This window comes from Bos indicus x Bos taurus, chromosome 23 (genome assembly GCF_003369695.1).
Source record: "Bos indicus x Bos taurus breed Angus x Brahman F1 hybrid chromosome 23, Bos_hybrid_MaternalHap_v2.0, whole genome shotgun sequence".
Taxonomy (NCBI): Eukaryota; Metazoa; Chordata; class Mammalia; order Artiodactyla; family Bovidae; genus Bos; species Bos indicus x Bos taurus.
In genome coordinates this window covers 37521835-38675267 of record NC_040098.1, presented here as the reverse complement: position 1 = coordinate 38675267, position 1153433 = coordinate 37521835, and the positions used below count along the sequence as shown (strand labels likewise).

Sequence of the window (1153433 nt, the reverse complement as noted above, 5' to 3'; positions counted from 1 at the left end):
CCCTGAGTCGGGAAGATCCCCTGGAGGAGCAAATGGCAACCCACTCCAGTATCCTTGCCTGGAGAATCCCTTGGACACAGGAATCTGGCAGGCTACAGTCCATAGGGTCGCACAGAGTTGGACACGAATGAAGCGACTTAGCACGCAGACAGGCAAGACTTTCTCTGCATGGTGTACAATTCTCTGAGCTTTGCAAATGCATATGGTTACGCAGCCACTGTCATCATGAAGATGCACAACAGTGAGGGCACCCTACTGAGACATTCTGTGTGTCCCTGTGTGGTCAGCCTCTCTCTCTGCCCACGGCAATCATTGATCTGTCTCCTGTTCCTATAGGTTTTGCTTTTCCAGCATGTCATATAAATGAAATCACCCGCTATGTGATCTTTTGAGCCTGGCTTCTTTCACTTAGCATAACGTATGTGGGATTCATCCATTTTATTGCATATACCAGCAGTCTGTTCCTTTTTCTGTTGTATGGGAGAACCAGCAGTGTGTAGAGCATTTAAACTGTTTTCAGTTTCGGGCAATTATGAACCAAGCCGTCAAAATCAGTCATCTACAGGTTTTCGTGTGAACATTATGTATTCATTTTTCTTGGATAAACATACAGAAGTGAAATTGTTGGAGCAGGTAGTGTATTAAACTTTTTAAGGAAATGCCAAACTGTTTTCCAAAGGGACTGTCACCATTTTACATCCCTGCCAACAATATAGGATGGTTGTTCTGGATCCTCAACAGCACTTGGTATTATCAGTTTTTCCTTTATTATTGCTATTTTCCCAATTCCAGTAGGTTGATTTCATTGTGGTTTTAATATATATTTCCCTAGTGACAATGTTGAGCATCTTTTCACATGCTTACTTGCCATCCATATAAATTCCTCAGTGAAATGTCTATTCAAATCTTTTGTTATTTTTAATTGCTTTGCTTGTTTTTTTTATTGGGCTTCCCTGGTAGCTCAGATAGTTTAAAAATAAAAAAAAAAAAATCTGCCTGCAAGGCAGTAGCTACAGGTTCGATTCCTGGGTCAGGAAGATCCCCTGGAAAAGGGCATGGCAACCCACTCCAGTATTCTTGCCTGGAGAATCCCATGGACAGAGGAGCCTGGCACACTACAGTTCATGGGGTTGCAAAAGAGTCAGACACAACTCAGCAACTAAACAACTATTACAACACATACACCAAAACAACTAAAACCTAGATCAGATAGAGTGTTCAGAAGCCATATTAAGGAAGAAGAAAGGAAAAAATTCAGCTGCAAACTTGCAATGAGATGCTTATTTGTTCTCTGAGCTTCCTATATTATCTTCCAGGGCAAAAAAAAAAAATTCTTTTTGTTGTTAATTGGAGGAAAATAATTTTTTTCATGAGAGGAAAACGTTTTCCTTCACTAATTCTCAGACAAATTTGTCACATAATTTCTTATAGAAAAGATCCATAAGAAATATTGACTAGCATCATGAAAACCACAGTTTTGCAAGAGATGCAAGAATTTCTTCGTAGGAAATTGCATTGCATTCCATCTTCCAAATAATCTATCAGAACACAGCATGTAGGAAAACTCAATGTATTCATATCCAGTCTCTCAACATGGTCACTGGTACATGTGAGTCAAAATCACCTGGTGTTATTCGTGTGTGTGTGTGTGTGTGTGTTAGTCATTCAGTTGTGTCTGACTCTTCCACCCCACAGACTCTAGCCTCCCATGCTCCTCTGACTATAGAATTCTCCAGGCAAGAATACTGAAGTGGGTTGCCATTCCCTTCTCCAGGGGATCTTCCCAACCCAGGGATCGAACTCAGGTCTCCTGCATTGCAGGCAGATTCTTTACCATCTGAACCACTGGGGAAGCTGGTGTTAGTTGATACACATGCAAATTCCTAAATCCTATCCCAGAAAAACTCATTCAAAATTTGAGTAGACAGGGCCCAGGAACCTGGTACATTAGAGTTTGAAAAACCACCCCGATTGAAAAATATGGCTACTTGTAGGTCCCATAGAATGCAGAAACAGAAATGGAAGGATTTGGGGAAATGAATAATAAATAACATGCCCTTTAAACCATCTCTCAATATTAATTGCTTCCACTGTGCTTTTGGCAGCCAATTAAGTGCTGAGTTCTTTGGTAAGGGCCTAGGGTGCAAACCTTCAATATTATTGACTGAACCTTGGCAATTTAAATACTTTGAAGTGTGTAAGTCTACCAAAGAAGCCGTACTATAGATCATCTCTTGAAAAAAAGTCTCGATAAACACTTGAATTAAAAAAAAAAAATGAGGTTGATCATATTTTCACTTCTATTTGCCCAAACTATCAGCTGTATGGATGTGAGAGTTGGACTGTGAAGAAGGCTGAGCGCCAAAGAATTGATGCTTTTGAACTGTGGTGTTGGAGGAGACTCTTGAGAGTCCCTTGGACTGCAAGGAGATCCAACCAGTCCATTCTGAAGGAGATCAGCCCTGGGGTTGCTTTGGAAGGAATGATGCTAAAGCTGAAACTCCAGTACTTTGGCCACCTCATGCAAAGAGTTGACTGATTGGAAAAGACTCTGATGCTGGGAGGGATTGGGGGCAGGAGGAGAAGGGGACGACAGAGGATGAGATGGCTGGATGGCATCACTGACTCGATGGACGTGAGTCTGAGTGAACTCCAGGAGTTGGTGATGGACAGGGAGGCCTGGCGTGCTTCGATTCACGGGGTCGCAAAGAGTCTGACACGACTGAGCGACTGATCTGATCTGATCAGCTGTAAGCATGTTAGCACACTTTATGTTAGTGTCTGCACCACCCATCACAAATGGGACATAAATATTTTTGTGAAAGTGAAAGTTGCTCAATTGTGTCCGACTCTCGGCAACCCCATGAACTATACACTCCATGGATTTCTTCAGGCCAGAATACTGGAGTGGGTCACTGTTCCCTTCTCCAGGGGGGTCTTCCTAACCCAGGAATCAAACCCAGGTCTCCCCCGTTGCAGGCAGATTCTTTACCAGCTGAGCCACCAGGGGCTTTTTTATTTTACGTACTTGTTTTCTGCTGTGCTAGGTCTTCGTCGTTGCTTGGGTTTTTCTCTGGTTGCAGCAAGCAGAGGCTATGCTTCTTTGCGGCAAGCACGGGCTTCACATCGCAGTGGTTTATCTTGCTGCGGAGCGCAGGCTCTAGGATGCTCAGGCGTCAGCAGTTGTGGCTCCTGGGCTCTAGAGCAGACTCAGTAGCCAAGGCACACGGGCTGAGGTGCCCCGAGGCATGCGGGATCTTCCCAGGCCAGGGATTAAACTCGTGTCTCCTGCATTGGCAGGCAGATTCTTTACCACCGAGCCACCAGGGAAGCCCACAGATGGGGCATAAACACAGACCAGGAGACCCTTAACTTGGAAATACCTTGCCTGAAGCTTTAGTTCACGTATGAGCCAGGAAGTCACAAACCATAGTTCTTTAAAACTATTCTCAAGGTTAGATTGTACTCCCACACTTCGTTGAGGTTATTGAAGTGTTACAGTCTATGTTTTGTGAATCTCCTCATTCTTACTTCAGTAAACCTCTGGAGGATTTGTCAATTTTCTCGTTAAAAACAAGATAAACAGAAGAGGCAAACCAGTGAGAAACAGAAATTTCAAGTCTAGAAAACATTGCATTTATTTTATAATCCCATTTATATTTAGATCTAGTGCATGCCCAGAAGACCTTGATATACATTTATTTCCTTGGGAGGAGATGCCAGCCTGTATAACAATATCTGCAGTCATTATCTCTGTCTGGTAGCAGATCACATTTGTTAAGCCCTTGTGGGCATGTGTGAATGCTGGATGAGTTATAATTCCTCTATAAGTATTTACATTCTAGGGGTAAAAACTCCACGTTAACATTGAATGTTAGAATAACTTGGATTCCTAAAACCCAGTAGAAAACTAGGAAAACGACTCCCACTGAAAATAACATGCTTTTGAGCTTTAAATCCACGCAATGAAACATACCACTCTTCCTATCAGAATATGCAAAGAAAACCAATAACCACCACTCATTGTTTGCTTTGGAATGATTGGAAAAACAAAAGATGTGAACATTATATTTGACTTATGACTAGATTTAACTTTCATTGCTGTTTAACCCAATCCTTTTCACCTCATGAGCTGAAAAATTCTGGTTCTCATTCAATACAGACCATCCTTTCTTCTCCCCACCCCCAACTTGAGCTCTTAAGGAATGTATTTCCTAGAGGAATTTTCTGGTCTGCGTTCTCATTCCCGCACCGCACACGGTGTGATGCACACACATAAGTATATACTTTGTGCTGTTTACCCTTAAAGGTCCGATGTGGATGGCTACCCTAACAGCTGACTCCTTTTCAATATGCAGTTGATAATAGCTGGAAGTTCCCTTAGAGTTCCCCAATTTTTAAACATTAAGTCTTTTAGACTCATTCCAGGCCATTTCCTTTTCTAGTCTTTGACTCTTTCTTGAAATGACCCCTTTTAGTTCAGCCAAATGTAAACAGAACTGAATTTTAGCCCTGCTCTTACAGGGCTGTGTTTAGATTGTGATTTACTTCAGGCCAATGCTTTCCAAAGGAGTAGATTTTGATCTCTGGGAATCCTTGAAGGTGAATAATGACAAGGATCGGGAAGGCAAAATTCAAATTATATATATATATATATTTGTTCATCATTCTTATGTTAGAGGGGGAAAAACTAGATTTAGAGGCAAGTAAAAAGCATCTAAGCATGAACAGACACTGTCATAATTCAAAAACACAGAACTATTAACCATTAAAATAACTGTTTACTTATACCTCCATATTATTTCAAAATGGATTTTATTATGGTGCTCAGTCGCTCAGTCATGTCTGACTCTTGTGACACCATGGTCTGTGGCCCACCAGGCTCCTCTGTTCGTGGGATTTCCAGGCAAGAATACTGGAGTAGGTTGCCATGCTCTCCTCCAAGGGATCTTCCTGACCTGGGGATCGAACCTGAGTCTCCTTTGTCTCCTGAATTGTAGGTGGATCCTTTACCACAGAGCCACCAGGGAAGCCCTTAATTTTATTATGTGATTCCATTTATATGAAATATCCACAATAAGCATATTTGTAGAGTCAGAAAGGAGACTGGTCGTTGCCTAGGTCTGGAGGGTGGAGATGGGGAGAAATGGGGAGAGGCTGCTCGGGGCGCAAGGCTTCTTCTGGAGATGATGAAAATGTTCTGAAACCGGACAGTGGCGAAGGTTGCTCAGCTCTGTGCATAAACTGAAAACCACTGTACTGTACGCTCTGAAAGGGGGGGATGTTATGGCTTTGTGCATCAGGTCCCAATAAAGCTGTTATTTTTTAAATGTACATGGTTCCCACCCAACAATAAGAAGATAATAAATAACCCAATAGAAAATGCACAAAGGATATGTATTGGGAACTCTCAGAAGAGGAACCAGAATTAGATAAATAAGTGGTTCCCCCCACAAAGGGTCGGGGAAAATGCAGAGGGCAGACAACAAGGAGATGTGTAAGCCCATTATATTGGCAAAAATAGTAACAATTCCAAATGATATCAGGATGTGAAAGTGAAATTCTCACTTTCCCACACAGCTGGTGGGAATGTAAATTGGTACAAGAGCTTCAGAGGGCGATTTGGCAACATCTCAAAGATAAGCATAGCCTCCCACCTGGCACTTCCGTTTCATTTCTCAGCACACTCTGGCACAGCAGCGTGAAGATATTTGGACAGGGACATCCGTCAGCATCGTTTGTAATAGGGAAAAAAGGAAACAACTGAAGGATCTATCAATAATGGGATGGGGAATTAAATTGTAGTACATGTTTACAACAGAATACCATATACCACTAAAGTAAATTACGTTCACTGGGGGAACCTTTGGCAGTCAATGCAAAAAAAAAGGAAATTTGATCAATCACAGAATCAGACCGCGATGGAAAAACACACAACTCTTCCTGACACTAAGATCCAAGGGAAACTTCCCCCAGGGTTTTCAGAAAGAGATAACAACCATGGAAGTTGAGTAATTAACATCCCCTCTGTCATTCTCTCACGCATAAGAGACCCTCATTTCCACAAAGACACATCCCTGTGCTTCAGTCTCCAAGCGTCTGGCTTTGCCAGAAGATTCATTTTTGAGAGCAGGGGTTAGAAACTGGGTGCCAAAGTACTTTGCTTGGCAGCATGGTGTTTAAGATTTTTTTTTAAATTTTAATGCCTTCAGGTGGGACATATACTCCTTGGAGGAGCTTGGTAAAAACTTTCTGCCATGATGAACATGCTCTATTACCTGCACTGTCCAGAGTGGTAGCTGACAATCCTATGCAGCAACCTACTAAGTACGTGAAATGTGGCTGGTTTAGTAGAAGAACAGAATTTAAATTTAATTTAATTTTAATGTAAATAGTCATGTGTGTCTCGTGGTGACCCTACTGGGCAGTACAGCTCTAGAAGACCACAGGTCCCACCATTTTCTACTTTATTAAACCTCCCACCCTCAACATCACACATTTAGGTCGTCTGGCCCCTAGAGGTATTTTTGTATGTCAATCATGTTCTAAAGTACCACATTTGGAGGAAGGACAGATTGTCATTTTATTGTATATCCTCTTTTGTTCATTGATTCAATACTCTTTCTACATATATCAGTCTGGGGCAACACAGCACTTACCATCTCGGGGGCAGCACAGACAAATCAGTCTATGACAGCCCTGCAGGGATGGGCGATGTGTGTGACGGGGGAAAAGCAAGCTCCATGGGGGCCACGCAGGATGGAGGTGCTCTGCAAGGGAGAACTAGGAATAAGCATTAATCAGCTGCGGGGAGGAGCAGTTTTCAGAAGAGGAAACAGCGTGACCTCCTCTACAGATTCAAAGAAATTCACTAGAATTTAGAATGCGGGGGTAGAGGATTGTGAAAGATTGTCAAAGGGTGAGATCCTGCAGGATGTTTGACCTGACTTTGGACTTTGTCCTGAAGGCAACAGAAAACCACTGAAACATTTTACACAGAGGAGTAGATTCTTATGATCTCTACATTCAAAGAAACCCACAAGAATTACCATGTGATCCATTAATTCCACTTCTGTAGATACCAAAAAAATTGAAAGCAAGGTCTTGAATATGTATTTGTATGCCCTTGTTCATAGCACCACTATTCACAATAGCCAAACGATGGAAACAACTCAGTGTCCATCAACAGATGACTGGATAAATAAAACATAGTCTATACATACAGTGGAATATTATTTGGTCTTAAACAAGAAGGAAATTCTGACACATGCTACTATATGGATGAATCTTAAAGACATTATACTGAGTGAACAGGTTAGAGACAAAAAGAGAGATAGTATATGATTCCACTTATATGAGGTAACTAGAACATTCAGATTCATAGAGACAGAGAGTAAAATGGTGGTTACCAGGGACTGGGGGGAGGAGGGAATGGGAAGTTATTGTTTAATGGGTACAGAGTTTCAGTTTGGGAAGATGCAAACTGTTTCAGATGGTGGTGATGGTTGCATAACAATATGAACATATTTAATGTCAGTGAACTGTATACTTAGAAGTGGTTAAAATGGTAAATTGTCTGCTATGCATATTTTATCCTAATAAAGAATAAATGAATAAAATTAAATAAACTCTTCATTATTTCTTGCACAAACTCTGTAAAACCCTCCTTACTGATCTCTTTGGGACCATTCTTGATCCCTTGTACAAAGTTTATTTTCTACTCAATAGTGCAAGTGATGGATGAAACATGAGTCAGGTCACCTCCTCTCTGGCTGAACAGTTTTCAGTGGCTGGACAGTCTCTAGATATCTGGTCCCTCATCACCTCCCTGGCCTCCTTTCCTCCACTTTCCAAAGGCTGACTCCACTCCAACCTCATTGGTCTCTTTGAGCTTACCAAGAAAGCTCTTTACGTTAGGTCTTTCTCATTCTGGAACATCCTTTCCTCTGATGTTCACCTGGTTTGCTTTCTTACTTCATTCTGAAGGTAATATTACCCTTCAAACACCTTCCTTGACCTCCTATAAATATGGCTACCTTGCTTTCCTTCATAGCGCTCAACCCACCCTTCATTTTAGTATATATCCATTTGTTAATTTCTTGTCTGTCTCTCTTGCAATGTTAAGTTCCATGAAGACTAGAACTTAGTTTTGGGTGCTACCGAATCCCAGTCACTGGAACAGAGGCCGTCATGCAGGAAACGTTCAATAAATATGTGGTGAATGAAAGAAAAATGATAGTTCTGTTTCAGCGAGATTGTGAGGATGGATTGCAGTGGGGACTAGAATGGGAGAAACCAGGTTGGGTGGCTGCTTCTTAATCACACAAGTGGTTAAAACAGCCAGGATGGATGATGGTGAGTGTGGTACACAAGGAGATTCAGGGAGACAGATATTTAGAAGAGGAAATCAAGAGGCGGGATGATGGGTTCATTCAACGAAGTAGAAGAGTCAGAAAGAGGAGCAGGTTTGCAGGAGAAGTGAACTCCATCTTAAACTCAGAGTGGACTTTCTTCATAGAAATATACAGTGGGCAGTTCAATTTCTTCAACAGAGAAATCTGGGTTAGAAATGCAGATTTGGCAGTTCATAAATATAATCTCAGTGGAAATTTTGATAACTGTTGAGCAGCAGTTAGTTGGAGGTTATACTGTTTGAATTAGTATTTAAATGTACATATTCACTGCTGCCAGTTAAACAGACTCATGTGCTCTCACAGTCAGCCAAGCTGGTCATATTTTTTAAACTGTAAGGAATGCAGGAAATGAAACTTCTATTTAAAAAAAAATTGGGGTAATGCTACTCTTTTTTAAATTGTAACTGGGTCAATTTTAATGGATGATATCCAATCTTAAACCATATATTCTATAATCCACCTAATTAAAAATACAGATTAATGTTTAGCCTTTATGGGAACATCATTATCCTTTATATTTAAAAAATAATCTCCTAATCCAACTCATCATTTCACTTATGTGGAAATAATATCCTTTGGATGTTAGTGACCCACCCATCTGAAAGTGAAAGTGTTAGTTGCTCAGTCATATCCGACTCTTTGTGACCCCAGAGACTGTAGCCCGCCAGGCTCCTCTGTCCATAGGATTTCCCAGGCAAGAATACTGAAGTGGGTTGCCATTGCCTCCTTCTTTGACCCAGGGATCGAACCAGCATCTGCTGCATTGCAGGCAGATTCTTTGCCACTGAGCCATTGGGGAAGCCCAGCTCACACAGTTGGATGTAACAAAATAGAACTGGACTCCAGAGCTCCTACTGTTTCTCAGTAGTTCATAATCGTGGGCACACTGTTTTGATTTCTGTTTCGGTGTATCTTTGGAGGATTCCTTCAAAACTGCTCATCACGACTGTGTGTGGTTAACTAAGGCCAAAGCTACCCAGAGATCCTACGGTTAACAGCTGTCCCACCCAGGGAAGCATTGTTAGACACCAAGTCTTCACTCTTCATTAGTTTTCTGCAAAGGTGAATATGTACAAGAACTGCTTGAAAATAGAGATATGGCCTCCAAGACATGCTCAGGATACTAAAAAGGACAAGGCATTTCTGCCTTCTTGATTTAAAGTCTGGACTTTGCAACCACTCCGGGCCTCTTCTCCAACGTATTTCTTACTTCATGGAAATACACTTTCAGATGATGTCCCTAAGGATCAAAGTTCAGTGCCCACATCTAGCAATGAAACCTTACCTTAGAAGCAGAATAAAGAGCCATCTCAATTGTGAGGGTCACTCGATCAGAGCTGGTCATTTTCTGACCATGGTGGAAACTAATTATGTCAGACTCTTTTATCACATGTGTAATTACAAAGGCAATCAACTTTATTTTTTTAACGTTTTGTTTTGTATGAGGGTGTAACTGATTAACAATGTTGTGATAGTTTCAGCTGAAGAGCAAAGAGACTCAGCCATGCATGTATATGTATCCATTCTCCCCCGAACTCTCCTCCCACCCAGGCTGTAACTGCGGCAAACTCTTTAAATGGCTACCCCAAGCCTCCCCGACTTCTCCTTAGACCTTCCTACTACAAATTCCTCACTGAAGTGCAGATAGCCAAGGGACTCAATTCAGATCCTGAGACACAAGCAGAAGTCTTCCCAGGCAGATGCTGGTAGTTGGCATGATCCTATTCCCATTTCCCTTCCCTCCTTATGGATGCGATGGCTTGAGCTACAGCAGCTTTCTTGTGTTTATGAAGGAAGTGAAAGTGAAGTTGCTCAGTCGTGTCTGACTCTTTGTGACCCCATGGACTGTAGCCTACCAGGCTCCTCTGTCCGTGGGATTTTCCAGGCAATAGTACTGGAGCGGATTGCCATTTCCTTCTCCAGGGGATCCTCACGACCCAGGGATCAGACCCAGGTCTCCTGCATTGTAGACAGACGCTTTACCACCTAAGCCACCAGGGAAGCACTTATGAAGGAAAGAGCCAAGCAAATCACACAATAGGGGCCCTCCCATTGTCTCACTGCTGAACCAAAACCCACCAATGCCAGATCTCTCAAGTGAGAAAAGTTATTCTCTTTTTGTTTAAGCCACTGAAGATGTATTTTCTGTTTCCCACCTCTAAATGCAATTATATTAGATTAGTCAATCTAATTATGGGGAGGTGGTGGTGAAGTGGTAGAAGAAATGGGAGAATTGGGTTCTTTTAGATTAAGTAAGTTTTATTATTTTAATTTTTAAACATAAATAAATTATAAATAAATACAATTATAGCCAAAACACTAATGAAACAACTCAAGTTGAAAGGGTTGGGGACGGGGGTAGGATCTATCAGAATATTTGTAGTTGGAAGCTAGTGTGTATATGAGTGTACACATTATAACTATGTGGGTGTGTATATAGCCCCCAACACCTTCTCTCCGAATTGGGAATTATTTGTGCATAAGGTTTTCTTATGAGGTCCAGTTTTATCCCTTTATACCACCATAATCAAGCATCAAAATAAAATTTTAAAAAATGTAAAAAATGACCTAGAGAGTCAATATCTGAAGACAACTTTCATACACAAGGAAACTTTCCTAATTTGTTAAAGACTGAAAATTGCCCCTAAAATTTCAGAATATATCCTAGGAGCATGAAATTGTACAAACCATTAGAGATCCTCTTAGGCCATTTGTGAAGCTCTCTAGGGCTGCACCCGCAGGACCATGTGCTGAAGAGATTAGGGAAAATCTGCTTTGCTCAGCCTGGGACTCGGGCTCCATGCGTGTCCTGACACGACCCTGTGACAGCCCACTCCCTTGTCTGTGCAGTACGCAGGGCCTCCGCTGACTAAGGAACTGCGAGCCCTGGGCTCTGTTGCTATCAACACCTTGGCCACATCACTGCCAACCATCTGCTGGCTTTCCCTGCCTCCATCACTCTGCAAAGATCACGGTTCAATCTGTTCTTTCACACCAGGGCCAAAGCTTCCTGATTGACAATGCTAGTCAACCCAGAAGTCAAGATCTTGCCAACACTGGATTTTTCCTTAGGTCCTTGGTGGGTTTCCACCCGGTTCTACAAATAACAAGGGTAGGAGGCCTTTGAAATCCAGAGGCATGTTCTTGGTTCTCTGACTTTGCAGGTAATAGCTGAGCACATGTCTCAGCATTATGTTGTCATCCTTGATTTGACCACCAGGCTAGGAAACACCGAAATGGGTGAAGTCAGCCCACCCTGGCTCTGTTAGGACACCTGCTGGCACCCTCAGAGCTTCTTCTTCTCCCAGGTGCCACCTGATGGCTCTCTGCCCACCCAGAACCCTCCCCTGGAAACTACACACAGGTGTCCCCAGCCAATCGCTTGCCACACCAGGGAGAGAGGCCCTTCATGAATAACTTAGCCTAGACTTAAGGTTGTATGCATTGTGGGCACTGGCTCTTTAACAACCACCCCAAATCCAACAGCATGAATCAGGTGGTACTATTTCAGGCACCAGTTGACAGGCTGCTGGGAGACATTCTTCAGCAGCAGCGACCCCAAGCATGTCTAGATCCAGCCTGCCTTCATTAGAAGCCTCTGGATTCTCACTTTTGTGAGACATTTTGATTACTCTAGCACTGACAAATAGCAAAATAAAAATGAATACAACCTGCACACATTTTTTTGTGTCCTCTTTCTACCATCAGCTATTTCTTAAATCAAGTCATCTTTTTTACTAACCATAGAAGTTGTAAAACAGTGTCAATGTTTGCTGGAAATCCTAGAAGCTCACCAAACTAGCCAACCTGTAGGTACACCACACTGTTGTAACCACACACAGGCAAAACTTGTCCAAACAAGGCAGAAAAACAGCCCATTGGGTCACTTTCCTTCACATTACTGTCATTTTCCAGTGGCCACTAAGAGTCATCTGGTCGGTCTCTCTAATCATGAATATTCCCTATTGTGACATTGTTGTTCAGTCGCTCAGTTGTATCTGACTCTTTGTGACCCCATGGACTGCAGCACACCAGGCTTCCCTGTCCTTGACTATCTCCCAGTTTGCTCAAACTCATGCCCATTGAGTCAGTGATGCCATCCAACCATTGCATCCTGTCGTCCCTTTCTCCTCCTGCCCCATTCTTTCCCAGCACCAGGGGCTTTTCCAATGAGTCAGCTCTTCACATCAGGTGGCCAAAGTATTGGACTTTCAGCTTCAGCATCAGTACTTCTAATGAATATTCAAGGTTGATTTCATAGTCTATATTTTGTTTCATGAATTAATTTCTTTGTTTTTCTAGTTAATACAAATGAAACATCACCTGATTTTTCTCTCACTCAATGCAGCATAGACTCCCCCACTAGCTCTGCAAATTATTTTTTTAAGTGGTATGTGGAAGCTGGCAGAATAAGCGATCTGTTATTTGTCCTGCTGCAGTGGCTTATGAAGAAAAAAGCATGACAATTATAAGAGCAATGTTTTGAGTACTTAAGGTTGATGTAACTAATTTCAAAAGTCCTTGGATCATCGTAGGCTCCTCCCCTACCTTCTGCCAGATCTTTTAGGTCCTGTTAAAAGAGCCTCTAAAATCATGGGAATTGTGTTCAAAGTAATTTAAGAAAACAAACTTTACACCTTTGCAAAAATAGTCCACTGGGAATTATTGGTGTCAGTTTTCAACCCTGACAGACTGCCTGGTGTGAATTTCACCTGCCATTTGTTAAGGATCCCAAGGATTGATTCAGGGCAGCCGGGGGAGTCAACAGGCAACTCCTCATAACATAATTAGAAGGGAACCCTTTGTCCCAGGAGTGTTTTTCTCTTTCTTTCCTGCCCTCTGCAGTATGGGCTCCAGGTCTAAAAATGCTACTTCTTAGCAGAAGCATAACAAGCAACAGGCAAATGCATTCTCGTCTGTGATGGAAAGCAAGCCCACACGGCTCATTCTTACTGGGATAAAAACAAACCAACACGGAGACAAAATGCATTGCGAGGCATACGAGCCCATGGGTGGAAGATATCACCTCAGAGGCTGTTTCTGTCATGTGATGGGCAGGTGCTCAAAGGCACCAGTTCTGTTAACCAGTCCTGCTGTGTGTGCCCTTCTCTCCCCCTACTTCCCTGGGTGAGACATCACGCGAAGCCTCTGTTCTCCCAGGTGTGAAACAAGCACAATGATAACCTCACACATCAGGTACCTCCGTGAGGACTGGGCTCACAGTCACGCCCCTGTCTACATCTGTGTCACTTTCCTTGCCTGCACCCACAACCCCCCCGTGAAAATCTGCAAGGGGAATTTCTGTTTCTTTCTCTGTCTTTATCACAGCCTCTTTTTCTATTCCCACTGTTGACACAGTCTCTCTAGTTCTACTCACTTCCATCTGGCTGCCAATTCATTCCCACAAAGCCAGATGGAATTACAACCCAACACTGCACCGTTCAAATGTGGATTTCCTCCTTGTCCCATACATCCTAGCTGTACTTTGATAAGATGAGACTCTTTGGACATCATAAAGTGATGATTACTTTGTAGTGTTACATGTTCGAAGGTCAAAAAGAAATACAGGAGGGAGAGTCTTATCCAGTTTCTTTCTTTTTTTTTTTGGTTTAATTTTTTATTTTTGACCACTCTGCACAGGATTTTAGTTCCCTGACCAGAGATCAAACCCGAACTCCTTGCACTGGAAGCACAAAGTCCTAACCACTGGACCACCAAGCAAGTCCCCAGTTTCCTTTTTAAACCGTATGCTTCCAGTCAATCTGATGGGATTACATAGTGAACTTGTATAAGAAGTAATTTTGCATCTATTGCCTGCTAATCTGCAAAAAAAAAAAAAAAATAGGGGGAAGAATAGGACTATTGTGCAATGAATTAGCTCAGTTTTAACAAGTTTTGTTAGGTGAATGATATCCTCAAATGCTTTATGGATTAAAAAATCCCAGCACTGGAGGTACAAAAACATATCTGTAAAACAACGCCAAGCCCATCAGCTGTTTTCCTTACCTGTGCTTCTGAAGGGAACAGAATTCAGTATTAATTTCATGACAATTTTTTTCTAAAGCTAGGATCAAATCGGAGAAGGCAATGGCACCCCACTCCAGTACTCTTGCCTGGAAAATCCCATGGACGGAGGAGCCTGGTGCACTGCAGTCCATGGGGTCGCTAGGAGTTGGACACAACTGAGCGCCTTCACTTTCACTTTTCGCTTTCATGCATTGGAGAAGGAAATGGCAACCCACTCCAGTGTTCTTGCCTGGAGAATTCCAGGGACGGGGGAACTTGGTGGGCTGCCGTCTATGGGGTCCCACAGAGTTGGACACTACTGATGCACCTTAGCAGCAGCAGCAGCAGCAGGATCAAATCACGGCTCTTCAAAAAACTTTGAGAAGGAATACATTTTTAGAGGCAGGGTTGTGAAAGTCCTAGAGTTATGTTCGACTGTTTGTGACCCCATGGATTGTAGTCTTCCAGGCTCCTCTGTCCATGGAATTCTCCAGGCAAGAGGCAGGGTTACCTGGAAGTATGTAGAGGCTGAGAAATGAAGCTTTAGACTAATGTAGGTTCAAATTCCTGCTCTTCTACTCATCAGCTATATAACTTGGACAGATTACAAAGCCTTGGTTTCCTCATCTCAAAAAGAGGAATTAGAGCATTTTTTGTAAGATTTGTGGCATTCTGTATGTAAAAGAGGCTGAGCACAAATAGTGGAGTTTTCGACTTGGAATTGGATCCTGGCATTGTTATGTGACCTTGACCTTGCTATGCATTCCAGCACCATTATAGCTTAAATGGAACCATGATACATGTTTTACAAGAGTGCTGTAGAATTAAACGAGACTCTACTACAGGGGTCAGTAAACTTTTTCTCACAGGGTAAGATAATAAATATTTTAGACTTTGCAGGCCTTGAGGTCTTTGTCACAACTATTCAGTTCTGTCCTGGTCACAAAAAAGCAGCCATAGATAACGTTGAAGTGAATGGACATGGCTATGTTCCCATAAAACTTTACTCATGAAAACAAGTCATGAGCCAGATTTTGTCCATAGGCTGTATTTTGCCAATTCCTACTCTAGAGATGATTAATAAAAGATAAAAACTGTAGTAAGGAACACAATCTTTTTAATTCACATAACGGATAATAGATGAGAGAGAAAGAGAAAGAACTGAAGATTCAGTCTTTCCTTAGACATCAATATGCTTTTACATAATTATTCCATGTTATGGTAGCTCAGCTGGTAAAGAATCCACCTGCAATGCAGGAGACCCTGGATCAGTTCCTGGGTCGGGAAGATCCTCTGGAGATAGGCTACCCACTCCAGTATTCTTGCCTGGAGAATCCCATGGACAGAGTTGCCTGGTGGGCTACAGTCCAAGGGGTCGCAAAGAGTCAGACATCACTGAGCAACTAAGCACAGCACAGCACATATATCCATATGAATTCTATGAACAATAATACTGCATATGTTGTTGTATAGCAGAAACTAGCACATTATAGACTAGTTATATTACAACTTAAAATAGTTTTAAACTAGTGCAATAAACAATAAAAATACATGTACTCCAGTATTCTTAGCAACACTGTTTATAATAGCCAAGACCTGGAAGCAACCTAAATGTCTGTTGACAGATGAATGGATAAAGAAGATGTGAAGATGTGGTGTGTGTGTGTATATATATATAATGGACTATTATTCAGCCATAGAAAAGAAAGAAATAATGTTATTTACAGCAAACTGGATGGACCTAGAGATTATCACACTAAGTGAAGTAAGTCAGACAAATATCATAGGATATCACTTATCAGTTTAGTTCAGTTCAGTTCAGTCGCTCAGTCGTGTCCGACTCTTTGCGACCCCATTAATTGCAGCACTCCAGGCCTCCCTGTCCATCACCAACTCCCAGGGTTCACTCAAACTCATGTCCATCGAGTCGGTGATGCCATCCAGCCATCTCATCCTCTGTCGTCCCCTTTTCCTCCTGCCCCCAATCCCTCCCAGCATCAGAGTCTTTTCCAATGAGTCAACTCTTTGCATGAGGTGGCCAAAGTACTGGAGTTTCAGCTTTAGCATCATTCCTTCCAAAGAATACCCAGAACTGATCTCCTTTAGAATGGACTGGTTGGATCTCCTTGCAGTCCAAGGGACTCTCAAGAGTCTTCTCCAACACCACAGTTCAAAAGCATCAATTCTTCGGCACTCAGCCTTCTTCACAGTCCAACTCTCACATCCATACATGACCACAGGAAAAACCATAGCCTTGACTAGACAGACCTTTGTTGGCAAAGTAATGTCTCTGCTTTTGAATATGCTATCTAGGTTGGTCATAACTTTCCTTCCAAGGAGTAAGCGTCTTTTAATTTCATGGCTGCAGTCACCATCTGCAGTGATTTTGGAGCCCCAAAAAATAAAGTCTGACACTGTTTCCACTGTTTCCCCATCTATTTCCCATGAAGTGATGGGACCGGATGCCATGATCTTCGTTTTCTGAATATTGAGCCTTAAGCCAACTTTTTCACTCTCCTCTTTCACTTTCATCAAGAGGCTTTTGAGTTCCTCTTCACTTTCTGCCATAAGTGTGATGTCATCTGCATATCTGAGGTTATTGTTATTTCTCCCGGCAATCTTGATTCCAGCTTGTGCTTCTTCCAGCCCAGCGTTTCTCATGATGTACTCTGCATATAAGTTAAATATCACTTATATGGGGACTCTAAAAAATGATACAAATGAACTTATCTGTTTTGTAAAACAGAAACAGACTGACAGATACAGAAAACAAATTCATGGACAGAGTGATAAGACAGGAGTTTGGGATTAATAGAAACATACCAGTATACATAACATAAAATAAACAACAAGATCTCACTGTATAGCATGCGGAACTATATTCAATATCTTATAATAATCTATAATGGAAAAGAATCTGAAAAGAAATATATGTATATCTATATATCACTGAATCACTTTGCTGTATATCAGAAACTAACAAAACATTATAAACAAACTTAACTTTAAAATTATTTTTAAAGTATTTTCATAGGCTGAATCCAAATAAAGCAAGGTCATGTGGGTCATGATATATATTTTGGACTTCATCCTGAGGGAAATGGAGACCTACTATGGGGTTTTAAGCAGGACAGTAGCAGAAGTCAGATTTATGTTTCAGAAGACATGGTGGCTATAGTGTGAACAGTCCTGTTAGCAATCTATTGCATAGTCCAGGCATGATGTAATGGTAGCCGAGACAGGATTGGTAGAAATGGTGAAGAAGAGTGAATGGACCAGAGAAATATATAAAAGGTACAATTGACACAATGTTAGATTGGTTTCTGAGAATCAGAAGGCATGGGAAAGACTACAGTGGAAAGACGATAACAGTCTGGGAAAAGACAAGGAGTGGATAGATGGTCACATTATCTAGTGAGCTAGGGAAGAAGAACAGGATGATTTAGGGACAAGATGCTTCCATTTTGCACTTGTGTTTGATGGAACCATGAGATGCCCAGTTGGAGAAAGCTTTTACCACACCTTCTCGGCTGCCCACCTCCCGCCATGCACCTCTGACCTGCTTCCTTGCTCTTCCTTGTTCTCTTTCTCTCCTGAGTTTAAGGCCTCCCAACCTCAGGTCTTTGAATTCCCATCAGAGGAAACAAAAATAAAAACATATTTATGAGAAGGACTCATAATTAATTCTCCCTAGAGAAGACATTTGGAGAAAGCAATGGCACCCCACTCCAGTACTCTTGCCCGGAAAATCCCATGGGCGTAGGAGCCTGGTGGGCTGCAGACCATGGGGTCGCTAAGAGTCGGACATGACTGAGCGACTTCACTTTCACTTTTCACTTTCATGCATTGGAGAAGGAAATGGCAACCCACTCCAGTGTTCTTGCCTGGAGAATCCCAGGGACGGGGGAGCCTGATGGGCTGCCGTCTATGGGGTCGCACAGAGTCAGACATGACTGAAGTGACTTAGCAGCAGCAGAGAAGACATTTGATAATCTCATATCAGAGTCTGAAGCATCTCCTTCCATTGATTGGATGGTATTCACTGGTCTGGAACGTTCCCACAATAATGGTTAGTTATATGGTTCATCTCATATCTGTTGATTAAAAGTGGTCTCCAGTGGGTTCTTTCTCAGAAGACAGCAAGATCACTGAAATATGGGTTCTAACTTCTTTCCTAGAACCACCTGGGATCCCACCTACCCTGGTAGATGTCTCACAACGTATTTATATTAGAGCTATGATTTTTACCCAGTATCTAGTTGTGGAACCCTTTTGTCTAAAGAAAGTTTCCCTAGAATAGAAGTTCCCTAGCATAGAAGCCGAGATGGAGATTCTTGCACAAGTGATTTATGGAGGAAATGCTCTTGGAGAGGAGGAATTAGAGAAGAAGGATAGGGCAGGAGGAAGAAACTAACAAGGACAAGGATGCTGTCTCAGCTGGAGCCTAGCTTCAGTTTGATCCCCAGGGAGCCTGGGAGCCTATCTACACCGGAGTCAATCATGCATTAGGCAGGGGGTCAGCCTTTTGTATCCCACCAGTTGGTCATTGACTGGGGGTGGCTGAGACGGGTATAACCTCCAGGCAGCTCCATGCTGAGGGCAATTCTTTGGACCAGGGGGGCAGCAGTGGGTCATAAACAGTTGATGTTCCCTGCAGTGAAGGGATGGGTGCACCCATCCCCCTAGATTATCTGGGAAAGGTAACCGAGACAGGGAACTCATGGCTTTCTTCAAACAAGATCTTATCAGGAAGCCCAATGTATGTAAAAGAAAACACATGTTCATGTACACTGCTGATGCATGGCACCTTCACCAAAAACTTTCTGACTCCTCATCACCCCCAGAAGGAGAGAAAGCTCACCAGTTTGTACGAGAAGCCTACATAAGTAAATAGTAAATATTGTGTTTAAATACTTAATGTCTAACAATGTGAGAAAAGTAACCAAATTAGATAAGATGACCATCATCTCAAGATATAATGAGCTTAAAGCACATTCTAAAAACCCAATCAATCAAAGAAGAAAGAATAGCAAAAATAAAGATGATTTTACAAGGAGATGCAAGAAAAGTGTGTGACTAGTTCGATTATTGAACCCAATCCACACTGGGTACTTAATAAATATTTGCTGAATTGAATGGCTGAATTGAGTATCTCCCCCAAAACATCATCCTCTGAATGTTTATGTTTTAAATTCATTCGTTGAAGTCTTAACCCCCAGTATCTCAGAATGTGACCTTATCAGGAGACAGGTCTCCACAGAGATAATCAAGTTGAATGAGATCATTAGGGCGGGCCCTGATCCAGGATTGCTGGTGACCCTATAAAGGGGGAAATGCAGACATAGACACATAGAAGTAAGACAGTATGAAGAGAGACTGGGAGAAGACACATGTCTGCAAGCCAAGGAGGGAAGCCTGGAACCACTCCTTCCCTCACAGCTCTGAGCAGCAACCGAGTCTGCCAACACCATGATCTTGGACTCAGCCTGGAGAACTGTGACTCAACAAACCTTTGTTGTGTAAACCGCCCGGTCTGTGGTCCTTTGTTAAGGTAGTCCCAGGAAACCAATACATGTGTCAAGGAACATGTTTGGGGAAAACACTGAGGGAGGGGTTGACAAGGCTTTGCCTGTTTGATTACAAGAAAACCAAGAGTTGTGGGAGTTCTCTGGTGGTCCAGTGGTTAAGGCTTCAGCTTCCAATGCAGTGGGTGCAGTTCCAATCCCTGGTTGGGGAGTTAAGAGTCCCACAGACCTCACAGACAAAAATTTGAAACAAAACAGAAGCAATAATGCAACAAATTCAACAGACTTTTTAAATGGTCCATGTCAAAAAAGAAGAAAGGAAACTAAGAGTTGCTATCTCACTGCTTGATTTCAAAGTGAAATAAAGTCATCAAAGAATAATCAAAGTTATAGTAAACAGCAAAAAGTATTCTTAGACTTTTTTACCAGCATACCATGCAAGGAAAATATAGACAGAAATAGAATTGTACTTTGAAATGATGGTATTCCACACGACAAATCTGAAGGATAGAGATTGAACAAAGAAAGTGTGGGGTTGATTATTATAATAAATTAGGTATAATTAACAGACGTAGAATCACAGAAGTTAAACTTTGTTTTAGGATAATGGATCATCAAAAATATCAATCAAATAAAGCACAAAAAATTTTCTTCACTTGATTAACAGCAAAAAAAGAGATTCTACATACCACATTCCCAAAGTAAAAAATAGTGCAACTTGAAAGAATAAACAATAGTAGAGTTGATTAAAATTTTAAATAATAACCTACATCAGAGAGGAAATCCACTATATAATTCAGTATATTTTAAACAACACATCCATTTGGTCTAATACCCACATGTGGTCGATAAAGCTTATACATGACTGTCACAAAATTTTGCAAGTGCAAGTAAATGCATCAAAATACACATAGTTGTCTTTGGGTTGTCAGACTCAGCCCTAATTTTCCTTATTTAATGAATTTTCTAAATTATCTGTTTTTCAAAAAGAAAGAAAATCATTAAGAAAAACTAGGAAAAGGAGAACTAATAAACTAAGCATAAATAAAGAAGCAAAAGCTATAAAATGAGTAACAGGAGCTTCTTTGACAATTTTTTTTAAAGTGTTAATCAATGAAATAAAAAGAAAATCTGGATTAATAATATTCAGTCCAAAAAAAAAAAAAATATCTATCACAATTCAAACCCAAATTTTTTATTTCACTAAAATAGAGGACTATTATTTTCAATTGTATGTTAAAATACTTGATAACCAAAACAAAACAGATGAGTTTTCAAAAATATAAAAGCTAACAAAACTTGCAGAAATAAAAGTTCTCATTTTGATTAGTGTATTGTCCTAAAGAATACCTCATGAGGTTTTCTGAGAATGTCTTTAAAAATTAATCTCCAAGCACCAAGTACCTTTGTTATTCCATCTTCGCGTGAAAAATTAACAACAGGAGATGATTTATTATAACACACTTACTATATTGAGTTGGCCAAAAATTCCGTTCAATTTTTCTGTAAGATGTTACAGAAAAACCAAGGCAAACTTTTTGGCCAGACCAATAGCAGAGAAAAAAATGCCCCGGCAGAATTAAATAGAAGGGGAAAAAAAAAAAAGGAAAAGCTTTTACAATAAAATGAAAAAAAAAAAGGAGAAAAGGCCACTGACCCTGCTAAATTTGCAGATCTTTCCAATAATAAATAATTCCGTCACATATTGTTTCAGAAATGGGAAAAAATATATGTTTCTGACCTGACATTTTAAAGTTAAACATGAATTTATGGCCCAAATCTAAGGCCAGTAACAAAGAAGAAAACTATAATTATCAGCATAGATGCAAAGGAAGAAAGGGCAAAAGGGAGGAAGGGGAAAAGGTAAGAGAGGAAGTGAGGTAGTAGGAAGGAGGAGAATGAGATTGTTCCAAACATCTAAACACAAATAATCACTGATGACTGAGTTAGGTTTATTTCAGGAATGCAAGGTCAATACAACAAAACATGATCAAGACCATCATTATATTAACAGGAAAAAGTAAAGATCATATAATTACATGAATAGGTACAAGGAAAGTATTTCATTAATTACAAATATTTTCTTGATTAAAACTCTAGGAATTTTTCTTTCTTAATTTGATAAAGAGTGCATACTGAAAACCGATAGTAACTATCACACATAGCATAGAACTTAGCATTAGAAATGTCCAACTTCAAAATAGGAAGATGACAAATTTCCCTTTGTCATTAATCCTACTTAATATTGTACTAGAAAAGTTGTCCATTGTATTCTAAATAAAAGAGATGCAAACATAGACAAAGGGGAAAATAATCTATGACTTTTCACAAAATGTTATATTTGAGTTGCATGAAGAAGCAGGCTATAGGGAAGATACATGCATCTTAATTGGATTGTCATAAATTAGTGACATGCCTTAAAAAAACAACCAATGAAGTAGTGGTACTAGATGTTTGTTCTAGAAACCAGGAAAAAATGATTAACCAAAAAGAATGGAAATCAGGAAAAGAGTCACTCATTAATGAGTATTATTGGGATAACTAGATATCCATATCAAAAATTATGTGGATTACTACATTATGTCATACAATGAAGTAAAGCCTATTTTAAAAATAGAAGCTATAAGAGTATTACAGCTATGGATGGCTAGTGATCACTATTGTCAATCAAAGATAAGATTTCAAAAGAGATGAACGGGTAGGATGAGAAAATACAACAAAACAACGCATACAAAATTCACAGGCTTACCATTAATTATGAAAATCAAAATTTAGTAACTCTAGGATCCACCTTTTAAATCAGCTGAACTTGATTTACATAGCAAAAATCCAATACACTGGGACTGCATGCAGAAGGGCATACTAACAGCTACCTCAGGGCATGTCTTTCCAGAAAGCAATCTGACAATATTTAAAAACATCATTAAACTCTTCTGCACGTTGACAAATCTATTCTCATTCTCCTCCAAACTCCAAATTTTAGGAATAATAGTTTACATAAGAATGTTCATGGCAGCCGTTTAATAGCAAGCTATTATAAACAGCCTAAATGCCCAACCAGGAGTAGATGCTTAAGCAGATGAAGGCGAGTGCTGTGTGAAGTGCTTGCTTTTCTCCTTCACCCCCTCTCTCAGTGAATGACAGCACCGCCCACACAGGAACCCAACAGAGAAACCTAAGACTTCTTTCTTTACCATATTCCAGCCCTCCCCCCATCTGTTAGCTTCCTGACTGGTCTGGGCCTCCAATCTCAGACTCCTCCAGGTCATTTTCCGCAACAGTGCCAGAGTGCTAATTCTGAAACTCGAGTCTACTTGAAAGTCCTATAGCGCCCATCCCCCTCTCCCCAATCACCCATAAAATTAAAATCCAAACAGCATGGCATCCAAAGTTCTCCCAGACCTGACCCTACCTACCCGGTTTATTTCTTCACACCACTCCCCATCCCCCACTCCCTACACACACACACACACACACACACACACACGCATACACCCTGTTCCTAACCATCTGGACCATTTTCAGTTCAGCAAGTTCATCACGCTGTTGACAATTTACAATGCTGTTTCCTTTGCCCGGAATGCTCTCCCCTCCCCTCTTGTCCTCCTGACAAACACGCCTCACCTTTTAACCTTCACTCAAGCTTTACTTCCTTATAAGCCCTGGGTCACATAGCTGGGGTAAAATGTGTGCAACTTTTGTCTCAGATAGGCAAAAATGCACTCCTACATTGATTTCCCCTCTGTTGTATCACTCCTGCTCGTTATCGGGGCAGTACCAAAATGTATTGATAATTCCAGCTCTTGGGGTTTAAAACTGTTAACTTTCAGGAAGATGGGGAAGGTTCCAACACCTCATGAGTCAATTTCTTCTTTTTCACAGAGACTCATGTGCCCCCACCACCCCCACCCAACATTGCCTGCAGGGACATCCCATATCCTCACCACCGTGCGTCTGAAGATACCAGTCTCCTGCCTGGCTTTGCTGAGATGCCACCTGCCTTGTCAAGTCTCTGAACATAATGAACCAGTAGTTGCTGAGATATGGTGTCGACCTGGTCTGAGGAGATTGTCATAATAAGAAATCCACGACCTTTGGCATCATGCCTATATTCTAAAGCCTCCTCAGTCTGAGCCCAGGAGTCCTGCCACTCTCCTGGCTGAACGAACAGTCCTGCTCTGACGTGTGTGTGGAGCTTCTGGAACCCTCGTGCCACGTGCTGGCTTCGGGCACCTGGTACTCTGCAATCAGGCTCATCCATGGTCCATCTTCTGCCAATGCCATCCTATTGTTCTTGAGACATACAGGGTGGGATGATGTGATGAACTGCCCCCAAATAATACCCAAAGAAACAAGGGATCTGCCCCAATATAATACCAGACTGTTTCTACATCTTTTCCCAACCCTGAAGTTCAGCAGTTATAACTCAGCCCTTGCCCTTCACCTCCTCTCTCCTGAGTACCTTCTCCTAGTGCTGGAATGGGTTTCTGATGGCCCTTCCCAACGTAACAGGAATTACTTACATCCGTGCTTCTCAAACGTCGATGTGAATATAAATCCCCTGGGGATGCTATTCAAATGCAGATTTCTAATTCAGTAGTTCAAGAGTGGGAACTGAGGGTTTGCATTTCTTACGAGTTTCCAGGTGACACCGAGCAGGCTGGTCAACCACCACTTTTTCAGGAATCAGGCTGATCCATCCTCGTTCACCGGATTGTACTTGTTTCCCCACTCCACTTCCCTGGGACAGTAAGAGCAAAGATGGCTGGGAAAGAAAAGAGGCGCTCAATGGGAAATGTCTCAGAGGGCGTTCCACACATATCCTCTCAGTCCACCACCTTCTCTCTCCCACTGGAATCCTCCTGCTTCTCATCTGCTGTACAAATTTCAGCCACTGCTCCTGTATCTGATTCTCTGCATTTCTCTAAGTAGTTTCTTGAAAGTACAGAACAGAATTCCCAAGCTGGTGGCAAAGGGCTGCATATGGTCCCACAGATGTTTTGTTTTACCATCACAGTGTTTTTAAAATATATGAACGGGTTGCCAAAGGTAAAGCACTGATTCTCAACCCCAACTGCACATTAAAATCACAAAACATGTCAGTGTCTGAATGCTACCCTCAGAGAAATTCCACCTTAATTTAGTGCAAACGCATCAGTGCTTGTTTTTAATAAACTTTCTTTTTTTCCTTGTCATGCCACGCGGCATGCAAGATCTCAGTTTCCTGACCAAGGATCAAAACCCTTGTCCCCTGCATCGGGAGTGTGGAATCTTAACCACTGGACCACCAGGTAAGTCCCTTTAATAAACTGTTTATTCTTGAACAATGTGAAATGTAGAGAATTATTGCAAATGTGGTGGTTTAGTTGCTAAATCGTGTCCGACTCTTGTGACCCCATGGACTGTAGCCCACCAGGCTCTTTTGTCCATAGCATTTTCTATAATAACAGGCAATAATTTTTACTCTAGTTACAACTACATTCCCTAGACTCCCACACAGCAACTCAGGGGAGGGTGGTCCTGACAAACTTATTTTGCCCAACTTGGAAGGAGGCATGAAGCCACATAAGGAGAAAGCTGGGCATAGGGAGAGTGGTTTTTCTGGCCAGCACAGTAATGGAGAAACATTTGGTTATTCGGAGACCGGCAGACCTGATTGGGCCCTGGAAGCAGCAGCCAACGGAGCAGGCCAGTCCTCAGTGTGGTTCTGGGAACTGTTCCCCCAAACACAGCCTCCTCAATCTATTCTTGCATCTTCCCAACAATTTCTCCCTAAATTTACAGCCTGGATTCTGTCATCTTCATTTATTCCTCTTGAGTGATAGAATAATTGGTCCGAAACTGTAAATTGCCTACCCTGTATCTATTCTCTTCTTCACTAACTTCTATATTTGGGAGGTGTAAATATGTCCTGCTTTAAAAACATATGCTCCATCTTCATATCCCTTTGCAGAATGAATGGCCAAGGAGATGAAATGGAAGAGTTTGGACAGCACTTCTGGGCAAGATCTAGAGGCAAGACCTCAGAGATACCGCAGGGTCGGTCCAGACCACTGTAATAAAGCATATAGTACAATCAAGCCAGTCACACCAATTTTGGGGTTTCCCAGTGCATCTAAAATTATGTTTACACTATACTGTAGTCTCTTAAGTGTAGTCTATTAAGTGTGTAGTCTGTTTCTATACTGTAGTCTGCTAAGTAGCACCATGTCTTAAAAAATGTACAGACCTTAATTTTAAAATACTTTATTGCTTAAAAACATGAGTTAACCATCATCAGCTCATCTTGCTGAGCCTTAAGCAAGTCATAATCTTTTTACAATCGTCATATCAGAGATCGCTGATGATAAATCACCATCACCCATCTAATCATCACGGACAAGCTTGAAATCCTACACAGAGGTACAAAGTGAGCAGATGCTGTTGGGAAAATGGCACCGACAGACTTGCCACAAACCCGCAATTTGTTTTAAAAAGAGAGTCCAGTATCTGTGAAGGACAATGAAGAGAATCGCCATAAAACGAAGTGTGCCTGTACTCGCTGGCAAGCACTCATTTGTCCAGACCATCCTCCAAGTTGGACGAGATGTTTTTAACACCAGCTCTTGTGAAGATGGAAGCCATGTGCTAGGGATGGCAGAGAAGAAAACCAGGAGGAGGAGGCTGGATGCTGATGCCACAGCGGTGCCATCTCACCAACCCTCGACTCCCTGCATCCAGCCTTCCTGATATGTGAGCAACAAACTGATCTTGTTTAAGCTACTATTATGGGGGAGGGAAATGGCAACCCACTCCAGTGTTCTTGCCTGGAGAATCCCATGGACGGAGAAGCCTGGTAGGCTGCAGTCCATGGGGTCGCTAAGAGTCGGACACAACTGAGCGACTTTACTTTCACTTTTCACTTTCATGCATTGGAGAAGGAAATGGCAACCCACTCCAGTGTTCTTGCCTGGAGAATCCCAGGGACGGCAGAGCCTGGTGGGCTGCCGTCTATGGGGTTGCAGAGTTGGACACGACTGAAGCGACTTAGCAGCAGCAGCAGCAGCATGGGGGAGGGGGTTCTCTTTTCCTAAGCATTTAGAGCAGTTTCTTCATAATATAAACGTAATGCAACAAAATATCCAGCTGGAAATGAAACTTTTTGAGTGATTTTTGCTCTAGGGAAAGGGGAACTAGAAAGTCAGCTTGGCCTTTTCACCTCCCCAGTCCAATCTCCTTCGAGCAGTCAAAAGGGTCTCCCTCCACCTTCAGAGCCAGTTTAAGGTCTGGATGTTCACCCAGGTGGTCAAAGCTGAGACGATGAAAGATTGCCCTATTATCTGGCAAGGGAATTCTTTCTTTTTAAAAATAAAAATTATTTATTTCTTTGTGTGGAGTGTTTTTTTTTTTTTTTTAACTTTTTCTGGTATACTGTAATGGCACCCCATTCCAGTACTTTTGCCTTTCAGAAAATCCCATGGATGGAGGAGCCTGGTAGGCTGCAGTCCATGGGGTCGCTAAGAGTCGGACACAACTGAGCGACTTTACTTTCCCTTTTCCCTTTCATGCATTGGAGAAGGAAATGGCAACCCACTCCAGTGTTCTTGCCTGGAGAATCCCAGGGACGGGGGAGCCTGGTGGGCTGCCGTCTCTGGGGTTGCAGAGTCGGACACGGCTGAAGCGACTTAGCAGCAGCAGTCTACTGTAGTACAGCCGATCACAGTGTACTGTAGCACAGCCGATCAACAAGGTTGTGATAGTTTCAGGTGGACAGTCAAGGGACTCAGCCGTACATACACCTGTATCCTTTCTCCCTCAAACTCCCCTTCCATCCAGGCTGCAACATGACACTGAGCAGAGTTCCCTGTGCTCTGTAGGTTCCCAGTAGGTCCTTGTTGGTTATCCATTTTAAATAGAGCAGTGTGTACCTGACCATTCCAAACTCCCAGACTATCCCTCCCCTCCATCCTTCCTGCAAGGGGGCTCCCTCTCATCAGTCCTTTATCCAGACAAAGCCCTGTGGAGAGCCTGACTTTGGATTCACTTGTTTATTCAGGGCTTCCTAACTCTTCGTGTGTGTCACACACAAACACTGCGTATGCCAGACATGGTCTGGGCAGTAAGTGGCAACAAGAAATGAAAGATCAGGGTCTACCCTCAGGGAGCAAGCGCTCTGGTGGGGCTCCTGCTGGGAAGCCGAGCTGAGTTCTAGAAATTGGCCAAGAGGAGGTGACTGCGTGGGTGAAAATAGAGAAGAAATCTCTGCCCATGACGGCTCTGCAGCCTGGGACAGAGCTCCCTCGCCCTTTAAGGGAGGGTTTCTCTCTCAGGCCAGCTGTCGCTCTCTAATCTGCCCTCCCCACCGTGATCCCAGCTGGACTCACGGCTCACCAGCTTCCCTGTTCCTTTGTAAATTATGGATAGGAACTCTAGCCCTCATGTTCTAAGAATAGGAGCGTAAGCTGGGGTCCAGTGAGCTTAGAGAAGGGGGAGCAGAGGTCTGGTTAGGTAGTTATTAAATCTTGGTTTTTAAAGACAGCTTTCTAATAGAATATACGCACTGATTATATCCATTTATTTTATAATGAACACAGACAGTGGCCTGCCATGTGCAAGGCACTTGATCTCACTCAGTCGTCACAGAAACCCAGAGAGTGATACACTATTATCTTCATTTTACAAATGAGATCAGTGCTCAGAGAAGTTCATTATCTTGATTGGGTGCAGTAAGAAATCAAAATTGATCCATCAGGCTCTAAGGTCACGTTCTTTCCACTTCACTGTTCTGCCTCCTCCATGCCAGCCTGCAATTAAAGACCTTGGATCCTGGAGAATACGGCCAGTTTAAGTTTTGCCAGGGAAATCATACAAATTGAAAACACAGCCACAACAATCACCTCACAAGAGCTGATACTGAAGCTTCAAGTGGGCTGCCCAGCTTGGAGGACAGCACTAGAGCCATATGAGTCCAGGAATTCAGTGTTTTTCAATAATTATCTTTCTCAAGAGTATATCCAGCCGTAAGAAATATTTGACAGAACAATAAATCACTGCCTTTTTTTCCCCTTTTTTTGGTAATTTACATGACCTATTCTTTCTGGGGATGAGGGTTTAAGGCCAGTTACTGCTGCCTGAAAGACAGAAAAAAAAAATTTTTTTTTTTCTCACCATTTCACCTGCTCAGTCTTTGATTAACACTGTAGGGTCTTCAGAAATACCCACCGGTTAATGAAAATGCACAGACGAGGGGAAATTGGAGAAGAAAAGGAGTTACCAGAAACTTTTTTTCCAGACCACTGGCTCCTCCTAGAACTAATTAGCTAGAGGCATGTAGGAAGAGAGATTATATGTCTCATGGTCAGTAGGAGTGTTGGTTAGTCACCGACTGTTACCCTCTCCAGGCTGAGGAAACTTACTCCCCCAGACAGAGGCAGTGGCTCTGCTCCCATCACAGGAGGAAGATATCTCTAAATTTGTATTTACCACATACCTGCCACCTCAGTATCAGGAATGACAACTTGTCATTTATGTCTCTGTGTCAAAATTCTTGAGTTGTTGGTGGCAAAAGACAAAAAAGTTAACTCAAACTGGCATAAGCTAAGAGGAAGTATGTTTTGTTTTTTTTTTTTTTAAGGAAATCTATTGGCTCATGAGACTGAAAAGTTCAAGGTTAGTACCAGATTGATAAAGCCTGGACCCAGAGGCTCAAATAGTTATCTTCAGAATTCCATTTTTCTCCATCTTAGCTCTGCTTTCCATGGTGTGGGTTAAACACTATGTGCTGACTGCTGGCAAGGTCAGGTTCACCTCATTCTTACTATTATCAACCCGAGAAGATATTAATGTAGTGCAATGGCATCCCACTCCAGTACTCTTGCCTGGAAAATCCCATGGACGGAGGAGCCTGGTAGGCTGCAGACCATGGGGTTGCGAAGAGTCGGACATGACTGAGCGACTTCACTTTCACTTTTCCCTTTCATGCATTGGAGAAGGAAATGGCAACCCACTCCAGTGTTCTTGCCTGGAGAATCCCAGGGACGGGGGAGCCTGGTGGGCGGACACGACTGAAGCGACTTAGCAGCAGCAGCAGCGGTGTTTCCCTCTTAAGTTCTGGGTTCAATCTGATTGGAGAAACCTGAGTGCCTCAGCCATTTCTGAACCAATCACCAGCTAGGAGAATTCAGTGCTGCTATTGGTCAGCCTTGAGGCACATGCTTCATCTCTGAAGTGGCGGGTGGAGACTCTAAAGGGGGGGTGGAGACTCAAAACCATTGGGACTGAGCAAGGTTGGATGGGATCAGTTCCCTAAAAGAAACCCATGGAGCTTTTACCGGAAGAAAAGGTGGAACAGATAGTAAGCGATCAAATGTTAGACTCTTTGTGACCCCATGGACTGTAGCCCGCCAGGTTCCTCTGTCCATGGAATTTTCCAGGCAAGAATACTGGAGTAGGGTGCTATTTCCTTCTCCACCGATGGAACCTGGGTCTCCTGCATTGGCAGGTGGATTCTTTACCATTGCTCCACCGGGGAAACCTGAAACAACACATATTCGTACAGTATTCCCACTGCCTAACACAGTGTTTGGCACATAGTCGGAGCTCATAAGTCTTTATTCAATTTATTATTGCAGTAAGAGGTCTTCCTGGTGCCGATCTGTGCTTGGAGGAGTGCCCTGACTCTGGCTCCCAGTGGTGTTGGTAAGAGATGCCCCTCTTGGCTTTCTTTACTGTCAGCCCCTCTCCTCTGAGTTCTGAGTTGATTCTCACTTGATCCTGCATAATCTGCTCCGCTTCACAGCATGCCTTCCGTTTCCCAGTCATAACCAGTCAACCCTCTTTCCCCTGAGGTCGAGCTCTTTAGAAGGCAAAGTCCAAGTTGCCTCCCTCCCTGGTCTTCAGGACTCAACTGGACCTGAGCTGTTCTGGATGAGACACAAATGGGGACAAGTGCATTGCTACACCGGGATGAAGGACGGGGAGTAAAAAGATGCCAGAACGGGGGTCCTGTTCTCTAGCTCCTTCATTGCATCCTCTTTCCGAGCCACCCAGGGCCTCCTTTCCACAGTTTATCTGGTTGGTATCCCGAGAATAAGTCCGGTGATCTTTCAAGATGGCAGCAGTTAGTGTCTAAGTAGTATGACTACATTGGTAAATTTCCACCTCAGAGTGTTTTACTAGTTGGCCAGAAAATATTGTGTCCTCGAAATAGTCAATAGCTAAACCCTGTCTAGCATCTGTAAGAAGATACACTCATTTCCTGGCTACTGTCATTTTAGAGGTAATCCCCAAAGAAATTAAAGTTGACTGAATCGTCTTAAATTATAACTCTCACATGCTAAGTTAGTCTAACAGGATGTTGGTAATATTCTCTTTTTTCCCCTAAATGTCTTCCTAATTAATCAGTTCAGTTCAGTCCCTCAGTTGTGTCTGACTGTGACCCCATGGACTGTGGCACGCCAGGCTTCCCTGTCCATCACCAACACCTGGAGCTTACTCAAACTCATGTCCATAGAGTAAGTGATGCCAAACTGATGCACTCATTTTAAAAATTTACATTGTATAGAACAGCTATTGACCTTTATCATGAAAATTGTGTTCCAGAAGGTAAAATATCCAATTTCCTATTTTCACCACCCATATTATTTTTAAATAAGCCTGACATTTAAGACATTAATTATAGACATGCATTCTTGTTCAGGCATCATGGAAGAACCTGGAGTAACAAATAAACTTTTCATTTCTTATGCATTCCAAATAAGAACTTGAAAAGGAGAATGGGGAAGCAGTTACCCAAAACAGTGGATTTTAATGGGTGCTTGAGGATTTGTCTTCAAGTATTACTTTACAGTCTGAGGAAACCGAAAGTGAAATATAGCATAGCTTATGATAAGAGACCTAGTCTATATCTGTGCCATGCATTTCTTCACAGAATGTTGTAATCCTTATCTCAGTGATCTTTATAACCACAAGGGGAGTTGAGTAGGCGGTCAATGATTCCATTTTACAGATAAAGAAATTGAGGTACAGAATAATTGAGTTTCTCAAAGTCACATACATGAGAGAGAACGCTGGGAATAAAATCCACTCTTAATTATCAGCCAGTCTAGAAACTAGTCATATTTTTCAAAGCAAAAACCCACCCAGCTTGTTATGAACCTTTATTCTGCACACTCCCGTTCTTTCTGTCTCCCTTGATTTTCTTCTCAGATATCAATTCTCTTCCTGACACCAGAATCTTTTTTTTCCCCTAATCCTTGGTTGCCTCTGAGTATGAATTGATTTCCTGTTTGTGTTCCTAAAGCTCACGAGTGCATTTATTTTTACCAGCTAAAAGACATGAACCAAAATCCTTGTGACATACATTGAAATGCAGCTGAGTTGTTAAGTGGAGCACAAAATGTTGTACAATCAAAATACAATGGTTTGTGGGTGCAGAAAGTACAGGTCTTAGGCTATTCAGCCTTCATTTCCAGGAGGCATGTGTCTGCCCTTTGCTGATGGAGGGCTAAATTTGACAAATTGATTTTTTTCCAACCAGGGTTAAATAACAATTAATTTCCCAGGGGGTATAACTTTCCTTAGGGGTTGTAGTCAAATGTCCTTGTCATTTCCATGGTTAGGTGACAGAAAAGTTGAATCTTTGGTTTTTAAATAGGCATTTGACAGCAAACGTTCAGAAAGCTTCCAAGGGCTTACACTAAACACCAAACGCTTCCTGGATCACATCACTTATTCTTAAACATATTGCAGATTCCAGGAGGGGAAGCATTTATTTAGCACGATTCACCTTCTAGGTGTCAGGGTCTTCTAGACACTGTTTCCCTAATCGAAAATGTATCATTGAAAATGAAGTAGAGAGAATAAGGAATCAATATTCGAGTAGCTTTTAATAGGAGGATAGAGTGTGTTGATTAACAGCAATGGGCTACAGAGAGCTGTGGACTCAGAGCTTAGCTCTCTGCTGCCTTGGGATAGTCAGTTGATTTCCTGTGCCTGACTCCTCACTTATAAAATGATGTTAATGGTACCCAGTTCCTAGCATCCAAACGGAGCTGAAATGAGCATATAAAGCATCCTTATAATACTCAATGAATAGCAACTGTTTGAGAGTATGCTTAAACATTTTCAAAGGCTGTTAATTGCACTAGTGTGTATGAGAATATTCAAGGCAATTTGTCCCTGATGATTGGTGATAACCTGAACTTTGCATCCTGTTCTGTTCATCTTGTATACTGTTGTATGTCTCAGATACAAGGTAGCAAATTCACTATGTGTCCATTTATAATTTGAATGAGTGCAGATGGTCCAGTTGTCTCATGGGCAAGTGGTAGAGCTTTCAGTTTCTGTAAGAAATGAGAGCATTGATTTCCAATCTTTTCTAAGAGGAGGGAGACAGAGTTCCTCCCACTTCCCTAGGGTCACAGAAAGGTAGTGGTGTATCCATGAAGATTAGAGAACCCAGCTGGTTACCCTTTTGTAAGTAGAAAATCTTTATAGATGTGATGGAATTGAATTTTAGTTTTGCAGATGATCTAATTTGAAGCGCTGGGGTTAAGAGGGAAAAATCTCTTATTTACTAAGAACTGAATTAGAATTGGAGCTTATGATGTGTTCTTTGACACCCCCGTGGCCATAAGGCAGCTGAGCCATGAGGACCTGGATGTAACCCAAGCTCAGTTTCTCTTCCATCTCTTGCTTTGTCGGATGTATTCTGCAAATGCTTAGGAGAATGCTTTGCCCTCCCCCCCGCCCCCCGCAACTTTTTACAACCAACGCGGCATCTGGAATTACCAGCAGCTGCCACTAGCAGAACTTTATGCAGGAGTTTCCAGGTCTTGCTTTCAGTTCACTCTGATACAGGTGTATAAAGCCCTGCAGAATCCCTGCCGATCGGATCACTGGTCATGGCATGCACAGAGCTCATTAGCACTTTTCCTGTGTGAATGGGACCACTGCCTTGGTGTTCGATTGGTGGGAGTCAGTTAGCCACAGTCAGACCAATTACCACCTATAAAGTCACTCTCTCTCTCTCAGACACACACACACATACACACACACACACACACACTCACCCCCACCACCAGCTGCCTGACCTGTGGATAAACAGCCGCATCACATCCCCATCACAAGGTCAACACCACCACTAACTAGAAGGAAAGACCACAGGACTCCTTATGTTGGGGAAAGTGGACAGTCCTACCCGAGGACGATCCTCATACCATCAGTACTGGAAACAGCAATTCGGAATGTATTTTAGCAACAAGGCAGGAAGAGTAAGGATGTGGAATGATTCAGGAAGCAGGGATAGAGATAAGCATGAGGTCATGTTGGTTAGCTATTATTATGGCACTTAAAAAAACAAACCACAGAATGTACTTGGGTGTACATGAGAGCCCAAAAAAAGTCAGCTAGTATCCATTAAGCAACAATGTTGATCACAATATTGAGTTGGATGTGGTTGGAAGCACATTAGAAGTATCTAATGCTAAAGACAAATGCTAACAAGTATGAAAGGAGAAATTAACAATAACACAATAATAGTGGGAGACTTTAATACCCCACTCACACCTATGGATAGATCAACTAAACAGAAAATTAACAAGGAAACACAAACTTTAAACGATACAATAGACCAGTTAGACCTAATTGATAGCTATAGGACATTTCATCCCAAAACAATGAATTTCACCTTTTTCTCAAGCGCACATGGAACCTTCTCCAGGATAGATCACATCCTGGGCCATAAAGCTAGCCTTGGTAAATTCAAAAAAATAGAAATCATTCCAAGCATCTTTTCTGACCACAATGCAGTAAGATTAGATCTCAATTACAGGAGAAAAACTATTAAAAATTCCAACATATGGAGGCTGAACAACACGCTGCTGAATAACCAACAAATAAAAAAATAAATAAATAAAGCACAGAGATGGCCAGAGTATGAAAAATCATGAACTATCTACTAGAACCTTACTGAAAATGAAATAAAATGGTCAAGTTGGAAGTAAAAGGATTGGAAAAGATACACAAACAGTAACCAAAAAAAAAAAAAAAAAATAGTAGTGTCTATATTAATATCAAGTAAAATTGATTTCATATCAAAGAAAATTACCAGAGACACAGAGAAACATTATATATTGATGAATCAATCCATTAAAAAGACATGGCAATTCTAAGTGCTTATATACCAAATGACAGAGTTGCAAATTATTTGATTAAAAAAAAAAAAAAGTATCTAAATTCTACCCATTTTTTAAGGCCTAACTTAAGTACCACAGCTTCTAAAAAACCTACCAAGAAGAATCCTCTGAACTTCTATTCTCTTTCTTGTCTGCCAGAAGTTTTCAAACTTTATTTTTACCTTGTTTTTTTCTCCCCCTGTGCTATACAGTAGGTTCTCTTCATTAGGTATCTATTTTATACACAGTAGTGTGTGTGTGTGTGTGTATAAATCCTAATCTCCCAATTTATCCCCCACCCTTGCTTTCCACCCTTGGTGTCTATACATTTGTTCTCTCTGTCTGAGTCTCTACTTCTGCTTTGAAAATAGGTTCATCTGTACTATTTTTTCTAGATTCCACATATATGCGTTAACATGCAACATTTGTTTTTCTGACTTACTTCACTCTGTATGATACTCTCTAGGTTTATCCATGTTTCTGTAAATGGCACATGTTCATTCCTTTTTATAGTTGAGTAATATTCCATTCCAGCACTTCATGGCAAATAGATGGGGAAAAAGTGGAAACACTGGCAGATTTTATTTTCTTGGGCTGCAAAATCACTGTGAATGGTGACTACAGCCATAAAATTAAAAGACACTTGCTCCTTGGAAGAAAAGCTATGACAAAACTAGAGAGCGTATTAAAAAGCAGAAACATCATTTTGTTGACAAAGGTCCATCTAGTCAAAGCTATGATTTTTCCAGTTGTCATGTATGGATGTGAGAATTGGACTATAAAGAAGGCTGAGCACCAAAGAATTGATGCTTTTGAATTTTGGTGCGAATTGTGATGCTTTCGAATTGTCCAAGACTCTTGAGAGCTCCTTGGACAGCAAGGAGATCAAACCAGTCAATCCTAAAGGAAATCAGTCCTGAATATTCATTGGAAGGACTGATGCTGAAGCTCCAATACTGTGGCCTCCTGATGCAAAGAGCCGACTCATTGGAAAAGATCTGATGCTGGGAAAGATTGAGGGCAGGAGGAGAAGCAGGCAACAGAGGATGAGATGGTTGGATGGTATCACCGACTCAGTTAACATGAGTTTGAGCAAATTCAGGAGAAAGTGAAGGACAGAGAAGCCTGGCGTGCTGTAGTCCATGGGATCGCAAAAAAGTAGGACAAGACTTAGTGACTGAACAACAACAACAATATTCCGTTATGTATATGTACCACATTTTCTTTCTCCATTCCTCCATCAATGAACATTTAGATTGCTTCCATGGCCTACCTATTGTAAATAGTGCATAAATATGTAAACATCTTTATTGAAGACAAGAATTCTGCAGAGGCCAATATGAACACCAGATATAAGCAGAGGGGCTCTGTGAGAAGTGGGGATGTGCTTGCCTGGGCATCTCTCCACTGATAACCTGAGGAAACCTAGGGTACCCTGGCATACTATTTGAAGAATGCTTGCCTTTAAGGTCCGTCTAGCCAAGGCTATGGTTTTTCCAGTAGTCACGTATGGATGTGAGAGTTGGACTATAAAGAAAGCTGAGGGCCAAAGAATTGATGCTTTTGAACTGTGGTGTTGGAGAAGACTCTTGAGAGTTCCTTGGACTGCAAGGAGATCCAACCAGTCCATCCTAAAGGGGATGAGTCCTGGGTGTTCATTGGAAGGACTGATGTTGAAGTTGAAACTCCAATACTTTGGCCACCTGATGCGAAGGGCTGACTCATTTAAAAAGACCCTGATCCTGGGAAAGATTGAGGGCAGGAGGAGAAGGGGACGACAGAAGATGAGATGGTTGGATGGCATCGCCAACTCAATGGACATGAGTTTGGGTAAACTCCGGGAGTTGGTGATAGACGGGGAGGCCTAGCGTGCTGCAGTTCATGGGGTCACAAAGAGTCGGACACGACTGAGCAACTGAACTGAACTGATCATTTACTTGGCAGTTAATTGGCATACACTGTCTTATGCCTCCCCCTGATTCTTGTAGGTTTGCCAACTTGATTACAAGTTTCCAAAGGGTAAAGATTCTGATGACAACAACAGAAACAGCAAGGGCTAGGAGCCAGAAGATGGAAGTTCGGGCCTGGCACTGCCAGGCATCAGGCCTTGCATACGCGCCCACTCAGTGTGCTGGGCCTTCGAAGACCAAACTGGATAGCACATAAGAAATGTGACTCTAATTCCCAGCATCCCATGAGAGTCTTGGTTTCCGTGTGCTGTAGATCAACGACTCTATTATTTTTAGGGCTCCTTTCTGAGAGTGAAAGGAGCCCTAAAAATATCCTATGGATAGAGGAGACTTGCAGGCTACATTCTATAGGGTTGCAAAGAGCTGGACATGACTGAAGTGACTTAGAACTCATTCTCAGAAGTCCCCTGATTTAGGATGATAGTCATATGACTTCTCTTTTTAAGGCTTCTTTTTTATTTTTAAAAAACATTTATGTGTTTTAAATTTTTTGGCTGTGCCAGGTCTTATTGTGGCATGCAGTATCTTTAGTTGCAGTATGCGAACCCTCACTTAGTTGCAGCACATGGGATCCAATCCCTTTGGCCAGGGATTAAACCCAGGACCCCTGCATTAGGAGCATGTATCACCAGGGAAGTCCCATGGCCTCTATTTGATTCATGATGCTGTGCTGGTCCTACAGTCTTCCCTGGTGGCTCAGACGGTAAAGAATCTTCCGACAAGGCCGGAGACCCAGGTTCAATCCCTGGGTGGGGAAGATCCCCTGAAGAAGCAAATGGCAGTCCACTCTAGTATTTTTGCCTGGAGAAGTCCATGGACAGAAGACCCTGGCAGGCTACAGTCCATGGGGTGTCAAAGAGTCAGACACAACTGAGCAACTAACACTTGCATGCTGGTGCTTCACCTACACATTCACACACCCAAACACACACACACACCCCCCCACCTAGGATTCAGCATTGGGCTTAGGACATAATAAGAACTCAATGTATATTAAATTAATTCATGGTAAGACATAGTTATTAACCTAAAGGGACTCAAAACCTAGCTGAGGAGATGACTTACATGTATGAAGTCTCTGGAAATCAGTACAAACCAGTGTCCGGGGAGGGCTGGTAAATTGCAAGACACACGAGAAAGCCTGCAGGCAGATCCCATGTGCTCCGTACCACGGGTGGTCCTTCCCATCACAGCAAGTGAGATTCTGAACATCAGAGCCAGTGAGAGAAGCCAGCTGAGCAATGGCCAGGACCCAGACACGGCAGACCACCAAGTGGGAACCGTGACTGGGTCCACAGGGATTTCAAGGTAGTATCAGGGAGGCACAGTGTGGGTCTGGTTAGCTGGCTGGCTGGCTGGCAGCACCCCACAGAGTGAGACATTTGACAGCAATCCAGGCAGGCAGCGGTGTCAGTCAGGTCCTTGTGCGAATAGGCCAACAGCAGTGGGGTTAATGTGCTAAGGGCAAGCCAGGCATTGGGTCCAGGCAACCCCATGCAGCTGCCAAACCCTGGAGAAGAACAAGGCATAGTGGTTTAGGCAGGAACTTTCTGAATGTTGGGGGAAAGTGGATGCTCTAATTTGGGCTGATTTGGCCAAGGGACGTGCTGGGATCTCAATGGTGGGTGAGAACTGAAAGAATGAGCTGAAAGTTGGCGGAGACTGAGAAGTGGGATTAATGTGGTTTTAGGCATGGCCCCAGGGAGAGAAGCCGGATGTCCAAACCACAAACTAGGGTCTGACTTGGGTTAGTACCAGTGTTCAAATCTGGCAGCAGAAGCCCAGTCCCTGCCTCCTGTTAGAACCAAGCAAAACCACTGGGGCTAATCCCACCAGATATGATGGGCCCCTGGGCATAACACGACTTCCCCAGGGCGAGCGTTGCAGTGGGTGAGGCTGAAGGGAGAGACTTCTTTTTTTAATATAAATTTTAATATTTACACTGGATGTATTTTAAAACTGACTTTGTATTCGACTTCATGTTTTATACAAAAAAAATTTCACAGGAATTAGATATAATAAAATATTAGGTGGCCAGTAGAAATGTGCTCCTAGACTCTAATAATCCTATAAAGAAGTATTTTCACTCTTGTGCACCTACAACAATTCAATCTCTGTGGCACGAATAGCTTCCTAAGACGAATGAATAATATCTGTTGACATAATCTCTTCAGCTCTATTGTTATTAGGAAAGACTAACTCAGGACTCTTAGTAAAGACAAATCTTCATAATGTTCATAGCAGCACTGCTTAGAACAGCCAAGATATGGAAACAATCCAAGTGCCCATCCACAGATGAAAGGCTAGAGAAAATGTGGTACATACACACAGGATGGAATACTACCCAGTCTAAGAAGAATGAAAATTTTTCTATTTGCAGCAACATGGATGTACCTGGAGGGTACTATGCTAAGTGAAATAAGTCAGACAAAGAAAGCAAATACTGCATGTGATATCACTTATTTGTGGAATCTAAAAAACAAATGAATATAATGTGAAACAGAAATAGACTCACAGGTATAGAGATCAAAGTAGTGGCTACCAGTGGGGAGAGGGAAGGAAGGAGGGATACAATAGGAGAAGCAAGTTAAGAGGTTCAAACTACTATCTATCCAATAAATAAGCTGCAAGAATATTCTTGTGTAGCCCAAGGAATACAGCCAATGTTTTATAATAACTTCAAATGGAATATAATCTGTAAAATTTTTGAATCACTATATTATACACCCAAAACTAATATAATACTGTAAATTAACTATACCTCAATAAAAAAGTAAAAAAGTAATAACAAATTTCAACACACAAAATACTTAGACAGCAAATCTAAAACTAGGTCACACTCAGTCAATGAAAAGCCATGAACTCCTGGTTTACCATCAATATAACCCTCCCAGCTTCCTCTTCTGCTCCATAAAAGCGTCCTCTTTCTCTTGCTGTAGGGAGACTTAACATGGCTCACCGTGGTTGCAAACCCCAGATTGCAATGCTCTGCTGATTCCTAATAAACCCATTCTGCTGGGAGAAATAAATAAAACTAGGTCATACAGCAAGGGTTTGATTGAGAATAGTTTTTGAGTTAAAGAGCCCACTGGGAGATCAGGAAACTAGGGGAGAGGGTGAAGAGCGCAGGGCACCCAGGACGGCTTCCGGGGCAATTTCATGACAAAATGTGAGCCCCTAGAGGGGCCTTTATATGTAGCGGTCCCAAGAGGGACTGACACAGATGCGCTTGAGCCCCTGAGAGAGGAGCCAATAGTGCATGGCAACAACCGTCTGCAGATAAAGGTCGGGCAAGCGGTCAAGCAGGAGGGAGGCTCCTGGTTCAATGAGAGCCTGGTCAACTGAGCACAAGATTGCACCAGGCAGCTGGAGGGAACAGCTGCAGAAGAGGAGGTAGGGAAGGTCTGAGGCAGGATGCGAGGGCTTCAGCAAAACAGACTGGGAGTCAGGCTGGAGCTCCGGTCTAGGAGGAAACGTCAGAATCGAGGACAGAAGCACAGACACACGGACGAGGCACAGGCAGTGAGGAGAGATGTGAGGCCGGAGCATGTTGCACCCGCCCAAGTCCACAGATTCTGGCCGTGGGCAGCAGGACTGCAGGGGGGGTGGAACCTGGCATCCGCTCTGGACTCAGACTAATTGGGGTTTTTGTCTTGATTCTGCCATGAGCTGGCTGTGAGACTGTCGACAGGTTAATTAACGTCTCTGAGTTGCGGTTGTCTCGTCCTGAAGATGAGGATAACAACATGCATTTGGCACACGGTGGCTGTGAAGATTATGTGACGGGACGTGTATGAAGCACTAAGCCTGGTGCCTGGCGCCATGCTAGATGCTCTGTAAACAGAGCTATTACTATCATTAAGACCAAATCCAAACCACACCTACAGCGAGGAAGGCGGATGGAGCCTTTAATACGCTGCCAGGTTGGTCCAGATCAACAAAGGAAATGGATGATGCCTAGCCTGGAGGCTTGGAGAAGGCAATGGCACCCCACTCCAGTACTCTTGCCTGGAAAATCCCATGGGCGGAGGAGCCTGGTAGGCTGCAGTCCATGAGGTGGCTGAGTCGGACACGACTGAGCGACTTCACTTTCACTTTTCACTTTCCTGCATTGGAGAAGGCAATGGCAACCCACTCCAGTGTTCTTGCCTGGAGAATCCCAGGGACGGGGGAGCCTGGTGGGCTGCCATCTATGGGGTCGCACAGAGTCGGACATGACTGAAGTGACTTAGCAGCTTAGCAGCAGCCTGGAGGCTGGATAGTGCTGAGACAGAGGGACCAGGAGTCCTATGGAGAAAGCAAGGGCTGTGTTTCTTAAAATAGGAGTTCAGGTTCAGAGAAGAAACAGCCTTGGGGTGCCGACTCACTGGCCTCTGTTTCCAGCTCAAGGAGGGCCAAGCCTACAAGCAAGGTCCAACCCTTGCAGAAACAGGGAAGGGATATGGGATTCAGCAAATAAACAGCTCATCACCTTGAGAGCCAGTGGACCCTGTCATCCAAATATACCCCTCTCCTTAATTCAGGACCATTGGTACCTAAAATTCCATCATTACATGTTCATTTCTTTGAGTTAAATATTCTTCTCCCTGGGTGTAACTGTTCAAAAACGTAGGCCTTGGAAGATGTGGAATACACTGAGTCACTCATAATTCGTGTAACCAGACCTCAATCTGCTGAGATGCCTGCAACCCTCCCAGAGGATTCACGGGGGCACTGACCTTCCCAGACCTGGGGCAGCCAGCACCAGAGGAGATGAGGAAGCATCTTTAGGAAGACTTGGGAAGAAAGTGAGAAAAGATGGAAGTTCACACAGCCTTTGTTCTCTTCTTCCTGCTCACATCAGGGTTTCATGGGGTCTATTTTCTAGATTCAGTTCTCAATGTGAGGACTATAGGCATCTGGTCATAGGGAAGATGGTCTGGAAAGGTAAGTAGAGGAACATTGTCTCCACTGATTCCTTTTCTTGGTGTCTAAAACCCTGATGAGACCTTCTTCCTTTATTCTCCAGGCTTCCCCTGATGAAGCTAATACTTGGACCCAATCTGGCTGAAGCAGCTTTGAATTTAGGCTCCAAAGCTACATGAGAAATTTATGTGTGGTTGGCTTGCAAAGATAAGTTTTTGACCTGTAGCCCAAACCATGTGTGCCTTGAAATGTGGCTGGTTCAAACTGAGATGTGTTATAAATATAAAATACACACAAGATTTCAAAGACTTATTACAAAAAGAACGTAAAATGCCTCTTTAATAATTTTTTACGTTAATTACATGTAGAAATGATAAGATTTGGAATATGCTGGACTAAATAAAATATATTACTGAAATTTAATTCCACTTTTCTTAGGTTTTTTTTAATGTGACTACTAAATTTTTTTAATTCCACATGTGGCTTGCTGCTGCTGCTGCTAAGTCACTTCAGTCGTGTCCAACTCTGCAACCCCATAGACAGCAGCCCACCAGGCTCTGCCGTCCCTGGGATTCTCCAGGCAAGAACACTGGAGTGGGTTGCCATTTCATTCTCCAATGCATGAAAATGAAAAGTGAAAGTGAAGTCTCTCAGTCGTGTCCAACTCTTAGCGACCCCATGGACTACAGCCTACCAGGCTCCTCCGTCCATGGGATTCTCCAGGCAAGGGTACTGGAGTGGGTTGCCATTGCCTTCTCTGCATGTGGCTTGCATTATGTTCCTATTGGACAGTACTGTTTTAGACAAATTGATGACTTAGTTTTGTCCAAAGAGCCCCAGCCCCCAAAGGTCTGGCCACCCCCACAGTGATTGGTCAGGTGGGTGGGTACCTGACCTCTGGCCAATCACAGAGGGGCAGCTTCTTTGGTGAGAGGGAGGGGGTGGTTCCAGGTAGGCAAAGATAACTGAACATTCCCTACAACAAAGGAAGCCCTCAACAAAATGAAAAGACAACCTGGATGGGAGAAAATAGTTGTAAATCATATAACTAATAAGGAGTTAATATTCAAAATATATAAACAGCTCATACAACTCTATCAAAAGAACAAACAAGCCCATTAAAAAATGAGAAGACTGGTATAGACATTTTTCTAAAGAAGACAAACAGATGGCCAACAGAATGTGGAAAGATGCTCAAGATCATTAACCAAGATAGAAATGCAAACCAAAACCACAATGAGCTATCACCTTACACCTGTTAGAAGGCTTTAATCAAAAAGAAATGTGTTGGTAAGAATGTGGAGAAAAGGGAAAGTTTGTGCACTGTTGGTGGGAGGTAAATTTATACAGCCACCATGAAAAGCAGTATGGAGTTTCCTTACAAAATTAAAAATAGAACTACCATGTGACCCAGTAATTCCACTTCTGGGTATATATTTAAAGAAAATAAAAACATTGATTTGAAAAGATAGCTGCACTTCAATGTTCATAGCAGCATTATTTACAATAGCCAAGATATGGAAGCACACTAAATGTCCATCAACAGATGAATGGGGAATTCCCTGACTTAGGGGCTTAGGACTCTGCACTTTCACTGCCAAGGGCCCGGGTTCAATCCCTGGTCAAGGATCTAAGATTCCACAAGCTGCATGGCACAGCCAAAAGCAAAACAAAACAAAAAAACAGCTGAATGGATTAAGAAGATGAGATGTCTACATACATACACACACTAGAATACTGTACATACACACAGAATACTACTCACCCATTTAAAAGAATGAAATCTTACCATTTGTAACAACATGCATGGACCTAGGGAGTATTCAGTTCAGTTCAGTTCAGTTGCTCAGTCGTGTCCGACTCTTTGCGACCCCGTGAATCGTAGCACGCCAGGCCTCCCTGTCCATCACCAACTCCTGGAGTTCACCCAGACTCACGTCCATTGAGTCAGTGATACCATCAAGCCATCTCATCCTCTGTCGTCCCCTTCTCCTCCTGCCCCCAATCCCTCCCAGCATCAGAGTCTTTTCCAATGAGTCAACTCTTTGCATGAGGTGGCCAAAGTACTGGAGTTTCAGCTTCAGCATCATTCCTTCCAAAGAAATCCCAGGGCTGATCTCCTTCAGAATGGACTGGTTGGATCTCCTTGCAGTCCAAGGGACTCTCAAGAGTCTTCTCCAACACCACAGTTCAAAAGCATCAATTCTTCGGCGCTCAGCCTTCTTCACAGTCCAACTCTCACATCCATACATGACCACAGGAAAAACCATAGCCTTGACTAGATGGACCTTTGTTGGCAAAGTAATGTCTCTGCTTTTGAATATGCTATCTAGGTTGGTGATAACTTTCCTTCCAAGGAGTAAGCGTCTTTTAATTTCATGGCTGCAGTCACCATCTGCAGTGATTTTGGAGCCCCCAAAAATAAAGTCTGACACTGTTTCCACTGTTTCCCCATCTATTTGCCATGAAGTGATGGGACCGGATGTGAAATAAATCGGACAGAGAACGATGAAGTCCATCTGAGCTCATTTATATGTGGAATGTAAAAAACAAAACAAACAGAAACAGACTCGCAAATACAGAGAACAAACAAGTGGAGAAAAGGAAGGCGGGAGGAGCAACATGGGGTAGGGGATTAAGCATGCAAACTACTATGTATAAAACATGTGTAAATAAGCTACAAGGATATAGTGTACAGCACAGGGAATGTAGTCAATATTTTATAATAACTAATAATTGAGTATAACCTTTAAAAATTATGAGTCAGTATGTTGACAGTATGTTGAACACACATATATATAAGCTTATAGAAACTCGTATAATATAAATCAACCATACCTAACAAAATAGATTTTAAAAAATAACTGACATTCCTTTTATCCCTGCTGCTGGGATCTGTTAAGAAAGTGCTGCCTTGCTTCTTGTCAGACACGAGGGACACTCAGGCAGCAGGAGAACCACTCCCACCCTTTCCCCACCATCGGTACTTATAGTTCCTGCCTGTGTGTGTAGAAACAGAAATTCTTAGCTCTCTATTTTTTCACCAGCTGGTACCTTGGAGGATAGAACCTCCATTAAAGTATCTTGTAGACCTCTTGACTCTGCTAGCACCCTCTCACCTAGATCCAAAAACCTGCTGTAGCTCCACCTCTGAAACAAGAAAAATTAGTCCTTGATTAGATTACTAAGGACACAGACCTTACCTCATTTCTTTATTCATTCAACAAATATTTGTGCAATGTCTACTCTATGCCCAGCATTGAATAGAAGAGCTATCAAAACAGACATCTGGCTCTACCAGCAGAATTTGATGAGTCCACCTTGAAATTTCCTTCCTGAAACACTTGCTCCTTGTTGCCCCTAGACATCCTTTTTTCTTAGTTCTTCCTACTTAACTGTCCAGTCTTCCATCTCTGTGAGCTCCCTCCAGTCTTCATACCTCATTTTTTTACTGTCACAGACTCCCCAAGTTATAACTATCTTCCAATGGCTGCAAATTCAATCTATGCTGCAGCAGCATCTCATCTTCTCCATGACCAAATGCCGGTCCCACCTCCCTCTTGGGCCCCAGACTCATATATCCAGCTCCCTTTTCAACGTTTCCACTTGGATGTGCAGTAACCATCTTAAATGGAACACATCTAAAGCTAACTTCTACTTTCTCCTCTAAAATCTGCTCCAATTTGATATCTTGAAAACCCAGTCTGCCAGCTGTTTAGGGTTGAAAACAACCCTGCTCAGTGTTATGTGGCAGCCTGGATGGGAGGGTAGTTTGGGGGAGAATGGATAGATACACGTGTATGGCTGAGTCCCTTTGTTCTGCAGCTGAAACTATCACAACATTGTTAATTAGCCATACTCAAATATGAAATAAAAAATTTTTTAAAAGACATGGAGCAGTCCTCTTGCCTAGAATGAAAAATTAAATAAAAAATAAAAATAGGAAAAAAAAAATCTTGGCATTGTCCTGACTCCTCCTTCTTTCACATCCCATTTCAAATCTGTCAGCAAATCCTATCCACTCTATTTCAAAATATATCCATTTTCTGACGATTCTCTCCATGCTGACCTCTACTCCCTTGGGTCAAGCTACAGTCATCTCCTATGGGGGAATAGGGAGGAACATTACAGCTATTTCCTAATCAGTCTTCCTGCTAGTATCCTTGCCTTCCTATATGGTCTATTATTAAGTCAAAGGCCAGAGCGAGCTTAAAAAATGTAAGCTATAGCATTATCATTCTCAGAACACTCCAGCCACTTCCATCTCTCTCTAAGTGAAATCCAGTATTTACTATATCAACCAGGCCTACCATAGTCCCCCTGTTCTCTCCAATCCAGCCTCCCTGGTCCCTGGTGTCCTTGCTTTCTTCAGACATACCAGCCAAGATGCTCACACTTCAGAGGCTTTCTATTTGCTATTGCCTCTCCCTAGAAAACTCTTCTCCTAGACATGTGCATGGCTTGCTTCCTTACTTCCTTCAGGTCTCTACTCAGACGACTTTCTCCAAGAGGCCTTCCCAAACCACCTCTTATAAAGTAGCACTCTATTCCTTGCTATCCCCTTCTTCTGTTTGATTTTTTTTCCCTGATGCTCATCAGTACCTGTTGTATATTCACTTCCATGTTTTTTTGTGTTTTGTTTTTCAGCTACACCATGCAGCATGTTGGATTTTAGTCCCCTGACCAGGGATCGAACCCACATCCCTTGCATTGGAAGAGCAGAATCTTAACCACTGGACCACCAGGGAAGTCCCTCACCTTTGTGTTTATTGCCTGCCTCCTATTAGGATGTGAATTCTCTGACAATAGGGAGTGTATGTTTTTGTTCACTATTGTCTCCCAGTATCAAGTATAACACCTGAAAGTGAAAGGGAAGTCACTCAGTCGTGTCCGACTCTTTGCGACCCCATGGACTATAGCCCACCAGGCTTTTCCATTCATGGGATTTTCCAGGCAAGAGTACTGGAGTGGGTTGCCTTTTCCTTCTCCAGGGGATCTTCCCGACCCAGGGATCGAACTCCTGTCTCCCACATTTGCAAGCAGATGCTTTACCCTCTGAGCCACCAGGGAAGCATGGTGAAGCATTGTTGTAAATGCTGGTTCAATATTTGTTGAATCCACAGTGGCAAAGAAATGGTTTCCTTCATGAAGATAATCATTGTAAGAGCCAGACAATAAACCACAAAAGAATAAACATATATAATTACAAGTTGTGATAGTGCTGTGAGGAAGCTAACAGGTACAGTGATGGAGAAACCACTTTAAATAGGCTGGTCAAAAGGGATCTTGGGAAAGAAATGATGTTTAGGATTAGAAGAATGAGATAGGGCCAGCCCTGCCAAGGGAGGAGAAGACCATTCCAGAAGGAAAAAAAAAAAAAACACACATTCAAAGACCTTGAAGCGGAAATGGGTTTGACATCTTCAAAGTACTGAAAGGGGACCCAGAATAAAGGAAAAAATGACAAGAGTTGATGTTGAAGAGGATCTGATAGACTATGGTGAAGTTTAGATTCTATTCACCTTTCTAAGGCAAGATTTGTTATAGTAGCAAGTTGAGAGGCATAGGTGTCCAGAGATGGAGTATGGATTTCTGGCCCATTTCCTTAAGTTTCTTAGTTAGGAGTGAGGTGGCCTTCACAAGGAGAGCGCGGACTGGTCCTCCGACAACGGAGCTGCCAAGATGCCATTTCCCATGCAGGCAGCAGCAGCATCCTCTCTCTGTGGTCCCCGGCTGCTCCAGCTGTTCTCTTCGGGCCCTCTGTAATTATGTAGGCAGTTTCTTCTCCCGCCGCAGCAACGTATCGCATGACGTTTTCAGTCCAGGTGGCCTGGTCCCGACGGTCTCGTCTACATCCTCTTGGCTGACCCCTAGGCCATTGCTTATGCTGTTTCCCTGCAAAGAAATACTGGCCTCACCCACATCTCCAAAACCCAGCTCTAGTCCTGAGACAACCAGGAGATCTGACTTATAGGCCTGGCTCATCATTTCACATTTACTAGCTCAGAAGCCTGAATAAATGCCCCCTCCTACTGCCGTCTCCCCAGATACCTAATCTCCCTCCAGAGATTAGATATCCTGGATAGATAGACTTTGCAGATTGGTCTAAATGAAAGATCTTGGCATGGGGAGAGTATAGTCCACTGTCTGGGCCCATCCTAAATGCCATCACAGGGATTTTTATAAAAGAACAGTAGAGGGGGAAAAAACACAGACTAAAAGGGGGAAGGCAGTGTAACTGTGGAAACAAAGATGGGAATGATGCAGCCACAAGCCCAGGGATGCCAGCTGCCACCGGAAGCTGGAAGAGGCAAGAAATGGATCCTCCCCTAGAACCTCTGGAGAGGGTGGCCATGTGACGTCTGGTTTCAGCCTAGTGATTCTGACTTCAGATATCTGGGCCTCCAGAACTGTGAGAGAATAAAATTCTGTTGCTCAAAGCCACCAAGTTTATGGTAATTTGTTACAACAGCCACAGGAAACTAACACAATTATGCTGCTCTTTCTCTTGGCATCTTGTCCCTTTGGGAGGTCACAGCACCTTGCTGTCGGCTTTCCTGGTGAATTGCTAGATAATTCCTATTCTTACCCTTCTTGAGGCAATGCCCACTCACATTTGTTGCATCCTAATTTCACAGTTTTATGCATGGATGTTCTCTCTCTTGCAGTCTTCATCTGAAAGCCCCATGTCCTAGCTAGTCAGGCTCCAGGTAAATATCTTTATGATGTGGGTGGCAGAATCCAGGATAGATTGTGCTCAGCAGGTCTAGAGGCTAGTTCAGTCATCCATAGGGTGTGGACTAGTAGGTGGTTTGAGCTAGTTGGATTTTTTTTTTAATTTTGATAATACTGGGCACCTGAATTGTGATGACTAGAGGCAGATAACAAAGGCTGCAGGCTTTATTGTACCCAGGGACTTGATGACCTGAAAGGAAAGGGAAGAACTAGCAAAACATAATAACTGAATGGCTCCAGGGGGTAAATAAAATAGAAACACAAGGTTTTAAACCTGAATCACTGGGAAGATAAATAGTAGTACTATTTACAGAAAGGGAAATATCAGGATGCAACGAGAGTTGGGGAGAGAAAATTATACATTTTTTATCTGAAATGTTGAGTCTTAGGTAAGTGGGAATGGCCACTTGAAAGGTCATCTCCTATGAGAGGGTTCCTCCTCACCTTTGGTGCTTTCAGAATCCTCTTAATTAATTAATGCCTACAATTCACGCCTTAATTGTAGCCCTGATGACCCTAAAGCATGATTACTGGCTTTTCTGTTTCCATAATGGGCTTCTCAGGTGGCTCAGTGGTAAAGAATCTGCCCATCAATGCAGGAGACATAAGTTTGATCCCTGGGTCAGGAAGATCCTTTGAAGATGGAAATGGCAACCCACTCCAGTATTCTTGCCTGGGAAATTCCATGGACAGAGGAGCCTGGTGGAGGCTACAGTCTGTGGGGTCACAAAAGAGTTGGACACAACTTAGCAACTCAACAACAATTGTCTCCTTAACAGCCTGTGAATTCCTTAGGGGAAGAATCGTGTCTTCTTTTATCTCCAGCACCAAACACACTGTCCAGCACCTACTAGATGCTCAATAAATAAATTTTCAATGAATTAACAAATGAGATGATCCCCAGACAAGATGTTCAGGCTTCAGCCAAAGTCTTGGAGTTTATAGCCCACTTTCATCGGTAAACAGTGAAGCCATGAAAAATAGCACAGTTGAAACAGATGACAGCTTGTCATCAGTTGGGTTCTATAACAACAGGAGGTAGCTCTAGCTAAGTAGATTTGTAAACTTTGACCCAATATTCAGGTGTCAGGGATCACAATAATCAAATAAGGAAGAAGACAGGAGTCTGAGACATTATCATCCATCCAGAGCTTTCACGAAACTAAAAGTAATTTTTCACTAGCCAGGCAGGTCAAGGTTCAGTCACCCTTATCCCTGTTGTCATGCAATCTTATAATAAGCTGCAGTCAGAGGCATAAAGATATTCTTTATGTGATGTGCCTGACTTCCGGAGACTGGTAATTATATTTTATGCCATATCAAAGATCTAGTCAGGGCAGGAAGCTCTACAGGCAGTATACTTTCTTTGTTGGACATTTCTGCTCCTAAAAAGCCACCAAAGGTATGGAGTATTCTCTAAAATGCATTTCAGGCACTACTGGAAAATGCTCTTCCTTAAATTCCCAGCCAGATCCTTTTTGTACCTCCTGCAGATATCCGGATATGGAGGTCAACTTCTTCTGAATGCCAAAAGATTCAGATAATAATCCTGGCTGTTTTAGATACTGCTCTTACCTTCATAGCCTGAATCTATCATTGAATTTCCCTGGGCATTTTATGATATATTGATTGAACCTAATTAAGTCAAAAACTTGCTTACTATTATCTGCCTTCACAGCCTCTGCACAGAGCTATTCGATTCAAACAACATTTACTAAGCTACTAATAAGTACAAAGCTCTGGGCTGGACACAAAGATAAATAAGACACAGTTCCTCTTGTCTGGCAGACCATGGTCTCAGAACAATTAGGGTTTGTATGCATATACTCTGGGATTCCCTGGTGGTTCAGACGGTAAAGTGTCTGCCTGCAATGCAGGAAACCCGGGTTTGATCCTTGGGTCAGGAAGATCCCCTGGAGAAGGAAATGGCAATCCACTCCAGTACTCTTGCCTGGAAAATTCCATGGATGGAGCCTGGTGGGCTACAGTCCATGGGGTCGCAAAGAGTCGGACATGACTGAGTGACTTCACTTTATGCATATACTCTAACCCAGGAAAATTAAGATAAATACTGCAAAAGCAATGTAAAGAGGGATCAACCTTTTTTCACAAAGTTTACCTTCAGTTACTGGATTGAAATGGTAATGATCTGATTTGTTGGAAATAGTAATGACCCTGCCCATAGATTTGTATGCACTTGTTCCTGAAACAGGATAACGAATACTGACTCATGTGGTATTATGTACCTCAATCACTTTCTTCACGATTAACCCAGACACATTCTTCTAGTAACCACCTCCATTGCTCCTCTGGTTCCAGAGCCTGTGTTTAGACAGACACAAAAAGATGTGGGATTATGTCCTAGGAAAATGCAGTAACATTTTTAGGATGACCTTGGAGAGCTTTGTTTCTTTATTTTGTTTTTAATAATTGTATTTATTTGTTTTTCTTTGGCTGTGTTGGCAAAATGGATGTTTGAGGAGGCTTTACAAATAGCTGAGAAAAGAGGAGAAGCTAAAAGCAAATGAGAAAAGGAAAGATATACCCACCTGAATGCAGAGTTCCAAAGAATAGCAAGGAGAGATAAGAAAGCCTTCCTCAGCAATCAATGCCAAGAAATAGAGGAAAACAATAGAATGGGAAAGACTAGGGATATCTTCAAGAAAATTAGAGATGCCAAGGGAATATTTCATGCAAAGATGGGCTCAATAAAGGATAGAAATGGTATGGACCTAACAGAAGCAGAAGATGACCCAGATAACCATGATGATGCGGTCGTTCACCTAAAGCCAGACATCCTGGAATGTGAAGTCAAGTGGGCCTTAGGAAGCATCACTATGAACAAAGCTAGTAGAGGTGATGGAATTCCAGCTGAGTTTTTTCAAATCGTAAAAGATGATGCTGTGAAAGTGCTGCACTCAATATGCCAGCAAATTTGAAAAACTCAGCAGTGGCCACAAGACTGGAAAAGGTCAGTTTACATTCCAATCCCAAAGAAAGGAAATGCCAAAGAATGTTTAAACTATCGCACAATTGCACTCATCTCACACGCTAGAAAAGTAATGCTCAAAATTCTCCAAGCAAGGCTTCAACAGTATGTGAACTGAGAACTTCCAGATGTTCAAGCTGGATTTAGAAAAGGCAGGGGAACCAGAGATCAAATCGCCAATGTTTGCTGGTTCATCAAAAAAGCAAGAGAGTTCCAGAAAAACATCTACTTCTGCTTTATTGACTATGCCAAAGCCTTGAACTATGTAGATCACAACAAACTGTGGAAAATTCTTCAAGAGATGGGAATACCAGACCACCTTACCTTCCTCCTGAGAAATCTGTATGCAGGTCAAGAAGCAACAGTTAGAACCAGACATGGAACAATGGATTGGTTCCAAATTGGGAAAGGAGTATGTCAATCCTGTATATTGTCACCCTACTTTTTAAACTTATATGCAGAGGACATCATGTGAAATGCCGGGCTAGATGAAGCACAAGCTGGAATAAAGATTGCCAGGAAAAATATCAATAACCTCAGATATGCAGATGATACCATCCTTATGATAGAAAGAGAAGAGGAACTGAAGAGCCTCTTGATGAAAGTGACAGAGGAGTGAAAAGGCTAAGATTATGGCATCCAGTCCCATCACTTCATGGCAAATAGATGGAAAAACAATGGAAACAGTGACAGACTTTATTTTGGGGGGCTCCAAAATCACCGTGGGCAGTGATTGCAGCCATGAAATTAAAAGACGATTGCTCCTTGGAAGAAAAGCCATGACCTAGACAGCGTATTAAAAAGCAGAAATATTAGTTTGCTGACAAAGGTCTGTCTAGTGAAAGCTATGGTTTTTCCAGTAGTCATGTATGGACATGAGAGTTGGACTACAAAGAAAGCTGAGTGCCGAAGAATTGATGCTTTTGAACTGTGGTGTTGGAGAAGACTCTTGAGAGTTCCTTGGACTGCAAGGAGATCCAACCAGTCCATCCTAAAGGAAAGCAGTCCTGAATATTCATTGGAAGGACTGATGCTGAAGCTGAAGCTCCAATTTCTTTGGCCACCTGATGTGAAGAACTGACTCATTTGAACAGACCCTGATGCTGGAAAAGATTGAGGGCAGGAGGAGAAGGGGATGACAGAGGATGAGATGGTTGGATGGCATCACCGATTCAATGGACATGAGTCTGAGTAAACTCCGGGAGTAGGTGATGGACAGGGAGGCCTGGCGTGCTGCGGTCCATGGGGTTGCAAAGAGTCAGGCACGACAGCAACTGAACTGACTGACTGTGCTGGATCTTCATTGCTGCACAGGCTCTTCTTTAGTTGCAGTGAGTGCGGACTGCTCTATAGTTACCATGTTCCGGTTTCTCACTGTGGTGGCTTCTCTTGTTGCAAAGCATGGGCTCTAGTCTCGCAGGCTTCAGTAGTTGTGGATCCTGGGCTCTAGAGCACAGGCTAAATAGTTGTGGCATCAGGCTCAGTCGCTCCGCCGCATGTGGGATCTTCCCAGATCAGGGATCAAACCCATGTCCCCTGCATTGGCAGGCAGATTCTTTACCACTAAGCCACTGAGGAAGCCCTGTTTCTTTATTTTTATTTATTTTTTTGCAAATGATCATACACTCATGAAATCAATTTTAAATCTCTGAGGGGAAATGGATGTTTTTTGTTTTGCTCTTGACATCTTAAAACTATTCCTAGCTTTTTAAAGTTATTGCTTATTTTTTTATTTTTTTCAAATTGGAGTATCTTTGCTTTACAATGTTGCATTAGTTTCTGCTGTATAACAATGTGAATCTGCTATATGTATACATATATTCCCTCCCTCCTGAGCCTCCCTTCTATTCCCCAGCTTTCTTTCTTTAGTTGCAGAATCCTTTTATCACATTCTCATTACTTGATTCCCAGTTCTGGTGGCTCAGCGCCATGTTACCCAGAAACATTTGAGAGCTAAGTTTCAACAGTTGTGTGTGGACTCTCCTCTCTGTGGGACTCTCCCTGGTATCTTAGCAAAGGCTATTGATGCTGAGATAACATCCTTCACAATTCTTTCCCACTCCTTCCTTCTGAGAACAGCTAACATTCTGACATGTCTCCACCACTGCCAACATTTCAAGACAGGCACTTAAGAAGTGGATGAATCCAAATCTTCTAGCAGACAGTGCTGTACCCTAAATTCTGATAGAAAATCATGTTTGTGAAAACCTATAGCTATGTCTCTGGAATATTATTTTACATAAAACTTCAAGATAAGTGGTGTTTGCTTACGTGTGTGTGTGTCCATATAGATAGACAATCTGTGTGTCAACTTCCTAGTTACTTTCAAAAACTATAATTAGAGCAACCTTTGCGTCAAGGCTGTATATTGTCACCCTGCTTATTTAACTCATATGCAGAGTACATCATGAGAAATGCTGGGCTGGAAGAAACACAAGCTGGAATCAAGATTGCCAGGAGAAATATCAATAACCTCAGATATGCAGATGACACCACCCTTATGGCAGAAAGTGAAGAGGAACTAAAAAGCCTCTTGATGAAAGTGAAAGAGGAGGGTGAAAAAGTTGGCTTAAAGCTCAACATTCAGAAAACGAAGATCATGGCATCCGGTCCCATCACTTCATGGGAAATAGATGGGGAAACAGTGGAAACAGTGTCAGACTTTATTTTGGGGGGCTCCAAAATCACTGCAGATGGTGATTGCAGCTATGAAATTAAAAAACACTTACTCCTTGAAAGGAAAGTTATGACCAACCTAGATAGCATATTCAAAAGCAGAGACATTACTTTGCCAACAAAGCTTCATCTAGTCAAGGCTATGGTTTTTCCAGTGGTCATGTATGGATGTGAGAGTTGGACTATGAAGAAGGCTGAGCGCCGAAGAATTGATGCTTTTGAACTGTGGTGTTGGAGAAGACTCTTGAGAGTCCCTTGGACTGCAAGGAGATCCAACCAGTCCATTCTGAAGGAGATCAGCCCTGGGATTTCTTTGGAAGGAATGATGCTAAAGCTGAAACTCCAGTACTTTGGCCACCTCATGCGAAGAGTTGACTCATTGGAAAAGACTGATGCTGGGAGGGATTGGGGGCAGGATAAGAAGGGGATGACAGAGGATGAGATGGCTGGATGGCACCACTGACTTGATGGACGTGGGCCTGGGTGAACTCCGGGAGTTGGTGATAGACAGGGAGGCCTGGCGTGCTGCGATTCATGGGGTCGCAAAGAGTCGGACACGACTGAGTGACTGAACGGAACTGATGACTAGGCAGTAAGTGAATTGATTGCATCTCACAGACTTCTAGACTTCAAATGTATGGGTGGTTAATTTAGGAAGAAATTACCATGCTTTTCCTATACATATATCTTTAACAAGTCACTTAACCTAAATCTTAGTCACCTTTTTACAAAATGAGAATGGTGATATCTGACCTTCTGAACTTTCAAAGTGGTTATAAGGAACAGATAGAACCATATTGGTTAAGACCACCTTCTATAAAACAAAGGGATTGTGATGATAATGATTCAAAAGTGTCTTCGAGACCTTTGGGTTCTTTGCTCTCTGTAGACCACTTGGCAACCTAGGTATTGTGGGCATTAAAGGTGGACTTCTTTCCATTAAAATTACTTATAATCTTGAACCCCAAACATCTAAGACTAGAAGGTATTTGACTCAGAAAATCCAGAATCTTGTGTGCTGTGCTTAGTTACTCAGTTATGTCCAACTCTTTGTGACCTCATGGACTGCAGCCCACCAGGCTCCTCTGTCCATGGGCATTCTCCAGGCAAGAATACTGGAGTGGGTTGCCATGCCCTCCTCCAGGGGATCTTCCCAACCCAGGGATCGAACCCAGGTCTCCTGCATTGCAGGTGAATTCTTTACCATCTGAGCCACGCTGTCAATTGTTTAGTATTGTGTGTGATTAAATATTCCTCTGTGCCAGGCACAGCAATAGACCTTGGAGATGCTAAGACAAAGAATTCTGAATTTCTGCCTATAAAGGGCTTGGAATATAAATGAAAGCAACAAATAAATGCAATAAAATTGTATGGGTGATGTATAGAAGCTTGTATGGAAAAGAAATAGCACTCAGGAGGGAGTGGTTGAGTCTAGCATTGGTTGGGGGTGGGAGGGTGACAAACTCTGCTGACTGCCTAGCTAACAATCACTCTTTCCCCTTCCCCAGCTCTGCTACCCACTGGACAGACTTGAAGGTCAAATATTCCCTTTCTCACCCTCCCAAAGCAACGAAGCATACATGTGACACAGATGTGTTCAGTGAGATACAAGGATAAATTTACTAGAATTGCTTTCTTAATAAAAGCTTTCATGAAAGATTGTATTTTTCAAACATGGCCACAACAAATGGTATCGATGAACTCATTTACAAAGCACAATAGAGATACAGATGTAGAAGACAAATATGTGGACATCAATGGCAGAAAAGGGTTGGGATTAATTAGGAGATTGGGATTGACATAAATACACTACTATGTATAAAATAGAACTATTGAGAACCTACTGTAGAGCACAGGGAACTCTAATCAATGCCCTCTGATGATCAAAATGGAAAGGAAATCCAAGAAAGAGGGGATATATGTACATGTGTGGCTGATTCACTTTACAGCAGAAACTAACACAACATTGTACAGCAATTATACTAAAAAAAATAAAAGGTGGCCACAACAATGGCTCTCAGTCCTATGCTCTTCTTACAATGTGATCTTAAAGCATCTCCCACTAAGAGATAGGGTCAAGGTCCCGTTCCCCTGATCCTGGAGTGAGCACTGACTGTCTTAGACAACAGAGTGCAGCAGAAGTGGCACTGTGACATTTGAGGCTAGATCATAACATTGCCACGTGTTTCCATCTTGCTCTGTTGGGATATTTGCTTCTGGAAGCCAGCCACCATGTTGCAAGGAAGCCCAAACTGCTGGGAGACCACAGGGAGAGACCATGTTGCAATGTTCTGGACAATATAGCAGAGTCCTAGCCCACAGTTGGCACCGACTACAAGATGTGTGTGAGGACATCTCTCAGTGACTGTAGCCCCTTCCAAGGAATTGGCCTTCATCCTAGCTGAGACTCAAGATGTGGTGGGACAGAAACCATCTTTCCCCACTGTGCTCTGAACAAATCCCTACAGAATCTACAAGCAAAATAAAATGGTTCTTTAGGGATAACTAGATAACTAATGAGAACCAGCTGTATATCACAGGGAACTCTACACAGTGCTCTGTAGTGACTTAAATGGGAAGGAAACCCCAACAAGAAGGGATGTATGTATACATATAACTGATTCACTTCGCTGGACAGCAAAAACTAACCACAACGTGGTAAAGCAACTATCCTCCAATAAGACATTGTTTTAAATAAAGTAATTCCTTTTATGTTACTTAGCTTTGGGGTGATTCGTTCACATCTGGAGTGTGGATATAGCTGGCCTGACCCCTTCTTTCTTCTTCCAACCTTGATTCTAGGAGCTGAGCAGAGTGGGAGCAGCAGAAATCTTACAACCACGTGGTGAAAGCACGATCTTGGCCTTGACACTGTTGAGCTGCTGAACCAACACCCACAACTATCTATCTGCAAACCTCTTGAAATGGGGGAAAAATAACACACTCTTGTTTGTCTATGCTGCTATATGCCAGATTATCTGTTACTTACAGTCAGCCTGGTAAGATCTGGTGGATTCTGGGGGGATAAAATTTGATTTTAAAATATCAGTGACTGTCTAATCAGAAAGTGGAGGTAGCAATTGTAATCTACTCTTCTGAGAAATCTGACTCTGAAGAAAACAAGAACATGAAGTGGTAGCTGGGCTGAGGGTGGGGGATCCTATGGGAAAATGTTATAATCCATGAGGCACTATCTAGCAAAGGCTGAGAGATTAAACACTGGAAAGAGGATGACCTCAGCAATTCTTGGCACAGCTCAATCTTCCTTTGGTTCTCGCTGTCTTCAGCCAGTCTCCCATCCAAGTACTAACCAGGCCCGACCCTGCTTAGCTTCCAACATCAGACAAGATCGGGCACGTTCAGGGTGGTGTGGCCATAGACCAGCCAGTCTCAGAGACTCCCTTGGAATTGTTAAAAACAGGGCCAGGACTTCCCTGGTGGTACAATAGATAAGAATCTGCCTGCCAATGCAGGGGACATGGGTTTGATCCCTGGTCCAGGAAGATCCCATGTGCCACAGAGCAGCTAAGCCCATGTGCCCCAACTACTGAGGCCGTGCACCCCAAAGCCTGTGCTCCATAGCCAGAGAAACCACTGCAACTAGAAAGTATACCTGTTCACCAGAGGCAGAGTAAGCCCACACGAAGGAACGAAAGGCACGAGGCTCCAGCACAGCCAAAAATAAATAAATAAAATTATTTAAAAAAAAAACAGGGCCAGCTTCCAGGGCATGCAACCTATACAGCTGCCCAGAGTTTTGTGCTGAGAAGGACCTCTCGTGTGATGTAATGCTCTACTCTCTCTGTCTTGAATGTCTTGATTTTTGAATAAGGGCCCCATGTTTTCATCTTGCAGAGTCCTGCAAACCACATAGACAGTCCTGCCTAAAAGTTTCTTGCTCCAACTACCCACATATGTGAGGTGCTAAGAAACAACTTGGACTTTTATTACTAATGGATTTTTGTCTTAAGGGAACTATACTCCTCTAGTTTTAAATAATGTGGCACAGGGTGACATATAGACAGATCCCCAGATGGCCATCAAGAAAGTAGCCTCTAAAAAAAAAAAAGAAAGAAAGTGGCCTTTTCCATCTGGGAAATTTTCCAGTTCCCACGAGTCATGGGCCAGATGACCACAAGAGAGGTGAGACTCTTGTACCTCCATATTCAGACCATTCATTCAAGCCCAAGAATCTCCTGCCCAACACCTGCATCACAGAGTCAAACGTGCAAGCAGACCTGTGAATTAACTCCTCAAGAACTACACCCCATTATGCCCAGATAATTGGGCAGTTGAGTGGCCCATGGCTGACTAATACCTTCTATATGACCAGCTGAAATATTCCTCCCACAGTAATTATGAATTCTCTGGTCCATCCAGCCCATGACTACAACTGTGCCCACAGGATGCGCTCCTGGTCAGTCTCTGGGACACACTTCATGGGGCAAAGGCATGGTATGAAATCTTTGAAAAAGAATGCAGCTGATTAAAGGGGATTCTATATGGATGCAATGACCTTGGTTGCCATACTCATTATATTTTATCTCTCTAGCTGCTCAGAAGACCTCAGGATGTCTCTCTGAGGACGTGGAGAGCTAAAAATAGTTACGCAAGTGATCTGATCCATCCACTCTTACTGATGTAGATGAACAAAACGCTGTTCTCTTTTTCCTTTCTATGTTTAAGATTACCAGAAGCTAGGACTTCACCCATTGCTCCCCAGAGACACCCCTAAGGTGGGGCAAAGGGGACAACAGAGTGTTTTGCGAAGCTGTCATTTATGAGCTGTCAGGTGTATTATAAAGCAGAGGCGTCATTTTGCCAACAGAGGTCCATATGGTCAAAGCTATGGTTTTTCCAGTAGGCATATACGGATTTGAGAGTTGGACCATAAAGAATGCTGACTGCCAAACAATCGATGCTTTCAAACTGTGGTTCTGGAGATGACTCTTGATAGTCCCTGGACAGTAAGGAGATCAAACCAGTCAATCCTAAAAGAAACAACCTGAATATTCATTGGAAGGTATGCTGCTGAAGCTCAAGGTCTAATACTTTGGACAAGAGTGCAAAGAGCTGACTCATTAGAAAAGATCCTGATGCTAGGAAAGATTGAGGACAAGAGGAGAAGGGGACGACAGAGAAGAGATGGTTGGATGGCATCACTGATTCAAAGGACATGAGTTTGAACAAAGTCCAGGAGATAGTAAAGGACAGGGAAGCCTGGTGTGCTACAGTCCATGGGGTCGCAAAGAGTCAGACATGACTGAGCGATTAAACAACAAGGCATGTGCCATAACTGTGGATCAGGAATCCCAGATGCAGAGCTCATTCCTTTTCTAGATAAAGGCACAGTGATCAGGTCTCCAGCCAGCTGGGCTGAGCTTTAGTCCTACCCAGAATGGAAACCAAGCAAGGGGGTGGGAGGTCTGCTGGGGGGGTGGCCCACAGACGGTAAGGGTTTGATTAGAACCAGGGCCTGCATGTCTGTGAGGGTGTCTATGGCCCCATTTTCCAGAAAGAAAGCAGCAGACTCTTCCCAAGCTCCCTCATCCTCCCCACCAGTGGGCAGAGAGCCGCTGACATATACCACCTGGCCTGACTCTAACTGGCTCAGGGAAGCAGATGGTCATCTCTAGCAGATGGGGGTGAGTGTGCCTGAGATGAGGGCGGTGAAAGCAGGAACTTCCCTCCTCTCCCCTTCCTTCTCCCTGTGCTAAGGGAAAAGGCTGAGATGAATTTATGCCTCCACAGCCCCTTATGCCAGAGAAGGCAATGGCAACCCACTCCAGTACTCTTGGAAAATCCCATGGACGCCTGGAAAATCCCACGGATGGAGGAACCTGGTAGGCTGCAGTCCATGGGATCGTGAAGAGTCAGACATGACTGAGCGACTTCACTTTCACGCATTGGAGAAGGAAATGGCAACCCACTCCAAAGTTCTTGCCTGGAGAATCCCAGGGACAGAGGAGCCTGGTGGGCTGCCGTCTATGGGGTCGCACAGAGTCAGACACGACTGAAGCGACTTAGCAGCAGCAGCAGCAGCAGCCCCTTATGCAGGGCTCAGCAACCATTTAAAAAAATAAATTTAAACACTTGTTTTTAATAACAAACACTGGCAAAAAGGCAGAAAACAAAAAAAGCACCTCTACTCACTCAGAGGTGCTGTGTTTAGACACTCAGTTGTGTCCGACTCTTTGAGAACCCCACAGACTACAGCCCAACAGGCTCCTCTGTCCATGGAATTTCCCAAGCAAGAATATTGGGGTGGTTTGCCACTCCTTTCTCCAGGGGATCTTCCCCACCCAGGGATCAAACCTGAGTCTTCTGCATTGCATGCAGATTCTTTACCATCTAAGCCACCAGGGAAGAGGAAAAGCTGGTAAAAACCGTGGGTGGTTGATAAATGTCTTTAAGACTCATTTCTGTGCCCACAGTAGAGAGCGCCGTGGTGCAATGCTTGCATATCATAGCAGCTTGAAATCACTTCACCCCGAATATCTTGACAAGGCATATGACATCCTTTTTAAAATCTTCTTTTTCTTCTCTCACCCACTGTCCCACATTCAACAGCTCACTTCTCAATTCTCAAAACCCTTCAGAAAATATCCTCCTCGCCCTAGCCAATATGCCTTTCCTCTTAATACTCATCACAAAAGCCCAAAGGAATTCATCTGGTAAGACAGGCCCTTCCATAGAGTTTGAGGAAAAGAAAAGAAACCTCTCAGGCAGTTAGAATTCTCCATTTCAAGTGGAGAAAGGGGAAAGTCAAGCTCATGTTCTGGTAATCATCTTATATGTGCATTTTTTTAAAAAAGAATGCTTTTCTACATCAATCAATATTCTATGTTGTAATTTTGACTGGCTTCATTGTATTCCATTGTACAGAGAAACTATAATTTCTTTAACCAAGCCATTATTTATTTGCAACTTTCACATAAGGTCTATAATAAACTTCATTGGTTTTTAAATCTTTGCACATATCCCCAGTTACTGACTTAGGGTAAATATCTAAAAGTAGGAATTCAGAGGCATTACTTGGGATATTTTGGGCCACATGTGTCACATAATAGTAGCTTAAATAACATGAGTGTATTTATATCTGGGATAAAATCAGAGTTGGGATGGTGATTCTGCATCGTGACATCCAAGATCCAGATTCTTTCCATCTTGTGGCTCTGCCATCTTTAGATATTGCTCTTGGCCATGTGAGTGAAAGACATACGTGAATGCCAGGCAAGGAAAAGGGGGGACAAGACACTGCACCCCTACACTCCTGCCCTTTTAGGGCTCAATCCTGAGGTTACACACGTCACTTCTGCTCTCATCCCACTGACCAGAACTTACTCGTGTACCCATTCATTGCTGCAGGGGAAGCTGGGAATATGATCTTTATCCTGGGTAACCTGGCTAAGGAGAAGGCAATGGCACCCCACTCCACTACTCGTGCCTGAAAAATCCCATGGACAGAGGAGCCTGGTAGGCTGCAGTCCATGGGGTCGCTAGGAGTTGGACACAACTGAGCGACTTCACTTTCACTTTTCACTTTCCTGCATTGGAGAAGGAAATGGCAACCCACTCCAGTGTTCTTGCCTGGAGAATCCCAGGGACAGGGGAGCCTGGTGGGCTGCCGTCTATGGGGTTGCACAGAGTCGGACACAACTGAAGCGACTTAGCAGCAGCAGCAGCAACCTGGCTAAAAATTCCATTACCATAGAAGAAGGGGTTAACAAGCATACATATTTTTAAGGTGTTTTATATAAACTACCTTATTGGTCTGCAGAAAGACTGTAGCTATTTATATTTTCCTCTCGTGCCAACACAGGACAATTCAAATATCCTGCCAAATTAATAACTCAAGAAAATGATCATCATGCTATTTTATTTTGCATTTTCCTAATTTCTGGTGACTTTTGTAACATTTATGTTTCTGGTGAAACACATCTTAGAAGTGGCTTCTGAGATTCTAAATGCAGAGGCAAACGGGAAACCCAGATTTCAGGATTATGGACACTCAGCAGGGCATGCCAGCTTGCCTAGCATCTTCCAGGGCTGTTTTGTCGCAGATAGTTCTAGTCCTAGTTCTCAGGAGTGGCCCTTTTTTTCCACCAGGTATGGATCTACCGTTACCAAGTAGGTACCCATAGGTTTTACTATTTCAAAGACTTCATGGCATGGTGAGGCAGCCCATTTGAGGCTAGGGCTGAATTCCTTAGAACTTAAAAGGTCTGTTCCTCCCAGGAATTCCAGGTAAACTAAGTTCAGTGTTATCTTTGTTTCTTTAATGTTGCCGGTCACCCAGGACTCCCAGTCCTAACTAAGAGCCTGATCCAGGACCACAAAAACTCCTGCCAGGTCTGGGAGATGTTCACAGTATCTGTTATGCTGAGGTAACAAACCCTTCCAAATTTCAGTGGCTTAAAACAACGAAGCTTTTTCACGCTTACAGCCCTATCTTGGGACTGTTTAGGAGTAGTGGGCTCTACTCCACGCCACTCTTAGCACGAGACCCCATCTAATAGAGCCTCACCATGCAGAACATGGCCAGCCCCTAACACAGCAAATCATGTACTTGCTCACAAAAGCTTTTTCTCAGAATGACATGTGGGGACTTCGCTGGTGGCACAGTGGATAAGAATCCGCCTGCCAATGTAGGGGACACAGGTTTGAGCCCTGGTCTGGGAGGACTCCGCCGGCCTCAGAGCATCTAAACCTGGGCGCCACAACTATTGAGGCTGTGCTCTAGAGCCCTCGAGCCACAACTACTGAAGCCCACGCGCTCGAGAGCCCAGGCTGCACAAGGAAAGGAGCCACCGTGATGCAGAGCAGCCTCCGCTCGCCTCAACTGGAGAAAGCCCAATCAAAGCCACTCAGGACAGCCAAAAACAAATACAATAATACATTAAAAAAGTGACATGTGACTTCCACTCTGATCATATTAACCAAAGAAAGTCATACGGCTAGACTTCATTTCAAGGGGGAGGAGAAGTGAAATTCTACCAGCATCCGTGAAGGAGGAGAACCAGAAACATTGGAGAATAGCACTAATGACGATCAGACTCTTATTCCCCGGGGTGTAGGGGATGGGGAATGCACTTCAGGTTTTAGGAAACTTCAGAGTCATCTTGGTTGGTTTTCTAAGGGTTTTTAGGTTTGTTTTCCATTGTCCTTATGAACCTGCAGTCTCCTTAAGATACAATCTGGTCTCATTTGCTTTCGATCCCCAACACCTGGCACATCTCCTGGAAATTACTCAGCAAATATTAATTGAATGAGGGATGAGAGGGGGAATTGCTCTTATATAAAAAGTACTGGAGGATGGAGAGCATAGGAACAGAATGCTAAGAAGGGTGACTGCCTGCTTGGGGCATTTCAATTCACCGCATGAAAGGAGCCAGAAATAACAAGTTCATATAACTAGGAGGCATGAGTGAAATGGTGGACAGCTAGCTAGGATGGAAGGATATTGACCCACTATTCTCATCATCACACACTCAGACTCATATCACCTTGACTCACACACACTCTCAGTGCGCCTGAGTTCACATGTGTATCAGTTTAAATTCCAATTACCTCATAATGCTACGGGGACACATAAACACGCACACACATACACCCAGCACTAGCTGATTATAAACGTCTTGTTCATTTTTTTAAAGGCTTGGTAATGATTACCATCACCTTGAAAAAAGAATTTTAAAAGCCCAAAAAGTTTCTATGATTTAATTTATCATAGGCAAGAGGACAAGATTGATTTATTCTTTATGTTTTATCTCACTAATCTTTTACACTAAACAAGCAATACATGTTGTGTCAGTAAAGTGATCGTTTTGTTGTAAACTGCCTAATCAATTTAGGGTAACTTAAAAACCAAAGACAAAACAAATAGAAGAAGCTGGCTAACCCTAAAATCAAAGAAATTCCTAAATCCTCAAGAAAGATAGAAACCAAGGAAGTTTCAGGTCTCTCTTTTAACACGGCCAACAGGAAATTTGACTCTAAAAACCATATTTTCCTATATTATCCACATTAAGCTTTAGATTCCAGGAAAGTATCAGATTGGCTAACTTTAGGTGATATCTGCTTTTCTGTTGGTGGGATAGAAGGTGGTAAACAGAATCACACGGACGGAAAGCAGGGTAGTTAATAGAATGAACACCAATTAGGACAAAAGTAATAGCTATTTATGATATGCGCTTATACTTTTAGAATAAAAATAAATATACAGAAAGAAAATTTCAATCACCTATATCCCGAAGTTTATATTCTGGTATATAGCCTTTCAGACACTTCTCTAGTCATATATTTCTTTTCCTTGCAATATTTGAGTCATACTGTATATCCTGCATTATAATTTGCCTTTTTTTCACTTAAAATATTGAGTTGGCCAAAAAGTTCCTTTGAGTTTTTTGTAACATGTCATGGGAAAACCCAAAGGAACTTTTTGACCAACCTAATACCTTGTGAAAACTCTATATAAATAGCAACAAGATCGAAATATAGTTTTTAATTCAGAGTAAGGACAATCAAATGAATTGTAATCAAAGATAGTGACCACTAGACTAATTAATCAATGTTAGAGTAAAAATTTACAGTTATGCTTTTCAGACCTATATTCCTACCCATGAACAACTACTACCAGTACCTCTGGATTCCCATCTCTTTGTCTATGTATCTTCCTACCTACACACATACCTTTCATCATCTGGCTGCTGCTGCTGCTAAGTCGCTTCAGTTGGGTCCGACTCTGTGCGACCCCATAGACGGCAGCCCACCAGGCTCCCCTGTCCCTGGGATTCTCCAGGCAAGAACACTGGAGTGGGTTGCCATTTCCTTCTCCAATGCATGAAAGTGAAAAGTGATAGTGAAGTCGCTCAGTCGTGCCTGACTCTTCGCAACCCATGGACTGCAGCCTTCCAGGCTCCTCTGCCCATGGGATTTTCCAGGCAAGAGTACTGGAGTGGGGTGCCATTGCCTTCTCCCATCATCTGGCTAGCGACCTACTATACCAGTCATGATGGACTAAGTTATGCTCTAGTAACAAACACCCAGGAAATCTCTGTGGCTTAATAAATGTACTTTTTCATCCTACCACATGTCCAATCTAGGTTGGGGAGATTCTGTTCACCTAGGTACCTGGGAACCAGGGTAATAAAATTTCCATTCAACCCAGCAGGGACACCAAATATGGCAAAGTACACCCTAGTTCTCAAAGCCTCACCCAGAAGTGATACATCTTTTTACTTCTGATCATAACTCATTCATCAAAGCAAGTCTCACGGCCAAGCTAACAACTCTAAGGCAGCAATCCTGCCATGTGACCCTGACATGTCCTCAGAAGAATGAAAATATTTGTGAGTGGCAAGTGGCAGAGATGACATTTTGTTTTTTGGAGTTTATAAACAATTTAGTAGTAGAAATTAGGTTTGGAATGGAGAATAGAATCTTTCCCAATTTGCAAATCCTCTAAGAGGATCAAATGATTTAACCGTATTAGTCAGAGTGTGCATCATAAATCATTTCCATTTCTATCTCAAACTGTATTTTTCCCTTGCCCTAATTCCCCTGTTCCTCTATTACCAAATGAACAAGAAAGTAAGGATGTGGACAGCTGGTGTCAGTAACTCGCACAGAAGATGACTTTGTGATATACTATTAAATAAAAAGCCCAGAGTTATTCATTCTAGGTGATCTAAAACAAATTCTGAATAGTTTTGATTATTTAAACTGCTTTAAAAACTATCCCAAGGAACAGAATATTAATATTAGAGCACTATCATCAGTGATTCAGACCAGGAAACTATTATGAAAATACGACCTATAATAGTAGGTAGCTCAGGGACCAGTTTACTTCAAGGGTTGCCTACCAAATATATTAACTGATTAATGTTTAACGTGTTTTTTAAAGAAGTGATATATTATATGGCTTTCCTGGTGGCTCAGTGGTAAAGAACCCGCCTGCCAATGCAGGAGACATGGGTTTGATTCCTGGGTTAGGACAATCCCCTGGAGAAGGAAATGGCAATCCATTGCAGTATTCTTGCCTGGGAAATCCAATGGACATAGGAGCCGGGTGGGCTACAGTCCATGTAGTCTGAAAGAGTCAGACACGACTGAGTGACTGAGCTCACATGCAGATATATTAGATAGAATATGGGAAAGCTACATCTTTAGCCATTGTACGATGCAACTAAGATATATCAAACTGTTACATATATTGGTAGATCCCGAAGGGCACGGTCTTGGGGAAGAGAAAGATGGACAAGGTCATCTTAAGAGGGGATCTGAGTCTAGGACAAGTTGGGTACCAAAGTATACAGCCCTCTGAGTTAGGTGACAGCAGACATGGAGGCAAAGGTAGCTGACTGAGTCATACTAGAAACTGTGAGGCAGACAGATTCCAGGGATGACCTCTGATGAGACTAGACCCAAATGCTCGTTTATAACCAATCTTGTCAACTCACTGGTAAAGAGTGGGAAAAGGGGAGATGATGGGATGACAGTTTGCAGCCCTTGGAAAGGGGAACTGAGCCAGCAGTGGGCACACAGAGGACTCCCTGAGGCCCAGGGCAAGTCTTACTGGGATGTGGGCAGGAAAGGGTAGCAGAGGAGGATGCTTCCTAGAAAAAATTCATGAAGACACTGAAGAACCAAAGCTTGCTGCAGAGGGAAACTCCAAGCTGGTGATTGAGGGCTTGGCTTTCACTTCCTGGTCCCTGCCTTCTGGTCCCTGAGCAGCTTAGGGAGGTGAAACTGGCCTCTGTCACACACACACACTTCTTGCCAGACCTCGGCTACTCTGAGCAGAGAAGTGAGGGTCTCCTAGGTCCTAAAAATGGGGGGGAGGGGGGGACAGGCTGAGGGAAGAGGGATAGATGACACAAAACTGGATTCAGAAAAATGCTGCCAATCCTGCTATGGCCCAGTTAGTCTACCCTTCTTTTAGAGTCCAGAAGGTGTATGTTTGGTGATAAACATTCATGTTTCAATCAAGCCAGCAAGTATTTTTTTCAGTCCAATATAATAAGCAAAATGGTTGAGCTGTTTTTTTTAGTGCATCAAATATACTGGAATTTTTAAAAAATATATATTTTGTAATTATAAAATTAATATCTGAAAATTTCAAATATTTTTGGAAAAGCAGGAAACTATAAAGAAAAGAATTTAAAGTAACCATAAGCTCACTGCCAGGAGATGGCTATTGTTAATGTTTAAAATAGTTCCTTCTCACCTTTCTCTTTGCAATTTTTAACAATCTAGACTTGCAAAAACATTTAAAATTATATGTTATATAGTTTGGACACTATATTTGTCAATTTTAAATAAAATATGAATGTCTTTCTATGTATTGGAAAACTCTAACACTATTTTAATGGCTTTACATCATCTTAGTGGTTCACTAGCACTTATTCATTTTCCTATTGTTAGTCCAACATTTCATTATTATAAGCTACATTGAAAGCATTCATAAATATATTTCAGTATAACTAAAAAACATAAATATGTATTAAATATAAGTATATTCTATTATATATATATGTGAGCATATAACTTTGTCCACATTTTGAATTGTTTCTTTAAGATAAATTCTGAGAAGTGAAATCCAAGAGTCAGAAGACAAACATTGAAGTAGTTTTGAAACATGACCCTGAAATTCTCTGATACTTTTTCTAGGGAGGGCTGAGGGTCTATATCCCTTTTTCTTGAATCTCAGCAGGTTTGGGACAACTTCAACCAACAGAGTAAGCAGAACTGATGCTGTGTGGTCTCTGAAATTTGATGGCTGGAGCATTCACACTTGAATCTCTGAGCTGTCATATATACAACATGACTACCCTATGGCTACCATGCTGGGAGGAAGCCAACCCACGTGGAAGCCAAGTGAGGACTTCAGGGGACGTTGCTGGCCTGTGCACCACTAGTTGAGAAACCAAACTTGTGAGTGAGCAAACCTGAAATTTCCAGCCCCTGGCCACTGAGTCACCCCCAGCCTTCAGGTCTTACCAGCTGAAGCCCCCACATGTCATAGAGCAAACAAACCATCTGCTCGAATGACAAACCCACTGTTCGAATTCCTGATTCCCAGAATCTGTGAACTTAATAAAATGATGTTTTAGGCCAAGTTTCTGGGTAATTTTTCAGGTAGCAATAGTAACTGGGTCAAACATTTTCAGGGTCCTTGATTTATCCTGTCAATTTGTTTTCTAGGCAGCTTATGGCAATTTGGCCTCCCACCTAGAGTACATGAGACCTCCCATTGCACTGCACTGATCCACAGACATATTACAGACTTCATCTCTTGTTTAATCTTTAAAATTTTAACTATGGAAAATGAACATTCACAAAAATGAGGAACCAATGTATGAACGACCATGTACCCATCAGCTAGCACCAGTAATTCCCACTCTTACATCATCATCTCGGCCCCCTCCTACTCCCATTTTTTCTACCAGCAGAGCTGTTATATTTATACATTATTCTTCTTAAATAGAGATATATTTGCTCCTGTAGTCAATGAAGACCAAGATTTGCCAGGAATAGCTTCATTAAACAATAACAATGGAGTAAGAAGATTGCTAAATACGTATTAAATACTACATGTTAAATAGTTACAACAAGCAAGGTGCTATTGTATCACATGTAACTACTTATTTATGCCTCTTAGGAATTCTAAGAGGTAGATCAAATTAATTATCATCATTCCATTTTACAGATGAGGACACAGGAAACTAATCTGTTCAAGTTTGCATAGCTAACTAGGAAGTGGTAGAGACAGAAACGGAACCCAAGCAATTTGGCTCTGAAGCCCAGGCTGATAATCACTCTACTACTTCACCCCTTTTGAGGAAGCCTAAATTTTGTGGTTGGTTATAGCAAATTAGCTTGTATGGCACACTGCACTGATCTTCTAATCCACCATCATCCAAGTTACTAGGAAGATATTTGAAGGTTGAAGATAGATATGATGCCATTTGATGAGGTGGCTCAAGTAGAAGTATTCCTGGTTTGTGTGGAGCCTTGTAAAGAAAAAAGCCAGGCTAGAAAAAAAGACAACTGTGTTATAGGCTCATGAAGACAGGGTTTCTACTGCATATGAAATAGGTTGTTTTATACTAAAAGGAAAAAATACAACTTCTGGATTAATATGGTAGATATGGTGCCATTTGACAAGATGGCTCAAGTAGAAGTATTCCTGGTTTGTGTGGAGCCTTGTAAAGAAAAAAGCCAGGCTAGAAAAAAAGACAACTGTGTTACAGGCTCATGAAGTCAGGGTTTCTACTGCATATGAATTAGGTCTTTTTATGCTAAAAGGGAAAAATACAACTTCTGGATTAACATGGTAGATATAGTGCCATTTGACAAGATGGCTCAAGTAGAAGTATTTCTGGTTTGTGTGGAGCCTTGTAGAGAAAACAGCCAGGCTAGAAAAAAAGACAACTGTGTTATAGGCTCATGAAGTCAGGGTTTCTACAGCATACGAATTAGGTCTTTTTATGCTAAAAGGGAAAAATACAGCTTCTGGATTAATATGGTAGAATGAAGCTGAATCTTATTGCATTCCTAAGGAAATAATGGGAAAAAGAAGCAAGTCCTCCAAAAACTCATCAGCAGCAATCCAGTGAGGAAAGGAGCCTATTCCACTGCCATAAACCTTGAAACGATTTTCCAGAAAGAACACAGACTCAGGGTCAAGCAGGGCTGCCAACCCCAGTTCCTTGGGTCCCAAGTTACCAAAGCCTACACCTTCTCATCAAAACTCCATATCTGCAGATCTATGTGATTACCCTTATTTTTTCTGCTTTCTGGATTGCAGGGAATGGAAATGGCTGCTGAGGTAAATTGGATGAAATAGTCAATTGGAATAACCTGGACAGGAAAGCTCCCAGGCTACCCTCTAAACCAGGGGTCCCCAACCTCCAGGGTCTAATGCCTGATGTTCTGAGGTGGAACTGATGTAATAATAATAGAAATAAAGTGCACAAGAAATATAATGCTCTCGAGTACTTCCGTGGTGGCAGAGTGATAAAGAATCAGCCTGCCAATGCCTGGGACACGGATTCGATCCCCGGCTCAGGAAGATTCCACATGCCGTGCCACAACCACTGAGCCCGTGCCCTAGAGCCCAAGCTCCACAACACGAGAAGCCATCACAGTGAGAAGCCTGCGCACTGAAAGGGAAGAGTAGCCCCTACTCCATGCAGCTATAGAAAGCCTGAGCACAGCAACGAAGATCCAGAGCAATCCAAACAAAAAATCATATAAATAAATAAATGTCATGCACTTGCCCCGAACCATCACACATCCACTACCATCCATGGAAAAATTGTCTTCCACAAAACTGGGCCCCAGTGCCAAAAAATTGGGGACCACTGCTCCAAACTGGAGAAGGGATCCAAACCCTGTAGAAATGCAAAATGAGGAATGAACTCAGAGAGAAGCACATAGCCCAGGTTTTCTAAGAAGGCTCCAGCCCCAGTGGAGCCCCCCTACCATGGCCAGAGGGTGCAGAAAAACAGGAAATACACCGAGCCCTCCAATTACCGCACCACACCGAAAACAAACTGGTTTCAGATAAGGTGGGAAGACAGTCACGGAGTCACCCACACATCATCAGAGCAAACTGGGGGTCTGACAGAGCTGCCCTAACTTAAGCAAGATGAAAAGCCTCAGCACTGGTGAGGACGCACCGTGCTGTGGGGCTGGGGGCGGAGTGAGGGTGGAAGGAACCCAGTGGAACAAAAGACAAACACACTGCAGCTGGCATGAAGATGTAACTCAAGGGAAAGGAAGATGTGACCTTACCAGCGTCGAGGACAAGGCAGACCCAGGCAGCAGGACCTTTGAGAGAGGAGAGAATGGAGGAGAGGAGAACCAGCCAGAATGTGTCCACCTGAGACAGTGCTGAAGACCCGGCTGGGGAGCCTTGAGACCTTATTCCTTCATGAAATTCAAGGAAGTGAGCCAGCTCCAGCTTTAGGACTAACATTGAACCCTTCAAGGGCTTCCCAGGTGGCGCAGTGGTAAAGAATATGCCTGCAATTGCAGGAGACGCAGGAGACTCAGGTTCCATCCCTGGGTCAGGAAGATTGCCTAGGGGAGGAAATGGCAGGCCACTCCAGTATTCTGGCCTGGAAAATCCCATAGACAGAAGAGCCTGGTGGGCTACAGTCCGTGTGGTCACAAAGAGTTGGACACAACTGAGCATGCACGCACGCACACACACACACACACACACACTGAACCCTGCAGAAAGAAGACAGCTATTTGAGTACCTTGATGTATTAGGTACTAAGCTCTTTTCCTGCATTAAATCATTGAATACTTACAGTAACCCTACGAGATTATACTCTTATCATCCCATTTTACAGATAAATAAATTTACCCAGGGGCTGGAGAGGTGGTCTGCATTCAGAATCTACCCTCTTATCCATTATACTCCCTGGGGTCCCCTTTACTCAAAAAAAAAAAATTGAATCTTCCTCTAGAGCTAGAGGAACCCATTAGAACTACTGGACAGACAGAACTAACCACAGCCTGCCTATCCTGAGAGAAGTTAAGAGTTTGATTTTTTTTTTTTCTTCCCACTCCTATCCTCAGAAACAGGTAAAGAAGGAAAGCATCAGCCACCCACTTGGTTACACTTTTGCTAACAAACCTTATTGTCCATGTAAAAAACCAGGTGAAATTAATGTGATTTCTGTTAAGTGTTAAGAGCTTTCTCTTGGGTAAATGAAAATCCCTTCACCAACGGGTTTGGCTTCCCAGGCTGCAGACTACACCCATACATAAAACACCCACACAGGCACACAGCTTGCAGCAGTGTTTTAACACAGACATAATTATGACTCACAGATAACCATGGCTGGAGCATAAAGCACTCAACCAGAAGTTACATAAGCATGGATGACATCAATTTTCTACTAGAGCAGTACTAACATTATGCATCGTGGGTTGGAGATTCAATTAACAGAAGGCAGAATAGGCCATTTATTGTAATGAATTCTTGAAACGGGGCGAGGGAGGGGGAACTGTCTTGTAATCACTAGTCCACTGCGGGGAGCGTAATATTTCAGCAATTAACAATAAACTCGGCAATAAGCCCAAATGTTTCTTCCAGAGAGGAATTTGGTCTTCAAACCAGTGACTCTGACTCAATATTTCGTGTTCTAGAGTTGATTACCCTTAAATAATTCCCACATGTGAATGATGATGGTTTCTTTTTTATATCTCCCGGAAAGTACCTAAATTATATCAAACTTCTCAAACCAAGAATAGGAGAGAAGGACAAAGCCAGGGTTCTCAGCTCAGAAGCATGAGGGACACAGAAAATACCTACAGCCTGTGGGGCCGCAAAAGCGCTCGACCCAAATGCTGTACCCTCCTCTCTGTTTTATTTGCTCCTTGATCCTTCTCTAAAGTTTTTGGTGTACGAGTGTATGGAAAACTTGTGAGAAGAGGAAGGATAGAAGGAGCTGATTATTGGAGACCTGATTATAAGAAGTTGACTGTATAAAATAGATCATCGGGGACTTCCCTGATGGTCCTGCTGCTGCTGCTAAGTCGCTTCAGTCGTGTCCAACTCTGTGCGACCCCAGAGACGGCAGCCCACCAGGCTCCCCTGTCCCTGGGATTCTCCAGGTAAGAACACTGGAGTGGGTTGCCCTTTACTTCTCCAATGCATGAAAGTGAAAAGTGAAAGTGAAGTTGTTCAGTCCTGTCCGACTCCTAGTGACCCCATGGACTGCAGCCTACCAGGCTCCTCCATCCATGGGATTTTCCAGGCAAGAGTACTGGAGTGGGGTGCCATTGCCTTCTCCCTCCCTGATGGTCCAGTGATTAACAATACACATGTCCACTGAAAGGTGGTGCAAGTTCGATTCCTAGTCAGGGAACTAAGATCCCTGCATGCTGCCTGGCGCAGCAAAAAAAAAAAAAATATATCATTGGCGGCCCTATCCTCTGTGACCTATTCTCTATAAAATATCATTAGTATTCCTGTCTCTACAGTACACCCAACTGTTGGCACATGTAAAGGTGTTAGGAAGATAAGCAGGAAGAAAGGTCAAGTGACATCAAAAGGAGGATAGTGGCTGAAAGCGGTGTTGGTACCAGCACAACTTCCCCCTCCAGCAATGAGCGTGTGCTATAGGAAGTGATCTCACATCTAGGGAGACTCTGGGGCCCTCCCTGAAGCAGCCAGGAGTGTTTAGACACTAAGTTAGAACAAGTCAGCAAGAACCACTACTATTTGGAATCATCAAGGATATTTAAGTACTTGCACTGGTATGAGTGCAGGGGACAGAAGAACAAAGTGTATCGGGGGAAGAGTCAGGAAGAGTGAGAAGAGGGGAAAAAAGGGACCAGGGAAAAGCAATTACAGGGAAGCCAAGAAGGTAGGGAGTTTCAAGGAGAGAGAGGAAAGTTAAAAGTGTCCAAACAGTAGGTGTCTTGAAACGTTTACTCCTTTAAAAAAAAAAGTCTTTTCTGAATCCTACACACCTCCCTTGTGCTCTCTCCCAGCTACTGTCCAACCACGCTCTTCCTCAAGAGAAGTCCGCTGTCTTCTGTCACTCTCCACCCTGCCTCTGAGTAATTCCATCCACTCTTGTACCTCCTCGCTCAAGTGCCCAGGTCCCAGTATCTGACGCATGTTTTCTGAGTTAATTTATAGATGCAAAAATCCTAACCAAATGGAAGAAATTAACGACTTGATAATCATGAGTAGGTAGCCCCCATGCCTACTGAAGCCTAAGGTGATCAGGTTAATACCTGTGACATCTGTTACCTCAACACGAACCAGTCAGAGGATTGGGCATGAGCTGTACCCTGGAACACATCCCTCCCACCCCTGCCCCACTTACCTGGCCTTTAAAAATAAGTTTGATATTTGGCAAAACTAATACAATTATGTAAAGTTTAAAAAATAAAATAAAGTTAAAAAGCAAATAAATAAATAAGTTGCTGAAAACTTTGGAGGAGTTTGAGCTTTTTGAGCACTAGCTGTCCTGGATCCCTTGCTTGGTGCCTTGCAGTAAACACTGCACTTTCCTTCACCACAACCAGACTGACTTTACTGTGTGTGGGTGAGCAAATCCAAGCTTAGTTTGGTAACACTTCCCTTATCTTAGGCACCTCTCATCTACATGTTCAGACTCCCAGATCAACCCTACCTCTCTCTATCTCTCCCTCAAGTTTAGGCTTTTTTTTTTTTTTTTTCTTTTTCAACTACTTGCTAAACAATTTCACCTGGATGTCCTACTGACCCAAGTGAACAATTCTCCCTGTCTATAACTTTCAGCTATACGCACTACTTTGACCATTACCGAAGCTGGAACCCCGAAAGGCATCTTTTATAATTCCTTACCTCTAACCCTCATTTCTGATACCTGAGACTTGCCTCTTTTGAATTCTAAACATTTCTCAGATTCATCATCCCCTATCCAGCCTGCGTACTTCCTGCCACTTCATCTCTCCTCTACCACCACTTCACGTATGCGCGTGCACGCTCAGTCAAATCCGATTCTTTGTGATTGCATGGACTGTAGCCTGCAAGGCTCCTCTGTCCATGGATTTCCCAGGCAAGAATACTGGAGTGGGTTGCCATTTCCTTCTCCAGGGGATCCTCCCTGCCCAGGGATTGAACCCGAATTTCCTGCATAGCAAGCAGATTCTTTACCACTGAGCTACCTGGGCAGCCACCACCATGATGATCTCCTATTACCAGAGAAGACCAGAAGGTCTCCTCTTCTCTGGTCTTGCCTCCCTCAAAGCCATCCTTCCCACATTCTCAGGGTCAGCTGATGGCAAAGCTCACCATTTCACTCTCCTCTTTCAAAGTTCTCTGGGACTTCCGTGGTGGTCCAGTGGTTAAGAATCTGCCTTCCAATGCCGGGGACGCGGGTTCCATCCCTGGTGGGAGAACTAAGACCCCACACGCTGTGGGGCTACTGAGCCTGCGTGCGTGGAGCCCACACAGCACAACTAAAGAAGCACACGCAGGGTAACAAAAGATCTCGCATGCCGCAATGAAGATCCCACGTGTGGCACTGAAGAACCGATGCAGCCAAATAAATAAATAAATACCAAAAAACCCAACTTTTCAATTGCTGCCATTGCCCATGGACACTATGTACACACTATGTCCATCGATGGATGAATGGATAAAGGAAATGTGGTATCAACATACAATGGAAGATCATTCAGCCACAAAAGAGAGATTTTGTCATTTGCAACAAAATGGATGAATCTTGAGGGCATTATGCCAAGTGAAATAAGTCCGAGAAAGAAATATCATGTGATCTGTCTTATATGGGGAATCTTAAAAAAATAACAACAACAAACCCTCATCAGTAAAGAGAACATATTGGTGCTTGCCAGAGGCAAGAGGTGGGTGTGGATGAAATGGGTGAAGGCGGTCAAAAGACACAAACTTCCAGTTATAAAAAAAATAAGTCATGGAATGTAATGTACAGCATGGAAATTATAGTTAATAATAAGTGTGTGTGTGTTAGTCACTCAGTCGTGTCTGACTCTTTGTGACCCTATGGACTATAGCCCACCAGGCTCCTCTGTCCGTGGGATTCCCCAAGCAAGACAACTGGAGTGGGTTGCCATTCCCTTCTGCAGGGGATCTTCCCAATCCAGGGATCAAACCTGGGTCTGCTGCATTGCAGGCAGACGCTCTACCATCTGAACCTCCAGGGAAGCCCGTAGTTAGTAATACTGTGTTACATATTAGAAACTTGGTAAGAAGGTAGATTTTAAAAGTTATCATCACTGGAAAATATTTGCTATGTATGATGACAGATGTTAACTAGACTTACTGTGGTGATCCCTTTGCAATATACGCAACTATCAAATCATTACACTGTATACCTGAAACTGACATAATGTTATATGTCTATTATATGTCAGTTGAAAAAGAAACTCCACTTGCTGCCCATCATGCATTGGATAAAAGTTCCATGCCCCTCCATCATCCAGCCCCTGCCTCCCTCTTCCATCTCCTCCCAATGCTCTCTTCCCCAAACTCCAACAACAATGAAATTTATGAGGTTCTAATTACACGTGGTGCTACTTATTCCTCTATTTCTCTGCTCATGCCTCTTCCCTGAACCCAGCTCAGCCTGACTATCTCATACTTTAAGACTCAACTTTCTCCAAAAAGCTTATCTGGTCCTTCCAGGCTACTTTTCCTCCTAGTACCTTGTACGTTTTTTAGTTCATGCAATAAAACACTCAGGATTGTACCCAACAAGTGGCCTAGAGCAATAACTCCAGTACACTACACAGCTACTCTATTGCCTCCCACATCATATTTATAGTACCTGTTCTTATTTGTCTTAGATACTGAGCTACTTGAGGACTTGCAGGATACCTTTCATCTGGGCATCCAGATCCACTCCACCCTACTCCTCCTTGTTCTGCTTGAGGAGGCTGATGTACAGAAGCATCAACGGGGCTCCTCCTTCACTGGCTTTCAATTGGTTTGGAAGGGACCCATCAGGGTGAGGAGGTCAGGGTACTTATTCCCCAGCTCCCTGCTTGCTGGTTTGTCCTTGGCTGAACGGCACCCTTGACTGACAACCACACCTGGGCAGGAGCGTCTCTGCTTACCTTCCTGGTCCTTCTTCTCCTTCACGTCCCATGTCCCAGTAGCTTGGCTTCCGATCTCCCCCAGTTTCATGCCAAAGGATGGTAAGGGATTCCTGCTGTTCCTGGCCTTAGAGGACTACACTATCCCATGTGTTTTCCTACACTCTGTCTACATTCTCTTCATTTTTAAAACCATCTTTTTTTAGATTAGTTTTTATTGGAGTGTAGTTGCTTCATGATGTTGTGTTAGTTTCTACCATATAGCAAAATGAATCAGCCATACATATACATACATCCCCCCTTTTTTTGGATTTTCTTTCCATATCAGGTCACCATGGTATATTAGAGTTCCCTGTGCTATATAGTACATTCTCATTAGTTGTGCATTTTATACACAGTATCGATAGTGTACATATGTCAATTCCAATTGCCCAATTCCTCCCACCCACCCCCACACCCCACATTCTCTTCAACTTACCCAGCTTTAAATACCATACATTTTCTACTGGAATCCTAACTGGTACAGGATAGTTATCTCTGGATATTCCTATCTAGCAGAGTGTTTGGCAGACAGTAGGTGCTCAATAATGACTGCATGAATAAATGTGTCATCCTGCTGCAGTTCATCAAGTCACACCCAACTATGTCTGAAACAAGAGTGATAGTTAACAAAGTAACTAAACTGGTTCAAGAGGAAATAGAAATACTATCAAAAGCCAAGGAAGGGGAGTAGTCCCAACAGAGGGACTCATATAGTCTGTTAGAATTAGAGAAAGCAGGGATGGTCTTGATCTTCCTGGTAAATTTAGGAGAAAGGAAGTTCACCTTTGGAATGTAAAGAAGATTGGAACAGCTAAAGTGAAGAAGCAGATATGGAAGATACAGAAAAAAGAACTATCAATTATCAGGGAAAGCTGAGTTGGCATTAGTAATTGTTTGTATTTGCACATTTCTATAGTATGCTGGGGTAATGACTCTCTGATGTGAATAGAGGGACAGAATCCAAATAAAACACTGTGTCGAGTACTCCCATGGGCCAGGCATTAGGGTATCATCTGGAGACATAACAATGAATGAGACACTCTATATTCAGATAAAAAAAGAATAGAAGAGAAGACAAATACAAAAACAGATCATTTCAGGGCCACTTGGTAAAGACTATGGTCTGTGGGGAGCACCAACAGACATAGGAAGGGTTATCAAGCCAGCTTGGAAGAGAGAATGGGAAAGAAATCCAGGAAGACTTTCTAAGCAGTGTCCTCAAAGAGTCAGCCAGGTGAAGAAGGGCAGCCCAGACTTGTAGTAAGTACAGTGAGCAGTGGAGAAAGTCAATGGGGTAGAAACCCAGGACTCATACACTCAACTCCAGACCGAAGATCCAAATACTAGGACCTTCTTGGAAAAATGTATTGTCTATGATTAGCTTTAATTACAAAAGGTATCATTAAAACACACCTGTAAATAATTCAAAGAAGCCAAAAGAGGATTTACAAAGTAAAAACAGAAAGTCTGCTCTCTCCTCACTTTCAGTTCCCCTCCACTCCTTAGCAATAAACCCCACTAATAACTGGAGCGGTTTCCCAAATTTTCTTCTGTGTGTGATGAAATAATATGTTGATATATTAATCGGAGTGATTTTGTCTTTGATATTTGTTTTCCGTTTGGTTTTTTTTTGTAATTCTTTTTTATGTGATAACTCATTCAGTCATAAATAGGTCCCTACAGACCCTATACACTCACACTCACACTCACACACACACACACACACACACACACACACGCACACCATGAAAGCAGGACTGTGAGGCCAGGGCAGCGTAGGAATCAAGGTGACTCATGGCCAAAGTTTTCGATTCCAGTGACCTGATATAAAAGTATTCTCAGTTTCCAAATCTTGATGGTATGTATCAAAAGCAAAACCCTAAAATGCTGTGGTGTGCTTTGTCGTTCAGTCGTGTCCAACTCTTTGCAACCCGTGGACTGTAGCCTGCCAGGTTCCTCTGTCCATGGGGATTCTCCAGGCAAGAATATTGGAGTAGGTTGCCATGCCCTCCTCCAGGGGATATTCCCAACCCAGGGATCAAACATAGGTCTCCTACATTGCAGGCAGATTCTTTACCATCTGAGCCACCAGAACCCATTTTTAAAATATTTTTTGTGACTAAATGAAAAGTCCTGAAGTTCTTGCAGACAGCATAAGGGTATTGGTGAGGGATCTGAGTCAGAGACAACAGAATCACTCTAGCTAGCCATGACAGAAATAGATTTATCACTGCTATCTAAGCTTAAGGAATTTCCAAAAAGGCCAGGACCAGGTTTGGCAGCCACAGGGCCAGGAACAATGCCTTCAGGATAAACACCCAACCACACCAGGACCCTGTCTAACAGTCACTCAGCTGCCACTAGGACCACGGGACACCAGACAGTTGTGCCACCATCGGGTGGCACTGGAGGGATCACAGTCTCTACCACAGAATTCTCTCTCCCCATGGGCTGCCAACTCATATCATTTGCTCCACCTTCTGAGTTTCTGGCAGAAGCTACTTACAAATGAGTTTGCAAAGTGGATTTTAAGCTTTCTAGTCTCCAAAGTACAGTCCAGAAGGGTTTGGAGTGAGCTCTACACAATTGACAGATTTCACTACAAGGCAACATACTTTTCTCCCTAAAGATTCAATAAAGTTTTGTCTTCTGTGAATGAGGGGATGAAAAGAGATATGATTTAGAAATATCTTTGTTTTTCCTGAATTGGCTCTCTTACAATGTGTCCTATACATGAGTGCAGGGCTGTGAGAGAGAATTAGTGGCTCCAGCTATAAGAACAAGGTGAGGGGACTTCCCTGGTGGTCTGGTGGTTAGGAATCCACCTTGCAATGCAGGTGATGTGGTTTTGATCCATGGTGGGGAACTAAGATCCCACATGCTGTGGGTCAACTAAGCCCAAGGACTGCAACTACTGAGCCCTTGAGCCTCAAGTAGAGAGTCTGTGCCACAGCTAAGTCCCAACACAGCCAAAAATAAGTAAATAAATAAAAGAACAAGGTGGGAACTGGAAACCAGTGAAGAGTCAACATTTCCAAACCAGGATAACCAGTCACCTGTTAATACAGATATGACAGTAATTGACATCCATGGCATTGTCCCCCCCACCCCAGCACTGACCTCTCTGCTCCTGAGAAGTGCTCTCCCCATCCCTACTCCCATCTATTCAATACATGGGTACATCAGAACTTCCCTTGTTCGTCTATGCTCTTTATCATTCTTGCATGACTACATCTCCCAGCCAAATGTGGCTGAGCGAAGGGGTGGCAACTGGACCCAAACCAAAATAATGCCTACCTTTACTGGTGGTTTTGAATTTGTGACTTGGTGGTGGAACCCATAAGATCTGACCCTAGAGAGCTATTGGTAGCCCTGTCTCTTACTAGTCTGCAGTGAAAGAAATAAAGCTAACCCAAATGAGGGAAGCCATGGCCATAGACAGAGTTCCAGTAGTACTTGAGCTACTGGCTCAAGTCGTTCCCAGGATGTACCTGCATTACAGCCCTCTGTGATTCACCATACCTGATGAAGTTTCAGACACCATCATACAAAAGATGCACCCCGTGTTATGTATGCATCTTATGTAAATATACTTGTAAAAAACAGTTATGTTCCATCAATTGTCAGACTCATTTCAAAGCTATTTAAAAAATTGTAACGCAAATTTTAGAATCAATGAGATAGAGTAGTTATTCAACTCTTCCTTGGCATCTAAGCAAATTCAAGTTGGCTTGCCATGAATTACAATGACAAGAATAACTAATATATTATGGACTTACATATGTGAATATGATGCAGAAAAAAGTTCCGACCTGGGAGTAGGATAATGTGAAAAACACACGGCAGTAAGTATTTCTTAAGGGAAAAATTATTTCATGCAAGAATTATAAACAGCATAAATTACCCTGAAAGTAAGCGTGAGTGCCAGTGTCCTCATTTGCCCTAGTATTACTTGGAAGCACTCTGGTGCCCCATCTTGAGGTGAAGAACTAATGGCAGTAACAATAGTTTCAAGCAAGTCAATTAAGCTGTTTTCTTATAATTATCAAACAAACACAATTTTGGATATTGGTTCATATACATAAGCATCTTCTCAAGAGTGAGAAAGTCCTCAGAATCCAGCCTCTTCATATAGTTAAATCATATTCTAACAATTAGTGATGAGAGAATAATTCGAACTAAAGAAAGCTTTGTTGTTGTTGTTCAGTCGCTAAGTCATGTCCAGCTATTGGCGACCCAATGGACTGTAGCATGCCAGGCTTCCCTGTCCTCCACCATCTCCTGGAGTTTGCTCAAGTTCATGTCTGTTGAGCTGATGATGTCATCCAACCATCCCATCCTCTGCTGTCCTCTTCTCTTGCCCTCAGTCTTTCCCAGCATCAGGGTCTGTTCCAGTGAGTTGACTCTTTGCATCAGATGGCCAAACCATTGGAATTTCAGCTTTAGCATCAGTCCTTCCAATGAATATTCAGGATTGATTTCCTTTAGGATTGACTGGTTTGATAACCAGTAAAAATTAACTTTTTTAAAGAAAGCTTTAAAACTTTACAAATAAGCAAACTTTTCTTTGGGAACAAAACCATTGAGAAACTCAGATTTACCTTTGTCAGCACAGGTTAAGGGGACCAGTGGGAAGACTACAAAGATTTGCCAACTTTTAAAGGTGACAGTCCCACCAGAAAGAATTTACGGAGCAAAACAAGAACTCATTCTTACACGTTCAAGTGTCCTGTAGCTCACTTTTATTTTAAATTTGACTCGTGGTCTCGTTTCTGCCATAGCATGAGCTGCAAACTCACACACTCTGCCAGATGGCTGCGGGAAGCCCATTAGTTATGCATCACACATCCTGATCAAAACTGAAAGAAATTATGCTCAGATTGAGGAGAGATGCTCGAGAGTAAGGCAATGATTAGAATTTTCTGTATTTCTACAGAAGATTTCACATCATCATTGTCCATAAATAAACTCATTCTTATGATCTGCAGACCCAAATTCTGGGATTGCTGCCAAAGGAACTCCTCTCATGGTTTGGGTCAAAACACACACGTCCCTGTGATATTCATTAGAGAATGCCATGGAGTTGATGCCTTTTCAAGGTTATCTCAAAAAGTCTGAGAATTAGACTGCAAGATAATACATTAAACATTGTGCCTTTCAGAGGATGTCTGTTTTTTAATGCATACCGGGGAGGAAGAAGAGGAATTCAGTTACAAAGGAAGCTTATTAGAAACTTCAAGAGAACAAACTTGAAAATTAATGGGAAATGCAGTGTATAAATACTGGTGATGAGAAAGATACTAAGCAGTACTTTGAAAGGAACTGAGGGACCCAAAGTGCATACAACAATATCAACTAATTGCAAAATATATAATCTTTGAAATAAAATATAAGATCATATTTGTTGCTCAACAAAACCATCAGATTGTATTGTAATCATATGTTACCAGTTTTCTGCTAAGTAGAAGACATTCATGTAAGGGCTTATTCTAATGTAGTCTCCCAAGAAAAGTTCTTTTTTGTTAGTGCTTAAGGAAAACCCATTACTGTACATATGTCCATGGAAGCCAATCCCAGCTCCACTTGGTATTCTTCTTTTGACAAAGAATGAAATGAATAACTATTTTAGTCCTTGGTTTCCTCATCCATGAAATAAGAATTAAAATACCTATCTTTTGGGATTTCCCCGGTGGTCCAGTGGTTAAGACTCCACGCTCCCAATGCAGGGGGCCTGGGTTGGATCCCTGGTCAGTGAACTATACCCACATGCCACAACTAAAGATCCCACATACTGCAGCTAAGACCCAGAAGAGCCAAAACAAAAACAAAAAGCTGTCTTTCCCCACCCACTGGGATGCTGTGAAGAAAAATGACAGAGAGAGACATTTCAAAGAGGGGAAAGCTCTGTCTCAGGTGAAGAGAGGAAAATATCTGTCTGTCCTAGTCCCAGATTTTCTGAAAAAGCTAGACAAATGAACACTCACTGAGCATCTATGATAACTCCAAATCAGCTCCAAGCTTAGAAGACCACAGACAGGCAATGCAGAAATAGAAGTAGAGAAAATAGCACAGTGGCCCAGGGTGACGATGGCCTTCCAGTTGTGGGAGATGCAATTCCCTGCTCCTATGGAGCATCCAGCTAGTGTCCAGGGGAACCCTGGAGATGCAGTGTTCAAGCCTGGAATGTCTCCAATACATTCACCTGGGAAGCTTCCTACGAACACAATCCCTGGGTGCCTCTCCCCACACCCAGTGAACTGGAGCATCAGGAATGAAGAGGGATGTAACAGGTAGAGATGTAATTAGATGACGTCCTGGACTTCTCATCCAAACTCACATCACTGAGGCTCTGCCCTTATTATATTCAGCAAGATCCTGGTTGAATAGAGAATTCATCATCTAAAATAAAATTAAATTAAATTAACCTTTGATTTTGAAACACCATAGGTCTAATGGGCATCCTCCTGAACAGAAAATTATTTCTAGAGATTCACTCATTCATTCATCCTTCATTCCTTCAACAAATATTTCTTGTATGTCTCTTGTGGCACTAGGCTCTCAGCAGTGAAAAGGACAAAGTCCCAGCTCTGAGGAAGCTCTCACCAACATAAACTGGGCATCCAGGCCCCCAGCTTTTGTTTTCTCAGGTTTGATTCTTTAACTGAACCAGATGTTCTTCCCATAATTCCAAACATTCCTTCTCACCCTACCCCCTTTCTGCCACCCTTTCTTCCCTCCAGAAAGTCATTTCTATTTATTCGCAAACACAGGTTTTAACGTTTGCTCATCTGAAGTCTATTAGTCTCTGCATATTTCTGCCCTTGATTCCGCACTAGGCAATGCAGTAAAACAAGTGTGTCTGGGTAACATGTGCTTGCTCCTTGCTTCATTTTCTTCTGTTCTATATTCAGGATGACATGTGGAAAAGACGTCTTGGAGCAGGATGTTTACATGTACGGAGCTTGGGTAGATACAATTTGATGGGCAATGTAGACATAATCAACTGACAAAGACTTATGAGACATTCCTGAACATACAAAACAGTATTCTCATTCTCAAGAAGTGTACCAAGCTTCCTTCGATAGACAACACAGTCAAAGTAACAGAGACCTACCCTCTCCCTTCAGTAATGTGAGCAGAGGAGAGGAGGGATTTTAAAGGTGGCAGGCAAATTACCTCCTGTTGAATTAACAGTCCAAAGTCAAAATAATAATTGCCTTGTATTGAACAGTTTCACATTAGGTACTATTTGTGTGTGTGTGTGAGAGAGAGAGTGAGTGAGTGAGAGATGCAAAAATAGGAATAGTGGGTACCTAAAAGGATGAGCTTTTCACTGAATATCTCACCAGCTTTGGGCAGGATGAAAATAAGGTCACTTCTTGATAAAAACCAACAAAAGGGAAGATGGGAAGGTGACCCTTGGAGCATCCTCTCCTCCTTTGTTCTTCCTGCTTGCCCTCAAGTGGGCTTTCTCATCACCTTCACCTCATCAGCACCCCTCCCATCTTTCTGCTCTCAGACATTGCTACCCAAGGTCCTACTGTTTGTCTTGCCTCCTCACTAGGGTATGAGGATGCAGCATTCTATCCAGGCCCCTCCTTCATTCATCAACAGAGTAGGTCCAACTGTTCTGGTGGATGGACCTCCCTTCCTCCCTGCTTGAGAGCACCCCCCCCTCCTTAAAGCTGCCTGGCCAAAGGAGAGGACGACCTTCCTAGACAGAGAAGAGCTGTGTCCATATAAAGAGCCTACTGGTCTCTCCAACAGTCCTCCAAGCTCATGTTATTGTGCTTTCTCCACTACCAAATTTAGCCTCTCTGATTCAGATTCTTTGACACTGCTGGTAAACTTTAACAGATCAACTAAATTATTCCAGGCTAATCAGCTCATGGGAGAAAAGCCATGGAGAATCTAAACACTTATCTGTTACCTCTCTCGGATGTCATCTGTGAATTATTACAATCTCTCAAAACAATGATGTCCTGACCTTTGTTCGCTTAACCCAAATAAATGACTCTGTAAGAGAAGAAATTTTAGGCTAGGGTAGAAAGGGAAGAGGGAGGTATATTAGTACCGGAGGGTCCTTCACTTCATACTAATACCTATAGGTCATCCCCCAACAAAACTAGTTCAACAAAGAAAATTCAGTAACCTTCTTGCAAATTATCTTCTTCATGAAGGGAAAAACATTACTATATACTTCAAATGGTAGCCATGCTTTATATATTTTCTGCCATAGTTTAAGTTTAAAATGTTTTCACACAACCATAATGCGTAAGTAGCTCTCTATACATTTCCCCCAAAACATAACCTCAGAGTTTAAAAAGAAATCTGTTTTTGTAATAAATGTTGGGGGAAATAATGATAGGGATTAAATATCAACTACTTGCTCTTAAACCAAGAACACATCATTTCTTTTTGAACTCTGAAACCATCATTGAGTAACTGAAAGATAAAAATCATATTGTTTCTGGCTTTTTATGAGTGCTTTTGTTTTGTGTTGAGAAACTTCACATTTAAACAGAAAATACTATCCTGGAGAAAAGAATGTGATTTTTTTTTCCCTTTGGCAAATAAGACGTTAGCAAAGACGTTTACCTTTATAGAATTTATTAGAAACAAATTTACCTGCTGTGTTAGTATCCTAGGTTGCTGTCATGTAGGGCTGTAAAACCAATGAAATTTATTATCTCATAGTCCTGGGGGCTTGGAGTACTCTTTCCTGGAAAATCCCATGGGCGGAGGAGCCTAGTAGGCCGCAGTCCGTGGGGTCGCGAAGAGTCAGACAAGACTGACTCTTCCAATGTTCATGCATTGGACAAGGAAATGGCAACCCACTCCAGTGTTTTTGCCTGGAGAATCCCAGGGACAGGGGAGCCTGGTGGGCTGCCGTCTATGGGGTCGCACAGAGTCGGACATGACTGAAGCGACTTAGCAGCAGCAGCAGTCCTGGGGGCTAGAAGTCTGAAATCATGGTGTCAGCAGGACCATACTCCGTCTGAAAGCTGTAGAAGAATCCTTCCTTGCCCCTTCCAGTTCCTGGTAGTTTTCTGGCAATTTTGGGCATTCTTCAGCTTGCAGCTACACACCCCAATCTCTGCTTTCATCATCACATGGCGTTTTCCCTGCCCGTGTCTTCACATGGCCATCTTTTTATGCAAACACCAGTCTTACTGGATTAAGAGCCCACACTATTCCAGTATGACCTTGTTTAACTTAACTATGACTCTATTTCCAAATAAGATGACATTGTGCAGTACTGGGGGTTGTTGTTATTCAGTTGTTATGTTGTGTCTGATTCTTTGTGACCCCACGGACTGAGGGTACCAGGATTCCCTGTCTTCACCATCTCCTGGAGCTTGCTCAAACTTAAGTCCATTGAGTCAGTGATGCCATCCAACCATCTCATCCTCTGTCATCCTCTTCTCCTCCTGAGGGCTAGGACTTCACCCTATCTTTTGAGGGGGACATGACTCAAGCCATAACATCCAGAATCTGCAATTTTATTTGAGAATGACTTGGAAACCAGGTATGACTCTCTGGAGGAGCTGGGTACTTGGTCTAGACCAGTGATCCATTTTCAGAGCTCTGTTATATATAGGTCACTGGGCTCCCGTTTAGGTGGTATGAGTTGTAGAAGTGTCACTGAATCAAGAGTAGGAACATCGGAGTTTGAAATTCAGCTCTGGTCAGTGGAGTTTGGAGGAGAATGGATACATGTATATGTATGGATGAGTCCCTTTGCTGTCTACCTGAAACCATCACAATGCTGTTAATCAGCTAACTCCAATATAAAACATTTTTTTTCTAACAAAACTTAAAAAAAGAAATTTAGGGTCTGCCATCTAGCAAGTGTATGATTTTGGGCTATGCATTTGATATCTGTAATCCCTTGTGTTGGCAATTTGATCATTACTTTACTAGTGTGTGAGATGAGTGCAATTGTGTGATAGTTTGAGCATTCTTTGGCATTGCCTTTCTTTGGGATTGGAATGAAAACTGACCTTTTCCAGTCCTGTGGCCACTGCTGAGTTTTCAAATTTGCTGGCATATTGAGTGCAGCACTTTCACAGCATCATCTTTCAGGATTTGAAATAGCTCAACTGGAATTCCATCACCTCCACTAGCTTTGTTCGTAGTGATGCTTTCTAAGGCCCACTTGACTTCACATTCCAGAATGTCTGGCTCTAGGTCAGTGATCACACTATCGTGATTATCTTGGTCGTGAAGATCTTTTTTGTACAGTTCTTCTGTGTATGCTTGCCACCTCTTCTTAATATCTTCTGCTTCTGTTAGGTCCATACCATTTCTGTCCTTTATCGAGTCCATCTTGGCATGAAATGTTCCCTTGGTATCTCTAATTTTCTTGAAGAGATCTCTAGTCTTTCCCATTCTATTGTTTTCCTCTATTTCTTTGCATTGATTGCTGAGGAAGGCTTTCTTATCTCTTCTTGCTATTCTTTGGAACTCTGCATTCAGATGCTTATATCTTTCCTTTTCTCCTTTGCTTTTCACTTCTCTTCTTTTCACAGCTATTTGTAAGGCCTCCCCAGACAGCCATTTTGCTTTTTTGCATTTCTTTTCCATGGGCATGGTATTGATCCCTGTCTCCTGTACAATGTCACAAACCTCAGTCCGTAGTTCATCAGGCACTCTATCTGTCAGATCTAGTTCCTTAAGGAGGAGAAGGGGATGATAGAGGATGAGATGGCTAGATGGCATCACTGACTCGATGCACGTGAGTTTGAGTGAACTCTGGGAGTTGGTGATGGACAGGGAGGCCTGGCGTGCTGCAATTCATGGGGTCGCAAAGAGTTGGACACGACTGAGTGACTGAACTGAGCTGAACTGAATCCCTTGTGTTAGAGAGGGTAAAAATACCTAGGTTTTTCTGGTTAGAAACACCTATGTATCTCAAGAGGCAAAAGCACCTAGCCAAGTAGGTGATTGTGAATATTTTAAATTGTTCAAAACAAGACTGTATTCATAGATTACTTGTAAAATTAAAATACCTTCATTAAAAAGCTTAAGGCTTTATAATCTGTAAAGCACTCCCAAATTAAGATATTATTACACTTAATAAGTCATCAGTCAGTTCAGTTCAGTCGCTCAGGCATGTCCGACTCTTTGCAACCCCATGGATAGCAGCACACCAGGCCTCCCTGTCCATCACCAAATCCCGGAGTTTATTCAAACTCATGTCCATTGAATCGGTGATGCCATTTAACCATCCCATCCTCTCCTTCTCCTCCCACCTTCAATCTTTCCCAGCCTCAGGGTCTTTTCAAATGAGTCAGTTCTTTGCATCAGGTGGCCAAAGTTGTGGGAGTTTCAGCTTCAGCATCAGTCCTTCCAGTGAATATTCAGGACTGATCTCATTTAGGATGGATTGGTTGGATCTCCTTGCAGTCCAAGGGACTCTTAAGAGTCTTCTCCAACACCACAGTTCAAAAGCATCGATTCTTTGGTGAAGAAAGAATACTTCAAGGTATTAAGTATACTCAAGGTCTTAAAAATATTAATATCCCTTCCAAAACACCTACCATTCATCTTAGACTTCACTCGTGCAAGTAAATGGCATTTGACGCAATTTTGTCCACAGCACTCTGACAATTCCACCTTACCGCTTGCCTGTGACTGCAGAGGAGCTGTGCTGGAGAGCTCCCCAAGGCTGCTGCACCCCACGTGCAAACCCAGCACCTGCCTACAGTTCTGCTTGAAGTTTTCTCCCAAGGTGAGGAAGCCTACTCAACTGGCTGCACCAGCAGCCCTGAATTCTGATACACGAGGGAGCAGAGATGCTGGGTGGATGCCTGCGTCTCCCTTCCTTGGGAGGGACGAGTCTGAGACGGTCTACCCAGAGGGTCCCCGGGTCATCAACAACCCCTCTTCATTGGATTTTGCTCTTTCATTCTCACTGCTTCTTCGCCCTTGCTTTCTTCACCCAAATAAACCACCCACACCCTAATACTTATCTCTGGCTATGGAGCTCAAACTAAGACAACATCTGATATTAAAAAAATAGAGAGACAACATCTCATAGACTTCAACTCCACAAGTCTTTAGATACGAATTGTTCCATTTGCAATAACAGAAACCCAACTCATACTAGATTAAGTAAAGAGGGTCCAACTCATATAATTGAAAGTACACCTAGGCCTAGGGATTCTACTTGTATTATTAGTACTTGAATTCTCTTCTTTTTCACTTTCATTGTCCTTTGCATTGACTTCATTCTCAGGCAGTCTCTCTCTAAATGGTGGTCTCTAGATGATCTAGACTTATACCTTCCCAGCTTAGAATACAGTAGAAAAAATTCTTCTTTTGCAATAGATATAGAAAAAAGAGTCCTGAGTGGAGTTTCACTGGCTTGGTTTAAGCCATATGCCCACCGATGACATTCAGTTCTACCTCATCTTACCTTAAGAAGAGAAATGAAAGGCAAAAGGAGAAAAGGAAAGATATATCCATCTGAATACAGAGTTCCAAAGAATAAAAAGGAATGACAAGAAAGGCTTCCTAAGTGAACAATGCAAAGAAATAGAGGAAAACTATAGAATGGGAAAGACTAGAGATCTCTTCTAGAAAATTAGTGATACCAAGGAAACACTTCATGAAAAGATGGGCATAATAAAGGACAGAAATGGTATGGACCTAATGGAAGCAGAAGATATTAAGAAGAGGTGGCAAGAATATACAGAAGAACTATACAAAAAAGATTTTAATGTCCTGGATAACTACGATGGTGTGATCATTCACCTAAAGCCAGACGGAATGTGAAGTCAAGTGGGTCTTAGGAAGCATCACTAAGAACAAAGCCAGTAGAAGTGATGGAATTCCAGCTGAGCTATTTCAAATCCTAAAAGATGATGCTGTGAAAGTGCCGCAACCAATATGCCAGCAAATTTGGAAAACTCACCAGTGGCCAAAAGACAGGAAAAGGTGAGTTCATTTCAATCCCAAAGAGAGGCAATGCCAAAGAATGTTCAAACTACTGCACAATTGCATTCATCTCACATGCTAGCAAAGTAATGCTCAACATTCTCCAAGCTACATGAATGGAGAACTTCCAGACATTTAAGTTGGATTTAGAAAAGGCAGAGGAACCAGAGATCAAATTACCAACACCTGTTGGATCATAGAAAAAGCAAAAGAATTCCGGAAAAACATCTACTTCTGCTTCATTAAGCCTTTGACTGTGTGGATCACAACAAACTGTGGAAAATTCTTAAAGAGATGGGAATACCAGACCACCTTACCTGCCTCCTAAGAACCCTGTATGCAGATCAAGAAGCAACAGTTAGAACCATACATGGAACAATGGACTGGTTCCAAATTGGGAAAGCAGAACATCAAGGCTGTATACTGTCACCCTACTTATTTAACTTATATGCAGAGTATCTCATGCGAAATGCTGGGCTGGATGAAGCTCAAGCTGGAATCAAGATTGCTGGGAGAAATATCAATAACCTCAGATATGCAGATGACACTACCCTAATGGCAGAAAGCAAAGAGGAACTAAATAGCCCCTTGATGAAGGTGAAAGAGGAGAGTGAAAAAGCTGGCTTGAAACTCAACATTCAAAAAACTAAGATCCATGGCATCCAGTCCCATCATTTCATGTCAAATAGATGGGGAAACAATGGAAACAGTGAAAGACTTTATTTTCTTGGGCTCCAAAATCACTGCAGATGGTGACTGCAGCCACAAAATTAAAAGACGCTTGCTTCTTGGAAGAAAAGCTATGACAAAACTAGACAGTGTATTAAAAAGCAGAGACCCCACTCTGCTAACAAATGTCCTACTCGTCAAAGCTGTGGTTTTCAAGTAGTCATGTATGGATGTGAGAGTTGGACCATAAAGAAAGTTGAGCACAGAAGAATTGATGCTTTTGAACTGTGGTGCTGGAGAAGACTCTTGAGAGTCCCTTGGACTGCAAGGAGATCAAACTAGTCAATCCTAAAGGAAATCAACCCTGAATATTCATTGGGAGGACTAATGCTGGAGCTGAAACTCCAATACTTTGGCCACCTGATGTGAAGGACTGGCTCGTTGGAAAAGACCCTGATGCTGGGAAAGATTGAAGGCAGGAGAAGGGGACGAAAAAGGACAAGATGGTTGGATGTCATCACCAGCTCAATGGACCTAAGTTTGAGCAAGATCCAGGAGATGGTGAAGGACACGGAAGCCTGGTGTGCTACAGTCCATGGGGTTGCTAAGAGTCAGACATGACTGAGTGACTGAACTGAACTGATCTTATCTATCTTATTATTTTTGGTGTCACACAAGCACAGGACAAGTGAGTCCTGTTCCTATCCCTGGAGGGATAAATCTTTCAGTTTTACTCATGGATAGCTCACCAGTTTTGGGTAAAATGAAAGTAAGGTCAACTCTAGGCAAAATCAACAGAAGGGAAAGTGGACCTCTGAGCCCTAAAGCAGGAAAATCTAAGGCTTAGGAAAGATTTAATGACCAGGACGAGGCCACATTTGAATTTTATTTAATTTTTCACATCATGGGATATAGTCTTCTTTTGATTTTTTCCAGCCATTCAAAAGAATAAAAAAGTCTAAAAATGGCTCTAGATTGCAGGTTGTACAAAAACACACAATGGCCAGATTTGGTCCAGAAGCCAGATTTCCCATCTCTGACCTAGATCATTGCCACAGTCCTTGCCCCTCCAATACATTCCCCATCCTGTCACCAGAGGAATCCTTATAAGATCAAGTCTTATCATGTCACACATCTGTCTCAGTGACCTTTCATTGCCTTCAGAATAAATTCCACATAGCTTGTTAATGGGAAGCTTCTTCACAATTTCTTGCTGAAATGCTTTCATTTCCTCCAACAAGTCATGCATCCCATATTCCCTGCTCCCACTCCACAATACTGAAATAATCCCTATCATTCTTCTACCTACTTTTTCCCTCCAGGAAACCTTCCTTAAATTCTTCCGCCAGCCTGGGTTAGGTGTCCTTAATGTTTTGATAGCACTGCGTATTGCCTCACCTCACAGCACCTTTTAAATACGATATCATTAGTATCATAATATGTAATTACAGTGACCATGTTATTATCATTTCCTGTTTGCCAGCCTGTATCTTCAAGCTGGATGAAGACATCTTTCAGTCTATCCGTTTCTCACTTACATTGCAGTTCCTGAATTGGGGTCTGGCACAAAGTTGATGCTCAACAAGCATTTATCTGATAAATAAGTAATATGAGGAGGGCTGTCTTAGGAGGCTTTGCAGAGGAGATGTCCCCTGGGCAGAGTCTTAATAGATGAGTAAGAGTTTATAAATTTGACAGGGTGACTTCCCTGGTGGTCCAGTTGCTAAGATTCTGCACCCCCAATGCAGGGGCCTGGGGCTCGATCCCTGGTCAGGAAACAAGATCCCACATGCTGCAATTAAAGATCCTTCATGTTGTGACAAAGATCAAAGATTCCACATGCCACAGCTAAGACCTGGCACAGCCAAATAAATAAGTATTTTTAAAAATTTGACAAGGAGTGGTAGGCATTTTTTAAGCAGAGTGACAGCTATATTAGACATAGAAGTGGGAGAGACCATTTGAGATACTCCAGACAGTGTAAGTACAGCTTGGAGTTCATGCTGCCTACTGGAAAATGATGGGAAATGAGGCTAGAGAGATAACTGGAGAGCTTGTAGATGAAGATAATGAATTTAGTCTTAAATCTTCAGGTAATGAAGAGCCTCAGAAGGACAGTTTGTTGGATTTACATTTTAGAAATTTCACTTAGATTTCATTGCACACAGAGATAGTCTAGATACAATGAAAGTGCCTAGGATAAAGCAGACACAATCATTCTGGCAGTAGAGGTAACTGGACTTGTTGCCAACCTCCTTAGGAAATAATATTGGAGTCTGCAGTGACAATGCATGTAAGAAATTAGGGCCATGTGATTCAGGGAAATGTCAGTGGAAAGTTAGTGAAAATGTATATTTAAAACAGGAAAAATGGCCAGATTGGAAATACAGAATTAGAAGAAGTCACAGCCTGTCAATATACAATGTCTGATTTATTAACCCACATGTGGCTATTTAAATTTGAATTTAAGTTGATTAAAATTATATAAGGGGCTTTGCTGGTGGTTCAAGATGGTAAGGAATCTGCTTGCATTGCAGGACACCTGAGTTTGATCCTTGGGTTGGGAAGATCCCCTGGAGAAGGAAATGGCAACCCAGAATTCTTGCCTGGAAAATCCCATGGACAGAGGATAAAAACTCAGTTCATTTGTCAAACTAGCTATATTTCATGTGATCATTAGCCATGTGTGGTTAATGGCTATTGTATTGGACAGTGCAGAATTATAGAACATTTCAATTATTGTAGAAAGTTCTATGGGACAAAACTACAGACTGTTGTTGACATTGTAGCTTATGTCAAGATTGTCCCAGGAGTGCCTCAAAAAGTTAAATATAAAACTACCCTATGACCCAGAAATTCCACTGCTGGGTATACAAGTATACTTCATGTTATTATGCTTTGCTTTACTGTATTTTGCAGATATTGTATTTTTTTTACAAATTGAAGTTGTGTGGCAATTCTGCATCAACCAAGCCTATCAGCACAATTTTTGCAGCAGCGTTTGTTCAGTTCATGGCACTGTGTCACATTTTGGTAACTCTTTCAATATTTCAAGCCTTCCACCAACAAAAATGTTATGACTCACTTAAGGATCAGATGACAGTTAGCAGTTTTTATCAATGAAACATTTTAAAAGTATGTATTTTGTTGCTCTAGTATAATGCCATTGCACATGTAATAAACTACAGGACAGTATAAACATATCCTATATGCACTGGGAAACCAGAACATGTGTATGGCTCACTTCATTGTGATATTCACCTTATCGTGTGGTCTGGAATCAAACCCTCAATATCTCCAAGATACCTATATATCCAAAAGAATTGAAAGCAGGTACTTGAACAGATATTTGCATATTAATATTCATAGCAACATTATTCACAATAGCCAAAAGGTGGAAGCAACCTGAGTCTACCAACAGATGAGTGGACAAACACAATGTGCATACATATAATAGAATATTATTCATCCTTAAAAAAGGACATTCTGACCCGCTACAACGCAGATGAACCCCAAAGATACTATGCTAATTAAAATAATCCACACACAAAAGGACAAATTATATGATTCCACTTATATGAGCTACCTAGAGTAGTCAAATTCATAAAGACAAAAAGTAGAATAGTGATTACCAAGAACTGAGGGAAGAAGAGGATAGGGAGATAGTTTAGTAGATACAGAGTTTTTGTTGGGGATGAAAAAAAAAGTTTGCTGTACAGATAGTGGCAATGGTTATACAACATTTATTTAGTACCACTGAATTTTACCCTCACAAATGGTTAAAATGATATCTACTATGTTATTCAGATTTTATAATAATAATAATAATATAAAAGATTACCCAGAGAGAATGAAGAGAGAAGGAAGAGGAGAAAGAGATTTGTAAGGAAATAAAGAAGAAAATGAAGCCATCAAGGAGATCCAGAAGGTCAAAGGGTTAGAATGAGAAACCAGAGGCAGTGCTGTCAAGGAAACCAAGGTGGAGAAGAAAAAGCACTTTTCTGCCCACAGGTCCATTTGTGACATGCTGCCAACCATGTTCCCCATTTAAAACCCACAAGAAAGTACACCCAGATACCAAGTTTGAAAAGGTACCTTGCATCCTTCTGCTTCCTCCCATCCCAGATCTCATTCTAGCCATTATCTAAGGGGACCACTTTTCTTCATTTTCAACTTCTCTCTGAGAAACTGAAAACAGCTTATCACTTTACATGCTGCTGTTAAGTCACTTCAGTCATGTCTGACTCTGTGCGACCCCATAGACGGCAGCCCACCAGGCTCTGCCGTCCCTGGGATTCTCCAGGCAAGAACACTGGAGTGGGTTGCCATTTCCTTCTCCAATTCATGAAAGTGAAAAGGGAAAGTGAAGTTGCTCACTTGTGTCTGACTCTTAGCGACCCCATGGACTGCAGCCTACCAGGCTCCTCGGTCCATTGGATTTTCCAGGCAAGAGTACTGGAGTGGGTTGCCATTGCCTTCTCCCATCAGTTTACATATATACATGTGTATACACACACACACACACATATTTGACTGTGCAAGGTCTTCCAGGATCTTTAGTTGCAGCATGTGGGATCTAGTTTCCTGACTGGGGTCAAACCTGGGCCCCCTGCATTGAGAGAGCAGAGCCTTAACTACTGGACCAGCAGGGAAGTCCCTCCCTTAACGTTTGTTGGAAACATTTTTGGCTTATGTGGCATTATTTCAATGACACTTCCAATCTGCTAGTCTCAAAACAAACATTTTTTAAAAAAAAAAGGAAAGGTAAATCTGAACAAGAGGATGAAGCAGCATCATTTTCCCATCTCTCCTTACTCCCATATGAGAACAGAGAGACATCTAGATATGAAAACCGAAACCCATGGGCTACAAGACTTGGTGGCAGTGTTACCCCGGGAATCCCAAAATACAAATGAATGTGAACCAACCACCAGCTGCCATAAGAGCTGTGTGGTCTCAGCCTGTATATGAGGGAGAAGGAAAGAACTGCATGGTACTTGGTGCCTGCTGGACCTAAGAACAGGAGAACAGCCCCCTCTCCAAGAGATCCAGATTTTCACTGGGATGTGAGTGGACTGATGGGGTAATGGTGGCTGGAACAGAGAGTGGTTTTGCTCCCCAGGAGCAGGTGAGAGCAAGGGGCTGCAGTAGGAAGGTCTAGAGGGACCAGAGCAGTCTCACCCAACCCCCTCAAAACCGACCCTCAGGGCTCCCTTTTAAGACAGAGAGGAAGACCAAGGAGGAACTGCTGGGAGTGGAATCATACTGACCAGGACAGTATGGAATCAACTTAACTGTCCACTGACAGATGAATGGACAAAGATGTGGGGGGTGTGTGTGTGGGGGGGTGGTGTGTGCGGTAGAATACTACTTAGTCATGCAAAGGAATGAAATAATGCCATTCGCAGCAACGTGGATGGACCTAGATATTATCATTCTAAGTCAGGTAGAGAAAGAGAAATATCATATGATATTACTTATATGTTGAATCTAAAATCTAAAATGATTCAAATGAACTTATTTACAAAACAGAAATAGACTTATAGACATAGAAAACAAATTTCTGGTTAACAAAGGGGAAGAAAGATACATTATGAATTTGGGATTAACAGATACACACTAGTATATATATGATAGATAACCAGCAAGGGCCTACTGTACAGCACAGAGAACTACAATCAGAATCTTGTAATTACCCATAATGGAAGAGAATGTAAGAAAAAGTTTATACATATATATAACTGAATCTCTTTGCTGTATATCTAAACTAATACATTATAAATCAACTATATTTCAATAAATTAAAAAAAAAAACCTTTATATCAGGGCTTCCCAGGTGACACTAGTGGTAAAGAATTCAGTTGCCAATGCAGGAGACTCAAGAGATGCAGCTTTGATCCTTGGGTTAGGAAGATCCTCTGGAGAAGGAAATGGCAACCCACTCCAGAATTCTTGCCTGGGAAATCCCATGGACAAGGAGCCTGGTGGGCTACAGTCGGTGGGGCTGCAAAGAGTTAGATGTGACTGAGCACCCAGAAAGGCATATCACTATTTTTTAATGGGCATGACTAAATTATATTTCCTGGTGATGCATATTTGGGTGACAAATTTTTTTAAAAAACAAACAAGTGAAGACTTAAAACTATCAGGCTAATGGTACTTTTATTGGGAGGGAAGGGGCCGTGATCAGGATTTTGGGGAATGAAAAGGACTTCAGGGGTGCCGATCAAGTTCTACTTTTTGACTTGAATGGTGCTTACAAATGTTCACCTTATAATAATTCACTAATCTGTGATTTGTTTTGCTTAGTTTGTTTCAATAAAAGCCTGGTAACTACTGTGTGATCTATAAGATTCTTCTAGGAAATTCTGCTTTTAAAAGATAAAAATATCACACTGAGAGGGGTGACTTACTTATATCCCACACTAGTGGGTGGTCACTCTATTTATAGGATCTTTAAAGTAAGTACATTTTCAGTGAGCTAAGGTGAATAAGGAGACAACTAAAAGTTGTCAAAAATTTTAAAAAGATTAAAATCTAATTCAAAACAGCAAGGAAACACACACCTTTGAGATAATACCATTTTTTTCCCCCATCCAGTACATTGTATCTAAATAGTATTGTTAACTGAGCAGGAAGAGCTTTAGTAGAAGAGGCAATCTGCTCTCAGGGTACAGTCTAAATAAATAGTTACACTAACAGTGGTACCATTAGTTGCTCAAAGATTCTATATACAAGAGAATTGTCTATGTCATCATTGCCTAGGAAGCCAATGCACAGAGCAGAGACTGCTGGGGCATGCATGCCGGTGTGGCAGTGTTTCCCAAAGTGTGTTCTGTGGACCACTGCATCACAGTTATCCTGTTTATGAGGTGGATTCTTGGAGTCCAACCAGAAATTCAGATTCAGTAGATGAAATGGGGACTAATGCTCTAATGCAGGAAGTTCATCTGAGATTTATTTAAAAACACAAAAGCTCTATCTAAACAGTACCTTCCTGGACTGGTCAAAGAACTGAAGACAAGAAACTCTACACCAGCATCCATAATAAATAACCATAATGGTCAATTTTCAAGGATAAGCACTTAGAAATTTTGTTACTAGTGTTTGCTATGGTAATGGCTTAAGGACACGCTCCTTTTCCCTCCTAACCAGGAAGATAAAAAAACAGAATGTTATTTCTATGTGGGCAACCAACTGAATTGCAATAGAAAACCCTTAGATTCAAATCTTGAGATTCAAAACTCTATACTCTCAATCCAATGCAGCAACCAGATTTGGCTAAACTAAATTAGAGGCACAATTTAAATTTTAGATGTTCCAAAGACTATCTGGATTTGTGAGCAGTTTCCTTAATCTTGAAAACCCATAATTTTTCATCTGAAGATTTAACTTTTAATTCCAAGATAACCATTTAATATTGAATAGTATTATTTCTTGGGAGTTATTTATATAGGTCTTATTATTGGCCAAATTGTATTTGACACTGAAAAAATGAAGACTTTTAGAGAAAACTGTAATGTCAAACTTTATACCAATAGTGTATATAATGTGTGTATATATATACACATATGCATACTACGTTGCTTCAGTCATGTCCCACTCTTTGCAACCCTATGGACTGGGGATTCTTCAGGCAAGAATACTGGAGTGGGTTGCCATGCCTTCTCCAGGGGATCTTCCTGACCCAGGGATCAAACCCTTGTCTCCTGCATTGGCAGGTGGGTTCTTTACCACTAGCGCCACCTGGGAAGCCTATAAATGTGTGTGTGTGTGTGTGTGTGTGTGAATAAAGAACTTGTTAGAATAAATGGAAGGATAAGAAGGTGCAGTAGGAGATTGGAAGCACCCATCAGGGTATTAGACATTGGGGTGGCAAGGCTGGCTGTAGCAATGGGAAATAATGGGCAGACTATTTGGCCCTCAACTCTAGAGCATAAAGGACTTACCTGGAAGGACTCGTTAAATGAGTCTCAGGCCCTGTCTCAGGGATTCTCATTGGCTGGGGTAGAGCTCAGGAATCTGCACTTTTATAATCTCCTAGGCAGCAGCAGCAGGGTAAGTCTACACCAGGTGGTCAGCAAGTCATACTTTGAAGAGTCTTCAACAGGAGCTATCACCCAGGCTGGCCATGAGTATCATCCATGTATAGTAAAGAATGGTATCTTGGCAACAATTCAAAACAGGGTGAGTAGCAGCTAAGAGGTCTGAGGCTCAGGTAGGCAGGCTAACCAACCCAGGATTGCCATAATAAATCACAATAAACTGGGGAGCTGAAAACAACAGAAACCTACTCTCTGGCAAGTCTAGAAGCCAGAAGTCTGAAATCAAAGTGTTGGCTCTGTTCTCTCCAGAGGCTATGGAGGAGATTCTGGTCCTTGCCTCCTCCAGCTTCGGGTGGCTGCCGGCATTCTTCAAATTCTGCTCCTCATTCCAACCTCTGCTGCTGTCTTCACATGGCCATCTCGCCCTCTCTACACATTTCTCTTCTGGGTGTCTAAGAATACTTGTCATTGGATTTAGGGCCCATTCAGATAATCCAGAATGATCTTGTTTCAAGATTCTTAGCTTAATTATATCTGCAAAGACCCTTCTTCCAAATAAGGTCACAATCACAGGTTCTAGAGATCAGTACGAAGATGTGTTTTGGGAGCACTGACACCATTCAAACAGAATCAGGGGCCAATTCTGGGACAATTAGTTGCCTTGGGTCACTGTCAGAGCAAGGGAGAGCGTGGGGTGACTGGCAAGAACAGTCTGGCTCCAGTGCTAGAGCAGTCTGACCTTTGAGGGAAGGTCTTGGGGCTCAGATTTAGGGACCAGTCAGAAGCTGGCCACCGACAGATGAGAGGGTTGGAGTAGGAGCTGCAAAGTTGACCTTGTTACCTTGAACTTCTGAGTCAGGATTCTATAATCCCCCCTAACCAGGACTTGACCGTGCTCCTGCCCTGGAACAAAGCTAAGCTGCCACGGCAAGTGGACATCCGGCGGCAGAGGGAAGATTAGAGGCTGAGTCAGAACTGGACCAAAAAGTGCTACAGCACAATTGCACAAATGAGTAGAATCATAAATTGTTGTTGTTTGTTGTTTAGTCACCAATTTACATCCAACTCTTCTTATGTGACCCCATGGAGTGTAGCCAGGCTCATGGTCTGTGGGATTTCCCAGGCAAGCACACTGGAGTGGGTTGCCATTTCCTTCTCCAAGGGATCTTCCTGACCCAGGGATTGAAACCAACTGTCCTGCACAGGCAGGCAGATTCTTTGCTGCTGAGCCACCAGATAAGCCCAGAATCATAAATACCTATTAATCAAAGTGCTATTATTATTGCTCCTTGTCATCATAATCTTGTGATATCAGTATTAACAATATGGGATCTCATTTAACATACAAGAACACAAGCTTTTAAAGATGAAAGTTAGATAGCCAGTAAGTAGAAGAGGTAGAATTTAAACCCAGATCACTCTGGCTCCAAATCCCCTTTTCTTTCTACTAAAACGTGCCACCTCTCCACAAATTAACTTCCAGCACTTCCTCTTCTCTCTTTGAACCCTTCCCACCCCATCCTGGGGTTCATTAAGCGTAACATGTCAAAATATGTCTTTCTCCACCAAATACCTTACATTAAAAAGTGTAACGTGGCTAAGGTAGAACGGTAAATATTTCAAAGCTTCCTAAACTAGAACCACAGGGGTGGGTCTAGGTGGTTAACATTTGCTACCTGTGACTATGTCCTATCCATCTTACCATGAGCAGTAAGGAGGAGCGTGAGGAGTTCAGGCAGAGATCCTGTGCACAGTCCCAAGTCCTAGACTTGTCTCTTATCTTAAAATGCAGGTCTATAATGAGAGTGCCTGTTGTACCATCACTCCTTCCACAACCCCCACTATATTCACCCAATTCATGCTGTCAGTGATGTACTGTTATTGCTGTTCAATCATGTCCGACTCTTGTAATCCCATGGACTGTAGCCTTGCCAGGCTCCTCTGCCCATGGAATTTTCCAGCCAAGAATACTGGAGTGGGTTGCCATTTCCTACTCCAAGGGTTCTTCTTGACTCAGGGATCGAACCTATGTCTCCTACAATGGAGGATTCTTCACTGCTGAGCCAACGGCAAAGCCCAGTGACATTCTACAGCTGGTGATATCCAAGTAGTTACTAGTTTCTTCCACAGTGACCCACAGTGGAAAGTAACATTGATGATCAAGACCAAGGAAGTTGCTAATACCTTATGCCTCTAGCCCAATGAGGCATTGATGCCCTATGCTGCTACTGCTGCTAAGTCGCTTCAGTCCTGTCCAACTCTGTGTGACCCCATAGACGGCAGCCCACCAGGCTCCCCCGTCCCTGGGATGATGCCCTATGAATACCACCTAATCTGTCCTAAAGATAGTGTCAGTTTGATGACACGTATCATTTATGTTAATAAAGGTTTGGGTACTGGGCCTTGGATCCTCAATTAGCTTGAATGCAAAAACCAAAATTTTCCTAAGCCTGGTGCAAGTTTTAAAAATACTTTGAGCTCACCCTATTTCAGGTAATAAGACTGATATATCTTGTCAGGCTTTTCATAGGACTGGGTATATGAGTTTTGGAAATTAATAATAATAGTCTTGCAAAAGGGCTGGAGGTATTGCAATGCTCATCACCCAGTGAACACCAGATCAGCAGTTATTTTGTACAGTTCTCAGTGACTGGAACTGTAAATGATGACCCAACCTAAGTACACCTTTTCTCTCAACCTGCTCGGGGTCCTTTTCCTGCTCAGTCTCAAAGGCGCAATCTTCAATTTTAAAGTCCATGAATACTTGCAGCAGTACAAAAGTCAGTTTGACAATAATTTAATATTTTTCTGGTGGCAATGAATAGTTTACTTTAAAAAATTCTTTGAAAATATTTTGGAGTAAGTTTGGGTTGTCCTGTCCGAGAACTTGCTAGGAAACCAAAATTGTAAAGTGCTGGTGCCAGGCGTGCAGCGTTTGTTTGGAGCAAGACGTCATTGTGGGAAGCGTGTGCTTCTTTGGATTACCGTTTGGCGGATTAGAACCCCGCCAATCAGTCCTAGGTTAGCCCAGATTAACTGCCCTGGGTGCTTCTGGGCCAGAGGGTGAGGGGTTGGAGGTGTCTGCTGAACTCAAAATTCGCTATAAGATTTCACTTGGCAAAACATTCGGAGTTAATTTTTACTTAAATCCCATCAGGCTAATAATGAAACTACCAGAAATGATCTGGAATGGTAACTAAATGGTGCCCGCAACCACGTCAGTCGAACCTTCTGCCCCCACGATTCTGTCTGCCCACATGCTTCTGTCTGTCAGCCTCGGCCTCGGGATCAGCTCTTGCCGCATTGGTTGGATTTCAGGAAGGGGGAAACCCACGATTTAAAGGGCTCAGTTTCCACCTGCCAGGCGTCATTTGCAAGGTCCAACTTGCCTTTGGCACACACTTGGGAGAATCTCTCGCCGTCGTTCACCTATTACGGTTACTGGTCAAACGAAAGTGAGTCCCCGAAAAGTGTCCCCTTGGTCACCTTGACAATTTCCAAAAGCGAAACTTGCGCTCTAGGTTAAATCCACACTGAGTCTGCGGGGCGCGGAGTCCTGCCCAGGTCAGCAGCGCCCGCCCGGCTGGAGGGCGGGGACGGGGGAGGAGCCTGTACAAGGCGTGGTCTTCCGTGGGAGAGAAGGCAGACTTTACCCCCCACCACCAAAAACCCACACTGCGTCCCAGCCAATCAAGGAAGAGTATGCAAATAGAGGCCCTGTCACCCCGACAACCGTGATGCGCGGCAGCCAATTGGAACCGGCAAGTCGCGGTCCTGCTCCACGATTGGGACGGAAGGAATGAGACAGAGGCCCAATGGGCTGTGGGAACGGTCCTCGGCGGGTTGAGGGGCGGGGATATGCAAATATGGTTTGAAAAGCCGGCGGGAAATCTGAGTTTCGCGGGAGGACCTTGGCGCGTAAACCGTATCCCTTCATTCATTGTCAGCAGCAGCTTCCTGGAGCCATTTTTCAGCTGCCGGCCGCAGCACTCGGGCAGCCGCCGCCGCCTCGCAATCCATTGCATCGGCCGCCCCCGACGCCTCCATCCCCCCTCGGGGCCCGATATCCGTGCGGCCGGGACCCTCCTCTCTCCAGGGCCCCGATTATTTTTGGCCCCCGGGGCCCGTGCGGTGCGGAAAAATAAAAAGAAAAGAGAGAGAAGGGGCTCGGAAGCGCCGGGCGGGGAGGAGAGAAGGAGGAGAGACTTGGAAACTCCGACTGCAAATAATAAAAGAAATTGCAAACAATACGTTAATATTACCATAGCAATAAAAAGAGCAGGAGCGAGAGATGAGAAAGGGGATCCAGCCCGCCCTGGAGCAGTACCTGGTGACCGCCGGGGGTGGGGAGGGGGCGGCTGTCGTCGCTGCGGCCGCTGCAGCCTCCATGGACAAAAGGGCACTGCTAGCCAGCCCCGGCTTCCCCGCCGCCGCCGCCGCCGCCCCGAGCGCGTACATCCAGATCCTCACCACGAACACTTCCACCACCTCCTGTTCCTCCTCCCTCCAAAGCGGCGCCGTCGCCGCCGGCCCCCTCCTCCCCAGTGCCCCCGGCGTGGAGCAGACCGCTGGCAGCCTCATCTACACCACGCCGCACGGACCCTCCGGCAGAGCCGGGCTGCTGCAGCAGCCACCAGCGCTGGGACGCGGCGGCAGCGGCGGCGGCGGCGGCCCTCCGGTAAATGCCCTCCCGTCCCCACCGTCCCCAGCCCGGGCGGGAGGTGGGCTCGCATTGCGCGGGGTGGTGGGCGCGCTGCGGGCCGCCCTTGGTGGGGAGCGCGGGGCCGAGCGTCTCGGGCCTCGGCGGCTGCCCCTCCAACGAGGGTTTATTGTTAAAGACTCGTGTGTTGCCCCCCGCCAGCGCCCGGAGGGTCGGGGGACTCCGCCGCGAGCGCAGGGCGGCGGGGATCGCCTTGGCGCGAACCACATCAAACACTCCGAAACTTTTCGCGGCCCCCCCTCCTCTTCTTTTCCTGCACTTTTCCCTACCCCCACTCTCCCCTCCCCTCCAACTCGAAGCTTCCTCTTTCTCGGGCGTAGGAAGGGGTCACGCCCCGGATGGAGAAGGGGGTGGAGGAGGGAGTAGGGAACTGGGGAGTGGGAGACTCCGGGGGGTGGAAACCGGGGTGGGGGCCCTGGGGGTGATAGCCCCCCCTTCCGGCCTCCAAGGCCCGTTGGCAGCCGGGGGTCCCTAAGGCGTGCTCGGAGTGCAGGGGCTCTGCCAGGTTGCGCTTTGACACATTTGGGGATCTGTTAACTCCCGGCAACAAAGGGGCTGGGGGGAGTGGAGGCGGGCGGTGGAGCACGGATCCGGGTGCCGGCGCGGGCGTGGGCTGTCTAGCGGGTGAGGGGCTCGCGGGCTGGCGGCCCCGGCCTGGGCGCATCCCGGCGGTGGCCGCGGCGGCGCCCGCGTGGCCCGAGCGCCCGGGCCTTCCTCGCCGGGCCCCGGGCCTGCCCTTGACCCGCCTCTCCCCTTGCCCCTTCCTTCCCCCCGCCCTGTCCCCCTCTCCGCCCCCCGGCGACGGAGGGCGGGGGCAGCCGTGTTCCCGTCCCGCCGCCTGGGTCTGTCCCTCTCCCCGGGACCCGCCGGTGACGTTTCGCACACGTGCGCGGAGGACGCGCCTGTGACTGGGGAGGAGGCGGCGGCGGCGGGAGGGGGCGCTGGAGGGGGAGAGGGGGCACCCACTTCCTCCTGCTCGCCGGCTCCCTGGCCTGGGACCGTCCCGGCGCCCTCGCACCCGCCCCCGGCGCGGCCACCCTCCCTCTCCTCTCCCCGGCACCCCCCCCCTCCACGGGCGCCCGCCCTCGCCCGGCGCCGCCGGTCCGCTCGGCCCTCCGGGCCCCCTCTCCAGCCGGCACCCCCCACCTCCCCCCCGGAGCCAGGCTGGTTTCGGAAATGCCCTTACAGCAGCAGGTTAGTGACCGGGACGGCTCGGGGGGCCGCCGCCGCCGTGGGGGCACAGGATTCTGCTGGGGGGCTGGAGCCGTGAGGGTAGGCGGTTGAGCGGGGTTTTGGAGTGGGAACGGGGGGTTGGGTGCTCGAGGGAAATGAGTAAGCAAGAAAAATGTAACTAAGTAAATGCCCCGGCCTCCGGTTCTAGGAACCCAGGGGGCAGGAGTGTCCGCCCCAGGGGGTGGGTATGGCGTTTACGTGGATTTTTTCCTAGGGGGGCCGAGGGATGGGCGATCGGAGGGGGGCTTCTCGCCGATGGCCGAGTTGAGCTCTGTTTTCTGTCTTCCTTCCCTTGTGCTGGAGGGGGAGGGGGGCGGGTCAGAGGGTAGGGTGTCTGTAGGATTCCCAGGCCACCCGCCACCCCCTCCCTTTGTCCCTGTAATTTATAAAGCGCCTTTGAGAGATGATTTAGGTCAGTATGCGGCTTCTTTTTTTGTTGATACTAGAAAGAAGTGTGGCCGGGAGGTCTTCCCCCTTTCTCCTTTTCTCTCCTGCATTCCCTTCCTCCATGCCTCCAGTCTTCTCCCTCGTGGTGAGGCTTGGCCCCCACGAGGCTAGAAACGAACCAGACCCAGTTTTGATAAATGGTGGGTTGGTCGTACCCAACGTTGACCTCACCTTGTCTCGGCTCCGAATGGGCTGAAATTTGGGGAGACTCGGGATTCTGCAGAGGTCTTTAAGAGCGGCAGCACCCAGGCAGCACTTCGGGGGCAAGAGATGGGTCTGGGAAGAAGGAAATATTTTATTTCCTGACTTTTCTCAATTTCTCCTCGAGTTGGGTCTTTAGTGCTTTTCAGCCCCGGAGATACTTGGTAGGGATGTGTGATACCTTCTCAGTCAAAGGAGCTCTCACCGCGTTTAGTGACTAGGGTCTGCCAGCAGGGGGGAAAAGAGGATAGGACCTGCTCACACATACGGTATCCACTGTGCCGGATTCTGTCACAGAAATATGCCACGCTTTTACTGACATTAAATACTATTACTGACCTTACCTAAACAGGCTTGGATATATTTCAAGCATATATGCCCCCTACTCAGTTCTGCTCCTATATCATAAACCTAATCTGAAACAACCAGCTATTGACATACTTCTGGGATTTGATGCAGATTTATGGGAGGGTAGTTTTGATCATGGGAAATTGCAAGACCACCGGTTTGGTTTTTTTTTTTTTAAACTTTTGAATTTTAGCCCACTTGGGCCCAGTCTTTGAAACTGTGTAGCCAAACTTCTCTGTAGTTCATTGTATTTAAGTATAGAAAATTACCCTCACCACCTTCCAAGCTATTTCAAAACTTTATCCTCCTTTTCATGAGATGATTATTCTAAAGACACGAAAACTGTATATAAAGTTTGGTTTCTTTTTTTTTTTTTTTTCTTATCAAAATTGTATTAGCCCTCTATTTAAGTCTTGAACTTTTGTTGATATTCTTTCCCTAAGCAGGAGAGACAGCTCGGGGAGTGCTAAGTGATTGGCTGAGCAAAGAGATCATTTAAACACTTTCCATCCAAAACAGGTTGAGAAATCCTGTTGAGGTTGCCAGAGTTGCAGACCTACCTGGTTCTGATTTCCACGTTCTGTCTTTGGAATTTAAAACTAAGAGCATACTCTTCACCTTTTTTTTTTTTTTTTTTTAATGTGGAAAAAATCCATATGTATATGTGTATCTATTATTTGTATATATATTATTTATATATATATATATACACACACACACATTTAGTACCGCCTTACTGCTGCAATTGCCTGTGTCATTTACAAGTCATCAGATCTTAGGCAAATAACAATCTCTCTCACCAACACTACTGTAAAAAAAGGGGCAATAAGAAATATGAACATGAAAGTTTTTTTTAGGGTTAAATATGACAGTGCAAGTAAAACACTTAGCACTGAACCAGGCAAATAGTAGATGCCTAATAAAATGGATATCCAGAAATGTTATTTTTTTTTTAACTTAGAGAAATAATGTAAGAACCTGTGCACACTGCCCCTTTGTTGACATGTATGAGTAAAATGGCTAAAACTCTTTCTAAAGTGGTACATAACATACCTAACTGAGTTTTTAAATCCATATGTCATGGCGATCTTCAAGAATGGATAAAATAAGGACACATCACTAGGACAGGCCTGTGTTAGAGATGGCGGTGATATACTACCGCAGCATAAGCTTGTGGCTTGAGTTGTGACAAATGTAGATCAACTCACCCTCACTTTCTGGCCTTGCCCTTCCCTTAATCCCAGGGACCTACCATCCGTGGGTGCAGCCTGTGCTCTGTCGCTTTTGTAGAACTGAGCTCTTCATCATTGCCATGGCATAGACATGCACCAGGTAAACCCAGTTTCAGATGACGAGCTGTTGGACACAGAACAGATCTAGGGAAACCAGAGTCAACAAGCACTGTCTTCTAGAACTGAAGGGGCTTCATCATTTTCTGCCTTTGCTAAAAAGCAGCTGAATGAGTTCATCCCACTTCTAGAAAGTTTGGGATCTATTAATGCAAGCGACAATGACCTGTCACATCTGATTTAATTTGATCCAGCCAGAGCAACCCGCTGATTAGACTTTGGGAAGAAACCCACAATGCTTGAAATTTCCGTGTAAGAATGGAGAAACCATAGATGCTATAGCTGAGTCTTTTTTTCTTTTTTTTTTCCTGTATGAGTATAAAAGAAGAAAAATGCTGGGTTCCTGTGGTTCTGTACTCAATAATCTTGCTTCTGCTGAGATAGATGGTTAGTGCCAAGTTTAAGCTAGGAGAGAATTTTTAGTCACTACATACCCCAAAATGGAAGTTTTAATATAATGCAGTGCCCAGACTCGGGCAGTACAAATAGCTCTACTATAATCAGTACCCATGGTGCCACTCTAATCATCCTCTGAAACAAAGCACTCTTAAATGTGGCTCTGTGAGCTAAAGAACCCAAGCTTGCGACCAGGAAAGGATTTTTTTTTTTCTGTTTTTCTATAAATCGTCACCTTGTGTAATACTTGGAAGAGTAGATTCTGAGATTAATGTTGTGTTGTGTAAAAGCTAACTTGAAAACAGAAAATAATACTCTAAGCTTAGACATGAATAAATAACAGCACCTGGAGATTGAAAGGTTATAGAGAAAAGTGGCTTTTATTCTCATTTCTTACAGGTATAATGCATAGTTGTCTTTTATTGCCATTCCCAGCGATACACCATCCATACCTTTAGCCTACCTCCAAAGGACCTGGACCCATTTGGCAAGGCTTCAAATATTCATAGTTGATTTTCTGGCTGCTTTTCTAATTTGACATGAGTTACATATATTCCATTTGTATGTCCAGTTTTCATCCACTTTCCTAGGCTGACCAACCCCCATTTCTTTTTTAACCATCTGCTTTCTACTAACATTTTAAACTAGGATGAGTGAAAAATCAACCACCGCCTGTGCTCACTAAATCATGTCCCTCCTAGATGTACGTGAAACCACCACAAATAGTGCGTGGCAAAGAAGGTAGCTTGCAATTCTTATCAGACGCTCTGTTTCATTTTAGTTTTTAAATAGAGGAACTTCCCTGAATTCTTTGAGGTACTAAGCATGTGGTTTAATGCATATTTTTCATGCTTGTTAGCAGCTTAAAAATAGTGTTTCGAGTACTGTATTTACAATGGCTGAGAAGCATTTTTTTTTACACTAATCATTTTTCAGGGGACTAAGAAGGCCAGCTAACTGGGAAAGCAGTGAGTATAGGAAACCACCAATGGTATCTTCTTCCTCCTACCCTGACCCCCTCTTTGGCTTCCAAGAGTGACTTGGAAAATGTATCTTACCCAAGGACAAGTTGTACAGCAGAAGAGACAAAAAAGCAGCAACTGGGATGGGGTCAAGGAATCCACAAAGGTGACGGTGGGGATAATACAGAGGGATCACACATACAGCTTCTGCATCAGTAAAAGGGAAATTGGTTTGTTTTCTGTTGTCACTTTTGCTTCACACGCTCTTCCCCCAAAGCAATGCATTTTTAGAACGCCAAGAATGCGTGGGTTACAAGGATGTATTCTCAGGTTGCCTCCAACCTTAACTGCTGTGGCGGCTACGGTCATCTATAGTAGGGGTGCCCAAGCTCCCGGATCAAAGAGGTAAACCCCCTGGTCACCAGGTTGTAATCACAAAGCCTGTGTACCTTGCTTTGCTGGAGAACCTGAGTGAAACAGACCACTGCTTAGGTTTACATCAGCGGAGGTTGATAGAACAGACAGCTGATGGAATAGAGAGGAGTTCAGAGGAGGTAGGAAGAATAAAAGTGATTGACTTCTGTCTGCTTTCTATTACTTTAGCCCAACTGTCTGGGGCCATTTCTAGTGTCCCAGCAACATTCTTATAACAAGTCTTACAATTAGCACAGCTGATAATTGATATTCTTGATGGTCTTTGAATCATAACATGTGAGAGCTGTAAAAGCAAGAATCATCATGTGACCCAATGCCCTTCATTTCACAGGTGAGGAAATTAAGACCCAGTGCAGTTGAGTTACTTACCCAAGGTCACAAGCTAACTAGCGACAAAGCCAGAACTGAAACCGGAGACTTGAATTCTTAGAAGCCTCATTCGCCAAGAGAGTTAACTGTGTCCCATGTGCCCTGTATGGGAAAATTGGGATGAGTAGAATGTATTTTAGATTGCCTTCAGGAATGGTTACACTTTTTGAAAATAGACACAAACAAAAGTGTCCTTTGAACAGTTGGCTTTAGAGTAACAGCTCATTCTCAAAGATACAAAATAAGCGAAGCTCCTTTAGATGTTCAGTGAAAGGGAATTAAAAAAGAAAAAAACCCAGAAGGAATGACTGACTCATAGAAACGTGATAGTAGCATGTTTAAAGCTTTCTGTGTTATTTGCAGACTTCTGTGGATATGACACTTCCGGTGCTCGGAAAGTGAAACATACACTTCACTGAGAATAGAACCTGGAAGGATTTTTGCCATCGTCTTTGGGAGAGGGGTACGCCGTAGCTCTGGTGTTGGAGGTCTGTCTGGGCCGTCCACATCCTGGGTGACTGCTGTGCTTTTCAGAGGTCAGGCGCCCTTGCCTAGTGACCTTAGACCAGGTGCCCTGCCGTCTTTGAAGATTGCTGGCTAAACAGAATGGCCGGTCAGTTTAACTCTTTCAGAGGAAGTCCTCATCCCCTAAAAGCCAGAACTAATTTCCTTAAAACCTCTTCTTTTAACTCTTGAAATTGAGAAAGCCTAAAAATAGAATCACTTCAAGCCCTGAAGCCCAAAAGTGAAACATAATCCAGTGTGGCGGTAGTCCACTGACTAGGAGGCAGGGATATGGCTGGTCTATAATCCACAGACCAGAAAGGTGCTACCTGCAGGTACAGTCTCGATCAGGGCAACTGTTGGTGAGACCTGTGGTCAACAGTGAAGCGGATTTCCCCTGAAGGACTCTATGGAGGATGGAGTCCATCTCAGAAAGCAGGGGAGCCAACCACCCTTGGTGCTCCCAGCCAGCTCATGCCTGGCTACCCAGGAGATCCCGTTGGCTCCTTCAGCCTGACTGCTGAGAAGGGCTTCTCCGAGCTCTGGTTTTCATGATCCTGAATGTTGCAGCTCTGGACACTGGGGGTCACGGGAGGTCCACTCAGAGCCTGTAGACTTCACCCCTCCCTGGCCCCTTTTCTGTGTCTGATGCTTTGAGGCTCCAGAAATAGAACCCGAGCAGCCACCCTGTGGCCCCATCCATTCTGAGCCTTTCTGGGTTTGGTGGCCCTTAGGAGAGCTGAAAGCTTCTATGTACCGAACCCATGCCCTCCACCTAAAGGGCAAAGTAAACTAAATGATTCAGACGATGGAGCGTGAAGCCAGTGTCTGGGTTCTTATTCTTTCACCAATGTGTCACTGGGCAAATCCGCTTAACCTCTGCATCTTCATTTCCTCCCCTGTAAAATGGGGGCATCATCCTACCTACTTCATGGGATTGGGAAGATTAAATGAGTTCATGCCGTAAGGTGTCTAGACCAGTGCCTGGCCCATGGGAAGGATTCAGTGGATTCCTGATGGAATTGCTTTTTCTGTTTAGGACTGTCTCTCGGGCCCTTCCTCCGGTGGTTTATTTTCAGAACCAGCCCCAGTGTTCATCCAAAACCAGTGATGCCTCTAAAAATGACGGTGATGGGGAGGAACAGTGAACCGCGAGGCGGGTTCTCCTAAACATATTCTTCAGGATTTTTGTATGTCTTTATAAATTGTGCATGGACTTGGGAGAAAGAGCAGAAAAATAAGCTCTTTATTATAATAGCCCTCTCAGTAGTGATAGTTTCATGACTAGAAATTTTATTTCTGTGATGATCTGTGCTGTGAAAGTTGCAACTATTAATGTGATGTCACTTCTGTACAGTAAACGAGGGCTTAAGACAGAATGGTGGAGATCAGGATGTCTGAGGTCTCTGGGCCCTGGCAGGATGGGGAGGACCCCATGTCGGTGTAGGGGAGGGGCTCTGCCTCTGGGCCCCGCTCTCCCTTTCTCAACCCCGGCTGGCAGCGCCCGGTGGTTCCGTGTGTTTGCCTGTTCCTCCCACTTACCCCTCACCTCTCCCTCTGCCTGGCGTTTATAGAAGGATGCTAGAGTGACTTATCAAATTAATTACAACCTCCTCCCTACCGTTTGAGGTCCCGGGAAATCTTGCCCTTCCCGTTCTTCTTCCCAGCTGGGATGCTGGCGGGTGCAGCGTTTAAGGTGCTGCTGCTCTCCTTTGTTGTTCAGTCGCTCATTCATGTCCAACTCTGTGACCCCGTGGACCACAGCTCGCCAGGAGCTTTCTCTCATGCATGTATTTGCTCGTTCCTCTCGGCCCTTCCCGGTGGCCTATCAAGGACACGTCCTGCACAGGGCCTCCCCTGATTCCCAGGGCCTCGGGTCCCCTCCCCTTCCTCGAGTTCCTGCTTCCTTCCTTCCTGTAGCACATTTTAGTTCACCTTCCATCCCCATCAGCGGTGCCCTTGACTTGCTCTTCCTCCAAACCCACAAGCTTCAAGAAAACCAGCCTGTGGTTTGTCTTCATGTTGCCCTTGCCATGGCTTCTTCATCGTGGATGCTCAATTATTTGAGAAGAGGCCTTTTCATCAGGCAGCCATAGTGTGCTTGACACCCCAGTCTTCCTGTCGAGGATGCAAAAGAAGTATGAGGTGTGCGATCCACCCACTCTTTGAGTTTACAGTCTGTTTGGGGAGCCAGGCTTTAAACACAAGCTGAGTTGCAGGCAAGACTAAACAGGAGTCGGGAGGAAAACACGACTCATCTTGTCCTCGGATGTACAGTGTCGGCAGGACGTGCCTGCCGGGCCGGCAGAATGGGGAGGCCATGGCTCCCGTGGTCACCAACCTTAGAGCACGTGCAGCTGTACTTCTGGATCACCTGAGCAAGGAGGAGAAATACCCCATCTAGACGTGAGATTTTGAAAGTGTCCCAGGTCATTTTAATGTGCATTCAGTTGGAACCTCTGGACTAGGTGGACAGGGAGGGCTGGGGAGGCTGATCATGGCTGGGAAGACATCTTGAAGCCAAATAGGGAGGTGGGAAGTAGGCATAAGGAGACCAGCTAGACTGGCATCCATAACGGAAATATTCAGACCTAACACTGGATACATTGGGATGACTGGTCTAGAATAGAGATTGCCTTCCTGCAAGGGCCGGGGGTATGGGAAAGTGAAAGTGTTAATCCCTCAGTAGTGTCCAACTCTTTGCGACCCCACAGACCATAGCCCACCAGGCTCCACTGTCCATGGGATTCTCCAGGCAAGAATACTGGAGTGGGTAGCTATTTACTTCTCCAGGGGATCTTCCCCACCCAGGGATCAAACTCAGGGCTCCCGCATTGCAGGCAGATTCTTTACTGTCTGAGCCACCAGGGGGGGAATAAGTGGCATGGGGGTTGGTCTTGAACAGAGAAGAAATGCCCTTTCTGAAGAGTGCCAAGGGACCCCGCCCCAGGTGATGGTTGCCAGAGGGGAAAGCAGGCCGCGTTTGTTGCCAGGTCTTCAAGTGTCTTAAAATGGCCAGGAATCTACCAGTTTTTAAATGTTGGCTCAATTAAAAAGGAAAATGTGCAAGCCAAACAAAATAGGTCTCTAGGCCAGATCTGGCTTTAGCTCTGCCTCTCAGCAGTCTCTGGTCTATGGGATAATAATAGCTAATGTTTATCAAGTGCCCGCGCGTGGAGGCCACTAAACTAAGTGCTCTACGTGCATTAGCACATTATCCGTATAACCTGTGAAGTGGGTGTCATTATCATGCTTATTCTTCACAGGAAGAAGCAGACAGTGAGGGGTTAAGAGGCTAGCTCAGGGCTCCACTGAGGAGTGAGGCAGGTGAAATTGAACCCAAGGAGCCTGGCTCCAAGGTCTGCTTGTTCCTGGTCTTTATCCTCTATGGTCTCTGTTATGGTAATAATTCTATAGTACGGACCCCAGATACCTGTCAAAAAGAAGAGATCCAATGTTTTTTTTCTGAGCTACTCGAGAATAAGAATTGCCTGCAGCGTGTGTTCCAGATGCAGATTTCCAGGCACTTTCTCTACCCTCAGAGACGTGCCCTGGCCTTCTGGAACATTTGGGAAACACTGCTGCAGGTGGTTGAGCACAAGCAAAGGTTCTTGTAGCTGGAGTGACCTGCAGAATCAGGAGCTGCCTACAGAATCCGCGCACATTGCATTCATCCCAAGTCCTTCCTCACAGACCCCAGAAACGTGGGCAAGGTGCACCGGTATCCCATACCTACCCTTGTCCCAACTTCTGGATTTCTAGCTCATTGCCAAAGGCAAACCATCCAAAGAAATGTGACCCAAAACCCAAAGGAGGTAAAACAAGGACTTCCCGAAAGGCTGAGAATCTTAGGGGGTCCAAGGGAGCACTGCTGCCTGGCACAGCACCACTGGGAACCAGGGCAATTCACTGGACATCCTGCCCTTGAGGGATTTGCTTTGGCTGATAGTAGGAAGGCTTTCCATTCTGTTGGGTCTGGGCTTGCCTGGAACAGGTTACCACCTGGACAAAAAGCCAGAACTCCCCCTGGAAAGAGAAGTGGGGCATACCCTTTAGAGCATGGGAGCTACAGTGTCGATGAATCTAGAAGCAGGACAGCAGCAGGGATGGTGTGGAAGGCAAGATGGAAGAGAGAAGAAATAGATGGCCTTGGCTCCCCACATGGTTAGCTTATGGGGCTGAAAGAATGGACTGAGTTTTTCCTCCATCAGGGTTTGTACCACGTGGAGGGAATGATGAGTTTGGAATGTGTTGGCTGTGAGGGATGCCAGGGGCCACCCAACTTTCAAAGAGGCTGGGACCCAGCACTAGAAATATGGCTTTGGCACAGAGGTTAGAGGGGAAGGCTTGATGAACAACAGCCAGCCAAGAACGATCTCCCTAGCTTAAAAAAAAAAAAAAAAACTGTGGTGCTGCAAAAACCTTTCATTTTCACTTCTCCCTTTATAATATGAAAACGAGACAGATTCATCAGGTTGATTTGGGCGGGGGGAGGATCAATACTGTCAGGGCTCCCAGAGACGAGCCATCAGTTGTTATTTATGACGTGCTTTCCCAGGTCTGGGCCTGGCTCCTGGCTGCTTTGAGAAAGCCCACAGTTTGCAACCTCTCAGAGCAAAGACGAGCCAGCTGGAGAGAGCTGTGCATAGAGAAAGGTCACATAATTATGTCTTGAACTAAGATGGCTTTTTTGACCATGATTTCCTAGGCTCTCTGATTTTATTTAAAAAAAAAAAATCTTGGATTTATTTTCTTAAGCCCTCGCATATTAAAGTTTAAAAATGAAAGAGCCATGTAAATTCTTTGTTATTGATTTTTAAATATGTAACTTGTGTTTAAGCCTGTTTGCAATAACCCTTGAATTGACCGATTTTTGTTGGTGTGGTGTATACCCAAACTTGTGATGATTCCACTAATAATGTGGTAAAGTTTTCAACCTTTTCTATTCCTGTTTTCCTTGCCAGCATCTCAGACACTCTAATCCTGGAATTGGTCTTTAGGAGGGAGGTTTTCAACTCTGGGGACCCATGGCATTGGTTGTGGGGTACGGAAGGAGCAGAGGGCTTGGCGATCTGGCTCCAGAAATGGGCCCTGTCACTTACCAGCCTGTGATCCTTCACAAATTCCATCTATGAGCTGTAACTACCAAAAATAGTGTTCCTGTCTCCTTCCGTAATTGAAAGGATTCAATGAGCTATGTTTATAGGAAGTGTACTGTGCATTCCTAACTTAGTGTATACACCCCACCTCCCCTCCTCCATGGTAGGAGCTCTTGAGAATTGATTACATCTGAATTCTCAGTGTTTTTAACCATTGGAGGGAAAACAAACTACAGGACAGATACTGAGCACTGAGCTGACTGGGTTCCCAGTATTCTGGGTGCTCCAGTGACTAAGATACTCTTGCCTTCAAGTTCATCAGGAGATCAGTTTAGTCGCTCAGTCATGTCCGACTCTTTGCTACCCCGTGAACCACAGCACGCCAGGCCTCCCTGTCCATCACCAACTCCCGGAGTCCACCCAAACCCATGTCCATTGAGTCGGTGACGCCCTCCAACCATCTCATCCTCTGTCGTCCCCTTCTCCTCCTGCCCTCAATCTTTCCCAGCATCAGGGTCTTGTCAAATGAGTCAACTCTTTGCATCAGGTGGCCAAAGTATTGGACTTTCAGCTTCAAAACCAATGAACACCCCAGACTGATCTCCTTTAGGATAGACTGGTCGGATCTCCTTGCAGTCCAAGGGACTCTCAGGAGTCTTCTCCAACACCACAGTTCAAAAGTGTCAATTCTTCAGCACTCAGCTTTCTTTATAGTCCAACTCTGACATCCATACATGACCACTGGAAAAACCATAGCCTTCACTAGATGGACCTTTGTTGACAAAGTAATATCTCTGTTTTTTAATATGCTGTCTAGGTTGGTCATAACTTTCCTTCCAAGGAGAAAGCATCTTTTAATTTAATGGCTGCAGTCACCATCTGCAGTGATTTTGGAGCCCCCAAAAATAAAGTCTGACACTGTTTCCACTGTTTCCCCATCTATTTCCCATGAAGTGATGGGACCGGATGGTCTTAGTTTTCTGAATGTTGAGCTTTAAGCCAATTTTTTTACTCTCCTCTTTTCACTTTCATCAAGAGGCTCTTTAGTTCCTTTTCACTTTCTGCCATAAGGGTGGTGTCATCTGCATATCTGAGGTTAGTGTTATTTCTCCCGGCATTCTTGATTCCAGCTTGTGCTTCCTCCAGCCCAGCGTTTCTCATGATGTACTCTGCATAGAAGTTAAATAAGCAGGGTGACAATATACAGCCTTGACGTACTCCTTTTCCTATTTGGAACCAGTCTGTTGTTCCATGTCTAGTTCTAACGGTTGCTTCCTGACCTGCATACAGGTTTCTCAAGAGGCAGGTCAGGTGGTCTGATATTCCCGTCTCTTTAGAATTTTGCACAGTTTATTGTGATCCACACAGTCAAAGGCTTTGGCATAGTCAATAAAGCAGAAATAGATGTTTTTCTGGAACTGTCTTGCTTTTCCGATGATCCAGTGGATGTTGGCAATTTGATCTAGGGGAGATGAAAGGAGTTTTTCAGTAACTAAGATGAGAGAAAAGATGGTGAGGGCCCTAAGAGAGTATGGATGAAGTTTCTTAGGCATCCAACCTGGGGGCGAGCACGGATAAGGATTTTGGAGGTTCAAAACTGGAGCAGCGTTTTGGCACCGTTGACACTTTGGCCAGACTCCTCCTCGTGGTGGGCAGGTGGTCCCATGCACCTTGGGGTGTTGAGCAGCGTCCCTGGCCTCTGCCCACTAGATATCTGTAGCACCTTCCAGTTACGAGAAGCAAAGTATCTCTGGACATTGCCATTGTCCCTTGAGGGTAAAACCCGCCCGCACCTCTCCCTGGCCCCCTCCCTGGGCCTGTTGATGAACCACTGAACTAGCTCTTTAACTTGGGCATGCTCAAGCCCCACATGGAACCACATGGAACCCCAGCACTGGGATCACTGTCCACCACTGAAAGATGATACAGAAAAAACCAGCTCTGTGTAGCCAGCAAAGCCCTGCCTGTTTTATGATCAGGCAGGCGCACTAGGAATGGGCCACTCGAAGCCCCTCCCTAACCTGGAGAAGAAGAGATCAAAGTCTGCAGTTCCAAGAAGGCCAAAGAAGTTTTGCATTTATCATTGACTCAACTGGGTAATTAAGAAAAGACTTTCTGAAAAAACAGGGACCTTCTGCTCGGGACCAGCTTCTCCACTGATAGACTAAGGACTTGGTCATATCACTTACTTTCCAACCTGTTTCCTCACCTGTTAAGTGAGGAGAGTCAAGGTTTCCATCTCGTAGGTAACTGTACAAATTGAGCGCCCAGCGCTGGCCACGTACACTCCGAGATATTGGTTGTCATCATGTGTATCGTTATTGCTGTTGCAGTCATTGCTGTCAAGCTGAGCTTCCCTCTCAGGGCAGTTCAGCTATTAAAAACCATTCCCTTCGTTGCTGGTGTTTCCACAGGAACTTTCCTTGTACCTCTATCTCCGTGCCAGTCCCAGTTTCCACCATGGGGCAAACTGATCCATTTGACTTACTTAGCAGGTATGTTTGGGGCACTGAGTATATATGTCAGCCCCCATTCTAAGTTCTGGGATGCAGCAGGGTAGGCACAAAAATCCCCTGCCTTCATGTGGTTTGGATCACGATTGATGAAAATTTTGCCACATTTTGGCAAAATAGCCACCTCCCCCCAACCTCCTACTGTTCCTTTTTTTTTTTTTTTAAATTGGAGGATAATTACTTTACAATATTGTGGTGGTTTTTGCCATGCATCAACATGAATCAGCCACGGGTGCACATGTGCGCCCGTCCCCCTCCAGCCTGACACCTCTCCTTCCACCTCTCTCCCCACCCCATCCCTCTGGGTTGTCCCAGAGCACCCGTTCCTGTGTTAGATGGATCCTGTTCTGTTTTTTTTTTTTTTTTTACAATGTTCTTTCTTAAATCAATGGTTCTAGATCAGCAACAGCACTCAGGCTGTTAGAAATGCAAATTTTGGATTTATATCCTAGACCTACTGACCCAGAAATTCTGGGTGTGGCCAGCAGCTTGGGGTTTGACAGGTACCCCCAGCCCTGGGTTGAGAGGCACGGTTTGGGGAAAGATGCCCCTCAACAAAAAGGACTAGGGGAAACCAAGGTCTGAGTTGGGCTGTGTTACGTGCTGCCATCAGAGAGGGAGTTGCCCATAAAATGTGTATGTGAATCGCTCAGTCATGTCCAACTCCTAGTGACACCATGGACTCATGGTAGCCCGCCAGGCTCCTCTGTCCATGGAATTCTCCAGGCAAGAATACTGGAGTGGGTTGCCGTTGCCTTCTCCAGAGGACCTCCCTGACCCAGGGACCATACCTGGGTCTCCTGCATTAGAGGCAGATTCTTTACTATCAGAGCCACCAGGGAAGCCCTGCCCAATATAGTACATTTCCAAAAACAGCAGAGCTTATGAAAGACAGTCTTAGATGTATCAAGACAGTTCAAAACTGGCAGCGTGCTTTGATCTCTTCCGGGCCTGGCCTCCCTCCTTGAAATAGGAGGATCCTGCAAGCCACAGCGCAGAACTCAGTCACAGACATTCTTAGCCTTCTTTGGGCTTTTCAGCATCCTGTGAATGGGAAAACTGCTTCCTTCCCTTTTCTCCAGAAGCTTGTGATGTGTGTGTTTGACAGTTATGCTCCTTCTTTTAATGTCTTCTCTTTTAATCATCCTCTTATCTATCTGAAAGTGAAAGTGAAAATGAAGTCGCTCAGCTGTGTCTTGACTCTTTGCGACCCTCTGGGCTGTAGCCCACCAGGTTCCTCTGTCCACGGGGTTTTCCAGGAAAGAATACTGGAGTGGGTTGTAATTTCCTTCCCAACCCAGGGATCGAACCCAGGTCTCCTGCACTGCAGGTATCTACCACCTGAGCCACCAGGGAATCCCATTCTTTTCTATCTAGCACCAGTAAAAAAAAAAAAAAAACCCTCACATCATAAGCCAGCTAGATGGACCAGGCTTCCCTGAAGATGAAATGGTAGCTCTCCGTACTCGTCTGGTAATTTGGGTATTTAAAGATACCATGAGGAGTAAATGAAACGAGAGACCCTGGGCCAGCGTCCAGCCTGGAGCTGGGCACACAGTGTCCAGCCATTTGATAAATTCCCGCCCCTGTTCCCAACTCATTATGAAAACCAATAAAGGCATTAAATAGATACCACAGTTATTTGTGTGAAAAGCTTTTGACTATAGACAGTTTGAATGAGTATGAATAACCATCATATAAATTATAACCCAAATCATGGAATCAGAAGTTTTGATCTGTTAAAACTTGTATTAAATATGTATGTAATTAAATAAACTTTAGAGACTTAAAAGAAGTAGATGTTACCTGATTTTTCTCTTTTTTTTTTCATGAAAATGGATTTTTTTTTTTTTCCTTTGTCTGAAAGACATGTGGGAACTTAGTTCCCTGACCAGGATTTGAACATGCACCCTCTGCATTGGAAGCATGGCATCTTAACCACTGTACTGCCAGGGAAGTCCCAAAGATGGATTTTTATTTTTTTAAAGCCCTAATCAGATTAACAGAAATTCTTTACTTCTGCACTAACCCAAACCTGGTTCTGTTTATATGGAATCTGTTAATGTAAGAGCCATCTTCAGTTTACAAATGCTAATTAATTACTATTATGTTGATTATGTTAAAAGGCGTGTTTGAGATGGACTGATGGTTCCTTTTGATAAAGGGTTGTGTCTTGAAAATGCACGTGGAAGGTTATAAAGCTTTTCTGTGGTCCAGCTTGGACCTGTTGCTGTCTGCTTCTACAAGTGCCTCTCTGGCCATCGTTAGGCCTTTCCTCCCCCCACTTCCATCTGCCCACCTTCAGCCAAAACAACTTCTGGTTACAATGATGTCTTTCAGTTTGCCATTTGTGGTTGATTGTATTATAGAGGTTGGGAAAGTAAGGCGAGCAGTACTCATTTCTTGCTTCCTGCCTTGCTCGAGAATAAGGATCAGCTTTTCTCAGTCCTTGACTTTGAGCGTTCACTCCTGTATATGGTTAAGGGTGGCCAAGGTGTGGCCCTGCAGTGCCGCCCCTCTGAAGGTCTGTTATGACGCGGTGCCCACCGCCCTTTCCAAAACCAGGTCTGGGAACCAGGGTGTGGGCTTCCCCTGTGCCGTGCAGAGTAAAAGAAGTATCTAGACTAGAAGTAAAAGACTAGAGCCATGCTGGCTGCATAGTTGAGTTTCATAAATATTTTTTTGATGGATCTAAACAAGCATCATCACATTTGACAGTAACAGGTTACTGAGCGCTGGAGTTTTGCTGTAATAGAAGAATAATGTTACAGTGGTCAGCTTGTGGGCTGCCGCTTTGAAGTCAGCTAAATCTCCGGCTCTTTGCACCTTGGAGAAGTGCACTCAATCAGACTAGACATAGACCCCAACTTGGCACGATTAAGGACTTTATTTATTTATTGCCCTGGGGACTACTTGGTGTAAATCAGAGTTCTGGAGGTTGATGAACTGGAATGCAAACTTACTAATTTACTCTGAGAAACATAACTGCCAAGTGGACAGTTGCAGAAATTGGTGTTGCCTTGGGTTTGCAATCAGAAGGTTATTAGCTGAGTCAGAATATGGGGTTTGACTCATCCTGTTAGCATCTTCCCACTGTGCTGGCTCCCCTCTGGAGCTCACCTGCAGGGTCGGGAGGCCTGCCTTCTGCTGGAAGAACATAATGGACACTGTCATTTACTCAGGCGTCCCGTGGTGTCTGTTAGGATAACACTGACTTTGTTGCCTTTTTTAAGGGAAAATACTTGTTTTTAGTCCAGGTTTGTTATTTAAAGAAATCAAAGATGGTCTAAGTCAGTGAAGTAAAATTTGAAATACCCTCTCCACTCCCTCCTAGTCCTGCTTCACTTTCCAGAGGTGACTACCACAGCTTGGTTTGTCCCTTTTATATCCACTTGCAAATATATATGTTATATGCAGATGCAAGTTGCAGCTTGCAGTTTGTACTTAACAGGTATTAGATGCATTTCCATCTTAATGTCCGTTACACCTTGTATGTGACAGTCACTCAGTCGTGTCTGACTCTTTGCAACACCATGGACTATACAGTCCTTGGAATTCTCCAGGCCAGAATACTGGAGTGGGTAGCCGTTTCCTTCTCCAGGGGATCTTCCCAACCCAGGGATTGAACCCAGGTCTCTCGCATTGTAGGCAGATTCTTTACCAGTTGAGCCACCAGGCAACTGCTGCCCATTATATGGGATATGCCACAATGTAGTTAATTCTTCCTATTTGATTTTTATTCCTAACTTTATAAACGGTTGTACACTGAATATCCTTGTACATATGTTTTTGTGCGTACATGTATTTCTGAAGGTTAGATTTCTTTAAAAATTTATTAATTCAGGTATAGTTGATTTAGAATATTATATTCAGGTATACAACATAGTGATTCAAATTTTTTATAGATTACACTCCATTCAAAGATCTTATATGTAGACTTCTATACATATATTGAATTTGTAGATTGTATTGTATATATTATATTGAATATGTAGATACATTCATATCTATGAATGCATATTCATATTATATTGCGTATGTAGATTTCTATACATATATTGAATTTCTGTCACAGGGCACTTATAGTAAAATGCTGGATGGTTGTTGTTTAGTCACTAAGCCACCTCTGGCTCTTTTGCACCCTCATGGACTATAGCCTGCTGGGCTCCTCTGTCCATGAGATTTTTCTAGGGAAGAATACGGGAATGGGTTGCCATTTCCTTCTCCAGGGGATCTTCTCGACCCAGGGATTGAACTTATGTCTCCTGCATTGGCAGGTGGATTCTTTACCACTGAGCTACCTGGAAACCCAAAATGCTGGATAGATAGGGCCAAATTGTCACCGATTAAAAGCCAAAGCAACTCTTCTTCCTCTCACCAGTATGGAGAATGCTTCTTTTCTCATACTCTTTACAATGTGAGATCATGTTAGTTGTTTTGCAGTTTTGCTCATGATGATTTTGCTAGAAATGCTAGATTCTATCTCTTGATTCTTGTTTTGTGTTTCTTTAATTATACGACTGTCATCACCACCACTGCTGCTATTATTACTGCTGCTGGTTAATAATATCTGTTGGATGTTTTATGTGACAGGATTGTTTTAAGCACTTTAAATGAAATTTACTAATTTAAAGTTCAACATCCCTGTGAATGTGCTATGATTATTGTTGTGATTTTACAGATGATGAAAGAGAGAGGAATTAGTCAATTTAAGCATCTCTGCCTAATGTATTTCTGAGTTGCTTCTTTGAATCCTTTATCATTTGTGTTTATACAGCTATTTATAGTTTTACTGATTTATTGGAGCTTCTCAGATACTGCACTTGCTCTGTATGTATGTGTGTGCACACGTGTGTGTACTAAATATTTTTTTTGCCAGTTTGTCGTTTTTCTTTTCTATGAGATGTATTTCTCTGTACAGAAATTCTGCTCATTTTTTAATATATAAAATTATAGTCTTTACTTTTGTCAGTTTGGCGGCCCTTCCTAATCCCCAAATTATAAACTATTCTCCGTTTTCTTCTTCTGATCTTATAATTTTATTATTTTGATGCTTAACCTCTTTGGAAGGGGTTATGTGTAGGTGTTAGAGATCTGACCCCGTATTTTTCCCAGATGGATAGCTAGTTACACTAGTGCCATTTATTGAGTGGCTCAGCCTTTACCCGTGAATGTGAAATGCCACTTGTGTTGTGTGTGTGTGTACATGTGCGGCCTCGTGCACGGATCTTTGTTGATCAGTACCTGGACCTTCTACTCTGCTCTGCTGATATCTTTGTCTCTTTCTAAGGAAATACCATCCCTCTAAATACAGTAATTTTATGCTATGTTTTGCTATAAATTGGAAAAATCCCATCCCCTTTCATCTTATACTTGGTTTTTTCATTAAAATTGCTTTTTATTATTGAGTCATTATTGGTTTTCATTATTCATTCTTGCAATTGTACAGACTGGGGTTCTCTCTCCCCTCTCCACTGTCAATTTGGGGCCATAAGAAAGATAACAGTTGCCTACTTTATTGTGACTGAACCACCACCACAACAACCTGATTGAATAGTTTTGTGCACAAGGAATGGCAATGAGCATCTTAAATACATTATTTCATCTTGTAAAGCAACCCTCCCTCATCTGTCAAGGGGGAAGGTGAGGCTCAGTGGTTAAGCTGTTTGTCCCCAGCTACATTTCCAGACGAAAGGATTTCAAACCTCTCTCTTAACTCTGATGCTCCCTGCCCACCCCTAGACACGTGGAGTCTCTTCATGGGATACCTACAGGCCTTTGTCTGGGGGTGGGTTATCAAGTGTTTCCATGTTCTGCGGGGCAGTTGATGGCACTTAAGCAGTCTTTATTGTGTGAAGAAGACCTAACAAGATCCCTCCTAAGGACTCAAACATTGGGGCAGCAAGAGTTGAAAGACCTGGCTTTGCCAAGAGTAGTTTTTCCAATTTAGGATGAGTCAAGGTGGGGCCACAGTGTAAAATATAGAAAGTGAGAGGAGAGAAATCACTTAGCAGATGCTTCTTAGGCTGGATACTGGTTTAACTCATCCTCGGCTCTGAGAGCATCTTTGGGTCAGGGCATGGATCATACAGAGGTGAGGTATACACAGTCCTGGATGTTAAAGGAGAGGCATTTTGATGGAAGAGGCCACAGACAGGACTCTGGGAGCTTCTACAGTTTCAGAGAAAGGGCAGCACGTGTTGGAGGAACAAAGGCCTGCAGAGATCCTAAGAGAAGGGTTTAAATAGGGATGCTTTCTCTCTCTGTCTAAATCCATCTACCTACCAATCTATGGGGCTTCCCACGTGGCGCAGTGGTAAAGAATTCACCTGCCAATGCAGGAGACACAGAGACACGGGTTCAATCCCTGGATTGGGAAGATCCCCTGGAGTAGGAAATGACAACCCAGTTCAGTATTCTTGCCTGGAAAATTCCCTGGACAGAGGAGCTGGCGGGCTACAGTCCACGGGGCTGCAAAGAGTCGGTCATGACTGAGCAACTGAGCACCAGTCTAAGACGCCCTGTCCCACTGCTGGTTGCCTCTGGATTCAGTTTCTCTCAGGTGCCTTCTGTGGGTTTTAAGGGTGAAAGTAATTTTCTTCAGAGAACTTTGAAACTGCCTCCCAAACAAGTCCAGCTGAGCTCCCACCAGGAGTCGTGGAAAAGTAATCCTATTTATTAGTAGTAGTATATTGATTTTGTGTGTAAAATGGACCCAGAGGCCTGTGACAATGAGTCCATTTGAAATTATAATTTAAAATACCTAACAGAATAGCCGGGCAGAACTACCACCCCCTGAATGTAAATTATTAGATGCTTAGTGAATTTCTCGTGTGCAGTAAATTGGCAATCAGCAGGTCAAATTTTGTTTTTTAATATCCTAAATTCTTTCATTTTTTCCTTTTCTTCAACAGTCACAGGTGTAAGGATAGAGGCGTAGCTATTAAATCTCAGGGACCCATATAAAAATAATAACATATAGTTGTGCTTTGTTGTTCACTTGTTTAATCAGTCCACTTTACCATAAAACACAAGGCACTTCATCAAAGAATTCTTTTGCTGCATGACTGCACTCTTAATTTTGTGAAAACTTGCAAGGTTTCCTTCCAGACTGAAAGGTAAATGTATGATTACTTTATTACCTATTTAGCACTGGCTGCCCGGCCTTGATTTTAGGTCTGCAGTTATGGCTGGTACATCCGTTTCAGTCCCACCTGCCCACTGGGCAAATCTTTCCAATCACCACCTAGTGTCCCAGGACTGTGACTCCCAGGTGGGCCTCGGGGCTGCTCTGGTGGTGACCACGTGGTGCGGGGAACTCTGATGCCCTGGCTTCACCTCTGCTGACCTGAGCTTTCCCTCGCTCCTGGGGCTGAAGTTTTAACTCTGCCCACTCTATTAGCTGTTCTTCTCCATCTTTCTTTTAAAATATACTTTCACTTTTTCCTTCCCATCCACACCCCCCGCCACCCCCAATACAACTGCCCCGGCATCCTGGCTTTTTCCATTCTAGACAAATGATCTGTCCACTGTAACTGTAGCTCCGTTGTGCTGATATCTGTTGAAATTAGACCTAGAATCTAAATGCGGCTTCATGGAATGATGGATGAGAGAGACATTTTTCTCTTCGAACAGCCTGTGATCTACTGCTACTCCAAACCACCTATCTGTAACTTCCCCACGATGATACCTGGGGGTGGGGGGGTGTTGGGGGGAAATGGGGAAAGGGACTTAGAATTAAAAGTTCTGTATAAGGCACTGGGTTAGCTGGTTTTGCCTCCATAATAAAGCAGCGGGGTGTTGCCCACCATTGCTAACTGCTCCCTCCCCTCAAGCATATTGAATGGACTTCAACCTCATTGCATTTCTTATCCTGTGATAGGAATCGAGAACCTTCCCTGTATTCACACCCACTGCTGCTTCTTACCCTAGTGTGACTTTGTAACCTAAAGATGAAACGTTTCGCTTGTGCTTTAGGGAATGTGCTGCCCAAATGTCATTTTCCTTTAGAAGTTCAAAACAATAATTGGGTCCCGAAACTACTCCTGCAAAGATAGGTGTGTGACAAATATGACTGTGTTGGAGGCAGGCCAGACTGCGTGGTGATTTCTTGGGAGGCTGCTTAGGAAAGAAGGATGGACCAGGGCCCAGCTGGCAGAGGGGTTTGCTGGGGGGTCAGGCTTCTCGTGGGGACATGGGGCCTGGTGGGGCTCACAGCCTGGAAGGGCCAGATCAGTTCTTTCACACCTTGGCTCATTTCTGATTTGTCAGGTGTGAGCCATCTTTATGGCCTCCTTCCGCTCAGATCCCCTGTGACTTTGTCCACTAAGCTACAGGGGTACTTGGGGGCTCAGGGTAGCCGTTCAGCTGCACCCATGCATTGGGTGTTCCACTGGAGGTGACTGGGACCCTAGCAAGGAGGGGAAACCACTGAGGGCAGGGTCCTCCCTTCAGTCACCACACCCTTTCCCAGCCAGACTTGATGTCGCTCACTTCTCCTCTTTTCAAGTCCTAAGGGTTAATTATGTTGTTTACTGTTTACATTTGCATTCCTGATAGTGCTCTTTCACAGTGAGTTGGCTCCAGTTCATTTTCTAGTCTAAGTAGATCTCAGAAGCAGGGTGTGGTTCTTCTGGCCTTTGAGATGGGCACAGTTCAAGTGCAGCAGGCCTAGAGAATGCCACAGTCATTCAGAAATCGCTGAAAATCTCCGCCTGCCCGCGGCAGGGACTTTGGTCCCTGCCATCTAACGACTCACTGAACTGAAATTTAAGTTCTTGCAGCGATTCTGAGAAATACTGAGAATTGTTATTTCTGGGTTGCAGGTGAGGAAAGGAAATGAAGGTCAGAGACATTTAGTGACTTGTTTTTCCCCTCAAGGTTAAGAGGTTGAGGTTAAGAGGTTAGAACTTAGCAGTTACTTAGTTTTAAAATCTCTGCGCTGTGGGGGCTCAGCAAAGTTACTTCGCTTTTCTAGACTTCAGTTTACTCATCCATAAGGTGGGATAATTCATGGCCTGCATCTCCAGGTTGATGGAGAGACAGATGAGAAGGCACATCATAAAAGGTGACCAGAAGGTTAGGTCTTCCTAGATGGGGTGAGCAAGTAGGAGAGATGGGACCGAAAACAGATCTCCAGTCTAAACCTTGCATTAGTGCTCCACTTCCTCATATAAAGAGAATTAGAGGCGTCTTTAAATAGATAGACCTGTTGCATTTAATTATACTATAAATATGTTTAGAGCAATTTTGACCATCATGGATTCGGTGCAAATTTTGTTATAACTTTTTTCCCCCTTCTCTCTGTTATTCTAAGCTGAGCTGCAATGATACTTTTAAAAATTGCCAGGAGCTCAGGACTAGAGAGAGAATCAAGAGACTAAAGGTTCTCCTAGGCCAGTGATTCTCAACTGGAGCAATTCTGCCCTCCTGGGGATGGATATTTGACGGTGTCTGGAGACATTTTGGGTTGTCATAACTGCAGGTAGGAGGCTGCTACTGGCATCTGGTGGGCAGAGGCCAGGGATGTTAAGCATCCTGAAATGCACAGGGGCAGCCTTCCTTGTAGTAAAGGATTGTTGTTGTTTAGTCGCTAAGTTGTGTCTGACACTTTTGTGACCCCATGGACTGTAGCCCCCCAGGCTTCTCTGTCCGGGGGATTTCCCAGATAAGAATATTGGGGTGGGTTGCCATTTCCTTCTCCAGGATATCTTCCTGACCCAGGGATTGAACCCATGTCTCTTGCATCTCCGGAAGTCCATTATCAGGCCCCCAATATCAGCAGTGCTGAGGTTGAGAGGTCGTGCTCTCAGATAATCCTACTTCTATTGCAGTCAGACTTTCTTCCATTAATGCAGAATCATTTAAATCTTTTCAAACAAGGTGTGCTCATTTCCTAAGGTATAGTGTTTTCCACGTGAGCTGTCTTCTAAGTCCTGAACACTTTGGACCATGTCTCGGACTATAAGGGGAGGAGGAGACAGGAGAGGAAATTGTTCAGCTGTTCCTCGAGGTGTGTAAAGCATTCAAATCCAATCAATTTTTCTCAACAACTTTCTTTTTTGTGTGTTTCTTTCCCCCCACCAGGGTCATATAGCCTACATTAATGTTTTAGTTTTTGTAAGCACAAGGTAAACAGTAAGCTATACAAATAAAATGGGTTCTTAATACATTTTAATCGCTCTTTTTTTGTACAGGTAGTTTATGGCTTTTTGCTCCTACACATGGATTTCAGGGGAATTTTAATACTTATTCTTAAACTTTTAAATTTCTTTCAAATTGAATGACCATAATTGTTAGAATGAACCATCAGTTCTAATGGGAATCCTGTCAGAATAGCAGCTTATTTGAACTAGTCATGCTTTGAGCATGTGGTTTATTGAAGTTAAATTAGGAAGTTTAAATTCTAAAAAGAAATCTTACTTTTAAATCCTAATTTTGATAATTTTCCATTCTGGGATGTTAAGGTAAGTAGGATTGCCATATAAAATAAAAGATGCCACCAGATAAGTACTTTTAGTTTAAGTATGTCTCATGCAATATTTAGGATATACTTATAATAAATTATTTGCTGTTTGTGTAAAACTAATTCAGCTGAGTGTTCTGCATTTTTATTTGCTAAATCTGGCAACTCTAGTGATAGAACTCAGAGTATTGGAAAATACCAGGAAATTCCACTCATGTCTGGCATCTCCCTGCATAACTTCATCTTGGATGCTGTACTTTACAAAACTGTTAAATAATACGTTTCAGACAATTATTTGCCAAAAAGATGGAAATAATTTTCTGAAGGCAATTTGGAAAATTTGTTCTGTGATCCATCGATCTTTAAGGGTAGCTTGAATAAACTAGAAGTAATCTCATCTGAAGTTCAGAAGTGCCATATATCTGAGCTTAAAACTCAGCTTCAGAGATGAAACTTGGATGGGAGAGAATCCATTCTATGGTTTGACTTCCAGGGATTACCTGGAACTTAAATGAGGACTTAATAATCTCTAAACTCTTTCTGCTGCTCCTTTCAGTGCTGAAGGGCCAGTTACATCGAATGGAACAGGTAGATTGTAAAAGACTTTAGATTGGCTTTGGAAAATAGCAAAAAAAAAAAAAAAGCCAATCAAAATTCTTCTCTGAAAGACAGATTTTTTGTGGGACTTCCCTGGTGGTCCAGTGGTTGAGACTTTTCGCCTTCCAACGCAGGGGCTGCGGATTTGATCCCTGGTTAGGCAGCTGAGAAGCTAAGGTCGATCCCACATGCCTCGTGGCCAACCAACCAAAAAACGTCAAACAGAAGTAATATTTTAACACTCAATAAAGACTTTAAAAATGGTCCACATTAAAAAAAGAATCTTAAACAATAAAAGAATTTGCAAGAGTCTACGGAAAGCCTGCATGCCCAAGTGAGTCTTCTGTAACCTCCCTCTCAATTATCTACTGATAGCCATACTTACCCTTTGGGAGGAAAGCAGCTGTCATAGATGCCAACATCTTGTACGTCTTTGTGGCCTGGAAATGGGTCCATTGCAGAATGTTGCTGCCTCAAGGATGTTTTTGCCTCTGGAGGAAAAGCCAGCTGTGTCAACTGTCGTCACCTAACTGCACGTTCCCTTGGGTCCCATATCTTCTTCCTGCAGTCACCCTGTTTTCAGCCACCTCTGGTGCCAGCAGAACTGCTTTTTGCTTTCTCCCGAGGAGCTCTCTAGTGCCACACGCACTGCAGCCTACAAGTCAAGGGAGCTAACACCCCTAGAGGCAACCCTCCATTCCCTGGGAAAGGAAGGAAGCCATCAGTTAAATGGCCCTGCCTCCCAGAACAATTTTAGGGGGCATTCTGTTACCCATGGCTGTGAACTGGTCCACACTCTCTTAAACAATACACCTGCCTCCTGCCCGCTGCTGCCCACTTCTTCTCCCTGGGAGCACTTCCAAATAAACTGTTTGCACCCAAATCCTTGTCTCGGTTTTTGTTTTTGGAAATGTCTAACATTAAGACACCTGTTGCATTAGTTGCTAGGGCTGTCATAACGAAATAACCACTGACTGGGTAGCTTCAGCAATAGAAATTTATTTTTCAGAGTTCTGGAGGCTGGCAAGTCCAAGATCAAGGTTAGGTTCAGTTCAGGCCAGCAGGGCTGGTTTCTCCTGAGGCTTCGCTCATCTTGGCTTGCAGATGGCCACCCTCTCGCTGCCTCTTCTCATAGGCCCTGGGCATGTGGATCCCAGTGTCTCTCTGTGTGTCCAGATCTCTTCTTCTAATAGGGACACCAGTCATTGTGTTAGGGCTCACATTAACGACCTCTTTTTCACTTAGTCATCTCTTGAAAGATTCACTCTGAGGTACCAGGGGCTAGGGCTTCAACCTATGAATTCTGAGGTGGATGTTCTTCAGCCCAGAACACCTGTGAAGAAGAAAAGGTTGATGTAGAAAATGAACTGTTGTGAAAGTTAGTCACTCAGTCGTGTCCAACTCCTTGCAACCTCGTGGACTATGGCCCTCCAGGATCCTCTGTCCATGAGGTTCTCCGGGCAAGAATACTGGAGTGGGTAGCTATTCTCTTCTCCAGGGGATCTTCCCAACCCAAGGATCAAACCCAGGTCTCTGGAGTTGCAGGCAGATTCTTTACCGTCTGAGTCACCAGAGAAGCCCGCCCCACCATAATTATTTGGTCCCAAGTTTGTGGCTTTTTCCACAAAAATTTTCCATCTTGTCTATCCTAGGACCTTGGAGAGGTAGGCCTAGGAACTTGGAGTGGAAAAAAACTACAGTAGTTGGCTATCTTGCTTTAAGTTTAGGGAGCAGCCTGTATGAGTCCACTCCCGCCCCCTTCATTCTGGAGCAGTCATGCCAGGCAAGGCTGCTTCAGCCTGAAGGAGGTTAATGTCTTAAAGAAGAAAAAGACATCATTAGGCATACATCAGCAGAAAACTGTTTGAGATAAAACTGACTATATGGTACAGTCCATGAACTTAGAAGTTTAGGGGAGACAGGCTGCTTCAGTGGGGTTGAATTTCTTGTCACTGAAGGACTGATCAGATTATGACAGGTCATGGTTGAATTAGGTGATTTGTGGAACTCCCTACCCTGAGATTCCCTGATTGAGAGATCAGTGTGGCCTGGAGCTTGTGAACCCGTGTGATAGATGGAGGGAAGAAGCGAAGGTTACGGCAGAGATGAGCAGAGCCTCTTTCAAGATCTTGGAAGAGACCTGAGGGTCTGTAAGAGGAAACGCTGAAGGGCATGGTGCAGTCAGGTGTGTGGAAGGAGAGGGACTTTTTATGTGTTTTCTCAAGGGTCCCACAGCACAAAGGAAGATGCTCTGGGTGGTGTTTTGTGGGAGGGAAGGGGGGTCTAGGGGGTAAAGCAGCTTTTTAGAGGGAAATAAGTTAGGAAGTAAGAAAGGCCTGAGCCAAACGTCTTCCTGCCTCAGAGCCTTGGTACTTGCTGTTCCCTCTACCTGGAATGGCCTCGCTCATGTCTTCCCACATGGCTGTGGTTCCTGGTCATAACTGACTCAGCCGACACTTCAGAAAGGGCCCTGCCACCAGCCAGTCTAAAAATGCCCCTCTCCCACCAGCCACTCTCTCCTCTTCTTGTGTTTTATTTGTGTCACACTAACCTGGACCTGGGCTCTTCACCCAGTACCTAGAATGTCGCCTGCCACTTACAGGTGCCTGGTGAATATTTGCTAAATGAAAGAACTCGATTGGGCTCCAGGGCCCGGACCGTCCAGTTGGCCATCTGTCCTTGTGGACTTGGCTTCTGGGTCCCGTGCATCGAGTTGTGAGTCAATCGCAGTTGATTATGTCTTTTCAGTTGCTGGCAGTAGGTGGACTAGCTGAGATTTGGGAGGTTGAAGGTCACTAAGAGTTTCCTCAGCATCTTACTACTTTTTTTTTTTTTTTAAGGTCATATTTACTTAGTCCAGTTCAAATACTTACTGAGTGCCTGTCTTGTTGCTGTGTGTTGCTGTGCTGTGCTTAGTTGCTTGATTGTGTTGGAGCCCAGCAGGCTCCTCTGTTCACAGGATTCTCCAGGCAAGGATGCTAGAGTGGGTTGCCTTGCCCTCCTCCAGGCTGTGCATTAAACTTACTGTTAAATAGTTCTCAGGAATCACAGAGCAAATAAGACCTCAAGGAGATCACAGGTCAGTGTATGGTCTTTTTTTTTTTTTTTTTAAGTTTGCAGTAACCTTTTTTTCTTTCAACAATTTTATTTATTTATTTTTGGCTGTGCTGGGTCTTCGTTGCCACGCGGGCTTTTCTCTAGTTGCGGAGAGCAGGGGCTACTCTCTAGTTGAGGTTCACGGGCTTCTCATCGTGGTAGTTTCTCTTGTTGCCGAGCACAGGCTCTAGGGTGCTTGAGCTTCAGTAGTGGGCTCAGTAATTGCGGTTCCTGGGCTCTAGGGCACCAGTTCAGTAATGTGGCACCCCCGCTCAGTGGCTCCATGGCATATGGGGTCTTCCCAGGTCAGGGGTTGAATCCGTGTCTCCTGCGTTGGCAGGTGGATTCTTTACCACTGAGCCAGGGTAAAGGGAAGGGAAGGCCCCAGTGTATATGGTTCTTGACGGCCTCTCAGATAGAATTCTAGATTTCCTTTATTTTTACTAGCCTCTAACTGAAATTTGGGGCTTCCCAGATGACTCAGTGATAAAGAATCTGCTTGACAATGCAGGAGACGCAGGTTCCATCCCTGGGTTGGGAAGATCCCCTGGAGAAGGAAATGGCAACCCACTCCAGTAATCTTGCCTGGGGAGTCCCGTGGACAGAGGAGACTGGCGACCTATGGGGTTGCAAAAGAGTGACTTATCAACTAAACAACAACAGCAATGACTGAAATTTTGCGTTTCCTTTCATTATGAATGTAGGCAATAAATCAGAGCAGTCCTGACAGTACCTGTGACTTCATCACCTATAGAAATCACAGATGTTTTCATATCACATTACACTTGTTGGCACATATCTTGAAATGCTCATCACAGCTTCAAAATGACAGTGATTTTTGGACCTGTTACTGGATATTTTTATTGAATGCTTAGTAAAACACACAGATTACTGTATCGTAAATGTCTTTTTAATATTTTGAGTGGCTGTATCTATCTCAATACAAGTGTTTCCTTTACGATCCTGTGTATTTTATCTTAGGCATATAAAAACATTAGTCTGAGCAAGCGTACATGGGCTTCCCCAGAAGACCAAAGGAGCCCCTGGCACAAAAGAAGTTAAGAGCCGTAGTGGAATTACGTAAAACAAACGAACAAACAAAAACCGGGTCCCATCACTTTATCTTAAATTAGGATAGTTAGTAATTCCTATCAAAAATGGTCCCCTGCTCTGGGCTTACTGATTCTTCTTGAGTCTTCATCTGGCCCCCAGGATCTTTTGTAATTTTGAGATGGACCTTGTGTGAAAGATTCTTTTTTTCTCGTAGTTTGATTGGAAGATATACTCACCTTGACAGGACTGTAAGAGGATATTGCAAGCTTTGATGATAGAGCAGAAAAATCTTAGGACAGCTGGTCAAAACAAGCTTGTCCTGCCTTGTGGGAGGGACAGGGCTTTCAAATGATCCTTTGGTTTAAGACCTTAATTAAAAACAGCCTAAATTCACTTGTGGCAAGAATTTATTAAAGGAAAATAACCATGAGTAAGTCTCTGTTGTGATCTAAAGAAAGGAGCATGCCAGCAAGGGTCAGGAGGCTTGAATCCTGGTGAACTTGGTGCAGAGTACCCAAGAAACCTCAGACGGTCACTTAACAGTTTGTGATCTATATAATTAGGGGGTGGTTTGGTCACTAAGATCTGGGAGTCTCTGAACCTGAAGACACAATAATCTGTAACATATTTACATATAGTTTAAACTGTGATGTTAAGGTATTAGAAGAACAGTTTACCAGTGATACATCTCCATTTCACTTTTCATGCGAGAAGCCTCTTAGACCCACAAAAAGCGCCTCAATGCATCAGTGGATTCTTCAATGTTAACAAAAGTGTTCTGCTTATTCTTTCTCTAGACAATAACTAGAGCAATGCAGGTTTCTTCCAGAATGCCCTTTTTTTCAGCTTAACTGTCATACCTTGGAAGCTTCACTTCTTGGTCTCATTTAGGATCCGAAAGGGGCCAGGTAGCTGAATATCCTTTCCCTGCCCGGACACCCCATTCACTGCTGCAAACTTTTTAACGCCTCTGGGCATCCTTGGAATGACTGAGCACTGGGGACCAGTCTCGCGCCATACTGAGCAGAGCGAGTGGCTTCTACCCTTCAAAATCAGCAGAGGCACCTGCACACAATCAGAGCCTGGCAGACGGAGAGGAGGTGGGGAACCTAGAGAGTGACCAGTTCCAGGCATACTCCATGGAGAAGGGCCCTGGAGTATGGTGCCAGAGCCACGGCAGTTGGCATCTGCCCCCAGCCCTCGATACAGCACTAATGTGCTAGTGGGCGTCGCCGTGGATGAGTGAGGTCCCACTGGATTATTTCAGAATATTTCATGATGGTGTTTATGTGTTCTTCCCAGCAACAGCTCTTTGAAGTAGTTTACTAGTGGATCCATTTTATAGAGGAAGAACTTGAGACCTAGGTTGGTTATAACTTGCCCAAAGTCAAGTGAAAAATTAATGGTGCACCCTGAATATGTGGCGACTTGAATATTACTTGGACTTTTTGACTTGATAACAAGACCAGACTGCTTTAGCATAGTAAAAGTTGTAAAAGTTTACTAAGTCGGTTTGTTAACTTTAAAAAAAATAAAAAAGAGGGAACAATATGTGTTACTAAAATTCATTGCACTGGCTGAATACCGTAATTAAAGGGATACCAGAGGTAAGAAGAACGAGCTCCTTTTGTTATTCTAGAATAATAAAGGTGTTGTTGTTAGTTCCTCAGTCATATCCAACTCTGCGACCCCATGGACTATAGCCCACAAGGCTGCTCTGTCCATGGAATTCTCCAGGCAGGAATACTAGAATACTGCAATGGGTTGCCAATCCCTTCTCCAGAGGATCTTCCCAACTCAGGGATCGAACTCGGGTCTCAGCGATTGTTATTACAGCTCCTTCTTTCCTTGCTTTCTTGTTCCTCTCAACCTCCCCTGGGAAAAAAGAGAACTTAATCAAAACTAAGATCATATACCAAAGAAGTGCCTTTGTGAAAAAGGAATATTTGCGTTTTCTCTTAGAACATTTACAGTAGAATGGAAATTCTAGATTTTCTTCCTCTCTGTGTACATTAGGAGGTTTCTCTCATTAGCAGCCCTTTCCCCCGTCCCTTAAACAAAAGGACCAGGCAGGAGTAGGGAAGCATGCAGGTAAAGAGATCACAGTGACTGTAATTCAAGCCCTTGAATTCCAGTAAAGTTCTAATATGGACTTACATAAAATTGTAGCCATTAAGTCCATTTAGGGAGCAGGGAAATCTTTCATACCTTTTAAAACATCAAAAATCAACATTCCCAGGTGGGATGTACTACCAAGAAAATGAAGTCTCTTGGTTGGACCTAACTGATATGGAAAGTGAAAGAAACATCAGTCATTGCCAACTACAGGTGACCGGTCATTTTGAATAGCATTTATCAGCTTTTGAAATGGCATTAATTTTAAAGGAACAATTTTTCTCTCTAGGGCAAGACTGTTCTTTGGCTTCTGATAGCCTTGATCTACCAGAAGAGTATAAAAATTGGAAATTTTCCAATCCAATTTGGAAAAGAAACAGCATTCTAATCTACAGAAAACATTGGATGATTCTCAAAATGTTGGTTCTGCAGTGTTTGTATATTGCTTTACTTAGGTTGGCCAAAAGTTGACAAAATGCATTTCATAACCCTGTTTCTGTTTTGATCCCTGGGTTGTGAAGATCCCCTGGAGAAGGAAATGGCAACCCACTTCAGTATTCTTGCCTGGAAAACCCCATGGACAGAGGAGCCTGGTGGGCTACAGTCTGTGGGGCCCAAAAGAGTCAGACATGACTTAGCAACAACAACAACACTATTCTGTTTAGTTGGGGAGAGTGGAGAGTGATTGACTTGGAGAAGCATCTAATATCCAGAAGGGAAAGAAATTCAACACGGAATTCTGAGTAGGCATGAACAGAAAAAAGTGAAGCCACTCAGTTGTGTAACCAACTTGCTATTGAAAGGACTTTGGAGATTCTCTACTTAGTACTTTTGCTTTACTGCTTAAGAACTGAGTCAGAGAAATGGATTGCCCAGGGTCAGCAAAGCCAGTGCTAATGCGGCCTTTTTGATTACCACCTTCCCCGTGCCATCTGTATTCTCCCGCCGGGCTTGGTTATAAGATTTATTTAACGATGTTGACCTAGGATTATTTGTGATGGTGAATACCACAGATTTGACTGGGTAATGTGATCCTTTCTATTTGCTTTAAGTTAACTTTAGCCCTTAGCACGGTGTGTTGGAAAGGGCACTAAACTTGGATCCGGAAGACCTGAGTTCAAGTTTCAGCTTCGACCTTAGCTTCTCCTCAGCAAATCTGAGAGCCCTGTATTCTTAATCCATAAAATGGGGATAATAATACCCAATTTACCCTCCATAGTGTGAGGATTAGTTGTGAAAAGCTTTGTAAAGTATAAAGTACTAAAAAAGCATAAGGGTATTCATGTTTTCAAATTTTGCTCACCCTAATTTGCATAATCAATACAAATGCTTTTTCTCTGTTTTTTACTCTGAGTATCTTTTCCCGTTAGAATTTCTAGATGCTAGGAATGATAGCATCTCTCTTGATCTGGCCTTTGTCTCAAGGTGTATACACACTCCAAGTAGTACCTCTGGTGCAATTTGTCAGTCCTTCAATCTGTCTTAAATTTTTGTTTCATTTGACATGAAGCAAATGTTCAAACTTATATTGTGAAAATCCTAGCTTGCTCTCCACTGGGGGAGTAGAGAACTGAGTATGGTTTGTGATAAGAGCATCACTTTAAAACAGCCCACCTAGGCAACACAGATTGGAAGGAGATCTGGTAATCGCACTCTTTTGTTCTTCTATGAATATAGCCGATCTGGGCAATTTGGGCACCAGAGTGAATTTTTAGGCATGAGTTATCTGGTTAAGTTAGCCAGATAATTGCCAGCTGTCTCCTCTGTTCTCTGTTCTGTAGACCCCAGCCTGAGTAATTGTCTTGTTTACTCATGCAAGCAAGTTGCTGGTTTCCATTTTCAAACAAAACCAAACTACGTATTAGAATGGTATTTTAATTGAGCTATTTTTGCCACTGATTCAAAGGTCCCCCATTTCTTGCCAGAAGAGTTGCCCAGATGAGAACCCATGAATTTAGTCGATTTAGGGGGTTCCCTTGTTGACTCTAGGAAAGACTTACACACAATAAAAGAGATTTGGAAGTTGATGGTCTGAGATTTTGTGAAATGTTCAAAACTTATCTCACATTCTGACCAAATATTTTTCTACTAATTTTCATAACTAAATGGAAACTCCAGCTGTATAAATAATGATTTTTGTTTGAAAATATTTCTTCCCTTGTTTTTAGAACCATCAGGGGAATTAAATTATAAATAAGTAGCAGCAAAGAGCTGCTTTGTCAGTGTGAAAACAAATGTAAAATGGCTGAAATTTTGAACTGAATTCTAGAACGTAGACACCACCCTTCCACGTGGGTTGACAAAGCAAGCTGCGCTCTCAAGAGGGAGGAAGGTGTTTACTCACGTCTTTCCTTTTGTTTGTGTGTATGTTTATTCTTAATTTATTTGCCCATTTCTCTGTTGGATCTGATTTTAATCCTGAAGTTCTTTCCACATACTTTTAACTGATTACCAGTGCAGTGATGTGTCCATCTGTACCCATCTTTTTTTCCTCCTATTTTTTTTTCTTAAAAAAAAAATAAAAGAAAGAGGGACTACCCTGGTAGCCCAGTGGTTAAGACTTCTGCTTCCAGTGTGGAGGGGTGCAGGTTTGATCCCTGGTCAGGGAGCTAAGACCTCGCATGCCTCAGGACCAAAACATTCAAACCAAGGCAAAACAAAAAACAGAAGCAATATGGTAACAAATTCAAAAAAAACTTTTAAAATGGTCCACATCAAAAAAAAAAAAAATCTTAAAAAAATTCACCTTTCATTGACCTCACAAACCTCATCCTACTTAAGCATATGTAATGAAAATACGTTATGACCCGTGCTTTCTGTATATTTGTATTTTGTTTATAAAGTCCAGTGGAGAAAGCAGTGAGTCATCAGCCTAGCCAGGGTGTTCTCTGCCCAATACTTCACCTGTTGCTGTGAAATCCCCTTATCAAAACATTATGAATGGGGACTTCTGTAGTGGTCCAGTGGTTGAGACTCCAAGCTCCCATTGCAGGGGGCCTGGGTTTATCCTCAGTCAGGGAAATAGATCGCACACACCGCAACTAAAAATCCCATATGCCCCAATGAAGATTGAAGATCCTGCATGCTGTAACGAAGACCTGGTGCAGTCAAATAAATAGAATGAAACTCAATTATAATGATAAGATAAGCAGAATAAATATAAAGAAGTAAAATTAAAAACAAAAACACATTTTGTGCTATCAGGACTCTTCATTGCACTTTCTGAACTCCCGTCACTGTACATCAAGGATGTTGTCACATTATTGAACTATAGGCTTCAGAGATTTTGAACTCATCTTTCATTGGAGGGAGTTGTATTCATCATTCCACAAACACTTAACCAATGCATATTTTGTGGCAGAGATATTACTATCAAAGAAATGGTAATAATGAATTATTTTTATTTAATTATAATAACCTAGGTTAATAGTGGGAGAAGGCAGTGGCACCCCACTCCAGTACTCTTGCCTGGAAAATCCCATGGACAGAGGAGCCTGGTAGGCTGCAATCCACGGGGTCACGAAGAGTCGGACACGACTGAGTGACTTCACTTTCACTTTTCACTTTCATGCATTGGAGAAGGAAATGGCAACCCACTCCAGTGTTCTTGCCTGGAGAATCCCAGGGACGGGGGAGCCTAGTGGGCTGCCGTCTATGGGGTGGCACAGAGTCGGACACGACTGAAGCGACTTAGCAGCAGCAGCAGTAGCAGCAGCAGGTTAATAGTGTCACCATTATCTTATACTGAACTTTCCTGTAGCATTATTCAGTAGAAACAAGTGGTTGCTGTGATTTTTTTTTTTCCACTATGACTTTTTACCTTAGCTGTAGCTTATTTCCTATCATGAGAGTTATATATCCATCTGTCCAAAAAAGAGAAGAGAAAATTTAGCCCCCCTCCCCTGCCCATCAGGAGAGCAAAAACCATCTACACACCTCGAGGCTTCACCTCTCTCAGGCTTCTTGGGGGGAAGTCAGTGACACCAGGACAAAAAGGCCGTTTTTCTTACTTGGGATTTGGTCTGCTCTCTGGAAACCAGTGGCGACACTGAAGTTTTCTTTCCATAATGATCTTAAGTGTTGGTAGTTACCGTCTCTGTGAAAACTCGTTAGGAATGAGTTCTTTTCCTCTGGACTGGGAAGTCACACGCTGGAGCTCACAGTGGAACAACAGGACGGAGGATTGCAAACCTGCTTTAACTCAAATTTATTTCTGCCTGATTCTGCCAGGAGTCATTTCAGTGGATGTCTCACTGTGTACAGATGGTCAAGGAGAGGGAAAGTGGCCAGGGGTAGGGGTGGGGAGACCCGGCAATCCAGTGAAGCCCACACGGGGCGAGGACCTGCAGGGCTGAGCATATCCTTTAGGAATCTTTGTTTAGTTGGTTTGTTTTATTGTGGTAAGATATATATATAACATAACATTTGTCACTTTTAGGTGTATAATTCAGTGACATTAAGTACATTTCTAATGTTGTACAACCATCACCGCTATTTCCAGGATTTTTTTCACCATCCCTAATAGAAACTTGCTACCTGCCATGCAGTAACTCCCCACATCCCCCACCCCCTAGTCCCTCGTAACCACTGTTGTACTTACTGTCTTTGAACTTGACTACTGTGCGTGCCTCATACAAGTGGAATGATAGACTATTTGTCCCTCTGTGTCTGCCTTATTTCACTTTGCCTAGTGTCTTTGAGGCACATCCATGTTGTAGCATGTATCAAGATTTCACTCCTTTTCATGGCTGAGTAATATTCCATTGTGTGCATAATACACATGTTTGTTTATTGGTTCATCTTTTCAATGGACTCTGAAGTTGTTTCCATCTTTGAGCTATTGTGAATAATCCTGCTATGAACACTGGTGTAGAAATATCTTAGTTCCTGCTTTCAATTCCTTTGGGTGTAGATCCAACAGTGGGATTGCTGGAATATATGGCATTTCCATGTTTAACTTTTAGAGGAACCTCTGAGCTGTTTTCCACAGAGGTTGTTTTCCACATTCCCACCAGCCTTGCACAAGGCTGGGAATCCTTGTTTTGACCCCTATGAATGTCACCTAATTCTGATTTGCTCGCCAGGCCTCATTCCTCACTGGGTTTCCCATGAGTAACTGTTTTTACTATCTGATGAGCTGGCTGTGGTTGGGGAAAGGAGCGTTTTTGTCGTGTTTTTACCTGGTTGGACATGGAAGCCTGTTTATGATGTGTACGAAGGCTTCCTGAGGCCTGGCTGTGGGTGCTGTGGTGTCTGTGTTCTCCACTGTAAAGGGAGCCACATGGCAAAGACTCACCCTCCCTCCAGAAGCAGTCTACTTTCCAGTCTTTTCATTCTCTCGGTAACCATCTTAATAGCTGCCGGGTCGTCTAAATGAAAAATTTATCTTGTGCTGCTTACCCAAAGGAAAGGCTCCTCACATGTCAGATATTATTTTACCAATTATCTTGGTAACTTCTGTACTTTTCATTTCTTCAAGCAAAGGTTAGAATTATTTGCGTCTCCATAACCTTCAACTTTTTACACCTTTTTATAATTAGTTAGTAACAGTAAACCAAGCAAACTTTAGAATTATTTGAAATGCTATGACACTTTCAACTGCATGTGTTTGTGTGTGTGTGTGTGTGTGCACTTATATTTGGACATGATTCTTTTCCTTCATCAATGCAGATAAAGCCTTTCATTTAGGTTTGCCAAACAATCATTTTTATGGAAATCTGAGATTTTTTAAAATTAAATTTTAAATTAGTCAATTTAATTAAACTTTACATTAATTTTTAAAATTAATTTATTTAATTGCAGGCTAGTTACTTTACAGTATTGTGGAGGTTTTTGCCATACATCAACATGAATCAGCCATGGATGTATGTGTGGCCTCTGGTCCCAAATGCCCCTCCCACCTCCCTTTCCACCCCATCCCTCTGGGTTGTCTCAGAGCACGAGCTCTGGGAGCCCTGCTTCATGCATTGAACTTGCACTGGTCATCTGTTTTACATTTGGTAATGTACATGTCTCAGTGCTGTTCTCTCAAATCATCCCACCCTCACCTTCTCCCACATAGTCAAAAGTCAGTTCTTCACATCTATGCCTCTTTTGCTGTCTTACATATAGAGTCATCATTTCTTTCTAAATTCCATATATATATATATGTGTGTTAATATACTGTACTGGTGTTTCTGTTTCTGACTGACTTCACTCTATATAATAGGCTCCAGTGTCATCCACCCCATTAGAACTGATTCAAATGAGTTCTTTTTCATAGCTGAGTAATAGTCCAATGTGTGTATGTACCACTTCATTCATCTGCTGTTGGACATCTGGGTTGCTTCCATGTCCTAGCTATTGTAAACCTATGAAACCTTTTATATTGTAACCTTTGAAACATTTGCATGAAGTAGGTAGCTTGAGCACCATTTTTTTTTTTTTTTTGGCAGACGAAAGAAGTGAGCATGTCTGTCAATGAGGAAAGCTGGACCTGCCCAAATTCCCTTGGGGGTATGATGTGGGAAAGGCTAGTGTAGACTGGGTACCACCATCTGTGATGGGAGCTGTGTAGGCACAAGTGAGGGCAGAGACATCTGCTTTCATTTCTGTCTCTCTCTGTAGCCTTATCCTTTTTGGGTCCCCACTCTTTTTCTCTTCCTGGATTATTATGCTGGAAATGGACATAACCATCCCACATCACAACTCGTTTCCCCATACCCTCACACTTTACAAATACACACTTTCTTCATCTGGAATCCCCAATATGGGGATAATGCCCGTTATCCCCAGGGATTTGGGATAGCGTTTTTTGAAAACTGTAGTGCTTCAGATGCTGTCTCAGCCTGTGTGAATTCCCATGGCTTTATTGCCTATGGAAATTATTTGACTGTGTGTGTACTAATATAGGCGCTTCCCTGATAGCTCAGTTGATAAAGAATCTGCCTGCAGTACAGGACACCCTGGTTTGATTCCCAGGCCAGGAAGATCCATTGGAGAAGGGATAGACTACCCACTCCAATATTCTTGGGCTTCCCTGGTGGCTCAGCTGGTAAAGAATCTGCCTGCAGTGTGGGAGGCCTGGGTTCGATCCCTGAGTTCGGAAGATCCCCTGAAGAAGGGAAAAGCTACCCACTCCAGTATTCTGGCCTGGAGAATTCCAAGGACTGTATAGCCCATGGGGTTGCAAAGAGTCGGACACAACTGAGCGACAATATGGGCTTCCCTGGCAGCTCAGACAGTAAAGAATCCACCTGCAGTGCAGGAGACCTGTATTTAATCCCTGGGTTGGGAAGATCCCCTGGAGAAGGGAATGGCAACCCACTCCAGTATTCTTGCCTGGAAAATCCCATGGACAGAGGAGTCTGGTGGACTACAGTGTACTAATATTGCATGTCTTCCATAAGTTAAAAGTTAGTGGTTATTTTATTTTATTTATTTCAGTTTAATTTCCTATCAACTATTTGATCATTGTTTAGCTTGTAAGTTTTGTTGAGATAAAAGTTCCATATTAGTGCCTTGTACCTTTGAAGACACATTAGTGTCTTCCCTATGGTGTCCTGTACCACACATTTATGATTTGATACAGTACTTTCGAGCAAAGAGGTATTTTGTGTGTGGGGGGAGAGGGGTAGGTGTTGCAGCATGCGGGATCTTAGTTCCCAGGTCAGGGATTGAACTGGTGGCCCTCTGTACTGGGAGTGTGGAGTCCTAACCACTAAACCACCAGGGAACTCTTGCAAAGAGATTTTTAATATTAGATACTCATAATTCATCACAAGTTCAGCCTCTGTGAAATAAGCTTCATTCAGACCCTTGAAACGTCCATTGTATTTTGCAGAAGAGTTGTGTAGTTGACACCTTGAACAGTTTAAGCCAGCCAATACGTGCTCAGTTGTATCAAACTCTCTGTGACTGCATGGACTGTAGCCTCCACCAGGCTCCTCTGTCCATGGGATTTTTCAGGCAAGGATACTGGAGTGTATTGCCATTTCCTACTTTAGGGGATCTTCTGAAACCAGGGATCGAACCTGTGTCTCTTGCATCGACAGGCAGATTCTTTACCAGCTGCACCACCTGAACAGTTCAAAGGTTTATCCATCTCTTAGTTCATCCCTTCACAAAACAAAAACATCTAGTTTCTAGTATGATCCCTAGTAGCCCTCAAAAAATGTTAGTTTCCATCTCCACTTGTCCAAGTCATAGGTCTGTTTCTCTTTATCCCATTGTGTGTCAGTTCCTTACTATGACTGATTCCAGAAGAAAAGGCAGGAAAGCAGAGTGAGGGCCATCCTGGCAGTTCTGCCCACGTTGTTCACATCCTCACCCAGTAGCAGCAAGATCCTTGAAAATGAAATGTTATGTCAAAAGACAAAACAAAAAGAACAGAGAAAACACATTTTATTAACTCTTCAATGCAAGACTTTCTACTAAGTCTGAGGAAATGTTGCAGAGTCAATCCAAAGGCCTTGGAAAGTCACCCTGAGTCATGAATGGGCGTAGTTTATGGCCGGGACGTAGCATCAGGACCTCTGAGCTTTCATTCTGATGCTGAGTTCCCCAGAGGCAGGTATCACACGGGACCCAGGTCTAGCCCAGTTTCTGCCACATAATAGGTGCGTGTTTTTGGAGCTAAACTGCCTTGGTCCTGCCACGCCTTGAACCCTTGGTCAAATCACAGCCTTTTGAACCTCAGACTCTTCCTCAATCAGGGCAGGAAGTGGGGAGCAGGTCATCATGAGTTGTGTGTGTATATATATATATATAAACCTAGAAAGTTTAAGAACAAATAAACCTTCATGCCAAAAAAGCAGCTTTATAAAATGTCACTAGTTTACTGCATCTTTATAAAGCAACGCGGCCACCTTGGACCCAGAAGACATTAGTTTTTAAAAGTGTCTTCCTTGGCTAATAACAGGATGTAGTGTGATAAGTCAGATTAATGTATTGTATTAGCTGTGGCTCCAGAGAAAACAGGGAGGTCCTCAGAGCACCGAGGAGAGACGACCCTCCATGCCGTCTTGAATGCCATTGGAAGGGGAATAGGACCAGCCACTGCCTCAGTGTTCTGCAGCTTTTGACAAACTTCGGGGAAGGGCCCAGGCTCTCTTGTGAGGTTTTTTTTTGCCCATGGGACAAATGAGCTAAGCCGTACTGCATTATTGGTTGTGTGTGTGTGAGAGAGAGAGAGAGAATCTCACAGTGGCAGAGCTGAGTAGGTCCTGCCATTTTGCTTTACATCTGACCAGCCAAGCCACAGCCTTCTCTGCTTGGGCCTCTCTAGGAGGCAGTTCCTCCATTGCCCCCAACAGAGACCCACGGCGATCTTCTGGGATACTTTTTCCTGAGTGTCAGTGATTTGTACTGATCCAACCTCCAAGGGGAAGGGACAGGATGAAATAGAGAATTTATTTTTATGTTATGTCATCTCATGCAGAGACTGCTACATAATTGGGAGTCAGAAATTGAAAGGATTAGGCCATGAAGTCACTCTGCCCATGAGCTGGGTTACAACACGTTCATTCATTGTAAAGCAACAGAAGCCACTGTCGTTACCATAATTTATTTGTGACAGAGTAAGCTCGAGGAATTAAGCAACTTGGAGTTCCCGTCTCTGCTGGAGAATGCTGGGAAAGACCTCTGTGAGACCTCAAGTACCACCACCACCTTCTGGAGATGAGCACATAGAGGCCCAGAGAGGAGCGGTGACTTGCCCAGAGTCATACAGCAATTCAGGGCCATATCGAGGGTTAGGAAATGGGTAGTTCTTGATACTGGCCTTGGGTCTTTCTAATCCATTTCCTGATGACACAGTGGATAGGATTTTCCTCAGATTTCCTTCTTTAGGGTTGAAGTGAAAGGTCTTTCACTTGTCCAACCCCATTCTGTTTTCCAACTAGATTACAGGTAGCAATTGTAGAAATTGAGCAAGAGATGCTGGAAAGCTAGTTTGCGGAGTAGGTGGTTTGGTTTTTTTTTTTTTTGGTTCGGTTGTCAGGAGCACTCTGTACACAGCCTAGAAACACCTCCCGGGAAATGATCATTGGTTCTCCAGGGAGTGTTGTGCAGTGGCCGGGTCTGTGCTTGCTGATAAAGGCCCTTTTGTAGGTTCCTGCCGCTGAGAGTCCATGCAGGAAAGGTCAGCTGACTTGTTTTCTTTCATTGATACGTGACACAGAGTCAGAACTGTAACTCTAGTGCCTTGACATGTGCCCAGAGTAATAAATGTGTTTGTTTTTATTTTAAAATTTTTTCTATAACATATATATATATAAGGTTTATATTAACTTTAGTTTTTGTTTTTCTTCCAGTTTTATAGAAATGTTATTGACATGCAGCACCATGTAAGTTTAATGTGTACAGTATAGTGATTTGACTCACTTACATCATCAAGTGATACCACAAGGTTAGTGAGCATCTGTCATCTCATATATGTGCAAAATAGAATTAAAGAAAAAAGTGTTTGTAGAGCTATTGGTAAAGAACTTGCCTGCCAATGCAGGAGACATAGGAGACGTGGGTTTGATCCCTGGGTCAGGAAGATCCGCTGGAGAAGGAAATGGCAACCCACTCCAGTGTTCTTGCCTGGAGAATCCCAGGGACAGAGGATCCTGGTGGGCTTCCGTCTATGGGGTCACACAGAGTTGGACACGACTGACGCGACTTAGCAGTAGCAGTGTTAATATATTTCTCTTATTGTACGTTATATCCTTGAGGACTTCCCTGGTGGCTCAGACGGTAAAGCATCTGTCTACAATGTGGGAGACCTGGGTTCAATCCCTGGCTCGGGAAGATCCCTTGGAGAAGAAAATGGCAATCCACTCCAGTACTATTGCCTGGAAAATCCCATGGACAGAGGAGCCTCATAGGCTATAGTCCATGGGGTCGCAAAGAGTCGGACACGATTGAGCAATTTCACTTTCCTTAGTATTTATTTATAACTGGAAGTTTGTACCTTTTGACTGCCTTCATCCAATTCCTCCACCCCTACCCCTCATCTCTGATAAGTACAAATTGAAGTTTATATTTACTTTATAAATTTTATGCAACAACAGTCTGAACACAGAGATGATTTTAAAATAAGATACTTCAGGGATTATGTAAAAACTGCTATCACTTCAGGGAGGCATGGAGGTATTAAAAATTTGGTTACTCTGACTTATTTGTATATTCTGTGTATTGTACTTCATACAGTATCAAAAGATGTTTCCTGGTTTTGAATTAGAGAAAAGACAGGTCTGAGAGGTGGGGGGAGAGGAGGGTGTCATTCTTGGTCTGATCTAGGGAATTTTATGTTCCTGAAGTCTATAAATTAGGTGCTTCTGTTGATTGTTTATTTATTAAAACAAGTCGGGGGAGAGTGCCACGGAGTGAAAAACACTGGATGGCAAACATCTTGAGCGTGGCTTAAAAGCATGGGCTGCAAAGAAATGGAAATTCATTGACTTAATTGGAAGAGAATATTTATAGAAATTGAATGATCCAGTAAAATTAAAAGCCTGGCTTCTTTCATCTTCAGAGACCTTTTGTAGTAAATGCTCTTCTGAAAAGCCCTTGCCTGTAGAGTGGACTTTGCCACCTAATGTCTGGCCTCCTAGAGGTCAGTGGTTTTGGCCCAACCCTATCACTTGACTTGTATTTGCTAAGCCCTGTTTTTTGAATGGGGGCAGGGTACAGGACTTTGAAAGGTGCTGAAAACATGTAAGGAAAAGCACTCACAGACACCAAAGTGTTCTCATGTTTTGAATAGTACTACACTTTGACTGGGGCTTCCCTGGTAATAACTCAGATGGTAAAGAAACTGCCTGTAATGCAGGAAACCTAAGCAAAGCAGGTTTGATCCCTGGGTCAGGAAGATCCCCTAAAGGAGGGCATGGCAACCCACTCCAGTATTCTTGCCTGGAGAATCCCACAGACAGTGGAGCCTGGCGGGTTACAGTCCATGGGGTCGCATAGAGTCGGACACGACTGAGACAACTTAGCACAACACACTTTGGTTTCAATCACTATTATAGAGGAACTTTTATGAGGTGTATCTGAAAATCGTACTCTCAGGCTTGTTCCCATCCACCACCCCACCCTCCTGTTGCCATTAGTGTCTTGTGAATTCTTCCACTGTTTGTGCAAACTCAAAAAATTAAATATTTTTATTTTCCTCCTTTTCTTACAAAAGATGACAGCTGTTGTTATTCTGAAATTTGTATTTACATTTAACGAAATACTTTAAAAAAATTTCTGTTGGTGTATAGTTGATTTATAATGCTGTTTCAGGTGTACAGGAAAGTGACTCAGTTATACAAGTACATATATCCAGTCTCTGTTACTGTAAATTCTTTTTTCATATACTCAGAGTAGTGAGTAGAGCTCCCTGTGCAATACAGTAGGTCCCTTAATGAAATACTTTAATGAGCCTTCTGTGTCAGAACATACAGAGCTACCTCATGATTTTCGGAGGTAAATAGGCTTTTGACTGTGTGGATCACAATAAACTGTGGAAAATTCTGAAAGAGACGGGAATACCAGACCACCTGATACGCCTCTTGAGAAACCTATATGCAGGTCAGGAAGCAACAGTTAGAACTGGACATGGAACAACAGGCTGGTTCCAAATAGGAAAAGGAGTATGTCAAGGCTGTATATTGTCACCCTGCTTATTTAACTTCTATGCAGAGTACATCATGAGAAACACTGGGCTGGATGAAGCACAAGCTGGAATCAAGATTGCCGGGAGAAATATCAATAACCTCAGATATGCAGATGATACCACCCCTATGGCAGAAAGTGAAGAGGAACTAAAAAGCCTCTTGATGAAAGTGAAAGAGGAGAGTGAAAAAGTTGGCTTAAAGCTCAACATTCAGAAAACAAAGATCATGGCATCTGGTCCCACCACTTCATGGGAAATAGATGGGGAAACAGTGGAAACAGTGTCAGACTTTATTTTTGGGGATTCCAAAATCACTGCAGATGGTGACTGCAGCCATGAAATTAAAAGACGCTTACTCTTTAGAAGGAAAGTTATGACCAACCTAGATAGCATATTGAAAAGCAGAGACATTACTTTACCAACAAAGGTCCATCTAGTCAAGGCTATGGTTTTTCCAGTGGTCATGTATGGATGTGAGAGTTGGACTGTGAAGAAGCCTGAGCGCCGAAAAATTGATGCTTTTGAACTGTGGTGTTGGAGAACACTGTTGAGAGTCCTTTGGACTGCAAGGAGATCCAACCAGTCCATCCTAAAGGAGATCAGTCCTGGGTGTTCATTGGAAGGACTGATGCTGAAGCTGAAACTCCAGTACTTTGGCCACCTCATGCAAAGAGTTGACTCATTGGAAAAGACTCTGATGCTGGGAGGGATTGGGGGCAGGAGGGGAAGGGGATGACAGAGGATGAGATGGCTGGATGGCATCATCGACTAGATGGACATGAGTTTGGGTAAACTCCGGGAGTTGGTGATGGACAGGGAGGCCTGGCGTGCTGCAATTCATGGGGTCGCAAAGAGTTGGACACGACTGAGCGACGGAACTGAACTGAATATTCCACTGCATGGAAGTGTCAGTTACCAAACCAAGCTTCTATGAATAGTCTCATAGATTCTGTCAGTCTTCTTTTACTACAAACAAAGTTGCAGATGTATCAGCTTCACCCACTTGCAACTGTAACTGCAGAGCAGTTTCCTGAAGAATGGGTCAAAATTTTGATCAGAGAATATGTTCACACATACTTGATGTTGTTGATTGCCCTTTCTAGGAATTGTTTTATTTTGCTCTCTTTCCAACAGCATATGAGAGTTTTACCAACAGAGTGAGTTTTCACACTGTTGAAATTTTGCCAGTCTGATATGCAAACCATATCTCAATATATATTTTACATTTGCATGCCTTTTTTAAAGAGTGTGAGATGAGACATCTTATCCATTTAAAGGCCATTTGTATTTCCTTGTTTGCAAACTGTGTCTTCCTGTGCTTAACTTACTTTTCTACTGAGTTGCTGGTCTTTGTGTTATTACTATATAGAGTGCTTTATCTAATAGGGAGATTAATTAGCTCTGAGACCATGATATGATCTCCAAGTATTTTTCACAGTTTATCATTTTCTTTAGCTTTAAGGTTTTGGTTTGCCACACTTGGAAGTCAGTTTTTATAAAGCATATTTTTTTTCCATTCTTTCTTTGTTGACTTCCAGATTTTGAGTCACAGAAAGCATCCTCCACTATCCCCCTTCCACACACACATACAAAATTGAGCCCGTTTGGGGGTTTTTTTTTTGCAGAATTATGTAGGGTTTTTTTTTTTAATATTTCAATATTTGCTTCATTTGAGGTTTTTCCTGCTCTTTTATAAAGTACAGACTGAACTTTGTTGTGTTTTTTTCCGACATATTACTCAATGGCCCTGACCACTTAGTTAAAAAGCCCGCATTTACAGCCAATTAAATGCTTCCCAGGTGGCAATGGCACCCCACTCCAGTACTCTTGCCTGGAAAAATCCCATGGACAGAGGAGCCTGGTAGGCTGCAGTCCATGGGTCGGACACGACTGAAGCGACTTAGCAGCAGTAGCAGCAGCAGCAGCTGGTGGCACTAGTGGTAAAGATGCAGGAGATGTGGATTCGATCCCTGGGCTGGGAGGATCCCCTGGAGGAGGGCATGGCAAACCACTCCAGTATTCCTGCCTGGAGAATCCCATGAACACAGGAGCCTGGCAGGCTGCGGTCCATAGGATTGCAAAGAGGTGGACACAAGTGCAAAGAGTTGAACACACAGCACGAATGCCACATTATGAAATAAGCCTTTTGTAAATGAAACATAGCCACTATTTTTTTCTAAAACAAGAAACTATGGAAAAAAAAATCATGAGTCCATGTTTTTTTGAGGGTAAATTTTTTAAGGTCTTCCTCTTTTAACTTGAGGCATCTCTTTCATTTTCTCCTCTGAGGGTAACATTTACTCACAAGTGAATGAATGAAGTTAACCCATCTGTACCTTTCTAGAGGGGTGATACAAATTTGCCTCTTGACATAAATCTCAAGATTTATCTTAATATCTCGTTTCAATCAAAGTGTTTTCTCTTTATCACAAAGCCTGAAGCCAGACAGAAACATTTCTTGTTACTTCAGAGCATGCCATTTGTGAGTCCTGGGGACAGAGGTCCTCATCACCACACCACACCACACCAGCAGAATCTGTGGCACCTGGGAACTTGGAAATGCAACTTCGCATCCTCAGCCTCTGGAATCACAGATCTGTGCTGCAGGGTCCAACAATCTGCATTTAACAAGCCCTGTGGGTGATTCTCAGCGTGCTTAAGTTTGGGACCCATAGCCTTAGAACTTATATTCAATCTACGAATGGAAAATTGCAACCTTAGAGCACTGCCTTTAGGGTGGATAGGTTTGATCCTTATCTTTTTGCCATGGGAAAATTAAAGACTGGTAAGAAATGACAATATCTGCACTTTAACAATAGTATTCTTAGAATAGACATCTTCTCTGGATTCTCCCAGAAATCACAGAGATAATGTCATTAGTGCTTTGGACTAGTACATCTTCCATCCAGAATTCAGCAAAACTGGTTTCCATCATACGCTAGGAAGTTTTGTAGCATTGAAGACCTGCCTTATTCCTACAAAGCATCATTGTTCCTTCTGTCTCTTGCCCTTTTGCCTTTAAAAATAATTTGGTATCAGAACAGAATACATATTTCCCTCCGATGAGTGTTCGCTACACCAAAATTGTGCTTCTATTTGGCAGATTAAGGCAGACTTCCCATAAAAAGCAGTACCTTCTGAGCCTAATTGCCAACCAGGGTATACCTTAGAGCTGTAGTTCGGAAACTTTGCTAGGCATGAGACTCAGTTGCAAGGCTTTAAAAACTCTTGCCACCCACGCAGCCACATGGATGGACCTCAAGATTATCATATTAAGTGAAATAAGTCAGAGAAAGACAAATAAAATATGATATCACTTATACGTAGAATCTAGAAAATGATGCAAATGAGCTTATTTACAAGACAAAAATAGACTCAGACATAGAAAACAATCTTATAGTTACCAAAGAGGATGGTGACGTGGGGATAAATTAGGAGTTGGGAATTACTATAAACACTGCTGCTGCTGCTAAGTCACTTCAGTCGTGTCTGACTCTGCGAGACCCCATAGAAGGCAGCCCACCAGGCTCCCCCGTCCCTGGGATTCTCCAGGCAAGAACACTGGAGTGGGTTGCCATTTCCTTCTCCAATGCATGAAAGTGAAAAAATAAAGTGAAATCGCTCAGTCGTGTCCGACTCCTAGCGACCCCATGGACTGCAGCCCACCAGGCCCCTCCATCCATGGGATTTTCCAGGCAAGAGTACTGGAGTGGGGTGCCGTTGCCTTCTCCACTATAAACACACTACTATATATAAAACATAAACAACAAGGACCTAGTGTATAGCACAGGGAACTATATTCAATATCTTATAATAACCTATCATGAAAAAGAATCTCAGAAAGAATATATATTCCTTTTCAGAATATATATTCATACATATATATATATGTGTGTGTATATATATATATATAGTACACCTGAAACTAACACAGCATTGTAAATTAACTATGTTGTTGTTTAGTCACTAAGTCATGTGTGACTCTTTTGCAACCCCATAGAGCCCGCCAGGCTCCTCTGTCCATGGGATTTTCCAGGCAAGAATACTGGAGTGGGTTGTCATTTCTTCCTCCAGGGGAACTTCCTGACCCAGGGAACAAACTTGCGTCTCCTTCATTAACAGGAGGATTCTTTACCATTAAGCCAGCAGGGAAGCCCAAATTAACTATACTTCATTTTAAACGGCTTAAATAAATGAATATGAAAAACAATTTTGCCACCCAAACCACACCCATATACCTAATCAGTATCTCAGGTGTGGGACCCAGGCATTGGAATTATTTAAATGTCCCAGTTGATTCCAATGTATGGCCAAGTTTGGGAACCAGGACTTGAGTGTTTATTTTACCGTCATCCCGGATATCACAACAAAGACTCTTAACCGTGACCAGACATCACATGCAAAGAAAGTGGTCCTGAAAATGCCAAATACAATCAGAACAAGAAACTTGTAGTTGAAACAGCAACTGGCTTGAAACTTAAATCACCTGCTTTGGGGATGACTTTCTCATCTTTTGAAGATTCTGGGTGGTAGCATGTGTTTCTCTCCAAACCCCCTGTATTTCGTGGTAACAGTCTCGCTGATTTGGTTGGCTGCAGAGAAAGTGACACAGTGTCCGGGTGGGTCATTATTGGACTTTCCCATTGGCTCTGCTTTTGTGCATTTAGTGGGTTGATTCCAACCCACTTTGGAAACTTTGACCTCCCGAAGATTCTGCTATCTGAGCGCCTCTGGGAAAGCCGTGGTCCTTTTCAAATCTTTTCCTGCCTTTTGCCCATCAGATAGTGCTTTCTCTCCAGCAGGAGTCGATAATCATGCCTAGAAGTCTGTGACTTTATTAACTGACTCTGCCATATAATTTTCTCTGTAGAGAATCATAGTTGGCTGAAAGGGAAGATGAAGATTGAGTGCAAACTTTTAGAACATTCTGCATTCTCTGAAGACAGGAGACTGTTCATAATAAAGCAAACATTCTTTTGCACAAGCCCTGAGGCAAGGGTGTCCCAGATGCTTTGACAAGGGTGCCATTTGGTCATAAACAGTGTGATAACAGGGTGGGGACGGAAAAGAAACTCTCTCATCCCTTTTACATCTCCAGACAAGTCTAGAACCAAACCCTGAGGAACCCGGGGAAAGAGCTTGGGAAATGATCCACAGGTTGCTTACACACCCACACACACACCTTGGCCACTCAAGTTTAACGGTTGAAGGAGCTGGGGAGAGGGCAAAACGGTGTTTGGCTACAAACTAAGTCACAAATCAAGAGACTTCTGCTCTTCTTAAATTTCTGCTTCAGGTTCTATGACAGCTTTTGAAGTGTCTTATTTTCATAACTAATCTAGTAAAAATTTCTGGTGTATTTAACACTTCCCAGGGGCTGGTTAGAACCCTCTTATGGAAGCGATCTTCCTGAGAAATGTAAATACAAGTGAACTTTATTAGTAGATGAGGTTTCAGAGATGTTCACAGGCATCAAGGCTCTGGAACGTATTCTAGGGATCTTTCTAGTCCTCTCTTCACTGTGTACAAACAAGGAAACTGAGGCCCAGAAAGCTCTGCAGCTTGGCCAACGTTTCTTGCCCTTCACAGTCTCACTGTTAAAAGAAAAATCTTTTTTTTAAGTTATATTTTGTGAACTGACAAAAAGAATGATATACTACCGTGGTAGAAATAACAGTAATGTATATGTTCCTGTAGCTTATTTTATTCTCCTTTATGAACCACTCTGAGAATATAAAAATAAAGAGCGTTCTCCAAAATTGGAATGTGACTCAAATAGCCCTCTTTTCCTCTCTGCTTTTTATGAAGTGGCTGCCTACACTGCACATGTCTTTCAGTGAGCAAATGCAATTGTGAGTACAAATAGAGATTTTTGTAAAAAATCAATGTCAGTCCATGAGTTGAAAAAAGTACCAAAGTAATTATAGGATTCATTAATGATATGTTTAATAAAAACTATCCAGGTTTTTTTTTTTTGGATTGGTTCCATTTATTCTATAAAAATCTTAACATCCTCAGGTCGGTAAACATAGCTGGTTTGCAGAGATCAGGAAGTTTGACTTATCCCACAGATTTGTTATTTTTAGTAACCAGGTACTTATTTCACATTTATAATAACTGTGGAAAAGTTTAACACAAGTTATAGGAATCGCTAGATGAACTCTCAGGTGAGACCTCTGGCCATTCTTTAACGTTCGCCAGGGGTCCTAGGTCAAGAAAAGCTATGCATTTCCGGTTTGTGACCTCACGTTGCTCACCGCGAGATTTCCTGGCCCAGAAGCCGCGGGAGGAGGCTTCACCGCACTCAGAAGGAGCGGTGTTTGGTCGCGATGCAGGTACCACGTCAGAGATGAAGAGAGTGCTTGTGCTTCGTGCTTCCACCATGCGGGTATCTGGAAGTAAGTTCCGTTGTTCCTCGGTTTCCCCGGGAGATTTGGGTCCAGGACCCTTGCGTATTCCAAAATCCCTGTATGCGGAACCCACTGAGCCAGAGGGCAGACTATACAGACAGGGGAGAAATAGTTCTCCAAGTTGTCAGGTTCAACTTGAGTCATTTTCGTGATCTCTCTTTTGTCTACCAATTAACATAATATCTATCGAGATAACATCCAGTGCTCCAAATAAGGTACATAGGCTAGAGGTAGTAAAAAGATAAAGGGGGTGAGAAAAAGAAAAAAAAAAAAACCTCACTTGTAAAAAAGGAGACAAGCTCCATTGGCCCCTAAAAAGAACCTGATTTGTTCCACGACTGAGCCTAAGCCCTGTTCAGATAAATCGCTGCTTTTCCTGTAATTACCAAGCTGCTGAATAGAGCCAGGTCCTTGATAAGCTTTATAGTTTGTTATTGATTTTCATCATTACTAAAGGTTAACATTTATCATCATCTCCTATACAACCCAGTAGCTTTTTTTTTTAACTCGCGATAAAAAACATTTTTGCCTACATGCTCTTTGAATTCAATATTATCAAGTTTGCATATTTTTAGAGCTATTGTAGCACCAGTATTCAATCCCACATTTTTCATAGCATTTATTTCTAATACGTTTGCAAGATCTTTTTATGTGCATTTGGGAAATGAACCGATTTCATATGTATTCATTAGCCATCACTGCCATAGGCTTTTCTGTTTGATTTTCTTCTGGACCTCAAAGGTAGTGGCTCATTATGAAGTAGAAAAAGCTAAGACCTTGTTCGGAACCTTTCCTGGGTAAGTGAAAGGATTCTGAATTATAATCTCTATCAAAATGTTTGCTCACTAATATAACAGGAAATTAAAGTCCTTTTCGTGTGTCAGAACCTGAGAAGTCAAAACTGCAAAAGTGAGTTGGGAGAATTTGACTCCTTTCAAAGGGTTATATTTTTTTCTATCTTGATGGCTGTATTGTTTTGGCCTGCAAATCTAAAAAGAGAGGATCCATGCTTTGTGTTCTCCAGACTGCTGCTGCTGCTGCTGCTGCTAAGTCGCTTCAGTCGTGTCCTACTCTGTGCCACCCCATAGAGGGCAGCCCACCAGGCTCCCCCGTCCCTGGGATTCTCCAGGCAAGAACACTGGAGTGGGTTGCCATTTCCTTCTCCAATGCATGAAAGTGAAAAGGGAAAGTGAAGTCGCTCAGTCGGGTCGATTCTTAGTGACCCCATGGACTACAGCCCCACCAGGCTTCTCCATCCATGGGATTTTCCAGGCAAGAGTACTGGAGTAGGGTGCCATTGCCTTCTCCAGACTGAGGGGTCTTTAAAACCTAGGTCATGCAGTACATACCATTCAGGAATTGCTCTACAGCTAAATCAGGGCCCACACTCACACAGATGACTCCTCTCCTCCCCTGCCTCAGACCATTTCTCCATTTCTTCAGTCTTAGAAAACTCACTAGCTGTCCTACTTGGTGAGAAATTTCTATTCTTTATTGTTTAAAGAATAAAAATTTAATGTTTAAAAAATAGAAATTTAATGTTGAAAATTCAACATTTTAAGAGTGTTGAATTCTCATCTTAGAGCCAATACATGTCTTATGGGTATTATTTTATTCACTTTCCAATGAATCCATTCTATCTTTTAAACTCTGGGAAGTTTCTCAAAAATAGGTAGGCCTGTTGGTAAAATTCTGTCATTATAAAGCAGGTAAACTTGCATTTTTTGCAAGTGGGTACTTCATTTAAAATAATCTGTTCCCCAGAAACAGGAAGCTTCTGTAGAAGTTATTGGGGAGAAAACAATTAGAATAAAGAGGGTCTTCTATCATGTGTTCCCTGTCTGGGTGTTTTAGGGTGATTCTCCCATCTCAAAAGTTGTTTAATCTCATATTTACTTTGTTGGGGATCATATGAATTAGGATCTATGTTAAATTTTCCATAAGTGTTTGCTCTTCAGTGATCTTGCCACAAAGAGCACCAGTGGGTGGAATGGATTTACAGGGATTATGTGAAGAGACTCATTAATCCCAGGATAACCTATAAAAACCAAGACTCCCTTATTACCTTTATATGGAGAGACTACAATCAGCCCTTCCTATCCACAGGTTCTGCATTTACAGAATATTTCAACCTCAGATTGAAAATATTCTGGGAAAAAATTCCAGAAAGTTCCAAAAAGCAAAACTTGAATTTGACATGCACACTAGCAACTATTTACATAGCATGTACATTGTGTTTACAAAGCATATCAGATATTATAAGTGATCTAGAGATGATTTGAAGTATATGGGAGGAATGTACATAGATTACATGCAAATACTAAGACATTTTATACAAAAAAATTGAGAGTCTTTTGATTTTGGTATCCTGGTTGAGGGGCAGTGGGGTGGGGAGGCAGTCTTGGAACAAATCCTCCGTGGACACTGAAGGACAAAGGAATTCTGAAATTCTCCAGTCACCACTGTACTGTGTGTAATATTGTGCTTCTAAATAGTCAGTGTATCTGAGAATTGACATCACTATTTTTACATTGTTTTTTTTTTTTATAAGAAATTTTCATCTTAACAAGTGAAAAATTTGTCAGAGGACCCACCTTTCCTTAATTGAAATAATCTATATGAAAGAAAGTACACAGTAGGCATTGGATAATCAATTTCCTTTCTGAAAATTCGAAAGTTACCTAATTATAGGGAAGCAAAGAAGTGATATTATAGAAATGGTCAATAATCCTAAAACCTGAAGGCTCTCATCCCCTTCTTTCTTCCTTTCTCCCTCTTATCCTTCCATCCTTTTCATAGACTTGATTCTTTGTCAGTCTTCACGGAGCTTTCCGCCCACCCTACCTCCCAGAAGCCCAGCCGTCCCAAAACATCATCATGAGGGCTAGGGCTGGCTAGCCCTCACACTTCTCATCTTTAATTTCTAGTTCCTCACATTTGTCATTTACAAATTCCTGGTCCCTAGGGATTTTTGTTTTTAACGTTTCCTCTGTTAATATTCTTTTTTAATCAGTTTTTGAAGTGAACCACAAGGTAGTGTATTATGATATACCTTCTAGCAGAAGTCTAAAACGTACTGCCTTCCTTCACCCCTCACATTCCTCCTCATTTGATGGACTTCCACTTAGGCCTTTTCTGTGTATTTTCAACTCTGGTTGTTTTTGCTTTTACATAGGATACCATAAGGCAAATACTGTTCTGACTTGCTTTTTCTCTTTCTCTAACTGCTGCTGCTAAGTCACTTCAGTCGTGTCCGACTCTGTGCGACCCTATAGACGGCAGCCCACCAGGCTCTGCCGTCCCTGGGATTCTCCAGGCAAGAACACTGGAATACCTTCTCCAATGCATGAATCTTGCCTGGGATTCTCCAGGCAAGAACACTGAATACCTTCTCCAATGCATGAAAGTGAAAAGTGAAAGTGAAGTCGCTCAGTCATGTCTGACTCTCAGCGACCCCATGGACTGCAGCCTTCCAGGTGCCTCCGTCCATGGGATTTTCCAGGCAAGAGTACTGGAGTGGGGTGCCATTGCCTTCTCCACTTTCTCTAACTAGATAAAGCCAAAGATGGATCTCACCATAAAATACTGCAGCTACATAATGTGGGTGTATAATGTAATGTTTACTTAACCATTCCTCAATTAATGGACAACAGACATTTAGGTGTTTTTTTTTTTTTTTTTAATTATTTTTAGCTCCCCCTACCCCCCCCCCCCCCACCGTTAAATACAATGCTGTATTTAAATCCTTGTACTTATCTCTCTGTGCATATGTTTTTAGTATATCTCTAGGATAAATTGGTTCTCAGAAGTGCAATTATAGTGTCAAAATGATGTGTGCATTTAAAATGTTGATCACACTGCCAGATTACCCTCCAAATTGTTGGGCATGTACCTACTCTTTTACTAGCCAACTCCTGTTTATTGTGTAATTTTTTTTAATTTACTATAAAATGTTTCAGGTACAAAGGGTACAAAAAAATAGCCACATGTAATAACATGAACATTTTAAGAGTGCTGAATTCTCATCTTAGAGCCAATATGTGTCTTATCAGTATTATTTTATTCACTTTGCAGTGAATCCATTCTATCTTTTAAACTCTGGTAAGTTTCTCAAGAATAGGTAGGCCTGTTGGTAAAATTCTGTCATTATAAAGCAGGTAAACTTGCATTTTTTTGCAAGTGGGTAGTACATTTAAAATAATGTTTCCCAGAAACAGGAAGCCTCCATGGAAGTTATTGGGGGAAAACCAATTAGAATAATGGGAGGTCTTCTGATGCCAAAGAAGCTGAAGTTGAATGGTGCTCTGATGACCTATAAGACCTTCTAGAACTAACACCAAAATAAGATGTCCTTTTCATCATAGGGGACTGGAATACAAAAGTAGGAAGTCAAGAGATACCTGAATAACAGGCAAGTTTGGCCTTGGAGTACAAAATGAAGCAGGGCAAAGGCTAACAGAATTTTGCCAAGAGAACACACTGGTCATAGCAAACACCCTCTTCCAACAACACAAGAGAAGACTCTACAATGGACATCACCAGACAATCAATACCGAAATCAGATTGATGATATTCTTTGTGGCCAAAGATGGGGACACTCTATACAGTCAGCAAAAACAAGACCGGGAGCAGACTGTGGCTCAGATCATGAACTCCTTGTTTCCAAATTCAGACTTAAATTGAAGAAAGTAGGGAAAACCACTAGACCATTCAGGTATGACCTAAATCATATCCCTTATGATTATACAGTGGAAGTGACAAATAGATTCAAGGGATTAGATTTGATAGAGTGCCTGAAGAGCTATGAACAGAGGTTCGTGACGTTGTACAGGAAGCAGTGATTAAGACCATCCCCAAGAAAAAGAACTGCAAAAAGGCAAAATGGCCTGTCTGAGGAGGCCTTACAAATAGCTGAGAAAAGAAGAGAAGCTAAAGGCAAAGAAGAAAAGGAAAGATATATCCATCTGAATGCAGAGTTCCAAAGAATACCAAGGAGAGATGAGAAAGCCTTCCTAAGTGATCAATGCAAAGAAATAGAGGAAAATAATAAAATGGGAAAGACTAGAGATCTCTTCAAGAAAATTGGAGATATCAAGGGAATATTTCTTGCAAAGTGGAAGTCGCTCAGTCATGTCTGACTTTTTGCTACCCCATGGACTATACAGTCCTTTGAATTCTCCAGGCCAGAATACTGGAGTGGGTATTCCAGTATTTCCCTTCTCCAGGGGATCTTCCCAACCCAGGGATTGAACCTAGGTCTCCGATATTGCAGGTGGGTTCTTTAACAGCTGAGCCACAATGGAAGCCCAAGAATACTGGAGTGGGTAGCCTATCCTTTCTCCAGCGGATCTTCCCGACCCAGGAATTGAACTGTGGTCTCCTGCATTGCAGGCAGATTCTTTACCATCAGAGCTGTCAGGTATTCCCATTTCATGCAAAGATGGGCATAATAAAGTACAGACCTAACAGACATGGAAGATAAAAGAAGAGGTGGCAAGAATACACAAAAGAACTATACAAAAAAGGTCTTAATGACTCAAATAACCAGGATGGTGTGGTCACTCACCTAGAGCCAGACATTCTGGAGTGTGAAGTCAAGTGGGCCTTAGCATCACTATGAACAAAGCTAGTGGAGGTGATGGAATTCCAGTTGAACTTTTTCAAATCCTAAAAGATGATGCTGTGAAAGTGTTGCACTCAGTATGCCAGCAAATTTGGAAAACTCAGCAGTGGCCACAGGACTGGAAAAGGTCAGTTTTCATTCCAGTCCCGAAGAAGGGCAATGCCAAAGAATGTTCAAACTACCGCACAGTTGCACTCATCTCACATGCTAGCAAAATGATGTTCAGAATTCTCCAAGTGAGTCTTCAACAGTACGTGAACTGAGAACTTCCAGATGTTCAAGCTGGGTTTAGAAAAGGGAGAGGAACCAGAGATCAAATTGCCAGCGTCCGTTGGATCAAAAAAAAAGCAAGAGAGTTCTAGAAAAACATCTTCTTCATTGACTACACTAAAACCTTTGGCTGTGTGGATCACAACAAACTGTGGAAAATTGTTCAAGAGATGGAAATACCACACCACCTTACCTGCCTCCTGAGAAACCTGTATGCAGGTCAAGAAGCAACAGTTAGAACCAGACATGGAACAATGGACTGGTTCAAGTTGAGAAAGAAGTATGTCAAGACTGTGTGTATATTGTCACCTGCTTGTTTAACTTATATGCAAAGTACATCATGTGAAATGCTGGGCTCGATGAAGCACAAGCTGGAATCAAGATTGCCGGGAGAAATATCAACAACCTCAGATATACAGATGATATCACTCTAACGGCAGAAAGCAAAGATGAACGTAAAGGGCCTCTTGATGAAGGTGAAAGAGGAGAGTGAAAAAACTGGCTTAAAACTCAACATTCGAAAAACAAAGATCATGGCATCTGATCCCATCACTTCATGGCAAATAGATGTGGAGACAGTGGAAACAGTGACAGACTTTATTTTCTTGTGCTCCAAAATCACTGCAGACAGTGGCTGCAACCATGAAATTAAAAGACACTTGCTTCTTGGAAGAAAAGCTATGACCAACCTAGACAAGGTATTAAAAAGCAGAGACATTACTTTGCCAACAAAAGTCCATATAATCAAAGCTATGGCTTTTCTAGTAGTCATGTATAGATGTGAGAGTTCAGTCATAAAGAAGGCTGAGTGCCAAAGAATTAATACTTTTGAACTATGGTGTTGGAGAAGACTCTCCACTCCCTTGGATAGCAAAGAGATCAAAGCAGTCAATCCTAAAGGAAATCAACCCTGAATATTCATTGGAAGGATTGATGCTGAAGCTGAAACTCCAATACTTTGGCCACCTGATGCAAACAGTTGACTCACTTGAAAAGACCCCGATGCTGGGAACGCTTGAAGGCATGAAGAGATGGGTATGACAGAGGACAAGATGGTTGGATGGCATCACCAACTCAATGGACATGAGTTTGCAGAAGCTCTGGGAGATGGTGAAGGACAGGGAAGCCTGGCATGCTGCAGTCCATGGGGTCTCAAAGAGTCTGACCTGACTGAGCTACTGAACAACAAATACTTCCATCTGGCATAATTTCTTTTTGCTCAAAGGATTTCATTTAATATTTCTTTTAGTGCACATACACTGGTTAAAGTTTTTTTCAGCTTTTGTGTCTCAGAAAAAAATCTCTGTTTTGCCTTTGGATTTTGAAAGATATTTTTGCTTGGTATGGAATTCTAGTTTGACAGTTTCTTTTCTGTCAATGCTTTTAAAGCTGTTGCTCCACTATCTTCTGACTACATAGTTAGAAATGGGAAAGTTCCCATCATTTTTATTTCGTTTTTTAACTTGTCCTTTTTTTTTTTATCCCTCTGGCTGCTTTTTGGATTTTCTCGCTTTGTCATTGATTTTTGAGCAATTTGATTGTGATGTGCCTTGATACAGTTTTCTTTATGTTTCTTGTGTTTGAGATACTGCACTTCTTAAAAAAAACTGTACATTTATGTCATTCATGTTTCTACTTAACTTTTTGAACATATGCAATATAGTTATATTAACTTTTATATATGTCTTTGTCTACTATTTCAAACATTTGTGTTGGTTCTAGGTTCATTTCTGTTGATTGATTGATTTTTTTTTTTTTTTCTCCTAAATATAGGTGGGATTTTCATGCTTCCTTGGAAGCCTGGTACTCTCTGGTTGGATGATAGTCATTAATTGGGTGCTAGACATTTTTGTATTTCTGTAAATATTCTTGAGTTTTGTTTTGAAATGCAGTTTCGTTTCTTAGAAACAGTTTGATCTTTCAGGTCTTGCTTTTTTGGGTGGGACAAGAGCATGTTTATTCAAGGGCTACTTTTGCCTCAGCAATGAGACAGTACTCTTCTGAGTTTTCTACCCTATACCTCATGAATTATGGGGTTTTTTTTGTATTTTTTTCCAGCCTGAGAACAATTGTAGGAACAATGTGCCTGTGGTTTCAGGCCCTGTGGGAACTCTCGACAGTGTTTTCCATCCCCCTTGGGTGTTTGTTTTTCCTAGACTTGATTCGTGTCTTCACGTACATCAACCAGTCAGGGGTCTGCTGAATTCAAGGGACCTTCTGCAGATTTCTAAGATTCTCTCTTTAAATAGGTCTTTCCTTTTTGGTCCTTTGTCCAAATTGTAGCTATTTTGAACTCCCAGACTCTAAGCAACATCTTCTCAACTCAGCCTTCACCTGGGTTCCTTCCTGCAGTACTACTGCAGCCTAGCAACTCCCAGCCCTCAAATACAGGGATTGAGTTTGCCACAAAATGAAAGTTGAGTGAGCGGGAGAGCAGCACTTTTTGGCCATCAAGTCAATTGTACAAGTATTGAATATTGCTGACATGATTCGACACTAGCAGATGTCAGCTTTATGTTCTTTGTATTTCTTAAAGTAACACTTTACTACTTGAAGAAGGAGTTCTTCAATTAGTTCTTAGGGTCATAAATCTTCCAAAACCATTCTTACTTCTTGAAGTCCATTTATTAATATCTTGCTTCTGTACCAGGAGATAGTTTGTGAATCTATGTCCTCCAGAGCGAAGTGCCCTGTCCCTTGAACCCTGGGTGATAATTAAACACATGCTGTTTTTCTGAGATTTAAGGTACCAGCACTGTGCTGCAAGCTGTTTTAGCAACTATGTTCTGAAGCAGGCTTCTGTGAACTCACCAGTCTGGATTCAGAACAGTTACCCTCATGTATTAACAGTAACTCAATGGGAGAAAGATTGCTGACATTTTTTGGTGCTAGTAATGAAACAGTGAATTACTACTCTCTAAAGTTGATCCGTCAAACCCATGGTAAGAATTTGTTTATATCTGTTTATTGCATCTATAAACTCTTTTTAGAGGTGAATGGTTGAGGACATAAAAAGAAGTACCTTTGTGTGTTTAATTATCATTGTTTTCCATGGATGGGATGAGGTCCAACTATTCAAATGGATAGCTCAGATTTGCTTTTATTTTTAGTACTTGTTTTGAGTCCTCACAGATAACATTAAGCATGACAGAGATGTAATTTCATTAACCCAAAAGATGATTGGCTTTGTCACTTCATAAAATTTTAGTGTTTGGTATGAGCAACATAGGTGTCCTTTGATAAAACATAATGAACATTTTTAAGATGGTAATAATTTATCCTCTGAGTCCATAGACTGTGGCCCAAGGCCATATCTGTTCCACTGCCTGTTTTTAAATAAAGTTTTGTTGGAATAGAGTCAAGCCCGTATATGTATGTGCTCTGGTTGCTTTCTTGTTACAATAGCAGATTTGAGCAGTTACAACAGAGCTGTGTCCCACAAGGCCTAAAATATTTACTGCCTGGTCTTCCTGGTTTATTCCACTGCTGATGAAAGGAGGTAAAATCTCAAGAAAAAAAACTAGGAATTGGAAAGGGAAGTAGAGATTAAATAGTACTCCAGTGAGAGCAGCAGAATGAGAGCCTGTTTCCTAACTGCCCATCGCTGAATATATTTTAAATACTTTTGCCAACCTCCAAATTGGAAATTCAGATGTCTGAAGAGAAGAATTCTTGAATTCCATTTTATGGGCAATAACTACATATTCAAGGCTAGCAATCATTTAAATTAAAGAAGAATACATTATGAATTTGGTAATATGAATAAATGTAAAACTGTCTTTTAAGTTAGCAATTTAATTGCACAATTTTCCCTGTCATTTATTTTTCTGTAAAAGCATAGAAAATTCAGACTTTGAAGGGAGCAATAAAGCATAAGCATTGCAGAGGGGATAAAAATCTTTTGCCCACTCTGATTTAGAGACCTCTGTGACTCACGGATAAAAAGGGTCATCATAGTGTTTCTTATTATTAAAAGTATTACTCATTTTTTCTTATTTCATCTGAGTAGCATTAGGTTTATATAACTTATTAATCATTACTTTATCTTAAGCTTCTTACCCATTTACTCTTAGTTTGAGATACATAGCCAGACAGACAGATTGACAGAATTAATCTGTTAAAGGTTTTCAGAGGTCTTCACTTTTTAAGACCAGCATATTATTAGGGGTAGAAAGACGTTAGAGCTTCAGGTCCTATTTTCAAAAGAAACAATTGCCTTTATTATGTGGGTTCATTTACTGATATAAAATGCCAAGCACAGTGCCTTATACTTAGAGACCCAATAGTGTATATGTGTCAATCCCAATCTCCCAATTTATCCCATTCCCCAGTTCCCTGCGCACTGCCCCCCGCTTGGTGTCCATACGTTCTCTATATCTGTGTCTCTATTTCTGCTTTGCAAATAGGTTCATCTGTACCATTTTTCTAGATTCCACATACATGCATTAGTGAATGTACTTAGTGCCACTGAATTATAGTGTTAAATATGGTTAAAATAGTATGTTTTCTGTCATGTGACTTTCACCACAATTAAAAAAAAACACTTAAAAATAATCAGTGGTATTAGAGAGGCTTTGCTATTCAGAAAACAAGAACAACATGCTATGAAAATAGGTTGAGGGAGAAAAACAAATGTTCTTGGAAATTAAAAATCTAGTTGCCCTTTTTTTAAGTCAAGTAAAAGCTAAATTTGGTGTAAGCAAGTAAGTAAATTTGATGTTAATGAGTAGAACAACAACAACAAAAAGACTTGGAAAATAGAAGATAAAAGCTTTAGAGGATCAATCCAAGAGGAATAGGAATTCCAGAAAGATTAGACCATGACAATGAGAGGGAGTGGCTTACAGCATAAATATTCCTCACCGCTGAAGGCCAAGCATGTAGTTTCTAGAAGCTCACAGTGAGTGAACAAAAGAAGCAGACCTGACTATGTGTTGTGAAATTTTACAATAAATGTGAGACAGGCCTGGAAGCTTTGAGGGAAGTTAAAAATCAAAGAGCTTCAAAGGAATGAGAATCTGTGACCACAGGTTTCTCATCATCCACCGTCAATATCAAAACCCTGGGAGCAGTGACTTCAGAGTCCTGAGGGCTGCTGATGGCCAACCTTCAGTTCTTAGCTTAGAACCCTCAAGTGCGAGGGTGGAACACACATTTCAGGTATGTTAAGGGCTCAGACTTTCTCTTCCGTTCTACTGTTGGAAGGTGTTCCAGGAAAACAACGAATTAACAGCGGGATCAGGAAACTGACTCTGTTGCAAGCAGTAGTACCCAACTCTGGCCAGCTTAAGCAGAAAAGATGTTTATTGAAAGGATATTGGATAACTCCACTGAATTGTCAGGAAGATTAGAGAACCAGGCTTGGCAAACAGGCAGAAACAAGGAAGGATCTGTAGCCAGAACCACAGCTAAAACATTTCACCGCAGCCATCAGCACCAATCTGCTCTTGTGCCCGAGCAACTCCAAATTCCAGACCTAGGGAAGGTGTATCTGCCTGTCCCAGCCCAGGGGACCCTAGCCCAGGTTCCAGGGAAACTGGGAGAGAGGACTGGGAGTCTTCAGTTTCTGTGGTTGACTCAAGAGAGGGAAATTTCTCCCCTAACCCTCTTGAGTTCCTTTGGCTAGTGTAATGATTTAATTGACACAAAACAGATTAACAGAGGAGGGAGAAAAAAGAGAAAAAAAAAGCAATTCATATGCATGAGGTCTTAGAGGATTAAGATCCCCAAAGTGACCAAAACAGGCCATTTATCATTCTAGATGAAGAACCAATTACTTGTGAAAATTTAACCACAAAGGGGCTTGTGCTTGGGGTAACAAACTGGATGAAGAAGTAACAAAGTTTGTTTATATGGCTTCCTTACCCTTGAATTCCCTAATTCTGGTGATAAGGAGGCTTTCCATACCTTCATGTGAGAGAATTATTTCCCACTTTCATGGGGAATGGGGTGGGGGTAGGGGGGATGGACAGGGTGGTTTTTTTTTTTAATATATTTTTTCCCATCTATTTCCTCAAGTAACTTTTTTTTTTTAACTTAAATTTATTTTTAATTGGGGAATAACTGCTTTACAGTATTGTGTTGGTTTCTGCTATATACCCACCTCAATCAGCCATAAGTACCCACCTCAATCAGCTGTAAGTATCCATGCGTATGTCCCCTCCCTCTTGAGACTCCCTCCCACCTCCCACCTTATCCCACCTCTCTAGGTTGTCACAGTCAAGTAACTTTTAATTCAAAGTTTTTAAATATAGAAAGGAAGGCAGTCACCAGTTCATAAGTAATTGACTTCTGTTCCAAAAGTTGTACGTCAATTTAAGATTTCTTCTCCTTTAGAAGCCTTCTTGTGTACCTGGTTAGATTCCCAAACTAGTCCACGAATACAAGTTAGAGTGAATTGAAAATGCCTAGATCTGTTGTTTACAAATCAAAAGAAGCAACAGAGTCAATTTTGGGGTCCATTCTAGTAGTCCAGTGAGAAATTGTGGAAGGATTTGCCTGGGGCCGTGAAGCAGGCGTGGAGGGGGGCACCTGAAAAAGAAAAGAGACTATTCTGCCCACCAGATGCTTGTGGCTAGAATGTGGGACCTCAGGCGGCATCTCCACCAAGGAAAATGCACACTAGCTACTGCCGGTGCCAAGTGCTCCCATCTGAGCTTCTTGGGTGCTGTTCATCAGTCCTCTGAGATACTGGTTTCTGAGTAGGCTTCTCACCTAACAACTTCTCTTGATAGATTCTAAACTTAACCTGTTGCTGGAAAAAACTCCTGGAAAGACCAGAGCTCTTCCTCTTAGGTAACCTTATGTTCAATGAAAGATTGACGCTGGCAGTGTGGTTATTTCTTCTCCGAAAAAGAAAAAGTTAAGAAAATAAAATCACTGTAATCCTACCGGGAGAAGGCAATGGCACCCCACTCCAGTACTGTTGCCTGGAAAATCCCATGGACGGAGGGGCCTGGTGGGCTGCAGTCCATGGGGTCGATAGGAGTCGGACACGACTGAGCGACTTCACTTTCACTTTCCACTTTCATGCATTGGAGAAGGAAATGGCAACCCACTCCAGTGTTCTTGCCTGGAGAATCCCACGGACGGAGAAGCCTGGTAGGCTGCAGTCCAGTCGGACACGACTGAAGTGACTTAGCAGCAGGCCGTAATCCTACCACCCAAAGATTAATACTGTTAAACTGTTTGTTATTATGTATCCTTAGATAATTTCTTTCTATGCATATAGTTTTCCCACAGAAGTAGTAAATCTTACTGTTTACTGCTTAAAAAAAAATCTTACATACATAAATATACATCATTATTAATTGCATAACATTACGTTATATAAATGTAGAATAACTTCCTGAATTTTTCTTCTGAGATTGGGCATTTATGTTGGACATATGTGGAAAAGTATAAATATTCAAGAAACTGGGTGTGCTGTTTTTAATAGACAAACCGTAGAAACAACGTAAATGTTCTCAGAATATACTCCAAAAAATGGAAGTGTTAGTTTGAAAGATATAAATTTAATGTGTATACAGACACCTCACTTTGTGAAATCTAACCAAATGTTACAGAACTATAAACATGAAATCATTACCTCATATTTAATTTTACTTCTTAGACATAATCTCCGTTAACATTGGATGTGGATCTTTTCAGACTTCTCTCCTCTGTGGATACATAGGAAATTTCATATTGAAGTCTATAGTTTTATAATTTTTACCCCCATGAGATAATACTATACACATTCTTGTGCAACCTTAATTTTTCCCCTTTATAAATATGTCTTAAAAAAATATTTCCAAACATGTAGATGTATGTGTGTGTGTGTGTGTGTTTATCCCTTTTATAGGTTGGTAATGTTGGAGCTTTGTGATTGACCTGCCAAGAAACTTTGGGAATTTATTCCTCGATTCATTGAAAATAAATACGTCAGTTTGATTGAGTGCATACCATATGCAAGGCTTTGAGGAAACCAAGCTACTTAGGATCTGAGCTCATGGTCCAGTGTGGAAACCTGGAGAGTCTATGTGTTATGATAGTGAAATCATGCCCCAACAGCAAACACTATGGCAGCAAAGGAGGGACGTGTCAATCAGTCCAGGGAAGTCATGGTCACTGACAAGCTATTTGAACAGACCCGAGTTCAATCCTGGTTTCTGTGATTTATTAACTGAGATTTTAGGTAAATCCTTAACTTCTCTGCCTCAGTGCAAGATGGCTTTAGGAATGCCTAGCCCACGATGCTGTCATGAGTATTTATTGGGGAAGTGGTTATAGCAGAGGAGTGTTGAATGCCCATTAGTAGGTGTCTGTCTAACTAAACGAATCATGATATATTAATGGATACACTATTATGCAGCTCTGAAAAATAAAGTCATTCTCTGTATACTGATAGGGACCAAACTCCAAGATGTATTATTAACAGTGTGTGGTTTGCTACCATTTGTGTAAAAAAAAAATTTTTTTTATAAGATGTGATGGTTTAAAACTATATGTACTTGTATTTACACAGCCTGTCTAAAAGGATATCTAAGTAACTTAGCAGTGCTTGCCTTTGAGGAAGGGAATTGGGGATCAAGAGTGAGAGAAAGACACAACATTGAAAATCAACTATCAATAAAAATTTTAAAAGGAACAGAAAAGAATGGGAGAAAGATTAGCTGTCCAGGTATATCCATTTGTGCTGCTTGAATTATCTTGTGTGTTTATTATGAGGAAAGTTTTTTTAAATTATGAATAAAATAAAACGAGTTTATCATAAAGTAAGATGGTATCAGTTTAGTATAACTTCAAATATTTTTATATGCCAATCTTTCACTATCATTTTATGGAATGGTTACAGACACAGACTTTAGAGTACATATTTACTGGCTGTGGGGATATTGGAAAAGTTATTTAAGAAATCTAAATATCCATTTTCTCCTGTAAAGTAGGAAATTATATTAACCACTTTATGGTGTTGTTGTAAAAATAAGATACATAGTCGAGTGGGAAGCGATTAACCTGTGATATGATATATTGTAAGCACTCAAATGTTGAGTGTGCTGTAGTTAATACTAAAAGGCTGTATCTAGGACTCTTTGTTGCAAGTAATAGTAATCTAACTGTTGTCATTTACCAAAAAGGGACATTTGTCAGCTCACACAAATGAAAGTCCAGAGTAGCTCTGTTTTGGGGACTGGTGACATCTAGCAACCCCTTTGAAGGGACTCAGTCTCCCTTCAGCTCTTAACTCTGCTTTCTTCTCTGTTGGCTCATCTCCTAGGGAGCTCCAGGCTCATGTCCTACTAACCTCGAAGTGAAAAGAACCCAGTACTATCCAACAGAAATCCCATTACTGACTGATTCATCATGCTTTGGTCATGGGCCCATCCGTCAGTCAGGTTAGCCAGCCGACTGGACCATGCTGATGGGTGGGCCCAGATTAAGGCACCCACCTCTGCGACTTTAATGGGAAGGGCCAGCCTAAGATGCTGAACAGTGCCAGACCTTTTGTTCTCAAGCTTGGAGACAAAGAAACCACCTAAACTGAGAACTGTGAAGAAGTTCTCCAGATGAAAAAAATATGAGCAAGAAATACCAAGGTAGACAGAAACCACGGATGTTCCCCCCGGCCCACTGCTTGGCTGCCTGACAGTTATTCCTGTTATTTTCATGTGTATATTTCCTGAAACGCTTAATGGTGCAACTCTTCCATACAGAGTCATGTCATCATAGTTGGGGCTGAGGTCCTGAAGTTAACACATACTTCCTTTTCCAGTAAAAGCCACCCTTGATAATGACAGCTCAGGAAGATGCTGCATGGCTCATGGTCAGCATTTACTCCTCCTCAGGACCAAATGGCTGGGCCTTCTGTTAAGTACCACATGTATTAGTTGCTTTACTGGTAGAGGGCGTGTAATACGAAGATCCCTTTATAAACAAGGTAACTCTCCGTTCAGCAAGACATTCACACTAAGAGCAAACAAACGTTGAGATAACCAAGAGGAGATTTCCTCTGTGCTGGGTGCTCTGCCCAGGGCAAGGGGGCATGTAGGTGGAGACTACCTGCCCTGTTTAAATCCTCCCACCTGGCTTCTTATTTGTTTTAGCAGGCACATGTGCTCGAACTTGCTAAGGTAACCATTAAAGTAATGTTGCTGCATCATATATCAAAATGTGGAGCCCTTCCCCTAGAAGAGAGTCCCGTTACTGTGCCTGTCTTCAGATCTAGGACCTGCACAAGTTCTGTGTGGTTCAGTTTAGTCCCTGCTCACTACACAGTGGAAGAAAGGAAACAGGATAACCCGAAACTTCATTTGAGAAAGGGGAGATCACACACGGAGCTCACCTCCCGAAGCACATCCGTGTCCTCCCCACAGTGGGAGGCTTTCTGGAGATGTGACCTGCTTTTGGGGCCAAGATGGCCACTCTGATTTCTGTCCTTTAGGAGGATTTTTCTGAGGGTGCCCTTCTTTCATTTCCTTTGGGTATAAATTCACAGGCTTATTGATTGATTCCCTCAGAGACAGAGGTCTCATAGGCTGTCACTTTCTCGGGTGCCTTTCAAATTGAGTCAATTTTCTATCTAGTATTGAGATTTGGTCCACTCTGGTTTGGTGCTTGGTTACCAAAGTCACACAGCCTGACTAGTTTTGGTCCTTGAAGTTGAATCTGAGTTTCTTAGCAACAGATCTCAGAATTTTCCCCAGCCCACAGCCTACTGCTTCCATGGACCTTAGCCTCAGAGCAGTTGGAAACAACATCCTAGGATGGAGAAGCAAAAACAAGTATGTCCCCAGGCTGCTGGCCAGCGGATGGTTCTTTATTGAGGGGTCAAGGAGGATGCAGCCTGTAGGGTGCAGGAGTTAGGATCCCAAGCTCTTTTCCCATTTTACTTTCCTTCTGTGGGCGCTAGCCAGGCCAGAGAATACAGCTCTCTTAAGTTTTTACAGAGAGAAAGTGTCTCTAGAGCAGAGCTGTAGAGCTTTTCTCCTCTATTTTTAGGTAAGCCTCAAATGAAGCTTGTCTCTCTCAGTAATAATTTCCTGAAGACCACAAGAAGTGGCCACCACACCCTGCCCCTCTTTAGCGATGCACACCGGCTCCACATTGCACTGGAGCCCTTCGTGACTCAGCCATTTCCACAGGCTCTTACTCTGCCCACCTCACCTTCCTTCAGGGGGTCCTCACCACACCTTCAGGAGCGCAACTCAAAGTGCTCTGAGGAAAAAAAGAGGCTTTATTGGCCAGTGTAACTGAAAAGTCTGGGGAAGACCAACTTCATGACCTGACCCAGAGTTCTGAAGGATGGCCTCAGACAGACTCCCACCTCTCCTTTTCCTCACTCTGCTTTCCCCTGGGGAGGCCTCATTTTCAGGCCACTTCCGGCTAACAATTTAACCTTACTAACAAGCCACACCCCTTACTAGCAGTAGTTCCAGAAAACTTCCTTGGATTGCCTTGTTCACCCAGCTTTGGTCCTAGGTCATCTGATTCGATCACTGTGGGGGAGGGTGAGGATGGAAAGAAAGACAAGCCTAGACGGGGTCACCTGTGTGCACGGATACACCTGTGGGAAGAGATGCTCCCCAAAGAACAATCAGGGAACTAGCCCGATTAAGAGGGAATGTTCTCTGGGCCAGCCAAAGCAACAGGCCCATATAAGGATTTGACGGACTATGTGGGAGCAGATGATGACATCCAGAGGGCTTCCCAGGTGGGGCAAGTAGTAGTAAAGAACCCGCCTGCCAATGCAGGAGACATGAGACGGGAGGGTCAGTTCCTGAGTCGGGAAGATCCCCTGGAGGAGGTCATAGCAATCCACTCCGGTATTCTTGCCTCGAGAATCCCATGGACAGAGGAGCCTGGCAGGCTTTGCTAGTCCATAGGGTCATACAGAGTCGGATACGACTAAAGCTGCTTAGCACACACACAAAGTTAATTTGCTAATTGTCATTTCTGGGCCTTTGGAGTGGTGATGTTTAGCTCAGCACTGCTCAGTGGAAAGATACTGTGTGCCACAAACACAGGCCACACAATAAAAAGATATATATGTGTGTATGTGAACAACAGACTGGTTCCAAATAGGAAAAGGAGTACGTCAAGGCTGTATATTGTCACCCTGCTTATTTAACTTATATGCAGAGTACATCATGAGAAACGCTGGACTGGAAGAAGCACAAGCTGGAATCAAGATTGCCGGGAGAAATATCAAGAACCTCAGATATGCAGATGACACCACCCTTATGGCAGAAAATGAAGAGGAACTAAAAAGCCTCTTGATGAAAGTGAAAGTGGAGAGTGAAAAAGTTGGCTTAAAGTTCAACATTCAGAAAACGAAGATCATGGCATCCAGTCCCATCACTTCATGGGAAATAGATGGGGAAACAGTGGAAACAGTGTCAGACTTTATTTTTTGGGGCTCCAAAATCACTGCAGATGGTGACTGCAGCCATGAAATTAAAAGACACTTACTCCTTGGAAGGAAAGTTATTACCAACCTAGATAGCATATTCAAAAGCAGAGACATTACTTTGCCAACAAAGGTTCATCTAGTCAAGGCTATGGTTTTTCCTGTGGTCATGTGTGGATGTGAGAGTTGGACTGTGAAGAAGGCTAAGTGCCGAAAAATTGATGCTTTTGAACTGTGTTGTTGGAGAAGACCCTTGAGAGTCCCTTGGACTACAAGGAGATCCAACCAGTCCATTCTGAAGCAGATCAGCCCTGGGATTTCTTTGGAAGGAATGATGCTAAGGCTGAAACTCCAGTACTTTGGCCACCTCATGCAAAGAGTTGACTCATTGGAAAAGACCCTGATGCTGGGAGGGATTGGGGGCAGAAGAAGGGGATGACAGAGGATGATATGGCTGGATGGCATCACTGACTTGATGGGCGTGAGTCTGGGTGAACTCCAGGAGTTGGTGATGGACAGGGAGGCCTGGCATGCTTGGATTCATGGGGTTGCAAAGAGTCGGACATGACTGAGTGATTGAACTGAACTGAACTGATGTGTATAGATAAAATATACATACAGATAAAATGATCACTTTAATAGTATCTTATTTAATAATTTATAAAGCCAAAACAGCACCATTTTAACATGTAATCAATATAAAAAAATGATTCATGAGCTCTTTGACCCTTAGTTTTTGAAATCCAGTGTGTGTCTTACATGGACAGCACGTGTCAGTTCACATGAGCCTCCTGTGGCTCATGGCCACTGTAGTGAACAGAATGAATTTAGCTGATAACTTTTCCGTAGAGAAGCTGGATATGTGTCATCAGCTGATAAGTTGTTACTTCAGTGTCTACGTCATGGGGAGTTATTTTGAAATTGTGAATCTCCTCATTAGAAGAATCCGCCCTGAAATGAGCCTAAATGCACATTGCTGTGTGGGTGTCTAGTTGGTACCACCCCTGTCTGAACGCCCTTCACACCCATGCAGTCAGCAGTCGGCAATTACTTACTTAATTACCTGGCTTCTTTCCTGGTCTCTGCACAGTAGGAACCAAGGGACTCTTTATCTGTCTTGCTTAGCTCTGTTCCCTAAGCCCAGAGCCCAGTACACAAAAGACACAAAGTGGATATTTTTAAAGTGAAAATCAGATGAAAAAGTTGGGTGAGAACTTCTCGTTTGCCCAAGTTGATAACAAAATGCAGAAAGTAATCCCAGTGGAAGCCCAAGATTGAGTGTTTGTGGTATTTTTTATTCTGATGAATGACCATTTGTAGTCTGTGACTAGTTGTGTTCCTGTTCAATCACTCTTTCTTTCATTGAATATATCAATATATGTATATATAGAGAGAGACTGTATGTGTGATTGAATACCTACAGAAACCCAGGCTCTGTGCCAAGCCCTAGGTCTGCAAGGATAAATGGGAAACAGTCCCTGCCTTAAAGGAAATGAGAAACAGATAAGTAAAATAACTCTTATATCCAGCAAGTGTTATGATACCAACAAACACAGAGTGTATGGGGGAACACATGGAAGGGGGTTCAGTCCAGGTCAGAGATGGAGGTAGCCGACAAGGTTTGCTGGGGGAAAGTGAATTAAAGTTCCACCGTGCCTGTGGTATTCTTAGTCTCCAGCCCCATGCCTGGCACATGTGTTGAATCCATGAGTAAATGAACAAAGTGCCTGCAGAGCCTAAGCCTGAAGGATCGTTGGATCTGTCCATCTGTGCACAGGAGGCCAGAGCCCCGTCTTGGAGGGTTCCGGGGAGCCCAGGCTGGAGGGAACTGAGGCCCAGAGGAGGCCGAGGGGGCCAGGGTAGGGCTGATGCAAGCCCGCTGCGTTTGGTAGGAGCCAGGCCGCAGCCTCACTTGCGATTGTCCACATGACCCGCGACCAACAACTGTACTCTCTTATTCCAGGCAAAGCGCAGGCTGGAGCTAGGAGAAAGCGGCCAGCAGTACCTCTCAGATGGTTTAAAAACCCCCAAGGGCAAAGGAAGAGCTGCACTCCGGAGTCCAGACAGCCCAAAAAGTAAGGATTGTGTCGTCTTTCCCTCCCCCAGGTGTGAACTTCCCAACTTTCAGAGCTTGTGGCTGAAGGGACCCGAGGTGTGGACAATTTTGGCATGTTTGGTTCTTTTTCATTTCTGTCTTTGCCTGTCCAAAAAAATAAATATGATGTCTGCAGGCACCCAGTGAAAGGTTTACAGAGTGAGTCCTGTTACCTGTAAGCTGACCTCAGGGGAGGCCTCTGTTGATATGCACAATTTCATTTTTCAACTCAGAATGTAAACTCCTTGGTACCATTCCATGGTCAAATCTAACTAACTTGCCTTCATGGACCTTATTTGAGGGACCAAGGCTAGCTGGGCAGTAGGTGTTACCTCTGTTGGCCTAAATCTCTAGCTCAGCATATGGCAGCCGAAGACTTGATGGAGACCAGTGAATTGCAGCTAGTTTGCATTTCCATCAACATGATCATTGTTTCTTTAAGAGAAAAGGAGGTTGTAAACAGCTAAATTGTCCTTTATGTCTCTGGCATTTAATGTGGAGGCTAAATTAATTTAGACTTCATCCTCTCCTAACGTGTAGTTTATGAATTAGGGAGTCCACAAATTGTGTGTCATATTCAGTTAAACCCTTGACCTGTATACCTATAAGAGAATAAATACAATATTAAATGGGGATATTTCATACCAGAGGGATGGGGAGATGGGATTGAAAGACATTTCCTAGGCATTCTTCATCTACATTATTTGGAAAGTTGGTGAACAAGTTATATGCAAACAGATAAAGGAGTCTGAAAAGCCAGTTAGGATGGGTCTGTCATCAAAAGCTGGAGAGGTTCACAGTCTGAACCCATTGACTTAGGCTCCATGTCGCTACAGCTCCATGAGGCTACAGCACTTTTCATTCATTCAACAGATAGTTTTGAACACCTACCATCTGTGAGATACTTCACTAGTCCCAGAGTAAGATAAGTCAAAATAGAAACTACTGAGAAATTCGCAGTGAAACACTTTCATCAAACAGGAATTTTTACCATCATTTCCTTTTCTAATAAAGCAGTTCATAGCTTTCTATGACTCACCAAAAACATCAGCAACAACAGCTTTGCTTCTGATGCTAATACCTGGGCTGCTGGGGGAGAGGGGGCTTGCTTGACTGCAAAGAAACCCTTCATTTCTTTACCTTTCCCCCTATTCCCCCTACCCGCTCGGTTTTTGTTTTTCTTTAAGCTCCAAAATCTCCCTCAGAAAAAACACGGTATGATACATCCCTTGGTCTGCTCACCAAGAAGTTCATTCAGCTCCTGAGCCAGTCACCTGATGGGGTCTTGGATTTGAACAAGGCGGCAGAGGTGCTGAAGGTGCAAAAGAGAAGGATTTACGACATCACCAACGTCCTGGAAGGCATCCACCTCATTAAGAAGAAGTCTAAAAACAACGTGCAGTGGATGTGAGTACGGGTCACCCCCCACCCCAGTTCGCTGGCTCTGGGCTGGGTTGGGGGTGGGGTTCCTTGCAAACTGCAGCGGGGTTTCTCCCAGCCCCAGCTTTCACACTCATGCCCACACTTTCATTCCTTTTTCCTCCTACTCTTCTCTCTCCTCTCTTCCCTCCTCAGTTCCTTAGCCGAAGTTCAGAGTCTCTTTACAAAGAGACCTTCTGTTTAGCTGGTGTCATAGATAAAAGGATTTATATTCAGTTAGCCTCAAGCAAGGGGACCCTGGGATTAAATAGGGCCCTGCAGATGTACAGTAACTTGCTGTTCAGCTGTCACCATCATATCAGCATGTGTGCTCTCATGTAATCTAACAGATGCTTACACAGGCCTCTGGCTTGTCTCTAGTAGGAATTTAGAAACTATCTATGGCTGGTATCCACACATACGTGTATTACACAGTATCTTTATCCATGGTTCTCACTGCAGATGAACTCACTTTCTCTGTAAATTAAGTCAAGACTTAAATGCCTTGGTTCCTTCTGGAAAGCCGAGATGATAATACTTGTCACCTACACACCCACACGCATGATTAAATGTGTGATCACATCATTTGTGAATTATGGACAGAGAATCTGAACACCCAGTATTTGAGAAGCAACTTCCAAAGCCTTATTAGAGGGGTTGACTTTGAAAAAACACTGCTTCTAACATAAGACAAACAGGTAGTTTTTTGTACTTTTTGGAATTTTGTGACGATTCAGTAACCCACTTTAGCCAGTAGTTGAGACAGACCTGTTGGGGATTGGTCTTTGTTCTTGCTTCCAGCACATCTGTGTTTCCTTAACCTCCTTTTCCTTCTTAGTTGTTGGTATAAGACCCTCAGAAATTACCTAGGTTTTTCATGCTTTTTTGGGGTGATGTTTGGTTGAATTTTTGAACCATTCCATCTTTTCCTTCCAGTCTTTCTACCTTGCTGTTTCTTTCCTTTCCCCCCCACACCACCCCACCCCCGCCATTTCTTTTTCCCCGCTGGGAGGCACGTGGCAGGAAGAAGAGCTGCCTCCTTCTGCCCTTTGAATTTGAGTCTTCTAAAGAAACAGGCCTCCTATGGAGGAAAGAAACCTGAAAATAGCAGTGTTTCTTCACTTAATTTCTATGGTGTGAAAAGTGAAGGACTGTATGTATAAAAAAAATATGTATAAACGTTCTAATTTTAACACTTGGCTAACAAGCAGTGTGACCTCCTGCATAAAGAGGGGACGTTTACCCGAAGGACCATTTCTCCCAGCCCTCCCTTTCACTGCCCCACCTCTACCCCCCGACCCTTTTGGCCTGTTGAACAGCCAGGCAGAGTCTGTGTTTGGATTTCCAGGGGCTGCAGTCTGTCTGAGGACGGGGGCATGCTGGCCCAGTGTCAAGGCCTGTCAAAAGAAGTGACCGAGCTCAGTCAGGAAGAGAAGAAATTAGATGAACTGATCCAAAGCTGCACCCTGGACCTCAAACTGTTAACCGAGGATTCAGAGAATCAAAGATATCCTTTGTGCCACCTGTTCAGTGGGGGTCAGTGCTTTCTAGACTATTTCCAGAGTTGACCACCTGACTTTTATGTGCAAGGTAGAATTTTACCCAAGTTTCATCCAAGTAAGTGGGGGGGGAGGGGCAGTGCGGGGGCACGTGTATGTGTATTCATTATTTATGGAATGATAGTTATTAGACTGCATCCTATCATCTCTCTTCTGATAACCAGATGGGAACTATTTTTTAAAGCATTTTATTCACATGTGGTTGGGACATACGGGTACATTCATAGCATAGGACAACTCTATTAATGAGATCCATAAGGTGTCAGTATTCATATTAATGATAACATTAAGCAGATTCATCTTAGGCTTCCCGGATTTTGGATGGGTGTTAGCTGTCATTGTTGCGGTTCTCATATTCTATTTTCATTTCATCAGATATTGGAAGCAGTTGGAATTTATTGACTCTGTGTGACTGAACTATAGTTGAAGGAGTTGAATGAGTGTAAGAAGAATTGTTCTATAATTTTTAAAGCACATTATGGTGGCTCAGCGGTAAAGAATCTGCCTGCCAATGCAGGAGAGGCGGGTCAGATTCCTGGGTGGGGAAGGTCCCCTGGAGAAAGAAATGGCAACCCACTCTAGTCTTCTTGCCTGGAGAATGCTATGGACAGATGAGCCTTGTGGGCTGCAGTCCATGGGGTCACAGAGTCAGACATGGCTGATCGACTAAACAACAACAACACCAGTGCTGAATCACAGCACTGAAAACGGATTGCAGAAGCACCCTAAGGCTTAAGAAATCTCAGTTTATCCATTCTTCTAGTCATTGGAAGTAAAAGTATTAAAAAGCCAACTCTTGTTCTTAACTGGCTGGCAGTCTGTTGACTACCTGAAGGAAACTTACTGGTCATCACTTCACGTCAGACCATAGCGGAGGGCGATTACTTCATTGTGTTGACAAGAAGGTTTTGCAATCTTCTCAGTTATTAGTAGAAAACAACACCAGTATTTTAAATAATCTTGTTTCTAATTTTAGCTCCATGTTTATCTTTGTTAGACAAAAAATAAAATGTGACCTGCCCAGTTTCTTGTAGTGTCTCATCTAAAGTAACCTTTTGCTAAAAGTTATGGAGACATTTGTTTTCCAATTCAAGCAGTTTTCTCAATTGTTCATTTCCTGTTGGCCAAAGGATTAACCTTGTCAGCTGATGGTTAGTGAGCTGGAGAAGAGGTGTGATGATTTGATGCCCACCACCCGCCGCCTCGTTGGCCAGGGTGGTTTTACAGGGGAAGAAGAAGAATAGCCGTAGCTAGGCTGTTTCCTACTTTGTGTAGTCGGGAACCCCTTAGAGGAGGAGATGCGGTTTTTACACACGATTGGCAACTTGTAGCCTTATCACCTACATTCGCTTTCTCTGGGGCCTTTTCTGCAGAAGTGAAAGCTTCCTTACAGGGGGCTGCTATCCCAAGAAACAAATTCAGGAGGGAGCCACAGTGGAAGCACTTGCAAGTTTGTAAGATTAGAGAATATGTTTGCACAATTTATTTCAATTTGCCATCCAGTTCCGAATGTGGTACAGCTTGTTCACAAATGTGTTGAAATTTTCCTTCCTGCAGCATGTTGGGTAATTGTAGATGAGCTTTTGTTTTAATAAGTTGTCAGATAGCTTTCTGACAGTGGGCTATGGGGCAAGTACCTAGTTATCAGTTTCCCCACTGTTCTCAGTAAAAATTCACAACTGTCAAGTCTTCCATAAAGATAGCAATTGGCTTCCTTGATGAGACAGATGATGACCTAAAACCTAGAATCCTGCATGAGCTGTTCTGTCAAGCTCAACAGTAAATTAGCTGTTGTCTAAACTACTGAGACTTAACATGATAGTCTGTGAGATGCTGGATGCTCAGTCACTTCAGTCGTGTCCCAACTCTTTGTGACCCCATGGACTGTAGCCCACCAGGCTCCTCTGTTTATGTGATTCTCCAGGCAAGAAGCCTGGAGTGGGTTGCCATTTCCTACTCCAATAGTCTGTGAGAGATGCCCCTAAATGTGCATGCAGGGACTTCCCTGGGCTCCAGTGTTTAAGAGTCTGTACTTCCACTGCAGGGGGCAGGTTTGATCGCTGGTCAGAGAATTAAGAGCCCACATTCCACTCAGTGCAGCCAAAAAAAATATTTTTAATGTGCATGCAGATTATGGGTGAAGGAGTTTTTTTTCTGGACAGTAGGTTCATAGCTTCCTTTAATTTCTAATAAAAAGCTACTAATCTAAGGGACATCATTTCCTCTAGGCTAAGACCTATGACTGTATCGAACATATTAGATCACAGACTCCTTTCACTATGTTATCTTCGGAAATGCCTTCATTGGCTTGTGATTTGCTATTTCATCTTAGGCATTTTTTGGTACGTTAATATAAAAAAGCAACTGGCTAAAGCCATTGTAGATTAATTATGTTATTCCATGTCCCTTATAAAAGAAAGCTATGTGAGCTCTTCTCTAGTAGCACCAAGTCAAAGCCTGTCTCTCTAAGCAAGCTTGCACAAATACTTTTATCATATAATAAATACCATATTCTTTGGTAATATCCTCTTAGGTTTGACTCTCAGGGCACTTTAAAGAATTGTTCAGTGCCCAGAAGTAGCGACCGAGAGTACTGAATATGATTTTATTCTCTTTTCCTCAATCATTTGGTTTGCAGAGCATCTGGAAGCTGCTTTCCTCCTTGTGAGCACCGAAATATTGTAGTTAATAGTATTATAGAAAGGACAGTTTTCCTAACAGAGAAATAATGACACTCTTATCAGCAAGCAGTCTATAACACAACCAGCCCAGGTGCACTTAAGAAAACAAGCTGTCTGCCTGAGTGGGGCTTGGAGTTCTTCCACGGATAAATGTAGTTGCTACTCATTCATTCATTTTGGGTGGCTGCTGACACTTTATAATAGTAGAGTAGCAGATATAAGTTACTGCAATTTCAACAAAATTATGGCTAATAGAGCTCAAATTTTTTCTGTAAATTGGGATTCTGCGGTCATTCAACTTGAATGACAGAACACTCAGAATCTGGTTTGAAAAGCCCTGACCAAACTGAGTTTTAGTTTTCTTTTGAGAGTTTAACTATTCTGTTTGTTTTTATGTTAATATCTTAAGTAGCCGTGGACTTTTTCGAAATGGGCAGGAAAAAAGCTATATATTTGATTTGTTGTTTGGAAGATCTAGAAGGAGATAAGACATAAAATACTTAAAATTTTTTCCATGCATCTATTTGGTTCTGTTCATAGTGGTTACATCTGAGACAATTAGTTGGAAGAGTTCCTTAACACTCATTACGTTAGCTTATGTTACATATCAAGATATTCGAAAAATTAGTGGCCTTAAAGACCAAACTGTTATAGTTGTGAAAGCCCCTCCAGAAACAAGACTTGAAGTGCCTGACCCAATAGAGGTAAGGAGATAACATCTCTGTTCACCTGCAGAGATCTTTTTGGAGTGCCCGGTGTTTTTTGGTTTTCTCCTTATAAACTCTATTTTGTGTTGGAGCATAGCTGATTATGTCATGATAGTTTCAGGTGAACAGTGAAGGGACTCAGCCATATATAGACAGGTATCCGTCCTCCCCCAGACTCCCCTCCCATCCAGGCTGCCATGTAACACTGAGCAGAGTTTCGTGTGCTGTATGGTAGGTCCTTGTTGGTTATCCATTTTAAATATAGCAGTGTGTACCTGACCATTCCAAACTCCCAGCTGTCCCCCCACCCCCACAACCATAAGTTCATTTTCTAAGTCTGTGAGTCTGTGTCTTGTAAGTTGTACCATTTCCTTTTAGATTCCCCATATATGGGATGTCATACGATATTTTCCTTCTCTAGCTGACTTAGTTCCCTCAGTGTGACGCTCTCGGGGTCCATCCGTGTCGCTGCAAATTGGAATGCCTAGTGTTTAAAGAATCATTGACGTCAGTTAAAATCCATATTTTCCTGAAAGCTTGAGAGTTCTTCCCCATCTGTTTTACTTAATCCTAACCTTAAAAATGTATGAACAGTTTGCTATGTATTGAATGTCCATAAAGTCTAATTTTAACATACCAGGGCATTCAACTCAAAGTGGTTGATAGTTTACAAAGTGGTATATGGGGCCCTGTCCCTCTTGTGGTTTACTCTTTTTCATAATTTGTTATCTAGTGGTTCTGATTGATTTGAACCAGTGGGGACTTTTATGTTGATTACCCTGGATATGGTCCCCACCATGAATAAAGATATAGATGTTTTAAAGTAGCTCCCTACCTTGTCTTAGCACATTTAAAGAATTTATTCATTTATAACACATTAACATTTATAAAATCAAATGAGACTTTGGGTTTGCTGATAGATGAGAATATTATAAGGAGCATATTTTTGTGATTGTTTTCAAATATACTTTGATAATATAAGCTTAGACTATAAGATAAAGAAATGTAGTAAAAGAATGCACACAAAATAAAAAGAATGAAATTTACAAACTCCCATCTAGTGTAGAGTTCTCATCTTAAATGATCATAATAGGTTTATGACCTAGATGAAGAATTTTAAATATTAGTGTGCTGTATTCTTTTATTAAACTCAGTTCCTAGCACTTAAGACTACTTACTATTCATGCAGTGGCGATTAAAGTTCAGTATAAACAAACCCTACTCTTTAGGAATGAGTAACAGAAATATGGTATTTGGAACATTTAAAAGACCTTTTAATAGTTTGCATAAAAGAAATAATTTTTTTTAAAAGATTCACCTCCTCTTGGCAGGGATCAGCAAAGTTTTTCTTTATAAAGAGCCAGACAGTAAATATTGTTGGCTGTGTGAGCCCTGTAGTCTGTTGGGACTACTCAACTGCACAGTCCTACCGTTATAGCATTAAAAAAAAAAGAAGAAGAAGCCAGAGGCAACATATAAGCAATGAGAATAGGTATAACTTTTCCCAATAAAACTTTATTTACAAAGCCAGTTGGTGGACAGGATTTCCCTTCGGGCTGTAGTTTGCTGACCCCTGCTCTAGAGGTTGACAGTCATTGACTGAGATAGACTACCAGTGGAGAAGCAAAAGCAACAATGAAAATTACCCTTTCCATTTTTCCATGAAAATTACAAAACAGCTTCCAGTTTGAACTTTTCTCACTTCTATTCATAGAGCCTACAAATACATTTGGCAAGTACCCAAGGACCCATTGAGGTTTATTTGTGTCCAGAAGAGACTGAAACACACAGTCCAATGAAAACAAACAACCAAGACCACAATGGGAATATCCCTAAACCCACTTCCAAAGGTAAAAATTCCACTTTTGTCATTTGGAAACTATGTTAAAAATGAAGGTAACTAGAAGGATCCTGTATCAGAATCACAAGTCTTGGCAAGAAACAAAAATTTCTATCATTAATGTTACATTAAAAAAAATTCCGAATAGTTTTCAGAAGAAAATAATGATCTTGGGCAAATGGCTCCTCCACCCACTTAATGGAGTCCCCTCAGGCTTTTGCTATTGGCAGAAACTGTTTCTTTGCAGTGTTTTGGAAAACCAGCAAAAGTGAAGAGTGGAGGTGTGATAGCTGTCCAGCTGAATCACCAGCTATACTTGGCCACATACCTCTGAGTGATATCACTGATCATTGGAGAGGGAACTGAAAAAAAGTTGGGAGAAGGAAGCCTTTTGCCCAAGAAGTTTTATCTTAATTTTTCCCCCCAGTGTGATGGGGAGAGAATAAGGGAAGAGAAGAAAAAATAAATCTAATTCCTCCCTTCATTGTCTCCACAGCAAAGGAAGCTCTTTGTAGTCTTTTTGTTGTCTCAGATTGGAGATATGTACTTAATTTTTTCTCCCTCCCAAGATAGCAGCAAGAAGTGATTTAAGTATTCAGATCTGACTTAATATTGAGAGGAAAAAAAAAAGGCACCTCAAATGGTAAAACCAAAGACCACTTTTTTCCCCCACCCTAGAACTTCAAAGTAGATGTGTCCTTTTATTTGTATTTTTAGAATTATCTTTAATAAGCTAGTTGTTCAAAAAAAGACTAAAATCAGTGACCTCTACTGGGGAGCCAACTTTTCAGTCTGCATGTTTTGTTTTGCTTTTCCTAAAGGATGACTAACTGGTATTAGAAACTTGTTTTTGAACTTGTTAGTCTCTAATCTTTGAAGCTACCTGTATTGTTTGCTAACAGTTGATATTTTAAAAGATGAGCGAGTAGACAAGAACAAGAAAAGGCTGACCAGAGTCCCTACTCAACAATGCACGTTAGTATAAAAGCTGATCTATACCATAATGGCAGGTTTCCCCAGTGGCTCAGTGGTAAAGAATCTGCCTGCCAATACAGGAGACGTGGGTTCCATCCCTGGGTTGTGAAGTTCCCCTGGAGAAGGAAGTGGCAACCCACTCCAGTATTCTTGCCTGAGAAATCCCATGGACAGAGGAGCCTGGCAGGCCACAGTCCATGGAGACACAAGAGTCGAACATGACTTATAGACTAAACAACAACAGTGTCGTAATGTCATCTAATTGTCCTTAGCAAAAGAATGCATGCTTCTATGACAGCAACGTGTATATGCTTCCTCCAGATTAGATTTTTACCTGACTCATTTTCTTGTTTCCACCACCTTTTTCTTTCTTCTCAGACTTGGCTTCAACCAACTCAGGACATAGTGATTGCTCGATTTCTATGGCAAACCTTTCTCCTCTGGCCTCCCCGGCCAACCTTTTACAGCAGACTGAGGACCAAATTCCTTCCAACCTAGAAGGACCATTTGTGAACTTACTGCCTCCCCTGCTCCAAGAAGACTATCTCCTAAGCCTCGGGGAGGAAGAAGGCATCAGCGATCTCTTTGATGCTTACGATTTGGAAAAGCTCCCGCTGGTGGAAGACTTCATGTGTAGTTGATTATGCTTCGTGTGAACTCCCCTTATAAACCAATATTTTTTTATTATGGAACCAGAACATGTGTCATGCAGTGTTGTCCCTTCCGCCCTTCTTCCTCCAAGATAGTATCATGAAGTAAACTACAGACTTCAGAACAAAGCTGACATTTTAATGAATTAAAAAAAACAAAACTATCAACGCACAGTTGCAGGCTCCCTTGGGAAAGCCCTGCCTTGCCCCAGGCTCCAAAATCTCCTGGATGAGTCAGCAAGTGAGAAAATGTGCAATCAGGTGTCTCTCACCCGTCCTCTTCCTCCCTCCCTCCCTCCTGGATTGGCTTGCTGTGCCTGACGGATGGGCTGTAGAATGGGGTCTGGCCACCTGGCCCACTCGAAAACAGCAATCTTCCTTAATAGCATTTCAAGCCGTGCCTTCTCCGCAGAATGCATGTCTTTGGGGTCTGCTAATTTGGGATGGAAACTGCAGGAACTGTAAACTTGAAGTCATGCAAAAGTATGAAATGAATTTCTTCAGCTCTTCTTAGGAATATTTAAATTACTGTCATAATTCAGTTTAAGCTATGGACCGCATGTCCCACTCGGAGGCCAAGAGATCTTCCACAGCCTTTCAGATGAAGAAACTGTTCTCCAATACTCATCGCAGATACAGAAGAACAGTCGAGTTCTGCCCCTCTAAGCTGTTGTGGATTTTCCTGTCTCCATAAACCACTCCCACTCTCTTGCCCCCAACGTATTTGTAAGTTTGAAGTTTATAGCAAATGCCTACTTAGGAGTTCTTTGTGGATTGTTTTTTTTTTCTTTTTCTTTTTTTTAGCTGCCATTTAAGCATTCCTGTGGCACCCATCAACCATTTCAATTTAATTGTTTACTTTGAAGCGGTTTTTGCTAATTCAAATTATTTTAAGCAGAGGTAGAGAACCTCTACTGATCAGAGCATGTGTGATCTAAGGCTTAATAGCCTCGGCGAGAAGCTTTGCCCCATCTCGCTTCCTTCCCCAGGAGGGGGTGCTCGGAGCGAGTGGAGCTCACTGACGGGGGTGGCCCATTGGAGAGAACCAGGTCAGACCCCCAAGAAGCAGCAGGTATGGATGGATCCCTCCATCCCTTGGGCTTCCCAGGCCCCCTGTGACCGGGGAAAGGGCTCTTACACTGCACTCAGGGAGACCACTTCTCAGGATGGGGTCGGATGGAGAGGCCTCTGGGGAGAAGGACATCCCCCGTCGTGAGTAGCATGCTATCAGTGGCACTTCGCTTCAGCCGTTGAGAGCAGGGAGCTCCCACTGTGTCTGGGGCTACAGGAGTCCTGGCCAGAACCCCCTGTTCCCCCTTCCACTGTGAAGGAGCAGGTTGGACCAAGGAAAGCTGGGGCTATAGAAAAAAGGCAGGGCAGGATGCCAGGACATCTCCCACTTAACTCTTCAGGAATGGCATCCCAAGTCGGAGGCTTCCTGACAGTGGCAAAATCCTACCAGTTGAGTCCAAGAATGGCTTTCCCATTGGCCAGGGGGTAGATGGCCATCTCCCACTGGGAATGTGGCAGAGTACCTCACATCCATTCCTTGGATGTTAATGACTGTGGGAATGAGGGAGTCATCTAATAAATAAAACCTCAACACCAAGAATGGTTGAGTTGAATTGCTGTTCTGCCCGACACAGTGGGAGGCACATGGTAGGCACTCGATTCAACAGGATGGGAAAAAAGAAATACTGGGTTGGCCAAAAAGTTCATTTGGGCTTTTCCATACCATCTTATGGAATATTCCTTACTATATCCCTTAGGAAAAGTACAAAACCTACGAAAGCCCCAGCCGATTTACTCTAGGTAGATTTCCACAATATGCAAAGTGGTGGTGGGGTCAACACAAATGACACCAGCACTTTAAACTATTTGTGTAGGTATGCATGGTGTATGTTTGAGAAGAAAAACAAAGGTGCAGTTTATCCTCCTTTTTCTTCGGCCTCCATCCCCGCCCTCCTCCCCTGGACACACACTGGACCTGGTCCGAGATGAAGCATTGGGTGGGGGAGGGAGGGGGAGCTTTGTGTCAAGTGCCTACTGGAAATGCACTGTGGGGTTTTTTTCCTCTATGGGAAACCATTTATGCCAAGCTTTTCCCTATTTCCCATATTTATCTCATCTGGTTAGCTGCCTCTGCTTCCAGCTTTGTGTAATTCTCTTTGCCAGCTGCACAAAGCTGATTTTTTTCCAAAGTCTAAAGACTGAGCTCACCTGGCTATGTGGTTGTGTGTTTGGTTGAATTTCTTGTTAAACCTTTTCGTAACGTGATGCCGTATTTATTGTTTTAAAAAACGAAAAGAATCCTAATAAGTCTTAAAAGTTCCTTCATGCATAAGGCTTTCCCAGTTAATGGGCTTAACTGGTGTACAGTAAGTAGACGTCCATACTGTATTCTGTTTGCATTAGTCATTTTCTTTTTGACATAAGTTTCTGGCACACGAAGTGGATTAGTACTACAGTATTTGTGTTACTTTAAGTACTGAGTATGCAGGTTTCCTGGTACCATTGAGTTGCTGCTATTAAAGCTCACACATGAAATGGCTAAAAGTTACAAGTGTGCGAATTATGACTGCGTGAGCCTTAGAGAGTAAATTGTATAAAGAGCAACACATGAGCTGTCAAACAGTGTTAGGTGTGTGTTTATATGTACAGATTTGTGCGTAGTAATCATTTTATTTAAGTTGATACGCAGTCTCCTCATATTTTCATTATCTAGCGATTTTGTACAAAATAGCAATTAATTTGTAAACACTGCCAGAATATTTTCTAGCTGGTTTGTAATTTTTTAAGAGTGTTATTTTTTTTTCTTGTTGTTGTTCTTGTTGTTGTGGTGGTTCTTGTGTTCATTTTTGTTGTAAGTGTAGATCTGTAAATACAATTGCAGTATTTAAAGCTTTAGCTTTCAGGAAAAAGAAAGTAAGAACTCAGTGTGTGCATGACAACTCGTGTGTACGAAATGAGGGATTTGAAGGAAGATGCCTTGCAGAGTGAGTTGGGTGGCAACTGTCCGATTGTGGGAATTTCTTTTCCTGTGGGGTACGAGATTTTGTCAAAAGGAAGTATTTCTCCCAGAATTGGGAGTATGCAAACTACTAATCAGTTTAGCTTTGTGTTGTATGCTAGTTTAAAAAAGAAAATATGTAATATAATGTAAAAAAAAAAAAAAAGCTTTTATGATGGATTTTGTAAATAGATTTGTTACAGGGTAACCTGTTCTCTAGCTGTGATCTTACCACTTCAAATGGGTGTAATTTGAATAAATTTTGTATGGTAAAGGATCAATAAAATGATTTTTTTTTAAGAGTTCAGCCTTGTGAATGGTTTCTTACTATTGTCTTATGCTCTTACATTATATTTATAAAGACATGCTTAAGTTAAGGGGAAAGTTTGAATAAAAACTCAAAACATCATATGCTTTACTGTTCTGGGAATCTGGGGAGCATTAAGCAAAAGGCTTTTTGACCACTTGTGAGTGTTTGCCACTTTAGGAAGCAAAAGAACTTGCCATGTCTCTGATCACCTGCAGAAGCCACCCCAGGTGTGGAAGAAGGATTTGTACACCGAGAAAACACCAAGTCAAGTTTTCTTCCTCATAAGGAGCTTGAAGCAAGTAGATTATTTCTCAATACAGGTAATTGCCTCCCTTGTTCTAGATTCACTCCATGTTCTTTAAGTGAAGTAGTTGTTCATTTATTCATTCAGTCACTCTGAATGAGCATGAAGTGATTACTATATGCTGGATATGGTTGTAAGTGCTGGAGTCCAGATAGAAAAAGACAAAGATCCTTATCAGCATGAAGAAGCTTACAATCTAGTAGGGAAAGAAATAAGTTTTAATTAGAATTAAATTCTGAGGACAGGCTCTTAAATGATTTTTTCTTCTGAAGCCATATTTGGAAGACTTAAGGATAGATGCTTTGAGGCAAAAATGGAAATGAAGGGAACATAAAAACCTTGCTATTGGAGAGCTATACAAGGAGGAGAGATTCTGATCCAGAGAGCTTTAGGGGCCTATGCATCTGGATGCAGGAAGGTTTGCAGAAGACTGCCTGGGTGGGTACAACTCAAACCTGAATAGCCAATGGATTCATCTAGGATCCAGGAAGCTGGGGAGCACCTGAATCCAATCTAGACTACAATCCAGATATCATGAAAGAAAATGGAAAGATTAAATGGTAGGTCATGCCTTGGGATACGGATGAGAATCCCTGCCCTGCCTACTTAGAATTAATCACCCAGGAGTCAGTCAGAAGTTAACAGAAATACCATTAACAGCAGGAAGTTGCAGTGATCCACAGAATGCAAAGAGCAAGCTTTCTGTTGTGCCCTTAAATCTGGGACTTAAAGACTGAAAGACAAATAGAACAATTTCTTAAAATACTCTGGAATGTTTATAACACTAGGAATTACTATTATACTTTGTTGTGCAAAGAGTACTATCAAAAAGTTCTGGAATTCCTTATGCTGGGGTGTCTGAAAAGTGTTGTGGGAAACAGAAGGGACAAAGTCCCATGTTATCATGTGCCTTAGAAACAAAACTGGAAATTCTGGCATGTTGGGCTTCTGTTGGGCTGTTTTAGGACTTGAGTATATACAACAGAAAAAACAGAGTTCGTTCCTAGGGAAAACAGAGGATGTGTGTGTTTTCTCTTTCCTGCATCAATTTCAGTAGCTGCCTGCACACATCAGGAATACAGAAACAAGGGAATCAGAATCATGTTTTAATTTAAGCAGGAAATTCAGATAAACACACCAAAAACATTCATTAAGGCCTACTTTTTCAACTTGAACAAAACCATGTCAACTGATAATGACCAGAGAGTCACAGGATTTGAGTTGGAAAGCAACCTGATCCTGAACAAGGAGCTGGTTTCATCATGTGACAATTCAGCCATCATTTTTTTTTCACCAAGAAAACCATCTCCAGAATCCTAATCCAGTGCTCTTCCTGCAATATTTTAAGGTCTCCTAGTTCCTCCTCCTCAGACACATATATCAGAAACTGGCCTCTTCTCAGTTTTACTCTTGGAACCACAGCCTGGCTGACGTGGTTAATTCATCCTTCTGAGTTAACTTCACCTGGAAGCTCTGTGACCATCCTGTCCACGGGCACTAATTTCTTGTACTCTTCCCCATCATATTTGATGAATGCGATCACTATCTTCTGTGCCTCTGTGCACAGTTACAAACTGAGAGAGATGGAAACCATTGGAAGTCTAAGTTGAAGGACTCCTCAGTGGTTCTTTTGTCCTCAGTCTTTGATAAAAATGGATTTGCTGTATTTAAACAGAGGAAGAATTGAATCCACAACAGCTTCTAAATAGGATGTTCCATTTCCCCCTTGAAAGACTCAAACTTCTCTTCCTGTATAGACTACTTTTCAGCTCCAGAAGCCTTTAAGACTTTTTTTCTGCATAATCAAATTCAGGAACAGTTGCCTCAGCTGAAACCTAAATTAAACTGTGTCTCAGCCTTGAACAGCCCTTAGCATTGTACAGGGCTTTACAGTTTACAATGGATTTTCATCTGCCTTATCTCTGCATATAAAGCCATTTGTAACTGATGGCATTAGCTGCAGAAGTAACTAATCAATCTACAGAACAGTATGTGGGCAGTGATATGAAGAAAGGATAAAAAGCACTTAGCTTTAAGCCATACTCTGGAGACCCAAGGAACAAGACAGAACACTGTGATTCCACAGGAGAGATCTGAAATAAAGACATCAGTAAGTAAAAATTAAACCATGTCAACAAAGAGAGCATGTTTCAATGGGTTAGGTATGGGAAGAGAGGTTGTATGTGCTTAGAAATGGGAAGAAGCAGAACGAGACCCAAGATGCTTGAAAAGAGCCACAACCAAATCCTACCCTTGGCAAGAAACCAAGGGTTTCTTTAGTTTCTGTTCTTTAGTCAAAGAGAAGGTACTATCACCATTGACTCAAAGTTTGGTTATCTATCAAAGGAATAAAGTGAGTACTAAAGACAGGGACAGGCATAGGGGTGCAACAATGAAAAGGAGACAATAGAAAGCATAGAAATGATTCCCTTACCTGGTCCTGAGAAGGAGCTAAACCAGCAACAGGGGGGCAAAGTTATTTCCAAGTGAAGAAGAAAGAATTGGATAGGACTCCTGCTCTGGCAGTATGGCAGATTAAATGGCCAGGAAACCCTCCTGTTTCAGAAAAACAGAAAAAAATTTTTTATTATACTGCTGAGATTACAAGAAATTCCCATGGGCCAGAAGAATAAAAAAGAACTGAGCTAAAAAGAAAGGTTGAAGAGCATGTAAACAGTAAAGACAGATAAGCCTAAGGTTGGCTACCAGTTGCATTTCAAATACTGTTGCTGGCATTGAGAAAAATTGTCTCGGGCCAACAAAGAAAGCCTGAAGAACTAAACCTAAGATTCAGATTAAACCAGATAAACTGGAAGAAGGCTCTAGTGCTCCAGCTCAGAGTCATCTCTCTGGCTTTCAGCAGAGCAAACTCATCCATATTCTGGACAAGACCACATAGGACCACAGACTACCAAATAGAGTGTTAGTCACTCTGTTGTGTTCGATTCTTTGTGATCCTGTTAACTGTAGGCCCCCCAGTCTCCTCTTTCCATGGAATTCTCTAGGCAAGAATACTGGAGTGGGATGCCGTTCCCTTCTCCAGGGGATCTTCCCAACCCAGAAATTGAACCTGGGTCTCCTGCATTGCAGGCAGAGTCTTTACCATCTGAGCCGCCAGGGAAGCCCCTAATATAAGATCACAGTGAAAGGTCAACAAACACAAAAGGAAACAAACCAGCATTGATAACAGAAGCAGAAAACATCAGATTTAGAGCTCAAAGAATTCAAATAATGGAATTACCAGATACAGTATATAAGATAAATATGTATGAAGTGTTTAAGAAGAAGTACTACAAAAACGAGTGACCAAGAAGAAATGATCAAAACTGCCCCAGAGACTTGGAAAAGAATAAAATGTTAGGAATTAAAAATATAATTGTTGGAGAAAAGAAATGATGGCTAAACCAGCAGTTTAGATACAGCTAAAGAGACCGAAATGAATTGGTATGACGAAATTACCCAGAGTGTAGCACAGAGAGAAAAGGAGATGGAAAATATAAATACATTTTGAGAGATCCAGATAATAAATATTTTAGGCATTGTGGGCCATAAGGTCTCTGTCAAAACTACTTAACTCTGTACCAAGAAAGCAGCCATAAACAGTCAGTAAATAAATGAGTAGCATGGCAGTGCTCCAATAAGAATTAGGGATGCTAAAATTTGATTTTCATGTATTTCTCACTTGTCATGAAATAATATTCTTCTTTTGACTTTTCTCAACCATTTTAAGAATGTAAAAACTGTTTTTAGCTCACAGGTTGTACAAAAAGAGGTGGTGGGTGGTTTCTGGTCCAACATGTAGAGTATGGAAGCTGTCACCCCTGTCCTCAAAACAAGAAAAAGACTGAACAATGTGCAAATCAATAACTCAGAGTGAATTACAAACTCGAGCAGGGCTCAGACCAAGGGGCACTTCCCAGGACTGCTGCTGCCAGTGCCCCCGCCCCCATGGTGAGCCACTGCGACCCACGTCTTCACAGGAAACCCTCCAACACTAGCAGATCTCCGCTATTTCCCAATTGACCAGAGCGTGTCACATAGGAGCATCTCCATAATTGACTGCTTTACCTAGTTTCTTTCTGCCCCCCATTTAACAATAAAGAAACCGAGACTCCAAGAGCTTAGGTGATTTGCTCAAATTCACAGGGTTAATAAGTGGCAAACTGGGAATTTGAACCCAAGGACACTTGACGCCAATGTTTTTTCACTCTGCCACAGCACCTCCAGAAGCAACTAGAACAGGTGGGCAAAATACATCCTTCTAGCCTTATCTGGAGATGCTGACACTACACGGGGGAGGTGCAGAGTTCTGCAACACAATTTTTTAACAAAAAGATAACTTCAGTATAAAGACCAAGCCCTTGCTGACCTCACTCACTTCAAGAATATTCTCACACATGTGTGCAACCCTTTGTGACACAGACACATATCACAACCTGTACCTCCCTGCTTCCTGGCCACACAGCTGGACTGCACTTCCCTGCCGCCCTTGCAGTGAGACACGGCACGTGGCTGCCTTCTACGCAATGGAATGAATGAAAGCACTGGCCATCACCTCCAAATCTGGCCTTTAAAACACCAAAAAAAAAAAAACAAAAAAACAGACAGCCAACTATATGTTATTTATAAGATATCTACTTTAAATACAAAGACAGCTAAATTAAATGTAAAAGAATGGAGAAAGATATGCCATGAAAATACTAACCAAAGCCAAGTGGATTCACTGTATTAATTTCAGATAGAGCAACACTATTTGAATTAGTGCCCCCCAGAAGCAGACACTTAGGCATTAACCTAATAAAATATGTATGAGATCTACATGAGGAGAACTGTGAAGCTCTGATGAAAGAAGTCAAAGATCTATATAGATAGAAGGCTATTCTGTGTCCATGGATAAGAAAAAATTGTAAAGGGATCAGTTGTCTCCAATTTGACCTACAGATTCAATCCCAAATTAAAATTTCAGCAAATTATTTTGTGGATATCAACAAAGAGATTCTAAATTTTATATGGAAAGAGAAAATTCCCAGCATAGCCAACCCAAAACTGGAGAACACAGTTGGAAGACTGATACTACCCAACTTGAAGAAATACTATAAAGCCATAGTGATTAAGTCAGTATGACACCGGTAAAAGAATAGACAAACTCATCTGTGAAACAGAAAAGAGAGTCGAGAAGTAGAACCAAAAAAATGTAGTCAAGTCATCAATGAGAAAGTAACAAAGGCAATTCAATGGATAAAGGACAGTCTTTTCAACAAATGGTGCTACAACAATTGGACATCTACATGCAAAAAAAAAAAAAAAAATCTAGACACAGTTTTCACCCTTTTCACGAAGATTAACTCCAAATTAATTATAGGCCTAATGTATTGGAGAAGGCAATGGCACCCCACTCCAGTACTCTTGCCTGGAAAATTCCATGGACAGAGGAGCCTGGTGGGCTGCAGTCCATGGGGTCACTAAGAGTCAGACACAACTGAGCGATTTCACTTTCACTTTTCACTTTCATGCATTGGAGAAGGAAATGGCAACCCACTCCAGTATTCTTGCCTGGAGAATCCCAGGGACAGGAGAGCCTGGTGGGCTGCCATCTATGGGGTCACACAGAGTTGGACATGACTGAAGCAACTTAGCAGCAGCAACAGCACAAATCCATAAAACACAAAACCATAAAACTTCTAGAAGATAGAATATAAGAAAATCTAGGTCCCCTTTGGCTTGGTTATGGCTTTGAGATACAACACCAAAAGCATGATTTGTGAAAACCGTTTTGATAAGTTGGCCAGTTTGATATGATAGTAATGGTCCTTTATTCTTAAAAGTAGGTAGTGAGTTCATAGGTAGTCATTTTATTATTAATCATCAACCTTACATTCACCCTGCACATAATACTTTGTAAAATAATTACACAATTTTTTTCTTAAATTTTGAGGTTGGGCCTGAAAATGTCAGAAGGATAAAGGCAACGGATTGGTATGTTCTGCGACAACCAACTGATCTTTACGGTGGTTTATTCACTAAGTCATGTCCGACTCTTTTTCGACCCCATGGGCTGTTGCCCGCCAGGCTTCTCTGTCCATGGGATTCTCCCGGCAAGAAGACTGGAGTGGGTTGCCATTTCCTTCTCCAGGGGATCTTCCCCACCCAGGGATCAAACCCTGGTCTCCTGCAATGCTGGCAGATTCTTTACCAGCTGAGCCACCTGGGAAGGGGGACAACTGCTCTTTAGAGTACCAAATATGATAGATTAATACCTGATATATTGCTAACCCACCATAGATTGAATTATCTTTTTTTTTTTCTGTGCTGCACACTACAATAAAGCCTTCTGATAGATAAAAATAGGGAATTGGGTAGAATTAAGAGAAAGGCAAAGCTTTACAATTCATTATTTTTTAAAGCCAAGAATTAAATCAGAAACAGCATGCTTGGGAGAGAAACAAGTAGACAGAAAAAATTAGTTTCACCTCAGCAGGACGATGGCATGCTCTGCCTAGCCCTTCTTTGAAGTGCTGATGTGTGCAGACAGAGTTCCACGAACTGCCCTCGATTAAAACTGCTTTTCCTCCAGGCCCCTTGTCCAGCTGGGTTCAGTTACCTTTTCAAAGGCCCCAGGCACAACCTGCTTGTGGACGGGTGCCAACAGGGTAGAGGTCGGTGAGAGCAGGAACCACCACTGATACTGAACTGTGTGCCTTGCCCCTTTTGTAGTAATTTCATGAAGATACTCAGCAAAAACTGGAATAAGAAAGGATTTTTTAAGCCATTCTTGCTGATTTATTCTCTCTTGCCTCTGTCTCACCTCCAAATTTCACAGCCCATATCATATCATCTTTGCCTTATCTTCTTTCTTCCTTCAGGCCTGTTCTTTGTCAGAAGATCACAACCAGTGTGAACTTGATTCAGATGCCTACTGACCCAGCACTGACCTCCCAACCCTGAGCCCAAATCCCCCCTTACCACCCAGAGTTAGTATTTCACATCTTAGACCTTAATATTCCAATTCTGACTCTCACAGTATGCACTAATGAAAGAGCAGAGACAATCAAACAGTATTGCATTGACTATCCTCTGGAAAGAGCCATTCAACTCATTTTACAACCTTCTTCGGTTCTCTGATCTTTTTTCCCCCCACTTATTGTACTTTGAGGGAAAATTCTATATAATCTATACACTTTTATCCTTTGTTTAGTTTCTTCCTCTTCTTTGCTTTCAAAATAGATTTTTAGGTATTATCAACATTTGGCTTAACACATGAAGGTCTAGAAGCATCTAAAAGTTATTTCTGACACGTTTTCATTTCACTGCTTATGTTTCAAAAATTAGAAACCCTATAATTGAGTAAAACTGCAGTGGTGTGGATTTCCTCACTGAAGTCTCACGTTTCCTCCAAAGCAGTCAACCAATATTCATCATCAAGCCCCAATTCCCTACCACCTACAAGTTCAGTGTGGCCTCTTCTTTAGTCCAGTGCAAACTACCCACACATACACACACATTAAGAGTCTCCAAGTCACCCACAACACACAACAGTCTCTCAACACTCATCTGGTTGCTAATTACGAGTTATTCTTCTTGACAGTGCCTACTAGCTCTTTTTCCATTTCTCCCATAATACTCAAAACAACAAAAGAAACAAGTTCCTTTTCCCTAGACACAGAAAAAAACTAGCTCTTTACTTTTATACCCCCTTATCCTGTACCCTACCTTTGTTATTTAGAAGGTGCAGGGTCTCCTTCACCTCTGCTACAGGCACCAGGACCCAGTTGCTGGCAGATCCAGGATAGACTAGCATCAAAGTCCTACACCAGCCATATTCAGTCACCTCATCCACCAGTTCAGTTCAGTTCAGTCACTCAGTCGTGTCCAACTCTTTGTGACCCCACAAATCGCAGCACACCAGGCCTCCCTGTCTATCACCAACTCCCGGAGTTCACTCAGACTCACGTCCATCGAGTCAGTGATGCCATCCAGACATCTCATCCTCTGTCATATCCTTCTCCTCCTGCCCCCAATCCCTCCCAGCATCAGAGTCTTTTCCAATGAGTCAACTCTTCGCATGAGGTGGCCAAAGTACTGGAGTTTCAGCTTTAGCATCATTCCTTCCAAAGAAATCCCAGGGCTGATCTCCTTCAGAATGGACTGGTTGGATCTCCTTGCAGTCCAAGGGACTCTCAAGAGTCTTCTCCAACATCACAGTTCAAAAGCAACAATTCTTCGACTCTCAGCTTTCTTCACAGTCCAACTCTCACATCCATACATGACCACTGGAAAAACCATAGCCTTGACTAGACGAACCTTTGTTGGCAAGGTAAGTCTCTGCTTTTCAATATGCTATCTAGGTTGGTCATAACTTTCCTTCCAAGGTCATGGATGCAGTTACCATCTGCAGTGATTTTGGAGCCCCCCAAAATAAAGTCTGACACTGTTTCCACTGTTTCCCCATCTATTTCCCATGAAGTGATGGGACCAGATGCCATGATCTTCGTTTTCTGAATGTTGAGTTTTAAGCCAACTTTTTCACTCTCCTCTTTCACTTTCATCAAGAGGCTTTTTAGTTCCTCTTCACTTTCTGCCATAAGGGTGGTGTCATCTGCATATCTGAGGTTCTTGATATTTCTCCCGGCAATCTTGATTTCAGCTTGTGCTTCTTCCAGCCCAGCATTTCTCATGATGTACTCTGCATAGAAGTTAAATAAGCAGGGTGACAATATACAGCCTTGATGTACTCCTTTTCCTATTTGGAACCAGTCTGTTGTTCCATGTCCAGTTCTAACTGTTGCTTCCTGACCTGCGTACAAATTTCTCAAGAGGCAGGTCAGGTGGTCTGGTATTCCCATCTCTTTCAGAATTTTCCACAGTTTATTGTGATCCACACAGTCAAAGGCTTTGGCATAGTCAATAAAGCAGAGGCAGCTGCAGAGCCTAGGCCATCCTGGCTCCTTCCTTCTGTGATTCTCCCCAAGGAGGGCAAGACTGGAAAATTCCAAATCAGTATCTCCCACCTAGTACCAGCCAGCCACGCCTAAGTCCGACCCACACTGCCTGCACCCCTTGGCTTCTGGCTCTTGGCTGCACCGACCTTAAAATTTTCTCTCCCCAATTCTCTACAGCTGTGCAAGGTCCCTTTGGCTTAAGTCTTCTGATCATCTGGAAGCACCCGGACTCCCTGCATCCCCCTCTCTGGCTCTCCCCTTAAGCTTGTGCTTCCCAAACAGACCAGCGACAGTGACCTACCTGCCGCCTACCTGGTGCTCTCAGGAGATTTTTGCACCTCTTCTTGCCCTCTTCAGACTGGAAGCCCTCTCCCTCCTGGGATCTTCTCCCTCACTTCCAGCCATACCTAGTTTCTGGCCATCCCAAGATCTTTTCTGGTCACCCTTTCTCAACCCAGGACCCTTAGAACCTAATCCAAGGTTCTGCTGAGCCGACTCCCTGCCCTGTGTAGCCCCGTGTGCCTAGAAATAGAGATGGAGACAACCCAGCTCCAGCTTGAAACCAGACTAGCCAGGTTCCTCCACCGCCCCAGCTATCTAGCTTCTGAAAATCACAGAGGTAATTTGTTTCTGGTGAAATCACAATTTTGTCTTTATATATATATATATGATTGTTTGACATAACTGAAATAGATAGTACTAATGCTATGTTACTTATGAAAACTTTTGTTTTAGGATGACTATTTTCCTTTCTGGAGAAGGCAATGGCACCCCACTCCAGTACTCTTGCCTGGAAAACCCCATAGATGGAGGATCCTGGTGGGCTGCAGTCCATGGGGTCACGAAGAGTCGGACACGACTGAGCGACTTCCCTTTCAGTTTTCACTTTCATGCATTGGAGAAGGAAATGGCAACCCACTCCAGTGTTCTTGCCTGGAGAATCCCAAGGATGGGGGAATCTGGTGGGCCTCTGTCTATGGGGTCGTACAGAGTCGGACACAACTGAAGCGACTTAGCAGCAGCAGCAGCATTTTTTTTCTAGGGTAAAAAGGTGATATGATAATAGACAAAGAAAAGGGGGCTACCTCCCTGGTAGTGGTTAAGACTTTGCCTTCCAATGCAGGCGTTGCAGGTTCAATTCCTGGTCAGGGACCTAAGATCCCACATGTCTCAGAGCCAAAAAACCAAAATATAAAACAGAAGCGATATTGTAACAAATACAATAATGATTAAAAAACAAAAAAGGAAATGGGGACCACTCTCTGGCCTTTCTCCATTTTTTTATGTACCACTTAGAGCTGCTACTCTGGAGAAGCTGGGGAGATGCTAAATGAACATCACATAGAAAGCCTCAACTCTTAGTGTTACGTACATAATAAAGTTCCTATTGTTTCAATTATCAAAAATATAGTGGTTTCAATGTAACCTCCTAAACTTATATAGCTGTGTAATTAAGGAGATTTTCCAGATGGTTCAGGAAAATTCTAATGCTATCCATGTTTATTGAACAGATTCAGTTATAATTACAAAGACTCTTTTCTCAGTTCTCGTCTTGATCTCAGCAATTCTCTCTTACTTTAACTCACTTTTTAGCCCTGCCACCGCCAAACATGGCTTCCCTGATGGCTCAGACAGTAAAGAATCTGCCTCCAATGCAGGAGACCCAGGTTTGATTACTGGGTTGGGAATATACCCTGAAGAAGGGAATGCAATCCACTCTAGTATTCTTGCCTGGAGAATTCCATGGACAGAGGAGCCTGGCGGGCTAGAGTCCATGGGGTTGCAGAGAGTCAGACACGACTGAGTGACTAATACACTATACACTATACCCCCAAACAAAGGGCTTCTAGAATCATTACGTTTGTAGATCTGAGGAAAACAGCATAGTTTTTGGAGGGGGCGGCGGGCACTGTGCCAGGTCTTCATTGCTATGCATGAGCTTTTTCTGGTTGTGGCGACCTGGGGCTACTCTTTAGTTGTGGTTCATGGACTTCTCATTGCAGTGACTTCTCTTGTTGCAGAGCTCTAGAGCACTCAGGCTTCAATAGCTGTGGTACTTGGGCTTAGTTGCTCTTCAGGATGTCGGATCTTCCTGGACCAGGGATCGAACCCACTTACCCTGCATTGGCAGGCAGATTCTTAACCACCTGGCCACAGGGAAGTCCCATAGCATATGTTTTAAGATGGTTTTATGGAGAACAGTTTAAGCCCGTTAAAAAAAAAAAAAAAAAGCCTGTATATATCCGTATGTGTGTTAAGTTGTTTCAGATGTGTCCGACCCTGTGCAACCCTAAGTACTGTAGCCTGCCAAGCTCCTCTGTCCATGGGATTCTCCAGGCAAGAATATTGGAGTGGGTTACCATACCCTCTTCCAGGGGATCGCTCTGACCCAGGGATCAAATTCTCCTCTCTTAAGTCTCCCGCATTAGCAGGTGGATTCTTTGTCACTAGCGCCACCTTGGAAGCTCCTGTATACATATACCACGTCTTTATCCATCTATCTGTCAATGACTATTTACAATGGACATTTAGGTTGCTTTTATGTCTTGGCTATAGTAAATAGTGCTGCAATAAACATGAAGGTGCCTGTATCTTTTTGAATTATGGTCTTCTCCACCTGAAAGGTACACCATATTTAAATCAACTATACTTCAATTTAAAAAAAATGCCCGGAGCTGTTTTGACAACACATTGCATCATTGAGCGCTTGGCTTTCATTATGCTTTGAACGGTGAGAGATTGATGATATGTGCTGTTTCTTTCGAAACTTCTTAACAGGAAGGCTGGAATGGAACGAATGTGAGAATCAAATCATATGATTGTAGCGGTGGCTCCCCAGCCCAAACCCGAGGTGTGATGATCCCTTCCCTCTTCCCTCCCTGGACTAGCTAGTGCTCTCTGTTGAGGCAGGGGCTGATTCATTGGCACCTCTCTGAGCCCAGTTGCGCCTAGCCCATTAGGCGGCTGCTCCCACTACCCACCGCTGTACAAACTGGCACACGGGAGCTCCACTCTGAAGATGCCAGCTCCCAGACCGCCTTGTTGGTCGCGAGGTGACTGGTGGGGCCAGGGAAAGGCTGAGCCCACGGTTCCCACCGCCTCAGGCAGTGATCCTGGTTAACGGGTGTGTCAACTGCCTCTGCGTGGCCTTCATGATCTCTGCCGCCTGCAAGCCTCACTCCACTGGGGACTGGAGGATGACATTGCTGGAGCGGCAGTTACTTCTTCGGACATGGCAGCTTTCTGGAGTCACACCTTTCAGCTCAGGGTACTGTGGTGGCGAGATGGGCACCAGTTGTGGCGGGTACGAGTTATAGCGGCCGTTGGTTGGTGTTCACATCGGCCCCTCCCCCAAGCAAGCGACCAGTAGTGAGCAACTGTCAACTAGCGACCGTTAATGCTCCTGCTCCCCCATTGGTTGGTGGCACAGGGGGCCCCCTCCCCCCTCTTGTATATAAAAGGAGCCTGAATTCTGACTGAGGTAAGTTGGTTTTTTGAGAGGCTAGTCTGCCAACTTATCAGTCTGCTAGCTTTCTGATTAAAATAATTATTCCTTGTTCCAAGAACTCATCTCCCAATTTATTGGCCTGTTGTGAGGTAAGCAGAACCATCTTGGGCTCAGTAACAAGATGACTTTTAAAAAAAATGACTGGTCTGTTATATGGATATCCTATGGGTTCTGTTTTCTGGAGAACTTGACTAATGTAGCATCTATGTAGTAGAAAATTGTGTCTGCACCTCCTCCAAAATCAAACCACTGAGTCAACACTGGTGGGCCCTGTGATTAATATTACATAACCCTCATTTCCTAGACTCAGCTGATTGAATGAAGTCTCTTCTCTAGGAATTGAAATTAAAGTTAAGAGAAATTCGTGTCTATTTCTTGAATAGAGGAGATGAAACGATTCGGGAATGTTGTGTAGCTACTTTTCACATGAAGTGAGTAGCAGAGGAAGCCATGGCAATTAAAGAAAAAGGAACTCCAGAGGTTAAGAGAAACTGAAGTAAGAGAGCAGTGAGTTCTACGTGCTTCCTGAGACCAGCAGCCCCCTCCAGCCCTGAAATTCTTCTTATAATAAATTCTTCACTGCTTACTTGGGCTTAAGTTCTTTGTATTACTTGCAACCAAAACCTCTTAACTAATTTAATAACCTAGTGTGTCAGACAGTTTATCAGCCAGTAGGGATATGGAGATTTTAAAAAAAGATATAGTTCTTATCCCACCAGCCCACAACTCTCCACCAAAAAAAAAAAAGACATGGTCCCTTCCTGCAGGGAACTTCCAGTACCCAAGGGAGAGGTACACACTTAAGCAGATAAAGTCTATACAGTATACTAAGTGAGGAGATACATTGTGTTGCCAAATTTAGAAAATAAAAACAAAAGCAGGATGCCTGGTGAAATTTGAATTTCAGATAAATGATGAACACATTTTAGTATAAGTGATTCCCAAATATTTTACCTGGCAACCCCAATGAAAGAATAAACCACAGACAGATGTTAGAGAAGCATGTGTGTGTGCGCGCGCGCGTGCTCAGGCATGTCTGACTCTTTGTAACCCCATGGACTGTAGCCCATGAGGCTCCTCTGTCCATGGAATTTTCCAGGCGAGAATATTGGAGTGGGTTGTCCTCCTCCAGGGGATTTTCCAGATCGAGGGACCAAACCCATATCTCTTGTGTCTTCTGAACTGGCTGGCAGATTCTTTACCAACTGCGCCACCTGGGAAGCGCTGTTAGAGAAGGGGGGTACTTAATTCAAACTATGTTGTCAGAGAAATCTTACTTATTTATATATCTGCTTGGTTCTTTTCTGGAAAAAGATCACTTGGGTTATGTTTTAAAGGACAAGTGTGTGAGTTCACCAGGGGAAGAAAGGCAGGAAGTGTATCTGAGTGAGAAAGAAAAAATAACAGGACTAAAGGCACAGAAGCATGACATGGCAGTATGTGAGAGGGTATCTCAAACATTTTGTTACCACCAAAGCTCACCAGTGCAGGCAAGGAGATTTAAAATGTCAGTAAATGTTCAGGGATTCAGATAATACACTAAACATGATGATTTTCTGTCTGTGTGCACGCCTATTGGAACGTCAGGAAAGATATTTTTAAAAATGTAATTCATAATGACACTAGAAATGTAGAAGGGCTATAGGCAGCAGATAAAAGAGTTGAGGGATTCATGGAAAATAGAATATTTATAGCATGACAGTAGCAAAGCAACAAAATGGAGAAACTGTAGGCAAAACACAAATAGGAGAAAGTCACTTCAGTAATATTTCAAGAGTATGGATGAATTTTCCTAAAGAAACCCCAAGTTCGGTTGTCCATACATAGAAAAAAAGAAAAGAGCCTTTTCTGGAATTATTGAAATGGAATTACTGAAAGGTCTGACTTGGGACAGCAGGATCTTCTAGATCTCCCTCCCCTCCCTATGTGCTAGCCAACAGTTTGCTCCCAGAATAAAGGCTTGGGGATGTTTTTTCTAAGCATGGCAAGGAATGGTTAGGGTTAGAATTACCATGGATAGTTGGGTCAGAGAGCAAAAAGGGAGGCTCCAGAGGTAACTTTAGACTATGGCCAAGACTGTAGAGGGTGAAAGATTCCAAATTAAAGTCAGGAGCACTGCTCTGTAAAGAGAATTGTATTTCAAAAGATAGGTAGAGGCCCCAGGTAAGAGGAAGGTGCCTCCAAAAATCATCCTCAATATTTCTTGATTTCTCTTTCTGTATATAAACAAGTACATACATATACGCATGTATATTATGAATATATTATCTTTCTACTTTGACAAATACTCCTTCATAACAAAAATTTTTTTAGTATTATATTAAAAGCCATGGTTTGCAAAATATTCAAGATGTCTGACTTTAAAAGTATTGTATCTGTCTGGATGGTCAGTTTAGGGACCAATCATGCTTAAATGTGTAAAAAAAAAAAATCTGTAATTGATAAATGATTATGTATTTAATCCATAGCATTTCTTTTTCTTGACCATAACAGCAAACTAACTATTATTATATCAATATTTTCACATAATTGGTGCTCTACCAGCAGTTATTATCTGAGGGATTAAAAATGTAAATATCTTTAAAATGTATAAAATTTCAATTATTTTAATGAAAATGTGTATGAAAATATGAAAATTATTTCATACATAAGGTTTCAAATGTTATTTTTTCTAAAGTTTTAAATCATTAAAATGACAAACTACAAATTTAAGTTAATGAATATTGAATTTTCAAATCAAATTACTTTTAAAACTGAAATTTAATCTTATTTTTAAAAATTTATTTAAATGTTATTAATTTTAAAATAAAATACATTAAAAGGTAGTCACATATTTAGTTTTTATTATCCTGATTGTCAATAGAATCAGCATCATGTGACATGCCTATTATGTCTAAACATGTACATATATACATGCAAATTTAAGAGAAATATGAATGATAATATTGTAAAATTTTATTCAGCTGTACAGTTGTTACAAATGTTGAGCTAATATAAAAGAATCTTCAGATTCACAAAGGCAGGCAAGAAAAATGGATGCTGAGCCCACTTAGAGAATAATATTCATTATGCAAGAATCTACTGCATTCACCTTGAGAGGAAGGATTTGTCACAAGTATTATTTTGTATTTTCTCTCTCTTTAGTGTTTCTGCCTCTTGAAACCTCCCTGCTGAAACAATACCCATTTCTGAAATTGACAGAACACAGCTAACAAATGTTTAGGGCCTTTGGACAGGATTGCTTTTTTTTCCATTTCAAGGTCATGGACTTGAGGGAAGGTACTGGCATGACAGCAGATGTTTAGGGATGCAGATCTCACTGTGCCAGGACTGAGTTCCTGTCCTGAGTAGAAAAAGCACCTATGTTCTCTTTAATAATTTATTTCTGTGCAGAGTCTTTTATGCCCAAGTGTCAGAGAATGAACACTCCTGTTGCCACATGACCCAGCTCTCACTTGCCATCATCAGAAATAGTTTTCCATGATCAAAACTTAAGCCCACTGGACTTCCCTGGTGGTCCAGTGGTTAAGAATCCACCTGCCAGTGCAGAGGACACGGGTTTGATCCCTGAGCTTGAAGATTTCACATTCTGCGAGGCAACTAAGCCCATGCACCACAATTACTGAGTCTGCTTGCTGCAATCAGAGAAAACCCACATGCAGCAACAAAGACCCAGTGCAGCCAAACATAAGTTAAAAAAAAAAAGACAGGACCTTCTGTTTAAAAAACAAACAAACAAACTTGAATCCACTGATAGGTAACCAGAGAGTCTCATTTGAGGGCTTCCCAGGTGGTACTAGCGGTAAAGACCCACTCTGTCAATGCAGGAGACATGCGATGTGGGTTCAATCCTGGGGTCGGGAAAATCTCTTGGAGGAGGGCATGGCAACCCACTCCAGTATTCTTGCCTGGAGAATCCCATGCACAGAGGAGCCTGGTGGGCTACAGTCCGTGGGGTCGCAAAGAGTCAGACACGACTGGGATGACAGCACACATGCATGCTCTTTGGAGTGTGGAAATAAGATGTTTAATTTACATCCACACAGCAAACATTAACAAGAAAGAAAAAACAAAATGAAACAAAGCAAGATCCACCAAGCATCCAGGGAAGATCAACCCTTTGAAAGAGCGGCATCAAGTGCAGCAAGAGAATTAACTCTTGGTTACACTGTGTTCATTAGAGGAGAGACAGACAACAGCCAGGTCCTGACAGGCCTTTCTGGTCATGCTAAGGAGACTGGATGCTGTACAGCTGTCAGAAGGCCAGGAAAGGTTTCATCAGGGAATGCCTTTATCATACTTGTGTTGTACACAGGTCACAGGCTGCAGTGTGAAAAACAAGTTCCAGGGGAATAAGATTAGAGGCAGGAAATAATTTAGGAAACTATTTAACAGTCTAGATGGGAGTTGATGGATAGAGGCCTGAACTAGGCAATGAGAGTAGGAATAAAGAAAATTATCTGAAAGTACTTATAGATATTATTATTAGAGCATAATGAATGATTGGATGTAAAGAGGAAGAATAAAAGCATAATATAATATCAAGGATAATATCCAGTTTTCTGGTATTTTAACTGTCTGGATCATTGTCTTGCTGATTTTAAAAAAAACAACAGAGGAGGAGAAACAGATTTGGTTAAAATTAAAATTAAAAAAAATAGTCACAACAATAACTGCAGATAATAATATAGATGACATCTCTTAAGTTTCCACTGTGTGTGTGTGTAGTCATGCAATCGTGTCTGACTCTTTGCAACCCTTTGGACTGTAGCCTGCCAGCTCCTTTGTCCATGGGATTCTCCAGGCAAGAATACTGAAGTGAGTTGGAGCTTCTACTATGTGTATATAATTCCATTTTATTCTTTGAAATAGCTGCATCTATTATTCTAGTTGATGTTACAGACATTCTGAAAAATGGATGCTATTCATTAGTCCCTTTTGACAGATGAAAAAACAAGGTAGTAAGGTTAAGTAACCTGCGAAAACTCACAGATAATACCCTTAATTAACAGTGTTACTGTTATTTTAGCATAGTTTATTAGGGTCGTTTCTTTTCATGTCTGCTTTAATCTATCACTGCGTAGTAAAATACCAGAACCTATTGACTCAAAACAACAATAAACATTTATTATCTCATACAGTTTCCGTGGGTCAGGAATTGGGGAGCAGCTTTGTTAGGTGGTTCTGGCTTGAGGGGTCTCATGAAGCTCCAGTCGTCAGCCAGGGCAGCAGTCTTCTGAACTGGACTGAGACTGGAGTATCCACTTCATGTTGGTTCACTAATGGTCGTGTGTTGGTGCTGGCTTTTGGCAGGAGGCCTCAGTCCATCCCATGTGGACCCCCTCATAGGTCTACTTGAGTGTCCTCATCGCATGGCCACTGGCTTTCCCAGGGTGAATGATCTGAGAAAGAAAAAGATGGAAGCTATACTGTTTTTTATGTCCTAACCTTCCAAATCACACACAGTCATTTCCTCAATATCCTAGTGGTTCTTCAAGTCAGCCAGATTCAGTGTGAAAGAGGAATATATAAAGTTGAGCCTCTTGAGATCATCTTGGACACTGGCTGCCATACATCCTCTAACCTCACTTTGTGGCATGAAGTCATAAAACCTTTCAACAGTGTAATCTAGCTCTCAGCTCATCTGACTTAATCCACATGTGTGTGTGTGAGTGTGTGCTAAATTGCCTCAGTCATGTCCTACTCTTTGCGATCTTATGGACTGTAGCCCACCAGACTCCTCTGTCCACAGGATTCTCCAGACAAGAATACTGGGTTGCCATGCCCTTCTCCAGGGATCTTTCCAACCCAGGGATTGAAGCTGTGACTCTTAAGTCTCCTGCATTGGCAGGTGGGAGACAAGCATGCACTCCGTACCCATAAGGCAAACTTTTACTAATATTGAACCTGTCAACTGAGCTTTAGTCAATGTTGAGTATCAGAAAATTTGAGATGGTAATCACTGACAGGTTCCTTGAGACCAGTGAAGCTTTCTTGGGGACTAACAGTATAGAAGGGCTAGTGTAGTGGGTCTCTGTCTCCCTCCTGTCAGGCCACTCTCTTCCCATTCATATATTTCAGTTTCACGGGCCCTTTTTTCTACTTCGGAGCCTTTGGATCTGCAGTCCCCTCTGCCTAGAATTTTTTTTCCTTGCTTCCTCACATATTCTCTCTCCTCTGGCTTCTTATTCTAGGCTTCAGTTTACATATCACTACTTCAGAGAGTACTTTCCTCTTCATATGAGATTCAAATGGAATAATGGCCTCTCATAACTGGGGGGCCCTGAAACTGACATCTTGCCATGAAGCAGGTGAAAAGAACTCTGCTCTGATTGAGGAGGGCAGCTCCATTAGCACCCACATGGGGAAGAAATGGCACCATTTTTATAGTTATTACGAAGGATGATAAAGACAATTACTGCTATTTGTCAGTACTTAGAGAGCAGTTGTACCCTTGTCCTCAGCTCTTTTAAGAATTCATAAAAGCAAGAGTGAGTAAAAGGGATTTTACTAAAGATGTCATGGGAAGAATGAGAAGAAAATAATCTGCAAATATATCTCTTACATATCTCTGTTTCTAAGCAACTTTCTTTGCTGCTTTGGTATATTTTATCCATTGTTAAATGTTTACCAACCAACTCTTTCAGGGGTAGAAAGGACTTATTTGTAGAGTTGCCAACTGCTGTGGTGTAAATATTCTCATTGTAGTTGATTTAACACTATAAACATGATATCACTGAACATGGAGTTATGAAGAAATGCCAACCATCAGCCCTTGGGAGCCAAGAAGAGCCAACTAGAGCACCTTCTACCCCCTTAGCACCAACTACATCGATTCTTTTCTTCTTCCTCACAGATTTAACTTCTCTCTCAGCTCCTGACTATCAAACATCCCATATCCAAACCCTACTCAGAAAAACAAAGGGCCTCAGTCAACAAGATTCAACCCTCCTAGAAGGCAGTATATATATTTTTTATTTGATCAAAGTTAATAGATGGGGAAACAGTGGAAACAGTGTCAGACTTTATTTTTCTGGGCTCCAAAATCACTGCAGATGGTGACTGCAGCCATGAAATGAAAAGACGCTTACTCCTTGGAAGGAAAGTTATGACCAACCTAGATAGCATATTCAAAAGCAGAGACATTACTTTGCCAATAAAGGTTCGTCTAGTCAAGGCTATGGTTTTTCCAGTGGTCATGTATGGATGTGAGAGTTGGACTGTGAAGAGGGCTAAGCACCGCAGAATTGATGCTTTTGAACTGTGGTGTTGGAGAAGACTCTTGAGAGTCCCTTGGACTGCAAGGAGATCCAACCAGTCCATTCTGAAGGAGATCAGCCCTGGGATTTCTTTGGAAGGAATGATGCTGAGGTTGAAACTCCAGTACTTTGACCACCCCATGCGAAGAGTTGACTCATTGGAAAGGACTCATTGGAAATCCCTCCCTCCCTGATGCTGGAAGGGATTGGGGGCAAGAGGAGAAGAGGACGACAGAGGATGAGATGGCTGGATGGCATCACTGACTCGATGGACGTGAGTCTGAGTGAACTCTGAGAGTTGGTGATGGACAGGGAGGCCTGGGGTGCTGCGATTCATGGGGTCCCAAAGAGTCGGACACGACTGAGCGACTGATCTGATCTGATCTGATTGAGCAGCAACTATGTGCCCAACCCTCGGAATACAGCAGTGAACAAGAAGGACCAGCTATCTGTCCTCATGAGTTTATAATCTAGCAGCCAGCCAGCCAATTACATCCATAATTTTAACATTACTATTATAATAAATGCTCTGAAACAGGCCTGGTACTAAAAGTTTAACAGTACGTCTTGACCTCCATCGAGAAATCAGACAAGGTCTCTGTGAGGAAGAAACACTCAGGATTAGCAAGGTGGGAAATGGAAGAGTGTTGCAAGCAGAGAGAACAGCCTGTATGCCGGCTCTGAGGCAGGAAGACAGTGAACAGAAAGACAGCCAGTGTGACTGGAACATAGGGAACAAAGAGAGGGTGATGGCAGGCAGAGGCTGATTTATGCAAGGTGTTCGGATGTAGGATTTTATTCCAAAAGAAGTTGGAAGTACTGAAGAATTGGCAGGAGGAAAGTTAGATGCTTAGGTTTGTTTTCTAGATCTCACTCTGCCATGTGTGGAGGTTATTGTTGTTTAGTTGTGAAACCATGTCCAACTCTTTCGAAATCCCAAAGACTGTAGCCTACTAGGCTCCTTTGTCCTTGAGATTTTCCAGGCAAGAATACTGGAGTGCATTGCCATTTCTTTCTCGTTCAGTTCAGTCGCTCAGTTGTGTCCGACATTTTGCGATCTCATGAACCGCAGCACTCCAGGCCTCCCTGTCCATCCCAACTCCCGGAGTTTACTCAAACTCATGTCCATCGTGTCGGTGATGCCATCCAGCCATCTCATCCTCTGTCGTCCCCTTCTCCTCCCACCCCCAATCTCTCCCAGAATCAGAGTCTTTTCCAATGAGTCAACTCTTCGCATGAGGTGGCCAAAGTACTGGAGTTTCAGCTTTAGCATCAGTCCTTGCAATGAACACCCAGGGCCGATTTCCTTCAGAATGGACTGGTTGAACCTCCTTGCAGTCCAAGGGACTCTCAAGAGCCTTCTCCAACATCACAGTTCAAAAGCATCAATTCTTCGGTGCTCAGCCTTCTTCACAGTCCAACTCTCACATCCATACATGACCACTGGAAAAACCATAGCCTTGACTAGACGGACCTTTGTTGGCAAAGTAATGTCTCTTCTTTTGAATATGCCATCTAGGTTGGTCATAACTTTCTTTCCAAGGAGTAAGCGTCTTTTAATTTCATGGCTGCAATCACCATCTGCAGTGATTTTGGAGCCCCCAAAAATAAAGTCTGACACTGTTTCCACTGTTTCCCCATCTATTTTTCATGAAGTGATGGGACCAGATGCCATGATCTTCATTTTCTGAATGTTGATCTTTAAGCCAACTTTTTTGCTCTCCTCTTTCACCTTCATCAAGAGGCTTTTTAGTTCCTCTTCACTTTCTGCCATAAGTGTGGTGTCATCTGCATATCTGAGGTTATTGATATTTCTCCCGGCAATCTTGATTCCAGCTTATGTTTCTTCTACCCAGCATTTCTCATGATGTACTCTGCATGTATGTTTGGCAGTATATTTTGTTGGCTTAGCTTGACTCTTGGGATCTTAGTCATCAAAGTATTTCTTCTAAACTCAAATGTGCTAGATCATAAGAGGAATTCAAGAGAATGTTATCTCCTCTCTCTTTATTCATAGGACATCTCTTATACAATTCCCATGGCTGTCATTTGGGATATTATTATCTCAGTTTACCAATTAGGAAATTGAAGTTCAAGGAGTTTAAGCCATTTTCTCAAACTCATTGAGATAGGAAGTGGAATAACTAGGATTTGAAGCCAGACTGTTTGGTTCCATTTCTGGGCTCTTGATCTTTATCTTACGTTAAGTGCACCTGTGAACCATGCTGTGTCACTGAGTTCTGGCTGAGAAGCACTGATAGAGCCGTTTCTCAATCAGCCCTACAGACTTTTCAGGATGTTGCTGGAGAACTACAGAATTAATAGTATGACTCAAACTGTTTTAAATATACATTTAGAAAACTTTTGTGTCAATTTTGTGCAAAACACAAAGCAAGATAGAGTTGTGAATATAAACTGGAACCAAGACCTTTTCTACATCTGTAGAAAACAGTGATTAAAGTATTTTAAGCCAAGTTTCACAGGGTGCTGCATCTTGGAGGCAACCCAGAGGATCATTGTTAACTGGACAAAGGGTCAACATATCAGGGGAGAATCTTAGAAAATCAGTTCATTCTTCCTAAACTCAGTTTCTGATGGATAGCAGCCATTCACCCTTCTTTTAAAAAGAATGCTCATTTTATTCTGTGAAACCTTGCCTCCCCAACCTTCAGTCCAGGTGCTGTAGGTGGCATTCATTCCATGTCCCACTTCCAAAGCATTGGTGTGGGATAAACTTTATGGCTTGTGAACTTTATCTCAATAGAGCTGTTATTTAAAAAGTAGAATTCATGCAACTTAGACTGGCTAATTAGAATATTACATTTTCCTGGCCACAGTAAATTTGTTCAGGGACAGTCACGCAACTTAATCAAGCTAATAAAAATAAATGAGACTTTTGCTGGGATTGTTAAAAGGCACACCTTTAAAATTTTTTTTTAAATTGAATTGAATTTAGGAAGATGTTTCTACAGGCAGCCATCTCATTACCTCATGAAGCCAGAGAATAAGCCCAGGCTTCTCAAGACAAGAAATTGAAAAGGTGTTTCCTGATGACATTTTGTTTCTCCTTTCTCCCAATCCAACCTTGATTGAAGTGGGATCTTAATCAAGACTTAACTAACAAGCCAATAACCTATTTTTATTTAATCCAATTTGGATTATAGTTTCTGTTATTTGCAGTGACAAAGATGTTCTAAATGATGAAGAAATGCATAATAGAAGGACACTAAACTGTAGAAAAATCTAGGGTAGGGTAGTTTCAAGAAGACTGAAGAATCCTTTCTCCTGGGCTGGAAAGTTGGTAACTCTTAACCTCTCATGTAAAGTAGTAAATAACTGATCAAATGACGATCATGTATTTTGTCCTGGGACTCAGACTGTTTATTGACAAAGGATGGGACATCAGAGGATGGAGTAGAATGATGTCAGAATTTTAGAGTATACTGGCTATTTCTTGTGGCCTATGTTCTTATGTTCCAAGGAGGGCTTAGGTTGCAAGTGATTCATTATGAAATCTAAGAGCTAGCATCAACATTTTAAAAACACTCCTAACCCCACAGATTCAATCTAACCACCTTGCAAAAAGTACTCTGCCTGAGAAACTGAGCAAGTACTGTTTACAAAAGAGTGGATGGAATATAGGCCTGGAGCAGAATAACCTCACCTACCTACCCCAGCACGTCATTTTGAACTTTTCAAGACAGATGTGGAAAGAAAGGTCACTAAACGAAGGGTTATAGAAGAACAACAGAGCACTGAAACCTGCTGCTAAGAAACAGAAGTCCATAGATCCTGTTCTAGACTCAACTAGTTGTCTGGCTTTGTCTGTTAGCCCAGAGAATTGCAAAGAAGCAAGAGCTAACTAAACTCCAAGTCTGGCAAACAAAGACTAGTGATTATCTCACATCTGAATCTCTTGCCACACTATTAGTAGCTAAAGAGATGTGAAGGGAAATCCTCCCCAATGTCCACCTCGAAAATGGCCATGGAGGACAGGGACCATTTTGACCAATTAAGAAACTGACTCCACCGCCATGACTGGGGACCTTGCCGTTCCTATCCAGCAGTGTATGATCTATATGAACTGGGGACCACTATGTGTTTTTTCATACTTTTTCCTTTTTCAAAAAAGGGTTGATGGAAGCTTGGTAGCAAAGACAGATCATGACTTCACTTTTATTTCTGATTCTCTTCCCCAGATAACTTGAAACTTGATATAGAGTGTAGTGTTGGTTCTAGCCTATCAGGAAGCAAATGCTGATGAAGTCAGAAGTGCAAAAAGGTGTATTGGTCAGGGGTCGGGGGTGGGAGGGATGGGGAGTGGGGGTGGGGAGAGCTTTACACTCCTTTAAAAAAATTTATTGGGAGTAATGTCTGTAAGGGCTTCCCTTGTGGCTCAGTGGTAAAGAATCCACCTGCCAATACAGGAGATACAGGTTTGATCCCTGAGTCAGGAAAACCCCCTGGAGAAGGAAATGCAACCCAACCCAGGCTCCATTGGAGCCAGGTGGGCTACTGTCTATGAGGTTGCAAAGAGTTGGACATGACTTAGAGACTAAACAACAACAACAAACGTCTGTAAAAGATACAAGGGGAGCAGGTTGGGTAGGGAAAACCTTCAGTTGACAACAGCAATCATATGAAGCCAGTGCCATGGACAGTTTTGTAGCAGTCAGAGTGATGGCTACATATGAATAAGTCTATCAAGTTTCACCACTACCTGAGGGCAGTTGCTCAGGAAGAGCATGGCCTCAGCTAAGAAGCTGGGGTGGATCCTGAAGGCGCTGCTGCTGAAGCGGGTAGCTAATTGCATTCTTCACAGCTGAGCAGCTTGTGCTTTCTTGAGAGCAACCCTGCTGGTTGCACTTCCATGGCTGCCACGGGGTGGTAACCAGTTGATCTGACCATCTGAGCAGCTTGTGTCTCTCATTACCATTAATATACATTTCATATGTTGGTGTGTGTGTGTGTGTGCTTGCATGCACGTGCACAAGAGTTATTTTTATCATTTAATTTGGACTTTGCTAGATTATATGGAATCACTTAGAGAACTTAGACATGTATTTCAATGGAGCAACTAGACAGGTCTTTGAGTTGTCTTATTTTAAGAATGGAGTGGTTGTGTTTTGGTTGCATATGGTATTCCTGTATAGAAGTGTGGACGTGTTTTCAGGTGTGCATATGGAAAGAAGGGTGTGTTGGAATGTTGAGCTGCTGAAAGGAATGAAATGACTAGTGAAAATCCATTTTTCTACCTAGTACTTGGTCATCATTCCAATTTGCCTCTGTGGAGGCCCCCCGTCCCACACCAGTGCAGGTGGTTTAGAGTGAGCATGTTCCACACTTGCATCCAGGGGCGAGTGCCACTCAGTCATTGTACTGAAGCCCCTGTGCCATAGCAACTCCTTAAGGAGAGGCACAACACCCAGTCAGAGCCGACAGTCTGCGATGAGACTTTTGTTTTTAGATTATTGACTGAAAAGTAATTTTTTCTTCTTTTCTTCTGGATTTGAATCTGGAAATTGGCCTGGAAACTAATGACAGAGTCTGAGAATGAAAATGAGGCCAAAATGAACGACAGAGTCAAGACATGGAGGGAGAAATTGGTTGTGGGTGAAATTATTTGAGGCTCTAAATCCATTTTTTGCCTGAAGCATGAACCATCCAAAGATTTAAACATCATGTTTTACTTAAGAAAATCTGGTTAATGTGTATTCACACACACATCATTCCCCATAGACCTAAAATGTATATACATACATATATACACGTGCTATTCTGTTTATATTTTCTTCTATATCTACTTCTATATTAAAAATGAGTTCACACTGACGTCTGTAATTTAAATCCTGTACCACAGGGTTCCTCCTTATTTTGTCTGTTTTCATATTTCTCATTCTCTTGTTAGTGAGAAACTTGGCTCCCATTATCCCCAATACATTATTTGCTTGATCCTCTTATATGTAACTAATCTCCCATCATGGCCACCATGCCTCTTCCCCTGTCATAGACACCCTCTCACCCTTGGAATCTGACACCCCACCCTCACCCTTGGCAGACACTCTTACTCGGTCTGAGTTCTGATACTCTGATACTTTGTGCCAGGTTGGTACAGGTGTTGGCCCATACAGATACCCTGGGTCATCCCTGGCAGGTAGTATCCATAGTATGGAGATACCATTGTTCATGGAACCATTTACCTGTTGAAGGATGTGTTAGTTATTTCCAGTAATAGTGTGCGGTATTACAAATAAAGCTGCTGTGGACAGCAGCATGTTTCTGTGTTAACATGGGTCTTCATTTCTGTGGAATCAATGTCCAGAAATGTAATTTATAGATCATCTGATGTCTAGTTTTTAAAGAAACCACCAAGTTCTTTTCCAGAGTGGTTCTGCCCCATTACATTCTCTTAGTCTAATGACTTTTTCACTAAATTGTTCAGGCAGGGCAGAGCAAAGGAGGGAAAACAAGGGAAGGGAAGGAAAAGAGGAAAAGGAAAAGGTTGTAAACTATCACCTATAGTTAAGTCTATATCTATGTCTGGTTTCTTTGGGCTTTCCCAGGTGGCTCAGTGCTAAAGAATTTGCCTACCAAGCAGGAGACAAGCTTTTGATCCTTGGGTCAGGAAGACCCCCCTGGAGAAGGAAATGGCAACCCACTCTCAGTATTCTTGCCTGGAGAATTCTATGGACAGAGAGGCATGGCGGGCTGTAGTCCAAATGGTTGCAAAGAGTCAGACACGGCTTAGAGATTCAACAGCAAAACACAGCTGCTTTCTTTAAGTTTTTCTTTTGCTCTAGATTTCTGTTTTCATGCTACTAACATATCATTTTAATTTTGGTCTATAGAATACTCTTTTATAAGACCATTGTTTTGCATGTGCATGCATGCTGTCGCTTCAGTCATTCCGACTCTTTGTGATCATATGGACTATAGCTTGTCAAGCTCCTCTGTCCATGGGATTCTCCAGGCAAGAATACTGAAGTGGGTTGCCATGCCCTCCTCCAGGGGCTGTTCCCCACCCAGGGATCTCTTATGTCTCCTGCATTGACAAGGAGGTCTTTTATCACTAGCACCACCTGGGAAGCCTAAGAGCACTTTTTTACCTGTTCTTTTCAGAATTATTCTTCAATATTTTGTCCATTAAAATTTTTAAAAATCCAGTTTTCAGTTCAGTTCAGTTTAGTTGCTCAGTCGTGTCTGACTCTTTGTGACCCCATGAACTGCAGCACGCCAGGCCTCCCTGTCCATCACCAATTGCCGGAGTCTACCCAAACCCATGTCCATTGAGTCAGTGATGCCATCCAACCATCTCATCTTCTGTCGTCCCCTTCTCCTCCTGCCCTCAATCTTTCCCAGCATCAGGGTAATCCAGTTTTATTGAGGTATAATATGCATACAATAAAATTCAACATTTTTGGTGAGCAATCCTAAGAATTTTGACAAATGCACAGAATCATATAACAACCATTATTAAGATATTGAACATTTTTTAACACCTTAATATGTTCTCTCACTGTTTACAGTCACCTTTTCCTTTATTCCCAATTCCTGTCAGTTGATGTTTTCTGTTTTTATAGTTTAACCTCCAGAATGTTATACAAATAGAATCATGTAGTATGTAACCATTTATGTCTTTTTCATGCAGAATATTTATATGTGTTAAGGAATTCATTTCTCTTGCTGAATAATATTCCATTAAATGTCTGTACTAAAGTTCAATTATTTACTAGTTGAAAGACATTGGGTTACTTTCAGGTTTTTCTGGTATTTGAAAAAATGAAGTTTATGAACGTTTCCTCATTTCTACAAAAATTCTTTTGATACTATTTTCATGTATAGTTTTATGTGATTTTTTATTTGCTTGCCATGTCTATATTCTAGCTTCTAATTATTGTTTTTTCTCTTTAGTGTGTTATATCTGTCACTTGTTATAGTAGTCTCTTTTAGAAAAATCAGCTGTTGATTTTGTCATGTGTTTTTAATTTCTAATTTATTTTATTATGCTTTTAATATTTTTTTCACCCAAGGTTTAAAAATTTTCTTATCTAAGATCTTAATTTAATGTTTATTTAATTATTAGTAACCAAATAATTTAAAGGAATATCTTTATTTTAAAATTTTTTTTGGTGACATCGCATGGCTTGTGGGATTTTAGTTCTCCAATCAGGATTCAAATCTGGGTCTCCCACTTCTTCCCCCCTCCCCACCCCCACAGTGGAGACATGGAGTCCTAATCACTGCACTGCCAGGGAATTCCCAGCATATTGAATTTGCTTGCCTTTTACAGTTTTTGAGAAGTACTTTATTTTTTAAAATAAGTTTTTATTGTGTTCTTTTTGCTTGATAAGTCTACTATTTAGGAGAATTAAATTTTTTTGTATGTAACTAGGCTTTTTTTGGTTTAATATTTTTGTTATTAATTTCTGTTTTTATCACAACTGATGGCCTGGAGAACATTATGTATGCACTATAAATAGAATTCTTGCACCTCATTTAATTTATTACAAACATCAATTAATTCTGTATTTGAAGATGTCAGGACCTTTTATACAATACTTTATTCACTCAGTCTCTCATATTGACAATGGAGAATTAAAATCTCCAGCATAATTTTGAGTCTGTCAATTGCCTGTATTTCTAACAAACACATATACACCAGGGTTTTGACACTTGGGTCACATCCTCTACCTAATTTCTGCAACTTCTGCACATAAATTACATATACCATTTCTTACTGTCAGAGTTTCTTAGTCTCTACTCCAACTCTTACTTCCTTTCAACAGCTCACTCTCCTCACCATATCCTGTACCTTATTACAGTTTGGGGCTCCTCCACCTATGACATCGCTCTCTCAGACCACATCTTTCTTCTTGATTCCTGACTCCCACAAAGCAACAAATTCATCTAACCATGACCTGTAGCCTCTCCGCTCTTTTCCTTCTTCCAGTTGGATTTATCCCATTTGGGATTCTCATTCCAATTTGACTCTCATTTTCAACCACTGCAGCTTCGTTCTCACTGGTACCTTTAATTTCCTTTTCTTCTTGGTCCTTCTACTCTATCTATCCTACAGATCCCCATCACTGGGTCCATACGTTCATCTGCCTTTTCTGTCAATACACTCAACTATGTTCAGGGGCTGCAGAATCAGTAAGGACTCTTTATTGACAACGAGAAATCAACTGGAGCTAGCTTCAAAGGAAATTATCATGAAGATTCACATTTGTATCTGCTCAGGACTTCTCTCTTCATTTTTATCTCTGTTGCTATCTGCCTGATATGCTTCTTTCTTCTCTTTCTCTCTCTTTGGACCAGCTTTCTCATCTCCCATAGTCACATGGATTCTCCTTCACAAACAACTCTTCTGTTAGATGTCAAAACTGATACTGGACTCTTAGTCTCAATTTTGACTTCATAGGGGAAGACCTCTGATTGGGCCAATTTTGGTCAGAGGTCAACTCTAGATTAATCTATTAGGGCCAGAAGGGCATGGTCATGTTAAATGGCAGCAGGGGACTCTTGTTACCAAGGGATTGTGTTACCACGTGCTCATCCATGAACTTACAGCCAGGGAGGATAAGATATCCTGATGGGGCTTGCCCAGTTATATGTAAAATCCAGTACTGTGGTTGGAGGAATCCTATGTTCTGATTGAACTGGTCTTAGTCACTTTCCACTAATAGAGGCCGAAAGTAGTCCATGGCAGCCTGAACCACACAGAATTAGAGTAGGTTCTTCTGGACAGAGAAAAACAATGACTATCTGACGTCGTTGCTAAATGATAGATAATGAAACTGAGAAACTTTCTGGTACATCTGTTTATTGGAAATTTTTTCATATGCAGGGCTAAGCTATGATCTAAGTTTTTACTCAGTGTGTTTTTGTTGCTTTATTTGAAGTTTTTAAAAAGATCTTAGCATGTTAAAAATATCCACATTCATTGCTAAATATCAAACACTTTTTTCAAAGTCCAATATAAAAGACCTTAGATTATTTTGGATTAACCACATCATTGTTTCCCTCCATTAGCCAAGATAATCAACAATCAACTAAATAAACTTATATGTCATTTGTCTAATAATACATCATAATTTTGTCAAAACAAGTCAACTTCAGGGAATACAGTTTTGTTTTGAGCAAATTCATTTAGGATATTAATTTTGCCCATATGTACACATAACATAAATATATCCTTTGAAAATAAATGCTTTAATTATTCAGTAAGTGACTTTTTTCTAAACAGCCCTTTTTTGCCCCCTTACAAATAATTTATTGAGAAATTAAAGTGGGTAAATATAAGAATACAACAAAAGAAGACAAAATATCTTGTTTCCTTTATTTTCCTTCCTTTTTCTTTTGATCTTTGTTCTTACTTTCTGGTTGAATAGACAACAAACTCAAGGGGGTCTTTGAGAAATTTAGAATAATCAAATTAACCATAACTGGACGCTCCCTCTACTTCCTCCCCTCCTAACTATTGCAGCTTATTTACTTACTTTATTTATTTGGCTGCACTGGGTCTTAGTTGTGGCATGTGGGATCTAGTTCCCTGACCAGGGATCCAACCTGGCCCCCTGCATTGGGAGTACAGAGACTTAGCCACTAGACCACCAGGAAAGTCCCTGCTGTTGCAGTTTAAAGCTGATTTCTCTGTAACTTCAGGGAATAAATTCTCATTATATCAGCTATGTGTTGATAGGATTGGGTTGTAAGAGTTGTTCTGTTCTCTGGCTGAGAGTCTCTGACTAGTATTGTCCTACCTGGCCTTTATCATTCTCACCACTCACTCTCAAAGAGATTTTCTCTCAGTGGAATTGCAAATCTCTGAATTTCCCCTACAGATTTATCACTTGTAAGAAAGTACTTGGAAAGAAGCCAGAGAGAGATATGACTAATAGAGAGCATTTAATGAATGCATCAAATACACATACACACACACACACACATATAAGCCATCTATGGTTAAGGAGAAAAAAAGAAAAAGGAAGAAAGGATTTTCTGTTTCTACATTTTCCTGGCAATGATCACATTCTTCTACTTTTCAGTGAAATACATCTCCAGTATAATATATTAGTTGACTCTTGATGATCACTGCTAAGGTCTTATTATTTCACAGAAAGCTCTAGTTATTAAAAAGTCACATTTCTTTAAATATGTTTTTTAAAATAACATCAGCCAAATGTATTTGATTTTTAAAACTAGGTGAACAATCTTTATTTAGTCTCCAAATATTTACGTCTCAGGTACTATGATATAATGCTTAGAAAATCGTCACTGTCCTTTCTCAGAAGTATGACTTCAGTAGTTTTTCCCTCTCTGTACAGTACCATGAATTTTCCCATCTCCAAAGGATTATTCTCATTTAACACACAATAATTCTCTTGTTTTTCCTTTCTTAACAAAATTTCCCTCCTTTTGAACCCACTTTCTCCACTTTTATAGTCCTGTATCTTTGCTCCTCTTTTTAAAAAATTTATTTTTAACATTTATTATAATTGAAAGATAATTGCTTTACAATATTGGTTTGATTTTTGCCATACATCAACATGAATTAGCCATAGTTGTACATATGTCCCCTCCTTCCTAAGTCTCCCTCCCACCCCACCTGCCCCTGCCCCATAGGTCTTCACCGAGCACCCAGCTGATCTTTGCTCCTCTTTGTGGTAAAACTTCAAAGTTGTCTCTAAGTCCTACCTCCAGTTATCTTCCCTTCTTCCCCCTTGAATCCACTTCATTCAACTTCTACCTACTCCCATCCACCAAAACTACCCTTCCAAGTTGCTCAATTCAGTAACTTTTTCTCAGGCTTCATCTTACTTGACCTGTCCACATAATTGGATACAGCTGATCACTCCCTCCTCCATAATATACTGTTATCATTTGACTTCTGGGATACAACACTCCTAATTTTCTTCCTACCTCACTGGTTACTCCTTATCAGTTTTCTTTGTTGGTTCTTCTTTCCTCTTATCTTAGTATTGGAGTGCCTCGGGTCTCTCAGTCTTTGAGCCTCTTCACTTCTTATGTCAATTCTAATCTCATTTAATATTTTGGCTTAAATATCACCTAAATTTCTCACCCAAACCTCAGAATCATAATTCTAACTGCCAAGTTAACAATCCAGTTGGATGTCTAGTAGACCTCACAAGCTAAATAGGTTTAAAATCAAGCTCCAGAAGCAATGCCACTCGATAGCAATGAGCACACCCAATAGCAGTGAGCTCACGCCTAGTCTCTAAATACCATTTCCCACTAAAAGGAACCACAACTCCTTGGAGAACTGGTTGGTTCTAGGCATAGGACAGAGCAAGTGCAAGATGAGCCTAGGGCATCTTGTGCTGCCAGAAAATGAGGTGCGGGAAAAAAAAAAAAAGGAGTAATTCTCTGGCATCAAGTGGTTAGGACTCTGTGTGCTCACTGTCAAGAGCAGGGGTTCAATTCCTGGTCAGGGAACAAAGATCCCACATGCTGCTCAACACGGCCAGGAAAGAAAAAAAAAAAATGCAGATGTGTCAAAAGAGCACAGAAGCTAACCTGAAGGCCAATGGCCGAACCTGGAATAATATGAGCATCAAATTAATTTTGGTAGTGGATTACAAACCAGAGAATAAAGTAAGTGTCTGTGAACCCATACTAATATAAATAATTGAATAGAGAAATGAGAAGGGACAGCTCATTTAATAGTACAAATAGAAGAAATAATGGAAATGGAAAATGACCTTTGTTAAACAGCATAATAATAGCTGTTGTCTACATCTCTAGATCATTAAGGGATACTAAAACGGAGGCAAATACACGGTGGGAAACAGAATACTTATATATTCTCAAAGTATCTTCCCACAAGACACTTACTAATAACAATGGAAATATAGTAGCCTTACGTTGCAGAAGCCATGTTGGAAGTACATCACTGGTAAGTGAGACCTATCAACATCAAGTACGTCCTTAATATGATGGACCAAGAAGGGCACAGCATCACTGCTGGAGAGTGTTGCCAAAAATTTGTAACCTGAATTTGGTCATCAGCAAACATCAGACCAGCTCATATTGAGGGACATTTTACAAAACACCTGATTCATGTTCTTCAACAGTGTCAAAGTCACAAAAGACAAAGGAAGAATGAAGAACTGCCGTAGATTGGATATCATATCAATGTTAATAGTATTGTATCAATGTTAATTTCCTGGTGTTGATAATTATACTTTGTGTGGGTATGTGTTAGTTGCTCAGTTGTGTCCGACACTTTACAATCCCACGGACTATGACTTGTCAGGCTTCTCTGTTCATAGAATTCTCCAGGCAAGAATACTGGAGTGGGTTGCCATTCCCTTCTCCAGGGGATCTTCTCAGCCCAGGAATCAAACCGGGGTCTCCTGCATTGCAGGCAGATGGCTTGTAGTCTGAGCCACCAGGGATTATACTTTGGTTATATAAAATGCTATCCTCTGGGGAAGCTAGGTGAAGGTTATACATGAAATAATTATAATAATTTTACAACTTTAAAAAATCTAAAGTTAAAAAAAAATTAAGCATATTCAAAAATACCCCAAGTTCCTGATCTCCTCCTTCGGCAGTCTGTTCCACTTCAATTGATAGCAATTTCATTGTTCTTGTAGTCTAGGCCCCAAACTTGGAAGTCATCATCCTTTATTTATTTTTTCTCCTGATACCCTAAATCAATCCACAGGAAATTCTAAGGACTGTGTCCTCAAATATGTCCAGAATCTAACCACTTTTTATCACCCCCTACTCATGCCGACTTAGTCTAGGATTCCATCAGTGACTCCCTGGGTTATTTCAACAGCTTTCTAACCAAACTTCTTCATCTGCCCCTCTTCTTGGAACTCTCTAAAGTCTCTCGTTTCTTGAAAACTCAAAGGTCTGAAGACACTTGTAGTTTGGTTTTGTTCAATCTCTGACATCTTATTACTTACTCTGTTCCAACCACACTTATCTTCCTTTTGTCTTTTTTCAAAAAATTTACTTATTTATTTTTATTGAAGTATAGTTGACTTACAGTGCTATGTAAAATACAAGTGTACAACACAGAAAAATTTCAATTCACAATCTTTCAAGGTCATACTGTTTATAGTTATGATAAAATATTGGCTATATTCCTTGTGTTGTACAATATATCCTTGAAGCTCATTTATTTTATACATAACAGTTTATACCACTTAATCCCCTACTCCTGTCTTGTCCCCCCACTTCCCTCTTCCATTGGTAACCACTAGTTTGTTCTCTGTGTCTGTTTCTTTATATTTGCTCATTTGTTTTATTTTTTAGATTTCATATGTAAGTGATAATGTACAGTATTTGTCTTTTTCTGTCTCACCTATTTCATGAAGCATAATACTCTTCAAGTTTATCTATGTTGTTGGAAATGGCAAAACTTCATTCTTTTTTATGCCTGAGTGGGTATCACATCCTCTTTATCCATTCATCTGCTGATGGACCCTGCTATCTTTTGAACATGACAGGTGTGCGCTTTCCTTAGAGACTTTCCCCTGGGTGGTACCTTTTATTTGAATGCTCTTTCACACACATTTTTTTTGCTAACCTCCTTATCTTTTTGAAGGCTTTGCCTAAAGGTCTTTTTCTCAACAACCCAACCAATATAGGCTTAAAAACTGCAAGTCCATCTTTAAAAACTGCAGTGCTCACTCTTGGTTCTCCTTAATCTGCAGCAATTTTGAGGTTATTTTATCACCTCTGAATATACTAATTTTAATTTATATCATATTTATTATGTATTGTCTGTCTCTACTTGCTGTTATATAGACTCTGAAGAGGGATGAGATATTGGTCTGTATTTTTTCCCCGAGTGTTAAAACAGTTCTTGGTATACTGTATACATGCAATAAATATATTATTATATAACTCAATAAATTTGTTATTTGAGTCATATATTACTGAAGGATAGAGAAAGGATAGAGAAGGATAGAGAAAATATCATATGTCTCTTCTCCAATCAGGGAGTTAGACAACCAATATCAATTGTTTAAAAACTAAGAGAATATGTAAAAATAAGATTATGAAAGGGTTAGTCGCTCAGTCGTGTCTGACTCTTTGCAACCCCAAGGACTGTCCAGGCTCCTCTGTCCATGGGATTTTCCAGGCAAGAATACCGGAGTGAGTTACCATTCCCTTCTCGAGGGGATCTTCCTGACCCAGGAATCAAACCTGGGTATCCTGCATTGCAGGCAGATTCTTTACCATCTAAGCCACCAAGGAAGCCAGGGGGGGAAAAAAGATTAGCCAGGACTCTTTTGGTTGCAATTGAAAGACATCTGCTCAAAGTATTTTTAGGGATGAAAAGGGGAATTTACTTGTTCACAAAACTGAAGAGCTCAGAAGTAAACCTAGCTCCAGGCATGTGGAAGTGGGGGGCTTACAGCTGTCTTTACAATTTCTTGATGTCTCCCTACATCACTCAGATCTACTTTCCTCTGAAATAGCCCAGGTCTCAGGCAGGTGTCCACATGGTGGCCCTTGAAGTTCTAGCTGTAGATTCTCCCACTGACTGAGAGCCCAGAATCCTCTCTGGCTTGGCATGGGTTACCTGCCCTGGGGCAAGGCAATTTGGTGATCTCATCACTCTGGCCTGGGCCACAAGAATAGCCCCCAACCACCCACAGTGACAGTGGGAGAAGGGAAAGATAAGATTAATTATAAAATTGAGCCAAACCAATTTGTGTAAATTGATAGAACAGGATAGCTGATACTAGAAGTATAGCACTCTGACCCCTAGTGGTTAGATTACACCAAGAAAATTCATCATTAGCCCAAAGACAATAGCAGGTTAATTTATTTCACATCATGTTTTTAACATGAAATAGCTCAGATGGTAAAGAATCCGCCTGCATTGCAGGAGACCTGGGTTCGATCCCTGGGTTGGGAAGATTCCCTGGAGAAGGGAACGGCTGCCCACTTCAGTATTCTGGCCTGGAGAATTCCCTGGATAGAGGAGCCTGGCAGGCTACAGTCCATGTGGTCGCAGAGTCAGACATGACTGAGCAACTTTCACTCATTCACTTTTTCATTTATTTAAGGACACCAGTGTCCTTTTTTATCCTCTACATTGAAGCATTCACCCATTTGGAACGAATGTTCTTTTGACTATTCTTGTGTCCTTTTTTAATTCTCTGTTTTTACTATCATCATCTTCTTGGTTTCATATTTAGACTATTGTGATAATATCATTATTTCCTATTTTTTAATCCTTATGAAAACAAACACCTGAAAACTCTTACTAAAAAACTGCTTTAGTTGTATGGCATTCAGCTGGGAAATTTACCTGACAATTTATCAGACCCAATCAAAATCCCTGGGTCTAGAATTAATTTTCATGTGTCCCCTTATTCTTCTGTCATTAAGAAATCACAGTTAGCTTTCTACCACGTGTGGTGGGAAGGTAGCATATGTAATAATATATTTGCATAATATATGTTGACCTGCTGAACTTTAAAAGTTGAGAACATATGCTTATATATAAATAGATTAATTAATTTTAAATTTCCTTCTACTAAACTTATCTGATATTCTACACAGAAAATTTCACATATGTTTATTATCATTTTTCAAGAGTGAATTAAATGCATGATTCATTTATCATAAAGAGATACTGATTGGAGCAAATTTATAAGTATGCCAGCTAATTGCTCAAATCATAAACTAAATTTAAATTATGGCTCCTAAATTTTTATAAGTTTCATATTTTATTCCTTCTTTCTTCATTAGTGGCTGAGATAGTAAGAATTCTCTACCTTCATTATTGCCCACATTTTCTCTTTAATTTTGACTGTGAAGAATAACATTAAAAGATTGAGTTAATCACTCTGGAGGTTTATAATTTTATTCCATATTTCCCTTTTCATTCTTTTATTTTTTTCTCCAGTGATTTTCTTTATTTGAAATTTTGCATTTTAAATGAAAGTATACAGTTTCTTTTTTCTGAGTTATTTATATAGAGTTGAAACAAGCACAAAAACCTGAAGTTGGACTGCCTAACCTTTAGTTTTCTCTGTAAAAAGGGGATAATGAGACTAATACTAGTACTCCTAATTTATAGGATTACTTATGGAGTCATTGTAAAGAATACATTTGATAATTCACATAAAGGACTTAGGGTGGTTACTGGCACGTGTAAACTCTCAAAATATGTTAGCTTTTACAATTATTTTATAGGCTCAGTTGCATTTTTAATGTATCTTTTTATACACCAACTGGTTTGTCTACCACCAATCATATATAAAGCATTAAAAATACAATATTTTAATATTATATTGTTGGCTGGAAAAACAATAACAATATGGAGTGTCTCTTCTTAGGAAGTTTAAAAGCTAATTTGAGATACAAAGCATGAATATTTAAATTTATAAACAAAATGTATTATACACATAAATGGAATAATATTTACCCTTAAAATGAAAGGACATTCTGACATGCTGCCACATGGATGAACCTTGAAGACTAAGTGAAATAAGCCAGTTACAAAAGGACAAATATTGCATGGTTCCACTTATATGAAGAAACTATAGTAGTCAGATTCATACAAACAAATTCTGTAGGATGGTTGTCATCAGGGTTTGGGGAAAATGGGGATTAGGGAGTTATTGTTTAATAGGTAGAGAGTTTCAGTATGGGAAGATGAAAAAGTTCTGGAGATAGATGGTTGTCTAAAAGTGTGAAGGTACTGAATGCTACTTGCTGCTGCTGCTACTTACTGAGCTGTATAGTTAAAAATGGTTAAAATGGTAAATTTTATGTTATGTACATCTTAACATAATAAAAAGATTTGAAATTTAAATGTTCATAAAAAATACAATGTAAACAGATAAACCAGTAAATAATAAATTATCAAATGTCATTTTAATTTTATTTATAAAATCCATCCATTTACTTTTTGAATAAATAACACATCTGCATGGTCCAAAAATGAAAGGTATAAAATAACATACAGGGAAAAGCAAATCTTCCTTTAGCCACTCAGTATCTTTTCCTAGAGACATGATTCTATTACCAATTATTTATACATCCTACCAGAGATTTTATACATGTATAAAACTGTAGTTATAGCTATATTCACACACCCTTTTTCCACTTAAGAATAGATAGTGCATAGAATAGATAGTGCATAAAGAAATTATCCTTCAATTAAAAATAAGTTTAAAAAAGAATAGATAGTGCATTAAAAATAAACTTGTTCTTTTTCAAGAGCTGTATAGATACTGTAAAGATATTTAACCTATTCCCTACTGAGAAGCCAGTGAGTTTTCAGTCTTTGCCTTTGAAAGCAATCTTCAAAGACTAATCTGGCACATATGTCATTTTGTGTAACCGTGAGCATTTCCATAAGTGAAATTCCTAGAAGTAGTGTCACTGGCTTTTCAAATGATCCAGATTGAGTGCCTTAAAGAGACAGATTTCACCCAAGAAGTGCTAGTGTCAGCTGCTTTATTCCCAAACTTGGAAACATCCTTGTATCCTCTCTTTTACACCTATCAATCGCTAAGTCTTGCTCATTTTACCTTCTCAAAATCTCTTCTGTCTTCTCATTTCATTTTCCCATTGCTCACAGCCAACGATTTCATTTAGGCTTTTCACTGTTTCTTCATGTTTGAAATGTCCTCAAACCCAGCCTCTTGCTCAGGTACTTTCATGCTACCCAATACAACCAGGATTAAGTCTAATGTCTTAATTTTAGCAAACAAAGCTCACCTTAATCTGGTCCCTGCACTTTCCTTTTCAGCCTTTTCTGCTATCACCCAGCTTTACTCTTTTTGCTTTTATAATATATAACAGTTTATAGTTTTAGGCCCCCATGTATTTGCCCTCACTGGAATTGTCTTCCGAGTCTGGAATACTCTCATGGCATCCCAGGGGCAAGTACTGATTTCCTCATGTAAGAGAAGGAACCTCCCTGTTGTACCCACAGGCCCCTTGCATCCATCTTCGATAGGGATTGCTCTTCTCTACTGAAGCTATATCCTTGTAGTAGCCTCAAAGAGTGGTAGGGAGTTGTCTTTTTTCCTTTCTAACCCTATCATCCAGCATCATCTTGCTTGAGGACACATGGCATGCACTCAATACACTTTCTTTGATTGAACTTAGATCTTGCAGAGAAGGGGTGCACTCATTCCTTCACCCCACATATGTTTATTGAGAGGCTATTAAGTGCAAGATGATGTATTAGGCAGTGGGATTACCACCAAGAAGAAGATGAGCCAAGGCCCACTTTTGGTCTAGAGAAAGAGGTGGGGCAACATAACACACAATTCTAATTCATTTGGGTAAAGACTTCCATGGACCTTACGTCACAATTTAGAATTTTTTTTATAGATTAGGATGAACAAAGTGTGGCATTTTAACTGGAGGGAGTTGCACTAGGAAAGGTATTTACAAAATGAGGCAATAACTCCAAATCACTGTGAAACCCAGAGTCAGACGTAACTCTGAATTCCTGTTCGTGGCCTATTGTCTTCTATAGTGGAGATGCTTTTCTGGTAAACAAGGTCAAATACGATGTCTAGGGTAAAGAATAAGGTGAGATAATTCATGTAAAAGGTAACCAAGTCAGAATCTTACATACCCCTTATTAAAATTCTCTTTTTACGCCAAACTCCTACTTCTAAACTGTCTTCTGACCGTTAAAAAACAAAAACAAAAAACAACAAAAACCCTTGCTTGGTAATGATCTATATTAAGTTTAATGCAGCTGTTCTTTCTTTACCCTTTTCCATTTTCGTTAACACGATCTCTTTTCAGAAAAGGCTGAGGAAGCTGGGAAAATGTAATGAAAAGAGCAGGTTCTTTGGAGTCCGGCAGAGTCGGATTGAGTATGGAGGACAGTCACCCCTAGCACAGTTATTTTGGACAAGTAATTAAACTCCTAGCTTCCTCTTCTGTAAAATAACAATAAATAAATGGGGAGATAATGTTTATATAAAGCGTTGAACACAGTGTCCCACAGTAGTAAGAGCTCAGGCATGTATGCATGCTCAGTGGCTCAGTCGTGTCCCATTCTGCAACCCCACAGAGTGTATGTAACCCGCCAGGCTTCTCTGTCCATGGAATTCCCCAGGCAAGTATATTGGAATGGGCTACCATTTCCTTCTGCAGGGAAGAGCTCGGGGAGGTTAGCTATTAAACGATTCTAAGAACTCTATGTCTTGAAGGTCTTCTCCCTCCTGCCGTCAAAGGAATTGTTAAGTGTAATCGGTTAAACCTGAACGCGCACGTTCGGCGCCGATGTAGTTTGACCTCTCCAGGCCGCCGTCTGCGAGCATGCGTACATAAATGTGGCGGCACGTACGTGTCATGGCGAGCTCCAGCTAAAGTCTGCAGTTTCCGGAGAGTGGCGTGTAGGTTCTGTTACTTTTGGTTGGCTTGTTATTTCCCGACTGCTGGGTAAGGGTGGCGGGTGGATCAGTGTGGGGCAGAGTTTGACCAAAGCTCCTTTTATGGCAAAGCCTTGTTCCCCTAGTTTCAGTCCTTCTCTTGGCCGTTCGCTGGTTTGTTTCGAAATTGAAAGAAAACTTACCAGCTGGGTTGGGAGCATTGGGAAGCAGCGTTGCCTGAAGTGAGGACCGGGACCTTGGCCTTAGGTGCTGCAGGACTGTTAGGAGTACTTAAGAGATCTCGTTGCTTACTATAAAATTTAATTTCCTCCGTTCTCCCAGTTTCTGCGTTAGTGAGTTCGTGGGACGGGATAAGGCTTTTACAGTTACCATGCTTTCACAAGGCTGCATCTCAATAAAAATTTAAACTGAAATTGGTCTGAAGAGCAGGTGTCTTGATTTTTCACTTTTCTTTCTTGTTTACTGGTGAAACCTGTCTCTGAATCTTGGGACAACACGTGTCTTTTGGTGTCGGGTGATATGGATACCTACTTCTTTGCTCTGTTTTGTAGTAGTATTACTACTGGATCACGCTGACGTATTGTAGTGCCGGATAGTATTTATTACTAGGGCCATACGCTGGATCTCAGTCATAGCAAATGTGGCAGATGTCAACATACCAGTCCTAATCAGTAAGAAATTGGGAGTGGTACAGAACACCGGTAACCTTGCTGTATAAACAGCATTTATAGAGTGTAATCCCTTTTAGGTAGTTTTAGAGGCCTTACTGTGGTTTTGTAAACTTGTTGCGAACTTTCTTTTCTAAACAGTTTTTATTTTCCAGACTCATCTTTCAAGACGATTTGAGACTAATTGCAAATAATCAAGGTACTCGTTTATTTTAAAACTTTTATGTTGGGAGTGATATTTACCCAATGTAATATGCAAAGAGGTAGCCTAATTTTAATTTCTTAGTGATTTTGTCACCATCATTATATGGAAACGCTAAGATCTCCATATCACTAAATCCAAGAAACATTTTCACTCATTTTACTCAAGCTTTCATCACTTGCCTTAAGCAGCACTGACCATGTCCACCTGTTTGACATACTGTCTTCATTTTCGTTCTGTGACCCACTGATTTTTCTCATTTGGTGACTGCTTCTGGATCTCCATTATAGGAGGTTTCTCTTCTGTTTGGTAGGTAAATTTGGAGTTCCTTAAGGCTCGGTCCATCACCTTTTCCAATTAGGAGAAATTCTATTCTTTTTCTCTCTGGTTGATCTAATCTACTTCTTCAGCAACACTATTCTTTTTTATTTTAGCCATCTTAGTGTGTGAGAAGTGTCTTGTGGTTTTGATTTGTATTTCCTTGATAGCTAATGATGTTGACATCTCATGTTACTGGCCCTTTGTATATCTTCTTTGGAGAAGATACATATTTGCAAATATGTATCTTCTTGATGGTGTTCTTTGAAGCATGAAAGTTTTAAGTCCAGTATCTTTTCCTTTGTTGTTCTTTTGGTGTCATAAGAAAGATGTCAGAAACACATATACCTATGATTTCTTATAAGAGTTTTATAGTATTTCTTAAATTTAGGCTTGTAATCAATTTAATTTTTGTTTATGATGTGAAGTTGCAATCCAGCTTTATTCTTTGCATGTAGCCATCAAGTTGTTCCAAAACTATTTTTTGAAAGCATACTCTTCCTCATTGAATATTCTTGGCACCCTTTTAGAAAATCAGCTGACTAGGTGACGTGTTTTTGACAGGCATTCTAGATGATTTTTATGAAAAAACAAACAGACAAACAACTCCAGGACAGTGATTTTCAAACTGTAGTGCATGTCAAAATCACCTGGAGGGCTTGTTAAAGATTGCTGAGCTTTACTCCAAGTATCTGATTCAGTTGGTTTGGAGGGGGACCCAAGAGTTTGTTTCTAGGAAGTTCTCTAGTGACACTTAATTGTGCTGGTGTGGGAACCATACTATAAAAAGTATGGGTGTAGGACTTTCGTTCCCAACTGTGGCAGCACATGAGACTTACTGGAAAGTTTTAAAAAATATTGATGGCTAGGCTGAGTTCTAGAGATTGATTCAACTAGAGCATGAACTAGTTGATGATTTTGTTGTTGATAATTTTCTATAGCTCCCCAGGTGACTATAATGAACATCAACTGAGAACTTTCCTAGGAGAACAGTGGTTCTCAGTGGGATGTATAGTGGAATCACCTGGACAGGTTTTACATAGCCACCCTTAAATTCCACTCTGGAGATTCTAATTCAAAATGGGGCCTCGGTATTTGCTGTTATAAAAGCTCTCCTAATAAATCACCTCTGTAAATAGCCAAATATACTATCTATTTGTCATCTTTTTCCATGTCTCCTTTTTCACTTTGTTTTTATTTCCTTTATCAAACTGATTTTCTCTGCCTTTGAGAGAGAACTTTATATGATTCATTCTGTAGCGCTTAACTACTATCTTGCTTTCTACTATCAAAACTGCTATCTCACACTTTTCATTATTATTCACTTATTTAATGTTTTCTGAAGGCTAACAATTCACTTTACCGGTTTGTTGGAAGTAAAAAGCTTGTTAATAGTGATAGGTGAGTTTATTCAGGTGTTTATGATATGCAGCCAAGTTTAGGAACCTCTGCATTTTATATTTGTCTCTTTTGTCTCTCTAGAGTGAATTTCTAGAAATGGAATTGCTGGGCTAAAGGACACATATGTGTTAAAGTTTGATATGTATTGCTAGATTGCCCTTCAGAAAGGGTATGGCAGTTCTACCATGCTTTTAGCTAACAGTTTGTTTTTTGTCAGTCTTTGTTATCAGTGGGGTAGATGGAAAATAATTTCTTGTTTAAGCTCAGGCCCTTAGTGTGTTTGAGCATTCTTTCCTATGCTTAATGGCTATTTGACTTGCTTAAGTGTGTTGCCAGTTTTTCCTTTGCCCATTTTTTTTTCTGGAATGTTTTTCTTTCTTAGGGTCATCTCAGACTCTTGCATTATTTGTGCTTTGCCAGTGAAACGGAGTCATCTGGGGAGAGCTTGGTGTTGAAAGAGGGTCCAGTTCTAGTTGTCAGTGGACAAATCTTCTAACTCCTCTGGACTTCTCCCATCTAGTGTGAGAATTTCCTTCTGTGTTATAGAAAGACTAGCTAAATTCAGCTTAAACAAAGATTTATTCATCCTTTCATTCAGCAAATATTCTGCACTTGCTGTGTGCTAGGCATTGTTACAAGCGTTGTAGATATAGTGGTAAAAAAGACAGGGTGCCTCTGTTCTGAAGCTTACACTGTAGTGAGAAAGACACAAACAGTTATATATATGGAGTCAGGTAAGTGTGATGAAGGGAAATGAAGCATAAAGTGGAGTTAGAGGCTGGTGAGAGTGTGTGGGATGCCTGATCAGTGTGTGGTTATTTTAGATAAGGTCGTTAGGAAAAGCCCTCTCCAAGGAGGTGTTATTTGAGTAAAGGAGTAGGCAGCAAGCCATCCAAATATCTGGGGATGATATTCCAGACAGAGGAAGAGCAAGTGTGAAGGCCCTGAGTCAGAAACTAGCTTGGTCTGCTTGGAGAATGTCGGGAAGGTTATTACAGTTGGGGCAGAGTGGGAGGTGGCAGAGGGACCATATTTTGTAGACTGGGTTGTGGACAGTTTAAAAAAATTTTTTTGAGAAGCTGCAGTGAGCTAGGTAGTTTAGGCACCACCTGGGATGAAGCAGTGAACAAAACACTCAGAAACCTCCCCAGCCCCGGAGTATATATCCTAGTAGAAAGAGAGAGTAATAAGATGATGAAGGTACTGTGGTGGAGGAAGAAATTTTCCTCTACAGTTCTCAGACAAAAGTGTAGTAGCATGTGGCATGTGTACATGGGCTTCCCTAGTGACTTGGTGGGTAATAATCTGCCTGTAATGGGGGAGACCTGGGTTTGGTCCCTGGGTTGGGAAGATTCCCTAGAGAAGAGAATGGCTACCCAATTCCAGTATTCTGGCTTGGAGAAGAATGAATGGATACCTACTCCTCTCCTCCATGGACAGAGGAGCCTGGCAGGCTATAGTTCATGGGATTGCAAAGAGTGGGGCATGACTGATCAGCTAACACTTTAACATACATGGGACAGACCCAGGGAAACTGAGTAACTTGCCAAAATGGCTGAAACTCTTACCTTAAATATTGTTTTCAGCTAAAGACAAAAGATCTTGGGGGTAGTGGTTTGGGACCTCAAAGGGGAGGAAGGCAGTTGCCATGAGATGGAAAAGCAAATGTTTGGTAACAGTTTTAACAGACAGACTTTGCCTGGTTGCTCCCCATCTGTGCACATAGTTCATACTATAGTTATCTATGGGGATTGCCTCCCTTCCTGAAACATGTCTTCTCTTTACATTCTTTTAGCAGTTAGAAGGAGGGTCAAAGTTTCTTCTTGGCCTTGATTTGTCTTCAGCTCAAAATAACCCACATGCAAAGAGACATTTTTGGTGGCAGGTTTGCTCCTCTGTAGTGTCTAAGCGTGTGGGGAGGTGCTATGGCACGAAAGCGAGGCTGGGGGGATGGGGACAGGGGGTGCGTGTACATGGTGAGGTGGGGGTTGTTCAGAAGGACCTCACTGGTGACATTTGGACAGAGTTCCAAAGGGTTTCAAGGCATGCCAGGCATGACCAAGACCTTGAGATGAGTGTGTGCCTGGTGGGTATGAACTAGCCAGGAAGCCCATGTGTCTGAGTGCAGTTGAAACTGTGCACCTCAGATGGGACTTGAATCCACAGCCTGGGACCCAAACCTTGCCAGAACCCAGACGGGACTTGAACCCACAGTCTTTTAATCGAAATCACATACCTGGTCTCAGGGCTTCCCCAGTGGCTCAGACAGTAAAGAATCTGCAATGCAGGAGATCTGGGTTCGATCCCTGGATTGGAAAGATCCCCTGGAGAAGGGAATGGCAACCCACTGCAGTATTCTTGTCTGGGAAATCCATGCACAGAGGAACCTGGCAGGCTACAGTCCATGGAGTCCCAAGAGTTGGACATGACTTAGCTACTAAACCACCAGCCTCTAATTTCATAGGCTAATGAGCAAGAGGATTATTCCACTTATTTTGGGGAAGGGGTGGAGATTTCCAGGAATTGGGCTACTCTAAAGTGGCTCAGAGGTTAAAGCGTCTGCCTGCAATGTGGGAGACCTGGGTTCGATCCCTGGGTCGGGAAGATCCCCTGGAGAAGGAAATGGCAACCCACTCCAGTAGTCTTGCCTGGAGAATCCCATGGACAGAGGAGCCTGGTAGGCTACAGTCCACGGGATTGCAAAGAGTCAGACACGACTGAGCGACTTCACTTCACTTCAGCCTTTCACAGTTAGCTCTGCTCTGCCGTGCAGTGGCTGTGTCACTTAGTGTGCTGATGTAGTACAGTGAGCGTATGAGGCTCAGGGCCCACTGGAAGTTGGATCTTCTGCTACCTTGGACCTAGGTGGTTCTTACCAGTGTATCATGTCCTGTGGCTAAGTCTTGTGGAATCTTCCTGGACAAGGGATTGAACCCGTGTCTCCTGTATTGGCAGGTGGATTCTGGATTCTTTACCACTGAACCACCAGGGAAGCCCCTGTCCTTATATAACTTAGTAGCGATTTTAACTCTGGGCTTTTTACTCTGAGATAGACTACCAATGGAAGGTTTTGATCAGAAACCTGAGATGAACTTAGGTTTTAGAGGGATCCCTGGCTTATTGTGCAGCAAGGTTCCTTTGGGAATTGAGGGTAGAAGCAGGTGACTATGACAGTAATCCAGGCGAGAGTTAATGTTGGGACCAAGAATGTAACAGGGTATGGTCAGAAATGGTTAGATTCTGAATATATTTGGAAGCTCAAGCCAATGGGATTTTGCTGATGTATTGGACTTAGGGTGAAGGAAAGAGGAGTCAGGGATGATTCCAGGATTTTTGGCCTGAGAGGTTAGAAGGTTGGTATTGCCTTTCAGTGAGATGGAGAAAGTCGTGGGGGGATCTGTGTGATCCTCCTGGCTGCAGATGGGGTCAGGTGGGGAGAGAATCAGGAGTTCTGTTCTTGATTTTAAGTTTGAAGTAACTCTTAGCCATTCAAGCAGGGTGTTGAGTAGGCAGTTGGATGGACATCTGAGTCTGAAGTTCAGGGGAGGCCTGGGGCTGGTTATATAAGTATATAGTTAGTATTTCAAGGCCACAAGGCTGGGTGAGATCACCTAGGGTGCGCCTGTAACTAAAGAAGAGAAGACGTCCTGTAACGGAGCCCTGGGGGGGTTCTGACCTTGAGAAGTTGGAGAGATGAGGAGCGGGCAATGGAAACTTGGGGAGTGGCTAATGCGGTAGGAGGAGAACTCAGCGTGTGGGATCCCAAAAGCCAGGGAAGAAGATATCTTGAGGGAACGAAGGGTCAGTAGTGTCAAGTGCCGCTGGTAGGATCACATGAGATGGCTGAGAGGTGACCGTTCCGTAGATTGTTGGAGTCACTGAAATCAGGTTGGCAGTTTTGGGATGGTGGGGGTGAAAGCCTGGCATATGAGAAACTGGGAGGGGGAAACTGGAGACAGTTCTTGCAAGGAGTTTTAAAGGATAGAAATGTGATAGAGACAGTAGGTAGAGGAAGCGAGGCCATGATAAGGTTTTTTGTTTTTTAAATGGGAGAAATAACAGTACCCGTATACAATTAGTGATTAGGTAGGGAAGAGCATGACTAGAATTCTGTGCTCAAGCAGGTTAGAATAGAGGGGTTGTTCTTAGAGGGGTGGGTAGTTCCTAGTAACAGGTTGGTTTGTGGGCAAAGAACCATTTCCTATTAAGAGAATGCAGTCTTCTGTCTGCGGAATGTGGGAGGGGATCTGAGGGTGGGCTTCACTCACGCCTCCTGTTTTCAGTACCATCTACAGCCTCATGAAGAGGCAATCCATGAGAAATTAATTTTCAGAAAGTTTCTAAGATAAATGAGTTTGTTTCTTTACTGTAGTTCTTCCCAGCCCTTGCTCCATAGTATACACATACATGCATGCACACACATACTGGGAGTCTGTGAGAGGCAGAATTTTCCAAATTTATTTGACCACAGAACTAGTTTTTCCCTGATAGTTCATAGAAGCAGTTTGGGAGAAACTTAGTTCATTTCACCTTCCCTAGTGTGCTGAGTCAGAGAAGGCGATGGCACCCCACTCCAGTACTCTTGCCTGGAGAATACCATGCATGAAGGAGCCTGGTAGGCTGCAGTCCATGGGGTCGCTAAGAGTTGGACACGACTGAGCGACTTTACTTTCACTTTTTACTTACATGCATTGAAGAAGGAAATGGCAACCCACTCCAGTGTTCTTGCCTGGAGAATCCCAGGGACGGGGGAGCCTGGTGGGCTGCCGTCTATGGGGTCGCACAGAGTCGGACACGACTGATGCGACTTAGCAGCAGCAGCAGTGTGCTGAGTCAGCCAGGGCTCTTGTTGGCAAGAGCAGAAAGCCCAGCTCAAATGAATTTAAGCCTCGGAATTCCTGAGCTCACATGAATGGGCAGAGCAGGGCTATGTCTGGCTTCAGGCATTGGTTGGATCCCGCTGCTCAAGGATCTCGTCTCTCCAGCTCTTATAAGACTTCCTGCCTTGGGTAGTCTTCTGCTTTGTGGCAGGCAGGATGGCCCCCCAGTAGCCTCAAGTTGACATCCTCCTAACTGAGCCACTTCAGTGAAAGAGAAGTTAGCACTGGCATGGAAGTCCTCGTGGTGATTGTGACTGACTGGGCTTGTTAGGTCCAACCCTGAGCCGGTCTTTATGGCTCAGGGTGAATTACTCTGGCAGGCGTGGGTCACGTGCGCCATTGCTGCACCTGGGGAGGGAGGAGGCCTGTAATTGACAGGTGGTATGCATGCTGCAATTCATGGGGTTGCAAAGAGTCAGACACGACTGAGCGACTGAACTGATGCATGCTGTGGTATGTTACAGATTTGTAGTGATATCTCATTGTGGTTTAGTTTGTATCTCTCTGATTGCTGGTAATGTTAAATCTCTTTTCCTGTACTTTATGTCCCACTCAGTAAGATTTATCTGATTTATCCGATGTTTCTTGTTTTTCAGTATCTCTTGTATTTTCTGTAAAGTTGAAGTTAAAATCTAAAGGCTTTATTAGATTCAAGTTTGGCAAGAATATTTCATAGGTGATATGTTAAACAGATGTTCTGAGGACTCATGCCTGTATCATTTATAACTTGTTTATATGATAGAGAAAATGCCTTCTGCATCCTGTGATACATTCCTGAATGACATAGAAGATATTGTGTCGCAAGAAGATTCAAAGCCGCAAGACAGGCATTTTTCGAGAAAGCACGTTGTTCCAAAGGTGCGAAGGCGAAATACCCAAAAGTATCTGCAAGAGGAAAACAGTCCCCCAAGTGATAGGTAAGCTGCTTTTGAGATTATATTCAGTACCGTACCATGGGAGAGGCTGACACTACTGTATGTGATGCACGTAACGTATCTTTTAAAAGAATCTTTGAAGTTTTGAAAGGAAATATGTAGGGTTTTTTAAATTTGAATGGTTATATTTAGCAAAGTCATTAATTAAAGATGTCAAACTGCATATTGGCCTAGGGCAGTATTTGGCACAAAGATAGATCACCCTGCCTCCCACCCTCCTCCGACCAGATCTCTTTGATATCACTGTGGTTGGTATGTTCTTGTTACTTCCACATTAAAATTTTTATTGGAATTTGTGATTCTTATGAGATCGTGGTGGTTTGGGCATGTGGTTTTTCTTAGCAAATTTAAAGTACTTATGAATCAACTAAACACTTTTGACACAAATTCTTGTGCTGTTTATACTATTAGGTGTCTAGTAAAATTCTAATACAACCTAGCCAGAAAGGATTATGCAGTTTTACAACCTAGCCAGAAAGGATTATGCAGTTTTAATATGCTTATATTTGTATATCTAGTAAACTTGAAAACTTTGATGCATTTGGTTATTTGGAACAGAGTCATAAAGTCTATGAATTAAATTTGCTTAATACCTGAAATTTATTAACTTTTTCTTGACCATATCATTAAAGGTAATGTCTTCTTAGTTGTTAATTATTTAGGGCAATCCAAGTTGAAAGTCCTTTTATTCCCTTTCTAAAAATTACATTTTTTTAGAACTCTTTTTATATGTGGAATACTTTTATTATTAATAGTGCTGTAGGGTGACAGATTTTCATTTTGATTGAGTTATTTATGTCTAAGTTATGAAGATTGTGATTAGTATATAGTGGCCTTCAGATGTGTTTAGGTTTTCCTTGTTTGCTTTTGCTGCTAGAACCATCTTCTGTGCTATTGTTATTTGTTTGTACCTTTCCAGGAATTGAACTTAGTGGTAGTATTTAGTAGTATTGAACTTAAAATACAACTTGGAGAAAAGGTATTATTTACATAGAAAAAGAGTCTTAGAATTTTATACTGTTATTTTATCTTGATTTTAGACTTTTGGTGTAACAGAACATTATGTGTTAAGTTGGTACATTTAATGAATAGCTTATGAATAGAATGCAGTGAGTGTTTTTGCATAATATGCCCAGAAATTAGTGCTTTTTATTTTTAAAAATCCCTTAATGAGGCTTATTTTTTAAAATTGATTAACAGCACTATTCCAGGCATACAGAAAATTTGGATACGAACTTGGGGTTGTTCTCATAATAATTCAGATGGAGAATACATGGCTGGACAACTGGCTGCTTATGGATATAAAATTACAGGTAATGAGATACGTAATGTGTTTTATTGATTACATTTTTTTAAAGCCAAGGTTTTTAGAGATATAAGTTCTAGCTTCAGCAACTAAAGGATATTTTAGCATGACTTAATGATTTTAAGAGAAAATAAAATGCTAGTATGTTGTCTAGACTCTTGAGCAACGTGGCTTTGAGCTGTGTGCCACACTCATCTGGGGCCCTTTGCCAGTGCATATGCTACTGGACTGATAGTCTGGGGCTGGTTGAGTCCTGGGATGTTGAGCTCTCCAATAGGAGAGCCAGGTGCGGCACTTGGGGATATGTGGATTGTGATATCGGCCGCAGGTCTGGGAACCAGTCCCCTGCAAGTGCTGAGGGGTGACTATATATCTCATTTAAAAAAAGAAAAATAAAAACTCCTTATTTTGAAATAAGTTTGGACTGACAGAAAAGTGGCAAAATTATGTTTCTGTACGCCTTTTATATCTTATGTAGTTTTGGTATAATTCACTGGGAAGTGAGCATTAGTGCAATACTATTAGCTAAACGACAGAGCTTGTTTGGATTTTGCCAGGTTTCCCACTTACATTCTTTTTATGTTCCAGGATCCAATCTAAGATCTCACCTTTCATTTATTTGGAATGTCTCCTTAATCTCCTCCAATCTGTGCCAGTTTCTCAATTTTTTTCTCATTTTTTTATGACCTTGACTCTTCTGAAAGAGAATCATTTTGTAGAATGCCCATCACCTTAGGTCTGTCTGCTAGTTTCTCATGGTTAGAATAAGGTAATTAATGCATTTCTGGCAAGAGGAGCATGCAAGTGTTCTTGTATCCTTCTCGGTGCATCACGTCAGGGGCTTCATGATGTTAGTACACTAACCCTTATCTGCCAGATTTCTCTTCTGAGTTATTTTTCTCACTGTAACCAATAAATATCCTGTGTTTCCTCAACCTTTTGCATCCTAATTTTAGTGTCTGTTGGTGAATCTCGTCTGCAACAGTTGTTACTGTGATAGTTGCGTAGTGGTGGTTTTCTATTTTCTTTCCTCCCACATTTAATAGCTTGAATTCTTCTAATCCTCTGGAGAAGAAAATGGCAACCCACTCCGGTATTCTTGCCTGGAGAATCCCATGGACAGGGGGAGCCTGGTGGGCTACAGTGAGTTGGACACAACTGGGCGACTGAGCGTACACACTTTCTTCTGTAAGGAAGCGCTGTCCTTTTGCCACCATGCTACTTGTTTGTATCAGTATGGACTCATGGATATTTATTCTACAGGTTCTAGTTCGGTGCTGTCATCATGTCGTTGCTTGTATTTTTCCAGCTTTGGCCACAGGACCTCATCAGGCTGGTGCCTGTGTCTTTCAGACATGACCCCCTTGCTTTCTGATCACTTCCTTATTTTCTGGCACCACAGGAGGTTCTAGTCTTGTATTTTCCCTTTCCCAGCCTCAGAAGCAACCACTTTTTCGAGAAATCCTGACCCTTTTCATTAGGAGACTAGTGTTTAGAACCAGACCAAAGACCTGGGCACTAGGTGTGCTCATTGCCACCATGAAGTATCAGTGCTTCTAGGTCCTCTCCGCAGAGTTAGGAAATACGTAGGCATACTAACTGGCGTGCACACATCTCTGTTTCTCTTGTATGTGTATTAGATGGGAACATAGTTTGAGTGCTTTGTGACAGGCAGTGGCCCAATGCTTTATTTGTGTTATCTTGCTTGTGCTCTGCTTAGTCATGTCCAACTCTTTGCGACCCCATGTACTGTAGCCCTCCAGGCTCCTCTGTCCATGGGCATGGACAGAGATAAGAATACTGGAGTGGGTTGCCATTCCTTCTCCAGGAGACCTACCCGACCCAGGAATCAAACCTGAATCTCCTGCATTACTCCAAAACACTGCTTTTGACCGCTAGTCTTTATCACATAGCAACTTGCTTTTGCATGTGTAATTGGCTGGTCCTAGGTTCAATGCAGATGTTAGGAGTAGGGAAGATTGGAAAGTTAACTCCTTTCATAGCTTTGTTTCCTTCAATAAGTAAATGGTCCTATGTCATTAATTTTGTTTTTGATACCATTGTTTAGAGAGCGAAATCAGTCTTAAAACAGGTAAAAAAAAACACACTCAAAATCTGCTTTTAGAATCACTTCTCTGTGTTCATTAGTAATTTTTATATAATTTAGCCTAGACTTGTCTAATACATTCTGATGGTGCATTTGAAAATTAAGGAAATCACTTTAAAGGTAATTTCCTGAAACATTAAAAAAAATTCTAAGTTTGATTTATCCTGTGTGTGTGTTTGTTAGTCGCTCAGTCGTGTCCGACTCTTTGCAACCCCATGGACTGTAGTCCACCAGGCTCCTCTGTCCATGAGATTCTCCAGGCAAGAATACTAGAGTGGGTTGCCATTTTCCTATGTGATATTAAATATCCAACATATTTTAATGTTTCTGTCTATTAGCATTTTAAAAAAATCTTATAACAGTACTCTTCTATATAAAGTAACAGCCTTAATGTGTTTACACAAGAATGTTAAGCTTTGTTATGCACACCTAATTTTGGTTTCTCATTTGGGAATACTAAAAAGGGAAGATTAAGGAACCAATCACTTAAATATGAAATTTATTTTTCTTAATGTGGTTTATTTTATATGTCTGTGTTACTGATACATATTTTTATTAATTTTATACGTTTTTGATTTTACCCATTTCAGAAATTTGTAATCGGTTTCAGTTTAGTCTGGCTTGAGTGCAGTAGACACTAGGACCACTTTTCATGCTTGTCTAGATGCTATAGACCCAGAAAATATAAGCATTATCTTCAGTAGGACATTTAATAAGGAAATCTCTACAGGAAATCTCTCATTTAGTTAGATATATGAATGATTTCTGGATGCCTATGCCAGTGGTCTCTTTTGTTATTGTGAAATAATGGGAGTTTATAAAAAATATTATTTCTTAATAGCTTATAATTAATCAAATGTAGACCTAAAATGGGCTTCCCTGGTAGCTCAGCTGGTAAAGAATCCACCTGCAATGCAAGAGACTGCGTTTTGATTCCTGTGTTGGGAGGATCCCCTGGAGAAGGACATAACAACCCACTCCAGTATTCTTACCTGGAGAATCCCATGGGCTGAAGAGCCTGGCGGGCTACAGTCCATGGGGTCACAAAGAGTTGGACATGACTGAGCATCTAAGCACAGCACATACCTAGAATATTTTCATTTAACTCTGTAATTGATAAGAATGAGGTATAAAATAGTTATATATATATAATGTACACAGAGATTATTGAAAACAGGATACAGAGAAATTCAGAATTCTCAGTTACCAGTGGGGGATATTTTTACTATTTGAGGAAAGTGGATGTTTTTTTACTATTTGAGGAAAGAAGAGAGATTATGTCAGTATATACTTGAAATTGCTGCTTTTGTGTAAATCTAGGAATATAATTCGGAGAAGGCAATGGCACCCCACTCCAGTACTCCTGCCTGGAAAATCCCATGGGCGGAGGAGTCTGGTGGGCTGCAGTCCATGGGGTCGCTAAGAGTCTGACACGACTGAGCGACTTCACTTTCACTTTTCACTTTCATGCACTGGAGAAGGACATGGCAACCCACTCCAGTGTTCTTGCCTGGAGACTCCCAGGGACAGAGGAGCCTGGTGGGCTGCCGTCTGTGGGGTCGCACGGAGTCGGACACGACTGAAGCGACTTAGCAGCAGCAGCAGGAATGTAATTACTCCATAGTAACACTGCGCAGAGGCTTGCTCAGAGTAGTAAGTGCTTGTTTGGTGACTCTTTCAAACCCTTTTTATTTTGAGGAGAAGGTGATTTAAACCTTTGAAAATAATTCCTGCTTGCTTTTCATTTTCTGCCCTACTGAGGGAAAAATGATGTAATTCTCCAAAACTTGGACACCTGTTTGCATGATATAATTAAATTAGTATCATGGAAAGCAGTCAAACTGTCCTGGTAGGTACACTGGCTTTTAAAAGAAGTGTGATTTGAACACATACATTTCATGAGTGTGTTCTTCAAGTGAGCGATTTCTTATAGACTAAATAGAAAATGCACTCCCCCCCTCACCATAATGCTTCCTTTGGTTATTGGTTTTGGATTATTTATTTTGGAAAGTTGGTAAATTATTTTCAGTTCCTCATTGGTTCAGTTCAGTTGCTCAGTCGTGTCAGACTCTTTGTGATCCCATGGACTGCAGCATGCCAGGCCTCCCTGTCCATCACCAACTCCTGGAGTTTACCCAAACTCATGTCCATTGAGTCAGTGATGCCATCCAACCATCTCATCCTCTGTCATTCCCTTCTCCTCCTGCCCTCAATCTTTCTCAGCATCAGGGTCTTTTCCAATGAGTCAGCTCTTCGCATCAGGTGGCCAAAGTATTGGAGTTTCAGCTTCAACATCAGTCCTTCCAAGGGGTCACACAGAGTCGGACACGACTGAAGCGACTTAGCAGCAGCAGCAGGTCTCCTTTAGAATGGACTGGTTGGATCTCCTTGCAGTCCAAGGGACTCTCAAGAGTCTTTTCCAACACCACAGTTCAAAAGCATCAATTCTTTGGCACTTAACTTTCTTTGTAGTCCAACTCTCACATCCATACATGACTACTGGAAAAACCATAGCCTTGACTAGGTGGACCTTTGTTGGCAAAGTAATGTCTCTGCTTTTTAATATGCTGTCTAGGTTGGTAATAACTTTCCTTCCAAGGAGTAAGCGTCTTTCAATTTTATGACATTTTAAGGGCGGTCTAGTATGGACATTATTAATGGCTTTAATGACTAGAGTAGTTGTTTTTTGCTGTCCTTCATTTTGAAATTTCTTCTCTTGTATGTAGTAGTCTCTTCTGCTGCTGCTGCTGCTAAGTCACTTCTGTCATGTCCAATTCTGTGTGACCCCATAGACAGCAGCCCACCAGGCTCCCCTGTCCCTGGATTCTCCAGGCAAGAACACTGGAGTGGGTTGCCATTTCCTTCTTCAATGCATGAAAGTGAAAAATGAAAGTGAAGTCTCTTAGTCGTGTCCAGCTCTTCGCAACCCTGTGGACTGCAGCCTACCAGGCTCCTCTGTCCATGGGATTTTCCAGGCAAGAGTACTGGAGTGGGGTGCCGTTGCCTTCTCCATGTGATCCTTATTAGAAGCCATTTTTCTCCTGGAGTGGTGGGCGAGAGGAATATATACCATTGGATTCCATGCTGCAGGAATGTGCACAGCTTATTAACTTCTGTTCTGAGTGAGAAGTTGGGAGTCGCTGTTTAGTTACAGACAGCAGTGTCAGCTGAGAGCTTCCTGGTCCATTCCTACCTCCTTAATTAGAAGGTCATCTCCCATCTTCCTGACTTTCGTATTCTTGAATTTCTAGTGCAATTCAGTGAAAGAATCATCAGCCGTCTTAGTGCAGAGCTTTTAGCTTGCCTTCCATGGACCTCTGTAATTGAGCCTTCTTGCCCCTTCACCATCGCCACAATTATTTACATGTGGGTAGTGTCTTACAGTTTGTAAAGTGCATTCATATCTAATTGTTAGTTTTATGTAGCTTTGGGATAAAGACAGAACAAAGACTTTGTTGACCTAGGCTTTGAAAAAGTTATTTAAAAATATCCTGACATATAGGTTGCTGACTTAAATTATATATATTGGTCATTAATGTTTACAATGAAGGGTTTAGTTATGTGCTGAGTAGAACATTTTCTTAATGTAATACAGAATTTCCTTGCAGAAACTCTTTATTGTGTAGCCAGAGATGGTGCTTTTATCTGAAGGTTTTGAAGTCTGTCTGGAATTACAGTGAAAGTAAATTTTACTGTGATCATTTGCAGAGTGCTTGTAATGCAGAGGGGACTGCAGCTTATAGATTGTTGAATCTTAGCGTTATTTTAAAGCCCAGAAGTTAAACATAGAAAGGATTATATAAAGGGAAACAAAGCCTTTCCTCCAACTAAATTAGAAGCTATATCTGATCTGTAAAACGTCCTCATATGGGCATTTCAGGCTAATTTTATAAGCTTTTACTTTTTATATATATCATATGTTCTAGAAAACTATACTCTTATTTAAAAGTACTTTCTTTAAGTACTTTTAAGAAAATACTTTTTACTAACTTCCCAGTAATTTACTTTGATTTTCTCTCCCTGGTTATTGTGGAAATACTATATTAGGTGCTTTTCATGTAATCTTGTAAGAATATTCTTCATAAGTCATAATATTTTTATGGTTACTTTTTGCCACTATTAAATCACCTAGAAAATTGAGAATTTTATTAAAAGCTGGTCTTGTATGAAGAACCGATGGTGCAGGGGTAGAAGAGTAAACCTTTTCCAGGGTGTGTCTTCCAACAAAATAAAACCAGGATGAACCACTTGTGGCAGGGATGACAGTTGGTATTGGATCACTGAGCTCTGTTTTTTCTATGGAGTCTCTCTCCAACAGATTCAGCTTTTAAGGATAGAGGTCTTAAAAAGAAGTCTTAAAGAACCTTTTATCTGCCCAGATGGAAGAAAAACCAAAACAACTCACAATGTTAGGATTTGTAGACAGAAAGTAATTAGATGATATCTATATCTTAAATCTAAATGTATATTATTTACTTTTATTTATTGGGATTGAAACAGTCGAACCAGACTGTCTTTTTTGATCAGACCTCCTGTTCTGGGTAGGGCTTCCCTGGTAGCTCAGCTGGTAAAGAATCTGCCTGCAATGAGGAGACCCTGGTTTGATCCCTGGATTGGGAAGACCCCCTGGAGGAGGGAATGGCTACCCACTCCAGTATTCTGGCCTGGAGAATTCCATGAACTGTATAGTCCATGGGGTTGCAAAGAGTCAGACACGATTTCCTGTCCTGGGTGGGTGAGACTTTGGAATCCTGTACTTCGAGTTCTGGAATGGCTTACCTGAAACAAGAACATCCTTTGTGATCTCAGAAGGAATTGAGTCAAGACTTAGTCTTCAGCCACATTCCCTTTTTGTTGAAGAAAGTTGATAAGGAACGGTGGTAAAGTAAAAGATGCAATGGTTGAAGCGTGGAAGATGAGCACTATTTCAGGGGGCTAAAGTATGCTCTCTAAAGTGGAAATTGCAGGCTACAGATTTGATTTCCTAAATAAAACCAAAGACTGAAATGAAAGTCAGTGTAGGAGAATTAATTAGCCGAGGGTGTGCACGTGTATTAATGAAAGACTCCGTCATTTGGAAGAATGTGGACAAACGTAATTGAGAAATCATTTTTATAATTGGGTCTTAAAGTGCTTCCATTTGGGAGGCCATTGATACATATAATTAATTGCCATATGTTATGCATCACTTTCTGGAAAACTATCAACTGTTGCCTATGTGAGCTCAGGGAGTAAGTAGACTTTATAGAAGTGTTATAACATTGTTAGGTTACCTGAAAATGGAGCTGAATATGTACATTTCATAAGTGTTGTAATAAAGATATTACATATCTTAATTGGCATATTGTGATGAATGGTTTTCCTGTAACTTTTCTTTTCTTTTTTTTTTTTTACTTTAAAGCAACTTTATTGATGAATAATTTAGATTATATTTACCCTTAAAATTTACCTGTTTTCCCTTATAAGGTCTTGTAAGGAAGTTGTCTTTATTTTAAAATCAGCCTGAGATGACTGAGAAAATAGGAGAAAATTGCTTTACATAAGGAATTGTTACATAAGGAATAATAGTATACTTTATATTATAAAAAGTGAATAGCTTTCTCTATTCAAGTTCCTAAAATTTAAATTCTGTATACTAAAAATTTACTTAAATCCTGCAGTGCTTTAAGTGGAATGAAACATCTCAAAAAGGTGTGTTGGGACTCTGTTACTGTGATACAGATCAGGATACATACTGTTTTTTTTTTTTTTTTTGATCTTTACATTCTAGTTTTTTCTTCTTTAAATAGAGCATGGGAATATTTAGTTTGTTATTTCTCCTCTTTTTGTCTCAACAGGAATGTCCTCTTATCATAATAAGAAGCACAAAGCTACATGTGTTTCAAACAACAGCCAACTAAGTGGGACTAGTTTTGATTGTACTGTTATCCATGCAGATTAAGTAGTGTCAGCTTTGACATTGTTGTTTACATCCTGAGCAGTGTGTCTCTCTTGTATTTGAGAGTGAACCTACATGGTTGATTAGAATCTTCACCTTTTTCAGAGATACAGAGAAAATCTAGTTTACTCTTGTGAATTCTAAAATATTTTGGCTCCAGGTTGTGAATGTCCAGTAGTAGTTAATGTGCATGGTAATCAAATTATTTGGATAAAAGTTCTATGTTCTTTTTCTTAATTTTCTCACTAATAGATGTGGGGAAGCTTCACCTTTTTTTTTTTTATCGTCTTTCTTTGAGAACGTGAAGATCATTTTTCATCCTGTTCTAGTTTTGGCCTGACCTTTTCAAGTCACTTAAACTTCTTGTTTGCATTTTTAAAAATTAATTAATTTTGATTGGAGGCTAATTACTTTACAATATTGTGGTGGGTTTTGCCATGCAGCATGTAAGTGGTAGTACTTCAACTCACACATAGTTGCATTAATTTTTGTGAATAAACTGCTGTGGAGTGCTGAGTTGTATTAAGATGACATCTTTTCAGAATTGCTGGCATTCTGGTACTGAACAACTTAAAATAGCTTCTAGGTTCAGTATTTTAGAATTTTTATGAGTGACAAATTGACAGACTGATAGATTTTCAGAAACTTTTGCTTAATTGCTTAATATTCACATTACCCTTTGAGATTTTATAAAACTTTTTTTTGATAATTTAGAAATAGCCTGTTTTAAAATTTTATTTATTTTTTAAGAAAATGGGCAGATGAATAATTATCACCAAGGCTTCGCTTGAAAATCTTTCTAGGCATTGTTTTCTCTGAATTGGGGGAAAAAACTCTTTTGAGATACTGACACCAGAACATGTAAAATAATGTTGGCTTTTTTTGGCTTTTAAATTTCAGTGGATTTGGGTTAGAGAGACATGTATTTTTAGCTCTTGGACAATAGATGGCAGTATTACATTATATGATCTCTGCAGCTGTGCCATTACTAGGAAAAGTGAATTTTGTGTTACAAATAGTCTTCTAATAAAATTATTAGAAGTCATTAAGTTTGTTAACTCTATTTTATTCTGACTTACTGCTTTTTAAACTTTTTAGTAGGACTTGTGTAAGAACTGGACAAATTGACCTTTCCAGAGGCAGCATGATTCAGCTTGGATACAGCTCACCATATGCTTGACACTGCATGTGAAATTGTTCATTCATTGCGTACTACTTGACATCCTTGTTGCTCTGTTGCCCTGACTGTGGTTCTTCTAGAATGTGGTTATTGTCCTTTGCCGTGCTAAAGTGGGAGATTTTGAATCTGAGGATAAACATTTGATTCCTTTTGGCATTATATTGCTTTCATGCTTAACTAAAAACTAACCTTTGTGTAAGGTACATCTTGAGTATCTCATTACTCCCCAAATCTGTTAACAAATATTGAGGTTAAAGATGTTCCATTTAAAGGAGAATAGAGTGAATTATAGCACTTTAAAATTTCCCCTGCTAACATGTGTTTGGTTAATTCAAGATGGTTTGAACATCCAGGCATTTTCAGAGACTTTTCGTTTGGTCCTTTCTTCATCGTAGCATGATGATTCTCAAATTGAAAAGTGTCTACAAATTTTTGTGTCGTGTTGTATACACATATTCATGTATATGGGTGATTTAAGGGCTGAAGGCAATGGCACCCCACTCTAGTACTCTTGCCTGGAAAATCCCATGGATGGAGGAGCCTGGTGGGCTGCAGTCCATGGGGTCGCTAAGAGTCAGACACGACTGAGCGACTTCACTTTCACTTTTCACTTTCATGCATTGGAGAAGGAAATGGCAACCGACTCCAGTATTTTTGCCTGGAGAATCCCAGGGATAGGGGAGCCTGGTGGGCTGCTGTCTATGGGGTCACACAGAGTTGGACACGACTGAAGTGACATAGCCGTAGCTGTAAGGGCTGTGTGTGTGTGGTGTGGTTATTCTTTTGGTCACCTGATCTGATCATTTTAGATCCGTTTTAACTCCTTTTACAGCTGTGTCTCCACTTGCTCTGCTGCCGTTCAGCTTACTTCCTTTGACTTGGAGTGGTAACTCAGCTACTTCCCGTCTTACGATGATTTACCGTGTTTTTTTTTTTTTTTTAACCTTTCTCTCCCATGGTGTGTGAGTTCCTTCTGTCTTAATCATCTTTGCCTTTGTTTGGCATCTCAGAGACACTGTAGCTTAATGATTAAGAGCAGACTGTAGCCATTAATATTGAGCCAGACTGTGAAACCAGCTACCGCAGTGTGTTAGCTTTATGGCTCTGGGCAAAGGACAGGACCTCTATGCTTCAGTATCCTTAGTTATCTAATGAAGATGACAATAGCAATCCTTTCTAAACATTAAATATTAGTATATACATAAGTATTCAGTGTGTGGTTTCATCATTATCAAATTCAGTACCTGGCACACGATAGGAATTCAGGTGTTTTTTTGTGTGTGCGTTAGTGAACAAATGAAAACTATTTTTTTGACTATAATGAGGTTAACTTTGTTCTTTATGCTCTAAAGAATATTTGTAAAATATACAAATTAAAGTATATTCTAAAGGTTCAATAAATGTGTGCGGTGTGTGTGCGTGAGTCCCTTGAGTTTTTTCACTAAACTCCTTTTTAGTGGCTGTCAAGTCCAGATTGCATGGTCCTGACATGTCTTGGTAAGACCCTCATATTATCACTTTGCCTGACATGGACACTGCAAATTATATTGAATCAGCGATCTAATTTAATCCATTCTTATAAATTGGAAGTAATTGCTTTCAATTTAGTAGGATTGAATTTAGTATTAGAAATTTTGATGTTCCTTCAAATGCAGTAAAATTTAGTTCTATATGTTTTCATGTACCTATGTGTATGCCTGTGCATTTGCAGACAGAAGTGATCTTGGAGCATCGCTTGTAGTCAAGTGAGTTATTTGCAGGAATTGGTAAGGGGGCATATAGTACAGGGTGTCAACGAAAGTGACATTTTCTCCTTTTTTCCCCTTCTACCTAGGGTGAAAGCAAAAGAAATAAAACTAAGGGTCTTCAAAATCGGATTTTCATTCATTCAGAAATAGTGGAGGGAAATTAAGAGTATCTAGAGAAGATTTCTATGTTATTTACTCTTGCGGTGGGGGCAGTGCATTCAGTCCTCCCAGTGATGAAGAAAGAACTGAGGGTGAAATGGAATACAAAATGTATTATGTTTATATTCAATCTTTCCCACTAAGTTATTTTTAGAAATGGCTAGCTTTACCAGCTTTTATGTCTCACACTGTGCTTATTCTTCTTGAATATATTAGGAACAAGAGGTGAGGCTACTTAACGAACATTTCTAGTTAATGTCTGGTAATTGTATTTGATTCTGGAGTTCAGTTTCTCAGAATGTGTAGTACTTCTGACTCTTCCCTCTGGCTTGCTCTTTGCTTTTACTCTTTCAGTATTTTCAGGAACCATTTTAGTTACCATCTTACCAGCTCTTCTTTCTTTTGAATTGAGTGGGGGTATACAGTAATTTAAGGGCTCATTACATATATTAACTGTTTCTCAAATTTCCATAAATTACTATCAATGACTGCACTTTGAGTAAAATTCATAATAACAAATGAATCAAAGATAAGACTGTTGAATATTTTCTTTTTTCCATGTGAGAGCTGAATTCTTAGTGAGCTTACAAAAATCAGGAAGTTGTGAGGGTGTTTTAGAATAAATATATTACAGTCTCATAAAAATTATTCAGGAAATCAATGGAAGAGATTAAAAATAGAAGATGTTGAAAATGCTCTATGCTATGCTATGCTAAGTCACTTCAGTCATGTCCGACTCTGTGCGACCCCATAGACGGCAGCCCACCAGGCTCCCCCGTCCCTGGGATTCTCCAGGCAAGAACACTGGAGTGGGTTGCCATTTCCTTCTCCAATGCATGAAAGTGAAAAGTGAAAGTGAAGTCACTCAGTCGTGTCTGACTCTAGCGACCCCATGGACTACAGCCCACCAGGCTCCTCCGTCCAAGGGATTTTCCAGGCAAAAGTACTGGAGTGGGGTGCCATTGCCTTCTCCGCTAAAATGCTCTACAGACATCTAAATACAAGAGATCAAATTAAGACAGAGAAGCTTTAGGGAGAATATTTGAAGCTTATCATTTCCATCTCATCTGTAAGCAGCTTTTTATCTTGTGTCTTAGGTAAGTTGCAAATCACGTGCAAGCTATAAACAAGGGTTTTTTTACCCTGAGAGAAAAAAAATGAGAGAAGGTTTTTTAGTTTTCAGTGAAGGTTTTCTCTGTTAGCATAGAGGCAGGAAGAATACTGTGTTAGATGAAGAGTTTTTGTGTTTGTAAAATGTAAACAGCTGTGTGAATGTAGTCAGTGGGTGTTCTTCATGTAATAATTTAAGCATAAATATCTTTTCTTTGCAAGTGTATACAAAAAAACTGTACAAATAATAGTTATTTTGCAAAATCTTATGTAGCGTGGAAATGTGTGCATTATTGTTCAGTTCAGTTGTTGTTCAGTACAGTGCATTATTGTACCTTACAGGATTTGACTGAGGAATTAATGTTGAAATTTAAAAACTAGCAGTTTCAAGATATTGAGGACTCAGCCATTCTTAACTGAGGGATTATTTGGGTCAGGCATTAACATTTTCTGAACCTCAGTTTTCTTTGAAATGACATGGTGGTCTGCCAACCTCATGAAAATGAAATGGAAGCATATACACGAGATAATACTTCAGTTTTTGAAAATGTAAGTTTTAAAACAAACAGCTAATTTATTATACTTTAATGTTATTATATTGTAAACTGGTGTTTTTAAAATTTCTCTTTCATCTGTTACATTTAAAGGTATTTTTGTACAATTTAGAAGCTCAGTTCTGAAATATACCAAAAGGTGGCACTGTTTACATATGTATACTCTGCTTTTTGATGAAAAAAATGTTGCATGTTTTATCTGCAAATGTATTAAATTGAGGTTATATTTTTTAGGTTTAATTTTCTGTTTTGTAAATGGATTTTTAATTCATGTAAAGTTTGCTAGGACCAGGTTTCATTTTTATTTGGAAATGGTTTGGAAATTCAGATATTTAGCAATCATCTTGTAGACATAAACTCTAGTATAATCCAGTATAATTAATGATAAAACCTTGTATTAATGTGACAGCCTAATGTTTCATGGAAAACATAGTTGCTTTTGTATAGCAAAAACCATTAATTTTTTTTAAGCCTCTAAAAACTATCCAGTGATTAAAACATAACAGCTATAAATAAATGATTTGTGTGGCTTTTAGGTCATACCACATAGGTTATCCATTCTGCAGTGTTATTTTATGGTAAAAATACCTTTGAAAATTTACCAAGATCTTCCATTGCTTGAATTTCCTACTGGGAGTAGTGTGATGAAAGGAGACTCTAGATTCTATGAATAGCTTCTCTAGGTGAAGAATGCAAAAATTAAATAAAATGAATTTGACTCGGAGTGAGGATTATTTATATAATAGGATGTGGTGAATACATTTCCCATGCTATTAGGTGAAAACCTCCTGATTTTTTTTTTTAAATTCATGGAGCATATTATATCCAATGTAGTTTATGACCCAAGAAGATAATACAACTATTAATATTATATTTTTAATGTCCAATCAGAGCTATCTTTTTTTTTTTTTTTAATATAAATAGAATTTGCCAGTGATTTTTGCTGGATGTAGACTAGCACGGGATGCTTCTGTGACTAGTAGTATGAAATGCTTGACTTTTGTTTGGGGGTAAGATCAATAAATCTAAGACGACTTCAGGTGTGGTTCTACTGTTTCCTTTACTTAAAAGTGGAAAATGTTTTCAGCCAACATAGCTTGTACATTTTGGTTTTTGTTATTTTCTTAAATATCTCTTTTTAAGGTACTAATCCTTAGAAATAGTTAACATCTTGCTCCATTAAAAAGTCGTCTTTATAGCTCTGACGTGATTGTCTCAGTTACTAAATGTATGTAGCTTGGGGGAAGTGAAGACATACTTGGCAGTTAGAGGGGTTCATTATGTTTATGAGAGTGTATGTGCTTATATCTAAATGTTCACTCTTATTGCTGCTTTTGCCAGTGTTACTAATATACATGTGTGATTTGTCTGAATTATTTAAAAAATGGATAATTAAAGGAGGATTTGACTATTCAGCAACTGTTTCAGTAGCTAAAAACTATCATTTAGACATTTTCTTCCAGTGGTTGACAATTTTTTTTGTGAGCTATGGAATAGTATGAAAAATTGAAGGAAAGTATTGTGACACTTTAATACTTCAGAGCCCATACTCTTAGGAAATTCTTATTGTAGAGATTAATAGTGTCTTAATTATTCAGCAAGAGACAGATCTGTTTTTTAACCTAGTCTTTTAATATATGTAAAACTTGTGGGATTGGTAAATAACAGATTATTTTCATAAATGACTTTGGGTTTACAGATTTGTTGTAAGTTAGAGCAAAAATGCACTCATAATAACTTAAAAAAATTGTTTCTGTACATGAAACTGAGAGACAGCTAAGTGTCCCCAAAATGCTTTCAATAGGTTCCCATCTACAGCCCTTCCCCAGGTTCCCCATAGCTTCAGATGTGCTTCTCAGGATAAGAGCTGAAGTAATAAAATGTCATATTATACATTCAGTTTTTTTTCCCCTAAATAATGCTTGTGATTAAAAGAAATCCAGTCAATCAGCATTGTATATTTGTATGAAAAAAAAGATCCATCATACAAATTTTGTTTGGCTCCTTTAGATGCCTTCATAATGTGCTAATTTATGCTGCTGGTCTAACGGTATGACCCTTCCCTGTGGCCTAGATATGTAAATCTGTTATAGCTTTTTAATTTCAGTCATCTGTGTTGGTTGAATATGCTTGTTAGTCCACCGTACCACTCACCAGTCTATGTCAGAGACTGGAAAAGAACAAGAAAAATGAATCTCAGAATTGGTTTCTTTAAGCATGCATTAGTAATGAAGGAAATTACAAAATAGACATAATTTTAATAAGACTGTTACATCTGAACATTCATTGAAAATAGTAAGTACTCCAAGTACTGTCAGCTTTTAATTAGGAAAGGGAATTGGATCATTGGTTTTATTAAGCAGAGGCTTATCAACATCTTTTTATTTTTTAATTTTTAAAAATGTCAATGAGAAAATATCTCAAGAGTGAAAAAACAGACATCATAGACAGTTTCTAAGAAGTCAACCATTTTATTATGCTTCTTTCCTATTCTGTGAACTTTGAGGGTCATGTATCCTCAAACACCAATAGTAGAAAAATACTACCTGTGGTTGAAAATTGCAAGACCTTATGATGAATATGCAGTGAGGATGACCAAGGCTTAAAATATGGGTGAACTAAAATATTTAAAAAGTGTTAAAAATTTCATAGTAAACAATGTATATGACTTAAACATAAGTAATTCAACTTACCTATTCTTCTTCATCCAATGAGAATTACAAAGTATTTTTATTCTTTTTATTCTTTCTGTGAAAAGTATTCTAGGGGGGATTACTTTTCCTTCTATTATTTAGCCCTTTATCTGAAAGTGTAATGCCCCTGTAGCTTTGCCTTGGAATTTTTGTCCCCCAGTTTTGGTTCTTGTCATAATCTGAAAGACACTGATCAACTCAGATGCTTGAACAACGTGGGGTGATTTTTAAATACGCATACTCAGCATCACTGAGTAAGTATTTCTCATACCTCTCTGAGCCTGTGACTCCTTGTCTCTAAAATGGGTTATGGGTTGTTGTGAAAATTAATAAATGGTTGATAAAATGTTAGCTTTTATTATATTAAGTATTTAATAAAGAAAATTCACCATTATGTTTTAAATTCGAGTCTCTGCAATGAACTGGTAACTTAATGAAATTTAATTTAAACGTGTTTAATTTACTGTAATCTATTTAAATATCTTTTAAAGTATTTCTCTTGCAGATCTTTTTCTTATGGTGAGTGTTAATTAGGACATGAGGCTAGTATATTGAAGTAATGTATAATAAATGTCTTCTTTGGGGAACCAGCGAGGCAGAATGGGGTGATTTCATGGAAGGAATTAAGAGATTAGAAGTTGGGAGATTGGAGGTCTTGCTTCTGAGATGACATGGATTATCAGGGAACTTATTTATCTTTTCTTTGGCTTTCCCCCTTGTTTTTTTTTTTTTAAAGTTTTTTACTTTGGGCTGTGTTTTTGTTGTTCAGTCGCTCAGTAGTGTCTGACTCTGCAACCCCATGGACTGTAGCTTGCCGGGCTTCCCTGTCCTTTACTAGCTCCTGGAGTTTGTTCAAACTCATGTCCATTGAATTTTGATGCCATCCAACCATCTCATCCTCTGACCTCCCCTTCTCCTTCTGCCTTCAGTCTTTCCCAGCATCAGGGTGTTTTCCAGTGAATCTGCTCATCACATCAGGTGGCCAAAGAATTTCGGCTTCAGCTTCAGCGTCAGTCCTTCCAATGAATATTCGGGGTTGGTTTCCTTTAGGATTGACTGGTTTGATTTCCTTGCTGTCTTTGGACTGTAGTTGATAGTGTATACATACATAGGCTTCCCAGATGGTGCTGCTGCTGCTGCTAAGTTGCGTCAGTCATGTCCGACTCTGTGTGACCCCACAGACGGCAGCCCACCAGGCTCCCCCGTCCCTGGGATTCTCCAGGCAAGAACACTGAGTGGGTTGCCATCGCCTTCTAGTGGTGAAGAACTCTCTTGCCAGTGCAGGAGAGGTAAGAGATGCGTCTTCGATCGCTGGGTTTGATCCGTGGGTCAGGAAGAGCCCCTGGAGGAGGGCATGGCAACCCACTCCAGTATTCTTGCCTGGAGAATTCTACGGATAGAGGAGCCTGGTGGGCTACAGTCCACAGGCTCGCAAAGAGTTGGACACGACTGAAGCCACTGAACACAGGCACTTAGTGTTAGTTTCATTACACATATGCACATATCTTTTTTTTACTTTTTAATTCTCATTTGTGAAATAACACATTTTGATGCAGAAATATGAGGGGCGAGTGGACAGATCATGTTTTTTCACTTTCTTTGTCTCACTTTGAAAGAGGTAAAGCTTCAGGTTAAGTACCAGGTGTGAAATCCTTCTAATTCCATTCCTCCTCATCCCGTCTCCCTCACCACACCTCTAAATCAGGCTTTTTCCTTAACACACTATTACCACCAAGATCATCTTTATCTCTGCTTATAGCACTCATTAGCTTCTAGAGTTATTTGTTTACATGTCTTTCTCTTATAAAACTGAACTTGAGTACAGAGATAGCCCTTGTTTCTTGTATTCTTGGTACCAGTTACCATATTTGGCCTATAATAAACACTCAGTTCATGTTTGTTGAATGAATTTATATCAATATTCATGTCATTCATGAGAAATGGGTCAAATTTACCTAGTGATACCATGAAGTACAGAGGTGGTTTCTCATTTTCGTTGCCCTTTCTTTTACTATTAGGTGTAAACCACCGATAGTTTCTTAACCACCTGAAAGAATTTAAATTTAGCATTTTTTTTAGGTCAAGTAGTCTTAAGTTTTTGAGACCATTTAATGAGCCTGACCATAGTAAGGGGCCTTCTTGGTGCATTACAAATGCTGTGATTCATGGGGACCTTAAGCATAGATTTCCTGCCTGAAATGACTGAACAGAATAGACACATTGTTCTTTGTTAGTTTCCTCAATTGGTTCTTTTAATTTTCCTGTTCCTACTGGTGATACCTTAAGGCATCTGGCCAGTGCTGAGTATTTGTTCCTGACTCATCATTTCTTCTGCCACCTGCCAAAGACATGCTTTTACTTTGGTCAAGAACATCTGGGGCGAGTTAGATTTCATCATGGTGTAGGTTATGGAGCACCTGAGAAATCTAAGCATGTTGTGCTAATTAGCATTGACTGGCAGCCACTAGAATGCTTAATTCTGGTGGTTTGCTTTGTAAACCTAAAGGTGTTATAGAGGATGGAAAAATCCTTTATCGGAGTATGAAACTAGCTGCTAAGTTTGAATGCTTGCCCCCACTCCCAGTATGGTTTTTACATTGTGTGACGTTCCTGTAGATTATACTTACTTTTTTATAATCCTTCAGGATCGTTAGAATTTGTTTCCTCAGGTATATTTAAATCACCCCTTTTAAAGATAATTTAGAAAAGAGGACACTGAGGGTTAGTGATTAAAAAGGAAGAAAAATGGCTCCTAGATCGTTTGTAGAGACTTAACCTTTCACCCTGGAAGAGAGAGATAGTTTGGGGCCCTAGTGCTTATCATCTTTTATCTGAGAGATGGGACGAAGCTGAGGGATGTGCTGGAGGGTCCCTGGGACCTCTTGGGACCCCTCCCTGCAAACGGGAATCTGTTGGAATTCCCAGAAAGAATCTATTGGACTTGTAAATGTTTGGATACATCTTGAGTATGCATTTTATCTGCTGCAAGTCAAAAGAAGTTTACTCATATTTGAATTAAACTATAGAAAGGAAATCCTGAATTTTCTCGGAAGCAGGGGAGGTTCAGTTCAGTTCAGTTGCTCAGTCGTGTCCAACTCTGCGACCCCATGAATCACAGCACACCAGGCCTCCCTGTCCATCACCAACTCCTGGAGTTCACCCAGACTCACGTCCATCGAGTCAGTGATGCCATCCAGCCATCTCATCCTCTGTCGTCCCCTTCTCCTCCAGCCCCCAATCCCTCCCAGCATCAGAGTCTTTTCCAATGAGTCAACTCTTCGCATGAGGTGGCCAAAGTACTGGAGTTTCAGCTTTAGCATCATTCCTTCCAAAGAAATCCCAGGGCTGATCTCTTTCAGAATGAACTGGTTGGATCTCCTTGCAGTCCAAGGGACTCTCAAGAGTCTTCTCCAACACCACAGTTCAAAAGCATCAGTTCTTCGGCGCTCAGCCTTCTTCACAGTCCAACTCTCACATCCATACGTGACCACAGGAAAAACCATAGCCTTGACTAGATGAGCCTTTGTTGGCAAAGTAATGTCTCTGCTTTTGAATATGCTATCTAGGTTGGTCATAACTTTCCTTCCAAGGAGTAAGAGTCTTTTAATTTCATGGCTGCAGTCACCATCTGCAGTGATTTTGGAGCCCCCCAAAAATAAAGTCTGACACTGTTTCCACTGTTTCCCCATCTATTTCCCATGAAGTGATGGGACCAGATGCCATGGTCTTAGTTTTCTGAATGTTGAGCTTTAAGCCAATTTTTTCACTCTCCTCTTTCACTTTCATCAAGAGGCTCTTTAGTTCCTTTTTACTTTCTGTCACAAGGGTGGTGTCATCTGCATATCTGAGGTTCTTGGTATTTCTCTCGGCAATCTTGATTCCAGCTTGTGCTTCCTCCAGTCCAGCGTTTCTCATGATGTACTCTGCATAGAAGTTAAATAAGCAGGGTGACAATATACAGCCTTGACGTACTCCTTTTCCTATTTGGAACCAGTCTGTTGTTCCATGTCCAGTTCTAACTGTTGCTTCCTGACCTGCATACAAATTTCTCAAGAGGCAGATCAGGTGGTCTGGTAGAGAACCTGAAAAGTACAGTCTTTGTCATTTCGAACTAAAAGTTAAATGTCACTATTCTTTTCTTTTAGTGTGATATCTTCATTAGATTGTAGTAAATTTTACAGATATTGATAGGGGCTTCTGTGGGTTCTTTTTCTACCTTTGGTCTCCCTGTCCTGTCTTCCAGTTAGATCTTAAATTTCTTCCAAATTTATTATTCTCCTGCTATGGGAATCTTTAGAAACATTAGCCCCCTGATTGGGGAGGGTCTACATTGCATCTGTATTTCTTAATCTCTAGAAAGATTTATATTGAGTAAAGAATAAGTATTAAAGGTGGTAGAATAAGAAAAAACTCGATGTTAAAGCAGCATCTAGTGTGTTAAACTCTGCAAGGCTGACCAACTTGCCATGTCATCTTAGCCAAGCCATTTAATCTTTTTGGGTTTCAGTATACTTATATCTAAAATGAGTGAGTTGAACTCCAGTGTTCTCTGGTTCTTTATAAATTCATTTATTCATTAGATATTCATCATGTGCCTATGGTGCTGTGTATTCATCAGTGAACAAGACTGATACAGTCTCTTCCTTGTAAGAAGGCTTCTATTTCTCCTGTCTCTGCTGACCTGTCTTTCTCCCCGTTCTTCGCTTATCTCGTACTTGGGTGGATAATGAAGAAATGAAGCAATGTGAGGTGATGAGTTACAAATTTGGAGACCCTGCTTATTTATGTACAGAATGGATCAGTGTTTTTTTTGGTGGGGGGACAACTTGTAAAGAACATAGTTTGTATATATTTAAAAGGTTATTAAAATGAAGTGAGTTATCTGCTAGTGGAAATGATGGGGTGACTTAGGAGTGAGAGAACTGAAAGATTGCTAGAGAATGATCTTGTTTGAGTTTTGGTGTGCCAGTTATAAATGGGATAGATTTATCCCTGGTGTTGAAAAGTAGTTTAAGAAGTGAGTTTTTGGTATATTTACTCATGCCTAAGGTCGGATGTAATTTTTTGGGGTGGCAGAGGAGTGGGCGGATCTCCTTGGTTTGAATCAGCTCTAATATCTTGAGGTTTATGCCTTTAGTTGGAGAACTGAATTTGTCTCAGAAAAGGGGGAAACAATTTGAATAGAGTTAATTGAAATGAATGGAGTAAATTTTTACTTTATTAAGAAATACACTGAGGCATCCAAAATGAAGGAAACTCCTATATTTGGCTTCTGCATCTGAAGTGATCCTCTAGTCTGTGTAGATTGGTTCAAGAGCATTTTACTCTCTTGAAGGCAACCAAGTTAGCTTCACAGAATTTAAAACTCTGGCTTTTCCTGAGATACTGACAAAGGCTGCTAAATTTATTGGTTATTAGGGAACGAGAGTAAGTTCAATTTTCTCCAGACTTGTGACAATTAGAGGTTGGTTCTAGCATATCTAATGCTTCAGTTTCAAGGCTCCCTATATTTGAGAGCTGTTTTGGGGAGATAACCCTGTAACACATACATTTTAATGAGTACATTACTTTTACCACCTGCTGAAGTCGACTTGGAGTGACTACTGACCTGAAGTGAATGCCTGTGTTCAATATTAATATGGCATGTCTGGATCCAGACAGCAATCTTTCATTTTGACATGCACATAGTCAAAGTAAATTAATGTTTAAAATGTGAACACTTTAAGTTCAGCCAGTGTGTGCATTCCATAATAATCCTTCAGAAGCAGTTTACATAGAAATGCTGAGTGCTTTCTTATACTTTATTTATCATATGTATGGGTCCACATTGCAGTATTTGTAACAAGATTTATCCACTGCTATTTTTTGTGACTCGTCTTGAGGTGGCTAAAGAAATTAATTATTTTAGGATTTAGTCTTTGCATGTTTTAAATAAAATTACACTATTTTTAAAAGATATTTCTGGCAAGACAAGTAGTCTAATTTCAGTTATTTTCAGTTTTTTTTTTTTAAACTAAGCTAGTTCCTTCCTTTATTTCTGCTCAAATCACACATTTTTGAAAGTATAGTAATATCTAGCAAACGTTTATGTAATAAGGATATTGCTGGAGGATTTTTCTCTTCTTCCTTACGTACCATTTTCTAACCTTGCTTATATTGGTTAAAAAAACATTCATGGCAGATGTAGTAATGGGAAAATTATATTAACATTTAAGTATTAAATTAGCCTGTAGCCAGTCTCCTACTAATATGATGACATTTAGTGAGTTCAGGATTTTAAGGACCACGTTGTGCAACTCATTATTACACATTTCCTGTTTGCCTTTTTAAAAAAGTATGTTCGATCTGCCTTTTCAGATGGAAACTTTCCATTGTGGAATACAATATTCTTATTTTACCTTGCTTGTCACTGTTTGCTGCTTATGTATTAAGAATATGTGTATACATATTTACACACAAGTAACAAAACGTGTGTGTATATACATATGTGACCATATATACACATTTACTATACACACATTCTTAATACATAAGTAACACACACTGACAAGCAAGGTAAAATAAGACACACATAAGCACACGTAGTGACCATAATGGAAATAGTATGTGACTGGCGCCGTCTGCAAACAAGACAGTTTTCATAACACTTTTACAGTTTAATTTCAAAGAAGAATCTCAAGTTATATTTATTAGCAAACATATTTCAGTTAGCGAGCTTTTCATCCTTTAGAAAGATGGCAGATGGAAGTGAACCTAATATGTGTTTAAAGAAAATACACTGCATTTGTTTTAAATTCTATTTCTTAGAATCAGCCTCATGCTTTTTATTTTGTCTTAGAGTTGTAATAAATGGCATACTTTTGCTGCAAATATCAAAATTAGGTTTCTGCTCTGTCTTACAGAATTTTCTGTTCAGAAATAAATCATTTAGTTTAGGGTATAGATCATCAAATAACAGCTGTTAGACTACGCTTTTTTAGTACAGTTTTAGTGTCCTGGATCTTGGATATTCCTCCATCAGAAAATTATGTACATTTACCCATGATCCAGTGGGTTTAGTTCAGACTTGGAATCACTGTACAGAGAACACCTATTGTTTCCTGTGAGTGATGTGTGCCCTACAGACCTGACCTTTGACCTTTGTGACCCACTGCTCTTCCAGTGATCATGGATCTGCCCTGATTCAAGCACAGTCTTTCACTGGGGCCTGTTTTCAGTTCTCGTGTGTGACGGCTGGCTGGCAGAATTAAACATCTGCTTTGTGGCTGTGGAAGGCAATGTGACTAGCTGGCTTATACTGGGTTCAGATTTATAGCACTGGCTTGATGAGTATTAGGCTGTCACTACCTGAGTTAAAACTAGCTGTGGATAAATTGTCTTATACCATATGAACATGCTCATATCTTTTTGTTCTGCTGCATGAGGAATTTTTGTCCCTCTGTAAGGTTTTGTAAGAGGTTTTGTATCTGAGTTTGGATTCATTGAGAAGTCAGTATTTTAGCACCGCCTCTTTCCCAGTCAGAGACTTTGTGAGTGACTTCTACAAAAAAGAGACTGTATAAGATTATATGATCAGGCCTGTTAGTCCTGATCTGACTTTTTATTTGCTTATTTTATAATTTTCTACCAAAAAAAAAAAAAAACTCAGCCATATTCTACCTCTAGAAAGGATGAGTATAGTTGGAATATATGTACATGTAGGTTTTTATGGAGGGTTAGACATCTGTACAAACACATTATAGAGGAAGTGCATTTTGTTGAAGTAGTAAGATCTCTCAGAAGTAAGAGGTATGAAGGCCACGGAAGTCTTGGACTATTTTGTTGGAAGCTACCTTATACCTCCATCGACAGATGATGAGGCAGATATTTTCTTTGGTGAAAAGTAGTTCACAACAAACTCCGATATCCACCTCTTGCAGCTTTATGGACTTAATTCAGAGGGCTGGTTACTGAGAGCAAAATATGTGCATGATTACATATAATCAAGGTTAATTTTTATCAAGGGTCACCATGTTTTTGCCATGGTCTGACAGTCATGACCTACATTACAAGAGCCCTGTGGGTCTGTCTGGTGTATTTTTGCTTGATGTCTGGGTAGTTTATTTCAGATGCTTGTCAGTTTCATTATATATTATTGTTTGTGGCTCTTGCTAGATTTTCAGGTATACCATAAAAACAGTGCTCTTTGCAATTAGATTGTCATGAGGGAGCTTCTGTTTATGGTATGTAAACACTCTTTAATCTTGAAGGATGAGTAATTTGCAGGACGTTTTTCATTTGGTTTTGTGTTATATTCACTAGGTAGATTATTTTGAAATAGAACAGACTTTAGTTCTACAACCAAGATTCCAGAATTGATTCAGTTAATTCATTCTTAACTCTACTTGGGGAAAACATTTTGGAGTTTTCAATTCAAATGCATTTTCCTTGCTTAAGAAAAATCCAGATGAGTAGTTTATTTCACAGCTAGCAACTAAGTTGAATTTATAAGTCAGAAACTTACAAATATTTTCCCCTTTTGCCAGTACAAAAGGAATGGTAAATAGTGTTTTTAAAAAATGTGATTTAGGACATTTTGGTGATTCAAAAGACAAGCCTTAATGGCTGTTAAAACTGGGTATTTGGTTTTGTAGCTTGAAATCATATTTAATTTTGGCCGTATCTATCTTAGAAGTTTAAAGGATAAACAGTTCAAACAGTAAGAAAAAAGCAGTTTGTGTTTTGTCAGTTTTCAACTTTAGATATCAGTAAATCATTGCTGTAGCCTTCTTTATCTTTTGTTTGCACAAAAAACCTGTTAGAATTATGTCTGAGGGGACCATCTGCTGTGGTTCCCAGTCTTGTCAGTGTGATAAGGGATAAGCTGTATAAACAGGGGCAGCAAAAAAAAAAGAAAAAAAAAAAAAAGCAGACCGCTTTTAGGAAGGGAAAAGTATGGTGTGGGTTTAATTTTATAATGTATCCATAGAAAGTCATAGGATTTTGCTCATAGTCTATCGGGATTGAGGGTGTAATGTATTTATTTAGAAACCACAGGTCCATGTTATTTGAATGGCTTATCTTCACGTTAATATTATATCTTCCTTTTTGATTACAGAGTTCCTGTTTTGGAGGTCAGGCTTGTATAAGTTCTTTGGAAATATTTCACTATAACTCTTGACATTGCAGTGTTTTCCAGGTTGTCTGTTCAGTTTTTGTTTTTTTTTTTTTCCCCCTAGCTGTTAATTTTTCTCTGAGTTGAATCATCAGAAATCATCCTATTCCTTTCTCATTTGCCATGAAGTCATGGTGCTTCATAAGGAATAAGCCAGTCATTTCCATGGCAACACACTATCAAAACATCGCAAATCTGTCTTGTCCCTTACCTTTAAACTCTCAAGTGCAGGAAGAAGGAGGTGTGTAAGCAGTGGCATTATTCTTAGAGCATATTGGATTACAGATGGGTTGGAGGAAGGAGAGGAAAGTCATTTTAAAAAATTAATCTCAAAAGTACTTTAAATTTACTTTGTTATACATACGTGGTGTGTGTGTGTGTATGGTTGACTTTATTTTGAATCAAACATTTTTTTTTTAGAATGGAAAAATGAAGTTTCTAAAAAACTAACTTGAGACTGGTCATTTAGTGTCTATGAGAACAGCAGAAGAAGAAAAAGTAACTGAGTTGTATTATCCATGTAAACATATTAGTCACTCCAGTCAAGAAAAGTCTACCTTTGCTTAAAGGCTCAATCTAGCACGTTCTCATCTGTCATTTCGGCTTAAGGCAGTATTGTTTCAGAAGAGAGTAGCACCTTGAACTTCACAGTGAGTTCCAGAATTTTGTCAGTTTTTTTTTTTCCCCTGATGGGAGGAGCTAGTGAGATGATGTGATTACCACTTGTTTATGGAATAGGAGGATAATGAATGTTGAATCATTCCTGAATCCTTACGAACCCCCTGTTGCAGCCTTGTGCTGTGTCTTCTCCAGTCCTTACTGTAGAGTCTGTCTGCTGTATTCCTGCAGTTGGTACCCCTGACTATCCCTCCTATTGGATGGCAGGCACTTAGGAGGCAGGAGCTTGTTTTTCTCTGGGTGAATGTTAGCAAGTGTTCAGTAAACATTTGCTTACAGAATAGAGATCACAATGAATGGAGTTAGTTGTTTATGATAAACTATTTTTTTTCCTATGGCAGGTATATATACTCCCATTTTTTTTTTTCTGTGGATATATAAAATGAAGTTGGAATATGTTCTACACCCCAGGCCTAACACACAGCCATCACTAGAGAAATCTTAGCCTGTCTCCTCTCCCATTCACTTCCACATCTGACTAGCTAACCCTGGCATCTCTAAGTTGTCTGTCGTGGGATAAGGAGCTGCTGGTGGGGAACGTTTTCAAAGTCTACAGGCACTACTTGGCAGATTGCATTAAATTTTTTTCATTACAAAATACTCGACAGAGAAAAAGAGTTAAAAGAATAAGGCACAGAACAGCCATGTACTCCCAACCCAGATTTAGAAACAAATGCTGTCTATACAGTTGCAGCTCCCTTACGTATAGGGTAGAGATTAGGTGGGAGTCTATTTTTCATTCTCTTTCTGCGTATTTTCTCCAGAAAAGCTCCAGCCTTCAAAGGAAATCTTCCCCCTCCTCTGTGCTTTCAGAGTACTATACTCCAGGCCTCTGAACCCAATATATTATGACCATCTGTTCAGATGTCTGTCAGCTCTGCCCGACTGGGGCTCACCTTTGTATTCCCAGCAAGCACACAATGACCGGGATGGAATAGGTGCTCAGTAAGTGCTTGTTGAGTGAACGAATGAATGAATAGGTGCAATTCTTTCCTCACAAACACCATTTTAATGTAGGATTCTATTCTGTTCTGCAAATTATTTCCTTGTCTAGGCCATAGTTATAGGGCTTTGCTGCTCTGATTTGAACAAATTGAATTAAACATAAAATCCTGTGGAACAGATGCATTTACAAGTCTCTGCTCACACAGCTGCTTGCCTATTTAATAAAAACGTTGCTGTTTTGATTGAGTATTCATAGTCTTTCTTTCTGTTAACTCTGTTAGCATCGTGGTGTAAGCAGAGACAGCAAACTCTGCGTTGAGTGGAAGAATGAGCCAGTGATCAGAACTGAGAGAGACAATAGGAGATGGATGAGGTAGATATAAATAGGAGGTGTGCTGTTACTAGAAAGCACAGATGCATATATTTGTTCTTCGTGGACCATAACTCATTAAGTTTTGACCCTAAATTTCACAATTCTTTTAGTTTTCCTTCTCCTAAATCACCTATATAACTTCCCTAACTCTCAATTACAAAGAGGTATTTGCTTTTTAGTAAAAAATTCAGGTATAATTTATGTCCAATAAAATATACAGGTCTTAAGTGTTCAGTTCGATGAATAATTCCCATTTTGTGTATCCATGGTCCAACCACCCAAAGAAGATGGAGACCATTTCCATCATCCCAGAAAATTTTGTTGTGCTTCTTTCCCATCCATCCTCCCTTTTCCTTCCCATCTGTAGCAGCCAGTTTCTGATACTATCTCTGCTTGTTTTTGGGAGACATATAAACAAAATCATATGATATGTACCCTTTTGTGTGTGGCTTCTTTTACTCAATGTTTCTGAAATTCATATTTTTGCATATACAAATTGTATTTGCTTCTGATAACAAAATGTGTACACTCACAACCAGATAGAATTTTATTTTTACCTGAAGCCGAGAGATTGAGCAATGCTTTTTCAGGAGCATTGTTAATAGAATTAATGACTACAACTCACATTGATGGAGTGCCAGCCCTTATGCTAAGTTCTTTGCACACATTATCTTATTTAGTTGAGTTCTGTGGTTGTGTGTTTATTTAGTCCTCTGTGGCAGACCTATTTGATGGAAGTCTTGACATCTGATGAAGGACTGTCTTGTGTTGTAAAATTCTAATTGTTTTCCTCAGGACCAAGCAATGTTTATGGCAGGTGTTGATGACCTAAAAGATGAACCAAGAGCAGGAGCATAAAAGGGCAATGGAAGAGTGGCACTGGGTAGGAAAGAAAGCCGTGCGGTAGCTCGGTTTAGATTCCCCTAACATGGCTGCAAGGAGATAGCCTTTGTATCTGTGAAAAGTTGTTGTGTTAAGACTTTTTAAAGGTGCTTGTAATAACACAGTGCCCTTCTTTTTGTTGAGGATTTTCAGTCCAGCTTTGAGTTTTCATGTCGGTTTTGTTTTGCTTGCACTTACGTAATGCCTGCCGTGTGCCAGACGCTGACCTAACTGCTTTACATGTATTCTCACAAGTGTGCGAAGTGGGAACTTTTTCTTCTTCATTCCTGTTTTGCATGTGAGGCTGCTGAAACACTGAGAGGCTAAAAGCCTGGACCAAAGTCACGTGAGTCATAACGGTGAGCTGGGATTCCTACCCTGGCCGGCTGGTTTCAGAACCCACACTGCTTTTAGTCACTAAAGTATAAGCCACAGTCCCCCAACCAGCTTCTTCCTTTTGCTTGACCTTGGTGGTGATACTGGCTGAGTCTTGGGTTAGGGAGGATTGATAATATTTATACAGAGGTAGTGATTGGAACTTAAATTAAGACTTGTGTAGTCCATGAAATAGTGCCTCTTTAAGCCTTTATGCACAGAGGATTGATACTTCTCAGCTAGTCGTCTGTACACCCTGTGGGTGAGAGACTCAGAAGATTCGTTGTAGGGAAGGTCTCTGAATAAATGTATGTGTGTGTTTTCTCAGTCATTGGCAGTTGAAAGTAGTATACCACCACATGGGGTCTTGTGCTCTGAAGGATTGGACACATCTGCACTAGGTCCTTGACATTTGTGAACTTAGCCTTCAGGGTGTCAATTATTTTCAAGCACCCACAAAGTCTATGACATTTGGTAGGTCTTGAGAATACTATCAGTTTTGTCGTTGTAGGAATTAGCTCTCAGGAGGCGGGATTATAATATCTAGTCCTTCGGTTAGTGAGCCCAGCAGAGGTTCCCACCTGTCTTGTGATGATCGTGAATGTGGGAGGACCTCAGCATTCATCCATTTGCCATGTCAAGGGGGCGCTGTTGTCACTCGGGTCCAGCCCGGCGCAGATTTCTTCCCTGGACTCAGGCCCTCAGTGTTACTTTCGCCCCCTTGTCACTTATGGAGCAGTTACTTTTTACTCCTGTTTGGTCTTTAAAGATGAAATCCCTTAATTATTTATTGTCTGTCTCCCCTCTCCAGGTTGTAACAGAGACTGTTCATGGCTGTCACCTTTCTTAGCTGTGGGTTCAAGCATTCAGGATAGTACTTTCCCTTTTTCACTGTGCTGTAACTCTTGTATCTCTTCTTCAACTCATGGTTAGGTTGGCTTCACTGACATTTTTTTCTCTCTCTAATTTTTTTCATCTTAAAATACATTATTAATTTTTGCAAGAGAAGCCCAGGTGTTTTTGCAGCACAGCCTTCAGAACCTTAGTAGCACCTTAATGCCGTAGATCATTTCTTCGCTTCCTACTAACTTGGATCTTCGGACTTTGTGGAAACCTGGAATGGGGTTATTATAATACACATTTTTCATTTTTCAAAGTCATACTTACATTTCACTGTACTGTTATTTGGGGATAAAAGGTTATCTCACATTTGTATCTTAACAAATATACCATATATCCTTTCTGGTAGAGATTATTTCAAATTCACAATTCTTTTGTAAAAGAATATTTTATCCATATACTGACTCATGAGATATACTGCCTGTGTTTGGTTTGGTAAACAGGCCAACTTACAATTCTTGAAATTCTTAGGAGTTGTTTTCATTGCAGCTGTGCAGTGTGTACTTAACTGTGTAAAAGATACTGAGGTTTGTGTTGTGGGGGGTTCAGAGATGAAACCTTATCTTCCATTCTTACAAAACATTCATCCTTTTTTAAAAGTTGAAAGGTGTTAATGTTTTGGGCAAACCAAACATAAATTCCTTTTGTTAGAGTATGGGTAAAATTTTGAAGAACAATTCTATACATAATAAATTATTAATTTATCACAAATTTCATTAACCCTCATTTTTAATGCTCTTCCTTATTCCTTTAATGCTGTTCCTACATTAATGAAATGTAGGTATTAAAGTGACCCATGTAGTGTAACAGTTAGTAATGGTGGCTGCTGTAGCTCCTTCAGAACTGAGCAGATTACAGCCAGTGCGAAGTGCCTGCGGTGGTCTTGAAGTACAGTCTCCAGTTTGGGTATTATTTTACTTATGATTTATACTAAATATCATGAAAAAGGCAGGTTTTGCCTTTTTCAGTAAAGTACAAGTCAGTAAACAACCTTTAGCACCCTAGTTTTGGTTTAGCTATTCATGGTAATATCGAAAACGTACTTAGCTTTTACTGTATGCTAGGCATTACTCTGCGGAGAAGGCAATGGCACCCCACTCCAGTACTCTTGCCTGGAAAATCCTGTGGACAGAGGGGCCTGGTGGGCTGCAGTCCATGGGGTTGATAGGAGTCGAACACGACTGAGCGACTTCACTTTCACTCATTGGAGAAGGAAATGGCAACCCACTCTAGTGTTCTTGCCTGGAGAATCCCAGGGACAGGGGAGCCTGGTGGGCTGCTGTCTGTGGGGCTGCACAGAGTCGGACACGACTGAAGCAACTTAGCAGGAGGCATTACTCTGCGGAGAAGGCAATGGCACCCACTCCAGTACTCTTGCCTGGAAAATCCCATGGACGGAGGAGCCTGGTGGGCTGCAGTCCATGGGGTCGCTGAGGGTCAGACACGACTGAGCGACTTCACTTTCACTTTTCACTTTCATGCATTGGAGAAGGAAATGGCAACCCACTCCAGTGTTCTTGCCTGGAGAATCCCAGGGATAGGGGAGCCTGGTGGGCTGCCACCTATGGGGTCGCACAGAGTCAGACATGACTGAAGCGACTTAGCAGCAGCAGCAGCAGCAACAGCAGGCGTTACTCTGAATGTTAATGCATGGTTTTCCAAAAAGTAATACTAAATCTTTCTGGGAAAATAGAACAAAGCTGTCTTGCAGAACCTGGGTTTGAAAAGCCTAGCACTGTATCCCCAACTCCTTTTTTTAGGGGAAAAAAAATGTGCTTACAGATGTATAAATTGTATGAATATATATTCAAATGTAGACACACTGCAATTTTCTAATTCATGTATGTAATGCATAAAATGCTATTTCTTTCACAAGACATTTTATATTAACCTTTTCATTTATGTGAAGTCAGTTTTAACATGTTGCTTAGCTATTGAACGAATCTGTGAGATATACTGCTGCGGGTTGAGGGAAATGATTTTAAAAATGAAAAGATTGGGTCTTTGTCCTTATTTTTTTCAATTTTTGCAGGTGGCAAATATGTATGATTTCGATATAAAGTGATGCCCTTGTTTTCCCAGTGAGTAGGTTAAGTAAAGTGTTATGACTAACTGGAATATATAAAGTTTAGGAATGCAGATGAAATTGTCACATATCCTTATATTAAGTTATACATGTGTGCTTTAAAGTTGCATCGTATGAAGTAGTTGTTAAATGTTGCTTTCCTCCCCTGGCTTTTCATGAAGCAATTTAAACACTTCCAGGGCATCATGAACATAAGGGTTTTTTCTCTCTCCTTAAATCACTTTGAATTGTCTGACAGTTTGACTTTACTTCCATTTGACTTGTTTGAAATCCAACATATTTTGAGTCTTTGAGGTCCCTGGAAATTTTCTCTGTGGTGCCCGTTCTCATAATTAAAGGACAGTTGGTTTTGTCTTTCCTCTTGGAGAAGCATATATGTTGATCTCTAAAGTGTAACCACTTACTATAATGCTTTGTAAAAATTTGTCTTTGAAGGACTTGTTTACAGTGAAATCAAATACTTGCCAGTATCAGGTTATATCCTTAGGAGTTAAATCAGGCTTAAATCCTTTACAGCCCTTCTGACCGGTTCAGGTGACTGATTCAGGCGACTTCCCTAGGCTTCCAGGGATCCTGTTACTTGGGGTAATGTCTACTTGAAGTGATACTGTAACTCACAATAAGGGGATGGAGAGAGTAAGAGCAGCAGTAAAAAAGAAAGACTTGATATGGACTGAATAGGAATATGAAACAATTTTCTCTTCTGAGGGATAATTGTTCTAGGAAAAATAAACCATACCTTTGCATTTGGGCATTTTTTTTTTAATAGCTATCTAACACCTAGTAGAGAGAGTGGATAGCTATATTTTAGCCCACTTTTTTCTTACTGTACTGTCACCATTGCATACTTGCTTTTCCTTGCCATGAATTTAGTTCTTTTTACCTGATCTTTATGTTTTTTGGTTTCATATTATCTTGTTAGATTTTTTCCCCTCATCAGGTGAAGAACCATTTATCACTATTGATGTCTTCAGGATCATAAATACCTGTAACTCTTATTTGGGGCATTAGAATAATGTTCTATTGGCTAAGATTCTGCCAACTTGACCTCTAGTACATGTTGATATATTTCTGGAATGAACGTTCCTGTGATCCATCCTTGCACACCAGAACTTTAATATTTGAATTCAGACCTGTGCAGTACAGAGAGACAAAATACGCTTTTAAAATATTTGCATGATAATCTAAAGAACAAAAACATTTAGTGGGAGTGGTGGTAGAATGTTTCCAGGATCAACACTTGAGTGCTGTAGGAGAAAAAGAAAATTATTTTAATGGATGGCAGGTGGTAGAGTTGAAAAACAGGTTTTTTATAATGGAAATGCTAAGAGTCTTAGCTATAGTGAATGGTATTGTTACACTAGATATAATAGACGTATTGCATTATCTTATCTAATCAGACACTTTTGTTAGTCAAAGCGTCCCCCCATTAGTTTCAGCATGCTTATTGCAGAGAATGATTCCTCTCGACAATTTGAACTACTTACAAAATTTTTAAAAGACTGAGGATATTATTTTATCTTTGTCAAGTTTTAACAGATTTAATAAGCCTACATTTATTTGGTTAGAAAAATACTGCGTTATGCTAGGAAAGCAAGTATAGGAAGCAAGCTAGATGTAGTCCAGATGAGAGGGGATATGACTTTGCCCCTTTAATGAACATCAGTAATGGTGATTGCTTTTTTTTTTTTTTAATGTTATTACTCCTATTTAACATCTGATTTGTTTTCAGTGCCCTTACTCTTAGAAAAGGGCTCAGGAAATTGAATTACATTTTATATAGTTAATTTCTAATATTGTTCAAATTTTGTATAATTTCTGAAAGCTCATTGTAAACAGGGGTCTGTAGTGTTTGCAAGTTTGGGAGGCTAGGAAGGGAAAGACCACACAGGAGCTGGGTTTGATCACAATGAGAAAGGCACTATGTATGGTATGCTTAAAGGCAAAGAGACTCAGTTATAGTCTAAGAAAGTAGAACCACTTGGTCTGTCCTGAGTAAACAGATCACTGTCTGATGGGGAGCATCAGTCAAAATAAAAGTAGGTAGTTGCCATTTGGGGATTACAGGCAGGAGACACTTTCTGCACATGGAAGCTGGATATGTGTATAATCCTCCCACCGCATCCTGGAGTAGCAGTGCTGTGTCTGGAGGGCAAGGCGGCAAGCTGTGGTTGGTGATGACTGTGACACCTTTTCTTCTGTGTAACCTTGAGTGTTCTTCGTACAGAATGGATTGGTAAGTCCTGCACAAGTCAGGGCTTAAGCTGAGGTCCCTGTGTAGTCAGGTGGTTCCAAGAATATGTTTGTTGGATAGAACTCTTGAATAATTTAATGCGTGCCAGCTTGCCAGTGTTAGGAATACAATGATAAATAAAACACAGTTGATTCCTTTGAAAAGCAATGTCTAACGAGGCACATAACTGTTTAGAACCATCAGAAGAGAATAGTCACATGTTCCCAATACCAAATCCTCCTGTCTTCATGAATTTATTTCACCAACCTACCCTGGCCCCTCCATGGCCCTTGATGAATGGTCTATGCACCCTTCTGATGAGATGATTGGATGGCATTACCAACTCAATGAACATGAGTTTGAGTAAGCTCCAGGAGTTGGTGATGGACAGGGAAACCTGGCGAACTGCAGTCCGTGGGGATGCAAATAGTCAGACACGACTGAGCGACTGAACTAAACTGAACTGAGGCCAGCTTTATCATTGTGAATTCACCTCCTCTCATCTGCTCAAGGACGTTCCTGCTGTTTTTCTCCTTCCTCTATTGAACCCTTTCCCCTCTTTATTGGATTATTCCTGTCATCAAACATTGTCATCTTAAAATAATGTCCTTCTTTGGCACCATATTTCTCTCCAACTGTTCCATGTCTTTTTGTAGGTGGCAAAAACTCCTTGTAAGCAGTTGTTTATACCTACTGCTTCCCCTTCTGCTCCCAGCTTACTCCAGTCGCAGCCCTTTATAAAATGCTCTTGTCGAGTTCACCAGTGACCAAATGCAGTCAGTACGTCTTTGTCCTCTTAGTCTTTATCTGTTTGCATTTGTCATAGCTCTTTCCTTCTCGAAATACACTCACTGGACTTCCTGGACACCACTCCCTCTTGGTTACTGGTTCTCTTCCCATTTCACCGGCTGCTCCTTCAGTCATATTTGTTACTCCTCCTCATTATTATGATATGGTATCTAAATGTTGGAGGGTCTCCAAGGTACTTCTTTGTTTTCTTACCTATACTCACTGATTTGGAATTTTATAGAGCTCCACAGCTTTTAAAGAATCTCTATATGCTGGCACTTCTCAAATATATATTTCTGAATTTAATCTCTCCTTTGGGCCCTAAACTCTCTGGTTATGTATTGTTTGATTGTGGATCTTTAATAGGCCTGTCTATTTAACATGTCTAAAACTCCTGATCTCTCCGACAAATCTCTTCCTCCATTGTCTTAATAAGAGGAGTCCACCTTTCAGTTGAGGACGCGCAAAATTCTGGAGTCAAGGATGATGCCTCTGGTTTTCACAGCTCACACTGAGTCTGTCAGCAGATGCTGGCGGCTCTGTCCTGACATCCGGAGTCCCGCTAGTTCTATCTCCCACACCGAGGCTGCCATCTTACACCAAGTCAGTGGCATCTCGTTGCCTAGATTGTAATAGTTGCGTGACTTATTTCCTTGCTTTCACTCCTACAATCTGTTTTCCACCCAGCAGTCAGAGATTCTTTGAAGACCATCTTTCGCTGTTCAGCTCAAAAATCACAGCACTGTCCAATAAAACTTTCTAAGTGGTGGAAATGTTCTATTTTACATTGTCTAATGTGGTACCTGGGGCCTCCCAGATGGCTCAATGGTAAAGAATCTGCCTGCCAGTACAAGAGACGTGGGTTCGATCCCTGGGTTGGGAAGATCCCGTGGAGGAGGAAATGACCACCCACTCCAGGATTCTTGCTGGGATAATCCCATGGACAGAGGAGCCTGGCAGTCTACAGTCCATAGGGTCACAAAGAGTGGGACACAACTGAGCATACGTGCACGCAGTATGGTACCCATTGACCATCGGTGGCTGTTCAGCACGTGAAAATTGGCTAGTGTAACCAAAAACCTGAATTTTAAATTTTATTTAATTTTAATGAATTTATAAACAGGCATGTGAGTAAGAGCGAAAGTTTTTATCATGACTTGTGAGGTGTCAGATGAGCACCCTTTCACTTCTCTGGCTCCATCTGCTGCCACTGTCACCTTCATGTTCTTGCTGTTCCTGGGACACAAGCATGTGCGCACGCTTCCTTTCCCTTCGCCTGGACTGTTTCCCTCCCGGTATCTCCTTGCTCTGGTCTCACTTTCCCTTCGCCTGGACTGTTTCCCTCCCGGTATCTCCTTGCTCTGGTCTCACTTTCCCTTCGCCTGGACTGTTTCCCTCCCGGTATCTCCTTGTTCTGGTCTCACTTTCCCTTCGCCTGGACTGTTTCCCTCCCGGTATCTCCTTGCTCTGGTCTCACTTTCCCTTCGCCTGGACTGTTTCCCTCCCGGTATCTCCTTGCTCTGGTCTCACATTTCAGACTTTGTTCAAACGTTGCCTCACCAGAGAGTCTTTCCATGACTCCCCTATACAAAAGAGCATCTTTCCCTTCTCTCTGTCTCTAATTTTCTGTATTTCCTTTGAGTAACGATCACCAGCTGATTCTTATTTGTTTGTGATCTGTGTCTTCCTCACTAGAATGTAAGTGCTGTGAGAGCAGGGGCCTTGTGTCGCAGGACTGTCTGTAGCTCCAGAGCCTAGAGCAGTTGTTGGCAGTCAGTAACTAGTTAATAAGTAAATGATTAGCGTCAAGGTGATGATATACTCTTGTTGACTGATGAATGAAGGCTTCTTGTCATTATAGAGGAATTAGTAATGACTTCAGATTCAGGACTAGAACTGTCTTCATAGAACACTGAAACTCGAATTAGGCCTTCAGAGAAAATTGTCTTATTTTAGGAGAGAGAAAATTAATGTGACTTAATTTATATTTTGTTTTTACCTCATTTTCAACAATGGTGACATTTAGGCAACTCAAATGAATACACAAGTTCTGTTGTGTGGTGGACTCTGTGCTGGGTCATAGTGAGATAAAGAAGATAAATATGATGTTCTTGCTTCCTTCCAGGAACTCACTGTATGTGATACAGTGATATTCACTGATTGGAAATAGAGTAAAGTAGTGAAGTTTAAGTTCAGCTCTTTGTATTAGCATTTAAATGATATATGGATTATTTAATAATTATGAGATTGACATATAAAAATATTTTGAGAAATGTCTGTTTGATTCCATCTATACTGATAATGACCATTCCTCCTCATGGTTGATTTGCTCCAAGCTGTTGTTGATGGGGATCAATTTTTTTTTCTACCTCCCTCCTCTTCTCATTATGGGATTGGGTTCTGTAGAAATCTAACCTGGCCAATAAAACTCATCAGTTGTCTATGAACTTTCAAAAATTACAAATCTGAATTGTTAAGATTTTCATTGTAAAAAAGGAGTGCTAACTAGGTTAATATGATAATCTTGGATTGCTGCAGAGTAGATCTATGTAAATACTTGATAAATTTAATGCTTTTTAAAATCGAGTAAATATAAACTGAGGCAGTGTCTTAGTACCCATTTCCCAGTGTGTTGTGGTTCATTTAGATGTCCTGGGTGAAAAATGAGCTTTTCAAAGCTACTTCCTTTTCTTCAACCCAAAGAGTATATTCTTCAAAGTCACCTTCAGCATCCCTCCCTCACCCAAGAAAACTCATCTTTCCTCCTAGCTGCCTATGTTCCTCTTAATTCTTTGAGCCCACCTTTGAATTTTGGACTTGTAAAATTATAAACATTTATAAATGTTTGATCTCTAAGTCCATGGAACAGCTTTAAAAATCTTCTTTAATCTCTGAGATGAGGCAGTCAAGAGTCAGGCATCTTCGATTATGGAATCTCTTTGAAGTTTTCTTTCTGTCTCAGTTTTTCCCTCTAGCACTCCTACGTTCAGTGGCTCAGAGGTGGGTTTTTTCATTAAAACATTTTTTTCCCCCTTTCACTTAGGTCTCTTTGGCAGTCTTTCAGAAGTTCACAGGCAAAATTAGTAAAATTAGGCTTTGAACTTTGTTTATTGTGTTCAGACTCCACCTCTCTACCAAGATTATTGCTTGGGTTAGAGAGATCTCCTTTCAAAGTGTTTTTTAAAATCTATTTTACATGTTATTGCTGCTTCTCTTGTAGGTATAGTAGTCCTAAAAACAAGCTGTTGTTTTCCTTGTCTAGACTAGAAAATTCAATTAATCAAGATGTCTTGAGTCTAGCTACTATCCATTTCTGTTTAATAGAATTATACACATAAGTTTTGAAATGAAAAATCTGAAAACTTACAATGTGAGATTTAATTTTGTGGTTTTACGTGAATCAGAGTCTTGGGCCAGGGAATAATATGAAAACTCTCACTACGAAAAAGGTATCTTGTTGTTTTTTCATTCAGGTAGCTCTACGTGAGATTATTGGTAGTCTTTTTATCTCACATCTACTCTCCTACATTGAGAAATGTGCTTTGCTTTTTGTTATCAGATTCATATGTTATGAATGTTCGGAGTAAATAGCATTAGTCAGAGCTGTTATACTACATGTATCATAAGATCTTGCATATTTGTGTCGGGCTTTTACTTTGGTGATAGGTTTGCCTCTGCTTTCTCCTTTATGCTTCATACACACACATACACACACCCCTTCTAGTTTCAGATCACTTGCTACTTGATTTTAGATGTCATTGATACTCTTAGTGAAAGTCAATGAAATTGAAAGGCTTAACTTTGTAAGAGAGTTTTTGTTTCTTTAATTCTATACTTAATAATTATTGTTTCTCAAGTTTCCTTTGGCAGGTATTCTCATGGAACATTCCAGGATCCTATAATACTTCTTGTTTGATTAGAAAATTATTCATTACCTGTCTCTCAGTTCTTTAGGAAAGTAGAAAGCCTCCCTGTTCACATCAGTGAGACTGAATTTCAGAAACAGAATATATTGCACAAAAATACTTAAAAATTATTTTGTTAGGTGAGTTTTCTCTTATTTCAGTGAAATTTTATGAAGCTCAAATTTACGTTTCAGAGATTTACAGAGTGACTCATTGACTGTAGAACCGCAGTCTGTTATTTTAGACCTTAGAGGGATGATATAGGAAAGCAGGCACCAGGCTGCCTAAGTCCAAGAGCCACTTTGTTACTTATTTTCTTTGTCACCTTGAATAAGCTGTTTAACCTCTCTGTACAGAGTTTTCTCATCTGTAAGGAGGATGATAGGACCTATTCTGTATGGCTGTTATGAATAATAAATGAACTTAGATTAAAATATTTAAGACACTTAGAAATGCATTAAAGTATATTGAGAAGAAACAGTCTGATAGTAATACAGCTGCTACTAGTATTATTCTTGTCCTATTAGTATTTACAGTTCTGTGCCTGGATTCTTGCTTTGTCATTGAATATTTATGCGACTCTCCAGCTTACTTTACTTCACATCTAAGTTTTCATCTTTAAAATGAAGATTATATTATGTTGTACCTAATAAAAGTCATCAGAAGGCATAGACGCATATCCAAATGATCTACTACACTGATCTCCAAGCAGAGTAGGGTATAACTTTATTACTAGCAGTTGTATTATTAGCATTTTTTCCTCTTGAAAGTCCTACCTGATATCCATTTTCCTTTTCTTTAACCTGTTGTAATGTTTCACTGTATCCTGCTAAATGAACATCTAGAGAGTTTCCAAAAAAGAGGAACGCTTTTGGAATTCCAGACTTTAGACAGAATTGAAATAAATGCTGCTTAATTGCTGGCTGTGGGAGAAACATGGTGGGGACCATTATGGTTTCAGCACTACGTGTGAGGATGTGAGTGCTGGGCCAACAGGCCAACATTTTCCCTCTCCTTTATCTCCTGTCTGTCTGCAGATAGGCCCTCCTCTTTGTCCGGTATTGTTTCTGTTGTGAGGTTGTTACAGTGCCTGGAGTTACGGTGCAGACACTGTGATATGAATCACAGTCCTTTTAGAGTGCCGGCGTGGGGCCACGTAAAACTGTAAAGGCATTAAAGGATTAAATGAGTTTCAGAGGCACTGTTAGAAAGATGAAGTTGCATTTCCTTAAATTCTTACATTTGTCATGGTTATAGTTACAGAAAGCATGGGAATAATCTGGAACCTAGGGAAGGCTGTGGCATGGGCTAGTTTTGTGTCAGAATTTGCTTTTGCTAATGTCACATACTGATTTTCTTTTCTCCGGAAGGCAAAATTGTTTCTAAACTGAAACCTCAGCTTACTGAGCTTATAGTATGAGCTTATGATTTTGAGGGCTGTATAGTGATGACTGAAAAATAGGTTACAGCCATTTTTGAAGCGAGAATGTGTTTGAACTTCTGCATTAAGAATGGCATGTGCTATGTGTCTGACACATCTTGCTGAAGCAAGTCAGTAATGACATGACCTCCTGTCATGAGCACAGACACATGTTTTAAATTCATAAATGGTGGCCCACTGAGAAATGTCTACTGTGTTCATTAAAGTATACATATGGAGCTGGAATCAAATTAAACATTTCAAACAGCTCATTTTATCAACTCTTAATAATTAATTAGTTTTTAGCACTAAGAATAAAGGTAATTAAAATAGATTTACTCCATGCTATAAGATTTCTGCTTCAGGAAGATGAAAGAGAACATTTATTTTTCATACATTTAAACATTGGCATATCTGCTTTTATTCTCTGGGGCCTTTATATATATAACAAAAGAACTTACTGAGTTTTCTAAATTATAAAACTGTAATTATAAAATATATTTAATGCTTTTTTAGTCTACCTAATTCAATTACAGTTTGTTGAAATGTTAAAATTCCTTCTTTAACTTCTGCAGTTAATGAAAAGGTATTTTCTGCTACTGTGGTGTATTGTCAAATCATTTTATTTACATTTTTCTTAGTCTCTAGTGTGGTTTATGTCTTCACATGGTTTAAAATACCCAAGACATAAAAAGATTCACAGACAAAAGTATGTTCCTGTCTGAATTCATTCCTTATTTGCTCTGTTCTCATATCCTCTCCTTGTGAAAACATTGATTAGTTTCTGTGTATCCTTCCATAGTTTAAAAAATGCAAACAAATACATTGTCACATTAAAAAAAAAAAAAGGTAGAGATCCAGGCATATAAGGTAATAGATAGCAAATGTTAGATAATGCCTTGGAAAGAACAAAGTCAAAGTATTGTTATTCTAGGAAATCATTCAGCTGTGTGTATTACCTGCTCCCCTATTATTTCAGGTTGAGTGTACGTGTTTGCTTCATCTTCAGAATAGAAAGTTCCTGGTGAAGATCTACCCTATCTGGAACTGTTTCTGTTGGACCCATCCTATGCAAACTTACTCAGTCATGCAAACACTGAGTGCTTTATACAAATATTACCACCTGTATTTTTTATTTGTGTTTCTCAAAGGAGTTTTTGGTAAAATTTGCATAGTGATTCAGCTCATTTAGTTTTGTATATTGTTAGGAGTTCAAATGCTGTGGATATGAAACATTATAGTGTGTACCAAATAGAAAAGTTCTATGACAGGCAGCGTTCTCAGGATAACTCTGTCTCAGATATTCAAATTTGAATTTGCATATTGAATCTAGACCTATGATTATTAACCCAACTCCATTTACAGTTGATGAAGATTTGCATAAAATTGGTCTGCTTGATAGCTTATGGTATAGTGAGCAAAATGTTAACTCCTTATTTATGTAGCATGTGCAGCTCTGACTGACTGTCATGATGAAAAGCTAATCTAAGCACATTTAGTTCACTGATAATTTTTTCTGGAAATTAGCTGTGGTATCATGTCACAGTGTCAGACACATGTCTGACAGGTTTGCCTTTTCACACAGGAGATGGTGGATGGCATGTTTCAAATCCTAGAAGCTGTGCCGTGTTAAATCCTCTCTATATGGATCTTTCAGGAGAAGGGTGTGTTTTATAATTTTGAAAGAAATTGCACTAATTTTGTTTACTTCATGTTGGCTCTTGTTTCATTGTAGGCTTTATTTCTGGTGTTAACTGATAACTTGCCATTCATCTCATCTTTTTTGTTATTGTTTTTAGAAGCGGATTCTGTTTTTTATTAAATACTGTGTGAGTGTGTGTGTGTGTGTGATAATCTACTGGAGGCAGTGAGTGAGTGAGTGATAGTCGCTCAGTCGTATCCGACTCTTTGTGACCCCAGGGGCTGCAGCCCACCAGGCTCCTCCATCCATAGGATTGTCCAGGCAGGAATACTGGAGTGGGTTGCCATTCCTTCTGCACGGGATTTTCCCAACCCAGGAATCGAACCTGGGTCTCCCACGTTGTAGGCAGACTCTTTACTGTCTGAGCTACTAGGAAACCCTCACTGGAGGCAGTGAGCTTATACAAATCTTTTCAGATAAAGTTCCTTGTTATTTACAAAGGTTGATTACTTTTGAGAACAGTGATTGCCTGAGATTTGCAAAGGCAGAGGAAAATCACACCTCTTGCTTTACCTTTCTCCATCTGTTAAACCTACTGTAAATATATTGGTAAGGGTGTTAGGCCATTGACTAGGCGGCTGTATTTGAACAGTTTGATTCTATCAATTCCATTGAAGTTGTTATTCTCTGTAGGACCTCGGGATGATATCAGGTTCGAGTTAGTGGCTGAACAAACATCAGTCCTTAAGTAGTACAATTTCAATTAAATTTCCCCTTTTATTATGAATAGTCTCTATGCCTTTAAAAATAAGTTTTTAATAAGATGGTAATTGAGTAATACTCAAGGTATTTGTAAAGTTTTGGCTGCCTTGAACAAATCTAATGATGTCCAAAAAAGCCTTGAATTATACATATATAAATATAAAATATTTTGTGGCATTATTTATAAGTTATTTCTGGCTAATGTGCACTCCTTAGTGTATTTAAAGTATTAGATTTGTAAAATTCACTTTATATACAATATTAGTTTAGGACATGTGTTACATAAAGCCAGGCAAATGCCTCTATGAAACCTGGCATGTTTTTTTGTTCCCAAATCCTGTGTTGTGTGTACTGAGTGATAAACAGTCATGTTCTTAGTCAGGTTGATCCTGGATCCCCTGAGGGAACTGGTAATTTCCCTTGAATGGCATTTCTAAATTTCCAGTTTCTTCCTGACTTGCTCTCCGTGTGGCTCACACTGAGGTCAGATTTCTGAGAAATTCAGTGTTACTGATGAATGCTTTGTACACGATTATAGAAAGCTCAGGACCTCTGAGAAAGAGGAGAGATGTAATTAAATGCAAATGGTAGTAACTTGTTTAATTTTGAGTTAATGTAGGTTAATCCCACGTCATTGACCACTTGGGGATATGGGGTCCGTCTAATAAATACAGTGATTCTTAGTTTTCCTTTTAGATAAATTAATGTTTGAGTACAGCAAACTTTTATTAAGCTTGAACAAACTTTTTCTGGGAGAAGGGTAAGTAGTGATTAAAGTTTTGAGTTTAATAAGTGGAAGGAAAAGAGAAACCCTGAGAATTGATTTAAATTTGTTCTTGGAGAAATGGGAGTACTCAGAGCATCCCTGGTAGTGAGCTGGTGTGTGATGGTGATGAAGGTGATGATATGAGTAAAAATCTGGGAGGATCAAGCACAGCTATACTAATAACACAGAACTTCATAGTTTGCTTTGTGATTATTGATGATAGAATTGTAGTGGAGGAAGAAACTCTTGCCAGCACTTGACTCACACATGTATTGTATTAATAGGAAAACTGAGGCACATAAAAAGAATGGGGAACTTGTGCCAAGTTATTGAACTAATAAGTGACAGCTTGGATTCCAGGTCTTTTTTGTCTAGCCTAGCACCTTTTCCTTTGCTACTATCCTTACTTGTTTATTGGTTATACGGAATTATTATTGGGCTAGAACTGTGGTGTTGGAGAAGACTCTTGAGAGTCCCTTGGACTGCAAGGAGATCCAACCAGTCCATTCTAAAGGAGATCAGCCCTGGGTGTTCTTTGGAAGGACTGATGCTAAAGCTGAAAGTCCAATACTTTGGCCACCTCATGCGAAGAATTGACTCATTGGAAAAGACTCTGATGCTGGGAGGGATTGGGGGCAGGAGGAGAAGGGGATGACAGAGGATGAGATGGCTGGATGGCATCACCGACTCGATGCACATGAGTTTAAATGAACTCCGGGAGTTGGTGATGGACAGGGAGGCCTGGCGTGCTGCAATTCATGGGGTCGCAAAGAGTCAGACACGACTGAGCAACTGAACTGAACTGAACTGACCAGATGGTTAGGTGTGATTGAGAAAGGAGGTAGGAAGACCTCCTTATTTCACAGTTCTACTGATGACCAGGGTGGCTGACAATCATAATTGCCATTGTAGCATCGAGGGCTTGCTGGGTAAGAGCCATGCTGCAGAGAGCTTTCCATGTACTTGCTGTAATCCTCGAAAAGAGATCTGGGGACTAGAGAGCATTGTTATTCTATTTTGTAGATGCAAAAGGTAGGTCTTAAAGAGATGAAGTAATCTGCTAAAGTATAAGTATCTGCTGAGTGTAGGCGCACAGATCTGAACTCCCATTCTGCTTTCCATTGTATGTCTATCAACATCTAAGGGAAGGCCTTTGAAAAAACCCAAAGCCCTTTCTAGCTCTTAAAATCTACTGACCACTGAATTTTAGTATCTTTTGTTTTATTTTTCAGTTACAATGGGAAAGTTAGCTTATTGGAACTCACTCTAACTTCTAAGTGAGTAGACTCCTTCATAAGATAGAGCTCCTGCTGGATGGTCTGATAACCCTTAGAAAGGGAACAGTTTGATTAGGTTGATCACAGATAAGTAAATAGATAATGTAATTTTAGTTCTCAAGATTTTAGGCTTCTCCTGCCTGGTTAGTGATTACTTTCTGAAGTGGTTTGAAACCATCTTTAAAATGATTTATTTACAGTCCTCTGAGGATTAATGGCAAATGGACAAGTTGCCCAAGGTACTTGATCTTTGAACATTGGAATATTTACCTACCTTTTTGTCTTCCCATGTTTCCTTATTTCTCCAAAACTTCAGAGATTAGTGATGGATTCGGCAGCCTCACCTGCTTGTTCTCTCATTACCTGAGATATCAATCACCTGGGCTGGATTTAGAACACTGAGACACTTTATTCTTCCTCATCTTGGCCAGTATTTCCTTTTTGTCACATTCATTGTTTTCTTCTCTGATCTGAAGAAAAGATATCACATCCAGTTTCTCAAGGCAAGAAAGAAAAACTCAGTAATCATCTTTTCTCTGGGTCTCCTTTCTTGGTTGGGACTGTAGTCCTGGCATACTGATGAAATCTCAAGGGGATAGATTTAGCGAGCAACACTCACTTGTTCCCTTTTGGGAGCAAAAGTTGTATTCTGTGATTTTTCTCCCCCTCCTACTTTTTCCTTTTTCTTGTGATTATTTGCCTCTGGCAAACACCAGTAAGAATCACAGTGCAGACGTCAAGGATTTAGAGGTAAATCTATGGCCTCTTCTGCAGATAATGATTCTTTTGAGAAATAGCTGCTGGTCTATATTGGGCCTTACTGGAGATTGAATATGCAATCATGAGATACCAGGTGACTATGTGACCTGAGCTGCCTGAGCATTGGGTGTTGTCTAACCCGTTTGGCCAGAGATTGGGAGTGAAGACCAATCTGTTATCAGATGGGAATGGAATATGAGATCAAATTTGGGCAGCTGTGGAATGTGTAAGTCAGTTGTATGAGTAGGGGGGTCCAACTCCTTCAATGCCAACTTTTGTTGCATTGCTTCTTCTTTTTCAATCTGTGTCTCTGGCCTCTCTGAAGTTCCTTATGATCAGCTGAGCAAAGAAGAAAACGACTTGAGCCTGGTTTACAGATGGGTCTGCATGATATGTTGGTTATCACTTAAAAGCACAGACACTATAGCACTAAAACCCTACTCAAGACTAACCATGCATGACAATGGTGAAGGAGAATCCCTACAGCGGGCAAACTTTGAGCAGTATATTTTGTTGCCTGTAATTCTTGGAGTGGGAGATGACCAGAGAGAAAGACCTAGATTGATTAATGGGCAGTTGCAGATGTTTTGTGTAGAAGGAGCACAGTCTGAAGATTGGTGACGAGGAAGTCTAGGGAAGAGGTGTATGGATGAGCCACTCTGAATATTGAGGCTGTGAAGATTGTTGCCCTTGTGAACGCCCACCAAAGGGCAGTACTGCAAATGAGTTAGAACGATGTCCTCTGTGGATGTCAGTCAGCTTCTTTCTCCAGCTTCCCTGGTTCTTGCTCAGTTGGCTTATGGAAAAGTGACTGTGTTGGCAGGGCTGGAGGGGTGCTCATGGTTCGACAGTGTGGACTTTGTCTAACAAGACTGACCAGACTTAGGCTATTGCTGAGTCCCTAATCTGCCAGCAGCAGGTTCGACGTTGAGTCCCTGACTGGACTCTCTTTACTAAGGGAGCCAGTCATCTGCCTGCCAGTAGTTGATTGTAGTGGACCTCTTCTATCATGGAGCGAACAGAGGTTTAAATCTTCACTGTAATAGTCACATACTCTGCAAATGAATTTGCCTTCTCACCTCTAATGCTTCTTCCAACATCATCTGGGTTCACAGAATATTTCATCCACTATCATGGCATCCTGTGGGCTTCCCTGGTGGCTTACTTGTGAAGAATCTGCCTGCCAATGCAGGAGATGCAGGTTTGATCCCTGGGTTGGAAAGATCCCCTGGAGAAGGGAAATGGCAACCCACTCCAGTATTCTTGCCTGGGCAATTCCATGGACAAAGGAGCCTGGCGGCCTACAGTCCATTATGTTGCAAAGAGTTGAACACGACTTAGCAGCTAGACAACAACAACATGGCAGTCTGTATTGTATTGCTTCTGGTCAGGGTGTTCACTTCACGGCAGCAAAGGTATAAAATAGGCTCCTGTCCTTGGAATTAGCTGGTCTTGCCACATACCCTGTTACCCGAAAGTGGCTTGCCTAACTGAAAAGTGGAGTCGCTTACTGAATACTCCATTACAGTAGCATCCTTTCAATACCATGAAAAGATGGAGTTCTGCATTATAGGATGCAGTCTAGACTTTGAATTATACGGTTTTCTCTCTTCCACAGTTAGAATTCATGGCTCTGGTAATTAAGGATTGAAGTGAGAGTGGCGTTTCTCACTGTTATACCTAATAATCCACTTGTAGAACTTTTGCTATCTGTCTTGGGAATACCAAGCTCTGTGGTTTTGGAGATCTTAGTCTCCAAGGGAGAATGTTTGCACTAGTGGGAATGACGGTGGCTCTGCTGAATTGGAAGATGAAGATACCATTTGGCTATTTTAGAGACGTTGTGCCATTGAACCAACATGTGATGAAAAATGAGTGTAACTTATGCACTGGAGTGCTTGATGTTGATTACTGAGGGGAATTTGGGTTACTCTTATTTTATGGAGTCAAGGAGACAAAATCTGGAACCCAAAGGGTTTTGGGGCATTCCACCTAGCATTTTTATTCATAGTAATAAAGGTCACTGGAAAACTGTATCAGTCAAAAAAGGACAGTGATTAATGACTCGTCTTTTAAAAATGAAGGTTTGGGTTCACTCTGCCAGATGAGGGAACCCAGAGCAGCTGAGATAGTTTAATCTCTAGAGATTCAATTTGTCTTTTTTTTTTAGTCTTTCGGGTCTATGCTTAATTTCTTGAACATAAGTAGATAGTTATAATAACTTTTTAATGTTTTTGTCAGCCAGTTCTAATGTCTATGTTAATTCTGGGTCAGTTTTGATTTACTGATTTTTCTCCTCATTATGGGATTTTATTTTCCTTCATTTTTGCATTGCATTTTTGAGTAGATGCTAGACATTGCAGACTTTACCTTGTTCGATGTGGTATTTTTGTATTTCTGTAAATATTCTTAAGCTTTGTTCTGGGATCCAGCTAAGTTACTTGGAAGCAGTTTGGTGCTCTGGAGCATGACCAGAGCCATGCTTGGTCAAGGGCTGCTACTGAGGCAAGACCTTTCTGTGTACTCTACACAGTGTCCCGTGAATCACAAGGTCTTTCCATCTGGCTGGGGAGAATAGGCATTATTCCCAACCTCAAGTGAGCTTTGGGCACTGTCACCTCCATTCTTTGAGGTCATTCTTTCTCTGACTTTGGCTTGTTTCCTCACATGTTTGCACTGATTAATGCTTAGCTGAATATTTGAAGAGTCTCTTCTACAGATCCCTGGAGTTCTCTTGCTTCCCATACTCTGTCTTGCAAACCATAGGAAACCTTGGTTTCCCCAGACCCTTAACTTTTCTAAATTTAGATTCTTCTAGACTGTCTTGGTCAAATACATCTAGACTGGAAACTGTTGAGGCAGTAAGCTGGGGCAGTTGAGAGCCCACCTCCTTTGTATCCCATCTCGCAGGGCTCATTGTCCTTCATGGTGTGATGTTCAGTATCTTAAACTGTTGTTCTGTATATTTTGCATGTCTTTTTTTTGGTTGTTTCAGGTGGGAGCTTTTAGTGTAGTGTTTGAGGCCACATATTCATGTAACATTTAATAGGCTAAGATTAAGCAGAACAAAACATATTGATTATTTCAAAAGTCAAAAGAAAACCTTTCTGCATCATGGGAACCTGTTTTTAGCCATTTATATCCACTTCTTAATCATGGCGAGATGTATTTTTATTGAAGATTTGTGTGTCTCCAGAGTTTTTCTTCATAACTTCTATCAGTAGAACATAGAGAAGAGAGAATGCAGATAAGATTGACCTGATTGCCTCTGTAGGTTTGTGTTTGCAGAGCAGCTGAATGTGTAGAATTTCAAGGGGATAGAGAAGTCGAGAGGAGAGTTTATCTGAGCACCAAAGAATCATTTGTAAATAAATGTGGGATGGAAATGAAGAATCAAAAGAGAAGCTTTTAATGCCCAGTATTCCTAAGGTCTTGTCTTCAGTATATGTTTCGTGTTTGTTGTTTATTGATTTGAGATTGGCTTTGTGTACGTTGGAGAATTTATCAGGCTGAAGGAGTTGATCCAGACATGCTGCAGAAAAGTTGGATAAGAAATGGGAGAGCAGAGAGCTAAGTTTGCAACTTTTGATAGAATTGGTCTCAATTAAGGGAGAAAATGGCCAACCTTGTGGCTCCCACTGTGGTTTTGAAGGCCACTCTCGTTGTTGGTTTGAGTCTTTATGAAGTGAGGTTTTTATTTCTTTAACTTCTTTTTGCCTTACTCTATGTCAGGTGCTTTCCCTGGAGAAGGGAATGGCTACCTACTCCAGTGCTCTTGCCTGGAGAATTCCATGTACAGAGGAGCCTGGTGGGCTGTAGTCCATGGAGTCACCAAGAGTTGGACACAACTGAACAACTAACTTTTTCATTTCATGCCAGGTGCTTTACATATATTATTTCATCTTTTTTTTTTTTTAATTGACAAATCCTGTGAAGTATTTGGTGTTAATCTCATTTTTAAAATGGAGATTTTTGAGGCTTATAAGGGTTTTAGGTAGTTTATTTAAGGTCACTGCTGGTTAGTGAGCAAGGATTGTGCTGGGGTTTTGACTCATAGACAAGTATTCTTTATACTTCATCACATACATGGGTTGTGTGTTTATATCTTCCTTCTGAAGGTAATAGATAAAGATTTCTTTCCGTGGGTAAAGAGCAAAAACTGAAGAACTGAAAGTAGTTCTTAGGTTATCTCAGTTTATTCTGGTCACCAAATTAACAGGAAAAGGGAAGTATAGACTGAGTAGCCTGTCTAAAACCCAAGCTTTGTGTTTTCCCTGTTCTGACTTAACGTACATTTTGTTGAAATGCCCACAGTCACTGTGTTGAAATGGCCATATGTTTCTAAATAAAATAGTTACATATTTTTAAATGCATTTTAAAAACTAGCTAATCATGCATTCTTGTAAATGATCCAAGGATTAAATTAAGTTTTTGTATCAGGTAGCACGTGGAGTCATAATTTTAGTATCTCAGGAAGATTCAGAGTCCATTTCCCAAATAAAATCATCTGATCCCAAAACACAATTAAATAATACTATAAAAGCAGAGTTGTTATGACTAGGGGGTGGTGGCTGTACCTTTTTCTTGAAGGCAGTGTAAGAATAGAGTTGAACACATTCAGTGCCAGCATGTATTATTTTGTTAAAGCCTGTTGCATTATTAAGAATGTTAAACAGTAGTGTACTTAGATAGCCCGTTACTTTAAGTCTGAGTATGCTCTGTAGTTCCTAAAATAACATGAGTAGTAGATTCTGAGATACCACCATGTGGACAGATGGACGTTTACTGAGGAAAGCAGTTTAGTGCTCATTATATAAAAGATATTACTGCTTTTGGGAATGTATAAAGCCTGTGGCCAAAGTTGAGAAGATTCTTGAACTAATAAAAATAATTCTCATTGTGTGATTGTGACAGTGAAACTGGCACTGTATGTGCTTTTGTTTTCTTTGGTATACTCTGTATGTGTGTGTATGCTCTGTCAGGTCTGACTCTTTGCAACCCCGTAGGACTGTAGCCTACCAGGCTCGTCTATCTGGAGTTTTCCAGGCAAGAATACTGGAGTGGGTTGCTATTTTCTACTCCAGGGATCTTCCCAACCCAGGGATCGAACCAATGTCTCTTGCATCTCATGCACTGGCAGGAGGATTCTTTACCTCTACACCACCCTGGAAGCCCATATACTTGATATTTGAGGAATTAAAAAATTTAAGAAATTGAAGATCTTTTTAGTACTTTTTAGGTTCCTGGTTCCAAATTGGTATCAGGTTTTATAACTGCATTGTACTATGTTTTACTCTAGCCAAAACCAAAAAGTAAATAAAATTCAATTTTATATCCTTGACAAGAACACTGTTTTGTTGCTGGCATATGGTTAGTCATTAGTTGTATTCAGTACTATACCTTCCTCATTTAATGGCACCATCTGTTAAAACTATGACTGATACCAGTAGAGAGGAAGCCAATTATTTATTTAGTTTGTAAGCATGGAGTAAACGAGAGTATGTATGAAGTTGCCTGCAGTCAAGTACTTTACAATGGGTTTAGTCAAAAGAGTTGGTGCTAGTGCTATCTTGGGAAACCAGATCAGGAAAGAACACGATTTGGCATCTTTATTTACTCTTAGCAAAAGGGTAATGTGTTATAAAAAGTAAATAACACTTGATTAAGTTATTTTAAAAGATTTGCATGATATGCCTTGTTTTTAAAGGAACTTCCCTGGTGACTCAGATGGTAAAGCGTCCGCCTACAATGCGGGACACCCCGGTTCAATCCCTGGGTTGGGAAGATCCTCTGGAGAAGGAAATAGCAACCCACTCCAGTACTTTTGCCTGGAAAATCCCATGGACGGAGGAGCGTGGTAGGGTACAGTCCATGGGGTCACAAAGAGTCGGACACGACTGAGTGACTTCACTTCACTTCCTTGTTTTTAACACTCTCAAACTATAGGTGTTTGTGGTTTGTGATTGCAGCTTAACATGCTGAGGGTTCAAAAAGGTGTTCACATAATGAGGCAGAAACTTGTACAAGAATGATTTTTATAGACTGGATTTAGGACAAGTTTATACAGTAAAATAAATCTTAAGAAAATTGTTCAGTTCAGTTGCTCAGTGGTGTCTGACTCTTTGCGACCCCATGAATCTCAACATGCCAGGCCTCTCTGTCTATCACCAACTCCCAGAGTTTACTCAAACTCATGTCCATCGAGTCGGTGATGCCATCCAGCCATCTCATCCTCTGTCGTCCCCTTCTCCTCCTGCCCCCAATCCCTCCCAGCATCAGGGTCTTTTCCAGTGAGTCAATTCTTCGCATGAGGTGGCCAGAGTACTGGAGTTTCAGCTTTAGCATCAGTCCTTCCAATGAACACCCAGGACTGATCTCCTTTAGAATGGACTGGTTGGATCTCCTTGCAGTCCAAGGGACTCTCAAGAGTCTTCTCCAACACCACAGTTCAAAAGCATCAATTCTTCGGCGCTCAGCTTTCTTCACAGTCCAACTCTCACATCCATACATGACCGCTGGAAAAACCATAGCCCTGACTAGACGGACCTTTGTTGACAAAGTAATGTCTCTGCTTTTGAATATGCTACCTAGGTTGGTCATAACTTTCCTTCCGGGGAGTAAGCATTTTTTAATTTCATGGCTGCAGTCACCATCTGCAGTGATTTTGGAGCCCAGAAAAATAAAGTCTGATACTGTTTCCACTGTTTCCCCATCTATTTCCTATGAAGTGATGGGACCAGATGCCATGATGTTCATTTTCCGAATGTTGAGCTTTCAGCCAACTTTTTCACTCTCCACTTTCACTTTCATCAAGACGCTTTTGAGTTCCTCTTCACTTTCTGCCATAAGGGTGGTGTCATCTGCATATATGAGGTTCTTGATATTTCTCCCGGCAATCTTGATTCCAGCTTGTGCTTCACCAGCCCAGCGTTTCTCATGATGTATTCTGCATAGAAGTTAAATAAGCAGGGTGACAATATACAGCCTTGACGTACTCCTTTTCCTATTTGGAACCAGTCTGTTGTTCCATGTCCAGTTCTAACTGTTGCTTCCTGACCTGCATTTAGGTTTCTCAAGAGGCAGGTCAGGTGGTCTGGTATTCCCATCTCTTTCAGAATTTTCCACAATTTATTGTGATCCACACAATCAAAGGCTTTGGTATAGTCAATAAAGCAGAAATAGATGTTTTCTGGAACTCTCTTGCTTTTTCCATGATCCAGTGGATTTTGGCAATTTGATCTCTGGTTCCTCTCCCTTTTCTAAACCCAGCTTGAACATCTGGAAGTTCACGGTTCACGTATTGCTGAAGCCTGGCTTGAAGAATTTTGAGCATTACTTTACTAGCATGTGAGATGAGTGCAATTGTGTGGTAATTTGAGCAGTCTTTGGCGTTGCCTTTCTTTGGAATTGGAATGAAAACTGACCTTTCCCAGTCCTGTGGCCACTGCTGAATTTTCCAAATTTGCTGGTGTATTGAGTGCAGCACTTAGTTATTAGACATTTATAATTTGCTTCTTTTCATGGCTTTGACTCTGTTGTGAAATAAAGTTTTGCATTGCCTGTATGGGGCAATAGCACAATTAGAGGCCTTGTTGCAGGCTGGGAGTATACACATTGTTGGGGTTCCTTACAGACCTCTGTGGTTGTGTTGTGGCGGTAGTAAATGTGCGTGCTGTCAGTCTTTTGGTCTCTCCAGCTAGGCTCTTGGAACAGCTCTATTGTTTTTTAATAGTTTTGACTTTGAAATTACTTACAGTTGTGCTTTTGTCTGGTGTCCTCTTGACTCACTCTTCCTGCCCACTCTTTAAAGGACCAATAACCAATATTGGGTTGGTTGAAACCCAATATTGAAATCAGGTTAGGATTTCCCTTCCCTCTCTCTCCCCCTCCTTTCCTCCTTTCTCCCTTCCATGAGTAAATCTTATCCAGGTGATAAAACCAAAAATTAACAAAATATAAAAGGTAGAGAGATATGGCAACAAAGTTCACCCTTGACTTAGAATCTGTCCTGAGTCATTGTGTCTGAAGAGGTCTGCGGTAGTACACTGTCTGCTCCTCCTTGACCAAACATGATTCATACTTGTTGGAATGGACATAGTTTTCTAGACCAAAAATGATTTTCCCTCGGATCTTTGAGGTATTCTTTCCTTTTAGAGTTCAGTCTAATAGATCAGAAATCTGATGAGAGTCTGGCTTTCTCTCTGTAGGTATCTTATCTTATCTTTCCTTTTTAGAAAACATTTAGGACTTTATCTTCAGAAAGCCTCAGTCTGAAATAGCAAAAGGGTATTTCCAGGTGTGGATGATCTTTCCAGTTACCATACTTAGCACTCTATTATCAGTTAGAAGTCCCAATATCTTATCTCTAGGAAGTTTTCAATTTTATTCTTTATTTCCATAGCTTTATTTCCTTTGTCTAATTATATTTGTCATGGACCGAACTTCTTTGCCTTTTAACTTATTTTCTGTTTGTCTTTTTGCTGTACTTTCTGGAATTTCCTTTACAATGGTACACTAAAAAATATGTGGTAGCAGTTAACTTTAGTGCATATTTAAAAATTCATATGTGCATTAACTATATCTAAAGAAATGTTTTCCATATTCCACATTTTCATGCAGATTGTTAATATATTCTCAAATTTATATATACATATACAGTGTTAATTTTGTGTGCTAGGATGACCACCCCTTTATCAGCAGTGACTTCTGGGCTCATCTTTCATGCCTCTCCGGCATTTTCTCTCAGTTCTCTTCTGTAGGTTACTTTCTGTTAACTACTTAACCATCTTTTGCTTTTGCTGCCTCTTTCCTAGCCTGAGAAAGTGTGCCGGTGCCCATCTACCCACCCCAGAATAATTTTCTTCTAGTTGTGACCATTTCATCATCTTACTTCTTTAGTGTAGAGACAGATGACAGGCAAACCAGACATTGTGCCTTGATGATAGACTAGTAATTATAACGAGCAGTTGGTTGTGCCTGCTACTTCTGTGGATGTAGGAGGAATTCTAATAGTCTGATTGAAAACAAATTAGAGATTATTTTTAAGTAATAGTATCACTGTCAGGCATCTTAACTTTTTTATCAGCGTATTTTGTGTAGGGAAGACTTTTTGTGACTCAGGACCAAAGCATTTGTTACATCTTTCAGTTTAGTTCAGTTGCTCAGTCATGTCCGACTCTTTGCGACCCCATGAACTGCAGCACGCCAGGCCTCCCTGTCCATCACCAACTACCAGAGTCCACCCAAACCCATGTCCATTGAGTCGGTGATGCCATGCAACCATCTCATCCTCTGTTGTCCCCTCCTCCTCCTGCCCTCAATCTTTCCCAGCATGAGGGTCTTTTCAAATGAGTCAGCTCTTCACATCAGGTGGCCAAAGTATTAGAGTTTCAGCTTCAGCATCAGTCCTTCCAGTGAACACCAAGGACTGGTCTCCTTTAGGATGGATTGGTTGGATCTCCTTGCAGTCCAAGGGACTCTCAAGAGTCTTCTCCAACACCACAGTTCAAAAGCATCAATTCTTTGGTGCTCAGCTTTCTTTATAGTCCACCTCTCACATCCATACATGACCACTGGAAAAACCATGGCCTTGACTAGATGGACCTTTGTTGACAAAGTAACGTCTCTGCTTTTTAATACGCTGTCTAGGTTGGTCATAACTTTCCTTCCAAGGAGTAAGCGTCTTTTAATTTCATGGCTGCAATCACCATCTGCAATGATTTTGGAGCCCAGAAAAATAAAGTCAGCCACTGTTTCCACTGTTTCCCCAGTTACGTCTTTCAGTTTTACATTAATAGTGTATGTAACCAAGACTCTGGTGTTTACTATTACCATCATGCTTTTGAATCAGATGGAGAATATTAAAAAAAAAAAAGTTTTTGAATGAATAATTTATTCACATGACACAAAATTCAAAAGGAATGAAAGGGTGTACAGTAATGTCTCCATCCGCTTTAGTTACTAAATCTTCCTGAAGAAATCTGGTTTTAAAATTTCTTTCTCTTTATAAAGAAGGACTTGGAAATATAAGGATAAATGTGCATACATAATCACACTCACATGTATAAACAAAAAAAAATTTTTTTTGCTTCCTTTTACCTTTTACCTAAAATATTTTTTGCTTCCTTTTACCTAAAAGCTGGCATATAATACACATGATTTTGCACCCTTTTTATTTAGCAGTATGACTTAGTGATTGTTTTTACCATTTCATTGCAAATTTCCTTGATTCTTTGAACTAGTATTGTATTCTCCTGTATAGTGTAGGATCTTTTTTTTTTTTAACTGGACTGTTTATTCTAGACATTCACACTGCTTCTGTTGTCTGTTACTGTTACCAACAGCACTGCAGTGGTACGCACATCCTTGTGTTTGTGTGTTATTTTGCATGTATATCTGTTTGAATAAATATCTGGAAGTGTAATTATTGGGTCAAACAATGTATGCATTTATAATTTTGGTTGCTGCCAAATTGCCTTTTTTGCTAATGTGATGAATGAAACATGGTATTTCAATGTCTTTTAATTTGCATTTCTCAGAAGAGCTATATTTATCTCTTGTGACCTGTCCATATCCCTTTATCCTTTTTCCATTGGTGATGCTTACTAATTAGTAGGCCATCGCTGTTTGGGAAAGTGTTCCTTTGTGATATGATTTCCAGATTGTCCCCTCTTTATTGTACTTGTTGTTTATGGTTGGTTTTGCCATAAAGAAAGTAATTGTTTTTTTATACAGTTGACCTTATCAGTGTTTTCTTTTATACCAAGATGATGATCATAATTTTCTCATTGCTTCTGCTGTGACCTTAATGGTTTCACTTTCCTACATTTAAATCTTTGAGCTGCTTCGAATTCATTTTGATTTATGTGTGACATGTGGATACAACCCTCCCCCTCGTCCCAGATGACTAACCAGTTCTCCTGACACTATTAACTGAGTCATTTATCTTTTCTCCTTTAATTTGAAATGCTACCTTTACCATACATTAATTTTGTATATGCATTTGTATTTTTTTCCATATTTAGGAGTTACGTTTGTTTATTGTGAAAGTGCAAACATCCACCAAAGTAGAGGGGATAGTTGAGTGAGCCCTCTACACCTATCAACAGGTTAAGTAATTAAGATTTATCTTTCTTTCATTATTTGTTTCTGCTGAGGAATTTTAAAGCAGTCCCAGATACGTTATTTGACCCTTATATAACTTTTGCCTGCAACTCTAAAAATACACATACTTTAAAAGATAAGTTAAATATTTGACTTTTTAATTTCAAATTCAAGAGAAAAAACATTTGAGGCTAACATTTGGTGTCTCTGTGCTTTTCTTAGTCATCTGTTGCTTCAGAGGGTGATGTCATATTAGCCCTTTGGTTGTTTTAGTGTTGAATCATCATGAAGTTCTCATCCTGCGCTGGGTTCTTTTTTTGAAGAGCCTGTATCTGTGTACCATGGGTATTGAGATATTTTTATTAGTGTAGAGGTGCTCCGATGATTTCACTAGTAGGCTGCATAATGGCCAGTCTGTGTGTAGGGTATGTGAATAATAAAATTGTAAATGGCAGTTAAATATAGCCAAATGTATGGGTGCTTATGTATCCATAAGCAATTAAGCAGGGATACATAAACAGTTAAGCTACATCTTAAACTACTTCTGACACTGTATGCTGCTGCTACTGCTGCTAAGTCGCTTCAGTCGTGTCTGACTCTATGCGGCCCCATAGACGGCAGCCCACCAGGCTCCCCCGTCCCTGGGATTCTCCAGGCAAGAACATTGGAGTGAGTTGCCATTTCCTTCTCCATTGCATGAAAGTGAAAAGTGAAAGTGAAGTCGCTCAGTCGTGTCCGACTCCTATCGACCCCATGGACTGAAGCCTACCAGGCCCCTCCGTCCATGGGATTTTCCACGTAAGAGTACTGGAGTGGGGTGCCATTGCCTTCTCCGTCTGACACTGTATAGAAGGCTAGAAATCGTACTTGAGAATCAGGGCTTCAGATTGTGCGGCCCATTTGATTCCATAGTTCTGTCACTAACGTTAGTGCTGTTTCAGGCGTGCCGGTTTCATATGAGAAAGTACACATCCACAGTGCCATATGGGCACACATGTTTTACATAACTATGAATTTCAGTTTAACTTGTATTTGTCAGATTTCATGGCTAGATTGTTTCCTTTCAGTTTAATCTTAAAACTGAACTAACTTCATAGAACTTGTTCGTAATAATTCAATTATATCCTCAGATTTACTTCCAAAGGCAGCTTCAGAAACTTAAAACATATCTCACACTATAAAACTTTTGTAAATGATAAGCCATTTTCATCAAATAGCCCTGGTATTCACTATGATTCACCAAATATCTTACTGTGATATAAAATGAGTTTGGAATTTAGTTAGCATTTGCACATTTCATATATCCAATTTGACTAGGAATTCTTCCGTGTTTTTTTTTTTTAAGAATTTTATCATTCCTTGATTTTCTTTAGTTTCTCTGTGTTTTATGTGCCTTGTTAACATCTGTTACTGTCTGGTGAGTCTCATAGATATTTGACTAGTTAGGAAGCTCTGGAAGCAGAGCCCTACAACTCTTGGAAATGATCTGAGGAGGCACTTTTTCATTTATATCATTGATTTTTACTATCTAGTCATTTGATTGAATTAAAATAAACTGCCCATATTCTTAAGCTTTTAAATATCCCCTTAACTTCTGTGTGTGTTCATCTGACTTGGAAAGGTTATAGCACAATCTCTTAATGAATAATTTAGTGGAAGTCTAATCACCACCTCTCTTATTTGACTTGAATAAACTGTCTGAAATCTTCTTTTCACCCTATGGCAAATTATCTATGGCAAATGTACTCCGTTTTTCCATGTTAGACAGAATTTCTTGTTTCCTTCTGGTAGGTTTTTGTCTCTGTGCTGGCTAAATAAAACAGAATGTGGGCTGAAAACCTTACTTTTCTACATACTTTGTATTTGAGGAAAAAACAAACATAAAACCTCAGTCTGAGGGAAATGGTAAAAATCTCAAAGTAGTATCTAGGCACTGTGTATTTAACAAGATAGCTTTTCAGTTTTTATAAATCTAACCTGCTTTCAGAACTACTAAATTCAGAATTATTGAAAATAATTATTAGTCCAGATCCTTAAAGAATTTAAGTGTTTGTACTATCTCTTGCTTCACAGTTTGCTCTATCTTTTCCTAGTAACAACTTTGCGTATATCATCTTTAATTTTGACAACAAACCCACAAACTGAATATTATCTCCATTAGATGAAGAAACTGAAGCTCTAGAGGTTGTCCTTGCCATTCACACTACTAGGATATGAAGCAGTGAAGATTCAAAGCTACATTTCTGAATGCAAAGTTCTTAACTTTTCAACATTTGATGGTTTCTATTGAGTTCATGAAGATGGCAAAACTGTCGATAACACTCTGATATTTATTGTACTTTTATTCCCTGTCTATCTAAGTCATCTTTTGCGGGGTAGATTGGAGAACTTTAAACTTTTAAAATAGTGAATATTTGTTCTCAGTAGGCTTTTTTGGTGGATAGTTTTAGACTTAAAAGTTAAACATATGGTACAGAGTTCATGTATGTGCCCCTATTCCCCCATGCGTTACCTGTAAAGAGTCAATATTGATGCATTTTTACTAAATCCAGATGTAGGTTGCCAGGCTCCTTCCTCCTCTTTAGACCAAGAGGCCGCCACTCATCTCTGAGGAAACTGCTCTGAAGAGGTAGAGCAGAAGCCAGTCTATATCTGATTTTTGGCTAGGAAATATATGCAGTCAAGCATTCATGTTGGTAAGAGATTACTGCTAACCATAAAAAATGAATATCTCAGTTCAGTCACTCAGTCGTGTCCGACTTTTTGTGACCCCATGGACTGCAGCATGCCAGGCCTCCTTGTCCATCACCAACTCCTGGCGTTTACTCAAACTCATGTCCATTGAGTCAGTGATGCCATCCAACCATCTCATCCTCTGTTATCCCCTTCTCCTCCTGCCTTCAATCTTTCCCAGATCAGGGTCTTTTCAAATGAGTCAGTTCTTCACTGTAGGTGGCCAAAGAATTGGAGTTTCAGCTTTAGCATCAGTCCTGCCAATGAATATTCAGGACTGATTTCCTTTAGGATGGACTGGTTGGATCTCCTTGCAGTCCAAGGGACTCTCAAGAGTCTTCTCCAACACCACAGTTCAAAAGCATCGATTCTTCAGTGCTCAGCTTTCTTTATCTCAAGTTAATGATTTTAGTCTTTTTCTGTGTATGGGAAGATGCAAGAATCTGGGGTCATTGAAATTCTTCCCAAGGTAGGCTTCTAACTATCTTTGGAGCTAGTTCATCCAAAACAGAGTGCCTTATCCTCTTTTATTCTTTTTCATCCTAAATTGCCCTAGGGTGCACTGTCAGTCAGCAGCTACAGTGGCTTGCCACTTCACCATTGTGGAACTGGGTGGTGGGCAACACCCTTTGTTCTTCTTTGTTCATCTCCAGAAGCAGCCATTTCTCCAGGGAGCCCTCGTTCCTTTTACTGGATCGAGATGTTTGAAACCAAGGTTGGGGTGCTGGGTATACTGGTTGCCAGTGCTTGTCATTTCCTTTAGACCATCTCTGATGGCAGATCAAGGAAATATATATAGGTACTCTAACCCATGTGTCTGTACATATGTATAAATATTTCTATCTGTATCTTTGTTAGGTTAAACATGAGTTCTTACTTATGTCTCCAACTCTAGTTCAGTATAACTCTAATTTTTTAAGTAATTGAAAAAATTTTTTTCTTTTACAAATTTATGGCAATTTTATCCTGTCCCATAATAGATACCCTCTTCTGTTATTCAGCTTTGTTTGTTTAGCTATATTAGGTGGATTCATTGTTCACTCCAGTTGTTTCCTGTAAGGACTTCTCCATTCCTGTGTCATTTTCATTCTTCTGTGGACTGTATAGCTTTTTTATGCTCAAGTTGCTGCCTCCTCCTTCCCCAGTGTTTATGGATAGCTATATTTCCTAAGCTCTTATTCATATGTTTGAAATTGTATTTTAAATAAAAATTAAGTTCCATCAGTGAGATATTTTCGAAAATTTTATCCATTCACCTTTCATCCTCATAATATTTCTTTTATTTCTACATTTATTTATTTATTTTTTGGCCATGAGACATGAGAGATCTTAGTTTCCTGACTAGGGGTTGAATCCACACCCCTTGGAGTGGAAGTGTGGAGTCTTATAACCACTGGACCATCAGGGAATTCCCTCATAGTTTCTGATTTTGAATAGATAAGGGGGGCAAAAGAGTGAAGGATAACTCTGAGATGATGATTAAAATATTTTGTTTTCAGTTTTATATGTTTACTCTGCTTCCAGATGACATTTAAAACAAATTTTATAGATTAAGTTTGGTCCCTTCTCAGATTAGAATGTTGGTGGTATTTTTTTTTTTTTTTCTTTGTTAATTTTATTTTTTCTGTTTAGTTCATTGGGGTTTGAGAAAGACAGGTTCAGTGATTCTGTGTTAATCTGCCATCTTTTCCCTTGACCAGCACATTTTTTCTTGAAAGCCTTCCTGCTCTGGTTTACTGCCTCCTCAAATTTACTATTTTCTTTTCAGTGCTATTGTGTCATCTAATTATTAATCTTAGCTGTTATATAGTACAACTCTCAATTTTTTAAGAACTTAATCAGCTGTCATTTTCATGAGAAACTGACAAATTGATTTTTTTAATACTAATCTGAAACAGAAAGGAGACCACTTGGATTTGCCAGGCTTTTTCAATAAAATGTTTTTGTTCCTAAGCATCTTTGTGGGGATTGTTTGTTTTTATATGGCTTTTTGGTGAAGAAAAATGTGTATTAAAGTTGCTTTGTTGGTTAGCGAGCAGTGAAATATAAATCAATCTGTATATTTCCAGAGCAAAGCTAACTTCTCTTCAAATAAACAGTTGTAGACAAGTTTTGTTGTTGCTGAAATCCCATTCATTTTTTAGTAACAAAGAGTTTTAACATTCCAGTGAAATATATACCCTGACTTTAGTGAAATAAGTTTTGAAAGATCTGAAGATAATCAGTATATAAGCTAACTTTTTAAGCCAAGAAAGCTAAGAAGTTTACATGGTGATCCATATGGACTGTGGACAGTGGGGAGATGATATAATATTATAACAGCCTGCCAACTCACTTATTTTGTAACACTTAAATTATTTACTGTATTAAAGGTTTTAAAATGGGATCCTTTACAATATACTTTCCCAAACTCCACAGGAAAGGGAAATTGCTATGTCGTGTTCAGATCTTGTTAAAATGAAGTCTTATTACTGTAATTTACAGAAAGAGAGGTATACTGATTCAGAAATTTTTTTGTCAAGTGCAAGATGCTTACTGTATGTGTTTTTACAATGTAAATCAAGATGGAAGTTACTAATTAATAGGGAGGTTTTGCTGATTTCTAAGTCATAGTGCCTGGCATAAAGAAAAATAGTGCTATGTAATAGGCCCTTATTTTATTCCTGATACATTTTGAAGTGCTTTTACATACGTTTGACAGCAGGAGTGTATAAGTGGTGATTAAAGTTGAGAGTTTGGAGCCAGAGTGCTCAATTCAAATCCTTGTTTTATCATTTGGCAATGTGTGACCTTGGCCAAGTTGCTTACGCCCAGGTTCCTCATCTGTAAAGTGGAAACAACCATATTCCTGTCTTGTGGAATTGTTGTAAGGATTGAATGAATTCGTGCATGTAGAACTCTGAGAATCTGGCACAAGAATGTGCTGAATAAGTAATAGTTGTGATTTGTTATTTTTTTTACATCTCTCTTTTTTTTTTTTAAGGCCACTCAATTGCTTTTTTTTATTTTTTATTTTTTTTATTTTTAAACTTTACATAATTGTATTAGTTTTGCCAAATATCAAAATGAATCCATCACAGGTATACATGTGTTCCCCATCCTGAACCCTCCTCCCTCCTCCCTCCTCCCTCCCCATACCATCCCTCTGGGTCGTCCCCAGTGCACTAGCCCCAAGCATCCAGTTATTCATGTGCTTTCTTTGGGAGACTGGAGAACCTTTTATTTGCAGCTTATTATGGAATTCTTTTCTTGAAACTAGATCCTATGAAGTTTGGGAGAGTTTACTACCTAATTCAAGGGGTTTGTTTTCAAAGTTTATGAGAAAGCATTTGATGATTTGGGGTGACTGCTAGGATGAGGGCTGGTCAGCTCTTGGTTTAGGAATGGAGTAGTAGTAGTTAAGAGATGAGACTCATGGAGATGGTCTCTTCTCTTCAGTCAGTGAAGAGGACTCATTAGGAAAACTTCATAGTATTTTGTCTGTTTTTGTAATACTTTCCTTCTCTTTTGAAGATGCTTATTGTTATCCTCTGACTCAGGAGTAGGCTAGGCAGCTAATAGGGTGTCCAGCTGCTAGGCAGGTAATAGGATGTCTTGTATATAAAATATGAAAGTCCTGCCTCTGATATACTTGGATCCCTACTTCTTTGCATCTTTATTCTGTCTCAACAGCTCACCAGCACCCTCAGCTCCCCAAACTCACATGAAACTGGGCTATCATTTCAGATGAGAACCGAGGGCCAAACTTAATTTAAAAGCATCCATTTCCACAAACGAAGGGAATAGTAGGGGGAAAAAAGAGACATGAAAATCTGAAAAGTATTTCAAATTATAAGATGACTTAATACTAAAATATGTACATAAACTTCTATGTTTAAAATGCTGTGTAGTGTAATATTTTTGCAGAGTTGATGGAAGCCAATTTTTGTTTGTTTTTAATTGACTTTGTTTTATTCACACCAACAACTGGTATTAGAATAAGCTGTAGAACAGAAAATTTCTTTGTAACAATGATTTTATTGAAACAAAATTCTGTGTCTAATGCTTATATGCTTTTTGCATAGATCCTATTATTATAGTTTGTAAAAATATTCTCACCTTCTTCATCTGTTTTCTGAGTAATAGCATGATTTCCCAGAATACTTAGCACACTTAATTCAAAAAGACAATATTTGTCTTTGCTGTGGTTGCAGTGACACAAAACACTGATGCATTCTGGATAAAGATATTATGGACAGTTAATTCCTAGAAAAAATTATTTTATTTCTTTTAAAGCTTTTTCTAAGAATAAAGTCATAGATATGATTGGTATCTGTTTTAATAACTGTAATCTAGAAATAGTCCCATATTCTATTCCACTTTGGCAAACTTCTTTTAAATATGTTGTAGAACTTTTATTTGCATAAGTTCTCGTATCTATCAAATGTAAGAATGGCTGTTAGGGAAATTTTATTGGTTAATTAAGTTAGTGTATAGTCAGGATGCATTCATTTTACTTTTTGTGCATTGGTTAGTTAGACAGGAATTCCAGGGTGTCTGTATTAGTCTAGAATGTTAGCCACAGTTTCTCACCAGGGAAATGTGTGAATTTCACTCAATTAATAGAAAGTTTTTAATGTCTTTGTGACTCATGACAAATTGCTGAAAATTGGGGCTTTCTAATGAGTCAAGTTATATAGGTAGTGTGTAAGAAGTCAATATATTGCTGTAAGGTACATTTTAATAAGTGTTTAGACACATTTGACTTAAATGCACTCTGTATTTTAACTCTCTTAAGTGATTTGTAATATTTAGATCTATTTGCCCCATGAGATTAAGTAGAAGTAAAGCATTTAACAATCAATAAATTGCTTCTGGGTAGAACAGAACAAACAGATTTGGCTGTAGTGAAGATTATAAAATATCATCGTAGAAGAAAATGTTGACTGGTAAGTTAAAAAAAAAAAGTGAGATTTTATAAAATCGAAATTGGGAGACTCTACCCTCCTTTGACAAATCCTGCTTTCTTTTTTTTTTTTTTTTGGTTTAGGCTTAAAGCCATAGCACTGTCTCCTAGACCTACCTTAATCACGTTTGCTATTACCCAACTGTTATAGTCCGATTTAGGATCTGTTTTCTTTACTGCAGTTGCTTTGCGCAGAGTGGCGTTGAGAATGTGAATTGAGTGTTTTTTTTTTTTTTTCCTGTTTCTTTTATTTTGTAATTATTTAACTTCTAACTTCATAGTTAGTACCTTTTTTTCCCCTCCTAGACTCACCGAGTTGGAGTAGTCTCTTTCAGAAACCCCCTCACTTTATTGTTTTTTTCCTGATGCCTGTGTTATATGCTGAACCTAGCTTCATTGCTTTCTAACTGTGGGTTTTGGGAGATACCATTTTCCATGTGTCTCATTTTACAAATCAACTTCCTGCTAGAATGTAAGCTGGCTGGAGACAGGCTTTGACAAAATCTTGATCACTTTGTTTTCCCAGCACCTGGTAGAGTGCTTAACACATAGTAGGCTCCTCAGGGGAGAAGGCAGTGGCACCCCACTCCAGTACTCTTGCCTGGAATATCCCATGAATGGAGGAGTCTGGTGGGCTGCAGTCCATGGGGTTGCTAAGAGTTGGACACGACTGAGCGACTTCACTTTCACTCATTGGAGAAGGGAATGGCAACCCACTCCAGTGTTCTTGCCTGGAGAATCCCAGGGATGGGGGAGCCTGGTGGGCTGCCGTCTATGGGGCCGCACAGAGTCGGACACGACGGAAGTGACTTAGCAGCAGCAGCAGGCTCCTCAGGATACCTGTTGAATGAAAGATAGGAAATGAGATCCCAGAGAGGCTAAGTGAATATATGTGGAGAGTGTATATTATAACACATACTGTCAAATTAATATCCTTTATAAAAGTGCTCCAGAAGGCTTTAGAAAGATGAGTTATTATGTGTGATATTCATGCAGTAGTAAATCATTATTCATATTTTAAAAGAATCTATTACTAGATAACATACCTTGTTTCTAGGTAGGGATGCTTTATATTGTATATAACAAAACACCTAATCAGCAGTGGCTTAAACTAATGAGGATTTATTTTTCTTATATGAGGAGAAGTTTGGAGGCAGGTATCTTGCTGACATTGGCTGAGCTGCTTAACAATGTCGGGTCTGTTCTGTAATTTTCTTGGCCTTTCCTTCATGGTTGCAAGATGGTTGCTCCTGCTCTAGGTATCACCTTTCTGTGTGGGGTGCCAAGAAAAGGGTATGGATTGACAGAAGTATCTGTCAGGAAGCCGAAAGCCTTTGTGAGACATCTCATGTCATTTCACCAGGAAACCAGAAGCTGTCTTGGAAACCTTGTAGCACAGCTGACTTTGCCCTAAGTGTTATGGCCAAAACTGTTTGAAGGGGTCTCTCCTAACTGAAAGGAAGGCTGAAAAAGCTTTCCCAGCCTTTGGTAAAGAGGGAGGAAGGGAGAAAGTTTGGAAATAGGAGTTTGTTAACTGTTGTTTTTGCTTAGTCCCTAAGTCATGTCTGACTCTTCCATGATTCTTTGGACTGTAGCCCTCCAGGCTCCTCTGTCTATGGGATTTCCCTGGCAAGAATACTGGCATGGGTTGTCATTTCCTTCTCCAGGGGATCTTCCCAACCCAGGGATTGAACCCACATCTCCTGTATTGGCAGGCAGATTCTTTACCATTGAGCCACCAGGAAGCCCCTTATTAGCCATCAGTTCACTTCAGTTGCTCAGTTGTGTCCAACTCTGCTTCCCATGGACTGCAGCATGCCAGGCTTCCCTGTCCATCACCAACACCCGGAGCTTGTTCAGACTCACGCGCATCGAATTGGTGATACCATCCAACCATCTCATCCCCTTCTCCTCCTGCCTTCAGCCTTTCCTAGCATCAGGGTCTTTTCCAGTGAGTCAGTTCTTTGCATCAAGTGGCCAAACTACTGGAATTTCAGCTTCAGCATCAGTCCTTCCAATGAATATTCAAGACTGATCTCCTTTAGGATGGACTGGTTGGATCTCCTTGCAGTCCAAGGGACTCTCAAGAGTCTTCTCCAACACCACAGTTCAAAAGCATCAATTCTTCAGTGCTCAGCTTTCCTTATGGTCCAACTCTCACATCCATACATGACTACTGGAGAAACCATAGCCTTGACTAGACGGAACTTTGTTGGCAAGGTAATGTCTCTGCTTTTTAATATGCTGTCTAGGTTGGTCATAGCTTTTCTTCCAAGGACAAAGTATCTTTTAATTTCATGGCTGCAGTCACCATCTGCAGTGATTTTGGAGCCCCCCAAATAAAGTCTGTCACTGTTTCCACTGTGTCCCCATCTCTTTGCCATGAAGTGATAGGACCAGATGCCATAATCTTAGTTTTCTGAATGTTGAGTTTTAAACCAACTTTTTCACTCTCCTCTTTCACTTGTAAGAGGCTCTTTAGTTCTTCTTTGCCTTCTGCCATAAGGGTGGTGTCATCCCTGTATCTGAGATTATTGATATTTCTCCCAGCAGTCTTGATTCCAGCTTGTGCTTCATCCATAGTATTTGCAAAGTATATCACTTTGGCTAGCCAGAATCACAATGTAGCCTTCTTATGACTGCAGTTACCTCCTCTCTGGGGAGATGACATGCTGCTGCTAAGTCGCTTCAGTCGTGTCCGACTCTGTGCGATCCCATAGACGGCAGCCCACCAGGCTCTCCCGTCCCTGACATTCTCCAGGCAAGAACACTGGAGTGGGTTGCCATTTCCTTCTCCAATGCATGAAAGTGAAAAGTGAAAGTGAAGTCGCTCAGTCATGTCCAACTCTCAGCGACCCCATGGACTGCAGCCCACCAGGCTCCTCTGTCCATGGGATTTTCCAGGCAAGAGTACTGGAGTGGGGTGCCATACATGTACGTTATAGATCAGGATGTCTGCTTGACATGTTTTCTCCATCGGCTCTGGTTGTAGCCTGTTGTCTTCTGGTGACCTAAAGCTAAAAGAGAAAATCTGCATCCTAGTACACTACAGTGGATTAAGGAACAAGATAACAAATCCTCCCACTTAGGAAAGTGGGGAATTAGAAACTCACTGGTCCCCAAACACAGCATACTCTGGAGGATATGAATATAAAAGGGTTCTGTTCTGGCAGTGAATTTAACTTTCTAAATTAATAGTGAATTAATCTATCTGCTGCCCCATTTTATGTTTCTTGGGAGGATCTCCTCAGTCATAAAGGTCTTATTTCCTGTAGCTATCAGGAAGACTGACTCCTCCCACTCTCCTCTTCCTTTGCAGAATTGTTTGCACTATATGAGGGACTTTCTTTTTTCATTTAAATTTTGGAGTAATTTTATCTATTTCTACCAAAAATCTTACTGGGGTTTGATGGGAATTGCATTAAGCTTATAGATCATTTTGGGGAGTATTGACATCTTTGCTGTGTTGAGTCTTCTAATCCATGAACATGGTAAGTCTCTCCAATGATTTGGTCTATTTTAATTTACTTCAACAAAATTTTGTAATTTTCAGCATAGAGTTCTGGTGCATATTTTTCTTTTCTTAGATTTATACCTATTTCATTTTTGTTGAAGGACTTACAAGTGTTATTCTTTTTGTTGATTTTTTCCCCACTTGTTAGTTGCTAGAATATACATGTGCACTTGCTTTTGTTTGTTGATTTTATCTTCTGCGACCTTACAGAACTCGATTATTAGCAGTTTCTTTTGTAAATTTCTTGGGATATTCTATATAGATAATCGTATTATCTGCAAAAAGAGAAGGCTTTCTTTCTGATTTGTTTGCATTTTGCTCTTTTTTCTTCATTGTGCTATCTGGAGCACCTAGTGCTTTGTTGGATTTGAGAAGTGAGATGGGGTAGTTGCCTGGATTTTTGATCTTAGGGGAAAAGAACTGTCTTGCACCATTAAGTGATGTGAGCTGTAGGAGTTTTGGTAGATATTCATTATCTATTTGAGGAAAATACTTTTTCTTTCTAGTTTTCTGAGTGTTTTTATCAGAAAAAGGTATGGATGACTTATAGATACTTAAAAATGCTGTGAGGGAAACTGAATTATTTTTTACTAGGAAATATGTTAGTGCATTAATAGCAGAATGATAAAGTCTCTTACCTAATACATATGGTACTTAACATACCAAAGACATAAGTATCTGGCTCTGAATCAACTTCACTTATTTCTCCATATTTAAGGAAAGATTTATGAATATAATTACATGTGAATATTTTTCTCTTTAGCTTTTAAAATAGATATTCCCTTAATAAAGAGATTTACAAAAAACCTACTTTGTCAGTATATTCGTTGGTCCTGCCAGACATTGTTCCCATAAGAATGATGCGTATTTTCCTGTCAGAGAAAAAATGCTTCTTTTGGATAGTCATGTTCCATGTTTTTTAGTGCCTTTCATTCTCTTGCAATTTTTTTCGTGGCAGTCTTGTGTTCTTACATTGTGGAACAGCCTATTTTCTCTAGTTACTTCATTTCACAAATAAAAAATAATGTTTTCAGAAAAGTTGTAGGAGCACTATAAAAATCCTTTTCTTTTTCGAAGCTATTTGATAGCTTGTCATCCCCAAATACTTAGTGTCTGTTTCCTGTAAAGTTATTGTCCAACAAAAGCCAAAACACCGCCATCAAAAACAGGGAATTGGCTCTTAGGCTTCACCACCACCTCCTCCTTGGCCCTCACACAGGTTATCCCCATAATGTCCTTTATAGCAGGAGGATCTGCTTTGAAATTTTGTTTGCTTGTTTGTTTTATTTTTAAAAAATCTATAATTAAGTGAAGGATAATTGCTTTACCATATTGTGTTGGCTTCTGCCATACAACAGTGTGAATCAGTCGTAAGTATACATATGTCCCCTCCTTCTGCAGCCTCCCCCGCCTCACCCCGTCCCACCCTTCTGGGTTGTCCCAGAGCTCCCCGTGAACTCCCTGTGTGTTACACAGGAACTTCTCATTAGCTTTTTACACATAGCGAGGTAGATGTTTCGCTGCCACTCTCTCAGTTCATCCCACCCTCTCCTTCCCCCACTCTGTCCAAAGTCTGTGCTCTGTCTGTGTTTCTGTTCCTGCCCTGCAGTTAGGTTCATCAATACCGTTTTTCTGGATTCCGTATATACATCTGTTAATATATTTATTTTTGTGTTTCTGACTTACTTCACTCTCTATAACAGGCTTTAGGTTTATTCACTTCATTGGAACTGACTCAAATTCATTCCTTTTTATGGCTGAGTTATATTCTATTGTATATATGTATCACAGCTTCTTTGTCCATCCATCTGTCTGTGGACATCTGGATTGCTTCCTTGTCCTAGCTATTGTAAACAGTACTTGTGTGATCACTGGGGTACATGTGTCTTTTTCAATTATGATTTTCTCACAGCATATGCCCAGTAGTGGGATTGTAGTTTTTTAAGGAATTTCCAAACTGTTCTCCTTAGTGGTTGTATCAATTTACATTCCCACCAACAGCACAGGAGAGTTCCCTTTTCTTTCCAACCTTTCCAGCATATATTATTTGTAGAGTTTTTGGTGATGGCCATTCTGAGCAGTATGAGGTGATCTCTCATTATAGTTTTGATTTGCATTTCTCTAATAATGAGCGATACTGAGCATGTTTTCATAGGTTTGTTGGCCATCTGTATGTCTTCTTTGGAGAAATGTCTGCATAAGTCTTCTGCCTACTGTTTGATTTTTTTTTCCTCTTGGTATTGAGCTCCATGAGCTGCTTGTATATTTTGGATATTAATCCTTTGTCAGTTTCATTTGAATCATTTTCTCCCATTCTGAAGGTTGTCTTTTCATCTTGTTTATAGTTTCAATTGCTGTGCAAAAGCTTTTAAGTTTAATTAGGTCCCATTTATTTAATTTTGTTTCCACTACTCTTAAGAGGTGGGTCAAAGAGGATATTGCTGAGATTTATGTCAAAGAGTGTTTGCCTATGTTTTCCTGTAAGAGTTTTATAGTTTCTAGTCCATTCTGAAGGAGATCAGCCCTGGGATTTCTTTGGAAGGAATGATGCTAAAGCTGAAACTCCAGTACTTGGACCACCTTATGCGAAGAGTTGACTCATTGGAAAAGACTCTGATGCTGGGAGGGATTGGGGGCAGGAGGAGAAGGGGACGACAGAGGATGAGATGGCTTGATGGCATCACTGACTCGATGGACGTGAGTCTGGGTGAACTCCGGGAGTTGATGATGGACAGGGAGGCCTGGCATGCTGCGATTCATGGGGTCGCAAAGAGTCGGACACGACTGAGTGACTGAACTGAACTGAGCCTTACATTTAGGTCTTTAATCCATTTTGAGTTTGTGTATGTTGTTAGGAAGTGTTCTAATTTTGTTCTTTTACATGTAGCTGTCCAGTTGTATTCCTATAAAGTAACAGTGAAAAATCAGAAAGAGAAATTAAGGAACTAATCCCATTCACCACTGCAAAAAGAAGAATAAAATACCTGAGAATAAACCTAAGGAGACAAAAGACCTGTTTACAGAAAACACTGATGAAAGAAACCAAAGACACAAACAGATGGAGAGATATTCCATGCTGCTGGGTTGGAAGAAACTATACTACCCAAAGCAATCTGCAGATTTAGTGCAAATGTCAAATGACTAAAGACATTTTTCACAGAATTAGAACAATTTCACAGTTTGTATGGAAACACAAAAGATCCCAAATAGCCAAAGCAGTCTTAAGAATAATGGAGCTGGAGGCATCAACCTTCCTGACTTCAGACTGTACTACAAAGCTACAATAACCAAGACAGTATGGTACTGGCACAGAAACAGAAATATAGATCAATAGGACAAGATAGAAAGCCCAGAGATAAACCCACACACCTATGGGCACCTTACCTTTGACAAAAGAGGCAAGAACATAACACAGAAAAGTTGGCCTTTTCAGTAAGTGGTGCTGGGAAAAGTGGAATCACATTTTGTGTTGAGGTGTCCCATCTCCTTAAGACTCTCTTAATCTGGACCCGTTTCTCTTTCCTTGCCCTTTCCCTTCTGTCACTTTTGAGGCGTACAGGCAGTTACTTGAATGATTGTCCTGTGGTTTGTGTTTGTCTGATGGTGCTCGTGAGTAGGTCCCCTTTAGGCGTCTTTGGAAGGACTGTCTTTAGACTCGATCCTCGTAGTGTATCCTGCCAGGTGACACCTGCCTTGGATTTGTCTCATTATCGGTGACGGAGGACGTTAACTTTGATCGGTTTGTTAAGGTGATGTAGGGCTATTTTTTTCCTGTTATACTTAATAATGTATTTTGTGAGAAGGTTTTTTGAGCTATGTAAATTTCTTCTTAAAACTTTAAACCTCTCTCGAACTCCTGTACTCTGCACCTTGCTGTGTCCTACAGGGCTGGCCTCCTCAGCCCTCTTGTAGTCTGGTGCCCTGTGAACACACCCTCCTGACAGCTCACAAGGCTGCCCTCCTGTGTACAGTCACCTAACACTGTTTATGCTCTGACAGCAGACACCTGCCTCATGTGGCACCATCCTCACCTCCCATGGGCTTGGGCACCGCAGACCAGGCTGCCCTCTTGCACGTGCCCCTCTTACTGTGCTCTAGCTCTGGCACCCCGCTGGGCTGCCCCCCACCCCGCACCCCAGGATGCCCTTCTTGTTCTTCCTGGGCCCTGAGACCCTGGGCTGGGCTGTCTGCCTTAGTGGGTGTTACCGCTTTGCTCAGACTCTGGCACTTGGTGTCAGGCCACACTCCTTTAGTCTGTCCCTACCTTCTTCATTTGTGGCCACTGATACCCCATGGCAGTCACTCTCGTCCTCCTGCTTGCTCTGACACTCCCTGCCTCCTGACCCCTGCCCGCTCGGTTGGGCTCTGATAGCACTTCATGGCCACCACCTTCCCCAGTGCCCCCTTTGTTCAGTGCCCCTCATCGCCCTGTAGGAAATTGTATGGAAGGGCGGGGAGGTGAGGGGCGCTCAGGTTTCCTCTTGTTACTCTCTTCTCCAGCCGCCACATTGTTGCTTCCTGGTCTCCTCTCTCTACTTCATAGCTCTTTTTTATGAGGAGTAGTTAGAGATAATTTATAACATTCGAAGTGCTAAATTCACTTTCTTTGGAGAAAAATAGATGACTATAATCTGTGATTCACTGTGCAAATCTTAGCTGTTTTAAGTATCATGAAAGAAATAATCACCCTACACGGGCATTAAGGCAACATCACCACTTCCCTCAAAAGGAAAAGCGATAGTTCAGATCACAAGTGCTTCAGTTCACAGAGACACACCATCCTGGCCCTGCCTCCTGGCTTCCAGCTTAGGACGCCAGTCTGCAAGTCATGACATCTTTCTATCCCTGTTTCCTCATCCACAACTTGGGGATCATAAATACTTAACCTGAGCTGTTGGAGCTCAGATGAGATAATGTACTTGAAAGTGCTGTGCAGAGGGTAAAATGCCATGCAGATGTGGTTCTTCAGTTCTAATTTATTGCAGAGTCAAATGGGAATCCACAGGAAATTAAGTCAAGCATTTAAATTGCACTTGTGATTTCTAGGCAAATTCCCTCTGATTCATAAGGCAGGGAAGAGGTCAGCATAGATTTTGCTTTTCGCTACCAATTTAAATCAATTGTTCTGTCACCATTATTCAATCAGGCAAACACTCCTCTTTTGAAGTCCTGCCCACCCATTCTGCCTCTGTGACACATTTCCACCTCCTTGGTGATTTTTACCCCTGGTGTACAATAGTCCTCTTCACCACGGTGCCTGCTCTCTGTCATCCGTGGTGACCCCTGCATCATTGACCTTATATGAGTTCTGTGTTTGACCTCATATGAGTTGTTTGTGGTGCAATTGTGTTCTCATAGATCAGTGGAGAGTATCTTTAAGTGAATGTGTCTAATGCTGCAGTCACATACTTTTCCTATGACCTGCTCCTCCCTACAGCTTCCATTTATGTTACTAGTGTCACACTCTGCATGTGCCTTCTAGGTTGGAAACCTTAAACCCTCTGTCGTTTGCTGCTAAGTCACTTCAGTCATGTCTGACTCTGTGCGACCCCATAGACAGCAGCCCACCAGGCTCCCCCATCCCTGGGATTCTCCAGGCAAGAACACTGGAGTGGGTTGCCATTCCCTTCTCCAATGCATGAAAGTGAAAAGTGAAAAGTGAAAGTGAAGTCGCTTAGTTGTGTCCGACCCTCAGCGACCCCATGGACTGCAGCCTTCCACACTCCTCCATCCATGGGATTTTCCAGGCAAGAGTACTGGAGTGGGGTGCCATTTGCTACTATCTAATTGATCTCAGGTGGCCTGGGCCTGCAGTGGTTGAAGCAGGGCTTTGTTTTCCTGCTGGAGATTGAGAGCACCAAATCCTAGCCACTAGACCAGTGTTCAGTGACAAGGCCTCGGCCCGTCAGCTTTGCAGAAAAATAACTCCCTGAAAGACGGAAAGTAGTGAAACAAGTAAAGTATTTATCAGGAGGAAAAAGAGTACAGTAAGTGTGGATAGAAACACAGGCAGACTCAGAGTTACTGAGTTGTGCCATTGTGGTAGTTTGATTTACTTTTATGGGGCATTTCTTCCAGGTTTCCTATGGCCAGTCATTTTGATTTGCCTGGTTCAGAGTCCACATTTGATGTCTTAAGATAACTCCCATGTGTGTACATGCATCTCTTAGCCAAGATCGATTCCATACCAAAGAGGCTTATGGGTAGAACATCAGTTAGCATCACTCCTGTTTTGACCTCCAAGGACCCTTTCTGTGCTTGTGTGGTCAGGGAGGTCTCTTGACTTCAAGGATGAGGAGTATGTGGTCTCTTATCTCCCATCTGGGCAGGACCCAGCCTCCTCCCTTAGTTGTCCTCCCATTCTCAGATCCCCAGGGAACGAATCTCCGGTTGCTTTACTCTGGTGGCACCCATCTGCCTCCTATCACATCATCATCCACTAAGTTCTTTTGTTTTTGCAGAAACCTCTTTCTCACTTGAGCCTTCCTTTTCCTGCAATTAACAGACTATCTCTGGCCCTTATTACCTAATCTCTGAGCTATCAAAATAGTCTTCTTCAAGGCCAGTGTCAGAACCTTGACTTGCCAGGTCCTAGCCTGGGCCTCTGTTGAATAACTGGATGAAGAGGAACCTCAGGGCCAAAGCCCAGTCTCAGAGGGGCCAGCCCTTGCAGATGAGTCAGTAGGATGGTATAGAACACGTCTCCAGAGACCTTAGTTGAGATCAGGCTTGGGGAAGAAGCTCTGCCTTGTCAGGCTCAGACTCCTATCTGAAAGCCTCTAGAATTTAGGAAGACCTCATCTTTAGAACATGAGTGTCATTATCTAAATGTAGCTCCAGTTAACACTTTGGCATGTTTCCTTCCAATCTATTTTTAATGCATAGTTGTTTTTTTTTTTTTACTTTTTCTATAATTGTGTGTATAAATTGCATAATGTCTATTAAATGGAAAACATTTCCCATGGTATTTTTGCAAGTGCAACTGAAAAAACTGATTGGTGCATAGTGTTCCACAGAATGAAAAGTTGCTGCTGTCTTTCTTCCTGTTAGAACAAGAAGATCCCGGGAAGAAATACTGGATTGTCTGTCAGAGTCTGACCCCAGCTTCTGTTGAAAGCAGTATTTCTCTAGATGTAACTTTTGATTGCTGACAAAAACTACTCTCTTTGCCTCCAAAGTTTGGTCTTGATGCAAATTCATTAACTGTCCTGATCTTTGCTGCTTTGCTTATTTGTTCATCCACGTGCCTCCCCTTCCCCCTCCTTTTGTCTCTCTCTCTTCCGGCCCCACCTTCGCCTCTTTGCCTCTCACTCCCTCCTTCCTCTACCACTCCCTTCCCCTCCTCCCTTCTTTCCATCCATCCACAGTAAGAGCATGTTCTCCTCTAAGTCCCGAGCTTGGCTCTGGGGATTTAAAGATGAATAGACAATTGAGGGACTTCTACTGAGGGAGAGAGATGCTTATGACTCTTTGCCGGGTTGTGTCCCAAGCTCATTTGGGTGCACATGGCGGGCAGGGCCTTGCTCTTTCTGAAGAGGGTAGAGAAGGCTTCCTGGGGCAGTGACTTGTACCTGAACTGTGAAAGGTATCACCTGGTAGATGTTTGTGTTTTTCCTACTTTTTGTCTATTATAGATAATGCTGCTGTGTACATTGATGTACATGTTTTTGTGTGGACATATATTTTTATTTCTCTGAGATCTACACCCAAGAAAGGAATTTCTGGATCATATAATAACTCTGTACTTAACAATTTGAGGAATTTCCAGATTGTTTTCAAATTAGCTGTATAGTTTTCCATTCTGATCAGCAGTATATCATGGTTCTAATTTCTCTACATCCTCATCAAGGCTTGTACTTATTTTTATTATAGTCGTCCTAGTAGATAAGAAGTAACGCCTCGTAATTTTGATTTGCGTTTTCCTGATGACTGTTGATGTTGAGCATCTTTTCATGTGATGAGTTATTTGTATATATTTGGATAAATGTCTTATTCAGAGCTTTTGCCTATTTTTAAATCAGATTATTTGACTTTTTATCATTGAATTGTAGTGATATTTTATTGTCTCTAGTGTTTTGAAGCAAAACTAATACTACTTTATGCTTTAGACTTTTAAGTAGAAAATGACTCAATCAAAATTTTGAACCACCTAAAAAGAAAGAATTTAAATCTGAAAAATAGATTTGGAGATGGGTATCAATACTGATTTCCAAAAATAACATTTATAGGTTCCACAAGTCAAATGCTATTAGGTGGTCATACTTGTTTTTATCAAGCTTCTTCTGCCTATTTATGTGCACTGCCTTGACAGCTCAGCTGCTCAGTCGTGTCTGACTCTTTGCAGCTCTATGGACTGTAGCCTGTTAGGCTCCCCTGTCCATGGGATTCTCCAGGCAAGAATACTGTAGTGGGCTGCCATGCCCTCCTCTAGGGGATCCTCCTGACCCAGGGATGAACCTGCCCTCCTCCAGGGGATCCTCCCGACCCAGGGATGGAACCTGCCCTCCTCCAGGGGATCCTCCCGACCCAGGGATGGACCTGCCCTCTGCCAGGGGATCCTTCCGACCCAGGGATGAACCTGCCCTCCTCCATCCTCCAGGGGATCCTCCTGACCCAGGGATGGAACCTGCCCTCCTCCAGGGGATCCTCCCGACCCAGGGATGGACCTGCAGGGACCCTCCTGCATTGGCTTCTTTACCGCTGCACCACCTGGGGAGCCCCGCTGACATGCGCTGGTATCAGAGAACTAAAGACTTCTCTCAGGAAGTCCCCAGCTGCTGTGACAAACGGGCAACATTTTCTAACAGTTCTTCTTGCCCAAATAGTCCTTTAAGGCAATTGTTTTTCTTCTCTTTATCTCAAGTTGGTCAAACACATTTGTAACTTCAGAAAGTGATACTGTGATTTGGGGATATTATTTATGCATATCTGTCAGTCAGTTGAACAGCAATTTTTGGATGCCTGCTTAGGTATATGGTTGACTCACTTTGTTTCTCTTCGGGGGTCATATACTCAAAATATCTAACATTGGTGTGGTGTGGGCATTAGCAAATCAAAATGCAGACTGACTCTAAAGTACTTCACTCACAGTTTCATTATTTCAGTCATAGATCCTTTATATTGTTCTTCTTTGTATTTTGCAATCTAGCGAACCTATGCCTAGTCCATAGCTTTTTTTTTCTTTTTTTTTTTTGATGTGAATCTTTCCTCCTTTGGTAGCTTCATGTATTTTTCTTTTGATTGCCAAATTGATAACTGTTTTGGCCCAGTAGGTTTGTTGGGTGTTAAAATCGGAGGTAACTCTTGTATTAGAGATAATAATATTCAGCAGATATCATAAATTTACCTTCAAGGAGATACTTCTGCATTCTAAAATTGGTCATGGAAGTGTACTATTCCAAGCAGAGTTATCAATTGCTAACCAGTTGAGGATTGTATATAATTTGAGTGGAAACCAAGTGTTTTGCGAATTTGCTCATGAGTGGTTTCTCTAGGTCATTAAGATTTATTCCTCAGCTGAATAGAACTCTTTTCAGTATACCACTTTACAAATATTTGAATCAGGAAGAAAATTTTTCATGGAATACATGACTGTAAAGATGTAATCGGACTAGTTGGCTGCTCCACAAAGCCATCTTTTCACTGTCCCTGAGCCTCGCTCCCTGCGCACCGCAGCTGTAGGTCTGTCCACCTCTTCATGAGATGTGGAGTCAGGTGACTGTACTGCCAGAGTCCGTGAACTGGGCTTTCTCTTTAGTCTGGTGCACTGGATATCCAGTGTGCCCCACCATGTCAGACGCCGCTGTGGACACCAGCTCTGAGATCACTGCCAAGGGCTTAAAGGAGAAGAAGGAAGTTGTGGGGGAGATGAAAAGTGGGAGAGGTGTACCCACAATGGGAAGGCTAGTGAGGAAAGTAGGGGGCAGGAGGCTGCCAGTGAGGTAGAAGAAGGCCTAGAGGAAGGAGGTGTTGGTGAGGAAGACAGTGAAATGAAGATGAGGAAACTGAGGCAGCTGCAGGCAAAAGGGCAGCTGAAGGGACGAGGGATGACGATAGTGACACAAGAAGAAGAAGACAGATGAGGATAACTAGACAACAAAAAAGGAAAAAAAAAAAAGAGGAAAAAAGAAAAAAGCCCACTCTGAGCCATTCATTTTCCACTTCCTTTCTTAGAATCTCAACAACATGATTACCTTGGAGGGGGAGGCTGTCCAGGCTGCCCACTGTGGGCTGAGCCACCCGAAGGTGATGCATGCTCTCTCCACCATTCACCAAACCCACCACACAAATCTGCAATAAGAGAAGGAAAAAACCCCTAAGCTTTCCAGGCATGTCCTGCTTCTTAAAAGAAACATAGAAGACAAGCTTATGGTTACCAAGGAGGAAAACCAGGGTGGGAGGGGTAAATTAGGAACTGGAGATTAATGTATACACACTATTATATGTACAACTGATAATCCACAAGGGCCTACTGTGTAGCACAAGGAGCTATATTCAGTATCTCGTAGTAACCTATAATGGAAAAGAATCTGAAAAAGAATAGGTTTATATTTATTTCAACCCTGAATATTCATTGGAAGGACTGATGCTGAAGGTGAAGTTCCAATAGTTTGGCCACCTGATGTGAAGAGCCAACTCATTGGAAAAGACCCTGATGCTAAGAAAGACTGAGGGCAGGAGGAGAAGGAGGTGACGGAGGATGAGATGGTTGGATGGCATCACTGACTCAATAGACATGATTTTGAGCAAACTCCAGGAGATAGTGAAGGATAGGGAAGCCTGGCATGCTGCAGTTCATGGGGTCTCAAAAGAGTCAGACAAGACTTCGAAAGTGAACAATATATATATTTGTATAACTGGGCCACTTTGCTGTACACCTGAAACTAACACAGTGTTGTAAAGCAGCTATGCTCCAATTAAAAACAGTGCTTTTGAAAGGAAGATTTGTTTGTATTTTTAATTTGGATTTTTATCTTTAAACATACTGTTAGAGTTTAGCCATTTTTAATGATTGTGGGTGACCAGACCAACCTTTGGAGTGTTCTCCTTCCTATTTCTGACTTGACTTGTTGAGTGACCATATTCATTATAATTTCAAAGGAGAAAAAAAAAAAACTGGGTTTAAAAAAAACCCCACAAAAACAACAACAAAAGCATTCTTATTCCCAGGATGCTGGTAACCTTGTATGCACTTACTGTGCTCTAAGTAGTTTTATGAGATGATTATAAAGGTCAAAGATAAAAGGTTTATTTTTTCTACTTTTTTTGCCTATGAAGTTGTTTATTTTTTTGCCTGTTTGTGTGAAACATTGTTGTTCAAAAATAAACTGGAATTGTATTTTACTGAGTCATTTTTTAAAAAAAGATACAGTTGTATTTTTTTTTAACAACTCTATTTTCTGGTTTGCAGCAAATTTTCAATGACTTATTTTCTCCTTACCAAAATATAGTTGCAAATAGCCGCCAATAGTATGTATCTTGTTCACCCAGTTTTCACTATCCACATACATAGATTGTCATGATAATCTAGTGAAGACAAAAACAGCTCTTGCTTCCCTTTGGTTCATTGCTAGTTTTCATAGTTAACCTTAATGGCAGCCATAGGGAGGGACAAGCCTGTGGCGTGGTCCAGGTAACTTAAACAAGAATATTGGCTGTGGAGATAAAGAGCAGACACATTCACATTGTTTTGGAGGGAAAATCCTTTGGAAGTTGTTGGATTTGTGTGGGAGAAGATGAGGTGAAAGAAGCATCAGTGATGATTCCCAGGTTTCTGGTTTCAGCATCTGAGTACATAAGCCGTGAAATTGAAAGACTCTTGCTCCTTGGAAGAAAAGCTATGACCAACCTAGACAGCATATTAAACAGCAGAAACATCACTTTGCTGACAAAGGTCTGTATAGTCAAAGTTATGGTTTTTCTGGTAGTCATGTATGAATGTGAGAGTTGGACTATAAAGAAGGCTGAGCACTGAAGAATTGATGCTTTCAAACTGTGATGCTGGGGAGGACTCTTGAGAGTCCCTTGGACTCCAGGGAGATCAAGTTAGTCAATCTTAAAGGAAATCAACCCTGAATATCCATTGGAAGGACTGATGCTGAAGTTGAAGGTCTGATACTTTGGCTGTCTAACGCAAAGAGCTAACTGGTTGGAAAAGACCCTGATGCTGACAAAGACTGAAGGCAGGAGGAGAAGGCGTTGACAGAGAATGAGATGGTTGGATGGCATCACCGACTCAATGGACATGAGTTTGAGCAAACTCCGAGGGACAGTGAAGGGCAGGGAAGCCTGGCCTGCTGCAGTCCATGGGATTGCAGAGAGTTGGACATGACTTAGCAGCTAAACAACAACATGTGTCATTTATAGAGATGGGGAATTCTGGAAGAGGGTAGAGTCAGTCATTTGCCTGTTTGCTCTCAGATTCAGTTTCCTGACTTCTGCCCTCTGTATTGCAGGAAACTGCATTTCACAGTTTCCCTGCCTTTTGGCATGTGTGGTTAGATTTGGCACGTAATGGGCACTGATGGAAGCCTAGCAGATGGGAGTAGGGATGAGGTAGGGTTGTTCCTCCCTCTCTTTTTGCCCAGGAAGTGGCGGTTTCATTCCTGTGGCTTCAGTCCCTATCAGAGGGCTCTTCCTTTGCTTGCAGTCCTAGTTTCTGATGGGCAGCTCCTGTTGTTGCTCTTGCTGCTGCCAGTGGTGAGATGCAGCTTCTGGGCCCTTCCAGTGGGTTTCTCTCGCCCTTGGGCTGGTAACAGTTTCCTGATGTTACTCAGCTCCTGGTTACTTCACCTTCCCCATTTGGTGACTTGGCTTCTCCATTGCCTATGTAACCACACTTCTATATTAATTATTCTTTATCTTAATGCCTAGAGTGGTTTCTGTTTTCCTAACTAGAACCTTAAGAATACGAGGGTGAAAATTTGAGAGTTCAATTTGGGAAATGGTCGGTGTTGAATTTAATATTTTTTCGGTACATTCCAGTGGAGATGTTGCTAGATAAGTTGGATGATGAGTTCAGATGGATGTTTCAACTGGGAATGTAAGTGTGGGTGCCACCTCTCAGTGCGCTGGCAGTGTTTAATACTGTGAGAAATACGGTTGGAAGCATCCAGTGAACAGATGACAAAATCTAGGCTTTAAATCTACTTTGTGGAGGACAGATGGGGAGGGATAAAGTAAAGTAGCTGAGGAGGTAAGAGGAAAACAGGAGAGGGATGCTCTTGTCAATGGAAAGGAGTGTTTGCCGGCATGGTGTGCGGTCTTGTGTTTGGGTATCTGTTTCCTTGATGAAAGAAGTTTGCAGGAAATTGAGAGTGGCTGAAGCTCTTCATCAAAATGGAGTGGTGGAAGCGTGACTGGGAGGTAACAGAGTATAGCTGGTGCTCAGCGACAGTTCTTTCCAGGTATTTGACTGTGGAAGGGAGTATAAGAAATGGGAAGCTAGTGGGATGATTAAGACAAACTGCATTTTGTAAAATTGCTCTTTTTTTTTTTTCTTTGAAAATACTGAAGTTTTGAATAGGTTCAAAAATTTTAAAAAGTTATACAAGGAAAATATCTTCCTCTTGGCTCCCATCAATCCCGTTCCACTTCCTCCTCCAGTCCCAGCCATTGCTATTCATTTTTTGTACACATGCCCCCAAATTTCTGATGCAAATACAAGCAAGTGTGAATATATATTCTTGATTTCCAGTGATTTCCAGTGCTGGCATAGTGTCTTTATTATTTGGTTTCTTATTTTCTTGAACCATATGTTCTGGACATCTTTTTACTTTAGGACTTTGAGGTTATTCTTTTTTTCTCCTTTTTTAAAGCAGCTTTATAGGAGTTTCAATTCTGAATATACTAATATGTCTTTAGCTGGTCATCTTTTGCTGTTACAAATAATGCTGCAATGAGTGACTTTACACCCATGCAAATATGTTTGTCATAGGCTAAATTCATGGAACTTCTCAGTCCCAGGATATGCATTTGCTATTTCCAGAGATAATGTCAAGTTGCCTCCATGGGTGATGGTCTAGTTTGTAACCTCTACTATGCATGACAGTTCCTGTCTCCTCATAGTTACACCAGCTCAGTGTCTTTTCAAGCTTTGGGGCTTTTGACAATGTAGGAAGTGAAGAAAAATGGTACAGGTATAGTTTTATTTTGTTTTTGGTGCAGTTTTACTTTTCATTGATTAAGAATGAGGTTGAACATCTTTGTTCAAGAGCCTTATGTGTTTCTTCTTTCATAAACTCTGTTCATATTCTATGCCCTTCTTTTATCCAATTAGATTTTGGTCATCTCAGCATTTGAATTTTACGTACTAGGCCTGAGGGCCTAAAAGCTCAGTGGCAGGAACATAGCATATAAGGTGGGCTTTGGACAGAGGGATGGGGACCCGATCATGCAGTGCCCCGTAAAGTCCACTTGTGTGTATATTGCTGCTTAGTTTAGAAGCCTGTTTAACACATTTGAAATAGGGATTCTTTGGACACAGTTACTTCTGAAGTAATTATGTGTCAGGATCAGCAGAACAGTTTAACCTGGGAAGAGGATGGAGGAATATTAGCAGTGTTCTGTAAAAGATCTGTCTAGCATTCTATTCATACAGGTCTATTTACCTATATAATTAATTTTCAATGGTTATCGGTAGAGTTTTGCTGACTCTTACTTCTCATTTAGAAGAGGAAAAAAAAAATGTTCTTTTCCCTTCATACAGTAAACAGGGTTCAAGCTGACCCTTGGCTTCCTCATCTTATTTCTGCAAAATGCTCAGCAGGAGTATTTTAAAAGAACAAACTCATTATGCATGTAATCTCCAAGGATAAGTGCTTCCCCGGGAGATGCTGTATTCTGCTTCACTCAGAAACATGCCGCGGTCACCAGCGCTGTCCAGTGAGGGAGGGTCAGTTCTGGCTCCAAGTGTTTCAGCCTGGGAGCTGGAGGTACTTCCCGTCAGTCTGTCCCTCTTTCTCCTCGTTTTCTTCTCTTCATCTTTCCTACTCCTTTTTCTCTCTCGTCTTCTCCCCAGCCTCCCAGCGCTCCAAGCCCAGCTGGTTAAAGGGAATGTACTTTGTCAGGATCACTTTGCTTTTATAAAATAGATCTTGAAAGCATGGTTATTCTATGCTTTCATGCATTTATACATTCCCTGTAAAGAACAATAAAATGTGGAAGGAAAATATGAATACATTGACTAGAATTTTTACTTTTTGCCTTTCATTGATTTGAAGATATTACTTTTCAATATGTTCCTTAAAGGTGCTTTAAAATTTTCTTATTAAAGTGTGCTCCATTCTCCAAGTTTTTCGTAGGCATCCAGTGGTTTGTCTTACATAAAGAAATTTCCGCAGCTGGATTAAACGTAATGGATATTGAAACTGTTGGGACATGATTTGTCTTCCAGAGTTCTGTGGTAAAGAAATTGCCCCCAGATGCTACTGGGTTTAAAACAGTCAAGACCATTTGTCCCCCTTCGTGTTGTTCTTACTGGATTTCTATTTTTATCAGCTTGCTAACTTCCTTACTCACATCTGTGAATTTAAGTCTTTTAAGGCTCCTCGCACTGTTTGCGGCTGTTCCTGTGCGCAGTTGACAGTGGAGTGGCTCTCTGAGGCGCGTCTCACTGTGAGTAGCTGATGTGAGCCACGCCCATCTCTTCTGTAACGTCACCTTTATGCAGAAGGCTGCAGGGGGATGGGAAGACGGGCTGCTTTGAGAGTGATGCTTTCCAGTGATGCTCCTCTACTCAGTAGTAAGCTTTTCTTTACTTGCCAGTTTCCCACTGATTATGGAAGGCCAAGAGCTGACGTGTTCATGGTCTTGAAAAGTTTGGAAATAGCCTAACAGCTCCTTTTGAAGCCTGTTTATTTGCCTTCTTAGAAATAGTATCATGAGGCAATCTCACGGTCATGGAATGCTGCTTTATTTTGTTTTTAGGTATTGGCTGTGTTATTTTTGATCAGGAGGCAAAGAGCCACTAATGAGGCATTCTGATTTCCTGAAGTTTACAGTTTTGGAGTCAGTTTGTCTGGATTTCTAATCCTGCCCCCACTGTCGTACTCTGATTTTAGGCGTTACTTTTCCTTTCTATCCTTAAGAGTCCTCCTCTGTAAAACCGGAGTAAAAGTTGAACCCACCTCAATTTGGAGGATTAGATGGATAAAAAGAAAAGGAAAATGACATGCTTGGCTCATTGCTGGGTGCATAATATGTACTCAGTAGTGTTAGCTATTATCATTATTGCTAATCAGATTTTTATTACTTTGGATTTGGAAGCAATTTATCTTGTGTACATAAAGAAATAGTTTGGAAAGTAAATGCATTTCTATTAAAATAAATAATAGTTTGTTTCTCTGTCCTCATACTCAAAGTGGGTGGTGTGTCAATGGCCATCATTTTCTTGGTTCAGTGAATACAAAAGCTTTTAGCAGTGGGGAGAAAAGTCCCAGAAAATGTTTATCAGATCGCTGTTTCCATGATGGATCACAGCAGGAGCACAGTTTATGTTCTTACCTTAAAAATAAAAGAATACTATTGATTCTGAGCTCTACAAAAGAAATTAAAAATGATTTTTTAAAGGCTTGATTAGTATTTTTAGTTTAAATGCTTTTAGAAATTCAAACAATGCATATGGATATAAATTAAATATTAACATGTCCCTTCTCAGGGTTAAACTTCATAAAATTATAAAAGTAATATCCATGCAAGTTTAAACAAAGAAGAGAGGGAGAGACTATAAAAGGTGCACATTAGACTATATTGGAGGCCAGCTGAGCCTTCATCTCATTTCCAAGGGTAAACACCTCAAACACTTTCATATTTATGCTTCAAGAAATTTTGTTTTTTACTTAGAATTTCCTCTTTTCTCCTTTTCCTTTTTTAAACACAGAGGAAGTACAAGATCTACTCTTTACCTTGCTTTCACTGATGATATAACAAAGATTATTATAAATAAGCACTTATAGATATATCTTGCTTTTTTAACAGCTAAATGGCTTTGTAGCTGCAGTCCCATTATTTATTTAATGTCTCCTTATAAAAATTATGTAAGCTTTCTGAGTTCTTGGTTTTTTCAGTCTTCCATGTGAACTTTAAAGTTTGTTTGTATGTACATATATACACATACATGTATATGTGTGTGTTTGTATATAAATGTGTGTGTGCTGCAAGTATCCTACAAACATGTGTAGGAGAGATTCTAGGGCAAGTTTAACTGTCTGATAGCTATTCCCACGTTGTATTCCGAAGAGCTTCATCAGTAGAGGCTCCATCGATAGAGTAGAGCTTGACACTTCCTCATTCCTTTGCTATCACTAGGTAGTTCTATACTTTTTAATATTTTTCAATTTGGTATTAGAACAAATGATGTTATTTTGTTTTGCATGAAAAAAATTCAGTGAGAACAATGTACATTGGGATACAGTTTTAATAGAGCAAAAATCTAAATGTAGAACCCTGAGTGTATTAAAATATGAGTGAATTCCTTAGTAATCTGGGAGTAGAGGAAACTTTCTAATTATGACTCAGAATCTGGAAGCAATAAGAGAAATATTTGATAGATTAGCCAACACAAGCTGTTATATGTAGAATAGATAAACAGCAAAGTCCTACTGTGTAGCTCAGGGAACTATATTTAATATCCTGTGATAAATCATAATAAAAATATGAAAAACAATATATATATGTATAACTGAGTCATTTTGCTTTATAGTAGAAATTAACACTGTAAATCAACTATACCTCAATAAAATTAAAAGAAGAGTTTGATAAATTTGATATCCTGAAATATAAAAAGCATGTTCAGTTCAGTTCAGTTCAGTTGCTCAGTTGTGTCCGACTCTTTGCGACCCCCTGAATCGCAGCACACCAGGCCTCCCTGTCCATCACCAACTCCTGGAGTTCACTCAGACTCACGTCCATCGAGTCAGTGATGCCATCCAGCCATCTCATCCTCTGTCGTCCCCTTCTCCTCCTGCCCCCAATCCCTCCCAGCATCAGAGTCTTTTCCAATGAGTCAACTCTTCGCATGAGGTGGCCAAAGTACTGGAGTTTCACCTTTAGCATCATTCCTTCCAAAGAAATCCCAGGGCTGATCTCCTTCAGAATGGACTGGTTGGATCTCCTTGCAGTCCAAGGGACTCTCAAGAGTCTTCTCCAACATCACAGTTCAAAAGCATCAATTCTTTGGTGCTCAGCCTTCTTCACAGTCCAACTCTCACATCCATACATGAGCACTGGAAAAACCATAGCCTTGACTAGACGAACCTTTGTTGGCAAAGTAATGTCTCTGCTTTTGAATATGCTATCTAGGTTGGACATAACTTTTCTTCCAAGGAGTAAGCGTCTTTTAATTTCATGGCTGCAGTCACCATCTGCAGTGATTTTGGAGCCCCCCAAAATAAAGTCTGACACTGTTTCCACTGTTTCCCCATCTATTTCCCATGAAGTGATGGGACCGGATGCCATGATCTTCATTTTCTGAATGTTGAGCTTTAAGCCTACTTTTTCACTCTCCACTTTCACTTTCATCAAGAGGCTTTTGAGTTCCTCTTCACTTTCTGCCATAAGGGTGGTGTCATCTGCATATCTGAGGTTATTGATATTTCTCCTGGCAATCTTGATTCTAGCTTGTGTTTCTTCCAGTCCAGTGTTTCTCATGATGTTTTCTGCATATAAGGTAAACAAGCAGGGTGATAATATACAGCCTTGACGTACTCCTTTTCCTATTTGGAACCAGTCTGTTGTTTCATGTCCAGTTCTAACTGTTGCTTCCTGACCTGCATACAGATTTCTCAAGAGGCAGGTCAGTAGTCTGGTATTCCCATCTCTTTCAGAATTTTCAACAGTTTATTGTGATCCACACAGTCAAAGGCTTTGGCATAGGAGAAAATATTGTAACTTCTATCACAGACAAAAGATTAACATCCTCTTTGTGTGTCTATTTGTATGTATGAGTAAATTAAAACATGAGATTAAAATGACTATTTAGCCTAGTAGAAAAATGGGCAAAAGATCTGAACAGACAGAAAATGGGGGTGGGGGTGGGGAATGACTCTGCAAATGATCCTTAAACACGTGAAAAGATGCTCAACTCATCCTTCATAAGAGAAGTGCACATATTCAAATCCTACTGCTGCTAAGTCACTTCAGACCCCATAGACAGCAGCCCACCAGGCTCCCCCATCCCTGGGATTCTCCAGGCAAGAACACTGGAGTGGGTTGCCATTTCCTTCTCCAATGCCTGAAAGTGAAAAGTGAAAGTGAAGTTGCTCAGTCGTGTCCGACTCTTAGCGACCCCATGGACTGCAGCCTACCAGGCTCCTCCGTCCATGGGATTTTCCAGGCAAGAGTACTGGAGTGGGTTGCCATTGCCTTCTCCCAAATCCTCCTGGCTTCCTATTTCTCACTGCAGTGGCTAAAGTACAGAGGTTTGATAGCACACTCCATGGGCAATGCTGTGGATAAGTAGGTAATCTCATGCATTGCTCATGGGAGTGCAAAGCTAAGTACCCCTTACAGATGGAAATTTATCCTTTGACTGAACAGCCCCACTTTCTTGGAATGAACCCTACTTCGTTCCAAAGGTAATATGGGAAAAATACAAAATGATACATGCACAGTGCTATTGATTACAACACCATTTGTAATAATGAAGGGCTGTGAATAATCACATCTTGGGCTCTGGATTCCATCTGGCCAGCCTCAAGCAGGTAGCTTTTCACACCAGTCCTTATACCCCAGCTCTGGCATTGGCAATATTTAGCGTATGTACAGATGATTTTCAGCTGCAGATCAGGGGTTAACAAGTGTTAGAGAACAAGTTGAGGGTAGGTAGAATTCAGTCCTTTGGCTTCTCAGAGTCTGTGCCTCCAGTCTTGGTGTCTTCTCCCTGCCTTTCCCTTTCTTGGTCCGTTCTTGCTCTAATTCTGCTTCTCTTGGGACTGGAGAATCTGCCATTGATTAAGGCAAGACCATGAGGTGTTAACCTTCTCTTGAAGTGAAGTGAAGTTGCTCAGTCGTGTCCAACCCTGCTACCCCATGGACTGTAGCCCACCAGGCTCCTCGGTTCATGGGATTCCCCAGGCAAGAATAGTGGAGTGGGTTGCCATTTCCTTCTCCAGGGGATCTTCCCACCCAGGGACCGAACCCGGGTCCCCTGTATTGTAGGCAGATGCCCTACCGTCTAAGCTACCAGGGAAGCCCCATTAGGATGGTAATAAAAAGAATGGAAAGGCAGGACAAATATAAATGACACTAGAAGATAATAACTTAAAAATCATTGGTGTCAGGAGGTTTCGAGTTTGAGCTCCAGGTCTAATAAAGACGTTAATCCAATAACTAAATTGCCTACCAGCAGTAGGATGTTTGAACATTTGTTTTGTTTTGGGTGATGAGGTTCTGGACACTGCAGGTGTTCTGTTATTTCCTAATTGTTCTAGATGGTGCTGCTCTAAGGTAGATGTACCAAATACTAGCTTATTTCTTCCATTTCAAATGCATGCCACCCTGCCTCCTATAGTAATGTTTGAAGTTGGGATGTATCTTAAAACTTAAAAGAACTGAATATAGTGTTCAGTATAATAGCTCTTGAAGAGCTATTACAAAGTTGACTGTGTTCCTTATGGTTGATGGCATCTTAAAACCCAGAAAATGGGTTCATAAGGGGACAGAACATGTGGAATCAACATTTCTTAATGGCAAATAGCCATATATAATTTTTCTCCTCACTCGCCTTTTGTAATGAATGTTTCTGTGTTATTTAAAAACCTTAGAAAAAGGCCTTTGCTGAGTGTGTGTGGGTTGGCACAGAGCAAGCAAATACTCAAAATTGAGAGAGGAAAATGATAAAGGGTGGAGGATCATCTTAATTTTTTAGTAACGATACAGATATGTTTCTTTGAGCTGTCAGCATTTAGTACAGTGGATGACTCCTTTTAAAAATACTCTCTACGTGGAATTCTGTGACGCCATGGGCCCTAGTTTCTATCCTCTTAGCGGCTGTTTCTTTTCGATGGCCTTTTCTCATCTCCACTTCTCCATCTGACCCTGAAGCACCAGTGTTCTGTCTTCTACTTTTCTCTCCTTCCCCCTCTATATTCTCTCCTTAGGTGAGTGTGTCCATTCCTATGAATTCAGTTATTTTTTGGGGTTTCTGAGTCTCCCATTTGTGTCTCCAGCCTGGAAGACTCCTGAAATCAAATGACTGATCAGTATTTCTAGTTAAATATTTAATCGGGATCTCGAATATAACATGGCCACAACAAAACTTTAGATTCTCTGTTCCCCAAATCATGTCTTTCTACACCTTGTTCATCTCAGTAAATGGCACCACAGGCAACTGATACTCAGGCCAGAATCTTTGCCATGTGCTTAAGGATCCTTTTTGATTCCTTCTTGCACAATATATACCTACTCTATCAGTTTTTTTTATTCTACTTCCAAAATATACCTTTCTTTACTTCTCTGATTCATGTCATTGCTCTGACCCCAGTCCAGGTTTCCATCACCTTTCGCTTATTCTTAGACCATTGCATTGCATCAGCTTCCAACTGGTTTTCTTGCATTTACTTTTTTCTCTCACTTGTTTTTACTTTTACCCTATCTACAGACTTTTCTTCACAGTGATGGCAGAATGGGATTACTGAGGTAGAAATTAGTTTATATGTTTGAAATCCAATGGTGACTTTCCCTTACTCTTAAATGTAAAGCTCTCACATATTAAAAAGCAGAGACATTACTTTGCTGACAAAGGTCCATCTAGTCAAAGCTATGTTTTTTCCAGTAGTCATGTATGGATGTGAGAGTTGGACTATAAAGAAAAGCTGAGTGCTGAAGAATTTATGCTCTTGAACTGTGGTGTTGGAGAAGATTCTCCAGAGTCCCTTGGACTGCAAGGAAATCCAACCAGTCCATCCTAAAGGAAATCTGTCCTGAATATTCATTGGCAGGACCGATGCTGAAGCTGAGACTCCAGTACTTTGGCTACCTGATGTGAAGAACTGACACATTGGAAAAGACCCTGATGCTGGGAAAGATTGAAGGCAGGAGAAGGGGATGACAGAGGACAAGATGGTTGGATGGCATCACTGACTTGATAGACATGAATTTGAGCAAGCGCTAGGAGTTGGTGATGGACAGGGAAGCCTGGTGCGCTGCAGTCTATGTGGTCACAAAGAGTCGTCAGACACGACAGAGCAACTGAACTGAACTGAAAGCTCTTAACTTGCCAACATCATCTGATTCCTGCCTGCTTCTCAGACCTTTCTCTCCCTAAGTCCAGTCATGCTGATCATCTCTGTTACTGGAACATGACAGGCTTGGGCCTTTTTCATGGCCTTTGCACTTGTGGTATTTTCCTCTTGGAGTGCTCTCTCTTCTGATCTTTGCTTGGCGGATTCCTTCCCATTATGTCAGTCTCAACTCAGATTTAAACTTCTGAGGGAGACTTACTTTGACCAGCAACCCCACAGTTATTGTCTGTTCATTACCCTCTTTAATCATCTTAATATCATTGACCAGCGCCTGAAATTACCTTGCTCGTTTCTGTTCTTTTGTTTTGATCAGATTTCCTCTTTAAGACTGTAAACTCCTTGAGGCTGAAATCTCTTTTCACAGCCACATCCCCAGCACTTAGGACACAGCCTGACACATAGTACAACCTCATTGCATTTTGATTGTTGGTTGGTTTATACTTCTGAGTAGAACAATCTTTTTGACTTCTAAGTAGAATGATCTTTTTGCCAATATTAAATATATTAGCTCAAAACTAAGTTCAAAAGTAACTGGATAAGAAACTCATGTGTTCATTGGAGAAAGGACATTGTCTTTTTGGAGGTGGTTACCAAAAAGTTTGTCCTCTTTGGTGGCTCAGATGGTAAAGAATCTTCCTGCAATGCAGGAGATCCAGGTTCAGTCCCTGGGTGGGGAACAACCCCTGGAGAATGGCAGCCCACTCCGGTATCCTTGCCTGGAGAATTCCATGAACAGAGGAGCCTGGTGGGCTATAGTCCATGGAGTCGCAAAGAGTCGGACACAACTGAGCAACTAACACACACACACCAAAAAAGTTAGATACCTTTGTGGGCATATTGGTATATTCACAGGATTCCTATTGATCATGAGTACTGGATCACCAAGCATAGTATTCACTTTATTTTGAAAGGCAGTACATTTCAACATTGGCAAAATTCCAGACAAAGTAGAATAATGTGCCTTATTTATTAATGGAGTTCTCCTGCAGAAGGCTTTTGTTAAAGTACGGGGAAAGTGGTCTGACGACTTGAAGGTGACCGGAGAAAAGAATGTGGCAGGATATAGAGTTGTCATCTGCCACATATGGTTCTGTCTCTTGACTTTTGTTTGTTTGAAGTAAGTCCGTAGTCTCTATATTCTTCATCATTAGCTAACAGACACCGATGATTTTTTCTTATGTGCATAATACATAGCTCATAGTATTGCTTTGTCTTTCAAGATTCAACATTCATTCAGTAAATAGTAGATACTCACTGAGTACCTATGTACGAGGCATTGTAATAAGTGCTGGGGATCTGGCTGTGAGTAAGGTAAAATCTTGGTCCTAAATATTTGTTGAATAAATTGGTGAGCTTCTTGAAGCTTATTTCAGAGGATTGGTGTGGCCTTCAGAGCTTTAGGAAATTGGTAGAAGGCATCTAACAAGCCATATGCATGTGGTCCCACACATTATCCCTCTGGCATCTTCTTTTTTATTCCTGCTTGTGCACTGTTTTGTTTTCCATGGTTATTTGAATGTCTGTTCTGTACCCATCACTGTGTTAGGCCCTGGACATTCAGATAACAGCAGAAAAAAAATATTGTCCTCAATATCTCTTTAATAGTAATATAGACAGACTGGGAAAATGTATTATTTTAATGTAGAATTGTAAAGTACAAGGATAGTCTCAACACAGTCTACTATGGGAGTGCAGAGAGGAGGCGTCGAACCAACATCAGGGGGAAACTGAAGGGTGAATAGGAGTTAGCCAAGTGGGTAGGCAGATGAAAGGGGATGAGCTATTCCTGTGAAGCAAATAAAGTGTGCTCCTCAGATTGACTAGGGCAAACTTGAGGAATTTGCTTTGGTGTGGCTGGAAGGATAAAGAATATAGGGAGAAATGAATATTGAAGTTAAGGAGGTGGAGATTTTTGAATACCAACTGGAATTCACTGGAAGATTGAAAAGGTAGTCTGATCAGATTGCTACAAGAAGGTTGTCTTTTAGGTAGCATTTCTGGGGATAATTTGGGAGGAACTAGAAAAGGTAGGTGAATACTTGTCATCTCTGATTTTGAGCAGGCAGCATAATCAGATAGATGTTTTACGGACAGCCCCTCTGGGTTCTGGGTGGGAAGATAGACTCTGAGGTGCGGGTGAGGCGTGTGAATGGAAGGAGTAAGACAAGTTAGAGGGAATCTTAGTATTCAGCTGATGGATAGTAATGAGGAGCTTTTCTTTTCAGATAGTTGTGTATCTTGCCTCTTTATAAAAAGAAATTTACCATTTTTATAAAAGATGCTGGGGAAGAAGGTTTTGCTAAGTTTTACTGGAAGCTTGGACATGCTCATCCTCCCTTTCCTGTTATGTCCTCACTGGAAGTTCCGTTCCCAGGTAGAGAACGTACACACAGACATCAAGTGTCCTTGGTTTTGCATTTCTTTTGACCTTTGCTTCTGTTCTTAATGAAATACCAGTGAAGGTGCTGCAGTTTTCAATTTTGGTTTTCCTTTCATCGTGGTAATCCTATTTTACTGTTTAAGTCCTTTTAGGCAGTAAGGTTGTTGGAATAGCATCAAGCACTTCAGGCATTTATAAATTCATTTCAGTAAACATGAGTTTAGGTGATTTGTTGCATAGCTAGTGAGTTTATTATTGTATATAACAGTATCTAATCGAATTAGCGAGAGGAATAAAAGGCTCACTTTGATGTAAATCATTAACTTTTTCAAAGAGGAGAAACCATATTTTTAGTAACATCTTAAGCTGAAGAATATTCAGTGTATAATACATGTGCTTCAATAATGTTAATACACAGTCCCCAGAGAGGCAATTAATTTCATATTCAGAGGTAAGATTAGGCCAGTTTCACTTTATCTTTTGGATGTTATTAAATACTTGCAGGTATTGACAATGCAGGAAGAAAATGCTTATCCTCTTTATATTTTAAATGAGAAAATAAGAGCACAGGTTATATATTTTAATATTTATTTCTCACCAATGTTTCCATATTGAAGCAGCTGCATGTTGTATTGTAATGGCCCATTGACTTGACTCATCCACTAGCTCTTCCCCCCAACCCCCCACCCCCCCACAGTCCCAATGCCATTTGAGTAAGCACTTGGATGTTTTTGGCTGATTAAATGTGATACTTACTTTCCTGTTTCATATTTCTGTTTTTAATAGAAAATGCATCAGATGCAGACTTATGGCTCCTGAATAGTTGTACTGTAAAAAATCCAGCTGAAGACCACTTTAGAAACTCAATTAAGTAAGTGAAAGCTGATTTTTTTTTTTCTTTCTTCATCTTTTCTAAGTGTTGTAAGAATTTCTGGAAAATAGCTTTTAAAAGATTACTAACATTACAAATACTCAGAATGTTATCAATAAAAGTATGAGTTGGACTTTTATAATTATACTGTTTTGATTTTATCTGATAAAGAGCAAAACTTGAATGTAGACTTTTCTAATAGATGTTTGAGTATATATAAAGGTGGCTAATAGGTGTTTTGAGTATCTGTTAAGTATTAATAACATAGTTTTCTCAGGGAATCCAGTCCCTACTTTTTGAAACTGCCCAAAGCAGTCCTTACCTCTTCGCTCTTGCCTGCCTGTTAGTGCTGTTCTAAGTGCTAATAATGCCTGGCCATCAAGGAAATTGCAGTTTACTGGGGGAGGGGGCATGTAATCCATGGTTATTGAATTGTTCTTCAACTTACAGTGAAAGAAATATTCTTTTTTTCACATCTCTGAATCTTATTCCACCCACCTTCTTAGAACCTTCATTCTATAAATTTATATTCTCATTCACCTCTATTTTCAACCTCTCCAACCCCATTGGTGCCTTTGCATTGACCTATAAACACACTCAGGTCTACTCAGCCCCATGCACCCCTTTTAGCTATCATCTTGTTTTTCTTCTTGCCTTTCCTGAGAAACTTAAGATTCTTCATTTCCTGAGTTCACTCTCAAATTCAGTCCCCACCACATTGGTTTTATTGTGAAATATGTCATACATAAATGAGTTTATGAAACATGTACAGTTTAAATAAGGGTAACAAATGTAACACTTATGCATCCACCATCCAGCCTAAGAAATAAGGCGTTACTAAGACCTTAGGTAACTGCTCCATGTCCCTCTTTCAGTCATATCCTCAAGATGTAATCTTTATCCTGACTTGTGTGAGTCATCCCCTTCCTTTTATTTATCATCTGCTAAATATATCTGTAAACAATGTGTTTAATTAGTTTTTCCCTGTTTTAAGCTTTGTTTATTGGACTTACACTGTTTGTGTTCTGAACTTGCTTCTTTTCTCTACCATTTTGCTTTTAGATTTATCCACGTTGATGGATGTAAAATAACTCTGGCCATTTGTAGTATCTTACTGAGTGAATTTGTCATAGTTTCTTCGTTTTATTATTGAAAGAGTTTTGAGTTTTCCCTGTTTTGCTTTTATGAGCATTGGTGCTCTGAATATTTTGAACATTTTCCAGTGCAGCCGTGCGAAAGTTATTTTAGGATATGTACCTGGGAATTGAATTATTGGGTCACAGGTGTGTGCATATTCAAACTTTTAGGTGATGCTGAACTTTTTCCCTGACGGATATACTGAACCTCATTCCCACCAGTCATGGATGTGTGTGGTTGTTCTCCATTCTAGCTAATACTTGATATGGTCAGGGTTGTAAATTTCTGCCAATCTGGTGGTGGAGATGGTATTTCAATGTGGTCTTAATTTGTTTCTATGATTACTAGTGATGTTGAGGATCTTTTTGTATGTTTGCCATTTGAATTTTGTGTGTGTGTGTACGTGTGTGAAATGCTTTTAAAGTATTTTTTTCTGATATTTGTCTTTTTATTTGTGGGAATACATTCAGTGCATTCTGTGTACTAACCCTTATGTATTGCATCTGTTGCTCCTATCAGCTGTGGCTTATCTTTCACTTTCTTTAACAGTATCTCAAGCTGAAGAGAAATTCTGGCTTAAAATTTTCTGTCTTTGCCTTTGGGTCTGTGCTTGCATTCTTTAAAATGTCTTTCCCCTACTCTAAAGATATTCTTTGTATTTTCTTCTAAAAATTTTGTGGTTTTTAATTCTTAAATTCATTTTATAATTCATGTGGAACTGATTTTTTTATTTCTCTTGGTATGGAACCAGGAAGGGGGTCCCATTTTATTTATTTTTTTTGGCATAAACACCAACTTTTCCAGTATCATTTATTATTTTTTTTAAAAAGCCTGCCCTCTCTCCTTTTATTTATTTATTACCCGCTTTGTCATAGGCTCATTGTCCATAGATATTTGTGTCTGTCCCTTGGTACAGTGTTCAGTTTAATGGATTTATTTCTTTGTGTTGGTGCTTATTCTACATAGTCATAATTAGTATAGATTTATATTAGGCCTAAACGTTTGATAGCTCTAGTGCCTTTTTGTTCTTCAATTTGAAGGAAGCCATGTTTTAGTTTTGAAAATGTGAAGTTACAGCTAAATATTATAATAAAGTAATGGATAATATTTGATCTTTATCAAGTGTCTTTTGTATGGCAGGCACTGTTCAAGGTGCTTTACAGCAATTGGATATTATCTAATTTAATTCTTACAGTCTTCCAATGAATTGTAGTTTTCACTTTTATTTCTGTTTTACGGAGGAAGCAGCATCTGTTTTGAAGATGAAGTTCTCTAAAGCCCTTGAGTTCATAAATGGTGGAGGTGGGATATTAGCATAGGCAGTCTCACTACAGTCTGTGAGTTGTTAAATTTAATTCTATGCTTTCCAGGTAAAGACGTCAGGTAAGCAGTTGTAGATTTGGGGCAGATTATCAGACAATACTTGAGATACAGCTTTTGTATTTCCATAGAAGTGACCTTTGAATGTGATGGTGTTCTCAACTCAGTAACTATGGAATGAGCAGAGAAGACTTGCTATCTGAACAATGGTGGGAAGCTTAGGAGGGTGGCGGTGATGTGGGAAGGAACTAAGGAGTTAGGGCTGTGATTAGGACCAGAAGAAGGTAGAGTTAAAACAAGAGCAGAGCATGAAATTTGCTAGGTGCTGCTTGTTTTCAAAGAATGCTTTTTATTCTGTGAGATGTCTGTCATGTTCCACATGATCTACTTTTTTCTGCACGGGAAAGGCATAAGATAAAAAGATATTTTAGTGCTACTGATAGCCTCTAAACTCAGAACTCAGAGAACTAAGTTTCTGTGATTATCAATGTTATAATGTAATGAATGGATACACTTCTAGACTGTTTGTACAAGTTTACTTAAAAAGTCAAATATAACTCGTGTCAGTGGGTTTTCTTATATAAACTGTTGTGAAAGTGGTTCAAGATAATGATACGGTGTTTGATTAAGTGAGGTAATCACTTAAGATGTGTTTGTCATTTTAATACTACAAAGCTAGTGGTAGTCAGCGCAGGTTCCTTTAATGCACTGTTCCCCTTGATTGAGAGAAAATTTAAAAACAGTATTAAAGGTGATTAAGTATTTTTTTTTAATGGCTTTGAAGGCTTTTGATAATCACAACTAGCTCTTGTTAACGTAACACCTAAGCTAACGTTGGGTTTGTTTCCAGAATAAATATAATCCTGTAGAAGGCACATTAACAATTAACATTGAGAAAACATCCAATTCAAGTGGCATTTATATATGTAAAGACTTTCAGTGAAAGATTACCTACTCTTGTCAAGCATTTCACTTTATTTAAATGTTTTCCCCTCTTTCATCACTGTCTCCTAACAAAGCAAAACAAAGATAAATAGTTCAGAAACTTTATTATACCTTCAGTCACGCTACATGTTTGTCTTCTGTCCGGCTCTGGCTCCATCCTTTCCCTTCAGCCTGCTCACTAGATGCATTGTTTTCTTCTCATGATAGTGAGGCAATGTTTAAATGCAAGGAGAGCACTATCGGGGCTTCCCTGGTGGCTCAGATGGTAAAAAATTCACCTGCAATGTGGGAGACCTCAGTTTTATCCCTGGGTGGGGAAGATCCCCTGGGAGAGGGAATGGTTACCCACTCTAGTACTCTTGCCTGGAGATGCCCGTGGAGAGGGGAGCCTGGTGGGCTATAGTCCATGGGGCTGCAAAGAGTCGGCCACTACTGAGCGACTCAGTGCAGCACAGCGTCTGGTAGGGTGTTGCATTTCTCCTTGTTCAGCTGCACCTAATCCCTTATGCTCGAACTCACCCTTTATTGAATGGGTGGGGGGCTATATTTCTCTAGTCTGAAGGCACCACGAATGATGATTGCTTCACTTTGCCACTTATGTCTGGGTGTTTGTCATCATTTCTGATCATCTGCTTTTGTTTCGCTCCCAGTGTAATCTTGATATTTAAGAGTAGTTTGTCTGTTATCAAATCATTTTATCTCTTGAGCTACCCGACAGTAGACCCTCTTGTTTTCACAGAAGAAAAGAAAGAAAACTGTGAGAGCTTTACTATCTTTTATGTGATTAATGCAGTCTTGATTAAGATCTTAGAACTGCAAATATGTGACAAGGCAGCCATGGCCTTTTTCTTTTCTCTTGGTGGTGGTGGTCAAAAGTATTAGGTTTGCAGCATCACAGTATAAAAAATATTGGGAGTATTATTTAACCTTTGTTGCAGAGCATATTGGCATAAAATTACTTGGAAAATTTGATTTTATATACTGGTGCTGATAATAAATCATGTGTCCTTAAGTAATTTCTTAACCTAGTCAAAATAACATAGTTGGGATGAAAATGCATGTCTGTTCATCTGTAGGCTCTACGGCTCAATACTTTCTACTAGTTGATCTAATCACTAAGGTTTTGCAGTGTTTGTATTATTGATACTCAGATTGATAAAAAAGTAGGAGTTTTAAGTAGTAAAAAGAGTTAAGAATGATTTTTTTGTCTGCCTTTTGAACTCTGAAATCTTAAATGCTATTTTTGCCTTTACTAATTTTGAAAAAATCGCTAATGAGCCCCACGTTTTGTGATGGCAGGCTGTTTCATGCATACTCTTTCCTCTTGAGCCCTTGCCAGTTGCCCTGTCCTTGTTTTTATCCAGTATACCAATTTGATTTAGACAATATGGCCTTTAACTTGAGGGGCTCTTGAGTAAACGAAAAAGATCAAAAGTTTAAAAAAAAAATAGAATTTCCTCTTAATGAGAGTATCAAATAAGAAAACTCCTTTGGTTCATGCTTTATAGAAATGTGGGATCTTTTCCATGCCACCTAAAGGAGGTCATTCAGAGGCTGGTGAAAATAAACACGTCTTGTGTGTTCTATATAAATGACAGAAAGAATAGCCCGCTTGCTTTGATCATGGACTGTCAACCTCTGTTTGACCTTGTGCGTTATTAACCCAAATGGGCACTGTGGTTTAGCCATACTGATAGTAGATAGACAAGTCACGAGTTCTTTGAACCACCTTTGCCTGAAGAAATAAATGGTAATGCTAAAGGGATGGTTTAGATATCTAAGTGAAATTACTGGAAAGAACCATGGAAATATAAGGAGAAATGGACCAAGATGAAAGCGTGTTTTGAGACAGAGGGTAACCTGCTTTGTATGATATCTTCAGTTTAAAGGAAAGTTCTTTTTAGAAACAGCATCTTGTTGATCAAACAAATTATTGGAACTTCATTCCTATTCTGAAAATACTTTTGGCTTTATGTGGATGTAGTGAACTTCCTTATCGTAAGTTAAAGTTGGGGGACACATCAGAATATTATTTCAACTTGAATTTGTAAAATAAATTGCCTTCAAAAAAGCTGACTTATTAAGAACAGAAATGCTTTCGTTTTCAATTAGTACTTACACAGTTTAAAGAAAGAAAAAAAAAACTGGTTCTATTTTAACTAGATTTGTTAGTAATCAGGCAGTCTTTTTTTAACTAAAAAAATTGGCATTGGGAGATAAAAAGACTAGCTTTTAGTTTGGCCGTTTGCAAGAAACAGGTTAGATAACACTGTTTTGTTAAACTTACTTTTTTTTTTTTTTAATGCTGTAGGCTGTGGATTTTTTCTTTAAACGTTTAATTTTGGCTTTTCTGATTGTATGAAGTGACTTTAGTTCAGTATCAGTTTTATGTTATTGTTTCAAGTGTCAGCCACAGAAAGTGAATCATTGTTTGCTTGTACGACTCACAGTCTCATGGTTCCAGCTCTCCTTTCCCACCTTAAAGGTTTCCCTCAATATGGAGTGTTAGTTCAAAATATTGTACTCTTTGACCTAATATGTATTGTTGCTCAAGTTTTGTCTAATGTGACTGTTTTTCTCAAAGCAGTGCTATTTTTAACATGAGCTTACATTTCCTCCTACTATTTCTCATCTACTTCTACTGTTGAGATACTATCTGTGTGCTGATGACTCCCAAATTTCTGTTCCTGACCCTGGTCTCCCCTTCCAAGAACCAAGCTTGTATGTCCAGCTCCTTTCTGGACTTCTTCCTTTAGATGCCCCGTTGACACTTTAAATCATTGTGTCAGAACCTCTCCAGTATCTGCCTCACCTTTTCTCCAGCAGCGTTCCTGTTCCCTGTCTTGTTGGGTTACAAGTCACTGATCAGAGAGTCTGGGAGTTTTCTTTGACTCCTTCTTTCCCTTCCCAATATTCCCTATCCTTTAGAATTGATTCTCCTTCTGAAATGCCCTTCTCTTCCTCCCTTCAACTTCTTTCTTCTCTTTGCTTTTGCCCAGGGCTATTAGTGTTTATTGTGCTTCTTGGAATTTGCAGTGAACCAGTATGTTCTCATGTTTCATCAAATTGCCACGAACTGGACACATTAAATTTAATCTTTTCTCTCCATCCCTGTTGCTAATGTCTTAGTAACGGTCCTCCGTGTTTCTTGCTCTTAATATTACAGCAGAAGTTGAGCCTGTTCTCAGCTTTAATTATGTTCCAGCTCATGCTTTCCTGTCCTTCACACTCTGTAACGGTTCCTTCTCAGCTACAGAATAAAGGTAGAATTTCTTGGTTTAACAAGGTATTTAAAAATAATCGGTGTGGAGAAAAGGGAACCCTCTTACACTGTTGGTGGGAATGCAAACTAGTACAGCCACTATGGAGAACAGTATGGAAATTCCTTAAAAAACTGGAAACAGAACTGCCATATGACCCAGTGATCCCATTGCTGGGCATACACACCAAGGAAACCAGAATTGAGACACGTGTACCCCAATGTTCATCGCAGCACTGTTTATAGTAGCCAGGACATGGAAGCAACCTAGATGTCCATCAGCAGATGAATGGATAAGAAAGCTGTGGTACATGGAGTATTACACAATGGAGTATTACTCAGCCATTAAAAAGAATACATTTGAATCAGTTCTAATGAAGTGGATGAAACTGGAGCCTATTATACAAAGTGAAGTAAGCCAGAAAGAAAAACACCAATATAGTATACTAACGCATATATATGGAATTTAGAAAGATGGTAACGATAACCCTGTATGCGAGACAGCAAAAGAAACACAGATGTATTGAACAGTCTTTTGGACTCTGTGGGAGAGGGAGAGGGTGGGATGGTTTGGGAGAATGGCATTGAAACATGTATATTATCATATGTGAAACAAATTGCCAGTCCAGATTCAATGCAAGGTGCTCGGGGCTGACCCAGAGGGATGGGATGAAGAGGGAGGTGGGAGGGGGGTTCAGGATGGGGAACACATGTGCACCCGTGGCAGTTTCATGACAATGTATGGCAAAACCAATACAATATTGTAAAGTAATTAGCCTCAAAAAAAAAAAAAATCTGTTCCTTGCCTGCCTCCATTTCCTCTTTTCTCTCTACTTCTCCATAGAATTTTACTTCCTGCCAAACTTGTATGATTTTCCAGACACATAATGTGTTTGCATATGTTTTCTTCTTCCTTGGAGTGTGCTCTTCTTCCCCCACAAATGCGTGCATGTGAATACTCTCTTCTCCTCTCTCTTATGCACCCCACGCAATCCTACTTGTCAACCTAGTCATCTTGTGGCGCTCCTATCAGAGGTAATTCGGTGTAAGGTTATCTTCCTGCTGCCACCCACCCTTCACCTCTAGGGTCCACAGAGGTAATCGCCTTCTGCTTTGTGCTGCTGCTTCATCCCAGACAAACAATCTATTGTTGCGTATTACATTTTATTATTTGTTTACATATTTGGCTCTCTGCTAGATTGTGGTCTTTAAGTCAGGTTATTGACCTCAGGAAAATCGTTTTTTATGAAGTCTTTGACCCTCTGACTCCACCATATAGTGATTTTCTTTTTCTTGGGAAACAGATACCATCAATAGAGTAAGACTTGCTTGTCAGCTGTTCGGAGACTCCCAAGACCACTGTGACTCCCTTGGAGACACAGGCTTTTATTTGCTACAAGGGGAAAGAACTTTCTAAGTTGCAAGACTGTACGAAAGGGCTCTCTTTTTAAGGAATCATGGCATTTTGCTTTTTATGTTTTGCTTATAAACTAGGAAGAAACCTGCTCCCTTGTTGTCCTAAATGAGATAAGAAACATGCTTGTCACAATGAGTCCACAGTTCTTCCCAGAGGGAGGTAGTGAAAGGAGTGAGAATTCTTCCTTCTTGAAGTTTCGCTTGGTCATGTTGGCAGAAAGCTCAACTCTGAGTGGCAGGACCCTGTTCTTCCTGCCACATGAAGCAAGCTGGGCTTGCTTCAGAATCTTGGCCATTGGTTTAATTGAAGCTTCTCATCTCAAGTCAGAGAGTAGGAAAGGGTAGATAAAAAACAGGTAGTATTTGTTTTTGTTATAGACACATAGTTGTACTCAACATGTATTTGTACAATTAGGTTAAATCGATTGATTCTTCCTTTTGGGGGAAGAGTGCTTGGCATCATTCTGCTGTCAGGGCATCAACAAGTCATTGCTAATATATTATTTTGTGTTATATTAAGTATATTATTAATTATATAACTTTATATTTGAGTATCAAGTTGTCCAGTTTCAATGAATGAACAAAATATTAAAAACCCCAAAGTGGGAGGAAAAAAAAAATCAACATGACTGTTGTGGGGGAAGAAGTAGATATTTTGGAGAGGTTGACTTGATGCAGGATCTTTGTGAGAGGAGTGGAACAGTAAGATCTATGCGGACAGTGATGTGTCTTGTTTACTGAGGGATCTTTAGTTTCTAGAACGGTGCCTGGTAAGTATTTGGCACTGAGTTTTTCATCGAATTGAAAGCTGGTTTGATGCAAGCCAAATTTCTCTGGATAAGTTGCTGTTTATGTGTTAGATCTTCTTACTGTCTACCATATGTGAATTCATATTATTCAGGTCTTAAGTCATGGATCTGTTTAGTCTACTTTCTGTTGTTGCTAGGACTTGGTATTGTTTTTCTCCCCCGTCAGCTAGTCTGGGGTTAATGATGGTATTGAATGAACATGCTTTCTGGAAACATAAATGAAGAGCTCTCTGTTGATTCCTAAAGTGAAGGGTGAGACGTAAATAATTCAGGGCAGATTTGGACCCATTTCCTGTTACAGGCTTTAGTTGTGTGTCCCCTATCCATGGAAAAGCCTGGAGATGAATGGGAGTACGGGGAGATTGGTACGTGACAAATCCCAGTGAGAAATTTGATGGGGCATAAAGGAGAAAGTATATTTTAGGATTGAAGTCCTGGTTAACTTCAAACAAACAGAAAAGGAATAGTTAAATTTACAGTTGAAAGATTAGTTACTTAATTTGCAAATCAGGAACAGAAAAAGCAGTTTAGATGTAGTAAATCATTTTAAAATGCAAAGCTGAGTTTCATAGCTACCTAACATGTTTTTGGAGAATAGTATTTTGCATATTTCATGATTACTGTTACAGCAACAGTTGCTTTGTGTTTGCCGTTTTAAACAGAGTAAGTGAAAGAGGTCAGTGTATTATGTACTGGCAACAGCTGGCTGATAGCATTGAATACTTACGTAATTAAATATATGTGTTGGCTGCTGTCCTAACATCTCTGTAGGTGGAGGCCCAGAAAGCATGCAGAAACTTGCTTCAGCAGGATTAAAGATGAAATCAACATGATCTAAGCCTGTGCTTTCAGCCAAGAGTGATTTCCTATTGTTTTGGTTTGAAAGACATTCTACTTATTCTTGGTGTGTATGTGTTTATGCAACAGGAGAGAAAAAAAGATGCTTGTGTTTTTTTTCTTCTCCTTCTTGTATGCTCTAAGTGTGAAAAACATAATCTTTCTGAAGTTTTGGTCACTCAGTAGTATTGTTTATTAGCTGATAATAAATGAAAAGTATGACTTTTAAACCCATAGGACAAGATACTAAAATATTAAATATTAACTGTTTCTATCCCTTGTGGTTACAATTAGGTTTAGGTGTCCTCTGGGTCCTATTAAAATAGTTACTTTGAATTTTAGACTACATTAAGACTTGGTTGTCAGTGACCATGGAAAACTGGATGGGGTGCAGTGAAGGATACATAAAATCGTCAGCTGAAGTGCAACTCTGCCTTTAGTGAGTGGTCTCATCTGTGGATGCACATTCTATCCAAAGTACCCTATGTTTAGCTTCTCTATTACTGTTTTTATAGCCCCAGGGCTGAGGGCAGTCCTTAAGGTGCACTTTTGAGCACAGACTTTGAGTGGATGGTACCACTGAGGGTATTAGGAAAAGATAACAATTTTTGTAGACACAATCTGACACAGCTGTGTGTGGCTGCCCCCTATAAATAATCCCGAATTTTAATCATATCTTTGTCTGTAACCCAGCCACTGTGTCTTTTATCTGTATCCCAGCACCTCATACACTGGTTGACAATAATAGTTGAACAAATGAATGAATCAACCCGTGTGTTTGCTTTCTTGGTATGTTGGCTATTTTTGTTTTTTGTTTTTTTTTCTTTTTCTCCTGACCTACTCCACTCCCTGCCTCTATCAGAACAAATGTCTTCCTTTGTAGCTTTTCATAGAACTTTTTCTGTATCTCTTTCCTATTAGATTGCATTACTAAGAAATTAAGTTCAGGTGCATGTCATAGAAGACCCTAAAAATAGAAGCTTAAGTAAGATTGCTGCTGCTGCTAAGTCACTTCAGTCGTGTCCGACTCTGTGCGACCCCATAGACGGTAGCCCACCAGGCTCCTCTTGGGGGTTTTATTTTTCTTTATATAATACAAAGTCTATAGTTAGGAAGTTGCTGGCTTTAGTTTACCAACTCAAGGATGTTGAGATCTGAGTCTCTAAAGTTCTGTGGCTCTTTCCATTATGATGTAAAATGGTTGCTACTCTTCAGGCATTGTATGTACTTGACAAAGAGGAGGAACTACGAAAAGGGACAGTGCCAGCTGCTGCTGCTAATTCACTTCAGTCGTGTCCGACTCTGTGCGACCCCATAGACGGCAGCCCACCAGGCTCCCCGTCCCTGAAATTCTGCAGGCAAGAACACTGGAGTGGGTTGCCATTTCCTTCTCCAATGCATGAAAGTGAAAAGTGAAAGTGAAGTCGCTCAGTCGTGTCTGACTCCGAGCGACCCCATGGACTGCAGCCCCCCAGGCTCCTCTGTCCATGGGATTTTCCAGGCAAGAGTACTGGAGTGGGGTGCCATTGCCTTCTCCAATGCCAGCTGAGTTTGTCCCTTTTTTAAAGAAGCTTCTTGGGAAGTCTCACACAAAACCTTGTGTTTGCACCTGTTGGCTGGAGCCATATCACATGACCACCTCTATTTGTAAGGGAGGCTAGGAAATGCAGTGTATTTTCATTTGATTTCAGTTCTTGCCTGGAGAATTCCATGGACAGAGGAGCCTGGCGGACTACAGTCCAAGCGTTGGACACGACTGTGGCTAAAACTTTTACTACATTTCAGTCTTGTTTTTGCTCCCAGCAGAATTGGGGTTCTGTTAGTACTGAAGAAAGGGAGAATACTTACTGTGTCTTGATACCTCTGCCACAGGTTGTAATCTTTGAGGCAGGATACGTGTTTTATTTATCTTCCTCATCTGGAATATTGTGTGACATTCTTAGCACATTTGTGAACCAATGGACCCTCTCACTCCTGTTTACTTTACTCAGAATATTTAAGAAACAACATAGTTGATGTTTGAGAACTTTTCGTCTTTTTGGTTACCCTGTGCTATTTCAGAAATAATAACAATAGCAAAATGGGAATTTTCACATACTTTCTTAAGAACTGCAGTGACCATATTTGAAATGGATTTATAAGGAAAGTATGTATCTCATTGTTTCTGATACTTTGTTTTGTGATAACAAGTAAACCTGGTTTAGAAAAGTTTTGGAAAAGTTTAGACGGAAAACAAAAACAGTTTAAAATTTATCACAGAAGGTCTTAAACAATTGGAGGACAGGTTGAGATTTAAATCCATTATATAATTAACTGCTTGAAAACAGTATTTTTATATAATTCTGAAAAGTTTGTTTCATCTGAGAACAATGCTTCTTGTTCTCAGATGGAAGTTTAGTGTTTTGCATTTAATTTGAAAATGGAGAATTATATACAAACCAGTGAAAAGCTAACCAAAGCGAAGAGTTCTATAATACTTGTTGGATTTCTGTAGGTGCCATTGATTATTGTTAGAGGAAAGTTGAATATCCAGTTCCCATTCCAGATTGTGACTTTAACACTCTGCAACAGTGTCTGTGTGTCCCTGCAGAGATTCATAGACGACAACTTTGTGCTCTCGTTCATTTATGGATTCGTAAATGTTCTATTTTATATACATGAAATAGTATTTGCTCATCTATTGATGGACATTTAGGTTTTTCCCTAATAACTGGCTATTATAAATATTATTTATAAACATGCTTTGATTGGAATTTTATAGAATATTAAACTTTTGTATTCATTTGCATCTTGAAATAATGTAATACTCAAAAGTTGCATAACAGTGCAGAGATTTCCTATGGACCTTTCACTCAGCTTCCTGTAATGTTTAAATATCTTACATTACCATAATTCAGTGATCAAACCAGGAAATTAATATTGATTATTAATTTATTGATAAGTGACAATAAATTATAATAAATTTATTATTATAAATAAAATACCATAAATAAGTTCATGGTGTTGACAATACCATGAATTGTTGTTCAGACTTCATTCAAAATTTTGTGCTTTTCAGGTTCAGGATTCAGTTTAGGATCCTACATTGTCCGATATAGGACAGTTCCTCAGTCTGTCGTTTATGACATTGACACTTTTGAAGAGTACTGGTGACCTTTGTTGTGGAATGTTGCCTAATTTGAGCTTTCCTAGTATTTCCTCATGATTGGATTCAGATGTTATGTGTTTTGTCAAGAATACAGAAAGTGATAGGTACGCGTCCTTCTCAGTGTGTCATACTAAGAAGACTCAGGGCATTGTTAAATCTTTTTTTGTTGTTGTTAACTTTGACATATAGTAGCTGGGTATTAAATTTATCTGCTTAAGGTGGTGGCTTTCGGCTTTCTGCACTATAGTTACTATCTACACCTTTGGAATGAATGAGTATTTTGTGATACTTTGGTATTATGCATGTATCCTGTTTCTCATGTTTTCACCATTAATTTTTGCCTTCATTGATTATTTTTGCATATAACAGTTAATACTGTGTTACTTTTCAAGTGATGATTTTTCTGTAGCCATCATGCATTCTTTGGTAATTAATTGGAATCTTGCTGTAAGAAACAGCTGACTCTTTCCTCCTCCCATCTGTCTATTAATGGCTCAAGCAGTAAAGAATCCACCTGCAATGCAGGAGACACAGGAGATGCATGTTCAATCCCTGGATCAAGAAGATCCTTTGGAGGAGGGAAATGGCAACCCACTCCAGTATTCTTGCCTGGAAAAATCTCATGGACAGAGGAGCCTGGTGGGCTACAGTCCATGAGTCACAAAGAGTTGGACATGATTGAGCACACACAGAGTCAAGGTTATTTATTTTAATCTTAGATATAATTCCTTGCTATCATTATTTTGCTGTTCAAATTGTCTGGATTTGGCCAATGGACACTCTAAGTTGGCTACTTCCCAATGCCATGAGAATCCAGGCTTCTCTTGTGCTTTCCTTGCTTTGGTCTTGATTTGAGCCATTTCTCCAAGGAGCTCTGGTTTCTTTCATTGGTGAGGGATATAAAGAAACCTCTGAGAAATAGGTATGCTCCTTGTTACTGGGATATCATTGCAATTAGGCACTGTAAACTGTGGACAGGGCTAGGAAATGTATGTTTGTACGCACATATTTATATCTGTGTATATGTCAGTTCAGTTCAGTTGCTCAGTTGTGTCCGACTATTTGAGACTCCATGGACGGCAGCTCTCATCCTCTGTCATCCCCTTGTCCTCCCGCCTTCAATCTTTCCCAGCATCAGGGTCTTTTCAAATGAGTCAGCTCTTCACATCAGGTGGCCAAAGTGTTGGAGTTTCAGCTTCAGCATCAGTCCTTCTAATGAATATTCAGGTCTGATCTCCTTTAGGATGGACTGGTTTGATCTCCTTGCAGTCTAAGGGAACTCTCAAGAGTCTTCTGCAACACCACAGTTCAAAAGCATCAATTCTTTGGCGCTCAACTTTCTTTATAGTCCACTCTCACATCCATATATGACTACTGGAGAAACCATAGCTTTTACTAGATAGACCTTTGTTGGCAAAGTAATGTCTCTGCTTTTGAATATGCTGTCTAGGTTGGTCATAACTTTCCTTCCAAGGAGTAAGTGTCTTTGAATTTCATGGCTGCAGTTACCATCTGAAGTGATTTTGGAGCCCAAAAAAGTAAAGTCTGACACTGTTTCCACTGTTTCCCCATCTATTTGCCATGAAGTGATGGGACCAGATGCCATGATCTTGGTTTTCTGAATGTTGAGTTTTAAGTCAACTTTTTCACTCTCCTCTTTCACTTTCATCAAGAGGCTCTTTAGTTCCTTTTCACTTTCTGCCTTAAGGGTGAAGTCATCTGCATATCTGAGGTTATTGATATTTCTCACGGCAGTCTTGATTCCAGCTTGTGCTTCCTCCAGCCCAGCGTTTCTCATGATGTACTCTGCATAGAAGTTAAATAAGCAGGGTGACAATATATAGCCTTGATGTACTCCTTTCCCGATTTGGAACCAGTCTGTTGTTCCATGTGCGGTTCTAACTGTTGCTTCTTGACCTGCATACAGATTTCTCAAGAGGCAGGTCAGGTGGTCTGGTATTCCCATCTCTTTCAGAATTGTCCACAGTTTGTTGTGATCCACACAGTCAAAGGCTTTGGCATGGTCAATAAAGCAGAGGTAGATGTTTTTCTGGAACTCTCTTGCCTTTTCAATGATCCAGTGGATGTTGGCAATTTGATCTCTGGTTCTTCTGCTTTTTCTATATCCAGTATCTGTATGCATGTTAAAAAGTATAAGGTTTACTCAGAAGCATCACTGACAACTTATGCTGTTTATCATCCCCGTTCTTCTCTTCTTTCCATCCTGTTCCCACCTGTCTCCATTAGCTTCCGGTTTCTTCTTTTTTTTTGTACATATAAGCCAAGTCAAGTCTTGATTTTTCTATTTCCATCATGTCTTTTACATTTATTAATTGGACTTTTACGGTGAGGGTAACAGTTTTCTCCCCCATCTATTTAATCATTTATTTATATCAGTTTTGACTCATGGTTATTTACTCTGTGGGTCATTATTCCACAGAATAAATATACAGAATTCTGTATGCGGAATCCATGTAAGTTTTAGAAATCTCCCTCTAATTTAAATGATAGTGTATTCTAGAGATTTCTCTATTCTTTGCCCTTTTTTGGTAATAGAGGCTGGAAACTCTGCTTGAGTTGATAGAGACCATCCTTTCTTATGGCTGAGTAGCACTTCGAGTGGCTGTATTTTCAGACACTTTCAGAGATGTGCACATTTACGTTGTTTCTAATATTTTGTAGCTCCAAATAGTGCTGTAGTGACTAAACTTTTGCATATATATTTTTGTATTATTGGAAGTTTATCTTCAGGATTAATTTCTCAAGTAGACATGGCTAGGCTGAAAGGTAAGTGCATACATAGATATTAGTTACCAAAGTACACTTCAAAAAAAAAAGACAGTCTCTTTGTTTTTAAGGTTCTTTCTTCTGATGGCACATTTGTGAGATTCTCCGTTTCATATCCTCTAGTTCCATTGAGATTAAAATCCTTTCAGATTCAACCTCTTTATTTTATAAGTGTGGCTCCAGCACTATTTGATCCATGAATATTTCTAAGTCTTATAATTCTGTTGTCAGTTGTGGCTTTAGAATTAAAGTGTTCTTTTCATATTTAACCCTTGTGGCTTGAATTCTACTTTTCTCTTTTTTTGTGCTCTTTTTATACCTTTGTCTATCCCTTTAATTTAACCATTCTGAACTACTTTGCTTCACTTTGTCTCTTGTGTATAGAACATTTGTAAGCCAAATTTAAAATCTTTTTTTTTTAATAAAGAAAGCCAAGCTCCTTTGTTGATATGACTGATATATTTGTGTCTCATCTCCGTGGTGATATTTTGTGATTCTCCTTATATATGTATATTGTTTTATATTTGTTATGTTTCTCTATGAGATATACTGTTTTCCTTAGATTAAATGGTAATTAGGAACATTCGTATTTTTATTTCAGTAGTTACGTTTGTCTCTGTCCTGTTTGGATGATTGTATTCCTCTTTCACCTGTTGAGTCATTTACCATCTATTCAGCGCTAGAGTTTAACTTCTGACGTTTTGCCATCCAGTGGGCTTAGTTTACTTAGTCACTTCCTCTCCCTTTTCTTCAGGTTTTTTTTGCACCATTTGTACTTTGTTACAACTTACAACGTTTGTACATTAATCTTCAGCTTTCAAAGATTAATGTTCTCACTTTTATTTTAGTCTCAGATTTACAGTTATTTGTATGAATGGACTTACCATTCTGTTTCTCTGAAATTTCGCTAGTCATTGGTTGGTTGCATTAATAAGCTTGTTTTGTGGTAGATTCTTCAAGAAAGGATTATGAATTCCTATTATGTTTAAGACTTTTTATATAGCATTGATATTTGAAGGACAGCTTGACTGGATGTAAAATCCATTATTCATACTTTCTTTCATTGAATTTCTATAAAAACAAAAACAAAAAGCTGCTCTACTGTTGCCATGCCTTGTGTTTTAGAAACTCTGATGTCAGTCAGATTTGCTTGCCTCTGTTCATTGTTTTGTTTTTTTTGTGTGTGCCTGTGGTCCTTGAGTATCTTTATTTTAAAGCCTAAGAGTTTACTCCAGAGAAGGCAATGGCAACCCACTCCAGTACTCTTGCCTGGAGAATCCCATGGATGGAGGAGCGTGGTAGGTTGCAGTCCATGGGGTCGCTAAGAGTTGGACATGACTGAGCGACTTCACTTTCATGCATTGGAGAAGGAAATGGCAACCCACTCCAGTGTTCTTGCCTGGAGAATCCCAGGGACAGGGGAGCCTGTTGGGTACCGTCTATGGGGTCACACAGAGTCGGACACGACTGACGTGACTTAGCAGCAGCAGCAAGAGTTTACTAAGGTTTATCCAGGGGATTGTTCCACGTTAACTCTCCTAGGTATTGGAAGAATTTCAATATGTAGACTAAGATCTTCATTTATTTCTGGAAAGTTTTCTTGGGTTCTAATTTTAAATATTGGCTCTTTCTTTTTTTTTTTTTTAAATCTTCTTTTGGAATCCAGTTTTATGAATGTTATTCACATTTCCTGTTCTCTAATTCCACCACTTTCTCTTCGACTTGCCTTTTTTTTTTTTAGCTTCTTTATCTCATTTTTTTTTGGTGCTGATTGATTTACTGCATTTCTTAATTATTCCCTATTGCATTTTTATTAGTTTTAGAATGGTTCTTTACAGTTAGGTGGAATCATTTTGGGGTGAACGAGTTGGGAAGGCTTTTGAAAGAGTAACTTTTAATCTAGATCTCAAATGAATTCTAGATTATTTATTCATAGTAAGAGAAAAATATTTGAAACATAGCAGAAAAACACTGAAAAAAAAAACCTGTGTGTTAAATTGCCATTGCCATTCCTCTTTCTGCCATTCCATTTCCAGCCCTCCTCAGGCAAGACCTAGATTATTACTAGGAATGGAAATTATATGTGGATAGTATTTTGTTCTGTCTGGAACCAGCTGACAAAGGGTTCATTATGACCAGTAGCAGTGAATAAGAATAAGTTGAATTATTCTTTCATTAGTAATAGTGACTATGAGATAAAAGTGAGTGGCATTGTTATCCACAACCTGGGCCACCTTGTGTGTTAGACATCTATGTGGAGAGACCCTTTTAGCTATTTCTCCAGCAAATATCATCCCTTATGTCTTACACATTGTTCAGTGTTCTGGAAACTGGAGCAGGGACCCTGTCCTCAGCTATAGATAAGCATCTTTAGGGGAGGGCTTTGAGTCTGGGTCTGTTTTGTGTTGAATGGTTTTAGAGGGAGGTTCTGGCATAATTGTATAGTTTCTGAAAGATAAATGAATGTTCCTTCTGAAATTTATTGGAAGAACATCTTAGGATACAAGGACATTATCAATTATGTTGCTATTTTAAGAAAAACTTTATTTTGTAATGATTGTAGACTCCCATGTGTTAGTAGTTTTTAAAGCTATAACATTATATTTGAAGTTAGTTTTGTTATAAATATGTGCCAAATTAAGGAAAACTGAGAGTGAATTTCCTGACAGTGCTGTTAGCAGTGTTTGATTTTTTTTATCTTTATTGCTCAAAGCACTACTATTCTAGGACTAGTCTTTTTTTTTTTTTATAAGATGGTTAAGACTAGACAAGTTGTCACTTGCCTCGAATTGTTCTCTCAGTAAGCAAGACTTCATTAAGACTGAATGTTGTCTGTCACTGTCTACATCTGCGATTTTCCTTATTCTGATTGAAAGAAAATCTTTACTTTCTGCATGTAGCGTTCTGTGGGGCTTCCAGGTGGCTCAGTGTTAGTTCCACCTGCTAATGCAGGAGATGCAGAAGACTCAGGTTTGATCCTTGGGTCGAGAAGATCCCCTGGAGGAGGAAATGGCTACCCACTTCAGTATTCTTGCCTGGAAAATCCCATGGACAAGAGAGCCTGGCAGACTGCAGTCCCTGGGATTACAAAGAGTCGAACATGACAGAGCAACCGAGCACACACACATGTAACTTTATGTAGAAATCTGGCTGGACAGGGCACTTTTGGATCAAATCTTGAGCCTTAAAAAACCTTGAAAAGGACAACTTAATGATGGTTCTGTTCAGCAAGGTGAGGTTTTTGATAATAGGGCAAAACTTAAACCCATATTTCTTTTTTGCTAGCTTGTAAAGAGGTATTTTGTTTTATCATCTAAGTTTTCTGACATCAGGATGTAATTTTAAGACAAAAAAGTAACAATTTTGGATATCAATGATACTAAAGTTTTTCATGTCTGAGATGAACAACCATCATTTTATGAAAAATGAGAAACAGGTCAGGAAGGATCCATGACTTCGGCTCTGTTTGTTGCGTCACTTTGGGTGGGTCTTTAGACTAAGCCTCTTTGCTGTTGGCCCGCTTTGCCTCAGTTGTTCAGTGTTGTCCTGAATGCATTTACAGTTCTTTTGTAGGATGGCCTCTCTTTTGTAGATGAATCCCTATAAGGAACATAGGAAGGTGTTACAGTAACAACTCCTAAGTGTGACCTGGAGTCAGAAATGGTTCTAGGCAGCCACAGTCCTGTGCTCCCAGGAGTCGGGGAAATCAGTGCTTTCCTGCTGCTAAGCTGTGTGTTGTCCCCGGCCTTTGACCGGACAGGCTTGAACCAAGTATTTGCCTGGGTGTAAATTCTGTTTTCTTTCCATGTCTTAAATTCCTACTTTTCACCAGGCATTGTATTAGGGGCCAGGGACCCAAAAATGAATAAGGGAGAGTCCTGTCTTTATTTGATAGGAGAGACAGTGTGCCAGCTCTCAGTTTACCGTCTTTCAGCCCCTAGTCCAGCCTTCTCTGTCTTGCTTTGTGGAACTGGAACTGGACCCAGTAATAATAGTTCTTGTGTTAGCTGCTGCAGTCAGTAGAGGGCGCTGGTGGGAAATTGCAGGGCTGTAGGAGGAGGAAAGCACTTCTCTGGATTCTAGGCCTCCTTCCTTTCTCATGCACTGCAGAGCCAGGCGGGTGCTTGGAGGCCTGGCGAGGATGGAGTGGACAGTACAGATCCTTTCCAGCAATGATGACACTGCAGGCCACATCTCTCAGGCAACTCTGGTCCTGGCTGTGCCATACCATCTGTACCTTTACGATCTTCCAATATCATTGGTTGTTGATCCATAGACTTTTCAAACTATTTTTCTTCCCGATTATTTAAAAAATAAGGTTAGCAGCAGATTGTAGAATGTTTAGAAAATGCAGTTTCAGAGCTGCTTGTGTTCCTTTGTGCACTTGGCATGCGGCTCTGTGACTCTCCAGTCTTTATCTGCATGCGTTCCTCTTTGATAGAGATGAAATTGTTTTGTGCTATTTTTGTGTCCTACTTAAAGACTCAAGTTTATTACTTGATTGATACGAGTTTTCAATGGCTGTGTAATATTTCATGTTATGGATATATTACAGTTTATGTACATTCTTTGATGCTTAAACTTCATCCAATTTGTCCAGTACGTCCAATACATGTATATAAACATGAAAGAAATGAACATCTCGGGTGTAAGTCTTTGGGTTCATTGCTGGCTGGCTATTGTGTATATTTTTAATGTAGCTTGTATGTGCAAAGGTATAATTTTGGGTGAAAACAGTATTTTAAAAACTCCAGGTACATGTTGTCACATTGTTCTCTGGAAAAAGTGTATGAATCAGCTTCCTGTCCAGCAGTGAAAGAGGCACATTTCTCCCTCATGTTCTTTTAGAATTACACCTTTTGACTTTGCTAATTTAATGGGGATTCGGATGATAGTTCCTTGTTTTAATATGCGTTTCATTGATTATGAATGGAATTGACTATTTTTAATGTATTTGGATTAGTTACCGTTTACTCTGTCTTTAATTACAGACTTTGTTTTTCAAGTATGCTCATGTGAGCTTCTTTGTATATTGAGAATCAGCTATAGGAGAACTTTGAAAGTCAGGGTTGCTTTACTGTGCTCTTGAAGACAGTGAAAGTGAAAGTGTTAGTTGCTCAGTCATGTCTCTTTGTGATCTCATGGACTGTAGCCCGTCAGGTTCCTCTGTCCATGGAATTCTCCAGGCAAGAATACTGTAGTGGGTTGCCATTTCCTCCTCCAGGGGATCTTCCCGACCCAAGGAGTGAACCTGGGTCTCTTGAATTGCAGGCAGATTCTTTACCATCTGAGCTACCAGGGGAGCCCATTTAGACAGTAATCAAGACAGTGAATTTAACATTCAGATCTTGGGAGAAGGTTTTGTAGATCATTTTTTGCTATTTTTCCTATGTATCCACCATGGTCTGTTTGAGTACTTTCATTGGTGTACAAAAATAGGAAATAGAGATTATGATATATTATATTAATAACTATTTTGCTCATACATAATGATAAATATATTTTTCAAATAAGATGAAATGTATACGTCATGCAACAAATACTGTATTACTCCTGTATTACTAGACTTTTTTTAAAAGTAGGAAATATCCAAGGGAGTGGGCAGTACTGCTTAAAAAAATCTTTAGGGACTGTGGGTGGGTAAAATGCTGTATGACCTAGCTCCTAAGAGGTTTTGTAGCTCTCATTTGTAAGCTGCCATTCATTATTCCGTCTCTTGTCTTTCTCTATCTCCAGCTTTCTTCCTTCATTTTTGGACTTGTTTCTGCTGAAAATATGAGTTCACAGTGGTGCCCCTCCGGGCCAGGGCATCTCTGGGCCAGCAGACCCCGAGCAGCCAGTGCTGCTGAGAGCAGGTGCATGTACAGATGGTGTGGTGGGGCCAGCCTGCCTTCTGCTGGGTGGTGCTGGAGGTGATTGATCACACTGCTTGCCCTGCATGATGGTCTGAAGCAAGGGCAGCAAGTGTACCAGGCTAGGTGAAAGTCAGCAGTGGCAGGGCAGACATGCACACTTAATTTAATCTGAGTTTTATTAGAGTTCCTCATTAGTGCTCTTAAGCAGTGGCCTCTGCACATGCTATTTTGCCTCCTTGTCCATCTCTTGCCCTGTTTCTTCTGATGGAGGTGATACTAAAGGTTTCAGAAAGGGCAGAAAGCAAGCATCTTGAGTTGGAGAAGATACTCAGTCATCAGTGCTCTCATAATTTTAATGGACTCCAAGGCAGTGTAAAGGCAGCTCATTACGCGCCTCATTCTGGTTTCTGTCTTTTCTTGTAGGTATTTCCAAAAGAGTACACATACCCATAGGGTAGATAAAACAGTGCATTGGGAGTTGGGTGAGAAGAAAATAGTAAAAGCTTCATTTGTATCTCATTCTTTAAATATTCTGTTTCTGTATATTTTTATGAAGTGCACAAACAGTTTTCACAGTGAGTTGTGTGTGTGCATGCTAAGCCACTTCAGTCGTGTCTGACTCTTTGTGACCCATGGACTGTAGCCCGCCAGGCTCCTCTGTCCCTGGGATTCTCCAGGCAAGAATACTGGAGTGGGTAGCCATGCCCTCCTCCAGGGAATCTTCCCGACCAGGAATCAAACCTGTTTCTCTTATGTCTCCTGCATTGGCATGCAGGTTCTTTACCTTTAGTGCCACCTGAAGAAGTATATAATTTACAACTAAACATATATAAATTGGGGTGGTATGCTTAGAAGCCTTTTAGTTTGGACTTTGTTTTCACAGCATGCAGCTTTTAAATTTTGTAGGACTTGGTCTTACGGGATTTGTTGTATAGGTCTGGTAACTTTTGCGTATTAATACTAGGACATTGGTGAAACCACAGCCCTTCTTGGATGGGACTTGAATCCGTGATCCCTGATGATCCCTGACAGTGGGACTCATACCCCCTGTCTTTTTTTTTTTTTTTTTTAATTATTTCTTTAAAACTTTTTATTTTATATTGAAGTATAGCTGATTGACGATGTTGCGATGATTTCAAGTGAACAATGAAGGGACTCAGCCATACATGTACATGGACCCATTCTCCCCTAAACTTCTGTCCCGTCTCGGCTGCCACATAACATTGAACAGAGTTTCCTGTGCTATACAGTAGGTCCTTGTTGGTTGTCCATTTTAAATACAGCAGTGTGTACATAACCATCCCAAACTGGAACTACATGGTGCTGCTTAAGTCATATGTATATTAGCAAAAGAATGGTAGCATATACTGAAATACAGTAATTCATCTCAGGTTTTGGTATAATGTCCCCTTTCACCTAGTTTTTTCCCCCTTCACGTATCTTCCTGGCTTGGGCAAAAGCAGAAACGCAACTCTTGAAGGACTGTTAACTGCCTGTCATCATGTAACAAGATCCAGACCTCACATCTACCGTCCTGTGTTTCAGCTTTCAGGACTTGCGGCTTGGGTGTGCCGCGAGCTCCAATGCGCCTGCTCTTCCTTCCAGGTAGTGAAGATTGTTGCCGGGTTACTGGATTCTTTTCTTGAGTGGTCATTAGCTTAGGATGGTCTCCCAAGCTCCCTTAACATTCCCTTTCTGTCTTTAATCCCTTAGTGGGACTTTTAAAGTAACTCTTTCATTATCCTCCTCTATCCCTATCATTGGGACATTTACATAAGGTTACTGTCTACCTATTAAGAGTTTTTTTGTTCTGCCTTTTTTTCCCCCCTCAGAGTAAATCAGGCTTAATAGAGTACATATGAAGGCCATGAGGTCGAGGACAGTTCTCACTGTTTCTTTGCCAGGATTACATTCTGAATTTAAAAATGTCAAAAAGAGGAAGGACTTGAGAGATGGCTAGTGTAGATGTATTCTCGGTTTGTTATTTAACCTCAGAGTTCACCTGGAGTTTTATAACTGTTTTAGGCAGCTTTCTGTTTGGAGCCCCAGCCATCATGAGCTCTTGTGAATTCTGTCTACAGCTAATAAATAGGTGTAATGATGGTAATTTGTCTCTGGTTTTCTTCATCTTTACTTATTTTAAGTGTTTGTTTATGATGTTGAAACCATTCTGGCCTTTTAATTTGGTGTATTTCACCGAATTTCTGTATGAGTCACTGAGGGGTTAGTTATTTTTGGAAACTCTGATATTTTATTATTCTTGTTGTTTGAAAATCATGAAACCTACAGTGAAACCATTGTAGAAAGCTTATTGATGGGGAATATCAACTGTGAGAATTTACAGTAATTCTCATTTTTGCATTTTTTCCCCTGAGAATAAATAATTTATTAGGGCTTCACTTTTTAGTTTTAGTTGTTGTTTTTCTGCAGCCCCAAACATGAGAAAGAATAATCAAACCACTTGGATAAATTTGGAAAACTCATATTTTGAGGGGTCACAGTTAAGAGAAAATGGGAGCTGCCAACAGTGGCAAGAAGTTACGAAGGAGTCAACTTGGAAGGGATCAGATCTCAGCTGGTCTTTTGAGGGGAGTGGGCCTTCCAGTTCTAAGGGAGATTCACTTTTCTTCCTACATTCTCATTTCCTTGACATATGTTTTAAATGTGCAAATACTTACTGGCTTTTCTTGTTAGTCAGAAATACTAACCATTTGTGATAATTCACCTAATTGAGATAAGAATTCTTGTTACTTACTTGCACATTACTGAAATTCCTTTGAAACTAAAACTTGTAGAATTATCAGCTATTAGAACTTTTTTTTTTTTTAATCAGGGAAGAAGAGCAGTCATTTTCTTGTTTCCCAGAAACCCAGGAGTGATGAACAGGACAGATGACCAAATTGTCTTTCCAGATAGATGTGTTTCTTCCAGGGGTGAATATTCTGTTCTCAGTTTTTTTTTTTTTTTGGATAGACTTCCTATTAATGTACACGTAGTACTACACACAGCAGCAGCCTTACTTTCTTGCCTGTGGCTTCGCATGGTCAAGACCACAGAAATACTTCTGCCTTCTCTTGTCATGTCTCATCCATTTAATATGGATGATTGAAGTCTAATAGTAAAAGCTTTTCTAAGACCTAGTTATACTTGAGATTACTTGACTTAGAAAAATTTTGGTTTAATTAACTTGGAGTTCAGAACCTACAAGCTAAATTTGTAGGAGTCAGTTTTTGCTCTTGATACAGGAGGAACCCCTTTCCTTCCACAGAAGGAGAAGAAAGGACATCTGTACCTGTGCATCAGGGTGTCATTGTTTGAGTTGTGCAGAGTGCTCTCTGCCCCCATCTTTCCATATTTTCCATGTTAATTTGTTATGAGGCATCCACTCAGCAGAGGTAACAGGAACCACAGCTACACTGATGCCAGGGATAAAGAAGCCCTTTCTGTCTTTTCCTGCACAGCCCAAGAAGGTAATGAAACATGTCATCACTCATGTAAAAAACATCCTGAAGACCTTTGTCACTCCATTTCACCTCTAGAGAAGTAAAAATGTTTTAGGTCCCTGTATAATACATAGCAGCCTCTCTGCCACCTTGTAAATTTGAAAGTAGAACAGGACTGTTTTTTAGGATGTTGTCTTCCTGGGAGAAATTGAGTTGTTTAACACTTTCAGAACCCCATGCTCTCATACTTCTAGATGAAACTTGATCCTGATAGGTTTGTCCAGAATTGTCTCTAAAAAGGTATCTAGGACATTTGGCCCACCATCCAATAATCCTTTCTCTCTCGGATGGAGGGCTTGTTGTAAAACTCATCCCCTAGGGCTGTTCATGGAGAAAGCAATGGCACCTCACTCCAGTACTCTTGCCTGGAAAATCCCATGGACAGAGGAGCCTGGTGGGCTGCAGTCCATGGGGTCGCTAAGAGTCAGACACGACTGAGCGACTTCACTTTCATGCATTGGAGAAGGAAATGGCAACCCACTCCAGTGTTCTTGCCTGGAGAATCCCGGGGACTGGGGAGCCTGGTGGGCTGCCGTCTATGGGGTCACACAGGGTCGAACACGACTGAAGTGACTTAGCAGCAGCAGGGCTGTTCAGGTTATAAGTCTATCCAGATGTTCATAAACACACATGGTTTTCTCTTTTAGAACTGAGCCCAGGTATCAGGTTATCCTTGGAGGAAGTGGTATTTCTCTACCACGAGGGAGCTTTGGGTCTTCATGTCTGCTAATTCAGTTGCCGCCTGCCTTCCTGATCCCTGTTCCTGCTACTTCCATCATTCTTTTGTTCACATATTCTCTGGCCATGCAGGTATACCCTTGATTGCCACTCATTCTGCAAGATGCTGTGTGCAGCCAGTCTGGGTTTCACTGATTTTATTTTTTATCATGATAAAATGTGCATTACATGAAATTTACCATTTTAAACCCTTAACTATACAGTTCAGGTGCCACTAAGTACATTCAGATTGCTATGTAATGCTCACCACTGTCCACTCCAGAACTTTTTCATCTTTTCAAATTGAAACTCTACCCATTAAACAATAACTTCTTTTTTCCTTCCCCCCAGTCCCTGGTAAACCCCATTCTACTCTCTGTCTTCATGAATTTGTTCCAGGTACCTCACGTAAGTGGAGTCACTGAAATGTAAAACATAGATCTGAAAAGATCACTGCCATGTTTCTTGAATGCATGGCCTAAATCACCAGTTAAGTTTACATTTCATCTTCTCTTACCTCCAAAAGACATTCTGCAGGACTGGCCGGCTAGAAGCAAAAGAAGAAGACATACAGGGAGACCCTAGAGATGATGGGCCTTCTTCCTTTTAATAAAGACTAATCCTGAGAAGTTATCTAAAAGTGAAAGAGTTCTTCCCCATGTTTTTTATACCCCTCAGTGACAGCGATGTTGTAGTTCGCAAAACAGAAAAACTTGCCAGTTACTCAGGCTTTACTTAGTCTCCAAAGATTTTTAAGGTTAAACTGTGAATTCTTTAAGAAATTGGGTAGCTAAAGGCATCTCAAATTAGTGAATGAAATAAAGTTCATTCTTAGAAAACAAAAATTACAATTTTGCCTAGCAATTCAACAAGGACTTTTTCCTTTGGCTAGCTTTTTTCTCTCTAACACTAGCATATGGACATTTAAATTTGGAACTCCTTTTTATCTCTAGCTCTCATTTCATGCTTGGATTAGATAAATTTGTTTTTATTTTTTATAATTTTTTAAAGTAAATATTTTGACAAAAGTGTATTTTAACCAAATATCTTAAGTTATTTTTAATATAGAATGTATGAAATTGAAATATGCTATGATGGAAGAAGTATCACAGCTGATGGTTAAATAGCATTTGAGTCCATGCTGTTTTATGCTTTCGTTAACTTTATGGAAGGAAGTCCATGACCGCGTCCGCTGCTCACTTTCCTTCCAGCTTTCCCGGGTAGGATTTGATCCAAAATAGTACATGCTGAAGGATATTTGTGTGATGTTGGTACTCGGCACTCACTTTTCATAGTGTTCATTTGTAATAAATTTTAGCATTTTCCCACTTTTGCTCATGAGGATTGAAAAAAAAAATCTTATATGTTGCTTTATCAGACACTTGACAGCTTAGATGATGATCTAAGCATTTCTGGTGACTACATAGAAAGTTATTTTTCTCTATCAGTTCATTCAGGATGAAAAAGATGAGAGAGGTGCAACAAGTGTAAAACATATCTGAAATAAACTGATTTTTTTTTAAATGAACAGCAATAACAACAACAAAAAAAACAAGCCAAACTAAACCCCACTGAGCTGTGCAGATCATTCACACCTTTGGATAAAATGATTTGAAATCCAAAATGCATCACTGATTGAAAAATAATGACTTCTTGAAAGTTTTTATTTCTGCGTAGGGTGAGATGTTTGGGATGTCAAGTGAACTGTATTTCCTAATAGTTAAGATTTTATCTGTTTTTGGAAGGGATGGAGTAATCAAGTAAATCAAATGAGAAGGCCCACTTATTTTGGGGAAAATGTAAATTGTGTAATTAAAAAGAAGACTGATTTTAATGGAAAAAAACAGTAGTTGTTGGTGACTGATTAGGCCTATATGATTTTTGAGTCACAAATCATTTTAATAATCTGGTAAAAGCTAAGGACATTCTTTCCCTATCAAAAAGAAGCACATTCACAAACATGTGAGAAGTGTTCATACAATTTCAGTTGGATTTCTGGAAGGCCATCCATGGGGGTGAAGTTAGAACATACACAAATGCCAAGTCTTTCTCTAGAGACTGTAGTGAATTGACGTAAGTTGGGTTTGTCCTTTCATGACACTTCAGTTCAGTTCAGTTCAGTCACTCAGTCGTGTCCGACTCTTTGCGACCACATGAATCGCAGCACGCCAGGCCTCCCCGTCCATCACCAACTCCCGGAGTTCACTCAGACTCACGTCCATCGAGTCAGTGATGCCATCCAGCCATCTCATCCTCTGTCGTCCCCTTCTCCTCTTGCCCCCAATCCCTCCCAGCATCAGAGTCTTTTCCAATGAGTCAACTCTTCGCATGAGGAGGCCAAAGTACTGGAGTTTCAGCTTTAGCATCATTCCTTCCAAAGAAATCCCAGGGCTGATCTTCAGAATGGACTGGTTGGATCTCCTTGCAGTTCAAGGGACTCTCAAGAGTCTTCTCCAACACCACAGTTCAAAAGCATCAATTCTTCCGTGCTCAGCCTTCTTCACAGTCCAATTCTCACATCCATACATGACCACAGGAAAAACCATAGCCTTGACTAGATGGACCTTTGTTGGCAAAGTAATGTCTCTGCTTTCGAATGTGCTATCTAGGTTGGTCATAACTTTCCTTCCAAGGAGTAAGCATCTTTTAATTTCATGGCTGCAGTCACCATCTGCAGTGATTTTGGAGCCCCCAAAAATAAAGTCTGACACTGTTGCCACTGTTTCCCCATCTATTTCCCATGAAGTGATGGGACCAGATGCCATAATCTTCGTTTTCTGAATGTTGAGCTTTCAGCCAACTCTTTCACTCTCCTCTTGCACTTTCATCAAGAGGCTTTTTAGTTCCTCTTCACTTTCTGCCATAAGGGTAGTGTCATCTGCATATCTGAGGTTGTTGATATTTCTCCTGGCAATCTTGATTCCAGCTTGTGCTTCTTCCAGCCCAGCATTTCTCATGATGTATTCTGCATAGAAGTTAAGTAAGCAGGGTGACAATATACAGCCATGACATACTCCTTTTCCTATTTGGAACCAGTCTGTTGTTCCATGTCCAGTTCTAACTGTTGCTTCCTGACCTGCATATAGGTTTCTCAAGAGGCAGGTCAATATGCCAGCAAATGTGGAAAACTCAGCAGTGGCCACAGGACTGGAAAAGGTCAGTTCTCATTCCAATCCCAAAGAAAGGCAATGCCAAAGAATGCTCAAACTACCACACAGTTGCACTCATCTCACACGCTAGTAAAGTAATGCTCAAAATTCTCCAAGCAGGCTTCAGCAGTACGTGAACCACGAACTTCCAGATGCTCAAGCTGGTTTTAGAAAAGGCAGAGGAACCAGAGATCAAATTGCCAATATCCGCTGGATCATGGAAAAAGCAAGAGAGTTCCAGAAGAACATGTATTTCATGACACTTAGTTTTTGTCAAATAAGTTTGAGGCAGGGGTACTTCTTCTCTACTGGTCTCACACCACATTAATACACAGTATGTATTAATCAGTCATTAGTGAAACAGGCTCAAAACAGTTAATGCAGTTTGTTACATAAGCTTAACTGAAGGTTCCAATCTCTGTTCTCTTTGGTGCCTCAACTGGCACTTTGTCTGGAAGGTTCATCCAGGCAGATGCAGTGACATTTTAGAAGTAGGATTCAGTTACTTCCTCCTACACCCAAAACTGGACACAGGACCTTCTGGAGATGAAACTCTGGGAGCTGTCTCTAAGGTAAGAGCCACGGACCTCACTAACTTGTCTGCCCTGTCAGCTTAGAGTGTGTCATATCCCTAAATTGTTCAGTCAGTTCACGTGTCTTGCATCCCGTTACTTTCAGTAAGTGAAACCCATTTCTGGCAAGAATCCTGCACAGAAACAAGCTACTGTTTAAAAAAAAAAAACAACAACCCTCATTTCTGACATTTAATGTACCAATTAGCAAACAGTTGTTACTTGAGATATTGATAATAGAAATAGCTATACTCGTTGTGTCTGGAATTAGGATTCTGGTTAGAGCACCCTGAATGTCCCTAGACTCCAGGTTTGAACTACAGAAACTTCCTTCTTTATGCTAAAATATTTAAATTAGCTGACAGACATTGTAACAACAGATAATTGTATGCTTTCTCTCAGTGAGACCCTTGTTTCCTATCCACCTGCTTGTAACCATTTTCCTACCAGGATTGATTTCAGTCCCATGTTTGAAGTGTTCCAGCGTGTGTGCACATGGTCCCTGTCTCATGGTGTGCTCTCCAGTACGTTTCCTTGTGTGTGGCTATAATACAGTGGCTGCTGAATGAGTTTTGATTGAATGAATAATGGACAGTAAAATGCCCGCTGAATAAAATGTCAGAAGGCATTTTAAATTTGGAAGAATTTTAGATTTACACAGAAGTTGCAAAGATAATGTAGAGTTCCTGTATACCCTTCACCCAGTACTGCTGTGAAGTCTTGTTTTTACCCATTCCTCACTGTTGACCTTTTACATCACTGCAGTGCTTTTGTTACAAATGAGAAATTCACCTTGGTACATCACTATTAAGTACACACCGTGATTTTTTCAGATTTCGCGAGTTTCCTTTTCTCTGCTCCAGGATTTCATCCAGGATTGCATTTGATGGTCATGTCTTCTTAGTCTCTAGTCAGTGACTGTTCCTCAGACTATCCTTGTTTTTGACAGTTTTGAGGAATACTGTCTTGAAGAATATCAGCTGTTCTGTAGAATGTCCTTAAGTTTGCATTTGTGTGTTATTTTTCCTCATATTTAGAGTGGGGTTATGGTTTGAGGGAGGAAGATCAGAGATGAAGTGCCACTTACTAGGAGTACATACTAAACAAATTTTTAATATTTCAGTGTCAGAGTGGAGAGGTGGAGAGAGCAAGAAGGTGAAATTTTAAATCAGTTTTGGCATGCTAAAAATTGTGGTAAGGATAAGGCAAGGACTCTAAATCTTAAAGAAAAATGTAAACTTATCTGGGGGAATTTGGTCCTAGATACTCATGTCATGCATTGTGCTGTATGTTGGAGAGTTGATAGTATTTACTTTATTTAAATGCTTGAGTGATACAAATCAGAGCAATGAAAAGGCCAGGGGTATAAAAGATGATGCACATCAAGGTAGCACTGCAATGATCTTTAAAAAGTCTCTCAAATAACCAATTTTTTGAAGTCAGAAACATTCTTAATGGTATTTTTTTTTCCTTTGCGGCTCTGTGTTTTGCTTTCCCTGTGTTCTTCTGCATTAGGGTTGATATTTTTCAGGCCGAGTTAATGATATTGAGAAACATTTCAAAGCATTTGACACCAGAGTAGTTTATCCCTTAATTAATGGTGAGGTGGTTTTGCAGACGGATGACACACTTTAATCTGTTGCAGAGACTAGTCTTGTTAGTTATTGATTAGTGATGAATAAATTACTGCCATTTTTAATCAGAAGAAAATTTCTTTTGAGGATAATTAATCAGATTCGTATATTTCCCAACCAGTGTTGGGTTGTCATCTTTTTTAGTGGCAAGAATGAACCTGCCTGCTTCTGCCCTGGATAAATTCAGGATGGAGCAGACAGGCTTCCAGGTTTGTATTTTGATCTTTACTTTCATTTAGGCCGACGAGAAGTGTACTTACTTAAAAATTACTTCAAACCGCCTTTCCTGTTGAGTAGCTTTTGAACTACCTGCCTGACAGATGGTGTTGGAAGTAATTACTGAAATCATGTGTTTACCTGTACGTGGACATGTGTGCACCAGATGCACTCTGTTTACCCAGTGCTGCTGACTTCTTAAAGGAGTAGACACCTTCTGGATAGAGTTGCATAACTTAGGAGAAGGAATAAAAGCTCTGCCAGCCAGAGCGCTCCAGCCCTCAGTTGCAAAATCAGCTGTACTGAGAAGGACATTGATTTCTGCGTCTTCATGAGTGGTCACATTAGTTGAAAGAACCACTTTCAGTTATTATTTACCTTTCCTTCTTTTGACTTACTTAGTATTTTTATTTTACTTGCCTACTGATTAAGCAAATAACCCCCGCCCCCAACTGTATACTCAACAGTAGTTAAGAGTGGTCAAACTTTTAATATGATGATTATGGTTTATTATATTATTTATACTCAGTATTTTAAAAACCATGTTTTATAGGCCACATGGTAAAGATATATCTACTTTCTCTATTTCTACATTCTGATTTTGGAGATCTGGCCTTGGATTAAGCATTTTTTAAAAAACAATTTGTGGGTAATTACCTTATTCATGAAGTTGGAAAATACCTACTTTTAATGTTTTATTTATTAACCATCAAATCTGAGTTTATGTTTTCCCCTTCATTTCTATTTTACTTCTGTTTAAATAAAATTTTAAAAACTTAAATGATAATGACCACCTTTTCACATGTGTGCCTGAAGTGTTCAGGTTTGAAACTCAGTACATTTAGCTGTCTATAAATCCTGAGAAACAAGGGAAGTCATTGTTTCAAGATTTTGACAGGTGCAAAACTGTAAATAATTACAGGCCTGGGCAGAAACTAGAACAGAAGTTGCAGAGCAGCTGGCAGGCCTGACCTGTGACAGGTCTGACCTGAGTTAAGTAGCCTAGATTTCATGGCAAGCTCAGATTTGTTTTATAGCACAAAATTCACCTTCTGCTATAAGACTTCAGTGATTGAGACTAGATACCAGCTGCAAAGGGAAAAACATATACAGAATATTGAGAAAGGAAACTGTCCATTGAGCCACCTTTTGTGTGACTTCACAACCAGATGGAATTTTTATAGATGAGTTTTTAAATTGATTTACATGTTGACTGAAATAAATCACTCAACACCCAAGGAGGAGGGTGGTCTGGGCTTTTTTCTTAAAAAATACTTTTTATATTGTCTGTTTCTAAAACATCTTGATTTTCAGTCTTAGGAACATAGCTGACTTATTTAAAGAACAAAGCAATTTTAATTATACTTGGGAATACCTGAGTTGTCCTTTTTTTTGATTTTCTTAGAAAATAATGCAAATTTTTAATGGAATGGGGTTTTATTACCTTCAGATCCCATTAGGCAGTTCCCCATTTTCAAATTGCCAGGTTTGTTGTTTCCCCCTCCATACACCATGTTGTTATTGCCAGGGAAGATTCTAATAATAATTAACAGGAAAACATGGAGTAATATAGTTAGTAAAATCATATTAGTGAAAATTAGTGAAATAAAACTTCTGTTAGATTTGGGGCTACAACTCTTGTGGAGGGAAGAACATAATGGCAGTAAGTATGTAAGCATGACATTATGTAACCAGTTTTATAGGTAATATATTTTCAGGAATATATTTAATGCTTAAATGTGCACATATGGTTCATTGTGGTATTAATTTAAACTTTGAAAAGTGCTAAAAGTTTCTATTATTAGGGAAATAGTGAAGTTTAATTTATGATCAATTTAAACATGAATTAAAGATCTTTATTGTTAATTGTTTATTGTTTATCTTGAGAACATTTGAAAGTAACAGGCCTGTATTGTGAGGTTCAGTCAGCATGATGTTCAGAGTCTCAGGAATTAAGCACTGTTCTAGGCACTGGGGCTTCATTGAATATGAAAACACTTAGCTTACATGGGCACAGAGAGAAAGAAATATGCATTGATAAGTTATTTATTGAGGTATAGCAAATACTCTTAAGTCCTGAGGACATAGTAGTGATTAAAGCAGATCTTTTATGCAGTCTTTTATGTGTCTTGAGAAACCTATATGCAGGTCAGGAAGCAACAGTTAGAACTGGACATGGAACAACAGACTGGTTCCAAATAGGAAAAGGAGTACGTCAAGGCTGTATATTGTCACCCTGCTTATTTAACTTCTATGCAGAGTACATCATGAGAAACATTGGGCTGGAAGAAGCACAAGCTGGAATCAAGATTGCCAGGAGAAATATCGATAACCTCAGATATGCAGATGACACTACCCTTATGGCAGAAAGTGAAGAGGAACTAAAAAGCCTCTTGATGAAAGTGAAAGAGGAGAGTGAAAAAGTTGGCTGAAAGCTCAACATTCAGATAACTAAGATCATGGCATCTGGTCCCATCACTTCATGGGAAATAGATGGGGAAACAGTGTCAGACTTTATTTTTGGGGGCTCCAAAATCACTGCAGATGATGACTGCAGCCATGAAATTAAAAGATGCTTACTCCTTGGAAGGAAAGTTATGACCAACCTAGATAGCATATTCGAAAGCAGAGACATTACTTTGCCAACAAAGGTCCGTCTAGTCAAGGCTATGGTTTTTCCTGTGGTCATGTATGAATATGAGAGTTGGACTGTGAAGAAAGCTGAGGGCCGAAGATTTGATGCTTTTGAACTGTGGTGTTGGAGAAGACTCTTGAGAGTCCCTTGGACTGCAAGGAGGTCCAACCAGTCCATTCTAAAGGAGATCAGTCCTGGGTGTTCTTTGGAAGGACTGATACTGAAGCTGAAACTCCAATACTGTGGCCACCTCATGTGAAGAGTTGACTCATTGGAAAAGACTCTGATGCTGGGAGGGATTGAGGGCAGGAGGAGAAGGGGATGACAGAGGATGAGATGGCTGGATGGCATCACCGACTCAATGGACATGAGTTTGGGTGAATTCCGGGAGTTGGTGATGGACAGGGAGGCCTGGCGTGCTGCGATTCATGGGGTCGCAAAGAGTCAGACACAACTGAGCGACTGAACTGAACTGAACTGATGTGTCTTTCATATAGTTTACATTGTAGTTGGAGAAGAGAGGTAATGGGTAATTCTGGTGACAAATGTTATGAAGAAAATGAAAGCAAAGTCTTGGGAGAGATTGGGGATTCTAGTTTGGATAGAATGGTTGAGAAAGATTAAGATTCCTCTGATCAGGTGACATTTGAGCTGAGACCTGAATGAGATACAGTGCTAACAGTGGAGATATTTGAGGAAAGAATATTCCCAGCAAATGGAATAGCGGTGAGAAAGTGCTGGGATAGGAATGTGCTAGGTTGTTCAGTGAACAGGTAGGACAGACCAGTGTGGTGGTGGAGAAGGAGCCAGCGGAAGAATGGTAGGATATGAGTTTATTTTCTGCTTAATGAATGGCTATGCTTGTATATCAGGAGTACAGTCACATGGGGCCAAGCTAAATTCTATATGAAGTGACAGTGGTATAAAACAAGAAAATAAGGATCTGTGGAAGATGTTCCTAGACCAGACCAGGAAATAATAGAGTCAATTTGCTCATTGTTCCTGAAATTAAATTTCACTTCTGTGACTCTCTTGGCGATTTACTCTTTCAAAGTGGAATTCTACGTGGTATAGTCCATGCCCTGAGGTCTGTATAAATTGTTGAATTTATAGTGTGCCAATACCCATTACAGTGTGGCCATCCGGTTAATTGCAACAAAGAATATGAGGTTTGGAATAAATGGGTCAGAAAGCCTGACTAAAATGAGAATAACAATTCACATTCAATTAAAATGTGCACAGCCTGCAATAATTTTTCATTGTAGTAGGGTTAAGGGGAGACCAGAAGTAGAATGATAATTAATAGTTGTAAATTTAAAAGTCAGATTTATTCCAAGTGTTAATTTTTCCTGGAAGTATTGTGCAAAATGGTCAAGTTCCAGAAATTGTAGAAACACAGATCATAGTGTTTGTAATTGACAGGCATGCTAGGTAGCTGACCTCAAATGTGAACTAATTAACTCAGGGCTTGTGTAATATGCTTTAGTAAAAGCAGATATTTAAAAATAATTGCTTTTTTTCATTTTACCAAAGAAAATATTTATGGAGTTTTAATTTATTGTAATATCACTGAGCACCTTTTTTTTTTTTTTTTTTGGTGATTTTCAATTTTGACACAGGTATCAATGAATGAAATTTTGTTTCAGGCATCATATTATTACTTCAGTTTATTCACAAAATATTTATAAAGAACATAATCAACTATTATAAAGCTACCATATTTAAAACAGTGCAAGTTTTTGAAACTCAGTGATGAGTATTGAAATGCCATACAAAGGTAAGACTAATTAAATCTGTACCATTCAGAGAAGTATTTCACCAAGAAGGCTTCTACGTGTAAACAGATTGTGTTTAAAAAAAGTTCTTTTGCAAAAACTTGGCAGAATTCAGGATTCGTTTTTACTCAGGAGTAATAATATATATGGTATTTGATTTTCAGCCAAGCTCAAAATGTATTAGGAATCTATTCAAATGGATTTTAGAGACAACTCTAGTGCAGTTTTGAGCAGATCTAATTTCCAGTAAAAACCTGTAGCTTTTCTCTTCCTGGTGCACGTGTGTCAGCAGCGCACTCCTCCTCGAGTCCGTTCAGAGTTACTTGTCTGCTGCCTGTGTCGCTTTGTCCCCTGTGGTGGTAAGAAGTCTGTGTCCGTGGGATTGCTTCATGTATTGGGTCTATAGGTAAGACTGTTATTGATGTCACCAAACGGGTAACCTGTCACTAGCTCTTCCCCGGGTCAGCAGTTCTTACCCATGGGGTCACCATCTCTTGATTCTCAGCCACAAGAAAGCTGAGGTGATGGGCAGAGCAGCCCCTGACCCCGCCATGTGCTTCTCACCCTGTCCCACAGTAGGAGGTGGTGAATGCTGAGTACTTTGCCTTCTTTCTACTTAATGGCCCAGGGTGCTTTCTGTGAAGATTCCATTGACTTAACTTGACTCTAATGGTGGGATACCCACCCCTTTCACTAACTTTGCCTGATGCAGGGTTGTTTGTGGTTGGGCATTGGCTGGAGGGTGAATTGTGTGGTGGGGGAAAATAGATAGGGAGGAAAGAAGAAAAAATCACTCAGCCTAATTCCTTTTACTTTACATTAGGCTTTCCTGGTCCATTTGGGCAAATTTGAAGTAGTGGTCAGATGCCTGTAGGCTGACCCATCCAGCTTTTGCCTACTTTCCACTCTTAAATTTCTATTAAAAATATCCTGCAAGTCAAATTCAAGGAAGCTGGCCACACGTTTCTCCTTGCTCTTGACTTTATTTCAGATTTGTAACATCTCACCTTTATTTACTGAAATAGGCGTGTTCATTTAATTGAGCCCCCTAATTTTACAACAGAGGAAGCAGAATACCATCAAATATATAACCGTATTTAAGTACAGAAGCATATTTAAGTACATAACTGTGTATCTGTGTTTATGTGTATCGTCTGTACGTCTGTTATACAGAGTAATAAATAATCCAGGAGCACAGCATCTGTCTCTCACCTGCTGCTCTCTTTATGATGTGAAGGGGTGAGTCACATGAGTAATTGTATAACTTGTACAAAGTACTCGGAAGACAGTTTCACTTGCCTAAGTCCTTTGCTGCCTGTCATAAAGATGAAAAGTTTGAGCCATCTGTTACTTAAAAAAAATTTTTTTTTTACCCTGGTGTACCACCTGGTGTTTAACTAGGCCCCGGGATTTGTTCCAGATACAGCACTGCTTCATTGAACAAATATTGGGGTGAGGGGCGGGTAGGGTTTGGTGATTACTTCTGCAACTTGGGAGGGGCCCTTTACACTGAGTCTTGAACAATGTTATTTAGATCATTGTTATTTCCTATTGTGGTTTGCCCATCGTTAAAACCAATTTTGTCTTAATTTTGAAAATTGGATATGAGGAGTAACATGACACAAAACCAACATCATACAATGCTGGAGATAATGTTCTGTGCAGTATGATTTAATTTGGAGCAGCGGATGGCCACCTGCTAGGCCTTTGTTCTTGTGGCAGCCTGGCAAGTGGCCCCAGTGTTTTGGGGCTTTTGTTGGTCACGTGGCCGTGGAGCTCTGCCGGGTTTAGTTGCAAACCATTAATCTGGTAGCGCTGAACGATGGAATATTTGACTACTGGGTGTTTGAATTAAGAAAACAAATCCCTTTTAAAGTTGTTATTCAGCAATCACAGAATGCTTTTATCTTGTTGATATAACATCTGAGTCCTTACATTTTATCTGAGGTTGGGTTATTCTTATCTACAACATAGTAACAAAAATCTAATAGTAATCTAATAGTAGTATTTGGCATTATGGTAACTAGCTACCATATAGCACCTGTCTGCTTACCCACTGTCGTAGAGTAAGCCTGTAATTCAGTGACTAACCTGGCACCCTCTGAGAGTGACAGAGAGCCACTAAAAATTATACTGGGGTTAGAGGCATACATGAGGACATATGAGTACTGTGTGTATAAAACGTGGGCATTTTTATCATCCCCTGTGATCAGGAATAACCAAATATTCCATATACATTTAAGGATGATTTCTTTATTTAAATTGCATTAATTGTGGCTGGTATAGAGTAGGCATTCAGTATTTGCAATTTGAGTAAATGTTTATATTTTTAAAATGTTTAAAGCTTCCTGCTATTTAAAGATATTTGTCTTTAAAAATGTACATTTATAAGCAACTTTGGGTTAAAAATCCTCTGTATATTTTCCCGATATTTGGGCCCAGTCTCAGGCTGCCCCATAGTGATAGTTCCCATTGGCTTATGATTTGAACTCTGAAACCATTTCATTATGCAGTATACTATAAAGGTAGGGATAGCACTTGAAAATTGCAATTGGCTATGGTTCTGTCTAAAATAATTTAAAATACATATTAGTGAGCCATTTAGTCAAGTGCTTATGACTTAGCCTAGTAACTTACTTTACCTTGTTACTTGAAGTTGTTAAACAACTCATTGGATACTTAATGATTCCTTAATTTCTTCTGACAAAATTAGGATACCAAGTTATTCAATTTAGTTATCTGATAGTACCCAGTCAGAGAGATTCATAATGTGGGAGCACTGAAATTCTGGACAATTTTTATGCAGAGCTTTAAGTTTGTGTTTGTCACTTTAAAATTTTTCTTTGATTTAAATTTTCTCTGTTAGTCTTTATTTTTTACATATGAGACATAGAAAAGGGTGCAGGAATTTCTCTCTTTTTCTATATGAGATAATCAAATGTGTCTCTTGCTCATGTGGCCATCTCATGAGGTGGATTTTGAACCCTGGAATGTGGGTTACAGTGTGGTGGGTTTTGAAAAGTCAGTTGTGGTTTAGAGGTAGTCTGTGATGTGGGCTGGGAACTTCAGTGTTTTTTTCTGGTCTGAGATAGGTTTTTTAAAAATTTTTTAAAGAGAGTGTTAGAAGATCTGGGGTTCTAGACCTTGTTAATTGGTCTGACATGCCATTTGTCCTAGTTTCTTTCTTTCTAATGTGAAAATTGAAATAGATGTTAAATTCCCATTTCTTTATTCATTGTGTCTGTGGCTTGATGATTTCATAGTCTTGATCTTTCTCCATCTTTCCCTTCTTTTTAACAACTCTGACCTGACTTTTTTTTTCTCTTCATTTCAGTTTTTTTCTTACTGTTCTCGGGTCATGCTTCTCTGACTTTTTCTTCATGTTAATAAGAGTTCATGCAGTCTTCTTGTTTATTTCTACTCTCAGTTCAGTTCAGTTTAGTTGCTTAGTCATTTCCGACTCTTTGTGACCCCATGAATTGCAGCACCCCAGGCCTCCCTGTCCATCACCAACTCCCGGAGTTCACTCAAACTCATGTGGATCGACTCAGTGATGCCATCCAGCCATCTCATCCTCTGTCGTCCCCTTCTCTCGCCTTCAATCTTGTCCAGCATCAGGGTCTTTTCCAATGACTCAGTTCTTCGCATCAGGTGGCCAAAGTATCGGAGCTTCAGCATCAGTCCTTCCACTGAACACCCAGGACTGATCTCCTTTAGGATGGACTGGTTGGATCTCCTTGCAGTCCAATGGTTCATAATTTTCAGATACTGATTATGATAGAATTTGCTCAGTGCTTCCTGATTTTTATACAGTAGAACTAAATCCATGAGGAAGATTTTTATTTACTTGTTAATTATCTTTCCCTCTTTGCAGTGGAAGCTTCCAGGGCATTCTGCCTTGTTTATAGCTGTATTCCCAGAGCCTAAAAGTATGCTTGATGGCTAATAACTATGTGAAAAAATGAATAGAAATACTTTAGTTTCCTGATAGTTTATTAAGTCAAGATATTAATTAGGGAGAGTCTTGGAGTTCCCTTGCTCTAGAGAAAACCTGAGTCTTGGCTGGTATCTGAACCATCTTTTGAGGGGGAAGTTCTTTGTAGTGATTCTTGTTGTAATAATATAGGCTTAGAGCCTCTTCTCTTTCTAGTGCTTTTTGTCCATAGTCTTGATTTTACTATTTCATCAGTTAAGATCCTTTTTGCTGCAAGTAATAGAAATTTCAGCTGAATCTCACTTACACAATAAGGAAGGTGGATTATTCTCAAAACAGGAAGCCTTGGGAAGCTTCAGGGTGGGTTGACTGAACTTAACTGTTGTCATAAGAGATCTAGGTTCATTTATTCTTTTTCCTCTTTTTTTTATATTCTTACCTTCATCCTTAAACCTGGTCCTTTTTGTGGTTATAAGGACAGGAGCAACAGCTGAGTCCCTATTTTATTAAAAGTGGGGAAGAGACTGGCTTTTCCTTCTTTGAAGACCATGGCATTGAAATATGTATAATATCATATGTGAAACGAGTCGCCAGTCCAGGTTCGATGCACGATACTGGATGCTTGGGGCTGGTGCACTGGGACGACCCAGAGGGATGGTATGGGGAGGGAGGAGGGAGGAGGGTTCAGGATGGGGAACACATGTATACCTGTGGCAGATTCATTTTGATATTTGGCAAAAGCAATACAATATTGTAAAGTTAAATGAAATAAAATTAAAAACAACAAAAAAAGACTTTCTGCATGTGTCATTGGTCCAAACTGATGTCAGACTGCTCCTTCCTGAGCGCCGGCAAAGAAGACGGAAGTATAGCAATTGACTTGGACTCCTCATCTCTAGTGAAATAGATATTGGAATCAGGTGCAACACTAAGATCTCATATAAATTAACCTTTTAAAATAAATTTCTAAGGACTGTTGATTTCCTGAGTTCCAGGTTAGTACTTCCCAAAGGAATTAGGTTCATAACCAAGAGGATGCTAAACGTTATCATGATAATTGCTTCATTAGGGAAATTATAGTGTTTAAAAAAATGTGACAATTTTGGTCTGTCTTGCCAAAGTCTAATAAATATGACATGCTGCAGTGTTTTTATAAAGTAGAAAGTAGATGTGTTAAAGGCAGAACCATCACTCCCCCTTAAGTGTATTTACACTGATAACAATTGGTGTGTTTAAATTATTTAAATAAAACTAAATCTTGTTGACTTGAAAAGTGGAGAAGATAAATAGGACATAGTGAAGCTTACTTAAAAAAATAGAAAGTCAATATACAAGGCAACGTGCATCTGTTACCTTAACTTACTAAAAGGTTTTTGATTTACTTGAACATACAGTAATGGATTATTTTTGTTTGGCTAAGCATTGTTAGTAAATATTTAATGCACAACTTGGAAGCCCTATGATATTGTAGAGAAAGCACTGAATTAGGAATTTGAATCCAGATTTCTAGTTCTGATTCTGGCCCTAACGATCTGATTTCTAGTGAAACACTCAGCCTCTGTGAGCCCGCCTTCCTTTATCTGTAAAAGAGTTCCCCTTTAGTTTCATAAAAATGTTGTGCACTTCATTGGTTGAAACCATTCCTTTCCTGGGAATTTAGTGACATATCTTTTTCCTTTAGAGGTGTGGTTTTTAGTGTAATTAACATTATATGTACTTTAAGTTTATTTGAACTAGGAGGGACAGGTAAAGAATGAGTCCTGGTTGTGAGATAGATAGGTGTTTGGTCCTCAGTGCATATCGTACTTATAGAAAAGAGTTTTTCTGTTCTGAAACATACATATTAACTCATTAGAAAGACAAGTTTTTTGTAGGTATAAGTGTCTTACATTTTCCCAACACTTCTTGTACCTCATTTGCCAAAATGAACTTCTGATGATGTCTGGCATCTGGAATAATGTCAGGCTAGTAAGTTTGTAAATAAAATGCAGATGTCTAGATTTCCTAGATCAACTGTGATTCAGTAAAAAGAGGTCTGGATTTGGAGTCATAAGAGTTGATTGAAATAAACAGTCGCCTTTCAGCCTATGAAAGGGTGAAGCGGCACCGTGGAGGGTGACTCTGCCGGTTGTTAGGCAGGAGCATCTCGTAGTGACTGTCACTGTCATGTCTGGCTATGGCAAGCAAGGAGGCAAGGCCTGCACTAACGCAAAAAAAAAAAAAAAAAAAAGTTGGTTCAAATTCTGGTTTAGCCATTTAGGAAGAAAGCCTGGTAGGACAGTAGAATAATATGGACGCCGGGATTTGTTTGGTTTTACCGCTACATTAATATATTGTGATGAACCAAGACATTTCAGCTTGGGTACCTTTGGCTATAAGTAGCAAAAGACTCCAGAGAAGGCAGTGGCACCCCACTCCAGTACTCTTGCCTGGAGAATCCCATGGATGGAGGAGCCTGGTAGGCTGCAGTCCATGGGATCACAGAGAGTCAGACACGACTGAGCGACTTCACTTTCACTTTTCACTTTCATGCATTGGAGAAGGAAATGGCAACCCCCTCCAGTGTTCTTGCCTGGAGAATCCCAGGGACAGAGGAGCCTGGTGGGCTGCCGTCTGTGGGGTCGCACAGAGTCGGACACGACTGATACGACTTAGCAGCATCAGCAGCAGCAAAAGACTCAACCAAAAGTAGCTTGAACCATGAGGGTTTTATCATCTCACATAGTAGGAAGCCTGGAGATCATAGTTCTGGTTTGATTAATTTCGTGGCAGCAGTGTCTTCTACGATACATGGTCCTTTTGATGCTGCTCTTCTTTCTTTGTGGCAATATTGCTATCATAGCAATAATTTCCAGTATTATGTGCACTTATGGTCCACAGCCAGTGAAGAGAGAGGTTACCCTCATCATTGTCTTTTTTAGTAGAGAGGAGAATCATTCCTCAAAACTCCAACTGCATACCTCTGGCTAGAATTGAATCCCAAAGTCAGACCTAAAAGTTACTTACTAGCAAGGAGAATGGAGACATCTTCACTGACTTCTTTAGACTATTTTTTTTAACCTGGCCTGGGATCTGGGGAGACATTCCCAAGCACAATGCCTCAAAGGACTGACAACAAACAAAATCAAGTTTCTGTTAGTAAGAAAAAAGGTATGAGTTGGGAGAAGGGATATGAGTTGGCAAGCAATAGTGAGCACTCCAGCTTTCTCAGAATCTAATAGGAGATGCACATACACCAAGAGACTGTGGTAATAGAATACGATACAGTCTATGCTGGGGAAATGTATCAGGCGCTACAGAAGAATACACAAGAAAACCTAAGACCTGGTCATAGCAAACACCCTCTTCCAACAACACAAGAGAAGACTCTACACATGGACATCACCAGATGATCAACACCGAAATCAGATTGATTATATTCTTTGCAGCCAAAGATGGAGAAGCTCTATACAGTCAGCAAAAACAAGACCAGGAGCTGTCTGTGGCTCAGACCATGAACTCTTTATTGCCAAATTCAGACTTAAATTGAAGAAAGTAGGGAAAACCACTAGACCATTCAGGTATGACCTAAATCAAATCCCTTATGATTATACAGTGGAAGTGAGAAATAGATTTAAGGGCCTAGATCTGATAGATAGAGTGCCTGATGAATTATGGAATGAGGTTCGTGACATTGTACAGGAGACAGGGATCAAGACCATCCCCATGGAAAACAAATGCAAAAAAGCAAAATGGCTGTCTGGAGAGGCCTTACAAATAGCTGTGAAAAGAAGAGAAGCGAAAAGCAAAGGAGAAAAGGAAAGATAAAAACATCTGAATGCAGAGTTCCAAAGAATAGCAAGAAGAGATAAGAAAGCCTTCCTCAGTGATCAGTGCAAAGAAATAGAGGAAAACAACAGAATGGGAAAGACTAGAGATCTCTTCAAGAAAATTAGAGATACCAAGGGAACATTTCATGCAAAGATGGGCTCGATAAAGGACAGAAATGGTATGGACCTAACAGAAGCAGAAGATGTTAAGAAGAGGTGGCAAGAATACACAGAACTGTACAAAAAAGATCTTCACAACCCAGATAATCATGATGGTGTGATCACTGACCTAGAGCCAGACATCCTGGAATGTGAAGTCAAGTGGGCCTTAGAAAGCATCACTATGAACAAAGCTAGTGGAGGTGATGGAATTCCAGTTGAACTATTTCAAATCCTGAAAGATGATGCTGTGAAAGTGCTGCACTCAATATGCCAGCAAATTTGGAAAACTCAGCAGTGGCCACAGGACTGGGAAAAGTCAGTTTTCATTCCAATCCCAAAGAAAGGCAATGCCAAAGAATGCTCAAACTACTGCACAATTACACTCATCTCACATGCTAGTAAAGTAATGCTCAAAATTCTCCAAGCCAGGCTTCAGCAATATGTGAACCGTGAACTTCCAGATGTTCAAGCTGGTTTTAGAAAAGGCAGAGGAACCAGAGATCAAATTGCCAACATCCGCTGGATCATAGAAAAAGCAAGAGAGTTCCAGAAAAACATCTATTTCTGCTTTATTGACTATGCCAAAGCCTTTGACTGTGTGGATCACAATAAACTGTGGAAACTTCTGAAAGAGATGGGAATACCAGACCACCTGACCTGCCTCTTGAGAAATCTGTATGCAGGTCAGGAAGCAACAGTTCCAACTGGACATGAAACAACAGACTGGTTCCAAATAGGATAAGGAGTACGTCAAGGCTGTATATTGTCACCCTGCTTATTTAACTTATATGCAGAGTACATCATGAGAAATGCTGGGCTGGAAGAAACACAAGCTGGAATCAAGATTGCCGGGAGAAATATCAATAACCTCAGATATGCAGATGACACCACCCTTAAGGCAGAAAGTGAAGAGGAACTCAAAAGCCTCTTGATGAAAGTGAAAGTGGAGAGTGAAAAAGTTGGCTTAAAGCTCAACATTCAGATAACTAAGATCATGGCATCCGGTCCCATCACTTCATGGCAAATAGATGGGGAAACAGTGGAAACAGTGTCAGACTTTATTTTTCTGGTCTCCAAAATCAGTGCAGATGGTGACTGCAGCCATGAAATTAAAAGACGCTTACTCCTTGGAAGAAAAGTTCTGTCCAACCTAGATAGCATATTCAAAAGCAGAGACATTACTTTGCCAACAAAGGTCAGTCAAGGCTATGGTTTTTCCTGTGGTCATGTATGGATGTGAGAGTTGGACTGTGAAGAAGGCTGAGCGCCGAAGAATTGATGCTTTTGAATTGTGGTGGTGGAGAAGACTCTTGAGAGTCCCTTGGACTGCAAGGAGATTCAACCAGTCCATTCTGAAGGAGATCAGCCCTGGGATTTCTTTGAAGGGAATGATGCTAAAGCTGAAACTCCAGTACTTTGACCACCTCATGCGAAGAGTTGACTCATTGGAAAAGACTGTGATGCTGTGAGGGATTGGGGGCAGGAGGAAAAGGGGACGACAGAGGATGAGATGGCTGGATGGCATCACTGACTCGATGGACGTGAGTCGGAGTGAATTCCGGGAGTTGGTGTTGGACAGGGAGGCCTGGCGTGCTGCGATTCATGTGGTCGCAAAGAGTCGGACACAACCGAGCGACTGAACTGAACTGAAAGTTGCAGTGGTTAGAAAAGACTTTTTTGGGGGAAATGACATCTAAATTGTTACTTGAATAATGAGTGGAAATCAGGCAATTATTAGTCATGGGGCTGTGCTGCTTTTCCCCACATTTCTAAGAGGTCAAAACCTAGTCATGATGGTGTATCTGAGACTATTTTAAGAAAAGTTTTAGGGCAAAAGTTTTGAATTCAGTACCCAACAGATTTAAGCCCTATTACCTGTAGCTATAACAATTAATGTTCAGAATGTTTCTTATTCTTCAAGTAAAAGTTAGATAATAACTTTCCAAGGGCCATATCTTTTTAGTATGAAACTCTTATATAAGAGTCTTAGAATCAGCGAACTGTAATTGCGATATTCTTAACTCTTGTACAAGCAGCTATTACTTACCTGATGCCTTGTAGTGAGAAAGGTGTTGAGTAGAACAAAACCTAGGATGACGTTCATTATTCAGGAAGCACAGATGAGAGGCCTTTCCTTTTGATTAGGATGCAAAGCATGTGCAGTTGGCCCTTTTTGATAGAAAAGAGATGGAGTTCCCCACTTGTTTCACAGAAGGGAGATCAGGAATTCTGACTGGAACATGCTTCATTTGAGATGGTTACTAGACAGCTGTTTATATAGATGAGGTTGAGATTTGAGAGAAGTATTTGGGAATCCTCATTCTAGTATATAAAGCCATAAGCCCGAAGAAGTTTGCTTAGGGAATTGGGGTAGACAGAGGAGGAGAAGACCAAGGACTAGGAGCCAGCAGAGGGGGCTCAGTCCAGGTGGAAGAAACCAGGAGTGTTTTGTCTCAGAAGCCAAGTGAAGGATACGTCTCAAGAAGAGAGAGCGGTCAGCTGTGTACGTGCTGCCGAGAGATTGAGTCAGTTGCAGACCGAGAATTGATCTGCTGAGTTTGTCAACCAGGAGCAAGCTGGTGGTGGTTCTTGCTGAGCAGTTGCAGTGGAGAGGTGGGGATGGATATAGGACTGATGTGAGTGAATTTAAAACAGAGTGAGAGAGTAAGACAGGGTACAGATTGCAACTTAAAGGAGGTTTGGTATATAAAGCGAAGCAGAAGTGGAGCTAGAGCTGAGTGGGGAAAAATTTAGAGTCAAAGAGAGTTTTTGTTTTGTATTTTTATTAAAAAAAAGAAAAGCAATTTATTTGGCTGCACCAGGTCCTAGATGCGGCACGCAGGATCTTAAGTTGCAGCACACAGGATACCTCAGCTGGTAAGGAATCTGCTTGCAATGCAGGAGACCCCACTTCAATTCCTGGGTTGGGAAGATCCCCTGGAGAAGGTATAGGCTATCCACTCAGTATTCATGGGCTCCCCTGGTGGCTCAGACGGTAATGAATCTGCCTGCAATATGAGAGACGTGGGTTTGATCCCTGGGTCGGGAAGATCCCCAGGAGGAGAGCATGGCAACCCGCTCCAGTATTCTTGCCTGGAAAATTTCCACGGGCAAAGGAGCCTGGTGGGGCTACAGTTAATGGGGTCCCAAAGAGTTGGACATGACTGAACAACTAAGCACACACGTGGGCTCAGAGTGTGCATGAGGGACTGGGAGCCAGCATATGGATCCCTCGTGTATGGGAGCCAGCATACAAGCAGAGGTATTGGGCTTACATGGCAGTAAGGACAGTCGATTTATTTTAACAGATGTGGACACAGAGCAAGTAGTTTCATAGACACAGTGGTGGAAGGAAATAGCAATTCTCTTCTGATTGCTTCTGATTTTCAGTGAAATAAGATCATCTGCTGAGAACCTTAAAGGAGAGAAGCCATGTCAGAGCAATTAAAAATGTTTTATTTTCTAAATAGTATTTTAGAAATATATTTTTCCTTTAGCTGTTGGGTTTTGTTGTTGCTATGATGGTTAGCAATCTGTGCCCAAATACTTTTTATTTAACCAGGGAGAGTTGAATTTCATTAGGGCTCGTACATCATATATCAGACTCAACCTTCTCTCCTCCCACCGCCTTTAGAATATGGGTATTTGAAATTCTGTAATGATAGGAAAGGTTTAGGGTTTTCTCTGTGTTCTGGTTCTTTAATTTTTCAGTGGTAGAGAGGGAAGATGGATTCACTGAGTTCAGTTACTTTCTGCAGTATCCACTTGCTTACAAGACTTGCGAGTAGTTGAAAACACATTCCTTCTACAGTGAAGTATTCCAACTTCTGAAGCTCTAGTGGCCTCCCTCTAGTGAGGGTGACCCAAGTAGAGAGATGCTTTTGTCCAGGTTTTAAGTGAAGTCTCATCTTTCTTCTTCAGCAGGTAGCAATCTCTTTTATATATTGTGTTTTTTTTTTCTGAGTATTTCGATGTATCCCTTTTAAGTTCTAGAGCCTAATGTTAATTTCCTCTCTTATCCTTGTATTCCATTTTTTTTTAGCTTGCTTCTCTAACCTTCATTTTCCTTATTTGCAAAGTAATAATCCATCCTTTAACTCACAGGTTCTTCATGAAGCTTGCATTAGGCAGCATGTAATGTCTGTGAAAATCGTTCTGAAAAAGCCTAACGTGATGTAAAAAGGAAAATTCTGTGGTCATGATTATCATTTTTGTTGTCCTCTAGGAGACATGGACCATCCTTTAGACTCTTGGGTTTCACCTTTCAGGGATGTTCATTTCTTGTGTTCTTATTTCTTTTCTGTTAGGCACTTAATGTAGTCACTTGAATGTTATTTGGAATTTTGATGGGTGGAGTTTAAATTTAAACACTTTTATAAACTGGAGGTGAGAGAAAGGAAATGGAATTTTTTTACCTGTTTTCATTATTGTCACTTTTTAAAGCCACAGTAATTTCTGTCACAGTTTTACAAATGGATTTGTGAAACCATAATCCAGAATTTAAAATATTCAAAATGAAATTTCTTCTTCTGTTTTCATTTGCTGATTTTCAACTCTGCTGGAGCTCAGTGGGGTGTAAAAAGATTGAGCATCCATCGCAGCTTTTTGGCGGGAATTATCAAAGAAATTTAATTTTTTTTCTAGTTAAATAAAACTTACTAAATGGGAAAGAAAAAAATGTCTAATGATCTTTGCCACTGCAGTATTATTTGCCTAAACTTGGTGGATTCTTGTGGCAAATATTACCTTTTGGGGGCAAATATTTCTCAACCAAGATTTTTAGTGCTGGAATAAGTGTCAGTGTTCATCTTGTTTAACCATTTTCATGTGTATGTGAGAAAATGAAGACTCAGAGATGAAGGCAGTTTGTCTTGCTGATGATTCATGACACAGCCAGAACCCAAATGGACAGCTTAGGATCTTCTTTCCTGAACCGCCTACCTCTTAAAGCTCACAGTTGTGTCCTCAGAAAGAACAAGTGTCGTTCCCTGTCCCTGGAACCGAAGAGCAGACAGAGTCCAGTTCTGTTCAGTCTTCATGCTCTTTCATTTTCCTGTCCTTTCGGTGATGTAAACAGTAACCAGTTGCCACAAAATATAGAAAATAAGCAGATTTTTTGTGATGTTCTCTTGGAATCTCTTTAGTAATAATTCTGACTTGCTTGGTCTCTTTCAGTGTCATTCCAGTCACCTCCTCCAAAGATGGTCAGAGGACAGAATACAGTTTTCTTTCTACAAGCATGCACTGGGGTTCTTCCAGCTAACTGTGACATCCTGTTTACATACCGTGGGTTCAAACCGCTTTCTGGTGGGTTCTGAGATATACAGGGAGATTGAAAAGGCTTTAGAGACAGCTACCACACTTTTACTTCTCTTCCCCTTTTTGTTTACTGGGAAATCTGTGGTTATTTAGTTCTAGAGTATTTTTTTGTTGTGGTTGTTGTTAGAAATTTATTTTATTTTAACTCTACAATAATAAATTTTAAAATTTATTATAATTTTATGATATATAAAAATTATATGCCGAACAGTGTATAGGTTAGGGAATTACTTTAAAGCAAACACCTCTGTCACTATCCCCTCAGTTCAAGAAATGACTCATTTAGGAGAAAAAACCTGAAGTGTATTTTAAAATCTCTCTTAATCAGTAGGTTCCCCTTCTGTCCCTTTCCTTATCTGTTGAAAATTTACCTGTTGAAGAACCTGGGCCTTTCGACCTGCGAATTCTTCATAGTCCAGATTTTGCTGAACTGCATATTCCAGTACAGTTGAGTATGTTCCCCTGTTCTGTTTTTGCTGCAAATTGGCAGCTTGCTGCAGTGCCTTGACGGGATTTGGGGTTGAATTGTAGTCTCATCAGGAGGCGTGTAACATGTGGTGGTTTGCCTGTTTGCAGTGTTACCAGCTTTTGATGCATAATACCCAGAGTCTGTATTTCTTTGGAGTTTGGAAAATGGTGACTTTCTACCATCTCATCCTGTTGTCAGAAATTAGCTGTAATGATGTTATAAGGACATGTTCCCCCTCATCTGCTATTTACTTGTTGGTAGAGTTTATGGAGAAAGGCAGATTAAATTATAGATTCTTTTTGTTTAGCTGATCTCCTGGATAATAAGTTGGTTTTCTGTCATTCTCAGAAGGTGACTGGTAATCTGTTTTTTAAAAAGCATGGTTAGAAACTCATGAATTGAAACATATTTGGGCTTTAGTCAATTGCGATTCTTGCCCAAGTTCAAACTGTCCTGTCTTTGGCCACTGTGATGCCCTTCAGGTTGGTTTCTGAGACCCTTTGACATGACCCTGGAACCCTCTGATAGCTTCCTTGCTCTCAGGTGATTTGATAAGATATTCCAAGCTTATCGTGTACATTTCTTGTCCCAGATGTACAATCAACCATTTCTCTGCAAAGCCTTGGTTATTTTAATGGGAAATGGAGTTTTGTCACCACATCTGGTGCTTTGCTTCTGTGCTGGTTATTATTTCTAGGCCATTTCAGTCTTTTCAGTGGATACATACACACACAAACTCAACTTTTAAGATAAAATAGCTCATGAGTTCATATTGACATTTCCAATTTACGCATAAGTTTATAGGGTTTTCACCTTAATCTCATGTATTACGTATATATTTCCTTCACCAAGAATCCTAGTTCTCAAGTACATTGAGGATGATAGAATTAGAATTATCCCATAGTTGTCATTGGGGTTCCCTGGTGGCTCAGATGGTAAAGAGTCTGCCTGTAATGCCGGAGACCTGAGTTCGATCTCTGGGTCGGGAAGATCCCCTGGAGAAGGAAATGGCAACCCATTCCAGTATTCTGGGCTGGAAAATCCAGTGCATGGAGGAGCCTGGCGGGCTACAGTCCATAGGGTCTCAAAGAGTCGGACACGACTGAATGACTTCACTTTCACTTTCGTAGTTGTCATTAGCTTTTCCCACTTTGTACATATGGTGAAAGTGTTAGATTTAGATACTCAGTTGTGTCTGACTCTTAGTGACCCCATGGACTGTAGCCTACCAGGCTCTTCTGTCCATGGAATTCTCCAGGCAAGAATACTGGAGTGGAGAGCCATTCCCTTCTCCTGGGGATCTTCCTGAACTGGCGACTAAACCTCGGTCTCCTGTATTGACAGGTAGATTCTTTGGTGTCTGAGCCACCAGAGAAGCCCATATAGTAGTTTCAGGATAATAATACTTGTACATCACCGATTATAATTACTGAAAATGTTAAAAAGATTTTTTTTTTTTTTTTTTGCTTATACTGGATTCCATTCTCCTCCCAAATATTTTCAATGGGAATTCTCTATCATCATGTAGTCATTACATAATCTCTCATTTTCAACCCTTATTTGGCATTCATTCCACAAATGACTATGTGTTTAATGCCTGCCACAAGATCCCATGTAAATATCCTTCTAGTTATTTTTGGTGGTTTGAAGTGCATTTGAGTAGGTTTCTTAGGAAGGATTCCTGGGAACAGCAGCCTCTTGGTCACGGTATGTCGGTAATAGTGCTCTTTATACTTGATAATCAGTTTTGCAAGATATAAAGTTCTGGGTCACATGTTCTTTCTGGCGTAGAGCACTGCTCTTGAAGTCTGGTGACAGTGTAAGTTTTCCCCCTTTTAAAAATCATGTGCTGTCTTTGCCTAGAAGCTCAAAGGAATTTTTTCCTTTGAGTCCAGTAATCTTACTGAGTGTGTCTTGGTTTTGTTTGTTTTTGTTGTTCGGGGTGATGTTCTCAGGTATATAGTATAATCTTCCAGTATATAGACAAATCATTTAAAGTGTTTTTATGTCACTTTTCTTGAATTATAATTTTTAGTACACTGCTCCATTGCCTTCAGATTTTTTTCTCTTGTAGGAACTCCTCTTATTCAAATGATAGCTTGTCTTTGCTTGTCTATTAATTGCTACTTTGTCTGGAATCCCGTGGTCTTGCTCAACTAACTTGTTCATTCTGGTAGCTTTTTATTCCTTTAGAATTTTATACATACTCAGTTATTTCATTTGTGAAGAAACCTTTTTAATTCCCTTCCCCTGTGGTTGTATGCCTTTTCTTTCCTTATAGCTAGGCCCTCTATTATAATACTGAATAAAAGTGATAAGAATGGGCATCTTTGCCTTGTTTCTCATCTTAGGTAGAAAACATGTTAATTATTAATTACAGATAAAATGAAGTATCTTGTTTATTAGTTCTGAGATAAAAATGAAGGAATATCAGTCTAATACTGTTGGTTCTCTCTTTTTCTCATGTATATAGATATGTCTGTGTTACTTCTGTGCATTAGTAAAATATAGTTACTTATAGGACCAATTAATTGATTAATTTCAGTAGAATTCAGAGAGAAGTCTCCAGAGGAAAATGGAAACTTTAAATTAACCATGGATGTCAGCTAGCCTTAATAATTAAAAGAAGAAAATCACAAGAATGACATGCTTTGTTTGTACAGATAAAGGGAAATGGATAATTAGTAAGGTTATGCAGTTAAACTAAACCAAATCTTTCCCTTCATTCTTAACATATATGGTTTTTGACTCAAGATACTGCATGCTTGCTATATAGCAGTTGTTCAATAAGTATTTGTTGATTAAGTAAAAGTTTTTTATTCGCTGCAGTCCTGTATGTTCTGTGTGTGTGTGTGTATATACACATGTTGTTTTACACGTCTCAGTGGGAGCCTGTAGTCCCTCTCTATATGATTCTGCTGATAATGATGAAATAATAATGAAAAATCTTCTCTTTAGTTTATTATGGTATACTTTCATTTGAATCATGTTGCTAAATGGTGAATGTCATTTGCTTGGTTATTTCAGTTGATAATTTGAATTGGTGTCAAGGTGATGAAGTTTGCCCTTTGGCTGGTGTTGCAAACAGGAAAACCTTGACAGACTCCCCACCCCAAAGTGGATTTTGGTAATGGGGCATTTTCACATAGAAGGCAGTGTTTGTTTTGCTGAAATTGCTTTGCTTTCTAGGAGTAGAGTTGAGTAGTGGCTCCAAGGTTTGTCTGTGAGGTTAAAAAAAAAAATGTGTTTGTGACCTTTCTCATCTGATGTCAGAGTAGTTATAACTAATAGCTATATTACTTTTCTGAAGATAAAATAAAAAGTTAAAGAAAGAGTAATGGAGGGGACAAAGGAGAGAGTTGAAAGGAAAATAGTGCTGTTTAAACCCTATGAAAATAGTTCTGAATATGATAGTAATTCTTATAAACTGTTTACTTGATTTCTGAAAGTCAGAGACCTTTAAGGACTTACCATAGAATTCAGAGTACATAAACGGTGTTGATACTAATCGAAGGTAGTTCCTATGATTGGATTATCTATATTCCTGGTGATGAAAAAGATGGATTCCTGCTTAGTGTTGGCTTTATTAAATTTTAAGGGTTATACACATGGCTCTTAATCACAACTTGAGTGAATAATTGATTCTAGTGTTATTTCCTGCTAATTGCTTCTTCATTGGTTTATTATATTGCAAGAAGTTTCTTGAAAATGTACTCTGAGGTGTGTAAAGAGAATCATCTAGGTATTACCCTCAGAGAGCTTACAGTCTTGTAGGGCAGAGATGTCTACTGAAAGACATAGTACTACATAGATCATTGCCGAAGATTGGAAATCATTTGCCTTAACAGTATTGATCATTTAAGACAATGACTTCTTCTGAATTAGCTAGTTCAACTAGAGTATGTTAAAAAATGAGTTTTTAAATAGCACCCTAAGGGACTTCTCTCAGAGAAGGCAATGGCAACCCACTCCACTGTTCTTGCCTGGAGAATCCCAGGGACTGCGGAGCCTGGTGGGCTGCTGTCTATGGGGTCGCACAGAGTCAGACGTGACTGAAGCGACTTAGCAGCAGCAGCAGGGACTTCTTTGGAGGTCCAGTGGCTAGGACTTGTACTTCCAATGCAGGGGGTCTGGGTTCTATCCCTGGTTGGGGAACTAGATCCCACTTGCCTCAATGAAGGCCCAATACAGCCAAATAAGTAAATAAATATTTAAAAAACTAGCACCGTAAAATGCTGATATTCTCTGTCTCTTCCCTTCTAATGAAACCTCTTGATCATGCAGGAGTTAGAGCTGCCTGAAGCCCAGTTAGGGCAGTTTCACTGAATCTCTTCCGTTGCCTCAGTCCTGTGGGTTGGGGATTCCATGACTGTGTAAATTAGCCAGAGAGATGACAACTGCTGGTCTTCACCTTTCCCAGGGCAAAGTGTTTCCTGCTTGGCCAGTTTAAACAAAGGACGTTTCTGGTACTGCTACCAGAGGATCAGTTTTTCCATTAACTAATGCCTCTTTGGAAACGTGATTTTGAAAAGATGTGAAAAAACTGAAAATTTTGTTTAGGAACCTTTTATAAGCTTTTACAACAGCTTTTTATTCAGACTGTATGAACCAGTTCTAAATTCTAATTTTGCCTGGGTCTTCCACCAGAAATCAGGTTGGGATCTAATAGTACTCTAGCTCAAATTGTACTCAAGTTGGAACTCTAAATATGGGTGAAAAACAGTATGTGTTTTCCTTCAGAACTTTTATCCCTGTAATACCGTGTTTAGTTGGAACAAGAACTGTGAATTTTCTTCATTCCTTTCTCAAAACATAGGTTCCTATCGTAAATTAATTTTGGTCTTTCTTGGTATATGTGATAATTAGAGTAAATTATAATTAAATGTGCAAATTGGATGGCGAATTGAATAAATGTAACAGCTGATCAGGACACTTCTTTTCAATGTCACCTTATTAAAGTCTTCCTATATACTGATATATTTTGAGTTTTTATTTTTTTTCTTTTGAAACAATTTTTTTCTTTTTTGTTTCTTTGTTCCTTTTCTCTGTTGAAGGATATTCTCAAGTGTTTGCTATGACTGGAGTATCAGTGTATTGATCGTAGGGAGGTGAACTAGTTACAGATTTGCTTTTCATTTTATGAAAATATTAAGTGCTATGCAAGTTCTAAATGCAGTTTTAAAAAATATTTTAAAAAGTCTATTTGTAGTGAGGTATGTATAAAGTGATCTGGTGATGATTAGCTTCATTCATCTTATTTTGCCTTGAATTTTGAAGTTACATAAATTCACTGAACCTTAAACGTCATGATGTAGGATGGGCGGGGGGAACCTCTTTGTATGTACCCTCTTAGGTTTAGCAACTGGGGCATGTAAATTAAAGTGATAAAAGACAAACTAATCAGAAAAACAAAACAAATGTAATTATGTAAGTATGCAGTAGTTAGAATTTGGAGATTATGACAGAGAAGGCAATGGCAACCCATTCCAGTACTCTTGCCTGGAAAATCCCATGGACAGAAGAGCTGATAGGCTGCAGTCCATGGGGTCGCGCAGAGTCGGACATGACTGAGTGACTTCACTTCACTTTCACCCCCTTAATAAAGGGGGTAAAGAATTAAGAATTTAGGGGTTTGGGGTTTATTGGGGAGGTATAAATTATAAGAAGGTGATTAGGATATGTACAATAAGAAAGGCTTTTTAGTAAGGCTTATTATGCAGATAAGAGTCTGGTGATAAGAGCTGTCTCTGGAGTAGTTCTCTTCCTGGGACTAGAGAGGGAGACACGTTTACAAATGGAAATTTATGTCCTGCTTTTTACAGATAGAAAAGGTTTTTTCCTGAGTCTGCTGTTTCTTAATTGCCTTCAGCTCAAAATAGTTCATATGCCGAATTGGCATATTTTGGGTTGGCATATTCTAACCCTTCAATGAGAAAAGCTTCTAGGTGACTGATAACATTACACCAGATTTTATGAGGCCTTGTTTGTTGTTTAGTTGCTAAGTTGTGTCTGACTCCTCTGCGACTCCATGGATTCTAGCCTGCCAGGCTGCTCTGTCTATGAGATTTTCCAGGCAAGAATACTGGAGTAGGTTGCCATTTCCTTCTCCAGGAAATCTTCCCAATCCAGGGATCAAAATCACGTCTCCTGCATTGGCAGGCGGACTCTTACCACTGAGTCATCACTTTTTTTTTAAACTGGCATGTCCCTTGATAAAAAGTTTGGTTGCTACTTGTCCGTAAACTTACTTGTATTTACTCAAGTTCTAAAGACCCTGATGCTGGGAGAGATTGAGGGCAGGAGGAGAAGGGGACGGCAGAGGATGAGATGGTTGGATGGCATCCCTGACTCAATGGATATGAGTCTGAGTAAACTCCAGGAGTTGGTGATGGACAGGGATGCCTGGCGTGCTGCGGTTCATGGGGTCGCAAAGAGTCGGACACGAATGAGTGACTGAACTGAACCTTGTGCATAAAATATACTGCTTTTATATTTCTGTTCAGTTTGCATATTTCATGCTTTTGTTTTGATCTTTTTAACTTCATGTGTATTCTTGGAGGCACAAATTCCTTTTGGTATCTGACAGATGTCTAAGCATATATTGTACACATAATAGACACAAAATATTTCATTAATGAATTTGTGAAAGTAATTTAAAATGAAGTCTTTGATTGTTTCAAAATTACTCCAGAAATTTTTGTAGATTCGTTGCATGGCAGTTAGAAATGGTGGTAGATTTGGATAGAAAAGTTAGAAGTATCTTGAAGTAATAGCTGACACACAGGAAAAAGAAGAATCAATATATATGGCTTACTATTTGAGGTTTTTTGTATTTCCATACAAATTGTGAAATTATTTGTTCTAGCTCTGTGAAGAATACTGTTGGTAGCTTGATAGGGATTGCATTGAATCTATAAATTGCTTTGGGTAGTATACTCATTTTCACTATATTGATTCTTCCAATCCATGAACATGGTATATTTCTCCATCTATTAGTGTCCTCTTTGATTTCTTTCACCAGTGTTTTATAGTTTTCTATATATAGGTCTTTAGTTTCTTTACTCGAATAGCCAAAGCGATCTTAAGAAAGAAGAATGGAACTGGAGGAATCAACCTACCTGACTTCAGGCTCTACTACAAAGCCACAGTTATCAAGACAGTATGGTACTGGCACAAAGACAGAAATATAGATCAATGGAACAAAATAGAAAGCCCAGAGATAAATCCACGCACATATGGACACCTTATCTTTGACAAAGGAGGCAAGAATATACAATGGATTAAAGACAATCTCTTTAACAAGTGGTGCTGGGAAATCTGGTCAACCACTTGTAAAAGAATGAAAATAGAACACTTTCTAACACCATACACAAAAATAAACTCAAAGTGGATTAAAGATCTCAACATAAGACCAGAAACTATAAAACTCCTAGAGGAGAACATAGGCAAAACACTCTCTGACATACATCACAGCAGGATCCTCTATGACCCACCCCCCAGAATATTGGAAATAAAAGCAAAAATAAACAAATGGGACCTAATTAACCTTAAAAGCTTCTGCACATCAAAGGAAACTATTAGCAAGGTGAAAAGACAGCCTTCAGAATGGGAGAAAATAATAGCAAATGAAGCAACTGACAAACAACTAATCTCAAAAATATACAAGCAACTCCTACAGCTCAACCCCAGAAAAATAAATGACCCAATCAAAAAATGGGCCAAAGAACTAAATAGACATTTCTCCAAAGAAGACATACAGATGGCTAACAAACACATGAAAAGATGCTCAACATCACTCATTATCAGAGAAATGCAAATCAAAACCACTATGAGGTACCATTTCACACCAGTCAGAATGGCGATCCAAAAGTCTACAAGCAATAAATGCTGGAGAGGGTGTGGAGAAAAGGGAACCCTCTTACATTGTTGGTGGGAATGCAAACTAGTACAGCCACTATGGAGAACAGTGTGGAGATTCCTTAAAAAACTGGAACTAGAACTGCCTTATGATCCAGCAATCCCACTGCTGGGCATACACACTGAGGAAACCAGAAGGGAAAGAGACACGTGTACCCCAATGTTCATCGCAGCACTGTTTATAATAGCCAGGACATGGAAGCAACCTAGATGTCCATCAGCAGATGAATGGATAAGCAAGCTGTGGTACATATACACAATGGAGTATTACTCAGCCATTAAAAAGAATACATTTGAATCAGTTCTAATGAGGTGGATGAAACTGGAGCCTATTATACAGAGTGAAGTAAGCCAGAAGGAAAAACACCATTACAGTATACTAATACATATATATGGAATTTAGAAAGATGGTAACAATAACCCTTTGTACGAGACAGCAAAAGAGACACTGATGTATGGAACAGTCTTATGGACTCTGTGGGAGAGGGAGAGGGTGGGAAGATTTGGGAGAATGGCATTGAAACATGTAAAATATCATGTATGAAACGAGATGCCAGTCCAGGTTCGATGCACGATACTGGATGCTTTGGGCTAGTGCACTGGGACGACCCAGAGGGATGGTATGGGGAGGGAGGAGGGAGGAGGGTTCAGGATGGGGAACACATGTATACCTGTGGTGGATTCATTTTGATATTTGGCAAAATTAATACAATTATGTAAAGTTTAAAAATAAAATAAAATTAAAAAAAAATATATATGGCTTACTGAGATTGTTTATCATGGGGCCACCCAACCTTATGGGTCTTGTTACTCCCTGGTTAGGACATCATTATATCAAAGCAAAGGGTAGTGATGCATGACCAGTAGTACTGTCTTTACTCTGATCTTGGGTAATCTATTTAATCTTTGTGGTCCTCTGTTTCCTTTTTTAAAAGTGAAATGACAGGATTGGAAAGTTTTAGATGTCTCTTACAGATGTGAAAGTCTATCTACAGTGATTATCTAAGGCAGTCAAATACAGGTTCAGTTAGGTTCACGGTACCTTATGTAATAAGAAGTGTAGGCATGCCACATATTTTGGAAATATTTCCTTGAAATGGTTACACATGTTTTGCCTGGGATGTAGGCCAGTGTGTAGAGGATAAGGCTTTGGGAGGTAAAAGAAGGCAAATGAGAATGACTAACTGGAAGCTATCTAGAGTTAGAGTTTAATAATATAAATATATGGACAAAAACAGGTATGCAGTGACTAAACAGGAAATTTTGAAGTAGTAAACTTGGTTCCTTTGAGGAAGTAAAGCCAAAGCCACACGTCCACTTACAAGGGATATTGTAGAAAATATTAAGCATTTGAGTAAAATCTGGACAACCTTCCTATCCAAGAGAAGGTCTGGGAATGTGGGGACCACTTTGAGGTTACCTAAGTAAGTTAGGGAAGTTGATAGGGAGGAGTGTGGCATATCCATCCTCTGAGGTTGGTCTCTATTCCAAGGTGATGTCTCCCAGAAGCTGGTTGGCCTGACTTACCGCAGACACCAGAGAATCGTCCCCTTGCCCTGTTTGGGTGTCAGCTTTCTACAAACAGTGTTACAAGTGTCCTCTTTATTTTTCTTAATTCCTTATCCAATAGTGGTGGCTATTATTTACAATTTGGGATATTTTCTTTCAGAATCCCTGCTGGGGTCAAGCCCCGGTGGATCCAGGGAATTCGGAGCGGGGATGGCGTCGGCGAACTGGATACAGTAGCTTTAATAAATATTAATTAGAGATATAAAGAGTAATAGAATAAGGATAGCTCAGTAGGAAAATTCAGTGGAGAAAAGAGGCTGAATAACTTGGTTTACATGGAAAGCTAATAAAATTCCAAGGTAAGGAATTTACATCACCTACGTAGGCCTCAGGCATCCTCCCGTTCTCCCTAAGGAGAGGAGACAGTAAGGCCTCCCCAGTCAGATCTTAGAAGCTCAGGCATAATTAGTAGGCTTGATGAGCCTCCATGCTCCAGATGGGAATTCAGCCAGAAGGTGAGAGAAAGAACGACATGGGGAGACCAAGTTTCGGTGAACAAGGCCCGCACTTTATTTTCCAAAGTAGTTTTTATACCTTAAGTTATGCATAGAGGATAATGGGGGAAGGAGTAGAGTCATGCAGTAAGCCAGGCTTTCTTCCTGCAAACTTATCATATACAAAAGTTTAGGTGATTTACATCATCTTCTGGCCAGGAGGCCTGTTAACATTTTATGACCCTTTCTTCAGAAAACTTATTTTTCTCTAAAGGTGATTATTCTAAAGTCAGGCACTACCCTCCGAAAGCATTAGATAAAGTTGCATTCCTATAGGGCAAAGGTGTGGTGGGCTATAACAAGAAAAGTATTAACTCAAGGGTCCAAGGTTACAAACATTAAAGCTACTACTTACATTCCTATACACCAATTATATAAATCAATACACTGCCAGGGACACAGTAGGTAAGGGATATGGAAACTTAGCAGCAAACATTGGCCCAACAAGTGAAAAACCCTTCACCAATACAATTTCTAATCAATCTTTTAACTGCTCAGAGGAATCGGTATTTAGACAGTTTAGAACATCTCATGCCTCTCATGGTTGGGAGGCTGTGAACAATCACATGTGGCCAGAAGAACCTGTTCAGGCAGGTTAGAGGACTTCCAAAGGAGTTTTTAGGTTGAAACACTCTTGTCATGCCCAGGAACTTTATCAACTGGAGCTGTAAGTTAACTCTTTTTCAGAGAGAGGTGGTGGGGGACAGCCCCCCATAAAGTCAGAGGTGTAGGTGAGAGCACAAAGCAGTAAATTAGGCATACTCTGGTTTTGGGGCTAGATGCTCGAGAATTTCCAGGGGGACTCCTGAGGCTTGATCCCATCTTTGTGTATGCCGAGCCTCCTTCCTCATGACCTTTGCCACGGACGAAGTTCCTCACGCTGGCTCCCTGCAAATCCCTGGTGGGATTCAGAGAGAAACATCTTCCCATAAGCCTGAGGAATCATTCTCATTCTCTGCTCTTGACTCCCTTTGGAGCATCAGGTCAGTTAGGCCCACCTGGTGCTCTGTAACCACATTTCTTACCTTCTACCCACCGTGCAAGCACCATTCACCCATTTTCTGATTCGTGCAGGAGGTCCTTCCTCCTCCTCCTTCCCAGACTTCCTGTCTTTGGTCTCTTCCCTGTCCCCCATCACTTTTCCCCTGTAGCTTCTTTTTAAAAAAACTTTATTTTTTTTTTATTTTTGAAGGTTCATATGTAGGGGATTTTCTCTAAGTCTCTACTTACATGACAACAGACAATGACCCAGCAAACCCTTCCGTGTCACAGAGAAATCCTAGTCCCCGCTTCGTTACAAGAGCTCCTCTAGCCCTAACAACACCTGGCCTTGTCATAGGATTTCAGTTCAATACTAATATTATCATTAAGTCCACCAACACTCTGACACTATATGGATAATGATGAGACATCATCCGAGAAAGCCCCTGCCAAGGCCATCCTACACCAACTGTTCTAAAAGGACTTTGATCTGGACTAACTCTTTCCATGCTTTCAGAAGTCCTGTTTCTTTCTTCTTCTTCTTCTTGTTTTTTTTTTTTTTTTTTTTTTTAGCACATCTCACCCTCTCCTTCCCTCTCCCCATGTCTATGTGTATTCTCTATGTCTGTTTCTCCACTGCTGCTCTGTAAATAAATTCTTCAGTACCATTTTTCTATATTCTGTATATATGCATTAGAATACAGTATTTATCTTTTCTCTTTTTGACTTACTTCACTCTGTGTAATAGGTTCTAGGTTCATCTACCTCGTTAGAACTGACTCAAAGGCATTCCTTTTTATGACTAATATTACATTGTGTATATGTACCACAACTTCTTTAGCCACTCATCTGTCGATGGACATCTAGGTTGCTTCCATGTTCTAGCTATTGTAACTAGTGCTGCAAGGAACAGTGGGATACATGTGTCTTGTTCAGTTTTGGTTTCCTCAGGGTGTGTGCCTAGGAGTGGGATTGCTGGATCATATGGTGCTTTTATTCCTAAATTTTTAAGGAATCGCCATACCATCTTCCATAGTGGCTGTATCAATTTACATTCCCACCAACAGACTTTTTGATGATGGCCATTTTGACTGGTGTGAGATGATATTTCACTGTAGTTTTGATTTGCATTTCTCTAACAATAAGCGATGTTGAGCATCTTTTCATGTGTTTGTTAGCCATCTGTATGTCTTCTTTGGAGAAATGTCTGTTTAGATCTTTTCCCACTTTTTGATTGGGTGGTTTGTTTTTCTGTTATTGAGTTGTATGAGCTGCTTGTATATTTTGGAAATTAATCCTTTGTCAGTTGTTTCATTTGGTATTATTTTCTCCCATTCTGAGGGTTGTCTTTTCACCTTGCTTATAGTTTCCTTTGCTGAGCAAAAGGTTTTAAGTTTAATCAGGTCCCACTTGTTTACTTTTGTTTTTATTTCCGTTACTCTAGGAGGTGGGTCATAGAGGATCTTGCTTTGATTTATGTCATCAAGTGTTCTGCCTATGTTTTCCTCTAAGAGTTTTATAGTTTCTGGTCTTACATTTAGGTCTTTAGTCCGTTTTGAGTTTATCTTTGTGTGTGGTGTTAGGGAGTGTTCTAATTTCATTCTTGTCCATATAGCTGTCCAGTTTTCCCAGCACCATTTATTGAAGAGGCTGTCTTTACCCCTTTGTATATTCTTGTCTCCTTTGTCAACAATAAGGTGCCCGTAGGTGCACGGGTTTACTTCTGGGCTTTCTATCTTGTTCCATTGGTCTATGTGTCTGTTTTTGTGCCAGTACCAGTCTTGATGACTGTAGCTTCTTCCCAAACTTCCTGTCTTTGGTCTCTTCCCTGTCCCCTATCACTTTTCTCCTGTGGTTTTTTTTTTAAAAAACTTTTTTATACTTCTCATTGAAATTTCCTTTCCTATAATGAACCAACCTCCCTTACTGTGTTAACCTCTCCACAGCAGTCTGTTGTCCTTGTCAATTACACCTCAGTGACGCTGGGAAGGAAAAAAAGTCCATGCCCTATCCTCATGGTCTTTCTTAACGTCACAGAATCCTTTGGTCAAACAAAATGTTTCATAGATTCTTGGTACGTAGAGCAGATGAAGGCACAGTAACAGGCTGCAGGAGGAAGAGGAAGACTCTGGCTGTCAGAGAACCCACCTCTCCTTCATAACTGGATTCCCCTGGGTCTCTGTCCATGGGCACATGCTGCTTCTCCCACAGAGATGTTCGCAGCTCTCCTTGTGACCTTGACATCTCTGTTTTCCCCTTTTATCCAGAAACCTGGGTTCTAAGGCTTGTTTCTTCCTCTTTTCACTAGATTGTAAACATCTTGAAGAGTAGACCTTATCCTCTTACTTTTTTGTTTTCCTGTGTTTAGCATGTGGTGACTGACTGGTGGTAGAATGGAAACATGAAATGCTGAATTAATGACCTTTCAGTAAATAATAGTTCTTAGAGGTGAACCCAGGAACCTTGTATTGGCAATAAGCACAATAAAGGAAACCTATTGAACCTGAAATTAAGTACAGATTACCTGACTGGATTTAAATGGCTAGTTCATCAGGGAATGGTAGCTTGTTATATCCAGATGCACCCTGAAGAAATGCCTGCTCTGTCTAAAAGGACTAACCACTGTGGTGATCTGTCTCTGGTGCCTATTTTGTTTGCCACTGTTACAAGTGTTGAGAAGCTTTAACCCTTCAGACTCCTCTTTTCTAGTGCAGTGAAGACCACTCGCCTTATGGTAACATTCTTTATTCTCACGGATTGTACAGTGTGCAACTATGTTTTTAGCTTTGTTGGTTAAAATCATATTCAGTCTTGTGATCCTGAGATTATACTCCAGTTACTTTGGATTTGAATGTCTCCAGATACCCCCGGTTACATATTTGAATATATCTGGCTTATTTTTTAGGTTGATAAATCCTATCAAGACTTAAAGTAACTTTATTTTCAACCTTTGGCAGCTCCTAGCCTAACTCTGCAAGTCCCGACAATAGTCATATCTGAAGACAGTGGCACTGTTGGTACAAACTTTGCTCTTTGGTTGTTCCAAAACTTAGGAAGGACATTGTGGTTATTGACACAGATCACAACTCAGATCCTTAGTTGTTTTGTCTTAGGTTATTTGCTGAGATATTTTTTGTGAGTTTCAGAGGGCTATATAGGCCTGCATGTAAATACTTAAAATAGCATCCTCTCACTTGAGTATTTGGATGGGGACAATACTCACGTGCAGAGTAGTTTAGACTGCTTGCTTTGCATGGAAGCAGCTGGTTTTGACCCTCTTTCCACTACTGTTGTGAATAAGAGTTTTTAGGAGTGTTATCAGTAGACATTTAGGAGTAAAAAAAATCAGATGTAGATTTAAGAATACTTTTTCATGAAAGAGAATTTTGATTGAAGGCTTAGATATTCTATGACTATTTTTATATGGATTAAGTGTCAATTTGCAGAAAGGATATAAGGAATAAGAGAAGTGAACATGGAGAATATGCAACATTTCCTCCTTTTAGAGGAACATTTCCTGCTACTTTTAGAGACCTGTGCTTTTCTTGATAGATCCATGAATTTATTATTACTCTTCTGTTAGACTATGATTTTGTTCATGAGACTCAGGAAAATAAGAACTGTGAAGTATTAAATAGTGTTTCTACTTTGAAGACATTCAACATAATATAATCTTTGTCTTTCTGTGTTGTTTTAATCAAGAAACTTTTGCTCCAATGTTTATTATACAGTCAAAACTCAAGTTTGATTTATGTTCTGAAATGTAAGACTCAAGGACCCAGAATATCCTGGGCGCTCATCCCAGCTCCAGCACTAACTCCATAAAGTGTGGAACTCTGGGCCTCGACCATTGCGTCTTCTTAAGTCTCATTTGTGAAATAATAATATTATGTCATCTTTATCTTCTGTTGTTTTTGTTCAGTCACTAAGTCTTGTCTGACTCTTTGCTACCCCCATGGACTGCAGCACACCAGGCTTCCCTGTCCTTCGCTATCTCCCAGAGTTTGCTCAAACTCATGTCCATTGAGTCAGTGATGCCATCCAACCGTCTCATCCTCTCTCACTCCCTTCTTCTCCTGCCCTCAGGTTTTCCCAGCATTGGAGTCTTTCCCAATGAGTCAGCTCTTTGCATCAGGGTCATCTCTTTGGTCTCCTGTATTGATAGGAGGATTTTTTACCTCTCACCACCTGGGAAGCCCCTTATTTTCTATGATGCTATGAATTTTAAGATTCTGTACGAATTATGTCTTTTGATGCTTGGTAGAAAAGAAGAAAAGATTTCTTTGTCTTCTGTATTATTCAGATTAATGCCTTAGACAAGGATATATCTCTATTTCAATTTAGAAATAGGCTTCAGAAATATGAACGATGATATTGAATTAACGTTTCAATTTCCATTTTAATTGACATTCCAAGGCTATCTAAAATTTATAGTATTTTAGAATTTCTTAAAGTATTATTCTTGTCAGCATTCATATTTTGAAGGATAAGTCTTTAAAAAATATGTCTGTGCTAGGTACATTTCTAAATAAAAGAAATTTCAGGCTTTATTTCAGGCTTATTAACCTGAACAAAGTTCACTAAACAAAAAGAACAGGATGTAAGAAAGGAATATTTAGAACAAGAACACTCTTTGAGAAATTGCATTAAAACTTTTGGTCACAGAGTGTAGCATCAATATTCCATAGCTGGGGTATGATTTTTGGCTTATAGTTCTGGTCTGCCCTAGCATTTTAAAGCCAAATTCAACAAAAAGCATGAAATAATATTTTAAATAAATTATTTAAGCATCTCTATTTTGAACTTTTCCTCCTAATTTTCTGGTGTTCTGCTTACGCCCTAAAATCAGCCTTGGACTGTTATTTCTTGACCTGGTCTAGTGTTGATAATGTCAGCAGAACACTTTCCCTGGGTTATTGTATATTGGCTGTACTGTTTTCGAAAGTACATAATGAAGACCTTGAGGAAGTATGTATAAATGCTAACCATGATTATTACTGTTATAGAATTGTTGGTAGTGATTTTATCTTTTGTTTTTCACACTAATATTTTTTAGCCTATGGGAACATTTATACATTGCTAAAGAACCTTACAGTTTTGTACTCCACAGATTCTCTCCACATCTTTAGAGACTGTCGCATCCATTGTCATCAGCCATCACTTTGGAATGCATTTCTAAAACCTACCCCCAACTTTATTCCTGGCCAGCCAGTCAAGTTGCATTTTCAGAGACTTGCTGGGCATTACTGTTACCTCAGATCTGATTCGTCCTATTTGAATTTCCTTATGCTTCCCTGGTAGCTCAGACAGTAAACCGTCTGTCTACAATGCAGGAGACCTGGGTTTGATCCCTGGGTTGGGAAGATCCCCTGGAGAAGGAAATGGCAATCCATTCCAGGACTATTGCCTGGAAAATCCCATGGACAGAGGAGCCTGGTAGGCTACAGGCCATGGGGTCGCAAAGAGTAGGACACGATTGAGTGACTTCACTTTCCCTTTTCTATCTTTACTGGGGCTTCCCGGTTGATGATAAAGAGTCTGCCTGCAGTGCAGGAGACCTAAGTTTGATCCCTTGATCAGGAAGATCCCCAGGAGAAGGAAATGGCAACCCACTGCAGTATTCTTGCCTGGAAAATCCCATGGACAGAGGAGCCTGGCGAGCTACAGTCAAAGACTCTGACAGGCTGAGAGACTAACACTTTCGCTTTCTGTCCTTACTACTCAGCTTCTGCTGATAGCTGGTGGCACCAGTGCTCTTTTGTATTTTCTTAGAGTAGGGATTTGCAATCTCAGGCCTTTTGGCCAAATCGCACCTGCTGCTTGTTTCAAATAAAGTTTTATTGAAACAAACACACCCATTTAAATACCGCATCTATCTGCTTTTACTCTAAGATGACAGAGCTAAGCAGTTGCATCAGAAACCTGTGGTCACCAAAGCCTGAATTAATTCACTGTCTGGCTGTTTTTTAGAAAATGTTAATCCTTGCCTTGGTCTCAAAACCTTGGCACCACCTTTGATCCATCCTTAAGCTTTCCCAAGTATATTCTAGCAAGAGAACTCGTCTCCTTTTAACTTTTCTTTTTTTTTGGATCCTCCACATGTGTTCAGGTCCTCACAACCTTTTGCCTGGGGTATTAAATGAATTTCACCACCCCTTGGCTTCTTTTCCCCATGCAGTTCATTTTGCACCTTGCCACCGTGGTCCTTTACTCAGTTTGGCTCCACTTGGTGTCCACTCTGCCACCAAAACTTAAAAAATTTCCCTACTGCCCACTAAATTGGAGCCTGCCCAGCATTTTTTTGTGAGGCTCCTTCCACAATATAAGCCCTATTCATCTCCTTTATACAGAAATTTTCTCTGTAATGAAATGCTTTCCCCCAGCTTTCTCTCTTCTTGCCTTTGTCCATGCTGTAACAGCTGCCTGAAGCTTTTTCTGCCTCCCTTGCACCCTCTCCACTCCTATGAGTGCATGCTCAGTTGTGTCTGATTCTTGGCGACCCTGTGGACTGTAGCCCACCAGGCTCCTCTGTCCCTGGGATTCTCCAGGCAGCAATACTGGAGTAGGTTGCCATTTCCTTCTCTAAGGGATCTTCCTGACTGAGGGATTGAACCCGCTTCTCTTGCATCTCTTACATCGGCAGGCAGATTATTTACCATTGCGCCACCTGGCAAGCCCTCTCCACTTTTATCTTGTTTTAAAATCCTCTCAGATTTTTTCATAAAGCCTTTTACTGTCTTTTCCTGTGTGCATATTCTTTTTCCCTCCATCATATGTTGCCTGTGTATCTTTCTGTTGCTTAATGCTGTGATGTTGTTCTTTTACATCTTATCTGTTATAAACCAGAACGGTGTCAAGTATGACACGCGTGTCTTCTTCTTACTGTGGTCCCTTAAACACTTACTGTCGTGTCTTGTGTGGATACCTGCTCAGTCATGTCTGACTTTTTGCGACCCCATGGATTGTAGCCTGCCGGGCTCTTTTGTTCATGGAATTCTATAGGTGAGAATACTGGAGTGGGTTGCCATCTTCTTCTCCATCATGCCTTCAGTTCAGTTCAGTCACTCAGTTGTGTCTGATTCTTTGCGACCCCTTGAATCGCAGCACGCCAGACCTCCCTGTCCATCACCAACTCCTGGAATTTATTCAGACTTCCATCAAGTTGGTGATGCCATCCAGCCATCTCATCCTCTGTTGTCCCCTTCTCCTCCTGCCCCCAATCCCTCCCAGCATCAGGGTCTTTTCCAATGAGTCAACTCTTCGCATGAGGTGGCCAAAGTACTGGAGTTTCAGCTTTAGCATCAGTCCTTCCAAAGAACACCTAGGACTGATCACCTTTAGGATGGACTGGTTGGATCTCCTTGCAGTCCAAGGGACTCTCGAGAGTCTTCTCCAACACCACAGTTCAAAAGCATCAATTCTTCAGCGCTCAGCTTTCTTCACAGTCCAACTCTCACATCCATACATGACCACTGGAAAAACCATAGCCTTGACTAGATGGACCTTTGTTGGCAAAGTAATGTCTCTGCTTTTGAATATGCTATCTAGGTTGTTCATAACTTTCTTAGATGTACTTAATAAGTAATTGAATCACATTATTGGAAGCCAGCTTTTTTGGGGGTGGGTTTAATTTTGGTGACCTATCAGATCCTTGCACATTTGGCAGTGAATCTAGGTGCATAGCTCAAATTTTTGAAGAAACCAAATATTATTCCATTGTATGTGTTATTAATGTAAAGAATTTTGTTACAATGTATTGATTTGTTTGTTTGTTTGTTTGATAAGGTATTTCATATGTCACATTTACTGCAAGAAAGCTGTTTGTGTGTAATGATGTGCTTGGTACTGAATTTTTTTTTTTTTTAAGTAAAACTAAGTGGCAGAGCCAGGCAGTAATTCTCTTGGTTATGTTAAGCAATTTACCACAGTCACATTTCCTTGATTCTGTTAACAAGTTTTTTCATGATTCCAAGTGGATAAGTTATACCAGAGTATTTTAAGAAGTTATGGAAGTGAAATGCTTATAGGTGCTGATAAACTAGTATTTTGTCCTCTGCCTGTTCATTCACTTAATCATGCTCTGCACACTTCCCAGCAGGTTTTGGTGTTGGCTGTTGGTCACACATAGCTGGCTCTGTTAATCCACTCCCCACCACCCCCCCTACTTTTTTAGGCTTTCAGTTCTGAATTTGTACACTTGAGAAAGTTGACAGAAACAAGGTGTGCCAGCTATTGAGACTTTTCGCTTCATAGTGTGTAGCCTAAAGTTTCCACTTCTGGAAACGGGGCTGCTGATTCCCTTAGCTTTCTCTGTTGGTTTCAGAACCCTATGCATTGCCTGGAGAGGGCAGTCAGAAGCACATTTGGGTGTATAAATCACCCGTAACCGAGCAACCTGTGAAAAAAATATACAGAGTATCACAGGTCCAAAAACCACATACTTGAAAAAGAACTGAAGATTTACAATTTTAACGTAAAACAAGCAAAGAATATGGATAGTTTCCAGGAGGGGTTGTTAGCTCTGCTTGGTTTTCCACCGTCTTCTAGCAGAGCATTAGTGTTTGCCGAATGCTTGCGTGCCCAGACAAATGACTGACACCCTAACCCTCACTTACATCAAATATGTCCCAACTTCCTCCTAAGTAAAGAAATGCCTAATACAATAACCAGACATACATACCTTTGAAACAGCATTTCCACTTCTTAGAATTTATGTTAGGGAAATAGAGAACTTGGCATAGCTTTCACACCTAGGTTTTTATAATCCAGGAATACTTTCTCAAATATTCAAAGATTATCTTATCTATCCATCCACATGTGTTTGTGCATGTATATGTATGCACATATCTGTATGCGTGTTTATTGTAAAATAATTTGTAATAGTGAAAAGTTGGAAATACCCTAAATGCCTCTCAGGACAAGATTAGTTAAGCTATAGTATACCTATACTGTTAGGTTTAAAAAGGATGAGATTCCACTCCTGGGTGTATATCCAGGATATGTAAATACTAATTCAAAAAAATACATGCATCCCCAATGTTCTTAGCAGTATTATTTACAATTGTGAAGATTAGGAAGCAACCTAAGTGTCCATCAACAGATAAATAGATAGAGAAGATGTGGTATGTATTCACTATATACACAATGGAATATTATTCAGCCATAAAAAAGAACAGAATTGTGCCATTTGCAACAACAGGAATGGATTTGGAGGGCATTGTGCTTGATGAAATGAGACAGAGGAAGACAAGTACCATATGATACCACTTATATGTGGAATCTAAAATATAAAAAAGCTAGTGAATTTAACAAAAAATGATAGACTCACAGTGAAAACAAACTAGTGGTTACCAGTGGGAAGAAGGAAGATCAGGATAAGGGATTAAGAGGTACAAATTTAGGTATAAAATAAGTAAGTTATGAAGATATACAACATGAGGAATATAGCCAATACTTTATAATATCTGTAAGTGGAGTATAACCTTTAAAAACTGAATCACTATGTTGTGTACCTGTAACTTATATAATATTGTACTGTACTGTCAACTGTAATATCAAATGTACTTCTATTAAGAAAAGTAGAATACAAAAAAAGGGATGTGGCTAATCTTTAGGTAAAGACACAAATGATAAACAAAGTGTATTGGATGGAAGTTATAAAATAAAGTATTGAAGTATTGTTTCATCTTTGTGTATTTATAGTGAACACAAGTCTATTTACACATCATACCTGCATTGAGAGGGATTGTCTAGACATAAGCATAAATAATCCATAACTTGTAGACATCTCTGAGGAACAGAAGTGAGGAGCTGTGTGAATTCTCCGAAGAGAGGGGGATATTATACCTTCTATTTCTTTCCTGTTCAACTTTTTAAACGTATATTTTACTTTTATACTAGACAAAAAGACTCAGAAATCATATAGTATGTTTTAGGAACATTTTCATTAATATTTAAAATAAATATAACTTATTTGAATGGCTAATGTCTGTCTGGAAAATGTGGCTTTCAAGAATGATTTATATCCTTGAGAATTCAATGTAAGTAAAATTTTTTTCTTTTAGAATGAGGCGGTAATGAATGACCTTACCAGATTGAACTGCCATGGTGTCCTTTATGGTGTGATAAATAGACGCCTAGTTCAGAAGTCATATTATAATGTACTTTCTTGAAGCAGCTGTAAGAAAATCCTGTTTTGTGCTAGATGGGCTTGTTGAGTTCTAGGGAACTTATGTCCACTAACGTCGGTTTCCCAGGGTACACTTGTGAGGAAAAGAATTAACACTACTTTCTCTTCTATCTTTTAGAAAAGCTCAAGAGGAGAACAAGAAAATAGTGCTTGCTGGCTGTGTTCCTCAAGCCCAGCCTCGTCAGGATTACCTCAAAGGGCTGAGCATCATCGGGGTAAGCTTGCGCCTGATGGGAATATAGTCCCACACTGTTAAAACTTGTCATAGCCCCTTATTTTCTGTTTCCAGGTTATTTACAAGCTTGGTTACACTTCTGGATGTCCTTCACACACTTTCCCTATTGCTGTGAAAATTTTGTTATGTCTTTGTAACATTTGAACCTAGCATGGAAACATGTTCTAGGTTCTCTCATTAAAACACACACACACACACACACACACACACACACACACACAATAAAAACCATGGTATGGAATTTAACTTCGTTAATTATAAACTGGTCTATGTCTGCCTTCAGGAGTGTCTCTCGTGTATCATAGTAAATAGATGCGTCTTTTGGAATGTCCCACTTCCGTCATAGTTGTCCCCCGAATCTTGGCTTCACCATTACGCTGTCTCAGTCTATGCTGACTGCTCTGTGCCACCCTCGACAGTCCTGTCTCTCGGTTTCCGTTTCCTTATTATTTAGTTACCTTTCATTTACTCTCTCAGCATTTCACAGAGTTGTAAGTTTGCAGTTAACTTGTATGATGTTTTGAATATAGCCCACCTCTCTTTTTGAATTACTAGCTCCATGCCAACAGCTTTTCTATCTTTTTCTAAAACTCTGACCGTGTTTCTCCAGCCTTTCCCACGGTGCCAGAGATACAGTAGACAGTCTTTCAGAAAGTGTTTGGTGACTGAATGAAAGAAGTTTTCCCGTTGTACTTTTACTGTTGGTGTGCTCCTTTCCCTGTTGGGCAGTAAGCTCTCTCAAGTCGGGAGACGACGACCTACCATCTTTGTGGCCATCACTGTTCACACATGCCCAGAGGTAGCATTTGGATGGTATTTGTTGACCAAATGTTGGTGCTTCATCCTTTCCACCATTGATGATCTTCTTTTAAAGAGGTTTCATAGTTTAAAAAATATATAAAAATATTACATGTTCATAGAAAAGACTATATATAAAATCGCCATCTGGATTGGACTCATTGGATTTTTTTTTTCTTTTTTCATGTACTGTTGATAGGTTCTTATACTGTATTCTCAGTGTAATGAACTTGTTTTCCACTGTGAAGTCCTTACCCCACTGGCAAATTTAATAATCTTTGAACAAACATTCTCCTGTTAAACAAACAGAACCTGAATGTTTGGGAACTTTAGTTTGTTTTTACCACTTGTCTGTTTACATTTTGATTTCTCTTGGTTTAAGGAATGAACTGAATATGGACTCCAGAGTTATCTTTTCATGTCAAACTAACTTTCTCCATAAACATGATCCTGCTGTGTTAGGAAAATAGAAAACTAGTTAGAATGCTGTTTTAGAGACAAAGCATGGTAAAAGCTTGGAATTCATTTTTGAGTTTATCTTAAGGAATTACATTCCCAGAATAGTAGAATTTCTATAGTATGGCAGAAGCCTGCTCCCTGTGTGCATTATAGGAACATTCCCCAGAACTCTACTGTGTGTTGTGAAGAGTTCAGTGTATGTGAGGATCTTGGGGAGATTCTCAAGATGTTGTAAGAGAGGATGCCAGTGCTGGTGATACGGGAGATGATTTTCAGAGATGGTGTAACTCAAGGACGTGGCAGTAAAAAATTTTCCCTGTTTAACATAGCATGCTTTGTATTCTGTCTCCTTGTCTCATTTTATTACCTTTTAAATTCTTTAGATTTATTTAGTTTCTTTATAATTGGAGAAATAATACGTTTGAAGAAAGTGAATAGAAAGAAAATTCATGATCCTGTCACCCTAAAACAATACTTATAACTTTGCTTATTCTCTTCAGGGGCTTCCCTAATGGCTCAGACGGAAAAGAATATGTCTGCAGTGTGGGAGACCTGGGTTCAATCTCTGGGTTGGGAAGATCCCCTGGAGAAGGGAATGACTACTCACTCTAGTATTCTTGCCTGGAGAATTCCATGGATAGAGGAACTGGTGGGCTACAGTCCTTGGGGTTGCATAGAGTCAGACATGACTGAGCCACTAACACTTTCACTTTCATCCTCTTCAGACTTTTTTTAACCTCTGCATATTTTACTTAATTGCAATGTCAAAACTATTTCGTGTCCCTGCTGTTCCATGAGATTTTATTCCATGAACTCTTTAACCATTTTAAGTCCTGTGTTAATATTCTACTGAAGGATATACCACAAGTTACTTAATTGTTCTTAATTGTTGGATATAAGTAGTTTTCCAATTTTTAGGGAATATACATAATACAATAATGTTAATCAAGGGCTTTCTATCTGAAGATCAGCATATTGTGAAAAGTTCCCAAAAGTAGAATTGCTGTATCAATAACAACATTTCAGAGTTGTAATATAATTATATCTTTAGTAATATTACTAAAGTATAAGATTGTTCTCTGTCAACATCCTTTACACAGCATTTGTATATGTGGCAGCTATATGACATCTGTCATAACTAGGTATAAAAACTGTGTCCAGTAGAACTGAAATCTTAAAAAAAAAAAAAAAACTGGATAAGGAAACCAGTGTCATTTATAATTGGCATTTGGAGAGATCCGTTTCTGTATAGGGCTTCCCTGATGGCTCAGTGGTAAAGAATCTGCCTACCAAGCAGGAGACACTGGTTTGATCCCTGGATGAGGAAGATTCCTGGAGAAGAAGATAGCAACCTGCTCCATATTCTTGCCTGGAAAATCCCATAGACAGAGGAGCCTGGCAGGCTACAGTCCACGGGGTCACATAGAGTCAGATACAACTTAGTGACTAAGCAGCAACAACAGTAGTTTCTGAATAGAATTGTTGAACTGCTACAAAATCAAAAACCTTCTGAAATACAGTGAGTTATAGTCAAGTAAAGAAACAAATTATATTGGCTTACACAAAAGAATTCTGGAGTGTAAAACAATATGAAGATGTTTAAATTCAGTTATTTGGGAAACTATTTTTAGGAGAATATTTAGAATTGTATTAAACAGTTGATTTACAGACTGTGTGAAAACTGTTATTCCAATCTCAGTATTTCCCTCATAGTGTTTCTATGATGGAGGCATCAGTAGAGATGGAAGGAAGACCAGCTGTAACTATGGCCTGTGCTTCCACCTCCTGCTAAGATTTGTCTTTGTTGCCCCTCAATACAGGGAGGGTGGTCTGCTCTGTTGACCAAGCGATTGAAATAAAAAGCTTTAGATCATGAGCAAGGAACTTATTGCAACCCTGGGGTTAAAAAGACATACTGCCCATGTTTGCAAGTGCTCCTGGAGTAAGCATTTAAGAAGATGTTTACTAAGGAAGAATGATATTTGTTACTGTTTTGACATGCTAACTTCCACCCATATCAGCCTTTAGAAATGGGACATTTAATTTGTTTCCATAATCAGAGATGGCAGTGTGGCGGGGGCACATAGTAATTGGTGATTTGACGCCTGGGCTTTATAATATCATCTCTTAATACTTTCTGAATCCAGTTGTGATTAATATTATCTGTGTGGTGGGATAGAGAAAGAGGGTAACAGAATATCAAAACCAGAGGTAATAACTATCAACCTCTGGGTCCAGAAGTACTGGCTTCGGTGGCAGTAATCTTTAGACTTCTCTCATCCTGGTTTTTCCTTATAGTAGGAGAAGACAAAGGACAGATTTGAAAACATATATATGTTGGATAAAAAGATCTTTTTTTTTTAAGCAAACCTCTTTCCCTAATGTGATTAAATGATGTTTATTTGTAGAATATAAATTTATAAAAATAAATTTATAGGTAATCTGTGCAGAATCAAGATCTTTTCCATTTTTAAGGGATCTTGAAACATTTTACCTTACTGTGAAAACTGTTACTTCTCTTTTGACAAATATTTATAGTTAACTATTCACCTTGCAATTAGTTTTCATGCAATGCTACCTTTTTTTTTTTTTTTTCAATCCCTGCTCTTAATTGTTTACATTAACTCTGTGGCTAGCTGTAGGTAGTTCCAAGATTGTGTGACTGCTGTATTGAATGCTATTTTTCTTCACTTTGTTCATTTTTTGGCAGGAAAGTTGCTTTTAAATTAGTCAGCCAGAAAGGATGTTCTCTTTTAAAGTTTGGTAGCAGGAAAGAATAGCAGACATCAGAGCTCAGAAAGCCAGACTTTAAGTCCCAGGGTTGCCACATCATTCTTTCTTCTATTCAGCTAGTACTTACCGAGTACCTACTAAGTGCTAGCTAGTGTTCCAGGTGTGAGGGATGCAGTGGTTTATAAAAAAGATCCTTGTCCCCATAGAGCTTACATTCCAGTTCTTGGGGAGAGAAATCTGGTTTGAGCCCAGGATATCTTCAGCCTCCTGGAGCATTTGGTGGGATGGGTCCCTAGGCAACAGGGAGATTGATGAGGTGGGAATTGGTTTGTAAGGGTCAGATGCAAATACACTTTGTGTCCATCAGCTGGGAGTTCTGTTAGAAATAGACAGCTGAAATAGTATTTATTTACTTGAGCTCTTCCTGAGGTGGTGGTATTCCTCAATTCCTAGAGTAGTCATTATTGATAGCCATGACGTTTATTAAGAAGGTTGGTTTTTATTCTGTTACATGAAAGCAGGCTTACAGAACTATACATTTTGTGTAGTTTTTTGTGCTAGTAAACAAAGACTTGCATCTGAACTTGGCTTGGTGTTGACTCATTAGCCTTGTCTTTGTGTTAATGTCTCTAGAAATACTAAATAACGGAATTAATCAACTGGTTGTAACATTTTAAAACATGCAGTTCAAAGCGGAATATACAGTTGGATGTTCAAAATTTGTGAGTGATAGAACTTCCTGATGTGCCAGCTGTGAGCCCTGCAGGCAGGTGCATATTTTCTTTGGAGAAATGAACAAAAATGTCCTTTAACACAGGTGTCCACTTATCTCAGGGACTATTACCAGGTTGATTTGCAGTGGTTTAAACATTTTTTCAGGCAGGCTACTCTAATCCCGAAGAGTCAGACAGCATGGTGACTGTTTCATATATGAATGTTAATTTTGAAAATTATGTGTGTAAATAAAGGAACATTTGAAAGAGGATATGTTTTAGAATATTTCTATGATATACTGTGTTCCAAAAGGAGAATTCATGAAATGAAACAATGTCCCAGTAACAGTGGCATTGATATTGAGGACAAAACTTGAGAAACTATTCTTCTATTTTTTTCCACTTCATGTCATTTAATATTTCTTCTTGTCATATTCCTTTTTTTTTTAACCTTTAATTATCAAAATGACAGCATTGGAACAGAATGACAGGTAGATTTAAAAGCCCGTTCATTTTTGTGCCTTCCTAGATCTATTGTCTTTACTTTTTTGGGGCCTCTATCTATATGCGTACATATTTTTCACCTACTGAAGTATATAAGAGGAGGTCTAGCATATTACGATTTAGGTTCATGTCCCTGGCCCACTGCTTGTTAGCTGTGTGACCTTGTTCAAGTTACTCAACCTCTCTGTACCTCAATTTCTTCATCTGTAGCGTGGAGAATAATAATAGAGCCTAACTCTGAATTTTGTAAGGGTTAAAGTATTTAATAAATGGTCTTGGCATGGTCCCTGGCACATCATTAGTGCTCTGTATTAGCTTTTTAGAATTATTTAATTCTCTTACTAGTGGGATTAACACTGAGTACAGCTATGTGCCTGGAATGAAGCTATCTGCTAGAGATACAGAGGTGAATAAAATTTGTTCCCTAAAGACAGTGAAATCTGAAGAGAGCTGCAAGTAATCATGATAAATACACCTAAGGATACAGTCTGGTGGGCACACAGAGATTAAAGTCGTTCTTGACGGGTTTCAAAGGTCGAGTAGTGGTGTGATGAATGGAGGAAGGGGAGAGGGCTTCTGAGCAGAAGGCTCATGTCTAAGGAAAAGCATGTGTGCTTAAGGGTGCCGTGGAGGTAGAAGGAATATCAAGAAGTGTGTCCTGATTTGAGTATAACTTGGAGGCACTGGCTTTAAGAGGTGTGGTTTGAAGTATTGCAGACTAGTGATGAATAGAGTGGGAAGGAGTTCAATGCAATGCTTAGGTCAAAATCAGCATGACTGGGTTAAAGATGGGAGCAGGAATAAGATAGTATGAAAAGGTGTTACAAGCAGTATAATCTGGTGGTTATTTCTATATACACCTGTTCATTATTTTAAACTCTTCTTGTATGTTATTGGTACTAACTTTTTAAAGTAAGATTTATTGAGATATAATTAACATATAATGAAATCACCATTGAGTTTTATGTGGAACATTTCCATTGTACTGGAAAGTTCTCTTATATCCTCCACCCCCTACCCTTAACAAATGTAAACAGGGTCCCTGGAAATCATAGTTCTGATTTCTGTCCCTACAGTTTTGCCTTTTTCAGATGTCACATAAATAAAATTATAAGCATACCTCAGAGATATAGTGGGTTTGATTCTAGACCACTCCAGTAAGGCAAACATCACAATAAAGCAAGTCACATGATTTCTTTTTTGCTTTTCAAATGCATATAAATGTTATGTTTATACCATATTATAGTCCCTTGTAGCTCAGTTGGTAAAGAATCTGCCTGCAATGCAGGAGACCTAGGTTCGATTCCTGGGTTGGGAAGATGCCCTGGAGAAGGAAATGGCAACCCACTCTGGTATTCTTGCCTGGAGAATCCCATGGACAGAGGACCCTGGCAGGCTCTAGTCCATGGGGTTGCAAGAGTCGGACATCACTTAGTGACTAAACCACCACCACCATAGTCTCTTAAGTGTGCAATAGCACTGTGTCTAAAAAATATATTCATACCTTAATTTTAAATGCTTTATCGCTAAAAATGCTGTGATCTGAGTCTTCAGTGAGTTGTAATCTTTTGGGGAGTGGAGGGTCTTAACCTCAGTGTTGATGGCTGCTGACTAATCAGGGTGGTGGTGGCTGAAGGTTGGGGTGGCTGTGGCAATTTCTTAAAATAAGGCAGCAATGAAGTTTGCCTCATTGATTGACTCTCCTTTCCATGAATAATTTCTCTGTGGCCTGCAATGCTATTTGATAGCATTTTACCTACAAGAAGAACTCTCAAAATGAGTCAGTTCTGTCAGATCCTGCTGCTGCTTTATCAACTAAGTTTATATAATATTCTAAAGCCTTTTTTGTCATTTCAGTAGTCAATTAAATTTGCTGTCTTATGTGGGCACAGTTCATGGTGCCCCAAAATAATTACAGGAGTGACATTAAAGGTCACTTATCTCAGATCACCATAACAAACAAATATAATAATGAAAAAGTTGAAAATATGGTGAGGATTACCAAAATGTGACACAGAGATAGGAAGTGAGCAAATGCTGGAGGAAAAATAGTGCCAATAGACTTTTTCAGCAGCGTTTCCATAAATCTTCTATATATACATATAAAACCCTCTGTATTTGTAAAGTGCGATAGTCCAGGCTTTGCCTCTTCTATATATACATATAAAACCCTCCGTGTTTGAAAAGTGCGATAGTCCAGGCTTTGCCTCTGTATATGTTACTTTGTTTTTTCACTTAGCGTAATTCATTCAGTGTTCATACATGTTGTGGTTAACAGTTTTTTACTTGTCACTGTGTGGAGTTATTTCACTATATGGATGGACCACAGTTTGTCTGTCCATTCAGCTAGTTGATAGAAAAGTTGTGTTGTTTGCAGTTTGGGGCCATGAAGAATAAAGGTCCTGTAAACACGTGTGCACAGTCTTTGTGTGTTTGCGTTCTCTTGGGTGAATACCTTGGAATGATACTGGTTGGTCATGTAGTTAGCATTTGCTCAGCCTTTTAAAAACTGCCAAATTGTTTTCCAAAACAGCTGTGCTGTCTTGCATTTCTGCCAGCAGTTCAGTTGCTTCACCTCTTGACCAGAGCTTGGTACTGCCAGTTTAATTTTAGCAGTTGTAGTAGTAGATTAGTATTAATAGTATCTCATTGTGGTTTTAATTTGCATTTCTCTGTTGGCTAGTGATGCTGACCATATTTTTTGTGATTATTTGCTATCCATATATCTTTAATAGAGCGTTTGAACTTTTTTTTTTTTTAAATCACCTTTTCTTTTGGTGACCTTGAGTTAGGACAGTGTTTCTTAGATAGGACACGGACACACACACACACACACACACACACACACAGAGCACTGTTTTTTAGGACAGGAAGGAAAAGAAATAAATAAATCGGACTTTTCAGATACTGTTAAGATGAAAAAATAAGCCACGAACTACAGAAAGTATTTCCAAAACATTTATCTCCTAAAGGGTTTATATCCAGAATATATCAAGGACTCCTACAACTCAACAGCAGGGAATCAACCTATTTTAACATGGGAGAAAATGTGTGTGTGTCTTTTAATCACTATTTTTTATTGCCTTTTAAAATATTGATATCCTGGAAGCTTGGAATTTGAGGGAGAAGGGAATGAGTGGGTAAAATCTCCTGTAGTTTCAAAACTTAAAATGTATATTTCTAGGATCTAGGAACAGGTCTGATAAAATATATATATTTTTCTCTTTTAATGCCCCCCCCCTTTTTTTTTTTTAAAGAATGGAAGGGATTTGTTCAGCTCTTCACTCTGTTTGCAGTTTACCATGGTGAACACTTAGACAAGCTCCAGAAAACCAGGGATTTTTTTTGCTCTTATTTTACAGCTTTACATATTTTACATTATTTTCTGTACTTAGTACAGTGCCTGGCTCAGTAAATATTTGTTGAGTGGATATTTGTTAAATATCAAGTATGCATTTATGTTTTTCCATATTGTTCTCAGTTTTACCAGCAGCATTTATTTTTAAAATGTCTTTTCCTTCTTTGATGCTAACGCTTATCATGTTTGTTTCTTAATTAATGTATGAGTTTTGTATGTTGCTTAACAAATTACCGTAAACATGGTTGCTTAAAATAACACATTTATTATCTTATGCTTCTGGAGATGAGTTGGACTTGGGTTTTGCTGGGCTAAACTCAAGGTCTTGATAGGGTTGGGTTCTTTCCTGGAGTCTCTGGGGGCGTCTTCTTCCTTGGTCTCTCCAACTTTTAGAGGCCCCACATTCCTTGACTTGTGGCCCCTTCTTCCATCATTATGGCCAGCAATGCTGTCTTTCTCTCTGCACCTTCCTCTAGCATCACCTCTCATCTCCTGAGATGGGAAAGATTCTTAGCTTTTAAGGACTCACGGGACTAGATTGGGCCCCTTTGCCTAATCCAGGTTAATCTCATCATCTCAAGGTCTTTAATCATGCCTTCAAAGTCATGATTAAAGTTTGCCTTGGAAGGTAACATACTCTCCTGTGCTATGGATCATGACTGGAACATTTTTGAGAGGCTATTATTCTGCCCACTACATGCAAATTATTTATTAATGATTTATGTCCCTAATGTATATGTTTGTTTTAATTCTTTTTTTTTTTTACAAGTTTTTTTTAATAAGAAATGGGCAAAGCCAGCTTTCTTTTCAGAATCAAAATGCAGAACAAATGGAAAAATTATGGTACTTAAACCTTCACAAGTTTGAGCCTCCACAAATAATGCAACCAAGTTTTACATTTTTTAACAGCCCTTCTACATACACTCCATCTTCTCTATCTTAGTTCCAAATTTTATCTTCATTCCCAAATATGCCAATTCCATTGTTACTTAAAAAGAAAGAGCCTTCCCAGTTACTGTCAAAAACTACTGTTTAGCTTACCCCTCCACTACTCAGCAAACTACAGAGAGGATGGAGTGTAATATGAGCAGCACAGAGTCTTATGCAATTCATAAGGACCACTAAGTCCTTACATGAATCTGGTTGCTAACATTTCTATTATAGTACTTTTTTTTTCAACTTTAGTATTACTTGAAAAATAATTTTTTACTTTATAGCATGTCCTATTATTTAATGTCCCAAGGAATGTTTCTTTATATAATTTAGTTTAGTGTGTTGATTAGCTGCTTAAGGTTTCTCCCTCTCCCCCCCAGAAAGTTTTATAGGCATTTTAATTAGATTTAAGAGCGAAAAGTTCCTGGTACTGATCCCCATTTTGCTGGCATCCATCTAGCCTGGCTTCATCTTTCACTTAGTAATTTTTATCTCTTACTCAGTATTCATCACTCACTGGTACCATTCAGGTAGAAAGTATGATTTCAGTAGTGTGTGGAATGTGTTGTCACATAACTTTTGATGAAAGGGCTATTTCTACCACTGGGGAATAATTTTTCTCAATGAAGAGATGAAAGGAGATCATGTACTGGCAGATGAGAGAGTTATTATTTTTTTTTTTTAAAGTTAAACCACATGTAGTGTCAAATGCTCTTTTGTGTAATTCATGAGCAAACTTGTTCAGGGGCTTGTGAATTCAAGAAATTTTACTCCAGTAGAGTTAACTAGTGACTACTCTGGACTTCCCCAAATTTAAGAGATTTGGAAATTGAGTTCTCTTCCAATAGCATTTATAGAGATAGGGACTTTCCTTAACGGCTTAAAGAAAAATTTTTTTTGAGAGAAAAATCTTTATTTTTAACCATGAAGTCAGTATTGAGTTTTAACCTGTCAAATGCTGATTATTGGATCAAACTCCCATTATGGTAAGAGTGAAAAATCTGAATATACACTTAACGGAAAAGGCTTTTTATAGTATAGTTCTTCACAGAAAAAGAAAAGCTTTTTTTTTTTTTTTTCAAAGGTTGATAGAATTTTTAGGTGCTTTTAAAGTTTTGGTCTGATACTGCTTAATTAGAATGAAACACAGATTGGTCCTAGTTTATTTATGTACAGGCAGGGTTAAGAGTGCTAATGAGAGAGAGCCTCTGTATCTGTGTTGATGTGTATCTATAGTGTATAACCTTTGTTACTCCTGAAAGGATCTGAAGTGTCTTGGGATAAAATCAAGAGATAGTGAAACCCCAGCCAGATTCATGCAGGTATAAAAAGACCGGCATCAAGTAATAGAGAAGTATGGATGAAGAGTAGTTTTTACACATTTTTGATAGTATTAGCCTGAGCGATGCTGTTGAGATTGTTCTCTTAATCCTTCAGTGACTTCCTTCAGCGGGTAGAATAAAATCTGACCGGCACAGCATGATCTGCAAGGTCTTCCGTAGGCTCCCTCTTCTGATTATCTTACTTCATTACCTACCATGGCGCCCCCATTCACCATGGCTTCTGTCTCTCTTCTCCTGTGTGTGATCTTCCCCCTGGAGGCTCACGCTGGTGTTTCTGGCGTACGGCTCAGGTCGCAGCATTGATACTACCTGTCCAGAGGTTGGCCTGGACTACTGTAAAAAACTGCTCTCTCCTCCTCCAGTCACTGCCACATTTTGCTTTCTTCATAGCGTCTGTCATGATAGAAATGAACATGTTCCATTGTTTAGCTCTTTATCTCCCCCAACCAGAAGCAGGGACTTGGTGTTTTTTGCCATTAGTTCCCAGGTTCCTAGAACAGTCATAGTCCTTGGTTGGTGCTTAATAGATACATGTCGAGTGAACGCATGCACAGCAGAGGTGATTTGTGGATGAGCATTTGGGGGGATAGTTGTTGCCTGGGTTCACTTGAAAGTCCCAAGTTCAGTTGGATAGCATTTTGTGATTATTTAATAATGACATCTACATATAAAGGAAAAGGGAAATTCGAGAAACCTGCCCCCTTGGTGCTGTTTCTAGATAAGATTTACTGAGACTCGGTTCAGTTCAGTCGCTCAGTTGTGTCCAACTCTGCGACTCCATGCACTGTAGCACACCAGGCTTCCCTGTCCCTCACCCACTCCCGGAGCTTGCTCAGACTCATGTCCATCGGGACAGTGATGCCATCCGACCATCTCATCTTCTGTCGTCCCCTTCTCCTCCTGCCTTCAGTCTTTCCCAGCATCAGGGTCTTTTCAAGACTACTTGGTTAAGAATTTAGCAGAATACCTTCATTCCTGTGTTCCCTCAGCTTAGGAAATAGCAGTAAGTATCTATTGCCAAGAGATGTTGTGAGGGTTTAAAGTGATGGTGCATGTGGCATGTTAGTACGGGGCTTGGGGCAAGGTAATTGCTCATTATTACTAGTCATTAAGCTTTATTGACTGTGTGAAAGCCTTTGACTGTGTGAATCACAATAAACTGTGGAAAATTCTGAAAGAGATGGAAATACCAGACCACCTGACCTGCCTCTTGAGAAATCAAATGCAGGTCAGGAAGCAAGTTAGAACTGGACATGGAACAACAGACTGGTTCCAAATAGGCAAAGGAGTACGTCAAGGCTGTATATTGTCACCCTGCTTATTTAACTTATATGCAGAGTACATCATGAGAAATGCTGGACTGGAAGAAGCACAAGCTGGAATCAAGATTGCCAGGAGAAATATCAATAACCTCAGATATGCAGATGACATCACCCTTATGGCAGAAAGTGAAGAGGAACTCAAAAGCGTCTTGATGAAAGAGGAGAGTGAAAAAGTTGGCTTAAAGCTCAACATTCAGAAAATGAAGATCATGGCATCTGGTTTCATCACTTTATGGGAAATAGATGGGGAAACAGTGGAAACAGTGTCCGACTTTATTTTTGGGGGCTCCAAAATCACTGCAGATGGTGACTGCAGCCATGAAATTAAAAGATGCTTACTCCTTGGAAGGAGAGTTATGACCAACCTAGATAGCATATTCAAAAGCAGAGACGTTACTTTGCCAACAAAGGTCTGTCTAGGGCAAGGCTATGGTTTTTCCAGTGGTCATGTATGGGTGTGAAAGTTGGACTATAAAGACAGCTGAGCACCGAAGAATTGATGCTTTTGAACTGTGGTGTTGGAGAAGACTCTTGAGAGTCCCTTGGACTGCAAGGAGATCCAACCAGTCCATCCTAAAGGTGATCAGTCCTGGGTGTTCTTTGGAAGGACTGATGCTAAAGCTGAAACTCCAGTACTTTGGCCATCTCACGCCAAGAGTTGACTCATTGGAAAAGACCGTGATGCTGGGAGGGATTGAGGGCAGGAGGAGAAGGGGAGCACAGAGCATGAAATGGCTGGATGGCATCACAGACTTGATGGACATGAGTTTGGGTGAACTCTGAGAGTTGGTGATGGACAGGGAGGCCTGGCGTGCTGCGATTCATGGGGTCGCAAAGAGTCGGACACGACTGAGCGACTGAACTGAACTGAACTTATCTAGTTGCTGGTTGTTGAGAAAAAAGGATGCTTCATGCACATACTAAAGCTGTATCTCTGACTGCAGGACGGTTTCAACCTCTTCCCGGTCTGTGCTTTTATTTTAGCCTGGTTGGCAAAATTGTGTTTGAGGTGTGTGTTAGTTTCCTGGGGCTGCCTTTATCAAGGCAAACCAGGTGGCTGTCTTAGCCATACTCCAGTTGCCAATAACCACAGGTGTGTTTATGAATTAATTAAAATTAGAATTCAGTTCCTCAGTCACAGTTAGCCATGTTTCAAGCAGGCAGTAACTACATGTGACTAGTGGCTGCCATGTTGGACAGCCCTGTGTGTAAACATTTCTCTCATTGTAGAAAGGTCTGTTGGAGAGCACTGCTGGAAAGAATTAGGAAACAGACTAGCTCTTTTATTTGCTTTGGGTAACTTTGTATAGGTTTATTTCTTGAATATATGTTGCGTTATAAATTTGGAGTAGTTCATAATAGCTGAAAAAATATTTTTATGGGTTTCTTTTAAAAGTTCTGGAGCAGAATGACTCATTAATGTTATTTATGAATTGTTTATTCACCAACTCTTTTCTTCATTGTCAAGAACATATGGAGTCAGTAATAGAACATACTGCATGTCTTTTTTCCCCCTGTATATTTATAACGAAGTGCCTGAAGGACACAAGATACTGTTTTATTTATTTTATTTGAATTATATGCCTGAGACTAAGCTCTTGTGTATTCAAGGCTACAATTTATAGTATTAATTAAGAACAGCTTTCTTTTTCTCCCCAGAATGAATTCAATATATTCTTCATTATTATATGTGAATCTTGAGTTTGTTTTCATTCATGATTGTTTTTTCTTCTCTCCCTGCCTCCCACCCTGTGCTTTTTGCCTCCTGACCTTTCCTTCTTCCACTTAATTCCCCCTCCCCTGACTCTTCTCTGTCTTCACTGGTTACTCTTCTTTCTTTTTTTCTCCCACTGCTTCTTCCAGTAACCTCCTTACTAGAAATGGAAATGACACAATATTCTCTTTAAAGCATTTAATGAACTTCTCCCCTGCTTTTTTGTAACCAAATGCTCCCCGCCCCCCACCCTGACCTTTTCCTTAAAGATACATCTTTATCTTTAAACACTTTTTTAAAGTATCTGTATAAAGTAAAGATACATCTGTATCTTTAAACACTTTTTTAAAGATACAGTATAATCACCGTACTATTCTTCCATTTAAAGTGTGTAATTCCATGGTTTTTAGTATATTCACAGAGTTATGTGACCATCACCACAATCAGTTTTTAAAATATTTTCATCACTTCAAAAAGAAACACAATACTCCTTAGCAATGCCTCTCCCGTTTTTTACCCACCCATCCTAGGCAATCACTCATCTACTTTGGCTCTCAAGTTTTTCCTGTTATGGTTATTTCATTTGCATGGAATCAGACAATGTATTTTTTTTCCTCTGGCCTCTTTCCTTTAGCATAATGTTTTTAACATTACTAATACTTCATTCCCCTTTATGGTTTAATGATACTTCGTTGTATGCATAATACCAGATTTTATTTATCTGTTCATCAGGAACTGGGAGTTGGGTTGTTTCTACCTTTTGCATATTGTGAATAATGCTGTGACTGTGTACAAGTTTTTTGTGTGGACATATGTTTTCATTCCTCTTGGGTATCCACCTAGGATTGAAATTGCTGGATCATACTCTTCAGTGGTTTGAGGATCTCCTAGACCAGTTTCCAAAGCAGCAACAGGATTTTATTACATTCCCACTAGCAGCACGTGATGAGGGTTCCAGTTTCTCCATATCCTTGCCCACACTTGTTACTGTCTGTCTTTTTTATTATAGCCATCCCAATGAGTATGAAGTAGTATTTCATTATGATAAAATATATATAACATAAAATTTACTGTCTTAACCAATTTTAAGTGTGTAGTAGAGTGGTGTTAAGTGCATTCACTCTTCTGTGTAACCATCACCACCATCCATCTCCAGAACGTTTTCATCTTTCTAAACTGAAAATTTGTGCACTTTAAACAATAACTTTCCACTTCCTCCATTGTGGTTTTGATTTGCTCTTTTCATGTGCTTATTGGCCACGTGTATATCTTGGAGAAGTGCCTATTCAGATCTTTTGCCCATTTTTAAGTGGCTTATTTATCTTTTTACTGTGTTGGAATAGTGCTTTATATAGTTTAGATTCAAGTCTCTTCTCAGGTATATGATCTACAAAAATTTTCTTCCATTTTCTATGTTGTTTTGTTATTTTCTGGGTAGTGTCTTTTGATGCACCAAGAGGTTTTAATTTTCATGTTCAGTTTGTCTTTTTCCTTTCATCACTCATACTTTTGATGTAATAGTAAGAAACCATTGTCTTATACACAGTTCATTTAGCTTTATGGCTGTGTTTTCTTCTAAATCTTACAGTTTTAGCTTACCTCCAACTTTTCAGCTGTTCCTTCCACATGCTATTCTGGCTCTTCTCTAGAGATCCTGCTTCTTACTCAGTCCATGCGCTGTGAACTTGGGTGCACTACCTTGTTTGAACTGCTGTCTCCAAGTGCATAAGAAAGCATTTTTGTTTTGATTCCATCGTTGAATTGTTTCATACTGTACTTCTTTTATGCTGTCTCCATCCTCAGCTCATGTGTCGGTTGTTCACCTACACTGGCTGGGAAATTTCACCAACTCTTCCTTCCTTGTGGTACCCGTGTTTATAATATCGTGGGCAATCTGAGTGTCCATATGGAGTGTCTTGTCAACATTCTAACCTTCCTTACTTCTCGGCTCCAGTCGTTATCACTTTTCTCCTTTTTCAGCAAATTGTTCTCATGACACGATCTTGCCATTCTTCAAAAATGCTAAATGCTTATACCTGTCCTCTATTATCACCTCCTGTTCTCTTTTTCTTCTTTCTCTCTGTCCTCTCTCCCTCTTACCCATCCTCCCCTTCTTTCTTTGCTTTCCCCAATGCCCAGCCACTTTGTTTCTCCTTCCTGGCTCTGGTCTCCAACCTGTACTTGAAGTATCATCTTATCCAACATGCATAGTTAATTTCCTTTTTTCTTCATCCTTCATGTGCATCCTATAAATCTCTCCATGCTACTTCCTCAGCCTTTTGACCCTTCCTCACATATGTTGTTGTTGTTCAGTCACTAAGTTGTCTGCAACCCCATGAACCGCAGCATGCCAGGCTTCCCTCTCCTTCACTGAGTTTGCTCAGACTCATTGTTCCTCACATCTGTTAGATGGTCAATAAATGATGAGTGAATGAATGAGTGATAGAATGAGCAAACCTTGGATCAGTTTATTTAACTCTTCAGTTCCTGCAGAAGAACTGCTGGGGCCCTGGAAAAAATGACACCTATACAAGGAGTCACTGTTAAAGTTCATGGTATCTCCGTACTTCAGCAATTTTCATGTATTTCTAGTCTTTAGTTCTTTTAAAAGGTACTGAACCTTTTAACACATATTTTAAACATCCACTGTGTTCTTATTTAACAATATTCTTTCTCTCTCATAGCAGATGAACTTCTATTTCATGTAGGAAATTGAGGCCAACAGATGGGAATCTTGCTTAGTATTCTCTGGCTTCTACAAGAATAATAGCATCTGTTTTCATGCTTCCCTCCTAACCCCCTATTTAAGAACAGGATGACTTGGCCCCTTTCCCATTCTGGGCTTGTGTCTCTACTGGTGTTTTGGATCTTACTCTCTCTACCTCCTGAAGGACCTAGCTTTATTAATTATTTCTTCTGTCTCCAGTTCTTTTTTCTCTATGACCCTTCTCTACTTAGCGTGTATATTTTAAAAAAGGAAAGAAAGAATTAATACACTAACACATGTATACTCAATTTTTTTTTTAGCTACAGGAGTCCTCTTTCTCTTTTTTCCTACTTTGCTTTTAGTAAGCATCGTCTAAATTAGCTGTCACCATTTTCTTATGACTCATGATTAATGAACTGTTTCTCCTGAGTTGATTGACCCCCTTACTGTTAAATCAGGCATACTCACTTCAGTCTTTATGTTACTAGTTATCTCTGAAGCATTTGACATTGTTGGCTACTTCTTTCTTTTTGAACTCTCTGCTATCTTAGCTTTGATCACATTGTATTAATATAAAGAAGCCATGTGGATTTCTTTTATAGCCAAGCTTAATGGTTCCAGTGGTTCTAGGTGGACATCCATCTCCAGTTAGGTAGGTTTGTTGAGTAGTGAAGCTCTAACTTTGAGATTTACTTTGCCTTTGACAATTTCCCAGCAATTATTGTTACCACCGCCATCTTGCTGGGCGGAATGATCAGGTGGAGCTGGATTCAGTGGGTTCTCACATGTCTTGCCTTATTTCCTGTAAGGCACTGGGGCCAAAAGGATGTTTCAAAGAGATTTAATAAAGTGTTTTTAAAGGTTCTTCTTGTTTCTTGTTTTAGTTGAGCTTATGATGACGTTTTTGTATAATAATGAAAGATTAAGAATAACAGAAATGTTCGTCAGTAGGGGAATGTGTGGATTGTTGCTGTTGTTCAGTTGCTAAACCATGTCTGACTCTTTGTGACCCCATGGATGGCAGCACGCCACACTTCTTTGTCCTTCACTGTCTCCCTGAGTTTGCTCAAGCTCATGTCCATCAAGTCACTGATGCCATCCAATCATTTCATCCTCTGTTGCCCCCTTGTCTTCTTACCCTGTATCTTGCCCAGCCTCAAGGTTTTTTCCAATGAGTCGACTCTTCACATCAGGTAGCTGAAGTATTCGGAGCCTCAGCTTTAGCATCAGTCCTTCCAATGAACATTTTGGGTTTTTTGCCTTTAGAATTCACTGGTTTGATTTCCTTGCTGTCCAAGGGCCGAAGAGTCTTCTCCAGCACCACGGTTTGAAAGCATCAGTTCTTCAGCACTGAGCCTTCTTTATGATCCAACTCTCACATCCGTACATGACTACTGCAAAAACCATAGCTTTGATTATACAGACCTTTGTCAGATAAGTGATGTCTCTGGTTTTTAGTACTCTGTCTAGGTTTGTCATAACTTTTCTTCCAAGGAGCAAGTGTCTTTTAATTTCATGGCTGTAGTCACTGTCTGCAGTGTTTTTGGAGCCCATGGGAATGAAATCTGTTACTGTTTCCACTTTTCCATCATCTATTGGCTACAAAGTGATGAGACCAGATGCCATGATCTTTGTTTTTTGAATGTTGACTTTTAAGCCAGCTTTTTCACTCTCCTTTTTCACCCTCATCAAGAGGCTCTAGTTGCTCTTGGCTTTCTGCATTATGTTATATCCATACATAGGATAATAGGCACTAGTAAAATGAATGAAGTGGATCTAGGTGTATTGATGATGTCTAGAAGAAAAATCAAGGAGCAGTTCTATTACTTTATCTGTCACCTATCTCATAATTTGTAAGGGGGGAAAAAACCACTACGGAACAGAACTATGCATAAATGTTTAACAGTTGGTATCTACTCATCAAACCATTATGAGTGAGTTCATTTGAGGAGTGGAAATGGAAGGTGTTATGAATTATTTTATTTATCTTTAATATTTCTGTTTTGTAGTAGAACAATAATGATTTTGAGAATTTTAAATGTAGAAAAAAATATTAGCTTATGACCTATTCTTACTTGTCTTGCTCTCCTTCCTCTAGCTTCTTGGGCTACAATCTTTACTTGTTTTCATTTTCCTTCCAAACTCTAGCCACTTTTTTGAATCCCCTTAGTGGGCGTCTCCTATCTTAATCCTGTTTATCCCTCAGAGTCACCTTTGGTTCCCTCTAAGCATTGCTGGATTACTCAGACATATTTTGTTATTAATGTCTTCCCTCTGTGTTCCCATGGCACCCTGGGAAATCTTTAGTCACTGGTGTCTGGAGCAGGAGCCGTTATTTGATTTTGTATTCCATGGACCTGAGCGGAGTACTCAGCACATGGTAGAAATTCATTAAAAGGGGTTTCAGTGTTAAAATAATAAAGGATCAAATTTGGAGTAGATCTTCTTAATACCAGCAAGTCCTTTTTTGTAGGTTGTCGTATTATGCTATTTTCCTTGAAGCTCTGTGTGAAGATACATGTTTTAATTAAACTGAAGTTTATATCTCAGGATGTGCTGAGTTTATATTTGATAGGCTATTCTAATTGAACTCCAGGCAGTTTATTTAAATGTAATATGATTTCTTTAATTATAATTGTAGGATGGAGAGTGATAATTTCATACTTCATTGTAACATGAAACAATATGGAATATTTTTATACTATCTTCAAATGCTTTAATTAAAGAAGATCTGCATTTGTGTGTTTCAAAATGTGTTCTCTTGACCCAAGCAGAAGGATAAAGAAAAATTAATGTTTCTTTTGCATATAAACTGCTTGCCTGACAGTTTGTTTTCTTTTTAGGTTCAACAGATAGATCGTGTAGTAGAAGTTGTGGAGGAAACAATTAAAGGTAAATGTTGAAAGTGAGATAATATGTATATTGTTTGAACTGTATTACAGATGAAGTAGATCTAAGTGTATTGATGATGTATAGAAAAAAAAATCAGGGGACAGGTCTGTTACTTTATCTGTTACCTATCTCATAGTTAGTAAGTGGGAAAAAAACACTACAGAACAACTATGCATAAATGTTTAACACTTGGTATCTACTTATCAAACCATAAAGTAACTTCACCTGAGGAGTGGTATTAGGGGGTGTTATGAGTGAGATAATGTATATGTTTGAAATGTATCATGAAGGTACTATACTTAACATTTGTTAAGCATTTTTATGAAAGTTATTGTTGGACAAAAATCATAACATTTTGTCCTTGCCTGCTTCGTGCATTGACTAGTCCAATATGGGAGGCTTATGTTTGTTTGGCTTTTTATTTTAGTGTAAAATAGACTTAATTTGAATCTGGGATTAGGAAGATAGGATTTAATCTTAAAATAAGGAAATGGCTTTATTTGCTCTTTTTTTCAGTTTTATTGAGGTACAGTTGACATTTTTTGCTTGTTTTTATATCACATAATTAGTTGCAGTTATTCCTTCTGAAAGGACTGTTAAAAGTAGTACTCAGTTTTGATTTCTCTTCTATATGTAATTTTTGTATTTACACCAGAAAATAGAATTATACTTTGATTGTTTTATTAGCCAGTATTCTTTGAAATAGATTCTTATTGAAGCTACTGAGGAGTAAACCATTCTTAATTCTGTGGATTAATTTGTAAATATTTGTAGTCTACTTCTGTTAGATTAGCATGAATGAAAACTGATAATATGATATTAAAATATTAAGTGAATTGAGGTTCTCACTTAGAATTTTAGCCATTTTTAAAATAAATGCAAATTCTGTGTTTTTTAAAAAAAGTCTACTTCCACAAAGTTGATATTTTTAACCACATACTTTTCCTGCTGGATTGTATTTACTACCTTCCACATGCTGTTATTCATTAATTTTGAATCTTTAATTTACTCTTGTTGAGTTGCTAAGTTGTGTCTGCCTCTTTGCGACCCCGTTGACTGCAGTACTCCAGGCTCCTCTGTCCTCCACTATCTCCCAGAGTTTGCTCAAATTCATCTTCATCGAGTCAGCGGTGTTATTTAACCATCTCATCCTCTGCTGCCCCCTTTTCTTTTGCCTTCAATCTTTCTCAGCATCAGGATCTTTTCCATTGAGTTGCCTGTCTGCATCAGGTAGCCAAAGTATTGAAGCTTCAGCTTCAGCAACAGTCCTTCCAATGAATATTCAGGGTTGTTTGCCTTTAGGATTGACTGGTTTAATCTCCTTGCTATCCAAGGAAGTCACAAGAGTCTTCTCCAACACCACAATTCAAAGGCATCAGTTCTTGGGACTCAGCCTTCTTTAAGGTCCAGATTTATTTAATTTATTAAATGATTACAGAATATGAGGATTTTAGACTTACGTATTAGTCTTCCTTGAAATTCTGAGACAAAATGAAATATCAGGATTAAAACTTTGTAGCAGTGATAAGTTTGAAACTTTTTTTCAAACCGTACCTCAACCCTATCTTATGAGGTGTAGAAGTACTAGCATTTATTGTGCACTTACAGAGTGACAGGCACTGTACTAAGCATGGAGTAAGTCACTTCAATATTTTACAACAGTGCTGTGAAGTGAGTATGTCCTCATTTTTCAGAAGAGGAAGTTTGGACACAGGGTATACAGGTAGTGAATGGCGGAGTTGGAATCTGAATCTAAGCATTATGACTCTGATGCCCCCTGCTCTTAAATTTGCCACTCCATTCACACTATACTATGACTGCTCTGCTCTCTCCTGGTTGAGAATCACTACCTTAACAGTTGTTCAACTGAGCTTCTTAAAGTAGTGTTTCAGGATGCTTGAGGATTCTATTGCTTGTCTTGAGTACCTGGCATATATTGTTGTTGTTTAGTCACTCAGTTGTGTCTGACTCTTTGTGACCCCGTAGACTGTAACCCACCAAGCTCCTCTGTCCATGGGATTTCCCAGGCAAGAACACTGGAGTGGGTTGCCATTTCCTTCTCCAGGGAATATTCAGGAATATTCCCAACCCAGGGCTCGAACCTACTTCTGCATTGGCACGCAGGTTCTTTACCACTAAACCATCTCGGAAGCCCACCAGGCATATACTAGTCCCTAAATTATATTAAAAAAAAAACCTAAATGACAATGAAGATAGGAGAAAAATCTAGCAGACTATGGGTGTGGCTATGACTTTTTAGATGATATACCAAAGAGGGACTGTCTGTGAAAGATAATTGATGAGTTGAACCTCGATAAAATTAAAAACTTCTGCTCTGCAAAACATAGCATCGAGAGAATGGGAAGATGATCCACAGACTTTTGCAAAAGACATACCTGATTAACTGTAATGTAAAGTACACAGAATACCTCTTAAAACCCAGCAATTGGAAAATAAACAACCTGATGAAGAAATGGGCCAGTGACTGTATCAGAAATGTCCCCAAAGATACACAGGTGGAAAATAACCATATGAAAAGATGCTTCACATCACATGGCATCAGGGATGATACCAACCAGCCTCTTGCTGCAGGAGTTAACTCATTGGTACAGATTCAGATTTGCTCGAAAGGAGCTTATTATGAATAACAAAAGATGCCCCTCTCACTGTTGTCACTCAGGAAGTAATAAGAGTTTTAGGAAATTGGTACCAGGAATGAGGGACGGTTATGTATTTCTGTATCACAGTATCACAGAAGGCCTATCACTTCCAGGTTGGTTTAATTAGGGATAGCCTCTCTCTAAAGAGTTTTGCTTAAGTAGATTTATTGGAGAGATTGTAGTTGAGTTTTTGATAGTCTACAGCAAGAGTTGAGTTGAAGATGAAGTTGATGTGGAGTTGATGTGGGTGTTCACTGGCAGGTTGGTTTGAGGATGGGAAGGTTGAGGATTTAAATCTTAGTAATACAAATCAGGAAAGGAGTACGTCAAGGCAGTACTTTGTCACCCCGCTTATTTAACTTATATGCAGAGTACATCATGAGAAATGCTGGGCTGGAAGAAGCACAAGCTGGAATCAAGATTACTGGGAGAAATATCAATAACCTCAGATAGGCAGATGACACCACCCTTATGGCAGAAAGCGAAGAAGAACTAAAGAGCCTCTTGATGAAAGTGAAAGAGGAGAGTGAAAAAGCCGGCTTAAAACTCAACATTCAGAAAACGAAGATCATGGCATCCGGTCCCATCACTTCATGGCAAATAAATGGGGAAACAGTGGAAACAGTGTCAGACTTTATTTTTCTGGGCTCCAAAATCACTTCAGATGGTGATTGCAGCCATGAAATTAAAAGACACCTGTTCCTTGGAAGAAAAGCTATGACCAACCTAGACAGCTTATTAAAAAACAGAGACATTACTTTGCCAACAAAGGTCTGTCTTGTCAAAGCTTTGGTTTTTCTAGTAGTCATATATGGATGTGAGAGTTGGACTATAAAGAAAGCTGAGCGCCGAAGAATTGATGCTTTTGAACTGTGGTGTTGGAGAAGACTCTTGAGAGTCCCTTGGACTGCAAGGAGATCCAACCAGTCCATCCTAAAGGAGATCAGTACTGGGTGTTCATTGAAAGAACTGATGTTGAAGCTAAAACTCCAATACTTTGGCCACCTGATGTGAAGAACCTGACTCATTGGAAAAGACCCTGATGCTGGGAAAGATTGAAGTCAGGAGGAAAAGGGGATGACAGAGGATGAGATGGTTGAATGGCATCACCAACTCAATGGACTTGAGTTTTGAGTAAACTCTGAGACTGGTGATAGACCTGGAGGCCTGGCATGCTACAGTCCATGGGGTCACAAAGAGTCAGACACGACTGAGCGACTGAACCGAACTGAATACAAGATAATTTTAGAGACAGAAGAAATAATTTTGGTAGATGTCCTTAGTTTGCAGATCAGGAAGCTGATCCAGGAAGGAGTTATGTGACTCACCTGAAATCTGGTTAATGGAAATCTGGAACTGATTTTTCCATTCTTTGCTTTCTATTTCTTCTGCCAATCCTTACTTTCATTAAGACAGCACAAGTTAGTGAAATAATGTGGTCCTTATAGCAGTTAACTACTTTCTGTCTGTCTTGCAGTAAGTTATTTCTCTGAGGCTCAGTTTAAAATGGAGAGGATTAAATGGGTAAGACTTTTGCAATGCCTGGGATATACTAGGGGAAAATTCTTGTGTATTTATTTCTACCTCTTTAATACTTAGACTGCTGGAATAATCTAACTCACCTTCAATAGCAGAGATGCTCCTTTCAATTGGACTGTGTCTATGGCCCTCATGTTCTGGAAATGTTTTCCTCTCCTGCGTGCATACCTTCAACGGTTGCCTGTTACGTACCAAGTTAACTGGTGACTTCTGCCTCATTCCGCCATTTCCACTGTTTCTTCCATCACTTCCATACTAAGCCTTTTGCTCCAGCCAACTGGACTGTTTGATGGAATGTTGATATACTGTCCTGTATATTATTTGCAACTTGCTCTACATTTGTCTTAGGAACTTACACATAGCAGAGAAGTTCTGTTTGCCTGCCAGACCCATTCCCCACCCTTCCTCACCTCGACGTGTGTCCATGGAGGCAGAGCTGTGTGGACTACATTGGTAGGATCCCTGTTACCTGGTGTCTAGTTGCATTTCTCCAGTTAGAGGTGTGATTAGAGTATGAAATGGGAGGGTTCATTCCCTTCTCTCAGTTCCTTCTTTCCTGCTCATCCTAACCCGAAGGTCGTAACTCCTATCAGGTGGCCCTCTCTAGTCATCTGTTTTTCTCCTGGTTCCTGTAGCGCTTCTTTTCCTTTGCTTTTTCAGGCACAAGGCTGGAAAGAGCATCCTGTTGTTGCTTGCCTGAGAGTCTTGCATTGTCTCTTGTTGGTCTTCCTAACCTTGCCAAACTTTAGTAATTAGTGCCTTTATTAAAACCTCTTCCATTATGCAGTGTGCCATCTGCTTTGCTGGGGCCCTGGTTGATAGATGCTCGGTGGAGAAGGAGGCTCTGCCCAGAAGGGCCAGATGGAGTACAGGCTGACCAGGGTATTCTGCTGTAACTGTTCTGTTTCCACATTTGATGCCTGTGGGGCTCCCTCATATGTCTTCCTTGATGGGGATTTGGACACACAGCCTCTACCACAGCCTGTTTGTGTGGTTTTTACATTAAATGAAGTCATGTTTTTTAAAAAACCATATTAGTAAGATACATTGGTGACAAAAACATTTAAATCTATTGTATTGGGTTGGCCAAAATGTTCATTCAGGATTTTCTGTAAATTGTTATGGGAAAACCCAAATGAATGTTTTGGCCAACCCAGATAATTATAGTAAAACTGTATAAAGCATATTCCTTTTATGTCTCTCTTGGTTGGAGGAAAATGGAGAATTTAAGTTAACGCTTTAAGACTTCTCAATGTTTAACACTAGTGGCCTGAAAATACCATCCATATATATCATTTGCTTTAGGAGAGGCCAAATTATAATGACTTTAGGATTTTCTTCTGTGTCATCTTCACAGTTCAACAAGATATGTAGCTGAAGCTAATGGAAGGAGTACAGTATTTAATGGATTTCAGTTCAGTAGAGTTCACTCGCTCAGTCGTGTCCAACTCTTTGCGACCCCATGAATTGCAGCACGCCAGGCCTCCCTGTCCATCACCGACTCCCGGAGTTTACTCAAACTCCTGTCCATCGAGTCGGTGATGCCATCCAGCCATCTCATGCTCTGTGCTCCCCTTCTCCTCCTGCCCCCAATTCTTCCCAGCATCAGGGTCTTTTCCAATGAGTCAACTCTTCGCATGAGGTGGCCAAAGTATTGGAGTTTCAGCTTTAGCATCAGTCCTTCCAAAGAACACCCAAGGCTGATCTCCTTTAGAATGGACTGGTTGGATCTCCTTGCAGTCCAAGGGACTCTCAAGAGTCTTCTTCAACACCACAGTTCAAAAGCATCAATTCTTTGGCGCTCAGCTTTCTTCACAGTCCACCTCTCACATCCGTACATGACTACTGGAAAAACCATAGCCTTGACTAGACAGACCTTTGTTGGCAAAGCAATGTCTCTGCTTTTGAATATGCTATCTAGGTTGGTCATAACTTTCCTTCCAAGGAGTAAGCGTCTTTTAATTTCATGGCTGCAGTCACCATCTGCAGTGATTTTGGAGCCCCAAAAAATAAAGTCGGACACTGTTTCCACTGTTTCCACTGTTTCCCCATCTATTTCCCATGAAGTGATGGGACCAGATGCCATGATCTTAATTTTCTGAATGTTGAGCTTTAAGCCAACTTTTTCACTCTCCTCTTTTGCTTTTATCAAGAGGCTCTTTAGTTCCTCTTCACTTTCTGCCATAAGGGTGGTGTCATCTGCATATCTGAGGTTATTGATATTTCTCCCGGCAATCTTGATTCCAGCTTGTGTTTCTTCCAGCCCAGCATTTCTCATGATGTACTCTGCATAGAAGTTAAATAAGCAGGGTGACAATATACAGCCTTGATGTACTCCTTTTCCTATTTGGAACCAGTCTGTTGTTGCATGTCCAGTCCTAACTGTTGCTTCCTGACCTGCATATAGGTTTCTCAAGAGGCAGGTCAAGTGGTCTGGTATTCCCATCTCTTTCAGAATTTTCCACAGTTGATTGTGATCCACACAGTCAAAGGCTTTGGCATGGTCAATAAAGCAGAAATAGATGTTTTTCTGGAACTCTCTTGCTTTTTTTGATGATCCAGCAGCTGTTGGCAATTTGATCTCTGGTTCCTCTGCCTTTTCTAAAACCAGCTTGAATATCTGGAAGTTCGTGGTTCACGTATTGCTGAAGCTGGCTTGGAGAATTTTGAGCATTACTTTACTGGCATGTGAGATGAGTACAATTGTACAGTAGTTTGAGCATTCTTTGGCATTGCCTTTCTTTGGGATTGGAATGAAAACTGACTTTTTCCAGTCCTGTGGCCACTGCTGAGTTTTCCAAAATTGCTGGCATATTGAGTGTAGCACTTTCACAGCATCATCTTTCAGGATTTGAAAGAGCTCAACTGGAATTCCATCACCTCCACTAGCTTTGTTCATAGTGATGCTTTCTAAGGCCCACTTGACTTCACATTCCAGGATGTCTGGCTCTAGGTGAGTAATCACACCTTCGTGATTATCCCTCATCAGTCTCTAGTAAAGGAGGCCTCTGTTGTTTTATCTCTTTTGCTGGTATTTCATTTAGTCTAATTCCAGATGCCTCCAGTGTTGGTAATTCAGAGCTTTCCAATACGGTACAATCTGCAAGTTTAATTGATTTTCCATTTCTTCTGACTTCTTGGTAATTGATGTGATCCTGGATTAGACTGACCTGAATTCCCAGGGTACTTCACTGAACAGTTCTTTCTTATTTAACACATTCTATTAATCTTTACTTTGTCAGAATTGTACTTTGCATTTGTTACTGATTTAGAATATAAAGTTTTTGTAAATTGAGACTGCAAGGCAGATCTGTCTCAAGTATAGTTTTATCAGTGTTAGTGACTTGAGTAACCTCCCTACAAAGTCCAGTGGAGATTTTCTTGAAGATGTTTCAAACTTAATGAGCAAGTGACCTGAGCTCGGACAAGTAACCTCGTACACCTGGGATAGTATTGGATCACAGATAGAATTGCATCACATCTGCTTTTTCAGTATTTGCTTTTCAGTAAAATAATTTTCTTGATTTTTCAAAATATGCTTTGAAGGACACTCTGCACAGCCTCTGTTACTATAGTCTGAATGTAGTGGGAACAGGTGGATGTTGGTTCTACATGTTGTGAGCACTTCCAGTGTCACGGGTGCAGTTAGATAGGTGGTAACTTCTGCCTTCTGATAACTAAAGGAGCCAGGATTTATTGCAATCTTTTTTTTTTTTTCCATGAGCCGATTTGTTTTACCTGTATGTTCTGTATTAACCTGTGATTACAGGTTGGTAAGCATTGCGTTTTTGCCTCCTTAGATGTGTCAGTTGGTGTTCTTTCCATTCTCTTTCCCTTCTCTCCTCTCCTTTAGTTTCCCCGAATAACCATAGTCCTCACCTTTACTTATTTGTCCTCTATATTTCTTGTATGTCCTAGAATGAACTTTTTATTCATCATATTTCTTTTAGATAGCATTTTTTAAATCATAATAGTTTTAGAAATAAGACCAAGCAAATTTCTTTATGACCCCAAACAGCAAAATTCTCCCAGAAGACTGTAAGTTGATTTCTTCACATCACTTTATTCTATAATAGATGGTTTGGAATAATGACTGCATAGGACAGTTCGTGAGAAGAAACCACTGTGTCTTGTCTGGATATCTATAACTTTATAAATTATCAATCCTGTTTCTAGCCACAGAAATAATAAGTAGTCCCAGTATTATTTATCTGCTTCAAAAATAGCCAAGTGATGCTCTCCCAAGAGTCTTCTTTAAACATGGGAAATAGTTGCATTTATTTTATTTTTGAAAATAAAAGTAGTTAAAGAACTTTAAGTTGGTCGAATACTTTTCTGCCATTAAAGCTTTTAAAACTCAAATGCATAATATGTTTCCCAGGTGAATTCTGCTGTGCTAACTTCAGTGTTTTATGTGTTTTGGTTGTGTTAATTTAATTACACTCCTTTTGTGTGTTCATCATTTATATTTTCTATTCAGAGATGCATGATCTTATGGTTTGCAGCTACCTTTACTGATAATGGGATTTATTGATATGAAGACTTGGGTGTTTCATTAACTTCGATTTCTTTGTTCCAGAGTGGGAGTGGGGTGGGTGCATACTGTTGATTAATTCGTTAGGTTGATGATTGTAACATAATTTTCACATAACTTTTATAATGGTTCACTGGATTTGATTGTTCAAAGCAAGGCAAGGAAATTACTTTAAGTTTGAACTTCTCAGGCTTCCCATGACCCAGCCCATGTGTTTGTGGTCTCAGTGATCTGTCTGGTAAAGCACCTCCATCCTTCCTTGTTTAAATATTAACAAGGACTTGCCTGCTGTGAAAATTGGGCTTACATGTTAACTCTTTGCAAAGTTTGATACTGCCTTGGCAGATTGCAGATTGTTGAGTTCTCTAAAAATGCATTATTGTAGTCTAAACTTTTATGAGTGCTGTTCATGTCAAAACAGTTGATAAAGTTTGAACATCAATAACATTAATCATGTCTGTAGATTAATAGTTTTCTTTTCAAGTATTTGGTATTCTCAGATATAAATATTTCTGAGTCCTGTAGTTCCAATTTCTGTTTACTCTACTTTATGGAGAAAGAAATGGCAACCCACTCCAGTACTCTTAACTGGAAAATTTCATGGATGGAGGAGCCTGGTAGGCTACAGTCCATGGGGTGGCAAAGAGTCAGACAAGACTACGTGACTTCACTTCACTTCACTACTTTCTTTAGTAATGCCAAGTAGATCAATTAATCCTATTATGAGGCTCTCATAGAAGTCCTTAAAATTAATATAATTAATAAAACGTCAGTGTACCTAAGTTCTTTTACTGTAACTATCTTTTTAGAGAATTAGTATGTGGTACACTGCTTTATACTCTGCATGTGTATATGAGCTTTCTTACTATTTGGAAAAGTTTGTCTTCATTTAAAGACTCTACTATTTTTGTTTAGTAAAATGTGGCAAGAATAGTTGAGAGTGTAAACTTAGGGAAAATAATCCTAGCAGCTTTATTACATTTTTTAAATAGAGAGTAAAATTGTGGGTTGATTGTGGTGTTGTCTATTCCAATATGACTGTCAATAAAATAGAAAATTGTATTGGTAATTCTTCTTTAGTACTTTATAGCTGAGTTCTATAAAAATAGAAATACAAAGTGAAAAACCATGTTAGGTCATGTTAGAGGTGCACTATCTAAAATCCCAGGAGCAAAAAATACATAAAATTTTGACATCTTTGAAAAATTTCTTAAAAATATTTTATAGCCAGTAAAATCATATATCACAGACAAGTGAGAAAACTTGTAACATAGAGTAATTTGATGGTTCAGACGTTCAGTTCAGTTCAGTCGCTCAGTCGTATTCGACTCTGCGACCCCATGAATCGCAGCACGCCAGGCCTCCCTGTCCATCACCAACTCCTGGAGTTCACTCAGACTCACGTCCATCGAGTCAGTGATGCCATCCAGCCATCTCATCCTCTGTCGTCCCCTTCTTCTCCTGCCCCCAATCCCTCCCAGCATCACAGTCTTTTCCAATGAGTCAACTCTTCGCATGAGGTGGCCAAAGTACTGGAGTTTCAGCTTTAGCATCATTCCTTCCAAAGAAATCCCAGGGCTGATCTCCTTCAGAATGGACTGGTTGGATCTCCTTGCAGTCCAAGGGACTCTCAAGAGTCTTCTCCAACACCACAATTCAAAAGCATCAATTCTTCGGCGCTCAGCCTTCTTCACAGTCCAACTCTCACATCCATACATGACCACAGGAAAAACCATAGCCTTGACTAGATGAACCTTTGTTGGCAAAGTAATGTCTCTGCTTTTGAGTATGCTATCTAGGTTGGTCATAACTTTCCTTCCAAGGAGTAAACGTCTTTTAATTTCATGGCTGCAGTCACCATCTGCAGTGATTTTGGAGCCCAGGAAAATAAAGTCTGACACTGTTTCCACTGTTTCCCCATCTATTTGCCATGAAGTGATGGGACCGGATGCCATGATCTTCGTTTTCTGAATGTTGAGCTTTAAGCCCACTTTTTCACTCTCCACTTTCACTTTCATCAAGAGGCTTTTGAGTTCCTCTTCACTTTCTGCCATAAGGGTGGTGTCATCTGCATATCTGAGGTTATTGATATTTCTCCCGGCAATCTTGATTCCAGCTTGTGTTTCTTCCAGTCCAACGTTTCTCATGATGTACTCTGCATAGAAGTTAAATAAGCAGGGTGACAATATACAGCCTTGATGTACTCCTTTTCCTATTTGGAACCAGTCTGTTGTTCCATGTCCAGTTCTAACTGTTGCTTCCTGACCTGCATACAGATTTCTCAAAAGGCAGGTCAGGTGGTCTGGTATTCCCATCTCTTTCAGAATTTTCCACAGTTTATTGTGATCCACACAGTCAAAGGCTTTGGCATGGTCAATAAAGCAGAAATAGATGTTTTTCTGGAACTCTCTTGCTTTTTCTATGATCCAGCGGATGTTGGCAATTTGATCTCTGGTTCCTCTGCCTTTTCTAAAACCAGCTTGAACGTCAGGAATTTCACGGTTCACGTAATGCTGAAGCCCGGCTTGGAGAATTTTAAGCATTACTTTACTCGGGTGTGAGATGAGTGCAATTGTGCGGTAGTTTGAGCATTCTTTGGCATTGCCTTTCTTTGGGATTGGAATGAAAACTGACTTTTTCCAGTCCTGTGGCCACTGCTGAGTTTTCCAAATTTGCTGGCATAGTGAGTGCAGCACTTTCACAGCATCATCTTTCAGGATTTGAAATAGCTGAACTGGAATTCCATCACCTCTGTTACTGGACAAGAAATTGAAATCTGATCCTCTCTTTTTCTTGAACATTTTGACAGAAGAATTTACTTAATGAGACAAGTTGTAGGTTTTCTTCTATTAGGTGATGTCATTGGCCCTTCCTTAGAAAATCTAATCTTGCTAGCAACTGATGTTGAGAAAGAATGCTCAGTTAATATTAAAGTTCTGTATCTAATGTTTGAAGATGCACATATTTTCTTTGAAAACTTCATCTCATAACCCTCTACAAAGCATACAGCATACATGCAGCCATTACTTCGGAGACTGCAAGAATAAATACCAATTTTGCTTACTAGTTTGAAGATGGAAAAATTCATTTGCAGAATCTCCAGTTAGGAGATCAACTATGGATGCATTTTTAAGTAGAAACTTAATCAGTACTACTGTTTTATAACAAAGCATATGCTGTATTGAGTAAGAAAGAAATAGTAATTGAAATGTCTTCATGAAAGATGCCTTCCAACACATGAAATCTTTATTGTAACTCTGAAATTCAAGTGCACCATTTCTTTAAGCTGCCCTGAAGTCTGGTGCTGTAATGGGTGAGAATCATTGATTGAGACTATGCAGGGTTATGCTGAAATACTTGGCTCTGCTGCTCACAGTGTCATGTTTAACAACCCACACAAGCTCCTTGGTTCTCCATTTCCTGGCCCATAAATTGTAGGATATGGTAGGTCCCTTCAACTCGGAAATTTTAGGAGTGTTGGGAGTCTGCAGTATAAAACTGAGCTTCCGAGCCTGTCATTAGAAGGAAATGGTGACATTTTGGACAGTGATCTCTAGCAAAAGTTACTGTAATGTCAGTAGCTTTTTCTTGCAGCCTAATCTCCACATGCCAGATTTTCCTTTTTTTCCCCTATGTTGTCTTACTTACAAAATGAATCTGAAGGCATTTGTGGCAGACACACTGTGCATTTTTCTTCTCTGTGTCTTCATATTCTCCAGTGAAGAGGGTCTTGAATAAAGACAGGTCCCTCAGTCCTTTGCCCTTATTCCATTCCCTGGTATCGCTCTCCTAGGTGGTGACAGGCTATGGAATTCCCAATGTTGCTTAAGAGTTTCGTGCTTCTCTAAAGCAACTTTCAGTTCTACCCTGGGGTGTGTTTATTTTGGGGCTTTGAGACAGGTATTTTGCATCTTGGTGGCTGGGATTGCTGGGGCGAGGCGGGGGGAAGTAATTTGAGAGGATTTAATGTAAGGCATGGATTTCACTTGCAGCAGTGATTCTGTAGAGTGTTTGCTGGGAGGGGGACCCTTCGCCAGAATGGCAAGGTAGTAGGGTCTTTTATTTGAACCTGGGGAAGCCAGGGGGGCTGGAGACTCTGCCACGTGGCCTCTCACCTGGATTCATTGCCTTGTGAGTCACTGGTATGATGCTAAGGATCCTGTCACTCAGGTGTCCTGGGGTGGGAAGATAGCCATGGCTGTCCGGGCACCTACGCTTAGACTTACCCAGGGTCAGGTACAGTTCCTGGTGCCCTACTTCTGCCTCTTTCTCTTCCTTCATATCCAAGAAATTGCATCAGAATGCGAGTGAGTGATCTGAGAGGGATGACCTTGAATCTACTTTGATTTATACATTTAAAAAAAAAAAAAACTATTTGAAAACCTGATTATCATTATCAATGCAATTATTTGTGACCTATTTCCTAGCCCTCCGGAGGTTTAAAGATAAATGGAATCTGACTTTAACTTACAGTGCTTTAAAGTTGTAAAAATCTCCCTGCTTTCTTCCTTTTGAGAAACGTCATTTGCATTATAGGTCTTGATAGGATTACAATTGCATTAATTACAGTAGCAACTGTAATTAACTTCTTTTTGGCTCTTTGTAGCTTACACTTTCGTATACGTTAATTCATTTGTACTCCACAGGAACCCTGGCATTGCTGATTATACCGTAATTATGGTACATTGCCGTGTACCATAATTTGAAACCTAGTCCTCTAATCTCAAATTCTGTTAAGCTGCTTACCTTGAATGGAGGGAAGTGAGAAAGTGAGACCTATTTATTATCCCCATCCCTCCTGACTATTGACTAAGGTCCTGGCTCACCTGTTTCTAGTTCCCTGTCATATTCTCTCACATATTTTGTTCTTTTACATTCCTTGTTCCCCTCTTTGATTTCTTTTTCTCTCCCCTTCTCAGTTTTGCATGCGATTTAATTTTGTGCCAACATAGAAAACTTTTTTGTAAGGAGTTGATAAAGATTTGCTGGTGGCTCAGCTGGTAGAGTCCACCTGCAATGTGGGAGACCTGGATTCAATCCACGGGTTGGGAAGATCCCCTGGAGAAGGGAATACCCACTCCAGTATTCCAGCCTGGAGAATTTCATGGACCGTATAGTCCATAGGGTCACAGAGTCGGACATGACTGAGCGACTTTCACTTCACTTCAATAAAGATTTGCTATATCTTTTAAAAAATTTCTGAAAAGCATATTTTAGTCTTAATCTTGTTGTAAAGGTATTTAATTTAGGAAATGAGTGATTTCCTAATATTCCTATGAATATTAATATTCATTAACTTTAAGCAACCAATAAAAAGTTAATCTAACCAAAAAAAAAAAAAGCTAAGAGATTCTACAGAGCATTCTCTTGGGTGTTTTTTTAAGAGTAATTTTTGAGGGTTTTAAAGTAAAATGCAGTTTGTACAGTTTTTACTCTTAAATGATTAGGTCAAGAAATCCTCCTGTGTTTTTTAAGGATATAGCCTATGTTCTAAATTCTAGTTTTGTGTTTAGGCCAGATAAGTATTGAAGCTGTAACCAGAGGATTTTGATGTGGATAGCTTTCAGCCTTTAATATTTCATAATCAGTATTAATTGTAATTTCTTGAATTAAGGTTGTTTTTCTTTTCCCTCCAATATTCAACACTCAAGGTTTGAATTAAGCTTTAAAAATAATGTTTGACCAGTCTTCTGATTAGAACTAGGAATGCATCTCAAACCCACATAATTTCTACCTCATAAACTATGTTTAGACACATTTAATTTTTGAAGGTGTGGTTCTTCACAGTGGAGCTCCTTTATGCCAAGTCTTAATAAGTCTTTTCAGTGAATTCTGATTTTAGTGATAGGTTGGTTTTAAGAAGTGGAAAATGAACAAGCAGGAATTGTAGCAAAGATCTGTGCTTGCTGTGTTAGCAATATGGTGTCCAGATGTGCTGGGAAATGTATGTAGGAGTCATGTATGTAACTTGGCGCCTGTCTTGCTTGGCCTCCCACACTACCATGTCATTTCTCCTTGAAGCCTTTCCTGATCTTTTTCCTTTTTTAAGGAAAGCTGACCACTCTCTCATGGTGAACCACTGTACTTAAAGATGTTGATCACCTCTGGCACTTCATTCCAGTTATTTGTTTACAAGTTGTTTTCCTCAAGACCTTAAATCCCTTTAGGGCAGAAGTCACTGTGGTGACTCAGAACAGAATAGTTTTTTGGGGGTCAGGGTGTTTGTATTTGGGGAGTCTTTATGTTGTACCTAAATAACGAATATAATATTTCAAACATACTTCATTTTTCTACTCATCTGTGGCATTTTGGAACTTTCAGTTCCAGTTATGCGTGTGCATTAGTGTATTGTGATGTGATATAAAATGTGCTTCCTCTTTGTTTTCCTTATATTTCTACACATGTTTCCCTGTCCACATTTCTGCAGAAAGGCAGTGATAATGCCTATCACAAGGGGTTGAGGACCATGAGTGTGAATTTAAAGCCAATAAGCAAGTGCCAGATGCCCCTTTCCCTACCTTCCTTCCTTTGAGGCTGCTTTTATACTGTTTCCACCTCTCCTCTGTCATATTTTATAATGATTTGAATAATAGCAGGAGGAACTTGACATGTTCATTTGTGATTGGACTTGGGGGTTGGAGCTTCAGTTTTTGAAAGTTGAATGTGGCTTGCAGGTTCTCAATTCTTGTATAATATCATTCTCTCTCTTTTTTTTTTTAAGGACCCTTGAATCCATCTGTTATTAGGTCTGTTATCTCTGCTTTCCATTACTGGTACAGTAATTTGGGGAACATGGGTTTGAGCATGAGCAATGATTAAGTTTTTGCTTTGCTGCCGTGGATGCTTTACTTACTGAAACTGAAGTGTTGAGTAGCTTTACTGCTATAAACGTTAAAGTCTTGGAGCTACTTAACTTTAGAATTCAGGAGAGCCTACTGTAGCCAATGACCTGAGTTTTTAAGAGTCAGTACTAAGGTGGAGTTACTGACATGGGACTGCTCGGACATTTGACTATTTTGATGTACACTTGGTTTAGATCGTGAAAAATACGTTGGCACCATACAAGTCTCCTCTCATTGTCGTAATATCAGTTGTCATATATCCACTTGGAAAAGAGGTAATTAAAACTTACAATTAAGTGCTTTTTGTAATTTGCCTCCAGAGTGTATCTCCATTAATGAAGATACCTTGCTTATGCAGATTGTTTATTATAAGTATTCTTTGTCCAGTGTGATGACTTTAAAATAGTTGCCATTAGTTACACCAATAACGCTGTGGAAATAAAAGAAAAAAATTGCCTGAGAACATTCCATTCCAACATGTTTTCCTCTTTACACCTTCCATAGTTCCAGCTGCTGCTGCTGCTAAGTCACTTTAGTCATGTCCGACTCTGTGTGACCCCATGGACTGCAGCCTACCAGGCTCCTCCATCCATGGGATTTTCCAGGCAAGAGTACTGGAGTGGGTTGCCATTGCCTTCTCCCCATAGTTCCAGATCATACATTAATTTCACATCATTATAATTACAATATAAATACATTTTTGTGCAACAAGAGTTTTGATACTGAAATAACCCTCAAACTTTTAAGGGGGGTTAAGCTTTGTATTCTATTCTTGTCCTGTCTTCCTCTCCAACCCCAAACTCTGAAAATGCATGCTGGTAACATCAGAACTTTAGTAGGCTTTCTTCACTTTTACTTTGATTCACGCTTTGAATTCTGTCTTTTTGGACAATTGATTCTTACTATTCTTCTCTTATTGTCTTTTTTCTAAGTGTCATTGTTCTAGTTAACATTAAAAATTTTCATAATTGCTGAAATCTTAGTAGTTAAAATTGGCACTCAGATTGTACTGATCTTGTGTTTTTGCATCAATTCTGGAATTTCAGGTAAAATTTTCCAGCTTAGATTAGCTGCTTCTCTCACTTAACCCAACTTCTTTGTTTTACTTTGCTCTCTTCTTTTAAGATGACAGCGTTTCAAGAGAGTTACTAAGTGTGACTATTGGAGAATGTTGGCTTTCTTGGGAGGAGCCTACATCTAAAGAATGACATTGGTTGGAGTAGAGACAAACTTGGCCAAAGTTTTGTTTTTCTGTGTAATTAAGTAGTTAAAAAGCCTTTGGAGGCTATGCCAAGAAACAATGCCAAGCATTTTGTAGAAAAACAGAGTAAATTGAGCATTGGCTTTCTAATATTCTTAAACCATATTCAAATTGATGGGACTGTATTTACTTAGGTGAGAGTTGTGTTTGTAGTGCATTTACTCGTTTTTAGAAATTTTTGCTTGAGTATCTGTCTGTCTTCTCTTACCCTCTGTCCCCAGCATCGTGTTGGATTGCTTTATTAGGAAGTTTTCCAGGGGGCTGACCCAGAGCTTAGGGTTCAGATAGGTCTTTGGAATGTCTATTAATAGGACTGAATTTGTGTGAAGTGAGAGCAGTTAGTAAGGGATGAAAAAAAATTGGCATGAGGCCTCTCTGGTGGTGGTAGAGGTGGGTGGTCACATATTAAGGAAATAATGAATGACCTTTAAAATTAGGTGGAATGGATGAAATATTGAAGGAAAGTCTGGCTGTTAATAGAGCCGTTAGAAGAAAAAGAAATTAAAGGGAAAAGAAATAAACAATTGAAACACAAGTTGTCAGATTACCAGTGCTTCTGTAATGTGTAATGATATTCTAAGGCTTTTGTACAACTCACTTTAGTTTGAAGAATCAGAGGGGGAAGTTAGATTTTTATATGGAAACATAGTTTCATTAATAAATATGTATTTTTTTTTTAGGTAGTCCTATTTCTATCACTCTGTGTGTGTTTCTATTTATATATACACTTATATTCCAGGGGTTGGTATGTTTCTGCTTGTAAATGACCATTATAATTGGATTCCTGATATGTCGACAGATTGGGTTTTCTAGTATGTATGGGTGGGATGTTTTTCCTCAGCTCTAATAACGTTCAGTGTGCAGTTAGCCCTGTGAGATTTGGAAAAGATTATTTGCTCCTAAAAAATCCAAAACAACATTGAATGTTGATTCAACAAGTATAGCAATTATTGTTCAAAACATGCCCTTTTCATATAGGTTTATCAGTATTATGAATTCACAAGTATGCATAAATAGTGAATTATGTAAAGCAAACTAGCTTTAGGTTCCATACTTTGTAATGTGTAATAATTTTAGCTAATAAAATGGTTTAGTAACATTCTTTACTGAATTAGATCAAATGTAAAAACCAGCACAGAATCAGGGTTTTGTAGCTGATTTATAAATAACTGCTGAAAGCCTCAGGCTTAAAATTAAATTTGGTTTAACAGGGCAAATTTTATGTGACACTTGTAACAACTTAGAGAGATGTTTATTAAAGATGGTTAATAAGCCCACTGAGACATATTTGACCATTATTTAAAGGAGATGAAATGTGAATTTACATTGAAAATTGGAAAGATAAAAGATCTCTGGAAATAGAACATTTGAGTGTGTCCCATTCTACATATAAGGCAATCTTCTTTTTTCATCGTTGCATTAAAACCATACATTTCTGTTTTAATCACTTACATTTTTATTTCTGTCTCCTCAGTGGTCTCATGTTATTATCAGTTGACGTGGTTACCCTGAGCATAATTGTTTCCAACTGTTCCTATTAATACTTCCTCCTCTTATTATGTGTGATTGAAAAAGTGAAAGTTGCTCAGTTGTGTCCGACCCTTTGTGACCCCATGGACTATATAGTCCATGGAATTCTTCAGGCCAGAATATTGGAGTGGGTAGCTGTTCCTTTCTCCAGGGAATCTTTCCAACCCAGGGATCGAACCCAGGTCTCCCGCATTGCAGGTGGATTCTTTATCAGCTAAGCCACAAGAGAAGCCCAACAATACTGGAGTGGGTAGCCTATTCCTTCCCCAGGGGATCTTCCCAACCTGGGATTTGAACCGCAGTCTCCTGCATTGCAGGCAGATTCTTTACCACCTGAGCTATCAGGGAAGCCCATTGAAAGGATGTAAAAATTAATATTTTCACTTGGCTTTTCTTTCAAATTCTGTTGTCCTGTTTTCTTTTCTTCCTCTCCTTCTCTTTAGCCACAAAGGGTGATGAAATTCACAGTAGTCACAAAATAAATCAGTATTCATTGAACAGCGTTCTCTTTCCGTTACAGTGCTAGGCATCAGTGACCATCCAGAAGGAATTGAACAGAGAAGCCATGTGTGAGTGTCTAATGGTGGACCATGTGGCTTAGTCCCTTCAGAAGTATAGCATGTTCATTTCCAATATAAATTTGCTCTCAGAGTTTCCTTTTTGCCTTCCACATTTTTATTCCTTGAGCATGTTTCCCTTTCCTGAGTCCTTTTTTCCTATCTTTCTGTCCTGCAGATAAACCTTGTTTAAGACTTCTTCAGTTTTATTCTTTATTTTGCCAAATTTCAATTTGTTTTAGAGGGTAATACTGATACATACTCATATAATGGATAATGATTTGTATTAAGAGTATATGTTTTTATTCTGTGGTCTGTAGATATAAGGAGTTAATTTGATGCAGCAATTCTGTTTGCAAAAAGATTTTTAAAAGAGATGGTATATAACAGTTATAAAAGTTTTATACTGCTAGCCTGTTTTTATTTTTATTTTTAGTAATCATTATGTGATTGAATTTCCTTTCTTTCATCTTTGGCCAGATATAATGAAGGGCTTTTATATTATTTCCTACTTTATTTTTAGTGTAGTATATTTTTTCAATTAAAAAAAAAAAGACCCAGACTATTGTTAGGTCTGCCACTCTTTAATGAATCATTGGATTGGAAAATAACTCATTATATCATCCGGCAGAGATATGTTCCTTTATTTGCATGTAGATAGTGGAGATGAATAATTTATCAAATGTTATTAGTACGGGCTCATATTGCTGAAGTCTCAGCAGGATATAATGAAATTTGTCTCATGCTAGTATGAAAATAGCATGCCTTTGCATAGTCATTATTGAACTTTTGGCATCTCTCAGAACTATTATGTTATCATGCCAATCTTGCTCACCTCTTCATTAACTGGACTTGTGATGGAAGAGTTGAACTTATCTGAAATCTGTGAAATCTGGTATGCCAAATGCTTGCCTGAGTCGAGCTGTTTCTCCATCAGAGCAAGAATTTTCAGAGTAAATGAAGTACTTAATGTTTCTTATTAAAGTGATTAGTACAAAAAGGCTATGACTAATGGTTTTATTACTTCTAGTCCTGAAAAGCTGTCTGTACAGGAGATGTTTAAGCAATATATCTTTCTGAATTGAGGGATGATGAAACATACATATAATTGCTTATATGAATCTTATATCTGTGCTAATTATGTATTTGAAGTTATTTTAAATAATTGCTTTAAAAAATTTGGCTTTGATTAGCTTGTGGCATGACTGTATGTGAAGGTCAACAAATCTCCCCACAAGCAGCAATAAAACTGGACAAATGGTCAAAAACAAACCATTCTGGCACTGTGGAAATTGACCAATAGCAGTCAGCAAACTGAGAAGTGTTTCTTTGTGGGAACAACTGAACTTTGGGTAAAAACAGTATGAGTCTAAGGTGTTTGTGCTTTCGGTAAGAACAGTGTGAGTCTAAGGTGGTACTGTTATTTTCTTTCCCCAGCTCCATAGGCAAGGTTGTTCACCTAGGGCAGAGCAGGCTGTGAAGACCAGCAGCTTCACTGCTGCACCAAGAAGCCTCAGTTGACTTGGAGAACTGTTTAGACTTTAATGGCAAGTGGCTAGGGGTGAGTAAGTTGGAGGCTGGGGAGCGGGGGTCGGTAGGTAGGGGATGGAGTGTCTCTGACTCTATATACCTGAAGTTGTAGCTTGTTTGGCAGAAGTAGTAGACAGACAGACTAGCCACAGCTTTAGCAGAGACTTCTGGGAAGTGAGACAGAGAGAGGATGCTTGATAACTCTTCACAGACTGAAAGTTGATTAGAGGGTACATGTGCCCAGCAGGGACCAGAGTGGGCCCAAGCCACTTAAACTTACCTGTCTGTTGGAGCTTGCATGCACACCCTGAGAAGGTGGGAGAGGACCCAAAAAAGTCCAGGAGAAAGTAAAAGGTGGGGCAGACTTGAAAATGGCCCTAACATTGAATGCTCTCAGCTCACACACAGATTAGTCAACAACAGGTAGTTAGGACTTTTACTGGCTTAAGGCATTTGAGCATATGTTGACTAGTCCTTCACTTAGCTTTGCTATGCAGATAGAGAATTGATTGCTAGAAAGTTATGTCTGGGGGCATAAAAGCCAAAAAAACCAAGAAGGGAGATCAATGGCCGTTCATTGTGGAGACATAGAATTCACAGATTTAGTCCATTGTTTAGTGAATTACTAAACAAAGACAGCAGCAACCTTTAGGAGATAAATTTGAATTGAGAATTGCTGCAATATATTACCTAAAATTTCTAATATTTAACAGAATATTATAATAGATATAAAGAAACCAAATATACATGTAAGTGAGCCACTTTGCTATGTAGCAGACATTAAACACAACTTTGTAAATCAACTATGCTTCAATGAAATGAAAACAAAACCAAGTATAACCATAAACAAGGTGGGACAAAGCAATAAGTATCAATTGTCTTTGGCCAGAAGTGGTGGATTTAGAAGACAGAGACTTGATAGAACTAAGTGAAGTGATGTTAAAAGTCTTAAGAAAAGGATGATGACAGTGACTTGAATAAAGAATTACAAAATAATGGAAATTATATGAGAACCAGTGGAAAATCTGAAGTTGAAAAGTACAGTACCTGAAGTGAAACATGCATTAGAGAGGTTCAACTGCAGATCTAAGATGGCAGAAGAACATTTGTGGATAGACTAGGAGAAAGACCAGGCTTAGGTAGAAGAGCAGATGAAAAATGAGAAAGGCCTCAGAGACCAGTGGGACATCTGACACACCAACAGATGTATCATCATGGGAGTCACAAAAGAATCCAATAAAAAAGCAATAACAACAACAACATTTTTTAACAGTACTGGATGAAAACTTCCGGAAGTTGATGAAAACTGTTACTTTTGGATCCAAAAAGCTAAGTGAGTTCCATGTGGAAAAATCCCAGAGATCTGCACCTATGCACATCATAGTCATCGTTGAAAGAGAGGGAAAATCTTTATTGCATAAGACAAATTACATATTAATACTATGTGTGAGAGAACAAAAAGATTAATGGTTGACTTCTCATCAGAAGCAACAGAGGTCAAAGACAGTGGAGTGATGCATTCGGTACTCAGAGAACAAAACTGTCAACCAAGATTTCTATATTTAGCAAAAGTATCCTTCACAAATAACAGCAAACTAAAGACATTTCCAAATACCAATTTTTCTTGGTTTATAAGAAATATTAAAGATAATTTTTCAGGCAGAAAGTGGTGCCAAATTGGAAATTCCCAGGAGGAAATGAAGAGTGCTAGAAGTGGTGATTTGGAGAAGGCAGTGGCACCCCACCCCAGTACTCTTGCCTGGAAAATCCCATGGACGGAGGAGCCTGGTGGGCTGCAGTCCATGGGGTTGCTAAGAGTCAGACATGATTGAGTGACTTCAATTTCACTTTTTACTTTCATTCATTGGAGAAGGAAATGGCAACCCACTCCAGTGTTCTTGCCTGGAGAATCCTAGGGATGGTGGAGCCTGGTGAGCTGCTGTCTATGGGGTCGCACAGAGTTGGATGCGACTGAAGCGATTTAGCAGCAGCAGAAGTGGTGATTATGTGGGTAAATATATTGTACTCTGTACATGGTATTTTTAACATTTTAAAAAACATGCAATTGTATAAAACAACAATTCTAGCATTATATTTTTGGGTTTATACAACTATTTGAGGGCTTCCCTGGTGCCTCAGATGGTAAAGAATCTGCCTGCAATGCAAGGGACCCAGCTTTGATCCCTGGGTTGGGAAGATCCCTTAGAGAAGGGAATGACTGGCCACTCTCTCCAGTATTCTTGCCTGGAGAATTCCATGGACAGAGGAACTTGGCAGGCTACAGTCCATGGGGTTGCAAAGAGTTAGACATGACTGAGCAACTGAACTGAACTGATGTTAATATATGTGATGACAATAGCACAAAGGAGGAAGAAGGAAAAGAAATGAAGCTGGGACAGTTGAATATCTGTGTGCAAAAATAAAGTTAGACCTTTATTAAAACAAAAAAAGTAACACAGTGGGCCCTAGACCCAATTATTAAAATGAAAATGATATAACTTGCAGAAGAAAATGTAGGAGAAATCTTTGGGCTTTTGGTCTAGTCAAAGAGTTCTTAGATATGACACCCAAAGCATGAGCTATAAAATAAAATATAGGTAAGTTGAGCTTCATTAAATTTAAAAAAGCTTCAGTTTTCAAAATATGCTATCATGAAAGTGAAACTCTAAGCCACAGACTGAGAAAATATTTACAAATCATATATGTCATAAAGGTCATATAACCAGAATATGTAAAGAATTCTTATAATTCAATAATAAGACAAACACTACAACTAAAATATTGGCAAAATACTAGAGTAGACATCTCTCAGAGAAAGAGAGCCCAGTAGGGTGTGTGTGTGTGTGTGTAAAAGCAGGTATTATTATGTTACTTGTTCCCACCATCATGGAGGCTGAGAATTCCCAATGTCTGTAGTCAACAAGATGAAGACTCCAGAGACTTGATGTGTAGTTCTGGTCCAAGCCCAAAGGCCAGAGAATCAGGAGAGTTGACAGTGTAAGTTCTGGTAGGCAACTGGGAAGGCATGAGACCCCAGAAGATCTAATATTTCAGTCTGAGTCTGAAGGCTGGCAAAGACTGCTTACTCAGCTCAGTAGTCAGATGGGAGGAGTTCCCTCTTACTCAGCCTTTTTGTTCTATTCAAGTCTTTGATTAATTGCACTAGGCCTACCAGTGTTAGGCTGAGCAATCTGCTTTACTCAAGTCTACTAATTCAAATATCAGTCTCATGCAGAAACACCCCCACAGACACACCCAAAATAGTGTTTGGCTAAATGTCTGGGCACCCTGTGGCCCAGTCAACTTTACGTATAAAATTTACCATTACAGTTGGCTAATCACATGAAAAGGTGTTCAGTATCATTATCATCATGTAATGCATAGTCACTCAAAGCACAGTAATATACCATTACATGCTCACTGGAATAGCTGTTCTCAGAAGTTACAGTATAAGGTCTTGGTGATGTGGAGAAACTCAAACCTTCATACATTGCTGGTGGGATGTAAAATGGTAGTACTTTCAAAAACAGTTTTTTCTTATAAAATTTAAATTTACAGCATAACCCACAATTTTCCTGGATATCTATCCAAGAGAAATGAACACATATATATGCATGAAGATCTGTATTCAGATATTCATAGAAGCATTATTATAAAAGGTTAATTGGAAACAGTCCAAATGTTCATCAGCTGGTTGATAGGTTAACAAAATGTATCTTTGGTATGGGAGCAGGGATAGACTATAAATAAGCTTGAGGGAATTTTGGAGGTGATGTTCTAAATGTTCTAAAAATGGGTCATGATGACTGTACAGCTGTATAAGTTTATTTAAAATTGTTGAATTGTGTATGTACAATGGGTGAGTTATACAGGATGTACCTCAGTGATATTATTAAAAAAATCATATGTATATATATATAAATAAAATGGCAAAGTAAATACGGAAAATAATAATTAGGAAATATCAAGCAGATGGAAATTCTTTGTTCAGTTCTTCCAACTTGTCTGTAAGTCTACAGTTTTTTTATTTTTATTTTTTTTAATTTTATTTTATTTTTAAACTTTACATAATTGTATTAGTTTTGCCAAATATCAAAATGAATCCGCCACAGGTATACATGTGTTCCCCATCCTGAACCCTCCTCCCTCCTCCCTCCCCATACCATCCCTCTGGGTCGTCCCAGTGCACTAGCCCCAAGCATCCAGTATCGTGCATCGAACCTGGACTGGCAACTCGTTTCTTACATGATGTTTTACATGTTTCAATGTCATTCTCCCAAATCTTCCCACCCTCTCCCTCTCCCACAGAGTCCATAAGACTGTTCTATACATCAGTGTCTCTTTTGCTGTCTCGTACACCGGGTTATTGTTACCATCTTTCTAAATTCCATATATATGCATTAGTATACTGTATTGCTGTTTTTCCTTCTGGCTTACTTCACTCTGTATAATAGGCTCCAGTTTCATCCATCTCATTAGAACTGATTCAAATGTATTCTTTTTAATGGCTGAGTAATACTCCATTGTGTATATGTACCACAGCTTAATTCAGAATTTTAATGGGTCTTAGTGTTCTGATTCTTTTGTAATGGTTTTGAAAAATTGTTTAAAAACTTTTTTTTCTTAAATATCCAACCCTCATGTGTCATTTTATCTCAGCTTTTTATTTTTTACTTCTTTGATTGACAGTTTACCTTGAGCAGATGATCTGCTTTTGCACTTGGCCTTCAGGACCAGTGCCCAAGTGAACCCTTCCTACTGTCTATACATGTCTGTGTTAGAGACCACTCAGACCTGTGGAATGACACTCTGAAGATATTCCTGTTTCTCTCATCTGTGCAGTATAAATGTGCAAATATTCTAAGCAAGGCGCTTATGACTGGAGGACTTGGCCACAGCTGCCTTTCCCTTTGGTAGTATTACTTAAGGTCAATGATTATATCTTCTCTGGGTCATTTTGTTTGTTTTCTTCTTTTTATTTTTTTTAATTTTTTTTTTGGCCCGGTTACCAGCCAGTGGGTCTGTCGGAAGCGCGAGGGGCTCTGCGAAAGCAGCAGAGAATCCGCTAGCTCACCACAGGCTGGTGGCCGCCATCATCGTGACTCGCCGAGACGCACCCTCCCCCCACCACCCTAAAAACCTGGGGGATGGGGCCGGGCTGGCGGAGCGCGCAGGCGTAGGGTGCCTGTTTTCTTCTTTTTATAAAAGAAAAAGTTAAATGCGAATATCAACAGATTTGTTGAAAGCAGTAAATTAAAGTGATGTTGTATGACTCATGCTCACATATATTTATGTGCTTTATTTGAAGGTCACTCTGTGAGACTGTTGGGTCAGAAAAAGGATAATGGAAAACGTTTGGGGGGAGCACGACTGGATTTGCCAAAGATTAGGAAGAATCCACTCATCGAAATCATTTCCATCAATACTGGGTAAGCTTCTCTTGCATTTACTCATTAAACATTCAGTGTACTCTAGTTTTTTGTTTGTTTGTTTGTTTTCCTGGCTATATGATATAGGAAAGTAATTGAACATTTCCATGGGAAAGAAAAATAAAAAATGAATTTTTTAAAGAATCATACCAGAATATCATTCCCTCTAAAATGTTCCCTGTACACAGTTACGCTTATATTTGCAGCAAACGTTTTTGTCTTTATAAAGATAAAAAATAAAAAAATTAACATTATTCTAACTTTTCCTTTTTGGTTATAAACACGGATTTTATTTTTCAGCTCTGCCCTTGGATAAAATCTTTTTAAGAAGAGTATTTCATTCTGTAAAATGGTTACTACACCCATCATCTTTGACTATTTTTTGAGTGGGTTTTATAGTAAACATTGCCCAAGATCCTAACCATATTCTGATTCTTAACTATCTGAAATGAAGGTTTTTCAGTGTTACTTTTATGAGCCTTAAACTGCAAATAAATACACATTGTGACTGGATATCAAGCACTCTGAGTTCTGCCTGACTCTTAACTCCTGGAATAACCAGTCATACTTGGTTTTATTTCCTTTTGTTTAAATTATGACTGCATCTGATAAAGTTACTTATTTCCCACTTTGATCTACATTATCATAGGCTGATAATAAACTTAAATTTAAACCTCTAGGGGTCCCTCCATTTATGCATCTGCCTCACATTTCCCACAGATTTAAGCCTTCCTGCTCCTTTAAAATTTTATCTTCCTTCCCTCTTTTAAAAAATTGTTCTTTACCTGCCCTTTGCTTTCTTCATGCTCTTTCCCATTGAGAACAGGTGAACTTATCTTTCCTGCTTCAGCATCTTCCTGCCTCTTTCCCAGCCCGTGCCATCCTTTACCCCTACACTATGGCAACTGTCTTGTCACTGGTCATCTTTGCTCTTGTCTCATCACCTTCTGGTTCATCCCACCACTGCAACCAAAGACCAAGGAATGTTGATTTTTCCCTAAAAGCCCTGGAGGCCTTTCAGCTGACTTTGTGAACTTGTCCAGGACTAACTCTGGCTCTGTGTGGAAGATTCAGAACCTTCCCCCCAGCCCCAAGCAAGTCTTACGACTTCTCCACTCACTTCGGGCAATCCTGCTGACACTGTTGTGTGCACCTGTCTTTGGGTGGCTGCTTGTTCCTCCCTCATGCCCAGACTGAATACCTTCCTTTACACCTACAGCATTGCCTGTTTGCCTTGATTGTGGCACTTTTCAGAAGGTATAAGTTGTATTTTCTACTGCATCATGAGCATCGTGAGTTTAGAAAGTATTTCAGTTGTCACTGTTACTACCTCTGACTTCAGTGTCTAGTACAAAGTGAGTACTCGATAAATGTTGAATTAATGTTGTATTTTTAAATTATTTCTGATTTATTTGGCCATGTGTTTTTCAAAATTTCCCCTAGGTAGCCATTGTAAATGCATTAAGTTAAATTTCTTCCCCTATATTATAACTTAACATTGTCTTCTCTTGGACTTAGTGTTTCTTAAAATGAGGCTGTGGACTTTTTCAAGCTTGCTGGATATTTCCTTTCACGTTCTCATCCTCTTACATCTCTCATATTACTGTATAGGAAAGCCCCTTAGTAAGTAAATCAGCAAACATTCTTCCACTGTTAAGAGGATTCAGTTCATACTGTCACTCCTTGAGGTAAGAGTTTCTAAACTTCTCCGACTGCTAATCGTTCTCCGGAGTCAGTTGGAGCCTTATCACTTGTTCCCAGATGAAAGCATCTCTGTGACTGTTTGTCAACGATATCACTCTTAACACCTTTACCTTGATTTTTTTTTAAACCTCTGATAGAACTCATAGCTTTTTTTTTTCGTTTATATTTAAATATTTTAAGAGTTCTATGGGTAATTATTTCTTTCAAGTGAAAATGATCACCTCGATCAAAATCTTACACTTTTCAAAGTTTTATGGCTTTCAAATTAAATATGGATATACAAATTTCATTTAAATGTTGTATTTATCAGTTAGGGAAAGGATTCCATTTGTAACAAATTTCATTCCATGTATTGGTAAATTATCAAAGTAACTTTTTAAAATTTAAATATATTTATTTTAATTGGAGGCTAATTACTTTACAATATTGTATTGGTTTTGCCATACAGTTTTACAGTTCTAACTTAAAATGTAAAAGGGTATATTAGTTGCTTTAGCCAAGAAACAAATTGAAACTCTCAGATCATGCTAGATTGTGGATGAGCTGAGATGACTATTTATTTGATCATATTGTGTATAATATGAGTACCTTTATTTCTTAAATAACACTTATCTTTTCCTTCTATACTGTCCCAATTTTATGTTCAATTATTCATCCTACTCATGTTTGCTGTATTGCATGTATAAATTTGGTCCACTCTGTTCCTTGTCCCAATTTACAATGTTCTTTTTTTTTTTTTGAGATGAACCTTTTGAGGTCAGCTGCCCCTTGTCCAATGTCACTCTTATTTCTAGACTGTCCCTTATGGGGTAAGGACTCCTTGTAGACATAAATAGGCACATGTTTGTCTAATAGGATGATAAAGCTATAGGGATATGACTCAATACAAGTGAGAATAAAATTAATCATTGCTAATGTATATATCAGTGCTAAAGAATATTCAAACTACCATACAATTGTGCTCATTTCACATGCTAGCAAGGCAATGCTCAAAAATCCTTTAAGCTGAACTTTAGCAGTACATGAACCAAGAACTTCCAGATGTACAAGCTGGATTTAGAAAAGGCAGAGGAACCAGAGATCGAATTGCCAACATTCATTGGATCATAGAGAAAGCAAGGGATTTCCAGAAAAACATCTGCTTCATTGACTACACTAAAGCCTTTGACTGTGTGAATCACAACAAACTGTGGAAAATTCTGAAAGAGATGGGGATACCAGACCAACTTGCCTGTCTCCTGAGAAACCTGTCTTCTGTATGAGGGTCAAGAAGTAACGGTTCGAACCGGACATGGAACATCAGACTGGTTCCAAATTGGGCAAGGAGTATGACTAAACAATAGCAACAACAATGTATGTTGCTTAATATGTGCCAGACACAATTCTGTGAAATGCGTACTTTTTCCTGTATTTAATCCTCAGAAGAGCCCAGGAGATTTTTTTTAGTAGATGAGGAAACTAGGTTACAGAGAAGTTTGGTGACTTCACATTGTCCTGCAGCTAGTAGGTGGCCGAGACTGTGACTTATCCACTGTTCCCATCAGGTATTTTTGTGGGTTCATAGGAACAAGGGGTCATATCAAGTGAGGGGACAGAATAATCTTTGCCTTATAATAACATTTGCAATGCTACACACACACACACACACACAGGACAGAATAATCTTTGCCTTATAATAACATTTGCAATGCTACACACACACACACACACACACACACACACACACACACACACACACACACACACACACTGCACATCACACACACACACACACACACACACACACACACACTGCACATCAGTATCTGTAGGCCACCCATGTTTCTTGCCTGTGGTTCTGATATCAACCCAGCACACACACACACACCCCCCCCACACACCACCACCACACACACACACACACACACACACACAGCACATCAGTATCTGTAGGCCACCCATGTTTCTTGCCTGTGGTTCTGATATCAACCCAGCACACACACACACACCCCCCCCACACACCACCACCACACACACACACACACACACACACACACACACACACACAGCACATCAGTATCTGTAGGCCACCCATGTTTCTTGCCTGTGGTTCTGATAGCAACCCAGCCGGGAAGGAACAAGTGCCTAGGTGGTAGTTTTGGGAATGAAAAGCTAGGGTGGCAGAACTGTGAAATGGTTAAGAAGATGGGCTTTGGCATTCTTCAGTGGATTTATTTGTTACCATGGAGCTAGAAGTTCCAAAGAGCGGTTGGAGGTAGAAGTACAAAGCTGAAAAGAAGCCTTAGTTGGAGGGGGTGAGAATTGAGGTCATTGAAGGTGAATGGTCAGTGCCTGTGTACAGAAAATAAAAGAAGAGAGAGGAATTATTTATGAAGTAGAACTAGTCAGAGGTGAAGGTTTTATGAATGTGTAATGTCTAACTATTACTTCTGATTCCTTAAGGAGAAGTAATACTGGGATTGTTGTTGCTCTTCAGTTGCTAAGTCCTGTCCAACTCTTTGCAAACCTATGAACTGCAGCACACCAGGCTCCCCTGTCCTTCACTATCTCCTGGACTGCTCAAACTCATGTCCATTCAGTCGGTGATGCAGTCCAACCATCTCATCCTCTGTCGCCCCCTTCTCTTCCTGCCCTCAATCTTCCCCAGCATCAGGGTCTTTTCCAATGAATTAGCTCTTCACATCAGGTGAATAAAATATTGGAGCTTCAGCATCAGTCCTTTCAATGAATATTTAGGGTGAATTTCCTTTAGGATTGATTGGTTTGATCTCTTTGCTGTCCAAGCAATTCTTAAGAGTCTTCTCCATCACCACAGTTCAAAGACATCAGTTCTTCAATGCTTAGCCTTCTTTATGGTCCAACTTTCACATCTGTACATGACTACTGGAAAAACCATAGCTTGACTAAATGGACCTTTGTCAGCAGAGTATGGTCTTTGCTTTTTAATATGCTGTCTAGGTTTGTCACAGCTTTCCTTCCAAGGGGCAAGTGTCTTAATTGCATAGGTGAACCACTTTGAAAGAGCGGGAAAATTAGAAATTTTGTTAGAAATTAGTAGGCTTTGCTAAACGATGATTACTGTTTGGAGGAGTTCAACTATAAAGTGAGAGAGATGGTCTTCAGAAAGATTTTTCTGAGCTTGTTTATAGAGGCAGAGAGGTAAGGATTAGAAATATATTGACAGAAACTGAACAGGGACAGTTGTGAAATAGGTAGATAGGTAAGTGCTGGGAGAAAGATGCTTTCATAATTCCTTAGAGATAGGATTTAAGGACATAAGTTTAATTGTAGAACTTATCACTTCATTTTTCTTAAAGATTTTCACTGATTTAGAGAAAGATGTCCAGTCCCTCCATGCCATCAGGCAGGATGGAGGGTGGAGGTTCTGTGTCACATTCCTTTATGCTGTGGTTGATACATTAATGCCATGGTCTCTTTTTGACGCCACTGACTTCAGATACAGCCAGTGCTTGATCAGAACAACCCCCACCTAGGATTTATCACTTTTCTTCTTCCCCTCTTTTCTGCCTTTGATGGTAGTGTTCAGCTGATATTCTACCCTTGGCATTTTCTGTAAACTGGAAGCCATATACAATCTGAGATTCTAATTAAATATTTGGCCAGAAATAATCTTGTTTCTGAGGATATATTTAATGAAATTTGAAGATGCATCCAGAGTGTTTTTTTGTTTCTAATTTTTTTTTCCCTTTCATTACATTCATGGAGTGAGGTCATGGTTCTGACACACAGGAGAGTAGGAAATCTGTGGATATTTATGTAGAAGCGTATCAATCAAGTGTTCTGGTCAGTATAATGGGGAGTCAACATGTGCATAAAAGGAGGAAGTATGCTGAGGTTGAAAAGCTCAGTGTTTTGTCCAGGGACCCCATTTATGTGATTGCTTTATTTGGTTATTTATTGTTTAGTAGTGAGAATGGAGTGTGGAGATAGAACATAGTGCTGGGGACAAAAGGTTAAAAATCAGAAATTGGGCCATAAAGAAAATCTCTGGTTCATTTTGCCTTCTCTGTCACTATTAAAGTCATCATTTTTGACAGTCCCTTGGCAATTTTTGTTCTTCCGAAGCCAGGAGTTGGATGCTGCTCAGAGGTTCTGATATGAGGTATGTCATTTTTTAGACACTACTATCAGATTATCACCAATTTGAAGGGATAATCCTCCACAAGGCTAAACACGTCTTAGAAAATACCCTCTGACCCTGTAATACTTTACTGATACTTTCTCTTTTAAAATTTATCTTGTCTTTCTTGTTATTTGCCATCTGCCAGACATAAAATGATGGTATATGGGAACTTTTAAGGGGAATCTAATTTTTTTGAAATTACATACTTCAATTCATTTTCATTTTTAAAGTATCTGTTACTTCCCCTCCCCGCCCCATGACACTTGAGCTTTGGGAAAATAAACTAATTTGGATGTTTTAACTTTTTTCTGTAATGTCCAGAATTTATAAGTCCCTATTCCAGAGCTAGATAGGTAGGTGACTGAATGAATGAAAGAGCAAAAGTGCGAATTTCTCTCATATAAGTGATGTTATTTTTAGAGACACAGAATTACTAGTAACATTTGGTTATCTTTCTGGTTCTAATGGTAAAACATGAAGTAGTTATTAACTTGATATAATCACAATGCATTTGAAAATACAATGATTATTGCTTACCACATTACCAGGTATTGTGTTAGATATTATGACATATACAAAGATAAACATTTCTGGAGTCAAAAGGTGACCAATACTGACTGAAATAATCTAAAACATGAGCACATGTATACCTGTGAGTGATTCATTTTGATATTTGGCAAAACTAATACAATTATGTAAAGTTTAAAAATAAAATAAAATTTAAAAATAAATAAATAAATAAAACACGAGGCTCTAAATGCAGAGTAAATAGCACCTCCTCTGTGGGGAGCTTATTCTGTTCCATATTCTGGGGAATGAATGCTCATAGGTTCCAGCATGACCCTCGTCTAGGGGTGAGGGTACACAGCAGTGACTCCTGAGACCTCTGGAGGTAAGAGATGTGAGACCCTCAGTTATCCTCTCACTGCCCTTCTATGAGATGTGACAGCCACACAGAGAAATGGTCATCTTTTCCTTGACCTTTGTCATCAAACAAGACTACTGCCCTTATCAGTACATACGTGGAAAATGTAAACCTCAAATGCTGTTTTTTAATGTTACTTTTAAATTATAGCTTTCAGAAAATAATGTTCTGTTTAGAAAAAATTTTTGGAGGCATTTAATTGTAAGTGTTCTTATAAAGCTTGAATTAAGGTTCCAAAGAGATCCTTGGAGGGTTGAATATATGCAGTATCACACTTTTGTTAGGCTGAATCTTTCTAATATTTTGTAATTTGTTAATATCTTAGCATAGTGTTGATAAATAAGATGTTCTTTTTTGCTCAGTTATACTGTACTGTTCTGTTCACATGTCTTGATTGTATTAACTATGTCCCTATTCTGAATCTGCTCTCCTGAGAAAAGTTCCCTAAGCCTGGTGCCATCCTCAGAGACGTTCAGGTCCCGACACCTTTCTCTAGGAGACTGTATCTCAAGATAAAACATGTTCCAAAAAGCATTCAGCAGACTTAATAGTCACTCATTTACTTAACATTTATGGGTCAGAATCTTTTTTTTACATATAGACCACTGATTGACTATAAATTAATGTAAGTCAATTTTGTCATGTGTAACTCTAGAGGTTTTTTGATGGACAGTAGTAGCTACCAATGAGGATTAGTTTGCTTTCTACAACCCAGCTGTCAGGTTATAATGAAAGCAAGTCCCAGCGCAAAATCTGCAATCAGAGTTTAAGTAAACTGGCACCTTCTACCTGTTCTGGGTGATTAAATCAGACCTTGCAGGAAAGGGTCACTTGAGTCAGATGAGACAGTATGATTAGCCTCAGGCAGCCAGAATCCTCTACCCAGTGTCGAGAGTGAGTGTAAAGGAGGGACCAAGACAGAATAGTGTCCTTAAGGGTCAAACTGTTTCCATTGTTTCCCCATCTATTTGCCATGAAGTGATGGGACGGGATACCATGATCTTTGTTTTCCGAATATTGAGTTTTAAGCCAACTTTTTCACTCTTTTCTTTCATTTTCATCAAGAGGTTCGTTAGTTCTCACTTTCTGCCATAAGGATGGTGTCATCTGCATATCTGAGGCTATTGATATTTCTCCTTGCAGTCTTGATTTCAGCTTGTGCTTCATCCAGCCTGGCATTTCACCTGATGTACTCTGCATATAAGTTAAATAAGCAGGGTGACAATAAACAGCCTTGATGTATTCCTTTCCCTATTTGGAGCCAGTCTGTTGTTCCATGTCCAGTTCTAACTCCTGGATGCAGGTCAGGTGGTCTGGTATTCTCATCTCTTGAAGAATTTTCCACAGTCTGTTGTAATCCACAGTCAAAGGCTTTGGCGTAGTCAATAAAACAGAAGCAGATGTTTTTCTGGAAGTCTCTTGCTTTTTCGATGATCCAGCGGATGTTGGCAATTTGATCTCTGGTTCTTCTGCCTTTTCTAAATCCATCTTGAACATCTGAAGTTCATGGTTCAAGTACTGTTGAAGCCTTGCTTGGAGAGTTTGAGCATTACTTTGCTAGCTTATGAGATGAGTGCAATTGTGTGGTAGTTTGAACATACTTTGGCATTGCCTTTTTTTGGGATAGGAATGAAACTGACCTTTTCCAGTCCTGTGGCCATTGCTGAATTTTCCAAATATGCTGGAATATTGAGTGCATCACTTTCACAGCATCATCTTTTAGGATTTGAAACAACTCAACTGGAATTCCATCACCTCCACTAGCTTTGTTCGTAGTGAAGCTTCCTAAGACCCACTTGACTTCACACTCAAGAATGTCTGGCTCTAGGTTAGTGATCACACCATGTGGTTATCTGGGTCATGAAGATCTTTTTTGTATAGTTCTTTTGTGTATTCTTACCACCTCTTCTCAATATATTCTGCTTCTGTTAGGTCCTTCTAACGTCTAAAGAACGTTTCTGTCCTTTATTGTGCCCATCTTTGCATGAAATATTCCTTTGGTATCTATAATTTTCTTGAAGAGATCTCTAGTCTTTCCCATTCTGTTGTTTTCCTCTTATTTTTTTGCATTGATCACTAAGGAAGGCTTTCTTATCTCTACTTGCTATTCTTTGGAGTTCTCCATTCAAATGGGTATATCTTTCCTTTTCTCCTTTGCTTTTTGCTTTTCGTCATTTCACAGCTATTTGTAAGGCCTCCCCAGACAGCCATTTTGCCTTTTTGCATTTCTTTTTCTTGGAGATGGTCTTGATCACTACCTCTTGTACAGTATCAAAAACCTCTGTCCATTGTTCGTCAGGCTCTCTATCAGCTCTGATCCCTTGAATCTTTTTGTCACTTCCACTGTATAATTGTATGCGATTTGATTTAGGTCATACCTGAATGGTCTAGTGGTTTTCCCTACTTTCTTCACTTTAAGTCTGAATTTGGCAATAAGGAGTTCATGATCTGAGCCACAGTCAACTCCCGGTCTTGTTTTTGCTGACTGTATAGAGCTTCTCCATCTTTGACTGCAAAGAATATAATCAGTCTGATTTCGGTGTTGACCATCTAGTGATGTCCTTGTCATCTCTTGTGTTGTTGGAAGAGAGTGTTTACTATGATCAGTGCGTTCTCTTGGCAAAACTCTGTTACCCTTTGACCTGCTTCATTTTGTACTACAAGGTCAAATTCGCCTGTTACTCTCAGTATCTCTTGACTTCCTACTTTTGCATTCCAGTCCCTTGTAATGAAAAGGACATCTTTTTTGGGTGTGTGTTCTAGAAGATCTTGTAGATCTTCATAAAACCATTCAGGTTCAGCTTCTTCAGCATTACTTGGTTGGGGCATAGACTTGGATTAATGTGATATTGAATGGTTTGCCTTGGAAACAAACAGATAATTCGGTCATTTTTGAAATTGCACTCAAGTACTGCATTTAGACTCTTGTTGACTGTGAGGGCTACTCCATTTCTTCTAAGGGATTCTTGCCCACAATAGTAGATATAATGGTCATCTGAACTAAAATCTCCTATTCCACTCCATTTTAGTTCACTGATTCCTAAGATGTTGATGTTCACTCTTGCCATCTCCTCTTTGATCACTTCCAATTAAAAGACGCTTACTCCTTGGAAGGAAAGTTATGACCAACCTAGATAGCATATTCAAAAGCGGAGACATTACTTTGCCAACAAAGGTCCATCTAGTCAAGGCTATGGTTTTTCCTGTGGTCATGTATGAATGTGAGAGTTGAACTGTGAAGAAGGCTGAGAGCCAAAGAATTGATGCTTTTGAACTGTGGTGTTGGAGAAGACTCTTGAGAGTCCCTTGGACTGCCAGGAGATCCAACCAGTCTATTCTGAAGGAGGTCAGCCCTGGGATTTCTTTGGAGGGAATGATGCTGAAGCTGAAACTCCAGTACTTTGGCCACCTCATGTGCAGAGTTGACTCATTGGAAAAGACTCTGATGCTGGGAGGGATTTGGGGCAGGAGGAGAAGGGAACGACAGAGGATGAGATGGCTGGATGGCATCACTGACTCGATGGACGTGAGTCTGAGTGAACTCCGGGAGTTGGTGATGGACAGGGAGGCCTGGCGTGCTGCGATTGATGGGGTCGCAAAGAGTTGGACACGACTGAGTGACTGAACTGAACTGAATTTACCTTGATTCATGGACCTAACATTCCAGGTTCCTATGCAGTATTCTTTGCAGCATTGGACTTTACTTCCATCATCAGCGGCATCCACAACTTGGCATTGTTTTTGCTTTGGTTCATCTCTTCATTCTTTCTGCAGTGACTTCTGTACTCTTCTCCAGTAGCATATTGGGCCCCTACCAACCTGGAGAGTTCATCTTGTGGTGTCATATCTTTTTGCCTTTTTGTACTGTTCATGGGGTTCTCAAGGCAGGAACGGAGAAGGCGATGGCACCCCACTCCAGTACTCTTACCTGGAAAATCCCATGGACAAAGGAGCCTGGTAGGCTGCAGTCCATGGAGTTGCGAAGAATTGGACATAACTGAGCGACTTCACTTTCACTTTTTACTTTCATGCATTGGAGAAGGAAATGGCAACCCCCTCCAGTGTTCTTGCCTGGAGAATCCCAGGGACGGGGGAGCCTGGTGGGCTGCCGTCTATGGGGTCGCACAGAGTCGGACACGACTGAAGCAATTTAGCAGCAGCAGCAGCAGCAGCAAGGCAAGAATGCTGAAGTGGTTTGCCATTCCCTTGTCCTGTGGACCATGTTTTGTCAGAACTCTCCACCATGACTTGTCCATCTTGGGTGGCCCTACACGGCATGGATCATCGTTTCATTGAGTTAGACAAGGCTGTGGTCTGTGTGATCAGTTTGATTAGTTTTCTGTGATTGTGGTTTTCATTCTTTCTGCCCTCTGAGGGAAAGGATAAAAGGCTTATGGAAGCTTCCTGATGGGAGAGACTGACTGAGGGGAAAACTGGGTCTTGTTCTGATGGGCAGCGCCATTCTCAGTAAATCTTTAATCCAATTTTCTGTTGATGGGCAGGACTGTGTTCCCTCCCCTGTGCTTGACTGGAGACCAAACTATGGTGAAGGTAATGAAGATAATGGTGACCTCCTTTAAAAATTGCTGCAGCTGGTGACAGCAACCACGAAAGTAAAAGATGCTTGCTCCTGGAAGAAAAGCTATGACCAACCTAGACAGCATATTAAAAAGCAGAAACATTACTCTGCTAATACAGGTCCATCTAGTCAAAGATGTGGTTTTTCCAGTAGTCATGTTATGGATGTGAGGGTTGGACTATAAAGAAAGCTGAGCACTGAAGAATTGATGCTTTTGAACTGTGGTGTTGGAGAAGACTCTTGAGAGTCCCTTGGACTGCAAGGAGATCCATCCAGTCCATCCTAAAGAAAATCAGTCCTGCATTTTCATTGGAGGACTGCAGTTTCATTGAAACTAAAACTCCAGTACTTTGGCCATCTGATGCAAAGAACTGACTCATTTGAAAAGACCCTGATGCTGGGAAAGATTGAGGGCAGGAGGAGAAGTGGACGACAGAGGATGAGATGGTATCACCAACTTAATGGACATGAGTTTGAGCAAGCTCCAGGAGTTGATGATGGACAGGAAAGCCTGGCGTGCTTCAGTCCAAGGGGTTGCAAAGAGCTGGATGTAAGTGAGCGAGTGAGGTGGACTGGACTGGACTGGACTGAATGGTCCGAGACAATGCTACCCGAAGTGTGATCTGCGGACTAGTGCCGACTTCTTAACAACTGTGGATGGCTTGTCTGTGACAGTTACAGAAACTGAGAGCAGGCACCTTAGAAACTTTTAAGATGGTTTAACGTTACCGTTATGTCTTATAATTCCTTTTCATTGTATTTCACAAAAACACTGGTTTACAACAGGTTGGAAACAAAAATCCTGGTCTGTCACTACAGTTTGATAAATATCAATCTCAGCTAGGGTGTTGCAAGATTTATTACCCTCTTTCGGCAAATGTTTCAGCCACTCGGCTGATGTTGAGAGTCACTGATTTCAGTAATGTGATCCCATTTCTACTATCTTTTATGCTGATCAGTAAGCACTTGTGTTGAGTAGTCAGCCATTACTTTCAGAAATCAAAATTTATTTCTGTCATTTATTATGCTAATTTGCAAAGCCTGTGCTGTTGACCAAAGATAAAAGACAGCTAAAATGTATCAATTATCTCTGGAAGGTAATCTTTCTAATTAAGTACTAGCAAAAGGTGTCTGTTCTCAGTTGTAGCTTAAAATAACTCATACAGTTTTATGTTACACCCTTGACATTAGGGTTTTCGAAAATAACTTATAGAAGTCCTAACAGGGCCACATGAATCTTCAAACTTAAGGTTATAACTATTTTTTTGGCACATCCCTAAGGTCAGTAGATAACTGTTATTATTCTTGTGCTTCTGCAAGCTTATGGAGGCCAGGAAATATCTCTTAGTAATGAGCCTGGAATGTGGCTCCAGTGTATTTCAGAGAAGATAGAGTTTATGGTTCATCGAAGGGACCTCTGTGCTTGGGGTTTAGAGTCATAGACACTGTTATTTTCTAGCTCCATGACTCAGATATGTTGGGTAACTTCTAAGAGCAGATCTATTTTGTAAGTTTTGACACATACTACGTGCTGTAGACGTAGCCTGACACATCATGGGCGTTTCAATAAGTGTTTTCCATAACATTATGGTCTTGCTGTATCCTGTTCTCTATCAGCATTCTCCAAGCCACCCCCACCATCCTTTCTCTTCACCCTTTGTACTTTTTTGGCTGGAAAGGTGCTGGTACTAGAATTTAAGGTTAGGAGTTTATCTGAGAATCATCAGCTCCTCAACTTCCTATTTCACTTGTTGAGTTTTAAGTGAATGTTTGATAAATAAATGGAGAAAAATTAATCTTAGTCTCACCCATAGCTTGTATAGCAGTCTTACTCAAAATATTCACTTCAGAAGCATTTTAGTATTTCAGTGACAGCAGGGTTACTTAAATGCAGGAAGTTCTCTGGCTGTGCTGGAATATAATTCTAATTACTTCTCTCTGGCTATAGATGGTTGTTTTGTAGAGAAAAAATGTTAATTTGGACCATGAATGAAGTGAAACTTATCTCAAAAAATTAAATGTGTGAAATTGAAGCATTCATGTCAATTTTGAACTTGTTACATTTTTGCTTTTATCCCAGAACTAGTTGTCCTGAAATTTTCAGCTTTTTTCATATCTTCAGTGAAACCCTAGATACCTTATTTCCACTTAACTATTGTGCAAATAAAATTTTAAAGTAATCTTATTTTTAGTGCATCATAAAAACTGTATTTGGGCAAGATCATTTATAAGAACAGTGGATGGCACTATTGGCTCATACCTGTGAAGTAATTATCATTAAGTTGCAAAATTTTGAAATGCAAGCCATTTTAATAAATGGCTTTAAGTGGCCCAGTTAAAAATTTTAGGCAGTGTTAAGGTGGAGATTTATTCTTAAATTCTGTAACTTCTTTTTTATGTAGCATTATTTTATATAAACTTTGAAATGAATATATAACTTTTTTAGTAATTATATATAATAGCTGATTTTTAAAAGCCATTTCAAGTTCTAGCATGTTACAGTCTATAATGTCATTGTAACTAAACAGTGCATTTTCCTTACTATATTTCTCTGATCAACAAAATTGTTTACTTTGATGAAGCTAGAAGAACTCTGAATTTGGATAAAAAAGCTAAATTTAGAAGTATTCAAATTTTAGCAAGGAGATTAAACCCCGAGGAGATCAAGACATAAAGGAAATCAACCCTGGATATTCATTGTAAGGACTGATGCTGAAGCTGAAGCTCCAATACTTTGACCACCTGACACAAACAGCTGGCTCATTGGAAAAGACCTTGTTGCTGGGTCTTCCTCCTGGAAGTAGGAGGAAGTAGGGGACAACAGAGGATGAGATGGTCGGATGGCATCACCAACTCAATGGACATGGATTTGAGCAAATTCTGGGAGATAGTGAAGAACAGGGAAGCCTGGTGTGCTGCAGTCCATAGGGTCACAAAGAGTCAGACATGACTGAGCAACTGAAGAACAACAAATTTCAACATATCATTAAAGAAACCTTAAAGTTAATTGAATAGAATGGTTCACAATTTTTTTCAGGTTTAGAGATTGTATAGTGAGGATATACATTAGTTATAGATACTTACAAATGCTTTTATAGCTTAGAAGGTTTATCATTTTATTTCATGTATAGAAGTCTTTTATATTTGTTCTTTAAGAAAACTGAAGAACCCTGTTTTTGGACATTGATTTATTCAACAAACATGGCTGAACCTTTATTAAGTGCAGAGAGTTGAAAGGTGCGTTAGTTTGTTGTCTGCCCTTAAGAATTCCACAGGAGACAGAGTGAAAGAAGCACAAAACACTTAAATGGTAATGTTGTAAGTACAACAATACAAGAGTGAACAGAGTTGTTACGAGCATGATGGATTGTTTGGATGAGTTAGGAGGAGCTTCCCTGAAAAGTGAATCCTGTCTCTCAAAGTGTATCTCATAGGTGGGTTCAAAAGTAGTTTAAGCAGGCACCCCCTCCTATTACCATGAACAGTGATATTGACTTGTGAAAGGCAGTGTCTCATACCGAGTATGATGAGTGGATCAGTGTGGTGGTATTTTGAATAAGGGAATGGTAGGAGAAAGGCTAGGCAGAGAGAGCTTGAGATTCCTTGGGGTCAAATATGGCCTCATCATTTTATCATTTGCTTTGTGATATTGTATGTTATTCAGCCCCTCTATAGATCTCAATTTTCCCATCTATCAGTTCAGTTCAGTCGCTTAGTCGTGTCCAACTCTTTGCGACCCCATGGACTGCAGCACACAGTCCATAGGCTCACCTATAAAAGAGGGTAGTAATTGTGTTGTGAGAATTTAAAGAGATCATATGTTTAAAGTAATTAACACAATGCATAGCATGTAGTATCTGTTCATGCAATGATAATTATTTACTGCTATCTGAAGAATTGATGCTTCTAAACTGTGGTTCTAGAGAAGACTCTTGAAAGTCTCTTGGACTGCAAGGAGATCAAACCAGTTGACCCTCAAGGAAATCAACCCTAAATATTCATTGAAAGGACTGATGCTGAAGCTCCAATACTTTGGCTACCTGATGTGAACAGCTGACTTATTGGAAAAGATCCTGATGCTGGGAAAGATTAAAGGCAAGAGGAGAAAGGGGCAACAGAGGATGAGATGGTTGAATGGCATCACCAACTTAATAGACATGAGTTTAAGCAAACTCTGAGAGATAGTGAAGGACAGGGAAGCCTAGTGTGCTGCCGTCCATGGTCGCAAAGAGTTGGATATGACTTAGTGACTGAACAGCAACAACAGTCAAAACTACACAGAAGCTAGACCTCAGGCTTCACTAGATTGCAGTTTCCTTAAGACCATGGAGGAGTAAGTGACAGAGTTGTAACTTAAACTACATCATCTAACCAGTTCTTTTCCCAGTAAACCACAGGCTCACTGGCTTCTAGCATAGTTTTGTATTTTTCCTTGCATCGGAACCATAGTTGTTTGGTTAGCAGAAAGTGAAGCCAGTCTACAGAATAGTCAACTAAACTCAAAAAAGATGCTCTGGGCCCCGTGATTTTATGAGGAGAATGGAAAACATGGGCTGTCAAGTGAAGATGGACTGGGAGAATTTCTGCTGTTAGGTTTTACTGTGTCAGATACCTCTTAAAATACATTAAGTTTATCTAGTGGGACAGAATCTGAGGTTCCTATTCTGATGTGTAAAGGCTAGGACTGCTCAGTCATACAGCTTTAGAGATGGGTGATAAGTACGCACTCCTCTCTGGTTGTTTGTTTGTTTGTTTTTGGTTTGTTTTGTTTTTAAATCGGTGCTTGAGTTAGGGTGCGCTTTGCTGTTGTTTAGTTGCTAAGTTGTGCCCGACTCTTTGCGACCCCGTGGATCATAGTCCACCAGGATCCTCTGTCCATAGGATTTCCCAGGCAAGAATGCTGGAGTCCGTTGTCATTTCCTTTTCCAAGGGATCTTCCCGACACAGGGCTTGAACCTGCTCCTCTTGCATTGGCAGGCATATTTGTTACCACCGAGCCACCTGGAAAGTCCAGGCTGCACTTAAAAGGGCACAACAGGAGTGGATGAATGGACGTTCCCAAAGCACTGCCATTTGTCAGTTTTCCTGTTGCTTCAGGAAGACTTGTTTTCCAGTCTTGTCAGGAAGGGGAGAATAACCCCAATACTTGGGTTGCTCAACTTTAATTAAGTATAATTGGACACACATGTAATAAAAGCCTGTCAGTTTTTCAATACAAAAATAATATATATTTTATATTCATTTCTGAAACCACTTTATTTTTATTCTGCTACATCTCAGCAGGGTAGCACACTAGTTGTTTTATTTTTGCTAACCCTAACAAAGCAGAATGTTTTGTTTGGCTTTTTAAAAAGGCAATAGTGCATGTAGTTAAGACCTGTACTTTATCTGATGAAGTCATCTCTAAGGAATGTCTGTTTTTCTGTAAATCCACTAAGGAAACAGGATTTAAGACGAGGTCATCTTTACCTGTGGCGGATTCATTTTGATATTTGGCAAAACTAATACAATTATGTAAAGTTTAAAAATAAAATAAAATTAGAAAAAAAAAAAACTAAAAAAAAAAAATCCTGGTTTTCTATTTTTAAACAATGTATATAGGTCTGTGATTTGTAATGTGTATTTTTGTGGTTCTTTTTAGGTTGTCCTTAAAATATTAATGGTGAGAGATAATACAGATTTCGGAAAGTCTTTGTACCTTGCAGAGTACCTTTTATATGTTGTTCCATTATTGCTCTCGAGGAAAACAAACTGTCTGAAATGAGATTTTTAGTCTGTTCTCCTCTTCCCCCACTTCCTTTGCCCATCTCTGTTTCTCTCCTCTACCCTTCTATAAATATTTGGGAACGAGGTATGTATGGATGGATCAATTTATTTAGGACTGATAACCCTTCTGACTGAACAATATCCCTAGTCATTATTGATGATCATATACTTTATTCATTGGTTTGTTCATATATTCATTTGTTTATTCTTCAGTTCGGTTATTCAGCATTTACAGGTATCTGTATGTATCAAATCCTCTACTAAATGCAGTGAAAGAAACAAGGTTTACCTATCTTATCACTGCCTCATGAGTCTTTTATTACTAATGTAGTTTAAGTTAACTGATAAGTAACCATGTTTTAATCTTCATTTAATATAATAATCATCAGGTTTTTTTTTTTTAATGTGTGACACACAGAGCTATGTGCCTAGAAATGGCTGCAAATATAAAGAATGAATAGAACAGAACTTGTCTCATATATGATGGCTGAAAATGGACTTGTACAACAGGAGGATATCACTTTTGCAACAAGTCAACTGGGTAGGCCTCTTTGGTAAATTGATTACTGTTGAGAATTGTGTCATCTGTTGTCACATACTATTTTCACTCTGGAATTCAGGAAACCCATGATCTTTTGAATGTTGATCCTCTGCCTACTCTGTGAAACACCTGATTTCACTTCTAAAGAATGAAACTGTTAAGACCCCTTTTTGCTTCCTCCAATTTCTCTCTCATTCTTATTTCTACTATTATGTTTATTTTTCCATTTTACTACCATAATTGTCAATAACATGCAAAGTAAGAAGCAAAACAATAACAGTAAAAGCAAACAAAATTTTGAAAAATTTTTCATGTATTTTTCTTTTGGTGCATCTCATGGCTTGTAGGATCTTAGTTCCCTGACCAGGGATTGAACCCAAGCCCTGGCAATGAAAGCTCCAAGGCCAAACCATTAGGCCGTCAGGGAATTCCCAAATTTTTTTCATATTAAAAAAAAAAATTTTGTGTCCAATGCCTATGAGGAGAGAGTGAGAATGAGGTTCTGTTGGTGCTGAAAGCAAATTTTAGTAATATTTAGTGACACCTGATGGTTGCGGGAAAAGGAGGACGTCAAGGCTGTATATTGTCACCCTGCTTATTTAACTTCTATGCAGAGTACATCATGAGAAACGCTGGGCTGGAAGAAGCACAAGCTGGAATCAAGATTGCCGGGAGAAATATCAATAACCTCAGATATGCAGATGACACCACCCTTATGGCAGAAAGTGAAGAGGAACTAAAAAGCCTCTTGATGAAAGTGAAAGAGGAGAGTGAAAAAGTTGGCTTAAAGCTCAACATTCAGTAAACTCAGATCATGGCATCTGGTTTCATCACTTCATGGGAAATAGATGTGGAAACAGTGGAAACAGTGTCAGACTTTATTTTTTTGGGCTCGAAAATCACTGCAGATGGTGGCTGCAGCCATGAAATTAAAAGATGCTTACTCCATGGAAGGAAAGTTATGACCAACCTAGATAGCATATTCAAAAGCAGAGACATTACTTTGCCAACAAAGGTCCATCTAGTCAAGGCTATGGCTTTTCCAGTGGTCATGTATGGATGTGAGAATTGGACTGTGAAGAAAGCTAAGTGCTGAAGAATTGATGCTTTTGAACTATGGTGTTGTAGAAGACTCTTGAGAGTCCCTTGGACTGCAAGGAGATCCAACCAGTCCATTCTAAAAGAGATCAGTCCTGGGTGTTCTTTGGAAAGGCTGATGCTAAAGCTGAAACTCCAGTACTTTGGCCACCTCATACCAAGAGTTGATTCATTGGAGAGGACCCTGATGCTGGGAGGGATTGGGGGCAAGAGGAGAAGGGGACGACAGAGGATGAGATGGTTGGATGGCATCACCGACTCAATGGACAGGTGTCTTCATGGGTAAAGAATCCACCTGCAATGCAGAGAATGCAGGCAACCTGGGTCGGGAAGATTCGCTGGAGGAGGACATGGCAACCTGTCCCAGTATTCTTACCTAGAGAATCCTGTGGACAGAGGAGCCTGGCAGGCTACAGTCCATGGGTCACAAAGAGTCAGACATGACTGGAGTGACTTGGTCTTAAGTGCAGTTAGCTTTGACATGTCTGACTTGTACTATTACATATTAAAGAGCATAGATTTTCAAATACATTCATAAATTCATTAGGGTGAATTTACAGAAGTGGAATTTTATGTCAAGGTTAAGAACCTTTTTATGGATCTTGGAATATAAACCCAATTTGCTCTCCAAAATATTGTTATTTACAATGCTAAGGAGAGGTACACGTTTTACTTCACTGTAAAGTCTTCATTATTATTCCCATTTTAGAGAAACTGAGGTTGGAGAGATTAAATAATGTGCCCAGAACTACCACCTTAGTATAGATATAGCTAAAATTTGCAGCCTCATTTTATTAAAGAGGTCTGTTAGGCCTAGTGTTAAGAGTATAATTCTGGAGCCAAACTTCTTGGGTCTAAATCTTGGCTTCAGTGCTTGACTGTGTAATTCTGGGCAGGTTTCATTGTTAGTTTTCTCATCTCTCAAGTAGGAATAATAATGAAAATAATATGTTTCATAGGATTGTTGTAAGGATTAAGTATATCCCTGTATATATATAGCTTAGACAAGCATCTGGTAAATATAATTGCTGTATAAGAGATTGTTATCATTATCACCATTATTCTTTCTAAAACAACATAGGCATTTTGGGTAATCAGATTACTGAACCATTCAAACCATTTTGTGTGGATGAAAGAAAGCCAGCCAGTTAGCCAACCAGACTAGAACCCACATCTTTGGCTTTTATACAATTATGATGTTTTACTTATAGCCTCCTTATTTTGATACACTAGATGAGAAAGAACTAGTCTAGCTTTAAAATGTCTATTGTAAACATATGGATTTGTCCTTTGTAACATTTCCTTGCCAAGTGTTTGGATGGGTCATAGAGTCACATGATAGTTTGCGTTTTGAACAGCAGTTTCATTTAAGCTATTTAGTAATGGGTTATACTGCCTAAGATCTTTTGCCAATTAATGAGAATGGTCTGAGGCCTCCTTTTAAATAAGGGATGGAAAAAATAAAACCTTTTAATTAGGGATAGGCTCTGCAAACGATTTAAAATTTTCTTTATTATTTGTAGCCCCATGGCCAAATACCAACTGCCCACACACCTTCTTAATACGAATCTATTCTTGGATAATTAAAAATCCTTTTGGCAGATAAATGTATTCAGAGACTGTTGGAGCCAGAAAAGATTTTAGAGATTCAAAATCTTTTTTTCACAGGTGATGAAGCTGAGGCGCACAGGACACTCAATAGCCTGAGGTCTGGTGGCTTGCCTGTCACACTCACTTTTGGAGAATTTGGCTCATGACAAACAGAAACCACTTTGACAGGTGGTAGATCTTCACCTTTAGGATTTTGAAGGTTGGTGGGAGGATTAGAAGCATTTATAGTCTGCTAGACATCATAAAAATGATATTTTATTTTAGCTTGTGTTGAGTTAAATATAGATCAAAACACCAGAAAGTGGTATCGCTTTGGCTATTAATGTTTGGCCAATAAACAATGGAAAACATTGACTCTACGAAGTGAATTGGATTGCATGAATTAACAAGGCTATTGAGACCTAAGATTTTCGTTTGATGAGTGAGAACCTTCACAGCAGCTCCAGATCTCGCATATCCTTGTGTTCCCCTTTTATTGACTCATTATTTGCCTTTTCTGTCAATATTTCTGGTTCTAATCTGTACCTTAATTTATTCCTGTTGGTTTATGTGTTTGTATCCTTCGCGTCTGTATGCTAATAGCAACTAGCATGCAGATACTCTCAAAAAAGATTTTATGACCCAGTAATGGTGTATTTTCATTTTCAAGTGTCACTGTTTCCTGACTTGGCCACGTATTCCAGCCTTTCTCAGTTTGTGCTGAGAGAATTAAGCCTAAACTTACAACCCAAATGTTGTATGCATTCACTGTGGATTATCTTCTCTCCTGGGCATCTGGATTGGTAAACAGCCATGTACGAGTCTTGGGAGAAGTGAGAAAGTGATCACTTAGATTATTTTTTCTACTAATTAGTTATCTTGGCACACTGGTTGAGAAAGTCTGGTTTATTCAATTTATCCGAACCTCTAATACCCTTCTTAAAACTTACTTTTCTAAGAAGTGACATCATTGATTGATGGATCAATGATGGATACCAGTTTTTTTTTTTTCACTCCATATTCCTATAGGTTGTGTAGACTTAAATTTTTACTAAGGGTGGTTGCTAAGTTTGCTTTTTTGCTGAATAGGTTACAGAAAATCGGCTTATTCTTTTCAAAGAAGCAGCAGTAAGTGTGTAATGGAGTTCTCATGTTTCTGTATTTTTCTCCTGTAAAGCCTTTACTACTTGAATGTCAGACTGGCCACTCCTTGGGTGGGCTTGTATGTCAAGGTCGTAGCATGTCGTACATGCCAAAATATCATCCGTGTGTGTTATCCGTGTCACTGCTGGAGAAAGGAGTACTTTGTGTACGGCGCTTCCTGAGAGAGAAAACAGGAAGCTTGTCGTATGATGCCTCCAGTCTTCACGTAATAGGTTCTTTTCCTCTCGCCGATGGCTAGAATCAGCTCTAGCCCTGAGTGCAGCAGTCTCCCTGACAGTGAGTCACCAGGGCTGTGCGTGATTTTGGGTCTCCTTATAGTGAGTCACCACGTCTGAGCATGGCCTTGGGTCTCCTACAGCAGGAGCTTACTGTGGGATATTGCACTGATGATCAGCATGTTACAATTTACAGTTATAACTAATTCAGTAGTGTTTTGAGACGTGTATTGCTGTTTTTATTTTGTTTTTGATATTTTTGATGATCAGAGCATAGCCATCATCCCAAACAAAAGAAAGGTATACTTTGAATGTCTTACTGTTAACGGTATAGTGTAGTGAGGATAATTTTGTTACTAGATTAGGTGGCAGAGCGTTGTTTATTATCCCCTGGCACTGTGCCGAAAGAATACAGCATGCCTTGACGTAACCAGAGGGGGTGCTCATCACAGGTTTCCCAATCCACAGGAAGGCAGCAATCAGAAAAATTGGCAATTTAACATAAAATGTCTATTCACAGCAGAATTTCTTTAGAAAAAATGAAAAAATAAAAGTGAGGCTGCAAGCAAATTGTCTGATGAGCACTGTTGTTAGCCAAATAAGAAAAGCTGCTCATCAATAGTGACTTAATTAAATCATGTTTGATTGTAGCGCTAAGGAGGTGTATCCAGTGAAAATAAACTTGTTAAACGTTAGGTGAGAACAGTTGCCCAAAGAGTTGAGGATGTGGGATGCTACATCAAGAGTTGATTAAAAAGCAAGACAAATAATTTTGTGTGGTTTTCTCTGGGTCTTTATTAGTCAACAGATGTTGCTAATGCTGCTTGGTTATGGTTTATTAGTAGAGTCACTGATGAATTTGTGGTGATGGAAGGATGAGCCTCTCTGAATAGACTGTGTGGAATGATCTACAGGTGAGAATTTTTACAAAGAAAGTAATAAAGCATTAATTCAGTACGAGCTGAAATGGAATCTGTGAAGATGTGTTCAAATCTTTGATGAAGTTACAAAGGGAAATTGTAAGATGTGTAAAGCATATAGTTATTTACTGTTTTATTCATCAGCAGATAGGATTTAAGGAAAATAATCTGAATCTTGGCATGTATTATTGCACTAGTGATGTCATTGGTGAACTTCATTTTTTGTCTCACACACTAAGCCTTTCTCATTTCCATGAATTTTTGTCAGAAACTAAAGCTAAATGTAGTGACTTGCCTTACTACACAGCAGTTGGCTACTTAGCAGTGGCAAAGTTGTACTGTGACTTTTTTTTTTTTTTTTTTTTTTTGAGATGGGGGCTGGAATTGAAATCTTTTGAATGGGGAGAACCACTCCTAACTACTATTGCTGAACATTAAATGACTTTGGAGATAACAAATCTTTGCTAAAGATTTGATAATATTTCTTAAAATGAAAAGGTAAAATGGAACTTACATGTAAAGCTTACACTCTAGTAAATTCATTGTTTGCAACTAATGTTCACATCACAAGTAATCTCCGCCTACTCTCTGCTTCATGTGCCATCAACTTAAACCAGGAAGCACGCTCTCCATCCCCCACAGGTTTTGTAGCAGATACATCTTTTGATCTCCAGCTACCATCCGAGCAGCATTTTTTTGAACCACAGTGTCAGAGCAAAGGAAATTTCCATACTTCAGCATCCAGCTGAATGTGCAGTGAGGACCTCCCACCTGATCTTCATTGAAAAGGATTCATGTGTCTTGTAAATGACAAACTAAAAGGCAAATATCTAGAACAGAATTCTATAGATGCCTTCCAAGTGATGAGTATGCTCAATTAAAATCAGCCTTATGTGTGGTTCTTGGTATTTGCCATTACCTATCTATGTGAAAAGATGTTTTCAAAGGTAAAATAAAGTCTCTTCACATATCAGTCTTAACAAATGAACATTTGTAGTTGAATTTGATGATAAGGGGACATTAACTTTGAAATTAAGTAAAATGTTCTCTCTCATAAGTAAAGAATGTCACTCTTCTCATTAATATACTTTTATTACATTAATATATTAATGTATTGATTAGTTCTGTTATTTTATTAACAGAATTAATTTTTTATATAAGTACTTACATATTGACCTCGATATTGCCTTTGGCCTGGAAAGCCTGGCCTGAAAAAATATTTGCTCTCTGGCCCTTTATTTTAAAAAAAAGTGTTCCATGCCTTTATTAGTTGATTGAATGTGGGGAGGGAATAATGGTATCAGAAGACATGATGCTACCCATGGTAGCAGGAGCAGCCCGTGGTTTCTGGTGGGACACTGTTATGATGTTCTTGCAGACAAGGCAAGAGAAGAGGTTTGGTGGTGAGACAAAGATGAGCAGTTGAGTTTTGGCTCTGTGTTTGGGGTGCCTGGGGGAGATTTTCAGGAGCCAGTTGAAAATTTGGGTCTGGGTTTCAGGAGAGAAACCAGGACTAGATAGTTTTAAAGGTATTCTATAATCCTTTAGGAAATATGTATGGTTTTCTACTATGTTTTCTGTTTTGAAACAATGCTTATTTTTCATGAAGTTCCTAAAACACAGACTCTGGTCACTAAGTAACTACTGGTCTTTGATTTTATACTAAGAGGAATATTTCACATTATTTTCTTGACTACATGATAGAATTCTCTTTCACTACACACACCTTTAATGCTCAGCTACAGTACTTGAAGTAGCATCTAGAAGATCTTTTTCGAAGGCAAAAGGCATACATGCATTTTGGCTTCACCAGTGTTGCTTGCAGAAACCACAGTGTTTTTATCAGGGGGAAAGCAAAAACTTGTTTATAGTGGAAAGCATAACAAAATCTGTGATCTTTTTTGCCTGAGGACTCTTTCCAAAACAACTTACTGTAACAGACATCTAAGGTCAGTATTTCCTAATTAAGACTATTCAGCTAGTGCTGGGGCTCCCAGTCCCAGCCATCACCCATAGGGCCATTCCTAACACAGTCCCCACACACACTCCCCCCCCCCCACCACACACACACATTCCTTCCATAATATGGCGTGTATTTCAAGCTATTAGTCAGCATCTGGGGGCTTTGCTTTTTTTAGCTTAAAATAATATGTTACGAAAAGTTATTTTACTTCATATCACAAGTGATTTTTAACTTTTATTTTTGCCCTTTTTTGAAAAAGTAAATTAGAAATTCAGTGTGCTGAGTAGTAATATCTCTTCAATAGCCAACTGTGAGCAGAGAATTTAATGTATTGATATTTTTGCATCTGGAGTATGTGAGATGAAGCACTGGCCCAAGGAGGCAACACACTTTTTGTTCTTGTCTACTCTCATCAGAATGCCTCATTCTAGTGAATACTCAGTAAATATTTGTTCAGTTGAACTCAGTAAAATCAGCGAAATAGAGGATTAACAATTGAAGAATAAATACATTTTAGAAAGGGAGAAAGGAGACACTTGTAGATGAGTTGCTCTGGTTCTTGAAGAGTGACAGAAATTTGGGGACTGGTTTGGCTTATCCCTTTTAGCTAATTTTTTTTTGTTTTCTTTGAAGAGTGTAACTCCCTGAAGAAAGGTAGTTTTATTTTTGAGATCTTAATGAAATTACTCAACAATATTAACTATGTTTAGTATTCCAATCTTGTCATGTGAAAAATGCAGCAAGTCAGTTTAAAGGTACATCTTAACTTCCAGGGCTTCCCTGGTGGCTCAGTGGTAAAGAATCTGGCTGCCAAGCAGGAGATGCAGGTTCCATCCCTGGGTCTGCAGTGTCCCTGGGAAGGAAATGGCTACCTACTCCAGTATTCTTGCCTGGAAAATTCCATAGACAGAGGAATGTGGTAGGCTCCAGTCCATGGGGTCGCAAAAGAGTCAGACATGACTTAGCAACTAAACAACAACAAACTTACTTATAGGTAGACATCCCTATAGGCTGATAGTTATCCTTTATTTTGCGTCCCATTTTCCTACCTGTACTCTTCCACATTTCCTTTATTTATTTTTTCATTATGGAAAGTTTTAAGCATATAGAAAAAAAAAAAAGTAATATAATGAACCCTCAAGCATTCACCAGGCTGCAGTGATTACCAACTAATGGGCAACCTGTATTATTTCATGTGCTTCCCACCACCCCCCGCCCCTTGTCTACCCTAGCTCAACTTGATTATTTTGGAGCAAATTTCAAACATTGTCTCAATTAATTGGTAAGTATATCAGTTATATATGTCTGAAGAAAAGATCTTGTTCATTCTTTTTCCTTATGTGGAGGGGAAGGGAAAGAGAAACCAATCTAATATCATGGTTACACCTAAAATAAAATTAATAAATTTCCTTACTATCAACAAATACATAGTCAGTCTCAAAACTTTCTGCTGACGCCCTTGCTCATTCTTTTCCTCCTCTTCGCAAACCATCTTTACAGTTGGTTGTTTTGAATCAGGACCTGAAGGAGATCCTCACATGCTTTTAGTTGAAATATCTACCGTCACAGCACTGGTGTTACATGTCCAAGTTGGCTATCAGACTCATGAGTTTAATCTAATATGGCTTTTATTTCAGTTCATAGAAGGACCAAGGCCAGGAGACAGAACAGGTACAGCCTCTTCATCTCAGCAGGAAGCCTGGCCTGCCTACTCCATATACAGCTTATTTTAGCCTTCACCTGTATAGAGCATTTCACCTGCCATGGTCAAGAGTGTGGATGCCACATTGACACAGTGAAGCCTCAGCCTCAGTTTTTTACTAAATTTTTAAACCATTCAGTTGCGTAGGCCACAGCCTACATACTGCTTTGCTGAATACCAGGGACAGTTGTATACTGCAGATGAAGCAGGCATAACATTCTAATTTTATAACCCCAACATTTCCAAGTGGGAGAAGAAGGACACTGACATCATTCCCAGGATGTCAGACCAGGCCATTATTAACCCTTTATTCACATGTTCTCTTTAAGAATTTTTTAGTTTTTTTCTTTCTTTTTGATCTTAGGAAATCATTTCATTTGTCCTCCAGTTTCTCACATTCTAGGTTTTGTTGATTATATCCTCACCATGTTATTTGATATGTTTCTTTATTTCCCAGTTTCTGCTGTAAATTGGAAATTAGATCTAGAGACTTGATCAGAATTTAGAATTTTGGCAAAAATACTTCATAGCAAGTGGTATATACTACTTATTGCATCATATCAAGGGGGTTATTTTTAGTTACCTTACTTTGGTTAAGCTGTACTTAGCCTGTTTGGGCTGTATAACAAAATACCACTGAATAGTTTATAAACAACAAAAATCTATTGCTCACAACTCCGGAGGCTAAGCAGCCTAAGATCAAGGTGTTAGCATGGTCACTTTCTGCTGAGGGCCTTCCTCTTGGTTCAGAGCTGTCACCTTCTTGCTGTGTCCTCACATGTAGAAGGGTCACATAATCTCTCTGGAGCCTCTAAATTATAAGGGCACTAATTCCATTTATGAGGACCCCACCCTCATGACCTCCCCAAAGTCCCACCTACTAATACCATCACTTTTGGGGATTAGAATTTCAACATTCAAATTTTGTTATTAATTGTGGGTTTAATGTTTTTGAGAGAACTTACTTCTGTTCCTAAATTTGCTAGGGATGTTAATCATGAATGGGTGTTTAATTTTGTCTGATGCTTTTTCTGCATTTATTGAGATGATCATGTGTATATTTACTCATTTTTAGTCTTAGTATGGTGAATTACATTAAAAGATTTTAAAATGTTAAACCAACTTTGCTTTATTGGTTGGTATAAATCCCACATGGTTAAGAAGTATTATTATTTTATGTATTTTTGGATTCAGCTTGCTTAAAGTTTGCAAAGAATTTTAAAACATATTTTCTTGTAAAATGTTGGTCTATAGTTTTCTTGAAGTCTAGCTTATATATATGGGAAATGCTGACCTCCATCTTTTTATTGGTATGTTTAAACCATTTAATGTGCTTATTGGTGTGCTGGATTTAATTCACCCATTTTGCTGTTTGCTATCATCACATGTGTTTTGATTCCATTTGTCCTCTTATGCCTTCTTTTGCATGAAATGTGAATTTTTTTTATTCTACTCTTTTTTTCGTTCCATTTTCTTAGTAGTTGCTCTGCATACTTTACAGTATTTATGTGTACTATAATTCCAAGTCATACCATTTTAGATACAGATTAAGAGAAACCCAAGTAAGATGGTAGGTGTTGCAAGAGGCATCAGAGGGCAGACACACAAACCATAATCACAGAAAACTAGTCAATTTAATCACATGGACCACAGCCTTGTCTAACTCAATGAAACTAAGCCATGTCCTGTGGGGCCACCCAAGATGGGTGGGTCATGGTGGAAAGGTCTGACAGAATGTGGTCCACTGGAAAAGGGAATGGCAAACCACTTCAGTATTCTTGCCTTGAGAACCCCATGAACAGTATGAAAAGGCAAAATGATAGGATACTGAAAGAGGAACTCCCCAGGTCGGTAGGTGCCCAATATGCTACTGGAGATTAGTGAAGAAATAACTCCAGAAAGAATGAAGGGATGGAGCCAAAGCAAAAACAATATCCAGCTGTGGATGTGACTGGTGATAGAAGCAAGGTCTGATGCTGTAAAGAGCAATATTGCATAGAAACCTGGACTGTCAGGTCCATGAATCAAGGCAAAGTGGAAGTGGTCGAACAGGAGATGGCAAGAGTGAACGTCGACATTCTAGGAATCAGCGAACTAAAATGGACTGGAATGGGTGAATTTAACTGAGATGACCATTATATCTACTACTGTGGGCAGGAATCCCTCAGAAGAAATGGAGTAGCCATCAAGGTCAACAAAAGAGTCTGAAATGCAGTACTTGGATGCAATCTGAAAAATGACAGAATGATCTCTGTTCATTTCCAAGGCAAACCATTCAATATCACAGTAATCCAAGTCTACGCCCCAACCAGTAATGTTGAAGAAGCTGAAGTTGAATGGTTCTCTGAAGACCTACAAGACCTTTTAGAACTAACACCCAAAATAGATGTCCTTTTCATTATAGGGGACTAGAATGCAAAAGTAGGAAGTCAAGAAACACCTGGAGTAACAGGCAAATTTGGCCTTTGAATACGGAATGAAGCAGGGCAAAGGCTAATAGAGTTTTGCTAAGAGAACACACTGGTCATAACAAACACCCTCTTCCAACAACACAAGATTCTACACCTGGATATCACCAGATGGTCAACACTGAAATCAGATTGATTATATTCTTTGCAGCCAAAGATGGAGATGCTCTATACAGTCTACAAAAACAAGACCGGGAGCTGACGGTGGCTCAGATCATGAACTCCTTATTGCCCAAATCAGACTTAAGTTGAAGAAAGTAGGGAAAACCACTAGACCATTCAGGTATGACCTAAATCAAATCCCTTATGATTATACAGTGGAAGTGAGAAATAGATTTAAGGGCCTAGATCTGATAGAGTGCTTGATGAACTATGGATGGAGGTTCCTGACATTGTACAGTAGACAGGGATCAAGACCATCCCCATGGAAAAGAAATGCAAAAAAGCAAAAATGGCTGTCTGGGGAGGCCTTACAAATAGCTGTGAAAAGAAGAGAAGCGAAAAGCAAAGGAGAAAAAGATATAAGCATCTGAATGCAGATTTCCAAAGAATAGCAAGGAGAGATAAGAGAGCCTTCCTCAGCTATCAATGCAAAGAAATAGATGAAAACAAGAGAATGGGAAAGACTAGAGATCTCTTCAAGAAAATTAGAGATACCAAGGGACTATTTCATACAAAGATGGGCTCATGAAAGTAAGCCCATGGTAAGTCCCGTCTTACCGTCATGAAGTAAGACGGTAGGTGTTGCAAGAGGCATCTTACTTCATGACGGTAAGACGGTAAAGGACAGAAATGGTATGGACCTAACAGAAGGAGATATTAAGAAGAGGGGGCAAGAGGTTGCAAGAAATATTCTTTTGTACAGAAGAACTGTACAAAAAAGATTTTCATGACCAAGATAATCACAATGGTGTGATCACTCACCTAGAGCCAGACATCCTGGAATGTGAAGTCAAGTGGGCCTTAGAAAGCATCTCTACGAACAAAGCTAGTGGAGGTGTTGGAATTCCAGTTGAACTATTTCACATCCTGGAAGATGATGCTGTGAAAGTGCTGCACTCACTATGCCAGCAAATTTGGAAAACTCAGCAGTGGCCACAGGACTGGAAAAGGTCAGTTTTCATTCCAATCCCAAAGAAAGGTAATGCCAAAGAATGCTCAAACTACCACACAATTGTACTCATCTCACACGCTAGTAAAGTAATGCTCAAAATTCTCCAAGCCAGGCTTCAGCAATACGTGAACCATGAACTTCCTGACGTTCAAGCTGGTTTTATAAAAGGCAGAGGAACCAGAGATCAAATTGCCAACATCCACTGGATCATAGAAAAAGCAAGAGAGTTCCAGAAAAACATCTATTTCTGCTTTATTGAGTATGCCAAAGCCTTTGACTGTGTGGATCACAATAAACTGTGGAAAATTCTTCAAGAGATGGGAATACCAGACCACCTGATCTGCCTCTTGAAAATTTGTATGCAGGTCAGGAAGCAACAGTTAGAACTGGACATGGAACAACAGACTGGTTCCAAAGAAGAAAAGGACTGCGTCAAGGCTGTACATTGTCACCCTGTTTATTTAACTTATATGCAGAGTACATCATGAGACACTCTGGGCTGGAAGAAGCACAAGCTGGAATCAAGATTGCCGGGAGAAATATCAATAACCTCAGATATGCAGATGACTCCACCCTTATGGCAGAAAGTGAGGAGGAACTCAAAAGCCTCTTGATGAAAGTGAAAGAGGAGAGTGAAAAAGTTGGCTTAAAGCTCAACATTCAGTAAACTCAGATCATGGCATCTGGTCCCATCACTTCATGGGAAGTAGATGGGAAAACAGTGTTAGACTTTATTTTTGGGGGCTCCAAAATCACTGCAGATGGAGACTGCAGCCATGAAATTAAAGACGCTTACTCCTTGAAAGGAAAGTTATCACCAACCTAGATAGTATATTCAAAAGCAGAGACATTACTTTGCCAACAAAGGTCCATCTAGTCAAGGCTATGGGTTTTCCAGTGGTCATGTATGGATGTGAAAGTTGGACTGTGAAGAAAGCTGAGCACTGACGAACTGATGCTTTTGAACTGTGGTGTTGGAGAAGACTCTTGAGAATCCCTTGGACTTCAGGAGATCCAACCAGTCCATTCTAAAGGAGATCAGTCCTGCATGTTCATTGAAAGGACTGATGCTAAAGCTGAAACTCCAATACATTGGCTACCTCATGCGAAGAGTTGACTCATTGGCAAAGACCCTGATGCTGGGAGGGATTGGGGGCAGGAGGAGGAGGTGACGACAGAGGATGAGATGGCTGGATGGCATCACTGACTCTATGGACTTGAGTTTGGATGAACTCCGGGAGTTGGTGATGGACAGGGAGGCCTGGCGTGCTGCAATTCATGGGGTCGCAAAGAGTCGGACACGACTGAGGGACTAAACTGAACTGAAGAACTTTATAGCAGTATATGATTGCATTCTCTTTTCTTCCTTTATTCAGTTGTTCTCTATTTTGCTTTTTATATATTCAAAACCACATAATAAATATGATTTTCTATTGCTTCTTCTTGGTCAGATGCTAAAGTCTTTTTGCCAGTGTTTTTTTTAGCGTTTTTGCTCCCATATTCTTGGGAATGGTTGCAGTTTTGGTTTAATTGTCGAATTTCTGAATTATTGTCATGTTCATTTAAGAAGAAAAGTATGAGATAGTTTCCTTGTTTTTCTGGGTTTTGGAGTAGTTTATGTAGCATTTGAATCATCTACCCTCTCAAGACTCAGTGGTGGAAGGAACGCTTTAGATTGTCTGCTCTGATATTGGGTGTTTTGTCTTCATATCTTTTCTGGGATCAGTTTTCCTAATTTGTATTTTCCTAGAAGTTAATTCGTTTTACCTAAAGTTTTCAAATCATTTACATAAGTTTATGCAAAGTAGTTTCTTACTTTTAAAATTTGCCTGTTTTGATGATTATTTCTTTCTTGGCCTTTCTGATTCTGCATGTTTTCCCCTTTATGCCTTGCTTCCTGATTAGGTTAGTGTTTGTACACTTTTTTTAATGGAGTTATCCTTTATTGGCTTTTATTCTGATTTAAAGATGTAAACATGTTTATTGAAAAATGATTCACAAAATTTGGAAGAAGCACAGCTAACAAGATAAAAATCAGCTAGTCTACCACTCAGAGATAACCTTTTTTAACAGTTTGGTAACATTTCATATGTTGCTATGCGTGTAATTAATTGCATGTTAATTTAACACAATTGAGATCAGTTTTCTGTGCACATATTTGTATTAGTGTCCTAGGGCAACCTTAAAAAAGTAAACTGGGTAGCTTAAAATATAAAATTTATCCTTTTATGGTTTCAGAGGCCAGAAATCCAAAATCAAGGAGTAGGCATGGCCATGCGCCTTCCAAACAGAACTCTAGTCTCTGTTCATCTTCATGTGACTTACTTTCTTGTGTGATTGTACTTCCCTGTTCTTTTAAGGACTGTATTCATTGAGTTAGGGCTCATCTCAATCCAGTATTTTAGGTCATCCTAATTATGTCTGCTAAGACTATATTTCAATAAGGTCACAGGTTTTGGGTTGACATGCATAAGGGGGTTATACCACTCACCCAGGGCTTCCCTTGTGGCTCAGCTGTTAAAAAATCGCCTACAATGCAGGAGACCTGGGTTCAATCCCTGTGTTGAGAAGATCCCCTGGAGAAGGGAAAGGCTACTCACTCTAGTATTCTGGCCTAGAGAATTCCATGGACCATACAGTCCATGGTCTTGCCAAGAGTTGGACATGACTGAGCGACTTTTACCATTCACCCAAATACTATACTCTGTTACTTCCCCTTCTATTTATTACAAGGCCTTCTTTGTACTTTGGTTTTTATAGGTGAATTTCAGGATCTGCTGCTGGCACTGTCAGTGCTAGATTAATCAGCATTGTGATGAGCTAGCAGCAAACTACATTTACAGTTTACCCACAAGCACAAATTGCTGTGTTTACCTAACAAAGCGTCCTCATAGGAAAGAGGAGCATGGCTCATTACGTTTCCTTAGAGCTTATATTCTGGTTCATTTTAGAGGATGAGAATGTTCTTTCTCATATTATTCTTGAAAATAATTTAAATGTATCATATATAAGTGAATAGACTGAATGTTGTATTTTTAAACCCAAATTAAGTATTATAAAAAAATAATAGATTTAATCAAATTGTATCATTGGAAAACTTAAAAAAAAAAAGGTGGCTTGAGTGGTTTTTTTTGGTTGTTGTTGTTGGTGATGGTGCTTTTTCCTGGACCTTTATCATGATACCCATCCTGGTCCTCGTGTACCCTGTAACATTCTCTAGTTATCTTCAACATTTCTTTAATAAATGTTGGTCTAGTTCCATTCCTGTTTTTGTAATACAAAGGTCAATGGCTTTTCCTTATTGTGATGAGTTAATAAATAAGTACTTACTGATGTGGCTGTTTAACACTTTAAATTTTAATTAGTCTGGATTCAGGATTCTAGAGGGCAGGTTATGGGCAAGGATGCAAACATTCTTTGTGGATATTACATGTAATGTACTGTGTGCCATCTGGATGTTTTTGCTTGTTTCTCTAAACTGACTGAAAGGTAAGTATTACACCACACAAGAGAAGACTCTGCAAATGGACGTCACCAGATGGTCAAAACCGAATTCAGATTGATTATATTCTTCGCAGTCAAAGATGAAGACGCTCTATACAGTCCGCAATAACAAGACCGGGAGCTGACTGTGGCTTAGGTCATAAATTCCTTATTGCCAGACTCAGACTTAAATTGAAGAAAGTAGGGAAAACCACTAGACCATTCAGGTATGACCTAAATCAAATTCCTTATGATTATACAGTGGAATTGTACATTAGATTCAAGGGATTAGATCCGATAGACAGAGTGCCTGAAGAACTATGGACAGAGGTTCATGACAATGTAGAGGAGGCAGTGATCAAGACCATCCCCAAGAAATAGAAATGCAAAAAGGCAAAATGGCTGTCTGAGGAGCCCTTACAAATAGCTGAGAAAAGAAAAGAAGCTAAAGACAAAGGAAAAAAGGAAAGATATACCCGTTTGAATGCAGAGTTCCAAAGAATAGCAAGGAGAGATAAGAAAGCCTTCCTCAGCGATCAGTGCAAAAAAATAAGAGGAAAACAAGAGAATGGGAAAGACTAGAGATCTCTTCAAGAAAATTAGAGATACCAAAGGAACATTTCATGCAAAGATGAGCACAATAAAGGACAGAAATGGTATGGACCTAACAGAAGCAGAAGATATTGAGAAGAGGTGGCAAGAATACACAGAAGAACTATACAAAAAAGATCTTCGTGACCCAGATAACCAGGATGGTGTGATCATTCACCAGAGCCAGACATCCTGGAATGTAAAGTCAAGTGGGCCTTAGCAAGCATCACTACAAACAAAGCTAGTGGAGGTGATGGAATTCCAGTTGAGCTAGTTCAAATTCTAAATGATAATCCTGTGAAAATGCTGCACTCAATATGCCAGCAAATCTGGAAAACTCAGCAATAGCCACAGGACTGGAAAAGTTCAGTTTTCATTCCAATCCCAAAAAAAGGCAATGCCAAAGAATGTTCACACTATTGTACAATTGCACTCATCTCACATGCTAGCAAAGTAATGCTCAAAATTCTCCCAAGCCAGCTTCAACAGTACATGAACCGTGAACTTCCAGATGTTCAAGCTGGATTTAGAAAAGGCAGAGGAACCAGAGATCAAATTGCCAGCATCCGTTGGATCATCGAAAAAGGAAGAGATTTCCAGAGAAACATCTACTTTTGCTTTATTGACTATGCCAAAACTTTTGACTGTGTGGATCATAACAAACTGTGGAAAATTCTTCAAGAAATGGAAATACCAGACCACCTGACCTGCCTCCTGAGTAATCTGTATGCAGGTCTAGAAGCAACAGTTAGAATTGGACATGGAATAACAGACTGGTTCCGTATCGGGAAATGAGTGTGTTAAAGCTGTATATTGTCACCCTGCTTATTTAACTTATTTGCAGAGTACATCATGCTAAATGCTGGGCTAGATGAAGCACAAGCTGGAATGAAGATTGCCAGGAGAAATATCAATAACCTCAGATATGCAGATGACACCAGCCTTATGGCAGAAAGCAAAGAAGAACTAAAGAGCCTCTTGATGAAAGTGAAGAGAGTGAACAAGTTGGCTTAAAAGTCAACATTCATAAAACTAAGATCATGGCATCTGGCTCCATCACTTCAGGGCAGATAGACAGGGAGACAATGGAAACAGTGAGAGACTTTTTTTGGGAGTCTCCAAAATCACTGTAGGTGATGATTGCAGCCATGAAATTAAAAGACACTTGCTCCTGGGAAGAAACGCTATGACCAACCTAGACAGCATATTAAAAAGCAGAGATATTACTTTGCCTACAAAGGTCCATCTATGGTTTTTCCATACATGATCCATCTATGGTTTTTCCATAGTCAAAGCTATGGTTTTTCCAGTAGTCATGTAAGTATGTGAGAGTTGGACTATAGAGAAAGCTGAGTGCTGAAGAATTGATGTTTTTGAACTGTGGTGTTGGAGAAGACTCTTGAGAGTCCGTTGGACTTCAAGGAGATCCAACAAGTCCATCCTATAGAAAATCAGTCCTGAATATTCATTGGAAGGACTGATACTGAAGGTGAAACTCCAATCCTTTGGCCAGTTGTTGCGAAGAACCGACTCATTGGAAAAGACCCTGATGCTGGAAAAGATTGAAGGCAGGAGGAGAAGGGCATGACAGAGGATGAGATGGTTGGATGGCTTCACCAACTCAATGGACATGAGTTTGAGTAAACTCCGGGAGTTGGTGATGGACAGGGAGGCCTGGCGTGCTGCAGTCCATGGGGTCTCAAAGAGTAGGACATGACTGAGCAACTGAACTGAACACCACTTTCAGTATTAGGAACATGAAGACAAAATTATATCAGTAGTTATTGGTATAATTGGAGCTGTAATTCAGGCCTTAAATTCAAAATTTTGCTTATAGCACTGCAGACAGGATTTTTAACTTTGGATTATTGTGAAAGTGATACATATTCAGCAGAAGTCTTACGTAAAACTTTTCACTCTGATCTTTTCCCAGGCTGGTGGTAAGGGGTGCAGTGCTTTTCCTTCATGCTGGACAGCAGTGGTGAGCAGCCCGCCACCTGCCAGGCCACCAAGAGGGTAAACACCTGCACACTTATAGGCATTCCTGACCCAAACAGCCATTGTTTTTCATTTTCAGTACAGAATTCTGTACATTAGAGCTCCAACACTTTATTGCAGACTCGGCTTTATGTTAAGTTAGGTGGTTTTACCCAACTGTGGGCTAATGTAAGCACGTGTAAGGAGAGGTAGGCTAAACTAGGAGATTTGGAAGCTTACTGTATTAAATGCAGTTTAGATTTAGCCATATTCTCAACTTCAAAAGGGTTTCTTAAGACCTAACCTCATTGTAAGTTGAGGAGGGTGTGTAGTTCATATTAGGAAATGTACACATAGGCCCTGGTGTAGAGACAGGAGATGTGTGTGTGTTTGTGTGTGTGTGTGCAAGCATCCTCTATAAAGTCTTCTGTAAGGAAACCCATTTTTATGAGCTGAAGTGGAATTTTACTTGATTAATTTTTTATTTAAATCATTTAAATTCTCAGCCATACACTGTCTCTTCATTATCATCATAGGTTTAAAATAAGTTATTTGTCAAAAGGTCGGAGAAAGTCATTGTCAAACTGCCTTTATTTTATGCTGCTGCTGCTAAGTCACTTCAGTCGTGTCTGACTCTGTGCGACCCCATAGATGGCAGCCCACCAGGCTCCCCAGTCCCTGGGATTCTCCAGGCAAGAACAGTGGAGTGGGTTGCCACTTCCTTCTCCAATGCATGAAAGTAAGAAGTGAAAGTGAAGCCACTCAGTCGTGTCTGACTCTTAGTGACCCCATGGACTGCAGCCTACCAGGCTCCTCTGTCCAGGGGATTTGCCAGGCAAGAGTACTGGAGTGGGGTGCCATTGCCTTGTCCTTATTTTATGCTACTGACTTGTTTTATGTTGTTGGATTAAATAAAAGGGGACTTATTAGGTGTTTTAAAAACCTGCCTTAAAAAAAAAACCTGTCTAACAAGAATTTACTAATATTTTGTGAAGGGTAATAATGATATAAAGTTGCTCTGCATCTCCAGCAAGCACACAAATGCACCATTGTCAGCTTGGTGGGACCTGAGAAAGCCGACTTACTACATTATCCTGAGAGTTTTTATGGTTTACGTCAACACAGAACTTTATCGTAGGGTTTTTGTGGGGAAAAAAATGGCTTGATTTTACAGAATGCTTTACAGAAATAATGGCAGACTGGATGAACATGAGTATAACCTAATGTGCCTGGCTCTCAAAGAAACTTCCTATTCCTTAAAAAAAGATCTTTTTACTCTTTTCCAAGCCTTGCGCTCCCATTCCCAACCCCATCCCCATCAGTACTTACCAAGTGGTCATTACATTATGGTTCATACTATGGAATCAACTTTTCCCAAAGGTGCTCCCCTCAAACTAGTGAGTCATTTCTGTGTTGATGGCTTATTTCAGAGCTTTCACAATCTCTCATTTGGTCTTGTGGAACCAAATGTTACACTATCACAATCAAGGGTTAGATTACGATCTTTGATAACATGTCTCAGATTTGGAGTAAGCACTGTTTCTTCACCTGAGGGATGTTTCTGAATTGAATCCTGCTAACTGTTCTCTGATAATAATGCCCTGTGTCTCAGATTAGTACCTCAGTCATTACTCACATACTATGGAGTAATAAAGTCAAATTATTATAGAACATTATTGGGTTGGCAGTATTATAAATAGCAAGCCAGTATCAACTAATTATCTTTTTTGTCTGAGTGTTTTGTATTTAAGAAAAGTGATAAGGTTCTTCTCATTAAAATCGAGCCAGTGTTACTTTTCTACCTCCTGTAATTGAAATCAGTTACTTCAAAGAATTGTAGATCTGTATTAACCACAGAAAATAAAGAAGAGTAACTACATAATTGCCCATTCTGGGCTTCTCCTTAATAAGGCTTCATTCAGAATCAAAGAATAAGGTTTGTTAGAACAGATGTGTTCAAATTACATAAACACTTAAGAATTCATCGTAAAATTCGTATCGGTGAATTATGCTATACCAGTGTGGTAGATGTATTTTAAAAGTGCTCCTTGTCAAGTCACAGTGAGATGCTGAGGTACCCTGGGGAGTAAGGAGAGTGGCTCAGTGTTGATCCTCTTGTGACACATCTTATAGAATGTTTTAAAAATCTTTTCATCCTCTATGTGTTATTAACGGATGGCAGGAGTATGTGTTTCTCCAGTTCATAGATTGTGCAAGAGCTTGATGTATGTTTTCTGTTAAAACAATCATTTGGCTTAATTGTGTTTGCAAGTTCCTCAGTTGATCTGGCTGTTGCACACTTTCTCATAGTGCCATTTTCAGGGGTGTTTTCTATATTTTTGGCCCTTGTGTGGTCAACGTATCTTGTTGCAGAACTTTGATTTATCTGTTTGCTGTTTTATTTCCCTGTGTTTTGTATGCTCAACTGTTTATCTTGAGTATGTATTTTTTTATCTATATTGATGGATTGTTTGGCAAAGATGGCAGTCTGCTGGGCTGTCCAAAAACGTTTCAGGTGGGTTATAAGCAAACATATTTTTTACTTTGCTCGGGAAAAGATTTGGAGTATAGAGATTCCTTGGTAGCTCATCTGATAAAGAAGCCACCTGTAATGCAAGAGACCCGGGTTTGATTCCCAGGTTGGGAAGATGCACTGGAGAAGGGATAGACCACCCACTTCAGTGGGCTTCCCTGATGGCTCAGCTGGCAAAGAATCTGCATATATTTTTCTTACCTATGTTGATGGATTGTTTGGCAAAGATGACAGTCTGCTGAGCTGTCCAGAACGTTTCATGTGGGTTATAAGCAAACATCTTTTTAAATTTTCTTGGGAAAAGAATGAGAATGTGATAGGCGTGCCTGGTAGATTTCTTCTGACTCCAGGCCTCTATAGATACAATGATTTGGAGTTTTTTTTAAGAAGTGGCGGAATATTTCATTGTTGCTGGCAAATGTATTTCTTTTGGGTTCATTTAGAACTCTATCTTGAGATGGCTGGACGGCATCACCGACTCAATGAACATGGGTTTGGGTGGACTCCGGGAGTTGGGGATGGACAGGGAGGCCTGGTGTGCTGCAGTTCATGGGGTTGCAAAGAGTCGGACACGACTGAGTGACTGAACTGAACTGAGAACTCTATCTCCTATATTCCTGATGGTCAAACTGATACCTGAACTCTGCTTCACCCCTTTGATGACAGAAAACACCAACTAACTAGATACTGTCCTGTGGTGACAGATCTAAGTATTCATCTTCTGACGCATTGAAATCTTTGATCACTAAGCACATGAGACTTTTCTATACTTGAAAACAATGCTAAGTTGAAAGATTTATTTACAGTGTATGAATATTTTTCTTACATTCTGCATTACAAATGGATTTTTATTACAGAGATAGGAAGATAGCAGTAAGTCTCATGTCAGAAAATGTTAGCTTTCATTCAGTGTTCTGAGTGAAAATTTTAGAGGATCTCTCAAGGACCTTGCTCACTCCTGCCTTTGACGCTGTGAGCTGAGGTGGAGGCTGCCTAGTTCCCGTGGTTGCCCCGGCTTCCTCTACTCCGAGAATACCAAAGGGCTGAAGTCTAGGGTGTAGCCTGCCCTGGGCGCCAGTGGATTCCCTCCAAGAAGTCTGTGCTTGCTTTCTGTTGGTGCTCCTCAGAAATCCTGAAAGTAAGCAGAAGTGCTTATGCCTAAAATGTGTCGGCAATATTGTCACTGCTCACAGCTCCTTAGAGACAAGGATTGTAATAGTGCGGGCAGAAGAGAGTGTAGGCTTCTGACTCGATTTCAGCTCCTTTTGCTGCCTGTGGTTGCCCCAACATGTTTAGTCTTGCTGGAGTCAAGTTTTCATGTCTGGAAGCCAGTCTCTTCTTTAATGGTGGTGATGGTGGTGGCCATGGAGGAGGAGGAGGGGGAACCCTTGTGCTCTGTTTGTTGGTGAGAGTATGAATTGGTAGCCACTGTGGAAAACAGTATGGCGCTCTAGCTCTATGTGCTTAGATGCCCAAAATATGAATCTTGTAAAGAATATGTTACTGGTGTAAGACAAGGTCCATACAGAAATAGTCAGTGTTGAGAAATTTTGCATCAGGTTTTAAAATTTGTTTTGTTTTTTGGTCATTTTAGATATAAGTAATATTTCACTGTGTCACACCCTGTGCTTTTATGACAGCTTTTGTAAACTTTTAGAGGATGACGTGATTCTTCTTGGCAGTACTTGTGACACGAAGGCATATCCCTTAGTGACACACTGTATTCAATGTAAAGACTTTTATGAATTTTTGCGGATAATATAAGTCTAATAAATGAATTTTTAAATGATCCCAGTTTACAGATACTGACCCAAGTTGGTTATTTGTAAATGCCTTAATGAAGATATTGCCAGATTCCAAATATGGGCAGGCTCCATAGGCCCCTAAACCTCCTATGGTTTGTTATTTCTTTTGGATTTATATCTCCTCTCCATTCTATTTTTTTTTTAATAAAATTTGAGAGATTACTATGTTACATTATATTTGAGGGAAAAATTAATTTCTTTTTATTCACAGAGTAAATTTGGTCCTGGAAGAGAGGTTCTTGCAACATGTAATTATTTAATGTCCTCTTTATATAGGATCCACATTTAAGTAGGTGTACTCTTGCCTGGAAAATCCCATGGATGGAGGAGCCTGGTAGGCTGCAGTCCATGGGGTCGCTAAGAGTCAGACACGACTGAGCGACTTCACTTTCACTTTTTCACTTTCATATATTGGAGAAGGAAATGGCAACCCACTCCAGTGTTCTTGCCTGGAGAATCCCAGGGGCAGGAGAGCCTGGTGAGCTGACGTCTGTGGGGTCACACAGAGTCAGACACGACTGAAGTGACTTAGCAGCAGCAGCAGCAACTTACAGTCTACCTGCAGCCTTTCTCTTTTGAGATAGAAGTAGAGTTTTGAGTGAAAATTGCTCTCAGGGGAAGCCAGTCCCCCATCCTGGTGGACTCAGCCTGTTGGCTTGAGGAGAGAATGGTTGTCCTCATGGGCTTCATGTAAATGCAGAAAGGAGGGGGGTCTGCTGAATTAAGTCTTTATGACAAAAAGCTATGACTATTTTCTCCCTAAATATAGTAATTTCTTACTGTGACATATTTCATCCTCTGATTTATAGTGTTTCTTTTTTGTCTTTCTTGCTTGCTTCTTTGGTGAAACTTGCTATTTTCAGGTGTTTTGATTTGGAGGGAAGTTATAAATGGAATTGTGTATTTTGGAGAAGGTCATCAGTCATCACATGCCTATCTCCCTTTTTTATTTTTAAACGGCACACGAGTGTCTGACTCGCACGTGGTGTTTCTTGCTTGGCCGGCTGGTGCCAGATGCTGTGCCTTTTGTTTTTAAGAGATAAACGTCTGGTGGTTTTTGTTTTTCTATGAGACACATGTGAGTCATACTTATCATGAACTGTGTCCTTCTTCCAAACCTCTAATTATTTTGAACAACTTACCTAAGCATTTAGAAGCTAATAGGTTAAAATTTTCAACTGTGTGTCTGTTTATAAAGGATAGTTGAGTCATTTACACTTTTTATTCCTTCATAGGTTACTGCAATTTTGTCTTGGTTGAGTATCTACCAGTCCTGTTGGCACCAACTTTGTTAAAAAAATATCACTCAATCTCTGTGACTGACATCCTTCTTAGTCATGGGCAGTACCAAAAATCTAGATTTCATTTGTGTATAGAATCCTGTGAGTTACACTCTCTAGTTGAGTGGCTGGCTCATAGTTTTAAAAAGCAAGCAATACTAATAATCAAAAAGACAACTGAAATACTTCATATATTATTGAAAAACCTGTTCAGCATGATCAAGGTCACTTTTATTTCCCAAATATAGTATGTGTAATGGTTAAGAGAATGGATGTGGAACCTGCCCTGTCTGGGCTTATATACTAGCTCTACCACTTAACTGGTTCTGTGATGTTTGTGATATTTGTCAAATCACTTTGTCTCTATGTGCCTCAGAAAAATAGGGAACAATAATAGTACCTACCTCAGAGGGTTGTTTTCAGGATTAACTTAATATATATAAAGTGCTTACAACAGGTAGGTTTATGTAAGTCTTAGCTATCATTAATCATCTTTGTGATTGTCTAGTGTTACTAACAAACAAAACTGTTAATAACAAGAATTTATTCTATATTAAATGTACTAGGACTTAAGTTTTTAAAGCTAAAAATTTCCTGTAGAAACCATTTTTTTATCCATAACTCTTTAAGAAGTGAACAATTGAAGCAAAACACTTTTCACTACCAAAGACAATTGCAAAATAGTGTTTTAAACATTAAAAAAAATATATACCTGGAGTTGTATGAAAGACCAAAGAATGTGGTTCTACCATTTTTAGCATTGTTTGTTCTTTTAAGATTTACTCAAGTTCCTAGTTCAAGACATAAACATCTGATTTTCTACAGAAAGTAGACACCAAATCTTCTATGTCTTCTATCTAAAACTTAAGTTTTCATTGAGCTACCACTTAAGTTTTCTTGACTGTTGATACACTTCCACATTATTGTTTTAAATAGTCTTTTTTTTTTTTTTTTTAATTGGGAACATTTCCTTGAACATTCACTTAAAGTATCAAAAGAAGTTTTTGTTTGTGGTTGGAAAAAATGTCTTTAACCTGCCAAGAGAACTTAAAATTGCATAAGAAAATGGGTGTTGATGCTGAGAAATGGTGTGTAGGCTGCAGATCTCTTGTTCTGTCTGAAAACAGTGATGAAACACAAACAACAAATGTGGAATTGCTGGTGCTCTATTTTTGTGTGGGAAAGACAACTTCAGAGAAGGAGAAAACTTTCTGCTGTTTTAATAAATTTTTATTATATTTAGGCATGGGATTTTCTTGGCAATCATTATAGGGATCATGAAAAGTTAATTTCTGTAAAAAGTCCTATGGTGCCTGTTTCATTGTATTTGTGTTGAAATTTAGCAGGAGTTTATAACTTGGGACTCTTTGTGGATCTTTAGGTGATCTGTGAACTCTGAAAATTATCTATAGAGTTTACTTTGTTTTTGAAGATTTTGTGGTATCTGTTTTCACTAATCAATTTTTACTTTCTTTTTTACATAGTAGTAAGATATATATATATATATATATATAACAACCATTTTACCCATTTTTAAGTGTACAGTTAGTTCATTGGTATTAAATACATTCATATTTTTGTGTAATCATCAGCACTGTTCATCTCTTAGAACTTTTCGTCATCCCAAGCCGAAACTCTGTGCCCATCAATCAGTGACTCTCCATCCTCTGCCCCACCCCAGGCCCCTGGCAACCACCATTCAAATTTCTGTCTTTAGGAACTTGACTATTCTAGATACCTCAAATAAGTAGAATTATACATTTGTCCTCCTGGCTAATCCACGTTGCAACATGGGTCAGAGTTTTATTTTTTTTAAGGCTGAATGATATTCTGTTTTATGTATAGGCCACATTTTGTTTACAGATTAAACTGTTGACACACATTTGTGTTGTTCTGCGTTTTGACTATTGTGAATAATTCTGCTATAAACACTGATGTGCTGTTTAAGTTTCTCCTTTCAATTCTTTTGTGTGTGTACCTAGACGTGGAATTGCTGGATCATATTGTGATTCTCTGTTTCATTTTTTCATGAACCAGATTACTGTTAGCCACAGGGGCTATATTCTACTGTCTGTAGAATTCTGTGTTGTGTACATTTTTCTTGGGAATCAATCATGAGATCTGGTCAAAGTCTCAAAGTGAGCTATAGTTCTAGTATTTAGTCCTTATCAGATTCATTATAATGCCTACATACCTAATACAGTGAATACTGTATTCCAGACATTAGTTTTATTAAGCCACCCACTTGTTTCCTTGTTCTACCGAAACTTCCCTGGGAAGGTGAAATGCACAGCATTACCTTTCAGGTTTAGTCTTATGACTTAACATCAAAATAGGTAGCTGTAGGATTAAGTAGAATCTTGTGTTCAAGTCATCCTGAAAAACAATTTTTTTTCAAGCTTACCAAAGACTGAGATGACAAAACACAAAAAGTAGCTTCAGATATTTTATCTCAGGTCCTTCTGTCCTGATAGTATGGCCATGATCTAACATTTATCGTTTTGATTTCTCAGATTCACAGAAGAGACTGTATCGTGTACCTCTTACTACTTGGGTTAGCTGTTTTCAATGTGAATATGATAATGAATTTTCTGAAGTATTTTAGCAGTAGGTTTTTTATTCTCTACTTTAAGCTTTAAAAGAAGCAGGTGATGCTATCTCACTCCACCTCTTCTCTCCTCTTTTGTCAAGGATCCCTCTTGTTGATGGGACAGGGGCCTGTCTCAGCACTGTCTTCGGTCAGGAGAAAAGGTGGACAACAAGCAGTACCATTAAACTGCATTTTAGAAAACATGCTTTTTTCTTTTCTTCTTCAAATTAATTAGCTGAATCACTGGGTCTCCATTTCTTATTGGTAAAATGAGAGGATTGAACTAGAAGGATGTACTTTCTGATGTTTTTTCTAACTCTGGTTTTCTTCTTTTTGTGTGTGTGTGTGTGTTTGTGTGGGAAAGGAGTATGATGCCAGACTCAGAAACACACCAAATTCTGAAACCTAGCATATTACCCAAATAATGTTTATGGAGTCTTGATAATATGTCTATGCTATAATTCTTCCTAATTTGAAGGGTCTATCTATCTTGTAAACCTCATATCTCCCAATATAAGGCATTTTTCAAAGTTGGCACCTAGAAAGAATGCAGGTGCAAAGAACGTTGTTCAGGTTAAAGTGAAAGTGGAAGTCACTCAGTCGTGTCCGACTCTGTGACCCCACGGAATGTAGCCTGCCAAGCTCCTCTGTCCATGAGATTTTCCAGGCAAGAATACTGGAGTGGGTTGCCATGCCCTCCTCCAGGAAATCTTCCAGACCCAGGGAAGGAACCCATGTTTACCACATTGCAGGTAGATTCTTTACCATCTGAGCCACCAGGGAAGCCCTGTTCGAGTTAAGGAAGGTATAAAATTATTGTGGCAGACAGTATTTAATTGGTTCTTAGACGTTCTTAATAGATTTTGCTGCATATATTGCTTGTTAGCATTCACAGATTTCAACTACAGATCATCAATAATCTAATGATAATGAAATATAATAATTTATATAATGCTAAGTTAAGAGATATACCTTACTTCAATGGCTGTGTTTGCACTTTTCTGTGATATTTTTGGCAACCTTCCTCTGACTTTCAGAACATCAAGTGGTCTTGAGTGCAAATCTGTACTTCATAATCTCTAAAGGAGAGGGACTATATTTTAAGAGCAAAGTATTTCCCCCAAAGTCTCAGTGCATTTTGTTGATAAGAATTTTATTCTTGCGCACTTCTAAACTAATTCCAGTTTCCATAAGAATGCCATGTGCTGTTTGGCTTAGTTCTGAGTTCCTCAAATAATTTATTGGAAAAGGAAAAGGGGTTTCTCTGTAATCATGCCCTACTCTAGAACTGGTGCTGGAGCCGGTTTTTCTTGAGCTTTATGGATGACATGAGGGAGGAATCAATTCCTGAACAAAGCCAATATTCTTTTAGGAAAGGGAATGGGACTAAGTCCAGGGCAGGAACCTAACACCATGCCCTGTAGTTCACTTTTCACTCCCAGACTCCTCTCATACATGTTCTTAACTAAAATTTGCTCTTCAACAAAACACCCTCATCACCTCCCCAAACGGGGACATTTCAATGTCTCATTCAGTTCCAAGACCAGGTCCTCTTTCTCTGGTCTGATGGAACCCCTCTCAGTCTTTCAGCGTAAGGCTGGGGAATCACTTCTTTGTGTCTGCTCATAATGCTGGAGCAAGAGCAGGATGATGGTCGTAAAAATTCCCACTTTTAAAGGAGAATAATGGGAAACTACCCACATTGGCCACTCTTTCATGGTCCAGGAACGATGAGTACTCCCTGTACCAGCAGGAAGTTAATTTCTTAGTCAGTGTACTTGACAGCAAGCGAGTTTTACCTCTGAAAATGTTTCCTGTTTCTTGTCTTCCATGGCATATCTGGGGTGGCCTTTGGGAAGGATTGTCCATTGGAACTACAGCTTCTAGTAACTCTCCCACAGTGGATGGGAGGCTGCCTCCGAGCAGTGGTTTTCAGTGTGGTCTCTGGACCAGCAGCACAAGTATGACCTAGAGAGCAAGTTCTTAGGTGTCACCCCAGACCTACTGAGTCAGAATAGGGCCACCAGCAACCCGTCTGTTGACAGCACTTTCTAGAGCTCTGGACCTACTCTCGAGTTTCCGAGCCGTTGACATAGACCTTTAGCAAGTTTTGTGGTTTCTTTGGCAGGTTAGCTCCCATAAAACCCAAGTAGACTACTGGTCGATTTGTGGTCATTTCCCATTCTGGGTACCCAGACTTGTTCTTCTTGAGCCTGTTAGAACCTGAAGCCTCCACCCAGGCTCTGGGACCTTAATTTAAAGGCCATTGGCCTATCTTGGCCTCTGCTTGCTCCTTACCCTTAGGCTGCATTTCAAATCCATTTTCACAATGAAGTGTATTGTCTTCTTTGTTAGGCTAGGGCAAGGCCTATTAGCTGGAGGTGCTCTGGAAAGGACAGCTGTGGGGGCGGGAGTTAGGTGTCTTCTAGGCTGCAGTCTCCTGTCCTGTGGAATCTAACTTCCCAGACTCTGTTTCACAAACCATAGTTTGGCTTTCACAACTTAGCTTTTTGTTTGCTTGGTTTTTGTTTTAACCCTGCTGGAGTCCACATAAGGCCAGACTTTTAGGTTATTTGGGTTATAGAGGCAGAGAGAGTCTCTTGTAGCAAAGATCTGTTTTCTCTCCTCTCTGCTTTTAGCCTCAGTTTATCTTAAGTAGGCAACACATTTCATCATTCTTCATCATTTTTTTTTTATCATTCATCATCATTTCATCATTTTGGGGATGCCTCCCCAAAAAGGCTGAGAGAAAGAATGCTTGTGTCCTTCAAATTAACCCTCTTCCTCGCCCTCCTTCCTTCTTCTGAGCATTGAAACAATAGCCCGTGGGTTCCAGCTTTGACCTCCTTTTCCTCCTGTGTAATGGAAAGGTAATATCGCCCACACATGCACTATTAAGTTGTGAATTGACTGAGTACCTGTGTCATTTGTTTGGAGATGCCCTCAAGAAATGGCAGTGGGAAAAGAAAAGGCTTGAAGTGAATCAAACTGAAGATTGTGTTTCAGTTCAGTTCGGTCACTCATTCATGTCTGTCTCTTTGCAACCCTATGGACTGCAGGCCTTCTTTCATCCAGGCCTCCCTGTCCATCACCTACTCCCAGAGTTTACTCAACTCATGTCCATTGAGTTGGTGATGCCATCCAACCATCTCATCCTCTGTCATCCCCTTCTCCTCCCACCTTCAGTCTTTCCCAGGATCAGGGTCTTTTCAAATGAGTCAGTTCTTCACATCAGGTGGCCAAACCATTGGAGTTTCAGCTTCAGAACCATTCCTTCCAATGAATATTCAGGACCGATTTCCTTTAGGATGGACTGGTTGGATCTCCTTGCAGTCCAAGGGACTCCCAAGAGTCTTCTCCAACACCACAGTTCAAAAGCATCAATTCTTCAGTGCTCAGCTTTCTTTATAGTCCAACTCTCACATCCCTACATGACTACTGGAAAAACCATAGCTTTGACTAGACAGACCTTTGTTGACAAAGTAATTTCGCTTGTGTTTCAAAGGCTGTTTAATTTGCTGAATTTTGCTTGTTAGCTCACTGTACCTATAATTAATTTGCATGTTATGAAAATATTTTCTCTTAGAAATAAAAAGGCAGCACCACCAAGGCAATCATAGCTAGAAACTCAGCTTAAACTTACCTTCTGTGGTGAATTAAAAGACTTTACACTAAGAAAGAAATAGACACTCCTGCTCTGTAGCACATTGCAGTGGGGGATGCCTGGCATGCTAAGGAGTAGTGACTTTGCAGGGTCTGCAGCTGTTCTAGCTTAACATTAGTGTAGCTTACAAGCTATTTTTCTTGAAATTTAAATACCTTAGGATATGATATTTGGTCATGGATATCAGAATATCAGTGGAATCTTGTCTGTTAATCTAGCTAATTTTGACTTTGTATCTTGAAGTCAGATGACCTAGGGCTTCTTAAGTTCAAGTCCCAGCCTCACCACTCATTCAGTTCAGTTCAGTTGCTCAGTTGTGTCCGACTCTTTGCAACACCATGAATCGCAGCACGCCAGGCCTCCCTGTCCATCACCAACTCCTGTAGTTCATCCAAACTCATGTCCATCGAGTCGATGATGCCATCCAGCCATCTCATCCTCTGTCATCCCCTTCTCCTCCTGCCCCCAATCCGTCCCAGCATCAAAGTCTTTTCCAATGAGTCAACTCTTCGCATGAGGTGGCCAAAGTACTGGAGTTTCAGCTTTAGCATCAGTCCTTCCAAAGAACACCCAGGACTGATTTCCTTTAGAATGGACTGGTTGAATCTCCTTGCAGTCCAAGGGACTCCCAAGAGTCTTCTCCAACACCACAGTTCAAAAGCATCAATTCTTTGGTGCTCAGCCTTCTTCACAGTCCAACTCTCACATCCATACATGACCATTGGAAAAACCATAGCCTTGACTAGATGGACCTTTGTGGGCAAAGTAATGTCTGTGCTTTTGAATATGCTATCTAGGTTGGTCATAACTTTCCTTCCAAGGAGTAAGGGTTTTTTAATTTCATGGCTGCAGTTACCATCTGCAGTGATTTTGGAGCCCCCAAAATAAAGTCTGATGCTGTTTCCACTGTTTCCCCATCTTTTTGCCATGAAGTGATGGGACCAGATGCCATGATCTGAGTTTTCTGAATGTTGAGCTTTAAGCCAACTTTTTCACTCTCCTCTTTCACTTTCATCAAGAGGCTTTTTAGTTCCTCTTCACTTTCTGCCATAAGGGTGGTGTCATCTGCATATATGAGGTTATTGATATTTCTTCTGGCAATCTTGATTCCAGCTTGTGCTTCTTCCAGCCCAGCGTTTCTCATGATGTACTCTGCATAGAAGTTAAATAAGCAGGGTGACAATATACAGCCTTGACATACTCCTTTGCCTATTTGGAACCAGTCTGTTGTTCCATGTCCAGTTCTAACTGACCTGCATACAGGTTTCTCAAGAGGCAGGTCAGGTGGTCTGGTATTCCCATCTCTCTCAGAATTTTCCACAGTTTATTGTGATCCACACAGTCAAAGGCTTTGGCATGGTCAATAAAGCAGAAATAGATGTTTTTCTGGAACTCTCTTCCTTTTTCCATGATCCAGCGGATGTTGGCAATTTGATCTCTGGTTCCTCTGCGTTTTCTAAAACCAGCTTGAACATCTGGAAGTTCATGGTTCACATATTGCTGAAGCCTGGCTTGGTTAGCAGCCTTTTTTTAAAAAAAAGAAGAACTCACGGGACTGTAGTTGCTTTATAAAGTTGTTAGTTTCTGCTGTACGGCAAAGTGAGTCAGGTATACGTATACATAGGTATCCCTTCTCTCTTGGATTTCCTTCCCATGTGGGTCACCACAGAACACTGAGTAGCGTTCCCTGTGCTTGATTCTCATTAGCTATCCATTTTATACGTACTTAGGCTCATTCAACCTGTTTTTTCATGTGTGAAAGAAGGTCGATAAAAACGTGAACCTCACTAGGTTGCTGTAAGGACTGAAAGTGATTTGTTGTTGCTGTTTAGTCACTAGGTTTTGTCTGAGCCCGTGGACTGTAGCCCACCAGGCTCCTCTATCCATGGGATTTCCCAGGCAAGAATGGGTTGCCATTTCCTTCTCCAGGGGATCTTCCCAAACTAGGGGTTAAACCCACATCTCCTGCATTGGCAGGCAGATTCTTTAACACTGAGCCACCAGGGAAGACCACAAAAGTGATTTAATACATGGAAAGTGCTTAAAATAGTACCTTGCACACAGTAAACATTGTCCTGCTATTAGCTTACTATTTATTATTACGCCAGCAGTAGTGTTTTGTTTTTAAGAATCTGTAGTTGAAAGATTATTTCTTTATAAACTGTATACAAATTGTACAGTTTTAAAATGCAATAAAATATGTATTAGGTTGGAAATTGAGATATTGAGGTTATTGTGAGTCTTTTAACACATATTAGCAGATTTGGAAAAGTTAGACCAATTTGCACCCTTATCAGCAACCTTTGAGAACCCTGGAAATGGAATTACCAAGACAAATTAGAATGATTTTATCTTGAAAAATCTGAAAATGAACCAATATCCCCTATTTTATCTAGAAGAAAAGTTATATAGAACAGGAAATACTGGAATTTTCCAGTAGGATCTGTTGAAAGCCCCCCCCCCCCCCAAAAAAACGGTAAGACATCTACTCTGGAAGAGACTAATAAATAGCATTTCCCATCATTTGTTTTATATTCTTTGGCAGTTGTGGGCACTCAGCTACCTGGTCTGATCTCTAAAATTTGGGTAAACGCTTTTACCCAAGCATGAGTCTTTAGAAAGGATTAAAATCTGTATTTAATTGGGGTAGCTTTTATCACTCCTCTCCCTGTCTCCAAAAAAAGGGAAGAAAAAGAGTTTTTTGGGATCAATAGGGGTTTTTGGAATTGTTCAAGGAAATAGGTGTAATATGTATGAAGGAGGAGAACACTGTACACAAAACAAACTTTTGTGCAGCTGAAACTTGAGTGCAGACAACGTTTTGGAGGTTTTGGTAGCTTGCTTCATGGGCAGCAACTTTACATTGGGGATCTGCTGGTCCCCTCATTTTATTGTTGATATGTGGTATTTTGTCTTGGCCCTGCTTTAGTATAATTGCCAAACGGAAGAAATAGTTATATGGATTTTACTTATTCAGTTATTTTAATTCTAATTAGAATTGTACTTCTCAAATTTGGAGGTTTTGTTGAAGTTAAAATGGTGGGTAATTGCATAAATGCTTAGGTGTTACTTTTACATTTCAATTTAAAACACCTCCTCTCTCTTCATTATGTAATTTCACTATTATTTGGCCCAAACTGTTTTCCTACACAGGTTAGAAAATTATCTGAGTTTAGCTTACTAGTTTTAACACAGTTGAAATATAAGATATATTTTTTTCCCCAGGATGTTTTGACCCATGTTGGAGCAATACCTTTTATCCTAGGCACCAAAATATGGTACCTGTTATATGTTATAGAATTCATTCCAGATTTCACCCTGGCAGACATCTGTCTCCAGAGCCACTGAGGAAGCAAAAACAACAGCTCTTCACTGATACTCCTTTACTTTTTAATAGATTTGGGGGTCAATTATTCAGGTTTTTATTCTCTTGGTGTAATTAGTGTGTGGTTCATCAAACTTTGAGGAGATTAACCCTTAGATAAGTGTTGCTGGAGATTACTTCTCATATGTTATCCATTAGAATATTTAGAAGTGAAGCTTCAGTCTTCCTTAATAGCAGATAACGTTAGCAAATATGTTAACTATTTAGCCACAAGAAGTAAATTGTTATTTCTAATGTCACCAAGTAAATTTGGCCTCAATTCAGGCATATAAAAATAGTACCACTTTTTACAAATGCGTATGCCTTGTTTCCGTTCTTGTAGATTCTGATACAGTATGTTTGGAAAGCAACCAGTTGTCTGTATCTAAAAAAAAAAAATCAAACCCCCAAACAAACTCAGAGATGCAGTGAGTATTTAGGAGTGACAGTGGCAGAATTCTCTGTGTGTATGTCTGTGTACTTGCACATCTGTGCTTTACATACAGGTGTGTATGTACTTGATTACATTACCTTACAAGAGTATTCATTACTGCTTTTTTGACCTTATCATATATATACATATATATATGTATATATCTGATTTACACACACTTTGTAAGTCAAGTGCCTTATTACTCTGTTAGCAGATAAATAGTTGCCATCAGAGTCCCTGTTTCTTTTTCAGCTTGGACATATATAAGTTAATTCACATCTGCTGCACATAGTCACTTCGGCCAATCAGTTGTTTTTGCTTCACTAGTCAATATGACTTGATGACTATAGCTGTCTCCACTGAGAGAGAGTTAATAAGCTTAACTTAGTTGTTTGTACTGCTGTCATTGTTTTATAAAATTAAAAATAACAATGTAGATGGAATAAAAGAAAAATTTGGAAAAGTATGTGCTTTATGATTGTCAGTATTTCCTCATCTTTCACCATATGTTTTGGTAAACACATTCAGAAAACAGTTGTTGCTGTTATGGGTGTGCAAGTATATCCCCCAGGGAGTAAGCCACTAGCTACAAATAGAACACATTTGGAAATCCAGCTGGTGATTTTTATTGTTGCTTATTAATTATATTCTATGTTTGTATCAGTTGGCATTTTACTTGATTTAGGCTAATATTCAGTAAAAATCTTTTTTTTTTTCTGCTTTTTTCATTTATCCATCTTCAATTCTAAAGGTTGTCATTGACCAAAGAAGGCTTGCACATGGCCAAAAAGCACATGAAAAGATGCTCAGCATCACTAATTATCAGAGAAATGTGAGTCAAAACTATAATGTGATATCACCTAACACCGATCAGAATGGCCATCATCAAAAAGTCTACAGGCAGAGCTGGAGAGGGTGTGGAGAAAAGGGAACCCTCCTATACTGTTTTTGGGAATGTAAATTGTTACCTCTACTATGGAGAAAAGTATCTATGTTCCTCAAAAAACTAAAAATAGAACTACCAATTCTTTCCAATATAGCTCTCGAAGTGGAATTGCTGGATCATATGGTAATGTACTTCTGCTTTTCTGAGGAAGCACCATGCTGTTTTCTACAGTGGCTGTACCATTTTACACTTCCACCAGTGCCCAAGGATCCTGGTTTCTCCACAAATACTTCAACACTTGTTTTTTGGTTTTGTTTTGTTTTTTGGTAATAGCCATCCTAATTAGTGTGAATTAGTATTTCATTGGAGTTTTGACTTTTATTTCTTTAGTGGTTTGAGTATCTTGTCATGTCCTTCTTTTGGTCATTTGTAGGGGCTTCCTTGGTAGCTCAGCTGGTAAAGAATCCGCCTCCAATGCGGAAGACCCTGGTTTGATTCCTGGATCGGGGAGTTCCCCTGGAGAAGGGATAGGCTACCCACTGTGGTGTTCTTGGGCTTCCCTGGTGGCTCAGGCGATAAAGAATCCACCTGCAATGCAGGAAAGCTGGGTTTCAATCCCTCAGTTGGGAAGATCCCCTGGGGCAGAGCATGGTGGTCCACTTCAGTATTCTTGCCTGGAGAATCCCCTTGGCAGGGGATACTTTTTACAGTCCATGGGGTTGCAAAGAGTTGAACACAGCTCAGTGACTAAGCACAGACATTAGTCATTCATATATCTTCTTGGAGAAATGTCTGTTCAAGTCCTTTGCACATTTTTGAATTGGGTGGTTGTTTTTGTTCTTACTGAGATTTTGAAGTTCTCTGTATATTCTGGACATTATCTTTTATCAGGTATTTAGTTGGCAGATATTATCTCCAATTCTGTGGGTTGCTCTTTTACTCTGTTGACAATGTCTTTTGATGCAAAAAATTAAGAACTTTTCCTGAAGTCCTTTGTTTTTCTTACATTGTCTGTGACTTTGATGTCGGATCCAAGAAATTATTGCCAAATCCAATGTTGTGAAGCTTTTGTCCTTTGTTTTTTTCTAAGAAGTTTATTGTTTTAGGTCTTGCATATAGGTCCTTGATCCATTTGAGTTAAGTTTTGTATATCATTTCAGGTAAGGGTCCAACTTCACTTTTGTGTATGGATATCTAGTTTTCCCAGCATCATTTGTTGAAAAAGTGATCTTTACTCTTTTGTGAAAATCCTTTGACCGAATACATGAGGGTTTATTTTGGGGCTCTCTATTTTAGTCCACTAGTTGACATGTCTGTGTTTATGTCAGTACCACACTGTTTTAATGTAGCTTTATAGAAAGTTTTGAAATCAGGAACTGTGAATCCTCTAGTCTTTCCGTTTTGTTCAAGATTGTTTTGGCTGTTTGGGCTACCTTGATATTTTATATAAATTTTGGGATAGGCTTTTCTATTCCTACAAAAAATGTCATTGGAGTCTTTTTTTTTTTTAATGGATTGCATTGAATCTTTAGATCATTATGGATAATATTGACATTTTAATGATACTAGGTTTTCTAATCTAACAGGTCTATTCGCATTTATTTATGTTTTATTTGTCATCTATGGGTAACATTGACAGTTTAATGATACTAAGTTTTCTAATCTAAATTGATGTGTATTTGTATTTTTCTGTCTTCAATTTCTTACAGCAGTGTTGTAGTTTTCAATGCAAAAGACTTTACAGCACTTTGGTTCAGTTAATTTGTAGGTATTTTATTCTTTTTGATGTTATTGTAAATGGAATCATATGCAGAGATGATTTTACTTCTTTTTCCTAATTTCGATGTCCCTTCTTTCTTTTAGTTGCCTAATTGATCAGGCTAAAACTTTAAGTATTATGTTGATTTGAAGTGGTGAAAGTAGGCATCCATGACTTGTTGCTCGTCTTAGAGGAAAAACTTTCGGTTTAATCACTGCATATGATGTTCTTTGTGAGTTTTTCATACATGGGTTTTTTTTTTTTTTATGTTGAGCAAGTTTCTGTTTCTAATGTGTTGATTGTTTTTATAGTGAAAAGATGTTGAATTCTGTCAAATGCTTTCTCTTCATCAACTGACATCATGTTTTTTTTTCCTCTTTCATTCTGTTGATATAGCATATTATGTTGATCAATTCACATTGCGGAAACTTCCTTGCATTTCAGCAGTAAATCCCAGTTGGCCGTACTATATAATTCTTGTAATGTGCTGCTGAATTCTGTTTGCTAGCAGCTTGTTTATTGAGGATGTTCACAAGGGATTTCCTTCTCCTTTTCTGTGATTTCCTTCTCTTTCAGTGGTTTTGTATGATTTGAGTGTTAGGGTAATTTTGCTCTCAGAGAATGAGTTGGAAAATATTCCCTTTTCTTCATTTTTCAAAAAAGCTAGAGAGGAATTGTTATTAGTTCTTCTCTAAATGTTTGATAGAATTCACCAGCGAAGTAATCAGCTTCAAAGCTTTTATGTGTTGAGAGATTTTTGATTACTGATCCAAGCTCTGGACTAGTTACAGGTATATTCACATTTTCTATTTCTTCCTGATTTAGTCTGGATATGTATGTGCTTAGTCACTTAGTCATGTCTGACTTTTTGCACCCTGCCGACTGTAACCTGCCAGGCTTCTCTATCCGTGGGATTCTCTAGGCAAGAATCCTGGAGTGGTTTGCCATATCCTCCGCCAGGGGATCTTCCCAACCCCAGGATCGATCCCAAGTTTCCTGCATTGCAGGCAGATCTTCACTGTCTGAGCCACCAGGGAAGCCTATTTAGTCTGAATAGTTTTTTTATTTTCAGATATCTGTTCATAGCAACTGGGTAATTCAATTTGTTGGTGTACAATTGTTCATGTCACTCTTATAATCCTTTTAATATCTGTAGAGTTAGTAATAATGGCCCACTTTCATTTCTGATTATACTAATTAGTCTCCTCTTTTTTTTTTTCTTTAGCTAAAGGTTTGTCATTTTTATTAATCTTTTTGAGGAATCAACTTTTGGTTTTATTGATTTTCTCTTTTGTTTTTCTATTCTCTATCTTTTCTCAAATCTTTATTTCCTTCCTTCTGCTAGTCTTGACTTTATTCTTCTTTTTCTGTTTACTTACATTGTAAAGTTGAGTATCAATATGAGTGGTTTTTTTAAAGTGTTTTTAGCTAGCTATGAAATTCCCCATAACACTCCTTTATCTGCACCCCATAACTTTTGGTGTGCAGTGGTTGTTCTTGTTCATATCTAATTGTTTTCTAATTTCTCTTTTGTGGTTTCTTTTTTGATTCATAGGTTGTTTACAAATGTGTTGTTTGATTTCCACAATATTGTGAATTTTCCTCTCCTTTTTTGTTACTTACTTCTGACTTCATTCTCTTGTGGTCTGAGAAGAAACTCTGTGTGATACCTATCTTTTAAAATATTTGGAGTCTTAAATTTCAGTCTAACATCCGGTCTGTCCTGGAGAATGTCCCATGTTTATTCTGTTGTTGTTGGGCAGTTTGCATTCAGATCTTCCCCTGTAAGTTGCTAGCCTTCAGCAGACTCCAGAATTCCAAAATAGTTACATCAGGCAGATTCTGCCAGTGCAGTTGTTGTCTAGGTGGGGAGACAGATTCCTAGAGCTTCCCACTCTGCCGTCTCATCTTAATCCTCTCCAACAATCATGTATTCTTACCTAATTTATTGTATCTCATGAGAAGTAGAGTACAATCCATGATACAGGAATTTCCGATAAGATCGATTGCACCTTCCACTTGGCCATCTATGCAAATTTGGACAAATTTTTTAATCTTTTTCAACCTCAGTTTCCTGTATGAAAGTTAGGAATAATGATACTTATACCAAGATTGTTGCAAAGATAAATGAAACAATTAGTATAAAATTATTGTATGGCTGAGTGCCTGGCAAGCATTCCACAACCATCTTTTACTCTTACTAGCACTTCCCCACCCCAGAAGATTTTAAAGCTTGTGTTGACTTTTATGGAGATTGATTGACGATGATGATAAAGATACCTTTCAGGTAAAAGAAATGAGAAATAAGGGTACAGAGTTTACATACATTGACACAACTCCTTGAAGCAAAAGATGTAGCACAGCAGCTAATGGGAGTAGGATAAGGAAAACATGTAGTTGCAGTTGTTTTTTAATTTAGTACAAATAGAAGAAAGGTTAGCAGTTGTGCTCCCAGACCCTTCTATCCCAAGCCCTGTAATTGCAAAGGGTACTGCTGCTGCTGCTGCTAAGTCGCTTCAGTCCTGTCCAACTCTGTGTGACCCCATAGACGGCAGCCGACGAGGCTCCCATCCCTGGGATTCTCCAGGCAAGAACACTGGAGTGGGTTGCCATTTCCTTCTCCAATGCATGAAAGTGAAAAGTGAAAGTGAAAAGTGAAAGTGAAGTCGCTCAGTCATGCCCAACTCTTAGCAACCCCATGGAATGCAGCTTACCAGGCTCCTCCACCCATGGGATTTTCCAGGCAAGAGTACTGGAGTGGGTCGCCACTGCCTTCTCCAGCAAAGGGTACAATTACAGTTAAAGACAGAAGCAGCAGTACAATGAAATTTTGGAGTCGGACTGGATATGGAGGCAGGAACTCAAGTGGAGAGATTTGTTCCATGGGAGGAGCCCTGGCCATCAGTTCAGTTCATTCGCTTAGTCATGTCCAAATCTTTGTGAGCCCATGGACTGCAGGCCTTCTTTCATCCAGACCTCCCTGTCCATCACCAACTCCCAGACCTACTCAAACTTCATGCCCATTGTGTCAGTGATGCCATCCAACCATCTCATCCTCTGTCGTCCCCTTCTCCTCCCTCCTTCACTCTTTTCCCAGCATCAGGGTCTTTTCCAATGAGTTGGTTCTTTGCATCAGGTGGCCAAAGTATTGGAGTTTCAGCTTTCAGCATCAGTCCTTCCAATGAATATTCAGGACTGATTTCCTTTGGGATTGAATGGTTTGATCTCCTTGCAGTTCAAGGGACTCTCAAGAACCTTCTCTAACACCACAGTTCAAAAGCATCAATTCTTCGGCACTCACCTTCCTTTATAGTCCAACTCTCACATCCATACCTGACTGCTGGAAAAACCATATCTTTGACTAGATGGACCTTTGTTGGTAAAGTAATGTCTCTGCTTTTTAATATGCTGTATAGGTTGGTCATAGCTTTTCCAAGGAGCAAGTATCTTTTAATTTCATGGCTACAGTCACCATCTGCAGTGATTTTGGAGGCCCAAAAAATTAAGTCTATCTCTGTTTCCATTTTTTCCCCATCTGTTTTCCATGAAATGATGGTAGTTTTCTGAATGTTGAGCTTTAAGCCGGCTTTTTCACTCTCCTCTTTCACTTTCATCAAGAGGCTCTTTAGTTCTTCTTCACCTTCTGTCATAAGGGTGGTGTCATCTGTATATCTGAAGTTATTGATATTTCTCCTGGCAATCTTGATTCCAGCTTATGCTTCATCCAGCCCAGCATTTCGCATGATGTACTCTGCATGTAAGTTAAATAAGCAGGGTGACAATATATAGCCTTGATGTACTCCTTTCCCGATCTGGAACCAGTCTGTTGTTCCATGTCCATAGGAAGCTTAAAGAATTTAGGATCAGATCAGATCAGATCAGTCGCTCAGTTGTGTCTGAATTTAGGATATATTCTAGTTTTTCAGGTATGTTATTTTTCCTTTGCTTGTTCAGGATTTTGTTCTTGGCAAACAGGAATTATCATTTGAAGCTCCAATCAGATTTTGCTGCTAAAGAGTATCTTTGGATTTGTTTAAAAGATCAAAAAGTTTGTAATTTTCCTGAAAGTACTCTTGAAAACTTTAAAAACCATGATGAGGGTTCACAATAGACTATATTTAACTATCAAGTCTGGCACAGCCTGCAGTGTGTGAATCTTTTTGTTTCTTGAGTTTTTGTTTTTTCTTTGCTTCATGAGGGTTCCATATGGAAAGGCACAATGTGATTTTTCCAAGGTTTTGGTTTACAAAGGACTTATTTTGTAAAATTTGAAGCTTTGAGAAAGATGATGCTCTGTCAACTGATTAAAAATAAATAAGAATTAGAGTATGTGAATGACACAGAATGTTAGTTTGAAGTGTTAATGTTATTGTTAAAAATACTCATTTTTCCATATTTAAAATCATCTTTGTCCTGAAGCAGAAACAGAATCCTAAGTCACATAATTTTTTCTCCCCTTAAAAAAAGAGATATCAGTATAGGTGGATTTTTAAAAATATAACTCTGATTTTTAAGTCATTCTAAAGCTTGTGATATCAGAAGATGCTCTTTAAAAGAAAAAGCCTAATGTATTAAAACTTTTAATTTTCATTCACTGTATGTGGTTTAGGTATCAAATTAGCATGTTATGCATTTGAACCCTTTGAAATATTTTTTTGATAATTTTAAAATTTTAATTGTGGAAATTCATTATTTTATTTGTTTCATTTCTATAATGTAAAACTATTACACCACAGATGTTTTTCAAGACTTGAGTTATACTGCTGAATTAAATGCCTGGTCTACCTCTGCTTTTGAGGTTTTCAGTTATTTCTTGGCGTGTGGCCATCTAACAACCTGTACAAAGATGGGTAGGTGGAGTGTGCTAGCTTTACCCTTCTGTGATAACAGGGTATGTCTGTTCAGGATTTTGCTTCTTCCTTACAGTTCAACAGCCATCTCTTTCTGGTTTTGGCTTTCAACAGTCAACCCTCAAAGATCTTTTGTTTTCTCACAGTTAAAGAAACAGGCTCAGTGTTCTTACTCTTAAACAATTACTTAATTGTTTACAGATAACTGAAACTACGAAAGGTTTCTGTGATGAATCTATTTTGTTGGAGGCTTGTCGTGTGGAAATGATCGGTCATCATAATTCCTGGTGATTGAGAAGATTGTTTTTAAACCAAAGAGCATCAAATAGCTCACTGTTTTCTGATTTTGCATTGGCTATTTTTCCTGTGTGTTGTAACAAACCTCTCTCCTTTTTAAATGTAAGACATAGCAGACTTAGTGCTTGATTAGTGCTGTTTTAACATGCTTAAGAAATACTCTCCATAGAAATTTTCACTTTATTTAAATAATAATAGGTATTATCATGGTAACTGCAGATAGGGATGAACCTATCATACAATGGAGAGTGTAGAACTTCAAAAATACATCACGTCAACAACTCTGATTAACTCTGGAGGGAGCAGTTTAGTAAAGAATATTTTGAATTCTTAATGTAACATTTATACTTACTGCCTCGTTTTGATTATTATAAATGTTTCTGAGTATCAGTCACCTTGTTTTATTTAAACGTTTTAGTCCATTTTTCTAATTGGTTTTCCATGGGGAGTACATTCCCACCTTTATTAAGTGAGCCAGTAGGAAAACATGATGTGGTTTCCATAGTTGATTGAAGTCAACGTATCAGCAACGCATCAGTTCCAGAAGGTCAGGTATTCCTGGAACATGATGGTGCATAATGCTTTCCTTACAGAATTGTTCACAGTGAACAACCACTGACCAGTACTTACTGATCACTTAACTAGGTGCCAGCAGTACTCTAAGTGTTTTATGTGTGTTAATTCATTTATATAATAAATACTTAAAATGCATTTTTCTCTTCTGTTTTCCTTTCCCTCCCCTAGGCTAGTACCCCTTAAGAAAGTTACTTCCAAGAAATAGCCCAAGTTAGAAATAGTATCAGCTTTTATCGAGATTGTCTACTTAATTTACGGAGCTCTGCATTGGGGGTAGGAGAAATAAGAGAATGGGTCTGGAGAAATAGATCAGGGGAAGTAGTATCAGGGGGTAGAGAGAGCATTTTCCCTGGTTCAACTTGAGTGAATGGCAGAGGGATCCTGGATAAATAAATGTGGAGTGTGCAGCATCGAGCCCATCATGGAGCCACTGAGGAGAGGGGCAGAGAGACCTTAGCTGTAGAATTTAAAAACCACAGCAAAACCAAGAAAGTGACACATTCTGCTAAAGTGACACATTCTGCTAAAGTGACACATTCTGCTACAGAGCAGCTGTAGGGTGCAAATAGAACTCTTGTAAACAACAAGGGTGAAATAACAAGTTTGGGCCAGTGGACGGACAGGAAGACTAGCCTGAGATTTCCAAAGAATGAACGAGAAACAGGTTTCAGACAATTCCACACACAAGAGGACTTCCCTAGTGGCTCAGATGGTAAAGAGTCTGCTACAATGTGGGAGACCTGGGTTTGATCCCTGGGTTGGGACGATCCACTGGAGAAGGAAATGGCAACCCACTTCAGTCCTCTTGCTTTGAAAATCCCATGGACGGAGGAGCCTGGCAGGCTACAGTCCACAGGGTCGCAAAGAGTCAGACACGACTGAGTGACTTCACTTTCATTTTTCCATACACAAGATGAAGAGCAAAGCTGTGTCTTTGAATATCTGTGCTGCATCACTGTACATCTCATGTCAGATGATTGCTTGTCTTATTATATCTTATCTGCATTTGTCTGTAGCTAGGTATTTGATGGACTTCCCAGGTGGCACTAATGGTAGAACCCACCCGCCAAGGTGGGAGATGTAACAGATGCGGGTTTGATTCCTGCGTCAGGAAGATCCCCTGGAGGAGGTCATGGCAATCCATTCCTGTATTCTTGGCTGGAGAATCCCATGAACAGAGGTGCCTGGGGGGCTGCAGTCCATAGGGTTGCGAAGAGTTGGACATGACTAAAGAAACTTAGCATGCACACAGAGGATATTTGATATGCATTTATTCTGGGGAGGCAGCTTGGTATGGCAGTAGGAGGGAATTTGAAATTTGATGGACTTGTGTTTTGAATTTTAGTTGTTAGATGTCTTGAACAAGCCACTTACCTGATTCCGCTCCCCCCAACACTGCTGCCACAGTTTCACTGAGATATAATTGACATATAACATTTTATGAGCTTAAGATAGAAAGCATAAATATTTGATACATGTATATATTGTGAGATGTTTGCCACATTAAGTTAATATTCCTCCTTTTATATAATTACAGATTTTTCTTGTAATGAGAACTTCTCAATTCTCTTTTCTTACTGCTGTTCAGATATACAATAGAGTATTGGTAACTATAGTCATCATGCTCTACATTACACCCCCAGAATTTATTTTATAACTAGAATTTTGTACCTTTAGGCCACCTTCACTCTTTTCCCCCACCTCTCACAAATCCCACCCTCTGGCCACCAACAGTCTTTTGTTTCTATGAATTTGTTTTTTTGTTTTGCTTTTGTTTGTCTGGTTTTGAATTTCACAAAAATTAGATCATACAGTATTTTTCATTTTCTGACTGACTTATTTCACTTCACATAATGCCCTCAAGAGCCATTCACATTGGTGTAAATGGCAGTTTTTCCATGTTTTTTAATGACTGAGTAGTATCCCTTATACAAATGTATCATATTTTCTTCATTCGTGTCTTTGTTGAAGAAACAGGTTGTTTTACATATTTGGCTCTCGTAGGTGATTCTGCCGTGAAAATGAGGTTGCGCGTACCTCTTTGAGACAGTGATTTCATCTCCTTTGGAGATACACCCAGAAATGGAATTGCTGGATCATATGATAATTCTATTTTTAGTTTTCTGAGGAACCTCTGTAATGTTTTTCATGCTAGCAATACCAATTTATATTCCTGCCAGTAGTGCACAAGTTACTTTTTGTCAGGTGCTGTCAACTCTTGTTTTTTTGATAAGAGCCATTCTAACAAGGGTGAGGTGATATCTCATTGTGGTTTTCATTTACATTTCCTTGATGATTAGTAATCTTGAGTATCTTTTCCTGCAACTGGTGACCACTTGAGTATTGTATTTAGAGAAACGTCTAGTCATAGTGTTTAGCCATCTTAATATTCGATTATCATTTATTGAACTGTATGAGGATTTTTATATCTAGAATATTAACCCCAAATCAGATATTATGAATCTCTTATTATGGAAAAGGTCAGTTTTCATTCCAATCCCAAAGAAAGGCAATGCCAAAGAATGCTCAAACTACCGTACATTTGCACTCATCTCACATGCTAGTAAAGTAATGCTCAAAATTCTCCAAGCTAGGCTTCAACAATACGTGAATAGTGAATTTCCAGATGTTCAAGCTCATTTTAGAAAAGGCAGAGGAACCAGAGATCAAATTGTCAACATCTGCTGGATCATCAAAAAAAGCAAGAAAGTTCCAGAAAAACATCTATTTCTGCTTTATTGGCTATGCCAAAGCCTTTGACTTTGACTTATCACAACATACTGTGGAAAATTCCAAAAGAGATGGGAATACCAGACCACCTGACCTGCCTCTTGAGAAACCCATATGCAGGTCAGGAAGCAACAGTTAGAACTTGACATGGAACAACAGACTGGTTCCAAATAGGAAAAGGAGTACATCAAGGCTGTATATTATCACCCTGCTTATTTAACTTATATGCAGAGTACCTTATGAGAAACTCTGGGCTGGAAGAAGCACAAGCTGTAATCAAGATTGCCAGAAGAAATATCAATAACCTCAGATACGCAGATGACACCACCCTTATGGTAGAAAGTGGAGAAGAACTAAAGAGCCTGTTGATGAAAGGGAAAGAGGAGAGTGAAAAGTTGGCTAAAAGCTCAACATTCAGAAAAGTTAAGATCGTGGCATCTGGTCCCATCACTTCATGGCAAACAGATGGGGAAACAGTGTCCGACTATTTTTTGGGCTCCAAAATCACTACAGATGGTGATTGCAGCCATGAAATTTAAAGATGCTTGCTCCTTGGAAGAAAAGTAATGACCAACCTAGACAGCATATTAAAAAGCAGAGACATTACTTTGCCGACAAAGGTCCATCCAGTCAAAGCTCTGGTTTTTCCAGTAATCATGTATGGATGTGAGAGTTGGACTATAAAGAAAGCTAAGCACAGAAGAAGTGATGCTTTGAACTGTGGTGTTGGAGAAGACTCTTGAGAGTCCCTTGGACTGGAAGGGGATCCAACGAGTCCATTCTAAAGGAGATCATTCCTGAGTGTTCTTTGGAAGGACTGATGCTGAAGCTGAGACTCCAGTACTTTGGCCACCTGATGCAAAGAGCTGACCCATTGGAAAAGATCCTGATGTTGGGAAAGATTGAGGTCAGGAGGAGAAGGGGATGACAGAGGATGAGATGGTTGAATGGCATCAGTGACTCACAGGACATGAGTTTGGGTGAACTCCTGGAGTTGGTGATGGACAGGAAGGCCTGGCGTGCTGTAGTCCATGGGGTCGCAAAGAATCTGACACGACTGAGTGACTAAACGGAAGGGAAACATGGAATAATCATATATTATGAATCAAAAATTCAATCATATATTTTGAATCAGATGTGTGGCTTGCAGATATTTCCCCCGTTCTGTTGTTTGCCTTTTCATTTCATTGATTGTTTTCCTTTGCTGTGCAGAAGCTTTTTCGTTTGATGTAGTCCAGCTTGTTTATTTTTGCTTCTGTTATTTGTGCTTTGGGTGTCATCCAAAATTAAATCATTGCTAAGAACAATGTCAAGGAACTTTTTCCCTGTGTTTTCTTCTAGGGGTTTCTGTTTTTACATTTAATTGTAATTGTAATTTACATGGTTTATGGTTTTACATCTAAGTCTTTAATTCATTTTCTATTAATTCTTCTCAGTGATAAAAGTAAGTGCTTTTGCAAGTGAATATTCAATTTTCCCAGCACCATTTGTTGAATAGACTGTCTTTTCTGTATTGAGTATTCTTGGCTCTTTTGTCAAATGTTAGTTGACTGTATATTCATGAGTTTATTCCTGGACTCTCAGTTCTTTTACATTAGCCTATATGCCTGTTTTTTCACTGCTGCTGGTGCTAAGTCACTTTAGTCGTTTCCGACTCTGTGCGACCCGATAGACAGCAGCCCACCAGGCTTCCCCATCTCTGGGATTCTCCAGGCAAGAACACTGGAGTGGGTTGCCATTTCCTTCTCCAGTGCATCAAAGTGAAAAGTGAAAATGAAGTTGCTTAGTCATGTCCGACTCTGTGCGAACCCATGGACTGCTGCCTACCAGGCTCCTCCGTCCATGGGATTTTCCAGGCAAGAGTACTGGAGTGGGGTGTAATATCGTTTGAAATTAGGAATTGAGCTGCCTTTGGCTTTGCTCTTTTAAAAAAATTTTGTTTCATCAATGTGTTAAACTTTTCATTCTGCAGATCTTTAACCTTCTTGGTTAAATGTATTCCTCGGCATTTCATTGTTTTCAGTGCTGTTGTAAATGGAATCATGATTTAGTCCTGGTGGGCTGTTTGTTTCTAGGAGGTTTTATTTACTCTAGGTTGTCTAGTTGGTGTGTAGTTGTTACCACAGTAATATCTTACGCCCCTTTGTATTTCTGTGGAATAAACTGTGTTATCTAACTTTTTCGAAGCATCTATAAGATGGAGACACTAACACCCAATTTGAGAAGAGTTAAATGGGACAATGTATGTACAACGTCAAGAAAAATGCCTGGTGTTCAGTCAGGGCTAAGCAAAAGGAAGTTAGTATTCCACAGTGTGAAAGTGAAAGTCGCTCAGTCGTGTCCGACTCTTTGCGATCCCATGGACTATACAGTCCATGGAATTCTCCAGGCCAGAATACTGGAGTGGGTAGCCTTCGGCATTGCAGGCAGATTTTTTACCAGCTGAGCCACAAGTGAAGCCCTAGTCTTCCAAGCAGAAGTTTAAAAAAAAGTTACTTTTTTTCCTTATTAGGGAACAGATGAAAGTTCAAAAGAGAAGACATGTAACAGTTAGGGGACCAGAACCTCTATTCATATGAGAGACCACAATTTGTGTGTGTGTAAATGGCTTAGGAAGAAAGTGATGTTAGTTTTTTAAGAGAATGTAGTCTGTTAAAAAGTTAAAAATCCTTGCCAAAACAAATGTGTTGTTTTACTCAAGAGTTCCATGCAAAAATGATTATAAATTAAGCATTACATTGTTGCCTCATGATTTATATGATTTATATATATTTTTAAATTATATATTAACAGAATGACACATTGGCTACTTGTAATTTTTAGAAGTTTAATTTTTCTCAGTTTGAAATTTTCAAACATTCGCTTAGTGATGGTCTTTAAAAACCTTGCTATTTATTATAGCAGTTGAATCTTTGAAGAGATGTTATTCTTTGTTCCGTTCAGTGTTGCTGAGACTTATGTTTTTGGCAAAAGTATATTTTATTATGTGTAATGTTTTTTTTTTAATTTTATAATAAAATATTTAAACTTTTTAAATTATAAGAGTAGAACCAACATTTTCGTTATTAGAAGACAATTCTTTATTATCTCTTAGGTTTTTGGGGAGATAATTCTATTTTTAATTTTTTGAAACTAATATTGTCATTTGGTTTCTTTGTTGAATATAATCCCAAAGAGCATTCATTGGACCTGTTTTAATATTTCTTTCTGATTTCCAAGAGTTAAAGATATTATCTGAAGATTATTAAGAATGTATTTTCTTATGAGAATTTTATGTTGCCGATTTATTCGTATATCATTAGTTAAAAGTTAAAACTTTTTCATTTATGAATAATGCAGTTTATATAAGTGATATATAAATTTTAGTTTTATAATAGACAAATTCCATTGGTTTAAAAATTATGAATGTTTTTTCTTTTAGATTAGCCATTTTAAGCACTTATAAACTTTGTTCTGTATTAATGTGTGCATTTGAAATTAGTATTATGTGGTTTGTACAACCATACTTGAATAGTTGAAACTTAAAAGAATTACAAATTGCAGATTTCTGTGCCTAGTGGAAATAAATATGAAGCTTGGTAGATACTCATTTTCCACATCTCTTATATGAACTGGCAAATGATACTAGAACAGCACTTTGGTGTACATTTTGGATATTTTCCCCTGTGTTAAGTGTCTTTAAAAGTTTTAACTGTATTTATCACTATCATTTGAACAGGTGTCTCAATGCTTGTACCTACTGCAAAACTAAACATGCCAGAGGAAATTTGGCCAGTTACCCAATTGATGAATTAGTAGATAGAGCCAAACAATCTTTTCAAGGTAAGAGTTTCTAGAATTCTGTGTGATTTCAGTCTCTTTAATAAATTTTAATAGTCTTCTAAGTAAAACTTCACTTTAGGTGTATGCCTATTTAGTTTTCTGAAGAGTTTACAAATGTTTCAGCTTATCTAATAGAAGATGTTATCAGATTCAGGTTATGATATTTGAATAACTTTTATTTCACCGCTCTTCTGTTTTCTTATGACTCTAAGGTAACTGACATACTTTGAAATTTATCACCTGTCTTTATATTTCATGGGAAAGACAAAAAAATAAAAATGAAAGCCATGACCTTCTGGTGTGTGTTAATTAGACTTTTGTAGACTGAGTGAAATATTTTTTAAAGATTTCTGCCTCTTTGTTAATGTTTGGGCCATTTAGAAAACGGAACTAATAAAGATTATCAAGAATCTTGGAAAGAGAAGGTAAATTTTACTTTGAGCAAGTAAAGATAACCCCCACTCGTCCATAGGACTGTTGGAGCTGTGAAGATTGGTAATGGTATAGAGTCCTAAAGAGAGTAATTCTTTGTGTGGGTGGCCAGCTACTTTGGATTCATCACTTGCTGGAAAATGTGATTGCCTCAATGTCTCTCAGCATATAGTAAGACATTTGTAACATGAATCACAATTGTGTTGACACATGACCATAAATTTCCTCTTTTGTCTTTGTTTATTGTATGTTAATGTAACATTGGTGTGTTTTTATAACCAACATGAGATAATCTATTGTCTCATAGTCTTGTGGGTTAATACTTATTGGCGATGTGCTTTTGCTTTTAGCAAGTAACTTAGAGTGCTACTTCCAGTACTTAACACCCTGAATCTCAGAAAGTATGTTTTACAAACTCACGTATTTAGTGAGAGGCTTTTATCAACATGAATTTGAACTGCTCTTTAAAACAAAGAGAAAAATACTCTTGATTAATTCAACACTTCTGGACATTTTTTTTTCCTTATATATTCTTAGCAGAGTCCCCTCTTCTGTTCACATTCAACTTGTACTGAAAGGAATAAATAGAAACTCAGTGACTCTTGTCGTTCTGTTTCAGAACCAGGTGAATTGGCTAATCAGAGAAGTCTGAGTGGTTGTCTTTTCTGCAATATGGTTACTTTAAGGATACTTTAGAAAGGGAATGAATTTGTACAGAAGCCTACTTTGTTTGAAAAATGATCCTTTGCTGGCATTCTTACTTGGTGTTTGTTTTCCTCTATATCTATTGGATAACAGAGGTATTAGGACTGTGATCATAGATATATGATCTATCCACTAACTCTGATTTAGAAGCCATACAAATTACAAGTGGGTTTGCTGATTAAAATGAGTGACTTAGAGAATATATCAGAGGTTAACAGTGACTTAGTGGCTATTTCTAGAGAAAGTATTAAAAGAGATTTATTTAATATTACTTTCATCATCATCAATAGATACATATATGCTTGGTTAGTCCCCCCACCATGAAATGTGTGCAGTGCAATGTTTTTCTATTGTCTTGTTGATTGAAGGCTAATTTTTGGACTGATGGGCTCATTGGGTTGATACGTGGAACTATTACTAAAATACCGAGGTCTTAACTTTCTAGGTAAGCCAGTGTGTTTAGGGAATTTTAAGTTGTGAGTATCTGATGCTCTTTGCCATAAGAGAGTTTGAGTTCACAACAGTGCTCTGCTGGGTTCCAGCCACATGATCTGACAAAGGTACTTGATGTATACAAATCATGGTTTTCTCATTAGTATGACATGTAGTGTTGCTTATTGTTTGAATTTGAGATAACTTACATGAAGTCATTGGTTGTGCCCTTATGATAAAGAAGGCATGTGACTTAAACTGGAGGAATTTAAAATAAATCAAAGAAGAGAAGTCTAATTTTTTTTGAGAAGTCCAGTTTTGAGTGAGAATATTGTAATATCTGTAACATTAATTATTAGAACCATGTGACATTTTCTTTTGCTTTTAAAATATATTTTATGAAGAATGTCTTTACAGATAGGAACTATTGAGTATGACAGTCACCTTTTGTTTTCTCAGTTTGACAAATGCAAAATTATGTTAAGGATGGCCTTATAATTTCACAATAGGAAATAGCAATCTATAAGCTCACATTTTAAAGACATTGAGTTAGCAGCATTGTCTTTTGTTCTGCAGCAAACCTTGGTATCATAATGGTTGTGTAGAGTTCCTATGAGTTTTATTTATTTTATTTTTTTTAATTTTTTAAAATTTTATTTTATTTTTAAACTTTACAATATTGTATTAGTTTTGCCAAATATCAAAATGGATCCCCCACAGGTATACCTGTGTTCCCCCTCCTGAACCCTCCTCCCTCCTCCCTCCCCATACCATCCCTCTGGGTCGTCCCAGTGCACCAGCCCCAAGCATCCAGTATCGTGCATCGAACCTGGACTGGCAACTCGTTTCATACATGATAAGTTTTTAAATTGCAAAGAATAATTTATGAAGTTAAATGTAATAGTAGAAATAGCCTGTTTTTCTTCTTTGGTGACTCTTGTGTATCTCATTCTTTAATCATTAAGAAATTAGGAATATTTAGAGGATCAGAGCCCCTTAAATTCTACATTATACCATTATTAAATTTTCCCATAATCAGTAATAAACATGGTTCTTTGAGAATTTTAAGAAGAAAAATCTAAACATGCTGTTGCTAAATTTTAGGGTTTAAACCTGTTAGGTCAATGCAAGTTAAATTTCCCAACTGAAAATTGCATTCCTTTTCTTACTTTTTCTTAAATTTTTAAATGACTATGTGTCACAAACACAAAATGTTTTTTAATAAATCTCTGTACCAATTGTAGGATAGGGAGTATATCCCTGGTTGCCTGTCATGTGATAGACTATACAATAAGGTAACAATTTCTTTCTGAATAGCATATTCATGGAACATTTTATATTCATAAACATTTATTTCTTAGACATCTAATGAGTGAAGAGACTAGTGCTAGCCCATAGGCAAGGGAGCATTCAGAAGAGATTCTGAAATAATCATGAAATCATTCTGAATATAAAGTGGCTTCCTAAAGTACTAAAAATATACTGACTATGCATTCAGCTGCCAAGAATGAGAAAAGGAGCCCATTAACTTTTGAATGGATATCATTAAACAAACTTTATATTTTTAATAGAAACTTTAGTTTACTTTTTATGAACAATATATATAGTTTACATTTTGTTGGTTTCCTAGCTTTTTTTTTTTTTTTTACATTTTCATTGACTATTTTAACCTTCTCATGTGTTTGTCGTTTTCGTGGCAGTTCTGCATATGAGTGTGATATTTACCAGGTTAATTTCTGGGTATCATCTCTTTGTTCTAACAGACCTCTGGGAAACCTCCCACCCTCACTTCACCTGTGCTGAGCTTTAGGTTTTAAAACTTCCTAGCCATGACATAGTCTTTGAGGACTGGGGTTTGACATAGTTGCATTTTAGATATCTAGAAAAACATGTCAAGCAATGACCAGGACTTTGTTGGGGCCAGAATGAATTTACAAGCTAGTGTTTTCTAGGATATTTGTATTGATTTTTCTCCAGCAGCTAATCAATCAGTTTCAGTTGTATAAGTGATGGAGCAAACCTTTTTAAGTGTGCTGGGTGAGTGGTGTGGAAACAGCACCTTTCTCTGCTGTCTCTGGAATCAAAATGTAGAGATGATGGATGGGCTGTTTTCATAGCTCTCGTGTGCTTTTCTAGATCTCATTTCTGTGTTGTTACTTTTTTTTTCTTCCTCATAAATCTGAACACCCCCCCGCCTACCACAAGATAAGTGGCATAAACTGGTTATGGAAAGGTGAATAAATTAAGATGAAATATTCAGAGCAAGGAGAAAATTTCTTGATGCTTAGTGATTTAGAGATTTATGTTGGGATTTGATGAATTCAGTTTTATTTGAAGACTTGCAAAGACACTGTCTAGTGTGTATGAGATTAATTATGCAATGCAGCTGGAAAACATTACTTCCTGCCCTTTTGGATAAGAGAGGATATGAGCAATATTTGATTTTCTGGTATATAAACTTGAAATTGTTGAGTTGTATGGTTTACATGAAGTTGCATTTGACTTATAACCTTTAGTAATTAATACTGAATATTGATTTTCATCTAAGATGAAAAAGAGACCAATAATTGCATCCTATTAATTTATATGGCAGTTGTTTAAATGTCTCTTTTATTCTTTTATCTTTTCATTTGTGCTGTGTTCAAACTGAGAAATCTGTTTCTTCCGTAGGATTAATAATGTTAATATATATATTTCTTATACATTGTCAACTTCCACCAAAGGATTTTAGGCAGCTTACATTAAAGGATTATATGTAATAGACCATAACAAAATAAAGGCTATCTGAAATACTGTATTGAGTTTCAAAAGAGGAAAGATAATTTTACCAACTTGTGAATCTTGGCTCTCCCAAAGAATAGGGAGTTAGGGTGATGTATATAATTTGATAATTAGTTTTTAATGACAAATCCACATGTCTGTAGACTGTAAATACTAAGAAGAGTTATTTGCTTACATCCTTTTCTAAGAGACATTGACAAATATAATAGAAATGCCTTTAGCCTGTAATGTATGGGGAAGGAAATGGCAACCCACTCTAGTATTCTTGCCTGGCGAATCCCTTGGACAGAAGAGTCTGTTGGGCTACAGTCCATGGGGTCACAAAGAGTCAGACATGACTGAGTGATTTGGCATGGTGATGTACAGAATTTCGAGATAGTCTCTCCATGGCCTTTTCTTCTGTTGACTGTTACAACCCCCCCCACGATATAACATTAAACTATAACTTTTAAAAGAAATTTTAATGGCAGAGCTAAATAAATTTATGTAATATGTATAACTTGATAGGAGGATCTGATACCTAAATAGCTGTTTGTCAGATATTTGGTTTAAATAAGCTGAGATTAATTACTTTGGTGTCAGAGAATGTTAGTAAAGGTTACCTACAGCAGACCAGAGTATAACTGACTTGGTTCTTGCCTCTTCAGACCTTTGAGTTTCTAAGTCAGTGGTGTTCTTAGCAATAAAGTTTTCTTAGCAATAAAGCAACTCTTTTTTCAAATGAAATTTGAAAAGTAAAAGCAGAACTGCCAGGATTGAAGGTAAGAGGTGGGGCCCTGTTTAATACGAGTCCTTTGCTGCTGAGCCCTTTCTTTCCTCAGAACATTTAGGATTCAGCCTGAACTGGCTGGTATTGATTAATGTTTCTCTGCTCTATTCCTTAAATCCACCACTCCAGGGCTGGCAGATGTTTTCTTAAAGGGCCACATCATAAATGTTTTAGGCTCTATGGGCTACAAGGTGTCTGTCCCATCTGTTCATTTTTGTCCTTGTAGCATAAAATCAGCTACCTGTAGACATGAATGAGTGGGTGTGGCTGTGTTCGAATAAGGGTTTAGTGGTCAGCTTTGGGGAAAGGTAACTTAAATAAGATATTATTGAGAACTGTCTTATGGTCTCTGATATGTTAGCTAATACACATAAATTCATAAGAGAAGGATGTAGTCTTTAGGAACTAATGTTCCTCTGGCATCGATTAACATTATCAGTCTGGCTGTTCATTTTAGTCAGTTGGAAATTTTGGAAAACCAAAACCACACTGATGTCTGTGTCCCCTTGCTGACAACTGCATCATCATTTCTGTGGATTGGGAGACCCTGCATTTTATAAAATACAGATGGTTCTAACGTATAAGCGAGAGTTGAGAACTTGAATTGAGATCCACTAATTTAGATGATTTTTTGGTTGAAGTTACTAAGTGAACTGACCCTCTCAATCTCTACTGAGAGGGACTGTGAGGAGGAAACCCTGTTTGGTTAGTAAAGAATGAGCCAGGCTAGAGAGGATGGTGGGGCAGAATGAAAAGAGAAAGTGAAGTCGCTCAGTCCTGTCTGACTCCTTGCGACCCCATGGACTTGTAGCCTACCAGCCTCCTCTGTCCATGGGATTTTCCAGGCAAGAATACTGGAGTGGGTTGCCATTTCCTTCTCCCATAGTACTGTTCATTTGTAGATACCCACTCTGCTGGTTAATGGCTGGTTTCAGAATCCCCTAATGGTGCTTTCTTATGTGAAGAGGCTCAGTGATTTTGGTTTTCACTAGGTATCACAGAAGGGTCAGCTGGCATTTTACAAGTGTTTCCTGGGCTCTGTGGAAATCAGAAAGATGGAAAAGGCTTGTCTCCAAGGAGCTCCTCCTAATTCAGGGGGACAGAGTAGCCAGTTGGACTAATGAAAAGTAAAGTACACCGAGCCAGGAAAGACAGTGTTCAGATGGCAAAAAACATTGAGCTTTTTTAACTTTGGATTTTGATCCATGATCTGTCCAGGTGGTGTCAGCAAATTGACGGCCTTTGTGCTCCTCCCCCACCTTCCCAGCTCCAGGCATCCTTCACTGATCAGCCAAGCTTTCCTCTCAGAATCCCTCTCTATCCTGAGTGCTGTTCTCCACCGCTTAGTATTCTAGATGAACTCTACTTGCCATTCTGAATCTTAAAGTCTGTGTTATGCTGGAGGTAGACGGAAGAAACCACAGTAACTATTGGAACTGTATGGTTGTTGTTTTGACATTCATTCAACAAATATTTATTGAACAGTGATTAGAAACTGTTCCTAGTTCTACTGATAGGTATGTGCTTTAGAAATGTGGTGATAACAATACATTATTATAATCAGCCTTTGATTACTTCTGCCAGTAAGATAGGGAGACCAGTGGTGAGGTTTGCTTATCCCTGCTGTGGGAAAGAAAGATGCAGTTCCAGGGCTGTTTTACAAAATGGCATCTGTTTATAATTCTGTAAGCTTTCATAGATCAGAGTACATATAACCCAAAAGTACAGAAAATTTGGAGCTTCTGGGAATATCGTTTTAAGTCTGTCCCTAGGAAAACTAGAGTGTAATCAATCCCCCACTGTTACTGGTGAGTTTTACCTTTTTCACTCTGTTTTGTTCTACAAAACAACCTGCAAGTATGCAATTAGTTATGAAAAATTATATATAACATAAAACCTTTGCAAAACAGATGGGAAAAGTCAAGACTTGGTGTGGAATTGGAACTTGGGAAAGTAGGCCATAGTCACATATGCTGTTTCGACTCTGAACTTGTCTTAAAAGCTTATTTTCTGTAAGAATGAAAAAACCAGTTTGGCATTAGATTTGAGAGAAAATTTTCACTTGTGATCTCTTGTAGGGAATGGGAAAGATGCATTAGGTCTCAACAGCATCCCCTTAACACTCAGATCCACATACCGAGTGTCTTACAGTTGTATGTTTTGGCATTCCTTGATAGAACTTGTAGCCATGCCCTGTAAAGCATAACACTCTGACAGGATTTCTTGGGAGCCTAAGAGAATACATTCCAAGTGTTTGGGACTTGCTAGTGATCTGGCTGCACTCCCACGGTCCTTGGGTACTACAAAGAAATCCTGCTGTAGAGGCTAATAGCTTAGGGTTTGCACACCCAAGGTTGTTTTGCGAGATGATACATCAGAGTACAGGAAGAAGATACAAGGATTTGTATTGATTTGTATTTTCTCTTCCTTAAAAGCTTTCTTGGTATATGTTTTATATTGTATATAATAGCACAGTTGTGCTTGAGTATAATTAGTAAATATATCTCCATTGGGATTCATTAAACCTTTTTTTTAATTCATTCAGGAGAGTGATTTTCTAAAATATGGAGACCACTGATTCAGAGGAACAAATAGCCTGCCCGTTTACCACTAGAAACCCAATTCTTTGCACCAGGCATCTGGTTTGAGTAGGGTTTGCTCTCTGTCAGGGTCCTAAGGTGCCCATATTCTGTTTTGATTGAGGGCAAATCCGTCTGCTTTTGAGATCAAATAAGCAAAGGATAACGTTGATGACCTTTGGAGGAAACCTGTAGTACTTAATGAAGACTCTTGCCGAGCATCTGCTCAGAGGCAGGCTCTTAGTCCTTGGCAACACGTGTTTCCACTCTGCTTCCATCTGGGTTTCAGATCACTGGAAGACTGAGCCAGGAGGGTGTTGGGTCGGGTCGGGCCTGGGTGACAGTCCATATTTGGGTTTAGTAGGTGCTCAGTAAATGTTGAATCGGTGGCTATCCTGAATTGATTATGCTCGATGAAATTCCATATGCGACTTGGAACCTGCAATGAAAATATAGCGTGGAAAAGCTATATTTCTAAAGTGTGCAAGGGATATTGCTTAGTTTCAGCCGCTCTTCCGTCACAGTTGAGTACTGTGTCTCATAACACAGGCTTGATTTTTTGACACCAGACATTTGGTGGCAGTGGCTTTCTAAGATTTGCAGAAGAGAATTAATTTACTTTTGGAAAGTATCTTCTGGTAGTTAACAGTACCTGTCATTTTACCAAATGAGTATATCCATGTAGGTCCCATGTTTCTAGTTATTAATAAACATTTGCTTTGACATTTCTCTTCTGCAAAACAGAATACAGCAAACAATTTGTGGTGACAAGGGGACCAAAGTTAACTGAGGGTTTGCTTTCTGAAGTTTGAACTGAAGGTAATCTGTCTCTGGGATCATTTTGGTGAACTTTAAAGGCTGCAAGTTAGTTTTGGAAGGTTTTTTAATGGAATTTTAATAGCCCTGGAAAGATGCGAAACTGATACTGCTACCTGGTGGTTTGTAAACCTGACCTTTGTGAGATGTTTTCTGGGCAAAAGTACTATTTTGTGATGCCAGCAGCTTTTATTGATTCTGCAGAGTCTGCAGTTTTCTAACACTGGCTGTCAATTCATTCCAGCTGAAAAATTATTAAATTTCTTCTCCTGCTTGTGTGGATATTAAATTGCAGTAAACATACTTGCACAGTGTCAGGTACAGCAAGCACAATTTTCTGCGTGAAAAAAATGTTTGTTAGTGGGACCTTGGCGGTTCAGCAGAGGTTATAAATTTCTGTATTTCTTCTTATTTATTGCTCTCAGTTATGGTTTTTATTTCTCTTGGTAAGTTCCTTGTTATTTGTAATATAAGAAAGAAAAGTTTGATTTAGACTGCTGACTTTAAAAACTATGCCCTTTAGTTCATTTCTGGTCTTGTCAAAAGAAAAAGATGGCAGTAAGAGGATTTAACCAGTAAAAATATAATTGGAACAGAATGAGAAAGATCTGATAAAAGAATGAATTGAATGAAAAAGGGAAGGGATAAATAAAATAATTCGATGATCATCAATTCAGTTCAGTTGCTCAGTCGTGTCCGACTCTTTGCAACCTCATGAACCACAGCAGGCCAGGCCTCCCTGTCCATCACCAACTCCCGTAGTTCACCCAAACTCATGGCCATTGAGTCGGTGATGCCATCCAGCCATCTCATCCTATGTCGTTCCCTCTCCTCCTGCCCTCAATCTTTCCCAGCATCAGGGTCTTTTCCAATGAGTCAGCTCTTCACATCAGGTGGCCAGAGTATTGGAGTTTCAGCTTCAACATCACTCCTTCCAATGAACATCCAGGAATGATCTCCCTTAGGGTGGACTGGTTGGATCTCCTTGCAGTCCAAGGGACTCTGAAGAGTCTTCTCCAACACCACAGTTCAAAAGCATCAGTTCTTCGGCACTCAGCTTTCTTTATAGTCCAACTCTCACATCCATACATGACCACTGGAAAAACCATAGCCTTGACTGGATGGACCTTTGGTGACAAAGTAATGTCTCTTCTTTTTAATATGCTGCCGAGGTTGGTCATAACTTTTCTTCCAAGGAGCAAGTGTCTTTTAATTTCATGGCTGTGGTCACAATCTGCAGTGATTTTGGACCCCCCAAAATAAAGTCAGCCACTGTTTCCACTGTTTCCCCATCCATTTGCCAGGAAGTGATGGGACCAGATGCCATGATCTTACTTTTCTGAGTGTTGAGCTTTAAGCCAACTTTTTCACTCTCCTCTTTCCCTTTCATCAACAGGCTCTTTAGTTCTCCACTTTCTGCCATAAGGGTGGTGTCATCTGCATATCTGAGTTTATTGATATTTCTTCTGGCAATCTTGATTCCAACTTGTACTTCTTCCAGCCCAGAGTTTCTCATAAGGTACTCTGCATATAAGTTAAATAAGCAGGGTGACAACATTCAGCCTTGACGGACTCCTTTTCCTAATTGGAACCAGCCTGTTGTTCCATGTCACGTTGTAACTGTGCTTCCTAACCTGCATGTGGGTTTCTCAAGAGACAGGTCAGGTGGTCTGGTATTCCCATCTCTTTCAGAATTTTCTACAGTTTATTGTGATCCACCCAGTCAAAGGCTTTGACATAGTCAATAAAGCAGAAATAGATGTTGTCGAAACTCTCTTGCTTTTTCAATGATCCAGCAGATGTTAGCAATTTGATCTCTGGTTCCTCTGCCTTTTCTAAAATGAGCTTGAACATCTTGAAGTTCATGGTTCATGTACTGCTGAAGCCTGGCTTGGAGAATTTTGAGCATTACTTTACTAGTGTGTGAGATGAGTGCAATTGTGCGGTAGTTTGAGCATTCTTTGGCATTGCCTTTCTTTGGGATTGGAGTGAAAACTGACCTTTTCCAGTCCTATGGCCACTGCTGAGTTTTCCAGACTTGCTGACATATTGAGTGCAGGAGTTTCACAGCATCATCTTTTAGGATTTGAAATAGCTCAACTGGAATTCCATCACCTCCACTAGCTTTGTTCATAGTGATTCTTTCTAAGGCCCACTTGACTTCATATTCCAGGATGTCTGGCTCCAGGTGAGTGATCACACCATCGATGATCATACATAACACATAGATCCTTTTGTATTGCAGAATTCTAGGTAAGGAAGGTGAATGATGGTGAGGTAGTGAAGTTGTTCTTAAACTTTCCTGTCTCTGAGACTAACTTATGGACGTTGGAGGTGTATGTTTAAAATGCAAGTATCAGGCCAGATACCACCCTTATGGCAGAAAGCGAAGAAGAACTAAAGAGCCTCTTGATGAAAGTGAAAGAGGCAAGTGAAAAAGCTGGCTTAAAACTCAACATTAAAAAAATGAAGATCATGGTGTCTGGTCCCATCACTTCATGGAAGATAGATGGGGAAAAATGGAAACATTGAGAGGTTTTTTTCTTGGGCTCCAAAATGACTGCAGATGGTGACTGTAGCCGTGAAATTAAAAGACACTTGCTCCTTGGAAGAAAAGCTATGCCCAACCTAGACAGCATATTAAAAAGCAGAGACATTACTTTGTCGAGAAAGGTCTGTCTAGTCAAAGCTATGGTTTTTCCAGTAGTCATGTATGTATGTGAGAGTTGGACTATAAAGAAAGCTGAGCGCTAAAGAATTGATGTTTTTGAACTGTGGTGTTGGAGAAGACTCTTGAGAGCCCCTTGGACTGCACAGAGATCCAACCAGTCAATCCTAAAGGAAATCAGTCCTGAATGTTCATTGGAAAAACTGATGCTGAAGCTGAAACTCTAATACTTTGGCCACGTGATGGGTTGAACCAACTCATTGGAAAAGACCCTGATGCTGGGAAAGATTGAAAGCGGGAGGAGAAGGGGACGACAGAAGACAAGATGGTTGGATGGCATCACTGACTTGATGGACACGAGTTTGAACAAGCTTGAACAGATCTGGCCAGATTTGCGATTCAGTAGGTCTGCCGTAGGCCCAGGAATGTACAATTTCAAATGAATCGCTTCTAATGACCTAGATGCAGGTGTTGTGGGAAACACTTCCAGAAACTTGTCTAGAGAATTTTCTTGATTAAATACACCAAGTCATTTGATCAGGATATTGAAGGGATGAAGTAATGTACTGTTTATGTCAAGAATATCAGCATAAACAACGTAAGCTACACAAATGGTCTTCTACATGTTCATCTTATCAGGAAATAGGTCTTGCAATTCTCTAAATGCCTTTGTCAATGGATGTGAAGTGACAGGCTTTCATGGTGGGTGTGGGACACTAGCAGTGTTTCATGAGTCAGGCTGATACAGAATGTGTGTGTGCACGCGTGCACATTTGATATGGCATGATTAGAGCCCAGAAATATGGTCAAACTCAAAAAAAGTAGCCTGGAAAGCATCAAAACAGAGATCTGAATAGAGATTAAAACTAGAGTCTGAAACCAAAAAGATAGAAGATAAAATCCAAGTGCCTGGAGAATAAATAGATGAAAGTCCTAATTAATTAGCATGGGCCATATTGCTTGCTTGCCACTTGCAGAGTGAAGAACTTAATTCAGGATTTAAAGGCAATGTGTGCAATGGACAAAACCCACTTTTGGCATTATAAACTGTTTGAAATATTTAAGCTTAGGCTTTTTATTTTTTTGTTTAGGCTGTGCTGCGTGACATGTGGCATCTTAGTTCTCTCACTAGGGAACTAACCTGTGCTCCCTGCAGTGAACACATGAAGTCCTAACCACTGGACCACCAAAGAAGTCCCATAAGCTTAGTTGATTTTGTTTCATAATTAATTACATATTTTATAAATGCATTTTAGAATCTAAGATTTAACAAACCCAGCAAATCATAATCCCTGTTTTCTTCTCTCTAAATATCATGTGGATGAACAGTGAAAAATCTACTACTCAGTGGCCACCACTACACTCCCCTGGTAGTCATGCTTTGTATAGACAGGGCCCTTCTACATTAGCCGTCTGCTTGGCATGTGTCTTGCTTTGGCCATTGGAGCATGAGAAAGCCTGATGCAAGCAGTTTTATAAACACTTGTATACTGGGGCTTGTTCTTATGGAATGTTGCTTGGATCCCTGAGTCTCCTTGAAAGTGGTCCAGCTAACCTACTGCAGTTATTGCAGGGACATAGTCAGCCCACAGATGTACCAGCTGAGACTCTAGATGTGAATGAGGAAGCCATCTTTAATTCTCCCACTATCACACTGGTCAAAAAAACCAAAACCCAATCCACATTGCAGAACTATGAGCGATAATAAATTATTGTTTTATGCCACTAACTTTTTGTGTAGTTGTTTTGCAGCATTAAGTATATTGTGTTAGCTATTTTAAAAATGTATTTAAAATTAAAATGTCATAATGCTATCATTATATTTACAGTACCTGTTCATTTTAGCCAAATGGATTCAGGATTGCATTTGGGTTATGAACAGAAAGGTTAAATTCTGTGACCTTAAGAAAGGTGTTTCTTCTCTCTCAGGTTCAGTTTTTTCATCTGAACAGTAGAAATAAAGTATACTCATTAGATAATCAGCATGGATTTTAAGCAAGATGCTGTAATACTAAATCTATAATACTTTGAGAATACTTAAAAACTGTTGTTTTTGTTCAGTCACTAAGTCATGTTCGACTCCTTGTGACCCCATGGATGGCAGCATGCCAGGCTTCCCTGTCCATCACCAACTCCCAGAGCTTGCTCAGACTCATATCCATTGAGTCAGTGATGCCATCCAACCATCTCATCCTCTGTCATCCCCTTCTCCTTCTGATTTCAGTCTTTCCTAGCATCAAGATCTTTTCCAATGAGTCAGCTCTTCGCTCAAGTGACCAAAGTACTGGAACTTCAACTTCAGCATCAGTCCTTCAAGTGAATACTCAGGGTTGATTTCCTTTAGGATTGAGCTTCTTGTTGTCCAAGGGACTTTTGAGTCTTCTCCAGCACAATTCGAAAGCATCAGTTCTTCTATGCTCAGCCTTCTTTATGGTCCAGCTCTCACATCTATACATAACTACTGGAAAAACCATAGCTTTGACTACATGGACTTTTGTCGGCAAAGTGATGTCTTTGCTGCTTAATATGCTCTCTATGTTTGTCATTCCCTTCCTTCCAAAGAAGTCTCTTAACCTCGTGGCTACAGTCACTGTCTGCATTGATTTTGGAATCCAAGAAAATAAAATCTGTCCACTGCTTCCACTTTTTCCCCTTCTAATAAATGGGTGCTTATTATTATTGTGTTTATTCTTAATGATTTTAGTAAAAGGACAAGGAGGAGGAAGGGGAACAGAAAAGAGAAAAGATTGTTGCCATTTTATTTTTCTTTCTAAATCTGTCCTGTGTGTATTAGTACATACAGGCACGTGCCCTAGCCTGGCTATTTTTTGAGCTTCCCTGGTAGCTCAGACAGTAAAGTGTCTGCCTACAAAGCGGGAGACCCGGGTTCGATCCCTGGGTCGGGAAGATTCACTGGAGAAGGAAATGGCAACCCACTCCAGTATTCATGCCTGGAGAATCCCAGGGACTGAGGAGCCTGGTAGGCTAAGAGGAAACATTGGCTGGTAGATGTGCTTCTCACACTTTAAAGGGCAGACAGATCATCTGGAGATTTTGTTAGCATGCAAATTCTGCTTCCGATGGGTCTTGAGTGGGGCCTGAGAATTTGCATTTTAGGTTCTCTATTGATACTGATACTGCTGGTCCTCATGACCTTTCATATTTTAGTTTGGAATCCCCTCTTCAGTCATCATCTTTCACCATTCATAATTTGTTCTTCACTCACTCAGAATTTTTTCTTCATACGTCTGTGATAGCATTGCCAGGTGTAGTTAAAGTGATCCGTTTAAATATTTATATTTTTCAACTTTGCCTCCTCTGTGATCTCTCTGATAAAAACTGCTTGGGTTTCACTTTTCTTGATATCACAATTAATGTTCAATAAATGTCTTTTGATGCATGCCCTTAAGATTCTCATAACTGAACTGGGAACTTCATCTTCCATTTTACTACTCAGAAATAGTAAATGTTCAGAGAATAAACCTTCTCAATATCTGGCTGTGAATCCTGGAGTTTGAAGGAATAGTCAGCTAGTGTCCTTGCTTGGGAATGAGAGAAGAATGGATTGTTCACAGATGTGAATAATTTTGGGAGGATAATGGGGATTGGGCACAGTTCAGACTGTTTCTTTTTGTGAATATTAATGTACACCCATACTATATCATATAAACAAATAGTAGAAAATTAAAATATTTGAAGCAAATTTAATGTTCTAGGTAGGAAATGTTGAAGAAAGCTTGTATTTAAAAAGATAATATCTGTTTTCTTTGAAAAATTGGGTTGCTACATATTACGTAGAAGTGAATTCATTTCTGCTTTTATATCTATATTTGTTCACTCCGGCTACATCTGTGCTTTATTTTTTAAACTAGAAATAATTTATATGCAGTGGTCTGACCTTCATTTACAGTTTTACTGACTTTCAGATATAATTCACTGTGTAATTAGTTTTAGTAAAAAAAATAATAATAAGGGGCGGTGAGTAGGAGAAGCCTGGGACTATGTTAAGTGGAGAATAATTGAATAAAGATTTTAAAAATAATTTCTCTAACTGTATTAGCTCTGTATTTGAATATTTCCAGCAGGATTATTTCTGCACCTAAATGTTCAAATAGTATGTGCTTTTTATAAATTCATAAATATTGTAATCACATGAAAATATACTTCTCCCTGTGAATTTTGAAAATCTGTAAATTTTTTTGCTCTGATTGTCATTTTGCTGAATAGTTCTTGATTTGAAATGAGTACATACGGGGAAATGTATGTTGTTTCATTTTTTAAGCACCTTTGCCAAGATTAGTGTTGGATTTAATCTTAATTGTTATTATTTGTTTATTTAACAAACATTTGTCAAGTACCTAGTAAGTGGGGATATGTGATAGTGAAATCCTGCTTACATTCTACATTTTCTGTAGTGAATCTTGGGACATCTAGAAGAAACAATTTGTGATTTTTAAGTATGACATGATAGCAGGTTATGAAACAAATATATATTTTTCTTCACTAAAATACAGAATTTGATAAAATGAAAGTAGCTACTTAAAAATGACTGACTTGTTCAGAATAATTCATATCAAAGGAAAAGTAAATGGAAACTTGGATCGGTGTATTTTAGGTAAGACAGCTTATTTCTCAAGTTGGGTTTCAGCTAACTCTTGACATCTAATCACATATTCAGCCCCTACAGTGCTAATTATTTTTAAACATGGACTTCAGGAAGCCAAATTGCCATCCCTAAGCAAAGAAAAATTATTTTGTATGCTGCATAGTATTTATTGTATTCTACCACCAAGCAACATAGACTTTTTGCACATCACTGATTTTCTTCCTTGCTTTATTTTGTTCATATTAGTGACACTGAGTTTTTGTGTGTGATAAATATAGGTACGATCGTAAATCTAGATCAGACAGTTAATAAAACTGTGTAAGCAGTGGGTGTCAAGTCATGTTCTTTGTACTAATGCATCTAGTGTTTCACTTCACCCTTATGTTCGTTGAGTGAATTATAGCTGCTGGTGCATTGGCCCTGTTTTACTGCAGCACAGGTTCCTCTGAAGGTCTGAAGAAGAATGTGAAGGTAGAGATTTCCTGATGGATGAGCCAGTGTGCTTTGCACTGTAGCACGCTGCTCCTTAGGGAGAATATTGCAAATGCATTGGTTGCTGTCGTGCAGTTTAATCTATTATGATAACTGGGGTCATTTCATCAGTTGGGAGCATTTTGAGAGACGCCCCTCGTGGAATTGCAATCATCATGTTCTTGAATGGTGGCACTGACACGTTTCACAGGTTTCCAGCTTCTTTGGTCATCACTCTTTCAAAAGATTAGATACCTAAAAAAATAACAGAATGCTGAAAAATCAGGCCCACACAGAAATTTTAGGTTCTAGGTACCTTAATACACCAGGAGAAAGTATTTTCATTTGTGTGTCAGTAAATAGACTACATTTAAGTCTGTTCATTAAGGTACATTTAAAACTCTGCCTTATTGTAAAATTACCTGTTCTTTTCAAGTTTGGAGATTTAAAAATGTTTAAATGTGTATTTCAGTGTACATGAAATGAATATAGAAATGATGTTAATGATGCAGAAAGATTAGTTCTATATGTAACTATTAACTTGAGACTTTGGATCTGTGAAGATCCTTAGTTTCTAGTGTACCCATCAGAGTTGCTTGATTGCCTAAAATCTATGTTCTCCTCACGCCACAGACTGGCACTAAATGAACTGTGAATTTTAATTTGAAATGTATTTGGAAACCAATTTCTATTAAAAAAAATGGATTTATAGCTTGAAAACTGGGTACCTCAGAAATGCCAAGTAAATCCAGTTCATCTTCAGTTGCCAGTTGTGTCTGTTTTTAATTTTAGGCAATTGCATTTGTGACCCACTCTTGTTTGGCTTTACTTTTTGAGAACCAGTGCTCTAAAGAAAGAAAAAATAAACCCACTTTTGTTCCTAGTTTATTTGCAAACCAGGTCAGACGCCCTTGATTAGCTCTCAGTTGGAGGATAATTTGAACCTTGACAGATTGAACCCAAACAGCAGGGTTTCTCTAGTCTGGCCAACAGATAGAAAAAATAAAATAAAAGCTAATTCCAGTTCATAAGCCATACAACAGGACTGAATAAACGTGCAACTGTTAATGAATAGCTATTTCAAATATTTACAAAAGGCCCAAGAAAAAAGAAAAGATTAACATCTTAGGCAGCTGTTCTAAGGGAACCCTATTAAAAATAAACATGATAAATGATGCTTGAGAGCTTATGTATCTGTCAAATATCAAATACATTCAAAGAAAAAAAAACACTTTCAGAAAAACAAAAAACTATTAAGACTCTTTGGAGCATGGCTATCCTGCTTTGTGGTTTACAGTGGAATTTTATTTTTATTCTTTTTTAAATGTATCTTTTCTAACCCCTCAAATATTCTTAGGGATGCTGTTTTATAGAGTGTAAGGTTATGGGTAAGTGAATGAAATCATTTGAATGGTATCCATTGTGATTAAATTGGTTAGGAACTTTAAAATTCAGCTGTCTGTCATTTGAATGAAGACATACTATTAATTTTTATTTTATGGGATTGCAGATGACATAATGGTTTGAATATGACTAATAACATTTTAGCATCGTGGCAGTTGTGCTAGAAAATGCTACATAGAGATGGAAATTGTTACTGACGCAGTGAGGTGTTGGTTCCCCACACTGATTACAAGTACAGTTATTATTGTCTCTGTGTGCTTTGAGCAGTGTTTCTACAAATGCACCCTAGTCTATTTAGGTAAAATATTCTTTGTGTGCTTAGCTAAAATAAAAGAAACTATACCTGCCATGCGTTAATGACTTACGTACATATCTTTGGAGTTCAAGACTTACCATTCATGTTTCTAATTATTTTTGGTTCTTTGAAAGTGTGGAGAGGAGCAGTTTGAATTTTCTGAAGCTTGAATTTGTATTTGAGTAGCTGTGTTCTGAGGCTAAAGTGGAAGAACAAGTCATTTATCTGATGAGTGAGTTTAGATAGCAGCTCAGCGTTTGTCTCATGTGATGTAGAGTAAGTCTCTTGTAATTTTTTAGTTGTAAATGACTAAATCTTTGTTTCTGTGTCCAAGATGTCACCTAAAGGAAAGCCAGTACTAGTGGTGTAACCTTTGTGGATTTGGAGGTCTGTAGATGATAAGGAGCTACTGTATTAATAATTGAATATTTGAAAAGTTTGAAAAACTTAGTTATTTTGATTTGAGGTCATTTCTGATTTTGTAAAAGTGTGATTCTTTACCAGGAGTACAGCTCATTTTGTGAAAGTTCATAAAACATGTCAGTGGTTGAAGTGTAGCCTGTATGGGTGTGATGTCTGTGATATAAATATAGAGCAACTTGGTCGTGATCTCAACTACAAGTCAGATCAGATATACTGATGGATTCTTAGGCCCACTGTTTATTTTCAGGCCAGTTTCATAACCAGTGCAGGAGTGTGGCCATCCTCACATCCTCAGTCCATTCTAGAAAGCGGGGACCAGGCTGACAAAGGATCATGGGATGCCGTGATCTGGCCCTAGACTTCTCTGACTTCACGTTCCATTCCTCTCCAGCAGTACTTTTATGGACCCATTTCCCCTATCCCCACCCAAACTGGCACAACTGAATGCTCCATAATACCCTATCACCTGAAATAGCCTTTAATCACCATTAATTTATTTTTGCCCTCTAATGTAAGGGTTAGAAAGTGGGAGGGAAATGACTAAAGAACATAAAACTGATGTATAAAGGGGGCATGAGTATGTAATAAGAGGATGAGGAAGAAAGACAAGTCAGTCCTTTTCAGTTACAGGTTGCTTCTGTGTAATAGACAATGTTATTATTAAATTACTGTTTCTTTGAAATATACACACTGCAAACACACACACCTGAGGGGAATTATATTATGACTTATACATGTAAGGAGACCAGTATCGCAGTTTGATATTTTTAATGGTAACTTTTCTGTTTCTGCTCTGTTGAAGGGGTACTCAATATCACCCCCTTTCTGAAAGTAGTTTTAGTGAAATCCAAAAGGATCTGTTCTTTCAAAAATACTTGGGTTCAGACTCCGTTGATAACACTACATTTTCATGCTGTTCTGCAGTTATAGTAGACCCTTAAACTTAGAGACTCTCTTTGTGCTTCATCATTGTAATTTACACACTGGGCTGGTACATTCTCTTCAAGACAGTTTGTCTTGTGCCTCCAGCTGCTCCCCAATAGCCATTGTGCTGAATAAGCACTTATTTCAGTATGTCCTTGATACAATTAATGCAGGCATCTGCAGAAGCGGCGGCGGCGGCAGCAGCTGCAGTGCCTTATGGAAGCCAACTTCTGCTTAGCATTGTGATAAAAGAAATAGTTTTGAGCTGGAAGCTAATGTTGGCTTATTTTTAGCATAAAAAGAGTTGCACCTGCCAGGGCTAGTGGAGGACTGAGGTTTGTTGATTACACGTTCTTGTTAGTGCCATTGTTATTGGTAAAATGGGGATGATGTCATCCTTATCAGACTGAATTGGCACCCTGTAGAGTGACAAATAATTTACCCTCTGCGGTTTTATCAGCATGGGCCGCATGTCAGAAGCAGCCAGAGTGCTGGGTTTTCACAGTTGAATGCTACGGAACTGCAGAGGTGTATGAAAATGAAAGGGATTGATACTTGTAATCAGTGCACATAGTCACGGCCAAGGTGTAATGAAACATAAGTGCACATTTAGGGTAATTATGCTGCTACCAGGTGGGGCCCTGGGGCTTTGCATGTATAGACGCTGCTTGAGGTGGCGGATGTGCAGCGAGGGACCCTGCAGCAACCATCTGGTAGATTCTCATTTTCTCATTAATTCTTCTGTCCCCTAAGTCTGGGCTACATTGACTTGGAACAGCGCTTCATCTGTTCAGTATCTCATCTCATCTTAGTTGGGACTTGCTTTCAGCAGTGGTATTGATATGATGTAATTCACAGTCTCAGCTATGTGAAATATATTAGAGCAAATCATCAAGGTGATTGTTTTGTTTTGTTTTGTTTTTGCAGTAAAGCTTACTGTCTTTGATAACATCCACATGGCTAATTATAAACGATTCACCACTTTTGTAGTTATTTTTTAATAACATAAGTAGAATAGCTGTTCACATTGGCTAAATAAATGTACATGGTTCTCCAAAACGTTTTATAAAACACAAGATTATTTTATTTATAAAAATTACAAAAGTGCATTTTCTTTGGTAATTATAAAAATTATATGTCTTATTTCTACAGGGTGATATAATTTTTGTCTTAGATAATAACAAAAACTTACTTTACAGCCAAGCTTAGGGATAAATTATTTGCACAATGATATAAATATACTTAATGCCCCTGAGCTGTACATTTAAGAATTATTAAAATGGTTCTTAAAAAAAGAATAAGAAAGTGATATTTGAAGTTACGTTTGTTTTGTAGGGAAGTAAAATGCTTGAAATTTACTAAATGAATTCTATAAATATTTTCACATAATATAAGGCATCTAGCATAGCATTTGTAGGTAGTTCTCATGACTGCTTTATTTATTGATATAAATATTAATATCTTAAATCATTTTAGTGAAATCTGTAGTACACATTCATATAAATACAAAAAATAGCAAAGTAACAGCTACTGGATGACTTTTTTATACCATATATTTTATATCAAAGTTCGATATATCATAATAATGTGGACAATCTTCTGGAGTCTGTGGTTCCATTTAACTGACATGAGATTAGTGATTTCACAATCTTTAATAAATACAAATATAATATTTGTATGGTTTGTGTGGTTCTCTAAGAGCTTTTTACAAATAATAAAAATACCCCTATTGAAATTTTCCACTAAGGGAATCCCCATCGTTTTGTCATTGCATTTCCATGAATTTTCCTAAAATGGAAAATGAAAGAAAGATATGTCAAGAACTATAGGAACGCCCCCTGATGCCCCCAAGGTCTGTCAGTGGCCTTGCACAGAGGCTTGGTGGACATTTCTAGTCGCAGCAACGCTGCCATCTGAACATCACTTCAGTGGATCCAGCCTGCTACCCAGATACCCCCATCTGCATGGAAGGAGAGAGTTAAAAGCAATTTACTGCTTTAAAATACCCAACTATTTTTTCCCCCATATTTGTCTTGAATAAGGCTCCTAAAACATTAATAAAATGTATCTCATTTCCCCACCTTTCTATTTATATAAATTCATTTAAGGCAGCAGATGAGAAGAGGTTGAAAACTCCTTATAAGTTATCTCTTGGGAAATTATTTGATTATTACTTACTAAGTAGTGTGGTGGTGTACAGAAAACATGTCAGCAGTACTTTATTCTCTCAAAGTTCACTCATTTGTGTTCAGAGCATTTAAATAGGATTTTTTTTTCCTCATACATTCAATGGATATTAGCTAAATCACCTATTTACTAGGCTCTGAACTTAGCCCAAGTCTGGACAAGAGGTCAAATCATTTGAATCCTGACTTGGCCACTAACCAGGTATGTAACTGAGCTAGTGATTGCACCTTCCCAAGCCTCCTCATCTAAATCCTGGAAATAAGAATCCTTTATACAAATCATGAGAATTCTTGATAATGTATTCCTAGCAGAGGGCTTGTGAATGGGCACTCAGTGGATGGTTGCTGCTGTTACAGTTTTTTTTTTACTAACAAGTGTGATTAAGAACCTGTACTCCAGTGTTTAGATTATCTTCAAAGAAACCATTACACAGGAAAATACAAGAATAAGTCATCCTATACTGACCAGCACCACACGTTTCTCAAAGGCAAAGGTGGACCTTTACCTACATAGTTCCAAGATATTTGCTGCTGCTAAGGCGCTTCAGTCGTGTCCGACCCTGTGCGACCCCATAGACAGCAGCCCACTAGGCTCCTCCGTCCCTGGGATTCTCCAGGCAAGAACACTGGAGTGGGTTGCCATTTCCTTCTCCAATGCATGAAAGTGAAAAGTGAAAGTGAAGTCGCTCAGTCGTGCCTGACTCTTAGCGACCCCATGGGCTGCAGCCCACCAGGCTCCTCCGCCCATGGGATTTTCCAGGCAAGAGTACTGGAGTGGGTTGCCATTGCCTTCTCTGTCCAAGATATTTAGTAGATCAGAAATGTCTGCTGGTGTGTAATGATCAATTAGGAGAAATACATGTATATCCCTTCTCATTGTGGTGTTATATATGTATGTATGTATTATTTTTAAATACATAAAATACATAAGAATTAAAAGAAACAAATTATATTGAAATACTATCAATGTGCAGAAAGGACATTTTTGTGGTACGTGTTTTTAATTAATATATTAAATAGCAAGATGCAGCTATATATCTAATAATTTTAATAATTTCCTAACAGTGATATATCAAAATATCTGGAATAACTATAATAGATAAAACTATATACAAATTTACAGGTACTGTAAATACCTGTAACTTGGTACTATAATTCTAGAAATGCAAAAATTTGGCAAAAGATTAGTGAAAGCAGAGTTGTGATATATTTTTTTTCCCTCTCATTGAAGTTCAGGTATCATTCTTTCCTACATCGCTCAAGTCTGTCATGGCTTCAGATTTTTGTCCCCCAGGTGGAGTATAGGTTCAACTAGCTTTCTTAGTGAAGGAAGAGATGTAGAGAACAATGACAGAATCGAATACACACACTTCTCAACATCAACATAGCAATCCAAAAATGATTCAGACTAGCTGGTTTTCTGTTGTATTTGCCCTTGACCAAGATCCCTGATAAATGGACTCTTCAATACTATCTCTGTCCATCCCTTCACAGTTTTATACTCAATAGTTCCTTGTTATTTGATTATGTTTGCAAATACAAGTGTATAATACAAGTATTTTATTTGAACTAGAGTACAAACTTTCCATGAAACTGATAAAACTTCTTGTTAGATCTGTGTCATAGGTCTATAACATTCACTTAGTTTACAAGAAAATATCTATCCCTTTACCTGTGAGCAAGATTATTCAGGAACACAATAGACTTGGAGTTCCCAAACCATGGGACCTTAGGTTGAGTAGATACCTAAATTGAAATCTTCAAATTATTTTGTCCAAACATGGAGCAACAGGAAAGATCCAAGCATATTTCTTAGAAATTGTAGTTGTGTAGTTTTGTGTATCTTTAATTATAGAAGATTGTAGCCACAAAAATATGCCATGTTTTTAAAAACATATTCAGCAACTTATATTATTGAAAACATTTTCATTTAAAGTACATTCATTAAAGCAGCAATACTTCCTTTTTTTTTTTTTTTTTAACTCTGAAAAGCTTACTTTTCCTAATATGGGCTTTTCTGATTAGGGTTTTGATTATCAAAATTGTACTCTGAGCTAAGTAAAAATAATTTAATGAGAGTCATCAGAGTTCAGAGAAATTTGAATTTTGGCTTTCAAGATGGATGCAGGATTATCTAGGAGGTACCTGTAAGCTGAGTTTCAAGGACATATAGGATTTGATAGATGGTCATGAGGGACTTCGCTGGTGGCTCAGATGGTAAAGCATCTGCCTACAATGTGCGAGACTGGGGTTCAATCCCTGGATTGGCAAGATCTGCTGGAGAAGGAAATGGCAGCCCACTCCAGTATTCTTGCCTGGAAAACCCCATGGACGGAGGAGCCTGGTAGACTACAGTCCATGGGGTCTCAAAGAGTCGGACATGAGTGAACGAGTTCACTTTCATTTTCATGTGGTAAAGGACCTTTCTAGGCTGGAGGAAGTAATGAAAAGTAAAAGTGAAGGTGTTAGTTACTGGACTGTAGCCTGCCAGGCTCCTCTGTCCATGGGCTTCTCCAGGCAAGAATACTAGACTGAGTGGCCATTCCCTTCTCCAGGGGATCTTCCCGACCAAGTGATTGAACCCTAGCCCCCTGCACTGCAGGCGGATTCTTTACTGTCTGAGTCACCAGGGAAGACATAGGCTGGAGAAAGAATACGACCCAATACTGAAGAAGAGTGACATATATTTTCCTTAGGAGCAGTTCGAATATGGACTCTATAGAAGCCCAATTATTTAAGATTTATAGCCACAGCTAAGAAGCTTAACCAGTATTTTGTAATTATTGGAAGGAAATAAACTTTTCTTTTTTTAATAAGAAAAAACATAGGAACAAATCTACGTTTTAGGGAAATAATTCAGGTCGTATTATGAAGGATGATGAGAAAACGGAAAACATTGGAGAATGAGATTGTCAAAGGCTGTTCGAATGTTTGAGGTAAGAGACTTATATTTAGCATTGGGAATTTTGAAAATGATGCGTTAGAACCAAGGGATACCTTAGAATACAGATTTTTAAAAATTAGAGGATGGGAAAAAACACACACAGTCTCAAATAACCTGACATTTTAGCCTGCGTGATTGGAAAAGGAATTGGAAATCGAAAAAAGAGCTTGTTTTAGAGGAAAAGGCAAGTTTAGGCTTAGGTTCAGTGTAGTGTTGGAAGCTTTTCTTCATAGAAAAATATAGTGCCTATTTTAAATTCTTATCTGATGCTCTCCGAAGAAGTTCAAGTTTAAAGAAGCCTGGGGAGTCAAACTTTGAAGGAGAAAGCTGAAGAGGTGCCATCTGTTTTGGAGAGGTTAACTAGGATGAGATTTAAGAAAATATCATTGATGTGAAAATTAGGAACTCATTGATTTCCTGAAGAGAACAATTCTATTGTAGTAGCTGGCCCTAGACTTTCGAATGGCCATAGAAAGCTTGTCTAAAATGTAGGTTTATTAAATCGTTATCACCGGTCTCTAGGACTAGGGCAGGGCCTAGAAGTCTGCTTTGAAAATCACTCAGATGATGGTGATGACAGTGATGATGGTGATGATTATAAGTTGCTGATACACACACACACACACACACACACATACATATATACAAACACATATATACCTGATTTATTATATACCAGACACTGTTTTGATTATAAGCATAGTCTCATAAGAACTCTATGGAGTATGTACCATAATTGCTCTGTTTTACAAATGAGAAAACTGAATCACAAAGAGATTAAATAACTTGCCCCAATTTACACAGCCAATAAATGATGACTCCACAGCCTGTGATCTTGACCACAGCACTGCTTCCGGCGAGTGCTGAGAATCAGTAACTTAGCACACCGGGGATCAAAGGCAGCCAAAGGGAGACCATTGACTCAACCTTTCATCTACCAAGGCCCTTAGTCATCGTATTTATTTATTTCTGTGGGTGTCTTAAAAGGCATTGCTTTGTTTCCTGTTAGAATTCTTGTAACCCTGTTTTGATCTTGCTTAATTTTTAATATTATTTGAGCCTTAAAAAATGTAAGTGACTAGGTTTCTTTTCACTTTCCAGAGGCCCTGGGCAAGTGATTGCAGGGAGAGTTGGATTGCAGTGAAATTAGTAGCTGAGGGGAGGCAGAGAAATCAAAAGTAGCTGGGGTTTGGGGGTTAAGGAGTAGCTCCTGGCCCAGAAGTCTATGTAGAAGGGACTTAGGGAGGCCATCTGAGGTGGGGAAGCTGTGGCTTTCAAGCAAACACACTGAGTCCACTTCGAGTTATGTTAACTTGTACTACTTGGTTAGGGCATTGGGCCACGGATACAGAAGGAAATAATTGAGGTTGGGAGTTGGGGTCAGGGAGAGATTGCTAAAGCCCCATTGAAAACTACCCTTCAGTGTCCCCAACTATGGACAGAAGAACAAAAATGATGTGGTAGATGATGAAATTGTATGGAGGGACCGCTATTTTTACATTAGGGGCTACTTATGCATGTGTTGGTATGACAAGGAAAAAGAAAGTAGAGATAAAGTTTTTGGTCTTACTGGAGAGACAAATCTTGCATAATGGGAGAGCAATTTCAAAGGAAATGGGAAAGGATAGCATGTTAGACAAGCAGAAAACTAGGAACACTCATTACTGTGACACAAAAAGGAAAAAGGAGAGTTCATGTCAAAAAAAAAGACATTTTGAAGTGATGGAAGGAAGGTTAGAGACTTTCAAGATGAATGTTCTCCAGTTTTTTTAAGAAGTAGGTAGCAAGGTCGTTGGCTCCCAGGACTCACTGGGGATTTGAGGAGAATGGTTGTATATCACCTGATAATTATATGTTTCTGTAGACTTTTAAGATTTGTAAGAGAAAAAAGCAATAGAAGCTCTTAGATGTTTCAGTATTTAAAATGTTTCATCTTTACTGTTGTTTCTGAGATGTGTTGGGGTGGGGGTTGGAAGACTGATTCCAGGAGGGGGCAGCAGTGCTATAATCATTTAATTTGGGTACATATTTCTTTCTTCTGTTCACTTGGCTTTTAAAAATTGAGTAATAATGTGTTTTCTGTCCCTATTACCTTAACTAATGAAAAAAATAGAGTCTATAAAGGCACTTAATTGTTTTACAATTAGTTAATTTGTCTCACACTACTAAGCATAGCAATTGTGGAAAGCACTAAGAATTATCCTTATATGTAATAGTTTGATTTGAAAAATTTTAATTTGAGATTGGCCTAATTTTGCCTCATCTCTATGTGCAGCTTGTATAATAAGAAATTTAAAAAAAAAAAAAAGCTCACCAGCTTAAATGGCTTTTAAAATGTAAACTGTGGGAATATAGGCCTAATTGTGCTTGTTGAAAGAGATTTTAACATGTAAACATTAATTTTTATTGAGCACAGTCTGAATTGAAAAAGGCTAAACTTCCATGTTAAAATAATTTGGCAATCTAAGTGCAGATTCAAAATTTCTGAAAATACAAATAAATTAAAATGTTAGGCAGTGTTTTGCCATCTGTAATGAATTAGCATTCCATTTTACCAGCTGTTGCTGGGGTTTGGAAGCTAACTCAGGATCTGAACACACTGGTGGATTGGTTGCTACTGATATAAGAACCTGTAGTTTAGACTGAGGGAGGGCTGCACCAGTGATTGGAGAAGTCACTGCAGTTTTAAGCATTGGAGATTCTTCCATTTGAGGCAGGAAATAAGGGTACACTTTATGTATAGAAGTTAAATACAAAGGAGGAAGATGGGTACCATTACCTGCTACTAAGTGGTCAGAACATTCAGGATGTTGTTCTGACTACTCAGCAGTAGTGTTTGAGCAAGTAATTGTCCTTGCAGGGGGAAAAAAGAAAAAATGGCACCTGTCTTTTATCTCAGTTCAGTCACTCAGTCCTGTCCGACTCCTTGCGACCCCATGGACTGCAGCATGCCAGACTTCCCTGACCATCACCAACTCCTGAAGCTTTCTCAACCTCACATCCATCAAGTTGGTGATGCCATCCAACTATCTCATCCTCTGTCGTCCACTTTTCCTCCTGCCTTCAATCTTTCCCAGTATCAGGGTTTTTTCCAATGAGTCATTCTTCGCATCAGGTGGCCAAAGTACTGGAGCTTCAGCCCTTATAGTAGGTACATTTTAGGCTAAAATGGCAGTATTTGTATATTGCCATGAAATTCAAATTTTTTTTCTTCTTGCATTTTATTTCCAAAGCTTTTATTCTGAGCTTAGAAGAGAGAATGCTTTCTTGGAAAGAATTTGAACTTTGAAGTAGGCATCAGTTCAGTTCAGTCACTCAGTCGTGTCCGACTCTTTGTGACCCCATGAATCATAGCACACCAGGCCTCCCTGTCCATCACCAACTCCTGGAGTTCACTCAGACTCATGTCCATTGAGTCAGTGATGCCATCCAGCCATCTCATCCTCTGTCGTCCCCTTCTCCTCCTGCCCCCAATCCCTCCCAGCATCAGTCTTTTCCAATGAGTCAACTCTTTGCATGAGGTGGCCAAAGTACTGGAGTTTCAGCTTTAGTATCATTCCTTCCAAAGAACACCCAGGACTGATCTCCTTCAGAATGGACTGGTTGGATCTCCTTGCAGTCCAAGGGACTCTCAAGAGTCTTCTTCAACACCACAGTTCAAAAGCATCAATTCTTCGGCGCTCAGCCTTCTTCACAGTCCACCTCTCACATCCATACATGACCACAGGAAAAACCATAGCCTTGACTATACGAACCTTTGTTGGCAAATATGTCTCTGCTTTTCAATATGCTATCTAGGTTGGTCATAACTTTCCTTCCAAGGAGTAAGCGTCTTTTAATTTCATGGCTGCAGTCACCATCTGCAGTGATTTTGGAGCCCCCAAAAATAAAGTCAGCCACTGTTTCCCCATCTATTTGCCATGAAGTGATGGGACCAGATGCCATGATCTTCGTTTTCTGAATGTTGAGCTTTAAGCCAACTTTTTCACTCTCCACTTTCACTTTCATCAAGAGGCTTTTTAGTTCCTCTTCACTTTCTTCTGTAAGGGTGGTGTCATCTGCATATCTGAGGTTATTGATATTTCTCTCGGCAATCTTACCTAGAAGTAAATTCAGACTCTGTTGTTTCTAGGTGTGTGATCTTGTCAAAGAAGTTGCTTAAACCTTCTGTGCCTCAGTTTCTCCATCTGTAAAAGAATGATGATATCTATCTGGTGAAATTGTCAGGACAATTCTGACACCTTGGAAAGCCACCTCACTCTGATAACTGTTTCTATAGTCCAGAACATATGTAAATCGAGGGAGAAAAACAACGGTAGCTTGTGTTTGGTCATTAACGCCTTTCTGAGAGATAAGGCCCAGCTCAGTCATCTGTTGATCTCCTCCACCATGTTAAGATCTGTGATACTATGAATAGTAACCAAGACACAGATGTGAAGGTTCACTGAATAAAAATGTGCCAAAACCGTACTATATTCATTTCACAGATAGGAGATTACATTGGAGGCTCAGCTGGTAAAGAGTCCACCTGCAATGCAGGAGACCCTGGTTCGATTCTTCAATTCCTGGTTGTAGACTTACCAAAAGGACAAATGCTTAGTAAAAGTTTGTTTGCTTCAGAATTGAAACGTCAGAGTCCTACATCCTTACGTTGGCAGTATCATGCGAACTCAATGCATTCTGCTTCTAGAACAGATTTCGAATTCAGTGTGTGATCATTAAACATTTTGTTGTCTTTTTTCATTTTGAAGAGGACAGTCACTTTTAAGTGTTTCACTTTTAGCACCTTTAGGTAATGAAAACAGTTATGTAACAGATTGACCAGTTCCCAGTGTGCTACATACACTACACACACATCTCTGTGTTTCCCTCTTACCTCTTGACTGTCAACCTTCATACCAGTTAGCCTTCTAGATATTGTAAGAAGTCTTCTAGATATTATAAGATACTGTAAGTCTTCTAGAATTTACATGCTAGCCAGAAACAGCTCAAAGTCAATATTTATTCAGTCAACACACAATATTTTTAGTGTACTGTGTGTGCTAGGTATGGGAAGACCTAGCTGTGACTGTTACAGTCCTGGCCTCACATAGCTGACCTTCTAATGGGAGTGGGGGGGTGATGGTTTGGATGGCTGCAAATGTCTGAGAAAAGACAAATATTTGTACTGTGATCTGGTGAGTGCTGTGATGGGGAAGACTAGCGTGGTGAGAGGAGCTTTCCTGTAGCCAGTGGTACAAAATCTGCAACACTTTACCTAAAAATGTATGTCATAGCAGTTAGGACTCAGGGATGTGGAAATGCCTCCATTGTTCGATACACATAGTGATTCTGATTCTGACAGATTTGTGCAGGCCATGTACAAACCTGTGTGGTCTAAGACCTGACCGCAATTTAGAGAGTTTTTAGGTAAATACAGTGAAAACATCCTGGGAGTCTTCAGATCTTCCTTTGTCTAAAGTTTCTGTCATGTTCCCACTGTCACAGAACCTTCAGGTGTCCTCCCGGGTTGGCCAGCACTGAGAGTGCCCATCAGGCCGTCGTACAGGCCTGCCTGAGCTCACTGCCCAAGGGTGAAGACCTGTGTCGTCGATGGACTGGTGACTCACCTTGTGTCACTCTGCCTGGCCCTGGCTGCCTCCTCAGCAGGAGTTCAGTGTGAACTCAGAACCTCTTTGTGACCCTAAATTAGTTCTGTGTGCATTTCTCACCGTTACTCATCCACGCATGACTCATGGCTCGGCTCTCACTTTAAACGTGTGCACTGGGGTCACTCTTAATTGAGCCTTCCTTCTCTTAGAAGCAGAATCTCATACTTATCCTGTGTTGACTCAGCCCTCGAACGTTTGAAGTGTCTGTTTGGCTTTGTATGGTTATAATCCTAGCTCCGTAGCCTGGAAATTCAGGCTACTTGTGGTCTCTATTTCCAGCGGTGGCCTAACCACCCCACTTCCTGCTGCTCCTGTCAAGCTCACCTACTTAGACTTTTCCACATGTGTTTCAAGCTTTGCCACCAAGATGATGGATCTTGGCTGACCTGGTTTCATTCTTTCAAGTCAAGCTCAAAGTTGCCACATTGGTTTTGAAATTTGAGGTGATTTCTCCTACCAGAAATAATTTCTCCCTGTTCGAAAGTGTCTTGTATTTAGTAATACCAGTAATACTTGCCTTTTTCTACTTTGCGTTGTAGTTTATTCGTATTATGCCTTGTCCCCTCTACTAGAGTATAAAATGTTTTTGTCTGTGTACCATGGAGAAGGAAACAGCAACCCACTCCGGTATTCTTGCCTGGAGAATCTCATGAATAAAGAGGAGTCTGGTGGGCCACAGTCCATGGGATCACAAAGAGTTGGATGTGATTGAGTGACTGAGTACACATGTATTGTCTCCTTCATATAGGTTCTAAGTAAAATTTTGCTTAAATTGAAGAAAGTGGGGAAAACCACTAGACCATTCAGTATGACCTAAATCAAATCGCTTATGATTATACAGTGGAAGAGAGAAATAGATTTAAGGGACTAGATCTGATAGAGTGCCTGATGAACTATGGATGGAGGTTTGTGACATTGTACAGGAGACAGGGATCGAGACCATCCTCTCCCACAAAAAAATGCCAAAAAGCAAAATGGTTATCTGAGGAGGCCTTACAAATACCTGTGAAAAGAAGAGACGTGAAAAGCAAAGGAAAAAGGAAAGATATACCCATTTGAATGCAGAGTTTCAAAGAAAAGCAAAGAGAGACAAGAAGGCCTTCCTCAGCGATCAGTGCAAAGAAATAGAAGGAAACAGTAGAATGGGAAAGACTGGAGATCTCTTCAAGAAAATTAGAGATACCAAGGGAACATTTCATGCAAAGATGGGCTCAATAAAGGACAGAAACAGTATGGACCTAACAGAAGCAGAAGATGTTAAGAAGAGGTGGCAAGAATACACAGAAGAACTGTACAAAAAAGATCTTCACAACCAAGATAATCATGATGGTGTGATCACTCACCTAGAGACAGATATCCTGGAATGTGAAATCAAGGGCCTTAGAAAGCATCACTACGCACAAAGCTAGTGGAGGTGAAGGAATTCCAGTTGAGCTATTTCAAATCCTAAAAGATGATACTGTGGAAAGACTGCACTCAATATGTCAGCAAATCTGGAAAACTCAGCAGTGGCCACAGGACTGGAAAAGGTCAGTTTTCATTCCAATCCCAAAGAAAGGCAATGCCAAAGAATGCTTAAACTACCACACAATTGCACTCATCTCACACGCTAGTAAAGTAATGCTCAAAATTCTCCACGCCAGGCTTCAGCAATACGTGAACCATGAACTTCCAGATGTTCAAGCTGGTTTTAGAAAAGACAGAGGAACCAGAGATCAAATTGCCAACATCCGCTGGATCATGGAAAAAGCAAGAGAGTTCCAGAAAAACATCTATTTCTGCTTTATTGACTACGCCAAAGCCTTTGATTGTGTGGATCACAATAAACTGTGGAAACTTCTGAAAGAGATGGGAATACCAGACCACTTGACCTGCCTCTTGAGAAACCTGTATGCAGGTCAGGAAGCAACAGTTAGAACTGGACATGGAACAGACTGGTTCCAAATAGGCAAAGGAGTCTGTCAAGGCTGTATATTGTCACCCTGCTTATTTAACTTATATGCAGAGTACATCATGAGAAACACTGGGCTGGAAGAAGCACAAGCTGGAATCAAGATTGCTGGGAGAAATATCAATAACCTCATATATGCAGATGACACCACCCTTATGGCAGAAAGTGAAGAAGAACTAAAGAGCCTCTTGATGAAAGTCCCATCACTTTATGGAAAATAGATGGGGAAACAGTGGCTGACTTTATTTTTCTGGGCTCCAAAATCACTGCAGATGGTGACTGTAGCCATGAAATTGAAAGATGCTTGTTCCTTGGAAGGATAGGTATGACCAAACTAGACAGCATATTAAAAGCCAGAGACATTACTTTGTCACCAAAGGTCCATCTAGTCAAGGCTATGGCTTTCCCAGTAGTCATGTGTGGATGTGAGAGTTGGACTATAAAGAAAGCTGAGCGCCAAAGAATTGATGCCTTTGAATTGTGCTGTTGGAGAAGACTCTTGAGAGTCCCTTGGACTGCAAGGAGATCCAACCAGTCCATCCTAAATGAGATCAGTCCTGGGTGTTCATTGGAAGGACTGATGTTGAAGCTGAAACTCCAATACTTTGGCCACCTGATGTGAAGAACCGACTCATTTGAAAAGACCCTGGTGCTGGGAAAGATTGAGGGCAGGAGGAGAAGGGGACAACAGAGGATGAGATAGTTGGATGGCATCACTGACTCATTGGACATGAGTTTGGGTTAACTCGGGAGTTGGTGATGGACAGGGAGCCCTGACGTGCTGTGATTCATGGGGTCTCAAAGAGTCTGACATGACTGAGCAACTGAACTGAACTCTCCATGTTAATGTTCTTATGCATTTCAAAGTAAGATGCAGACATCAGTCAATTCATTCTAAATACTTCATCAAGCACATATGGCTATTTATTAACATTAAATAAATACAAACATTCAATTGCTCAGTTGTATTAACCACATTTCAGTGTTAAATTGCCACTGTGCCTATTGGCTACAAAAGCACTGGAGCAATACCCCATCACGCTCGTAGATTCCACCCACATTCAAAGGGAGGGAGTTATGTAAGGCATGTACAGCAGAGGGCGAGAATCTCAGGGACCGTATTTCAGTTCTGCTTACCACATGTGGGAAAGTGGTAGCTGCCTGGAATTAGACATCCTGATCTTGACGACAGTGCAACAACTGGGAAAAGAAGGCATGCCAGAGAAGGTAAGAAGAGCTCAAGTTCAGTTCCTCATACTCTGTTTCCCATCCAGTCACCTATTAAGAATTGGGTTTTATTATGCTTCAGTGTAGATCTGAGAAGCTCCTGTTGAAAGAATAATTGGGGCCCTAGGCCAATCTATAACAGAACTCATGGTAATACTCACAAATGTCTTTAGACCACTCTCTTAAAAAGGATGAATTAAAAAAAAACTCACACTGAACAAAAATTTCAGCAGAAAAACAGAAAATAAAAAAATCAAGTACTAAAGACAGACAAGTTTCCATCAGTACAAAATGTAAATATAAGAAGATTTCTTTCAGTTTTGGAAGCTTGTTCTTAACACACTAAAGGACACCGAATCCAGAAATCAGAGGAAGCCACTGTGAGAAGAGAAGACATTACAGGAAGTGAAGACTACATGAAAAACTGGTGAGGAAAGTCAGAAACTGCCTAGGATGCTATTTCACAAAAATCTATACGTAAATTTTTATAGTGGCTTTATAGATAATTGCCAAAATTTGGAAACAGTGCAAAGGTACTCCAATTGGTGAACTGATAAACAACTTATAGAATGTTCATACAATGGAGTACTGCTCAGCAATAAAAAGAAATCAATATGCAACAATACGGATAAATCTTAAATACTCTATGCTAAGTGAAAGAAGCCAGTCTGAAAGGTCTACATTCCATATATACTATATGATTCTATTCACAGGACATTCTGGAAAAGGCAAAACTACTGGGACAAAAAACAAATCTGTGGTTTCCAGGGCTTGCAGTGAGAAGAGGGTTGGACAGCAAAGGAACAAAGAGGACATTTTTTATGGGTGGTACAGCTATTTAATGGGTTTACCAGGTGGCTCAGTGCTGATAAATCTGCCTGCCAGTGCAGAAGATGCAGGTTCAATCTCTGGGTTGGGAAGATCCCCTGGTAAAGGAAATGCCAACTTGCTCTAGTATTCTCATATGGAAAATTCCATGGACAGAGAAGCCTGGCGGGCTATAGTCTATAGGGTCCCCAAAATCTGACATGACTAAGTGACTGAGCATGCACATCTGTTTAATATCTTGATTGTAATGACAGTTACAATTTCCAAACAGAATGAATTTTAAACTATGTAAATTTTTAAAAAATTTTAATTTGAAGGCAGAAATAGGAGACTTGAGATTGCATAAAAATAAATAAGGACAGACTTAAAAAAATAAAACCTTAACAAACAAATAACAGCAACATGCTAGCAGATAGGAAAAGCATTTCGCAGAGAGCCATTTCTGGAATAAGCAGAGTTCAAAGAGGAAAACAGAGAAAATATAGGTGTTTACCTAGAAAGCCCAAAAGAAGCAACTAAAAATCTACAGGATTAATAATTAATAAGAAAGGTCAATCAAATGTCTGGATAAATATAGCAAAATCAATAGCTTGCCCATCTGTAGGTTGATAAAGTCAGAAGACATAACCAAATAAGAAAATCTATTCACAAGAATAAGCTAAAAATAAAATCATAACAAATAAAGAAAAAAATTAAGGTTTTTAGAGTTACATATCAAATATACAGAATGTATGTTTATAAATATTTAAAGAAGGGGCTTCCCAGGTGGTGCTCGTGGTAAGGAATCCCTGCCAATGCAGCAACTCAGGAGACCTGGATTCAATCCCTGGGTCAGGAAGATCTCCTGGAGAAGGAAATGCAACCCACTCCCATATTCTTACCTGGAAAATCCCATGGATGGAGGAGTCTGGTGGGCTACAGTCCATGGGGTTGCAAAGAGTCAGACACGACTGAGCACTTGAAGTCAGCATAGTGAAGAAAGAATAATACAATGGAGAAAGGAAGGTCTCTTTACAGTGATCCTTGAAGTACAGTCCCAGACCACCACCAGCAGCAGCATCTTCAAACTTGAAAGAAATGCAAGTGCTCACACTGTACTCTAGATCCACTGAATCATAAACTCTGGGGATGAGGCCCAGAGATCTGTGTTTAATAAGGCTTCCAGGTGACTGTGATGTTCCTCAAAGTTTGAGAACCAAGATGCTGATGCTGGTTTTAGGATCATACTTGGAGAACTGGTAGTTTATTTACGGAATAGTGATGGGGCAAAGACTTAGCAGATATCCAGAAGGACACCACGTTAATTCCTCATTACATATACACAGTTTATACTTAAGGGTACCAAGTGGGGCAGTGGTAAAGAATCCGCCTGCCAGTGCAGGAGATGGAAGAAACGTGGATTCGATCCCTGAGCCGGGAAGATCCCCTGGAGGAGGAAATGGCAACCTGCTTCAGTATTCTTGCCTGGAAAATTCCGTGGATAGAGGAGCCTCGTTCAGGAGCTACAGTTCAAGGGGTCACAAAGATTCAGACATGACTGAGTGACTGAGCACACACACACATATATATGCGCATATATATATATATATATATATATATATATATTAATAGATTTTATCCTGCATAAGCTCCAGATGGAAAAAGAGTAGCTAAGGGCAATGCCTGGGTAACTCCCCATCCTCAGAGAGCTGGTGACCCCCTGCTGAGGAAACACCCACACCCATCCAGCCAAGTCACCTGTAGATGTTCTTCCACCTGCTGAACTGCTTGGGTGTCACAAGAACTAGTAATAACAAATTTCATAACCTTCTTATGGGGACTTAATTTGCAAACTTCTGCCCTTTATAACATTTAACTCAATATATATATAGTTATATAATATATAACTCAAATTTCTAGATAGTCGACCTTCCAATATATTTTCAGATCTACATTATAAATTCAGGAGGCTTTCTGTAGATCATATAAGATATATAGGTCATAGTGAAGTGAAGCAGTGCTTAGTCGCGTCAGACTCTTTGCGACCCCATGGACTATAGCTGACCAGGCTCCTCTGTCCATGGAATTTTCCAGCAAGAATACTGGAATGGGTTGCCATTTCCTTCTCCAGGGGATCTTCCCAGTCCAGGGATCAAACCTAGGTCTCCCGCATTGCAGGTAGATGCTTTACCATCTGAGCCACCAGGGAACTATATAAATAACAGAAATACCTATTATGACATAGTATCTTTTACATTAAAGATGTAATGTAAATTTAAATGTAAATTTACATATTTTACATTAAAATATTGTAAAAACTGAAAGAATTTCATTTCTCTGATTGGGGTGGGGGGGGGGCGCGGGAAGCCCATAACATAAAATATGTAGAACTTCTTACCCTTACCTCACATTCCCATTCTAAATATTCTGGAGCCCTTGGCAAAACTTCTTCGCATTCATGCATAAGAAAATTACTTACAACAATTCCAATATAATAAAATAGTCCTGAGTGCTTCTCTGCCTGTTAAGAAGACATGGAATTTACTTATAAAAATAAAAAAAAAATAATAATTGAACTATTAAAAGTCACAACCTCTGAGAAAATTAAAATGACTCTCTTGGTGAACCAAACACTGAAAAACAATGGCAAGAACATGGCAGACATCCCTGCTCATAACAGCCAAGGAGGCCTGAGATGGAAGAAGAAAGAAGCAAGCAGATGTAAAACACAGTAAGACAAAAATTGCAAGAAGGCTGGGAGTAGCAAGAGGATCATCAGCACCACGATTCTGCCTGTAATTGAGAGATGGACAGTTGTGGGAAACCTTTTAATTGACAGAGAGGAAAAACCTCTGTTTAAGAAACATGGTCAACTGCTTGGTTTTAATGGGTTGGATTCTCTCACTAAATATCACTACAGGATGCAGGCAGCTAATAGCAGGGATAGTTGCACAGACAAGGACCCGGAAGTCCAGGAAATCAGGGATCACTTCTAAAACGAGAGAGGTAAGAATAATTAGAGGAGGTCAGGGGCAAAAAGTGTAGAAATTCAGCAAGGATAAGAAGGAATTAGCTGATAGAAAGGAAAATGAAGTTTAAATTAATTTCAGAACACCAGGCAGAGACAGCAGTAAGCCTGACACCGGGACATACATTTTTGCTTCCTGTATCTTGGAATCTCAGGCTTTTCATCTATAAAAGCAGGAATAGTAATTACCCAAACAAGTTGTTTTGAAGATTAAACGACATAAGAAATGTTCAAAAACCTTGTACATAATGGACAGGAAATACTATTTATTGAGAGCTTTTTAAAGTGTATATGAGCTGTTTTAAACCAAGAGGTGTATTCTGCTCCTCTTAACCAGGGTGTACCAATACTGTACTTTAAAACTGAGTAGAGATTCTTACTGCACTTCCCTCTCACTTCTAAAGTGTTCACTGCCAGTTCAGCTTTGTCAGTGGTACTAATGGGCTTTCTGGGTCTAAAGAAATGGAAAGAAGGCCCAGATGACCGTCAGCCTTAACACTGTAAATACTTCTCTGTTCCCTTAGTACTGGAGCGCTCTCTGATGAGAGAGATTTATTTAAAACATAGGGTTGTTATGGTTGGCTTCAAAGGTTCATTGACTTACTCAACAATTGAATGAGTGCAGGACAACAGTGCAGAGCTGCTCTATGTCGGAATGAGGGCAGGGGAGGTTAGCACAGAAAGGGGTGCTGGGGATCAAAGTCTTTGGGGAAACAGGGAGAAGCTCATTAGGTAAAAGGTAAGAAGGACTTTCAATCTTGCTGCTCTTGGTTCCTAGCTAACATACGGGAGCCCACTCCTTTCCACTAGCAAAAGTTTCAGTTCAGTTGAGTCGCTCAGTCGTGTCCGACTCTTTGTGACCCCATGAACTGCAGCACTCCGGGCCTCCCTGAGTGAGTGATGCCATCCAGCCATCTCATCTGCAGTGTACACCAACACTGGTGTACAGTCAATATAATCAACATTTAAAAGGTTGACAACACTAAATGTTGGCAAGAATGTTGAGTGACTGGAATTTCACTCATTGTTGTTGGGAATTGAAGTTTCTAACCACTTTGGTTTCCAGACCACTAGACCATCTGACCTGCTTCTTGAGAAATCTGTATGCAGGTTAGGAAGCAACAGTTAGAACTGGACATGGAACAACAGACTGGTTCCAAATAGGAAAAGGAGTACTTCAAGGCTGTATATTGTCACCCTGCTGACTTGTACGCAGAGTACATCATGAGAAATGCTGGACTGGAAGAAACACAAGCTGGAAACAAGATTGCTGGGAGAAATATCAATAACCTCAGATATGCAGATGACACCACCCTTATGGCAGAAAGTGAAGAGGAACTAAAGAGCCTCTTGATGAATGTGAAAGAGGAGAGTGAAAAGGTTGGCTTAAAGCTCAACATTCAGAAAACGAAGATCATGGCATCTGGTCCCATCACTTCATGGGAAATAGATATAGAAACAGTGTCAGACTTTATTTTTCTGGGCTCCAAAATCACTGCAGATGGTGATTGCAGCCATGAAATTAAAAGACCCTTACTCCTGGGAAGGAAAGTTATGACCAACCTAGACAGCATATTAAAAAGCAGAGACATTACTTTGCCAACAAAGGTCTGTCTAGTCAAGGCTATGGTTTTTCCAGTAGACATGTATGGATGTAAGAGTTGGACTATAAAGAAAGCTGAGCGTCGAAGAATTGATGCTTTTGAATTGTGCTGTTGGAGAAGACTCTTGAGAGTCCCTTGGATGACTGCAAGGAGATCCAACCAGTCCATCCTAAAGGAGATCAGTCCTGGGTGTTCATTGGAAGGTCTGATGTTGAAGCTGAAACTCCAATACTTTGGCCACCTGAAGAGCTGACTCATTGGAAAAGACCCTGATGCTAGGGAAGATTGAGGGCAGGAGAAGAAGGGAACAACAGAGGATGAGATGGCTGGAGGGCATCACCGACTCAATGGACATGAGTTTGGCTCCAGGAGTTGGTGATGGACAGGGAGGCCTGGCGTGCTGCAGCTCATGCGGTCGCAAAGAGTCGGACACGACTGAGTGACAGAACTGAACTGAACCACTTAGGAAAAGGTCTTATAGTTTCTTATAAAAGTGAAAATGAAAATCGCTCAGTTGTGTCCAACTCTTTGCAACCTCATGGACTATATAGCCCATGGAATTCTCCAGGCCAGAATACTGGGTAGCCTGTCCCTTTTCCAGCGTTTTGTCCTGACCCAGGAATTGAACCAGGGTCTCTTGCATTGCAGGCGATTCTTTACCAACTGAGCTATCAGGGAAACCCAAAAGTGAATGTACACTTTTCTAATGATCCAGATAGTCTACTCATTTATTGAAGAGAAAGAAAAGCAAATGGTCAGAAAAGATTTGTACGGGAATGTTCATAGCCATTTTGTTGACAGTAGCCAAAAAAAAATTGGAGACATCTCTTGCGTCCATCAGTTGAAAATGGATAACCAAAGGATAGTTTATTCACACAGGAAAGTATTATTTATAGATTAAAAGAAACCACTGATAGAAGCAAAAATGGATTTGTCTCAAAACGTGCTAAGTCAAAGAAGCACTACACAAAAAGCACTCGAGGTATGTTTTCCATTTACCTGAGTCTGTAGAACAGGCGCGGAGAAGGCAATGGCACCCCACTCCAGTACTCTTGCCTGGAAAATCCCATGGATGGAGGAGCCTGGTGGGCTGCAGTCCATGGCGTCGCTAGAGTCAGACATGACTGAGCGACTTCACTTTCACTTTTCACTTGCATGCATTGGAGAAGGAAATGGCAACCCACTCCAGTGTTCTTGCCTGGAGAATCCCAGGGACAGGGGAGCCGGTGGCTACCGTCTATGGGGTTGCACAGAGTCGGACACGACTGAAGTGACTTAGCAGTAGCAGTAGAACAGGCGAAACTAACTTAGGGTGGAAAACGTTCAGTGTGTTGCTTCCTCTGGAGTGTGGCTCGGGAGGAGGTAGTGGAGGTTTATTGATCAGGTGAGTTGGGATCACTTTCCAGAGGAGTGCTGATGGCATCTTGAGAGTCATTTAGGTTCCACAAATGTTAATATTTGTCAAAGCTCGCTTAAGATTTGTGCATTTCCTTTTATGTAAATTTTGCATCAAATGAAAAAAACACTCTAGTTCGTGTTATAAGAGGAAAATAATTCTAAGCTTTGAAGTCAGTTCCTCAGTAGCATAAACCAACTGCATGTCTTATGGGGCTGTTACCGCTGGCATTGGGCAGCGAGAGCCTGCTGTTTTACAATGCACTCACCTTACATCTTAACAATGAACACTCTAAGCTGCATCTTGGTGTTTCTGACTGCTTAATTATCAATTTGTATACTCTGAGCAGGATGCACAAATGCTGTTTATGGAAGCTTTCCTTTCTCAAGAACTTCCTGTCTAGTGATAAAGTCATTGGGGCCCAGATTTAAACACTGTGCAAAGTTGTAAAAAAAAAAAAAAAAAGTGCTCAACAATGAAAGTGGAGGAAGTGTACAGTAGGTAATTTGATATATTTTCAAGGATAACAGAGTATTTATAAAATCATCTTTTTCTGTTTGTGCCCCTTGTAATTTCAGTCTGATGGCAAAGAACCTTCTGGTGACATCCAGATTTTTCCCTCCTAATTTCTTTGTGCACAGTTGCTCAGTCATGTGCAACTCTTTGCAGCCCTCTGGCCTGTAACCCGCCAGGCTCCTCTTGCCATGTGATGTTCCAGGCAAGAATACTGGAGTGAGTTGCCATTTCCTTCTCCAAGTGTTTCTTTAACATTGCTTAAAATAAGAATCACCTGGAGTGTGAGTTCAAAATACGTTTTCTATACTCCCCTCCTGGACATTCTGCCCCAGTGTGTCTGAATGGGAATCATGGTTGGTACATGTCTTTTGAACAAGTACATAAGGCAGTTCATGTCAAATTCTTTGGGAGACACTGCTTTCCGATTGTATGTAAAAACAGCAGACATGAAGTACTCTGGTAATTCTTAGTGGTGACCAATAATAGCTTAATTATTCAGTAGGACAGTAATAACAATTATACAATAATATTATTGAATATGGCACTGTTAATGTAATCCAATCACTCATCTGAAGGCCTTGTTTAATCCTCCACACAAGAAGAAGGTGCTATTATTATCTCATATTACAAATGAGGAAATAGGCCCAGAGAGGACAAATATTTAATTTGCTCTTGGTCACGAGGATAGAAGTTGACAGGATCAGGCTTTAAACCTAGATATTCTGGCTGCAGATTTCATCCCTTACCTAGCACTTTGCTTGGCCACAAAAATAGGTTGTGAAAAGAACCTCTTGGAAAAAAAAAAATTTTTTTTAACCTTTAAAAAACTTTGTAAAAAATACTTATTTATTTGCCTACCTTGGGTCTTAGTTTTGGCACATCATGGCATCTTCCATCTTCATTGGGGCATTCGACCTCCTAGTCTCCACATGTGGGATCTAGTTCCCCAACCAGGGATCGAACCCAGGACCCTTGCAGTCGGCGCTCAGAGTCTTAGCCACTGGACCACCAGGGAAGTCCTGAGAATATCTTCTTTGGAAGGTTGGAAGGAACTTTTCTCCATGAGTGTGATGAGATAGAATGATGTTCCAGTGCCTGGACCCTTCCTCTCGTATCTCCTTACTGACTCTAGACTCTTGACCTTGAAGCACATAGGGGTTGGAAGGCTTTGGCTTGACCTGTGCAGGATCACTTATTAGCAGCAGGGTGGTGGGTGTGTTGCAGCCTTCCTTACCTTGAGTTCACAGTGCTTCCTGTGTTGGCTGGATCATGGCAGGGGATGCGAGGGGTATGTCACTCACCCTCTACTCCTGTGCTGTTTCTCCCTTTGCTGACCTTCCTGCTCTTTTATGTGTATGGGGCTCATCCACTTTTCTTGCTGGTTGCCTGTTTTTCTTTTTAGCTATTACTCTTTAGTCACTGAGTCATGTCCAACTCTTTGTGACCCCATGGATTGTAGCCCACCAGCTCCTCTGTCGATGGGATTTTTCCAGTCAAGCATACTGGAATGCCCTTCTCCAGGGGATCTTCTTAACCCAGAAGTCAAATCCGAGTCTCTTACATCTCCTGCATTGGCAGGTGGGTTCTTTACCACTAGGGTCTTTTGTCTAATCTCCATGGAGTTTTCTCCTTAACTCTTTCAGTTCCTGTAGCTTCCTTAGAGCTACTCTGGTTTTGTATCTCTCCTCTCCTTTAGCATTTTGTGACTTTTGCTTATTGTGTATCTCTGTTAAAATATGTGTTTCCACACCACCCCCATGAAGAATCAGTACCTAAAAGTTGAATGCAAATTTGATGAAGGCAACGCCAAAGACATGGGGACCTGGGAAACTGTACTTGAGTGCTGCAGCCTGAGGAACTTTATGGGATCAAAGATACGTGTCTCCATCAAAAAAGGAGTGATAGGAAGAGAGGTGGAAAGGGAACCATGTAGATGAAAGGATTTTAAAAGAAAATTGTGGGGTGTGGAGTGCGCGTGGGTCCTTATTCAAACAAACTTTTAAAAGATGGACACTTATAAAATTGAATACTGATGAGTTAAAAAATATTTTAAACCTTTTTAAATGTGGTGATGAAATATCTGTAGTGAAGTGATGTATCTGCAATTTGCCACAAAAATCTCTGGGTGGGGTCGGAAGGGAGGGCATGTAGGAATGGGAGGCTTGGGTCTCTATGGGTTCTATTCGTTGAAGCTGATTGGTAAGTATATGAAGGTTCATTATACTATGCTATCTACTTGTATGTGCGTTTGCAGTTTTTCATTATAAATAGTTAAAATGAAATATATGCTTATACTCCTTTATCTGCATCAACCTCCAGAATTAATGAAGCAGTTCTTACTTTAAAATGGATTCTTTATCAGGAGTTTTCATTTACCTTATAGTAACTATCCACTTCTACCTTGAACTGCTAAGATTTTGTTCCAGTATTTTCTGACAAGATCTTTCAAGATTAACCAGGCCTTTAGAAAGCAGTTCCCCTCAGCATCTGTCAGTAGAGTCTGATCAGATTGGTTAAATTAAATGAATTCAAATGCGGCAAAGTCAAGTGCATGAGAACCTCCTGGTCTCCACCGAACATCTGCTCCTGGTGATGGGCTGGAAAAGGTCAGGCTACCTGCTTTACCTAAGCTGCATTTGAGGGAGCAGGTGCAGAGTCCTTCGCTTCTTTTGTCCTGCACCTGCCTCACCTCAGGTAAGGAGAAACAGCTGTGGAAAGCAGAATAGCATTACTCTGTAGGAGGTGGGTCTGGAATGATATCAAATAGGCAGCTCTCCTTGCAGCCTCATTTTTAATAGCTGATAGCTTTAACTTGGCATCACAGAAGAAACACATTAGGACATCTGAATAAGGTACTAAATTCTTTGGGATTTTGACTGGAGTCAAGTAATCATGTTTCATTCCACTGCCTGCCCTGAATGCAGTTTAGAGCTTACTTTCATGAGGCGTTTGCTGGCCTTTTCCTTGCCTCAGAGCCTCAGGATAATAGGGTTCTGTGCACCTGCCTTCCTGCTGTATGGCTTAATGGTTCTTGGCATATTCATTTTAGATCTCAAGCCTGTGGCAAGTGTTTAATAATTGCAGTAAAGTGCAAGGATGTTTCTAGTGCTAAAGAACCTGCCTGCCAATGCAGGAGATATAGGAATGCAGGTTTGATCCCTGGGTCAGGAATATCCCCTGGAGGGGGTCATGGCAACCCACTCCAGGATTCTTGTCTGGAGAATCCCATGGACAGAGGAGCCTGGAGGGCTACAGTCCAAGGAGTCATAGAGAGTCAGACACGACTGAAGTGACTTAGCCTGCGTGTATGAAGGCATGTTACATGATGTGTTAAGGCTGACTGTTTGGGGAGGGCCCCACTCAGCAGGGCACTTAATGTAAATTTTAAGGTGTATTTGTCTCATTACATGATTTTTATTTGTAGACAGAGTTGCACTTATCTATACAATTTTCAAGGTTTTCTGTCTGGTAGAGTATAGAATGTATAATGGTTAAGTAATTGACTTCCACAGTTAAATGAATTGCTCTTCTTCTATTTGTTGAATCTCCATGACTTTAAATAACTTATTTAACATAATTATCCTCAGTTACTTGTCTATCAAGTGAGGAAAATGATAGAACTAACCTCATGAGTTGCAGTGACAATCAAATGAAAAAATGTATGCAAAGGGCTTGGTAGGGATCGGGCTTGAATAGGTGCTTAAGTGATGGTGATGATGGTACTAATACTCACGGTGGTGGTGATGGTGAAGTGAGTAGGAGTAGTAGTATAGTAGTGTGTGAACAAAGAGATTGGGTATAGAACTTTGGACGTTTTTAGAAATTAACATTATTTTATGCTAACAAAACAGACTTTGCTCAAGCATTCAAGTGGTGCGATTATAAATGAAATATAAATACATAAAAAATGTTGCAAGCTTTTTGACATATAATTGTGTACTAAGCCCATTTTAATCAAGGCAAGAATGGAATTACTGCCAAGGATACTGGTAGTTCATTTGCTTATTGGCTCCATACTTAGTATCTAAAAATGTCATTTTGGGAACGTCCCTGGTGGTCCAGTGGCTAAGACTCTGTGTTCCCAATGCAGGGGACCAGGATCGGATCCCTGGTCAGGGAACTAAGATCCCACATGCCACAACTAAGACCTGGCACGGCCAAATAAACACAAATAAATATTTAAACTGTCATTTTGGAGTCAGTCTAATACATGAGTTTTCAATTCAGTGTATTATTGACCTCAACTATTTGGTTTTTAAAAATTCAGCTTAACTATTTTTTGAGTCAGACATGGTAAATTAGTATACATATTCAACAAAAATCTTTTTTTTTTAACCATACCATTCAGATGGTCTTAATAAATCGACAGTAATAAATTTACTAATGTTAGAACTTGGGAGAATTAACCTCTGATCTTGCGTTGTGCACTATTTTGCTGTGTTTTCAATCATATAGGAAATAATTCTTCAAGTGGTATCAAGGGGAAAGCACATTAACACATTAAATTTTTTAAAAGCCTTAAATTTAAGCTGTTTTTAAAAATAATTTTGAATGATAATCTTGTTTGTAAAGGCTGCTCTTCTAAATAAGAGATTTTCCATTTGGGAAAGTTGGAAGAAGGTCTTTTATTTCATGTTTGAGTGTTTCAGGTATAATAATTGACCCTACATTTATAGAGCTGAACCACAGATTTTTAGAGATAACCATTATTTTTATTTTTCACTAAGCTATGTACTTTCTAACTTTAGTTTTGACAAACAAAAATAACACATGAGATACATAGCTGTTGTAGCAAAAACTGAATTTTTCAAAGAGAATGAATAGATGTTGGTATTGTCACATGTTCTTTAGTTTTTTTAAGAAATAAAATACTATAAAGTTGAAATACCCTATCATCTCCCACCAGGTTTTATTCTCCTACTTTTCTACCAAAAGTAACTGCTGTCATGAATTTGGTATTTATCATGTGTGTATGTTTTGTAAGTTTATAACATTGAAAAATGGTTTCATACTCTAAAATATTTTTTAACTTTTCTCTTTTCACTCAACATGTTCTTTCACAGGGCTCTCCATATTCGTCCGTATATCTGTTTCACTCATTTAACAGCTCTATAGTATTTCATCCTATGAGTTTACAGTTTATTCATGTATTTGGTGATGAACGTTTGGATTCTTTCTGGGTCGGGAAGATCCTCTGGAGAAGGAAATGGCAACCAACTCCAGTATTCTTGCCTGGAGAATCCCATGGACAGGGGAGCCTGGCAGGTTATACAGTCCATGGGATCGTAAGAGTCGGACGTGACTTAGCAACTAAACCACAGTTACAAATAATGAAATACAATGAACATCCTTATGCTTATTTCCCTGCATACATGTGTGGTAGTTGCTTCAGGGTATATTACCTCTAAGTGAAATCTTGGGTTAATGGATGTGTTTATTTTCAGCTTTACTGGATATTACCTTACTGCTCTCATATAATCCTTCCAGAAGGATATAAGTATTTCTGTTTCCCCACATCCATACAATTCATTTTTTAGAATTCAGAATCTAAAATTTCTGTCTGAAAAATGATGTAAGCTGACAGATACATAGATCAGTGAACAGACAGAGGTGTGTTTGTTCAGTAGGGTATTTACCATCATTGTGTTGATAATTTTCATTAGGAGATTTCAGAATTTGCAGGTTACATCTAACATTGGCTGTTGTGAGAAGGTCAGATAAGTCTCCTGTCTCTTTAGCTTTGTTTAACTTCCACTGTTTATAATCATTCCTAGAAAGAACAGGAATGGCTTCCCGTGATAATCTGCCCTATTGTGAGCACCTCTCTGTCCAAACCGCACTCAGGTGCATGATTACCCTGTAGAAATATGCATGTTTCTTCAGTTCAGTTCAGTTCAGTCACTCAGTCATGTCCAACTCTTTGCAACCCCATGACTTGCAGCACGCCAGGCCTCCCTGTCCATCACCAACTCCCGGAGTTCACTCAAACTCACGTCCATCGAGTCAGTGATGCCATCCAGCCATCTCATCCTCTGTCGTCCCCTTCTCCTCCTGCCCCCAATCCCTCCCAGCATAAGAGTCTTTTCCAATGAGTCAACTCTTTGCATGAGGTGGCCAAAGTATTGGAGTTTCAGCTTCAGCATCATTCCTTCCAAAAAAATCTCAGGACTGATCTCCTTCAGAATGGACTGGTTGGATCTCCTTGCAGTCCAAGGGACTCTCAAGAGTCTTCTCCAACACCACAGTTCAAAAGCATCAATTCTTCAGCGCTCAGCTTTCTTCACAGTCCAACTCTCACATCCATACATGACCACAGGAAAAACCATAGCCTTGACTAGACAGACCTTTGTTGGCAAAGTAATGTCTCTGCTTTTGAATATGCTATCTAAGTTGGTCATAATGTTCCTTCCCAGGAGTAAGGGTCTTTTAATTTCATGGCTGCAGTCACCATCTGGAGTGATTTTGGAGCCCAAATAAATAAAGTCTGACACTGTTTCCACTGTTTCCCCGTCTATTTGCCATGAAGTGATGGGACCAGATGCCATGATCTTCGTTTTCTGAATGTTGAGCTTTAAGCCAACTTTTTCACTCTCCTCTTTAATCACTTCTTAAAATTCTGTTTCTCAGCTTTCTTTCCCCCTTTTGAAGAAGCTCAAAGTCTGATTTCCCATGCTCCACAGCAGTGTGTCAAAAATAACTTAGCATTCTGGACATGGCCTAAAAGGGAACACTGACAGATAAAAATTAAGAGATTTGGATTTAGAAATGGCTTTTTTTCTTTTGAAATCACTTTATGAAATTTAGAAATGAGATTCAGGAGGATGGATAAAAAAGTCTTGGTAAAAGCATATTAAGTAAGACATATATATTATGTCCTCTATGTATGTATGCTCAGTTGTGTCCGACTCTTTTGTGACCCCATGGACTGTAGCCCATGAGGCTCCTCTGTCCTTGTAATTCTTCAAGCAAGAATACTGGAATGGATTGCTGTCTCCTTCTCCAGAGGACCTTTGCTACCTGGGGATCGAACCCACTTTTCCTGTATCTCCTGCATTGTGAGCAGATTCTTTACTCACTGAGCCACCTACATCCAGTTGATATAAAAATGCATATTTTGAAAATTGCTTATATGAGTGTTTTCTGCTCATGTGAGAATGGAAATGAAAAGGTAAAAAATATTTTAAATCAATAATGAAAGCCAGGATTGGGTTTTGTGGTTTAGGAAATAAGTATGTATGCTGCTGCTAAGTCGCGTCAGTCGTGTCCGACTCTGTGTGACCCCATACATGGAAGCCCACCAGGCTCCTCTGTCCCTGGGATTCTCCAGGCAAGAACACTGGAGTGGGTTGCCATTTCCTTCTCCATGTATGTATAGTTGTGTTTAATTTGTGAACTCATCAAATTAATGTGGTTCTTTCGTTTTTCGGTTAACATTTCAATGTTGATTAGGTTTCTGCTCCCCACTGTTTGAGACTGCGACTGCTAGGTGTTACACGTTAGGTGTGGAGTGCAGCAGGGACCACCAGGATGAAAACTCCATCCCTCTGCTCTCCCTGCCTTTCTCAAAATAAATCTGTCTTCTCAAAGAGAGCTGTGGCGTTGGAACCCTGTAGTTCATAGAACTCAGTTGGGTTAAAATGTTCTTGAGTTCAGAGGATGGTCTCAGAAATTATTTTTTACTTAGACCTGCTGTCTCCAACAGTAAATGAAAAGGACTTGAAACTTCTGTTGGTAAAAGTGAAATCTTAAAAGAATTTGTATGAAACTTACATTTAAATGAAGAGCTACCAGGTAGAGCGTTGAAAAGTGTGGCAATCTTGGCTAAATGTACTTAATAATTTGGAAACTAATTGTTAAGTTTTATTGTTTCCAGGACTCCTGTGCTAGTAATGTAGATTCAAAATTGTCCTAGATAATTATCTTAATGTGTTCAATAGCCAGTGTTCTGCTAGAGACATGATTATCTTTATGGAAAAGATGACCTTCTTAGACCAAAAACAACTGAAATATAAAGGGTGGGTGAGGATTGAAATAAGTAGTTATCTCTTAGTAATGGAACTTATTTTAACTTTATATTATATAGAATTTTTATAGTGAGTGTGCAAAATCTTTTTTCACACAATTAATGTGAATCACACACCCCCCCATTATAAAGTAATTAAAAATGCATAGCTAAAGCACTCAATGGTTTTAATACTGCACAGAAAGTAGGAGGATATATGGCAGCTGTGATTTTTGTGTCATTTATTCTTTTTTTTTTTTAAGTTAAATGGCTTCACAACTAATAAATCAATCTGCTTAAGATTGGATTATATGGGGAAAAAAAAGATTGGATTATATGAATGACTCAGTCAAGGTCTGATGAATTGATGAAATCTGTAGGAAGTCCATGAAGAATGTAGTTACTCCTCAGGGTATAGTCTTGTTAATCAACAGACTTTTACTCATTCACTCCTGGGTGGAGAAGGAGATCGCAGTGACTCTTGGGTATATTTCAGCTTGTGACAGTTTATAACAGCTGGGTTCTGTAATGGGGGACTCCTTGGGCTCTTTTTGCTGTTATTGCTCGGTCTGTTTTGTCACTTGCCTCTGCTTCTCTCCGCATACTCGTCCTGTCCCGTGTGTCTTTCTCCATACCTCTAGATCTTGTCTTGGTCCTTAGAGGTGCCATTTTTCTGCCCCACACCCTCCTTTTGTCTCTCTTCTCGTTCCTGATCAATTTGTAGCCCTCTCTAGTTGGGGCATTCTGATGAGATATTTAGAAAGGCTAGACCTTAATGACTAGAGCAGACTCACTAAATGTGACTATCATCCAAAGAGTGGCTTCATGCTTAGTTTTCTTTAGCTTCTTCTCAGAAGTGAACACATTTTTATAGGAATGCTGTCATTATTCTAAAGTGGCCTACTCTTGACTAATGGCTATTTTTCTTGGCATCTGAAATCCAACAGAAAACCAAACCAATTCTCTTTTCCAAATACTATGAATTCAGTAGGATTGGGAATACTTATTGAGAGTACTGATAAATGGACCAACATTTAAATACTATCACCATGAAAATTATTAAATAAAATAATGTTCTGTGAAGTCAATCATATATATTATCTCATTCTCAAACAGATTCTGTAGGTAATCTTATGATGGAGCTTTTTGCAAAACAGTTCCCTCCTAATTTATGTTTGCTCAAACTAGCTTATTGCTAAGATTGATGACTTCCAGAGGTTCCCTCTATATAAAATATTTTATTGCTAATGAGTATTTTGGACATCATCTTACTAAATTCTGTGTTTTATTTGTATGGAAATTGAGAGCAAAAGGGGATAAGTGACTTGCCCATGTTATATAATTAACTAGTCCTAGTGAAGTCAGCACAACAAAACATGGTATCCTAGGATCCTTCTTCTATTCCACTCCCAGTTCTGTGCTCTGAGAGTCAGTATCACTATTCAAGTATAACATATATACAAAACATTATATGAATGTTAAGTGTATAGTTTGATTTTTGGAAACCGAAACCACAAAATGTAATATCTAATGGCACCCAGACTAAGAACCAGAACATTCCCAGCAACTCAGAAACCAGTTTCTCATCTTGCAGGCATCCACCCAGAGTAACTGCTTCCCTGACTTCGAATACATTGATTAGTTTTGCCTTTGTAAATGGCCAGATTATAGGTTTGAACTGTATTTAAGGACAATGGAAAGAAGTCACAGCAAAAGTTTGGAGGAAGAGAGGTGACATCATCTGATTTGTATTCATAAAAGATCGGTAGCTGCAGTGTAGAGAACAAGTAGTAGAGGCCCAGAATTGAAGTGGAGCGACCAGGAAGAGGCTGTTTGATGACATCACCTGGTGGTTTGACCTGGTGCCCTGGCAGTGCAGATGGGAAGAACTGGGCAGATTGAAAACACACACACACACACACACCTTGGCTGCACAGCTGGCTAGGGCAAGTAAGCAGAATTTAGATGTAAGGTGTGAGGAAGAAGCAAGGGAGGCACTAATATTTCCCAGGTTTATGGTTGTGATATAATGTACTGAATGAGAAGGACCAGAAGAGGCACGAATTTGTCTCAGAAGCTCTGGAGGTCCGTGTGGGGTATGTTATTTTGAAATAAATGAGCTGTCAAAGGGGGATGATCAAGGAGGTGGTTAAATATATAGCAATATCTGAAGTTTGAGAAAAAGAGTCTGAGCTGGAGATCTGAATTTGAGAATCGCTAAAAGAAATTATTTAAGAAGGCATGGAATACCATAAAAGGGAGACAGAGAAATGAAGATGTGATCCCAAAGGCAATAACTGAAGAATGGCCATTGGTTGTAGATGGCAGCAGGTCATTTAGGCAGGCAGGCCACATGGATGATGAATGAAGAGCCTGTTGAGGTAAAGCCCTCCTGGGAGCCCAGGAAAGTAGTGATATGCTTGGCTGTGACCCTGGGGCTTTTGCCCACAAGTCATCCATCTGTCAAACTGTGGCTATCACCGTATTCTTATAGGCTAAGTAGCACTTAGCTTATAAAAGTTAGTCAGTTCAGTCAGTCATTTCCAACTCTTTGCGACCCCATGGACTGCAGCATGCCAGGCTTATCTGTCCATCACCAACTCCTGGAGCTTGCTCAACCTCATGTCCATTGAGTTGGTGATGCCATCCAACCATCTCATCCTCTGTCGTCCCCTTCTCCTCCTGCCTTCAATCTTTCCCAGCATCAGCGTCTTTTCCAATGAGTCAGTTCTTCACATCAGGTAGCCAAAGTATTGGAGCTTCAGCATTAGTGTAAGTGGTGGTTTTTGAGGGAAAATGGGCAAGTTTGAAGCTGTGGATGGAAAAGCCACACTATTTTTTAATCTATATTTGCCAGTCCTGCTTACAGAACGTCTATGCCTAATTTCTGTATCTGAACAACCAAGCTTAACTGCAGTCTTCCCTTCCCCCCTCCCCTTTATACACAGGCACACACACACATACCTTTAATGCTGAAGATCTTAATTTTTGATATCAAAGCTTTTCTGAGAATGTTAGTCTTTGAAACACTAGCTCCTTTAATCTTCCCAAGCATCATTATTTGGAGATGTGTTCTTGAATAAAGTGCTGCTGGAATTAGTAAATGTGTATGTTCATTACTTGACTCAGCCAAGTTCCTTTGAGACTTTGTAATTGAGCATTAGTAATATGCATCATTTTAGAAGTCTGCAGAGATCAATCTTGATGTTCCCTCTCTTAGCGTTGCTGCTCTTACGTGCCCTTATATGTTTATTGGAAAAGACTAGATGATTTTCTGCTCCTGCATGCTTCAGTTCAATTGTTCAGTCACAATTGTATTTTCTATGGAGTGCATATAGTAACATAGAAGACAAAAGAATTCTGGAAATGAACGTGCTATTTTTAAATAGAAAGTGTTTTATTTGGAGGTGCATATAACCAACCCTAAGGAGTAAATGAAACTCAAATCTCTATGCAGTCCTGTCATAGAACAGAGCTGGGCTTGCTTTATTTTGTCATGGTAGACATAAATCCTTTTAGGATTAGAAATTGTAGTCTCAAAAGTGACTATGAAGAAAAACTAGTAATTAGGGAAACTGACAACCGTGAGCTGATCATCTCCCCACTGTGGTCTAGGAGGTATATGGATCAGTTAGGTCTGTCAGGGGAAGCAGGGCCACTGGGAGCTATGCGATAAAGGATTCCCTATAGGGGGTGGGGGAAGCGACAAATCCTCCAAGTGAGGCTTCAACAGTACAGGAACTGAGAACTTCCAGATGTTCAAGCTGGATTTAGAAAAGGCAGAGGAACCAGAGATCAAATTGCCAACATCCGTTGGATCATTAAAAAAGCAAGAGAGTTCCAGAAAAACATCTGCTTTATTGACTATGCCAAAGCCTTTGACTGTGTAGATCATGACAAACTGTGGAAAATTCTTCAAGAGATTGGAATACCAGACCACCTGATCTGCCTCCTGAGAAATCTGTATGTAGATCAAGAAGGAACAGTTAGAGCTGGACATGGAACAACAGACAGGTTCCACATCGGGAAAGGACTACGTCGAGGCTGTATATTGTCACCCTGCTTATTTAACTTATTTGCAGAATACATCATGAGAAACACCGGGTTGGATGAAGCACAAACTGGAATCAAGATGGCTGGGAGAACTATCAATAACCTCAGATACGCAGATGACACCACCTTTATGGCAGAAAGTGAAGAAGAACTGAAGAGCCTCTTGATGAAAGTGAAAGAGGAGAGTGAAAAAGCTGGCTTAAAACTCAACATTCAGAAAATGAAGATCATGGCATCTTGTCCCATCACTTCATGGCAAATAGATGGGGAAACAATGAAAACAGTGACAGACTTTATTTTCTTGGGCTCCAAAATGACTGCAGATGGTGACTGCAGCCATGAAATTAAAAGATATGCTCCTTGGAAGGAAAGTTACGACCAACCTACATAGCATATTAAAAAGCAGAGACATTACTTTGTCAACAAAGGTCCATCTATTCAGAGCTATGGTTTTTCCAGTAGTCATTTATGGATGTGAGAGTTGGACCATAAAGAAGGCTGAGCACCGAAGACTTGATGCTTTTGAACTGTGCTGTTGGAGAAGACTCTTGAGAGTCCTTTTTACTGCAAGGAGGTCAAAACAGTCAATCCTGAAGGAAATCAATCCTGAATATTCATTGGAAGGAGTGATGCTAAGCTGAAGCTCCAATAGTTTGGCCACGTGATGCAAAGAACTGACTCATTGGAAAAGATCCTAATGCTGGGAAATGTTAAAGGCAGGAGGAGAAGGGGACGACAGAGGATGAGACAGTTGGATGGCATCAGCGACCCAATGGGCATGAATTTGAACAAGCTCCTGGAGTTGGTGATGGATAGGGAAGTCTGGCGTGCTACAGTCCATGGGGTCACAAAGAGTTGGACACAACTGAGCAACTGAACTGAACTGAACTGATAGGAGGTTGAGCTTCCACAGTGGGGCAGAAACAGGATGTCCAGGCTGGAGATCGGCCGTGGGCCTCAGGCTGCTGCTGATCCACAGGGTCAGGTCAGACACACGTGCTGGAAACAAAATGGAGGAGAATGATAAGTTCGAATCTGCTGGCATTTCTGTGCTGTCAGCACTTCTAATTACAATGAGTTTCATTCAGAGTTGTGGCTGCTGCCTCACTTCGGCTTACAAGCCTCATGTAAGGTCCTCCTTGGGCGGCTTACGCTCAGGACAGAGCAGAGTAGAAACAGACGGCCACAGTGCAGAATCTGAGCAACAGGGCTCCTGAAAGTTGATGTTTGCTTTCAGCCACTTTAAATACCAGAAGTATCGAATGGAGATAAAAGAAACGTTAATGTATTTTTCACTAGAAAACAAAAGTCTTGAATATGTAAGGTCAGCTTATTAAAATTACGCACTGCCAATGTTTATCAGATTTAGATGGGCCTAAGTGTAATTGCTTGAAAATATTTAGTATTGATTAAAAAAATGATAGGAATTATGAGTTCAGATTTAATTGAGTGAATACAGTGAATTCTGTCCTGAATCTTCCTTGGTAGGCAAATACAAAGACACACGGGGCCAGGCATAACTCTCTCTCGATTTTAATAGTAGCTGTGTTACAAACCAGCTCTGTGACTTGGCATGAATATTTAATGTCTTTCATCTTTACCTTCTTTATTTATGGAGATTAAACCAGGACATGGAAGCAACCTAGATGTCCATCAGCAGATGAATGGATAAGAAAGCTGTGGTACATATACACAATGGAGTATTACCCAGCCATTAAAAAGAATACATTTGAATCAGTTCTAATGAGGTGGATGAAACTGGAGCCTATTATACAGAGTGAAGTAAGCCAGAAAGAAAAACACCAATACAGTATACTAACGCATATATATGGAATTTAGAAAGATGGTAACAATAACCCTGTATACGAGACAGCAAAAGAGACACTGATGTATAGAACAGTCTTATGGACTCTGTGGGAGAGGGAGAGGGTGGGATGATTTGGGAGAATGGCATTGAAATACGTATAATATCATATATGAAACGAGTCGCCAGTCCAGGTTCGATGCACGATACTGGATGCTTGGGGCTGGTGCACGGGACAACGCAGAGGGATGGTATGGGGAGGGAGGAGGGTGGAGGGTTCAGGATGGGGAACACATGTATACCTGTGGCGGATTCATTTCGATATTTGGCAAAACCAATACAATATTGTAAAGTTTAAAAATAAAATAAAATTAAAAAATAATAATAATGTATTTGAAAACTAAGAGGCAGTATACAGTCTTCAGATATTACCATGTCTTTAGGGAAAGGTTCCCTCCAATTGACAAGAGGTTAACTTACAGACATTTTAATTTGAAGTAACAACCTTTTAACGAATAGACCGTGTGCAATACCTAGTAAGACTGACTCCAGTGAAGTCTCTCTTCAAGCAGTTGTAATGTGACAGAATATTTTTATTAAAATTTAGGTATTCATATTTCTTGGTTGTTGTTCTAAGAGGATTCTTCACCTGTATTTTCAGTGAAAGTACTGGGTTAGCTTTAATAATAAGAAAATTACTCATTTGCATCCTAGAAATTATATCCTTGTTTGCCCTGTTGCCACAGTACATCTGAAGGAGCACTAGGCATTGATCTATTCCAATGATTTGTCAGAGTTTGTGGTGGTTTCCTCTTTGGTGCTGTCTCCTTTCCTCATATACAAAACTATATTCAATAAAAGATCAAGCACTATATGTTAAAACCCCAAAGCTACAATAACCAGTAATGTGATAAAACCATGTATGCTTTTCTCTCTGTGATTTGTGTATGATGCGATGCATACAATGGTTTTGTTGAATTTATGCCTCTCTAGGACAGAGTTCAAATTACACAGGGCTGAGGAATCTTTCTAAATATCTCATACAAGAAGAAAATTGAGGTTAGGTAATCAGAATTGATGAAGGGACCAAAAATGGGTCAGATTTTCCCAAGAATATGTCACGGATCAGCACCTCTTAGAATTAATCCAACAAGTCTTGACTCATTCACTATAATTTAGTTTTGTAAACCATTGATACTTTTCTTAAAAGGCCACTAGTCACATCTAGACTATTATTCCATAGGCAGTCAATAAGATTTATCTAAATGTTTTAGGTGCTTCATTTAAAATCAACTTAAAGCACAGATTTTATTTTCATGTGGTATTTGCCCTGGTTTTGTTTTGTTTTCCAATGTTTGAAACATACATGAGTACATTTCACCCAGACCACCCACCAACTAGGTGCAACTCTGCCCTTCTTCTCCATTTACAGGGAGAAAAATGTTGCCCTCGTGAGAAGGAGGCGGGAAGAACAGATTCCTGGGCAGGCCTCAGGCAGAGCAAAGCTGTGGTGCCCAGAGAGGCAGACAGCAAGTGCTTGTTTTCCACCAGGAGGGGCCCTTGGTGGTGGAGCAGTCTGAGTTTACAACTTGAACCTGGTGGATTGAGCCCAGTGGGGAACAGTGTAACTCATAGAGTCATCACACCCACTCCCATCTCTCCAGAAGATAAGCATTAATTATTTGTGGTTATCAAGTCATCTTTCCTCTATTCTCATGCTTTAAATGAGAAAAGGCTTGTTATTCTCAACTGTTTTATTTCTAGATGTTTTCACTTGATCATTCTTCTTTGTTCTTATTCTAACAGCTGTTCTTTGTTCACAGATAGCCCACTGTTTCCCAGATGTCTTTGGTAGGAATCATCTTGGCTACTGGTTAAGCTTCTAGTTTTCTAGCCTTTTCCCATGGAGGGTCTGCTTCTGTGATTCTGGGTGGAGCCTGGGAATGCACGTGTATAACAAGTACCTCAGGGGATACTTAGGGTTTAGGCAGCGCTGCCTGACCTTGACCTCAGTGTGGCAGTGCGCTGCTGCTGCTGCTAAGTCGCTTCAGTCATGTCCGACTCTGTGCGACCCCATAGACGGCAGCCCACCAGGCTCTGCCGTCCCTGGGATTCTCCAGGCAAGAACACTGGAGTGGGTTGCCATTAGCAAATCCATATGCGGGTAGGATGCCAGCTTTAGCAAATAAAAATACTGGTGACTTATGGAACATACTTATGCCCCAGGTTATTCATTGTATATCTGAAGTTCAAATTTAACTGGGTGTTTTATCTGGTAATCCTACCTTTGGGAAAAAAACAGATCTCTACTCTAAATGCACCTATTTGAACTCATATAGCCTGGGGGCCAGATAAATTCTAGTCAGAGTTAGAAGTCTCTCGGACATAAAATGGAGGCGCCGCTTCAAACCCTCAATGTGTTCCCTCCCCCAAATTCATATGTTGAAGTCGTAAGCCCCAGTACCTCACCTTTTTTGGTGATAGTGTTGTTACAGAGATAATCAGGTTTAAATGAAGTCATTAAGGTGGGCCTTAGCCCAATATGACCGGTGTCCCTATCAAAAGGGGAAATCTTGTTGGCCAGCACTCACACAGGGAAAATGCAGTGTGAAGATGAAGGCATCATGAGGGTGATACCACGGAACTCCAAAGATGGCCAGAGACCTCAGGAGGCTGGGAGACAGGCGTCAGATTCAGCCATTGTAAGGAATTAGCTGTTCCAACTCTGTGGTCTTAGACTCTAGCTTCCAGAGTAGGAAATTCTGCTGTTTAAGGCACTCAGCTTGTGGTGCTTTGTTAGGGCAGCCCTAGCAAGCTAATAAACACGTGGTACAAAACTTGGGCTGATGAGCTTTTTTTCTCGCTTTGGTGTGGAAAATCTGTGGAATGTGGGCTTGACTACTAGCATGATCTCCATTTTAGAAATGTGAGAGCTGAAGCACAAAGCAGTTAAATGACTTACACAAGCTTACACAGCAAGCCATTGATCACGGTGTTTCATATTTACCAACATTTATTAACATATAAGCAGAATCATATTTATTGCCAGTAAAGTAAAAGGTAATAACCTTTGTTGAGTGACTGTCTTATGCCAAACACTTCATATACATTATCTATATAATCTTCAAGATAACCAGTGATTAGGGATTGTTCATTAACTTCATTTTATGGATGAAAATCAAAGCTGAGGAAGATGAAGGGTTTGGGCACAGTCAAGGAGTATTCCTCCAAGAGGAGGAGCCAGGAATCAAGTTCAAGTCCTCTGGTTCCAAGCTCTATTCTGTACTACTTCTAGACAAGGAAGATGCTCACCAGTTGTGTAGCTCTGTAAAGGAATAGATGAAAGAAAAATAGGTTATTTATTTAGTTGGATTTTTTTTTTTTTGCTCTAGAAGTGTGTATTTTGCTTCACATTCTCATTTTGCATACATGCACATGAATCAGTAATCTTTGATGTGGGCAAGATCACCCACAGTGCCTTCATCCATGAGTTTTTACCAGAACTAGAAGAATGTGATAAAAGTAAAGTTTTAGTGTTATTACAGGCACTTTTATTCATGCTCTTTCTGTTTTGCCTTTAGACCAGAATCAGTTCAGTTCAGTTCAGTTGCTCAGTCGTGTCCGACTCTTTGCGACCCCATGAATTGCAGCACGGCAGGCCTCCCTGTCCATCACCAACTCCCGGAGTTCACTCAGACTAATGTCCATCAAGTCCGTGATGCCATCCAGCCATCTCAACCTCTGTCGTCCCCTTCTCCTCCTGCCCCCAATCCCTCCCAGCATCACAGTCTTTTCCAATGAGTCAACTCTTCGCATGAGGTGGCCAAAGTACTGGAGTTTCAGCTTTAGCATCATTCCTTCCAAAGAAATCCCAGGGCTGATCTCCTTCAGAATGGACTGGTTGGATCTCCTTGCAATCCAAGGGACTCTCAAGAGTCTTCTCCAACACCACAGTTCAAAAGCATCAATTCTTCGGCACTCAGCCTTCTTCACAGTCCAACTCTCACATCCATACATGACCACAGGAAGAACCATAGCCTTGACTAGATGGACCTTTGTTGGCAAAGTAATGTCTCTGCTTTAGATGTTGTCAAAGTTAATTTCTGGGTGTTAAATTCCTATTAATGCTCAGCAGTTTCCCTATAGGATTGCTGTTGATAAAATCTTTCTGACGAGGGAAATGTTAAGATTTTACTTCTGTCGTCTTCCTCCTGTGCCTTCCCCAGCATCTGAGATTTGTGGTGTGGATTTATTCCTTTGAGTTTTCACTGCAGTGTGTCTAGCCCAGCGTTTTAACAGTTAATGTTTGCCTAGTAACATTGGAAAGGAGGATTTCTCACCAGAGGTGATTTCTGGCACGCAGAGTGTGTGGCTTCTGAGCTTTATTATTTTTATGGGGTGGAGAAGTTTCTCCAGGCTATTTCTGTGAATGAGAGATCAAAGTCAGATGGATCTGACAAGTTTCCTCTGAGAGGGACCACCCAGTGGTTTGATAGTTCTTGTTTTGTTTTTTTTTAACCTCTCGGTGACTGATGTTCCCATGATCCACTGTCATTTTGTTTGGAGTGAAAGCGTATGAAGAAGCCCCTCTTTCTGCTCGTGATTTTTGCCAGAAAACTACTGGGTGCTTTTATTGTTTTTATTATTGTTTCATTCAAATTCATAAAAATTTCCCATGTTCTTTTCCCTCCAGCCACCCCTCCAGCTTCTCTTAGCTACTATTTGTTTGTTTTCCCTTCCCCTAAAGTGGAGTTCAGTGAAACCTATTTGACTCCCTGTCTGGGTGAGGAAGCAGCAGACTTTCCTGGATTGGGTTCTGGCAACAACTCGGAGACTAGCTTCACCTTCTCTTGGGGTGAAGTTGGCCTCCTAGATTCTGCTGATGAATAGTTTTATCAGGGAAGTGGTGTGTTACTTTGGCCTTCAGTTCCTTACCACGGGTAAGGCGTTCAGGAGTCTAGATACATGAGGAATGGGGTGATCTAATTTAGGAATAGCTGAATGAGGCAGGTAATCAGAAGTGAAATCAGAGGCACCTTATGAAAAACCAGATAGCTCAGCAAGCAGGATTAAGTTGGAGGCACACACGGTCAAACAGTTGATCTAAGAATCAACTGTAACTCAGGAAAATTTCTGCGGATCTCACTTTCCACGTTGCCTTGTGCGAGGTCGCTCACTTTTAAAAAGTCCGTGTTTCACACAAAACTGTATCTGTTAAAAGTATTTTCTAATGTTATTTTAAAAAATGAAAATGAAAATCATAATAATCTTGAATTTTCCTAGAAGATAGCATTGTAGGTTAGTTAGATTTGCGAACTATTTACTCAGTAAATGAATCTGCCTATTTTCCCTAGTGGGAGAATTGTGACACATGGTCTTTCTTGCACATCAGAGAAAAGCCACAGAGAAGAGTAAATCATGCTCATTCTATAATTCTGCCCACATGTAAGTACTGTGAAGTTTTGTGTGTGCTTCTAATTATTTTTAAGGCTTACACAGTCATTCTACTTGACTGCAGGAAAGGATTCCAGGACTGTTGGAGACACAAAAATCTAGATTGCCCAAGTCCTTTATATAAATTTGAACAGTACAGTTGGCCTTCTGTATCCATGGTTCTACATTCACTGATTCAACCAATGGTAGGTTGGTTTTGACCAGTGATTGTTAGAATTCCAAGATGCAGAGTCCACAGATGCAGAGAAGGCCCACTGCAAATGCAGTGTTTGTTTTAGGACTTCAGCCTGGAGCTGATAATCCTCTTACATCTACTTCTCAGTCTACTCACTTATATTCCTATCCCTAAATACAGTTTTTCACACGGGAGGCCCCATAAAGTGATGCTGTCTTATGGAGGATTAAGAAACAGAGATCCACCCATCTTTGTTGTGTTCATCCATGCATGATGCTGAGGTGAGCAAGAATGCCACCAGCACTTGGCTTTCCTGGACGCTCCTACCCTCTAGGATTGACCAGTAGCAGTTTTGTACGTATCATATCCTGAAATCCTTCACTTTATGAGTCAGAACAAAGTGTCCATGTTACAGAGGTGAATACAGGTGTTTAATGATGAAAGTGATTTTTTGTGAGAACTTAGCAAAAACTAGTATGTCAGTAGTCATTGAGTTACTAAAGGTAAAAGGCAAAAGGAAAGAGGAAAAGGAGGGTTAAAGGAAACAGAATTCACCAAGTGGGACACAAATCAGTAAAGGGCGTGAAGCATCAGCTGTGCCTATACAGTTTGAAAAGGCTACTGCTAAGTCACATCAGTCGTGTCCGACTCTGTGCGACCCCATAGACGGCAGCCCACCTGGCTCCCGTCCCTGGGATTCTCCAGGCAACAATACTGGGGTGGGTTGCCATTTTCTTCTCCAGTGCATGAAAGTGAAAAGTGAAAGTGATGTCGCTCAGTCGAGTCTGACTCTTTGCGAACCCATGGACTGTAGCCTACCAGGCTCCTCCGTCCATGGGATTTCCCAGGCAGGAGTACTGGAGTGGGTTGCCATTGCCTTCTCCTTGAAAAGGCTGAGGGTGACTAATATGTATCGGAAATGTTGGCACCAGACAACTAGAAACACTGCAGAGTTTCTTCCTCTCTGTAATGGACTTAAATCATGCTTAACGATACTGCTTGAGCCAGACCATATTTGTTTGCTGTATTTGATATAATTATTTGTTTTAAAACATTCTCTTTTCCATGATGTAGGGAGGAAAGCTATTCACTTTCTTCTTTGTGAGGCTGTTTATTTGGTTTTAGCAATTTATAACTTCATCCTGTTGGCATTAGTTGAGTTTGCTGGCCACCCAGTACCTTTTGAACTTTCTTGGGTGTAATCTGGGATGTTTCCAACCTTGGAGAACCACTTCCCCAGGATGGAGCTCAGAAAACCAACCTCCTGTGCCCTAGGGCACTAGAGCATGACCTAGATTCCGCTAAGAAATCTAAATTCCGAAGTGAGCAACTTGAGGATAGAGGCCCCACCTGTAATCCGTTTTTGCTAGCCAGAGAGGCAGAGCAGCCGCCTGCTCTTGGGGGTGGCCATGTTTGCAGGCTTGGATTCTTGGTGCAGTGGAAGCACTGACGTTCTCCTTCAGCCTGTGTTGTATTGTGTCATATATTTTTCCCGGAAGCTTAGGACTGAGCCTCATTCTCGGTATCTTGTTAATAAACTCCCCTTTTCTGCGATTATTCAGAAATCAGCTGCTGTTACTTACAACTAAGAACTTGAATAGTATCAATTCTCAACACTGTGAAGCATCTCATTAGGGTGCCAGACTAAACTTAGAATGCCTGTATTTCAGTGACAGATAAAGGCGGAAAGCAGGGTGTAGGCTTAAAACTTGAAGAATGATACCGTTTTTAGGACTAGACCTAGAACGATAGGCCTGTCAATGAGAAGTGATGCCTGGATTCAAGGTAAAGGTTTGAGTTCACTCTGGGAAAAGACAACTCCAGCATGAGGTGACAGTAGATATCAAAGTCGGGAAAGTGAATGGAATACGTTATATTCATGCTTGATAGGCATATTGCTGCTGCTGCTAAGTCACTTCAGTCATGTCTGACTCTGTGCGACCCCATAGACGGCAGCCCACCTGGCTCCCCCATCCCTGGGATTCTCCAGGCAAGAACACTGGAGTGGGTTGCCATGTCCTTCTCCAGTGCATGAAAGTGAAAAGTGAAAGTGCAGTTGCTCAGTCATGTCCGACTCTTCGCGACCCCATGGACTGCAGCCTACCAGGCTCCTCCGTCCACGGGATTTTCCAGGCAAGAGTACTGGAGTGGGGTGCCATTGCCTTCTCTGGATAGGCATGTTGAAATACTGGTAATTTTTGTATTGGTTTTAGACAGTTTTAGATCTCAGTACCAAATTTTCATTTTGACTTTCCTTTGTCATATTTCCAAGATATTAAGTCTTAAAAAGTTTCAAAGAATTGGGTTCTTTGTCTACTATATACAGAAGTGACTAAGCCTAAATTATTTTTATCTTTAGGATTATGTCTTATCATCCACACTTTTGTTTAGTTGATTTTCAAATTTTGATGCTAAATTTTCAATTTTTAGTGAACAGTATGCCCAAGACAGCACTTACAATGAAAATATGCTTCAAAAATTGTGGACCTGTGAATTTATTATTTGGATACTCTGAGTTTAGTAGACTTATCCCAATATTGTGAGTTTTACTTAAAATGAATACTAACTCTTAATTTGAGAATATGACAATCAGGAGGTAATGTTATTTTAATAATACAGACCAAATACTAAGTGCCTCTCTTCCTTGAGATTCAGATGATTATCTTAAAGTCCTTCTCATACCCATACAACTGAAGGTTTCCTTCTTAAAATTTTCTTATTGCAAACTAGTACAGCCACTATGGAGAACAGTATGGAGATTCCCTAAAAAACTGGAAATAGAACTTCATATGACCCAGCAATCCCACTGCTGGGCATACACATGGAGGAAACCAGAATCAAAAGAGACACGTGTACCCCAATGTTCATCACAGCACTGTTTATAATAGCCAGGACATGGAAACAACCTAGATGTCCAATCAGCAGATGTCCATCAGCAGCAGAAGAAAGCTGTGGTACATATACACAATGGAATATTACTCAGCCATTAAAAAGACTACATTTGAATCAGTTCTAATGAAGTGGATGAAACTGGAGCCTATTTTACAGAGTGAAGTAAGCCAGAAAGAAAAACATCAATACAGTATACTAACACATATATATGTGGAATTTAGAAAGAAGGTAACGATAACCCTGTATGTGAGACAGCAAAAGAGACACAGATGTATTGAACAGTCTTTTGGACTCTGTGGGAGAGGGCAAGGGCGAGATGATATGGGAGAATGGAATTGAAACATGTAAAATATCATATGTGAAATGAATCGCCAGTCCAGGTTTGATGCATGATACAGGGTGCTCGCGGCTGGTGCACTGGGATGACCCAGAGGGATGGGATGGGGAGGGAGATGGGAGGGAGGTTCAGGATGGGGAACACATATACACTCATGGTGGATTCAAGTCAATGTATGGCAAAACCAATACAATATTGTAAAGTAAAATAAATAATTTAAAAAAATATAATGATAATAATAAAAATAGCCTCCATTTATTTAGTGGTGATTGGATCCAGTCTCTGTGTTATATGTTTCACATAAATGATCTCTAAACAACACCCAGCAAGACAAGTTGTTATCCCTGTCATATTAATACCAAGAATATAAGGCTCAGAGAGCTTGAGTGACTTGCTCATAGCTCTCCAGGTCTGTTTAAAGTTGCTGTTTCAGAGTAACGTTTTGTTTGTTTGTTTTTGGCCATGCCATGCGGCAGGAAGGATCCACCCCAACCGTGGATGGAACCTGTGCCCCCTGAAGCAGGAGTGCGGGGTCTTACCCACTGGACTGCTAGGGAAGTTCTCAGAGTAATTTAAGATTAAACAAAAGTAGACAAACATGCTTCTCTTAGGGATCTTTACTTGTTGCTTAACCCTGAACCTGATCTCAGAGTGTTAAGTATAGTGGCCCTGTGGCCCAGCCTAGCTTTGATATTCAGACAAGAGTTGTCCTTACTCTGTGGACCAGATCTGTGTCTTGATGTCACAGGTTACTGTCTTGTAACAACCAGCAGTGACTACTGAGAATGACTTCATTTCACTCCCTCTTGAAGTAACTCCTCATAGATTTCACCTTCACTTTGTCTAGTTTCCATTCTTCACGCAGGGCCAAAACAGTAAAATGAGTTGAGAGAGTGCTGTGTTGACTTATAAACCCTCTGACTTGTTTCTCAACAACTGCGGATACCTCCACTCTTTTCTTTTTCTAAGAAGGAAGAATAAGTCAAACGTTTCCTCTTATCCTGAGAGATGCCAGCCTGATTTGCACTTACTTTAGAAGCCTTAATATATTGTTTGTATGCTGTTAACTGTGAATGAAGTACCTCAGATAGATTTTCCAGAGCTGTGGTACTTAAAAGCATAGGATATTTTGAATAAAAAGTAACAGGATATTTGAACAAAATTCAGCTTGGTTTTGCGATGAGGGCATGCATTCTGAGCCAATGCAGAGAGAAGAGTCACATCAAACTTTTGTGAATCCTCCTGTGCTATTTGGAGAACAAACTTTATATTTGAATAGATCTTCACCCCATCAACATTCAAAGGGTCTGCTTCATGTTCCATAATGAATCACATACTCAAAATACAGACATAAAAGGAAGCACTATAAATTTTTTTGTGTGTTTTCAGCTTTAAAGAAATTGTGGTTTTGAAGTTTTTCTCTCTTGACCCTCTTTAGTATTCTTATTTCTGGGATGTCTGAATAGGAGTGAAGGAAGAACTTAACAAAGTGATGGTCTCACCTGAGAAATACTGGAGTCAGAGAGAGGAGACAGTATGGAAATGAAGATTTTCAGTCTTACATATTAATCTAGTAACATCTAGTCGTGTGTGTGTATGTACTCTTTTGGGAAGGATGACAGCCAAACTGCTATAGTGAAAAAGTGGCGAGGTTAAACTGAGGGTTCCTTCATTTCCCTGTGCGTTGCATTCAGTATTATTTTTTAATTGTTTGAGTCAAACAGCTCCAAGCTTTTTCACCCAGAAAAATAGTCTGCAGTCTGCAAGATCTGGCTGAAGACTGGGATGAGAATAGAGAAACGGGAGTTGAATTTTATGGCTTCACTTTATTCACCCAATAACTATCCCTTTGGAAGCTTTTGTTCATTACAAAAATAGGTTATTTCAGTAAGTCTAAATAATGCACAGAAATTTCCATCATTTATCAAATGGTTTGTAAGTTCAGCTACATCTGCATACATTTGAGCTGATGTATTAAAAATAATGAATAGCATAACTTATCTTTTAAGGTATAGGTCTTAAGCATTAGGAACCAGAGTATTTATTAGGTGGGGTGGTATTTGACTCAAAAATGTTCTGTTATGCAAAGTAGCACTTCTAAAAATGATACTGTCATTTTTAAAATGTATTTAGAGGGGAAAAGCATGAACATATAAACTTAGGTATTTAAGGTATTCAAAATTCTAATAGAGAAAATTGGTTATTAGCACACTGACTTGTTAGATAGTTAACTCTCTAGCTTACATTAGAAGTACTACATTAGTGATATTCTAAGATATATTTGCTATAGAATACAGTGTTGCAAGAGCAAAAATCCACAGTACCCTGTTTGGTAAATTTTAGAGTACATTGATTTTTACTTTGAAGTGAGGATGCATTTATATACGTAAATAAAGATATATTTTATAAATGAGGAAATTTTGTAATTATTTGGAAACATTTTATGGTAGTTTTTTCCCTTAGAACCACGTTTTACAAAGTGTATTTTATTTTTTCTCAGCTTTATTGATACAGAATTGACATATAACAAAAACAGTGTATTTTATATTGTTGGTATCTTACATTCCATTATATGTAGTATATATCTTTTAAGTATCAGTTCACTTCAGTCGCTCATTCATGTCCAACTCTTTGCGACCCCATGAATCGCAGCATGCCAAGCCTCCCTATCTATCACCAACTCCCGGAGTTCACTCAAACTCACGTCCATCGAGTTGGTGACGCCATCCAGCCATCTCAACCTCTGTCGTCCCCTTCTTCTCCAGCCCCCAATCCCTCCCAGCATCAGAGTCTTTTCCAATAAGTCATCTCTTCGCATGAAGTGGCCAAAGTACTGGAGTTTCAGCTTTAGCATCAGTCCTTCCAAAGAACACCCAGGGCTGATCTCCTTCAGAATGGACTGGTTGGATCTCCTTGCAGTCCAAGGGACTCTCAAGAGTCTTCTCCAACACCACAGTTCAAAAGCATCAATTCTTCGGCACTCAGCCTTCTTCACAGTCCAACTCTCACATCCATACATGACCAGTGGAAAAACCATAGCCTTGACTAGACGGACCTTTGATGGCAAAGTAATGTCTCTGCTTTTGAATATGCTATCTAAGTTGGTCATAACTTTCCTTCTAAAGAGTAAGCGTCTTTTAATTTCATGGCTGCAATCACCATCTGCAGTGATTTTGGAGCCCCCAAAAATAAAGTCGGACACTGTTTCCACTGTTTCTCCATCTATTTCCCATGAAGTGATGGGACCAGATGCCATGATCTTAGTTTTCTGAGTGTTGAGCTTTAAGCTAACTTTTTCACTCTCTTTCACTTTCATCAAGAGGCTTTTTAGTTCCTCCTCACTTTCTGCCATAAGGGTGGTGTCATCTGCATATCTGAGGTTATTGATATTTCTCCCGGCATTCTTGATTTCAGCTTGTGCTTCTTCCAGCCCAGCATTTCTCATGATGTACTCTGCATATAAGTTAAATAAGCAGGGTGACAATATACAGTCTTGATGTACTCCTTTTCCTATTTGGAACCAGTCTGTTGTTCCATGTCCAGTTCGAACTGTTGCTTCCTGACCTGCATACAAATTTCTCAAGAGGCAGATCAGGTGGTCTGGTATTCCCATCTCTTTCAGAAGTTTCCACAGTTTATTGTGTTCCACACAGTCAAAGGCTTTGGCATAGTCAATAAAGCAGAAATAGATGTTTTTCTGGAACTCTCTTGCTTTTTCCATGATCCAGTGGATGTTGGCAATTTGATCTCTGGTTCCTCTGCCTTTTCTAACACCACCTTGAACATCTGGAAGTTCACGGTTCACATACTGCTGAAGCCTGGCTTGGAGAATTTTGAGCATTAACTTTACTAGTGTGTGAGATGAGTGCAGTTGTGCGGTAGTTTGAGCATTCTTTGGCATTGCCTTTCTCTGGGATTGGAATAAAACAGACCTTTTCCAGTCCTGTGGCCACTGCTGAGTTTTCCAAATTTGCTGGCATATTGAGTGCAGCACTTTCACAGCATCATATTTCAGGATTTGAAATAGCTCAACTGGAATTCCATCACCTCCACTAGCTTTGTACTTGACTTCACATTCCAGGATGTCTGGCTCTGGCTCTAGGTCAGTGATCACACCATCGTGATTATCTTGGTCGTGAAGATCTTTTTTGTACAGTTCTTCTGTGTATTCTTGCCACCTCTTCTTAATATCGTCTACTTCTGTTAGGTGCATCCCATTTCTGTCCTTTATCAAGCCTATCTTTTCATGAAATGTTCCCTTGGTATCTCTAATTTTCTTGAAGAGATCTCTAGTCTTTCCCATTCTGTTGTTTTCTTCTATTTCTTTGCATTGATTGCTGAGGAAGGCTTTCTTATCTCTCCTTGCTATTCTTTGGAACTCTGCATTCAGATGCTTATATCTTTTCTTTTCTCCTTTGCTTTTCGCTTCTCTTCTTTTCAGAGCTATTTGTAAGGCCTACATATCAATACATAAGAATTGTAAAGATACTAGAACCTCAACCAATTTTGAGGTTCTAATGTTAAGCCAGTGATATGGGTTGGTAAGTACTATGGCATCTTGAATAATACTTCCAATTAATTTTATCTCTTTTATGATAGGGATGGCCCAGCTGAAAATGTGGGAAAAAATTAATGTTAATTATCCAGACATCAATGAAAATTTTGACAAATTCCAGTATATATTTTCCATTAGAATATTAGGAAGATGAACTCAAACATATTAAAAGATATTCTACAATGCTCTAGTAATATTTAGCCTGTGGATGGTTTCCTACAGATGATATCATTAAACTGAAACATTATTGCACTTTAGTAAATAGAACGAAAAGCTTACAGAAGGTATTGATTCATGACATCAGTATGGGAGAAATTGGTGGTGTTAACAGAATGGAAGACTCTGAATTAACTGTAGAAGATTTGGTCTGTAACATCAATAAGTATATTAGTATGTTGAACTTGTGTAATTGTTTCTATAAAGAATTGAGGTTTAGTGCTCACCCTGCTTGGGGTGCTGGGGGTGTGAGGGTCTGGGCAGCTCATATAGATTATGCCAAGGATATGTTGTTCTTATAAGAGTTAATATTACTTTGGGGTAAACTGTTGATATATAAGTATTGAGAAATAATTCTTCTGTTAGTCTCTGGGGAAATTTGGGGAAAATGGGTTAGAAAAATAGAGCTCTGAGAAAAATTTTTAAAAATTGAAATGGTTTGATTTAAACAGAAGAACCAAGCGATTGAGTTATAAGAAGAGGTCCCAGCTGTCCCCCATTTCTGTGAACAGATAGTAAGAATAAATGAGTATCAGTGAGAGTGGAAGCAGGTTGCTCATTGTATTAGTACCAGAAAGAAAAAGAGGAACCTATTCTTAGGAATTTTGAATACAGTACATAATTGCACCTGGTAATAACTGTGTACTCATTTCATAAATATTGAATGTCTTCCAGAGGAAGGTCTAATGTTAGGTATTGATTCCTGTTTGAAGCCAAGAAGCTAAGGACTAGATATACAGTACCCTTCCTAGTTCTCTTTCATGAAAGTGGTTAGCAGGCTACATGAGACTTCTTGAGAAATGGAAAAACGTGTGCGGTATCTATTCCATGAGGTGATGTATCAGTGTTACATACAGTCAAGAAGAATAGAATGGTTTTATAGAGTTCGTCACTCTTTGATGTCAATTAAACTGACCTTCATACTGAAGTGTCTTTTGCATATTCCTTAAGAAATGTCAAGAGAAGCAAGAGAAGGTTAGTAATGTGGCTTATATTTTCTTTGTCATTATTTACAGTGTATTATGTACATAGTGTAATCTGTCAGCCAACTTTAATTTCATAAGCTATTCATTGTGTTTAAACAGTGCCTTTCTTATATTAAATATTTATGGCAGTCTTTGAGAAGAATACATTAAAATGGCAGGTGGGGGTTGTTTTAAACATTTCCTTGATTGAAGGCAAGCGACCCCCTTGTGAATTTATAGTTTGCTTTCAAAGAAAAGTTCACAATGTCTGATAATAACCCAAGGAAGCTAGAATTCCACCAATTCCCAGCACTGTGATTTCAAAAAGCAATGGCTGCAAACAATCTTCATGCTTCAGCACCTTCCATTTTGAAATTGTTTGCAAGGGCAGTGAAGAATGATGAACAAAAACATTTACAGTTGTATTGCCTATTAATAATTCAATAGGAGTACACCTATTTTGCATTAATATTACTTTTTCATTGATTTTTATCCACAGTAACAAAGATAAGTGGAAAATCAAATTTTTGACCTATGTTGGACAAGAAGATATGTCCTAAACTCTAGAATTCTGCAGCTTAAAGAATATTCTGGGAGTCTTGTCCTTGGTTTCCAGAAGGAGGGATGTGCCTTTTTGCTTTACTATTTTCTATTTGCCTTGGTAGCTGATAAGCCTGAATGATGATTATTTATTGGAAACCATCCAATAACACTTAACCAGGAATAACACTTTTTTTTTTTTTTTTGCCTTCGAGAATGATGTCCTCTAGGTTAAACTTGGAAGAACTATCTATCTTTAATTACATTACTGTCTTTAGTAGTCATGATAAAATCTGTTCTCTTTAATAAGAGCTTTGCTGAATATAAAAACGAATTCTGTGAATTTTTATGAAAATCTTAGAATGTTATTTATTAACTGTCTCATCTGACTGTTGATAATTGAGATGCTGTCTCCTTAACCACTCTTACTCTCTCTTTCTAAGTGAACAGCCTGTGTTTGATGTAAAAGGGTAATGACTGTTTCTGAAAACAAGTTATTTTAGTTCATCCAACTACTTCATTAATGTTTGGTGAGAGCTTTGAAAGTTTCTAGCTGGAGAGAAATTATGACTCTTGTACTACTTAAGTCACTTCCTAATCCTTAATGGCCATCCTTGGTTGATAAAGTGATTATTTAAACTAGTAGAAAGTATGGGTGTGTGTGGGTACCTTGGACAGTCTGGTAATTTCAGAGTTCTTTTAAATTTATATCTTCAAGTAGTTAATTGACATTTAGTGTGGATGTTAGGCAACTAAGAAAAATTGTGTCTTAATTTTTTTAAATGGTTTATTATGTGTATGGTCTCTAGCATCACATTTTTAATATATAATTGAAGAATTCTTCCACACATGTGCTTTCAGGCATCTTTGAGTCCCCTGAAATAGCAAGCTAAATATTGTATGTGGCTTATTTCTGGAAAGGGATCCATAACTTCCACCATGTCAAAGGCAATCTCTAACCCAGAAGATTTGAGCTACAGTAAGAGCCAGCAAAGTCAAGTGACTTATTTAAAGGTAGACAGTATTGAAGGAGCCTCATTTAAAATCCTTTCTCCCACCTAGACTGTCCCTGAGGTTTCCCTATTTTAAAAGTTACATGTGCAAAACCTGGAATTAAAAAAAAATTATGGACCTTTTCCATACAAAAATCTATTCAACCCATGATACATATGAGCTAGAGACCTGGACTTATAATACTTCTATGATACTGTTTTGAATTGAATCTGAGCTTTAAGTTATTATTTGCAGAAGACAGCCAGTATTGATTCCATTTTGTAAGAGGAAGTAATGCCTCCTCCCCTGCCTAATTTTAACCTTATACAGTGGAAATTTAGCTTCTCCTTCTGACATTTATTGAATAAATCTTGATAGTTCCCAGATAATAAGAAGGATTCCCAGTAGACCCTGGAAGGATCCTCACTTAAAGGCCCCAGCTTAGTGAGACGGCCTTTCTGTGAGGATGGTGACAGCATGTGGTTTTAATACCTGCAACCACTCATTTGTTGGGTTTTCTTTGGGGATACTCCTGGTGTTCTTGGGGCGAGGGTACATAGAGATATTATCCCATTCTTTCTGGTATTAAAGGCTCACTTGAGGGCAAGGATACTAGTTACCAGTGCAGCACAGTGTAGGAGAAGGTGGAGGAGAGACTCCCAAGGAGCAGAGATGGTCTCCATTCAGAGCCACAGTAGGGAAGGTATGATACAGTCAAGAAGGCAGTGGGATGGGGATGTTCTGACAAGGGCAGCTACTCACAAGGAAGGAATGATAGCAGACTGGATGTTTCCTGTTTAATCTTAATCCTGTTTTTTAATAGTCTTTCTGTATATTTTTATGTCAGCAGCCGTGATTTTTGCTTTGTATTTGGCCTTTCTTTAACATTCATAATCATCAAAATAGGGTTTTGGGGGGTTTGATTTGTAGCAGGCAGGGCATGGGCTAGATTTATTATTTTTAATTTTTGCTGGCTCACACCAGCCCTCACTGAAAATCTACCCCTGTCCACCTCAGCAGTCGCTGGCACCTGTCTTCTGCATGGGCAGGTAGGCTGCTGATGGCCCCTTCCCGCACATCATTCAAGGACCAACTCACGTCAGTGTCTCCCATCCCATTTGGACCAGACAATATACAAGGAAAAAAGGCTAGAGATTTAGTGCACTTTTATTTTATTTTTTTAAAGTGTCAGCTCCTGGCTTGTGATGTAAGTACTTGTTTAAATATTCTAAAACTGTATTTTCTTTTTCTTCTCTAATTTTAACTCGTCTTCATAAAGTCTTTCAAAAAAATTTATCAAGGTGGTTTGGATTTTCCAGATCAAAAGTGTTAGTAATTTCTGGACTTCTTTATTGACCAAAAAGTGCCAAGAAAAGCTGCATTAAAACAACAAATCTAATTTTAAGAACACTTCATGTGTTAAAAAGCAGACTCAAACCAAACTAATGAAAGCTATTTAAGAGAAGTCAGTTGAAGTGGTTCTAAGCACTTATTTCATTGCTTTCTTAACTCCTTGACTGTTAACACTATAAACGTGAATTTGAGAAAAATTAACTTGTTTTTGAACTCTATAAAAAGTATTTTTTTTTTCTTTTAATTAACTTTATTGTTTTTAAAGCCCAGCATCAAGCTCTATTTCTGTGCTTGGGTAGTTCCCATTTGCAAATGGGGCCATTTCTGCATATAGGTCTGAACAGACTGTGCCACAATTATCCTTTTTATTGTAACTTGACTGTCAAACAAGTAGTTTCCTTCTCCAAATGGAAATTCAGAGTAACTCAAATGCCTTCGTAAACGTATTGTCATTTCCAATTTCCAAAGGCAATGGCCCCTGATCCGGCAAACAAAACCTGCATTGAGACCTGAAATGGACCCAGACTGCCTTGTTACTTTGGTATTCCACATAATAGTAACGTTCCTAGTATTTGTTGTCTACTCTGTGGCAGCCAGCGTGGGAATTGCTTTGTATGGATTATTTCATTTATCTTTACATCTCCCCTGTGAGGTGTGGGTATAATTATCTCCATCTCACACCTGAGGAAACTTGTGCTCTGAGTTATAGAATCGACTTTACCCAAGGCTTGCTTGTTGTTTAGTTGCTAAGTCATGTCCAACTCCTTTGTGACCCTGTCGACTGTAGCCCACCAGGCTCCTTCTTGTCCATGGGCTTCTCCAGGCATGAATACTGGAGTGGGTTGCCATTTCCTTCTCCAGGGAATCTTCCCAACCCAGGGATCAAACCTGCGTCTCCTACCCAGCTGGCAATGGGAGAGCCAGAATTCTAAACCAGGTTGACTCTAAAGCTCCTGTAACATGAGCATCTGTGCTGTACTGATACCCAGGGATGTATATTTGTGTGTGTGTTTCTAGTGATAATTCATCTTTGAAGCCTCTTCAATTTAGGGAAGTAACTATACAAAGTAGTTGGCCTTGTTGGCTTTAGGTCCTGTGCTGAGTTCTTTACTGGAAAATTTGCCATCATTGAATTGTCACAGTCCAATGTTACTGTGCCCACTTTACAAACAATACAGAAGATTTTAATGTGGTCGGTCATTGTCACCGACTAATAAGAGGCCATCCGAGGACATTAGAACCTGGTCTTTCTTACAAATATCATATGATGTCACTTGTATGTGGGATCTAAAAAAAAAGAAAAGAAAAATTGTAAATAAGTTCTTTTTTTTTTTTTTAGATTCCACATACAGACTTAGACTTAGAGAACGAACTTATGGTTACCAGGAGGGAGGCGTAGGGAGAAAGGGGAGGTTGGGAGTTTGGGATTGACATGTCTACACTGCTATAATTAGAATTTGTAGTCAGCAAGGACCTATACTGTATAGCACAGGCAACTCTGCTTAATAATCTATAATCTAAATTGGAAAAGAATTTGAAAATGAATAGATACATGTATATGTATAACTGAATCACTTCTGTCTACACCTGAAACTAACACAGCATTGTTAATCAACTATGCTACAATATAAGTAAAAATTAAAAAAGAAAAAGAACCTTTCTCCAAACAAAATTATTTTTCTATTTCTGGGTTTTCTATTTAGACAATAGAAAAACTATTTTCTATTTCTGTACTATTGGACAAGCCACACAAAAGGATTAAAGTACAGAGGTGGGGGGTTTTGTTTGTTTGTTTTGTTTTAGTGTGTGGTGGTTATTTGTCTCTGTGGGACCTAATCATCTTCAGAACACTTTCTAAAAAATTGTTTCCTAACTACAGAAATATTGGAATATTTTGTTATTTAAAAAAATGCATCCTTTCCACAAAGGTTAAATATTTGAATCATGTCCCTGCTTTCTGCCCCATTGCTTTTCCTCCTTTAGCAAATATTAGTTAAGTAGTTATTATGTGCTATGGTCCTTGTATGAAGGGCTGAGAGCACCTAGGTGAGTGAAACCACTGTGACCTGTAAGAACTTCCAGGTGCTTTTTGAGCAACTACTGTGTACTGCTCACTTTGAGGTTTACAAGTAGAGTAAAACTCCCTAAGGTCTTCAGGGGATTGATTTTACAGTGTAGGTTATCTTTACATATTTAATATGCATCTCAGAACACTGAGATCTTATTCTGTATTTTGGCTCCCACACCTAACCATAAAATCTGGCCATTGTCTTATCTTCCTCTGTTCTGTGTTTCTTTTAACTGTAGTGGGAAACCTGTTCATCATGGCGACACAAGAACTATTTGCAAACTCTTGTTAAGAATCGAGAGCCTATAATCCTTTTGGGGATCAATAATTGGGAAGTATGAAATCACAGTGTGTTAATTGATTTCAGGGAGGAAATTTTAAGTCTTGAAAAGATTGTTTTTAAAGACTTTTGATAATAGAAATTGTTGTTGCTGTATACTCCCATGAAGCCTAACCCCTGGTGTTTCTCTAGGTGTGGTTATCAATATCAGCAGAATACCTAGACTTAGATAGACATCACCCAGATGTACTTCAGTGGAATTTTATCCACCCTGCTTGAATTTTTAAGATGCTTTGTAAGTGATCCTTAAGCACAGTAGCACTTGAAATCTCTTTTCTTGTTGATTTTGTATGTATTTAAATAGCAGAAGCAACTCTGGTTTGAGTAAAACAGAAATCACAGAGGGATACTTAGTGACTTGTGAGCCCTAAAGAAAGCCTTACTAGATGTCCGTATGCCTTCTGGCCCAAAGATGTGCCTTCCTTAACAGATGGTTGTTTCTTCAAAGGTTCTAAGTAGGGTGAGGCCAGAATTCCGTAACACCAGATTCCAGAGCTTTGAAAACTCCCACTTCTCAAAGGATCTAATTTCCTAACCAACACCAAAAATATTCCCTTAAAAAAAAATGGAAGGAGGATTTTTTTTTTTCCCCTACTTATTTCCAAAGAGACCTCTTTTTCTGATGAATTCATGTAATCCTCACAGATCCCTCCCAGAAAACAGTGTTAACTTTGGTATATCCTTGCTACAGATATCTAGACTATCTACTAGATAGATATTTTTGTGTTATTGAACAGTTAAGTGAGATGGTTATTATTTATCCTTATGCTATGCTAAGTCACTTCAGTCGTGTCCGACTCTGTGCGACCCCGTAGATGGCAGCCCACCAGGCTCCCCCGTCCCTGGGATTCTCCAGGCAAGAACACTGGAGAGGGTTGCCATTTCCCTGTCCAATGCATGAAAGTGAAAAGAGAAAGTGAAGTCACTCAGTCGTGTCCGACTCCTAGCGACTCCATGGACTGCAGCCTACCAGGCTCCTCCGTCCATGGGAATCTCCAGGCAAGAGTACTGGAGTGGGGTGCCATTTACATCCTAGTTAAATAACTAGCCCAAAGATACCAAGTTAATCAGCAAAGATTTTAGGAATGAAACCGTGGTTGGCTGAATTGCACAACCCTCTTGCTAAGGCAAGAACAATGGAAGATAGGGCTTCCCATTCTGAGCCCCACACACAGAAATTCCCATACGATGAAGCCAACATCTTTCCGAGCTTCGCAGCAGATTAGTACTGAGTGAAAGGACTTTCTTCATCTCCCCTGAAAGAGAGTCACCCTCTTTCTGAATTTAACTATTTACCTTACTCATGAGACTATAGTGTCATAGTGTCCTTTGCCTCAGGACAGTAAGATAATTGTTTTGGTTTTAGAGGTCTTTCCTTTTATTAGAATAAACAGAAGTTATGTTTTAGTAAACAATATTATACAGCCAAATAGGTGACACTGTCCTTGTGAAAGTTGGATGAGAGTTGAATCTAAGACAGTGATGAGACGTTTCTGAACTAAAACTAGAGTCTCAAAATTAAGACTGTCTCTGCAACTGTAACTTTAGCACATTTGACTGAATGTTATAATGTATTCACTGTAAAGTCTAGAAGCCTTATAAATATATGACTGGCAGTTGCCTTAGGCAGAAACCTTTTACTGATGCAATGAGATAAAAGTAATTAAGCTACATGTAGACTGATGGGTAATTAAATCCATGTGAAGCATTTTGTAACTAATTGCTATGTTCTAATCACAGATTGCTTTCTATTTGTCAAGGTAAGTGTATATAATTACACAGTCCTTATTTTCTTTAATCTGAAATCATCCCAGTTGGATGAATATTTTTAAGCACTGAATCTTAGACTATATTTGGTACATTTCTTGCATAAAGATAATTTGCATATTTTGTCCTTTGAGGGCCTTTTATAATAAAATAGCTGTTAGGGTCACTGATGGCAATTCTGTGGTCAACAGAGATTTCTGCAATCTAGGTTCATTGTTCATTTTTATTTCTTTTAATAGTAAAGGTGGTTTGTTATTTGCTGAAACTGGTAATGTTCAAAGCATCATGCGCACTGTGGTGCTGATCACAATCGTTTGAAAAGACCAAGGGTCAGTGCGTGGTGTGAAAGAATTTTAGTCAAAAATGGAACTAGAGGATGTAAAATGGAAAATCTCAGAAGGATGGAAGTTAACTGAGAGAATGATTTCCCATGAATATCTGATTTACAGAAGATGGAGTCATATCTCTTGTATGTTGTTGTTTGGTCGCTGAGTTCTGTCTGATCTTTGCGACCCCATGGTCTGTAGCCCACTAGGCTTCTCTGTTCATGGGATTCTCCAGGCAATTATACTGGAGTGGGTTGGCATTTCCTCCTCTGTGAGATCGTCTTGACCCAGGGATTGAACCCAGGTCTCCTGCATTGCAGGCAGATTCTTTACCTGCTGAGCCATCATCGAGGAAAGCCCCTTTTTATTGCTAATGACTATTAATAGCCTTGTACTTTATAATAAATATTCTTTACCTTTGGTCTCTTCTGGTAACTGTTGTGCAAGTCATGGTTTCAAGATGAAATGTAATCTATTTGATAAAAAGCCCTTGTCCTTCCCACTGTTTTTCCTCCAGTAGTTCAAGTCGCCCTGTGAGCATGTGGAATTGGACTCCTGCTGCTGCACAGCAGACCCTCCCCTGCCCTCTCTATGGAAGAGAGTGTCTGCAGCTTCCCAGTGATGGGATCTGCTCCTTATCAGTCATAAGTCTTATGTTGATTCCTTTACACCAGTTTCTTGTCCGCTAGATTCTCCTCTGTATTAGTGCTTATATAATAATAAATATAGATGTAATATATTTTCTTTGTTATGTGCTGTGCGGTTGCTTAGTCATGTCCGACTCTTTGCCACCCCATGGACTGTAGCCTGCCAGGCTCCTCCTCTGCCCATGGGATTCTTTAGGCAAGAATACTGGAATGGGTTGCCAGGTCCTCAACCCAGGGATCGAACCCAGGTATATCTCAGTTTAATATCTCAGAAACATGGAATATTCTTTCCATTGCATGTTGACATTATCATTTTCACATCTCCCTGGGCTACTCCTTAGGATTATCTACAAGATAGATAATATCTTATAAATATGTAACTTAAAAATATTCTGTGCATTTACTTCTAAATTCTCTTTGATAAACGTGTCATCCATTTTGTTTCTAAGTGCCCTATAACTGGCAAACGTCACGTAGGACTCAGTGGTGACTTCTTAATAAGTACTACTCTGTGAGGTTAATGGCAATAATAATACCTGTTTCAAAAGCCAGACTTTTCACTTTTAATAGCAAATAAGTACATAACATTTTTCTTCTTTATGTTATGTGTGAAGCTTTTAATTTGAAGACAAAATTCTTCAAATTTGGTTCATTTGATGGTATTAAAAAAAAAAATAAGGTGATAATTTTTAGAAGCATCCTGACATTAGCTACTTTAAATCAGGAAGTTGTACTCTTTGCTAAGGGAAATGGGTTCTTGATTTGCATTGTTTTTATGGGAGAATGGTATTTAAACCCAAGGTCACTAGTTGTGCTGACTGCTTCTGACTTATCATCTTCTGGCTTGATCTTTGACATTTCAAGTGCGTGGAGTTCTATGGAACTGAATAAAGTGCACTTCTGTATAAAGTGATGATCTTCAAATAATTCTCTAGTGGAACTCTTTTTTACCATTGAAATAATGCTGCTTTCTTCATTTCAAAAGGAAAATATTAACTTAATTCATAGAAGTATCTCAGTTGTCAGTATTTTTCAGAGAACTTTTTCTCATTGTTTTGATGTCTAGCCTTTACTTGGCTGGATGTATGAAAGATGACAGATTAATTCCTAAATAGAAAACATGTATTAACTGAAGCTCAAATAATTTATTATGATTATTTTATAGTCTTTGCTTTTTTTCTGTTAAATGTGTATTTTAAGTATTTTTTGATTGTGCAGTTTTCTACTATAATGAGAAAAGCATTTTTTTACATTTTAAAAATTTTTAATTGGAGGATAATTGCTTTACAGTATTGTGTTGGTTTCTGCCATACAGCATCTCAAATCAGTCATAACTATATATACTTCCTCCTTCTAGAAGCTTCCCCCCCAGCCCCCCTCCCCATAGTTATATTTTGTATTCTGTTTGAAATACCATGTCTTTCTTCTGTTCCTGCCACTTAAACCTGAGGTCTGCACTTGCAGGCTCCTAGTTTAGTCTCCACGTTCTCGCCCCCGAGGCGTCGTCTCCTTCTCTAGCGCTTTGTGTGTTCCTTTCTTCCTGTCCTTTTATTAATTGAGTAACTAAATCAACAAATATACATTGGATGCTCATCAAGTCTCAGGCAGTAGTCTATATTACAGGAGATACATTAGTGAAGAAACCAGGTGAAAATCTCAGTCTTATTGTAGTTTTCATCCTAGTTGGTGGGGAAGAGTGAAAATACACTATAAACATAATTAGAAGTAAGCTATTGTGTGTTAGACATTTTTTTCCATATTTCCTTCTGCTGGCTTCTCCCTCCTGTGCTATTCACCGAGTTACCAGGGATACTTTTGGAGATCTTAAGAATAAATAGAGAGTGAAAGAGACCCTCTCTAGGACCTCAGCTTAATCCTCAGCCAGTTGAAGTCACATGAGATAACACAGAAGAACTAGGAAATTTCAGAATACAGGATAAATCCCTCCCCCACCACACACACAAAGGGTTTTTTATTTTTTAAAGAATATTTAAGTAAACCCATTTGAAATATTGAGATTGGATTTCCTGGAAGAGATTTTGCAGACTTAATAGAGGTAAGTTAATGCATTTAAAAAATGTAACCAACTTACTTATTTTAAAAAAAATTAACAAAATGACTTTGCTGCAGTTGGCTGAGTTTGGTCTGGTGCAGTACTACAAGTACTCTAATTTCTTTTTAAATCATTTCTGCATAGTTAGAAAATATTATAATAATGTATTGACTGCAGGAATGGAGGAGGAGAAGGTAGAGAGTTCCTTGTAATGGTTTTATGCAGGGGAATTGAGGGAAGGCAAAATTATTATTAAGTTAACATGAATGTTTGATATTTCAAACACAAATGAATGGGTGATATTTCATTTTTTCACAAAGAAGAAAAGTTGTGTATATCAGCCTCGAAAATTAGCTTTTTAAAGGATTTCTTCTCAACTGATATGTTGGTTAATAACAAGTGAGTCACTTACCTCACTCATATTATGTGTTTCCTCATTTTTAAATTATGAGATAAATAATGGCTTACAATTAGAGACAATTGGTAGATCTTTGTATCAAAGTTTGGGAATACTATTTGTAGTAATACAAAGTGTGAGGTTAAGTATTCAAGGAATTTTTAAGTATAGTTTTATATAGAATAATAATCTTGCTTTTTTTAAAAATTGTGAACTATATGAAATGTGCATGTCAAAGATGACTTAAACATAATACACAAAATGGTTGTAGTAGAATTGGGAGTTTGCTAATGGCATTTTTATTAACTTTAATACTTTGTGAGATTTTACTACAATATAGCAACACAATCAAATAAAAACAGATATAAGTAAATGAAGTATAAAATGTATAAGGGATAACATCTTATATCTGTTGTTATTTAACTGAAATTTTTCAGTTTCTCTTGATTATTTAGAAGAAAGTACTTTTTATTAATGAAACTTCGTGTTCTTTTAGTTCTGCAATGTAGACAATTTTATAGTCTATATAACGGTGCTGTCCAGTACAAATACAATGTAAACCAAGTATGTGATTTAAAAGTTTCTAGTCGTCACATTAAGAAAAGTAAAAGAAAAAAATACAGGTTAAATTTTATCAAATGTTTTAATTAACCCAATATATCCGGAGTATTTCAACTTGTAATCAACATAAAAGTTCTTATTGAGATATTTGCAGTCTTTTTTCATACTAAGTCTTCAGAATCTGTGTACTTACTGCATATCTCAATTTGAACTAACCACATTTTAAATATTCAGTATCCAAATGTGGTTGGTAGCTGTCATATTGAATGGTGCATGCTTATACTCTTAATGCATCTCATGGGTTATCTGTACCGTGTTTTGATTTTCTTCAGTCAGTTCTTATTTCTAATGTTACTATAGCTTTCTTTCTTTTGAGTTTTAGTTGATACTTTTCAAGTTTCCTTTTCCAGAGGATCTTCCCGACCTGGGGATCGAGTTCACGTCTCTCGTGTCACCTGCATTCCCAGGCGGGTTGTTTACCATTAGCTCCACTTGGAATGTCTGACTCTTTGCTACCCCATGGACTGTAGCCTGTCAGGCTCCTCTGTCCATGGGGAATCTCCAGGCAAGAATACTGGGTGGGTAGCCTTGCCCTCTTCCAGGAGATCGTCCCAACCCAGGGGTTGAACCCAGGTCTTCTGCATTGTAGGCAAGATTCTTTACTATTTGAGCCACCAGGGAAGCCCATGGTTGCTCTAGGCTTTAAATATGCATAGTATTCTTTACAATGAATTTTCTCAGCTTTGTTTGTCTGAAATCTTTATTTATCATTGGAAAAATATTTTTCTGTTTTCTTTGAATACAAAATTCTAGTTCAGTGTTTGAGTATTTTGAGGATGTTTCTCCATTACATTCTGGATTGCATGGTTCTAACAAGAAGTTTTCTGTGATTTTTATATCTATGCCTGCGTATAATATCATCCTCATCCTCAATTGCTTTTAAAAGTTCCTCTTTATTTTTAAAAAGCAATTAATTTATAATATCCTTTGGTGTGGTTCTTTATTCTACTGAGGCTGATTGAGTTTCTAACATTTTATAGTTTTTATCAAATTTGGAAAAAAATTCAGCTGTTACTTTAGGGACTCTATGCATGTATTAATCAGCTTACTGTTTTTCTGTTCACGCTCATACTCAGGGTTCTCTGTGCCTCTTTGCTTCATTTTGGTTAGTGTCTGTTACTAGATCTTTTTCTCCGGAAGTTCCAGTACAGTCTTTTAAAATTTTCCGGTTATTTTTTCATCATGTTCATATTTTTCGAACATGTGAATGACATCTACAGTAGCTATTTTAATGTCCTTGTCTGCTAACTTTGTCATCTCTGTCATTTGTGACTCTGTTTCATTTGATTAATGTTTTTCACCACATCATACCATAGTTAGTATTTTGTTATATGCATGCCTGGTAATTTTTGTTCAGATGCCAGGCATTTTGAAAATTATTTTGAATTTTGTTGTGTTCTTTTTGGACTTTGTCCTGTTTTAGAGTTAAATAGTTTGGAGAAGGCAATGGCAGCCCACTCCAGTACTCTTGCCTGGAAAATCCCATGGACGGAGGAGCCTGGTAGGCTGCAGACCATGGGGTCATGAAGAGTCGGACACGACTGAGCAACTTCACTTTCACTTTTCTTTTTCATGCATTGGAGAAGGAAATGGCAACCCATTCCAGTGTTCTTGCCTGGAGAATCCCAGGGACGGGGGATCCTGGTGGGCCACTGTCTATGGGGTTGCACAGAGTCGGACACGACTGAAGCGACTTAGCAGCAGCAGCAGCAGCAGTTTGAAATTAGCTTTATTTATTTTTTGAGGCTGTCTTTTTTCAAGTCTATTAGTATAGGTCTAGAGCAGCTATTGGAGAAGGCAATGGCCACCCACTCCAGTACTCTTGCCTGGAAAATCCCATGGACAGAGGAGCCTGGTGGGCTGCAGTCCATGGGGTGGCAAAGAGTTGGACATGACCGAAGTGACTTAGCAGCAGAGCAGCTATGGGGCTTCCCTGGTGGCTCAGTAAGTAGAGAATATGCCTCCAATGTGGGAGATCTGGGTTTTATCCTTGGGTCAGGAAGATTCCCTGGAGAAAGAACTGGCAACCCTCTCCAGTATTCTTCCCAGAAGAATCCCATGGACAGAGGAGCCTGGTGGGCTATAGCTCACAGGGTCGCAGAGTTGGACACAACGGAGCAACTAACGCACATAGAGCAGCTTTTAGTTTAACACAAATTTTTTCTCTACCCCTAAGTTGGTTAACCTTGTAAGGACTCTATCCAGTGATTTGTATATTCTGAAGTCTTTCTTTTGGCTTGTAGGAACAAACTGTTCCTGGTCCTTTGTGAGTTCCAGGAATTGTTAGTCTTATGCTTTTCTGTGACTCTTAACACAACTTTGGGGTTTAGTTTTTCCTCCCGTGCATTCTCAGTGAGAAACTTGAGAGGAGCCATCTGCTGTTCTTTGGAACTCTATCTCTGTACATCTTTCTCGTCGATGATATTTGTGCCTGTAAAGGTAGCTCTCTGAACTCCAGTTTCCATCTCCTCAATTTGGAAAGATGACCAGGCTCTATTTGCTTCTCTTTTACTGTGCTGTGGCCTAGAAAATGCTGCCAGGCAGTAAGATGGACAGTTAGAGGACTCACCTTACGTGCTTCTCTCAAAAATCATAGCCCTGCACTGCCTTCTGCTCCTCGTCTGATGATTGTTGTTTTATATATTTTGTCAAAATTTCTAGTTGTTTATAACATTAAGGCAATTCTTGTTACAGTTAATCCTTCATGTGTAAAAATGGAAGTCCTCACAACATTTCTTTTTAATTAAAATTATTTGCTGTCATTAACATGGCCAGAGTCCACAATCATACTGGATATTATACGTTCCTCTACAGAAGCAGATTGTTGGTGGATATAATTTTGATTACTGGTCAAGCTACAGAGCTAGGCTTTGGCATATATGTTACTCTAATATATATTAAAAACTTTTATTAATATCATGTGCAAATGTTTATAGTGCTTTGTTCTTAGAAATTTTAAATTGAAGAGTAGTTGATTATGAAAATCAGACCTTCCTATTCTGATAGGTCTTCTTCTCCAGGCCCAACCACCAACTTCTCCATACAACTTCCAAACGTTTAGATATGTTTTTGTCCTAAAATTGTACTGTAACATTTCATTATATAAAAATAGCACTCACTCTTCCCCCCACATTTTTTTAGTTTTACTCAGCAGAAAGCATAAATATCTTCTGATCTCTTTGATATTACACCTGGAAAGTGCACAAGTAATGCTTCCCGACTGTTCTAACTAGCCCATTTTTTTGTCAGTTGCCAGTTATAGTAAAAAAGAGTAAAACTGACCTCAGCTATTCTTATTTATCATAATAGTTAATTGGTGTGTGGATAATAGATTTTTGAGCACGAGCCTCTTTGTCCTTTCTTTTTCCCTGCCACACAAGAGAGGATTCTGTTTTACTTATTCTTATCTATCCTTCTTCCTGAAGTCATTGTAGTGGTCGAGCATCTTTGAAGACTCTCTGAGTCTGTGGCAGTTGTTGGTTAGTTGGATGTCAGCCTAAGTGATGCTCAGTGATGGGGTAGTAGTGCTTAGGCTCTGTTGGATGGGAAGAAGAAGAAAAAGGAGCAGATATATAAGGATGATACCACTTTCTTTTTCTCTTTCTAGTGCTCCCAACTAGAAAGCATAAATGTGTTTCTGGTCTTGGGTTTTTTGCTTGTTTCTATTTAAATACATGAGTCTTGTTTCATGCATTTTGGTCAATTGTAATAAATTCCTTCTTCAAAAAAAAAAAACAAAACAGTGAAAGAAAGCAATTTGACAAAGACTGGACAGTGGCATTTCCTGTTACTTCTTGTCCTGGCCCTTCTTATGTGCCAAATCTAGTGATTTGAGGATTCCCAAACTTTTTGGAATATTTTTGATCATAGGTTTGAGAGTATCTTAAAACCTGGAGATATTGAGAGCTTTCACTAGTAATTATAATATCCAGCTTGCATATGCATTGCATACAATAGTTAGTAGGTTATGGATGTATCATATTTACTCTCTTAGCTCCGCCCAGTGAGCTTGAGCCTCTTGCAGCAACTGTTGTCACAAGTGGCTCCCATTTTACAATTTTTTTTTTTTTCCCAGCACACATCCCTTCCCCATTGTGCCCCAACCACACTGACAGCTTTGTGCCCCCTTGGGAACTGTGAAAGTGCTTGTGCTGGGTCTTTGCACTTACAGTGCGTTTGCTGCAAGCACTCTTCCTTCAGATCGCTGGTCTCCCGGGCTTGCTACTTGGTTCATTCAGATTTCACGTCATCCTGAGTTGTCCTCACTTTTCCTTGTCGACAATGACAGCATCCTTTCCCAACCACTGTATCACTTGTTCCTCCGTTCCTGCTTTCAGACATTTTATTAGCAGTTATTTTTACTTGACAACATATTCTTTATCTCAGTTTATTGACTCTCACTTGAATACATTTCTTAAGGGCAGAGACCTATCTCTAGATAGGTCTGAAACAGTGTCTGGCACATAGTGATACTCAAAAGATATTTGCTAGAAGAAGGATGAGTGAAAGAATGTTTGAATGAATGAATGATGTATTTGTATTAAGACACCTGCTCGATGTACCTTCAGGCTGAATATAAGAAACTCTAGAAAATAGAAAACTCTGTTTGCTGTTTAAATACTTGAAATATCAGTAAGCTTTATATTTAAAGTCAAAGTTCCCTGATTCTAACTACAGATGTTTGGTGGAGTTCACTTATGAGAAAGACATTTAGAATTAAAAAAATGTTAGTCATAAAAACATTCTGTTTATAAATATTTTTGTAATGATTATATGTAATAATTACATAAAATTATTGTGTAATAATTTAAGTTCTCTTTGTTCCTCATTCTGTAATTGAGTTCAGTAGCCAAAATAACACCAAATCTTTTTAGTTTCCTTTACCCTCTAAACTCTTCTGTAGGTCTTCTGGTTTGTCTTGGAATCCAGATAAATTTCTGCCATTACTGTGATCAGCTCATATGAATCTTCTCTGAGACTAGGTCCTGCATTACAGGTGTCTATTCTTTCCTCCTCCTCCTCCCTTTTTTATCTATACTGTTTGGACTGCTGGGAGTGGAGCCTGCTGTAATTTAAAAAAGAAACAAAAACAAAATAACATCTCCCTACATCCTATTGAAACACCAGAGGGTCCTTTCATAGACATGGCTGTCTGTATTCTCTCTAGGGGTATTTAAAAAGCCCGTGTATGGAGCAGAACACACTAGTATTAAGAGGATAAACTTAATCTGCCTCATTGAGGCTTATTGCAGATTTTCGGAGTCTGGGGAGTCAGATGCCTTATTTTTAGAAAACGTGTCATCCTTTTGTGGTGTTTAGTTTGGTTTAGCTTTCCATTATTTCCAAATTCTTACGAAAGTGTGGAAATAAACAATTTTTATATGATTATGACCTTTCAAAAGGAATTAAGTAGGTTTTTTTTTTTTTTATTTAGCAGCAACATTGTCAACCTATTCAAACAATTCTTTTTTTTCTGTGTATGACTGCAGTCAGATGTCAGTGTACTCTGGAAATACTGTCTCTTTGTTAAATCTTATTGTTAAAGCACTTAAAAAGATCATTTTAAAGTTTAGTAAATTTATGGACAATTGGTCCATCTGAATTTACATGTACACGGGAAGTTTCACCTCTAAGTAAAAAGATGATTTGTATTCACTTTCTATGGTATCCTGTAGTCACTATCCAGTAATAAAGAACTCTAAGTAATTCTAAGAACTCTAAGAACTTCTAAGGATTGCTTAGAAGTTAAACTATGCAACAAATGTGAAGTATTCAAGTTGCATTTTCATAGTGTCCAGAGAAAATTGATTTTGATATTTTCTCATTGCCTAGTGCAGAACCTGGTACGTTACTGCGTTCACTCTGCGTGTATCCATGTGTATACATATATGTTTATATATACCTATGTGGGGACAAGGAAGAGGTACTTTCAAATGTAAGCTGAATTCTACTTAATTACTCATTTTTATTGAACACAATCTTATTAATTAAATTGATTGGAACCAAAGTTTATTGAGGGCTTCCTGTGTGCTAAGGCACCGTAATAGGTCCTCGGCATAAATGTATTTAGGAAGATTTTGCATCTCTGTCCAGAAGATTCTTCCATCCTCTCAGGAGAGACAAGCAGTTAAACCTGTAATTATAATGCATTGTGGTATGGGATTTTGTACAAGATGCTGGGAAGCACAGGAGAGGAGGATCTCAATTAGCCTGGTTGGTCAGCAAAGTTTCCTGGAAGAGGTGTTCATTATGCAAGAAGAGTGAGGTGTGTTTTAGACAGAGAGAACAGCGTGTGCCAAAGCATTCAGTTCTGACCGCAGTGTTCCCCAGTGTTCCCCTTGCCTGGCATAGTGCTTGTATTGTGAGAATGTGAGGGAGAATGTTCTTGATCTTAGAAGCTATGTGCTGACATATTTAGAGGTAAAGTACCCTAATGTCTGCAGCTAATTCTCAGATGGTTCAGGAAAAAAAAAAAGAAAGTTGTATTTGTGGATGTGGAGAGAGTGTTCACAAATGTGACAAGATGTCATTCCTGAGTCTGGGTGAAAGAGGTACATGCATTTGTTGTACTGCTCTTGAAAATTTTCTTGAAATTCAACACTGTTCAAAATAAAAACAGGGCAAAAACCTTCAGGCCACTAATAAACTTTTTTTTAAGTTTACGAAAACAGTATAGACATAATTGAAGAATTAGCTCATCGATAACTATCTTCTTTGGCGGCCTGTTTGGGTATTTGTCCATGATGAATCATTGTTCTATAAAAGATAGCCTTGATTGGATCTGCTGTGATGCTTCTTTAATAAAAGTGTTACTTAAGCCCTTTTTATCTCAATGGAAACTTAAGATCCCTGAGTGTCTAATAGTAGGATTAGAAAGGACCAAAGGAGTTATATTGCCCAATTCACTCTTAAATGAATTAGCTAAATAGGTAGAAGGCTACCTGTGTATATTATTACTTAGAAATGTTGCCATTGAAGCAATTTTCATGACCTTTCATATGATAAAACAGAGGGTCATATTCAATTCTGAATTTTCTTTAAGATAATTTTTTAAGAAGAAAGAGCCCATAAAAGTCTAGTTCATATACACTGTGACCCTTAAAAGAGAGAATGGGGAATTAAGAGCAGAGAATGCAGTACAGACTCTTCTGTCTATGGGATTTTTCAGACAAAAGTGGTAGAGTGGATTGTCATTTCCTTCTCCAGGGGATCTTCCCGATCCGGGGATCTTCGCGATCCAGGGATCAAACCTGTGTCTCCTGTGTCTCATGCATTGCAGGCTGATTCTTTACCAGCTGATCCATCAGGGAATCCAAATAAAGCTAACAAATAATGTATATTTAATTCATATTCCCTACTGGCCTATATTCCCTATATGGAGAAGAAAATGGAGCATGAAGGCTGGGATGGACGGTGAGAAAAGACTGGGGGATGGAACTGTAGGAAAAAGGGAAGGGCAAGGCTGGTAGTGGAGAGCACAAGACACGGGGAGACAGAATGTGTCTTCTGAGGAAGAAAGGTGTAGCAGATTTTGAGGTGATTTTTTTTTAGTATAAAAGTATAGTTGATTTACAATGTTGTGTTAGTTACTGGTGCACAGCAAAGTGATTCAGTTAGACCTATGTGTGTGTGTGTGTGTTCCTTTTCATATTCTTTTCCACTGTGGTTCATAGCAGTATATTGAACATCGTTCCCTGTGCTATACAGTAAGCCCTTGTTGTTTATTTTATGTATAGTAGTTTGTATCTGCTAGTCCCAACTTTCTGCTTTATCCCTCCCTCCAGCATCTTTCTCCTTTGGAAAATGTACATTTGTTTTCTATGTCTGTGAGTCTGTTTTGTCAACAAGTCCGTTTGTGTCTTTAGATTCCAGGTATAAGTGATATCATATGGTATTTGTCTTCCTCTGTCTTCCTTCACTTAGTGTGATAATCTCTAGGTCCATACGTGTTACTGCAGATGGCTTTCTGCTCTTTTTTATGGTTAATATTCCATTGTATATACGTGCCCCGTCTTTATCCGTTCACCTGCCGATGAACACGCAAAGGTTGCTTCCGTGTCTTGGCTGTGGTAAATAGTGCTGCAGTGAACACAAGGGTGCGTGAATCTTTCAAGTTATGGTTTTTTCTGGATGTATATGCCCAGAAGTGAAATTGCTGGGTCATGTGGCAACTTTGTTTTTGTACCAGTCTGCATCCCTACCAACAGTGTAGGAGGAGTCTCTTTTCTGCACATGAGGTGGGTTTTTTGATGTTATGTTTAGTTGATGTTGATTTTCTTACCATATAGTGCTAAGAAAACATCACAATTTGCAGTTTTTATATTGGTATAGTCTATATTTTTAGAGACTACTCATATAGAATAACTGAAACAACTCATGATCGTGGAAATTTTTCCCAGTGATAAAGCATGAGCTACCAGAGAAATATCACTTCTCTGATCAGATGAAATCAATCATCACCCATATTTTAATTTATTACAATGAAGCTCATACACAGGAAAATTTATAGTGAGTCATGTCTTTTGGAATTCAATTTTGGCAAAGTTTGGTTTTTCCGAAAGGGTTTTCTTTATTTTCAGACTGTGTTACTGAGAATATTATCTTTCTTTTACTATTAACTTTTTATGTCTTTTACTTTTTCCATCCTCTGTCATCTCAAATTACTGTGGAGCAGAGATCAAAATCCAACTGTTGATATTGCTCTGTCTTCAGGGGAAAGAGCATTTCAGCTATAAGCTGTTCTGTAATTATTTGGGTAAAATGATAATAAATTCCAATAACTAAACTTTTTAAAGAATTTTCCTTTATAAGATGCATTTCCTTTCTTCCTGGTATCTGCTTTTTTTTAAACCAAAATTAACACAACCAAAGGATGATAGATAATCTTATGAACCTAGTGTTTATTAGAAAAGTCAGATAGACAGTAAGGAACATGAACAAAAGTCATTTTTAGGAAAAAAGTAAGATATCTCCATGGATGCTTAAAAAGACTCATTCCTGTATCCTGAGTTTCTACCCACCACTTTCTTTTATGCATGTATTTTTTATTATAAATATGGAAGGATTTATTGGTGATTCACTTCTCTTGTCTCAGTTCTTCCTGCCTCCGACTCTCTCTCATTTCCATGTGTTTGTTTTTCTGACATGTATCGGTATTAATTAAAATCTATGTTGCAGTGTAGACTGGCTCTGTGTCACTGGGGTTACCTCATATGCACTTCAGTCCCCTCAGATTGCCCTTGATTTCCGTTTCTCAGGCTGTGTTCCGCCAGCATCCACCCCTGTCCACCATCACCACTGATAGGGATGTATATGAAGTTCCCAGGGCGTCTGTCAGTGTCCCCTCACCAACGCCTGTAATAGCCAGTCTGAGGTCACAGAAGTCTAACGATGAATCCATATCTGTCATGAGCTGGAAGAGCTGCAGGGCACATAGTAGGTAAGGGCCTAATAACTGTTTGATGGACGAATAAAGGAATGAATGTGCAAAGGAATAGAGCTCATAACTGAAGTCCTTGAGGAATGAAGCTGTTTAGGCAAGCACTTCTGTCCGTAAGTATAGCCAATTACGTATGCAGCTCGAAGCATGCATGCGTCCCAATGTCCATTAGTGATTACAGACTGCAGCCTTGGGTTTCCCTGGTAGATTCATATGCAAGCTGACCTGGCAGGAACCGCTTGCACTATGAATAATCACAAGGTTCCCAGAGGGCAGGGTTTCAGTGGCGGGGATTCCGCACCACAGAGCTTCACCTTTGCTATGAAATGGCTTTGTGTGTCCTAACGGCGGGAGGCACTCTCATTAGAATGAATGCTTGAAAGGTCGCCTTCCAAAACCTGAACTTTCTGATATAAAGAGCAAAATCATCTTTGACAAAGTTGGGAATTGAATGAGCAAGGCACAGTTCTCCTCAAGTCCAAGGACTTCACATTTTGCACATGTTTTCTCATTTCATTGTGTTTTACACCAGGTTGCTATTATATCAAGCATTTTAGCAGCCTTGATCTTGGAGGCATGGAGACCATTATTCCTGTTGTTGCTGACTTAGTGCTACAGCTGCTTCCTCTTTCTGTGATTTAATTTGAAGCTTCAGCCCACCAGGGGGCTGTTGGTCCCCACCTATGCAGACTGAAGAGCTGGCTGCTGTTTCCACATGGCTATTATTTCCACCCTATTCACAGCGATTTTTCCCCTTCTATATTCATCTAGCAAACAGCAAGGCACTGTTCCAGGAACTTGCTCTCTCTACATAAGGCATAACATGGAACCATTTGGGTGGAAAAATTATAAATTAAAATTATTCTGTTCATTTTAAAATATTCATATTGTGTTGCTCAAATGCCAGTAACTGGAAAATCATGGATAATGTCCTGTTTTTATAACCTCTTTCAGAGTGTTTTAAAATCCGTTTATGTTGTTACTTAGCCATCTCTTTTCCTGGAGTGGATTTTGTGATAAGATTTAAAAAAAAAAATGATTGTATGAGTCCAGTGTCTGATGGCATATGTCATGTTAAAATACAGATGATACCACTAATTACAACCAGTTTTTTTCAACAGAAAAACACTCTATGTACAGAGGATATTTATAAAATTATAGAGCCACAAAGATAGCCTGTGGATATGCCAGATTATTTACTTTGAGGATAAAACTTTTTATTAAATGATTAAAACTAAGCAAATGTTTATTAATTTCTGAAACAACATATTTAAATTAAGAAAAGATGTATTCATAACATTACAGATTTTCAAATATGAGGTGTTAGAAATGTTTAAAAAACATCTCTAACTTTTAAAATGGAACTTTTTTTTTAATGTCTTCTTTAATTTGGGGAAACTAAATTTTATTTCTGTCCTTGTGTTTTCCATGTTGTCTGGATGTGGGTGAGGATGTGCTTGTCTGAGAAAGAGAATCAAGTGGGGAAGAGTTAATATGTTTTTATGTCAGTTGATTAGTTTGTTGATAAAGTAAATATATCTCTTCTTCTAATGGAAAGAGCTCTGACTGGAGACCGTAACTTCATGTATATTTTTCCACCTCTGTGTAACACATTAAAGAGAGTGAAGATCTTTCTCTTTTGCTTCTTTTTTCTGTTAAAGTTCACATTCACATAGAAACCGTATGTTTTATTTGTTGTCTCTCTTGGCTAGGAATATTTAAGTGTATTTTTTAGATTCTTCTGTCAACCAAAGACAATTTAAAATTTTAATTTTTAAGTGTCTCCCTAGAAATGTCTACTTTTGGTTCAGGCTGTCGTATTTGTTTGTATGCCTTGTGCGTGTGTCGAGTTTCTTCAGAAGCAACAAACCACATTAGCCTGAGCAAATTTCACAGTCCCTCGTCACTGTTTGTTTTTGCCTTGTGAATCATTTGGCTTATAAAACAGGCTAATCCTTTAATTGAATATGCCTTCAGAAACATTCTGTGCACCCTACAAACTTGGGTGGCTCTTGCTAACTCTGCTTTATTTATTTTAAATAATACTAGGTGATCCCAAAGTATTTCCTTTCAATTTTTGGAAGACTGTTATTGCAAGTGGTAATGTTTGAAGTCAGGATCCTTTATAACAACAGTAGCAAGGAAACGCAGATACCTTTTCCTAAAGTCCAACTGATGGAAAATAGGATGCGATCTGTCCTATTTTTAGTAAACAGGTTTTCCAACACAGATGCTTAGTTCCTACAGCGACCAGCTTCTTTGAATGCAGCAATACAATGCATTCTATTCTTAATTGAATAAAGAAAACAAATTGGCATAGTTACTGCAGGAGAAGTGGGTACCTCATGATGAATAATTTGTGAGTCCAACTTTAACTACACTTGACATTTTTCCTTAGGTCGCTGACAGACTGATTAGTGAGTTAACTGCTGATGGTACCTATTCTGTGGAGGGACTCTTTCAGTTCTGGGGCTTATGCTGTTCAATCAACTAGGTATCCTCTGTGATGGGACTAAAGCCTCAGTCTTGATCAAAGGGCTTTGGAGGAAGCATTGGTTGAACTGATTGGCTGTGAATGTTAATCACTCCATAGGACGCACTGATAATTTACAGCATTGTTGTAACTCTCTGGTGTTCATAAAATGAACTTAATAACCCAGTGCCACCATGGGATAAGCTGCTTTTTCTCTGCAATTGAATACCCAGACTTGCCTGCATAATAGTGTTGAAAAAACCTGCATTAAAAAGAGTGAGCAGCTGTATGATGAAGGAAATGGCTCTGCAACAGATTTGTTAATTATCTTCTTTGATTTGCAGAGGGTGTTTGTGAGATATGGTTGACCAGTGAAGACACGGGGGCTTACGGCAGAGATATTGGCTCCAGCCTCCCGGCCCTGCTGTGGAAGCTGGTTGAAGTGATTCCTGAGGGAGCGATGCTGAGGCTGGGCATGACCAATCCACCCTATATTTTAGAGCACCTGGAGGTAAGGAAAAGCAGCTCATTTCCATGCTGACACAGACCTGAACCAACCCAGACAGCGTGGTGGCAGCCTCAGCACCATCCCACGAGTTTCCTTTAAGACCACTTTCACATTTCTTTTGTGGTTGCACACTACCAAGAATGAATTGGGAATTTCAAGCCCCCTCTTTTGTCATTCTGCACATCTTGTTTCTGTTTCCTCACCCTTAGTTAATGTTGCCTAGGTTTTCTAGCATTTGCCATCTTGTCCCAGTTCTTTGTATCTTGCTTACAGCCCTTCAGTTTTCCAATGTGTAAATTTGCCTCAATCCCTCCATTTTTAACCCTTGTCTATTTCAGGACAGATAATATGGTGCATTGATTTTGCAACCAACTGTGAACATTGCATTATCTGAACTGCTGTTAGCCCTACCAGTAAGGATACTGTGCTGCAGAATTTAAGGATGTTTTAAACTCCATCCCTTTGTCTGGCGATAGTTAGGGGTGAAATGAGATCAAAGAGACACAGACCTTCATATTCTTCAACTTGGTTCTCTTGTGACCACTGTGAAAAAAGGAGTTATGATAATGCAAGATCCAGAGTCTTATTTTTATAACTTCCATGGATCAGGTTGCTTACCCTCAAGTAGCCTACTGTTAAATTAGGAAAATGTACATTTGTACAACTAACTATGGTTGTTGTTATCATTTAGTCACTCAGTTATCTCCAACTCTCTTGTGACCTAGTGGACTGTTGCCTGCCAGGCTCCTCTGTCCATGGGATTTCCCAAGCAAGAATACTGGAATGGGTTGCCATTTCCTCCTCCAAACTCTTCCCAACCCGGGGATTGAACCCAGGTCTCCTACATTGTAGGTGGATTCTTTACCACTGAGACTCCAGGGAAGCCCAAGTAACTATGGTACTTGATGACAAATGGTACAATAAGTATGAGCAAAGAATATGGACAAGGGAGCAACCATTTAAATGAAAAAGTATGTGCTGGGATCCATGATTTTTATTTAAGAAATAAATTATGCTATTAATCTCATAGTTGAGGACAAGTACTCTTGGAAAATCATGCAGTCACTTATATATATATTTTTTTTAGTCACTTATATTTTTAATGAGTTGTGTTCTTTGCAGTAAGTTTGCACAGAAAAATGACATTGCAAAATTTTAAAAGCCAGTATAGTGGCTGAAATTAAATGTGTAAATGCAAATAAATATCCCTGAATTGTTTCTGTTGATTTGGTTTAGAGGCATTTACCATGAGGTTGTTGCTGAAAAGTCACGCTACTATGAACAACTTATTTTAGAAATTCTGAAAACAGTTGATTGCAATCTGGTTGTTAAATATAAATATATAATGAAGAGATTTAGCAATTTTGTTACATTTTCCCAGCAAGATCTTTTTAGTAACTGTGTGTGATTTATGTGTTAAGTGTGGTACTTTGGGCAATGTGGGACAATTATGATTTACTATTTAAAAATAAGTTGCAGGCATGTCTGTTTTTACTTAACTCTTTGACTTTTAACTTGAAAAACCAAGATGATTCTCTGTAAAAAATCAACTCTGCTAAGAGCGGTCTTGGGGTGTTTGCAGTAAATGTGAGGCATCATGAAGACCAGGAGATGTATTGGGTCTTTGGTGGGTAGGAATAGAAGTAAGCCCTGCCAGTATAACAGGCCAGTTTCTTTGGATTTAAAAACAAAAAAAGCATTAAAGATCAAGGGAACATTAGTAGCTACAGAGAAGTTCAGGTGGGGAGTAAACACAAGGGGAAAAAAATAATGTATTGGCTCTGAGATGAGTAACCTAATATCTCTTGGAAAAATTTCAGTCCTTTAATTAATTGCAAAACTGCAGAAGCTAATATTGCAGTGATAGCAAACCCTAACGCTCAGCACCTGGCATGGTGCTAGACTTGTTGACCTCCGAACAGATGCTCCAGAAGAGCTGCTAATCAATAGGAGATGCCAAATATAGCTTTATACTTTACCTGGAAAAACAATAGGTGTTTAGTTCATAGATTGTAGTTAGAGTGAAATAATTTCCAGTTGTCATGATGTTGTTGTTATTCAGTCACCCAGTTGTGTCTGACCTCACAATCTCATGGACTGCAGCACGCCAGGCCTCCCTGTTCCTCACTATCTCCTGGAGATTGCCCAAGTTCATGTCCATTGCATCGGTGATGCCATTCAGCCATCTCATCCTCTGTCGGCCTCTTCTCCTTCTGCCTTCAATGTTTCCCAGCATCAGGGTCTTTTCCAATGAGTCGGCTGTTTGCATCAGATGACCAAACATTACCTTTTAAAAATGCTTGCTCTAAGATATCTATAATGTTGGCCTTCCCTCCTACATTCTCATCTTCACGAGGGCATTGTCATTGTCTACCTCTTGATACCCCACCCAGTAGTGACTGAATGAATGAGTGAATCAAAGGGTGAAAAAAGAAGACCTTTCTTCATAAAATAGATTATAGAGCCCACGCTATCGTTTTGAATTTCAAAGTGTTAACATTCTGGCCAGAAGAGGCAGCACAAGATGACAAAGTGAATGAGCTTCAAGGGCTTCCATGTGTGAAAAAGGACATTAGGGAAGGGAGCCGACCCGAGGGAGTCTCAGCCCATACCCACAGTGCATTGTATTTACCCCTTTTGCTCTTACTAAGCTTAGACCACTCTGAAGAAATTACTTGATTTATCTAAAGTGCTGAAGATAACTCATCAATAAGGAAAAAAAGAAAACAGAAGAAAAGCTGAAAACAGAGGGGGAAAAAAAAAATCCCAGTGAAAGGTGATTTTTTTTTTAAACCATCAGGATAGAAGGAAGCCACTCTTGAATAACTTCTCTGATGCTTTAATACCTTTATGGTGGGCATTCCTGGCAAATTATGCTGGGAGGACCCAGCCTTTTTGTGTTTCTGGAAGACGCTTCATGCTACAGACTTTAATTACAGAGCACTTCACTAGGTGGGTTTGCTACTGCATATATTGACTAATATATTCCCCTAATATGTGCTCCTATAACATCTAGTAAAGAGATATTTTCCCTCTATTTTTGCTTTCCTGTTGATATCGCTAAGATAATTATGCTAGCATATTCCTCTTCAATGAACTCTGACCTTCTAGATGGAGTGGCTTGTGAATTTGATACTCTTGAAACTGCATTGCTTAGTTTTGCCCTCTGGGTTGTGGGTAGCCCACAGGTAAGGTATTATGTTACTTCAGACTAACCAGTTGGTGCTAGTGGTAAAGAATCTTCCTGCCAATACAGGAGATGCAAGAGATGTGGGTTCAATCCCTGAGTTGGGAAGATCCCCTGGAGTAGGAAATGGCACCCTATTCCAGTATTCTTGCCTGGTAAATTCCATGGGCAAAGGAGGCTGGTGGGCTAGTCCGTGGGGTTGCAAAAGAGTTGGACACAACTGGGTGAGTTAACATCATCTTCATTTTATTGACAGAGAAGCCAAGTCTTAGAAAGCTTTAATAATTGACTACATTACATAAGTGATTAGCAGCTGCCTGGTCTCTAGTGTCCTCTGATTCTAAAATATATTCTACAATCCTCCATCTTCCATAAACCTTCCCCAATAATTTCCAGTTTCTTTCCTTGTTTTGTCAGACTCTGTCCAACATGTCTGTGTCGGCATTCGTCCTGGGGAAACATGATTCCTTATTTACACATAAATCCAACAAAAGTGTTCTCATCTTTTGGGAGAGGCTGTATCGTTTATCTTTGTGTTTCAGCGCCATGGAAAACTTGTGCTTGATAAGTGTGTATGGAATGATGTGCTGGCTCTCACTTTACCTGCTGTTTGACTGCGTGTCTTACACATATTGAGGCTCTTTCATATCTGGGCTGAGCATCTGGTTTTGGAAAAGTTTGTGGATAGTTGTCATACATGCTTCTCACCGTGGGTCACCCTAGTGTGAGGAGGCACTAGGTGGTGGGGAAAAACCCACCTACGCGGTATGCTTTAGTTATTTGCCCTGCTAACGTATCACGGTGACAGATCGTCTCTTTTGAACTACCTAGAGCCAATGAGTTCATTATATGATTACTGAACTTGTCGATTATTTAGGTTTTTAGCTTCTTTCTTCTCTTTCCTGCCTCTTAGCTTTCACTGCTTTTTGTCAACTCCATCAGAGAAGTCAACAGTGGATGGTCAAGGAGGAGAAATTAAAACCAGGCAGATTGTCTTGCTCTTTATTTTATGGGTTGGCTGGTAGGGAAAAGATATGAAAGCTGTTGACCAGTAGGGGATATGAGGATTATCTGTGAATTTGATTTACCTAACCTATCCTTGTTCTCCTTTTGTTACGAATAATTTAAAATAACTTTTATCTTCCTTGAAGATGCCTGTATGTCCTAGAGTCCTATCAGAATTTTGGTGTACCACTTTCAGCCTGGTCCAGAGAGAGCAAGTTGATTAATCTGAAGGACATATGCTTTTTATTAAGGACTTTTCTTATGTTCGGATTATGAATAAAGCAAATTGGTTACATTTAAATTTATGTTACTCTGCAAAACGTTGCTGAAAAGTATTGCCACCCATATTTACATTGATTACATTTTAATCAGCTTGATTTAAAATGTATAGTTTTTTTACAAGATTTATATTTAGTATATTTGTTACATATATTATATTATGTAAGTTTAATCATAGTGATATTTTAAGTATTCCATCCATTTTTGATTGAGAAATCTTGTAGGTACTACAAGACAGTTTCCTGCTACTCTTGATTTTTGTATATTTTATTTACTAACTTCTATTTAAAAGACCTTACATTTTAATCTAATTGTTGATTTAGCAAAGTTAATTTATCTGGTAAAAAACAGTAGATATCTGTCAAGGACTTTCACTGCATGGTAATTTATAAACATTAACAGTATGTTTGGCTTGGTCGACTTCTGAAAAATGCCTCATAGTTTCAAACTAATAGCAAACTCAGTACCTGCTGTGCTTATGTTTTATCAAAGCAGTACAGAATTTCCAGATTGAAGTGAACAGTTCACATGTGTCTTTAAACCTTTGGATTTTTCCTTGAGATTTATACTTTGCAGCATAATAGAAAAATATGCAAATAGATTTTGTGCTGTTGTATGCAAACCGTTTCACCCTTTCCGTGAATAGAAGGGCAAGGACATGAAAAGGAGAAGTCTTTTATTTCTGCAGTCCACTGTAGCTTTTGAGTCTTGTCAGAGGGGTTTGATGTGACTGTTGGCACCCAGCTTTCTACTAATTAGAATTACCAGCACCTTACTTCATTCTTAACCTGCCATTGATTTGTGACTGGATTTCAAGAGATCAGTGAAACTTCTGAAACTGGAAACCAGAGTTTGTGCCTCTGAAAATTTAGGGGGAAGAGGCCTTCATCAATTATTAAAAGGATTTCTATATCCTTGATAAAAAGCTTGTCAAGCCTAATTCTGAGAGCTGAGAGCAGCCCGCCAGAAAGGAAGATAAATGGGGCTTTTACCCCAGTCCTGTTTGCTGAATGACTTGAATCCTGGTAAAACCACAAAATAAATTCATTTATTTATTAAGGCACTGCTTGTATTTTTAAAATTAATTTTTATTGAAATATAGCTGCTATACAATATTGTGTTGTTTCTTCTGTACAGCAGAGTCAATCAGTTATCCATACACCCACTCTTTCTTAGATTCTGCTCGCATATAAGTCATTACAGAGTACTGAGTAGAGTTCCCTGTGTTATACAGTAGGCTATTAGTTATCTATTTTGCATATAATAGTGTTTGAGTGACTAAGTCTCGTAACAGCACGCAGGTCAGAGGACCCAGAAAAGAAACAAGCTCATAAAAAGTTAGACTTTATCTCAATAAATAACCGTTGCTCTCCTCACAGCCACAGACTCATCAGTTTCATCAGGAATCTTATGTTTATCATCCCAGGTATGTTTTTCCCAGGGGGAGAATGAACTATTTTGTGCATGACTGTTTCTCATGTTGAAAATATTATCTCTGTCTTCTTGGGGAGAACAATGGAAAATCCATGTTTTAAGATTCTGTTTATGTGGTGGTAATTTATACAGCGACTCACCCTGTGGGCCTCCCTGACTCCCCCAGTTTCTAAATGACCAGATAGAATGGGTGGGAGTGTAGACTCAGCAAACAAATATAAATAGATTGGTTTTGGTTATCCTAATATGGTTTAATCCACTTGGTGATAATATCATCTGAACTTTGCAACCACTGATAACATTTTTCTCTTGCCATTGGCCTAAATTTTTACATACTGCTCATGAAATCTAGTGACTTATTGACAGTCATTCCCCAGAGAGATGATCGTTTTCCTGAGAGGAAAAAACATAGAGATAAAACATGGGATATATATTTATATATCCTTTAACAAAGCAGAACACTTTAATAGGTCAGAATTGTAAATATAATTCTAGGATACAAGAAGCCTGGAAATTTACATATTTTGATTGTGGCATACAAAATATTCCTGTTTCATCTTTTAGTATTCTGGTGTACATCTCAGTTTCTAAAGAAGGGCATTAGATATGTATATGCTTTAATTTGCATCTTAAAAGGCATTTCACTTTGCCATTTCCCTGAATCCTTAATTTCACAGGAGTAGCTGAGAAGGCTTCCATGTCACCTGTCAAAATTTGTATAGTTCAAACTCCACAATACACCATCTGTGGGCTTTATCTTCCTCATTAATTTAGGAAGTCAGTTATGCTCAAACCATTGAGAAAAGCTGCCTCTGACTTTTCCTTCAGCCCCACAGAACATGGCTAACACATAAGGTATTTGATGTCATTTTTTCTTTACACCTTTCTTTGAATACTAGGATCATTTCTGTATTGATTTCTTTGCTCTGATAGCCTGCGGAAGGCTACCATTGCTAATTCAGCACTTAGTAAAATGAAATCTTCATATTTTATATCAGGTGGGTAATGGAATTTTCACGTGATTCATGGTGTAGAACAGAAAGGTTGGTAATGAAGTTAATGGTTCATAGAAGAATTGAGAGACATTCTGCATATTTTCCAGAAATAGTTCTTGGTTAGCTTCTATTTATTTTTAATCTACTAAATTGTTTGTTGTTTTTAGATCCAGTGTGCCTCTGTCCTTTTTCCCTTATCTTCCTTTGCCTATCACAAAAATAATCCACATGAAAATGTTAGGCTGTCACATTTTAAGTCCAAAATTCTTTAATGTCATTTAACAGTAAATGATGATTGTGTCCTAAATTGGAAATGTAAGGGGTCTTAAACTATTGAGAATGCCTTTATTTGAATGTGTTGAACAGAACTATCAAGTAGATAATGAGCATGAGGGGTATATGTATAATATTACATTATTGTTAGCATTAGTGGGTGCTGCACGTGGGCCAGGTAAGTCAAACTGTTTAGAATAATATTGAAAGTTCTCCAGTTGTTCATTAGTTTAAGGGGGCAGAAATCCATTCTGTCTCTTTATAGCTTGTATTTTTCTCTTTTTCAAATTGCTGTGAGAAGTTTGCTCCTCGTAAAGCCTTGTTTGATTAGAGAAAATATTGTTGATAAATCTATCTCTAATATGTGGCAACAAAGAAGTAACTTTCATAGTTATGTGTTAAAATATGTCTAAAAAGCAAGCTTTACATCAACTTTTTATTACATAGTCATATGAAATAGCAGCCTAAATGCTACTCAGTTGAAGTCTCAGACATTCATCTTTTCCTTCATTGTCTGCTCTATATTCATGCTTCTTTTTTCCACCTCAGTAGATCTTGTTGTCTTTTGTTCCTCTATTACTGTCTTTGTATTAGCTTCCTAAGGTCACCGTAACAAAGTACCACAAATCGGGTGGCTTACAATAACAGAAAGCTCTGCTCACAGTTTGGGAGCCTAGAGGTTCCTGAATCAAAGTGTTGTCAGGGTTAGTTCCTTCTGACCTGTTCTCTCTCCCGGCTTCTGCTGGTTGCTCACAGTCCTTGGCATGCCTTGGTGGGTGGACATATCACTGCAGTCTCTGTTTCCACTGTAACATGGTGTTCTCTGTGACTAAACCGCCTCTCCTTTATAAGGGCACCAATCATTGGATTAAGAGCCCACGCTAACTCACTGTGACTTCATTTAAACTTGATCACATCTGCAAAGACCCTGTTTCCAAAGAAGCTCATTTTCATAGGTTCTGGGGATGATGATGTCAAAAATGTCTTTTTGTGAGTCACAGTTCAGCCTACAATAGCATTCTTTTGTGGTAAATACATATCCTCTATGTGCCATTTGAATTTATATATTATAATCTTTAAAATTACTTTCTCAGTGCTTACTTTGGTATCTTAACCTATAGTAGTCTGCTGCTACTGCTGCTAAGTCGCTTCAGTCGTGTCCGACTCTGTGCGACCCCATAGACAGCAGCCTACCAGGCTCCCCCGTCCCTGGGATTCTCCAGGCAAGAATACTGGAGTGGGTTGCCATTTCCTTCTCCAATGTATAAAAGTGAAAAGTGAAAGTGAAGTCGCTCAGTCTTGTCCGACTCTTAGCGACCCCATGGACTGCAGCCCACCAGGCTCCTCTGTCCATGGGATTTTCCAGGCAAGAGTTTAGGCTAATATCAACTTTGCAATAGGATGCACAATTTTTGCTTCTATATGTAGCTCAATTCTCTTTCCCCTTCTTTACACTGATGTTATCATACACAAGCATATCTTTATAAACTGTACATATATCTACATATTCATAATTAATACTTCATGCATTTATTTACAGAGAAGGCAATGGCACCCCACTCCAGTACTCTTGCCTGGAAAATCCATGGACGGAGGAGCCTGGTAGGCTACAGTCCATGGGGTCGCTATGAGTTGGACACAACTGAGCGACTTCACTTTCACTTTTCACTTTCATGCATTGGAGAAGGCAATGGCACCCCACTCCAGCACTCTTGCCTGGAAAATCCCATGGACGGAGGAGCCTGGTAGGCTGCAGTCCATGGGGTGCCTAAGAGTCAGACACAACTGAGCGACTTCACTTTGACTTTTCACTTTCATGCATTGGAGAAGGAAATGGCAACCCACTCCAGTGTTCTTGCCTGGAGAATCCCAGGGACGGGGGAGCTTGGTGGGCTGCCATCTCTGGGGTTGCACTGAGTCAGACACAACTGAAGTGACTTAGCAGCAGCAGTTGTTTAAGTTAGAAAGACAAAAATAAGAGTTACAAACAGAAACCACAGTTACATCATCTTGTATATTCACCTTTACCCGTGTTCTTTATTTCTTTGTGTGGATTGGAGTTTACTACTATGTAGTGTCATTTCATTTTGGCCTTGGTGGACTCTGTTTAGTATTTCTGAATTGGGGTTCTTAGCAAAGTATTCTCTCAGTTTTTGTTTATCTAGGCATGTGCTAAGTTGCCTCAGTCATGTCCGACTCTTTGCAGCCCTGTGGACTGTAGCTGACCAGGCTCCTTTGTCTATGGGATTCTCCAGGCAAGAATACTGGAGCGGGTTGCCATGCACTCCTCTAGGGCATCTTCCTGACCCAGGAATCAAACCCGCATCTCTTGTGTCTCCTGCCTTGGCAGATGGGTTCTTTACCACTATCGCCACCTGGGATAGCTTAGCCTTTTCTTTATTTTTGAAAGATGGCTTCTCTGGAGAGAGAATTCTTGGTTAGCAGTCTTTCAGCACTTTATATTTGTCTTTACACGACCTTCTGGCCTCTGATTTCTGATATCAACTGTTAATCATATTGAGGATCGCTTATTCACGATCAGATACTTGTCTCTTGCTGTTATCAGTACTCCCTTTTTGTCTTTTCAGTGGTTTGTGAGATCATTAGGTATAGATCTCTTTGAGTTTATCCTATTTAGAATTTGTACAGCTTCAAGGTTATGCAGATTAATGGTTTTCCTCAAATTTCTGAGTTTGGGGATATAATTATTTCAGATATTTTTCTACTTTTTTCTTCCCTTCTAAAATTTATATTATGTATATATTCATATGTTTGATGGTATCTCACAGATTTGAGACACTATTAATTTTTACTCATTGTTTTTTCTTTCTGTTCCTCAGACCAAGTAATATCAATTAACCTGTCTTCAAGTTTGCTGATTGTTTCTTATGCTAGCTCAAATCTGCTGAGATCCTACAGTGAATTTTTAAATTTCTTTTACTTTTCATACCAGAATGTCTTCTCATTATTGGTATTCTTTATTCAGTGAAACATCATTCCCATGCTTTTCTTTAATTCTTAAGCATGATTTTCTTACTTCTTTGAAAGTCTTAATCAGTTGATCGAGTCTCTCTTTGTGACCCCATGGACTATAGCCCATCAGGCTGCTCTGTCCATGGAATTCTCCAGACAAGAATACTGGAGTGGGTAGCCATTCCTTTCTCCAGGGATTTGTCCCGCCTCAAATATTGAACCCACGTCTCCTGCATTGTAGGCAGATTCTTTACCACCTGAGCCACCATAGTTAAAATAATGATTTAAGGTCATTGTCTAGGAAGTCCACTCTGTGGGCTTTTTCTGGGTGAGTTACTGTTGATTGCTTTTTTTTCTGTGTGTTTTTCATGCTTTGTAATTTTTTTTTGAAAACTAGACTTTTAAATATAATGTGGCAGCTCTGGAAGTCAGATACTCTTTACTCCCCAGGATTTATTATTGTTGGTGGTGGTTTAGTGACTTTTTAAAATTCAGTCAAGTCAGTACTTTATTATATGTGGCCAGTGAAGTCTCTGTCAAATTAAAAGGTTAATAGTCAACTAACGATTGGACAGAAATTCCCTTAAATGCCTAAAACCAATAAGTTTCTGTCTTTGCAGAAGAGCCCTTTATGCATATTGGAGCATCCTTCAGCGCTCAGGTTGCTTACAATTCCTGTTTGTGTAAAATCTCAGACTTAGCCAGAGGTGAGAGCTAAAGGCCTTCTCATGTCTGCTGAGTAGGTGCATAGCCAGACATGCACACGGCCTTGTGCATGCACACGGCCTTCAAGAGTCCCAGGAATATGTCAGTGTGTTTCAAAACCCCTTCTGGACATCACATTCCCTAGCTTTTCCTTTTTAAGCTTTTTGATTTGCTTATTATTTGCTCTGTTATTTGCAGCCCCAGGCAGCCATGATGTTAAGCAATTGCAGCTGATTATTTTTGACAAATGCCCCTGGGAAAAAGGCTTTTCTCACTGGGTGAGTGCCAGGTCAGGTTAAATAAGAAATCCATGTGAGTGGAGTCTTCCATGAAACCACGACACAGGTCAAATAGCAACAGTTTTTCTGGGAATGGAGTTTTGAAGAAGCTCCAACCCTCTTCTGCCCCCTCCAGTGGCTGCCACAGCTGCTGGTTTTCACCATGATTAAAGATACTTGGTTTTTAAGGCCACCACAGAACTGAGGAGTGGGAGGTGAGAAAAGAGCCGGTTTAAAATGCCACGTAACTCTGTGTTCTTACCATGACTGCTCCACTTTTCCTGAATAAACACTCCTCAGGTTGCTGTAACTTTCAGTTAATTTCCAGAGTTCTGGAAAAAATTAATTCTGACCATTTTTGTCACTGTCCTCATTGTTTTTTATGGAGGAGAGGCTTTTCAGGGGTCTTTACCTTGCCATCCCTGCTGATGTCAATAAATACTGCTTACACCTTGAAATGGGCTGCCTCTGTGTCTCTCAGGCCAGGAGTGTATGGGGTTGGCTCAATATTCTTCCTCAATTTTTGTGTTCCACGTCAAAGGTGCCATCAGCCACTTATGGTTCCATCTGCCCTTGTGAAGCTTGTGAGGAGGAACTCATGTTATTAGTAGGTTATTGACTGCAAAAGATCACTATTAATTGAGTCTCTCAGTGGCCTGTAACAAATAACAGCCTCATAGAAGGCATTTTAGCAACTAAAATGCATCCCTCATTAGATACTCATAGCTGTGGGCATCAAACAGGAAAATGTCGCTTACATCTACGGAACCTTGCTTGAGACATGGTTGCTCCCCTGTCTTTTTTTATTGATTCTTTTTCTCAAAACCATATGAAATATTACTCTGCTATATATATTCTAATAGATCAGCCTCCAAATCACTTTCCTGTATTGTTGAAGCTATTGTAAATCTCTTGTCATGAAAATGCTTCATTTTCTAATATGTGGTATTTCCATATATGTTCCATCCTCTGGATCATCTTCCAGAAAGCTTTGTGCATCAGTTGACTAGATATTTGTTAATTCAAAAGAGGTTTGCTGTTGATGCTGCTTTACTGAAGTAGGAAGATATCAAACTTAGAATTAAGCTGTACACCATAAAATTTGCAGTGAAGCACTGGAAAATATTGGTAATTTGCAGATGTGTAACTCCTGAAATTAAAGAGTCATTTTGAAATTTGCAGTACATTGTTTTACTGTCATGAAAATAAACATAGGTTTTAAAATTTACCAAAATTTTTCTTAAAATATTTTTATGATTTTTTTTTTATTATCCTTCTAGCTGAAAGGGACATGACTGAATTGAAATGTTCACAGAAGTAGGAGACCTGAATCTGAATCAGTTTGTCATTAATCTGGGGAATTAGTTGAATCTTGATCACTCTATTTACATTTCAGTCTTTTTGAAAAGGGAACATCATTTTGAAGGGATTGAGATGAATGAGATAGATTGATATTTTTCCATTTGATCTCTTTAATTCTGAGCCTTCTAAAATCTTGGCAAACTCATTTTACTTGATGTGACCTAGAACTTAAAAATATAGCATTTCAGAGAATTGCTGGAATTCCCTGGTGGTCCAGTGTTTAGCACTCCGTGCTTTTATTGCTGAGGGCACAGGGTCAATCCCTGGTCAGAAAACGAAGATCCCACAAACTGTGTGGTGCAGCCAAAAAAAAAGAACGAAAGAAAGAAACCCACAAAAAAACAAACAAACAAACAAAAAACGCCAAAGAAATGTGTCATTTCATCATTCCATATTTGGTATGAAATAATCATCCTAATACTTTCTTTGACGGTTGTATCATGTTTATATAAGCCTGTGAATGAGAGGCCTGGATCACAAAAGCTTTCTGATTCTGTAGTTAAGTGTGGGGAATCACTTAATTTGTATCCTCTGTCCAACACCTGAGAAAGAAACATGGAGCTCCTCATTTGCAAGTGCTTTTCATGCTGCAAATGATACAGTAGAAAAATGGAATCTGTAGAAAACCATATCAAGGAGATCTCTCTCTTATTGAAGGAATAATCGTTCCATAGACCATTCTGGTTCCCCACTTACATCCCTGGAGAGGAATTGGGGATCATTTAGGGGGCTGGAGCCATAAGCCCTCTGGAATACTGCCAGCATTCACTCCCAGTCTTCCTGGGTTTGAGGCACTTGACCCCATGGGCTATACAGTCCATGGAATTCTCCAGGCCAGAAGACTAGAGTGGGTAGCCTGTCCCTTCTCCAGGGGATCTTCCCAACCCAGGGGTTGAATCTAGGTCTCCCATATTGCAGGCGGATTCTTTACCAGCTGAGCCACCACGGAAGCCCATGGGGTTGCACAGAGTTGGACCTGACTGAGTGACTTTCACTTTCACTCTTTTCTCTTCGTGTTCTTTTACAAGTCTCCCAGGGCACCAGCCACTCTTCTTTTGTATACAAACCTATCTCAGTTAATTGCATTTACCAAATATGGTGCTTTATACAGGTTTAAAGGTTTGCGGCAACCCTGAACTGAGCGCCTGTCAGTGCCATTTTTCCGACATCATTTGGTCACTTCATGTCTCTCTGTCACATTGTTGTAATTCTTGCAATATTTAAAGCTTTTTCATCAGTATATTTGTTATGGTGATCTGTGATCTTTGATAAATCTATTTCAAAAAGATTATGACTTGCTGTAGGCTCAGATGATTGATTAGCATTTTTTAGCAGTATTTTTTAACTAAAGTATATACACTTTTTAGACATAATGCTACTGCTCACTTAATAGACTACAGTAAACTATAAACATAACTTTTCCCACCCTTTTTTCCCTTTTTTTCCCCAACTTTGAGTTATAATTGACACATCATATTGTATAAGTTTAAGATGTACAGTATGATGATTTGATTCAAATACATGTTGTGAAATTCACAAGGTGAATTGACACAGCCTTTACATCACGTAGTTACGACTTTGTTGTTGTTCTTGTTATGGTGAGAATATTAAAGCTCTGTTCTCAGAGCAGATTTCCATGATACAGTACAGTATTGTTAACTATAATTGCCATGCTGTGCATTAGATTCCTAGAACTTAATTCCTCAGTTCAGTTCAGTTCAGTCGCACAGTCGTGTCCGATTCTTTGCGACCCCATGAATTGCAGCACGCCAGGCCTCCCTGTCCATCACCACCTCCTGGAGTTCACCCAGACTCACGTCCATCGAGTCGGTAATGCTATCCAGCCATCTCGTCCTCTGTCGTCCCCTTCTCCTCCTGCCCCCTGTCCCTCCCAGCATCAGAGTCTTTTCCAATGAGTCAACTCTTCGCATGAGGTGGCCAAAGTACTGGAGTTTCAGCTTTAGCATCATTCCTTCCAAAGAAATCCCAGAGTCCTTACTATTTCTGAAAAGAAGTTGTCAAAATAGAGCAGGAAAACCAATAACCTACTTCTATTTCTCTGTTCTTCTATACTTCCAGTCCTTTTTTTACCAGGTGATGGGAGGCTGTGCTGTGTGGCATGTGGGATCTCAGTTCCCCAACCAAGGGGTCAAAACCTGCACCCCCTACAGTGGAAATGCTGAGTCTTAACCACTGGACCACCAGGGAAGTCCTGAACTTCCCTATTTTGATATAATCCTGGATGTGCTGCTGATTTGTGTGGGGCACTGAGGGAATTTTTCACATTTCTCTGGGTCTTGAGGGCATAATAGCAGTTACCTATACAAAGAGTATTGAACAGTGTGTCACCAGTGCTCTGTAGGATGCTATATAAACGCAAAAGTTTGGTTTTAGTTGGATTAGAGTAACATTGGCAGAACAACGAACATCTTAGAATAGTATCTAACATATAGAAGTACTTAATAGTTTTTAGCTATTAGTATTACCATTGTTATATCAGAGTTTTGGAACTTTACCTTAAACCGATGCATCAGATCAGAAAGTACTTAACTTGTTCTTTTTCTGTATAAAGGTATCTTTTGGATCACACATGTATTTGCTTATCAGAAATCTCACAATTAATAGAATAAACTGAAGTACAAGGTCTTCATGGGGAAGGAGAAAGAGATCTAGTGAGGGAGTGAAGCAGGATTCATTTGGGAAGTGAGAGACTTTCCGAGGGCTCTGGGGAGGAGTGGCTTGTAGGTAACTGGTAAGTATGAGCAGAGATGGAGGGATGCCTTTGGTCACCTGGGCTCTGCAGTGATGCTGCTATCTGTCATTGCCCACCAGAATGCCTACAAGAGTCCCCCATGTTATTCTCTGTATTGGGAATTTGTTACTATTCCATTGTGTGAAGTGTTCCATAGTGTGAGTATATAATAGTTCAGCCATTTTCCTGGTGAACACTAGTGTGATTTCCAGATTTCAAGTATTGTGAAGAAAGCTTACATGAACATTATCATATGCGTCCTTTACTGAACCAATGTATTCATTTCTCTGAGGAATATACCTAGGAGTGGTATTGCTGGGCCATCGGGTAGACAAATGTTTGGCTTTGATAAAATTGCCAGCCTTGTGTGAGAGTTGTCACTATTTGCTTAAATAGACTTCTGAATGAGAAGACCCTTCAACAGGTGGCCTAGTATAATATTACCCCTGTAAGGCCAGTAGTTTGGAATTGGTTGTGAGTTGGTTTTCTGCAATAGGTACTTGATGTAATGCCTATTCAAGAGAATTTTTAAAAATTTAAATGTGCAGGTTTTTTTATGTTAAATGTGTTTATATGATAGCAGATTCAATAATTGAACCAAATATTCTAGAATGCCTTTTGATATAATTTAGTTTAAACTTCCTATCATATAATACAATTTAGATTTATATTTGAGAGGACACTGCTCTGAAAATCTGAAGATCTTAGTTCTAACCCTAATTCTAGCACTATATATCTGTTTGACCTTAGGCAAGTCATGTAACCCCTTTAAATCTTCCTATAGAAGTAGTAGAGGTAGAATGGGAGTTTGATTTATTTATCACTTAATTTCCTCATTCTATGATTTGTTTAATATGTCACTTAAAGCTAATATTATATTCTAATTAATATCTAAATAATAAATTAATACCTAACAGATTAGTTTTCATTAACTCAAAGAATAAAAGTGGTTACAGACTCAAAGACATGGGAAGTGACTCTCAAATTTTCTACTGCTGAGACTGTAGGATTTAGTAAACCAAAAATGTTAAGTTCTTAAAAAATAAAATGCTAGCAACTTTGGTTTTGTAATATGTCACAGATGTGTCTACTTCGCTACTACATAATCAGAATCCTAAAGGAATTTCCACATATAACATTGCAGAGGTTCAGCTTTGGAATGGGTTTTGTAAAGTCAGCTTAAAACGGATTCAAACCGTCTATGGCCCTTCAGATCCTACCTACACAGATTCTGAGTTTCATATGTGGCTAGTGTTTTTCTTACAGTTACTAGTAAGTGCCATAGTGTACGGAAAAGGGCAATAGCTGTTTCTGTTCTGATTAAAGGTAGAAATTTCCTTTCACAGTCTTGCCATTTCAGAATTTGATTCTTCTATTACATCCAGATGGGACTAAAGGAAGCCTTATATTGTACTTTTTCTTACTGAAGAATATATAATTACACTGAGCAATGCAGAATACTTTGTGAAAATATAAACAGGAAACAGATGTTAAGTTAGACATACAGATAACTATAAAGTTGAGCTGTATCTGAAGAGTACCATGTTTTCATATTCTCTTTGGGCTATAAGTTAATAATTATATTACTGAGTGATAACATGTTATATATTCTTTTTGAAATGGACATGGGAATTTATCACTGCACATTTTAATGTTGAGTAAAAAAATTAAAATGTTTAATTATCATTTTGTTATTGTTATTTGAGAGACATAAACAGTAAAATGGCTAGTGAATATGAAATTTTTTGTTTTTTGAGATTGTAGTTTGTCTGCTTAGAAAATTTCATATTTTGAAGAGGAATATTTTAAGATATGTTTGAGTATTTTAGCATTGGAGCAGTATTGTCTGCTTTTCAACTGATTGGCCTTGTCATGTGACCACCTTGTATCTTAAAAATGGCTTTAATTTTAGGTTCCTATAATTTAGTAATACTTACAATTGGTCTCATGCTTGCAAATGGTGACAAATTATTTTTTATTAACTTCATTAAAAATTCTACTGTATAAAAAATGTAAGATGTCCATTGATGAAATGAACCATAAAGAAAACAACAACCTGAATGGACCTTGAGGACATTATGTTAAGTGAAATAGGCAGAGAAAGACAAATACTGTATGATCTCACTTACGTGTGAAATTAAAAGAAAAAAGAGCCCTTATACAAAGAGAACAGATTGGTGGCCGCCAGGGGTAGGAGAGTGAAGAAAATGGGTAAAGGTATTCAAAAGGTACAAACTTCCAGTTATAAAATAAACAAGTCCTGGGAATGTGGTGTGCAGCATGGTGACTATAGTTATAATATTGTATATTAGAAAGTTGCTGAGAAAGTCCCTCTTAAAAGGTATCTTCACAAGAAAAAGAAATTTTAGATCATGAGGGATGTTACCCTGACTTATTGTGGTGATTGTTTTGCAACGTGTATATATATATATATGTCAAATCATGAGTACACCTGAGACTAATACAATGTTATATATCAATTTTATTTCAGTTTTTAAAAGTGAATGCCAATTTTGCTTTTGGTTGTACCACTGTACAAAGTTACTCAAACTGTACAAAAAAGCAGCACTATAATCTTCCAGCTTAAAGTGCAGAAATTTAGTTAGGTATATGCTACCTATAAAGTTGAGGATTCCCTTGGAGGCACATGCAGAATCATTGAAAAAGCCAAAATGAGAATTGTGAATCAGTTCAGTTCAGTCGCTCAGTTGTGTCTGACTCTTCGCGACCCCATGAATCACAGCACACCAGGCCTCCCTGTCCATCACTAACTCCCAGAGTTCACTCAGACTCACATCCATTGAGTCAGTGATGCCATCCAGCCATCTCATCCTCTGTTGTCCCCTTCTCCTCCTGTCCCAATCCCTTCCAGCATCAGTCTTTTCCAATGAGTCAACTCTTCGCATGAGGTGGCCAAAGTACTGGACTTTCAGCTTCAGCATCATTCCCTCCAAAGAAATCCCAGGGCTGATCTCCTTCAGAATGGACTGGTTGGATCTCCTTGCAGTCCAAGAGACTCTCAAGAGTTTTCTCCAACACCACAGTTCAAAAGCATCAATTCTTCAGCTCTCAGCTTTCTTCACAGTCCAACTCTCACATCCATACATGACCACAGGAAAAACCATAGCCTTGACTAGACGGACCTTTGTTGGCAAAGTAATGTCTCTGCTTTTTAATATGCTGTCTAGGTTGGTCATAACTTTCCTTCCAAGGAGTAAGCGTCTTTTAATTTCATGGCTGCAATCACCATCTGCAGTGATTTTGGAGCCCAAAAAAATAAAGTCTGACACTGTTTCCACTGTTTCCCCGTCTATTTCCCATGAAGTGATGGGACCGGATGCCATGATCTGAGTTTTCTGAATGTTGAGCTTTAAGCCAACTTTTTCACTCTCCTCTTTCACTTTCATCAAGAGGCTTTTTAGTTCCTCCTCACTTTCTGCCTTAAGGGTGGTGTCATCTGCATATCTGAGGTTATTGATATTTCTCCCGGCAATCTTGATTCTAGCTTGTGCTTCCTCCAGCCCAGCTTTTCTCATGATGTACTCTGCATATAAGTTAAATAAGCAGGGTGACAATATACAGCCTTGACATACTCCTTTTCCTCTTTGGAACCAGTCTGTTGTTCCTTGTCCTGTTCTAACTGTTGCTTCCTGACCTGCATACAAATTTCTCAAGAGGCAGGTCAGGTGGTCTGGTATTCCCATCTCTTTTAGAATTTTCCACAGTTTATTGTGATCCACAGAGTCAAAGGCTTTGGCATAGTCAATAAAGCAGAAATAGATGTTTCTCTGGAACTCTCTTGCTTTTTCCATGATCCAGCGGATGTTAGCAATTTGATCTCTGGTTCCTCTGCCTTTTCTAAAACCAGCTTGAACATCTGGAAGTTCACGGCTCATGTATTGCTGAAGCCTGGCTTGGAGAATTTTGAGCATTACTTTACTAGCGTGTGAGATGGGTGCAATTGTGTGGTAGTTTGAGCATTCTTTGGCATTGCCTTTCTTTGGGATTGGAATGAAATACTGAGTCTATAATTTGTCTCACTTAAACACATTGACTCATGATGAAATTAACTGCTATTCAACTCAAACAAAAAGGTACCAAATATTTTTTTACTTATGATGTGGTAGGGGGGTGTGCTGTGCTGGGGGGCTTAAAATATAAAGTGCTTTAAATGAGAATTGAAAAGAAATGATCCTTTGTGTACCTTGTGAAACACAAGAAGAGTTGATATATGAGATGTGCATAGTTTTTCATAGGCACGTAAGTAGGGAGTTGCATTCTAGGGTGAGACTGACATATGAACAAGGGTGAAAAATCTAGAGAACGTTCCAGGCAAAATGCTATAGATCTTTTCTGAGTGGAAATGGCTTCCCAGGGAGTTGGTATATGTTGGAAAGAGAAAAGAAAGCCATCAGGGAAATGAGATTGTAATAGAGCAGAATGCCCGACTAAGATGTTGGGACTTGGTTTTGCAGACCCGTGCATGTTCAGTTACTCAGTCTTGTCTGGCTCTTTGTGACCCCATGGACTGTAGCCCACCAGACTCCTCTGTCCATGGAACTTCCCAGGCAAGAATACTGGCATGGGTTGCCATTTCCTACTCTAGGGAATCTTCCTGACCCAGTGATCAAACCTGCATCTCTTGCATCTCCTGCATTGCAGGCAGATTCTTACCACTGTGCCCCCTGGGAAGCCCATGAGTGGTGTTGAAACTTTTGCCTGATATTCAGTTCAGTTCAGTCACTCAGTTGTGTCCAACTCTTTGCAACCCCATGAACCACAGCACACTGGGCCTCCCTGTCCATCACCAACTTCTGGAGTCCACCCAAACCCATTTCCATTGAGACGGTGATGCCATCCAACCATCTCATCCTCGGTCATCCCCTTCTCCTCCTGCCCCCAATCCCTCCCAGCATCAGAGTCTTTTCCAATGAGTCAACTCTTCACATAAGGTGGCCAAAGTATTGGAGTTTCAGCTTCAACATCAATCCTTCCAATGAACACCCAGGACTGATCTCCTTTAGGATGGACTGGTTGTATCTCCTCGCAGTCCAAGGGACTCTCAAGAGTCTTCTCCAACACCACAATTCAAAAGCATCAATTCTTCAGCTCTCAGCTTTCTTCACAGTCCAACTCTCACATCCATACATGACCACAGGAAAAACCATAGCCTTGACTAGACGGACCTTTGTTGGCAAAGTAATGTCTCTGCTTTTTAATATGCTGTCTTGGTTGGTCATAACTTTTCTTCCAAGGAGTAAGCGTCTTTTAATTTCATGGCTGCAATCACCATCTGAAGATTTTGGAGCCCAGAAAAATAAATTCAGCCACTGTTTCCACTGTTTCCCCATCTATCTGTCATGAAGTGATGGGACCAGATGCCGTGATCTTAGTTTTTTGAATGTTGAGCTTTAAGCCAACTTTTTCACTCTCCTCTTTCACTTTCATCAAGAGGATCTTTAGTTCTTCTTCACTTTCTGCTATAAGGATGGTGTCATCTGCATATCTAGGTTATTGATATTTCTCCCGGCAATCTTGATTCCAGCTTCTGCTTCCTCCAGCCCAGCATTTATCATGACGTACTCTGCATATAAGTTAAATAAGTAGGGTGACAATATACAGCCTTGACGTACTCCTTTTCCTATTTGCTTGTTATTACTCCAAAATAATTTTTTAAATCATGTGCCACCTCATACATTTTTGATTGATATTGTAGTTTTTTCATGGTAAGTTTAAATAGTTGCAAAGGATGTAATCTTTGCTATGTTTTAAACAAAGAATTATAGTCAAATAAAATTATCACTCATTTTTCAAATAAATATTAAAAATTAGAAAAATTTACATCATCCTTTTTTCCCCTGGATTTAAATCTCCATTTTCTCTATAGAAGCCTAATATTTTTAAGCTTGAAAGTCATCTTACTTTCCTTCCAAGGAGTAAGCAAAAAGATTTTTTAAATGTGTATATAAATTAAAAGATTTGTGACCACAAGGATCTACGTATTTTTTAAAGAAGCCTATTTTATTAAGTCATTAGTGGTAGTATACAATTCATCAGAAACTAAAAATACTTAGTAAGCATTAATATAGAAATGCATTATAAGTTCTGCCTTGAATGAAATGAATGTTGAGGGTGGCAGGCACGGTAACTCTCTACGTTGCTTTGAAGAAGGCAGCTTCATAAGTCCCTGTGTGGTGACCTGAAGGTGTTCAGCAAAAGTGAGAGGGAGGTGTGACAGGAGAACTCCGAATGAAGCCTTGACCACAGACAAATGGGTTTTATGAAAATGTACAAATGGAAATTAAAGAGCTGGACATGGATTCATTTTTAAATGACCCTCACCTACTGGTTTGTTTTGCTGGTTGCTTCGCTCTAGGAATACTCTGTGCCCGTTTGAAGGGCCGCACTTACACTATGCTTTGTAAGAAAGAAGTATGTGACCTAGACAATGCAAAGTCATGGTCAGAAGGTGGATTTGGCCAAATATCAGAGACTTCTGAGGGTTGAGTGGAAGAAGAAACACACAGAAGTTAATGGGATATAATGGGTGAAGGTGAGAAATGCAGAGAGTTTGAAACTAATCAGGAAAAGTTTGCAATTCTTTGACAAAGATGTGCTGAGTTCATTTTTTAAAACTGAGCTATAATTGTCATATTACTTACTAGTGTCAGATGTACAACATAAAAATTTGTTATTTGTATGTATTCTGAAGTGATCAGAGTAGGTGATAAGGCTGGGCAGCCACCAGTCTGCTCTCTGTGTCTTATGAATTCTTTCTTTTTTTAAATTTCGAATGTGAGATCATACAGCATTTGTCTTTTCTGTCTGATTTATTTATTTCATGTAGCATAACACCCTCAAGGTCCATCCAAGTTGTCACAAATGACAGGATTTCCTTCTTTTTTTGGTCTGAATAATACGTATACTGTTGTATACATACACCCCATTTCCTTTGTCCATTCATCCACAGTGAGTTCATTTTTAAACGTCATATATATAATCAGTCCTTGGGAAGGTCTTTCAATAGTTTATTAACGGGAAAATAAACACCAAGATGGGAGTATCCCATTTGTTTTTAATTTTTAATGAGTAGTTTTAATGTCTAATCTTTAAACCTCTAAGGGGTTGGATTTTCCTGTCTTCATTTCACTCAGCTGAAAACATTTCAGAGTGTTCATTGTTCTCAGGACAGCCTCTGCAGAGAAATTTCTTTGTCTGGACCTTGTTCTCCTACTTCTTGACACCATTTCTTCAGGGACACTGAGTATTATTTATTCAGAATAAATTATTATTCTTATTTCAGAATAATCCCAGGTTTTTATAGATTGCCTGTATGAACTGTGCCCGTCTAGTTAGTTCTGTGGAGAGGTTATTTAGAGTCCTGTGAGGATGGGACAAAGGAAATGAACTGAACATGCTATGGACAACTGTGGGTGGCACCGTCGCTCTCCATAGGGTTCATTTCAACGTATTACACATTTTGTTAGCCTCTCTTGGACACTCTGTTTTCCTGTCTTCTAGATTACCAATCTCTAGATAATTTTGAAATATTAAAAAAGACAAAATAATTGACTTGGAAATTCTTTTTCTCACCTAAGACAGGAGGAAATACATAGCACATAATATGGTGTCTTACATCTCCTTAATGATTGTTAATCCACATTGTAATCCACATTGCAGGTGGATTCTTTACCAGATAAGCCACCAGGGAAGCCCAGGAATACTGGAGTGGGTAGCCTATCCCTTCTCTAGAGAATCTTCCCAACCCAGGAATTGAACCAGGGTATCCTGTATTGCAGGCAGATTCTTTACCAGCTGAGCTACCAGGGAAGCCCTTAATGATTGTTATTTAGACCTATATTTATCCAGTTTTGAAGCCAAGTAAGCATAATATGTGAATAATGTATATTTATAACATTTGATCATTGGGAAGATGAAGTTCAAGTCCTACTCTACTATCTTTATTTTCTAAATAGGTAAATCCTCTAAAAATGGCAACATGTAAGATCTGAAAATACTTTTGTATCAAATGATCACTTGTCTTATTAGGCAGATCCTTTCAAAAAAGGTGCATCAGTTTTTCATATTTTTAAAGGCCACAGACTTTGACAGAAAGAAGGAAAATAAAAATCTTCATTTTCCCCTCTAATCTGAGGAAATCAATTTTAATTGCATAGGATTTTAACTTCAGTTTGATTTAAAAAACACTTAAAAAATATTAGGTTGGTGCAAAAGTAATTTCAGTTTGGGACTATGAATTTTAAATCATTATAACTAGGCTCAAGCACATCTTTTTAAATCAAAATTGGAACCATTACAGTCAACATATTTTTGCCAGCAAGCAATGAGTTTGGTTATTCCTGTAGCATAAAAATCCAAACTTTAGGATTCAGCAAACTCTTGGAAAGCATTTTCTGCTGCTGTTGATTGTAGATGGATTTTTCCCTGCAAAAAGTTGTCGAGGTGCTTGAAGTGGTGGTCCGCTGGCAAGAAGTCAGGTGAACATGGCAGATGAGGCAAAACTTTGTAGCCCAGTCCGTTCAACTTGTGAAGCATGGGCTGTGTGACATGTGGTTGGGTGGTATTGTGGAGAATTGGGGCCTTTCTGTTGACTGATGCTGACTGCAGGTGTTGCAGTTTTTGAAGCATCTCATTGATTTGCTGAGCATATTTCTCAGATATAATGATTTTGCCAGGATTCAGAAAGCTGTAGTGGATCAGATGGGCAGCAGACCACCAAAGAGTGACCATGACCTTTTTGGGGGTGCTAGTTTGGCTTTGGGAAGTGCTTTGGAGCTTCTTCTCGGTCCCACCACTGAGATGGTTATCGCCGGCTATCATATAAAATCCACTTTTCATCGCACATGACAACCCAATCAAGACATGATCGTTGTTGCATAGAGTAAGAGAAGACGACCCTTCAAAACAACGACTTGTTTTGTTTTTGGTTAGTTTACGAGGCACCCACTTATGAGCTTTCTGACCTTTCCAGTTTGCTTCAAATGCTGAACTGCTACAGGATGGTTGATGTTGAATTCTTCAGCCACTTCTCTTGTAGTTGTAAGAGAATGAGTTTCAGTGATTGCTCTCAATCGGTCATTGTCAGCTTCCAATGGCCAGCCACTTCACTCTTCGTCTTTAAGGCTCTCGTCGTCTTTGCAAAACTTCTTGAACCACCACCATGCTGCACCTTCATTAGCAGTTCCTGGGCCAAATGCACTGTTGATGTTGTGAGTTGTTTCTGCTGCTTCATGACCCATTTTGAACCCAAATAAGAAAATCACTCAAATTTGCTTTTTGTCTAACATCATTTCCCTAGTCTAAAGTAAATATAAAATAAGCAGTAAGTAATAAATTTTTAGCAAAAAAACATAAAGGAGAAGTTCCCATTCAAATGATGTTTAACATAACCACATTTGTTTATTCCAATATAAAAGGGAAGATTTCAATAATGCAAAAACCGCAATTATGTTTGCACCAACCTAGTAGCTCAAGTCTTAACTGGTAAATTTGGCTCATCAAATGAAATTTTTTCCTGATATTTCTTTACATTCTAGACAAGCTATCTGATCCTATAACTTTGGAACCACAGTGATTAAAAAAGCAGATTCAAATATCAAAATAAAAAAGCAGATTCAAATATCAAAATAAAAAAGCAGATTCAAATATCAAAATACTCTGTTAAGGTGTTCTTAGACAAGCTAGCCTACCATGCAGTAACTGGAAATGCTTTCATTTCAGGTCCAATTAAGGAACTGACATGTGAAGCCAGTTTTACCAAAGTGAAAACAATTAAAGTAGAACAAAAAAGAAATAGGCTCCTCTTTGTTCCTTTATAAAAATCATATACCCATTTATCAGTTTCAACTCAAATTCCATATTATTCAATAGCAAAAGAGTAAAAAGAGTCTATTAATTTGTTACCTTTTAATTTCAAGTACTGTTGTAAGAGCCATTTAATTCATGCATTTTGAGACATTTGGGGAAAATTCACATTTTAATAAATGTAAGGAGAATTTTGCAAACTGAAAATTTGTAATTGTCTTTGTGTTTTTGGTATTGTTTTGGAGTGAAAACTCTTCACTGTTTATTTGCAGCCCTGCTTCTAGAAATGATTTACTGTTTACATTGTCATGTGAATTTATTAATGCTGGTCCTCAAAAAATATTTTAGATTTAGTGAGGACACATTTGTGAGACACATTTTGGTGGAGCAGAGTGTAGGAGAGTAAAAAATCTTTTCCTCTACCTATCTAAGGATCTCCAGGTGGTTTCTGTAAGTTAGACTAGCCAAAGATAGATTAGTAATAGAAAAAAGGTTATTGACATGTGCTTCCTGCCTATGTGCATGGAAGCACCCAGTAGTCAGTAACCCTAAAGGGTGTTTAGAACTTGGGTTTACTTACCATCTTATGCTAAAATTAAAGAAAATGTATTTGTAGCTTTGGGGTGTAGAAAACTAGTTATGGGAAAGTGACTAAGAAATGTATAGTGAACAGGGATTGTTTAGAAAGGTTTCTTATGCATATTTAAGTCTTGTCTTCACCATTGATTTGTTGTTGTTTTTCATTCACTCAGTCATGTCTGACTCTTTGTGACCCCGTGGACTGCAGCACGCCAGGCTTCCCTGTCCTTCACCGTCTCCTGGAATTTGCTCAGATTCATATCTGTTGAGTCAGTGATACTATCTAACCATTTTATCCTCTGCCAGCCCCTTCTTTTGCCTTCCATCTTTCCCAGCATCAGGGTCTTTTCCAGTGAGTTGGCTCTTTGCATCAGGTGGCCAGAGTATTGGAGCTTCAGCCAAGGTATTGAAGCTTCAGCCTCAGTATCAGTCCTTCCAATGAATATTCCAGGCTGATTTCCTTTAGGATTGACTGGTTTGATCTCCTTGCTGTCAAGGGACTCTCGAGAGTCTTCTGTCACCACTGTTGATAGGAATTGTTAAAATTTTGTTCTCAGTGTGGAATTTCCATGTTTACATCTTTTTTTCCCCAAAATTTCTACCTTTAAAAATGGAAATTTTATATGTAGAAATTCCTTTTACCAAAGGAAAAGGAAGGTGCCATTTTTTGAGCTTTTCCTGGGTCTGCTGGTTCTCAGTCACCTTTAGCTCAAAATAATGTATATGTGAAAGAGGCATATTTGAGAGTTGGTCTATTGTAACTTTAGTCAGGGTGACTGTGTTTACACTACAGCTGTACCATTGACCTTAAACAAGGTTTTAACTTCCCTGAGTCTTAGATTCAGTGAAACTACTTTCTAGGTTTGTGCAGAAATTTAAATGAGATAATGAGTGTTGTTATCACAGTAAACTTGGGTCTGCTTTCATGACTCACCAAAGCCAGTCTGCTGGCACTAAGTTGTACGAAGGAAAGTATAGCGTTCATTGCAGGGTGCCTTGTAAGGAGAATGGGCTCCTCCCACTCCAAAGACCTGAGGTTCCTGATGACTTTCAGGGAAGGATTTTTAAAGACAGAATTTGGGGTGAGGGTTGCAGCTCATGGACTTCCCTGTGATCTCTTGGTGGTGAGGTAACAGGGTGATGTTCTGGAAATCTTAATCATCCACCTATGGTTCACAGACCTGGGACTGTACCACAGTCAGAAGTCTAGAGCTTGTGGTCAGTATGTAATTGCCATTTCCACCTGGGTGTGGGTCTTAGTTTCTGTAGAACATTTCAAAGGTGTGTGTCAGATTGTTATGTATATCCCTTGAGGAGGAACTTGGACTCTCTTTTATCCCTAAACTATTGCTTCAGCTTTTAGTGCTTTTCTTGCTACACTACTTTTTCTTTGTGTCTGCGTTTTCTAACTTGGATAATTAGACTTGAGTCTGCTCTTTGGAACTTGGGGGAGGCACTCCCCTGAAAGCCCCTGCCCCCCAGCTCTGCAGGTTTCAGCGTGAATCAGCAAATGGTATCCCCTGGCACCTAAGGAGGCTATCTGTCATCATTGTTGTTATTACTATGACAGCTACTACTGTTGGGCTTCCCTGGTGGCTCAGATGGTAAAGTATCTGCCAGCAATGCGTGAGACTTGGGTTCAATCCCTGGGTTGCGAAGATCCCCTGGAGAAGGGAAAGGCTACCCACTCCAGGATCCTGGCCTGGAGAATTCCATGAACAGAGGAGCCTGGCATTCCATGGACAGAGCAGCCTCTTTCCATGGGATCAAAAAGAGTTGGACATGACTGAGCAACTTTCACTTTTACTACTACTGTACCACTTAATGGTACGTGATTCAGAAACTGCTGAGATCTTTCTCCTTTCCTCTAATAATCATTCCAATTAAATGACTGCTTATGGTCCTTCCCCCCCCCTCCCCTGAAATTCCCTTGTGCTAATTGGCTTCAGTCTTATCCAATTCTTTGGGATCCCATGGACTATAGCCTGCCAGGCTACTCTGTCAGTGGGATTCTCCAGGCAAGAATTCCCTTACAATAAATTTGAGAGTGGGGAAAGAATTGCCCCTCCCTCTTCTCCTTCTGCTTTCATTCTCATTTTTGTCTTCTTTTCAAACAAATAAATTTCTTCCATGTCTGTTTTTTTCGTACTCTCTGATCATAACACCAGGGACAACACCGCTCGAATGGTAACAGCTTCTTCAGGAATGATTCTGAGCTGTTTTGCTGATTCTTATCTCTGATTCTCCTTCGTTTATTGTTTTCATATTCCAGTTTCTCTCTCCTGCTATACTAATGTGGGAGCATTAGGGGTCCCTTGAATATAAGAATCTGGGTGATTTGGACCCTGCTTAGAAGAAAGTTTTGCTTCTTTCATTTCTGAAGAAATAGAGCTCTCACAGAATGATACATTATCAAGAAATATTATTAACTTGATATTTGGTCTTTGAAAATCATTTTAGATTTTCTAAGCACTGGCAACCCACTCCAGCACTCTTGCCTGGAAAATCCCATGGGCGGAGGAGCCTGGTAGGCTGCAGTCCATGGGGTTGCTAAAAGTGGGACATGACTGAGCGACTTCACTTTTACTTTTCACTTTCATGCATTGGAGAAGGAAATGGCAACCCACTCCAGTCTTCTTGCCTGGAGAATCCCAGGGACCGGGGAGCCTCGTGGGCTGCCGTCTATGGGGTGGCTTAGAGTCGGACCTGACTGAAGTGAGTTAGCAGCAGCAGCAGCAGCAGCAAGCCTACTAGATCGTATCAAGTATAATTTTATAATTGTTTCATGATGATAGTAACAACATTGCTTTAACTATGATTTGTTTTTCTCTGTTTTTTCTGTTTTTCCAAAACCTTAAAAACGAGTATCTATTACCTTTGTATAAAATAAAGACATTCATTTTTTAAAACAGAATAATGTTTTTTTTCATTATGTTCACTAATTACCATGTACATCTTTATTTTAGGAGTAACATGTTTAGCCTGTAAAATCTATGAGTCCAACCCTCAAACAATTCTTTTTCTAATTTCAACAAATAATTTTACAGTCAGTGTATTTGATAAAAGAGTAAATAGGTAGAGAATCATTAAGTGGTCTCCAAGAGTACTTATTACTTTTCCCAAATGTACTTTTAAAGATAGAATTGATATTATTAGATTTAAAAAAGCAGAACTGATATGACAGGTCACTGGATCACTTTATAAGATATACCGCCTTGTATCTTATGTGTTGTTATACCTGTTGACTGTTTTTGAGTGTACAGTTCACTGACATTAAGTACATTCACAGTATTTTGTACCCATAACCACAGTCCATCTCTGGAACCTTTCCTTTTCCTAAACTGAAATTCTGTGCCCATTAAACAATACACTCCCTGTACCTCTCTCCCCCTTGTCTCTCTTGAGTGTGCCTATTGTAGGTACCTCATGTAAACTTCACTTTCACTTTTCACTTTCATGCATTGGAGAAGGAAATGGCAACCCACTCCAGTGTTCTTGCCTGGAGAATCCCAGGGACGGGGGGAGCCTAGTGGGCTTCCTGCCGTCTATGGGGTCGCACAGACTTAGACACAATTGAAGTGACTTAGCAGTAGCAGCAGCATGTAAGTGAGCTCATGCAATATTTTTCATTTTGGTCTGGCTGATTTCACTTAACATAATGTTTGCAAAGTTCATCCCTGTTGCAGCAGTATTATGTCGTTTTAAATATCTCTTTTTTGGGTAGTTTTATTCTCACCGCCAGAGCACTCTGTACAGACTTCATTTAGCTCTTCTGTCCTACAATTTTACCATCCATGCTCATACCCCAAGAGCATACTGTGTTTTTCTGTATCTCCTCATTTCCTTGCTTCCTGGCACTTAAAAAATTAATGTATAGTTGAATGAATGGATGATGGAATGATTCAGTTGAATAATCAACATGGCTATTTTGGAGTAAGTCCTACAAAGGTTTCTAGGTAAAGGTAAAATGTCTGATTGGGACAGACATTTGTCTTCACTTATTTTAATGCATACACTGAAAATGTTAACTCTTTGCAGTTTTGCATTAAAGACAAAATCCGTGCCTGTGTTCTAGGAGATCCTATTTCCGGAGTCACCTTCAACACTCTTAAAGTCATATAGGTCAAGGTAAAATAAGACCAGAGTTGTATTTCACGCATTCCTTCGGTAATGACACTGTATCAGCCACTAAGTCATTTCCCTGCATCTACACTGATTCCTGGGGCTCAGTGGTAGAGATCTGCCTTCAGTGCAGGAGCTTTAGGGGACTCGGGTTCCATCCCTGGGTCGGGAGGATCCCCTGGAGGAGGGCATGGCAACTGACTCTAGTATTTTTACCTGGAGAAGCCCATGGACAGAGGGGCCTGGCGAGCTACAATCCATGGAGTCGCAGAGAGTTGGACACGACTGAGACAACTTAGCACATCCACATTCAAACTTCTTCTCAGCCATCCAAAGATAAATTATCATTAATAGCATTAGAAAGTGAACTAGGGAGCATAAAAAGAGAACATTTCCCATCCTTATATCCCAAATGAAAAGGAGTCGATATTGTGAACAGATTCTAATTTACACTTTGTCTATAACTTAATTATAATAGGAAATTCACTTCTAAACTGCAGAGTTAACATTTTCAGTATTTGCATTAAAATAAGTGAAGACAAAATGTCTGTCCTAATTAGCTTTCATAGAAATGGTAAAAGGACTTTAGTGCCCAATTACCATTACTGCTTCACCTCAGTGTCATTCTCAGTTCAGTGTCAGAGTCAACAATCAGACTTTACATTATGAAGATGATAATATATGTTAATACTAAATGTCAAAACACTAAGAGTTGTACTTATACACACATTTATTTTCAACTGATATTATCAATGGCTTGTGTTATTTTTCAATTATTCTACTCTGCTAAGGCCAAGAAATCAAAAGAGAGCTCTTATATCTGGATTGTGGTGATTGTTGCATAAACCTACACATATACTAAAATTCATGAAACTGAACACATAGGAAAAAAGTCAGGTTTACTGTACTAATTTTAAAATAAGATAAAACAGAAGAAAACTAACAACAAAATCTGTTGTGATTCAAACACTGTATAACATGAACAAGTATATGGTAAAAAACAAATATATATATATATACACACACACATATATATATATACGTGTGTGTGTGTGTGTGTGTGTGTATACACTTTAAAAAGTATATATATTTTTCCCTTAAAAAAAGACCATGTCTACCAAACACTAAAAGAACAAATCAATACCTGATCAATTTAATGGGGATAGTATTGATACATTCAACCTAGTTAGACTGAGCATTCAACTCAGACAATTCAGTTGGCTTCTCTTTAATATGAAGTAAATAAATAATTAGCATTGACTGGTGGGTTCCACCCTGGAATCCCCAATTAAAGAATCCAGTCAGAAGGCAGATGTTAAACATCTATCTAGAAATATTCAGCTCTCCTTTATTTATGATCTCATTATCCCCAATGATGCTAATTTCAGATAACTTTTGTTTCATGTGTCACATGGAACAGAGTGGAAAGTATGTTCTGGTGATTACTCTGCTCTAGTTACGGATGCTTGGTATATAAAATGATGCAGCAAAACAAGTGTTTATTAAACAGCAAGCTGTGTCTCTCGGATAGGGATGCAAAGAAGGCAGTAACCTCCTTTGCGTTTTCTAAACATGTGAACACACAACAGCCTCCTTTGATGAAGGCACGCTCACGTGTGTAAGGCACTCCACTGAGTACTTTATGGATATCTCATCTGACCCCTCCCTCTTCGGTGTAGGTATTTTTTATTATTTCTCTGGTAGATTGTATCATTGCTTACCAGACATTCTGGTTTCCCTCTCCGTGATGGGAATCTCTGCCTCTCCCTCCTCCGTGTTAGAATCTCTGCCTATTAAACCTGAGAGTAGCTGTGAGACCTACAGTGGCCAGTGAAATGCATGCAGAAGTGACAGGCACAATTTCTGGGCATATGGTTCAAGTTGATGATTCTATGTCTCTCTTTGCTTCCCCCTCTTCCACATTTTAAATTTGCAAGTGAAAGCGACTTAAGCAAAGCTTCAACCAATCCATGACATTCCTGTAATGTGAGGAAGAGTTACATTTTTGTTGTTATAAGCCACCAAGAGTTTTGAGATTATATACAGTATCACCTGATGCATCCTACTGATACACTGTCATTTTATGAATGAAGAAAACAAACATTCAGAAACATTTAAATAATGTGTCTGCAGTGAAGAACAGTAAATAGAATAACTAGATTTAGAGCCTAAGCCTGTCCAGACTGCTGAGTCCTTTCTCTTAACCACTTTTCAATACATATTGGAATGAAAATGTATATCAGTTACAAAACTAGAACACAGGACAGAGAAATGTAGTTTTATGGGCCACAGAAAGTTCCACCCCAAATGGAGTTTACTTATATTTTAAATTTATTTGTTTTTTTAATCAAAGGATAATTGCTTTACAGAATTTTGTTGTTTTCTGTCAAACCTCAACATGAATCAGCTATAGGTATACATATGTCCCCTCCCTCTTGAACCTCCCTCCCATCTCGCTCCCCATTCCACCCCTCTGGGTTGATACAGAGCCCCTGTTTGAGTTTCCTTAGTCATACAGCAAATTCCCGTTGGCTATCTATTTTACATATGGTAATATAGGTTTCCACGTTACTCTCTCCATACATCTCACGCTCTCCTCCCCTCTCCCCATGTCCATAAGTCTGTTCTCTATGTCTGTTTCTCCATTGCTGCCATGCAAATAAGTTCTTCAGTACCATTTTTCTGGATTCCATGTATATGTGTTAGTATATGATATTTATCTTTCTCTTTCTGACTTACTTCACTGTGTATTATAGGCTCTAGGTTCATCCACCTCATTAGAACTGACTCAAATGTGTTTTTTTATGGCTGAGTAATTTTCCATTGTGTATATGTACCACAACTTCTTTATCCACTCATCTGTCTGTGGGCATCTAGGTTGCTTCTGTGTTCTAGCTATTGTAAATAGTGCTGCAATGAATGATGGGATACATGTGTTGTTTCCAATTTTGGTTTCCTCGGGGTGTATATCTAGGAGTGGGATTGCTGGGTGAAGTTTACTTTTGAGTGATAAGAATTTTCCAGGCACACTTCACCATCCTGTGAATATGCTAAAAAACATTTATTAATAATTGCTTACTTTTTATGAGTGAGTGGTATGCTATGTATTTATATATCAAATAAGCTATTTTTAAATTCCTAAGGGTAAATGGCATAGTTTCTTACCTTTTTTTTTTTTTTAGCGTATTCTTAGGTTAGTTTATGTATATTATGTATGCTTGCTTCTTAGATTAGCTCAGGTATCTTAGGTTAGCTAAAAAAAAATAGCAGTGTTAAATTTTGCATTGTAAGTATGCATATACTTGCCAACAGAGTTATAATCTGAGAGGGCTTTCACTGTGAGTGAGTTGCAGGGACGTCTGAATGCAAGTATTAATGTGTATTACACACTCCTACACACTGAGCGACTGTGCTGGCTCCTAGTGTATATATAGTCAATACCAGGTGGAAAATGATGACTGATATGGTAATTGCAGGGCAGTAAAAGTGAGACTTAACATTGCTTTTAAAAATATACCATATATACATAACTTTTCAAAATTAAACCTGTTTTCATTCTTTTTTTTTCTTTGCTTTTTAAGTTCATTAAAAAATCACAAACACTGAGATGATTACCAGCTTGTAATAGGAAAACTCCATATGAAAACAACAGATAGAAATACTATTTTCTTGATCTGTTAGGCATTCTGGTCCTTACCTACAAAGTAGTCAACATTTATATTTTAAGCAGCCTTGATACTTCAACCCTTACATTAAAAATGAACTGGTATTAAAATATTAATAGATACTGTTTCTCGGAGAAGGCAATGGCACCCCACTCCAGTACTCTTGCCTGGAAAATCCCACGGATGGAGGAGCCTGGTGGGCTGCAGTCCATGGGGTCGCTAAGAGTCGGACACGACTGAGCGACTTCACTTTCACTTTTCACTTTCACACATTGGAGAAGGAAATGGCAACCCACTCCAGTGTTCTTGCCTGGAGAATCCCAGGGACGGGGCAGCCTAGTGTGCTGCCGTCCATGGGGTCGCACAGAGTCAGACAGGACTGAAGGGACTTAGCAGTAGCAGTAGCAGTAGCAGATACTGTTTCTATGCTAGTTGCTACAAGGGCTCCTCAAAACACACACAGGCATGTGCACACACACCTGTGTGCGCACATGCCTGCACACACACTTGCCTGTTTGGTTGTTGTTGTTCAGTCACCCAGTCGTGTCCCACTCTTTGTGATTCCATGAACTGCAGCACGCCAGGCCTCACTGTCCTTCACCATCTCTGGAGTTTGCCCAAATTCATGTCCATTGAGTTGGTGATGCCATTTAACCTTCTCATCTTCTGATGCCCTCTTCTTCCTCTGCCCTCAGTCTTTCCCAGCATCAGGGACTTTTCCAATGAATCATCTGTTTGCATCAGATGACCCGAGTACTGGAGCTTCAGCCTCAGCATCAGTCCTTCCAGTGCATATTCAGGGTTGATCTCCCTTAAGATTGACTGATTTGATCTTGCTCTCCAAGGGACTTTCAGAAGTCTTCTCCAGCGCCACAGTTTGGAGGCGTTCTGCCTTTATAGTCCAGCTCTCACAACCATACGTGACCACTGGGGAGACCATAGCCTTGAATGTACAGACCTTTGTCGGCAGAGTGATGTCACTTGCTTTCAGTCTCTGTTACCCACCTCAGAGCTTAGGGTTGCTCTTGACTGCTGTTCTTGAGCACACATTTGTAAATTACTTCCATAAGAGTATACATTGTGATTTTAATCCAAAGCTCCAGCAGATTTTTAGAGCTATAACCCATGGTGGGGCTACCTAGAAAGTATCTGATCTTGGCTTCTAAAATTGTTTGTTGCTGTTCAGTTGCTAGGTTGTGTCTGACTCTGCGACCTGTGGACTGTAGCAGGCAGGGACTCCCTGTCCCTCACAGTCTCCTCTAATCCTCTGCCGCCCTCTTCTCCTTTTGCCTTCAATCTTTCCCAGCCTCAGGGTCTTTTCCAGTGACTCGACTGCTTGTATCAGGTGGCCAAAGTTCTACAGTTAAGGCAGGCCAATTATCTGCTTGTATACCTGCCTGAATATGTGCTTATCTACCTGCTTTAGCCAAGTGGAACTAATGGAAAGTTTGTTTTACTGTCAAATAGCAATTATATTTTAAATCTTTCTCGTTGTATGTGGATGTGGTTTTGACTTAAATCTCTGTTTATATGTTTGGTGGTGTGTACTTGGCATAGTCCTAGTCATTGTAGAATCCAGAGAATGGAGTAAGACATGAGTACTATCCTTGGAGACCTGTTTAGGAGATGCATGGCCACGTTGCATGGTAGATTTAAGGAAATATGTTGGTGATAGCGGGAACAGATTGCTGAGGCATCACAGAATAAAAAGTCATCCCTTATACCAGAGAATCTGGAACTCCAAACTAAACCTTAAAAATAGAGAAGAATTTTGAAAGGGGAAGTAGCCCAAAGGTTATTCATTTGTTGTTCAGTCACTCAGTTGTGTCCAATTCTTTGTGACCCGATGGACTGTAGCACACAAGGCTTCCTTGTCCTTCACTGTCTCCTGGAGTTTGCTCAAACTCATGTCCATTGAGTTGATGATGCCATCCAACCATCTCATCCACTGTCGTCCCCTTCTCCTCCTACCCTCAATCTTTCCCAGCATCAGGGTCTTTTCCAATGAGTCGTCTCTTCGCATCAGGTGGCCAGAGTATTGGAGGTTATATGTAACCAACAGTGTTAAGTGAGAAGAGGGATAGAAGGGAAAGCAATACAAAAAATATCTACTTTGTCTCTTTGGGTTATGTTGCTGCTGCTGCTGCTAAGTCGCTTCAGTCGTGTCCGACTGTGCGACCCCATAGGCAGCCCACCAGACTTCCCCGTCCCTGGGATTCTCCAGGCAAGAACACTGGAGTGGGTTGCCATTTCCTTCTCCAATGCATGAAAGTGAAAAGTGAAAGTGAAGTCGCTCAGTCGTGTCTGACTCTTAGCGACCCCATGGACTGCAGCCTACCAGGCTCCTCTGTCCATGGGATTTTCCAGGCAAGAGTACTGGAGTGGGGTGCCATTGCTTTCTCCGTTGGGTTATGTTAATATACGTTAAGTTGTGGTTCTTCTAGTGAAAGAAGTACAGACTTTATGCAAGGGGTGAGCTTATTTTTGTGTTTTGGTACCTACTTTTATGAAGTTGCAAAGTCTGTAGTATGAAGCTGGAGATAATTACTGTTGGGAAATCTTACTTTGAGAGCCAAAGGGGGGAAAACCCACCAAATTTATCCTGCTTGTTTTCTATTAACATTGTAATTTGAAAATTGTCATACTATAATAGGGTGATGTTTCATCTAGTGAAATATCCTGTTTATAGTAGAAGGGCCACCCTGAGTGTTTCCAATAGAGACTGCACCCCTTCTGGCCCCCAGGTCATGTTCACTGGGAACCCCTTCCAAATTTATTTTTTGTGAATCAGTACAAGTTATCACTCCTTCACTTACTAGTTAAGGAAGCTACCTTGTTGAAAAGCAATTCTGTCTATTGATGCTTTCATTAACGTGTATGAAAATGTGTTAGTATGAATTTTAAACATTCTCCAAAGACGAAGCATGTTAGATAATTTATGTCTTAAATGCTAACACATAAGCACTTTACTGGGTTGTCTTATTCTTACCGTAGCCCAGTAACCCTATGAGGTGGGAATTACCACTGTCTTCATTCTTCAGATAAGAAAACCAGTGCACAGAGATTGAAAGTAGAATTTCAATTCACAAATTGTGTTACTTGTAAAGGTGTCATTTTTTTTTGCCACAGTATGTATGTTGCAGGTTAGCTAAAGCTGAGTCCTGCCCCTTTAGAAAACAGAGATTTTTGTATAATTGTTTTTCTCACACTGTTCAAGAATGGTGATGCTCAGGTGTAAAAAACCTGAAAGATGGAGAGTCATAGCAGGAGGCCAGTGTATTTACTCAAAGTCGGTAGTGATGATGAATGTTCAGGCCTGCCTCCCAAAGCCTTATACATAGTAGTCTTGAGTAAGGAGGTGAAGAGCCTTCTGACTAAATACGCAGCCAAGAAATGCCAATTCTGTGAAGGAGAACTTCAGGTCATGTGTTAGCCAGTCGTTTGCTGCCAAATCAATCCTTGAACTTCAGTCCCAGTTGAGTGATCTGTGTTTAACACAGTGTGTCTGTGTGTGTTAGTCGCTCGGTCGCATATCCCAATTAATTCCTGCAAGAGAAGGTCGATAAAGGACATCCATGAGTAATATCATTTGGTTATTTGAATTTCTTAATCAGAAGGATTTTTTTTAAACCAACTAAGCTGCTCTGAAGCAAATAAGGAGCTTGAGTTTGTCATTCTTTTCTTCCACTTTGGTCAAAATACTAGTATTCATAGTCAATGCAAAGAAAAGGAAGGGACAAAGGTCACGGGTGATAAGTATACATGACTGAGCCCTGAATAGCAAAGAGGCGGTCACCTCTATGGAATTAGGTGGCTCTTTGAGTCCACAAGATCCCTCAAAATGCTTTTCTAATGATAAAATTAGATAGCAGATGTGAGAGTACAGTATAGTACTTTGAAAAGTAAAATCACTGGACACATGCAAGGTACTGAAGAGCAGTTCCTTTCTTGACACTGTTACCTCTTTCGGACGCTTAGTGTCCACCCTGTCCCTCAACTCCCTCTTTCCCCCCCTCCCCTCCCCCACCACTGATGGGCCATAGTTCGGCACATTTTTCTTACTGCTCACATAAATGGTTTCCTTACCTCAGTTTTCCTTTTACCATTCTTTTTCCTGTCCATTTCATATCCTTGGAGGAATTTAGAACAATCTATGTATTTCCTAATTATTTCACTCAGACCTGCTCTCTTTAACTTTACCAGACAGATTTTTCTTCCTGCTCTTCCCTTCTTTCTCCTCTTTGAAACTCTGCAGCTTATAGGTGGAGAAGGCAATGGGACCCCACTCCAGTACTTATGCCTAGAAAATCCCATGGACGGAGGAGCCTGGTAGGCTGCAGTCCATGGGGTCACTAGAGTCGGACACGACTGAGCGACTTCACTTTCACTTTTCACTTTCATGCATTGGAGAAGGAGATGGCAACCCACTCCAGTGTTCTTGCCTGGAGAATCCCAGGGACGGGGAAGCCTGGTGGGCTGCCATCTCTGGGGTCGCAGAGTCGGACACGACTGAAGTGACTTAGCAGCAGCAGCAGCTTATAGGTAGATACCAGTAGGTGACCAGAGGTGAACTGATTGGCTTCGTTGTCTGATACTGTGCCTTTTGCATGCTCAAAAATAAGTGTTTGCTAACTATCTGAAAAAGAAACAAGTGAGTCACAGATTTCTTTTTCTGCTTTAGTATTAAAAAAAAAGTATTGACTTTCTGTAAATTTGGGAACTTTATTCAAGTACTCAAGATTCTACAGCTTCAACTGTTTGCCTTAAATATTGCTGTTTCTGCTGCTAATGTAACAGGCCAGAATATAACATTGCCTTGAGGCAAGGGATGAGTGGTGCTTATTTTGAAGAACTCAGAAATCTTTTTAGTCTCTAGGATTTACATGAGTTTATCTCTGTTTCGTCACCTAAGAGAGGCAATGACCATGAGGAAGTAGCTTTTCTGTTAAATCCTCGGGAAGTCATGTTAAATTCCCAGATGTCATCCTAGAGTGTAGTCAGTGGCCTTCACTTGAGGAGCCTAGAGGATTGGTCTGTTTTTAGTTATGTTTATTCACTTGCACTTGTGAGAGTTGATCTGATTTGTTAAAATGATTAATGTTTTCTCCTTCCATCTTTCCCAAGGAAATGGCAAAAATCCTTCATCACCCCCGAGTCTATGCTTTTCTGCACATACCAGTTCAGTCTGCCTCTGACACTGTGCTCATGGAAATGAAAAGAGAATACTGCGTGGCTGACTTCAAAAGAGTGGTGGATTTTCTGAAAGACAAGTAAGTCTGTTAGCACTTAAGAAAATCACCGTTTCTTTTTTCTTTTAAAAGCATGTGGCAAAAATGCACTTGTGGTAGCCACAATTAAAGGCCAGAGAGGTGAGGCTTTTGAAGCTTTCAAAGCCTTGAGTTTTCCTTAGACACCCTTGATGTGGTTTCTTCTTTCCTCTCAGTTTTATCCACCTTCCATCTGTGCATCACACACCATTAATTTGTGTAGGGTTGCCAGTCTTCCTAAGGTAATGTGCATTGTGATCATCTCTGTACCTGACCTAGTAGATGAAAACTGCTTTAGCTTTGCTCTGCTTACATCTCCTTTCATGTGGCTTTTTGAAGCTGTCAACTGTTTCTGACATGGAGATAGGTCAAATCATGTCACTACAAAAGAGATAATTTTCTACGAAATAGCATTTTTGGAAGAGTATCTGGGAACATCTTTGCTTTTACACACTTACCCCTGTAGTTTTCTTGAAGAATGGAGCTTTATAAGGAGGTTTTGAGATTCTGTTTTTTTAAAGTTCAAATTGCCATTGACCAAAATTAAGGCATATTTACACAATCTCAGACATGAATGATAATTTTGCTTCCACAGAAAACACTTGCAGCCTATAATTATATTCTTAAAAATCCTACTTCTCATCATCACCAAGGGTTGAATGCCTTCTATGATTATACAAGGCAGGAAATAGTGCCGGCCAAGGTCATTCGGAATGTTCTCAAGTCCGGGGCACTATCCTCCCCTTGGGGAATATGTCATTTATCTTGGCATATTTGTGGCATGGGTCTTTCTACTTTCCATAATTTTTTTCCCATAATTTTTTCCTCTGTTGTTTTTCTTAATTAAAATACAACTCTTTATTTCCATCTTGTTTATAATTATGTACCTTTGTACCAAGTACTACGTGGATATGATTGCTTTATACAAATTGTAAGCAATTATTTTTTCCACCTTCAATTAGTCACTTATCCTGACTACATACGAATCTTTTTCCTCTGTTTACTTTCTCCTTCCTTCCTCATCTTCCCTTTATGTGTCTAATTTTTTTTTTCACCTCTAGGCGTTTCTTGATTATCCTAACCACCAGAAATAAAGACACTTGGTTTGCATTCAAGCAAATCCAGCTAATTGTTCAAATATTCAAATCAGTGAATGGAAAGTATACTTATTCTAGGATTTCATAATTATAATCATTAAGTATATACAACTTTCAAAGTAGAAAACAGAATAATGATGGATCTCTAATACTTCCTGATCTTGAGAACGGAGGGCAAAGCTAAAGAATAAGAATTTTTATGTTAGATGTCTGTTGTTGGCCTGTGTCCCTCCTTTGCATCTGTTCTAGCTTATTCTACATAAAGTTGTCTCATGTACAGACAAGTTTGGACACACCAGTATTGGTGAATGTCTTGTTTTCAGAATTACAAATAAATTGTTGTGATATGTGCTGTGCTCAGTTGCTCGGTCGTGTCTGACTCTTTTGAGACCCCAAGGACTGTAGCTCGTCAGGCTCCTCTGTCCATGGAATTCTCTAGGCAAGAATACTAAAGTGGGTTGCCATTTCTTCTTTGAAGGTTATCTTCTTGACCTAGGGATCGAACCAGAGTCTGCTGCTTTGGCAGGAGGATTCTTTACCACTGGGCCACCTTCAGTTCAGTTCAGTTCAGTCGCTCAGTCATGTCCAACTCTTTGCGACCCCATCTAGGAAGCCTCAAATGAATTGTTACACCTGTGAAATTTCTTGCCTCTTGCTTACCAGAGCAGTAGCAGGTAATGCGGTAGCAATAGCAGATAAGCACGTGGTTCATACATTTGCACAAGATTTTGCTGAGAGCAGACACGTAGCCTGTTGTGCAAAATAGACAAGAGCACTTTCCAAATAGTTTTATTAATGTGATTCAGTGAGGTAAAGGAATCAACAGCTTCCTTTGCCTCCATTTGGGCAAGTGCTAACTCAGTCATTTGGGGAATTACTGTGGCTGCTTAACTGGACAACAATCTCCTGACAAGTTATAGCCGTTTATGCTACTCCGAAGATGGACCTTTTAAGTCTGTTGCCTCTTGAACACTTTCAGCAGCATCCATAAGCTAAATAGGGGTCAAAAGATGGATCACATCAAGGAATTAGAAAATAGTGCTGAGCTCATTTTTCTTTCTTTGGATTCTGAATTACTCTGAGGCATCCACAGAGCTTTTCTAGAATTACCCAAACTGTCTGGAAGACTCCAGAACCTACCCAGGGATCTCCAGGATTTCCAGCACTAGAAATATCAGAGGTCCCTGCAAGAGGGAATTAGAGATTGCTGGAGAAGATAGCCCATCCCACCCATCCAGCCACAGTTTCGGTTTCAGGTGCTGTGAATCACTGGAATTGGAAAATACAAGTCTAGCCAGTTTGGATCTAAATTTTTTTTTTAATTAAGTCTTGTACTATTTCTAGTTTTAGACAGTTCATCAGAACCAAAAAATTGTGTGTTTTGTCCAGTTTGTCTTCTTGCTTGGACTAGTACAGGCTCACTCTTGTGCAGACTCTAACTTTACTCTTTAGTAGAAAACTTTTCCTGTCCTCTCAAGGAAGTCCACCTATCCAGTGAATCATTTCCAGTGATGATGGACATATAGGAATAAATGAAATATTTTAAGCTCTGACATTTGCTTATTTTTCCCTACGAAAATCTAGCATTTGGAAACAGCAACATTTCATGGATTTCCGTGGAACACTCGTCTGGGCAACTGATCCAGCACATAGTTGTTTCATCCAGTGTTTACTGAACTTTAATACAGTCTTGTCATTCTTAGGAGAAGGGCTGATATTACCATGTTGCTCCTGTGTTGTCGTTCAGTCTGGAAGTCATGTCTGACTCTGCAATCCCATGGACTGGGGCACACTGGGTTCCCGTGTCCTCCACTGTCTCCCAGAGTTTGCCCACACTCTTGTCCATTTTGTCAGTGATGCCATCCAACCATCTCATCCTCTGTCACCCGCTTCTCCTCCCGCCTTCAATCTTTTCCAGCATCAGGGTCTTTTCCAATGAGTCAGCTCTTCGCATCCAGTGGCCAAAGTATTGGAGCTTCAGCTTCAGCTTCAGTCCTTCCAGTAAATTTTCAGGGTTGATTTCCTTTAGGATTGATTGACTGGTTTGATTTCCTTGCAGTCCAAGAGACTCTCAAATCCTCTCTAGCACCACAGTTCTAAAGCATCAATTCTTCAGCGATCAGCCTTCTTTATGATCCAACTCTCACATCTGTACATGACTACTGGAAAAACCATAGTGTTCACTATATGGCCTTTTGTCAGCAAAGTGATGTCTTTGCTTTTTAATATGCTGTCGTGATTTGTCATAGCTTTCCTTCCAAGAAGGAAGCATCTTTTAATTTCATGGTTGCAGCCACTGTTTGCTGTGATTTTGGAACCCAGGAAAATACTTCACTTCTGTTTGCCATGAAGTGATGGGACCAGATGCTGTGTTGCCCTATTTTGTGAGTGAGTGAAGTCGCTCAGTCGTGTCCGACTCTTTGTGACCCCGTGGACCGTAGCCCACCAGGCTCCTCCGTCCGTGGGATTCTCCAGGTGAGAGTACTGGAATGGGTTGCCATTTCCTTCTCCAGGGGATCTTCCTGACCCAGGGATCGAACCCAGGTCTTCCACATTGCAGGCAGACGCTTTAACCTCTGAGCCACCAGGCAGCCCTATTTTGTGCCTCTTACTAAATACTTGACAACGGTGTTCACTTAAAATAGTAGGTCTGGTGCTCGCTTCTTTTGCTTTTTAGCTTCTGTATAAATGTGGCCCTTTTTATTTGCATCCTGTTTCCTCTGAAGCCTTTTCTGTAATGAACCTTTAACAAATGAAGAGTCATGTTAATTCATTTTTTTCTCCAGCAGTGTGAGGGTTCTCAAATAATCATGTTATGAATTAGGGACGAGGCATTTCCCAATCTGTTTCTTCAAAAAATCCAGTCTTTAAAACAACCTACTGCATTTAAGAGTGAAATCCACACTTTGGGATTTTACCTGAAGCTGCACGCTTTTAAACTCCCCATTCAGCAGTATTTGTGGTGCCATGTTTCTCAAACAGCAGAGGTGAAATCTTTTTAATTAATTTTCTTTACAGTTGAAATTGGCCCGTGTTTTAGCTAGGAGCAGTAGAAGTTTACATGTGAGCCAACTTGAAGCTGATTCATTATTCTCTTCAGTTGGTTGAAAGTTGGCAGCTACTATCATAACAGCAGCTGGATTGAAGATAAGCTGGAAGTGTTGGCACGTGTGGCGGCATATGGGACTTTATTAAATCATGCAACCTTTGCAAAGAAAAGTGTCTGAATTACTTAATATACTAATTTAAAACAGCTGTTCATGAGCAGACACTGACTAAAATTATTCTATTCAAATTTATTAATCTAGTTGGACAATTAACTATAGTCCTTTGATGTTTTTATTTAAATGAATAAGATGATTTCTTGAAAGATGTGATGGGATATATAGGGATATGGAAGGAAACTATATAGAACAAAGCATGAGATGCAATTCGGGTTTTCAAGAGATTTGTGTTTTAATAATTTTTAGTAAATACCTTGTAAATTTACTTTCATTCCCTGTCACTTTACTGGTTTCTCTGTTGTCTTTTTAACATAATACTGGGATTTAAGAAAGCAGAATGTTTGAATTATTTACTTTTATTTTCTCATGTAATTTTAAAGAGTTACCTCTCAATGAGAGAATTTTTCACCATGATATATGAGGAGATTGTAATTAGGGTTCCCAGGACCTTGGGGCCTTAGATATAAACTTTGAGTCCTTCCCCATTTGAGCTGTGTTGAATTTACCGTCACTCCCCAATGAAAACTGTATATTGTCATACATGTTTAAAAAATGATAACATGCAGAGTTCTCCTCTCAATCATGTGTTCTGATGCTAAGTAAAACAACTGCTTAGTCCTCAGATTCACACATGAATGTGTGAACGGAACAAGCAAGAATGTCCTATTGATAGCTGCATCTTCAGAAATGAAATTGTTTATGAATTAAAAGACCTAACTGTTTACACAAATTATTTTGTTAAAAGTCCAGTGGCCTTGTGGTTTATGTTAAGTAGACCTTAAACATGGGAGACAAGATCCATCTCCTAGGCAAGGGTGGGATGGTTTCAGAGAATAGCATTGAAATGTGTATTACCATATGTAAAATAGATGACCAGTGCAAGTTCGATGCATGAAGCACGGCACCCAAAGTCAGTACCCTGGGACAACCCAGAGAGATGGGGTAGGCAGGAAGGTGGGAGGGGAGTTCAGGACAGGGGAACACATGTTGATGTATGGCAGAAACCATCACAATATTGTAATTATCCTCCAATTAAAATAAATTAATTAATCTAAAAAAGAAGATGTGATATGACACCCTCCCTGAGAGGATCTTCCCAACTCAGGGATTGAACCTAGGTCTCCCCTATTGCAGGTGGATTGTTTTACCATCTGAGCCACCAGTGAAGTCCTATAGATACACAGTGGACTTAAAAAAAAATTAAAGGGTTCATCTCCCTTACTCAGTAAATAAAATTTGAGTGAATTAATGACCAGTTTATTTTTACTTGCAAGTTGCATGGATCTAAAGTAAGTCACACCGTATGATAGCATCTTTGTGTTGCCTTGTAATTTTATGATATTTGCTATCTCAGAATTTACCTTGTCCCTTTTGTCCGTGATATCCATTCACACACCCCTAAGTTTACTATACTCAGATTTCCCAGAGAATGCCAATAACCAATAACTAGTGAGCACTCAGGGGTAAAGAGGCATCTTCTAGTGGCGAAAGCAAAGTAGAGGTGAAGTGGCAGCTTTGCAGAGAAAGTTCTGACCTCTGATCTCTCCACTCTACACTCAGACAGTGAAGGGTCACAAGGGCACGAAGCCGGAGTCACCCGGGCAGGCTGATTTCTCTAAGTGAGTCATGGATGTACCATGTCCAGTCTGTCCTAGGCCCTATTTTATCCATCTATCTGCAAAAAAGTAATGCTCTCTTTTTAGCATGCTGAGTTCTTTTTCTTCCTTTCATGTGCCCATACTGGAGCACAATCTGATAAAAGGCAAAATATTATTAAACTTGTATTTTATTCCATCCCCTCCCACCTCCATCTTGAAGAAAAGAAAATTGCAAAAAAAAAAAAAAAAAAAAGAGTGATTCAAGAAGGATTCGGTAATTAAGTTTTCCTCCAGATGCCTTCCCAGATGTGTTTCTGTTCACTGAATACCCACCTCCAAAATAACTTAGGGAAAACACTTTCCTCAAATATATTTTCTGTCTCTTTATCATCATCTTTAATATCTTTAACTCGATTGTTATTTTGGGGAGACCCTAGGGTCTTTTTCACACTTTTATCTTTTGTCAGATTTTTTTCAGAGGTAGTAAAGTTCTGCTCTTCTCCCTTCTCTCCTTTGCTGCCTTTAAATTTTTTCAAGAGAATGAATGCATATCATTGGAACAGTTACTTAGTCAAAAAGCAATTACTTTTTTCTTTTTGAACATGGTATTATATTTATATTTGGAAGATTTTGACATCATATAGTACATACCATTTTACTTGTGGATTACCCCAAACTTGATTCATTGGTTTGAAGGTAATTAAATTTTCTATTGATTTAGCTATTTTCCTTCTAGACCAGTTAAGAGAAAAGTCTCATCACCCCTAACCTCTTCCCACCTTCTTTTGTAATATGATTGTAATGTAATATTTCTGGTAGAAACTGAGATGTTATCTTCCTCCAATCCTTTGTATGTTTTCTCTGCCTAAGTGTTTTCTTGTAAACATTAGAGGCTGTAAAGTCATATACCAATAGTAAGTATTTTTCCTTTCAGAGTGCTGCTTCATTTCGTAAGGCTCACACACTGTCACAGTGTTACAGAAACCTCGGCACGTGTGTAGGATAGGTGTTTTCAATCTGCACTATAGGATGGAAGTCAAGGTTCACACGCTTAAAAAGACTTGTTGAAATCCCATAGTGACTTAATTCATTATAGGACTAGATCTTCAGTTTCTACTGTTTTTCAGTCTTCCAACTGATTCTAATAATGTTAATTAAATGGTTCAGTTTTTTATTTATCTTTTTTGTGCCTAACACTATAATACCTGGAACAAAAACAACACGTATATTTATGTATATAAAAGTCATGGTTCAGCTTGTCTGTGAGTGACAGAAAAAAAAAATGGCCATAAAGAAAGTAGTTTATTTTTCAGTCAGGTAAATGAAGTCCAGAGCTAGGAAATAGGTCTTTATAAGTCTCTGGCATATCAGGCATGCAGGCAGGATAAAGCTTTCATCTCATGGTCCAAGATTGAGCTCCAGCCATCAGATTTGCATTCTAGTCTGTAGGAATGTGAGAGGCAAAGAAGAGTATGTGTTCCTTCTCTTTAAATGCTTTCTGAAAGTCACACATGTTACTTTGTTTATATCCAGTTGGTCAGAACCTAGTCATGTGTCTGCACTTGGCAGAAAGAAAGGCTAAGAAAGGTAACCTTTATTTTGAGTGGCTTTGTCCCCATTTGTAAATGAAGAGCTCTGTTGCAAATAAGAGTGAGATAGTGGGGAACAGCTAGTAGTCTCTGTCTCAGTTTGTCCCATTTGATCACTCTTCTTGCTACATACAGAGCTCATCCCTTATCTGAGAGAGAGAACCCAAGCCCCATCTAGGTACCCTATCCTACTGTACCATGATTTATCGCTGATGCTCCTTCCTTTTTAGAAGGTCCAGATGTGGCTTTCTGTGGACTGATGCTATAAACTAAAGACTGGTGTAAAGTCTTTGTTTAAAATGGATTAAAAATAAGATGAGTATTACAACTTTTATTTTATTATTTTTTTAATTTAAATTTATTTATTTTAATTGGAGGCTAATTACTTAACAATATTGTATTGGTTCTGGCACACATCAGTATGAATCCGCCATGGGTGTACACGTGTTCCCCATCCTGAACCCCTCTCCCACCTCCCTCCCCGTACCATCCCTCCGGGTCATCCCAGTGCACCAGCCCCAAGGATCCTGTATCGAACCTGGACTGGCAATTCGTTTCTTATATTATACATGTTTCCATGCCATTCCCCCAAATCATCCCACCCTCTCCCTCTCCCACAGAGTCCAAAAGACTGTTCTATACATCTATGTCTCTTTTGCTGTCTCGCATACAGGGTTATCGTTACCATCTTTCTAAATTCCATATATCTGCGTTAGTATACTGTATTGGTGTTTTTCTTTCTGGCTTACTTCACTCTGTATAATAGGCTCCAGTTTCATCCACCTCATTAGAACTGATTCAAATGTATTCTTTTTAATGGCTGAGTAATACTCCATCGTGTATATGTACCATGGCTTTCTTATCCATTCATCTGCTGATGGACATCTAGGTTGCTTCCATGTCCTGGCTACTATAAACAGTGCTGCGATGAACATTGGGGTACACGTGTCTCTTTCAATTCTGGTTTCCTCAGTGTGTATGCCTAGCAGTGGGATTGCTGGGTCATAAAGCAGTTCTATTTCCAGTTTTTTTAAGGAATCTCCACACTGTTCTCCATAGTGGCTGTACTAGTTAGCATTCCCACCAACAGTGTAAGAGGGTTCCCTTTTCTCCACACCCTCTCCAGCATTTATTGCTTGTAAACTTTTGGATCACAGCCATTCTGACTGGCGTCCCATTTGAAGAACGGGAGAATGGGAAACACATTTCAGCTACCATTTGGTGGGAATTAACAAACCCTGCTTGGTAGAAATCATGAACATTTTCTGCCCTAGTACTGAGGGACATTCTTTAGTTGTCCCGTCTGATAAGCCCTGGTTTCCTTCTGTGAGGGCAGCTCCCCAGTTGACAGGCCTTCGTGGCCATATCTGAGAAAGGCAGTAAGCAATGTGATCTTCTGCTGGGTGCAAACACTCCCATGCCTGCTTCCTTCTGGTGCTGATTAGAGACGTGGAAATTGCTTTAAGAGCTGTCCAGTCTATCCATGGCATCCTGGTGTATCTTTAGCAATTCCATCTCCTCAAAAATTTAGTATGCTTTGTCTGTTTGTTTCTTGTCAGTTCCATGAACAAGTGTAGTCAAAAGTCATGTCTGGACATAGTTTTGAACCTGAAGGCTGTCTTATTTATTGACCTCTGGCCTCTTTATCTCCCTCCTCTGAATTTACTGATGACTCCTTTCAGACCACCTAAACCTCTCTCAATCCCATCACTGCTGGTAAACTGGGGCTAGTGTATGACGGGGCCCCGGTTCCTCTTCCATGGTATTGTACCAGAGCCTTCCTTGGCTTTTGCAAACCTGCAAACCTCAAAATCACAGGATTCTCAGTCCAATTAGACTGTAATTCACAAAGATTTTCTTAGGAAAGCTCTGTTTTCTTGGTCTCAGCTTGCAGCTGGATAGCCGAAGTCTGTTCCTTGTGGCAAAGAACAGCAAGGAGAAGCCAAGTAGTATTTAACATTCTGAATCATTTGTAACAATTCTACTGCTGCAGACTTTGTTAACATTTGGTCTGTCTCCCAAGGTTCAGTTCAGTTCAGTCGCTCGCTCAGTTGTGTCCGACTCTTTGTGACCCCATGAATTGCAGCACTCCAGGCCTCCCTGTCTATCACCAACTTCTGGAGTTCACTCAGACTCACGTCCATCGAGTCAGTGATGCCATCCAGCCATCTCATCCTCTGTCATCCCCTTCTCCTCCTGTCCCCAATCCCTCCCAGCATCAGAGTCTTTTCCAGTGAGTCAACTCTTCGCATGAGGTGGCCAAAGTACTGGAGTTTCAGCTTCAGCATCATTCTTTCTAAAGAACACCCAGGGCTGATCTCCTTTAGGATGGACTGGTTGGATCTCCTTGCAGTCCAAGGGACTCTCAAGAGTCTTCTCCAACACCACAGTTCAAAAGCATCAATTCTTTGGTGCTCAGCTTTCTTCACAGTCCAACTCTCACATCCATACATGACCACAGGAAAAACCATAGCCTTGACTAGACGGACCTTTGTTGGCAAAGTAATGTCTCTGCTTTTGAATATGCTATCTAGGTTGGTCATAACTTTTCTTCCAAGGAGTAAGCATCTTTTAATTTCATGGCTGCAGTCATCATCTGCAGTGATTTTGGAGCCCCAAAAAATAAAGTCTGACACTGTTTCCACTGTTTCCCCATCTATTTCCCATGAAGTGATGGGACCGGATGCCATGATCTTCGTTTTCTGAATGTTGAGCTTTCAGCCAACTTTTTCACTCTCCTCTTTCACTTTCATCAAGAGGCTTTTGAGTTCCTCTTCACTTTCTGCCATAAGGGTGGTGTCATCTGCATATCTGAGGTTACTGATATTTCTCCCAGCAATCTTGATTCCAGCTTGTGCTTCATCCAGCCCAGCATTTCTCATGATGTACTCTGCATATAAGTTAAATAAGCAGGGTGACAATATACAGCCTTGACGTACTCCTTTGCCTATTTGGAACTAGTCTGTTGTTTCATGTCCAGTTCTAACTGTTGCTTCCTGACCTGCATATAGGTTTCTCAAGAGGCAGGTCAAGTGGTCTGGTATTCCCATCTCTTTCAGAATTTTCCACAGTTTATTGTGATCCACACAGTCAAAGGCTTTGGCATGGTCAATAAAGCAGAGGTAGATGTTTTTCTGGAACTCTCTTGCTTTTTCGATGATTCTCATATATTTTCCCCTAATTTATTGTGATTCAGTGTTTTAATTGTATCATTTGAAAAAATTTCTATTCTTTTCAGTTTTTCCTTGAAAAAAGTTGCTTCATTGTCTAGTTCTGACTCTTTGAACAGTTATAATTGGTTTCATTCTTTTTCCTTCTTTTAAATAATTTGTGCTTTCAAGAATCATGATATAATTAAATTTTGCAGAGTGTTTTTCTGCTTATAAGAAAGTCAGAATTCATCTTAACTTTTATAGCAGTGTAAGTCCCTGAATTTTTCTTCTAGTGATAAAAGAGACTAAATTTAATGAGAAACACTTTACAACATTAAGAATCCTGGTACATAGGAAACTTAAGAAAGCTGTTAAATTTTAAAACATTTTTGAGTAATATTTTCATGCATAAAAGATGTGTTTTCCCTTTCTGTAAGCGAAAATAAATCTCTATTTTTCCCCACATAAATAAACAACAGAAATATGCAAATAGAAATATATTTGCATAAAAATATTTACACTTAGTGCCATGACCTTTTGTATATGTATTACTGAATAATTATATTAATAGCTAATACTTAGTACTTAAAAATGTCTCAGTCACTCTTCAGATTGGTTTATATGTATGAACTGATTTAATTCTTAAAACAACCTTTTGAAACAGGTATCTTTGACCATCACATTTTAGAGATGAAGAAAACTGAAGCACAGGAGAGCTTAAGGTCACACAGATAGTAAGTGACAGAGAGAACTTTGAGCCCTTGTTGCCGGGTACCAGAGCTAGTTCTTTTTAACTATTTATTGTGCTCTACTATTGAACGTGCTGTCCTCTGAATAAGTACTGCTCAAAAACTGGCTCATAGACCAGTGCCTCTTTGCAAATTCTTTGTCATCGATGCACAAGATTATTACTGAAATTGAAAGCAAGCACGTAGATTTTCTAGTAATTTAACATTTCCAGGACATCAAATTTATGATATGTATTTTTAGTAATTCATCTTACTTCCATTTTAGAAATGTATTGGTCCATAATGAATTGGAAGGAAAACTGGTTATTCTCCACAAATAGTTCAAGAAGCACTGTTCTGAATAAAGTGCCTTTTATGGCTGTTAGGTGCTTTTAAATTCATAATTTCATTTAGTTCTCACAATAACCTTGGAAGTTTATGGTGCTATTCACATATTTTTTAGGTTGGAAAACTAAAGATTAGAGAAGATATAGAGATAGATATATATATATATATATATATATATATATGTGATAGATCTACAATTCAAAGCCTGTTCTTTATTCTATAAAATACAGAAATCATATTCTCCTGTCCCTGGTGACATTCATATTGAAACATATAAATTTGTTGAAGCCTTTCAAGACATTTTTTTTCTTCTGTTGGTTATCTTCATAAAAGAGAACTTTGAGGAAGTAAGAATTTTTTTTAAATGTAAAGATTCTTGAACTCTAACAGAGAATAATACAACCTGGTCATTTATTAATTCTTTGGTAAGACATTATTTTTATTTTTTAGAGGCAGTTCTTCAGATATTTATTGGCCACCCTAGCTCCTTCCACTTACTAGTAAATATTGCTTAGAATGAGGACTTCAGATCTTATGGTAACAGCAGAGCATAAGGTAGCGTGTTCTCAGCTTCCTCATCTATAAAATGAAAAGGATGGGGGACTTGCCCGGCGGTGTAGTGGCGCTTCTCCTGCAGGGGGTGCGGGTTTGATCCCTGGTTGGGGAACTAAGATCCCACATGCTTATGCCGTATTGCCAAAAAAAAATTTTTTTTAATTTAACTTTCAAAAGGATGAGCTAAGTTATTTTGAATTCGAGTCGTACTGAAGATTTGTGTCATTTCCCCCCCTTTTCTTAGCTTTCTTCTGATGAGTGTTAGTCTTTTCTTCTTTCCAGTTACTCCCATTCTCCAGAAACCCTTCATGGAGCTTGCATTTACCTGTGACTCATTCCTCCTCATGCCCACTTTCTGTTGAAGAAAGTGGCTTTCTCTTGAAGAGTAGCTGCTTCCACTGCATGCCTCCACTGTCTCAGCTTTCTGTCCGCTTCTCAATCCTCTAGGGTCTGGTTTCTGCCCACTCTCCTTCACTCCTGTCAAGTTCCTCATTGCAGACTCCAGCAGGCAGTCGTCTTCAGCCTTAATTTTCTCCTCTTGCATTGGCCAGCTCCCTCCTCTGTGAGTCAGGTTCAGTCTAGGCTTGTCCCCTCCCTCCCCGGCCCTCACACAGGTGCATGCATCTGCAGACTGCTTTTCAATGAGAGCCTTTTGCCTGTCCCTCAGGTGCTCAGTGCTCACCTTTCACGCTTACTCTTCCTGCCCTTCGAGTCATCTTAGTATGAAGCCCCGCATTCATCCATCCAAGTCAGAAGCACAGTTTTTTTGAAATTCCCTCTCACCTTTTCCCACTCAGTCTCATCTGCCACCAGGTCTCATGAGTTTGATCTTCCACTCAGCTCGTGTCCCACGCCTCATCCCCACTGTCACTGCCTTCATTGTGGAGGTTCTTTGAATTGCGTTGCCTCGTAAACCCCTTCCCAAACTCCAGGCTCATTCCCTCCAACCCATTCTTCTCTTCGTTGCCAGATTGTTGTTTCTAAAATATGTACTGACCTTGTATTTTTTAATCAAAATTATATTCCAGTAAAAAAAAAATCATCCTTAGATCCCCATTTCTGGCCTTCAGTACCAGAAATGACAACAGTAGCCATTATACCAACTACTAGTTACTGATGTGTATGCCAGAAATTCTGCAAAGGATTTCACCTGCATAATCTCCTTATAGTTTATCTCCATTATGGTGTTTCCCACATGGTTCTGTGCTTGTGTTTCCCTCCGCAGACACTCCCCCCAACCCTCTTTAACTTCATGAGTCTCTTCATGTATTTCTCTCCAGCACCTACTATAGTGCCTGAAACATAAACCCATTGTATTTCTGCTGAATGAAGGATTTCTGTTGTTCTTGACATAGGACTAACTTGAGTTGTGGGATGTGGAGATTTCAGAAACCTTTAGTAGAAAAGCCTACAGTAAGGACAACAAAGGCTTTGCTAGCGAGGACGGAATACTTGTCTCAGCTCAGGGAGCCAGAGGCTCTGTAACCCAGCGCCCCTGCCTCTTTCATCATCACCTGGTTGTCGCAGGTCCCAGAAAGGGTGAAAACGATTGTCTTTATGCTTTGATTCAGTGCATACAGCCTGCTACTAGCAGCCTCATGCCGACATGCACCATATTTTAAGGTAAAATAATTGTATTCTCTAGAAAATAGCCTTGGAAATTCAGCTCCCTTCCTCTGTCCATTTTGTCTCATTCTTCACTGCCGACCCCCTTCACTGAAAGACAGTGATTTCATTATTGCTACTGTGAGAGAGCTGACTCTTCCAAACTGTTTTTTATTTCCTAAATGATCAACCTTCATACAGCACGGTATTCTCTGGTTAGCGGCAGAAACGGTTCTTTTTAATTTCCTTTCTTGGGTGTTTAATTTAAAATATATAAAGTTTAATTTAATTTTTCCATTTCTGAGGTGTTCAAAGGGTGTAAGCTGAGCTTGTGAACACTTTCAGGTCAGGTTACCAATAGGAATTTGACATTTATATGAATAAGAATAATACCAAGAGTTACAAAAGTTAATAAAGAATTGCAAGGACTCTCAGGCTCTGTGCTTGCGGCCATAAATTGATTGCCAGCAGGGGTCAAACAGGAGTCTCTCCTGGCCCCGCGCATTCTCCCTTGGGTAAGCCAGTGCAGCGTTCACTGCACCAGCAGAAAGGGCAGAGTGAATTTATGCCTTCCTTCAAACAAATTGCTAGAATATTCACTGCTTAAGATAGGTGTGGATTAATAGAACTTCTTACTTAGCTAAACGCAGGGCTCAAGATTATTTTTCTAGAAATAATACCAAGCCAAGAGAAATAAATCTAACAATGCAGGCACGTATATACAGACAGGCTCTGTTTGGTCCATACTGTATGTTTCAAGACAGGATTTTGTATTTCTGTTTCTGCTGTAAAAGCAGTTGAGAAAAACTAAAGAAACACTGATTTCAGAGGAACTAATTTGGTGCTAATTCCCTAAAAGAAAATGCAGAAACCAAAGTTGATCCTTCAAGTATGAAAATGTATATGTTACAATTTTTCATCGGGTCTGTTTATTTCATATTGGTTTAATGGAATGTATTCTTATAAAAATGTCATTGAAATATTGGAATAAGCTTGTGTCTAAGTAATAGAAGTTATACTTAGATATAAAATAGGATTGTCTACCCTTTTGCAAATATTGTGACTTTGAGTGCTTTTGGTGAAGGTGAACTCTAAAGTCAAGCAAACCTTTAATGGCCTAAAATGAAATAATACAAGTTTCTACATTATTTTATCGTTTCCAGTCACTGCTTTTCGTTCCTTATAGTGGTCAGGGTGTCTTTGGTGAAAGTAGGAAGTGAACTCTTTTTGGTCTGCATTCCCGCACATGTTGTTTATCCATATATACACTAGGTGTTTTCTTAGTGGCAAAAGGGAGGTTATACCTCACCTACCTTATTTTATTTCTGTTGCTTTGTCATATGTCTCATTTGTTAGGTGTTTTCTTATTTTGGTTTGGTTTTCATTTTTAAGTATAAGAATTGATTTCTATTGTGCTCAACATCGAGTTATTCCTTTTTTCTTTTCTCTCTCAGCTTAAAGAGAAACTATTTCTGGGTGCCCGTTATTTACAATACTGCAGATGTATTATTATTTTTTTCCTAATTGAGATCCCATGTGTTACTCTTTCTACTGCTGTGTCAGGTGCTGTGTACAGAATTAGAGTTTCTAAGGGGGTTGTTTTTTGCATTAAAAAAAACAGACTGGAGTCTAGATGGCATGCATCTTAGTGGTTTTGGGTATGAATGGGATATATGAAATGTAAATAATGCCTTTGCCAGAGCCTTGAAGCTCACTCATATAGCAGTGAGCGGCCTGCGCTCAGCTGTCACACAGCGGACCACTGTCCTGTGTGGCATGCGTCTTTTACAAATGTTCCTTACTTAACTCGATGTACATAGGGATCATCATCCATACAGCATTAAGCAAAATATAACCTATTTAAGTCTATCCTTCAAAATGTTTCATATGCCGGTAGGCCACTAGGAGATGCTAAATAACAATATGGCCATTTAATTTACTTATGTCAGCTAGCATGAAGGAAGGAACCTGAAATGTTGCTTCTGGCTGTATATATATATATATATCCCCCTGCCCCGCTTTACCTTTTTTCAAATCATTTTATTTATGCAGTGGTCATTTTCTCTTTCCTTCTTCACCCCGCAAATATTTTATCTCCAAAGTAAAAATGCTTCTTTAACACCAGCATCCTAAATGATACTGTTAAGAAGTTTTAGGAGCTATGGTGGTAACCTTATTAGAAACACATGTTTCTTCCTCTTTTTCTTTTATTCTTTACTCCAAAAAAAAAAAAAAAAAGAAAGAAAAGATATGTGGTTTTGCCAGTTTAATTAGTATGATCATGAACGTAAAGAATGAGAAGGAAGCTTAGAAACATAGTCTGTTTTTCCTTATTTTCAACCAAAGCCTAGAGAAGTTTTGGGGTTTCTTTGTTTTTGTTTTTTCTGTTTTATATATATTTAACAGGGTTGCAAAAGAGTCGGATATGACTTAGCAACTAAACACCAACAAATGGCCAAGTCAATCTCTGGTTTTCTGTGGCACCTCTTGACTGCCATAAAAAAGGCTCGTTTCTGAAAATGTCAGAAATCTGTAAGTTGGCTTATTGGAGATGGCCCCATATCCTCATTCTGAACAAGAACTTTTTTGTGTGGAAATAGTTAAAGTGAGAATATTGGAGCAGAGACCAGATAAGCTAGGTTTAAGTCCTATCTTTGTAATATTGACCCAATTGCTTAACCTTTTTGACTTTGGTTTTCTTACCTCTAAAATGAGGATAGCAATACCCTTTCTTTAAGGTTCTGAGACTTTGATGAGCTTATATGCAGCAAGATATACTTTAGGTTATGTCTGACCCTTTGTGACCCCATGGACTCCCACACACCAGGCTCCCCTGTCCTTATTGGGAACAAAGCTAGTGAAGGTGATGGAATTCCAGCTGAGCTATTTCAAATCCTGAAAGATGATGCTGTGAAAGTGCTGCACTCAATATGTCAGCAAATTTGGAAAACTCAGGAGTGTCCAGAGGACTGGAAAAGGTTAATTTTCATTCCAATCCCAAAGAAAGGCTGTGCCAAAGAATATTCAAACTACCGTACAATTGTGCTCATTTCACATGCTGTCAAGGAATGCTCCAAATTCTCCAAGCTAGGCTTCAGCAGTACATGAACTGAGAACTTCCAGATGTACAGGCTGGTTTTAGAAAAGGCAGAGGAACCAGAAATCAAATTGCCTCTTCACTGTAAACCTTTGCTTTCCTGGAACACCTTGAAATCTTCGTCACTGGCAGTTAATTTTGCATGAAGTTATTCTTGTTGAAATGTCATTGATTGATAATGCCTGAAAATTTCTTTCCTCAATAAAATTTACATTTGGTTGGGGTCTTTATTGACTTAAGGAAAAGAAGAAATAATAGAGAATAGGTTAAGAACTCTGAAGAGCCAATGTGCAAGATAATTTTGTCCAGAAAGAAATGTCAGAAGTTGCATGTTTTTAAATGAACCCACCTACCCATTTTAGAAGCGCTACCAGTATGTGGAATAGTACAGGCTGCTAGCACTGCCTCTTCCTTTTCTGCCCCCAGGTACAAAATGTAGTTTCATTTAAAAGCAGAATTAGTTCTGTCATCTCTGGGTGGTGTAACACATTACCTTGTTCCACTGTTTTAAAATAAATACAGAAAAGTATTCTCCTGAGTTGTTGCACAGGTTTCTGCCTAGCCCAAGAGTTAATTTGGGCCAGAGCATTATTGAAAGAGGGTAGATTATCTTCAAAACTCTCATGGCCTGGCTACTGCCCAGAGTCCTGGGAGATGTAATCAGTTTCAGTTAATTCTAAACAATAGATTGTGGCGGGAACTCCAGTAAGTGGCGGGTTGACTGCGCCCAAACTGTTGATTTAAGTTGTCAAGAGAGCTTGACTCATACTTAGACCTGACACCAGCTTGGATCAGCTGACTTATCTGTAAACCATTACCAGTAAAGGAGGCTGCTTTTGTGTGTGAGGAGGGAGGGGATGACCTCTGGTCATGTTACCCCTCCTCCCGCTCTCAGTGGCCTTCACAGCCTGGCCACAAGGCTCTTTCAGTGACTTTTCATCTGCCCAGGCTTTGGCTTCTTCAGACCACTTGTTCCCACCACTGGTTATCCTCTCACAGCCCAAGGGAGATGCCAGTGTGGTGGTGGCGTGTAGTTGCTGTAAGTCGTGTCTGACTCAGTTGTGTTTCAGTCACTAAGTAGCTGAGCCAGTGTCCTGTGTGCTTTGTCTGATTTCTATTTATTTCTGTCTTGTTAGTGATGTTTAATAAGAAGTCCATTCGTATTCACTTTATCATGTGCCACATCTATATTGCACTTCATGATTTTCATAGGGAATCATATCTGTCCAATATATTTTAGGCTAGGGCAGGGCAAGAAGTCTATTGCATCAGCATTACTCATCCTTGTTACCTTAGGATTAGATCACTCGGGTTAAATACTGGTTGAAAGAGTGATCTAAGGTTGAAAGCATGAGGATGAATGTGGGCAAAACATTAGCAGTTCAGTATGATTTTTTTTTTTAAGTTTGAAGGTAAATGTTTCTCAATTGGTATTCAATTTTTTTCTACCATTAGTCTTTGAAGATAAGTAGTGATTTGAAATTGAGACACACAGACAAATGGAAACTTGTTAGCCCTTTGATATATGTTTAAATTTATTTACTCTGAGGTGACTGAATGTCCATCCCTAGGTATGTTTGTTTCAGTAGATCCTCTTAAAGGGTACTTTTATTTCATGGGGAGGTTCTGTGAGGAACTGGACCCCAGAGGGTGAGCCAAGGTATCTGTGACCTCACACCCTCCTGTTAGTGCCTGACTCTTGAGTCTCAGGAACCCTTGAGGACCATGCTTTGATATGGATTATCTTCATATTCTTTCTATAAATTAGTTTTTGGTCTGGAAAACCAAAAAGCTGCAGCTCTTTAAGTACATAAGTCAAGTGATTTTCTTCTTCCATTGCCTTATCATGCTTTATTCTCTATCACTTTCCTGTTACAATTTTGGAAGTCTCCAAATCATTTAAAAGATTTGCTTCTCAATCATAAATGATTCCATTTTCTAATGACTAGTATTTTATCTTTTGGAGAATGTGTGTGTGTTAAGTTGCTTCAGTCGTGTCTGACTCTTTGTGACCTCATGGATTGTAGCCCTCCAGGTTCCTCTGTCCATGGGATTCTCCAGGCAAGCATGCTGGAGTGAGTTGCCATTTCTTCCTCCGGGGCATCTTCCTGACTCAGGGTTGAACCAGCATCTCTCTCGTGCATTAGCAGGCAGCTTCTTTCCGACTAGTGCCTTCTGGGAAGCCCCCCTTTTAGAGAATATCTGCTACAAATTTCCCTTGGTTTTTGTTTTACTTTTCTGTTTGCTTTTCATTTATCTTAGAGTGTGAATTTTCATGAGAATAGAAGCAATGGAATGGCATGATATATTTTTATTTACCATTGATCATGGCCATTTCACTTTTCCCTGGCAAAATGGGGACAAATCCATCATGGCTCTTTCATCATTTTCTGTGTCATTCACTTTAATGGGGTACGTTAGTTACTCACATGGTGTGACATGGGAAAGGAAAGTTACAATTGTTTTCCTTTAGTTTACATAATGTCTTCACATGAGAGGAAACTGTCCTCAAAGAATGTATCATGAATTTTAGTATGTGGCATTTCCTTTTATATTAATTTGTAAATAAATACAGAGATAGTAAAATAACAAGACATGGCAGTTCCATTTTAGCCAACAAAATAATATGCATATTATGCTTAAATCTGCTAGGTTTTACTTTACAGAGATGACTTGATAAAAAACATCAATATTAGAAATAAATTTTTGAGGGGACAAGGTATGAAACAGTTTGATATATGACATGAGCTTATATAATTTTAACATATTAACAAAATGTATTCATTTATACCTACTCTCAGGAATTGAGTATTTCATAGAGAAATGTGAAATGTATTTTTTTTAATGCAGTTGAAGAAATCAAGAAAAAGGAGAAAATTACTGTAGGCAAGATAAGGTGATGCCAGTGGTCAGGTTATTATGAAGAATATGCATCCTCCAGTGTCGAGCACTTTCAAGTTGGTTCTGGGTAATTGGCACTTGTACATTTGTCACCCCATCCTTTTTCTTCCCCCAAATTCCTTCTGCTTTGTGGATTGTTAAGATGGGCTAAGATGGTATGTATCAGTATTTATAAGATAGTATTTATCACTCAGACACACTTTTTCTGATTAAGCATGCTCTTATCTAGTTGCTTTTCTGTATGCTTTCAGTTTTTTTTTTTTCCCCCAAAGACTTACTTGTCTGCTCTAGTTTTTTGTCTTGACTTGGTTTTGCTTGTTTATATTTGTTATAAATTCAATCAAGTTTTAAAGAAATGCAAAGGAGGATGAGTGTTCTTGTCTCCCCTCTCCCTCCAGAACTTACAGGCCACCCCTCTGACTTCTTCCTTATTGCATTTGGAGACAGAGATTTGGGTCTGTTAAATGAGCAGTGAAATGGAGATGAATGAAAAGAATTCAAACTATTGTTTTCTCTGGGCCTTGGAAATGAAAGCTTTAAGGGAATTCTTTGAATATATATGTGCTGTAATCATTCTCTTTGAAATAAATAGTAAACTGATTTTGTGAACCCTTGCTACTCTTTCTAGCTGCCAAGGAACTTAATATCAAGAGAGAGAAAGCTTCATCCCAAACTTGCCTGACAGCTTGCTCATTCATCTGCTTGCTTTTCATTAGTTTATGTTATGGACATGGAAGAACTTTATAGAAAAAAAATATAATGTCAGTTAATTTTCAACTATTATTGTTCGCTGAATTTACTGCTGAATATCTATCAGTTTGTATCCATTTCTCTCACATCATTCTTTTGAATACACATTTCCATGATTCAGTGTTGTCCATTTTTAGAGGTTATATAACATTTTAGAAAGTTAACATTCACTTCTTTCCTTAGTTATTCCTCATTGTTGAACATATGAATTGTGTCCAACTTCCAACTATCATGTAAAGAGTTGGCTAAGAATTCCTTTTCATTTTTTATGAAGTGGAGACTATAGAAACAAGTTAAAATTCCTTGTACAGTTGTTTCTTGGTATCCCTGGGGAATTGGTTCCCGAGCCCCAGTAGATGTCAGAATCCATGGGTTTTCTTTTTCAGTCTGCTTTCCATATTCACATTGGCTCAAGTCCCTTACATAAAGTGGCTTAGTACTTTCGGCTCCCGTGGATTCCATACCCCTGGATACAGATGGGCGACTGTAGGTACAGCTGATGTATTAATGTTAGATAGTCCAAAATTATGATACTATACAGGTGCATTTTTCATTTCTGTAGATTCACTGTAAGTAGATTATATATCCATATATATTCAAAATAAACAGTATAGTTTTGCTCATATTATGGGATTCTTTTGAAATAGGCTGTGAAGACATTTATTTGAAATCAAAAAAATAGCTTTGTTGAATTGGAAAAATTGATTTAATCGTTGTAATTTCAATTTGAGTCTCAGCTTTTGCATACAGAGAGTAGATTCAACATGCTCTGAAGTTCACCTTTGCTCTAAAAACTCTACCATTCTAAAACTTGAAACACAGTTTTGCTGTTTTAAATTGTTATACATGATTATTATTATATCTTTGCTTTTTATGATGTATTCTTGGTCTCATCTCTGATTTACTTAATGTTGAGTCACAACCAGGAGGGCAGCAACCAATATCTTTATTATTCCTTTGAGAAAAGGCAGACTTTCAATGATGTTTTTTTCCAGGAATTTATTTTGGGGAAAAGTGGAAACTACTCATGTGTGAAAACAAACAAATGTGTGGTCTTAACTAAGATGTTATCAGAAAAAATGGCCTCATTTCTAGACACTTCTTTATCTCTTATTGGGCATGATTTTATGTATTTTGTTGTCCATTTACAATAATGAGTGGCTGCCAGAGGGTGAACTTCAGCCTCCCTGTGCTCTATCTTTCCTGTTCTTCATCCTTGTCATGAACTCTCATCATTTGATCTCTCCTAATTCTCTGATCTCCTGGTTCCCACCTGGCCTGGACCCCACTGTCCTCTCTTAGTGACATTCTTTGGTAACAGCTTTGACATTCATTTACTTCTAATCCCACCCTACCACTGGCCTTGCCTCTACCACTAGCATTCACTTCTCCACCCTCCGGATTGCTAAATATGCCTATAGAAGTCTGCCTTAAACCTTACTAAAGGAGTCAAATGTTTTAAATCTCTGAATGAACAAGAGAAAAAAATTAGATGAAAGTCAGAGTGGAGATCATTGGAAGTCAGAGTGATGGAGGTGGTCGTGGAGAAGCCCTGTTTTCCTATAAAATTTCCTATAAAACTTAGAGCTTCTCTGTAGGATAAGTACGTTTTGATATGTGGATTAAGTGCTCTAACTTTAAGGTTTGTAGGTATATATGAGCATCAGTCCAGTTGAGTTCCATCACTAAGTCGTGTCCGACTCTTGGCAACCTCATGAACTGCAGCACGCAAGGCCTTGCTGTCCATCACCAACTCCTGGAGTCCACCCAAACCCATGTCCACTGAGTCGGTGATGCCATCCAACCATCTCATCCTCTGTCGTCCCCTTCTCCTCCTGCCCTCCATTTTCCCCAGCATCAGGGTCTTTTCCAATGAGTCAGCTCTTCACATCAGGTGGCCAAAGTATTGGAGTTCCAGCTTCAACATCAGTCCTTCCAATGAACACCCAGGACTGATCTCCTTTAGGAAGGACTGGTTGGATCTCCTTGCAGTCCAAGGGACTCTCAAGAGTCTTCTCCAACACCACAGTTCAAAAGCATCAATTCTTCGGCGCTCAGCTTTCTTTATAGTCCAACTCTCACATCCATACATGACCACTGGAAAAACCATAGCTTTGACTAGATGGAACTTTGTTGGCAAAGTAATGTCTTTGCTTTTGAATATGCTATCTACATTGGTCATAACTTTTCTTCCAAGGAGTAAGCATCTTTTAATTTCATGGCTGCAATCACCATCTGCAGTGATTTTGGAGCCCCCCAAAATAAAGTCAGCCACTGTTTCCACTGTTTCCCCATCTATTTGCCATGAAGTGATGGGACCAGATGCCATGATCTTTGTTTTCTGAATGTTGAGCTTTAAGCCAACTTTTTCACTCTCCTCTCTCGCTTACATCCAGAGGATCTTTAGTTTTCTTCACTTTCTGCCATAAGGGTGGTGTCATCTGCATATCTGAGGTTATTGATATTTCTCCCGGCAATCTTGATTCCAGCTTGTACTTCTTCCAGTCTAGCGTTTCTCATGATGTACTCTGCATATAAGCTAAATAAGCAGGGTGACAATATACAGCCTTGACGTACTCCTTTTCCTCTTTGGAACCAGTCTGTTGTTCCATGTCCAGTTCTAACTGTTGCTTCCTGACCTGCATACACTTTTCTCAAGAGGCAGGTCAGGTGGTCTGGCATTCCCATCTCTTTCAGAATTTTCCAGTTTATTGTGATCCATACAGGAACATCAGTTTCCATAAATCCCATCTTCTGATGCTTTCTTGAAATCACCTGCAGATATGTCATGATGAATTTCATTCTTGTTTTTTTTGTAATAGAGAAAAGTTCAAAAAAAGTACAAAGGGGATGCAGTCAAAAATAAGTCTCTCACTCCAGCCAGTCAGTTTCTCTTTTTCTGGGGTATTTTTAATTGAAGGGAGTTGATTTAATTACTCTCTTGTTCCATCCTCTCTTTTCATTGAAGCTGACAGGGGTTATAGTAAAAGTCTGGGACTTGGCCTTAGTTCACTCTTTCTGTCTTCATTTCTTATTACTGAGTGATAGATTACGACATCTCAAAGCCTAGTCTCTTTCAGTGTGTTATTTGCATGACCTTTGAATATTATTAGGAAAATGTTTCAATGTCCCAAGTTTCCCCAAAGTGTGGAGTCATCTAGGCCTTTATTCCTGCATTACCTCTGGTGACTTTTTTTTTTCCTTTGTTTGCCTAGGACCTTCCTGGTTTATGACTGTTGTCCTGGCATATTTATTAATAACACCATGATTTCACTCCATAGTGCCTGTGCTTGTATGGAGGATAAATAGCTTAGATACATAATCTGTATCATTTAGCTCCCACAAAATTCATCTTTTTCAGCCTCTTGTTTCTACCATCCTGATACTGTTTTATATACTGACAACCCACCAACCTTAAAGCTCACCCCATTGCATCATTTGTCATATGCACAATTAAGGAAAGGATTTTGAACAGCGTCAAACACGGTAAGTAGGTCAAGTGGAATCAGGGCAGAAAATAACATCTGTGAATTTGCCAGAGATGAGATCATTTCATCACTGTGCTAGGGCAGGAGCCAGGTTATAGCAGGTTTACCAGGAAGTTAATCATGAGGAAGTGGAAGCAGCAACGAAGGGAAAGGAAGCGGAAATATTTGGAACCAGTTAGGGGAAAGGGATGGAAGACCCAGGCAAGACCAGCTGGATGGATTTTGTACTTAGTGTAGGCAAGCCATAGTATAGAGAAGAGCTTGGTGCTGCTAGAGGAAAGAGCAAGCATAAAGAACAAGAAAGCCCATCAGGGTCTCTAGCAAAATAGAATCCAGAGCACAAAGAAAAAGCAAGTGTGTTTTTAGGAACCTGGAAGGAAGATACAGAAAATGATACCAAGCCATATTGATATATGTGGATGAAGACAAAACGGTGGTCCTGCCAGGTGGTCCCCATCCTCCCCCTCAAGCAGCCAGCGTTATTTTCTGTCACCATGTTGGCTTTGCAACTGGTCCTCTTATTAGTTTCCCACTCTTCACCCTTGAGCCATCGTTGTCTTATCTCTGGAGATTCTAACATCCTCTAAGTATCTTTATTTTTATTATTTTTTTTAATTTTATTTTATTTTTAAACTTTACAATATTGTATTAGTTTTGCCAAATATCAAAATGAATCCGCCACAGGTATACCTGTGTTCCCCATCCTGAACCCTCCTCCCTCCTCCCTCCCCATACCCTCCCTCTGGGTCATCCCAGTGCACCAGCCCCAAGCATCCAGTATCGTGCATCGAACCTGGACTGGCGACTCATTTCATACATGATATTATACATGTTTTAATGCCATTCTCCCAAATCTCCCCACCCTCTCCCTCTCCCAGAGTCCATAAGACTGATCTATACATCAGTGTCTCTTTTGCTGTCTCGTACACAGGGTTATTGTTACCATCTTTAATTAATTAAAAAAAAAAGTAAAGTAAACAACTGTTTGGAATTACACCTATTTAATTTTAAGTAAGTTAAAGCAGCCAGTTAAAGCAGCTCATAGATGAGCTAGTTCAATAGGCTTTATGTTACAGAGATGAATGCAATCTTTTAAAGCACACATGTAGTTTGATCTCAAGGCTGGCCTGTACCTAGTAAAGTTAGCCAAATCACTGAGGAAAACATCTGTTTTGTTATCAGGCCAACACAAACTGCCTACAAGTTCAATGCATAAAAGACGTGCTCATGTGAACATAGGGTTAGTTTAATGCAGCTGTTTGTTCATCCAACCAAAAAATGGATAATCTAATCTCAGCATATTATTTTTGCTATTTTTTTAAAGAACCAATTTTGGTTCAAGATAAATATGAAGAAATAAAACATGAGCAATTCATGTATGACATTTTCCCTATGCAAACAAAAGAGACAAGGGTACAAAATTCCATTTTAAAAATTTTATTTGTGAGTTGTAAACTCAATTACTTTTGCAATCTTTTAATCTATAAATTTTGCAGTGTAGTGGATTTGTCTGCATGGCATGTGTAAAGATACAATGTGTTTTACTGGTGCTCATTTTTTACAGGATGCTAAGAACTTTTCATATTGAAATATTTATTCTGTTAATGTTTATGCTTGTTGGTGTTTATGCTTGAGATTCAGTACAAATTTTATTTCAGCATCTTTCTCTTCTTATCAACAGCAGTCTTAGGCAGTCTTAGGAACATATCACAGGAACATATAAGATTTAATTAACATCAAATATTGCCTAAAGAGTTCTCAGTAAGCAAGGTTTTGAGACCCTCAATTGGAGACTGGGCTTGTTTCAAATCTATTGAAATTCTCTTTATAGAATTATTCAGACTAAAGAGCAGGCAATATCTGAGACAAGGTACAACTGCCTAGTACCTTCTTGGGAATCTCCTGTATTCTGGTGCTTATCTTTACTATTAAATGATATAGCTGCCATAGATTTTGTTTTCAGCATAACATATCTGAGAGGAATGCTTTACTTATATATATATTTTAAACTATTCAGAGTATTTAGAGAAGCATCTATTACAGGGCTCGGCAAGATTTTTTGATAAAGGGCTGAATAGTGTTTTAAGACTTCGTAGATCAAGAAACAAAATCAAGGATGATTTATGTACCATCCATCTCTAAAGAAAACCAACCTTCATAAATTGTTATTGTTTAACTTAAAAATATAATAATTACTACAATATTTAAAATATTGGCCTGCTAGTAAGAAGGATAGAATTAATTTATTTGAATAACATTTCACTTTTTGGAGTACAAAAATTAATGTTCCCTGTCATCACTGACTGTCATCACTCAGTCACTAATATTCATTTGTCAGTGTTGATATCTAATGAGATTTTTTTGTATTTCTTTTTTTGAAAATATTTTTTCACACAGAACCATAATGCTGAATATTGGTATCACTTCATGATATCAGTGTTTCATGGTTTTAATTCAATATTTCTATCACTTGGCATTTGTAGAATTCTGTTAGATCCTTTTTTTATATATATATTTTCCTTTTATCAAATCTGTCACTTCCAATTGAAGGTTGAGTGGAAATTCCTCTTAGTCATACAATTAAATGACTTTTAAATGTGGATGTTTCCCAAGCACCGGTATTAAGATCAGAAAAAATGCTGCTTATACTGTAGTTTGAACTCAGAAAATAAATCTGCTGGAAATTTGTGTAGGAATGGAGAGCATGCTGCACTTCTGACAGCACAGTAAATATACAAAGCAGATGAGCACTGTGATTTAAACACTTGTGATTTAAACAACTTAGTTGTCGTCATAAATGACTTTGTATGTGTGTGTGTTAGTTGCTCAGTCGTGTCAGCCTCTTTCCGACCCCATGGACTGTAGCCCACCAGGCCTCAGGCTCCTCTGTCCATGGAATTCTTCAGGCAAGAATACTGGAGTGGGTTGCCATTCCCTTCTCCAGGGGATCTTTCCAACCCAGGGATCAAACCTGGGTCTCCCACATTGCAGACAGATTCTTTACCACCTGAGCCACCAGGGAAGCCTGTAAATGACTTTACTGCAGTATAATAAATTTTGCATAAAAGCAAAACTTACTGTTTAATAGGTTGATTCATTAAGAAATTGAATAATTAGGTTGAATTCATTAAGAAACATTATCAAATCTATAACAAAATATGATCTTCAAGCCCTTTTGATAATATTGGTTGAAGCTGATTTTTCTTGTCAAGAAAAGTTTCAATTATCGACCTCGATCTCAAAAAAATTACTATATGACTTTACCACTGCTAAATCTTTGAAGTGGTTTGTGGTAGGGTGAGGCCAAATATTCAACTTCTTTGTCTCTAACAAAAATTCAAGGAATTGATGAAAGTTAAGTCCACAAGAGTGAATGAAATTGTTGGTATTCCTGGCTCAATAACATAAGATTCAAATATTTCCACAGAGTACCTGCTCATCAGTATCATCGGCTTTCATTCTCACAAACTTGTAAATTTGTTCACCTAAGGCTTTCTTTGTGTTTCATTCTTTATTTTTACGTGCCATCAGTTATGTCATAGCAGATTCCACTTCAGATGGTAATGAATTACTGTTTTCTCAACTCCTTTGAAAATATTCTTGCCTGTAGGTGTGCCATGCAGATTATTCACAGAGGCTCATTTTCAGTTACTTCAATTTTGGCATGGACTTCACTCATAAATATGCTTCCCAGGTGGCTCAGTGGTAAAGAATCTGCCTGCCGATGGAGGAGCCACAGGAGACATAATTCAATCCCTGGTTTGGAAAGATCCCCTGGAGAAGGAAATGGCAACCCACTCCAGTATTCTTGCCTGGGAAATCCCATGGACGGAGGAGCCTGGTGGGCTCCATGGGTTGCAAAGAGTTGAACACACCTGAGAACACACGCATCTTCTACCTAACTCATAAATGAAAATAACTTTGCAGTACTTGTAATATCTCTTTATTTATCAGAGCCAAGGATTACATGTCAAAATCATTTGCTTTGTTTTCTAGTTGATTGTTGACATTGGTCCTAATATCCTCAACTCTGTGTGGATAGAACATTGAAAAGAAGGAGGTTGTGGGGAGAGATGGGGCCAGAGGAGTTAGGTTGTTACAGGCCTTACCTGCTTGCTATTTATAATGCTAGAGATGTATCCTACAGGACATTGAAAGTTTTAGGATTTTTTGTTTGTTAGTTTGCTTGGTCTCACAGGCCTTTATTGAGAAGAAAAAAAATATCTCCAGGGTAAACCCAACCTGGAAGTTAAATCTGAAGTTGTTTTGGTTGAAAAGTCAGAAAGTGGGAGACCTAGAGCCCGTGGTCCTAAAGTGCCACTCAAGCCCTATTCCCTTAGCCTTTTGTGCAGAACAATTTGAAACCACTGTTTTTAGCTTGACTGGGGACATGTGATAAAATGTCCTTTGAACAAAGTGCCTTTGCATTACCAGAGCAAGAGGGAAGAAACTTAACCAATCCTGTTATGTATTAGACACTGAGCTAGTAACTCTTTTAAAACATCTCAATCCTCATGGCAATATAATGAGTAGATATCACCAATTTATGAAACGAGGAAAAAGAAACTTCAAATTAATGGTTAGAGGTTTTGTTGTTGTTGTTGTTTTTAACTATCTATAGACTCTCAGCTCTCAGAAACAGTGGCTACCGAACCACATACACCTGAAAGGTGGCTGGTATAACCGAGGAACTGAATCTTAAATTTATTTGCTTTTAATTCACTTTCATTTAAATAGATAGATAGCATCTCCTATATGTGAAAATTCAGCTCTAGGTAACAGTCTCATTCAAACTGATTTGTTCTCCAATGATCCTCTTACTTTCATTTCCTTGGAAAGATTATTACGTGCTTTATATTTATCTTAGACTGTTTTGTGTATCACATAAATGTTTAATTTCACTTATTTAAACTAAAAAGCTGACAATCATGCCTCAATAAAAAGCGTTTATGGGATTTGATTTTTCCTCCTTAAAAGGAGGACTAGGTCTTTAACTGGTCGATTAATGTTTACTCAGCACCCACTTTGTGCCAGGCACTGAGCTGGACCCTGGGAATGCAGTGGTAGCAGGACAGTCAGTGTCGTCAGGAAACTTCCCAGTCCCCGTGGAGAAAACATAGACATAACAAGCAGTTGCATTGGAACCTTAGAAAATATGGGGGACTTGGCCGCTCGGAAAAGGAGTGAATGAGTCAAAGTGCAGAAAAGTTTTCCTAGAGGAAATGCCCTTTAGTTTGAGGCCTGAATAATGAGGCAGGGTTAGCTTTTCCAAGAAGACGTGGAGGAGCAGTAAGGAGACTGTTGTTTGTGACGTCTTCAGCTAGAGAGCAGGGACTGCAAAGAAGGGATGGACTGTAACACAGGATACGAAGTTTAGATGATGTATCCTACACAGCTCAGTTCTCTGGGGGCACATAGCAGGGCACAGAGGCTAGGAATGGCTGGCAGGAAACAGAATAATTAGCACAAATTATAAAACCTAGATGGTATTTTGAAGTTTAATAAAAAGCAGGTTTTTTTCATAGTGGTTATTACTGCACTTACTAGTCATGCTTACTTTCATTACCATTCCTTCGTAAATTAATTCTAGCTTGAGAGAATTTGGGGGATCACTCAGTAAGAAGAACTGTAAATCTGCACTTTTAGAAGGATGATTCTCCTCTTACACGTCAGAAATATCCTTTTTGTACAAATCTGAAATTCCTCTTGAAACGGTCATTTTTCTTACACTGACCTAACATATTATAGTACCTTAAAAGCTTGTTCGAAAGATACATGTGTGTGTGCTCAGTCATGTCCAGCTCTTTGCAACCGCATAGACTGTAGCCCACCAAAATTCTCTGTCCATGGGATTTTCTGGGCAAGAACATGGGAGTGGATTGCCATTTCCTTCTCCAAGGGATCTTTCGGACCCAGGGATCAAACCTGCATCTCCTGCTTTGGCAGGTAGATTGTTTACCACTGTGCCACCTGAGAGGCTTCACTTGAAAGATGGCCAGTATATAAAGCTTTTCCATTATCAGTTTTTAAATCAATTTTTGATGCAGTATAGTTGATTTACAGTATTAGTTTCTCCTGTACAGCAAAGTGAATCGTATACATGTATCCACTCTTTTTTAAATTCTATTTCCATGTAGGTCATCACAGAGTATTGAGTAGAGTTCCCTGTGCTATATAGTAGATTCTCATTATAATTATCTATTTTATACATAGTAGTATGTATATGTCAATAAATCCCAATCTCCCAATTTATCTCTCCTCCCTCCCGTATCAGTTTTATGCTTAATCTTTACTTTCCTCATCTATGAATAAAGAAAATATTAGTTGCCCAGTATATTTAGCATTGGTGTAGGTAGTAGCACTGCCTAAGAATGAACCTCATGCATGACTATATTTACTCTCATATTCAGTGTCTTCCTTCAGGGCGGAATATATGGGATCTGCTTGTACATATATATCATGTAAAATGGTATACATTAATTCACTGTCTGATGATATTGATAACTAGGAATTTCAGTCAGCATACTTGTCTTCTTACACCACTAACCTAATGAGAAGTGGGCACGATTTTCAACAGCTCACCATTAAGCTTTACATTGATACACGCCTGCTCTAAACATGTGAAAAACCTGTTTAGAAATTAGTACCTTGTAGAATATAGGGACCATTTAATTAGGGTCTCTACCTTCATACTTGTATTTTAGTATGTTTAATATCATGCTAAATATTGATGAACTTCATAATCTTCATAATTCCAAGAGGATTTAATTAATTGTAACTTTTGGAAGCATGTCTGTAAAAAATGAAATCAGAGCAGTATTACGCCTATAGAAATCACTCAGCTATTTCCCCTTGAACAACTGCAAAGTATGGTTGAAATGTAGGGAACTGAGCAATATGAACCAATGTCAGTCAGTAGACTTGTCGTATAATTTTCTCTATTTTGATGTCTTCCATTACCTTTTTTTTCTGTTCATGCATGAAGGTTTTAATGTTTTACATGGAGGAGTTATATAAAAAATTAGTGTAGTTTCAGTGGCTGATTTTGTGCAACAAACATTAAATCAGTTCCCATGAACAGCCCCTTGGTGCAACCCTTAATAAATGCAAACTTTATTTTTAGTAATGACCTTTCGTAATGTGAGCCTTGATCCATTGAGATGCTCTTCACTTTTGATGCATCTCCAAATCCCTTTTTTTATGCATTTTAAATCAACACACGCTTGCTCTGAATTTATGCATGTGGATTGACGGAGATGTAATTTAAACACATCTGTTCAAATATGCATTTCAGATCAACTTGGTGCCGGTTCTCATAATACGATGGAGTTCTTGACGGGTATTATATCCCTAAAGTACACAACAGATGGCATTTATTAGAGAATGAATAGAAATGAAGTTTAAGGATGTTGAGCTTTTTGTCTTAAGTCATTCATTTTTTAGTCATAAAACAATAATGGTCTGAAGTCCTGTGCCCCTGTGATAAAGCTTTGTGTGAGCCTGTTCTGTTTTAGATGAATGTCTCTTTGTCAAGTCAAGATTAAAAATATTTTTGTTGAGTGCTCACCATTGCTGAGAAAGTTAGATAAAAAAGGGATAAAGTAAATAGTAGGCTGTTAAAAATTAGATACTAGCTCCCATTAACACTTTATAAGCCATATACATAATGGATTTAAATAGATTGAATAGCTTCTTGAAAAATCTTTATCACTTTAGGCATATGTCAATGAAGAGTTTCAGATTTATTCAAAATATTGTTACATTAATATTTTGGGGTCCTTACTTCAGTGCTAAAAGTGAGATTTCTGTATTAATCTTCAAAGCCAACCTTTGTAACTTTTAGTACAACTACTTGTACTAAAATAAATGACATAATATAATGTCATTTATAATAATATTATTATTTATTAATAATAATCTATTCTAGATTATTTTTATAATAATATTATTATGATCTATAAAGGATGATCTAAAATTAATGTAACTTAATTTAATATAATTTAACATCATAATCTTTAAAAGGATGATCTAAAATTAATATAAAGAAACTCATTGCCTTTCAGATTTACCATTTTCAGTTGTGAAATACGCCTAAACGATTGTCATTTCAACAAACATTGAAAAATACCACATAAACACACATTGTGCATTCCTTAATTCCTTGCACCCCTCACTCTTTGAAGCATCGTGCCCCCACATATATCTCTACGCCCACTCCTGTGGATGAGAAGCTGATAAGACTGCAGTGGCCCATGAGATGATGAGCCTTTGAGAACAGTGAGGACTGAAAGGTTTTCAGGGCTATAATTAGTTTTTAGAACTTATTTCCTGTCCCAGAATTTATAATGTTGGGAACCAGTTCCAAAGAGCTGAATCAAGGATAAGAAACAAAATCTATATATGCATGCCTTTTCCCTGCATTTGATGGGAAGCTATATTCTCACATCTGTAATCAGATGCAGGTAAACTAGACTGAGATTATTTTTTGAGCTATTACTGACTTCTACAAATAATACCACAAATAAGTCTCCCCCTCTCCCCCCAACCCCAGAGATTTAGACAGAGGGAGTGCAAAAAGAAAGTCATGATGTGTAAGGTAACCTGCAGTTATGTTAGGCATTAATAGAAAACATTTTAAAATATTTGAAATAATATAATTGCTTTGCACTGGGAACACGCACATGAATAAAAGATGTTAGCAGGTGTCCTGCTAGTATGGAATCTCATGCTGTTGTATTTATTGGAAATATGCACACCATCAACAGATTTAAATTTGTAAAAAGTAATTGGACCAATTCGAATAAAAAACTCAGGCTTAAAATCATGTAACTCCTTTAAAATGAATTTCCAATTTAATAAAATAGAGTTCCTGCATCAAATTACCTTTTATCTTAGGTTTTTCACTATTATTCTGAAATTCATATTTCTGGGTATTTCGTATTTTCTCCTTGAAAATACTTTAACACACAATATACAATTATTGCCTATCATATGTGATGTGTCCTTTGCATAATAGGATAATGGTTTTTGTAGAATTTCTAATATTTGACTACTAGGGATTTAATGTTTAATGTCTCTCTTGGTTGTAATTTTTATGGTGAGTAGCATAAAGATGTGTAAACATCTCTTTATTATAATTGATGTACAAAGATTCATTTTCTTTCTTTTTTTCATTTTCTTGTTATTTCATGTTCATCAGCACAATTTGTTTTAATACAATAAATTACATGCAAAACAGTTTTAGCTTTGTATAAAGGAATAGTCATCTATAATACTAGAGTACAATTTGCTTTCTGATAAAAGTGTTGTTGTTTTTTTTTCCTTCTCCTTTGGCTCTGTTTTTATTCCCTTAATGTTCTGAACTACATGGGAAATGTAGAGTCAAGTCTTAGTCCATTTTGAGAGAGTGCGCCTGCCTTTCCAGCGCTTCATATAGTGCGGTCATTATGCTTACCTTTCAACGTTATCTTTTAACTTTCCTGCTATGTACTCTCCCACCACTACTGCCATCCACCCCATCCCTGCTCCTGTGCTAACAAACACTTTCTAAAATTGACATATGACATTATATTAGTTTCAGGTGTACAACATAACGATTCGATATTTGTATGTATCATGAAATGATGGCCACAATAGGTCTAGTTGACATCTGTCTTCATGCAGAGTTACAAATTTGCATGTGTATCCAATGAGGACTTTTAAAAAAGATCTACTCTTTAGGTATGATGTAATAGCCATTGGTTGTGTTTTACCACCTTGAGTTTCTTCTTTTATTTTTTTGATCAGAAATTGATTTGTTAAAGCTGTTTGGAAGTATTCTTTATGATTGGCGCTACATACATAGACTGAAGTGGAATGTAGATTCTAGTGATGTCACACTTTGTTCCTTTCAGGAGATTGTACGTTAGAAGGTGACAGTCTGGGGCCCTGTGCACCCTGTCACGCCATGCTGTTATCATGCCAACAAGCCTCTGCAGTTTTTCCTTGTGTCCTTTCTCTCCCCATCTCCAAACCCGTGTTATTCCTAATTTCATGTTCTCTGTAGTTCATACTCCCATTTATTTCACCACCTTCTCCTTGTATGGAATCTGGCCCTGTCGGCCACGCTACTGTTCACCCCCATGGGTGCGCAGCCCTCCAGTGGACTCTGATCCTGTTTGCTCAGTCCTTTGGTTTGTAGGTGAAATTCAGTTATCGTGGGCTTCCCAGGCGTCTCAGCGATAAAAAATCTGCCTGCTAATGCAGGAGACTCAGGAGACCTGGGTTGAATCCCTAGGTCAGGAAGATCCCCTGGAGGAGGAAAGGGCAACCCAGTCCAGTATTCTTGCCTGGAGAGTCCCATGGACAGAGGTACTTGGTGGGCTACAGTCCATCGAGTCCCAGCGTTGGACACGACTGGGCACACCTGCACCTTTCAGTTGTATTTTGGATTGAATCAAATTGCCTTTAAATCAGGCTTTCATCTGGTAGCTCTTACCACCCCAGTGCCTTTCTGATAGACTACACATCTCTATTTACATTGGTGCTCACACACAAAAATTTTTGGTGGTCTTACATCACAGTACAGAAACCTTTTAGATGGACTGTGTTCCTGAGAATGGTTCAGTTGAGTAGGTTTGAGAGGTAGTAATGTTCCTCTATGCAGAGGCTTTGCCTCTCAGAACCTCTGTAAATCTTCTGAGATGGTTGTTTTGATGTCTGTGAAACAGCACAGAGAAAGCAGTATCAGCGTGTACCACACTGTGGTTCTTTAGAGCTGTTAGTAGTGTCTGAACTGTATGAGAGACAGAGATACTGTGGTTTTTGTACCAGGCTGTGAACTGTCCAGGACTTGGAATTCAGCATCACCATCGTTATCTTCTAACTATTACTTAGATTATTTCACCAAAAAAGGATACAATCAGGGCTACTTTCTAGACCTTGCATAACCTGGGACGTGCTGTGAAGTGTTAAAAATTAACAAGATTTTTTGTTTTCTCACTGGCTCTCTGAGCCAAGGGCTAGTTCTGTCTGCTAATGTTTCCAATCTCCTGAGAACCTCTCTCTCCTTCTCATTTGGGCACTGCTGAAAATGTGTGTGATAAAATCTCAACTTTCATGAATATCTTTTTGCTAGCTACTGGCACAGATAGGCTATCTGGTGAGGATTTTTTTTTTTTTTTTTTTTTTCTTTCTCTCTTTCTTTCCTTTCTACATTTCTTTTCCTTGGCTGAAAGGACTGGGAGTCAGAAACTGTAATCCCAGGTCTGCTGTCCTGCTAAGTCACTCTGTGTGACCATGGACAAGCGACCTTGTCCTCAGTGACCTTGGTTTTTAGCATGAAAGTAATAATTGCATAACTGAGGAGAGACTGAGCAGATGATGTTAAGTGGGTATTTTTGTTATTTCATAGTTGTGGTCTCGTCAGATGGCACTTGTGTTTCTGGATGAACGTCTCAGTCAAGTCACTCTACAGTGACGTCCAGCAGTTTGGTATTTCTGAAAATGGAAGTCTTTGGGGATGATTGTATCTAGCACTACTGGAGATGCGCTGCCCACCATTGCAGGGAGGCAGTTTGTCATTTAAAGTCACAGACTCTGAAAACAGACAGACCCAGGCTGTGCTGCTTATTGCTGCATGACATTAGGCAAGAGACTTAATCTCTCTGTGCTTCTGCTGCCACATCTATGAAATGGACAAAATATTACCTATCTCATTAACTGCTCTGAGGATTAAATGAGTCAGTATATGAAAAATACTTGAAGAATGCCTGAAATAGGGTAAGTGTTCAAGAAGGTTCAGAGAGGCTGGCCTCAGAAAGCACCACGCAGTCAGCCTGGCACTGAGCTAAATCAAGTGTGACTAGTTGTATCTGTCTTCTTGCCTAATTGTGACTTTGGAGTTTGTTATAATGTCCTGATGTTCCCTTATGCTTTGCTCCTGGCTTTTAGAATGTTTCTTGACTTACGATCAGCTTCCACCAGCCTCAGAGCAAGGCCCAGCATCCCAGCCCCACTAAACCCAGCGTATGGGGCACAGGCTGCCTGCACACAGCTGCTGTGGTCAGAGTGGAACCGGGTTACTCGCCGTTGGGGAGAGCCTCAAGCATCTTAAGGCTTGGAGAAGCGTGTCTTAAGTCATGCTGTAGAGGGCTGGGGGACCCCCCTGCTGACAGACCAGTCTAGCGTGGTGTGAGACAGAGCAGAATTGCTCTTTTGGAGGTAAAGATGTGGACCAAACCGGGGATGCGGAAGGCAGTGTCATATAGAGTGATGGGCCCTTCATGTAAAGTCTATAATGTCTCATGAACAGGCCCATTTCATGTGATATCTGTGTGGAAAGGGATCTCGGTCCCTGCTGCCTCTCTGGCACAGCAGCCCTTGAGACGTTCTCTATCCATCTGCGGAGAGGGGCTTCCCCAGAGGCTCACTGGGTAAAGAACCTGCCTTCAATGTGTTCGACGCAGGAGATGCGGGTTTGATCCGTGGGTCAGGAAGATCCCCTGGAGGAGGGCAAGGCAACCCACTGCAGTATTCTTGCCTGGAGAATCCCATGGACGGAGGAGCCTGATGGGCTACAGTCCGTGAGGTCTCAAAGAGTCGGACGCAACCGAAGTGACTGAGCACACACACACTTTACTGAGAATGTACCATCCAGTTAATCAGCAGGTTTTGAATGGTGGGACTTACCACCCTCAAAAACACAAGGAAGCAACTCTAATGCAGAATTAGAATGAAAACTCCTCTCCCAAGTCTCATAAACCTGGCTTCAACTTCAAACATTCCAGCTCAAACCCCATTTCGCCAAATTTTAAACTGAAAGTTACAAATAAACTCAGGTCATTTAAAATAAGCTTTGACCCCTCGTAAATCTTCTACTTATTTCTAGAAATAAGAATTGAGAGTGAAGCAACTGTTAGTGAACTAATACATATTTTTAAAAGTGCTCACTGGAGAATCACTGCCCTCATTGTAAGCAGGACAGATCAACTCCAGTGGCCAGTGTCTGGGCAGCATCTATGAAGCCTTTACTCCAAAGAGAAGATTGTCACGTAAAAGCCCTGAAAATCGCCCCTTCTCTTCCCCTGCCAGATAGATAAAGGCCAGAAGTGAGCTTCTAGGACTTTGAAGGAGAATGCTGAGATTGATATTAGTCAGAACAGGATTACTCATTAGTGCATATGAGTAAGGGGGTTCCCAGGTGGCGCAGTGGTAAAGAATTCGTCTGCCAGTGCAAGAGACACAAGAGACACGTGTTTGATCCCTGGGTTGGAAACATCCCTTGGAGTAGGAAATGGCAACCTGCTCCAATGTTGTTGCCTGGAATATTCCACTGGACAGAGGGGCCTGGTAGGCTACACCCGTGGGGTCACAAAGAGTCGAACACAACTGGGTGACTGAGCATGCTCACACACACACACATATGAATAAAGCCTGTTACTTTATTGAGATTTTTTGTTCATCACCCCTGTCTTTTTTCCCAATTCTCCCTTTCCCATCACCTTTAATTCAATGGGCACCTTTGTTGAGCCTCAGCTATCAGTAAAGCTGCTGCAGCCTTGCCAAAGAGTATGAGAATGTGGCTCTGACCCCATCCTAGTTCCACCAAGTGCTTATGATTTACTAGGACACATAAGACAAGAAAAATGTGAGAGGTGCCAGGTGCCATCATAATCTGGCCTTCACAGATGTACAAAGTAGGAACCAGGGAGTCGAGATGCTGAGAGAAAATCAGAAAATATTTTGTCAGAGAGATGTGTCATGAGGGATGAATTGTAGAGATAGGTGCTAATAGATTGTGCACCAGGATTCCTCAGGGAGAGAGTATTCTGATTTGAACTGTATCAAGAGGACTTTGGTGATAATGAAAAGATTGATTTGGGCTGCATTTTGCAGAGCATCATATGCCCACTGACACCTCCCCCCCCACCCCACGCCAGTTACCCTGGAGTGTCCCTGGGAGTACTTACCTACAATTAGACTCATCAGTTTGTTTGGTTGTTTACGATACAAGTGATAAATATTTTTGGCTTTGTGATTGCAACCGTCACAGTTACTCTTTTCTTGTAGCCAAAGCAGCCATAGTTGACATGGAAATGAAGGAGTGTGGCCAAGTTCCAATAAAGCTTTATTTATAAAAATAGGCAGTGGCTAATTTTGCCCCACGGGCCATAGTTTGCCAACCCTTGATCTGATTTTGAGAGTAAGCAAAACAAAACAGGAATTCAACCAGTGAGGGATAAAGAAAGTGTGAATACTGCTTCTGTGTTTTGGTTTGATGGCTTTTGGATGCCCCCTCTGTCTTTATTTTTCCAGTATTACTTAAGATGCTGTACAGGTTGCACTTTAGGATGGTATAGACTTGAAATGTGATATCTCTGAGTTCTTGATGATAACAACACCTCTATTAAAAGTAGAAATTTGCCTAATTTCTTATTTGTAGTTGACTGGATAGCATAGTGATAACATAGTTATCACTATAGCATTTTATAAATTATTCTTCCTGAACCCAGTGTTCAGTCACCTTCCAGTGATGCTTTCCTATTAGAGAATGCTGTGATATGGCTCTGAGTCTCTAAAATTTCAGTAAGTGATTTTTTTTTTCAAACTTTAATTTAAAAAAAATTAAGCAACTTGCCCAACTTTGTAGTTTTTGCCCTGTCCTGATATTCATTTAATTGGTTCTGCTAATGTGAAAACCCTTTCAAATATGAAAAAAATAAAGCAAGAGAGAAAAGTTGATTATTTCTGTAATTGGATTTTCTCTTGAATAAAATGATTTTACCCACTTTATCTTTCTGACTTAAGGGATGGGGGTGGGGGACCAGTTTTCTTTCATACTGTAGTCAGAAGCAGACAGAAGGTTTAGTCTGTTCCAAGGTATCAGAATAGTGTATTGGTTATGGTTGTAATTAATTACCGATGCTGAATATACCCTGGCCCCTGCTTTCATTCCCAAATCTAAATTTCCACTGTGTGCAAAATAATTCCATCCAGGAAGAATTCTAATTACTTCAGTAATTATCGTCTTATCTCTAAATGGAATTCAGACATTTGCAGCAGTTTATGAATGTTAGAAATGTTTCATTTCCTTTTCACCTTGAGTAACAGAAAAATACACATTACAGAATCTGGCTTCATTGAACCTTATAATTCATGTTACCATAGAAACAGGAAAACTCATATAAGAATTGTGTTAACAGTAGCATAGATAGTAAATACCTTCACTTTAACCAGCAATATCATAAAATGATTTTAATAAAAGATGTGTAAAACTTCTGTGAAATTTAATATGGTTCCTTTAACTATTATAACAATATTATCCAGTTTGCTTACTTTTAATTTTTAAAGCAATATCTTTGGTCTTACGTAGGGCTTTGTGCTTACTCCTACATATTTGCTGAGGAAAGCAAACACGGTGTTACAGGATAAAAAACTTACTTAACATGGTATTTATTTAGTTTTTAGTTAACTGTGATGATTCATTTGATTTTTTGCTTGAGGCCAAACTGCATATTCTGGATTTAAACCAGGTTTAGAAATGTAATGGATGACACTAAATTCTTTGGTGTTATGCATATGCACAGCCCCATCTTTTTTTTTTTCCCCCTGTTTACCAGCTACTTTTCTTTATGAGTTTCACAAACACTTCTGCCCATGAACCTGATTAGTTTTTACACAGACATTTAATAGTCTTTTTTGTTTTTACCATTTTATTTTGTTTTTTTCAGTTTTTAATATTTTTAAATTGAAGTGTAGTGATTTACAGTGTTGTTAATTTATGCTGTACAGCAAAGTGATTCAGTTATACATATATACTTTGTGGTTTACCGTAGATATTGAATATAGTTCTCTGTGCTATCCAGTAGGACCTTGTTGTTTATCCATTCTCTCTCTTTATATAAAAGCTTACATCTCCTAACCCCAACCTCCCATGCCATCCCTCCGCCAACCCATTTCTTTTTAAATCCTGATTTAAAATTTTTAATCCATTTCAGATCCTGATTTCTTAGAATTTCTGGAAATTTGCAAAGCTTCAACAGATCATCTGTCATTTTATCCATCTTCCTTTGCTTGTCTCATGTATATTACTTTTTTACTTCAAAAAAGTTAAGATTGTACCAAATGTAAACAGTAAACATCTGAATTTTTTTAAGCTTATCAAAAGATTTTGTTACTTTCAAAGAGAAGAAATAATTTTAAAAACTAATTACTGCTAGCTGCTCTTTCTCAGAGAGAGACCTTGAAAGTCTATCCCTGATTATAAATATCACTTAAAATTACTATGTGAATTATATATTAGCATGTAGATTTTGGCTACTATTGAAAGTAATTTCTTCAAACAAGTAGATTAAACTGCTCTCTGAAGGTCAGGAATTTTATATGTTCTGTTTTGAAAAAGATCACAGCTATTTATTTGTAGGAATATATTTATGTTCTTACTGTATTCAGGTTCTTAAAAAATAGGCTTGAAGTTTTTCTAAACCTATGTTTTTACCATTTATGTGTAATTTTATCCTCAGAGAATGTGATCTGTGTAAGTGTGATCTCATTAAGGTAGTAGAATATGAACTTTGATGAATTTGATTATTTTGATCAGTGTCCTTTCATGAGGAAAAATTTTGCAAGCTTTTTCTAACAGAGGATATTTAATAAACCCAAACAGTTCAGCCTGATCAGTGCTCTTTCCACTGCTCTTCTCTGGTGATTATAGAAGCATTTAAAGCCTAAATGGTTACCTGATAATATATACTTTTTTATGTTTATCATCACTCATCAAGAAATAGGTAGATATAATTATTCCTATTAACAGATGGTTCCAAGAAAGGAAGCAGTAATAATATCCCTAGAAAGAAATCAGATTTTAAATCCAAACAGATTTGGGTTTCTAGCCCCAGTTTCTAGCCACTCAATCACAGATTATCTTAGTTTTCTGAGCCTCGGGTCCCTCTTTCACAAAATAGAGGTGACAACACATTCCTTCCTGGACTGCTGTGATGACCAAGTAAAGTGATGAATATGAAGCATTTATAATACCGGCTGTTGTACAGTATATGCTTAATAGAGGCCAGCTTGCTTTTATGTTCCTTAAGAGACTAACAGAAATGGGGAACAAGACCATGCCAACTCCCTTGAACGTGGACTCGCCTCCTTCTGCTGCACTTATGGCCCCTGCTTCTGCTCGTGTTTCTTCTGTATCTGGTAGTGTGGGTAGTGAAAGTGAAAGGAGCTCAGTCATGTCCAACTCTTTGCGACCCCATAGACTATACAGTCCCTGGAGTTCTCCAGGCCAGAATACTAGAATGGATAGCCTTTCCCTTCTCCAGGGGATCTTCCCAACCCAAGGATCGAACCCAGGTCTCCTGCATTGAGGGCAGATTCTTTACCAGCTGAGCCACAAGGGAAGCCCAAGAATACTGGAGTGGGTAACCTATCCCTTCTCTAGTGGATCTTCCCAACCCAAGAATTGAACCGGGGTCTACTGCATTGCAGGCAGATTCTTTACCAACTGAGCTATCAGGATAGTGTGGGTAAGTGTTAGTAAAAAATTACAGCAGTAGTATATGATGAGAATATAAAAGACACTAAAAGTTGACATGCCATGATTAGTTTGATACTCTTCATCACACAAAATATTAGAAGATACTGACATGGTGATGTGATTAAAGTATAAATATGTATGAGTATGTGTAAAGTTGGAAGAAAATTTATGACCAACCTAGACAGCGTATTAAAAAACAAAGATATTACTTTGCCAACAAAGGTCCATCTAGTCAAGGTTATGGTTTTTCCAGTAGTCCTGTATGGATGTGAGAGTTGGACTGTGAAGAAAGCTGAGCGCCAAAGAATTGATGCTTTTGAACTGTGCTGTTGGAGAAGACTCTTGAGAGTCCCTTGGACTGCAAGGAGATCCAACCAGTCCATCCTAAAGGAGATCAGTCCTGGGTGTTCATTGGAAGGACTGATGTTGAAGCTGCAACTCCAATACTTTGGCCACCTGATGCCAAGAACTGACCCATTTGAAAAGACCCTGATGCTGGGAAAGATTGAAGGTGGGAGGAAGGGGACAACAGAGGATGAGATGGTTGAATGGCATCACCAACTCAATGGACATGAGCTTGAGTAAACTCTGGGAGTTGATGATGGACAGGGAGGCCTGGCGTGCTGCAGTCCATGGGGTCGCAAAAAGTCAGACACGACTGAGCAAGTGAACTGATGTGTAAAGTATACGAAATTCTAAAATACTCTTAATACTAACAATTTCTGGCCTCAGTGCAACCTAACAAAAGTCCAAAAATATCTAACACAGGAATTATACTAGCACTGAGTTTGTTTCTGTAAGTTAATTATGTTAAAACCTATTGTACAAATAAAAACTGGTCAATAGAAGTTGATAACTAAAAATAAAATTAAATAAGTAGAACTTAAAATATCTGAGCCAAGTTTCTACTTAGAATGTAACTTAACCAGTAGTTCTGTACACAATTTTCTGTTTGGTAAGGTTTCCATATGTACATAAATGTGATCAATACCTAAGTGACACAGATAAGTGATAAGACTGACCCTTCCTTTACCATGTAGTGGAGTGGGTAGCTATTCCCTTCTCCAGGGGATCTTCCCAGCCCAGGGATTGAACCCAGGTCTCCCTCTTTGCAGGCAGATTCTTTATCAGCTGAGCCACCAGAGAAGCCCAACAATACTGGAGTGGGTAGCCTATCCCTTCTTCAGTGGATGTTCCTGACCCAGGAATCAAACTCGGGTCTCCTGCATTGTAGACAGATTCTTTACCAGCTGAGCTACCAGGGAAGTCCTACCATTTAGTGATTCTGTGATTATTGGCAATTTCTTCTACCTTTCTGAATTTTATTTCGCTAATGTTACTTTGGGGCTTCCCTGGTGGTGCAGAGGTTAAAGCGTCTGCCTGCAATGCAGGAGACCTAGGTTCGATCCCTGGGTTGGGAAGATCCCCTGGAGAAGGAAATGGCAACCCAGTCCAATATTCTTGCCTGGAGAATCCCATGGACGGAGGAGCCTGGTGGGCTACAGTCCACAGGGTCGCAAAGAGTCGGAAATGTTACTTTCCTTCTCACAGAGACTAAATAGACTCTACCTTACATGGAGGTTATATTAAACAAGATATTTAAGTTCACGTATTGCCTGTTACTTAGTATCATATGATAAGTGATGGTCACTGTTAACATCTCTCTGACAGGATTAGAATAACACTGGTTAAAACATCAGGTAGTATGTAGCATGCACCATCCTAAGCAGCTAGTATAGGTACTAACTCATTAATCCTCTTATCTGTGAATACTTTCGCTATCCTCATTTTATAGAAAAGGAAACTGAAGCATCCTGGTGCTAAATAAATAACTTGCCCAAAACCTTGCAGCTAGTTAGTAGCAGAGCCCCTCGGGGAAGATTTTCATCCTAGTCACCCATGTTAAAAGATTAGGAATGGATTCCCAAGCCTTCTGGTCTTTCTTTGTCCTAGTGACCCATTTTGGCTTTTCAGCCCTTAGCTAAATATATCAGGGGTGTTTCTGTTTTCAGTCCAGGTCCTTTGAGAACTTTTTTGCAAACTTATGAAAATAAATTCAAAGCTGCTGAAAATTTTTTTAACTTTATTTGAAGATGTCATACTGTTTCTCCCTAAATTTCCTCCTTCAGTATGAAGAGAATGACTCCTTGTTGTCATAAATCAGTAGTTGGGAAATAAGTGCACGTTTTCTTCCTTCTAGTCCTTCATGAAAGCAGGCTCTGAACATAACTCCCTTTCAACCTTAACTTTACCTTTTATTATCTTTGCCTTTTCTCCCCTGTTTGACCATATTTAACTCTTAGGCTATGCTCTGTCAGGAGCTTGGCTAAGGACTTCTTAGAATAAAGTATATTATGGAGAATTCCATTAACTGTCTATCTTCAGACAGATAATTTTTGTTTGGGTATTGTTTTTTCACTTTTAAGAGGTTTGTTGTGGGTATAATTCGGATGCCATCCAGTATGCACCCAACGTAAGTGTGTGTTTGGAGATTTTTAGTAAATGTATACATTTGTGCAACCGTCATCACAACTCAGTTTTAGAATGCTTTCGTTATGACAAAGATTCTCTTAATGACTACTTGGAGTGAATCCCTGCTCCCAGCCCCAGGCAACCACTGATCTGTTTTCTGTCTCTATAGGTTTGCTTCTTGTAGAAATTTCACACAAGTGGAAACAATAAGTAATCCTTTGTGTCTCCCTTCTTTTATTTAGGAATGTTTTCAAGGTTCATCCATGTTGATGCATCTATCATTAGTTGGTTCTCTCTTATTTCTAAATTTCCATTATATGGATATCCATTTGTTTATTCGTTCACCAGCTGATAGACATTTGGACTGTTTCCAGGTTTGAACCATTATGAAGAAAGCTACTGTAAAAATCTACGTGCAAGTCTTTGTGTGGACATATGTTTTAATTTCTCTTGGTACATAACTAGAAATAGACTTTCTTAGTAACACTGAGTGAGTTTTTAACTTTTTAAACAGTTGCTGAACCATTTTCCAAAGTGCGCCACTTTAAATTCCCACCTGCTATGGGATAAGGGTTTCAGTCTCTGAATATGCGCACTGATGGCTGCTGTTCCCAGTGGTTTCAGCATAGCCGTGCTCCTGAGCATGTGGTGTCTTACGTGGTTTTACCTGGGGTGTCCAGATGACTAATAATGTAGGCAACTTTTTATGCACTTTTTCATACTGTCTGCATATCTTCTTTAGTGAAGTGTTAAAAATTCTTTGCCCAGTGATCAGCCCTGGGTGTTCTTTGGAAGGAATGATGCTAAAGCTGAAACTCCAGTACTTTGGCCACCTCATGCGAAGAGTTGACTCATTGGAAAATACTCTGATGCTGGGAGGGATTGAGGGCAGGAGGAGAAGGGGACGACCGAGGATGAGATGGCTGGATGGCATCACTGACTCAATGGATGCGACTCTGAGTGAACTCCAGGAGTTGGTGATGGACAGGGAGGCCTGGCGTGCTGCGATTCATGGGGTCGCAAAGAGTCGGGCACGACTGAGCGACTGAACTGAACTGAACTGAACTGGTATCTTCTTTAGTGAAGTGTTAAAAATCCTTTGCCCAGTATGCAGTTGTGTTGTCTTCCTGTGTTGATGAGCCAAAAGTGTTCTTAATATATTTTGTGTACAAACTATACTAATCTTTTTATCAGATATATGATTTGTAAAGCTGTTCCCAGTCTGTAGCTTCTCTTTTTGTTTCCTGAATGGTGTGTTTTTCAGTAAGCCCAATTTATCAGTTTATCCAACTTTTTTTTAATAGATTGTGCTTTTGGTATTGGTGTTATAGCTATAAAATCTTTGCCTTACTCAAGTCTCAAAGAGTTTCTTCTGGAAATTTAGTAATTCTAGCTATTAGATTTATATCTATGATTCATATAGAAGTACTTTTTATGTTTAATGCAAGATAAGGGTCTAATAAGTTCTTTTTTTTTTTCTTTTTTGGCATATGGTATGTAATTGCTCCAGCACCATTTACTGAAAACACTGTCTCTTGCCCTTGTTGAATTTCCTTGGCTATTTTGTTGAAAATGAACTATAAATATATGGGTGTATTTTTGGATTTTCTGTGTTGTTTCTCTCACTGGTCTGTCCTTATACTGCTACCATGCTGTCTTGATTACTGTAGCTTTTGTAGTAGGTCTTTGTTGCTTGTTGCTAAGTCGCTTCAGTCGTGTCCAACTCTGTGCGACCCCATAGATGGCAGCCCACCAGGCTCCCCGTCCCTGGAATTCTCCAGGCGAGAACACTAGAGTGGGTTGCCATTTCCTTCTCCAATGCATGAAAGTGAAAAGCGAAAGTGAAGTCGCTCAGTCATGTCCAGTTCTTAGCGACCCCATGGACTGCAGCCTACCAGGCTCCTCCATCCATGGGATTTTCCAGGCAAGAGTACTGGAGTGGGGTGCCATTGCCTTCTCCGAGTAGGTCTTTAAGTTGGGTTTCTTATGGCAGAAAGTGAAGAAGAATTAAAAAGCCTCTTGCTGAAAGTGAAAGAGGAGAGTGAAAAAGTTGTCTTAAAGCTCAACATTCAAAACAAAGGTCATGGCATCTGGTCCCATCACTTCATGGGAAATAGATGGGGAAACAGTGGAAACAGTGTCAGACTTTATTTTGGGGGGCTCCAAAATCACTGCAAATGGTGATTGCAGCCATGAATTTAAAGGATGATTACTCCTGGAAGGAAAGTTATGACCCACCTAGATAGCATATTCAAAAGCAGAGACATTACTTTGTCAACAAAGGTCCGTCTAGTCAAGGCTATGGTTTTTCCAGTGGTCATGTATGGATGTGAGAATTGGACTGTGAAGAAGGCTGAGCGCCAAAAGAATTGATGCTTTTGAACTATGGTGTTGGAGAAGACTCTCGAGAGTCTCTTGGACTGCAAGGAGATCCAACCAGTCCATCCTAAAGATCAGTCCTGGGTGTTCATTGGAAGGACTGATGTTGAAGCTGAAACTCCAATACTTTGGCCACCTCATGCGAAGAGTTGACTCATTGGAAAAGACCCTGATGCTGGGAGGGATTGGGGTCAAGAGGACAAGGGGACGACAGAGGATGAGATGGCTGGATGGCATCACCGACTCCATGGACATGAGTTTGGGTGAACTCCAGGAGTTGGTAATGGACAGGGAGGCCTGGTGTGTTGCGATTCATGGGGTCGCAAAGAATCAGACACGACTAAGTAACTGAACTGAACTAAAGTTGGGTTTATCCATTCCATTAACTTTGTTCCTTTTCAAAATTGTTTTGGCTATCTTAGGTCCTTTGCCTTTTCATATAGATTTTAGAATCAGTTTGCTGATGTTTTGTATTGGAAAACATGCTGAAATATTTTGATGGCGGGTGGATTGAATCTTGCATCAATTTGAAGAGACCAGCAATCTCAACAACATTAAAATCTTTCAACCCCTGAAAATGATATTTTTCAGTTTATTTAGCTCTTCTTTAATATTGCAGCAAATTTTAAGAAACTCTCTTTATCTGTTTTTATGCTCAAATGTTTTCTTAAGTATTTTTATGCTAATATGAATGAAATTCTTTTCTTGATATAATTTTCTCATTATTCATTTAATATATAAAAATACCATTGATTTTTCTAAGTTGATCTTTAGCATTAGTGAACTCATTTTTTCTAGTGGATTCATTAGATTCCTTAAATTTTCTACATAGGAGGCTATGGCACTTGCCCCCGAAAAAACTTTTCCTTTTCAATCTATATGCTTTTAATTTCTTTCTCTTACTTTCCTGGCCTGAATATATGTTCTGCTCCACTAAAATGCTGAATTGAAGAACAGAATTCTTTGCCTTGTTGGTATTCTTAATGGAACAGCATTTAGTATTCTACCAATAAAGATGATCATAGCTCTAGACCTTTTATCAGGTTGCAGGAGTTTCCTTCTGTTCTTTCTTTGCTGAGAATTTTTATCATGAATCAGGGTTGGTTTTGTAAACTGAGTTTTCTGCAAGTACTAAGATCACCATGGGGATTTTATCCTGTTTTCTTTCCATATGGCTTATTTCATTAATATTTGCATGTCATACCAACTCTTGCCTTTCTGATTAAAAACATAGTCATGACATAGAATGCTTTTAATGTATTTCAGTATTCAAAATGTTTATATTTTGTTAAGGATTTTTGTCTCTGAGTTCATGAGGATTATTGGTCTGAAAATATTAATATTTCCATCTCTTTCTCTGTTTTTGCATATAGACCACTTTTGCTGAACTTGTAAAATGAGTTTATTTCTCATTTGTTTTTAAAATCATGTCTAGGAATTCCTGATTATCCAGTGGTTAGAACTCAGTGCTCTCACTGCTACGGTTCCAGGTTTGATCCCTGGTCAGGAAACTAAGATATGGCATGCCAACTGGCCAAAAAAAAGAAATAATCTCTGTAGAATTGGTTGTATTCCCTCTTAAATATAAAGTCATCTGGACTGGGTTGTTTTGTGTTGTTTTCTTTGACTATTTTAAATTACAAGTTGGATTTTTATAATAGATAAAAGGCTATCCAGATATTCCTGTCTTTTTCAGTCCATTTTTATAACTTACATCTTTCAAAGAATTTGTCCATTTCATCTAAGTGTTTAGTTTATTGACACAAATTGCTTATAATATTCCCTTAGTATCCTTTGAATATTGATAGCATCTATAGTGCTGTCTCCTTCATCATGTCTGAAGTTGGTTATTTGTGTGTTATCTTCTCAGTCTACTACTAGTTTAGTAACTTTATTATTTTTAAAGATACGGCCTTACTTTTGTTGTTTTTTCTCTATTTTCTATTTTTTTGTTTCCTTCTTTTACCTTTATTAGTTTATTTGTCTTACCTTGGGCTTGATTTGCTCCTTTTTAAACCTTTTAAGATGGAAGGTTAGATTACTGTTAACCTCTTTCTAACACAGACATTTAAATTTATTAATTTCTTTCTGAGCACTCCTTTAGCTGCATCCCATATATTTAGATATGTTATATTTTTATTTTTCATTCAAGATTTTTTTTCTCTTTCTACTTCTAATTTAGTGTTTCCTGAAAGTGTGGGCTGATTGTCCTAAAATTAATCTCTGTAAGACTAAAAAATAATTCTTTTAATTATGTATTTTGCTTATGCCTAATAATTTTAATAGGTCTGATATCCTTTTTTTGATCATTTTTACTGCTTTGAGATAGCATGTGTGTTAGTCTTACTTTTTTCACATGTGGAATTTAAAGCTCATAATTTATTGAGACCTAAAGAATGATATAGAATCATCCTTCTTATACTTTTGCCAATAAAACACCAAATTGCAAGTGAAAATATTGAAGTGAATTAAAGCACCACATTTTTTGTAGCATTTCAGATATAGTATGGAGTGTATATTTGTACATATTTTTAGTCAGTCTGAATAATAAGTATTTTAAAACATTTGGGGTTTTCTTAAATGCTGGCCTACCTATTACATAGGTAGTATTCTCTTCACATGTCCCTGACTAATTTCTCAGAACTAATCATAAGATCAGAGCAGAGGCATAGTTGGAAACGTTCTCATTAATTCCATTCCCAAGTTATTTAATGAACCTTTTTGCAAGTAAATAACTAGTGTAAGTCGGGAAAAATGCATCAAAATTTCTCTTATTTAAGCTAATTGAACATTTTCACCATTCTTTCAGAAATAATACTACTATGAAAATGTAAATACAGAAGGTCTTCTAGATTTTAAAAAGGCTTAACAGCTAGTAATTATATTTATTAGACTCACAGTTTCAATAAATTTGTGGAAATGGTCATTTAAAAATATTAGTATTTTGAAAACTTATACCGTCTCAAAAAGCAGCATTTACTCACAGTTAGCATTAAATATTTGCATTAATATTCTGTTTTACGCCCCTTAAAATTTTCTCACAGACTCTGAAATCATATGCAGTTAATTTAGAATTTGGTCCACTTCAAACTTGTTTGATTTTTCTCGTGTACTGAAGAGAATTATTTACTAAGCAATTAACAGTGTAAATATGAGATTTTTTTTATTTGGTTCACCTAGGGAGCCCAATTATTTTGAAGAACCTAAGTAGAATGATTTGCATATACAAAATCAATGTATAGATAAGTTTCAACATTAAGGTGTAGTCTCTAGTTTGAAACATCTCATGGGTAGTCAGTTTATGTTGTTATATACTTTGAAACTTAAATTGCATTTACTTTTAAATACTAACTTAGGTTTTTCCCTAACTCAGTGTCCTACCCTCACCTCTGTTATTGGTCAGCTTTTTTGTAGATGATCAAATGTTTATGCATTGAACACCCTCTTCCTTAACATTTATGATGACTACTGTAAAGGTTTGTCTTTTCTTTTTTGCTCTTGACTTGAAGGCCAAAGTAAGCAGGTGTTGCATCATGCTGAACCCAATTACACGGGATCAAGAAGGATGCTGGGTGAGGGGGAGGAGCAGTAAGGTACTTTCCTTTGGGAATGCCCCACCATCTAGTGCCAAGTTCATTCCAATTCATAGCCAAGCATAATAGCCAATTGTCTTTGTCACTGCAGTGTTTCACAGGCAGTTTCTCAGATTTTTTTCCCTCTAATTTCCTAGGGGAGATGGACTCGTCTCTCTCATTTCTGCTGTGATCTATTACTTTTATTTTTAGTTGTGGATTTCTTTTGTTCAGAAGTAGTTTATGTCAACTGTAAAAAAAAAACTTGCTAATTGAAGTTACTGACATAATTTTATTTCACGTGCTTTAGTAAGTCTAGAAAAGCATCTTTTTATTTAAAACTTACTATTAAAGCATATGTTTTTATGATATTTAAAAATAATTTTGATAATTACCCTTAAAAGAAAAAATATTTTTATATCACAATAAAAAATAAAAAAAGTTTTTTCCAAATATGCTGTGTCATTTTTCTCTGTGCATTTTGTCTCTTTTTCTGTTTAGCAGCATATAGAAAAGTTCCAGACCTTGGAACTTTTACTAATTAAAGTTCAGCCAAATTAATAGCTGGGTGAGACTAAGCAGAAAGCAAGAAATATTTTTAAAAATGAATTTGTCATTCTTTCACACAATATTGTGGCATACTTATGGAGAAACTCAATAGCCAAAGAGAAATGACTGCCAAGATGCTAACATGAAATTTTTAAAACTTTCAAAAAAAAATTAACACCCTAAAAACTTACAAAAAGTTAGGGGGGGCACATGTAAAAAGTTTGCATCAGAGTCAATCTGGAAATCTCATCAGCATCCTTGCCTAGTTTAAAAAAAAAAAAAAAGAGGAACAACACAACATTCTGATGGCTAATACTTTTTATTCTGGAGTACTGTGCATGGCCACACTATTGGTCAGTTGTGTGGATTAAGATGTTCAGAGATGCTAAGACAATAACAACAAAATTTCCCTGCCACTCTTTTGATGAAGCTTTTGAAAGAATACTCCAGCAGAATTAAGGAGAACAGAATAGTCAAGAATTAAGACAACATCAGTTGATTCGGTCGCTCAGTCGTGTCTGACTCTTTGCGACCCCATGAATTGCAGCACGCCAGGCCTCCCTGTCCATCACCAACTCCCGGAGTAAGGACAACATAGGATCCAGGAAAAAAAGGTGATTGAAGAAAAGACCAAGGAGCCATATTCAAGAATGAGAGCTGGTCCATTATGAAAGCAACTCATGTTTGAAGAAAGTTAGGAATGGCATTTCCAGAGAAAAATGGAACCGGTGAATTATATGGTACTTTGAGAATTTAGAAAATAATATTGGATTTTGACAGAACTGATGGATCTGGAAAACATTAATTAACTACATAGAATATTAAACATTTTTTAGAAAATCAGGCAGTTATTAATTCTACAAAAAACTAAATGTGCAGAAGAAACCCTATTGATAGTATACCAGTTGACCATAGAGTGAACAATATCATAGCAATTATACCAGTGGAAATACAATTAATACTGTTAATTTAACTAAAAGTTGAGCACTGATTATGTTGGGAGGAGAAGGATAAAGTAGTTTAAAGAGCTAAATCCTTGTTGAAGTCAGCAAATGTTGCCTCAATTCAGTTCAGTCACTCAATCGTGTCCGACTCTGCAACCCCATGAATCGCAGCATGCCAGGCCTCCCTGTCTGTCACCATCTCCCAGAGTTCACTCAGACTCATGTCCATCGAGTCAGTGATGCCATCCAGACATTTCATCCTCTGTCGTCCCCTCTTCCTCCTGCCCCCAATCCCTCCCAGCATCAGAGTCTTTTCCAATGAGTCAACTCTGCACATGAGGTGGCCAAAGTACTGGAGTTTCAGCTTTAGTATCAGTCCTTCCAAAGAACACCCAGGGCTGATCTCCTTTAGAATGGACTGGTTGGATCTCCTTGCAGTCCAAGGGACTATCAAGAGTCTTCTCCAACACCACAGTTCAAAAGCATCAGTTCTTTGGTGCTCAGCCTTCTTCACAGTCCAACTCTCACATCCATACATGACCACAGGAAAAACCATAGCCTTGACTAGATGGACCTTTGTTGGCAAAGTAACGTCTCTGCTTTTGAATATGCTATCTAGGTTGGTCATAACTTTCCTTCCAAGGAGTAAGCGTCTTTTAATTTCATGGCTGCAGTCACCATCTGCAGTGATTTTGGAGCCCCCAAAAATAAAGTCTGACACTGTTTCCGCTGTTTCCCCATCTATTTCCCATGAAGTGATGGGACCAGATGCCATGATCTTCGTAACAATCAGTAAATCTAGAAATAGCAGAATAAGCATCAGTACTAAAATGTAAAAGAAAAGACAAACATCTGAATTATTTAAAAAATAGGTACTTTTGGGGAATGGTAGGGGGCCATGTTTTTCATAAACTTTTACAATTTAGGGTATTTTAAAACTCTTTGCAAATGTCTCTCCTAAAAATAAAATTTAATTTTTAAAGGAATAATGGTGTTTAAATTGTCAAGGAAGGTGAATAATTATGGATTGTAGTTAACTTTGTACATTTTTGTCTCATTATTTTCTAGAGTTCCTGGAATAACTATTGCTACAGATATTATCTGTGGTTTTCCTGGAGAAACAGACCAAGATTTTCAAGAAACAGTGAAACTTGTTGAAGAGTACAAATTTCCAAGTCTCTTTATTAACCAGTTTTACCCAAGACCAGGAACTCCTGCTGCAAAAATGGAACAAGTTCCAGCACAAGTGGTAAGACATTTTTCTTGTAAGATATAAACTTTAGCCAGTAGCTATAACAGTGCAGCTGTGTTGCCTACCTTCACGCAACCAGCTCGTGGTATGACCCTTAAGTTACAAATTATGGAGTGTTTGTTCCCAGTTGGGGTCAAGGGCAGGGAGACCTTAGTACACTAAATGACCTTAGGCGACTAAAATGTTACTTTTTTTTTTTTTCCTCTTGGGGAATGAGGGTCAGATAACACTGGGAAAATTTTTTTAAAACTTATATTTAGTACTAACTGTATTTACAAGATAAGTCCTTGAATGTTTGAAAATAAGGCAAAATTTAAAAATCTGTGAGTGAAGGAGGCTTCCCTACTTCATAAGAGCTGCTTTTCATAATTTGTTGCTTACTGGGGAGTCCCCTGGTTTTCTTCCCTTTCCATGGGATAGATTTGATGCTGTCTCTCTATTTCGGATGTGGTATTGCTTTCACAAGGAACCTCAATTTCATCCTTACACGTTCATTAATATATTAGAATAAGATGACATGAAATAAATGTGAAAGAGTTTGAGATCCAGGAAAGGCAAACTGTTTCCCAGAATGCCCCAGAAATTAATAGCCTCACACAATTTCTCACACAATAGCCAATTTCAGTTAAATTCATTGGCTCAAGATGAAAAAATATTAGTAAGCCTTAAGAGGAAGTAGAATTTTTTCAATGAAAAATTTCTGCTTTGTTTCTGATAACTAAAACAAATTGTGTGCCACCATTAATTTTTCATAAACATAAAAAGAAATCAAATGAATTCCTTGCTTTTTATATCTAAATTATAATTTTTTGACATATAATATGCATACAACGAAATTACCTCTTTCCAGCATGTGGTTTTTCAAATTTTGATAAATGCATTCACTAGTGTAACTGCACCTACCATCAAAATCTGGAACAGTTCCATCAGATCCCCTCAAATTCCCTTTTACTTTTTTGTAGTCATCTACTCTCTCCATCCCCAGCTCCTGGCAACTACTGTTCTGTTGTCCTTAAATAGTCTAATTCATTCTTTTTTAAACTTCTTTAATAAAAAAAATTTTTTTGAGCTATGACATACATGCAGAAAAGTGTGTTTCTAGATGTTTTCTCTTCATCTCTTTTCTGGTTTCTTGCTGTTTGCTATAGCGAGGAGCGAGGTGAACAGCAGCAGTGACGTGTTTGGTCCCTACAGAAGTAGAGCTGCTGTCCACCCATGGGGCTGCTGGAAATACAGGCTCTGAAGCCCCACCCCACCCCAGACCTCCCCATTCAGTCTTCTTCTCCAAGTGATTTGTGTGTACATTAAAATTGTGGTCTTGGAGAATACTCTTGAGAGTCCCTTGGACTGCAAGGAGATCCAACCAGTCCATCCTAAAGGAAATCAGTCCTGAATATTCATTGGAAGGACTGATGCTGAAGCTGAAACTCCAGTGGTTTGGCCACCTAATGCCGAGAACTGACTCACTGGAAAAGACCCTGATGCTGGGAAAGATTGAGGGTGGGAGGAGAAGGGGACGACAGAGGATGAGATGGATGGATGGCATCACCAACGTGATGGACATGAGTTTGAGTAAACTCCGGAAGTTGGTGATGGACAGGGAAGCCTGGCGTGCTGCAGTCCATGGGGTCACAAAGAGTTGGACACGACTGAGCGACTGAACTGAACTGATCCTAGTTTACCATTGCTTTACTCATCGGTTTTTAATCTGTCTTCAAATCCACCTAAGGAATTTCTAACTTTCTTTAATTAATCTATTTTTTACTTCTAGAGTTAAAATATTCTTTTTTTTTTTTTTTTTTTTGTAGATTCCAGTGTTCTGATGAAGTTCCCCATACTTTCTTCTGTATTTTTTTTTAACATGTTTAATCAGTTACCTTAATGCCCATACTGAATTCTCTAATATCTGAATCTAATGTCAGTTTGTTTGTATTGACTTTTTTCCCTTGATTTTGATGACTTGTCTTCTCTTTCCATATATATGATCATTTTCATTCTATGATTACCTTTGTCTATTAATTTTTAAAAAACGGCTATGGGTTCTAGATTGTAATATATCTTCCTCTGGGAGGACTTTGGTTTTGTTAGACTCTAAGGTAAGAACTAATTATTGCAACTGATCTGAGATTGATTTTTGAAACTATTTTTTAGTCTTTCTGAGGATTGGGTTATTTCTAGCTTGCCCTAACTTTTTGAAGGCGGACAGTGGCGTGTTGGTATTTAACAGCTGACATTCAGTGGGATGGGTTCTGACTTGTAGCTTTTCCCGATTTCCATAGTGTAAATACTTTCACTGTTGCCAATTTCAAATCACCAGTGTGATATCACTCAACATCAAATTGGAAAAAGAAACACATAATCAACTCTTGGAACTGGTAAAAAGCCTGAGCAAACCAAAATTCTGTGGTGGTTACCAGGGCCTTTTCTTTATAGGAGGTTTTCAACTTTTAATTTTTGTCTCTGTAAGCTCATGAAAACGCTTAAGGCTCTGCATAGTTACTCAGTCTCTTAGCTTTTACTTGGCTTCTCAAGCTGCCATCCACTGCTTACAAATTGATAAATACCCAGAGGGGAAAAGTAGATTCAAATATTGAGCTTTTCTCTAGGATCTTCATTTCTCAGGTTCTCACTGCCTTGATAGCTTTTTGATGTTGAAACAGTACATCTTATAAATTTTATTTACCTTTTCTAACTGTTGTTGGAAAGATCACTGGTCTGATACAAGCTGGTTTGCCTTAGCCAGAAGCAGAACTCTGCATAAAATCAGCTTTCAGATGCTTTTTATTTTGTTCTTTCATCTTTTACACATAACCCCTTAGCATCTTCCTTACATTTTTAGACTTCAGTCATCCAGCCCTGGCATAGCAGAACCTTTTTTTAAAAAAATGACTTTATATATTTTAGAGCAGTTTTAGATTCAAAGCAAAATTGAGTAGAAGGAACATAGAGGTCCCTTATGGTCTGCCACATACACATGCAGCTTCCCCTGATACCAGGATCGCTTGCCAGAGTGGTATGTTGGTTACATCATTATCACCCAAAGTCAGTAGCTTATATTTCATTTCACTCCACATTCTGTGGGTTTGGGCAAATGTGTAAAGACATGCAACTACCGTTATAGTATCGTACAGAATAGTTTATCTTCAATAAAAATCCTCTGTACTCTCCCTTTTCATTGTTCCCATGCCCTTCAATGCTCCTGATTATTTTTACTGTCTTCATAATTTTGCCTTTTCAACTATGTCATATAGTCAGGATCCTAGAGTATTGTAGCCTTTTCAGATTGCCTTATTTCACTTAGTAGTATGCAGTTAAAGTTTCTCCATGTCCTTTTATGGCTTAATAGCTCATTTCATTTTAAAACAACAGAAATTCATTGTCTGACAATTCTGGATACTAAAGCCCAGAGGCAGGCCCCTGCTTCTCTGGACGACACAGGAGAATCCTTCCTTGCCTCTTCCTGGCTTTGGGTGGTTTCCTGATCGTCTTCCCCTTGCTTATATCTGCCTTCACGGTCACATGATGTCCCTATGTGTCTCTTGTCTTCATATGGCTGTCTTCCTGTAAGGGCTCCAGTCAGAACAGGTTTGGGACCCACTGTACTTCTCACCTCAACTTCTTACATCTGCAGTAACCCCCTTTTCAAATAAGGTTGTGTTCTGAGGTTAAGGGGTTATGACTTCATCATACAACACAATCCACAGCACTTCTCTAAATGTCTGTAATTATGCTCTAGGTGAAAAGTGTAGCCTGAAAGACTTTGATCTTTATAAAATTCAGAATCTTTAATAAAGGGAAATAAGTATTAGTGATGAAACTTTAGAGGCTTTCCATCAAAGAGAGGATGTATCATGTGCCTTGAATCTCATTGGTTTTCTTAAATTTATCAAAAGTTAACAATTGTCTACTTTAAAGTAGGTACTTTTGAAACTCCTTAGTAACTAGACTTCACTAAAGTAAAACACTGCTACCAAATACTCATTGGAAAAGACTCTGATGCTGGGAGGGATTGGGGGCAAGAGGAGAAGGGGACGACAGAGGATGAGATGGCTGGATGGCATCACTGACTCGATGGACGTGAGTCTGAGTGAACTCCGGGAGTTGGTGATGGACAGGGAGGCTTGGCGTGCTGCGATTCATGGGGTCGCAGAGTCGGACACAACTGAGCAACTGATCTGATCTGATCTGATCTGACCAAATACTTAGATAGGAAAATTTTCTCTAAGTTGTTTCCTTATCTAAAAAAATCAGTGATAACAATAGGCTCTAACCCATACTGAAAGAAAAACAAAATAACAGTTACTTTCAAACAACCCTTTTTATCCTGTCTTTAGAATGCCTCTTAGTGAAAATATGTTGTTGCCTTGAATATATTTTATTTCCATTAAAATCAGACTCCCCAGATGTTCTTTCAAAAGGTCAAATTTGCATGTTTATATTTTCTATTTCATTGAGTCTTCCTTTCTTAGTCTTCATTAATCTTAAGTAATTCTATTAGTATTTTAAAAATTGTGGCTGAGGTTCTTAGTCTAACTAGAAAAGGTAACATAAGTTTAAAAAGTCCTTTGATTCTTAGCTATCATTTCCAGACTTTCTTTTTAAGAAAATTTTGATGAAGAATAAATAATGAAACTGTAATGAAGTCTGTGTTTTAAGAGGCCTATGACTTGAAAAAAAATAATTTTTAGGTGACAAGACTAGCTTTGGAATGTTCATGTTGGTTTAAAACATTACCTTGTAATATTAAACCCACCTGCTTGCTTGTCTTACATCTTGGAACCAGAGATAGAGATAATGTGTTTAGATCTATGTTAGCATAAAATACTCATAACTCACTAACATGCAGTTTCTAGTGCATTTATCCTAGGGATGATGCTTCTTCCTCAGCTCTGAAGAGTGTAGGTGCTTGTTTCTGAGACAGCTGCAGGGCCATCCTTAGGGTAGATGAAGGTAGCTTCGCTGAAACTGTGCCCAGTGGATTTCACTGAGGGAGTGAATTTCTGCTGGAGGTATTTCGGATCAGGGCTAGGTGACCACTTGGAATAGATGTCAAATAAGAAATGTTCTTAAATCATATGCAGATTTAAGAACAGTGACATATAACTGCTCTCCCAAATCTAGCTGCCTATGAATTCTTTAAAAAAGCAGAATGGAGAAATAAAGCAGATAGATAAGAACTTTGTCACTTTTCTCTAAATGTTTTTAAAACTTACTGTTGTTTCTGAGTATGATGTAAAAGTTTAACAGCTTAGTATTTTAGAGAATCTCAAGTTGCCTTAATGGAAGGAATTCTGATATTTTTACCTTGCTTGATAGCATAATTACATTATTTACACAGTTTCTGATTTTCAAATTAAACTTTTTTCTTTGGGAGGAGAGGGAAAAGTATTTTCCAGAGTTTTTATACTCTAGATTGTTCATTGTATTTTATTCTAAACCAATTTCTAATCATACCTCAAGGCAAGCCCTTTTTCTCATGATCTTTTTCATTTGATTTATCTTTTCAGAAGGAATATTTTGGGTTTCTTAAGCAGTTAATTGCATTTGGTTCCTATAGTGGGTCTTTTAAGTTTCTTTTTTCTGGACATGTCATATCTCTTTTTACTTCCATTTTTGATAGAGTTTTTAGCCTGACAATAGTTTTGTTTTTATAGATTTCAGCAGATTACTTAGAATCTTTTATGATGACTCTATAGTAACAGTGAGAAGTATGAGCTGGGTTTTCATCCATATAGGTGGTTGGGAATCACCTACCTTGTATGAATTTTAATACAGATGGTATTCATTTAACAAATGGAGAAGCAACTTGAATGGTCTGTAAGGCCCCTTGAAACTCTTAATTGTCTTTGATTCTCTATCATTTGGTCTTAAGGCCACCATTCAAACCAATATTTAGAAACTTTGGGTGCTTTAGCTTCCTAGATCATCCACTTAAATATGTTTTCTGCATTTCCCTATTCTTTCACCTTTTCCTTTATTATAAATCTGATGACTTTTTGTTTGTGTAATCAGTTAATTAAATGGCCTTTTCTTGACTATAAACTACTAATAGTAAACATAATAATTTGTTTTTTGTGGGGACTTGTAATGGGGGCAGTAAGACCAACTGTGGTAGAGAGAATAAATGACTCCCCAAAATGTCCACAGGCTAGTCCTCACACCTGTGAATGCATTGCCTTACAGAATAAAAAGGGCTTTTAAGATGTGAGTAAGTGAAAGCATGTTAAATGGGTGGGCTCAGTGTAATCTCAAGAATTCTTCTAAGAGGAAGGCAAGAAGGTTAAACCTACAGAGAGGAGATGTAAGATCAGAAGTAGAGATCAAGTAATATGCTTTGAAGATCAAGGACAGGACCATGAGCTAAGGGATACTTGTGGCCTCTAGAAACTGGAAAAGGCCAGGAACAGATTCTCCCTTAGATATTCCAGAAGGAACACAGCATTGCCAACACCTTGACTTTAGCCCATGAGACATGGTTGTAGGCTTCTCACCTCCAAAACTAGGAAAGAGGTAGCATCATTGAGACCACTGTTCATCTTTACTGCCATAGGTGGGTTTTTGTTTGTTTTTTAAGGTGATTGCTCCTGATTCCTCTCAGCCTGAATCATTCTTCAAAAAATCCCATCGCTCCCTCCATGAATCCTCACTGCCCCTGCCTTGATTTCTGCACTCTGAATCTGACCTTTTGCCTGCCTGCCTGCCACTTACCTTTTTATTAAGTCCTGATGTGATGGTAATGAACTAATTCCATTGTCATGTAAATCAGTTCTCATGTAGTCAAGCCCACAGGACTAGACATATGCAGACTGTAACTCCAGGATGGAGCCGTGTTTTGCTCAGGATGGTAAAGATAAGAAAAAGCACAGATTTTTGTTGGTACCTGAAACCCTTTCATATGACTCTTCTATTAAATACAAGCTATTGTAAGAAAAAATTAGAGATGGCTATAGTTTAGAACCATGGTTTGTCTTGAAAACCTTAGTATTTCAAGTTTTCTAAGATAATCCAATTTTAGGACAGTGAAAAGTCAGATATGATTTGAGAGCCTTGAGTTCAGTGATAGCAGTCTGAGTTCGTACTTTATGGTGACCTCATAGAAAGTTGCTTTTTTTTTTTAACCTTTCTTAGAAAAAAATTTGCTTCATATGATTTTTTTAGATTTTTTGCTTTCATTTTGGCATTTATTTTTAGCCTGCTTATTTTATGAATTTATAATTACCAAATAGTGGGAAGGTATGTGGTTATAAGTTTTCTATCAGATGCTAAATAATTGTGGGTATTCGGGTTGAGAAGGACTCAGTGATTTTGTATTAAATAAAGAGAATATAAACTCTATCCTTTGCAAAGTCATCTTTATTATATTTTAGTCTAACTTTTTTTCAGTGATGATTACATGCTTTGATTCATACAAGTTTCAGAAAAGTTGGAAAGATCTACATAATTCTTTTATGCCTTTTATATGAATTTGATTTATTAAAATTGTAATATTCAATTTGAACTCACTTTTATTACCTTAATAACAATTTTAGAACTGAGTAGACTCTTCGGAGTAACTTCTAAAGATAAAGAACCTTAAGATCTATCCTGTTTTTTGATCTTATATTATTTTTTCTGTGATAACTATGGTTCATTAATAACTCCATATTTATAACCTTCCAAGGGATTTATATGTGTAGTTCCAAGTATTAGAGCTAATGTTAAATGTGTGTTTAGGTCAACAGAATATATTTGGTAATTTAATATGACACTCTTTTCTAACTTCTGCCTCTTAGGATCATGTTTATTTCATGATTAAGGACTATCTTTATTTTTGCTACTCATAATAAGATACTTTTATCAAAGTGGTATGTAAGATTAGAAGATATATTGGCAGGGAAAATAACCTTCCATTGTTTGAATATTAATGTGTGCCTGAATCATATAGTCTGTATTTTTCATGTACTTTGTCCTATATTATTCCTCCAACAAAACTTTTCAGTATTGTTTCATACTTTAGGGGTGAGTTAGGTGAGACTCAGAGAAGTTAAATAAACTCATCCATGGACTTCCCTGATGGCTGAATGGTAAAGAATCCACCTGCCAGTGCAGGAGATACAGTTTCAATCCCTGGGTCAGGAAGATACCCTGGAAAAGAAAATGACAACCCACTCCACTATTCTTGCCTGAAATGTCCCATGGACAGAGGAACCTGGCGGGCTGCAGCCCACGGGTTACAAAGAGCACACGACTGAGCATGCGCGTGCACATAAGTGACGTGTCTGAGACCCCGTTCTTTTCTGACTCTTGGCGCCATACTCTTATAAACAGTAAAATAAGTATTTATCCCACAGAGTCAAAATAATTTAAGGATATTTTGACCAAAAAGTGTTGGTTTCCAAAGTTGTTTTTCTATCATAGCAGTGATTTCTAAAAATTTTTATTTCTTAAAAATGATTGTAAACTGATAGAAAAGTTGTATACCTCCAGTATACCCTTTACCCAGAGTTACCAGATTTTAACATTTCCCTACATTTGCTTTTTCTCAAGAAACAGACACTTAGACATTGACTTTTCCCCCTAACCTGCAGTGGAATATAATCTGAGAAAATGCACACACACACACACACACACACACAAAACTGACATCATGCTGCTTTGCCGCTTAATATCTAGTGTGCATTTCCCAAAAACAGTTTCTTAATCACAATATTGTTATCAAATTCAGGAAGCTTAACAGTGATACAGTGCTTTCTCTAATTTACAGTTCAGATTCCAATTTTGTCAAGGATCCTGACATTGTCCTTCATAACTGTCATTTTTCTGATATGGGACTCAGTTCAGAATCTTACATTTAAGCTGTTTAGTCCTCTTTAATCAAGATAGTTTCTCAGATTTTCTTTATATTTTGTGGTGTGTTGACACTTTTTAAGAATAATGGCCAGTTATTTTATGGAATGTCCCTCAATTGGGGTGTGAATTTTCCTCCTGTTTAGATTCATGTCACATATTTGGCCCTGTTTAAGTAAACAAATGATGTTATATCCTTCTCAGCATATCACATCCGGAGACACATAATGCCTTTCTGTCCCTTGCTGGTGATCATGCGGTTAAGGTGGAGTCTGGTTTTCTCCACTGAATACTTATCTATTTTTAGCAAAAGAATGTTTAATCTCAAGTATTTAATAGGATCATAGACAGGGATAAGAAAAAAAAAGGCCTTGAAAACTCAAAAATTTTAGTGATTTAATTCACACTTTCAATTTTATGATAGCTTGAACTGCCATAATGATGTAATTGAAACAATTTTTCCTTTCTTAGTTTTAATATATTCTAAATCTTTAGATTTTTTCTATCAGTTTTTAATCCTTAGAGTACAATTGTTTTAAACAAGATACTTTTCCCATCTTTTAATTGAAGCATAGTTGCTTTATAATGTTTTAGGTGTACAGCAGAGTGATTCAGTTTTGTGAATGTGTATATTTGTGTGTTTTCTCAGATTATATTCATTGTAGGTTATTGCAAGAAACTGAATATAGTTATGTGTGTTATGCAGCAAATCCTAGTGTCCATCTGTTTTTTTATTTAATGTAGTGTATATCTGTTAATCCCAAATTCCTAATTTATCCTTCCCCACCCCTGAACATGACAGTTTAAATTGGGTGTGCAGGGACAGAGAGGGGAAACTAAAATTGGAAAGGCAGAAAAATTGTTTCATTGACGTGCCTGTATATTTACACAGCAAATAAGCACATGTAGAACTTTCATTCTTAAAAATTGTGCATATCAAAAACTTGTGTGGGTTGAGAGGAGCTAGGAAAATTCATGGATCTTTAACATTTGGAGGGAATTCATAGGTCATGAGTGAGATATTTCTCCTGAAATACTGTGATACTTACCAACTCTGTTGGAATATACCCAGTGTCAAAGTCATACTGCTGGAATAAGAAATGTTTTCCATGTATCTTTTATTCCTTTAGTCTTTCCTCTTGAACTTTGTTATTGGTGAAATGAAAAGGCATCCTCTCAAACTGCTTTCTGAGTCATTTTAACTTATTATTTTAGGACAAACAAATATAAAAAGGTGGAGGGCAAATTCTGTATGTAAATTCTATGGCGGAATCCAGTTACTGTTGGTTCTACTTGGAATCAAGCACAGAAACTTGATTGAGATCACTGGGGACATTACAGAGTTAATGAAAAGATTCAGTAATTGATGGATCTCTTCCCAACTAACTTGATATTAAGTCTTAGAGAGCCCAGGAGCTCCAAGACCCCCCTAGGGAGCAGCCCTCTTTATTCAGATGCTATTAAAATGAAAATCAGAGTGTTCTTCAAGGGTCTAGAAAGGTTATCCAAATGGATAATTTGTCAGGTACCTGAAATCCTATTCCATTAGAGAATTTAAAGACCACTTTGAAGTAGTTTAATTTGATTTCATCTTCTATTAGCGGCCAGAATTATACAGGGACAGATTGGAAGATGGAAAGAGGCTCTCTGCTGGCACCTCACACCAGTATGACGTAACCACAGCAGTCAGAGTGCCCTAATGACCAAAAACATGGTGCTGGGGAGGGGTTTAAGTCTCTTGATCCCTTTGGAAATTGGATCTGCTGTTGTTAAAAATATAGTTAAAACTATAGTTAGTGTCAAAAAGTCAAAGTGTTAGTCCAGGTCTCTAATTCTAGGTCAGTGGGTCTTAGCATTTTTTGAGAATTTGATGACATATATAAATATATATATATAATATTTACTACACATATATACATGCATATATATCCATACATGTGCATTGTTTCCAGAAAAAAGGCAAATTTTCCTAAAAATGTTAATGTTTTTAGAGTGTATAGGTGTCCTTAGGCCACGCATGGTAAGGAACAGTGTGCAGACTGATTTGTGTCACCTGACTGGCCTCTGTTGTCTCTGTTGACTTCCTGTCCACAGTTGGACATTTCCTCAGAGATGGCAGGCGCCAACAGTGAATGCTTGCTGAATGGAATAAAAGGTTAAGTGTAGACTAACCACATAATTGCAGAAGAAGTCTCATAAAAACACTAACTTTGATAAATAGATTCTTTCATGAGGAAGACATACTTGAACATATGATTAGTGAATATGCTTCGTATAAACCTAACAAAGAAAACCAAGTCAAGAACAAAGATAGTACAGCATTTCTAGAAACTGGACTTATAGAGGTCTGAGATAGAATGAGAAAGAGACCGCTCTAAGAGTCATAAAATATGACTGAAGCAGTTTATAAATGGCATTTAAATGAAACTGAAACAACGCGCGTGCTCTGTAGGTTAAATGATTGGTTGGATTTTTTGTTCTTTGGGGTTTAGGGGATGTGGACGTTCTATCAGAATGTAATCATTATTTATAATGAAAACAGTGCAGCCTGATTCCAAACAACCAGTTTACTTCATCATCTGCATTTTGGGGGAGAGACAGTTCAGTTCATGTACTTTATGCTTAGGCAATCAAAGATTACTAAACAGCTGAGGAACACAACTAACATGAAGAATAGGGCCAAAGCAAACAAAGAGAAGTGGGATGAGAGAAAGGGGGAAAAAATAGACACAGGACTATACAGAAGGAAAAAAGCTTTAAAAAAAAAAAAAAGACCTTGATATTCTCAGAGAAATGAGAGAAAGTATTATATTCCTGAAACAAGATCAGACTGCCAAAAGTAAAGATTTAGAGAATAAGAATAATTCTTGGACATTAAAAGCATGGTAACAAAGTGAAAAATTCAGGAGAGTTAGAAAATAAAGTAGAGGAAATCTCCAGAAAGTAGAACAAAAGGAAATGAGATAGCAAATTCACTAGGGAAAGAAAGGAAAATTAAAGAACCAATCCAGAACAGGCTAACATTCAAATAATAGGAATTCCAAAATAAGTAAACAGAAAAGGATGCAATTATCAATGAAATGAGTCAGGGATGTTTCCTGTGACTATAGGACATGAATTGCCAACAGAAAGCCATCACCCCGAGACCAGCAGTATGTATGAAGACTAGACCTCTACTAAGACAACAGACACGATCCAAGTCACATTAAAAGGATCTGTAATCAGAATGGCTTCAGACTTTTTAATGGCACCCAGAAAATGAATGATGCCATCTCAATTCTGAAGTAAAATGCTTCCCGTCCTAGAATTTAATATCTCACCAAAGTATCAATCAGGTTCCAACATACCTCTTTTTCAGAAAGCTTTTAGAGAATTTCTGAGCATCATCAAAACAAAGGAGTATACTGAGAAAGGATTTAAGACAAAAGAAACAGAAGACTCAACACAGATGAGAGGCAAGCAGAATCTCCAAGACCATGGTTAAAGAGAGAGCCATGAATCAGAAGAGCTTGGAGAACAACCAGACTAAACATTTAGTCTGAGGGAAAGACTTCAAGAAGATTAAAAGGATAGACTACTTCATGTGAATGAATTTCTTGAACAAAGTCTTAGATAAGTGGAAGGGAATTGGGGATTGAATTAGCAAATGCATAGAAGATTAAGTAAGTGAGAAAAATGACTTTAACTCCAGAAAAAGAAAATATACATAATAGGAAATGTGATCATAGTTGTTACACAGCCAGATGCTGCATGGCATGTGTATGATGTCATCATATCAGGAAGTGGAGCTAGGAAACATACAAGTGAACAGGGGGAGGGGAAGGTGTGAAAGCTCATGTCCTATAGTGAAAGATCGATGTGTAGTATTTAAGACTAAAAAGTAAGGATAGCAATAAAGACATGTTTACTTAGCAATATGGTGATAAATAGACTAAATACTACTGAGGAAGCAGAATTGGGAAAGGGCAGCTGGGAAGGATGTTGAGGTTGACTCTGTCAGATTAGATGCAGGTATAAATGATTTTGGAAAACAACTGAAAAGAAAAGCAAATGATGGGGAGATTAGGATTAAGAGAGTTGCTAAAACCAAACAACACACAGAAAAAAGAGATTACCCCATCACTGCAAACTCTCCAACCTAGGAATTTGTCGCTGCTGCTGCTGCTGCTGCTGCTGCTAAATCGCTTCAGTCGTGTCCGACTCTGTGCGACCGCATAGACGGCAGCTCACCAGGCTCCCCTGTCCCTGGGATTCTCCAAGCAAGAACACTGGAGTGGGTTGCCATTTCCTTCTCCAATGCATGAAAGGGAAAAGTGAAAGTGAAGTCGCTCAGTTGTGTCCGACTCTTAGCGACCCCATGGACTGCAGCCTACCAGGCTCCTGCATCCATTGGATTTTCCAGGCAAGAGTACTGGAGTGGGGTGCCATTGCCTTCTCCAGAACTTGTCGAGGTGCACATAAAAGCCAAAGAAGAGGCCAGCGGTGTTGAAGGAGAAAAAGAGTTATAAAGAATGCATAGCTCTTTATATGAGCTATAACCTATACGGCTAATAGGTTCATAAAGAACTTCCAACATTGCTCTGAAATTAAAAAAAAATAATAATGAAGCTTATGGTCATCTGCTGTTTGTAATAGAGGAAACCAGTTTATCCAGTCACTGGGTGACAAGATGGAGGTTGAAAGTTGCTTAGTCGTGTCTGACTCTTTGTGACCCCATGGACTATACAATCCGTGGAATTCTCCAGGCCAGAATACTGGGGTGGGTAGCTGTTCCCTTCTCCAGGTGATCTTCCCAACCCAGGAATCGAACCCAGGTTTCCCGCATTGCAGGTGGATTCTTTACCAGCTGAGCCACCAGGGAAGCCCAATTGCTGATAAAATGCATGGAGCATTCAGTAAATCTTTGAGTAAATGGATAAATACTTACCATTGTATAGTTATGAGCACTTTGAAAACATATAAAGCACTGTATAAATGTCAAAAAATAGTGTTTGGACTTTGACATTTATTAAAGGTACTTTAAGCATTACTCTTAAAATCATCGTAGTCAGGTATATCCAGCTTTTTCTAAGATACTCTTGTGATTTTGCATTGTAAACGTGCATGTATGTTTACCTAAAGGCCTTTTCTCCTTCTTTTTTTTTTCACCTTAGGATCATCTCCCAGTCCGAAAAAAGCAGAAAGCACACAATATTCACAATAAGTAGCTATCAGGGTCTTCTCACTTAGCTCTTCCTCTTTGGAGACAGAAAGATAGGTGAGAGATGAGAGATTGATGAGGGTGTGAGAGTGGTTTGAAGAGGCTGAGGAAGGAGTCCTTCCCTGAGCCCCGAGGATATGCCTTGGGGGATAACTCCCTAAGAACCAGGAGCCTGGCTGAAGTGACAACAGTTGTACAACCTCCAAGGAAGTTTGTAATCCTGGACTTGGTAGAAGCATGCCCGTCTTCTCATTACTTACTAGTCAGGCCTGTCATTTGGTACAGAAACCTACCCTCTCTGGGCATTTTTTTTTTCCTGCTTGTGTGAACATGGGTTAATTTCTCCAAAAGCTATTATGTAACATGAATTACATTTAGCTGGAGTTGTCTCGTGTTGGAATGGGCACAGCGCAAACCACAGCCACTTTATGTTCCTCCTATCTTGCCCTTGGTCTAACTTCCCAGGCCTCAACCACCTACCCACCTCCACCTGCATCTTTCTTGACAGTGGCTGAAAATATTGTTTGTCTTAGAGCCAACCTCAGAAATTTCCATCCACTGGCTGGATGCCTAGTAACCTTGTTCTGCAACGTGAAAAAGAATCGACTGATTTCTGAAGTGACGAGGACAAGAGAATGGAGAAGATTGAGCAATATATTAAATTGTCTTCTGGTTATCAAATAAAGAGTCCTCTGTCATAAAGGCCAAAGATAAAAAAAGAAAATGTGTATGTTTAATACATAGAACAAAAATAAGTCTATTTTTGATGTAGGACTGGAGGAGAAAATAGGTCAAAAAGCCCAACCGTCCCTGAAATGAATTTTAGACTCTTATTATTGATGTGATGGGGCAGAGAGAGATATGGGTGATGGTCGCGTTGCTGATAAAAGTGATTTTTTAACAGTAGATGCTGAATTAGATGTAGAAAGCAGAAGAGTTATCAAAACTACATTGTCATGTCTGACCTTCCAGGTCCCAGTCGTGGAATCATAATAAAAACGAGTTGTGGGCTTATCTCGAGATGCAGCAATAACTGGCGCAGAACAATTTTTGAGCTCTTTGAATAGAGTGATACCAGGGGTTCTTTGGGGTCATGAAGGAGATACATTGGTTTTGATCAGTTTTTAGAACCATAGAGCAGCTTATTTGTGGGTCAGAGAAATTTAGTTTCCTTCATTCTCGTGTCATCGTTTTTTCCCTTGGGTGCGAGGGGGGTTAGCCTCTGGAAGCCATGATGAGGTTCTGAGCCTTAATAGAGTTTGTGCAGATCCAGACTGTACAACCCTGTGCATTTCACTATGTTGGGCTCCAAACTCACCAAATGTTAGATACAGTAAAAGCATGTTACTACCTCTCTGTAAAGGACAGGAAGGAAAGTATTTAATACCAATACAGAAAGACATAGGACTCCAGGGTACTAATTAGAAAAAGCCAACCTGCATTTATTTTTATCCACTTGCAAAACAGCATTCTCTCATAGTTACATCTCTGATACAACTTCCTATTTTTACCATTTTTCAGTTATATAATTTGTCCTTACTAAAATGGTTTACAGACATCAGATGTTGTTATTAAGCAAGTAGACAAAAAGTTTAATAAAATCACTTGTCCCTGTCCTCTCCCTAATTTCAAGCAGGTCATAGCATAGTCAAACTTTGGAGACAAAAATAAAGGCCATGAAGTGCGTAGATGGCAGCGCATTTGTTGCCTGATGCTGTTCACTGGGTTGTGTTGATGGGCCAGACATCCAGAGGGTTTTAGCACCGTTAACTGGCCATTCTAAAATACCACGGTGAGAACAGTTGTTACGTGTTAAAGGGATTTAAAAAATTTTTAAAGTGACAGTGAAACCTCTTCTTGTATTGGTAATATTTATATGTATGAATTGGTCTAGAAATTCTCAAATTGTGTGAAAGCAAATTTTATAGGAATTAGATTAAGCCCAGTTTCCTTTCCTTTGCCAAGCTGCTCAGGTAAAGAGTACCCAAAGGGATGGGGTGTGGGAATGGAAAAACCTCCGTGCGGAGGTAATATTTATTCTTGCTCAGCAAGTGTTTGGGTTATGTTGTAAAAGCTAGTACTGAATGTATGGATAGCGAATCAGTTATCTGGCTCTATTCTGAACTGTTACTGGTTATTTTATTTACTTGTTTATTTTAAATGTTAGTGGCTCAAGTCGTGTCTCACTCTTTACAACTCCATGGACTGTAGCCCGCCAGGCCCCTCCATGCATGGGATTCTCCAGGCAAGACTACTGGAGTGGGTTGCCATTTCCTTCTCCATGGGATTTTCCCAACCCAGGGATTGAACACGAGTCTCTCACATTGCAGACAAACTTTACCATCTGAGCCACTAGGGAAGCCCTTGTGGGTAATGCATGACTTATAGCTGTTGATTTTGTCCTTTCCTAGTATTTTTTCTGCTTGGCAAAAGAAACCGGTGCTGTCCTTCCCCATCCTGTGTGTAACTTGTCAGGGAGAGGAGCAGTCTTTGTGAGGGTGTAGACATGCTAACAAAAAATGTTGTGTACATATAACTTGACTCAAAAGCAAAGTCCCGTGGAAATAAGTTTCAAATCCTGGAGTTTTTATGATTATCATCTTGAAGCAACATTTTACGGTTATAAAAATAACTATCAGGCATAAAATTAATTTGCATTGACTTAGTAATCTGTATACAAACCATAAACAGGCCATTCGTTAGCACAGTCACTTAATAAACAGTGTTAATGCCACAATGTTAATAGCTAGAATTTTTGCGATTCATTTAGCAAACATTTAAGTACTTGCTGTCTGTGTGCCTGGTTGTGGTTAAATGTGATTATTTCTCCCTGCTAGTTTGTAAGTTCTGTTGAGTCCAGTGGCCTCATCTGACTTGCTTTCCAGCTCAACAGTGATGAGTATGACCCCCTGGGTACACAGTCAATGCATCAACTGAATGAATCATAGATTCTATTAATAGCTGAGGGTTTTTTAAAATTTTATTTTATTGGAGTATGGTTGATTTACAATGTTGTATTAATTTCTGCTGTACAGCCAAGTGATTCAGTTGTGTATATATACATTGTTTTTCATACTCTTTTCCATTATGATTTATCACAAGACATTGAATATACTTCCCTGCGCTATACAGTTACGACATTGTTGTTTAGCCACTCTGTATATCACAGTGTGCATCTGCTAATCTCAAACTCCCACTCTATCCCGCCCCCAGCCCCCTTGGCAACCACAAGTCTGTTCTCTAGATTTGGGAGTCTGCTTTGTAGATAAGTTCGTGTCATATTTTAGATTCCACATATAAGTGATATGGTATTTGTCGTTCTCTTTCTCATTTACTTCACTTAGTATGATAATTTCTAGGCTCATCCATGTTGCTGCAAATGGCATCATTTCATTCGTTTTTATGGCTGAGCAGTATTCCATTGTGTATATGCACCACATCTTCTTTATCCATTTATCTGTCAATGGACATTTAGGCTTCTTCCATGTCTTGGCTTTTGTAAATAATGCTGCTATGCACATAGGGGTTTAGTAACTAAATTTTAAAGCTTAGAGAGGGTATTTTAGGTACAGAGGAAGAGAGTGAAGGCAGAAAGACTTGAGGAAGCTCTGAGGAATGACCAAGGAATGCTGCAGTGGCTTTGGTTCAGAGATAGTACCCAAATTACCCAGGGGGCAAGTGATTGGATTAATGTGACACAGGGGAGCAGGCGTCACAGGGAAAATGAAGGACAAAGGAATATGCAGAAGCCAAGGTTACCAAGTTGAGTGTTGTGTTCATGAATCAAGAGCCTGGGGGAAAAGATGACCTGGGTTAGTTGTTTGAGGCTCAATTTCAAAGGATCAGTGAAAATTAAACCAAAATGATGTGGGATTATGGGGGTGGCAGCATTTGTTGGGCAGATCCCACATGCAAGTCACTTTCTTTAGTAAAACATTGTGTACAGAAGTGATGACCAGGACATGGCTTCTGCCCCAAGGAGGCAGTGACACACAGGGAGGGTGGTGAAGAGATCTGTGGAAGCCCATGGTTTAAAAGTTTCTTTCTGTTTTTCTAGGGAGGCGCGGGGATCCAGAACGAATTTGAACTGGGATTTTCAAATGGATATAATATGTGGAGGTGGTAGGGAAAGCATTCCAGGCAAACGACATAGCGTTAGCAAGATATGGACTCAGGAAAAGGCAGGGTCTACCAGGAACAGTACATTGTCTTTGGTGTTAGTGGGGAAAGTGGGACGAAGCCCTGATGTGATACTTGAAACTTGATTCTCTGAAGGATGGGAGCCCTTGCAGGTTCTGAAAGAGGAGAGTGACAGATGATCATGTCTTAGAAAATTCACTCCAGCCTCAGGACAGACTTGGGTTAAGCAATGGTTCTCAACCTTGGTTTCATGTTAGCCTCACCTGCAAAGATTTAAAATTCCAAATTCCAAGCTGAACCCTAGATCAATTAAATCAGTTGTGTGTGCTTAGTCGCTCAGTCATTTGCAACCCCATAGACTGCAGCTCGCCAGCCTCCTCTGTCCATGGGACTTTCCAGGCAAGAATCCTGGAGTGGGTTGCCATGCCCTCCTCCAGGGGATCTTCCCAACTCAGGGACCCAACCCAGGTCTCCGGCATTGCAGGCAGACCCTTTACTGTCTGAGTCACCAGAGTCTCTAACAGTGGCACCCAGACGTCAGTATTCTATAAATCCCCCAGTGATTCTAGCGTGCAATGAGGACTGCACACCAGTGACTTTGAACAGGGCTTGGCAGACTCTTTCTGTCAAAGGCCAGATAGTATTTTTGGCTTTACGGGCCACAGGCTTTCTGTTGGAGCCATCCCAGGCCGCCTTGGTCCACAAAAGCAGCCACACACAATATGTGAATGAACGAGTGTGGCTGTGTGCTAATAAAACTTTATGGAAATCTGAATTTCATATAATGTTCACAGGTCACCAGTATTCTTGTTCTCTGGATTTTTTTTTTTTAATAGCCGTTCACAAATATAAAAGCACAGTGCAGACTGTACAAAACTAGCAGCCAGTCATTATTTGGCCCGCAGAGTCTATTTTGCCAGTTCTCGATTTTAGAGGGTGAAAATTGGCCTCAGGTAGGCCAGGAAAGAAAACATTTCTACAGCAGTTCAGATAAGAGGTAAGGTTAACTCTCTTTTGTGGTTCATTGCAAGGGCAGAGTGAAGATAAGTGATACTGAGTCGATATTTATAGCGACTCACGTTCTCATGCACTACTTTCGAGCACCCAGAGGTTACTGTACAAAGGAGCCTGGAAGGAGGAACCATTGTTCGTGGTGTGTAGAGCTTAGTTCCCCTTTGACTTTGTTCTCTTTGCGGGGATTTGTTTTACGTTGAAAGGCTGTTTCTTTTCCCGCTGCTTGTGATGGCTTTTCATTCAGCAGCACCCATCACCACCAAACAGCCAAGTCTCCTTCCTTTCTTACGTGCCAGCCATGACTTTGTTTTCAAAGAATGACCTTTCCTTGCACACAAATGTTCTCTTTAGAAAGTAAGGTGAGCCTGATATAAGGAGATAGGGCTACTTATATTTTATTTTATCAGATACCACTGAATTTATGCAGAGTCCCCTCTGCGTTTTCTTCCAGCATTTGTTGCCTCGTTAAGGACTTGCCAGGGCAAATGGTGCCCCTGCTCGTCCACCACCCCCACCGTGAGACCCAGAGGCTGATCACTGCTCCTTCTTTCCACTGTTTTAGGAAACATGCAACTGGTGAAAGTTTCCCACTGATACCCACTGTGCTTTAAAATCAGTGGTGCATTTCCATGATGGCCTGGTTATTTTATTTGAGCACCATTACACTGAGTGAACAGATTCACTTATCTGTTTTCTGACTTCCACTCTTAGAAGTCTGCTATTTCAGTGTTCTCTGAGAAATGTCTATCCTGACCCCTTTCCTGACTGTGAAGACTGGTGAAACTAAAGAACACACTGTCTCTCCTTGGATTTGCTCTTACAGGAGGGAGAGAAGGAGATTTAAGACTACAGCGAGCAGCGTTCATGGTCATTTCCATTTTCTTGCAAATCTTACTAGAAAATAAGAGGTCAAAAAAATCTATAAAGTTAGAGCAGTTTTCTTTTTTTTTTTTTTAATTTTTCCTACCATCCTCACAGTAGAGTTATTTCTCAGAGAACACAGAAGTAGTGAACATACCATATAAAGGAAAAACAGATGATATTCTGAAGAATCTGTTTGTTTTCCTGAATGTTTTGGGGTATTTTTGATCACCAAACATACTTCACATCACTAATTTTTTTCCCCACCAATTTCTAAATGTGGGGGTCCATTGTTTAAATTCCAAAGACTTGTTTTTCCTTCTCTGCAGTGACCTTGAATGATTATCATCATTTTAGGGACACCAGCCAAAAACATACAACGTAAAAGTGAAGTTGTGATTGAACACTGATAATGTCAAGTGCTTTTAATTAAGCTTCTGACGTTTTATACGTCGATAACAAAATAAAGGTTCAGGTTTATTAAATTAGCTTTCGACTTGTTTTTTCAAAAGCTCTTACCACATAGGGAACTAAATATATAACAGCAGCCTGTTCTCTGCAGTCAAAGCCTCAATGTGCCCCAGAGGAATTCCTGCATGGAATCCATTTTTAAGGAAAGGAAAAGGTCAGGAAATAAGGCAAAGCCACAGACATAATATGGGGATTAAGAATGGGAATGTCTGGTAGGAATCACAACCCAGGATGGCAGCAGCTGAAAGACAGTGGGGAACTGAAATAGAGGAACAGAGGTTACCAGTTGGAGGAGACCTTAGAGATCGTCTGGGATAGTGGCTCTCAGCTTTGGCTGCTCACTGGAAAACTCAAGAGCATTTAATTCACACACTTGCATGGGTCGCACCACGCCAATGAAATCAGCATCTCCGGGGATGAAGATTGAAGCGCAGATTTACTTGAAAGGGTCCGCAGTGATTCTGACCTGCAAGCAGGGTGGAACCTAACCCGACTCCTTCATTTCACACTGAGGTCCAGAGCAGATGCCCCGCCCAGTGGTCAGAGAGGTGTTGTCAGTCTAGGTTCCTCATCTCAGTGTAGGGCACCCCTCTCCCCTCAGCTGTCTGTGCCAACAATCATGGTGTCTTCCTCTGCCCTCCCCCGTCTTGTATTCCTGTCTCACCCAAGTGCCCCCTGTCCTGCCTCTGGGCTGTTGCTCACATTCATCTCGCCTCCTCTCCTTGCCCCTCGCTTCCTGTGGGACGGTGTCACTTTTTGGAGCCACTGCACCCGCCTCTCTCAGTCTTCAGCCTCTAGCCTTGCTCCCATGCTCCATATGTAACGCCGTGACAAAACTCTGAGACACATCTGATGGTTTTTCACAATTCCTACACCACAGGCTCGAATCATTTAGCTGTTTCTTTGGTTCAACAAAGCATGTCCTTTTTTCTCTGTCTCTGCGTGCCTGTGCTCGACCTACTTTCTTATGGTTTATAAACGGCACGATCTATCTATAGACTCAATTCTTTTCTTTCTGCTTTTATCAAAAACTGACCTCCCCCCAGTAGGCGAGACGATTTTCCCTCTTCAACCAAACGTTGTCCTATTTCAGCTGAGTTTAATGGGCCGCGCTTTGCCTACAGCCTGACTAGAGGAACCTGCCGATGCAGTAAGTATAATAGAGGATCCCACGGTCAACATCAGACCTGCCTCAGCCCCAGGCCACATCCCTGGGAGTCACGGCCTTCACTGACCTCTGAAGGTGTCCCAGCCACTTCCTTTCTCTTCCTGACTTCAATGTCTGTAACTACTCTGTGCTTAGTCCTTGTTCTCACGGTGGTTCTCCCAGTTCCTAGTCCTTCACCAACAACCCTTCGGATTCTCAGTCCTTGGTTGTTACCTTGCAACTCTTGGCTCTGGCTTTCTCCACCCTTTTGTCTCAGGACATGGTTCTCTGGCTCTCCTGTGGAGCACCTGCCTCTTCTAGGTCATGCAGTGACTGACCAGCCCTTGTTCCCTAGCCCTTCCTACCTGGAGTTTTGACTCCAGCCCCGTGGGTTCAACTTAGAGCCACGCTCTTCTAGTCCCCTGGGCACCATCACTGCCTGATAGTCACCGCTGCCCCTGCACAGCACAAAGGGCAGCTGTTCAGAACTGACCGTCCAGAGGGTGAGCTTGCTTGGCTCCCGTCCTCTCACTCTGACTTTGCTGCTGCTGCTGCTGCTGCTGCTGCTGCCAAGTCGCTTCAGTTGTGTCAGACTCTGTGCAACCCCATAGATGGCAGCCCACCAGGCCCCACCGTCCCTGGGATTCTCCAGGCGAGGACACTGGAGTGGGTTGTCATTTCCTTCTCCAATGCATGAAAGTAAAAAGTCAAAGTGAAGTCGCTTAGTCGTGTCCCACCCTCAGCGACCCCGTGGACTGCAGCCCACCAAGCTCCTCCATCCATGGGATTTTCCAGGCAAGAGTACTGGAGTGGCGTGCCATCGCCTTCTCCAGGCAGTGTGAATACTTTGTAATAACAAAATAATCCTCATTCCTTCTTCCCATCCCTTGTATGGTGGCCTTACAGGAGGAGTAAGGGCTTATTTCACATATACATGAGCATGTATAATCAAATACATTGTTGTTGTTATATGTATTTTGAACAAACAATTGCCTATTAGATCAATTAAGAATAAGGCTCACATTTCTGACCTATATTATTTTCTTTTTCTCTAAAGAGCTTCTTTTAACCAATTCCCTCAATTTTTCTTTGTCTGAAAGAGTCTCCAGTTCAGTTCAGTCGCTCAGTCTTGTCTGACTTTTTGCGACCCCCATGGACTGCAGCATGCCAGGCTTCCCTGTCCATCATCAACTCCCGGAGCCTACTCAAACTCATGTACATTGAGGAGGTGATGCCATCCAACCATCTCATCCTCTGTCATCCCCTTCTCCTCCTGCCTTCACTCTTTCCCAGCATCAGAGTCTTTTCCAGTGAGTCAGTTTTTCGTATCAGGTGGCCAAAGTATCAGAGTTTCAGCTTCAACATCAGTCCTTCCAATGAATATTCAGGACTGACCTCCTTTAAGATTGACTGGTTGGATCTCCTTGCAGTCCAAGGGACTCTCAAGAGTCTTCTCCAACACCACAGTTCAAAAGCATCGATTCTTCAGTGCTCAGCTTTCTTAATGGTCCAACTCTCACACGCATACGTGATATGGGTCTTAATTGCTCCTTTATTTTTGAAGGATCGTTATTCAAGGTACAGAATTCTAGGTTGGTGGATTTTTGTCTCTCAACACTTCAAATACTTCATTCTACTCTCTCCTTGCCTGCAAGGTTCCTGAAGAGAAGTTTAATATAACTCTTACCTTTGCTCCTCTGCAGGTAATGTGTTTTTTCCTTTCTGGCATTTTTCAAGATTTTTTCTTATCTTTGATTTACTGTAATTTGAAGATGATATAGCAAGGTGTAGTTTTCTTGGCATGTGTCCTGCTTGATGTTCTCTGAGCTTCCTAAATCTGTGGTTTAGTTCCAGAATTTTCCAGAATTTGACCTTAGTTTGGGGAAATTCTTGGTCATTCTTACTTCAAGTTATTTTGTCTTCTCCCCTCTCTTTTTTCTCCTGCTATAAGTCCAATAGCATATATGTTATACCTTTTATCTCACAATCTTTGGATATTCTCTTTTCTTTTAGTGTTTATTCTCTGCTTTGCAGTTTAGAGGTTTCTATCAAAATATCCCCTAGCTCAGAGATTCTTTCCTCAGCTGTGTTCACTCTATTGATAAGCCCATAAAGGCATTCTTCATTTCTGTTACATTATTTTTGATCTCTAACATTTGTTTTTTTTTTCTTAGCATTTCTCTCTCTCTGCTTCCAATGTCCATTTGTTCTTGCATGCTGTTTGCTTCACCCATTAGAGATGTTAGTGTATTAATCATAATTGCTTTATGATAATTCTAACATCTCTGCCATGTCTGGTTGTGACATTTGCTCTGTCTCTTCAAATTGTGGGTGATTTTTTCCTTTGACATACCTTGTGATGTTTCTTGATCATCAGATATAGTGTCCTGGTTAAAAGGAACTGCCTTTAATAATATGGCAAGATGTGTGTGGGGGGAAGTGTTATGTATTCCTGTGATTGTGTCTCAGTCTCTCAGTCAGCCTAGGCCTCTGCACTGTGATCTTCACAAGTGTTTCTCAATGTTTTTCTCTCTCTTTAGGTGGGATTGGACGGTGAGGTGGGCTGGAGCTGTGTGTTCCCTTCCGAGGTCAGTTAGGTAATAACCCTAGCAGGTTAGGCTCTGATTAGCTAGCTTCTCTTGGGGGCAGACCTTGTGAAGAGCAAAATGCACTGGTGTATTCCAAAATGATTCATTTTCCCCCTCCTCCTGCCAGAAGCCCAAGGGGATTTTTCTCTGATTTTTCTATGGGGCTTCTGCTGGTAAATCTCACAGCCTTGTGGGGGTCCCTACAACTGGATCCCATTGGAGTCCTTAACTCCCAAAGTTGTCAGCACTGAGCTTCCAATAATTATTGTTCGGGTTTCCCTGCCCCAACTCTGGTCCCAGAAAGGCCCTGCTCTGCTCGGTTGCTTGTTGGTCTCTCCAGTTGAGGGTGGGGGGGAGCGGGGGGGGGGGGGCAGTGTTCCTAGTGTCCTTTGCTCTCGTCTGGGTCCAAGACACGTTGCTGGTGTTTCAGAATAGTAACTTCCAAGTTCCTTATAGACAGAACCAGAAACCAGCAGTCAGTCCATTGAAACTCAAACTTGTTCTTTTGTCTTCTTACCACAAAGTATGATGAAGACCTGCTGAAACACTTGAGTTTTATTAGAACATACCTTAAACACATCAAACTCCTTGAAAGCTTGTAGGTTTTCCTGTTTTTGAGAATCCATATGTAGAGTTATTGCAGTTTCACCTTATACTCAGCACTATTTTATTTTAGAAAACGTTAACCTATAAATAGAGAATGGGCCCAGAAAGCATTGAATTCATTTGGGGAACCAGGAGAAGTAAAATTGGTGGATATTGTTAAAACTCAATTGGTTATATTTTGATCTTGTTCGAAATACAGGTTCTCATCACATGTGTAATGCCTTTCAGATCTGAGCTCTATTGTTATCTTTGATGAAAACTGAAATAATTACATTATCTGCAAACCTGAACTGTTAAAAAAAATTCTCCCCTAGGACCTTTAATTTTGTTTGGTTTTGTCTGAAAGGGAATTTAAACATGAACATAAAAGGGGTCATTCGTGTTTTCTGTCCTTGCAGAGTGAGATTCTGACTTCCCCTGGAGGAGGGCATGGCAACCCACTCCAGTATTCTTGCCTGGAGAATCCCACAGACAGAGGAGCCTAGTGGGCTGCAGTCTATGGGGTTGCAAAGAGTCGGACACGACTGAGCATGCACGCACATCTCTGTGACCTGGACCTTGAGCTTAGTGATGAGGTGGACTTGAAGGCACCTTACACAGTTCTTGGGGAGGTGTTTGCCATACTTATTGTACTTTGGCCACCCTCATTCCAAGTTCATCACACAACTTGTTTAACATGTTTACTTTTTAAACACTTGGAGAATTAACAGGTGGTTGCATGACTGAGATGTTTGTTTTAACAGGCGAAAAAGTGGGAGGTAATTTAGACACACACTGTGATGCAATAGGAAAATACCTAATTATTCCATTTTTGGCTCAGCTTTTAGTTTCAGTTAAAACTGCTGATAGCAAGGCTCAACAAGTCTTGTAGCTTCGTATTGTTAACATGGTCTGTGTGTGAGAAACTGGCTCACTAGCAACTGGCTTACTTTAGTTACTTGTACACAAAACCTGCTACTTGGCTTTAGTGCTAGAACTTAGTAAAGGGTCTCTTCTCAAAGTTTCTGTCACCAGCAGTTATAATGTGACTACAGAAAGCTCCAAAAGCCCTTTATCTATTTCAGCATGCTCTCAAAAACAACTTGTAACATTCTCTGAGTATAGAATGCTCAGAATGCAAAATCCTGAAAAAACAGCTAATTGATATTTTCCTTGATATGTTCATCCTGATGTGTCAATATAGGTTATGATTGATTCTTGAACTGTCTTCATTCAGTGAGCAAAAGGAACAAGGAATTTTGCTGGACAAATAGTTGTTCATTTAATTTGGGGGTCACAGGACTATTGCCAGAAGTGGACGTGGTCAAAGATAGAGATTCTGTGAATAGATCAGAGATGGCTATTTCTATAACTTTTTTTGTAAAGGGTCAGATAGCATTTATGAACTATAGAGTCTCTGTTGCAACCACTCAAATTCTGCTGTTATGGAGTGAAGTCAGCCATAGATGATACATAAGCAAGTGAGTGTGACTATTATTTTTCATTAACATTTTATTTGCAGAAACAGACAACAGGCTGAATTGACCCAGGGGCCCTCATTTGTCAACCCCTATTCTAGATCCCAGAAGATGCAGCTCTGGGCTACATGACTCTGACCTCACAGGAAAAACAGCAGTGGTCTTCAGTTAACTGGACTAATAATATGTAGCCTTCCATAGTCACAGCCAAGACTTCACTGTAGTTGTATATAGTAAATTTGTTGTCGGACAAAAGGGCATTCTTTCTTCACTGTCTGCTTTTTGGGTTTAATCTGAATAGTGTTACTTGCTATTTATTTATACCCTACTTTCTTCCCCAAATAATAGAAGGTATATTTAGGTTTTAAAACCCAAACCCACATAAAAGGCCACACCAAACTGCCTCTGCCTATCCCTTATCCACTTGCTGACTCAAGCTGGGAGCTCTACCATTTTTGGACTGATCAGTCCTGGGAGACCCCGTAGGCTGAATACTGATATGCCACCTATTTTATCTTCTCTAGCATAATTTCCTTTCTGAAAAAAAAAATTTTTTTTCCCCAGTGTTTTATATTGTCTCCTACCAAAGGAAGTGTTAATATCCGTCATTTCTCTTCTGATTGAAGTATAAGCCAAGAACTGTTAAACCAGCTAAGTGGGTGTATGGAGAGGAAAGAGAAAATTAGAAGCTAATGAAAACTCTGGTGGGCAGGTGACCTGTTCAGAACAGATGCCAGGGCTTGGAGAGCCATGAAACTGTTTCCATACAGTTAGACATACATCTCTGCTCTCCAGAGAAATGGAGTTAGGGCAGCCAGGTGGTCAGCAACATGGCTCAGAGGTAGACAGGGGAAGTGGGGATTTTGGCTGAGCTGCAGGGAGGGATGTCGGCTAGTGGGTGTCAGAATGTGGAAACAGGCCAAGTGATTTGAAGGACTGCTTACTTGAATTGGGCTCCAATGATAGTTCCAAAGTAGAGAACTAATCTGTAGGAAACCCGTGAGTGTGTACAAATGACTCTAACACAAGGGCCTCAGTGATAATAGCTCTGACTCTGCAACCAGGTAGATGCCAAAGGTCATGTAGGACCTATGCTGGAGATCTTTGTGGATTTCACCCTGGGGAGGTGCAATGGGTGTGCTCAGGAGGAGACTGGAGTTTAAAGAAAGGAAACATGGGTACTGGCCAAGGATCAACAACATCAGAGTAGACCCAGAAGCCAGATGGGAGCAGTCTTAAGGACAGACTGGCCACTCTCATGACAGAATTTTAAGATGTGGTATATGAGATGTTCGGATGGCATCACCGACTCGATGGACATGAGTTTGAGCAAACTCTGGGAGTTGGTGATGGACAAGAAAGCCTGGCATGCTGCAGTCCATGGGGTCACAGAGTCGGACACAACTGAGCAACTGAGTTGAACTGAAGTGGGCTAACTCTATGATACACAAAATCTAAATACAAGAAATGCATTCTATAATCAGCAGCTGGGATGGTGTTTAATACCTGTTTTTTAAAATGTCTTATCTTTTCACTAAATTTATAAATGTTCTAACCTTTAAACAGAAAAGAGAAATTAAGAATTTCCAAGCTAAGCCATAATCCCTTTTTTCATTCACTCTTGGTGAGGGGAAGGTTGGTCTACTCTCTGGAGGAGGGGGCTGCCTGGCTGTTCCTATCAAGGTAATAAACATGCCTACTCCTTGATTCTGCAACTGGACTTCCATAATTTATCCTTTTAAAAAACGCACACTCTCAAGCTGGCCTAGATGTTTGTGCAAAGATTATCGTTATATTTATAAATTGAAATGCATTGAAGGAAGAAAGTTCAGATTTCAGGAGTTTTGGGATTTTAGAACTCTTAAGGGATCACAGTGCTGGATATACAGGCACTTAAGTTTGGCAAGGATAAATAGTGAAGTGGAAAAAAAGTAAATTTCAGAAGAATGTATACAGAATGATCCTTTTTCTTTGAAAGTAAAAGTTATCAGTTGTGTGTGAAGATACATGCACAGAAAGTCTGAAACCATCCACAAAATTTCTCACAGTGGTTACGGGAAGGTGGATTAACACGCTGATTAAACAATTAGTAAACAAAACAATCAGTAAAACAAAAGTAAACAAGCTGATTCTTACAGTCACCTCTCCTAAGAGAATAGCACCCTTCATTATCACAGATGCTGGGGGTAAGGAGATGGAGAAGACTCACTTCTTGTAATGAAGAAGACATCACGAGAAGTGAAGGGGGCTTTTCTTCTCGTAACTGTGTATGAGAGTCACGTGTTGTCATTACTGATACAGTTGGTATATGCCTGTCTAACTCAGGTATATTCATTTATTCATTAGTTCAGCAAATATTTATTGAGTGCCTACTGTGTGTGAGATACCATTCTATCCATAGCAGTCATATATATGTATGCATGCATGCGTGCTAAGTCACTTGAGTTGTGTCCAACTCTTTGTGACCCTGTGGACTCTAGCCCACCAGGCTTCTCTGTGCATGGCATTCTCCAGGCAAGAATACTGGAGTGGGTTGCTACTCCCTCCTCCAGGGGATCTTCTCGATCCAGGGCTCCAACCTGTGTCTCCTTCAGCTTCCACATTACAGGTGGATTCTTTTACCACTGAGCCTCCAGGGAAGCCTTGCTCGTGCCCAACTCAGAGTAACAGAAGTTGGTGTTGCTGTGAAACCGAAAGTGTTCTAAATGTATTTTCTTTCTTCTCATATATATTTTTTTTAGTGTCTGAATATATGCATTTGTAATAAGTAGAGCTGTAATTATGAAACTTTGCATAAAGAGACTGCCTGGCTGGCCTGTGACAGTGATCCACATGACCGTCAAGTGGCCTTGGTTTCTGGTTGTATCCATTCATCCCAAATTAACCGTGTAGGTCCTCGGCCTGCACAAAGGAAAAAAATCTCAAAATAATGTCATAAAGTAGATAGAGAGATAGAGCTAGAGATCTACATTTAGATATATACACATGTGTGTATTTTTGCCACCTGTCAACTCAAAGGTTTGTGTTTTCTCCCACAGAAAAAACAAAGAACAAAAGAGCTCTCTCGGATATTTCATTCGTACAATCCATACGATCACAAGGTAAGAGCAGCGTGTTATCAGTGTGATTGGGTAATAGAAGTGCTTCTGAACGTAGAGCACCGTGTTCGCCAGTACACAGTGATTTGGAAGTACACTTCTACCAACTACATTTATATTTCAGTTTTAATTTTTAACTCTTTATCTCTTGTAAAGAAGAGAGAAAATTTGTATTTCTGAACTAAAATATTCTTCTGTATTCACATTAAAATCTGGTTACATATTGTCACTGAAGCCTTCAAAGACTGTGAAAAGACAGATTTGGGGGTGTTTCTTGATTAGTGGGTTTTTTCCTTTCCAAACAGTGTAGTAAATGAACTTGGCTTTTGAATTGATGAAGATAGAATATTATCTGCCAACTCTCGGTTCACCGTTGCTCCTGACAGAAAGTTCTATTTCTTAAGAAAAAAAAAAACACTCTAACAGGAAGCAGTGCCTAGAATTATACCTGAAATACTCACTCCCGAGAGCTTTGCTGTATCGAAGACCACATAGTTAATGACCTTGGCCCTCCATCCGTCCAGTAACTTCATAGATCCACAGCCAGTCGTCTTGTATGTATGCCCCACACTCTCCACTCCCTGTCTTTGAAAAATTCTTAAGCCTCTTCTCACTGATAAGTATTTTACTATATATTTGTAAAACATAAATTCTTAAAAAAAAAAAAAAAAAAAGAAGCCCACTAACTTTTTAACGAAAATGCACAATACAGCATCTTCATGGGGAAATATATGAAAGTATCCTGAGACTTGTTCAAATCTTCTATATCATGTAAGGTTCCGATAAACCTGTTAATTTGAGGTGATTTCAGAAGCAAACAAAAAACATTTGCACGGTTGAAATGCTGATATAAACTTAAATCTTTATCTATGAATTTACAAAGAGACATGTGGTAGGGATTTTTTAACTAGCCAAAATAAGGAGTGTGAAAACTACTTTCTTCATTTGAGAATACAGAGATGTCTGGATTCAGGAGGAAAAAAATTGTGCCAATTGTTCATAGAAGTTGAAAGAATTTGAATAGCTTCTGGTTTTTCTATAGTAACCAGTTGACTTAAGCGTCAAAAATCTGTCAAAAGAGATGTTGTATTCCATGTGACCACAGCGATGTACAAGACTAAACATTTATCATTTCAAGTTAAATTTTTCAAGTGAAATCGATCACGGAAGAATAGCAATTTGTTGGAAAGAGCTTGAGCAAGCCAGGAGTGTCTGACAGTGCAGGCGGAAGGTGCAGACTGATAAGTAACAGGACAGCCAGCGGAATGAGATTGGCCAGATGTCCGATGGGAAAGTCGCCTTTTTTTTTTTTAGACAGTGTCATTTAATTAACATAAATGCAACAGTGGCTGAAGTTAATATTTAACAGCAGCAGCAACAATAGGCTGTGACAAATCAGAGGTTGTGCCTGACTTGTCTAATTTTGTCCACTTCTAACATTTTTTGAATTCACTGTTAAGGGAAATTCCATTATTCTTTTATTAGAACTCTTAATGGAGCTTAGCCACTCACAGCTTCTCCTGGCTTCCTCTTCATATCCTTTGTGGCATTGTATCAAAGTCACCTCAGATGATTTTGGCTTCCTCTGTGAAGACTTCATTCCTCTACAAATTAGTCATCAGGCAGTGAGGAACTGAACATAAATGCTGGATGGAGCTCCCTTTGATCTTTGCTTTAGGTCGGTCATAAATTACTGTTAAGTAGCTGGACGGCTTGATGAGTGATTTTTGAAGCACCCAAGGTTTAGCCTGATGGCATTGTTTTTTTCTATATATGCGGTTAAAAGGATGAAATTTTCTAGAAAAATTTCTCCTTCCCCCTTACTCACCTTTTCATGTTTTTCTAAACTCCTTTCAGGCAAGTTTAACCGTTTTACTCTTAACCATGTCTCTTGAATCATGGGCATTGAGTGACGTGCAGTGTTTTCTCAATGTTAGAATGTTCCTTTTTTCTCCGTAAGTAAAATAATAGAAGATTGTGATTTGAGTTACCTTGTCATTTTAATTCCCCAATTATATTCAAATTAGTTTTCTAGACAGATAGATTTTAGTGTAAAATGTTTTGTAAGATGTGGTTAAAATTGGTTTAAACATCTCATGCTCAATGAGCTTTCTGGAGAGATCTTTCAGGTTATATATATATATATGTCGTAAATGAAAGCTTATAAAAAATAAAATATAGGCTGTCTTGGATTTGCTTTAAAAAAGAATTAAAAGGGGGACATGGGTAGGGCACAGTAAAAATAAGGTTGGCCTTGCGTTGATGATTATCAAAACTAAATTATTGGTTTGTAGGGGTTCATCCTTCTGTGTATTTTTTTATATGATTGAAATTTTCCATAGTAAAAATTATGCCAGAAGTAAAAAAAAAAAAAAAGGCACTATGGTCTACTCATGGGAGTGAGTGTTATGGTATTCTATTCTTCTCTAGCTAGATTTTTTTTAATTGTTCATTTTCCCCTTGATGTAAATTTGTACCCAAGAAGGAATACTTAGCATTTCAGAAGGTTCATAATGCTGAGTAAACCCAGAAATGCAAATCCTGTTCTAAAGTTGGCATAACTTTCTGGGGGTTCATCCCAAATTATAGTGGGTCACTGAAATGATAGTCTTGCCTCCAAGAAACCGTTAAAACCGTTGTATTGAAAAAGGGGCGTCGGCCCCACCGTTTTGTTCTCACTGAGTCACTTAAGTTTGCTCTCCTTTTCTCCGCCAAACTGAGACTGTGCCTGCCTGACCCCAGACACAGGAAAGTCACCAGGTTAAACAAATTTGTTGTTTGAGTGAAGCCAGGTGCAGTTTCTTAATCAGACTTGAAAGCCATTGTTTAGGTTGTAAATGGTCAGTTGGTTCTCTGTAAGTGCTGTGGCAAAAAGCAAATAGAGCTTAGGGCAAAATGAGCACTCAGGATGAGTCTTGAGGAAAATACTCGATTTGTTTTTTTTAATACTCTAAGTCAAATTTTGCTGGAGCCTGGAAGAATTTCGCTTTGGATTGTTATCTCTAGTCCTATGTTCATCTTTTTTAAAAATTGTTTTTAGGAATTCTCGTAAACATACACAGAAAGGCTTGACCAAACCCTGAGTCTCATTTCTCTATCCTAATAAAAAGGGAACATTGGTAAAGGAAATCCAGTAGCCGCAGGTAATCTGATTGTGTTTTGTACGTTATATTCTTTCCTCTGTTGTTTTAATAAACACATAATAAACAGAGCTTGGAATTTCTGAAACCACATCACAGCTAACCACAAACTTATAGGACCAAAGGTCTCCCAGGCCAAGGACAGCCAACCTGGAGTTGCATTTCTGCTTTGGATAAGTCAAGGATAGGTGGAATAGGTTATCATTAGAATGTTGTTATTAAAGCTATGCAGATTAGCTTTAATGCTTTTTGTCTCTGACCTGAAGAAAATATTGCCATGCATATATAAGATGTCTCCCTCTTTCCTGTTGCCTTCCTTTCTTTCTTGTTACATACTATCAGAATTATGTGTGGGAGAAATCTAGGTTTATCAGCTAAACACAGATGTTTATAATTTGCTATCATAAAATGCTACTATAAAATATGAACATACTTGGAAAGGAAAAGGTACACAATCTGTTTAGGTCTGTAGTGGTTTTTACATCTGCACAATTCAATACTTCCTCAACATAGATAATCTATATGAATTAATATATACTCGACCATTAAAAGGGAGTCTTTTTAACAGGTTGTCACTGTTAAAGTTTCTGTGTTTTGTGAAGCGGGCTTCTCATTTTCTTTTAGTGACTGTTGTTGTTTGAATAATTTTCGACATAAATCAGTGGACACACATGAGTAGAAACATACTTGTGTTGGTGAAGTAAACTTTTCTTTGTCTTTTGGTGACCAGTGTTATTTTAATGATTTTTTCCTGCACATGTAGACATGTATCGCTTGAACTGTAAACAGACTCATGTGTGTCCAAAAAAACAGCTGCCTGTGAATTGAATACACTTGAGAAGTTAGCATATGAATAGACAGAAAATCACTCAACCGGAGGTCTTTTGTGTAGCGATCTTAGCCATCAAAAACACAACCCAGAACCTGAAAGTAAGCCAACCTAGGCCCAGACTGTCACAATCATCTAATTCTCTCTCTCCCTGCCTCATTAGTTCTTCAGTTCTCCATCCATAAATAGTCCACTTAAAAAAAAAAAAAATAGTTCTAACAAACATAGATGTGTACCACAGTCAACTCTAGCAGCAGTTAAAAAGAGGGTGGTTATTGCTTCAAGAAGTCAGAGCTGCATTAAGAAGTGGCCGCATGCAAATGAATGCAAGGCCAAGGTTGGCCGTAAAAGCTCTAAGTCATTAACAGAGGGCTTCTAAACGTGCAGCCGCCCAAGGCCACTGAATGTGCGTCCAAATATCCCTATAATACAGTTTTTGTAGTCCCAGAGTAAAATAATTGGACCTAAATTACCTCAGGAAGCAGAAGTTTTCTTTAAAAAATTGTAGAGATATGTATAATCTATTTTTACAAACATTGATCTTTTCAGAATAAATCGTCTTTATCCTGAAAACTCTCTTAGGAAGAGCTGGTTGTTAATAACGTTGGATAAATGAAGTATGTATTACTATAGAGAGTGGTTTAATAAATGAGAAATAGTCAAAGAATGGTTGAACATGTATTGGTAATTGGGTAAAAAATTAACCAGGTGGGACAGAAAATGTATGAGAACCTAAGAGATGAGAAGGGTAGAATCTGTCTTCCCCCCAATTATTTATTTAGTAGATAGTCTAAAATTATTAAAGCCTTTGAGAATTGTTATACTTTTATCCTAAAGCTTATTCTAGGTATAACTTGAGTGAATACTTGTAAGTAGTGAATCAGTACAATGCATTTTTTCAAATTTCTGAGTTGGTTTTGGCTGCAGTGGGTCTTCATTACTGTGCACAGACCTTCTCTAGTTGCAGTGACCGGGGCTACTCTCTATTTGTGGCACATGGGCATAGTTGCCCAGAGGCATCTATGTGGAGTCTTCCCAGACCAGGAATTGAACCTGTGTGCCCTGCATGGTGGCAGATTCTCAACCACTGGGCTACCAGGGAAGTCCAGGACAGTGCATTCTTACCTGCAGTATTAAATATACGAAAATAATTGACGTGTGTTTTCCTGATCCACACTTCCTAAGATTACCTTAAGAACTGTTGTGGATACAAATACTTCTTGGAATTCATACCTACTAGTGTACAGTGAACTATGTAATAGAAAGTGTAAAATTATATTTTTTGCAGCTTCATTTGGACAGAAGCCCAATCTATTTCAGAAGTCTTGGGTAAAAGAAGTCTTTGGTTATATACCGTCCTTTCTTCCCTAAGAGACTAGTAATCTCTATGGCATCAAGTTTCATAAATCCACATAACACAACTTAAGCCAAAGGAACAGTTTCATTTCAGAAAATCATCTACTGATTTACATTTTTCCATTAATCACATCTGTCTAGTAATTTAAAATGGAAGTTACTTTATCCAGTTCTTTATGTTTGAAGAGTCACCGCCATTTGACTCAATCCTGAGGCAGCTACAGAACTGTCAAACCTTCATCATGCCCTGTGCTTGGAGTGAAGTAGCATCAGAGTGCCTTGGGTTGTACATTTAGAGAAGGAGATGCGGGTTTGGATTATTGCCTGCTGGCCCTATTGGGCTTTGAGCTATCTGCTCTCTGGAAATAGCAACTTCAGTTCTTAATGGATCCAGCTCTCTTTGATAGCCAGATTTTCATGGCACATGCAGAGGAAGAGACAAGTTATTGATTTGCCATGTTTATGCCATGCTTAAAATGGTTCTCTGCAGCAGGTTGGGCAAAGCTATTTGTGCACTTAACTCTAGTCCCCATCTTTGGCAAAGACTAAAAGTTGTTTAAAAAGTAATTTGGGGGATGTTGCTAAATAGCAGGAACAATTGGATAAATGTCTGATTGAGTTCCCTTATTGTTACCTTTGTCACATTCATACTAAAACCATAGTTTTAGTTGTAGTAAACTAAAGAGCATACAGCATACTAAAACCATGCTCAGGTTATGGCCTTGGAACACAGGGAAGTGAGCACTTCAGTAAATACTAAACTCATTTCATTGGCCTCAGGAACTCTACACTAAAGTCGTATGAGTAACTCAGTCTCAAAATAATGGACATTCTAAAGAGCTCTTTTGGTGTAAAATCTGTGCTTCCTGCTCAAGGTAACCATACGATTGTTACCAAAGAGGCAGATATAGTTCTGCTATTTCTGGCTTCAAGAATAGGTATCTCTAGACACCCTTTTGCTTCCTGATCCATGCCAACCTGATCCAAAAGCATTTTCTTTATTTTTAACTTTTCTCAGCTTGTGATTCAAGTTGAATAATGGGTCATGTTTCCTGGGGCCTAACTTTGATATTGTACCATTGTATTTTTCTCTTTTCCTTCTAACATGGCATTGTTCTAAAAATTAAACTTTTTTTTTTTAAACACATTGATTTATTTTGTTACTGTAACTTCAGGGATAGGTTGTATCGAAGTATATATAAATAATGAAGATTTTAGTGGTATGTTAAAATGATATATCCAGGGACCCATAGATGTCAGAATTCTGCTCTGGCAGTTTCCCTGAGGATTGGCAAGGAGACTGGAATCTGATTGAATTATCATCATCATCACTATCATAACACTACTTAAAGCACACTGTGTAACTGGTACTGTTCTCAGAGCTTTGCATATACACATTTAACCTTCATACCAACTCTATCAGTACTGTCATTGGATTGGCCAAAAAGTCCATTCAGGGTTTTCTGTAACATCTTACTGAAAACCCAAAGAAGTTTTCTGGCCAACTCAGTATTATCCCTTGTTTTACAAATGATGAAACTGAGGCATAGGTTAAGAAACTGCTCAAGGTCACACAGCTGTAAGTTACCGAGCAGTTTAGCTCCAGAGGCCATGCTCATCATCCCTGCACCACAAGTAGCAGCAGATCTGCAGATGAAGAGGCTCTAATAAAGGTGGATTGATGAGCGCGACTCAAGTGCCAGGTCAAAACGGGCCTTCTTACCCTCCACCTGCAAATCTAAATCTAAATAGGCAAACTCCATGTAGACACAGAGGTAGGAGAAGAAATAAGGAGAGAGAGGACACAAATAGTCCAGGGGAAAAGCATCAGGGGTTCCATAGACTGCTTCCCCATAAAGCACCCAGTAGAGCAGCGAGAACTACCACCGTCACCTCCACTCTTCCCCCATCTGATAAATCCACCGTCAGCCTGGGGCAAGGGAAACTTCCTTTAAGCTGGACTTCCACCATCAGAGACTAACAGATGACTATTAAGCACTGTTGGGCACTCTGTTTGCAGAACCTGTTCACCTTGCTCTCCTCTCAGCTTGCATCTGTGAGGGTAGGGACGGGACAAGCTGCAACTAAAGGTTGGAGTGTTTAGGGCCAAAACAGCAGGGGATATCCAAGCCAGAGAAATAGGACAAGCCCGCCTATAAGCCTAGAGCCCAGAAAAAGGTTGAGGAGAGAATGAACTGAAGTCATGTGGAGATGGGAAAATGCCAGCAGGACAGTTTGGAAACCTGTTCCATTTATCAGGACCCCAGCTAGCATTTGGGGTTCTAAATCAGAAATCAGAAAGTTCCCCAGGTCCTCATTTAAGAATGTTTTATTTAGTAGCATGCTCTCTTACCTCATACCTCTCTGCCCAGCTGCATCCAGGAAATATCAGGAATAAGGAGAAATGAACTTCATGATCAAATATTTTGCTAGCATTTAATGTAAAAGTATTGATAAAAATTAATCAAAAGAAAATCTAAAAGGCAACAGAAGCAAAAATAAACAAGTGGGATACATCAAACTAAAAAGCTTCTGCACAGCAAAGGAAACCATCAACAAAATGAAAAGGCAGCCTATGAAGTGGAAGAAGATATTTGAAAATCTTATATCTCATGAGAGATTAACATCTGAAATATATAGAGTTCATACAACTCAGTAGCAAAGTAACTCACAAACAGTTCAATTAAAAAGTGGGCAGAGAATCTGAATAGACATTTTACAGAAGGTATACAGATGGCCAACAAGCACCTACAAAGATGCTCAGCATCACTGATCATGGAAGTCAAAGGAATCAAAGTGAAAGCTGCTCAGTTGTGTCCAGCTCTTTGGGACCCCATGGACTATACAGTCCATGGAATTCTCTAGGCCAGAATACTAGAGTGGGTAGCCTATCCCTTCTCCAGGGGATCTTCCCAACCCAGGGATCGAACCGGGGTCTCCTGCATCGCAGGTGGATTCTTTACCAGCTGAGCCACAAGGGAAGCCCAAGAATACTGGAGAGGGATAGCCTATCCCTTTTCCAGCGGATCTTCCTGACCCAAGAATCGAACTGGGGTCTCCTGCACTGCAGGCAGATTCTTTACCAGCTGAGCCATAAGGGAAGCCCTTATCACTAATCATCCGTCACTCATCATCAGGGATGTGCAAATCAAAACCACAGTGAGACATTAACTCAAACTGTTAGAATGGCCATTATCAAAAAATCAAGAAATAAGTGTTGGTGAGGACGAGGAGAAAAAGAATCCTTGCATTCTATTGTCAGCCACTATGGAAAACAGTATGGTAGTTCCTCAAAAAATTAAAAACAGAACTACAGAGCTACCAAGTGATCCAACAATTCCACTTTTGGTTATTTATCAAAGAAAACAAGAACACTAACTCTACAAGAGATATACACCCCATTGTTCATTGCACCTTATTTACAATAGTCAAGACATGAAAACAACATGAGCGTTCATGGATAGGTGAACAGATAAGGAAAACATGTACACACACACGGTGGAATATTATTTAGCGATAAAAGGGAAGTCTTGCTAATGGACCTTGAGGGCATTATGCTAAGTGAAATAAGTCAGGCAGAGAAAGAAATACTGCATGATCTCACTTAAATGTGAAATCTAAAACAAAGCAAAATAAACTCAAATTAAAAAACAAACAAAAAAACAGATTGATGATTTCCAGAGTCAGGTGGTGGTGGCAGGTGGGAGAAATGAGTGAAGGGAGTCAAAAGATAGGACTTTCGATTATAACAAATAATCCATGGAGACTCAATGTACAGTATGACAACTAGAGTTAATAATTTTGTAGTGTGTATTTGAAAATTGCTAAAAGAGTAAATCTTTAAAGTTCTCATTAAAAGAAAAATATCTTACATGTATCGGGACATACATTAACTGGACCCACTCTTATCATTTTGCAGTATATACAAAAATTGAATCGTTATGTTGTACACCTGAAACTAACATAATGTGTTTCAATCATATCTCAAGTAAAAAAAATAAAATCTACATAGAAGTGGCCGTTACTATATTCTAAATTATTTATCAAGTCTAAAGGTATCTCATTTTCTACTGTCGCTGTTATATGAAATTCACTAGCGTGAGGAAGAAATCAGCAGAGGAGGGAAGAAGAACTGCATAGTATCGAGAGCCAGAGTGTGTGGTGTACCACTCAGCCCTCAGCTGCTTAACTCCCTCTGCTCCACCAGTCACCCCCCAGGCTGGTCTTCTACCATCAGCCTCTGCATGCAGTTAAAACGCATCACCAGCCTCTTTCTGTCTTGGTACACACCCTGCCCAACCTTTTTTTCTGTGTCTGACCACCAGTGGGCACTGCTATCACTTACCAGCCTTCCCCAACAACATACTTAGCTAGCACACCCTCCACTTGACATATTAGGCCTGTTGCATGTTGGGTTGTCAGTGTTATTCAGTCTCCCAGTCATGTCTGACCCTTTCCAACCCCATGGACTGCAGCACGCCAGGCCTCTCTATCCCCCACCATCTCCGGAAGTTTGCCCAAGTTCATGTCCATTGCATTGGTGATGCGGTCCAGCCCTCTCATCCTCTGACGCCCTCTTCTCCTCCTGCCCTCAATCTTGCCCAGTATCATGGACTTTTCCAATGAGTCAGCTGTTTGCATCAGATGACCAAAATACTGGAGTTTCAACTTCGGCATCAGTCCTTCCAACATGTCAGGTTGCCAGTTAGCAAATCAAAACAGGACACCAGTTACACTTGAACTTCAGATAAACAACAAGTTGTTGTTTGTTTCTTTTTCTTTTCTTTTTTTTAGTGTAAGTATGTCTCACGCAATATTTGGAGTTTACTTATACTAAAAATTTATTCGTTCATGTGAAATTCACATGTAAGTGGATGTTTTGTTTTTATCTGGCAACCCCAGTTGTATGTGCATTACACTTTTCATTTTGGCAAATTGAGATAGAAAGATGAAAGGGAAAAGAATATCCCAGAGAGAATGAAATAAAAAATGAGTTTAAAACCTCCCCTATATATAACATGAAGGATATGCGCAAGTTTCTTCCTATTCCTAACCCCATCCTTGTATAATAATGTGCCTGGCCTCCCTGTCAAAGACTGACACCAGTGTCAGATGGTTTTTCAAACATTTACTGTTTTAATGAAGAAGATGAAACAAGTTACTCATTTAACTTTTGTTCTCTAAAATCTTGTGACTGTGTTTTTTAACCTGGGGAACCTGTTTGGAAAATTGCTTGGAAGACACAGAAGTTAAAATTAAAAAGTGCTCGTAGCTTATTTTCAAGGAAGAGTGTTCAGATCCCCCCTGAAAAGTACACTTTGTTTCTCCAGCAATACATTTTGTTGTAAAATATGTTAATGACTTCTCTCCATCTGAAGTTCTTTTTATTGAGATGTTTTGACACTAAAAAGCATTAATGCCAGTGATGCTTAAAGCAAGTAATGCAGGCATCCACTAGAGAAATGAGGAAGCTACTCCTAATTTTTTTTTCCCATCTATAGCTCTGCTGCTGAAGTTTTCAGCTAGATGACAGTCTTTTCACTGGTGGTGTGACGGTTGATGCTCTTTGCAGAGTTTTCTTCCCAGACCTGGCCTCTATCTTCCTCAGCACATAATTAACAACAGGTACAGACCTCATTCTGTGTACCACTCCTATGATCACCAACCTTCAATACAGATTGTGACTTCCACATTTTCCAGAATTCTCTTGACAAAGAGTAGTGAAATGAAAGTATTTCCGTGGGCCAGTAATTCATTCTCTCTAGGGTTTCTGTGCAAGGTTAAGAAGACATAATTATGGTTAGCATCGGTGGCATTTTTTAAATGTATACATTAATACTCTTCTCTTGAAATTGTAAATCAGGGGATTTTAGCATCTGAGAAAAAAATGACTTAACCAGCTTCTTCTCATGATTGTTAATACTTTTCATTATTCAGCATTCTAGCTTTGGATGCTTTTCAGATTTCCAAAAGTATTTTAAATGCATGTGTGTCAAATAAAAATGAAGGAGTTTTGAAAACTCAAGTTTTTTTAATGTAGCTCTGTCATTATATGGCACACACATGAGTAAGGAGATTATTCCCTTTTTAATTACTGTAAACTATTATCATCTGACATAGATCTCTAGTTCAACTTAGGCTCCCCCCTTTTTTTTTGAGGGGGTAATTTTAAAGTTGCTTGTTTGTCTATATCCCTCACTTCTTATTTCATATCAACACTTTATTTTTCTAATTTAATTTAAAACCATGATGTAGTTAACACTTTTGCATTCGCCTCCCTCCCCTGACCTCTAGGGGCTTCCCAGGTAGCACAATAGTGAATAGCACACCTGCCAGTGCAGGAGACACCAGAGACTCGGGTTTGATCCCTGGGTTGATTGCCTCCCTGGAGAAGGAAATGGCAACCCACTCCATTCTTGCTCGGAAAGTCCCAGGGACAGAGGAACCTGGCAGGCAACAGTCCACGGGGTGGCAAAGAGTCGAACACGACTGAGTGACCAAGCACGCACATACACCCGCGCCTCTAGCGCTTGGGTGCTTCCTTTGATTATTCTTCAGCTTGTCCCTCCCCGTGAGCTGAGTGTCTTCCCCATCCATTGTTTGTACTGTATTTCCTTACTGTTTCCACTTTTACATCTCTCCACACAGTTTCTTAGATGTTTTTGCTTTTTACCCTCTAACGTGTTCCTGCTTGGAGTTGTATGGGTTATAGTTCTTGGGATCTTCAACCTGGTGACGTATTCTGGGACTTGCTTCCCGTCCCTTGGAGACAGAAACACGAAAAATCAACACTGTGTCTGTCCCTTCCCCCTTCTTAAACTAGAGAGCGCCTATAATCCCGCCACCCTCCCCGTTCCACGTCTTGTACACATAAAGAAGTCTCTCTGGTCCTGTTGAATTCTTCCTCTTACTTCAAGACTCAGTTTCATTTTACCATCTTTTCATCTTTTCTGATGTACCTGGTAAATTGTTCTCATGCTGCCTCTATGACGAGCGTATGTCTTTATTATTTGAGTTGTCATGCTCTTAGAATTCAGCAACCATGAGGTTTGCTTGCTTGTTTGTTTTTTAGGGAACTGGTACCATACCTGGGATAAAATGCCTAGAATCCAGTGGGGCAAGAGGAGGAGGTGGCAACAAATGCTGCATTAGAGTCATTTTGTTCTGTTCTGTATTTATTGTTGACATGGCTGTTTCTTCCTATTACACCATGAGTGTCAACAGGACAAAGATCATGTCTTTTTCTTTCCCCTCCAGGGGAAGACCCTGAATGATGGACTAGAATCGAATGTGTTATATGTATGAACTGTATCTTGTTCTTCTTTTGCTCTGCATACCATAACTGTACCAAGCCCTTACCCGTTATCCCACAGCAAGTACAGGGTGGAAATTCAGCCTTCTCATTGCCAGTTTGGTGCTCCGGCCATGTGACTGTGTGGTTGGAATGTTCCAGTAGTAATGACCACTGCTGCGGGAGGATGCACTAAGTTTGTTCTTGGTTTTTAATCATAAAATAGGTAATACGTGTACTTAATACCATATTCAAAGAAAGTCTCCCTCCTGACCCAATATTAGAGATCCCTGTTCCCCTCCAGAGGCAACCACTGTTTTAAGTTCTTTGTGTAGACCTCAAGTTGTTTTCTGCATATAAAAGCACATACCTTTCTATGTGTCTTTATAGACATTTATATTCTTTTTTTAAATTTATTTATTTTTTAATTGAAGGATAATTGCTTTACAGAATTGTGTTTTCTGTCAAACCTCAACATGAATCAGCCATAGGTATACATATATTCCCACCCTTTTGAACCGCCTTCCTACCCACCTCAAATGCTTCTCCTTTTCACTTTATAGTATGTCTTGAAGATAATTTCAATCCATAAATAAAGAGCTGCCTTTTTCCTTTTTATAAAACAATAGATGTAGATGCGCAGCTCCAGATGTGCACTGTATTTATTTAAGTAGACTTACTGATCTTCAGATGGCTTCTGATCTTTTGATCTTATACTCATTGCTGTAGTCTGTAATCTCACATGTCACTTCACTCATGTATAAATATTAACTGTAGGATAAATTTATACAAGTGGAATGACGGGATCATAGGTGTGTGCCTTTTAAATCACGATAGGAATTGTGAAATACCCACTAGACAAGATGTTGCAACGTACATGCTCATCAACATGGTCGTTCCCCCACACCCTCTCTGACATACTTTGTCAACTGACTTTTAAAATCCTTTGCTGTTAGAGAAAGACATCTTCTTATAGTTTTCATTTGTATTTCTTTTCTGAGTGTAGCGACTCAGTTGTCAGAAATAGCCACAAAAAATAGAATAATTGAATCTTTGATTTTATGTAGGTATCTCCACATTTAAAACTTAAAATTCTGACCCATAGATTGGCTCGGCAAAGAAAAGTTCATTCAGGTTTTGTACCATCTTATAGAAAAACCTGAAAGAGTGTTTTGGCCAACCCAGTATGTACCAGCTGTGTACCTTTGCCAAGCAACTGAAGCTGTATTTATCTCCATTTTCTCCTATGCAAAATGAAAATGTATATAACCCTAAGAAAAGAAAAAGCTCTAGCTATTATAATAGTGAGACACCATTCATTAGAAGATGCATCTCAAACTGAGAAACGCTAAAATGTAAAGGAGAAATGTGCAGTTAAGAATCAGTGAAATTTGCTCACATCTGATTCGTAGGGTTGTCCTGAGGATGAAATGAAAAGCATTTGGAATAGCACCCAGCAGGCACATAATAAGTGCTCAAAAAAATGTCTGCTTATTGTTCTTGCAGTAAAATCATAATTAGTAGAATGTCAACTCCACCACTAGTACTAAGCATATAGTACATTCTCAATAAATAACCGCTGCTGTAATTATTTTTATTATTAATGCAAAATTTATTGTTAGAATGTAATCAGGAGTTTTGTCCATTTTGTTCAATGCTGTTTCTCCACCACTGGAAACAGTGCTGGCCTATGGCAAGTGCTCTATAAATGCGTGTTGATTGAAGAAATTAATCTACTGCCTCCTCCAAAGCTTCAGCAGAATTGTATGTAGAAATCTTCATTTTTTTCTGAGTAGCAGGGTTTGGGGATCTTAGGAGTCTGTGGTCTTGGGCTCTTCTCTCCCCACCCCCGCCACTTCCATATTCACTGAAACTTCTAGACCTTATTAAAAAACACCTGCTTTAGTTCCAGAAATAGCAGAGCCCTATGGAGCTCTATGGAGCCCTGTGGAGACTCGGATGCTGGGAGGGATTGGGGGCAGGAGGAGAAGGGAACGACAGAGGATGAGATGGCTGGATGGCGTCACCAACTCGATGGACGTGAGTCTCAGTGAACTCCGGGAGTTGGTGATGGACAGGGAGGCCTGGCGTGCTGCGATTCATGGGGTCGCAAAGAGTCGGACACGACTCAGTGACTGATCTGATCTGATCTGATGGAGCTCAGTGTAAACACTTAAAAGCCTATGTTTATAAAGCTAAAAACTTTGAAAGAATTCTTCAGGATATTGTTGGTATAATTTTTTTCCAAACAGTAGTCAGACTATTGGTCGGTTGAAAAAAAAAAATAGTTTTATATAATCTGTACATGATTCTAGGGCTTCCGAGGTGGCGCTAGTGGTAAAGAACCTGCCTGCCAATGCAGGAGACATAAGAGATGTGGGTTCGATCTCTGGGTCAGGAAGATCCCCTGGAGAAGGAAATGGCAACCCACTCCAATATTCTTGCCTGGAGAATCCCATGGACAGAGGAGCCTGGTGGGCTCTAGTCCATGGAGTTGCAAGAGTCAAACACAACTGAAGCAACTTAGCACATACATGATTCTAATAAGAACTAATAAGGTTTGTGTAAGTCCTACATTTTTAGAGTTTGCATTGTCAAAGCACAGTATAGTCATACTTCAGTTTCCATAGGGGACTGATTCCAGGACAAACCCCTCGCCCAAGGGTACCAAAATTCACAGATGCTCAAGTCCCTGATACAAGATGATAATAGTATTTGTATGTAACCTACACACATCCTCCCACGTACTTTAAATCATCTCTAGGTTGCTTATAATACCTTGATGTTCAGTTGCTAAGTCATGTCCAACTCTTTGCGACCCCATGAACTGCAGCATGCCAGGCTTCCCTGTCCTTCACTGTTTTCTGGAGTTTGCTCAAAGTCAAGTCCATTGAGTCAGTGACGCCATCCAATCATCTCATCCTCTGTTGCCCCCTTTTCCTCTTGCCTTCAATCTTTCCCAGCATCAGGGTCTTTTCCAATGAGTCAGCTCTTTGCAATTAGGTGGCCAAAGTATTGAAGCATCGTTTTCTTCCAATGAATATTCAGGTTTGATTTCCTTTAGGATTGACTGGTTTGATCTTGCTGCCTAAGGGACTTTCAAGAGTCTTCTTCAGCACTAGAGTTCAAAACTATCAATTCCTCAGCACTCAGCCTTCTCACTCCAACTCTCATATCTGTACATGACTACTGGAAAAACCATAGCTTTGACTACATGGACCTTTGTTGGCAAAGTAATGCCTCTGCTTTTTAATACCCTGTCTAGGTTTGTCATAGCTTTTCTTCCAAGGAGCAAGCATCTTTTAATTTCATGGCTGTAGTCACTGTCTGCAGTGATTCTGGAGCCCAAGAAAATAAAATCTGTCACTGTTTCCACTTTTTCCCCATCTATTTGCCCTAAAGTGATGGGACCAGATGCCATGATCTTTGTTTTTTGAATGTTGAGTTTTAAGCCAGCTTTTTCCCTGTCCTCTTTCACCTTCATCAAGTGGCTCTTTAGTTCCTCTTGACTTTCTGCCATTGAAGTAATATTGTTTGCTATGTGAGATTATTGGTATTTCTCCTGGCATCTTAATTCCAACTTGTGAGTCATGCAGCCTGGCATTTCACATGCTGTACTCTGCATGTAAATTCTATGTAAATAGTTGCTCTGTGTGTGTGTGTGAGCTCAGTTATGCCCAACTCTTTGCGACCCCATGGACTGTAGCCTGCCAGGCTCCTCCATCTATGGAATTTTCCAAGCAAGGATACTGGAGCATTTCCTTCTCCAGTGATCTTCCTGACCCAGGGATTGAATCCTCATCTTTTACATCTCTTACATTGGCATGCAGGTTCTTTACCACTAGCACCACCTATGAAATATAGGAGATATGAAATATAGACTTCAAGTGTGTGTATATGTCTTATAAATATTTGTGGGGTATGTGTATTTAAGTGTGTAGAGAGCGGTGCATGTGTGATATGACTAAAGTATAAGCTCTGGCTAATATCAAGGTTGGGCTTCCCAGGTGGCACAATGGTTAAGAATCTGCCTGCCAATGTAGGAGATTCAAAGACACATGGGTTCGATCCCTGGGTCGGGAAGATCCCCAGAGAAAGAAATGGTGGCCCCCTCCAGTGTCCTTGCCTGGAAAATCCCATGAACAGAGCAGCCTGGTGGGCTATAGTCCATGGGGTCACAAAGTGTCAGACGCAACTGAGCATGCAAGCAATATCAAGGTTAGCTTGAATAACTTAATTCTCTGCAAATAGCCAATTTCTGGGTAGTTGTCCCCACCTTAGAAGTCACCCTAAAATTCTTTGAATGGCTTCACCCATACTCAAAAATTAAATGTGGATGTTTTTACCTTAAATTTAGTTGAGTGTTTGAGTGACAGTTCGGTTGAAAAATCAGCTATCTCTTAAATCAGCAGAGCCTGGCCCTGCTCTCGGGTCCTTGGTAGAGGAAAGAGGGCCTCTTGCTCTTGTATGAGCATCTCAGTGTAGATGGAGGTCAATCCACGGGTTATGAAAGTCCCCTTTTATCACAGCCCCATTTGCTGATGGGTTTATCTGACTTTACAGTCACTTACCTTTCACTTACTTGAAGAAGATTAGGTCAAAACCTGAAAGTTTGCTCTGAAAAATGGAGGCAAACCTGGTGTCTCCTGCTGAAATGCTGTCACAATCTGTAGTGAGGTTAGAACAACAGAAGAGAACTGCTACCAAGCTGTCACTAAGCTCGCGCCGCCGAAGGCCAGCAGCTGCCGAGGCTTCGGGTCTGCCGGTGATGCCTCTCCACCTGATGACCGAGTTCACTCTCTCTTTCTGGACTTGGTAGGTGGAAACATCCCCCAGTCTTCACTTCAGTTGTAATGTGCAAATGTACTCATTTTAAAATAAAGACAAATGGTTTTAGTTCAGGGATGAGAAAGCTCTTCAGATTGAAAGAGAAAGCTCTTTCAAATTCTGAAGGTGGCACATATGAGTATTTTAAAACATCCCTTAAGGATTGCAAAACCCTGATCTAAGGATATAATTTGCTGATTTCCAGGTAATAGGTTCCTAGTGTAATACACGCACGTTAGTTTGTTGATCTCTTCAAGGGTTTCCCCCAGCTCTGCGGTCTCCCCTCCAGGCTTCTCCTCTGTGTCTCTGACAAAGGTAGCTCTCGCCTGTTCACAGTAGTGTTCTAGTCCTCGCGTGCCCGTGGATGCGCCCAGGAACCTGAGCATCCATGCAGCAGGCTCCAGGGCATCTCCTCTGGAATCATCCCTTAACCTCACCACATCCTGGACTGGATTCACCCCCTCCCTCCACTCCACACCCAGCACACCTGCTCTGTGTTTACCACCTTGACAAATACCAACAGATCATCCTGGCTTCTCAGCCACAGTCCAGGATGGCATCCCTGGCCTCTTCCCTCTCCCTTTACCCGCCACCTTTGCCTGGTCAGATTCTCCCAGCTCTCCTCCTGTGCTTTATCTAGATCTGACCATGGTCTTCATTACAGACCCCCTCATGGGGGTCTCTGACAGTGCTCTCCTGAGTTTCTTCACCTGCCTCAGATTGATTTCCCTGTTTGCATTCTCACTGTGCTCCCAAACTCTAATCTGTTCTCCTGCTGCTTTCTTTTTTTACCTGGTTGATTGTGTTTTTTAACATTTAATAGTAGATCGTTTATTTTTTTATTGTAGTATAGTTGTTTACAACTATGGTTGTGTAATTGTAGTTGTATAGCTGTATAGTTGTTATATTAGTTTCTGCTGTATAGCAAAGTGAAACAGTTATATATACACTTTTTTTTTAAGATTCTTTTCCCATATAGGTCATTTCATTACAAAGTACTGAGTAGAATTCCCTGTGCTGTACAGTAGGTCCTTATTTATCTATTTTATATATAGTAGTAGTGTATATTTTGGAGAAGGCAATGGCAACCGACTCCAGTACTCTTGCCTGGAAAATCCCATGGATGGAGGGGCCTGGTAGGCTGCAGTCCATGGGGTCACTAGGAGTCGGATACAATTGAGTGACTTCCCTTTCACTTTTCACTTTCATGCATTGGAGAAGGAAACGGCAACCCACTCCAGTGTTCGTGCCTGGAGAATCCCAGGGACGGGGCAGCCTGGTGGGCTGCCCCGTCTATGGGGTTGCACAGAGTCAGACACGACTGAAGCGACTTAGCTTAGCTTAGCTTAGTGTATATATGGGGCTTCCCAGGTGGCTCAGTGGTAAAGAATCCGCCTGCCAGTGCAGAAGACACAGGAGATACGGGTTTGATCCCTGTGTCAGGAAGATCCCCTGGAGAAGGAAATGGCAACCCACTCTAGTGTTCTTGCCTGGGAAATCCCATGGGCAGAGGAACCTAGCGGGTTACATCCATGGGATCCCAAAAAGTCAGACACGACTGAGCATACACACACACACAGTGTATGTATGTCATTCCCAGTTTGATGGGGATATTTATAAAATACAATTCAGATTGTGTTAATCCCCTGCATGAAATACTTCCACAGCCCTGAGTCATTTACAGAATAAAGCCCCAGAGAGATAACTAAGGCCCTTTCTGGCTGGTTGCGCCTTCCTTTTACCTCATTCTCCAGCCTTCCCAGGTCCAACAGAATTGCATGCCTCTCCCAGGTACCCCATGCTCCTTCTGCCCCTCATGTCTATGTGCTCCCTGTTTTCAATTTCTGGGAGCTGCTGCTCTTTCATTTCCCTATTTCATCTTTCCTCCTCCAAACTCAAATCCAGTCACCTCCTCCAGGAAGCCATCCTTGTCTTCTTTCCTCTCCCCCTGTTCCCCCAACCTCTTGGTCCTTCTGTCTCCCCTGGATGAAGTTTTTGAGGACAGAGTTTGTGTCTGTAAGGTCTGCAGCTCCGAAGGATTAGGGATGGCTGACACACAGAATATGTTTAATAAATGGTAATTTAAGAGATGAACATAATGTTTTTTCAAGGTCTGATTGTCTCATACTCTTGGCTGTGTATCTCTGAAGCATCTATATCTGTGCACACATGAGAATTATAAGCTTGTACGGACAAGCAGTGATCCCACTGGATTTCTGGATTTCATATTTAAAATTTATCTTTTCTGTTCCCAGTTATGTTACCTTTATATAAAATTAAGGAGAATGGTTTGAAAGCAGGGTATGCTTTCTTCTGTGGTTGAGTGGAGTGTACAAGGGTATGTTGCCTCTTCCACACCCAAGGTTTACAAATTTGATGGCAAATTAGAATAATGGGGGTGCTTTAAAAGGTACTGATACTTGCATCCCACGTGTCTGCACAACATGTGTGTGTGTGTTACATTGCTTCCAAATGTTCTATATGAGCATAATCGGCTTCTTTTATAAAGTTATGCATTCCCATCTCAACTGAGCCCTCAGTCTTATCCTTTTCTACATCGGCAGTCAGCTCCCTTTCTCATTTCTCTTGGCACTTATCCTAAACCTTTATCACTTTTCTGAGCCTTCCTGTCTCACTTCTACCTGTAGCATGCACATACGTGCACACACACACACCCCCCCCACAGCCCAGTCATGAACTGGTCTTCTGTTAATATTGCTCAAACAGAAGACCCAAGTCTACAATTTTGATTTGCTAGTTTTACCCATATTGTACTTAATTTGATAATGTGACATATCCCTAAGGATCCTAATTGACTTATTGGATATTTTATTTAAAGTAATGCTGTGAATAACTCAACTCATGCTGACTTAAACGAAGAGACAATTTATATGTATAATTTATCGTCTTCCTTAATTGAACTGTCAAGGTAGATTTTTGCATTAAGCCAGGTTTGATTCAGAACTCACATGGAGTCACCAGTAGCAATCTCTGCTGTGTCACTTGGCAGGATTTGATGTATCAGCCATCCTCAAGCTCCCCCCACTTAGAGTTAGCAAAGTGGCTGTGGCAGCCCCTCCCCTCACACCACCAAACATAAAGAAGAGAGAAAGCCACTATCCTGAAATATCCAGCTGAAGTTCCACCAAACCTGATCAGTTTGAATTGTATGTACTTCCCTGACGTGGGGATCAGTGTGCTTATTGACTGAAGCCAGTCAGCGTTCTCACCCCGGGAGGCAAAGGATGTGGTTAACTCACTCAGACCACATTGGCTGCAGCATGAGAGATGAAGGGGCAATGAATTCCCCAAGGAGTAAAGAATGAGCACAGCTAGGGCAAACAACAAATGTTCACAGCCCCTACGCTACCATAACATAGTCTGTCTATGAGGATTCCATCCACATTTCAGCAATGTATATTTAATTTGAAGTGTCATGCATGTGGATATAGTAAAATTGCTGGGTCATATTGGACCATTTTGATTTTCTAGTGAAGTGAATGCCAAAACATAGTTATAATATGCTCTGTTGTTATAAGCAATGTAGGAAATCATTCTCTGTCATTTGAATTTATGAATTTAATTTTTTTACAAATAATGAAATTGCTCCACTAAGTATTAGAGTTATGGTAAAACAGAGTCTGAAGTTGTTGTTGTTCAGTCACTCAGTCATCTCTGACTCTTTGCCACCCCATGAACTGCAGCACGCCAGGCTTCCCTGTCCTTCACCGTCTCCTGGAGCTTGCTCAGACTCATGTTCATTGAGTCATCCAACCATCTCATCCTCTGAAATCCCCTTCTCCTTCTGCTCTCAATCTGAAGAACCAACTTCAGATCAGTGCTTCATGACTTGATGTTGGATAAATTATTTTGTCTGATCACTAATTTTGTTATCTGCTAGATGCAGATACTTATTTATCTCACAGAGTTATTGTACCAAATGAAGTGATACATGTTAAAGCATATAATGAAAAACAAAGTTAATTGTTATTTATTTCAGTATTTCATCAGGTTGAGTTTACTTGACCAAAGAAAGTATCATTATAATTAAAATGTGATTCTCTTTTACTGACACATTGCCTTCATTACTTAAAACCTGTTTTCTTTTTATTTTTTGGCTTTATCTAAAGCCTCAGGGTGGCTTATATAAAAAGTACATAATACATTTTAGAATAAAATAAAAAGAGCTGTGTTGTTTACCCATAAAATCTGAGTCATTGTTACAGTTGAGAATAAAAGCCTGGGCTTCTGGGAAGCAAAGGCAAATAGATAAACAGCTAAATGCACAGCTTTCATTTTGTAATAACGGAAAGTATATCACTCAGGAGGAGTGACAACCTTTTCTTAGGGCAAATCTCTAAATAGAATATACCCCATCAATCTTCCTGTTAAGGGGCATTGAACAGCATAATGGGCTATTGTACCATCAAATTTATAAAACCCAGTAAGCTTTCAAACTATTTTGGACAGTTTTCAAAAGAGAGTACTGAAGCCTGAGTTTTAATAGGCCATTTATTAGCTGTGTGACATAAGCAGTTTGCTAAACTTCTCTGAGCCTCAACTTTCTCATCTCTGAAATGGAGATTAAAAAATAATACCTACCCCATGGGGTTATTATAAGGAATAAGAAGAGAATATATGTTGAAGAGATTGGTACAGTGCTCTGAATGTTGTACTTAATAAATGTTAAAAAATAAATCCACCAGTAAACTTGTATTGCTATAATTAGATATCTGTTAAAGAATATCAACAATGAGGTGATTTTATGGCAGTTAAAGCATCCGTGTGATTGGATACTAGAAAGTATCACTAGGGCCCTTCAACTAGATAAAAATCTAACCGGTTTGAAATCTAAAGGAGAGAAGTGAAAATTGTTCACGTTCTCTTTGTGAACTGATTGTTTCTTCTATATGTATATTTCTGAAGTAAGTCATTTTAGTATAGTACTGAGACACTCCAGGGTAGCATAACAGTGGAAAGCCTGTGCTGTGAAGGGTCAAAAAGCTAACTAACATGTGTGAACCCAAAGTAGACCTCATAATTCACACTTTGACTGACAGTACCTGCCTTAGAATGCTGCTCAGATGTGTGTTGCCATATTAGCATATCGCAGCCTGGTTCTTGTGGCCCAGCCATTCCTTTGTATAATCAATATTGTCTTGCAGGATGCTAACTCGAGTTTACCATTTCCCCCACCCCACCCCCCAAAAAAGAACAAGGAGAAAAAAATAAATTGTACTGATAACTGTAGATGTAATCCAAAATAAGATTACTTAGATTATTTTACATACTAATACATTGGCAGTAGATGGTTTTTACCTTTATCCCTTAAATAGTCAAAGTAACAGGGTATATATTTAGAAGCATTAATGTTAGCACTGAGAGGAATTGTTAAGGTCAAATTAATAAGCAGCTCCTTCTTTTTTCTTTCTTTTTAATTTAGATATGAAAACTGTGGCCCACAGGGGTTACATGCCCTGGTAGTTAGCTAATTAATGATAAAACTATACCTTGCAGTGAGATTTGCCAACTCTTCATCTGAGAGGCCTTTCACCTCACCACAAGGTGCTTTGGAGATTTGGGGGCATCGTTGTATACTTTTGTTTGTAGCTATTACTGATTTTCAATATTTGCATTCTACAGAATAAGAGCTTCCTTATTATTTCTAATTACTCCGGAATTCAGACCTTCAGTGAACTCCACATTTTAGCAAACTGGACTTAACAGTTTGGACTTCCCTCATAACTCAGTCGGTAAAGAATCTGCCTGCAGTGCAGGAGACCTGGGTTCAATTCCTGGGTCTGGAAGATCCCCTGGAGAAGGAAATGGCAACCCACTCCAGTACTCTTGCCTGGAAAACCCCATGGACAGAGGAGCCTGGCGGGCTACAGTCCATGGGGTCACAAGAGTCGGACACGACTTGGTGACTAAACCACGACCAGCACTTAACAATCTAACCCCTTCAGGTTGATGTGCGGTTGACTTGTGAATGTGACTTTGCAGGTGACTCAGCCTCTGATCAGTTAAGTGGTGCAGTATCATAACACACCCGCTGTTCTCAGGTTACCCAGGCCTCTGGGATTTGTATGGAAGGAAGCAACAGTTGTGGCCCTCTTGGCTTTTCTTCTGGTAGAAGGTCACAGAATTGGCCAGGCTAGTTGGTAAGCCTTCGGTTCCCTGGAAGACCTCTCCATAGCCCAGAGAATACAGTGGTTAGGGCTGAGAGAGAATGGTGTGACAGAAATCACCAGTGCCAAGACAGCAAGGACCTGCCACTTAGAAGTAAACTTGATTTCTCTATTATAAGCCATCAGTCCTCTTCTCTCTGGTTTGCCCTCTGCAATAGCTACCTGCCACAGTGGACTGAAAAAGAATGTGTTCTCAAAGACTACCTAACCATACAGAGTCACGCTTATGACTGTACAGAGTTCAAAAAGTGGTTACAAAATAGCGTATTCAGTATGATGCAATGTTAGGTATTGGTGCTTCTGAATTGTCTACCTTTTATATAATATGATTTCTCTAAGAGGAGTAAAAGGAGTAAATATTCCTTTCCTTTCAGAAGTCTTTGACTGGGCTGGAGAAAATTTGGATGCCTCTAGATTTTTCAGACTCTGATATTTTAAATCTGTGTTATGTGCTTTAAATATAAACACCACTGAATTTTGGAACTACCAATGGAGGACAGACACTGTGTTTGGGGGTGTTTATCTCAATTACATGTAGTTCTAGAAGGATATACCATTTCTATATCAGTTTAATTTCTACTTTATTCTTGGCCCTTTTTGATGGTATGATGTTGTATGTGTGGATCACAACTTTTTACTCTTTTTTTCCCTAATGGAGAGCAATTTATTCACTATATGCATAAGTTAACCTTAAAAAAAGGTCACAACTATTTTCTATTCAGCTATCACCATGCATCTTCATTACTTTGGTGTGGTCCATGCTGTTCTGTGTAGAACAGAAAGTCACCATAAGTAAGTCAAAAGGAGCTTGACAAACCACCCAATATTCAAGTTTTAGTAGACATCAAACAGAGAAACATTTCACGGGAGGGAATTACTCAGAAAGGTAAATGTTGTTCAACTTTCCTGACACTGAAAAATTTAAATGAAAACTAGATGGCTACTCTAAAATGTTTTTGATCAGTTCAGACTGTTTAGTTCTTTACATTAAAGTTTCACTGATTTGAGGTAGTTTCCAGGGAGACTTGATACTGCATTAGTCATATCCTGAACTACGAACAAAGCTAGTGGAGGTGATGGAATTCCAGTTGAGCTATTTCAAATCCTGAAAGATGATGCTGTGAAAGTACTGCACTCAATATGCCAGCAAATTTGGAAAACTCAGCAGTGGCCACAGGACTGGAAAAGGTCAGTTTTCATTCCAATTCCAAAGAAAGGCAATGCCAAAAAATGCTCATACTACCATACAATTGCACTCATCTCACATGCTAGTAAACTAATGCTCAAAATTCTCCAAGCCAGGCTTCAGCAATACGTGAACCATGAAATTCCTGATGTTCAAGCTGGTTTTAGAAAAGGCAGAGGAACCAGAGATCAAATTGCCAACATCCGCTGGATCATGGAAAAAGCAAGAGAGTTCCAGAAAAACATCTATTTCTGCTTTATTGAGTATGCCAAAGCCTTTGACTGTGTGGATCACAATCAACTGTGGAAAATTCTGTAAGAGATGGGAATAGCAGACCACCTGACCTGCCTCTTGAGAAATCTGTATGCAGGTCAGGAAGCAACAGTTAGAACTGGACATGGAACAACAGACTGGTTCCAAATAGGAAAAGGAGTATGTCAAGGCTGTATATTGTCACCCTGCTTATTTAACTTATACGCAGAATACATCATGAGAAATGCTGGACTGGAAGAAGCACAAGCTGGAATCAAGATTGCTGGGAGAAATATCAATAACCTCAGATATGCAGATGACACCATCCTTATGGCAGAAAGTGAAGAGGAACTCAAAAGCCTCTTGATGAAAGTGAAAGAGGAGAGTGAAAAAGTTGGCTTAAAACTCAACATTCAGAAACAAAGATCATGGCATCAGATCCCATCACTTCATGGAAAATAGATGGGGAAACAGTGGAAACAGTGTCAGACTTCATTTTTTCTGGTCTCCAAAATCACTGCAGATGGTGACTGCAGCCATGAAATTAAAAGACGCTTACTCCTTGGAAGGAAAGTTATGACCAACCTAGATAGCATATTCAAAAGCAGAGACATTACTTTGCCAACAAAGATCTGTCTAGTCAAGGCTGTGGTTTTTCCTATGGTCATGTATGGATGTGAGAGTTGGACTGTGAAGAAGGCTGAGCACCGAAGAATTGATGCTTTTGATCTGTGGTGTTGGAGAAGACTCTTGAGAGTCCCTTGGACTGCAAGGAGATCCAACCAGTCCATTCTGAAGGAGATCAGTCCTGGGATTTCTTTGGAAGGAATAATGCTAACGCTGAAACTCCAATACTTGGGCCACCTCATGCGAAGAGTTGACTGACTGGAAAAGACTCTGATGCTGGAAGGGATTGCGGGCAGGAGGAGAAGGGGACAACAGAGGATGAGATGGCTGGATGGCATCACTGACTCAATGGATGCGACCAGGAGTTGGTGATGGACAGGGAGGCCTGGCGTGCTGCGATTCATGGGGTCGCAAAGAGTCGGACACGACTGAGCAACTAAACTGAACTAAGAAAGTATAGACACATCTGTTTAACCTGTACTCATACATAATGCTACATTAGTTACTAATTCAGCCTGCAAAACAGTCATAATGTATGCAAGGTCCAAATTAGTGAACAATATTTATTTTTAAATAAGGGAATATTTAGTTTATACTAAAATAATAATGGATAATAAATACATAAACTTAAAAGCTATTACCTTCAAGTAATCTCAACTGATTTCAAAGAATTAGACAAATTCAGTATTCCAAGGAGGAGTATCTTTGATTCATATTATGAGTAGATAAGAGTGACACATTTTCTAAGACATCAGTAAGACTTTAAAAAGGAAATGTGGTTATTTAACCATAGAACAATTCTTAACCTAGCCAGTAATTAAAGTAGTACAAATTTAAATTATAATAAAGTATTATTTTCACCTATAAAATTATGAAGACTTTTAAATAGAGACTACCAAGTGCTGGATGAGAATATAAATTTTAGAGCCCTAAAATTTGTACCATTTAGCTCAGCAATTCTGCATCTGAAAATCTATTCCAAGGAAATATTTCATAAGACAGAAACACCACTTTTCACGAAAATGTTCACTGTATTATTAATGATGATAGGAAAGAGAGAGAAAAAAGCTCAAACGTTTGCCATTAAGGAAATTAATTATGTAAGTAAATCGTAATATATAAGTGCGGTGGAATAATGCCCAGCTGATAACGATTATTTACACGGAATTTATAGCAATGTAAGAAATGCTCATATTACTAAGGGAGATGGTAACAGAATTTTACGTAACTTTGCAACAAAATATTGAAAATAGAAATATAAAAAATTTAAAAATCTCCTAAGTACTGCAGTTCTATTTAAGGTCTTAATTATGTAAATATGCATGATCACTTCTTTTTCCATCATTGCTACAAAAGTTAAAGTAGGCTGTTCTCTTTCCAAATTATTTCACATGTCAAGCTATGAAGGTCATAATATAATTTTTATCTTTAGCTGGAAATATCTTTAGATAACACATTTAAGTTTTCCAAATATTTTTATTTCCATTAGCCTTTTAAATGTGTGGTTTTCAACGTATTTAAATACCTCATTTTGCTGCATAACTGTCCTGGAGGGAGTATACATTTCCTGGAATTTTCTCCTTGCGTGTACATCTGTCTCCCTCCTCTAAATTCTAGAAAATTAGAATTCCGAGATGGTATTTCAGTGGCTATTATATATATTCGTTTTAATTTTTTTTTCCTAGTCCTGCAATGCATGGGGATTATTTAACATTTTCTAAGCACACATGATCCATTTACAAAAACAAAGCACCTTGTGTTTCTGTAGTTATTTTTATGTAAAGCTATTAAAGGAACAGGAAACATCTTTCAACCACCTTTCTGCCTACAACTGCCCCCAAAATAGTCGTTAGTATTAAACATAACAGAGACTAAAATTGTTTCCCATAGATCCATGGAGAAAGGCTGCAAAGTAATACTAAAGCATTTGGGGTTATTTATAATAAAGCCTGTGCGAGAGAAGCAAGACGCCAGCCCACGCGTCAGGCAGACAGTGGCAGCTGCTGTGTTGCTACGTGGCACTGTCCCATCCCAAATCAAATGGGAAATGGATGCTGTTTGACACATACTGTCATCAGTGCAAACATTATTAAAATAATGAAAAAGCTTCTGAATTTCTTTTTTGTTAACCTTAAGGACAGACTGGTTGTTGGGGTTTTCCCAGCTCTTATGTTCAAGGGCTCCAGCGACGAATGCCCACGCCAGATTTTGTATCCCGCCAAGCCTGAGCTGCGACTTTTTATCCCAGTGGGACAGTGCAGCTATGTTCTTGGCATTTTCTGCCTATTACCAGTTAGGGTCTGTGAACAGCATCTCCATTTGTGAGAACCTCATTGTGGAGAGCACGCAGTGGTCTTTTCATTTTGATTGATGGTTCTAGTTCTGCACCATCTGGCTTCTGATAGGCTGCATTAATCATATCCTGAACTAAGAAAGTGTAGACACGTCTGTTTAATATGTACCCATACATAATGTAACATTAGTTATTCATTCAGCTTGCAAAACAGAGTCATAATGTATGCAAGGTCTTTATATAGTAAAGCATAAATATTAATATGCGACCCATTAATGCTGTTTTTACTTGTGCTAACCTCCCACTAGTGCATTTGTTTGTGAAGACTGAGGAATTAAGAGAAAGAAGGCCATATGCACATTTACATGCACATATATGGTTTTGCCGATGTCGCCTATGAATTTAGAGCGCTGCGTGCTTATAATACTTACCTTGCCCATATTTACTTTATATCTCTCTCTAACTGCTTCTTAAGATGCAGGGTAAATGCAGGCCGCAACACAGATGCACTTTTTCTCCTGTGAACTGCTTGCGTCCCATGTCGGTCATCCGCTTGCTGGGGTCGCTGGGGTTGTACACCGCCTGCTCTTTTGTGCTGCCTCCGGCTGGGCCCACCTTTCACACACTCTGCCTCCTGCTGTGTCATAACACCGAAGGGAAAAAGAGAGAGGATAGAAATTCTCAAGTCTCAGGAAGTTGTTCCAGATTCTGGACTGTCGTACTTCTCAGTAGCTTAAATTTGGTTTTAGAAATTTGCTAGGCCCTTTCCAGTAAAGAGGGATTTAGTGTGCATTAATCATAATCGTTTCAGCACCTCGAAGAGGGAGGGTAAAAGAGGATTTAAATTCTCTTGGGAAGTTCCCTTGTACACAATTGCAAGAGCATATTTCTTAAGGTGGCAAATTAAAACCATAACTTCGTAAAACACATTTTGTGTTTTATTAATTAAATTTTATCCTAACAGCACCACACCATATTCCTCAGTGGTTACATCTTCTTAATGTGTGCCTTAAATTCTAAGGATGTATTTTAATGACTCCTACTCCTGAAGAAAGAGTGAAGGTTAAAGCTTCACTTGAACCTTGCATACAACTTGGGTTGTATGCAAAAGACAAGCCAAACTCTTATCAGGGCTCAGTCCTGGAAGAATGCATGGGACACAAGGCTGATACTGTGTTTTTTTGATGAGAAAAACGTGAACTGCAGTTTCTGTTTGAAATGTCATTTCTTTGAGGTTTAATGTGTCACATGAGCACTATGAGCAATACCAATAGAAAATTGTATAAAATGTAATCCATGGGTCCAAATGGACATCCGAAGAGTTTATGATATTAAGGTAACATTATCTATAAAGCTAGAAAAAAGTAGTTTTTAAGACTTAAAACAGCAACATAAAATATTCATCTCATCTGTTTCTTATTTTAAAGCTATTTTAAGCTATTTCTTCCAGCAATTTACATCCCATTATTACTTAATTCATTCCATTAATTGATTTCAAAAGATACACTCAACTGCCAACAACACTGCATTGAAAAACTAGAGAGTAGAAAATCTATGATAAACAGGACTATGACCATGAGAACACCAATGTAGTTCTAGGAATTTGTGAAAAACTCTTATTTTGCTAAGGGGAGGCAGAGTTCATATCTTGACAGTGCCACTCAGCTAGCTGAACAGTATTGAAAATGGGTTCAAACTGGCCAGCCTATTTCCAGTAATTTACATCCTATTATTACTTAATTCATTCTATTAATTGATTTTTAAAAATACACTCAACTACTAAGAACACTGCATTGAAAAACTAGAGAGTAGAAAATACATAATCATCCTTCTCATACATAATAGTCTCACTGAGCTTTTTATCTAAAAAAGAAATATCTTTAATTCAAACCTGATTTATTATCTTGAACATGGTTGGTGAGGACCAAATGGTATAATGTACACGTGTTAACTTTTAAATACATGAGAAATATATGTGTTATAATTTGTGTCGATGAAACTTCCCTGGATTTCATCTGTTATATTCATGAGAGTTTGCACAGTGATACATACCCGTCCTACATCACAGTTAATTAAAAAGCCAGTGAAATGATGAATACATGTGTTTCCTGGTGCCTGGGTTCCTTCTCTTGTATAAAATTCCTTTAGAGTTTACAGCAGAGGTTGAAAACTTTTCTTTGCCTGTAAAGGACCATATGCTAGTGAAATAAAACAGAATTTAATGCCTTCTTCAAGGAATATCTAAACTATTGGACTGTGCTTCTTTAAAATTAAGGACATTCATCCTGAAGCTTGAACAGGACTGAAACGGTAGGGCTTTTGAGCAAAACATTTCATTCGTTCAGGAAGGCAGTGCCAGAAAGACAGCTTTCTAAGCCCAGTGCTTCACTTCTCTATTGGAGAACTGGGGCCAGGCAGAGGGAGGGCATGAACAGATGTACAAGTTACAAACTAGAGAGCTTTCCCCTTCCTCCATGACTCATCATTAGACTTTGATTCAAAAGGCAATGAAGTCCCAGAGCGCCAAATAAACCTCTTTCAAATAGTAAATACAAGAACACAAGTGACTTTTAAATCTGTACCTTTTTAATGAATCTACACTATTGTGTTTTGGCATTATCATGAATATATAAACATTTATTTGTTATTGAATTTTAGACACTTTTTCACATGCCAGCTTGTTGGAGGGATGTGTATGGTTCTGCAAATAAGGAAAAAATAAATTCCATTCAAGGCTTGATTTTGTGTTTGCTCTGACTTTGGATGAAATCAGGTGCCTCTGTGCACTGAGCCTAGTATCACAGGGTGAATTTTAATGTCTGTAAACTAAGTCTTGCCCTGATGCCAGCTTTGTCCCCATTTAGCTCAAGACTCAGAAATCATTATGTGAAATTTTATAAATTTGCATTTGTTCATTCAGTCACTGTAAGCAAGGCACTGGAAACAAAGAATCGTGTAGGCCAAGGTCTCAACACGTGGTGTGCTTAGGAGGAGAGAGGTGAGCACCTAATTTTAATTCTAACGGCCACACCAAGTGCCACTCACACCACTGTTATCAGTGACTCTGTTATAGTAATATTGTTCATGCTGCTGCTGCTGCTAAGTCACTTCAGTTGTGTCTGACTCTGTGCGACCCCATAGATGGCAGCCCACCAGGCTCCCCCATCCCTGGGATTCTCCAGGCAAGAACACTGGAGTGGGTTGCCATTTCCTTCTCCAGTGCATGAAAGTGAAAAATGAAAGTGAAGACGCTCAGTCATGTCTAACTCTTAGCGACCCCGTGGACTGCAGCCTACCAGGCTCCTCCGTCCATGGGACTTTCCAGGCAAGATTACTGGAGTGGGGTGCCATTGCCTTCTCCGAATATTGTTCATAGCAAGCTACAGATACAGTTCAAAGGACCCACATTGTATGAAATTTTGAAAGCACAAGGAATGCTGTACCAGCTTCATACCTGAAGACAGTTGAGGGGATCAAGACTCATTCATTATTTGATTCAGGTCAATGTATTCCTGGTTGTTCATTGGAAGGACTGATGCTGAAGCTGAAGCTCCAATACTTTGGCCACCTCATGCGAAGAATTGACTCATTGGAAAAGACCCTGATACTGGGAGGGATTAGGGGCAGGAGGAGAAGGGGACGACAGAGGATGAGATGGCTGGATGGCATCACCTACTCAATGGACGTGAGTTTGAGTGAACTCTGGGAGATGGTGATGGACAGGGAGGCCTGGCGTGCTGCGATTCATGAGGTCGCAAAGAGTCGGACACGACTGAGCAACTGAACTGAACTAAACTGAATGTATTCCTCATTCTCCTAAGTCCTAAAATTACCCACATTTCCCCCCTAAAACTTGTATTTAGAAGTTTATCTAAAATTGTCATGGCCCTTGTGTTCATTCACCAAGAAGGTAATGGTCCCAGTGTACCTCTTTGGGTTTCTACATCCAGCTTAAATTGTAACCAAAGAAGCAACACCTACCTGTGCAGGTAACTTCCCAGTGCTTTTTCCTTGATGGAGGAAATACTCTAATGTATTACGTCTTTTGACGCTATCTCAAATCATAAAGATAATACTGAGGGATTGCTTCCTAGCTGTCTCTTCTCTACCACAGTAGATTATTTGCCCTTGTATCTTCCCCAAGGTCTCCAAGGTTATTGACAGTATAGACCGGTGTCTGCCATTTCCACGCCCTCACCCCCACCCCCGACTAATGTGTGCCCTGCGCCACATCCATAGACGTGGAGTAAGTGCACTGACTGGAATAAAAGCCGAAAACTCTATTGGGAGGAGCTAGAGAGTGGGACAGTCATGTATCATGCAGAGTTTGTCAGCATTAATGTGAACAAAAGGTCATCAAGGCTCATTTACAATAGGGAACGAACATTGATTGGCTCTGTAGAATTCTACATGTCAGAGTTAACCCAGTTTGCTGTAATTATTTAGTTTCACATTGAAGATACCCATTCTTTCTATTAAAAAAAAAAAAGCTAGCTGTTTTCGATAGTAGTTGATCAACCTGTGTATTAGTTATGAGTTATTTCAATTATTTATAACCTGCACTTGACCTTCACTGCCAAAGGTGGATTTGTAATATTAAAGAAAGGAACTACTCTTAACTTACCTTCTTTTTCAATCTGTTACCTATTTTCAAACTATTTTCAAAAGGTAGTTTAAGCATGAAAAAGTCTTGAAATGGTAAATAGACTGAAGTCTTCTAAATATACGAGATATTTATCTATTGAAAGTATCTTCATTTTTATGATGTAGGCTTTTTTAAAAGATAAAACACATAAAAATGTGAATTGGTTTTCTTTTCCTAAACAATAATTTCACTAGAATTCTTCATTAAAAGAATCTATTCACAGGGCATGATGACGGCATGATGGCTGTTAAAGCTCATTTTTTTCAGATGGCAGAAAAACAAAATACTGAAAGGAAAGCTTCTTGTATGGTTAATAGAAAGGTTAGACAAGATGGGAAGATGCTTGTCAGAATCAAATAATATATAGGCCAAGGTGTCCCTATTGTCCCTAAGAGTGGAAAGTCTTAATATCACAGCTCTTCGGCTCTTCATTCCACATCTATTGTTTATAAACATTCCTAGAACAGCTCCGTGTAACATACACGTGTGCCCTGTTCTCCTCACAATTCACTTTCAAATGTGTTACTAGGGCCATATTTTTATCTCAAATGATGCTTGATGCCCTTAACCCCGGAAGATCTGCATAGATACTTTATTGCTATCTCAATTTTGTCATGCAAAAGAAAACAATTTCTCCAAAGTCAGTAGCTCAGCCATAGTAACCAACATTATCAGCGGGTGTGTGAGTTTGGAGGAAACCATTATGTAACATTTCAACCCAGCAACCACACCCAAAGCTTTTTCAATGCCCATCCTTTAGTGAACATAATTTTTTTCCCATTTCTGTAATCGAAATTTGGCAAAACATCTGGGCGGCATAGCGAATAGGAGAAAGAGCAAGTAATAAGAAGGTTAGGTGAACCTAGCTTAGAAAGTGCCTTTTCTCCTCTACTAGCTGTGACACGTTGGGCACGTTTCCTAGTCTGTTTGACCCTCTCATTGGTCATCTATAAACTAGGGGAGCACCGTGTCTAATTGTTGTGAGAAATGAACCTTTCAAAACAGCCGATTCATTGTACATAAGTGCTCCTAAAGTCTCTTATCCATTTCCTTTCCCTTCCTGCTAAACAATTACTATTTAATATACTCAGGAGTCTAGACACTTAGAAATACTGAATTATTGAATATTTTCATGTTGTATTTCTCACGCCTTTCCATGACAGTTGAGAAAAATAGATCGTAATGAAAATACACACACATCATGGCTTGACCCAGTCAAGGCCATTTTTATACATAAATTCAAAGTCCAGCCCAGACCTGGAGAAGGTTGTGAAGTCAAGTTTGCCTCTTCTGGCAGTTACCTTCCCCCTTTCCTCTCTGCCTGACCTGCTCATTGCTCCCAAGCTCCTCCCCACCTCTCACAGTCAAGCCACTTGCAGGAAAGACTATGCTATACATGTCCATTACCAGGTATAAATGATTAAAAAGGGTCAATGTGACAATCTCCCTGGCTACTTTCATTTTAATAGAAGAGACAAGGACTCAAGCCCAAGTATTCATAACTAATTGTTGACTCACCTGTGTTAATGAACCTTCTTACTTTCTAACAAACTTTCTGGAACTGATCAATTATGCAATCTATGAAAATGATAACTTGAAATTAGCCTTCTCTCCAGCGGGAGGTTACTTTTGATGACTATGATCCCCGCAAAGAGATCCACAGATCACTGGCAGCTATCCCTTTCAGGCAAAGCCCATAACACTGTGACCATGTAGTTCAGGAAAATGTAGTGTCATCGAGAAAGAGAACTGGGGTGAAGAGAGCATGGCAGCAGTAGCACAATGACCAGAAGGAGTCATTTCTGGTCACCAGGGTATCCTAAGAAGGACATAACAGCACTGGAGAAGGCAGAGAAAAACAACTTCCACCTTCAGCACAAAATCAGTAGTAGTGTGTCTTTTCTTAAAATCATCACTTATGGAGAATATAGGAAAATCATGTTAATTGTTAAGATATATGTTACAGGCAAGAATAACTTTATTTCCTCTTAGGTAAATTAAAATTGCATCTTCTCCAAAATCCCTAATAAAGGAGAGACTGGGCAGACTGGTAGGGAGTGTTGGTAATCTCTGCTTTCTGCTGACTCTCTGTTTTGTTGCACTTCTCTGATAGAGGATGTGGTCAGATATGAAAGATCAAGGAGAAGGAGTAAAGAGGAATCCACTTAACTGCTAAATGTTCCCATGAAACATATGAATAATACTCTTGTCAAGCACTGGATTATATTCCGCCCTGTGTGTATGCTTAATTATGTCTTGGCAACTAGATTATACATTTCTCATGGGTAGAGGCCATGTCTTACATTTTCAAGTGCTTTAAAGGAAACTAGGCCAGAAGTTGACATTTAATAGGTTCTAAGTAGATACTTGATGAGTGGAATCGGATTTATGGTAAAGTTACTTATGGATTCACCCCCATGTAGAGGCCAGATGTAAACACTGGAGGGATCTAATGTGATTTTTCTTGGGAAAAACCTGGATGTGACTGATGTGATTTTCCTTGAACACATGGTTTAGGATCACCCTTTTAATTCAGACTAATTGGTTCCACTGCATCTTCTTAAGAGACTTAGCCACTTCTTGACCAAATAATGTGTCTACCCAGAGCTCTCAACCAGGGTTGTTGTCATACTATGATGGTGTCTTGACATGTGGTACCAGGGGTCAGGAATGCTCAACATCCTGAGTATTGCTCAGCACAGTCCTACACAGCATAAACTTGTGGTCATGAGCTCATAGGAAGCACTGCATTCCCTACTTTTCCCTTCCTCCTACTCACACCTTGTGTTCACGCCTTGCTGCTTATCCGCTGTGTCTAAGCTTTACTCCCCTACTTGACTCTCAATCATGCCAAGCTCCATCTGCTTCGTTATTTTTGCAGGTTCTGTTTCTTCTGCTCTTGTCCTGCATTCTCCTCTGGCAAATGTTCTAACCCACTGGAACTCAGCTCAGGCACCAGCTCTTCCAGGAAGCCTTTGCTTGTTTCAAACCCAGACTGGCCTAAGTGACAGTTTCATCCTTCTGCCGTGACGTGTATCCCCATGAAACTGTGGTTATGGGTTTGTTTCCTGTCTCTCTTATAGACTGAAATCTACTTAAGAACAAGTTGGATGTCCCAGGATCTCACCGAGTGCCTGACACGTACTGAGCACTTCATAAATAATTTTTTGAGTGAGTGAATCAATCAGTGCAATTTTCACACAGGAATTAGTTCATTCAGCAAATATTTATTGTGTACCTTTCATAACTAGGAAGCGCCTTTGCCATGAGGCATACATGGGTATCAGCACCGTTGGCATCGTGGACGGCGAGGGAAGGGATGAGGTCAGGATAAAGGATGGAAAACTATCCTTCCAATGGGGCCAGCTCAGGTTTGACTCACTCGGTAGCTCTGAGACTGTGCGTGGGACCCAAGAGCATAAGAAGCCTAGCCCATGCTGTTCTAAGTGAGATCATCAGATCCAGCAGGTCCTCAAACGTTTTGATCTCAGAGGAGCTATGTACAGAGGTGGGAGTAAGCATTTAAGAATTTGACAAAGTAATTTATAAGTCAATTCGTTCCTGATGCATCTGAAATACTTTTCAGAAAGGAAAGGAAAGAGGGGAAAATTTTTTAAGCTGTTCTTCACCTCAGATATTTGAGCACCATTGGTCCAGGCAATCCCAGAATTGTGATGAATTTGTTTCACACAAGACTTCAAGTTGGGTGATGCCAAAGCAGGATCTTCCTGCTAATTCTCACCTTCCTTTCCTCCCCTCCTGGCAAGGGACTAGTGAACTTGAGACAGAGCCAAGGGGTTAGAATTAGGGGCCTCTCTGAGTACCTAGGGCTTTCCTCATAACCCAGTTGGTAAAGAATCTGCCTGCAATTTAGGAGACACAAGTTCAATCCCTGGGTGGGGAAGATCCCCTGGAGAAGGTCATGGCAACCCACTCCAGTATTCTTGCCTGGAGAATCCCATGGACAGAGGAGCATGGTAGGCTATAGTCCATGGGGTCATCAAGCAGAAAACCAACAGAAAAGAAAGAAAGAAAAGAATTGGTGTGGATGGATCAAGTCAACCTGTCAGGAGTTTCAGGAGAGCTGAGACTCCACAGAAATTGGGATACTACATTTTCGCTTCAAGCAGCGGGGTTTAGCACACCTAATTTCAGCTCCTACCTCCTAGTGAGCTAGTGGCCACCAATGTACCCTCCACCCTGACAATGATTTAGCTCAAGAACTAAGCGGGACTGGCTGGATTCATCAGCTGAGAACTCTCTTGGCAGCAACTGAGTGGGTTACGGGAGGCGGAAGCTGACATGCCTAGGATATGAGGAGCACTGTGCCAGGTATTACGAAGAGTCAGAAGTGAACAGTTGTGTTGACAATTTGAGCCAAAGCATAGGCCAGAACACAGATAGAATGCTCTCAGAGAAACAGGAAGTACAAATTATAGTAAGATATTCGTAATGAATAAACATGAACTAGTTTGTGTGACAAAATTCTTACAAAAAGTCAGAGACAGGAATGGTAGTGGTACATTTAATGACTGTTAAATGGGAAGCAGTATGACCCTCATAAAGATTGTTTATGTGTGACGGGGCAGAAGCGCCACATGACAAAACTCGTAAGCTTTACTCACAGGAGTTCTAACTAGTGTAGAAAAAAAAAATTCCTGCCAGACAGCATGTCTGCTTTGTTTGGAATAGCAGCATAAATATCTAATTTGCCTTGTTACAGAGAAGAATGCATGATCCGGCAGCCTGTAGCCAACCAAATAATCATTCCATCAGGCCGAAAATGTTGGGAACATAATTAATTTGCTGATTTGACCTAATCCTTATTTTCCAATGAAGAAACACTAATCTGTAAGTTCATATTTCATTTAGTCATATTTTATTTTTTAGAAGCTCAAAACAGTTTTGCCAGGACATCAAAAATAAGAGCAACCAGGATAGGTCAGTATACCCTTAGTTGGGGACGTTAAAAACACACACAGTAATAAATTTCCAGAAGTTTGTTTTTCTTTGAATATATCTCTGTTTTATAGGGTTTTTTTTTTTTTTTGTATTTTCGTGTGTGTCATCAAAGCAAGTGCGTCTGTAAGGATGGCCCATGTCTCATGAGTGCAAGGCAGGACTGTGTCAGCCTTTAATATTAGCGTTTCCTCCCTAAAGCGCTGCTGTTCATTTTTCAGTGGCAGAAAAACGAGGGTGACTAACAGCTCACACAAAAGCTTTGTGTTTGTTTTTAAACAAAATCGGCTTGATGTTATTTAAATTAGAAATTGATATTCTGCCTCTTAACTTTGTCAGCCTTTCATTTTTTTTTTTCAGCCGGTGTCTTGCTAGGTGTTTCAGTTTCCTGGTGCAGTTGTAATAAGTGAAAGCAGATACATTTTTATTAAACCATAAAAATGATCAACTATGCACTCTTCTAGAGAAGGCTCATGTGCAGCGTAATTGTTTAATACTGTTTTCTTTCCACACAGAGTCAACCTGAAAGACTATTGATTGTACCAAGCCCCGTTTCTTAACGCCGTAATTCTCCAGGCCCGTGTCCCCAGGGGCCCTCGTCGGGAGGGTAATTGTGTGTCTTGCTGCTTTCTGTTGAACGCCCAGGGACAGGCCGTCTGGAATAGCTCAGGTCATAGAAGTGTGCATTTCCCCATGCTGACCGGCCTGCTGTCTACCACAGAGGAGGCACACCTCTTCATGGGTGGCTAAGTGAAGAGGAAATTTGAAGGTGGGAAACACCAACATTTTAGTAGGCATATTCAGAAAAGAATAGCATACCCTTCTATGTGAAGTTTTAATTTTGCCTTCATTTATAGAGATGTGCCAGAATCATCCTAGTAATTACTTTCATTTGTATAGTACTTTACACAAGGCACCACCAAGCCCTGTTCTCTTGAATCAGTTAATTTCACTTCCTTGAGCCTCAGTTTTTTGATCCGTGGGGGGAAAAAAAGAATGGGCATAAAGTTGTAAATGGTCCTCTTAACCCCACCGAACTGTGAAGGTCAAATGATGTAGAGTTTGGTCAAGCAAGCGTCAGGTATCTTCCCCTTGGCTCGAGTGAAGTTGCCTACATCCATTAACAACTGTTTTTAAGCAACCACCTGCTGGTAAGGTCTGAGTCATGAGCGGAGAGCCCAGTGTCTCACAGGCTCTAGGAATGGATTCTGTGATGGGGTGGGTCACTCTGAATCACCTGTCAGTTCTTCAAAATGAAGGAAATGGGTGCAGGCAAGCTGGGACCCCAGTGAGCAGGCAACCCAGGAGAATGCCTGCCATCACTTCACATATTTTCTGAGACTTTTCTGTTTCAAGTATTCTTCAGTTCAGTTCAGTTCAGTCGCTCAGTCATGTCCGACTCTTTGCGACCCATGAATCGCAGCACGCCAGGCCTCTCCATCCATCACCAACTCCCGGAGTTCACCCAAACTCATGTGCATCGAGTCGGTGAGGCCATCCAGCCATCTCATCCTCCATCGTCTCCTTCTCCTCCTGCCCCCAATCCCTCCCAGCATCAGGGTCTTTTCTAATGAGTCAACTCTTCGCACGAGGTGGCCAAAGTATTGGAGTTTCAGCCTCAGCATCAGTCCTTCCAATGAACACCCAGGACTGGTCTCCTTTAAGATGGACTGGTTGGATCTCCTTGCAGTTCAAGGGATTCTCAAGAGTCTTCTCCAACACCACAGTTCAAAAGCATCAATTCTTTAGCACTCAGCTTTCTTCACAGTCCAACTCTCACATCTATACATGACCACTGGAAAAACCATAGCCTTGACTAGATGGATCTTTGTTGGCAAAATAATATCTCTGCTTTTTAATATGCTGTCTAGGTTGGTCATAACTTTCCTTCCAAGGAGTAAGTGTCTTTTAATTTCACAGCTGCAGTCACCATCTGCAGTGATTTTGGAGCCCAAAAAAATAAAGTCTGACACTGTTTCTACTGTTTGCCCATCTATTTCCCATGAAGTGATGGGACCAGATGCCATGATCTTCATTTTCTGAATATTGAGCTTTAACCCAACTTTTCACTCTCCTCTTTCACTTTCATCAAGAGGATTTTTAGTTCCTCTTCACTTTCTGCCATAAGGATGATGTCATCTGCATATCTGAGGTTATTGATATTTCTCCCAGCAATCTTGATTCCAATCAAGTATTCTTACTTACTCTCAATCAGAGATTTACACACAGTGGCTTCAACCTCATGAAGTGACCAACATTAGTTCTTCACTCTCCGTAGGCTTGAGCACTAGATGGTCACGTCCCCTTCAGTTGCCTGGAGCCTTGAAGACTTTAATATCTTCCACGTGTTTCTCTGAGGTCTGCAGAGCTAAGTGTGCAGGACTCCTGTACACATATTGGAGTCACAGCCTCTCTTCCCAGGCCATTACGTTTGCCCTTCTCAGAACATTGTCTTGACTGTTAAAAGTGTGCAGACTTTCGTATTTGTTTTTAACAATGAAGGGCAGAAAGTCTGTAAAAATTTTAAAGTAATAATGTCAATGTCTTCATTTACTGAACTGAACTTTTCACGTTCAGAATAAATATCTCCTTTGTAGTAACTCCTTAAAAAGAAAAAAAGATTGAGAGCTTGTAACATTATTATGAGAAGAGATTTTTTTTTTTCCCTCCTGTGTTAGTGACATCCCAGAAAACTGGAATTCTCTATTAACCCCTAGGTCAAGCATCCACCTTGACACGCATCTCTCTTATTCTTCCTCATTTGTAAAGGAGCATTTTTTTCTTAACTTGATTCCTCACCTCTTTTTAGGGAGCATTCCAAGTTAATCTCAACAAAGAATAGTAATTTGGATTTGCAGTCTGTGGTATTAGGGAATAGGTGAAATCAAGTAAGTTTAGCATTAGAAGAGCCATAGAGATCATCTTATCTAACCACTTCATTTTGCACTGAGGCTGCCATAGCCCAGAGAAGCTGAGTGTCTGTCTAAAATCACATGGCTGGTTTCTGACTGATTCTATAATTTGATACACTAGGCAACATAAAGAGTGATATTTCCTAAAGGTTATGGTGGACTAAAATGTAATGTTTTTTATTAAAATAAATACATGTGAAAACTGGCTTGGAGACTTCACACTTCCAAACTAGTATTCAGTATTACATCTTCCTGCTGTCCTTATTGGGTCTGGACTGTGTGCAATACAATTGCCCAGTAAAAGAAAATGTATCCTCAAGTATGGCTCTGGGAATCAGGGACCAGGCAGCTGCCTGAGTGCCGGCATGTACTTTCCGGGTCTTGAGTTTTTTCCCCTGCTCTGAAATTAGAATGATAAGGTGGCTGACATGTCCAGCTTTCAGCTCCACGGCATACCACTCGTCCTTTAAGATTACCCCAAAATACTGCAGTTGTTGTCCCATAGCCCAGAGAACAAATGGTTTTTATTTTGGACCCTAACCTCTCCAATCTATCATACAAATTTGAAGGTAGGTTCAACCCAGTAAAGAGAGAGTTGCCTCTCTCTTAACCTTATGAGTTTTGAAGTGAGAAGGAAAATACGTGGATGTATTTCTAGAGAGTCTAGCATTGTTCCTGGGAGAGACTGGTCCCACTAAGACATTCTTGAACTCACCTTCCTACCCAGGTCCCTACCTGGTGCCTACCTTCAAATCTTTGCTGTTTCCCTGTGATCAAAATAAACCTCCTTTCTCCTGCACTCTCCTACCTGATCTAGATCCATAACTACATTTGGGGGAGCCTGCAATTGCCCATGCCCATCAGCCGTCATGGTTGTGGGTGCCATGACGAAAGGCTCTTCAGCTAGCACAGGCAGAGAGTTGACTGTCGACACCCTAGAACCTGCCACCCAGCAGATAAGTTTTTGCTATGACTGTATCACACGATACAGGTGAGGACCAACTTGGCTTCTTTTTCATACAGTAAGTCATTTTTATTGAGATGCTCCTTGACATAAACACAGAGTGACTTCATTTAGTACAGAGAACGCTCAGCAGGATGAAAGTCTGGAAAGCTTAGGTCCTCGACTTCATGGTGTTTTGTTTTTCACTTTAAAAAATGGCTTTCACCTTTAGTCGTCTGAAAGGCAGCACCGTGTGAGTAACTTTCTTACCAAACTGGCCAGTAGAGCCAGGTGGGGACTAATGGGACCTGTGGAGTTAGGAGGCCTTTCTGGACTGGTCTGGATCTAGGAAAGGTCAGACCATCACACAAGGGCTTAGAGCCTAAACTAGTAGGAATAAAGAAGCCTAACCTGCATCTCCTCTTCCCTTGTCAGTTCCCAGGAGCCTTGCAAGTTATTTGAGCCGAGCTCCCTGGCTCGTGCCCTGAAACCAGGACCACCCTCTCTCCTTAGTCATGTGGGATCCTGACTCTACTTTGACTTGAGAAGAAGTTAATTATGGATTGATTTTTTTTTTTTTTTTTTTGGAAAGAATGATTAATAATCACTTCCATTTGGTGGAATGTAATCTGTGGAGGCAGTATTAATGCTTTTACTCCCTTGAAAAGCAACATAAGGAAGAAAGAAAAGAAACAGGAAGCCTGGTACACTTTTTTGCAACAAGCTATAAAATGATATATTTAATCTTGAATAATTAAACAAAAACATTTTTATTCACATAATGTTACAATCATATTGCTAATACCAGCTTAATGCTTACTTTTTAACTAATTCATTTTCTCATTTGTGGCAATCGAGAAAGGTTTATTAAATCTAATGACTGTTTGAGGATTAAGTAGGGGGAAAGCATGTTCTAATTACAGGGATGGATAAAAGCAAACTAATTAACCAAAAACGTGTATTTCCTTCCTGAGAGCTGTCTGGTCAGCCATATCCGAGATGAACTTGGGTTACCTAACTCCTGAGTTTTTTAATCATGTTTTTAGATTGCATTTTGTACACCATCTGTACCATTAACACGACTGTAATTTCTGTCACAGTTGGAAGCCTCAGTTAATAAATGTTTTGTTTTGGAAGGGGATGGGGAGGCAGACAAGAAGATGGGAATGTTTATGAATGAACCAAAGGAAGAGACTGTGTCTTAACTGAGGGGTTATGAAGTTAAATGCTAGGCATGTACAACTGAGGTTTTGGTGTTGCCCTTCTGTGCTTCACATTATTGCTAATGTTTACATTGGGAAATAGTCATAATTCATCCTTCAAAAAAAATCTGATCTCATAGATTATCACCATCTAATAACAATAATAATAATAATACCCTAGAAAACCTCATTCAGAACATATACAGAAGAATAGATCTTTGTTTTATGAAACTCAGAAGCATTGATTTTTTTCAGTGTTTTGTATATTCTGAGCAAAGCACAGAATCACAGTGCTATACTTTTGAGCCCCCAATAAATTATTTTATCCTTTTTTGAAAAAATTACAGATTTTCTGGGCATGATTTCCTTTTTTAGCTAGCAACTACCACAGCAGTCTTTTTTCAAACATTTTGAATATGTTTTCACAGCTACAGAGAATGATCAGAGGTTTTTAAAGCATCTGATTATAATTTCAGAGAATGGTAGTATACTGATCAAATGTCCACAGGAATAGAGGATAAAGTTGAAGGGTGGGGGAAGAGATGAGACACAATTGGAGCTGCAGACTGTTGTCGAAAACCAAGGCTGCATTCTTTGCAGATGGAAAAGATGGCCACTCATGACTAAAATCTTAAAAACTACATGAAGACTGAATTTTTAGTTAAGTCCTAAAATACTCGGATGAAATTTTATATCTGGAAGCAGAAGAGACATTAGCATTCATTCTGTGTAGGAAACATCAGTGTCTGTTGTATGCCTAGTATCTGCTGTGTGCTTAGGGATACAGGGGATAAAGATAGCCTCCTTCAAGGAGCTTATGGTGTCAGTCAACATTTGAGGAACTCGGAGTTAAAGCAAAATAGAAATTGTAGTAATTTGTATACAAAAAAAAAACCATTCTAAGGAGAATTTATATAATAAAATGATCTTGGTAGTATACAATGAAAATAGCACTGATCTGGTTGCAGTAATTTGTATATACAATGGCCTTTTGGCATTCTGCCAGCTATATATCCTAGCGCCTTTGTGAAACTCCAGACTCCCCAACAACCTTACAGCTTATCATTACCACACTACATTATGCTAATAAAAGTATTTGAAAATTTATTAAGGCATGGCAGCTTCGGGGCTTTCTGAAATAGACTGTGTACACTGGCAGTAAGGAAGCCATGTAAAGATGTAAACACTGGGAAGCTGGCTGTCTTCACTCTTTAAGCAAGTCCGTCCCATCCACCAGTCTTGAAGTTGGGAATTCTAGATTGTGTGTCACCAAAAAAGCCAAGAGATACTTGCCCTGAACATCCCAGTTCAGAGGAGTAGTAAGTATCTCACACTCCTTTGAGGATGAGGAGTTCTTGCACTAATTGCACGTTTATCAAACAGCATACACTTTGAGGAGTGAGAGACAGTGGCTGTTGGGTATTCATAAACAAGGTACGCAGGTATCCCTTATTTGCAGTACTAAAAGTCAAAACTTCCAATGATGCCTTTGAAAGCGTCTGGTGGAAGCTTGTTTACATGGCTTTGGTCCAGGACCGTGTTTTCTAGCAATATGTTCTTTTTAACAGAATCCCACCACTGAAGGGAATGGTTCAGACAGGAATTTTGTGGTAATGCACATTTTCCTATATAACCAAATCGTCACCCTTAAAACCTAGTTAAGATGATGAGGGCAAGTATAGTCAAAGCCTCCATAAAGTTTCTTGAAACCTGGCTCAAATGTCAGCTAGCCAAACATTCTTATCAATAAAACCAGTAACCTTGGAACTGATCAGATTACATACTCCAGCTAACTTAATATGTAAAACGCTTTCAGATAATTGCCACTGAGCCTTATTAAATACAGCAGCCCGATTTCAAGGTTATCCTGTCAACTCCATCCTGACTGGCTTTCCATATTCCATTGCTGGCTTTCTAACTCACTCTTCACCAGACTGAAATCAGAGTAATGAAAACAGTCAAACTGCTCATAAAATGTCACACTACTATGAGAGCACACATTATTTCTACAGATATTTTCTGTCAGTCACTAGATCACTACTCAGATGACAGCATTGCCAGCCTGAAACAGGCTTTAGAAATGACAGCCCCGTACCATAAAGACTACTTCAGCAGTAAAATTTACTGAGTTGTCCCTTTGATCTCAGCCTACAAAAGATACCAAATGTTACTCAGGAATAAATAAAACATTTACAGAAAAGGGGAGAAAAGGTTATATGCTTCATTTTGCTTATCAATGTCATTTCCAAGCCAACAATTTTATTAGGGGTAGGGGTATGGTGACATGCTATTTTTAGGTTGTGGGGGAGAATTGTGACATTTAGAACAAATGTCATAGCATTTCTTCAATAAAAATCCATGCTGTCAGCTGCCTAGCTCTAGAGAATTACAGAAAAGCCGCACTGAACTGAAAGAGAAGTAACAGTAACTTGATTTTTACCTTAACCCTCTCAGACCCAGCCTCAGTGTGGACCGACGTTAATGACAGTTTTTGTTTGGTGTACAGCTTAGAACCAGGTCTGTATTTGCACAGAATGTTTCTTAAAAGAATCTGTTCTGTCTACTTAAGAAATGACCCTGTGTCCAACCAAAGCTTTGTCATTTGTTTTGTTCAGTGAACCTTGAGGAGAAGCAAATTCTTCACAAACAAAAGAACTCAAATACATACTAAAATAACTACTCCAAAATGAAAGCCAGAAAATGACTGTATTTATTGACTGTGAACAACCAAATGTGCAGCAGCAAAAAAGAAAAAAAAAACGGGCAGAAGAGATAATTATTAGAATTTAATGTAAAAAGAAATAGCATGAATGTAGTTCTTGTTATGGAACTTCTTGCCCTTATCTCTCTCACTTTTTTTTTTTTTTTTTGGCATCTGTTCCCATTCTACCATGAAATATCTCCAGGTTGTTATTTAACTTCTCAGGGACAAGAGCCATATCTTACATTTCTCTCAATTCCCCACAGTGCCTAGCACAGTTCTTGATAAAATTATTGAGCAGTTACAGCACTGGTTTGAGAAATACGGTCCGTATCTAATTTGTCAGTGTTTTAGTTCTCGCTAGCATGCCACACCTCCCCATACACACAGTGACTTTCAGGCTCCATTTTCAAGGCTCAGATTCTACTCAGTCCACCTTTATTCCTGGTCAGGTAATAATGTCATCTTCGCTGACCATGACCTATGCACTTTTAAAATAAGTATCAGTATCTCATTAACTGAGAAGATGGAGACCGCTGTGACTTTCTAAATATTCTCGCCTTTCCTCTTCGGAAGTAACCCTGGACTTCGTTCATGATCTTTCCTTTCCTTCCTGTCCCAAATAGATTCCTCTCTTCCTTCCCCTCGACTCTCAATCAGGTCTCTGCCAGCTTTCCTGGAATGCTCTCACTTGTCCCCAGGAGTCTTTTTGCTTTCTGATGGGCCTAGTAATAATCCCCGGTTTACCTGCCTTCTCTGTGTGCTTAGTCGCTCAGTCATATCTGACTCTTTGTGGCCTCATGGATGGTAGCCCACCAGGCTCCTCTGCCCATGGAATTTTCCAGGCGACAATACTGAAGTGCGGTGCCATTTCCTACTCCAAGGGATATTTCTGACCCAGGGATCGAACCTTTGCATCTCCTGCATTGGCACGTGGCTTCTTTACCACTAGCGCCACCTGGGAAGCCCACCTTCTTTAATGACCATTAAATACTAAACATGAATGCATACTCAGTGGGTCCCAGACATTGGGCCAAGTAATCCATGTGGGTATATGATATACCTTCGAATAAGGTAGAATCTCTTCTTTTCAGTAGCTGACAGCTGTCAAACCAATTCAACAGGTAACCTGTTCTACATATCACCCCCACAAACAATCATTCAGCAAACATTTCCTGAGTCAAATCCAAGTGACACAGTGATGGCTAATGACACTCCTTGCTCAGGGATTGCACAGTGTTTGCAATTCCGTGAGCCCACACCAGCCTCATTGCTCATTTTGAACTTGCACTTGCTTCCTGTCCCAAATTCTGAAGTGTATTTTATATGTATCCAGAATGCTTCATGTGGTTTTTCTTCAATTTTGGTAGAAACATTTTGAAGGCAAAGACTGTTTTTCCAAAACTGAATTGCTTTTTATCTTTCTTGGTCATTGCCTGACAGGGGGCTCTAACCACAGGGCCACCTTCTGCAGCCCCTCAAGCTGTGCTCTGTTCAGTTCCAGGGGGACCAAACACATCTCCATCTAAGTGACTCTTGGTGCTCAAGAAATATCTGTTTGACTCTTAGGATGCCAGCAATTTATGAAACATCGTTTTGTTTTCAAAAATGTATCCTTAAATCCTTTCTTTCTCCTACTCTCTTCAGTTTCCTCTAGAACATAGAGCCATGGAAATAATTCATACTCACTGGTTCAGAAGTAGGTGATGTTTTGAAAATTCGTTTTCTTATGAATCAGATACATATGATTTAGTAATCTGTGTATGCCTCCAATTATATTCCTAACCTGTTGTTTTCTAATGGTGTTTTGACATGACTTTGTAACACTTGTTATATATATTGACAGCCTCATTGGAAGGGTGGAGGTATGTGATTTCTTTTTATCATTGAGGGTTGTCGTTTCTAACCATGGATTCTCAAAGAAGAATGATTGCTCTTGTATGGGTTTAAGACTTCAGTGAATTAACGTAGTGTCATTTAAACTTGAGTTGCTTCTGCTTCTGTTCTGATGTCAGTGAACATATGTCAGATTTCTTCTGTTACGGCAGCAATATAGCATCAATAGCAATATTTCATATTAATCAAAATATAAGATGTCTCACCTTTATCTTCGTGGGCATATATAGGGCAAGGTGGGGAGGGTATCACTCTCTTAGCTTGGAAAAGAATTTCTCTTAGGAAAGGAAATAGCTTTATCTAGGAAACTATTTTGAGAAACAGTTTTATGGATGAAAAAAGAACCTGAGGCCATGAATTACAAGGAAACAAGACTGTGAAAGATAGAACTGACCACTTGGCAATAGAAAAATAGAATGAATTTTTCTCTCAGTATAAATGGAAGAAAGTTAAAGAGAGGAATGAAGTAGGGAAATAATTAATATTCAGTTCAATTAAATAATTAATAAGTGATTTGTACTTTTTTCCCTTTGTGCCCTTAATCACAAAACTGAGTCAAAAGACCAGAAATTGGGAATTAGATGTGACCTTGAGAATGCAGGACCCCTAGATGTTGAAAGTCATTTGGAGAAGGAACTGTACTTTTTTTGGTAAGACAAGATGTGGGACATTGGAGCCTATATCTAAAGGAGCAAGAAGACCCCGGATGACATCCGTGTTTCATATACAGTCATGCCTGGCTTTGATCCTCAGCTCTGCCTTTTTTACCAGCTGTGTACCTTTCGGAAAGGTACATAAGTGCATTGTGCCTTAGTTTCCTCATTCACACAACGGAAATAATAAAAGTATATACGTGTGTGTGTGTGTGTGTGTGTGTGTGTGTGTGTATGTATATGTACGTGCATGCATGCTAAGTCGCTTCAGTTGTATCTGACTCTTTGCAACCCTATGGACCATAGCCCACCAGGCTCCTCTGTCCATGGGGATTCTCCAGGCAGGAATACTGGAGTGGGTTGCCTTGCCCTGCTCTAGGGGATCTTCCCGACCCAGGGATCAAACCTGAGTCTTCTGTGTCTCCTGCCGTGGCAGGCGGGTTCTTTACCACTAGTGCCATCTGGGAAGCCCATACATATGTATGTATGTGTATGTGTATATATATATATTTTTAAAAACTGGGTTGTCTTGATGAAATAAATTAATACCTGTGAAGAAGTTAGGAAAGTGCTGTACATAGTAAGCACTGAATGTTGCCATATACATCATCCATCCTCATGCAAGCACGCATATGTCAGAACATTTTGGTTTGCTTTTCATGTATATCCTTAAACCTGAGTTCCAAAGAAGTAACACATATAAAAGCCATGCTCATGCTTAGTTGCTCAATCGTGCCCAACTTTTTGGGACCCCTATGACCGTAGCCCATCAGACTTCTCTGTATGGGGTTTTTTAGGCAAGAATACTGAAATGGGTTGCCATTTTCCTCCTCCATGGGATCTTCCTGACCCTGAGATCAAACCTGTGTCTCCTGTATCCCCTGCATTGCAGGCAGATTCTTTACTTGCTGTGCCATTGGGGAAGTCTATAAAACCCATTTTAAGTAGTTAAAATTGATTCAGAATCCATTTTTTTCTAACACCCTTATTTCTCTTTTAAATATAAAAAAGTATTTTATACTTAAATGAGTAATTTATTATCTGTATATAAATATATGTTGATATCTATGAATGAATATATATTGATATCTATAGATATCTATATATTGATCTATATCTTGAAATATAGATATCAATATATATTATCTGTATATTATTTGGCTCCATATGTCATCTTGTATTTATTTTCTTTTTTCATTATATATTTTATAAGATGAAAATCGTATCAAAGTCTTGATATATTTTCCAATCCGCATATATTTGCTCTTCAGAAGTAATGCTTTGTTTCTAAAGTAATGGTGTGACTAGGACTCATTATACATAACTTTTATAGCTTTAATCATTGGGCTCTTGTCTGCATAAAATGGAAAAGCAGCTTACTTTGTAGAAGTTATTAACTTCAGCAGTTACTAAATGCTGTCCTGTGTAAAATATTAAACTACAGGGATGGTGATGTTATTTTGAGAATGTAATTACTGTGTGTTTTGATTGCTTCCTTTTAAACCTTCAGGCCATTTACTACTGACCAATTTTGGTAGCCATTTAAGTTCGTAAAAACTGTTTTACCATATTGATTCCAATATATCTAGAAACTTAGCCATGAAAAACTATAATTTATATCTAAGTAATCTTCTAGAAAACCTTTTCCCCTAAATAACTGTTTGTTTTACCTAATTTTTCTCCAGAATTATTCTGCCTTTTAATCATTGTGTAGGTAGGGTGGCAGGGTGTTGTAGGCGCACAACTTTAAAAAGATACACTATTTAATAGTGATTTCTTTTATAGCTGGGAGGGAACTTTTGAAACAAGATATTCTGTTTTAGCTCAGCACAAATTAGAAATAGAAAACATGGGAGAACAGGGAAAATGGTGATGGCAGAAAGGATGAGGGACCTGACTTGAGAAGAACATGAAGAAATCCGACCTCATTCAGGACATCGGGCCAATCCCAGTACTTCCCCCTTTACCTCCAGACACTTTTCCAATCTGGTCTTTCTTCTCTGTTCTCATGACCTCCCATTTTTTCACTTTTTACATCTTATTGCTTCCTTCATTTTCTGTCTTGATACAATGAAAGCTCTAGGAACAAGGACTGTGTCTGCTTGCTTTATCCCCAGTACCTAGGGCATTTAGAAGGCTAACGAGTATGTGTTGAATGAATTAGTGAATTCACTTATACGTCACTTCGCAAGTTGGTGATTATTCACTGTGTTCAAAAGACCCATTTCCCATGCCTTAGTACTTAGTCTGGCAAGGAATTAAATTCATAAAATCTTTGAGAAGGACAGCCTGCCAGTACGTATCAAGGCCTTCCAAGTATGTAGAGGAATATGTTAAAAGAAACAGTCGTGAATCTGAGTAAACATAAATCTATGAGAATGTTCATTATAGAACTGTTTGTAATAATAAAATGTTAAAAAAAAAACCTAAATATCCAATAATAGGTAATGAGTTAATAGATACTCTACATTCACAGGATAAGGCCATGAGGTCACTGAAAAATCATGTTGTAAAGGAATATTTAATGGTGGGGGGATGTTTACTGATGTGTAAAAAATGGAAATAATATCTTTGATATCAACTTTATTAAAATAATAATTACTATACATTTGCTTAGGAAAAAAAAAAAAAAACTGGTAACACATACCACAACGTTAATAGTAGTTATCTCTAAGTGACAGAATCCTGGGTGGTTTCCATTTTCTCCTTTGGTGGCCTTTCTGAATTTTTTGAAATTTTTTAAAACAAACACACAGCACTTTTGTAGAAGGGTGGGAAGAAAGGAAGTTTTTCCAGTGTCACTCTGTGGGACAAACTCATGAGAAAGTAATTGAAAGGGCAGTGGATGGTGAGGAGCGGAGATGGTGTGTGCTCAAGATACAGATGATTCAGTGGTCAAGAGGAGCAGCCACCAAAGAGTTTGTCTGGTGGGGTCAGCAGAGCTCGGATAGCTGGCCTGGTCCAGAGAGATCCCTGGAACCTGAGGAGCAAGATTGGCATGCCTCACCTTTGTCATTGCTTTGGCATGGAATCCTCCGAAGAATGTTAAGCCATGTGAAGTAGGTAGAAAACAGAACCCTGGTAAGTTGTGTCTAGAGGAAGGGTCTGTATTCTGCCTGGGTGGATTTTCAGCATAGAATTAGCCATGTATTCCTTTGGCTCTTGCTTTCTTTTTCTGCACCGTGTTCTTTGTTTCTGCAGTGGTATTTTGAGAAACAGTGGGTAGAGTGGAAAGAGATGGGCTTTTGGGCTTGGCCAAATTCAGCAGACAGGAGCTCAAGCCCTGCTTTATCAGCTCTGAGCTCTATGACCTTGGACAACTTTGTTTCCATGCCCTGAGCCAAGAGTATTAAAATGAGGCTAATAACAAGTACCTTGCAGGGTTTCAAGCAAGATAGATGTATATAAAGTCACTGGCTCGATGCCTTTCACAGTTGTAGAAAGCTAATAAATGTTAGCTGTTGTCCTTAAGATTGTCTTAAGATTGTCTTTTCTCATTGCTCTTGCTTACACAAGCACAGTGTATCTTATAATTACAAAACCATATGCTTGTGTTGATGTTTTGTTTGTCATTTTCAAAATTTTTTTTTTACTCAAGTAAAGAAAAGCCAGTCAAAATCTTTAAAAAGTTCAAATCTTCCCCAGTCAAAGCAAGCTGCTTTGTTGATTCTGAGTGATCCTAACCAAAATCAATAGTGTGGTGATACTTCTGTTTCATTCTGACATCTAGCAGTCACCTAAACTGGCCTTCCCAGAACAAAACAGTCTTTGAGAAATGCAAGCACATCACTCAGCCTTGTTATGGAAAACTGGCAGACACCTGGATGTGCCCACAGGGACTGTGATTCCATTTCTCACTCCATAAGCAACATCCTTCTGTTGTGAATTAAATCTTCACAGTCGAAGTCTGTGTCTGCATGTGCTTGTTTATTTGGAAAAGAAATGTTATTCAGAGACATTTTATTTGTAATAGTTATGGAGCACCATGAGAGTGGGTGAGCTGCATAGTGGCATAGTGCGCTTTCCATGTGAAGATTCCTCACGAGCATTTATTTTTCTTTCTGGCTTAACACTCATTTCCTATTAGGACAAGGGACAAGTTATATTTTATACCTAAGTGTGAGTATGAGGGCTTACATGTGTTGGTAACATCATGTATGGATATTGTATGTGGTCTGTACGTCAGTTGGAGTATATAATACCTGAAGCTGGGCATGTTGGGGAACTGATTTCTGTTTGCCCAGGGAGGTTTCTTTTCTCTGGTTTCACCCACCCTTGCTTTATCCAAGAGGGTAAATGCTGTCCTCTTATCTCACAGCCCAAGCCGAGTTCGGCATCTGAAGAAGCTTAAGGTCCCAATGCATCAAATTATTGTGCTCAAACTGTTGTTTATTACAGTCCAGTTTGTCCTGTCATTCCAGTGACAGAATGTCAAAGCTTTTCTTTCCCGTTACCTTCAGCTCTCAGCATCTGCAGGGATCTGATATGCTGTTCCTGCTTTTACTCTGGGGGGACTCTAAATGCATGAGATGAAGGCTGCAGGCGCTGGTTAACCCTTTTGCTGAAGCTCAGGTTTCCGCCCCGCTGTTTCCCTCACCAGACCGCGAAAGCGTGGTCTATTTTATGGCTGTCTGGTACTTTCTTACATATTTCCATCACTCTTCTTTTGAGCAGTGAATAACCACAAGCAAATCATGTGTGATAGCCTTCAGGAAAGTATTGACGGTTTAAGTCTAGAAATTCAATGTGCGTTTCATCACTAACTACAAGTATACAATCTGTAATCTGAGTGATTTAATTTGGATAAATAGGAACCGTGTATCCTTTAAAACTCAGTCTAGAATAGCTAAATACGCACATGAATTTCCCATTGGATGTTTAAAATCTTCAACTTCTAGACTTTCTTTTTTTTTTAATTAGACACATGTCTACATAATTATGTATTTTTGGTTTTACATGACTGTCATCATACATGTAATTATATATGACTTGTCTTTCTGGGATGAAGTTTTGTGCTTCCTAAAAATACTTTAATTGCTAGGATAGAATGCAACTTCTCTTGTTCAGGTAAGAGAAAATCTGCCAGTAGTGAAAAATGCCACCCTGATTCAGGGAAACATTTGTATATTTCTCCTTAAAATCTTTGACCAGGGCAAGTCCTCTTCTCTCACATGGGCTTCAGCAGTCACCTGCTCACTCATCCCTCTGCGTTCATTCTTGTTTCCCTCTCAGATCTTTTCACTGAAGGGAAACTAGAATGATCTTGCATACCAATAAATTTGATCATATCACTTCTCTGCTTGAAACTTTACGAGGACTTTCCATTCCATGGAAAGCCCTCCTGTACATGAAGCTGCATCTCTCCCCATGCACCCCCAGCTCTCTGCTCTGAGCACACCTCGCTGCCTTCTGCTCCTTCATGCAAACCTTGTTCCTTCTGTGCTGTTTCTCTGCCCTAAATGCTCTGCTCACTCTTTTTTTTTAAACCCCATTAGCTCCTGGTTACCTTGTGATCTCACCCCGGAGCTTCATTAGAGAACCTTTCCCAGACCTGTCTGCCAAGGCCAGATCACCATCCTTGTTAATAACAGGTGACACGCCTCTTAAACACACATCGGAGTTACCATTTTATACTTGTGTCCTTGTTTGATCATGGTTCATCTCCCTCACTAGACTGAGTTCCATAAGGACAGGGATCATACCTGGTTTTGCTCACCGTGTCAGCAGAGCCCAGCCCAAAGCCTGGCATATGGTACACGCTCAGTGGAAGCTTGTAGGAGAATGGAATGAAGACAACCGTATCTGTAGTATCTTCTGTTTTATGAAAGTATATCCTCAGTCACCCTGGTTTACAGTTTTCACAGATATCCACTCTTTTTTTAATAAATTGAAGTCTAGTCGGTTTACGATGTTGTGTTCATTTCTGCGGTACAGCAACGTGATTCAGTTATACATATGTATACATTTTGTAATATTCTTTTCCATTATGGTTTCTCACAGGATGTATCACAGTTCCCTGTGCTGTACAGTAAGACCTTGTTGTTTATCCATTCTGTATATAACAGTTTGCATCTTCTAACCCCAAACTCCCAACCCATCAGTCCCTCCCTCCCCGCCTCACAGCCACAAACCTGTCCTTTACAGATAATCACTCTTAACAGTGACGCCTAATTCACTTAATTATCACTGTTGAGAACTTGCTTCCCTTGTATATTCGTTTTGTAGTCCGCAGTATAGACTAGCCTTTCAAAAATTAAAATCCCTGCTCCAAGCAGGGTTTGAAATTCAAAAAGAAAGTGAAAGTGAAGTCACTCAGTTGTGTCCGACTCTTTGCAACCCTATGGACTGTAGCCCATCAGGCTCCTCTGTCCATGGGATTTTCCAGGCAAGAATACGGGAGTGGGTTGCCATTTCCTTCTCCAGGGGATCTTCCCAACCCAGGGATCGAACTCAGGTCTCCCGCATTGCAGGCAGACTCTTTACTGTCAGAGCCACCAGGGAATCAAAAAATTCCCTCTAGTTTTAAGCAGCATGGATCGGGTTTGAGGATATGTTTCCATAAGAGACAAGAGAGAGAGATTATTGACTTCCTAGCACCTCTTGAAAAAGATCCTTCCAGTGAGACCTGATTATTTTCATATCGTGTGTTTTCAGAACAAGACATGCTAAAAAAGAAAGACACTGTGACGTCAGATGTGCAGGCAGTCCCTGTGGTTTTGGATTACCTTTTGCTTTTGTCCGTTTGTGGCCGTTCTCTCGGGGATTGCTTTGCCGAGCTGGGCAATATGTGGCATGTTTGTGGTCTGTAAATACTTTTGTAGACCCACTTTAAACCACACTGAGACCCAAGCTTGAGGGTTCCAGGGAAAGATCAGGAAGAATCTTTTGGCTTTTTACCAATTACAAGGTAGCATACTCAGATGCTACCTTTTCGTTTCATCTTTTAGTTTGAAGGAGGGAAAAAAATGATTTTTTATTCACTATAATTTTTGGATACATATATATTTTTACTTAAACAGTGGCTAATTCAGTCAACAAAATAGCTGTTAATTAGAAAATGCAAGTTTAGGAAAAATAGGAGTCAATTGTAATACAGGAAGCTTAGGGGATGTGGTGAAGTTGGGGTCAAGGTGGACAGAGAATGACCTTTTGGTGTCACCAGCTCAATTTGCGTGTCACAAGTGCAGAATAATGAGTTACCCCACTCCTCTGAGCTGAGAGATTATGGGAAGCTTATATAAATGGACCCATCTTCCTCCCATACTTGACGAGGCTACATTTTTTTCTCCCCTCCAAAGATACTGTATAAGATTGACATTATCAGAATGAAAATGTTGCTTGCTATTTTTTTCCTAAACAGCAGCAGATAAGCAGAGGCCATTTTCTAAGTAACAGTGACTTCCTGCTTCATTAAAAGATTATTTATGTTCTGTAGAAAAACACGATTGAAATGGTAGTTCCAGCAAGCAAGTTGGACCAATATCGCTCTTTCCAATCAGTGCAGAAGATAAACCGTTAGCAGTAATGAAGAGAAGCCCACCGAACTGAGAATATACTGTTTCGTGATACAGAATTTTGGGGTGGTTTTAATCACTTTTTGCCTTTCAAGAGAATTTGTCCACTTAATATATTAATAGAAGCAATCTTAGTTTCAGATTTATAATGTTTCTGAATATATGTTTTTCATTGTACACATAAAAATTAAATTTAGAGGAAAAAGTCTCAAAAATCACTCTTCTGTAAAGCTGACTATGAACTCTGCTTCTCCGTTGCTGCCATTATGGGATTGGAGTAATTAAGCAGACATAATATAACACATAAAGGAATTTATTAGGCTTTTATTAAGGCTGGATAATTTGAGTTTCAGGTTTTAAATCTCAAAGGGCTCATAATTGTTGTCATTTTCTGCTAAAAGCCACATTTAGAAAGAAGTTAAACTACGGTGCAAGGGAAAAGATGTGTTTGAATGGAAAGTACATAGTGCCATTTTCATTAATTCAGCACTTGAATGCGAGTGCCTATTGTGCCTAGCATGAGGCTTTTAATAAGTAATAAGACACTGCTTGCCTGAGTTCCCTAATTTATGCTGATATTTTTCTTGAAACAGTGTTAATTGCAGGAAGTCGTCATTGGAGATGGAGATGTGCCTTGGTAGGAAGGGAGAGATTGGTTTCAAATTCCAAAAATGTGAGCAACTAATTTGCTAGACCAATTTAAAATCTTAGAAAGGTTTTCAATTTGATTATTGACTCAAGAAACACACTGAAACAGCTCCAGGACTCGGCAGCGTGAGTTCGGGAATGGTTTGGAAGACTGAACAGCCTTCTCTGGTTAAACAGTGTGTCCTTGCAGTTTCGACCTTGGTTTTTAAAAATTCTGTCTGAAGAGTGTCAGTGAGTATGGTATCTTTGATTTTTTAGGACTTTTTTTTTCCCCTGAATATTAATATATTTGGTACTGAAATTCTCTCTGTGGATATTGTAAGGTCTTGAACTTTACTGTCCCCACAAAATTCCTTGAAATTTTGCCTCTCTGATTATGAGCCTTAATTTACAGTTTCTCCCAGAAGTCTAGAGAACATCCAAAAGCCTTTCCTAGGGGCATGGTTGTCAGGGCAACAGATAGGTGATACTTCCTGTCCTGTCCTGTCCTGTCTCCTTGCGTGTGGTCTTGTATGCTCTGCTGCTGCTGCTCTTCAGTCTTGTCCAACTCTGTGCAACCCCATGGACAGCAGCCAATCAGGCTCCTCTGTCCACGGAATTCTCCAGGCAAGAATACTGGAATGGGCTGCCATTTCCTTCTCCACATATATGCTCAGTTATGTCCAACTCTTTGTGACCCCATGGATTGTAGCCTGCCAGGCTCCTCTGTCCATGAAATTTTCCAGGCAAGCATACTGGAGTGGGTTGCTTATTTCCTCTTCCAGGGGATCTTCCCTACCCAGGAATCAAACCTGAGTCTCCTGCATTGAATGTAGGCAGACTCTTTACCACTGAGCCACCTGGGAAGCCCCCATCCTATCTCCTTACAGACTCCTCATTCCCCATAAAGCTGCATCTCTTTGGGGTCATGAAAATAAATATTTCCCCAAGAGAGACAACATTTTGAAATTTAAGAGACCCTGGAACCAAAAGCTTTCATGGAAAGGGGGTAAACGGGACTCAAAACCCTGAAGTTCATTCCACTGTTTTACTTACAACCAGCCCTGGCCCAGGATTTAAGTTGGAAGAATTCTCTTTAATGGAGGTTTTGCTCTTACGTTGAAAATAAAAACAAAACTGCAGGGATCAGTCGGGCTGAGCATCACATTTGTAGTTTCCATGCCACCTGTTCTCACGGACCTGGAATAAGACTGTTGATGTCTCATTTCCTATGTCACACCTGAGCCCATCAGGGTGGACTCACCACACCCACAGAGTGAAGTCAGGGCATCTGTCTCACAAAACACACAGAGTCTGGCCTTAAATTCCTGCCTGGTGTAGGGGGCCAGCAAATGGCCCTTTTCACCTCTCTACTCCTCACTAGCCCCGCCTTGTGAAAAAGACACTTCTCTCCAGGTGGCAGAAGCTGACATGGTGGTTTCTTGGCCCCGGCTGGGTCTGGCTCCTTCCTGGAGCTTCTGTAATACCGTGTGCCACCTCACACCTCAACACTGCAGAGGCCTCACGCACATTCCTCGCCTCTTTGAGCTGCACCCTGGCCTCTTGGTCTTCACAATATCATGAAGCAAATACCACGTGGAGCTACGGAGGGAACCCTGTATGGTTTGGGGACAGAGTAGCCCTTGATTTCAAGTCACCACCTTTTGCTCTTTCCTTGCCTGTTTCTCTTCCACCTTAGTTCCTACCATTCTGAACCCTTAATGGTTCTCCATCCAAATGCCAAAATCCTTACTCCATGGAGGGTTATAAACCACAGACATTTGTTAGATGAATATCAGGAAAAGGCATATGGAATTGAGTTCTCAAGCAAATCTTATCATAGACTTTGTGGCCTTAGAGTGATTCTGTGGTTTTAATTATCTGGGCTTGTGTCTCGCAGTCTTACCTCTACAGCTCTGTCTAAATTATAGTCCCAGGATGGTCTGTCTCAGTGCTCTTAAGCCTTCAGTGCTAATCCAGGGTGATGTTTTCACCAATCTAACATAAGGACAGTACAATAAAGTAAATTTAAAATCATTGTTGAAGAGATACTTTTTAAAATGCCTTCCTATTTTGAAATGATTATGATCATAAATATTAAACCTTCATGAAAGTATGTCCCTCCTTGTAAAGTAAAAAAAAACAAACGGTTAACCTTATAAACAAACTGGTTTTCTTTCGTTTTTTAGAAGCTTCATCTGCCCCCTTCCCCAATTTTCCTAGTATTCCTGCTCTAATACCCGATAATACCCACTGGTATCTAAGCTTCACCACCACACAAAGGCCTGAACTGGCCCCCTCTACTTTCCATCATCTCTACCATTTCCTGTCTCAGAACTCAATTGGCTGGATGGCATTCATTCCTAAAAGTTCTGGCTGGGGAAAAATACATCAATGATGGTATAATAATAACCAAGAAACTTATATTCATAAGCACAGGGTCAAAAAGTTCTCAGTCCTGAGTCTAGATCAGAATGCCCTTTCCTCTTCTATGGCTTCTTTTCTGCTTGAACCAGCTCTTCCACCTTTGTAAACCTGATTAATTTGGGGAGGTTTGATTTTTTTTTAATTGAATTACTGTTTTTCATAGTGGCTACACCAATTTACATTCCCACCAATAGTGTAGGAGGGTTCCTTTTTCTTCATACTCTCTCCAGCATTTATTGTTGGTAGACTTTCTGATGATGGCCATTCTGACCAGCATCAGGTGATACCTCATTGTAGTTTTGATTTGCAGTTCTGTAATTGATGCTTTTGAACTGTGGTGTTGGAGAAGACTCTTGAGAGCCCCTTGGACTGTAAGGAGATCCAACCAATCCATCCTAAAGGAGACCAGTCCTGGGTGTTCATCTGAAGGACTGATGCTAAGGCTGAAATTCCAGGACTTTGACCACCTGATGCGAAGAGTTAACTCATTAGAAAAGACCCTGATGCTGGGAGGGATTGGGGGCAGGAGGAGAAGGGGACGACAGAGGATGAGATGGCTGGATGGCATCACTGACTTGATGCACGTGAGTTTGGGTGAACTCCGGGAGTTGGTGATGGACAGGGAGGCCTGGTGTGCTGTGATTCATGGGGTTGCAAAGAGTCGGACACGACTGAGCGACTGAACTGAACTGAATAATTAGCAGTGTTGAAATCTGATGAATTTTTATTCATCCTTAACACTTGACTGCCAGCCTCACCATCAGTGTACCTGTCTCTGCTCCACACCTGTGCTCACTGCTTTCCTCAAGAGCATGGGCACATTATATCAGAAATAATCTTTTTTTACATCTGTCACCATCACTAAGCTAGAAAGTTCCACAAGGTAAGGAATCTGGCTTCTTCAGCTTTGTGACCTTTGCACACCCTCGGAAGATTTTTTTGAACTGAAACGAATGGAACAGACAGCTAAGATGTGGCTAAGCCAGATGGAAGCACTTTCTTTCTTCCTTCTCCAAGTGACCCTTCAGGGGAGCAAACTTCCTGATTAAAACCCTGTTGCAAAGCTACTAATGGTAGCTTTGGCAGCAGCAAAGAACACTTCTTACATTCCCTCCCTTCCACTTTCTCTTTCATGAGGGGTGGGGCCACCTCGTTCCTATTTAAATCACTCAACTCTTCTAAGAGTGTCTGAGCAATCACTCCACTCCTGAAATCAGTTTCTTTGTTGCCCAGCTCACCTAAAATTTGGTGCTCAAGTTTTTGTGTGGTGGTAAAGTAAAAAAGTCGCCAACAGTTGGACACGACTGAGTGACTGAACTGAACTGAAAGTAAAAAAAAGTATCAGTAGTATTGTTTAGGGGTCTAAACAAAAGAGCCAAAAATATACTTGATTGATAATCAAAATATCAAATTGCTTTTATTTGCTCTGAGTGGTCTGACATGATAAATAAGCTGCTGCTGCTGCTGCCGCCAAGTCGCTTCAGTTGTATCTGACTCTGTGCAACCCCATAGACAGGCAGCCCACCAGGCTCCCCTGTCCCTGGGATTCTCCAGGCAAGAACACTGGGGTGGATTGCCATTTCCTTCTCCAATGCATGAAAGTGAAAAGTGAAAGGGAAGTCGCTCAGTTGTGTCCGACTTTTTGCGACCCCATGGACTGCAGCCTACCAGGCTCCTCCGCCCTTGGAATTTTCCAGGCAAGAGTACTGGAGTGGGTTGCCATTGCCTTCTCTGGATAAATAAGCTAGTAGGTTCTTTTTATTTTCATATTCATATAAAATTTCTTGATATTGCCTTATGGAGAAGGAACTACTAAAAAACACTCAGATTTGAAAACCATCAGAAGAGACTAGATCAATAAATTGTTGTGTTGATATATTGTTCTCATTGTAAGAACATTTTTCATTTTATTCAAGCAAAATGCATTTCTTCAGAATGGACTGTGTCCAAAGCTTGTGGCAGATACCAAGGAAAGGGTGAAGAGGACACGGGCCACTGTCCCAGACAGGGAGGCTGGTAGGGGTCAGCACTGCTTATCACAGGACACTTACCGAAGAGTGGGTAGAACGCTGTCAGGGTGATAGCTGTGAAGAGTGAGGGCCTTAGCTACCTGAGGACTGGGGCAGGCAGGTGCCTGAAGGGACATTTCACAGGGGAAGAGAAACCTGAGCTGAACCTAAAGTCTAGTTCAGAGCTTAGGAGGACATTCTGGAGGCAGACTGCCCGGATTCATACCCTAGTGCTTCCATTTACCACCTGCGTGACCTTCAGAAAGTAACTTAACCTGCCTGCGCTGATAGCTTTCTCATAAGTAAATGGAAGGTAAATGTAGCCCTTACCTCTTATAATTTTTTCTAAGTGTTACACATTTGAAATGACTCATGTTGTACTCGCTGAGCGCTTAGGACAATGCCTGGCATGGAACTAACTTTAACTACTATTAGGAGTTGACCTGACAGTTGAATTAGGGAAAAGAAGTCAATGTGGGGGTATCGAAGTGTGAGAGAGCCTCTGAAGCTCAGGGAATTTTGTGTAGTTTTTCAGTATTGCCCCCAAAGGAGGTGCTACACATAAGAGTAAAGAGAGGGGAGCTCTCTTTACTGTGCGAGCAGAGGGGTTTGGACTTTATTCTGGGATAAAGTGGCGGGGCGCCTATTAAAAGGCTTTAGGTGACTGGGTTTGGGCTTTGTAAAGAATATCCTCCTGCCAGTTTTAAGGCTGGAAAAGGAGATTGAGGATAATGTTAAAGCAGATGGTATGACTGGCAGACAAGCAGGTGGGTGGACTCACAGGAGCAGCAGAGGAGAGGGTGCTCCACTCCTCACATGGAAGTTTTGTTAAAGGCTAATTGCTTTCATCCCTTTTGATGGGCCACGTCCTTTGATACACTAGTCATCAGCCACATCAAATACTACTACAAGTATATTGTCCTCATTTCGAATTTAACTACTGAAAAATCTTTAGATGGACAAAGGCTTAGCTTTCAATTACTGGAAAAGAAAAATTTAGACCTGCTGTGAACTATTGGGACTATGGATTTTTTAGATAGAGGAATAATTAAATAACTTCAGTGAAGATTGTTGTTGTTGTTGAGTCCTAAGTCATGTTCAGCTCTTTGCCACCCCATGGGCTGTAGCGTGCCAGGCTTCCTTGTCCTTCACCATCTCCTGGAGTTTTCTCATACTTATGTCCATTGAGTCAGTGATGCCATCCAACCATCATTGTCCCCTTCTCCTGCAGACTCTTCTCCAGTGCCACAGTTGAAAGCATCCATTCTCTGGTGCTCAGCCTTCTTTATGATCCAAGTCTCACATCCGTTCTTGGCTAGTGGAAACACCATAGCCTTCTTTATGATCCAAGTCTCACATCCATTCTTGGCTAGTGGAAAAACCATAGCTTTGACTAGATGGACCTTCGTTGGCAAAGCTTTGCTGGACCTTTGTCTCTGCTTTTTAATACGGTGTCTAGAAAAGCTGTCATAGCTTTTCTTCCAAGGACCAAGTGTCATTTAGTTTCATGGTTACAATCACTACCTACAGTGATTTTGAAGCAGAAGCTAATAAATACATGGATACCATACTTTGACTATCTCATATGTGGCTGCTGCTGCCGCCAAGTGGCTTCAGTCATGTCCGACTCTGTGCTACTAAACATCTATTTATTGTCTGCATCAGTACCAGTCTATTATGAGGGTGTAATATATAAAACCCATACAACTGCCTATGCATGTGTGCATGCTCAGTCGTCTCTGACTCTTGGCAGTCCCATCGACTGTAGTCTGCCAGGTTCCTCTGTCAGTGGAATTGTCCAGGCAAGAATACTGGAGTGGGTTGCCAGTTCTTTCTCCAAGGAATCTTCTCGACCCAGGGATTGAACCTGTGGCTCCTGCATTTGCAGGCAGATTCTTTACTGCTGAGCCATTGGGTAAGCCCTGGGTGACTGTGAACATATCCCTTAACCTCTGAGAGACTTGGTTTCCTTTTCAGTTTCCTGGAGATAATATGGTCATGCCCTGGTATCCTTGGGGATTCCAGAATGCACACACACGCACGCACATGCACACACACACACACAAAATACCCACACCAAAATCTGTGGGTGCTCAAGTCCCTTATATAAAAGAGGCATAGTATTTTCATATAAAATACATACATCCTCCTGTATACTTTAAATGGTCTCCAGATTTTAATACCTAATACAATGACCTAATACAATGTAAGTGCTATGCAAATAATTGTAAATACAACGAAAATGCTATCTAACAGTTTCCAGGCATACATAAAATTCAAGTTTTGCTTTTTTGATCTTTCTGGAATTCTTTTTCCAGACCTGCGGTTGGTTGAATCTGCTAATACAGAACCCACAGATATAGAAGGCCATCTGAACTTCAGATGGTTGTCATGAGAAACAAATGTGATAATGTAGGTGAGAGTCATGTGAAACAGAAAAATAGCAGAGGTGCTGTGGTTTGTCAAGCTATCCATCTCCTATGGGCTATTTTAAGCTGTTTGTCCTCTGGTTGTTATGAATTTGGGTTTAGTTTCTGTGGAGTTTTTGTGGAGTTTTTGAGCCAGGGTAGGAGTTTGAGTTGTAATGCTGTTCAATTTTAATTTTTGAATTGCTTTTCCAAAACATTTCTTCCAAATGCAGTGTCAGAGCTGACAGTTGATTGACTTAATCACTTGTAATGAAAATGCCACTAAAAGTAACCATAACTAATTCATGTGAACCATGGAAGGGCTATTTAATAAATACCAGAAAATATTTAATTAGCTTAGAAACAAAGACAGCAGCTAGTTTATAATAGACATGACGATCTTACCTAGCAATGGCCACTCAACTTTATCATTCTGCCTAGGTCACTAGAATTATTTAACAATCTTAGGCCTCATTGTGGCCAAGGATATGCACTGCTCACAACAGTTTTATGGTCTCTGTATTCTGTGACCTCCCTTTGACACCATGTGAATGTACCATCTCAGATGACCACTGCAAAGCTTGTAAACTGATTAAAGGACCAAACTCCTGAGTATGTTTACATGGATGGCCAGTTGACAGACCTTATCTAACATGTACTCCTCTGCCATTGAAGTAAATCAGGACTGTTAGAGATTCTATTTGATTTAATTTAATAACCTGTATTTGCCATGAGGCATTATGTGCCTTACTCAAGGAGACACAAGGGCCTGCAAGCTGATGTCAGAGTACATGTGGGCATTTGTGAGGCCTGTTTACATTGCCTTCTACAGCTGTCTTCTGAAACTCTCGACTCTGTCATGTGTGATAGACGCTAGACAGCCTGGACGGTGTGCTGGATTATAAATGGCTGTGCACAGTTGGCGGCGCATTCGTGCTTGACAGTAAGCCTGAGGCGTGGTGCGGGTCTACCCAGGCTGTGTGTGTGGGATGTGTCCCGTCTGTGGCCACAGACCACAGGTGACCGAAGGAAGCATGCTGACTAGTGGCTTGAAAACAGAAGCAGAAGGTGAAATGAAGTCAGTCAGTATATCCTTTGAGAAGATAACAGACAACTTCTCACACCATTGAACTCAACTTTATACTCCTAGTGAAGAACCAAATTCCATGTGGGTAACATCTGGGCACTCAAGCTGCTTCATCAGCGATGCCTATGAAGGGCATTTGAGAGTAAAGCAAGATGGGGTCGTGATCAGGGTCGTCAAGTGTCAACCATCCTAGAAGACAACTCGTTTGAGCAGATGCTCTACAAGCAACACATGGAGGCTACAGAGAGATCGGTTTTGAGTCACTTTGGGGAAGAACCTTTAATGCTTAATTGACAGAGCTACACACGACGACATTTTTGTAAGTGTGCATTTCCATGGACTCAAAGCTGTTGTCTTACAAATCAGAATATAATACACCACAGTTGGGAAACGTTGATAGGAGTAATTTCAAAATAAAATGCATACCATCTGTTTCTAAGGGCTAAAGGGAATTTTCCGAAAATCAGGGTGATTTCAAAGAGCTATAGAAACAATTTTTAATATCTCCATAGCCCAGGTAAATAGCAAGCTTTCTTTTAGGTAATATATTTAACCCCAAACCAAGCACTTACAGTATTTTTTCTGTCTCTTTCCATCTCAGTTTCTATTCCTGTTTGTCCCTCTCTCTCTTTCTCTCGTCTTTTTCTCAGAGATTCCTTTTTCCTCTTTACAAATATCCTCCTTCCCCAAAACATAAACATGTAAGTGTATTCTTTCCTACCTGAGACAAGAGCTGATGTGATGTGACTAGATCTCTTGGGCTATAAGACAGAGTTCGGAATCAGTGAGGACTTGTGAGAAATCCACGTGAGAGCCAATAAATTATTTATTTAGAGAAAGGAGGAGCCTACACAGGACAGTTTTTATCCCAATGAAGAAACAAAATGAGATGGTCTACAAGTTGGACATTAAAAATATATATGAGATTAGAATGTTTCACCAAGTCCACCCAGTGACAGCAATGTTGACACCAATGTTGTGCACCAGTGTCCCCACTGAGACCTCGAATCACACCTAGCCTAAGCCTCGGTGGCCTGGTCAGACAGGATGAAGGGAAAAAAAGAAAATAGAAAAGCCATCAAGCTTTTGCTGGATGTAGATGAACACATCCTTAGCAGTGAGAGAACAAAAGTAATAGTGAGAGTAGCTATTGGCCTGTGGAGCATGCGAGCGAAGCTTCGTTTGTCTGATCAGGTGCCTAAAAGCATGCCCGATCCCCTGAGGTGATCATCAGGACCGTACCACACTGTTTTAGAGCATCTGTAAAGGAGGGAAGAAGGGAAGGAAGGAAGAGAATTAATCACTCATAATCCCACCACCCAGAGTTAACCATTAGCACTTTTTTGTGTATTTACTTCCTTTCGCTTATGTTCCTTTATTTTATGATGCTGGCATTATACTCTGTATACAGGTTAATTTTTAAAAATTACATTGTGAACATCATTTGTGTCTTTGAAGTTCGTGAAGTCAGGAATGGCTACACACTAAACCTGGAATGGATGCATCAGTTTGCTGGCTATTCCTCTATTGTTTGACACTCAGATTGTTTCTCATGTTTTGGTATTATAAATTACCCCATAATAAGCATCATATAACACACATTTTTTGGCCCCAATATCCATTTTCAGTAAATGTATTTCTGGAAGCACAATTATTAGGTTAAAGAGTATAAATATTACTCAGTTAAGGGTTCTTGATAGATACTGTGAAACTGTTTACTAGAAAAGCTGACCACTGTACATTCTCACCCAAGTATAGCCTTCAATTTCAAAGATTAATTTTGGGGGTACCGATGAATGATTCTTCTAATGTGCTTTTGTATTTATTTTGCTTATATTGCATCCAGATTTTCTACATCTGTACTCTAAAGTAAGATTAATGTGTAACAGTGGGTCTTAATTTGGAGGAAGTCATGATTCATTTGAAAATCTCATGAAAACCATTAACTTTCCTCTCAGAAAAATTGACATACCGACAAAATGCATAATTTTACATATTTTCAAGGGAAGACTGTCCACAGTCATTCCCTTAAAATATTGTGGCTGCCGTTATACTAAGTGCTTTACGAGGATTATTTTTTTAATCCTCACAGTTTGGGGCATCACAGAGGAAAATAACTCACTCAGAGTGGCATAACTAGCACAGCTGACGCTCAAACAACACGCATTCAAGCTGCACAGGCCCACTTCTGTCGTCAACAAATCCATCCTGCAGTACGGCACAATTCACAATTGGTTGATTCTGCAGACACAGAACCACAGATGTGGAGGAGAGACTAAAGTTACTCAAGGATTTTCAACTACACAGAGGGTCAGTACTCCTAATGCCTGTGCTGCTCAAGGGTCAACTGTGAGTGGCTGACTGGGATTCCAGCTCCAGAACCTGCCCTTTTATCCAACATATTACACTGTATTGAGGTTAAGATACCTCATCTTTCGTCTTCCTTTTTCGTATTATTCTAATACTGACTTCCTAAAAATCTAATGGGGAGATTCGCCGTATTTTTCGATGCTCTGGATCTGTTTCTCTAGCATGAGGTTATCTGTTTCTCAGAAGTTGAGTTGACTGCTAAGAAGCTTTCTTACGTAGAGTCTTTTAAGAGGAAATTGTGTAATAACCTTTTCAATTGCTTGTATGCATAAAAGTTTTCATTTTGAGTCAATTTTTGTAGTACAGTCCTACAATCCGTCCTACACTGATTTCCTTTTTCACCTTTTTTGGCATAGAGTTGTATGTAATGTTCTCTTGCCCTTTTCACTCCTCATTTTTCTTTTTCCCCCCATCTTGACTGGTTTGCTAACATTTTGTCTGCTTCAGGATTGATTTGTTGCTGTGTTTCATTTCGGTTTTGTGAGCTCCTCCCCCCTCAACATGAACAAAAATATGCTTGAATGATTAATTGTTCCTATTTGTATGTTTTCTATTTCTGGCTTTAATTGTATTCCTTTATTCTGCATTTCATAGGGTGTGGCCATTGTTGGGGTTGTTGTTCTTATTTCTCTGATTGCCAAACTTACATATTTATTAATTCGTTTTCTTCTTTCCTGTCTAGTATGTAGTATTCTAATCCTATTCTTAAACTGACTTATTTGGAGTTTCTCTTTCTCTTTGGTCTAGTGATTAGCATAGTGTTTTTAATTTTTGTATGTATTTTAATAGGTTAATAAGTCTTAAGATAGTAGAATCTTAAGTTCATTCCATTCAAGAAGTTTGACCATCATAGAGAGGAAAGCACGTGAACTGACACTCACACGTGAATTTACATTTTAAATTCTGTTCAGTTCAGCGACTGTTTATTGATTCCCCACTGTGTGCCACGATCTATGCCAGGCAGTAGGAACATGCCAATGAAAAGATAGGCATCATCTCGTTTCTCAGGAAAGTTTTATTCTGGTAGAGAATACAGACAAGTATACAAGTTCAGGAGAATTAACTGAAAAACTAAGGGGTATGAGCCAGGCACAAGATTCCATCAAGACTAAAATTAACAGAAAAAGACTTTAAATGAAAGTAATAGAAAAAGATCCCATTCACAATAGAAACTAAGCAATACATATACCAACAAATAAATCCAGTAACAAATGATAAGATCTTTAGGATAAAAGCTGATTTTTTTGAAAAATATAGAAGGTATATTTAAATTATAAAACATAACACATTCTTTTGTAGACAATTTAATATCATGCTACTGTCAAATTTCCCCCTATTATTCTATATTGTCAATATAATCTTAATCAAAAGGCCAACAAGACTTTTTGATAAATTTTGCTACCAAAGAGTAAGCATTTCTATACAATAAATGATAATTAAAAGATAGGCAAGAAATCCAGGGGAAATACCTTTAATATGTTGTTGTTGTTCAGTTACTAGGTCGTGTCCAACTCTGCGACCCCGTGGACTGTGGCATCCAGGTGTCCCTGTCCTTCACTGTCTTAGAGTTCACTCAGACTCACGTTCATCGAGTCAGTGTCGCCCTCCAACCATCTCATCCTCTGTTGCCCCCTTCTTCTCCTACCCTCAATCTTTCCGAACATCAGGTCTTTTCCACCGAGTCAACTCTTTGCATCAGCTGGCTGAATTATTGGAGCTTCAGCTTCAGCATCAGTCCTTCCAGTGAACATTCAGGGTTGATTTCCTTTAGGGTTGACTGGTTTCATCTCCTTGCTGTCCAAAAGACTCTTAAGAGTCTTCTCCAGAATTACAATTCAAAAGCATCAATTCTTCGGTGCTCAGCCTTCTTTTTGATCCATCTCTCACATCCATACTTAACCCTTGTACTTCAGTAATTGCAGCTTAACAGACAAACGGGCAAATGGCATTCAACAAAGGTGTGAGAGATACTCAAACTCACTGGCAACTAGGGAGATGGAAATTACACCAAAAATATTTCTTTCCTTTTTATGCTACAAAGGTGGCACTACTGGTAAAGAACCTGCCTGCCAGTGCCAGTGATATGAGGCACAGGTTCCATCCCTGGGCTGGGAAGATCCCTGGAGGAGGGCGTGGCAGCCCACTCCAGTATTCTTGCCTGGAGAATACCATGGACAGAGGAGCCTAGTAGGCTGCAGTCCATAGATTTGCAGAGTCAGACACAACTGAAGGGACTGAGCAAGCATGCACACACCATGTTGCTGGGTCTAGAAGGAAAGCCCTGTATACTAGATCAGTTCAGTGCAGTCGCCCAGTCGTGTCCAGCTCTTTGTGACCCCGTGAATCACAGCACGCCAGGCCTCCCCGTCCATCACCACTCCCAGAGTCAACTGTCCATCGAATCGGTGATGCCATCCAGCTGTCTCATCCTCTGTCGTCCCCTTCTCCTCCTGCCCCTTCTCTATGGTAAATGGGAAGGTATAAATTGATAAAGCCATTCTGAAGGGCAATTTGGTTGTATATGTGAAAATTATAACTAAATATTCTTCCTTCAACCTGGTGATTCCACTCCTAGAGAAATGCTCAGCCATGTGTCCAGAAAGGTATGCATTGTTGTTTTTCATAGCCAAAAACTGGAAACAAGCCAAATGTCTATTAATAGGGAAGTAGTCAAATAAATTATGACATCTTTATTACATGGCCTCCTGTGCACTGATTTAAAAAATAAAATATGGCTTTATGTGATAGCTTTCTCCTGAGAGCACTGGGGACCCATTGTAGCATTTTAATGGAGGTGTATGACATGACCAGACTTGAGTTTTTAAAATATCTCTTTAGATGGATTATGGGAAATGGATCTGAGAGACAGAAAATAGAGGCTGTTAATCCCTTCAAGTATCAGTGGTGGTCTGTGGTATGGCAGAGCTTGAAACCGCTGTTACACAGCTGAAAAACACTCTTATTAGAAATTTATTTTGTGCTCCATTTTGATATGTATTTGTTGTTAATTTTCATTTTATATTGGAGTGTAGTTAGTTAACAGTGTTGTGTTAGTTTCAGATGTACAGCAAAGCAATTCGCTTATATATATACACGTTCTTTTTCAGACTCTTTGCCCATTTAGATTATTACAGAATATTGTACAGAGTTCCCTGGGCCTTGTTTTTAAAACTAGGTCTCTTGCCTTCTACTGTGGAGGTTTTTGGGTTTTTTTCCTGCACATTAATACACTGGCTTATTTCCATTTTTAGGATGTTTTGTTTTTATGTATCATGATAATTACTGTTTTGCTAAATTGAACACACATTACACACACAGTCATAAATCCTATTTTGTAGAAAGTATATCTGTTATCAAATACAAGGAGGAACTAGTTCTAATTTCTAATGATTACTTATTTTTCATAGATTTGATTTGCTTGCTTAATTCTGTTTGGAAACCTCATATGATTATTTTTCTTTTTTTAAAATTATTTTTCTACTCTCTTGATTAACTTCTAAACGTGAATATATAAAAAGTAGGTGTTTTGAGCAAAACCAGAAGACTTGATGTACGAAAACAAAGACTTGATTTAAAGAGTGTGATGTGATTTTCAGCCCAGCTAGGTATTATTTAAGATTTTCATCTTTTAGTAGCAAGACGATGATGCATTACCTCAAAGATAACTGCTGGATGTACTCAAACATTTGTTCCATAAGGAAATTGGAGAATCATCATTTACTGAGATATTTGATGATTTTCCAAAAAGATAATGAAAGCAAACACATAGAGTAATAGTTTATTTTTGATTAAAAAGGTTTTCTTAGAGCCTAGCAACCTAACTGGAAATGTTGAATAAACCAATACAAGAAGTATCATTTTAAAATATATTTCAGAGTATTTTAGCTGCTATTTTTATGTATGTTTCTTTAATTCTAAGGTAGTTGGATGTAAGCTTTTCCCATTTTATAGGCAGCAGAAGTGAATGGCTTGTCCAAACACAAGTCACAATCTCACTTGACCTCAACCTGTTTTGTCACCCCTTGATGTTCTGTCTAGTCTGTCAACTAAGTAAGGAAATGTCACTTACAAGATAAGAGTAGCCAGTGCTGCAAGCACCGAACAGCAGAAAAAAATGAGAAATGAAGATTCAAGGGGCCATCATACAGTATCCAAGGTGAGGGCAAGTTATTGGGGAGAGAGTAAGATGACAGAGAATGGGAAACTGTCATGAAATTACATTCTTATCATCATTCTAAACCATATGACAGGGGTGATATATTTAAGGATTTTTAATAATATAAAACTCTTGCACAAAGCCCGTGCCTATTGTTCTTTGTAAATTCTTCACCATCGATGTTGCGATTGCACTGATAGTGGAAAAAACATCAGTGTGTTAATAATATAGATGTGCTCTGTGTAGATTCTGAGCTCAAATAATGAAGAAGAGGCTATACTTTTTAGCTTTTTTTTTTTTTTAAAGCTTGATTTTAGTGTTAATTTTGGGCTTCCCTGATGGCTCAGATGGGAAAGAATCCGCCTTCATGGCAGGAGACTGGGGTTCCATCCCTGCGTTGGGAAGATCTCCTGGAGGAGGAAATGGAAATCCACTCCAGTATTCTTGCCTGAAGAATTCCATGGACAGAAGAGCCTGGTGGGCTACAACAGTCCATGGGGTCACAAAGAGCAGACACGACTGAGCGACTAACACTTTCACATTCACTTTTAGCGTTAATTTTAAATTGTATATGTGTGTGCATGCTCAGTCATGTGGAGAAGGCAATGGCAACCCACTCCAGTATTCTTGCCTGGAGAATCCCAGGGACAGAGGAGCCTAGTGGGCTGCCTTCTATGGGGTTGCACAGAGTTGGACACGACTGAAGCAATTTAGCAGCAGCAGCAGCTCAGTCATGTCTGACTCTTTGCAACCCCATGGACTGTAGCCCACCAGACTCCTCTGTCCATGGGATTTCCCAGACAAGAAATACTGGCATGGCTTGCCATTTCCTACTCCGGGGATCTTCCTGACCCAGGAATTGAACCTGCATCTCCTGTGTTGGCAGGCAGATTCTTTACTGCTGTGCCCCCTGGGAAGCCCTAAGTCGTATATAAGCCTTTTTAATTGAAAGCAAGGAGGAATCACGTTGTCAAAGATGATCCTGTTAAAAGCTACTGCAGAAGGAATTGTTTGATGAAAAATAGTACCCAAAAAAGTTTCTAATCCTAGGCATCTTCCAGAAATAACTTCCTCGCTTGTACAGTCTCTGGGCCTCTGTAGTTGTAATGGTGACACCGGCATCACTAGCAACTTCTTTTCATGGAGCAGTCATCACGCTCTGAAGAAATCACACCTGCTGTCATTTGGTGAGTGAGCTGGCAGTACTTGCATCTGACTGAGGACCAGAGAGGACTTAGCCAAACGCAGGAGAGCTCAGCTCTGGGCTCCAGCTGGGCTCCATGTTCTCTCTGGAACGCTTGGGTTCCTTGCAGAGCACACAGCTTAGGGAGTGAGTCCAGCCTGCCACATTTTTCTGAATTTTTACACAAACAACATTTCAGCTCAAAAAGTGTGAGAAGATCGCAGTCACAATGAGTTTTACAAGTTTAGAAACTTCCTCGCCCGCATTGCTGTTATCTTTTAACCTAGGACACAGCAAGTGAGAGACTCATTAGAAGGGAAGTGACTTCCATGCTGTCAAGTATAGCTGCATATCTTCCCTCACCTCTTCTCAGAGTGAGAAAAGGCCCCAATATCTTTGCAAAGAAGGTCTGGGATTTTCAAAGAGGGAAGAGGAAGTGGGGTGCGTGGGTGGGGGCATGATGGTCAGGGGAAGAAAGAATGAGAGAGAGAATGAATGAGACCATAATAGAAACATAACCCAAAATAGACTTATAAAGTCAGTTGCCCAACAGTTCTTTATCATGGGTGTGCTTGTTGATAGTCAGATGTTTCCTTCATTTATTAGTCTGCGGCCTTATTTAACCTCAAGACAAATCTAAACAAAGTCACATACTGAACATGAAGCTGCCTAGTTAGAAGCAAGTAGTTTGGGGGAGGGAGGGCATTTCCCCCCACCCTGTTTTGTAGGGTGGGTGTATTTCAGTAATTAGCCTAAACTTTTTTTTTCTACTTCTTGCCTACTAGCTTTCTGGCAAGCTGAAGAATTTGGAAGTAATTGTTTATTCATAATAAATTACTTTGTATTTTAAAAAAATCAGAAAGAAAATTTTTGTGACTGAATATTGTAGCCTATGAACTATGCCTCCCTAAAAAGGAAATTATTCCGCTTCACCATCATACAGTATGTGACCTTGACTTTCTTATATACCTCTCATCCAGGGCCTTGTTTCCTGCTCTCTTCCAGAAGCAAAATAAATAGAAGGATGGTGCAGCATTGGAGACTGCAGAAAACGCTTGGGCTAGGATGCTTGGTGCCCTAGAGCTGTATCTAACTCACTTAGCCTTGAGCTAGTTGCTTACCTTTGTGTTTCTTGGTCTCAGACTTAGAAACAACAAAAGTACAGGTGAAAATGAAAACCAGGGAACTGTTGTCCTCCTTCACCAGGGTAGTACATTTGCTACAAATTATGAATCATCCTTCACCAGAGTAGTACATTTGTTACAAGTTATGAACCCACGTTGATACATCATAGAGGCTGTGCCTGTATTGGACAAGGAGATACTTGGGAAGTCTCTGGATCCTCCTCCCCGTTTTTCTATGGACATAAAACCACCCTAAAAAAAATAAGGTCTTTAATAAAAATAAATAAGGAGCTCTGTAAGCAAGATTATTGCAGCTGCTATTGGGCTTCCCAGGTGGCACGGTGATAAAGAATCCACCTGCCAATGCAGGAGACACAAGAGAAGCAGGTTTGATCCCTGGGTTGGGAAGATCCCCTGGAGAAGGAAATGGCACCCTGCTCTTCTTGCCTGGAAAATCCCATGGACAGAGGAGCCTGGCAAGCTGTAGTCCATGGGGTCACAAAAGAGCTGGACATGACTGAATCACACACAACAATAGTTTGTTATGAAGGTGGTAACAGAAAAATGTATTTCTTCTATGTTCCTCGGAATAAACTAGAGAATTAAATCCTTTGAGAATAATCTCACTGATAATTTGATTCCAGTTTAGCAAATTTTTACAAAATATCAGTACTTGACAGCAAATAGAAATATGTACTCTTTAAACCAGTTCACTCATTCATTCAACCTTTTTTAAGCACCTACAGTGAACCAGGCATGGTGTTGGCTCTAGAGATATAGCTGTAAATAAAAGAAACACAGTCTCTGATCTCATAAAATGTAGAATCTTGTGAACTTTCATCTAGGTTATTTATTTCCGCTAAAAAAAATTTAAGGTATCAGCTCGCTTACCTTAAGTAGGATATTTTGCCCTGCCGTAGTGCCATTTGTATATACTGTTCTTAAACTTCCCACCGCCCTGTGCCCTGCTTGGTAACAGAATTGTTTATTATTATGATTCTGATATGTTAATGAAGAGGTACTCATTTGCAAATAACTGTTTAATCTGTAATTAAAATCTGGCAGCTCTCTTAAAAATAAAGACAGTTAAAATGCATAGTCACTGGCCTGCTGTATTAAATATGCAGTTGCAAGACATTAGGCAAGGCATATCCTATTTATCACTTTTAATGAATCTTTCACCCTAGTCCCACTATAAGCCCTTGATGGTATTCCTGTTATCCCACTCATATGCTTCTGAAAGCATTAACTGTTCATGGGTCTGTGCGTGCCCCAGTATAAAATCAAAATCTCTAGGGTGTTTTTGATCACATATAAGCAACCTTTAAAAAAAAAATTATCACTACCATATCCTCATTAAGATGATGGGCCTCTGACCATATCCTGATGTTTGCCTAGCAATCTGAAATTCATGTATGCAGAAGGAATTTTTCTTATCCTTTTGAAAGAAGAATGATAAATATTTATATAGCCTTAACTCTTTCAGGCAGGCACAGGATCATGTTTTAGAAATGACAAGAAGCTGCTTGGGGTGTTGTTTTCTTCTCTTTTAGCATAATTCATCTGTCCAATAGCTACTGAAAAAATAAATTGTAGGTTTATCAATATTGGACAGTTTTCTTCCTTTTTTCCCATTAAATGTGTTCTGTCTTCTCTGAAATCCTTGTGAGTCATGGCTTTGAAAAGGAAGTACAGAGCTATCTCTGCTTTGGGGGCAGAATTCCTCAAGAGAGGCGACAACAGGCCCAGCAAGACCAGCAAGGACCCCCTGCAGCCTTCTGTTTTGTTAGCTTGTTTGGCCACCATCTATATACGCTAAATAGTCCTGCATCCATACTGCGTTGCTTTCTAAAAGTTGTGCCTATTCTGCAGCAGTAATTGGACAGAGCCCCAAGATGGTTTTTTTCTTAAAATTAAATTTTTCTCCTTACTCCTTCAATCAAGATATCCAGGAGTAGGGTTGAACTCATAAATGTGTTTCAGCTAACAGATCTACCTTCTACAGCCAATGAAAGATGCATGTAATTTGCGAACTTACTCCTGGCGGGAACAGGAGTCCCATCAGCTGTAATGTTGGATGCCAATAGTCATCCAACTTTTCCAGCACATATACCGACTCCCAAATTTAGGTCATTAATCTGAAGACAACTCAAGATTCAAGCCAGGTAATTATTGTAATTGTTTCTTTCAGACAGGTAAACCGAATACCTGAAATGTGACTCCCGTTCATTCTTCTGTTCAATCTTGCCTTTGGCAAACGTTGTTAATTCCAGGCTACCTGTCAGCTCTGGAAGTGAAAGGAAGGAACAGTGGTGATTAGACTAGTGCTGAGCGACTTAGCAGCAGCAGGTGTGCGGCAAGGGCCAGCCCGGCCGTGTCCAGGGGATGCTGGAAGCTGCTGTTGCCACCGCAACCACTGCCTGCTGAAGTGCAGTTTCCACTGTCGGCGCTTAGCCCTCACTGCAGGACACCTTGCTGGCCCTGCCTCCTCCACCGATATGTGAAGCAGAAGTAGCCTTTCCATTGACTGGTTTCAAACCCCCTTTAAGATGAGGAAGCTGAGGCCCCAAAGTGAAATGATTTGTTTGTGGAATCAAACAGCTCATTACTGGCAGAGGTCAAACCACAGGCCTCTGGTTAGTTTATTATGTGTCTTGCTGTGTTCTTCCTTGGGTTCATCCTACTTGGGACTCTGTATTTCCTGGACTTATGTGACTGTTTCCTTTTCCATGTTAGAGAAGTTTTCAGCTATTATCTCAGGCCATTCTCTCTCTCTTCTCCTTCTGGGACTCCTATAATGCAAACGTTGGTGCTTTTGATGTTGTCCCAGAGGTCTCTTAAACTGTCCTTGTTTCTTTTCATTCTTTATTCTGTTCCATGGCAGCAGTTTCCACCACTCTGCCTTCCAACTCACTGATCTGTTCTTCTGCCACATTCATTCTGCTGTTGATTCCTTCTAGCGTATTTTTCAGTTCAGTTAGTGTATTTTTCAGCTCCGTTTGATTGTTTGTTGTGTCTTCTCTTTGCTAAAATATTCTTGTAATTTCTCACTCTGTGCATCCTTTCTTTTCCTGAGTTCTTGGATCATCTTTATCATCATTACTCTGAACTCTTTGTTGTGTAGATTTCCTGTTTCCACTTCACTTAGTTGGTCTTCTGGGGTTTTATCTTATTCCTTCATCTGGGAAACAAAAGACTTCTTGATTCCCTGTTTAGTAGTCTTCAAGCTTTTCTGTTGACCAGGGCTCTACACCCGTGGCGGATTTGTGTTGATGTATGGCAGAACCAATACAATATTGTAAAGTAATTAGCCTCCAAATAAAATAAATAAATTTAAATTTAAAAAAAAGATTAAAAAAAAGAGAGAGAGAATGAAATTGTACCAATGTACCCAGAAAGCTTTGTAAGATATTAGACCATAGACTCAGATTGTGATGGTTTTCAGAGATCTAGTTACTGACTGGGAATTAAAACACCAAATTGTTGTGCTTTAAAATATAAATCGGGACAGACTTCATAATAACGTGTTATATTTGCATACTGCTGCTGCTGCTGCTGCTAAGTCACTTCAGTTGTGTTTGACTCTGTGCGACCCCATAGATGGCAGCCCACCAGGCTCCCCCGTCCCTGGAATTCTCCAGGCAAGAACACTGGAGTGGGTTGCCATTTCCTGCTCCAATGCGTGAAAGTGAAGTTGCTCAGTCATCTCCGACTCTTAGCGACCCCATGGACTGCAGCCCACCAGGTTCCTCCACCCATGGGATTTTCCAGGCAAGAGTACTGGAGTGGGGTGCCATTGCCTTCTCCAATTTGCATACTATTTTGCAAAACTTTGAGGTGGAAATAGACAAGAAGGTTTTGTTTGTTTGTTTGTTTGTTTTCCTCTCTCTTTAAAGGTACAAGGTGATCTATTAAACAGGAAATATTGAGTGGAAGAGAAAATTTTTTAAAACTCACTCTTCCTCATGGGTGGAAGGTGGCAACCAGCTCTTGAATGTGGAGTAGTTCACCAGAAGGAGAAGGGCCTTTTAAGATTAAAGTGACTTCTCAAGTTTTATTTTAACTGTGTGCTGCCACATGTGGCATCAAAATATCTCACTCCGTGTCTGCCATGCATGATGTGAATGACCTGAATGTTCTCAAGGTTTCTCAGTGCCTGCAAGGCAGTGACTTTGCCACAGTGTGGACAATCCAGACATACTACACAGGTTGAGGAGGTTTTCCCAGCTGCTTGAGGCATTGGCTCAGTTTCTGTTATTGAGTCTCTGTAACAATTAAAGAGGTTCCTGTCCACCCCTGTGATCAACAGCTTCTCCTAGAGCAGTGTTTGGTTAAAGTAGACTCTACAATACTGTATTTGGCAGGAAAGGCCATTAAAAAAATCAAAACAGCCCTCATAACTAGATTCCTTTTTGAAAGGTTACTGACTAAAAAAATACAGCTCAGAATTGGAAATTGTTCAATTTAAATAACTGCATTATTTTCTCTTTCCTACCCTCTCAATCCTCAATCCTTCCCCTGAAGTAGATTGATATGAAAAAGTACATAGGATTACTTGACACTTTCATCTTTCTTAGTGATCACCCTGGAAGAATATTTTTTTATCCTTGGTTTAAACTAGAATCTTTTATTTTGGGTTTAAATTTATACAAAAACTACCCACGTGTTCACCTGCAACCTCAATTTCCTTGTGTTGAATTTCATATATTTTCTCAGCTGTCTATCATCAAGAGAAGATGGGGAGAAGGGATAGGTCTGAACCAGACATTTAAATTTCATGGTGTGTGTGTGTGTGTGTGTGTGTACGTGCACATGCACACATGCTCAGACTAATTACTGGTTGCAGTAAATTTGGTCGAATTTCAATTTAGCTTCATTAACTCTGAAATAGGGTAGTGGTATCAAAGGGAGGGGAAAAAAAGAATAAGGGAAGAGAAGCAGATCAATTGTCTTTAAATAAAGATATTTTAGGAGGGAACTGGTATTCATTTTTTAGGTCATCATTGCTACTTCTCAATATTATATACCTATAAACACCCCTATAGTAGGACTTGCCACGTGCTTGAAGAAGCTACATTTTCACAGCAGAAGAGGAAAGCAGAATAGAGCATTGAGATGCAGGTGCACAGCAGTACAAGTGGCCTCTTTGCCTGCAGCCATAATGCCTGGCCGAGAAGGCAGAAGCTCTCCAGCCCAGCTCTCAGGTTCTCCCTGAGCTAAGCCAAGAAGCCCGGAGCGGGTGGGGCTGGGAGGGCGCAAGAGAGAATAATTGTTATTCAGTCTTCTTTAATGAGATGTATTGCCCACTGCTGAAAGATTGGAGCTGTGTCTTTTGTTATGTTAATTAGACACCATTAGAGCTTGGCTGTCTTTGATTTCTGCTTAATCCTTTCTGCTTCCTCTGCCTCCATCCTGACTGGCAAATGGTTGAAAGATGGTGGGTGCGCTGCACGCGTTATTTATTGCTCACATCTATGCTGAGTTCTTTGGTAATAGGGTTGCTAACAAAAGATTGATCTCACCAAAGGCGGTAGGTATTTTGGATGTTCATTTTGGCTTTTTAAAAAATGAATTTGAGAATGGTCTATTTCTGCCAAACATCATTGTTCTTTAGATGGTTGCTCTTGCAGCCACACAGAATGGGAAGTGACAGATTGGAAATTTTAGACGGCCTTTCTTTGGTTGCCCGGATTACCTGGAAAACAACAAGCAAATTGATCATGCCTTAGGCTTTTGGAGAGGCTAGGGTTGACCAGAAAAAAATGGAAACAAGATTAATTTAAAGGTCAAAAAGAGAAATTTAGTAGTTTGAAATCTCTGCCTTTAACAATTTATAGATATGTAGGAGAAGGAAATGGCAACCCACTCCAGTGTTCTTGCCTGGAGAATCCCAGGGACAGGGGAGCCTGGTGGGGTCACACAGTCAGACACGACTGGAGCGACTTAGCAGCAGCAGCAGCAGGTATTCTTTCCTAAAATTAATGCATTCTGTTTACATAATTAGTCCAAATAAGGGTGTTTGGGGTGAGTTAAAGGAGAAAAAATTAATCAATCTGGTCCTTAAAATAGTGAAAGGGGGAATTTCTGTTAAATTTTTAAAGATCACATAATAATGTTTTAGAACAGCACTATCCAATGGAAATGAATCACAGATGTTATTTTAAATTCTCTAGTAGTTACACAAAAAAATTAAAAACAGGTGAAATAAATTTTAATATTTTATTTAACTCAGCATATCAGAATCATTATTTCATTGCCATACAACAAATAAAGACTGCCATTTGTTTCTCCAAAAAAAAAAAAATAGATTTATTACAGATCAACAAAGAATGGCAAGTTTGGTGCCTACCACCTTGGTGCACGTGTGGGTACTTAGTCACTCAGTTGTGTCCAACTCTTTGTCACTGTAGCCCTCCAGGCTCCTCTGTCCAAGGGATTTCCAGGGAAGCATACTGGAGTGGGTTGCCATTTCCTCCTCCAGGAGATCTTCCTGACCCAGGGGATCAAAACCTAGGTCTCCTGTACTGGCAGGTGGATTCTTTAGCACTGCACCACTGGGAAGCCGCATCCATGGAGCCACATGCAAGGCTCCACAGAGCACGGAGAAGAGAGCTCTTTGAAAGGAGGCAAAAGAAGTGGGAGGGCTATAGGAAGCCAAGGGTTCCCTGGAGGAATTGAGTTCAGAGCACTACTGGAACTGGTTTTTGGCTGCGTTGTTTCAGTCTCATGTTGGCTGAGCTCTTGCCAGGAAAACAGAGGAAGTCTTCTTTACTCTTGGGTGGTACAGTCCTCCTAAAACACAGAGCTTCCCCTTCCAGCCTCTTGACTAATTTAATTGAGGTTTCTGTTCATCAGTTAACAACTTCAACCTGTAAACAATGTAAAGTTAATAAGCTAGTTTGCACACTCTTTTAGTTACATTAAATTTTTGAGATCTGCTAAGTTTTTTGTCCTGGTGTGTGTTTTCCAGCATATCTCACTAAGGGTTTGCCACATTCAGGTGCTCCACAGCCACCTGTGGCTGGAGGCCACAGTACTGGGTGGTACAGTTTCAGATTACTTCTTTAATTTACCACATGGCCTAAAAGCACCTGTCAGGATAAAATCCAATTTTAAAGTTACAGATAAACTTGATGAGTTATATGTTAACATTAAATCTCTCTCTAAAACTCAGCTGCCTACTTCCCTTTCTTTTTGTAATCTGAATTATTTATTGTGTTACCAGTGAAGCAAAAATTCTAAAGATGCTTTCCAAGGAGGTAATCTGTTCAACAGTTCTAAGATATAAGTATGGTCACCTTTGCACTTATGTGAAAAGCTCGTCAAAGAGCAATGGCCCAGACGTGCTGAGCAATGGTTGATAGGGACCAGTGGGAAAAGATTGGGAAGGCAGAAGCAAATGGAGATTATTTGTTCAATCTTAGAACTTAAATCTTAATAAAAAAGGGTTCCACATACATGCCCCATGTTGGCCCCGCTTGGTCATCCCATTAATAAGACATCATAAATAGATTTTACTGGCAACATCTGGTTTTAGCACTTTTGATAGTTTTTAAATGTAGAGTTTTTAAATTGTAGAGCTTGCCTAGTTTGGGAAAAAATACATGTAATGTACTTGTGCCAAATACGTGATAAGGAAAGGCTATTTGGGTTTGTTAAGAGAACAGATGTCATGTTGTATATTCTTATCACAATTAAAATAATCCCATAAAAGCATTGCAGATAATACCTCAGAATGTTCTAGATTACCAAAAATCTCCAGGCAGATAAATAAAACTTGACTGGTTTTCCAATTGGAAGTTCAGTCAGCACTGAGGTACAGATTTCTAATGCAGCCAAGGAATCAGGTCAACATTTGTCATGTAACTATTTGCTATTGAGAATTACTGTATCAATAAAGCACTGTTACTATACTGATTATTGTTGGCTAACTCCAATACTTTGGCCACCTGATATGAAGAACTGACTCATTAGAAAAGATCCTGATGCTGGGAAAGATTGAAGGCGAGAGGAGAAGGCGACAACAGAGAATAAGATGGTTGGATGGCATCACCAACACTATGGACATGAGTTTGGGTGAGCTCCAGGAGTTGGTGACAGACAGGCAGGCCTGGCGTGCTGCAGTCCATGGGGTCACAAAGAGTCAGACATGACTGAGCTGACTCAACCAACTGGACAGAACTGATCAACCAACAGAAGAAAAAAACCTTTGTTTGGAATGAAATTGCCTCCACCTGGGAAGAGACCCCTTTGGTTGCCTTTTTCTTACTGGGATGTGCACATAGCTAAAAGAAAATCAGCCAGCAACTGAAGACAGAAATACAAGGGCTGTTGTTAGAAGAAATTTCGTTTTCTGATTCAATTCAGCAGAACCACCTTGGTCTTTGTAACTTTCATCACTGCTTTTCATCACTGCTTTGGGAGGAAGGACTTTGAACAAGCCAGATTGTTTTGTGTGTGTGTTTAGGTTATTTATGAAATGTGAGGAAGGACTAATAGAGACACTAAGATGCTCATGGCAATTACTAGATAAATAAACACTTTAGAGGTATGGATATTCTACATTAAAGGAGCGTTCTTTCCCTTTGAACACACTTAATTCTAATAATAAGAATAGCTAGCTAATATGTGTTTTTTTCACACAGAGGATAGTATTTAAAAAAATCTAACAATGTATTTCCCATCATTGTTTAAGAGTCGGATCCAAGTCCAGCCCCTTTCACAGTCAACTGTCCTCCGTCGTCTCTCGGGAACCCTTAAGTAGACCAGTAACTGATGGCAGGCGTTTCCAATACGCTGGACTTAGAGGCTCATTACTTGTTTTCTGTGCTATCATCATTTTGACACACATTCCTGTGTCACGGCCCTGTTTCGTTATAGAATGGCGTTGTGGATAAGGATGATATTAAATTTTAATGTTATTGCTATTATTACTGTTGACTGTTTTTAGCTTAAGTATGCCTGCTTCTTTAATTCCAGCTTCTGCAGGGCCAGAAAACAGAAGTGTGCATAAACAGTCAGGAAAATTACTGTATACCCTGGAGACCCAGCATCGCATGCTCTGCCTGTTGTGAATGATGAATCAAAATGGAAAGGTTATCATTTTCATTAGCTAGGAAAGAACAAGACCATACTTTTCTCCAAGTGTAATTACAGTGGTTCACTGGCAACATTACACTGCAGTAATTAGTCTAAAGGTGTATGTGAGGGCAGGCTTTTGCACAGACACTAGAAATATTATTTCAGAGTTTAAGGTCACAGCCTTGTGTTTAACATGTTCCAGGCAGCTTAGGGGGAAAAAAAAACTAATTTGACTGGAGCTAAAGAAAGACATTTGACATTTCCCAGAGTCATGCATTCAGAAACCAGTCAGGTAGAAAAATTGTATTTTATTATCTACAATTAAAAAAAAAAAAAACTTAGCTGCAAAAGTAGCATGTCAAAATATTGTATAGGATAAGCAGAGATAAAATTCAGGTTTATTAGAAATGTGCAGTAAATAATTATGAGAGCTTTTGATACATGTGTTTTAATCTCCATTTCTCCACCTAAGGCAACTGGACAGAAAAATTAATTGCTAGAAACTTTTCAGAGGAAGCAAAATAATTCCTCTACCTTCTTGTAACTGTTTTCAAGAAATAAATATTTCTCTCACACAAGTCTAATATACATCTGTCCTTTATGAATGTTTTTGGGTACTCTGAGCAGTTATATTGAATTGTTGAAATCTCTGTAACCTGACCCTTTATGAGTAGAAAGTGAATTGCAATTATTTTCCAAAGCCACACGTAAGCTTTTCTGTTTAAGTAAAACAAAAGTAAGAAGAGTGAAAAAAAAGTTGAAAAAAAGTAAAATTTACATAAAGTTTTTATTTTAAAGCCACATTATGGACTTAAAAGAAACTCTGCTTCTTCTAGTTCAGAGAATACTTATACAAGTCACAGTTCTTACTGGGTTAAAGGTAAAAACCCAAGTACTCTTAATGTCTTTGTTAAATTTCAGTATTATCTGCCTGTCTTGAAGCAATTCTTTTTAGCTTCTCTCTTTACATCCTGAAATAGCCGTGCAGAATGTTGTTTGTTTTAGGACCCGTGGAGAAATAGAATGTACTTGAATGAGCATTCATTCAGCAACCCAATTCTGTTGGAAACCACTGCTTTTTTCATGCTAGTGTGTGTTTTCTGTGTGTTATCTGCCCATATGGCTAGAACTGATGTTTCTCACCACTTCAGGCACTTGGGAAAATTTGAAGCATAGATGTGACACAAATAACACAGCCAGCTGATTATATAACGGACTGAAAAATCTGCCCCCAAATTGAATTAAAAAAAAAAAAAAGCCACTGCTTTACTGCTTTTTGTCTGTCACAGATGTTTCTCTGCTCAAGGAAAAGCTGCACACTCCAGAATTAGAGCCCTGATGTTGTACGTTTTCTGCAGCTAGGAATTCCATAGGAGACATCAAGTAGCAAGGATGCTTCCAAGACTTCTCTCGGCCACTGAACAGATCAGTGCATTCTGCTGAACCTCAGTCTCCTCTCTGTGAAATCAGAGTTTGCTAAGCCCCTTTCAGGTTCTGAGCTTCTTTGTCTATTCAAGGGAATGCAGTCTTTATTTTCTGCCTTTGTGTTTGGAAAAAAAAAAGCAGACGCGCTTTTTTTTTTCCACGTCTTTCCAACAAAGCCTGGAAAGTTCTACCCCGCCTGCACCTCCCGCCTTCATAGCAGGGACCATGGTTCCCATCAGCTCTGTGAGATTAGCAGATCATGCAGGATCCCATGGGCTTGTTCTGTACCTTCAGTGACCCCATCTGTGAAACGGAGGGATGGTTTCATAGGACTGTTTCTGTTACAGCAGGCTCCACTGAATCCCAGAGACGAGGTGTTGAGGCAAGAAAGAGACTTTAATCAGGGAGCGGGCAGACCGACAAGCTGGCAGGCTAGCACCTCAAAATAACCATCTTATTGGGGTCTGGATGCCAGATTCTTTAATAGATCAGAGAGAAAGAAACAATGAGGAGCTAAAGTCAAAAGGCAGAACAGAGAGGAAGAGGCAGTGAGAAAGTCAAGTGAAAGGGTCTTCCATCTTGCCAGACATCTCCAAGGGAATGGCCAGCTGTTGGAAGGGGTGTGTTAATCTCTTCTCTTCACAGGTGGACAGGGACAAACTCTCTCTCCATGAGCTGAACAAAGGCACTTCAGTTTACAGTCAAGCAGAGGGCAGGGTCCCCCAGGCGAGCCATGGAGTATCAGTAATAATAAGCCATGGAGTATTGATTATAATGATAAAAGCAAAAAAAAGCAAGTCAAGGAAAGTTTCCAACATGGAGTCAGAATTGGCTTCCTCCCTGCAACATTTCTGCAGTTCATTTCTCTTAAAATGTAATTTTGAAGTCAGGTTCACATGGACTGAAAGAAGTTGTGCGTGTCATAGGAAAAGCCACTGTCTTCACTGACATCTGATGAATAAATTACAGAGTACATTTGTCTGCTTACAGCAGGTGCCAGGTCTGACAACCACTTTGAAAAGTTCTGACGCATGTCCTGAAGGTCAGACTTTGTAAATGGAAAGTGAAAAGTGCAAGAGACTATATTCCCAACCCAACTTCTTAAACTCTAAAATGCTTTAGAAATTAAAGAAGCATTTTATAAATCAGCTATAGATTATGTACCTGTAAAGCAAATCAAAAGGCAAAGAGATTATTTTAAAAAGAACTTTGTTGGGAAGATTTTAACAGGATTCTTCAGGTGCAGGTCACTGGATAGCTTTATGAGAGACTCTGTCAATGTTTCTTTGGTGGGTATTAAAATCAAGTTGTTCCTTTCAGGGCAGCAAGAAAGTGGCTATAGTTTGCAGAGGGCTCTAAGCACACATTTACTGGGAGAAAAGGGACAGCCTGGATTTAGAGTACAAATTTCCTTCATCTGAAACCTTGTCAGCAGATCAAATCTACCATGAATGATGACTTAGAATTTTGGACCTGAAAGGTCCTCTAAAAATCAGAATCCACTTCCTCTTCAATCTGCTTGCCTCGCCACCTCCATTGTTACTTCTACCAAACTCTCATTTTTTTCCTGTAAGGAAATCAAAGGCCCAAAATGTAGCCAAATTTCTTTTATCTTAAAAATAATCTACTCAGACCTGTGTCCTCTCGCCCCACTCTCCAGTTCAAACATGTGGCATTTGATGTCTTTGAATAACCCTTCTTCCTCTCCCCAGGGTTCTGCTGAAACTGTGCGTTCCTGCTTCTGACCCTTCCTTCTCCCTCCATCACTTTCCCCTTCCATCCTGTCCTTGAAAGTTCCGGTTATCTGGGAGTCATCCTCTGGATCCTTCTGTGGGTTTACAGTTCCACTTGCATCTTCATCGTTCCTGCTGAGTAGCCATATTGTGCTGCCAGTCACAGAGGGCATTGAAACCAGTATCTTCAACCTCCTTTGTATTCTCTTTCTCTCTCTATGGGCGTGTGTGTGTACCTGTATATATTTTCTGTAAACTCAGGAGTTTGTTCATTTTTTAAATTACACAAGCAGTCATTCTGTTAACTTCCTCTGCGAGGGGCTTGTCTCAAAGCCAGTGACGTAGCCTTGCATTCCTGTCAGAGATTCCAGTTGCTGGGGAGGTTCTGTCAGCGAGGGTGAGAAGCCAGGGAAGAAGCCTCCTTTTCACAGAATCTCAGAACGTCAGCAGAGAGTAGATGCTGCAGAATCTCAGTGAAGATTCTGTATACACCTATCCTTCTGTAAGACAGGCTGATCCTTCTCCTAGGGGATCCCTCTGCCTTTAGTATATTTGAGAGCTGAGTGATGGTAGTCCTAGGGACCTAAGGGTATCTATAGTCTTGCCCTTTTGCTCCTGAAGCCCTGCTTCTTCCTCTGAGACCAAGACTGCCTTGCTGGGCAGTAGAGGCATTCTAAGTCAAATTAGGATGATTACCCTAAATCTAGTACCGTGATAGCTCAGGCAATAAAGAATCCACCTGCAATGTAGGAGACCTGGGTTTGATCCCTGGATTGGGAAGATGCCCTGGAGAAGGAAATGGCAACCCACTTCAGTATTCTTGCCTGGGAAATCCCATGGACAGAGGAACTTGCCAGGCCTCGGTCCTTTGGGTCGCAAAGAGTTGGACACAACTGAGCAACTGACTACACCCTAAATCTTGTTATGTGATCTTTAACCACACAGAGTTGTCACGTAGAGTTGGGGAGAAAGCGGTTGGAAAATAGGGAGATGGCTCATTTAAAAAAAACATTTAAGACTTACACGTTTGGACTGTAAGTTTCCTTATTGTCACCAAGGCAATGTTGCCTCTTCCAGAATTCCAGCTCAATCCCCCCTCTACTGCTGCTAAGTCACTTCAGTAGTGTCCAACTCTGTGCGACCCCATAGACAGCAGCCCACCAGGCTCCGCCATCCCTGGGATTCTCCAGGCAAGAACACTGGAGTGGGTTGCCATTTCCTTCTCCAATGCATAAAAGTGAAAAGTGAAAGTGAAGTCGCTCAGTCGTGTCCGACTCTAGTGACCCCATGAACTGCAGCCTACCAGGCTCCTCCTTCCATGGGATTTTACAGGCAAGAGCACTGGAGTGGGTGCCATTGCCTTCTCCAGTCCCCCCTCTACACACTTCCTTAACTTTGTTGTTGTTTTTAAGGTTATTTGAAACCGTTGATTCTCTTAAAAGTCATATTTGATGTTCAGTTCATTCTTTAAAAAATACTACATTAGAGCATTTATTATTTTTTGTGTGTGTGGCGGGGAGGGCGGTTTCAGGGAGTGGGGATAGATGGCATCAATTTTTGGTCAAAGTCCTAGGTTGCTCATGCTCATTTTTGCTCAGTAGTTTCTGGGGAACTTAAAGAGCCAATGAGACAAAATCGATGGCTGAAGGGACCAAAAGGGTGACTGGAGAGGTGTTTGCCCCTGTAAATGACCGCCCATCGCAATTTTCCTGAATCCCACTGGCAAATAGTTAAATACTCCATACAAATTGTTCTCTAATGGTTGACCAAATGCCCTGCCCTGTGCTGTATAAACATAGCAAGTTTTTCTAACTATGTGTGTGAATTACTGTCATGGTTAGTCTCTCCAGATAAAATAGAATAACCCCCAAAGTGATAACTGCAAACATCCACATTAATTCTAACAAGAGGAAAGTCTCAGCATTCGTTTTTGGTGGCTCTGCAGTCTCGTATTGTTGTTAATTTCCTGAAAACTTAATGTTAGATGAAGTGTAATTGCAGATTTCCTTAAGAACCATTGACAGATACTTATCCTAAGTCATAAGCAACTCACACTGTGAAATGTGTGCAAACATTCTAAGTTTCCTTCCAGAAGAATATACTTCAGTGAAACCCAGTATTCATCAGGTTTTTTTGTTTGTTTGTTTTTTGTTTTTTGTTTTTAATAAACAGGGCCATTAAAGCTCAAAGTAGAAGTTAGGAGAACTTCCTTTTGTTGTAACTTGATTTTTAAAAGAGATTAATGTTGCAGGAACTTTCACTGGTTTTCAAGGAGTGAACTACATCAGTCTGTGATGTGTCATCTTGAAGACTTTACTAAGTGGCTATATTTGAATGATAGAGTTAAAAAAAAAAGAGCAAATTATAGTGTATTTAGGTATTGGCATTGTATAATGGAGAGAGGAGTTTGGTGTTTTCAGTTTTTTCTTTGTAATTGTTAGGTGGTCTATTTAGTGCAGCTGTGTTTATGTTTCCTAAGTGGTAACTGCCTGAACATGGTGACAAGTCCCTACATAAGAGAAAAGGGATTTTGTTCAAAAAAATCTTGCCAACGTACTTTAACATGGAGGGTTGTATTTATCAAGGAGCAATGGCAAAAATGATTCTAGGCATAATCATCTAATATAGCTGGTTTGCCTCATCAGCCATTTTGACAACCTTGTTTAAAAAAAATAAATAACTGATACTTTAAATGTTGCATTTCACAGTGGAATAAACTTGGAAATGGTAGAATAATTTAGAATGGTCACATTGCTTTAACCAACATTTTGGCTAATTTAACTTATTGGTTATTAAAAATCCATGCTTAAATCATAAATACAGATCCTGTAGAGAATAGTCTCTTAAAAAAATAAAATTAATATGCAGTCACAGCTGCAGCAAAAAAAAAAGAGACAGTTGCCCGTGAGAGAGAAAATGTGTATATTAAGCAAATAACTGAATTAATCAATAATTTCAGAATTGCATGCAGTGTATGAAATGTTTAGGTGCAGAGACTTAATGACTAGTTTTTGAGGTGTTTTCTTTAGTGTTACATCCCTCATAACTCAAATTAATGTTTATTACCAGTCTCTCATATTGCCAAAATATTTTCATGAATTTGGATTAGAAGCAGCTTGTTCTGGCTTGTTTTGCAACTTTGTTTCAAGAAACAAAGTGATATTTAGAAGATTTTTGTATGTCTCAGAAGCCTTAATTATCTAACTTCTGTTGAAGGAAGACATAAGATCAAGTTTTGCTTCATAGTTCTCTAAGACAATAAGATTTTTTTCTACCCAAATTTTATATTACTACATAAATAATAATGCCTTTCTGGAAATTTGAATCCGTGATTCTTGTATTGGCTGTTAAGTAGCTAGCAATTTAGATCTACTTTAAATTCAAGAAGACACGACTTGGGACTTCCCCAGTGATCCAGTGGTTAGGACTTCATCTTCAGTGCACGGGGTGTGGGTTCCATCCCTGATCGAGGAGCTGAGATCTCACATCCCTCACAGCCAGAAAACCAACACATAAAATAGAAGCAATATTGTAATAAATTCAACAAAGACTTTAAAAATGGTCCACATTAAAAAAAAATCTTAAAAAAACAATTTAAAAAGACATGACTTGCTGGTCCATAACTCTTTGGGTTGGTGTTTATTTTGGATTCTCAGACATCTGCCTGATGGCTCCTATTTTTTTTTCTCCCCTCTTTCCACAGATTGGTCAGAGACAACAAGTGTTAGTCACGGAAGAATCTTTTGATTCCAAGTTTTATGTTGCGCACAATCGATTCTACGAGCAGGTAAGAGACACTCCCACACTCTCAGGATTTCTCCAAAATGAGAAAGAGTTCTGAAAGTAAATCAATTTAAGCAAAAGAGACTTAAAGTAGCAGAGATTCGTATTGATAGCATCTTGTGGCAGGAAGGCTATTTTATAGCATCAAGCCAGCCAAGCTAACGTGGGGCTTATCTTTGTGGATCTACAAAACATTCTATCCAAAGGAGTAAGTCTGTTTTAGTCCTCATTCGTCTTTGATGGGAGCAGCCTTTGGCGTTGGGGAGTTTGAAACAGGCAGTTCTGACTGCCCCAGCCTCCCACAGCCTGGCACCGTGGAGGGAAAAGTTCTGTCCAGGGGACAGGAAGGATGTCTGCACCGGCGACATCGGCCTGGAAGGGCGGGGACTTCCTCTCCCTGTCTCAGCGCTCTAACAGGCTTTTGGTTGTTTGTCTGTTGGTTAGCTTTTTTAGTTTCAGAGTTTTATTTTTTTTGTATTGCCTTTTTTTAAAAAAAAGAACTTCCATCATAATGAAAAGTGCTGAGGGCAAAAGGAAAAGAGTTCCTTGGATTCAGCTCACATTGTGTGAACAACTTTGGAGACCAGAGTGAGGATCACACTAGCTTCACGTGGAGAGTTTTCTTCGAGGCCCAGCTGAAGGGGCTCCCCAGTCCCTGCCCTTCTAAGGCAGCGTGCTTTGCTGCACCAGCAGCCAGACTTCTAGTTCAGTGTTTGGGGTTGCACTTCCCCAGGCGGTGAAGCAGTTCAAAAATGACTAAAGCAGACAGTGCCTCCTTCAGGGGCCATTGGCCCTGGGAAGGGCCAAGGAGGAGGTGCCATAGGCCCCTCTGGGTTAGAGACGCTCCTAGGGGCAGAGGGATTCTTTGGGTCATCCCTGGATCGTATTTTCTTAATATCAGGCGGGTTTTCCTACTTTTTTGTTCTTCTCTCATCAAATGAGAAGTGAACTTTTTTTCTGTGGATTGTGGCTTGGGAAGGCTCTTCAGGCCAGTATGGGCCACCCTGGTAAGGGATGAGCAAGGGAGGCTGACCGCCTGTGTTAGAAGCAGGGAAGCAGGAGTGGGAGTAAGGCTCCAGCATGGGTGTTCCGTGTGGACTCATCTCACGCTGGGCACCGGGTCCTCAGGGAACAGGGGAGAGCCTTACAAGGCCCAGGCTGAACATGCCCTGTTTAGGCCCCAGTAGAGACTACATTTGAGGTGGTGGTGGTTGTTTAGTTGGTAAGTTGCGTCTGACTCTTTGTGACCCCATGAACTGTAGCCCGCCAGGCTCCTCTGCCCATGGAATTCTCCAGGCAAGAATGCTGGAATAGGTTGCCATTTCTCCTCCAGAGGATCTTCCCGACCCAGGGATTGAGCCTGGGTCTCCTGCATTGCAGTCAGATTCTTTACCTTTGAGCCAGCCAGTTGAGGACTGATCCCAGCTCTCCGTGTTTGAGCTGAGAGTCCCCATTTTCCGTCTCAGTAAATGACTCCAGAGAACCCTCTTCCTCTTCAGGTCAGCCTTCTGCTCAGCTCTCTGGAGGAGCTGGATTATATTTTGGTAGCCTCTTTCCTCTTCTTTCTCTTGCCATCTGGGTTTTTGCCTCAGCAGGGAACTTTTTTTCCCCCTACATTTTAAAGGCGATGGCATGCCTCATTAGCTGTTTCCTCCAATTTAAAGCAGTAGAGCTTTTTCCAATTATTAAAACCAGAGAGGGAAAAAACACTGAGCCCTTCATTCAGATCAAGGCAGCAGATCAAGGAGAGTTATTTTCCCCCAGAATACTACCAGATCTCCCAGGGACAGTTTACTCTAGAGATTTTCTTATTTTATAAAAACTGATTTAAAAGGGCTTTCATATCCTGACACTAAGGCTCTCTTAGTTCATTTGCTTGCCATGAGTAATCCACCACCCAGGTGACCTTTTTCCTATACTTTGATGAAGCAGTGTACTCAATGGTCATAAAAAATCAAACTCAGAAACACCAAGATCCAATTTAGCCTCTCGGAGAAACTGGCTATGGAATTTCTGGCTCTCATCTGACTTTTTTTGTGTGTGTGTGTGTGTCTCTACAACCAAGCCTATCGAAGATTTCATAGGAATTATTTTTCTACAAAAGATGACCTCCAGAAGTGAAGATTGTATCTAGATATCAGAGTAGACTGCTGGATCAGAATTAGGCTGTTTATTTTGGATTCTGAGTTGAAAAGATTGGCAGGTAGCTCCAGTTCTGAAATAGAAGTGTGAGGGAGAACAGAATACATACAGGCTACGTGTAAGTCCCAGAAGAGGAGAAACATTTGCTGGAGGTAAACAAGTATTTTGATCTGTAATCTTTAGTGGAAAGAGACCCTCTGACAGTTTCCTATGAGCCAGCCAAAGTACCCATTCAGAGGAGCTGGCTCTATGTGGACGCAGAACTAGCAAATAACATGCATTTTATAACAGAGCGAAAGAAATGATGGAAACCATCAGTTGAAGAAGTCATTTAGCTCCAAACACCAAGGTTTGAACTATGGAAAAGGGAATTGTGAAATGTTCTTCTTCTTCCCCCAAAACAACAGGCATGTGCACACTCACACACACACACACGCACCCAAATATTCAGGCCTTAATTTAAAGGGGCTGTTTAAATCATGACTCTGACAGTGAACTTGCAAGGTTCCAAACGTATGAGGGTTTCATCGGTGTTGTCCCAGTTTTCTTCATTGCCTGGGACAGCCAAGAGCAGGAAATCAAAGGCCTGTTCAGAAGTAACTGGCTGTGCCTTCCACGTGCCTTAGGACCACAGGCGTCCTGCGAGGAGTGAGCACTGTCTGTGGCCCCACCCCTCCCAGAAATGCCCTCCCTGTCTGCTGGATACCCAGATTTTTGAGTATCTGGAAGATAGAGCCCACTTAAGATGGGATCCCCAAAGAGAAAAAGGACATTAAAGGACAAGTGAGGAAATCTGAATAAATTATAGACTTTAGTTAATAGTAATACATCAATAATTTGTCCACCTCATGCGAAGAGCCAACTCATTGGAAAAGCCCCCCATGCTGGGAAAGATTGAGGGCAGGAGGAGAAGGGGACGACAGAGGATGAGATGGTTGGTTGGCATCACTGACTCAATGGCCATGCATTTGAGCAAGCTGTGGGAGATCGTGAAGGTCAGGGAAGCCTGGCGTGCTGCAATCCATGGGTTCACAAAGAGTCAGACACAACTTAGTGACTGAACAACAATGCATCAATATTGGCTTATTAATTGTGACAAATGTATCATACCAGCGTTAGATGTTAATGAGAGGGAAATTGCACCTGGGGTGTGTGAGCTCTTTGTGCTGTGGACAATAATTCTGTAAACCTCAAGCTGTTCTAAAATAAAATTTTATTTCTTAAAAATTAAGTCTTCTGTCATTTTTTTTTTCAGGTTTTAGTGCCAAAGAACCCCACATTCATGGGGAAAATGGTCGAAGTGGACATTTATGAATCAGGAAAACATTTTATGAAGGGGCAGCCAGTTTCAGACGCGAAAGTATACACACCATCCATCAGCAAACCATTAGCAAGAGGAGAAGTCTCGGGTTTAACAGAGGTGGGTAAAAGCGCCTTCCTCTCTGCCCAGCTGGTAAAAGGCAGCCATGGAAGCTCAGTGATTTCCAACCATGTTTCTGTTATCTTGTACAGTTCCCTTTTTATATATGCATGAGGCTTTAATCCTTTCTGACAGGTTGAAATCCGAGCTAGAAAGATGCATTTTTGCTGATGCCTATGGCTTTGCTTCTCTGCTTGCGGAGGGAAGAAGCTCTTTCTGCTTCTAGGCTAGAGGCAGAGGGCAGAAGCCGTTATTTCCAGGTGAAAGATTTAACAGCAAAGATGATCTGATCAGTATGTTTCTGTGTCAGTAGATCCTGAGTGGAAGCAGGTAAGGAAAAAAAGGGTCATTTTCGTGCTTTGTGAAGATGGTTATAATACAGTAAAAAAAAAAAAAACTACCTACAGTTAAACAGGCAGTAAACCATGTCAGTGGATATGGTTATGGTGCCTTTCTCTAGGGTGTTAGCTGAGTATCTGCTTTAGTCATGTGGAGTGAAAATTAAACATTTTTTTTTTCTTTCTATAAAAAAGTAACCTGACCCCTATTTTATACCTTGGTAAATATGGCTGTTTGCCAGGCTCTCTCCTACATTTCATTGAGCTACAGCTGTAAAAGCTGATGGAGTGTGAAATGAAAATGTGTATCACATTTCTAAGCATCATTTGATGTCCTTTCTTCAACACAATTGTTAAGTGCTCCAAAAAAAATAAAAAGTAGAGCGCTGACTTAACATTCAGAAAAATGATGAGTGATATTTATCTGGCTGTGTAACTCCAGATTTGTTTTAGTAGATGTATTATCTCCCATCCCACCCCACCCCCACCCCAAAGCAATGGCAAAGGCATGTCCATTAAACGTTAGGAGTAGTGACAAAGAGGGTCGTATTATCTGTATTCTCACCTATTGTGATGACAGTCTCTGAAATCCGAAAGTGAGTGACACTTCTCACGAGCTTGACAAGGACATGTGAAGACTCTGTGGGCACAGCCGTCTGACTGATGCGGAGTGATGTCAGCCAGCTTTTGTCGAAACCCTGCCAAGTGTATCAGCCCACTTGACCAGGAGGGAACTCTCCAACTTGATAAGCATATAAGCATAGAAATTAATGTTTTCTGTTGTTTAGAAAAAAAATCATACATCATACTTGGGGGTTTGGATGGATGACCAGGAAGGAGCAATGAAATCCAGCATTTGAATTCTATTGCTTTTGATATTTTGGGTAGTACTTCAGAAATTTTTCAAGCAAGCGACTTAAAAAAAAAAATCTCTTTTTCCTCATGGTATATTTTACAAGGTTGATTTTAAATTGCCACAGTGAAAAGAATTTTATGGCAAATAGCAGCAGTGGGCAAAACTGTTATTTCAAAGACCCTGCCTGATTTAATTCCTTCATGTATGCCTATCAAAATGGCTGGTATTTTAAAACATCACATTATAATTATATACAAGTGAGGAAAAGCAGCATCCTTTCATTGGTTCCTTCGCTGTAATGTTACTTCCTAAGAGGGCAGCCCCATTTAAATTCCACAGGCCAGTCTGTTCTATTTTCCTCTGCCTCCCTCCAGCCTGGGAAATGGTGTCATCAGCTCCCTGACCAATCCCTCCTCTGGGCTGGGTTGACCCTAAAGTCCTAGGTGAGATGAGGATAAAGGTCATTTGACTGCTGGCCCTTCTGCCCTTCTAGGAAATATAGGTTGATCTCAGGCATGAGGCCAAAGGGTTCAGAATATTGATTTGTGCATTTAACGTTAAGGGGAACATCCAGCAAGCCCTTTATCACCATTTGTGACTTCATGTAAATTAATGAACAGAGCTTTCCATTTTATTATTTGTCTGCTTTTAAAGATATGCCAAACTCGGGGTCAAAAAGCCTTCTTCAAAAAAGCATTTGTCCTGGTGTTACAAACGTTTTTGCTGATGATATGAACCAAAATAGATTAAACAGGAGAACAGCTCCCATTTTTATAGGATTTAGAGGAAGGCGATAGAGGTTATAATCCTGCCTCAGACATTTTGAGCTCTTTGAGCTCTGATAAAGGTACTGGAACTCCTCAGTGAAAAAATGAGCTTCACTCTGTGGATGAAATGTGACCCTGGGGTCAGATAGAGCTGAGTTTGCATCTCGACTTGTCAATTTACTCCTCTGAGCTTTGGTTTAGTCTGTTAAATGGGGATAATCATTTCTTTCATGGGGTTGTTGAAAGGAACGCATTCAATAGTATGTAAACCACCTAAAACTAGGCTTGGGACATAGTAAGTAGTTACTAAGTGGTTGTCTCCCCTTTCCCCTAAATCTAGCTGCTTTAGAAACAGCAGACTCCGAAGATGACCTTTGGTTCTTAATTATTTAGCTGTGATTATGCAGTGCACATAATCTGTGGGGGGGCGGGCGGTGAATTTCTCTGATAGGGTAATCTATTCAGTGCCAAAGAAACTAATCCCATCAGAATTTCTATCTTCTTAAATTTTCTTGGCTTTTCCTGAGTTTTTCTACAGTAAATGCTTCCTCCTCCACACATTATAAAGAAATCTAGAAAAGCCAAAGCATCTAAATCAAAATACTGTAAAAAAAAAAAAGTGTTTCCCATAGTAAATATGTTTCCTTAATTGAGAATATTATGATTATTCTTTAAGTCTTAAGCCCTACGCTACTTTGGACTTAAAACTGGGAGGGGTACAACAGACCAGGGGAAAAGCGCAGGCCGGGTGGGAGTTATGAGATCTGGATCAGAGGATTCTGGCCTCTGTGGTGATAGACTCTGACCTTCTGTACATCACTTAGGTTCTCTGGACCTCGGTTGTCTCTAAGACTCAGTGTTTGAAATATTTCATCTGACAAAAACGGGTTGAATGCCTACCCTGTGGCAGGACTTTGAATTCTGTAAATATTAATAGAAATAAGGCCTAGTTATTTTCAAATAATGATAGTTATGTAAATGCCCATAGCATGGTGGAAAAGGAAATCTTCTGTAGAGTCAAAAGGTAACTGTCCTCTAAGAAATTATATCCTAATAAAAACAGCATGTAGTAACATTTTTAAATGGTTATTGCTATTCCTCTTTTCAGTTTGGTTAGAAGAATAGAGGGAAAAGAGAATAGGATAGAGAGACAAAATTTGTCTGATTATTTTTAGAGAAGATTGGAGCCAAAAATGCCACCTCTAACCAAATAGGGGACATTTTTGAATAAGTATTCTTTAAGGATAATTAATTGCAGAAAGAAAGCTATGAATTATTATCCTATGGAAAGCACTATAGGGTTCAAAGGAGTAAAAACATAAAGGACAGATCGTGCATTGTTCTGTGGACACAGTCAGGCAGCTTTGTTCTTAGGATGAAGAAGAGATGGGAGAAAGCAGAGGACATGTACATTTTCATAGGTGTTCTATGATAGTTGGAGAAGGAAATGCCAACCCACTCCAGTACTCTCGCCTGGAAAATCTCATGGACGGAGAAGCCTGGTAGGCTACAGTCGATGGGGTCGCAAAGAATCGGACACGACTAAGCGACTTCAACTTCACTTCTATGATGGTGATTCTCAAGTGTGGTCACCAGATTGGCAGCATCAGCAGTATATGGGAACTTGTTATAAGGCAAATTCATGGGCCCCAACCCAAAACTGAACTAGAAACTCTAGGAGAGGGACCTAGTCCTCTGTTTTTTCCAAGGCTGTCTAGATAATACAGACGCACACTGAAATTCAAGACCCCACTCTTCCAGGAAAATGATGCTCAAGTCGGGGAGGAGTGTTTGATGTTTGTAAAAGCAGTTTTACTATTTTAATGTAGTAATGCCAGACTTTTAATATACCAGAGTGAGCTTACACTAGGTACAAAAAGAGAGAGGAAAAAAAGGATGAGAAAATGGACAGTGTTAACCATCTTCCCCTTGTTCCAAGAGGTGTTCGAGCTGTGAGTCCACCTTAGGAATACCAGGGAATGTGAGCACTGCTGCTGCTTGATAAAGACGAGCCGGATCCACTGCTGATGTTTCTTCTTCTGTGGCCCCTCTTACCATACACCACTTGTATCCTCCCATCTCTTAGATCCATACTCAAGAAGTCAGAGCTATTTTGTGCCTTGCAAAAGAGAGAAAGGAAGACAATTCTCTCCTAATTCTAAACTTAGAAGTAAGCAGTTTTATTCCAAAGTGTTCCTCTTTTTAAGTTTCTTCGTATTTGTAAAGAATCACTTTAAAGAAAGAAGAGGCAGGGTGGCTCTCTGAAAAGAGCTCGAGACTTGGAGCCTGGCAGGTATGGGTTCAGACCACAATTCCTACAGTGTTGTACAGCACACCTTCTTCAGTCAAGTCTCTCCATCTGTAGAATGGAGGTAAGTGATTTGCAGAAGATTAAACTAGATAATGTGGACAACATACCCACGGCATAGTGTGTATGTTAGTATTTGATAAAGGGATGCAGTAAGTATTCCTTTAAAAATCAGTGATTTAATGGCTTTATTTTAATGTCTTTACTGTTCTAAGTGGTACATTGCTTCCATTGGTCTTCACCATCCAACACAGTGTAGCAAATAAGAACATGGATTCTGTATTCTGATCATCTGCATTTGAATCCCTGATTTACCATAAGAAACAGAGCTTGGGACACTTATTCAACCTTTTTCCAGCTTAGTTCTTGCCTCTGGAATTGGGGAATAACAACAGTACCCACTTCATAGAATTTCCATAGAAATGACTCAGCAATCAATCAATGTCAGCTCCTGTTACAGTAAATGTTGGTCACTGATAATTAATAATAATTATCATTATAATTTGCAGCACATGCTACAGCATCATTTCACTTTAGGCAATGAAGGTAAAAATTGCACAGTCTTGTATCATTGCAAATGTTGTGCTCATCAGCCATTGATTTTGTACAGATCAATTTAAGGGTTCCTCCACACAGTGAGAATGACAAATTCACAGAGAGAGACTCATAACAATCTTATATCACTGACTGTTCTTACTGCCAGGCATTTCTTTCTCTTATTCCTTACACTGCCTTTTAAAGAATATTCTAGAATGGAGACCAGGACCTGCCCTGTTTCTCACAAGGGAAGGGAAGGCTGCCCCAGGGTCCCCGGCTGTCACCTGTTTCTCATCTACCGGGACTTTGATCCTAATAATGTATTCACTTGAGCGGTCAGATAGCTCAGCACCAACACAGCCGACTGCCCGCAGAGAGGAAGCGGGAGTTTTAAAGGGTGGCGTGGTTTGCCTCATTACCAGACAAAGGGCCAGCAGGATGTTCAGGTGTACTGAGTTTTATGTACAAACTATACTATATTTTTGGAGCTTTGACCCTTAGAAAGGCATCGTTAAAATGCTTTCCTCTCCATCTAACGTTCATTTCCAAAACCACTGAAGTAAAAGGGTCTATTAGTTCTGGGCCAGATTTGAAAGTGCATGAAAACTGCATTCATGAGGTTAAGAAATGGCTTAATAATTAAGTTAAAACATTTGAAAGTAGATCTAATTTCAAACAGATCAGCTAACCGTGTTAGAAGCAAATGAGGGTGTGTTCCTTCCTATTTTTGCTTCCACACCCCACCCCCCAAGATACTGGCTCCAATCCCAAAGCAGTTTTTCCTAGTTTTTTTTTTTTTTCCCCTTTTAACTTCTTGTAAGATTGAATTCTTCATTGCCCATATGTTCAATCGGTGTCACGGTGAGAACTATAGCACGTTTAATATTTAGTCCATTTCTTCTGTTCTTATGGCTTCTACTTAGTTTCATTTGTAGATCTGTTAGGGCGTATTTGGGTTTCACAGTCTAGATACATAGCTTTTATTCTGTGCGCTTGAGCTGAATTTATTGGGGATTACAGCCTAACATACGATTATGTCAGTTCAGAAGGCCTTTCGTATGTTAGCCGTGTCTTCCACTCACCAGTTTGAGTACCATCCACAGTGTGGTCAGAGCAGGCTGATGCTAAACCATTAGCTTTCATTTCACTTGTATCACTAACTGTGCCATCACTTGTGATAATATTCCCCCCCTTGAGGCTTGTGGCCAGGGCATGGTGAGGGGAATTGCGTGCATCAAGGAACTGACTCCACCTCAGTGATAATAACAATAGCTGCCATTTACTGAGCCTCTACTATGTGCTGGGTGTTGAGGCTTCTTACCTGTGTTACCTCCACTTATGATTCCAGTCTGGATTAGAGCAGCAAGAACACTCAAAAGTGTTCTTTACACGGCTGTGCACGCTCACGAAGAGGCATCCTAGGGTGGGACTTGGTCCTCTGCATCCTTTGCCCACATGCGGGGAAGCAAGTGCAAGGGGCTTGAGGCAAAAGCGGGGGCAGACTCCCAGGGCAAGGAGGGGCTCAGGGCGAGAGAAAAGGATCAGGCCCCTGAGCCTGAATGACTCACACGTTCAACCCACAGGTAATGCCTGGCCTCTTAGGATATGTCTTAGCACTTACTGAACATATTATCCCAGCACTGGACTACATATTGGAGATAGAAGTAATGAATATGGTCTTAGCCTTTGAGATTTGAGTCTGGATGTTCTTCTGGTGGCTCTGGTGTTCTGTTGTGACCCTTGTTGGGAGGGATTAGAGTGAGAAAGGGTCCTGTGGGTGTGCACTGGCAACCCGTGTGATGTCATTGCTCTGGTGATGGGAGTTTTACAGGTGATCCCCACCAAATCTCAGATGCCAGGACTGCTCTTTGGCATTCTCATTTGGACTATGTTCCTTTCCTTTCAAAAGTCTTGAGCTTTTTACTCAGGCATCAGTGAGCAGTGCCGAGTATGATCACGTCTCAGTTTGTCTGGGTATAATTAATAACAGTGCCTTTTTTCATTCTTTGAGGGGTCCTCGTTCGGATGATAAATCAAGTGGTCCTCCGATCAGTCTGTAAGGTAGGTCCAGACTGCTTGGGGTCAGGAGTCTAAGGTGTGATCCTTGCCCTCAAGGAGATGGAAGTGTAGTTAGGAAAGGAAGACAGGTGCTTTTTGAACAAAATCTGTAATATATAAGGTGATAAATGAGATGACATCAGATCAGAAGAAATTGGAAGATGGGAGACCTTTGTAGAGTTGAGGGGTCAGCGAATATATGGATCAGGGTTCTCTAAAGACGACAGAAAACAGTTAAACAGAAAGGGGTCCAAAAAGGGATACTGAGCAGTTCACAGAATAATTAGAAGGGCTGCGGAGCAGACTCTTGGCTAAGTTTTCCAGAAACGAGACCCAAACCACATAGAAGCTGCTGGTAAGAGATGTTGCCTCTGCCCCTCTTGCCCCAGCAAGACAGAAGCCCCAAGCTCCTGTCTACTTCCTGACGAAGCTTGCTTCACAATCCGGGTCTCAGACCTGTTGCATCTGAGTGTGGAACCAGGGCTTCAGATTTGCACCAGAAGGACAGAAGAGGATGGGAAGATGGAACGTGTTTCCTGGAGTCTGTATCAGTGAGGTGGAATTTACAGTGTGGAGAACACTAGTGTGATGAGGGTATTCACACAGTTCCCACTGCAGAGGGTGGCATGGGTCTGATGGGATTAGAACTGGACTGGAAGATAAGAAGGACTTAATCAGGCAAGTGAAGGAGAAGATTCTTCTCAGTACCAAAGGAACATAAGTCAGTGACAGAATGAGCAGGAATGAATTTGGCTTTCTTTGGGCATCTGTAAGTAGATGTGGGCAGTTGGGCGCAAGTGTATAATAATGTTCATTGTAAAGAGTGGCCCTCTGGGCTTTGAAGTGAAGGAGCAGATTATATTGGGTTTACCAGGTACCTCAGTGGTAAAGAATCCACCTGCCAATGCAGGAGACACAGATTTGATCCCTGGGTTGGGGAGATCCTGTGGAGAAGGAAATGGCAACCCACTCCAGTATTTTTGCCTGGGAAATCCCATGGACAGAGGAGCCTGGCGGGCTACAGTACATGGGGTCAAAAAAAGAGTCAGACATGACTTATGACCAAACAAAAACAGCAGCATGTTACACTGGGTTGACTAAACAGCTCATTTGGGGTTTTCATAAGATGTGACAGGAAAACCTGAATGAACTTTCTGGCCAGCCCAATACAGTAGAGCACATGTATTAGTCTGTGATACTGCAGTAACACATTAACCCTGAAATCTCAGGCTTAACACAGGAGAGGTTTATTTCCTACTCTTCACTGCAACACATCTAGTACCATTTATTGGGTGATCTCAAACCAGGGCTTATCTGCTCTACACAGGCACTCAGGGACCCAGGCCGACCGGCTAGAGAACCAGCTCTTCACGGCCTCAGCACAGGAGGGGCAGAGGGTATTTCTACTTCTGTCCATTGGCCAGAAGTATTCACATGGCCTAGAGTTTAGGAGATACACACTTCTGTATGAATAAGATATGAGGGAGTACTGGGAGTTTCTGCCATGCACGCTGGAAGGGTTTTGAGCACAAGTGTAATGGTGAAATTTGCCTGTGTGAGCCAAGTTCACAGGAGCAGGGCCGCCCCGTCTGCTCCGTTTGCCACCAGCTTTGGGTCATAGCACAGCGCCTGACTCAGAGCTGGTGCTCTGTGCACATTTGTAGAATGGACTTGACTCTTACTGATGCGCATGGTAGGAGAGAGGCTTTCTTGGCCAGAGGCAGGGAGGTTGACAGTGCATGATAGGCTGATAATCCTCGGTTCCTTCAGCTCAGGACATTAGTATATTCTTCAAAGGCTAAAAAAAAAATCACAGTCAAGCCACCCAGCCTGCTCTTTGAAGTCATTTGACATCTTGATAAGCAGATTGCAAAAGCCTCTTTTTAAATTGATAATAATCTTGCAAGTTTAAATTCTTTTCACGGAAACTGTAACGATGAGGACCTTAGAGCCAGGCATGCTTCTAACCATCAATTTTCAGCCTGTTTCTCCTGTCATGTTCAGAGTACTAACTTTGACTTGTGCCTAAAATAATAGAAGCATGAATACCTTCTGTTTTGTAGCACAGTTTGCCACGTTTTAAATTTAAAGGGCTTCAGAGAAACAAATTCTCTCCTGTCCCTCAACCTCCCCGACACCATTGTATAAAACTACTGAGAAACATAAATGTACAAGCCATGTGTCAAGTCAACAGTTGTCTGGTAGGAAGTCAACCTGTAAAAGTAAGATCTGGTAACTTTCAAATTTGCCACCACTTGAGAAGTCCAAAGGACAAAAAAGGAAAAGCCAAAAAACACTGGAGATTTACATAATCGAGCTCAGCATTTTCCCTCTGGAGGCCCCCAGCTCCTGGGGATTCTTTCTTGCAGATATCCACTCTGAAAGACAAGTATATCCCTCAAGCACATAAACTTTGTGATCTTTCTACATAGATTTGGGATTTTGGTTCTGTCCCTGATAACTGTGTGATCATTGGCTGGTTACTTACCATCTCACAGTGTGTTTCTTCTTCAATAAATTGAGGGTAATAGAGTCCATTCAGTAGAGTAATTCTGGCAGTGAAATGAGATAATGCATGGGAGGCACCCAATGGTACTGGCACAGAGGAAGTGATCCGTGACTATGTGGTACCAAATTGGAGGTGTTCTGATGATCACTGAAGATTTATTTGGGCCTGGTTAACTGAGATGCTAATATCACATCCATGACATATATACCGTGAGAAGAGGAGGCGGTCATTGGTCTTTTCAGTAACGTTTATAACCGCAACAGCGTTTTTAAAAGTATCAGATCAGATCAGTCGCTCAGTCGTGTCCGACTCTTTGAGACCCCATGAATTGCAGCACGCCAGGCCTCTCTGTCCATCACCAACTCCCGGAGTTCACTCAGACTTACGTCCATCGAGTCAGTGATGCCATCCAGCCATCTCATCCTCTGTCGTCCCTTTCTCCTCTTGACCCCAATCCCTCCCAGCATCAGTCTTTTCCAATGAGTCAACTCTTCGCATGAGGTGGCCAGAGTACTGGAGTTTCAGCTTTAGCATCATTCCTTCCAAAGAAATCCCAGGGCTGATCTCCTTCAGAATGGAGTGGTTGGATCTCCTTGCAGTCCAAGGGACTCTCAAGAGTCTTCTCCAACACCACAGTTCAAAAGCACCAATTCTTCGGCGCTCAGCCTTCTTCACAACTCTCACATCCATACATGACCACAGGAAAAACCATAGCCTTGACTAGATGAACCTTTGTTGGCAAAGTAATGTCTCTGCTTTTGAATATGCTATCTAGGTTGGTCATAAGTTTCCTTCCAAGGAGTAAGCGTCTTTTAATTTCATAGCTGCAGTCACCATCTGCAGTGATTTTGGAGACCAGAAAAATAAAGTCTGACACTGTTTCCGCTGTTTCCCCATCTATTTCCCATGAAGTGATGGGACCAGATGCCATGATCTTCGTTTTCTGAATGTTGAGCTTTAAGCCCACTTTTTCACTCTCCACTTTCACTTTCATCAAGAGGCTTTTGAGTTCCTCTTCACTTTCTGCCATAAGGGTAGTGTCATCTGCATATCTGAGGTTATTGATATTTCTCCCGGCAATCCTGATTCCAGCTTGTGTTTCTTCCAGTCCAGCATTTCTCATGATGTACTCTGCATATAAGTTAAATAAGCAGGGTGACAATATACAGCCTTGATGGACTCCTTTTCCTATTTGGAACCAGTCTGTTGTTCCATGTCCAGTTCTAACTGTTGCTTCCTGACCTGCATACAAATTTCTCAAGAGGCAGGTCAGGTGTTCTGGTATTCCCATCTCTTTCAGAATTTTCCACAGTTTATTGTGATCCACACAATCAAAGGCTTTGGCATAGTCAATAAAGCAGAAATAGATGTTTTTCTGGAACTCTCTTGCTTTTTCCATGATCCAGCAAATGTTGGCAATTTGATCTCTGGTTCCTCTGCCTTTTCTAAAACCAGCTTGAACATCAGGAAGTTCACAGTTCACGTATTGCTGAAGCCTGGCTTGGAGAATTTTAAGCATTACTTTACTAGTGTGTGAGATGAGTGCAATTGTGTGGTAGTTTGAGCATTCTTTGGCATTGCCTTTCTTTGGGATTGGAATGAAAACTGACCTTTTCCAGTCCTGTGGCCACTGCTGAGTTTTCCAAATTTGCTGGTTACCTAAAATGAATACTTTGTGATCGTGTTTCTAAGTTTCCCCTTTTCACTGACTTTGAGTGCTGTTTCTTTTCTGCTGTCCTTCAGATGATGTCAGTTCCTCTGAACTGTCAAAAAGCATCATGGTGCAGGATAGTGTTACTTGCTACAGGCTTTTTTAAAAAAATATTCTTGTAGGAGGTGGTTTTCCATGCTCTGTACTGTATAATCTGATAATAAACACAAACAATCTGCCTAATTGGTCTCCCTCTTTTTACCATCTATAAAAGTCAGATCATGTTTCTCTTGTGCTCACAACCATCTAGGATTCCATGACCTAACATATGTACCCAACAGAATAAAAGCAGGCATTCAAATAGATACTTGTTCTGTTTCTATGCCAATTATATTGTATACCAGTGTTCATAGCAGCATTATTCACTATAATCAAAAGCTGAAAACAGTCCAAGTGTCCATCAACAAATAAATGGATTAAACAGAATGTGTTTGATATGTTGATATATACATGCAATGGAATTTTGTTCAGCCATAAAAGGAAATGAAGTTCTGATACTTGCTACCACAAGGATGAACCTTGAAAACATTATGCTAAGTGACCTGTCAGGCACACAAAAAACAAATATTACATGATTCCACATATATACAAGATCTAGAATAAGCAGAGCCTCTTTCTGTAGAGCCAGAAAGTAGATTAGAGTTTATCAGAGGTTGTGGGTACAAGGGTTGTTTCCTAATGGTTGTAGGGTTTCTGTTTGGAATGATGAAAAAGTTTTAGAAAGAGACAGTGGGGATGGTTGTACAACATGGCAATTGTAATTTCCACTGATTTGTACACTTAAAAATGATTCAAATGGTAATTTTTATGTTATATGTATCTCATCACAGTAAAAAAAAATTTTTTTTTAAAGTCTAGGGTTTCCCATGACACTCAGAATGGAAGCCAAAGGCCCTGTAGTGATCTCCAAGGCCTAGTGCCTTGCACACCCCGCTGGTCTCTCTACCGTATCATCGACCTCTTCCCCGTCAAACCCGCTAAGCCAGCCACAGGCTCATGCTGCTCCTTGGATGTGAACACACCGAGTTTGCTCCCTCCGGAGGGCCTTCCCGCTTGCTTGTCCCTCCGCATGGAACATGCTTCTCTTAGGTGCCACATGACATGTCTGTCATCTCCTCCAGTCAGGTCTCTGCTGAAATACCACCTTATCCATGAGGCTTCCTGAGGAGCCCTCTGTAAAATAGTTACCCCCACCTTCTGTCAGACCTAGTACTCGCTGTCCTGATGGTACATCTTACCATCAGACATAGCAAATATTTATGTGCTTGTGTCCAGCTAATAAACAGGAGTCCCCTCCATGAGGGCTGAGCTGTTCTGCTTTGCTCACTCCTTTGGCCTTAATGTCTGAAATAGCGCCTGCTCACTCGGTGTTTCTTGAATGAATGAATGAATATATTTGTGCTGTTAGGGTATCCCTTACTTCATTGATTCTAAAACCATATACCCAGTGGCACTGAGGATAGTACTCAGGATGACAGGGTTGATTGTGACAGCAGGTAACATCACCCATTTTTTTTGTTGTTCTTATTGTTTAAAACCCAAACTTCTGCCAAAACACTCTCATGGTGACCCATTTGGACAAAATCCCTAAGAGTAATTATTTTGAGTTGGACTGATTAAAGATTAACTGCAAGGCACTCAATTGTTATCTTCATCTACATCCCAGTTCTCAGTTTGCTCCGTGTGAGGAGGAGGATGGTTTCAGTTGTGGTTTAAGAGATTATCGAAAGGACTTAATTGTCAACGAAGCATTTTGACCCAATTCATCCCTTCTTTTTTTTTTAACTTTACCACACCTGTGGAGCAGCTTGCTTATTTCCAGCCAATAATTTGGAATAGATGAGTTCTGATTTCTGCTACTGTCATGAACATTGTAATCCCAGGCTTTATAGTTCTAAGCAAGCCTCCTGGGGTAGGTGTGTGTGGGTGTGTGTGCACATCTGTGGCTGATATTTAGTAAGCAAAAGAGAGAACTGTACTATTAATTTTGAATCTCTCTACCCTACCCTGCTCCTTATTTTGGCGAGTGTTAAGAAGTTGAAAATAAGGAAAGTGTAGGTTTATTTGAATGGACGTTTGGTGCTAAGATTAAGAAGGACAAATAAGATGAAAGCATTCAGACAGAAGCCCACAGTGGAGGGGTGAGAAGGCAGCGAGCCTGAGCAGTCACCTTCATTCATCGCTTCTTCCCCGGACTCTCTCAGCAGTGACATTAGGGATGCTCGAGTGAAGATGTGCCTCCCTAAGTTTATATTTTAGGGATAAAATGCAGTTACGATAGAGATAATTTTCTGCTCTGAAGATAATTTTGTATTCTAAGCAAACTTTTTAAAATTAGGAGATTTTGAGTTTCTTTTCCAATAGTGTACTGCACTGCATAATGTATATTTCAAGACAGTTTCCTTGCATTGATCACATATTTGGTTTCGATAGATTTTCTGTGTAGGCCATATGTTCAGGCTCAGTTAAGAAAAGATTCTAAACTCTTAATTTATCTTGAGTTCTAAGATATCAAACGATTTTTCCTTCCTCCCTATTAGCTCCCACTTCAAGCTGTAACAGTGCCTCTGGGCCATGAGAAAATTTACACATAAGAAATATTTTGAATTTGTTAAAAGAAGTTCAGAGCTTAAGAGTTGTTTTCAGATCTCTTGAGTAGGATGAAATACGATCTTACAGGAAATAATTAGGTGATGGGCAGATGCCGAGCTTTGGTTTTTGATATGATTATGTATCTTTCTTTCACTTGGCGCAGCTCAAGTCAGAAAGTTGGGCACCTAACAAGGAGGGGTCACCGAGACCACACAGGGGCACTTCAGATCTGTTCCTTTGGTGGACGTCAAGCCAGAATTATTCAGGATAGACTCTGAAATGCATTTGATCCTATGGTAGATAATTTAATAATTTATGTTTGGCCTTATTAGCAAAGCCATGTGTTTACTCGATCACCAAAATAAGATGAAAAAAACTGAGATCATAGTGAGTTTTTTAAGTGTGTATGTGGTCCAGTTGAAAACATTTTCTTTGCAGTTTTAATGATCTTATGGCAAGTACACATTTGAGGTGGGGGGAGGGGAAATGACACATGAATAATGGCTGCTTTAGAATTGCTCATGCCCCAGAGTGGCACCCAAAGGCTGATGGTACTGTGCTGTCATCTTGTAATTGCAGCAGAGGTTTTCCAGTGTCAGTTTTCTCCCAGAATAAATGAACAGGTGTACTAGATTCCCAGTTTCATTTGTTGATCCTGTTACATGATGACGTGCCTGTAACACTAATGGACTGTGTGTGTAGCGTTCTTTCTGGAGACTGCAAGAGCTAGAAAATGCTACCATGTTTGGTTTGGAGATAATGAACACTCTTAGTGACGTGGTATTAATATGCTCCCAGTTAGAGACAGGTCCCGAAGAAGAGTGGAAAAAGGTGCCTTGGCCTCTGTGATCCCCTGTCTGTCCTGGCATCAGATAATGACACAAACGCAGGGACAAGGTTGTCTGTTCGTCCGGGAAGGGGAACTGGCACATGGAATGCCATCGCTGGGTCCTGGCAGCACCTGCAGGTGGCAGGGCTGAAGAATTCACTTAGAAGCTGCGCTGCAAGATGGGGAGACAGTTGGCAGCTCTCTTACAGGGATCTCTCTTATTTGAGCAGAACCAGACCAACTGTTCCTCATTAAAACACATTTTGCAGCATGTTCTAATGTGAGCAGATTAGGGATGTGTGCGTGTCGCCCATGCAGAGAAAACCCAGTGACACACCATCCACCGGTCACGTTTACTGAGTCTCAGCGTGGCTCAGAGCCGCGAGACAGGTCGTGTGGAATCACCTGACCTGAGGCTGGTTTTCCTGGACAGGCATTCTGTAGGGAAACACAGAACAACACCATCACCTCCCTGTGAAGTGGACAAAGTCATTTTGGTAGGAATATTGATACTGGCAGTTGTTTTAATAATTAAGCAGTGCCTTGATTTTTCTCATTTGTTCGCATTGCATTATAAGTATATCTCTGATGCGTAACCACCCAAGCTAGACTTAATATGACTAAAGCCATGCCTCTCCCCCTTCCCCTTTACACCTGCTCTATAAGCTGGACAAGTACTTCAAGTTGGGAGAAACTCACATTAACTTCTTCACTGAGTGGTTGGGAGCATTAAAGGAGAGATGGCATGGGGAATAAAAACATGTGCTGGACACTTGGGGAACATTCCAGAAACACTGAGTCTTCTCCTTTGTGTTTATGCACAGAGCTTACCTTCCGCCTGCCGTGCCTGATCCTTATGCCTCTGGCTCTGCAGCCGTGTCTCACTTTATAAATGTTTTTGGTGAAAAGGAGAAGGACGTTGGAGCTGTCTCTAACTTAGTTCCTTCCTTTCTAGTTTCCTTGAAAATAGCACCAGAGCAATGGTGGTGTGATATTGGAGGAAGGTGTTATCTGCTTCCTGAGGTTTCTGAACATCAAAATTGGTTTGGTTTCTAGGATTTTTTTTTTTTTTAGTGTATATTCATGGTTCTATTCTAATAGATTTATTACTTTAATAGGATTTGATAAGCTACACCTTTGAAAATTCGTAGAATATGTTTAAGAATTTGGATGTAAGTATGTTTAGAACTTAATCAATGAAACAATGAGATTTACAAGGAGGAAAGATCATGTTAATTAAAGTTAGCACTTTCTCAATATGTCCTTAATCTACTGTGACTAGATAAATACGTGAATCTTTTTGACTGAGCAGAGGTCATATCCTGCTCTGTTTCCATCTGTCTTGTAAAGGCACTTCTAAATGGAATTTGACTTCTTAAGAATTATAGATCTGAGCGTTGATGTTTGGTCATAGTAAATAATAAAATTTCTTGTATTTGTTGTATTACAGCTTGAGAGATAAAAGTGTGTCTTGAATTTCAAAAGTTAATAACTCTGAAAATGTTTAAGAGGTTTATGGAAGGTTCAAGCCTTCTATTTACTTTCCAGAACTATTGACTATGCCAAGTTTTTCTTCTCTAAAGTCAGTTATGTGCATTAATCTATGCACATGTCTATGTTTAAACTTTATCTTGCTACTGGTTATTTATCATCACTTCACCTATAAGCACTTTTTTCCCATTACAGCATGGAAATACTATATACACTATTTTCTAACCATGAATGCTGCTTCTGACTGTGGAAACTGCAGTAGTTGTGCGTTTGCATGTTAGACGAACTTGGACTTTATGAGAAAGTCCTTGTATTACCTTTATTTCCAAATTACTTTTCCTTCAGTATCCCAGTGGTAGTTGACAATTGAAATGTGCAAAGCTACATTGTAGTTGGCTACCAATTACTCTGTCATCTGAGAAGCTTTTTTTCAATCATATTTAAAAACACATCATCAGACTCTTTTAATCAAGATCATGAATTGGTATAGAGTGAAGACCTGGAGGCTCAGATGGTAAAGAATCCGCCTGCAATGCGGGAGACCTGGGTTCGATCCCTGGGTCAGGAAGATCCCCTGGAGAAGGGAATGGCAACCCACTCCGGTATTCTTGCTTGGAGAATTCTTGCTTGGAGAATTCCATGGAGAGAAGCATGACAGGCTACAGTCCATGGGGTCGCAAAGGGTCAGATACGACTGAGCAGAGATAATAAGAGAAGCACAGCGTGGTAAAGACAGGCTGCGTTTTCTCTCTGCTGCCCTGTTGTCAGGCTCACATTGCTCTCAGGGAGAGTGGCCGGTCAGGGGGCTTCTTGTGGCTGTGGGGGGAGGCCACTGCACTTCCATACGCTCCTGTGATGCAGCCTGTCCCTCCAGGACAGGAGAGTGCTGGCACCAGATGGGTCAGTTATGTTCAAATGTGTTCAGTGTTTGCGTGGGAGAGGAAAAAAAAAAATCAGTGCCTGAGGAAGAATGACTAAGGCAAACCCAGCCCCAGATAATCTACAATGGTAGTTTAATAGGTACCGTTTATATTTTGAGCAAAATTTTATGGCAAATGAGTTGGAAGGAGCAGAGGAAAAATTTTTATGAAACTCTTGTTAACAGTCTAAGGGATTTTTTTTCAGACTCGGAGCACAAGTGCTTTACCTATTCTTGTAGCTTTGTGAAGCAGAAGGTGTTACGAAGTGAAAGTCTCTCAGTGGTGTCCGACTCTTTGTGACCCCGTGAACTATACAGTCCATGGAATTCTCCAGGGCCCAGAATACTGGAGTGGGTAGCCTTTCCCTTCTCCAGGGATTTCCCAACCCAGGTCTCCCACATTACAGATGGATTCTTTACCAGCTGAGCCACAAGGGAAGCCTGAGAATACTGGTGTGGGTAGCCTATCCTTTCTCCAGTGGATCTTCATAAAATCAACCAAACAGGTGGGTCAGTGGTAAAGAATCCGGCTGCCAACAGAGGAGATATGAGACGTGGATTTGATCCTTGGATGGGGACGATCCCCTGGAGCAGGAAATGGCAACCCACTCCAGTATTCTTGCCTGGAGAATCCCATAGACAAAGGAGCCTGGTGGGCTATAGTCCACGGGTCGCAAAGAGTTGGGCACAACCGAGTGACTAAGCATACACAAATGATTAAAGCTTGGAGACTCACCTAGTCCTGCCCCCAGGCAGCCTGACCCCTGATCCAACACCAGTAATCACCGAGTGGCAGCTTCTGGAATTGCAGGCACAGAACCAAGGTCCAGCATTCAGAGCTGAGGGTTGGGGTAGGTCTTCCCTGAAGCTAGTAGAGCTTAAGACTCAGGAACTCACACTTTGAAGGGGCTATTCCAAGCGCCTGTACCTAATTTTGAATTGCTTTTTTTTGAGAGAAGGCATCAGGCCCCACGGTATCTGGATCTGTGAACCTCCTGAAGTTCTCTGCCAGGTGTGAGCCAGGCTGTGTATATGTGTGCACAGACGCCTCCACATTTTTCTGGGGGACCAGTCTGTAGTCCTCACTGACTTCTCAAAGCCATCTGTGACTTAAGAAGATCAAAGGACTCAGGCCTAGGAGAAATTAATCAGCCTCTTAGTTCTGGTCTTGTAAAGCTAAGCTTAGAAAGTGATGGTTTAATTGCTAGAGGCAGCAACTCATGACTTGTGTACAGTTGTGCCCATTGATCACCAGAGACATGGCTGAGCCTGTTTTTAACCAGCTAGATCTCATCTGCAATACATCCTCATACCCATCCATCCATCTATTCATTTCTGAGCACTTGCTTGCGTGCCTGCTCTGTGTTTGCAGCTGTGGAGGTTCCGAGAGCCCAGGGATGAACTAGGTGACCTCCCTGCTTTTGAGGAACTTGCAGAGCTTCTGTCGTTTCAGCTGCAGAAGTACACGTTCTTTCCCAAGGCTGCCATTATCCTTATGAGTGCTGTCCTTCAGACCTTGGGGCTATTTTAAATGAATCAGAATGAAAGCTTGTCATCATATTCCCCGCTCCAAAATACCACACAGAACACCCATCTTACAAGAGAGTGATTCCCAGGGCGTGTCGAGGTACAGGTGTCTCTGCTTTGGGGACAGTATCTCCATCTGACCAGCTGTGAGCCTCCTTATCTGGGCCCCCGGCACAGGGACAGCAGGGGGTCAGCCCAGGTCCCCAAGGAGCCTGGAAGGAAATGATGGTGTGACTGCCATTGGAATTGAGAGATATATCCTTGTGATCAAAAGCTGCATTAATTTTGCAATTAGTCTCCTGCGGTCAAAGCAAGAAAATTCTTCCCTATCTTTCACATGTAAGTCTTTGCTGGTAGAAATTGGGTTGTGAAAGTTCTTCTCATTTCCCCCTTCCTATTCTTTGTCCCTCCATTACCCACTCACCTGAACTCAAGTGTTGTTGATTCTATATCAGAAGTCTGTCGTTCCCTCCTTTCCATGCCTCCAGCATGGAGGTCCTCGTCGCCCTCCACCCCATCTCTCGCCACAACTTGCCCCGGATTCCCTACCCGCATTCTCTCCCCTCCCCTCACTCCACCCTACTTTCCTGCCAGAGTCGCCTCTGTAAAGCACACTTCCAGCACTTCTGCTGTGCACAGTGGGGCTGCTGTTCCCCGCAGGGCCGAAGCTGTCACCAGCGGATTGTTTGAAAGCGTGGAAAGAAATAAGCGAAGGGAAGTAGCTGTTCAGAGACCTTTGGTGCTTCTGTGGATTTCTTGTGCAGTTGTGCCCCTGGGTCACCCCCTCCTCCCCATCCCTGCTTCATTCCTTCCACCCAGTATTCTCCTTCCCCAGTCCCCACCTCCATCTCTCAAAATGCTATTCAGGTTTCAACAGGGGAGGCACTGATTCTAAGGCCTGTGCATCAGGTGGAAATCTTATATCATGGAATCAGAACTACACTTTGAAACCCTAGAACCACCCTGAGAGTGGCCAGGGGCCCCCGTCCTCCCCACACCTGCAGAGATGCCTGAGGGAACAGACACTGCCTCAGAATTCTCACTGTCACATCTCCTGGCTCCTCATGTCCCCACCGAGCTGGGTTTCCCAGTCTTTCCATGTCTGGTACCCAGAGGGTCACCCAGAGGGTTATATGGCACCCAGGGTCAATGGAAGGGCTGCGTGTGGGGTGGATCCCTCTGGCCACCTAGACCCCTTCAGGTGCCCCCTAAGGGTCAGGAGCAGCCCTCCTACAACCAGTATGTTTGCTGAATAAAATTACTTCCTGTGGTTTTTCCTTTGTCGTTATTCTTTTCCTCAGTAGATACAGTCATATCCCTGAAAGTTAAGTTCCTTTGTGATGCAACTCCATATCAGTTCTGCCCTTCAGGGAATTCTGCCTTGATTCTCCATAAACACTCCTTGTCTCTCCCATATAGTTTTGAGTATAACCTGGAAATTTATGAACTTGGTCTTACCCTTAAAGGAAAGGAACCGTCGCTTATACCTGACTTAGCCCACCCGACCTGTGTGGGTGTTTGAATGCGTCTGTGGTGGGTTTTGAATGTGTCTGTGGTGAAGGAGTAAGTGAAGCTGCTTCTTACATCAAACTAGAACGGTTCTGCAGTGCAAAGGAGGCCATCAACAAAAGGAATAGGCAACCAACCAAATGGGAGAAAATATTTGCAGACTGTGTATTTGGTATCTGATGGGGGGGGTTGATACCACAAACATATAAAGAACTCATGTAGCTCAATACCAAAAAAAAAGTGATTTTAAAAATGGGCAGAGGATCTGAATACTCACCAAAGACATACAGATGGCCAACAGGTGCGTGAAAAGATGCTCATCAGCACTAATAATCAGGGAAATGCAGATTAAAAGCACGATGAGATATCACCTCATACCTGTTAGAATGGCTACTATCAAAAGAGATTAGAACTAACAATGCTGGTGAGCATATGGAGAAAGAGGAACCCTCGCGCACTGTTGATCGAAATGTAAATTGGTGCAGCCGCTCTGGAAAGCAGTATGGAGTTTCCTCAACAAATTAAAACTAGGACTGTGGTTTGATCCAGCAATTCTACTTTGGAGTGTTAGACCGAAGGAAACAAAAACACTAACTCAGAAAGATGCCTGCATTCCCGTGTTCATTGCAGTGTTTTTTACAGTAGCCAAGACATGGGCAGGGAAACAACCCAATGTCCATCAATGGATGAGTGGACAGGGAAGATGTGGCATATGTACGCAATGGAATATTACTCAGGAATAAAAAAGAAGGAAGTCTTGGCATTCACAACAGCATGAATGAACCTTGAGGGCATTATACTAAGTGAAATGCATCAGAGAAAGACATGAAATCTAAAATAACAAAACTGATTGTATAGGTGCAGAGAACCCCTCGGTGGTTGTCAGAGACAGGGGCATGGCGGATGGATGACATGGGTGAAGAGAGTCAAAAGATACAAACTTGGAGTTAGAACTACATTCCGGGGATGTAAGGTACAGCACGGTGACTGTAGTTAACAATTCTGCGTTGTATACTTGGAAGTTCTAGAGAGTAGATCTTTAAAAGCAGTCTTTACTAGGAAGGAATTTTGTAACTGTGCTGTAACAAGACCTACTGTGATGCTCATCTCAGTGGATACAAATACTGAATCCTGTGTTGTACACCTGAAACTAATACAATGTTATATGTCAGTTATATCTCAATAAAAAAATGTGTTCCTTCTAGGAATCTTTTGCTGAGCTGATATAATATCAGTGCTTTTTTCTTTTTTTTTTTTTTTGTCCTTAAAACCTTTGCTTTCCTCTATGTTTCTGTCTCCATAGGAATTCAGAAATAGGCTTGGGAATCACCTGAATTCAGTACCCCACACCTCAGCTGCAAATCGACGCGAGTCGGCCAGTTCCCGAATGGTGCTACGATTGCAAAGACTACACCAGGACTTTGCACTGAAGATGTCTGTGGGCCTGGCTCTGTTTGCTCTTCTTTTTGCGCTTTTGGTCAAGGTCTATAATTAAAACACAACCAGCTGAAGCATCTGTGAAGAAGAATAAATTTCTAATTCAAATCTTCAAAGAAAAGGAGAGCAACCACATCAGTTCTCAAAGGGCAATGATTTATACTGGCCTCACTAACGGCTCTTCAGCCACACTCTTTAATGAGGCTTCCCTGTCTCACATTGAGTTGGACCCATTGGTTATTTGACCTAAAATCTAATAACGGCTGCCATAGCATATCTTTTCAATTAAGCGCCCTTGGGTTTATTTTTAGCAAAAAAAAATGCAAGTGGTTGCATTTTCTTTAAATCACCAGTCTTCAAGTCAGAACCTGTTTGTATGGCGGGTCTGGTTACCTCTTCCTCATCCAGGAAGAATTTTCCATTTTCAATAAACATTTTAAAATCTTATCTTTCTCTTTATGCATTGTTTGGGGCCCCAATATTACAAAGCTTTTATTTTCCACAGCAGATGTGTTACGGAAAAGTTTATATGGAAACCTGTGTTTGGAACGTCAGTCCTTCCGGAATGCACAGGAAGAGCCTGCCAATTAAAGGATCCTGGCAACATTTTGAAAAATCTGAGGAATCACCCCCTTCTTTAATAACCCACAAACTTTCAAAAAGTGGATTTGTCTAAAACAAGCTCTGCCTCTTTTCTGGCTTTTTTTTTTTAATCTATTTACATCAACTGTTTATTTCTACCTGATGTCATTGGTGTTCACTAAATGAAGTGATTTGTGTTACAATAAAAGCAGTTGGTGTAATGAACAAGTCTCACGACTATTCGAATTTAAATAATTTATTTGGATTGTACAGTTACAGGAACATCAGGCACCCTGTGGTTACAGGACAGTTTTCATTTTAAATCCCCACCCTCTTCAGCTTGTGGTTTTATCCCAAAATGTTTTAACCTCTTTTGTGTCTTTAAGGAATCTAAGTTCAAATTATGTCATCAGTCATTGATTAAAAAAAAAAAAAAAATCAAAGACTTCAGTATATACCTCCCAAACCTGGTATGTGGTTCTAAGAGATCACATTTAAAATGCAAGAATCTGCTCTTGACCCTCTGGGAGCCCTGCAGTGACTCAGCCACTTAGGATCCTGCTGATCCATCAGCAGGAAGAGGGAGAAGAGTTAGCAGAGTATGGGAGGGAGCCTGCTGGGTGCTTCCTTTTTGAGATACATGCAATCATTTCTTTATTAATAAACAGTGGGTTCCAGCATAGTACTGATTTAATGAAAACCTTGCAGACGTGGAAATACCACCAAAAGCCTAGAGTCACACTATACAGGGCAGAAGAAAAGCTTCACCTCTGACGCTGGAGACAGCAGGCTGCCCGGTGCCTTCCCAGTCCCTAGCTCTGTCCCCCAAAAGCTTGCAGTCCTTATTTCTAACATCATAGATTGTCTGCATGTTCATGAATTTCATGTAAGTGGAGTCACATGGCGTGTGCTGTTCTCTGTGTCTGCCTTTTGCTGGGCATTGCATGTGAGACACACCCAGGTGGCTGTGTGTGGCAGTCGTTCATTCACTTTCCTTGCTGAATACAATTCCATTGGATGAGTATACCCCATTGTAATTATCCATCCTGCTTTTGAGTTGTCTCTGATATTTTGGCTATTGGAATAATGACGCTATGAACGTACGTTTGGGTCCACATATATATGCATTTGTGTGAACTTACATCAAGCAGGGGCATTGCATTTGTGCACGCCACCAAATGGCGTTTTGCGAGGGTTGTACCAATTTCCATTCCCATCAGTAGTCATTGAGAGTCCTGTGTGTGTCCACTTGTTGACGTGTAGCCTGCCATTCTCCCCACTGTTTCTGCACCTTTGACTTTCTCCAGTCGATCTTGTCTCTGTTGTCTCTCATCGTGACTAGCCCTGTTTTGATCATAATGATAATACTGATAATCATGAACCGTCTAGCCTTTAAAAGCATCAGACGAAATGATGTGGACTTTATAAGTGTTCTTCCTGAAAACACAGCCCTGAGATAGGTATTGTTATTCTCATTTTGCTGAGGGGAAAAAAAAAAAAAAAAACCTGAAGCCCACAAGATTAAGTAACTTGCAAGGGACACAGAACCACTAAGTTGTAGAGGCAGGACTTGAACTCAGCTTGACTCCAAGGCCTGTGCTCCTGGGCTGTATACTCTTCCTACTCCCTTGGCTCCATCTTCCATATGAACTTGACCCTGTGGGTGCCTGGGTTCTGTGGGAGCCCAGCCTTGCCCTCTGTGTTGTCCTGCTCCAAGAATGTGCCTGGTACTTGATACACTTTTAAAAGATGATTCATGCAAGTTTATTGTCTCTTCCTTCGTCCCTCCCTCTCCCTCTCTTTTTCTTTCTGTCTTGCCTGATTCACCAAGTGTGAGACTGTCAATAAGATAATGTAAAAATTCTTTGGTGAAAACTTTGCTTTGTTGCTGGGAAAATGTGTCTAAACATCAGATTTCCATATGTCGTTCAGTCAAAACATGGGCTTTTCCATTGACTTAACTCCAGGTTGCATATTTCAGTGTAAAATATAAGATGTCATGGGGAAAGAATTAAGAGTTACAAGTGAAGCTTCAGGAGGCTTTAGCATTATAAAATAAGCATGGGGGAAAATGTAGGAAGCGAGAAAGGGAGAGAAGGAAGAAAGGAGGGAGAGAAGGAAGAAGAAAGAAGGGAATGATTTTCTTAAGGCTCGCCTGACCCTAGGCATCCCAAAGTGCTGTAGTGAACTCAAAGGAGGACCATGGGATATTTTAAATTTTTGAAGGAAACAGAGTGAATTTGTCAGATACCATGTAGAATAATAGCTCAAAATAGTTTACAGTTTCAACATGAAAATGCACATTTTTTGATGTTACCATGGGCTCCCCTGGTGGGTCAACAGTAAAGAATCCACCTGCCTAGCAGGAGATGCTGATTTGATCCCTGGATCAGGAAGATTCCCTGGAGAAGAAAATGACAATCCACTCCAGTATTCTTGCCTGGGAAAATCCCATGGACAGAGAAGCCTGGTGGGCTACAGTACGTGAGGTCGCAAAGAATCAGACATGACTTAGCAACTAAAGAACAGCAACAAAAATACTTTTCTAAGACTAGGTTTTAGGTGGTTGCTGTGAGGAAAAGCTGGTATGAAGTGAAAAAAATCAGTCTTTAACAAGAAATGAATGTGATTTTATTTCAAACTTTGACAAGTTGTGTAGTGCCCAATAGATGCAGATAATTATAATTTTAGAATGAAATAAAGATATCTTTATTTCAATCTACACGTATATTTTTTCAAACACTTTTTGTAATATAGTAAGATGGAAGTACTTATTAAGTTGTTAGTCCCTGCCTACTTAATGAAAGAGAATGGGTAGCTGTTTGTTTTGGCCTAGGAGTACCTGAATCAAGAAAGCTTGGGCACCTCTGTTCCATGATGCAGCCTAATGTAGAGCATCCAGGCCAAATTTGTATTTAATCTGGTGTCCTAATCATTTCTCAAAGTGCTGTTAAAAGTTAAGTCACCAATAGCACATGTTTAATAAACTTACACTTTCTTTACCATTGAGCTTGGTTTCTACAGTGTTGAAACTGTAGAATTTGAGTTAAGGAACCATGAAGGAGTTAAGGACCCGGATCGACTGGATTCAGATCTCAGTTGTTTCCAGTACAGATCTGAGGAAGACAGTATAGGGAAAGAGCATGAGTTTTTTTTTATATCAACCAAAGTTTGGTTTACATTTGCAGCTAGACCACTTCTTTCTGAGCCTCATCTGTCAAATAGGAGCAAAACTCCATTGCCGGGTCATTGAAAGATGAAATGAGATCACATTTATCAAGTAGCGTGTCCTTGGGACACATCATTTCTTCCCCTTTCATGATTCCTTTAGCAGTTTAAACATGAAAATCGATTTTATAAATAAGGGTAGGTGTTTCAAATTTTGATATTAACACATGGCCACCCAAAAGAATTATATGTGGAATAAAAAGATCCCTGCCTCAAGGGACTTACAGTCTAATTTTAACAAATGCAGCAGAGGAAGAAAAATTCAAAGAAAATGGGTTGCAGCTGTATGTGAGGAGATCAAATTAATGAATGCTGCACAGATTTGGGTGGCCAATCTAAGATCAAGAAGCAGATTTTTCCATGGCCAAAGATGAAAAGAGCAAAGAGATTAATAGGGAGGTCTAGAAGTCATGCCCTCCTCCACCCTACCTTGAGGATAAAAGGAAATGCAGACACTGTTATTCTTCATTAGTTTTCTGTCAATTATTTCATACCAGTACTGTTTCCTAGAGCTCTAAAGCCAAAATATCCCAGCTGTAGCAATTGAAGCAAAGTTTCTTTTGGTTTCTTATGGTCTTCTTAATTTATGGGCATCTGAATACACTTATAAGTACTGATGAGGCAAGTGCCTAGAAAAATTGTGGAGGGAAAAAACCCAAAAAATCTTGGATCAAGGTAAGGGAAAGCTGGGAGTTCAGAAAAGCCTGAAGAACTAGGAAGTTTAATTCTTGGGTTTATCTAATCTGCTTTTAATATGCCTGATTAATCATCATAACTATAGTTATCCCAGACCGTCCAGTTCTGAGGACAAGCTTTTACCTTTGATTTTTAACTCCCAGTTTTCATAAAGAGCAATATAACACATGTGTTTTTAAAACAGACCTAAAGATTTTCAAATAGATAATAAAGCAAATTGTGTACTTATGACTTGATACACTTGGACCCAGCCTTTGTGACCTGAAGCATACCATTCACATAATGTATACATACGTAATGAAGTAATGAATCTAATTATACACTACAGCTTACTTTTAAATTGCTATCTCCCTCAAAATGTCACTTTGGAGTTATCTGATGACACTCAATCCTGAAAGTAGCTCCTCTTGCTATCTTGTGAATCTTTGCCCTTGCAGTAGGAATTCATACATTTTTCAATCTTGCAGGTGTAATTTATTTTGAAATAACCAGAAGTAATTTAAACAGTGAAGCAAAAGACTGAACTAAGTGTATTCAGCAAAAGATTGAACTAAGTCCCTGGGAAAATTCTTTTTTGGGCTTTGGCTCTCTTAAGAAAATCCCTTGCAGGAGGAATTGTTTTCTTTAAGCACTAGAGTTTCATCCCTGACCAGCATAAACAAAGAAAAGTCCAGGAGCTGTTCACCTGGCTTCACAGGTGAATTCTACCAAACATCTAAAGATAATTGACATCAATTCTTCTTAATCTCTTACCCAAAAAAAAACGGAAGAGGAAGGAACACTTCCTAACTCATTCTACGAGGCCAGAATTACTCTGATATTAGAGCCAGATAGACACTATAAGAAAATTGCAAATTAAAAATTCCCCTATGAATATAGAGGCCAAAATACTCAGCAAAGTATGAGCAAATTAACTTCAATGACATATCAAAAGGATTGTTTACCATGACCAAGTGGGACTTATTCCAACAATACAAGTTCAATATAAAACCAATCAATGTAACATTAACGTAACATCACATTAATTTAAAAAAAAAACATGGGTGGGGGGCATGTGATCGTCTCCCCTGATCCAGCAAAGACATTTGACAAAATCCAACACCCTTTCATGACAAAAACTTCTTAGAAAACTAAGAATATGAGAGAAATTCCTCAACATGATATTTATGAAATATCCACGTAGTGGTGAAAAACCAAAAGTTTTCCTTTAAGATAAGGAACAAGACAAGAATGCCCACTTTCACAGCTGCTATTCAACACCGTGCTAGTAATCCTGGTCAGAACTGTTAGCTAAGGGAAAGGAAGAAAAGGAAGAGGAAAACTATATTTGCTGATGACATGATCCTATGTATAGAGAATTCTGAAGAATCCACAAGAAATCTACTAGAGCTAATAAATTCAGCCAAATTGTAGATGACAAGATCAACACACAAAAATCAGTTCTTTCTGCACAACAGCAGTGAACTAGAAATTCAGAAAGCAGTTCCATTTACGACAGCTTTTAAAAGAACTAAATATTGAAGAATAAATCTCACAGAGGAGGTAAAAATTTGTGTGCTGAAAACGACCTAACATTGCTGAAAGACATTTTTACATTTCAAAATAAATGGAAGAATATCCACTATTCATGGATAGTAAGACTTAACGTTGTTTAAATGTCAGCGTTACCTAAAGTGAGCTACAGATTCAATACATTCGCGTTTTAAACAGCCCTTTTTTTTTTTTTTTGCAGAAGTGAAAGGTAACCTTTATTCTACTTTCTGTCTCTGTGAGTTTACTCTACACTTATGAATGGTTACAATGATCAATAGTATGTTATACATATTTTATCAAAATAAAAACAGCATGTAGTCTACAAAGGTATGTATGGTGAGTTTGAGAAAAAGTGTAGCTAGAGTGAAAAATATATAAGAGAAGTGCCTGGAAATTACACTAAAAATAAGCTCAGGTGGTGAAAAGTTTTTATCCCATTCTAAAGAATTTAGACTACTTGATAGTCAAAGAAGAGCCACTGTAGGATTCTAAATGGGCTTCTAAGCTCTGAAGAAATTCCTGATTGGAAAGATAAGTAGTCTGGAAGGTGGCCTGTTCTCTTGTTGATGATCAGACCAATGGGCTCCCCTTACCTCACCCTATTCTGCCACTTTTGAAAACATACATCACTTTTCAGGGACCACAAAGCAAGACTTAGGGAGAGTTAAATCTCTGTCCTCGGTTTTATATTTTTTATCTGCTGCCAACCTTCAAATTTGTCCATTTTCAAGAGAACCATTTGCTAAGCCTCACTTAGCCAGTGGGTGATAGTTCTTATCATTGCTGTAACTGACAATGGTGTTGCTGATATGGGGCTTTGTTTTACAGTTGTTGCTGTAACATGTCACTAGAGCGGGTTGTGTGGGTCCCATCAGTATTTCAATTAAGAGAGTGCCTCAGTAAGAGTCCAGCTCCTGTCTTCGCAGTTCAGCGTGTTTGATCCTTAATCTTTGCTTTGGCACTCCTACACTGAGGAGCTTCTGGGGACCTAGCAACCCTCTGCTCCTCCAGCACCTGCTACTTAACTCTGCTTATCTATAGTGATTCCCATCAGTGCCTCCAGCTTTCTGGTCTTGATCTCCTGTATCTCAAATTCTCTTAATACACCTGTTCAGTTAAGAATTCACATGCTTTGTTCTCAACACATGGATGAGAATTCTTAACCAAAAAGACACCTGGGATAACTATCTCAGGCCGTGACCTTAGACAACAGATGCTTCTGGGTTTTTTGTTTCTCTCTTTTGGGAGGTTTCCATCAGTATGATTTCTGCAGTCTTACCTGGAGCCATTTGAGATACAAGGGAAGGGTTTTGTTGCCACAGAACCTTCATGGTCCACTACTTTCCACTCCGAACTCCACAGAAAAACTCTAAATTTCTGATTATTGGCCCATAGAAGTGTTAACACATGCCTTGTCCACAGGACAAGGGAAAACTAGGCTACAATTTGGTCTCAACTCCATGCTTTGGGCCTGAGGAAGGAGACTCGACTGTAGCACAGTCTCTCGCCCGGGAATCAATGGAGAATAGTCAATGCCATGTCTTATTTGGTTCCATATCCGATAATAAAATTGGAAGTTAAACAGAAAATAAACCAGGAGATGGAGCTTGTAGAGTCTGAGTCCCCTTGAGAGAAAGTAAAGGAGCTTTTGAAATTCAGCTTTAAATGCATTATATGAAGAGGCATTCCCAATGGGCTGAGTTTTGTGTCATTGAAAAGGTCTGCTCTAGCTGTTGCCCTTGACCATTTCTCACCTTTGCTGTTTTTATGTCTTTTTTGGTTTCTGGTTTTCCAGTAGGTTTGCTTCTTACACATTTCTTTCACATGTAAGATCTCTAACCCTATTCAGGCAGGATAAGATTCTCAAGCCTCCAATTAAGATCCATCTTCTCTTTTTCCCCTTTTAACACAACATCCTCCAAGATTTTTGAGGTTAGAGAGGTTGAAAGTTCCAAAGCAGTCTGACAAAAAGCACAAGTTGGTTGGATCCCAGTCTGAAAAAAATTAATCTTATCAAACTGGTTTGCCTTGGGCAGTCAGAATTATACCAACTACGAGAACATTCACTAACTAAAAATGTCGTATTTCAGGTTGGAGACTATTTTTAATGCCTTTGGACACACAAATGGAAAGGAGAGGAGGGGTTGGGGAAGAGCAGTTTAGCACCAGCTTTCCCTCACACTATGTGGCAGAGTCAAGCTGTCTATCTGAGTAGCTGCAGTAACTCCAATTAATATTTGAAGCAAAACTCATAGCAGCCCAACACTGAAGTCACAAGTGTAAACCCCTGGAAGGTCACCAGCGGCTGTCTTCTGGTAATCAGTCCCAAACAGCATCTGTTTCTTTGCAGGGAATTTAAACTTTCCTCCAGTCAGAGTGGAAATTTGAATAAGTTTCGCAGAAAGACTGTTCTTTCTCATCGCTTGATAAAAGACTGGGCTTGCTGCATGTCTTTCTGCTTCACCCATGATTTGTGCTTGCAGGAAAAGTAGGGGTGGTGAGCCCTGCAGGTCAGCCTAGAATAAGAGCAAGAGGGGCTCCTGGGAACCATAAAGGTTGGCCCCCTTACAGAAGGCAAAGCTGAGCTTAGGAGGAGTTTGGTGGCTTGTCTAAGATCCATCCCTCTAGTCTGGAGCATTTCTGAACAGGAATTCCAAGGATTCTCTTTGGTGTTGAGATGCTTTGGGACTTACCTGTGTCCAGACAATGTGTCTCTTGAGGTTCCCCCTCATGACTAAGAGAATGCTATGCACCCTGATGCCACCGGGTCCAGAGGTGTCCCCAGCACCTGTCTCCATCCCCTCAGTTCTTAGTCCCAACCCCAGAGAAGGCAGTGGGGGGCCCTGTGCTGAACCGACCCAGACTGACTTTTATCTCTCCACTGGAATGGGTTTATAAAAAGCTGAGTTATAAGAAGAAACTTGAGTGGAGTTATAAAATGTATATTCCTCAAACTCGAGTTTATTTCCTCCCTGCCATTTTTGGTTTTAGAAATGATGCTTAAGGATTGGTTGGATTGGCACAAGAATCCAAGCAAATGGAAGCTTAGACATACTTCTGATGCATGTAGCAGTAATAGTAAAGAACAGCAGCATCATTATAGCCATCATTTACATAGACTCAGGCAAGCACTTTGAATACATTAGGTTATTTAATCCTCATAGTCACTCCAAGCAATTATTCTAGATGAGGAAACTGAGACCCAGAGACGTGACTTGCCCAAGGTCATTAGCAGGTAAATGGCAGAGCCAAGATTACAGCCCAGGCAATCTGGTACTACAGCCTGTTCTCAACCAGTTTACTGCTCTCAAGCTAGAGGGTGGGCAGGGCACCCACAGATACACTGAGACCATGGATACAGGAGGTGCTCACATTAACCTGAGGGCACTGGGAGAAACAGAATCCCTTCTGGATGCAGGCTGAAGACTTTGTGAAGGAGAAAGACAACTTGGCAGTTGTTTGGTGCTAGGTGCCAAGCACTGTGCTTGGCACTGGAATTGCAAAAAGTGAACAGGACAGATACCATCCTACCTTTGGGAAGCTGGGCAGCAATTGCAATCCAGCCACTCAAGGTAGAAAATAGGGAATCATCAGAGCATGGGAGGGACATCTAACATGGACTAGGGAGGTCCTCAAAGGCTTTCTAAAGAATGTTAAGGGGCTTCCCTGGCAGTCCAGTGGTGAAGACCTATACTTCCAATGCAGGGGACACAGATTTGATCCCTGATTGGGGAATTAAGATCCCACATGCTGCATGGCCAAAAAATTAAAATTAAAAAAATACTAAGTACAATGAAAGGGCAGATGTCATAAGATCAGGGGGCAAGCAGAGTATAAAACAGGTTTCTAAACAATGAGGGGATTTAGCCAGGCAGAGAGGTCGGAGTAGAGTTTGGGGGAGCCTGAAGTCAAGGGTCAGTAGAGAGGCGACTAGGGCAGTCGGACCTTTACCAGAAGGTATCCCTGCTGACAGACCTTCTAAGGGCACGTTTCCTGTAATTGGACGAGTGAAATGTCATCCCTAAAGTTTACTCTCAAAATGATCAAATGAGGAAAAGTAAAGCCTATACATGAATTGTTTCTACCATCTAGAACAAAAAAGCCACAGATTGTAGCTATTTAACTAAGCAATTTTATTTAGCCCCTTCTCTTTTCTTTCTGACCATCTGTAGAAAAAAAAAATTAATTTTGGAACCACTTAGTACTCGTCAGAACCTCCCCTGTCTTCAGAAGGTGGCAGGTGACAAGTCTTTTCCTTTGCTGATAATTTTCTCTATCTCTCAGTGTTTTGTAATCAGATGTGGTAGTTCTAAATTCCCTTTATTCCAAACATAGGCAGGAAGCAATTTCTCAGACAGTTTAACTTTGATAGCAGGTAATTTTAATCCATTGCAAACATCAACCTGACATGGACTTGCTATCTTCATTATTTTAATTACTCTTTTGGGCCACTTTGCCCATGCACTGCCCCCCCTCCCCACTCCCAACTCCTTCCTGGAAGAAGTGAATAGAAATTGGCAGCTTTAATCTATCATGCCAAAGACCAGATAATTTTTTGCTTAATAATGATATCATTTAGCTGCATACCTTAAGTAATGAAATTTGTTTGTGAAACTCTTTATATTAACCCCCCAAAAAAGAGAAAAAGTTATCTTTTTTGATGGGAGGTGAGTCCCCTCTGTCACACTGCTGTCCGTGCTGTTCTGAACAGCTGACAGTTTCTGTTAATTTACTTTCGCTCCCCAGTCCAACTTCCCATATGGAAAGCTGGAGTGATTTTTGAATAACAGCAAGTAATATCTGATGTGGCAGCAACTGGCAACTCTGACATTGAGCTCGGCTGTGGCCATTACCCAGGATCCCTCACTTCTCCTTGAGATGCAATTACAATTTCACAGGCTGGAATTAAAATTCCCTGTGGTCTGCAGTAGAGCAACTGACACTGTCAAAGTGATTTCAGGCTGCTAATCTCTTGCTGGGGTATGAGTGCAAAAAAAGAGAGTTCTTCCTCATGGAAACAAAGGTCTGACAACTTTAAAACTCGGACTCTTTGATATGTTGTAATTCACTCTGAGGTCAGCGGGCACTGCCTCCTTCCAGCATGACTTGTTATAGCACTAGATTGCAGAAGACAGGTGTTTTCATAATGATGGAGCAGAAAGAGGGCTTGGGAGGGGAAGAAGTGTTCAGACTAGGAAGAAAATGAATGGAAATGGGGAACTTCCCTGGCAGTCTGGCAGTTAAGACTCCGGGCTTCTGCTGCTGGGGCCGTGGGTTCAATCTCTGGTTGGGGAGCTAAAATCCCACATGCTGTGTGATGCAGCCAAAAATAAAGAAGAAGAAGAAGAAAGAAAGGGGCCCTGGCTATTGTATAAACCGAATGAGAACATGGGCAACTTCTGAGCCCTGACCTGGGAAAGGACACAGAAGCACACGGCCTTTGCCAGAGTTCTCTGAAAGGTCTTCATTGCTCTCTTCTGCCCCAACCCTGCAAGGGAAAAGCAGGAGTAGTGCGTTTTAACAGAAGACTCAGAGATTTGGGCATTAGACCTGAGTTCTAGTCCTGGCTTCTCCTCTTATTGTGTTATCTTTCACAACAAAATTTAACTTCAAGGTTCAACTTCCTTTTCTGTCAAATGGGGCTCCTAACACCAATCTCTTTGCCTTTTCATACTGTTGATGGGGTTCCCATAGCAAGAATACTACAGTGGTGTGCCATTCCCTCCTCCAGTGGACCATGTTTTGTCAGAACTCTCCACTATGACCTGTCCATCTTGGATAGCCTGGCCCGGCATGGCTCATAGCTTCATTGAGTTAGGCAAGCCCCCTCACCACAGCAAGGCTGTGATCCATGAAGGGGAAATGCAGAGTATGCCCTGAGAAATGCTGGGCTGGATGAATCACAAGCTGGAATCAAGATTGCCGGAGGAAATACCAACGACCTCAGATATGCAGATAATACCATTCTGATGGCAGAAAGTGAAGAGAAACTAAAGAGCCTCTTGATGACAGTGAAAGAGGAAAGTGAAAAAGCTGGCTGAAAACTCAACATTCAAAAAACTAAGATCATGGCACCTGGTCCCATCACTTCATGGCAAATAGAAGGGGGAAAAGTGGAAACAGTGACAGATTTTATTTTCTTGGGTTCCAGAATCACTGTGGACGGTGACTGCAGCCTTGAAATTAAAAGACGCTTGCTCCTTGGAAGGAAAGCTATGGCAAACCTAGACAGTGTAATAAAAAGCAGAGACGTTACTTTCCCAACTTTTGAATTACAGTGCTGGAGAAGACCCTTGAGAGTCCCTTGGACAGCAAGGAGATCAAACCAGTCAATCCTAAAGAAAATCAACCCTGAGTATTTATTGGAAGGACTGTTGCTGAAGCTTAAGCTCTAATACTTTGGCCGCCTGATGCAAAGAGCCAAATCATTGGAAAAGACCCTGATGCAGGGAAAGATTTAGAGTAGGTAAAGGGGGTGACAGAGGATGAAATGGTTGTATGGCATCACCAACTCAATGAACATGAATTTGAGCAAGGTCTGGGAGATAGTGAAGGACAGGGAAGCCTGGTGTGCTGCAGTCCATGGGGTTGCAATGAGTCGGACACTACTGAGCAACTTGTGAAGGATCGGATGTGAAAAGTGCTCTACACAGTGGCCTATCCATAATACATGCTGATTAAATATTAGCTTTTATGACCAAACATAAAGGCTTTGTTCAGTTATGACGTTTCCCAAACCTCAGGACTTTTGTCACAGCCAAGTACCATCAGCAGAGTTGCTTACTAAATAGTTTGCTTTCAATCAATCACTTTGGAAACTTAAGTTTATCTATTTTAAAAGAAAACATTTATTACAAATGGGAAACCTGTGTCACTTGCCATCCACAGAAGGTCACCATTTAAAAAATGAAAAATAAAAGGTGCTAATAAATTCTACTTAGCACCTGGTGAAGAAGGCTCTGGAATTTTTAACACTAATTGGTTTAAAAAGTAAAATAGAAAAGAGGAGACAAGAAAAATCATAGAGAAGCATCCAGGGCATTCTTGCCCCAGTCTGAGCAACTTCCCTAAACCGATGTCTCAGTCCTCCTTCTCCATCAGCTACTCACCCCTACAGGTGTTTGTGGATCTGATCAGTTTCCATGAGACTGTTGTTTCATCTCCTGTAGCCTCCTTCTTGCACTTGAAAATAGACAACCATCTAGCAGAGAAGAGAGTCAATCCCTCTGAGTCTTTCTTTCACTCTACTCCCCAGACCCTGATGTCAGTTTATAAGCGAAAGCATGTGGGTAAAACTCATTTTCTTTCTGATGAAGAAACATGCAGACCTGCCAATGAGAGTTGGCAGTAACCCAGTAACACCCAGTCTGCTCTGGAATTTCTCAGTGGTTAGGAGCCTGTATGGAGCAGAGCTAGGCGATGTATCTCCCACATCCTGATTTCATTCCCTCCTTCCTGAAGCCCCACTCAGCAGCACAGGCCCGAGCAGCCACACCTTTTGTTCACTGTTTTCACATTACCCAGTTATACCTTTGGTTCGTTTTGATCTGATCAGTTTTTCAAAGGAAAAAATTACGAAGCAGGTCTTTTCTCTACAACTACCAAATCATGTGATTTTATCATCTTATTTTCCAAGTTTATCTTCTGAAAGAGTTTTTATAAGATTTCCACACCAAACCCATGTCCCTTCTGGGAATGATATTAAGACCTGTTTCAGCTACATCTATAAAAGTCCATGGCTAGCCTCAGACTGGCCACATCAGTATTCCTGGGACAAAGGAATCAGATGATGAGAAATTTCAGTTCTACTGCAACCTTTCTACTTAGCTCCTGTGATCACCTCTCAGGATGCTCCGATATGTCACATACCCCAGGTAACCAACAAAGGCCAACCCCTTGGAAAACCTCACCTGTCCATTCTCAGAAGAACCTAGGGGAAACAATTATGCAAAGGAATAGAAATATTTATAACATTGAATAAAAATTACATTTTAGAGGGAAAAAATATAAAACTGTCCTAAAAGAAGGCATACAAAGACAAGGAAATTACTAAGATTAAGTAATAGATGAAAAGTAATCCTTGGATTCATCTTTTATGTAGAATGATCACTTAGCATCAGGCAGTGTCTGGAGCCAGTGCTTTCCATGAGTACAGAGGGAGGTAGGATACTACCTCCCTCTGTACTCAGCTTTTAAGCTGTTTCTCAACTTTCATGGGGATGACTTCCACCTTTTGTTTTTAAATTGCAGTGAAATTCACATAACATAAAATTACTTTAAAAGGAACATATCAGTGACATGTAGTATATTTGCAATGCTGTACAACCTCCGCTTCTGTGTTCAGTTGAACCCTTTCACCAACTTGGGATTAGGGCTATCAACCCTCAGCGCAAAAATCCACACACAACTCAGAATCGGCTCCCAGTACCCGAGGTTGCTCTATGTCTGTAATTTTTCTCCATATCCTCAGTTCAGCCAACCACGAATCCTGGAGTATTAAAACTACAGTATTTACAGTTGAAAAAAAATTTGCATTTAAGTGGACCTGCGTAATTCAAACCTGTGTTGTTTGAGGGTCAGACAAACTCTGCACGGAGTAAGCAGTAACTTCATTTTCCTGTCCTCTCTTTGTAGCCTCTGTTGTATTTTTTGTCTCTATGAATTATGCCCGTTGTACATCCCTCATTTAAGTGGCATCCTGTAATAACTGTCCTTTCGTGTCTGACTTACGTCATTTCACATAATATTTTCAGTCCGTGTTGGAACATGTAGCAGAACTTCGTAACTGTGGTGGTTAAATAATATTCGGTGGCTTGTATACACCATTTTGTTTGTCCGCTCACCTGTTGGTAGTTGGGCTATTTCCATCTTTTGTCTATTTTGACTGGCGTTGTTATGAATATGTGTTTTAGTTCCTATTTTATTTAGTTCCTAAAATACATGTATTTTAGTTCTTATTTTCAATTCTTTTGGGGTATATACTTAGGAGTGGAATTACTGGGTCATATTGTAATTCTATGTTTGACTTTTTGAGGAACTGTCAAATGGTTTTCTTACAAATCCGCTTCTGGTAACTCATTCTATTGGAGTATGCATTCCCATTTCCTTAGATCCTCTTAACAATTTGCTTTAAAAATTTCCTACCAGATCTAGAAATTTAAAGTACAACAAGTCCCATGTAGATACAACTTATCTGCAATAGCCGTCAACCTTCTGCTACAACTGTTTCATTATTTCTCCCCGCAGACTACCTCATTTGGGTTTCGTGTATCATGTAATCCCTCCATTCCCCAATCAAAACTTAAGTATACTACTAAAAATAAAGAGCAGACTCTTGTTACCACCATAACCAAATTAACATTAATTCTTCAATAACAACCAATTAATAGTCTATATTTACATTTCCCCAATAGTCTTAAAATACTGTGTTGCCTTTGATTTGTTTGAATCAGGATCCAAACAAGATCCACTGTATTTCTTTGGTTTATATCTGAAGTGTCCCTATAAGTTGGTTTTAGCATCTTTCCTTTTTTTTTTTCTTTTGGCTGCACCTTGAGGATGTGGGATCTTAGTGGCCCAACAGGGATCCAACCAGGGCCCATGGCAGTTAAAGGGCCAAGTCTTAACCACTGGACAACCAGGGAATTCCCAAATCTTTTTCCCTTTTACCTATGTCATTGATTTGTGTAAGAAACCAGATCAGGGTTTCCCTGATGGCTCAGCAGGTAAAGAATCTGCCTGCAATGCAGGAGGTACAGGAGATGTGAATTTGATCCCTGGGTAGGGAAGATCCCCTGGAGGAAGAAATGGCAACCCACTCCAGTATTCTTAACCTGAAAAATCCCATGGACAGAGGAGCCTGGCCAGCTGTAGCCCAAAGGGTTGCAAAGAGTAGGACACAACTGAGCAAGTAAGCTGCAGCACACGGATGTCTTACAGAATGTTCTCATTTTGAACGAACCAGTTTCTTCCTCGTGGTATTGTTGATGTTCTCTTAACAGAGAACATCATGTCCTTAGCAGGTAAACATATCGCATTTATAATAGTGATATAGTAAATTCTTACAGCAGTCAATTCCTACAGTAGTCAGTTATGTAAAGCTTCTCTCAGACTTTAAAACCAACAGTAGGAATCACCTGAGATGTTTTTTTTTTAAATGCAGATTCTTGGCTCTTGTGCCCCTCCCTTCATATTCCCCTCTGCTCCCCAGAGTCTGACCGAGGAGGTGTGGGTTACAAACAAGAAATCTGCATCTTAAGGAAACTTCTCAGGCATTTGGTTGCAGGTGGTCCCTAGCTACGAGGTAGAAGCCTCACTTTATGGTGCAGTGTGAATGGACATGTGTATATTTTAAAGTCACTTTTTATTCCACGCTTTAACCATACATTTCAGTTACCCAACTAACTAACCCAGTATAAATAAGAATGTTGCTACTCTAATGCTACCCTAGATAAACTAGAAATGACCACCCAACACTCACTGTGCTGATTCAGTCACATCTTAAGTTACCCACAACTTCATTATCCAACGAAAGGGCTAAACTCAGGTCCCCACTTGGGCCTGAAAAAACGTGGATTTCCTCAGCTGTAAGTTGTCTAGGGGAGGTCTGGGATAGCTGATGGGGTGTCTCAGTATATCCCAGATGCTGTATATTTTATCTATGTTTAAAATATTTCTTTCTGTATTTGTCGTGTTTGTATTTGTCCTGACCACAGGTAATAGGTCAGAAAGCACTGGAAAGAGTGCTAAAGCAACATCTGGCCAACCTTATAAACCAGTTTTCTCTGTCATTCCATGTTAATAATGGCAAGCAATAAGTAAATAGATAACGTCAATTGTTGTGGACAACAAATTCCTAAAATACATTGGTATATATTGAATATTCTATTCTGAGTGTTTGTGACTAGCAAGGATAAATGCCTAGTGGATTTTGGGAATTTGATATCCTTGTGTGCATGTCTCAATACTGTAAATATTGATATTGTAATGTGTACTTCTATATTATTTGGAATATCTTAAAACTACATTTATTGTTATAAAACTATAGCGTTAATTGCCTAGCAACTATTGTTCCTTTCTTAATTTCTTAAATCATTGCCCCACCTAAAATCACTTGGTCAAATAATTTTGTTTAACAATCTTATAATTCATCTTCTGTGTATGAATGCAGGGTTTGAACTGACGGAAAGCTTTTAAATAGCTTTGGGGATAACTTTCAAATTACTGATGGCATTTGCTTTAAATTGTGATTCACTTCTCTGGGCAGAAGATTTATTTCGATAAGCTCTTAAAATTAACCATATTCTCTAAAGTAAGTTTTCTTAAACACCGGCCTTTGTATTTTATCAAGAATACTTACATTAGCATTTGCTATATTACTGTCCAACTGTGGATTTTTGAGAAGAGAATTTTCTGTGAGGTCCTTTATTTAAGACAAATTCTCCCACCTACTTTCTAAAAGTGTCTGAGGTTCTTGGGTCTTTGTGTCCTCCTGCAATCACTATTCCTGACATTTACAAAATAATGAATCACTTTTTCTATTCATTATTAGTTCTTTTTCCTAAGAGGTTTCAATACCAGCACATGTCTGATGTCATGAGCCACAGAATATTAATTAAGGGGAAAAAGGTCACAAGTCCACTGCCCATTCATATGAGGAAAGCACCAGGAGAATGAATCCTTGGCTCTTGGCTCACTGTCATTCATTCATATTCCAAAACTGTCACCCTCGTAGCTGTCAACCACTTCTTTCCCCCTATGCTATGACTTGAACAGTTATAACCAGTCACCTTACTGTCAGGAAAGATTAAGAGATAATAAGGAGGAGAAAAATGAAAATATTGGAAGATTAGAAACATTTTTTCAACTTACTATTTATTTTCAAAAAATGCTTTTGATTTTTCAAAGAGTTTTCAGTAACACACAGCAGGTATAGAAGAGTTCTCTGTAATTCTTGTCACTAGTTAAAAAAGAAAGGGGAAAGAAGCCAACGTGTGCTTCTTTCATTTTGCCAGACACAAAGTAGGGCGCTTGATAGGAGTTGCCTCACTGAACATAATTAATAGTATTTAGAGTTCTCAAAATTTAGAAATAGTTTAATCTATACAGCATGGAGACAGGACCCACGAATAATATGATACAAAGACAAGATGAAGATGGTCATGTTTTCTTTAAGGAAATACTTACGGATACTTGATAAAACTCAGGGAAGAAACCTAGAAGTAGAGAGGAGTTGAGCTTTGTAATGAAAAAATACTGTTTTGTGAAGACCTGACTTTTAGAATGTTCTCTTAAAATGATTAAACCCTCTTATGTGGGCTCTGAGTAACAACGAAACTGCCTTAAAGCAACCTCCCCCCAAGAGGCCAGCATGGGAAATTGTTTACAAACTGTTTCTGATTCGTTTCTGGCCCTCTCAGGAAGAGTCCCTTCTTCCCTCCTGACATATACATCCTTCCTCCTTTCTTTCTTCCAGACACTTAATGGTGTCTATTATGTGCTAAGTTCTATTAAGTAATGGGAATATGAAGGTGAAAGAAACACGGTCTCATCCACGAAGAGCTAATAGTGTTTATTTAGCAGGAAAGAAAGCCACATAATACATGGCATTTTGGGGTTAAAGAAGTATCTGTTCTTCTGCTCAGAAATGCTAGAAAAATAACGGTTTCATTGCTTTGCATTATATATATATGTGTGTGTATGTGTGTGATAAAGAAGTGAAAATGTTAGTCACTCAGTCATGTCTGACTCTTTATGACCCATGGACTATAGCCCGCCAGGCTCCTCTGTCCAAAACCTGACTCCAGGCAAGAATACTGGAGTGGGTAGCCATTCCCTTCTCCAGGAGATCTTCCCAACCCAGAGATCAAACCCAGGTCTCCTGCATTGCAGATAGATTCTTTACCATCTCAGCCACCTTGTATTATGAAAAACAGCACAGTCTTTAATTCTAGAGCCATGAAAATTGACAAGCAACCAGGTCCAACAAAGTTTCAGAGAGTCGTGGAACTAATAAGTGATGAGAGGATGGGAGAAAAACCTGTGTTTTCCAAGAAGCTTGTCTCTAAAATATCAGTGTGCTCTGCTGACGATGCCTCTCTCTCTTCCTGCTTTGTTTTTGGTTCACACTTTCCGCCTTGACTTCCTGGCTACCTCTGCTGGGGAAATATTCTCCTGTTAGTTCATCTGGTCCCTTTCTTCTTTGGAGGGTGTATCACACAGTCCAGGAATATGAGGGAGAAAAGGCTTAAACAAGTGAAGGGGGGAATACTCTCACATACAAGAAGTCCGTGGATTGGCTGGGAAGGTGGCTCCCTATGGCTTCGGGAACCCAGATTCTTCCAGATGTCTGCTGAGACCTTAGTGTGTGGTGGTGATGTCCTCTGGGTGGTGAGATGGGTATCTATTCTGTAGCCTCGCGTTTGTGCAAGAATAAGGAGGACAAAGGCCAAAAGCACTTCTCATGGATTTGGCCGTTTTTGAAGTTTTCCCAGAATCCTCATTCTGTGACTGCTGCTTACGTCTCTTTGGTCAGAAACAGTTCGTATGTCCGTCCAGCCATACTTGCAGGAAGCTGGGAAATTAGTGGGTTTTTTTTTTTTTTTTAACTTTTTATTTTATATTGGAGTATAGCAGATAGTTTCAAAAGGACAGCAAAGAGACTCAGATGTACATCCATTCTCCGGCAGCCTCCCCTCTCATCCAGACAAAAAGCTGGGAAATATAGTGTTTAAAAGCTGGGCACATTCTGTGAGCAGTGGGATCAAGCAAGGATGAAGGAGATGGAATTTAAAAATCCCATGCCAGAGGGCCTTCCCTGGTGGTTCAGTGGTTAAGAAACCACCTTTCAATGCAGGGGATGTGGCTTCAATCCCTAGTCAGGAAACTAAGATTCCCACATGCCTGGGGGCAACTGAAGCCTGTGCCCCAGACACAACTAGGAAGAAGCCTGCACATTGCAACTAAGACCATTCACAGCCCAAAATAAATAAATATATATATTTTTAAAATCCTACTGCCAGGTCTCACCCCAGACCACTGACATCTCACACTGGGTTTTAGCCTTGACTGCACATTGGAATCACCTGAGAAGTTTTAAGAACTGCTGATAACCTGGTATCATCTCCAGAGAAAAATAATGTGATCGCTCTGGGGTGAACCCTCCCAGGTGATTCTAATACCTAGCAACGTTTGGGAACCACTGTGCTCCCAGCAAGCCCAGCGTTCAGTAACTGTTCGCACTGCGCAGGTGATGGCAACGGGCAGCCCGCCGGAAAACCACTGTGTGAAGGCAGCTCCCTTCTCAGCAGAAAACTCGTGGTACTGAGTTGGGAGCTGCAGTGGGTCGCCATTCCTGTTCTTAAAACTGGGATTTCAGAGTTGGTATCGTTTGAGCTTGTAGACAGATCATGGAGAGGCTGCTTTTCAAAGACAATGATTAAGACAAAGGAATAATTCAATCTCTACAGCCTTGTATTATCCAATTCATGGCCGACTCAGTGGACATGAATTTGAGCAAACTCCAAGAGATAGTGAAGGACAGAGAAGCCTGGTGGGCTACAGTCCATGGAGTCACAAAGAGTTGGACATGACTTAGCACTAAACAACCACACGCTTACAAAGCACTGGTTGTTGGCACAGATTTGCAAAGGACTTTTCCATCCTTGGATACTTTTATGTCTTCAGTCCCTCCTCTGAGACCCTCTCAACAACTAGGTGAGTATTACACTTTTTATTTGTGGACAGTGGGATTGGAGGGTGCTGTGAGTAGGAGGATGGAGAACCTCTTCTGGATGTAATGAATGTTCTGCCCGGGGCTGCCCTGTGAGTTGTTCAAACTCTTATTGGGGATTTTATCTTCATTGTGTCCTTGTCTATGGTCATACTATCCTGCTAATTCTGGAAGGGTGAGAGTGTGTTGTGTTCAAAACCTGACTGCTTTGATTTTGAATGGAAATCAGAACAAACTTGAGATGATTTTTTTTTTCCCCCACTCACTCACAATTAATAGAAATTGTTTCATGTATCTTTGAGCTGGATTATTCCACCCGTGGCAGGATACATTATTTCAGAGGCCTGATTCATGATTTTAAAATGCTTTTAAACCATTTCCAGAGCTTGACCAATGGCCCAAAAGTTTGCTTTAGGGAGAAGGTAAGCTAAAGCCCCTTTTGAGCAACACAGTTCTACAGTAAAGATAAGGGAGATGAGACTGGAGTTGTTGTTTAGTTGCTAAGTCGTGTCTGACTCTTTGTGACCCCATGAACTGTAGCCCACCAGGCTCCTCTGTCCACAGGATTCTCCAGGCAAGAATACTGGAGTGGGTTGTGATTTCCTTCTCCAGGGGATCTTCCCAACCCAATGATCCAACCCATGTCTCCACCATTGCAGGTGGATTCTTTACCCCTGAGCCACCAGGGAGGTCCCTGAGACTGGAGTCTCAATGATAATTAGTACAAAAGGAAGTTTTGAAATTGAAAACATAGATTTGGCTCTCAGAGTCAAGGTGGAACCAAATAAAGGAGAAGGTTTCTTGGATAATTCCCCATAATGTCACCCTGACACACTGCATGTGTATTGGTCTTTCTTAGAATTTATCCAAAGATTTGAGAGATGGGAGTATCAAAATGAGTTTGTTATAATAATAGGTACTGTGTTTTAAGTACCTGTTTTGTACAGGACGCTTTTCTAGGCCTATTTTGCATATTATCTAATCCTCACAATAGCCCTTTTTACAGAGGGTTTGCCTAGTGATTCAGATGCTAAAATATATGCCTGCAATGAGGAGACCCAGGTTCAATCCCTGGGTCAGGGAAGATCCCCTGGAGAACGATATGGCTACCCACGCCAGTATTCTTGCCTGGAGAATTCCATGGACAGAGGAGCCTGGCGGGCTACAGTCCATGGAGTCAGCAAGAGTTGGACACAACTGAGTGACTAACTCTCCCTTACAGAAAAGCAGCTGAGGCTCAGTGCAGTATGGTGAGTTGACGGAAGTCAGCTCTGTGGTAGGTGGTAAGCTGCAGAGCTGGGATTTGAAACCAGGTCTCCCCTTAGGGCAACACTCCCCAAACTTTTTGGCACCAGAAACTGGTCTCGTGGAAGATGATTTTCCCACAGACCAGCATTGCGGGATGGTTGGGGATGTTTCATGTGCATTACATCTATTGTGTACTGTATTTCTATTATGATTACATCAGCTGCACCTCAGATCACCAGGCATTAGGTCCCAGAGGCTGGGGACCCATGCCTTAAGGAATTCCTTTAATTGAATTATTTACAGAAGAAGGAGGAGGAAAAAAGAAAGAAAAAAAATCTGAGAAAGTGTTACAGAAATGCTCAACCATCTGTGGCTAATTTTTCAAAATATTTTTATCTGATGACTCCACCTCCAGATTTATTTCTAGACATAGGATAGTCATTTCATCAACCATGCTGAGAGGCGGGGGAGTCATGACAGGCCCTCCCCAAGTATGAACTGAGTGTGTGAATGTGGTTTCTGCCATCTGCTCACTATGAAGTGAGAGTCAGTGGGACCAGAGCAGAGGTGCTCAGTCCTGTGAGCAGAGTTGTCCTTTTGAGGAAAAGGACTTCTGTTTGTATCATTGTGGAGCATCCTATCTGTGGTGGAAATACCAATGGCAGCTAAGATTTGGAAAAGCAATAACTATGGCCTCGGCATTTCTTTCCATGGTTCCTCCCTTCTGACTCTGAATTCATACTCAGTAGGAACTTATCTTGTGCCTTCTGTTTGTCTAGCATTATCCTGGGTGTTGTGCCTACCTTAGCCATAATTTTCAAACCAGAAATTTATTCTACATTAATTTCTAGTTTTTTAAATCTTAAAACTAAAGCTGGTTTTAGGAATTGCCGTTGGCTGCCAGTTGTTGACCGGATAATATCTGAACACCTTAGCTTGGCTCACTGCATGCTGCCAGTTGCCTTGCCAACCTAATCCCTTGCCAGTCATCTCCATGGCAACTCCAGCTCCTCAGAGATGTTCATTGTTTTCGGGGGGTGCTTGGTCCACTGATGACTCTGTGCCTTTGCATATACTATGTCTTCCATTTCGAATTCCTTTCCCTCTTAATCTGTAGGGTGTATTCCTGTCCATCCATAAGAGCCTTACTTGCACATCCCCTCTCTGGGAGGCCTTTCTGACTGTTAGGCAGAGTGAGTTGTTCTGTCTTCAGTTTTCATGACCGCTCCCAAAGTAAAGTAAATATAAAGTAAAGCCTATAACAATACTTCTTATTGACACTTCGCTCCCAATGGAATTTGAGAGCAACAAGGGCCAGAACTATGTTTTATTTATCTTTTTCTGTGTCATGCCTGCCTGTTGTAGGATTTCAGTAGATGTTTGGCTGAATAAGTTGATAAAATGACACAAAATTGAAACTCCATTCAGAGAACCTGAGAGTTGGAAAAGTTCTTAGGGACAGGAGATATGTTGGGAGAAACATCATTCCTGATTGTATAACTTTGAATAGATATGGAGTACAATGATGAATATGTAGGTAATAACCAGGGTATTTAGACATATTAAAACTTAATACATGACATTTATATAACTATAAAGAAATTCAAAGTAAAGATGTAGTTTCTGTGGACTTGAAATTATTTCTAGAGGCTTTGTGAAGGAGATCAGTTTGAAACCTATGCTTGAAAGATAGGATGGAAGCTTCTCTTTAGTTTAAGGGGGAAGCCTCAGAAAGCCATCTGCATTGAGGAAAAAGAGGCAAGAATCCAGAAACACAGAGTGCCTGGTGCCTGGCAAGTCCTCAGTGCTTGCGTGATTTTGCCTGAGCGTTTGGAGTATCCATGTGCCCCTCATCGACTCCAATTTTCAGTTAATTGAGAACAAACGCTAGCAGTCAGATGAGCAACAGAGTTAACAGTTTCACTACCCAGAGCATGCCCCCTGGGAAACTGTGGACAACGTGCTCCCCGAAGCCAAAGCCCCACACCTAAACCACAAATGGTCTTCCTGCTCCTACGTCTGCAAGATGGAGGCTGGTTCCCACCTCTTGATGAGCCAGGTGTGCAACAAAGATGTGTGGCCATCAGAGACAGTCGCAGTCACCTAATGAACCCAGTCAGTTCACCCAGCACGAGGGAGAAAGCTGGAGAGTGAAGGAGAGAACTAGAGGCTGGCTCCTCAGGCGGCTTCTAGAAGCCAGACTCTGCACACTAAGAACCACAGGGACCCGGAAGAGAAGCAGGCTCCCTGCCACCTTTGGGAGTCTGTGGCAAGGTTTTAGGGGAGAGAGGGGAGATGGAGACAGCTTCAAACACCTCTGACACTTTGGTGTTCAACTTGGAGTTAAACTAAAGCAGCAGGGTCTCTTTTCTGGGAATAGCATAGACTTTAATAGGGTTGTGCTGTGCTAAGTCCTGTCTGACTCTTGGCGACCCCATGGACTGTAGCCTGCCAGGGTCCTATGTCCGTAGGATTCTTTAGGCAAGAATACTGGAGTGGTTACCATTTGCTTCTCCAGGGAATCTTCCCAACCCAGGGATCGAACCTGCATCTCCTTCACTAGCAGACAAATTATTCACCACTGAGCCACTAATAGTGTAAGAGAGACGTGTTTCTTTGCCCTGGCCCATGTTTAAATTGGGACTCAAACCTGGTCTAAATGAACATCTTTAGGACCCCCAGGTGAGGAAGGAAGTCTGTTTCGAGAGGTGCTTGGCTGTGGGATTCACAAGGATGTTGTATTTATTTCCCAGGGCTTCTGTAACAGGTTACCTCAAATCATGTGGCTTAAAACAACAGAAACATAGTCCCCCCCCAGTACTGGTGGCCAGGAGTCTCAAATGAAGCTGGCGGCAGGGACACGCTCCCTCTGGGGTCTCCAGGGGTGCATCTGCCATGCCTTGTCCAGCTTATGGTGGCTCCAGGCCTTCTCTGACTTGGATCTACAGAATCCCATCCCTGTCTCTCTCTCCACGCGGCCTTCTCCCTGTGCATCTGAGTCTCTCAAACCCTTACTCTGCCTTTTTCTTATAAGAACACTCACAGGTCACTTTATATAGGACCCACCCAAATCCAGGGTGATCTGATTTTGAGACCCTTCATTAATCTGCAAAGATCTTTCCTCCACATAAGATCACCTTCATGGATCCTGGTGGTTAGGAGTTGGACTTCCTGTTTGGAAAGTTTATATTCAAGCCTCTGCTTGTGGGAATATTTCCACTGAGATGGTGGCCCATATAAGCTAAAAGCTCTTGGAAGCCGTGTCAGCTCAGTCCTGTTCTGACTTTCTCTGTTCTTCAGGGCTTAGGGCTCCCCAGACTGGACCCAGGAATCCAGGAACCAAATCTCCTCTCTCTCTGCCACCCCCTTGTCAATCTCCTACCAACCCCCGGCCCCCCTTATTCTCTCTCCTTGCAGTAGGAAATACCCACTTTAAACACATGGGCCTGGAGAAGTGAAGCAATTTGTCAAGGTTATACAACCAGTTAGCAAAGGCAGGACCAGAGTTCTGTGGTCCTAATCTGAAATAGTTATTTTAAAATCATATGGCCACAGTTAGACAGCATGTGGAGTAGCGCTTTGCAATGAGAACATTCCGCTTCCTGCATTCCTGGCAACCTTTCCAGGCTGTCTCCAGAGAAATTTATCAGCCTGTCAGCCTTCTCACCAGCCCCTCTTACCTTCTCTGTGTCATAGGCACGACAAAGTGCAGACAAACTCTTTTCACACAACCTCCTCAGCCAAGCGCTCCGGAGGCCTCCCATCCAAGGCGAGCGATGGCAGTGACTTCCAGGCAGCTGAGCCACCCACGAGCTCTGTGAACTACGCTGTCAATTTTTATTTGAATCCTCCTTTATTCTCAGTGTGATTTCATTTAGGGTTGGCCTCACTTCCTGTTCAAATGCCAGGCCTGTAGCCTCACACTAACTGGCAGAACTATCTTGTCATCACTACAAAGAAAGAACTCTGCCCCTGGACTCTCGAGGAGGAGTGGGGCGTCTATGCTAACTCCATCTTCCCGGGCAGATCCCAGACCTCAACCAACAGTCGAGAGAGAGCAATGAGGGATTCCATCTTTACTTTCTGTTGCTGGGAACCACCCTGGGTTGAAATTGTTTCTTTTTCTCAGATCAAGTTTGCTTTCTTGTGTTCTCAGGGAGTAGAAACAGAGAGACCAGGGTGTAGATCTCTGAAATGATGGCTCCCATGAAAAAGATCTTCAAAGGGAAATGAATAAAGTATTCTGAACCTCACCTTGGAGTACTTATGGAGTCAGAAAATGCCTTCTTTGGCAAAGGATTCATCTCAGGACACATGTAAGGGCTAGAAGCTGATCTTTTAGCAAACATTAAAACTGGAGTATAGGGAATAGGAATGGGACAAAAGAAGCTCACTGCCATTACATTTTCAGTTAGACATCTTAGGGTGACCAGCAGGCACTATGCCACAGCCAGGAAGGGCCAGGATGCAGGTTTCTGACCACAGCCTAAGAGAACATCCCTGAAGGTTGCTTCTGATATTTTGCCTGTATTCTCTGACTTGATATAAAGCCACTCTAAGTGTCTGCCTCTTTGTAAAGTTCATTTACAGTTGATGGTGGTGGTGGTGGTTTAAATCTGGGAAGTTTAAGCCTAAGAAAAGCAGAGGCAGCAACCTGAGATCACATTTGAGCTAACTTGGGTGCCCAGGCTTCAGAAAGGGCCAGAGGTTAGTTAAGGTGAGTTGGATACGCACCACCTAGCATAGCTCACAGACACCAGAGCTGAGGTTGGAACCAGACTGAAATTAAGCAAGTATGAAATGAAGCTGGGAGCAGAGGACAAAAGCAACAGTGGTGTTCAGGTCTTTGTCTTCTTCTCAGCAAGGGGCCAGAAGTCAAAGTATGCTCTACCCACGAGTATACTCAAATCAAACCACATAGGCCCCATGAAAGGAGGACAGGTAGATTCCTGAAGTTCCCCACATGCTTTTCAAGCTGAAATGCCATCCTCTTCTCCCACTCTTTCTAGGTTTTCCAAATCAGCCCTTTATTCTCATCTACAGCCATAAATGGAACTTCATACCTCTCTTGGGGCCTATGGAAATGATGAAACTGAGGCTCAGAAATGAGACTTGCTAAGCTCACACAGTAGGACTCAAAGCCAGGACTCAGAACATGCAATTCCAACTCCATGGCCAGTGTCTTTTCTCTATTTAGGGCAAGATCAATAAATATTTTAGGTACATAGAGTTTGGGTTGGCAACATGGCACTCATTTTGGGATATGCAACCAGTTAACAGTGGATCATGATCTAGGGAAAAGTCCAGCCTGGAAATGTCAACTTGAAGAGTCACTTGCTTGAGAGCTGGGAGGCTGATGAGAATGTTCAGAAAGAGAATATTGAGGAAATCAAAAAAGCTTGATGATAAATCCTAAAGGAATTTCCCAATTTAAGGAGTGAAGGACAACATATGAGCAGACAAAGATGCCCTGGTGGCTCAGACAGTAAAGAATCTGCCCCCAGTGCAGGAGACCCAGTTTGATCCCTGAGTTGGGAAGATCCCCTGGAGAAGGAAATGGCAACCCACTCCAGTATTCTTGCCTGGGAAATCCCATGGACAAAGGAGCCTGGCAGGCTACAGTCCATGGGGTCACAAAGAGTTGGACACAACTGAGCAACTAACAGAAAGAAGATGGAACAGCGAGAGAGGTGTGAAGAGGAGCAGGACAGGCTAGTGCCAGAGGAACTAAGCTAAGACAGAGTTGTAAGAAGGAGGCAGTGTCAGAAGGTTTTACTTGGAGGTAATGTTTTGCAGGGGACAAGCTCCAAAAAGAGTCTCTTTGAGTTAAAGTTAACGAAGCAGTTGACCTTAGAGGTCTTCAGGCTAGACCTCTTTTCTGAGTTCTAGCCTTGTATGTAGAAGTAGTTACTGGGCTTTCCCATAGTACCGTGAATCATATAATCATGTATTCAAAGTACCACAAATCGTATAATCGTATATTCAAATCGTGTGTCCTGAACTTACATCCTCCTTTCTGCATTCAGCTCCCCAGTTCAAATGCTCTTTTGTGGTTCTTACTTCCTTCAATGTATCTATCATCTACTATGTATTCAAAGGTAGCTCTTGGTAACATCTTGTTCCAGCATCTTCCTAGCTGCAAGGGAGGCTGGGAAATTGGGCTGGAGTTGACTTGGACCAGGGCTTGGCAAGTGTTTTCTGTGAAGGGCCAAGCAGTAAATACTTGAGGCTTTGCAGGCCATATGCTCTCTGTTACAGCTACCCAAATCTGTTCTTGGAGTGTGAAAGCAGCCACAGACAGCAAGTAAATGAGTGGGTGGGTCTGTGTTCCCATAAAATTTTATGGACAAAACCAGGTGGTAGGCTGGATTTGACCCAGGGGTCGTTTGCCAGCCTCTGGCTTAGACAAAGCACAACCTACTTCTAAGTGTCGGGGACACTGGAGCTGCAGACAGTCATGATTCTGTAAGCATGAAGTCAGGGGATGCCAGCTATTGGTGGGCCATTAACAGGGCCAGCTATGCCTGGTCAGGGGCATTCTCTTCTCAGGCATGGGAAATGCCCCTTCCTGTGACTGAAGGCCACAAACTAGAGATTGGTGGTCTTTGTTGAATCATGGAAGCCATACTTTGGTTTTCAGTAAAAAGTGCAGCTAAATGTTTTCTTCCCTGTCTATTGCTCATCAGAAGGGTTAGTCACTGATAAGAGCCTTTGGCAAAGGGACCCACTGAGCCTACAAGTCAGCAAATTATAAAAATTTTAAACTGGTGTGTTCTGGCTCTAGAAACTTGGTGGAAAGGAAAGTCGGATTGAAATAGCTGGAGGGAGCTGTGAGGCCAGGGCACCTGTGCTGGGGTGTATGTTAATTTGTTTGGAAATATTTATCTATGCACACATAGATGGTGCACTTGATGAGTGACTATATTTGTACTGCACTTACATGCTTTTTCTCCGCCTTTAATGCAATCAGTGCACATTATAGAGGCATGAATATGTAAATGTTGAATAAGGCTTGAATTTTTTAATTAAAAACGTTAAATCAGGGGAATTGTAAGTACCCAATTTAACATTTTAAATATGAAATGAAACGTTCTCCTTCATTCCCATTCATGGCCATGGATTTTGTTGATATTCATCATGGAACTTGATGATTTTGTGCCAATCTGTTTTTAAAGGAGCTGGCTTGGGCTTTCGTGAGATCACAAGGACTAGAAGTTGGGGGTGTGGGGAGGGTAAGACTGGGGGAAAATGACTGTCTAAAGAACGCCTCGTTTCCTGTCCTGGTCGATGCTATTGGCGTGTGAAGCGGTTTGCAGTTGTGTACTTGTGAAGACTAACAGCGTATAAATACTCAGTTGGGAATTAAATTTCCAAAAGGAAGCATTTCCCCACTCAATTTTCTCTTAATTCAGAAAAATTGCTTTTAATTTGATGTAACACAGCAGCTTATAACAGTTCCATTATTCTCCCCCAGGAATAAATGCAGGCTCTTCTCTGCTCCCTTTTCCAATTGGTAAACAAAACTCTCTCTTCAGGTTTTGCTCTTTCTGAAGAGGAAAGCGAGCCTGTCTACTGGCTTGGGACTAAAGAGTTCACATTGAGATGGGTTGTTTGTTTATTAAACACTTCCTTATGTGGGGTTCACTACTGTCCATGATTAAGTTACGAAGAGTCCATGCCAGATTCTTTGGAGTTTAGAATCTTCCATGGTCTATGCAGTGGGGTGACCTTAGCCAAGTGGCTGGTCGTGATATCAGTAGTAATGATACTTTATAATCTTGTAGCAATTTATTCAAAGTATTTGTGCCCGTGTGTTCTTGTTTCATTTGAAACCTGCCTGCGGGACTCAGGAAGAGAATGGGTCAGGCCATTCTAAGTCTCTTTTGAAGCTACCACCATGAGTTCAATAAGGTGGTTAAGTGAGAAAGAAAAGAAAGGGCTAGCCTAATGATGATCGAGTTTGGGTGAACTCCGGGAGTTGGTGATGGACAGGGAGGCCCGGCGTGCTGCAATTCATGGGGTGGCAAAGAGTCGGACACAACTGAGTGACTGAACTGAACTGAATGATGATCGCACCCAATTGAAGCCTAATTGACATGCTAGTGTGAACAGGTAGTGGGAAATCCAGTATATAGTGACTCAACAGTGCTTGGTCCACACTCGCCAGTAAACTCTCAGGATTTGGAAGGCTTTTCACTTGAGGTTCCCTAGTTTGGTCATTTTCTAGGGGAAATTCTCCCTGGAGTTTGTCCTACTCCTAGTATTTTATTCTATTTTATACTAATTACTGTCATAGTTCAAGGCATACAATCTGGAGTTTTCCAAGAATGTGAATTCTTCAAATTCTGAGACCCTTCCCACATTAAGAGAGGGAATGCAAAGTGTTCAAGTGACCGTGATCTGATGGTGCAAACATTGCATTCATGGCGATAGCAGAATTAACCTGTCTTTTCTGAAATGAAAGGGCTGGCAAAATGTCATCTTGTAATACCCCTGTTTAGTTTAAACCCAATGTTTCTTTCACTTATACCCAAGTGAGGAAAGTATATATTAAAATTTTTTAAATAAATGCTTCATTTTTGAATAATTCTAGATTTGCAGAAAAGTTGTGTAGATATTACAGTGTTCCCACACAACCCTCACCAAGTTCTCTCTACTGTTAGCATTTCACATTACTATGGTACATTTCTCAAACCTGAGAAACCACTGATAGCCACTATTAATGCAACTCCAGACTTCATTTGGGTTTTACCAGCTTTAGAAAAATATTTTCAAGTCTCCGATGTCTGAGTCTGTGTACAGGGGTCAGTTCAGCAGTTTCAAGTTCTGTGAACCCAAGCTGGTGATGTTGAATCACAGAATGGTATTGTAGAGAATTTTAAGATCCATATAGTGCTACAGTATTTTTAGAAATGAGAGAAATAAGGTCACTGGGGGAACAAAAATCACACAGGGCCAACATCACTTCAGTTGTGCGGAGTATTCTGCCCAGACACCTCTGACTAGTGGCCACTTAGGTCTTGGCTGCCCTTTTCTTGGTGATAAAAAACCCTTGGATATACAGACACACCTTCAGGACACATCCGTGTTAGAAGTCCCTTCCTTTATAACATGCAGGAAGATCCCAGTTCTCCTGGTCCTTCTAATCTGTTCAAGAAGAAGTTCTATGGCAGGAGCCCAGGCAGAACAGGTAGGCGGAGCTTCTGAAAAGAGTGTGATTGAGGTCTATTTCCAGTCTTGAACAGTACAGGGGAGAAACGGGTCATCCTAAAACTGTTCGGGTTTCCTGGCAGTAGGCACTTCATTTGGGCTGTCTGTGTGGATGTGGGTTAACTTCAGGTACGTGTAAGGTGGTGTGATCTTGCATGTCAGCACAGCAAGGGGCACAGGAAACACTCTGTCAACATGCATAACCATTAGTCTATCTACAGCTGATGCCTTTGAGTCATCTCATTGAGGATCAGGGCGACCCAAATACATTTCTTCATAGCAGTACAGATGGATACTAGGAAACGGAGCAGATGCATCGTCGCTAATCAGGCAGAGACACAGCAGGCTAACTAAGAGCGAGGATTCACATGCCTTCGCAAACCTTAATTAAAGAGCTCGGTGCCTCCTTTTGTTTTATCTGTTGCCAGTGTTTGGTCTCCTATTGTGACAGCTTTTTTTTTTTTTTTAAGTAGTCATCAATTCGCTGTGATAATGGAATGGGGAGACAGAAGAGTACTGTATCTGTGAAACAGCCATAATGTCTGGCCAAGAGTTAAGGAGCTGCTGTTTCTGCAGCTGCAAACCAGTGTTTGCAAGAACCAACCGCAAGGGAGTCCAGAGAGAGGACGCAGGGATCTGGATACCTCGGAATCCATCCCACATCGTCTTCTGTCTTAGGCAACAGCCAACAGAAACCAAATGTCCTGTCCTTAAGGGAGGGAGCGCTAAATTATTGAGCAGGCTCTCAACAGCAGGCGAGTGGAACAGGCATCTGCAGATTTGTGTTTCACGCCCCAGTAATAAATACAGTGTTGAGAGGCGAAATCTGTCCCAGCAAACACACAGGGCTTGGGGCAGACTCTGCTCACAGGCTCTTCCATCTTGCAGAGATTTGAGGCGAAGGTTGTTGGCTGGGCTCAATATCCCTCCATGTGAGCTGGGGGAAGGGCTAGGGGTGGAGAAGAGGTACCTCAGCTCATGTATAACAGGGCTTCCTGTCATTGAGGGAGTTCAAGAGAAGGAAGCCAAGGGAAAATTTCACGTGCTGGAGAATATGCATGAAAATGTAGCTCCGAGCAGGGTTTGTCTTGCCTCCAGGGCAATCTCCTTGAGGTGAGGAGCCCTCTCTGGTTTGCCATCCTGTATCTAGTTCTTTGAATAGTCTCTGGTCATAGTGCTCTACTCAAGAAATATCTCATGGGCCTAGTTTTGTAGAAGCCTCTAAATGACACAGTCTCATGTTTGTTGCTGGAAGGCAATGGAGAGACACATTGCATCCTAATAATTTGCAAGTAAAGATAGCTGGGTCCTTAGAAAGAGTATTGAATTAGGAGTCAGAAGTCCTGATGATTTGGAGTGTACTTTATAAATTCAGAAGTTCTTTTGCCAAGATATGTAATCTCTCTCCATGCCAGTTTCTCAGGACAGTCCTATTTGATGGTGACAAAGGGTGCTAATGGGCGTGTCCACTGCCCTGGGCGGTGTGTTACCCCTTTACATCTTCATCATCCCTAGATCTAGACAAATTCTTATCTTTAAAAGAAGACTGGCTCAGGCCCCTCCTCCCCTCCTCCCCCAAAGGAATGAATTCCAGGTATGAGGATTAGAGAGACCAGAAATACCTGAATCTGAAGATAGTCAGAAGGTCTGGGTGGTATGCCTCACTAGTGTGAGATCAGCCCTGTTTTAAAACCCTTGATGTGGGTGTACTCACCCATATTAAGCACGTGCAGTCACAGTGGCCCGGGCTCAGTGACCTCATTCACTCAGCCTACAGCGCCTGCTTGACCTCAGCTCCCCGCTCCTATGCCCTGGCCTTGGGACCATCTGGCTTCATCTTCTGGGTCGTGATATCAACCTAGGATCTGCCATGTTTGGGTGACCCATCAGACATTTCCCAGCATGCTTCGCTATAGACTACACTAGATCCAAGATGGTGATAGAAATGAGTCTTGACATGTGTGAGTTGACGCCTGGTGTTTAGTCAATTACAGTTAGTTAAGTTATTAAGTCAGGCCAGAGACAGGCATGGATTGGCCTCATTGTAATCTTGAGTCTCACAAAGAGGCCAGCTGACAAACCATGTGGAGAATGTATGTAGCCCGCATTTGGAGAAGCCCAACATGCTTTCTCTCCTAGTGGGAAAAGAAAGACAGAGGAAACCATTCTGTGACCCTCTTCTCTTCATTGGAATAGGTTTTTCTTTAAAGCATCTATCTTTCAAAAAGTTAAAAATGCTTTATTATTACTTAGTTACCTGTGAACTGGCCTAGAGGCCCCTTGGAGCCCAAGATTGGAAGCTCCTTGGAAGAAAAGCTATGACAAACCTAGACAACATATTAGAAAGCAGGGTCATTATTTTGCCAACAAAGGTCCATATCGTCAAAGCTATGGGTTTTCCAGTAGTCATGTAGGAATATGAGAGTTGGACCATAAAAAAAAGCTGAGCACTGAACAAATGATGCCTTTGAACTGTGATGTTGGAGGAGACTCTTGAGAGTACCTTGGACTACAAGGAGATCAAGCCAGTCGATCCTAAAGGATATCAGTCCTGAATATTCATTGAAAGGATTGGTGCTGAAGCTGAAGCTCCAAGCTTTGGCCACCTGATGCGAAGAACTGATTCATTTGAAAAGACCCTGATACTGGGAAGGATAGAAGGCAAGAGGAGAAGGGGACAACAGAGGATGAGATGGTTGGATGGTATCACTGATTCGATGGACATGAGGTTGAGCAAGCTCTGGGAGTTGGTGATGGACAGGGAAGTCTGGCGTGCTGCAGTCCATGGGGTCGCAAAGAGTCAGACACGACTGAGTGACTGAACTGAACTGAGAGGCCCCTTGGATTCTGGAAGTCGTCAGCCTATAGCTTGTGTTTTAATTTATGTTTACCATGCAAATATTTCTGTACTCCCAAAGAACTTCAGATTTACTAAAAGCACTTGCGGAATCTGAGGGCAAGTTTGGATCCATGTTTGTTATACCCCACGCACAAACAGTGTCATCTGTGTATCTCTAAAAGGCTAATGCTGGTTGGTTCTCAGCAGAACATTTGGAGAACTACACCCAAATGCACTCTCATCAGTCCTGTCAGGGTATTTCTAAGTTTGGTTGGGATTTGTGTTCATCATCTGCCAGTGGCTCAGCTTTGAGGGTAAGTCAAATTTTATTTTTGGGGGCTCCAAAATCACTGCAGATGGTGACTGCAGCCATGAAATTAAAAGACTCTTACTCCTTGGAAGGAAAGTTATGACCAACCTAGATAGCATATTCAAAAGCAGAGACATTACTTTGCCAACAAAGGTCCATCTAGTCAAGGCTATGGTTTTTCCAGTGGTCATGTATGGATGTGAGAGTTGGACTGTGAAGAAAGCTGAGCACCAAAGAATTGATGCTTTTGAACTGTGGTGTTGGAGAAGACTCTTGAGAGTCCCTTGGACTGCAAGGAGATCCATCCAGTCCATTCTAAAGAAGATAAGTCCTGGGTGTTCTTTGGAAGAAATGATGCTAAAGCTGAAACTCCAGTACTTTGGCCACCTCATGCGAAGAGCTGACTCATTGGAAAAGACTCTGATGCTGGGAGGGATTGGGGGCAGGAGAAGAAGGGGACGACAGAGGATGAGGTGGCTGGATGGCATCACTGACTCGATGGACGTGAGTCTGAGTGAACTCCGGGAGTTGGTGATGGACAGGGAGGCCTGGCGTGCTGCGATTCACGGGGTCGCAAAGAGTTGGACACGACTGAGCAACTGAACTGACTGACTGAGCATATTGAATTTGCTCCAGGGCATTTGAAAATGCACTGGAGTTAAGAGTTGGTATTGCATTTTTTGTTTCTCATTCTTACCCTTCACCCAAAGACGAACATTGAAGTCCCGTTGGGTGGGTGCTGACCATCAGCCTGGAAGCTGAGGACAGCTACACAGAATGGAGAGGTCATGGTTCATGTCTGAGAAGAGTGTAAATGGCAGAGAGAGAAACTGAAAACGGAAAGTGACGGAAACAGGTCAACACTCCCGCAATACAATCTGACCATTGGGGGCATTCTACCTCTTTGGGATACAAAAGCTTCAATTTTCCTTTTGCCACCCATGTTTATCTGAGTCAATTGTCTTGCTAATTCATTAGATGATTTTGTTTAAGTTGATGAGTTAGATTTTAGCCACACACATTTTGGTAATTCTCACAATATTTCAAACCTTTTCATTATTATTGTAGTTGTTGCGATGATCTGTGATCCATGATCTTGGATATTACTCCTATGACTCTCTGAAGGCTTAGATGATGGTTAGCAATTTTTGGTAATAGAATATTTTTAAATTAAGGTCTGCACATTTTTGAAGCATAATGCTACTGCCCATGTATTAGAATACAATATAATGTAAGCATAACTTTTACATGTACTGGGAAACCAAAAAAATTCATGTACCTCACTTTATTGAGACATTCCCTTTATTTCTGTGGTCTGGATCCGAATGCACAATATCTTCAAGCTCTGCCTGTATTACTTTGCAAAGGACCATGACTTGTGTTGTGTTCATACTCTCTCTCTTGCCATCCCCTTTGCTTGCTTGATGAAGCCAGCCACCGTGTGGCACGCTGCCATGTGAGGAAGCAAGGAATAGAGTAAGGCCTCTGGCCACCAGCTCATGGGGAACCAAAACTCTCAGTCCAACAGCCTAGGAGGAAATGCCTCCTGCCATCAACCTCTTGAGTGACCGAGGGCAGTATCTTCCCCAGTCAAGTCCTCAGCTGACCACAGCCAACACTGGGACTGCAGCCTGTGAGAGTCCCTGACAGCAGAAGACTCACATAAGCTGCACCTGGATCCCTGACCCATAGAAACTGTGAAATGATGAATGTTGTTTCAAGTCACTGAGTTTGGGAGCGATTTGTTAAGTAGCAGTAGATAACTAATTTGGCACACTGAGTAGTTGACCTCTGATACCGCTTCCAGACCTATAGGGTTCTATGAGTTTTCAAGGGTTAAAAAAAAATGAAACCCAAAGGTATTGACTATATTGATATCTAAGCTGTGTTTTTTTCTTTTCTTTCTTCTCTTTTCTTATTAAGCCCAATAAATAGTTGTGCTATCTGTTGGGATTCATTTTTCCTTGTATCCAGGCTTGTCAGTTGGCTGAAACCTTATTAGGCTGGCCAGAAAAAGTGAACTAATTCAGGCAAGAGTCTTTGGAAATCCTAGAAAGTCCAGCAGGAAAAGGAAAATACCATCTGGTAGCTAATGCGGTGTGCCTTGCATGTGAAGTAAGAGCGATCAGAGCTCAAATAGAGAGAGTGCTGAGGTGTTGTTGATTGCTCTGGGTCTGAGCAGTGCTTTCTAATCCAATCTATTATTTTCACCTTTAGCATCAGGGCCCTTCAGCGCCGGTACTGAATGGTTCCTGAAGTCATCTATTCGAGTTGCTGCCACAGTTGCTTTCTGCATAGATACATTTGTGACTTAACTGCTCTTGGTTCAATAAAATAATTACAGAGCTTTATTGCAACTTGAGGAAGCCCCAGCAAGGTTTTGCCACTGCCGTTCCAAAGATCTATTACTCTGCCAGTCCAGCCCACAGAGTTAATGTTTTATATTAAGATTTCTAGTCTTTATTCCTAGAAACGGAGAGGCAAGTGACATGCTAATGCCTGATGTTGTTGAAAGAAATAGAAAATGTGGTTTGAAATTTAGGTGATTTAAGTAAAAGGAAAATAGCTCAGTGAACCAAATTGACCCCCTTTCCCCACAGGGGCGTACTTCACGATGCTTGAGCATTGGTGCATTTTAAACCAACAAAATGGTCTAGAAGACAGACCCTATGGAGCTCAATCGTGTGAGAGAAATCATCCTGTGCTCTCAGCACATCAGGTACTTAGAATCCGTTAGGAACAGGCACAACTGCTTGTTGATGCCTCTAAATAGTGTTCTGATCGTGAGTAGCAGTCTGTCTTGGTGGAGAGAGAACGAGAGACATTAAGGGGATGTGCTCAGGAGAGTGCACCTGTCACCTTTAGAATCATCCCAGTGGCCTGGTGTCATGGATTTCTTCAGCCGTTGAGTATGTGCTCAGTATGGTGGGTCTTACAGTTCTCTTCCAAAAAAGTTTCCATTTGTAGGACATCCCTGGTGGACCAGTGGTTAAGCCTCTGTGCTTCCAATGCAGGGGGCACAGGTTCAGTCCCAGGGAACTAAGATCCTACATGCTGTGCAGCCAAAAACAATTTTTTTTCAAACATTTCCATACACAAAGATTTTCACAAAATAGGTTATATCTCCCATAAAATACCAAGGACAATAGATCTAAGGGTATAACAGAAACCCAGAGGTTAAATCTTTTTCTTTTTAACTGGGATAAAATACATAGAACGTGAACTTGGCAGCTCTAGCCATCTTCAAGTATGCAGTGTACTGGCATTAAGTACATTCACAGTGTTGTGCATCTGTTCCCACCATCCGGGTTCAGAACTTTTCATCACCCTATGAGGAAACCCTTACGCACTAAGCAGACGCCCCCCATTCCCTCTCCTTCCAGATCCTGGCAACCACTAACTAATCTGCTTCCTGTCTCTATGTATTGGCCTATTTTGTATATTTCGTGTAAATGGAGTCATATAATATGTGGCCTTTTGGGTCTGCCTCTATCAGTATTTCATTCCTTTCTATGGCGGAATAATAGTGTGTGGTATGGTTGGGCCACATTTAGTTTATCCATTCATCAGATGATGGACACAGGTTAAACGCTTTTGACATTGATTAACAGCAACACTAACTGAAAGTGTTTTAAGTATCTACCACAAATTAATAGATAACTATATTAGTAATAATTACCACTTAGTCCTAAACTCTTGAGAGTCCCTTGGACTGCAAGGAGGTCCAACCAGTCCATCCTAAAGGAGATCAGTCCTGGGTGTTCATTGGAAGGACTGATGTTGAAGCTGAAACTCCAATACTTTGGCTACCTGATGTGAAGAACTGATTTATTTGAAAAGACCCTGATGCTGGGAAGGATTGAGGGCAGGTGGAGAAGGGGACGACAGAGGATGAGATGGTTGGATGGCATCACCGACTCAATGGACATGAGTTTGGGCAAACTCCAGGAGTTGGTGATAGACAGGGAGGCCTGGGGTGCTGTAGTCCACGGGGTCACAAAGAGTCGGACATGACTGAGCAACTGAACCAAACTGAGTCCTAAACCAAGTAGCACATCATAAGAATGACCTCCTTGTTCTGGAAGCAAGATTCTTGATTTTGAATCATCTTCTAAAATGCTAAGACAAAAAGGTGTTTGAAAGATGTGATTGTCTTGAAAATGGATCTACTGAATGCTATAGGATGTTGTTACTGGTTCTGGCTTTGGCATTGCACTGGTGAAAACTTGGTCCCCAGTAGAATGATGGTGGAGTGCTTTGCGGAAGGTTCTAGGAGGAGAGTCCAGGAAATCTCTCTTAGGTTATGTATGTGTGTGGAGGTTCTGTTCTTCTGCCTTTCTGGTTAGACCTTTGTCAGTGTTCATGAACGATTTTGCCTTAGGCATGCAGATGATCTTCCCCTAGCAGAGACATTCTTGTGTGTGGGTTTCTGTTACTCCAAAGGCTCACCATTACTCCCAGTATGATTGGCACTGTTGAGCTTGGGAAATGGGATAGAATATAGGAAGGGAGAACCCATAGCCAGGGAAGCTGGTAGTAGGTCTGAGATGGAGAGGTTGGGCTGGTGTAGATAGAAGCGTCTCTAACTCATGTTCACATGAGGACAAGAGCTATTCCGATGTGTAATCAGACACCTTCTGTCTAAAAAATGAGATGATCTGGGAACTTCTGAGGGTAGACAGACATCACAGGCCAGAGAAATGGGAGCATATTTTGTTCTGTAGTTCACACACATGTTGGTCAGTTTTAATCAACTCAGTCTTGTGTATTTAGAGACTCCTATCTGAGTTATCTTTCAAGACACTTCTCAAACTTCAGCACTTACATCAGAGGAGAAAGAAATAAATGCCAACTTCTTCTTGAACTGAGAGAGTGAGAACACAGGGGTTAGTTATTGCATGATTCTTTATATCCTCTATAGACTTTATAAAAAATCATAGATACCTTCTGATTTTGTAACAAATTCCTAGAGTGTTCTGCACACACCAAGCAGTTACAACTAAAATGGATAGCAACTGCCTTTCCTTTTGGAGAAATAGCCCACGCCCTTAATTAGGCCACTGTGTGCCCTGCACGGCATCTGTTTGCATGGTGCTTGCCGGAAAGTCTAACGCGCAGCGTTGAATACTAATGTCCTGCGTCCTCCACCACCACACATCCAGATGTGAGCTGCCACTTCCACTCCGGTTTCTAGGATTGGCATTTCTCCCTGGCCCATCCCTGCAGTTCTTAGGACAAGATCTCAAACTGGCTCCTGTCTGCAAGGGAACATTGTGTGGGTCAAAGTCAAAGTGATTCATGAACTGTGAACACGATTTATCTACCTGTGCAGAATGGCTTTGCAAGGAAGCTGCATACTCTTTCTAGAAGGGTTATCAGAGTACCTTGGTCATGACAGTATAACACATCCTAGAAAAAATGCACACGGTTAACTATGAGTATCAGTGTACAAGGGACACTCACATAGAAAATGGAGCATATTAAGTGCTCAATTCATGAGCCTTCATTTTGAAACTACTGGCAAAAGTCTAAGTCAGGGACCTAGAATATTTTCCGGGTGGGAAAGATATAAACAACAAAGGCTTATGCCAGGCTTTTTGGCACAACCTGTCAAACGTTTGTCTGTTTCTTTGAGATGTGACAAGAAAATTTTAGCCTGATGCCAGCTGGACTCTGCACACCTTGTGGGAGAACTTCTGGATGAAGGCATTGAATTCGGTGAGATACTTAAGGTGTTTCTAAAGTCCGTCTCTTCATATAGAAAACATAAATCCTTTCTACCTTCTCTCCTGAGTGGGCATCCCATCTGTGTTTGAATGTCTTCACTAGCAGGATCTCATTCGTCTAATTTCTGAAAATGAAACATTTGCCCTGTGTGTACTTGATGCCTCTCACAGCTCTAGAGGCCAAGACATCTGAAATCAAGCAGCCAGGCTATGAAGACACCAATCATGTTGCCCATAGCTTCTTGCCACAAACTTGATAGCTTAAGACAACAGAAGTCTGTTCTGTCCCAGTTCCTGGGCTGCATGCACAGGAACACCAGGGTCTAGAGGAAGAAAAGAATCCTTGCTCTAAAGAGGTGTCCTTGTAAGGGGCCCTGCCTCACTCTTCTCTAAGGAGAAGGAAAGAGAAGAGAAGGAATCGGGGAGGCAGGAAGACTAGGAGAGCTGGGGTATTCTTTTCTCTTCTCCTTTGAAGATTCCATTTAAATCCTGAAGAGAAAGCATTACCCAAACCCTTAGGGATCCTGGAAGAACAGAGGAAGTTTGCAGCACCAAGAGGGTTTGCTGATACTTAATGTACTTTCTAGCCTTGGAAGCCACAACAGGGCAGATGTGGTGGGAAGCCTAGACAGCAGAGGCTGCAGAGCCTCGAGATGGATTCCTACTTTTTCCATTATGTTACTTGTGACTGTAACCCCATTTGCTTTCGTGATGAGCAACTGAGAGCCCACTGGCGTTTCTCATCTACTAGGAGAGAAGACTGTGCTAGATAGAACTATGAAATCAGGGTTTATCTGCTGTATGAAAATATAGGAACCAACTTGTCAAATTCTCTGAGAAGTATGAGAGCAAAATGATCATAATGTGGTCTCTAAATAAAAAGAATACACATACATAGTAAAAGAGCAAGAAATGTTTATTGTAAAATATTTAGAACATGCAGAAAAGCCCTAAAAAGAAAATAAAACTGCTTGTAACTACCATCCAGTGATAACCCTTGGCATTTTAACATACATTGTTCATAAAGGCACACACACTCCCAATTTGGATTATATTATTCATGCTGTCGTGTGTTTTCCCTTAACAATATTGTTAATGTTTTCTTAAGGTGTTAATTATTCCTCTAAAGGTGATTTTAAGTGACTGCATAATATTTCGTTGCATGGTTATGACATAATTTATATAACTAATCTTCTAATTATTGGACATTTAGCTTGTCTCCAGTTTTTCACTCTAAGTGATGCTGCTATAAGCATCCTGTATGAAACTTTTCATGCACATCCTTTCCAGATAATTGCCTTGTTGTGTTATCTTTCCAATTTTTGCTATTTTCTCGATATATTCAGTTCAGTTCAGTCACTTAGTCATGTCCAACTCTTTGCGACCCCATGAACCGCAGCATGCCAGGCCTCCATCATCAACTCCTGGAGTTCACCAAAACTCATGTCCATTGAGTCAGTGATGCCATCCAACCATCTCATCCTCTGTCATCCCCTTCTCCTCCTGCCCTCAATCTTTCCCAACATCAGGGTCTTTTCAAATGAGTCAGCTTTTCGCATCAGGTGGCCAAAGTATTGGAGTTTGAGCTTCAACATCAGTCCTTCCAATGAGCATCCAGGACTGATCTCCTTTAGGACTGATTGGATCTCCTTGCAGTCCAAGGGACTCTCAAGTCTTATCCAACACCACAGTTCAAAAGCATCAATTCTTCAGCACTCAGCTTTCTTTATAGTCCAACTCTCACATCCATATGTGACCACTGGAAAAACCATAGCCTTGACTAGACAGACCTTTGTTGGCAAAGTAATGTCTCTGCCTTTTAATATGCTTTCTAGGTTGGTCATAACTTTCCTTCCAAGGAGTAAGAGTCTTTTAATTTCATGGCTGCAGTCAACATCTGCAGTGATTTTGGAGCCCAAAAAAATAAAGTCTGACACTGTTTCCACTGTTTCCCCATCTATTTGCCATGAAGTTGATGGGACTGGATGCCACAATCTTCATTTTCTGAATGTTGAGCTTTAAGCCAACCTTTTCACTCTCCACTTTCACTGTCATCAAGAGGCTCTTTAGTTCTTCTTCACTTTCTGCCATAAGGGTGGTGTCATCTGCATATCTGAGGTTATTGATATTTCTCCCGGCAATCTTGTTTCCAGGTTGTGCTTCCTCCAGCCCAGCGTTTCTCATGATGTACTCTGCATAGAAGTTAAATAAGCAGGGTGACAATATACAGCCTTGACGGACTCCTCTTCCTATTTGGAATCAGTCTGTTGTTCCATGTCCAGTTCTAACTGTTGCTTCTTGACCTGCATACAGGTTTCTCAAGAGGCAAGTCAGGTGGTCTGGTATTCCCATCTCTTTCAGAATGTTCCCTTGGTATCTCTCATTTTCTTGAAGAGATCTCTAGTCTTTCCCATTCTGTTGTTTTCCTCTCTTTCTTTGCACTGATCACTGAGGAAGGCTTTCTTATCTCTCCTTGCTATTCTTTGGAACTCTGTACTCAGATGCTTCTATATTTCCTTTTCTGCTTTGCTTTTTGCTTCTCTTCACTGCTATTTGATATATTCACTTAGCACTAGCAATGTTAAGTTGTACTTAATGTATTATATTAAGGAAGCTCTCGTTTTATTTGCTCTCCATCCATGACACAAGTTTACTTTCTATTTTAAAAGCACTTCTTAAATAGTTAGGATAAACTTAGAAAACCTTGTATTCAACTACAGACACACTAGAGCATTGGACTGTGAGTTAGTCGACTTACTTAGAGTGGCATAATAAAATACCATAAAGTGGGTGGCTTAAACAATAGATAAGGAGGCTAGAAGTTTCAGATCAAGGTTCTGGCTGATTCAGATTCTGGTGAGCATCTTCTTGGCTTTGCAGATGGCCACATTCTCTCTAGGTCCTCACATGGCCTTTTCTTGTTAAGCACATGTTTATGGGTAGAGAGTGGACTCTGGTGCCAATTTTAATAAGAACACTAATCCTCTCGGATCGGGGCCCCGCTCTTATGACTTAATTTAACTTTACTTCCTTAGGGACCCCATTTCCAAATACAGCCACACTAAGGGTTAGGGCTTTGACATAGTGAATCTGGGGGGAGATGCAAACATTCAGTCTATAGTATTCTGCTCCTTACTCCCCAAATCCATGTCCTTCTCAACGTGCAAAATACATTTACTCCATCCCAAAGCCCCCAAAGTCTTAACTCATTACTGGATCAACTCCGAAGTCTAAAACCTAAAAATCTCACCTAAAGATCACCTAAACTAGATATGGGGGAAACTTGAGGTAAGATTCATCCTGAGGCAGAATTTCCAGTTTCTAATTTTGCCATTGAGAGTGAATTGTCCCAAATTCAAATGTGAAAGCCCTAATCCCCAATACGATTATATTTGGAGACATGGCCCTTGGGAGGTAATTAAGTTTAAATAAGGTCATAAAAGTGAGGTCCTAATCCACTAGGGTTGGTGGCCTAACAGGAAGAGGAAGAGAGAGATTTCTGTTGTTTAAGCTACTCAGTCTATGAGGCTTTGTTATGGCAACTCAAACAGACTAACCCAGTACCCCGTGCTGCTCTGCCTCTGCTCCTTTGCATGTAACCTTAGTTTCTTCTCTAAAGGTGTTTAGGACCTATTGTTTCTAATGTTCTGAAATATGATAATGCATCTTAATGTGAGTCATTAAAAAAATATGAACTTAGTAGATATTTTAAATTTGGAGATTCAGCTTCATTTATTTCAGTTTTGGAAGTTTTCCCTTGTATTATTATATCTTGATGTGAGTCATTAAAAAATATGAACTTAGTTCAGTTCAGTTGCTCAATTGTGTCTGACTCTTTGCAACCCCATGAATCGCAGCACACCAGGCCTCCCTGTCCATCACCAACTCCCGGAGTTTACCCAAACTCATGTCCATCAAGTTGGTGACACCATCCAGCCATCTCATCCTCTGTCGTCCTCTTCTCCTTCTGCCCCCAATCCCTCCCAGCATCAAGGTCTTTTCCAATCAGTCAAATCTTCACATGAGGTGGTCAAAGTATTGGAGCTTCAGCTTCAGTATCAGTCCTTCCAGTGAATAGCCAGGACTGGTCTCCTTTAGGATGGACTGGTTGGATCTTCTTGCAGTCCAAGGGACTCTTGAGAGTCTTATTTTCAATTTGGAGACTCAGCTTCATTTATTTCAGTTTTGGAATTTTCCTCTTGTATATCTCCCTAATATTTTCTCTGCTTTCTTCTTTTGGAATTTCTGTTATTTGGGTATTGGACACTATTGTCCAACCCTTAATTTTCTTGCCTTTTTCTTCCTATTCTCCATTTTTATCATTTTTTAAAAAGTCTTCCCTATCTTTTAATTGTATTATTAAAGTTGTAAGTCTGGCTGTCATATTTTTTAGCTTCCAAGGGCTCTTAAATGCTGACTATTATTATGATTATTAAATATATCTTATTCTTGTTTCATGAATGTAATGTCTAAGTTTTCTTTGATTTTCTGTGTCATTTTTATTTCCTGAGTTTTTTTGTGGGGGGAGGGCAGTTATATGTTTATAGTTTTCTCCATTTTGTAAGTTTTCCTCAATAAAGGCTGAGAAGGAGGCAAGAGTCAACTTGTTTCCTATACAGAATTCCTAACAGTGTCCCTATATTTATCTCATATCTCATATGTATGTCCTTCAGGCTGAAACTGTCTCCAGTATGCTTTTCTGGGTTTCTGAGATGCAAAGTAGCTAGCTGGTTTCTCAGCATTGTCATCTCTGCCAACTCTTCAATTTGAATCTTCCCTTATCTGCAAAGTATTTACTGTTCCTTCCTTTTCTTTCTATCTTTATATGTTTCCATTACAGTTATCTTCTGGTTTCATTAAACATGAACTTTGTGTTTCTACATCCTTGTTGTTTTGAGGGGGTTTGAGGGGTTCTTTTCAAGAGAAGGGGGCCACAAACATGTTTACCATCTAGATCCAAAAGCACTTCAGACCATCTGAGAATGTTTTTCTAGTTCCCTGGTGGGAGGGCGAAACATTTTGAGTCCCTTGTGAAGATAATGGACTTTAAAGCCAGATGAGGGCCTTTGTGTGTCCCACAGAGGATCAATGATGTAGAAGAAAATTGGAAAAAATTCAAATCCCATCAAGGATTTTTCTGAAATGCAGAAAATGGATAAACGGTCTATTTGAATTATGGAATTTCCTGTTTGATAATGCCCATTGCTCGTAACTGGTTGGTCAAAATTAGATTTCACAGAAACATGTTTTGATTACAATGTTAGAATTCTACAGCAAGACATGCAATGTGATTTGAAGTCCTCAAACTCCTTAACTGTCAAATTGAATTTTTGTAAGCCATACTTGTTCAGCCTTTAGAAAAACAGAAAAATTTGACAATGTTCTTCTGGCCAGAGTGAAGCAGAGTGGGAATAACCATGTCATATTTAAAGTGGGGATGGTAAAATTCTGCCACTCTTTTCAAAATAATCAAGGTGAAGGTTAACTTTCCCCAGTGACTGAGGAGAAAGATCTAGGACTTGACTTTGGGCTTCTCCAAGGCACAGAATGGTTTTGTGGTTCCTGCGCTCAAGGATATTGAAGGAATAATATTTTAAAAAAAGGCTTAGTCATTCTGTGTGTGTCATTTACCGTCTATATGGTTTGCATTAGCAAGACTTCTGCAAATTGTGTGGAAAGGATTTAAAACAGTTCTCTGGCTTATAAGAGAAATGAGCCCGCAATTCCTGGCTCAGAGTTCCTTGTGGGAGTCCTGGTGTAAAATGATCTTTTACATGCCTGGTTGGAACTATGAGTCTAATGACATCTGCATTTTTTAAAAAAAAATAATCATTTTGCATGTTGAACTAAAAATTTCTATTTCAGCCTTTTTTTAGTACAAAGTAGATGGATTCATTGTATATACATATTAGTACACAGAGAAGAATCGTCAACAGATGTAGAATACATACTTGAGGAGATCTTGGGGTGATGACTGTGTAACAATTTTGGAGTTGGGGTTCTCCACTTTTTTCCCAAACAGTGTTGTGTGTTAAAGGAAAATTCTCCCAGGTTACAGGTGCATATGGCCAAGTCAAATTTTTCCTATAGGCAGGACCCTCTCGTGTGATTTTAGGCAGTCAGAAAACGTCCCTACCTCCCCAAACAGCTTATGATACTATTACCCTCTGATAGAGTCTCTTGTTCTACTTCTATAAATCCTGTCTCTATTTCAGCACCTTTGGGAGAAGTAGCACATTTCCAAAGGCACACATGTCCCAGACCAGGTGGTGAATTTGCTTCTCAGCATGGACATGAGAATCCCAGGGACGGGGGAGCCTGGTGGGCTGCCCTCTACGGTGTCGCACAGAGTCAGACACGACTGAAGCGACTTAGCAGCAGCAGCAGCATGGACGTGAGAGAGAGGAGGAGCTAGAAATGCCCATAAAATAGAAAGCAAGGAGGGCTTGGTTAAAAGGAGGATTTTGTAGTGAGACAGACAATGTGATTTGAAAACCACGAACTACTTCGCTGTCAGACTCAATTTTTAGAAGCCCAAAGCCAGAAAGGTTGCAGAGCCTAATTAAGGCAAGCTTTTCTTACTTTTCAGTTTCGCTGAGGGCAAGCCCTGCAGATGGCCTAGGAATCAGAAGCTTCCATGTCCTGTGTGGTGAAAAGGCAGGGTGACAGAGTAGCAGATGGGTCCCGGGAATGTGGTTTCTCTGGACCACCAGGTGAACTCTGGGCTGGAGGATGGAACGCTTGTTTCTCCACCACCTGCCCGGAACAAGTTCCTAGGCATATCTGGGCCTAATAAACAGAATTCCTCATCTTGTCAGCATCTTAGCTCCAGTGGAGAAAAAGGGAATTTCACTCCTAGAAGTATTTGCTTACAAAGAGTTTCTAACACTTCATAAAGTACAACTGTTTGGGTTGGCCAAAAAGTTCTTTCGGATTTTTTCCAAGCCCATCTTAAAAAACCTGAAAGAACTTTTTGGCCAACTCAATATCTCTTTAAGAGAGTACAACTGACGGGGGGGGGGAATAAAATCCTAGCTTCCTTAAAAGGAAGTGAGGATGGTTGTTACAAGTAATACTTTAGTGGCAGATTCCCAACTTTCTTTGTAATACAGGAGAAAAGACTCTGGGGCATGACCTTCTCCAGGTTAAAAAATGTTCTTTGACTCCTCTCTACCCACAGCAGTTATTCTTACCTCTGTGAGAATATTTTTAAAAAGCTCTTTCCAGGAAAATGTGTGCACACACGCACACATGCACACACTTACACTCTTTAATTATAACTCTTAGGCAACTTGAACGTTTTCACATGAGAAACTAGACCTGCAGAAAAAGTCCAGTTTCCAAAGCTGTCCTTGTGTTTATTTTTCAGCCTGGTCCTTCCAGTCGTCATATCCACGTCGGGCAGAGATGTCTTGCTGACCTGACTCAGTTGCCCTGCCCCTCTGGGCTGCTGGCTCCTGTGGCTGCCCACGTGACTCAGACTCCGTGGTCTAAGGCCGACCAGCCCTTCTTAAGGGCATCTAGTCTGCTTGGGTTGCCATAGAAGATACCATAGATTGGGTGGCTTAAGCAACATACATTTATTTCTCACAGTCTGGAGGCTGGAAGTCTGAGAGCAGATTGCCCTCTGGGTTCTGGTGAGAGCTATAGAGATCTCTTCCTGGCTGGCAGATGGCTACCTCCTCACTCTGTGCTCACATGGTGGAGAGAAAGGAGGCTCTGGTCAAACCTTTTTCTTGTAAAGACAGTGCTCCCATCACGGAGGTCCCATACTCATGACTTCCTGAAGGCCCCATCCCCAAACACCATCACACTGGGGGGTTGGGCTTCAACAAAGAAATTGGGGGAGGGACACAAGTGTTTAGTCTATAATATTTTCTCCTCTCTGACTGTAGATTGAAAGAGGGTAAGAAGTGACTTCCAAGGAAAAGGACAGAGTATACCCGAAGCATTGTAAATCAAATATATTTTCAGTAAATAAAGTCCATTTTGTCTTAAAAAATGAAAAAAAGAATTGAGGGCAGAGGTGAAAGAGGATTAGAAGTGAGGAACCTGAGGTCTTCAGATTTGCGTTCATCTACTATTTCCAGTGTTTGTAACTTGAGCTTTAGAGACCCTTTCCTGACACTTGTCTAAACATTCTGATGAACATTTTAACTTTCACATCAAAACATCTTCTCAGCTGAGAGGAGAGGTTTTCTGGGAAAATGTTGGGCTTCATTTTGAAACAAATGGTGTCTATAATTGAAATAGAGATTAAATTATCCTCCTCCAGATTCTATAGACCTTCTTTTTCCTTGAAGGATCACATACAAATTTCATGCATCCCCTGGCAAAATTGTGGCTGGAGACAAGAGTCTGCCATTGAGGACAAAAATGTAATCTCTAAAGGGTTCCATCCTTGACCTCGACAGAAATAGAGTGTTTCCATGTGGTCGCCTCTTGGACGAAGGTCAAGATGAGCAGAGACCACCAAGCACATTTCAAGAAGGATATTACATTTCACTGGAGCCAGTAGCTCAGAAGTGAGTTATTAGAGTTTTGTTTACTATACCCTCCGGCTATATCCTTAATTAGGTGGAACTGATAAGCTTGATAAATTTTGAACTATTGCTTTCTGTTTGCCAATAACAAAATATTACTGTGTAGGATGTTAGTTATTTTCCGCATCAAACCCCTTCTCTTTTCCTGAAAATATCATTAGTTTCCATTTCAATAGGCCTTTTGTCTAGAGGGAGAAGAATGTCCTTTTTACCTTTTTTAATTAAAGCACCTCAGTGACTAGTATACAGTTTCTTTAGACTGTACCCTGACCCCAATTCTCTGCTTCCTTCTCTTCAGGGCTCCAAGGTTTCACTCTCTCAGGTAGTAATTAGATCAAAGAAAGGATTCAGGCACAGGTTATTTCTCCCCAGTTCTCACACGTATCTTCGCTTATAATTTTTCATTCTCCTTCCTTTCTCTCCTTCCTTCCCTCCCTTCCTCCCTTCTCCCTCCTCTCCCTTCCTTCCTTCCTTTCTTTCTCCTTCAACTGTGAATTAAGCAGACCCTACTGTATAGGTATAGGAATCGGTATAGGAATCTTATACCTATAAACATTATATTTCTATTATAAACTGATAAAAAGATATACGGACAGTATTTTAAGGAACCCCAAACCACTGGGGTAACAGCAAGAAAGAACAACAACAACAAAACATATAAAGCAACCACGTGCTTGTTTATGAATCAGTCACGCACATAAATTTATTCATACAATTGCACTGATATGACATGTTGGAATATTTCCTTAGTGATGTCGCAAAACTATAATTATAATCTTAATAAAGCATTGCGTCAAGTTTTAACAGGTCCAAGAATAATTATTTTACTGATCTGTTTGGGATGCAAACTTAGAAGCCTAAGAGTTCAGTTAATTCTCTTACAGTCAAAGAGTTTGAAAGTAGAAGGCTTTTTTTTCAGGGTAGTGTTTAATATAGATTTAAGTCTGGGTTCAGTCTCTGTAGGCCAGAAAGATATCCTCTTGCTAACCCTGTCATTCAAATACATCTAGGAAGAATAGTCCAAGTAATCACACCTAGGAAATGAATCAGCTTATTGAGAGGTAAGGGGAAACACCTGGATTTTAGAAATGAACAGCAAGCTCAGCAAATGAGATTGCCAAGAATATCTGTGGGAAGGAATAAATCAGCAAGTTTTCAAAGATGAGGTTCATAAGTTGTTGCAAGTTACCCTCAAAACAGAAGAATGTGAAACAATTGGCTAAAATGCTCTTTCATCTTATACAGAAAGATTGCCTCTAGGAAGAGGCTATTTAGAAAGATGGTGCTTGAATCATTTTTGAAAAAGTTTCTTCTTTTCTGACTTATATCAAAAATGAGACTTCTAGACAGCCTTTTGTTTCAGGATGTTTTCTTTAGTTGGTTACTAACATGTTTTTCTGTGGCTGGGCAAATTTGAAAGAAGTGAAAGAGAAGGTTGAGGTAGAGAACAGATGGGAAGAAAATAAAACCAAGGGTTGGAAGTGGCAAATATATAGGTAAATATAAAAGACTGTGTAAATGTATTTTTTTATGTTCTTCAAAAGACATTTAGAATTGTGTAAAGCAATAATTATAGCCCTGTACTGATGGGTTTATAACATATATACACATATGTGTGGCAGTAATAACATACAGAAAGATGAAGGAAATGAAGATATACTGAAGCAAAATTTCTATATTTTAGCAGAATTAAACTGAAGTATATTGTTATAATTTAAGATGCATAGTGTAATCCCTAGAGCAACCACTATGAAAATAGCTTTAAAAAGAGCTTAAAAAGAGGAATTAATATGGCACACTAGAAAATATCTATTTAACACAAAATAAAGTAGTAAAAGAGAAGTAAACAAAGAAGACTTGAAATATGGAAAACAGCAAAACAACAAAGGTAAATCCAACCAGATCAATGATTACATTAAATTTGAGTGAACTAAACATTCCAATTAAAAGGTAGAGATTGCCAGAATGGATTAAAGAACAAAAGCTGACAATATTCTGTCTACAACTAATACATTTTAGAGTCAAAGGCACAAATAGATTGGATGTAAAATGGTAGAAAAAGATATACTATGCAAATAATAATCATAAGAGAGTTTGACCATATTACTATAAGACAAAATAGTCCTTAATAAAAAATTATTACCAGAGACAAAGAGGGACATTTTATAATGATAGAAGAATCATGAAAAAGATACGACAGTATAAGTGTACACATATATAACAACAGTACTCCAAGATACATGACCAATAACTGACAGAGAAAAGAAAAAATGTCAAATTGAATAATCATAGATTTTAATGCTCTTCTTTCAATAATTAATAGACTAACAGAGCATGATCAAAGATATAGAAGATTTGACTAACATTATCAAACTTAAATGACCTAATGACATTTATGGAACACTCCACCCAATGACAGTAATTAATATATATTTTCAAATATAAAAGGAATATTTTCCAGGATAGACCGTATATTATGTCATAAGAATAAAGGGATTAGAACTATTCACCCCTAATGGAATTAAAGTAGAAATCATTAACAGGAAGAAATTTAGCAATTTCCTGTTATTTGGGAATTAACAGAATTACAAATAACACATGAATCTAAGAAGACATCAAAAGGGAAGTATTTTGAACTGAGTGAAAACTCAAACCTAACATACCAGTAGTTACAAATGCAGCTAGAATAGTACTTGGAAGGAATTTTACAGATTTAAGTACCTATATTAGAAAAGCGGTTCTCAGAATAAATCATCTAAACTTCTATAAACCAGCTAAAGAGGAGCAAATTGAACCCAAAGCAGGCAAAAGGAAAGAAATATAAAGGGTAGAACTCAATGAAATAGAGAGCAAAAACACAATAAAGAAATCCAGAGAAATTGAAGTTGCTTCTTTGAAGAAATGAAGGAAATTGGTAAACTTTTACCTACCCTGACCAGGAATAAAAGGAGGGAAGACATAAACCATTAAAACCAAGAATGAAAGAAGGGACATCACTGACCCTACAGAAATGAAAAGAATTATAAATGGAATATTATACAACTTTATGCTAATAAACTAGACAACTTAAAAGATGGACAGATTCCTAGACAGGCATTAATTACCAAAATTAACTGAAGAAGAAAGTAGAGAATCTGAATAGAAAGATAAGAAGTAAGAGGAAACTAAAGTAGTAACTAAAAATCTTCCTACAAATAAAGTCCCCCCAGTCCCAAGTGGTGAATTCTATCATTTATTTAAAGATGAAATAATACCATTTCTAGATGATGCTATCAGAAAGTAGAAGAGAAAGGAACACTTCCCAATTCATTCTTTGAAGCCATTATCACCTTGATAACAAAGCCAATCAAAGACATCATAGATGCAAAAATCTTTTTAAACATGTTAGCAAACTGAATCTAGCAACATCTAAAAAAAATAATGATATGTCATTGCCAGGTAAGATTCATGTCTGAAATACAAGGTTGGTGTAACATCTGAAAATCAATTAACATACCATATTAATGGCTTCCCTCGTAGTTCAGTTGGTAAACAATCCGCCTGCAATGCAGGAAACCTAGGTTCGATCCCTAGGTTGGAAAGATTCCCCTAGAGAAGGAAAAGGCTACCCACTCCAGTATTCTGGCCTAGAGAATTCCATGGACTGTATAGTCCATAGGGTCGCAAAGAGTCAGACATGACTGAGCAACTTTCACTTTCACCATATTAATACATAAAGGACCAACTTCCCTACATGATTAATGATAATCACTAAATGCAAAAAATGCCATTGGCAAATCCATCTCCCAATCATTATAAAAACTCAAAGAATTAAAAGGAACTTCCTTAACTTAATAAAGGGTAGGTATGAAAAATCTATAGTTAATGTAATACCTAGTAGTGAACTGAATGCTTTCACCATGCCTATCCAACACATACCAAAGGTTCTAGCTAGTGAAATAAAGCAATAAAAAAAAAAAAAAATCAGTGGCATCTAAATCAGAAAGAAAGGGGTAAAACTGTTTTTGTTTGCAGAAACAGAATCCAGTATAAAAAATCTTAAGGAAATTAAACAAAAGCTAGTAAAACTAATCAAGAGTATTTAGCAGGATTCCAAGATAAAAGAGTCAGACACAACTTAGACACAACTGTTGAACAACAAAAAGATAAAAGATCAGTATACACAGATCAATTGTTTTTTCTATGTATTAGAAATATATAATTAAAAAATGAAATTAGGAAACAATTCCATTGATAATAGCTTCCAAAATAAAAAAAAATACTTCAGAAAACGCTTGGGGCTGGTGCACTGGGACGGCCCAGAGGGATGGTATGGGGAGGGAGGAGGGAGGGGGGTTCAGGATGGGGAACACATGTATACCTGTGGTGGATTCCTTTCGATATTTGGCAAAACCAATACAATATTGTAAAGTTTAAAAATAAAATAAAATTTAAAAAATAAAAATATAAAAAAAAGAGCATGTCTCTAAAACCTAAAATTGTAAAACATTGATGTCAGGAATTTAAGACGATCAAAATAAGTAGGAAGACATCCTATGGTCATGAATCAGAACACTCAATATTGTTAAGATGACAGTTCCCCCCCAAAGTGATCTATAGATTAAATAGTATCTGTATCAAAGTCCTATCAGTTTTTTCTTTTTTGGGGTAGGAATTGGCAAACTAATCCTTCATGTATATAAAAATGTAAAAGACCTAGAATAGCCAAAACACTTTTGAAAAAGAAGAATAAAGTTGGACAACATACACTATCCAATTCTAAAACTCACTGTAGAGGCATAGTAGCTAAGACTGTAGCGTTGGCATAGGATAAACGTATAGATCAGGGGAACAAAATTTAGCATCTAGAAATAAACTTTTATAGTCTTTTTTGATGAGAGTGCAAAGCAGATCAGTGGGAGAAAAAACAATCTTTTTAACAGATGGTTTTGGAACAATTAGCAACTTTTTTCCCTTAAGTAAAAAGGAATTTCCACCTAGACCTTACACTATACACAAAAAATAAACTTAAAATAGATTACAGATTCAGGTGTAAGAGCTAATGCTCTAGAGGTAAATTTAGGGGGAAATCTTTGTGATCTTGAGTTAGCCAGTGGTTTCTTAGGCACCAAAGTTACCTTCCACTTAAAAATGTTGATAAATCAGACTTCATCAAAATTAAAAATGTTTACCCTCCAAAAGACACAAGAAAATAAAAAGCCATGTCACAGACTAAGGCATAATGCTTGCAAATCTAATAGAAGACTTCTATCCAGAACACACACACACAAACACACATACACAAACACACATGATATATATCTTATAGATAGATATCTTAATACCTTACAAAATATCTTACATAAATCTGAAGTATTTTATAAGTATGTCTTATAAGATATATATGTCTCACTGTATATGAGACATATATATCTCATTATATACACATAAATCATATATGTGTGTATATAATGGAGGGCATATTGATGGAGTATATTGTTTTAAACTCTTACTATTAAATAATAAGGAGATTCCCAAGTGTCACAGAGGTAAGGAATTTGCCTGCCGGTGCAGGAGATGCAAGAGACACCGGTTTGATCCCTGGATCAGGAAGATCCCCTGGAGTTGGGAGATGGGGGAAATGGGGTGATGAGGGTCAAAAGATATGAACTTCTCATTAGAAGATGAATAAGTTCTGAGGATCTAATATACAGAATGATGACTACCCTTAATACTGTACTGTATACTTGAAAGTTGCTAAGCAAGTACATCTTAAATGTTCGCACCACAAAACAGCAATTGTAATTCCATATATGTGATGTGATAGAGGGGTTAGCTAATGCCATGGTAAGGGTATCAACACATTGTACAGCTTAAACTTACACAGTGTTGTGTGTCGGTCGTATCTCAATACACCTGGGAAAAAGTGTTCAAATCTCCTTTATCTCTTAGTTGGTTTTTAAAACATTTGACATATCTGGAGTTTGTTCTGGCATCAACCCTTAACACCGCAGTAAGTGGTACAGTTGGCTAACTAAGTTTCCAAAAGTATTGGGTAATTGGTACCAATGCCGATGACATATATTTAATTCTAAAAGTAAATTTTTGTGCAGAATATTTATCATCTACCTCCAATGTATTATGAATTCCACTGTGGTTTTTAGAGATAACCTTTTGTGATTTTTGTGGGAGAATGTATTTAGTGGGCAATAGGAGAATTAACTGTGTAGACTGTAACTGTTATCTCGTCCTTCTTTGAATTGGCTGAGGCCGGCGTGGGCTAGCCAGGAAAAGATGTGTTGTCAGGAACAAGAGTAATTGGCCTTTCTCCATGACTGCTTAATGGGATCTTACATTAATGTGTATTAATGTATCCAAATTAGTGTCATTTTTTAAAGCAGTGCAAGTTTAGAAACTGAACCAAAGGAATGCTATTACTTCTTTTGTTTTATAAAAGGAAGCTGAACAGAAGGTTGATTATAATGTGGCTGGTTTGCATGTATTTTAATTACATTTTGTGTGGCCCATAACCTCAGGAATAATGAGATTCTAGGAGTATTCCATTAGAATCTTGGTGATGATTTGAATGGATGAAATATATACATAAATTCTCTGCCTTGCCCCTCCATCACCCCAACACATGCAAACATGTCATTTAACAAAAAAGTCATGTGTGATTTCTAAAAAATACACATGCTAGAAATTCTATCCCAATGGCTTCTACCATCTAATCACTCTGAGACTAAAAACTTATTAAAACAATGTTGGTCAAATGTTTCTGTTGCTCAAACCAGTTTTGACTTTTTAAAATAAATACAGCTAGAACTTGTCTCAGATTTTTTTAAACAGTAAAGTTGACAAACCTTTGCCCTAGGAGGGTCGCGTGTTTGAAAACAACTGGGATTCTTTTGGGGTCAAATTTGATGATTAAGATGGTTTATCAGGTTGGAAAATATAATTTTTAACTGAAAATAGTATATCCTGATTAAGTATTGAGATCTTTACTTAGGTGGTTTATAAACTCTTTTAAGGAATGGAAGTAGCTGTTGATTTCTTTTATGGAGATGAATTTTCTAGTTATGTGGAATGGAAGAAACCTTTTAGTCTAGCAGTTACCATGTAATTCTTGGGAATCATAAAAATCATGGTGTCAAACTGAGTTGAAGGTTAGATACTATGATTATATTTTCAGAATTCTGAAAATCACAGCTCCTCAACTATACCGTCGTCGTTCGTCACTAATCATGTCTGTCTCTTTGCAACCCCATGGACTACAGCACAACAGGCTTCCCTGTCCTTCACTGTCTCCGGAGTGTGCTCAAGCTCATGTCCATTGGCCACCCAACCTTCTCATCCTCTGTTGCCCCCTTCTCTTCCTGCCCTCAAGCTTTTCCAGCATCAGGTTCTTTTCCGATGAGTCGGCTCTTCACATCAGGTGGCCAAAGTATTGGAGCTTCAGCTTCAGTATCAGTCCTTCCAATGAATATTCAGGGTTGATTTCCTTTAGGACTGATTGGTTTGATCTCCTTGCTATCCAAAGGACTCTCAAGAGTCTCCAACACCACAGCTCGAAAACATCAGTTCTTTGGTGCTCAGCCTTCTTTATGGTCCAACTCTCACATCCGTACGTGACTATGGGAAAAACGATAGCTTTGACTAGATGAACTTCTTCAACTATACATATAAAGCTAAAGCTCCTCTTCTCTTCTCCCCCCACCCCCCCCCCCCCAGTCCATCTTCTGTTTGGTATCAAGAGTAATCTTTTTTTCAGTATTTATTTATTTGGCTGTGCCAGGTCTTAGTTGCAGCACATGGAATCTTTTTTTTTTTTTTCTTAGTTGTAGTATGTAGGATATAGTTCCCTGACCAGGAATTGAACCCGGATCCCCTACATTGGGAATGTGGAGTCTTAGCCACTGGACTGCCAGGGTAGTCAGAGAGTAATCTTTTAAAATGGTAAATTTGTGTCTTCTCACTTTGGAATTTTCAGTAGGAATCAGTGATTAGATGTGAACAGTGAGGGAAAGAAGGGAATCGAGAGTGACTTCTAGGTTCTAGTTTGAGCCACTGAATGGACTCTGGTGCCATTTGTTGGGAACTGGGCAGCCGTATGTTCCTGCAGAGTTTCCTGGGGCGGGAATCCTCATTCATGCCCACCCACTGCAGCTCCTGCTCAGACACCCTACTCTTCCTTCTTGGTTTGGCCAACTCCTTTTTCTTTAAAACTTCAGCTCAAGAGTAGCCTGTTTACAAGCCTTATCTCCCCTTCTCCCACCCAGAGATACATAGGGTGAGTGTCTTTCCCCTCCTCTTAGTGCTCAGAATTTACATTTGTGTACTCACACCAGTGTCTTCTCATGGCTGGTTTGCATGACTTTTCCTCCCTTAGACCATGAGAACAGCAAACCCCGTGCCTTACCCATCACTCTGTTTCAGAGCCTAGCGCAGTACCTGCACTTGGTCCACAAAGAATGTTGGTTGAAATCAAATGAAGCTACTCGCAGGTTTCAGTGGTCACCAGTACACCTCCCAGCTGCCACGTGGCAATGACAAGTTTTGACGTTTAGAGACTTTTTCCATGTCTATCTGTGTTATGCCTTTTAAGGTGCTGATGATGTCCATTTAAATGTGTGTTTATTTAAGATGGCAACATCTGGGGTGGGGTTAGGGCAGGCTTGGAGCGAGTAGAGTGAACTGTGATTACATCTCTGATCCCAGGTGCTTTTAAGTCTACTCAAGTCCTTCACTGGCCATATTGACTTAGAGACATTTTCAAATGCAGTTTTCTCAACCTTATTGGGATTTTACAAGTACATTCCTTTCATTTGTTCTCACAGGTATGTTTAGTACAACATGAGAAATGCTCATGTAATGCCTTTTCAAATAATGCCTCTCTCAACTCCCCCTGAATTGTTTCTTACAATGCCGAAGACCTGCAGTGTCGTGCAGGCAGTGGAGAGCCCCTGGAAGAGCGAGCCCTTCTCTTGACCTACAGATTCTGTACATGGAATAGATAGATATGTGCACCAATGTGGAAAGCTGCCCGTACTGAGGCCAATTTGATGAGACTGAGACCTTAAAGCAGAGAGCCTGTTCTCAGTTACCGGGGAGAAATCAAAACTATTTAAAACACCTCCGATACAGGGATGGGATACAGGATGGACTAGGATACATGAGGAAAACCGCTCCTCGCGGGTCTCTCTTTGTGCTTCCTCCTCCTGGCTTCCTCTCCCTTCCACATTTTTTTTCTCCCACACGTGCCTTCTCACTTTTTCCTACCTCTTCTTTGTTTTCTCACTCGCTACCTGTCACCTGCCCCTTTTTGGGGAACAGTTGATGAAGAATTACTGTGCATGTATCACGCATCCCATACATATGCATATGTTGTTTGTGCCTGTAACAGAATTATATATGTTTCTTGAGTGTATGGTGTAAAGCTTCCCATTTCCAGTTTCTAATTTTAATAGTTATATTTCTTTCTCTCTCAAAACAGTTTTTTTTTCTTTTTTCTTGATCAGGTACATGTGAGTCTTTCTTATTAGTTTATTTTTCTTCCTCAAGATCAGTTTCCCTGCCTGGCCCACCCTCCCACATTCTTGCATTCTGGCTGAGGAAGAAAGGAGGAGAAGAATGGGCTGAAATGTGCTGTGGGGGGCAGGCTGGAGGCAAGGAAACCAAGTCCCAAAGAGTGGGTGCCCCTTCCCCTTTGCACTTTTGCCAGCTAGAGCTTTGGACCAAAAGCTTTATTTAAAACAGGAGCTTCACTTTCCTCAACAAAAATAGAAAGCCATCTTTCCCCATTACAAAGCTGCTTTGCTCTTATTCAGCGTCATTTTTTCAGGGAGCACTTGACTTGCTCGCTCAGTGCCCAGGAAGCCACACTCTCTCTTGTCACCGCAAATGAACCAGAAAATTCTCTGAAGCGACAGGACCCGACAGACAGAGGCTTGATTTCTTTTGTGTGCACATGTGTGTTATGCATAAGAAATCATTATCTTTCCATAGACTGGGGTCATTCTCTTCTTTCTTTTTACTACCGACCTATAAATTTAATTATTTGGTCACTGCAGCTTTAATTAAAAAGTCTTACTTATCTTTAGAGGTTTCCTTTTTAAATTTCTAGAGATTAGGATTATCCACAGCATGTCAGCTTGTTTTATGTCCATATACTATATGGTTTCTATAATGATATAAAAATGAATTACTGAGATCCTATGAAGCTAATCATATTCTGCATTTCCCTCCTAATAATCCCAGATTACATTAATCATAAATGTCAGCAGCGTCTCTAGATGACTTCTTGACTTTTGACAAAAAGCCTTCATCTTGGCCCTTTAAATTCCAAGGTCAAGGAGAATGTAACATTCAGAATAATTATTAGCATTATTTTACGTTGACATTTCCCCCCTGCTTCTAGTTTAACATTCCACCCAGGCAATGAAGACGAATGTCATCTTTCGATTCACTGGAGGGAATTGCCCCAATTAAACCTGACTTAAAGGCTATTGGAAATGCTGTATTAATTTGCCGTTTCTTCTTTAAAATAGAAAATATTTCATGAAGGAGAAGAATTTTCATTAAAAGCATTAAGGATTTACCATGACATGAACAAGCAATTTTTGAATTGACTTCTTTTCTCCCCAGGCTAGAATAATAAGCACAGCGCACCTCAGCCAGACCAGGGGCTCCCTGTCAGTGGGCATTCCATCCATACAAGCCGCCTCCTCCTCCTTTCAGCTCAAAGGTCATCATTACAGTTTTGTCACATCAAAAATGATTAGAGGTGTCTTTTAGAAATCCTGGCCTTTCCGTGTAGCAGGGCCTCCTGCCTGTACTCCCTTTCCCCAGACCCCACCCTTCTCCACGTTAAAAAAAAAAAAAAAAGAAAGAAAAAAAAGGCTAAGGTTATTGGCCATAAGAAATATCAATAACCTCAGATACGCAGATGACACCACCCTCATGGCAGAAAGAGAAGAACTAAAGAGCCTCTTGATGAAAGTGAGAGAGGAGAGTGAAAAAGTTGGCTTGAAACTCAACATTCATAAAACTAAGATCATGGCATCCAGTCCCATCACTTCATGGCAAATAGGTGGGGAAACAGTGGAAACTGTGAGATACCTTGTTTCTGGGGGGCTCCAAAATGACTGCAGATGGTGACTGCAGCCATGAAATTAAAAGACACTTGCTCCTTGGAAGGAAAGCTCTGACCAACCTAGACAGCATATTAAAAAGCAGAGACATTACTTTGCCGACAAAGGTCTGTCTAGTCAAAGATATGGTTTTTCTAGTAGTCATGTATGGATGTGAGGGTTGGACTATAAAGAAAGCTGAGCACTGAAGAATTGATACTCTTGAACTGTGGTGTTGGAGAAGACTCTTGAGAGTCCTTTGGACTACAAGGAGATCCAACCAGTCCATCCTAAAGGAAATCAGTCCTAAATATTCATTGGAAGGACTGATGCTGAAGCTGAAGCTCCAATACTTTGGCCACCTGATATGAAGAACTGACTCATTGGAAAAACCCTGATGCTGGGCAAAGTGAAGGCAGGAGGAAAAGGGAATGACAGAGGATGAGATGGTTGGATGGCGTCACCGACTCGATGGACATGAATTTGAGCAAGCTTTGGGAGCTGGTGATGGACAGGGAAGCCTGGTGTGCTGCAGTCCATGGGGTCGCAAAGAGTCAGACACTACTGAGCGACTGAACTGAATGACTGAAGGTTACTGGAGCATGTTCTGAAAAAGCATCTAATGCTATGGTTGGTATTTAAGATGGGGGTAGTGAGATACTTTCCAGAACATAAGAGCCAGGAAGTCAGAGCCCCTCTCTGACTTATTCAATATTACATCTCCAGCAACTGAACCGGGGTCAGACCAGTATTTCTGATGTAAATGAATGGAGGCCTGAGACTGTGAGTTCTGGAATCCAGACTGTGATTGTATCCCCAGTCTTGCCAACTACTTGAATTCGTGTTCTCTTGTTGTCTCCTGGCAAGTTATGACATCCTTCTAAGCCTCAGCTTCTTCATCTGGAAAGTGAGGGTCATAGTACCAACTCCATGGGGTTGTTGTGAGGGTCAAGTGAGATAATGCTTGTAAAGTGTTGAGCTCTGAGAGGCCTGGCAACATTTCAGTCTTTCGAGTGAGGCAGAGATGGGCCAGGGTTAATATCACATCTCCCCTCCCTGCCCCTGCCCCACTTAGATCTGTTGCCTAACTTTTGCCCTAGGGTGTGGGGAAAACTAAACACCCAGGTACCATATGGTTTGGGGCCAACTGCTAAATCTCTGCCATTCACTTTCCAAGCATCTCTTGTGAAACTGTAGGAATCTAACTCCCCGCACCACCCGCCCCACCCCCCCGCCCCCCGCCCTCGCCGACTAGTATTCTAAGGCAAAATTCCCAATTCAGTCCTGCTTGCCAGGTGCCTGTTCCAGCCACCGTCTGAGCTTACTGCCTGCAGCAAGTTTGGGTCTTAGATGCTTGTCTCTTTGGACTGAATTTCCGGGCCTGGCTCACCTGGATCTCACCTACATCTATGCCACAGCCTCACCTTCCCTGCTGATTGGATAGGGTCCCCTGGGTTTTGCACGTGTTAACTTGCCTGATCCCCCATCTCCTGTGACTTGTGGCCTGACATGAGGCATGTCTGTCCCCCTGCAGTCTGGCCTGGCCCTTGGTTTCAATCCCTTGTCCTTTCATAGAGCCGCCTGCCACTGAGCAACCCCCTGATGTCGTCACCTGCACAAACTTCATATTGTTGTATACTGGGGCTTGTCCTAATGTCATGTTCACTATAGGTAGGAATTTTGGATTGGCCAAAAAGTTCATTCACGGTTTTCCATAAGATGGTATAAAAACCCAAACAAACCTTTTGGCCAACCCAGTGTTTCTTCCCTCATGCTACCTTCTCAAATAAACAAACAAGATACTTTGAAATATATCAGACATCCCAACAAAAGAGAGAGAGGAAATGCACAGATAAAATAATACCCCACCATCGACACTAAACAAACATTAACATTGAGCTGCGCTGGCTTCAGGCTTTAAAAAGCTGCAGGGTGCAGACAGAGGCACGTTCCTTTCCTGAGCCCTTCTCAGCACAGCTTCCTTCCTCCTCCCTTGGAGGGAAGCGCCATGCTGAAGTGGGTCTTTTCCCTCCCACACATGTTCTCATACTTTCACTGTGCATTTATGTGTCCATGAATTATATCTGCCATGGTTTTTGTTTTACGGTTGTATATAACTTAAAATTTTATGCAATAGGCTGATGGTATCTGTTATGGGTTGAACTTTGTCTCCCTGAAGTCCTCTGTTAAAGGCCTAACCCCCAGGACCTCAGAAGCTGGCCTTATTTGGAAAAAGTACTTTTGCAGACTAGTTGAGTTATGGTGTGGCCCTACTGAAGTAGGGTGAGTCCCTGTGACTGCTGTCTTTATAAACAGAACATCCTGGGGATAGAAAGCCCTCCAAGGGGAAGATGGGATGTAGACATAGGAGAACACCTTGAATAAGTCAAGGAAGACCCGAGGTATGGGAGCAGATCATCCCAGCTCTCAGAGGGGAACCCTGTCACCCCTCTTTTTAAAACGTGCACCATAATGTCTATTTTTATTATGAAAACATTGAATGTTGACATGTTGCTTTATTGCTTTTTAAAAAACCTACTTTCTGACTTAAACCTATTCAGCAAAAATGCCAGTAAATCATATAAACTATAGTTTGGTTCTTTTTAAAACTAGGAACATGATCTGTTTAATAATAATCAAACAGTAACACTCAACCTGAGTTGTATGAGCCTTTAACTTACAGTTCGTTTCAATAGCGAGCTTAAAATAAGACCAAATAAAACAAATAAAAGCCAAATAAAACCAAACACATGTGATAAACTGCTGCAGAAGTTTCTGAGAAACGCACTCCTCTGCACTGCTCAGCATCCTTCTGTCTCTTCGCCGAGGTGCAGTTGCAGCCAGATCACGTGTCAAGGCGCTCATTCTAGACTGCTGTCCTGCTCATCTAGGAGTCACACTGGGTGGAGGGCTGATGCTGCGTTACCCCCCAGACCATACTATCTTGCCTTTGAGTAAATCCATTTCTTTAAAAGGAAATCATTAGCCAAGAACTGCAATATCAAATTTAGAAACAATGATGCCAACACATTAAATCAAATGTGTTAGTACTTAAAGTCACAAAGTCTGAAAAGTAAAAATAGACAAATACAGAACTTTTATAAGCAACCAATGAACTAAGGCAAATAGCATTGCCACCATATGCCTCAAAATGTTATATTTTTGGTGTCTGTAGCCCTTTGCAAATTATATTTTGGGACAGTTCAGATGAATTTTAGTAAAAGATGTGTGTTCTGCATAAAGTTAGAGTAATAGTATTGACATGGGTGGCATCATTTTAAAAAAATACATTAATAGTCATATTAGTGCATGTTTTTCACTTGGTTTCTAAATCTTTATTTTCTGCGGAAGCAAACTGAAGTGCTCTCTTAAGACTCAGTCTTCAAAGTTACAATATAATCTCTATTATTCCTAGAGGTTTTAGAGCTAGGTATGGCCCTGTTCCTTGCCATCATCTTCATTTTCATCATTCTCACCATCTTGGTCTCCAGATTCATTTCACCCTCTACTTCAGCCTCTTGATCTCAGGTTCCTAACCTCCAAATTCATGAGTGAATTTACTTCTGAGGTTGAAGCCACCCAGTCTGTGACACTTTGTGAGGGCAGCCCTTGCTGACTGATACAGTCTCCTTCCACAGAGTTACTTTCCTTGCCTCAGAGCTATGCTGTCTAGGTTTAGCAATGTCAGAGGTAGCAGACCACCACCCCCATTTGAAGTAGCAAATGTGGTAAGGCTAACATCTTTTAAGAGAACATAGCCCCACAACATATGCATCTCTTGTTTGTTCTTTCCAGTAAAAAATGTTCTGAGCACCAACTATGTGCTAAGCCCTAGGACTTCAGGGAGAGCTGATGAGCAAGGGGGAAAGGCATTTAGAAGCGAAGGGAAGTGACCTGGGGCTTTGAACATCACGCCAGCAGGGAAGGGCAGTGGGGAGTGCGCTGGGTGGCATGAGCGTCTAAGCTGGTGGTGTTGTGGGGAGAAGGGAGCTGTTGTTGGAAGCATCGTACTGCACTGCTGCTGAGATGTGCACTCCTCTGTTGCAGGGCTTCCCACACTTCATCAGAATCCCTTGGCGGGTTTGCTGGAACACGGATTTCTTGGCCCCACTCCCAAAGTTTCTGATTCGGGAGGTCTAACTGGGGCCCAAGGATCTGCACTTCTAACAAGTTGCTCAGGTGGTACTGATGCTGCTGGTCCAGGGAACACACTTGAGAACCACTGAAAAAGAAAGGGAAAATGCAAGTTGTGCCCAACTCTTTGTGACCCCATGGACTGTAGTCTGTGGAATTCTCCAGGCCAGAATACTGGAGTGGGTATACTTTCCCTTCTCCAGGGCATCTTCCCAACCCAGGGATCAAACCCAGGTCTCCCGCATTGCAGGCGGATTCTTCACCAGCTGATCACAAGGGAAGCCCAATTGGTCTATTGGATTTGACAATCTCATTGTAGTTTTTGTGGCCTTTTGTTGTTGTTTAACCAGTTTTTAGCAGGATCAAAACAAACGTGCGTCATATCCCGGGTTGTAAAAGTCTTGCTCTGCTTAGTCTTTTTTTTTTTAAGTTTCTGGTAGGGTTTGAGAAATTTCCTTTTATATCAGTTTCTTAGCGTACAGTTCTCACAACATCCAGCGAGGGTATGTGTGTCTACACCTGTACATATTACAAGGGCTTTTACTTCTCTCTGGTGATCTTCACACCCTTCTCATCCAAAGCCCCTTATAAATGATGAGAAAGTTTCTTAAACTTTCTTACTGCCTCTCTGAGCCTCTGTGTAGGGTTTTTGTCAGCCTCTGTTATGGACTGAACTGTATCCCCTAAAATTCGTATGGTGCAGCCCCTAATCCCTAGTACCTTAGAATGTGAATATATTTGGAGAGATCTTTAAAGAGGAGTTAAGGTTACATGTGGTTATATGGGTGGGACCCTAATCTAATCTGACAAATGTCAGTATAAGAAGAGAGACACTAGGGAAGCACAGACGAAAGACCACGCAAAGGTCACAGGGAGCAGGTGACCATCTGCAAGCCAAGGAGAGAGGACTCAGGAGAAACCAAATCTGCCAATACCTTAATCTTGCACTTCCAGCCTCCAACAGTGTGTGAAAACAAATTTCTCATGAGCTACCCAGTCTGTGGTATTTTGTTATAGTAGCTTGAGCAAAGAGTACAGCTCTCCACTGTGGACTATATTCTCCCATCACCATCTACAGGCTCTACCTCTTATCTCCATGAACCCCAGAAACCCATCAGTCTACATCTAGGAACTTGGAAAACCCAGGGGACTGCTTCTGCATCAGCTTCTGCTCATTTCTCTGACTTTGGTTTCTTTTCTTTCTGGCACCTGGCCATTTCCCCTGTTTTCCTTCAAGCTCAGCTCTCCCTCTGTATTTGTAAGTGTTCTGCTTTATCCAACATTTGAGTATCTTTGTAACTGGAGGGATCAAGGCTACATCAGGTTCATCTGCCATGCTGCTGGAAATTCAATATTATATCCTGAAATCCATTTAACACATTCTTGCATGCGACTCAAGTCATACTCTTCCCAATGATTTTCATAAGACAGTATTATCAAGCACAGGTTACAGATGGAAATCTAAAGGTCAGAGAGTTTCAGTGATTTTCCCCATGTTGCAATGCTAATTAATTTGGGAACTGGTCCTGAAACCTAACACCATTGCCCTTTCCCTTCACCCTGGCACTGACTACAGCCTAAGTGTAATGGGAGTGTTTCTATAAGGTATGAGAGGAATATTCTAGTTCTATAGGCCATAGACTTATTTAAAAAGCCATAGAATATGCCTGGAAACTCTCCAGATTTCAAAAACACTGCTAAAATTCTTCCAAGTAAAGCTGGGAGATGCTGTCAGGAACATCCACATTGGACAGTTTCTCTTATATAGAGCTAAAAGCATCTTTCTGAGAATCTGAGAAAACTTTCTTTTCCATACCATCCATGCCATCAATCCCATGAGACCGATTTTCATCTCTATTTATGCCTGGATTTAGAAGAAATCCTTTTTTTTTTTTTTTCCCTAGTAGATTCTAGTGCCGGCCTCTGAAGGATTTTCTTCAGTAGTATATAATCTCAGAACTCTTGTGTGTTATGAAAGGAATATGGAAATCTAACTTACCCGTTTAGAAATAAATTTTAGGCTTAGCTTAGAAGTAGATTTTAAGGTGGATTTCCTTCTTATATCCACTGACTTGGGTGGCTAGAGGACCACGTGGATGCAGCAAGCATCTGAGTTAGCTTACTGTTTGCTGCTCTGGCATCTATGACTGAGTTCTTTTGAACTGTCTTGATCTCTCACTTCCAACCTGGGTAAAGCAAATTGCAGATTATCCTTCCGCCTGGGGAACTCTAGAAGGATCCTCTAGTTTCCTTTAGATTCTCTCCGTTTCTGCCCCATTTCCATCTACCTCCGGGGTTTGTTTGTTTGTTTGTTTGTCTGCCTCTCATGTATGTTTCTTGTCAACACCCTTCAGCCCCTGCCTTTCCTGAAACTCATTTCCTGGCTGGTCTCGTGAGAGCTGCGGTGGATTTGCTCTTCATTCCCGTAACTGCTCGCCTTTCTCTATACATGGTGTCTCTCTACATTTGCATCCTTTCGTTCTGACCGTCTGATATTGACATGCAATACCCACCTTTGCTTCTATACCCATAACTTTTTTATGGACACAGAGTTACAATCACAGTAGAGCCCTCCCTCTGTATTCATGGGGGATTGGTTCCAGGACCATGGTACCAAAACTGGGGGATGGTCAAGTCCTGTCTAAAATGACGTAGCATAGTTGGCCCTCCATCTGTGAGGCCAAACCCATGAGTACGGAGAGCAGACTGTACCTACTTAAGGCAGAAGAGTTCTTGCACTGCGGCGCTTCTTTGTTGGCCTGCCATTGCCGCAAAGTAACTCTGTACAGAAAGAGGTAGATGCTCAGAACCTGAAACCTCCTTTTAGCTCCTTGGTGGCAGGATTCTCATACTGCAGCAGTACCGCCTGGCCATGTTCTCGGGCACATGCTACGCTGTGGATAATCACAGAAAAGAAAGTTCTGGAGTCATGTCTTTGGAGTACTGTCCATTAGCTCTGTTTTCTTCTAATTTATTAAATGTGAAAAAAAAAGATCGGGGTCAAAGCCCACGTCGTCTCCTCAGCACAAAAGGCTTCTCACAACAAAAGTGGTGGAAGCCTCCTGCTGACAAGAAGTCTTGGGGATATTATCAAAGCGACTTGGAGATGTGGTCTCTTCTAGGGAACAACGACGCTGCCTACACCCGCCGCGCGTCCTCCGATCAGTCCCTCGGGCCGAACTGTGTTGCTTGCGTGCTACTCACACACACAGCAGGCCCTAGTGATGCCGGGAATCTGTTTAATCGTCTAATGTGCTTTCACGCTTCTCAGGGGATTCAGGTGATTCTTTCAAACGGCAGGATTTTTTTTTTTTTTTTTTAATGGTTGAGGGGATAAACAATAATCAAAAACATAGCGCCCCTTGGATCATTTTTGAAGTGCATCTATTTTTGTTTTCTGCCTGAAACCAAAATGCTCTTGGCAAGGTCTGTCCCTGCAATGATAAATATCTGAAGTCACAGAGTCCAAAAGAAGGCAGGGGGCCCAGTGCACTAGTAACCAAAGTAGGAAACAAAAATCCAGATTTGAATACTTGACTGTGATTGCCTGGGTGAGTGAAGTGTTGGGTAAAAGAGAACTTTCTATGTGTGGGGGGAAAAAAAGACATTTATTGCTACCACTCGCTTCACAAGGATGCTTGGCTCCAACAGCAGCTTTGCAAACCATGAGAAGTTGCTGAGGTTTCTACATCTGTGAGCTAAATGCTCTTGGAGGTTGTTGTTTTCTTTTTGGTAAACAGAAAATATCTAAGCAAAAACATCATCTGAATAATTGCTGTGAAGGAATTTGGCTTCTTGGATGGACTTGGAAAGCCTGTTAGCTTACCAACATCTTCCATCTTTCTATTCCTACTTATGTGTGTTGAGGAGAGACCAGCAGATGAAGCCACCATATTCATCATGTGCTTTTACATTGGCATCTTCTTTCAAACACCTTGAATCTACACTTATGTTAAGGCTCTTACTTTGCATCTTTGGGTCCTGACCCTGTGGCATTCACATCATGTCTCAACCCAGCATTGCTCAAGCCCCAAGATTGGGCCTGGGCTTTGCTCGATGTCCACAGGGTGCTTAGAAATAGCTTGCATTCACAAAACTGGAGTCAGCCTGAGTTTTCTGAGAGCAGAGGATGGGGAGATTCATTTGTGTGACTTCTAGTGAGTTTGCTCAACAAAGAAAGGGAATTTAGGGTGAAACACACCAGAGAACCAGAGTAGGTTTTTCTGAAATTTCAGTTGTTGATTTACTTGTTGATTGGGGTTGGGGGTTGTTTCTGCTGCTCAGGGGAAGCCCTCCTTAGGCTCTCCAGTCAATGGCTTCTTTGTTTTCGTGTTGTACCACTTCTCACCTCTGCCCTCAGGATTCCAGTCTTGATTTCCACTGAGAGAAAAATCGCATTTGATTTCATACGACATGACGGGGAAGAACTGCTGTGAGGGTGTGAGTGGAGCTGGCAGGGGTCTCACCTGCGGTGCAGGGCGGCAAGAAAGGAAATGACACTCTCCATCATTCTACCCGTGCCTATGCTCGATTCCATGCCAGTGGCTGGGCACCTCCATCATTGATGCTGAGGCTCGACTGGCTTGTAACTTCTGTTTCCACAGGGTTCTCTCTGAGCTCCCAACAAAATGATTAATAGCCCCTTAGGTCAACCCTCCAAGACTGAGGAGACAAATATACCTCGTTCCTGGGGAAACAAGCCCCGGGACATATATTATCTAGGAAAAATGAGGTGGCCAATGAGCTGTTTCATTAGGCATTTATCAGCTTTAGTCTTTATTGTCAGACTTTATTTGGTTTTTATATACATATTTATATGTATGTATATTTTTAACTGTATATACATATATATATATACTTTATTAAAAACAAGAAAGCACTAGATGATAGAATATTATTTTTCAATTGCTTTTCCATTATTTTTCTTATTTCAAAAGGTGGAGAAGACTGAGATCAAAATAGGTTTAAGCAAAAAAAGAAGCTAAAAATAATCTATAGTTTTAAAATCACACAAATTAACTACTGTTAACAATTTGGTATGTATCTTTCCAGTTATTTGTCGATGCATTCAAAGCCATTTCTTTAAACAATGAGAATTATATTGTGCATACAGTGTTATAATTACTTTTTTAATCTCAATATATTGTGAGGATTAACAGGGTAAATTATTTTTTAAAAAAGATTCAACACACAACCTACTCAGTTCACTTCCGTTCAGTTGCTCAGTTGTGTCCAACTCTTTGCGACCCCATGAATCACAGCACGCCAGGCCTCCCTGTCCATCACCAACTCCCGGAGTCTACCCAAACTCATGTCCATCGAGTCAGTGATGCCATCCAGCCATCTCATCCTCTGTCATCCCCTTCTCCTCCTGCCCCCAATCCCTCCCAGCATCAGGGTCTTTTCCAATGAGTCAACTCTTTGCATCAGGTGGCCAAAGTATTGGAGTTTCAGCCTCAGCATCAATCCTTCCATTGAACACCCAGAACTAGTCTCCTCTAGGATGGACTGGTTGGATCTCCTTGCAGTCCAAGGGACTCTCAAGAGTCTTCTCCAGCACCACAGTTCAAAAACATCAGTTATTCAGTGCTCAGCTTTCTTCACAGTCCAACACTCACATGCATACATGACCACTGGAAAAACCATAGCCTTAAGTAGATGGACCTTTGTTGGCCAAGTAATTTCTCTGCTTTTTAATATGCTATCTAGGTAGGTCATAACTTTCCTTCCAAGGACTAGGCGTCTTTTAATTTCATGGCTGCAGTCACCATCTGCAGTGATTTTGGAGCCCCCAAAAATAAAGTCTGACACTGTTTCCACTGTTTCCCCATCTATTTCCCATGAAGTGATGGGACTAGATGCCATGATCTTCGTTTTCTGAATGTTGAGCTTTAAGCCAACTTTTTCACTCTCCTCTTTCATCAAGAGGCTTTTTAGTTCCTCTTCACTTTCTGCCATAAGGGTGGTGTCATCTGTATATCTGAGGTTATTGATATTTCTCCCGGCAATCTTGATTCCAGCTTGTGTTTCTTCCGGTCCAGTGTTGCTCATGATGTACTCTGCATAGAAGTTAAATAAACAGGGTGACAATATACAGCCTTGACGGAGTCCTTTTCCTATTTGGAACCAGTCTGTTGTTCCATGTCCAGTTCTAACTGTTGCTTCCTGACCTGGATACAGGTTTCTCAAGAGGCAGGTCAGGTGGTCTAGTATTCCCATCTCTTTCAGAATTTTCCACAGTTTATTGTGATCCACACAATCAAAGGCTTTGGCATAGTCAATAAAGCAGAAATAGATGTTTTTCTGGAACTGTCTTGCTTTTTTCGATGATCCAGCAGATGTTGGCAATTTGATCTCTGGTTCCTCTGCCTTTTCAAAAACCAGCTTGAACATCTGGAAGTTCACGGTTCACGTATTGCTGAGGCCTGGCTTCGAGAATTGTAAGCATCACTTTACTAGCGTGTGCTGCTGCTGCTGCTGCTAAGTCGCTTCAGTCGTGTCCGATTCTGTGCGACCCCATAGACGGCAGCCCACCAGGCTCCCCCGTCCCTGGGATTCTCCAGGCAAGAACACTGGAGTGGGCTGCCATTTCCTTCTCCAATGCATGAAAGTGAAAAATGAAAGTGAGGTCGCTCAGTCATGTCTGACTCTTAGTGACCCCATGGACTGCAGCCCACCAGGCTCCTCCGTCCATGGGATTTTCCAGGCAAGAGTACTGGAGTGGGGTGCCATTGCCTTCTCCAACTAGCATGTGAGATGAGTGCAGTTGTGCAGTAGTTTGAGCATTCTTTGACATTGCCTTTCTTTGGGATTGGAATGAAAACTGACCTTTTCCAGTCCTATGGTCACTGCTATGTTCCAAATTTGCTGGCATACTGAGTGCAGCACTTTAACAGCTAATCTTTTAGAATTTGAAATTACTCAGCTGGAATTCCATCACCTCCACTAGCTTTGTTCATAGTGATGTCTCTTAAGGCCCACTTGACTTCTCACTCCAGGATGTCTGGCTCTACGTGAGTGATCACACTATCATGGTTATCTGGGTCATGAAGGTCTTTTTTGTATAGTTCTTTTGTGTATTCTTGCCACCTCTTGTTAATATCTTCTGCTTCTGTTAGGTCCATACTGTTTCTGTCCTTTATTGTGCCCATCTTTGCATGAAATGTTCCCTTGGTATCTCTAATTTTCTTGAAGAGATCTCTAGTCTTTCCCATTCTGTTGTTTTCCTCTATTTCTTTGCATTGATCGCTGAGGAAGGCTTTCTTCTCTCTCCCTCCTATTCTTTGGAACTCTGCATTCGAATGAGAATATCTTTCCTTTTCTCCTTTGCTTTTCGCTTCTCTTCTTTTCACAGCAATTTGTAAGGCCTCCCCAGACAGCCATTTTGCTTTTTTGCACTTCTTTTCCATGGGGATGGTCTTGATCCCTGTCTCCTGTACAATGTCCTGTACAATGTCACAGCCTACTAGTATCCACTAATAAAATTCACTGTTACAGTTATTATTTTTTGTATCAAGTATCATTACCTGTTTTCATTCTCATTATAAATAATCCTCTAATGAAAATTTCATGGACCGATCGTTAAGACAGCTATTGTTATTTCTTTCATATTGGTACTTGGAGAATGACTGGGTTAAGGATATTCACTTATTCATTAAGCAACTCCTTACTGAGTGTTACTATTTGCCAACAACTGTCTTAGGAGCCAGAAATAACAACCAGAATAATAAGACACATTTGGTGTCTGCTCTGGTGGAGCTTGCACTCCAGGGGGAGATGAAAAATAATTAAACAATTACAGAGAAATTGAAGAAGAACAAATTCAGATGGTCAACAAACATAAAAAGATACTCAGCCTCCCCCTGTAGCAAGGGAAATGCAAATTAAAATATCAATGAGCTGTCACATTACACCTATTAGAATGACAGAACTAACCCGCAAACACCAAAAGCCAGCCAGGATATGGAAGAGATGGATGCTCTTGGACCCACATTGCTGGCTGAAACATGAATTATTATCACAACTTTTTAGGAAAGTAATCTGGCCACATTTATAAAAAATAAAATGCACATATACTTTAACTCAGCATTCCTATGGAAATAGTACTTAAGAACATAACGTTTGAAGGGGATCAGTTAATGAAAGAATTTTAATAGAATTTATTTATCAAAATTTTAAATCGAAATATAGTTGATTTACAATGTTGTGTTAATTTCTGCTGTATAGCAAAGCAATTGATATATATACACACACACACAATTCTTTTTTTAATGTTCTTTTCTATTATGGTTTACCATAGAATATTGAATACATTAATAGTTCTTTATGCTTTACAGTAGAACCTTGTTGTTTATCCATTCAATATACAAAAACTTACATCTGCTAACCCTAACCCCCCATTCCATCCCTTCCCCAAACCCCTTCCTCTTGGCAACCATCAGTCTCTTCTCTGTACCTGTGATTCCATTTCTGTTTCATAGACAGGTTCATTTCTGTCATATTTTAGATTCCACATGTAAGTGTTAACATGTGGCATTTGTCTGTCTTTCTGTCCACTTCATTTACTAGGATAATCTCTAGTTGCATCCGTGTTGGTGCAAATGGCATTATTTCATTCTTTTATACAGCTGAGTAATATTTCACTGTGTGTTTGTACCACATCTTCTTTATCCATTCATCTGTGTTTCTGTGTCTTGGCCATTGTAAACAGTGTTGTTGTGAGCATAAAGGGTGCATGTATCTTTTTGAATTATAGTTTTGTCTGGATGTATGCCCAGGAGTGGAACTGCTGGGGCAGATGGTAGTTCTATTTTAAGTTTTCTGGGAAACTTCCATACTGTTTTCCACAGTGGCTGTACCAGCTTATATTCCCACCAACAGTGTAGGAGGGTTCACTTTTCTTGACACCTTCTCCAGCATCGGTTATTTGTAGACTTTTTAATGATGGCCATTCTGACCAGCGGGAAGTGGTACCTCACTGTAGTTTTGATTTGCATTTCTCTAATAATTAGCAGTGTTGAACATCTTTTCAAGTGCCTGTTAGCCATCTGCATTTGTTCTTTGGACTTCCCTGGTGGTTCAGTGATAAAGAATCCACCTGCCAATGCAGGAGATATAGGTTCAATTCATGGGTCAGTTTCCTGGGATATAGGAAAGATCCCCTGGAGAAGGAAATGGCAAACCACTCCAGTATTCTGGCCTGGGAAATCCCATGGACAGAGGAGCCTGGCAGGCTATAGGTCATGGGGTTGCAAAAGAGTCAGACACAACTTCGCAACTAAACAAGAATAACAAATTTCTTCTTTAAAGAAATATCTGTCTTGGTGTCCTCATTTTTAAATTGGGTTGTTTGCTTTTTTGTTGTGAGTTATATGAGCTCTTTGTATATTTTGGAAATGAAACACTTGTTGGTTGCATCTTTTGCAAATGTTTTCTCCAATTCTGTAGATTGTCTTTTCATTTTGTTTATAGTTTGCTTTGCTGTGCGTAGCATCTAAGTTTGATTAGGTTCCATTTGTTTTTTCTTGTCCTTGTTTTTATTTCTATTGCCCTGGGAGACTGACCTAAGAACACATTGGTATGATTTATATCAGAGAACATTTTGCCTATGATCTCTTATAGGAGTTTTATGGTGTCATATCTTATGTTTGTGTCTTTAAGCCATTTTGAGTTTATTTTTGTGCATGCTGTTAGGGTGTGTTCTAACTTCGTTGATTTACATGCAGCTGTCCAACTGTCCCAACACTACTTTCTGAAGAGCCTTTTTTCCCCACTGTATATTCTTGCCTCCTTTGTCGAAGATTAATTGACTATGAGTGTGTGGGTTTATTTCTAGGCTCTCTGTTCTGTTCTGTTCATTGATCCACATGTCTGTCTGGAGCACAGAATTGAAAGTAAGTTAGCTGTCATGCAGCAGACGAGTCAGCTTTCAGTCCTGGGGCATTCCTCTCTCTGCTTCTCAAGCATTCCATCTGTATGATGGGTAACTTCTCTCGACCTTGTAGGATGCTCAGCAGGATACCACGAGGTGAAATAGATGAAATGGCCCAGCAGGAACCTGTCACAGGAAATCCTCACAAGGTGTTGCTTGATCTAAATCTGCCCACTCAGTCTCACAGTGAAGTGAAGTGCAAGTCGCTCAAATAGTGAGGCAGGAAGAGCTGTGAGGGAACTTGGGAAAATGCCAGGCCTGTTGCCCAGGGGAGGTCTTGACAGCAGCCAGGGAACCAGAGCCGGAGCCTGAGGGCTGGGCAGGCACTTGGTTCTCAGCTACATTCTTTGCATACTTTTCGCTGCAAAAAGTTGAACCAAGTACAAGAAATTGGTGACTGTGCTAACGGCCGGGAGAATGAGGAACTGGATGGGGTGAAGTGCTCCAGAGGAATGTCTGGCACAGAGTTCTTCTTTCCAGAACTTTCCAGCACTGGCAGGTGTGAGGTTGTGCGGTCACCACCAGCCTTGCCAAGGAGATTCAGCACTAACCAGGGAGCACAGAGGGGAAAGTCCCTTGCGTGCCAGTCACAGAAGAGGGCATGATGAATATCAGCTCCAAAGATACTCTGCAGGCATCAAGGCTTGGCCTGTTACAGAGGTGCAGCATGCTGGCCATTGGCCTGTTACAGAGGTGCAGCATGCTGGCCATTGGCCTGTTACAGAGGTGCAGCATGCTGGCCATTGGCCTGTTACAGAGGTGCAGCATGCTGGCCATTGGCCTGTTACAGAGGTGCAGCATGCTGGCCATTGGCCTGTTACAGAGGTGCAGCATGCTGGCCATTGGCCTGTTACAGAGGTGCAGTATGCTGGCCATTGGCCTGTTACAGAGGTGCAGCATGCTGGCCATTGGCCTGTTACAGAGGTGCAGTATGCTGGCCAGCTCTAAAGGATGGGGAAAAAGTGACCAGACAAAGCCCGTCCCCACCATTCTTTTTAGAAGGTTCGGTGTGTACCAAGTGTCTCATAGCACAAGGGGAAAATATCTGAAAAGACAAGGAAAGGGGAGAGAAATCCTGCCTTATGTCCATGAAACTGAAGCCTTTGAATGTCGTCCCCTGGCCCCATACGCACCTAAAACATGGTAGGGCTCCCAGCCTTCTTTCAAATCCAGCTTTAATTGTGCTGCGTGATGTTTCTGTGGTGTGATTTGACCTTGAGGTAGAAATCTGCTGCCAAACCATGCCCAGGCCCAGTTCTCCTGAGAGAAGAAAGGGACCTAGTGTGATAGATGGATGCGTCCTCACATGCCCCAGCTATGAAAGCAGAAGGAGGCAAGGGCAGCCTTGAGTCTGCAGGTAGGCGAAGGTCAGAGGACAAAGGGCAAAGGATGAGACTGTGACTAAAACACGTACTTTGGTTTTGAGTTCTGAGGTAAAAGCCTTTCCCAGATGGGCCTCCTTCCTTCTCCTCCTTTATTCTTCACCTTCCTGGCTTGATGACCTCATTGTCTCAAGTTAAGTCATGGTGGAAACCCTGTGAAGTAACTGACCTCCCACAAAATCCTCCTGTCCTCACATCCTGTGGTCAGCACAGGTCTAGGTAATCATTAATTAACCTTTTAGTGCTGGCTGTTTCTGTTGGCCACAGATATACAAAGGCTTCAGTATAAAAACAGTGTCATGCAGGAGACCTGGATTTGATCTCTGGGTCAGGAAGTTTCCCTGGAGAAGAGAATGGCTAACCCACTCCAGTATTCTTGCCTGGAGAATTCCATGGGCAGAGGAGCCTGGCGGGCTACGGTCTATGGGGTCGAAAAGAGTTGGGCACAATTGAGCAACTAACACACATTCACACACATAAAAACAGCAGCTCAATAATTCCCCATATTTATGTGAAAAAATATTCATAAAAATGGAAGGTACTGTAAATTCAATAGCTTTTTCAAAAAAAAAAGAAATCATGCCAGAATTGCTGTTGGTAGAACCTCAGCACTTTGGGGAGATTCTAGGCCTGGCTCTCCTAGTGTTTATGAAGACAAGTAACTTTCCTTTTTCTCATACATAAAATGAGGAGGTTGAACTAGAAGATTGCTATGGTTCATCTTCTTCTAAAAAAAAAAAAAGACATTTTTCCATGATTCTTCTGCCTCAAGCAACAGTTAGGGATTACCAGATTGAGCAATATTTGGGACACACTTATTCTAAGAAAACGTTCGTTGTTTATCTGAAATTCAGATTCAGCCTGGTGTTCTGTATTGTATCTGGCAACCCTACAGCAGTTACATTTTTGCTAGGAGGAGAGCGGCTGACCCGGGCTCTGCTCTCTGACCCAGGCTGGAAGCAGGACCGATGGAAGGTGCCTGTGAGAATGGGCTCTCTCCCAACCGATCGCACTGGTCACCCCGGCTGCAGAGCAAGAGAAGACCCCACTGTCCCACTCAACTTTTCTCTCATCAGGGACGCAGCAAATTAAAATCTCTCCAGATCTTTTTAGGCAGAAAAGCTCAAAATTATATTTAATTTGGTCACGTTTCTTTCTTTTTTTTTTTTTTTTGAGTTGCAGAGAACATTTTATTTCTTTAGGTTCATGCAATGAAACTCATGAGATAAACACCCTTAAAGTGGCACTATTTTGAGGCTTCAATGAGTATATGCTGATTCAATAATGTGGTTTTTTTCCTTACATTTTCTTATTTTTATTTTTTAATTATTTTAATTGGAGGCTAATTACTTTACTATATTGTGGTAGTTTTTGTAATTTGGCCACATTGCTAATCGGCGTTAAAAAACAAAAAAGTAATAACAACTCCTTTTCAGTATAAGGAGACAGTTTTTTCCTCTTTCTCCGTGGAATCAAGTTCTAGCATGTAACCAAGGAGGTAGGTCCTCCTCAACAAAACAATCTTGGACACAGTATGCATTGGAATAAAATTCACTTTGTGAGGGAGACATACAGAAAAGATCTTCACGACCCAGATAACCACGATGGTGTGATCACTCACCTAGAGCCAGACATCCTGGAATGAGAAGTCAAGTGGACCTTAGGAAGCATCACTACGAACAAAGCTAGTGGAGATGATGGAATTTCAGTTGAGCTATTTCAAATCCTGACAGATGATGCTGTGAAAGTGCTGCACTCAATATGCCAGCAAATTTGGAAAACTCAGCAGTGGCCACAGGACTGGAAGAGGTCAGTTTTCATTCCAATCACAAAGAAAGGCAATGCCAAAGAATGTGCAAACTACCACACAATTTCACTCATCTCACACGCTAGCAAAGTAATGCTCAAAATTCTCCAAGCCAGGCTTCAACAGTATGTGAACCATGAACTTACAGATGTTCAAGCTGGATTTAGAAAAGGCGGAAGAACCAGAGATAAAATTGCCAACATCCATTGGATCATCAAAAAAGCAAGAGAGTTCCAGAAAAACATCTTCTTTATTGACTATGCCAAAGCCTTTGACTGTGTGGATCACAATAAACTGTGGAAAATTCTGAAAGAGATGGGAATACCAGACCACCTGACCTGCCTCCTGAAAAATCTGTATGCAGGTCAGGAAGCAACAGTTAGAACTGGACATGGAACAACAGACTGGTTCCAAATAGGAAGAGGAGTCCATCAAGGCTGTATATTGTCACCCTGCTCATTTAACTTCTATGCGGAGTACATAATGAGAAACGCTGGGCTGGAGGAAGCACAAGCTGGAATCAAGATTGCCGGGAGAAATATCAATAACCTCAGATATGCAGATGACACCACCCTTATGGCAGAAAGTGAAGAGGAACTAAAGAGCCTCTTGATGAAAGTGAAAGAGGAGAGTGAAAAAGCTGGCTTAAAACTCAACATTCAGAAAACTAAGATCATGGCATCCGGTCCCATCACCTCATGGCAAATAGATGCGGAAACAATGGAAACAGTGAGAGACTACTTTCTTGGGCTCCAAATGACTGCAGATGGTGACTGCAGCCATGAAATTAAAAGACGCTTGCTCCTTGTAAGAAAAGCTATGACCAACATAGAGAGCATATTAAAAAGCAGAGACATTACTTTGCCGACAAAGGTCCATTTAGTCAAAGCTATGATTTTTCCAGTAGTCATGTATGAATGTGAGCGTTGGACTATAAAGAAGGCTGAGCACCGAAGAATTTATGCTTTTGAACTGTGGTGCTGGAGAAGACTCTTGAGAGTCCCTTGGACTGCAAGGAGATCCAACCAGTCCATCCTAAAGGAAATCAGTCCTGAATATTCATTGGAAGGACTGATGCTGAAGCTCCAATACTTTGGCCACCTGATGTGAAGAACTGACTCATTTGAAAAGACCCTGATGCTGGGCAAGATTGAAGGTGGAAGGAGAAGGGGACGACAGAGGATGAGATGGTTGGAGGGCATCACCAACTTGATGGACATGAATTTGAGTGAACTCTGGGAGTTGGTGATGGACAGGGAAGTCTGGTGTGCTGCACTCCATGGGATCACAAAGAGTTAGACATGAGTGAGCAATTGAACTGAGGGTGACATACCCAACACCTCAGGGAAATAAGGGTGCTCTAAATCTAGAAGCAGGATTCACCTTTAGAAGAAAAATGGGATGAGATTTACATTATATAGCATTTGATAGCTTATAAAAATTTTTCTTACATTGTTTGAATTAATTTTTTATCAATAACCCAGTGAAAAGTCTAGGTTTTTCCTGGTAGCTCAGATGGTAAGGAATCTGCCAGCAATGCGGGAGACCAAGGTTCAACCCGTAGGTCAGAAAGATCCTCTGGAGAAGGGAATGGTTACCAACCATTCTTGGTATTCTTGCCTGGAGAATTCCATGGACAGAGAAGCCTGGCAGGCTACCGTCCACGGGATCGCAGGGTCAGACACAACTGAGTGACTTAACGCTTTTCAATGAAAAGGTTATTCCATTAGTCTTATTTTACAGGTAAAGAATTTGGCTTAGAAATGTTACATTTCTTCCCCAAATCACCCAGCAAGTCAATGGAAGATGGGGCTTGAACCCAGGTTCTTAACCACAGTTTCCTCCACCTGCCTGCTGTCTAAGAACTGTTTTTCTGGAAGAGTCACATATTTCTAGGGTCCCCATGGGATTTGGAAATAAATTTTCAATGCCTTCTTGATGCTTTTGACAGAATGGTAACATGCCCATCCTTACACAGGCCCCTGTCCTGGGCCAACCCAGCAAGCCAGGACAGAGGCTCTGAGAGCTGGCTGATCAAAACCAGCCAGGCTGATTAGCATTATTTCCACAGATGAGGAAACTGCAGGTCAGATTGTTGATATCAGAGCAGGCAAGCCACTGCTCGCCTCTCTCCCTCCAGTGATCAGGCCGTGCTCAGCCCAGGCAGCCCGGGAAATCCTCAGAAAAGCGCACATTGTGAATAGAAATGGCTTATGAAAAAAGTACACAGCCCTGTTTCTCATTTCTGTTGCTGATACGGGCTCACACCCTGCGTGTGTTTGGTGACTTAGTAATGACTCCATTGCCATTGATCCGATTCACTTCTGCGGTCTCCACATGGGTGGACTGGGCTGGGTTCCAGGCGTTGTTTATGCCAGGAAACTATAAAATGGACCAGAACTCGCATATAAGCTTCGCCATGCTGCTCGGAAAAAGAGCTGCTAGTGTTAGGGTTTTGAATACTGATGGCATTGTTTTCTCTTACACGAATAGTCTTAAATGTTTTCCTGTTGTATTTGAAAAGTACGTACTACTGATTTTATATAGTAATTAATTAGTTAATTTAGCTCTTGAGAAATAAATCTCTCACATCCCCTTACAATCTGTGGGTATCCCGTTTGTCTTTACTCATTTATATGCTTTACACATTTACATATTTTTTGATCACCAATGAAGAAGAAGAATAAAAACTTACTGTAACGACATAGGACAAATGACTTTCGGAAAACAGACACCAGATGAGATTATGGAATGAGTTTTTAGATTCTTCTTTCACTCTCATAAATATAAAATCCCTTAAAAATTATAACTCAAGGGAAACCTCCAAGTTACTCAAGCCTACTTCTAAAACCCAGTCTCCACAACTGCGTAACAGTCTCAGTTCTTTCTAGCTGTTGACAAACAACACATATTAACATAATTGAGATAATTAAGGGCAGTGCCAGGTACTGTTATGCTACAGGCTTCTGCAGAGCAGGGGCTGCCAGTTTCCGCTCCCTCCTAACAGCCTGGAAGGCGTGGAGATTAACATCTACAAAGTGTGGTGGCTTGAATTTAGATGAGGGGAGAGAGACCGGCTGCTTCCTTTGATTAAAACATTACAAGAATAATTATTACAATAGTGAAATGGCTTCGGCCTTCTGTTAACATTTTTTTTCCTCTCTCCTCTAGTTTATTCTGTATCTCTGGAACTTTTTTTTCCCCCCCCATTCGTCCATATGGCAAATCACTGTCATTGAAAAGTCTTCTACTTCAAGTTGAGAACATTTTGTATGGTTTGAATTGGTGGTCCGCAAGACAGGGTAATTTTCATTGTTGCCAAGGAGAGGAAAATATTACTTCTGGAGAGCCAGCAGGTATTGTATTAAACAGTTGTACCCGCTGGAAACAAATTATTGCCTTTATTCGAAACTACCAATTTGAAGTCGGATGTGTTCATTTTAGTGGGACATGAGTCACAGGACCAGCTAGGGCTCTTGTGTTGACAGGTTCCTCAGCAGGTCAGTCTAGACCCAAATCAGGAGAAACACTGAGCCTGTTGGCTGCTGTTTTTACATCAAGGTTGTAACTGCTTTTAACTTGCAAACTGATTCCACCATCACTCCTTTCTCTGTCTCAGGCTCTGGAATATTTAAGAAGGTTTAGAGGAAGGGAGATACACATATTGAGCAGAATCCAAATGCAATATCCATGTACTTCTATTTCAGTTGTGATTTCTACAAAATTATTGCATATATATTATTGCTGCAGCCTCTGGGTCCCCTCTGTGATATGAGATAAAAGACAGTCACTGCATTTTTGCAAAGGACAAAGACACTCTGGCTTTATTTCTAAAGATCTTGTGATCCAGAACTTGGTTCTGTTCTTGGCAAACAAATACAGGCTCAGCCAAAAGTAGCACAAGCCATGTTATCAGCTGATATCTCCGTTCTGTATTTTTAGTGGGCAAATAAAATCTATCAGGACAGTGTAATTTAGAAGGGTGGAGAGAGCCGCATAATTTCCAGGGCTGGGAAAAGAGTTCTCTGGAGCATTTTTGGTGGAACTGATCTGTTTTGGCAGTAACCTTCAGCTTCCTTTTTTTTTTTTTCCTATGTGTGGGTTTGTTGTTTTTTTTTTTTAATGGAAAAATACAGCACAAGACCCTGAAAGTTGAGAAGCAACTACGGAGAACACTGCCTGTTGCTCTCTCACTAAAATTTGTTTTCTGCTGCCTCCTTGCTAGAGACGTGTTTACTAATAAAGTGCCTTCCTATCAGAAACTTAATTGAATTGAACTTATTCAAATCTTGGAGGAAAAGTGCCTTTTGGGCATTTCATTCCGTCAAAATCTGACATACCTTTTGACCTAATTGATTAAAACCAAAAGCCCTCCATTTAATCATATGAGTTGGGAACCCAGATCATTTTCTCAGGAAAATCATCCTCCTCGATTCTCCCCTGGAGCCCACTCTACTCTTTTAGTTTCTCAAGGGAGATAGAAATCAACTTTGGGTAAACCAGCACTTTTTTGAAGATGGTGAAAATAAGACAGAATTAGAATATCATACTAGATTAAACGGGAGCTGGAATAGGGAGGGTTTGCACCTTCAATTCCAGATCCCAGAAGTTAGCCACACAGAATCTTGTGTCCAGAGCCCAGAAACCATCTACCAAAGACATGTGCTTACTGTGTGGAGCAGAGTGAAAGGATGGAGCTGACTTTGGTAGCATCGCATCAATTCTTTCTTTGTGAAACAGAAGTGAAGTCCCTGGTGAAAGGTGGTGACCACCTCCAGTTCCATTTGATTTGGCAGGTCCGTTGGTCCTATGAGAGGATGCCCTTCCTCTTCCTCTCCTCCCCAATCAGTGAGACCGAGGGAGATGCTTGTTGCCTCTTCAATGTTCGAGGGAGCAGCTGAAATCAGATGCACGTGGCAGGAGTTGTATAAGGTCTGAGTACTTGGAGCTGGAGAATTGCAGAAGCTTAACCTGAATATATGCATCTGTGTGTGTGTGTGTACATTTGAAATTTAACAAAAAGTACAGTAAGAAATAAATACCTGTGTTCGTTTCCTTTGCTGTAACAAATGATCATACACTGGTGGCTTAAAACAACAGAAGTGTATTCTCACCCTTCTGAGGCTTGAAGTCCAAAAACAAGGTGTCAGAGGACTGTCTCTCTGAAAGCTCAAGGGGAGAACTTGTTCCTCACCTCTTCCAGCTTCTCATGACTGTGGGCGTTCCTTGGCTTGTAGCTGCATCACTCTAATCCCCGCCTTCATCTTCTCATCACCTTTTCCTCTGTGTGTCTCTGTGAAGGATACTTGTCACTGGATTTAGGATCATAATGATATCCTCATCTCAGGATTCTTAATTACATCTGCAAAGACTTTTCCCCCCAAATAAGGCCATATTCACAGATGCTGAGGTTTAGGGTGTGGGCATATTCTTAATTACATCTGCAAAGACTTTCCCCCCCAAATAAGGCCATATTCACAGATGCTGAGGTTTAGGATGTGGGCATAACTTTTGGGGGGCACCATCTTGCCCACTGTGGTCCCTCAAACTTGACTGTTTGCTCCGAAGAAAATGTTTGGAAGTAGGTGTGATATTGTAAACTGGTTGATTAATTTGCATAAATGTAGTTTTTTTTTTCTTTTATATGCCTTAATTTATTCCCCAAAGGTTTTAAGGTAGAAACATAAGATCATGCATTGTTTATGAAGAGAAATGATTTTTATTCTAGACTCGTATTGTTCTTGCAGATACACATGATGGTCGGTGGGAATGGCAAGCCTTTCTCAGGCACCTCCAAGCACAGGAGCACTCATTTCACAAAAGGAGGGAGAGGATATTTCTCCTACTGTCTTGCCCATGTTCTACCGAGGACTTTGTCATCCCTACTTTGCCGAGTCTCCTGGTAAGCTGCTTTCACAGGTTCTTTCAAAGGCAGTGATTCTCTACTTTTTTGCAACTGCAGACGCTCACGCAGTCATGTTTGTTGACTCCTGCCCCTTAAAGGAAGTTAAGGAGAGAAATGTCCTCAGCATCCCAGAATATTGCCTGGCCAGTTGGCCAAAGATGAAGAGACAGAGGACCTCAACTGACCAGCACATATTTCTTTGGTTTGCACCATGCTGTGCAGACACAGGCTCAAGGGAGACGTGGCGACCAGGGTATAAAATGATAACCATTCTCCCTTGTTCCGTGTGCATCTTGCCCTTTTTCCCTGAAGCCATCACCGCCCATCTTTTCCCACAAAGTGTAGCCCTCTTAGACACCTGACTCACAATCCCTCTTAGGGATCATCATATTTTAAACTCTAGATCCCCACAGATGTGCCCCAGTGTGCTGGTCCCTAGTCTCGGGTTTGCTGATAAGCTGGACATGAAGCTCATGCTTAGACTGGAGCTGAGTGGTGGACTTAAGTCCTGGTTTTATCAGAGGAGCCAGCACTGGGGATTGAGGAGCATTTGTGCCATTATTAAGACTCTGAATTTGGTTCTTCTCCTATGACTCTTCCTTGAGTATTGCCCTTGCGGAATCCTGGAGGGAGGTGGGGTATTTGTAGTCAGGATGCAGACATTCTTGGGTTTCCAGTCACAGTGCCTTCAAAGTATCATCAAGCCCTCTTGTGATTGTGCAGGGGACACTCACTTCTTTGACTGGCTCAGTGACGTATTATACTGATTATAATTGACATCTGGCATCATAAAAAAGAAATATTTCTTCAGAACCTACAGACTACAACGAAACCCCATACAGTATCTTAGCACAGGCCTCTGCCCTCTACCTGAGAGATCGTGAGGGAAAGAAGCCCAACAATCAACCTTAATCATGACTAATCAGATGAGCAATTCCTACTGAGCGGGAGAAAAAGCAGAAGCGGATATGATATGAGCAGAGCAATTCATTTCCTTCTCCACTTCTTTTAGTCACCTTGATTATGTTGAACTTGACCGTATGATGGGCCCTATTTCATTCTGTTATCACTCTGCTGGATCAAGGTTTGATCAAATCCGTAGTCCATCTGAGGTGAGCTGCCATGGGGCCTTAGCCTGTTTGATATCCCAGTCTGACATTTCTTCTCTGAAATGTCTTCTTCCTATAGCTTGTATTTATACTTAGTGAAGGATTTCCTAGACTCCGATCCAAGAAGCATGAGTCCTGAGAGCTGTTTTGACAAGAAGAATAAAAGGGGGTCTGGCGTCTAATATGTTTGGAAAACTCAGCATGCTATAATTCCCTACTTGGAGATTCATAACAAACATTAGAAGTCTCCTTGACCTTGGTTAATGTGGAATTTCCCAAACTTATTTGATTCCAGAACTCCACTTTCAGGTAACACCTATTAATAGAGGCACATTCTGGAAAACACCAGCCTGGTAGGAGATATGTTGGATTTTGAAATGAAAGACCTTTGTCCAACTCACCTCTGTGATTTTCTGTTGTCATCAGATAAGGTACTAGTGACCTCGATTTGCCTTGTATATAAAATGAATGTATACAACACTGGCTTATCTGCCTACCTGGGGAGTCAGAAACCAAGGTGTCTATGAAAGCACCTTTAAAATTATAATGACCGTTCAAAAATAGTTCTGTGTATATAGATCTAGAACAGCACATTGAATCTGCTCCCATTCCTGATTTTGTAAATAAAGTTTTATTGGCACACAGCCATGTTCCTTTGCTGTGTCTATGGCTGCTGCACCAACAACGGCAGAACTGAGTCACTGAGACAGAGACGATATGGCTTACAAAGCCCCAGCCTGGAGTCTGGTTTGAGGGTGCCCAGGTGGCCCTGACCCCCTCACCAAGTAGTTCAGATGTTAAGGTCTCTAGGACTAGCTGGAAGATGGTGAAATAACTGCACACAGACTTTCTCTAGATAATAACTTGGGTGATGAACATGCCTGGACACTTACAGGAGATTCTAGAAGGTTGCCCAGTCCACCCCAAGTAGGAGGAGGAGCCAAAGAGCTTGCCACTCCAGGCCTATGGAAGGGGCAGAGGGACATTTGTCACAAATGCCTTATTGTCAATTGCAGCCAAGGACGTGATATCTCTATGAGTTTCTGAAATCCTGAGGAACCAGAAACAGATATCTACTTGCAAGCATCCTTCTCAAAGGATTAGCAGAGTGTTGAAATATTGTGGTCACCTTTCTTAACATTTCATCCTCAGGTCCTCCCTGGTGTGAGAGCTGGTATTCAGGACCCCCCGGTACCCACCTCTCAAACTGGTGGAAACACTCAGATCAGCATTCTGAAAATCCACCTCAAGGATTTTTCTGGAACTTGGCACCCTGAACTCAGCCACTTTATGTTCACAAAACATTCCTGGAAGAAAGAATGCTGTCTACTTAGTTGGCGGGTGAGTAACACGATAAGAGCCTTAAGGCCGGGAACTGGATGCTGGTCGTATCACTCAGACCCCCTGTTTCTGGTCTCCGCAGTCAGGAGCTGCTAACAGCATCTGGCGTCCGTAACTCTTGGTGGAGGAATGCTGGCCAGGCTATTTGTGGCGCCTATCTCTGAGAGCACACTTAAGACACCTCATACATCTCCAGCCTTCCTCCCCTGCTCGCGTGGGTGCGTCGGCGGTGATTGCGTTCATGACGGGGAGGGATGACATGCGCCGGAGAGTCACCGTGACCTTTCAGGGCTCTGTTTGTCTTCTGAGAATTGCTCTTGAGAGTGTGTACTTACTTCTAGTCCCCAAGGATCTTAAAAACTCAAAGAAACAGGATGGAAATCACAACTTGAGAGCTGATTATCATCCTGCCCACTCTCCCCTGCAGACTCGTCAACTCCCCTGAGCAATTTAGAGGCAAATGGACTTTCCTTCTGCTTGGGGTTCACGGCCCTCTTCAATCTGGGGATGGTTTTGTTCCCCAGGACTCCCTGGCCTCCCGCGATGGACAGGTGGGAGCGTCCCTCTCCCTTCTCCTTGCCTCACTCAGGCTCTTCTCTTCACCCCTCAAGCCCCATTTTTCCTGACATCTCTCAGCCATTTTATCTGAACCCAAGCTCTAGATTGCAGTTTAACATTTAAATAGATCCTATGACTTAGAGTCCCCTTGAAATACATATGTATTTTTACTTTCCTCTTTCCAGCAAGAAACATCAGCTTCTTAAAAGCAAAACCTATCTACTTCATCTGGGCCTCCCCATCAGTCTAAATACTACCATATAGTAGTTTGTCAGTAAATGCTGTTGAAAAAGGAGAATTTTGAAGAGAGGTTTCAGGGTCTCTCTAATGACTACATTTAGAAAAAAAATGCCAGGTTTCAGAGAGCTGCAGTGGCAGCTTCAGTGTGAGCCGTGTTCATTCCAGGACTTGGATGCGTCTTGCAGGCCAGGGGTAGGCCACCAAGACCTATTTGCATTTGATCCAAGGAGTTTCCTAGGAAGGGAGTCACCCTCGAGGAAGAGACAGAAAAGGGCTGTGATATTTGGACAAGGCCTTGAGCCAATGAGGGACAGAAGGGATTTATCAGTTTCCTGGCACTGGCATTACAAACTGAATGATGTAAGACACAGTAAAGTGTTCTCTCACCGTTCTGAAGGCTAGCCATCCAAGATCACGATGTTGGCAGGGCGGATTTGGACCTGCCTTATTGCTTTCAGCTTCTGATGGCCCCAGCATTCCTTGGCCTGTGGCCACATCACTCCAGTTTCTGCCTGGCCTCATGTGGCCATCTTCCTCTGTGTGTCTGTCTTCACATGGGGTCCTCTCTCTTATAAGGACACCAGACATACAGATTAAGGCCCCCCCCATGACCTCATCTTAACTTGATTGCATTTGCAAAGATCCTATTTCCAAATAAATCCACCTCCACAGGTACTGGGGCTAGGACTTCATCACATCATTCTGGGGGGCATAATTCAGCTTATAATAAGAGACATCTTTAATAGAGTTACCTGTTGCTCTTTAATATCTTTCCTTTCCTTAAAGCCTGAGAGGAAAGAAGTCAGTAAATCTTTATAAAACATCAAGTTTATATGCTTTTGTTGTATACAGTCAGCCTTCTGTGTCTCTGGGTTCCACATCTACAGCTTCAACCAGCATAGATCAAAAATATTTGTTTAAAAATATTCCAGAAACCAGAAATTCCCTGGTGGTCCAGTGGCCAGGACTCTTCATTTCCACCGCAAGGGATCCATGTTCAATCTTTGGTCAGGGAACTAACATCCCAGAAGGCATGCGGCATAGCCAAAAAAATAAAAAATTTCCAGAAAGGTCCAGAAAGCAAAACTTGAATTTGCCACATGCTGGCAACTATTTAATAGCAGACATTTTATGAAGTATTATAAGTAATCTAGAGATGATTTAAAGTATATAGGAGGATGTATGCAGGTTATGTGCAAATACTATACCATTTCAAATAAAGAGCTTGATAGCTGTGGGTTTGGGGACCTCAGGGTTCCTGGAACTGACCCCCCTGGACACTAGAGCGGGCACACTGGTGAGGTTACGGACATCTCCCCTCTTCTGGAAGCTGGTGGAAGCTGAATGAGCAACCGAGTCTGAGAAGAGGCAACCATGCCTACAGCAGGAGCAGAAAAGCATAGGAGCAGAGGTTTCAGAAGAGGCAAGAGGACTGTGCCTAAGCACGTATTGGAAGGAGTAAGACCTCACCACAGACTACGGGCAACCTTCTTCCTTCCTTTCCTGCCTGCATCTAAGCTTCCCTCCCACCGCCACATTTCCTCTATGGGCAGTCTTCCTTGTTTCTCCAGCTCTCTCAGTCTCACACTGTCTGGGCTTCACTTCTACCTTTTCTTCCTTATTCCAAGTCCCTATCAAGCCATTTTATTCAGAGGGGAAAAAAATGATTTTCTCCTGTAGAGAGTGTCATCTGTATCATTAGAGTTCTCTTGGCTCTGTTTTTCATTGTGTCGCTTTCAAGGAATGTACCTTTGCCTTGACAAATGAACGACCCCTGCTTGCACTTGAGAGCCCATCTCGTTGCCCAGGGCTGTGGCCCCTGCTCCTCTCCAGATCTGGAACATCCTCTGACCTGCCCCACCCAGGCAGTGGAGGGGGTCAACAAGCCCCTTGGAGCTTTAGGTGGAGAGATCGATTTCTAGAAAATGTGAAGCAGCCCTCTTCCAACCCACTTCCCTCTGGCTTCCCTGTCCCACTGATCGGCAGAGGGTGGAGATGACCAGACGTTTCCAGGTGTCACGAACACCCTTTGGTTGTAGCAGCTCTGAAAAAGTGAAGTGAAAGTGTTAGTCGCTCAGTTGTGTCTGACTCTTTGTGATCCCATGAACTGTAGCCCACCGGGCTTCTCTAGCCATGGAATCCTCCAGGCAAGAATACTGGAGTGGGTTGCCATTCCTTTTCCAGGGTATCTTCCCGACCCAGGGATGGAACCTGGGTCTCCCACATTACAGGATTCTTTACCGTCTGAGCCACCAGGCAGGCAGCTCTGAACCCCTGTCCAGAACTGTGTGGGTTGGCGCTGTACGTACCTGTTGTTGACTGAGCTGGCTTTTACACATCCCCAGTGAGCATTCTCAGCACCCTTTTTATTTGGTCACAGGCATCCTCTTTTTTGACATAACAGAAATTAGACTAACGCCAGCCTCTCGTTCTGGAGGCCCGCGTTCGGTGCCTTGGGGAGAAACCTGTAGTGGAAAGCTGCCTCTACCGACATGGACCCACGGGGCCCAGGGCATCTGCCCCGGATGTGATTCCACGGGAGCAGAAGCCAGGCTGTGGCGGCAGCAACCACAGCCCTGGCACGTCCTGCGAAGCCGAGCCTCTGGGGATCTTGTGACCGGCAAGGTGGGCTGCCGCAGGGGGGTCACAGCCTCTCCTGAGGGGCAGAGGGGGCAGGGTAGGAATGAGCGCCTCCTTCTCCTCCCTGCCACACTTCCAAGCTGTGCCCTTGTTTACCTCCCTGGTACCCAGGCCCTTTCAGGCTGGCACTGATGGGGTAGGAGGATGCTCTGGTCACAAGCATGCCAGCCATACCCCACCTTATGCATTTGCTGTGGGTATAATCAGGGCATCAGTGGGAACTCGACAAACCAAAAGAGTAAAGCAAAGTCCTGAGATTTGGGCAAATATTTAGGAATTGAAAGATCTTTGTTAACATGAGCGTGTCTGCAGATGATATGTTCTTGCATGTTTGTGCTTACATATTTACTTACAGAGGCTTAATCATTAAATCATGTTATCCCCTAAAGATGTTCTCAGCGGCAACAAATCTCTTGGCATGAGATCTCATAGCAATAAAAACCCCTCGTGACAGGCAGGATGCTGCTGGAGTACAGAAAATAAATTTGAAAAACTAGGTTAAAACAGTAGGAGGCACGATAGTCTAGCAGAAATAAAAAGGACAATCTAAGATTGTCACATCTAGATCTTTTTCTGAATCATCTCTGCACTATTTTTAGCTCTGATTGTGTGTGTGTGTGTGTAAAAATGATGATAGCATTGCCTTTTCTCCCAGTTCCTGCCCAGAGCTTCTCCATCTTCCTCGAGTCTGGAATCAATATAATTTTTATTGAAAGGAAACAACAGGATTGAGAAATTGATTCAACAGATTGGGTTCAGAATAAATGATAGTAATGAGGGGGAAGGAAAGAGGAAACTTTGGGACACACAGCACACTCTTTTTATATTTTTTAAAGAGTTTATTGTTACATGAAGTTGGCTATGATTTTTTAGATATCAGTTAGTCAAAGATTAATAATAATATTGCCATGTGACAGCCTGATAGAGGCCCTTTTTCATTAATTACTCAATCACACCATCTCCCTGGGGAAGGTGGAACACTCCCTGTTTTATAGATGAGAAAGCAGAGGCTCTAAACCACCAAATGAGCTGCTTACTTAACTTGTAACCATTGGAGTCTGGCCAAAATACCATGAAATGCATTGGTGGAAATATCATAGATCTTCGATGTGGATATCCTATGGGCTGTTCCATATCTTCTATCACTTACCCTCCCTTTCCCCAAAAAACTTGCTCTTGTGCTGGGTCCTGTGCTTCATTGCTTCCAACGCCTTAGCTATTTGCCCAGCCCAGGACAGACTGAGAACAAATACAAACTTGTCCTCCAGGTAAATCTGGAGACCAGAAGATTAGGTCACCATGGCTGATGGACCAATCAGTTACTCAGTGACTCAAAGGTTTTCTTGCTTCCTGGCTTTCCCTCCCCATGCAGAGGCAGGCCATCGAGGGATGAAAGTGATGCTGCCTCAACTGGCAGACCCCGGGCAGTGTGTGGACCAGGCTGGCCCCTGGCTTCATTTAGCATTACATGTTCCAAAGGGCTTTATATGTTCCAAAAGGCAGCCCGTGAGACATACAGATGTTAATTGTTTGACATTTTTATTTTATATTGGAATATAGTTGATTAACATATTGGAATATAGTTGATTAACAGTGTTATGTTAGCCTCAGGTGTATAGCAAAGTGGTTCAGCTATACATATACATGGATCTATTCTTTTTCAGATTCTTTTCCCATATAGGTTATTACAGAATGTTGAATTCCCTCTGCTGTACACTAGGTCCTTGTTGATTAGGGATGTTGCTTTTTAATCTCTATTCTCAAGAATAGAGATGGGAGAACAGAGGCCTGGCTAGTGCGTACGCTGGTCGGGAGCACCTGCCCCCAGGGGTCTGTTACGTGTGCAGCCCTCTCTACTTTACAATCCAGGTGTGGCTCCTGAAAAGCTTTACTTCTTGACTGTCTCCAGCAGCAGCAGCAGCACAGGCTTTGTGAGTTAGCACAGGAGATGTTCGGAAACACTTTTCATTGTCAGGACAATGGTGTTGAAGATACAGGCACAGGCTGGGATAGTCCCTAGGCCCCTCTGCCCTCGACATTCGGGGCTGACGGCTGCAGTCAGCCTGGCCACAGGGCCTCCTCAGAATGGCATTTTGTGTGGCCCGGATGCAGTCACCTGATCTCCACTGGAAAGTAAACAGAAGTCTTCTGTTAGGGTTGAGGAATACACACCTCAAATTAGAATATTTCAGAAAGTGCTTGTTGGGATGTGTAAACAGACCTGGGGTTTTACTCGCCTTTCAAGAACATGCGCTGTGACTGTATGGGTACCTGTTTCCTGGTCAACATTTGCCAAGTCAATCTGGGACTCACTTTCATTGTAACATGTCCCTGCTGGTGAGTGTGTGTGTGTATGGATGCCTGCGTGCTCGCATGCACACCTGTTATCCAACTGGTTGGCTGGAATAGCATGCATTGACTAATGTGGGCTGGAAAGGGGTCATTGTACAGATCGCTTCTCAACCTTGTGTCACAAAGTAGCTGAACATTCACCATGAAAATAATCAAGAAAGCTGGGAACGCTGGTCATTAAACATTCCCTGGGAAAGCTGGTCATTAAACATTCCCTGCACACCACTGCCTGTAGCCTCTGGAGGCTAATTGAGAATGGCCAAATTGGTTTAGGAGAGTTTGCAAAATAAATCAATCTGCTTACCTCTATTTTTAATCCATAATGATGCTCAAAGTAAGGTTTTAATTTGTCTTATAAGAACCTTAGAGTATATATATATGGCCTCTCAGGTGGCTCAGTGGTAAAGAATCCGCCTGCCAAGCAGGAGATACGGGTTCAATCCCTGGGTTGGAAAGATCCCCTGGAGAAGGAAATGGCAACCCTCTCCAGTATTCTTGCTTGGGAAATTCCATGGACAGAGGAGCCTGGTGGGCTGCAGTCCACGGGGTTGCAAAAGAGTCAGCCGTGACTTAGCAACTAAACAACACCACAACAACACACACACACATGTACACACACACACATATACACACCAGGTTTAAAAATGCTAGAAGCATCACTTCATGAAATAGTAAGATAATAGAGAGGGAGCCTGGCCAGCTGCAGTCCAGAGAGTCGCAAAGAGAGGGAGCCTGGCCAGCTGCAGTCCAGAGAGTCGCAAAGAGTTGGACACGACTGAAGCGACTGAGCGTTCACACACACACAAGACATACAAAAAACTGAAAAAAATGGAAAATATCATCCTTAGTTCCACCACCCAAAGATAAGCATTTTAAAAAACAGAAATTTACAAAGTTAAGTCACTTGACTAAGCTTTACCTTTAAGAAAGAAAGCCTAGGGAAGCCCTCTTCTTGATTTTGTTGACCAAGAAGGAAGGCCCACTGGACAGGTGACTTTTCAGTCTTTCATGATCACTTAAATGAGTCACAATTCCAACCGAAAATCTGCTTTTCCACGAATTTAAAACAAGTTTGAAGTTGGCCCTCCCTTTGTCTTGGATTCCAGGGTCCAAAAAATTACAAGGCTGTCTGACTTCAGCGTGTTAACAGGAGTTTTAGGGGTTATGAAATAGCAAGATAAACTGTCCTCCAAATTCTCACAGTCTGCCGCATCTGAGCTCCCTGAGAAACTGTTCTCGGCAAGGCGTTTGGTCTTCAGAATCACTGAAAAACGAAGGCTCCTTCCGGTTGCACAATGAGGTCAGCAGTCACTGCGGTGAATTCACGGGCCCGCACAGCGCAGCCGTCAGGGCCTGGCTGGTTCAGAAGCCCGCAGCAGAGCTCATTAGCTGAGACGTGTTTGCTTTGGAACCAAGGCTGTTGTAGAAATAAATCGAGGATCCAAATGTAATAAGAGACGCAGGGCCAAGACTCTCTCTTCTTTTTAAACAGCGCTTGCAACTTGTTACCCTGCCTCTGATGCTGTCACCCTGCCATTGAGCTGAACTCACTGCATCTGGCTCTGATTAAGTCACACAAGGAGATCCAACCCACTAGCCTTCCAGGGCACCACCGCTGCCCCTGTCCTGAAAACGCACCCGTGTGAGCTCACCCCTGATGCCTTGTGTAAAGTCAGGCTTGTGACTCTTCCCAACCTGTAGGATAAGTGTAATTCTTCTATTCTAGAACTTGAAGTCCATAGCAATAGTTGTACAGAATGTTGATGGCTTGGAACTAAAGTCCCTGCCCTCATGATGGGGACATCAGGGGAGAAACATCAATTCATAAGGCCCAGCAGAACTCAGATCACAGAGCAAGTGTCATGAAACCCATGGCTAAAAAAGCTTCCACTCACCAAGAGTGAACCTAATGTAGACTAGGGACTCTGGATAATAATGATGTAGGTTCATCAGTTGCAGCAAATGTACCCCTCTTATGTGGAATGTTGGCAGAGGGGGAGGCTCTGTGTGTGTGGGACAGGGAGTAGATGGGAACTCTCTACTCTCTATTCAATTTTGTTGTGAACTGCTCTTAAAAATAAAGGCTATCTTTTAGAAAAGCTTCTATATTCAAAGGATGGGAAGAGGCAGTTGTGAGAGTGGTGACATTTCTGGCGACACTCTTGAGTATGTGTTGAGGGATGCACTGGACCCTAAGTCATTAGAGATGAGTTTTCGAGAGAGAGAGAGGAGTGAAGGAAGGAAGGTCATTGGTAAGCCTTTGTTTCCAGTAAACACATTCACCCATTGGTTTCCAAAAGTTTTCAGTTAAAAGTGATGAGAGAGGGAGAGATGATTAACATTCAGTATGGTGCCTTTGACAACATTGTTTGCGGAAGATTTGATTCGTTTCAACGTGATGCAGTAGAGGTAGAACAAGGGAGACAGTCAAAGGCCCAGAGATCTGCAGTGTGACTTCCTCCTGCCAATCCACAAATCTCTACCAAAACCTGTAAAGAAAAGAAAATTAATAAAATGCCTGCCTTGGAGTCATCAGAGAACAGGCTGAGTTTTGTGTTCGGGGTGTCTCAGGGGGTCACAGGGACAGCTCCCAAGGGTCTAGGAGAGTGAAGCCAAGAGAAAAGCATGAAAGGGAATATGATTGTCGTAGGAAAAATAATTTTATTAGTGCTGGTTTTCTTAACTATGGTAATGGTCAATTTGAGGAATATTGTTACAACCAGAAGGATCCCTCTGGTGGATATATTATACCCAAACCTAGAAATTGCTGACATCAACACCAAAGCCAGATGGTGGTTTCTAAACTGGTTTAATAATAGAATCCAGTGTTATCACACAGAAGGCCTACAACTACTAAACCAATTTAATCTGAAATGATGCTCAGAAGGTATAATGGCGAGAGACAGGATAGCTCCAGTCATATGGGAAACTGCTCACGATCCATTAATGTTGGAAGGTTATTGTAGAAACAGAGACATCACCTGGGGTTTGACTGTTTATTGTTAGAAGATAAATTGAACCACACCGGGAGGAAGTCATGACATCTGCTAAGTACTTTGAACTTGGCCAGAAAACCACATATCTCTTCTTGGTGACTGATGTCTCCAAGGTGGCTTTGATAAGACTTACTGGTTTTTAGCTCCTTCATAATCAGACAAGAAAGAAGGTGGCAGGATTTTAGTACGATGCTCAAAGATACTTGTGGGAGAAACACATCATATATGTTTATATTAACTTTCTCTTCTGCTAGATGTGGAGCGGATCTGAAACATCTTTGTGTTGGGTGACTGGGAGGGATGATGGGGGAATGCGGTTTTTCCAAGGTGTGGATTATTGATCCCACATACATTTAGGGCCTCTGAAGGGCAGGGCCATTGTGGGGGAAGGGGTGGGGTTTCGTAGGACATCACAGCACCGCCATCCCTACTGATAAGCTTGGCACTGAGGGAGTGGAGCCAACAGTGGAACCACTGGACTTTGAAGGGATTATGTGGACCTGGGGAAATAGTAGCAATATGACTCCCCTGGACTAAGGACCAGGCCCTCTTCCATTTTCCCAGGCCCAAAGACATGTTTTAAAACCAAGCTAGTTATCCTACCCAAGCATCTATATCAGAATCTACCTTCAACTGCCTCCTTGCACGTTGTTTCCAGCTGGAGCTGGAAACAGGTAACCTATTCCCAACCTTCCCCAGGGTTAAGCTCTTGTCCATGGCATGTGACTACTACTTGCCCCTACTGGACTCCTTAAGAAGTCTTTAGCTCAGTGTTTCTCAATCGTGACTGCAAATTAGAGTCACCTCTAGCCATACTTATGCTCTAAATTTGGACTGGAGAGGGCTTGGTATAGACAGGGGTTGATTATAGAATTTGGACTAAAGCATAGCTCAGATGGTTCTAATATATAGCCAGGGCTGAGAACCACCCCCTTCGCTGAATCTACATCTGGGTTCTGCCCAGGGTTTATCTGATCCTCTTGTTATATTGACTTCTATTGAGTTGACCTGGTATTGACTCCCCAGTGTGCCTGGGTTCTGATCTTTGGTATTTATTTGTCTTGTCTGCCAACCTATTGCCCACTTGTCCTCTGAAACTTGCATTCTTCTTCACAGTCTTCTGGAAAATGGCTTTTCCTGCAGAAAAACCCAATCATATCAAGAGGCATTTTAGTAGGATCTTTACTTCCAGAGACCAGAACATGATTTTCTGGTTCCATCTGCAGTCTCTGGATGAGACTGAATCTGAAGCCCAGGGGTGTCCTGATAGCACAGTCCCAAAGCTGTAACAAAATGTCTCTAGGGGTCTCACTGTCTGCATGGCTCCCTGAGTTCAAGACCCAAGGTTGGAAGTTGTGTACATGCGGCTTCCAAGGCTCTCCAGCTTAGAGCCAGCACTCCAATTATAGAATTTTATACACCTCAGAAAGGGTGGAAAAACAAGGTGATCACAGTTTACACTTTGCCTAAGTAACACGTTCTCCCAAACGTAGGAAATTTTTGCTTCAGAAATGCCCAGCCTCTATTCTGAGATACTCCTGTATGGTGTTTAAACTTCATCATTTCACTGTTGAGGAAACAGAAAGGACAATGGGTGGCTTCCGGAATCTAGAGCAAGGTGAAACTCTCATAAACCTTTATTAGACCTCACTAATCCCTTCCCTGCTCTGTGTCTGTTATCCTGAGACACAGGCTTTGCTGGGTGACAGTTTAAAAAAAAAAAAAAGAGTGAGAACTTCCCATGTCTCAACAACTTTGGTTAAAACCTCCAGGAGCCCTGGTCTCTTGCAAGTGAGACATTAAAAAAAAAAAGAAGAAGCTTAGGAGTTGTGAACTCTTCCTTTGAAATTCTCATTTGCTTTTGAACATTCCCCTCTTCATAATGTAGGAGACTCACTTATATTACCCACGGCCCAGGCTGACTAGGAGAGATTTTCAGTTCTACAAAGCTAGCCTGGTGTTTTGTAGGATTATATCTTCTTTCTTAAGTCTTTTTTGTGATGTAGAGTGATGGGTTTTCCTGAGCTCAGGTTCTGAGATCTGAACACACCACCCCTAGGTTATCAATCTGAAATACAGCTTTAAAAACCTGCATAGATAGGGTGGTATGTGAAAAACCAAGACCAAAAACCCAACTCCCATACGTGAACTTTGTCCTCAGGAGATATTGAATCATATGTTTGCTAAGTTAGAAATATTATTTAAAGCAGCTTTATTTGTTAAATTACTCTCTGTTCATTACATGAAGGACACATACAATTTAACAGTAATTTTCTAGCTACTATTCCTTTGTTGTTATGGGTAGTGATGCTAATTTTTCAAGAAACTGGTATGGTGATTTCGGTAAAATACGGGTTTAGGCTGCCTAGTGAAATTCAATGAAATCAATAGGAAGCTCCCGTGCTTGCATCCTGAGCGTGGAAACTAAGGAGGTGTCAACACACATACATTTCCCAGTAATGAAGCTTCAAGATGTGCTCCTTAATGGAAGATAATCAACTGCAATGCAAATTTAATGAACGCTGATTTTGAAATGCAAACCAAATCCAGTATCCCACAGAAGATTAACGTAGTCGATAATCTCATTTGAAGCTTTGAGCTGTGAGAACCATCCAGGGCACTGACCAGATCTGCCTCTCGAGGTGCTCGTAGCCGTCCTTCTCAGGCTCACTGCCGGTTCCTGTGGTCTTCTCTGCATATTTCACTATTGGCTAAATGCTACCACTCTGATCCTTAACAGGGGTACTATCATATTCACAGTAACTACCCATGAAATGTTAGCCTGCATTAGACTGTTTAGAAGAAGAAGAGAAAAAAAAACTTATCTGAACTCATGTTTTTTTTAAAAAAGAGAAAGAAACAGATGAAAATATTGGCTTTATTACTGGTAAACTGAATTGGAACACTCTGTGGCAGAACAGCTGGAAACTGCACATGTCTCTTCAGATTCAGAGCTCAGGCCAAAGACTTTTCAGAAAGTAGCATATTTAAATTTTAATGGCAGTCATCTAAAGATAATGTGATGAAATGGAAAATGGAAACAGTGTTCCAATGTAGTTTACCAGTAATAAAGCCAATATTTTCAATTGTTCTTAAAAAAAAATAATAATAATAAAAACCCTTAGAACTGTACGAAGAGTGACCTTAGTTGTAAATATAGCCTTCAGTTCATAATAATACATCAATATTGGTTCATTAATAAATGTACACAGTAAAGTGTTAATGGAGAGGAGAAAAGGAAGAAAGCCTTCTCAGCCAAACCCTGCTCTGGTTTAATGCAGGCATGCACCCCTCCACAGAACAGCTTCTCTTTTCCCCGTTCCATCCTCTATCAAGCCTTGGGGGGCTCTTCTTACTTTCCTTGAACCGCAAAGAACCTCCCTCAGCCCCTCTGTCTCAGAAAATGGGGCCGTTTGCCCTGCATCAACGCTTCAAAGTAGAACTCCCTTCCTTGATCCCATGGCCCTTTATCCTTCAAAGGTCCCCAGAGACGGCCGCCTGCAGAGTACCCTTCTTTCCCATGTAAAACTACTTCCTGCGGCTCAGGTGCCTCGACTCACACCATGTGTTTTTAGGAGTGGCTGACAATCAGTAGGTCCGGGATGTTTTTCTGGCTCTGTTGTTAAGGCACCCTGGTGCCAGGCCGAGCAGGCAGCGGAATATGTAGGTCTGGAAAGTAGGAGAGAGGTCACAGTCGTCCCCACCTGGAGCTATTCATTGACATTAATAGCTAAGCCAGGATTCTCAGCCAAGGAGACGGAAAATGGAAACAAAATTCCATAGCACCTTGAGCTCCATGGGGCGGGGGCTTGGTCTCTTCCATGTGAGAGAGGGAGAGTGGAAAACTAGAAAAGAGAGACAAGTGTAGCAACTGAAAAGTCACACCATGTAGAGAATTCTCACAGCACAGAAAAAGGATGTGATGTTGTTTTCTGCAGCTTTCTAAGTCAATGAGGAATACAGGTTGCTAAGCCCTTTGAAGAGTATTTTGGAAGCAAATAAAGCCTTCTGTAGAAGTTAATTTCTGAAGATTTATAGACTTGGTACTTAACAACTGTACTTAGAGTAACTGCATAAGGGAGAAGAAGACTTAGCAATAACAGCTTGGAAACAGTAAGGGCTGCCATAGTGCGGTTGGTGTGATTTGTGGTTCACAAACCACATGTGGCATATACGGTGGGATCAAGACTTGAGATGAGGAGAGACTGTTTCTGAAGCCACATTTGTGTTCAAGGTTATTCCCTCCCCCACCCCCCACCCCCAGTTCCTTAGAGGAGAAAGAATTGGAAGCACGTGTTACAAACCACTATGTAAACTTTAGAGTTCATTTTGTTTAAATAATCACAGTGTGCATTGTAAACTGAATCTGGGTTGCCAGATTTACCAAAAAAAAAAAAAAAAAAATATGGGACACCTAGTTAAATTTGAATTTGAGGTAAACAATGAATAATTGTTTCAGTGTCTGTTCTGTATTTTATAGGACAACCTTAAACTGAATGCAGTTCTCATTAGAGTATCATATTCAACATTCTCAACAAAGCTTACTGTTTTCCTCATGAGGCTCCCAGTGAAAGGCGTCTCGGTTTTGCTGCTATCCTCTGAACGGACTGAGTGTCCTCTAGCTCCACCATTTGCTGTTTCTCCAGTTTCTCTGTAAAATCTCCATTCCCTTGTGCTCTTGTTGTTGTTTAGTCGCTAAGTCGTGTCTGACTCTTTGTGACCCCATGGACTGTAGCCCACCAGACTCCTCTGTCCATGGGACTTCCCCAGGCAAGGATACTGGAGTGGGCAGCCACTGAGAAACATTCCAGATTCTTGCTTCCTGAACCTGCTAGATCCTAACTGTGCTTTTCTATTGTTGACCCTTTTCTTCTAGTTTTTTCTCTTCACTGGTCCACTCCCCCACTTCTTGGCTTTCCAAGATGACCCGCCTTCATCTATAGATGTCCTCTGCTTCACTTCCCCAGCTGGGAGCCAGCCTTGCCCACTTACAAGTGGGAGCTGCTTTTGTGGCCAAGATGGTACACTGCACCCTACATACCCCAATCTGCAAGCCCAATAGATCTCATACATCCCCCTTAACTAGTCAAGCCTAGAATTTCATGCCCGCGGAGGCCAAGATGAAGAGACACAAGTCCCTCTTACAGAGCACTGTCTCTTTAAGGCTAAGTTCTGCAAAGCTTCCACAGTGAAGGCTGCTCAGACAGCCCCAGGGGCTGATTAGAGGCCAGTTCTCAGAGATCTTAGGTTAAGGCGGGGGCACATCTGAGAGTATTTTTGCACTATTTTATTTTATAACACTAGGATCTCAGGGGAAGGGCATTGCACCATTTTCTTAGGAGCTCCAGACTCCAGCTCAAAGCCTCATTCCAAAGAACCCTTTCATATTTATTCACCCTGAAATAAAAAGATTTTAATTTGAGCTGACAGTCTCGACATTTCATTAGCACTGAAATCAAGTAAAATCAATTCATGTCACCAGGATTGTTTATTACAGAGAAGGAATTTTATATATATATATATATATAAAAAACCGCAGAGTGGCATTTTTCCACCCAATGGTTATAGAGAGAAGATGCCTTTCTTTGCAACTGATGTACTCAATTCCATCCAGTCCCCTGAAACTGCTCTCCCTGGTTACCTCTGTGGGGTTATCTCAGCATTTCTGTGACCTGGAGCCCTAAGAGTTCTGTTTTGGGTCCTCTGAGGCATGTTTACCCTACCCAGGCTGGCAGTGATAAATGCCTTATCTTTTTCAACCAGAGGTTATTTCTACCAGAGTTCTGCTCAACTACTTCTAACAGCTCAATACCTGGGTATAGTTTCTGCAGTGGCCCAGGGTGGGTTAGATCTGGGCAGGACTGGGGCAAGCCCCAGGAACCACTCCTAGCTAGTTAAAACATTATTTCCATGTGAGCTAATGCCATTCTGTAAGCTTTTCATGGAAACAGCTCAGAATTATCTAGCAACATCTGGGATGACTCTCTCTCTCTTTTCCCTCACAGCATGAACACTGTCAGAGATTCTTAGTTCATGTGACTATTCGCCCTGTAAATGTGATTATCATAGGAACTGCATTTATCCACGTGGACAAATGAGTTTGTACACGTAAAAATCTTTGGAGCCAAAGCCAAACAAGGCCCCTCTCAGAAACGCAGACTTTTTGCCACCCTTCATTCCTTCGAGCTCACGGCTATTTTTATAGCAGCTCGAAAGTCTTGAGTTTTGGGAACAAGCCAGATGTTTTGGGGTGTGTCTGTGCAGATTCAGAGATCTTTGAGGGGGAAAAAAAGGCAGCAAAAGAAAACAATTTTCCTTCCCTTGGTTTCTAAGCATTTCTGTTCATCTGCATCATGTATGTTATGCTAAGTTGCTTTACATTTGGGAAAAGAGACTGTACTTGAATATTCTCTGTAATCTTGGTTTTCATTTCCTCTCGAGTCCTTTATTCTACTGCCAAGTTGCTGACCTGTCTAACCTTTGCTGCAAGGATAAACTCTGACCTTCATGGAAATTCCACCATCTCAGGAAAGGAAAACTTTAGCTCCAGCCAGGCCTAGAATCTTGCAATGAAAGGAAGCTGAAATGAGATTTTTATTGGAATAGACACTATCCAATGGTTTGCTCAAAATTTAAAGAGCATTTTTAAATCATTTAAATTTAAAGCATTTTAAAGAGTTTCTTTTAAAAAAAAAAAGTCTCCAACATTATTGTTTTAAAATATGTAGCTTCAGATGGTGCCTGGAATTAGGCTGTTAAAATAGTAATAATAATAACAAAATCGGTGTTTTCTCAGTGTTCAGATCCTAAGTTCAAATCTTCAAATTTTATCATAATGATGTGTGTGTGCACTAACTCACTTAAGTTGTATCCAGCTCTTTGCAACGCTATGGACTATAGCCCACCAGCTTCCTCTATCCATGGGATTCTCCAGTCAAGAATACTGGAGTGGATTGTCATGTCTGCCTCCAGGGGATCTTCCCAATCCAGGGATTGAACCCGTATCTCTTACTTCTCCTGCATTGGCAGGCTTTCTCCAGGGGATCTTCCTGACCCAGAGATCAAACCTGCATCTCTTAAGTCTCCTGCCTTGACAGGCGGGTTCTTTACCACTAGCGCCACCTGGGAAGCCCAACAATTTTTAATATCACAAATAGGAAAAGCTGCTTTATGAATTACTTAGTCTTTCTCTTCCGTATCTTCCCATTTCCTTTTCCAGTTCGGAAGGGCATTTTTACTCACTAAATATATTGTGATATTGCTTTTCCAAACTTTTAATTCCATGGGTTATGGAGGGTTTATTAAAATGGGAGTGATTCCCAGTACTGTAGAAAAAGTGTTCTTTTTGTGGGGAGGGAGCAGCATCAAGCCATATTACCCTTACTTGCCTACTTGTTATTTGATTTTCAGAAAGAATTTACAATTAGTCTGAGGTCAAAGAGTCTTTGGGGCTTCCCAGCTGGCACTAGTGGTAAAGAACCCGCCTGTCAATGCAGGAGACTTAAGAGATGCAGGTTTGATCTCTGGGTCAGGAAGATCCCCTGGAGAAGGGCATGGCAACCCACTCCAGTATCCTTGCCTGGAGAATCCCATGGACAGGAGCCTGGCGGGCTACAGTCCAGGGGGTCGCAAAGCACCAGACACGACTGAGCAAGCCATCACATATATGTGATATGCATATAAATATATGCATTAAATATATGCATATATGTAATACTAGCTACATATATTCCTTATCCCTGGAGAAGGAAAGGGCAACTCACTCCAGTATTCTTGCCTGGAAAATCCCATGGATAGAGAAGCCTGGCAGGCAACAGTCCATGGGGTCGCAAAGAGTCGGACGTGACTGAGCGGCTAAACAAGAACAAATATGTCTTATACTTGGTATACTAAATATGTTTAGTTTTATATACCTTATTTTTAATATTTTAATTTTATGTGCATGTAACATATGTATAATCAAGGTACATAGATACACGTGTTATATTTAAGGCTGGAAAATATTAATGTTCCTTAGGAAAAAGAATTATTTTTTGTACCATATGAGAATTATATTTGGGAAAAACACCCAGCAGGGGGATGTTTTGCAAACTTCTTTGGCTAGATCTGTTGTGGAGGCTTCCTGTGGCAGAAAGTCTCCATGTTGAATGCATATAAGAAGTTGTGTATGTGTAAGGAATATAGATCAGCTACATATCTAAGGGAGAGAAGGAGCAGTGCTCTGTATGGATTTGACCATTTGCTCCTCCTCCAACTGCATAAAGTACAGTTGTTATAACTGAAAGTGGGAGGAAGTGAAAACTTCTGAAAGACGGGTGTCAATTCTTGACACCGACAGTTCATTTCAAAAGCTCAGCAGCAGTCCTATTTTCAGAATTTCTAAACTGGTGTAGATTTGAGGTGCCAGCTAGTTAGAGAAGACAGAAATATATTAATAGACTCAGGAGGTGTGACCCAAAGGTGTGACTTTAATATTATAAATCAAATCCCTGGTTTTCAAAATCCACCCTCCCCCAACCCCATCCATCTCCAGTCTCGCACCCCACTACTGATCAGTCATCGATTCCCAAGTTTTCATGATTGACGACAGTGCCTTCTGCTAAAAAAAAAAATATATATATATATATATATATCCCTGAGATATGTTAGCATATGGACTGAGATGCAAGCTAAGTACAGGGAACAGACCTCAACCCTTCCTCCCTGATACTCTTATTCAGAAGGTCTGGGTGAGGCTAGGAATTTGCATCTTAATGAGCACCCCAGCGCTTCCCTGGTGGCTCAGACAAGAATCTCCCTGTAATGTGGGAGACCAGGATTTGATCCCTGGGTTGGGAAGAGTCCCTGAAAAAGGAAATGACAACCCACTCCAATAATACTTGCCTGGAGAATCCCATAGACTGGAGCCTGGCAGGCACAATAACAAGGGCTCAATGATAGGAAGGGTATTTGGAGTATAACATGAGCCAGTCTATATTAAAGTGTGCATGGCTGAAGGTAGATGCCTCCTCCCGAAGTTGAGAGGAGCCCTGGGCATATGCTTCATGGGCATCGCAGGGAACAGACAAATTTGGGCATACCATCACCTCCTCCACGCTTTCTCAGGACTAGCTCTTGATAATTATCCATATGAAAAAGACTAGAAAAAGCTCTTTGCCTTCTTAAGAACAGTGTGAGTAAGATCATATGAAGGGACCGTTTTTTACTGGAGGGAGGAGTGTTCGAAGCCTTTAACTTTGGAACTTGGTGAATGAATATCAGCAGTGTTTGATCTGCAGAGCAGACAGGGCGCCGAATGATCTGGAATGGTTCCCCTGGACACCCTCCCAAGATGGACATCTCTGCTTCATGCACATTCGATACTCTGAGGGCACAGGCGCTTCACTACGAGGAAGGCTGATTGGATTTGTGACCAGGAGTTGGGGCAGTCGGCCAGGGAGACCACTGGGCATGGGGTTGAACTTGCTGGGAACCGGCGAGGACCTTGGAAAGACTGAGGACACAGAAACAGGGACGGCCTGGGGCAGAGGGACAGGCCTTCCTGGCCAAGGTGGTGGTGCCCTGGAGGACCTAAGCAGACTGATCTTGGCTTGTGTCGACAGGAAAGCTGTAACAACACACAGTAGGGAGGCATCACTTTGGGTAGAAGGTTTTAGGGAGAAACAGCATCAGCCAGAGGGACCTTGAAGAAAGAAAGGCATATAGACATCAGAGAGGGGAGTGTGGGAAAGGGCAGGAGCCCAGATGCTAAAGGATGCTCGCAACTCCTGTGGTCCGGTCCATTGTCCACGATAAGGCTGAAAGGTGGGCTGGGAACAGCCCACCTGTATGTCAGGTTAAAGGTGTGTGTGTGTGTATGTCAGTGATGTGATGGAACAGGTGAGTTCTGTGATGAAGCCCAGGTTTTAGGAAGATTGAGTTTAGGAAGCTGCAGATAAGGTGGATTCACACAGAGCAAGAATGAAGTCAGAGACATAAAGGAGATTCTTACCATAGTCAAGGGAAGCATTTTATGGAGGCCTAACTTCAATACTTTGGCTACCTGATGCGAAGAGCTGACTCATTGGAAAAGACTCTGATGCTGGGAAAGACTGAGGGCAGGAGGAGAAGGGGACAATAGAGGATGAGATGGTTGGATGGCATCACCAACTCAATAGACATGAGTTTGAGCAAACACCAGGAGATGGTGAAGGACAGGGAAGCCTGGCATGCTGCAGTCCACAGGGTCACAGAGTCAGACACAACTGAGTGACTGAACAACAGCAGCAAACCAGGGCAGTGGCAATTAGGGCCTTTGGGACACTTGAATTTTGCAGTGGAGCTGGGCCTGGTCAAGGAAAATGACCAGTTTGATTTTGAACCTAGTATTACATCTGAGATGCTGGCAGGCAGTCCCTGTGGAAATGTCCAGCTGGCAGCTGGGGACATGGGCCTGATGGTAGAAGCCCTGACTTAGGGAGCAGAACCTCAGGAGCTGCTTTGGTTAGAGGCAGGAGTGGGCAAGGCGGGGAGGGAAGGAGACAGGAAAGAACGCGTTCCCGAGGGAGGGACCACTGTGGTGCAGCGTAATGGGAGCCAGTGAATCAAAGAACCTCAAGGAGGAAGTGTCAGCAAACAGTGTCAGCTGCTGCAGCAAGGCCAGGGCTGATGACCCCAGGGGTCGGGGCTACTGTTGGCATTAATAATACAGGAAAAGTATAGAATAACTCACAACCTAGGTGTCGGAGCCAAGGGGCAGTTTATCCTTACACCAAGTGGTTAGTGTAATCAAGGGAAGGATTTTCAAAATATTCATTCATTCATATTACCGTCAGAAAGACAGAGGTCCTTTTGTCAGGGGGGTATAAGAAAAAGAGTGCAGAGGTTGAAGATACAAACAGCCCATGTCCATTGAAATGGCTCAGAGAGGATGCAATGAAGAAGAGCCGTGAGCACAGGCCTTGGCACAAAAGGGGCCCCCGTTTTCTTCAGGCACAGGATGGAAGTTGCTGGTGAAGTTACAGAGAAGGAATGTTAAAAGAGAAAACGGGTACAGAGCTTCAGTTCGGGATGATGAGAAAGCTCTGGAAATGGAAGGTGAATGTACTTAATACCACTGAGTTGTACATTACAGATGGTGAAAGTGGGAACTTCGGTGTTCAGTTCAGTTCAGTCGCTCAGTCGTGTCCAACTCTTTGTGACTCCATGAATCGCAGCACACCAGGCCTCCCTGTCCATCACCAACTCCCAGAGTTCACCCAAACTCACGTCCATAGAGTCGGTGATGCCATCCAGCCATCTCATCCTCTGTCGTCCCCTTCTCCTCCTGCCCTCAATCCCTCCCAGCATCAGAGTCTTTTCCAATGAATCAACTCTTCGCATGAGGTGGCCAAAGTACTGGAGTTTCAGCTTTAGCATCATTCCTTCCAAAGAACACCCAGGACTGATCTCCTTTAGAATGGACTGGTTGGATCTCCTTGCAGTCCAAAGGACTCTCAAGAGTCTCATTTAATCAGAGAGAGAGAGAGAGATAAAGAAAGGGTGTGGCCAGTCAGGTAGGTGAGCAGCCCCCTTGGGCAAGGACAGGGGTGAAGAGCAGTGAGGACCCATACTAGGCAGCCTAAGAACTGGGTGCCTGAATGGCCCAGGCTCAGGGGTGCGGTGGGAGATGCTCCTTTTCTTGGTAAATCTTAATCCGGTCACATTCATCCTTTGCGCAAAATTTGTCAGTGGTTTCCCATTTCTCTGAGGACAGAACCCTTGACTCTACCAGGACCTCCCAGGCCTGGCGGGAGCTGACCCCTGCTCACCTCCCTAACTTGCCCCCCACCACCCTTCCCCTCAGACTCCTCCCTTCAGCCACACAGGCCTCCTCATGTCCCTGGACGTGAGAATAGATGCCCTCCCAGGGCTTTTGCCTGTGCTATTCCCCCGAACGGCCCCTCTCATGCTTCAGGTTTCAGCCTGGATGCCCCCTCCTGCGGAAGTGGCCTCCCTTGCCCCCATCATGTCTAGCCACAACATCCGGGCACTCCCTTCACAGCACTTGTCACGTTGGGGAACAGTGTATGTATTTGTGTGTCAACCTGTTCATTCACTGTCCTCCCACTAGTGAGGGTGTGGTGGCACTGAGAACCACTGTGTCTGGCCTGTCTCTTCCCTACAAAGCGCTCTCCATGCGTAGTAGATATTTGTTCAGTGACAATCTGCCGTGTGAATGAATGAATGACTAGATCAACCTCTTGACATTTTGCCACAGTGCCCAGCAGCCTGGGCACAAGAGAAAAGAAAACAGAGAATGGCGATTCCACCGGAGTAGGAGTGACTTTGGGGGAATGTACGTGAGAATCTGGGAACAAGGGGAGCTTACCAGACTCATGAGAAAAGAATGTATGAACCCACTAGGGTTTTGAATAGACTGACTGAGATGAAAGTACTCAGATAAGGAAGAGATGGCCACGCTCAGGTTTATTGTGTATGTGTGTGTATTTCTGCATAGCGCCCTGAGGGTGGTCAGGCCAACAGCCCCAGGAGATCCCCACCCAGACTGCCTGAGACCTGAGATGGTCTGAGATGTCAGCAGTAGTAAAAGCTACTTGGGCACTTGCTCCAAATTAGTGCTTGTACTTGGCGAATTGGCTTGTTTAATCGTCACAACAGCCCTCGTGGTGAGTACTTTTATGAAGAGCAAGCCGTGAGCAAGATGGCAGAGTCGCTGACAGAAGGCATATATTCCAGGTGCTCCTTGGAGACACAGGGTCAGTCCCCCACCCATCATTGAATAAGCGAATGAATCACTTGCCTTGGGGCCTAAAGTCTTTTCTTCTTCGAAGTATTGTTTAAAAATGCCTTGTCCAGAGTACACCCTTCAGTGATGACTTGATTAGAAAGCCCCCACGGAAGCACTGCGTCTTGAGTCATTAGACTCATTCTTCCTCCTCCTTTTAAGCACCAACTGCCATCTTTGGCACTGTGCAGATTGGACAGAAGGTTTGCCTTCAGGGGCAGAGAGTGAAAGCCATAATTTTCTGCCCCACTTAGCACGATACGCAATTTTCATTTTCTGTTTATAAAAGTGATTAGCACCCATAGTATAGGAGCAACTTTTGGGGTGGAGTTTTGTTGAAATTTCAGCTTGGGAGCTTGGAAGGGAAAATAAGATCAAAGTGGAGTAAGAGGAGGAAATGTAAATATTAGGGAAACGGCCTGGAGAGGAGGGTGAAACGCCAGTCCATCTGACAGCAGGTTTCCACAGAGAAGCGTATTTTCATGACCAGTTCACAAGTAAATCGTCCACGGCATGGGTTATTTTGGCAAAAGTGAGTTCAGAAAATCTGCTCAATAATATTCATTCAACTTCCTTCGCCTTCCTGTTGACGTCAGTACTTTCCAGCATGAGCAAGTGCTCAGGAGCCATGTGGAAGGTGTAGAGCCCAGGCAGGAAGCCCCACCCCCCACCCCTTCCCCCCACCCCCAGCATCAGCCTCCTTTGGGTCATGGTGAGACAGTTTCCTTCAGGATCTGCTAGAATGGTTTTCAGCTTTGGTAATAATGATTGTGAGAGCTGAAAGAGACCCCTGCCTCCCTTCCCAACTCCTGCCAAGCCCACAGTAGATGGTCTTGTCGGTAGTAGATGTTCACGTCGTTAAGGGTTGAACACGGAAGCACCATTGCAAGACAGAAGAAGTGTTGATGCTATGGCTCCATGAACTATTTCTCCTTATTTTCATTGACCTCTGTACTGCTCCTTGTTAGAGCAGAGTAATGTAAAGGATACAGCTAGGTGGTTTGGTAGGAAACCTAGATTGAAAACTGTTCTAGAGATTACTCTCATCTTCATCACACCGAAGCAGTGTGGGAAGTACATTAACTCACTGATAACCTGAGGTGGACAAGACTTACTGAGGGGGAATGACTGAAAAAGATTGCATTTTGGTTACATTCCTAAATAGGGAAGATTTCCATTCATTCCTATGAGACTCTCACGCATACTCTGTCAACACAGAGCTGATGGTGAAACCTGTGGGAAACTGTCTAAAGTTGAAATGGGTGCCCATACGCTTCATTTATGGAGAGATGGCCCTGTTTCCAAATCATGGGTTTTAAAATATTTTTTATTTTTTATATCTATTTGTTTGCTTGGCTGCGCCAGATCTTAGTTCCCACATGTGAGATCTAGTTCCCTGACCAGGGATTGAGGCCAGGTCCCCTGCATTGGGAACATGGAGTCTCAGGCACTGGACTGCTAGGGAAGTCCCTCAAATCATGGGGGTCTTAAATACAGCAATGTATTGATTTTCCAGACCTGCTATAACAGAGTATGACAAACTGGGTGGCTTAAACAATAGAAACGTACTGTCTCATAGTTCTGGAAGCTAGAAAATCCCCAAGATCAAGGGGGCCCCGTAGTTGGCTCCTCTTGAGAACCACGAGGGGGACTCTGTCCCAGGCCCGTCTCTCAGCTTCTGGTGGTTGCTGGCCATCGTCGGTGTTCCTTGCCTTGGAGAAGCATCACCTTGATCTCTGCCTCTCTCTTCGCACGGTGTTGTCTTTATGGGCATGTGTCTGCATGCAGATGTCTGCTTTTTTTTAATATTTCTTTTAAAAATATGTTTTTAATTTACTTTTGGCTACACTAGGTCTTTGCTGCTTCACGAGGACTTTCTTTAGTTGCGGTGAGCGGGGGCTACTCTGGGTGGCAGCGTGCAGGCTTCTCATTGCGGTGGCTTCTCTTGTGGAGCTCAGGCTCTGTAGTTGTGACGCACGGGCTTAGCTGCCCCAAGGCATGTGGGATCTTCCCAGACCAGGGATTGAACCCATATCGCCTGCACTGGCAGAAGGATTCTTATTCCACTGCACCACCAGGCAAGTCCCATATGTGTCCTTTTCATAGAAGGTCATATTAGATTAAGATTCACCCTACTCCAGTATGATCTCATTAACTACATCTGCAATGACCTACCTGCAAATAGGGTCACATTCTGAGGTCACGTGGGTTAGGACTTTAACATATGAATTTTGGAGAAAATACAATGCAATCCATAACAAAAGCATTGTTATGAGCTTATTAATTAGCTGATAGGATATATAGGCTCTTGACTTCCCCTTTTTACTTTTTCTTGTTGTTGCCCAGTTCCTTATAATAAAAGGTTAAGAAGGAAAAAATAAAATTCAAGCTAATGTATCTCGCTTTGTTGCATGCAGCTTTGGGAATAGGATGAGGGTCAAAATGAGGCTTTTAGTTCATGGTGTGTGTAAGTGGCTTCCCATCTGGCTGAATTAAGGATAGATACCAGATCTAATTAGAATGACAATGATGAAGTAGGGATTATAATCCAACTTAAAGTCAGGAGCCATGATATTAATGTTTTCTGGCAACGATGCTCACTGCCATGTGGTTTATTGTTGGAGACCTTCATCCAGTATGTACAGGTGGCAGGTTCTGATTTAGGCTGACCTCAGAGCCCATACTCCACAGAGTGAAGCTGGCATATCCCTACCTGGAGGTCCAGGACAGGCCTTGAAATAGGTTGTGGCTCATTGAACAGACTGGGAAGACTGGTGGGCTTTATACTGACAGACATGTTTGTTTGCAGGTCAAAGGGTGATGCAGCTCTTATTTAAAAAAAAGACCAACTTTTTCTTCCTACGTATCACCATCTCATTTTCCTTGTAGCCCATTCTCAAGACCACAGTCATCTTAGACATGCTACTGCTTCCCATCTCTCCATCTCATAAACTGATTTTAGACCAAATAGTTTTCACAGTTTTCTCCAAAGGAAATTATTCTGAAATTTCCACTGCCAGAGTTTTTTTTTTTCTTTTTTTCAGAATATTCTAAAATGTAACCTCTGAAGGTATCAAGGAGATGTTTAGAAAATGAAATTTCATTTTACTAATTGCCATGCTGCATAGCTCTTAGAGGGCTGTGGTTAGGATTACGGGAGGAAGGCACCAGAGTGGATTACAACACAGAGCTGACCTTTTACCACCCGGCTGAAGCTCGAAAAACAAAACCAAATCCCATCTTACTAAACCATACCTGCGTCTTTTCTGGGAAATACCCCCAGAATACTAGTTTGTTTGTTTTGTAACATGGTTTTTCTTGCCTGGGAGAATAGTCCTGAAACTCAAGTTGTACAGTTCTTATGCTACATAAGCATTTTGCCTCCTCGGGTTGGGCTTGAGGACTTTTTTCCTTTCCTTCTCCAACACACATCAAATGCTTAAGATCACAGTTTTGTCCTGGACAGGTTATGCAATTTTAATCTTATAAATATGAAAATAAAAGGCATAATTAGAGCTAAAACAGGATGCTTTAATTTTAATCCAAAGGAAGCAAAAACAGCAACAGAGAAGAAAAGAACCCGATTAGGACTGTCTCTGGGGTAAATGTCCACTGGCCCTAGTTTCTTCTACTTTTCTCACTCTTTTCTCCATCCCCACCCCATCGTTCTCGGTCTTCATCTTCTCTGCCTCGGTGACACTCTCGTGTTCCAGTTCTACCCCAGCTTGGGCCACTAAAACAACAAAACTTAAAAAACAGATTTAACCTGATGTCTTCGTGACAGTACATTTTTCACTCTCAGGAAAAAAAAGGGGGCTGGGGCTTCCCTGGTGGCTCAGCAGTAAAGAATCCACCTGCCATTGCAGGAGACTGGAGTTCGATCCCTGATCCGGGAAGACCGCACAAGCTAAGCCTCTGGGCCACACTCGAGCTTGGAAACCACAACTCCTGAGGCTGCATGGTACTAAAGTCCGAGCTCCACAGGGAGAGAAGCCACCGCAGTGAGAAGCTCGAGCCCCGCAACTAGAGAACAGCCCACACAGCAGTGAAGACCAGCACAGCCAAAAATAAGAACATATTTTTAAAAAAAGAATAAAGGAGGCTTTAGAGTTGGTGAGATACTTGAGCCAGTGAGTGAACTGCTGGTGGTGTCAGGGAAGGTGGCCCCAGAGTGGCAGTGGCCTAGTGGTACAGACCTCGTTAAGAATAAATGGCTAATACTTACTCACCACTTATGTGCATATATGAGAATTTGTTTCTATTTTATAACAGTCCACAGTGACAGGTGAAATGGTTTCATTTTACAAGGAGGGAATTTGAGGGGAAAGAAGTTACTTCACAAATTACTCTACTCTCCTGATAGAGCTGGGAAAGGAACGTAGGTCATTCTGACCAAAACATTACCCATTACTTCAGTTCAGTTCAGTCGCTGAGTCGTGTCCGACTCTTCGTGATCCCCATGAATCCCAGCACGCCAGGCCTCCCTGTCCATCACCAACTCCCGGAGTTCACTCAGACTCATGTCCAGCGAGTCAGTGATGCCATCCAGCCATCTCATCCTCTGTCGTCCCCTTCTCCTCTTGCCCCCAATCCCTCCCAGCATCAGAGTCTTTTCCAATGAGTCAACTCTTCGCATGAGGTGGCCAAAGTACTGGAGTTTCAGCTTCAGCATCATTCCCTCCAAAGAAATCCCAGGGCTGATCTCCTTCAGAATGGACTGGTTGAATCTCCTTGCAGTCCAAGGGACTCTCAAGAGTCTTCTCCAACAGCACAGTTCAAAAGCATCAATTCTTCGGTGCTCAGCCTTCTTCACAGTCCAACTCTCACATCCATACATGACCACTGGAAAAACCATAGCCTTGACTAGACGGACCTTTGTTGGCAAAATAATGTCTCTGCTTTTGAATATGTTATCTAGGTCAGTCATAGCTTTCCTTCCAGGGAGTGTCTTTTAATTTCATGGCTGCAGTCACCATCTGCAGTGATTTTGGAGCCCCAAAAAATAAAGTCTGACACTGTTTCCACTGTTTCCCCATCTATTTCCCATGAAGTGATGGGACCGGATGCCATGATCTTCGTTTTCTGAATGTTGAGCTTTAAGCCAACTTTTTCACTCTCCACTTTCACTTTCATCAAGAGGCTTTTTAGTTCCTCTTCACTCTCTGCCATAAAGGTGGTGTCATCTGCATATCTGAGGTTATTGATATTTCACCCGGCAATCTTGATTCCAGCTTGTGTTTCTTCCAGTCCAGCATTTCTCATGATGTACTCTGCATATAAGTTAAATAAGCAGGGTGATAATATACAGCCTTGACGTACTCCTTACCCTCTATCTAATAATAACAGGGTAAGAACCAGAAGAACAGGGAGTCAGAGGTCTCTTCCTGATCTTGAAGGTAGAGTTATATGAGATCTAGAAGTTGCAGGTGCCAGGCAAGATCATTAGGTTGCAGCATTTTCCATTCTCCTTTGGTCATGGGGCAGGGCGAATGTGGTTTCCACTGAAGATGAGGCCTGAGAAAATGTTACAACTAAGGTTTAAGTATCAAATGTGTGCATACAATGGAATATTATTCAGCCTTAAAAAAGAAGGAAGTCTTGACATATGCAACCACACAGATAAACCTGGAGGACATGATAAATGAAATAAGCTGGTCACAGAAGGACAAATACTGCATGATTCCATGTACATGAGGAATCTAATATACCCAAAGTCAAAGGCATGGAAACAGAGAGTAGAATGATGGTTTGCAGGAGCTGAAGGGAGGAGGGAATGCAGAGTTGCTGGTTCAGTTCAGTTCAGTTCAGTCACTCCTGTCCGACTCTTTGCAACCCCATGAATCGCAGCACGCCAGGCCTCCCTGTCCATCACCAACTCCTGGAGTTCACTCAAACTCATGTCAGAGTTGCTATTTAATGGATATAAAATTTCAGTCTTGCAGGATGAGTAAGTTCTGGAGACCAGCTATGTGACATTTGTCTACAGTCAATACTCTATTGTACATTAAAAAGTCTAGAGAAGTAGGTCTCATGCTGCTGTTCTTACTATAATAAAAACCACCACCACAAACAACCTCAAGTATGTAATGGACCCACTCAGCTTTTTTTCAGCAATAGGATGGGGGTTAGGGGGCTGGCAGCATAGGAGAAAGTCAGTGATTAGATGGCACTTGAGAGGTGGATTAGAGAGAGGGGCAAAGCTTCAGAAGAGGACACAAGAGAATGGAGAGGATGCTGGCAAAGCAGAGACAGGGAGTGTGTAAACTGGAGGGATCCAGGGTACCGCACAGGTAAATATGGAAATAAAGCCGGTGGCTCGTCCTCTTGTGATTTCTTCAGCTGTCCCCTCTTGCTAGCTGCTTGCTGGTTGTAGCATAGCTTCTGTGCCTCCAGCTAACATGCCTGCTTCCCAGTAGAAGGAAAACAGTGTCAAGGACATCCTTGCCAGCACTGTGCTTGTGTTCCATTGGCCAGAATGACTCCTGGACACCCCAGACTAGAAAGGCTGGGAGAACCAGTAAGCCAGCTGGGATTGCATTAAAAACTATAAGAAGGAAAAGAATGGGTGAGCAAGGTATGTGCTTCTGGGGTTGCTGTTAGAGCCTTGGTGTAAATAACTGATCAGTTGGCTTTTTTACCTGAAAGCTGTTACGCTATAGGAAAGGACTTTTGGTAGGTAGGACAGAAGTAGACCCAAGGTGAGGAAAGAAAGGGCAGTTTCGTTGTACTGTGTGTTTTAAGAAACCAGGTTTTTGGGAAGTTCAAAGTGCAGATCACTTAATAGGTAGAAAATAGCCAGGCAGTCAAGGCTCCCAAGGTGGGAGCAGGGCCGAGTGATGGGATAGGGTGATAAAAGCAAGAGGTGATGGCAGCAGTGATGAATCCAACTTACAATTGAAATTTTCCCAGTATCAACAACTTTTCTGGTGTCCCAGTTGCTCAACAGCTTCTTCAGTGCCTGTTTGTTTGGGGTTTTGATTCTGTTTTCATTGCCATGCAAACTAAGACTTCACAGATGCCAGCTGTCAAAAAAAACCGCACCCTGGACCCTTTCCAGGCCATTAAGAAAGATGCTAGCAACCTACAACCTACAGCACAGCTAGAGGAAGGAGCAGGAATGCCCTCCTGGCTTTGGGCAGCTGTTGCCTTTGGGAGTCAGCCTGTTCATCACCGAACTAGACGGGCTTAGAGGGGCAAGCCCAGGACAAACCTCTGGATGCTGCCTTCGCTTAGCCGCAGACTCTTACGGCCAATCTTGAATTAGTTTATCAAGAACGAGGCCAATCATGAATTAACTCAGCAGGAAGAGCCAAAAGGAGGGGAGATCCTGAACCCTCCCATTTAATTTATTTTCTCTCATTTATTCCCAGTTAATTTTAGTTCAGTTTCATCTTAGAAGTTCCTTTGGCTGCAAAGGCGTGGGTTTTCCCTGCAGTGAGGTCACGGCACTGGGCTTGGGGAGGATCATTTACATTTTTTGGTCTCCCAAAGGATGGAGCCGCTGGCAGCTCTCAAAGGCAGACAATGACTCTTTGTGGACACAGCAGTGAGTGACTTGCCAAAGGTCATCCTTGTAGCTTGAGAGAAACTGCCACCCTCGGGGCTCCCAGTTGAACTTGGAGCCCAAAAGAAACCCAGAGGAAGGTTTACCCTTTTAGTGTAACTTCTGTTATCTCCAGTTCGAGCGTTTGGCCTCACATTGCTGGAAGATGATTTTTTTAAACTTGCCTTATTTAAAGTGATTTCATCACGCTACAGACCCACCTGCTAGTGCAGGAGATTTAAGAGATGCGGGTTTGGTTCCTGGGTCTGTAAGATCCCCTGGATGAGGGCATGGCAACCCATTCCAGTATTCTTGCCTGGAGAATCCCCGTGGACCCAGGAGCTGGGTGGACTATAGTCCACAGGGTACCTGAGTCAGACATGATTGAGCAATGCACTAACATAAAGGAAAAAATATAGGCTCTTCTGAGAGGTAGTTTTCATGCTACCTCATGTGAAATTAATTTTGTGGACTTGAATAGAAAAGTGATGTGAAAATTAACTATTGTACAGTTTGGCTGTTTTTAGGTTCACCTCACAGATCTCTGTAGATACCTCCACTGTATCGTATGCCCCATTGAATTCCAGCTCTCTGTGTACTTGCTTGTCTCCTCTACCAGCCAGTAAGCTACCAGATGATTTTGGATGAATAAATAAACGTCTGGGAATGGAAGGCGAGTAAAATCAAACAACGAATAATGAGTTAGAGTGATCCTTTAAAAGGCTCCAAGCACTGAACAGAAAGGCACAGTTTAGCTCAGGTGCAGTCTTATTAAGATGCCAGTATAAAAACACACAGAAATGTTTGCATCTTATTCCCCCAAATTTAGTTAGGGTCCTTTTGGTAGTACATAGTAACAAGAGTGGGGATGAAGGTTTCATTTTCCGCCCATCAGTATTGACTTGTCCGTTCAGTTCACAGTGGACCCACCTTCACTCACACCCTTGCCATCTCTCCTGGGTCCTCCTGTGACAGCCTCTGAGTTTGATCTCCCTGGCCCCTCTTTACAGATAATCTTCGCAAACTATGGGCCTGAATGTGTCATTCCTCCTTTCAAAACCACTCAGTGTCTCCTCCTCATCTTAAAAGAAAGCCAGGCATCTCAGTGTGCCCTGCTGCTGGGCTCCTCCTCACGCACCCCCATCTGCCACCAAGCAGACCATATGTGTTAGTTATTGTCAATTTTGTGCAGCCCTTGAACTCTCCATGTTGTTTCACATCTCTGGGCTTTTTGCACATACCGTTTGCTCTGCATGGACTGTCCCTCTGCCCTTTGTCTTCCTATAACCCATCTTCAGTTTCTAAACTCAGCTCAATAGTCGAGTCACTTGAGGGCACGCCCTTCCTTCTCTCTCTTCCTTTGTGACTGAGTTCATCTGCTTCTCTTGTAATATCTCTTAGTCTTGTTATCTTGTGTACCTGGTGATCATCTCTGGTGCACCAGCAGGACGTGGGTCTCATTCATCTCTGTCCCAAGGATTCATACAGTATCTGATATGTTCCATTTTCCTGATTCATATGTGTGAGAATGGCTGAGTGAAGGAATATTTGTGGACTTTGTTGAAGAAGTAGAGCTGTGGGAGATTTTCAAATGGCGAGGATGAAAGGTATAGAAAGGCCTTGTAATTCCAAAGTGTATGTGGACTTAAGTCCCAAATACTTTATATTAATTTTAGAGAAGCCCTCTTTCTAGTCCTAGAGCAGTGGTTCTCAAAGTGGGATCCCCGGATCGCAGCATCCGTTACCTGAGACCTTGTCAGCCATGCAGATTCTCAGGCCCCATCCCAGACCTGGGGTAAACCCAGCAATCTGTATTTTAACAAGCCCTCCAGGTGATCTGATTTAAGCACACTTAAATTTGAGAACCACTGCCGCAGGGAATAAGGAAGTCAGGCTTATGCAGTACTCTGGTTTCCTAGCTTGAAGTTAGTGCAGATTAGTGAGTTTGCACAGACCCACTGGTGTGGGGAAGACCACTGGGGACTCTATTCCATTAAGTATGTAAGACCCCCATCCTGCTTCAGATCTCCTGTCTTGTCTTAGTCTGGCTTTCCCACATCCCTCAGTTCCTAATGGCAGAGCAGAGAGTTCTAGAAAATAAATTCTAGAACATTTGATGAACATAAAAAGATATATAGGGAATGCAAAAGACCTGTTTGTATTGAAACAAGTTCATTAGCCTCAGGGTCTATTGTACCCCCTGGGGGAGATGGAAGGACACAGTGTCATGTAGTGGGCAGATTGTGGCTTTGAAGTCAGGGATATGTGGATGAGAATCCTGCCCCCAACCCTGGGAAGCTGGCCAGCTCCTTGACTTTCATGGGTCTTAATCCCATCAAATACTAGGTAATAATCTATAAGGGAAAAGAATCTGAAAAAGAATATATATGTGTGTGTGTCTGTGTGTATGTGAACTAATTGAATTGCTGTACTGTACACCTGAAACTTACATAATATCATAAACCAATTATATTTCAAAGTACGGTTGGTTTACAACATCACGTAAGTTTTTTGAAAAAGAGTTCAGCTATATTTCAAAAAACATTTTTTTTTTCTTAATGTGAAAGGGGAACCAGTCCCCACCCTGTAGGTATGTTGTGAGAATCAGCTGGGACATGACGGAGCTCGGGTACTCAGCAGATGCTCCCGACTTCTGTCCCCCACCGCCTGGTAAAAAGCCCTGTCCTTGGCCAGATTCACAAGGAAAAGGAAAGATAAGGCTGAATCACTCTGTGCTACAGCCTGAAGACAGGCGACCCCATGGCATTCCAACAAGAATTGGTGACAGAGAAACCCTGGCAGGTTGCCCGGTAAAATAGGGGGCACCCAGTTAAACATGAATTTTAGATAAATGACAAATAACTTTTTAGGTAGTACCAGTGCATCCCAGGGCTTCCCTGATAGCTCAGTTGGTAAAGAATCTGCCTGCAATGCAGGAGATCCCGATTCGATTCCTTGATGGAGAAGATCCACTGGAGAAGGGATAGGCTATCACTTCAGTACTCTGGCCTAGGGAATTCCATGGACTACACAGTCCATGGGGTCACAAAGAGTTGGACATGACTGAGCAACTTTCACTTTCAGTGTATCCCATGGAACATTTGGGATACATGCTCAACAATTACTCATCTTTCACCTGAAATTCACATTGAAGTGGCTGGCTGTATTTTTCTTTGCTCAACCTGGCAACCCCGACTCACCTTTAAGGTAGAAGTAAGTTCCATGACAAGGCTTTCCCCGAGCTCAGGCCATCTCTGAGCAGAACCTTCTGGGCACAACCTGATAAGAAAACTCTGCACTGGGAGATGTACTGGGTGGTGTGGGAGGAGGGGAGGGCAGCTGCAGGTGGAGAGTCTCCCCTTCGTTAGCTTTAGCAAAAGAATTGGAAGCTACCTCTTGCCTTCCCGCCCCCCGCCCGGACTCCAGGCCCCTCTGGAGGTGAAGGTGTGGCCACTGCCCCCTGTATGTGCACTCGCTGTACAACTTTAAGTCACGTGAGGGATCAGAAGCCACAACTTTCCTTGTTAGGATTCGATGGTGTTGATTTTCCAATTTGGTATTAGAATGGTAAACAGGACTTCAGTCAATCTAACACATGAGTTGGATCTTAAAGCATTTGCTTATTTCCACCCACCTTTGAAAGTGCTTAGCAGTTGAATTATTTAAAGCTGAAAGAGCTGAGGGAGTTAGGAAGGAGGGCTGCCTGCCCCAGGCACAGCCAGGGGAGGGTGCTAAACGCGGTTATCAAGAGATCAAAGACCAAGGAGAGACTCCTTTGATCTGCTTGTCAAAGTTGCAATTAGATCTTTGAGACTCTGCACTTGCCCGCCGCCCCCTCCCCACCCTTTCTTGAGATTTCTTCTCTTTTCCCAGACACCTGGAAGTGGTCGAGTGAGGCGTGCCCCGGAAAACCAACACCACGTGGCTGAGTGTGCCCTAGGCCACCAGCGGCATAATCTGTCCTAGAGGAAAACCCCTTTTCGAAATACAGTTGCTTTCGTTCATCATTTTTGAGGGGAAAAAAAGGTCCAAGTGAAATCCCCCCCAGTTAGACCTGTAGATGCACATCCCAGTGTGTGAGCTGATATGAATCATAACTGTGCTTTCAGCGCTTTTCCTTTGATACAAAAGGGAAAGGTACCAACTGACTGGGACTCACTTTGAGTTGCCTGGATTTTCCAAAGGTTTGGATGAGAGGGACAGGGCGGGGGAACCCGGGGAGGTGTGTTCAGATCTGAGCAAAGGCTGCTCCCTATCCAAGCCATATTCTCTCTCAGATTTCTGTGACTTTTCTTTTAAATTTTTTATTTTGTATTGGGGTAGAGTTGATTAACAATGTTGTGACAGTTTCAGGTGGACAGAAAAGGGACTCAGCCATACATATTCTGCCCCCAACTCCCCTCCCATCCAGGCTGCCACATAACACTGAGCAGAATTCCCTGTACTCTACAGTATGACTTTTATTTTCCAGATAACACAACCACATTTAAGAGCCCTGCTCTGCCTTCCCTTCACCCCCAAAAAGCTGCTTATCAGGGTCCTTAAGAGCTTATTCATGGCAGTCTTCTGAGCAGCCTCAGTCTCATTCTGAGAAGTTTTTTATACAAGTTGTATGAGTTGGAAAAGTACAAGAATAATGGGTACATTTCTGCGATGAGTCAAACGCTTCATCCCTATCAGTCTGTGTGAGGTACAGGATGTCTGTGGTTTTAATGTTTGTGTCCTTAATGGACAAGATTTGATATGTGTGTTTCCTAATCCTGAGCTATTGAAATATTGATTTTCATCCTGACCTGGCCTCCTGGGCACAGAGCCAGTCTATCTGCATCTCTGCCCTCCACATTTAGCCTGTCTTCCTGCTGGCCTAGACTGGGAACACCAGGGTGAGATTAGATTTGTTGGGGGGCAGGGGGAGGAATGTAAAACCAGTGAAATAACTGTCTGGCCTCATTTCTGTTTGACAGAACAGGGCAGCTATTCTTGACATTCTTGGCTAATGTTATCATGTGTTTACCCTAAGAGCCTTTTGCCTTTTATTTTCCTTTTTGATTTTTTAAAATCTTATTTTATTGAAGTAGAGTTGATTGACAATAATGTCTTAATTTCTGCACAGCAAAGGGACTCAGTTATATACACACACACACACACACACACACACACACACACATATGCTTTTCCATATTATTTTCTATTATGGCTTATTGTGGTGACTTCCCTGGTGGCTCAGATGATAAAGCGTCTGCCTACAACGTGGGAGACCTGGGTTCAATCCCTGGGTTGGGAAGATCCCCTGGAGAAGGAAATGGCAACCCACTCCAGTATTCTTGCCTGGAAAATCCCATGGACGGAGGAACCTGGTACGCTACAGTCCATGGCGTCGCAAAGAGTCAGACACGACTGAGCGACATTTACTTTACTTTACTATAGGATATTGAATATAGTTCCTTCTACCATGTTGTCCTATCTGATTTGAATATATAGAGGCTATCAGTGAAAATAAAAGAAATCTGAGCTAAAGATCCATTTGAACATTTCAATAGGGTTGTCTAAAATATGTAAAATATTTTACAAGGAATTCCAGAGAAATGAAAAATCTATACCACATCGAAAGTATCTTCTGACATGGAAAATATTAGAAACTTTTCCATTTTTGTGTGCTCTTTGCATATCGATGGTTTGGAACCAAACTCAAAACCTGGTGCTGGGCAGTGTCTGAGGGGCTATCAGTTCAGTTCAGTCGCTCAGTCGTGTCTGACTCTTTGCGACCCCATGAACTGTAGCACGCCAGGCCTCCCTGTCCATCACCAACTCCCGGAGTCCACCCAAACCCATGTCCATTGAGTCGGTGATGCCATCCAACCATCTCATCCTCTGTCATCCCCTTCTCCTCCTGCCCTTAATCTTTCCGAGCATCAGGGTCTTTTCAAATGAGTCAGCTCTTCGTAACAGGTGGCCAAATTATTGGAGTTTCAGCTTCAGCATCAGTCCTTCCAATGAATATTCAGGACTGATTTCCTTTAGGATGGACTGGTTGGATCTCCTTGCAGTCCAAGGGACTCTCAAGAGTCTTCTCCAACACCACAGTTCAAAAGCATCAATTCTTCAATACTCAGCTTTCTTTATAGTCCAACTCTCAATGACCGCTGGAAAAACCATAGCCTTGACTAGACAGACCTTTGTTGACAAAGTAATGTCTCTGCTTTTTAATATGCTATCTAGGTTGGTCATAACTTTCCTTCCAAGGAGTAAGCATCTTTTAATTTCATGGCTGCAGTCACCATCTGTAGTGATTTTGGAGCCCCCCAAAATAAAGTCAGCCACTGTTTCCCCATCTATTTCCCATGAAGTGATGGGACCAGATGCCATGATCTTTGTTTTCTGAATGTTGATCTTTAAGCCAACTTTTTCACTCTCCTCTTTCACTTTCCTCAAGAAGCTCTTTAGATCTTCCTATTTGAACACAGTGGGTGGGGAATGTATATGCCAGGCAACCATCATCCTCTTCAGTTAAACCCCTTTGCACCATGACAATGCCTAGGAAATAGAAATAAAACAAAAGTGAACCCTAAGTAGATGAATAGGCCTTCCAGTAACGTGTTTACTGCTTTCTTAAACCTTGTTGACCTCCTTCCTCCGTTCCTGTTTCTAACACCATTTCTTCAGTGCACCGACATAGCCATTCACCTGGACTAGGGCGGTAATTTCCTCCTGTGGTTCCCCTTGCTCAGGCTTCTGCCTTTCAGTATTCACCCTCCATACCATTGCCAGACTGAGGTTTTGAAGATACCCATTCATTTACAGCCCCCTGTGCGGTGCTGTGTTTAGTCGCTCAGTCATATCTGACTCTTTGTGGCCCCACGGACTGTAGCCCGCCAGGCTCCTCTGTCCACTGAGATTCTCCAGGCAAGAATACTGGAGTGCGTTGTCATGCCCTTCTCCAGGGGATCTTCCCAACCTAGGGATCAAACCCAGGTCTCCTGCATTGCAGGCAGATTCTTTACCATCTGAGCCACCAGGGAAACCCACGAATACTGGAGTGGGGTAGCCTATGCCTTCTGCAGGGGATCTTCCCGACCCAGAAATTGAACCGGGGTCTCCTGCATTGCAGGCGGATTCTTTACCAGCTGTGCTACCAGGGAAGCCCATACAGTCCCCTAGGAGCCTTTTACTACCCAGAGTCCCATGGCCCTTTATTAACATAAACAGTCGTCCATCTCCACCTGCAAACTTGGCTTCCTTCCAGATCCGTCTTGAACTTTGCCTTTCAGAAATACTGAGATGCCATGTTTCATGTTTGCCTTTGCACATGGAGTTCATTTTTCTTGGAGATCCATCCCTTTCTTTTTTCGTTTTGGAGACTTCACTCAAGGACATCTCCAGGAATGCTTCCATATTTGCCATTTTTTCCTCCTTAACTTCCCTCCTTCACAGTCAGTCCCTGTATTTGCTTCCATGGCTGTCCTCTCCACATTTACTGGTTTCCTTTGGCCCATTCATCTCCTTGACTACACAGTGAACTCTTTGAGAGTAGGAGCAGGCTTTGTTTACCTTTGTATCCATAGTGACTCAGTGGAACAGAGAGAGTGTTCATGAGGGTTTTGGACTGAAATTTTAAGAGGATACTGAGAGTAGAAAAAGGAATAATAAAAGCAAAAGAAATGGGCATTGGTTACATTTTGATTGCAGTAACTACCCTTTGAGGAAGGATTATTATCTCCATTTTATTGATGAGGAAACTGAGGGTCATAGAGATTAAGCTTGGCCAAAGGTCCCAGACAGCAAGTGGAGGAGCCATAACCCAAGCATGAACATCTAGAATAGTTCTAAGAAATGATCAATAAAGATAAATAAATATTTGTTGAATTGAACTGACTGATAAAATATCTACAAGCATCATTCTTGAGTGTGTTCATCATTAAATCATACACAGGAAGAGAATTTTTAAAGACCATCTGGTTTCTTTTGGTAGGATTTTATCTTAATACCAATTTGATGTAGTAAAATTAGGTAACACTCTCCTGGATTTAAAGAGTCATTCATTAGTTCCTTCAGCAAGTATTTATCAAGTACCTATTATGTGCCAGGCATTGTACTAACACATGGGAGTGTGATTTTGGGGAAGAAAACTTGCCCCAATGATGCTTTTCTGGAAACTAATCTGTCTAAAAAAAAAAAAAAAATCCCTGTAATAATGTGGATTGAACTAAACATTGATTCACCAGTGGCTGAGTATTTTACCAACCAGACTCACATAAATCATGCACACTAGTAGACCCTGATCGCTGAAGCCAGGAGCACTTATGAATCACCACGGACTTCTGGATCTTTGGGGGTTTGTTAGTTGGAACAGAAAGGACCGTAAGCAGCCAAAGAATTTATTGAAAGGATTTGTTGGCCCAGAGAACCTGTAGGACAGTTGAAGGACCAGGCTCAGCAACTGGGCAGAATCAGAAGGAGACGATACATCAGATTTTTGGCTAACATCCCTCTGCAGAACGGGCCAGTGGGGACACTGCTGTCACCGCCAGTCTGTGGTCCACATGGCTGCTGGCCCTGAACTCAGATGGCTCTGATACCACTGCCTCCACTAGAAAAGGGTTACCCTGTGTCCCCACATCGTACTATCATCAACTTCTCTTCCTTATGGGGACTTAGAATTGGCGAGCCCTGTGCACATTTAAGTCTGTGCCTTGGCTGGCAGGGCTGCTGGGATCGTCGCACCCACCTCTGCAGCTACTTTAGAGGATCAAGGGCTCTGCCTCCCCAAAAGGCCTATATGCGGGGGCATTCTCCAAGCACAGGCAGGGCGTCTAAATAGAAAAATAGTATCTGCTATGGTCTCTAAGGTGGACTTTTTAAAATCTCAGTGACGGCTACATTGTGCAGTATCAGCTCAGTTCAGTTCAGTCGCTCAGTCGTGTCCGACTCTTTGCGACCCCATGGACTGCAGCACGCCAGGCCTCCCTGTCCGTCACCAGCTCCCGGAGTTTACTCAAACTTATGTCTGTTGAGTCAGTGATGCCATCCAACCATCTCATCCTTTGTTACCCCCTTCTCCTCTCACCCTCAATCTTTCCCAGCATTAGGATCTTTTCAAATGAGTCAGTTCTTTGCAGTATTGTACAGTATGCAAATGAATAAATACTTTTGTTAACACTACTAATTAAGTTCCTGAACTATCTCGGGTAATTAGTTGCAGTGTTTTATAGAAATAATGGTCAAAGTTTTATCACATGCCTTTCTTTCTGGAAATAATAAAAGTGAAACTATAATAGTTTGTGACCACATCTAATTTCCCCCCTCCCTCTCCTCCTTCCTTCCCTTTCTCCCTCTCTCCTACCCTCCTTCTGTAAACATTTATCAAAGGTCTACTATATCCCAGGCATCGTGCTTGCTGCTAGAAAATCAAAGACAAAAGATAAATAAGACATGCTTTTTACCATCAAGTTGTCCCTAACATCATGGAGGAGAGACAGACATGGAACAGATTTTGACTCTACCATGTTAGAGGTGCTTGGATAGAAATTGGAAAAGGATTCAGTCAGGACATGAAAAATTGTATGTTCATCTTTACCCCATGGAATTGAAAGGTTGGAGCTTCCCTGGTGGCTCAGCAGTAAAGAATCCGCCTGTGGGCAAGAGACGTGGGTTTGATCCCTGGGTCAGGAAGATCTCCTGGAGGAGGGAATGGCAACGCATGTCACTATTCTTGGAATTCTCTAGAGAATTCCATGGACAGAGGAGCCTGGTGGGCTACAGTCCATGGTGTCACAAAGAGTCAGACACGACTAAAACAACTCAGCGTGCATGCACACCAAGAGGTTAGGACAAGCTTTGTAGACAAGGTGGTATTCGAATTGAGTCTTCAAGGATGTAAGTGGTCACCCGGAGAAAAGACAGACGAACATTTCGAACTGGCAGGGTAGGGGGAACTCATGATGAAAGAAGAAGGCATGAAAAATTGCTGACTGCTCAGAGTAACTCTGAACGCTTGAAACGGCTGGAACGTAGTGTTTGGGGGATGCCTGATGGACGGTATGATGTAAGACCTGGATGAAATAAAATGATGAAAGCCGCTCAGTGCATGCAAAGGGGTTTGGAGCTTACCTTGATGGCCCATGGAATCACTGAAAGAATAACATGATCCGATTTATATTTTCAAAAATCACTCAGAGGACAGTGAGGAAGAAGATCTAGAATAAGATGAAAAACCAAGAGGCCAATTAGGAAATTATTTTAGTACAGGCAAAAGATGGCAAGATCGTGTAGTACTGTCATCACAGTGGGAATGGAAAAGAGGGTAAAAAATAATTTTTTAGGAGCTGGAGTCTGTAGGACTGTATGGCTGAGGAGAAGACTGGGGTGCCCTTCCTCAAATAGAGACCCTGGGAGGAGGAACAGGATTTTGTTTGGGGGGCACCAGGGCTCGTTGGATGGAGACTGAGATGACTCTCTATGCTGTAACCATGTTGATCATCTAGATGGAGATTTTGTATTGGTGGCTGCATATAAAGGACAGGAGCTCAGGAGAGATCTGGGTTTGGGGTCAAAAATAAGAGTTTTGTCTCCATAATTACCTTACTAAGAAATCTCTAGGCTCCCCTAGTTACTAGAGGAAAGCTGATAACATATATTCCCAAAGCATGAAACTGGAAAATTCAGGCTTAGTCTCAAAATTCCAAAGTAGGAACTGAAGTTTGCACCCTCCTAAATCTCAGAGTATCTACAGCAAATAATATTGAATTTAGAAATGTGTTTTGAAAATGGAAAAGACACTGGGCTGGCAGTCGCATCTATGTCTTCCATAGAAACTCTACCCATTACTTGCTTTGTAAATTACTCTGGACTTGATTACATCTTCTCTGCAAAATGAGAACTGATTGATTTCTGTAGTCTTTTTTTTTTTTGGTTCTTGTTGCTGTTCAGTTGCTAAGTCGTGTCCAACTCTTTGTGGTCCCATGAACTGCAGCGCGTCAGGCCTCCCTCCCCCTCACCATCTCCTGGAGTTCACCCAAGTTCATGTCCGTGAACTTGTTTGGTTCTAAATTAGCCAAAATAATTAGAGTCCCACCTTGGATACATATGAAGCCACGTCCTTTTGATTTTTAAGTTAGGTCTAGCTTGGGCCTCCAGAGATTGATGGGATATCCAATGTCTCTAAGTTATCCAGACTCCTAAGTTGTGGGAATAAACACCTCTTGGAGACAGACCTGCCCTATACACGAGGTAGCCCACCTCGTGGCTGCTTTTGCTCCATCACTGCCTTCCTGAGGACCCACATGGTCACAGCTCAGTGCTCCAGCCTCTCCTGTGACGATACCATTGCTGTCTCAGGTCTCCGCGCCGAGAGGATGATAATCACTCTCCCAAGGTCCATAGCTCTTGGTTTACATTTCCTTGCTTGGCTGTTTCCCACCACACCCACACTGTGCCTCCTACACCGGAACCACCTCTCTGTCACACTGTTCTTGTGGAGCTGGGCTTATGATTCCAGGCTCGCTCTCTGCCATCATGCTGAGACCCCCTTTGGGGACCCTTGGTGTCTTTTCCCGTCAGAAGCCCTTAGTTAGTCTACTCCAATGTACCAGACACTGGTTTGTTGATACCTATTTACTTTGCATTAAAACAATTCTCCCCAAAGCCAGGGACACCCCCAAGAGGACTTGCCGTCTCTAGGACAGAGAAGTGGCTTACAAATTTCAAATAACTGCCTACTGTCATTTTTTTTAAAGCAATTCTAATTGACCAGACACCTATTTAACATTATATATCTCTATAAACAATGGACAACAGTAAGAGAAGAGGAAACACAAAAGGAGGGACCTGGAGAAAACTCGGGAGTGAAACTTTTGTAGTCAGCATCCCATTAGGCAGATACAGTCCCTGTTTAGAAATCATTTTGTTAGGATCCAGTTTTTCAGCTGAGGCTATAGGAAATTCTTGTGGTGTGTGGGAAGGAGGGTGTCCATCATCACGACAGAAAGGATAGTTCGTGCACACCACCCACCCAGCGATCAGCTCTCTGCATACGGTGGCCACATGTTGAGAGCTGCCCTTGCTGCTTCTCCCAACTTATGAAAGTGAGGGCCAACCACAGACTGCCTGGGGGTGGGGGCGAGGCTGGGGGTGAAAATGTCCACCCCACAGCATCACAGAAGAGCCAGCAAGTGGGAGGGTCTCTGAGACTGCTGAGTAATTTTCAAAGAGAAAGGGCAGTTTTTTCAAGACAGTGTGGGGAAAGCAAGCTGGACTGATGTGTAAGGAGGCAAAACATTCTAGAAGAACATCACCATTTCTTGCACAATCAACCACTGAGTATGTGTCATCAAACACGAGATGATCCTTACCTGGCAATAACACAGCTAAAATAGATCATTTAAGTAATTTCTCACTGTGACTGAGTTCAACATGGTCTTTAAGCTTCCCGTAACAAGAATACTGACACAATAGTCTGAAGTACAGGAACATTTTATTTTCTTCATAATCAGATGAAAATGTTGTGGGTACAGAGGCAGAGAAGAAGGTCATACTGGGTTTTTCTGTGCCTTAAATTTAAACAGCTTTTTTATTTTTTTAACAGTAACTGTACTATCCTAGTAAACTTTTTGAGATGAAATGAAGAATTTGGGTTTCATCAGGAAATCTACATTCACCTTAAAGAGGATACACAATAGCCTCAACTTCGTTATTTTCTGAAGATGAGTTCTTTGGGAACCAGAATCCTGTTTTTGCTTTGTACTCATTGCTTGTGTCAGGAAGACGTGAGAGACAAAGCCCAGCGGGTTGACTTCAGCCACGACAGCCCGATGTACTGAGCATGAAATATGCGATGTGTGTAATTGCTGGATCCTAATCCCATCTAATGAAAACCCAGGACGGTGACTTGCTGATCCTTGGTTTCATAATTAGAAGTTTTGCAGGAACAGACCAAGTCAAGAGAAGAGGTGTACTTTTATAACTAGCGGTTGCTATAATTAAAGTTATTAGTTAAGGAAGGGCTGTTACTCGGGGCAAAACAATCAGAAGGAAGTTTAAGCAATTAAGTCAAATTCACTGTGGTTGTGAGGGTTTGGGTTTCTTGTCCCCCTTTCTTTCTGGAAAACAAAACAACCTCAGGCAAGGGTTCTGGACTTCTCAAAGAGCATCTTGACTCTGCAGTGGCTGGAGGGCAAACAATGAGCAGTGAACTGTGCTGCTGATTCTATCAGCAGGTTAATTAAGAAAGCTGTGAGTGATGATTAAAAAAAAAAAGCCAGCACATTTTCAGTTCATATTGACAAAATCCATGACCTAGGCAGAACCAATGTTTGTTCAATACTAGGAAGACATGCTAGAGGCATTTAGAGGAAAGGACTGACACAGAAAGCTGAAGGTCCAGTTTGGGATGTCCCCTGTTAATAGTGTTAGCAGAATTGATCGTTAGAAATTCCACATGCTTTTTCCTTTCATATAAATTATGTAAGCAGAACTGTTCAGGCCCTCAGACTCATTCTGAAAAACCCAGTTCACTCATGATGGAGTCGTCGTAAAGGAGCTCTGGTTTGGGAGACTGGGTTCTGGTCCAAGCTCTGAAACTAACGTGTTACAAGTTTGGGGACAGTGGGTTTGACTCTGCATTTCCACTTCTAAACTTCAAGACAGTCCAGTCTCAGGAGTGCAGAAAACCCACCTTCCCCACGTAGCATCTTCCACTGGGGGAGTCTGTTCCCAGCTCTGGTACAGGCTGGTAGGAATGCATTGCCCATAGGGCAGTGGCACGGAGTGGCACCTCCTCCTGCAGGATGAATCACTGCATCTGCTGCCTGGGCAGAGACTGATGAGGAATTTGAGAGGAGACCATATGGAGGGTTGTCCTAGGTTTGCAATCCCTGAAGTCAGACCTTGATCAGGAAAAGGCTCCCTGTTCCCTAGTTAAGCTTCTGTTTCATTGACCTCAATGTTGGCTATTCTGTTTCCCTTTCCATGACCTGTGTGTGTGTCTGTGTGTGTTAGTCCCTGACTCATGTCCACCTCTTTGCAACTCCATGGACTGTAGGCCACCAGCTCCTCTGTCCATGGGATTTCCCAGGCAAGAATACTGGAGTGGGGAGCCATTTTCTCCTCCAGGGGAATCTTCCTGACCCAGGGATCAAACTTGGGTCTTCTGAATTGCAGGCAGATTCTTTACCATCTAAGCCACAGGGAAGCCCATTCCATGACCATGAGTCATTCCCAGCCCCCCAGAATTTGTCCCCTTGGAAACACCACAAGCCATTTCCTTGTGTTGCTGACAAGCTTGAAGTGTCTATGGGATTGCTTAAGGGTCATGGAAAAGAGGTAAAAGGGAGTAAAAGGGCTCCTCCTAGACCTGGCATTGACTTTCCCTCCCTGCCCCTTCCCACTTAGAGAGGCCACCACTGGTGATGCCCAGTTGGCTCAGGGCAAGGAGCCACCACAGAAAAAGGTAGGGAGAAGGGACCTCTCTCAGGAGGCTCAGGATGTAAGGGATGTAACTGACAAACCTCTGACTGAAAAATAAGACAGTCAGGTATGCTCAAAATGTTCTTTTGACACAGTGACTCACCACCTCAGAGATGAGTTCACAACATCATTCCCTGAAGCCTGACTGTCAACACTTGAGCATCTTTAGAGACTTAAGCTCCAAATTTAATCCTGTGATATTCTGCACCCTTTAAAAGTCTGGTGGTAAGAGATACAAATACTGACTCCACAAAGTGAGTTCAGAGATTTGATTGAAAAATTAAAATACACTTAAATAATCTCACTCGCTCTGGTTTATAGGAGCAAGAATATTGTGTATTTGGACAAAGTTGGCTGGATGGCATATTGAAAACCTCAGATGAAAATGAGGAGAGGGAGACCTTATAAGTCACATGGAAGAATCACAGGACATCCCTGGGAAGGTCATAATAGCAAGAGTCTTAAAAGAAATAGCAATAGAAGACCTTAATTATCAAGGTCTTAACAAGGGGCAATTGGAAGTGGAATGAATAGAGTTGGAATAATTGAGCTCTGAAAATACACAGGGAGATGGAAACTCAACTCAGGGAACTAAATACACCATAAATTAGATAAAAGCAGAATCTCAAAACCAGAATCTATGCCAGAGGCACCGACAGGGGGTTTTTATTGCTTTTAAGGGGTGACAGTTGGAGTAGCATGGGCTTACTGGCTATGTACCTCTGTTCCATCCTATCTGCCCCTACGCTTTGCCTCATATGATAGGAAAGCTTAACTTGTAAGGTTGCATTGGCCAAATGCCAGGCAGAAATATTGAGGAAGGGGTGCCACTAAAAACAAAAATTTCACATTGAGATTTGCTAGTGAAAATTTTACTTTTTTTTTTTTTTTTTTACAAATAGTCATGGTACTTTCAGGTACACAGGCATTTTCTCTACTTTCACAACCTCTGTCTTATCAGTTCAATTGTCACTCAGTCGTTTCTGACTCTTTGCAACCCCATGAACTGCAGCATGCCTGGCCTCCCTGTCCATCACCAACTCCCGGAGTTCACCCAAACTCATGTCCATTGAGTTGGTGATGTCATCCAACCATCTTATCCTCTGTTCTCCCCTTCTCCTCCTGCCCTCAATCTTCCCCAGCATCGGGGTCTTTTCAAATGAGTTAGCTCTCCACATCAGGTGGCCAAAGTATTGGAGTTTCAGCTTCAACATCAGTCCTTCCAATGAACACCTAGGACTGATCTCCTTTAGGATGGACTGGTTGGATCTCCTTGCAGTCTAAGAGACTCTCAAGAGTCTTCTCCAACACCACAGTTCAAAAGCATCAATTCTTCGGTACTCAGCTTTCTTCACAGTTCAACTCTCACATCCATACACGACTACTGGAAAAACCATAGGCTTGACTAGACAGACCTCTGTTGACAAAGTAATGTCTCTGCTTTTGAATATGCTATCTAGGTTGGTCATAACTTTCCTTCCAAGGAGTAAGCGTCTTTTAATTTCATGGCTGCAATCAACATCTGCAATGATTTTGGAGCCCAGAAAAATAAAGTCAGCCACTGTTTCCACTGTTTCCCCATCTATTTGCCATGAAGTGATGGGACCGGATATCATGATCTTCGTTTTGTAAATGTTGAGCTTTAAGCCAACTTTTTCACTCTCCTCTTTCACTTTCATCAAGAGGCTTTTTAGTTCCTCTTCACTTTCTGCCATAAGGGTGGTGTCATCTGCATATCTGAGGTTATTGATATTTCTCCCGGCAATCTTGATTCCAGCTTGTGTTTCTTCCAGCCCAGCATTTCTCATGATGTACTCTGCATAGAAGTTAAATAAGCAGGGTGACAATATACAGCCTTGACGTACTCCTTTTCCTATTTGGAACCAGTCTGTTGTTCATGTCCAGTTCTAACTGTTGCTTCCTGACCTGCATACAGATTTCTCAAGAGGTAGGTCAGGTGGTCTGGTATTCCCATCTCTTTCAGAATTTTCCACAGTTTATTGTGATCCACACAGTCAAAGGCTTTGGCATAGTCAATAAAGCAGAAATAGATGTTTTTCTGGAACTCTCTTGCTTTTTCCATGATCCAGCGGATGTTGGCAATTTTATCTCTGGTTCCTCCGCCTTTTCTAAAACCAGCTTGAACATCTGGAAGTTCATGGTTCACATATTGCTGAAGCCTGGCTTGGAGAATTTTGAGCATCACTTTACTAGCATGTGAGATGAGTGCAATTGTGTGGTATTTTGCACATTCTTTGGCATTGCCTTTCTTTGGGATTGGAATGAGAACTGACCTTTTCCAGTCCTGTGGCCACTGCTGAGTTTTCCAAATTTGCTGGCATACTGAGTGCAGCACTTTCACAGCATCATCTTTCAGGATTTGAAATAGCTCAACTGGAATTCCCTCACCTCCACTAGCTTTGTTCGTAGTGATGCTTTCTAAGGCCCACTTGACTTCACATTCCAGGATGTCTGGCTCTAGGTGAGTGATCACACCATCATGGTTATCTAGGTCGTGAAGATCTTTTTGTACAGTTCTTCTGTGTATTCTTGCCACCTCTTCTTAATATCTTCTGCTTCTGTTAGGTCCATACCATTTCTGTCCTTTATCGAGCCCATCTTTGCATGAAATGTTCCCTTGGCATCTCTAATTTTCTTGAAGAGATCCCTAGTCTTTCTCATTGTATTGTTTTCCTCTGTTTCTTTGTGTTGATCGCTGAGGAAGGCTTTCTTATCTCTCCTTGCTATTCTTTGGAACTCTGCATTCAAATGGGTATATCTTTCCTTTTGTCCTTGCCTTTAGCTTCCCATCTTTTCACAGCTATTTGTAAGGCCTCCCCAGACAGCCATTTTGCTTTTTTGCCTTTCTTTTTTTGGGGATGGCCTTGATTCCTTTCTCCTGTACAAAGTCACGAACCTCTGTCCATAGTTCATCAGGCACTCTATCAGATCTAGTCCCTTAAATCTATTTCTCACTTCCACTGTATAGTCATAAGGGATTTGCTTTAGGTCATATCTGAATGGTCTAGTGGTTTTCTCCACTTTTTCTTTCTTGTAAGTCTCTAAATATCATATTCTGATTATATTATTTCCCTGCTCAACATATATTAGTCTCTTCGTGTCTGTAGAATTAAGTCCAGCTATCTCAGCCTAGCCCTTGTGCAAGTTCTGCATTATCCAGATCCATGGGTGTTGACCTACAGTCTACAGCAGACCTGTGCCCCTTCATAGAGGTATGTGACAAGTGCTGGTCCCCACAGTGGATGTTAGTGGTTTGCATTTGGCACTCATTTCTTTTCCTCCTTCCTTTATCCTGGCAACCCACTCCAGTATTCTTTCCTGGAGAATCCCATGGACAGAGGAGCCTGGTGCACTAGAGTCCATAGGGCCACACAGAGTCAGACACGAATGAAGTGACTTTGCAGGTATCCTAAGATAACCCTTATTTTTCTCAGATCTCCATTTATACTCTACTTGGAAATGCATCTCAGAGTAAAAGGAAGGCTCTGATTGGTCTAACAATAATCCAAATCCTGTTGTCAATGATTGGTTTAGAAATGTGCTAATTACACAGTTCTGGCCAATGAGATGTGAGAAGTGTGTCAGAGGCCTCTGGAACTTTTCTTGGTCTTGAGAGAGGCTTAGAAAGAAGTGAAGTCTGTCTTTGGATGCTGCATGTGACTGGGTTTCCTGAAAGTAAGCCAGCCCCAAGGATGGAAGAGCAGAGAGAATCTAGGTCCTTAATGGCAACCCCCAGCTGCTGAAGCAACTACTAACTCTCCAGTCTGCCCTGCTTCTGGACATCCTGTGATACTGATATGATACTATTTCGTAGTTTAAATCAGGGTCAGCCTTTCAGCTACTTGCAGCCAAAAACATTGCCCCCCGTGTTGGCCCCTTTTTATTTACTGCTTCAACCTCATTCCAGTCTGAATCTTTACCACTTCAGGGTCCCCGCTAGATGTATCTGTGCTTCTCTATAAATGCCCCCCCAAACACCCTCCCTCCTTCCCTCTGCCCAGCTTCTGAAATCCTCACCATTAAAAAGCTTTTAAAAACATCCTTACCATTAAGAACTCTTTCCTCATAATCCACTCTCTCCTACCGGCAAGTTTTCTCTCCTTTGAATTCCTAAACCCTTTCCTTGCATCTCTTCTGGCATTTTTCCTATTCAGGCATTATAGTTATTTGTGTGAACATCAGGTCTTTTTCTCATTGGAAAGTCCTGGGCTGTGTCATTTATAGTTTTGTATTCACCTCCTACCTACAGTAGAGTCTGTGTTTAATATAAAGCACAAGAAATTGGTTGATGGAATCAGATATGACTAGACTGACTTACCACCCACCCTCTGAGAACTCAGTGGACACTAATTAGCATACTAATGAAGTAAGAAAACTAATGACGCAGTTGATTCTCTCAAATGTCACCTCCATGTGAGACATGTATGAAAATGAAATTTTTGAAGAATCTGGCCTCTCTAGTAAATCAAGTTGAGTGAAATTCAGTGGTGACAATTGAATGACATTGTAAACAATAGGATCAATTCACTAAGAAAGCTCTTTGCATTTAAAATGCAAGAGTAAATTGCCCAAAGAGCTTGGCTCTGGTTTTTCAGTTGAGTGGAACAGTCAGATGCCCAGATTTCAAGAGCAAAATTGGAACAAAACATAGTGCAGAAATTATGCTCCCAATTCATCTGATGAAATAATTGGCTTGTAGGATTTACAATACTGTGACAAATCTAACAAATTAGGAAACTGACATCTTGGTTTGAGATGAAGGCTATATATCATACTGTTAAGTGGCAATAGAATATTGACTTCATTCAGAAATCATGGGTCCCATTTATGTTCACCTTGTGATAATTTATTGACACACCACTCATGATTTCTACACTCTTCTGTCAAGGTATTTTGTTTCCATAAAATGATGAACATAATATGCTGTTCTTTCATGAATACAACATATTTTAAATAAGGATATTAATGTTAATATTTTCTGTTCTATGCATTTCCTGTTTTTTCAGAGAATTTTTTGTTCTTATGTTTTGATCAAATCTTCTTCAAATGTCTGGCAACCTTTGGTTGTTCACATGCATTCCAGACTATGGCAATAAAAAGTGTGTTTAGAAGCTCAAAAAGAAGGAAAGAAATCATGGGTCAATAACCTTGCATTTCTTTTTCATGGGATCTTTTAAAACAATGACATTATTTGTTGATCTCTGACCCATGTCTGACTGTAAAGATACAACTAAGATTGGAGACACATTTTAACTTCATCATAATTTTTAATTAATTTGAAATATTTTATGCATACAGGAAAACACAGAAGCTAATGTTACAGACACCCCATATACCCAACATCCTTATTTAACATGATAATATTAGGCTGCATTTGCAATATTTCTTTTATATTTTAGATCACATCCTTTTGTGTGATGCTCAGGATAAATTTCTACTCAGATTTTGAATTCACAAATCATTATGATTTTCTTGAGTTTGATTTTTGATTTAGAGAGTAAATTTACAGAGAGTAAAATACATAGTAAATAAGTGTAGGTCCAGTGATTTTTGACAGACCTACACACCTGTGTAAACAAACATCCCAGTGTAGATGTACATTTTCATCACTCTAGAGACCTTGCTTGTGCCATGTTGCCGTCAGTCCCTCTCAAGAAGCAAATCCTGTTCTATCACAGTAGATTATTTTTGCCTGTTCTTAAACGCCATGTAAATGAAATCATATGGTATACATATTCTTTTGTGTGTCTGACTTCTTTAGCATGACAAAAAGGGTTTAAGATTTACCAATGTTGTTACATGTTTCCATTTTCCTCTTTAGATTGCTTAGTAATTTTCAATCATATGAATATACTATAATTTCCTTATCCATTCTCTTCCTAATGGACTTTAGGGTAAGCTTGGGATTATGAATAAAGTTGCAGTGAACATTTTTGTGCATGTCTTTTGGTAGATATGTGTTTTAATTTTCTTGAGTTAAATACTTAGAATGGAATTGCTGAGTCTTGGGGAGGTACATTTTTAATTTTATAAGAAGCCAAGAAACTTTTTGTGTAGGGATTGTACAATTTTATATACCCAGCAATGGTATGAGAGTGCTAATCACTGCACATTCTTGCCCGCATTTGATGGTTGTTAGTCTTTTTAACTATTATTTTTTAGTGAAATAAGTGGCTTCTCATTGTGGTTTTAATTTGCATTTCTTTGTTGACTAGGAAAATTGAGCACTCCATGTTTTCTTTTTATCATACTAATATACTTTTGGTGAAGTATCTAAGCATTTTGCCCATTTGAAAATAAGCTTCCTTTTTAAAAATGTTGATTTGTAGTGGATTTATGTATTTTGGATTCAAGTCCCGTGATATATAATTACATATATATATATATATGATTTTTCTCTTGTGACTTCCCTTTGCATTTTCTTAATGGTATATTTTGATTAGTAGAAATTTTTGTTTCTCTTTTCCTGCTTTTTGGAGTTAGTAAAATATTTTTTAGCATTCTGTTTCCTCTATTGACTTTTTAAAAATAGCTTTTTTAAGGCATAGTTGACATACAATAAACGGTACATATTTAAAGTGTACAATTTTATAGGTTTTGTCATATGTATACACCTGCAAAACCATTCCCATAACCAAGATAATAAACATATCCATCACTCCTGACATATTTCTTCAGTGCGCCTTCTGTAATCTTTTTCCCCATCTCTTCTCCTCCCCATTTTTTTAATCCCTTTGTAGTAACTACAGATATGCTTTCTGTTACTATAGATTAGTTTGCATTTTTTAGAATTGTATAAAAATGGAATCATGCTCTGTCTACTCTTTTTTTGTTTGGCTTCTTCCAGTAGCATAATCAATTTTGGTTCACCCTTATACTTAAAAGTGAAAATCACTCAGTTGTGTCCAACTCTTTGGGACTCCATGGACTATACAGTCCATGGAATTCTCCAGGCCAGAATACTGGGGTAGCCTTTCCCTTCTCCAGGGGATCTTCCCAACCCAGGGATCAAACACAGGTCTCCCCCATTACAGGCAGACTCTTTACCAGCTGAGCCACAAGGGAAGCCCTCCTTATATTTGAGTGTGTCAATTCATCACTTTCTATTACAGGGAAGTATTCCATTTGTATCCATTCATCTACTTATGAACATTGGGACTGTGTTCAGTTTGGGGCTATTAAAGATAAAATTTCTATAATCATTTGAGTGCAAGTCTTAGTTTTGGCACATGCTTTCTGTTCTCTTGAGTTAATCTCTGGTAGGAGAATGGCTGAATCCTATGATAGGCTTAGGTTTAACATTTTAAGAAACTGTCAAGCTGTTTTCCCATGGTTGCATTATTTTATATCCCCATTCTCTGTGTAGGAATGTTCAGGTGCTCCACATATTCATCCACACTGATATAATTTTAGACATTCTAATAGATGCTATAGCATCTCACTGTGATTTTAATTTGCATTTCCCTAATGACTGAGATTGAACATTTTTTTAAAATCTGCTTATTTTCTTTGGCCAAATATGTATTCAAATCTTTTGACCATTAAAAAAAATTGGGTTGTTGTTTTCTTACTATTGAATTTTGAGAATTCTTTATATTTTCTGGATCCAAGTTTTTTTTATCAGATGATTTGCAAATATTTACCCTCATTTGTATTTGGTATTTTCATCCTCTTCATTTTCTTATTATAAATGGCAGGAGTTTCTATTTCTGATTAAATGTAATTTATCAATTTGTTCTTTTATGGATCTTGCTTTTGTTGTCGTATCTAAGAAATCTTTGCCTTACCCAAGGTCACAGAGACTTTCTCCTATGTGTTCTTCTATAAAGTTTAAAGTTTGGGTTTTATATTTAGATCTGTGATCCACTTTGAGTTAATTTTTGTATTGATAGAAGTTTACTTTTTGCATATGGATATCCAATTGTGGGGCTTCCCTGGTGACTCAGACAGTAAAAGAATCTGCCCACAATGGGGAGACCCAGGTTCACTCCCTGGATTGGGAAGACGCCCTGGAGAAGGAAATGGCAACCCACTCCAATATTCTTGCCTGGAGAATTCCACGGACAGAGGAACCTGGCAGGCAATAGTCCATGGGTTGCAAAAGTTGGACATGACTGAGCGACTAATGCACACACATCCGATTGTGATGCAACATTTGTTGAATGTCGGTTGACTTTTTAGGTATTCCTCTTTGTATTTGTTTTAAAAACTATTGCCCTAGGGAGTTTATTATACATTCTTAGTTTGTCATAGTCCACTTAAAGTAATATTGTACTACTTCATGTAAAATATGAGAATCTTGCAGTAGTATAATTCCATATGCTACTACTCCATTCTTTATGAATTATATTTTGCTTCTATTTATGTTTTAAAATCCACATCAAAATGTTCAGATCAGATCAGATCAGATCAGTTGCTCAGTCGTGTCTGACTCTTTGTGACCCCATGAATCACAGCACGCCAGGCCTCCCTGTCCATCACCAACTCCCGGAGTTCACTCAGACTCATGTCCATCGAGTCAGTGATACCATCCAGCCATCTCATCCTCTTGTTTTCCCCTTCTCCTCCTGCCCCCAATCCCTCCCAGCATCAGAGTCTTTTCCAGTGAGTCAACTCTTCGCATGAGGTGGCCAAAGTACTGGAGTTTCAGCTTCAGCATGATTCCTTCCAAAGAAATCCCAGGGCTGATCTCCTTCAGAATGGACTGGTTGGATCTCCTTGCAGTCCAAGGGACTCTCAAGAGTCTTCTCCAACACCACAGGAAAAACCATAGCCTTGACTAGACGAACCTTTGTTGGCAAAGTAATGTCTCTGCTTTTGAATATGCTATTTACGTTGGTCATAACTTTCCTTCCAAGGAGTAAGCGTCTTTTAATTTCATGGCTGCAGTCACCATCTGCAGTGATTTTGGAGACCAGAAAAATAAAGTCTGACACTGTTTCCACTGTTTCCCCATCTATTTCCCATGAAGTGGTGGGACCGGATGCCATGATCTTCGTTTTCTGAATGTTGAGCTTTAAGCCCACTTTTTCACTCTCCACTTTCACTTTCATCAAGAGGCTTTTTAGTTCCTCTTCACTTTCTGCCATAAGGGTGGTGTCATCTGCATATCTGAGGTTATTGAAATTTCTCCCGACAATCTTGATTCCAGCTTGTGTTTCTTCCAGTCCAGCATTTCTCATGATGTACTCTGCATAGAAGTTAAATGAGCAGGGTGACAATATACAGCCTTGACGTACTCCTTTTCCTATTTGGAACCAGTCTGTTGTTCCATGTCCAGTTCTAACTGTTGCTTCCTGACCTGCATACAGGTTTCTCAAGAGGCAGGTCAGGTGGTCTGGTATTCCTATCTCTTGCAGAATTTTCCACAGTTTATTGTGATCCACACAGTCAAAGGCTTTGGCATAGTGAATAAAGCAGAAATAGATGTTTTTCTGGAACTCTCTTGCTTTTTCTATGAACCAGCGGATGTTGGCAATTTGATCTCTGGTTCCTCTGCCTTTTCTAAAACCAGCTTGAACATCAGGAAGTTCACGGTTCACATATTGCTGAAGCCTGGCTTGGAGAATTTTGAGCATTACTTTACTAGCGTGTGAGATGAGTGCAATTGTGCAGTAGTTTGAGCATTCTTTGGCATTGCCTTTCTTTGGGATTGGAATGAAAACTAACCTTTTCCAGTCCTGTGGCCACTGCTGAATTTTCCAAATTTGCTGGCATACTGAGTGCAGCACTTTCACAGCATCATCTTTCAGGATTTGAAATAGCTCAACTGGAATTCCATCACCTCCACTAGCTTTGTTCGTAGTGATGCTTTCTAAGGCCTACTTGACTTCACATTCCAGGATGTCTGGCTCTAGGTCAGTGATCACACCATCATGATTATCTGGGTTGTGAAGATCTTTTTTGTACAGTTCTTCTGTGTATTCTTGCCATCTCTTCTTAATATCATCTGCTTCTATTAGGTCCATACCATTTCTGTCCTTTATCGAGCTCATCTTTGCATGAAATGTTCCTTTGGTATCTCTGATATTCTTGAAGAGATCCCTAGTCTTTCCCATTCTGTTGTTTTCCTCTATTTCTTTGCATTGATCACTGAAGAAGGCTTTCTTATCTCTTCTTGCTATTCTTTGGAACTCTGCATTCAGATGTTTATATCTTTCCTTTTCTCCTTTGCTTTTTGCTTCTCTTCTTTTCACAGCTATTTGTAAGGCCTCCCCAGACAGCCATTTTGCTTTTTTGCATTTCTTTTCTATGGGAATGGTCTTGATCCCTGTCTCCTGTACAATGTCACGAACCTCATTCCATAGTTCATCAGGCACTCTGTCTATCAGATCTAGGCCCTTAAATCTATTTCTCACTTCCACTGTATAATCATAAGGGATTTGATTTAGGTCATACCTGAATGGTCTAGTGGTCTTCCCTACTTTCTTCAATTTAAGTCTGAATGTAGCAATAAGAAGTTCATGGTCTGAGCCACAGTCAGCTCCTGGTCTTTTTTTTTGCTGACTGTATAGAGCTTCTCCATCTTTGGCTGCAAAGAATATAATCAATCTGATTTCGGTGTTGACTGTCTGGTGATGTCCATGTGTAGAGTCTTCTCTTGTGTTGTTGGAAGAGGGTGTTTGTTATGACCAGTGCATTTTCTTGGTAAAACTCTATCAGTCTTAGCCCTGCTTCATTCCGTAGTCCAAGGCCAGATTTGCCTGTTACTCCAGGTGTTTCTTGACCTCCTACTTTTGCATTCCAGTCCCCTATAATGAAAAGGACATCTTTTCTGGGTGTTCTAAAAGGTCTTGTAGGTCTTCATAGAACCATTCAACTTCAGCTTCTTCAGCATTACTGATTGGGGCAGACTTGGATTACTGTGATATTGAATGGTTTGCCTTGGAAACGAACAGAGATCATTCTGTTGTTTTTGAGATTGCATCCAAGTACTGCATTTCGGACTCTTTTGTTGACCATGATGGCCACTCCATTTCTTCTGAGGGATTCCTGCCCGCAGTAGTAGATATAATGGTCATCTGAGTTAAATTCACCCATTCCAGTCCATTTGAGTTCGCTGATTCCTAGAATGTCGACATTCACTCTTGCCATCTCTTGTTTGACCACTTTCAATTTGCCTTGATTCATGGACCTGACATTCCAGGTTCCTATGCAATATTGCTCTTTACAGCATCGGACCTTGCTTCTATCACCAGTCACATCCACAGCTGGATATTGTTTTTGCTTTGGCTCCATCCCTTCATTCTTTCTGGAGTTATTTCTCCACTGATCTCCAGTAGCATATTGGGCACCTACTGACCTGGGGAGTTTGTCTTTCAGTATCCTATCATTTTGCCTTTTCATACTGTTCATGGGGTTCTCAAGGCAAGAATACTGAAGTGGTTTGCCATTCCCTTCTCCAGTGGACCACATTCTGTCAAATCTCTCCACCATGATCTGCCTGTCTTGGGTTACTCCACGGGCATGGCTTAGTTTCATTGAGTTAGACAAGGCTGTGGTCCTAGTGTGATTAGATTGACTAGTTTTCTGTGAGTATGGTTTCAGTGTGTTTGCCCTCTGATGCCCTCTTGCAACACCTACCGTCTTACTTGGGTTTCTCTTACCTTGGGCATGGGGTATCTCTTCACGGCTGCTCCGGCAAAGCGCAGCCATTGCTCCTTACCTTGGACGAGGGGTATCTCCTCACCACCGCCCTTCCTTCCAAAATGTTACTATAGTTAATTTAAATGGTCAATTTTGCTTTAAATAAATTTTAAAAAATAAGAAAGGTAGGTTTTTTAAAATGTATCCACATATTTACTAAGAGCGTTATTGATTTCTCTTTGTATAATTAAAGTTCCTTCTGTTATCATTTCTCTTCAGTCTGAAGAATGTCCTTTAGCATTTCTTGAGGTGAGGATCTGCTAGTAATGCATTTTCTCAGCTTTCTTTTATCCAGAAATTCATTTAAACCTCATTTATTGAAGGATATTTTCACTGGCTGTAGAATTCTAGGTTGACAGTTTTGTCTCTGTGTTTTATACATATCCATATCATTCAATTGTTTTCTGACTTTTGTTGTTTTCTGTGAGTAATAGTCATTCATAATTCTTATCTTTGTTCCTTGATGTACAGTATCTCTTTTCCTCTAAATGCTTTACAATTTATCTTTGATTTTTACTACTTGGACTATGATATGCCTACTTATGATTTTCTTCATGTCTTCCATCAATTTTGGAAAATTCTCATCTACTAATGCTTACTTTTTTCCCTCTCCTCTCTCCTCTCCTTCTTCATCTCCACTTACACTATGCTAGAGCACTTTGTATTGTCCCTCAGGCCACTGAGGTTTTATTTGTTTTTATTTCCAACATTTTTTTCTTCATGTTTAGCAATTTGGAAAATTTCTGTTGAGCCATCTTCAGGGTCACTGATGCCTTTTTTATAGTATCCACTTTGCTATTAAATTTATTCAAGGGATCTTTATTTCAGATTTTGTATTTTTCAGTTTAATATCCATTGGCTCCTTTTTATTGTTTATATTTATTGACTAAGATTCCCCATCTCTTACATCACATTTATTCATGCTTTATTTCATATCCTTAAGGATATTTATAATAGGTGTTTTAAAATCCTCATGTGCTAAACCTAACATCTGGGTCATTTCAAGGTCTGTTTCTATTTTTTATCCCTTGATTCTTTGCAGATTTAATAATATTTTATTGCATGCTATATATTGTAAATGATACATTGTAGGGAGAATTTGTTGTAGGGAGATGTTGTCTCCCTTTAAAGGGTGATGAGTTTTGTTTTGGTAGTGGTTACATAATTTGTATTGATGAATCTTGATCTAGTCAGACTTTGTTTTAGAATGTCTTAGAATGGTCAGTTACTATTTTTGCCCTAACTCCTGTGGAATGGCTTTTATTCTAAGATATAAATTTTACTAAGAAATGGCTTTATAAGAGTCTCAATTGAATATCTTATGTTTTCATTGAGGATGTTCACTCCAGCTGGGCTGCAATCCCAAAGTCTCCAAACTCTGGGTGATCACTAATACCTCTTCAGCTCTCAGCCTCCAGCAGCAGAATTCAGAGTCAGACTTTGTACATGTCCTTCTCAGTTCTTGGCCCAGGATCTGAGGGATTCTCCACCCAGTTTTCTCAGGCTCCAGCTCTGTATAACTTCCCTTTCTCTGGCCATGCCCCCACACATTCTAGCTGCCTTCAAAACACCTTCTGATAATAGTGGTAATATGGATAACTCTATCTTGTTTCTGATTTTAACAGAACTGTCTTTAGTATTTCATTGCTAGTTTCCAATAAGTGCTCTTATAATTTTTCCTTTATTTTACTTAGAGGTTTCACCATGAATTATATCAATTACTCTTTTACCATATATTGGTATAGTCCTATAATTTCCCCTGAATTTTTTTTGTTATATTAACACTTTTTTTTAAATTTTATTTTATTTTTAAACTTTACATAATTGTATCCCCCTGAATTTATTAATGAAATAAATTATGTTGATAAAATTTCTAATTCACATTCTTAGATTTCTGTAATAGATCCATCATTTATACACTGATAGGTATGTTTTTCAATTTTTCAAGCCCTTAACATTTCAATTAATAAACCAGAATAATAAGTTTTAAAACATAGTGTGCTTTACCAAGAAAAGGAAAAGCACTAAGTTTCAGTCATTTTGTCTTAACTAAACATACCAAGGCAAGTAAATATAGTTAAAAGAAGTTTGTACTTCAGCTCTCTACTTATGTTTACTAAGACAGTTCCATTCAGCTTTATAGAAGTATAATTGATGACAATTGCACATTAAAGGCCAAGTTGATATTGTGAAGTGAAAATAATTTAGATTCCTGGATCTACCTCTTATGAAGCAAGTGACCTTGTTTAAGTTACGTACCCACTCAGAGCTTCAGTTACCATCTCTGTAAGGTCCGGGTAAACCACACCTATCCTGCCAGGTTAATGGTAGCATCAAATGTGATGATGGATGGGGGTATGTTTTATAAGCTGTAAGTTATTGTTGGTGGCTATTTTCTTTTTCTTCAAAATTTCTCTATTCTATTTCTTTTAAAAATTAAGACTAGTATTTTTTAAAGCAGTTTAAGGTCCACAGCAAATTTGAGAGGAAAGTTTACAGAGCTATCCCATATATACTTCCTGCCCCTACACGTGCACAGCCTCCCTCTTTATCTGCATCTCCCACCAGAGTGAGGCACTTGTTACAGTGATTCACTTCCATTGCTACATCATGATCCTCCACAGTGCTTGTTTACATTAGGGTTCACTCTTGGTGCTGAACATTCTATGGGTTTAAACAAAAGTATAATGACATGTCTCCACCGTTACAATATCATGCAGGGTATTTTCACTGCTCTAAAACTCCTCTGTACTCCGTTCAACTCTCTCTCTCTCTCCAAACCTCTGATAACCACACTGCTGTTTTGTTTTGTTTTGTTTTTAATCTCTGTCGTTTTGCCGTGGCTATTCTTTGTTACCTGTGGTCCCCAAGGACTGCACAGTTGACACAGGACATTCCTTGTTAAGGAAAGGACTGTGGGGAGACTCTCTCTTGACCCTTGTTATCACCTGTCCGCCACTGGGTTCGCTATCCTGGCGGTGGGGCAGGACCCCCTGTTGTTTTTTGGACAGGCAAAGAAGGGAAGAAGAAATCCACTCTCATTCCTTGCAAGAGAGGGAAAAAAGGAAAAGGGAAGAGGAAATTCATTTGTCTCTGAGGGGAAAAGGAGGGAAGAAACGTACAAGAAATACACTTCTGTAGGCTGGGAGTCTACCAGAAGCAGAATTTTTACCCTGCCTCCAGTATCCCTGTGAGAACTAGGTCTTAGTTTTTCTTTAAGAAACGGTGGGAAATGATTTTAACACTCCAGTTCAACTACCTTAACATTTAAACAGATTTTTAGAGGCAGGTTTGGAACCTGCCTAACCACCTAAAGAATCCTGGGAGATTTTTTATTTGTTTGATTGTTCTTTTTGTGGGTTTTTTTTAATGCATTATATATTAAACAATCATACAAAAAACATAAAACCTTGTAAAGCTGTTTTGTAACTTACCTCACCTTTCTGTTTCTACCGAGATGCTTCATATACACTTCATCAGCTAAAGCTCAAAATGCCTAAGCACACCACAGCGAGCAATGCTTATGAAGGGTCCTATTGAATGGCTGAAGAAAGGTGATCAGACGTCAGAATTTATAGCAGAGAAAGCAGATGTTCTGTTTTGGAAAGCCATGGAATTGCTTTGGGGTGGTCTTCAAGGAGCAGTCAACAAGCCTTCAGGTCAATGTCAGATACTCAGGGCTGCCTGACCCCAGGCAATAAGAATAATGGAGAGTTGTGGACAATTTCAGAGTTGAGAGTGTCTTAAAAGTAAGACTATTCTTGGCAAAGTAGCCAAAGTTTTACACATATAGAAACATATTAAACAAATGTGCACAGATGCCCTTCAACTTGTCACTCTGGGCAGTAAAACCATTAAGTGGCAATATTAGGCCTTAAGTACATTCACTTGAACTAGTTTAACTTATGTTTCAGATAATGAATCAAGTCAGTTCTTAGAATTTCACTCTTCTTATTTTTCTTTCTTCTGAATTTAAATCCTAGTTCACTCCTAGGTTTCAGTATTCTGGGAGATCTGATTTGTATAAAATAGATGTAAGGAGAAGCCCTCCTTATTTATAACCAGACCAGAGAACGGTCAGTGGTGAGAGAAATATCCCCCTGGTTCAGCTCTGTAATCCTGAAGACAGCTAAAGGAGAAGTTGGTTGGTAGGCAGGTATCTGTTGATGGCATGATGCACTTAGATCTGCTTTCCATGGGTAATGTTCTGTTTGGTTGGTAGCCTGGTTTGTTGTTTTTCAGGAAAAATACTGCAGATATATACATATACTTCCATGCTGCTCTTCTGGTTTCCACAATCCAGGATCGAAGCTTGCCCTCTGTTTCATTTGTGTCCCTTTAGAGACTCAAAATTGATATATGAAGTGGAATTAGCTTGGGTTGATGCAAAGAAAGGTCAGGGACTTTTCAAAAACAGTGATGGAAAAAGGATTAAATAAACCAGACAAACCAAGATGGCAGGAGAAAAGAAAAAAAAAAAGGGAAGAACCAAAAATGATGATTAATGTTGATGATGCTGGTTTAATTGAGAAATATAAAGGCTGAAAAACATTGTGAAATCAAATTAATGACCTGGAAAATAAACTCAGACTAAGAAATGTCGGATTGGAGAATAATCTTGATGGGGTAGAAGAAACAATGACAGTTTTTCCCCCATAGAACATTGCAAAACTGCTTTGGGTGAATAATTTTTAATTCCTTCCACAAGATGTATCTTAATTTCACTAAAGTTTGATGCAATCTGTATTTTATATGTGAAATGAGAAATTCTTACAGCGAAAAGACAAATATCTTAACTTGCTTTGGCCTCTGATGACTTTCTGTTTCTGTAGAGAAGCTGACAGCTACTGGCTTTGATTGTTTTTGATTATATAGGATGAAAATCAAAGTTGTTAACAGTCCTAAACATTATGAGTCAAATGCTTATCTGGCTACCTCCAATGATCATACTTAAAACGCATACTCCTTCGAACTATTATCTTGATAAGTATCTTTTCAAGGTTGTGCTGAATCAAAAGAATTTTTGAATAGTAAAGAGGAAAGTATTTTAGAGAGGATGAGAGCAGCAAAGTACTTTCTTTGTTCCTGATCCTAACTTGAGATTCCCAGAATCAGTCCTAGAGTCACAGTGGGTAAATGGCCTTTTTATTTATGGGATGTGGTATGATGCATCATTATTACACAAATAGTAGATAACAGTTGTTGAACATCTATTCTATGTCTGCATCTATGCCAGACATGGTTCTAAGTGCTTTATATATGTAAATTCAGCTGGGTTGCACTATCATCCATGTACGATTGGGATCCTCATTTTAAAGATGAGAAGAGCGAGCTGCAGAGTTAAATCATGGCCCCAGGTCACACAGCTATTACAAAAGAGGCTGGACTCATATCCAAGTTATTCTGGCTCCAGAATCCATTCTTTCAACCACAATACTGTGGTTCTGAGATATTTAAAGACACTGGGATTTTAAAAATAATCTATTTCTGGCAGTCAGTATAAAAATATATTCATGTATCCCAGGAATAGTTTTGTTAGCAAAAGGAAATCTTTCTCCCTCTCTTTTTTTTTCTTTGTTACTCATTCATTTTAAGTCAGTTTAAATACAAAACAAGTCAGAGTTTTCTGCACTGCCAAAAAGAGTACAGTAAGGTGTGGAGCACACAACAGAAACGCATGCTTAAAGGGACTTTGTTTTATCTTCCTGGCCTGAAAGGGATCATATTTTCCTTTTTTAAAAAAATATGGAGCTAAAGTTTAAAAGAAACTGATTTTTTGTTTTAATTAATTTTATTTCCTTTGACATAATGGCCAGTTGATTTATTTGACCGAACCACGAGGCATGTGGGATCTTAGTTCCCTGACCAAGGATGGAACCCGTGCCTCCTGCAGTGGGGGCATGGAGTCTTAGCCACTGAACCACCAGGGAAGTCCCCTTAATGGCCTGTTGATATTACACAACAGCAGTGATTTTTTAAAAAATGCTTCAATTCAGAGCAGAGAAGAAGGAACATGTTTTGAACCATGGAATGAGAAGGTGTGAGTAACTCCTGGCTTACCAGGAGCAGAGATAAATGCAGAAGAAGGGAATGAGTTGGTTACTACATCCCTCACTGCAGTAGGAAGCACAGTGTCTCTCAACATGATGGATATCTCAACACCAGAGCTGGAAAGAGGATTTGTTGGGTTTTTTTTCCACCCAAAGGATAATTTTACACAGTCTCTCAAGATGGTTGAGGTGGCTGTAATCTGGCCAAAGTTTCCTGAAGGCTGGAGAGTACACGTACAGCAAAATAGAGAAGAGAGACTGGAAGCAGCGTGGGAGAGATGAGCCCCACTTGCCACCCATCCACTACTACACCCACCGCTTTTTCTTCCTGCTCTGCAGGGCTCAGTGTTTGCCACCAAAGTGGAAGAAAGGGTCTTTGTGAGCCTGGGGGCTCAAACAGGTGAGAGGAAATGCACCTGAAGAAAGAGTGGTAAGAGTTTAGAAAAAAATGTTAAAAGCTGTGGAATCCCGTCAAAACTCAACAGGATGGAATTCCATCAAAACCACGCATCTTAGATGCCATTGCTGAGAGTCAAAGACTAAGCTTAGATCTCTACTTTTTACATTATAATTAGGAAAAAGTATATAGCCTCTTTCTTGTTTACAGAGCTTTCTGGCTACAGAAAAAAAAAAATTTCTCAAGGTTTTGTATGCAGAAGGATGACTTAAATAGCTTTAAGAGTTATTTCTTTTGCAAAGAGTATGTGTCCTTGCAATTTTAGTAATTAATTTATTTGTGGTATCATAGGTTAAGCCCACATTTGATGAGAATGCTGATGGATGAAGACATACCTGTATTGCGATTTTTGCAGTGGACCATGATTCTAGATTTTATGCTTGAAGACGCGGACAAAGCAGGTACTAGGTCTCTTGGCAGATATTTTTATCTGTAATTGGGACACTTGCAGTTGCTTCTCAGTGGTGAGGATCAATGCATTGGTGGTGTTGAATCATGTCGCTTGACTTGACAACCTGTGAGTAGAGATTTGAGTGCTGCAGCAAGCAAGGTATTGTATCACTTCTGATTTTATAAATTGTGGAATTGTGAATAGCAGCTCTGACGGCAGATTGCACGTGAAGACTCTCAAAGGCATTTTACTTCATGCTTTCTAAGATGGTAAAATCATGATAAACTTTATGCAGATCCCCCCAAAAAAGGGTAGAGTTTGGGTGAGATTTCATATGAGATACAAGAGTTTGGATGACCTTTTTTTTCAATATAGCCAATTTTACAACTGATGAAGAGTTAAAATTCTACTGAAGATTTATCTTCTTACAGGGTAAGTTTTATTTATATTTTCCAAAATTATGTGCTTTATGATTTTGTCATAATGTCCATTCATTAAAATATAGAAAATTAGAAGTAAATATGTCTGAAAGAGTCACGTACTTTAACCAGTTCCACAAGCAGTGAGAGTAGAAACTGAGTTAGGAACACAGGAAGTCTGATTTCTGAGCCAGTGCTTTCTCTGTGGCATCACAGTTTATCATTTAGCTAATTTAATATTCTACTTTTTGTTTTGACTTAACATTGTGCCAAAAATGTATTTGAAGTAAATCTTTCTTAGGGGGAGATAGATCATTCTGCCAAGTACTCCACCAGTGTTTTTGAACAGGTAAAAAAAAATCTTATGTCAGTGTTCAGGGTAAAGATCAAAATGCTGGAAGGTTCACACTGTGGTGTCTGGATCCTGCTGGAAACACAGGGTATTATACAAAGGCTATTGCATCCCTCCTCACCCCTGGTTGGGGTTTTGCAGGGTCAGTAAGAAGAGGCGATGACCACATCTATCTTTATTTCTAGAAGTCAGAGAACAGCTTGGTAAATTTTATCTGAGAAGAAGATAGAATTTTAAAAATATTTAAGTAGGTATGTATGCCAGGTCTTAGTTGCAACACTCAGGATCTTTGATCTTCACTGTGGTGTCCGTGATCTTTTTAGTTGAAGGATGTGGGATCTTTAGTTGTAGCACGTGACTCTAGTTCCCCGACTAGGAATCGAACCCACACCCCCTGCATTGGGAGTTTGAAGTGTTAGCCACTGAACCACCAGGGAGGTCCCAGGAAGGAGATAGATTTTTGTTTTAATATTTGTTTATTTGGCTGCATCAGGTCTTAGTTATAGCAAGAAGAATCTACTTTGCATCATGCGGACTCTTTCATTGTGGCATACGGACTCTCTAGCTGTGGCACAGGCTCAGGAGTTGTGGTATGTGGGCTTAGTTGCCACATGCCACGTGGGATCTTAGTTCCCCAACCACAGACTGAACCCACGTCCCCTGCATTGCAAGGTGGATTTTTAACCACTGGATCACCAGGGAAATCCCGGGAAGGAGGTAGAATTTTTAAGAGAAATATCTAAACCATAAGAGAAAGAAATGGAAATTTGTTTCCTAGGAATTACTGAAAAAAGAAAGGAGAAAAATCTCCCCTAGCTCACACGGTTAAAGTGTGTCTTTGCATGCCAATGAATGTATAGGGTTGTCAATTAGTTGTTTCTAAGCTTTAGATCTGTAAGGAATGGAGAGCAGTCAAAAAGCAAAGCAAAGGATAAAGAGTAATTCAGTATAATACTCTCAAAAAGCTGTAGCTGAGTAATACTAGCACCCAGCTTATCGCAGGACGTGGGTTTTCCGATGACAGGGTTGGGAACCCTCCATTCCTCCTGGGGGCCCCTTGCATCTCCTGGAGGCCTTCCCCCACTGCCACTCTGCTCCCTCCTAGGCAGCTGTTGGCTGTTCCTTCATCTGCTGTTTTCTGGGCTCCCATTTTCCTCCAGGACATCACTGCACTCCATCATACACATGCTCCTTGTCATGGATGCGTCTCCTATGTAGATGTACTCTATAGTTAGTGAAGTACCAGACTCATCTTACAGTTTGTAAATTATGCTTGGATTCAGGCGCAACCTCTCTACCAAAGCTGTGCAGCTAAGAGCTGCAGCTCATATCACATGCCCTGAGTAACACCCAACCCCCCTGCCCCTGCCCATCACTTGCCAGCAAGATTTGTTTTCTCTGCAGAAAAACATGCATTGCCCCACGCTGGCAGTCACTTGTTTTAGCACTGGCTAATCACCAATACTGTTTGTGTTAAGTGAGATTCATAGATGCTGATTGCCTTTATTGCATAAATTACTTCATTATTAAAATCAGGTCATTTGAGCCCCCAAACCATTAACATGAAGGTTATTAACATAATTTCATAAGCTAATAAATCAAGCACAGGAAAAGAATTAAAGGGTTCTTAGTGATAAGTGTTTCTTCAGAGATTAAGGAACACAATTTTCTTATGCATATATTAACATTTTATGAGTGGGTTCTCACAAGAGCAGTTTTTTTCTCTCTGCATACATGACTCACAGTCCATCTTCTTCATACTCAGCCTCTCTGAAACTCATTTTCAAAATTAAGGTTTTTTTTTCCCCCCTTTTCAAATAACTATAAAGCAATTTTCAGCTGAACCCATTAGCCTTCTGTGATATGCACTGCCTATAAAAATTCTTATCTTTTCACACTTCTTACACTGAGAAAGCTTTGGGATGGAGGGAAGGCAAGGTGGAAATGGAAGGAAAAATACCTTGGATTGGTCTTAGATAATGCCATTTTCATTCCAGGTGAATTTCAAATATAGTCCTAGTCTTAAGAGGTCCTAGTGAAGTTCTAATTATCTCTCTAATTACAACACATACTGAGGTTAAGTGTTCTTATCAAATGGTGCATTAAAAATGGGTTTTATTCCCAGGCTGGATCTAATAGGCTCTGATGCTGGCCTGAACACAGAGAGACTGCTTCCCTCGTTCATTTCGCTCACCAGATTGTGAAAGACTCTGCGGGTCAGAGCCATCATTATCCAGGGCAATGACGTTGCCTAGAAACGAAGAGAAGTTCCAATGTAAATCTGACTATAACAACTTTATCCTGTGTGCAATTTGTGTAATGTTTTTAGCAAATAGCAACTGATGGATCATAATTGAAATACGTAGACTGTTGTTAGCAAGTGTTACGTGTGATTATACAGGTGAACTGGGGAGATGGGTGGGACCAATGATTCTTTCTAAGAACAAGGGTAGTGAATCACACTATATCTTTCCCTCTGTATCTTCTGTGACTATGAATATTCCCCTGAATAAAGCACAAACTCCACCCAGACCTATTCCTTCCCCTCTCCTTAAAACCTTTCAACAGCATCTCATTGCTCTTTGGTTTAAAAAAAAAAAAAAAAAGAATTTCTCAGCATGGCCCACAAGCCTTGTGTGGTCTGGAAGTGGAAGTGGAAGTGAAGTTGCTCAGTCGTGTCTGACTCTTTGTGACCCCATGGACTGTAGCCTACCAGGCCCCTCCATCCATGGGATTCTCCAGGCAAGAATACTGCAGTGGGTTGCCATTTCCTTCTCCAGGGGATCTTCCTACCCAGGGATCGAACCCAGGTCTCCCTCATTGCAGGCAGACGCTTTAACCTCTGAGCCACCAGGGAAGCCAAAGTCACGTGGTCTAGACTGTCCTTATTGGTCCAACCTCGTTTCATAGCTGGCTTTGCGATTCTGCTTCCTTCAGTTCTTTATAAGCACTTTTTCTCTGCCCATCACAGGGCCTTTGCACTGGTTTCCCTACCTTATTATAATATTTTCTGCTCTCTGAACCCATTGATTTCTATTGATTCTTCAGATCTCAGCTCAAGAACCACCTCATCCAGGAAGGCTTCCTTGACTTTTATTATTAGGTCAAATCTTTTCTGGTTCTGATAATACCATGAGTTGTTCAATTAGATGTTAGCACAATTGCCATTTTAAGTTTTCTAGTGTGTATTTTTCTTACTATGAACATGCTTACATGGTGAAAAAAATCAACATAAAGATGTATATTTAGCTATCTAGCTTTGATTCTTGTTCTCATTTACCCCACAACCTCTCCTTTGAGAGACAAATATTTTTCTTTATTAGTTTCTTATCTATCTTTCCAATATTCCTTTTTTGCAAGAACACATACAAATACATATCTTGTTTCTCCCCCATTTAACACAAAAGATAAGATACTTTATGGGAAGGGAATAATGTTGAAAGGGAGGGAAGTATATAGAGGCTACAATAGACAGGAACAGAAGAGACAATTTTTTTGTTTGGTTCAACTTTCAAATTTTTATTTTATATTGGAGTATAGCCAATTAACAATGCTGGGATAGCTTCGGGTGGACAGCAAAGGGACTCGGTCATATATATACATGTATCCATTCTCCCCCCTACTTCCCTTCCATCCAGGCTGCCACATAACACTGAGCAGAGTTCCCTGTAGTATATAGTAGGTCCTTGTTGGTTATCCATTTTAAATATAGTAGTGTGTACATGACCATCCCAAACTCCCTATTCTGAAGAGACTATTTCTTATAGATCCTGTGAGGATGGAAAAGTATACATTTCTGCCCTCAAGGAGGTTATACTCTGGTAGAGAGCTATGCACATTCCTTCAAAGAAAAATGTGCAGTATGACAGAGCCTGTGTCTGTGATGACTTTTTTTTAAAAAGTCTTTTTTGAATTTGTTGCAATATTGCTTCTGTTTTATATTTTGGTTTTTCGGCCGCGAGGCATATGGGATCTTAGCGCCCCAACTGGGGGTTGAATCCGAACCCCCTGCACTGGAAAGCATTCTCTTAACCCACTGGACCACCAGGGCAGTCCCTCTGATGACTTTCTGTTGATGTGCTTCTAGACCCTGCCCTCCAGGCTTCTTTTACATGAAAGAGAAGTAAGACCTTTGTCCTGTGCGGGTCTTCACAGTTTGTTGTTGTTGTTCAGTCACTAAGTCATGTCTGACTCTCTGTGACCCCATGAACTATATAGCACACCAGGTTTCCCTGTCCTTCAGTATGTCCCTGGGTTTGTTCAAACTCATGTCCATTGACTCAGTGATGCCATCAAACCATCGCATCCTCTGTCATCCCCTTCTCCTCCTGCCCTCAATCTTTCCCAGCATCAGGGTCTTTTCCAGTGAGTCATCTCTTTGCATCAAGTGACCGAAGTACTGGAGCTTCAGCATCAGTCCTTCCAATGAATATTCAAGGTTGATTTCCTTTAGGATTGACTCTTTTGGTCTCTTGGGAATCCAGGGGATTCTCCAGAATCCTCTCCAGTACCACAGTTCAAAAGCATCAGTTCCTCAGTGCTCAGCCTTCTTTATGGTCCAACTCTCACATTCATACCTTATTTAGGGTTCTGTTATTCACAGCCAGACCTAATCCTAACTGAACAGACTCATAGAAAAGACCTGGAGAATTATTAACAGCCTTTAAACAAGACCCACATGCTGTGTCTGGATAATAATAATTTTTTAAAAAATATTTACAAGGGAGAGGAAGATCAAAATTGTATGTCAAAGGGCATGTTCCCTTTATATGCCCATAATGCAGTTCAGTCCTCAGCGATCAGTGCAAAGAAAGAGAGGAAAACAACAGAATGGGAAAGACTAGAGATCTCTTCAAGAAAATTAGAGATGCCAAGGGAACATTTCATGCAAAGATGGGCTCGAAAAAGGACAGAAATGGTATGGACCTAACAGAAGCAGAAGATAAGAGGTGGCAAGAATACACAGAAGAACTGTACAAAAAAGAGCTTCACAACCAAGATAATCATGATGGTGTGATCACTCACATAGAGCCAGACATCCTGGAATGTGAAGTCAAGTGGGCCTTAGAAAGCATCACTACGAACAAAGCTAGTGGAGGTGATGGAATTCCAGTTGAGCTATTTCAAATCCTGAAAGATGATGCTGTGAAAGTGCTGCACTCAGTATGCCAGCAAATTTGGAAAACTCAGCAGTGGCCACAGGACTGGAAAAGGTCAGTTTTCATTCCAATCCCAAAGAAAGGCAATGCCAAAGAATGCTCAAACTACCACACAATTGCACTCATCTCACATGCTAGTAAAGTGATGCTCAAAATTCTCCAAGCCAGGCTTCAGCAATACTTGAACCATGAATTTCCAGATGTTCAAGCTGGTTTTAGAAAAGGCAGAGGAACCAGAAATCAAATTGCCAACATCTGCTGGAACATCAAAAAAGCAAGAGAGTTCCAGAAAAACATCTATTTCTGCTTTATTGACTATGCCAAAGCCTTTGACTGTGTGGATCACAATAAACTGTGGAAACTTCTGAAAGAGATGGGAATACCAGACCACCTGACCTGCCTCTTCAGAAACCTATATGCAGGTCAGGAAGCAAGAGTTAGAACTGGACATGGAACAAAAGATTGGTTCCAAATAGGAAAAGGAGTACGTCAAGGCTGTATATTGTCACCCTGCTTATTTAACTTATATGCAGAGTACATCATGAGAAACACTGGGCTGGAAGAAGCACAAACTGGAATCAAGTTTGCCAGGAGAAATATCAATAACCTCAGATATGCAGATGACACCACCCTTATGGCAGAAAGTGAAGAGGAACTCAAAAGCCTCTTGATGAAAGTGAAAGGAGAGTGAAAAAGTTGGCTTAAAGCTCAACATTCAGAAAACTAAGATCATGGCATCCGGTCCCATCACCTCATGGGAAATAGATGGGTAAACAGTGGAAACAGCGGCTGACTTAATTTTTGGGGGCTCCAAAATCACTGCAGATGGTGATTGCAGCCATCAAATTAAAAGACACTTACTCCTTGGAAGGAAAGTTATGACCAACCTAGATAACATATTCAAAAGCAGAGACATTACTTTGCCACCAAAGGTCCGTCTAGTCAAGGCTATGGTTTTTCCAGTGGTCATGTATGGATGTGAAAGTTGGACTGTGATGAAAGCTGAGTGCCAAAGAATTGATGCTTTTGAACTGTGGTGTTGGAGAAGACTCTTGAGAGTCCCTTGGACTGCAAGGAGATCCAACCAGTCCATTCTAAAGGAGATCAGTCCTGGGTGTTCTTTGGAAGGAATGATGCTAAAGCTGAAACTCCAGTACTTTGGGCACCTCATGAGAAGAGTTGACTATTGGAAAAGACTCTGATGCTGGGAGGGATTGGGGGCAGGAGGAAAAGGGGACGACAGAAGATGAGATGGCTGGATGGCATCACTGACTTGATGGATTGTTTGATTAAAGTCCGGGAGTTTGTGATGGACAGGAGGCCTGGTGTGCTACAATTCATGGGGTTGCAAAGAGTCGGACACAACTGAGCGACTGAACTGAACTGAACTGAATGCAGTTCAAAGATTCTGGAAGGGTAGAAAGTCCCAGGGAACTAAGCTATCAGTAAAAGGAAGCCCACAAAGTGTTAAGGAAGCTGGGATGTGACACACACTGGCATCTTGGGCTCTCAGAAGCTGGGCTCGAAACGTGGAGATGTAGACTTTGGTGGCATGGTGTGTCTCAACCATGGAACTGACTTTGGTTTATGGTTCCTGATATATTAAAGTCACTTTATGTTAATAGTGATGATATCTCTCCTTATTTAAGCCACTCTTGGGAATTTGGAAGGAGATAGCCAAAAAAACTCCAGGCCGGCATGCTTCCACAGAACAAACTACCCGAGGAGTTTCCTGCTGAAAATGCAGTGACCTGGGTGTTGCATACAGTAGACAAACTGAGCTCCGGGAAGGAGGGTGACTCCCTAGACCACCCAGCCCGTTAGTGAGGCTTTGAACTCTCCTCCCTTGAGGCTCCTAGGCCCGTTCACTCTCAGCACTGGCTTATCTAGAAATTTAATCCACTCTCCTTCAGGAAAAGTGGTTGTGCCCTGGGAAGGCGGCTGGGGCAGAGGAGAACATTCATCTTAGCCATAAAGTCACGGGCAATCAAACACTGAGCTTTCATCTACCACCCATAAAAGAGAAGTTCAGCTTTCAAAATGTCTGCAGAAAAGGTTCTTTCAAGTTGTGCCTTTCCGACTGTAAGAAATGAGTCCTGCATATGAGTCCTGCTTGAGATGGTGCCTGATGAGACACTTGGTGTGGGGTTGAGAGATGCAGGGCAAGGCAGTATTCTCCTGTCTTCCCTGTGGAGTTTAAGATCTCCAGGTCCCAAGAATTGACAGTGGACCAGTCACAGCTACGGTTACAAAGTTGTACTTGAGATCATGAAATCATACATAAAGCAAATGTTTTCTCTAATGCTCGATAATAATTTCCCAGTGCACAGAGCCCTTCAAACAACAATATTGCTGGGTTTTTTTTTTTTAACCCAAAACCCAATATACTGTTTCTTTCTACTAAATCTTTCAGCATATTCCTTACTCGTTGCAAATTTCTACCACCCATCTGTGTACAAAGGTGCTAAATCTGAGTTGGATATAACAAATCCTCATATAATGGGAGTCGTGCTTTTTTCAAAGGCTTTCTTCCCCGTTGCTTCAGGAATGCAGCTATCTCCGAATCTCAGGTTTTTAACACTGAAAGAAACCTCTTAGTTCAATATATAAAAGAATCCAATCCCTTCGTTTATAAATGAGAAATACTGAGGCCCAAAGAGAAGAAAGATTGTGCCCAAGGTCACGGAGCCAGTTGGAGTTTTAATAAGTATCTCTTCAATTGCTTTTCTGTCTTTGCAGAACAGATTAAAAAGACATAGCTTTTCTTCTCCTTCTGTTTTCTTAGCCACCCAGCATTCCAGTTGAGGTCTCGTGTTTGGAATCAGAAATATAGGACAACAAAGTACTACAATATACAATTCATCAAATATATATATACACATATATATATATTCTTTTTTTTTTTTACTCAGAACAAAATGTATCATAACAATTCATTCTTTCTCACCTTTGTCATCAGCCTTCTATGCATGAGATGAATGGGCTGTTCTCTGCACCGAGATGCGTTGTGGAGATGTCATGCATTAACAGCTAATTAGGAGCATTTCAGAGCAGAAGCTGGCCTGCTAGCACAGCTGAGATTCTGTGTCATGGTGCTGTTGGACGCAGCTGCAGCTCATGGGTGTCCACAAAGAGCGCCCAGCACAGTGGAGACAATTAGCCCAGGGTTAGAAGAAGGCTTCTGAGAGCAGCCAGGGTGCTCGCTTGGAGCCTGCCAAGTAGCTGTGTTGGCTTTTGGTCTGAGCAAACTGCTAGATGCCCAAAGGCCCCTGGTAACCCACCGTGAGCTCCCAACACCTCTTCAGATATTCACAGGGAACAAACTGCAGGCATCCAGAAGGGGCAGCAGATACTTGTGAAAAGGGCCGTAGTGCTAAGAGGAGGAGACAGAGATCATCGGCACCACTCTGCCTCTAAGTGGGTGATGTTTCTGTCTGACTCACCTGCACTGTCAAAACATCAACAGCCGTTGGCCAAGCTTTCAGTCCCCAGACAGAAGTAAAACAATTAATGACACAGCATGCTTTGGGGAAGGAGGAGAGAGCGTGACATATTAGGATACCATCACTAGAGGTGATAAAATTCACACCTTCTATACATGATTTATCTGATTTACTATGGACAGTATCACTAGTATGTATCAAAGTTCTACTTGATGCATTCCAGGGAATTCAGTATTTTGCCTTCATTGAAATTGATGAGGGTGTAGTAGTTTTCACTTCTCATTTCAGACATTTAGAATGAGAAGGGCCTTGCTTTTCTAGCTTCAACTCCAGAAAAACAAATAGTGGATTCCTCAGTATTTATTCAGCAACAACTCAGTATTCATGGGCCTGTGCTCCAAGATGTTGGGATTAAAGCTGGACCCACCTGATTCTTGGAGTACTTTATAAGCATCACGTAAGTCATATAAATATTGAGCACCTGTTCTGGACCAGGCAAAGAAGAAGACTGTTTAGACATTACTATTTTGAGATGGCTACTAGTGAAGGACAAGGAAGCCTGGTGTGCTACAGTCCATGGTGTTGCAAAGAGTCAGACGTAACTGAACAACTGAACAAGAACTGGGTAATTGGGGCTTCCAAGGTGGCTTGGTGGTAAAGAATCTGACTGCCAGTGCAGGAGATGCAAGAGATTCAGATTCAATCCCTGTGTTGGGAAGATTCCCTGGAGAAGGAAATGGCAACCCACTCCAGTATTCTGCCTGGGAAATCCCATGGACAGAGGAGCATGGTGGGTTATGGTGCATGGGGGCCGCAGAGAGCCAGACATGACTGAGCACACACAAATACACTCTTGGTAATTGCCACCTTCACTTCCTTTCTTTTTCCTTCACAGGGAATTCAAAAACTTCTGAACGCTTTCACTAGTGTTTAGTGAAAACTAATAGAAACTGATTGTCATGCAGAGCACAAAGAATATAATTGGTTTCACAATTACTTAATTCTCCCCAAAAACAAACCATAGGGACTTCTAGCTAAACATAGCAGATAAAACAAACAAACATGATTATATCTCCATTCCCACTCAAAGCCTCAGTAGGATGACAGTAAGAGAATGGAAAACATATGTCGGTGAGGGCCATGGGGACAAAAGAGGAAATAACATTATTTTGAAACCCAGAGATGGATGGGCAATAACTAACTTACTAGACAGGAGAAAGCTGAATGGCAAGAGCCTCTAAGAAGCAAAGCCAAAAATCAGATTTGATGGAGCCACGGAGGCCTGGAGAGTCTCAGCAGCAGACACACCAGCTGCCCCCAAAGGGGTGTGTGCAAGACTGATGCCAGGAGAAGTGACTACAAATCTGTTTAAGGAATAGCTGGACCTAGATTCCCTATGGTTTCTTGCACTGCCAGCCACTGTCTCCTCCCTACCCAGGACAAGTCTGGAGGTTTATTCTCAAGAGAGGCTAAGAGAGAACATTCTGGATAGAGGAACACTGGACCCAGCTGAGGGCCTTTGTGACATATAGAAACCAGGGACGCTAAGAGGGGCATCTGCACACAAAGAGTGGCATCAGCAGCACCATTTTTAAAAAAATTGGGGTACAGTTGCTCTACAGTGTTCTTAGTTTCTGCTGTACAACATGAATCAGCTATACACATATCTATATCTCCTCCCTCTTGAGCCTCCCTCGCTGCGCCCCCCGCCCCCACATCCCACCCTTCTAGGCCATCACCAAGCACTGAGCTGAGCTCCCTGTGCTGTACAGCAGCTTCCCACCTGTGCTACACATGGTGGTGTCTATATCTCAATGCTACTCTCCCAATTCACCCCACCCTCCCCTTCCCCAATATGTCCACACATCCATTCTCCACATCTGTGTCTCCATTGCCTTGTAAATAGGTTCATCAGTACCATTTTTCTAGATTCCACATACTACACGCGTTGATATACAATATTTGTTTTTCTCTTTCTAACTTACTTCACTCTGTATTGACAAATTCTAGGTCTATCCATGTCTCTACAAAAGACCCAATCTCATTCCTTTTCGTGGCTGAGTAATATTCCATTGTACATATGCACCATTTCTTCTTTATCCATTCATCTGTTGACAGGACATTGAGGTCGTTTCCATGTCTTGGCTGTTGTAAATAGCAGCACCATTTCACCCTTGTTCCCAGAAAGCTGGCAGCCAGGCTGCACATGCACTGGCAGGAGAAAGGAGGCTTGGGGTAAACTGATCAGCCCCAAAGAAAGTATGTACAGATACGAGGTAACTGGCAAGCAGTGCCATGTTCAGTCCTAATCCCTGAGACCTGTGACTGTGTGAGGTTACGTGGCAAAGGGTAATTCGGGTGGCAGATGGAATTAAAGTTGCTAATCAACTGACCACAAGAAGGAGAGGGTCCTGGGTTATTCAGGTGGACCCACGGTCATCACCAAGGTCTTTAAAAGTGGAAGAGAGAAGCAAAAGAGGTCAGACTGATGTCATGTAAAAAAGACTTGACCCACTGTTATTGGCTTTGAAGACGGAAGGAGAGGACTAAAGGTCAAGGTATAGGAGTGGCTTCTAGAACCCAGAAAAGGGAAGGAAATGGATTGTTCCCTGGAGGCTCAGAAAGCAGTGCAGCCGTGCCAACAACCTGAAGCGAGACCATATCAGACATCTGACCTCCAGAACTGGAAGACAGTAAACGTGTGCTGCTTCAGCTGCCAAGTTTGTGGTAATTCGTTACTGTGGCAATAGAAAACTAGATATGAAGAGTTGGGGGAACCCAGCAAAATCCCCATCACCCTCCAGTGAATCTCATTCGTTGCAAATCCCATACATATACTTTCATTCCTCAGATAGGAACTTTTGAGGACTTCTGCCATTGACTTTTTAGGACTTCTCTTGAAAATGGACAGCAAAAGAGTTAACAGATATTTGAAAGAAATATCTAACATGAAAGGTGAAGTCAAAAATTATCTACCTAAAGAAACTAAAGACCTATATATAGAAAACTATAAAACACTGGTGAAAGAAATCAAAGAGGAAACTAATAGATGGAGAAATATATCATGTTCATGGATTGGAAGAATCAATATAGTGAAAATGAGTATACTATGCAAAGAAATTTATAGATTCAATGCAATCCATATCAAGCTACCAACAGTATTCTTCACAGAGCTAGAACAAATAATTTCACAATTTGTATGGAAATACAAAAAACCTCGAATAGCCAAAGCAATCTTGAGAAAGAAGAATGGAACTGGAGGAATCAACCTGCCTGACTTCAGGCTCTACTACAAAACCACAGTCATCAAGACAGTATGTTACTGGCACAAAGACAGAAATATACATCAATGGAACAAAATAGAAAGCCCAGAGATAAATCCACGTACCTATGGACACCTTCTCTTTGACAAAGGAGGCAAGAATATACAATGGAGAAAAGACAATCTCTTGAAGAAGTGGTGCTGGGAAAACTGGTCAACCACTTGTAAAAGAATGAAACTAGAACATTTTCTAACACCATACACAAAAATAAACTCAAAATGGATTAAAGATCTAAATGTAAGACCAGAAACTATAAAACTCCTAGAGGAGAACAAAGGCAAAACACTCTCCAATATACATCACAGCAGGATCCTCTATGACCCACCTCCCAGAATATTGGAAATAAAAGCAAAAATAAACAAATGGGACCTAATTAAACTTAAAAGCTTCTGCACAACAAAGGAAACTATAAGCAAGGTGAAAAGACAGCCTTCAGAATGGGAGAAAATAACAGCAAATGAAGCAACTGACAAACAACTAATCTCAAAAATATACAAGCAACTCCTACAGCTCAATTCCAGAAAAATAAATGACCCAGTCAAAAAATGAGCCAAAGAACTAAATAGACATTTCTCCAAAGAAGACATACAGATGGCTAACAAACACATGAAAAGATGCTCAACATTGCTCATTATCAGAGAAATGCAAATCAAAACCACTATGAGGTACCATTTCACACCAGTCAGAATGGCTGCGATCCAAAAGTCTACAAGCAATAAATGCTGGAGAGGGTGTGGAGAAAAGGGAACCCTCTCACACTGTTGGTGGGAATGCAAACTAGTACAGCCACTATGGAGAACAGTGTGGAGATTCCTTAAAAAACTGGAAATAGAACTGCCTTATGATCCAGCAATCCCACTGCTGGGCATACACACTGAGGAAACCAGAATTGAAAGAGACACGTGTACCCCAATGTTCATTGCAGCACTGTTTATAATAGCCAGGACATGGAAGCAACCTAGATGTCCATCAGCAGATGAATGGATAAGAAAGCAGTGGTACATATACACAATGGAGTATTACTCAGCCATTAAAAAGAATACATTTGAATCAGTTCTAATGAGGTGGATGAAACTGGAGCCTATTATACAGAGTGAAGTAAGCCAGAAAGAAAAACACCAATACAGTATACTAATGCATATATATGGAATTTAGAAAGACGGTAACAATAACCCTGTATACGAGACAGCAATGTATAGAACAGCCTTTTGGACTCTGTGGGACAGGGAGAGGGTGGGATGATTTGGGAGAATGGCATTGAAACATGTATAATATCATATATGAAACAAGTCACCAGTCCAGGTTCGATGCACAATACTGGATGCTTGGGGCTGGTGCACTGGGACGACCCAGAGGGGTGGTATGGGGAGGGAGGAGGGAGGGTTCAGGATGGGGAACACATGTATACCTGTGGTGGATTCATTTGGATATATGGTAAAACCAATACAATATTGTAAAGTTAAAAAATAAAAAAAAGAACACACATAAAAAAATAAAAATTAAAAAAATAAATTTTAATTGATTTTTTATTGAATATAATTGCTTTACAGAATTTTGCTGTTTTCTGTCAAACCTCAACATGAATCAGCCATAGGTATACATATGTCCTTTCCCTTTTAAATAAATTTAAAAAGACTAACATGAATCAATTTTAAAAATCAGAAGCATGTATATTTAATTCTTGCAATTAAAAAATGCTATATATCCTAACTCATTAGCTAAAAATAAAGACTCTCAAAAAAAAATAATAAATATCACAGAGAGAACAGACCATTGAGGGAGCAGAAGAAAATGTAAATAAAACAAAACCCTCGGAGAAATAAGAGAAGATGTTGCATCCATAACACAAGAATGGAGTCCTTTTTCTTAATGGATTTTTTTTTTTAACTGGAGGATAACTGCTTTACAGTGCTGTGTTAGTTTCTGACAGAGTGCTCTTAAAAAGGAACATTCACAAGACTTAAAGCACTTTTAGACTTTCAAAATAGGTACATGAATATAGTAGTATTTTATAATGTTTTAGTGAGATGTGATTTAGTTGCTCAGTCACATCTGACTCATTGCAACCCTGTGGGCTGTAGCCTGCCAGGCTCCTCTGTCCATGGGATTTTCCAGGCAAGAATACTGGAGTGGGTTGCCATTCCCTTCTCCAGGGGATCTTCCCAACCCAGTGATCAAACCCAGGTCTCCTGTATTGCAGGCAGATTCTTTACCTACTGAGCCACCAGGGAGCCTGATACAATAGAATAAATAAATATTAAATAGAATGGTACAGAAATAGTTGTTAAAACTTCAAAAAAAGTCCATGGCAAGCCATCAGCATGGATCTCTGTTAAAGATATTAACAATAGGTCTTACTTTAAGAGCTACCAAGTGAATTTAGAAGAAATAAGAGGATAAAATTTATTGCTATGCTCAGAAACACCGTGTGAACGAGTCCATCATAACTCGCTAGAGGATGGAAGATTGCATGGAGAGTGAGAGAGGCTCTCTAGCTGAGGCCACTCCAGCTAGCCAGCCCACAGCAACTCCAGTAACCAACTACAGCTGAACATGAGCTCAGTCAAGACCAGGATTGCCCAATCCAGTTCAGATTTCTGATCCACAGATTTGTGAATACATAAAGGGCTGGTTTAAGCCAGTATGTTTTGGGATGATTTGTTACACAGCAAAACTAGCTGATACTATGCGTATGTGTGCATGTGTGTATACGGGAGTACATAGTAAAGTGAAGTTTGTGTGTTTTATAATGGGAAATCAATACATCTATCTAAACTTGAAAAAGCAAGCAACACAAGAGAAGCAGGTTACTTAGAAACATGGGGACAAAAACAGTGAATAGATTTTAAATGGATAATCTAGTCAGTAAGTCTGTAATCTGAGAAGTATAAATCAGGGGTTGGTAGAGATAGAGGATTTCCTTACAGGCTGGTAGAATTGTTTGCCTTCTAAAAATGAAGTAAACATTTCATTTTGATAAAACTGCAAATTAAATGGAAATTAAAAAGGAAAATAGCCCAACTTCCAGGTTGCTGGTACTCAGCTGGTGTAGAGCATCGACCATTGCCAGCAGGAGTCATGTGTTCAACACATGCCCTGGCAGCTGGAGGACTTTCCTACTAAGGCCTTAAGCCGCAACCAACCCAGTTTTCCCTTTTGATTAGTATTCAGTCTTCGGGCCTGCATACTTGTGGTTAGTACACAGTGGGAGAACTGAAAAAAAAAGCATATGGAAAAGTTAGATGCTGAGTCGCAGACACTGCAGGTGTTCTTCAAGTTGGTATTCTCCATCCTCGCAGAGTCAAATAAGGACCACAAGCATCAAAACATCATGGAAAACCGGCTGCAACCAAAAGCTGGGCATGGAAAAACTGGTCACTAAAAATTGTGCTGTGGTCACACTGTTGAATTGGCAGGGAGAAAAAAATGGATCAAATCACCATGTTCAACACCATGAAGTAGCACCACGAAAACACCACACAAACAGCAGTAACAACATCTGTTGTCAGACGACCACCCTCTTCTCCAATACTATACTCTCTGTGCTTTAAGTACTTTTCTTCTTTGAAATGATCATTTCTTAAGCGTGTTTGTTAAATTTGTTTTCTTCTATTACCTTAGGAGAAAGTACGTGATATTTTGAAAAGGCACAGAAGGTAAAACTAAGGTACTCGACCTTAAGTGATGTATTTATTAGCCAGGATAGGTGGATACTGTAGTAATCAAAACCCCCAAATCCCTGGGACTTCACAACACAGGCTACACCTTCAAACTCGGGTCTTCAGAAAGACCCTGGCTATCTAATTCACTCAAAATCTGGGCTGATTAATGCTGCCATGGGCACTTCCTTTCAAAGGTGACCGGAAGTGACACTCATCACTTTTGCTTGTTTTTGTTATTTGTTTTTAGCCTTTTTCACATGGCTATGTCTAAATTCAAAAGAGTGAAAAGATGTAATTCTACCAAGTACTTACCCAGAAGGAGAACTGGAGTATTTGTGACATGTGCCAACTCACTCTGCTATTTTCCCCGCTGCTGAACATTGTCATACATCACCTAGAATATAAATGAGTTATGTGTATTTTTATCCAAAGTATAGGAACTTTTTTCCTAGACATGTTTTACTCCAGAAAATTATCATGCTTTAGAGGCAGATGATGAATCTGGCTAAGAGGGGAGGGCCGGGAGGTTACATGAGGTTTGAAAGTTATATAAAGTAATGTGGTTTCCTTTTTGTTTTTATCTTCCTGTGGTTTAATGATGCAGCAAAACATAATGGAAAATGCACAAATCCTGGTCTTCTTCAAGTGGTTTCAATAACAAGACAATTTCCTTTCACCCGATCACTAATCAATTGTTTTTTTTTTGCTTTCAAGTAGAGCCTTATTTCGGAGAAGGCAGTGGCACCCCACTCCAGTACTCTTGCCTGGAAAACCCCATGGATGGAGGAGCCTGGTGGGCTGCAGTCCATGGGGTCGCTAAGAGTCGGACACGACTGAGCAACGTCACTTTCACTTTTCACTTTCATTCATTGGAGAAGGAAATGGCAACCCACTCCAGTGTTCTTGCCTGGAGAATCCTAGGGGCGGGGGAGCCTGGTGGGCTGCCGTCTATGGGGTCGAACAGAGTCGGACACGACTGAAGTGACTTAGCAGTAGCAGCAGCAGCAGCAGCAGCAGCAGCAGCGCCTTATTTTTGCCTTTATTCATCTTTTAAACTTTTTTATTTTGTATCGGGGTATATCTGATTAACCATGTTGTGATAGTTTTGGGCAAACAGCAAAGGGACTCAGCCCTACATACACATGTACTCATTTTCCCCCAAACTCCCCTCCCATCCAGGCTGCCACATCAACCGAGCGGAGTTCCCTGTGCTGTACAGTAGACTCTTGCTGGTTATCCATTTCAAATATAACAGCGTATGCATGTCCATCCCAAACTCCCTAACTATCCCTTCGCCCCTCTCTCCCTCCCCAACAACCTTAGTTCATTCTCTAAGTTTATGAGTCTGTTTCTGCTCTATAAGTGCACCTCTATCATTTCTTTTTAGATTCCACATATAAGGGATGTCGTACAATATCTCTCCTTCTCTGTCTGACTTCCTTCACTTAGTGTGACGATCTCTAGGTGCATCCATGCTGCTGCAAATGGCATTGTTTCATCCTTTTCAATGCTTTTTGCCTAAATTTCAGACTGTGACTACAAGGGCACGCCACTTTCTGTCTATTTAAAAAATAATCAGAGGTGGCCTGGATGTAAAAATGCCAATGCATGAATAAGAAAACTTTATTTAAATCTCAGAGCAACAGTTGAGCTTTGAGAAGGAGCAGTTCAGGTGAGCAGGGCCTGTGGATCTGCAGAATCAAAGAAGGGGAGTTTTCAGATGAGACACTGGGGTGGATAGGAGGGGATAGGTTTCCATCTCTGAGGACAAAGGAAGGAAACTTATTTTCCTGCTGTTATTTGTGAAGAACTTCAGTGATAACCACTGGGCTTCTCTCTTGCATCAGAATGGAAATAGATAGAGAAGTAGGGGTTCCAAATATTTAGGGAAAGTACCCAAACCCTTTGATCCTGCAGCTTCAAATATGTCATGCATCACAGCCAAGTATGGTTATAGTTCCTTGCTAAAATCCAAACAGAAAGCTGAAATAATCAGAACTCTTTATTGCCTTGGAGTCAGGAAAAAAAAAACATGGCAAGTAAACCAGTTGAAATCAGGCACACCTTCAAAAGAAAAGCAATTTCTGGAATGCTACAGGGTTAGGACTGATTTCAGCCAAATTTCTTAACTTCTTCAAGACACATGGCACATTCAGGCAGAAATAAACTTTGCTGAGATGAACCATTTACCACACATTGCTCATTTTGAACTCAAAAATCTTGCTTATGGAAGGTTCCATCTAGTCAGAATTATAACAGTAAGTTCTTTACCATGAGACCTAAGGAGATTTGTTGTGAATATTTGTGTGGATACTCAGACACATAAGTATGTGCCTTAAACTGCAAACCGTCTATCCAGGGTTCTGAGAGGATCCTCCAGCTCTTCAGAACTTGCTGGTGACATGTGACCACCAGGGTTCTGAAGGGGTGACATCAGCTGCCACACACATGGCAATGCTTCTGGCCTCAGGCCCTTTTTCTTGCAAATAGAAATTTATTGGTCATAGATCACTATATCAGACCCCATGGACAATAGCCCGCCAAGCTCCTCTGTCCATGGAATTCTCCAGGCAAGAATACTGGAGTGGGTTGCCAATCCCTTCTCCAGGGGATCTCCCCGACCCAGGGATTGAACCAGGTCTCTTGCATTGCAAGCGGATTCTTTACCATATGAGCCACCAGGGAAGCCCTACCACATCATATGTAGTCCATTATATAGATGTAGATTTGTAGGTTTCACAGTGTTCACTTTAAGCTCTTTTTATACCTTATTGAATTCTCTCCATCAGAGTTTCTCAGTTTTGGCACTGTGACATTTAGGATGGGTAATTCTTTGTGATGGGGGAAGACTGTCCTGTGCCTTGTAAAATGTTTCGCAGCATTCTGAGGCCTCTACCAGCTAGATGTTCATGGCATCTACTCCTTCCAGTTATCACAAACAAAAGATGTCCCCAGATATTGCCAAATGTCCCTTGGGGGCCAGAATTTCCTCCATTTCAGAACTGCAGAGCTAGACCAATGCTGTCCTACAGGAAGATGATGCAAGACCTAAGTGTGAGCCTCAGAAGTAATCTTCACTTTTCTAACAGCTACAAGAAGAAACTAGCAAAAAAAATTGTAATATTTTTCACTTAACCCAATATCTGAGAGTCTGTTGGACTGCAGGGAGATCAAACCAGTTGATCCTAAAGGAAATCAGTCCTGAATAATCATTGGCAGGACGTAATGCTCTCGCTGAAGCTCCAATACATTGGACCTGATGCGAAGAACTGACTCATTGAAAAAGACCCTGATGCTGGGAAAGATTGAAGGCAGGGGGGAGAAGGGGACAACAGAGGACGAGATGATTGGATGGCATCACCAACTCAATGGATATGAATTTGAGCAAGCTCCGGGAGTTGGTGATGGACAGGGAAGCCTGGTGTGCTGTAGTCCTCCGGGTCATAAAGAGTCAGACACGACTGAGTGACTGAACTGAGTATATCTAAAATATTACCATTTTAACAGGTAAGAATACAAAATATGAGGTACTTGCCATAGTATTTGTCCCCCATACTAAATTTTTGAAATCTGGTGTATAACTTACACTACAAGACATCTCCATTTGACTGAGCTTTCAAGGGCTTAGTACTTCCCTGGTGGCTCAGACGGTAAAGTGTCTGTCTACAATGCGGGAGACCTGGGTTTGATCCCTGGGTTGGGAAGATCCCCTGGAGAAGGAAATGGCAACCCACTCCAGGACTCTTGCCTGGAAAATCCCATGGACAGAGGAGCCTGGTAGGCTACAGTCCATGGGGTCGCAAAGAGTCGGACACAACTGAGCAACTTGACTTTCACTTTCACTTTCAAGGGCTTGGTAGTTACCTGTGGCTATTGACGATCCTGCTGGACAGCCCAGGTCTAGATGGCTGTTAAGAACTTTGTGTTTGTCTCTCCAAAATTCATGTGTTGAAACCTACTCCCCAGTGGATGGTACTGGGAGGTGGGTTTGGGACCTAATTATGTTCGTATAAGGTCATGAGGATGGAGGTCACCCCCAACCCCCATGCTGGGTTAGTGTCCTTACAGGAAGAAACTCCAGTTTGTTCCTCAGCTACGTGAGGATACAGCAGGAAGACCACTGTTTGCAAACCAGGAAGAGGGCCCCCACCAGACACCAGTTTTGCCAAAGTAACACTTAAATCTTAGATTTCAGGTGGCAGAACTGTGAGAAAGAAATGTTGTTTAAGCTGCTCAGTCTGTGGTATTCTGGGATAGCAGCCTGAGCAGACAAAATCAGTGACTTTCCTTTTTTCCACTGTCTCCTGCAAAATGATGCCTGCTTTGCTTGTTGACAGCCTGATGCCATGGTTCTCTGTCTCTCTAGTTAGAATGTAAGTACTGGAAAGGCAGGGACCAGAACTTATGCTCACAGTGGTAAATCTATTGCCTGGCACAGCGCTTGGCACAAAATCAGCACCAGTTGTTGAATGAATATGAGTGCATACCTGTACTCTCTCTGAGCTGTGTCTTCTTGCCATGGTGTTGGAAAAGGCAGATAGAACACAGACAGCTCTGCTTAGTCACCTCATGCCAATTTTGTGTGGGTGTATTTGTACCTGAAGAATTGCCCAATGAGAACTAAAGACATGAACTTCTTGATTTATCAAAAAACTTATATTCAGGGATGGGGGTGGGGGGTTGAGATGGGTAAAGGAGATCAGCCGTATTGGATGGAAACTAACTTCTTGGGGGTGAGCATGCTGTAGTGATATAGAAGTAGAAATATAATGCTGTACACATGACTGTTACACGTATTATAAACCAATGTTACCTCAATAAGTTTAAATATTATATTCACAGTATGTTTACTGTTAAATACATGCATGAAACAGTCAACATCATTATTACTAATTTATCACAATGTTGGGTTAATTAGAATTCTCCACCACACATTCTGGAGGAATAGTAAATTGTAATTTTGTTGTTTTGTTTCACCATATTAGGTTTCTGGGGGTTTGTTGATTTGTTTGTTTTTTGGCTACACAGCATATAGGATCTTAGTTCCCCAACCAGGGATCAAACCAGTACCCCTGCAGTGGAAGCACTTAATCTTAACCACTGGACTGCCAGGAAGTCGTCATATTAGGTTTTTGGATGAATGCATCCTATTCTAACACTGCTTAATAGAACTGTGTGCAACAACAAGTATGAAAGAAAGCTCAGTGATGGCCATTCTTTCCTATAAAGACCCTTTTTTTCATTTGCAATTACCATTTAGAGAATTAAAACCGGTCTCAGAGTAACATTTGCATATGAGCTAGCATGGCTGGGTCTGTTTTTTCCTTGGTAAGAATGATCTCTTCTTTGTATTTTCCTTTGTGTTGCTTCATCCTTGAGTCTTCTTGCCTGACAACCGTCTCCAAAAATACTGATGAAGCAATGATTAAGAAACTCCCAAAGCAAATGATTTTCCTTTAATTCTTTCATTCTGAAGCAGAGAGTTTTAGAAATTTTCTATCACTGTCTCCTTTCCAAATCTGTAAGATCATCAGAAAAATCCTTTGGTGTGGGCAGCTTTTAAAAAAAAATGAAAGGGACAGAGAATATACAAAAGGGAAATGACGAAAAAAGAGGATGACATTTCCAAACAGGAAATAAAAAGCAATATGGAAGTGTCAGGCAGTTGACTAGTAAATATGTTATTTTTCCTAAAAAAGAAGTCTTAAAGGATTCCACCCTCAGAGATTATAATTCATTGGCTCTGGTGTGGGTCCCGATCACTTCATGTTTTTAAGCCTCATGGGTGATTTTGATAATCAACAATAGTTAAGAATTAATGGTTTAATTTCCTATATGAATTAAAAGAGAGGGAATAGGATAGGAAGATATATCCTAAAATCCTTTATTTGTCTCTTGTGAGCCCATCTCTGGGCTAAGTGAAGTCTTGTCCAGTAGTGAGTCCTAGACATAAGTGAGGATTAATGAGAAATATTTTGAGCTAAAAGTGAAGACAACTATGTTTAATTTTGTTTTTGACAGTCTGTCTTTAACCAAGTCATTTATTCTTGCAATCAGTTTTTCTACCTGCAAAATGGATTTTATAAGCAATTACTGTACATTTGTTGACAATGTGGTTTGAAATGTATTTAGGCTTCAGAAAGTACCTTAGTTAAAACTGTTATGATTATTCATTGGTATATAAAACAAAAGATCCGACTTACTTCTTAGTATCCACCCCCCCGACCCCGACAAAAAGTTTTCTTGCTACTTTTTCTTTTTTGGTCATGCTTTGTGGAATGGGGGAATCTTAGTTCCCCAACCAGGGATCAAACTTGTGCCTCCTGCAATGGAAGCTCAGAGCCTTAACCACTGGACAGCCAGGGAAGTCCTGTTGCCACTTCATTCACTGGTAGAAGATCCTTTTTATTGTTCCCATGAGAAATCATCCTAAGATTCAGTCTTAGAATGGAGATACAAGCACAGTAAGATCACAGATACATAAGAGATAGGCACAGATACATATGGTTTCTCTGATCTCAAGTAAAATCTTAACACAAAATTAGTTGCATAAAAGTATCTCTTTATTGTTTTATAGTATATTTTCAAATATATGGGTTTTTTACTTATTTGGATAATATTTCATATTAAATGCATAAAAATGCAAAGCATTCTTTGGTTAATATTTTCTAAATGATAGGGCTAATTTCAATGAGACATAAAAGAAAACTGTGGTTAATAACCAAGTATGAAAACATGGCTAGTTAGAATTAATTTGCATATGTAAACTTAATTAATGTTTATTTTATTCAAACTGAGGCATTTGCATAAAATTTGAAGGGCATTTCTTTTATGGCATGTTTTCATTTTGTTAAAGCTCTGATACTTTATAAATATCGTAATGGCTCCAAGCAGTTATTATTCTGAGATAACAGGGTGTTATAGCTCAAAATTTGTGGTGAATTTAATTTCGTGGATAGCCAGTATTATATACCCCATCAAGAGTGTTTAGAATCTATCTTCAGAGAAGATAGAAGCAGCACATACTTACCTATCAATGTAAAATCTCAGTGATCTAGAAAGATGGAAGGTGGTCTCACCCAGCAATGGGCTGCTTTGCCAAGAGGCTATTTCTCTGATTGGTTTATCGCTCATGGGAAGAGGCACACGTGTGGAAACCATCTCAGATGGAAGCCAGCACCATATGCCTCTTGTAAAATACCACCCTCGGAGGCAAAGGAGAAGAGCTCTTTCTTCCCATCTCCATCCCATTTCCTGCAGCTTCTGTGAAGTCACAGAATTTGGGGAAACAGTGGTGCTTCCTGGCCTCCCTCTCTCACCATCTGGGAACCAGAGTGGGAGGCCCGGCCTGCCACCACCACTTTCATCTGCCACATTCTGGGAAGTTCATCACCCATAGGATGATTCTAGCCACTGCAAGTCACCCTCATCCAGGGGAAAGAGAAAGACTAGGATGTGAGTCCTCCCGGAAACCTCCCCCTGGCCACGCCTAAGGGACACCACATCCTGAGCAGAAAGGCCTTCGTCTGACTCCCAAGGCCGCCAGTAACTGGGCCTGGCCCTGCCAGCTTCTCTCCCCAGCCAAACTGGCCTCAGGAATCCCTGAACAGACTCCTCCCCGCCCCTGTCTTTGTGGAGATTGTTGCTCTTCCTTGTTAGCCTTCCAGGGGGCAGCCCAAGTCCCAAACCTTAGACAAGTCTCTCCCAGTTCCTCCAGCTCACACTAAGCTCCTCCCTTTTAACCTTACAATTTTTTCTGTAACAAGTAATTTAGAATCTAATTACATGCTAGGATGTATAGTCCTTTGACTGCTTCATGGTTAATTTCAGTTCCCCCACTTAAATTGTAAGCTCCTTAGGATAACTTTTGTGACTAATGTCTCTTTGCTAAACTTTCACTTTCCTTTCTTCCGGGAACCATCAGAGTGCTAAGTCCATAATAGGTGTTCAATAATTCATAGCATCTTAGACTCGGGACTTTTAAATCCAGATAATAGATGGCAAATAAACTCTGCTGTATTAGAGAAATAACCGCTTCCATAATGCTGTGTTCCTTTCTTCCTTCCTTCCCTTGTTCCTGCCTCCAGTCTTTCTTCTTCCTCCCTCTTTCCCTCGCTTCCACATTTATGCTCAATTGAAATCTCTCCACCCTTATTAGTTTATTCATTCAACCAAGATTCTTGAGCCCCTTCTGGGAGGTAGATCTTGCTAGCTTCTGAAGATATAAGGGTGACTATGACCTGGCTCAGTCTTTAGGGAAAGACAAATCGGTGAACACGGTGCAATATGAAAAGAATTATGCTGGGGGAAGGTTTAAAATTGCTGAGAGAGCGCCTGCCGCTCCCTGAGGGTCACAGTTTTGCAGTCCTGGAAGGTCAAAGCAGATCATTACTAAGGTTAAAATAGCATTGATTCCATTGTGAAGATCTACTACAGATTCTTAGCAGGGAAATGGCTACGGTAGACTTAAAATCATACAAAGGACTTTGAAAATTATGTACCAGTTGTGTCCTAACAGTCCACCACGAAGAATATTCTTTGGGACTTTGCAACACCTTTTCTAATTCACGTGCAATTTTGCACGGTGATTATGTCCTGGGGCTAACACAGAAAAACCTATTCTATCCTCTATATACATAAAATTTAGCACAGTATAATATTGATATTATAGATTAATACTAATAGATTAATACTAATATTATAGAATCTAACCATATGAAAATGGATTTTTTTAGAAAACAGTAGAGCTCTAACTTTGCACATTGTGACCATGGCATCCTGCCCCTTCAACTGCTTCAGTGGTGCTCCCCGACCCTACCATTATCAATCCCTGTTCCCCACCCCCATTTAAGAAACACTGGACTAAGTAGTCATCTAGCCTTTCTCATAGCAGCCTAGGGCCAAAGTTTCAAGAAGGAGCAGAGAGAACATTTTGTTGTTGTTCAGTCGCCCAGTCGTGACTAACTCTCTGTGGCCCCACGGACTGCAGCACGCCGGCCTTCTCTGTGCTTCACCATCTCCCAGAGCCTGCTCAAACTCATGTCCATTGAGTTGGTGATGCTGTCCTACACCATCTTGTCTTCTGTCATCCCCTTCTCCTCCTGCCCTCAATCCCTCCCAGCATCAGAGTCTTTTCCAATGAGTCAGTTCTTTACATAATGTGGCCAAAGTATTGGAGTTTCAGCATCAGTCCTTCCAATGAATATTCATGGTTGATTTCCTTTAGGATGGACTGGTTTGATCTCCTTGCAGTCCAAGGGACTCTCAAGAGTCTTCTCCAACACCACAGTTCAAAAGTATCAGTTCTTCGGTGCTCAGCCTTCTTTATGGTCCAATCTCAGATCCATACATGACTACAGGAAAAACAATAGCTTTGACTATACAAACCTTTGTCAAAAAGTGATGTCTCTGCTTTTTAATATGCTGTCTAGGTTGGTCATAGCTTTTCTTACAAGGAGCAAGTGTCTTTTAATTTCATGGCTGCAGTCACTGTCTGCAGTGATTTTGGAGCCCAAGAAAATAAAGTCTGACACTGTTTCCATTGTTTCCCCATCTATTTGCCATGAAGTAATGGGACCGGATGTCATGATCTTCGTTTTTTGAATTTTGAGTTTTAAGCCAGCATTTTCACTCTCCTTTTTCACCTTCATCAAGAGTCTCTTTATTTCCTCTTCACTTTCTGCCATAAGGATGGTGTCATCTGCATATCTGACATTATTGATATTTCTCCCAGCAATCTTGATTCCAGCTTGTGCTTTATCCAGTCCAGTATTTCGCATGATGTACTCTGCATATAAGTTAAATAAGCAGGGTGACAATATACAGCCTTGACATACTCCTTTCCCAATTTGGAACCAGTCCATTGTTCCATGTCCAGTTCTAACTGTTGCTTCTTGACCTGCACACAGATTTCTCAGGAGGGAGGTAAGCTGGTCTGGTAGTCCCATCTTTTTAATAATTTTCCACAGTGTGTTGTGATCCACACAGTCAAAGGCTTTAACATAGTCTATGAAGCAGATGTTTCTCTGAATTTTTGCTTCTGGGAGTTTTGCTTTTTTGATGATCCAATGGATGTTGGCAATTTGATCTCTGGTTCCTCTGCTTTTTCTAAATCCAATTTGTACATCTGGAAGTTCTAGGTTCACGTACTGTTGAAGCCTCACTTGGAGGATTCTGAGCATGGCCTTGCTAGCATGTGAAGTGAGCACAATTGTACGGTAGTTTGAATATTCTTTGGCATTGCCCTTCTTTGGGATTGGAATGAAAACTGACCTTTTCCAGTCCTATGGTCACTGCTGAGTGTTCCAAATTTGCTGGCATATTGAGTGCAGCCCTTTAACAGCTGATCTTTTAGAATTTGCTTTGTTCATAGTGACGTTTCTTAAGGCCCACTTGACTTCACATTCCAGGATGTCTGGCTCTACGTGAGTGATCACACCATCATGGTTATCTAGGTCATAAAGGTATTTTTTGTATAGTTCTTCTGTATATTCTTGCCACCTCTTCTTAATATCTTCTGCTTCTGTTAGGTCCATACTGTTTCTGTCCTTTATTGTGCCCATCTTTGCATGAAATGTTCCCTTGGCATCTCTAATTTTCTTGAAGAGATCTCTAGTCTTTCCCATTCTGTTGTTTTCCTCTACCTCTTTGCATTGTTCACTGAGGAAGGCTTTCTTATTTTGCCTTCCTATTCTGTGGAACTCGGCATTCAGATGGGTTTATCTTTCCTTTTCTCCTTTGCCTTTTGCTTCTCTTCTTTTCTCAGCTATTTGTAAGACCACCTCTGACAACCATTTTGCCTTTTTTTTTCTTGGGGATGGTTTTGATCACTGCCTCCTGTACAATGTCACAAACCTCCATCCATAATTCTTCAGGCACTCTGTCTATCAGATGTAATCCCTTGAATTTATTTGTCACTTCCACTGTATAATCCTAAGGGATTTGACTTAGGTCATACCTGAATGAGTATGGTTTTCCCAACTTTCTTCAATTTAAGTCTAAATTATACAATAAGTTCATGATATGAGCCATTGTCAGCTTCCCATCTTGTTTTTGCTGACTGTATAGAGCTTCTTCATCTTTGGCTGCAAAGAATATAATCAGTCTGATTTTGGTATTGACCATCTGGTGATACCCATGTGTAGAGTTGTCTCTTGTGTTGTTGAAAGAGGATATTTGCTATGACCAGTGTGTTCTCTTGGCAAAACTCTATTAGCCTTTGCCCTGCTTCATTTTGTACTCCAAGGCCAAACTTGCCTGTTACTCCAGGTATCTCTTGATTTCCTACTTCTGCATTCCAGTCCACGATCCAGTCCAGTCCTACAATGCAAAGGACATCTGTTTTTGGGTGTTAGTTCTAGAAGGTCTTGTAGGTCTTCATAGAACTGTTCAGCTTCAGCTTCTTTGGCGTTAGTGGTTGGGGCATAGCCTTGGATTACTGTGATATTGAATTGATTGCCTTGGAAATGAACCGAGATCATTCTGTCATTTTTGAGATTGCACCCAAGTACTGCATTCCAGATCCTTTGTTGACTATGAGGACCACTCCATTTCTTCTAAGGGATTCTTGGCCACAGTAGTAGATACAATGGTCATCTGAATTAAATTTGCCCATTCCTGTCCATTTTAGTTCACTGATTCATAAAATGTCAGTGTTCAGTCTTGCCATCTCCTGTTTTACCACTTCCAATTTACCTTGATTTATGGACCTAACATTCTAGGTTCCTATGCTCTTTACAGCATCGGACTTTACTTTCACCACCAGACACATCCACAACTGGGTGTAGTTTCTGCTTTGGCTCAGCCTCTTCATTCCTTCTGGAGCTATTTCTCCGCTCTTCTACAGAAGCATATTGGGCACCTACTGACCTGGGGAGTTCATCTTTCAGTGTCATATCTTTTTGCCTTTTCATACTGTCCATGGGGTTACCAAAGCAAGAATGCTGAAGTGGTTTGCCATTCACTTCTCCAGTGGACCACGTTTTGTCAGAACTCTGCACTATGACCCATCTGTCTTGTGTGGCCCTGCACAGCATGGCTCATAGTTTCATTGAGTTAGACAAGGCTGTGATCCATGTGATCAGTTTGGTTAGTTTTCAGTGATTGTGGTTCTCATTCTGTCTTCCCTCTGATGGAGAAGGATAAAAGGCTTGTGGAAGCTTCCTGATGGGAAGGACCAGCTGTGAGGAAAACTGGGTCTTGCTCTGGTGTGCAAGGCCATGCTCAGTAAATCTGTAATCCAATTTTCTGCTAATGAGTGGGGCTGTGTTCCCTCCCTGTAGTTTGGCCAAACTATGGTAATGGTAATGGAGAAAGCACCTCCAGAAGGACTTATGCCAGCATGCCACACCTCCCAGGACGACCCACGCCTCCACCAGACTCCTGGATACTTACAGGCAAGTCTAGCTCAGTCTCTTGTGGGATCGCTCCTCATTTCTCTGTGTCCTAGAGCCCACAAGATTTTGTTTGTGCCCTCCATGAGTCTGTTTCCCCAGCCCTGTGGAAGTTCTGTAATCAAATCCCACTGGCCTCCAAAGTCAAATTCCCTGGGGGTTCTCAGCCCCTTTGCCAGATCCCCAGGTTGGAAAATCTGTTGTAGGCCCTAGAACTTTTCAACAGTTTGAGAACTTCTTTGGTATAATTGTTCTCCAGTTTGTGGGGCATCTGCTCAGCAGCTCTATAGTGGGGCTGATGACGACCTCCTCCAAGAGGACTTTTACCACACACCATGCCTTCCAGGACTGCTGCTGTCTCGAGAACCCCCACGGCAGGCCACTGTTGACCCATGCCTCCATAGGAGATCCTCAACCAGTAACCAGCAGGTCTGGCTCAGTCTCTTGTGGGGGTCACGGCTCCTTTCCCTGGGTCTTGGTACATACAGGGTTTTGTTTGTGCCCTCTGAGTGTCTCTGGTGGTATGAGGTTTGATTTTAAGTGCAACTGCGCCCCTCCTTCTGTTTTGCTACAGCTTCTCCTTTGCCTTTGGACAGGGGGCATCTTTTTTTTAGTGAGATCCAACATTCTCCTGGTGATGGATGTTCAACAGCAAGTTGTGATTTTGGTGCTCTTGTAGGAGATAAGTGCAGATCCTTCTACTCCACAATCTTACTTATACATGGGAGAAGATAAAGAGAGCTTTGCATGTCATAGCCACATTCTCCCAATTTTTTTTTAAATGAGGGTAAGCAGTGTGACAAAAGATTTTTGCATCCTTTTCTTGACAGTAGTGGCAATCTGGTAAATGTTGTTTTGTCACCAACTTCTGCAATTTCCAACACATTTTCTCCCTTCCTGGGTTGTCGTAAGGATTAGAGGCCATGTATGCAAACTATCTGCCTGTGTAGTAATGACCATTAAGAGTAAAATAAGTTTAGTATTGTTGAGGGCTTACTGCTGCTGCTGCTGCTAAGTCACTACTATTACTATTAGATACTATGAGGTATTAGCAGAGATGGATGCTATTTTAAGCTATTTTTCATATTATCACTTTTAATTTTCACAGAAGCTCAGTGTCCTACTATGTCCTATTATGGCTGATTTATAAGTGAGAAACTGAGATTCTGAACATTAAGGAGGGTCATTCAGTCACTACGTGGCAAAACCGGTATTCAAAACTGAGCAGTCTCGGTGCTACAGCCCAGCCCTCTGGCTTTTGCTACTATTGTCTGTAGGGCCAGAAGACCATTCACAATTGAAACTGTCTTAGAAAATTCAGGACACTTGGTCTTGGTAGTTTCCAGTGGGTGGGCTCAGCAGAGGCCTTCTCTGGTGGCTCAGCTGGTAAAGAATCCACCTGCCAATGTAGGAGATGCAAGAGACTCAAGTTTGAGCCCTGGGTCAGAAAGATCCCCTGGAGAAGGGCATGACCACCAACTCCAGTGTTCTTGCCTGGGAAATCCCATTGACAGAGGAGCCTGGCGGGCTACAGCCCATGGGGTCGCAAAGAGTCGAAGGTGACTGAGTGCGCACGTGGGCACAGGCTCAACAGAAGGGACAGTGGGTCGTGTGTGAACATGTCACAGGGGCAGAGTGGGGATGAAGAGGAGAGCCACTGGACTCATACATATGTCATGAAATCCAGCCATCTTGCTCTCATTCACCCACAGCTACCACCTCACTACCTCACACACATTCTCCTGGGACCCATTTGAGCTCCCTGAGAAAGCTTTTACTCTTCCACCCCACTGGTCTGTTATCAAATGTCCCAATTTCACTTGCATGACTTTTAATTTTTTTAAATTGGAGGATCATTGCTTTACAATGTTGTGTTGGTTTCTGCCATACAACAGTGTGGATCAGCCATAAGTATACATATATATCCCCTCCCTCATGAGCCTCTCTCTCACCCTCCCATCCCACACCTCTAGGTTGTCACAGATCACCAGGTTGAGCTCCTTGTGTTATACAGCAGCTTCCCTCTGGCTATCTGTTTTACATATGGTAACGTATATGTACCAATGCTGCTCTCAATTTGTCCCATCCTCTCCTTCCCTGGCTGTGTCCACATGTACGTTTTCCTTGTCTGTGTCTCCTTTCCTGCCTTTGCATGGCTTTTAGAAACCAGGGTTCCTTTCTCGTTTTCTAGTTTTGCCATCTTTACAGCCTTCACACAGCAGGGTGGGTCTTTTGCCTTTCCCCTCCACCTTTTCATTTTCAATTTCAACCAGTAACAGAGATAGATTCATTAGATGATAAAAGCTAGCAGCAGGTTATTCCCAAACACCATTGTTTAAAGTAAAAATCACACTATCCATAGGGGATTGATTCCAGGACCGGGCAGATTCCAAAATCTGAGGATGCTCAATCTCCTTATAGAAAACAGTGTAGTATTTGTGTATAAGTTACACATATCCTCCCTTACTGTGCATGCTAAGTCACTTCTGCTGCTGCTGCTAAGTTGCTTCAGTCGTGTCCAACTCTGTGCAACCCCATAGAGGGCAGCCCACCAGGCTCCCCCGTCCCTGGGATTCTCCAGGCAAGAACACTGGAGTGGGTTGCCATTTCCTTCTCCAATGCATGAAAGTGAAAAGTGAAAGTGAAGTTGCTCAGTCATGTCTGACTCTTAGCAACCCCATGGACTGCAGCCTACCAGGCTCCTCCGTCCATGGGATTTTCCAGGCAAGAGTACTGGAGTGGGGTGCCATTTCCTTCTCCAATGCATGAAAGCGAAAAGTGAAAGCGAAGTTGCTCAGTCATGTCTGACTCTTAGCAACCCCATGGACTGCAGCCTACCAGGCTCCTCCGTCCATGGGATTTTCCAGGCAAGAGTACTGGAGTGGGGTGCCATTTCCTTCTCCAATGCATGAAAGCGAAAAGTGAAAGCGAAGTTGCTCAGTCATGTCTGACTCTTAGCAACCCCATGGACTGCAGCCCACCAGGCTCCTCCGTCCATGGGATTCTCCAGGCCTGACTACTGGAGTGGGTTGCCATGTCCTCCGCCAGGGGACCTTCCTGACCCAGGGATCAAACCCAAATCTCTTAGTCTCCTGCATTGGCCGGCAGGTTCTTTACCACTAGCACCACCTGGGTACATACCAAATACATGGTAGATGCTCTGTAAATACAATGTAAATAACTTTTAGCACACTGCAGATTCAAGTTTTGCTGTTTGGGGATCTTTCTGGAATTTTTTTATTTTGAACATTTTCTGTCCAAGGTTGGTTGAATGTTGGGATGGGGATGCAGAACCCAGGGATACGAGGGAGCAACTGTACTCTTTTGTTTTAGTAAAACCTCAGCTTCAGGGTACAACTGAGGAGTTGGTGGCCAGAACAGAGGAAAAGAAACTTGGGGGCTTCTGGGAGGTAGAGTGTAGGGTGAGCAGTTAGGTGAAGCTGAGGAGGCAGGTGGGATGGAAGAGAAAGGAGTGTTTGGCTTCTCTCTCGCTCTTCTCCCTCCGCCCCTCACCTTTATCTGTTCTGATGTCATAGACTCTGCTCTTGCCCAGCAGGGTGAGATAAGGACAGCCAGCAACCAGAGGTTGGTGAGCCAGAGGGGCCTGGTGGCTGCTCCGGATCTGCTTTTGTGCAGGAGACAGATAAAAGCTGGCCCAGTGCATTGCGCTTGCCTGCCTTTTTTTTTTTTTTAAAACCACAATTCAAATGTCCCATTTTAACTTATAGAAATTAAGTGCAGAATGACTGTAGAAAAATCAGGATACTTTAATCCAGACAGCACTTTTTCTGATCTCTTTTTGTTCTATCCAAATAATAGAATCTGTGGTCATCTCAGCTGCCAACTCGTCATTTGTGGTTTTATGCTAACTTCAGATTTGAGGGATAATCTTAGATTTAGATTGCCCTGGGTGCATGAATATAATGGACTCCAGTAACTCCTTTACTCCTAGGCCAGGCCAGAAACAGAAAGTAGAATACAATCTATCAAAATAAAAAAAGCAAGGCAAGACAAATTTTGAGAACCAGCATTTTAATTTTTCCAGCTGAATGTATTCACAGCCCAGTTTCTCTTTTTTTTTTTTCCCCTCCCTCCTCCCCTGCTTGCCTTTTTTTGCCAACCTGTAGAGAAATGAGTGGTCTCCAGGAGATTGAATATTATAACTGCTAACAGTAAACTCTGAAGGGGGAGTTGGCCCAGAATGTCATACAGCTGAAGAATAACTCCATGGGGGATTAGATAATATGAGGACAGAGGAATCCTGAAGGGGTCATGGCAATTGTGTTCAGGTAACCTTGAAATCATAGCAGTTTGCAAAGAGTTAACTGAAGTTGCTGACTGTCTTTCACGTGGAGAGAAGGGAAAAGGTACCCAATGACTGCACAAGGTTCACTCATTCCTTGGCCAGCCATTGGGCAGTATTTTGGGGGACGGGACACCTTGGGAGTGAAATTTTGGGGATTCCACATCTCGATTGTGCTAGGTGCCAAAACGAGAGCTTGCCTTCTTTTTAAGGAATCGTAGCCCCAGCCTCACCCCCTTCCCAAAGTGCCTTCTGGCCCTTGGTTTGCCAAATCAATGTGTAGAACCATGTCCTGTGAATGTGAAGATGGCGAGAGAAATCAACAGGGGACCTGAATTCTAAGCCGTAAGCCCAAAGGAAATGGTCTTCCCATAAATAAACACCAAGTTTGTCATCAGAAACAAATCAACCACAAGCCTACACTTTTCTTCTTGACTAATGGCAGGTGACCTTTAAAAAAAAAAAAAGATAATAATAGAATAAGACAACATTAACAATCACAGAGACCACTTTAAGGGCACTTCCTCCCCTGGTTCCTGTATTTGTGTATTCCACAGCTGCCTTCCCAATGCTCAAAATGTAATTAAGAGGTGATAATGATATGTATCCCCCTTATCAAAGTCATTAACACATTATTATTGTTGTGAGTGGGCCAGCTATCGCGTGGTGGTGGAGATGCCGCTGTAGGAGAAGAGTCTTTATTGCTCTACCGGGGGTTTCTGCTGTGATGAAGAAATTACAATTTGGTGATGAATTAGCAGGTCACATTCTCTGTGAGTTTGAGTGTGTCTGATTTCCCCAAACCCTGTGGGTTTCTGGGAACCCCCAGAGCCGTTCTGACTCTCAGTTTAACCTAACCGCTTTCCTCCTTTCCAAGCTGTTTTCTGCAACGCAGGGATGGAACTCCCTTCTAGCCATCTATTGTACTTGAAGGGTTGGCTCAAAGCCCCCTATCCTTTGTACCTTCTTGGAATCTGGGCTCAGATACGGACTCTATACACATTCTAAGATCAGGTGGTCTCCCTGTTTGGTGAGCAAGTGCTACCATGTACAGATTGCGGCAGAGTTTTGTAATTATGTAACCTCTTAAACATCTTGGAAAAATGTGTATCTGCTTATGGAACTTTTTCACATTTTAAAGATTTCTACAGACTGGAGAGGAGAAGGAGAAAACTGCACTCAAATTGGTTTCTAAAATCTCCTCCAGCTTTGTTGTATTAGAAAATGGTCTGATTCTTCTCAGATTTGTGTTTAAATGGTATGACCCTTGAGGGCAGCAGTGTATCTAATTTGTTGGTCATAAGCCTCCTCAGAACCACAGTTAGAGGAGCTTAAAAATGACTCCAAATTTATCCAATAAATGTATATATTTCAAGGGTCAAATATTGCTTAAGAGCTTTAAAAAATAAAGACAAAACCCACAGTTATACTCCTGCCCCACCCCCTTTAACACCAGTCCCTGCACATAGCTACTGTAAATTAATTTTAGCCATTTCTTCGTGTGTTTATCTACATATTTCTAAGTAACTTATGTGTCTCGCCAGATCATTATTTAGGGACTATTACAGTTGGGGAGGACTTAAGTCTCCTATCCCCCAACACTGCTTCCTCTTGTTCCCCTTTTCGGCAAAATCAATATTTAGGATTTATATTATTATAACTGTGTAAATAATGTTCTCTACTGAGCTAACACTACACTATAATTACCTTTCCTTTCTTGTACAACTTTTTGTTTTTCTTGGAGTTAATAATTGGCTTGTTTTTTTCCATCAGCCTGGCTCTGTATAGAACTCTCCCCAACTTTCAACAGCGTCCCCAAACGTTCCACGTGGTAATCTGTCAGTCGAAGCACCTCCTTTCTGGGACCCTTGACTTCTTTTTTCCAACCTGGACGCTTTTTCTTCTGGGCCACTAACCACCGTTCTCCTGGGACTCCCCTCTGCTCTCATCTTGTGGAGTCTCTTCACCTCCTTCCTGTGTTGGAGCCTCTCCTTGGTTCCTCCCTGGTTTTCCTCTTTCTTGCTTTTCTCCCTCATTTTGGTGGCACACCCTTCCTAAGACGGGTGCTTGTGAGGTAAATTTACTGAGAGCCTTCCTGCCTGAAAATATCTTTATCCTACCCTTGCATTTGTTTGGCAGTTTGGCTGAAATTTAAATTCTAGGTTAAAATAATTTAAATTCTAGGTTAAAATAATTCTCTCTGAATTTAAAGGCATCACACCATTATCATCCAGCTTCCAGTGTTTGGATTACCCAGTCTAATGCCATTCTGATTGCCCATGACTTTTATGTGGGCATTGGGTAGTTCTGAAATTCCTAAATGATGTACTTTGGTTGGGTCTTATCGTGTTCAGCGTTGAGTCGTCCTTTTAACTGAAAGTTCCATATCCTTTTGGATCTTTAAAGATGCATATCCTTTGGGTCTATGAAACATTCTTATAGTGTTTCTTCAATAATTTGTTGCTATCAGCCCTGTTTCTCTCTCTACTCCCCAATCTCCCTGATTTCTCCTGTGGAACTCTTATTGGTCAGTTATTCACCCTTCTGGATTAATACCACATATTGTTATCTTTTCTCTCACAAATGCCTGCACTATCTTTTTGTTTTATATTCTGGAAGATTTCACCTAGTTTGTCTCCCAAACTTGCTATTGATATTTTTAAAATACCAAGACCCACATTTCTAATTTGTAGGGAATCTTTCATGTTCTAAGATTGCTCCATTTTTCCAGTACCTAAGCTTGGTGCTATTTAATAGATGCCATCTGTCTTTTGACCTCTCTGTGACTAGTCATCATACTTTATTTGAAGGGTTCTTCTAACCTCTGCATTGTCTTTCTTCCCTCTGGTTATCTTGTTTCCTGTTTGCTTGTTTCGTCTTTGTCTTTCCTGTTGGAGGCTGCCCCTCAAATCTTGGGATCCTTGGCTGTGAGGGGTCACGTGTGAACTGAACGTTCTGTGTTATGTAAAGCTCACCAGCTGAGAGATTCACTATAGAATGATAGGCAGCAAGCCAACGGTTTTATTAGTTTACTCCTGAATTCTGCAGATCTTTTCCTTAAACCTTTTGATTTCTTGACAACAGGCTTTTCCAAAGCTCTTCCCCGGGATTATAAACTTGGCTGAGGCTTTCTGGGTGGTAGGTAGGAGAAGGCTAGAAGAGTTTGTTGATCAGGCTTTTGCTAACAGCCCTGTTTCTCTGTCTTCTGTGCCTTTGCCCTGACTCCCTGGTCCTGAGCCCATTTGGTTGAGTTTTTTGAGAGAATAAGTCACCTGTCTCTGGAGGTAGGTGGTGATGATGGATGGACTGAAGGAGCTGGCTCTCTTATGTTGACTTTCACTCACCCTTGACCTCATGCCTGTACCTTCTGCAGGCCCCACACCTCCAGCTCTTGAGACTTCCTGGAATTCTGAGGGATGGCTGGCTTGTTGCTTATTGGGTTGCCTCTGTGGGCTCACAAAATCCTCAGCTTAACCTGTTATCACTTCTCCAGTAGATTTCATATAGCAGATATTTGTTGACATCCTTGTCCACTGATATCCTCTTTTTCCTGTGAGTTTTTACTTTTATATTCTTTTACTGACATGTGAGTGGGGTCCCAGGAGTATAAATATATATATATATGTATGTATTCAGTATCTCACATTTAAGTAGATATGAATTGTGTATCTTGATTACTTCTGAGTTATATATATATTGATAAATGAAATTAGAATGGGAATTTATATATAATATTAACATAGCATTTATTTCAAGGTTGATAGGTGTCGACCCAATCTTCCCTTATAAATTAAACAAATAATATGTGAAAGTGGGATGTGCTAAACAGGTTAGACCAAGGTTTGTTTTATTCAGTTTCATGTCAACCATTCTCCTAGGACTTAGCCCACCAACTTGTACAAATAAACTTAAAACAATAATACCAACAGTGAATTAACAGACATGCAGTTTTCTCCTTTTCTTCAGTAAACATTGTAATTAATGATCACCTACTAAGTGCAATACACTTCTGTATGAGCTGGAAATATGATGATGAAGGAAACAGTCCTCAGCCTGCAGAGTATCACAGTCTAGTGAAAGAAACTGACAAGAAAACAGACAAACATCAGGCAGTGTATTTCATCTTAGTTTAGAAATAGGTACCCAGTAGATGGGGAAACAATGGAATCAGTGAGAGACTTTATTTTGGGGGGCTCCAAAATCACTGCAGATGGTGACTGCAGCCATGAAATTAAAAGACACTCCTTGGAAGAAAAGCTAGGACAAACCTAGACAGCATACTAAAAAGCAGAGACATTACTTTGCCAACAAAGGTCCATCTAGTCAAATCTATGGTTTTTCCAGTAGTCATGTATGGATGTGAGAGTTGCACTATTAAGAAAGCTGAGTGCCGAAGAACTGATGCTTTTGAACTGTGGTATTGGAGAAGACTCTTGAGAATCCCCTGGACTGGAAGGAGATCCAACCATCAGTCCTAAAGGAAATCAGTCCTGAATATTCATTGGAAGGACTGATGCTGAAGCTGAAACTCCAATGGTTTGGCCACCTAATGCAAAGAACTGAGTCATTTGAAAAGACAGTGATGCTGGGAAAGATTGAAGGCAGGAGGAGAAGGGGATGACAAAGGATGAGATGGTTGGATGGCATCATCAGCTCGATGGACATGAGTTTGAGCAAGTTCCAGGAGTTGGTGATAGACAGGGAGGCCTGGCGTGCTGCGGTCCATGGGGTTGCAAAGAGTCAGACATGACAGAGCAACTGAACTGAACTGAGGTACTCAATGCGGTGGGATATCACTCCCCCTGAAGGTGATAAAAATATCTAAATCATTTTTTATTGATGCTCTTTATGTAGGATCCAAGCTCTGACTAGTGTGAAGATTGGAAATGAGTCTATATGGCCATAAGTTCTATCCTAGATATATAGCTATATGTGATAGATCAACAGACAGACAGACGGATGGATGCTCTATTTTAGCAAGCCCTGTAGCCTAGAGGAGTATCACCAGAGATGGATGGAAGCTGTAAATACATCTTCTACTCATCAAGGAGAGACTCCCCAGGCTATGCCTTCAGAATTGATCCAGTGGTGGTGGGGTGGGTATGGGTTCAAAACTGCTCCTCAGTCCTGAGAAGAGTCCTGGTAATCCTTGAAAACTGATGTTATTACTACAATAATCATATCATTGTTATTATCTGTAAACATGTCTGTGTAATCTTTGAGGGCAGGCTGAAGGTCTTATTCTTTTCTGGGGGTGCCATGGTGCAGTGCAAAGAACGCGGTCTTGTGTAGGGAAGCTGGGTTTAAATTCCACATATTGGCTGTGTGACTTTGGTCAGTTACTCGTTCTTGCTACACCTACATTTCCTGATATCTCAGACTGATGTAGTAATACCTAAATCCCAAACTTGTCATATTAAATGAACAAAGCCAGATAAAGGGCTATGCACAGTTCTTGATGGAAAGTCGGTACAGAATAAATGGTTGCTATTAGTTTTTCTTCCTTCACCATCAGGCTGTGAACCTGACAGAGAGACCATATGCTGTTCTTACATGTAGCCTCACCCTTTGTGCAACACTGGGCATGAATTTGGCACTTGGGTCATAGTTAACGAATGAGTGAATAAATCAAAGAATGTTTGGATTGCACGAGTTGAGGTTATTTTCCTGATATATGAATCATTTGCCACTTTCTTCCTTTAGAATTTATTTCCTTAACAATTTGCTAATACTAATACACCACTATTGCTTTCTGAGCTCCTGGATTTCTTGTGCTGTAGTGCTGCAAATAGAGCTTAAGGACACTAACATTATTTTAAAATACCCAAACAACATTTCAAATCCAGTACCAGAATAAAAGGAGGCAACAGATTGTCTCCATTCTTCATTTAAAAGACTCTTTGGCCATCATTTCCCTTGGTGGGTCTGCAAATAAGAGTCTTTGGCTGTGAGGCTCTGCAGTGAGAATAAAAGGTGAGAGGAGATGGTGAGATGTTGAGGTCATATGTCTTTATTTTTTATGATGTGTCTTTTCATGCATTGGTAGCTTTCATCCATAGAGCTGGAGTGGGGCATTTCCATCATCTCTTTCATCCATTCATGAATGCAGGAACAATGTTGGCTAGACAGTCCTTCATCCTTTTCTAGTTGGGGCAATGCCGTTCTCTTAGGGTCATTATTTTTAAAGTTCTAGCCTCAATGTCATCCATACAGTAGCAATCTGGGCAGTAGCTCCTTTCACTCTTTGTGGAGCTAAATGGCTTCTTGGCAGCTGGCATCTTGGACCACTGCAGAACATTGCCCTCCCCGCCTCAGGTAATTTATCATGTAATTTAGCTCTGAGTTCTAGTACCACTCTTTGGGTCAGCTTTTTTCCCTCACCTATTATTGGAAGTCCTTTGTGTGCCAAGACCATTCCTTTATCATTTATTTCCCACTGTGCTAGGCACATGCCTTGCTCCAAAGGGATCTACCATCTAACGGCCTCTTGTCTGTCAGTGTTTCCTTGAACTCTGCAACAGCTGTCTCTTTGAAATATCTTTTTAGGTTAAACTCTCTTAGGAGAACTTCTTTGAGCTTATGCTTTTGATTCTTCAATATTATTGCTCATCATGTCTTTTTCTTTCCTTTCCCCAGGGGAATCTCATCTATTTCCAGGGCTCAAATTATGAATTCTATGCTAATAACAGTTAATCTACATACTCATCTTTACCCCTTAGGAAATTCACAATCAATACACCTAAAAATAAAAAAATTACCTTTTTGCACAAATCAGTATTCCTCCCTCTTGAAATTTATTTTAGTCTACCTTGTATTTATTTATTTAAATATGTTTCATTTGATTGTAAACTGTCTCTCCAGCTATACCTATAAAGATATGTCTCTATGGATATTTATCTCTGTACCCCTTCCTCATTTGGCCTATATAGATGTCTAGTGAGTGTTTGATGGCTTATCTTGCTTCATTGTTCTGGCCTTTATATTTATACAAAGTTAGGTCAAAAGGGCAGTGCTTTGAGCTGAATATTCTTCCAATCCAATAGGAAGGAACAGATTCAGTGTGTTCTCCAGAAATGATTATAGGGTTTCAGACCAGGAAAATTAAAGTGATAAGGACATACATATACATTTTTTAAAGTTGATATTTTAAATTGGAATATAATTGTTTTACAATGTTGTATTAGTTTCTGCGGTACATCATCATGAATCAGCCATATGTATATACAGATCCCCTTTCTCCTACGTCTCCCTCCCACCCTCTCATTCCACCTCTCTAGGTCATCACAGAGCACCCAGCCAAGCTCCCTCTGTTATACAGCAGCTCCCTACTAGCTAGCTGCTATTGGACACTTGGTATCCCCTGAAGGAGGAAATGGCAACCCCCTGCAGTATTCCTGCTGGGATGATCCCATGGGCAGAGGAGCCTGGCGGGTTACAGTCCACAGGGGTCGCAAAGAGTTGGACGCGACTGAGCGCGCACGGGTCTGTGTCGGTGCTGCTCTCTCGATTTGTTTCCTCCCCTTCTTCGCCCTCTGTGTCCAAAGTCTGTTCTTTGCACCTGCACCTCTTTTCCTACCCTGAAAATAGTTCATCGGAAGGAACTTTTTTTTCCAGATTTTTTTATGCATTGATATACAATTTTGTATTACAGAAAATAGTTGATTTTATAAAGGAAATCACTAGGCCATGACAATGTCATGACAACTCAACTGGAGGGTCCAAACTAGCTCAAGGTTGTATTTTTGAGGCAGCTAGGACGGAGATTAGAAGAGTTTTGTGCAGTATTATTATAGGTGACATGAGTTAAGTCATCTTTTTCAGCATAGTCCTGGAGAATATGTTTGTTCTGATGATTTCCAAGAGATTTCAGGGATGGCGCTTGAAACACAAGGATTGATAAGGAGGTTGTCCTTTGAGTGCCAGAGTTGTAGGGACTCACCTTATCACGAGCACTTGGTGGTAAGACCACAGAACACATTGTGTCCCATGGGTGCTGTCACTGCTCCACCCAAATGAGATGGGGAAGCTCACTGAACTTGCCAGGCAGGACAGACCACCAGAGCGGGTCACTTGTATAGAACCTTCCCAGAGAATCCCTCCCCTTGCCTGCAGTCATCTTTTGTGGTGCTTCAGATTCACCAGTGTCTTACACACCCAAACATCCCAACCGTGCACAGATTTACAAGTGAGGGTACTGGAACCTTCCATTTCCACTCCAAAGTGTCTCCCTGGAACCTCCATTGTGATCTCTGTTTAGACTGGACCTTAAAACGCTAAATGTGCTTTTGCTCCACTAGAAACTTGGAAAGGGGGCTGTGAAATTTACAGTGCAATTCATATCATGGCAAGGATATTTTAAAACAGTGGTTTATGGTGTTTAAGCAAGCTGATTAGTCAGTGGGGATTTCTGCTGATGGTCCTTGGGATAGCAAGTTAATAGCTGGCTGCATGTCTGTGTTTTGGGCTTTGAAATGCTTTGGTTTCTTGGGCCACGCTATCACAAACTTCACTGCATTTTCAAACAACACACATAATAAATGACGTCTCCAAGAATCACTGTGAGGCTTACCTGGATCCCTCTCCCCTTGTTTTGCACTCCATCATCTGTTGCTTACATTTAAAAGCCTTCTGGAGACTGGTTTTCATCTAGCTCACTAGAGAGGAGTAGTTTTTCATGAAGAATTGGGTTGTTGGAGTGATTGTAATTCTTATTCTGACAATCTTGGCACCAGAATCGATTTAAAAATGTATACATTTAGCTGGGTTGCTTTGACTTGCCCTTTGATGGTGGATTTCGGTTGAATTCTCAGGCCTATACATGAACATTGACATGCTGATATAAATTAGCGTTTATATCTGCAAAGTCTCCAGTTAGATGCAATAATATTTAACTTAGCTGGAGAAATGAGAAACAACAAAACTTTACATGTGACACTGAAATCAGAGTATATTAAGATTCCCGTCTTCAGGCAGTGCTTCTGCAGGCAGCCCTACGTGACAGTAACCATGCCAGATGGTTAAGTTAAAAAATGCTGATAGACCTACAGATCTTTTGAGTTCAGTTAGCACACAGTACATTTCTCTGGTTCTCTGAGACTCAGGCTGTCTGTAACCAGACATAATTAAAAGATTAAAGAGACATTTAGAAATGTGAAGCTGGTCACTTTTTAATCAGGGAGATTGATTTTCCAATCCCAGTGTGGAGGTGGAATCTTAAATAATTTATAGGGTGGAGATCAGTGGCTTGTCACAACTTGGCAAAGAGAATAAAGGAGAGGGGGAAAGAGGGACTTAATTTTTTTCTTCTTCTCTAAATGCTTTATGGAAAGGAGCATAGAAGGGAGGGAGCCGTGATTGGGTGGCTATGGTTGAGATGTTTCCCAGCCTCCATATCTCTGCTGGAAGAATGAAGATTAGTTTGGTCCTTCCCACCCTCCTTCCTTTTCTCCCCGTGGCTGGAGGTCTGGACAGATTCTCTTGACTACTCAGCAACATTTCTCTTTTATCCTACAGATACCAGTCAGGTTGCAATCGGGCTAAAACCAGAGTCTCCTAAAGAGGGATCGTGACTGTAATACAATGATGCTTCCATTAGTCATGGGGGGCATTCCAGGGACACCTGTTATCAGAAACTAAATGATCAGAGTCAGAATATAGGAGCCTTCCTTGAGCAAGGAGGGCTCTGTGGGGCTACATCAGGGCACTTCTGGTATTAAAAGAAAAAGTGTCATCTGATTGTAATGTAGGTCCAGTAATATGTGCAAGAAGATATTAAAACTGTGTCTTAGAAACCTTGATGCTAAGGGAAAGAATGGGTTGGTTGGTTGATTGACAGAAACCAAAAGAAAGCTTGCAGGGAGCAGATTGCTGGCAGAAGCGATTCTTTTAAGAGTATGGAGCATTCTGGAAGGATTGAACAGGATTTCTCCTACACCCAGGCCTAGTTGGCAGGTCTTCCCTGAGTCCAGGGGTGTCAGGTAACAGGCTCACTGCCGGTGGCTTCTGAGCACGTGCCGATTATGACACCTGTCCCCTCTCACCCAAATGAGCTTTGAAAACCAAATCAGACTTATCTTCAGACACAGGAGGCTTAGTGAAATTTCCAAATTTGGTTTGCCATCACCCAAGATCTCTCTGCTGTTTTGAAAGTCTGGAGTGGCTTTGCCAGAAAGGAGGGTGGAATGGAGAAATCCTTTTATTCCTCAGAGACCCTGTGACATCACTGTTTGCTGTGAATGGGTTGCTGTTAAAGTGCATAGATCAATAACGAGAAGTAAGTGATGGCAGGTCCTTCTGTACTGGCTCTTGGTCACCTGCCCTCACTCGTGGGGAAGGAGCAGGTGGGACAGAGAAGAAGGTAGACAGGTGAGGGTTAAAGCACTCACACTGTGCTGGAGGAGAGGTCGGAGGAAGTTCCTCTCATCAAGGGGAAGGAAATCTAGAAGATGGTCTCACATGGCATCTGTCTGCCATGAATTTGGCTGGAAGAGTTAGAAGCCTGGAACTAAGACATTCTTGCCACTCAGCAAGATACATCAATTGAGTGGTTTATCTATAGGAAATTTCCTCCCATAGAACTTACTGATTAGAGGTATCACTGTAAAGGGAGCCCAGAGCTTCTTAGAGTGAATTGGCTAAGATTCCTAGCCTTCTCCTTCTGAGATAGTGATGAAGAGATTAAAGGTAGGGACCAAAAACGAACGGTCTAAATAGTAGACTGTGGGGCTGGACATAGCAGTGAATTTCTGAAGATGAACAACATCCAAGGGGCGCTTTCTGCCTTCATACCATATCCCTGTTCCTGTGCAAAGTGTAACTGGAAACTACTATATGTCAGTTCTGTCATTTCTACCATCCTGGCTACTTGCCTATGAAGTCGGGCTTTTCAACTGCAGCACAACTGATACTTTGAGTTGGATCATCATTTTTTTGGAAGAGGCTTTCCTGTGCCTTGTAGGATGTTTAGCAGCATCCCGCCTCTGCCCATTCGATGCCAGTAATACCCACTCCCATCCCCACTTGTGACAACCAAAAATGTCTCCAGATATTGCCAAGAGCCCTGGGAGAATGGGGCCAAACTGCCCACTGTTGAGCATCACTGTCTTAAACAAAACCCTATAATTTCTATTGACTTGATAGGCCAATTACAAATCAGGTTGAATCTTCACCTATTTATCACACTTCCCTACAAACACATAATCAATAGTAAGACCACATGAAGCATGTGCCTGTGGGTTTGAGCCATACTGGAGTCATTCTCTCATAATTGTTTACTACTACTCTGTTTATACCGGTGTTGCAATACAGTCCTTAACAAGACTTCACACAGAAAGTCGTACGTTACCACCTTCATTTCACCTCTTTGCCTCTTTTTGTAATGACTCTCCTCCCACCCGCTTAACCACCAATTGACTTAAACATGATACCTCTTTGAAAAATGTTTTCCAAAAGGCACTGTTTACTGTAAAGAAATGATTCACTCTGGTGGAGTTTCAGGCAGCGGGGCTCAGGTGGCCTGGGAGGGAGTTGGCACCTCTCCCCATTCTTAGACCCCACCAGGCAGTGGCCACCTAGTCCCTCTGTCTGTATGGTTGGCGGTCATGTTATGTGTGGCCTCTGACAGCTGGCAATAGTAGTCAGGTTCGGGGCAGCTTTGCAAGGAAACCGATCTGGTTTTACGGCAAAGGATATTGTCTTAAAGGAAATGGAAGCTTTCTGCCCCAGGAAGGGAATAAGCACAATCAATGATTCTTCCAGGGCTCCTGGTCCAAGCAATTTTGGTCAGGTTAAGCATGTCAGCAAACTGAACAAAGCGTTAACCATCGCAGATTATGAAATGCAGAGTCTCCTAAGGTTACCAGTAAATGTGGGAATTCTGGGTCAATAATGGCAAATTCTGGGTAAATCAAAGTCAAAGAGAAAAATTAGGAGGACAAATCAACCAACAACCACCGGTACGGTTACCATAAAGAGCTCTTTACTTAACTGAATGAGAACGGGCAGTATAATTTCTGTCTGTGAAACTGAGGGCCTTCATCAGTTCAGTCCCTTAAACTAAAGCTTGCTTAATAAATAACATCCTGTTACCTGCCTTCACTGACTAATAGTTCTTGGAAACTGCATACCCTGCAAGCTTCATGCAGCTTAGGCAATAGATTACAAAACTCCTTTCACTGCCCGCTGTAGATAACACCTCAGACTTATGGATCACTATGTTTATGGTTGATTAAGTTGTCTTTCAGGAACTTAAGAGTTAGCTGCTGTCCAGCTTGAGTCTGAGCCAGTTAAGATGGGCTGGGGCCACCTAACTGACAACTGGGCACGCACGAGTGTCCGCTTAGTGACCTTTTGACTTCAGAGGGTCAAAAACTCCATCCTCACATCATGCTAACACCACCATTTTCTGAACATATATCCCATGAAAAAGCTGGTAACTCAGAGGCTCCTGTGCAGAGCAGCCATTACCCTGCCCCTGTCCTGCCTCCATTCACCTTGCCCTGTCCCTCCCACCTCATAGTCTCTTCATTCACAGATACCCCAGGCCCCTTGCTTCCAGGAGGCAGATCTGTTCCCACCTCCTAGTTCAGCTGCCTCATGAGTAAATCCCTTCTCTGCTGCAGACCTTGCTGCCTCAGCATCTAGCTTGCTGCAAGTCAGGCAAATGAATTTGGTTCAGTAACATCTGCATTAGCATAGTGTTGCAAATGATGTTTGATCACCAGATACATGCCAGGGTAGGGGGCAACCCCTGTCCTAAGGGTCTTCTACCACTCAGGCCAGCTAGAGGAGGGAGTGGACACTTGGGGCCACTGATACCTAGGTCTGTCTGACGATGGAGCCTGAGTAACAGCCAGTCCCTCTGAGAGCCAATGTTGCTCTATTCTGTACCACTCTGCTGGCTGAAGAAAGTAAAAAAAAAAAATGATTTTGTTGGTTAAAATTCTCATGCTATATATTTCAAGAAGTTTCTCTGATTACTGGAAACACACGTTTATTCAAAATAGTAAAATGAAACACAATAAGACTGAATAAACTCCATCCCGTGCTTGTATCTGACTTTCCTGAACTGGGATGCTGTTCTTGGTAGGAACACAACGTCCCTGAAATCTGCAGAGCAAAGGCGGGGCGGCAGTGAGCTGTAATCCGTGACTGTCAGGTCTCCCCTGTGGAAATCTGCTCCTGTCTGTCTCTGGACACATGCCATCTCTCCTGTCTGTACATACATGTTGACTCTTTGCTGAACCCTTTTGAGATGTCTGGTGAAAACTGGATCTGGCGTGCAAATGTTTACTGAGCTTCCAAGCTCTGGAACAACTACTTTCCTCCCCACATAAATGATCTGCTCAGCATAAGACTCAGGCCTTTTTTTCCCTTGACTTTCAAACATTGGGTAACTCACTCCCACGTGATCTCATTCAGTTTTAAGGTTTAAATACCATCTGTTTTCTGATGTCTCCCAATTGGTGGCTCAGATGGTAAAGAACCCACCTGCAATGCGGGAGACCTGGGTTCGATCTCTTGGTTGGGAAGATCCCCTGGAGGAGGGCATGGCAACCCACTGCAGTATTCTTGCCTGGAGAATCCCCATGGACAGAGGAGCCTGGGGGCTAAGTCCATGGGGTCGTTTAGAGTCAGACACAACTGAGCGACTAAGCACACACCCAACCCGCTATGTCCCCTAGTCCAGAGTTTTATCTGAACTCCTGCTTCGCTTTTAGGGTCACAATGGGGACGCATCATAGGCATCTCAAACCTCTCCTGTTCAGAAGTCTGACTCCTGATTCCCATCCAGCAAGCCTGCTCTCCCTGCAGTCTTCCCCATCTCAGCAAATGTCAGTTTTACTCTTCCATAGGACCAGACCAGAAACTTTTATCACCCCATCCCTCACTTCCTATCTCTAATCCATCAGCAAAACCGTTAGTTCCACCTTCAAAGCCCACCGATCCCGAATCAAGTCATTTCCTGCTGCCTCCACAGTTGATTCTGATCCAAGCCCCGCCTCGACCCTCGCCTGGTTAAACGCAAGGGCTTCTAACCCAGCTTCCTGCTTCCTCTCTTGTGCCCTTTTATCTGCTTTCTCAGCACGGCAGCTAGAGGAGTTCCTTTAAAATTGCTGCTCTGCTTAGGATCATCCAAAGTCCTCCCATCTGAGAGTCAAGCCAGTGTCTTATGGATAAGAGGCCATGGCAATCCTCCCAACCGCATTTCCTGCCCCTCTTCCTCTTACCGTGTTCCAGACCCACTGTCTTCCTGGTTTCTCCTTAAGCCCACCAAGACTTCTGCATCTGAGTCTCTGCACTTGCTATGACCTGCCAGGACTGCTGCTTCCCCGGACAGCAGCCTGACTTCCACTCTTACTGACTCTTCATTTCTGCTCAAGGATCAGCTTACCAGTGAGGGAATCCTTGACCCAAGTGTCTGCAGCGGCACTGGGGCCTGTGCTCCCCACATACACCTCTCTGTCCCCTTACACACATTACTTTTCCCATGGCATTTGTCACTTACACTTTTACACCTGCTTATGTCCTCTGTCTTTTACAAGGATGTAAGGTTTATGAGGGCAGGATTTTGTTGACTGCTGCATCCCAAGGGCCTATCAATGACTGCTACCAACATTTGTGGAATACATTGTACCTTTTAATTCCATTTAAATGTGACTTCTGTAGGAAGCCTTCCATGATCTCCTACGTCTAGGTTAATCGTCCCTCCCACAGCTTTCTACACACTCCCTGTTACAGTGCTGCTCACACTGCAGGGTGGTTTCATGGTTAATTTATTTTAAAAGGCTCCAAAAGGGCTGTATCTTTTTTCATTGATGAATCCCCAGTCATTGCACAATGGTTAGCATATCATCAACACTCAACTATTTGTAAAACTGAATGCAACTTATAGACATATGTATACATATGATGAGACAGGATTTTGAGTTAAAATTCATATAAGGTAGAATTAAGTATTTTAAAGTGTACAATTCAGTGACTTTTCATACATTTGCCATGTTGTGCAGTGATCAACTTTATTCAGTTTCTGAGCATTTTCATCACCCCAAGAGGCAACCCCATGCCCATTAAGCAGTTACTCCCTCCCTAAGTCACTCCAGCCGCTGGCAACTGCTAATCTTCTGTCTGTCTTTACGGATTTACCTATTCTGGACATTTCATATAAATGGAATCCAACAGTATGGGCTTCCCTGGTGGCTCAATGGTAAAGAATCTGCCTGCAACGCAGGAGACGCAGGTTCAATTCCTGGGTCAGGAAGACCCCTGAAGAAGAAAATGGCAACCCACGCCAGTACTCTTGCCTGGGAAATCCCATGGACAGAGGAGCATGGCGGGCTACCTTCCACGGGTCACAAAGAGTCGGTCACAACAGAGACTACACAGCAGCAACTGTTGGGACTCTTTTGGTCAGTAAGGTTTGAATCCATGTGACCTAAAGCGTCTTTAGTATATAGCAAGACTGTTTTAATCCTATTGGCACGGGTAGCAATATGTTTAACTTGAATCTTTTTCTTTCAAGGACATACCACTTGAAAAGGCTAAATAAATTAACCTGAAGAACGTTCTTCCAAGTTATCACTGGTATTTTACCAGAAGCCTTTTTTAGCACTTTGGCCAGTCCATCAGGCCTTCATCTTTCTCCAGTTCCCCATCCTGTGTCTTTTATTCCATCCCCCGCATCGCCACCAGTTTACTCTCTCCTCTCCTACCTCTTTCTTGACGCCTGCTGGGATGAAAGTGCTGGCGGTAAAAGACGAAAGCGGAGGGGAACGGATGAAAGTCTATAAAATCATGAAAGGTAGAGAAAAATCTGTGTAAGAACTTGTTCTCCCAATCTCAGAATCTTTTTGAAGCTTAGAGGCACTAGTTTAAGGGAAAAATAAAAGAGAAGTTCTTCTATCTTATGTAGTAAATTGAATACATACAGAGCTTGTTATCCCAGTGAAAAGATAAATAGCTTTAGGGTTTAGACAAATATACAGACGATAAATCAATAACAGGCTGTTGAGAGGAAGCTGGGGAGAGGAGTTAACATCCGAGGGCAATTTCATTCCCTCACACAAATGCCCCCTCACTGGGGCAGGCACTGAGCTGACGGGCCCAGCGTGGGTCCCATGGTGACAGGTTAACTGGGGCCTCCTCACTTCATCTACTAGACTGTCTCTTCCTCAAAAATCTTCCTGGAATTGCAGTCAGCTTCAGATTTTCAGAAGCAGATTGCACAAACTATCAGTTAATGTGCCCTTGTGTTGGCCATGAACGTATTTCTGGCTTTGGGCTATTTCAGAACTTGGAGGGGAGAAAGGTGACGGGGGAAAGAAGGGCATGGAAACCAATACATCATTTTCCTTGTTACCAAGAGTGGATTGATTCTACCTTGGAGGAGGCAAAAGCAATGATTTTGGATTACTTCAAGTTTTCAGTAGCCTGGTTAATTACCATGGAACACCGAAGAATTAGCTGAATAGTTTCAAAACTTTGTATTTGATTAAACACCTTATTGAAGAAACAGCACGTCTGTTGTAGGCTTTGACTTCAGCTTGTTTTTACTGTTAGAATTTTTAGTAATTTGCATGCTCAGTCACTTTGGTAGTAGTGTCCAACTCTTTGCAGCCCCATGGACTCCATGGGATTCTCTAGGCAAGAATACTGGAGTGGGTTGCCATGCCCTCCTCCAGGGGACCTTATTCCTGATCCAGGGATTGAACCCACATCTCTTGCATCTCCTGTATTGGCCGGCAGGTTCTTTACCACTAACACCACCTGGGAAGCCCCTTAATAATTTGGGAAGGGGGCAATATTAGCTTAAACCTGTTGTACATAATTCATTCTATTGTAATATCCCAATACAATGGTCCAAGACTGATTTGGTCCCAAAATATTTCTTTGTTTACTAGACTGTTAATATATATGGTTTAAACTGGGGCATGCCAAAGCTTCCCTGAAACAAATGAACAGTAGTAACCAAATATCATTTCCTTTCTCCAGTGAAAATAGCTGGATCAATGGATGGGCTGAAGAAAATGAAAGCCAAAGCAGTGAGATTTCTTTTCAAAAGCTTAGTAAAGAGGCAACTAGAAAAACTCACAGACATTTTGATTTCTGAAAATGAGGGTGTGCTTTTCTCTCAGAAAGAACCTGGTAAAATTTAGCATAAAAATGAAAGTAACGTCAAAGCTTCAGGCACAATGCAGAGATTATTAATCTTGGAGCAAAAGGCACTTGGCCAGTTAAAATAATGATTTTAAACAAGGACTCCAACTTTCCCAGCAATGGCTGAAACCCAATTAGGTCTTTCCAACTGGAGTTGTAGTGCATTCTTCCAGATTATGCAGTTTGGCATAATACAGAATGAGTAAACGTTCAAAAGAAAATAATATCATTTAGTGGCTTGCCCTGACCCAGTATTAATGAGTGGGGAGGGTGCATTTGCTAGTTAAAGACATGCTAAAGCCCAAGGGTAGGAGGTCCCTTGACAAGAGATGACAAATGAGAAGACACATGTTTTTGATTTGTGTGGTTTCCAGTAGGAAGTAACTGATCAACTCACATGTGTTTTTTTAGGACCTACTTCATGTCTAGCCCTGTGCTGGGTGTTGTTGGGTTTGCAGGAACTTAGCTCATCTGGGATCCTTGCATCCCTCATCATCATCATCACCACCATCACCATCACCACAGCCCCTGTGAAATGAACTATATACATCAGGCACTTTCAACTTATTTCACTGAATGTTGACAAATCCCCTGCAAGGGAGATATTTTGCCTATTTTACCAATAGGAAAACTCATGTTCAGAGAGATTAAGAAACTTGCCCAGTCAGTGTCTTTTATTATTGGCAGAGTCCAAGCCCAAAATTCTACATTTTCAATATCTATAAATCTTATTAGAATTTACTGAATTTTTAAAAAATGTATTTTAAATCTGGTCAGTTTTAGTTCTTAATTACTTGGAGGAAGTTTTAAAGCAAAGCTGAAATTTTCTTCTTCCACATAATAACTTGGTTTTCCAACTATTTCCACATAACTATTTACCACTATGATGACTGCTATTTTAAGTCACTTTGGGCCGCCTTTGGAGCTTTAAAATTATTTTTAATGTACATATGTATTCATGGAAAGGGACAGACCTGTTCCAACACATTCTCTAATAAATATAGCACATCTGAAATTATTTTGTTTTTATCTTGACTAAAATTTATTAGACTGCATTTTTTTAGAGAGATTTTAATTCACATACCATTAAATTCACTCTTTTAAAGTGTACAATTCAGTGGTTTGAATATAGACACAAAGATGCACGCAACCATCACACTCTCATTGTCCCAGAAGGAAACCCTAACCCATTAATGGTCATTCCTCATTCCCTCTTCACTCAGTCTCTGACAATCCCTAATTTATTTTCTGTCTCTCTAGATTTGTCTATTCTGGACACTTCATATAATCATACAATATGCAACCTTTCATGTTTGGCTTTTTTCATGTAGCATAATGTTTTCAAGGTTCATCTGTGGTACAGATGTATCAGTAAGTAATGCCTTTTTATGACTGCATAATATTCCATTGTATGGATATACCACCTTTTGTTTTTATATTAGTCAGCTGATGAACATTAAGTTTGTTTCCAGCTTCTGACAGTTATGAGTAATACTTCTATGAATAGTCACGAAAATGTTTTTGTGCAGAAATATGTTTTCTGTTCCCTTGGATATATACCCAAGAGTAAAACTTCTGGGTTATACAGTAATTATGTCCAACTTTTGGAAGAACTGACATACTGTTTCCTACAGCAACTGTACCATTTTACTTTCCCATCAGTAAGGTAAGAGGTTCTAATTTCTCTACATTATTCCTAATACTGGTTATTGTCTTTTTAATTTTTAAAATTGTAGCTATCCTAGAAGGTGTGAGGTGGTATCACCTCATGTGTTTGATTTGCATTTCCCTAAAGACTAATGACGGAGAAGGCAGTGGCACCCCACTCCAGTACTCTTGCCTGGAAAGTCCCATGGACGGAGGAGCCTGGAGGGCTGAAGTCCATGGGGTCGCTGAGGGTCGGACACGACTGAGCGACTTCACTTTCACTTTTCACTTTCATGCATTGGAGAAGGAAATGGCAACCCACTCCAGTGTTCTTGCCTGGAGAATCCCAGGGACGGGGCATCCTGGTGGGCTGCCGTCGATGGGGTCGCACAGGGTCGGACACGACTGAAGTGACTCAGCAGCGGCAGCAAAGACTAATGATGTACAGTCTCTTTACATACACTTGTTGGCTATTGTGTATCTTCCTTGGGAAAATATCTATTCAGGTTCTTTGCTTACTTTTTAATTGGGTTATTTGTCTTTTTGTTGTTGAGTTTTAAGAGTTCTTTATATATTCTTGATACTAGACCTTTATCAGATATACTGTTTACAAATTTTTTTTTTCCTATTTTATGGATGGTCTTAACTTTCTTGATACTGTCTTTGAAGTGCAAATTTTGATAAAAGTCCAACCTTTTTTTCACTTGTTTTGCTTTTGGTATCATGTCCAAGAAATCATTGCTTAAGGACATGGCTATGTTTTCTACTTGGAGTTTTATAGTTTGCTCTTACATTTGGGTTTTTAATCTACTTTTGTATATGGTGTGAGGTGGGATTCCATCTTTGTTTTTCTATTGCTATAATTAAATGTCTTGGCAGAATAGCAGAGTGATTAAAAGTTCAGACTCCAGTATCTAACTGCAGAGATTTAAACCCCTCTTCTTCAGTTATTAGTCGTATGATCTTAAGGAAACTCCCTAACTTCTCTATGCTTCATCTTTCTCATGTAAAGAGAGATACAACAGTAACTATTCATTAGTCTGCTTTACAATTCGAATAATAGAACTGTCATAAGAATTGAGTCTGTGCATTTTAAGTACTGACAGTAAGTACTGACAGATAAGTTACTATCATCTCTGGCTATATAAACTCTCCTTACATAGGATTATAGGAATATGTTTTCAATGACAGTCTTGACAAGTGTCTTATCAAGAATAAAACAGATATATTTTAACATACCTCAAATGTTCCAATAGGGTTGGATGTGGGCTGAGTTTATAGTTGTAACTCAACACGAAAAGAAACAAAGTATTTGGAGAAAGGCATTTCCAATCTTTTCCAGAGCTTCACACAAATATAGAGAGACTACAGCAAGGCAAATGGATAAGTTTGCCAGGGCTGTTGTAACAAAGTACTACAAACGGATGGTTTAAACAACAGAAATTTAATTTTTTCACAGTTATGGAGGCTAGATATTTGTCTTCAGTTTCCTCTTTTTGGTGGCCCTGCCCACTCCAAACCCCTCTGGGGGCCAGTCCTCACATGCAACTAGCATCATTTTGATCACATAGAAAATTAGACACAAAAGAAATCTAATTTCTACCAATGTGCAAGCAACTTAAAATGTTACCTGTTGATCCAATAATGGATTCCTTACCCATGAAGCACCACCAAACTATGAATTGTTTGACTCCCAAAAGGAGGATCTGAAAGCCTGACTTTCTTGCCAAAAAAGGTTGCCAGCCCTGATTCGACTTTTAGTACCCTGCCAAGAGAGTGTCCTCTGCTACCCGTTGTCCTGTTCATCTTTGCAAAACTAAGCCTCACGCTCCAGGGCTTGGCGGGGCCCTTCTGATCTGTCTTTGCTGGACCTCCTTCCATGTGAGTGGGTTCCAGTAAGAACCAGAAGTTAACTTCTTCTTGGCATGGTACATCCTGATGCAGAAGCAAAGGCAGTGCTTTACTCTAAAACTGATGTATTATTGTGAAACTCTGATATTTGCAACAAGCCAATGAAGGCAATGCATTGGAAAGGAACATGGTTTTGTTAACTCTCTAAATCTTTTCATGTAGGGAACAAACTGCCTCCTTTATAGCACATCAGTCTTACTGAGATGAAAGGTCCTTAATTTGGATAGTTTGTAGAAAAGATTTACCAGGAAACTTTCAGTTCACATAACGAGAAGCTTCTAGGTAACTTCTAGAATTTCTTGTCTTCCAATGTGAACTCAGTGTTCTTAAAAAGAAAGGGCAAGGGTTAGTGCTTCCTGGGATCTGGCTTCAAGTAATTAATACACCATCACTGTCTTCAACTGGGGGAGTAGGCATGGGGTAAAAGTGTTGCCTTAGGGAGACTTTTGTCAAATGGATAATTCAAAAAAGTCATTCCTTTTGAGCTTGGAGTCATTAACTCCTCTAGTAACCAACTGTGAGAGTTATGTTTGAGCTTGTCTTGAAAATTACTTAAAAAAAAAAAAAAAGGAATAGACAAGGGGCTGTTGACTTGGCTGCCAGTTTATTTACACATCTTAAGCAAGAAGCTGCATATACTTGTTTTAAGATTTGTTTGGAATCCTACTGGCATTCTGCAGTCATGTCACAGAAGAGTCCGTCTGTGTCAGAATCAGCCCCTGCTACGGTGCAGATCAGGCTCCAACATTACAGATGGTAGGTAACTCATTCCCTTTTAATTCAGGAAAAGTGGTATTCAAATACCTGTTTTATACACTCAATCATTTGAGCTGCGCTGTGCTTAGCTACTCAGTCGTATACAACTCTTTGTGACCCCATGGACTGTAACCCGCCAGGCTCCTCTGTCCATGGGGGTTCTCCAGGCAAGAATACTGGTGTGGGTCGCCATGCCCTCCTCCAGAGGATCTTCCCATCCCAGGGATCGAACCCAGGTCTCCTGCATTGCAGGCAGATTCTTTCCCATCTGAGCCCCGACGGAAGCCCAAGAATACTGGAGTGGGTAGCCTACCCTTTCTCTAGGGGATCTTCCCAACCCAGGAATCGAACCAGGGTCTCCTGCATTGCAGGGGGATTCTTTACCAGCTGAGCTACCAGAAAAGCCCAGTCAACTCAAAGGAAACTCTTTAAGGACAAGCTCAATGGCTGGTACTTGATTCAAAGAAGTGACAGCTCATCAGAGTGCTGTCAGTTCTGTTGGTTCTTCTGTGATGAACCTGAGGAAGGAAAAAGGAATTCCAGCTCTCATCATGTTTGGGGTTGGAGTAGGTGTCTTAGTTTGTCAGGATTGCTGTGCCAGAGCACACCGATGAGGAATGACAGGAGCCTATGGCCCCACACGGAAGCTGGGAAGTCCAAAATCAAGGTGTTGGCATGGCTGGTTCCCTCTCAAGGCTGTGAGGAAAGGATCTATTCCTGGCCTCACCTTGGCTAATGGATGACCCTCTTCTCTGTCTGTCTCCCTTCCGTAAGTGGTCCATGTCCAGGTTTCTCCTTTCTTAAGGACACTGGTCACACTGGATTTGTTGCTGCTGTCGTTTAGTTGCTCGGTTGTGTCCGACTCTTTTGCAACCCCATGGACTGTAGCCTCCACCAGGCTCCTCTGTCCATGGGATTTCCCAGGCACCATCAGTCAAGTGGATTACCATTTCCTTCTCCAGGGGATCTTCCCGACCAGGGATCGAACCCACTTCTCCTGCATTGGCAGGCAGATTCTTTATCCCTGAGCCACCAGGGAAGCCCTTTCCTGGTTGAGGGCTATCCTAATGACCTCATATTAACCTGTTTACCTCTATAAAGACCCTGTTCCCAAATAAGGTCACAGTTTAAGGGCTTTCCTGGTGGCTCAGGGGGACACAAAGAGTCAGATACCACTGAGTGACTAACACTTTCTAAGGTATTACATGTTAGGACATCAACAGATGAATTGTGGGGGGATGAAATTCAACCCATAACGTGTAGAGGGTCGGGGGGGAGGTGTGGCATTCAGTGAAAACCCACATAAGGGACACCCACGGCTGATTTCTAGTAGCCGCACCGATACCCTCAGTGCAAAAACAAATGCTTTCAGCGTCTCAAAAACAAACCTCCTAGAAGCAGTCAGCTTCGTTCACTGTGTTCTATTAACTGATGCACAGAAGTGCCCAGGACCTTTTGGAAAAGACCTTCACCAGAAAGTGTAAGTAGTTAAAAGACTTGGTATTTGAAGGACCATCATTTTACTTATCAATGACTTTAATTTATGTTAATACCTCACTCGCCGATCTTTCATTCTGAGTAAGTGAAGTTCCTCTGTTTAAAATTACGCTGTAGCCTAATTCATCCTTATCTAGAGGATACCTAGGACAGTGTGTCTTTAGCATGGAGTAATGATAACTTCAACGGCACGTTTGTTGAGACACACAGATCTACCTCTTAAAACCTGGACTACTTTGAACAGGTGACTTAACCTCTCTGTGCTTCTCTTCCCGTATGTATAAAGCGGCTTACTAACAGAGTTGGAGAATCAGATGAGATAATGCCAGTGAGCGCTCAGTTTGGGACCTGGCACACAGCAGATGCTCAATCAGGTGGGAGTTGTTCCAACTTTATTATATTTTGTAACTTCATAAAGCAAGATTGTGGATCACAGGCCAGGTCTTTAGTGTCTACAGGCTGAGAGCGGGTGTGGAGGGCCTATCATAAAGGGAGCTTCCTGATTCTGAGGACACTTAAAAGCTGGGTGACCCACACTCCCAACATCCTGCATGTCCCTTGCATGTATCACTGCTTCGTCTGGACTTCCTGTTGGTATGCAATGGTGGTTGGCGCCAATGTGATGCAGAATGCAAGGTGGAGATAAAGTCAGAAGGGAGGAGAGACAGAAGGATCTGTGAGTAAATAAGAACTGAAATTCAGAGTATTTAGCCTTTTCATCACCTACAATAAGTAAATGCTTGAGAGAAGCCCATGCTGTTTAAGATACATCTATTGATAGAAAATTCCCCTCGATCTTGTTTCTATCTATAGTCTTCCATATAATCAACCCTTAACTTTCCTTTCTAAAGTCGATTCTCTTGACTTTCTTTGGTTCTCTTGGTTGCTTGGTTACTGGTTTTTCATCTGCATAATTAATCTGTGTGACTTTCTCTGATACCATGTGTGTAACCAAACCTATTACTACTTTCCCTATATTTCTGGCTACTTCCAATCACTTATAGTCTAACTGGCTGTAGCCAGAGCTTAATGGAGAAGCTCACTCTGATCAGCAGACAATTCAAGACCACCCAGAATGTTCCTCTAAACCATTTTTCCAGCCTCATTACCATCATTCATTACAACGGAGCCCTTTAATCAGGGCAAATAAGTGACTTACTGTTCCCCCTGAGTTCCCAATTTCCATGCTGTTGTTTTTTTTCTCCCTGGAATAATCCTATTTCTTTCCATCTCTTCTTTACCCTGTGTGCCCCCCCACCCCCACCACTTCCCACCCAAAACACACACATCAACCAGAGCCTCCAACCTCCAGCTCAAAAAATGTGGCCCCTGCCCTCCCAAGAAACTCCACTGCCTCTCCCAAGGTATTTTCTTCAGACTCCATCCCATGCCACATCTAGCAGTATTCTCAGCTTTATTCTTAATGATCTGCATGGTGAAACGGAAGCTCCCCACTCCCCAGAGCCTAGCTCACTGCCTGACATAGAGGGGCCACTTGACACAGGTTTTAATGAAGGGGCAAATGAACGAATGGGAGTGAACAGTACAGGGAAAATCCCAAACATCAAATAATCCCAAAGCAATCTATATGTGAGTTTGGAATGTATTTTATACACACATTCAGAGAACATCAAACACAAAACTTCAAACACAGCAATGAGGCCAGCCTGTGCAGATCCCAGTTGGGTGGGGTGGCCTGGGAAAAGGGTGGGAATCCTAACAGGAAAGGAGGAACTTCTCACTCGGCAACAGCCCTTCCCCAGCCTCAGTGGCTTATCTAGAAATCAGAGAGACTCCATATGGCTTAAGGGTGCAGGGCTGGGTAATGAATAAATGATTGTAATGCCTTTGGAAATGGAAGTGCTATGCAAATGCTAAATGATAATAGGAGAAAATAATCATCTTCCATTATCTTCTTTAAAGATGTAAATGACATAACTCTTTTAAATCTAAAGTGGGTTCAAGAAACAGCAGTATGCTGAACAGGGAGGTGGACCAAGTGATCCTGCAAACCCATTCAGCGCTCTGAATGCAATTATAGTGCTGACCATCAGCCCTGAAAACAAATTACAGTAGCTAATGACAGGGAACAGTAATTAGAATGTTTTTAGAAAATTACTTGGAAACAAAATTGTCAACAAAGACCTCTCAAATATAGATGTAAACAGCTTAAATAACAGAATAATGCAGTGACCTCTGCCCCCAAGTGACACGAAGATGATGTTAAACACATTCCGGGTCCCAAATCACTGTCTTCCAAAGTGATTATGTACATTGTTTTTAACCTCAGTCTTCGTGGGTCATTCCAAATGAGGTGGAGAGCCAAGTGCCCTTGAACATTCTGCTGTTTAGTCAAGTCTTATCCGGGTTCACCCGTATATTCTGGATAAGTCTCCCTTTCCCCTCTCCTTTGCATTCTTTGTTATCTTTGGCATTCGTTTTTGAAAAACATGCGCCTCACTTGGAACAAATCCATTAAAGCAAACAACCTTAAAACTTTCCCAACCGCCCCCACGGCTGTGATCCACAGGCGCCCCGATACTGGGAGGGGGGCGCTCGCCTGCCAGGGGTTACAGTGCTTGGGGGGATCCTGCTGGAAGTTTCTTGTTAACTATAATAGGATCTGACATGTACGTATCTCAGTTTTAATTCCCTGCAGACTGGTACAGCTCAAGCCTGTGATAAGTACGTGGGGGGATGGAGTATAGAGGAAAAAAAAAAAAGGCATGGGTGGAGGGAGGTATGGAACAGGAGACAAGACACATTGCAAGCCTTGAGATTGGAACACGTTCTCATCGCACTCTATTAGTAACAGAGCAAAACCAAATTTCCCCAAACAGGGAAGTTTGAGGAGAGAACAGCTTCAATAAAAGGTTGCCACTTTTTTTTTTTTTTTTTTGGCTCAGAAAAGCTCAAGTTTAACTCCTCATTTTTGGCCTGTAATGGAGATTGGAGCAATTCCTTGCAGTTGTGTTCATCTGTGTGTATTTTAAGGCAAAACAAGTACCAAAAAATATGTGTTTAAAAGAAACCATATTCAGTGGAATTCTTTCTGAAATGTGTGTTCCACATCCTTCTCTGACTAGACAGCATCCCAAGGAGGGCCAGTGTCTTGTAACTGAGAGCTCCAAGGTCACTCCTAGAGCCAACCGCCACAGAAAATGCTGGACTGTAATTTATGCTTGGCCCCTAATATGAAGTCGTTTTGAAAATGTCTTAGCCCACATCGGGGTGGTTTTCTCTGCCTCTGGACTTTGCTGTCAGGCTAGCTAATTTCACTTTTCACAACCCCATCCACTTTTCAGTTTCTTGCTTCTTAACATGCTGTGGCCTAAACCTCTAACTCCCAAGAACTGTAGCCTAAATGGCTCTCAGTAGGGGCCTGTGAGCAAAGTGATATTGACTGCTTGCTAGAAACTTTGCATTTTTCACTTTTGTTCTTTGACCACATTCCAAAGATCTGACTGTATAAATGGGGTACCACAGAAATTAATAAAAGCTGCTAATTATAGCACAGAATTTAGGCATCTGATAGAGATTTATATGAGATACTCATACAACCTTTCTTTCTATTTTCTGGCTTTTAGTTTCATATTTTCAGGATGATGCAATATGTTAACATGCTATTTGTTTCTAATTAATTTGTAAACATCCACTAATAGGATTAATATAATTCTATTACAGAGAATTTGTTATACAGAGGAACAATAACCCTAAAACCCATAGTCCTAAATCTTAACCCTACCATGCCTTGCACTTTGGGGTATTTCTTTGACATGCATACACATGCTTTTGCAAACATCCTGACATCTTCTATACAAGTGTATATCCTGGATTTACACATCCTGACATCTTCTATACAAGTGTATATCCTGGATGTATTGAAGTAGAGTTGATTTACAATGATTCAGGTGTAAAGTGATTCAGTTATGCTTCTGTATGTATACTATTCTTTTCCAGATTTTTTTTCCATTATAGGTTATTATAAGATACTGAATATAGCTTTCTGTGCTGTACAGTAGGTCCTTGTTATCTCTTTTATGTATAGTAGTTTGCATCTGTTAATCTCAAATTCCCAATTTATCCCTCACCCCTTCCCCTTTGGCTTTTCTGTTTTACCAATAAATTCTTTTTGTTTTTTAGATTCTACCTATAAGTAATACCACATGGTATTTGTCTTTCTCTGATTTCACTCACTGTGACAATCTCCAGATTCATTCATGGTACTGCATTCTTTTTTGTGGTTATATCATTTTTATGGTTGAGTAATATTCCGTATTACCTCCATATTTTGGTTATTGAATGGAGCCATGGATATTGGAGTACATGTATCTTTTCAAATTAAAGTTCTTATCTTTTCTAGATGGCTAGGCATAGGATTGCTTGGAGAAGGCAATGGCATCCCACTCCAGTACTCTTGCCTGACAAATCCCATGGACAGAGGAGCCTGGTGCACTGCAGTCCATGGGATCACCAAGAGTCAGACATGACTGAGCGACTTCACTTTCACTTTTCACTTTCATGCAGTGGAGAAGGAAATGGCAACCCACTCCAGTGTTCTTGCCTGGAGAATCCCAGGGACGGCAGAGCCTGGTGGGCTGCTGTCTACGGGGTCGCACAGAGTCGAACACGACTAAAGCGACTTAGCAGCAGCGGCAGCAGGATTGCTAGATCGTATGACAACTCTAGTTTTAGTTTTCTGAGGAACCTCCATACTGTTTTCCATAGAGGCTTCACCCATCTACATTTCCACCAGCAGTGTAGGAGGGCTTCCTTTCCTGTCTGAGCCTTTTAATTTATTGTTGGATTCAGTTGGCTAGTATTTTGAGGAATTGTGTGTCTATGTTCATCAGTAATATTGGCCCTGTAATTTTGTGATTTTTCTTTTTTTGGTCTGGTTTTGGCATTAGGGTGATGGTTGGTAGTTTCACAGGATGAGTTTGGCAGTATACCTTCCTCTGCAATTTTTTGAAGTAATTTCAGAAACAGGTGTTAACTCTTCCTTAAATAGTTGGTAGAATTCCCCTGTGAAGCTATCTGGTCCTAGACTTTTGTTTCTTGGGAGTTTTTAAATTACTGATTCAATTTCAGCACTGGTAATTGGCCTGTTTCTGTTTCTTCCTGGTTCAGTCTTGAGAGATTGTACGTGTCTAAGAATTTTTCCATTTCTCCTAGCTTGTCTGTTTTCTTGGCATATCGTTGTTCATAGGAGTCTCTCTGTATTTTTACATCCTGTGTTTAAAATGCCCTATGTAAAATGCACTATGTCATGGATAAAGAACTTGTGGTACATATATACATGGAATATTACCCAGCCATGAAAAGGAACAAATTTGAGTCAGCTGTAGTGAGGTGGATGAACCCAGAGCCTGTTATACCAAGTGAAGTCAGAAGGAGAAAAATATACTATATGAACACATACATATGGAATCTAGGAAAATGGTACTGATAAACCTATCTGCAAGGATGGAATGGAGACACAGAGATTGGACTTGCGGACACAGCAGGGGAGAGGAGGGTGGGACAAATTGAGAGAGTCGCACTGGCATGTATATACTCCCATGTGTAAAACAGATAGCTTAGACAGCTAGTGGAAGGCACTATAAAACACAGCCCAGCCTGGCCCTCAGTGACGACCTAGAGGGGTGGGAGGCTCATGAGGGCAGGCATATATGGTCATAACTGATGCGTGATGTTGTACAGCAGAAACCAACACCACATTATAAACCAATTATCCTCCAATTAAAAATAAAAAATTCACCATCATAACTATATTCCTTGTTGCTATACACACACACACGTTTTCATTGCTGTCCCTTTATTTTTTTAACTGAAGGAGAATTGCTTTACAGAATTGTGTTGGTTTCTGCCAAATATGGCTATCCTTTTAATGACAACAGATTATTCCACTGAGTAGCTATATAATGATTTACTTAAATATTTTCTTATTATTGGGACTCTAGATTATTTTCAAATTTTTACCATTTAATAACTCTGCCATGAACATCTTCCTGAACATAGCTTTTCCTTGTGGGATTTTATCCTTAGGAGTCTCAGAAGTAACATTACTTAGAAAAAGAGTATGACAATGCAGAACCAAGTCTTAGAAAAGAAATTTTTGAATGGGTGTTGGTAACCTTGGATAGCAACTGAGCACAACTCCAAACCAGCTGGCAGGAATCCCAGAGATGAGAGGTACTAGGTCAGGGGAAGGTGTTCCACAGCTCTGCTGCTACGCTTCTAGTCCCGCTCTACAGTGGAAAGAGAGGCTCAGGAATGTTTTAAAAAAGACAATGTGAAAAGTGTATTTGGATCACTGCTGAAATGAAGCAGCTATGTGGAGAAATCTGTATCATGGCACCACCCATGTTCACGATGATTCATGGGAGGAAAAATGGGAAAGAACTAGCTGGAGAGAATCCTTACTTAAGTGTTCATCTAGAAAAACTCTTATTTTAAGACCAATTAGCAACTGCCTTATACTTGTGTTTTTACTGAATGCCACATGAATGCACTGGGATGGTTTTGACAAGTAACAGAAGATCCAAATAAGAGCCTAAACTGGAAGAGGTTTATTATTTGACATGATAAAAATCCATAAGAAATAATAGTATTAATAATCATTTCAGAAATAACATTAAAGGACTACGTCCCAGATATTATTCTATGCTCTCAACTTATATTAAGTCACTTATTCCCTTGTATAAAGCTCGTGATGTGTCCACAACTTGAGACAAGGCAACTCAGGCATGGAAGGTTTATTATTAAAGTGTGCACAGATATTAGGTGTAAGATCCAGAATTTAAACCCAAGCTGTCTAGCTCCTACTCTTCTAATAGGACTATTGTCTAAACAGTTAATTCATTGGTTCTGTAATTTCACAAATGATAGAACACACCAACTCGAGCATGCCACTGGATTTACGGGTGGTATGCATTCGGATTTGTCGGTGCCTGTAGTGTACTGCTTTTAAATATCTGCTATATCACCCTTGGATCTAGGTAATTTCCAGTTTTCTCCATCACATCGACAATAGCTTCCTTCATGGATAAGGGAGGTTCATTAATTTGAAGGATCACAGATATGATGATGTCCAGCAAAGGTGAGTCAGACATTTTCTTTTAGAATTTACTGCTTAGCTTCTTAAAAAGTACAACATACATGCACAAATCTAAAATGTTCAGCTTGATAAATTTTTACCAGAACACTCAAGTCATCACCACACAGATTAAGATACAGAACATTACTGGAACCTTAAGCCCCCTCTGAGATTCTTATAGTTATTCTGATGAAATTCTCCACTTTTCTGCTATTTTATTAAACATGTTGATCATAGTTATTTTTACTTCCTTGTCTGATTACTCAAATATCTCAATCACCCCTCGGTCTAATGTATGTTTCTATTCATTTGTGGGTTTTTTTTCCATCAATCCCATTTGTTTACATACTGCTTACTGTTTTTTTTTTTTTTTTTCATTGTCAGGCTTTGTGTATGAAAAATTATAAGGCTCTTACTAATGATATTTTCATTCAAAGATGATTTCTTTCTTTACTGAAGGCAGAATAATTTCAGGTCAACCTGGTTTGGCTAAGAGTGGATCCTAGGCTTTCTTAGGCTTGTTCTTCTCTCATAGTAGAGTCATCCTGGAGGGGTCTCAACAGTATCTGGGCCCTTCAGTCATGCTGGGCCTCAAACCTCAACCTCTACCTGTTCATCCTCTTTGGAAACTCCAAACCTGAACTTTCTCCAGTCCAGAGAGATTGTCCCTGTGCCCAGCTGTCACTTTCTGTCCCACCTTCACTCCTTACACCATTGTTGGGTACAAGTAGAACGTCCTGATGGTGGAGGGCAGAAGGAGAGTTGGGTGGAATGCAGGGCTTCTTTCTCCTCTCTCCCCAGAAACTTGGCCACTCAATTCCTGTTTTGCCTTCATTGTTCTATGGCCTTCAGTAGTTGGTTTAAATATTTTGTTCAGTCTTCATAAGTCTATCCAGTATGCCCTCAACGGAATACCTCTTAGGCAGTCCCTGCCACTGGAACTTAAGTGAGTCAGTGACAAGGGCAAAGAGACCAACATATACAGTCAGACCAACCTGGGCACATGGGACATCTGAGCCAAACTGAGACTCTGCCAGAAAATAACGAGAGGAACTGGGATTCCAGACGATCTAAGTGGCGGTGCTTCTCCTTAGAAGGACTACGACGTGGGGCTCTCTACAGTCTCCAGATAGACCTGATGATATAGGCACTTCTTTTCTGCTTTGATTCCATTAGTTTACAGGCCCCTCTGGATCTCTGCTCTGCCTGCGTGTGTGCGCCTGCTCAGTCATGTCCAATTCTCTGGGACCCCATGGACTGTAGCCTGCCAGGCTCCTCTGTCCGTGAGATTTCCCAGGCAAGAATCCTGGAGTGAGGTTGCCATTTCCTTCTCCAGGGGAATCTTCCCAACCCAGGGATCGAACCCACCTCTTCGTATCCACTATCTAAACTGTGTTTAAAATCAAGATAAGGCAGGTTCTACTATTAAATCATTTGATTTTAAATGGAATTTTCTTATGTGAAACATTAGAAATAACATAATAACATTAAAAATTGTGTTATGACACATCCAAAGCTAAAATAATGGACAATCTTCTCTTCAATACCCATAACTCCAGAAACTTTTAAAATTTTCTACAGGAAGTTTGTATTATAGAAACCTACATAAATTATTTATAATTAGTTTAGTTTACTCATTTTTTTTTTTAAAGTACTTTGGTTCCTGGACAAGATGGTAGAGCAGAAGGACCTTGTTCTCACCTCTTCTCACAAGCACACCAGAGTCACTACTAACTGTTGAACAGCCGTTGATAGAGACTGGAACCTACCAAAAAAGGTATTCCATATCCAAAGACATGAAGAAGAACCCACAGCAAGACTGCAAGGGATGCACTCCCGATATAATCAAATCCCATACTCCCCAGATAGGCGACCTACAAACTGGGGGATAATTATATTTCAGGACTTCTCCTACAGGAGTAAGCTTTCCGAGCCCCACATGAGGTTCCCCAGCCTGGGGGTCTGGCACTGGGAGGAAGAACCCTCAGAGCTTTTGGCCTTGAAGACCAAGGGGGCTTGATTACAGTGTCCCACAGGACTGAGGGAGAGAGGGACTCACTCTTGGAGGGTGCACACGAGGTGTGATGTGCCCCGGGACCCAGGGCAAAAGCAGCTGACTTAATAGGAGCCTTTAAAACTATCTGAAGAGATAATAGCTGAAAACAGCCAAGAACAGGAACTGCAGGGAGTTCCATACAGGATTAACCCAGGGAGGGACATGCCAAGACATGTAATCAAACTCACAAAAATTAAAGATAAGGGGAAGATATTAAAAGCATAAGGGAAAAGCAATAAACAACATACAAAGGAATCCCTATAAGGTTACCAGCTGAGTTTTTAGCAGAAACTCTGCAGGCCAACAGGGAGTGGCAGGATATATTTAAAGTGATGAAAGGGAAAAAACTTACAACAACAGTACTCGATCCAGCAAGGTCCTTGTTCAGGTTTGATGGGGAAATCAAAACCTGTACTGAAAAGCTAAGAAAACGCAGCATCATCAAACCAGTTTTATAACTAATGCTAAAGGAACTTTTCTAGGTGGGGGAAAAAAAGGTCAAAACTAGAAACAAGAAAATTATGAAATAGGAAAGCTCATTATGAAATGGGTAAAGGCAGACATACAGTAAAGGTAGGAAATCACACACAAATACGTTATCCAAGCCAGTAACTGTGAGAGGACGAGTACAAAGGCAGGATATGTGAAGTGCAGTTGAAATTGAGATCAGCAACTTAAAAACAATCATATATATGTGTGTTTTTTTTAATGTATAAAAACTGAGTCATTTTGCTGTATGCCTGAAACCCAATAACATTGTTAAATCAACTATACTTCAGAAAAATTACTTGGCCATTCTAGTGTGTTAGTCGCTTAGTCGTATTTGACTCTGTCAACCCGTGGACTGTAGCCCACCAGGTTCCTCTGTCCGTGGAATTCTCCAGGCAAGAATACTGGAGTGGGTTGCCACTCCCTTCTCCAGAGGATCTTCCTGACCCCCGGATTGAACCCAGGTTTCCAACACTGCAGGCAGATACCTTAGCATCTGAGCCACTTGGCCAATATAAGATGTCTGGAAAATTACAGAAATGCACGAAGAAGAAAAAACTTAACTTCAGTCTCACCATCCTGGGATTTTATTACCTTGTTAACTTTTGGAGAATACCCATAGGATATTTTCTCCCTCTGTCTCTGTGTGTGTTTGCACACAATTAGAATAGTTTTAACACTGTGGACATTTTATACATTTTCAAAACAAACTTTAAATCTTTATTGATTTTTTTCCTTTAAGATACAGATAAAAATTATAGTAGGTTAGCTGATTATTAGGGCTTTTTACTTAAATAAAAACTATAAAAGTGATAATTCCTTCATATTATTTTGACAGTGTTTTTCTCCATTTGAATCATATGACCACACATCCTGGGAGTTTTAAAGAAAAAAGTAAAATTTTATGAGAGTCAGGTCACTATGAAAACAAACAAGGAACTCAAGGGTAATGTGTGGAGTTTCAGAATGTCATGCTTACAACTTCACGGCAAATTTTGAGATCAAACTGTGACATTTCCAGACTGAGACTCCAGAACTCTAAACCCTCCTCCTGTTTTATTTCACCAACATATGCAGAATATTGGAGGTCTCATAAGAGGAATCTGAATAGAGAGAGGAAATAGCCAACATCAGGGAATATCCTAGAGAAAGAAAACCATGATTTCCTTTCTACCAGAAAATGTAGCTGCTCAGCTGAGATTTGTCTTTGCTCATGCAAACCATTTATTGGGGTACAAAAAGAAAATATTAAAACTGTAGTTTTATTTCTTCATTAAAAAATATTTTCTCTCTATATATCTTATATGATATATATTAGTACAGTAGGATATATGCATACTTTATAAATTATTATGTATATTCAGTTCTGTTGCTCAGTCGTGTCCGACTCTTTGCGACCCCATGAATCGCAGCACGCCAGGCCTCCCTGTCCATCACCAAATCCCGGAGTTCACCCAGACTCACGTCCATCGAGTCAGTGATGCCATCCAGCCATCTCATCCTCTGTCGTCCCCTTCTCCTCCTGCCCCCAATCCCTCCCAGCATTAGAGTCTTTTCCAATGAGTCAGCTCTTCGCATGAGGTGGCCAAAGTACTGGAGTTTCAGCTTTAGCATCAGTCCTTCCAAAGAAATCCCAGGGCTGATCTCCTTCAGAATGGACTGGTTGGATCTCCTTGCAGTCCAAGGGACTCTCAAGAGTCTTCTCCAACACCACAGTTCAAAAGCATCAATTCTTTTGGGGTTAACTAAAATTTGTATATATTACACAAAAAGATATTCTCATAATAGAAGTATACAAGTAGAAACATTTGGAGATCACTATCATCCTTCAAAAGCACTTCTTTACTAGAGTCTGAGCTTTTAGGTGGAGGAAAATCATACCCTCACTGGAAAATACACTGTTTTAAAATGGTATGTCTTTTACAACAGAACTAAGTTGGAGCTGAAACTCCAACCCTTGGCCACCTGATGCGAAGAGCTGACTCATTGGAAAAGACCCTGATGCTGGGAAAGATTGAAGGCGGGAGGAGAAGGGGACGACAGAGGATGAGATGGTTGGATGGCATCACCGACTCATTGGACATAAGTTTGAGTAAACTCTGGGAGCTGGTGACGGATGAGGAGGCCTGGTGTGCTGCGGTTCATGGGATCGCAAAGAGTCAGACATGACTGAGCAACTGAATTGAATTACTGAATGAAGTCTAAGGAAGAGGACTTCTTTTCCAGCCCCTTCCCTGTGCTAACGGAGAAGAGATTCACTCACTCATTCAGCGTGTATCGAACGCCGCTCTTCGGAGAGCAGCATCCAGAGCACAGGGAAGGAAACAGACAGGATTAAGACACGATCCAGACGATAATCTGTCATTCAGGGAAAAGGGAGGTGGGAGCTCTTAGTTCAGATTGGGGGTATTGGGAAGAAGGTTTCCAAGTGAGAGATTTCCATATGCAAGGGAGTGCCAGGCAGTCCTGGATGAGGAACCGAACAGAGCCATGCAAGCGCAGAAAGTTTTTGAGCTGTTGGAGAAAGGCAATAGTTCACAGAGACCGGATGCCAGTGTACTCAGAGCTATAGAAAGGGCTGTAGACTGGACTTGAAAGGAGACCATAACAGTTCTTGGATATCGTGCTGAGTCTGAGCAAAAGCTTTGCAAAACTCATATTACTATTCCCATTTTTATATGCAGAGAAGCCTGATCACAAGGTGTGTAGAGAATAGAATGGGCTTCCAGTCCGAGGTTCTTTTCACTTTTCATTTATAACTCCTAGCCATATAAAAAGAAAAACGCAACATCTCCTTGAGTCATGAGAATAAAAGCAAAAATAAACAAATGGGACCTAATTAAACTGCAAAGCTTTTGCACAGCAAAGGAAACCATAAACAAAATGAAAAGAAAACCCACAGAATGGGAGAAGGTATTTGCAAACAAAGCAATCGACAAGGGATTAATCTCTAAAATATACAAACATCTCATGCAGCTCAATATCAAAAACAAACAACCCAATCAAAAAATGGGCAGATGATCTAAATAGACATTTCTCCAAAGACGACATGCAGAGAGCCAAGAGGCACATGAAAAGATGCTCAACATCACTAATTATTAGAGAAATGCAAATCAAAATTACAACGAGGTGTCACCTCACAACAGTTAAAATAGCCATCATCAAAAATTTTTCAAGTAATAAATGCTGGAGATGGTGTAGAGAAAAGGAACTCCCCTACATTGTTAGTAGAAGTGTAAATTGGTACAGCCACGATGGAGAGCAGTATGGAGGTGCCTTAAAAATCTAGAGCGTTATACCACATGATCCAACGATCCCACTCCTGAGCATATAGCCAGAGGAAACCATAATTCAAAAATATTCGTGTGCCCAGTGTTTGTTTACAGTAGATAGGACGTGGAAGCAACCTCATGTCCATCAGCAGAGGAGTGGATAAAGAAGATGCGGTACATATATACAGAGACATCTTGGTCATAAAAAAGAACAACACGATGCCATTTGCAGTAACATGGATGGGCCTAGAGATTGTCCTACTGAGTGAAGTCAGTCAGTCAAAGACAAACAGGATACCACTTACATGTGGAATCTAAAGAAATGGTACAAATGAACCTATTTACAATATAGAAGTGAGACACAGATATAGAAAACAAACTGTGGTAACCAGGGGAACAGGTGGAGCTCAAGTGGGAGACTGGGATTGACACACATACGCTACTCTATACAGAACAGATAACTAAGAACCAGAAGCACAGGGAACTTTTTTCACTCTGTAGTGACCTCCATGGGCACAGAATCTTAAAAGAAGAGTGGATGTGTGTGTGTGTGTAACTGACTCACCTTGCTGTGCAGCAGAAACTACCACATTGTAAATCAACTGTTTGTTGTTGTTTACTTGCTATGTCCTATCCAACTCTTGGTGACCCCAAAGACTACAGCCCGCTAGGCTCCTCTATATTTCAGTTTTTAAAATGCAGGATAAAATGCTTTTCAGCGTTGTTGCTTAATTGTCATGTGAGTTTAGAAGAGGTAAATTGAAACACCTAATAAGACTGAAGAGCCCTTTTGTCCTTTACATTATCAGGCCTCTTAAGTCATCATGTGTGATGACTTGCCGCAGCGCTCACAAAGGCTGTCATTAAAGCATTAATGCCAGGGACTGCAATCTCTGTACCTCCATATCCCTGTGTCTGACATAGTGCCTAGGCCCTCACAGGTACCTAATAAAGAAGGAAATAAAAACCAGTTTTTCTGTTTTCCTTTTAAAGAAGTCCATTAAATTTGAATTCAATCAAGGAAGTTGATTAGGGAAGGGCTCAGTCGCTTCAGTCGTCTCTGACTCTTTGCAACCCCATGGACTGTAGCCCACCAGGCTCCTCTATCCATGGGATTCTCCAGGGAAGAATACTGGAGTGGGTTGCCATTTCCTTCTCCAGGGGATCTTCCCAACCCAGGGATGGAATCCGCATCTCTTGCGTCTCCTGCATTGGCAGGTGGATTCTTTACCAGTGTGCCACCTGATTAGGGAATCATGCACACAGATACATTTGCAATCAATTTATGTCCCTTTACTGTGGATTTGGAATTTTCTTTATGAAAATTAGGGTTTTTGAATATCTAGTTGACAGCTACCTACTTATAGTAATGGATAGAACACAGTGATGGGAAGTATTACAGGAGTTAGCTTTAGGTAAAATCTTGGTTCTATGCATCAGTTAACCATGGATAAAACTGTATTTCATCTTAGGTATTTTCTAGAAGTTTCATTTTTCTCCTCTGTGACATTGGAATATTAGTACTATTTTGCAGGGTTGTTGGAAGGCTTAGAGGTATAAACTCTGTATTTAATATAAAGTCTCTTGTCATGTAGGCACTGAATAAGTTACTGCTATTACTGCTATTTTCTATTTGAATTTTTAAAAACTCGGTTATACTTCTTGACAAATAGTCATTTTGTTGGATGGTATTCAAGCTTGTGAAATCTGTGAATCTGTTCTACAGACATATAATTTTTTTAATCTGTGTAAGTTTAAATACAGAACAATCCTGTTGGTCTGGTTAACTTCGGCTCAATTGTTTCCTGTCTGTGAAAATATCACTGTTTGTTTAACAGCTTCTGTCAGAATGGGGTTAAGGCAACCTACAGAATAGTAGTAAAATCGGGTTTAAACAAATCTGTCTGTTTATACTTAATTCTACTTACTGATAGAATGAACAGTTTTATTAGAAAATAATCAGCGTGTGGATCTCTTTTTTTTCTACATTCGCTCCACCTTCACCACACAGACCCTCTTAATCTTCCAGTGATTCTTGTTGAGTTGGGTTCTTAACAGATAACAATGAATTTTAAGCATAGTATTTACCACACTCTTCATTCTCTGGGGAAACTGATTTGATGGGAACAGCAGATTTGGAGTTCTGACCTGGGGCGATGTAGACAATTTACAGAAAAAATAAATAACTCGGCAGAGTAAACAGTATCTTTTGAGAACTTATCATTCCCTCTCCAGAAAAGGCTAGCAGAGTGATTCTTCTATGTATCTTATTTTGTTGGAGACATAAATCTCAGTCATAAAATCAGCTGAGGACTCTGCAACTTTACAACACACACGCTGTGGGCTTCCCAGAGTTCCTACAGATCAGAGCATCCAGCTCGTTCCCATTCCCTCAGGAGTGTTTCACTGGAGGCTTGAGACACGTGAGTTAATAGGGTTCATGCTCTCCATTCTGTTTTTCCTCTTTGCAGGTCTCCTAAGAGGATTAATTTACGCATCCTATTTCAATAGAGACTTTCACACTAAAAATGTCAAATTATTACCCACATCATTTTGTGTCACTTATTAGTGAAGTCTCAATGGCCAAGTCCCCCTTTCACATGAAAAGTTCACGTGGGAGATGAGTCCTGAGTTTTCCACAGTCACCCCAGTGAAGCTTAGCACCCGGGAAATTCTATGTGCAAACCTCAGCCTGCAAACAGACGGTCCCATCTCACCCTCCAGTCCTTCAGTAAAGACAAGTGTCATCCTGCTTGGTAAGTGGGTATGTGTTAAATTCTAACAGTCTAGTCTTTTTGCCTTTTTATCAGCCACACAAATTCCCCAAGTTGTTTGCTTTTCTAGTTGAAAGCAATAAAAAATAAATAAATAAAAATGGAAACAACCCATACAGTAATAAGCTCTTATTTTGTGGCGCAAGTCCAGCGGTCTTTGCAGGGGGCCCCTTGCAGTTTGCTGGGCCTCGGCCAGTGCCCCTGGAGGACACGCGGGGTGGGAGGACCCACGGCCTCTCCCTGTGGTGGTGGAGCTGAGCCGACAGCCCTCGGCCAAGGCCTGGGCCCTGCAGAACTCCACCTGAGAACCCTGATTTGGGCCCCTTCTCCAAATGCACCCACTGACTTCTAAGAGGTTTCCCCTAACCTTTACAGGGTGATTGAGAATAGGTCCAGAGAGAAAGTAGAATGGTGATGGCCAGGGAGTGAGGGCGGGGGCAGTGGCGAGAACGGAGAGTCATGGTTTAATGGCACGGTTTCAGTGTCGCAAGATGAAGAGAGCTCTGGACGGTGCTGATGGTTGCATGACATTATGAATGTTAATACGGCTGAACTTAAAATTACTTAAGATGGTAAATTTTATGTTATGTGGAGTTTACCATGATTTTTTAAAGTGGGGGCAAAAGAGTAAGTCCAGAGTTATCACCACACCTTTAAAGGAAACAGGCTCAGTGCAACTTCAGAGTCTGGGCTCAGATGCCATCTTGTTCATTCCCGTCCTAGTCTCCTCGGAGGGCAGCTCTTGGCCTCCAGCCATTGGGTCCACTCTCAGCAGGAGTCATGGACCGCCTGTGGGACCCTCTGTGCAGCTCACGTCTGAGGGTTGGAGAGAAGGGCCCCAGGGTTGCTTGGTGACCCCCAATCCCCACTGCTTCTCCTGGGCTTGGTGGCACAGGCTCATTCGTCTCTGTGCCCAGGCCTCGGTCTACAGCACAATTTGGAAGCTGATCTACCCTGGGGAACTTTCATTTTAGATGACTTTCTACTGAGAGAGAAGGTAAGATCAGTGCTCTGATGCTCTAAGGATTCGAGGCACCATCAGAATGGCCACCAGCAGAAAATCTACAAACAATAAATGCTGGAGAGTATGTAAAGAAAAGGGTACCCTCTTGCGCTGTTGGTGGAAATATAAATTGATACAGCCACTGTGGAGAACAACAAGGAGATGCCTTAAAAACGAGGAATAAAACTACCACATGACCCAGTGTGTGGGTCATATGGGGTCATATGCTCCCACTACTGGGCATATGCCCTGAGAAAATCATAATTCCAAAAGACACATGTACCCCAGTGTTCAGAGCAGTGCTATCTACAACAGCCAGGACACAGAAACATCCTAGATGTTCATCGACAGGTGAATGGATAAAGATGTGGTACATATATACAAGGGAATATTACTTGGCCATGAAAAGGAATGAGTCAGCTGTAGTGATGGGGATGAACCTAGAGGCTGCTGCACAGAGTGGAGTAAGTCAGAGAAAAACAAGTACTGTATATTAGCGCACACATATGGAATCTAGAACCTATTTGCAGGGCAGGAACAGAGAGGCAGACACAGAGAACAGACTTGTGGGCAGAGCTGGGAAAGGAAAACATGGGGCAAACGGAGGGTAGCACTGACATGCGTGCCCTATGAACGTACGTGCCCTACCGTGTGTAAAGCGGCTCGTGGGGAGCTGCCTGTATGGCACAGGGAGCTCAGCTCTGTGCTGTGATGACCTAGAGGGCTGGGATGGGGGCAGGAAGGAGACTCAAGAGGGAGGGGATATATGCTTGTTTATAGCTGATTCACATTATTATAGAGCAGAGACCAACACAACATCGTAAAGCAATTATCCTCCAATTAAAAAATTTAAAGATTCAAGTATCCCAAACTTCAAAGTTTTCCACCCCATGACTTTTTCCTAATCCACCTCTCCTCACAAAACTTGCCAAGGGAGAGAGTGGCTCTGACCTACGCTGCAATTTCTCTCCCCGCTTCCCCATACCTTCCATGGTTTCATATGATTTTGTACACTCTGCCATCCTCCTCCTCTGCTTTACTTTTCCACCTTAGCACTCAGGACTGTCTGATCAGGACTGTCTGATTTACTGTGGTAGTTGAAAAACGTATCTTATTATCCGTCCGCTTTTTAGAACACATACCCCATGATGTCGGATCGTCCATCCTTTTTGTTCATTCCTGTATCTCGGGCCCCTAGAACAGTGCCTGGTACAGATTACGTGCTCAGTGATCATGTTGGATAAACGTCAATGAGGAACAGACTGAGGGCAGGTCTAGGGCCACAGGACTGTGCTCAGGGGAGGACACCCAGCTCATCTTTCCCAGGGGCCGCATGGCTCATCAGAGGTGCCCCCCAGACTCTGGCTGTGCCCCTGACAGCCTGAAATCTGGTGGATCCCCTTTTCATTGGCCACTGACCTGGTGGAGGGTACAATACTGAAGGGGTTCTTTGTATGTATAAACTGAGTATCTCAAGCCTCACCCTTGTGTAGAGCCAAGGGAGATTATCCTGACACTGAACATCAATCTGAGGTGCTCTCAACTCCCACCCCTGTAACTGCAGGCCCTCGACACCTCTTCCTCTCTGTTTCTGACACGTTCTTCCATGCAAACGTGGCCAAGGCACCTGCCCACCACCCTGCTGCCAGTGCCCTCCTGAGGAAGGTCCTCATGATGCCAACCATCGGAACCACTTGGGAGTCCCCTCTCCACAGCCCTGGAGCTTCGCTGTGGGCTCTAGCGGCGTGATGGAGAGGACTCTGTAATGACTCGCCTGCCAGTGCAGGAGACATGAGAGACCTGGGTTCAATCCCTGGGGCGGGAAAACTTCCTGGAGAAGGAAATGGCAACCCACTCCAGTATGGTTGCCGGGAGAATCCCTTGGGCAGGGTTGCAGAGAGTCGGACATGACTGAAGTGACTTAGCGCACACACACACACACTGCTTCTGCTCAAAACTTCACTGGCCACAGCACCTCTGGGGGCTGGGTCTGCGAGATTTACGAGCAACCCGCCAGGCTGGTGGGGAGTGGGGCAGAGGGCTTGTTCACCTTCCTTCTCCTTCCAGGTGCTCACACAAAGTAACACCCCTCGACTGCTGCACCCAACACACATGGGTCTGTGCAAACAGATTTCAGGGGCTGGGCCCCTGCAGCTGTCACCCATGGGCCAGAAGTTTCCAGCCTCTGAGCCAACAGGACCCCCGTGTGTAGCTCACCCTCTTCTATTTCAAGGGTCCCCTAGGGCCGATCCACCCTCTGTTTCTGACTCAGGTTCACGCATGTGGATCAGGAGGCAAGTCTTAGCTCCTGCACCCCCTGCTGGGAACACCATCCCAGTTCTTCTAGGGGGTTCTGGGAAAGCCTGCTGCAGCTTTCTGTGCACTAACCCATCTGTCTATCATCTATCTTTCTTCCTTTCTTTACACACATGCTCACTGAACGAAGCACAAACCAGCACAGCCCTAATGGACTGACAGCCACTTGCCCTAAATTCAAAAATTAGTATCCTTCATATCACAGCTAAGAGCTACCTAGTAGATAAAAAAATATATCATTCTGAAGTCATCCTCCCGTGATGTCTTCCTTTACTTCAAAATCCAAAATTATGCCCTTTTCATGTCCCTTCAATGCATGTAGCCCCCACCCACTCCCTACACAAAGTCTTGATCAACTTGTGACACACACAGGCCTTGGGTTTGAAAAAATGTGGATTTTAACAAACTAATATGTAAATCCTTCAAAAGGGAATATGCTGTTTTCAGCATCTTTTAATGATCTGCTACTGCTGCTAAGTCACGTCAGTCGTGTCCGACTCTGTGCGACCCCATAGACGGCAGCCCAACAGGCTCCTCTGTCCCTGAGATTCTCTAGGCAAGAACACTGGAGGGGGCTGCCATTTCCTTCTTTAATGCATTAAAGTGAAAAGTGAAAGTGAAGTCGCTCAGTCATGTCCGACTCTTCGCGGCCCCATGGACTGTAGCCCACCAGTCTCTTCCATCCATGGGATTCTCTAGGCAAGAGTGCTGGAGTGGGTGATCTGGCTGTAGCTAAAAGATGCCTATTACATGTCAGCAGTGGGACTAGTAGATGTTACTGTCTGAAGCGACCAAAGGTTGGTGCCCACCTCTGAACGGTGAAGGACAGTGGTCCTCGAGTTATAAATAAATCCCCAGCAGTGAGCTCCCCGTGGCTGCTCCTGAGGCCATGAGGCCTCTCCCAGACCACATGTCTCTCTGCCGGTGTCGACGTGCCCGGGGCTTGCTCAGTCTCCTGTTACTTTGCACACGTGCCCTACTTTGCTTTAGGACAAACAAGTTTGCAGAAGCTCCCAACTTATGCTTCTCTTTAAAAATGACTCAAAGCTGAAAAAACAGGATCAACTGTTGTCAGAGGAGGAAGAAAAATGTGGAGGGCTTGTCAGTGCCGGGAAAGGCGGCACTAAACTTTGACCCGGAAGTATACTGTCTTTCTCCAAAGACTGCTTTTAAACGCCCCCCAGCTAGTTCTCACACAGCAACAAGAGTCTGCCCAAGTCGGGCAGTGGACCGCCTCTAAATCTCTGGTCCAGGAACCTGCAGGCCTCAGGCCAGTTCTTTGCTAGATAGTGGCCTGGTGTGCTGTCTTTCAGGCTCTGTTCAAAGTCCACAATTTTTATAAATAAACGTTTCTCGTGGAAAGGGTATTTTAAGGTTGCTGTTTTGAGAGCCTGTTTTTCCAGAAAATGTGAACTGTTTTTATTATCAAATGTGTTTTAGCCTTGTGATCTGAAACAAAGTATCACAAAGGTCTGGATGTCATAAACTTGAAAAAAAAAATAAAAAATAAAACAACAACCTGCCTACGCCAGCATTTTAATACGTGAAGATGTCAATTTGTAATTAAGGCTCAAATTTTCAATCGCCTAAGTGGCTGACACTGATTCCACTTGGAATCACTGTTGATTTATTTATCCTGGAATAAGTGCAATGCCATTATGTCTTGGTGACAACAGAAATAAGCTTTGGCCAGGTCTGTACATAGTTTGGAGATGAAGAAAATAGGTTTTGAAAGGCAATGGGCATTGCTGATTATAGATTTTTATTAGGAACAGATGTGGGGCCCTGGTTTTCAGCAGGAGACAAACTGTTATTGAAACAAGCAGCTGACTAAGAACCATATAATATCTTCTTTTTTAGGACAGAAAAATAGTAACAAATTGAATTCAGAATCTTTTTCTACAAGGGGTCACCTAACCATCAGAAACAAACTCTAAGATACTTATTTATGCACATGTTGAACAGCCCACAGCAAACACTCCAGGTGGGGGGAGCTGTTTGTGATAAGCAATCTCCAGGCTGAGAAAGAGGTTTAGAAAGAAATTATAAAGAACTTCTTTTACCACTGTGCTTCAGATTGCTAACCCTAACCTAATGTCTGTCACACAGAGTGAAGTCAGAAAGAGAAAAACAAATATATTAATGTATATATATGGAATCTAGAAAAATGGTACAGATGAACCTATTTGCAACGCAGCAATAGAGACACAGATATGTGGACACACTGGGGAAGGGGAAGGTGGGATGAATTGGGAGAGTAGCATTGACGTATATTCACCACCATGTGTGAAACAGATAGCTAGTGGGAACCTTAGAGCTCAACATTCAGCAAACGAAGATCACGGCATCCAGTCCCATCACTTCATGGGAAATAGATGGGGAAACAGTGGAAACTGTGTCAGACTTTATTTTTTTGGGCTCCAAAATCACTGCTGATGGTGACTGCAGCCAGGAAATTAAAAGATGCTTACTCCTTGGAAGGAAAGTTATGCCCAACCTAGACAGCATATTAAAAAGCAGAGACATTACTTTGCCAACAAAGGTCCGGCTAGTCAAGGCTATGGTTTTTCCAGTGGTCATGTATGGATGTGAGAGTTGGACTGTGAAGAAGGCTGAGCGCCGAAGAATTGATGCTTTTGAACTGTGGTGTTGGAGAAGACTCTTGAGAGTCCCTTGGACTGCAAGGAGATCCAACCAGTCCATCCTAAAGGAGATCAGCCCTGGGTGTTCATCAGAAGGACTGATGCTGAAGCTGAAACTCCAATACTTTGGCCAGCTCGTGTGAAGAGCTGACTCATTGGAAAAGACCCTGATGCTGGGAAAGATTGAGGACAGGAGGAGAAGGGGACGACAGAGGATGAGATGGCTGGATGGCATCACCGACTCAATGGACATGAGTTTGGGTAAACTCTGGGAGTTGGTGATGGACAAGGAGGCCTGGCGTGCTGCAATTCATGGGGTTGCAAAGAGTTGGACACGACTGAGCGACTGAACTGAAGTGGGAACCTGCTATCTAGCACAGGGGGCTCAGCTCAGTGCTCTGTGATGACCTAGAGAGACGGGATGGTGGGTGGGTGGGAAGAAGATCCCAGAGGGAGAAATATATGTATGTATGTGTGTGTGTGTATGTATAAACACACACACACACATCCACACACACATCTAGCTGATTCATGTTGTTGTACAGCAGAAACTAACACAACATTGTAAAGGAATTGTACTATAATTTAAAAAATCGTAATTGTAAAGAACTTCAATTGCATCAGATCACTTCACTCTAAATTTGTTTACGGCTGCCCCATTTAACAGTTTCACCCTCTTAGTATGGAGCAGTACCAATGCTAAGTTACATACTGTATGATCATTTTGTGTATTACAGGCCTATTTCCCTCCCCCTCTAAGGACAGAGTGAGCATTTTGGATTACTTGCTGCCCAGTTTGAGGCTGTGTCAGCTAAGGCGACCGTCAACATTACAGACATTACAGATGATTTCCATCTGTCTCTGCCATCCTCTTTTGTCCCCAGTCATTTATTGAGACATCCCCCCCCCACTTCATTTCATTTAATAACACTTCCCAGAAATTTCAGATGATGCCTCCAGTCATATGCCATTGGCCAGCACTTATTCATATGTCCACACTTAGTTTCAAAAGGAGTCTGGGAAATGGAGAATGATCTTGAGTGGGCCATGTGCCAAGTTAAAGAATCAGGGTTTGACTTTATAAAAGTGAGGCCGGCTGGGACCCGGGACCCTTTGCTGCAATGCTTGGATGTCCCTTTGAAAACCAACAGGAAGTGTGTGCCTGTGCAGTTGGGGCACATTCTACAAAAAACCCACAGAGCACAAGTGCCATTTCTGAAGAGCCGCGAGCAAGAACGAAGGGTCGGGAACAAGAAGCAGGGTCCTGCACACGCCCCCTGCACACAAGGCCTCCAAAGGGGTGGGCAAACCACCGAAGCCACCCCTCAGGCCTGACTCCTGGACACGCCCCTACCCTCACCCCATATTAGGAACCAGGGTGCCCTGCCTCGGTGAGTGAGCAAGCGAGGGAACCTGTTGTTCATTCTCACTCCCTGCTTCTGCAGCAGGAGCCCCAAGAAAACCTTGCCTGAATTTCCTGTCTGGCCTCTGATCAATTTCTATTGATTAAGGAGGCCAAGAACCCTGGTGGGTAACAGAAGGGGAAATGGATACAGGGATTAACTAGTAGGCTGTACCAATGACTTGTACCAATTTACACTATCGTCAAGGTATGGGAGTTCCTTTCCCTCCACAGTGTTCATTAAAACTGGTATTGTCAGACACTTTTTGTCAATCTGATAGACACTCTTATTTTTTTAAACTTTTTATATTCATATAATACCACCATTGCCTTCCCCTCCCAGACAACCAATCTATTTACATGCTCAGATGCTCAGTCATGTCCAGCTCTTTGCAACCCCATGGGCTGTAGCCTGCCAGGCTCCTCTGTCCATAGGATTTCCCAGGCAAGAATACTGCAGTGAGTTGCCATTTCCTCCTCCAGGGAATCTTCCTGACCCAGGGATTGAACCCATGTCTCTTATGTCTCCTGCACTGGCAGGTAGATTTTTACCATTAGCGCCACCTGGGAAGCCCCTAATATATTAAATATATATCCATATTATACAGGACAGGAGTATTTGGTATGCTATATAGTCCATGGGATTCCCCAGGCCAGGATACTGGAGTGGGTAGCACCGTTCCCTTCTCCAGGGGATCTTCCCAACCCAGGTCTCCTGCTGAGCCACCAGGGAAGCCCAACTGGTACGCACCTATTTTGAATTCTTTAGTTCATAAAATGGTTGCATTATGTGTCTTTTTTCACCAAGCACTGTGTTTTCAAGGTCTTTCTATGGGCACAGCTGTTCTGTTGCTCCTGCATCATCTCCTGTGATTTTCACCCATATATCTTACTTGCCCACCCTCTCACTGATGGACACTCAGGTTGTCTCCAATTCTCCGACATCACTTACGGCCTTACAACAAACAGGTTCAGGGATTTCCTAGTGGCTCAGTGGTAAAGAATCTACCTGCCAATGCTAGAGACCTGGGTTCGATCCCTGATCCAGGAGGATGCTACACGTCACAGAGCAGCTGAGCCCGTGCACCACAACTACTGAGCCTGTGCTCTAGAGCCTGGGAGCCCCAAAATACTGCAGCCCGCACGCCCACAGCTCGTTCTCTGCAGCAAGAGGAGCCGCCACAATGAGAAGCCCGTGCACCACAACTGGAGAGGAGCCCCCACTCGCTGCAACTAGAGAACAGCCTGTGCGACAACGAAGACCCAGTGCAGCCAAAACTAAATAAAATCATGAAAAAGAAAACTGAGGTTCAGAGAAGTTAAAAAAAAATTAGTCCCAAGTCCACAAAAACAGACATGTGACTAACTGGTACCAGGAATAAACCCACACATCTACAGTCAATTAATCTTCAACAAAGGAGGCTAGAATATACAGTGGGGAAAAGACAGCCTCTTAAGCAAGTGGTGTTGGGAAAGTTGGACAGCCGCATGTAAATCAGTGAAATTAGAACATACCCTCACACCCTACACAAAAATAAACTCAAAATGGCTTAAGCACTTAAATATATAAGACTTGATACCATAAAACTCCTAGAAGAGAACATAGGCAAAACATTCTCTGACATAAATCATACCAGTGTTTTCTTAGGTCTCCCATGGCAACAGAAATAAGAGCAAAAATAAACAAATGAGACCTAATCAAACTTACAAGCTTTTGCACAACAAAGGAAACCATAAGCAAAATGAAAAGACAGCCTACAGACTGGGAGAAAATACTTGCAAATGATGCAACCAACAAGGGCTTAATTTCAAAAATATCCAAACAGCTCAATAAAAAAACAATCAAAAAATGGGCATTAGACCTAAACAGACATTTCTCCAAAGAAGACATACAGGTGGCCAACAGGAACATGAAAAGATGCTCATCATCACTGATTAGCAGAGTATAAAAACTACAATGAAGTGTCACCTCACACCAACCAGAATGGCCAATGTCAGTAAGTCTACAAGTAGCAAATGCCAGAGAGGGTGTGGAGAAAAGGGAATCCTCATATACTATAGGTAAGAATGTAAATTGGTGTAAATTGGAGGACAGCATGGAGGTTCCTCAAAAAACCAAAAACAGAGCTACCTTATGAGCCAGCAATCCCACTCCTGGGCATATACCTGGACAAAACTATAATTCAAAATGATACAAGCTCCCAAATGTTCACAGTGATGCTATTTAGAATAGAATGTCCATCATTAGATGAATGGATAAAGAAGATGTGGTACGTATGCACACACACAATGGAATACTACTCAGCCATAAAAAGCATGAAACTTGCCCATTTGCAGCAACATGGATACAACTAGAGATTATTATACTAAGTGAAATAAATCAGAAAGACAAATATATGTATTGCTTATATGTGGAATCTAAAATATGACACAAAGTAACTATCTACAAAAGAGAAACAGACTTACAGATATAGAGAACAGATTTGTAGTTGCCAGGGTCGGGGAGGGATATACTGCGAGTTTGGGATTAGCAAATGCAAACTAGTATATACAGGATGGATAAACAACAGGGTCCTACTGTGTAGCACAGGGAACTATATTCAATATCCTGTAATAAACCATAATGGAGAAGAATATGAAAAAGAATTAAAAAAATTTTTAATTGAAAAAATGTCCCAAGTCCCATAGCTAATGTACCCTACTACCATTGGTGAATGGTCTCTAGAAAGAAAGGGTGCTAGAGAAATCCACTTGTAAGCAGAAAAGGTAAGTGTCTGGTGTAATTTCAGAGATTCCAGGTAGCTTTCCTGCTCCAAAATCTCTCTTCCAATCAGCTCCAGTGATGCCTCAAAGTTAATAGCAGAGATTCCTTTCTTTGACTTAATGCTCTCTCTCTGATTAGAATCCTAATAGACTGTAAATCTCATTGGTTATTTATGCCTTGTGATTAACTTAGTTTTCAGCCCTTTTTTGGAGGTAAAAGATTAGGTGAGCCCCATAGTTATTGAGGGCTTAAAGGGCAGTCTATCAGTGGGGGCTGTATTCAGCTATGAATGTGTGTGTGTGTGTTAGTTGCTCAGTCCTGTCCGACTCTTTGTGATCCCCTGTGCTGTAGCCTGCCAGGCTCCTCTGTCCATGGAATTCTCTAGCCAAGAATACTGGAGTGGGTAAGCCATTCCCTTCTCCAGGGGATCTTCCTGACTCAGGGATCAAACCGGGGTTCTCCTGCATTGCAGGCAGATTCTTTACTGTCTAAGCCACCAGGAAAGCCCTATAGCTATTGAGGGGTTAAAGGGCAGTGTATCAGTTGAGACTGTGTTCAGCTATGAATATATTAATGTAAAAACAGTGGCTTCAACAGATGGGAGTTCCAAGTGGTTCTCACAGCCTGATCGCTGACCAGTAGAATGAGCATCACCTGGGAACTTGTTCCAAGTCCTACGCCAGAACTTTTGAATCAGATACTCTGAGGGAGGGGCCCAGAAACCTGTGTTTTAATGAGCCCTCCAGGTAATGAAGATGCCCACTGGAGTATGGGGACCACAGGGGTTATTCTAACTGGAAGCCCAGGGTTGAAACAGTTGGGGCTGGTACTCTGACTTAGCAATGCTGAGGATGCCAGCTGCTTCTCTCCCCCTGCTCTGACATATTCAGCATACTGTTCTCATCTTCGTGGGAGCAAGATGTACTCTAGATCAGGGGTCCCTAAACCCCAGGCCATGAACTGTCAGGAACCGGGCCACACAGCAGGAGGTGATCGGCAGGGGGAACCGAAACTATCCACCTGCACTAGCCCCCCCACGCCCCCCAAATGCAGGCTGTGGAAAAACTGTCTTCCACAAAGCTGGTCCCTGCTGCCAGAAGGTTGGGGACCACTGCTCTCGATGCCATGTCTGCACGCTAGGTAGCAAAAACAGGCAAATCCACAATGAGTGGGTCTCGCATCTTTCCCAGACAGTCTCTGCTTATGTCTCCATTGACAGTAAACATCACAGAGCCGTGCCAGATGCTACAGAGTCGCTGTCGAGTGAGTATGCGTTAACTGTGCACACCGCCATTGTCCCCTTATCCTGAAGAGGTTAGTAAGAGGGATGGCGGGGGTGGAGGCGTGGATGCTGTATGCACGGAACTCAGTGGTCTCTGCTGCTGCTAAGTCGCTTCAGTCGTGTCTGACTCTGTGCGACCCAATGGACGGCAGCCCACCAGGCTCCCCCAATCCCTGGGATTCTCCAGGCAAGAACACTGGAGTGGGTTGCCATTTCCTTCTCCAATGCATGAAAGTGAAAAGTGAAAGTGAAGTCGCTCAGTCGTATCCGACTCTTCGAGACCCCATGGACTGCAGCCTACCAGGCTCCTCTGTCCATGGGATTTTCCAGGCAAGAGTGCTGGAGTGGGGTGCCATTGCCTTCTCCGTGGTCTCTGCTACTTGCACTTAAAAGCAGAGACGGGAGAAGCCAAAGTAGAGCAGTAAGGGGTCAAGAAGTCCTTAGCCTGCGTCTGTCATAATTGTTCTGGAGGCCGGCTTAACGTGGAGAGAAGAGGTCGCCACTCTTGACAGGCTGGTACACTGCAGGGAGACGGCTATTTCACCTGGCACGAACAACAGGCATTTCGATTTGTGGCCAGCGGTCCCCTCTTGTCCTCAGAGATCAGGAGACGTTCTATCCTTCACAGTAAGTAAACCCGAAACACTAGCCCCAACACCGAGCAGGGCCTCCTGTGCAGCAAAAACCACAGAAGTGATTAGTAGTGGGACAGGAACAGATTAAGGAAGACTTGTTATGATGAGTTTGTTTACATGAGCTCCCCACAGCCCAGGAGAAGAGATGATCATTTATTTTTGCCTCTCGGCCTTGAGGCTGCTTTTTTTTTTCCTTCTCCTGAGTTTATCTCTGCCTATTGACTTAACTCTCCAGCTCAGGGAGTTCTTCATGTATTTCCTAGGTGTGCTTGGGAACAAGGACCCCGATCGGAAAGAATGTAAATATCTTTATCTTAGTCCTCCAAGGGCCATCGTTTGCAAAAGGAAAACCTAGAGCTGCTGTGCCTTCAGCCTGGGGAGGTTATGAAATGTGAGGGAGATGCTTAACCCAGGGGTCCTCGGGCACGATGGCGCTTCCTCCAGCCTCTGCCTGGGAGGGGCGGGGCCGCTGCTGCTCACTCGAGACCTTTCATGTCTCCCTGCTCCTGGGAGTGGGCTGTGCCCATCAACACTACAGGTGGGTCCCGTGCAAGTGCCAAACAAGCAGCTGCACAGCCCAGGGACTTTGAGCTGTTTGCAGCTCTCCTCTCTTTGTATCCCTGCCAGCTCGCACACACCTGGGATTTCACCAGCTGCCTGCCCACTGCGGCCCCCTTTCCCCCCTGCGACCTAATCCTCACGACACCTGCTCCTCTCCAGAGCAGTGAGTCTCATCCCCACCTTGCCTCAATAAGGCCTGAGGAGCTTTGAACAAGACCTACGCGTTTCATGCCTGGAACAGTCCACTCCCACTCATTTCATGGCAAATTAGGAGGGATTAAGGTTTACTGTGAAGAAAAGCTGGAGCTGACAATCAGCTTGGTCATTTGGGGATCAAATTAAATTGGACCTGAGACCTTGGCTCTACAATGGAATCAAAGTCTTTCTTTGGCATGGTGCGTGTTTTGGATCACGGTAACAAAACACAGAACTCTCGCCATCTTCCTTCGTTGCCTATAGATTCTGGTTTAGCAATTTTAAAACACAGCAAGGGGTGAGGCAAGTACTGCAGTTTGGGTTTTTGAAGTGAATGCAGGCCTTCAATTCAGCAAAGTTATTTTGTCTTTCTTTTGTCTAAGAAGTCTCTCAGGTGCTGGGGGCAGTAAGTGTGATTTTGACCTCCGTGTCTTCAAAATCCAGTAAAAGATATGGAAGTGCTATTAACATAAATTTGACTACGGAGCACTAGAAATATTAAAAGCTATAGAAACTACCAATTCTGATTGTGGACTGGCAGTGGTGTTACAGAGGAAGTGACATTTGAGCTGAAAGATAAGTGGTAGTTTTACACTTCCTTCCAGCAGACACTGGGGAGTGGCCTGCAGTCAGGACCTTTTAATTGTGTCTGACGTTGTTTTTGTACCATTACTGCTCCTAACACTCAGGGCAGGACTACAGTCCAAGACTAAAAGAGGTAATCACCTTTGGAAACTGCCAACAAACATGAATAACTCTTCTGGGGCCAGCTTTTCTCGAGGAAGTAATAAAACCTACCCTTGTGGCCAATGACAGCATGAACGTCTCTTTCTGGCTCCCCTCACTGCCTTGTGACTTTGAACAGGAAACATATCGATTCATTGCCCTTACAAATGTGGTTTCTTTATGATGGTTTGACCTAATCAACAAATGAGTTGTAAGTACTCCCTATGTGCTTGGTACTATTCACTGCCACTTCTCTGAGTCACAGAAGCACAGGAAAGATGAAAAGTAGGGAACTGAAAGCACGCTAATAAGCCGTGTTATTCTAAGACAGAGTATTGTTTTCAGAAGTGGCCACAAAAGGTTTTATAGTTTGTAAAGGTTTAGAATTCTAACTTTTCAAGTAACTCTTAGCACGCACCCCAGGGCTCCCTCTTGCTTAGAGATCATTCACCATGGTACACTGATGGGCATCACCAATATTTCTGGTCCTGTTTTTGGGAACACAGAAGGCTGCATTTCTCTAGCCTCTTGAGTTTAGGCACGGCATAGGTTTTACCAATGGAAAGTGGGCAGACATGGTATTTCCTATCTGAGTCAAAGCATCTTAACCACCAGTCCTCAGTTACAGGACCCTCTCCTCTGGCCTCAGTGTCATGGAAGCCTACTTCCATAAGCAGGTGTCTTGCTAAACCACTGAAGGCGGACAGTGTACCTGAAGAGTCACACAGACCTGCAGCAGCCTTCGCCTAAGTGGGGAAAGGCAGTCAATGCGACGCCAGGTCCTTTCCTTTACCCCTGCTGCCTCCCAGGATGCTTATCTAAATCAGTCCCTCCTGATTGAACTATTTTATCCATATTTACATAAATCCAAAGTCCATATGGACCAAGTAATTAGCTTCCCTCTTTTTAATGGTCTCTAGCCTCAATCTCCGGAGAAGGCAATGGCACCCCACTCCAGTACTCTTGCCTGGAAAATCCCATGGATGGAGGAGCCTGGTGGGCTACCGTCTATGGGGTCGCACAGAGTCAGACACGACTAAAGCGACTTAGCAGCAGCAGCAGCAGCAGCCTCAATCTCACTTGAATTCTGAATCAAGTGCCTGATGAGGTCAGTTGTCAAAGAAACCAGAGAAGAGAATGTAGACAGAATGAAGCAAGCTGTCCCAAATTCTAGAAAAAGCAAACCAAATAATTGGCCAATGGAGTCAGCATTATGTTTGATAACAATATTTTTATGAAATACTCAGATTAAACAAGAAACCCAGAACTTAAAAGCTCTAAAAATTTTGTCCACTTTTTTTTCTAGAAAAGGTGACTGTAATCCAACCAATGCATGTGTAAATAGTCCTCTAATGTCAGTTATCTCCAGTAAAGTTTTCACAGTTTCATGTAGTAATTTGTTTTCCTGAAAGTGAAGTTGCTCAGTCGTGTCTGACTCTTTGTGACCCCATGGGCTGTAGCCTACCAGGCTCCTCTGTCCACGGGATTTACCAGGCAAGAGTACTGGAGTAGATTGCCATTTCCTTCTCCAGGGGATCTTCCCAATCCAGGGATTGAACCCGGATTTGTTTTCCTAGAACCCCTGAATATGGATAAGCTCCCCAGCTTCTAGCCTTACAGTCCAGCATTGAGCTGTACACAGGACAGAGTGAGGCTTTATGAGGGCAGGGACCATGACAATCTTATGGATTGTTAACTGATGGATTTCAGTGCCTTAGTTTGATGCCCAGTAGGTAGTAAACTATTAGACATATTTGGAAAACAAATAGACAAACATAAACATCCTATGCCCACTGACAAAGATGACAAACACAGAAATAAGAATGTGGTTTTACACAAATGAAAGTTTTGTTTAGCCAATGACATGAAGGACTGTCATCTAAGATCTGCTTATGCAATCATAACTAAGTTACATAGGTTTACTTGAAGTCTAAGTTCAAAAATGGAAAATAATCCCTCCCTGTTATATTTCAGTTGAAAACCTTAGATTTTTCTGTTTCATACATATTAATTTAATATTAAAAAGAATTCTATTACTATTCTGAACATATATCTTGATATGCTTTTGAATTGTGATGCTGGTCAAGACTCTTGAGAGTCCCTTGGACAATCAGGAGATCAAACCAGTGACTCCTAAAGTAAATCAACCCTGAATATTCATTGGAAGGACTGAAGCTGAAGCTCCAATACTTTGGCTGCCTGATGGGAAGAGCCAACTCATTGGAAAAGACCTTGATGCTGGGAAACATTGAGGGCAGAAAGAGAAGAAGGCAACAGAGGATGAGATGGTTGGATGGCATCACTGACTCAATGGACATGAGTCTGAGCAAACTCCAGGAGATAGTGAAGGACAGGGAAGCCTGGTGTGCTGCAGTCCATGGGGTCACAAAGAGTCAGACACGATTAATGACTGAAAAACAACAATACCTTGGAAAAAGACAAAATTAAAATTGGAGACTTTTGAGTTGGTGGGGTGCACTTCCAGTGACCCTAAAGTGGCCGGCATGGAGGTCTGACTGACAAAAAGGAGTCAGTGGAATCTGCAAGGGGCTGTGGGGAGGATTGTGCAGAAGCAGTGAAAAGTGGATGCCTGGTTATAGATAAAGCAAGCTCTCATTCCACAGTATTCTCTTCTGCTGCTGGGGTAAACCATAATTTGTATCATAACACCTGGAGGACTGCTATGAAAGTTCTGACTTTTTCCATTAGTTTTACATTTAAATAAAAGATTCTGGGAAAAATCCAATATTGGAGATGGGGACAAGTGATGGAATAAAAAGATGTGCGCTCACCTCTTCTTAAAAAAACACCAAAATCACAACTAACTGCTAAACAACCATCAACAAAAAAAACACTGCAACCTACCAAAAAAGATAACCAATACCTAAAGACAAAGCAGGAGCCACAGTGAGATGGAAGGAGGGGCCAGTTGCAATAAAATTAAATCCCATACTTGCTAGGTGAAGTGAAGTGAAAGTCACTCAGTCGTGTCCAACTCCTTGCGACCCTATGGACTATGCAGTCCATGGAATTCTCCAGGCCAGAACACTGGAGTGGGTAGTCTATCCCTCCTCCAGCAGATCTTCCTGACCCAGGAATTGAACCAGGGTCTCCCGCATTGCAGGCAGATACTTTACCAACTGAGCTATCAGGGAAGCCCACCCGCTAGGTGGGTGACCCAAAAACTGGAAAATAATTGTATCACAGAAGATTGAGGGCCAGAAGAGAGTGGCAAGATATATTTAAAGTGATGAAAGGGGAAAAGTTACAACCAAGACTACTCTATGAAACAAGGATATCATTCAGATTCAATGGAGAAATCAAAAACTTTACAGATAAGCAAAAAAGCTAAGAGAAATCAGCACCACCAAACTAGCTTAACAACAAATGCTAAAGGAACATCTCTAGGTAGGAAACACAAGAGGAAAGAAAAGACCTACAAAAACAAACCCAAAACCATTAAGAAAATGGTAACAGGAATATACATATCAATAATTACCTTAAATATAAATGAATTAAATACTCCATATAAAAGACACAAACTGGTTGAATGGATATAAGACCCATATATATGCTGTCTACAAGAGACCCATTTCAGACCTAGGGGCACATACAGACTGAAAATGAGGGAATAGGTAAAGATATTCCATACAATGGAAATCAAAAGAAAGGTGGAGTAGTAATACTCACATCAGACAAAATAAACTTTAAAATAAAGACTGTTACAAGAGACAAGGAAGGGTGAATCCAAGAAGAAGATAAAATAATTTTAAATATGCACGCAATGAAAGAGCACCTCAATACACAAGGCAAATGCTAATGGCCATCAAGGAGGAAACTGACAGTAACACAATAATAGTGGGGGACTTTAACACTCAACTTCCATCAATGGATGAATCATCCATACAGAAGATTAATAAGGAAACACAAGCTTTAAATAACACACTGGACCAAATTGACCTAATTGATATTTATAGGACATTCCATCCAAAAGTAGCAGAATATACTTTCTTCTCAAGTGCACACAGAACATTCTCCAGGATAGATCACATCTTGGGTCACAAATGAATCCTGGTAAATTAAAAAATTAAATCATATCAAGCCTCTTTTCTGACTACAATGCTATGAGATTAGAAATCAGTAACAGGAAAACAACTGTAAACACACACGGAGGCTAAACAATATGCTATTTAATAACCAAGAGATCAGAGAAGAAATCAGGGAGGGAAAAAAAATCTACAGAAATAGATGACAACTAAAACACAATGGTCCAAAGCCTATGGGATACAAGAAAAGAAGCTGTAAGAGGGAAGTTGATAGCAATACAATCTCACCTGAAGAAATTAGAAACATCTCAAATAAACACCCTAATCTTACACCTAAAGCAACTAGAGAAAGAAGAACAAACAAAACCCAAAGTTAGTAGAAGGAAAGAAATCATAAAAATCAGAACAGAAATAAATGAAATAGAAATGAGGAAAATAATACCAAAAAAAATCAATGAAACTAAAGCTGGTTCTTTGAGAAGATAAACAAAATGATAAACCTTTAGAAGGTTTATCAAGAAAAAAAAAAAGGCTCATCAAGAAGAAAAGGCAGGGAGACAACACAAATCAATAAAGTTAGAAATAGGACAGGAAAAATTACAACTAACACTGCAGAAACAGAAAGGATTATAAGACACTACTATAATCAACTATATGCCAATAGGTAACCTGAAAGAAATGTACAGATTCTTAGAAAGGTACACATATCCCCTCCCAAGACTAGATTAGGAAGAAATAGAAAATATGAATAGATCAATCACAAGTAAAGAAATTTAAACCAGGATTTAAAATTTCCAATGAACAGAAGTCTAGGACCAGGTGGCTTCATAGGCAGTCTATCAAAAATTTAGAGACAAGTTAACACCTATCTTTCTCAAACTCTTCCCAAAATTGCAGACAGAGGTGCATACTCAAGTTCATTCTACAAGGCCACCATCACCCTGACACCAAAAGCAAAGCTACTATAAAAAAAGAAAATTACAGACCAGCATCACTGATGAAGATAGATGTAAAAATCCTCAACAAAATAGGATCAAACAGAATCCAACAAAACATTAAAAAGATCATATACCGTGATCAAGTGGTATTTATCCTAGCTATGCAACAATTGTCAATATATGGAAAAATCAATGTGATATACCATATTAACAAATTGAGGAATCAGAGACCACATTGCCAACATCTGCTTGGATCATCAAAAAAGCAAGATAGTTCCAGGAAAACATCTACTTCTGCTTTATTGACTATGCCAAAGTCTTAGACTTTGGATCACAACAAACTGTGGAAAACTTTACAGAGATGGGAATACCAGACCACTTTACCTGCCTCCTGAGAAATCTGTATGCAGGGGTCAACAAGCAACACTTAGAACTAGACATGGAACAACAGACTGGGTCCAGATTGGGAAAGGAATACATCAAGGTGACAAGCTACATTGTCACCCTGCTTATTTAACGTCTATGAAGAGTACATCATGTGAAATGCCCGCCAGATGAAGTATAAAGTGGAATCAAGATTGCCGGGAGAAATATCAATAACTTCAGATATGCAGATGACACCACCCTCATGGCAGAAAGCAAAGAAGAACTAAAGAGCCTCTTGATGAAAGTGAAAGAGGAGAGTGAAAAAGCTGGCTTAAAACTCAACATTCAGAAAACTAAGATCATGGCATCTGGACCCATCACTTCATGGCAAACAGCTGGGAAAACAGTGGAAACAGTGGCTGACTTTATTTTGGGGGGCTCCAATATCATTGCAGATGGTGACTTGCAGCCATGATATTAAAAGACGCTTGCTCCTTGGAAGAAAAGTTATGACCAACCTAGACAGCATATTAAAAAGCAGAGACATTACTTTGCTGACAAAGGTCCATCTAGTCAAAGCTATGGTTTTTCCAGTAGTCATGTATGATTGTGAGAGTTGGACTATAAAGAAAGTTGAGCGCCTAAGAATTGATGCTTTTGAACTGTGGTGTTGGAGAAGATTCTTGAGAGAGAGAGAGCAAGGAGATCCAAAGCTTAAACTCCAATACTTTGGCCATCTGATGTGAAGAACTGACTCATTGGAAAAGACCCTGATGCTGAGAAAGATTGAAGGCAGGAGGAGAAGGGGACGACAGAGGATGAGATGGTTGGATGGCATCACCTACTCAATGGGCATGAGGTTGAGCAAGCTCTGGGAGTTGGTGATGGACAGGGAGAGCTGGCATGCTGCAGTCCATGGGGTCACAAAGAGTCAGACATGACTAAGCAATTGAATGGAACAAATTGAAGAATAAAAACTACATGATCATCTCAGTAGATATAGAAGAAGCTTTTGACAAAATTTGACATCTATTTATCATAAAAAACTCTCCAGAAAGTGGGTATAGAGGGAACCTACCTTAACATAATACAGGCCATATACAACAAACTCAAAGCAAACATCGTTCTCAATGATGTAAAACAAAGCATTTCCTCTAAGATCAGGAACAAGACAAGGATGTCCACTCTCATCAGTGTTATTCAACGTAATAATAGTCATAGTCACAGCAATAAGGGGAGAAAAAGAAATAAAAGGAATCCAAATTGGAAAAAAAAGTCAAATAATCTTTACAGATGACATGGAACTATACACAGAAAACCCTAAAGATGCCACCAGAAAACTACTGGTGCTAATCAATGAATTTGGTAAAGTTGCAGGATAGAAAATTTATGCACAGAAATCTCTTCCATTCCTATACACTAGCAACAAAAGATCAGAAAGAAAAATTAAGGAAACAATCCCATTTACCATTGCAACAAAAAGAATAAAATACCTAGGAATAAACCTACCTAAGGACACAAAGAAATATACCATGTTCTTGAATTGGAAAAATCAACATTGTGAAAATGACTATACTACCCAAAGCAATCTATAGATCCAACGCAATCCCTATCAAATTACCAATGGCATTTTTCACAGAATTAGAACAAATATTTTTACAACTTGTATGGAAATACAAAAGACCCCAAACAGCCAAAGAAATCTTGAGAAAGAAAAACAGAGCTGGAGGAATCAACCTTCCTGACTTCAGACTATACTACAAAGCTACACTAATCAAGACAGTATGATGCTGGCACAAAAACAGAAATATAGATCAGTGGAACAGGACACTGGGAGTGTTTTAATTTCATTCTTTTACATGTAGCTATCCAGTTTCCCCAGCATCACTTACTGAAAAGGCTCTCTTTTCTCCCTTGTATATTCTTGCCTCCTTTGTCATAGATTAGGTGACCAGTAAGTGGTGCTGGGAAAACTGAATAGCTACATGTAAAAGAATGAAATTAGAACATTCCCTGATACCATACACAAAAATAAACCAAAAATGGTTTAAGGAGATAAATATAAGGCTGGATACTAAAATTCTTAGGGGAAAACATAGGCAGAAACCTCTTTGACATAAATCACAGCAAGATCCTCTTTGACCCACATCCAAGAGTAATGAAAATAAAAACAAAAACAAACAAGTGGGACTTAATTAAACTTAAAAGCTTTTCCACAGTAAAGGAAACCATAAACAAAATGAAAAGACAACCGTCAGAATGGGAGAAAATAATCTTTTCAGTTGCTTCATTTGCAATCAATATCCAAAATATACAAGCAGCTGATGCAGCTCAATATCAAGAAAACAAACCCAATCAAAAAATGGGCAGACCTAAACAGATATTTCTCCAAAGAAGACATGCAGATGGCCAATAAACACATGAAAAGATGCTTAACATCGTTCATTATGAGAGAAATGCAATCAACATTACAGTGAAGTATCACCTCTCACCAGTCAGAACAGCCATCAGCAAAAATCTACAAACAATAAATGCTGGAGAGGATGAGGAGAAAAGGCAACCCTCTTGCACTGCTGGTAAAAATGTAAATTGATACAACCACTATGGAGAACAATATGGAGATTCCTTAAAAAAAAAAAAACCTAGGGATAAAATTACCATATGACCCAGCAATCCCACTACTGGGCATATACTCTGAGAAAACCATAACTCAAAAAGACACATGTACTCCAGTGTTCATTGTAGCACTATTTACAATAGCCAGGACATGGATGGACATGGACATCTCCACCTACAGATGAATGGATAAAGAAGTTATGGTACATATATACAATGGAATATTACTCAGCCATTAAAAAGAACAAATTTGAGTCAGTTGTTATGTGGTAGATGAACCTAAAGCCTGTTATATAGAGTGAAGTAAGTTAGAAAAACAAATACTGTATATTAACACATATATATGGAATCTAGAAAAAAGATACTGATGAGCCTATTTGCAGGGCAGGATTAGATGCAGATGTAGAGAACAGACTTGTAGACACAACACGGGAAGGAGAGGGTGGGATGAACTGAGACAGTAGCATTAAATCACATACATTACCATGTGTGAAACAGAGAGCTAGTGGGAAGTTGCTGCATAACACAGGGAGCTCAGTGTGGTGCTCTGTGAAGACCTAAAGGGGTGGGATGTGGGAGGGGTGGGAGAGAAGTTAAAGAGGAGGGGGTATGTGTATACTTATGACTGACTCATGTTATTATAAGGGGTGGGAGGGAAGTTAAAAAGGAGGGGATATGTGTATACTTATGACTGACTCACGTTATTATACAGCAGAGCTCAACACAACACTGGAAAGCAATTATCCTGGAATTAAAAATAAATTTTTTAAAAAACTGAGGAAAAGATAGGCAAAACACTCTTTGACATAAATCACAGTAAGATCCTTTTGGATCCATGTCCTAGAATAATGAAAACAAAAGTAAACAAATGGGACCTAATCAAACTTAAAAGCTTTTGCCCAGCAAAGGAAACCACATAAAAAAAGATGAAAAGTCAACCCCCAGAGTGGGAGAAAATATTTGCAAACAAAATAACTGACAAAGGATTAACCTCCAAAATATACAAGCAACTCAGGCAGTTCAATATCAAAAAAGCAAACAATTCAATCAAAAATGGGCAGGAGACCTAAATAGACTTTTCTCCAAAGAAGACATACTGATGGCCAACAAACACATGAAATATAGTTCAACATCAATAATTATTAGAGAAATGGAAACCAAAACTACAATGAGGGCTCACACTGGTCAGAATGGCTATCATTAAAAAGTCTACAGAGAATAAATGCTGGAGAGGGTCTGGAGAAAAGGGAACCCTCTTACACTGTTGGTGGAAATGTAAGTTGGTACAGCCACTATGGAGAACAGTATGGAGGTTACTTAAAATCTAAAAGTAGAAATACTATATTAGCCTTTAATCCTACTTCTGGGCATATACCTGAGAAAACAATAATACAAAAAGATATATGTAAGGGAAAGATATACCCAACTGAATGCCGAGTTCCAGAAAATAGTAAGGAGAGATAAGCAGGCTTTCTTCAATGAACAATGCAGTGTAGTAAAGGAAAACGATAGAATGGCAAAGACTACAGATCTCTTTTCACTTTCATGCATTGGAGAAGGAAATGGCAACCCACTCCAGTGTTCTTGCCTGGAGAATCCCAGGGACGGGGAGCCTGGTGGGCTGCTGTCTATGGGGTCGCACAGAGTCGGACATGACTGAAGCGACTTAGCAGCAGCAGCAGCAGCAGAGATCTCTTTAAGAAAAATGGAGATATCAAGGGAACACTTCATGCAAAGGTGGGCATGATAAAGGACAGAAACAGTAAGGGCCTAAAAGAGGCTGAAGAGATTAAGAAGAGGTGGCAAGAATTACACAGAAGAACTATACAAAAAGGGTCTTAATGACCCAGATAACCATGATGGTGTGGTCAATCACCTAGAGCCAGACATCCTGGAGTATGAAGTCAAGTGGGCCTTGGGAAGCATTACAACAAACAAAGCTGGTGGAGGAGATGGGATTCCAGCTGAGCTATTTAAAATCATAAAAGATGATGCTGTTAAAGGGCTGCACTTAATATGTTAGCAAATTTGGAAAACTCAGCAGTGGCCACACGATTAGAAAAGGTCAGTTTTCATTCCAATCCCAAAGAAGAGCAACGCCAAAGAATGTTCAAACTACCAGACAATTGGGCTCATTTCACATGCTAGTAAGATAATGCTCAAAATCCTTCAAGCTAGGCTTTAGCAGTATGTGAACCAAGAATTCCAGATGTAAAAGCTGGATTTAGAAAAGGCAGAGGAACCAGAGATCAAATTGCCAACACTTGTTGCATCATAGAGAAAGCAAGAGAATTCCAGAAAAACATCAAGTTCTGCTTCATTTACTGTCTTAAAGCCTTTGACTGTGTGGATCACAACAAACTGGAAAATTCTAAAAGAGATGGGAATACCAAACCACCTCACCTGATTCCTGAGAAACCTGTCTGTGGGCCAAGAAGCAACAATTAGAAATTTACATGGAACTGACTGGTTCAAAATTGAGAAAGGAGTACAAGGCTGTATATTGTCACCATGTTTATTTAACTTATATACAGAGTACATCATGTGAAATGCCAGGCTGGATGAATCACAAGCTGGAATAAGATTGCCAGGAGAAATAACAACAACCTCATATATGCGGATGATACCACTCTAATGGCAGAACAAAGAAGAACTAAAGAGCTTATTGGTGAGGGTGAAAGAGAGTGAAAAAGCTGGCTTAAAATTCAACATTCAGAAACTAAGATCATGGCATCCAGTCCCACCACTTCATGGCAAATAGGGAAAAAGTAGAAGCAGTGACAAATTTTATTTTCTTGGGCTCCAAAATCACTGCAGATGGTGACTGCAGCCATGAAATTTAAAAAAAAAAAAAAAAAAAAGCCTGCTCCTTGGAAGGAAAGCTATGACAGACTTAGACAGCATATTAAAAATCAGAGACATCACTTTGCCAACAAAGGTCTGTATAGTCAAAGCTATGGTTTTTCCAGTAGTCATGTATGGATATGAGAGTTGGACCATAAAGCAGGTTGAACACTAAAGAATTAATGCTTTCAAATTGTGGTGCTGGAGAAGACTCTTGAGAGTCCCTGGGTCTGCAAGAAAATCAAACCAGTCAATCCTAAAGGAAATCAACCCTGCATATTCATTGGAAGGACTGATGCTGAAGCTGTAATACTTTGGTCACCAGGTGAGAAGAGCCGACTTACTGGAAAAAACCCTAATGCTGAGAAAGATTGAAGGCAAAAGGAGAAGAGAGCGGCAGAGGATGAGATAGTTAAACAGCATCACCAATTCAATGGACATGCATCTGAGCAAGTTCCAGGAGATAGTGAAGGACAGGGAAGCTTGGTGTGCTACAGTCCATGTGGTCACAAAGAGTTGGACACAACTTAGTGACTCAACAACAACAACCCCAATGTTCACTGCAGCACTATTTACAATAGCCAGGACATGGAAAGAACCTAAATGTCTATTGACAGATGAATAAAGATGTGGTACATATATATAATAGAATATTACTCAGCTAGGAATTGGAGAAGGCAATGGCACCCCACTCCAGTACTCTTGCCTGGGAAATCCCATGGACAGAGGAGCCTGGTAGGCTGCAGTCCATGGGATCTCGAAGAGTTGGACACGACTGAGCGACTTCACTTTGACTTTTCACTTTCACGCATTGGAGAAGGAAATGGCAACCTACTCCAGTGTTCTTGCCTGGAGAATCCCAGGGACGGGGGAGCCTAGTGGGCTGCCGTCTATGGGGTCGCACAGAGTCGGACACGACTGACGCGACTTAGCAGCAGCAGCAGCTAGAAATAATATTGGATCATTTGCAGTGATGTGGATGAACCTAGAGTTTGTCATACAAAGTTAAATAAGTCAGAAAGAAAAAGTAAGTATTTTCTATCAATGCATGTATATGGAATCTAGAAAAAAATGGTACTGATGCACCTATTTGCAAGGCAGGAGTAGAAACAAAGACATAAAGAAGAAAGTTATGGACACAGAGGGGGAAGCAGAGGGTGGAATGAATTGCGAGAGTAACATTAACATATATACACTCCCATGTATAAAATAGCTGATGGGAAGCTGCTGTACAGCACAGGGAGCTGGACTTGGTGCTCTGTGACGACCTAGATGGGTGGGATAGGAGAGGTGTAGGAGGGAGACTCAAGAGGTGGGATAGGAGGGGTGTATAACAATGGATTCACACTGTTATACAACAGAAACTAACACAACATTTTAAAGCAATTATACTCCAGTTTTTTTTTTTTTAAATCTTCCAAGAAACAAAAGTCCAGTACCAGATGGCTTCATAGGTGAATTGTATCAAACACCCATCCTTTCCAAACTCTTCCCCAAAATTGCAGAGTAAGGAACCCTCCCAAGCTCATTCTATGATGCCATCATCACCCTGATACCAAAGCCAGACAAATATATCACAAAAAAAGAAAATTACAGACCAATATCATTGATAAACACAGATGCAAAGATTCTCAACTAAATAGTAGCAAAGAGAATGCAACAACACATTAAAAACATCATACACCATGATCAAGTGGAGTTTATCCCAGAGATGCAAGCATTCTTCAATACAATGCAAATCAGTCAATGTGAGAAACAAACTAAAGAATGAAAACCATATGGTCATCTCAGGAGACACTGAAAAATATTTTGACAAAATTCAACACCCATTCATGGTAGAAACTCTCCAGAAAGTGGGCACAGAAGGAAATTGCCTCAATATAATAAAGGCCACATAGGACAAACCCAAAACAAACATCATTCTCAATGGTGAAAAACAGAGAATTTCCTCTAAGATCAGGAACAAGACAAGGATGTCCACTCTCACCACTGTAAGTCAGTATAATTTTGAAAGTCCTAGTCATGGCAATCAGAAGGAAAATAAAAATGACTCCAAACTGGATCAGAAGGTAAAACTGTCACTGTTTGCAGATGACATGGAACTATACACAGAAAACCCTAAAGATGCCACCAGAAAACTACTGGTGCTAATCAATGAATTTGGTAAAGCTGCAGGACAGAAAATTAATGCACAGAAATCTCTTCCATTCCTTTACACTAGCAACAAAAGATCAGAAAGAGAAATTAAGGAAACAATCCCATTTACTATTGCAACAGAAAGAATAAAATGCCTAGGAATAAACCTACCTAAGGACGCAAAATACCTGTATGCAGAAAACTATGAGACACCAATGAAAAAATCAATGACAACACAAACAGATGGAGAGATATACCATGTTCTTAAATTGGAAAAATCAACATTGTGCAAATGACTATACTGTCCACAGCAATCTACAGATCCAATGCAATCCCTATCAAATTACCAATGGCATTTTTCACAGAATTAGAACAAATATTTTTACAACTTGTATGGAAACACAAAAGACCCCAAACAGCCAAAGAAATCTTGAGAAAGAAAAACAGAGCTGAAGGAATCAACCTTCCTGACTTCAGACTACACTACAAAGCTACACTCATCAAAACAGTATGACACTGGCACAAAAACAGAGATATAGATCAGTGGAACAAGACAGAAAGCTCAGAGATAAACACACGCACCTACGGGCACCTTACATATGACAAAGGAAGCAAGAATATACAACGGAGAAAAGACAGTCTTTTCAGTAAGTGGTGCTGGGAAAGCTGGACAGCTATGTAAAAGAAGGAAATTAGAACACTCCCTAAGACCATACACAAAAATAAACTCAAAATGGATGTAAAGCCAGTGTTAGGGAAACTAAAACAGGGGAAGTCTTGTTCAGGCTTCAGAAACAGGAGAGCAGACCTCTGATCTGCTTCTGACCTGCCTGGACCCTGCCCAGATTCCGTGCCTGCTTGCAATAAGAAAGGGAGGGCTTCCTTGGTGACTCAGCAGTAAATAGTCCACCCAGGTCCGATCCCTGATCCAGGAAGATCCCATATGCTACAGAACAAGTAAGCCTGTGTGCCGCAACTATTCAGCCTGTGCTCAAGAGCCCAGGAGTTGCAACTGAGCCTCCCCTGCCACAGCTACTGATTACCCACATGCCCTACAGCCTGTGCCCTGCAACGAGAGAAGCCACTGCAAGGAGAAGCCTGAGCACTGCCACTGGAGAGTAGGCCCAACTAGCTGCAAACAGAGCAAGTCCACGTGTAGCAACGAAGACCCAGCACAGTCATAAATAAATAAGTAAACCTCAGAAAAAAAAAAAACCACCGAAAAGTAGAACTACCATATGATCCAGCAATCCCTCTCCTGGGCACAGAGCAGGAGAAAACCATTAATTCCCAAAGATACATGCACTCCAATATTCATTGCAGCACTATTTACAATAGCCAGGACATGGAAGCAACCTAAGTGTCCACTGACAGATGAATGGATAAAGAGGATATGGTGCATACATACAATGGAATATTACTCAGCCATAAAAAGGAATGAAATTGGATCATTTGCAGTGATGTGGGTGGACCTAGAGACTGTCATACAAAGTGAAGGAAGTCGGAAAGAGAAAAACAAATATCACATATTAATGCAGATAGGTGGAATCTAGAAAAAATGGTACAGATTTTTGGTACAGAAATACAGATACAGACATCAAGAACAAATACACCAAGCAGGGAGAGGTGGTGGGATAGACTGGGAGACTGAGACTGACGTATATATACTACTATTATGAAGTAAATGCCTGATCAAGGCCTACTGTATAGGACAGAGGAAAAAAAGAAGGTACAATCTGTTAATAGGACATATATTAAGTTAACCTTAGAAATGCATTCCAGTAAATATTAGCTGCAGAAAAATAGTGTTTGATTCCATTTATACAAGGCACCTAGAATAGTCAAATTCACAGAGTCAGAAAGTACATAGGCTGGTGCCCCTCAGGGGCCAGGGGCTGGGGAGGGTGGATAAGGATTCGTGTTTAATGGGGACCGAGTTTCAGTTTAGGAAGCTGAAAAATTCAGGAGACGAATGGTGGTGAGAGTTGCATAACAATGGGAATGTACTTAGTGCCACTGAACTGTACAGTTAAATATGGTTAACAGAGTATGTTTTATATTATGTGACTTTTACCACAATTAAAAACATTTGAAAAATAAAGGAAGAGATACTCAATCCCTCTGTCATATGAAGACACAAAAGCCAGCTGTATGAGAGCCAAGAAGCAACCCCCCCACCCCACCCACAACACACCCGAACTGGAACATTCTAGCACCCTGACCTCAAATGTTCAGCCTCAAAAATTGTAAAAGAATAAAGTTCTGTTGTGTAAACCACTCAGTCCAAGGTATTTTCTTATGACAGCCTGAGCAGATGAATACACATGGTTTCCATTACTCTCAATACACTTAATCAATCAGCTTCATTTAAGATCCAGTCCTCCATGCTGGGCTACCCCTTCCACGATGGCAACACCTTCCTCACTGTGCTTGGCCTCTGACTTCCCATTCTGGGCCATCCTGTATCTCTTCCTCCCCTCACCATGAACCTCTACTTTCCTGTGCTTCATCTAATGGTTGTGGGGCTGAATTATTTAGAAAGAGCAGGAAATGGATTTTGTTTAGCTCCCTAAAAATATCACTTGATTATTTGTAGAGATGTGTTTTTATCAAGCAAAAGTCTGAAAAGTTCATTAAATTTGAAGCTAGAAGAAAACATAATCTAACTCAACAATCTTATTTCATTTAGTAACTAATATCTGGGAATAATTTTTCTTATTCTGACTAATGAGAAATTGAGTCTTAAAAAAAAAAAGCTTTTGCATTAATGGATCTGTAATTATAAAACTGCTTCTGGAGTCAGAACCACTGCTTTAAAGAATCTCCTTTTTATTTATAGAAGCTCCATTGTTACTTGGAATGATGGAAGAACTGATGCTATATAACATTTTAAAAGTAATCCAAGGCTATTAAGGTCATTTCTTCATCTCAATCAAAGTATTTATCCTGTACCTCCTTTGCATTTGCAGTGGACAGACTCAGGAGAAGCAGGTGAACAATTGAGGCTTCTCAGGAAACTCTAAGAAACACAGTGACCGCACACAAGTGTTTTCCCAGGGAACTGGGGAGGGCTTGGTCTACAGGACAGACTACAGACAAGGATGTGCCTTTAAAGATGGAGTAGATTTAGGGATGAGGGCAGAGAGAGAAGTAAACCAAGAGGAAAGAGAGAAAAGGAAAAAAGGAACTAATGCCTTCATGGGCCTGTTTTGACTGGGGAAGGGAGGAACTTACAAAAGTATAGTGGAAGAACAGGACCTGCCTTGAGAAGCTGAATAGATTTGACTCTTGGGTCACATGAAATCTTTCAGATAATGCATTTCATATAGACCTGAGGTCAACTGCAAATAATAGAAAACCCAACAATAATGGCCTAAAGGAATAGGGGTGGATTTTTCTTATTAGAAATGTGAAGCTTAGTGGTTGCTGGCAGTGGTTCAACTGCTAAAAACTGAAGGACCAGTGTCTGTGTGATTCTCGTGGGCTTTCCCTCATGGATTCAAGATGGCTACTGTTGCTCCAGGCATCACATCTGCATTTAAGACCAGAAGAAAGATGTTACAAGACAAATTTGTCATGCTTTATCAGGACAAAAGCTTATCCAGAGCCTTGCTCTATTGCCACCCCCAGCAGATATTCATCTGCCGAACATTAGCTTGAATTTTTGCATCATTCAGTTCAGTTCAGTCGCTCAGTCGTGTCTGACTCTTTGCGACCCCATGGACTGCAGCACGGTAGGCTTCTTTGTCCATCACCAACTCCCTGAGTTTACTCAAATTCATGTCCATTGAGTTGGTGATGCCATCCAACCATTTCATCCTCTGTCGTCCCCTTCTCCTCCTGCCCTCAATCTTTCCAAGCATCAGGGTCTTTTCAAATGAGATAATTCTTCGCATCAGGTGGCCAAAGTATTGGAGTCTCAGCTTCAGCATCAGTCCTTCCAATGAATATTCAGGACTGATTTCCTTTAGGATGGACTGGTTGGATCTCCTTGCTGTCCAAGAGACTCTCAAGAGTCTCCTCCAACACCACAGTTCAAAAGCATCAATTCTTCAGCTCTCAGCTTTCTTCACAGTCCAACTCTCACATCCATACATGACTAGTGGAAAAACCATAGCTTTGACTAGATGGACCTTTGTTGGCCAAGTAATGTCTCTGCTTTTTGCTGTATAGGTTGGTCATAACTTTTCTTCCAAGGAGCAAGCGTCTTTTAATTTCATGGCTGCAGTCACCATCTGCAGTGATTTTGGAGCCCCGCAAAATAGTCTGTCACTGTTTTCCCATCTATTTGCCATGAAGTGACGAGACCAGAAGCCATGATCTTAGTTTTCTGAATGTTGAGCTTTAAGCCAGCTTTTTTACTCTCCTCTTTCACTTTCATCAAGAAGCACTTTAGTTCCTCTTCACTTTCTGCCATAAGGGTGGTGTCATCTGCATATCTGAGGTTATTGATATTTCTCCCAGCAGTCTTGATTCCAGCTTATGCTTCATCCAGTCCAGCATTTCTCATGATGTACTCTGCATATAAGTTAAATAAGCAGGGTGACAATACACAGCCTTGACGTACTCCTTTCCAGATTTGGAACCAGTCTGTTGTTCCATGTCCAGTTCTAACCGTTGCTTCTTGACCTGAATACAGATTTCTCAGGAGGCAGGTCAGGTGGTCTGGTATTCCCATCTCTTGAAGAATTTTCCACAGTTTGTTGTGATCCACACAGTTTGCATCATTATTTCTCTCTATAAAGAAGCTGAGAAAGGGACTGGATAACTTTACCAGATTTTACGGTGAAGACAGGAAGGAAAAATGTGCTAGCAATGGGTGTTGGGTCTATCAATCTATTTGTCTTTCACAAGAAGCCTAATCAGTTATCTTTCCATTTATTATTTAAATAAAAGTTTCACTTGAATGTATTAATAGAAGAAGTTTTTAACCCATTAGTCATGTTACTAAGGCAGACAGCAGTGTCTCTATCCTTCACCTCTTAAAGTTGAGAAATATTATTATATGACTTAGATTTAGACATTCTGTTGCCTGTGACCTGGAGACTGGATCAAGTGATTCATTTGGTCTATGATATTTGATTAACTATATCATAGTTTGAAACACCAAAAAAAAAAAAAGAAATACAAGAACACCCTTCTCCCCTCCATCTACTTCACTGGAAAACTTCCAACAGCACTTTGCTTTTAGAGGTTCTAAGGTCAATGCCATTCCTTTTACTCAAAACTAGTTTTAGGTATGTCAAGAAAACTGGATAAATGAGGTGTAAGTAAAAATCAGGAAATCAAGATATGTTAAGTTTACTGAAACACATTTGGATAAAGCCAAAAATTGGTCTGAGATCCTATTAAGGAGATGTGAAGCCCCTACTTAAATATGGTGTGGGCACTTTATAGCAGAGTCACAAAACTTCCCTAGACATAGTATTATACAAGAGTATGTGTTATGCTTACTTTTTAAGTAAACACATTTGTAAATCACTTGGCAAACGTGTCGAGAGTCCAGGGTTTATTTCTGCTTCAACACTGCACTGCGGTCTTGGCTATACCAAGTTCCGTAATGGCAGCAACTAACCTTTTTCCCAGACAATCCTCATACCCTGGGGCAGAGAAAACAATGCCCCATTGTGAACTTGCACAAGATTTTCAAATGTGGTGCAATTTTGGTGTACCAGTGGCCTGAAGTTCACAAACCCAGTGAAGATTTCAACTAGCCTATACTTGTCAGCCAGAAAGCACGAGAAAGACTGGGGTAAAGTCCCTTTTCTTAACTACGTTTCAAGACGATCTAAAAGACACTTCTAGGCAGTTCCCTAGTGGTCCAGTGGTTAAGTCTTCACCTTCCAATGCAGGGGGTGCAGGTTCGATCCCTGGTCAGGGAGCTAAGATCTTATGTGCCTCATGGCCAAAAAACCAGAACATGAACAACAGAAGCAATATTGTTACAAGTTGAATGAAGACTTAAAAAACAGTCCACATTAAAAAAAAAATCTTTAAAAAAGATAAAGAGAAAAGACACTTTCTTTCCTGCCAGTCTCTCAAATGACCAGAACAAGATTTGCAATTGATTTCACAATAACCAAACAAATCACCTCTTTCATACACATTTCTTTTTATTCCATTGCTGGACTAGTTTAGGCTTCCCTGGTAGCTCAGCTACCAGGTAAAGAATCCACCTGCAATGCAGGAGACCCCATTTCAATTCCTGGGTTGGGAAGATCCCCCAGAGAAAGGATAGGCTACCCACTCCAGTATTCTTGGGCTCCCCTGGTGGCTCAGATGGTAAAGAATCTGCCTGCAGTGCAGGAGACCTGGGTTCAATCCGTGGGTTGGGAAGATCCCTTGGGAGCCTAGCAGGCTACATTCCATGGGGTCGCAAGAGTCGGACACAACTTAGCAACTAAACCAACCAACCAACCTGGAGGAAGGCATGGCAACCTACTCCAGTATTCTTGCCTGGAGAAAGGGCTTCCCTGGTGGCTCAGACGGTAAAGAATCCTCCTGTAATGCAGGAGACTTGGGTTCGATCCCTGGGTTGAGAAGATCCCCTGGAGGGGGGCATAGCAGCCCCCACCAGTATTCTTGCCTGGAGAATCCCCATGGACAGAGCAGCCTGGTGGGCTACAGTCCATGGGGTTGCAGAGTCGGACATGACTGAGCACCTAATCACAGCATAGCACAGACTAGTTTAAGGAAATTTACTCACTTCTAGTGCTTCTGGGGAGCTCTGCTAGCTGAAAGCCCTGGTTGTTTTCACCAGGTTCCATGCAAGGTGCACCATACGTATCTCAAATTCATTTCATCCATGCAACAGATTTTTATTCAGCACCTACTAATGAGCTGGTGTTCTAAGTAAGTGTTGGAGGTACATGATATTGGGAACCCTCACAACTTTACAAAGTAGTTGTTATTATCTACATTGTAAAAATTAAGAAATGAAGGCCCAGAGAGAGTAACTAACTCCTCAAGGTCACACAGCCAGTCCATGGCAAAGTTGCCTTGGAAGACAGGTCCATTTCACTCCCTATTGTGCTTTCCACCCAGTATCTTGCTGCCCTCCTGCCAGCAACTGGCCTTATTGTAATCACGGGAAATATATGGACTCTTTTTCGAGACTACAATTCCTGAACCTTTACAGTTACCCTGCCAGAAAAGTTGAGGTTCATGTATGAAAATGGGAAGGGGGACTCTACCTTTGAATTTGGTCTGCGAGTTTTCATTGAGTCCTTTCCTTCCCAGACGGCTCACCTTCAAGATCTGGTTTCAGAAGCCTTGAAGCTATAAGGAGTGCTAATCCATGTTTCCACGAATTGACCTGGCAGGTTAGCCTTAGGTTGGGCATCCCATAGCTCTGGGTCAGAATATCCTCCGAGGGGTGAGAAGAGAGCCTAAGTCTGCAGCCAAGCCTCTGATCTGCTTGCTCACCGTCTGCCTGACTTTAAGATGTTTAAATTCTCTGTACTCCAAGGTCAGGCTCATAAGAAACAAATGAGATACCACAGATGAGAGTGGTTGGAAAATTGGAAAATAATATAGAAAGAATAGCCATTATCCAAACTCACAAAGCAGAAGGGACTGAAAATTGAAGGCAGCATGGAAGAACACATCAGCTTAAGTCTGCAACACTCCTAATAAAGCATCATTTAATTATAAGCCTCCAAGGAGGGATAATAAAATTAAACATTGTCTGTCACAGCTCCCTTGTTACTGGTATCTGGGGCATGAAATTCTGAAGAGCATTCATTCTTCTTGAGAGTAAATGCAACTGTGGTCAAGAGGGGATCCCTCCTGCCTCACCGATCTAAAAACCAAGAAAGATAACCAGTGGGTATCAATCAGAGCTTCTGAATGGAAAGTTCAGAGTACAGCAGAGGAAAGCAGGCAGCTGATTTCCATCTGGTTGATGGAGCCAAATCATCTCCAAATGCCCATGGGCAAGAATCCCAGAGGCAGGTTTTCAAGTGTCCCGAGGTCTCAAAAGACAGACATGAAGGAAAGAAAATCAAAATAATTTCTGTTGGCCTAAAGCCCCCCAGGAAAGGGATAGTAGGAATTCTGATACACTTCTCAAACCCAGAGGTGGGCGCACAACCCAGGGACTCACCTTCCCACCTAAGAACCTGCACGAATCCTGAGTCTTCTGCGTTCCTTTCCTTCATCAGCCACTCCAGTTTTCCAGCTAGCTCGCCTGTCCCCGCCTGTTACATTGCCCTTTCCCACTTTCTTTTAACCCTACTTGGAGAGATCAGCCCTTACTCAGAAACACACACAGTGTCTTACAGAGACTGCTGCAGAAAGATGGAGCTGTGCAATGCAAAACAAAGAAAATGCAGCCCAGAGGGGAGAGGAAGGAGAGGAACTGGGCTTCAGTTACTGCATGCTACACATCTTGGGTAAGAGCTCCAGCTCCCCTGAGCCTTAGTCTCCACATCTGGAAGAGTGGGAATTACCCCTGCTTGTTTGGGCCACAGAAATCAAATGAAATATTTGTGGCAATGCTTGAAAGCACTGTGAATATTAATGGGCCCGTCCCTCCCTCAATGATCTTATGACAAATGCAGTCGTTCAGCAAATGATTATCGAGGATCTATGATGGACCACACTAGCTGCGCCCACCTCTGGGTTTGAGAAGTGGATCAGAATTCCTACTATCCCTTTCCTGGGGGGCTTTAGGCCAACATAAATTATTTTGATTTTCTTTCCTTCATGTCTGTCTCCTTCATGTCTTTCTGTCATGACAGAAAATTGGGCATGTTCCCTGACCTTGGGGAGGTGCCCTGGGCATGGGGCACAGCAGCATAGACAAGCAATTAAAATACACTTGGCTACATCTCATCAACTCACTCCAGTATTCTTGCCTGGGAAATCCCATGGACAGAGGAGCCTGGCGAGCTACAGTCCAGGGGGTTGCAAAGAGTCGGGCATGACTGAGCATGCACATCTCATAAATGGACATCAGGGGATGCCCAGCTCAGGTCAAAGGGCTTTGCAAGAAGAGGGATAACACAGAAGCTAAATCTTGAGCGATGACAAGGGAATTTGCTGGGGAAAGAAGGGGGTCAAGGTCATTCCAGCTGGATGAGTAGCATGTACAATGGCAAGAAAAATGAGAGTGAGCAAAGGTTAGAGCTTGTGATCCTGAATAGCTGGCGCCTAATATGAGAAGCCGGAGAGGCGACACGGGAGTCAGGAAGGAGGGGTCCCTTGGAGGACAGGCTGCCTGCTCAGATGATCGTATTTACAGAGTGCTCACCTGGTGCCAGGGCTTCCCAGGTGGTGCTAGTGGTAAAGAACCCGCCTACCAATGCAGGAGACATTAGAGACGTGGGTTCGATCCCTAGGTCAGGAAGATCCGTTGGAGAAGGGCATGACAACCCACTCCAGTATTCTCACCTGGGGAATCCCATGGACAGAGAAGCCTGGTGGGTTATAGTCCATTGGGTCGCACAGAGTCAGACACAACTGGAGAGACTTTGCACACACACACCAGGTAACAGGTATTTTCTAATACATCTCACATATCACCACTTCTAATTCTCCCAACCACTCCCAAGAAGTCAGTCCTATTATATTATTACCCATTACTTCTACTAATAGAAGGGGAAACTGAAGCTCAGAGAAATTAAGTTGCTTGCTCAAGGTCATACAACTGGCAAGTTTGCCAAGGAGTTGGGTTTTTTAAATGATTTATTGACAGTCTGCATAACTGATAAAGTGCATGTCACTTGCTCATGTGGAAATTTATGTTGTTTGCTTAAATACTTAATGGTTAACGATCACTTGGGCTTATCAATAAAGTAATCCAGTCATTGAAGTCTTCTCAGATGGGGTAGATTATAAATGGGAAATTTATGTTTAATGATCAATTAACTTGACTAATTTTGCTTTTCCCTCTTTTCCTAACAATCCATTGTGAGAGATAAACAGAATTGGTGGACTTGAAAAACACAGAAACTTGTAAGACATAGTATATACAAAACCCCTTTAGCTGGAGCCTCCTTTTTTTTTAAGTTATTTCATTTCTAGGAATTTATCCTAAGCAGATCATCAGGCATACTAAGTTATATTGGATTGGCCAAAAAGTTCATTTGGGTTTTTCAGTAAGATTGTATGAGAAAACCCAAAAGAACTTTTTGACCAACCCAAAACAACAACAAAAAAGTCTAGTTTATCACCATAGGGTTGGTGGGATACCCTATCCTTTTTCTAAGTTCTAGTTTTCCTCTTCCAGCCCTTGGGATTGTGGAGCATCCTTGGGCTTAGGCAGTAGGAGAATCTAGGCCAGGTAGTTTAGTCCCTAAAAGTTTTACTCTTCAGGCTTGCATGCATATAGTCGAGGTCAACGTCTCTGTGGATGACATCACACCCTCTGGACCCAATTCAGCCACAGGAGTGTAGGGTGGTCCCAGGTCCCCACAGCCCCCCATTCACAGTTCTGCCACCTGCAGGATGCCACCACGAGCTTGCTGCCACCACTGTCGCCTGAGGATTCCTCTCTCCTGAGAAACCCACCACTCATTCCCAATCTTGGAATATTCCACCTTCTGCTTCCGGTCTGGCCCTTTTCCCTCGTGACTCTAGGAGTTCAAAGCCTCCAACGCTTTCCTATCTAGGACTCCTGGTTGACTCACCTCCCTGAACACATACTTTTGAAAACACAACGGCCTATTGACTTGCCCCTGGGACCAAACAAAGCACAGACAGCCATGACTCAAAGGCCCATGTAGGTCCTTGGGAAGAGGAGGAAAGAAAGACCTTGGTTGCTTTATAATGAACCCACAGCCTGGAAACAAACCCAGCTGATTCTGAATGCATTCTGCCACATTAGATTTTTAACGTTTCCAATTACATCTATAGTAGTAGAAATCTGGAAGAATTTAAATGTTCCAAGGGATTGTATATTGGAATAACACACAGCAATTAAAGGGCTCTGTTCTTGATATACTCATTTTTTAAAAGCAGCTTTCAAAGCAAGGTATACAATTTAAGTCCCATCTTTATAATTTATATATATACACAATTGTATCAATCAGTGCTCGTTTGATGAGTAGTGGGATCATGGTTGAGGTTTATTTTGCTTTTTAGCTTCTGTGCATCTCCCCAGTGTCTCCCATATATTTGTATTGTTCTTGTATCGAGACTTGCTGCAGAGTACAGTGGTTGGAGGTGGATGCGTGTGTGACACTGGCCCTTTTCCTGGAGGAGATACCGCAGCAGAGTGAGGTAGCAAGCTATCTTGTCTTGGCAGATTGTCGTAAGAGTACTATTATCGGCAGATTATCATTATTATAAGAGTTAACTTGAGTAACTGTGTAAAACAACATTTAAGTACAGAAAAGGTAAAACAAAAGCTTAAAAAATATATCAGGATAATATACTGCAGTTTTTTTAAGAAGTTCTTCTTGTTTCCCCTTTAGACATCTAATAAGTAACATAAACAGATACTTTATTTTGGCCAACATCAGCTCTTGGGCAATGCTCCACTCTCAGAAACATGCCTGATATTTGTGTTGGATGGTGGATGTTTTATTAACTCACAGTGTGATTGGGAACAAGTTAATAACCTCTCGATTTGAGTTTCTTCATCTTCCATTTTTGCTCTGTTGTTTAACAAATGCATCTACTCTGTGCACGCACTGTTTTGCAAATATTAACTAAGTTAACCCTCGTCCCTACCCGACAAGGAGAAACTATTACCCCTACTTTACACATGAGGAAACCGAGAAACGAAGAGGGGTTAAAAACTCACAAAGTTCACCCAGATTGTAAAGCAACAAGATCAGGGTTCAAATGCGGGCTGACCGGCTCCGGACGGTCAGCCCTGTGTCTTATGCTGGACTCAGTGACATCAATACATCTATCACTTACGGTGTGTAAAACACCCACAGAGCCCTGGGCATCTTCCCTCTCCATGCTTCTCACATCTCTTTCTGTCCCCTGAAGTTTCATTTGGAAATCCAATTTTAAAAATATCACTTATCTGGTGGGCCAGTGGCTAAGACTCCATGCTCCCAATGCAGGAGGCCTGGGTTCCATCCCTGGCTAGGGAACTAGATCCCACTTGCAGCAACTATTAATAAATGCCCACAACTAAACAACAAAAAATCCTGCATGCTGCAGCTAAGACCTGGTGAAGCCAAATAAATAAATAATAACTACATATATAGATATAGATATCTCATATACACTCCAGGATTTATTTTATGAAACAAACTACCAGGTATTAATTTCTTACCTTCTCTGCTTTCAATTCATCCCTTCAGGACCGAATATTGAATTTAATACTTTTGAAAGCAAATTCACATCTTTAAGAAGCTCAATAAAATGCAGCCTTTGGGTTCACACAGTCTCTACCATACAAATACTACCCAGTGCCTGCCTAATTCAGTTAGCTGCTGGCTTTCTGGCTCAGTCAAATACAAAAAGACCAGTTTACTCCTCTTTAATATGCCCATAGAGAGACAGAATCACTTTCAGGTTTTTTCCCCCATAGAATGTTCTATATGTAAATACAAAATGGAATTTTCATATTTTCCAAATTTACTAACTTTAGAAAGCTCCCACAGGCCACAGTGAAGACCAAGAATCCCACATGCCTCCACTAAAACCCAGCGCAGCCAGATAAATAAAAATAAACAAATGTTTAAAAGAAAACAACTTTGGGATTAAAAAAACCTCAATTTGAGAATGAGCTTCCTAGATTTGAGTTAAACAGCCTTTTCTCTCTGTACTAACTAGTAGAGCTTGACTTGTCCACAAACACAATAGCCAACTAATCAGGTTATCGAGGGACTGAGACCTCCAGAGCTCAGGTTTTCGGAGGACTGAGACCTCCAGAGTTCAGGTTCAGGCTTGAGCTCCTGTGTAGACCCAAGCATGAGCTGGGTCTGGGCAAGAGTGTAGATGGAGACCTCCACGCCATCTCTAAATATTTAAAAGGTACAAACCGAGCCAACAATGCTGTTAAATAAAACAAATCCCACTCTCTTACCTTGACAAATCCTCCTTCCTGAGACCAGCATGGAACGTGGGGTTCTTCTCTGCTCCGGGGTTCCGAGCCAGAACCTGGCGGGGTTACGGACAGCAGCCTCTGGACTGACCAGCCCCTTGGCCGACTCCAGCATGCACACCGAAGCCTATCTGTTGACACCTGGCTGTGGTGAAGGGCACAACAGCGTTTACTGCAGGGCGCCAAGCAAGAAAACCAGGACAGCTAGTGCTCAAAAGCCTCAACTCCTCCATGGGTTTCAGCAAAGCACGTTTACAGGCCAGGTGAGGGAGGGGCGTCCCAGGGTACGTGAATAGCTCGTGCACAACCCTCTGATTGGTTGATGGCGAGGTAACAGGTGTCACACCTGTTAACGTGATCCATCAGTAAAACCCCCAGTAGGTGTGGGGGCTACGTGCCATGATCATCAAGTTGTTAACATCTTCATCTGTAAAACAACTCCGGCAGTGGGCATCAGACACTGTGATCTGGGTACTTGAGGAGGAGTTAAATCAGAGGATACGGGGGAGGGGCCTGTTCCCAGGAAGGCTCCACGGGGTCCTGCTGGACTACAATCTGAGGCGGCCCCCTCAGCAGCCACCTCCACCCATCTCTCGGGTCCAGGAGTGCACACACTGGCAGCATCCTTTATCCTCAGCCAGGCAGGCCGAGGATGCTGATACAGGAATTCAGGGTTCCAGGGACCATGCTCTCCGAGCGAGAGAAGCACAGGCTCTGCAAGGGGGGGGTCCCCTTGACCCACTGACTCTCCCTGTGGGGAAAGCTGTGATAGGGAATGACAGTGGAGGGGCCACAGCAGGCCCCTCTAAAGGATAACTCTCGAAAGCATGGTGCCCAGGGCAGAGGCCCCCCTTGCTGGGTCTTAAGGCTGTTGTTTTCTCTGGTATATCCTTGGTCGTCTGCTATGTTTTGTGGGATGGGAAGGGTCAGGGATGACATGGTAGGAAATTAATCTTCCACAACTCTACGTTTGACCCTCCTAGAAGGAAAACCCTGTGCCTCCCCCTTTTGTCAAAATCAAACTAAACCTGTGCTTGTATGTATTTCGTACTTTGTAAAGTAGAATTCTGAAAGACAGAGGGCAGTCTCATAGGGGAAACACCTGAGGAAATCTTGGAGACCTCACATGGAAGAGCTTGGTCATTCAGTGAGCTTATTGGTTGTTTCTGCTCCACCCCAGACTGAAAGCTGGGGGGAGGGGTACTTTTAGGATTTAAAAGGGGGAGGGGGAGGACTTTAATGGGAGGTCCATTTAGATAAGCAAATTTGGGCATGACAAGAGAGGGCAGTGTGCTAGGATCTGTTAGAAAGCACTGAGTGATGGAGGCCAGTTGCGTTCTAGGACGACGGCGCCTTCAGTTGACACGATGATGACGGTAAGGACACTAAAATATACTGACTAGCAAGTGGGGGCCAAGCATTGTGCTAAATACATGATATATACCTAAGAAAATATCTTAATGATATTATATAGTTATACATTTCATTTATATAAATACATAATTTATAATTATAAATGTTTTAAATATAAATTATAATCTATATATAAATATATGTCTATATTATATATCCTGCTGTTGTGCTGTGCTCAGTTATGTCCAACTCTTTTCAACCCCATGGACTGTAGCCCAGCAGGCTCCTCTGTCCATGGGATTTCCCAGGCAAGAATACTAGAATGGGCTGCCATTTCCTGCTCCAGGGGATCTTTCCAACCCAGGAATCAAACCCACGTCTCTTTTGTCTCCTACATTGACAGACAGATTCTTTACTACTGTGCCACCTGGGAAGCACACACACACATATATATATGTAATTAATGTATATAAATTACATATATATATGTAATTTAATACTCATAGCAACCTTTGAAGAAGTGAAGCTTAAAATGGTTGAGTAACTTGGCTTAGAATAATGTTGCTAGTTAAGTGACAATACAGATTACAATCCAGGTCTGTCTAATTACAGAACCTAAACTTTTAACCAGCCTGTTAAAACCAACTAGCACTTCATAAAAATAGGCAAACTGGTGGCAATCTAGTCAAAGACAGACCCAGTCACAATGCTCTAATGATCTCTTTATCTAATATCTAATGAAAACCTTAGGTATACTAAACTGAATGAAGAAAGATGGCCCTAGGGAGAAGTCACCTAGAAAGTGACTGCCATGTTTACACGGACCAAAGATTTGAGGATTTTCTCATCCTGAGGGGTCAGGGCGAAGCATAATTTAAGAAGCAGGGCTTGGTGCTGCACTGATAGAAGTGTTATGGACCAGAACTGGAGACCAGAAGCTGAGTCTCTAAAACTCAGCAGGTTTGGGAAGCAGAGAGAATGTGCTCATTCTTAGGAGCTGCACCAGTGAAGATCTTAGAGGAGCTTGGTGTAGTGTCCAGCTAAGAAAGGACCAGATAAATATCACCGACAAGACAGGAAGAAGTCTTGAGAGGGCAACCCTTAACTCATTTATATATTTACAACATAAATGACCAAGAGAAATTAATCCCTGTGAGTGTTCTTGTGATTCTTTATTACCCTACCTCTGCTTCCCATAATCATTTCCCTGAAATTGCATGCAGAAGAATGACTTGAAAAATAAAGAGATTTATTTCTTTGTTCTGGAAAAAAAAAAAAAAAATAGGAGTCAGAACAGAGTGGAAAAGAGAAAAGCCAACTGGGAAAAATAGGGCAGGAAATGGAAAAGGCAGAGAAGAACCCAAGTAAAAGAACAGCTGGTGATGATGAAAGAGGCAAAGGCGTAACTTTATAAGTCTCTGCAGACAAAATAAGGAAAAACTGGTCCACGTATGGGCATAGACCTTGGAAATTAACTATGCATACCTGAAACCTCCTGCATCCCAGTACTGATGCTGCATTCCTAGCGGTCCCTAGGCTTAGTGGGTGAAGGCTCACCTGGGCGATGGGCATTCAGACTGGGAAGGGTCTTGTTCCCTCCACCATAGATATGGGATTTGTACCTTTACATGGAGAAGGAAATGGCAACCCACTCCAGTATTCTTGCCTGAGAAATCCCATGGACAGAGCCTGGCGGGCTACAGTCCACGGGGTCACAAGAGTTGGACATGACTTAGCAACTAAACGATAAGAGCAGTACCTTTAAAACACAGCATCGTAAGGCTTTGCAGGCAGCCATTCATCATGTTAAAGAAATACTGCCGCATAAGAAAAAAACAGTATTTTCTCAAAATTCTACCTTCGTCATATATAAATTTGACTTAAAGGAAAACACTATAAACAAATGTTGAATTCTAGTTTTAAACACTTCAGCAGGCATCTCCTTCTAGACCTCCTTAGAGGTAAACTATACTGATGCCTGCAACTTACTTTGCTGCTGCTGCTGCTAAGTCGCTTCAGTCGTGTCCGACTCTGTGCGACCCCATAGACGGCAGCCCACCAGACCCCGCTGTCCCTGGGATTCTCCAGGCAAGAACACTGGAGTGGGTTGCCATTTCCTCCTCCAATGCATGAAAGTGAAAAGTGAAAGTGAAGTCGCTCAGTCGTGTCCCACTTTTAGCGACCCCATGGACTGCAGCCTACCAGCCTCCTCCATCCATGGGATTTTCCAGGCAAGATACTGGAGTGGGGTGCCATTGCCTTAAAATGCAACAAAACAATAAGCTGGAACTGGTGGCTGAACAGAGGGGTACGTAGCTGGATGTAGATGTGATGAAGTCACTATAGGAAAATGATGTTTATAGAGTCTAAGGGGTTAGTATGTGGGTGTTTAAATGTACTTTTCAGCTTTTCTGTATGCTTGAAATTTTTCACAGTAAAATTTTGGTAAGATGTTCTTACTAGAGAGAAGTTCCTCTTTAAAAGACAGTACATAGACCCAGGACACAGACACAAGATTCTCAATCTTTTTGATTATGCTATCTTTTAGAAAGCCTCACTGACTAATGTGAGGGCTTGTCTTTGATATTCTTCGCCTGTTTCTTTTGTCTCACCTGCCTTTTTCTCTCTGGCAGTCTAGGACAGCAGAAATATTGGCACTTGGTAAAGACATGTTTCATAACTATACCCCTAAAACTTAGGAAAAACTACACTACGCCATTGTTCTTGTAGCATATGCTAATTAGAGAAATCACATGTCAACTAGGAATATTCTATTTGACTACATGTGAAATGCATCTCTTCACCACAGTATGTGTGTTGCAGAAAAGACTCTTGGTATTATGTGATAAAGTTTGTACACCCTATCTTAAAGCATATTAAAGGCATTCTTCTAGATTCTGTGAGTATGGTTCCAGGTATTTATACTTTAAATCACTCCTTCTAACTGTAGCTGACTCTCTGCAGTGACTCGGGGTTAGGAATTAGGAGGCAAGGGATAACTTTTTACCTATCTTTCTCATGCTCAAAATAAAAAAAAAGTTGCAAAATAGTGTTAAGCTATGACTATCTGAGATTCACCAAAACTAACCCCTGCCAGTCTACTTTCATGGTTGATTCTTTAATTTTTCAGATTATTTGCAGTTGTAAAGTTATCCTGGTAGTCTTTTTAAGCTATGTTATACTTATCTAGAACATTGTAAGACACATCCATAGTGAAAAACTTGTCAATAATGAATTAGAATTTATCTAAAGAACTTATTTAAAAATACTATTATCATATACATTCGATGGCTTAAATAGAGTGTAAAGAGAAAATTTAATTTTAGAGAAATACTAAAGTTCAAGATTTTTAAGTTAGCAGCTCTAAATACTGCGTCTTATTTGGTGGCAAAACAAGGGGATTTCAATGTCATCAAGCTTTTATACAAGACAGTACTAGGGGCACTCGCATCCTAACAAAATAAAACAAACCCCTTATTTTCCAAGAATATGAACTACAAATACTTGAATCATAAAACTATGTTTAAAATTTGCTATTTTATCAAGTGAATAAAATTAGTTTCTGATTCCCAAAAAAGTAACAAAAATCTGATCTCCAATTTTTCTTAGAGACTTTGGGGATACCTGTTATTACTTATAATAGACTTGTATACCAGTTTACTCAATCAATGATTAATTACTCTGCTCCAGTTTTGACTATTGGAGAGCTTTAAAATGCCAGGAGGTTAAAACCTTGTGCAAAATATCAAGGCTATTTTTTTTTTTTTTTACTACAAAAGAAAACACTTTAGCATCTAGGCAGTGTAGGTTTGTGAAAAGTCCTTTGTCACTAAGAGCCAAGCTTCTTTTTCAAAAGATAAGCATAATAGGTTCAGTATTTAAAATGTGAGCTATCTCACAAAACAGTATGGTAACACAATTGATCTCCAGTGAATTCTTGCTATTTTTAAATAAATTATGTAGTATGTAAAATTGTTTCCCCTTTTCTTTTGAAAAGCCTTAAAACCTTGAATGTATTCAGAGAAAAGAAACAAAAATTATATTTAAATCACTTTTTTAAAACACCATGTTTTCTTTGTATTTAGAAAACACAGGAAAAAAGTTGTTTGTTATCCCACGGTTAATTAGAATAACAGTGAGTGGAAAAAAAGCACAACATAAAAAAACATATACCCATTGAAACCAGACAAGGAACATCATCGACTAAAGAAACAATTAGAAACAGAACTTACCTCTTTCTGACAAATGTATTTGCAGGGGTGCAGGGAAGGGTAAAGCTGGGGTAATGGATTAAGAAATATACCAGAGTTCAGAGTCTTCAGCCAGAAACTCACAATATTGGACAGGTACCTTTCAACCCTACCTTCCCTCAACCACCAGAGACTGTCATCCCAGAAATCCTATCTAGTCAAACTGAACTTACTTCAGTAGCGGGAGCCCGCACACTGTCTGCTAGCGAGAGTAAAATTCCACAAGTCCCTGCGCCTATTAAATGACTACAGTCTGTTCTCCACGGAGGCTTGAAGAGCCATGCCACTGTCCTGGGGTGACACAATGACCCTAGAGATGGAACCTGCAGCACTTGTTTAGGTGAAACTTCTGCTTAGAGAGCGAGCAGACACAAATAACAACAACCAAAGTCAAGGACCGAAGCTTCATTGATTCACTCAGACTCACATGCTCTTTAAAAGGGGCTGCATCCAGTTATTACTGGATGTCTCTTGAGCTTCTGTCAACCTGCAAAGTTTTTAACGTATCACCCCAGGATTATAATCCTGGGCTCTCTAACCTGAAAGCAGACAGCATTTGTTTCAAAATAGAGACAAAGATGAAAACTTCATCTTGGCTGCATTTTTTAATCTCCTCTCCCAGAATAGAATCTTCCCTCCCTTCCGGTAAACACATGCTTGTATACATTAAAATTTAAAGGGTGTAAAAATTAGCAACTCCATACTCTCCTATACCGAAGAATCAACCCCCAATCCACAACAGGCTCACCATCTCCCCAAATTGCCATTTGGGCTCTAGGAATTCGAAACACACACACACACACACACATACAAATGCAAACCCAACAAAAGAGACATTGAAACCTAGGAGAATGTTGAGGTATCGCACACTCTGCTTCATTTTTGTTCCGGAGGGAGAGCGATCAGGGTTCCAGGCAGGGTGACATAACCATGGGCATTAAAAGCATATAGTCAGTCTTAGCAAATTAGGTAAATTAGCGATCATTTGATGGTATTCTATTGTTGTTATTGTAATCAGAGTCATTTTCCCTGGTAGTGGTGCTTCGTGATGAAGCATAGTTCTCACGGGATAATTGTGAAAGATACTGAAAGATTCAGGCTCAGGGATGCCGCATCTGCTTTCAAAAGCTCTTCTGATTCAAACTGGCATTTTCCTTTATCTTGGAAATTGATTAGAGATTCAGATCATGCCGGTTTAAATGGAAAGGTGAAAGCAGGGTAATTTCAATCTATGAATTATTCAATCTCAGCCTGGTGCAATTGCCATCCAGGAGCGGATGCTCTGACGGTCCTTCCGCAGAGCCTCCATTATGCTTGTCATTTTTATTTCTTTATCTACGATCTCTTTCTCAGTTACCCAGCTTGTCCCTTAGGGCTCAGCTTCACAAACCCAAAGTATTTCAAATTGGCAGTAACCTAAACGTGCGGCTGTCTCAAATCGCTGTCTCCACAGGCTGCCTTTTTTTTCCCCCAAATCATTTTAAACACACATACACACACATTCATGATGATATCTGTGAGGCTCTTTGATTCAATGAATTAAAACACGCACATACACACACACACACACACACACACCCACACACACACACAAAGATGAGGGAATTGCTGCAAAGAAGAGTTATGTTCCACTAACATCACAAGAGGAGATAAAATGATGCTTTCTGCTTCCTTCTTTGTTGTCGGTATGACCCATCTTAGTTGAATAACATCACGCAGGAAGGAGCCAGCACTAAACAGGCTTGCCTGGCACCCTGATTTCCAACCAGCACAGATGAAGACTGCATGGAAGGCAGACTAATCCAGGCAACCGTACAACTTAAGCGAGCACGATTATTTAGGAAAAATAAGAAGAAGCCATCAGAGGACCGCAATTAAACTGTCAATCTCCCAGGCTCCACCTGCACCCAGATTGCAGTCGCAAAGATTCTCCACTTGATGGCTGGCTGTGTCACTGCTAGTCGACAGCTTGTCCCCGAATCCAGAGAGGACTGGGATGGATTTAGGTCAGTGATTCTGGTTTCTCCTTTAAATCATGTTCTAACTGAGGAGCCGGGGATCTGGGCCAGTCAACCGTGAGCCGCCCGAACTGGGAGCTTGGAACATCAGTGCGGTGGAGGAATCTGCCTGCCCAGGCCCCAGCTGGGCACACAGCATCAGCATCTCCTTTGTCCTAGCCTTTATCCCACAGGTAGGGCGCCGCGCTTCGTGAGAAGCCCACAAACTATTCCCACAAGTGCTGGGGAGCCAGCCGCGCTCCAACCGGGGCGGTCTGGCCACCGGGCTCCGGGCAGTACCTGCTCTGCTGCAAACGCACGCTGCCAAGTGTGAAGCCATCGTGTGCATTCAGACTGCTTCTCTGCTGCTGGCTAAACACAGGTAAATGCTCCTCAAGGAAGAAATGCTAGGTAGCAGCAGGAACAGACCACTTTCAAACTGTCGCTTTTTTTTTGCCTAGTTGTACGCCTTGTGACGAGGAACCGGCAGGAGCCAGGGCTGGGGCAGAGCGGTGATGCAGAAAGCAGCAGCAATGACACAGCAGTCAGCTGACTCGCAGGGTGTGATTGCTCAATGTCCTCTGCAGAAGCGGGTCAGCTTCGAGGGTGGCACCGGTCAGACGGCCTTGACTGTGAAGCAGACTTGCAGGAGGGCAGCACCTGGCAGGGCTACCCGCCCCCCCCAACCCGCACCTGGCAGGGACACCTCCCATTGCGTGTCTCTCAGGCACAGTTTTTAACTCACAGCCCTCGGGACTTAACTGTTTCTGTCCTGCTTGCTGGGAAGGCAAGTGATTCTTGGGGTGACGGTCCCAGTGCAAACACAGGTGAAAACCTTCACGGTTCCTATTGTTCGGGTTCACTTCAGCACCAAAAGAAGAATGGTGAGAGTTCTCGCCTGCATTTTGGTTTTAAAAGCACAATGCTTTTTTTTTTTAAGCAGGTAGAAATTGCCTTCAGCTACTGGTATGCCGTAATGAACTAGTAAATTGTACCTAACAGAATGGCACGAGCAATAGGAGAAAGCTCGCAGGTAAATTCATCCAGTGGTTAGCCTTAAATCATGGTCCAGCTGCTATAAAGCAGTGTGCAGGGCTCTACTGCAAAAGGCAGGTTGTGCATCCCAATTAATGGACACTAGAGCAAACAGCCTTATATGGTATCACCCCAGTGATTTGAGGAATGCTAAAATAAGAAAAGCCATCATTACCAGGCATTTGTTTAATGACTGTAATCATACTGAATTAATTTAACTTGCTGCAGTGTGTAACAGAAAGTCAATTATAAATGTGCACCAAAAGAATAACAATACTAGTATCTGCATGGCACCTTCTTCTGACAGGACATGCCCTTAAGGAGATCTCACATCCCCAACATTCAGAGAGCACTCGGGATGTGCTAAGTGCTCACAATCTGCAACGGGCCCCTCAGAGGACAGGCATTTACGGTTCTACACCAGAAGGACACATATCGTACGGATTGCATACAGACAGTCACCACCGTGACCCATGCCAGTTGTTCTGCGAGGACTTAGCCATTTTCCCCCTATTTGTGCCTTATGAATTTTATTTCTCTATTTGCTTCTTTTTTTACTAAACACTTAAAAAAAATTTTTTTTGGCTGTGCCCCATGGCATGTGGAATCTTAGTTCTCCAACCAGGAATTGGACCTGCACCCCCAACAGTGGAAACACAGAATCTTAACCACTAGACCATCAGGGAAGTCCTCTGTTTGCTTTTTATTTGGTTATTTTTTCTTTCTTTCTTTGGTTCTCTTGACACAAATCCTGATTGAATGAGGAAGTTTTTCAATAGCACACAGAGAGATCAAAACTGGAAGGAGTGGTCTCCCCTGGTGTGTGTGTGTGTTCTGTTACTCAGTCATGTCTGACTCTTTGTGACCTCGTGGACTGTAGCCGGCCAGGCTCCCGGCCATGGGCTTCTCCAGGCAAGAATACTGGAGCAGGATGCCATTCCCTTCTCTAGGGGATCTTTCCAACCTAGGGATCGAACCCATGTCTCTTGTGTCTCTTGCCTTGGCAGTCAAATATCTCTACAACTGGACCACCTGGGAAGCTCGGGGGTGGGGCAGAATCCACCTATTAATGCAGGAGACAAGGGTTTAATTCCTGGTCCTGGAAGATCCCACGTGCCAAAGAGCAACTAAGCCCGTGCACCACAACTACTGAGCCTGTGCTCTGGAGCCCGGGAGCTGCAACTTCTGAGTCCACACGCCGCAACCGCAACTGAAGCCCACACGCTCTAGAGCCTGTGCTCTGCAGCCAGAGAAGCCACTGCAATGAGAAACCCATGCACCCCACAACTAGAGAGAAGTCCCCGCTTGCCACAACTAGAGAAAGGCTTCGCGCAACGAAGACCCAGCACAGTCAAAAATAAATAGTGAAAATGAGAGTTGCTCAGTCATGTCTGACTTTTTGCGACCCCATGGACTATACAGTCCATGGAATTCTCCAGGCCAGAATACTGGAGAGGGTAGCCTTTCCCTTCTCCAGGGGATCTTCCCAAGCCATGGATTGAACCCAGGTCACCCACATTGCAAGCGGATTCTTTTCCAGCTGAGCCACAAGGGAAGCCCAAGAATACTGGAGTGGGTAGCCTGCCCCTTCTCCAGGGGATCTTCCCAACCCAGGAATCAAACTGGGGTCTCCTGCATTGCAGGCGGATTCTTTACCAACTGAGCTATCAGGGAAGACCTACAAATAAATAAATAAATTAAAAAAAAAAAAAAAAAACTGGATGGAAAAGTGCCTTCCGTGTAATTAGGTGACTGCTATGAGTAGTAAGTGACATTTAAATAAAGCAAGGATTCTACTTTGAGGTAACAGAGGCCATCTCTCCTGTACCCTTTTTTGAGCTCCCATTCAAGAATCCGAATCTCAGAAATTGACCGTGCCACCTTCTTTCAAAACTTGCTATCAGGAAATGAGCCCCCAGATGGTACAAATAATCCATAAGGTTTCATTTAATTCCTCAGAGGCACTCATACTTTTGAAGAACCTAGGGCTTCCAGAAAAGACATGGCTACCTATTGGGGGCAGATTTCAAGCACCAAAGCTCTAGGTGGGAAATCATTTCTATGGGGCAAGGAGGCCTTCCAGCGGGGTCCACGTCTCCTTCTTCCGATGGCAGGTCTGTGCCATGGTGCTGACCGCCCAGTGATGTGCAAGAATTCTAAAAGCTGGGTACTTGAAATCTGGGAATATACTGGGAATATTTACACCATGGAAGTGGACAAATACTAAAACTTTAGTGTTGTTGTGTTTTCTGGAAAGCTGGTTTACATGTTGTAATATATTTAATTACGTCAAGTTATACTACGTTCCTTTATTTTAACCCTAGAATCCAAAACGCTTAAGAATAAAAAGTACAATGGTTAAGCAAAAGGCTTGGCTTAGAACCCACTACAGATACTACATGCCCTGAATGTGTATGGTCAGTGTGGGTCACAGGGGCCAGAGAGATTCTGACAGCGCCTCTCCCCCTCCTCTAGGGCACCCTATCTTTCCTTGTGACTTCTCTCAAGTCCTCACTCACCAAGCAAAAATGGTCCACGCATTGGTATTTATAAAAATCTCCTCTTGCACCCTATGGCATATTTAATCAGTGATGTGTAGGGATTATAAAAGCTAGGCAGTTGAAATCAACCACACTGGGAATATTTACATCATGGAAATAGGCAAATACTAAAACTTTGGTGGTGGTGTTTTTCCTGGAGAGTGGGTTTACATGTTGTGATATATTTAATTATGCCAACTTGTAATATGTTGCTTTATTTCAAACTCAGAATCCAAAATGCTTAAGAGTACAAAGTACAATGGTTAAGTGACAGGTTCACAGCTTAGAGGGCTTATCCTTGAATCCTGTACCACTGATTATCTCTAAGACTTTTTGGGTAAGTTCATTACCACAAGACTCAGCTTCCTCTTCTATAAAACAGGGCTCATAATACTGTGCACCTCATAAGTTATGTATATTCATGAATATACATATATTTATATTCATGCATAAAACCACTTAGCATGGATTCTCACTCAGGCAAAGCTTCCAGTGGCTGTTAGTCATGATTATTTCCCCCTTCTTCTTCCTCCTGCTCCTCCTCCATCTCATTTAATTGATCTGCATAGCAGACTGACCTTTTTTGGACTGAGATAAGTGAAGATATTTTAAAGAGATTATAGGCAGGAAACAAACACACACATACACAACCAACTTAAGATTCTGTAGAATGGAAGGTTTCCCTGTGGTTCCTGACCCTTGTGGATAACAGAGATTTGAAGGGCTGGTGCTATTTTTGCATATATTGTAGAATCTAAGAAAGCATCACAATCCAACCGAAAAATTACTGATGGACATCAGTTTCAGCACGATTTAGAGGTTAAAGAGAAGCCAAAATAAAACCGCACACTGTATTAGGAATTGCTGTACACAAAATATGCAATCAGCCCTCATGAGTGAAATGCCAATTCTGAATAATACCAGAACTGCAGAAAGAAGAATAAAAGCAGTTCCCATTTAGTGAGTGTCTACAGTGTGCCTATGCCCACGATCATCTTCCCAGGGAAATACAGCCATAGAGACACACATAGGGCCTCCTATGGCCAGAGTTCCAAATGCACTACACGTGATAACTCATTAACCCTGGGAGCCCAGCTTGGTGCTCTGTGATGACCTAGAGGTGTGGGGTAGGCAGAGAGGAGGGAGGCTCAAGGGGGAGGTGAGATATAGATATATATAATTATGACTGATTCCCATTGTACAGCAGAAAACAAAACAACACTGTAAAGCAATTTCCCTCCAATTAGAAAATAAATTTAAAAAGAAAAAAACTTATTTAATATCTACAGCAACACTATGAGGAAGATATTATTCCTGCAATGAATCCATTACGTTGGGGAGCTATTAGGATGCTTTCACAACCCAAAACTTGAAGAGGTGATAAAAAAATGAAAATGTTAACTGCTCAGTCACGTCTGATATTTTGTGATCCCCCTGGACTGCAACCCGCCAGGCTCCTCCATCCATGGAATTCTCCAGCCAAGGATACTAGAGTGGGTAGCCATTCCCTCCTCCAGGGGATCTTCTGGACTCTGGACTCAGAAATCGAACCCAGGTCTCCCACATTGCCGGCCGATTCTTTACCATCTGAGCCACCAGCAGGTGAGCATTATTTAAATCACACATCTGGTATATACAGGTTTGTGGATTCAAACCCAGGTTGTCTGATCTGGGTTCAAATTCAAATCTATGCTCTTGAATATTAATATGCAAATACAGGCTTCCCTGGTGGCTCAGGTGGTAAAGAATCTGCCTGCAATGCAGGAGATGGAAGAGACATGAGTTTGATCCCTGGGTCAGTAAGATCCCCTGGAGAAGGAAATGGCAACCCATTCCAATATTCTCGCCTGAAGAATCCCATGGAATAGAGGAGCCTGGTGGGCTAGGAGTTAATGGGGTCACAAAGAGTTGGACACAACTGAGCGACTAAGCACGTAGTCTTCTTACAAATTAGTTTTCAGTTGTAACAGTCTCTTGAGAGGGTTGGCAGAGCTGCAGAATGAAGGAAAAAATGGAACAGAGATTTGAAGTCACAGATTTTATTTTCTTGGGCTCCAAAATCACTGTGGACAGTGACTGCAGCAATGAAATTAAAAGACGCTTTCTCCTTGGAAGAAAAGCTATGACAAACTTAGCAGATTAAAAAGAGAGACATTACTTTGCCAACAAAGATCAGTATAGTCAAAGCTATGGTTTTTCCAGTAGTCATGTAAGGATGTGAGAGCTGGGCCATTAAGAAGGCTTAGTGCCGAAGAATTGATGTTTTCAAATTGTGGTGCTGGAGAAGACTCTTGAGAGTCTCTTGGACAGCAAAGAGATCAAACCAGTCCATCCTAAAGGAGATCCACCCTGAACATTCACTGGAAGGACTGATGCTGAAGCTGAAGTTCCAACACTTTTGCCACCTGATGTGAAGAACTGACTCATTGGAAAAGACCCTGCTGCTGGGAAAGACTGAGGGCAAGAGAAGAAGGGAATGACAGAGAATGAGATGGTTGGATGGCATCACTGACTCAATGGACATGAGTTTAAGCAAACTCCAGGAGACAGTGAAGGACAGGGAAGCCTGGCGTGCTGCAGTTTATGGGGTTGCAAAAGAGTCTGACACCACTTAGCAACTGAACAACAGGAGAAGGGTTAAAGTCTAAAAGTTAGTGAGTAGGGAGACGCTGTCCCATAAGAATTATTAGAAAACTGAGTTTTCATTATAGTGTTCCTTTAATGATATTTTAACTCAGAGATATCCTGGTAAATTGGCTTGGGTGGGGACTAGAAGCCCTGGCTTGTAGCGTTTGCCAGTTTTTATGGTGTAAATACTCCCACCATGCCTGATTTCAAGACTCCAATAGTAATAACCTGTTCCCAAGATTCCTGAATATTTAACAATTGGTTCTCGCAAGCTCATAGGAGTAGCCCTTAGCAGATTAATGCCTCTACTTCCAGGTCAGCCTTCATCTCTCTGATTAAACCCCAGCTCTCTGATGCTTCAAGGTCTTCCATAGTCTTCTGTATCTTTCTTGTTCTCCCTCCCAAACTGTACTTGTACTTCTTATATTTGATGAAAGATGTTTTTACTTTTGTTGCTCTTGATTTTAAAGGAAGGTGAGACGTTTATATTTCTCTTCCCTTGACTAGCTAGTGCTTGACAGAGGTGTATAGCTTTCTAAGTGGGAGTGACCCTTGACTGACGGGGTAAAGGTTGTTTACTCTGAGAACTGGTCAGCTTCCAAGAGAACTAAGGAGCCTGCAGGTGAGAGTTTGCATGTACCCCCAATACTCACACGCATGCAATAATCTTTATTGCAAGCCTTGTACCGCCAGGTGCTTGTACAAACACACCACACTCACCACTTTGGATCTGCACCTGTTCTCAAGTGCTCCCCTGTACTTTATAGCCAGTACACAGTATTTTGAGGTCCCCATACCCACGCAAAGTCACTCAGTAAGTACATGATTACCATGAGGTCATGATAGGAATTCAGACCTAGCAAATTAAACCGCAATTACCCTTTGAGAACCCAAGTAACTTTAAGGATAATCACCATGTTCTCTGTAATATTGTTTTCAGATCTTTGGGGAAGCTCATATTTAAAGCACATATAACCAAATGAAAAATTACAGCAAGGGACTGAAAGGTAGTTACAAAACAATATGTTAGTCACTCAGTCATGTCTGACTCTGTAACCCCATGGATTGTAGCCGGCCAGGCTCATCTGTCCACGGAATTCTCCAGGCAAGAATACTATAGTGGGTAGCCACTCCCTTCTCCAGGGGATCTTCCTGACCCAGACATTGAACTGGTATCTCTTGCATTGCAGGTAGATTCTTTACCATCTGAGCCACCAGGGGAGCCCAGTTACAAAATAACTGCATGCTATTTGATTCATACAGCTTTAACAGAGGATTCCCAACACCGTTTCTTGTACCTGTGGGACACTTTGAAGTTATTCTTTTTTTTCCCCCTTGGTTCTGTTTAATGCTAAGCCATAACTCTTTTGAATAATGTTGTTTGGTAAAATATGCTAACGTGCAGGCTCTAAGTGTAGGTTAGAGTTCAATACAAAATTTGGGGGTTTTTTCCTGTGTTATGTAGAGAAAGGGTTTTCAGCCTTTAGAAGTTGATTGTAAATGCAGTCTATTTTGGGAAAACACATAGCCGTGCAAGTTTCTTGTTTGTTTATTAATGGAGGGCTCTATTCTAGCACCTAGATGTGCTTGGAGAATTCTCCCCAAGTATCACTGCCTTCTTATTCCATTTATTCTAATAACAAATCTAGCTCTACTTCTTTCTCCCTCTGCCTCCTTTCTCATTTCAGAAATGGAAGCTAAAAGAGATGAAAGTGAAAGTGTTAGTCGCTCAGTCATGTCTGACTCTTTGTGATCCTATGGACTGCAGCCCACCAGGCTCCTCTGTCCACAGAATCCTCCAGGCAAGGATACTGGAGTGGGTAGCCATGCCCTTCTACAGGGTATCTTCCTGACCCAGGGATCAAATCTGGGTCTCCCGCATTGCAGACAGATTCTCTACCATCTGAGCCACGAGATAAAAGTAAATAAGTGCATGCCTGTGGCATTGGGGAAAGGTCTTTGAGCTAGGAGACAGAAGACACAGGGCAAATCATTGACCTTCTCCATCTCCGGCTGATTAACTTTAAGCTGAGAATGAGTACATTTTGTGAGGAACGCCTACAAATGCATAGTGCATGTGAATGTGTTTTAAAAAACTGGAACTACTATTTTAAAATACAGGCACTAATATAACAGTATTCTGTAAATTTCTGAGTAAATCCTAGTAATGGAACTTGATCTAGTTATATGCCGCTGCTCATTCTCCACCCCCTCGCTGTTCCTAGACCCTGCCTCTCATTCTACCCTATCTTTGGCAATTTCTTGTTCTAATCATGCTTTGGTCAAGCACAGGAAACTGCAAAAAAAAAAAAAAAAAAAAGCCAAATCTTGTACAAAACTTGTTCTTTGTATCTTAACAGGAAATTAATTACTGTTGCACTTCTACCTTTAGGAAATTTTAGGAATTTTTCCTTGAAGGATATTGCTTGCTACAATCCACTGGATGCAGAAACAGTCTAAGAAATGAATCTGGTAGGAATTAGAACTTTTGAACACTACCAGTATTGCTGATATAGTCTAGATGGTGAAGCTTAGCAATATATTATACTTGCAACTGAAACCTAAGGTTTGCCATGCCTTTTTGAAATTTTCTGTTTGCAAAGCATTTTGCCAAAGGGATTTATGTCTCTTCTATTCTCAGAGGCCGTGGAGCTGGACAATGCCGGTCCCAGGGTAGATGCAGCCAATACGGTTCCTTTTCTCAGACCCTTCATGTCACAAATGCTTATTCCACTGGTAATTCAAAAATGAATCTAGCCAGTTTTCATATACTGTATCACTCAACATACCATCGTTTCTACAGTAAAATAATGTTATAACCATCAAAATTATTTCCTAAGTATAAAAGAGCTGAAGTAGTTAACCTTATTATGTTAAAAATAATATGATGAGAAAACCAATAACGAGTCAATAAAATCATGCAGAGTTTAGGTTCACAGTTTCAAAGTGAATTAAAAGTCATCCTGATTTAGTAGGAGAACACATTTGTGAAAACTAGACTTCATAACAGACTTATGAATGATTTCTGTATGCAAATCAGATAAATGAGCATCCCTTAACATACAAGCACCCAGTAAGCAATGTGGACTTCTAAAGCCAATTGTATTTGCAAAGGCTGATGATATTCAACATAGTTGGAAAATGAGGAAGGTGTGACTGGGAGGCAAAAAGTGGAGACAGCATATGACGTTAAATATTCTTTTAAGAACTATGGTTAACAAGGACTCATTAGAAGCAGTAATTTAAAAGGTACATATTTCTACACATGAGGTTTGGCGGGTATTTATTTAGGATAGAAACTTTTAAAATAAAGTTATTGGCTGAGGAAAAGTTATTAGTAAAAATGATCCGTTGAGATATGGAAGATAGTAGGGTTGATTGATGGGAGTTCCAGAGAGACACGGGATGGGACCAAGCGCATCCTTGGAGAAGCCCGAGCGCTGCAACCGAGAGTAGCCCCAGCTCGCCACAACTCGAGAGAGCCCACGCTCAGCAACAAAGACCAAGTGCATCGAAAAATAAAAATAAACTACAAAAACACCGAAAACATGTTCTGATCAGAAAAGACAGACCATTATCTCCCTAGACATAAATACTGTGATACTATTAATGTAGTCCATGATTGATGAACTTCTTTAGACAGTAGATCACTTTTCCTTAGGAAATAGTATACTACAGAAGTAATTAACAGGGTTTCCCAGATGGTGCTAGTGGTAAGGAATCTGCCTGGGACGCAGGAGATGTGGGTTGGATCCCTGGGTCGTGAAGATCCCCTGGAGGAGGACATTGCAACCCACTCCAATATTCTTGCCTGGAGAATCCCACGGACAGAGGAGCCTGGTGGGCTACAGTCCATAGGGTCACAAAAGAGTTGGACACAACTGAATCAACTTAGCATGCAGGCATATATACATATACACACACACATATATATACATACACATATAAAGATTGTTCTTACATTAATATCTTACTTTGTAAAAAATGTCATGTCAATAGGTAATTGTTTTGCCTGTGCTAGTCTTAGCTCCATTATAAAAACACATGGATTATATCTTATTTCTTTTATATTTGACACAGTGTCCACCCCCCTCCTGCATTGGTAATATGCATTCAGTATAGATTTGTAAAACTAAAGGGGTCTTGAAAAGATCAACTCCTCATGGTACTTATAGATAAGGGAACTGGGCTCAGATGCCTTGTTCCACCTTAGGCTCTCAGCAAGTCAGGGAGCCCATGCTTACTCTCAGATTCTTAGCCAGTGTTCACTGCACTGTACCACCCCATCTGAATAATTCATACAAAACTTCCTTTGGTCTTATACTGTCTTTCTTCAAGATCTCATTTTACTGTACCCAGAATGATATTATGAACCTTTAAAATATCCTTGAGCATTCAGGAGGCCTTAAAGAAAACTTTCGTTTTCCAGGTGAACATACTTTAAGCTCTGAGACATGAGGATCCTGTCCACAGTCACAGCGAACCACTGGCAGTAAGAAAAGAACATTTAAATGCTTTTGCGCCTGTAGGGGCCATGGTGCCGAAAAGGAAACAGACTGATAAAGACTCTCCATTTGGACTTGATCACTTTTTCCTCACCCCCATTGTTGAGATCTCTATAAAAATAGCTTTTCCACAGTGATGACTGTCACTCTTTCTAAATGGAAAACAACTTGTAAACTTCTTTTACCTCCCTGAAGTGGGACAATATTGGCACAAACATTTCCTTGATATTTAATAACTCTCTCCAACTGCTGCAGCTGCTCCAAGACAGACATAGGCAGAGATTAGATAGGGCGTTTGCACCTGGCCGGCCATAAACTGTTTCTTAGTTGCAGATGAAGGTTACCAGGCCCCATTCCCTTCTGTCCTCAGACCCAGGAGGTGGAAACATGAAAGAGAGCTGCAGTTATTTATAAACAGTAAAAACTTCTGGGGAGTGTATCAAATGAATGGACTGATTTGCCTACTCAGAGTAGAAGCAGTTTTTTCCAGGCAGTTGACAACTCTGGTGCTTAGAAATGCCTCCTCCTGGCCTAGTCCTTTCTATCCCAATGTTAGACTACAGGTTTTGTTTCTAACAGAGGGTAGGTGTGAACTCAACACGGATTATGTGCTCCATCTGTGAGTTCTCAGTTCTATCCTTCGACAAGTAGGATGTTTTGTCTTTGCAAGTTGGCCTTGGTACATCTGCCTCTTGCTGGTCTCTGCACCCACCACTCTGGTTTTCTAGACCCAGAATCGACCCAGGGTCGGGAGAAATGGAGCTCAGCTTGGAGAAGGGGGCGGAGCTGGGTACGTTTTGTGGAGTGTTCTCCTTAATTTGATTCAATGGATACTGGCTGGCAGGAAACACAATAAAAATGAGTTTATAGACCTCTGAGGCCAGCTGTCATCTACTTAGCCACAGTGTGGTAATTTGAAAGCATTATGGGAAAAAAAAAAAAAAAACTTCATATTAGCAGATCATTTGAACAGGCTCCTTTTCTCCCCCACAAATCCTAAGACTCTACACTTCTGTTACCAATGTGTTATGTAAGCATGATTCATTCTTAGACTGGAATAACTCTTTTTGACTATGCCCAGTTCAGAGGCATGGGCTTCCCTGGTCACTCAGTGCTAAAAGAATCCACTTGCCAATGCAGGAGACTTGGGTTCTATCCCTGGGTCAGGAAGATCCCTTGGAGAAGGAAATGTCAACCCACTCCAGTATTCTTGCCTAGAAAATCCCATGGACAGAGGAGCCTTGGGGACTATAGTCCATGGGGTCCCAAAGAGTCAGACCTGACTTAGTGACTAAACAACAAATTCAGAAGTATACACAAGGAACTTCAGTTCAAATGTAAATGTGCCATATTTGTGGCATTTTCCACTCCTTTTCTCTAGTAGTTTCCAAGCTTTTCAAGTATGAGAGCCCCTGTTCTACCTAATGATAGTTTTGTTTTAGTCTGTGTTGACTGAGACTACCAAAAGCTACTGTGAAAGCAGCATATTTTGTATTTATGAATCACGCCAACAGCAACCTACACATGAAAAATCTGCATATATTCCAATACATTATTTATTCTGTCCTTGATAGTACTTGGTATAAATATAGATTCCAGGACCCCTTAAAAGAACTCCAAGGATTTCCAGGGGTGCAAGGCCCAAATTATAAAGACAGTCACTGTTCAAAAAAAGCAATGACTCTTACAGAAGGAATTTGGAGGGAGAGCTGTTGAAATAATCTTGCAAAAACTTGCAGAATAAGATCTTTGGTACATCATGTTCCACAGGATAAAGAGAGGAGAAAGCTAGAGAGACAGCATTTGAATTTCCAGCAATATAGTTTAGGTATTATGATTTTGCCATTTAGCCAAGACTTTTTTTAATGGACCAGTGTAATTAGATAAAACTCCTAATCAGCTCAATTATTTTTATCTTCTTATAGTATGTAACCCTTAACCAGTATATTTACTGTGATTAGTAATACTGAACTATGCTCAAAAGTCCCTATATTAAAACTACATTAGTTAAAATGTAGAATACATGATGCACAATCTGATTTAATTTTTATGAGGTCATTAACAAATATTAAACTATAATATATAATCTAAAATCATGTTCTCTCTCTTTATTCAGACTGGTAAAATAATATTCAGGTAACTGGATATGTATTAAAAATTACTTCTAACTTCATTTTCTGCTCTTGACTTGGAAAAAGCAATGGTTTCTAAAAGATTCTGATTCACATCTTAAAACACAGAGCAGAACTCCAACATAAATCATAGGCCCTTCTTCTCCAAAAAGTGTAGAGAAAAACACATTGTATCCCAATTTTCAATAATCCTTGACTTTTCCTATTTTCTCCTGAGAGTCCACTCTTCCTGAAGGAATTAGGTTTGGTTTGTAATCTAAAGCCCTGATGTTTTCACAAGGGGAGAAGACATGAAAAAGATCAGCCTCACACCTAAGCTAAATGATTCCCTGGATAATCCTCTCCAGATAGCAAACATTAGAACAAGCAAAGATAAACTTCACATGGGCAGCTCCAAGACTACGCATCCCTAGGAGGGAAACTTCCAGACTTCCCTGGGTGCCTAGTTACAGAAAGGACATGATCCGTGATGAGGAAAGATACACATTCCCACATGGAGTTTACACAAGTGAAATAGTGATCCCCAACAGCAGGCAGGGGACCTGATAACCTCTCCTAGTTGGGCTGCCCAGAATTATCTTTGAAAGCCCAAGGGCAGAATACTGACATAAACTCAACTGCCCTGACAACATGGAGCAACATCTTCTGGATACAAACCTTTGCACAACTTCCAAAAGGGCAAAAATCAAAGCCTTCACTCTCAGTCCTGTTCTGTCTCATGAGGTTGCATTCCTCATGTAGTATAACACCTCCCTTCACCCCCAAAGTTTTCAGCTCCCTCTCCCCAAGCCCACCACTGAGCCCCCTCTCCCTGGATTTACATCCAGGTGCGAATTCATACATGTGGTGGGAATCCTTCACCCAAATGCAAATCATTCTTGCAAGATCAAAATTCTTTTGCTAGGGATAGTCTGGGCAGGCCTCTAAGGAAATTTGCATTTTGACTGGTAGTATAGGCACAGCAGAGGGTTACAGAAGTGAAGGGACAAAGAGATCATTGCAAAATCAAATTAACAAACAAATGAGATACAAATATACTCTATTAACTGTCTACATTTTTTTGAAACAGGAAGAGACTAGAATTTAGAATGCTGATATGCATCCCATTGAAAAGGGGCAAAAAGAATTTTAATGAATCACAACACAACTCGAGATGCAGCCCATATCATTAGAGTCTCCATGATTGTAACTCAGTGGAGAGCTGGCTTGATTTAGCCTTCTGCTGATGATTTCTTATAGAAAAGGACTATAATTCAAAGTAAGAGTTCCATACTGCTTGTAGTTTAAAACAGCTATTATAAAAGAATATTCAAGCTAGCATTTGAAAAATTTTTAAACATTTCCAACCCAATATTTCAAATAGCTTGCTATAACATTTGCAGACAATATTTTTATATTATAAAAAAATGAAAATTTCTCCAAATTTAGCTCCAAAAAGTCCAGTCTTAGTCTGTTCTTTATAGCATTCTCCTTCACCCAAATATATTGACACTGAGAAACCAAAATACCTGGAGTCAGTGATGTGGATAAGCGTGAGGCCAATTAAAATGACTGACGGGAAAAGTATCACCAACACTCACAATTTGTGAGATGGAGTCGTAAGTACTTTGACTATTACGGAGATCCACCATGAGGACAGAAACTTGGATGATGACCAGTGGCAAACATCCTTGATCTCTGGGATCGACCTGCGGTGTGCCTCCCCACCAAACACACAGATTCATATCCTCGAGAGCTTTACAGGTAGGTGTGGGCCCTGTGCACAATGGACCCACCTCTACAGACAGGCTAGCAGTGATTCAAGGCACCACCTGGAGATGAATCTCCTGACTCAGATATGCAGAACACAGTAAGATTGGCCTTTGCAACCACGGGGGATGAATGACACCAGATGCGTTTTCTCGAGTGTGGTTAAAACTGCTCACAGACAGGGATTAGAATCATTCGTATAATATTCTCCTATGCTTCTGAAGAAGACTACAAGCTTCTCTGAGCACAAAAAGTTTCCCTGTTGCTGCTTCTCCTGCCAGATCCCCACTGCAGCCGAGTAGTACCAGACATCTGACCATCAAACCATTGGCCATTGTAGGAACTAGAGGCTAGATCAGCTGGGAGTGTCTGTTTGGAATCATTTAATGTAATTACTGGCACATGATAATAAGATATTTGTCTCTTTTCCTCCGTCTTTCACACCTGCCCTTCTCGCCTTTCTGAAACCAGAGTAGTATGTATGTGTGTGTGTGTGTGCACATGAGCGTGCACACATGCACACATGCTACTGAGTAAAAGTCCTATTCACATCTAACTGTAATTGTGTAACTCTTTCTAATCACAAAAGACTTAAAAGTCTTATCTTCATTAAAAGGAAGACAAAACTGACCCTACCCTCCCTCCTTAACTCTTCTCCATTCTAGCAGTAATACTTCCATTCCTTAAATGCCATTGGGAGTCAATAGACAGGCTTTTACAAACTGTGCTTTCTAAGTGCCTGCTTTAAACAACATGGCATATTACATATTTCCATTCAGTCCTTCCCCAGAGTCAACAGTGGACTCAAAATGCAACTATATCTCCAGGTCTGTTACCACTGTTACATAATATAGTCTGTTCATGAACTACAAATTCTATGTCAGGCATGCATTAAGTGTTCAGTGAAAGTTCCATGCCATTTTACCTCTTATCCTTAAAGCCAACTGAAGGTTGTGCATGCGTGCTAAGTCGCTTCAGTCATTCCAACTCTGTGCAGTCCCAGGGACTGTAGCCCACCAGGCTCCTCTGTCCATGGGCTTCTCCAGGCAAGAATACTGGAGTGTGTTGCCATGCCCTCCTGCAGAGGATCTTCCTGACCCAGGGATGGAACCCACATCTCTTACGTCTCCTGCATTGGCAGGCAGGTTCTTAACCAGGTAAGTGTAGCTTACCTCCTATGCTATTTATTCCACTGAAAGACCATTTGAATGGCAAGCCTCTTCATTTTCTGCATGACTTTAACCTTTTTCATAGTTTCTGATATATAACACTATTACTTTCCTTCCTTTCATGGTTCATTCAATAGACACTCGTGCAGCACCTTTTATGAACAGGATCACAATGAGAGACAATGTAGTGCTGTGGATAACAGAGCAGGCTGCTTAAGAGAAGACTCAGGATCAGCCTCGGCCAAGTCACTTCTGAGCCATTCCTCAGTTTCCTCATCTGTAGACTGGGGATAATTAAAGTGTCTATCTCATAATGTTGTTGCAAGGAATAAATGGGGCAGATCTGTTAAGTGCTTAGAACAATGGCAAGCATCTGTTAAGTGATATATCCAGATATATCCAGGAGCTAGTACGGCAGTTCTTAGTCAGGGGTCCATGAACTGCTAGGGTCCACAGATGGACTTAGAGTGTCCCAGAACTCCTCGAAATTATCTGTAAAAGTTAAGACTACTTTGTCTAGAGGGGAAGTTTATCGTTTTCATCAGATTCTCAAAGGAGTGTGTGAAGACAAAAAGGTTACAAACCACTGAACCAGAGCTGCAGGGACGCAAGACAAACTTTCCTCTAACAGAGGAGATGGACATTTAGTGACAATAAATGCGACAGCAGTTATGTAGAAATGGTCCAGTGTGCAATGCGACACATGGAGGAGCCACCTGGGGGAGTGATGCAACCAACGAAGCTCTCTAGAGTGGGGAGCAGGTCAAGGAAGTCCTCGGTGTGAAGAGACAGCCAGGTGACAAGGGGGAGGAGGAGTGTTCCAGGGACAGCGAGCCCAAAGGGTCATGCATGAGTGGGCCAAGAAGAAATTATACAACAAGTAAGCAAGTTGGGAGGCTAACGCCTCAGTCACAAAGTGAAGCATTTAGTGACTCAGCTAAGGCAGGGGTCTCAGGTAGAGGCCAGAAGGTAAGCCAGGGTCCTTTCTTACACATCGGGGGCTCATGAGTCTCCCACCTAATTATTGCAGATACGTACTGAGATAAATTTTCAAGCATATACCTAAAGTATATTATTTCTACCAACCATAACTACCGGATGATGTTACTGATTTTCACGTCAGAATTAAAAATCTACTGAGGGAAAAAAAGTGCAACTTTGAAAGCTAACTTATTTATGAAAAGGCATTTCCAATTCCATTTTAATTTGTTTCTGAAATCCAGCTGGAATGACCTAAGTATTCCTTGCATGCACAACATTTCAACATCAAGGGTATCTATGATCATTTCAGTGGTGGTAACTAGCTTTACATATTCTGTAGCTAAACATAATCGATTCTGTAGCTTCCTAATGATCTGCGCTGAGGAGTTATTATTCCTGATGGCAATTAATCAAAATTAAAACAGACTGCATAGAATGAAGCAAATTCAAACCTCCGGCCTCAGTTAGGAACACCTGCGTATTTAGATTAATCGTGGGTCCTGCTCGAATGTGACAGGTATATCAATATTATAGAGAAAAGAGAAGGGTAACATTTTCCAGTAGAGTTCCAAGTGTAATTCCAAGGAGCAAAGACTCTAAACCTGAGTCTATGTCAAACAAAACCACAAAATCCATAGTTGCCCAAGGGGGAGAGAGGGAGGGGTAGAAGGAACTGGGAGATTGGAACAGACACACACACACTATTGATACTATGCATAAAACAGACAAGTAGTGAGAACACTCTGGACAGCACAGGTATCTCTACTTAATGCAACAGTGACGTGAATGGGAAGGAAGTTCAAAGGGACAGATTATATGTATATGCACGGCTGATTAATTCTGCCGTACAGTAAAAACTGATACAACAATGTTAATGCAACAGCACTTCAATACAAAATAATTTTAAAGAAATGGAGACATAAAGACTTTCCCAGAGAATCAAAAGCTGCTGGAGTTCATTGCCACTAGACTGATAAGAAAGGATAAAAGGAATTCTCAAGCTTAAATGAAAGGGTACTCATTAGTCACATAAAAAGATATAAACATATAAGATATACTGGTAAAGGTAACTATATAGTCAAATTCAGAATACTCTAATAGAGTGGTATAGTGTTAACTCCAGTATAAAGGATAAAGGACAAAGGTATTACAAATAACTATAGCTACAATAATTTGTTAATGGATATACAATATAATAAGACATAAACTGTGACATTATAAACATGAAATGAGGGAAAAGAGTAGAATTTTTGTGATCAAAGTTATCCGATTGAAATAGACTGTTATAGCTATCAGATGTTTTGTGTAAGTTTCATAGTAACCACAAAGCAAAAATTTACAGTACACACACAAAGATAAAGAGAAATTAATAAAAGCAAACCATTAGGGAGAAATCTGGAGAAGGAAAAGGCAACCCACTCCAGAATTCTTGCCCAAAGAATCCTGTGGACAGAGGAGCCTGGTGGGCTGCTGTCTGCGGGGCTGCACAGAGTCAGACACGACTGAAGCAACTTAGCATGCATGCATGCATTGGAGAAGGAAATGGCAACCCACTCCAGTGTTCTTGCCTGGGGAATTCCAGGGATGGGGGAGCCTGGTGGACGGCCGTCTATGGGGTCGCACAGAGTCGGACACGACTGAAGTGACTTAGCAGCAGCAGAATGGGAAAATCATCAATTCACAAAGCAAATCAGCAAGAAAGGAACAAAGGAACTAGAGAACAGTTAAAAAACAATTAGCAAGATGGCCTTAGTATGTGCTTGGGGCTTCCCTGGTGACTCTGTGGTAAAGCATCTGACTGCAATGCAGGAGATGTGGCTTTGATCCCTGGGTCAGGCTGATCCCTGGAGAAAGGAAATGGCAATCTACTCCAGTATCCCTGCCTGGGAAACCCATGGACAGAGAAGCCTGACAGGGTACAGTCCATGGGATTGCAAAAGAGTCAGCCATGATTGAGTGACTAGTAAGTCACTTACACCACGCTAGTAAGTCCTTACCTATTGATGATTACTTTAAATGCAAATGGATTAAACTCTCCATACAAAAGATACAGAGTAGCTGAATGGAGAAAACAAGAAGACCCAACTGTCTGCTGCCTACAAGAGACACTTCAGCTTTAAGGACACACATATGTTTAAAGTAAAGGAATGGAAAAAGACACTCCATGCTAACGGCATCCTAAAGAGAAAAGGGTAGCTATATTTGCATCAGACAGGATAGACTTGAAGTCAAAAACTGTACAAAAAGCAAAGAAAGTCATTATATTATGATAAAGGAATCAATTCATCAAAAATATATAACAATTGAAACATATATGCACCCAACATTAGAGCACCTAAATATATAAAACAAATACTAAACAATCTGAAGAGAAAAATAAACAAAACAATAATATTAGGGGAATTCAGTATCCCATTTTCAATGCTGAATAATCATCCAAGCAGAAAATCAATATGAAACATTAAAGTTGAACCATACTGTAACCCAGGTCTTCCCAGGTGGCACTAGGAGAGAACCTGCCTGCCAATGCAGGAGACATAAGAGATGTGGGTTCGATCCCTGGATCTGGAAGATCCCCTGGAGAAGGAAATGGCAACCCACTCTAGTATTCTTACCTGGAGAATCCCATGGACAGAAGAGCCTGGCACCTGCCAGTCCGTGGGGTCGCAAAAGAGTCAGACACGACTGATGCAACTTAGCATACCTTAGCCCAAAGGATCTAACAGACATTTATAGAACATGCTATGTAACAGCAGCAGAATACACATTGCTTTTGAGCACACAAGGAACACTGTCCAGGATAGATCATGTATTAGGCCACAAAACATGTCTCAGAAAACTTAAGAAGACCGAAATCATATGAAGTATCTTTTTTGACCTCAATGGTATGAAAACAGAAATCAGTTACAGAAGCAAAAATTGAAAATTCACACATATGTGGAAATTAAACAACAAACTCCTGAACAACTAATGGATCAAAGAAGAAATCAAAAGAAAAATAAAACACACCTTGAAACAAACAAAAATGGAAATGCAACATATCAAAACTAATGAAATGCAGCAACACAGTTCAAAGAGGGATGTTTATAGCAAAATGCCTACATTAAGAAAAGAGAAAGATCTCAAATAAACAATCTAACATTACACCTCCAGGGACTAGAAAAAGAAGAACAAATGAAGCCCAAAAGTTAGCAGAAGGAAGGAAATACAAAGATCAGAGCAAAAAAAAAACAACGAAATAAAGACCAGAAAAATAACAGAAAAGATCAATAAAACTGAGAGCTGTTTTTTTTAAAAAAGATTAAAAAAAAACCTGACAACCTGTTGACTATAAAAAACAGAAGACTTACATAAAAAAAAATGAAAGGAGACATTAAAGCTGATACTACAGAAACACAAAGGATCATAAGAGATAACTATGAACAACTGTATGCCAATAAATTGGACAACCTAGAAGAAATGGATTAATTTCTAGAAATGTACATTTTGTTTGCCCTGAACTAAACCAGAAAGTAGGTAGGAATTTACCGATTGTGAAGTAAAAGTCACTCAGTTGTGTCTGACTCCTTGCGACCCCATGGAGTATACAGTCCATGGAATTCTTCGGGCCAGAATACTGGAGTGGGTAGCTGTTCCCCTTCTCCAGGGGATCTTCCCAACCCAGGAATCGAACCCAGGTCTCCCGCATTGCAGGTGGATTCTTTATCTGCTGAGCCACAAGGGAAGTTGCATGCACGCTAAGTCGCTTCAGTGGTGTCCAGCTGTTTTCGACCCTAGAAACCGTAGCCGCCAGGCTTCTCTGTCCATGGGATTCTCCAGGCAAGAACACTGGAGTGGGTTTCCATGTCCTTCCCCAATTTACCTATTAGTTGTTCCTAAATCTAAAATCAAAATATGCATTTGTGTTTTTCTCAAACTTTCAATTTTTTCTTTTTTTTTCTTTTTGGCCATGTTTCACACCTTGTATGACCTTAGTTTCCCAACCAGGGATCAAATCCACTCACTGATGCTCTGTGACAACCTAGAGGAGTGGGGTGGGGTAGGAGGTGGGAGGGAGGTTCAAGAGAGAGGGAACATATGTATATCTATGGCTGATTCATGTTGATGTATGGCAGAAACCAACACAATATTGTAAAGCAGTGTTTATCCTTCAATTAAAAGAAAAACAAAAAACCCACATCCTCAGCAGTGAAAGTGTGGAGTCCTAACCACTAAACCGCCAGGGAATTTCCCCCAATTCTGTATTCATTAATTGTTTTATCAAACTACAGCACCCCAGAGTAGCACGAGAGAGATGTACACATAATGGTTAAGCACACATTCTCTGAAACCAGATTTCCCAGAGTTGAATCCTGGTTTTACCTTTTAAGAGCTGTGTAACCTTGAACAATTTACTTCATAGCTCTGGGCCTCAGTCTCCTTTTGCAAACTCGGGGGGGCGAGGGGAGGACCATAGACATGACCTATTGGGATTAAGGAACTGAATTCATATGTAAACAGTTTAGAAAAGGGCCTTGTGCATGGTGAATACTTCATAGTTTTATTATTATTTTTTTATTATAATCATTAGGCAAGTTTCTTTAAATTCTCTGAGCCTCAGTTTCTTTATTTGTTAAGAGAGGGATGATAGCATTGGTCACATCATAGTATTGTTACGAGGACTACATAAGATAATAAAAGCACGTACTCTCCAACTAACAGCTAATAAATAACAATGATGATGATGACATCATCTATTGAGTGCTTATCACGTGATAATTCTTTTATACCTGTTGTTTTTCTTGTTTCATAGCAAGTCTAAGAAGTACATATCAGTTTATTCTTTTAAAAGATGAGAAAACTGAGGCCTGGGAAGATGAAGTAAAACTACCTCTGCTCACACAGCTTAATAATCAGCAGAATGAAGACTCTAGCCTGTCCACTGCATCTGAAAACTTGCTCTTTTAACAGGTACCCTATACTAACGAAAAAAGGAGAGAGGAAAATAAAATGGTTGGTGTCCTGTAGCTGAAATTCCATATCACAAATAATATGATTTAGAGTCCAGGCCACCCATTTTCATCAGAATAAATAACGTAATCAGAATAAATAATGCAATATTAGAATACTTTTCAATGAAAGAAGTAAGCTCTCAATTAGAGGCATGGATAAGAATCAAAAGTTTTGAAGTTTTAATTTTCTAGAACTGGGTAGGAATTATAATGGTAGCTTTTTTTCTTTTTAAATACAAACATGTCAATCTTAGTGGAAATTAAAAAATAATCATCTTTAATGAATTGGCATGAATTTATTATCATGAAATAATTTATTCTTTTAAAGAATACATTTGAGATGTATTCTTATGAAATAAATTCTTATCAAAGGATAAATGTAAAGAATTAAGGAAAGTGGCTCAGACGGTAAAGAACCTTCAATGCAGGAGACTTGGGTTCGATCCCTGGTTTGGGAATATTTCTTGGAGAAGGGAATGACTACCAACTCCAGTATTCTTGCCTGGAGAATTCCATGACAGAAGAGCCTGGTGGGCTACAGTCCATGGGGTTACAAAGAGTCAGACATGACTGAGCAACTTACACTTTCACTTTCACAAGGAAAGTCCTTAAATGAAAAAAATTTGGAAGTTCCAAGCTACCATCTTATCCATACCAATTTTTATACCAAATAACAGAAATGATCACCTATTAAGGTTTAAACAAAATCACTCTTATGTCTGACTCACCATCATCAGATGAACGCATTCCCTAATGAGATCACTAGTCACTACTTATAAGAAGAAAAATTTATTAAAATAGAACACGAGAGTAAACACAGGTACAAACTACAAACGCATTCCTTAGCTTTCTGATTCTGGCCCTACAAAAACAGGCCAAGATGGGCAAGGCAGAAATGACCCACGAAGCATTCATGTATTTGGCAAATATTCCCAGAGTTTCTACTTGATACCCTTATATTGAGTTACAATCTAGGAGTCCAGAAAAAAAAAGGAAAAGAAAAAGAAAAAAAAAAACAAACAAGAAAGAAAAGGAAAAGAAAGAAATAAACAATGTTCTGTCCTTGAAGTTACAGTCTAGTGAGGAATATAGCTGAGTGAATAGGCAATTCATGTGCAACATAAGAAGTGCTTTAAATGGGAAATGACATTAAGTGCTCTATTAAAATGCTCCTTTTAATAGGTCCGTAGAAATGAAAGATCAAGAAAGGCTTTTCAAGTCTGAGTTGAGACCTGAAAAGTTTACAGTGGAGGTGATATTGTCAAAGTTGCATATTTGAAAGACCACTGCCCATTGGGAAGAGAAAAGACAGAAGGGGCACAACACCACAGGCCAGTCGGAGACTGCCACGGTGACCCTGGCTAGAGAGGATGACACTGGGTACCAAGGAAATGGCTGCAGGGCTGGAGAGAAGTGGCTAGATGCCCAAGATGATGATGAATTGGAATTATTAGAACTTGGTAATTAACTGGAAGAAGAAAGGAAAGGATTGGAAAGAAGGATGAGATCCTACTTTGGTTTTCCCCAGAAACAGATCTCCAGGAGAAGGTTCAAGTACAAGCAGTTCATTGGAGAACAGGGAATACGGGTGGGAAAATGAGGAAGTGATAACAAGGAGGAAATGCAGCCAAGAAAGAGTGCTTTATCATGCCAACTATGCAATTAATGTCATGGAGAAATCCTGGGAAATGGTATCGAACAAATGTCTCAGAGTTCTCTCATCCAAGAGGTTGAGAAGATGGGGAATTTATAAGCCAATTGCCATGAGTCACTGGCAGCTGGGTTTAATTCTCCAGCATTTCCAGCCTGTTCTGCACAGGCAAGGCAGATTTCTGTTGCTTCTTTAAAGACCCTTAGGCAAAAGACATAGTTTCAGGTTTTAGGAAATGGGCAGGAGCACATGGAATGGTGAGACCCAAAGAATATTTACTACAGATAACACTCAGTCTCTGGTGTGGTTCAGTGGGATAAGGAGATGAAGACCTGAGATGAGCAACCCAGGGGTTGAAGGAAGACAGAAGAGGACTGGAGAGTAGAGGTTATGACTTTGATGTTTGGTATAATTCATTTGAGGTGCTCAGGGGACACCTTAAGTAAAGGTGTTTAGTAGACTGTTGGGTATGCGAATATGAGTCTTTGGAGAGCAATCTGTTCAGTTCAGTAGCTCAGTCGTGTCCAACTCTTTGCAACCCCATGGACTGCGGCACACCAGGCTTCCCTGTCCATCACTAGCTCCCAGAGTTTACTCAAACTTATGTCCATAGAGTCAGTGATACCATCCAACCATCTCATCCTCTGTTGTTCCTTTCTCCTCCTGCCTTTGATCTTTCCCAGCATCAGGATCTTTCCCAATGAGTCAATTCTTCACATCAGGTGGCCAAAGTATTGGAGTTTCAACTTCAGCATCAGTCTTTCCAATGAATATTCAGGAATGATTTCCTTTAGAATAGACTGATTGGATCTCCTTGCAGTCCAAGGAACCCTCAAGAGTCTTTTCCAACACCACAGTTCAAAAGCATCAATTCTTCAGCAGTCAGCCTTCGTTATAGTCCAACTCTCACATCCATACATGACTATAGGAGAAACCATAGCTTTGACTAGACCTTTGTTGGCAAAGTAATATCTCTGCTTTTTAATATGTTGTCTAGGTTGGTCATAGCTTTTCTTCCAAGGAGCAAGCATCTTTTAATTTCATGACTGCAGTCACCATCTGCAGTGATTTTGGAGCCCAAAAAAATAAAGTCTCTCATTGTTTCCCCATCTATTTGCCATGAAGTGGTGGAACCAGATGCCATGATCTTAGAGTTTTCTGTATGTTGAGTTTTAAGCCAACTTTTTCACTCATGAAAGAGGAGAGCAATCAGATCTACAGTTAAAGATTTGGAAACTGTCAACAAGAAATTCATGAAACCCCATGGGAAACTGTATAGTGGGAGGAACAATGATGGGCAAGGGCAGAAACCAAAGATCACCTGGATGTAACAAACAAGGAAAGGAGAAGAAATCTGCAAAGAAGAATAAGATGATGCATCAGGGAGTTACAAGGAAACCCAGAAGAGCTGGTGTCTAGAAGCCAATCAGAGAAACCTAAGAAGCAGAGAATAAAACTGTATTACTTGCTGCTGAAAAATCGAGAATAATAAAAGACAAAACAATATTATTAAATTCAGCAGGAAGCAAGTCTTCAGTGATCTTGGAGTCATTGGGTAAGAGATTCTATTGCACCTAAGGATGCATATGTGTGAGTCATTATAGACAGCAAAGATAGATAACTCAAGAAGTTTAACTGAGAATGGGAGGAACTGGAGAAAATAGAGATTGAAGGCTTAGTACCTGCAACATACTGTAAAATAAAGCATATTGTAATGGTTTAAAAAACTGAAGGTGACTGTCAGGTTAAGGGAAGAGTTTTTGGTTACAAGAAGGCTTGTTTGTTTATAGCAAATGGAAGAGATTTAAAATTTTGATAAGGAAGGGCCTTCAGAGGGCACAGAGAGACTGAAGGTAGAGGAGAAATAATAAAAAGGCAGGAGATCTCTAAAGACAGAAAGGGGACTGAGTCCAGAGACGGGGGGAATAAGACGTTACATGGACTTCATTTCCTTTGTTGCAAGTGGGAAGGAGAAAAGTGATGGGTGTAGATCAGGGCTAAATTGTAGATTTGGTGGCATGACGTTAAGAAGACACCTGTGGATTTTCTCTGTGAACCAAGAGTTGAAGAGAATAGAAAGGTGTGAATGAGGAGGAATCAGTGATATCAAAGGTTTAAGGAGCTTATGGCTAGAATGAAATGTCTCTGCAGAGAAAGCTGAGGAGGAAAACAGCTGTGTGATTTCCTCTCACAGTGCTCAGCTGCCCAGGTGTGAGCCCAGAGACCAAATAGTTGGGCTTTTTCGAGATTGGGTTTCAACAAGTGGTAGGAAGAAAGGATGACAGGGCGAGAGAGTTGCAAGGTGGCTGAAGTGATGACAACAGAAATCAAACAAGGAAGAATTTAGGATCACAGGAAAATAACGGACAGAAGCAATTCATGGGAATGGCATCCTAGAATCTGATCAAGGGATTCTATTTCCAAGGTTTGGGGTAAGGAGACAGCATGCTAAGAGGGAGAAAAGTCACAAACAGGCACCTGTATAAATTGATGAAATTTGACTGACATTGACTAGTTGGTCATGGTAGAGGGATAAAGCAGGAGATGGCTATGAAGAAAGTGGGGAAGAATAGAAGGCTGCCATGGCGGAGATGAGAAATGGCTGGGCCAGCATCCAACTGAGGAGCTAAGTCAATGGTCATGGTATGGCCATTGCTCTTTCCCTCTATTGTGAGTTGAACTGTGTCCTCCCAAAAGATATACTGGATCTCTAACTCCTAATTTCCTGTGAATGGGACCTTCTTTAGAAATAGGGTCTTTGAAGATGTAATCAAGTTAAGATTGGGTGGCCCCTAAGCCAATACGGTCCAAGGTCAGTCTAGTCAAGGCTATGGTTTTTCCTGTGGTCATGTATGGATGTGAGAGTTGGACTGTGAAGAAGGCTGAGTGCTGAAGAATTGATGCTTTTGAACTGTGGTGTTGGAGAAGACTCTTGAGAGTCCCTTGGACTGCAAGGAGATCCAACCAGTCCATTCTGAAGATCAGCCCTGGGATTTCTTTGGAAGGAATGATGCTAAAGCTTAAACTCCAGTACTTTGGCCACCTCATGAGAAGAGGTGACTCATTGGAAAAGACTCTTATGCTGGGAGGGATTGGGGGCAGGAGGAGAAGGGGACGACAGAGGATGAGATGGCTGGATGGCATCACTGACTCAATGGACGTGAGTCTGAGTGAACTCCGGGAGTTGGTGATGGACAGGGAGGCCTGGCGTGCTGAGATTCATGGGGTCGCAAAGAGTCGGACATGACTGAGCAACTGAACTGAACTGAACTGAAGTCAATATGACTTATAAGAAGAGAAGGAGAGACACAGATAAAGACACAGAGGGAAAACACCATGTAGCAATGAAAGCAGAAACTGAAGTGATGTGTTTATAAGCCAAGGGATGAAAAGGATTGCCTTCAGAGAGAGCATGGCCCTGCTGACACCCAGGTAGCATCCAGAACCGTGAGAGAACGTCCTTTTGCTTGGATTGTGGCGCACTGTGATCGTATACTACTTTTGTTTAAGGCTACGCTAACTCTGATATTTTGTTTCAGAACAAATGTGGCCCCAGGAAACTAATTACGCCCTCAATGCTTATATGTCTTAGCCAGGGCCATGGGTCTATTTCTCAGTGTCACAGAGCATCAACAGAAGTCGACAGATACTGGGGCAATTCTCCATTTCTAAGTAGAAATTGGAGCTTTTTGTTCTTATTCAGTGTCATTTTCAACTCTCATCCAGTGATACAACAATTCAGAGCACTTCATTCCCAAGTAAAGATCTCCAAAGGTAAAGTTCATCCAGTAGGAAGAGAAAGACAAAATATCTTCTCTGTAAATTTAGAAGTGTAGGGATATCTTAGATCAGAGTCAATCATAATGCTAGAATATCTGGTGTTTACTATAGTTTTTACTTTCAAATGGAAGTCAGTGCACTTTTTCTGGTGACAGTACATGCCCATTTTGTGTACTAGAGCCTTCTTTTATAGCAATATTGACACACGATTTAATGTTCCCATTTCTCCTGATTGGTTTGGCACAAACAATGCATTTATATGCCAATGAATAAGACAGATGTAGTTGACTCCCTTCTCTCTCTAACATATACACACATACATATAAAACAGAAAATATATCATTATTTTTCTTATGAACAGATGCTGAGAATAATAGATTAATCCATGAGTTCATGAATTAATATCCCAAGGATTATTTCCCCAAGGCAGGGAATACTTTTATTAGCTAAAGATTGATGAAAATTCGAGATTTTCTATGGCATTCGAATTTTGTTAGGTTTTTAGCTTTACATGAATTATTTAAACCTTAAAGTTATAAACAGTCTCTATAAATCGGAGAGGCAACCACAGCCACCCTCAGGAGTTGGGTAGATAATAAAAATAACTGAAGTTGACCCGATTGTATTCTCAGGATGTACTCTGTTTACACATTAAACACGCAGCTTCACATCCACCCAGAAATGTTTTCTCCTATTTTTCTTGCAACACAAGGCCCTGCTCAGCCTACCTTTCGTTTTTCCATCTTTGCAATTCACCATCCAATGAATTCTGTAAAGAGAACCAAGAGGGCAAGTATTAGGCTGACTGGCTGGAGGACTAAGGCCTTGGTGGTAAAAGGAAGTCAGTGGGGAAACTCAGCTGAATGTGAGGGGAGCAAGTCTCCCTGGGCTGTAGCTGGTCCGCCCCAAGTAGGAATTTTATACAAAATACCAGATTGCTAAATGTCAGATATTAATTTCTTTTCTCTCTCTTTTTTTTTTTTTCACCCACAACGATGTCCAGAACAGTTTGAAGCCAAACCATACATGTCTGGGTGCAGGTTTAGCCAATGGGATGCTAGTTCACAACCTTTGCTAAATACTGTTTTCTTGTGTGGCAAAATATATATAAGGTAAATTTTACCATTCTAACTATTTTTCAGTGTATAATTCTGTGGCATGAAGTCTATCCACAGTCTTGTGCAACCATCACCACCATTCATTTCCAGAATATTTTCATCACCCCAAGTAGAAACTCTAAACTAATTAATCTGTTGTGCCTTTTTATTATCAACTTTAAAATGAAAATAGAACTTGAAAATGTCCCCCAAAGTCACCATACTTGATGTTAAAACAAAACCCTTCAATGTTAGGCTAGACATTTACCTGTTAGGCTAGACATTTACCTTCTTCTTCCAGAAACTATCCAGGAATGAAATCCTCTGCCAGATGTAAAAGTCTCTCCAGAAATCCTTTATTTCATCACCTCTCAGCTCATCCTGCTTACCACACCATCATTCCATTTGACAAAACTGTGGCCCTTATTATGGCCTTGAAAATGTCTGCTCTGCACTCACCCAATTTTCCTGTACTCTCCACCCTGCTCTTCCCACTCTTTCCATCTCTGCCTCAGGAAAACCTAAGGCCTGTCCAAGAGCATCACAATTTTGAAAGGTTATACTTCATCTTATATAACTATTGGTTATAGTCCTAGTGCTGTACAATATACTCTTTTGGCTTATTATATACATAATAGTTGGCACCTTTTAATATACTACCCCTATATTGCCCCCCTCTTCTCTTTCCTCACTGGTAACCACTAGTTTGTTCTCTATATCCATGCGTGTGCTTCACTAATTTGTAGTATTTTTTAGATTCCACATATAAATGATAAGTTCAGTTCAGTTCAGTTCAGTCACTCAGTTGTGTCCGACTCTTTGGGCCCCATGGACTGCAGCATGCCAGGCCTCCCAGTCCATCACCAACTCCTGGAGTTTACTCAAACTCATGTTCATTGAGTGGGTGATGCCATCCAACCACCTCATCCTCCGTTGTCCCCTTCTCCTCCTGCCTTCAATCTTTCCCAGCATCAGGGTCTTTACTAATAAGTCAGTTCTTTGCATCAGGTGGACAAAGTATTGGGAGTTTCAGCTTTAGCATCAGTCCTTCCAATGAATATTCAGGACTGATTTCCTTTAGGATGGACTGGTTGGATCTCCTTGCAGTTCAAGGGACTCTCAAGAGTCTTCTGCAACACCACAGTTCAAAAGCATCAGTATAAGTGATAACATACAGTATTTGTCTTCCTCTGACTCTTTGCGACCCCATGGACTGTGGTCCACCAAGCTCTTCTGTTCCAGAATTCTCCAGGCAAAAATATTGAAGTCGGTTGCCATTTTCTACTCTAGGAGATCTTCCCAACCCAGGGACTGAGCCTGCATTTCCTGCACTGGCAGGTATATTCTTTACCACTGCATCACCTGGGAAGCCCCCCTACACTGCCCTAGCTCTCAGCAAATATTCTCTGGGAGAAAATCTCTATTTGAAAATCCTGTATATTCTAATTTGTCCATGCTAATCAACATGAATATAAAAAGGTTTGTTTTTCACCTTTACTATGACAGCTTATGAACAGACTCAGCAGATGCTCCCAGGCAAGAAAACGACCAGCAGTTTTAGCCTTTCCTCTCTCTAAAATTTACTTTTGCTAATTTTATATTCTGCTTGACTTCTATAGTCTTTTTTTTCTAGTTGTGATTGCTTTCTACTACTACTACCTCATACTCAGAAGCAGACATGTTCATGTCTTTAATGACTTCTTTCATCTTAATGTGGCTTTAAAATATGAAGAACAATAAAAACATTAGTCCAGACAAAAAATTTTTTTCATGCTAGAGTGTAATTTTTATTTGAAATGCAGCTGAAAGGCGAATAGGATTTACTTAAAGTAAATCCACTTTATAGCAAATTTAGATGAGGCATATCAATTCCAAAAATAACATGGAACAGATTTCTAGTATTCACTCATACACATTTTTCCTCTTTCCTGGAGCAGAGAGGACAGCCATTATTTCCAAGCCTTCAGGCAGGGCCATGTGCCCAGTTGTGTCCAACAGGCTATGAGCATAAATGATGTGTGTCCCTTTCGAGAAAAGGTACTTAAAGGTGACTAAGAATTCTCTACATTCTCCCTTTCATGGAGACCAGAAAGGTCACATGTTTAAGATATGGAGCCACTCAGTCTGGTCCCGTAAGACACTGCTGGGAAAAGAAGCCACTTTGGAAAGTTGCTGGGCTCATGGTGGACTTGGCATCAGTAGGAAAGAACTTTGTGTTGAGTCACTGAGTTTTCAGAACACATCTACATCTGTGCTGTGCTTAGTTACTCAGTTGTGTCCAACTCTTTGTGACCCCATGGACTGTAGCCCGCCAGGCTCCTTTTTCCCCAGGGATTTTCCAAGCAAGTATACTGGAGTGGGTTGCCATGCCCTCCTCCAGGGGATCTTCCCAACCCAGGAATCAAACCCAGGTCTCCCACATTGCAGGCAGATTCTTTACTGTCTGAGCATAGTACATCCTATAGAGGCAAATAAAATAAGGAATGCCTAACCTAACATAAAGATGTAGCGTTTTCTCAGATTTTTTAGAAAAAAAATCTTTTTTTAGAAATGTTTTTAAGATCTTTAAATCTTTTTTGTAAATGTTTTTTAGAAAAATCTTTCAAATTATAATATTCTAAAAACTGCTGTTTGGAATACTAGGTATTATAGACAATGATTATAATAAAATTATTTCTAAAGGAAGGTTAGTGAAGAATATCCTTTAGTTACATGGTGCATGGTGTAAAGTTTCCTTTGGAGCTTTATTTTTTTTCTTTCTTTTTCATTTTACCCTTGAGGCATAAACATGAAAGGGAAGGTTATATCTATTCTGAGCTAAACTACATCATACTTTAAACTTGAAGTAATTCTAGTGATGCTATTGTGCATATTAACATCAGGGACTTTCCAGTCTCAGGAAATTAAAGCTGTACTTTAAATGGGAGCAGCAAAATTTAACCTTTAGTTCTTTATTTTTTTCATTCAGTCATACCATACCATGCCAAGAGCATTGCATTTAAATCTTCCCTTCTCAAAGTGATCTCCTTTCCCCTTTCCTCAGCCCCTCCTGCCTATGTTTAAACCTATTTGAACCTATGAGAAAAGCTATTCTAAAGAACTATACTATTTTTGTCTAATAGTAGGTCAGTGCAACAGCTTCTTGGGTAATCTGTATAATAAAAAAAATCTAATGTTTTTTATTAGAAAAATACATATTATAACCTCAAGGGATGAACTTTGCTGTTATTTATCAGTTGGTTGTGGGGAGGGGGGTTTATCAGATGGGAAGTTTAAAGATCTTCCCATTTTCCATCAGAACATCTTCTTGGTTGGCTACTTATCTAACCTATCTTTGAATGCCATCCTTGAGTCAAGTTAAGGATGAGGTAAGACTGTTGGTAACCGTCTGTGACGGTTAATTTTATGTGTTAACTTTACTAGGCCATGAGGTACTCAGATATTTGGTCAAACATTGCTCTGAGTGTTTTTGTGAAGGTTTCCATGAGGGTTTTCCCTAACGTGAGTGGGCCTCAACCAATCAGCCAGAGACCTGAATAGAACAGAAAGGCTGACTCTCCCCCAAGTAAACGAGAATTCCCCTTGCCTGACTGCCTGCACAGAGAGACACTGGCTTCTTTTCCCTGCCTTAAGACTCCAGCTGAAACATCAACTTTTCCTGAGGTCTTAGGTCTCCTGGCCTTTGGATTAAAACCACACCACTGGCTTTTAAATCTTGGGAGTTGTCAGCCATATATACTATGTATAAGGTGTGTGTGTGCTCAGTTGCGTCCAGCTCTTTGTGATCCCTTGGACTATAGCGCACCCAGGATCCTCTGTCCAGGGAATTCTCCACGGCAAGAATACTGGAGTGGGTTGCCATTTCCTACTCCAGGAGATCTTCCCGACCCAGGGATCAAATCCACGTTACCTGCGTCTCCTGCACTGCAGGCAGACTCTTCACTCATTGAACCGCCTGGGAAGCTACTATGTATATATGACTCTGATGCTGCTGCTGCTGCTGCTGCTAAGTCACTTCAGTCGTGTCTGACTCTGTGCAACCCCATAGACGGCAGCCCACCAGGCTCCCTCGTCCCTGGGATTCTCCAGGCAAGAACACTGGAGTGGGTTGCCATTTCTTTCTCCAATGCATGAAAGTGAAAAGTGAAACTGAAGTTGCTCAGTCGTGCCCGACTCCTAGCGACCCCATGGACTGCACTACCAGGCTCCTCCATCCATGGGATTTTCCAGGCAAGAGTACTGGAGTGGGGTGCCATTGCCTTCTCCAACATATATGACTATAGATAAGTATTGTACTCCCTTGCCATCTTCCGAACTTTCCTGAAATTCTTTCCCCTCTCAGGAGACCTGCTGCCACCAGCACTGCTCTTTATCTGTCGTATCTGTCGCTCCTTCTGTCTGTGGCCTTTCCTGGCTAGCTCATTTCTCTCCATTTTTTTTTCCCCTTTTTCCTTCTTCCTGGTCTTACTTTTCATTTTCTGCTGTTGCTTCAACGTGTGTTTACTTAGGATCAGTAAACAGACCAACCATACTCAGCTTTCAGTTATTTGATTCTTTAGCTTATCTTAGCTTTTTGGTCATTGCTTCTGCTTGTAAATTTCTTTCAGTCAGTTGTTGGAGGTGAGATGAGTATCACCTCTCTAGATTCTGAAAAAGTGTAGTGGTCACAAACAGGATGTGGTTCTAAAGCCATAGAATGTGTACTAGTCAGGGTTCTAACATCCAGTTTGTGACCACTACACTTTTTCAGAATCTAGAGAGGTGATACTCATTTCACCTCCAACAACTGCTTTTTCCAGGCAGAAAATGAAAAGACCAGGAAGAAGGAAAAAGGGGGGGGGGGGGGGGAATGGAGAGAAATGAGCTAGCCAGGAAAGGCCACAGACAGAAGGAGGGACGGACATGACAGATAAATAGCCGTGTTGGAGGCAGCAGTTCTCCTGAGAGGGGAAAGAATTTCAGGAAAGTTCAGAAGATGGCAAGGGAGCACAACTTGCAATGAGAAAAGATTAACTATCTGGATTATTCAAATCCAGCTAACCCCTATATTCACCATGGGCATTAATGGACATATGGATTGAACTCATAAGGAAGGTCTGGAGTCATTAAAGAGAGATCATCGTCATGAGTAGATTTGTATTTTAGCATCTATCACATGGTATTGTAGTTAATACTACTCTGTCCTTTCTTACTGTATAACAAGTCACCCCTAACATAGTGATTTAAAACAATGATGTATTGTTCTCACAGATCTGTGGCTTGTCAATCTAGTGATTCTTCTGCCAGACTCATCTGGGATCACTCATGTGGCTGTAGTCATCTGACAACCCCGCTGCGGTCCCAGATAGCCTCAGTCACATGCCTGGGACACTAGCACTGGCAGGGCATCGCTTTCTCCCTGTAAGTCAGCCGAGCTTCTTCACAACACAATGCTCTTTATGATTTTTTGCATATGTATTTTTAAAAAAATTTTAATTGGAGTATAATTGCTTTATCATGTTGTGTAAATTTCTGCTATACAACGTGAATCAGCCATATGCATACATATATCCCCTCCTTCTACAGCCTCCCTCCCACGCCCCATCCCACCCATCTAGGTCATCACAGAGCTGAGCTCCCTGTGCTATACAGCAGGTTCCCACTAGCTATCTATTTTACACATTAGTGTATGTATCAACCCTATTCTCTCAATTCCTCCCATTCTCTCCTTCCCCTGGGTCCAGAAGTCCATTCTCTATGTCTGGGCCTCTATTCCCACAATGGTCTTTATATTTCAAATGGACAAATACCAACATGCAGGCACTCATCAAACTTTCCGGAGAAGGCAATGGCACCCCACTGGAGTACTCTTGCGTGGAGAATCCTATGGATGGAGAAGCCTGGTAGGCTGCAGTCCATGGGGTCGCTAAGTTGGACACAACTGAGCGACTTCACTTTCACTTTTCACTTTCATGTATTGGAGAAGGAAATGGCAACCCACTCCAGTGTTCTTGCCTGGAGAATCCCAGGGACGGGGGAGCCTGGTGGGCTGCCGTCTATGGGGTTGCACAGAGTCGGACACGACTGAAGCGACTTAGCAGCAGCAGCAGCATCAAACTTTCTGCTTGGCTCATGTTTGCTAATGCCCCATTAGCCAAAGCAAGTCATGCGACCTGATCTAGAGTTGATGGGACAGGATCCACAAAGGGCATAAATAGGACAAGGTTGATATAAGAATCTACCACGTCCGCCGTGAATTTCAGACTTTGAATTACATTCCCATCCCTGAGTACATTCCCATTCCTCAGTACTTGCCTGACATCCTTGGATTATAATTAACATCTTGGCAGTACTCCCTTTAGACAACATTTTGGGTGTTCTAGTGAAATATAACCTGGGCACACATGGTGGAAATATAGTATTGTATTATGAATTTTGTGCCTATTTCGCCTTCATATTGTAGTTTGAGCATTATATTGACTTTAAAAATACATTAAAACATAGGTTATATTATCTAAGACTTTTCTCACAGGATAAAGTTACACTATTATTGTTGCTTTTTAGTCTCTAAATCGAGTCCAACTCTTGTGACCCCGTGGACTGTGGCCCTCCAGGCTCCTCTGTCCATGGAATTTCCCAGGCAAGAATCCTGGAGTGGGTTGCCATTTTCTTCTCCAGGCATCAAAACAGCATCTCCTGCGTTGGCAGTCCAGTTCTTTACCACTAAGCCACACCTGGGAAGCCCAGAAGTTATATTACAAAACAGTTTTTCCAATAAAGCAGTGTCTGGGGTCTGATATTTGTGAAATGAATGAGTTAAGTTTGAGTGTTTATGGACTAGGCTTCAATTACTTACAAATTCTTCTAGCTCAGAGTTCAGTTCAGTTCAGTCGCTTAGTCCTGTCCAACTCTTTGCGACCCCATGGACTGCAGAGACAGGCTTCCCTGTCCATCACCAACTCCCGAAGCTTATTCAAACGTATGTCCCCCCAGTCGGTGATGTCATCCAACCATCTCATCCTCTGTCTGCCCCTTCTCCTCCCGCCCTCAATCTTTCCCAGCATCAGGGTCTTTTCAAATGAGTCAGTAACTTCGCATCAGGTGGCCAAAGTATTGGAGTTTCAGCTTCAGCCTCAGTCCTTCCAATGAATATTCAGGACTGATTTCCTTTAGCATTGAGAGGTTGGGTCTCCTTGCAGTCCAAGGGACTCTCAAGAGTGTTATCCAGCACCACAGTTCAAAAGCATCAATTCTTTGACGCTCAGAGTAAGTGTCACTAAATTACTAGTTTAAAACTGTGATCGTTAATTTTGATCTCTGTGTTCTGAGAATGCCGCACAGGAAGCACGGGGTAGGGGGTGGGGAGTGAGGGGTCACTCATACGTAAGAAAGCAGAGGAACATCATAAAACTTTCACACCTTACTCTACCAGACTCATCACCTCTCCAGACCTCCAAACTGCCTCAACCGCCCTCCTTGGCAGGGCCAATTTGCTTAGATTACCGTTCGGCTTGTGCACTTATTACACAATGTTATTACACAACACACAGAACAGATGGTGCAGCTCCTGAGCCCAGCAGCTGGAGGGGACGCTCTGCACACAGTAGGAGCACCATAAGCACTGATTGACTGAGTTCATTGACTCGAAGCCATCTTGCCCCCGGGCAATATCCTTACATCTCTCCAAGCTCACACCCTGGCCCGAGAGGCGTGAGCTCGGAGCAGATGGCGAGTGCCGGGTGCCAGGTGTGCAGCACGCTCGGCGCGGTCTGGGGCACCAGGTTCTTTGGTCCCTGCTCCTCCCCACCCCTCCCACTCCCACGAGTCGCCGTCGGCGCCACACGTGATGCCGGGCCAAGGGGGACCCGGGGAGGGGCGGGGAGGGCTGGGAACACGGAGCTCCGGTGCCTGGCGGAGCCCGCGCGTGCTGCGCCCGCCCCCCTTCCCCTCTGACCCGCGTCACCTGGCAGCCGGCGCGGCCTCCGCGCCTCCCCATCTTCCCTCTCTGCGATCGAGCGCCTTTCTCCCTCCCCCGCCCTCTTCCTCTCTTTCTCTTATCTTGACATTTCGCCTCGCTTCCCTCTGCCCACTCCCCGGCGGGTTTCCCTCGCAGGCAGGCGCGCCTGCTCCAGCCTGCCCGCCCCCGCACCACCTCCAATTGTAGGTCAACTCGCTGGCTCATGTTGGCTTAGGTGTGCTCTTGTTTAAGCGTTTTCCATAAGTGGGATCAGACGCTTTCCCCACGGGGCTCCAACTGGAATTACTTCTCCTTGGCTGTGGAGTTGGGGGGCGGGGGCGGGAATCCCGCGGGACGTGCTGCCATTCACGCCGCCCTGGGGTCACTGGGATGGCTTCGGGGCGCTCCGCGCGGGTTGGCAGCCCCACCCGGGCGCCTGCTCCCGGGGCCTGGCTGCCGCGGCGGCCTGCGGAAAGGCAGAAGCACGCGAATCCAAGGGGGACAAAGCGAGCCGAATCCCTCCAGAGCGTTTCGATTCTCAGTAACTGCGCCCGGGGCGCAGCCTCTATCGGTGATTTACTTGCCAGAAACTCCCTCCTCCCAGACCTGAGACCCGGAGCCGATTCCCGGGGGGCGTCGGTGCGCCCCTGCCAAGGGGCCCTGGCACCGCGACTCCCGCCCCCCTCCCCACCTTTCCCGCAAGAGGGAGGGCACCGAGACACGCGGAAGCCTCCTCCGAAGCCCCGGGGGAGGGGATGCTTGAAGACTCGAGTGCAACCAATTGTCAACCTCCCTTGGCCCTACAGCTTTTCCCTCTGTACGCCCCCCCGCCCCGCCCACCGCGCACACACCCTGTTCTCCCTCCCGCACGAGAGCGGGCAACTAACTGCACGCTCCACGGGACCAGGGAGGGGGTTGCCCAGCCCGGGTACGAATGTCGCCTGCCAGCCGGAATGTGGGTTCCAGACGCAGAGCGCACACGGGGCGGTGGGCTCTCTGGAGACCAGGGGGCCCAGGAACTGTCAGTTCCGGTCGGGGACGGAATGGGGCCCGGTGGCGGGGGGTGGGGGGTTGGTGGAGGGGATGGAGGAGCCGAGCGCCGGAGGAAACCACCTCCCCCCAACCCGGGCCAGCGCGGCCAATCGAAATTTCGAAGAAGGCTAGGGTGCGGGGGCTCGTGTGTGCCTGTGTCTTTGGCTTCTTCTCCGGGTCGTAAACCTAAACGGAAGACGGGTGTTAAAGTGTTGCTGACAGCATCGCCCGAAACCTGTTTACAGTAGGAAAGACTTTTCCCCAAAAAAGCACAGCCGGAGTCGATTCCAGTGTATTTCCTCCCTGTACCAGTAACCGAAAGACGAGGCTCAGCCGCCGCGGCGGAGCACCGCTGATCCCCGCCGACCCCTCGGCGCGCTCAGGGCAGGCAGAACGCGGTGCCCGCGCCACCGAGTCGCGGCGCCCGGCAGAGGGAAACCATCTTTTGAGGAGGAGGGGTGCCTCTGCTAGTCCTCGAGTTGGGCGCGCCTCCTCTGCAGCGGCTCTCCGAGAGAGCCTTCTAATTCGTTCCGGCTTCGGCAAGATACGGACCCGGCCATTGATGAGCTCCCGGTTCAGTGACTAGTTCCAAACGGGAGTCCTGGCGTCCCCAAGTCTCTGGGAGCTTCTGACAAGTGAACGGGAGGCGGCGGTTCGTTGCCCTAAACTCTTGACTTATGATTCAAAAAAAAAAAAAAAAAATCATCAGAATTCATCGACACACCCTATTAACCGCTGATCGTTTAAACTGCTACCGAAAGAAGATAGTGGAGGATGCTACGGGTTCAGGAGAGGAGGAAGCGGGGAGAAAGAAGTCCGACCATCCCCACGTTTTCCCACGTCTCCTCGTGGGCGCAGGGAGGCTCAGCGCTGCCACCTGGCGGCCGCCTCTCCCTGCACTGGGAGTCGGCTGATGAACGCGTAAACCCGGGTTCGGGGTGGGTGTGACTTGCTTCGGCTTAGCGAAATGGAGCAGAAGCTCGTGTTCCTGCTTCAAATCTACGTGGCCTGGTGCAAACACTTATTTCCTGCTTGTTCTCATGAGAAAATTGAAAGGAGAGGAAAAATGAGTTGGCGCTGGTATGAAATGCATACAGAAACCTACCAGGTGCCAGCCACTGGTTAGGAGGGGAGAGAAAATGGCAAAAATTTAATTAGAAATGCAGGATTCTTCTCTCTTAATTTTTCCTAAGAGTAAACATAATAATAAACGTGGACTTCATTTTACCTAAGACCCTATTTTAGTATTTTGCAAATAAGGATTACTTCCATACATTGTTTTTCCATACAACCCCCACCCCTCCGGGGAAGTCCAGTTCCAGTGCAATTTCATCAGCCCCCCAAAAATGAAGTGCAAGTTATATTTGTCTACTTGACTGAGAAGTAAATCAGCTTCTGATGGAAGGTTATTTTCCATAAAGTGTGAAACCAAAAAGCCTGGGGCCTTTCAGTTGGCAAAGGCCAATGACATCAAATTTCTCAGGCTTCTTCCCTGTCTGCTAAAGTAACAAAGACAGGATTTTTCCCCTCTTTATTTTCTTTGAACTGAATAGTTGTCAGGTCAGACCAGCTCTTACAATCACAGTTTCTATAACCAAGACAAGGAAAAATCTTGCAAATCACTGTGAATCCAAGAGATTTGTTAAACTAATTTCCCCTCAGGTTTTTTTTTTTTTTTTTCTCTCCCTCTATGCTATAGGAATATATTAAGCAGTGGGACAGAATGCTATTTCCATCTATACCACATACCATTTTATGGAAGCAGGATTTTTATGTTGTGCAGGTGTGTGAGAGCAGAAGCAATGAATTAGCAAATATTACATCTCAAATCGAGTTCCATTATTTAATGGAAAATAATTAAGAGGAAATATTTACCTTAATTCAAAATTTGGAATGTCTATCATCTTTGATAATAAATAAATTTCCTCTATTATTTTGAAACAGGATTTTTTTTTTTTTTTTTTGCAAAATTATCTTGGCTTACTGTTAATATGGCTTAGAGAGTAGCATTAAGAATCACTTCATGTACTACAAAGCCAGCAGAGGGAACACTGAGTACTGATTTAGTAGGGGCCACCAAATATCTGGTATTTGGGGAAGAAAAATGTTAGTAATGGAAAAACTGGTTACAAAGCATGTGAAGTTAGGTAATGAGAACACAGAAATCTTTTCTCATTATTTGCTATTGAGACCTCATACATTTCAGTGTGCACGTATCCAGTTGGTGAGAAAGATGTCTTTAATAAAAGGCCACTTGTCACATGTTTTCTTACATTTTAAGAGGGCTACTAACACATAAAAACAAATCTACTTCAGAAGTCTAAGCATTCATATATACTATAACAATCTTTTATGTCAATGGAAATTACTAATACCATATTTCTTCAATTCTAAGAGGAACTTTTTTCTTTTCAGATGTCTTACAACCATGGGGATGTCAGTTTCACTGGCAGTTGTTCTCCCTTAATAGCACGTGACCATGGTATGTCTGAAAGACATCAGTTAGATTTGTTGAAATATAGAAAATATACCTAACAATAGAAATAGGCCAGTGGCTATTTTTTAGTACACACATTAAGAAAAACAAATCTGCGTGTTTTAAACATAAAATCATTCTGAGTGCTTTAACTTCCACTTTTCTCTGATCTCATTCACTGGTAGAATCACAAATGGCTTTGGAAATATAATCAATGATACTGATTATTCACTCACTTTGACTGAAACATCACAAATTTAGTCACACCCTCAGATTATTAGTTGCTACAAATCTCAAACATAGTATTTATTCTTTTTTTATTCTGGTAAAATTATGGATTTTTAAAATAAATAATAAAATAAATAAATAATAGACCTCTTACAGTAATTTTTATGCCAGATTGAGAACATGTAGGGCTATGTTATAGTATGAATACCAAATAAAATGATGACACACCCAGCTTTGTTAGATGCAAAAGAGGTGTGGGTTTTTTGTTTTCAAGATTTGTTTCCCCTTCTAAAAGAAAAAAATATATATAACTTGGGTAGCTACTGGTCAAAAATTATTTGCTTCTACCCACAAAAACATTCTTGTTTGTGGTTGATCCTTAGAGATCCAGTCAGATGTTGCCAAAGGGTGTTCTTTCCAGTAAAATTCTACATCTGACAACCTGGGCCTCTCCCCAGCCTACATACTCTATAAGTTTGACAAGATTAATAGAAATCTGCTGCCCAGCACTAGTTTGATCAGAATTGAAAGCTGACTTAATTATGTTAGGTTAGCCCTACCTAACCACTTATCACTGGCTTATAGAAAAACAGTTTTACTATTATAGTTTTAAGGAATACCAATCTTTGTTATAATTTTAATTTTCATACCTTAGAACAAAAGAGATGTCTGTGGCCAAATTAACATGTATTTTGACTACCTGGGAACTTTTTTTTGCCATATTCTTCACAATGCTCTTCATGAGGCTTCTTTTCAAATCATCAGGATGACTGGGTTGCCAGTGTGGTCCTTGGATGGTTCACATCCATGATCTGTGATGATTTTTTCACATCAGTGACCTCCCTCGATTTTAGTCGAACAACATGCTGCTTTTACTAGAGGGAATGTCTCTGGAATCTGAATTATCATGAAGGATAATATAGTATTCACTGAGGGCTTACTATATATCAACCTCACTGAACTCCCACAAAACACTATATAAAGTAGTTCCTAGTGTTCCCATATCACTGATGAGGAAAACTGAGACTTGGTCACATCCCCAGAGTCACAAGACTAGTAAGAAAGACTAGCAGCAAGGTCTAATATAAATTCAGAAGTTCCATTCTTTTTTGCTACTAGTTATCATTGCCTTTTACAGTGTCTCTTTGCTTTGGCCTTTTAATTCCATTTGATTGAAGTAACGAACATATAGGAGAAAATATAAAGGAGAGGAGGAGGAGGGTTTGGGGAAGAGAGGATGAAGCGTGAAGCTATCTTTAATTTTGAAAATGTGGAAAACTAATACTTACAAAGTAAAGCTGATTCCCATCCTTTACTCACCATTATCTTCTTACACAAAACTACGGAAATTCTCCTATTAACTATGGAACACTGCCTATTGTGTTCCAGTGGAAAGCTCCTCTGTTTGGGCTACCCAGGATTTACCACTGTGTGTGCTGTGCTGTGTGCTCAGCCGTGTCTAGCTCTTTGCAACCCTGTGGATTGTAACCCATGAGGTTCCTCTGTCCATGGGATTTTTCCAGGCAAGAATACTGGAGTGGATTGCCATTTCCTCCTCCAAGGGGATCTTCCTGGCCCAGGGATGGAACCCAGTCTCCCTTGTCTCCTACATTCTCAGGCAAATTCTTTACCACACTGCGCCACTAGGGAAGCCCATCCAGGATTCAAAGGGGAGTTTAAATCATTCAATAACTATAGTTAACCCCTGTTTGGTTAAGAGAGCAAGAAATTATTGCCCCCCAAAATCCTCTTTCCTGCCTTCCAACAAACAGCACCAAAATAGCTCTGAAGGGATTAACACAATACATCAACATCTGTGCTGTACCTGGAATTGTTAAAATAATAGTGATGACAGGTGTCTAGGTACCACTTTCTTAATGGTTTTCAATATCTATTGATTTATTTTCATAGCTTTCCCTCCCTCTTTTACATCCTTGGCTTTATGAAGGAGCCGAGGAACAGATTTTGCACTAAAGGCTGATTCTCTATTCCAATACTGAAAAGAACTAATAAAAATAATCACTTGGCTTTTAAGCAGAAAGCTTCCATTTACAGTATTTCACCCTTCCCCCTCTTCTAAGCCCCTTGTTATCTAACATAATGGTTAGAATACATTTCCGTCTCTCCCCTTAATAATTTCATGCATTAACATCCTCTTCACACACCACACACACACACGCAGGCACGCACAGCAAAAGGAAAAAAGAGGCAGCAGAAATCTCAGCTGTACTTCTAGCCCTTTTAAAAAGTTTGCTCTGTAAATTGGAATGAGGTCAGATTTGGAGCTTCTCATTGCACGCGGAGATTATTATTGCATCGGGTTCCAAGCCAATGGGAAGCCCGGGGGAGGGGCTTGGCACGAGGAAGCGTTGGTTACAGCGGCTGATTGGCCGCGGCCAAGACTGGGAAAGGATAAAGAGGCGCGAGGCGGAATTGGGGTCCGCTCTAAGCTGCAGCAAGGGAAACCGTGTGTGAGAGGAAGAGGCCTGTTTCGCTCTGGGTCTCTAGTTCTTGCACGCTCTTTAAGAGTCTGCACTGGAGGAACTCTGCCATTACCAGCTCCCTTCTTGCAGGAGGGAGGGGGAAACATACATTTATTCATGCCAGTCTGTTGCATGAAGCCTTTCTGGCGTCCTACCTTGCAACAAAATAATTGCACAAACTCCTTAGTGCCGATTCCGCCCACAGAGAGTCCTGGAGCCAGAGCCTTTTCTGCTTTGCATTGTAAGAGAGGGACTAACTGATAGAGACTATGTCGCTTTCCTGAGCTTCTGAGAGCGCTCGCGAACTGGAATCAACTGCTTCAGGGGAAGGAAAAAAAAAAAAAAAAGACTTGCCTGGGAGGCGGCGAGAAACTTGTATTGGAAGCTTCAGCAACCAGCATTCGAGAAACTCCTCTCCACTTTAGCACCGTCTCCAGGACGCAGAGCCGAGAGACAGCGCAAACTGCGGCGCGGTGAGAGAGAAGAGCTAGAGAGAGGGAGATTCTCCAGCCTGGGAACTATAACTCCTCTGCTTGAGGCGGAGTGCTCCCGCCCCGCATCTTTTTGGAGACTTTTCTCTCTTCGCCCACCTCCGCCCCGGCCAGGAGTTGAGCCGCCCGCTCGACCGCCGCGCACGTCCCCTCGCTCGGCGTGCGCTTGGTCCCGGGAGCCAGGAGGGCCCGGCGATCGCGCCGCGGCCGCCGCGAGGGTGTGAGCGCGCGTGGGCGCCCGCCGAGCCGGGGCCATGGTGCAGCAAACCAACAACGCCGAGAACACGGAAGCGCTGCTCGCCGGCGAGAGCTCGGACTCGGGCGCCGGCCTCGAGCTGGGCATCGCCTCCTCCCCCACGCCGGGCTCCACCGCCTCCACGGGCGGCAAGGCCGACGACCCGAGCTGGTGCAAGACGCCGAGTGGGCACATCAAAAGGCCCATGAACGCCTTTATGGTGTGGTCGCAGATCGAGCGGCGCAAGATCATGGAGCAGTCACCCGACATGCACAACGCCGAGATCTCCAAGCGGCTGGGCAAACGCTGGAAGCTGCTCAAAGATAGCGACAAGATCCCTTTCATTCGGGAGGCGGAGCGGCTGCGCCTCAAGCACATGGCTGACTACCCCGACTACAAGTACCGGCCCAGGAAGAAGGTGAAGTCCGGCAACGCCAACTCGGGCTCCGCGGCCGCCGCCGCCTCCAAGCCTGGGGAGAAGGGCGACAAGGTCGGTGGCAGCGGCCACGGGGGCGGCGGCGGCGGGGGCAGCCACGCGGGGGGAGGAGGCGGCGGCGGCGCGAGCGGTGGCGGCGCCAACTCCAAACCCGCGCAGAAAAAGAGCTGCGGCTCCAAAGTGGCGGGCGGCGGGGTCGGCAAGCCCCACGCCAAGCTCATCCTGGCGGGCGGCGGCGGGAAGGCGGCGGCGGCGACCGCCTCCGCCTCCTCCTCGTCGTCGTCGTCCTCGTTCGCCGCCGAGCAGGCGGGGGCCGCCGCCCTGTTGCCCCTGGGCGCCGCCGCCGCGGCCGCCGACCACCACTCGCTGTACAAGGCGCGGACTCCCGGCGCCTCGGCCTCGGCGGCGGCCTCGGCCTCGGCCGGCCTGGCGGCCCCGGGCAAACACCCGGCGGAGAAGAAGGTGAAGCGCGTCTACCTGTTCGGCGGCCTGGGCGCGTCGTCCTCGCCCGTCGGCGGCGTGGGCGCGGGGGCCGACCCCAGCGACCCCCTGGGCCTGTACGAGGAAGGGGGCGCCGGTTGCTCGCCCGACGGGCCGAGCCTGAGCGGCCGCAGCAGCGCCGCCTCATCGCCGGCCGCCGGCCGCTCGCCCGCCGACCACCGTAGCTACGCCAGCCTGCGCGCCGCCTCGCCCGCCCCGTCCAGCGCGCCCTCGCACGCGTCCTCGTCGGCCTCGTCCTCCTCCTCCTCCTCGTCGTCGTCCTCCTCCTCCTCGTCATCGGGCTCGTCGTCCTCCGACGACGAGTTCGAAGACGACCTGCTCGACCTGAACCCCAGCTCAAACTTTGAGAGCATGTCCCTGGGCAGCTTCAGCTCGTCGTCGGCGCTGGACCGGGATCTGGATTTTAACTTCGAACCCGGCTCCGGCTCGCATTTCGAGTTCCCGGACTACTGCACGCCCGAGGTGAGCGAGATGATCTCGGGAGACTGGCTGGAGTCCAGCATCTCCAACCTGGTCTTCACCTACTGAAGGGCGCGCGGGCTGGGAGAGAGAGGGACGGGGCGGGTGGTGGGGTGGGGGGAGGACCTGAGAGGAAAATGAAAAAGAAAAAGAAAAAAAAAAAGGCGAACAGAGAAAAGAGTTGCAAGAGAAAAGGGAAAACAAGAGGGGGAAAAAAAAAAAGGAAAAGGAGAAAAAAAAAAAAGTGAGCAGGGCCGGCTTCGGCCGCGTCCGGGTGGTCGGAGAGCAACGCCACGGCGTCTGGGGACCCGCGCTCCCAACCCCCATCTCGCCGGCCGGAGAGACGCGGCGGAGGCGGAGGTAGACAGGGGCGACCTTTTATTGTTGTTCTTGGTGTTGTTGTTGATGGCGAAAAAAGCGACTTCGAGTTTCCTCCCCTTTGCTGGAAGAGACCCCCCCCTCACCACCACCACCACCAGCCCTTCCAACGAGCTTCCGGACTTGTGTGCACCCCCGGCCAGAAGCCGAGTTGGTAGTTTTCTAGCGACTGAAGGAATCGTCTGTTCCTCTCTGATCGCTCCCTCGGTGTTTTGGGGCTATTTTACTTGGTTTTTTGTTTTTTTGATCCGGAGGGGAGGGGGACTCCGGCATGCCCCCGGAGGGGTTTTGTTCTCAGCATTCTCGCCCCCATTCTCCCCCCACCCCCCACCCTCCCAAGAAGACCGAAGGCTCCGGGGCGTCGAATTTGACCGCTTGCGGGGATAGGGGAGTCGCAAGGGCCCCAGCGCCGGGACTGAAAGACTCCACGCTGGCGTATTCCCGTTTTGTTTTTGGAGGGCTTTTTTTTTTTTTTTTCCCCTCCCCCTCCCCCGCCTCCCCCCCCCCCCTCTTTTTTTGCCTTTTTTTTTTTTTCTTCCCCTGCCCCTGCAGCCAGAGGAGGAGACGTTGAGTGACCGGCGCTCGGAAATGACCCGAGAACCTAGTTGGAAAGCCACACCAGCCAGGACGAGGGGCGGGGAGGAGAAGGCCACGAACTGGAAGGGGGGCGAGTAATAAAACTGAAATGGATTTGCACGTTCGGGAGAAGGTGGCGGCGTCTCCTGGGCCTCCGCCTCCTGCATCTCTGAAACCAGTGAGGTGAGACTTCACGGCCCCGCAGGCGCGGAGGAGAGGAGACTGTTCGATGTGGTACCCGGGGCAGTGGAGGGCGAGTGGTGTCGGGGGGGAAAAAAGGTTTTTTGCTTCTCTTAATCGGAATCGTGATGGTGTTGGATTATTTCACTGGTGGGGTTAATATAGCATGTTATCCTGTCTATCTTTTAAAGATTTCTGTATTAAGACTGTTGAGCAGTTTTTAAAATAGTGTAGGATAATATAAAAAGCAGATAGATGGCGCTATGTTTGATTCCTACGACAGAAATTATCACCAGCTTTTTTTCATTCTTAACTCTTTAAAGGATTCAAACGCAACTCAAATCTGTGCTGGACTTTAAAAAAAACCAATTCAGGACCAAATTTTTTCTCAGTGTGTATGTGTTTATTCCTTATAGGTGTAAATGAGAAGACGTGTTTTTTTCCCTCACCGATGCTCCATCCTCGTATTTTTTTTTCCTTGTAAATGTAATCAGATGCCATTTTATATGTGGACGTATTTATACTGGCCAAACATTTTTTTTCTTATTTTGTCCCTTTTTTTTTTTTTTTTTTGCTTTCTTTTGCTTTGCTTTCTTCTATTTACTTCCTTATTTCTTCTTTCCTTACTTTCTTTTTTCTTTCGTTTCTTTTTTTTTTTTTTGGTAGTTGTTGTTACCCACGCCATTTTACGTCTCCTTCACTGAAGGGCTAGAGTTTTAACTTTTAATTTTTTATATTTAAATGTAGACTTTTGACACTTTTAAAAAACAAAAAAAGACAAGAGAGATGAAAACGTTTGATTATTTTCTCAGTGTATTTTTGTAAAAAATATATAAAGGGGGTGTTAATCGGTGTAAATCGCTGTTTGGATTTCCTGATTTTATAATAAGGCGGCTGGTTAATATCTCACACAGTTTTAAAAAATCAGCCCCTAATTTCTCCATGTTTACACTTCAATCTGCAGGCTTCTTAAAGTGACAGTATCCCTTAACCTGCCACCAGTGTCCATCCTTTGACCTCAGCCCTATAAAAAGGGGAGGAGAATTAGCCAAACACTGTATGCTTTTAAAGAAAAACGAGTTTTTTTTTAAACAAAATACTGTTTTATGCAGAGGCTTTAAAACTGGTGCATTTACAGCAAAAAGGGATCCTGTAGCTTTAACTTGTAAACCACATCTTTTTTGCACTTTTTTTATAAACAAAAACGTGCCGTTTAAACCACTGGATCTATCTAAATGCCGATTTGAGTTCGCGACACTATGTACTGCGTTTTTCATTCTTGTATTTGACTATTTAATCCTTTCTACTTGTCGCTAAATATAATTGTTTTAGTCTTATGGCATGATGATAGCATATGTGTTCAGGTTTATAGCTGTTGTGTTTAAAGATTGAAAAAAGTGGAAAACATCTTTGTACATTTAAGTCTGTATTATAATAAAGCAAAAAGATTGTGTGTATGTATGTTTAATATAACATGACAGGCACTAGGACGTCTGCCTTTTAAGGCAGTTCCGTTAAGGGTTTTTGTTTTTAAACTTTTTTTTTGCCATCCATCCTGTGCAATATGCCGTGTAGAATATTTGTCTGAAAATTCAAGGCCACAAAAAAACAATGTTTGGGGGAAAAAAGAAAAAGAAAAAAAAATCATGCCAGCTAATCATGTCAAGTTCACTGCCTGTCAGATTGTTGATATATACCTTCTGTAAATAACTTTTTTTGAGAAGGAAATAAAATCAGCTGGAACTGAACCCTAAATCTTGACTTTTGTCATTATTATGCCCAAAGCATAAGATTGGAAGGGCCCTAGGGCTTGTAGAGACTACATCATCTGCCCTAGCTTTGAAACAAGTGAGTTCTCAGGCCTGTTACATGCCATCTAATTGAGGAATAAATCTCCTAAATTCCTCTCACTCAGATTGGGCAGGCACTAACCCTGAAACCATGTGTCAACTCTACACGCTTTCTAGGAATTTTCTGAGTTTACCCCCATTTAAATCAACGCCCATTGTCTTGAAATTTTAAAAAGAAGGGGAGGGGTAATGTGGACAGAATTCTTCACAGATAAAACCAGGTC

The 1153433-nt window shown here is 40.7% G+C and overlaps 3 protein-coding genes and 3 long non-coding RNA genes across 9 annotated transcripts; 3 read left to right on the top strand and 3 right to left on the bottom strand.

The window, feature by feature from the left end:
• Positions 1-104331: 104331 nt before the first annotated feature.
• Positions 104332-187123, top strand: E2F3 (E2F transcription factor 3). The gene is made up of 7 exons (XM_027524293.1): positions 104332-104580; positions 173848-173959; positions 175185-175386; positions 176747-176905; positions 180228-180342; positions 182060-182195; positions 183539-187123. Exons 1-7 carry the CDS (start codon positions 104563-104565, stop codon positions 183799-183801), a joined length of 1005 nt encoding a protein of 334 aa, XP_027380094.1. The 5' UTR covers positions 104332-104562; the 3' UTR covers positions 183802-187123.
• A 40289-nt stretch (positions 187124-227412) lies between these two features.
• On the top strand, positions 227413-840225 carry CDKAL1 (CDK5 regulatory subunit associated protein 1 like 1). 4 transcript variants are annotated; one of them, XM_027525192.1, is made up of 17 exons: positions 227417-227506; positions 228327-228370; positions 235715-235889; positions 237108-237220; positions 329351-329435; positions 400111-400207; positions 419655-419703; positions 445465-445585; positions 512015-512118; positions 604548-604714; positions 643270-643415; positions 696050-696230; positions 725582-725644; positions 814389-814472; positions 817866-818030; positions 824848-824897; positions 839285-840225. In XM_027525192.1, the coding sequence occupies exons 3-16, from the start codon at positions 235720-235722 to the stop codon at positions 824863-824865; spliced, it is 1563 nt and encodes a 520-aa protein (XP_027380993.1). In that variant the 5' UTR covers positions 227417-227506; positions 228327-228370; positions 235715-235719; the 3' UTR covers positions 824866-824897; positions 839285-840225. The 4 variants fall into 4 exon arrangements, with proteins under 4 accessions (XP_027380991.1, XP_027380992.1, XP_027380993.1 ...); XM_027525190.1 differs by lacking the exon at positions 824848-824897 and having other exon boundaries at positions 227413-227506; positions 228313-228370; XM_027525189.1 differs by lacking the exon at positions 824848-824897.
• Positions 840226-960246: 120021 nt separating this feature from the next.
• Positions 960247-1149829, bottom strand: LOC113882120. The gene is made up of 6 exons (XR_003508288.1): positions 1149743-1149829; positions 1133580-1133620; positions 1003572-1003653; positions 986846-987025; positions 963984-964069; positions 960247-960410 (listed from the first exon to the last, which is right to left on the bottom strand). It is a non-coding gene; the product is annotated as an uncharacterized LOC113882120 (long non-coding RNA).
• Positions 1096011-1099559, bottom strand: LOC113882122. Its single transcript, XR_003508290.1, has 2 exons — positions 1098073-1099559; positions 1096011-1096389 (listed from the first exon to the last, which is right to left on the bottom strand). It is a non-coding gene; the product is annotated as an uncharacterized LOC113882122 (long non-coding RNA).
• On the bottom strand, positions 1143197-1147603 carry LOC113882121. The gene is made up of 2 exons (XR_003508289.1): positions 1146271-1147603; positions 1143197-1145404 (listed from the first exon to the last, which is right to left on the bottom strand). It is a non-coding gene; the product is annotated as an uncharacterized LOC113882121 (long non-coding RNA).
• Positions 1148055-1153114, top strand: SOX4 (SRY-box 4). The gene is made up of 2 exons (XM_027525311.1): positions 1148055-1151362; positions 1151776-1153114. Exon 1 carries the CDS (start codon positions 1148849-1148851, stop codon positions 1150292-1150294), a length of 1446 nt encoding a protein of 481 aa, XP_027381112.1. The 5' UTR covers positions 1148055-1148848; the 3' UTR covers positions 1150295-1151362; positions 1151776-1153114.
• The last annotated feature ends 319 nt before the right edge of the window (positions 1153115-1153433 follow it).

Coding starts and splice junctions, on each gene's coding strand:
- E2F3 (XM_027524293.1), top strand. Junction 175,387..176,746: donor AAAAACAACGTGCAGTGGAT/GTGAGTACGGGT, acceptor TTGGATTTCCAG/GGGCTGCAGTCTGTCTGAGG. Junction 180,343..182,059: donor AAGTGCCTGACCCAATAGAG/GTAAGGAGATAA, acceptor TTCTATTCATAG/AGCCTACAAATACATTTGGC.
- CDKAL1 (XM_027525190.1), top strand. CDS start 235,720: ATGCCTTCTGCATCCTGTGATACATTCCTGAATGACATAGAAGATATT. Junction 237,221..329,350: donor TTATGGATATAAAATTACAG/GTAATGAGATAC, acceptor TGTTTTTAATAG/AAAATGCATCAGATGCAGAC. Junction 445,586..512,014: donor ATCATTTCCATCAATACTGG/GTAAGCTTCTCT, acceptor TCATTTGAACAG/GTGTCTCAATGCTTGTACCT.
- SOX4 (XM_027525311.1), top strand. CDS start 1,148,849: ATGGTGCAGCAAACCAACAACGCCGAGAACACGGAAGCGCTGCTCGCC.